Source organism: Lagenorhynchus albirostris, chromosome 15 (genome assembly GCF_949774975.1).
Source record: "Lagenorhynchus albirostris chromosome 15, mLagAlb1.1, whole genome shotgun sequence".
In the NCBI taxonomy this organism is placed as follows: Eukaryota; Metazoa; Chordata; class Mammalia; order Artiodactyla; family Delphinidae; genus Lagenorhynchus; species Lagenorhynchus albirostris.
The window spans coordinates 46,237,854-47,133,769 of record NC_083109.1 but is presented as its reverse complement, the minus strand read 5'-3'; the positions used below and the strand labels follow the sequence as shown (position 1 = coordinate 47,133,769).

The window sequence follows — 895,916 nt, the reverse complement described above, 5'->3', positions numbered from 1 at the left end:
GCTGATTCCTAGGTTACTGGGTCTGGGGGGCTGTTTGGCTTTGGGGGATCCCCCTTTTTCTTCCTTTGCTTCCAGAGATTGAGAGTTTTTCTTGCGTCTTCTTTCACTGGACTCTGGGTCCGTCGATGACCCACGGGTGTCCCAGCTGCGTCCTCTGGGGTCGAGTCCCAGGCGCTTTGGAGCTTGTATGGATTTAGTGCTGATCTGAGGAGTGGCTGGCGAGGCCCTGGGACAAAGGCGTGACACGTCACACCCGGGGGTCTCCGCCAAGCCCTGCAGGCCTTCCCTGGGGCGCAGGGTTTTACGGGAAGGAGATAGCTGCCCACCTGTCCATTTTGACCATCACTCTCTCCCCAGGTTCCTTCTAGCCTCTCAAGCAATAGTTGTTGCCTGCCTGCCAGAGGCCTTTGACTCGGGGCCCCGGTTAACCTCTCCATCCGAGAGCGCTAGGCAGCCAACGGCAGGAGCTTCCCCGCCTGTGAGTCCCTGAGATGTGTTCTCTTTGCTTGGTGTTTGGGGTGACAGGGAGTGACCCAGAGGCCAACACCGCTTTACGCGCAGGAGGTGCAGACACTGGTTTCTTGGGAAATGGAGAGACGCGCACTTTGCACAGACGTGGCCCCTCGGTACTGAGTACACTGGACCCTGACCGTTGGCTCTAGGGCCATCGTTCTAACTTCGGGACGCCGCCGCCCAGCAGTCCCAGCTCCACCGCTCCCTTCCGGGAGGGGCGGCGGGGGTGGGGCGGGCGGGAGGCACAGGAAGGAGAAAAGAGAACGGACACCTTGGAAACCGCAGAATGTGTTCAGTGCAGACTCGCTCAAGGGCATAAGTTATTGTGGACGTTGTTGCCAATCACTGCTCAGCAGCCCTGCTAGGTTTTGTCTGATGCTGGATTATTACGCAGATAATTCCACCGAGTTGAGACCCACCCATGCTTGTTATACTTGTATTTATTGAAACTGTGGATTCTTGCCCGTGCCGCCCCATGTATTTACTTTAAGCACTGATCACTTATTCATTCGGTATGGTTTTCCCCGTCCCTTGTACGCATTCTGGTATGAACTGTAAAAATAACCTGCTACAGATGGGTTGAATGTTTGCCGATGGTGCAGACTGAGGCTGGCGTTCGCCGAGGGGCACCTGCCGGCCGGAGGAGCGGGAGAGGAAATCACCACTTCGGGCTCTCAGAGCCAAGACACACATGGATTCTGTTACACATTTTGCACTGGTTTACGGCGATTGTTTTCTTGGACGGATAGTATAAAATAAACTTCTCTGTTCTGTATCTTTCCTTGAGCTGTGCCCTTTGCTTTCTCCCCTGGAGTGAGGAGGATGCAGGGAAGGTAAAAAGATGGTGTCAGCACGTGTTTACTGTTTCTGGGTTGACGGTCATGGAAAGCTGGTCCGTGTCTGGCAGATTGCAGGTACGAGGTGACAAATCATGGGTCCCTTCTGAATCTTGAAGGGACTCTGGGCCTGTTGTCCTGTAGAATACATGCGATGTTATGTTAGGAATTCTTTCAACTGGACGTGAGAGGAAGAGCGTTCCAGAGCTGACAGTGATGTCCAGCAGGGCTCAAGTCACCATCCTGTCTGATTTTACTAGTTTTCAACTGTGAAAGTTAAGACTTCCCCAAAGTGGATACCTTAAGAAAGACAGTAACACGTAATCGTAATAAGCCATATTCTAGATGACTCCCAAGAAATCATTATGGGGGACTTCCCTGGTGGTCCAGTGGTTAGGACTCCATGCTTCTACTGCCGGGGGCACGTGTTCGATCCCTGGTCAGGGAACTAAGATCCCACGTGCTGTGAGGTGCGGCCAAAAACCAAACCAACAAACAAATCATTACCGGGATCTAAAAGTAGACCAAGATTAGTAAACAAGCCAAGTTTCCACCTGAAACTCAATTTAACTGATTTATAGGAATCAGAAGAAACATAGCTGGTAATTCACAGCACCACCTTTTATTTAATTATTTTAAAAAAATCTCTTCCCAGGTGGTGGAAAAATACTAGAAACTTAGCTTTGTTTTGAGTGTTTACATCTCAAGATGTTTTACTCCCATATTTGTGCTTTTTATAGACATGGAGCGGGTATTATCATTATGCAGATTGGTGCTTACAAAGCGTAAGATGCTTTTACGTTAAATATTCTGTCATACTGGTCTTAATTAGTTTTAGTCAGTCTTTAGCAAAGACATTTGATCCAAAGCCTGAGGGTTTTTTTGTATTTTTTTTAACTCATTTGCTGTGAAATCTTGAGAAACCATAGTTCCATGCTAAGTTTCTCAGAGAGGAAATTCTGGGGCGAGGTTGTTTCCATGTTTCATGCATCACGATTGCTGATGTAGGAACTGGGGAGGTCTCCTTTCTGAAACGAGCCTCGGGCGTCTTTCTGCCCACATCTCAGCCATGCACTTTGGGTCTCGACCTGTCGATGGAGAGCGTGCTTCTAACTGGGCCGGCCGTCCAGCAATGCAGAACTGCTGATGTTGCTATTTTCACTGTGCTGGGATTTACTGGGGAGAGGATGGGATGGATTTGAGGGAAGAACATTTTTTCAGTGTCTCAAACCTGATGGTATCACCAGAGGAACCCTTTCAGCCGTTTTCTGGGATTTGCTCGTTTTGGTAAACTCCCAGGCTGTGATCTCATGCACGAGGGGACATCTCTGTGGCCCTGAATGGGGCGGGGGGTGTGCACCCCGAAGCTTGCACTTCCTCCTAAATAGCTTAGTTGACTGCACAGGGAGTACTGCCAGAATGTCCTCTTTCTGGAAAGTGTGTTCCCAACGTGGCCCGGGCCTGCCAAAGGTCACTGTCCCCACACATGCCCTTAGGTGGCCTGGGATACACTGAGAGGCCATGATGGGGGAAGTTTCCAGATGGCTTTGCCCCTTCCCAAAGGAAAGTTGTGGCCCCATCTTTCTAGAGAGAGTGTACTTTTATACGTACATGGTTTGTACGATATTTACCTCCAAAACGACCTGGAGGGCTGCTTATTATGTTTTCCTAAATCTGTTGCCTCTGACCTTTGCAGTTTAGTCCTAAATTTACAAGCTAGGGTTTGAGACTCTATATAGCTCAAACGGCAAGTCTGAATTCATTTTAAGCACCCAGGCTTCAAAGAAAAGCCTAAATATTTTTTTTAAAAGGGAGGTTAGGGGTGATGATATGCAAAGTCCAGACAGTTTTCAGTTGTGGTATATAAAATAGGAATAACAGTCAACCTGCAATAAATATAATTAAGGGTAGCCTTAGAACTTTACCTAATTGTTCATGAAGATAGTCAGATTTGAGGGAAAAATAGAAGGAAATTAGAGATGGTGTGTTGCTCTTTCTGAGATTTAATCTTTTCAAAATAGGATGATTATCCCATTAATAGATAATTGTCCAATTATTCTGACCCATCTTGATCAACTATTTTGAAGTATTTAGATGGGACATCTCCATGTTGGATTTTGTGTAATCTCGTACTAATTAATGTCTCATTTATTTTGATATTTTCTGCAGTGGCTGCTCAATACACACACACACACACACACACACACACACACACACACACACACACACACACACACACACACACACACACACACACACACCATCTCTCTGACACCAAAACTTTGTATGAAAACAATTCAGTGAATCTTTGAAAGTTTTCCAGTTATCCAGCTGTCTATTGCAATCCAGCTGCAGGAATGGGGTGGATCCAGCCAACTTTCCTCTGATAAATAAAAAGCCATGTGTCCATTGCCTCATCATCTAGAGATTCAGGGCACTCCAGAGATGCTGGAAAAGTCAGGGACTGAGGCCATGGACGAGCAGAGAAATAGCAAAAATGCACACAAGATAAATTATGCCTCAGGATTGATTTCACATTGAATTTTGTGGTTCATTTCAAAACACAGGGCAGGGTAATAAAACTCCACCAAATCTTTCAGATGGCTTACTGCTGCACTCAGGACATTTATTTCCCTAATAAAATATACCCAGGAGTCCCATTAACTTTTTTACTGAACCTCAGTTTAGCAAACACTCTTGCCAAGTTGTAGAGTTTTTAAATATGGTGAATAATCGTAGTTAATACTCATTCTGGTTTTGGTCTTTCTTTTCGCAACAGGTGGGAGGAGAGGGAAGATGTAAGATGACAGTTTCAGCACATATGCTATTCAACGCATAAACTGAAGTCATTTCATAAGCAAACGAAAATATATATGAATCGCATTTCTTCTTTACATAACGTCCATCTTATCCTGTTTATCAAAAGCTGAATTTGGCGATATATCTTCCCGTTTGTTGGGACAATTAATCCAGTAGCTGATTCCAGAGAACTGCATACAAAACTGGCAGTGAAATTTGACAAGGAATTTCCGGATGCCTACAGTTGTTTTCTGGATACTTCTGAGCCACGCCTACAGGTTATTTTTAAAAAGAGATGCACATATGTGCAACATGCTTTCAGAATAAAACTAATCTTTTAAAATTTTTTCAGGAAAAAAAAATGTACCCACTCAGTTTCATATCTTTCTTTCTCATACATAAGTCAGACATTTCCCCCCTGTCCCATGACTGGTGAAGATGATTCATTCTTCAAATGCTAGATACAGTACTAAGCCTATGCTCTGGTCACTTTTACCCTAACCACCAACGGGTTTGAACCCAGATGCCTGCTGCTTTATCATTAGGAGAATTTATTTTGTCCACTGGTTACAGGTTTGTGAAATACTAGTTCTATAATATCTAAAAATTCATTGTCGCATCAGGTTGAATTGTTCCCTCCAGTTACTTAAGTTAAATATTATTCAACTTCGTATATGGAAAAATGCATTTACCCGCATTTACTCACCTTATTGTCTAAATCAGTGTTTCCCAAATTCAAGCATGCATCAGAATTACCTGGAGACATATTAAAATACAGATGTGGGGGCCCCGCCCCTGATTTTTTGGTTCAGTAGGTCTAAGGACAGGCCCAAGAATGTGCATTTCTCACCAACTCCCAGATGCTAGCACTGCTGGGTCTCAGTCCCACTTTCAGAACCACTGGTGTAAATAATGTCTTTTGCCCATTAAGCCACATTTTTCCTACACCAGCGTCTACCAGCATCATTGATTTACAGCTTATGGAAAACACACACATACAGACGTGTACTATTTCTTTCTTTCAAAATTCTTTTTTCTTTCTACTTCCACGAAGATTTATGAATGGCTGAAGGTAGGAATAGAAATATGGTCAGTTCTTCAAAACCCACATTCTCTATCATCTGGCAGGGTGCATCTGCTCCCAGCCAAAGACAACCTTTAAATTAAAACTAAAGCAGATCAAAGCAAATGGTTTAAGATGAAGATGCAGGAGAGCCAAGATTCTGGGGAAAATGTACCCACCATGTGTGTTAGATTGAGAGAGATGTGAGCAGGCAACCACCAATTTCATTCCAGGTGAAAAAGATTTTGTTCTAAACTCCAACAAGACAAAGTATTGGTGAATAGAGGAGACATTTTCTACACAAAAACTTCTGCTTGCACATTACAGCCATGTCTAAATAAGTTCCTAATCTAAAAATGTTGTTGTGATGCAAATCCGCCCGACAAAGATGTCATGACTCAAAAAAGAAATAAGAGGCTTGCACCAGCGTCGGCCGTCATGGCCCAAGTGCTTCAGACTGTCGCACGTGTCTGCATCGTGGTCTTGCCTATAAAACAGGAGCGGAACGCCCCCAGCTCGAGATCCTGCCTGGGGCTCAGAAACCTGCATCCACAGTCGGCCTGGATCAGCTCCCACCCGGAAATGATTGCCTTTCCCGGGTGAGACCGTCACGGGCATGGCTGTGCCTGTGGCCAGACCTTAACCTGGACTTCCTGGCTGATCCACAGGACCCTCAGTGGACACCCTGGGCTCTGGAATGACATGGTAAAAGCCAGATTTTTTATATCCACTAAAAGCTTTGCTCAGAGGCAGGAAGTGGGTTTAGATATTGCTGTGCCCAACCGGGGACGGGTAGGACAAGGAGGAAAGGCAAAGCCTTCCCTTGCAGAAATAAAACATTTTATGCTTAGCTCTGCCGGAACAGGGGTGGTCCCTGGAAGGCAAGGAAATCTCTCCCTGCGCTAAGAAGTGGTAGCATCACCCATCAAGTAAACTGCTAGCTCCCCAGGCAGCTTTGCTACTGGAAGGCTCACGTGTGTCACGTTACAGTTAATTGAATGTGAGGCACTTCTTTTTCCAAGCCCCCTTGGTAATGGAGGCAGCTCTTTACGCTCGGAGGCAGACTTTAACCTTCCGACTGGATGTTAACCAAGCACACTCCTTAGGAGGAAGAACAAGAAGTTTGAAGATATAAAAGAGACCTTCACGTGCCTTGGATGACCAGGTAACAGCGTTGTTCGTATGACTCTCAAAAGGAATCTAATCCAATTCCAAATTGTAACCGCCATTTTGGTATCTGTTTCAGGCAGGAATTGTGGCCCGGTGGTATTTTACCCTGGGTGGGCTGGCTACGCAGGAAGTTTCACAGTTTCTACGTGTGAATTCTGGGACAAGACAGCCTTTCGGGGTGAGTGGTAAGTTTCCCTGCACACCCTGCAGGGAGGTGACGTCATGTGTCACTGTTTCTTCTGAGAGTTCCTGGTTGTGAGTCAGTGGTCTGGAAAGCAGACCGGGTCCCTCTGTTTCCTCCCCCCGCTTGTCATCCGTCACTGGTCCTGATCATTCTCACTTGGCACTTTGTCACGTGTCACAGCCTGACCTGACTTCTCCCTTCCGCTTGCCTGGAGGTGGGCAGAGCTGGGTTCCTCAAGGGCTCTCATTACCAGCTGAGCAGTGATGCTGACACACACCAAGTCCCCAGACAGGGAGGGCTGGGGTACCGGGAGACCCAGGTTCTGTGATACATGAAATAAAGACAGGGAACGTTTCTAACCCAACTTTCAAGCTCTCGGATAATGACATGGTGGCCATAATAGCATCCTTCTTCTAGTGAAAGGCATAATTCAGAGGAGCCAGCAAGGTCTGGACACAAGGGCAATTGGAGACACAAACCCCATAGAGATGAACTAGCTCAATTGTAACCGTTTGCGTGGTTTTCATGGGCCCGCTTGGCAGTGTCTGTTTCCCAGTGAGAGGGGCATTCCGGGGGCAATGGATACGCTGAGAGTAGTTTCAGAGGGATACTGATGGGTGTCAGAAATGTGTTACCATAAAAATGTTTTACTTTCTCCACTAGTGTAAACGAGGCAGGTTTCAGTTTTACCCTCAATGTCTGCAAAACAGCTCTTCTTGTGTGAGAACATCGCAGCTCAGGGGCCTCAGTTTCTTAGTCCCAATTAGAATTTTAAAGTAATACTAGTTGTTAAAGCTGCAATCTTGTGTCTCAGACTTCACCTGAAAATGCAGGCGCTAAAAACCTGCAAGTAGACCAAACCGAGAAGTCTCCTGCTCACTGTTCGGAGACCCACCCCCCTCCCCGGAGAGTGTCTATTTTGACAGCAAGCCCAGAAGACAAATCCTAGGCCTCCCCACTGTGTGTCAGTGCTGCTCACGGTACTGAGTTCAGTCCTAAAGCAGTGCTCGTTGGTCCCACATTAGAATCACCTGGGGTGTATTTACGATTACCCATCCCCACCCCTGCCATCATTCGCAGCTGGGCGATGTGGTTACCGGTTTCGGGCTACCTGGTGTTTCTACCTGTGTCCCTGGTTCAGAATCACAGCTCGTGGAGTTGTGATCAGACCATTTGGGATATTTTATTGTGCAGATCCAAAAAGGAATGCTGTGTGTCCTGTAGGTCTTTGCTACTCGAAGTGTGGTTAGGCCTGCACCTGGCGGCTCTGGCTAGAACGAGAGATTTGGGGAATTCCTGTAGAATGGCACCGTCAGCTGGAACTTTCGGAGATGATGTGGATGTCCTACATCTGTGCTGTCTGATATGGTAGCTGTGAGGCGCGAGTGGCTGTTGAACACTTGAAAGGTGGCTCCGGGCAACTAAGAATAACATTTTAAATCTTGTTTAATTAATTTAAATTTGCTTTAAAAGAACCACGTGTGATCAGTGGCTGCAGTACTGAGCAGAGCAGATAGAGAGTATTAAGGGGCCGACTGGGCGGACAAACACGGTACATTTTCTCCATGGTGTCCAGAAGACGCCCCTTCTGCCCCAGCATCTCCTGGTTCCTGAGGCTGGCTGCCTGGAAATAGGAGGGGTGCCTTGGGGCAGCCGTGCTCACAGGGTGCTTCCCAGACCAGCAGCAGCAGCGTCTCCTGCGGGCTCTCGAATCAGGCCTCCCGAATCAGAATCTGCATTTTAACAAGGTCCCCAGGTCACGTGTACGAACATCTGAGTTTGAGAAGCTCTGCCAGTAAATGCTGCTCTGCTCTCCAGGGGGCACGTGGCCATTCACACACACTCTTTTCTAGGAGGTCACCGTGCGTTGTTGCTGGCATCGCGGATGCTACAGGAAGTACCAAATGGGGACAGGCACAGATGATGCGGAACAACACACTTGAAATTGGGGGTGGATTGGTGAATCTGGAAGGCAAGAGAGTCATCTTTTTGTTCTAATAAGCCCTCATTTTCACTGGATAAAGGAATAACTACAGAGAACTTAATTGAAGGGCCAAGATCTAACTCAGGGTGACTCTCACCCAATCTTCAGATTCACCCCACTCTTTAGACGTGGACCCCTTGGATATGCTGCCAGGTGTATTGCTAATATTGGAAATTCCTGTGTGGTACTGATGAACTAAACAGGCCTGTCTCCTTTCTGTAATGAAGCCGGGACTGATTCCACATGTTTCCTTTTAAGCCCCATAAGATTTTGCTTCACTTGCAAGATGAGAGATTTCCTATGGAGGAAAAAAATAGCTCAGCAAAGAAAGTCATTGCATGTAGCAAAAGGAGGCAGAAAATAGAAAAAGGAGAGGAGTGGCTTATATAACAGCAATTTTTTGTAGTGAATGTGGGGACAGGTCCCACTGGGAGGACATTTAGGCTGTCATTCTTTTTTTTTTTTTTTTTTTGCGGTACGCGGGCCTCTCACTGTTGTGGCCTCTCCCGCTGCAGAGCACAGGCTCCAGACGCGCAGGCTCAGTGGCCATGGCTCACGGGCCCAGCCACTCCGCAGCATGTGGGATCTTCCCGGACCGGGGCACAAACCCGTGTCCCCTGCATCGGCAGGCGGACTCTCAACCACTGCACCACCAGGGAGGCCCCTAAGCTATCATTTTTGAAATGATAATGGGGACCCAGGTTTGAAGCCAGAAGCAAACACAGCCGGGAGTGGAGGAGCGGATGACTCAGCCCCCAGAACATGGGAGGGCTGGGATCATTTCTTCACCCAGGGGAGCACCAACAGTCATCCATGGTGTTAGTGGTATCCTGCAGTCATCTTGGTGTGAGTGAGAAGGAAAACATTCCTCAGGCAGCTCATGTGAGTAATTTAATCACAGCTCTCTGCATGCCAAATTCTGGCTGTTTAGCCCAGACAGCCTCTGAATTTTCCTTCCCTAGGGACCTCCTGCCCCCCTACTCCTTTCCCTAGGTGGCACCCCCAACCCAAATATAAAACAATACAACTGGGAATGGGTTTTAATTGCCTCTTTCACAGCTGTCCAGGCCTTTCGAAATCCTGCCCCCTAGAAAGCGGATTCAATGATTTCTTATCAATATTCATCTCCCCTCTTCCCCTTATACAGTAGCTATTTTTTAAAGCAATCATAGACTTTCATTTGCAAAAAAGCACAAGATGGAAACAAAGGAGGTATTTAATTCTGGCATTTTGTGTGACTCTACCCACACGTAAATGCAAAGCAGTGAGGGGATTCGGTCAGTCACCTCCTCCGGGGGACCTACAAGGGCCTGGCACAAGAAAGCACACCATTGGAGCTTTGACACATAACTTCTTATATCCCACCACCAGAACAAGGATACAGAGAAGTCCTAAGTATGTCAAAGTACAGAGTAAGTCAAAGCACACATTCAAAAAGTTTTTCGAGATAACTCTCATGCAAAAATAAAAGAAGGGGACAAGTATAGGTCTAAGAATTGTTAACTCATCATTGCAGGAACCAGTGACTCGGTAGAGCTGGTCCCAGGGGCACTTTGAGGATCTGGGGGTTTGGAAGTACATACAGGGGCTGAGTAAAGAAAAGTGCTGGATACGGCATTAAAACTTCAGTGATGCGTCTCACTCTAAGTGTGATACATGCACAAAACAGTGAAAAACTGAAACATAGTAGTGTTAATTTCTATTTGGAGGGATTCTACAGAAAGAAAGAAATTAAAGCATTATGAAAGAAGCTCATTCTTAAATATTATTGTCACCTTAAAAATAAGATGAAGCAGGCTTCCCCGGTGGCGCAGTGGTTGAGAGTCCGCCTGCCGATGCAGGGGACACGGGTTCGTGCCCCGGTCCGGGAAGATCCCACATGCCGCGGAGCGGCTGGGCCCGTGAGCCATGGCCGCTAAGCCTGCGCGTCCGGAGCCTGTGTTCCGCAACGGGAGAGACCACAACAGTGAGAGGCCTACGTACCGCAAAAAAAAAAAAAAAAAAAAGATGAAGCAAGAGACAAACTTTGGCTTCCTCTTTAAGAGATACACTGACTTTATCATAAGTAGATGCTGAATCTTGTCAAAAGGTTTTTCTGCATCTGTTGAGATGATCATATGGTTTTTATTCTTCAGTTTGTTAACGTGGTGCGTCACACTGATTGATTTGCAGATATTGAAAAATCCTTGCGTCCCTGGGATAAAGCCCACTTGATCATGGTGCATGATCCTTTGAATGTATTGTTGGATTTGGTTTGCTAATATTTTGTTGAGGAATCTATGTTCATCAGTGACATTGGTCTGGTTTTGGTGTCAGGGTGATGCTGGCCTTGCAGAATGAGTTTGGAAGCATTCCTTCCTCTGTGATACACTGATTGTTTTCACGCTTGTATGAACACACTTTCTCTATATTTGTTTTGCCATTCATGGTAGAGGGCTACTTGTGTTTCTCATTCTTTTTTCCGATTGCATGCATTAATTAGGAGCTTAACAGAGGTGAGAGCATGTATTTTTCAATTTTTCAGTAATCTAGGTATTTATAAACCAGTCTTTCTGTATTTGAAAAAGTTGGAGCTATTGGTAAAGCTAGGAAAATTTCACAATACTATTGTTCAAAGAATAACAAGATTTGTCACATTTTACTATTTTGATTATCTTTTAATTTACTTTGATAATTGATACAGATTGAATTGTATCTCACCTGGCCACACACACACACACACACACACACACACACACACACACTCTCTCTATGTTCAAGTCCTACGCCCTGCAACCTGTAAAGTGGCCCTATTGGAAATAGCCTTTGCAGATATATTCAAGTAAAGATGAGACCATACTGGAGTCAGGTGGGCCCTAACCCAATGACTAGTGCCCTTATAAAAGGGAAATTTGGACAGAGACACACAGGGAGAATGCCACATGGCCACGGAGGCAGAGGCTGGAGTTATTCTGCCACGGGCCAAGGACTGCCAACAACCACCAAGCAACTCAGGGAGAGGCATGGGACAGACTCTCCAAGTCATTTCTCCGAGATGAAAGTCAAGGATCTCCACCTCTTTCTGCCTTCCGGGGTCCTCCTTTCCTTTAATATCCAAATACTACGTTTCTAGAAATCGTGTTCCAAATGGGAGACTAATCACACACATTTCTCTCCCTCCCCTCCCCAAGTCCTCTTAAAATGAAAGTAAAGGTGGACAAGAGGAATTAAATCCATAAAAACAATGAGATCTACATGAAATTCGTCAGGAAATTTGAACCTATGATAAATTTATTGAAGATAAAAGCAGATAAGAGGATACTGATGGATACAACAAAGCAATGTAGGAACGCTCCAGTCCCAGACATATCCCTGTGAATTTTACAACTTGGAAGATTAAGAAAACTTTCCAGAGGAAAAGAAAATCAGATCAATTATAAGGAGAAGGAGATTCAGACCAGCATGGATTGGATCTCTTTTCAACAACATCATATAGTGAAGCACAATGGAGAAATGTCTTCAAATTAAGAGGGAATGTATTTTGAACCTAAAATGTCACTGTTAGTCAAAATATCGATCAAGCATGAGGGCAAAATAAATATGTTTTCAGACATATACAGACTCTGAAAGTTAGCCTTTTGGCACCCTTCTTGAGATAAAATAAGGAAGAAAAAAATTTGAGATCTATTGATAGAAAACAATGGATCTACCCTGGAAATACAGGGACAAGAAAAAAAAAACGGCCTTGGGACTATAATTCCCTGCAGATCTAGAAAATAAGGAATTCAGATTGGAGCAGGAACGCAGAAGTCTCTGGAAGCACGTTTTCAGAAAGAAAGCGGATTTTCTGCAGCAGTTTGTAGAATTGAAAGTCTGGATATTTCTGAAGGTCTGTGGTAGTAAATGTCCTCTGTTGACAGCAGAAACAATAAAAAATTGTAAAAGGAAGGACAGATGGAAGAGAGGGAGGGAGGGAGAAGGAAGAAAAAGAAAGGCAATTAGAAACCTCCCGAGGAAGGGACCATTTAAGAAAATAAGGATTCAAACATGAAGTGAGCTGAAATACAGCACAATCATAATTTTGAGCAATTGAAGGGGGATGAGAAGAGAATTCATTTGACCTTGATGCTAGAAACATTTCCCTTTAAATGTCATGGGAGTAGTGACGCTGGATTCACAGAGAAGGAGAATTCATCTTAGCTCACGATGAGGCTGCAGAGTTAGCACCGGTTATCAGTGTTAATGTGGTTCATTGGTGTTCAGTCTGTAGAATCAACCTCTAAACAAAGTCTAGAAAACTGACTTATGATTACAGAGCAGGACGCACCTGTAAAAGTAAACCTGTAGCTGACAATGACAGTGTCACCGAGGCCGTCAGATGACGTTTGTCCTCTACACGACGTCTCCTCTCCCAGATCTGTTGGGTTTGTTGTTCAACACGCCTTGCAGGGCCCAGCTCTGCAACTCGGGCCTGGCTGCTCTGTCTCTCTCCTTCCAGCCGAGCGGATCTACCCTTCAGGCTCCGGCCGGCTCCCTCGGCAACCCCAGTGGATGATGACCTCTCACTGCACGTTTGGGGACGGCTTCTCAAGCTCAAGGTGACTACCTGATGTAGGAGATGGGGGATGTTCTCTTAACACTACTTATAAAATCAAAAAGCGTGCTGAATGTGATAGCAAAGGGAAATTCCAGTGGCTCCTTTAGAAAACTAGCCTACAGCTGGGAACCTGATCTATCCTTGAGCTAATATTCTTGATCGTTTCAACTTTCAGGACAAAAGCAACACACCCTTGTGTTCTCGTCACACTCATTATCCATCACACTTAAACTGGGCATGTGCCCCTTTTCTTACTGAGAAGAGCAGAGGACCAAGCCAGTTCCCTGAGGGCACCTTGCTATCTGGATGCAGGACCAGCGGTTCTCGCCGTTGGCTGCATGCTGCCATCACCTGGGGAGCTTTGGAAAATCCTGACCTCACTCCAGACCAGTTCCCTCAGAACCTCTGGTGCTGGGGCCCGGGCATCAGTGTCTTTTTAAAAGCTTTCCAGGTGATCCCCAAGTATAGCAAGACTAAGAACTGATTTGCAGGCTGCAGCTTCTAGACTTTTCTAGGACTTTGGCTACATATTAAAATCACCTGATAGCTATAAAGCTGCTGTGGCCGGCACCTCACCCTAGAGACTAATAGGTCAGGGCTGTGACCTGGGCCTCAGGGTTTTATCAGACTCTCCAGGTGCGTGTAATGTATGGCCAAGGTTGAGCCCCGCTGCCCCGTGTATAACAGAGCACTGATGGTGGAGAGGAATGGGCGAGAAACCCCGTAGCAGGAGCCAGGGGATCCTGCATGTGAAGGAAGCCACGGAAGAGACAAGTAACGCTACGGACGCATGTGATGGTATTTGAGGGAACAGAGTTTTTCACTTACATCATTAGAGAGACAGAGAACTGGGTAGTGGATTAGGTGATCAGTTCCCACTTTTAATAAGAAGAAAGCTTCTAATTTCTGCTCTTGCCTCTCCCCCCGGACCCCACTACCCTGCAACAGCGGCCATGGGCCCTTTCCCCACAGGAATCAGCCAGCATCCTGGATGCAGCACCAAAGCCCACTGTGGTGACTGTCCCTGGAAGGAGGCTCCCAGGTCCAGCAGCCCCTGGGCATTCCTTCCTCGAGACCCCAGGGTGGGGCTGGCAGAGCCTGGGGGAAATGGTTTTCTCCCAGTGTTGCTGCTTCTACGAATTTAAAGGTGAAACCTGGACCAGGGATGTTTTCCGTGGAAGCCAGTAATGGGCGTGACCAACAAATGTTCTCCAGGGCTTGAGGCACTGCTCAAGGGCCCCTCCCCTCCCCCACTGCAGTAGGCAGAGTCTGACATGGGGTCAGAGGGCCTCATGCTCCCCAGCCCTGGAGTTTCATCCTGTAATCCTCTCCTCCCATTTGCACAGGACTGTGACTCACTTCTAGCCTACAGAACATGGCAAAGGTATGGCTGTCACTCCTGTGAATACATAATGACATATATAAAAAAACCCTGTCTTACTAGTGATGAAATAAAATTTATATATATATATGTATATTTTAAGATGTTGGGGGTAGGAGTTTATTAATTAATTTATTTATTTTTGCTGTGTTGCGTCTTCGTTTCTGTGCGAGGTCTTTCTCTAGTTGTGGCGAGCGGGGGCCACTCTTCATCGCGGTGCGCAGGCCTCTCACTATGGCGGCCTCTCTTGTTGCGGAGCACAGGCTCCAGACGCACAGGCTCAGTAGTTGTGGCTCACGGGCCCAGTTGCTCCGCGGCAAGTGGGATCCTCCCAGACCAGGGCTCGAACCCGTGTCCCCTGCATCGGCAGGCAGATTCTCAACCACTGCGCCACCAGGGAAGCCCCTAAAATTTATAGTTTAAGGCAGGACAAGAAAAATGAAACATAAAATTCTCTCTCTGCATTTGTTTGGGCCTCCTCCCTCCTTCCCCGCTGTGCAGTGTACATCTGAATTACACATGAACCAGAGCTCCTCAAAGATGGGAATGCCTGCCCAACGTAAAGATCGATGTTTTTCTTTCCTCTGATGCTCGCAATGCAACTTCTTAAAAGAACAGTGTTCTTTCCCAGCTCCGTGGGGAGTCACGGTGACGTGCTGCTCGCTTTGTAGGTGCTTACCGGGACTATGTGTCCTTCGTGAGCTTTATGTAAAATATCTGATGTCACTTTGATGTATAATCCTTTGTCTCGAAAATGTGTATGACTGTGCCTTCCACTTCTAACAGGCGGAACAGGTCTCAGAGCTTTCTGAGAATCTGCTTCCCAGGTTATAAACTTCAGTTTGGATTGAATAAAATTCCTTTTTATTTCTTCTTAACTTGATAGTGAGTTGAATTTTCGGTGACATTAGAACGCATTAGAGTGACAGATGCTCTCTGCTGGTCCCGAAGAAGCAATTGCCGTGTTGTGAACGTCCTAAGGAGAAGGCCATGTGCCAGGGGCTGCCTCTAGGAGTTGAGGACCAGCTGTACCAACAGACAGTGGCCAGGCCATAGGTAGAAAGAGAACCCTGACCCACAACCTGCAGCAACCAGCCCAGGAAACCAAGCCGTTATCTATAGTAACCAGGAAGCAGCCACCCCATTTACAAGTCAGACTTGTAGGACATCAGACCGCTGTCTCTAGCCACTGGTCCAGGAAGACAAACAATGCCCTCTGTAGCCATTGGTCCAAAGTGCCCAGAACTTTTGTATGAAGGGAGAGAAGGTTAACACTCCCCTTGACAAAACAACCAGAACTTGATGAATAACTGATAGCCTCCTGATTTTGTCCCGATTTCCAACATGGGACCAAGCAGAGAAACCTAAACACGCTACTGAACAAGCCACATAGGATGTTCACAGCAAGTCAGCCCGCCTCCTGCTTCCCCAGCACAGTAGCCCTGGTCCGGGCACACCTGAGCTGAAGCTGCCTCTTTTCTCCACTGTAAAGCTTTCCCAACCCCCTACCTGCCTTCGAGTCTCTGCCAAACTCAAATAATGGTGGCCGACTCCCTTGCTATTGAAAGCTCTGAAAAAATGGCCTTTCATTGTTGTCATTTGGTTGGTCTTAATTTATTGCCACCGAGCCAAGAGCCTCAGCCACATAGCTTCAAGGGAGTGAATTCTGCCAACAAACACATGAGCTTAGAGAATCCAGAGGAGGGAGCAGGGGTCTCAGCTGAGGTCGCAGCCCTCGCCAACACCCGGATTGAAGCCTCGTCAGGACAGGAAACCCAGCTAAGCTGCACCCAGACTCTTGACCCACGGAAACTGAGATGATACAGGTGTGCTATGTCGGGCTGCTATGTGTGTGGCGATGTGACATGCAGCCACAGAAAACGAGTACACAGATCCTTACACGCACGAGGAGTGACACAGCCTGGAGCCAGGCTTGGACCCTCCCCCAGTACATATACCAGTTAGAATAGCCGGTACCTTCAGAATGTCATGCCTGAGGGGTACCACTGCCAGAAAGGGGCAGCAAATGTAACAACATACACCACCTGAAGCAGAATTACTGGAATGGCCACACCAAAATTTTCAAATAAGCCTGATAAAAATGTTAAGAAGGAGAAATTAGCCATGTGAAACAAGAATCAGACATCACACCAAAGGGAAGCAAGTGGAAATATTATATGAAAAAGAATAATTCAGAAAATGATAGGTGGAATAAGGAATAGATGGATACCAGGAATTCCCTGGCAGTCCAGTGGTTATTACTCCATGCTTTCACTGCTGAGGGCCTGGGTTCGATCCCTGGTCGGGGAGCTAAGATCCCACAAGCCACACGGCGTGGCCGAGAAAATAATAATAATAAATGGATGCAAAGAACCCATGAGCGGGAAGATGTGATCCGGGACCTCTCCAAGGAGGCCTCGGGGGAGACTGGAGATGGGAGGTGGAGAAGTGAAAGGGCTCGGAGGACGGAAGTCAACGCACAGATCCAGAAGGAGAGGAGGAGAAATTTAAAGGCGTGTCTTTAACTTCCCCCGAATTAAACAAGATGAAAGTCTACAGATGGAAAGGTACATAGGGCACCTCACGGTGGATGGGGAAAACGCTCAGACCCCATCATAGTGGAATTCAAACACATTGAAGACAAAGCTATTATTCTTCAGCTTCCAGGTGACAGAAGCAGACCACCTACAGTGGAGCAGGAATGAAACCGACCTCAGGCTTCTCAACAGCCGTGTTCTGATCAAGAAGACCATGAAGTTAGATTTTTGAATAAATATGACTCTGGACCTAGAACTTTATAACTAGCCAAACTGTCATTGAACTGTGAGGGTGTAATAAAAACATCCTAAGGTCTATAAAGTCTTCAAAAGTGCGCTCTGTGCCAGTGGTGCAGATATGCAAAGGACCACAGAGAAAACAGCTCGTGCAAAGGCTCTGAGGCTGGAATAAGCCCCATGTGTTCAAAGAACAAAGGAAAGACCAGAGTTGGGTGGCTGGGGGGTGATGGGGTTAAAGCCAGGGCACAGGCCAGAGTGTGAGGACTCCGTGAGCCTTGAGAAAGACTTTGGATTTCCTGAAGAATGATGAGAAGCCAGACGGGTGAGCAGGAAAGGAATGTGATCCAATTTCCCCTCTAACTGCAGTACATCATTCTGCCGGCTGTGTGTAGAAAACCCCCATAGCGGGCAGGAGTAGATGCAGTTTTCCAGGGAGAAGGCTCCTGGGCTGTGACGTGGTGGTGGCTCAGCCTAGCCTGGTGGCAATGGAGGTGGAGAGAAGGGGACAGATTCAGGTTAGCTTTGTGGGGAGAGCAGGAAGGTGTCATCGATGTGTCTGTAGTTGGAACCAAAGAAAAAGCAAAAGTTATGCCTTTGTAGGTTAACAGATTTGTAAACAGACTTATCGTGGGGATCATTTTGAAATGTATGGAAATACCAAATCACTTTGTTGTGCAACAGGAACTAACGTTGTGCTGTAGCTCAATTATACTTCAAACAAACTCATAAAAAAGGAGATCAGATTTCTGGTTATCAGAGGCAGGGGTTGGGGGGAGGGGGGGAATTGGCTAAAAGTAGTCAAAAGGTACAACCTCCAGTTATAAGATAAACACACACTAGGGATGTAACGTACAACATGATAAACATAATTAACACTGCTGCATGTTATATATGAAAGTTGTTAAGAGAGTTCCCATCACAGGGAAAACATTTTTTATTTCTCTAACTTTGCATCTGTAAGAGATGATGGATGTTCACTAAACTGATTGTTGTATCAGATTGATGTATGTAAGTCAAATCAGCATACTGTACAATATACAGTGCTGTATGTCAATTATATCTCAATAAAACTGGAAGAAAAAAGGTAAGAGACAAAGAAAAAGCAAGAAATTAAGGAAAATGCAGAGATAGGGAAGTCTGGGGAGAGTTTTACGGGAGCAAATTAGGAGTTCTAACTTTGGTATGAAAACACTGAGTAGCTGTTACCTCCCAAGCATAGAGGATGTAAGAGGATTGTGAGTATATAAGTTTGTCGAACACGTGAGAGGTCAGGGCTGGGGTTACAGATTCATGATCATTGGTATAGATAAAGTGTTTAATTAATTCCCCAGAGAGAGTGAATGTGTATAGAGATGGGGCACGGGAGGGGGAGGGGGGACTCGCTGGCGTCTGGTGTCACAGGAAGAGGCAGCAAAGGAGAAGAAAGGGAAGCAGCCCAGGAGGAGGCGCAGATCCAGAGAACATGCTGTTGGCATAGAAGCCAAGAGAAAATGGGGCTTAATTGTAGGACAAGAGTGACGTGATTTCCGAGTTACAGGTGGCCCAGTCCAGGGGACAGCAGACTCTTCAATAAATGGCCAGGTGGTGAATAGTTTAGTCTTCGTGAGGAAGATGATGGTTTAAAATGTAGGTTTTATTATTATTCAGGTTTGGCGAGGCAACAGCTCAGGAGAGGACTGCCACTGAAAAGACAGTTTGTCACTCACAGTTTCCAAGGGAAGGGGGCACAGCACACCACAGGGGGCCTCGTGGGGAAGCACCAGGGTGGGTCAGGAGGCAAAAATGCTTAAATTAGAAAGATGAATAAAAAGTCTAAAAGCAGGGCTTCCCTGGTGGTGCAGTGGTTGAGAGTCCGCCTGCCGATGCAGGGGACACGGGTTCGTGCCCCGGTCCGGGAAGATCCCACATACCACGGAGCGGCTGGGCCCGTGGGCCATGGCCGCTGAGCCTGCGCGTCCAGAGCCTGTGCTCCGCAACGGGGAGAGGCCTTCACAGGAAAACCCCCAAAGTGGTTAAGCCTAAGCGCTTATAAACTAGGTTGAACAAAGAGTGATTGTGAAAAAGCAATTGAAATATACGAGGAAGCAAAGAGGAGATAAGAGTTCTTTTCATGTGTTTGTACAGATTCTTCTGAGGCTCATATGTTTATCATATAGCCACAGTGCCTGGAACTGTGCCTGCCACCCAGAACAGAATCATAACTGAATACAGGACTGAATGAACTACTCTGGGTAAAACAAGAACTACACTTTTCAAATGACTGGAGAACCTACGAAGAGATAGAGTACAGTCAGTTTAACCCAAAAGCATAGAACTCAGGAAATGGCAGGGGTTTAGAAAACCCCCAAACCATAAAACAAATGGCAAAAATGGAAACAAATTCACCAGTTGGGTTTAAAAAGAAAATTCGGTTATATAACCAAAAATTCAGTTGCTTCAGAAAGGCTCATCTAAATAAAAAGATGCAGAAAGATTTAAAATAGAGGATAGACAAAAGAATTTATTAAATGAATACAAACGCAAAGAAAGCAGGAGTCATGATATGAATTTCAGAATAAATCAGGACAAACACACTTAATGGGGCAAAGGAGGTTTATTATACTGATAGCTATGCCATCCACGGCAAAATCACAGTACACGTAAATATTTATATACTGTGTAACAGCATGAAAATGCTAGAGTATGAATGGTGGAATATTCAACAAAAAATGTCAAAACTCCAAGTGAAATGGAAGATGTTAACACATCTGCCCTAAGTCCATTTTATTCAAGAAGGTGGGTAGGGAAGAAGGCAGGATATCAATTAGGAGATTGGCAAAGAGAATAGTAAAAATAAACGACATGGACAATTAAAATAAATATAAAAGATGAATTCACATTTCATTAATTGGTATTCAAGTTCAGTAATAAAAAGTTTTGAACAACTACTATATGCTACGTATGAACTAGATTATGGGGGGCGTTTAATAAACATTCTTTTTTGATAAATATGGAATTTTTTTTTCAAAATAGATCATATACTAGGTCACAAAGAAAGCCCCAATTAATTTCAGGGTGGCTATGGGGATTGAGCAAGGTAATGTCACCCATTACCACTGCAGATGAAAAAATAAAGAATGGCCATGATTATTATCGTGATTACGGTACAGCTCAGACCCTGGAGTACAAAACCACTCTTTTGCGGTCATTCTGTGTGCACAGGACACTCACCTCTACTTGCCCTGCTCGACAGAGGAGAGAAACAAATTGCTGAGTTGCCAGCTCTGGGCAGTGCTTCCAGACCAGTGCTGCTTGGTTTACTCTGGAAGGGAAATAACTTCATTAGAAATGACATTTTCTTGGCTGGCTGGCCCTCAGCTGACAGAAGTGCCCCTGGAGCACTTGTGATCTCTGCGGCTGATGGAGTGCACGTTGCCATCTCCAGGGACCCAGAGCAGGAGGCCAAACCTGCCGAGTGTAAGTCCCTGAGAGGGTCCAAGCCTTGTTATTTTAGAGTTGTTTGTTTTTTTTTCCTGGAGTTTTCTCTGACCACCTACCTTAAATCACAGCCTTCCTAGCACCCTCTCTTCCCCCTCAACTAGGTTAACTTTTTTCCATAGTACGTTTCATCAACCACGTCACATATTTTCCTTGCTCGTCTGGTTTCTGGCCTCCCTCCCCATGAGACCGTGGGTTCCAGGAGAACACAATGTTTTATCTTTTGGTTCCCTGCTATCGCCCCAGAGCCTACAACAGTGCTTGCACATACACAGTTGCTCCTCAATAAATAGTTCTGATGAATAACCCCAAATCCATCTCTACAGTAAGATGTTTTCCGGTGGTGGGGGGTGGGGTAGGGGACAGGGCCAAATGGGCCCCGAGTTCTGGAACAGATTGAGCCTGTGTCCACAAGACGAAGGAACTTTTCAGGAGGGTGCCTGGAAAGGGAGACAGGGAAAAGAACAGGAAGAAAGAAGCAGAGGCCATACCTGTTCAGCATTTACCTGGGGCACTTTGTCTACAAAACACAATCAATCCGGTGGAAGAAGAGAGAGAAGGAGGAGAGATGTGGGACCAGGTCTGTCTCTGTCTACTCCCTTCTGCCAACGTATCCAACCGCAGAGGAATTCCTGACTGTTCTACCTGCAAAATAAATAAGAATCCATGCTTCCCTCCAGCTCCAGTGCTACCACCCTGCTCTGTGCCACCTTCATCTCCAGCCAGGATTATCTCAACAGTCTCCTAACTTGTTTCCACCTTTGCCCCTTACAGTAGACGCTCCTATACAGCATCAGGCCCATCTTTCAGCAATATAGCCAGACCACATCACTCTCCACTCAGACCCTCACGATTTCCAGCCAGCGGCTCAGAGCCTTTTGCCCCTAGTTCTCTCCCCAGGTATTCCCTTCCTCACCTGCCCAAATCCCACCTTCTCAAGCAAGCCTCCTCTGCCTACCCCACCTGTTGGATCCCACACACTGCACCACACACTAGCACTCCCCAACCTCCTTATTTGGCCTCCTTATTCTACTTTTTCTTTGGTTCCCTATCACTGATCTCTTCTACCATCCCAGATAATTAACTCATTGATGTTCATGGTTCACCCTCTGCCCCTGACCCCCCCCAGAAGGCCAGCTCCACCAGGGCAGGGAGATCTTTGTTTTTAATCAATAACAAAGATCTTTTCATCTTTTGTTCCCCAGCTCATCCCAAACATTAGAGCAGTGCCAGGCACATAGCAGGTGCTCAATTCTTTACTGAATGGTTGACGTGGAACAGAAGAGAAGCACAGTGGGCTATGTTTTCCTGGGAGCTGAGCTGATTACAAATGAAAAATAAATTTGGGGATTTTAGAAGGCAGGATTCACAGGAGCCGACACCAGTGAAATCTAAGTCGCCTCTTTGGTAACTGGTCTGAAGCAGAACAGCAGCAAAAATAAGGTCTTTGTCCGTTTGTTTCCTTTTTCTGCTCTGTCCGAAACAGGTGTCTTTGCGTTTTTGGTTTTTTTTTTTGCGACACCAGCTACTTCGGTAACTCTAACGCTGTTAGGTATTTCTCTGCAAAGGTGCTCTCCCCAGCGCGGAAGTGGGAAAACTCAGCAGCTCACCAGGGACCCGCCCGACTCGGAAGAAAGACTGCTGGTTCCTGGCCGACAACCGGCCAGCAGCTCCCCGCCTGTCCGCGTCGCCTCCCCAGGGGTGATAAAGGTCTCCCAGAGCGGAGCCAAACCACATCCCTCCACCCCGCCGCTCTCGCTCCCGCGGGGCCGGGGCTGGGTGGCCCTGAACACACAGAAACCAACCCAGGCGGTCCCCTACCCAGCGAGGACGAGCAAAACACCTCGCGGCGGGGACACGGCGCAGCCAAACCCGGGACAAAGGGCCGCGCCCACGCGGGCCTCCCCAGCTGGGGCTCCCAGACCGCGCGGCGGATCGGGGTCCGCTGGGGGGCGGCGGGGCTCGTCACGGGAAGGGGGTGCAAGCGTGTGTGCTGCCCTGTGATGGGCGGATAGAAAGGAGACTGGGCCGAGTCTCCGAGAACAAAAGTCCGGTCCTCCCCGGGGACTGAGAAGAGCCGGGCGGCGGCGCCGAGGCGGGGCGGGAGCCGGGCCAGCCAAGTTCGCTCCGGGTCAGATCAACTTTCTGGTCCAGCTCTCCTCCCTGCAGCCTGGGTCCCTGGTCCCCGGGTGAGCGCAGAGGCTGCGCGTCCCCGCAGCGGAGGGTGGGCGGTACCGGGGGCGCAGGGGGCCCCGGTCGCGCAGGCGCCTTCCTCGCCCCCTCCGATTCCCCCGCCCCATCCCTCCCGAGCTCTGTAGGGCGGTTGGGGGAGGGGGATGGCTAGAGCTGGAGCCGAGGGAGGGCGGGAGGCAGACACAAAGCCCTTCCCTCGCCTCCACCTCCCCTCCTTCTCTTCCTCCTCCTCCCGGGCGGGGAAAGTCAGCCCCGCGCTAGTCCGCGGGGCCACCGGTCGCCCCCGCCTCCGGGACCTGCGGGGAGGGCCTGCGCGAGGTAAGGGGCGGCGGCAGCGGAGACCCCACCCCCTGTGCCCGCACCCGGCGCGCCGGGAGACTCCTAGACTGGGGCGGGGGCGTTGCGGGGTTCGAGGCACGGGTGCAGCTCCTCGCACGCTCCTCCCCTAAGGCCTGGGGGCAGAGCGAGCGAGCGGCCTCGGGGGTTTTGGGGACGGGCGGGGGAGGGGGGAACAGGGAGTGGGGGCGCCGGGACGGGGGCAGGGTGGGCTTCCGGGCAAGGATCTTAAGCGGACCTCTGCCGGGGTGGGGGTGGTGAGGGGCCGCCGAGGCTGCGGGTGCGGGCGCGCGCGGCGGAGGAGGTAGGGACTTTGGTCGAGTTCTACCTGCGGGGACGCCTACGGGGTGTCAAGTGCGCCCCGCGCCGGCGCGCGCGGCCCGGAGCGGGGTCGCATGCCTGGGTGCCCGGCGCAGACCGGGTACGTGCGCTCAGCCCATGAGCTGGGCGGACGCTTGGGCTAGGGATTTCCTCCCCCGGGGGGAGAAGCCGGACTGGGGGTAATGGGGTTTTCGCGGTGATTGATGGCAGGCGGAGGAGGAGTACGGGTTCCTGCCGGGAAGCAATGGGGCCACTTTCCCACTTTGAGGCCTCCTAGCCCCCCACCCCCACCCCCCGGGCTCGGCCTCCACCCTTGGCCTCGGCTCCCACCAGCGCAGCGTCCACCCACCCGCGCCCCTCGACGGCCGCGGGACGGCGGGGAGTTTGCAGAATTCAGCTTTAAACCCTGTGATGTATTGCCAAGAAATACAGGGCGCGACCGACCCCCTGGGCCCTAACCGGCGCCTCGCTTCTCCTCCGAGCTTTCAGATCCTGGGGCGGGGTGGGGGTGGGGGGCTTTCCTAAGTCAGCAGAGGAAGCCGCGCACGAACCCGAGCGCTGTGGAGCGGTAGTTTCTTGCAGGCCTGAGGGTTTCAGGCACAGTGGGATTTCTTAGGAACATGCTGCCATCAACAAGGAAACCCCAGAGCACTCTTCGGACCAACAGGACTTTGTAAATATTGCAGCAAAAGCAAACATCTGGCGGAACTCGGTCATTAAGAAAAATAGTGTTTTAATGCGATATTGAAAACCATCAAATTTCATGTAAAAAATCCACAGTGACCAAAATATCAACATTTTACATCAAGTCCGGGTTGTGGTTATGACCTTGCATCATTGTTCAATGGAAGCAGTGTTTCCAGTCGCCCTCAGTTTATCTGGACCCCACCTGGGGGTTTATGAGGCTTGACAGTGGCATGCAGCAGATTATGCAATGCCGACTTTGTATATAGTCATGGGTTTTTTTTGGTTTTACTATGAAATTTTTTTAAATTGAAGTATATAGTTGATTTACAGTGTGTTATTTTCAGGTTACAGCAAAGTGATCAATTACACACACACACGTATATATATATATATTTTTTTCAGATTCTTATCCCTTTTATTTTTTTGACTGTGGAACTCTTACTAACTTTTTACCCAGGTCAGATATGCGAGAGTATTTTGACGAGTAGACATAAAGGTGGGCATTTTCTCTTTTCCAACGTGTCTCTAGAACAATCGTGCAGTCCCTGCTCTGGCACCTTCACAGAGGGCATCGGGGGCCGTGGGTTGGGAGGGGCCTGGGGGGAGGCTCACATTTGGGACTCTAGAAAGTAGGCTGGGGGTTGACAGGAGCTTTGGGGTTTGGGGACTCCGCCTTCAGCATTTGGAGACTGGGGATGTGAGAAGACCAACCTGCTACCGTGACCTCTTTGTCTGGAGACACTGTCCCACAGACAGGTTATCTGAGTAGAGAAGTAGCCCTAAAATAGTCCACCCTTGACTCCCCACTCCAATGCAGGGGCAGATGGGAGCAGCTTGACTCCCAGATCTGCGGTATGCGCTTGTTTAGAGATAACTTCCCAGCAGCCGCCCCACCCCATGAGGTCCTCCTCCCCTTCGCCAAATTCAAGGGCCACTACCCACAAAAAAGAGGAGTTCCTTCTCCAGAAATACTTCTTTTCAGAGGTAAATCCTCCCCCTCTGCTTGGAGGAGACAGATAACTCATTTCTCCTCTCTCCAAGGGCAGTCGCCACTGGGAGGTCAACCTCAACTGGGCCCAAGCAGCACACACGGCCTGCATTCCATCATTTTGCTCTGTGTCCCATTCCCCTCGTATATCCAATCCTCCTGATAATCCTTCAAGATTCCTAGTGGTTTCAGCTGGGAAGGATTCCCTGGTACGGCACCAGAATTCCTTGGGTGTGTATTACTTATGAGCAGTATGCAATGGCCGCCATTTGCCCACGGTGAACTTCCTAAGGGTGAGAGCCAGCTCCTAGTTCTAACACTTAAGGAATGGGTGTTGAACAAGTGAACAGAAGTATCCCCCTGTAAAAAGCATTTTGAGGAGTTACAGGGCAATAAGTATATCCTTAGCAGATAATATATTTTTTAATGTCACTATTATTGCCCTTGACATTTTATTTTTTTAATATTTATTTATTTATTTGTCTGCACCAGGTCTTAGTTGCGGCACGCGGGATCTTCGTTGCCACGTGAGGGATCTTTAGTTGCAGCATGCAGAATCTTTTAGTTGTGGCATGCAGGATTCTAGTTCCCCAACCAGGGATTGAACCCGGGCCCCCTGCATTGGGAGCGCGGAGTCTTAACCGCTGGACCACGAGGGAAGTCCCAGCAGATAATATTTTTATAGTGCTTTATAAAATGCTTGTCCAGATAATATCTCAGTTGTTTCTCACAACAATACTAACAATTCCATTTGGTAGGTGGGAAAACAGAGGCCTAGAGAGGTCAAAGCACCAAAGTTGGAACCAGGGCTCCAGGCCCAGTAATCATTTTGCTGAACCACTGCTGACTTGCTAGAGGTGGCCCTGCTCAGATGCACATCCCACGCAGTGTATGTCCAGAGCAGAATTTACACAGTGGTGTTTTAGGAGGCGGTTTTACTAAGGAATTACTAGAGTTACTCGGGTAAAATGCTTTAGAGAAATGCTGGTGTTAAGCAGGTTTTCCACTGCAGGACTTTTCAGTGCCTTTATTATCATTATGTGCATTGGGACTCTTTAGGATGACTCCATAACATGTAATGTTTGCCAGCTTCTTTTGGCCACAGAACCATGGAACATCTTCCGGATCCAGTGTTCTAACGGGTCCACTTGGGGAAATGTTGCTTAGTTCACTCAAAACCTTCTGACATCTAGGCAGTGTTCAAGGACCACTAGTGTGCAGAATAGTAAACAAATGTATGTTCTGGACATTTAAAAGGCACAGTAATAACCCCCTTGTAAATTTAGAGTAAATTGTTGGTTCCCCAGCTTCTGTGCATCTGATTAACACGAGTCAGTTCTCCCGGGTTTGATCAGATCTGAGGGAACTGGAGGAGTTGGGTAGACAATGCAGACAGGCCCTAGAGAGCATGGGCCCTTCATGCTGCCAGAAGGAGGCAGAGCTCACCCAGCCTCCCCGGAGAACCCCTCAGATGCAGCTGTTTCTATGGAGTGGCCGCTTAGGGCTTCTTGTCCTGATGGTGGCTCGTCTTTGTTGACCGCACCCATCGAGTGGGAAATACAGTTGCCTCCCTTCTTCTCTCCCTGGGAGCTGTGGATCCTGTAGGGGATCCATGTCTACATTTACTCATGAAGAGGAAGCCACGGTCACTGTCTGAGTGCCTGGGATCAGAAACAAAGGGCTGCTGACGGTCATCCGTCATCCAGGTCCCCCACTGCAGGAGGTGCAGCCCCCAGTTCAGACACGCGCATTGTTTGAAATTGTTTTGAATTAGAGCGGGCCTGCAATCCACTGTGAGGTACTTTTCACAGATCAGTAACCCTGGCTGTTCAGGCTTTATTGCATTTAGGAGAGGAGATGAACAGTGGATTCCAGAGTTTGTATTTCAGGGATTCAGAGGAGAGTGGTGGGTTTGGAGGAGCCTTGGGAAAGGTGATGCCGGATCAGAGAGAGGCTGGGTGAATTTAACGTCCGTCTGCTTTTGGATGGAGACATTTCTAGGTTTCCAGTGCTGAGCAAATTATCTTCCAATTTGTTTCATAGATGTTTCCGAAGCACAGAATCTAAGCAGCTCATTTAGAAATCTGTAATTGAATAGGGTGGTGTCACAGAGGTCAAGGAAAGGAATATTTTGAGAAAAATGGACCTATCAGATGGGATGGGTGTTCGTGAGAGGAGGATGTGTGTGTGTGTGTGTGTGTGTGTGTGTGTGTGTGTGTGTGTGTGTGTGTGTCCTTCTGCATGTGTGGCCAAGGAAGAGAGTGGGGAGGAAATACTGAGTGTCATTTCCAACCCGCTGAGTTTTGAAGTCCTGTATGTTACCTGATAGAAATTGTCAATAAGCAGGCAGAGTCAGGGGGTCACGGGGGTGCTGTGGGGGACTGGAGCAGGGGAGTTGGTGAACTCACCCAGAGAGAGGCCACGGGCCAAGCAGAATGGCGTCAAGGTAGAACCTAGAAGCCCACATCCAGGTCCAGGGAAGGAAGGAGAAAGAGCCTGCATTGATGATGAGCCGGACAACCCAGAACTTTCAACCCACTAGTTCCTGGCCAGCGTGTGTTGTGATTGACCAGGGCCCAGGCTTACCCCAGGTTGTGAATTTTTTTTTAACAGACATCATATTAGTTTCAGGTATATAACTTAATGATTTAATATTTCTATATATTGTGAAATGATCACCATAAGTCTAGTTAACATCCGTCACTGTTGAGTTACAGAATTTTTTTTCTTGTGATGAGAACCTTTAAGACCTATTTGCTTTCAGCAACTTTCAAATATGCAATACAGTATTATTAACTGTAGTCACCATGCTGTTCATTACATTCCATGACTTATTTATTTTATACCTGGAAGTTTGTACCTTTCATCTTCACCCATTTCTTCCCCATCCCTACCCCCTGCACCTGCAGCTCTGGCAACCAGCAATCTGTCCTCTGTATCTATGAGCTTGGTTGTGTGTGTGTGTTTTCAAGATTCCATATATAAGTGAGACCATAAGGTGTTTGCCTTTCTCTGTCTGACTTATTTCACTTAGCATGATGCCCTCAACGTCCATTCATGTTGCTGCAAATGGCAAGATTTCATTCTTTTTGATGGCTAGATAATGTTCCATTATATCTATGTACCGCATCTTTATCTGTTCATCCATCAGTGGACACTTAGGTTGTTTCCATATCTCGGCTATTGTAAATAATGCTGCAGTGAACATGGGGTGCAGATATCTTTCCAAGTTAGTGTTTTCATTTTCTTTGGATAAATACCCAGAAGTGGAATTGAAGGATCATATGGCAGTTCTAGTTTAAATTTTTTGCGGAACCTCCGTACTGTTTTCTATAGTGGTTGCAGCAATTTACATTCCCACAAATAGCACACAAGTGTTCTCTTTTCTCCACATTCTCACCAGTATTTGTTAACTCTTGTCTTTTTGATAATAGCCATTCTAATGGGTGTGAGGCGATATCGAATTTCCCTCATGATTAGTGATGTTGACCATCCTTTCATATGCCTGTTGGCCATCTGTACATCTTTGGAAAAATGTTCAGATCCTCTGCCCATTTTTTAATCAGATTGTATGATTTTTTTGCTATTGAGTTGTATGAGTTCTTTATGTATTTTGGATATTAACCCCTTATCAGATATATGATTTGCAAATATTTCCTCCCATTCAGTAGGTTGCCTTTTCATTTTGTTGATGGTTTCCTTTGCTGTGCAGAAGCTTTTTAGTTTGATGTAGTGCCACCTTGTTTGTTTGTTTATTGTTTTTGTTGCCCTTGCTTTTGGTGTCAGATCCAAAAAATCATTGCCAAGACTGATGTCAAGGAGCTTGCCACCTATGTTTTCTTCTGGGATTGCTATGGTTTCAGGTCTTATGTTCAAGGCTTTAATCCATTTTGAGTTAATCTTTGTGTATGGTGTAAGATAGTGGTCTAGGTTCATTGTTTTGTATGTGGCTGTCCAGTTTTCCTGACATCATTTATTGAGGAGACCGTCCTTACCCGTTTTTAAAATTCTTGGCTCCTTTGTTGTAAATTAATTGACCATATATGTGTGGGTTTATTTTGGGGCTCTCTTTTCTGTTCCATTGATATAATGTGTCTGTTTTTATGGCAGTACTGTACTGTTTGATCATGATAGCTTTGTAATATAGTTTGAAATCAGCAAACTTGATGCCTCCAGCTTTGTTCTTCTTTCTCAAGATTGCTTTGGCTATTTGGGGTCTTCTGTGGCTCCATACAAATTTTAGGAGTGTTCTAAATATTTCTGTGAAAAATGCCATTGGAATTTTGGTAGGGATTGCATTGAACCTATAGATTGCTTTGGGTAGTATGGGCATTTTTAACAATGTTAGTTTTTCCAGTCCATGAGCACAGAATATCTTTCTGTTTAATCCCTGAGAAATGTGGAGTGTCAGCTGAGAGTGTGAATAGATCCACATCAGTTAATACTAGCAAACTGACTCTACAGAATTATCACATATTGAATGAATGAGTGATTAAATGACACTGTTTTTGGTAGTAGAAACTTTTAAAACTTGCTAATGCTATGGTGAAAGTCTAAACAGAGCCATTTTGCAGAAGTTTCTTAAAAGCTAAAGTTGGATTTGAGGAGGAGCAGGGGATGAAGTTATGGGCACTCCATGTGAGATGTCTTATTCTGGTCAAGAATCTTTGGTGGCAAGGAGCCCCATTAGTAACTTTGAATAAGCCCAAAAGTTGTAGGAGGGTTTATGAAGGTATGCCGATTCGTTTAAGCCATCTTTTTTTTTTTTGGCAAAAATCCATATTTTAAAACCTAAAGGAAAGAATCACATGTCCACTCCAACAGCTTTACCGGCTTTTTAGCAGTGATTTCAATGATGATGCTGTGCTTCATAGTGTACAAATGAGAAACTAATTTAGGAAATGCATTACCAAACTTGGGTCTACTCGCCCACTGCACAGCAAAGCCAGTCTACTGACACCAAGTTGTGGTGAAGGAAAGTGTGGTGTTTATTTGCAGGGCATCAAGCAAGGAGAATGCCTGTGCTCAAAATACCTGAACTCCCTGATGGCCTTCAGACAAGGGTTTTTCAAGGCAACATTAGGGGTAGGGGTCATAGGCTACATGGTCAGCTCGTGGACATTCTTCTGATTTATTGGTGGTGAGGTGACAAGGTGAAGTTTCTGGAATCTCAATCATCAGTCTTCTGGTTCCAACGACCATGTAGACATCATGTAGTTGCCGTCCTCCACCTGGGTGGGGGTCTTAGTTTTTGCAAAACAACTGGAAGATATGCATCAGGTGTTAGCTATATCCCTTGAGGAGGAACTAGGAGTCCTGCGACTGTTTTATGGCTGAATTGTTGTTTAAGCTATTATTACTTTTCTTGTTGGACTGCTTTTCCTTTGTTTCTGCATTTTCTCACTTCTCTAATTATTCACTACCTGACTCTGCTCTTTGGAACTCGTGGAAGGCCTAGGAGACTAAAATTTTTTTACAGACAAGAAGTGCGGGACTCTGAGGTCTCATACCTCTGAAGGCCCTGCAGGGCCCTGCTTGGTTTCAGGTGTTCTAATTGCTGTGAGCTTCTGTCTCATTTGTATTTGATCATGACTTGTGGTCAAGTGACGGTCAACGGAGTTATTATGTAATTCCCCCACTTGCTTGAAATTCTCGAAAGTTGAGCATTTTAAAGATAAGGCTTGGGTGAAACATTTGTATTTTACCATTTTTAATGAGTTAAGTCTGTTTTAATTGAGTAGGTTAAGTCTAATTGAGTAGGTTAAAATTGAATTAAGTCTATTTTAATTGAGTAGTAAATGAGAGAAAGGACAGGTATTTTAGATTTCATGTATATGATTTCATGTTAGGTCAGACATGCAAAATACAGAAATCCAAACATTCAGCTAGTTGAAATATTAGCTCGATGAACTTTATTTGCTTTAAAAAGCTTTTTTTTTCCTTTATTGAAGATATCACCACAGGTTTTATTACAAATATCTAACTCCCCATTGCATTTAAACTCAGGTTTGAGTACAAGGACATTTTTGAAAAATGAATTGAGGCAGATGTCTCTCCTGGATGGTTAGGGAGGGGCACCTTCACAGGTCAAATTGCTCCTGGACCCTGTGTCCCCAGAAATCAGCCAAGACCCCCGCCATGACCCCGCAGGGCCAAAACCAGAGACCGTATCTCTGTAACCAGCCTGGGGTTTGGCTGCCTTCAACATGTGGCGACAGAAAGTGAGACGTCATCTAAACAACCATCCTCGTCTCACGATCCAGACTTTGTTCAACTAAGTGCTGTGCGTTCGTGACTTTTTATCACACAAATACTTTCACTTTCCATGTAGTCAAATGCCTGGACTTTTCCTATGGATTTCTTTAATTGGCTCCTGTGCGTAGAAGTCCTTTCTGCATCCTCAGTCAGCGAGCCACGTACAGTTTCTTCTTATTTTGATGCTTTCAGTTTTACAGGTGACTGTTGAAACTCACTTGGAATCACTTGGCAGATGGTCTGTGAAGTAAGGATGCAACTTCATTCTTTTTGGTCCCCACTAGTTTACCCAAAGGCCCAGCGTCATTTGGTGAATGAACCCAGCTCTCCCCAACTCTGTAAAACATGCTGTATTTAGCTGAGCAAATCCCACTCCACTTTTCGCCTCTTTATCTTTCTTTCCTTTTGTCCCCCAGATTTTCTTGGCAATGTTCGCCTTAATTCTTCCCATTAGTTTTATTCCATGGCGTTAGTTTGGAGTTGTATTAGGCCTAGCCACTGCTTTGGGAAGACCTGAGACATCGTTTTTGATTCTCTTCCCCCATTAGTTGAATTAGAGCCTGTAGGCATTTCTTGTGCAGATTCAGGCCTCACTGATTTCCTAGGCAGCAGGATGCCTGGGGGAGAAGATACAAACCTGGGCTGGTCCTGCAGGGATGTGGTTGCTTTTGGTTTCAGTGATGCTGGGAGGTGTGGGTCCTGGCTGACTTCCGGGATGGGCGCCAAGGTTCCTTTGGGATCTGACCTTTGCAGGTATCCCTCTGTAATTCCCGGCCTGAAGGGCCCCTGGCCTTGAAGGGGATACTTACAAACACTGGTGAGGACGGGCCAGGGTGGTCAGTGTTCCACTCATGTTACTGAGTCCAAGCTCATACCGCTCGCCACATGACAGGCCAGTAAATGGAGAGACGAGTTGTTGGGGGAAGGAATGGTGACTTTATTTGGAAAGCCAGCTGACTGAGAAGATGGTGGACTTGCGTCCCAAAGAGCCATCCCCCTCTCTTGAACTCTGTTTCCCTGGGACTGTGGTACCTCCTGGGTGTGGAGTCATGTCAAAGAGCAGGGGGCTGGCAGAGGGCAGCGACCTCCTTCTTCCATTCAAGGGTGGCGTGGTTGCACATAGAAGGGGCATTTCCTCCTGTCTTGGGTGTTACAGAGGAGCACAGTGGAAGGGATTAGCTGGATGGACGGGGTGGTGGGTGTTAGCTGGTATCCGCTGGGTTTGGGATAGAGGAGGGTCCAGTGCAAAGAACAAGAACCAGGAGGAGTGTGGACGTTTGGGGGAAGAATGTGCTGTTCACTGTGGCTCCACTATGGACCCGAGCTTCCCCGCCTGTGAAGTGTGGAGAGAGAGGGAGGCCGTGGTCCAGGCCCTCTGAGGGCTCCTAGACCAGGGAGGCAGGTGCTTCACATGCGGGACCAGCAGAGGCCGGCTTAGGGCAGCATCATGTCCTGAAGACCCAGACCGTGTGGAAAGATGGAGAGGGTCTCGGAGGGAAAGCTGTCATCAGCTGCCCTGGGTGGAACGGCTCAGGCCCTGCGGGGAATTGTGCTCTATTTTTGATCTAAGTAGAATCTCAGCTTCCTTTGTCTATAAGAGGAGATAAGGGGACATCTTCACAGGAAAGTGCTGGAGACAGTGTGGGACCCAGGAGAGTGGCCGGATCCGAGGCCAGCTCACTGGACGCAGGCATCGTTGTGCCCCCTCGCGGGTCAGTCTTTGGCTGAGGGCTGCCCCAAGCGCTTCTGGCTCCTGCACGCGGTCCGAACAGGGCCCGTCAGCCTGAAGGCTGTCCTCCCGCAGAGACAGGGGCGCCGGCGGTGGGAGGAAAGATGTGTTTGAAAGTGGCACAGGGACCCGTGCAGACCTGGCCTGGGACGCTTGTTCTCAGCCCCACAGAAGCCGGCAGGGTGGGTGGTTGGAAGATGGTCCCTCCTCCATTTCTTGGGATGGTGCGAGGCACAGGAGTTTCTTACTAACCCTCTGCTGTGAGGGATAATGTGTGCGGCTTACTGGCCCATGGTGGTCACACTGGCTCACCAGAAACCATCTCTGAAGCTTCCTCACCATGTTGATTTCCCTCAGTTCTGCGGCAAGTATTTATGCCCTCAGATCTTATTGGAAATAGTCAACATAATCACAGGATGCCTGTAACTATGCAAAGAGCCTTCGTGGACATAGCCCTTGGTTTCTACCACTGTTGGCTCCCAGTTCCTTGAAGACTGATGAGGTATAGGACAGGGGACATTGAGAACCTCAGGGAACTTTAAGATCTGAAGAGCTTCTTAATCCTGTCAGGAGACGACAACATAAATCCTCACTGTCCCGGCCAGTCACTAAATACACCTAAGCATCTGAGCGCATTCGTACCTGCACCTTCCATCTTTTCTGTGCTGTAGTCACCCCCCCCCCCCCAGTTCTGGTAGTTTGCACCAGCCCGCAGTGGAAGCGTAAGACCATGGACTTGTGAATTGCTTCAAACTAGCCAATCACAGGAGGCTTCAGAGATGAATGAAACCCATGGCTACCAGGGGCTGCAATTCAACCTGCAGACCCTCCCGTGATAAGGAGTCCACTCATCTGCTCTTCTGAGAACCCAGCAGCTGGAATAAGGGTTGAGACAGAGAAGCCAGAATTACATGACAGTACCACGTGGTCTGAGATGAGATTTTTTTTTTTTAATTGAGTACAGTTGATTTACAATGTTGTGTTAATTACTGCTGTACAGCAAAGTGACTCAGTTATACATACATATGCACTTTGTAAAATATTCTTTTCCATTATGGTTTATCGTAGGGTATTGAATATAGTTCCCTGTGCTATACAGTAGGACCTTGTTGTTTATCCATCCTATATATGCTAGCTTACATCTGCTGACCACAACCTCCCACTCCATCCCTCCCCCAACCCCCTCCCCCTTGGCAACCACAAGTCTATTCTCTATGTCCGTGATTCTGTTTCTGTTTCATAGACATTTGTGTCATATTTTAGATTCCACATATAAATTATATGGTATTTGTCTTTCTCTTTCTGACCTCACATAGTATGATAATCTCTAGGTCCATCTATGTTGCTGCAAAGGGCATTATTTTGTTTTTTATGGCTGAGTAGTATTCCATTGTGTGTGTGTGTGTGTGTGTGTGTGTGTGTATGTGTGTGTGTGTATATATATATATACATATATATATATATATATACACACACATACCACATCTTCTTTATCCATTCATCTGTCAGTGGACATTTAGGTTGTTTCCATGTCTTGGCTATAGTGCTGCTATGAACGTAGGGGTGCATGTATCTTTTTGGATTATAGTTTTGTCTGGATATATGCCCAGGAGTGGGATTCCTGGATCATATGGTAACTCTATTTTTAGTTTTCTGAGGAACCTCCATACTGTTTTCCACAGTGGGTGCACCAACTTACATTCCCACCAACAGCGTTGGAGGGTTCCCTTTTCTCCACACCCTCTCCAGCTTTTGTTATTTGTACACTTTTTAATGATGGCCATTCTGACTGGTGTGAGGTGGTACCTCATTGTAGTTTTGATTTGCATTTCTCTAATAATTAGTGCTGTTGAGCATCTTTTCATGTGCATATTGGCCATCTGTATTCTTTGGAGAAATGTCTGTTTAGGTCTTCTGCCCATTTTTGGATTGGGTTGTTTGTTTTTCTGTTGTGGAGTTGTATGAGCTATTTGTATTTTGGAAATTAAGCCCTTGTAGGTCACATCATTTTCAAGTATTTCTGAGATGAGATTTTAAACATTATGATTCAAGCTCTCAAGAGATCTATCACCAGATCTAATTTTAACTATCGATATAAGGTAGAAATATCTATTTCTTAGTTTTTTCCTGAGGTATTTTTCATTTCGTGTAAGTATCAAGAAACCATTAAAATAAGAATTGCAAGAGAAAAAAAATGATCAACTGTAAGGGTAAAAGAAAATGAATAGTTTGAAAATGTAGCATTTTCACTTCTGTTTTTCCATAAGTCCATTTAAAGTCCTGGGTCTTAGTTGTTGTTTACTGTTCTGTGGGATTCTCTATACATCCCATGAAAGATGGCACATCCCGTGAAAGTATGGGAGGCTTCAGGGTAAGCTGTACTCAGTTCTTCCAGAGAGAGAAAAAGAGCCTGGCATAAGAACCAAGACTTCGTAGTTCTCAAAGATTTTGATGCTTTTATAAATTAAACAGCATTCTAGAAACAGAGATAAAAATCAATGAATTATGGCAAAGTAGTTGTTAAAGGTTGACTGAACTGAAGGTACTTATACAGCTGCATGATTAAGTATTACGTAATTTAGCAAAACTGCCTTTGAGGAAACATTTTTTGGTGAGTGCTAGGAAAATGGACCAAGCTATTAAGCCATTTGACTTCAAGCACGTTTACACACCATGTGAAAACCCAGCACAGAAGCAAGGAGAAAACCCTCTGACTGATAAAGCATTTTCCAATAAACTTAACGTTTAACAGAAAAGGTCTTTGAATGGACGGTGAGGGGACGCGATCCGCCTTGCCCTCTGTCTCGAGGAGGGGATGTGGAATCTTGTTTTTCCTGTAGCGTTGCTTTGGCTTGGCCACAACCATGCTCTACAATCCATTGACCCTGCCACCTGGTCACTGCCCCTCGTCCACGTCACATCCTCACCTGCATCCTTCTCAGCCTGGATCTCGGGGTCCGGAGTTATAGCTGTTCCTTTGCATAAACCTTAATTTTCTTGTCTCTCTCAGGGGACTCCCCTGACTGAATCCAAACCCTGGTCTGTGTCTGCACCAGGCAGGCAGACAGGCTGGAAAACCACGGGCGCGTTGAGGGTTTGTGGCCATCGATCTCAAGGGCTCCTGTTCCATTTATCAGTCCGTCCGCTGTCCTCTTCAGATCAGATTTGACAGACTTAAAAAAAAAAAATCACATTCACATATATACGGGAGATAAAGTTTCAGAAACTAACGCTGCTCTGATGTTTCCTTTTCCCTTCTCTCTGATCCTATCCTATTTCATTTACTTAAAGTGTGCTGATGGTGACCGTCTAAATCGATTTCACAGCCCACTAATGGGCTTGGAAAAAAAGAAGCCCCGGACTAGTTCATGCTGATTCCTCCCTTCTAGAACCTCCCACGCACTCCTCGCCCTCCTCACTCTCAGTTGATGACCTTACTTCTTATTTCACTGAGATGCTAGAATTAGAAGAACTTCCATGACTCCTGCCCTGAAACTACCAACAGACCTGCACCTGGATGTACCTTCTGTGTCCGCCTCCTGCCATGATGGATAGATCGTCTGTCCTCCTCTCTGGGGTCCACCCCTGCGCTGGTGCAGTGGACCCCAACTTTTCCCCATACTCGAGGACATCCCTCCCACAGTGGCTCCCTCTGTCTTCCAGTAGCATCAGACACAGGTACCCGCCCTTCCTTCTTACAGATCCTTGGCTTTCAACGCCACACTTTCTCTCGCTTTTCCTGATTCTCTGGGGGCTCCTTCTCAGCCTCCTTTGCAAGCCCCCCTGCCTTTTCCTTAATCCCTGACCATCGAGTGCCTTGGGGCTTAGTCCTTGGTCTCTTCTAGTTGATTCTTCCGCTAGGCGATCTCATCCAGCCTTGCTGCTCTCAATCCCACCTGCGCGCGATGGTTTCCAAGTCAAGCCTCCCCGAAACTGCAGCCGCTCTTGGGTGCCCAGTGGTCTCTTGGGTATCTCCGCTCGGTGGGCTCGTAGGAATCTCAGACTGGATGTGTCCCAAGCGGACTCCTTGTCCTGCCCGCCTGGTCCTGCCCCCTCCTCTCATTTCCCCAGTTCATCCAGTAGCTTCATTCTCCCAGGTTTTCAGGCTCAGCACCATGGACTGTCCCCCTACCCCAATATCTTGCATCCAGTCCCTCAGCAGGTGTGATCAGCTCTGCCTTCAAGCAGTATCCCTGAGCTGTCCACATGTCGCCCGCCCACTGCCACCACCTCTAAGCCCCCATCGTCTCTTACGTGGAGTCCTGCAGTGTCCGCCTGACACATGGCCTTGCTCTGTTCTTGCCTCCCTGCAGTGTTTCTCTCCACGGGGTACTCACAGCCGACTTCTAAAAACATGTCAGTGCCTCTCCTTCCAGTTTTCATCTCACTCAGAGTAAAACCCACAGCCTTCTCTACAACCCGCAAGTCCCTTTATGGCCAGGGCTCAGCACCCGTCTCCCCTCCCCTCCCGCCCTCCCAAGAGGTGGTAAGCCTGCCCGCGTCCCAGCCCCGTCCGGCTCCTCCTTAGCCAGGGATGGGCCCCCTCCAGATCCCCACGTGACCCCGCCCTCACTGCTGGTCTCTCCCGAGCATCACTGCAGAGACGGTGTCCCTGACCGCCCCGTGAAAAACAGCAAATCGACCCACACCCTCCTCTGTTCTCCTGGCATCTGTTTGCACCTGACACGCGCTGGGCAAGTCGGGGGTTCGTCTGGTTTGTCCCCAGAGTAGTGCTGGCATATCTATAGCAGGTACTTAATAAAAACTTGTTGAATTAAATAATGAAGGCACAAAGAATCGTGAAGCTTGGGCGGGGTGACTAAAGGGCCAAAATATCCCTTTGGGCTAAAAATAAAAGTACGCCTGTTGTGAGGCAGCTTTCCAGCTTCCTGCAGGAGATGCTGCCCGCTTGGCTGCTCCAGCCCAGGGCGCGGGGGCCGTGCTGTGGAATCAGGAAGAGCACGAGCCTTGGCAGCTCTTTCTCTTGATTCTTTTCCCCGAACCCTGGAAAAAGTTTCTGCAAGAGAGATTCTTTTAAGTCTAAGTACACGCAGTGGTCAACTTTAAGACAGAGATAAAGACATTTGGAAATTTGAATGCAGCCTCCAGAAGGATGGGAGGGGTGGGCCGAGGGACTGGGATGCTTACAGCTAATAAAGGCTCCAGACCCGGGAGAGTTGCTTCCGTCCTCCGGAAGAGGGCGCCGCCCTGCAAACCCCGGTGACAGACAAGTTTCAACCCACGTGCTGTGCGTGACTTGAGGGGCCAGGCAGGACCGCTACATAATTTGCAGGGCTCAATGCAAAATGAAAATGGGGCCGCCCTGGTCAAAAATTATGAAAAATTTCAAGGAGGTGTCAGAGCGTTAAACCAAGAGTAGGGCCTTCCTGAATGCAGGGCCTGTGCGACCACACGGGCCACGTGAGACGTGAGCGTCCGCTGACCAGGGCTTCAAGGTCCAGCTGAGGCGCACACCAGCCAGGGGCACCGAGCGCCTTTGAGGTGGTTACCCCCTGTGTTGTCCCTTGGGACACAGGAAGTGGTTTTATTTTCCCTCTTTTCTTCAGATCGTAGACCCGAGGCACAGAGAGGTTAAGTAACTTGTCTGTGGTCACAAAGCGTGAAAATGGAAGAGCCGAAATTCAAAGCTGCTCTGTCAAGTGGCAGGACCTACACTCTTAGCCGCACCCATCACATCTCCAGAGCATCTCTTTGTGGAAATACGAAGGTGTATTAGAGCTGCCGTTAACTCCCTCTGGAGGTGCCAAGGACAGAACCGGTCTGGGCCTCTCTCCTACCTTCTGGTGGCCTTGGGCAATCCTCAGCCTGAGGACGCAGGGCTCCAGTCTCCAGCTGCGTCCTCCGGTGATGTCCTCCCTTTCCGTCCGCACATGGCCTTCCCTCTGCACGTGTCTGTGTCCAAATTTGCCCCTTTAATAAGGACCCGGGTCACACTGGATTAGGGGCTTAAAGACCTCATCTTGACGAAATCAGCATAGACCCTATTTCCAAATAAGGGCCCATTCTGTGTGGCGCTGGGGATCAGAACCCCACTGATCTTTTGCAGGACACATAATTCAACCCATAACAGGATGTAAAGTTGGAAAATGATCAAATATGCAGGAAGTGTGACCAGTGCACATGGTCAAAAGTAGAGTCAGGCATTCTCGGTGGTGAGTAGTTATTCTGTGGTCAAAGCGCCCGACAGGAGTCACCTCACTCCTGCCCTCCTGCCTTGTTCTCAGGGCAGGGAGTCCTCAGCGCCCGCCCAGAAGTGGAGGAAGCCGAGAATGGGAGCCAAAGGCTTAAAGAAATGACAGGTAAAGTGGGTGGATCTCAACTGCTGGTTTGGAGGTGTGCTGTCTGTTAAACCAGCAGCGCTGGGTGCCAGGGTCCCTGGAGAGTCAGCCCTTAACCAACCACAGCTTCTCCTTCTGCTGCCTCAGGGAGTGCTAGAGACCAAATGACTGGATTTGGGAGATGAGTAACAGAACTTCCGAATTCCTAAAAATGCAGATTCTGATCACAGCCTATTAAAAATAACATCATGAAAAAAAAAATAACATCATGGAGTGTGACACTAAAAATAATAAAAAAGATTCTATGATATTACATAAATACCATAAAATAATATAGACATGTAATTAAAAGAATAGATTTAGCTTTGTAGAAAACTCATGGTCCTGCCCTTGCTTTCCCCCTGACCAACACCATGACCTTGGAGTTTCCTCCGTTCAAACCCTGAGGTTCTGTCCCGTGGAACCACTGCTGTCACGCAGGGGCAGGATTCACAGGTCTCTGCAGGCTCTGCTCTTTTTTCTCACAGAAAACTGGTGAGGGCAGAGCTCAGGTTCCTGAACTCAGCTTACGTAATGCATCTGAACTGGCTCCAGCAACGCCTGCCCCTTCCCACCCCCCGAAGCCCAGCACTGCACTGAAGTAGGAGAGAACCTTGGGATTGTTCAAGAGGACGGGTGACAACACCTGCACTCAGTGGAACCAATTGTAATAGGATTTTATCTTAAAAAGATCACCCTGACTGCTGGTTACAGAAGGGGTTTCAGTGAAGCAAGAGTGGCCTCGAGGGGACCAGATGGGAGAGTCTTATAATCCTTCAGAGGGCGGCTGTGGGTTCTCAGGAAGAATCAGAGGCACTGTTTAGAGAAGACCCAGCAGAGCTCAATGATGGATTTGCTGTGAGGTGTGCAAAGGAGGAAATCATCCGGGATGGCCCCGGGCTTCCTGCATTGACCACTCGGGCTAGCGGGAGTGCCATTGAAGGAGATGGTAAACCTGGGAGGAAAAGGCGTGACACTGAAGAGTCCCCTGTTGTATGTGTTAAGTTTGCAGTGACAGTGGGAACTCAGGTGGAGGTGTCAAGGAGACTGATTCCAGGGTCTGGAGCTTAAGAGAGCTTTGAGCTGCAAACCCACAGTTAGCCGTTTTAGTATATCTAAATCCAGGAGAGGGTGACATTGTCTATAGCAGAGGTATGGAGGTGTTGTCCTAGGGTTAGCTCATGGAGCAGGATGGTCATAAGTGCAGAATTTTATGTTTCTTGATCTGGTGACAGGAGTCTGAAAATGTTGCAGCTCAAGGGTTGCTGCTGGTTCATTCCTCTTAACTGCTTATCTTCCCCGCAGACAGAGCCCCTCTGATAGTTGGGACTCATCTGGCGCCCTCTAACACACGGTTTCTGAGTCTGATGGAGAAGGGCCTTGGGGCTGAAGAGACCACTTGATTTTGTTGATAGAGTACTGAGGGCTGACTGAACTGGGCATCATGGTGAGAGCTGACCTTTATTGAGTCTGTGCATGTCTCGTACCCCGCACAGACCATGCACTGTCTTTTCAAGTGCTTGCACCAATCCTGAAGATGGGTACTCTTCTTATGCCCATTTGACACTGGGAGGATGGAAGCTTGGACAGCATGAGTGACCTGCTCAAGGTCAAGCTAATCAGGGCTGGAACAGTTTGGCCCCAGGTGTATCCATGGACAGAGCCTGATTCTCCGAGTCAGCAGGCCGAGGAACTTTCCATCACGTGACCCACCGTTGTGCAGGTGGGTGTGACAGTTGGTGCATCCGGGAACCTGTGTTCCCCCCACCCTCCCTTGTCCGAGCCTCCAGCTTGGCTCCCACCACAGCTGTGGAGAAATGCTCAGGAAATCTGGTTTCACAATTTCCCTCTGAAATAGAAATACTTAACACAAATATTTTTGTGACGTTTATAGTTCGTTTATAGTTCACTTTCCTAGACATTCTCAAACCTCCATCCTTTCTGTGCCCTCAAGTCTACCAATAATTTCTTTGCAGTGAGTTGATGAAATAGGAAAAGGGGTGAAGGGCGGCAGTGGAGGTGTGAAGGCGCACATGTACCGCCCCACCCCACCTTTAACTATCTTCTCTCTTATTTGTAAGCCTGTATTGCTGGTGGACCATCAAATTCTTTAACAAAGAAAGAATTTCAACTAATAGACTGGTTGTAGTTTTTTTCCCTTCTTTTTTAATTGTAAAATATAACAAAATTTACCATCTTCACCATTTTAAGGGTACAGGTCAGCGACATGAAGTATATTCAGATTGCTGTACGTCCATCCCCACCTTCCATCCACAGAACTCTTTTCATCTTTCCGAACGGAAATACCCACTAAACAATAACTCTCCATCCCTCTCTCTCCAGATCCTGGCAGTCACCACTCCACTCTCTGTCTCTGATTTCCACAACTCTAGATGCTTCATATAGGTAGAATCATACAGTATTTGTCTTGTTTATTGGCTTATTTCATACAGCATAAATGCTATGTATTTACCACATGAAATACTGGCTTATTTCACTTAGCATAATGTCCTCAAGGTTCAACCATATTGTAGCACGTGGCAGAATTTCCTTCCTTTTTAAGGCTGAATAATAGTCTATTGCATGTAATACCACATTTTGTTTATCTGTTAATCTGTCTGTGGACAGTTGGGCTGCTTCTGCCTTTTGACTATGGTAAATAATGCTTCTCTGAACATGCAAGTTCAAATATCTCTTTGAAAGAGATATTTGTTTTCAGTTTTTAGGGGTGTATACCCAGAAGTGGGATTGCTAGGTCATATGGTAATTCTATTTTTAATTTCTTGAGGAACTGCCATACTGTTTTCCATAGCAGCTGCACTATCTTGCATTCCCACCAAGAGTTCACAAGGGTTCCGATTTCTCCACATCTTCGCTAACACTTGTTATTTTGGGTTTTTTTTTTGTGTGTGTGTGTGTGTGTGTGTGGTTTTTTTGGGTAATAGTCATCCTAATGGGTACAACATAGTATCTCATTGTGGTTTTGATCTGCCTTTCTCTAATGGTTACTTACGTGGAGCATCTTTTTATTTGCTTGTTGGTCACTTGTATATCTTCTTTGGAGAAATTTTTACTCAAGTCTTTTGACCATTTTTAAATCTAGTTGTTTGTTTTTGTTGTCAAGTTGTAGAAGTTCAGTCTATATTCTAGATATTAATCCTTTATCAGATACATGCTTTGTAAATATTTTCTCCCATTCTGTGGGCTGCCTTTTCACTCAATTGCTTGTGTCCTTTCAGGCACACATGTTTTTTAATTGTGATGTAGTCCAATTTATCTTTTTTTTTTTTTTTTCTGTTGTCTGCTTCTGGAGTCGTACCAAGAAACCATTGCTAGATACAATGTCTTCAAGTTTTTCTCCTATATTTTCTTGCAAGGGTTTTATAGTTTTAGCTTTTACACTTCGGTCTTTGATCTGTTTTAATTTTTGTATGTGGTATGAGTTAAGGGACCAGCTGCGTTCTTTTGCATGTGGATATCCATTTTTCCTAGCACCATTTGTTGGAAAGGCTGTCCTTTCCTCATTGAATGGTCTTGGCACTCTTATTGAAAATTATTTCACAATATATGCATGGGTTTATCTTTGGGCTTTATGTGCTAATCTGTGGGTCTTTTTGTCTGTCTTTATGCCAATACCACATTGTTTTGATTACTGTAGCTTTACAGTAAGTTTTGAAATTAGGAAGTGTGAGTCTTCCAAATTTGTTCTTCTTTTTCAAGATTGTTTTGACTATTCAGGGTTTCTGGAGATTCTATATGAATTTTAGGATGAATTTTTCAATGTTTGCAAAAGAAAATATGGTGTTGGTATTTTGCTAGGGATTGCATTACATCTGGTTAGTATTGACATCTTAATATAAATCTTCCAATCCATAAACGCTGAATGTCTTCCCATTTATTTGTGTCTTCTTTAATTTCTGTCAGCAACATTTTGTAGTGTTCAGTGTATGTCTTTTGCCTCCTTGGAAAAATTTAAATTTATTCCTAAGTATTCTTTTTAATGTGATTATAAATGGAATTGTTTTCTTAATTTCCTTTTTGTACTGTTCATTCTAAATGTATAGAAATGCAACTGATTTTGTGTGTTGATTTTGTATCCTGCAACTTTGCTGAATTCTTTTATTCGTTCTAATTGTTTGCAGAATCTTTAGGATTTTCTAACATATAAGATCATGTCATCTGTAAACAGGGATAACTCTTCTTTTCTTTCCAATTTGGATACCTTTTATTTCTCTTTCTTGCCTAACGCTCTGGCTTGGGCTTCCAGTACTGTGTTGAATAGAAGTGGTGAAAGTGGGCGTCCTTGTCTTATTTCTGCTCTTAAAAACAGGAGGGAGTGTTTTTTAATCCTCCTCCATCCTTTAATCCTTCTCCATCATTAACAGCAAAGTGTTTTGGATTTTTGTTTGTTTTTTCATTCTGTTTGAATGTGAAGCCTTTAAAGGGGCTGAGGATGCAGGCAGAGGCTGTGGAAATCCTGGTGAGGCGGGGAAAGGAAGGATGCTGATGGGCATTGCTAGGGGAAACACAAGGAAACGGGGAATAAGTGTGTGGCTGAACCGTGCCCCCGGGAGTGGGGTTACAGCAACTACTGGTGGCCTGGTCCATACAAGCTCCTTCCCCTCTAAGCCCAGGGGACCCCTTCCCCATCCCCACTCCACCAGGGCCCCTTCTGCCTATGGCTCCGTGCTCACCTGTCTGCTGGGGTCTTTGCCGCAGTGGAGAGCCAGGGTAGGGTAGCCCCAGCCTCACTGAGGAAAAGGTCGTTTGGAACCTGAGCTCCGCTTTCTTCACATTTTTTCCTCCACACAGGAAGTTTTAAATCCCGCACTCCGGTTACCATAAAATGACACCACAGGGATTCTTTTACAAATTGTTGATTAGATTTGACACCGCCCCCCAACATAGCCTGGAGGTTCCAGAAAATGACGATTTTAAACTAAACCCTCAAGCAAACTGGAGCCATCTTGACTCATGGCAGAAACTTCACCAATATTTTTCTCTGACTTTATATTTGTTTCCAGCTGAGAATCAACCTTCTTTGTGATGAGGGGGATTTCCTGTTCACATGAACTCTTTCATGGCTCTGGTGCAGTTTTCATTCCACAAGAATTAAAAAATACTGTGAAAAAACAAATAAAATGCTCAGGGGGAGCAAAGCCTTGCTTTGTGGCATCCCTGGGCTTTTACTCTGCGGTCTTTTAAAGTCAGATTTCACTCTTAGAAACAAAAACATAATTGAATATTGGGAGACTTGGGACCTCTGATTACAATCGACACGTGCTACACTCCAGTCTTACGGGGTGTGATTTTCCTCCAAATCTAATGAAATTCCCAGAAAGGCAAATAATGCTATAGAAGCTATATTTTCAATGGAAAAGAAAAAAATCACGTCTCTGTTTGAGGTCTAGCTGAATAGATTTTTATTTGTTTGGAAAGGAAAAATAAAGTCTCCTGATACAGAAGTGATAACTTTAGAAATGCAAGGGGTATTATTGCCCCTGGGCATTTACAAATTTATAAATTATCTACACGAACATGCTTCCTTGACAGGTGTTATAAAACAGGTGCAGTATTGGTGTTCAGACAAGATGGTGAATTAAATTTGCATAAGCATTTACGTAGGCAAAGAACTTTAGATAACAAAAGACCCTAAAAATCGTTGAATCCTAGCACCTAACTTTACAGAAGGGGAACACCAAGTCCTAGAAAAGTTAAATTATGTGTCCGGGTTCTCACAGCACACACACTTCACGTTTGAGGCCCTGTGGGCCATTTATTTAAATGTTGCTGGGGTGAATAACAGTTATGTTTGATTTTAATCTCACATCACTAGTTGCTTTTTGTCCCCTTTCTGGAGAGATCAAGAAGTCTAATCTAGCAGGAAAGACATTTTGTGTTTTTGTTTGTTTTTATGAGATATGCGAGACTGTAAATTGTACTTTTATGACTGAGTTGTTTTTACCTATTTGGATTTTTCTTTTTAGTTTCTTTGCTTCCTGTGTGCTACCTGCTCTAATTTCAAACTTATCTTTTTCTAATTTTTTCAAATTAAATAAGTAAAAAAAAAAACAACCCAGAAACCAGAAAACAAAACAGCATTATCTTTGCTGTCTTTGCTCTTGACATCACAGAGGACAGTGTCACCTGAAAAAAGCCTGAGTGAAACAGTGATCCAGCGGAGCTGGACTCTGAGACCTTAAACAACTGATTTGCTCATAGTTATCTTTTTATGGGTTTGTCCAAGAGTGGTTATGGTTTATAAAAAACGTGTCTTAACTTGAATAGAGCTCTTCTGATGAGAATTTTTTTAAAGTCTGTGATTAAAAGAAAAGTAGTTCCCACTGTGCTGGGAACCTTCTCTACGTCATACCATTCAGGGTCCCCACATAGTTTGTGAAGTAAGCTCCTTGATCCCATTTTACAGATGGGTAAACACAGGCTCTGAGAAGTTAAGTAAGCTTGTCCCAAGTCACAGAGTTCGTAAGTGGGGCCAGAGCCAAGATTTAGAAACCAGGAGCGGACTTCCCATGCCACGTCCCGAACACAGAGCAGATGCTGGGAGAGCCTCGAGCCCGTTGGGGTGCAAGGAAGGGAACTGAGGCCCAGAGAAGCCACAGAGCTGCCTCGTTAGTGTCTGGGATGGTGGCCCAAGCTTTCCGACTTTCCCACGACTCCAGGGTTCCTTGAAGACCAGCAGTGGAGAGGCTGGATCTTGAATTGGGGAACACTACAATGAGTAGAATTTGGATTGGGGAACATATTAAGTCAAAAGGTATGAATACCCAAGAGAAAATTAAAAGGAACTTAAAAGAGAAGACAGGGGACTTCCCTGGTGGCTCAGTGGTTAAGAATCTGCCTGCCGGTGCAGGGGACACATGTTCAAGCCCTGGTCCAGGAAGATCCCACATGCCATGGAGCAACTAAGCCCGTGTGCCACAACTACTGAACCCACGAGCCACAACTACTGAGCCCATGTGCTGCAACTACTGAAGCCCACGCACCTAGTGCCCATGCTCTGCAGCCACTGCAGTGAGAAGCCTGCGCACTGCAATGAAGACCCAACTGAGCCAAAAAAAATTTTTTTAATTAAAAAAGAAAAGAAAAGAAAAGAAAGAGCATGCAGCTGACCCTGTGAGAATGCTAATGGCAGTGTTTCGGAGGATCTATCCACTTGGGTCACTGCAAAGTGGTACGAGGAGACCTGCCTGGTGATGTTCTTTGCAATTCTGTGTCCAAAGAAGCTGTGTCAGGCCTGGGAGGGGATTGCAGTGCGGACGGGGAGGGTGTCTGACTTCTGGCTCAATTCTCACTACATCAGCCAGTTCTACAAGATAAATGCTGCATCTTGTGTGTCAAAGCGAGAGCAGGCATTCAAAGCCCAGATAAAAATGACCTTCACAATAATAATAACAACAGTAGTTACTCTCCATCGTGTGCTGCCCTGCAGCTAAGGGCACTTCCAGTTATGTTATTGAGTCTTGCAGTCATTAAGCTGAAGGATTGTGATAGATATCAAAAAAGCACACAGTCAGCAAAACCAGATGCTGAGGAACAGTGTTGAAGGAAACTTCTGGCTTGTGTTTTCAGATGCTCACTTCTGAGCACGGCCGGCCCCCAGCCAGTGTGGAAGGGAGGAGGGACGGAGTGAGCAGCTCGTGGGGCAGCTTCTCTGGGCCAGGCCCTGGGCTGGACGTGCCACCGATGTCAGCTCATCCCATTCCTACTACATCCTGGGGTGAGCTGTTACTTCCCACTGTTCATGGATCAGCAGAACTGAACTTCGGGCGGATGTAATTCACTGGCTTGGGGTCCGAAGGTGAGAAGATATGGAAGCCGGGATTTGAGTGAGGAGTGTGATTCCAAATCCCAGGACCCGTGATGCCTTCCAGGAAGAAAAACATTCATTTTGGCCGCTCTTGTCAAACTGTAGCCAAGCCGAGAGCCTCAGATAAGTAAGCATCCCAGATCCAGAAGCTAGAAATGGGAGTATATTTACAAACCTGAACACTTAAGAGATTTTCTAAAATAAAACCTTTGCTGCCGAGACCGTGCCACCACACCGCACTTCTAAAAGTATCACAGCTGTTGCTTACAGAGCTCGAGTCAGTGCGATTGATTTGGTTTCGATCGGTACCAGCATATTTTGTGCCTCGAGGGAAAGAAGACACCAAATCTCAAGTCAGTCCAAGCCTAGTAAAACCCACCCCACTCCGGGAGTCCGAATGTTTGCCCTAAAAAACCGCTGTTACGGCTGGTGTAATAGTTGAGCGTTTCTCCTCCCTGTGAGTCCCTCTTTAATAGATAATAGCTTTCATTTCTGATTATAAAGGTACTATCTACTTAAACACAATTAGAACAATTCCGAAAAATTCAGAAACGAAAATATAAAACACCAAAGCTCATTGATGGAATTCTTGGGCCAGAGTGGAATGTGATTCAGAGCATGAGTTGGTAATGGAGAAGATATTTCTTGAGAAACTTCATCCATCGTGGAGGCAGCTCTATACCTGAGGCTCTGTTCAAAGGAAGGCATTAAAATAACCTGGAAGCAGTCGTTTCCCAGGGCTGTTTGCAGAGATAGCTTCCCATCACGGTCATGAATTTCTGGGTTTTGAAGAAGCACTGTCTCCCAAAAAGTCCAATCACAAGGGGCCATGGTGTTTCATTCTTTGCTGAGACATCCCGTGCCCTGCCCTACTCTGAACCTGGGGTGTCATAAATCTCAGGTCAAACCAAGTGTGGACAGGGGTATCACCGTGGGACCCCCGTGGAGCAATGCAGTTAGGTGAAGCACGCAGCCTCCAGGAGATGGCTGGGGCGGAAGCAAGAGGCTGGCGGAGAGGCAGCGCTGTGTGGTGAACAAGAGCGTGTGCTGTAAAGCCACGGGGCCTCACTCGCTAGCTGTGTGTATCGAGGCAAATGAATGAACGTCTCTGAGCCCCAGTTTCTTCATGTGTGAAATGGGGCTAAGAACAGCCCCTGTCACAAAAGAGAGAATTAGAAAGAGTTATGCGTGCGTAACAGTTCAGTCCGATGGGCAGTGAGGACGATAATGGAGGTCCTGAATGGGGGGCAGGGCCTCCGTGCATTTTATGCCAGGTTTCCCAGTAACAGAGAGACGCAGGGCACGTCTGACCAGATGGTTGCGTTTGTCTGGAGAGGTTAGCAAATAAACCCCAAACGTTCGGAGCTTAACACATAAAGGTGTGCGTCTGGCAGTGCGTGTTGGATGGCTCTTCTGCAGGTCGGGGCTCAGTGCCCCGGGCTGTCCTTTACTGCAGCAAGTCATCAGGAACAGACAGTTACAAGGTCACTGCAGGAGGGGCGAAGGGGCTGCAGACTGGGATGGTTAAATCCCACGTCTAAGAGGGACACACGTAACTACCACCCCTATTTGGCTGGACAGAACCCAATCCCATAGACTCCCCAGATGCAAGAAGGTCTGAGAAATAGACGGGGCACATGGGTGCTTGGGGAGCAGCCGTGGCCTCTGCCGCAGGGGCTGCCGTGCTGGACGCAGTGCTGTTGGATCACCTGCTTATCATACTGCTAGATATAATCATAGAGCGCAAGAGAGACAGCACCGACTGTGGCTTTGAACAGGTGAGGCTGGGGAAGCTCATGTCCCGGCTTCGGGGGTCTCTTTAGAAAAGCAGCCGTGTTGCATCACCTGGAAATCCTGCATCCACATCCCCTTCACCGCGCTTTGACAAGAGGCAGATGCCAACAGAGGAGGATGGTGTGCTACTTGGTTTTGTTTTTTCCGGGAAAGGTGTATCCAGGTGGAAGTCTGTGGCCAGTCTCCCTAACCTGTGCTTGTACTTATAATGCTCCTCACAGTGAAGGGTGCAAAGCCTTCATGCAGACCTATGCACTGAAGGTTGTTGACCATCAAAGGTCCCATGATCAAGGTCCCAGAGCATCACAGAAATGTTAACGTTTCTCCTGACAGGTTGCTTACTTAAGGGAGAGTGATTTAGAACACATTTTATATAAAGCCCTGTTTAATTCTTTGAGGTTTTAATGCCTGAATGGTTAGGCGTTCCTTATCTGGGCTCTGTGACCAGATCCCACAGACCCACATTAGACAAAGTAGATATTTACAGGAGAATTAGTCATAAAATATTCAGTGGATTGATTGCACTAGAGTGGCCTTTCTCACAAAGCTCCTTGAGGGGAGGGTCAAGCTGGAGCCTGCCTGTTCCTGGCCGTGTGCCCAGTATCTAACCCCATGCCAGGCATGAAATGTGTATTAAAAAGTGTTGATTGGGCTTCCCTGGTGGCGCAGTGGTTGAGAATCTGCCTGCTAATGCAGGGGACACGGGTTCGAGCCCTGGTCTGGGAGGATCCCACATGCCGCGGAGCAACTAGGCCCGTGAGCCACAACTACTGAGCCTGCGCGTCTGGAGCCTGTGCTCCGCAACAAGAGAGGCCGCGATAGTGAGAGGCCCGTGCACCGCGATGAAGAGTGGCCCCCGCTTGCCACAACTAGAGAAAGCCCTCGCGCAGAAACGAAGACCCAACACGGCAAAAATAAATTAATTAATTAATAAACTCCTACCCCCAACATCTTTAAAAAAAAAAAAGTGTTGATTATTGTAAAATAATGAAATTTAAAAATAACTGTTGATTTGATGAACTGATCTCTCCAAGAATTGAAAACAGCGGTGATCTTGTGTGTAAATGTTCATCTTTCTCTCCTGCGTTCAAAATGCTTCCCTTGCTCCTGGGTAGGACATGAGCTTTGCGTGGCCTCTTCTGAAACAGGACCCAGGTGGATTGTCCTTGTCTGAGTCACTAAGGTGGGGCCCTACCTGGTGAACAGGTGCATTGATCTCAGCCACTCAGTATTTCGTGGGCTCCACTGCACACCTGGATGCTGGGATGCCAGCTCCTGCCTCTAATGGGTGGGGTGGGAACGTGGGGCACCCGCCAGCCTTGTGGCAGAGTGAGGGGCTGGGGAGGCGCCCGTGAGCCGTGTCCACGTCTCCACAAATGACAGCTCCTTGCACATGCGACCTCACCCAAGAATTCGCCGCAGAGAGGATGCTGGGGGTCGGTGTCGGGTTTTCAGAGCCCCACGGTGGCAGCGGGAGGGATTCTGTCGAATTCAACTCCAGCTCAGCCTGCTGCCCTGATTTCTCTGTTGCATCAGGAAACAACAAATGTTCCCCTGTTGTTCGAGTGCTGACCGGAAGAGGCTTCCGTGGTGAACAGGGTTTACGTTAGTGTGGTTCCCTCACGCTGAACTCCTCCCTTCCACAAATATTTAGAGACGTTGCTGTGTCCGCAGGCCCGGGTCAGAGAAAGCCGGGGGTCCTCCTCACCACCCGCCCTTTAAATGCTCCGCCGCAGCCCCACCAGTGGTCCAGACTCTGCTCGGCACTCCCATCGGGACCTGCTTGGGAGCCTCCCAGACCGGGGGGCATTGCATCCACGACCCCTGTCCATCTCGCCCTGTTTGGGGCTGCCTTCCTTGCTCTGACCTGGGCGATGACTGTCCCACTGGAGGCTCTGGGAGGCTGGAGGAGAGGCTCCCCCAGGAGGCTGCCTCACTCCGGGTGCCTCTAGAAGCAGGCCCTGAGCAGAGATCCGAGTGTGACTCATCGGGGGAGGGGGATGCTGGGGCCGGGGAACCCCAGGAAACACCGGGAGGGGAGCGGGGGTGCTGGGAGGCAGCTGATCCCGGGTGTGTGATCTGTCAAATCAGCCTGCGGACAAGGTCAGTGACAACCTGACTCGGTCACCCTGCTGAGGGTGAGCGCTGGGGGGGCCCAGGATTCCGACGCCTGCTCCCAGCAGGCCTGAATGGGGGCTGTTTGGCGGGGGGCGGGGGGGGCAATTCCCAGCCCTCAGGCCTGCTGTGCCCCCGGGAAGGGCCTGTCCTCCTCTCCCCCGGCCACAGACATCCTCCGGTGCTGGGGGCACGGCGTCTCCTGCAGGGTGTGTCTGAGCCGGGCTGGCACCGAGGCCAGGAGCGCCCTCCTCCAACCCTGAGGATTATCTGAATTTAGGCGGAAACTTGAATATCCCAGGGCAGCTTGAAACCCGGATGTGGCTTTCCCAATGACTTCTGCTACCTGAAGTTTCATTCAGGGTGGCAGGTGGTGTCAGGGGCTCTGCCCTCTGCTGATCTGGTCGGGGCAAGTTGGGATGTTTTGGTGACCGCTGATGGTATTTAAGAATTTTTGCTCCAGTCTGCTTTAGTTGTCAGAAAGTCTTTTAAACAATTGGTTTTGTGGGTGCGTGTGTGAAAGCATGCTAGTGATGACAAAGTGTTCCTTGTTTAAAAAGTTACCTATACTGCTGCGCTGAGACATTCTTGTATTGTGAAGAGTATGTAGGTTTGGGTAGAACGGACCTATTTAATGCAGTAAATGGCATTTCGACATATAGAGCTCTGAGTTACAATAGAATGCTGGTTGCTTAGGTCCAAATATCTTTGCGTAACTTCCCCAAAAATAACCCAAATCGACAAACAGAGCAAAGAAAACCATTGTTTACAGATGCCGTGCATATTTCAAGGAGACAGAATTCTACAAACTTCCAAGTTACCTGTGATTAATGAGATAAACACCCAAGTCCAGCCAGGCAGCTCTGGAGCCCACCCCTGTCCGGAGCAGTGGGCAGAGAGATAGCAGAGAAAATGTGGAGAAAAGGACAGGAGTCTGGGAAGCCCGTGGTGACCTAGCCCAGAAAACATCACCCCTAGAAAGACAAGCCCCATCCTGGGTGGAAATACTGGAATGCGTGTGGGACCCGAGGCTTCGAGACAGAAGGGGAACCTTGGAAGGTTGCCCCTTGGAGAAGATGTGGAGAAAGAACAGTGGAGGAGTCCTGCAGAGATGAAAGAGATCAGAATCCCCCTCGCCAAGAAATGCACTACGCAATAAAGAAACTGCACTTCACCAAACCAACAGCAGGGGGCGAGCTTGAATCAAGAAACCTCGTTAGCCACCCCAGGCCCCGTCCCTTGTCTGTGTCCAAGCTCACTGCCGGTCCAGGAAAGAAAATCTATTATAAAAGGAACAGAATGCCGCAGGCCACATGCACGCAGAGCTGCAATAAGAAGAAAAGAAGAGTTTGAGAATCAAAACGTTTCAGGGGTTAAATGTTCACCCCTCTCTAAACACACATATATACCCCAAAGCAGAAGAAAATGGCAGTGTTCCAACATTAGTTAATTAAATATCCTGAGATAAGCATTTTCTTTTAAAAGGTTTTGATTCAAGGTTGTCGTACATATATTTGTCATATATATATTTGTGTATGTGTATATATATATATGTTTATGTACGGCAACCTTGAATCAAGATTTAAAAAATCAGAACTAAAATGGACAAAACCCAGGAAGATGTGAAATGAGAGTTGGCTGGACCCAGGAGAAGAAGTGAGCTTCAGTTTGCAGACGGTAATGTTGTCCTTGGGACCGTCCCTTCCGAGGACAGCAGACTGACCAGTCACCTGGCACCTGCTGTGTTGCACTTTCTTTCCTAAACTGCAGCCCAAGGCAAGCGTTCCTTGCCCACAGCTGTACTTACTGTCTCATCCAATGAGAAACAGTTTATAAGGCCAGTCTTGGTGATGGTTTTTACTTTCCAAGTTCTCTATTAAATGAGACTCTAGGAAATACCCAAATACTTTCTAAGGGCAAGTCAAGTGCTATTTGTTAAGAAGATAAAACTTGCCAAGGAGAGTGTCATCTCCCTTGATAATATGTCAGAATTTCAGAGATAACAAACTTTTCAGAGATGTTTCCAAATTGCATTGAATGATCACGACAACTTCAAGTTCACAAAGTACTTTCCGCGTGTTGTATTATCTTTAAAGTTGCAAAGGGGCTAAAACACAAGGATATGATGGTTTCTTCCCCTCCTCTGTGTGACAAGCAGCTTAGAAATGCTTTGCCTGGTGTACATACCTCAGAAATGAGAATGGCGATGGTTTCCTTGTATGTGACATCTGCCGTACACAGCTAACCTTAGACGGGGGGAGGCTCATTTCTCTAAAGATGGACGCACCGTCGTCACATGTTCTCTTTGCCCACCCGCACCCCACACCCCAACGAGAGATAAAGTCTCATCTCTTCCCTTTGAATCTGGCTAGGTTTGAGTCTCACTTGTAACCAGTAGAATGTGGCAAAAATAACACTGCCTTACTTCTGAGGATGAGTTGGAAAAGGTGATGCATTCTCCACCTTGCTCTCTGGACCATGCTGAGGCTGCCACGCTGTGAGGAAGCCCAGACTGGTCCATGGGAAGAGACGGCATGGTCTGAACCTACAAGAAGTAAGAGAAAGATGCCTGCCGCTCTCCACCTGTACCAGCTGTCTCTCCGCCCCCCACCCCCACTCCCGCCCTTTATTCCAGCCCCAGCTCCTTTCTCTGTGGCTGCAGTCACATTGAGGACTCTCATCCGGAACCACCCGGCCAAGCCCTGCCTGAATTCCAGACCCTCAGAAACCAGAGAGAGAATAAAATGATGGCTGTTTCAAGCCACTGACCCCTGTGGGGATTTGTTATGCAGTGATGGGTATCTAGAATGAATGGGGCCTCAGTGACTAAACAAATAAGGACTGTTTTGATGGAGGAGTAACTATGCCTAATACCTTTTGTAGTGGTTTTGTTTTGGATAATTTTTAACCGGAACGTCTCTAGATGTAGCTTACAAACTGACCTTTCTACTGGTAAAGAATGGAGTTGTTTTCAGGTTTTCTTTTTTGTAGTTTTAGAGCTTTAAATATCTACTGCTTTTGGCAAAAGTAACTGATAGGAGAGAATGCTGGAGAGATCTGTTTACCTTGTCCTCAAATGGGGTAAACCTCCAAAAACGCAGCAACTGAGAACATGGGTACCATCCTCAAGCTTTCCGATGAAGCCCAAGGTTGGGTGGGTCCCACGCTGGCTGGTGGTGAGCAACTTGCCTAATGCCCTAGGTCACAATGGAGAGAAGTGACCTCAGACAGAGGGCTGGAACGAGATTTCATTCCTAATGGTGCAGTGGCCATGCTCTGGATCCCACCCGGCCTGCCCCTGGAACCTCAGACTCAACTCATCCAAAAGTGAAACACACCCACTCAATTCCTCTAGTTTTAATAAGGCCAGCGGTCAGGATGCCTGCTTCCCACACAGGAAACTTGACCCCTGGCCTTGTCGATCACAAGGGCAGCTGTTAACCACTTGTTCTTCATTCTCTATCTGTGTATGTGGGTTTGTGGGGAGGGGACTTCTATCCTGAAACAGAAATACACATTTATTCCTGTTAGTTTTTCAACTAGTGTTGGACTTTTCCACTTAGACTCAACTTATCTAAAAATATAATAATTGTCACCTGCCTGCACCAGCTCCTTCTCACGGCATCCTTTTCCTCTTGGGGGCCCTTTTGGAGCTTCCTCACGTACAGCAGTTGCCTTCTGTAACAGCTCTCGTGTCCGGTACCGTCTTTCCTAGTTCAAGGTCGTAGTTCATGGTTCAGGTCTTCATTATCTGCCCTAAGTGGCCCTTCCACCTCCAGCACCCCACCCCGACACAGACTTCAGGGGCTCCCCTAGGTTTACATTGTACAGTGGAAGCCCCACCCTTGGTCCGGGCCCTTTCCTGGACTGCCTGTCCTCTCCCATCCCCAGTCCTCCCAAGACCAACTGGTGTTCTAATGCTTTGACCTTGGCACACCTGCTTTTGGCCAAGTGGTTTTCTCTAAAATGCCTTTCCTCTCGCTCCCCCGTTGAAACCACTCGTCTTCTGCATCTCTTTCAGATGCTCACATTTAAAAACAGGGCCCTGTCTGTGTCCCCGCAGTGTCCAGCTGAGACCTTGAGCAAAACCCAGCCAATATTTATTAAAGTGAATAAACAAATGAACTGCTGGCCCTTTCCTTAACTGGCAGAATAGAAACAGGAATGGTTGCAGAATTACCATGGATGTATCTGCATTCCTAGAAATGCTGGTCATTTCTGAAGTTAAGAAGATGTTTCCATAATAGTGAACCTATTTATTCGAGAAAATTCTTTAAAACAATCTTGTAGATCTTATTTAATTTAATTGTACATGTTTAAGCAAAGGTCAAAGAATCTAATTTAGTGAGTTAGTACAGTGCTAAGGTTTGGATTGTCAAAGGGCAACAAAATTCTTGATTTGTCCTTTGGAAGAAAACATATCAGAGTAAGAGATGACCCACCAGGAGAGGAGGTATGCCCCTCCCCTGGAAGTGAGAAAAATTTGCATAAGGAAAGTTAACTAACAGGTCTATTTTAAAGTAATTGGAAGTAATCTAAAATTCCTCAATTGCCCAAAAGTCTTTGGAAAGGGAATAGAACACATATAGCTAATTTGAATTCTTATTTCATAGGTATTGTAACTTCTATTAATATTACCAAAAAGTAAATTATTTCTTGGGATAAATGTTCCTAGAACTGTTAGCAGAAGATGTGTTTTGGGAAATGTTCCTATTCTCATGCAAAGCCGGCATTTGGAATGATTTATCTATCGGTATGACTATGGGTCTGCATTCTGACTTTTTTTTGTGCCCACTCAGACAATAAAATAGCTAAAGGTTAGAGTCTTCTAGACTTACCAGAAATGTTCCTGTGTTGGAAATACCCGTAATTACTCTCCTAATTCCTTACATATTTCCTTCCTTCCCTCCCCCATCAGTTTCTTCTCAGGCAGTTTTCTGTGGTTGGGTAGGTGGGGGTCAGGATGCCCTCTAGGGACAAGGTCAAGGACAGGGTCAACCTGACAGCATGAGGTGAACGAGAGAAACTAAGAAGGTCCTCACAGGTGGCCCTGCCGGAGGGGACCTTAGACGCCCAGCTGCTCTCCCTTGCCGCCCCTTTTAGGTTCCGCCTGTCAGCAGCGGGCGTCCACACCAATTTCCCCAATTCCCTTTTCAACAGCCAAAGTTTATTATTTGTAAAAGGTGGTGAGAGGAGGACATTCAAATATATAATATGCTGTATTTTAGTCAAACACTGACTGAGGTCCCAAAGTGCCGTGTTCCACGAAGACTTAAGCAAGAGCAGAGTTCATCCTGGTCTTGAGAGGAAATTGTGTGGGTCAGACAAGATCAAGATCATGACAGTACAACATAGTAATCCACGCTGTGGAAAGGCATGTAAACAGAGATGTATTAACCAAGTTCAGTGAGGCTTCAAAGGAGTGAGGGACACATGATGCACGGGACCCAGAGCAGACTTGGGGAGGGGGCAGGGGCCACCACGGGGGTTAAAGGTGGGGACAGTGGGGACAGATCTGGGTTTTGCCATGACCAGCTCATGGTGCTAAGCAGCTCACTTCACTTTGTCCTGCTTTCAGTTGAGACTCTAATGCTGCTTGCCTCATGAGGCTGCTGTGATGGTGTAAGGGCGTCGGGGGAAAGCAATTGGCGTAGTGCCTGGCGTGCCGTCAGTCCCGCACCGCGGTGACCTGCTGTACTTTGAGATGGATCTTAAAGGAAAGCCTGGATTGGAGCAGGAGGTGGCAGCAGAGGGTGAGGGGTTTCAGGCTGAGCATCCTCCTGTGTGCATGTGTGCGTGTGTGTGCGTGTGTGTGTGTCTCTTTGTGTGTGTGTCTTTGTGTGTGTGTGTGTGTCTTTGTGTGTGTCTGTGTGTCTGTGTCTTTGTGTGTCTGTGTCTTTGTATGTGTCTTTGTGTGTGTCTATGTCTGTGTCTTTGTGTGTGTGTGTCTGTGTGTGTGTGTCTTTGTGTGTGTCTTTGTGTACATCTGTGTGTATTTATATGTACGTGTATTTATATGTATGTGTCTTTGTGTGTGTGTCTTTGTGTGTGTTTCTGTGTCTTTGTATGTGTGTGTGTCTTTGTATATGTGTGTCTGTCTGTGTCTCTGTGTGTGTGTCTTTGTGTGTCTTTGTATGTGTCTGTGTGTGTGTCTGTGTGTGTGTCTGTGTCTTTGTGTGTCTTTGTGTACGTCTGTGTGTATTTATATGTATGTGTGTTTGTGTGTGTGTCTTTGCGTACATCTGTGCGTCTTTGTATGTATGTGTCTTTGTGTGTGTGTGTGTTTGTGTCTTTGTGTGTGTGTGTGTGTGTGTGTTTAGAATACAGCAAGTACACCAACCAAGGCATAGGAGACAGTAGTACTAGGAGCCCATAAGACTTTGAGGGCTGTTCCACAGAGAAATGCTGTCCAGTAGAAATATAATGTGAGCCACATATTCTAAATTTTCTAGGAGTTACATTAAAAAATGTTGAAAGAAATAGGTAAAATGAATTTTAATAATATATTTTATTTAATACAATGTATTAAAATATTTCAACATGCAGCGACATTAGTGAAAAATGGGTGCTGGAAGCAACATTGAATTATAATTTGCTTGTGTGGCAAGAGCACCGGATACCTACAACTATAGCCTGATGTTAGGAGCACGGTAACTATTGAGATATGGCTGGGGATAGCAAACCCCCTTTTCTGTAAGGCCAGATAGGTTTATCAGCCTCCCTAGTACACTATTTTGTTAAATCCACGTTGGAAATCTATGCCAGAATGCTAAAACTCAGTCAACAGGTATTAATGCAAATGCCTACTTCATGCTCCATACCGTGCGATGCACCAGGGTGTATGGACAAAGGAAAACTTAAGACCAGCACCTCTGCACACATTGAAACAGTGTAATTAAGCTCTAAGCTTTGGGGTCCACAATGTAATAATTTCAGGATATTTCAAGTAGACCAAACGCTGCCTGATAATATAGTTGTGAAATCATGGGTAGTGGGCAAAGCAGAACATACACAGACATACGTGCACACTGAGTGGACAGACATACGAGTTTGGCCTTTCCTGTTTTGTCAAATGAGAGATTGGAGTATAATGAAGATTTTCAAAATGGGCATCTGTAAGTGTGGACTTATGCTCAGGGATTCATATATACTCTTTGGGAATGTTTGAAGTGTGTTTTTATTTTAAGGATAATGGTTCATAATTCATCTAACTATATTCTGGGTCATCTAAGGCAATGTTTATCAAACTATGGGTCATAACTTCTAGTGGACTAGTGGCTTATGACTCTTTAATAGGCATGTCCGGCATTGCTTTCAGTAAAAGTGAATGGACTGGAAAACATCAGGATGTAAGGGTTAGGTACTGTCTTATAAAATGTTTGTTTTTGTGCTGTATGTGTGCGTGTAGGTCTGGGTCATGATGTGAACTGTATTACTGTGGGCAGATGTCCAAAGAGATTGAAAGCCATTAATCACTAGATCACTGGTTCTCAACCTTCACTCAACACTGGAATCACCCAATGGGCTTTGAAAATTAAGACTGTGAGGGTCCACCCCCAGAAATTCTGCTGTAATTGATTTCAGGTGTGACCTGGCCATGAGGCTTGCTTTGTTGCGTAAACCTTCTTAGCTGTGCAGCCAGGGGTGCGACCCTGGCAGGGTTTGAGCCTTGTAGCCAGGTAACTTCAGTCCTGCCTCTGGTTTGTGTTTCTTTAATTTGCCTTGGGGCCAAGTCTTCCCACAGACTGGAATTGTTGGAGGGTGGGAGGAGGGAACAGGGGGGCTGAGGGCATAGATGCTTTGCCCCAGGTGAAGGCAAGTGCAGTCTAGTGGGGCAAGTGGATGAAGTTCACAGAGGTTCAGGCAGAGACACGTGGGTTGGGGTGAGGAGAACACAGAGAGTGGAAGAGAGGTTGGTATCATTTGAATCGTGTGAGCAGTTTCACCTGCTCTTCCCCTCGGAGTCTGCGATTTCCCCAGGTGGTCTGTGCGTGGGTGCCTCCATACAGCAGCTTACCTCGAAGGGTGACCCTTGACTGATTCTCTTCCGTTAGCCCTTCCCTCACAGAAGATGCAACTCCACTATACTCCCGTCACAAGGGACGAGTTTCAGCAAAACAACATCATCTCTTACATTAAATTAATCTTGTTACTTCTAATCGTATTGGTTACATTCTTGTTCTTATATAATTTGTCATTGTGCTTGGTTTTATAATTGTACAAGCTCATGAGAATAAGGTATTGATGCCTAGTTATTTTATTTGTCTATACCTAATTAATATAATAGAAACAATATAATGGAGAAAGCACTGGATTTTTCGTGCCTTGAAAGGATAAGATTCCTTTCCTCGCTGGGCCCCTTTGCTCTGTGTGACTGTGCAGCCCACCTGGATACAGTGGCCAGTAAATTAACCCGACCTCTTATTGATCTATTAGCAAAGATCAGAAGACATTGTGTAGTGTAACGGAAATAAAAACAAAAATAAACAAATGGGACCTAATTAAACTCAAAAGCTTCTGCACAGCAAAGGAAACCATAAACAAAATGAAAAGACAACCCACAGAATGGAAGAAAATATCAATATTTGCAAACGATGCAACTGACAAGGGATTAGTCTCCAAAATTTACAAACAGCTCACTATCAAAAAAAAACCAATCAACCCAATCAAAAAATGGGCAGAAGACCTACAGAGACATTTCTCCAGAGAAGACATACGGATGGCCAAGAGGTACTTGAAAAGATGCTCAGCATCACTAATTATTAGAGAAATGCAAATCAAAACTACAGTGAGGTATCACCTCACACCGGTCAGAATGGCCATTATCAAAAAATCTACAAACAATAAATGCTGGAGAGGGTGTGGGGAAGAGGGAACCCTCCTACACGGTTGACGGGAATGTAAATTGGTGCAGCCACTATGGAGAACAGTATGGAGGTTCCTCAGAAAACTAAAAATAGAACTACTATATGATCCAGCAATCCCACTCCTGGGCATATATCCGGACAAGATGAAAACTCTAATTCGAAAAGATACCTGCACCCCGATGTTCATTGCAGCACTATTTACAATAGCCAAGACGTGGAAGCAACCTAAATGCCCATCAGCAGATGAATGGATAAAGACGTGGTACATTGAGCATTTGCTAAGTAACCTGAAATAGGCCTGTGCTTTCCATGGTTATTTTACTTGACCCTTAGAACAACCCTTTGAGGCAGGTGCTATTACAATCACCCCACTTTACACAGAAGGAACCCAAGTAAGTAACAATTAAGTAACTTGTCTGAGAGATTCAACTGGGATTCAAGATCAAATATGTTGCCTCCAGGCCTTAGAGCTGAGTCTTAAGTACATGGAGAGGGCAGGGAGGCTATTCCAGACCAGAAAATGTGAACCCAGGGAATGATGGAGCGGGTGTGTGTGCCTGTGCTAGGGAGGGTACCAGGGGAGGTGCTGGCAAGGAGGTCAGCGTCCAGTTACACAGCCTGGCAGAGCAGTGAGACTATGAAATACTGATGAAAGAGTTTAAAAAAAAACCGATGAGTTCATCCTTTTATACTGTTGTAGGAACCCTGATAAGACATCCTGAGAATGGAATAAGCAATGTGCAGGACGACACAAACATTTATTTAGAAAAGAAACACGTGTGTGTGTGTGTGTGTGTGTGTGTGTGTGTGTGTGTGTGTGTGTGTGTGAGAGAGAGAGAGAGAGAGAGAGAGAGAGATTAAATGTTTGCACAGAATTGATCTGGAAAGATGTCCTTCCAAGTTCTGACAGTGTCCATGTGAGCCAAGGATGCAGGCTGCAGGTATTAGTGGTGACAGTCAAAGGAAACTTGAGCTTTTTTTAATTTAATTTTTATTTTATATTGGAGTATAGTTGATTTACAATGTTGTGTTTGTTTTAGGTGCACAGCAAAGTGAATCAGTTATACACATACACGTATCTATTCTTTTTCAGATTCTTTTCCCTTATAGGTTATTAACGGAATATTGAGTAGAGTCCCCTGTGCTATACAGTAGGTCCTTGTTGATTATCTGTTTTGTATGTGGTAGTGTGTGTATGTTAATCCCAAACTCCTAATTTTTCCCTCCCCCACTTTGGTAACCACAAGTTTGTTTTCAAAGTCTGTGAGTCTGTTTTGTAAATAAGTGCATTTGTATCATAGTTTAGATTCCACAAATAAGTGAGGTCATATCATATTTGTCTTCTCTGTCTGACTTACTTCACTTGGTATGATAATCTCTAGGTCCTTCCATGTTGCTGCAAATGGCATGATTTCATTCTTTTTTATGACTTGAGTGATGTTCCATTGTAGTTATGTACCACATCTTCTTTATCCATTCCTCTGTCAGTGGACATTTAGATTGCTAAAGGAAACTTGAGCATTGATCTAGCATTTATGTTTTGTTTTCTGTTTGTTTGTAAGCAAGATGACTGCATTCATGCACTTAGGTAATTCTGAAAAGGTGGAGGGTGTTGTTAGGAGAAAAGAAAAAGAAATGGAATCATTTGGGAATTTCATATTCTGTACCATCTCCAAGTCCTAGGCTTGAAGATTTCAGGACTGTTCACATTGTTGGAGCTGAGGTCATGCAAGGGCTAAAGGAACAAACAGTCACTGAATTCATGGCGAAGACAGCATCCTTGCTGATTAGTTCCTTTTTTAACGTGGAAGACTATTTGGAGTTTTAGAAATCTGAGCATTGGCATAGGGGTGTAGAGAACGTTCTGGTAAAGCAAGTCCCTTCTTGCGTTACCTGGCCCAGAGGTGGGAATAGGGATCAAAATAGGAAGAAAAGACCCTTTTTTTTTTTTCTTCTTCTTTTTCTGCGGTACGCGGGCCTCTCACTGCTGTGGCCTCTCCCGCTGCGGAGCACAGGCTCCGGACGCACAGGCTCAGCGGCCATGGCTCGCGGGCCCAGCCGCTCCGCGGCATGTGGGATCTTCCCGGACCGGGGCACGAACCCGTGTCCCCTGCATTGGCAGGCGGACTCTCAACCACTGCGCCACCAGGGATGCCCAGAAAAGACCCTTTGAGGTAACAGTCTGCCCTCCACATCCGTGGGTTCAATTTCTCGAAATTTCTGTCCGAGGAGGTTGAATCTGCAGATGCGGAACTTCCAATATGGAGGCCGATTGTATTCACGTACTACGTACACCTCCGTTTTTATTTTTTTATTTGTTTTATTTTTATTGGAGTATAGTTGCTGTACAATGTTGTGTTAGTTTCCTCTGTACAGCAAAGTGAATCAGCTATACGTACACATATAGCCACTCTTTTTTAGATTTCCTTCCCATTTAGGTCACCACAGAGCACTGAGTAGCATCATTCTGTGTGCTATACAGCAGGTTCTCATTAGTTATCTGTTTTACATACAGTAGTGTATATATGTCAGTCCCAATCTCCCAATTCATCCCCCCGCAGGCATGCTATTTTTTTTTTTTTCTTTCGGTACGTGGGCCTCTCACTGCTGTGGCCTCTCCCGTTGCGGAGCGCAGGCTCCAGACGCACAGGCTCAGCGGCCATGGCTCACGGGCCCAGCCGCTCCGCGGCATGTGGGATCCTCCCGGACCAGGACACGAACCCGTGTCCCCTGCATCGGCAGGCGGACTCTCAACCACTGCGCCACCAGGGAAGCCCGAAGCATGCTATTCTTGATGAAGGAAAGGCTGGCTTCTAACTTTCCCAGATATGAGAACCAGGAGAAAAGACATGGAACCTTGGAAAGTGAAGATAAAAAAATTTTTAATTAAAAAAATTTTTTTAATTGGGAGAAGAAACTTCACAGCCACCAATGTGTTAACAAAGGGGAGAACGATTGTTAGCATTTGACTAAAGGCCTCCAAGTACAGTCAGATATAAATATTTATTGAGTAACCCAGCCCAAGGCATGGAGCTTAATAATAAGGAACTTGGACGTCGTGGGTTTTGGTATCCACAGGTCCTGGAACCGACCCCACGCAGACGCCAAGGATGACTGTGCCCTCACCTGTCAGCACCCCCTCCCAGCCAGGTGAGGGGCAAGTCCCCGTGTGGTTTTCGTGGCATTTTAAAAATGCGTACAAATGCTAAGTGGCCAATTCTGTGTGTTGTAGATGGATAAAGGACTTGTGGACTTTTGAGCTTCCGCCGGAGAAGATAACAGTTCAAGCCCTCCAGGATGCTGGGCAGGTGGGGGCTGGAGTGAGAGATGCTGGCGTGAAGGGTAAGTGACGACTGAAGCCCAGTGCGCCATGGCCTGGACTCTGGTTTCCAAGTTCCTCAGTGTGCAGGGATATGGTGTGCTCTGGCTTGGTGCGCTGCTGTGGATGTGACCTCTCTCTGACAGAGGATCAGGGAGGATGCTTACCTGTTTCCTGGTACCTAAGGGATTCTGTTATCATGCAGTGGCTGCAGGGCCCAACCAAGATGAGGACAGCTCAAGAGCCCCAGAGCGTAAACTAACCGTGCACCTTTATGGAGTGCCAACTGCGTGGCAGGCCCCGGCGCTTTAATGCATTAATTCATTTCGTTCTCATCTTAGAGCTGGGCCACCAGGGAGCGCAAGGAACCTGGTTGATTACTGAGAGCATATGGTCCTGATGGTGGCCCCATCCCAAGGGAAAAGCCTCTTCCTCTTCCTCATACATCCCCCGCTTGCCTTTCTCCCCATGCCCGCTTTTCATCTTTTTTTTTTTTTTCATGGAATCATAGATCTCTGTATGAAAGGGACTTAGCATCAGAGGGACGTCAGCATAGGTCACCGTGGCGGATCATAGTTTCCCTAAATGGCCACCGTGGTATCGCTGCTCTTCCAGAACCTCGCCGGGTCCCCTCAAGCTGGGAGGTCTGCTTTCCCTCCTCTTGAGTCTGGGTGGGACTCGCGACCGCCTTCACGGGGAAGGCGGCAGAGGTGACACTGAGTGACCTCAAAGTGGAGATCAGCAAAGCATACGGGGCTCCCAGCCGGCGCTCAACGCTCCGGGCAGGGCTGCCTGTGAGACCAGCTGGGCCCCGTGGAAAGGCCCCGAGTAGGGGTTCCAGCCGACAGCCCCTCCAGGGCCCCATTGACACGTGAGGGAGACTTCCGATGGCGCCAGGCCCCAGCCTTGGAGCTGCCCCACCGCTAACGAGTGGAGTGAGGACAAAGTGAACTGTCCCCGCGGAGCCCTGTCCCCACAGCAGATTCAGGAGAGGATAAACATCGTCACTGCTTGGTGCTCTCTCATTTAAACCGCCACGACACCGTTGAAGGTAGATGTCATTCATTACACAGATTTACAAATAAGAGGAAGGAGGCCGAGTCAGATGAAGTGACTCACCCAAGGCCACACGAGGAGCTGGGATTGGAGCCCAGGGCTTCCTGATCCCCAGCTTGTGAGATCCCCCCCCTACCCCAGGGCCCGTTCCTTCTGGACTGGGAGCTGGGGCCTTTGCTGCCCCTCAAACACAGCCCTCTCAGAGAAGGCAAACCACTTGGAATAGGAGGTCCAGAGAATACGACTTTGGAGAACTAGCTTTACATAGTTGGCTCTGACTCTCTTTCCTTAATTTGAATCCTAGTTAAACCCTGGGATCCTGCCTTAAACATACAGTCCTCTCGGGAAGCTGCCTGCTTTCCCTCCCAGAGCTTAGATTCGTGGTATCTGCTCGTGTTACACGAGATTCAGATCACGTGAAGTAATAATCATGTTTCTGTGTCATCCCTGTTTGACTTCAGGCTCCGTGAGGCCAGAGCCTGGCCTGTGTCTCCTATTTCTCAATTTTCAGCACAGACTCTAACCTGTAGTAGACAGTGAATAAATGCAAGTTAAATAAATACCAAAGAGCCGTTAAGTGTGCATTTTCTCGAGAAGGATGATGGTAGCATATAAGGAAGCGCAAAATTCCAGGTATAAATACTGAAGTCTTATCTTGGTGCTAAAGGTTTGTCTTTTGAGGTCAAGGTTTCTTTGTCATTTCCTCTGTTTCTCCTGTTAGATAAAACATCTTTGGGTTTCACTTTTATAAACAAAGAACTTCCACAAAAGGCAACAGTAATCTAAACAATAACAGGAACTGGCAGAGCTCTGAGACAATATTTCTCGGTGGGTTGTTATTCAAGTGGAAGATATTTTCAGATGTGCAGCATTGGAGAATTGACTTTGGTATGAATGTTGAAATGTGACATGTAACGTCCACACTCATCGCGGTCGACCTTTGCTCATAGTATCGGTGGCCTTGTGTCTTTCAACTTGAATTGAGTTCCATGTCTGCGTGGCATTGCAGCTGCTCCAGAACTGGGGACAGCTCTTCTCTCTGCATTGTCCAGTGTCCAGCACTGGATCCTATGCTCAGTAGGTGGAAGATCCGCAGGACCAGAATATGAGGCTATTTGTTTCTTTTATTTTGGCCTCTGGGATCCTAGTTCCTAGTTCCTAGTTCCATGGCCAGGGATCAAACCCTGGCCATGACAGTGAAAGCACCGAGTCCCAACCACTGGACCGCCAGGGAAGCCCCGAGGATTTTGTTTTTTAAGAAGGAGAAATGAATGCATGCAAAATGTTAGGCAAGTTTAAATCCTTAATCATCTTTTTTTAGTGCCTAATCTATCTGTCAGCTTTTGCCGTCTAACAAACCCCAAAAACTTAGCAGCTTCAAATAATAGTCATGGATTTAGTTCACGATTCTGCAGGTGGGAAGTTCAGGCCACCTGGGTCAGCTGGTCTAGCTGGGTTTTCTGGGCTAACTGGTTGGCTGGGAGCTGACAGGTGGAGGAAGCCTCGGCCCAGGTGACCCACCTCTGCTCTGCTCCCCTCCCCCCAGCAGGACTCCAAGAGGACGCACGTGTACGGCTTCTTGAGGCTGGGGCTCGAGAAGGACACAGGGCTACTTCTGCCGCTTTCTATTGGCCAGAGCAAGTCACAGGACACTTCAGATGAGACATGAGCAGTAGGCTCCAGCCCTTGGTGGCAGGGTTTGCAAAGCCTGCAAGGGGCAGGCTCGCAGGGAGGGTGGAGAACTGTGGCCACCGCGGAAATGCACACACCCAGTGAGATGCGACATTGCGCGGGGGACACTGGCAGCGCTACAGTGCAGGTGGTGGAAATGAAACTCCTTATGTGCTTTATAACTTATGAGAAAATGGGACTGGATTGAGAGGATAGGCTAGCAGGAGAGGCTGAGATGGACACAGAAGAGAAGAGCCCTGGGTGCCACACCTCCCCCCAGTTCTCCAGCTCCCAAGTCTGGAAAAGGGGGTGTTGAGACAGGTCGGGGGGAGGGGAGATAGAGGCAGAGCACAGGGTGGATAGTTGTCGCAAAGAGGGTTTCTTTTCCTTTGCTGCGGTTTTCTCTCCCTCTGTCTGCTGGGGGTGGCAGCAGATCACAGGTGAAGAGTAAGGAGCCGCCTTCACGTCTTGAGTTAGCAGAAGGCGCCCTGCGCGGAATCCGACAACCCGGGGACAGCCTCAGTGCCGCCTGCTTCCAGCCCCTGAGGCTTCAAGTGCATCTGTTCGTCTGATGGGTTTGTTTGCTGGAGGGGAGGGGAAGGGTCGAATCGTCCGTCTGCTGCATCCCTTTTGCCATGGCATTTCAGGGAGGCTTCACCTTGCACCTCCGGGCCCCAGCCTCCTGACATCTGTTTTGCATCTCTTTGTCACAGTGGCCCTAGAAGGCTGAGACTGAGTTATCATCGCTTTACAGATGGGGAAACCGAGTGCTGAGAGGTTCAGCAACTTGCCTGGATCACACAGGTGGGCGGTGGCCAGAGCAGGGTTCGAAGCTGGGCTATGCTTTGGGTTCCACGGTACATGGCCTGCAGGTCAGACAGAAACGGCTGCCCAGCCAGGTGTAATCAGGACAGCGGGGTGTCATCCCTTCCCCTCCCCGGCCGCTGCTTGGAAGGAGGTCTGAGGTCTGAGGACTGTGCTTGGGAAGGTGTCACCCTAGAGAATTCAGCACCAAGAAGCAGCTACCTGGGGGAAACCCCGCCCTCCCCCAGGTCATCAGGAGCCCTGGGTAATCAGGGTGGGGAATTTCCAGCCTCCTCCCCTGGCAGAGTCCTGAGCCCCCACCCCACCCCCGAGGCCGGGTCTGAGCACCCTGCTTCACAGCAGCCCTGGGAATGCTCTGATGGGGGCTGGGCAAGCCTGGTCCTCTGCCCAAGTCCTCGGGCCACTGCTGAGTCCATTTGAAATATTCCTCACTCGGTTCCTCCCAGTTCCTCTGGGAAGGGCTCGTGCGCCCCAGCCACGTGCTGCAAGGAGCGGGACCCCGCTGGCATCTCCCCCCGGACGCCCCTCTTGTACCGTCTCTGGTTCTCAGGCTTCCCCTGCTCTCCATGCACAAGAACGCCCTGAACCAAATAGAGTCAATGGAGGATGCTCATTTATGGCCCTGCTCATGGTTTAGTTAAAGGCAGTGCTGCCATCAGCTGGCTGAGACTTTTAAAGTGGTTTCATGAGGATGGAATGTGTTCCTTTTTCTTCATTCTCTTTTTTTTCCTTTTTCTTTTCCTCAGTCCTACCCATTCTTTCCAATAGGCGGATGCAGCTTGGAAGCCCGACGGTAATAAGGAGAAGCAGGAATTGCTTGAAAATAGTAGCATTTATTAAAGGCTTTGCCACAAGCCAGGTCCTGTTCTAGGCACGTTACACTTTCTTTTCTCACAACAGCCCTGAGGGGCACTGGTTTTGTCCCCATTTTACAGATGAGGAAACTGAGGTACAGAGAGGTGAAGTCACCTGTGTGTCATGATGCCTGGCACGTTCAAGTGCTTGATATTATTTGTAAAATGAGCCATGTCTTAGTTTGAGTCGAAAATTCAGGTGCAAGGGTTTCTATGGGCAGTTTCTATGGGCAGTACAGAAGGGCATAAGGGGGTGCAGCTGGGGCAGGGAAGGGGGAGAGGCCATTTAGGGTGGGGCCTGAGCAGGTGACTGCTGTGGGTGACCGGGGCTCAGTCCCACTGGGGACCTGTGACAGACCATGTAGGGGGCATCTGGGAATTGTCTCACCAAGCGACACGGAAGCTGGGGTGTTCCTAGCGAAATCATGGGGACCTTTTGAAGCAATTGTGAATTTCATAATTATATCCTATAAGTTGCCCCCATTTGTCCAGGGAAGGAAGGAAGGAGAACCTATTGTGCAGGATTCCCCTGGCTTGCTGACCTTCCCCTTGGTTCTCTGCATCTCAACTCTTCCTGTGCAACAAACTGCCCCCAGATGCAGTGGAAAAACTAATAATAAGCGTCTGTGTAGCTCCTGCAGTGAAGGTTGGCTGGGGCTTGGCTGATCTGGGTTGGGCTCAGCTGGGCAGCTCTGCTGACCTTGGTTGGGCCAAAACACATTGGAGGGCAGGGGGAGTGGCTGATCCAGGCTGGGTTCAGCTGGTGACTGTTTCCGGCCTGGGTCCAGCTAGGCTTGGCCTCTCGCTGAGGTCTGGCCTCAAGCCTGCTCCACTCGAGTGCATTCTAAGTCCAGCCTTACAGACAGCGGCAGCCCAGTGCAGCTCTTCTCATGACCAGGGGAGAGGCAGTGGGTGCAGGTGGAGACCCAGAGGCCTCTGCACTGCTGCTTCTATGTTATCGTATTGATAACGCAAGTCACACGGTCAAGCCCAAGTCAAGAGGCCGAGCGGTGAACTCTGCCTGTCCTGGGGGTTGTCTCCTGTTGGCCTTGGTCAGGACCCAGAAAGCCCACTGCTTCTGCCTAACCGGGCAAATACAAGGTGAAATTTAAAGGCCTTTACCAATGGCAGTTTTGGTTATAACTCTGGGCAAAGCCTCAAACCTTTAATGATAGTCTGAGTTGTTATTAATGGGAGATGACGTGGTTATTAAAAGCTACACGGCCTCAGGTTGCAGAAACTTCTGGTAGCTCAGACCTTCGCCGGGGATTGCTGCCCCACCTGGTCCCGCGGCTTTGTTCCTCGTGGACTTGGGAGGTGTCTGGGGTTGTCCGCCTCCCTCAGTGACAACCTACTGCCTCCCCACAGCTGCCTAAAATGGTTTGACTTGGCATCAGTGTGTACTGGTTGCTCAAGTGTGTCGGACTGAAATAAGAGCAGCCAGTGGGATGAATAAATTGTCAATTACATATATGTGTATGCTGTCCTCCGTTTTGGGAGAATGCTCTGAGTTCTGTGAAAATGTCATTTCTTTGCCTCGATCAATACCTTGGCTCTCCCGCCTGGCACAGATACAGTTGAGCTGGAGAGGCGGCCATGCTTCTATGTTAGTTGGAATTAGCAGCAATAGATTTACAGGACTTTTTCCCAGTGAGCATGGAAAAAACTTGCCACTTTATGCTTTTTGTGAGTTCTCAGTCATAAAGCATTCTGCTGAGGGTGGCTTGACTGTTGTGTTCTTGGCCCTGAACGTCTTTCCAAACACTTGTCAGTTATTCATACTGTGTTTGCACGTTGGCCAAGCAAGTAATAAGACCTTGCTGAATGACGGCACCGTATCTGGCCCGACAGAGCTTTCTAATTAACCGATCAGTGCAAAGCACGCGCCTTACGAATGCTGCTAAAATGCCTGTGGACTCAGTGGCTTGTCTCTGTCTTCGTGAATGCATAGGGATAAGGCAGAAAGTACCAGATGTGTGAGCCAATTCGTGTGTCACTTCTGGGTGGGAAGGATGGTGGGGGAGTGGAGAGGTGAGACGAGAAACGGAAGCAGGTGTGTTCACAAGCATGTGACCACTGTGGGCAGCTGGGTCAGGCCCGCCGGGGGGCTCTGGGAGATGGCAGTGACCTCACCTCAGAGTTACTTCACCCAGGGAGTGAGGACCCTGGGGCGTTATCCACCAACCCCCATCCATCATTGGTGAGGACCATTCCAAGGGACAATAGCTCTTTGGTCTTCCAGCCCACCTAGGCGTACCCCTGCCCACTTAGGCGTACCCCTGCCATCAGTCTTCAGATCAAAGAGAGATGTGGGTACCAGAGGATGGTTATTTTGGAGGAGCTAGGTAATTTGTGATATTTTTAAAGAAAAGTAACATTGATCTTTCTTAAAGTCGAAAAAATGGCATGTATGGGAGGGTGGTGCTGAGGGGGCATGGGTGAGGCCCCCTTAGCATCTGCTATGGGATGTGCCAGACAGTTTGAGGAATGGAAGGAGGGAATGCGTAGCTTTTAAATCTGAGCACAGCGGAAACTGAATCCCTCTGAGGCCTTTGGACGGAATGGGGAAAGGAGAACATTTTTTTTGGTGTGGCTATTTAATTTATTTCTGTTTTGTCATAGCCATACAATGAAACATTATACAACCACTAAAAAAGGTAGAAGAACTACTGTGATGATATGCAACTGTCTTCAAGTTACAGTTTTGAGTAGAGAAAAAGCACAATACAGAACGATCTTTAGAACAGGTTCCTAATTATAGAAATAGCTTTATTGGGATCTAATTTACATTTCATAAAATTCATCCCTTTTAAGTGTACAGGTATGAGTGCTTTAGTAAACTTTTACAGTTTTCTAGAACTTTCTTGCAAATGGAATCATACACTGTGTGGTCTTTTGTGTCTGGCTGCTTTCACTCGGTCGTCCGAGTCTGTAGCATGTCAATAGTTTGTTTCCTTTTTACCGTGGAAAAGTATTTCATTGATTGGATATATCACTTTTTGTTTATCCATTCCACAGTGGATAGACATTTGGATTGATTTTAGTTTTATTATTATGAATGATGCTACTATGAACAGCCACATACAAGTCTTTATATGGACATGGATTTTTATTTCTCTTCAGTAGGTGCTTAGGAGTGAAATTTCTCGGTCATATGGTGAGTGTTTGTTTAGTTCTTTAAGACACTGCCAAACTGTTTTCCAAAGAGGCTGCTCCCTTTTACTGCATTCCCACCAACAATGGGAGCCTGATTTCTTCCTGTCCTCACAAACAGTTGGTGTGGTCAGTCGTTTTTGATGCTCACCACTCTGATAGAAGTATAGTCGCATCTTATCGTGAGTTTAGCATTTCCCGGTGACGAAGGATGTTGAGTATCTTTTCATGGGCTTATTTGCTAGTGGGTTATCTTCCTTGGTGAAGCGTCTGTTCAGATCTTTTCTTATGTTTGTGTTGGGTTCTTTATCTTCTTATTCACTAGTAAGGGTTCTGGACTATTGCCATTTTTTCTATAAGTCTGAAATTATTTCCAAATAAAAAGTTAAAAAAAAAGTCTAACCCCCCATCACCCTCCCCATGCCCCTTCAGGATGGTACACCCAGGAATTGTTTCAGCGTGGACATGCTCGCTAAAATAATTCAAGGGAAGGGAGAGATCAGACTATGAATCTTTGGCCAGAAGGAGTCATTGTCTGGTAACGACACAATGGCTCTCTACTAAATCGAGACATACTTCCTTGACCACTTTTTCACTATGAGTGGGAAATCAGTGATTAAAGCGTGTCCAGATGTTGGATAAAGGAATGCATGATAGAGCTTATTAAAGCTCCCTTCCTCTCCTTACTGTGGAAGTTACTCAGCCTCCTTAGCCTTCCCCTTCACGTGTGGTCAGGAGGCGCCTGGCGGGCAGGTCACACGGTGGGTCTGGAGGGGTGGGCAGGGCTGCGCGGTCCCCGTTCTAGCAACGAGAGAACAGACACACCTGTGTGCAGTAGGCCCCCCCACCGAATCCCCTCCTTCTTCTGTAACTTCTCACATCATGAACGTGAACCAAATCCACGCCTGTAGCTAAATGTACTGAATTCAAACAGGACTTAATGGGCTGATTTAGTCAACAGCAGAGGAAATAAGGATGATGAGGTGGAGAAGGAAGACCTTCCAACCCACTTGCCATCTCCCTGACGCCGGCCACATCGGCCTGTACTTACCGGCTTTCAATTTTCCAAATATTTAGCGAGTATCAACTGTTCATTGTTTCATTCATTCACTAAGTCTTTATGAACTCCTAACATGCCACTCCAAACTCAGCCACTGTTTGAGGCTGGGGGTAGGGATGGGAGGGGGGATTAGTAGTGAAGCAAAGGGGCAAAGTGCTTTCCCTCAAGAGGCTTCCATTCTTTGGAAGGAAGAAATAGATGGGTGAAAGTGGGAGAAACAGACAATAAATAATTAAGCAAATAAATACACCATAGATATCAGGTTATAATAAGCATTACAAAATGAAATACAACACAATAAGGAGGTTGAGACAGATGGGTTCATAAAAGTTCTGGAAGGATGTACTCCAGAGGATTAACAAATAGACCTGTAGTTTTAAAAAATTTACGTTAGTAATTTGTTTTCTAATTTTTCTATAACAAACTTGTATTGCTCTTTTTGGTAAAAAAAGTTATTCCAAATTTGCCAAAAACATTAGATTTTAAGTCCATATGATTCATTGTGTCACTGGTATCATAATTTTATAACCAAAAATATTGAAAAAAATCAACTGGAAAATAATACATAGTCTTTATTGTCTGCAGTGTGGTTTCTGCATGTTTTAGGAATTTTGATATGTGGAAATATAAGATCAATAAATTATGGAAAACCAGACATGTTGATGAAATGCCTTTCTGATGGGTAACTTGGAATGATGAATGGTCTCTTCAAGTCTTGGTCAATTACAAATGTTTCTAAGTTGGCCAGAATAGAAAATAGTAGCATTAAATGCAAGATGCGGAGACCAACCATTTGAGCCCCAAATGCTGCTTCTAATATTGTTTTGTTTTCACTGGCAAAGGGAACTGCAAATGTGTGTCCAGGAGTTCACACAGCAGAACATACAGTCATTGGGTTAGCTTGGCCCAGGAAGACTCCCAGACTTGTAAAGTCAGACAAAAATAAAACATTTTAAGGCCCCACCCAGACTCTTTGCCTGGGGCTCAGCTCCCAGGAACATGCATACATGTATGATTACGTTGCCCCTCCCTCCTTCCCTCCTTCTCTCTCCCCTCCTCCGTGCTTCCATATGACTAAGTCTACCTTTTCATTGATTGGTGCCGCTTTCCAAAAAAGGTGACACTTTGTCTCCTAAAGTCACCACTGCTTATAACAACCGCTCACGACAACTCGTGTGGTCACACAACACTCCCACCCAAGACATCCGCCCAAAACCTTCCCACGCTACACAGTCAAGTCATTCCGTTTCTGGTCTAGGCTGACATTAAAATCCACTTGGGAATACATCAGATCCCATCCAAATAGTAACTTCATTGGATGGTTTGCAAGCTTGGTCATGTTTTCTTATAACTGATTCAAATTCATAGTTATCCATGTACGCATTGATAAAGAAACTCAAAATCTGCGTCCACGTGAATTATTATTATTATTTATTTTTGGTTGTGTTCGGTCTTCATTGCTGCACGCAGGCTTTCTCTAGTTGCGGTGAGTGGGGGCTACTCTTCGTTGCGGTGCGCCGACTTCTCATTGCGGGGCTTCTCTTGTTGTGGAGCGTGGACTCTAGGGCGCACAGGCTTCAGTAGTTGTGGCACGTGGGCTAAGTAGTTGTGGCTCACGGGCTCTAGAGCACAGGTTCAGTAGTTGTGGTGCACGGGCTTAGTTACTCCACGGCATGTGGGATCTTCCCAGACCAGGGCTCAAACCCGTGTCCCCTGAACTGGCAGGTGGATTCTTAACCACTGCACCACCAGGGAAGTCCCCACATGGATTCTTAATTGGCTCTTACTTTAAGTCGGAGTTCCGTGGCTCTACTCACTGTTTCCAGTGGTTTCCGTTGTTCCAGAGCAATTGATCCCAGTAGCTTTGAGGTTTCTTTTTTGTTTATTTATTTTTTACTTCCTTGTTGATTGGATTCTAAGGAACCCAACTGTCACTCCTTTGTTTTACGTTCCTAGATCACTCATTATTGAGAAATTAAATGATGCTACTTGAGAGAAGGCTTATAATGAGGCAAGAATTCTAGCTACAAAGATAAAGTACACTTTGAGCAAAAGTTAACTTTTTTTTTTTTTTTTTTTTTTTTTTGCGGTACACGGGCCTGTCACTGTTGTGGCCTCTCCCGTTGAGGAGCACAGGCTCCGGGACGCGCAGGCTCAGCGGCCATGGCCCACGGGCCCAGCCGCTCCGCAGCATGTGGGATCTTCTCGGACCGGGACACAAACCCGTGTCCCCTGCATCGGCAGGCGGATTCTCAACCACTGCGCCACCAGGGAAGCCCAAAAGTTAACATTTTAAAGTTTGATAATATTCAACAAAAGTTAACGAAGGTATATAAAGGAGTATTTGACATTGAGTGAAAAATAATGTATTGGTTCCTTTTTTCTTATAACAAATGCTAGCTTCACTAAAAAGAATTCATTTGTTTTTATATAACTGCATTTTGCATTGTACTAGTTCAGTGTTGCCATAACTAGGTTTTATTAGGCTTTGTTTTGAAATTTTGCCTTTTTTTTTCTTCCTTGGACTTTAAAAAGCATGTCACAGTGACATGCTCAGTGTGGCATTTGCTGATGCGTAAGAGTGCCTGTGGTTTTAATTTTTGGTTGTTTTTTCTCCCTCGACCTTTTCTTTTAGTTAATGTGAATCACATTGCGTTTTCCACTCCTGAGCACTGATTATTGCCATCCACTTCCTCTGGAGCTATTTCCTCTACGGTCGGTATCAGCTCCAACAACCGTGCCTTTAGGAGGAAGATGAAAACTGCTGTAGCGTCTTCCTTTGGGGAAGGAATAAGGCCTCAGTTTGGGGGTGTGTATGGCTTGTCACACTCCCTGGATTCATCTTTATAATATAACACACAGGCGATAGGATATTAAGAAAGACAGAGATCTCATTTGGTTATGAAGCTTCTCAGGCACACTTCTGCCCTCAGGAAACAGACATCAGAGTTGATCAGAACCTCTTGCCTGTGGCACGTGCATAATGTTTGGGGATGGGCTGAATCTTAATATACTGATGTGATTTTGAAAAACTTGGAACAGGTTTATTTATCTCCAACATGTTTTCACCTAATCTACTTGAGTCTAATTTCAGAAATTTTCAAGCCAAAGGAATTTTCTTTATAGGCCAGACTTATAAAGACATTCCCAAGGTCACGCCTTAATCATATCAATAACTGTTGCTAGGTTTCAGCTTCCATTTAGCATCATTGATTGACAGCTTGTGACCCCCTGTCCCCAGGTGTCGTCACCCTCTTCCCTCCATTTGGTATCACCTGACCTAAGGGTGCTGTGGCTGTGGTCTCCATGATCGGGAGAACTCTTTAATTTTCCTATTCAGAGTGAAGCCCCTTCCAGTTTGAGGAACTAGAGCAGCTGAAGGGCAGGGACCAGTGGTTAACCAGTTAGATAAACTGACCAAGGTGTCAGGAGATCACGTTTTGGTCTGAGCCGGGGGTGGCTTTGGGGAACTCTGTGTGCCGCCCTCGGCCTCAGTTTCTTTGAGTCTGTTAGCTTGTAGGGGGCAGAAAGGCCAACCCCGAACAGTGTAGCCAAGTGAGCACCGGGCATGGTGGCCCTGCAGTCAGAATGGGGTCACACAAACAAAAAGCCTGACCAAACATTAGGTGGACATACAGGGAGTATAAGCCCTTAACCTTCACAGTAAAAAGGATTGCCAGCTCTGTTTCCCGAGACAGTGGAACATTCGTCTGGAGGTTCTGCTGTTGCCTGTCCTGTTGGTCCTCTGGAGCTCAGGGGCACACAGAGCACAGTAACCCTCCTGATCAGTTACAAGTTAAGGGTTGGCGTGCGGGTAAGACGACCCCGAGAGCCACGCTCTACCCCGGCGCTGGCCAGCTGTGAGGACTCGGGGAGGTAACTCAGCCTTCGGACCTCACCTTCTTCCCTGGTGGAATCAGAGTAGGGCCTCTCTACCTGAAGGCCGGGAGTGCTGATGGAAGAGGACGCTGGGGACCCCACTGGGAAGTAGCACCACAGCTGTTACCAGTGTCTGCAGCGTCCAGGAGAGAGGCAGCAGCCCCTACCCACCATCCACACGCTCAGTGAGCTCTCAGCTCCCTGGGGCTGACAGCTCTCAGCTGTGACTTGCGGCAGGTCCAGAAGCCCTGCCTGTTGCTCACATCATGGATCGCTAGTAGCCTGAGCGCTGGCCAGAAAGCGATGCAGGCACAGACACTAGGTCTTTCTCTGTCTGTCTTACTTCCCTCAGGATGATAATCTCTAGGTACATCCATGTCTCTGAAATGGCGTTATTTCATTCTTTTTAATGGCTGAGTAATATTCCATTGTATATTTGTAGCTCATCTTCTTTATCAACTCACCTGTCAATGGACATTTAGGTTGCTTCCATGTCCTGGCTGTTGTAAATAGTACTGCTATGAACATTGAGGTGCAGGTATCTTTTCGAATTAGAGTTTTCTCCAGATATATGCCCAGTAGTGGGATTGCTGGATCACATGGTAGCTCTATTTTTACTTTCTTTTTTTTTTTTTTTTTTTGGTGGTACGCGGGCCTCTCACTGTTGTGGCCTCTCCCGTCGCAGAGCACAGGCTCCGGACGCGTAGGCTCAGTGGCCATGGCTCACGGGCCCAGCCGCTCGGCGGCATGTGGGATCTTCCTGGACCGGGGCACGAACCCATGTCCCCTGCATCGGCAGGCGGACTCTCAACCACTGCGCCACCAGGGAAGCCCCTATTTTTACATTTTTAAGGAACCTCCGTACCATTCTCCATAGTGGCTGCACCAACTTATTGTACCTTCCCACCAACAGTGTAGGCGGGAATGTTCAGTTGTAATTATTGTGTCACTCCTGGCTGGTACGGTGAGGAACAAGCAGTTGGTGTCAATGTGATTCCAGTAGTGTTTGTTCTCTTTAGCCTTTTCTTTATTTCCTATTTTAGTCGCTTCACAGGACTTACTTTCGGGAACTTAACTGGACGTGTTGTGAGCTGGTCCCAGCACATCGCTGCAGGTGATGCTGTCCTCTGATCTAGCGGAGCCCGCTGGCTTTACCTCAGATTTCATTGGTGGCATCCGTTAGCCATCCCGCCTATGCTAACGCTGTCTCTCCAACCCCTGGCCATGTGCCCAAGCTCCAAACTCATACCCAGCTGTGTCGGTCATCTCCACTTTGGTGACCCACGGTCTCTTCACATTCCACTGCTCTAAAGTTCATCTGTTTTTGTTTCTCCCACTACACCTGCCATTTTTCTGGATGCCATAATTTGGTGAATTCTACCACCTTCTACCCAAGTTTCCTACAGCTGAAACCTGAAACTTCTCTGGGAATCCCTATCCTCTACCCACCTCCCACATGTATCAAGTCCTGACCCCCTTAAATATTTCTCACCTATATGTGCCTCACGCTTAATATGCATGGATCATCCTCCCACCCCGCCACTTGATTGGCCCCCCAAAATGTCCATCTGCTGCTCAGAGGTATCCATTGGTGTCTTGTCATCACCCATAGGGTCAAACCTACATTTGTTTGCTTGGCCTACAAGGTGATCTGTTCTGTGCAACCCCAGTTCCCCCTCCACAGAACCCTTGGGGCTCTAGCAATACTGAGAAAGATTGGATTTATGGTCTTCCCAAAGCACTTGCTCACCCCTCGCCTCTGAATGGCATTTCTCACCCTCTTCTCTCTGCCTGGAATCCCTTCCACTGCCTACTCATCCTTCCAGGCTCAACTCCGATGCTGCCTTCGTTGTAAAGCAATCCTGGTCTTTCTCAGAAGAACTTACACTTTCTATCTTCTGTTGCCATTGTGCTGGTCACAAATCTCAGGGTTGTTTTTTTTTAACATCTTTATTGGAGTATAATTGCTTTACAATGGTGTGTTAGTTTCTGCTGTATAACAAAGTGAATCAGCTATATATATACATACATCCCCATATCTCTTCCCTCTGGTGTCTCCCTCCTACCCTCCCTATCCCACCCCTCTAGGTGGACACAGAGCACCGAGCTGATCTCCCTGTGCTATGTGGGTGCTTCCCAGTAGCTATCTGTTTTACATTTGGTAGTGTATATATGTCCATGCCACTCTCTCACTTCATCCCAGACAAATCTCAGTTTTAACAGTGATCTTGCTGTACATATCTGGGTGCAGAGGGTAGCTTTTTTTTTTTTTTTTTGGCCACTCTATGTATGGCTTGCAGGATCTTAGTTCCCTGACCAGGGATTGAACCTGGACCCATGGCAGTAAAAACGCCAAGTCCTAACCACTGGACCGCCAGGGAATTTCCAAGGGTAGCTTTTTAATATGTCTGTTATCTCATGCTGACAGCCTGGTGCATCGTAGATGCTCCACCATGTTTGTTAAATAGAAGAATGGTTGAATGAATCATCGGCCAAGATACACCCATCCTCGGTGCATGGGTTGGGAAAGAGAGAACTGGCAAGGTGGATGCAAGGTTAGAGCAGGCTCATTCCTCTTCTGCAAGTTTATGGAGGATGTTTTCAGACTACTCATGAATATGGTCTCCAGAACCTTTAGGCCCATGGAGTTTATTCTAGTCTGTGTTCCATCCTTTAAGATGGACCCACATGTATTTTATTTCAAGGTGGCTCAGAGGTCTGAGCTTCCTGGGAGATTTGCAGACTAGAAATAGTGCAGCACATGTCCGGGGCCAGTTGACCAGTTCTCCCAGACTGAGGTGGTGGTGTGGAAACCGCCTAAATTTGACTAGTGGCAGCTCTGGTGGGATAGCAGCACTATTTTTTTTCTCTTGGGCTTCCTGTGTTTTCTCAGAGCTTACAGATGAGTTTCTTATCATGAATCCAAAGAATGGCAAGAATTTTCAGGGGCTGGATCAATGGAATAGATGGAAGAGCCCATATTAGTACAAAGAGACATGGGGAATAAGGAAATTTAAAAGCCAAGAATAGATTCTAAACTAATGTTCTGATTTGATCTATGAAGCTGTCTTGCTCGGGGCCATCCTTCCATGACCCTCTCTAAGTACCTTTATTGTAGCAGATACTGTGCCCACTGATCAACACTGAGAAAGAGACACATACACACAATTATAAATCCTGGATGCTAAAATACCACATACATCTATTTGGATGAGAAGAATGAAGTTTTAATTATTGATGGTCACTATTGCTCATGCTAATATATGCATTCTTATGGCTACATAATTTTGACATAATTTAACTTGAAAGTACTTTGTGTGCATTTAGTGTATTCTTTCTTCACAATGTACTTTGTAAAAGGAAGTGGCTGTTTGCCCAGATACTTCTTAGCTTGGCCTAGGAACTTAGTAAACCGTGCTTTAAAATTAAAAACAAAAAAATTCTAGTGATTGATAATAATCATTAGAATAGCTAACATATATTAAAGATGTACTGTATTCCAGGCATTGTACTAAGAAGTGCTTTTCCATAGGTTATTTCATTGAATACCCACTTTACTGATGAGGAAACTAAGGCATAAGGAGACTAAGTCACTGCTCAAAGCCTCCCACTTAGTGACTCCCTGGGAGGGGGGAACCCTTCCCTGTTTAAATAGTCACAGACCCATAGCAAGGAGTTGTTGCTGATTGTTGGAGTTTCTTATCTTAAAATCAAAGCTGACTGATAATGAACATGGTAAGGAAGCAAAAGGTAGTGAAAATGTTCATGCTGTGAAATCTGGACACTGAGTTAAGTTGGATTTCCCCCCTGCGTAGCTGTTTGACCTCTGAGCAAAAGCAAGTGGGTGGTAAGCGAATGAACCTGCTTTGTTCCCTTCCCTCCTAGCGGCTGGGTGAGCACTCACTGAGTTAGTAATTGTATAAACATGCTTTGAAAGCTGGACCTGAGCAGGGTCCTGCTTTAGGGGCCTGAACTAGGCTCCTTCCAGGTGACTCTTTCGGGATGAAACCTAGGGTAGAGAACGAAGCATCTAAGACTGTTTCCTATCACCACTTATCCAAAGGGATTATGTCTCCCTTTGGTTGAACATGAGATGATTTTAGATGGACCAAAGATAAATCTTCTTTGAGCTTAGGGATTTGTTTTAAGCTTATTTAAAATACATGTAACTAGTACATCAAATTGTGATACCACCATGATTATTATTTAGGATGAGTTTAGATATATTTGGTTTTAAGTGAATTAATTTTAAAAGGTAAATAAATAATAGTAGACTATTCCATTTACATGGCAAAAATTACTGCAGGCAGACGTAGATTTTTGGGGTATCAAGTAACACTCAAGGGTCCTCTAGGCCCTTGCCTTGCCCCCAGCCCTTCCAGTGGCCTGTGGGCATCTTGCATTAGTAATTTTGTATTCTTTCCCATTAAGGGGGCTTCCAAAATAGAATAAGCCTCAGGCCCCCTAAAACCTGGGTCTGCCCCTGCCTGACTTGGACGTGGTAACAATTACAGGAGCCTCTTAGAGAAGAGAGATTTTTGCAAGTTCTGGCTGTCAGGGACACAGTAGGGGCCAAGAAGAAGACAAATGGTCTCTAACAGTTTTTTAAAACTGAACTCAGACATTAGTTACAAAAACTCAGGGGCCACCAATCATTTCCAGGTGGAGAGGACCACGCAAAAGCCACCTTCCTAAAGCACCCAGGTCTCCTCACAGGCTGGGGTGGGTGTTGGGTTCTGATGGCATCACAGGGGCCCCCTTCTCCGGAGACCTGCTCTCAGTGACAGTTAGGAGGACACACCTCACAGGGTAGGTCAAGCCACCTGCCTGACAGTAAAAGGCAGGCCCCTGCCTCCTGTGGGATAAGCGCAGTTCCGTTCACGCTACAGAGCTGCCCGTGGGGTCAGGCCAAGGCTAGACTTAGCTGCGAACACAGGCTTGCTGGGGTCTTTATCCTTCCCCTCTGCCTCTCTCACTCCCAAAGACACTCCCAATAAGCCGTGTGCATCTGAATCCCCATCTCGACCTCTGCTTCTGGGGAACTTGGTCCAGGACTAAGCCTCTCTCAGCTCCAAATGCTTGAGCAGCCTGTGCTTGTCCTTCCCAGCAATCAGGGGCTCCCTCCTTCCAGGGCAGCCAATCCCATTTGTAGGCAGCTCGGATCATCCGATGGGTCCTTCCTAGGCTGAGCCCAGCAGGCTGAACCTATCTGTAAGAAGACAGTCCGCCTGCCCCATCCTAGGTCTTCCCAGGCTCTCAGCTCATCTTTTTGTGGCCAGGATTCTGTTCACCTCACCCCAGTCCAGTGTGGCAGAATCCCACCCTTGGTGCCCACCAAAGCTGAGCCCCGCATTCTCAGTGAGAGCTGGGGACTCACGGAGCAGGACTTGCCGCAACGTAGAAACTGCCTCCCATGAGCCCAAATGCACGTCAGGGACTCAGGCATTTCCATCATTTTGCAGGAAGAGTCAATTCAATCCAGAGTCCCTTTCACGTGTGCTCCTGGCCCACAGCACCGTCCCCAGCATGTGCTCCATTAATGCTTTCTGTACCCCTGCTCACAGGAGTTCACATTTATTTCTACCAAATTTCATTTTGTGAACCTGTTGTCTCAGCCAGTTGAGTGGTATTTTGTATCCCAATGATGTCACCTGGGCCCATGTTTCCAAAGCATGTTACAGACACTGCTAGAAATAGCCCAGAAGATTTTTAGGTGGTTCTCAGATGAGCATTTTTTACACTTTTATTTCATTGTTCGTTTTAATTCTTATGAACTTAATTTATTGTATAAAAATGTAATTAACACATCAAATGCATAGCTTCTTCTTTTTTAAGTTTAAAATGAGTCAACTTAAAGAAAATCCTTAAGCCCATGTGGTGAGAATTATGAAGGCAGTTCACACAAGACTGATGTTTAGAAAACACTGGCTTAGAAGATTTACCATTTCTCTCAACTTTAAGCCATTTGTCAGTTTAACCTTGATGTACTCCTTATCCTAATTTAACTTTTTAAAAAACATCCTGAACAGAACGGTCATGGGAAGAAACTTGGGGCCTGCTCCTGTGTGATAGTGATTTATCAACTAGGGGCTCTGGGCGTGTGGACGTTTAACAGCTGTTTTGTCATCCTGTTACACACAATTTTCCATCTTGCTTAAAAGGTATCGTTACTTGTCAGCTCCTTTTTTGAAATTCAAATCCATGTCTAACGGGTTTTGACCATTCCTAGTCTAACAGCCCTGCCAAAAACATAGCAAGTGTGAACAGCTATGAGCTGCTCTGAGCACCCCTGAGCTGACATAGCTTGTCTCTAGAAACCCAAGATGACCCCCCCCCTAGGGATGAGCACTTTTGGCCAAAGATAGACCGTTTTGCCAGTAATCCCAGTTAGAGTCATGCGTAAGATGGCCCTGAAGCCCACATCTTCATAAGGAAGAGTCCAGTGCCTTCTCTGATTTTGAAACCAGGGGTCAACATTACGTACCCACCTTGTCTCAGCACCTCTTCAATTCCCTGTGAATGCTGGATGGTGACCACAAATTATGTCACGTGCATTTTAGTTTTAATCAGAGCCCGGCAGGTGGTCCCTCCAGGCTGGGAAATGGAGATGCCCATGGAACACCCAGATGCCCTCTTACAGTGGTGCCGTGGCCTTGAGGATCCAGTCCTGCTTGTTAATGCTGGCCTCCTCTTCCCAGCCCAGAAGTCTTACTTCTTTCTTTATTTGCTCCTGTCACGGGTATTAAACACTCCAATGGACAGGAGTTGAGTAGGTTTGTTTTCTTTTATTCTGCCACCAGTCAACCTTATCTTGTTCCAAAAACACCTTTAAAAAGTTCTTTGATGGTTTTCTTTAGCTTTATTTGCAAGACTCCCTTCCCTGGGTCTTAGGCTTGTAGACATCATTCATTTAGACCCGTCTCTGCCTCCGGAACCGTTCCTCGTAGTTTGTCCTTTCTAGCCGTGAGTTCACTGCAAAGTTGTCGGCGCAGACACAGCAGCTTGTTGGGATTCTTCTACCTCTTCACTAATGATTTGTGTTTGTGGTGTCAGAACCCCATTTTCAAGAACGTCTCACCTTAACTGAGAAGGAGGACATTTTTTTAAGATTCCAACTCACCTTTCAACTTTTTGGAATCTCTGCTCAGAAATGACAGGATTCGGGTGGCGCAGGGGTTAAGAATCCGCCTGCCAATGCAGGGGACATGGGTTTGAGCCCTAGTCCGGGAAAATCCCACACGCCTCAGAGTAACTAAGTCCGTGCACCACAACTACTGAAGCCTGCGCACTCTAGGGCCCGTGTGCTGCAACTACTGAAGCCCGCACACCTAGAACCTGTGCTCCGCAACAAGAGAAGTCACAGCAATGAAAAGCCCATGCACCGCAACAAAGGATGACCCCTGCTCGCTGCAGCTAGAGAAAGCCCACGCTCAGCAAAGAAGACCCAATGCAGCCAAAAACGAACTAAATTAATTAATTAATTTTTTAAAAAAAGAAAGAAAAAGAAATTACGGGATTCTCAGCCAGACTAGGTTTCTCATTCCTGGCCATCGTGAACATAAATGTGACGTGAGTGTCTTCCCTTGTGGTGCTGGTCACTTCCATTTCTCTCATCGCTTCCACTTCTCCCATCACTTCCTCCTTGTTAATTGGAAGTAAGTCAAGACCGGTGGCCCCTCCCACTACTTTCTCAAACTTCCGAGGCCTGGATCTGTCAGTGAGTTGGGTCAAGGACGTGTCAGGCGCAGTTTTGATCACAATGACACTATGAGAATACTTGTGCACAGTTGAATCCCCACCAGTTCTGTCTTTGATGTTTCCTCCTGATTTCTGTAGCAGAAACACTCACTCATTTCCTGTGTTTGGCACTGGCTGTAATATCCTGCTGCTACAGTAGCACTTTTCTCGATTCGTCCCCATTTTTATCCAGCGTGAGAACTGGTGCATAGATGCATAGATTTATTTGTTCTTTTTTTTCTTATTAGTTAACTATTTTATACATGTTAGTGTATATATGTCAATCCCAATCTACCAATTCATCCCACCCCCTCCTATCCCCCCTTGGTGTCCATACGTTTGTTCTCTACGTCTGTGTGTCTATTTCTGCCTTGCAGACCGGTTCATCTGTACCAGTTTTCTAGGTTCCACATATATGTGTTAATATATGATATTTGTTTCTCCCTTTCTGACTTACTTCACTTTGTATGACAGTCTCTAGGTCCATCCACCTCACTACAAAATAACTCAATTTCTTTTCTTTTTACGGCTGAGTAATATTCCATTGTATATATGTACCACATGCTTTATTGTTCTTGACTTCCAGAGACAGCTTACTGACTCTCCAAACCAACCCAACAAAACTCTATTCCTTATGAACAGAACATGACAGAGCACGCCCTCCTTTTGTTGTATTCTAATTAGAGTCTTGTTTCTTGTGCTCCTCCTGCCTGCTGTGACCTTTTGCCGAGCTGTCGTGGCCTCCACTGCCCCAGATCCAAATTTGCTTTGCGCTGACTCTGCTCCGTGTGGCAACTGCACCGGCCCAACCAGCTACATTTCCTCGGGCTCCCTTTGCTAACTGGCTCCCCGCCGGGTTTGGCCGATGTGAGCACTGATAGGTATTGGGGTGGAAGGAAGAGAAAAACCAAGGCAATTCACCAGCCTTGGTGTATCAGTGATTCAGATTTGTGCCTCCGCAAACTTACAGATTACCTGCGGTTATCACTGCAGCATAGTCATGTCTGCAAATGGCAGGCCCACGAACGCTAAGGGCTGTTGAAATGACCCGTCAGAGGATGCGAAGCAGCCACTGGAAAGAGCTTTGGGAAGAGTGCACAGGTAGATAACATCATGCCAGACATGCTAGGAAGCGGGAAGAGTAGATAAACAGGTCTGGAGACGCAGAGTTGTAGGGCAGGCAGTGCGGATTTGCTGGGAAGGACTTAGAACAGGAGGCATGATGGATAAAGTAGAACAAAACAGGTTGGGTCCAAAAGAGGTTGTAATTCCCTTTCCACTGTTGTCGGTGACAGGAAGTATATTGGTCAGAGTTTTTAGATGCATACAACTGAATCGCCCCTAGCTGGTTGATACAGGAAGAAATGTTGAGGAACAGAGCTCTCAGGCCCCTGCGATCCATCAGGAAGTGGGTTGGGCTTCCCAGGTGACTCCCAGAAAGATACGGCAGAATCAGCCTGCCAAGGGTCAGGAAGCCGGTGAGTCAGGGGACCCCTTCCCGGCTGCCACTCAGGCCACACCAGCTCTGCCTGGCTCCTGGCCCTGCCTCTACTCCTGCCCCCTTCCGTTCCCAGCAAAGCCTCCCTGGAGCCCTTCTGCTTGGCAGAACCTAAGTAACACGACTGCATCCCAGCAGCACGGAGGCCAGGAAGTGAGGGTTTGGTTGTTTGATTTTCTGCATTCTCCATTGGAAAGACAGGAATTATCTTGTAAGGTGTTATCGATGTGGGTAGTATGGTCAGAGGGGCATCCACAAAGGACAGGTGTCCACTTCAGGAAGGGACTTAATGTTTTAAAGGAAGGAGTAGAGCGTAATGTCCAGCTGCTGCAGCAAAACACCAGGGACTGGGTGGCTTATAAACAACAGAAATTGACTGCCCACACTTCTGGAGGCTGGAAGTCTGAGGTCAGCGGCGGCGTGGTCAGGTGAGGCTCTTCCTGGTTGCAGATTTCTTTCGTGTCCTCACGTGGTGGGAGGGACTAGGGAGCTCTCTGAGGCCTCTTTGAAAAGGGCGCTAATCCTACTCATGTGGGCTCTGCTCTCATGACCTGAGCACCTCCCAAGAGTCCCATCTTCTAATTCCATCACCTTGGGTGTTAGGTTTTCAGCATGAATTTAGGGGGGGTGCACAGACATTCAGATACTGGAGATAGATTTTTCATTGTAAAATATCATTTTGATGAGACCATTTGGTTTTTCAGCCAAGGCTAATCCTAACGATTGTGTATAGAGTCTGTGACTGCTGGCTTCTTTAGCTAGCGTCACGTTTTATTTTGACTAGTTCTCTGAATCTAGGTAAGCAGTCCATTAGTTTTTTTTGGTTTTTTTTTGTTTTTTTTTTGTGGTACGCGGGGCTCTCACTGCTGTGGCCTCTCCCGTTGTAGAGCACAGGCTCCGGATGCGCAGACTCAGCAGCCATGGCTCACGGGCCCAGCTGCTCCGTGGCACGTGGAATCTTCCCGGACTGGGGCACGAACCCATGTCCCCTGCATCGGCAGGTGGACTCTCAACCACTGTGCCACCAGGGAAACCCAGTCCATTAGTTTTTACACCAGGTCTCAAATCATTTTTTACTCACATGGCACAAGCCTGAAATCCTTTCCTGGTCCCTCTCTGCTACATCACTGGTGCACAGTTTGGTGAGTACCACCTGCTGCCTGAGGTGCAGCGCCCTCCCATGGCACATGGGGAACACCCTAGTGATGGAAGAGTCAGCCATGAACTCCAGCCCTTTGCAGAGTCACTTCCCACCCGGCTGTTAAATACAAGCAACTGTTTATCACAACCTACTCCACGCCGCTAATTCAGACTCCAGGACCCTAAACATGGTTTGGCTGGAATTTCCTGTTGCTGTGGAATAAAGCTTGTGCAGTTGCCCCATGATGGGTCTCTAAAACGAGTGAGGCGTCGGGACTTCCCTGGTGGTCCAGTGGTTAAGAATCTGCCTTCCAACAGACGGTAGAGGATGGACTTGAGGACACGGGGAGGGGGCAGGGTAAGCTGGGACAAAGTGAGAGAGTAGCATTGGCATATATACGCTACCAAATGTAAAATAGATAGCTAGTGGGAAGCAGCTGCGCAGCACAGGGAGATCAGCTCGGTGCTTTGTGCTAGAGGGGTGGGATCAGGAGGGTGGGAGGGAGACGCAAGAGGGAGGAGATGGGGGGATATGTGTATTTGTATAGCTGATTCACTTTGTTATAAAGCAGAAACTAACACATCATTGTAAAGCAATTATACTCCAATAAAGATGTTTAAAAAAAAAAAAGAAAAGAATCTGCCTTCCATTGCAGGATGGGGTGCGGGTTCGATTCCTGGTCAGGGAACTAAGATCCCACATGCTGCGGGGCAACTAAGCCCGTGTGCTCTAAGCCTGCGCTCCGCAGCAAAGATCCCGCATGCAGCAACTAAGACCTGATGCAGCCAAATAAATAAAATAAAATGAGTGAGGTGTCAACAGTGTGGTGGACTCTGTGGTGTGCCACCAGACCGTCTTCCAGGAGGGACTTGTCCCCCAGCTCTTGGGCGTGCCCACCACCGGCGGCCCTCAGTGTCAGCCCCTGCAGGGGTGCTTCAGCTGCAGAGAGCACCATGGTCGGGGGAATAACCATGACCAGGGACTGATGGCCTCAGAGATACAAAAGCCCAGCCATCTCAGCCCAACTCAGGACAGCTCTGCACAGCATTCTCGCTCCCCATGGGGCTGGTCGTACCTGCACCGCGGCTGCACTTCTCCCTCTGTGACTCCTGCTTTCTCCCCCTGGAGGCCACAGGCATTCGTCCCATGGATGCTTCTTCATAAACTTCTTGCCTCCTGGAGACCCCATCCTTCTTGCAATGACTAGCATCTGTAGGAAGCAGGTAAACAGAGGCCGAGTGCCACATTCCAAGCAAATGCTGTGCCCACCCAGGGCATTAAATGCTCCTTAGAAATGAAGAGCTGCCAGCTACTCTCAACCAGGTAATGTCCTGGTGCTTGGAAGTGATTTTCATTCATTTAAAATCTCATTGTAAACTTTACGTTAAAAGAATAAAAACTGAAAAAAGGCTGGACTCTAGTTAATTGTATGCATGGTGAAGTATATATTTAGGGGAGAATACAGATGTCTACAATTTCCTTTGAAATACACCAAAAATAAGATGGATTGATGGATGAGAAAGGGATGGATAGATGGATAAATACGTGATAAAATAAGTATTGTAAAATGTTACTGGTAGAATCTAGGCGGTGTGTATATGGGTGTTCACTGAAAAATTCTTTCGACTTTGTTTGATATTTTTATTATAAAATATTGGAAAAATAACTATGTATAACCTTCCTAGGAAGGGCAGACTGGGAAACTTGTATGAATTTATTTCAAAGATAAGGTTAAGCCCATCTAGTACTGAAGATTATATCAGTATACATTCCCTGATATTTTGAATTCATTATTTATTCAGCAGACATTCATTGAACGTGTACTATGAACTTGTATATAGAGGAGATGTTCCAGGGAGGATAAAGAAATATAAGAGCTTTTTTCTGCAACTGTTATTACAGTAGATAAAACAAATACATAAAGAAAGTTAAATAATAATCTTTCATGTCATATCATCCTTGACATAGATTTTTTAATGTGTTTATTAGTTCCACTGTCAGATACCATGTCTGGCAATTGGTAATAATTAATCATGACAATGACAGCCACTTACACAGAGCTCACCGTGTGCCCAGCCCCGTTCCAAGGGCTTCACGTGTGCAGGTTTCCAACTAAAGGGGACATGACTGACTGAGGGCCCAGCCACTGTGCTCTGTAATCTGTCACCAAATTTCCCAGCCAGTGACTCACCCCAGCAGGGATACTGAGTCCGGCCCATTGCTGAGAGATGGGGGGCTCCTTTGATGGCCATCACTGCCTCCGTGACCCCTGGGGCCTCCCCAGCCTTCCTCAGGCTGCACAGTGTTCTAGGGTGTTCCTCTCCCCTCCCCCTTTCTCCCCTCCCTCCTTCACAGGGAGGAGACTTGCATCTCAGCCGGATGGCTCTCCCAGCCTCCCACAGGCATCCCTCTAAGACAGTCTTTGCACAGTTGATCCTGTCTGGGTATCTTCATCTCAGAGGACCTGCACTAACACTTCTGTCCTATGAGCAGTAGTGTTTTTATCTTCATTTTACATACGAGGAACCTGAGGGAAGTAACTTGCGAAGGTCATACAGCTGAGCTGGCATTCTGACCCGTGTCTCTGGCAACATCTTATTTCTAAGAAGATGATGCTCTAGGATGGGTCTTGAATGTTAAAAGTTGGGAAGGCAGCATCTAGAGGTTATAACTGAGGAGGAGGAGGAGGAGGATGGTGATGGTGATGATGACAACTCGTGTATGAATGGTGCAGGCACTCTTCATCCAGTTTAATCCGCAGCAACCTTGCGCGTAGTAGTATCTCCACCCACATCAAGCACCTGCTAAAAGGCAGAGCTGGCTCCTCCCCTGTGACTCTCCTTTGGGGTCTTACTCTTTTTTTTTTTTTTTTTTGCATCTTTATTGGAGTATAATTGCTTTACAATGGTGTGTTAGTTTCTGCTTTATAACAAAGTGAATCAGTTATACGTATACATCTATCCCCATATCTCCTCCCTCCCACCCTCCCTATCCCACCCCTCTAGGTGGTCACACAGCACCGAGCTGATCTCCCTGTGCTATGCGGCTGCTTCCCACTAGCTAGCTATTTTATGTTTGGTAGTGTAGGTATGTCCATGCCACTCTCTCACTTTGTCCCAGCTTACCCTTCCCCCTCCCCATGTCCTCAAGTCCATCCTCTACGTCTGGGGTCTTATTCTTGACTTGACGTGCTGCCACACTGCTATGGAGAGATCTGGTATTTAGAACCTGCCCCTTTAAGACAGAAGGCGTGGAGGAGAGCAGTGCTGGAGGGGATGTGCAGCTCTCACCCTGTGTGCTTGGTTTGTGGTGCGGGGGCGGGGTGGGGGGGCGCTGATCTTACGGAAAGATACAGGTACAGTGTATAGTGTTTGAGGGCAAGGCCGGGCTTTCACGGGGAGTTCTGCTTCACCGAGGTAAGAAACTTGGTGCCTGGGGCCCCGGGGATGCAGAAGAAGACAGGTGGGCAGCAGAGGCAGGACTGGGGTTTGACCAGGCCCTCCTGATAACGGCTGCCTGGGCCGCTCAGGTGCCCTGGACCGTTGGGCTTGGTTGTACAGCCCCTTTCTTCAGGTTTGGGGCCAGTGCATCAACCACGTCCTGTATTTTCTGCGTCTGACGTATTAACAGCTGGGGCCTTGCTGACCCTCGATTTAGTAACATCCTAGAAATAGTCAACCACTCACCCCAGTGAGGGCACCTTTCAAATGCAAACCCACCCATCCAGAACCCACACTGTCACCACCCCCTTTATGGGCCTCTCCCAGCCTGGACCACTATCCCCCTGCTCTGATCACCCCAGGACCAGGCAGCAGACCACCTGGGACAGGCCTGTGTCCCGGAGCCCACTGCGCCAAACCTAAGCATGCCTGCCCTTCTCACCCATGTCTTCCCCGTGGAAACCACAGTGAAGGCTCTTGTCACAATACCAAGGGGGAAAGCGGGGCGGTGGGATGAACTGGGAACTTGGGATTAATATAGACACACTACTGTGTATAAAGTAGATAACTAATGAGAACCAACTTTACAGCACAGAGAACTCTACTCAGTGCTCGGTGGTGACCTAAATGGGAAGGAAATCCAAAAAAGGGGAGATATATGTTTATGTGTAGCTGATTCACTTTGCTGTACAGTGAAACTAACACAGCATTGTAAAGCAACTACACTCCAATAAAATTAATTAAAAAAAAAAAAGCTCCTGCCACAGTTTCCCCTTCCCTCTGCCTCCTCACCAACCATGGTGCTTCCCCATGTGGCCCCCATGGTGACGGAAGCCAAGGGCGGCCCTTGCCAATCACTGATCTGTGTGTGAGCACCGTGCTGGGAACAGGCAGGTTGGGTCGGGCTGTCTGGCTGTCCAGGGCGACAGAGAGGCCCCCTCATCCTGCACACCCAGAGGGAGATCTGAGCTCCGCACCAAGCATGTTCAGGACAGACCATGGGTTGAAACGTGGCCACTTCCTGTTCCTGTGATGTCATTCTGTGATGTCATCCCATGATGTCATCATCCCGCACAATCTGTCCTGTGCTCTGCTGGGCAAAGTGGATTAAAGAATGAATGTATTCCCAACCACATGGATGGAACTTGAGGGCATTATGCTTAGTGAAATAAGTCAGACAGAGAAAGGCAAGTGCAGTATGATCTCATATGTGGAATCTAAAACAGAAACTAAAACCAAGGTCATAGAGGACAGATCGAGGCTGGAGGTGGGGTGTGGGGTGTGGGGAGCGGGTGAAGGGAGTCAAAAGGCACACACCTCCAGCTGTAAGTCATGGGATATAATATACTGCATGGCGACTGTAGTTAACAGTACTGTACTGCACATTTGAAAGATGATAAGAGGGTAGATCTTAAAAGTTCTCATCACAAGAAAAACATTCTGTAACTATGTATGGTGAGGCATGTGAACTAGACTTACTGTGATCATTCTGCAATATAAGCAAATACTGAATCCTTATGTTGTACAACTGAAACTGTTGTCATATGTCAATTAGACCTTAATTTTAAAAGACCACAATAAATTCGACCATAAGCACTAAAAAAGAAAATGGTGAATGCATTTAAATTCCTCACCATGATAACGCTGAACATAATAGATTTCTTACCCTCCCTCCCCATTTCTTTCTAGTTTCAGTTAAATAAAATCAGAGTGAATTCTTGAGTGACTGTTTCCTCAGAGCATCACACCAAAGCTAACAGGATTTACCCTCAACACTCAAATCAACAAGTTAAAAATGACGCTATGAAGAGATTTATAATTCTCGTTGTGTATCACCAGCTTGTTCTTCGGAAAAACTGAGCTGATTGAATTCAACTTCATTCCTTACAGTTATGTCAGTGTTTTAGTTGGAGTTACGTTAAATCTCTATTAAATTAAGGAGTACTGTCATCTGTAGTATTTTGGGACTGCCAACAAGGAGACCATGATTTCTCTCCCCGTTATTTAAATCTTTCTTCATTTTTCCCATTAGGGTTACATAATTTTAAATGGTTCTTGTTTATTGAATTATATAATTCTTTTCTATATAATTTCTGTAGCTATTATGATGGGGGAAGATAGTGAGTTTCTACTCTGTTACTAAGATCAAATAATGCAATTGATTTTTCATTTATAGGTAACATCCTATAATTTTCCTGAACCTATTTCCTCAAAGAAATTTTTTGTTGATTTTTGTGCAACCCTAAGGTATGTAAATCATACCATTATGAAAACAACAGCAAATTATTAGACTCATAACTGTGCAAGTAATAGATATTCATTTTAGAGGAATTGGAAGATATCAAAAGAGGATCATTATGGCCATCCCACCATTGTTATTGCTGTCACTTATCACTTGTCATTTGCAGGTACTTCCCTTAAAGCTCTACTTGTCCCCATTTTATGGATGTGGAAACTGAGCCTCAGAGAGGTGGAGTAACACAGAACATAGAACACACACACACTCACAGACACGTTCACACCGTAACTTACAGTGCTGGGTTTTAACCCAGTTCTGACTGAGTCAAAAGCCTTTACATTTAATAGCAGCAAAAAAGGAAACACTTGGGAATGAATTTAACTCAGTGAACATAGGGAAATGTTCAAAGAAAATAAAAATACCTCAGGGGAAAATAAAGGCTCTGAGAAATCAACAAATTTGAGCCTTGTCTCTTTCCTAATTTTGGCTAATTTCATAAGTGAGAAACAGCCCTACATTGTCAGTTTTATTTGCATTTTTATTCCTAGGAAGTTTCAGCATTTTCCAATTAACCACATATCTTTTCTAAACTGTGTTTTTTCATGCCTTTTTTTTTCTGTTCATAACTTCTGCTAATTTCACCATTGGGAAATTTGACTTTTTACTGACTTCTTTGAATTAATTATATATTATTTTTTGTTAAATTCCTAGCAAATGTTAAATCATCCCTTTACTTTGCCATTTAATTGTGTTCATGATGTGTGTTAATGTACAGATACTTTAATTATTTTTAAATATAATTAAGTTTATCAGTCTTTTCCTTTTTGATTCCTTTGTTTGTTTTTCTTGGATTGGGGTGTATGCTGAGAATGACCTTTCCCATCCAGAGATGAGATGGATGAATGCCTGTAATTTCATCTAGTTTTATTACTCGTTTATTTAATTCTATAATACATCTGAAATGCATTTTGAGTTGGGGGGTGCAAGCAAAAGAAAGCACTTTATTTAGCTGCTAACACAGTCACTTCATAAAAATCAGGTCTTTTTCTTTTTTACTCAAAAAATTTTTGGAGATTTTAGCTTGAAAATAAAATCACATCTTCTCTCATTTGGGAGGCTGTTCTGTTCTTCCTTTAGCGTGAAGATACTTTTGTTAGTTACCTTCTAACTTACTTTTAAACAGATTCTGCATTGTCAGTCTAAGACTGGTCTTATCATACGACACAGGGTGAGAGGTTGTGAGATGAGCTGGCATTTGCTCCGTGTCTTAAGGAGCAGAGGTCTGCCCTGGACAAATAGACTAGATGCTATGGTTAATTAACTAGTTTCTTCAACCAAGTTGAACAGTGGCCCTAACTTTAATAAGACCATTCCTTTTTTTTTTTACTCTTAAAAAATTGAGAGATGATTCATATGTCATAAAATTCACCTTTCAGAGCCTACGATTCCATGGCCTTCAGTATATTCAGAGTTTTGCAACCATGACCCCTATCTAATTCCACGATATTTCCATCACCCTAAGAAGAAACCCCATAACCATTAGCAGTCACCCGCACTCCTCCTTCCTCCCAGCCACTAGCAACCATTAATTTACTGTCTTTCTCTGTGGATTTGCCTATTCTGGCCATTTTGTATAAATGGAATCATACAATATGTGACCTTTGTGTCTGTCTTCTTTCACTTAGCATAATATTTTCAAGGTTCATCAACGTTGTAGCATATATCAATACTTCATTCTTTTTTAGAGCTAAATAATATTGCAGTGTATGGATATACCACCCTGTTTATCCATTCATCAACTGATGAACATTTGGGTTATTTCCACTATTTGGCTTCTATGAATAATACTGGTATATAGATTCACGTACAAGGTTTTGTGTGGATATGCACACAGGGTTTTCGGTTCTCTGGGGTATACCCAGGAGTGAAATTGATGGGTCAGAGGATAACTCTGTTTAGCTTTCTGAGGAATTGCTAAACTGTTTAGTATTGACATCATTTTACAACCCCCCCAGCAATGTGAGGGTTCCAATTTCTCCATATCCTCACCAACAATTGTTATTACCCCTCTTTTTGATTATAGCCATCCCAGTGTGTGTGAAGTGGTATCTCATTGTGATATTGATTTGCATTTCCCTAATGACTAACGATACTGAACATCTTTTCATGTGCTTATTGGCTATTTATATATATTCTTTGGAGAGATGTCTATTCAGATCCTTTCCCCATTTTTACATTGGGGTAGTTCTCTCTTTATTGTTGTAAGAATAAAACAAGTTCTTTATAAATTCTGGGTACAAGTCCATTATCAGATATATAATTTGTATTGTAGCTTTGTAGTAAGTTTTGAAACCGGGAAGTTTCAAATTCAAAGTTGAATCCTCCAACTGTGTTCTCTTCGAGAGTATTTTGGCCGTTCTGCAGTCTCTTTCACTTTAGGATCAGCTTGTCAATTTCTGAAAAAAAAAGGTTTTGAAAGCAATCGTGTTGAATATGTAGATCAATTTGGGGAGCATGGCCATCCTAATATCTTCCAATCCATGAACATGGAATGTCTTTCCATTTATTTATATCTTCCTTATGTCTCTCAATGATATTTTGTGGTTTTCACTGTTCAAGTTTTGTACTTCTTTTGTTCAGTTTATTCCTAAGTATTTTATTCTTTCTGATGCTATAGCAACTTGAGTTGTTGTCTTAATTTCATTTTAATTGCTAGTGTATAGAAATACAGTTAATTTCTGTTCACTGATCATCTGTCCTGCTAAACTTGTTTATTGGTTCTGGGTTTTTTTTTGTGGATTCCTTAGGATTTCCTGTATACAAGGTCATGTCATCTGTGAATAAGATAATTTTACTTCTTCCTTCCTGATATGTATGTTTTTTATTTCTTTTTCTTGCCTAATTGCCCTGGCCACAACCTCCAGTACAATGTTGAATAAAAGTGGCAAAAGCAGACATCCTTGTCTTATTCTTGATCTTAAGGGGAAAGCTTTCAGTCTTTCACCATTAAGTATGATAGCTGTGGATTTTTCATAGTTGCTCTTTATCAGGTTGAGGAAGTTCCCTTAGAGTCCTAGTTTTTTAAGTGTTTTTTATCATGGATTAGATTTTATCAATTGCTTTTTTCTGCATCTATTGAGATGATCATGTGGTTTTGTCCTTTATATGGTATATGACTGATTTTTTTCAACTTTATTGAGGTATAATTGACAAATAAAATTGTAAGATATTTAAAGTGTGCATCATGATGATTTGACGTATGTATACATTGTGAAAAGATTCCTTCCATGTAGTTAATTAACACATCCATCACCTCACGTTTCTTTTTCCCCTTCCTTTGCATGAGAACATTTAAATTCTACTCTCTTAGCAGATTTCAATCCTAGAATACAGTGATATTAACTATAGTCACCATGTTATACGTTAGTTCCTCAGACCTGATTCATCTTTTTTAAAAAATAAATGTATTTATTTATGTATTTTTATTTTTGGCTGTGTTGGGTCTTCATTGCTGTGTGAGGGCTTTCTCTAGTTGCAGCGAGTGGGGGCTACTCTTTGTTGCAGTGCGTGGGCTTCTCATTGCCGTGGCTTCTCTTGTTGCGGGCTCTAGGCGTGTGGGCTTCAGCAGTTGTGGCACATGGGCTCAGTAGTTGTGGCTCACAGGCTCTAGAGTGCAAGCTCAGTAGTTGTGGCACATGGGCTTAGTTGTTCCGTGGCATGTGGGATCTTCCCGGACCAGGGCTCGAACCTGTGTCCCCTGCATTGGCAGGTGTATTCTTAACCACTGTGCCACCAAAGAAGTCCCCCTGATTCATCTTGTAGCTGAAAATTTGTACCCTTTTACCAACTGCTCCCTATTTCCTCCACCCCCCCAGCCTCTGGAAACTAATTTTCTACTCTCTGTTTCTATGAGTTTGACTTTTTTAAGATCCCACATATAAGTGATACCATGCAGTATTTGTCATTCTCTGTCTGGCTTATTTCACATACCATAGTGCCCTTAAGGTGTTGTTGCAAACAGCAGGATTCCTTTCCTTCTTGTGACTGAATAATATCTCCTTTATCGATTCATCCATCAGTGGACACCTAGGTTGTGGTCATTTTCTGGCTATTGTGAATAATGCTGCAATGAACATGGGAGTGCCGATATTTCTTCAATATCCTGTTTTCATTTCCTTCAGATACATGCCCAAAAATGGAATTGCTGGATCATACAGTAGTTCTATCTTTTTTTTTAAGGAAACTTTATACTGTTTTTCATAGTGGCTACACCCATTACATTCCCATCAGCAATGTATAAGGGTTACCATTTCTCCACATCCTTGCCAATACTTGTACACTGATTGATTTTATATGTTGAATTAACCTTGCATTCTGGAGATAAATCCCAGTTGGTCATGATGTTTAAACCTTTGTATATGTTGCTGGATTTGGTTTGCTTGTATTTTGCTGAGAATTTTGCACCTATATTCACAATGCATATTGGATTGTAGTTTTCTTTTCTTGTGATGACTTTGTCTGGTTTGGGTATCATGTAATACGACCTTATGGAATAAGTTAGGTAGTGTTTCCTCCTCTTCTGTATTTTGGAAGAGTTTGTGAAGTATTGGTATTAATTTTTTAACAATTGGTGGGATTCATGAGTGAAGTCATCTAGTCCTGGGCTTTTCATTGCGGGAATTTTTTTTGTCTTTTTTTTTTTTTTTTTTTTTTGCGTTACGCGGGCCTCTCACTGTTGTGGCCTCTCTCATTGCGGAGCACAGGCTCTGGACGCGCAGGCTTAGCGGCCATGGCTCACAGGCCCAGCCGCTCCGCGGCATGTGGGATCTTCCTGGACCGGGGCACGAACCCATGTACCCTGCATCGGCAGGCGGACTCTCAACCACTGCGCCACCAGAGAAGCCCTTTTTTGTCTTTTTAAAACTAATTCTACCTCTATCTCTTTTGAGTCAGTTTCAGTAGTTTGTGTCTTTCTAGGAATTTGTCCTTTCATCTAGGTTATTTAACTTGTTGGCATATAGTTGTTCATAGTATTCTCCTATAATTCTTTTTATTCTTTTTAATAATGTAAAGTAGATAGTAATGTCTTCTCTTTCATTCCTGATGTTAGTAATTTGAGGCTTCTTTCCTTTTTCTAATTCAGTCTACTTAAAGGTTTATCAATTTTGTTTATGTTTTAAAGAAACAACTTTCTCAACTTTTCTATTCTTTAATTTATTTATTTCCACTCTGATCTTTATTATTTCCTTCCTTCTGTCTGCTTTGGGTTTAATTTTCTATTTTAAAAAATGTCCTAAGGTGAAAGGTTATGTTATTGATTTGAAGTCTTAATGTCTTTTAAATATAACCATTTTACAACTGTAAATTTCCCTCTAAGCACTACCTTAGCTGCATCCCATAAATTTTGGTATGTTGTGTTTTTGTTTTCATTCATCTCAAAGTATTTTCTAATTTCCTTTTTAATTTCTTCTTTGATCCATTGGTTATTTGAGTGCATAGTTTAATTTCCACATATATGGAAATTTCCTAATTCTCCTGCAGTTGATTTCTAATTTCATCTATTGTTGTCAGAGAACACGCTGTGTGTAATTTTAATCCTTTTGAATTTGTTGAGACTTGTTTTATGACCTAAGATATGATCTGTCTCGGAAAATATTCACGTGTACTTAAGAAGCATGTGTATTCTGCTGCTGTTGGGTGGGACGTTCTATGGCTACCTGTTAGGTCTTGTTGGTTCCTAGTGCCATTCAGTCTTCTATTTCCTTGCTCATCTTCTAATTCTTCTGTTCATTATTAAAAGTGGGCCCTGAAATCTGCAGCTATTTTTGTTGAATTTCTGTTTCTCCCTTCAATTCTGTAAGTTTTTGCTACATGTATTTGGAGGCTCTGTTGTTAGATGGATTGATCCTGTTATCCTTATAAACGTTCTTTGTCTAGTAACAATTTGTGTCTTGAAGTCCATTTTGTCTGATATTAGGATAGCCCCTCCAGCTCTCTTATGGGTGCTGTTTGCATGGTATAACTTTTTCCATTCTTTTACTTTCAAGTAAGAGAGAAAGTGAATCTGTTACAGATAGGGTATCAGTCAGGGTTCTCCAGAGAAACAGAACCAATAAGATACAGAGACAGAGACAGAGATATAAATATATGAAAAGATTTATTATAGTAAATTGACTCACATTATTTTGGAGACCAAGTAGTCTCACAATCTTCAGTCTGTAAGCTGGGGAACCAGGAAAGCAAGTGGTTCAGTTCAGTCCAAGCTCAAAAGTCTGAGAATCAGGGGAGCCAGTGATGTAAGCCCAAGTCCAAAGGCCCTATAATCAGGAGATTGGGGGGTGGGGGTGTAAGTACCAGTGTGAGTCTAAAGTCCCAAGAACTAGAAGCAACAATCTCTGAGGGCAGGAGAAGATGAATGTCTTGACTCAAACAGAGAGAGCAAATTTGCCTTTCCTCCACCTTTTTGTTCTGTTCAAGCCTTTAGCAGATTGGATGGTGTTTATCCCCACTGGTGAAGGCGATCTTCTTTACTCAGTCTGCATATTCAAATGCTAATCTCTTCTGGAGACATCTGTACAGACAGACCCAGAAATGATATTTTACCAGCTCTCTGGACATGCCTTAACCCAGTCAAGTTACATACAGAATTAACCATCACAGAGAGCATATAGTTGGATCATTGAAAATTTTTTTCTTCTGCCCATCTCTGCTTTATTGGTGTGTTTAGTCCATTTACATTTAATATAATTACTGGTAAGGTAGGGTTTACATCTGCCATTTTGCTATGTGTTTTCTATATGTCTTACGCCTTTTTGTTTCTCTGTTCCTACACTGTTGACTTCTTTTATATTAAATAGAGACTTTTTAGTGTACCATTTTAATTCCCTTGTTATGTTTCTTTTTTAGTTATTTTATTAGTGTTTGCCCTGGGGATTGCAATTAACATATTAATTTGTAACAATTAAGTTTGGACTAATACCAACTTAATTTAAATAATGTATAACAACTTTGGGACTTCCCTGGCGGTCCAGTGATTAGGATGCTGTGCTTCCATTGCAGAGGGTGTGGGTTTGATCCCTGACTGGGGAACTAAGATTCCACATGCCAAGTGGCACAGCCAAAAATAAATTATTTATATATACATACATATATACATATATGTATATATGTATATATATGTATGTTTGTGTGTGTATATATATATATATATATATATATATATATATATATATATAAAAACAGATTTGCTTCCGTATAGTTGTTTCCTCTCCTTTGTGCTAATATTGTCGTACAAATTACATCTTTATATACTGTAAGCCCACCAACACAGTTTTATAATTACAGTTTTACGCAATTGCCTTTTAAATCAGATAGGAGAAAAAAGATGTTTTGAGCAAAAATTGAGTAAATGAGCAGTGTGGCGGGGAATGCATCTATGGGCAATTTAGCACTGGAAGGAGATGAAGATGGAGTGGGGGCCTTTGGGACAGTGGGTGCTTGCAAAGGGCAGGGAGTTTCACAGCACTTGGGTCAGATTGTCATTGAGGCCACTCCCTTCCCCGGGGGCATCACCCTGGGGTCCGCTGCTGGCTGTTCCCTTCACGTCTCTTTCTTGTCTGGGGAAATCGCAGTCCCAAATGTGGTAAGATCTAAACCAAAGGCCTGGGTAAGTCTATTGAGGAAGTTTGACACTGTTTGTGGCCACAGTGGGCTGGATGGCCTGGCACATCTGGGCACACCCAGCTGCCAGCGCCTGTTTCTCCAATGTGGGCTGTGGCTCTGGGTGGAGCGCTGACGCCAGGGATGCCACCCAATGCCATACACTGGACCGCTGGAGACCTCACCCAATCCTCTGCTAGTCCCTGTAACTCCTCCCAGTGGCCTGACAGCACACGCTGCTCAGCTTGGCAGGCCTCTGCGATCCTTTTTAATCTGTACGTAGGTGGACCAACCTGTTTATTAAGAGCAGGAGTCCAGCAGGAACTGTGGGCTGAGGTTGTTTTCTCAGTGGGAAGGGCCCAAGTCCCATCCTGCGCTGGCCTGTGCTTGCCACCTCGCTGTGTCATGCCGCTCGTTCTCACCCCAGGTCTGCTTTAACCTTGGCTTCATCACCACGCAGTCTCCACGGGAGGAACACAATAACCAGTGAGAAAAGCTCTGTGCACACAGGCCCTTTTGTGGGTCTGTAGCTGCCCAAATACTTATGAAGGAAATAAAGGCCAAAGTGGGGGAAAGCCTCCTTCCCATCGTGGTGAGAATGACTTGCCGTGTAGACGCTCAGAGCTTGCCTGCAGCTTTCATGAGCTCATCCATTTTACCCTCCTGGCCACACTTTGCAGTAGGAACCATTGCCTACATTTTACAGATGAGGAAATGGAAACTCAGGGAAGGTTCAGTCACCCACCCAAAGTCACAAAACCAGTTCCACAATGGAGCCAGACATGTCTCCTGGCCTAATGCTTTTCCTCTACCAGCGGCTGCTCAGCTACTCAGTCTGCTGCGTCATGAGCAGTGTTTGAGGAGAGAAAGCCCTGGTCCGTTTTCTCCCTCCAACCTTCTCCTGGAGGCTCTAGTTCAGTCCTCGGCCCTGGCTGCTCCCCTAGGCTTTCTTCTCGTATCTCTGTTTCCCCGTCCCCCTGCCCCTCCCCACCTCGGGTGTGATGCGGTCTGCAGGGTTTTCCTCTTTCCACCCATCCTCTGAATGAATCATGGATTATTACAGTGGGCATGTATTCTTTCTATAATCAAGGGAATAAAAACACTAAAAGCTAGTTTTTCAGTACTAGCAGTTTCAACCTCAAATTTCTTGAACGAAGGGACAAAAACTCATAGAGAACATGCCTGGTCCAAGGTCGCAACAGTGGAACCGGCCAGATCCAGGTCTCATAGCTCCTGTCTCCGTGGCTTTCCCCTGGCGCCACCCGTCAGAAGAGAGTGGTCAGTCTTCTCAGCACTTACTTGGGCAGGAGTTTGCGGTTTGGCGTTTGTCTGTTCCTCAGCAGGTGCCTGAGTTTCCCTGATGTGACTCAGAGCAGGCAATGTCTAGAGAGACACAAACTGAAACAAAGAGATGGCCCTGTTCTGTTTTGATTTTTAGCATACAGACATCATCATTCCCTCTCCACAGAGAGCCCTCCCCACAGTCTACAGCAATGTTTTATTTATTTATTTACTTCATTTTTGACCACGCTGCGAGGTATGTGGGATCTTAGTTCCCCAACCAGGGATGCAACACATGCCCCCTGCAATGGAAGCACAAAGTCGTAACTACTGGACCACCAGGGAAGTCCCCAGGAATGTTTTGTAGCTGTTGACACAGCGTATTCACAGGCCTCTCTCAAGGCTAAGTCTCCATGCCCCTGAGCCCAACCCCAAAATCCTTCTGATAATTAAGGAGGTGTCTTTACACGTCCAGTCACGCCCTGAATTGCTGGGAGAGCATCTCTGGCCACGATAGGTAGCGAGGGACCAGCCTCAAATGCACACAGTCCTGGGGCCTGACCGAGCCTTTTCCGTGCACATTTTCCAAGGTCCTGTCCTGGACATCTTCTCGTGCCTGGACTTGTCCAAAGCAATAGAGCAACAGATGGCTTTTCTTTCTAGGAACTCACAGGTTAAAAATCTTAAAATTTGGTCAAGGTATTTTGTTGAAAGGTAAGTCAGATTCAGGAGTGTTCCTATCATCTCCCATGTGGAGATTGTGCACCACTTTCTCCTTTCTTCTCTGGGTCCTCATTCCCTAAAAGACGTCTGTTCTTTTGGGGGCATTTGATCAAACGGGCTATATCCAGTCCCTCATCCATAACACGTAAGGACTTTTTCAAAAGGACTTTACTATGATTGTTTGGCATCACTGCCTTGAACATGAGTTGGCCTTTGTTCTTTCAGCTCCACTGAAGCGAAGTGAATCTATAACTTAACCTAGAGTTGGGAGTAACCAGTGCAGCCTCATAGGGTGTGCCGGCTTACGGAATAAAAAGGCCACTGTTGAAATGATGATTTGACCCATAGAGGCAGAGCCTCCTCTTTGCCGTCTATAAGTGTTCATATTCATTTTGGAAGATGATCCGATGGTACAATGATGTTTCCTCATTGTAAAGGGGCTTATTGTGTGATGAAAGGGACCTTTTCAAAGGTCAAAACCTTCGAGAGCCTCCCACAGTCTAAAATCAAGGGGAGGCTCCGGGTCCACTGTGGAGGTGCGCGGCTGGCCCCCTGTCCCTCCTCCGTGTGGGGTTCTGTCAGGGGCGTTGGTCGATTCTGCACTAAGGTCCCTGTAACATCAGTGCTCCGTGGTGGAGAAGGGACCTGGGGAGAAGTAAGATGGGGGTAGGATAGCCCCAGGTGTCTGAGGAAGCTTTCTGGAGGGAGGTGGGGCTTGAGAAGCTCTTGACGGGTGAAGTTCAGACAGCAGAAAGGCGGGAGGGAGAGTGGCTCACCAGATGGTCCAGGGCTGTTCAAGCACCTGACAGAGGTGATGGGGAATCTTTGCGGGGCTGCGGTGCTGCCCTAGGCCATTTTGATGATTGGTTCAGAAACTCTGCTGCCTGGAAGAGGAATGAGCGTGTCACTCGGCCACTAGCCACAGCCATGGCTGCCTGTGAGGAGGGGTTTGGGGATCCCAGCCAACAACCTCACACCCACCCCCATCAGCAAGGCAGCTCTGCCCTTTTCTGGTGAATTGAAGAAAGGAATTCTGGTAAATAAGTAATGTAGGAATTGGCCACTCCAGGCCTTACCCCGTGCTAAATACAGGGAAACTGAGGCTCAGAGGGGTGAGGCTGTTCCTTTGTAGACTGTCCAGCTAGTCAAAGACAGATTCAGTCAGCCTTAGGCTACTACACCCCACCAGCATGTCCAAAGCAAAATGGCAAGCCATGTTGAAGCGTAGCCACTTTCTTTGAGTTCTTTTGAGAGGAACTTCTGGTTAGAAGTAGAAAATTATTCTGACAAAGTAACTTTCAGCCCTCAAAATGTTTTCACGTAAAAGATGTTGACTTTATAAAGAACACATTTCATAGTTTTGTAAAACATGCAATGCCGTGGCTCATAAACTATAACTTAATACAACATGACAGAGGTACATAAACAAGATTCAGGGAACCAATAGCTGAAATGGGGATGCCAAAAGACAAAACTGCTTGTTTCCTGATTGTCAAACATATTTAAATCCTCAAGTGTGTCAGACTCCAAGGCCATAATAATTTAAGAGAGAATAACTCTCAAAATGATGTTGGTGGAGTGTTTTTCCAGTTTGGCCAGTGATATTGGAAAGAGTTTGTGATCGCAATTGTGTGCCCTTGGGAGCTGCCTGTAGACACTATATCATCTCGGATAATTAAAGGATAAAAAAAAAAAAATCACTTGCCTCTGAATCTGGGACCAACTATTCTACCAATATATAAGCTGAAGGATCAAAGCCCCTCAAGATGAAACCACTAGAATATAAACCTGATAAATAATAGTTTTTACTCCTGCTAAAATTTTCCCCATTGCCAATAAGATGTAACTGCATTGCTTTCAACGTTAGCCTGTCATACTTCCAAAAAGTTAGCTTGGTGTCTCAAAGTTATGTCTACTGAAGAGGTACAGACTCAAAAACAGGGAGTCATATAAACAGGTGCATGGCTGGTGTGTGATGACCCGGAAGGATGGGGACTGTGGCCCGCTAGAGAGCACACAAGCCGTCTGTGGGCGAGAGGCACCTGCCGTTCCGTCCACCCAACCTGGGTTCTCAGCCCTTGTCATTTTTCGAAAGATGCCAGAAATTCACTGGTAAGCGGTATGTCTTAATTTTTAAATAGTGGCAGCTATTTAGTTTTGTTTGTTTGTTTCTGTAACACTAGGCAAACCAAAATTGAATTCGTGCTTTGCCCTGCAGTCAACATTCTTTTATTGCTAAATAGAATAATCACACGGCTGAATTGCCAAAGATATTCTGAAGGGATGTTCATCAAGTCCTCTTTTCCTTCTGTCCTTCTTCTGACGCCTTTAGCGTTTGTTTATTTTAGCTTGTTTATTAGCATCGTTTCCCCCTGACAAAGTTTAAAGGGTTCTAATACTCCCCATAAACTCATTCTGCCTTTTCTTGTAAAGCTGTGAGTATAAGCAGTTCTTTCACTTTTTTGTCCCAGGGATGTGTTACAAATAAAAATTGTAAGAATTCTGAATGTGATTCTTCTAGTCACTTTTTTTTTTTTTTTTTTTTTTTTTTTTTTGCGGCACGCGGGCCTCTCACTGTTGTGGCCTCTCCCGTTGCGGAGCACAGGCTCCGGACGCGCAGACTCAGCGGCCATGGCTCACGGGCCCAGCCGCTCCGCGGCATGTGGGATCCTCCCGGACCAGGGCACGGACCCGCGTCCCCTGCATCGGCAGGCGGACTCTCAACCACTGCGCCACCAGGGAAGCCCTTCTATTCACATTTTTAAAGAATCAGGGAAGCTTATGCCGCATGGCACATGCAGTTGAAGGGGAGGAGCCCAGGTTGGCAGGGGGGTGAGCCAGGGGGTAGAGGTGCAGGAGCTCCGGGTTCCGAGAGCCAGAGGGTGTTCCAGAACTGTGCTGTCCAACATAGTGGGCCCTGGCCAAATAGGACTGTCCGGCACTTGAGTGTGACTACAGTGAATTGAGATGTGAAACACACAGGCCTTGGAAACAGTATAGAAGAGAGAGAAAATATCTCATTTTTTATATTGATTACATGCTGAAATGATAATATTTTAGATGTGTTGGGTAAATAGAGATTAATTTTACCTATTTATTTTTTACTTTTTTCTTTTTTTTGTTTATTAAAGTATAGTTGATTTACAATATAGTTTCAAGCGTACAGCAAAGTACACTTATTCAGTATGTATATTCTGTATGTATATTCAGTTATACATATATTTTTTCCAGATTCTTTTCTATTACAGGTTATTACAAGATATTGAATATAGTTCCTTGTGCTATATAGTAAATCCTGTTTTTTGTCTATTTTATATGTAGTCGTGTGTATCTGTTAATCCCAAACTCCTAATTTATCCCTCCCTCACCCCTTCTCCTTTGGTAACCGTAAGTTTGTTTTCTATGTCTGTGAGTCTATTTCTATTTTGTAAAATAAGTTAGTGTGCTAATTTTTGAAAATACATCAGGCTCTTTATGTATAACTGGCATATTTGTGCATATGTACACTAAAGAGCTGTCTTAAAAAGAGCCAAAGATGTGCGCCTGCTCTTGTCAATCAGTGACCATCCTCTTCCCACTTTAAGAGTATTAAAAACAAGACAGCAGGCCCCCAAATGAAGCCCAACACCACCAAACCGAGTTAATGACAGTTTTAGCTCTCCCAGAAATGGAATCTTAAACCAGTCACGGAGTTGCGTGATCAGCGCTAGTGAGGTCACCTACCTGATTGACCCCTACCATCCCCTAAAGGAAAGTGACCTTACAATAAACAACCCACTTTTTTCCCTGGTTTAACTTCCTTGTTCCTGCTCCCTCTGCCTGGGGAAGTCTTTCATTTTTGTACAGCTCCTCGGAACCCCTTTGTACCTGCTAGATCGGGTGCTGCCCGGCTTGAATCGATTTTTGCTCCAATAAACTCGTAAACGATTTGATATGCTTCAGTTTATCTTTTAACAAGAGTGAAACCAGTTTTTTAGTTCTCCACCAGTGGTCAACCATTTAAATCATCCAAATCATTTGGCTTTTGCCCCAAGCATCTGTAACTCCTATCTTACTGTCCACTCGTTCTGTACAATGGTCACTACCTTTGGGAGTATCGTGCAGGGAGAAAAGTCAAGCTCCCGGCCACGTGGGGGAGTTTTAAGGGGACAGAATTCAGTGGATGTTAAAATCTTAAGCTGTATTAAAGCTGCATGTCCTTAAAGCACCAGATTTTGCCAATTAAAAAAAAAAATTCTGATTCCCTATGAGCTCATCTTGTCTGTAGAATGAATAAACGGTTTTAAGATTTTCTCAATGAAGTATAAACAGCCAGAAAGGTATGACTTTCCCTTCTGGACCTCGATGCTGACCAGCTCTCAGGGCACTTGTGGGTGCCTGCCCGCTGGGATCTACGGAGAGAGCCTGGAAAACGGGCGAGGTCTGGGCAAAGGAACTCCGTCCGCAGGCATCCCGGGACACAGGGAGCATCCTTCTACCCCAGATCTTTGCTTCTGCTCGGCGTCGAAGTTGCAGGGAGAGGAGCCTCCAGAAGTGGAAACATTTTTAAATCAGTCTTTTAACTTTTCGCCTGTGGATCCAGCTGCGTTGACACAAAGCCACGTTTGAGCCTGATGTCTCGGAAGCCTGGCACCACGGAGTGTTTTTCTACTGGGACCCATAATGGCTGCTTTTAAGAGTTCAGTTCTATCAATGTGGTGCTTGAACCGGCCTTTCAGCTGACCTCCAAAAGGAAATCGTTTTAAAAGGAAGAATTTTAAGTCTGCCAAGAGTCAGATAATGGCACAGCACAGAAAAAGCAAGGGTTGTGTGGTTTTTATATTAAAATACAAGTCTCTTAATGCCTCAAAACAGCAGCCTCCAGAAAATGTGAAGTTTCATCGATGAGGCTAGAAAAAACAGTTTTTTAAAGATCCAAGTTTTCCCTCTTTGATCCTTGTGATTTATCAGAAAGGAACAAGTTCCTTCTTCCTGAATCTCCTCCTGCCTCTATTTTGAGTTTTATACAAGCGACTGTTGTCATTAAAGTAAATTTCAAAGTTCTCTGAAAGTGGCCATGCTGTGGGCACAGCCTCCCCTGGGGAGCTTTGAGCCTGGCCCTGCGGAAAAATGTGCCCAGGGACAAAGGCCACTGACATTTGCTTAATCCCACATCATCTTTAAACTAACATTAAGAGAACCCTTACTCGGTTTCTGTTTTCTGAGCAGGTCTTGTGTAGCTAACCCCACCCCCCGGCTCTCCTTTTGCCGGATGCAGAATCGAGTGAGGCCCCCGAGGACGAGGGGACGGTTCACTGTCCCCGCACATCCGTCTGGCTCGGGGAGGCTGTCATTTCTCCTAAGAGAGATGGTTTGTAAGGAGAAATGCTGTGCATCCTGTCATTGGTGTGGACTCTGGCTGGACTGCAGATGGGACATAGCACATGGATCAGTCAGTTTGCGAGTGATGTAGTCTATGGTTCTCACAGACCTTTTGGCCACCGTGGTCATCTTACCTTCTGTTTGCAGCCGTCACAGTCATAGGTGCGGCTGAAAGCACAGCACAGGCTACTAGGAGGCTGGGTGTGGGGTACCCTGAATTCAGCAAAAATTCCACCTGCACTTTTCTCACCCGGTGCTCGCTCCTGGTGCTGTATATCCAGTTCTGAGATCAACTTCTAAGGGAGTGTGTGTAGGGGTTAGAAATGGCCCCCAGAAGGGAGGCTGCCTAGTGACCCTGGACTCTGACAGTGACCTCCAAGCCTGCTGGGAACTGGGGCAGGGGGAGAGGACAGTGCAGCAAGGCAGCAGAGAGAAAGCCTTGAGAAGTACGAGATGGAGGTGGAGGAAGGAGTCCAGGTGGTGCAGAGGTGACACTGGAGGATCCAGTCCAAGGGGGAAGAAGGATTTTCAGTTTCTGGAGTCCCAGACAAGGTGAAGCTTGGAGACAGGGACAGTCAAAGGGGATTGGGAAAAGTTTCCAGCTCTGGTGAGGCCTACCCAGCTGCCCGAGACCCAGAGGGACAGAGAACCCTGGGCTCCCGAGAGCTCCAGGTGGGGTGACTGCATGTTGGTGGTGGCACTGTGGCAGCCCAAGTGAGACTGGCTGGGAAGGTGTATCAGTCAGCTGTCATCTAAATGGTGCTGCTTAACAAAGCGCCCCCAAACTCAGAGGCATACAACCACAAGTGTTTCCTTCTCGCGGTCACGTCTGCAGGTTGGCTGGAGTTCATCTGGACGTGGCTCCCAGGCCTGGGCTGGTTCAGGTGTGCACGTGCCTCTCAGCCTTCTGGGCTCTCTGGGATGTGTCTTTCTCATGCAGTGACAGAGGTGCGTTAGGACACAAATCCCACTGCACAAGCACTTTTAAGGCCAGTGCCCGCATCACTGCTTCTGTTGGCCAAAGCAGGTCGTACAACCAAGCCCAGTGTCGAGGGTGCAGGGAGATATGCTCTGCCTCTCTTGAGGGGAACTGTAAGGGAGGTGTGAAGAGTTGGAGGTGGGTAGCATGAACAAGTTGATTTCTGCCAGCGTGTCCAGGTGGTGGTCACGGCTCAGATGGACTCCCGCTAGCTAAACTCATGCAGCTGTCCCGTAAGCCAGGATGCCAGTGGATTGATTTGCAATGAGAAACCGGAATATGCTGTGGATCGGTAATTCTTATCATCCATTCTGTGTATTGGTAATTCTTACCATCTACTCTGTGTATTCTTTTCTCCTAGGAAGCCTACTGAGAGCACCTAATCATGATTCAAATTTTGCTTATGAACATGGAGACAGAGCAAAGGGCATGGTTGGATGATCTGAATGGCCTGAAGGATCCAGGTCTGGTTGCTGAAGGCTCCCACCTCCTCTACAGGAAAATATCCACCACAGGGGGACTGGGCAGGCCATCCCCATTTAGGTGGGGACCATGTCAACTTGTTGCACTACTCTTTTCTAACCTCAGATCCTTCTGAATCTCCATTCTTTCTTTAGGTATGACTCAAGTATAGTTTTAGAGATCCAAATGGAATTATTCTTCTCTGACCTCAGGCCGACCATCCTGTTGAGAATTAAGGCATATGCAGAATTCCGCAGCCACTCAAGTTATTGACTGTGACTTAGGACAAGGTGCTTTGTATTCGTGTCTCTGAAACTGTGGGTATCACATCTGGTGGCAGGGTGCAGTCCCTGCCAGCCACATGGTCATGTGGTGGTGGTTCTTTCCTGTGTGTGTGCAGACGTGCTTGTTATTCTTGGGGACCTGACTGAACATCTGTAGCCTCAACGTTTCAGTCCACAAAGCATTTCAGGACCATTTGAGGAAGGAATAAGAATCTAGGTTGTCATCTGAAAACCTTCCACTGACCCCTTCTGTGAGATCAAGAAAATACCAGCATCATGGGACTTTTCTGGTGGCGCAGTGGTTAAGACCAGACTCTGTCTATGGGGGAGTTTCAAGACTATATTAATCAATTTATTTTGCTTATATTTCCCTTTCAATGTGTGCAGAAAAATTATATATGATAGCACTGTATGTCTAGATAAACCTTCTGGCTTTTGAGACCTCTTTCAGTAAGACTGAGGTAAATTCTGAGGGATTAGAAAGCATCATGTCATGGTTTAATTGCCAATGTTTAGCCTATGCTGGGTGGTGTGTAGAATATGGGCCTTTTGCTGTCACTGGTGACTTAGCAGCTTTCAAATTTAGTATTTCTCCACTGAAGCATTCCAGTGATTGGTCACCAGAAATAGGGAACTCTACTCAATATTCTGTAATAACCTATATGGGAAAAGAATCTGAAAAAAGAGTGAATATATGTATATGTATAACTGAACCACTTTGCTGTACGCCTGGAACTAACACAACATTGTAAATCAATTATACTCCAATATAAAGTAAAAAATTTAAAAAAAAGAGACAGGCAATCTCAGTAAGAAAAAAAAGGTGGACACATGGTATTTTCACATTTTGTATAGTGACAAGAAATTTGATAGAGCTAGAATGAAAGATTCATAGTTGGGAGTGATATTAAAAAAAAAGAAATGGATCTAGAACCCTGAGTGGAGTGATTCTAGACTCTGCAGCCTGGCTAGTAAGGAAGAAACAGGAAGGGAGACTGCTTTCTGTATTGATTTTTAAGGCCTTTACTGGCATATCTTAGCCTCTATCTGCCCTCATTATTTTAAAAATTATTTTTATTGAGACATGATTTTCATACAGTAAAAGTAAAATCTTACATGTACAGGTCAGTGAACTTTTTGTGTCACACCCCTGTAGCCAGCACTCAGATCAAGGTATAGAACCTCTTCATCACCCCAGCTGGTTTTTGTCAACATTATTTCTGAATAAGAGTGGCCACTATTCTGATAGCTGTCACATAAAGTGACATAAAGTATATATACTTCTGTGATTGCCTCCTTTTGCTCAATGTAATGTTTTTAAATTCATTTGTGTTGTGATATACATCAATAATTTGTTCCTTTTAATTCCCGGGTACTTATTCTTAGTATGAATATAGCATCATTTTTTTTTTTTTTTTTTTTTTGCTGTACGCGGGCCTCTCACTGTTGTGGCCTCTCCCGTTGCAGAGCACAGGCTCCAGACGAGCAGGCTCAGCGGCCATGGCTCACGGGCCCAGCCGCTCCACGGCATGTGGGATCTTCCCGGATGGGGGCACAAACCCGTGTCCCCTGCATCGGCAGGCGGACTCTCAACCACTGCGCCACCAGGGAAGCCCTATAGCATCATTTTTGTATCCATTTTCCTGTTCATGGATATTTAAGTTGTTTTCAGTTTGACCTTTTATGAATTAGGTTGCTTTGGATATTCTTGTCTTTTTGTAGACACATACACTCATTTATCCTAGACGTATACCTAGATGTGGAACTCCTTCTTACAGAGTAAGCATAGATATTAGTAGATATTCTAGTTTTCCAGCATGGTTGAACCAAATTTTACTCCCACCAGCAGTGAAAAAGAGTTCCAGTTGCTCTACGTCATTGCCAACACTTGATGTGATCGGTATTTTAAATTTTATCAGCTGCTTACAGGGATGTATCTCATTGTGGTTTTAATTCTGATTTTCCTGATGAGTAATAGCATTGAACACCTTTTCATGTGCTTTAGATTTGCATATTCTCTTTAGTGTAGGGTACATTCAAGTCTTTTGCTCCTTTAAAAAATTTGTTTTGTCTTTTTTCTTACTGGTTTTCAGGGTTTTTAAAAATGTATATTCTGGGTATAAGTTCTTTATATATTCACTTTTTTTTTTTTTTTTTTTTTGCGGTACGTGGGCCTCTCACTGCTGTCGCCTCTCCTGTTGTGGAGCACAGGCTCCGGACGCACAGGCTCAGTGGCCATGGCCCACGGGCCCAGCCACTCCATGGCATGTGGGATCCTCCCGGACCGGGGCACAAACCCGCGCCCCCTGCATCGACAGGCGGGCTCTCAACCACTGCGCCACCAGGGAAGCCCTATATATTCACTTTTTAATGATGTGTTTTGTTGAACAAAGTTTTTAATTTTAATGAAGTCTATCCCTTTTTAATGGTTTGCCCCTTTTAAATGTTTTACTGATATGGTTCTTGCTTTTTACGTCCTATTAAAAAAATCTTCACCCACCTGTCATTGAGGTGGTCAATTAGAGATAATTTCTCTTGACAATTCAGTTGCATGCCAAAGTCAACATATTTTCTTGATTAGGGAGGACAGAAGTCAGATCAGGCTACAACCGGGTGAGGCGGGAATTATGCCAGAGGTTGTCAGGAAGATGAATTCAGCTGATTTGTAGAATTGAAGCAGAAAGAGGCCCAGCGCTGTTAGGTTTTGGTCCAAGGACCGAAAGGAAAAATGTATTCTAGAGGCTTTGTGGTTGGGTTACCAGACAATTGTCTGTATTGCTGTCTGGCCCATGTTGTATTTCTTAAGAGTATTTTGAAAGGCTTGTCAAACTCCTTCATAAAGTCAAACACTTAGATGTTCACAGCCCCTGACCTATTGCTCAGAAACCTTAAAAAGTCAAGAAATTCATGTTTTAGAGACATCATGCTCATGTCTACCAGCCATCCTTTTTTTCCTAAGTGCTCAGAACCCACCCTCTTAACAATTCTTTCATAACCATATTCAGGAAATAAAATTTCCCCTTGAAATAACATCTACCCAACCCTCACTCACTCCTCTCCTGTTCTCCATAAGTTTTCCTGAAAAAAAATCAATGTCAATAGTTCCGTGATCTCATCTGTTTTCCTGCAGTCCAGGGTAAATGTTTGGGTCTGCTTTTCATAGTGAGACCCTGGCAGGACTGGGATGGAACTGCCCAGGCTTGGGGACAGAGCCAAGTGGAAGTTGGCGGGAGGCACAGGACATGTGGGGAGAAGGCAGGACCACTGTCAAGTCCGTGTCCCAAAGTGGGTTGAGCTCAGGTCCAAGCAACTGAGCTGAGACCCCAGAGCTGGGAGGGGGACTCCAGAGGCCATGGGGGCAGCAAGGCTTTCCTGGGAAGATAGTGGGAGGTCCCTCCATGCCAGGTGTTGGGAGGTGGAGCTGTTGAATAATATCCTCCGAACTGAGAAGGAACTTTGAGAATGAAAAGTGGAGCAGACAACTCCATAAGGTGCAATTGTGAAGTCTGTTGTGGGGAACTTACATAGAGGCAGGAAAGATGGGGCAGACAGATGATCCAGAGACCTTCGAAGCTGCCTCTGTGCGGCCGAAAGGGGGACAGCGGGATTAAAGGGGCCAAAGGTAAAAACAGAATCTGACTACCGAGTGAGAAGCACGTCCACACTGACTGCAACTGGGAGTTTTCCTCCACCCAGGGGTCTCATGACCCTTAACCATCTGTGTCCGCAAAAGGCACGCTTCCAGTTTTCATATCGGATGAAGGCAGGGGTGCGCGTTGATAGGGAGCTCATCTGGCTTGGGTGCGTTCCTCGCGAGGAGGCTGAAGCTCAGCCACAGGAGAGGGGAGTGAGGGGACTGTGGGCCTAGGAGGGAGCTGGCGAGCGGAGTCAGTGTGGTTCAGCTGCACACCAGGCCATCCCAGGAGTTCATCCTTAGAATGCTGGGACAACAGCAATGGAGCTGAGTGTCCTAGGGGACAGTAAGTTGGCAGGAACAAGATGGGGAGTAGCCACTCAGCTTCCAGGAGGGTGAGCTGGCTGAGGCTACAGAGGTGCCCTTGGGCCTTCACCCTCAGGAGCAGGATGGATGGAGATGGTGCGACAGAAGGGGAGGGCTCTTGGTCCCAGCTCTACCGCTCCCTAATTGTAGGATGCTGGGCAAGATGATACCTCCCTCCCGAGACTGACAAGGAGATCAAATAGAATAGTAAGTGTAAAACGCTGACTTTCCTATTTTCCTCCCATTTTTTTAGCCCTTCCTTCCTGTTGCTACACCCAACAGGAAGCTTCCAGGCCTTGTCTTTTCTGCCCACTTTCCACACTGGCTCCGTTGAACAGTCACAAGGTCTTGAAATAAAACCTGCCCTTGGCTCCCACGTAGATCCCTCTGTTCCATGACCATGGCTACCATGTTGTATTAGTCAGCGAGGGCTGCCATAGATGGAGTGGGTGGTTTAAACAACATGAATTAATTTCCTCACAGTTCTGGGGGCTGGATGTTCAAGATCAAGGTGCTGGTGGATCAGATTCCTCTGAGGCCTCTCTCCTTGGTGTGCAGATGGCCACCCTCTTACTGCTTCTTCACATGGTCTTTCCTCTGTGTGCGTGCATCCCTGGTGTCTCTCCCTGTGTATCCTAATCTTCTCTTCTTACAAGGACACCAGTCATATTGCCGTGGGGCAGCCACCCTAACAGCCTCATTTTAACCCAATTACCTCTGTAAAGGTCCTGTCCATAAATACAGTCACGTTCTGAGGTACTTGGGGTTAGGGCTTCAACATTTGAATTTTGGGGGTGAACTTCAGTCCATCACACGTGTACATGCTGACAACTCCCATGTTTCTATCTCCAGCACGTGTCCCCCCATCAAGAGCCAGGTCAGTGGATGGACCTGCCTCCTGAACTTCCCTACTGACAGCTCAAACTCACCAGTTCTCAAATTCATGAAGCCAAGACTGGGTTTTGAGGTGGGGGGGGGGGTTCAAAAAATCCTACTGTTTTTGTATATAAATCACAGAGATAGGGCTTTCCTGGTGGCACAGTGGTTGAGAGTCCGCCTGCCGATGCAGGGGACATGGGTTTGTGCCCCGGTCCGGGAAGATCCCACATGCTGCAGAGCGGCTGGGCCCGTGAGCCATGGCCGCTGAGCCTGCGCGTCCGGAGCCTGTGCTCCACAACGGGAGAGGCCACAACAGTGAGAGGCCCGCATACCGCAAAAAAAAGAAAAATTAATTAAAATTAATTTTAAAAATCACAGAGATACATCTGACAACGTATAAACAAATATACAGTATGTCTGTGGTATTCAAATTTAATGAGGGGGACTTCCCTGGTGGTCCAGTGGTTGGGACTTCGCCTTCCAGTGCAGTGGGTACGGGTTCAATCCCTGGTCGGGGAACTAGATCCCACATGCCTCGGGGTCAAAAAACCAAAACATAAAACAGAAGCAATATTGTAACAAATTCAATAAAGACTTTAGAAAAATGGTCCACATCAAAAAAAAAAAAATCTTTGAAAAAAAAATTTAATGAGGGAATTCCCTGACAGTCCAGTTGTTAGGACTCCATACTTCCACTGCAGGGAGCATGGGGTCGATCCCTGGTTGAGAACTAAGATCCCGCATGCTGTGTGGCACAGCCAAAAAGAAAAAAAAGAAAAAAGAAAAAAATTTTAATGAAAGGAATCAATTGGAAAACATTGTCTAAAAGTCTCCTGGAAGAGGGGTCAGGCAATAACAATAATAACAAAACCCCAACGGCTTATAACAGGCAGGAAAAGTTACTATTGACATTACCCTGGCTTTGAACCATCTTGGTGGCACTATTTAGTTTGCCGGGTTCATGTCCTCTTTTCTGGAGCTGGGAGTTAACAGCTGAACTTTCATAAAGTTGTTTGGTTAAGTTTGCTCTGAGAGGCACCAGGCTTTTTGGCAAAACATCTGTCTGTTTGTGGTTAAGATTTTCCTGGTTCTTATTACAACAAGACTTGGTACATTTCAAGAACCATGAAGCTTGGCTCTGGTAAACAAGGGGCCAGTTCATCAAAGACGGTGTCTTTTGAATCTTTCCTTCCTCACTTCTCTAAAGCTTCTCCTCCTCTTGGCTGACAGAACTGAATTTGACAAGAAGAAAAAAGACCAGATTCTTTAGTTCCAGCCCGTATTTCCTTTGTCAAAGTATGATCGTTAAAGAGTTTTTAAAATATAGCTCTCCTGCAGACATCAAAGGTACATGACCTAAAGATTTTCTTCACCCCTTAAGAAAGCATCAGCAGAATGGCCAAGCTAATTCCAAATAGGTTAAAGGAGACTGATGCATATATCGTCAACTCAAAGCAAGGCTGCTAAAATAGGCTCGCAACTTAGAGACCCAACCAGTTATTGTCCTACAGGGCAGTCAAACTATAATCTTTGGAGTTCTCCTCTACTGGACAAATTTAATTTGTAAATTGTAGTTGGATGATTATATCTGGATATTTTGGACAATTTTTCTAAAATTGTCATTTGGATTCACCTTAACACTTTCTATACCGGTCTGTCTGCGCCATGAAATCTTAACAAGCTTTAGTTCTTCATCTTCCCTTTGGAGTATCTGAAAGGCTATCTGAAAAACTTTTACATCAAAGGCACCTAGTAGCTAGGTGCCTCCACTGGTTTGCTGTAAATGTTTATAGCACCCCAGTATGTAGTACTTGCCTATTTTCGTGGTGTAAATACTCGAGTCAGGGTGAATTTCGGCCGACTAAGGCATTGAAGACAGAGTGGGGAAGAGATTTATACAGTCACTACTACGTGCCAGTATTTTCTGGTCCCAGCACATCATTGGTTGTGTGTTGTGACGTACATTTTATGGATTATTGCCACGGTGTTCAAGTTACTTTCCAAGGGTGTGGAATCAAGGTCACTGGGTAACTATCTTTGAAGAGCCTGAGAGATTAGCTCATCCAGTTGTTCTAAGATTATAATCCTTGGAACTATAATATTCCTTGAGAGTACCTCAGGAGTTACACAAACTTAATTCAGATTTCTTTTTAAAAGTTTGGGCTTCCCTGGTGGCTCAGGGGATAAGAATCCGGCTGCGAATACAGGGGACACGGGTTTGATCCCTGGTCCAGGAAGATCCCACACACGGTGGAACAACTAAGCCCACGAGCCACAACTACTGAAGCCTGCCTGCCGAGAGCCCGTGCCCCGCAGCAAGAGAAGCCACTGCAGTGAGAAGCCCGCACACCGCAACAAAGAGTAGACCCTGCTCGCCACAACTAGAGAAAGCCTGCGTGCAGCAACAAAGACCCAACACAGCCAAAAAACAAACAAACAAACAAACCATGTAGCACTGTGACATGTACATAATGTGATAGGAAAGTGGTACAGCTACACTGGGATGTTCTAGTGGTTTCCAAAAAAAAAAAAAAGTTTTATTTTTAAAAATATGATGAAAATATACACATATACATGTATGTAACAAACATAAAAAGAAATATAGGGGGGCTTCCCTGGTGGCGCAGTGGTTGAGAGTCTGCCTGCCGATGCAGGGGACACGGGATCATGCCCCGGTCCGGGAAGATCCCACATGCCGCGGAGCGGCTGGGCCCGTGAGCCGTGGCCGCTGGGCCTGCGCGTCTGGAGCCTGTGCTCAGCAGCGGGAGGGGCCACAACAGTGAGAGGGCTGCATACCGCAAAAAAAAAAAAAAGAAATATAGGGGACTGATGAGCACTAAGTTTAGAATTCTTGTAACTGCTTTTTAATTTAATTTGTTTTTATTTTTTAACTGAAGTATAGTTGAGGTACAATATTATATATGTCACAGGTGTACAATATAATGATTCACCATTTTTAAAGATTATACTCCATTTATAGGTACTATAAAATATTGGCTATATTCCCTGTGTTGTACAGTATATCTTTGTAGCTTATTTTATACCTAATAGTTTGTACCTCTTAATCCCCTCCCCTATGTTGCCCCTCCCCCCTCCATCTCCCCATTGGTAACTGCTAGTTTGTTCTCTGTATCTGTGAGTCTGCTTCTTTTTTGTTACATTCACTAGTTTGTTGTATTTTTTAGATTCCATGTATAAGTAATATCATACAGTATATGTCTTTCTCTGTCTGGCTTATTTCATTTAGCATAATACCCTCCTAGTCCATGCATGTTGCTGCAGATGGCAAAATTTCATTCTTTTTTTTTTTAACATCTTTATTGGAGTATAATTGCTTTACAATGGTGTGTTAGTTTCTGCTGTATAACAAACTGAATCAGCAATATGTATACATATATCCCCATATCCCCTCCCTCTTGCGTCTCCCTCCCACCCTCCCGATTCCACCCCTCTAGGTGGTCACAAAGCACTGAGCTGATCTCCCTGTGCTATGTGGCTGCTTCTCACTAGCTATCCATTTTACATATGGTAGTATATATAAGTCCATGCCACTCTCTCACTTCGTCCCAGCTTACCCTTCCCCCTCCCCGTGTCCTCAAGTCCATTCTCTACGTCTGCATCTTTATTCCTGTCCTGCCCCTAGGTTCATCAGGACCTTTTTTTTTTTTTTAAGATTCCATATATATGTGTTAGCATATGGTATTTGTTTTTCTCTTTCTGACTTACTTCACTCTGTATGACAGACTCTAGGTCCATCCACCTCACTACAAATAACTCAATTTCGTTTCTTTTTATGGCTGAGTAATATTCCATTGTGTATATGTGCCACGTCCTCTTTATCCATTCATCTGTCGATGGACACTTAGGTTGCTTCCATGTCCTGGCTATTGTAAATAGTGCTGCAATGAACATTGTGGTACATGACTCTTTTTGAATTATGGTTTTCTCAGAGTATATGCCCAGTAGTGGGATTGCTGGGTCATAGGGTAGTTCTATTTTTAGTTTTTCAAGGAACCTCCATACTGTTTTCCATAGTGGCTGTATCAATTTACATTCCCACCAACAGTGCAAGAGGGTTCCCTTTTCTCCACACCCTGTCCAGCATTTATTGTTTGTAGATTTTTTGATGATGGCCATTCTGACCAGTGTGAGGTGATACCTCATTGTAGTTTTTTTTTTTTTTTTTTTTTTTTTTTTTTGCGGTACCTGGGCCTCTCATTGCTGTGGCCTCTCCTGTTGCGGAGCACAGGCTCCGCTTGCGCAAACTCAGTGGCCGTGGCTCACGGACCCAGCCACTCCACTGCATGTGGGATCTTCTCGGACCGGGGCACGAACCCATGTCCCCTGCATCGGCAGGCGGACTCTCACCACTGCACCACCTGGGAAGCCCTCATTGTAGTTTTGATTTGCATTTCTCTAATGATTAGTAATGTTGAGCATCCTTTCATGTGTTTGTTGGCAATCTGTATATCTTCTTTGGAGAAATGTCTATTTAGGTCTTCTGCCCATTTTTGGATTGAGTTGTTTGTTTTTATGATGTTGAGCTGCTTGTATATTTTGGAGATTAATCCTTTGTCAATTGCTTCGTTTGCAAATATTTTCTCCCATTCTGAGGCTTGTCTTTTCGTCTTGTTTATGGTTTCATTTGCTGTGCAAAAGCTTTTAAGTTTCATTAGGTCCCATTTGTTTATTTTTGTTTTTATTTCTATTTCTCTAAGAGGTGGGTCAAAAAGGATCTTGCTGTGATTTATGTCAGAGTGTTCTTCCTATGTTTTCCTCTGAGGGTTTTATAGTGTCTAGCCTTACATTTAGGTCTTTAATCCGTTTTGAGTTTTTTTTTGTGTATGGTGTTAGGAAGTGATCTAATTTCATTCTTTTACATGTAGCTGTCCAGTGTTCCCAGCACCACTTATTGAAGAGGCTGTCTTTTCTCCATTGTATCCATTGCCTCCTTTATCAAAGATAAGGTGACCATATGTGTGTGGGTTTATCTCTGGGCTTCCTATCCTGTTCCATTGATCTATATTTCTGTTTTTGTGCCAGTATCATACTGTCTTGATTACTGTAGCTTTGTAATACAGTCTGAAGTCAGGGCACCTGATTTCTCCAGCTCCATTTTTCTTTCTTAAGATTGCTTTGGCTATTCAGGATTTTTGTGTTTCCATACAAATTGTAAAATTTTTCTTCTAGTTCTGTGAAAAATACCAGTGGTAGTTTGATAGGGATTGCATTGAATCTGTAGATTGCTTTGGGTAGTATAGTCATTTTCACTATGTTGATTCTTCCAATCCAAGAACATGGTATATCTCTCCATCTATTTGTATTATCTTTAATTTCTTTCATCAGTGTCTTATAATCTTCTGTGTACAGGTCTTTTGTCTCCTTAGGTAAGTTTATCCCTGGGTATTTTATTCTTTCTGTTGCAATGGTAAATGGGAGTGTTTCCTTAATTTCTCTTTCAGATTTTTCATCATTAGTGTATAGGAATGCAAGAGATTTCTGTGCATTAATTTTGTATCCTGTTACTTAACAAATTCATTGATTAGCTCTAGTCATATTCTATTAAATTCTGCTAACTCTGGGGGGTTTTTGTTCTTCTTTCTCTAATTGCTTTAGGTGTAAGGTCAGGTTGTTTTTTTGAAATTTTTCTTGTTTCTTGAGGTAGGATTGTATTGCTATAAACTTCTCTCTTAGAACTGCTTTTGCTGCATCCCATAGGTTTGGGGTCGTTGTGTTTTCATTGTCATTTGTTTCTAGGTATTTTTTGATTTCCTCTTTGATTTCTTCAGTTATTTCTTGGTTATTTAGTAGTGTATTGTTTAGCCCCTGTGTGTTTGTATTTTTTACAGTTTTTTTCTGGTAATTGATAGCTAGTCTCATAGCATTGTGGTCAGAAAAGTTACTTGATATGATTTCAATTTTCTTAAATTTACCAAGGCTTGACTTGTGACCCAAGATATGATCAATCCTGGAGAATGTTCCATGAGCACTTGAGAAGAAAATGTATTCTCTTGTTTTTGGATGGAATGTCCTATAAATATCAATTAAGTCCATCTTATTTAATGTATCATTTAAAGCTTGTGTTTCCTTATTTATTTTCATTTTGGATGATCTGTCCATTGATGAAAGTGGGGTGTTAAAGTCCCCCACTATTTTGAATTACTGTCAATTTCCCCTTTTATGGCTGTTAGCATTTGCCTTATGTATTGAGGTGCTCCTATGTTGCATAAATATTTACAATTGTTAGATCTTCTTCTTGGATTGATCCCTTGATCATTATGTAGTGTTCTTCTTTGTCTCTTGTAATAGTCTTTATTTTAGAGTCTATTTTGTCTGATACGAGAATTGCTATCCCAGCTTTCTTTTGATTTCCATTTGTATGGAATATCTTTTTCCATCCCCTCACTTTCAGTCTGTATGTGTCCCTAGGTCTGAAGTGGGTCTCTTTTAGACAGCATATATATGGGTCTTCTTTTTGTATCCATTCAGCCAGTCTATGTCTTTTGGTTGGAGCATTTAATCCATTTACATTTAAGGTAATTATCGATGTGTATGTTCCTGTTACCATTTTATTAATTGTTTTGGGTTTGTTTTTGTAGGTCTCTTTTGTTTTCCTTCTCTTGTGTTTCTTGCCTAGAGAAGTTCCTTTAGCATTTGTTGTAAAGCTGGTTTGGTGGTGCTGAATTCTCTTAACTTTTGCTTGTCTGTAAAGGTTTTAATTTCTCTGTCGAATCTGAATGAGATCCTTGCTGGATAGAGTAATCTTGTTTGTAGGTTTTTCCCTTTCATCACTTTAAATATGTCCTGACACTTGCTTCTGGCTTGCAGAGTTTCTGCTGAAAAATCAGCTGTTAACATTATGGGGATTCCCTTGTATGTTATTTGTTGCTTTTCCCTTGCTGCTTTTGATATCTTTTCTTTGTATAGTTTTTGTATATCTTTTCTTTGATAGTTTGATTAATATGTCTTGGCATGTTTCTCCTCGGATTTATCCTGTATGGGATTCTCTGCACTTCCTGGACTTAATTGACTATTTCCTTTCCCATGTTAGGGAAGTTTTCAACTATAATCTCTTCAAATATTTTCTCAGTCCCTTTCTTTTTCTCTTCTTCTTCTGGGACCCCTATAATTCAAATGTTGGTGCATTTAATATTGTCCCAGAGGTCTCTGACACTGTCCTCAATTCTTTTCATTCTTTTTTCTTTATTCTGCTCTGTGCTAGTTTTTTCCACTGTTTTATCTTCCAGGTCACTTATCCGTTCTTCTGCCTCAGTTATTCTGCTATTGATTCCTTCTAGAGAATTTTTAATTTCATTTGTTGTGTTGTTCATCATTGTTTGTTTGCTCTTTTGTTCTTCTAGGTCCTTGTTCAACGTTTCTTGTATTTCCTCCATTCTATTTCCAAGATTTTGGATCATCTTTACTATCATTACTCTGAATTCTTTTTCAGGTAGACTGCCTATTTCCTCTTCATTTGTTTGGTCTGCTGTGTTTTTACCTTGCTCCTTCATCTGCTGAATATTTCTCTGTCTTCTCATTTTGCTTAACTTACTGTGTTTGGGGTCTCCTTTTCTCAGGCTGCAGGTTCGTAGTTCCCATTGTTTTTGGTGTCTGCCCCCAGTGGGGGAAGTTGGTTCAGTGGGTTGTGTAGGCTTCCTGGTGGAGGGGACTGGTGCCTGTGTTCTGGTGGATGAGGCTGGATCTTTTCTTTTTGGTGGGCAGGGCCGCATCCAGTGGTGTGTTTTGGGTGTCTGTGAACTTATTATGATTTTAGGCAGCCTCTCTGCTAATGAGTGGGGTTGTGTTCCTGTTTTGCTAGTTGTTTGGCATGGGGCTTCCAGCACTGAAGCTTGCTGGCCGTTGGGTGGAGCTGGGTCTTAGCATTGAGACGGAGGTCTTTGAGAAAACTCTCGCCAATTTATATTACGTGGAGCCAGGAAGTCTCTGGTGGTCCAATGTCCTGAACTTGACTCTCCCACCTCAGAGGCTCAGGCCTGACACCAGGCTGGAGCACCAAGACCCTGTCAGCCACATGGCTCAGAAGAAAAGGGAAAAAAAAAGAAAGAAAAGATAAAATAATTAAAATTTAAAAATTATTAAAATAAAAAAGTAATAAAAGAAGAGAGCAACCAAACCAATAAACAAATCCACCAATGATAACAAGCGTTAAAAACTATACTAAGATAAACATAAAATTGAGAAACAAGTCAGTTGCAGACAGCAAACCTCCAGTCTACAGTTGCTCCCAAAGTCCACTGCCTCGATTTTGAGTTGATTCACTGTCTCTTCAGGTATTTCACAGATGCAGGTACATCAAGTTGACTGTGGGGATTTGATCCGCTGCTCCTGAGGCTTCATGGAGAGATTTCCCTTTCTCTTCTTTTTTCGCACAGCTCCCGGGGTTCAGCTTTGGGTTTGGTGCCACCTCTGCATGTAGGTTGCCCTCAGGCTTCTGTTCCCACCCAGAAAGGACGGGGTTAAAGCAGCAGCTGATTAGGGGGCTCTTGCTCATTCAGGCTGGGCCAAGGGAGGGGTACGGTAGTTATAACTGGAATGCGGGGTGAGCCTGTGGCGGCAGAGGCCCGTGTGACATTGCAACAGCCTGAGCTGCGCGTGTGTTCTCCTGGGGAAGTTGTCCCTGGATCATGGGACCCTGGCAGTGGCGGGCTGCACAGCCTCCCGGGAGGGGAGGGGTGGATAGTGACCTGTGCTCGCACACAGGCTTCTTGGTGGCGGCAGCAGCAGCCTTAGCGTTTCATGCCTGTCTCTGGTGTCTGCGCTGATAGCTGCGGCTCACGCCCGTCTATGGAGCTCATTTAGGCGGTGCTCTGAATCCCCTCTCCTCGCGCACCCCTAAACAATGGTCTCTTAGGCAGTTCCAGACTTTTTCCCGGACTCCCTCCTGGTTAGCTCTGGCGCACTATCCCCCTTCAGGCTGTGTTCATGCCGCCCACTCCAGTCCTCTCCCTGGGCTCTCACCTCCGAAGCCCGAGCTTCAGCTCCCAGCCCTGCCCTCCCCAGCGGGTGAGCAGACAAGCCTCTCAGGCTGGTGCGTGCTGGTCCGCGCCAATCCTCTGTGCGGGAATCTCTCCTCTTTGCCCTCCACACCTCTGTTGCTGTGCTCTCCTCCGCGGCTCCGAAGCTTCCCCCTCGCCACCCCATGTCTCTGCCAATAAAGGGGCTTCCTAGTGTGTGGAAACTTCACAACTCCCTCCCAGAGGTGCAGTTCCCATCCCTATACTTTTGTCCCTTTTTTCTTTTGCCCTAATCAGGTATGTGGTGAATCTCTTGCCTTTTGGGAAGTTTGAGGTCTTCTGCCAGCGTTCAGTAGGTGTTCTGTAGGAGTTGTTCCACATGTAGATGTATTTTTGATGTATTTGTCTGGAGGAAGGTAATCTCCATGTCCTACTCCCTCGCCATCTAGAAGGTCTCCCCCCTCTTTTTTTTTTAATTGAGGTGCAACATACATAACTTAAAGTGCACCTCAGAGATGTAAATACCATTTACATATGTATATACCCATTTTATCATCACCCAGGTTAAGATATATTTTGTTTCTTTTTAAATTAAATTACATTTATTTACTTATTTTTGGCTGTGTTGTGTCTCCGTTGCTACACGCGGGCTTTCTCTATTTGCGGAGAGTGTGGGCTGTTCTTCTTTGTGGTGCACAGGCTTCTCATTGGGGTGGCTTCTTTTGTTGTGGAGCACAGGCTCAGTAGTTATGGCATGCGGGCTTCAGTAGTTGTGGCACACGGGCTTCAGTAATTGTGGCTCGCAGGCTGTAAAAAGCAGGCTCAGTAGTTGTGGTGCACAGGCTTAGTTGCTCCGCGGCATGTGGGATCTTCCCGGACTAGGGCTCGAACCCATGTCCCCTGCATTGGCAGGCAGATTCTTAACCACTGCACCACCAGAGAAGTCCCTCATTCTTTTCTTTTTTTTTTTTAATGGCTGAGTAGGATTCCATTGTGTGTGTGTGTGTGTGTGTGTGTGTGTGTGTGTGTGTGTGTGTATCACATCTTCTTTATCCATTCGTCTGTTGTTGGACACTCAGGTTACTTCCATATCTTGGCAATTGTAACTAATGCACTATGAACATTGGGGCGCATGTATCTTTTTGAATTAGTGGGGGAGGGGTTGTATGTACATCCAGGAGTGGAATTGCTGGGTCATATGGTAGTTCTATTTTTAACTTTTTGAGAAACCTCCATCCTTGTACACTGTTGGTGGGAATGCAAATTGGTACAGCCACAGTAGAATTCTGGTAACTTCTGAAAGGGAGAAGAGGATATAATGAAGGGAGTGCTCAGGGGTGGTGAGGTGTGTGATACTATCTTAAAGCTTTTTTGCATCTCTGAAATACTGCATAAGAAATAATAAAACACACACCCACAAATGCATTTTATATCAAATTTCAAACCTTTAAAAACCACTCACCCATCAAATTGTGCTGCCAGACTAACTTATTTTCTATAAGCGATGGCATAAAGCTTTCCCCCGCCCTCTCTGTTTAATCGAATGTTTTCCAGTGTTGTATGGTGAGCTGTTCAAAAATATTAAACTGTCACTAAAAATCTTGTTTTATATTATTTTATAAAACGAGGCAGTGGAATGTACTTTCAGATTTTAAAGCAATTTCAAACTTAATACATGTTGCAAGTGTAGTACAAAGAATACTAGTATGCCATTTATTTACCCAGATTAATAAATTTTTTTAAATTTAGTTTATTTATTTTGGCTGCGTTGGGTCTTTGTTGCTGCACACAGGCTTTCTCTAGTTGCTGCGAGTGGGGGCTACTTTTCATTGCAGTGCGCGGACGTCTCATTGCGGTGGCCTCTCGTTGCAGAGCTCGGGCTCTAGGCACGCGGGCTTCAGTTGCTGTGGCATGCGGGCTCAGTAGTTGTGGCTCACAGGCTCTAGAGCACAGGCTCAGTAGCTGTGGTGCATGGGCTTAGTTGCTCCGTGGCATGTGGGATCTTCCCGGACCAGGGCTCGAACCCGTGTCCCCTGCACTGGCAGGTGGATTCCCAGCCACTGCACCACCAGGGAAGCCCTGGATTAATAAATTTTTAACATATTCCCACATCTGTTTTATCATTCTCTCTCCTACAAACACATACACACACACACACACACAGCCCTTTTCCTAGAGGTTTTGAGAGGCAATTGCATGCGTCACATCTCTGTACTACTTAACACTTCAGTGTTTATTTCTTGAGAACAAGGACATTCTTATGTCACCAGAATACAGTTACCAAATTCAGGAAATTTAACATTGATGCAATACAGTCCATTTCCAGTTTCAGCAGTTATCCCAGTAATGCCACTTAGAGCAATTTTCTTTAGATTTAGATCCAGTCCAGGATCATGTGTTGCATTTATTTGTCATTTCCTTTTAGATCTGTCCTTTCTCCCTCAATCTGAAATGGGTCTTCAGCCTTTCTCTTCCAAGACCCCGACATTTCTGAAGACCTCAGGCCAGTTGTTTTTGCAGAGTGACCCTCAGTTTGGTTTGTCCATTGCTTCTGACAAGTGGATTCAGGTCACATGCTCTTGGGCCCAGAAGACATGCTGTATCCTCCTCCGTGTCCAGTTTCGGGAGGCATGGGGGGCTGCAGCTGTGTCCTCCAGTGGGAGGTTTTTGAGAGCCATGATCTGACTAAAAATGAGGGATGAATCAAACGGAGATTATTTAGATCTTTCAGGGTGATGCGTCCCAAGTTGCTCTGAAAAAGTCACCTTGCTGGGTGAGCGGGCCTGCTCTTTCAGCTGTGAGGCACTTTGGTGCCCCAGAAAGGGACTCTGCTCGGTGGCAGGAACTGCAAAAGCCATCATGTCCGTGTGTCTGGCGTGGGGCCCCCTGGGGCATGAAGAGCTAACACCCACCAGGCCACCGGGATGATTGCGGAGTGTGGCTGTTTGCCCCCGGTTCTCGTTTGATGATGTGATATTTGTGATTTGTGGCTTTTCTGAGGTTTCCCTTTTTCCCGTGTGAAATGAAGACAGTCTTTCTCCTAAGCCAGGGCCGGGCTGCCCATCATGCATTGCCCAACCCAGACTGGGACAGTGGCCTCTCGGAGAAAAACAGGAAATTAGAACATATGCAGTGGCCACGTCTCGGCTAAATCTTGCGTTTCTCAGTGGTTCCATGTGGCTTGAATAACGGTAATTTTCCTTCCCAGAGTAAAATACCCAACCTAATTAAGATGTATTTTATTGGGTAATGGTTTATTTTAGTGAGTTATTTAGTGTCTAGCACTATTGTAAGCACGTTCACAGATTCACTCATGCAAATCATTCCGCAGAGTTTTACTGGGCAGGGAGCGCGTGGTGTCGGCAGGGCAGACGTGATGCTCGGGTCCATGGTTTGTGGGTATGTGAGCACTTTCTGAACGTTAGACCATAGCCGGGCTTTGCCCTCCAGAAGCATAAGGCCTGTGGGTAGCAAATAGAAACATGGACTCATACATCATGGGAGGCTGTCGGAGGGGCCGAGGACACCAGGAAAGGGAAGGCCTTGTTGGGGGGGCGGGGAAAGGTCATGTAGAGGAGGTGCTCCCTGAGCCGAGTCTTGAGGGACAGAAAGTGTTTACCAAGTGGTGGGGGGTGGGGACATTTGAAACAGAGGGACTGTTGCAGAGAGTCGGGGGGTGGCAGGTGAGGGTTGGCTCATGGGGGTGTCGGAAATGGGAATGAAGGTTCGAGTGAAATTGGAGAAGACCTGGGGTATCTGCTGCATCAAAGCGTTTAGGGAATTTATGCCCGAAGTACCAGGGACATCCTGATTAGATTCTGTGTGTTGGAGCAGGGTTTCTCAGACGTGAGGGAAGAACAGGCCCTCACTTGCCCTTCTGAGGGGGTGGGAAGCCTGGGCCCCCCACCAGCCCGTTCACCCCGGCCACTCTCAGGACGGGCAGCGCTGACCCCAGGAGGGCAGAACCGGGAGACAGAAGAAAGCCAGGGAAAGTAGGGCCTCGCTGAAGTCACGGAGCCACTGGCTTGGCCCCCTGGGTCCCCTAATGGCTTTCACTGCTCAGTGATTGTTAAGTTTTGATTTCGAAATACTTTCAAACTTCAAGAAATTTGCAAGAATGGTTCAGAGAACCCCCATTTACCACTTATGCAGATTCACCAATTTGTACCATTTTATCCCCAGGCTGAATCCTCTCTGAACCCACTGAGAGCAGATAGCGGACATCACGCCCCTTGAGCACGTGCTACTTCCGTATGTTGTTCATCAGAACAGGGACCTTCTCTCACATCCCTGCAGTCCTATCATCCAGGACTGGAGCTTAATCATTGATACGATAGTTTACTCTAAACCACAGATACCAATTTTAATCAATTTTCCCAACTGCGTCCTCTATAGCACGGGTCCCCAACCCCCGGGCCATGGACCAGTAGCGTTCCACAGCCTGTTAGGAATGGAGCCACACAGCAGGAGGTGAATGGTGGGAGGGCGAGCAAGTGAAGCTTCATCTGTATTTACAGCCGCTCGCCATCGCTCGCATTACCGCCTGAGCTCCGCCTCTTGTCAGCATTATGGTGAGGTGTATAATTATTTCATTATATATTATAATGTAATAATAATAGAAGTAAAGTGCACAATAAATGTAATGTGCTTGAATCATCCCAAAACCATCCCCCAGCCCCCCAGTCCGTGGAAAAATTGTTGTCCACGAAACCAGTCCCTGGTGCCAAAAAGGTTTGGGACCGCTGCTCTATAGCATGTTTCTTTCTCTAAGTCCAGCATCATGTGTTTTTGGAGGTTCAGGTCTCTTTAATCTCTTTTAATCTGGGAATGATTCCCCAGCCTTTCCTTGTCCTTCATGACATTGATATTTTTGCAAACTCCAGGCCAGTCCTTTATCGAGTTCATGTGATGTTTCCTTATGACTGGTTTCAGGTTCCCTGCCTCCTGTTGGGATACCCTGTAATTGATGTTGTATTCATCTCGAGTGTGGAGGAACACAGCATCTCTCTGCCCTCAGTGGGGTATTCATCTTGCTCACCTGGTCCTGGTGTGGTCTAGTTTCTCCACTGTTTGATTACTATCATTCCTCTTGCAATTAATGTACCATCTATAAGGAGACGTGACTGTTTATTCTTGCCAATTTGAATTGGGTTTTCTGTTGCTTACGACATAAAAGCTCCTCACTGATTCAAGGGCCTATTTATATTGTGGGATTAATTGCTCATTACCATGGGGAAACAAGCAAGGGATTATGATGAGAAAAATCAGAGGAGTTTCTTAAAAGCTCTAATTGTGGTCAGATGGGAGCAGAACTGGACCAAAGTGCATGGGTATCCTGAGAGGACTTGTCCTCCGGTGACACTTCTTAGTCTTTGAATTTATTTTGCAAGGGCTAGACAAAGAAAAGATTCTCTAGTAATACAAATTACATCCTCGTTTAAAATAGATTTATCATTAGTTGCACTGAGTAATATAACATTTTAACTTATTTGCAAATAAGCCTTTCAAATTTTTTGCGAATTTGCAACAGTTTGCAAAGTAAGTCTTTTGTTTCCATTTTTGCCTGGAAATTGTAAGTTATGCTCACAAAGAATATTGGTTATTTACAGGGACATAGAAATTTTATTCAAAATATGTTTGTGTATTTTTTCTGGATTTTATATTGGCAAATATGTTTCCTTTAATTGTGAATTCCGTACCAGATGAGCAGGATTCCTAAGAGAACTAGTGAACCAGTCTCTGAGACAAGGATTTGTGTAGAAGTCACCTTCCTGGGAGGTGATCTCAGGAAAGTGGGGACAGGACACAGGGCAGGGCGAGCAGCCGTTAAAAGTGTGTTGTGCACGTGTGTGTGTGTGAGTCTGTGATTGTGATTGTCTTGGTTTGGGTGCCCCCAGAAGCAGACTCTAAGATAAGGATTCAAGTGCAGATAGTTTGGGGGGACGGTTTTTTTTAAGGACCAAACTTTAATATTTCAAGGACATCCCAAATGCATTACTGGTGGGCGTCACAGAAGCTTGCATTCACACCAGCATGGCGAGAATCAAGAACTCTGAAAGTTAGAGCAGTTACCTCTTTGGATACATAAAAGCAGCATATTAAAGTGGGTCACAGAGTACAAATAAGGAGGCATTCAGCAGAGCAGAAACAAGCAGCGGGCTAATTGTCCTAACAAGAGGGCAGGGGAGGTCCTGGAGCTCACAGGCCCAGAAACAGTCAAAAAGAAGTGCAGGCATGGCTTTGGGCTAATTCTCATCACAGCTAGTCAGCGGAAACCGAGGTTTAGATCTCCTGTGGCTGCAGCTGGATCTCACAGCAAAGAGAACCTTTGGTTACTTGTCACAAGGAGGCCAAGCAAGGAGAGAGGGGTGAGGTTTAGGCAGCGATGCTCACCCCGGCCAACATCTCTGCGTGAGCTCTGAGCCCGTCCTCTGGTCAGAGGATGTGAAGTGAGAAAGGAAAGGTGAAGGGGTGTGTCGCCAAGCCAGCTCCCACCCTTGGGCGACTAGAGCCTGATCTCACGGGGACCCTGGGAGACAGCGCAGGATGGCGCCTGGGAGCTGCCCGATCTGGGCGGTCCGGGAGCCGGGTCCGGGGAGGCATCGCTGTTGCGCCAGGCATCACATGCCTTCAGAATCTCACCTGCCAGCGGCTGCCCACTTAGGCCGCGTCACCTTGCTGGTCCAGGTTTGCGGTGTGGCCGGAAGTGACAGTGTGCAAATGTCAGGTGTGAAACACCACGAGGATGGGGGTGTCAGTGAGGAATGTTCTCCTTCTCTACTCTTGTGGGAGCTCCATTCTGGAGGGGACGGGGCCGGTCTGCACACACATCACTGCTGAGGTTGGAACATCAGGCTGGAAACAGATTGAAAAGGGGCCATGAATACTCACCCAGGGAGCATGGACATTAGGTTCCTAAAAACGGGCTTCAGTGCAGCAACAGGAAGCGGGATGCTGGAAAGGGCCATTCCCTTGAGGTGGACCCGCGGGATGAAGGGTAGCAGACACACAGTGGGGACCACAGATAGCAACAAGATGCCCAAAACATTGAGGATGCCTTGGTCCAGGGCCTGAGTGGACGTGGGGAATGGGGAGGAAGATGACTGAGGTTTGGACAAGAGACCCCGCAGGACTGGGGGTGATTGATGGGAACAGTGAAGTGGGAATTCAAGCCTGGTGTTGTCGTTAAGAGACGGGAGCGCGGACTTCAGGGGAAAGGAATGCTGAGTGGAAAGTCAGCGTTTCAGAGACAGAAACCAAAAAGGAGTGCTTCTTTTTGTAATTTTTTGTAGGCAGATCTTTCTGAGTTCAGAAAAGGAGGTGGGGGAGGAGTAAGAGGACCCGACAAACACTTTTTGGTTTGGTTTTGCTTTTTTTTATTCCTAAATTGGAAGCGGACAAAACAAAGAGCTGTGATCCAGAGATCACACGTGAGCCTGCCAGCTGAGTGATTGACTTCTGCCCACTCTCTTTGTACACCTCAGTGAAATCATAGAGGGATAGAAAGTAATCAAAAATAGGGAGCAGGGGGCTTCCCTGGTGGCGCAGTGGTTGAGAGTCTGCCTGCCAATGCAGGGGACACGGGTTCGAGTCCCGGTCCCGGAAGATCCCACATGCCGTGGAGCAACTAGGCCCATGAGCCGCAACTACTGAGCCTGCGCGTCTGGAGCCTGTGCTCCGCAACAAGAGAGACCGCGAGGGCTTCCCTGGTGGCGCAGTGGTTGAGAGTCCGCCTGCCGATGCAGGGGACATGGGTTTGTGCCCAGGTCCGGGAAGATCCCACACGCCGCGGAGCGGCTGGGCCCGTGAGCCATGGCCACTGAGCCTGCGCGTCCGGAGCCTGTGCTCCGCAAAGAGAGGCCACGATAGTGAGAGGCCCGCGCACCACGATGAAGAGCGGCCCCCGCTTGCCGCAACTAGAGAAAAGCCCTCGCACAGAAACGAAGACCCAACACAGCCATAAACTAAATAAATAAAAATTAAAAAAAAAAGTAGGGAGCAGGAAGGAAAAGGAAGCACTCGAGCACTGAGAACAGGGTCCCTGGAGAAGACGCGGTTAAAATAGAAGCTTACGGCTGTAGGGGAGCCTCGTGTTTGTAGATGGAGGAGCCTGTGATGCCATGGCAGGCAGGTGAGATGAGGCTGTATGGGTAAAATCCCTCTGTAGAGCAAAATGCCACACACCAATTGGGTCGCTGTCCTGACAGCGCTGGGACGATAGCTCTGGTATAGCCAGACTCCTCCCCCTACGATCTGGGTTAGGCCAAAGGGGACTGTGAGTAGCACGGTCTGGCCCTGCACTGAAGCAGACATAGACTCTCTTCCCGGCTTTGACGAAAACACTTTCGGCCTCGTGGAGAAAAGCAAAAGGATAAGGCCTTCGGGAAGATGAAAGCATTCACCTCTAATCTTCCCCTTTGTTGGGGACCTGTTACAGCCACCCAAAGAGAGGGAGGCCTTGTTTTACCAAGATAAGCAGCTCGGGTGGATTCTCAGGCATGTTATCCAGTGTCCTGTTATCTACAGTAACTCGAGGTCAGTAGAAGCTGATTACAGAGGGTCATAGAATATCCCCAAACCCTAAGCAAGTGTGCGTATAGGGCCTTGATCTCAGACACAGGGCAGAGGTATTTGTCAGTGCGTACCGGGAGTGTTTGGACCTCGGCAGTGAGGATGCTGGGAGGAGAAGGGCAGCTGGTTTAGGATGAAGACGGGATTGGGGGAGGAGCCCAGGGTGGTAGACCCATTGTGAAGGGGCTACAGTGTTTCAGAATAGCTGGGGAAGGAGAGAAGGCAGAGGAGAAGCATGATGGCTGGGCTGCTTTGAAGGAGAGAACATGACCTTGTAAACTGGAATTAGAAGCTAGAGAGAGATTAGGAGGCCTTAGGGCTATTGAATCCAAGCTTGTCTGTTTTCTCCAAGTGCCACAAGGGTGTAACTCAGGTCACTTGGGACTGAGCCTTACACGCCTGCAAATGAAGGTCAGGTGAGGGTGGGAGAAGCCCCGAAGCAGTGGTGGAACCCGTGTGCATCCTTTCGTGGCCCATGGAATGACCCAGTCTGCCCTCTGGTAGTGTCCTTAGCCCCACTCTAGCCTCATCCCTCCCCATGGAAGGAGAAGTCTACAGGGTCAAAGGCTGTGCTGACCCAGAGCCCGCATCCCCCGATGCCTCTTGCTTCAGATACACGTTCCTTGGAATCCCTGTCCTCACGCCCTACACCTGCTTGCCCTGCCTGTGCGGACTTCCCCCACATCCCTCCACCCGAGGGCTGGCTCTGCTTCTGGAGACGTAGTTATTACACTTCCGTAGGCTGCGGGTTTGGGAGGGAATGCGAGATGGACAGGGCTTGGACGGGAAGCCTGGGGTGTCCACCAAGCCGCTCCAGGGAAAAGAAGGGCGACAAGCCAGGGAGTAGGTTCAGGATGGCCCGTGTCCCCACAGTCAACACAGAATACTGAAGAGTCTGAACATTTTAAATTGCAACCAGGCTTCCCAAGTCCTTCTAATTTCAATTTGTTGTGGTAGAAGAATAGAACACATTTTAGTTAACAACGTCTTGTCGTCTTGATGTATAACTTTAAAAAATTCAGACATAAAGTATCTGAGTCTCCATTTGTCCTCTTGCCCTGAAAATACTGGTGTCTGCCCAGCGTGCCCTTGAAGGCATGAGAGCCCGGACACGGTCAATGGCACATTGACTGCCCTGTCCACTCAGACCATCCGTCCGTGAGTCCGTTTGACCCCATTGCCTTTGATTTCTTTTTCCAGGACTCTGACCCCAACGCTGTCATTATGACCCAAAGCTCTCTCCTCAGATGTGAGTGTGTCCCCACCCGCCAGGACTCCCGATGGAAAGGGGTGACCCAGCTGCCCCCCTGCCCCCTTGGCCTCCACGCTAACTGTGCCTGCCTGTCTGGCCTCTGTGCCCTAAGCCTGGGTCAGACACCTGACTAGGAGGATAGGAGGGGTAGACCACTGAGAGGAAAGCCCTGAGCTTTAAAGACAGCCTGCAGAGCCGGCAGAAAGTGTTTGGTACTTGTAGCTTGTGCCAAACCGAGTAACATGAAACTGGATTTGTGAAATGCCCCAGTCGTCTGTGCTTGTCTCTCCCAGCAAAAGCTGCAAGTGCCCTTGGCCAGCTGAGAGACAGACTTTTTAAACACGCCCGAACTTCGGAGGCACAATTTCAGACAAAAACCACCTTTTTGGTGATGGCAGCAGACATCACTGAGAACCTTACTGACCTCTGTGGGTTTCCATGACTCTTTTGCAGACACATAAAGTAATAAATTATTTTGGAGAGCAACTGTTTATACCTATATGCACCTCCCTTGATAACACGGATTCTGGCTGTGAGATAGTATTAATACATGTTAATGGGGCATTTACTCTGTACAGAAGGTATCGTGGTATTTCGTTACTTTGGTGTTGGACGGTGCGCTTCTGCGTAGCACCCCACGTGGAATCTGCGGGCCTAGAAGGAGGGTATCTCCAGAGGAGGCTCAGCTGTTCTCCATCCCACTTCTTAAGAGGAAGGATGGGAATTTTAAGGGTCTAATCCCCGTAACACATGATGCAAGTGCGTGCACAAACACACGGAGAAGCCCACTTGCTTGGTTAGTTATGTTTCATTGGGAGTTTGGCATCTTTTCTGTGGATTTCTTTTGTTTTGTGGTCTCAAGTGAAGCTGTGCTAGCTTGGACACACACCTGGAGACCTCTTGAGGATTCTGTTGGTGCAGAAATGAAAGAGCTGAGGAACATGAGTGGCCGAGGATGCGGAGAGAACAGTGGGTCTGTATGTTATAGAGAGAGGAGAGGCTTCCAGATCACAGACTCCACAGGAAAAATCCAGTCGCAGGGAGAACACATGGGCTCCATAAGCCAATGTTCTTGTGTTTCAGGGTGGTATAAAGAACGTTTCTTCCAGCATGTTGTGTGGGTCGACAGCATGGAATGCACGTTCCTGGCATTTGAGCTTGCCTTGCCGTTCCTGAAGCTGTGTTCTTCCTATCGTCTTCTGCTTGGATGAAACCATTCCTTTAAAACCCTCCCTTTCAGCCTCAATGACGTGTGTGTAAGATCTCATGCACTTACTTTTCCAACACTTATTGAGCACATACGTGCCAGGCACTGTGTACGGTACGGGAGAGACTACTCCGAATAAGGCATGTGAATCCCCGGTGTCTGTGGGCTAAACGAAGCTCTTCTCTTCTTCAACCTTTAAAACACGGCACCTTCTAAATCTAAAAGAACAGACTGAGCGTATAGCTTCCTTCAGTGTTCCTGATGGTACCATTTAACGTGGTGAAGGTGATAGCCAGAAATATTTCATGTCTTACTAGGGACAAATAATGTGTTTTCATGGAGAAAGCACTGGTTTCAGTCTGGAGATCCCGTTTCTTACTTTTGCTCTCTTGTATGACTTCCGTGTATGAAGAATCAAATAAAAGCAACCTCTTCAGAGACCTTGTGGTGGAGAATGGGTGAAGTGGGTGCAGTGGGAGCTGAAGCCAGTGCTCTCTGCTCACTAGAGCTGATTGTTAAATTTTCGTGAATTCTACAAGCCCGCTGCTGTCACGTTGGTAGCTTGAAATTGGCCCCGATGGGAGTATTTACCCGACAAAGGAGGCAAATGATAAACCTTGGAGCTTTTATTTCCCAGGAAGCCAGTTGTTGGACATTTTCCAGCATATCACTGATTAAAGGGGAAGATAAATATTCTAATGATGAAGTGGAAAGTTTGGAAAGATGTCAACATGTGCAGGATCAAAATGAAGGAGAAAGAAGCAAATTAGTCCATGAAATTCCAGGCACTCTCCACCCTAGTTTATTACATAGTGATGACGTCGTTGTTTTTTTTCCCTTCATAGAGGTGGTTGTCATGACATTTTAACCTGGGACTGTTTTATTTCATTTTATTTCGTTTCAGTAAGAACGCTGAACATGAGTTATGCTCTGTTAAAGAGGACATTTTTCTGTGGCCGTTTGGACCTGGTGTACGTTCTTTACTCTTTTGTCAGCTAATGACATAGGTTGTTAGTAAACAAACCAAAAAATATTAAAAGAATAAATGGTATGGAGTTTGGAATTATAATAACCCATTGCTGGGGTATTCCTTTTTTATATTAATTTTTATTGGAGTATGGTTGCTTTACAATGTTGTGTTAGCCTTCACCGCACAACAAAATGAATCAGCCATGCACATACAGATATCCCCTCCCTTTTGGACTTCCCTCCCGTTTAGGTTACCCCAGTGCATTAGGTAGAGTGCCCTGTGCCATACAGTATGTTCCCATCAGTTGTCTATTTTATACATAGTATCAATAATGTATATGTGTCAATCCAAGTCCCCCAATTCCTCCCTCCCACCCCTTCCCCCCTTGGTATCCATACATTTGTTCTCTAAGTCTGTGTCTCTGTTTCTGCTTTGCAAATAAGATCATCTATACCATTTTTCTAGATTCCACATATATGTATTATTATATATTTGCTCTCTGTTTCAGACTTACTTCCCTCTGTATGACACTCTCTAGGTCCATCCACGTCTCTGCAAATGACCCACTTGCCTTCGCTGTGGTGTTGCTTGAGTACTCTCAGAGGCCCTGAGGAGAATCGCTTTCACTTTTCTCACTGATTTTCTAAGAAATACAAAATATCCAGTAATGTAGCCAGTTCATAATGAAATAGATAAAGCTGCACTGGACATAGTTTGTGATAGATCCAAACCTGACGTTACATTTGTGTGTAGTTTTTGAAAGTGAAAAATACTTGGTCTGAGAAATATTTTATGCTGGTAGACGAAAACCTGACAACAGCTAAAACTGCACAGTCATGTTTGTTATTGACTAAGATTTTACGGAAGCATCAAATAATCTTGCAAGATATGTAGTCAAAATTTAACACAGGAAAATTGGGACAACTTCATAGAAATAATGACAATAACCACAGCCACCTTACAGGGCAGGGACTTTAATCAGTAGCATTTCGTGAAGACAAAATTCTGTTCGATCAATCACAGCTCTGATATAAAGTTTACAAGGAACAGAATTCCCTAAAAACTAGTTTCCATAAATTTAAAATTAAATGGGTATCCATATGGAAAAATAAGGACTTTTAAACCCCTGCTTTCCGCAGAGAAAGGCAATCACAGATTTAAAAAAAAAGAAAGAAAAAAAACCCCTGCTTTACACCATACACAAAAATTAATTTGAGATGGATCATAGATCTCTGCATTAAAGCTAAAACTATAGGGGCTTCCCTGGTGGCACAGTGGTTAAGAATCCGCCTGCCAATGCAGGGGACACGGGTTCAAGTCCTGGTCCGGGAAGATCCCACATGCCGCGGAGCAACTAAGCCCATGCGCCACAACTACTGAAGCCCACGCACCTAGGGCCTGTGCTCCCAACAAGAGAAGCCACCGCGATGAGAAGCTAGAGCACCACAACGAAGAGTAGCCCCTGCTCACTGCAACTAGAGAAAGCCCACGTGCAGCAACGAAGACCCAACACAGCCTAAAATAAAATAATTTTTTTTAAAAAAGCTAAAATTATAAAGCTTTCAGAATAAAACACAGAATATTCAATAGCTTTAATTTCTTATGTTAGAAAAGAAGGTACAAGATTAAAATAGGACAGAAGAAAGTTTTAAACAGTTGTCTGCACTGTATAAGAAACTGATTAAGGAATTAAGATGGCTTAATGGAGTTTGCTCCAGAAAATATTTTCTCCATGAAAATGATCGATATTGGTATAATTCCAATGAAAATATTTGTGCTTATTAACCACTGAGTTAAAACTTCCTTGAAGACACAGAGACCAGATTAAAATAAGGTAAAAACATCTTTACAACAGTCCACAACTCTTATCAGAAAAGCCGACTCAATTCCATTTCTTTTAAGTCAGAAACTTAAATTTTTTTTTTCTTTGACCTCACCGCGCAGCTTGCCGGATCTTAGTTCCCTGACCAGGGGTGGAGCCCGTGCCCCCTGCAGTGGAAGCGCGGGGTCCTAACCACTGAACTGCCGGGGAAGTCCCAGAAACTTAATTTTTTTTCAAAGAGAAGAGGTCCACCCAGGCAGCAGAGCCCACACACACCTTTGGGATCGTGATAGAAGATGGGGAAATGTGTCTTTTGCCCGTCCTCCTCACCCCACAACTGAAGCATCTTCCCTCGGATGGTCCAAAGGCCTCCCTCTCTCATACTCACTTAGGAAACCCCCACCAGTGGAGACATCTGCAAGTTCTGTTCTGGTTTAGTGGAGCTTTTCCTTTATCAGTGTGTGCTTTATTCCAAGATCTTTGCTTTTTTAATTGAAGCATAGTTGATTTACAATGTTGTGTTAGTTTTAGGTGCACAGCAAAGTGATTCAGTTATACATATACATGTATATGTTCTTCTTCAGATTCTTTTCCATTTTAGGTTATTACAAGATATTGAATATAGTTCCCTGTGCTGTACAGCCGGTCCTTGTTGGTTATCTTTTATATATAGTAATGTATATCTGTTAATCCACAGATAATTTGTGGATTAATTTATCCCTCCCCCCCTCCTTTGGTAACCATAAGTTTGTTTTCTATGTCTGTGAGTCTATTTGTTTTGTAAATAAGTTCATTGCATCATATTTTAGATTCCACATATAAGTTATATCATGTGATATCTTGTCTTTATCTGGCTTACTTCACTTAGTATGATAATCTCTAGGTCCATCCATGTTGCTGCAAATGGCATCATTTCATTCTTTTTTACGGCCGAGTAGTATTCCATTGTGTGTGTGTGTGTGTGTGTGTGTGTGTGTGTGTGTGTCTTTATGCATTCATCTGTCAATGGAAATTTAGGTTGCTTCCATGTCTTGGCTATTGTAAATAGTGCTTATGAGCATAGGGCTGCATGTGTCTTTTCGAATTGGAATTTTCATCTTTTCTGGATATGTGCCCAGGCATGGGATTGCTGGATCATATGGTAACTGTATTTTTAGTTTTTTAAGGAGCTTCCATACTGTTCTCCACAGTGGCTACACCAATTTACATTCCTACCAACAGTGTAGGAGGGTTCCCCCAAGACCTTTGAATTAAACATTTGATAAGATGATGATAAACAGCTTGAAGAAGCTCTTCTGGTCAAAGCATATGTGATGGAAGGGAATATACATCTATCCACCTGCTCAAGAAGAGGGGACCCTTATTGTCAGGATACAAGATGCCCTGGACCCTGGCACTGCCAGGCCTGGTGGGAAGTAGAAAGCCATCAGCCTGAGGCTGAGATTCAAGACTCTCCCCTCCCCCATCCCCCCCACCCCCGTGGTCCAAAGGCTTCTCATATCTGCTCACTCAGGGTATCTGCTCCTCATTAATTAAGCTGGCATGTGGCTCACAATCCAGGTTTCATGGGTAAGCACGTACCCTGTGATTCTCAGCTCAGAAGGTTCTCCCTCATCTGAGAACAGCCAGTGAATTACTAGCCTGGGTCATATGACATCACTAGGTCATCCAGTCAGCCGAGAGAACCGAATGGGCAGAATCACCGCCCTCTGCACGTCAGGCAGGAGCTGGGCGTGGCAGGTGCTTTACGAGGGGTGTGGTAGGTCAGGCAGGGTGTCTGGGTACAGAGAGCAAACCTGTGGGCACTGTTGAACTGGAGGAGCTCACATCCTAGCCAGAGAGAACTCTCCAAGCCAGCCAGCCATGGCCATTCTGGGATGACAGCTCACTGTGACAGAGAAGCTAGACACCCACATTTTAGGCAAAATGTCCTGATATTTTTGAGCCGCCAGGTGTAGCAGACACTGTCAAGACCTTCCCGTATCCCTTGGGTGTTTGGCATTTCCACGCATGGTGCCCTGATTTCCAACTGCCAGCTTTGCCCAAGGGCTCTCTTCGCCCCAAGAGCCCACTTTGCCGGCACCAGGCATATTTTGGAGGTGCTGGTGACCCAAGACCCCCTGGGGGGAGTCAGAAAAATACCCCTCAGTTGGGACCACCTGAGCCATGGTCTACACTGGCTCTCAGAGTTCCCGACCCAGTCACCCACGCTGATTGCTTGCTTGGTGATGCCCTTTGTACTGCTGCCCTTCCTCCCCTGTGTCACATCCCCTCTGCCCGACCAGTGTGTCCTGAAGTCACCTCTCATAAACGACTGGGACATGAATTTTTGACTCGGGGTCTCTGGAGACTGTTCATTCAAATTGTTAAAAAGTGTGTTACTTCGTCTATTGTATCTGCAGTGTAGACTCCATCCAAGAGCCGCCTGGTTATAAACCTCCAGTTAAAATTAACCACCAGTGTAGACCCTTTTACCATCGTGGCCAGAGAACGTTGGGAAGCAAAGCTCTAAACTCAGGTGCTCACGTGTTGACGGTAAACCTGGGGGAGCCCTGGAGGGTGTGGCTTCCCTCTGTGGGGTCCTTCAGGTTCAGGGCCGATGTGGCTTATGGGGCTTCATTGTACGTGTGGTCTCTGCGCATGCGTGCCGGGTGTGACCGCTGACTACGGGGCGCTTTTCAAGTGAGGAGGTTAAAAGACACAGACTTCTGAGAACGACCTTGTGGGGGGGTCACCCCCCTCCCTTCTCAGCCCTGTTCCAGGCGGGCAGGGTGCAGCAGCCCTGAGGCCTGAGAAGCTGTCGCCCTGCAGGGACAAGGGGCAAGGAGAAGGAGGAGGGAGGCTAACTCTTGGATGGCTGGAGGGGTAAAATGAGGGCATCGGGTGGGAGGTAAGAGAGGCAGTTTCCCATCCGAGGGAAGGGGGAACTTCCGACAGCAGAGCTGCCCACCTGTGTCCAGGGCACGTTCATTGCCTTTGGTGGAGATGTCCACACCTGGGCTTCCTGGGCAGTGGCAGAGCTTCTGCAGCGTCTCTGTGAGACATCTGTTTTCCAAGGACGAAAGGGATGGACCTCCCCTGGAATTTGTTACAGGCCAATCCTGTGAGTGGCAGAAATGCACAGTCTCACCTGTGAGCACCTTCCTAAAAAAAGAAGAAAAATTATTTTATTATCCTTGGTTACTCTTGTGAAAGTCAAGACAAAGAGCATTGTTCCTAGTTCTATTTAAAAGCAGTTATCGAGGGCTTCCCTGGTGGCGCAGTGGTTGAGAGTCCGCCTGCCGATGCAGGGGACACGGGTTCGTGCCCCGGTCCGGGAAGATCCCACATGCCGCAGAGCGGCTGGGCCCGTGAGCCATGGCCGCTGAGCCTACACGTCCGGAGCCTGCGCTCCGCAATGGGAGAGGCCACAACAGTGAGAGGCCCGCGTACCACAAAAAAAAAAAAAAAAAAAAAAAAAAGAAGTTTAACGATTGAGAGATAATCGGTGCTGGGCAGTGATACAAGATGCTCAAAGAACAAATTTTAAATTTACATAACTTGAATTGTCAAGGCAGAGGCTGGAATAGAGATTTTCTATTCCACTTGTAAAATCCGTGATCATACAAAGATAATTATGGAAATATTCAGAGACCTTGCCTGGATCCAGACACAGAACCGCCCCACTGGCTTTTACCTCTTAGTAAAGACGAAAAGCATTCAAAAGAGGGAGGACCTGCCATCCTCGGAGCCACTCAAGGAACCAGGCAAAAAGGTGACCTGCCTGTCTCAGGACTGGCCTCGACCTGACAGGTCCCCAGGGGTGAGTCACTTTCTTTTACTTCAGTCAGTTTGGCTGTAAAATGATTATGAGCTCTTGTTTACCAAGAAGCGAAGTCCGCTTTGCCTCGCTTTATTCAACTGCTAGAAAGAAGAAGGGAGAACGGAGTGATTAGAAAGCTTCTGTGGCCGACTTTCACAGCAGCAGGTGATGAGAACCCCCGTGACTTGGACAAGACGAGTCTCTTTTAAATCAGACTTGGGGGTCGTGGTTGCCAGTGTCAGTGTTACTGCTGCTGCTTTGTGGCTTTGCACTTGTGACCTGAGGCGGATGGAATGGGAAGGGTATGGGCTGACTAAATAAATCCGGGTGGACAGGGGGAGGACGAGGTCCCTCTCAGATGTAAACCTGTCTTGCCCCGATTTGGCAAGCTGGAATTTCGAGCAACAGCTGGAATTTTGCCAGTGACTTAGCTCCGTGGCTCAGTGAACTGAAAACCAGGCTCTGGGTGTTCCAGCCCCGTCGGCCAGCCCACAGCCCAGGGCCAGGTGGCGGTGCCCCAGCGCTCCCAGCGGAATGGGCTGGAAAGCCGGCCGGGAGCCATCCTGCTTAGTGGCAGTCCGTGCAGCCTGGCGCCCAGCCGGACGACTCAGTGAGTCCTGGAGGCTGAAATCTCAGGACAGACTTCACCTCAGCACTCGCTCTTGGGGCCACATGGAAGCCACTGCAAGCCTCCCTCCAAAGTGGCCGAGCCCGGTGTTGGGGGAGAGTCAGGAATATTCACTTCCTGCCTTTGTCTTTTAGCCGGACCGCAGCGACCAGCTTCGTTTACATTCCTTCAGTGCTGTTATTGAAGAGGCTTGGCAGCTCCAAAGTGCTTGCAGTGTCCTTTAGTCCCATTAGGGCTTTTTTCTCTCTCTCTCTCTATTTTTTTTTTTTTTTTTTGCTAGCTTTCAGCTAGCATCTGGAAAGATCCACTGGATGTGCTAGGCTCCTTTTTCGAGACTCCGCTCCGCCATTCAGGGAAACCAAGCAAGAAGCAAGCTTCCACTGTATAAGTCTGGAGGAATTTTACAGCCTCTCCAACTACGGTACCTTTTCTGTTTCTTGGTCCAGTCTGTTCCTGGGGGTGGTTTTCGGATGAAACTACCAGTGTAACCTAACCCTTTGGGGGGAAGGGTAGGAACCACAAGTGGAAAGAATGTCTCCTTATAAATTGTATTAAATGTCTGTCTGTGTTGAGTTGGGGTGTCAGAGGCTATGCTTTGGGAAGGACTATTGCTACGACAGGAAAGACCTGAAACCCAAACTTCTTTGGGGCCCTTAAGAGCTTTTTTAAGAATTAGAACAAGGTGTGATGTTCTGTCCACTTGGATTTCATTCTGTGGGAAGGGCCTGCCGTGGCCCCTGGCCGCCTGTCTTTGTCACCTGCTCTCATCTCTATCCTGGAGCAGCCTTCTGAAGAAGCGGGGATGCAACCTGCATCCTCCGGAAGAAATGTGATGGCTCTGCCGCTCTCGCACAGAATCCAAACTGGGTGTTTCCTTGAGGACCACTTGAGGTGGAAGTGTTCGTGTGCAGTTTTCAGGCAGCTAATTAACGTAGTAAGCGTGCGGAATCCAGACCGCTCCATTGTTACAGGCAAAATTCCCTCCCTGTCCTGGATCATCAGAAAGGGTTTGTACTAGGAAACTTTCTGAACAAAACAAAAGGACTTAGGTCTGGATGAGGAGTGAACGGCTTGGCACTCCCCAAGCTCTTCCTTCACTGCTATGCCATGCCAGATTCCTTGCAGAGAAAGCGTCTGGAAGAAAAAGAATTACAGGCATTAGGCTTGGTTTCAAGAAGTGTACTTTTTTCTTTGTGTGCTTCTGGGTTGAAACAGTTAATCATTTGTTCCCCAAGGTTACAGTGTGGTTGTGGTTCTGCTTCTTGTTCTGAAGACAGCACCCTACTTTCCTTCTGGACTCACTCCAATCCGTGGACTTCGCTGATAAATGATGAACTTCAAAGGGCTTAGAGCTGGGGCTGCATTCAGGGGCTGAGCCCAAGAATGTGAATCTCAGAGTCAGTAGAATCGCAATAGAAAGCTCACCAGTCATCTCAGGAGGCTTTTGGAAGGTTGACCTTCATCCCAATGGGATTCCAAGTGAGAAGAATCGCAGGGAAGATACCTCTGAACCTTTAAAGGGACCGAACCACGGAGAAACGACTAACATAGGTGACGGCCCCAGAGGAGGGGTGGGTGTGCGCTGCGTTCTCATTTTCCGAGATGGAATTCCACGGGTCATCACAGCGCACCGCGGATGTGAAGGGAGGGGCCGATCTTGGGGCAGAAATGTGCCTGTCTCCAAAGATCCTTGCTTCCTAACGTATGCAGTTCTCTGCAAAGTCATTATGCTTTTCCACTTGTTGAAATGCCCTTGAGTGCAGCTGCCTCTCTGTTCCCCAGCTAATAATGAAAGAGCCTCAGCAAACTGGCAGCGGCTACTGTGGCTTTGGTGCCTTCCCGCTCTACCCCTGCAGCTGAACCCCTTTTAAGATCCCCAGACATGTTTTCATTTAATGTTTCCTTTATCGTCCTTCCACCAGGCTGGTTGTGGTTAGGACCAGCCACATCTTGTGCAAGTTATGTGAGCGGGAGTTGGTTTCATAATTGCTGCTGGTCCAGGAGATGGTTTGGGGATGCTCCCCCAGGTATCCTCCCCATGCATGCTGGCCGGGGCGGGGCCAGCTGCGTGGGAGGGTGTGTGTGTGTGTGTGTGTGTGTGTGTTTTATTTACAGGTGGACACGGAAGGCGTTGCAGCCAGGAGGGAAGATTATTGGGTTTTGATGCTCCAGTGAGGGAAATTCCAAGCTCAAATAGCCACAGTTGTGATTCAGAATCATATCATGCCCTTAAATTCCTCTCCGCGTTCCAAAGTCCACTCCCCTCTTCCCCGGTTATCCTGGAGCTGTTTCTTACACAAACTGATCTCTGAAAACAGGGGCACAGGATTTCATCCCAGTCTTTGATTTCTTTGGAGAAAATAGAGGGATTTATTCCCAGTGCCCTTGTGTTGACCTTGCCGGAGGGAGAGGGGCAGCCCAGCTCATAATGACCTCATCCCATTCCTGCAGGATTTCCTGGGACATGCAGGCCCTCACTCTTCCGCTGGCCTTGTGTGATCAACCACATTAAGTCCATGAGCTTTGGAGCAGATTACAGTGACATCTAACATAGTCCCTTTAGGACTTGAGCGTGAGGTCAAGCAAACACACAGAGCAATCATTATGCTTTCTGCAGTCCCAGGGGGCTTCGGCGTCAGCTGGAGGAGCGGGCGGGGGGGGGGGGGCAGCGGGCAGCGAGGTGGGGCTGAGTCTAGGAACTGTGCTGTCTGTAGCAGGAAATCAGCCTGAAAGGAGATGGAAGGGCTTTGGTGGGAAATAAAATGGCACTCTGTTGTTGATGGAAAAAGATCTTGGCAGGACTGTTGTTGTGAGTGTTCTGTGGCTTAGAAAGGAATTTCCTACAGGCTGGACTAACCATTACAAATGTCTCTACCTTCAGGAGTCCCAGGCGTGCAGTAGAGCCTCGCCGCGGGAAATGTCAGCTTGGACCATGGGCGCCCGCAGTCCGGAGAAGCGAGGAAGTTTCTTTAAGGTAAAAGGAGGCCTTGATTGGGGCTGCTAACGGGCATCTCACTCCCTGTGCTGGCTGCACGGAGAGCTGCAGGGCTGCAGAGAACGGTGTGCTGGCTGCACGGAGAGCTGCAGGGCTGCAGAGAACGGTGGGGGAAGCCTGCTCTCTGAGCCAGCTCTGGCTGGGGCGGGGGAGGGGGGAACCCTGTCTGAGCCCAGCTGTGAGCTATTCCCAGATTTTACAGGAGGTCGGGGCTTTTGTGAGTCAGTGTGCTTCCAGACAGGCCCAGGACCCAGGCATGGGGAGATGCCACCTGAGTGAGACAGTTGAGGCATCCTTCCTTTGTCAACCGCCAACCTGGTCCTTTTTCATGTGGACAGTTTTTGGTGGAAGCTGGACTTGGCATTCTAGTGAGTCGGTTGTAGGCTCCTGTGCTTATACACGTGGCTTGATTCTGTGAATCACTTAAGTGCTCATTAAAAAAAGAGAACGACACACAGATCCCTGGGCCTTACCCTAAACTGACTGGATGTTTTGGCTGGTGTATTTTATCAACACCCCAGAGGCCTGAGAGAACCAAGGCAGCCTGATTAAAACTGGACCACTTTTCTCCATGCCTTTTGATGTCCATGGGAGACCTTGCTAGCTTAATGAGATGAGCTGCTCAATGGGTATTTTATATACTCTGTGTGTGTGTGTGTGTGTGTGTGTGTGTGTGTGTGTGTGTGTGTGTGTGTGTGTGTGTTAAATTAAGACCTGACAATCGTTTCTAACGTACACTTGGGAATTGATTTTCTTCCTATGGTGTTTGCTTTGCATCCTCTCACTCACCCTCAAAATAATGCAAACTCATTGTGGAAAATTTGGAAAATACAGAATCATGTAAAAGAGGAAGGAAGTGGAGGTGAAATGTGCGTTTGAAATCTGTCATAGGCTAGTCATAGCTTTTATATGCTTCCTGTTTCCAAGAGGCCAAACCTGATTTATTCTGTCAGTTGTGGGCTCAAAAAAATCCATCAGAAGAGGCTGTTGGTAAAGCAAAGCCAAGTTCATTCAAGCAGCTGCTGTCAAGGAGGGCGTCGCCAGGGCACAGGCCTGTTGGTGTCTAAGGTCAGGAGGCATCTTTATAGAGTTTAGAGGTCCAGGCCCAAACCCTTTAAGCTGTGCTTCTCAAGGCAGAGAATCGACTGGGTTTCAGCAAAGTGTGTGACGTAATATGGTTCAGGATGGGTGGATACAGCAGGACGAGGGCCTTAAAGGGAATCTTGGCGCGCAAACCATGGACCAGCAGGCTGTTTTCCCAGGTGAGCAAACAGTGCCAGGACAGACTGCCTCGTAGGAATTCCCTGCCGTGAACAGCACAGTTATTTATTGGTTTACAATAACTTCCTGGAAGAAATGCTTAAGTTGTGTTGACACAGCTGGTCTCGATTCTCAGTCCTAAGAGTTAAGTTTTGTGGACGCAGCCATCTTAGTTCGCAGCCCGTTTACTTGATTTCAATCAAACCTGTGTAAAATCCACCACTGGAGGCACAAGAGGGGCCCCTCAAGCCCCCAGTGGACCAGGCTCCTGACTCCTCTTTGGTTCCTGGATTCTGTCTTACGCTGAGATATTCATTTCCTCCTGGTGGACAGGGTGGACCCAAACCCCCCTTCTCCCAAGGCACCGCCTACATCAGCCTAAATATTGGATCGTCCGTAATCACCACCTTATGCTCAGGAAATGCAGTGGGGCTGAATCTCACCTAGTAGTTAGGTTTTAAAGTCCCAGCAAAAGGAGAAAATTGAATAGAGTCCAAATTGCCTTTGAAAATTCCTGAGGAATTTGTTGGACCCAATACTACCTACTGTTAGGTCCAATGTAGCCAGTTTTTCCTGCAGTCCTGGGAAAAATCTTTTTTTTTTTTTAAGTTGTATAACAGGTAAAGTAGTTAACTTGTATTTCTGGGCCATGTCCTGTGAAAGAATCCATCAGACAAGAGGTGAGAGGCTGCCTGAACCCACTGAGGGCAAGTCTGCTTCTCTCCTGAGTCAAATGCCCTTGAGGAAAACGTGTGGAAGTGGCTGGAACTATATAACTTGGTGTTGTCTTTTTTTTTTTTTTTCTGCAGAGCTTAAATTGTTTCGTTTATTCATTAGATGGTCCAAGTGGATGATCTAGTTACCTTATACTTCTTTCTCTCTTCTTTATAGACGTTGTTACTCTTTACTACGGCTATTTCATAGTTATTATGGAATAATAATATCATTCATTATTATAATATTAGATAAATAATATTGTTAGTTATTATGAATTATTCCACAATTTAGGCATGCAGTTACCCATAGGATGAAGACAACTGCCCCTTGGACATTTCATACTGACTCCTTGGAGGTTCGTTGTAAAAATGGTTACCAGGGTAGCCCTCGGTCGCTGAGATGGGCTGTCCCTCCGCACAGCCCTGGACCCACTGGCTCTTCGTTTACTCGTCATGCTTTTTTTTGACTCACCTTGATGGAGCACCTGTGATCAGCCAGGCTCTGTTCTAGGCACCAGGGAGAGAAAAGCCAGAAGCCATCCCACTTCATGGGGCTTTCAGTCTGGTACCAAAGAAGGATATTGCTCAAATATAATATTAAACCCATAATAACGAATTATAAGAGAAAACAATGCTTCGTGAAAGAAGTTAGAGGGACTCTGAGGACAGATGACCTGAGTGGGGCCCCAGCGCAGTCTTTCCTAGGAAGTGGCCTCTGCTGTAGAGCCGGGGGTGAATCTAGGGACTCAGTGAACCTCTTGTGTCCCTGCAGGGCTGCCCTCCACCACACCAGCGATGCCCTACATCCAGGTAGGACCACTTCATAAGGTGGGGATTCGTGGTTACATTCTTGGCTCACAGCTGGATTCCACATGTTCATTATCCCCGTCTTGATTATTAGGGCTCACGTGATTTTGTGCAAAGCGTGGGTCATTGAAAGACAATCAGCAGACCTCTTTTGCAGCGTCATCTTCCCCTATCCTGTGTGTGCTTTTAAGCCAGAGCTGCTAACCACGAGCAGCGAGCCTTGATTTGTGGTTTCGCATCTGTCCTGGCTCCTGGAAGTGACCCAGATGAGTTGCAGGACGCAAGGGTCTTGGGTAAGGTGGATGGTCTGAGCATTCTGGTGTAATTGACAAAGCCCCGGGGTTGTGGTGCTCGTGGAGTCTCTTCCTGGAAGCCTGGCCACAGAAATCCTGTGCCGGACAAACTCATGGTCCACAGCCCTTCCCAGCATCATTGCTAATGTTCCTCAACCACCCGTGAGAAAAGTGTCTTCCTGCCCTGCAAGGTCTCTGTGAAAACATGTGGAGGCAGACAGGTGATGCCCCAGACAAGGCAGCAGAGTTATCTGCACCTAGTCATAGATGTGGACACAGAGAGCTGTCAGATTGCAAGGCTGTGTTGTGTGAAAGAGACAGTAAGAAAGGCGTCATCTGGGCTGGAAGAGTTCTAAGTGGTCCTGGCTGAGGGCCGAGAAACTCAGCATCATCTTGGAACCCTCCTTTTCCTGGATTGCCTGGCTTCCAAAGCCACCCCTCCCCAACCCCATCCAGGCGCCCAGTGCTGGCAGATCCCCCTCGAGTCTTCAGGATCCACCCCTCCTTCCCTTCCCTACATCCAACTCCCTGCTTAGGGTCTCGTTCTTCCCTTTGCGGGCACTGCAGATGATGCCCGGAATCCATCTGCACCACCTCTGAATGTGGTTGGTTGGTTGTTTCTTGTCAATCATTCCATCCATCTGAGTTGCCTGCTTGCAGACCCCGGCTCCGTGCTGCACCCTGGACCAGGTCTGTACTCTTCACCTTGACATTCGAGGACTTTCAGATGGTGCTTCCACCTTCTCCCAGCTCTTTCTCCACCGATCTTGTCCCTGTGCCCTCATGGGTCTGCCTCTGTAGCCCAAACCTGCTGTGTCCCTCCCTCCTCCTGCCCACCTTCCACCCCTCCCCATCAGGCTCCCAGCTGCCCTTCCAAGCTGGTGTCAACCCCCTTTATCCATTGACAACGGAGCTCATGTGGGCTGAGCGGGTGTCTGCCTGGTGGTAGAAATGTCACGTAGGCCTAGCCGTGGCCCCGGCGTAGTGCCAAGAAGTCATCCTCAATTCACAGCTCGAGCACTGCCATGAGAGATTCGTTCTGTCTTTCGTTGCCATGTGCGTGACCCCGAGGGGGATCCTCTTGGAGCAGAGAACGGTGCGGGAAGAGGACTGGTGTGATTGCCCCCCTGAGCAGTTCTACGTATACCTATACCATTCTTTTTTAGATTCTTTTCCCATATAGGTCATTACAGAGTATTGAGTAGAGTTCCCTGTGCTATACAGTAGGTTCTTATTAGTTATCTATTCTATATATAGTAGTGTGTATATGTCAATCCCAATTTCCCAATTTATCCCTTCCCCCCCCTTTCCCCCCGGTAACCACAAGTTTGTTTTCTACATCTGTGACTCAACTTCTGTTTTGTAAATAGGTTTGTTTGTACCATTTCTTTAGATTCCACATATAAGCAATATCATATGATATTTGTCTTTCTCTGTCTGACAGAGAAAGACAAATTATTATTTCACTCAGTATGACAATCTCTAGGTCCATCCACCTTGCCGCAAATGGCATTATCTTGTTCTTTTTTATGGCTGAGTAATATTCCATTGTATATATATACCACATCTTCTTTATCCGTTCCTCTGTCGATAGACATTTAGGTTGCTTCCACGTCCTGGCTATTGTAAATAGTGCTGCAGTGAACATTGGGGTGCATGTGTCTTTTTGAATTATGGTTTTCTCTGGGTATATGCCCAGTAATGGGATTGCTGGGGTCATATGGTAGTTCTATTTTTATTTTTTTAAGGAATCTCCATACTGTTCTCCATAGTGGTTGCACCAGTTTACATTCCCACCAATAGTGTAGGAGGGTTCCCTTTTCTCCACACCCTCTCCAGCATTTATTGTTTGTAGATTTTTTTGATGATGGCCATTCTGACCGGTGTGAGGTGATACCTCATTGTAGTTTTGATTTGCATTTCTCTAATAATTAATGATGTTGAGCATCTTTTCATGTGCCTCTTGGCCATCTGTATGTCTTCTTTGGAGAAATGTCTATTTAGATCTTCTGCCCATTTTTTGATTGGGTTGTTTGCTTTTTTGTTATAGAGCTTCATGAGATGTTTCTATGTTTTGGAGATTAATCCGTTGTTGGTTGCTTCATCTGCAAATATTTTCTCCCATTCTGTGGTTTGTCTTTTCATTTTGTTGATGGTTTCCTTTGCTGTGCAAAAACTTTTAATTCAGTCCCATTTTATTTTTGTTTTTATTTTCATTACTCTAGGAGGTGGATCAAAAAGATCTTGCTGCGATCTATGTCAGAGAGTGTTTTGCTAATTCGTCATAATAATATTGCAAAGCATACCTGACATCAGTATTCGGTGTGTCTTTTCTTTCTTCCTAGATGCTTACACCTGGAGAGGCCTTAGAGCAGTGCTGCCCCATAGAAATACAAAGTGAACTGCAGATGTCGTTTTAAATGTTCTAGTAGCCACATTTAAGAAAACAAAGGAGCGACATTGATTTTTAATAATATATTTTATTTAACTTAGTATATCTAAAATATTGTCATGTCAACATGTAACAATATAAAAATATTAATTGGATATTTTACATTTTTTTTTTTAGTACCACGCCTTTGAAATCCAGTGTGTATTTTACACCGAGTGCATCTTGATTCAGGCTAGCAGCATTTCAAAGGTTCCACAGCCACACGTGGCAGGTGGCTTCTATATTGGAGAGTGAAGGCTTATGTTTTGTGGACTCTATACCTCCTCCTTTCACAGATAGTGAAACTAAGACCCAGGGAAGTTGGAGTGCCAGGGGCTGGTTATTAGTCCCCAGAAGGGGTGGGAATTGCACCTGGCCTGACTTTCTCATGTGGCACCCCCATCCCATGTAGCCTTCCTGACGGTTCCACTCTGGTCGCTTCACCCTTCTCCAGAGAGATCCCCCAGGAAACTCCATCTGAAGAGGTCATGGGGACAGTGGCCTCTTTCTGGAGCATTGGTTGGCTTTTTTTTTTGGACACACATGCATATCTTTCACCATCTGCTCCAAATGCTTCCAGGACACAGGCCGCACACCCTGCACCCCTACCCCCACCCAGGGCCTGACTTTCTAGGAATGCCCTGAACATTTTGGACAGCGGTTCCTGTCCGTGTTTCCAAAAACAATGGATTTCATGGTTTTAGAGGGTAGTTTCCCAGCACATGTTGGCCATCCATTTCTGATATTAAATGTTGAGTGTTAGGCCACAACACGTTCTCACTTGCTTCTGCCTTTTAAACATCGGGAGTGAAATAGATTCCCCCAGGTCCCCTCAACCACGTTATTTCTACAGGCTTACTTGTAACTCTGAGTTTTTATAATTAGGAGGATACCAAGGAAGAAGATGTAGGTTTGAAGGACTCTTGTTTCAATGTATGATTTTCGAAAAATTAAATCATGCAATATAAAATGAACACCTCATACAATATAAAAGGAACATCTGTCAAAGCTTTATTCAAACCATGCATGAATCCAGGAGGCCAGCGTAAGGCTGGTTCAAATAACACTTGGACAGATGATGTATTTGTAGTTGACTTAAAAAGTCATTCTGTAATAAGTTTGCTAAGTTCAAGTCAAAACTGGTAGTAGTACTACAGGGCAATAAAACTGTGTCCTTTGGGGTAATCTTTTTTTTTTTCTGAACCGAAACCTGCAGGCTGACTTGTATCTTCACAGTGCCTGAGTCCTTCATTAACAGCACAGAGCAAAGTCAAACACAGGTGCACCCCTTAGATAATTAAATAATCTTTAGGTGACCTAGTTAAGCAGTGCCAGTGCATGACAATGAAAGGATGTACTCCCTGTGGGTTCTTGTTAACATAGAAACTCCCAGGCCCGTCTCATATCCATAAATCAGAACCTCCAAGGGAGGGAACGGAAGCCTCTGGCATTAACAAGGGCCCTGGTGATTCCTGTTTTTGGAGCCACCAGAAGACACCGATTCACCAGGTAAACCTGTCAAGGTGAGATGCCCGAGTCTGTGTCTCTGCATTTGCCTGCATTTTAGGAAGTAATTGACACGTGAAATGTGGTCCCCGGACAGACGGGCAGTGTCGGCATCACCCGGAGTTTGTTACCGAGGCAGCCTCGACTAGTGGTTCTCAAAGTGTGATGCCAGCTCCCCACGTCAGCTTACCTGGGGACGTCTTAGAAATGCAGGTTCTTGGATTGTGGAATGTGGGAATCAGATGATGGGGTTGGGGCCCGTGGTCTGCGTTTTAACAGGCTCGCCAGGGGGAGTCAGGCTGGAGAGTCACTGCTCTATGTCTTAGATTTGAATGACTAAACAGACTGATACCAAAAAAACATAGAAATGGCTGAATTCTGGGCTTGTCTCCATGTCCCCGTCTGGAAAATGCAGTGACATCACCTTCCCAGTGGAGTTGTGAGCTCAGACGTGGTACTTTGATGATTGTGCCCACTCACTCTCTACAAGCCTTGGAATAATTGTCACCATCTGATAAGATCTTCTGTTTTATTCTGTCTGTGCCCTCACCCCACGCCCATGTTTCATTCACTCTCTCAAGAGCGGCTGCACACAGACACTGAGGCACCTGCCCCAGCCCCTGTAAACCAGAAGCCAAATCGCCCACCAGGCCTCCGACACCTGCCCACCGGTGCTCTGATATTCTCTAAGCTGAGGTTCAGAGACCTGGGCTCCTCCCCTCTCCCGGGAAGGCTTGGGGGAGGTTAATTTTTAACTCTGTGGCCGTTAGCCAAAGGAACCGAAGAACAAACAGAAGCAGCATGTCCTTTGCTGGATGCCTGGCATTTTGGCAAAAACTACCATCCTGGTGCCACTTCACATGCACAGCCCACCTTCCTCCTTATTCAACTACTTTTAAAAATTTATGTTTAGTTTCACACTCTCCCAGGCCTGTTCCAAGCACTTTCAACCCATTGAGTTATTTAATCCTCACACTATCGTTATGCCCATTTTACAGGTGGGAAAACTGAGACCGGGAGAGGTTACAAAACTTGCCCAAGGTCACACCACTTGTCAATTCTGTGGTGGTTCCCTGGTGACTGTACTTCAACTTGGAAGGAATTTTGTAGAGCTGGGACCTAGCACCCTCGGGGCCTTAAATTGTCGACCTTGTGCCTCGTCCAGTGCTGAAATGAGATACTCCCCCCACACCTCTTTCCAGGTTGCAGCCCCTGTATTGGACGCTGGTTAACTAAGATGTGAGCCTGACTCCACTTTCCCTGCTTGTCACCCCCAGCCTGTCCTCTGCTGGCCACTCACAGATATCCCTTTCGGACGACCGCCTCTCAGAGTTTCCTGCCTCAAAAAGTGGGGATTGTTCTTTCTAAAGACACCCAGGAACACAACCTGCATCAGAGTCAGGGTTTACTAGCTGCTGCAACTGCTGAGAACATACTAGAAGAACCCTCAAGCAGAGGACTCTCAGCAAGAGGGCACCCGGAGGCGCATAGTATAGGATTTGGGCTAATTCTAAGGAATTAGGTTGCAGAGTGGCAAATAAAAATACCGGACACCAGCTGAATTTGAATCTCAGATATAGCATAAGTACATCCTATGCAATATTGGGGACATACTTACATTAAAAAAAGTATTCACTGTTTATCTAAAATTCAGATTTAACTGGGCACCCTGTCTTTCATCTGGCAACCCTGAAGGAGGCTTGGAGTGTCATCAGGAAGTGAGGGCAATCCCGTGATTGGGCAGCGCAGTGAGTTTTATCCAGAGGCAGGAGGAATGGAGGGAGTCAAGGCGCCAGTGCTACAGAAGCAGCGACGCTGTGTGTCAGAAGAGGGGGCCGTTTAGTCATTTTTGTGGTTTGAGTGTCTGTGTTCTGTCTTGTTTCAGACCTGGCCCCTGGCAGCCTTGTCGAATTGGTGTGTTGACATTCTGTGTGTGTTACTTAAGTTCAGGTGGAAACAGGCCAGTTCTCGTTGAACTTCCCAGTTCGGGGCTTGTTTCCCGAGAAGCTGATGGCTGAAGATGCAGTTCCTCCGGGTTCTGGTCCAGGACAGCCAGTCCAGTCTAGGCCGCTGGTTCTCTGGTTCTCTTTTGGTTGTTATAGCTTGGGTGGGTGTGCAGCTGGAGGGCTTCCTATCACACACAGGCAGCCCCCAGAACAAAGAATCATCTGACCCTAAATTTCCACTGTGCTGAAGTTGAAAACTCCTGGTCTGCAATGTCAATTAGGAAATAACCCATTCCTGGGGTTTCTCTATCTCTGGGGCAGGTCTTCCAGAAGTAAAGAAAGCAAGGAAAGTGTGAGTGTAGTTAGCACCCACTGTCCTGGCCATTAATAGTAGGTGTTCAATAAATATGCTGAATGAATGAAAAAGCGTGTAATGCATGTATGTGTGTATTACCCATATATCGTTCATTTCTTCAACCTGTATTGATTCAGCACCTATGGTGGCAGGGCCAGCCCTGGGCACTGAGTGTGCGGTGATGGGGAAGCAGATAACGATCAGAGAAACTTGAGCTTGAAGGACAGACAGGTAGGAAGGCCTGAGGGGGGAGGGCTCGTTGAGAAGGTGGTGTTTAAGCTGAACCCGGCAGGAGAGAAAGAGGCAGGGAGAAAATTATTCCCAGACAAGGGGGAAGCACACAAGCCGGGGAGCAGGGCCTGAGACTCTGAAAGAACAGGGTGGCCAGTGTCTGGGTGGTGGGAGACAGGGGTGGGCGTGAGGTAGGGGCCCGGTGCAGGGGGAGTAGCCAGGGCCATCGTGCTGACTGGGTGAGGACCTGGGAATCATTCTTAGTGCAGTGACGCCATGAGCATTTGGGGGAGAGAGAGTGACATGATCCAACACGAGCAGCCCTCGGAAAGCTTGGCAACAGCACCCTGTCTTTAATCCATCAACCAAGAAAACCAGAGTGCAATTCACATCTTCCCTGGCCCCCACCCCTCATAGGGTGCAGAGTGGGCCTCCCACCCAGCACAGCTCAGCTTGCTGGTCAACCCACCTGTGCCCCCGTGCCTGGCCACTCCCTCCAGAAACATCCCTTCTCCCCTCTCCCAAAATGCCTCCCGAGTCTCCCCATCACCTCCGGTTCACTCTGCCTCACCCTCCACCTTCTCTTCTTTATTGCGCATGTCATCTTGGCCCGTCTGGAGCCGTGGACTTCGTGTTTTCCTTCTCTGAACCTTCTCAGAATCGGCCCTGGGAACGCTGGACCAGAGCCACTTGAAGGCAAGGCGTTTAGGAATGTTGTGAGGTCTCGGTGTGTATTTGTTGCTCAGGCCCGCCCCAGAGTTTTTGAAATAACTTCTCTACCTGAAATATGCAGAGTAGACCGGAGGGCAGACACCCAGGCAACCGGACAATCACTTAGGGCAGAGTCAGCAAACTGCCACACTCAGGCCAGACCCAGCCAGCACCTGTCTCCATGGTGGGGACACAGACACACCTGGTCACTGAGGTGCTGTGCACGGCTGCTTCCATCCCACGGTGGTGGAACCAAGTTGCTCCAGACACCATACGGCCTCTGGAGCTTAACATATTGACCCTCTGGCCCTCTGTAGGAAGAGTTTGCTGAGCCCTGACTTGGGAGATAATTGCATTTTGCAACTGAATTCTCAAAGGCAATCTTGAGTGTGGGTAGCAGCGCCTCCGGTTTACAGATGAACACATGACAGGGCCACTAAGGGCCTGGTCTCCAAGGGCGTGGCCCATGCGCTTTCCCGAACCACATTCCCTGCCTCCTATAGATCATCAGAAGTAGCCAGAGTGAATATACCAGAGCTCTCGATCTCTGGTGCCTACAGGGGCCAGGCGCATAACCTAAACCAGTCGAGCCCTCCCAGGTGCAAGTTGGTAATTGAGCACTGACCTTTGGCCTCAGTGTTGGCGAACAGTAGGGAGTGGTGGGGACTGAGGCAAACCAGAAGCAGATATCCCGTATAAAGAGGTCAGCATCACCACGGCCCAGAGTTTTTCAGTTTCAAGAAGCTAGAAACCTAGATTTTTATGGAAATCTCCTGATTTTTTTGTAGGAAACATCATATGTTTAAATGCTGAAACCATTTTAGTTATAAAAGACAGGACAAGCCCACGTGGGGCGAGTCAGACATAACATAGCCGAGTGTGTCCAGAGGCCTCCAAGGACCTCTGATATATGACATCCACGTTGGAGGGACTGTCAAAGCCGTCCTCAGGAAGGGCGGGTCCCTAACGAGATGCCAGGCAGCTGGGAGTTGCCCTGGGCTCTAACCAGGGGAGCTTCCGTACCAGCCTTTAGCCCTGGCTTCTGGGCAAGCCATCAGCTGGGCATGAGAGCAGCTTCAGACTCCACTTATCCGCAGAGGAAAGGAAATGCCCAGGAGCCAAAAAGGAGACAGACGCCGGAAGGCTGAGCTCGGGATGTCCTGGGGAGCCCCAGGGTCTGAGATGAAGCTGGTAAGTTCATCCTGGGGACAGCCAACAGGAGCTTCCCAGGGGTGCACACGTCAGCCTTCTCCACTGTAGCAAAGCCCAGTATTACCTTCAGTGCCTCAAAGATGTTCATCCTTACACAAAAGAAAAGACTCGTGGGAAGGTCATGGCTCTGCAGGTCTAAGAACCCTGTCTGCCAAGCCCTGTTGCTCCGTTACCACCTGCTTGATGTGGGGCAAACTGTCCAAACCTCAGTTTCCTCATCTGTGAAATAGGGTTACGAAAAGCCCCAGACCTATCACACCGGGATGATGTGAGCATTAAATAAATGACATGATGGGTGGTACCTGTCCTGTGACATGTGACGTGGATGTCCTGAGACTTCCCCAGTTAGGACAGCTTCTGTCTGTCCTTCACCCGTCACATCCATAGAGCTACCGCCTCAAGGCCTGACAAGACTCATCTAAGAAGCGTCACGTTATGTTCTGTCCATAAGAACTTCAGAAAGACTTTGGACATCAGAGAGAGGGGGAGACTAACCCACTGGTAACTAGAATCATGGTGCGGAAGGAATCTCTCATTGCGGGGCATACAAGTGAATGAGAGTTGGGGATAATTCGAGGAGCGCAAAGACATCATCGTTTATAACTAAGGCTTCAAGTTCAAAAGTTCAGAGTTTTTCAGAATCAGACTGGAGAGAGAGAAATGACTGCCAGGCCGAAGAAGGTAACGCTTCATTTCCATTCAGAGAGATTCGTGGTCATTTGATGAGCATCTCCTGTTTGAAGGAGCTGTATTTCGGGCTTGAGTGACGGAAAAATATCCCCACAGGGAACACTATGCCTGCTCTCAAGTTTTTGCTAGTAATCTACTAAAGGACATAAAACACCTGTCCCCAGTGCAGCCCATTTCATAATCTCCCCCCGAGCCCCCCTCCCTGTCTCCTTCACCCCTGCCACTCACCCTACGGTGCTTTCCTGCCCTACCCCAAGACTACACTAAATGCCTTTAGAGTTTCCCAAAGCCTGAAAAATTCTGTCCCACCACCACCATTTGTATATAATTTAAAATATTTTTTTTATTTTTCCCACGTGACACGCAAGTTAACTGTATGATGAAATTAAAATGCTTCCTTCCTGGAAACGTTTGACAGCCAAGTGCTGGGCTCAGCAGCCTCCACCCACCACCGCTGGGGCTCTTACGGCCACAGATGTGCGGGCACCTTCCCTATGCTGGGTCCCATTCATCCCCCCACCAAGTGATCATCACCCCTTTTACAGATGAGAAGACTGAGGCTCAGGGAGGTTACGGTCTCCCCCACGGGTCCCCCAGGCGGCAGGAGCCCAAGCTGGCCTTCCAACCAGGGCTGTGTGGTTCTGGGGCTCAGCAGGAAGCTCGGCGGGTCTGCCTGGGGACCCCTGAACCTTGGCTCGCCAGGGGGCTAAGCAGGAGTCCCGGTGAAGGGGCTCAGCTCGGTGTGGTCAGGGTGCCCAGGGGCCATGGCACAACCAGGCCTTGGAGCCCAGTGGCCTGTGCAGGAAGAGGTGTGTCGGCCACACTTCCTCTGACTGGGGTCCAAGCGTACTGAGACGCAGATTTTGAGGGTGAGGAACAGAGCTGCCTGAACTTTCCAAAGCAGAGATTTCCCAGCAAGAAGAGTGTGCAAAGTGAGCTTTGGAGATGAGCTGGGAGAAATTAGGGAAGTGATTCCTGGCAGCCTGTTTTGTTTTTTGGGTTTTTTTCATCTTTACTGGCATATGATTGCTTTACAGTGTTGTGTTAGTTTCTGCTGTATAACAAAGTGAATCAGCTATACATATACATATATCCCCATATCCCCTCCCTCTTGCGTCTCCCTCCACCCTCCCTATCCCATCCCTCTAGGTGGTCACAAAGCACCGAGCTGATCTCCCTGTGCTATGCAGCAGCTTCCCACTAGCTAGCTATTTTACATTTGGTAGTGTATATATGTCAATGCTACTCTCTCACTTCGTCCCAGCTTCCCCTTACCCGCTGTGTCCTCAAGTCCATTCTCTACATCTGGCAGCCTGGTTTTCATTCTTAAGTACGTTGTTTTAATTCCCCCCCACCCCGCCCCGGGGGTAGGGGGTGAGGGTTTTGAGTGATATCATTTCAAATTTACAGCAGAGTTGTGACAATGGCACAGAGGATTCTTTGTATTATATACTATCATGTATGTTATATAATATCACATATACATGCTATACAATTTCAAATTTCCATATAAAGTTGCAAGAAGAGTTCAAGGGCCTTCCATATGCTCACAGAAGTCATCTGGCCATAGACAAGTTTCTTGTCTGAACCAAAATGCTCAGATCCAAAACCAGGCGAGAGCTTTCGGGCATTGCTTGTAGGCACCAAAGGAAGGCATGTGGGGTTGGACCCAGCTCTCTAGCTCCGGCCCCGACCTCAGGCCTGCAGGTCGATGCACCTGTTGTAAGATCAGCTCTTCCCTCCTGGAGGGTCTCAGCCCAGCCGCCTGGTTCCAGGAGGCTTGTCCAGCATTGGGAAGATTCCCAGTATCCTGGGCTGGGCTGGTCACTCCTAACCATCTTGGTGTGTGAACATCAGGCTGTTCTCCATCCTGAGTGTTTGTTGTCATCAGGAGACAGAAGACGCCGAGGTGTAGGGACACATGGCCGCGGGGGCTGCATATTATCCCGGCATCAAGAGGCCCTGGGTCCGTAGGTGTGGAATCGGTGGACAGGCTCTCCAGAGGTCACATCTCGGACCCTCTGGGGCTTCGCTTCAGACGATCGTTACCTTCTTAGGGGACCCCAGGGTTTAGAAGCTGCAGCTGGGCCATTGTAGCTTATTTCCTCCAAAGACAGTCCCTGTAGCATAGATCTGTAAAAAAGACAAAACAAAAAACTCTGAAACCCTGTTTTCTGACTTTTGTGGATTCTGGTTTTTAACTGTGGTAAAACATACATAAAATTTACCGTTTTAACCATATTTAAGTGTGCATTTCTGTTGCATTAAGTACATTCACATTATTGTGCCCCCGTCCCAACCATCCATCTTCAGAACCTTTACATCTTCCCAAACTGAAACTCGGTACCCATTAAACACTCACTTCCCCTTCCTTCCTCCCCCCCAGCCCCTGGCAGCCACCATTCTACTGCCTGTCTCTATGAACTTGATTATACTCTAGGAACCTCACATCCGTGGAATCGTACAATGTTTGTCCTTTTGTGACTGGCTTATTTCACTCAGCATCATGTCCTCCAGGTTCACCCATGATGGAGCATGTATCAGAATTTCCTTCCTTTTTAAGGCAGAACAGTATTTGATTATGTGTATAAACCGCATCTTGTTTATCCATTCATCCGTTGATGAACATGTGGGCTGCTTCCCCCTTCCACCTATTGTGAGTAATGCAGCTATGAACGTGGGATGGATTCTGCTTCTAAAAGTTTTTTTTTTTTTTTTTTTTTTTTGCCGTACGCGGACCTCTCACTGTTGTGGCCTCTCCCGTTGCGGAGCACAGGCTCCGGACGCGCAGGCTCAGCGGCCACGGCTCACGGGCCCAGCCGCTCCGCGGCATGTGGGATCTTCCCGGACCGGGGCACGAACCCGCGTCCCCTGCATCGGCAGGCGGACTCTCAACCACTGCGCCACCAGGGAAGCCCCTCTAAAAGTTTTTAGTTCTCTTGCCCTGAGTACGGACATTAAAACGTCTCTAATAGAGGAACATCACCCACAAGGTACATGAGCATGTGTGTTGTGGGGAGTGTGTGCTACGGCTGAAGTTAAGCCTGAGTCTCTTGCAAAATGCAGCTCCTGGTGTCTGCCCGCTGGGGCGGGGGCCATGCAGTCCACTCGGTGAGCAGAGGGGCGGCACTGTGACTTAGGACCAATTAAAGTTGTCCAAGTCACTACCGGCTGTGGCCACTCACCAGGCATGTGTTTCCTGTTACTTTTCTCTGTCTTACCTTTCCGGTCACATTGTAAGCCTTTTTAGGGACAGGGACAATGTCTTCTACGTCTTTCAGTGTCCATTGAGCCCAGTTCCCCAAAGGTGGCCGATCTTCAATAAATGTGTGTTGACAGTGGCTCTCATTCCAAATCTGCTATCTCCCCGTGCTGTGCATGGCCATCTTTGGTGTCCAGATATGCCAAGTATGTACTTTCCCACCATCAGAAGGACTTTTCAACAGCTGTTCTCGTGTTTGCAGCTGAGCAGCTGAATTAAATTAGTGAATGGAAGTCTTAAAACAATTTGAGTTGATTAACCTATATATATACATATATATTGGTTTTGTCCTCAAGGCTCTTGGACCCCTAGAACCTTGTTCCATGTCAGCCGAGGAGTTTGTTGAAATGCAGAATCTCAGGCCCTACCCCAGACCTAGGAACCAAGACCTGCGTTTTTGACAGGATCCCCAAGTGATGCACGTGTGCATCCCAGTTTGCGAAATACTAGTCTGGGGAATATTATTCTGCTAGTTTCATTCTGAATGATAAAGAGGGTTGAAACCCTCTTTATCAAACTTGTCCTGTTTGTGTAGAGGAGAGACGAGGCCAAGCTAGCGCTGGAACGCTGTGCCCCGTTCTGGTCACTTTACGTAAGCAGAGTTGCAGGAATAGTCCCGCGTATACCTGTTACCTGGGAACATTAGGGAGGGACCAAGGCACCCAGCTGCCTCAGGTGGAGGAGGTAACCTGAGAGGCCTTGCTCTGAATTTATAGCGAAAAGAACCACGCTGGTTGGGGTCCCCAGACGCAGGTTCAGAGACAGGTTATGAACACCAGCAGTCTGTTTGGGAGGTGACCACCAGAAGCTCAGGTCGGGGCGTAGGGAGGTGAGACAGAGAAGGGAGAAGAGCCACTGGGGCTCAGTCCCGCTGGGGGCCTTGGGGAGACTGTATAGTGAGCATCAGAACCGTCCCTCCTGGGTGAGGGGAAGCTGGGGTATCTGTGCATGGAGCCCCTTCTGCTCTGACCTCATCCGCCCACAGAGCATCTACAGCCTTGGGCAGAGGCGTCCACGTGCTTGCAGTGGAGCCTGAGGGAGCAGCGACCCCGGGAGGTACGGGCGGGGTGCTGCCTGTATCCCATCTGAAGTTCTGGGGTGCCTCGGCGGACATCTACACCAGAGCTCCAGGTCCTGATTAGAAACAAAGCCTTTGCATTTTAGTCAGTTTCAAAGCCTCAATGATTCATTGCCTGCGAGTTACTAATCATCTTCACAAGACTGCAAATGACCAGACTTTACATTGTCTTACAATCCAAAGTCCCTTTTCATAATCCCTCTGCTTTCTTCCTTCCCTAAATTAAATATATGTGCTCAGAGGATGTTGTCATACTCAATTTACAGAAAAAACATTTTTGATGATCGATTCTAAATTTTTCATCTTCATGTTGCAAGTTGGAGATTCATGTCTCCTCTCCTGTTACTTTCCCCTTGAATCCTTACTCCATTTCTCTGTTTAAAAAAAAATTAAAATTGAAATTCCAAATACGGCAGTTACTATTCCTAGGGGCCATGTCAGCATCTCCTCAAGTCAGCATTTCCTTAAGAGTTTCTGTAGAACACTGCTCCTCGGAAAGTGTCCTCAACAGAGTCTTAACGATCAGAAGGGCTTATAAGGGGAATCTAAAAAACTAATAAGACACGTGAACTTATTTATAAAACAGAAACAGACTCACAGACTTAGAGAATGAACTTACGGTTACCAGTGGGGGAAGAGTTGGGGGAGGGATAGATTGGGAGTTTGAGATTGATATATACACACCACTATATATAAAATAGATAACTAATAAGGACCTACTGTATAGCACAGGGAATTCTACTCAGTACTCTGTAATGGACTATATGGGAAAATATCTAAAAAAAAGAGGATATATGTATATGTATAACTCACTCACTTTGCTGTACACCTGAAACTAACAAAACATTGTTAATCAACTATACTCCAATATAAAATAAAAATTAAAAGAAAAAAAAGATCAAGAAGGCTGTGGAATCCTACACACTCTGTTCTCTTCCTGGAGACCCTCACTTACACCAGCTTCTTAAAAGGTTCTGAGGAGTCCACGTGAACTTGTTTAATTGAATGTTTAACCCAGTTTCATTGGCTATTTCCAATGTTACTGGAGCAGTAACTCTTGTTTTGAAATCATGCCTGTTCACATCCCACACTGCTAGTGTTGGGTGAAAACATTTGAAGAAATGCCACTTGAAACACTCTCAGTGCATTTGAAATTAGTAGCACTGGGGTGGGCTGAGCAGAGACAGTGGGCACAGGAAAATTACAGCTCAGAGTTTGCACTGCTTTTTGTAGCTAGGAAAAAAAAAAGAGAGAGAGAAAACTTCGTTACGTGTAACTGATGTTTTGGAATGAGGAGTGACTCTGATTCCATGCTGAAGTTAACCCCTGGCCTGTAATTGAGTTGACTTGTCAAAAAAAAAAGGTGGGCTGTGTGGGTGAGGTACAGCTCTGAGTGTCAACCTGGCCTCGAGGGGAGAGGAACATAATTCATTAGCTCAGGCCATGACAAGTGGCAGAGCATCCCATTTCCTTAGTTTTATCAGGGCCTTCACCAACCAAGCGGTATATTGCTGGTACTTCCATTAGGCAACTTTGAGCACCTACTGGCCGACTATCCTATTGCCAAACCCAGGAGCTCTGAAGACTGATCTAACTGCTAGGCTGTTAACTCCAGGCTCTGTATGAATTCCACCCGTTGAACTGTTCTTTTACTTCTCTTTTTCCCAAAAGATAGCTATTTTTCCTATGGAAAAAAAAAGCTATTGCAGAAAAAATTCTTAACGTAAAGAAGAACGAGAATATCACCTATATTGTACCCTCTTTCATTACACCACCTGGAAATGAGCCCTGTGAGAATCTAGATGCTGATGAGTACAGAATTTTGCTTTCTCTGTTTGTAATTCTAGTGTATTATATTAATCCATAGATAAATATATTACATAAATGGGCTCAGAGAATACATATAACTTTTTTTCCCACCGAATAACAGGTCTCTGTATGTATATACTGACATATCAATAAACATATATATGTGTGTGTATATATATGACAGAATCACCATGTTAAGGGTTGTATAATATTCCAGTACCTTTCTGTACCACACTTTTAAGGAGGCCACTGTTTTTAGACACTTAGTCCTTTTTCCATTGTTCATGATTATAAATGATGTTCTCAAGAACCTTCTTTAACATATACCTAATTGCTTCTTTGGATCAGTTCCTAGAATTGGAAATGCTGAATTCGATAGTTTGCATACTGAGTTGCAGATATATACATTCAGATTGACTTCCAGAAAGGGGGAGTCATTATTTCTCCTCCAGGGCTTATTGAAAGCCCTGTGCAGGCAGCTGCTCGGTAGGAAGCTGGAGGTGGTAAAAAGGGAAGTGAATGTGACTTAGATATTTATGCCACTGCATTCCGGAAAGGCTAAGGGGGGCAGCTGGCCGTCACCAAGAGTTTGAGCCAGAAGAGGCATTAGAAATCCATTGATGTATTGAATGCTTGAGGAAACTGAAGTCCAGAGAGGTTAAGCGACCCACACCCCTCACCCTATACACACACAGGGCCAAGGACCCACAGTCGTCAAGTCTCTTAGAACGGATAGACGTGAAAAACATAATTCTCATACAAATACGTAGTGAGCATGTGTCAGAGATTGATTTAACTCATTAAGGAGAAAATCAACAAGTTATTAGAGCCAATCATAGATGGCAGAGACTAGCAAATAAAGAGTGGGCCAGTTGGTCCAAGTGTCCAGACCTGAGTTATCCTCTGGCTCCCTCCCCCTGCCGGTGCCTCAAACGGCAGACCATTCACCAAGAATTTTGTATCCAAGGCCCAGAAGTTCTGTTACTGAAGGTAATGAATGCTGACATGGATGCAGTCGATGCTGAAAACCAGGTGGAACTGGAGGAAAAAACATGACTTATTAATCAAGTGTTGGAACTCCAACACACACTTGAAGATCTCTCTGCAAGAGTAGATGCAGTTAAGGAAGAAAATCTGAAGCTAAAATCAGAAAACCAAGTCCTTGGACAATAGATAGAAAACCTCATGTCAGCTTCTAGTGTTTTTCAAACAACTGACACAAAAAGCCAAAGAAAATAAGGGATTGATATCCCTTATGTCTTATGGAATTGCTGCTGACCTTTTTTTCTTTAAAACTTGGATAGATTGCAAAAGTTATAGTACTTTTGTTTGTGGCTTCACTGAGTACTTACGAAGATAATGTCAGATCTAAGCAAAATTAAGAGCATAACAGGAGACTTCCATGAGTTTGTGTATTATGTTAGTCTACAAAAATGTGCAGACGTATTGTAGAGACTTTATAATTAGAAATGCATATATTTGTGAAACTTGAAAATGAATGTTATATCAAATTTGCTTTGATCTATAGGTTTAGCATTGTCTTTTATTATGGGCATAGTTAGAGATACAAGAAGATAACCACCGTGTTGTGAAAAAGTGACCAAAATCATGTACTGAACGCACAGCTTTATACACCCTGTCCACCATCGTGTGTCTCTTCTCCATTTGCTTTCTTCCCATTTTCCTTCCCCTAAGGAAAAAATTGGTTTCACATTTGTAAAAAGTAATTTTAGTTAATCATCTAAGAGAGTAGCCCGAACTCTGTTGAAACTTAACCAAAGTAAGACACTTTCTCAGTTTAGGGCTTATTTGTTATATTTAGTAATAAGATAGGATAGTTGGTTTCTGTTTAATCAATTGAAAACGGGGGCTATAAAGATGAAGATTTTTCTTTGAAACTGAATTATCATATTGGAAAGATTTGTCATTAAAAACTTCCTTTGCACAAAATAATCCACTTGATATCTGAAAAGACGAGCTCTGGTTGTGTGTGTGCTTGAAATAGAAAATTTTGAGGAAAATAGAAATAGGGTAGGAGAAGTATTCAATACTTGGTAAGTACTTGTAACCAAGTACTTGGTAAGTACTTGTTTTTAGTCCAGATTTGTGGTATCTCTGGCACAGATTAGATTTGGGGGGGAATATATAAGAAAATGGATTAAGTTTGGCTAACCTTATGTAAACTACACCTAGAAGGGAATAAAGTTTGGTCTCAGGTTTATTTGCAGTACCCAGATGATCAACTTTGCAAAGTCCCTTAAAAGTGTTTTAGTATCAGAATCATGAATAAAATGGGAGAGTTTTACATGTATACAAATTGATGCTTTCTCAGTATTTTATCTACTTCTCCCAGAATTTTCTGTAAACCCAGCTACTGGTTTGCAGAGTTTTAGTCATTTAACAGTTTTTTAAAATTTAGTTTGTAAAAAAAAAAAAAAAAAATTAGTTTGTAGATTCCATTTGGTAAAGAAATCAGTATCAGAAGTAATGTTAAAATATTAAATAGGAAGAGAGATCCACTAATATAGTTTATGGTTATTAAATTTAGGCTAATCATGGAATACTCTTAATGTTCGTACTGGTGTAAGATTTGATGACTTTAGCTGTATGAATATATGATAGTCATACTGCAAACATTTTGCATCCCTTTGTTACCTAATTTTCAAACATTTAAAGTTTTCAAACATTTAAAGTTGTGTTGCCGTTATGCTTTGCTGTTTAATAAAAAGCTGTTTCAAAAAAATAAATAAATAAAGAGCGGACAAAAGTATTTTATCTTGAACCAGCTTTAAAAATCTGCCACTGGCCAGCTTTGTGTATCTAACTTTGCAAAGTTAGATATGGGCTTGATATTGCCGATATGCAACCATTTTTTGCACTTCCAACACTGCAATTTTATATAATTCAGCCTAACACAAAACTGGCTCAACGTGGACAGGGCAATAAAACCAAAACCTTTGGGGTTATCTTTTCTGCCAAACAAATATCATTTGCACCGTATCAATCTTCCATAAGTTCTGCATCTGACTTTACAGAATCTGAGCCTTCATCAAAAGAAAAGACTTGAGGGAATTCCTGGCTGTTCAGTGGTTAGGACTCTGCGCTCTCACTGCCGGGGTCCCGGGTTCAATCCCTGATCGGGGAACTAAGATCCCGCAAGCCGTGCGATTCAGACAAAAAAATTAAAAAAAGAAGAGTTGAACAAAATGAGATCCCAGGCGCCCCTTAGGCAGGCTTGTTAGATGGTGCCCAACTAGGACTTTGAAGGGAACTTTTTTTTTTTTTTTTTTTTTTTTGCGGTACGCGGGCCTCTCACTGTTGTGGCCTCTCCCGTTGTGGAGCACAGGCTCCGGACGCGCAGGCTCAGCGGCCATGGCTCACGGGCCCAGCCGCTCCGCGGCATGTGGGATCTTCCCGGACCGGGGCACGAACCCGTGTTCCCTGCATCGGCAGGCGGACTCTCAACCACTGCGCCACCAGGGAAGCCCTGAAGGGAGCTTTTTCGCTTCAAGTTTTGCATAGTTTTCTTAACTGTAGGAACAACTTTTGTGGCTGAACCGATGAGTGGGTGGGCAAGGCTGATTGTAGTGGTGAACCTACCCACATTGGGGTTCCTCTGAATGCTCGAAGGCTGAAAGGGCAGCACATTCGGGCTTTAGCTCTAGTTTCCCATGCGATCGGCCTCCCAGTTTCCTTTTTCTCAGAACCTGAGCAGAGATGCCTGCTCGCTGTGTGGGAATCTGCTCTGGCCAGTCTTCCAGCCTCTGACTTTGTGGAACACCTCTCGGGAGACTGTCACACCTGGAGGGGGTGCCAGGTGGAGCCCAGGAAGCTGGAAGCCTGGCTGGTCATCCGACCGCACCCGTTTTGTAAGTTCCAGGATGTTAGTCACACGCAGCACATTTGTTACTAAGAAGACAGCAAAACAAGGCACTAACAATCGACCAACACAACCTCAGGCCCTTCCACTTGAGCTCCATGAAGACAATTGACAGCGCATTTCGATTCTAAGATGTACTGATTTTCAAACTTTACCATCTCTGAAGTTATTTGTATCCTATAGTCAAGGGTGTGTTATAACTGGCAGATCTTTTTTTTTTCTTGATGGTGTCTTATAATGATACTATCTTAAATTTGATGGAGCACATTGTATGTCTTTCTTCTCTGTTGTTGACCTAGAGTACTCTATATATGTTTCTTTTTTTTGCTTATTTTCCCCCAGCTTTATTGAGATATAATTGACATCCAGCACTGTTCAGCATAATGATCTGACTTGCATACATCATGAAATGATGATCACACGAAGTTGAATGAACATCCATCATCTCATATAGATACAAAAGAAAAGAAAAAGAAAAAAGATTTTTTTTCCTTGTGATGAGAACTCTTAGGATTTACTCTCTTACATTACATCCCAGTACTTATTTATCTTATAACTGAAAGTTTATACCTTTTGACCACCTTCATCCAATTTCCCCTCCCCGACCCTCCACTCCCACCTCTGGTAACCACAAATCTGATCTCTTTTTCTATCAGTTTGTTTGTTTTTGAAGAATAATTGAGCTACAAGACTAAGTTAATTTCTGGTGCACAACATGGTGATTCAGTATTTCTGTACGTTACAAAATGATCACCACTGCAAACATTTCTTTAAAATCTTTTTAAAATATGCAAAATCAAGACTTCAGACACAAATGCGGAAGCCAGGGCTCTAGAAACATTAGTGCCAACTCTTAGAAAGAGCTTTGTGCTTCTGTCGGTTAGCTTATTATTTCACCTTAAAACACAAAGCCACGGGCAGTGATATGGCGATATCTGTGACATCTGAGGTCATTGAAGAATCTAACGCAACACTGGCCTCAGACAACTGACAAAGTAAACGAGGACCTCAGCCAAATGACTGTTTCAAGGTACACCACACTGACGGCTTCCATGTTTCGTATGTAGAACTACAGACACTCTGTGTATCTTTATTTTTTAATCAATTTATTTATTTAATTTATTTATTTCTGGCTGCGTTGGGTCTTTGTTGCTGCGCGCAGGCTTTTTCTAGTTGTGGTGAGCAAGGGCTACTCTTCGTTGCGGTGCGCGCGCTTCTCATTGCGGTGGCTTCTCTTGTTGCGGAGCACGGGTTCTAGAGCGCAGGCTTCAGTAGTTGTGGCTCACTGGCTTAGTTGCTCCATGGCATGTGGGATCTTCCTGGACCAGGGCTCAAACCCGTGTCCCCTGCATTGGCAGGCGGATTCTTAACCACTGCGCCACCAGGGAAGCCCCACTCTGTATCTTAAAAAAATTTTTTTTTTCAATGTAACTAAATTTAAAGTTATATCAGTGTTTGCTGTGGAGGATCATTTCAAATATGGTTAAACTAACAGACAGCTTTGGGCTGGGCCTCTAGAAGTGACACCGATTTATTCCCCATATTTGGGCCTCCCCATGTTTGGTGGCAAGTGTCTGGCAGGGTAGAGCCAGTGCGGGTCTCTCTTACAAGTCGACAGAAGCAGTTTACAATTGAGTCATTAGAGAGGCCGTGTTTTAAAGCCAACGGCTTCCGCTCAGCGAGAGCTTAATCATGGCTCAGAAGAGAGCTCTGCGCTCTGCATGTGCAACCCCATCGGTGTATTTGCTGGTGAATAATTGAAAACTCTTAAGCGGCACCTTTGCAGTGGCTGCCGCAATGTCCGCTACTTCCCCATGGTGTCCAGCTGAGGCTCTAATGGTCGGGCTGGAGCGCCACCCAATCTGTGTCCTGATTTACCCCTGGTCTAGAAGGAAATGAACAGGGAAGTTACCAAGAGGAAGGCGGAAGAGGGGAGAGCACCCATTCATTCAACAACTCCTGGGCCCCGGACTCTCCTGAGTCCAGAGGTCTCCACAGAGCAGAAGGACACCGTTCCTGCTGTACAGAATTTACATCCAGGTGGCAGCCATTCGAGAGAGCCTCTGGCTCCAGGAGGGTCCCAGATGCTGGACCATCAACCTCAAGTGGTGAAAGAGGGCGGCCAAGTGGGAAGGTTGGGGGCATCTTGGGTCAGTATCTCCAGAAACAAACCCAGAGCTAAAGATTTTCATGAAAGTGGCTTATCAAGAAGTGCTCCCGAGAGAACTCAGAGCGGAGTGGGGCAGAGAAGGTCAGCAGGGGTCCAAGTTCAAGCACAGCCCCCGAGGGTAACTTTGGCTCCATCTTAAAGGAACAGAGCTGAGGGATCTGGAGTATTTACACCCCAGCGCCCATCAGTCAGTGGTCCAGAACTGACTCTGAGGGCCCTTCTGGGTCTCTGTGCACCAGACAAATCAGGTTCCGTCCTCCGACAAGGGACTTGGGGCTGCCGTGGAGGGCCAGTTCCCTTCCCCTGAAGGCATTGGGGAAGCACCTAACGTGTCTGTCAGAAGCACCAGTCTCGGGGGAGGCCACTGTGCAGCAGGGCTCTTCAGATGTGGGGAAGGCCCAAGAGGCTAAGCGCTACCGAAGCCTGGTCCCTCGATGAGGTCCTGCAAAGGAGTACCAGTGCACGTAAGGGGCACCAGTACTGATTGGGTCTCCCCGAATTTCAAATATTTCTACCCGTTCAAAGTACATCCATGCTGGACTTCCCTGGTGGCTCAGTGGTTAAGAATCTGCCTGCTAATACAGAGGACATGGCTTCGAGACCTGGTCTGGGGAAGATCCCACATGCTGCAGAGCAACTAAGTCTGTGCACCATAACTACTGAGCCCACGAGCCACAACTACTGAAGCCCCCACACCTAGAGCCCGTGCTCTGCAACAAGAGAAGCCACCGCGATGAGAAGCCCGTGCGCCACAACGAAGACCCAACGCAGCCAAAGATAAATAAATTTATTTTAAAAAAACAAAGACAAAGTACATCCATGCTTATCAGGCCCCTAACAAGCCCCGTGGAATTCAGGTGCCGGGAGGACATAGCACGTGGAGGGCTCCCTCACGGGCATTGTCGCAGGACCTGCGTCCCCAGCAGATACAATCAGCCAGCACATACTGCGTCCTTAACCCCAGGCCATACTTCTGGCACGCCTGAAACCAGACTCTCACTTTTCTGTCCTCCAACGGTGGTGGTGTACGTCGCTAAGCCCTCTCCCCACGGGCAAACACTAAAGGTGCCCGTCTGCTGCGGACTTGGCCTGCAGCACCTCCTGGGACTCTTAAACAGCCCTGAGAAGCAGGCCTCAGAGTGTCCTCAGTTCATGGATGAGAAACTTTAAGGGGTCAAATTATTTCCTCAAGGATGCCTTGCTTGAATTAGCAGAGCCGAAGGAATTTGAAGCTGGGCCTTTAGCCAAAATTCTGCTTTTCAATATTCAGTTATTCACTTGTGTTTGTTTCTTCTAAATACTGCTATTTACTGCTTTGTGCTAAAAACAGAAAGTTACTCGTGTCAAACCATTCACTTAACCCAGAGGACGGGGAGGGGTGGGTTGCTCGTCAGCTTTTCCTCTGCGTGAGTGTGTTGGAGATAGGCTGTATTTTTTTTAATTACAAAGGAGAAAGTGGAATAAAAAGGTAGTGTGTGTTGTTTTTTGGTAAATGGGAAGGTTCTGATTGTGGTTACGGGGCCGTTTTGGATCAGCAGGGCTAGTAGGGACTGTGGCATAAATACTGTGGCAGCCTTTGGCTTTCCATTTGGAATGAAAAATCCAGGGCAGAGCCTATGCCTTGTGGGCCACCCCCAGCCTTTGGGCAAATTGAAGAAAAGCAGCCTTCTGGGCACATTCTTTGGTCTGCAGAAGGCACCTTGGGGCAGATGTAGGCATCCCAGGGCCAGGGTTTAGGGGCGGGGGACCGGGGGGCATGGGTAACCAGCCCTGGCCTTACTATAGACATCTCTTCACCTCCTCGTCCTGACTTCACAGCACACTCAGAATCAAGTCCAGATGGATGAAAGGCCTACAAATAAACAAATACATCATATGTACGTAGGAAAACTATGTGTGTCTTAGCATAAAACAGAGGAGACTTTATTACTTCAAGATAAGGTATGTCTTCCTAGCAAAGTTTAGTCAGCAAGAACCGTAAGGAACTTTTGATTCTATCAACATTGAAAGTTTAACGAAACGTAAAAGACAGAGACGCAGGATGAGAGAAAATCTTTTAAATATTTGAGACAATGGATTCATATCCACAACTTACACAACTTAAGAAAAATCAAGAAACCCCAAAACGGCAACAAATAAATGAACAGGCAGTCCTTCCGAGGAAGAAATACAAATAGACGACAAAAATAGGTAGGGGAGAAAAAGTTGCCACCCCAAAATATCTCTTTGGCGTGCAGATTATTGGGAGTTGAAAACAGTCACCCAAAAGACTCAGGAAGGGGACTTCCCTGGTGGTCCAGTGGGTAAGAATCTGCACTTCCAATGCAGGGGGCCCGGGTTTGATCCCTGGTTGGGGAACTAGATACTGCATGCATGCCGCAACTAAGGAGTCTCCATGCCGCAACTAAGACCCGGCACAGCCAAAATAAATGAATAAAATAAATATTAAAAAAAAAACAACTCAGGAGGAACCTTTGACCTTCCCCCTAAACTGCCTAAAAGAATGCAGATAGAGGACCTTTTCCAGGAAGGGAGCCGTCACCATAAATACCTCTAATATGAACGAGGTGGTGGACAGGAAGTCTGTTCATACTCCTCTCTGGGTCCCATTGTCTCTGCAGGGCCCAGCAAACCTTTGTTTCCCAAACATCTGCTGTTCCATCTCATGTGAACTGCCTTCCTCCCCTTTGAAACCCCAAACCACTATCCCAACGTCCTCTTTTGTCTTGAGCTGAAGGTGGTATATAAAGGTTTTGGCCATTTGGCCAGTTACTCAGTTCTCCTGGGTCTCTCCCATGTGTACATGTTATTAAACTTCTGTTTGATTTTCTGCTGTGAATCTGTCTCATTTTAATTTATTTAATTTATTTTAGTTCTTAACTCTTAGACCAGCCAGAAGAACCTAGAAGGGTAGAGGAAAGTTTATTCCTCCCTGACACATATAATCTGGGCAAAGCACATTAAGACAACAAAAAGCCACTTGTACTCATCAGATTAGCCAAAGCTTAGAAGTCTGATACCAGCAAACACTAAGTGAGGTGGATGTTTTCAAAGAAGGTGGAGGCACTGTAGCTGGACACGGACCCGGGGAGAGCCACGTGGTACCACCTCAACCTATTACGTGCCTAGAACCTGGCATTTTCTCTGAGGTGTCACACAATACACAGGGCTGTTCATTATGGTAAGGATTGTGACAGCAATGTATTGGAAACGACCTAAGCATCTATCAAGATAGAATGGATAGGACTCCCCTGGTGGCGCAATGGTTAAGAATCTGCCCGCCAATGCAGGGGACACGGGTTTGAGCCCTGGTCTGGGAAGATCCCACATGCCACGGAGCAACTAAGCCCATACGCCACAACTACTGAGCCTACACTCTAGAGCCCGTGAGCCACAACTACTGAGCCCGTGAGCCACAACTACTGAGCCCACACGCCACAACTACTGAGGCTTCACTCTAGAGCCCATGCTCCACAAGAGAAGCCACCGCAACGAGAAGGCTGTGCAGAGCAACGAAGACCAACGCAGCCAAAAAAAAAAAAAAAAAGATAGAATGGATACATGGTATATTCCTCCTGCATGGTTTATCCCTCTGGTGGAAAACCACTCCCACTTAAAATGAATGAACCAAGGTTTCGTGTATCAACATGGATAAATCCTATAAGATTTCCTTGGGTGAAATGAGTGTAAGCAAGGTATAGGACAATACGTCAGTACGATTCCATCTGGTAGAAAAAGCACACAGTGATACCATTCAAGAGCGATACATACAAAACTGGTCGTTGTGGTTCCTTCTGAGTAGGTGGGATTATAGGTGTTAGTCAAGGGAGGTTAGTTTTGTTTGTTTTTGGCTGCGCCATGCGACATGCAGGATCTTAGTTCCCCGGCCAGGGATCGAACCCATGCCCCCTGCATCGGGAGCGTGGAGTCTTAACCACTGGACTGCCAGGGAAGTCCTGAGGGAGATTAGTTTTAACTATGTGGACTGAAAAAAATGCACAACCTAAAAGTTGAGAATTATATTTTATTCGGTGGATATCCTGAGGCGATAACTCTGAGGGACTGTTCCAGAGAGGTCAGGGAGGAGCCAGATATATAGGAGTTTTTACAAAAAAGAACAAGGAGTCTGAACATCAAAAGATTACTGTTCATTCAAGAAAAAACAGACATCTCAAATTAATGAATTTAGCACTTTCCTCTGGGAAAGATGCAAGAGTCTGGGCTCATTGACATCATTCCTCGGTATGCACCGTAGCTATCTAGGGACACTATCCTGTTTTGAGTCCCCTCAGGGTGCACAGGCAGGGAACTGCAGTGGCTGCTGGCCTGATGGCCCTGACATCCTTTGTTTACTGATATGACAGGCAACGCTCTTCATCTACAACTACAATAATCTGTGTTTTTCATGGGAATGTATTATGTTTGTAATTTTAATTAAATTTCAAAAATGTAAATGCAAACACTCTTGGGAGACGTGACACACACAGAGTAAAAGCAAAACAAAGAAAAGGGCAAGGTTCCGAGATGCTCCAATGTTACTCCCCAGACACTCCTCTGCAGGTGAAGGGAAGCAGCTTTCCTTACTTCTTTGTTTCCATGGTGACGGTTCCTGGGGGCAAAGATCATTTGAAAGTTTGTAGGAAGTCCATTATTTTCCAGACTGCTTCAGAAAAACTCCAGCATGGGGTGTGCCCGCAACACCGGGAGCCTTCTCCAGCTCAGCAGAAGCAGACAGGAAAGGCAGTCGTCAGGGTCAGTGGTTGTTCGTGACCTGGAGCTGGATCTAATCCCACAAAGCTGATAGGATTGTAAAGGCCAGTCACACCCAAGGCCAAGTTGATGCACTTGGGGAATAGAAATTCCGTGGCTAAGGGCCAAGCACTTGACTTTTCCCACACCCTAGGTTTCAAGTCTTCATCTTTCAGTGGTACATCCTTTTCAGAACCACAGGTAACATTCCTGAGTTGGTCCTGGAATTCCAAGAGCGCTGTATCAGAACTTGCTCTATAAGTACTTTCTCGTTTTATTTTTACTTGACCTTCAAGAGAATTTTTCTCCTTTTATCTAACCCTGAAAGAAAGAAAACAAGGTTTGGAGTCCCTCCCTTTTCCCTCCCTCCAGCCTGCCCTGCAAGCAGCGGTGGCAGACAGCAGCTTCTCTCCCGGTCGGTGGTGGAAATTGACATCTAGTGGGCAGATCTCGAGATGAGAGACTTCTGGGCAGACAGGCAGAAGGAGGGTTGGAGTCTGCGAACACTGGTCTTTTGTAGATCCTGTCGGCTGCTGGGGATGAAATGGCCTCTTTGCAGGCTGGGAGGTGTGTGAGTCCGTTTTAAGTGTCAGCTTTATCAGCTCTCTGCTTCCTAGCAGGTCACCATTGATATAAAGAGAGGATTTAACTAGGAGGAGAATGCGAGAGCATTTAGGGGCATGCTGCAGAATGTTTTAATGTCATCATCCTATTTAATCATCCAGCTCTCTCCCCCAAAGCATCCAAGGTCCAGGGATGAGTGGGCCCAGATGGGTTCAGGACCCAGCTGACAGAAGGCCGAGGTGGGATTTGAAGGCAGGTCTTTCCGAGCCCAAGCTGGGGCGCTCACCACCCCTCCTTGCTGCCAGACCCGGGAGTGGCTGGAAGCTGGCTGCCTCCACACTGTGCCCACCTGCCGCTGGAAGTGTGGCCCCGAAGGTGAGCTTCCCGCCGACTGGGACGTTACCCAGAATGATTACAGAGTGGTCCACATCAGTGTAGACTCCTGTGCCAGGCTAAAGCCCGGCAGGTCCCGCCTTGTCCAGGGTGTGAGTCCTGGGTGTGATGTCGGGAAAGAACCTGGGACTTCCCGAATTCTTCTCCTGCCCTTGGCCTGGCTGCCGGGAGAGTGTGAAAATCGCCTAGGTGAGCACTTCCTGTGCTTTGTTTTGGGGCCCCGGGGTGCTGGCTTTCTGAGCAGAATGAGGGAGGGACCCAGAGACCCAACCCCTGGCTTGGTACCCCTGTGGCGGCTGCAGAAGGGCTCGTCCTGCTGGTACGTCCAACACACCAGCCCCGTCTCGCCAAGGGGCGTGGCGGACACAGGCAGTGCCCTGGCTCTATCAGGGCGGGCTCTGCCGTGCCCTGACTGTGTCACTGCCTGTGGAGCTTTCTGGAGAGATGGATCACACCTGCTGTGTTTTGGTACAAGAACTACTGTCTCACCAGCTTAGTGCCCTGAAACCTGATGGCCCATCTCTGGAGAAGATTCACTGAAGAACAGCCCTTTGGCTCTGTTGCCTCCTTCCCAGGTGTCCACGGCATGTCCTGGGCGGCCAATCAGGGTTGTGGACAGAAGCGCTGGCTTCCCAGCTTGGCACGTGCTTAGGCAGCCCCTTCCCCCTTGAAGGAATTCTCGACAGGGACCAGGATGTGTTGGGGTTTCGGGTTGTGTAAGTGGGTTTGGAGAAATTTTGATGAGGCAGCACTGACTTGGATAAAGCGCATACGTTGAAACCACTGTTGGCTTTAACATGGGAAAAGGCTAAAACTTAGGTTCAAACTGGTCCCCTTTGGTGGGTGGTAAGTTATCTCTGTTTGCCCTCAAGGCCTCAAATCTGGAAGAACATGAGAGCACAGGGTTGAGGTCAAACATCTGCAGGAATTAAAACCAATCACACACACACACACACGTGTATCTGGGGACAATGTGGGGAACAGCTCAAATCCCATCAGTGACATCTGGGCCGACCTCAGGGGGTGGCAGAGATTTCAGGATGACTCTTACTTTTGGAGGGGCCTGGCTGGCGTATAAACAGGTCACTCAGAGGCAGGCCTGGCTCTGGACCCCTAGCCTCTGCTCCATTTGTCGGGTAAATCTGTGCCGTCAGATGGATGAGTTGGGGTCGAAAGGGATGGAGGTGCTGAAAAAGCCCTCATCCGGCCTGAAGAGTCCCATAGCCATCCAGCCAGGGGCAACCTCTGTCATCACCCACCTTTGTGTCTTGGGATCACTACGCCTCCCTCTGCCTTACAGATAAGCAGCATTACCTGTGATTTGTCATCCAAGTGCGGCTGAGTGGCAACCACAGTTTATAGTGTGTGTTTGGGAAAAAACAGCCTGGCCGGAGCGGGTCAGCTGCTTTTCCTGGGGAAAGCCATTTGGGATTTTGACATTCAGATCACAGTTGTGGCCGTGAAGGGGACTGAGGGCGGAGAGGCTGAATGTGCTGCAGTGGGAATCTTTCCTCCGAGGTTTGCCGGAGGCCGAGGCTTGCCCAAGCCCGAGGCTGGGCCTCCCCAGGGCAGACCTGTCTGTCCTGTGTGTCCCTCATGGGCTGTGTGTGGCGCTCCTGTCCAGGACCCCAGCCACGGCCTAGAATGGGAGGGGGGACCTACCAAGCTCACCCCACTCCTCCCACCGTTTTAGTTCGTCCTTTTTCCATTTTCATACGCATCCACCCTTTTCCTTGTTTTCCTAATAATTTTGATGATGAAGTCGTTTAAACATACAGAAGATCACACAATACTAAAACACACATCACTAGCTCCGTCAAATCTCATCATTTTGTCATTTTGCTTTCAGAAATGAAAAGTTGCCGGAGGTTGAGCCCCTCTACCTGTGCTCACCTCCATCCACTTCTCTTCCTGAGGTTTAGGAAGATAACCCTGTACTGCATCTTGCAGTTGTCTTTATTTATGTGTACATCTACAAACCCTCAATAGTACAATTTTGCCTGGTTTTAAACCTCATGTACTGAATGTAATCCTTTTCAACCTTTTTTGTTTTCGCTTTTATGAAAACTTGTTTGAACTTTTGTGTCTATATACGTGTTGATCCATATAATCTGGTTCGTGAATTTTAACTGCCACGTAGTATTCTATCCCTCCGTTTATCCATTCTCCAATTGATGGACATCTAGGTGCTTATAATCTGGTTTTCTTACAAATGGCGGTACAGCCAATATTCTTCTCAAGGTCTCCCTGTACCCATGTGCACGAGTTTCTCTCGTATGTAGTACGTATGCAGGTCTGTGTATCTCCAGCTCTACGAGAAACTGCACGTCATTCTCCAAAGTGCTCTCCAAATGCTCCTCCAGCAACACGTGGGGGTTTGTTTTCCCACGTCCTCGAGTGTTTGGCATTGTCAGACTTTTTAATCTGTGCCACTGGACTGTGTGTAGAAGATCTCCTGGTCTTCTCTCCCAAGGCCCCAGTGCTTCCAGAAGCTCTACCTACAGCCTGCACCCCAGTCACACACGAAGGGGATGGATTTGGCTGGTCTCCTGTCCCCTGACCTCTAAGTATTGGGAGTGCACAGAGCTGTTTGCTGGGGCTCCTTCTCTAACTTCCCCACCCCCTTAGGTAATCTCTCCTTGTCACAGGACTTTGAAACAGTAACACCTATTCCAGTGACTTCCAAACGTACAGGTTGTTCCACCCTTCATATCAAAAGCCACTTAATACATTTAATTGATGGCCAATAAGCAACTCAGTTAAAACTTAACCTGGGGCTTCCCTGGTGGCGCAGTAGGTGAGAGTCCGCCTATCGATGCAGGGGACACGGGTCCGTGCCCCGGTCCGGGAGGATCCCACATTGCTGCGGAGCGGCTGGGCCCGTGAGCCATGGCCGCTGAGCCTGCGCGTCTGGAGCCTGTGCTCCGCAACGGGAGAGGCCACAACAGTGAGAGGCCTGCATACCGCCAAAAAAAAAAAAAAAAACACCTTAACCTGCGCAGTGTCCAGCTTGATTTCCTCCTCAAATCTAATCCTTCCCCATTTTTTCCCATCTCAGTCAAGGGCACTGTCATCTCTCTAATTGCTCAAGCCAACAACTTAGGAGTTGTCCTTGATTCTTCTCTTTCCCCACCGCCACGTTCAGCCCATCAACTTACATTAATTTCCGTGTCCAGTTGTTCCTGGATTTCCCCCCTTCTTTCTAATTCCTCTGCTACCACTTTGACCAAAGCCACCATCACCTCTTGGCTGGACCATTGCAGTTGCCTCCTAACTAGTTTTGCTGCTTCTCTTTACAAACCGTCTCTAACCCACAGTCAAGGAGATCTTTTTAGAACATAAAACAGGTAAAATGCCATTCCCCCACTAAAGCCCTCCAATGGTTCTCAGTTGAAAACTCAAATCCGAGGGTACCATGATCTAGAAGGCGGACAAGGTCTGGTCGCAGGCAGACTGCACCCTTCCACATGCCTCCCTAACCTCTGGGACTCTGTGTGGATGGCTCTTCCCTTGATCTTTTCATGGCTCCCTTGTCATTCAGGGCTCCATCACTTCCCGGAAGACCTGTCCTGACCACCCCGCCATAGCTAGGGTGGCCCTTTAGCTGCTCCCTGCAGCATCATGTGACTCTCTTTTCATTCTGGAACGTCTCAGTGCTCAGTGCTCTGGTCTGTGTCCCACCAGAATATCATCTCCGTGAGGATTGTCAACCCTACTCTACACTTGCAGTGCATGGCAGGAAGTGGGTAGCCATAAAGTTATGAATGAATAGACGGACGTCAACATTTTGGAACAGTCTCTAGGCTCAAAATGAAATTGCTCCCAGAGTCTGGGTGGGATGAAAGCTGCTTGAGGCAAGACGACACCTGTCTTTAGCCAAAACAGTGATTCTCAAGCGTTTTATAAATCCCAGGACCCCTTCACACTGTTAAAAATTATGAAGGGCCCTACAAACTGCTTGTGTTCATGTGTATTATATCTATAGATACCTGCTGTACCGTAAGTCCCCTACATACGAACCTTCAAGTTGCGAACTTTCAAAGATGCAAATGTGCGTTCGCACGTCCAGTCACATACGTTAGTTCACGTGTCTGGTGTACATTGTCATGTGCATGCATCCTCTAGAAGTGGTTGTGCTTTTGTGTACTTTACTGTACAGTACTGTATAGAGTACAGTAGTACAGTATCTTTATTTCAAGCCCAGGATGTCTGGAAGCAAGCGTAAAAGCAGCGGTATATAGCCAATCGTGTTAGTTGGGTACCTAGGCTAACTTTGTTGGACTTAGCGAACAAATTGGACTTACCAACACGCTCTCGGAATGGAACTCATTCGTATGTAGCGGACTTGCTGTATTACGAAATAAATGAAGAAAAAATTTTAAATATTTATTTTAAAACAGTAATTGATTCCATGTTGACATAAGTAACATTTATGTGAAATAATTAACTACATTTTTAAAAAATGGATGAGCAGTGACACTTTGAGAGCCTCTGTTCCACACACGCAGAGCCGGGTTAGCACCAGTGAAGATGCTTTTGAATGAGCAGTTGGGGGTGCTCAAGAATTCACACCAAACTTCAGGGTCAGATGTAGCCTCTTCCAGGCATGTGGGCGGGGAATGCGAGCCCACACAAGTCTTTCCAAGAAGACACATTTACCCATCTCTTCCCCCTGTGGCTCCCTGACTGCCCACACACCTGCTCCCAGCCCCACACACCCCTCTCTCTTCCCTTTCCCCTAACAATCTTCTCATCGAAAAAAAAAAAAAAAGAAAGAAAGCAAAGAATAAGACGAGAAATAAATTAAAGTCATTGGAAATTGATTTGCCAAGTGTATATATCTTTGAAATAGGCTTCTTTCTGTAACCAGAATAAGGATGGTATACATTTTAACCCAGGGCATCCTTTAGGAGTTTTCACTTTGGCAATAGGAATTTTGAGGCCTGCCTGGTTTTGCCAAGATTTACTTATTCCTCTTTGTAGTCATGTTGAGAAGCCAAACTGGGTGTCAATATTTTTTTCTTAGGGTGATACCGAAACCTAAGTTCTTCCTCTTTCTAAGAAGCTGCTCCCTCCCTCTCTATTTTGTGCCTCCCCCCCACCCCACAGCTGGGTAAAGGAAATTCACAAAGCCAGGATTTAAAAAAAAAGAAAAAAAGGTGGTCATCTCTGTGCTCCTATTGCAGCGGCTGGAGCTGCCCAGCTCTGCACACGCCTCTTCCACTTCCTGACGTCACACTATTTTTGTCTTTGAATAGCTCATTGACACAATCGCCTCGGAGATTGGAGAACTGAAACAGGAGATGGTGCAGACAGATGTCAGCCTGGAAAATGGCCTGGGACCCACAGAAGCCCACAGGTGACCGAGGCGATTAGGCGTCGGGCGCGTGATGGGGGCGACGTGAGCCTGTTAGCCACGAGGACTGCCGTTCCGGTCACCCCTCAGGTTTGGGAGCTGGGGGTGTGGTAGCCGCTCCAGAAGAAGCTCTCTGTAGGAGGTGGGCGTGGCCTAGGAACCAGTTGTCCGGGTTCCCGTTAATCCCTGTGAAGGCACTTGAATTTTACACCTTCTCCATTCCTCCTGGCATCAGAACCTGGAAAGCTAAAGTTCTGTCTGTCACATCCACCTACTCACAATGATGGAAACAGTAACGCAGTGGGATCCTCCGTGTGCAAAGTAGAATTCAGTGTAGCCCGTGTCAGTCTCCAGAAGGTTTAAAGGGAGCACTAAAGAGGATGGACTCGTTTTGCATTCTCAGGTCAGAAAAAACCCCAGCCCCTTCCGTGGCCCTTAGCCTGAAATGCGATCCAGCCCAGCGTATTGGAAATCGGATGTGGTTGTGAGCGATTAAGGAAGGCACTGGTTAGATGTGTTACAATGTGTTCACATCGCACGTGGTCTAGGTAGGTAGTTAGGGACTGGCTTTTTCTGCAGAATGGGGGTGCAGAGGTCGGGGTGGGGGGCAGGCGGAGGAGATTCCCCCAAACCTCTTCCAGCTCTTGGAGGCTCTAGTTCATTTCTAGCAAGGACAACAGAGTATAAGCAGTACAGAAACGGCATGGACACTTGCTGCCCCGGAGGCCAGATTCATTGTCAGCTTCCCCCTTTTCTTGGGAAATGGAGTCGAGGTTGCCTGGTGGGTGCAGGGCAAGGGTGAGATCTGCAGAGTTGGTTTTGCTTGCAAGTCATGAGACGGGCAGGAGGGGTCCTGCAGAGGCAGACGAACCAGGTTCTGGTTATCCAGGCAAGTTTCAAACCAGCCAGACTTGTTCCTGCCCTGGAGGAGGGGAGAGCTGGCAGTCCCCGCGAGGCACCCTGCAGCTGGGAGATGGTACTTCCACACCCTGCGTCTCTGGAGAATTTCCCCCTTAGCCGTGGAAAATTCTTGTGCCTTCCATTGCCTCTCCTTCCTACAGAAACGACGGAGGTAGACCAGGTGGTCCTCGCCGTGGTATTGTGTGATTCCCCTTGATCTCGGTGTGAACAGCTTTGGTGGTTTCATTTTTTTCCCCATAAACTAGACAAATGCACAATGATCTTTGATTAGAGATTTTCTGCTCCAGGTTCAGAGTAGTTCCAAACTCTGTGGAACTTTTAGCCAGAGGATCTCTCTTTACCCTTAACATCTCCTTTAAGCTTTTCAAATTTAAGAATGACTGTAAGCATTCCACCATACCTTTTTTTTTCCCCCAGGTTAATGTCAGTTATTCTTGAATGCTCTGTTGGTTAACACTGAATTTATGAATTTTAAAAGGTGTTTTCCTTGGGTTTTTTTAAATGGGAATCAGAAAAGTCAAGATTGTCTTTATTTAACGATGTATATGGTGTTTACCACGTGCCAGCCACTGTTGTAAGTGCATTACAGCTGCCAACTCATTGAATCTCCTAATGACCCTATAAAGGAAAGCTCCGTCATGACCCTCGTGCTGCTGGTGTGGGACCCACGTGACATGGAAAAAAGCCAGCCTGAGGAGGCTGTGGCTCCTGTGCTGGGGTCTCTCATTGATTGTTCGGAAGCGTGGAACAGTGACTTTGTTTTAACCCCTCCACTTTGCCCAGCAGAGAAGTCAGGAGAGCCAGATGACGGGGGCAGGGTATGATGAGGAACACTCTGAGTTGCTTCCAAAGTGAAGGCAGAGCAGAGCTGTGGTCACAGGGAAACAGCAGGTCAGCCTGGCACCGAGCAGCCCAAAGGGCAGACGAGAGGGAAGGAGAAGGAGTAGGGGTAGCAGAGTCGTCTCAAGTGAGACCCCGGGAGAGAGAAGAAGCAATTCCCCGCCCATCCCCCATACCTGGGCTGGGCACGTTCTGGGGGCCGCAGGGAGGCATCACAGTCGTCTTCGTGGCATCGTCCTCGGTGGGGATGCCTGTGAGCTGTGATCTAACCTTACCTGCCCCAGACACAGTCATCAGGAAGTGTCTGGGCTTCCTTAGCTTGTGGAATCCGAGGTTAAGTGCCAAGCTGGCGCCCTAGGTTAGGTTGCCGTTCCCCACCCTGCGGTGGCTTTTGGTTGTTCACCTGTGGTTAATATTGAGATGAGCTGGAGATCTTTAAACCTTTCCTGGTGTCATGAACCCCTTCTCAGGGTATTTTAAATGCATGGTATAAAATATGTAGGCTGACAGGGGAAAGAGTTGTATTGGGATACAAGGATCAGAATTTTAACATGTGTGATTTCACAGCATAGGTACTTCTTTACTGACACGTTAAAAAGCCAAGTGAGGCTGTGGGTCTAGGAACTGCTGTCATCTGGAAGCAGAGATGAGCACACAGGGTACTTCTGCACCGACGGTGAAAGCACCTAGGGCTGCTGCTGGTGACAGAGTCTCAGGGGCTGAGAGAACTACTGGGATTTGTTGCCTGCATTCGAAATGGGAGGAAAGTAATTTCAGAACCAGTTTAGTGAAAGCAAAGCTGTCCCTTTCTTCCATCCAGTGGTCAGCTTCCACCTCCTGTCCCCTGCAGGGACACCTGTGGGCTTTGGGGACACCATGCTCCCTGGTTTCCTCTCACCTCACCTGCCACCGCCTCTAGTGTCCCGGCTGGTTCCTCCTGGTCTCCCTGCCCTCCTGACCCTGGAGTACCCAGAGGCCTCTGCACTGTCCCCTTGTCTCTCTGAGGAAGTGCCTTAGTGTCCACATCAGTAAGATGGGGATAATAGCGGAGCTTTACTTCCGAGTTGTCAGGACGATTGAGTCAATAGCTGTAAAGGACTTATTGTTAGCACAGTGTTGGCACGTGGTAAGTACAATATGTTGTCTACAGAGAGATCTCTAGAGTAACTTTGTGTGCGATCTCATCCAGGCTTGTGGCTTTGATCCTATCTATATGTTGGTGATTCCCAACTTGTATCTATCCCTACGTTGGTCCTCTCTTGGAATCCAGATGTTTGCATCCAGCTGCCCACTCAGCCTGACCTTCGGCATCTCAAACTTACAAAGACCGAGACTGAGCCCTCGGTTTCCCTTCACAAACCTGCTTCTTCCCTGGTCTTCCCCATCCCAGTAACCTGCCTCCAGGTGTTTGGGCCTTGCATCAACCCTGATGCCTCTTCTCTCATAACCGCCTTCCCCTCCCCCTCCAGATCCTTGCAGTTCTACCCGTAAGATAGACCCAGGGTCGGACCACCCCTCACCACCACTGCAGTAGACCCCTGCCTGGTGCCTCTGCTTCATCATCACCGACCCACCTTCTCTGGGCTGTTATCTAAGCAGCAGAGAGGATGCTCTGACTTTAGTTCCTCTGAATCCAAGTCATGGCACTCCGTTCAAAGCCCTTTAGTAGTTTTCCATTTAAAACCAAAATCCTTCAGCCCTATGGGATCTGATCCCTCCCCGTCCTCGCTGGCTCTTCTTACAGTGTCTTCCCCTCTATCTGTCTGCTCCAGCACCCCGGCTCCTGGCCAAGCAGGCTCCTCCCATCCGGCCTTTGTACCTACTGTTCCCTCTGCCTGGAATGCCTCTCCTCCAGGAAGCAATCACCCATGGACCTTCCCTTCTTCTGTCCCCTTAGCTGGCTTTATCTTTTTTTTTTAAATAAATTTATTTATTTTATTTATTTATTTTTGGCTGTGTTGGGTCTTCGTTGCTGTGCTTGGGCTTTCTCTAGTTGCGGTGAGTGGGGGCTACTCTTCGTTGCAGAGCATGGGCTTCTCGTTGCAGTGGCTTCTCTTTTTGCAGAGCATGGGCTCTAGGCACGTGGGCTTCAGTAGTTGCGGCACGCGGGCTCAGTAGTTGTGACTCACGGGCTCTAGAGCACAGGCTCAGTAGTTGTGGTGCACGGGCTTAGTTGCTCCACGGCATGTGGGATCTTCCCAGACCAGGGCTCAAACCCGTGTCCCCTGCATTCAGGTGGATTCTCAACCACTGCGCCACCAGGGAAGCCCCTGGCTTTATCTTAATTTGTAGAACTTGTACAGACCTGACATAGATTCACTTGCCTAATCATGTGTCTTCTGACTCCCAGCACTAGAAAGTAAGCTCTGTGAGAGGAGGGATTTGGTCTCTGTTCAGTGCTGTGTTTTCAGTGCCCAGAATGGTGTCTGGCATGTGGCATACGCTCAGTAAATGTTTGGTGAATGGACAAATGACAGATGCCAGCCCCTTGGAGATTCTAAAAGTATTCAAGCACCAGAAGCCTCTTGCAGAAACAAGACGTCACGCTCGTAAAGCCATTAGGGGATCCCAGCTAGTGCGTAAAAAATAAAAAGGGGCTTCCCTGGTGGCGCGGTGGTTGAGAGTCCGCCTGCCGATGCAGGGGACGCGGGTTCGTGCCCCGGTCCGGGAGGATCCCACATGCCGCAGAGCGGCTGGGTCCGTGAGCCATGGCCGCTGAGCCTGCGCGTCCGGAGCCTGTGCTCCGCAATGGGAGAGGCCACAACAGTGAGAGGCCCGCGTACCGCAAAAAAAAAAAAAAAAAAAAAAAAGTTGAAGATGTGTGATAGGCCTTAAGCTTCCTCCCTAGCAAAGCGGAGGGAGGGCCCAGAACCCCTTCCCGCTATGTTCCAGCCATGCTTCCTCCATCAGTTCTGAGTTACAGGCTGTTGTAATGTTTACCAATAAAGGAGCAGCTGATTAGCTCCGCCCCAGGCCCTCTGCTGGTGGTTTACTGAAGAGAAGCTGGGAAGCCCGGAGGAGGCTGACGGGTTTTTTGCCGATGCTCTCTCCAAATGCTGCAGCTTGTTCCCTCTTTCTCCCCACCCCTTTCCCCCAAAGACTAGAGTCTGGGAAAATAAAGGCTTTTTACTTTCCCCTCCTTCCCCCGCGATTTCCCAATCCCTTTGCAGTTGGGGGAAGGGTGTCTCTGGGCAGGCACGTCATCAGTGCTCCCCCCACATCCCCACCTGGACTCATCACCTCTGTACTGAGGCCCATCTCCAAAGATCCCTTTGTCCTCAGGTAGAAAGAGGGATCCAGCAAAACAACTTCACTAAAAGAGGTTCCGGCTGGGTGTGCAGGCCCCTTGGGGATCCCGGCTGAACCAGGTCATGATGGCTGTCACTGCCCCTCTGTACAGCCCAAGTGGATGGCTGGGGGTGCCCAGGCTCCTGAAACTCCACCCCCCTCACTCCACCCCCCCGTTCAGACACACAGAATTCAAAACTCCCTTGGCCAGCCCTGCCCAATGCCACGGGGTAGCAGGCGTTCCCCACCACTGGCCACTTCTGGAAGGGTCTGTGTCCCTGGGGAAGTTGCAAGCTTCTTAGCAGCTGTGCAACAGCATTGATAGCAAAACCACAAGACACTCAGACTGCCCGCCCCTGGTACAGCCCTTCACTTCTTCACTTGGCTAGAGGTTGGAACACGAGATTGGAAGAGGAGAGTGGTGGCTTACAGTCTGGGGAAGAGGCACAGCCAGGACCTGTTAGCTGCCCTGTGGCTTCTGAATGAAACCCTCTCGCATTTAGTGCTGCATTTCAGAAAGTCCCACCAGAGTAAAACAAGATGAAGAAAAAGCACACACATCAGTTCGCAGTTTGATGAGTTGTCACAAAGTAAACACAGCACAGCACCTAGATCAAGACACAGAACATTCTCAGTGCCCCCCACGGGCTCCCTTCTGAACACTGCATGGTAAGGTAACCACCTTCTATTGCCATCGATTAGTTTTGCCTCTTTTTGAACTTTATGTGACTGGAATCATACAGCACGTATTCCGTTCTGTGACTACAACACAAGTTGTGTATCCATTCTACTGTTGATGGATATTTGCGTTGTTTCCAGCGTGGGACCATTTTGAATAATGCTGCAGTGAACATTCTTATGCGTGTCTTTTGGGGAACACATGTGACACGCTTCAATTAGGGGTATGGGAGTGAATTGTTTGGTTGTAGGATGCTTATATATTCCACATTAGTAAACGGTGCCCAGGAGTTTTCCAAAGTCATTTTGTCAATTTGCACTTCCACCAACAGTGTGTGGGAGTTCTGAATGCTCTGTTCTCATCTATACTTGCTATCGGCTACTTTTTCAATCTAGCCATTTGGATGGATGTGTGGGTGTAGAGCTTCTGAAACCATGACGGATGAACGCAGGTGTGATTACCTGTATGTTGTGACTCAGTGCTTATCTCAGTGCTCTGGGAGTCAGGAATTAGGGACTTTCCAGTTTTTCTGTTTTGTTTTTTATTTTATTTCTGGCTGCGTTGGGTCTTCGTTGCTGTGTGCGGGCTTTCTCTAGTTGCGGCTAGCAGGGACTACTCTTTGTTGTGGTGCGTGGGCTTCTTATTGAGTTGGCCTCTGTTGTTGAGGAGCACGGGCTCTAGGCATGCGGGCTCAGTAGTTATGACACATGGGCTCAGTAGTTGTGGCGCACGGGCTTAGTTGCTCCGCGGCATGTGGGATCTTCCTGGACCAGGGCTCGAACCCGTGTCCCCTGCACTGGCAGGTGGATTCTTAACCACTGCACCACCAGGGAAGCCCTGACTCTCCAGTTTTAACAGAGCATCCTTTTACCATTTTCATATGTCTAGATTCAAGGCTAAAGTCCTGGGGAGTTCTGAGCTGACAGCCAATTCATTGGGTGATATTTACGAAACCTGTGAAGTTATGGAAAGGATTATTTGGGGGAGGGGATGAAAAGAGACAATAATCCAGAAATAATGAGAAAAAATATGTACCTTTTATTATTTCTATTTCTGCTTGTGAATCTTAGATCATAAACCTGCAGCAGAAAAGAACTGCCAACAAAATTCTCTCCATCTCTTAAGCTTCTTCTCCTTTACTTTGCTCAGTACTTATATGCAGAAATATTTAGCATCGCGTGAATTGGTTTGACCAAGGCCATTGGCTGCATCATAACTAAGAACTGAATGTGCCCAAATCTGATACAGCTACTATGGGTGTTTAAATTCTTCTTTTAAACTCAGAATACATCTGCCTCCAGTACAGTTTCCCATATTTAATAAATACATGTTCTCAACGTCGGTAACTTCAAACGCAGAATTTAATGTGACTTCATATTATTCCTTTCCATTTTTTTTCTCTTGGAACGTCACATACAGAGTGACTATTCTTCTCTGATTTATGGCTACTTCTGCTCTTCTGAAGATCTTGGAGAATGTATTCATGAGGTCATTTGGAAGCAAGTTCAAGTCATTGGAGGCAAAACTCGCTTTGCATTTTGTCTCCTTGCATAGTGTCTGTGTTGTGTGCAGTGTTAGCCAGAAGAACAAACATTTTCCTCTTTTGCCGTATCTGGAAACTTGCCTATACCTCAGGCCATTCGTTCAGATGCTGTGGCATCTGAGGGCAGGCCACGCCTAGAACCAGCCACACCTGTCAAAAAGGTTGGTTTGCTTCCTGCAGCAGACACAGGAAGCTCAGAATAATCATTTGCTACAGAATATTAGGTGTATCTTTCAGTATCTTAGGTCCCTTCTAAAAAATGTTTGCTGTTATCAAAGTTTATGGCTTTGTCTTACACATGATCTATTGCTAAGAATTGTTAATGCACATTTCCACTAATTCTAATTTGTCAGTGCTTGCCTGTTCACATTCTCTCTCAAAGAATATCTGATGGCAAACAGGATAGAGAAGCTCTTTGCTTGGGTTGAAAACAGTTGAAACTCCATTTGTCTGAAACACCCCAAGGGACACCATAGACACAGCCCCTCTTGCCTTCAATGGAAGCAGGACAGGTGGGGTGCTTTGGAGGGACATAGCTCTGTTCATAATTAGCAGTAACGGTTTTGCAGTAAGACATTTACCTATCACGCTCATCGAGCATGTTCTTTTTTTTGGCTGTGTCGGGTCTTAGTTGTGGCACGCAGATTTTTCGATGACGCATGTGGGATCTTTTGTTGCGGTGCGTGGGCTTCTCTCTAGTTGTGGTGCGTGGGCTCTGTAGTTGAGGCGGTGAGCTCAGTAGTTGTGGTGCGCGGGCTTAATTGCCCTGCGGCATGTGGGATCTTAGTTCCCTGACCACGGATCGAACCTGCATACCCTGCGTTGGAAGGAGGATTCTTTACCACTGGGCCACCAGGGAAGTCCCGAGGATATTCTGCTATGACTAGCTTGATCAATTTGCCCCCAGTTCCTTAAGGTGTTTCCTGATTTCAAGGCACCACGAGTGTCTGGAACAGTGTGTCAAGGAATTCTATGAGGATTGACCAACTCCTTGCTCACACTGTTACCAATGTGGCAACAATTAAGTTCAATTTACAGAAACTATTTCTTGAGTGGGTGCTATTTGCTAAAATACCTATAACTCTTCAGGGGAGCCTGAAGAGTTACCCAACCTAAGGGAGAAAGAATTGTAAACAAGTATTGAAAAATGGAATGAGGACATAATAGGGGACTATGCCAGATGTCCCGGGGACCTCGGAGACAATGCAGGTAATTCCAGGTAGGAGGTGGTTTTAGGAAAGATGAGACTCAGCCTTAAAGAATGAGGTGAGCAAGTGTAAGTACAAGTTCCCCAAACAGCTGTTTTGCCCATCTTGATTGGAGATATTGGGGAAGGTTTTTAAAAAGAACATGTAAGATTCCTTTTTTTAAAAAAATTTTTATTGGAGTATAGTTGATTTTAAATGTTATGTTAGTTTCTGCTGTACAGCAAAGTGAATCAATTATACATATATCCACTCTTTTTAAAATTCTTTTCCCGTATAGGTCATTGCATAGTGTTGAGAAGAGTTCCCTGTGCTATACAGTAGGTCCTTATTAGTTATCTATTTTACATATAATAGTGTATATAATGATTTCTTTTTTGATTAGCAAAGTAGAACATGTACATTGTGGAGAAAGCACAGTGCAAAAAATAAAAATAAGTATTGCCATGAACCACCGCCTGAGATAGAGCCACTTCTGATTGCTTGTTGGCTATTTTATTTCTTCGCCTGGGTGCATATCCTGCCAGTGTTTTCTGTGCATCCAAGTGGTAGATCGTGCATGATTTTCGCTGACTTACGAGGGCGTTTTAGATCATCCTGGAAATGCACAGTGTGTCCTAGAAGTTGATTCCATCTTTGTCGGGGGGCTGGCGTCCCTGCCCACACTGCACTTGGGCACACAATTTTGACAGTGGCATCCTTTGGAGTTGGATCCATCTCGGCCTTTACACACCCTGGCTGGCTGCTACATCGGTAGTTGACTCTGCCGCAAAACATCTGCTCGGTTAGATGCAGTGGTGATTTAGTTCAGCTCGGAGACAACAGCGGTGTGACCCAAAGGAGAGCTGCCTTTCCGTGAAACCCCGCACTGACCGCAGCCCGGGCTCCAGGGTCAGCGGGCGAGACCCAGCCGGCCTGGCCCCTGCTCCTGCTTTCAGCTCCAAGCGTTCCCAGGACAACAGGTTCTTTGTTCCTTTCTTAGTTTTACAGGAACGAGTGAAGGCCCCTGCCAGCTCTGGCCCATATCTGCCCTTTTCATCTCTCACTGGAGAGATGACGGCAGGAGGTTCATAAGCAAAAAAAGTCACCAAATCCTTCTCCTCTCATGAAAATGGCAAGGCCTCCTCCCCGAAGGGGAAATGTTCCCTTTTCTGTGCTGTTCTCTCCAACTGGTCCTCAGTAGATGAAGCCTTTTCACAAAAATCCTCCTACCACGTGCTTTTTTGAGGAAGTTGAGGCCTCCTCCCCCAGAAAGCAGCAGCCCTTGAGGAATAAAGCCCGTGACCCAAAATCTGTTCATCTTTTTCCTTGCAGAGTTTAAGGGTACAAAAAGGCCTTGAGGAATGAAAATATCCATTTTCATGGTATAGGGAAACTGCACAGGTCAGGACTGGGCCCAGTTCTATCAATTTCTAGTGTTTTGACCTCAAAGAAGGCAATAAACTAAATAAATAAAGCCTGTGCTCTGCAACGGGAGAGGTCACAACAGTGAGAGGCCCGCGTACCGCAAAAAAAAAAAAAAAAAAAATTTGGAACTGGTCCTTCTGCCAGAAATTTTTATTAGATGGATCTGTTTGGGATGAGCTGTTGTTTTCTCTGTCTCTCTACAGAGGAGTCTTTTTCTGCTAACATTTTTCTAGAACCTATTGATGTCCTGATTCATCTCCCACCAAGCCTGGCATCTTAGCCACTTCTTGGTATTTGGGGTGTGTTTGGATTCCTTCTGATACATCGGCAAGGATCTACTGCTCCAAGAGCAAGGCCAGGGTGGACGCAGGGCTCCGACTTCTGTCTGGTCCTTAATTCTGAAGACAACTCTGCACTGGCCTCTTGTAGCTGGAAGGCTGAGCCCTCTGGAGGGCCGTGTCCAGGTGCATCTTCCTTGCCATTGCAGCTGGTTCATCATGTGAAGAGGTTCTGTTAGGCTGGGGGGCAGCTGAAGGCTCAACACGGGCAGAACGAGGAAGGGAGTCTCCCCGAGAGGGAGGATATGCCTGGAAATTTCGACACAGAAACATCAGGAGAAGTAGCTTTCCATCCTTACTTTTTTCCATCTGGAGGTTGAGGATGACGAGCACCAGAGTCCAGGTTGGGACTCGACCCTGATGATGGACGGGGGGCACCCCAGCTAGAGGCACCTGCTGGGAGCCATCCTCAGGAAGGCTCACTTTTTTTTTTTTTTTTTTTGGCCGCACCACGTGGCTTGCGGGATCTTAGTTCCCCGACCAGGGACGGAACCCGGGCCCCCTGCTGTAGCAGCGCAGAGTCCTAACCACTGGGCCGCCACAGAATTCCCTGTAGAATAGTATTTGAATAGTCTAGAGTGAAAAGACATTGCCTTCTTTCTTTTTCTGAATTTCTAAAAATTAGGAGAGAATAAGAGACATCCTGGAAACTACTGAACAGAATCTACTCGTAGTTCTCAAGATGCTCCAGGCTCTTCTACTCAGCTCTTTTCGGATTTTGTTTGTTTTAGTAACAGATTCCTTTTTTCAACAAGAATCCGTCTCTAGAGACGGGGCAACTGAGACTGGAGGACAGGCAGTAATGGGCCCAAGCCTCACAGTTAGAAAGAGTCAACTGAGGCTTTGTTCCAGGTCTGACTACAAATGCTCTTCCCCCAAAACCACTGAGGATCATGAGGCTTAGCGGACCCTAGGATTGGGGTCCACGTGCCTTCCAAAACATTGCATCTTGATATTGCCTCGTTCACATGTGTGGGAAGTGGGTGGGTTTGATTCTGAGTAAATGAGAATCCACTGATAAATGAATGGTACATCCCCAGGAGGTGTGTGCGTGAGGTTCCCACTTTGGGTTTTTCCTTTCCTTCACCAAAGGTAGCTTTCCTGCCAGGAGGATCTCCCGATGCCTCCTGTGCTCAACCAGCTGGGGCACATCCGGCCACTCTGGTTGGAATTCTAAGTCTCATCCCCAGTGGTGGGGAAGGCATTCTGTATTGGGGGGCCTTGATTGGAGAGCTTAGCACCAATGCCCTTTGTCTGGCAGGCGTGGAAGTGCAATTCTAGACCAAAACTCAGCAATGACTTTTACACTCAAAGTCTACCCCTTGTTGCTCAATGGGAGGCTGGAGGGGGTGTCCATGAGGGAAACACACGAGCAGTGAGGACAGAGCTGCTAAAAGTTTGGATTTGTTGACCTGGAAGGATTTGGGCTGCTTCTTTTCTCGCCCCAGACCCTGAGATGGCCAGAGGCCAGGGGGCTCTTGCTGGCTCTGGTGACTTTTGCCACTGTAGGGGAGGAAAACTTTCCTTTCTACCCTCTAGCTTCTATATTGATCTAGTAATTAAATTGACATAAGACCTTAACAGGAGAAAAACAAATTTTGTACGTAACAGGGCCCTAAAGGCGTGAAGCCCAAAGACGGTCAGCAAACAAGGCTTCTGTGCCATCCTGAGCTAAGAAAGGGCTCAGGATCTCCTTCAAAGAGCAGAAGACAGTTCACGGGAAGGTGAGAGGAGCAGGTGTTGGTAAACAGCTGTCTGCGATGCAGAGAAGTCTTTCTGTTATGGAAGGTCACCTTTGCCAGTAGCTCTCTTCCTGGCCAGGCCTCTATCCGAGTACTTTCAAGCAGTTAAGGGGAAGGTGGCTCTCTCTGAGTCAGCTGGGCTGAGTCTTCAACTTGAAACAATCCACTTGCCAAAGTGGCGTATTTTGGGGTGGCGTATCTGCTTCCCCTCCCCACCCATTTCCTGGTAAACACAGAGACAAGAACCCTTTGTCTCCTGAGACAGGAACCAGTGGCCAGATTCTATTGTCGGGGCCTGGCTGAGGACAGGCCTGAGTCAGAGGATGTGCAGTGGGGACCCAGGCAGAAGCTATGGAGACCCAGGGTCCCCCACTTCTCTTTGCCCACTGAGCTGCTCCCCTTTCTCCGTCACAAGGAATCAACCTCCTACCCCATCCCTGTCATGCCCAGAGCAGGCATTTATTCCACGCCTGCCCAGGATTAGGCCTGAGTATGGCCAAGGGATGAAGTAAGGCTAGAAAGAGATACGTGTGATACAGAGTAAAATGGGGTGAGCGCCCCGGAGGCATATAAACAGTGGGTGAAGGAATTCAGCACAGCTGCAGGGGCCTGGGGCGGGGTGGGGGGTCGCTGGGGACAGGATTTGAGCCTGGTTTTGACAGGCGGGTCGGAGTCAGTTATGGACACTCAAGAACAGCTTGAACGTGAGCAAGGAGGGGGCTGAGCAGGGGCAAATAGATGCTTGTCTCAGGATGACCTTCCCCCTTGAAACTAAGAGAAGGGTTTGTGAAGATGAATACGGGAAAAATATTCTCTTCTCATTTGAACTGTCTCGGCCCAAGCTTCATTGATTGTGCCATGATTTTTCACTTATTCATGTACCATCTTTACTCTTCACTTACCTCATGTCTTTCTTTAAATTGACTCACTTGTTACATTTATTTTAAAATAAATTTAATAAGTCAGTCATGAAAAGACAAGTGCCACGTGATTCTACTTAGAGCTCAGGCTCAGTAGTTGTGGCGCACGAGCTCAGCTGCTCCGTGGCACGCGGGATCCTCCCGGACCAGGGCTTGAACCCGTGTCCCCTGCATTGGCAGGTGGATTCTTAACCACTGCGCCACCAGGGAGGTCCCTATATGAGGTATTTAGAGTCGTGAAATTCATAGGGACAGAAAGTAGAGGGTGGTTTCCAGGGACTAGGGGGAAGGGAGGAATGTGAGTTACTGTTTAACAGGTATAGAGCTTCAGATTTGCAAGAGGAAAACAGTTCTGAACATGAATGGCTTTATTGGACGATTCTCAAATCAGGAAGCATCCCATCTAGCCAGGAGAAAGGAACTCCCTAGAGCTGCAGAAAAGGAAAGGTTTTTTAAGGTAGAGAGGAAATGGAAACATGAAATTATTAGCAAGGAATTCATTGTTTTTGGCAAGGTCACCCTCCTAAGGGAAAGGAAGGGGTCTCTCAGGCTGAATATCTTATTAGTGCTTGCAAGGAAATTTCAAGCTGGCTGGTCAAAGGTCACATTCCTGGGGAAGGTTGAAACCATACTTAGGTTAGGTAGTAAGTTTTGATGAGCTCAGCACAAGTGACTCCATTTGGGACCTGTTGTTTCTTTTTGAACAGTACTGATGGTTGTACAACAATACGAATGTATTTAATACCACTTAAAAATGGTTAGGATAGCAAGTTTTATGTCATGTGTATTTTTCCAGAATAAAAAATGGGGGAAAAAGTAAATATCCCCACCATAATTGGGAATTACACTAAATACATGTAGCTATTATATTAAATACTGGACATTAAAATAAAAATTGTGCTTCCATGAACTACCTTAGTGTATCCAGCACTCTTTGGGAATTACTGTCAACTTTTAATAAACCACCGAAAAGTTATAAAATATCAAAATTAATCTATTCTATCCTACCAGGTAGGATGTTGTTTTGTTTTTGAGTTCTTCGCTTTGTAGCAGGACTGCAGCTCTTTATGTCAGGCAGGTAGGCAATGAGGTGAATCTTAAGCCATAATTAAGTCCTAGGAAAAGCAACTTGGAACCTTGGGCTCTTCTCTTGTTTGTTTTTGTTTTGTTTTAATGACGACGTTAGCATCTTATTGATAGTAATCAGCCCCATCTGTTTCTCTTGATTCATCCTCTGACTGTTTATTAGGCCTTTACAGTGTAAGTAAGGAAAAACGATTAGTTTTCTTAAAGGTCTGGAAGGTCCACTGGTGACTGCCACTGGTCCCTTGGGCTGCAGGGAGAGCTCTGTCTTCCCTGAGAGTTATCTTTGCTGGAAATCCAGGTAGGGCCTGGGAGGTAAGACCCAGGTAGAGCCTGTCTCTCACCCCTTCAGATCCCACCAGGCGGCCCTTGTAAATTACTCAGTCCCACATCCAACGCCAGGATTGGCCTGAAAAGAGCAGGCACAGCGGGCAGGGTACTGCTTCCACGAAGAGAACTGCCTTTTGTAAAGCCTGATAGAGGAGATCAAGGGTGGTGCGTGGGGCAAGGAATCGAGGAGTAGGGAAGAAGGAGACAAAGGCCGAAAGCCAAGGTGTACTTTAGGGGGTTGTGATAATCCTTCCTCCAAATAATCCTGCAGACTTAGTCATCCACATGTCTCCACATGACTCAACTTACAGGGCCCACTAGTTCTGTTAGTAGAGGCAAAGCAGGAAACCTAGTTAAAATATAAGGACGGCTTTTCCATGAAGGAGATTGCAAAGGTAGCGAATTCCAAGGTAGATGGGATAGGGTTTGTGCAAAGGTGCATTGCTCTCCTCCATGCAAACACACAGAGCGAGCCAGGGAGCCATGGAATCTGGTTTGGGAGCCCACCTTATATATATATATCATATAATTCCTCAGAGCACTTGCCATTCATTCTACGAGAGGTTTTCTCAAGTTGTTGATTGACTAAACCTGTCTCTTTTTTCATTGAACTGGGATATAACACTCTGCTCTAGATAGGAAAAGTCTTAGCACATTTAAAATATTTAATTGAAATAGGTTTTGTCCTTAAAAAATAATCAAGTCCATCTTATCATAGGTGTTGATATAAATTATCCATTTAAAAAATGTAATTGTTCAGCTTCATGATGTGTTTCTAATGCACATAGGAAAGGTTTGGAGGGCTTTCTGCTTTTTTCTGTATACTTGTTTTGTCCCCATGTCCTGACTGAGGACAGAGCCCTCCAGAGCACTGCACTCGTGCTGAGACCCATTCGCCAGATGGACGTGTGCCACCCTTGTTGAGAGTCACAATTGGGCATTTTGCCTTGTATCTAGTTCCCTTAAAGTTCATTCGACAGCTGAGCTAGGATTCTTGTATACAGAAGGCTGTCGAGGGTATCGACTGCACTGAAACAACTTCACGTCAAAGTTTCCCGTATTTTATGTATTGCTTTCTTAATTGCCTGTCTTTATTTGAAAAAAAAAGACTTAGCTGTAAAGTAATGTGTTGTTTGGGCTGGAGCTGGGGAGAGGGAGTGGTGTGTTGGGAGGGACAAGGGAGCCTTTCTGAATATACTTTGGTTTAGACCCTGGACCCTAGAAGCTGCCTCAATGAGCTGTGCCATCCTCTGGGGTTCTGGATTAGGAGGACAAGAAAGCATCCCTTGGGAACACTGCTGCAAGTTTGTGGTTTCTCTGAGCTGAATCTGATTCTGTGATCAGGTCTTTCCGCCCATCCTGCGTTAGGATGTGCGGGCTGCCATCACTTTTTCTTGCACCTGCCTAGGCTACCAACGCCTGGTGCCGGGAATGACGGGAATACAGCCAAGTGGAAAGGCCACTCACATCCCACACTCTGAAGAGTCTTAAATTGAGTGTGACCAGAATGTTAGAGAGCGCGGCTCCCGCCAGAGCCGGTGTAGTTGCCACCCATCTGCCGTAGAGCCCTGAGGCCCGGCTTGGTTGGAATGGGAGCACATACTGTCTGAGTTTTCCAGTGCTTTTCTCTCTGCCCCTGGAGGCACCTTAGGTGTGTGGGGCATTCTGTGCTTTGCCCAGTATTTTCACATGTAGGTGCGGGTCTCACTGAATCCATAATTGAACTTCATCTCCCCATGAAAGTGGGCCTAGACACTTGGAAATAGTAGTAATAGTTGAATAAATAAATGAATCCTATGCTCATAAAAGCCCAGTGAGATGCTATATATTTTCCCATTTCCCCCAACCTATTATTTTAAGAAATTTCAAATTGCAGAAAAGCAGCAAGAAGAGGACTATTCACCCATACTCACCAGTTGTTGAAATGTTACCACATTTTCCTTACCTCTGTATTTTTCCCTTTTTTTGAGGGGGTGGAAGGGCATGAGGGGCTGATCATTTGGTACTTAATTTCTAACATTTTCACACTGCCTCTCTCATGCATCTTTTAAGAACAAGAACATTTTCCTACATAACCATAATAAAGCTAGCACAGTCAGGAGATTAAATAGCAATAAAATGTTATCTAATATCTACCATTTTCAGTTATTCCCAGTTGTTCTTTATAGCTGCTTTTTTTTTTTTTTTTTTTTTTTTTTTTTTTTTTGCCGTACGCGGGCCTCTCACTGCTGTGGCCTCTCCCGTTGCGGAGCACAGGCTCCGGACGCGCAGGCTCAGCGGCCATGGCTCACGGGCCCAGCCGCTCCGCGGCACGTGGGATCCTCCCAGACCGGGGCATGAACCCGCGTCCGCTGCATCGACAGGCGGACTCTCAACCACTGCGCCACCAGGGAAACCCTATAGCTGCTTTTTATTCTGAGGCCGTATGTGATCAGTTCTGTGCACTCAACATGGTTATCACATCTGTTTAGTCTCCTTTTATCTACAATAACCCACAGTTTCTTTCCTTTAAATAATCTTTCACCACACTGACATTTTGAAGAGTTCAGGCCAGTGGTTTTGCAGAAGTCCCTGAATTTGGATTTGTCTGTTCCCTCCCACGTGGATTCAGGTTAAAGACATTTGGGGGCAGGAGGACTTGGTGGTGTTATAACCTTCTCAGAGCATCAGAGGTCAGAGGTACCATGTCAGGTGCTGGAGATGTTGACCCTCAGTGCTTGGTCAGGGAGATGTCTCCCAGGTTCCTCCACTGTCAGGGCATCTTCTCCTCTTCAGGATAAGGAATTCATGGGATGATATTTTAAGGCTCTGAACGTTCTGTTTCCTAAGTCTTTCATTAGCATCCATTCATGAGATGTTATTTGCCACTTTCAGACAAAGCTTAAAAAGGGAGCTGGCCAGGTCTCAGGCGCCCGTCTTCCCACTGTGACCATCTCCTGAGTCTCCTACTCGGTGGTTTATGTTTTATAAGCCACTCATCCTTTGCCCACCCTCACATCTGCATGCAGACATCTGTCTTAGAAATCATGGTTCTATTCATCCCATCAGGTTCTTTCTTGGGTTGGATTCTCTAGAAACAGAGCCAGAGACAGGGCTTATAGGATGGGATGGGGAGGAAGCCAGGCAAAGATGTGGGGTCAGCAGGGGTGTCGCCTCTGCCTGACCCTGCAGGGAGCTCTGAAGTGGGACTAGCACCCCAGACACGTCCCACTCATAGCAGCAGGGGCATGGATGCCTGGTTGGTAAAGGCGGTCTAGGCGGGCAGGGCGCCAACAGCATCCACTACAGTTTTAGTATTTCCCTCATTAGTTCTTTCCCAAGGCTTGTCCCCATAAGCAGGACAAGCGTGAGCTTAGTCATTTGCAAAGACAAGGTCTAATTTATGGTTGCTCCTTTATGAGGCCCCATGAATCTTATTCACCGCCTTCCTGTCTGGGCCGTGGTTTTTATATTTTTTTCTTTTGCGGTACGCGGGCCTCTCACTGTTGTGGCCTCTCCCGTTGCGGAGCACAGGCTCCGGACGCATAGGCTCAGCGGCCATGGCTTACGGGCCCAGCTGCTCTGCGGCATGTGGGATCTTCCCGGACCGGGGCACGAACCCGTGTCCCGCATCGGCAGGTGGATTCCCAACCACTGCGCCACCAGGGAAGCCCTGGGCCGTGGTTTTTAAAGGTGAGGTCTGTTGTCAGAACAAAGTCTTTATAGCTTCTTTTTTTTGGGGGGGGGTGTGTGGATCTCTCTCACTCTTATATTTCTTTTCTTTTTTTTTTTACCATCTTTATTGGAGTGTAATTGCTTTACAGTGTTGTGTTAGTTTCTGCTGTGTAGCTTCTTAACAACTGGATGAGCAGGGTGGGCCCTTCTAAGGAAGGAAGAAGTGTCAACTCTCAGCACGTGAGTGTCAGGATTGCCGTGTTACAGGTGGTAGAATTTGGTCTTGGTAAAATATCGCCAACTTGAGATGACAGGCCTGAAATATATCTTTATTAGAGTTCCCAGAACTCTTTCAATGGCTTGTTACCTGTCTCCCCTCCCCTCCAAAAAAAAAAAAAAAAAAAAAAAAACTAATTGGGTCTGAGTTCAAGTGCATATTTTGCTCTTAGGTCTCAAGCACGTGCTCCTCAGGTTCTGGGACTGGCAGCATCAGCGTTACCCCAGAACCTGCTACAAATGCAGAATCCTAGGCCTACTCCGGACCTGCACAATCAGAATATCTGGGGCTGAAACCAGGAAGTGTGGCTTCACACTCCCCAGGAGATTTCTCACCCAGGCTCAAGTGCTGATGCAAAGCAATGGTTGTAAACTTGGCTGTACCCCGGGGAACCTAAACCATTCTGATGTCTGCGTTCTGCCCCAAAGTGTCTGATTTATTGGATCTGGGGGTGCAGTCTAGCCATCACAAAAATTTTAACTCCCCAGGCGATTTTCATGGGCAGCCAGGGGTGAAAATCACTGCCATAAAGTTGCCTGCCTTACCTCATGGGAAAGGAATTTTAACACCAGCTTCATTTTGAGGAGTTTGTTCCTAGAACTGCAAAGATTCACTTCAAAATACCTGGAGGCCCTGGAATGGCATTTCCAGAATGAGGAACTGCCCTCTCTGGGCACAGATGGTCCCATCTGGAAAACTGCAGCAGCGGTAAAGAAAAACACTCACATATCTGAGAGCAGAGGAAATGTAAATCTTGAATGGGAACACGAGATTCTTTAGATCTGGAGCGAGTCAAGAGGTGATGGAGAGGGTGTGGGGAGGGGGGGTCTCTGGCGGCCCTCGTGCTGTCATCGTGGGGGGCTGTTTCTGAGCCTGCATGCCCCAAAATGTTCACTTAGGTGGGCTTCCTCTTAGGGGTGGAGTGGTCCACGTGGGGGTGACACACTTCCTTTCCCTCCCTCCCCTTCATTCAGACCCACCACCTGTCTTCCTCACTGTTAAAGCCTTCCTCCAGGCCATACATTTGGGTCTCTTTGGGTGCAGACATTTGAAGATGGTGTGTACCCCACCTGAACTCGGCTGTGCAGACATGGATGGTCAGGCCTGGTGGTCCCACTGGCTGTTCCAGGGCCATGTTGATGACCAGCTCATGGAGAGCTCTGAGCGTGGTAGAGGGGAAGACACCCCAGAGCTTAAGCAGCCTTGGGCGGGGGTCTCCACCCTCTCTTGACAGAGGCCTGCCCTTGGGCAGGCTCCTCAAGGAAGGAAAGAGCCTCCTCTGGTCCTCTTTTTGAAAACTGGGATCCTGGCCCCTCCTTTCAGGGCTACCGTGAGGAAGGGATGAGAAAATATTGATAAAGGTTGGGTCAACAGTAGGCACCACGTGATACAAGCCTTCCCGTGTTCACGATCTCACCTGTTACTTGCAAAGTTGGAGGAACACCAGACCTCTGGAATTTCTACCTCTGCCATTTCATGGTTGTTTATTACTCTGGACAGCTCGGGAGCTTCTTGGGGCTCAGTTTCCTCATTTGTAGAATGGGGATTAAATACTCAATAGCAGGGTTAGGGTTGGGTGCCAAGGGAAATGACGGACAGCAATATGGTATCTTTTTTTATAAATTTATTTAGTTTTGGCTGCATTGGGTCTTTGTTGCTGCACGCGGCCTTTCTCTAGTTGTGGCGAGCGGGGGCTACTCTTTGTTGTGGTGCACGGGCTTCTCATTACGGTGGCTTCTCTTGTTGCGGAGCACGGGCTCTAGGCGCGCGGGCTTCAGTAGTTGTGGCTCGCGGGCTCTAGAGCGCAGGCTCAGTAGTTGTGGCGCACGGGCTTAAGCTGCTCCGTGGCATGTGAGATCTTCCCGGACCAGGGCTCGAACCCGTGTCCCCTGCATTGGCAGGCGGATTCTTAACCACTGCACCACCAGGGAAGTCCAATTTTTTTTCTTTTTTGAGATTTCATCACATGCCATGCAGTTCTGTGGTTTTCAGTATTTCACGAAGTTGTACAGCCATGAGCTCACTTCATTCCAGAGCAGTTTCGTTACCTCGAAAGAACCTCCACTCCCATGAGCAGTCATGAGATACCCCACACCACTCCCCATCCCCCAGCAGCCACTAATCTTTCTGTCCCTATGTTTTTCCCTAATCCAGATATTTCATATAAGTAGAATCAGTACACTATTGTGTCGAGCTTCTTTCACTTAGCGTGGGGTCTTCAAGGTTTATTCATTTCGTAGCATGGACCAGTGCCTCATTCATAAAAAGAATGAATGACTCTAATGGCTGAATCAAATTCCATTGTATGGATAGACCACATTTTATTCATCCATTCTCTAGTTGATGGAGATTCGGGATGTTTCCACTTTATGTATGGCAATTATGAATAATCATATGATTTTATGAATAGCAACAACACACCATTCAACTGTGGTTTTCTATTGGAAATAATATAGTAAGGAAAATGAAAGTGCCTGGAAAGAAATGAAATGCAGTTCTTTGGGTTCAAAATGAGTGTGCGTGAGTGTGAGTGTTTGTCTTTGCTTTTAGCGCTTGCCTGGTCATGCTCTTGATACCACGGTTACCATACGGAATTTAGCGTGTTTGGCTCAAAGTTAGAAATGTTCTATGGCAGAAGACAGAGTAAACAGCATTTAGGATGTTTAGAACCTTGTGAAAACTGGGTTAGAAGTAGAAGGTTGGGTGTGTTGAGTGTTGTTGCGTACTGTCTGTAACGTTAGAGTTAAAGAGTGAACTAGAACTTTGTGTCTGCCCCCGGAAAGCTTTCAGTCTGGAGGGGAAGGCAAAGGAGGTGGTGATGACAGGACAGCCCCATCAAGGAGACCGAGAGATGCTGTCCTTGTGTGGGGGATTGTGCCGCAGCCGTTTGACCCCTGCCAATTCTCTCTCCTAGCATGGTGAGACACAAGGACGATGGCTACTCCGAGGAAAAGGATGTGAAGACCTGTCCCCGGGACTCTGGCTACGACAGCCTGTCCAACAGGCTCAGCATCTTGGACCGGCTCCTGCACACCCACCCCATATGGCTGCAGCTGGGTCTGAGCGAAGACGAGGCGGCAGGAGTCCTACGGGCACAGCCTCCGGGGGTAAGACTCAGAAGCGGGAAAGCAGGTGGAGGTGGGCAGGGCTGCCGCTTCCTAAAAGAGAAAGACGTGGACTTCCAGAGAGCTCTTCCCAGCCTGCAGGGAGCGCGGTTCCCAGTGTGTACCTCGTTACACCGCAGAGAAGTTCTGGAGGCAGCTCCCAGGAACAGAGCCCTTCGTGAGTTGTCCTTCTGCCTTCCTCTGCCCAGTGACCATGTGTACCCAGGTCTGCAGGGTAACCGGGCACCGGGATCCTGAGGAGGGGCCGTTGGCTGGAGGCCCTGGGCCTGCCTTCTGGAGATATGACGTTGGGGATGAGTCTGGTTGTGGGGTCCTCAGTTGCCCCTGTGGTTTTCCTTTCAGCATGAGCCTGGGAACCCTGCCAGGGCCCAACCATCCAACATGGGACCCAGTCTTCAAAAGTTCCATGTCCATAGTCTTGTCTGCTCTGGCTGTCAGTGTGATCCTCCTTTCCTTGGATTGTCTCAGGGACAAATCAAAGTCCAGTTGGGTTTTTTCAGCTCCCCCCTACCCAAGACCAGTCTCATCTTACTCAAGCCCACTCCGTGACGCTAGAGAAGTTTCTCAGAAAATGTTATTCAGTGATGGGTAGGTATTTCCTGTGCTGTCTGTCATGGTAGCCGCTTGCCTCATGTAGCTATTTAAATTACATTAATAAAATACAATAGAATAAAAAATTCGGTTCCTCTGTGGCATTAGCCACATTTTAAGGGCTCCCTAGTCCCAGGGGTTGGTGGCTACCATATTGGATGGATAGCTCAAAGTAGTGAACATTTCCACCATCATAGAAAGTTCTACTGGACAGCGCTTGTGTACAATGTCTACTTCCAAAGCAAGGATAAATACAGTAAATCACAGATAAAATAATACTGGAAACAACACATAACAAGAGATAGAAACTAAGAAATAGATGGAGAGGCAAGGAGAAAATTCCTTCAGTAGCTGGCTGAAGAATGTTGTAACAGTTGGGCACAAAAATAAACTTTTAAGTTTCCTATCAGCCAGAGCTTGTCAGTGATCACTTTTTGACTTGTAAGTGAGTCTTTGTTTCTCATCTGACAGAAGCAGACAGGACTAAGTCCTCTGTTGGAACACACTCAGGGTGACAAGCGCAGTATTGGATCATCTCTGCAGAGAATTCCTTGGCCAGCGTGCTGGGTTGTTGCCCTTGGTTTTGGTCTATATGATCAGGACCCCCTTCTGTGAGGCCCCCACTTTTTTCAGGCTGAGTTGTCTGCTCCTGTATTTCTGCAAAAAATTCTAAAGAGGGAGGTTGCCATGTTGCTAGGCAACAGTTCCCCTCCCTGCCCGTCCCAGTTCCTGGAGTCAGGCACGTCCACTCCTGCTGAGACCTGATGGGGAACGAGTCAGGCAGAAGGTTCTCCACCTACCTGAGCCCTGGGCAGGACCTGCCTGACGGGGTGGGGCAGGCCGAGGGTGGGGTGAGGACGGGAGAGGCCACGGTTCACCAGGAGAAGTGAGGCTGCTGAAGAGAAAGAAGGGCAGGTGTGTGAAGGAGAGAGATTTGAAAGAGCAGCTCTGGTGGTATCTGGTCCTTGGGCTGTCACCATCCCTGATTCATCTACAGCCTAAGACGGTGACCGGCAAACTGTTTCTATAAAGAGTCGGAGTATCACTATTTGGGGCTTTGTAGCGCATACAGTCTCTGTCACAGCCACTCAACTCTGCCATCGTAGGGCAGTCATAGCCATAGACAGTATGTAAACCAAGAAGCAAGGCTGTATGTCAATAACACTGTGTTTGTGAAAGCACGCAGCAGGATGGATTTGGTCTGTAGGCCAAGCTTTACCAACTGTTGACCTAAGGTTTCAGACGTTCAGGAGATACAGCTTAGAGGTTGTGCCCTCCCTGACCCCGAGGCTCAAGGAGATCCCACCTCCCTGAGGGAGCATACGTCTTTCCACCCACCAGCAGCTACCTCCCACCAGTACTTTGGGGCTTTTACTCAACCTGATAGCACTGAGGAAACACCTGCTTAAGCTTCAGGGTGACCCAGAGCCATTGACTCCCAGAGCTGGCAAATTTTTGGGCTGCCTCTCTATGGGTGCTGGGAAAAAAGAGGGAACTTAAGATCTTCCTGTCTCCTTACCAGATACCCAATTCCCATTACCCCTCCTCCCCCAAAAATCATCTTAGAAGCTATTGACTGGACATCGAGAAACAAATGAAGATTAGGTGGAAAAAATAAAAGGCTTTAGAAAAGCAGGAGAGAGTAGGTATCCAAATGCAGAGGAAAGAGACGTAGGTAAAGAAACAGGACAGGATGGGATCCTTGGAGAAGGCTCATGTACCCCAGGAAGGAACAAGGACGCAGTGGATCACCACACTGCAAACTCCAAGGAGTGCCATTTGATTTGTTGTCTAAATTGGTGGCGGCCCCTGGAGTTGTGCAGTGCATGGCCTGCACAGAGCAGTACACGGCATACTCACCTCTGCAGTGACAGAGGCTAGGACGGTCTCCCGAGATCAGCACCGGGGGTTGGGTGGGTTTAAACATACATCTAGGGCTTCCCTGGTGGCGCAGTGGTTGAGAGTCCGCCTGCCGATGCAGGGGACGCGGGTTCGTGCCCCGGTCCAGGAGGATCCCACATGCCGCGGAGTGGCTGGGCCCGTGAGCCATGGCCGCTGAGCCTGCGCGTCCGGAGCCTGTGCTCCGCAACGGGAGAGGCCACAACAGTGAGAGCCCCGTGTACCGCAAAAACAAACAAACAAACAAAACATACATCTAAAGACATTATTTGGAACTGGAGGGAGCTGTCACAAAGTGAAGCGAGTCAGGAGTAAAGTTAGGACCGCCACCTCAGTGTTGGCTGTGGCGAACCTCAGAGCCCAGCTACCTGTCTCCCAGGGGAAGTTGCCCTTTTCAGCTCCAGCGGATGTGGCCATGCCTGGTCTTGCCTTATCATCCCATTCTCCAAGAGAAGCTAGACATTCGGATTTTAATGTGAAAAACAAAACACCTTGTGCTTTTTCACTGTTGGCAGCAAATTCAGATTTCTATCTTAAATACACCCATAAGCCAAATTAGCCAAAGAACCTCTAATTCACCACCTATGGCTTAGCCGTGTTACCTGTGTCTAGAAATTTAGGGTTCGTCAACCAGGATGCCTTTATCAGACACGGGCTAGAGAATATGTACCGTGAGCTGTAAAGCAGTCACCAGGCTGAAAATGCTGTTGCAGACTTAGCCTCACAGAGAAGGTTCTGGCAAAGGGAAAGTGGGATTCTCCTGAGGCCAGTTACCCAAGAAGGGCACCTGTGGCCTGTCTGCTCATCACCCCTTTCCATGGCAGTAGTGTTCTGCCTTAAGCCGTGTAGCTCGGCTGCAAGAGGGGCTCCACTCATAGATGCTGGGTGTGCAGGTTATCACATGCCCAGGTCCCAGCCTTTGAGATGTTTACTAAGCTTGAATTTTTTTTTCCCTCCCCTAGATCTTCCTGGTTCGTAAATCCACCAAAATGCAGAAGAAAGTCCTCTCCCTTCGCCTGCCCAGTGAATTTGGAGCCCCACTCAAGGAGTTTGCCATAAAGGAAAGCACATACAGTAAGTGGTCATCGGGTGGTTGGGTCCCGGTGACATGGGGGCCTGGGGTCTTTGAGCCAGTAGAGTAGGAGAGAGCCTGCACTCTGAGATGAACAGACGTGGGTCTGTGTCCCAGCGCTATCGCTTGTCCCAGGATGACTGGGCAGGTAACCTACCCTAGGAGCCTCGGTTTTCTTATCTGTATAGCGACATCTGTACGGTGTTAACAGTTCAGTTAAACAACTTGTGTGCAAGGTTCGCGTTCTACTGCCTGGCATACAGCAGGGGCCTAACAGAGGCTGGTTTCCTCGCCCTCTTCCCAGTTATGCAGGGCACGGTCCCCAGGTTTGCTGATGACTGAGCTGCAGGGTGGGCTGTACCGCTGAGCCTTTTTATGGGCTCTCATGCCAAAGAGTGTGTCTGCACAGCTCTGTGAATAGTCCTTGAGGGGATATGTTCCCTCTAGGCCATCGCTGTTCAGTGTGCTATGAAAGGCAATTGATCGTAGGCAGAATCTAGCCCTTTGGAAAAAATGGACCGGCTGAAGTTTTGGAGGGATCGTGGTCAGGAGTGTCGGTTTCTTTCTGCCGAACCATGGTCATTGGAAATCTGAAATCTTGGAAGGCCAAGTTTTCAATGGGAAAGGGAATAAACAGTCCTGATGTCCTGACAGGCTCCCAGCCGCCATCAAAAGATGGACCTACGCCCCCAAGGGGGAGGCTTCACTGAGCCACAGGTGAGCAAGCTGAGGTGTGAAGGCGAGTTTGGATGCTGGTCAACTATCCAATAAGATGACGGAGACCAGGTTCTCGTTATAACCTGAGCGAGCCTCAGTCCCTGCCTTGGAAGGAGCCGAAGGTCCTGAGACCAATTTCAGGGCAGATCCTGGCTTCCACTCAGCCCAGAGTTCATAGTCTTGCTGAGCCCAAGAGTCGTTAACTGGGTCTGGAGGAGGTGTTTCTGGAGCAGCCTCTCTGTGATGTATGACTGGCCTCAGGTCCCATGATGTTTTCCCTCCAGGCCTCTCCCAAGGCCCCTGGCTTCAGGGAAAAGCTTCCACGTGCAAAATCATCTGAGCCGTCACTGAACCTGGCTAATGATCCCTGGTTTATTTACGTTAGGAGGGAATCAGAAGGTAGATTTCAAACCCACCATCTGAAAGGCAGTGAATTAAATATTAAATGAAGAAAGGTGGTTCTGAGTTGGCTTTTGAAGCTCAGCTAGCCAAGAAGTGATATATCTAAGTGTTTTGGTTTTTTTTTTAATTATATATTGACTTTTGGCTGCGTTGCGTCTTCGTTGCTGCGCGCGGGCTTTCTCTAGTTGCGGCGAGCAGGGCCTACTCTTCCTTGCGGTGCACGGGCTTCTTATTGCGGTGGCTTCTCTTGTTGCAGAGCATGGGCACTAGGCGCGCGGACTTCAGTTAGTTGTGGCACACGGGCTCAGTAGTTGTTGCTCACGGGCTCTAGGGTGCAGGTTCAGTAGTTGTGGCGCACGGGCTTAGTGGCTCCGTGGCATGTGGGATCTTCCCGGACCCATGTTCCCTGCATTGGCAGGAGGATTCTTAACCACTGCACCACCAAGGAAGTCCCCTAAGTGGTTTTTAAATACCTTCTAACAGCCAAAGTTAACCATGATAAGTTAGCCTGCAAATCCCTCCTTCCCCTCCTGCAATAAGTACAGTTAGTATTTGTACTTTAAACTTTACTTGTTGTTCACCTGAGGTCCCTCCCTGGCTGAACAATTTCCTCCCTATTTTGTAAAGACTTTTATCACTTCCCTAGTCCTCTCCAGGTGACTTAAAGTGGCTGAAAGAGCTAGTCTGAGCAAAGAATTAACCTGCCTATAACTGATTACCACAAGGCCTCAGTCCCACCAGGATGGCCCCTTCCCGGCCAGGGTCTACCTTCTCTGCAAATTGAGGTGCACTGAGAGAGGAAGGGCTGGCTTTAAAAACATAGATATTTTATCATAACATCTGGACAGTGTGTTTCATAATAAGTACCACCTCATATCTGTGTAGATTTCTTTCACACGTTACTCCATTTTTTTTAAATGTTCATTTATTTACTTATTTGGTTGCGCCGTCTCCTTAGTTGCGGTATGCGGACTCTTAGTTGCGGCATGTGTGTGGGATCTAATTCCCTGACCAGGGATTGAACCTGGGCCCCCTGCATTGGGAACGTGGAGTCTTACCCACTGGACCACCAGGGAAGACCCTAAGTTACTACATTTGTTAAAAAATTGCACTTCCCACTACTATCCTTCTGGGAGACAAGGGAAGTACAGTTATTGTCCATTTTACAGATGAGAAAACTGAGGCTCAGAGAGGTTAACCTACCCCAAGTCCATTCCCTTTTACTTAACTCACAAAACTGTGGTGCACGTGTGTGTGTGTTTCTGTTTCTGTGTCTGTCTGTCTCTCATGGTATATGTGTGGAGGTATAGATGTGTTTTGGGTGCTACAGAAATAGTAAGTGAAATAATACAATGTAAGCAAATAATAAGCAAAATAAATGAGGCTATGGAAGGGAGAGAAACTCGTCTGATTGAGGAAATGAGGAAATCTTCACACAGCTGAGGCTCTTTGGAATGTTGCTGGAAGAATGGCTGCAGGGGTGGCATTTCAGCAAAGAGGGACTGAGGAGTGGTTGGCAAACACATGAATTTTTGAAGTCAAGCCACTCTCTGTTCCATCAACTAGAAGATGTATGAAATGGCACACCGACTTGACAGAATATTTCTTGCATGCTTGCACGCTTGGTGGTGGTGGTGGGAGTGGGTAGGGGCTAAATAAATTAATTTTAGAATCTTTCCTACAGAGTTGACCTCAAAGTTGATTTATGAGAACCCCATGTTATCCTCCAAGCCTCGAGCTCCTTCTCTGCCTTGTGTCTGTACCAGAAGTGGCCCGTTTTGACAAAGAGGGTTGTGACCCAGGAGGTCCAGCCCGGGAGGGTCAAGGGCCGGTGGGGCCTTGGTGTCCCCCAAGCCCTGTCTCCTGATGGCCTCTCACTCCTGCCAGTCTGGCCCCTGGACCCTGCCCAGCTTTGCATCCCAAACTTTAGCTGTGTCATTTGAGTCTGCGCTGGTCTGTTTACCAGGCACTGGAGCACGTGCTCCAATGAGTCAGGGGCCAGACTTCTAGGCCCCCAGCCCCTCCCCTGGCCTGTGTCTGGCGGCCGCACAGCTGGTTCCCGTCAGCCGTGTGAGAGTCGGTCAGGGAGCACAGAGATGCTCCTGCCCTCGCAGCAGGCAACATCCAGCACTGAGGGCCTTTCCTTCCCCAGGATGCGCTCAGGGACACTCAGCTGGTTTCCAAACTCTCTCTTTTCCAGCCTTTTCCCTGGAAGGCTCAGGAATCAGTTTTGCGGATTTATTCCGGCTCATTGCTTTCTACTGCATCAGCAGGTAAGGCTCTTCGTCTCCCGATTTCAAGCCCCTGCTTGGCGTGTGCGCTATCACCGGCCCCCGGGTTTCTTGATGCGTCCCAGGCGCAGGGCTCTGGAAGGCTTGTCACCTATTGAATGTCCCTGGAAGGATTGGCCCCTGAGGTGAAAGGGTCACCAGGCCCCCTGTACCAGGCTTAAGATTAGAATAACTAGCCCAGCCCCTCTAAGTGTAAAATAACACACACATGCAGAAAGGGGCCCGTGATGCAAGCGTGTAACATTTAAAGGTCCCTGATAATGTTTCTGAAAAACCCCCAGTGGATGCAGTTCATCTAGAAATGTGGTTCCTTCAACCAGTCCATAAATCTTGCATCGCTCTCCTTCAGGCCTGCTGGGTACCCCTGTCTTTTTTGTAACTAAAGGGACTGTTTCAGTCTACATGAAGCCAAGCCCCAAATCCTGATGTTAAAAAGTGTCAGGGGAGTGCAAGCTGGGGAAGGCTTTCTTCTTTCTTTTCTGTGAGCCATCCCAGTTTCTCAAGTCAAGGGTTCTTTCCACGAATGAGGCTCAAAACTCATCGTCTGCAGAGGTCGATGTTGCCTCCCCTCAGGTCGCCTGGCTCAGTTGGCCCCCTTGGTTTTTCTTGTGCATCCGTCACAGCTGATAGAGCAGAGACAGGCTAGATCCTTGGGGGTTGGGGGGAAGGTAGGCACCAAGCTGTCCACTCCTGGAGGTCCCCAGGCCAGGCCAGCCGAAGCTGCAGTCAGTGGCCTGATGGGGGAGGGCACTTCCAGAGGGGGAGCCCAGCGGGAAGAAGTGGGGGGCTTCCTCCAGAATGGGACCAGAGCCCTGTGAGTGCCCTGCAAGGGCCGCCACCTGCCAGGGTGTGGGCAGGAGCCCTCACCTGTGTGAGGAAGTCCGCCCAAATCGAGGAGGCCAGTGCAGAAGCCCTCACATCCCCAGGCATGCACACCTGCACTGGCATGAGCCCGGCAGCCCCTGGGAGTGACTGTCAACCCTGGTATGTCGGTCAGAGGTGAGGCTGGCCGGCATTTACACGTTATAGTTTGCTCCTTGATGAACCTGCTGTTGTTGTGAAAGATCATCCCACCTATAAAACAGGATTTGGCAGCCATGCACGAAAGGTACCATCTCTCCCCTCAGTGGTCACTGTCAACTAAGTGTCGCTGTCTGGAGTCGCTTGGTGACTGAAGGGGACAGAGTACCTAGAAGGCTTGGTGACCCACAAAGCATGATGCCAACACAAGATGCTCCCAGGCAAAGCCCTACGTTGACATTTTGAGATTAATAGTCAGTCTCCTCCTCTTTAGAGATATGACATATAGAGTAAAAAAATATTAAAAAAATAAATCTAACTTATGCATGCATTAAAGCTCTTGAGTGAAACGTTTATACAGAAGATGGCTTTATTTTGTCTGTTATGCAAGTTTTAGAACCAGGGTTAGGTGAGAAGGAGGCGCCCCCTCTTGTGTGTGTGTGTGTGTGTGTGTGAGTGAGAGAGAGAGAGAGAGAGAGAGAGAGAGAGAGAGAGAGAGAGGAGAGGCTGTGTCACGCCCTTGGCTGGCACGGCGGGAGAGTATTCACGCACAACATCTAATTTTCTAGTAGATCAAAGCCTAAAACCACCCATTAGTGAATGACGGGTGTGGTTTCCTGTCATCTCTGTCATTAAGAAAACTCAAACCAATTATGCAATATTTAGGCTCTAGGTACTGCACTGGGCAAAGTAAAACCTTAAAATAAACGTAGGTTGGTTTTGTTATGTGTGGCTTTCCTCCCAATTGCCTAAAGAAAGTAGGTTTTCATTAAGTGGGTACAGCCATGGAAATACAGATTTGCATGATGCTTTGACGTTACAAAATTCTGGTCTCAATAGTCTTCATTTAACATCATAATCAGGGCCATGGCCTCTCCTGGGTCCGGCAGCAGCTCTTATACAAACGCTGCATCCCCTGACGCTCCACCTGCTTCATCCAGAACAGAGGCAAGTGGACGAGGTGCTCACAATGGGGACAGATGAAAGGGTCTCCTGGAAGCAGGAGGCGACCCGGGCTTAATACCCCAGGAAAGAGGAGCCTCCCGACTGCCAACTCCTAGCATTTATGTGAGCCCTCGTGTTTTGCTCTTTCCATCGACCTTACTAATTTGTTATTCATTGCCAACAGCCTCAAGGGTTCCAAAAGTCTCCAGTCATCCAGATTTAATCTGATTCAGCCTACAGCGTTGCCCAATGTTACCGTAAACGACTAGTTGTTTGGTATAGTTATTTTCTTCAGTGGAAACGTTCAGGTCATCTTGTGTTGACAGAACACAGGCAGGAGCTCCGAACTTTGTCCTCACTTTCTCCACCCCAGCCACGGGGGCGCGGGGGTGGGGTCTCCTTGCTGTTCTTCATACATGCCAGACCCTCTCCCACCCCAGGGCCTTTGCACCTGCTGCTCCTTCTGCCTGGAATGTTCTTTCCCTCATAGTTTACTTCCTGGCCACCTTTAGATCTTCAGTCAAATGCTACCTGCTCAGGGGGCCTTCCCTGGCCAACCCTCTTTATTTTTCCCCTTTTGTGCTTTACTTTTATCCATGGGGCACATCCCCTTCCCGTGTATTCTATGAATTGCTTTATTGTTCTCTGTCTGCTGGCGTCCGCTGGAGTGAAGCTCTGTGCAGGTGGGGACTTTGTCTGTTTTGTTCCCAGCACCTGGCACATCATAGATGACCATAGACTTTGCTGGATGGATGAATGAATTCTTTCTTTGTTAACACCAGTACCACCACTGAAAAAAATAAGTCCTTTTCTGATAAGTCACCCTTGTCATTGCATATTCATTCATCCATTTATTCAAAACACATTCTCTCCCTATCTGTGTCAGGCAAGGCCCTGTGCTGAGCCCCGTGAGGATTTCATCAGTGCTTAGAGCATGATCCTAACCCTTGTGCATGAAGATGAACAAGTGCTTTTGAAGTCTGCCTCTGCCCTTTCGGAGAAAGCAGGAGGTCATGGTGGCGACGCTATGCCCTGGCCGCAGCAGGACCCTGGTGCCAGCCCAGCTCCTTCCTCTTGGGTCTGCTGGTCTGTGATGCTGCAGTGCATTTGCTTCCTGGTCTACACATGGCATGATGCTGCTTGGGGGAAATGTTGTCACATGAGGTCCTTTAGATTTGCCTTTCTGCTCAAAGCATGGCCCAGGGTCAGGGGGCTTGACAGAAACGCCCAACCTCCGGCCTCCCCCAGACCTGCTGAGTCAGAGTGCAGACTCACAAGACCCCCCAGAGATTCAGGTGCACATTACAGTTAGAGAAGCACTACCTTAAGACTCAAGAGGGAGTTTTGTCCCCAGCACACAAAGGACAATACATGGGCTGTAGCCGGAACACGTCACAAATAAAACCAACAGACATTCATTGAGAATCTGCCGTGCCCAAGGCAGTGGGGTAATACATTTTGGTTTAGGATCACACATTCCTGCCCGGGGAGTCAGGGCCCAACATTCAGAGCATCTAGCAAATCAGTACCTAATGTGTTATTTATGTGATGGATCCACCAACATAGTTAGCGATTCTGATATTAACTCTAGATACGGCTTAGCTGCCCAGGAAGGCAATTTGGTCCTCGCTGCAAATACTGAAACCATGCGGGCTTGTCTCTCAGCCTGTCCTGCGTGTGTTAACACAGGCAGGAGTAGTGATCCCACAGTCCTATCAGTAAAGACGAGTCTGGTTGGGTATGCTGTGATGTCTGGGCCATCTGAAATAGTTTAAGCTATAGACAAACAACAGGGACCTACTGTGTAGCACAGGGAACTATATTCAGTGTCTTGTAATAACCTATAATGGAAAAGAATATATATGTATAAAACTGAATCACTTTGCTGTATACCTGAAACACTGTAAGTCAACTATACTTCAATTAAAAAATAAAACAAAAATAAATAGTTTAAGCTAAAACATCTCTAGGATGGAAATGAAAGCAAGAGACAGAACAAGACATGTAATTACATGTATTCTCTCTTTTGAAAAATCAGGGACGTCCTGCCGTTTACCTTGAAGTTGCCTTATGCCATTTCAACAGCCAAGACTGAGGCTCAGCTTGAAGAACTAGCCCAACTGGGACTAAGTAAGTGGGTGCCCCTGCCCGGTTTCTCTTGATGTGAAAGCATGGAGCAGAGCCAATGGCAGACGATACATCGTTGCATCAAAAAGCAACCCTCATCTCCATGGTAGAACTCCATGAGGCCCTGAGTCACACCTTCTGAGAGTCTTTTTCTAAGTCAAACGTCCAACCCGCTCTCAGAGGCAGGTGCCGAGTTTGCCTGAGTAGCCCACGAATTCTCCCCAGCATCTCCCATCGATGAGTTTGAGCTCCCCAAAATGTCCAAGTCTTAAGGTGAACCTCTGTCATGGGTCCTGCCCTTCTGTGGCATCTTGCTGGGGAAAGGCCGTGCCTGATGGACAGGGAAAGCCAATGCAGGCACCTCGTGTGCATGAGTTTTATTCTAGAGGAACACACGGTATTGATGGCATTTCTGTGCTTTGAGGAATTTGACAGCGCAGGCTTCCAGAGTAACATCTGTCTCAGTTCCTCTGTTGCTCAGTTCCGGCCCTGGTGTTCTGGGCCATGTCCCTTACGCCGCCATGTATCCTCACTCCGGCCAGCTGGGCGCTCGCTTCCCCTCCTGCCCTTTGCCAATGCCCCTCAACCCAGCCCTGTGGTGGACGGTGGATGGCAGGGGCTCAGGACACACCACTCCCCCAGTGTCACTTCTTGGTTCTGTTGCCCTGGGGAACCCGTGTGGGTTTAACTTTCACAAAAAATGTTTTCCTCCTCGATGGGAAGGGGGAATTCTCTTAAGATTTTGGGGCTTCAGTCTTCAGAGAGATGACAACCAGGCCATAGTATTTGAGTTTATATACCAGTATATAGTATTTGAGTTTGGGATTCTGAAGTGCAACTACCAGGATTCCAAGGACCTAAGAAACTGTGATACTTGACCCAGCAAATAAGAAATATATGTGTCCCTCCTTTGGCCAGTTTGCCCCTAAATCTAAAGAACTTGTTCTGAAGCGGGTACCATTGCCAAGAGAGCCTACAAAACGCATAGAGAAGCCCGGAGGTGGATTCACATCCCCCTCCGAAACTTGGTTTCAGAAGAATTGCCACATGCATCTGAGGCCTGTCTGATGGGCAGCTGGGTTTCAGGACTGGGAAATAGAATCCAGGTAAAAATATCAGGGCCGCATAAATGTTCCTGCTGAAAAGTCACACCAACTCTGCCCCCGAGCTTTACACACCTTTGGAGAGAGTTTAAAACATTTCCTGAATTTAAGATCAGATCCTCCACTAGATTATAGGCCTCTTGAGGACAAGCGCCAGGTCTCCGTTTCCTCTGGTGACCTCCATCCCCAGGACTCCTGGTTCAGGGGTCAGCCTGCTGTGTGTGCCTCGTGCCAGGGCTCCAGGACCGCAGTATCAGGGAGAGCACTCGTGCCCTGCAGAGATCGAAGCAGAAAGAGCTTGCTCTGGTGGCCACTCACCGGAGGCAAATAAGGTCTCATTCATAGATGTTCCATGTGTAATGGTCAACGTGCACCTTACCCATTTCATGAAGAGACAGCACTTTAAAAAATTCTGTACCTAATTTATTTGTTTGTCCAACAAGTCTTTCTGGAGGGTCCGCTATGTGGCAGACCCTATGTCCCACAACAAGGGTTCAAAGATGCATAGGGTCCCTCCCTCTCCCCCACTCCCCAGGTTTAGTCTGTATGGGAGGAATACATAACAGGGGAACTAAGTGTTCTAAGTTTGTAAAGTCTTACAACGGTGGCAGGGGGAGTCTAAGGAGGTCGCAAAGGAGGCGAGAGCTGCTCTACACTGGCCAGTAGAAATAGATGTAAGGCAAGCCAGTGTGTACCTTTAAATTTTCTAGTAGCCACATGAAAGAAAATTAAAGGTGCAATTAATTTTTACAATTTACTTAATGTGATATCTGCAATGTTATTTCAGTATATCATCCCTATTTTTTAAAGTATTGATCAAATATTTTACCTTCTTTTTTTCATGCTAAGTGTTTGAAATCCAGTATGAATTTTATCCTTATAGCACATCTCTATTCAGGCACTAAATTTTTGTCAGAAATACATGGATCTGTATTTAGATTTCGTTACATCTACAATTGAAAAAGTAGTTTCATATAAAGTTTCACATACTTTAGAGTTTCCCAGTAACTGAATTGTGTCAGTTTTTACATTTAAATTGATTCACCTGAAATAAATGGAAAATGGAGCCCCTCCGTTTACGAGCTGGATTTCAAGCGCTCACTGGCCACAGGTGGCTGCTGGCTCCCCTATTGGACAGCACAGACCTAGAGGGAAGGAAGGATGAGAGAAAGCGGGCGACACAAGTCAAGGTCAGGCATGTTCACAGCACAGACAGGACAGGGCCAGGGCTCCCAGCCTCGGCCTCTCCCCAGGCCCCTGTGACCAGCCATTCTGGGCCCTCGGGAAAGAAACACAGTTTCAGCAAACACAACAAGGCAGAACTGTAGAGACAAGAACCTATTCCAGATGGAAATTACAACAGGTGTTCAGCACCACCACTGCCTCCCTCGATTTGTGTGGAAAACAGACCCGTCTGTCAAAGGGCGCCCAGGCAGTACGGCTGCAGTCAGCGACGTGCACCACTCCAGAGTGCTGAGCACCAATGGTCAAGGCCAGGAGGTTGTAGGATTTGGGAAGGATGGGCAGCAAACCACAAAGATGGATGGGCGAACTTGCACTTAACCTTTGCATGAGCTGGCTGTCCTGTTTTTTGCTGATGGGACCCATGCGTGTATTTTTCCTCCTTTCGGGTTTTAATGCTGAATGTGTCAAACCCAAGGCAGATTGTGTAACGTCCGCCAGGCCCAGCTGCTGGTCCTGCCTATTAAAGGGGAACTGCGGGCCCCCTGCGGAGGGCACCCCGGGAGAAGGAATCAGAAAGGATGCTGCTGCTTAGTGGGAGGACTTTGTGGAGCAAGTAGGGAGTCCCACGGCCTTTTCCAAGCTCGTACCGTAACCACCCCAGTTCCTTTTTCCTCACCTGGGGAAAGGCCTGGCCGGCTCAGTGCCACAGCCAAGCCATCCCACAAGGGCTTTGAAGGTGAAAAGCCTCCGGAGCCTTCCCAGGAGCCGGCAGCTGGGCCTGGCAGCATTTCCACCCTTTCCAGTAAAGGAATGCAGTGAAAACAAAAACAAAAAAAAAAAGAGAGACAGAGACAGAGAAAGAAAGAAAAACACCACACTCCAGTATAGCAGCGCCTCCCCTTCCAAAGCTGTGCATTGCCAGGCAAGTGTGATTTTTTGTGAAGGACTGGCCGAGTGCACTGTATTTACATTCTTGTGTTCACTGATAATGACTTTCAGATTTTTGGAGCTCTCCAGCTGACAACAAACCCCCAAACCCTCCACCTCCCCATAGGCCTCTCTCCTCCGACGGTGTGGGTCCTGCCTCGCGTCAGCTCTGCCTTATAAATGGAGTGCATTCTATAAAAACCAGGACGCCCTCGGAGCTGGAGTGCAGCCAGACCAACGGAGCCCTGTGCTTTATTAATCCTCTGTTCTTCAAAGTGCACAGCCAGGAGCTCGGCGGAGGCCCGAAGCGGCCCTGCACCCGGACTCCCCCCGACGCGAATGGCACGGACAGGCCTCGGTCCCCCCCACCCCGGCCCCCGCCCCCCGCTATTAATAGTGTGCACGGCAGCCCCCAGCTGTCCGGGCCCGCGGCCGCCGCGAGCATGCCGGAAACCGTGGCCCATCACCAACACGGCGACGGAGCTCGGCTTGGAGCGAAACCAACCCCCGTCCCTCCGCCCCGGCTCAAGAAGCAGGCGTCTTTTCTCGAGGCGGAGGGCGGCGCCAAGACCTTGATCGGCGGCCGGCCTCGCCCGGAGCCCGCGGCGGGCTCGGCCGGCGGCGCAGGTGGAGCCCCGGCGGCGGTGGAGGCGGTGGAGGAGGAGGCCCCGCGGGATTGCACAAGGGCCCGGCCGGCCGCCGCCCCTGCATCCCCATCCCGGGCCCCGTGGCGCGGAGGCCGACAGAGGCTGAGTGACATGAGCATTTCCACTTCCTCCTCCGACTCGCTGGACCTGGACCGCAGCATGCCCCTGTTTGGCTACGAGGCGGACACCAACAGCAGCCTGGAGGACTACGACGTGGAGAGCGACCAGGAGACCATGGCCCCCCCCATCAAGTCCAAGAAGAAGAGGAACAGCTCCTTCGTGCTGCCCAAGCTCGTCAAGTCCCAGCTCCGCAAGATGAGCGGGGTGTTCAGCTCCTTCCTGACCCCCGAGAAGCGCATGGTGCGCAGGATCGCCGAGCTGGCCCGCGACAAGCGCACCTACTTCGGCTGCCTGGTGCAGGACTACGTGAGCTTCCTGCAGGAGAACAAGGAGTGCCACGTGTCCAGCACGGACCTGTTGCAGACCGTCCGGCAGTTCATGACCCAGGTGAAGAACTACTTGTCCCAGAGCTCGGAGCTGGACCCCCCCATCGAGTCGCTGATCCCCGAAGACCAAATAGGTGAGTACCCACCTTGCCTTAAAAAAAAAATATATATATATATATATAATCGCTTATATGTGGAATCAAAAAAAAAAAGACCCAGGTGAACTTATTTACAAAACAGAAAGAGACTCACAGACATAGAAAACAAACTTACGGTTACCAAAGGGAAAGGGGGGTAGGGATAGATTAGGAGGTTGGGATTAACAGAGGCACATTGCTCTATATAAAATAGATAACCAACAAGAACTTACTGTATAGCCCAGGAAACTATACTTAATATTTCATAATAACCGATATGGGAAAGGAGGCTGAAAAAGAAAAAATATATATATATATCTGTATATCTGAATCACTTTGCTAGACACCTGAAACTAACATGACATTGTAAATCAACTCTACTTCAATAAAACTACAACAAATATATATATATATATATATATATATATATATATATATATATCTGTAGCCTGGCAGGACAGCGCATCCTGTGTTAGTTCTCTTGGATGGAGTTTTCTCTGGAGTTCAAAACAGCAACACACTGCAGCCCCTGGGCTGATTTGAACTGGAAACACAGCTTCTTGAAGGAGACTTCACATTATACCTGACTTGGCTGCTGTGCGCCACGCTTGGACGTGTTTGGGGTGGGGGGTGACCGATGGAGCAGCAGATGGGTCTGTTCAGGGACGGAGCTTGCCTTCTGAGGGTCCGTTAGCCCACCTGATTTTGTGCTGTGTGTGTGACACGACTGTTGAGGGTCTCCTGAAGGTGCGTCTCTGCAGGTTGTGTGCAAGGAAAAGGCGTTTTTTGCTGTCTTCTGAGAGGCGGGGGGTTTGCGCTGCTTTGGTTGGGAAGTGCCCTTTTTACCCTCAGAAGAGGGCAGAGCCCACGGTGTGCAGCTGGGTGAGTTTCCACAGGGAACAAGCCCCAGCCCAGCAGAACATGACAGCATCCAGAGCCCCCTGGGATCCCCGCCTTGTCCCCCTTCTCCCCAGAGGGTAACCGCCTTGCCGGCTTCTCATCACAGAATTCAGTAAGTAGCACTGTGAGGGAGTAAGCAAAAAAAAAAAAAAAAAATCAAATGGACAGGTTGGTTTGTGTACCTTTAAACTAAGTCACATATTTGGAGGTCACATGAAAGGTGTTTTCTCCAAAGTCAAGGGGAAATACTTTCTTTATAACCTTGTTGGAGGGCTGAATTGCTAGTGGTTACTTTGGCCAAGGGAAAATTGAATTTGGCAAGCCATCTTTTTTTTCCAGGGCGAGAGTGTTAAGGGATTATTTTTTTTTTTAACTTCAGAAGATTGACTCTGAAAGGCTAGTTTCAGAGACCTCATTGACTGGGCACAGCAGCCAGAAGGGCTCCCAAACATTTGCAGGCAGTTCGTAAAGCAAAACCCCAATTTCTCTTTCTGATTGGGTCCGTTTGACGAAAGGAGTAAACAGTGTGTGGTAGCAAGTGTTGTCTCTCTGTCTCTCTCTCCTTCCTTCTCCCTCTCTCTCCTTTGGGTTTCAGCAGCTTTTTGATTTTCTCACAAAGGAATCAAAGCCTTGTTTGTTTTCCTATGGCTTGTGCCTGGGTTGATGGGGCGTGGTTAGAGCTGGGCTGCTGGAGAGAACGCCGGAAGGAATGTGCCCCAGGATATGCCTTAGAGATGGAAACGCCTTCGGGACAACAGAATAGCCACCCAGGCCCCCTCTGTCCCCGCCCCCCAGAGCCTGCCTCTCAGAGGAGACCCACTCAGACCCCGAACCGGCAGGAGCAGCTTCCTCTGCGGGCGCTGATGTCAGCCCTGGGTTATGTGGCCGGCAGCGCCAACCAGCCCACGGAGAGGAGGCTCCTCCCTGGGGAACCAGGCCTTCCCTTCCTTCTCCGCCGATGCTGTGATCACCAACAGAAGCGCCCGTCCCAGGAAGCTCTCCTGCCAGCTTCTTTGTGGGTGAAGTTCAGAGAGGGTACTTGCTCTTGGAGCACCAAATCTCCTTTTCTCCAAAAACAAATTTGAATTTGGCCAGCCGTCTTTGCTGCAAACGCTTTGCTGCTCCGGAAGGATGCAGCTTTCAATTTAAAATCTAAGGTCGTAGGGAGAAGGGAAGCTGACGTCTAGGGCGCCCCTAATTTGAGCCAGGCCGCCTGTCCAAGCGATGGCAGTGGGTCCTGGCCTCAGCCCAGTGAAGCAGGCATCCGTGTGCCATGTAGCAAGGCAGGGCTCTGCCAGGTGGAGCGGGGTGTCCCAGGGCCACGCCGGCCAGGAATTAGCCCGTGCAGCTTCTGAACTTCCTTCTGTCGGATTCAAAAGGCCATGGTTTTTGAACCTCACCCCTCTCCCCTGCTGCGGCCTATGTTCATATTTTCTCATCAGAAATTAAGGGGGATAGGGTGGGATTGACAGGTACACGCTGCTGTATTTACAATGGATAACCAACAAGGACCTACTATATAGCAGAGGGAACTCTGCCCAATATTATGTATCAACCTAAATGGGAGAAGAATTTGAAAAAGAATAGATACATGTATATGTATAACTGAATCACTTTGCTGTACACCTGAAACTATCACAGCACTGTTAATCAACTGTACTCCAATATAAAATAAAAAGTTAAAAAATTTTTCTTTTAATAAAGATAAAACAAGAACATCAAATGTTCTACAAGGGAAAAAGAAAAGAAATTAAGAGGATTGGAAAATTGTTTAATTATGTTATACACCTAAAATGAATATGGTATATGTCAATTGTATCTCAATAAAAATTAATTTAAAATTTAATTTAAAGGGGAATTAGAATACAGGCTTACCCTCAGACCGAAGCTGCCTATGGAGGTGTAGGTGTGCCCAGCCCGAGCACTGCCTCACTTTTTTATTGGTTCGTTTTGGTTTTTTAAGCTTTTGCATTAAAGCAGACACTTCATCATATCTGTTGCTTCCCCAATGAAATCATTATTCTGTTTTGAAAAGTGCAGTGAACGTGCTGGGCTTTTGAAATTAAGAGGAAGGTGAGCCAGAGCAGACAGCGACCCGAGGAACTCATCATGCGCCCTGCTGGAGGGAAGGATGTGACCCTAATTATTAGAAAACCAGTCCCTTTAAACGTGCACGTTTAGATTAGGACCCTGGCAAGAAAATGGACTTAGTCTAATTGTCTGCTTTACATATTCCTAAATGAAGGGCTCACTAGCTTACTAAAAACTTGTTAATACAGTGATTCCTTTAAACCTCGTAACCAACTCAAGGTTGGTACATTTGTGTAGATTTTGTTCACGTTTTGCAAATTCAGGAATGGAGGCCGAGATGTATAAAGTGACTTGCAGAGGGTTATGCTGCTGGTAGGAAGGGGAGCTTGGATTCAACCCCCATCTCCTCTCGCTTGTCTGCTCATTCCCACCAATCTCACTTCCTGAGAGGTTGTAATTCACTTTGAATGGATTCACTTGAATGCCACCCCCAGAATTCTAAGCCTCAGATTTGTTCAGAACAGGTGTCGACTGATGCTCAGAAGTCTTTTCAAGAATGCCACTTGGGTTTCTCTGCTTCAGAAAAAATCTAGTCCTGTCCTCCTTTCCCACAGCTTCTGAGGGAGAGAGCTCTGAACTAGGAGGTGGGATTTTAAAGCCTAGATTTACAGAATTCCATCCTGAAAACAAGGAAGTTGGAGGAGGTATTTCACTGGTTTAACCCACGTAGAATTAGAACCATCATTCATCTGCGAAAAATAACCATGTGGATGCATGTATATATGCGTTTAGTGTTTCGATACAGTGCTAATCTTCTTCAGAGAGTGGTTCTTCAGTTGCATAGAGAAAAGCCAATGAAAAAACTGAATCGCTCTCCCCCACTGCCACTTTGTCCATGTGCTCTTGTCACAGCCCTGTAAGTCAGCACTTTCTAGGTGAGAATAAAATGATAAACAATCTCAAAGATGAAAAACTGCCAGTCTAAACGGTTGTGCCCTATCGTGGAGAATTTGAATTCTGTTTAGACCACTCTTTAAAGCACTGCCACGCAAAGCCCTGACATTTAGAGGTTCTTCAGTAAGAACCTCTTGGTTGATTGACATCAGCTTTGCTGTTCTGATTGGAGGATGAGATGAGTTCCCATGAGAGCCAGCTCTTTCTTGATTCCAGGACCACTTACTGTGTTTCCCTTGTGGGGACCACTCCACCCCCGACTCTACAAAAGTGGTACATGGAGGGACAAACAACTGCTTTAACAAAGTGTGTACACTGCTTGGCATCTTCCTCAAAAGCCCAGGATCGGTGACTTCATGGACAGAGTGAGGTGTACTCACCACCAGTGTGTCCAGCCCTGTAAGGTACTGACAGGTGCGACATCACGTATTATCCCAACACGTGCTGCTCATTGGTGGGTTTTCACATCACACCACTCTTGCTTCAGTCTCTTTCAACCAATGGGAGAACTTAGTCCAAACTTGCTGGTCGTGAAATCTACACTTTGCAGAACTTGTTGCATTTTTGTGGTTAGTGTTTTGATTTTATTCAAGCAAAAGAAGTCTTACTTCTGATTTGATGTTAATCTTGGGAAATCCCTCTGTTTTCAAGTCTTGTTTCAAGAAAAACAAAATTTTTCCAACTCCAAAAATGTTAGTAATCCCAAATTTTCTATTTTATTCAAATTGCCCATAGATGATCAACAGAGATACAAATAAGCCAACTGTATTCCTAAAAGTCAATAATGAAAAACAAGACAATATATTGTTTTACTTTCTTTAATAGCTGTCAAAATGTGTATTTTCTCTGAAGAGCATTTCAATTATTTGAAGAAAAAATATCCTTAAACACAATTCCAACATATTTCAAAGAGAACATCAATTTACTTATGTGTGTGTGTGTGTTTAATAGAGAAATGATACTGAAATGTGGTTAATCACCAGAGAGCATAGCATGAATAAGAAAGGAGATCTGAAATCATTCCTTGGACGTTAAACAATTAAAACTACTTTGCTTCAGATCTTCTTTTTTTTTTTAAATGAAAGTTGTGGCCAGAGAGGCGTATTGGTGCCAAGTTGAGATTAAAACCTTGACTCTGACTTCTGATCTAGTCCTTGTGTCCATATCACCTGCAAGGAGTCAGTCTCTTTGTACGTTAACAAAGGGTAGAGAGAAGGAGAAAGACTGACCTCTTGCAGCATAGAAAAAGAATGCCTATAGTATTTTTGAAAATTAGTTTAAATAGATAGAAGACCGCAGCAAGAAGCCCCTCTTATTCTCCATGGGGCATCATTTGTTGTATAATTTTTACTTCAGGGCGTCAACATTGGGTTCATTATGTCATATCAAGTAAAAGAAGGTCCACAGCCCTGGAGTTAAGAATCTCTGCCCAGTAGTTGCTGTCTCTGTGATGCTCTGAGCAAGGGAACCGTCAGAGAGCTCTGCTCTTGAGGTGGGGAAGGGGGACGGTGTCACAGAGTGTGAGGCACACGGAGGTGTCTGTGCTGGTGTGTTTCCTGACTCTATCCCTGGAATCTGCCATCGAGAGAGAGAGAGAGAGAGAGAGAGAGAGAGAGAGAGAGAGAGAGAGAGAGAGAGAGAAGCACCTCCCTGGCAGGGAACGCCCCCAGGCAAGAGAGGACTCCACATGGGAACTGAGAGCGGGAGCCCAGGCACACTTGAAGGGCCAGGCGGACTGAAAGGGAAGCATCAGAATCTTTGACACTGTTTCCATTACTCTGCTCCACAGAAAGGATGGCTCTGATTGGCTGTCTTGGTGAGGCCAGACCCCACAGAGGAGCCCTCATCCTCCTGGCCTCATCCCAGCCTTGCCTGGTTGGCCCAGCCTCCCAACAGGGACTACATCCTGCAGGGTCAGCCCTGCTCCCGCCAGGGACACGGCGTCCATGCGGGAGGTTCTCACTTATCATCCAGGCCCAGGGGCTTCTTTGAGAAACTGGAAGTCACAGCCCACCGCCTCTGTTGAGTAGAGAGTATGTATTAAATGCATCCTGTGTTTTTAGTAGAACCAAGTGACAGCCTCCACAATAGTTTAAGAACACTTTTATGCAGAGGATCCCTTAACCCCCCTTACTGCCTCGGGAGGCCCCGTTTAGTATCCTCAGGTTTATAGATAAGGAAACAGAGCCTAGTGCCCTCAAGCCAGGATGCATGTAGGGCCAAAGCCAACTCCTCTGGAGGCCTTCCTGCCCCTCCTGTGGCGGTCACCACACCAGAGGGTCCTCCCGTCCACGTGACTCCTCAGTGATGGTGTCAGCCTGGATCACCAGCCCAAGGCCGAGCTTGCCAGATCTCTGCCGTATAAAAACGTCCCCCCCGGGACTTCCCTGGTGGCACAGTGGTTAAGAATCCGCCTGCCAATACAGGGGACACGGGTTCGAGCCCTGGTCCGGGAAGATCCCCCATGCCGTGGAGCAACTAAGCCCACAAACCACAGCTACTGTAGCCCGCGTACCTAGAGCTCGCGCACCACAACGAAGAGTAGCCCCCGCTCGCCGCAACTAGAGAAAGCCTGCAAGCAGCAACGAAGACCCAATGCAGCCAAAATAAATTAATTAATTAAAAAAAAAAAAAGTACTCCCCTTTCGATAGTCTGTTCTTCGGAAGGAGGCCCCTAGCACTGTTCACACCCGAGGGACGAGGGTAGAATTAAGTCCCACCTCCCTGAGGCCGGAGGGGCTGCATAAATTATTTAGAATTGTTCTGTAAGGAAGCTGGGTCTCTTCTCCACTGCCTTCATTTTTAACAACCTTTTACTAGAAGGCACTGAAATAACTCTGGTGAATTTCGTCCATAAAACATTGCATGAATGTAGCCTATACGTTTACAGAATGCCCTTCCTAGAAGCCCACCAAAACGAACAAAAATATACGTGAATGATCGACCGCCACCCCAGTGCTTGTCATGTTTATTTGGATCGTCTCTGCTGGGCTGATGGGATCTTCCTTTAAGTGATAAAGCATCCTTTATCATTCATTATTTAAGGGCCAAAGGATGCATTACTGACAATCCTTAAAGCAAACCCCGGTCACAAGACATCCCTGCAGGGGCCTCTGGTGGCTGCCCCACACCCGAGCAAGGGGCTCCTCACTAGAGTCACACTTTCTGGATTCTGCAGGGCTAAGGAGAAGAAACATAGTTTTCATGTAGCCACCCCAAGGAAGGATTTTCAGTTCCATTCAGAGGTCACTTGTGGAACACACGCTACATGTGGGCCTTGGGCTCAGGGCTGCAGGCGGCTCACCCCAGGTCTGGTGTGCGGAGGGCTTCTCCAGGAGGGAGGTCAGGTTTGCTCTGTGCCATGCATTGCGGACGCAGCAAAGAGCTCCGAGGATGCAGCAAGGGGGAGCTGTGTGGGGAGGCAGGCAGGCAGGCAAGGCTTCCTGGGGATCCCTGTCATCAGGGGACATGAGGAGCCTGCCGGGCACAGGGAACAGTGTGAGGAAAGGCGCAGAGGGCCATTGGCTTCTGCGAGAGCGTGGGCTGCTCATTCGTGGGGATGTGGCAGGAAGAAGGGATGGAGGGCGAGTCAGGGTCCATCCCTAGAGCTGCCTGAGCCTTGAAGGTGCTGGAGAGCATTTTAGAGAGATCGCCCCAGGCAGGGTAAGAGTCACACTCTTCAATAGTCGCTCCAGCCCAGGTACCCGCCAGTCAAATCAGACACTGGCCAAAAACACCTGAGGATCCGTGTGACAGGCCGGGTGCCAGGGGCCTGGAGTGGGCACACACAGGGCAGGGGCAGCAGCGTGACCCAGGCCCTCTGCAGCTAGTTGACCAAAAAGTGTTGGTGATGAATTAAACCCACCCTTCATCCCACACACTAGCTCATCTGCAGTGGGGCTGCGGGCTGTCTGTTCCCATCGCTCTGAGACACACAGCTGCCCAAGACACTCAGCTCATCTGTGGTCTTGAGCTGTGAGATGGGGTCGGAATGAGGTAGTGACAAAACACTGGGAGTTTCGGGGCAGGAAGACCCCGAGGACCAGACTTCAGATCCTCTGTCCTTGTACCTGTGGATGGGAGGGGCTGTGGAAGAGTCGGAAGACAGGAGAGAGAAAGGTGTACACTTGTCCTTTGGTATCTGAGGGGGTTGGTTCTAGGACCCCCGTGAATACCAAAGTTCGAGGATGCTCAGGTCCCTTATATGAAATGGTGTGGTATTTGCACAGAACCCACGTACATGCTCCCTATACTTTAAATCATCTCCAGATTGCTTTTAATACCCAAAACAGTGTAAATGCTATGTAAATAGTTGACCACGTACAGCAAATTCAAGCTTTGTCTTTTGGAACTTGCCGAATTATCTTTTCCAGAATATTTCCATCCACGCTTGGTTGAATCCACTGATGTGGAACCCGCAAATACCAGGGGACTGACTGTACAGGAAGCCAGGCGACTTTTCTATTCATCAAACCAAGTAAACCACAGTTAATACAGAAAAAACCCAAACCAAACCAAACAGGCCTGAATCAGTAATCCTGGTGTCCTTTATCAAAGACATACACTTCACCGTGGAAAGGAACAGAGGGAACCAGTGACTTTTGCTCACTTACTAGGTGTCAGGTGCGTACGAGGTGTTCATTATGTAGGTCTCCCCCAGTCCTCCCGACAGTCTAATCAGGAAGCTGTGAGTGGTCCCATTTTACAGATGAGGAAGCTGAGGCCTGAAAAGCTCATCTTCTTCCCTCCAGGCCGCAAAGTAGAAAACCGCTCGTTTGGAGTTCACATCTGACCCGAGGGCCACTGGGACACAAGGTGGTCTGTCTGCTTTTCATAATTAGTTTGTGCAGAGGGTTAGACAGGTGTTCCTGTGGCCACCTGGGTGTCACATCTCAGCTCGCTGAGAAGGGTGAATACATTTCCCAGATGAAAGGTAGGGGGTGGAGGGGACAGGGGGTGGTTTAGAGTTAGTGCTCAGGCTGGACTGTGGTTTTTTTTTTTTTTGCGGTACGCGGGCCTCTCCCTGTTGTGGCCTCTCCCGTTGCGGAGCACAGGCTCCGGACGCGCAGGCTCAGCGGCCATGGCTCACGGGCCCAGCTGCTCCGCGGCATGTGGGATCTTCCCGGACCGGGGCATGAACCCGCGTCCCCTGCATCGGCAGGTGGACTCTGAACCACTGCGCCACCAGGGAAGCCCAGGACTATGGTTTTAAGTCCCAGTTCGGCTGCTGCTGAGCTGTGTGTGCTTGGTTACGTGTCTTAACCTCTCTGTGCCTCCGCTTCTTCACCTGCAGTAGGGTTACCAGACACTGTTGTGCCCGCCCCACTGACACTCACTCCCCTGCTGGATTTCCAGCTGCCAGCACCTGCAGCATTTTCCCGACACTTTCTGGTGCCACCAGAGCCCTAGTCCAGGGCGGATGGAAAGTCTGGGGGATTAAAGCCCACCCCACCCTGGGGAAGCCACCCTCAGGCAGGGACTGAAGGGAGCAGGTGTGTGAGTCCCCCAGCCTCCTCCCCTGGGGGTCCAGCTCTGAGGCACCCCTGCGCTGCATCTCCTCCCAGGGGTAACTGGTTAACAAAGCGCTTGGCGTTGGCCGCCTCCCCCCATCTGGTACCAATGCTTCCTGGACTCCCCTCCCAGGGGAACCACTCAAGTCCTTTTGTGTCTGGGTGGGCTTCTGGGAGACCTCAAATGAAGACAAATAGGGGTTATGTACTCATGTCAGTGGAAGGGTAGTTTAAAAACGTGTAAAGTACATAAAAGTGTTTGGAAAGCACTGAGTCGACATCAGCCCTGATCTTTAATCCAGCTGTGTAGCCAAAGGAAACTGTTAGCACAGAAAGAAAGAACCAGCTCGTTTTGCCCTTCTTGTACAGAGCAAGGCCCGTTGTGCCACCTCCTGGCTTCTTTGCAGTAGGAATGACCAGGTTCTCCACCGTCCAGGGAATGTCATTTGACTGCTAAGCCTCGTGTCCATCTGCAAAATGAAGATGGTGCTTGTTCCTCATCAAAGGGCTGGAGCAAGGGCTAAGATAGAGCTCGGGCACCCGTACAGCCCCTTGTAACAGGAACTGTGCAAACAGACACCCATCAGTATTAGAGATGGCAACCGTTTGCATTTCACAGTTTGAGTTCCCTACAAAAAAGGCCCACCTCTTGCCAAAAAACATTAGCTTCTATTTCTTCTACTTTACTTTCTCGAAAGGATAATCAGAATGCTAGAACTTGAATACACCAAGAGGCGGTATGACCTAACTTCATCTTTTTTTTTTTTTTTTTTTTTTTTTTTTTTTGCGTTACGCGGGCCCCTCACTGTTGTGGCCTCTCCCGTTGCGGAGCACAGGCTCCGGACGTGCAGGCTCAGCGGCCATGGCTCACGGGCCCAGCCGCTCCGCGGCATGTGGGATCTTCCCGGACCGCGGCACGAACCCGCGTCCCCTGCATCGGCAGGCAGACTCTCAACCACTGCGCCACGAGGGAAGCCCGAACTTCGTCTTTGATCTTTTGTCAAGCAGGTTGCGACCCGCTCCTTTTGGAGATCATGTTGTTTAGACTCTGGGTTCAGTTAGAGTCCCCGGAGAATGTTGAATATTATTTTGTTTTATTTTGACAACTGGTCAGGTTCAGAGTGCTCCTTCTGTCTTGCCTGCCATGGGTGAGGAGTCGATGGCGGTTCAGAAGTTCCAGGCGGTGATGGTGAGAGAGGTGAGGTGAGGTCACATGGCCAGAGTCACTGAGAAAGATGGAGACGGGTGGGCTGCCAGGCCGCTTCCTCGCGCCCTTTCTAAGACACGCGCCTTCTCTGGACTTCATCTTCTGGGCTCTCGCGTCCCCTACGGCAGCAGTGGGTGAGCAGAAAGTGTTCAGACGAGCTGCTGAGTGATCCTGTCCTGTGATGGTTCCTTGTCTCAAGTCTGACTTTCTCTGGAATCTCTGTCCTCATTCCTAAGAGGGGGGCGATCCCTTCACAGCACCAGAAGCCCACACATTTAACTCTTCCTGTAAATCACGGTGTTGTGTCACAGCAGGGCAGGGATCTCCAAGCCGACGCTCCTTACTCTTCCCTTCTGTGGCTGAGCTTTGGGGCCAGTTGATAGGATCTCTATAAATATTTTCAGAGAATGTATTTCCAGTTGGTGATTTAGTTAGCAATTGGTTTCTAATATTCAAACTGTTGTAGCTCAGACAGTTCTCCAGTATCTTCTTATTTCTATGTTTGTAATTAAACACAGGTGACATAACCAGAGTTCTTGGGTTTGAATCGTCGCTACCCCTCTTGCTACCTGTGTGGCATCAATCTCCCTGGGGATCAGTTTCCTCATCTATAAAATAAATCATCGTCCTTCCACCATGGGTTTGTTGGAGGATCTGAAAAGTCAGTGCGTGTAAAGTGCCTACAGCAGCATTATTCTTGGGTTTAAAGCAACCGGAGATGGTAGAAAAAAACAGACAGTAGTAATTTATAAGCCACGTTGACCGATGTGTTCTTACCTTTTGTTCTGAGCTAGCCCACATTCTGAAAGATTTTCTGTTCCTTTTGTTTCCTAAAATCATTTTTCCCTCTTGCTACATGAGCAGAACCTTTTTTTCCTATTGGAGAGAACCAGTTGGGTACTGGGTCCCTGTCACTTGGCCTTTTTTTCTATTCATCACGTTTATTAAGGATTTGTGGGGGTAGAGAGGTAGTTAGGAATAAAGTCCTGAAAAAGAATGCAAAGAGACCAGTCTCCCTTATTTCTAAATTACGGCCTTTAAAAAACGTACTGTTTGTTTTTTTTCATTTGGGGTTGTAAGGGAGTGGGCACATGGCAATGGGTTGTAGGTTTCAACCCTCCTAGCAGATTTCCACAGCCCCATTTGCTCCTAAGGGCGGAGTTTATGGCACAAAGGCCAACGTCCCTTCCCTGGGGACGAGGATGCGTTGCTCAGGGGACCCACTCAGCCTGCCGATGACGAGCTTTCTGCTCTCGTCCCCGGAACAGCACACAACCTTTTGGAGATGACTTGTGTGCGTGCTCTGGCCCAGAGGTGACCAGGCTTGCTCGGAAGTTAAAAGTTGCCCTTGGGGTTCACGGTCTCCAGGTGTTTTCTGTTGGTTTGATTTATCCACATGGTTCTTGAGGTTTAACTTATATCCACAAAGTGTGCGAATCTCGAGTGCTCAGCTTGACAATTTGCACACCTGTAGCCACCACCCGGATCCAGACATCAACCGTCTCCTTCCCCCCGGAAGTGCCCCCCTCGGCCCTGGTTATTCCTAAGGCCGACTGCCATCCTGACCTGTCATCGCAGATCGGTTTTGCCTGCTCTTGAACTTTATGTATACATGACGTGCTAAAGGAGACACGCTTCTGTGTCTGGCTTCTTTCACACAGAGATGGTATCTTGCAGACCCAGCCGGTTGTGTCTGGAGCAGCAGTGTGCTCTTTCTCACGGAATGAATCTTCTGTTGTCTGAATTCCATTTTCTGGATTCCATTGTGTGAATATATCCTTGCATCCATGCCACTGGGATGGGCCTTGGGTGGTTTCCAGTTTGGGACTGTTACGAGTAACACTGCTGCCAACATTCACGTGCATCCTGGTTAATGATTGACGTGATTTTCAACCCCCTTGGTGACCTCGTTCCTGCAGAGAGGTCACCAGGAATGTAGCTTCAGAACCTTTGGATAGAGGAATAAACTGGTGAATGTTTATGAAACACCATGAACTTTAGAACTAAGAAATCATTGACTTTGAGAAGCAGGATGATTGGTTGTATGGCCTCGAGCAAGCCATTAGGCATCTCCAAGCCTCAGTTTCCTCATCTGTAAAAAGGGCATAATTGTCGTATTATACAAAAATAATAGAGGTATTGTAAAAATTAGATGAGATAATGATATAAAGTACTTAGATAGGGGCTTCCCTGGTGGCGCAGTGGTTGAGAGTCCGCCTGCCGATGTAGGGGACACGGGTTCATGCCCTGGTCCTGGAAGATCCCACATGCCGTGGAGTGGCTGGGCCCGTGAGCCATGGCCGCTGAGCCTGTGCGTCCGGAGCCTGTGCTCCGCAACGGGAAAGGCCACAGCAGTGAGAGGTCCGCGTACCGAAAAAAAAAAAAAAAAGTACTTAGATAGAGCCTAGCCCAACTGAGCCTAGACTAACATTAAGCCTAGCACTCAATGTTAATTGCTGTGATTGACTTTTCATCATAGTGACCATTTGGGGTGAAGTCAAAGATGCTGTATGACTTTATATAAGTTTATTAACACAATGTAACCAGTGCAAACCAAGTAATTTGTTATAATGCCAGATGTGAAGTGAAAACGCTGTTCTGTTTTTCTTCTTACTTCATTTTTTGCTCTTTTGAAGCAAAACCTCTTTTGCTTCAACCTTGATTTCTGTGGGTATGTCTGGTTTAGATTTCTCTCTGTCCCTGATCTTCTAATAATAGGTGATAATTTGGATTCAATGTGATCTGAACTATGTCAGGAATTCCAAAGGCCAGAGAGGTAACTCGGCTATTTCCATGAATCTGTGGGCTTCCAAGATGAAATCACATCCTAGTGTCATATATTAGATGTGGTTGCTACCCGTGGAGCTTTGATGAGAATGTGAAACATTTGAGGTGGAAAAGCGGGTGTGGGAGAAGCAGAGAGCTTCTCACAGTACAGACCATCTTCAGACCAGACCTCCAGATTCATGGTCCTGGTCATTGTCCTGTCAGCCAAGAAAGCTACTCCACTGGGCAAAACCATTCCAAGAAAGAGGGAAAACTAATGCCTCCCACACCTAAAGGTGTTTCTTAACTCTGAACGGAAACACACTTCAAGACTTAAAAAATTTTTATTTTGAAGTCATTTCAGACGTACAGAAAAGTTGCAAAAAGGGTATGAAGAAATCACGTCTGCCCTTCACCCGAATTCCCCAGTGTTAATGCTTTGCCACACTTGCCTCATTCCCTGTCTCTCTCTCTGTTTACACACGCGCGTGTGTATACACACACAAACACGCACACACATGCACACATTCTCTTTTATCTAAACCACGAGAGCGGGCTGTAGGCATTGTGTCCCTTGATCCCAAAATACTCAGTGGGTATTTTCTAAAAACAGGGACATTGTGTTACAAAACTGCAGTGAAATTAACTTTCATTAACTTTCACGGAAGATTCATTCTGTGGAAAAGAGCACACTTCTGCTCCAGACACAGCTGGCTGAGTCTCCAAGAGTCAATCTGTGTGAAAGAAGCCAGATTCACCGTTAACAATATTATCTAATCTGCAGACTTTATTCAAATCTCGACTAATGCCCCACTCATGTCCTTTACATATAACAAATGACATAAAGACTTTTTATGGTCCAGAATCCAATCCGAGATACCATGTGTATTTGACTGAATGTTTTTTCATCAGGAAATATTTTAAGGGAGCTGGAACCCTTGCTATTAGCAAATCCTTCCTTTAACATAACACATTTGCTTAACTGTCCACTGGACCCTCAGTGGAAGGACTGGGTCGAAAGAATGTCTTCTAGAATATTCACCTGTGCTTATGGGTGAGGAGGTGTAAAAGCAGTTAAAGCCAAGTTCAATTGTATGGACTGCACGCAAGAGAGACTGTAAGACTATTAGGGAAGATGCATTCTTCCTGGCTCTACTGAAGAGAAAAGGTTGGCGTGTGAGTGACGTGGCGCTAAATTTTGGCTGGTTGGGTGTGTAGTTCGGACGCGTCTGCCCGATAGCCAGTGCACTAGGTTGCAGTTGTCCATTCCCAGAAAGTAGACCTTGCACTCCTTCGTTCTTTAGTCAATGGTCACAGTAGCTGTGCTTTCTTTGGCAGATGTGGTATTGGAAAAAGCCATGCACAAGTGCATCTTGAAGCCCCTGAAGGGCCACGTCGAGGCCATGCTGAAGCACTTCCACGTGGCCGACGGCTCATGGAAACAACTCAAGGAGAACTTGCAGCTCGTGCGGCAGAGGAATCCACAGGAGCTGGGCGTCTTCGCCCCCACCCCTGACTTTGTGGACGTGGAGAAAATCAAAGTCAAGTTCATGACCATGCAGAAGATGTATTCACCAGAAAAGAAAGTCATGCTGCTGCTGAGGGTCTGCAAACTCATCTACACCGTCATGGAGAACAACTCAGGTGAGGCCACACCGCCCGGGCTCTTGGCCTCGCGATGGGGCTGGGACATGTCGGGCTTTCTGATTCCCAACTGCTCTTCCTTTCAGTTTCTTGACTTCACCAAGTGGCTCACAAAAATACAAGTGTTACTCTGGTGTCTGGAAAATTAGTCCACGTGCAGCAGACAGCACTGAAAAAGTAAGCGGAGGAGGGCAGCAAGAGTTTTGTACGATGCCAGATGATAAAAGATTTAGTTCAGGGTAGTGGATACAGAGTCAGCCTTGGGAGTCTGAGTTCAGATCCTAGCTCTGCGAATGGGTTCATTAACTGTGGGGCTTTGGCCACCATAATCAACCTTCCAGGCTGCTGTTCTGCACCTGTCGTGGGTATGACCCCATCCTTCCTCCAAAGGTGCAGATTAGATGGGACAACACATGCATAGCCCCAAGCATGGTGGAAATATTTATGATTATTCCTGTTGTTACTACATTTTGGCCAGTGACGGTTTGTGTCAGTGATTTACAGCAAACTTGGAGCATTCGGCTATAATGTGGCTTCATCATAGCCATTTCATTGGCTCTCCCTTCTTTGCTCCATACTGATGCAGTGTAGTAGGAATTCATATAAGTCAGCCCTCGGGTTTCCCCTGCGCTGCTTCTTGTAGGTGCAGGAGTGACCCTGATTCATGGGTAGCGATGAGCCCTACAGTGCTCCAGGTCTTGGGTGAGCCTTTTTAATTCCGTGGATGGTCACAACTTTCCCTCTGAGTGTAATCGCTCGATGCAGAAGCAGCGGAGAGAAAACACAGGCTCTGTTACCCACGGCTGGAGGAGGTTGCCGTGTGCAAGCACTTTGCAGATTGTTAGGCAGAAACGTTACCACATGCGCTCCAGAGCTGGTGATGCTGACGAACAGCACCTCTGTAGTTTTGAAGCATACTTCATACGCAAGAAATGTACTTTCTGGAGTCCGTGAAGTCGTTTATAAAACGTCCCCCGAATTATATCTGCACAGGGTTCTGCTCTTCTCAGGCACAGTTTCTCAATCCCAGCACTAATGCCATTACATCTGGAGAATTCTTCATTGTGAGGCCATCTTGCTTCCTGTAGGAAGTTTATCAGCATCCGGATGCCATGAAAAATGTCTCCAGACAAAGCCAGACTCCCCTGGTGGGGATGGGGGGCGGGCAAAATCACCCCTAGTTGAGAATCTGCATTGTCATTAAAAAGTAGGAGTAAAGACTAAACATTTTTCGCCAGATATTAATCGTATATATGTATTCAGTGTACACTGAATGAGTACATTTAGCTCACATTGAAGACAGAGGAGGAACAAGTTATGCCTTGCTCGAGTTTGGTTCTGTCACTGAGTTTTGATTACTTTGCACAGAAAGCAACAGGAAACAAGACACAAAGGAGTAACAGCATTAAGTAGACACTTCCGCAAATGGTTTATCGTGTCACTTGCTAAAAAGTTTAAACTCTTTCAAAGTACTCTGTTCTATTGCGGAGGTTGATGCAAATCATGGAAATGGGGAGAAAATCTTCCCTGTGTTCATTGACTCAGACATTCATTCTGAAATTGTGAGTTAGGGTTGGTCTCTGACGTGGGCAGTGGGGAGAGGCCCAGGCCCTGTAGGATTCCAGAAACACCCATCTCTCTTTATGAATAGCTCACTTCCCCAGCATGACTCCTCGCTGTCTAATAAAAGCAGCAAGTAGGATATGAAAGGAAGAAATGTTGATAAAAATATCCCCGTCTGTCTCCCCCTTTCTTCCTACTCCAGGGAGGATGTATGGAGCTGATGACTTTTTACCGGTCCTGACCTATGTCATAGCCCAGTGCGACATGTTGGAACTGGACACAGAGATTGAGTACATGATGGAACTCCTGGACCCATCCCTATTACACGGAGAAGGTAACAGGCTTTTGAAGAAGTGGGAGGATCTGGGTGCTTTTCTTCGGCTTCATTTTCTTTAAATTGAAGTTCACGTGACATAGAATTACCATTTTAAAAGGAACAATTCAGTAGCATTTAATACATTCACAATCTGGGGCAATCCTGCACATCTTTCCAGCTCCAAAACATTTTCATCCCCCAAAATAAAACCCCAGGCCCATTTGGCACTTATATGGGTGCTTTTTTGACATCTTCAGGGGTAACGGCCGTTTTAGTTTTGTTCATTTATAAGAATGTGCTGACTTTTTTTTTTCAGATTACAAAAGTAATACGTGTTCATCGCAGAAAATTTGGAAAAGTTAGAAAAACACAAAAAAATGCAACCCTGCCATAGTTATACTTCACTGACATCGGTTAAGTGCAATAAAAAATAACTTTCAGTAGAATAAATGCAATTTTTTAGAAGAAATGATTTCTTTGATTCCAAAGGGAAGCTATAAACTTTTGTTGGAGAATAATTCCACTGCAGGTACAACCGCCCGCTGTCCGCGAATCGGACAAAGCCCTGTCTTTTGTTTTCATCTTTATTTTTTAAATTTGGTTTTCAAGACGAAAACAGCATTAATTTCCTTTTCTATTAAAAAAAATAGAATCTGCTCATCATTAACATAAAACTACAGAGGAGTAAAATCTGGGCGATTTGCTTTCGATGTACTTTGTCCGTTCAGTCTCCTTCTTTTTTTTTTTTTTTTATAGTGCTGCAATGAACATTGTGGTATATGACTTTTTTTTTTTACATCTTTATTGGAGTATAATTGCTTTACAATGGTGTGTTAGTTCCTCCTTTATAACAAAGTGAATCAGTTATACATATACGTATGTTCCCATATCTCTTCCCTCTTGCGTCTCCCTCCCTCCCACCTTCCCTATCCCACCCCTCTAGGTGGTCACAGAGCCCCGAGCTGATCTCCCTGTGCTATGCGGCTGCTTCCCACTAGCTATCTATTTTACGTTTGGTAGTGTGTATATGTCCATGCCACTCTCTCGCTTAACCTTCCCCCGTCACAGCTTACCCTTCCCTCTCCCCATATCCTCAAGTCCATTCTCTAGTAGGTCTTTGTCTTTATTCCAGTCTCCTTCTTGTATCCACATGTCTTCGCAGGAATTCCTCTCCTTACACATTTATCACAGAAATAATTGGGGTGTTTGTCACTGTGATGCACAGGCTTGGAATAACTAGGACTCTTGTGTGACCTTGTCTTCTTAAAGGGGAGCAGATCGGAGCCTGTTCATCCTGGTGCATTCTGGCAGTCCATTTCCATGTGTCCCTGTTGGAGCCCAGATAGACCCTGAGTGATGAATTGTTGCATAACATGTTTTCTCTCCAGTGAGCTTTAGTCTGGGCTTGAGTAAAAAGGTCCATCCACGTGCTCATGGTATTCCCCAGGGAATGCATCAACCCAGGATTTTCCCTGGAGGAAACTGCAGTGCTGTGTCACCCCCCAAGTGTGTACATTCGTTCACTAAGTCCCCAGTGCCTGGCTTTCGTTCAGAGTGTCTGACCTCCAGGGAGCCCTGAGGGTCCCCCTTCCGTCCCTGTAGGGACAACGCTGACTCCGGACCAGTGATGAATATCTTCATCCTGTGAATGAGCCTGTCCATCCCTTTACCTCTCCCCCATGTATCTCCCCTCATCCATATTCACGACGCTGAGGCCAGACCCTCTGGCCAGACCCTGCCAGGAGCATTCCTCCCCTGCTCTGCCCTGGGATTTCCAGAAGGGGAGAAGCATGTGGCTCTGTCCAGGGACTAAGAGGAAACATACATCTGTCTCTGTCCCATGCTTTCCTTTCTTCCACTGCGTTATTATTATAATTTTATATGCATCTGGGATTTTTTTGAGCTTCAGTCATATTTAATTCTAGTAAAAAGTGTGCTGAACTCTTGGGGCTTTGGGGGAAGGGCATGCCAGTTTCCCTCAGAAAATTACCATTCTGCTGCTGACAGAGTGTGCTTAGGACAAACATACACTTACATCATGTGGCCTGAGGGTCGAGACAGCCACTTCCTGCCACCTTTCCCATCGTTTCCCCGGAGCGAGGCACTGCCCTGGCCACTATGTCGGTGACGGATGGGGCGGGTGGCAGTGCTCAACTCCAGGAATCGCAGAGAGAGACAAGGACCCAGCTAGCAAAACTACAGCGCAGCCAGCAAGCTCGGGTTTTCGCTAGAGCCTGCCTCCACTCAGCCGTGTCCTGGTTTCTCAGCCTGCTTCCTGGGAGAGCAGGGCGGCCCCGTCGGGTGGCCATGGTTGCAGAACAGGCCCTCCTCTCAGACCAGAGCTCTGCAGTCTGGGAGGAAGAGGCAGCCAAGCAGAGATGCACTGCTGGTCCAGCCCTGCATCCTGCCCTACTGCCCAAAGCCCTCTTTGGTTTGCGGGACGACAGCCCACATCTGTTTTCTGCTGTTTAAGCAGGTAGTTTCATTTGCGGAAAAAGCGTCATGGAATCCCTTTTCCGTGCACAGCCCTGCTGGCAGGGTTAGAGTTTTGCAGAAATTTAAACCTTCCTCTAATTGCATCCACATGTTTCAGAGTGTGGTCAGTTTTGTGCTTCCAGCATTTGGAGTTTTCTCCATAGCGGCCTGAACTTTGAGCCGTGGAGTCTAAAATTTGGCGTTCAGAGGAAACAGTCCCCTCCCAAACTCAACTGTCATAGTCCCTCCAAGTCCGAGGTCCAATCCTGACACCTCCACAAGCCTCTCTTAAGTATTAAGTCCATATTGGTTTCTCCTGAAATCCTCTGTGTGGCATTTAAATTCCATACTACTGAGTTTCCCACTCAATCATGTGATTTGTTCATGGGGAAAATATTTAGTAAAAATCAGCCACTCAAAGCGCTGTACTCCAGATCTCTGCCAGCGACCTGAAAGCCACAAAAGTGTTTCTTTCTCAGTGTGAGTCACAGGGGGGCGTTCAGCTCGTTTCCTAGATGGTGGACCAGTTGCCATCTTGAATGTTGTCACCTGTTGACCAGAGAGAAAGTTCTCCAGGGTCTTGTGTTAGCAGCTAAATACTTTGGCCATGAAAGAGATACTTGCAGACAAAACTTATTAAACCACAACTAACTTCCGGTCCCTGCATGAATAAACCGCCAATGTCCGTTTTCTTTAATACATTTATAAAGCAGGGACTCTGATTCTAATTTTTACAAACCCACCCCCGCTCTGTACCTGGCTCACGGTGGAGATTCAATAGGTATTTGGACAAAGAAATGTCTCTCGATGATGTGCTGTGCCCAATTAGGGAATTTGTAATAAGTGTTTGGGGCGCCCCCTAGTGTTTCTCTAGCACACAGCTTACAAGTTTCAGGAAGGCACCTAATTATAGTTTAAGACCAAACTGTGAACACACTTATGTCTCTCAGAGTGCTGTAAATCTTTTTAACACTCCCCCAAACATAAGACATCGTTACCAAATGCACCAGCAAAGGGGCATCACTTGCTTTTCCTTGTAAATTACTCTTTCCTAAATGTCATGTTATGAGAGTCCCCAGGGAAGGGTAAGAAAGGGAATCAGGAGGGAGAAGTTATTTTGAAGAATCCATATTGTCGTGTCCACGCATGTATACTGTGTATTCCTTTCAAAGTGTATAGTTTACTTAAACTTTAGAAAAGAGTAATTCCTAAAGGAAAAGCCCCAAAGCAGGTGTTGCCAGAAGTAGGTGGATTCCTGTTCCTGTACTAAAGGGTTCTGGCCTCAGAAAGGTGGACCCTGCCGTCCTCACACGCCTCCCCACCTGCCTCAGGCCCCAGCACCCTGACCTTTTCTGGCAAAGCATTTTCACAGTTGTGTTTAGATAATAGAGATTCTGTGTGTCTCACCCGTTGGAATGGAAATTCCATCAGGGAAAGCAGGGTGTGGTCCGCGGTGGGCAGTGGCCCAGGCCTGGGTCAGCCGTACATCCACGGAGACGGATGCAGGAATGGATGGGTTAGGATGTGCTCTCATGCGGTCCCTCAAGGAAATGCATGCGGAAGAGAAGGAGAAAATGCCAAACCGGACCTCCAACACAGTGGGCCCCCCAACTGTTGTCCAACTGGTAAACCCCTGGAGAACTCATTCTTTCCACCCTTTCCAGGAGGCTACTACCTGACCAGCGCCTACGGAGCACTTTCCCTGATAAAGAATTTCCAGGAAGAGCAGGCAGCGAGACTGCTGAGCTCTGAGGCCAGGGACACCCTGAGGCAGTGGCACAAGCGGAGGACCACCAACCGGACCATCCCCTCAGTGGACGACTTTCAGGTATGTGGCCGGCCGGCGGTGGGGACAGACTCCTGCTGCTTCCTTTGTCCTTGGGAAGCAGAGCTGGCTCATGGCGCACGCAGCTCAGGGCACCCGAGGGCCTCCCTTCGTCGGACCATCTGGTGGAAGAGGGATATTTTAAACCACCCTCTGACCTTGTTGTTTCACTTCTCTGTTTTCCTTAAATTAACAGAATATATATATGTGTGTGTGGATTTGGCCCAAGTTTTGCTGCCCTTAAGAAATCAGAGTCAAGTTAGGGCAGGATTTCCTCCAGAAGGTCTAGCGTGGATACTGCCCACCTGAGCGCACAGGAAGCCAGAAGGAAGGATGCTCTCAGCACAGGTGGCAGATGGGAGACTGGGAGGTGGAAGCAGCCGTGTGAGGCCCTGCACTTGACCTGGTCTCTCTGAGAAGAGGGACACCTCTCCTCTTTCATCTCGCCACCCCCCAAAACAGAAGACCCCAGCATCTCATCAGCAGCGTCAGCTCTGGCAGCTGGTCAGGGCCAGAGTTGAAGGGTGAGCATCTGGGCCAGGTCCTGCCTGGATCCCCTTCCAGAATTTTCTGTGCCCCTGAGCTGGTCCCTGGGAAGGCGGGTTCCCACAGAGCTCGCTTCCTAGAGAGGAGAGGCAGGTTGAGGCTATAGAAATCTTGACCCAACACAGGAACGCTTGATTTGCTCACAGTCTGTGAAACGATGAGTAAGTCTGCAAATGTCTTCAGATAATATTTCAAAAGTTTCAAATAGAATTGTAAACCCCAACCGTGCTTTGTGTCCACGTGCCACGTGGTGAATTTCCAAGCAGGACAGATTTGCTCCACGTCCAGATTCACCTTCCTTGCCCTTTTTGCCTTCTTAATGCTCTGAAAACACTCAAAAGGTACATTTGGTTTAAAGCCACCCATCGTGGAAAGGCAAGGTCAGCAAGGTTTTCTCCAAGATAGGAGTGTTCCCAGAAATTCCTTCCCCGGTACGTAAACCTAAGGGGCGAGAAGGCATCCTGTGCGCCCCCCACCCCGTGGATTGTTGAAGAACCGTCCACGTGCTGAGCGATTTAGCATCTGCAGGCCCTTGGAATGTGGCGACTATTGGCCATCTGGGGACGGGGTTCCTAAGGCCACACAGCCTCTGGGGAGAAGAACGGAGGAAGGGAAATAAGAAGGGATAAAAACGCATCCTTCCACATCCCCACCTGCCATTAGCCCCTTCCCCCGGTCCCCTCTCTCCATCTGGAGCTTCTAACCTAGAACCCCCAGAGTCCATGCCTTGTGCACGCCCCTCCCCACTGGCCTCACTCACCTCAGAGAGGCACATCTTCTAAGAACAGACCCAAGATGGGAATTGTCAGCACTCAGCTTGGCTATAGAAGCCAAAGCCAGGAAGCAAAGCTGCACTTGGAACTCCTAAGTCAGGGTCACAGACACACACATCTGCTCACCCTGGAGAGGCAGCACACCTCACCTCAGTGGTCGAGACACCAGAACACTGGCCCTGCCACTCACTCGCTCTGTGGCCTTGGGCAAGTTCCTTAACCTCTCTGTGCCTCAGTTTCTTCACTGGTCAAACAGGGATAGTGTAGGCCTCCTTCACAAGGTTTTTTTTAGGAGTCAGTAAGTAAATGCATACCATGTGCAGGCCATGTGCTGGGGGGCGGTATGGGAGACGAGGGGTTGGTGAAGCCGGGCGTGTGTGTACCCGAAGGGGCCCTCTATTGTTCCAGTTCAAGAGCGTCGGTGTTCTCATCCGTGTGCAGGGTGCACTGGCCTGCCCAAGAGCTCTCTTTTCTATCACCTGAGGAAACCCTCAGGGTAACCGTGTAGGACCCCCGGCAGAGAGCCCCACTCCCCATTACTCCTGAGTAGGGCGGCCAGATTTCGAAAAGGAAGATGTATTTGTCTTCTGTCTGAAAATCAGATTTAACTGGGCGTTCCCTATTTTACCTGGTAACCCCACTCCTGAGGAAGTAGAACTGCAGAATGACCCAGGGCCACAGAGTCTCAGAGAGCCGGGCAGGAGCCTAGGATGCCCCGCACCTCGTCCGGGCCCCAGGTCTGTTCTGTTCCGTGGAGCCGCTCGCCTGGTACTGCTCACGATGCAGGGCCTGCAGACACCCCCCAGCCTGCAGCCCCCATCTCCACGGCACCGCCCTGCACCCAGATGCGCCCTGCATCTCCCAGGCCTTTCCACAGAATCCACAACCCCCGCCGACTTTCCCACACAGCACTCAGAGCCACCTTGTGTTGGGTTGAACCATGTGAAATTGCCAGTGGGGGAGGGGAAGGACGGTCAACCGTCCGCAGTATTTCGTGGTGCAGCCTAACGCCATCGCCCCTGCCTAGGCTTCATAAAAAGGAGTCCGAAGCGAATAGAACGTGTGCTCTTGTGTCGACATACGTTAATGTGTCTCCTGCTGCTGACTCCTGGCTCTTCTGACATTTGGTTGGTTTTTCAAGCTGGGAATAAAAGAAACCCGTCAGATCTGGTTGACACTCTTAACCAGGGATTTCTCAGCCCAGCTCTATGAGAGAGACTGAAGGGTGAGAGCAGGGCTGAACGGACTTCCTCCCGCTTCTCGTATTGGGGATGAATTAAAGTCCATACAGTTGTGCTCCCCACCATCCCGTTTCACATCAGCCTCTTTCCCTGTACTTGGGGGCCTCGTCTCCTGACCCTGGACGTCCCGGCGAGGCTCACCTGTGAGGCCTCTCCCTGGTGTCCCCCAGCTCACCTGCACCATCTCACTTCCTCTTCTGACGCCGCCCCTGCACCTCTCTTTCCACCTGCAGAATTACCTCCGGGTTGCATTCCAGGATGTCAACAGTGGCTGCACGGGAAAGACCCTCCTTGTGAGGCCTTACGTCACCACGGAGGACGTGTGTCAGCTCTGTGCCGAGAAGTTCAAGGTGGCCGACCCCGAGGAGTACAGCCTCTTCCTCTTTGTGGACGAAACGTGGCAGCAGCTGGCCGAGGACACATACCCTCAGAAAATCAAGGCCGAGCTGCACAGCCGGCCACAGTCCCACGTCTTCCACTTTGTCTACAAGCGCATCAAGAAGGATCCTTACGGCGTCATCTTCCAGAACGGGGAAGAAGAGCTCACCGCCTCCTAGGAGACACGCGAGGCTTCCCAGTGGTGCATCCGAAGAGCGGAGTTAGGAACCTGGCCTCTGGCTTCCACGTGCTTGTGCTTGCAAAGCAGTCACCTCCTTGGGGTCCGCTCGGTTCAGTGACGGAGCCATCCACAGGCCGACTCGGCCAAGGGCACCTTTAGCCACGACGCCCAAGCACAGTAGCTGAGGTTCATGAAACAGTAGGATCCGTCCTTCAGAGATGGAGAACTGCATCTGATGGTTCAGGTGTCCCGAGATCGTTTGCTGCCTACCCCCAGCCAGGTACAGGGTTGGCTCACGTGTATGTATACGTACTGAATGAACATTTAAGGTACAAGCTCTTCTCTTGAGTTCAACAGCAGGCGTTTGACAAGACTGTCCGATGCAGTGCATCAGGGACCTCTCAGTTCAGTGGGTGCCTTCATCCTTTCCTTCCTTTCTTCTTCTTTTTTTTACGAAGAGCCTTTGCGTTTTTATATATTTCATAGAAATTTTTATAGCAGTTGCAGGTAAACTGTCAGGATTGGTTTTTAAAATATTTTTGTAACTTTAAGATATTCTATAATTATGCATGTGATTTTAACATTTAATATGCAAAAAGAAATCTCTTGCTGGATTTGAGAGTATTGCATTTTAAAAGTCTCTCTTCTGTAACTGGATGTTTGAGCAACTTTGTGGGGAGAGACTGCTGGGTTTCTTACAGCGATGTATTACTGACACTGGCCACAGAATGCCTTTGGAAATCCAACGTACTGTTATTACCTTGTTCACGCTCAGTGGTATCGCGTTGTTTTGTGCTTTCACCAAGTGGTGCTGGGGATCAGGAAAGAAATGAATGTAGAGAGAGGTCGAGAGGGAAATACAGACTCTAACAGAGGACTAAGGGGTGGAGTCTGCTGGTTCAGACTCCTTGAAGGAAGTGGGAAAAGGAGATAAAAGGAACCACCTATGCTGAAAATACTGTAAATGTGCAGTGAGATTTGCAAAATCTGTCCCATGTTATTTGCTTTCGGAAGCAATTTTGAAAACCCCACGAGGAAAAAAAAAAAAAGAACACCACTTTTTTTTTCCTTTTCCACATAAATCAAAACTAACAGCATCAGATTATTTTGGGCAGAAACCATGTATTGTGAGTTTCATTGAGTTAAATAAATGCCATTTGGAAAGGAGTTTGCAAATGCACCAAAAAGCCCATCTGTGTTGTAGAATGTGTGGCGGAAGTTAAATTTCTGTTTTACGAAACCTGTTTGGGCGGGGCCTGGGGAGGGGCGGTTTGCACAGAGGATGAGGGTCTCGTATCAACATAACAAAGGTAGTTACAAAAACATGTTATTGTACTGTGTAAGGATGCGTAGTCATCTAATTTTGTTGGCTTTGTACCTTGTACCTTTTTAAGCTTTTGCTGTACATCTGGAACCCTCAACACATACTGTGTTGTACTTCCTTTTGTAAATGATTTTTTAATGGAATTTTGCACATAATACATTGTAATACTGTGCGATAATCATGTGTGAAAATAATTCTTGAAATATTCTTCAGTTGTCTTTTTCCTTTGAGAAGCAGAATGTGATTATGCACCAGAGCATGTTATGTAAATCTGGAACCCACGCCAGTGTTTGTGGTTAGATGATCCATAGAGAGGAAACAGAAAAGTTGACATTTTTTCACCAAGCTCATGTTCTGACAGCAGCAGAAGGAAAAGAACGTGTTCTAACCTGAAAGATTTGGTGTTATCTGGGACAGTCCTTCGCTTAGTTGGACCAAGAGAACATCACAGCTAATCAGAAGAGCCCTGCAGACACCCCGCCCTGGTCTTTTTTTTTTATGTAACCTCTGAAGTGCCCCAGCTGAAAGTTCAGGGCTGTTTCAAAATCAGCACGGCAGAGGCTGGCCTATTCCTGGTGCTTGGCAATGGCTTGATAGGTCCTTGTTGACTGAACGCACTTTCTAACCCGTCAGTAGGATGGATGCTTAAAGATCAGAACTGTGGCTGAGCCGACTGCCTGCTTTGCATATTTACAATGAATTCAGAGTGACAATTCAGTCCCTGTAGTTTAAGGTCGTCACGCTCTCCTTGTCCTCCGAAGTCAGTACACTGCTGACTTAAAGCAGGTCACTGTGCCTGAATGGGAGACAGCCGGAGTAAACTTCAGTGAGATCAAAATAGGACGCTAGTGTGAGCAGAAGAAAACATCACAAGACAGCCCCTGGTTTTGTCGTTGGGCAATGTTTCCATGCTAAAATTACAGCTTCACATGCGTCTTCACTTTTTTCCCCACGCCAACATTTCTCACTTCTCAAATTGCCAGGAAACAGATTTTGGGGCAGTTTGAAGGAATAAGAGGAGAATAAAAATATACATGCTGGGTGGAGGGAGAGGAAAATGTATTTCCAAATCTAAAAATATAAAAGTTGAATGCCAGCCAGAGGAAAGGATTTCTTTTTTTTTTTTTTTTAATGTTATATGCAGTGCCAAATATTCTCTCCTCAGGGACGCAGAATAGAAATAGAAACTATTCGAGCAGATCAGTATCGTGTGGAAGTTACAACTTTAGATCTGTAAGGAAACACAGAAGGCAGGAAACCCAACCATGAATGCTTTCATTCATAAATGTGGCTTCACGTCTGCCGGGCATCTCTTACCTCCATCTTTAAGAGACTGGAAGTGAGACAGCACTCTGATTATCAACAGCACTGCCTGCTTACTCGCTAAAGTCTGAGAGGAAGGGCTACGTACATGGGACACGGGCATTCTAATCGCCTGGCAGTATCTGATGATAAAATACTAAAAATCATCATCTTTCAAACCATGCTTGTGATGGTGAATTTGAGACCAAAAGTATTGTTGGTCATTTAGTGAACCCTGATTAAGTTGGAAATGGGGGAAAATTCACATAACATGGCAGAATCCTAAAGGGATCGTAAAAAAATAGAAGAGGTGGAGGGAGGAAGATCTGGAGAACACGCTCTTATTTGAAAAAGATGTTTCCCTCCAACGTGGAAGGATGGGTGGCATTTGGCACAAACATATCCCCCATGGACAGTGACTTTTGTCAGGAAGGTATGCAGGGGAAGTTTATAAAAAATTATTCAGAAAGGTCTGGGCCGATACATTTAATAAAGTGGTACCGAGGGTCTGCCCTCAGACCCCCACCCAGCAGGCACGTGTGCAGGGCGGCAGCTTTGATCTGGAGGGTGGGGGGACGGGGGCCGGACAGCTTCTTGTCTCTCGATGCTGATAACCTAACCTTCCAGAGTGGAAGTTGCCTGAAAGTTCTGTACGTAATAGACATTTAGAATATCATCATAAGAATGAATCTGAGTATTTCCTTCCACCGAACGCAGATCTGCTGTGGGCGATCCTGGACTCTGTCAGCCTGGAGGGGGAGGCGCTCAGGGCCCATGGCGGGGAGAGGGACAGTGGCTGGGGTGGGCGGGTAGCGGGGACCAGGCAGGGCTCAGCTCTGGGCTGAGGTTTCCTCCCTGGTGTCTATCGCCCCCCCCCTCCCCGCGGCCCGCCCTCGGTCCCCTGGGGAAATACATCACCTCACACAGCTGAAGGCAGTTCCCCCCCATTTAGCTCCATTCCTTCCCTTCCCTCCCCCAGGACCCTGGGGGGCAGGTTTTAGGTTTTAATGAGCTGGGCGGGCTCTGGCCTTTCCCTGAGGCCTGTCCACAACACACGCTTCTCCAGTTCTACCTGAGATGCAGGGTGAGCCAGGTGCCACCACCTACACCCGCCCACCTGGTCTGTCCCCAGGGCTCAGTGTCCGCTGGTCCTATTCCCATCAGGTTCTCAGCTTCGGCCGCTTCTTCAGCTCACCTGCAGCCCTTTAAAACCCGAAGGCCAGGCTGCCCAGACCATCAGAATCTTTGCACGTGGGACCCAGGCAGCGACTTCTACTGAAACTTCCAAGGTGATTCTACTGTGAAATCGGGGCTGAGAAATACCAGGATAGATCAAGACACAGGTCTTAGGAGAGAAACACACCTGAGAGAGGTAAGACTTTGTCTACAGCCCCTAACGCCTAATCAGTTACAGGTTCTTGGTCTTAGTCGGCTGACTTCAGCAAGAGACCATGGAAAATGTACTTGTAGCATGGCACCGTTCCATGGAAACAGGAAGCAAGCCACACAGATGATTTTAAATTTTCTAGTAGCCACGTTAAAAAAAAGAAGAAAAACAAATGGGTGAAATCAATAGCACTATATTACAGTATTACTAATAATTTATTTTATTTTAGTAATCTATTTTATTATTTAACCCATGCTATCCCAAATATAATATTTTAACAATTAATCAGTCAAAAACATTAGAGGTATTTTACACTAATTTTTTTTCATCACCTCCAAAATCTTGTGTGCATTGGGCACTTATGTCACGTCTCAGTAGCCAGATGTCGAATGCTCAGCAGCCATGGGTGACTGGTGGCTGCTGTGTTGGAAAGTGCAGTTCTAGCAAACTAACTAGGAGTGACTTAAGAAACTGAAAAAATACAGTTATCGGTGCATGTAAAATAAAACCACAAAACACACACATGCGCACTGTCAAACAGGCACCCCTTGCCAGCCGAGGTGCTGACGGCATCTCCCTCTTGGCTCCTGCGAGAGCCACGAGGCACTGAATTAATCCATGTGACGTCTTAGAACCCGGTACTCCACAGGCACATTGAATATTTGTCACTATTATCATGAGACAATCAACCTCTTCGAAAGAAAATTTTCCACTGCCGTTGTTTGTTTCTACGGACCCATTCACGTTTTTATCTGCTGGCAAGTTTCTTGTGAAAAAAAGAAAGACAATAACAGGTACTAAGGTTTAATATAGATAAACTATATATATCAATATACATATTATATCTATATCGCTATATATTATATATATTAACTATATAAATCTATATATTATATATATTAACTATATATCTATATATATTATATATATTAACTATATATCAATATACATATATATTAACTATATATTATATATATTAACTATATTAACTATATATCAATATACATATATATTAACTATATATCTATATATATTATATATATTAACTATATATATCAATATACATATTATATATATTAACTATATATATCAATGTATATATTATATATTAACTATATATATTATGTGTATATTATATATTAACTATGTTAATATATATTATATATTAACTATATATCAATGTATATATTATATATAAACTATATAAAGTATATATTATTTATATTAACTATATGTGTTAATGTATATATTATATATATTAACTATATATGTTTATATATGTATGTATATATATATTTTATATATATATACATACATATATATACACACACACACACACACACACATATATATATATATTTATATTTATATATATATAGGGATGAGATGCCCAGTGTGGGAGGATTAAAAATAAAGTGAATGCCATCCGTTAAGTTTGTTGTTGATGATGGTGGTGATGGAGGAGTACAGGTGTGAACTGGGAGGATATTCCCAGTGTTCCCTACTGGCCAAGAACATCAGCAGGGCCGTGGCCAGTGGTGACTATTGCCAAGAGGGGGAAAGGGGAGGAGGGAGGGAGATTGCAGGGATGGCCAGAGTGACATCCTGGGAGGAACCGGCTCTGCCCCGAGGGTGGCTACAGTAGCGCTTCCCAGGAAGGAATGATTACTTAAGTAAAAGTGTAACTACAGTCAGTGATTATTGCCACAGCTTTTCCTCTTTTAATTTTATTTTTTACATTCACTTATTCATTTAGATATTTATATATACATGTCTATTATTTAACTGGATTACTCTTAAATACAATAGGCTTTACCAAAAAGAATAAGGTGTGATTTGATGCGATTTTCCTTATCTCTGATGTCTGTGCTTCCTCTTTCCTGCCAGTTCTACCAATTTTGAGAGAATGGACTCAGATTGCAGTTTTAGTCAATTTTATCTTTTTCACTCTGTTTCTTCAGTCTACTGATATACAATCACGCACAGAACAGAAATGCATCGACAATGAACTGAAAGAATGAAAAATTGCAAAGAAAAATAAACTGCCCAAGACTCTTTAACCAATCAAAATTAAATGCACGTGAACTAGCTAGGACACTGGAAAGCTTCTGCTTTTCACAAGCATGTGGAAATACAATACTTGGCAAATTGCAAAATCTCATTTCACAGATAGTTGAAGATTTTGCTGGTGAAAATGCAATCCATGGACCAAGCATAGCATCTTCCAGGAGCTCCTCAGAGTCTCAGGACCCTCCCAGACCTACTGAAACAGAATCTACATTTTAACAAAATTCCCAGATGATCCACGTGCACGTTACAGTTTGAGCAGTATTAGTTCAAGGCCTGTTTGTGTTGAGGGCATTTGTGCAGCTGATACAATTAAACTTAAACTGCTGCTGTTAAATCTCTGGAGGGACGGAGCTTGTGACACTAACTAAAAAAAAGGCATAACCTCACTTCAAACCACGTACATGATCACAAAAGGCTTAAAATGCAGATGTCAGGAAACACGTGCTTTTCTGATGATGATTTAGTCTTCTTGCTTTCATAGGGAAAAGAGACCTGAAACGTAGGGGGAAAAACTCAAAATGAGGTGGGGTTGAAGACAAATACAGTGGTTTTGCCAGGCATCTTCTTTTACCTCCAACTATGTGAGGCAAACAGAAGCTGAGTCAGAAGGTTCTTTCTGTCTGGGCCAGCTGCTCTCACATGTGTACTCGTGTGTGTGTGTGTGTGTGTGTGCATGTGTGTGCATGTGTGTGCAGGGACATCATTATGTAGTCTGGATAATTAACTAGTCACACTGTCTGCACGTGATATTGGAAGTTTATGGGCTTTTTTATTTTCTGAAAGGACAGCCAACTTTCTTTTAAAGGCATTTCATTCCCTGAGAATCTATTATCTACAGGGCCATTTTGCTCATCGATTTTGAAAAGCAGGGAAGATAGATGTATTTAAAATGTATTTGGTGACTAAGGAGTGAATTGTTTAAAACATCTTTGGACTCAGCAGGCGGCGGCTGCAAAGGGAAAGTGCTGTGGACCCTGCAGAACGCTTGCATTCCTCCGGACAGTGATTCCAAACAATCCTGAACCCTCCTATGCTTGCAATGTTGTTTCATGCATGTGGTTTTGCTCTTTTTTTGTGGGGGAAGGGAGGATTTGTTTTTACAAAATAAACACCACATCAAATATTCCCAGGTGTATAATGAAGCAGCAGTTCCTGTCCCCTCCCCCAATCGCATTTCTATTTTTAAAAATATTTTTCACTTAATGTACAATCCTTTTTAAAAATTATTTATTTATTTGGCTATGTCAGGTCTTAGTTGCAGCATGCAGGATCTTCGTTGCGGCATGCGGGATCTTGCTGTTGCAGTGTGTGGGCTCTCTAGTTGTGGCGCGTGGGCTCTAGAGCTCACAGGCTCAGTAGTTGCGGCGCGGGGGCTTAGTTGCCCCATGGCATGTGGGATCTTAGTTCCCTACCAGGTATTGAACTCCCATCCCCTATACTGGAAGGCGGATTCTTAACCACTGGACTGCCAGGGAAGTCCCCGAATCCCATTTCTGATGCCCCCCCCCTCTAAACAACTTCTCCAACTCCATCTGCCATTATTTATCTGCATATTTCTTTAAAAAATGCTTATACTGTTGCTTATTGATTTCTTTTCCAATATTAGACATTATTTACTGAGTCCGTACTATGGAAGGTGAGGATTTAATCTTCTTATACCATATACATAGACATGCAATTTTTCTCTGCCAGTCTCCCCAAATAATTATATAACATTTTGGATAAATTCATGTTTTTTATTATGATGGCAATGTAAATATTGTTCAGAGCTAAACTATAATGCAATTGTATTTCCTTTTTGTACAACTTTTTGTTTTTCTTGGAGTTAATGATTGCTTCCATTTTTATGGTTTACCTTTAATGTACCCATCACTAATTCATTCTCAACCTCTATTCCACAGCCGAGAAATTCCTTTCAACATGCTCTAATAATTCAGAATAATCTATCATTTCCTTTTATTTTTTTCATTGAGATATCTTTCCTAGAGCTGTCCTCCTGTTGTAATGTGGGTGGGCCAGTTGGTTTCTAGGACTGTGATAGAACTGTCTTCCTGGAAATTCTCCTTACCATTCTACAGAGTTAAATGTCCTATATCCTATTTCTTGGATCCTTTATTTCTCTTTCTTCACTCACTTCTTTTTTTACTGGAGCACGTTATTTAGAAGAATTGAAGGTGAAACGTTTGAGGCTTTTACATATTCTTCTGATTCTTCTATCATTCCTAGTGCTTGATAGCTTGACTAGGTCGAGAACCCTGTTAGAAATTTCCTCTCAGAATCTTTTTTTTAAAAATTAATTAATTAATTAATTAATTTTTGGCTGTGTTGGGTCTTTATTGCTGTGTGCAGGCTTTCTCTAGTTGCAGTGAGCGGGGGCTACTCTTCATTGTGGTTCGCGGGCTTCTCATTATGGTGGCTTCTCTTGTTGCGGAGCACTGGTTCCAGGCACGCAGGCTTCAGCAGTTGTGGCATGTGGGCTCAGTATTTGTGGCTTGTGGGCTCTAGAGCTCAGGCACAGTGGTTGTGGCACATGGGCCTAGCTGTTCCACGGCATGTGGGATCTTCCTGGGCCAGGGCTCGAACCCGTGTCCCCTGCATTGGCAGGCAGATTCATAACCACTGCGCCACCAGGGAAGCCCTCCTCTCAGACTCTTGAAGGTTAGAAATAATGTTTTTTTCTCTTGTCATCTAGCTTTCAGAGATGCTGGTGTCTGACATCACTTGATTTCTGATCCATGCATATATGAATCTCATCTCATTTTATACCATTGAATCATCTCCTTCCACCTTGACTGTAGGCCCAGCCAGAGGACTCACCTTGGTCAAAAGGACTCTAGTAAACAGGGTGCAAGTGGAGGTTTGAAAAGTGCTTGTGCATTGGGCTGGCCCCTTCTTGCTGCTGAGAACCCTTCCATCACCCTTGTGAACAGAACAAACTAGTTTCCTAGAAGATAAGAGATTGTGTAGAGAGAAGTCCCAGCCATCCCAGGACATCCCAGACACGTGAGCGAGGCCGTCTGGGATGATACAACTAACAAGCCTCCAGCTCAGACCAGAAGAACCACCCAACCAACCCACAACTTAAGTCGCTAGGTTTGGGTGATTCGTTACACAGCGAAAGCTAACTGATACACTTCCCTTCCATTTTCCAGAAGCTGTTAGAAGAGTCTCCTTATCCCTACTGTTCTCAAATTTCAAAGATATGCCTCGATGTGGATTTTTTTTTCATCAGTTGTGTTGGAGACTCAGATCTCTTTCACTCTCTGGAAGCTCATATTCTTTAATTCTGAGAACATTTCTCATATTTTCAAAATTATTATTTCTTCCCATCTATTTTCTCTTTCCGGAGTTCCTATTATTTAAATATTGGACCTGAAAACGTGCCCCATTGGGTTAACAGAAACTGGTGACTAACAGAAATTCTTGATCTTGTCTTACAGAACACCAGATAAGGGAACAGCTTGTTAAGAAACCCTTCACTTGTGACCTGCCTTCACTGACCAAGCTCACCTTAATTATTTTTTGGCTCCCTAACTGCCCCCTATAGATAACACCTTTGAAGTAGGGGTTGCTATAGTAATGGGGGCTTAAGTTGTTTTCCAGGAACTTGGAGTCAGCTCCAGTGCAGTTGAAGCTGAGTAAGACTGATTAGGAATGCCCACCCTAAAATTTGGCTTGCGCAGGTGTCCAGTGACATACATCTTGACACCAGAGGGCTGAAAAACTCCACCCTCAGATCGTGCTAAATGCCTCCATTTTTTTTTTAAACAGGCATCCCGTGGAAAAGCGTGTAACCCAGATACACCTGCGCACAACACCGGTTACCTCACTTTTTCCCTACCTCCAGTCACCTTTTCCCACACCTAAGACCACCCTACTCCTTTATCCCATAAATATCTCAAGCCCTCGCCTTCAGGGAGGCAGATTTGAAATTTGTTCTCCATTCTCCTTCTTTGGCTGCCTTGCAAAGGAACCTTTTCTGTGTGACAAACCTCCATGTCTTAACGTTTGGCTTGCTTCAGGTCAGGCAAATAAACCTGGCTTGGTAACAGACCTACTAGATTGCACTCCTATTTGTTTTTTTCAAGCTTTAATTCCTACTTCTTGTCTCTATGTCTTTTTCTTATACTTTCTGGGGTATTGCTTCAATGATTGAATTTTTAATTTATAATAATAACATACTTTGTTTCTGAATGTCATTTTTATAATATTTAGTTCTTTTTTTCCCTGGATGAAATATCTTGTCTGTCTGTGGATCTTAGTTATAGCATTATTTTTTTTAAAAAAATCTCTGTTCATCCCACTTTTCTTTTTCTGTTTGTTTTATTCTGTCGTTTGGATTAGCGGCTGTACTCAGATGTTCAGTGGCTTTTGATTATTCATAGTTTTGGGTGGCGGGTTGTGGGGTTTTTTGGTTGATATTTATTTATTTATTTATTTTGGTTGCACCGGGTCTTAGTTGTGGCAGGCAGGCTCCTTTGTTGCGGCTTGCCAGCTCCTTAGCTGCAGCAGGCAGGTTCTGTAGTTGCGGCAGGCAGGCTCCTTAGTTACGGTACACATGTGGGATCTAGTTCCCTGACCAGGGATCAAACCTGGGCCCCCTGCATTGGGAGCATGGGGTCTTATCCGCTGTACCACCAGGGAGGTCCCGATTATTCATAATTAAATGTAAAGCACCACAAAGCTTCTTGGAAGCTGTGTATATTGGCAGAGTTTGTGAACTGGCGGCCCTCCCTTTAGGGTGACCATGTCGCAACCTGGTCATTTTATTGGAAGGATGAAAAATGTGAATATCTTTGGGGCTTTTCTCTTGGGTCAGGCGATTTCCCCAGGAAAAGTTCTCCAGTACCCTACTGGGGGTTGCAGGGTGGGATTAAATCTCACTGCCAGCATTCTGGGACCTACGTAGGGCAGGGTGAATGTGCCAGCTCTTACTTAACCCCGATTTCCAGTGCGGTGGTCTGGAATGTAGGGGACACGGGTTCGATCCCTGGCCCGGGAAGACCCCACATGCCACGGAGCAACTAAGCCTGTGCGCCACAGCTACTGAGCCCGTGTGCCACAACTGCTGAAGCCCACGCACCTAGAACCCTTGGTCTGCAGCAAGGGAGGCCACGGCAATGAGAAGCCCGCGCACCACAGCGAAGAGTAGCCCCCACTCGCCGCAACTAGAGAAAGCCCGTCTGCAGCAACGAAGACCCAATGCAGCCAAAAATAAATAAATTGATGAAAAAAATCATAATAAAAAACATTAGTTTATCCAAAATGTTATATAATTATTTGGGGAGATTGGCGAAGAAAAATTGCATGTCTATGTATATGGTATAAGAAGATTAAATCTTCACCTTCTGTAGTATGGACTGTGCTCTGGGAACTTGGGAACACAGCTTCCTATGCCTCTCCAGGGAATAAGGCTGTCCTCTTCTCCCTGCCGTTGTCCCTGCCTTGTCTGAATCCTGAGCCTCAGCAGATTCTGCACTGGGAATCCATTGCCTTGCCCCTTGGCTTTTCGTCCTGTAGTTGCTGAACTCTCAGCTTGCGTCTGTCTGCTAAATGAGTTTACTAGCATCTGTAACTGTGCGGCTAGCTCTCATCGGCTATTGTCTCCTTCTCCATTCTCTTTGTTTTTATGAATTTATGCCTTTAAAAAGTTTTTTAATTCTCTTTTCTTCTCATCTTAAGTGAGGTGTTGATAGGAAGCTCATGTGTTCAGCTCATCTTGTTTCACTGAAACCTGTAGTCAGCTTTTCATACGAATGGTGAGTGCTTTTTGTACAAGCTAGTTACCCAAACTAAAAATAATTGATTACATGGGTGGTTGGAGTCAATGCATCTATCTGACCCACTTATTTTATAAAGAAATAAATTTTTTATCTGAAGGCGACTACCCATCCCAGCTGTTTCATTGTCAAGCACATTGCTAAGGATTTATCAGAATATATACTTACTGGGCACTTTGTCTTTTCCACTTGATCTGAAGGAAAAGAAACAGAGTAGCAAGGGATGAAACGTCAAGCTCTTTGCTTGTTTAAATGTCAGAATGTTGCCACAGTGAATGATGCAGGAGAGCCTGGGTCAGCACTGTTTACAGAAGAGCACATGATGTTTTGTCTCAATGAGCAGGAAGATGTTTTGTGATAAAATGTGGTAAAAGCTTGTCATTTTTTCCAACTAAGCAGTAAAAGGAAGTACACAATGTAAAACGATCAATGAGAAGCTCTGAGTCATCAGTAACATAGGACAATGGGCAGGGTAAAAATAAGATTGAACGTGCTGAGACAGAAAGCAATAACAGCATGGCCTAGGAGCCCAAGTAACTATGGGACTCCAAGGCATTTAAATGTAGTTCGTGCTTTTTAAAGTTACTGAGTGGTGGGGACACTGAGGTAAACCATGGTGGTTCTATTTTCTTTAGAGTCAGGTTTATTAAGATATAACTTACATACAGTGAAATTCACTCTTTTCAGCGTACGTTCTATGAATTTTGACAGATCCATTCAGTGAGGGAGTCACCGCTGTGATCAGTCCCATAAAACTCTCCCCTAATTTCCTTCTGTTCCCCAACCCCAGCCCCTGCAACCAATGATCTGTTTTCTGTTCCCGAAATTCTCTCCTTTCCAGTTTATCTTATAAATGGAATCATACAGTAGACAGAATTTTTATTCTGGCTTAAATATTTCTGTACAGGTTTTTGTGGGAACATAAGTTTTCATTTCTCTGGGATAAATGCCCAGGAGTGCAAGCTGGGCTTAAATGGTAGTTGCATATTTAGTTTTTAAAGAAACCACCAAACTGTTTTCCAGAGAGGCTGTGCCACTTTACATTCCCACTGGTTATGTGGAAGTGATTTAGTTTTGATTTTTTTTTATTTTTTGTAAATTTGTGTTAAACTGCTGAAACTGTCAAAGATTTACTCAGGTTAAAATGTATGCACTTTTAAGAATGTTTTCTTTCTCGAAGTGTCATGACTAATCTCACTGCAATAAAAAAAACCTAAGTCACTCCCAAAAGGGAAAACAAAAATCATGCTGGCCTTACTCTTTTCCCCCAGAAACTTTAAACCCCAGGGAAAAAATAGAATAATGATGTTTACAAAGTTCTTGGCAGGGAGAGAACATGGGATCCATGAATATCCAGTCAATATTCTAATCAGGCATCTCACAGACTAAGGAGCTCTGGGAAAAGAGCAGCAGCCCCGTGGGGCCCCTGGAAAACAAAGCAAAGCAAAGCAAAACAAAAAGAAAATACTATAATGAAATCCAGCCAACCCATAAATGAATCGAAATGAAGAGTGGAACGAGAAAATTGTAATAAAAAAATGGCAGTGCACATTACATCCACTCAATTATAGACGGAAATCAAACAACTGGAGGATGCATAGTTGTAACACAGATGTATATAAAAGTTCTGAAAAATAACAATAATACAAGCAAAATAATCAGGAGACTAGGGCAGAGCAGACAAAGATCATTACAGAGATCATTATAGCTTTCATTACAAAGAGACAATAGTGCCCTAAATGGAAACTTATGATAAAAAATACTTGGATCTCAACGATTTTCATTAAGATGTTGAAAACACATAGATTATATGACATAATATAATATATATCTTAGGCATTAAAGGAAACTTTTAGGTACCCTTATTTCTTTGGTAGTCAGTAATCTATTTAGTTTTAACTCAGTTCATTTGGAAATAACCAAAAAAAAAGAAGACTGGGTGTCCTGCCAGATATACTGCACGGTGAATACTAACCAGCTGTACATCTATTTATAAATACATTTCAGCATTCCTGATTGCCTTGTGCAGTTTAAATTCTCCTTTGAACCGATTGCAACATCTTACTGGTTCTTTCATAATGAATGAGTTGAAATCTTTGTCATGTGTTCATTTCATATTTGTATGAGAATCACAATTTTACCTTTTCTAAAAATTATCTTTTAGCATTCATTTAATGTAGCACATTAGGGGCAGTTGGTGGTGGTGGGATGAATTGGGAGATTGGGATTGACATGTATACACTAATATGTATTAAATGGATAGCTAATAAGAACCTGCTGTATAAAAAACTAAATAAAATAAAATTCAAAACAAAATAATGTAGCACATTGGGTTTTCCTGATAGGAAATTGTCTCTGAAATTTCTCCCTGTTGAAACACCTGGCAGGCAGGTGAGCTTATGAGGTCAGTCTCCCCTCCTGGAGCATTTGTAGAAACCTTGGACATGAGTTTGTTCCCCAGGGACTGTCACATGCCTCTGTTATTGGGCTTTTGGAGACAAGGCCTGGAGCTGAGCTTGGACCTTGGTGGGGGGCATCTTTCTTGGGGGGCCTGCCTACTTCCTCTGTCATCGCTCTCTCTACCTGCCCTGCCTGGGCCACACATCTGGGCAGGGGCTGCTGAGATTCCTGTGGGGCAAGTAGGGCCCCAGGGCAGTTAAGAGCTGTGAGGGCTTTGAATTTAGACTTCAGTTATGTGGGTTGGTTTGACCTCTGCAACCTGTCCCCCAGGACTTTAACTTTATTTAAATAACTTAAATTTACATTTGAAAAGTGATATTCCATTCAGTTATTTGAAAACAGCATGACTGGAACCATTTGGGTATCCACTTTTTAACCATACATTTTATGAAATCTAAATACAGAACAAGAATTTCCTATGACAGTTTAGCTCCTGGATTGAAATATGCTGCAAATGTAAAATACACACAAGATTTCAAAGACTTAGCACCAAAAAAAAAAAAAAAAAAGCAAAACATTACATTAGTTTTTTTTTTTTCCTACTGATTACGTGTTTGTATATTTTTGTATATATTTGATATACTGGGTAAAATATATTTAAAAAAATTTTTTTTTAAATTTTATTTTTTTTAAATAAATTACCCAGTATATTTTTGATATACTGGGTAAAATAATATATATATATAATTGCAATTAATTTCACCTTTCTCTTATGTTGTGAAACATGATACTAGAAAATTTGCGATCACATGCATGGCTGTCATCACTGGGACAGGCCACTTTGGACCGTGAATTCTCCCATCCCTCTCCGCTTCCTTCCTCATTTGCCAGGCGGCACCAAGTGGTCCTGATCCCCGCTTTTCTGCTTTGGGTTCCTAACCCCTGGCAGCGTCTTGTCTTCTTCCCCGGAGGATCACTCTGCCTGCTTTCCCCTGTCACTCCAAGGAGGGGTTTTGAGGTTCTAAGAGGGAAGACCCCAGACTTTACAGGCTTTCCCGGATCTGGCCGCCAGAGGGCGCTGCGTCGCCGCCGCCGTTGCTAAGCAAGTCTTGGCCCGGAAGCAGTTTCCCATCCCGCCCCGCCCCGTGACTGCCGCGCGCCAGATAATTTCCGGTGGGGAGTGCGCTGAGTTGCGGAGAGCAGGCTCCTGCGGTGGCGACGCGATGACCACTCTCCGGGCCTTCACGTGCGACGACCTGTTCCGCTTCAACAACATGTGAGTGAGGCGCGCCCGGGCCCAGCTGCCGCCGGCGCGTCCCCGGGGCCGTGGGGGGGGGGCGGGAGGACGTGCGGACGCCCCGCTGACCTTGGCCGGGCGGTCGTCCCCTCGCAGCCCTGCGCGCGGTGTGGGCGCTTCTCGGGGCGCCGGGCGGGGAGGGGGGCGCCAGCCCGGCTCTGACCCCCGGCTCCGGCCCGCGTTCCCCTCCGGGCGGGTTAACACTGTGGCCCCGTCCAGGGCCCGGCGGGTTTGCGCGTCTCGTTACTGTTGCTGCGCATCCCGGCGGGAGCACTGCTGCGGCAGGCCCAGGGTATGCACGTTCCTCCGTCCGAGTTAAGTCAAGGACTGTGACTTGCAGGTGCCGTTTTTTTTTTAAGTTTTATGAAAGTTCCTGAACACTTAAAAAGTTGGTAGAATTTTACCGTGAACACGTGTAGACTATTAGCTGGACTCTACCGTTAACATTTCGCTACATTGGCTTCATCACATTTCTGTCCACCCACCCATCTATCCATGCACCCACCAATCCCAGACCCAGTTTAAACACCCCGGGGCAGTTATGTGAAAAACTAAGGACCAGAGAGTACATATTCAAGTGTCAGGAGGATGGAAAGAACTTGAGATGAGGTGGCTAGAAACATTCAAAGAGGGGCTGAGCCTTGGAAAATGGGTAAGTGTTGACAGGGTTGAGGAAGGAGGTTCTGGAGGAGGAAGCAGGTGCGGGCGTGGCCGACACCTGGGAGGTGAGTGATGGTAGGAGCGGGTTTCTGTAACTCAGTGGTCAGAGAAACTGGTGAGACTGGACTTCTGCTCCACTATTGGGGGAACTTTCTGTGGGGCCTCTCCCAGTAGGAGCAGTGTAACTAAGGCGACTGTTGAGGGCTCGCTGTGCCTGGCACTGGAGTAACCCATTTCCTCCTGACAACTCTGTGAAGTAGCTGCCCTTCTCATCCCCAGTTTTGGTGTGAGTAAACTAAGGTCCTGAGAGCGCAGGGGAATGGCCCAGGTGGTAGAGCCCTGCGTGGGAGTGGGCAGAGCAAGGAGACTGATCAACGAGATTGGCTCCAGGCGGGTGGTTCTTACAGTGGTCCGTGAGCACCGGGAGCTTTTTGGAAATGCACGTTCCTGGCCGCCCAGGAGCCTGAGCTCGCCACCGCGGGCCTGCTGGAGGAGGTATACCAGGCAGGTGTGAGCCATTTAGGTGGTCTTGGCAATGGCCGGGAGATGATGACTTGACAAAGGCTTGGGTTTGGGAAGCCCAGGCTCTGGAGGTGACAGTATGCCTTGAAGTTTCAAGAATAGATGAGGCAAAGCCTGCTGGAGAACCAGTTATAACCGAAGACCTAGGAAGGGCCAATATTTTTATACGAAAATGAATAGAGTAGAAGGAAAATAAGCATGACCATTTATTTATAACAAAACATTTGATTTCCGAGAATCATGTAGCTTGTGAAGTCTTCTTCAGAATATGCCAATAGGGGAGCTCCTCTCCCTCCTCGTTTTCTCCTACTTCTCACTTTGATTAGGGCACTTCCATCAAGAACTCCGAGAATCACTGGAGTAGGGTGTTGCAGTAGTAACTGAAAGAAGCAGTGGATGTAGAAACGTTGCAGTTAATTTAACAAATATTTTATTCTTGGCAAAATGTTTTATGCCTATTGTGCACCAGTGCTGAAGAGACAGTAGTGAACAAAACAGAAAAAAAATGTTATCTTTATGGAATTTACAGTTTACTTATTTAAATTGGTTGTGCTGTGTGGCTTGTGGAATCTTAGTTCCCTGACCAGGGATTGAACTTAGACCCTTGGCAGTGAGAACCAAGTTGGGGGAGTCATAGTCATAACCACTGAACCGCCAGGGAATTCCCAGAATTTACAGTTTAGAGGGAAGAGTAAGATAGAACTTAGCATTCAGTACAAAGGAAAAAATGTGAGCTGGAAAGGGAAATAGGGAGTGAGTGGGGATTCGGCTTTGGGTGAGGTGTTCAGGGAAGGTGTCACTGCAGAAAGACCTGGAGGGGAGGGAGTCTGTGGGCACTGTGGGCGGGAGACTTCCAGGCAGAGGGAGTGGCACGGGCACAGATTCCTGTTTCGGAGGAGGAGGCAGCGGCAGCTGTGCTGGAACAGTGAGTGTGGGAGTGTGAGAACACCAGGTCCGATCGGAGTCAAAGGGCTCGACCTCGGAGAGGCATAGAACGTGGGTCTCCGCCAAGGGCGCTCAGACACCCAGGTGGAGAAGTCAGCTGGGCATCCGGATGTGGGAGTCTCAAGTTTAGGTCTGGGCTAAAGATAGAAATTTCGGGGTCAACACTATGTGGATGGCATTAAAACCAGGTGGCTAGGGACTTCTCTGGCGGTCCAGTGGTTAATACTCCACGCTCCCAATGCAGGGGGCCCGGGTTTGACCCCTGGTCAGGGAACTAGATCCTGCATGCCGCAACTGATATCCCACACGCGGCAACTGAGATCCCGTGGTGCTGCAGCTAACACCCAGTGCAGCCAAATAAAAACAAACACAAAAAACCACGTGGCTAGGTGACATCAGTGATGAGTGAGTGCGGACAGGAAAAACGAGGTTCCAGGAATGTGCCCCAGGGCATCACATGTTAAAGGAGACACAGTGGCCCTGTGAGGTGGGAGGAAAACCTGATGGTGGATCTGGAGTCCGAGAGAGGACAGCATTTCAGGAGGACGGAGCCCTGAACTGTGTCAGGTCTGCCGGTGGCTAGGTGTGCAGCACGTTTATACATTTCTTTCAGGGGAGCAGAGTCCTGGGTCCCGAGAGGTGGGGGCATCTGCTCACCAGGCCTCCAGGCCTGGGTCCAGGAGTGCAGGTGGAGTGTGGGCGCAGAGGTGTAGGGGGGGTGGGGCGGGGGTGGGACCTTGGTGAAGCTTTCTCCTTACTGCTGTTTTCTTCTTGAAATTGGAAGCAGCTGAGGTGGAAGGGGGAGTGTTGAGACAGGAGAGGGTATAGAGTAGTCCTGAGAAGCAGGGGAGAGTGAGTCCACATGGATTAGTGATTCTCCAGGTGTGGCCAGGGGCGCCTCAAGATTGTTTTGGGGGTTCTGCAAGCCATTTTCATGATAATAAGGGTTTTGTTTGGGGTGGTTTTTCTTTTGCCTTTTTCATTTTCATTCTCTCACAAGTGCACAGTGGAGTTTTCAAGGTTTGTGATCATGTAATAGTAAGCATAACAGGCACAGAAATGAGAAATCAGCTGCCTTCTATTAAACCAGACATTAAAAAGATCTGTAAAATTGTTAAAATAATGCCATTCTTGTCACTAAATTTTTGTTTTCGAAAATAGTGACGTTTTTGGTTTAAAAAAAGTTATTCATATTAATGTATTATTTATTTTTTAAATGAATGTTTTAAACATTTAAATGTCAATAGATGTAATGCACATAAACAGAAGTTCTTGGGGTTTTCAGTAATTTTTGAGTGTAAAGGGAATCTAAGAACTGCTGGTCTCCAGAAATGCAGTGTGACTGTTTGCATTGTTAAGGGTCCAAAAGCAGAGTTTGACTGTGCAAGAGGAAGAGTTGAAGGTAGCTGTTTTGGGGTCTGGCAAAATATTGGTTCCATTAATTGAATAGGAAAGTAAGGGGCAGAGTTCTTTGTAGACAGAGGCAGGTGTGCATTTAAGAAATGCTGTCGGGAGTGTTGTGATCGGATATGCTGGCGTGGCAGGCGCTCAGCAGCTCCAGAGCCAGATCAGGAGCTTCCCTCTGAGAACAAAATTGAAAGTATGGGAATGGGGGCGGTGGGGGGCAGAAATGTAGAAGAGTGGCGAGTAGAAGCCTGAGTGGTGAGATGGCCCACATTTTGGGGGAGGAGGGAGGGAGGAGGAGGAATTGGCAGAGAGGGGGTGTTTGTCAGATGCTGCAGGGCTAGGGCTATTACCCCCATCTGTGATTGACATGCCAGCTTGGTCCCCAGTTCCGGTAACAGTTTATTGCCATTTAGAAAATGGAAGGTTTTAGGGACTTCCCTGGCAGTCCGGTGGTGAAGACTCGGTGCTCTCACTGCTTCGGGCCTGGGTCCAGTCCCTGGTCCAGAACTAAGATCCCACGAGCCACTTGGTGCAGCCAAAGGAAAAAGCAAAAAGGAAGGTTTTGATGATGTATTAACTATAATTTGTAAAGAAGCAGCAGTTAAATGAAAATGTACAGATGTCTTTATAGTGGCTGTGATGATAGCTCATTATGGTCATTAGGTAAATTAAACCATCTTTCTTAGCTGTAAAGTTGGTTTTAAAGTTGTGGATTTAACATGTTTTGTTTTCCCTGTGCATGTTATTTTTAGTTGTAGTCTCCTTATTTAAACTGGCTTTGTAAACACTGCTTACTGTTGACATTTTTCTTGTTTCTTTTAGTAACTTGGATCCACTTACAGAAACTGTATCCTTTTTTAAAAAGTTAAATGAAGGCTTACTAAGAATAAGGAAAATAGAGGATCAAAAGGAAAAAAACAGACTTGAGTACCGAAAATGTTTAAAACTTGGAGGTCAGGAAACATAAGCAACATTGAAAGCAGTTGAAAATAAAAAACACTAAAAACCTGGGAACAAGAGTTATCTTACACCTGTTGACAAGCCGCTAATATAATGACCTCATAAATCAAGAACAGTACAGTTCCCTGCCCACCCTGCCCCTCAGTAGTAAGCATAGCTGTGAGCAGCAGAAAGTGGTGACTTCAGCAGGAGGGGCTATTCCTGCCTGATGTGAATGAGTCTAGAGTGGACGAGCAGTCCTGGTGGCTCTGTGACATCCCCAGCGACCGGGCTCTGCAGTGGAACCACTCTCCCGTTCCCGGGTGTTCCTGGCTTCCTGTCCAGGTGGCTCCCAGAGCATACCGCATCTCAGCCATGTTCTTGGCAGGAGGATCGATCAACAGAGGGGAAGGTGAGTGCGTCCTTCCCAGACTCCCAGGGGTACCTCTGGGAGGTGCCACACAGCCTTCTGCATCCTGTGGACCCCTGCCTCGTGCCATACCTGCCTATCTAGAACAGAGTCTGGAATGAGCCTGATTTATATTGGGGCGTGTTGCTAAAGTGAAAGAAGGACTTTGGCTAACATCAGCAGTACTTCTCATGCTCCCCACTAGAGATACGGGCAAAGATGTGTGAAGTGAGGGTCCTCTGACCCTAACAGACAATCCCCACACGCTCAGGAGCGTGAAACACAGAGCTGCACTTTGGGGTTATGTGCCATGTCCACTGCAGGGTAGGAGGGTAGTATTAATTGATAATTTAACAAAGAGGGCATATAGGATGCTATGAAAATATTAAAAAGAGTTCGGTCTCACCAGTTAAAAGACATGCAGATTAAAACCAAAATGAGATACCATGTTTTATCTATCAAATTATGAAGGATTTCAAGCAGTGATAAAACTCAAGGCTGATGAAGGTGAGGTGAGGGGAGCAGTCTCATAAACTGCGAGTGACAGAGTAAATGCTAGTCTTTTTGGAAGGCACTTTGGTAATGTAATACCTAGTAATTCAATTTCCTGGAAGCTGAAGATAATAAGAAATAGAGTCAATTATGTCGGGTTGGCACAGTAATGTGCATGGGCCAGGTTTGGCCCACTGCCTTTTTTTGTAAATAAAGCTTTATTGGACACAACCATGGTGAATAATGTACATATTGTCTGTGCTCTTCTCCTTGGTTTTCACAGTTTTTTCTTTTAAATGGAAATAGAGTTGATTTACAATGTTGTATAAGTTCAGTAGTTTTTTATGGTAAGAATGCACAACAAGGTAGAAGTAGAAGAACCTTTCTTAATTTGGTAAAGGTTTGATACTAAAAACCTTCAGTAAGCATTATAGGTAAGTGAGAAATTAGATTCGTTCCCTTTAAGATTGGGTGTAAGATGAGAATGCCTGCTGTCACTACTGCACGTTAACATAGTTCCAGAGGAACTGACCAAAGGTATTGGAAAGAAGAAAGAAGTGAAAGAAAGTATAAGGATAAGAAAAGTAGAAATAAAACTGTCATTATTTATAATGGATAATACAGTCATCTATCTAGAAAAAAGAACAACCTATTAATAATAAGCGAGTTCAGCAATGTTAGAACCAAGATCAAGTTTCGAAAAATCAATAGCATTTCTGTACACTAGCAGTAGAAATCAAGAAAATATTTTTAATTGGATACTTAAAACATGAATATCTACTTAACATCATGCATAAAACTAAAAAGTTGAAAGAATGGAAGCAGATTTTTTTTAATATCTAAAACTGACAGGAAGTGAATAGCTAGAATATATAACGAGTTTTTTTTCTGTTCTGTGCCGTTTTTTAAAAATTTTATTGGAGTATAATTGATTTACAGTGTTGTGTTTCAGGTGTACAGCAGAGTGATTCAGTTATACATATATTCATTATTTTTCAGTCTTTTCTCCTACAGGTTATCACAGAATATTGAGTAAAGTTCCCTGTGCTATACAGTAGGTCCTTATTGGTTACCTATCTTATATATAGTAGTGTGTGTATGTTAACCCTAAACTCCTGATTTATCCCCCCCCTCCCCTCCACGTTTCCTCTTTGGTAACCATAAGTTTGTTTTTGATATTTGTAAGCCTGTTTCTGTTTTGTAAATAAGTTCATTTGTATCAGTTTTTAAATTAGACTCCACATATCAGTGATATATGATATTTGTCTTTGTCTGACTTAGTCTGATAATCTCTGGGTCCATCCATGTTGCTGCAAATGGCATTCTTTTCTTTTTTTTGGCTGAGTAGTATTCCACTGTATATATGTATACCATATCTTCTTTATCCGTTCCTTTGTCGATGGACATTTAGGTTGCTTCCATGTCTTGGCTGTTGTAAACAGTGCTGCAGTGAACATTGGGGTGCATGTATCTTTTCAAATTATAGTTTTCTCCTGATAAATGCCCAGTAGTGGGATTGCTGGGTCATATGGTAGTTCTATTTTTAGTTTTTTAAGGAACCTCCATACTGTTCTCATAGTGGTTGTACCAATTTACATTCCCACCAACAGTGTAGGAGGGTTCCCTTTTGTCCACACTCTATCCAGCATTTGTTTGTAGACTTTTTGATGATGGCCATTCTGACCAGTGTGAGATGATATCTCATTGTAGTTTTTTTTTTTTTTTTTTAGATTCCGTATATATGTGTTAGCATATGGTATTTGTTTTTCTCTTTCTGACTTACCTCAGTCTGTATGACAGACCCTAGGTCCATCCACCTCACTACAAATAACTCAATTTCTTTTCTTTTTATGACTGAGTAATATTCCATTGTATATATGTGCCACATCTTCTTTATCCATTCATCTATTGATGGACACTTAGGTTGCTTCCATGTCCTGGCTATTGTAAATAGAGCTGCAATGAACATTGTGGTACATGACTCATTTCGAATTATGGTTTTCTCAGGGTATATGCCCAGTAGTGGGATTGCTGGGTGGTATGGTAGTTCTATTTTTAGTTTTTTAAGGAACCTCCATACTGTTCTCCATATTGGCTGTATCAATTTACATTCCCACCAACAGTGCAAGAGGGTTCCCTTTTCTCCACACCCTCTCCAGCATTTATTGTTTGTAGATTTTTTGATGATGGCCATTCTGACCGGTGTGAGATGATATCTCATTGTAGGTTTGTTTTTTTTTTTAAAGAGAAAAAAAGTTTTCTTAAATCTGGAAAAACAAAGCACAGAAGAACCAACAATGTTTCAAACAGAAAGTCACAAAAATTGTAATCATCATCATCAGTTCACTCAGTCCCATGTAATTATTTTTCATCTTGATCTTTTGTTAGCACTTTTTTGAATTCATCAGTTTTCCATTAGAGTTCTGAAAATGCTTATTCATTCAGTTCAGCAGTATAGTCACTTACCAGAAACCTGTACTTGTCAGTCTTTTCCATGAATTACTTGAAGATAAAACCCTTTATAGGAACATTTTTGCAAAAGCAACAGAGTACACCCAGAACTGTCTGTAAATGACAAAAGACTTAAAAATGACCACAGTTAAAGATTTGATGAAAGTTCATAATAATGCACTTGACAAGGAAATTTAGTTATTTCTGAGATATACATTTAAAAATAATAACTAGAATTATGACTTATAACATTATACCAGAACATGTAAGATTTTTAGGAATTTCTTGTAATGTCTGAAACGTTTATATTAACATATTTCCATACAAATAACCCAAAGAAAGTTTTAGTACTAGTTGTTATTTTTAATTTTTGAATTTTATTTTATTTTTTTATACAGCAGGTTCTTATTAGTCATCAGCTTTATACACATCAGTGTATACATGTCAGTCCAAATCGCCCAATTCATCACACCACCATCCCCACCCCACCATGGCTTTCCCCCCTTGGTGTCCATACGTTTGTTCTCTACATCTGTGTCTCAACTTCTGCCCTGCAAACCGGTTCATCTGTACCATTTTTCTAGGTTCCACATACATGCATTAATATACAATATTTGTTTTTCTCTTTCTGACTTACTTCACTCTGTATGACAGTCTCTAGATCCATCCACGTCTCAACAAATTACCCAATTTTGTTCCTTTTTATGGCTGAGTAATATTCCATTGTATATATGTACCAAAACTTCTTTACCCATTCGTCTGTCAATGGGCATTTAGGTTGCTTCCATGACCTGGCTATTGTAAATTGTGCTGCAGTGAACATTGGGGTGCATGTGTCTTTCTGAATTATGCCCATCATTTCTGATGATTCTCACTGGTGTGAGGTGATACCTCATTGTAGTTTTGATTTGCATTTCTCTAATAATTAGTGATGTTGAGCAGCTTTTCATGTGCTTCTTGGCCATCTGGATGCCTTTGGAGAAATGTCTATTTAGGCCTGCCCATTTTTGGATTGGGTTGGTTGTTTTTGTGGTACGCGGGCCTCTCACTGTTGTGGCCTCTCCCGTTGCGGAGCACAGGCTCCAGACGCGCAGGCTCAGCAGCCATGGCTCACAGGACCAGCCACACCGCGGCATGTGGGATCTTCCCGGAACAGGGCACGAACCCCTGTCCCCTGCATCGGCAGGCGGACTCTCAACCACTGCGCCACCAGGGAAGCCCTGGTTGTTTGTTTTTTAAATATTGAGCTGCATGAGCTGTTTATATATTTTAGAGATTAATCCTTTGTCTGTTGATTGGTTTGCAAATATTTTCTCCCATTCTGAGGGTTGTCTTTTCGTCTTGTTTATGGTTTCCTTTGCTGTGCAAAAGCTTTGAAGTTTCATTAGGTCCCATTGGTTTATTTTTGTTATTTCCATTACTCTAGGAGATGGATCAAAACAGATCTTCCTGTGATTTATATCAAAGAGTGTTCTTCCTATGTTTTCCTCTAAGAGTTTTATAGTGTCCAGTCTTAAATTTAGATCTCTAATCCATTTTGAGTTTATTACTGTGTATGGTGTTAGGGAGTGTTCTAATCTCATTGTTTTACATGTAACTGTCCAGTTTTCCTGGTACCACTTATTGAAGAGACTGTCTTTTATCCATTGTATATCCTTGCCTCTTCTGTCATAGATTAGTTGACCATAGGTGCGTGGGTTTATCTTTGGGCTTTCTATCTTGTTTCATTGATCTGTGTTTCTGTTTTTGTGCCAGTACCATATTGTCTTGATTACTGTAGCTTTGTAGTATAGTCTGAAGTCAGGGAGTCTGATTCCTCCAGCTCTGTTTTTTACCCTCAAGACTGCTTTGGCTATTCGGGGTCTTTTGTGTGTCCATACAAATTTTAAGATTTTTTGTTCTAGTTCTGCAAAAAATGCCATTGGTAATTTGATAGGGATTGCATTGAATCTGTAGATTGCTTTGGGTAGTATAGTCATTTTCACCATATTGATTCTTCCAGTCCAAGAACATGGTATATCTCTTCGTCTGTTGGTATCATCTTTAATTTCTTTCATCAGTGTTTTATAGTTTTCTGCATACAAGTCTTTTGTCTCCCTAGGTAGGTTTATTCCTAGGTATTTTTTTCTTTTTGTTGCAACGGTAAATTGGAGTTTACCAATTCCTTAATTTCTCTTTCAGATTTTTCATCATTAGCGTATAGGAATGCAAGAGATTTCTGTGCATTAATTTTGTGTCCTGCAACTTTACCAAATTTATTGATTAGCTCTAGTAGTTTTCTGGTGGCATTTTTAGGATTCTCTATGTATAGTATCATGTCATCTGCAAACAGTGACAGTTTTACTTCTTCTTTTCCAATTTGCATTCCTTTTATTTCTTTTTCTTCTCTGCTTGCCGTGGCTAGGACTTCCAAAACTATGTTGAATAATAGTGGTGAGAGTGGACAACCTTGTCTTGCTCCTGATCTTAGAGGAAATGCTTTCAGTTTTTCACCATTGAGAATGATGTTTGCTGTGGGTTTGTCATATATGGCCTTTATTATGTTGAGGTAGGTTCCCTGTATGCCCATTTTCTGGAGACTTTTTATCATCTGCATCTATTGAGATGATCATATGGTTTTTCTTCTTCAGTTTGTTAATATGGTATATCACATTGATTGATTTGCATATATTGAAGAATCCTTGCATCCCTGGGATAAACCCCACTTGATCATGGTGGATGATCCTTTTAATGTGTTGTTGGATTCTGTTTGCTAGTATTTTGTTGAGTTTTTAATCTATATTCATGAGTGATACTGGTCTGTAATTTTCTTTTTTTATAGTATCTTTGTCTGGTTTTGGTATCAGGGTGATGGTGACCTCATAGAATGAGTTTGGGAGTGTTCCTTCCTCTGCAATTTTTGGAAGAGTTTGAGAAGGATGGGTGTTAGCTCTTCTCTAAGTGTTGGATAGAATTCACCTGTGAAGCCGTCTGGTCTAGGGCTTTTGTTTGTTGCAAGATTTTTAATCACAGTTTCAATTTCATTACTTGTGATTGGTCTGTTCATATTTTCTGTTTCTTCCTGGTTCAATCTTGGAAGGTTATACCTTTCTAAGAATTTGTCCATTTCTTCCAGGTTGTCCATTTTATTGGCACAGAGTTGTTTGTAGTAGTCTCTCAGGATGCTTCGTATTTCTGTGGGGTCTGTTGTAACTTCTCCTTTTTCATTTCTAATTTTATTGATTTGAGTCCTCTCACTCTTTTTCTTGATGAGTCTGGCTAATGGTTTATCAATTTTATCTTCTCAGAGAACCAGCTTTTAGTTTTATTGATCTTAGCTCTTGTTTTCTTTGTTTCTGTTTCATTTATGTGTGCTCTGATCTTCATGATTTCTTTCCTTCTGCTGACTTTGAGTTTTCTTCTTCTTTCTCTAGTTCCTTTAGATATAAGGTTAGATTGCTTGAGATTTTTCTTGTTTCTTTAGGTAGGCTTGTATAGCTATAAACTTCCCTCTTAGAACTGCTTTTGCTGCATCCCATAGGTTTTGGATCATCGTGTTTTCATTGTCATTTGTCTCTACGTATTTTTTAATTTCCTCTTTGATTTCTTCAGTGATCTCTTGGTTACTTAGTAATGTATTGTTTAGCCTCCATGTGTTTGTGTTTTTTACGTTGTTTTCCCTGTAATTCATTTCTAATCTCATAGTGTTGTCAGAAAAGATGCTTGATACGATTTCAATTTTCTTAAATTTACTGAGGCTTGATTTGTGACCCAAGGTGTGATCTATCCTGGAGAATGTTCCATGCGCACTTGAGACAAAAGTGTAATCTGCTGTTTTTGGTTGGAATGTCCTATAAATATCAGTTAAATCTATCTGGTCTATTGTGTCACTTAAAGCTTGTTTCCTTATTTATTTTCATTTTGGATGATCTGTCCATTGGTGTAAGTGAGGTGTTAAAGTCCCCCAGTATTATTGTGTTACTGTTGATTTCCTTTTTTATAGCTGTTAGCAGTTGCCTTATGTATTAAGGTGCTCCTATGTTGGGTGCATATATAATTGTTATATATTCTTCCTGGATTGATCCCTTGATCATTATGTAATGTCCTTCCTTGTCTCTTATAACATTTTATATTTTAAAGTCTATTTTATCTGATATGAGTATTGCTACTCCAGTTTTCTTTTGATTTCCATTTGCATGGAATATCTTTTTCCATCCTCTCACTTGCAGTCTGTATGTGTCCCTAGGTCTGAAGTGGTTCTTTTATAGACAGCATATATATGGGTCTTATTTTTGTATCCATTCAGCAAGCCTGTGTCTTTTGGTTGGAGCATTTAATCCATTCACGTTTAAGGTAATTATCAGTATGTATGTTCCTATGACCATTTTCTTAATTGTTTTGTTTTGGGTTTGTTTTTGTAGGTCCTTTTCTCCTCTTGTGCTTCCCACTTAGAGAAGTTCCTTTACCATTTGTTGTAGAGCTGGTTTGGTGGTGCTGACTTCTCTTAGCTTTTGCTTGTCTGTAAAGCTTTTGATTTCTCCATTGGATCTGAATGAGATCCTTGTGGTTGTAGGTTCTTCCCTTTCATCACTTTAAGTATATCATGCCACTCCCTTCTGGCTTGTAGAGTTTCTGCTGAGAAATCAGCTGTTAACCTTATGGGAGTTCCCTTGTATGTTATTTGTTGTTTTTCCCTTGCTACTTTCAATAATTTTTCTTTGTCTTTAGTTTTTGCCAATTTGATTACTATGTGTCTCGGCATGTTTCACCTTGGGTTTATCCTGTATGGAACTCGCTGCACTTCCTGGACTTGGTGGCTATTTCTTTTCCCATGTTAGGGAAGTTTTTGACTATAATCTCTTCAAATATTTTCTCAGGTCCTTTCTCTCTCTCTTCTTCTGGGACCCCTGTAATGTGAATGTTGTTGCGTTTAATGTTGTCCCAGAGGTCTCTTAGGCTGTCTTCATTTCTTTTCATTCGTTTTTCTTTATTCTGTTCCACAGCAGTGAATTCCACCATTCTGTCTTCCAGGTCACTTATCCGTTCTTCTGCCTCAGTTATTCTGCTATTGATTCCTTCTAGTGTAGTTTTCATTTCAGTTATTGTATTGTTCATCTCTGTTTGTTTGTTCTTTAATTCTTTTAGGTCTTTGTTAAACATTTCTTGCATCTTCTTGATCTCAGCCTCCATTCTTTTTCCAAGGTTCTGGATCATCTTCACTATCATTATTCTGAATTATTTTCCTGGAAAGTTGCCTATCTCCACTTCATTTAGATGTTTTTCTGGGGTTTTATCTTGTTCCTTCATCTGGTACATAGCCCTCTGCCTTTTCATCTTGTCTGTCTTTCTGTGAATGTGGTTTTTGTTCCACAGGCTTCAGGATTGTAGTTCTTGCTTCTTTTGTCTGCCCTCTGGTGGATGAGGCTATCTTAAGAGGCTTGTGTGAGTTTCCTGATGGGAGGGACTGGTGGTTCGTAGAGCTGACTGTTGCTCTGTTCCGAAGAGCTCAGTAAAACTTTAATCAGCAGTACAGCCTTACTGCTGATGGGTGGGGCTGGGTTCCCTCCCTGTTGGTTGTTTGGCCTGAGGCAACCCAACACTGGAGCCTACCTGGGCTCTTTGCTGGGGCTAATGACAGACTCTGGGAGGGCTCACGCCAAGGAGTACTTCCCAGAACTTTTGTCAGTGTCCTTGTCCCCACAGTGAGCCGCAGCCATCTCCCACCTCTGCAGGAGACCCTCTAACACTAGCAGGTCTGGTTCAGTCTCCCCTGGGGTCACTGCTCCTGCTGGGTCCCAATGTGCACACTACTTTGTGTGTTCCCTCCAAGAGTGGAGTCTCTGTTTCCCCCAGTCCTGTTGAAGTTCTGCAGTCAAATCCCACTAGGTTTCAAAGTTTCATTCTCTAGGAATTCTTCCTCCCGTTGCTGGACCCCCAGATTGGGAAGCCTGATGTGGGGCTCAGAACCTTCACTCTAGTGGGTGGATTTCTGTAGTATAAGTGTTCTCCAGTCTGTGAGTCACCCACCCAGCAGTTACGGGATTTGATTTTACTGTGATTGAGCCCCTCCTACCATCTCATTGTGGCTTCTCCTTTGTCTTTGGATGTGGGTTATCTTTTTTGGTGAGTTCCAGGGTCTTCCTGTTGATGATTGTCCAGCAGCTAGTTGTGATTCTGGTGTTCTCTGCAGAGGGAGTGAGAGCACGTCCTTCTACTCTGCCATTTTGGTTCCTCCCTCCCTCATTGTAGTTTTGATTTGCATTTCTCTGATAATTAGTGATGTAGAGCATTTTTTTAATGTGCTTTTTAGCCATCTTTTTTTTTTGGAGAAATGTCTATTTAGATCTTCTGCCCATCTTTTGATTGGGTTGTTTTTTTGATATATAGATGCATGAGCTATTTGTATATTTTGGAGATTAATCCCTTGTCAGTTGCTTCATTTGCAAATATTTTCTCCCATTCTGTGGGCTGTGTTTTCATTTTGTTTATGGTTTCTTTTGCTGTGTAGAAGCTTTTAAGTTTAATTAGGTCCCATTTATTTTTGTTTTTATTTTCATTACTCTAGGAGGTGGATCAAAGAAGATACTGCTGCAATTTATGTCAAAGAGTGTTTTGCCTGTGTTTTCCTCTAAGTTTTATAGTGTCTGGCCTTCATTTAAGTCTTTAATCTGTTTTGAGTTTATTTTTGTGTATGGTGTTAGGGAGTGTGCTAACTTCATTCTTTTACTTGTAGCTGTCCAATTTTCACAGCCTCACTTATTGAAGAGACTGTCTTTTCTCCATTGTATATTCTTGCCTCCTTTGTCATAGATTAGTTGACCATAGGTGTGTGGGTTTATCTCTCCGCTTTCTATCCTGTTCCATTGAGTTGTATTTGTTTTTGTGCCAGTACCATACTGTTTTGATGACTGTAGCATTGTAATATAGCCTGAAGTCAGTGAGCCTGATTGCTCCAGCTCTGTTTTTCATTCTCAGGATTGCTTTTGCTATTAGGGGTCTTTTGTGTTTCCATACAAATTTAAAATTTTTTTGGTTCTAGTTCTGTGAAAAATGCCATTGCTAATTGATAGGGATTGTAGTTGAATCTGATTGCCTTGGGTAGTATAGTCATTTTGACAGTATTGATTCTTTCAATCAAAGAGCATGGTATGTCTTTCCGTTTGTGTCATCTTCGATTTCTTTCATCAGCATCTTATAGTTTTCAGAGTACAGGTCTTTTGTCCCCTTGGTAAGTTTATTCCTAGGTGTTTTATTCTTTTTGATGTGATGGTAAGTGGGATTATTTCCTTAATTTCTCTTTTTTGGTCTTTCATTGTTAGTGTACAGGAAGGGAAGAGATTTCTGTGTCTTAATTTTGCATCCTGCAACTTTACCAGAATCATTGATGAGCCCTAGTAGTTTTCTGGTAGAATCTTCAGGATTTTCTATGTGTGGTATCATTTTATCTGCAGTGATGATAGTACTTCTTTTCCAATTTGGATTCCTTTTATTTCTTTTTCTCTGATTGCCATGGCTAGGACTTCCAAAACTATGTTGAATAAAAGTGGTGACAGTGGACATCTTTGCCTTGTTCCTGATCTTAGATGGAATGCCCTCAGCTTTTCACTGTTGAGAATGATGTTAGCTGTGGGTTTGTCATATATGGCCTTTATTATGTTTAGGTAAGTTCCCTCTATGCCCACTTTCTGGAGAGTTCTTATCATAAATCAGTGTTGAATTTTGTCAAAAGCTTTTTCTGCATCTATTGAGATGATCATATGGTTTTTATTCTTCAGTTTGTTGTTGTGGTGTATCACACTGATTTGCAGATATTGAAGCATCCTTGCATCCCTTGGATAAAGCCCACTTGATCATGGTGTATGATCCTTTTAATGTATTGTTTGATTCAGTTAACTAGTATTTGGTTGAGGATTTTTGCACTTATGTTCATCAGTGATACTGACCTGTAATTTTTTTTGTGGTATCTTTGTCTGGTTTTGATATCAGGGTGATGATGGCCTCACAGAATGAGCTTGGGAGTATTCTTTCCTCTGCAGTTTGTTGGAAGAGTTTCAGAAGGATAGGTGTTAACTCTTCTCTGAATGTTGATAGAATTTGCCTGTGAAGCCATGTGGTCCTGGACTTTTCTTTGTTGAAAGTTTCTTAAACACTGTTTCAATTTCAGTACTTGTGATTAGTCCGTTCATATTTTGTATTTTTTTCTGGTTCAGTCTTGGAAGGTTGTATCTTTCTAAGAATTTGTCCATTTCTTCTAGGTTGTCTGTTTTATTGGTATACAGTTGTTTATAGTAGTCTATTATGATTGTTTTTCTGTGATGTCAGTTGTAACTTCTTCATTTCTGATCTTATTGATTTGAGCCCTCTCCCTTTGTTTTTGAGTCTGGCTAAAGGTTTATCCATTTTGCTTATCTTCTCAAAGACCCAGCTTTTAGTTTCATTGATCTTTTTTGTTTTGTCTGTATTTCATTTATTTCTGCTCTGATCTTTATGATTTCTTTACTTTTACTAACTTTGGGGTTTTTTTTTTTTCTTTTTTTGTACTCTCTCTGGTTGCTTTAGGTGTAAGGGTAGGTTGTTTACTTGAGATTTTTGTTTTCTGAGGTAAGATTGTATTGCTATAAACTTCCCTCTTAGAACTGCTTTTGCTGTGTCCCATAGGTTTTGGATTGCTGTGTTTTTGATGTCATTTGTCTTTAGGTACTTGATTTCTTCTTTGATTTCTTCAGTGATCCATTGGTTGTTTAGTAACATATTGTTTAGCCTCCATGTGTTTGTGTTTTTTTACAATTTTTTTTGCCTGTAATTGATTTTAATCTCATAGCATTGTGGTCAGAAAAAGATGCTTGATGTGATTTCAATTTTCTTAAATTTACTGAGGCTTGATTTGTGGCCAAATATGTGATCTGTCCTGGAGAATGTTCCATGTGCACTTGAGAAGACAGTGTATTCTGCTTTTGGATGGAATGATCTATAAATATCAGTTAAGGCCATCTGGTCTGATGTGTCATTTAAGGCCTGTGTTTCCTGATTGATTTTCTGTCTGAACGATCTGTCCACTGATGAAAGTGGTGTGTTAAAGTCCCCCCCCATTATTGTGTTACTGTCAACTTCTCTTTTTGTAGCTGTTACCATTTGCCTTATGTATTGAGGTGCTCCTATGTTGGGTGTCTGTATATTTACAATTGTTACATCCTTTTCTTGGATTGATCCCTTGATCATTATGTAGTGTCCTTCCTGATCTTTTGTAATTCTTTAAAGTTTGTTTTGTCTGATATGAGTATTGCTACTCCTGCTTTCTTTTGAATTCCATTTGCATGGAATACCTTTTTCCATCCCCTCAACTTTGTCTGTATGTGTCCCTAGGTAAGAAGTAGGACTCTTGTAGATGGCATATATATGGGTCTTGTTTTTGTATCCATTTAGCCAGTCTGTGTCTGTTGGTTGGAGCATTTAGTCCATTTACATTTAAGGTAATTATCAATAAGTGTTCTTACTGCTGTTTTGTTAATTGGGGTTTGTTTTTGAAGGTCTTTTTTCTTCCTTTCCTCTTGTTCTCTTGTGATTTGATGTCTATCTTTAGTGTTGTTTGGATTGCTTTTTCGTGTGTGTATCTATGGTAGAGTTTTGGTTTGTGGTTCCCATGAGGTTTTGATAGAGCAGTCTGTATAACTACAAGATTGTTTTAAGTTGCTGGTCTCAATTTCCAGTGCATTTCCAGTATCCTGCATTTGTACTCTTCTCATGGTTGCTGATTTTGATATCATATTTATGTGTGGATGGTTTCCTACCTTTATGTTTGCCTTTACCAGTGAGCTTTCCCATTTGTAATTTTCTTGATTCTAGTTGTGGCCTTTTCCACAGAGAAGTTCCTTTAGGTTTTGTTGTGGTTTTCACAGTTTGAGTAGCTGCAACAGAGGCCAATATGGTCCACACAGCCTTGAATATTTACTGTCTGTCTCCTTTTTTGTTTTCTGATTTTTATTGGAGTATAGTTGCTTTATAGTGTTTTGTTAGTTTCAGGTGTACAGCAAAGTGAATCAGTTATACATATATTTCCTCTTTTTTCGATTTCCTTCCCATTTAGGTTACCACAAAGCATTGAGTTCCCTGTGCTTTACTTTAGGTTCTTGTTAGTTATCTATTTTATACATAGTATCAATAGTGTATATGTCAATCCCAATTTCCCAATTCATCACCCACTCCCCCCACCCTCCAGTCTGGCTCTTTAGAGAAAATGTTTGTTATTTTGTTAGCCCCTGAGTTAATGTCAGTAACAGCAGTAAAAATCAACTATAGATACATGCAGCAACAGGGCTACATATCAGAAACAAAGTTGAATGGAAAAAGACTCCATAATTTTCATTTGTATTTAAAACATTGACCTATTAAAGACTTCTCCATGTTTATAAAAAAGTAAAAGGAGTTTGAAGAATTCTGAATGGCAGAAAATTTTCACTGTATATAAGGGAAAGTATTAGGATGCAAATCAATTTATGTGGTGTGCTTCCCATTACACTTAAAAGTTTTTGGTGAAAGTCCCATAATCCAGGTGAGGCCATGTTTCAGAGTAACCTGCCAGGGCTTCTTGGTCCATGAGCTTGAGCCAGGGGCTCCTCCAGTAGCCAGAGAAGAGATGGTTATGATGTCAGTGGCTGGATGGCAGAAGGACTTGACGACTGCCATGTTAAGGGTTATGTTTGAAGAGACAGAATAAAGGCTGTTCTTCAGAGGAGAGTTTGAAGAATTTACACTGAACAGATTTTCCAGGAAGTTAAAAAAAAAATGATTGATGGTGTCCCCTTATAGAACTGCATCAGCAAGCTTATACTAAGGAGGAGGACAGGAATTGAGTACAAGTCAGCAAGGACACCAGGGTTGAAGAGTTAAGTAATGAGCAGTACTCAGGCATTCACTTTTAAGTCAGCTTTTTTTTTTTTTTTGCATTACTAGAAATGGAGACCTTGAATTGGTGGAGGGGAAAAACTAGGTTTGTTAAGTAGCCTTTGGAAATACTTAAGTTTAAAGTTATTGTCACTGTCCCATGGCTGAAGCTAATGTAGGAACTAGTCGTTAATTTCCCAGTGCAATTATGAAAAATAAACATACTGAGCATGTGCTGTTTGCCAAGCACCAGGGATAGAGGGAACATGGCATACATGTTCCAAGGGGAGACAGTAAACAAGTAGAGTATCAGGTGATTATGGATAAAGTGCTGTGCAGGGATCTAGACACAGTGTGAGCAGCGGGGGAGACGACTGTAGAACTTGGGAGCCTGGTTCTTTGCTGTCTATTGGATGCTACTGTCTCCAGTCACATTTGAGTTTATATATATTCAGTCAATTTTCTTAAAAATTAGTGCTTAACCTAAATATTTCATCCAATAAATTGATTATGGAAGTCATACATATGGCTGGGGATAAACAATATACTTTTTAAAGGAAACTGGAAAATACCCCTTTCATGAAGAAATCTGACTGTCCATTACTTTGCATCCTCCTTAACAAGACTCTAGTATGGGATTCCTTTTTACTTACAGTACCTCGCCCACTGGCCAGAGTACTTCATTGTTGCAGAGGCCCCTGGTGGAGAGTTAATGGGTTATAGTAAGTATAATACCGCTAGTACTTTTTTGGATAGGCAGTTGAGATTAAAATATAGGTTTTAACTGATTATTTTATATTGATCACAGAACTGGAAGTACAATCGTGATGCCCATAATTTTATTTCCTTTTCAACCATTTGACAGCTCACTGATCGCTTCTGATCCGTTGTATTTTAGGTACTATGCTAGGCCCAGGGGATAGCAGTGACCCAGACAGACTTGGTTGCATTGCTAACAAAAATTTGAGCTGTAGATTTTCTGTTATGTGTACATGACACACATACATACCCACATGAAATGTAGATATTTAAAAAAATACTTATCAAGTAAAAGCATTAATAACAATTAGCTAGATGACTTTTAAGTATTGCTTAAAGATCAGAACTTGGTCATTAGTTTCCTTTATAATAAAAATGTACTAAACAGCATTTCTGTATGTGTAAATCCTCGTGTTAGTTACTGGATGTGATCTTTCATTGGCAGTCATGGGCAAAGCAGAAGGCTCGGTGGCGAGGGAAGAGTGGCACGGGCACGTCACAGCTCTGTCTGTTGCCCCGGAATTCCGACGCCTTGGTCTGGCTGCTAAGCTTATGGAGTTATTAGAGGAGATTTCAGAAAGGTAGGCACCTGCTTTGCAAATGATTTTTGAACTCTAACCATTTGAGTTTTCTCTTGGTGAATGTTTTATCAGATTTTTTCCTTCAGATTGAACATCTGTCATGATGCAGTTTCATAGGAATTTCATTTTCAGCCTCTAATAGTTCTTATACCAATTCTGTCACATATTCAGAGTGATATTATTGTTCCTGTTTGGCCACTGAGGAAAATTAAGGCAGTGTGAGTGACCTGCCATAGGCTTATGAGCTGGGTAACTGGTGGAATCAAAATCTAGCCCTCAAGGTTTCTGTTAGTGTTCTTGCCACTGCAGCAGGTGTTTCCAAATTCTTCGTTAACACTGTCCTTGGCATCTCAGTCATTTTCTCATAGTGCCCTAGGCTAAACAGAAGTGTAGTCTTAAGCAGTTGTGTCCCAGCAAGCTAGTAGCTATTAGGAAGAAAAAAATATTTTCATTTCATTGTTAAATAACTGTGGTTACCTCCTAATGAGATGTGTGTACCTGCTGGGCATTGCATGCTTCTCAAACCTTGGAACCAGAGTCTGCAGAACTGCCAGCATTCTTGTTCCATGTTGATTTTCATGTAATCACAGGAATTGCCAGAAGCCTGGCTTCATAAAGATACTATGTCACCAAAAGGAATATAATGTGATATGATGTGTATTTGTGAACTATATAAAGCTAGTAGTTTGCCAGTGTACAACATGTAAGGTTTGCCTACGTTTTCCCCAAACATTTGACATATGCACCTCCATGAGTTTGAGAACTGCAAATATTGTAGCTTTTTTTTCAGACCTGTTTTATGTGTCAAACACTCACTCACTATGTGTTACTTTTATTAAATCCATTAAAGTGGAACATTTTAAAGAAGTAACCATGGCCTGAAAACACTGAGCCAAGTCAAGGGCAAGAGGAACCTGAGCTCATTCTTAATTTAGCTGAAAAAGTCTAGTCCTTAAGAACTTAAAAAATTCTTCCTAGAGTGAATACAGAAGAGGGAAAATCTTTAGCAAGATTGTAGTTTACACACATTGGTTAATGGCATATCTTGTTGAAAACAAGTATTTATTTGGCATTATCATGTATAGTTGACAGGGAGTTAGGAACTGTTCTAATTGCACATCAGATTTAATGTATTTATAGGATAGACCATCTCTTAGAGTAGAAAACCACTATGCTCCCTTCCCTTACAGGGTCTAAACGTTCATTTACTTTACAATAGTTGCTAAGATTTAAGTGGCCTATATTTGTGTAGGGGGTGTGTGTGTGTATACGTATACACACACACACACACACACATATTTTTAATGTATACATTAAATGTATACACTAAAAATAGAAACAGTATATAATATCCAAAGAGAAAAATAGGATAATAAAAGTCAATTCCAAAGAAAAAAAGGAAACTAAAGTAGCAAAACAAATAAAACGCATGAAATAAGGCGGTAGCAGTGAATCCAAATATAATTGATAAATGTAGTAATTGATAAATACAACAGCAAATGTTAATGGACTAATGACTCCAGTTAAAAGACGTTATTATGCCAAGTGAACCAGGCACAGGAAGACAAATATTGTGTGATTCCACTTAGATACCTAAAGTAGTTAAATTCATGAAGAGTGGAATGGTGGTGGCTGGGGACGGGGGAAATGTCAAGTTACTAAAGTTTCAGTTCAGCAAGAAGAATAAGCTCTAGAGTTTGATATATAACGTTGTATACCTACACTTGAAGATAGTGTACATTTAAAATTTATTGAGAGGGTAGATCTCATGTATTCTTAGGACAGTAACATTAAAAAATGATGGACTGTCAGAACTGTATTCTATTTACAGGAAATATGTATAAAGGTTAAAGATCGAAAGTAAAGAAATTTTTTTAATTATGCAAATTCTAACAGGGTGTGCTTAAATTAACAACAGTCACATTATAGTTCAATAATTACGAAAATAAAAAAGGGTCTGCATACTGGAAAGAGTTAATCAGGGAGATGTAATAATTAAAAACTGTACATACCCAGTGACAAATGCAAAGTAAAAATGCAACAGTTGACAAAACTACAAGAAGAAATAGACAAATCATCATAATTAGAGATATGAGCATGCCTCATCCTAATTGTTAGGACAGTCAGAAATTGATTAAGGGTACAGAACAGGGGTTAACAAACTTTTTCTGGGCCAGATAGTAAACGTTAAGGCTTCACAGGCCACCCAAGGTCTCTATTGCTTCTTCAAAATTGTAAAAAACCATTCTTTGCTTGAGAGCAGCATAAAAATAGGTTGAAAGCTGACCCCTGCCTTAACTAATTTCAGTCAGTTAGCCAGAATCTTTCCACAAAGAAAGCTATGGCTTCTCTGGCAAATTTGCAAATTTCACCAACAATTTAAGAAATAATGACACTAAGTTTACTTTTACACACAAAAAGGGAACAATCACAAAACCTGACAAGAGGAAGGAAAATCTCATGACAGATGCAAAGTCCCAGAAAATTCTTAGCAAAATGGATTCAGCAATTCATGAAAAGGATGACATATCGGGGGAAGTTTGTTTTAATATTAGAATGTATCCTACCAGTTAATAGGCTGAAGAATATTTATCTCAGTAAATGTAGAAAATGCTTTGATACAATCCAGAGTTCACTCTTGATAAAAACTGTTAGCAATAGGAAAACTTACTTAACCTGAAAAACTGAAAACCTGTAGTAAATATGAGTGGTGATGCACTGAATGATTTCTGGGACAGGACAGGATGCCTAAAGTCGGCTTCTCTTCAGTAATTTACTGGAAATCATCCTCTACCATACAAGTGAAGCAAGCAAGAAAAATAAAAGGTTTGAGAAGAAACAAAACCGTTATTTTGGATAGGTAAGATTGTACAAATAGAAAACCTACAGGAAGGAATCTACAAATATTTAGAATTTTAATAAAAGTTAAGCTAAGTTGTTGGATATAAAGTTAGTATAAATTAAATTGCTTTTCTATACAAACAGTAACATTTAGAAGAGGATGTGATTTGCACTGGCATCAGTACATTAAGCCCTTAGGAGAAATCGCTAACAAAAGCTGTGCAAGACCTCTCTGAAGTTTATACAACTTTACCCAGAGACAGAACAGATGACCTACCTAAGTGGAGGGAGGAACTACCGCTGCAGCATAGAGTTAGCCGTCTCTACAGTAGACAGGTAACTGATCCACAGTCAGCGTAACTGCAACCCAAATCACAAGTCTTTTCCGTGCAACTTGTTGATTCTGAAACTTACAGGGAATGGAAGGAGCCAAAAAGAGGTAAGACACTCTTGAACAGCAAAAAAGTGAGTGGAGTAATTGTCTAGGCTAGTGGAACAGAATTTGAGACACAGACTCAGGAACACATGGACTTTAGACACACCTTGGAGGAGGCAACTGCAGATCAGTGGTGGGGAAGGATACACTTTCCAATAAACGTGGTGGCACCACTGGATATCCATATGGGAAAAGATTTTCCCACATTAGTACCTTATCATGCACAGATCAATTCCATATTTATTAAAAACCTATATGTGAAGAGCAAAACTAAAAAGCCCTTCAAAGGAGAGTGTCTCCATGACTTCAGGGTAGAAAAGAACTTCTCAAGCCCTAAAAAGTGCAAGGAAGTCATATATTCAACTTCACTAGAGTGCGGTAACTTTGTTCATCAAACGATACATAAGGATGATGACAAGTCACAAATTGGAAAAAGATTTGCAAATTGGGGAGAAGACTTGCACCATCCTTTACACAAGGCTGAATATCCAGAATACATAGAGAACTACATGTGGGGGAGAACGACCAATAAAGACCATACAGAATGAGAAATCTAATGGTGGACACAAATATAATCAGCCTTGTTAGTAATCAGAAATGCCAGCTAAAATTGCCCTGAGATGCCATCAGGAGTCTACCCCCTCCTGTGGGAGTGTCAGGTGGCACATGTGGGCTGGGAGACAGGCATTATCTGATAAAGTTGAAGGTGTCCCTGTGAGCCAGCAGTGACACTAACTGCAGACCTTAGATATCCTGGATGTACCACAAGACACACAACAAAATACTCGTAGCAGCATAGTTGATAATGTATAGGACCACAGACATCTCACATCTCATAGTGTGTCCATACAGGGACACACTAAACACAGGGAGGACGGACAAGCTCCAGCTGCCCTGGGACTGACTCAGTACTGACTGGGAGGCGAGTCACTAAAGAGTAAAGTAAGTTTGACTCCATTCAGGTGATGTTCACAAACAGGAGAAATTAAACCAGAACATAAACCAGAACAGGTGGTAAGTCTACTGCATAAAGCAAGGCGCTGATGACCACACGAGTCAGGACATGGAGACCTGGGTAAGAAAGGGGCTGTCACTCACCAGAGGGACCCAAGGGCTTCAGAGCTGTGACCAGTGTCCTGTAGTTATACAAGGCCACATTGGTGCTTTCTTCAAAACCTTGGGTGAAACTATTATATGACTAATTGGTAAAATGATTTTTAAAGCCAGGTAACAGAATTGTGGTAAAAATTTAAAGTTTATCTTTTAAGAAAACCTGTAGGTTTTGAAATGTTACAGTTATCTTTTGTACTGCAAAATCCTCAGCAGTAAAAATTGATAACATGTAATTGACTGCAGGGTTTCATAGTACCATCCTATGAATAGTCAAAGTAGTTTTAAAAATTATGTATTATTTTCAAGGACTTCTAATTTTTTTTTTTTTTAAATTACAGAAAGGGTGGATTTTTTGTTGATCTCTTTGTAAGAGTGTCTAACCAAGTTGCAGTCAACATGTACAAGCAGTTGGGCTACAGTGTGTACAGGACAGTCATAGAGTACTATTCGGCTAGCAACGGGGAGCCCGATGAGGATGCTTACGGTGAGCTCCCCCCTGAGAGGAAGCCAAATGTCTACATTCATCCTACAGACTGAAATACTCGGCTATTTTAATACACTTAAGAGAATCATATTTAAAATCTGGGCTATAATTAAATCTGCTTTAACCTGCCCTTAAGAACCTACCACTGATTAACTTACATTAACTAACCATTGGTTAATTACTGTCAATTATTGTTTTACTGGTACAGACACATTTTTACTAAGGTTCTGTCAAAAGAACATTTGTAGGAAGAGCTGGATCCCAGCTGGGGTTTGGTGTACTTGTGATTGAGAATCACTTACAAATACATTTCTCTTAGAATATGGTAGAAGTGGGGGTAGGGGACAAAACCTCTTAACCTATACACTTTAAATTTGATATAAAATATTCTGACATTTGGGTACTTACATTAAACTTTGCTTCCTAACAGATATGAGGAAAGCACTTTCCAGGGACACTGAGAAGAAATCCATCATACCATTACCTCATCCTGTGAGGCCGGAAGACATTGAATAACCATGAGCAGTGGTTCTTAGGCTGATGATGCTCCAGATATTTTATGGACAATATTATTTTCATTAGATGATCCTGGAGCTCTATTAGGAGAAAAGGGAATTGTTTAGATCTTAAAGACTTCAAGAAAAAAACAGGTTATAAACTTGTCTTGTTTCCTATTAGCAATATCATACCTTCTAAAGCTGTCCACTGTAATAAAATTCAGCCAAAAAAGGCAGCTAGGTCAAAAGGAAACATTCCACTGTTATGGTTCATAATGTAATATTCATGGTATGCTAGGGAAAAAGCTTGCTCCAATCTCCTCCTCAATTCTGTGCCTGAGAACCACTGCTGCATATATATTTTTTATTTTGTATTGAACTGTTAATTGAAGCTTTAAAAGCATATATGGAATGTGTAAATCTAAGATGTATAATAAAATGCACTGTTGACTCGAGTGTTTTCTGGAAGGTTTTTGGTCATTTATAAACGTCAGGTTATCAGGATTGAAGAAGGTCATCATTTAGGGTATGTTGTTTCCCTTACATTTTTCATTTATATACAAAGCACTGTTTAATTGCTTACTTGGACAGTCCCTGCCCAGCACACTTAAGCGTCCTTCTTATTGCAAAGTTCTTCCCAGATACTTGTTTCCATACTGCTGGTCTCAGGTCTTTTTGTCTAGTCTCACAGTGCTTTGCTTAAATCCTGCCTTTCAACAAAATACAAAAAGATGCTAAAATAAAGGGGAAAAAGAACCTAATTCCCAAAGAAAGGCCACGTAATTAGATCACAGGCTAACCACATATTTTCATGTGTAGTTTTCATCGCATGCAGTATCTGAAAATATCCAGTGAGTAACAGTAGCTAAAGAAAACGAAATAAATCACAGAAATGATTATTAAAACCCGGTTACTTTTGAAAGGACTTATTTTGGTGGAGCTGAGGGTGAGAGAAGTGAGGTTCTCCCAGGAGAGTAGTTTTTTCTTTCATGCCTTTCACACTGGCACATTACCTGCCCGAAAGTGGCCTTAGGAGTTTACATGAGAACCTGACTGCTAGTTTTTTTCCTGACACACACATGTGACACAAACAGAACATGATTATGATTAGTCACTTACTTAGAGTAGCATCTGGCCTGTTTTCATCTCACCCCGTGGCCCTGTGTACTTAGCCAACTCAGAGCAGTGCTCCTCTTCGCTGACTGGACAGACCTTGGAACTCAACAGTCAGAGCCTCTGATCCCAGCAGCTGAAGCTAGTCAGGTGACTGAAGTAGCGAGGCTAAGAGCAGGTTGCTTTCACCTGCTAGTCCTATTTCCTTCTGCCCCCAATTTTCAAGATACAATTTAACACTGTATTGATTAGCTTTTATTCCCTTGGGTGAATAATACACTTGAAAATGTAATAATAAATTTGCAAACAGTATATTTGCTAATTGGCCTTACAGGTGAAAAAAAACAGATACGGTTCTAGTCAAACAGCTTGTGTAGTGAACAAAAAAAAAATAAGCTTGAGAAATACAGGCTGGATTAAAGGAAACAATCTCTCAGATGAGTTAATTAAGGCAAGTATTTTTTGCCTGAGAATATAAGCAGCATATCAGCCAGCAAGTACATTATCATCTTGTGCTGCTTTGTTTCATGACTTAGCATATAGTTACCTCAGCTGTTTTTCACGTTCTAAATCGAGGCTAAGTTGAACGTGTCAGGTTTTACAGGTAGACAGTCTACTGCAGCACGTCGGGCAACATTTACTGGTGCTCTAGGTAGAGATGATTCCCTTGTCCATTAAGTTTGGGAAGCACAGCCAGCATTGCACCTGGGGATTCACAATGTATAGGGAGTGTTATCAAGGGCCCTGAGAAGCCTAACTATGAAGAGATTTGTCAACAAGGCTTAACCCTTAACCTAGGGTTTCCCAAACTCACTGGAGCATGGGACATTGTTTTTCACAGCTCTTGCATTACTATTCTTTAAACAAGCCACTGCAGAGCTCAACTAGTTTGGGAGACTGATTACAGCATAACTGAAATTCAACTAAAATGTTTTTGGTAAAAAAAAAAGACCTTGTTCAGTAATACAGTAACTGTAAATTATTTTCTAACTGGTGTTTTTAAAAACACTTAGTATAAATGGCCATTAAGAAGATATAGCTATTTAGAAGTTAATCTAAGCACATTCAATTCCACAAGGAATGAACGTTATTTAAGAAAGTGGCCAGGAATGAACATTTTATTGAGCACTTACTCTGTGCCAGGAATACTCCCTTTCTAATTTAATCTTCAAAATGAGCTGGCAAAAGCCCATTTTATGAGTGAAGAAACTGAAAATAAACGTTATGTATCACCAAGTGGCAGAGCTGGGAATGGAACTCAAGTCAGTGTGACTCTTAAGATGTAAATAAGTTACAGGATTCAGATGAATGCATAAAACATCTTTATGAAGAAGGCAAGCATGAGAAAACTTTACCTGAAAAGTTACTGTGAGATGTGACTGAGAACTTCTAAAAAAAGACTCTTTCAAAATTTTGCAGTTCGATCTAAAAGACACGCTAAGTGTTACCTTAAGGATTTCCTAATGCATGATGCATTAGGACAACACAAAATGTTGAGACTCAAAGAAATCCAACAGTTAAAAAGATTCCTTTACTTGCAACCCACCCGTAACTAACCCAAGAACCTTTTAAAAATAATTCAAAAGTAGCTGCCAAAGATTCCCATCGATTCATCACTGGTGAAATATCCAAAAACTTACAGGAGTTGCAAGAGTTCCAAACTATACATCTATAAAAATAATAAAACATCTCTCAACAGGAACAGGAAGGCCCGGACTCCTGCTCGGCAGCGTCCGCATCTGGGTCTTCCTCGCCAGGCTCCTTCTCCTGCTGCTGTTTCTTCCACAGTTTGGCCATGGCCAGGAGCTTGAGGTTGGGCTGGTTGGCAGCATCTTCCGGAAAGATGTAATCATAGTATTCTTCCCAGCCTGCATCCGACTACAGGAAAAAAGTAAAACAGTTAAAAGATAAGCTAACACAAGGCTGGAATACGTTTCAGTTAAAGTGGAGAATTCTCACTGGGAAACCCAGGGTTCAAATTCAACTTACCTTCATTGTGCAAAACAACATCAAAGTCTACTTGGAAAGCAGAATTTTCAAAGAGAAATTAGAAGGGCCTGGCCTGGTAGAGTGGGAGTAATTGCTGTTGGATGGGTGTTGCTGCAGCTGTAGCTCACTGAGAGCTACAACCTGGTGGAAAATGCCCTAAAAATCTAAGCATAGCTCCTGTATGGTCAATCGAAAAGACAGTCAGTGTCTTCAACCCCATCTTGCAGTCTTACGTGAGTCTTTAAATTTTTAAAGATTTACTTAGTATTTACCCAATAGTGAAAGCCATAAATCTGTGATTATCCTGACACCCTGCCTTTGAATCCCACCTCCAATCGGGCACTGATTTCACTTCCTAAAGGTCGCCCTGGTCCCAGCTCCCAACACCACCTTGCTTTGCTTACAATAGCCTCCCAACAGACCCTCCTCCAACGAAGCCCCTCAAATCAACCCGCAGGAGACACCAACTGTGTCAGAGCTTTACTACAGCCTACAAAGCCTCCACCCTGACCTCCTGCTTAATGCTCCGGAAATACATTTCATGCAGTTTCTGGAACCAAGCACCAGGAAGAACCTTTGCCAACCCCCACCCCCCACCGTTCTCCAGCCCTGGGTGGACCATACACCCTGCTGTGTTGCCATGGTAGCCAGACTGTGACTGTCTCCTCCTCCAGCTGTCAACCCCCTTTCTCAGATTGTATACACGCCACTTCAAAGTATGCATTTCAAAGTCGGGTGCATTTCTGCTCAGCTGGCAGGAAAGGACCAGCTCAGGGGCTCAGTTCTTACCCCATCATCAGCTTGGACCTTTCTTCTCTTCTTGACTTTCTCTGGCATGAGTTGGTCTACTCTCTCCTTATCTGATACTGTTCCAAATTCATCTTCAAAGCTTCGCCAAGATTCCAGCAACATAAGTCTCTCTTCCTTTTCTTCACAGTTCCGCATGGTTTTGTTAGCCTCTTCATAAATTTGTCTGCATTTAGCCAAACTTCCTTCCTTCCCTGAGGACAACTCAAACTGTGCAAAACTGATCCATACCTTAAAAAATATTATTAAAGAACCAAATTAACCATGTCACCCAGAAAACAATGTAATAATAAAGCTAATTTCTTGTTAGTGACATCTGAGCATAGTAACGTGTTCATCTCTAGTATTTCAGTACAACAGACTGACTAGATGCTTCTATATAGGAATGGTGAAGCAGTCTGCTTCTACATCCAATTAGGTGTCTGAAATAGTCTCAAAATCCTGAAGTTTAATTTTTTATTCAACCCTACGATATCCAAGTTATTTACACGCAGTATAAATATTGACCTGGTATAAGCTTAACATTCCAAAGTCCTCTGAGACTCACAAGCTCTCTGTAAAAGTAAGGAAATCATATAAAATAAATATATTAAAAAATCCCACACACTTAAAATATAGAAATACACTATTTCTTCTGGACTGCTGATTCAAGCAAAATTAAAGATAACCCACAATGCACAGGATACCTTGACATGTTGTGTCCGTTGAAGCAATCGTCGGTAAAGATTTCGTGTTCTTTCAGTTTCTTCCTGCTCAATTTCAAAATCAATATATGATTTCCAAAGCACCTAAGAAAGATAACCTCATAGGTCAGTCTTGACATTTAAGAAGCAACATGCCCCTATCCAAAGTACAGCCTAACTAGCATTCTAACCTAGGAAATCTAGGAACCTAGAACTTTCATGACCAATTAAGGAACAGACTATGTGGATACAAGAAATAATACTGGTGTTTACAGACTGGCCAAAATTTGGCTAAGTGTCTACATTATGAGAAAAAAGACCTTGGGTTCACTTTTGGATTCTCTTCTAGACTTATCAAAAGAGCAGGGTAACTTGCCAAACCTCCCAGGCACTGTCATGAGGCTGCCACAAACCACGGACTTGCGGGGAGAAAACAGGCCTAGATCAGCCAGTGCACACCGTTTTTATCTCCACTCTAAGTTCCCTGATATGCCTGAGTCCAACTCAACAAGCATCCAGGGCACAGCTGCCCACCCGCCTGGCACAGCCCGTCAGGGCACAGGGACCAGGAAGATGTGGCCCAGACGCCTGGAGGCCGCAGTCTGTGGAGAGGCTGAGGCCAAGTGATGGGACCAGTGACACACAGAGCCCTGCCCAGTGCAGTCAGCAGGGCCTGGTGAACCGCTCAGTGCAGGGTCACACCAGAGCGAGAGTCACTGAGCGAGCTCAGTGGTTCCTGAGAGGTTCACGCTGTCCTAGCTGTTGTTTGGTGCCACCTCGCGGCTCAAGCTTAGATCCTGACGGGATGATTTCAGGCCCTGTGGCCAGCCAGGCCAGCCTGGACAGGGGCAGTGGTACCTCCAGGAACATCCTGGTTTAGTGAGAGCCTAATCCAGGCAAAACTGCACCAGAGGGATCCGGGGCCGTGCAGTCTCAACCTTTACCTCCCTTGTTCTCCAGGTGGCCTTGACTGCGCTGCCCTGGCTCATCCTCTTTAGCCTTCTGTTAAGAGAAAGGGAGGAGGGCTTCCCTGGTGGCGCAGTGGTTGGGAGTCTGCCTCCCGATGCAGGGGACGCGGGTTCGTGCCCTGGTCCGGGAGGATCCCACATGCCGCGGAGCGGCTGGGCCCGTGAGCCGTGACCGCTGAGCCTGCACGTTCGGAGCCTGTGCTCCGCAACAGGAGAGGCCACAGCAGTGAGAGGCCCGCGTACCGCCAAAAAAAAAAAAAAAAAAAAAAAAAAAAAAAATCCACGAAAAAGAGAAAGGGAGGAAGATCCCACCCATAAGATCCCAATTCATCCTGGCGTCACAGTGGGGCTGTGTTGTGCTGTGCTACCCGACTAGAGAGGGCTGCTTCCCCTGCCTTCCTATCTCCAAAACAGGAAGTCCTAATCTGAGTGAAAAAGACTATAGGTGAGATGGTCTTTATACTCTAAGAGGCACACATATTCACAAGGTCATCTGAGGTAACACTGGGCAAGCGTCTAAGATAAAGCCATAGTCACCCCGCGGGCCTCACCTCCGGCATGTCCAAGCGTGGCTGACTGATGGCTAACTCGTAGATGGCCCGGGCTCTCTCGATATCGCCAAGGATTGTCTCTAATTCTGCAAATTTAATCCAAGAGGTACAATTTTCAGGCCCAAATTCCAGGAACTTTTCATAAAGCTTCCGGCATCTGTCAAATTCTCGAAGCTGTAGCTCCAGTTCTATGTAACCTTTAAATAACTTGTTCTTCGGACACTTGCCTATGGAAGTTCCCTGGAAAAAAAGATAACCGACCGCTGTGATGTCTGAGTGGGTCTGACTTGTGCAGACATCCTCAGCCTGGCCTAGAAGCTGTTCTCTGCTGAGCAACAGCCTTGGCACATCAACACGGCGCACCACCCTCTCCCTCTGCAGTAACGCACTGCTCAAACTGGCTCGACAGAGACCAAAGGAAACCCTCCAATTCACTCAGCTGTCAAGTCGGCCTGTTTTGCAAGAGATATAGTGTTCCAGAACTGTTCGGAAAACTATTTTGAATTTCACCTGGTTTCTCAGGATGTCCTAGTGAATGCGGATGTCAGATGGACAACACCTCCCATGAGTAAAAGGATAATCAAGGGACGAACCCTGCTGCCCACAGCCAGGGTGAGAGTAGCTTACCAGAAGGATAGCTGCATCTGATCCTATTAAGAAATTTTAGAACACTTGTTAAGAGGAAGGTGCACTTAATACACCAAAAATCTTGTACAAGATCAGAATACTAAAGAGCTAAGATCCGATGTCTCTAGCCGGAGGAAAGATCTGAAACATCTCTAACTGTCCAATGTTGACACAGAATAACTTAAGCATCATCACCCAATCTTTCTTCAAAGGCCGTGCTTTCGAACAAGTCTCAGGTTATAAAGGCACAGTATTTCTGCCGCCTTCTCAAGAGGAATCACATAACCTGTAAGCATTAAGATTTTAATTTCCTTCTCAAAGGACTTAATGATGCATCTTGAGCCTTTCTTTACTCACCAAAGCTCTTCTGGCAAATGGTAAATTTTTCTGTCTTATTTCAAACTGTGCATACAGTAACCACATTTTGGCAAATGTGAACTAGAAAACAAAAGCGCAAAAACTCACATAAGTTAAATTTAAATTAACAAGGGCCACAGACGAACTTCCCTAAAGCTACAGAGCTAGGACAGATGTATCTTTTCATTTATAAGCTAAGAAGACAATATTTGACAGAAATTAGGAACAGTAATCTAGGCACTTCACTATAACGCAGGGCTCTGCAGCCCCTACTGAGAGGCAGCTTGGTTTGTGGGTGTGCTGTGATCAGGCAGAACATGGCCCTCTATTCTAGAAGGCAACTCGGTCAACACCTGTGTCTCTCATGCTGGGAAATACAGAGATCATGTGTCAACCATCCCCAGAACACGCGTGTTCCCTGCGCCTGCGGACGACCACACAGGTGCCAGCAGCCGGTTGGCTGTCCCCTCTCATGCTGAGCTCAGTCTCTTCTGATTACCATCCTCCTGGAATTTTTCCATTAGCATATGTATCAGTCATTGGTCACTTAACACAGGCTGCCTGCTCAACTAGACTGTAAGCTGTTTTCAGAGGCAAAGAGTGTATCTTATTCTTATTTATGTTTTCCACAGAGCCTAGCACAGGGAAGAGCCAATCAATAAATATGATTTCACTGAATTATTTCACAAGTAACAGATGCAGGAGTTTGATGTGTCTGGAACAGAACATTTAGAGCAAACATACCTTTTTATGAGGAATGAGTTCCAAAGAGGCTTGGTAAACTTGTCTTGTCCTCTCCGGATCCTGCATTAGGATAAGAAATTTGCACAAAATATTTACGTCTATTACTAATACTAATTTTACTATTACTAATATATACCCCTAACATTGAATATGTTCCTACAAGTTATTTTCAAACCCTGATTGCATTTATGATCAAAATTGAACTGCCTCTGGCCATCAAACTTTGATCACAGAATCACCCACAATACAGCCCTCAAACTCTTTCGCCTGACAGCAGAAACAAAGATGTTCTACAGTCTCGGATCAGCAGCAGAAAGTTAACATTTTCCTATTAACTTAACACACAACCAATTTCTGAAAATTTGCTAAAAGTAAGAATGTGCAATCCAGCTGTGATCCCTCTTCATGAGAAAACCCAGGAAACTATAGATAATGAAACTAAGGGCTAGTTCATTGTTCCCTTTCAAGTTCCAAGTAATAATCTTGTTGCATCTCAAGGTTTAAAAAAAAATACAGCAAAACTAAAAACCACCTCACCTATGTCCACTACAGGTGTAGAGTTTAAAACGTGGCAGAGGGGACTTCCCTGGTGGCATAGTGGTTAAGAACCCGCCTGCCAACGCAGGGGACGTGGGTTTGATCCCTGGTCCAGGAAGATCCCACATGCTGCAGAGCAACTAAGCCCGTGCACCACAACTACTGAGCCTGCGTACCTAGAGCCCACGAGCCACAACTACTGAAGCCCGTGTACCGCAACTACTGAGCCCACGAGCCACAACTACTGAAGCCCATGCACCTAGAGCCCATGCTCCACAACAACAGAAGCCACCGCAATGAGAAGCCCGTGCACTGCAACGAAGAGTAGCCCCCGCTCCCTGCAACTAGAGAAAACCCATGTGCAGCAACAAAGACCCAACGCAGCCAAAAAAACCCCAAAAAACAAACAACCTTATAAAATGTGGTATCAGTTCCCAGCCGCGCCAGCAGGGCCAACGCGCAGGGGGAGGAGCCCGCCCCCAGCCACCCCAGGACTAGGCTCTGCACCTTCGCCTCCAGCTCCTCGTAGAGGGCGTAGTTGATCCACAGGTAGATGTAGCGCTTCCAGTGCCTCTTCTCCTGCACAGGCGGCACGTTGGCGATGGCTCGCTCGTAGACTTCCCGCACCGTCTCTGCCTCTGCGTCGCTTTCAACCAAGCGCAAGTAATCGAACCATGCATCGTAGTTGTGCGGGTTAGCCTAGAAAGATAAGGTTAATAATTAGAAACCAAACCCAGAGCTGCACCTGCGGGACTATGTGAGCTGAAAGAAGGCAGCAGACTGACTTTCTGTACTCTAGCAACTTTTTCCTAGACTTTACAGGCTATTTCATTTAAAAATACCATTCTTGAGGTTCTATAATAGAAAAGGAAAAGGACTATAGAAGACAGACTATTAGCCAGAGGTTCCCCCAGCAAAGCCCCTTTTATCTACAACAGCTTATTTTTTTGGACTATACCAATTTTTCATTTTTTTTCAAGAAGGTGTAAGTGGAAAAATGACTTAGAGACAAATACATAAAGATCAATAACAACTGATGTTTTTTCCTTTTTTGTTGTTTTTAATGCAGCAGCAAATGGTAATCAGAGTAGACCCCTGCTCTGGTGGTGCCCTGGATGCCTCTCCTCCACAGAGGTGAAGGGTGCCAGCTCCCCGTCTTCCCACCCTGGCAGCCACCGCACTTGGCTGAGTAAAGACCCCCGATTGAGGGTCTGGGGCACATGAGTGGGTGACGTGGAGATGAAGCACACTGAGAACTGGTTTCTGGAAGTAGTATCCATTGGTGGGTCAGTCATCCCTGGCCAGACTGAAATGTGACTGTCTCATCTCCTGCTCCAGGACTTTCTGCAACTGCCCTGATTCCCGCCCATTATCCAAGCCTGCTCCTCCAGCTTCCTATTGATTCTGTAAACCTCCCAGTATCTATAGCTATGAAAATAGACATCTATTTTTTTATGTGTCTTTGTTTATATATGTGACTCCATAGCACTATGCCTAGATTTAAAATTACGATGGAATTATACCATGCTCACAACTGCAAAACCTGCCTTTTCAATTAACAGCAATATGTCTTGAACATTATCTTGCTGACCCCATTTAACACCAGACTTAGTCCTTTGTTTGGAGATATCTTAATTAATTTGGCCAAGCAGAAGTATTTTAAAATACAGAGCAGAGCAGCAAAGGAAAACACTACTACCTTTGAATTCAAATCAAAATAGTACCTTACAGACAGAGATGTACCTTACAGACAGTACCTTACAGTACTTGACAGTACCTTACAAAATAGTACCTTACAGACAGAGAATAGAACCCTAACTACAGTATGTCTTTTGTTCAAGCAATTAAGCCAAAAGGTAATGTATAAAAATGGGTTTTTTCGATCAATCTCTGACTCTTCCATCTTCTTTAAAAAATGAGCTCAAATGGATTTCAGATTGCTTTTGCTCAAGTTCTTTGTGTATAATCAGCAACCAACAAAGTGACTTCCAACATGCGAGTGGCAGAGCAAATCCAAGCGCTGTCTGCTTGCCTTTTCTACCAGCCCCGTTTACCTCCCCATCTGGAATGCCAATTTACTGCACACACAGGACGGAGAGCAATGCTGTGGCCCAGGACTAGCCAGCAGGTCCCTGCCAGCACAACCACTCACCGCCAGTGCTCACCTTCACCTCCTCCTCGTACTGGAACCTCCGTTTGCTCACGATGATGTCTTCAATGCCCCGCCTGTCACCAAACTTCTTCTCAAAGATGGTGTAATTTTTAAAGAGTTCCTGGGCTTCCTGCTTTGAAATTCGATCCAGGGCGTACTTATAGATCACTCGTACCCTCTCAAACTGAAAGCAGACAGGATGATCATCTTCCAGAACACAGTATTCTCATTCTAGCCACAACTTGAAAAGTAATTATGACATAAAACATTACTTGTAAGTTAGATTATGAGGCCTCAAAATGCCCGAAGTACGACTTTTCTTCTCCCTTTTGTTGAGGTACTTTTAGCCAGGATGGACTGAACTCTCCTCTGAGCCCCACATTTAACAGTGTACCTAACGCTGCCAGCTGGATGTCGTCCATGCATCTCAGACTCACCCAAGCTCGCCCCTCCCGCCCAGCTGGGTCGTTGTCAGACTCCCCGTCCTGGGCAGTCACACCCACCACCCTGATCACACACCTGCTCTGTCAGGGGCCTCCCCAACTCCTCTCTCCTGCATTCCTCACACTGGCTGCTTCCACAGCCCTGCCCTTTCTACCTCCTCAACACAGCCCTTCACTTCTCCCCAGGCCTCTGCCGACCCACCTCCATTTCTCCCTTGACCATGTGAAAAGCGCCCCCATGCCCACTCTGCCGCCCTCTTCCCAATACACTGCATGAACCAGCCAGAGGCTCCCCTCACAGCACAGATGACATCCAACCACTTCCTGCTTAAGACCCTCCACACTTTCCACCGGCCTGAGGACAGAATCTGAACTGACCTCTGGGACCCGTGCAACACCCTGCATTCAGATCCCAGCCAACCCCTCCCCCTCCTGTATTATCTGAGCTACATTTCAGGATTATTTTCCATACATACTATGGGAGAAAATAACTGACTTCTCGTGGGACAATCTCTGTTTCCATTTCATATTCTGTTCTCTGTACTGAGGGCTCTGGGGCTTTTTGTTTCCCAGGTTCATTACCTGTAAAGCCCTTTAATCAGAGTATCAAATGACTCTCAGTTTACAGATAATATTCTCATTTAGGTTTAAAGACTTAATTTTGAAGCAGAGCACAACAAAATTAAGACAGTTATAATATAATCCATAATCACTCACTCCCAATCTGCAGCTTAGCCAGATATATGCTGTTTTCCTTGAGAAATCACGTTTTCATATCTTGAAAGCATTTTCTCCAAGGATAAGTGAATAAGAAAATGTAAATGAACTCAATGTGCACAAAAAGTAATCTTTTCTAAGCTGTTTTGCAACATAATCAAGTTCCTTTAAGTTTACTTACTTCTTTCTGATTTTCCTCAAATTTGGCAAAGGCAACATAAAGGTGTTCATCCATATGTTCATCCCCAAAGAATTCGACAGCTCTCTCATACACCTTCCGCGCATGGGCAAAGTAACCATGCTTTTCTTCAAAGCGGGCGTACTTGATCCAGTTCTTCACATCAGGATGCACAAGAACAAGTGAGCGGGATTAAAGAAAAACCAGGCAGAACAACGTGGCTTAAAAAACAAAAACCCAAACCCAAATCCAGAACCTCAACACCACACACTATGGGTGGCTACAGGGGAGATAACACATGTACGAAGGTGGAGACCCATTAACCTGTGACCACCCAAGAGGCCGTGTCTTGTTTGTGTGGCCTCCTCCAACTCTTATTCAGTATTTCAGGAGTGGTACAAACAGGAGTTTGGAGCCACGAAAAAGCTGAAGCCTATGACTAGGCACGTGATCTGGACAAGTCATTAATCTTATCTAAGCCTCAGTTTTATCATCTATAAACAGAGGAAAATAATACCAACCAACCTCATTTGATGATTGCCAACTTTAAATGAGAAAAATGTGTGTAAAGCTCTTAGCAATTTCAGGCCAAAAGAATGTGCTCAACAAATGGCACTTTTTGTAGTATCTGCTCAATAACATTAATATTTGAATTACTGATTAAGCAAAAAAACATGTGGGAGGAGTCAAGATAGCTGAATAGGAGTACATGGAGCTCACCTCACCCCACAAATACATTAAGAATACATCTACAAATGGAACAGTTCTCACAGAGCACCTGCTGAACACTTGCAGAGGACCTCAGACACCTGAAAGGGCAAGAAAGATCCCTGCGTAACCAGGTAGGGCAAAAGAAACAAAAAGAAGAGGAGGGGGGATGGGACCTGCGCCCCTTTGGGGGAGCTTAAGGAGTGGGGAGGCTCCCGCACCCAGGGAAGCCCCCTCCCTGGTGGGGAGATCAGCTGGGACAGAAGGGGAGCTTCAGGGGCTTGCAGAAGAGCGCAGCAACTGGTCTGTGGCAGGCAGGACAGAGTGTGACCTACACAGATGGTCCCTGCCTCAGCCCTGCACACCCCAACCTGAGATGTGTGTCTACCGGTGCAGAAGGGGCTGGGTGCTGGAACATGGCATTGGAGAGCAGATCCGGGGAGAAGACTGCCGTTGGCTGCACAGAGACAGCCTGGAGGGACAGGAGTGTGGAGCTCCGGCAACCAGGAACGTTTGTGGAGGAAGCTGGGGCTGCCATTGCAGCCTCCTTCTCCACGTACCAGGCCCTGCCTCCACATGCACTGGGAGGGACTCCCACGTGGGTGGGCTTGAACACCCCAATTCCTGGCCCAGCCCCCTCCAACCTGAACCCAAGGAGGAACAGGCCAAGACACATATTATTGTTTTTTGGTTTTTTTTTTTGTGGTATGCGGTCCTCTCACTGTTGTAGCCTCTCCCGTTGCGCAGCACAGGCTCCGGACATGCAGGCCCAGCGGCCATGGCTCACGGACCCAGCTGCTCTGCAGCATGTGGGATCCTCCCGGACCGGGGCACAAACCCGTGTCCGCTGCATTGGCAGGCGGACTCTCAACCACTGCGCCACCAGGGAAGCCCCCAAGACACATATTAATCAAAGTGACAAAAATTAAATACAAAGAAAAAATATCAAAGCAACAAGGGAAAAGCAATAAATAACATATAAGAGAATCCCCATGAGGTTATCAGCTGATTTTTCAGCTGAAACTGCAGGCCAGAATGGCGTGGCACCATATATTTAAAGTGATGAAAGGGAAAAACGTACAACCAAGAATACTCTACCCAGCAAGGCTCTCATTCAGATTCAATGGAGAAATCAAAAGATTTACAGACAAGCGAAAGCTAAGAGAATTCAGCACCACCAAACCAGCTTTACAACAAATGCTAAAGGTACTTCTTTAGGTGGAAAAGAAAAGGCCACAACTAGAAACAAGAAATGGGAAAGCTCACTGGTAAAGGCAAACATAAAGTAAAGGCAGGAAATTATCCACACACACGTTATCAAAACCAGTAACCGTGAGAAGAGGAGAATACAAATGCAGGAAATGGGAAATGCACCTGAAATTAAGAGACGAGCAACTTAAAACAACCTTGTGTATATGTATACATAGACTGCTATATCAGAACCTCATGGAACCTGCAAACCAAAAAACTACAATAGATACACACACACACACAAAAGCAATCCAAACACAACACTAAAGACAGTCATCAAATCACAAGACAAGAGAACAAAAGAGGAAGGGAAGAAAAAAAACCTACAAAAACAAATCCAAAACAATTAAGGAAATGGCAATAAGAACATACATATCGATAACTACCTTAAACGTAAATGTATTAAATGCTCCAATCAAAGGACACAGACTGGCTAAATGGATACAAAAACAAGACCCGTATATATGCTGTCTACAAGAGACCCACTTCAGATCTAGGGACACAGACTGAAAGTGAGGGGATGGAAAAAGGTATTCCATGCAAATGGAAATCAAAGCTGGAGTAGCAATACTCATATCAGACAAAACAGCCTTTAAAATAAAGACTTTTACAAGAGACAAGGAAGGACACTACATAATGACCAAGGGATCAATTCAAGAATATGTAACAATTGCAAATATAGATGCACCCAACATAGGAGCACCTTGATACATAAGGCAAATGCTAACAGCCATAAAAGGGGAAATCGACAGTAACACAATAATAGTGGGGGATTTCAACACCCCACTTTCATCAATGGACAGATCATCCAGACAGAAAATCAATCAGAAAACACAGGCCTTTAAATGACACATTAGACCAGATAGACCTAATTGATATTTACAGAACATTCCATTCGAAAGCAGCAGAATACACTTTCTTCAAGTGCATACGGAACATTCTCCAGGATAGATCACATATTGGGCCACAAGTCAAGCCTCGGTAAATTTAAGAAAATTGAGATCATATCAAGCATCTTTTCTAACCACAATGCTGTGAGATTAGAAATCAATTACAGGAAAAAAACTAAAAAACACAAACACTTGGAAGCTGAACAATATGTTACTAAACAACCAAGGGATCACTGAAGAACTCAAAGAGGAAATCATAATACCTAGAAACAAATGACAACAAAAACACAACAGTCCAAAACCTACTGGATGCAGCAAAAGCAGTTCTAAGAGGGAAGTTTACAGCAATACAATCTTACGTCAGAAAACAAAAAAAATCTCAAGTAAACAACCTAACCTTACACCTAAAGCAACAAGAGAAAGAAGAACAACAAAAACCCCAAAGTTAGTATAAGGAAAGTAATCATCAAGTTCAGAGCAGAAATAAATGAAATAGAAAAAAACAACAGGAAAAAAAAATCAATGAAAAGCTGGTTCTTTGAAAAGATAAACAAAACTGATAAAACTTTAGCCAGACTCATCAAGAAAAAAGGGAGATGCCTCAAATCAATAAAATTAGAAATGAAAAAGGAGAAGGTACAACTGACACCACAGAAAAACCAAGGATCATAAGGGACTACTAAAGCAACCATACGCCAATAAAATGGACAACCTAGAAGAAATGGACAAATTCTTAGAAAGATACAACCTTCCAAGACTGAACCAGGGAGAAACAGAAAACATGAACCGACCAATCTCAAGTACTGAAGTTGAAACTGTGATTAAAAACTTCCAACAAACAAAAGTCCAGGACTAGATGGCTTCACAGGTGAATTCTATTGAACACTTAGAGAAGAGTTAACACCGATTCTTCTGAAACTTTTCCAAAAAATTGCAGAGGAAGGAATACTCCCAAGTTCATTCTACAAGGCCACCATCATCCCAATACCAAAACCAGTAAAAGGTACCACAAAAAAAGAAAATTACAGGTCAATATCACTAATGAACACAGATGCAAAAATCCTCAACAAAATACTAGCAAACCTAATCAAACAACACATTAAAAGGATCATACACCATGATCAAGTGGGATTTATCCAAGGGATGCAAGGATGCTTCAATATCTGCAAATCAATCAGTGTGATACACCATGTTAACTGAAGAATAAAAACCATATGATCATCTCAATAGATGCAGAAAAAGCTTTTGACAAAATTCAACACCCATTTATGATAAAAACTCTCCAAAAAGTGGGCACAGAGGGGACATACCTCAACATAATAAAGGCCATATATGACAAACCCACAGCTAACATCATACTCAATGGTGAAAAACTGAAAGCATTTCCTCTAAGATCAGGAACAAGGCAAGGATGTCCACTGTCACCACTTTTATTCAACATAGTTTTGGAAGTCCTAGGCATGACAATCAGAGAATAAAAATATAAGGAATCCAAATTGGAGAGAAAGTAAAACTGTCACTGTTTGCAGACGACATGATATTATACTTAGAAAATCCCAAAGATACTACCAGAAAACTACTAGAGCTCAATCTGGTAAAGCTGAAGGATACAAAATACACAGAAATCTCTTGCATTCCTATATACTAACAACGAACGATCAGAAAAGAGAAATTAAGGAAACAATCCATTTACCATCACATCAAAAAGAATAAAATACCTGGGAGTAAACCTATTATGTAAGAAGGCAAAACACTTGTACTTAGAAAACTATAAAATGCTAATGAAAGAAATCAAAGACAACACAAACAGATGGAAAGATATAACATGTTCTTGGATTGGAAGAATCAGCATTGTCAAAATTACTACACTACCCAAGGCAACCTAGAGATTCAATGCAATCCCTATCAATGGCATTTTTCACAGAACTAAAAGAAAAAAAGTTTTAATCTGTATGGAAACACAAAAGACCCCAAACAGCCAAGGCAATCTTGAGGGAAAAAAACAGAATTGGAGGAATTAGGCTCCCTGGCTTCAGACTATACTACAAAGCTACAGTCATCAAAACAGTATGGTATTGGCACAAAAACAGAAATATAGATCTAGAGAACAGGATAGAAAGCTCAGCGATAAACCCACACACCTATGGTCAACTAATCTATGACAAAAGAGGCCAGAATATAAAATGGAGCAAAGATAACCTCTTTAATAAGGGGTGCTGAGAAAACTGGACAATTACATGTAAAAGAATGAAATTAGAACACTCCCTAACACCATATATAAAAATAAGCTCAAAATACATTAAAGAACTAAATGTAAAGCCAGATACTCTGAGAGGAAAACAGGCAGAACACTCTGACATAAATCACAGCAACATCTTTTTGGTTCCACCTCCTAGAGTAATGAAATTAAAAACAAAAATAAATGGGACCTAATTAAACTTAAAAGCCCTTGCACATCAAAGGAAACCATAAACAAAATGAAAAGACAACCCACAGAATGGGAGAAAATATTTGCAAATGAAGCAACCAACAAGTGATTAATCTCCAAAATATACAAATAGCTCATGCAGCTCTATATCAAAAAAACAAACAACCCAATCAACAAATGGTCAGAAAATCTAAACAGACATTTCTCCAAAGAGGACAGAGAGATGGTCAAAATGCACTTGAAAAGATGCTCAATATCACTAATTATTAGAGAAATGCACATCAAAACTTCCAACTTCCAAAACCAATGAGGTATCACCTCACACCAGTCAGAATGGTCATCATCAAAAAGTCTACAAACAGGGCTTCCCTGGTGGCGCAGTGGTTGAGAGTCCGCCTGCCGATGCAGGGGACAGGGGTTCGTGCCCCGGTCCGGGAAGATCCCACATGCTGCGGAGCAGCCGGGCCCATGAGCCATGGCCGCTGAGCCTATGCGTCTAGAGCCTGTGCTCCGCAACAGGAGAGGCCACAACAGTGAGAGGCCCGCGTACTGCAAAAAAAAAAAAAAAAAAAGTCTACAAATAATAAATGCTGGAGAGGGTGTGGAAAAAAGGGAACTCTCTTGCACTGTTGGTGGGAATGTAAATTGATACAGCCACTATGGACAACAGTATGGAGGTTCCTTAAAAAACTAAAAATAGAACTACCATACCACCCAGCAATCCCACTACTGGGCACATACCCTGAGAAAACCATAATTCAAAGTCATGTACCACAATGTTCATTGCAGCACTATTTACAATAGCCAGGACATGGAAGCAACCTAAGTGTCCATTGACAGATGAACAGATAAAGAAGACGTGGCACATATATACAATGGAATATTACTGAGCTATAAAAGAAACGAAAGTGAGTTATTTGTAGTGAGGTGGATGGACCTAGAGTCTGTTATACAGACTGAAGTAAGTCAGAAAGAGAAAAACAAATAACATATGCTAACACATATATACGGAATTTAAAAAAAAAGGTTCTGAAGAACCTACGGATAGGACAGGAATAAAGACGCAGACATAGAGAATGGCATAGAGAATGGACCTGAGGACACGAGGAGAGGGAAAGGGTAAGCTGGGACGAAGTGAGAGAGTAGCATGGACATATATACACTACCAAATGTAAAACAGGTAGCTAGTGGGAAGCAGCCGCATAGCATGGGGAGATCAGCTCGGTGCTTTGTGACCACCTAGAGGGGTGGGATAGGGAGGGTGGGAGGGAGTTGCAAGAGGGAGGGGATATGGGAATATATGTATACGTATAGCTGATTCACTTTGTGATACAGCAGAAACTAACACACCACTGTAAAGCAATTATACTCCAATAAAGATGTTTGAAAAAAAACACAAACTACATATAGAACTACCATATGATCCAGCAATCTGAGCATACATCTGGAGAAAACTGTAATTTGAAACGATACATGCACCCCATGTTCATTGTAGCAGCGTTTATGATAGTGAAGACATGGAAACAACCTAAATGTCCATTTACAAAGGAATGGATAAATGAGATATTGTACATATATACAATGGAATACTACTCAGCCATAAAAAAGAACGAAATAATGCCATTTGCAGTAACATGGATAAATCTAGAAATTATCTTACTAAGTGAAGTAAGTCAGGCAGAGAAAGACAAATATATATCACTTATATGTGGAATTTAATTTAAAAAATGATACAAATGAACTTTTTTGCAGAGAGAAACAGACTCATCGATCTTGAAATCAAACTTATGGTTACCAAAGGGGAAATGTCAGGGGAAGTGATCGATTGGGAGACTGGGATTAACATATACACACTACTATATATAAGATAGATAACAGGGACCTACTGAATAGCACAGGGAACTCTACTCAATGTTCTGTGGTAACCTATATGGGAAAAGAATCTGAAAAAGAATGGATACATATATATGTATAACTGATTCACTTTGCTGTACACGTGAAACTAACACAACACTGTAAATCAACTATACTCCAATAAAAATTTAAGGAAAAAAAAAAAGGAAGTTCCCTAGCAGTCCAGTGGTTAGGACTTGGCGCTTTCACTGCCATGGTCCAGGTTCAATCCCTGGTCTGACAACTAAGATTCTGCAAGGTTCGTGGCGCAGACAAAAAGAAAAAATCTTAAAAAAAAGAAAGGAAGAAAGAAAAAAACATGTCACAAAAGGAAAATTTCTAACCAGAGCCAAAAGAGAAAGTTCTGAATTACCATTTACTTCTTCACAGGACGTATGTATTTTTAATCTACCTTCCGTGAAGAAATCTTTAATTTCTTAAGTAGTAATACATTCAAATAGGGCAACGATGTAAAGAGTGCAGGCTCTAAAGCGGCTACTGGGTTCAAATCCCATCTCCATCACTACCCGAGAGACCCTCTCCTGCCTGTTTCCTCATCTGTAGAATGAAGCAATTTCCTGAGTCACAGGGCTGTGGTGGGGATTAAAGGACAATATCTGTAAAGTGCTTAGAATAATGCATGGCACAAAGCAGTCACTATAAATGCTGTTGTTAAACTAGTAATATCAAAATGAGTAGTCATAATTAAGATGTTAAAATTGCATAATAAAGTTGAGTCTTGGATCTTGCAGTAGTTATGTTCTATGAAGTCATTCTGCCTAGCAAATACCAAATCACTGCTCCTAGGGGAAATACACACACACAGATATATACACACACACACATCTCACACAGATTGTGATTTTAAATCCTAAAAACAACTAATGTTGGTAGATTCTATTTTCTTTATTTTATGAAAGAGAAAACAAGTCTCAGAAGTGTTAAGTGACTTGCCTGAGGCTGCCCACTAATTGGTGCCAGAGAAAGGATTCAGCCCCATGCAGCTGGCCCCAGAGCTGAAGTGTCTCTCTCTCCCCTGTACCGCCCCCGCCCCCAATCCTTTGCCCCGGTCATCCTTGCAGGACAGCAGACACAGAAGGCAGATGATTGTCTTGTTTGTCCTCAACTGGGACCATGTGCCTTGGGTGATTCAAAGTTTTATCACTCTGGGCTTGTCTGCAACTGACTGCCAAAGTACCACAAATACTGATTTTGGGTTTACAAATCAACTTTAGCAAGTAGGAGAATTCACAAGTACAAGAACAGTGAAAAAGTAGAATCAACTATTTCAAGTTCCTCAGAGTGCTTTCCCGTGTTACCATCTCCTCTTCAGTCAGCCCACAGCGGGAACTTTTACCTTCCTTTTAAAGATGAGGACACCAAGGCTCCAAGGAGTTACCCGATGCATTGAGGTCACATGGCTAGTAAATGGTAACCCTCTAGATCGACTCCAGTACCAGTGCTAATGACCAACATACACCCCAGAACAAGCCAGGACCCAATGCAGCGGCCAGGGCCTTAGGATGTCACCTTCCACAAGGAACCACAGTGTTAATGCCAAAGTATAAATAGACCAAAGTCTCACTGGAAAAGATTCAATTATCCAGACCACAAACTTTTTTTCTGACCAACCTGTGTCCCTAGAAAATATAAACAAGTCTACGCAGCAGATGTTGACTTCTAGGCCAACATCAATGACCACATGTCCCAACCAGACCACAGCCCCACGGGAGTGCAGCACCTGGGAAAAGGGCACCACGCAGACCCGTCCAAAGGATATAGCGTTCATAAATGGTGCGGGCCCGATCCACCTCTTTGTATCTCAGCTCGAAGTTGATGTAGGAGTGCCAGGCCTGCTCCTCTGGCTGCCACTCCATCCAGCGCTCGAACACCTGCCGGGCACCCGCCATGTTCCCCAGCATCTCCTCCATGTACGTGTACTTGTACCTTTAACAAAATCATCTCAAATTATCTGTCATGGTCAAAATGACTTAGGGAAAAAAACAGTCTCTGGCAATTTCTAGCTCTAACTTTGTTAAACATGAAGAAGATTTAGGGCTTTATCTTCCCTAAAGGTTAAGTCAAACATGTTTTCTTATTAAAATGTAAATCTGAAAAGGATCAATCATTGGAAAAAAGGATTTTTCTCCTCAAAAGTTGCTTAGTTTGACAAGATGATTTTTATGCATAAAAGATTACAACCAAAATTTGTTTTGATTGCACAGCTATTATACATTGAGATTATAACTTAGCACACTAAAGGACATTAAAAAGTACTGATAGTATGTTTAAAGAAAAAATAAGATGTAAGATTAAATATATATACGATTACAACTATAAATAAAATAAATACACAAAAATGTGGATATTTGTAGTCTACAAAAAACCATTTCAATAGATCAGAAACTTACCAGAACTGGTTGACGCGAGGCAGAGTCGTTATGGCCCGGTCCCAGATATTTCGGGCATGGTTGACCTGGCGATTCTTCATTTCCATTTCTGCATATTTCAGCCAGAGTGTAATATTTCGATAGTCCACATCCAAAGCACGTTCGTATATGGATCGAGCCCTAGAGAAGCAAGATTTGGAGGGTATCAGAAACAGTACACGCAACACACATGGCAAGCATTTGAAACCGTCTGCAGTGCTCTGCTATTCTGTCAGGTGTTTACCATGAGCCAGGTTCTGGGCATAAAAAGGTGAAAAGATCTGATGTTCTCAGGAACCTTAACAAGACTCAGAGAAAGACTGACATGCGTGTAATTGCAACGCAATGTGACAAATGTTATAGTCAAGGTCTGCACAAGGAAGCAGAGGGGAAAGAAATGAAAACGTCTGGTGGAAAAGGCCAGGCAGTAGGTAAGAACTTGGGAAAAGTTCCAGAGGCCAAGGTGGGTAGGGAGGATGCTCAGTGCGGGCAGAGAGAACAGCCAGATGTCAGGTTGAGGAGGCAAGATGTGTCCAGGGAGCGACAGGTGCTCGGGCCCAGCCAGAGCAGGGGGCATGCTGGGAGAACACAGAAAAGGGGACAACAGGAAGGCTCAGGCTGTGATGTCATCTTTTTGGCCACTGGTTTTCAGTGGAATAATTTTTATTTAAAAAAAAAAAAATCCCAATATGGAGACAGCAGATGGAACTGCACTTCTCTGGCTATAAAGTGTGTGCCCATGGCAAGACCCACCTTGGAGAGCCTCCACTGCTCCCCCCAGGACTGTTCCACCACAGTGGCCCTCACGCCCCTCAAAGGAACCCTAGGGTCCCATGGAACAGACTTTGAAAACTACTACCAGAGACACACGCTTTTACTCGTGCTTTAACTTTTTCTGTTTTAGTATCTGGTAATTTATGAATTTTTATTTATACAATTACATGCTCAGTGATTTTTACCTTTGAATCTCCTTTAGACTCTCTTCCCATTGTGCATATTTTATCCAGTTACTAATCACAGTCCTGTTTTTTCTTATGTTATCTTCAAAAGTCTGGCAAAAGGCAAAAAGGGTCAAATTAAAGGGAAAATAACTAAAAATGATACCATCTTTTGTTTATTGATCTTTGTACTAAGAAGTTTATTCATTTTGCTCTTATTTAAGAGAAATTACATCCTGGAAGCCTCAAGAAATAAGAAACCTACTAAAGAAGGTTATGGTCAGAAGTATTTCCTTAAAGTCTTACATGCAAACAGAGAAAAACTTCAGATAAAAAGAATTATTAGTAGAATTGTTGATATTTTCTCTTATTGCTCATGACAACTAACTGGTACTTTAATATACTCTACACTTTTCCTAATAAGAAAACGTTTTTACCTATTTAAGTCCTCTCAATGTCTCAGAATTTCATACACAGCTCATTGAGGATAACTAATAAGTAGATACAGTAAGATTAGCAGTTTAAAATGATCCCACATCGTAGGGTGAGAAGGTTGGATCAGATCCCCAAGTCTTCTCACGGCTCTATCCCAGGTGTTACCTCTTAACACACAAGGCGGTACAGACAGAAGAACATAATGCAATCTCGTTAATTCCACCCCTCCTCCAGCTGTCTGTTGTTCTGCCTGTTAAACTTCCACTCATCTTTGTTTCAGCACCAAACATTCTGTCTCTGATGGATTTAATTTCTTTAAGACAGACAACTCATGGCATATTTCACAGAGCTCAGCACAATGCAATCACCTGGTAACCAGAAGTTATACTATTCATGTGGCTAGAAACACTCACCTCTTCTTAGCTTCTGGTCTCTCTAACCAGTGAGGAACTTTTCAAACTCTGACCTATAAATTCTTAACAACATCAACAGACTAAAAGATATCACATGGACCCACCTTCCTCTTCCTTAGTTTGTAATCATTTAACTCTTCTTCATCTGTGATCTTCTGTTGAGGGGGAGGTGGAAGAAGCTCAAGTTCTCTTTCCTTAGCTTCTCTTAGCAGTTGCTCTGCAGTTATCTGCACCTCAGCTGGGGCTTTGTTTTTCACCTTTTAGGACAAGAAACATTTCTATTTTTAGCAAGTGCTCTTCACAACAAGGTTTAAGAAACAAATGAACATATTTTTGGATGTGAACTTTATAAACATTACTACAAGATGCCCTCTTTGCATGACATGCTCCCATTTCTCTATGAAACAAGGTAAAAAAAGTATTTTCTATCTTATGCAGGTTATCTGTTACAAAGCCATAGGTAAAAGCCTCAAGAGACAAGATAGCAAAACCAGCAAGTTTTCCCTTTTAGAATAGTGTAATAATAAACTTGGAGGCTGCCTTGGTAAAATTCTCACAAAAGGTTTTATCAAGATGTGTGCCATTTCTTATCTGGCATTTCAACCTCTATTTACAGAAGTCTTCAACTTCTGCCCCAGGTGGATAACTGCGTTTGACTTTTCATGGCATTTCAAAGACATATTCAGTAAGTTCCCATCATTAGACTGTAAGCTTCTTGAGGTCTGAGAGCTGTGCTGTCCAACACAGCAGCCATGAATCACATTTGGTGAGTCCAAACTAGGCTGCAAGTGTAAAACACACACGGGATTTTGAAGACTTAATATGAAAAAGAGAATAAACTACCTAATTAAACTTTTTATATTCCTTACATGTTGGAATGACACTACCTTGGCTACACCAGCTAAATATAATATATAAATTAAAATTCACGTCACCTGTTTTAACATAGCTATGAGAAAACTTACAATTACCTATGTGGCTCATGTTATATTTCTGTGGGACCCATGGAGCCCAATAGAAGTTTATGGAACTGAATTATAAGAAATATTAAGTATTTAATGCCATGTGTAGAATGATGCTAATGAAAATGACGATGGCTCATACCTAATGAGTATTAACTACCAGAAGCTGTGCTATGTGCTTTCTACGCATTATCTCAGGGGGTCATCTACATGGGTATGTAAAGGACAGGCTCCAGAAACAGAGTGGAGGGAGAGTAGCTGTAAATGCTTTATAACAAAGCCTGTCACATATATTAAGCACTCGCTAAGTATTAGCCGCCGACGGAAATATCAGCGCGTTTCAGATATTTTGTTTAATTGCTTAAATTATGCCAACACACAACTCTTCTCATCTACTCTCATTCCCTCCACTCTCAGCTGGGTAACTCCTATTCCGCCTTCAAGGGTCAGCTTAACTATCTCTTCCTCAGCAAAGTTTACGCTGGAAACCCCTCACACAAGCCCAGATGCCACGGCATATTCCACTCGGCTTCAGTAGCCTTTGCAAGGTTGCAATTTTACACTTAAGGTATCTTACTGGAGGGCTGCTCGTCGCCCGCCCTCGTTGGAGCCCCCCAGCGCCTAGCGCTTACCCGGCTCAGCTGGTCTGTATCGAAGGACCCCACTCCTTCCCTCGCAAAACACCTCCCCACACTACGGCCCCGCGGACACTGGTGTGTCTCCCCGCCCCCCGCCCCCCACCGGCTGGCCCTTCCCTCCCGCTCCCCCGCGGTCCCGCACGGGGTGGGCCGGCTCCCGGGACCACACGCCTCCCGCCCCGGGAACCACTCAGGCGGGACCAAACCCTCTCCTAGGCCTCCTTCCACGAAGCCCCGCGCCGCCGCCTACCTTGGCCACTTTGGGGATCCTCTGCTTCCCGGCCGCGGTGGAGGCCGCCATGGCTGCAACAGCAGACTCAGGCGACCCCTAGACCCCAGAAATGGGCCCAGGGTACTCGCCCGCACCGCAAAGCTTTCCAACAAGCTGGATCCCGGAACGGGAAGCGGAAATGCCTGGAGTGACCTTTGACCTCCCTCTCGCGCCGTGACGGAGGCAACGTCGTTTCTGTAGTAACCGGGCTGCGCGTCCTACTCGGAGCAGCGGTTGGAGTACGGCGTCTGGAGTTGCAGGTGAGGTGGGGAGTGCTGGCTGCCCGGCAGGGAGGCGGGTAGGTTCCGGGGCGTCCGGGGCGCATTCCCAGGTCGCCTCAGGGACTGGGATGACCGTGCGAGGACGGGTGGCTCTGTGGAGCCGCGGCACCGGGCAAAGGGACAGGAACCAGGCTCCGGTCCGGACGCTCGAGGGCGGGGGAAGAGAGGCAGGCCAGAGCGCGAGCTGCTGCGCTCCTCGGCGGCTTGGCGGCTCGGCAACCCGGCGCCGCGGTGCATTCTAGGCTTTGTAGTCCCTGAGGTCTACTCCCACTTGGTTTCTGGACAGGTGTGACCCAATAATTAACTCTAAGGCTTGTAACTAAAAGCAGCTGAAGGTATTTTAAGGCCAGATAATAGAAAAAAGTGAAAATAAGTCATCAGAGTACTAGTAAATAAGCCAACCTTGTGATCAGATAAGCAGATATTTAAAGTTTCTGTGACTGTCTTAATTTCGTCAATTCTCTTAGCCCCAGTGTCCTTAACTATACGACAAAAATAATATCTATTTCACCAGGTTTAAAGAGAAAATCTATGTAAAGTGCCCAGTAAATGTTAACTGGTATAGTTCTTGACCTGTCTTCAGAAACAGAAAAAATTATGTGCACGCAAATGGCTAAGAGAATTTTTAAATAATAGACTTTATTTTTATAGAGCAGTTTTAGATTCACAGAAAAATTGAATGAAAGGTACAGAAAATTCCTATTTCTCCCGACCCTTCCAACCCCCCCCACTATCAATAGTAGTACATTTGTCACATTCCTTGGACCCACATTGACACATCACACATCATCATCACCCAGTGTTCATAGTTAACAGAGGGTTCACTCGTGGTGTTGAACAGTGTATGGGATTTGACAAATAATACATTGCCATGTATCCATCATAATAGAATGATAAAGAATAGCTTCACTGCCCTAAAAATCCTTGTGCTCCACCTATTCATCCCTCCCTCCCCTTTTGCTTCTGCAACCACTGACTTTTTGTCTTCAATGAGTCTTTTTCAGAATGTCATATCATTAGAATTATATAGTGTGTAACCTTTTCAGATTGGCTTCTTTCACTTAGTAATATGCATTTAAGATTCCTCCATGTCTTTTCATGGCTTGATGGCTCATTGGTAATTTTTGACAGTTACAAGTCACTTATTTATATATTTATGTACATAGAACTATCACATCTACCTCTGCTTTCAAAATAATAGTGCTTTCAAAAAAATTTTTATGCTGATTTCTCAAACGGAAGTCATTCGTAACTGATATAAAAACATTTGCCATAGCTCTGTACCACCGTATTATTATTTAAACATTTTAAAGTTATCTCATTTTTCAAATCTTGGATAAATTGAATGAGATTTTATATAACTGCGATAAAGAGAAGTAAATAAATAAATAGCTATTAAAATAAAAAGGTATTTCCCTTGAGTTCCCTTAAATTTGTAACTCAACGCAATTGATTTGACAAAGTTTAATCATCTGTAGCTGCCTCTAAAAGATTCAAACACCTTAGAATGTTTTATTTCTGATTGCCTTCCTTCCATCTCACAAATTTTTAATTGTCTGGTAATTCAATTCAGCTATTGTTTTTAAAGCAAAATTTATCATCATTATTACTTTTTTTTTTTCTGGCCATCAGTGCTTATTTAGATACACATGCATGTTTACTAGTCTCTCCCCAGCGTTTCATCTGTATTCCGCTCCTTTCTGAGTTTAATTTTCTTCTTCCTGATATACATCTTTTACTCGTCCTTTCAACTGGGTTCTTTGAATGGTAGTTTCTCTCAGTCTTTGTAGTAATTGTCTTATTTCACTTTCATTTTTGAATGATCATTCAGGTAGGTATAGAATTCTAGGTTAATGATTATTTTTACCTCTGTATTTTTAAAATACTGTTCTGGTGGTCGGGAAATGATAGCCCATAGGCCAAATTCAGCACATTATCTATTTTTTGTGTGGCCCATGAGCTAAGAATTTTTTTTAAACATTTTTAAACAATTGAAAAAAAACCAAAAGAATATTTCAGGATACACTCACTATTATAAAAGTCAAATTTCAGTGTCCATAAAGTAAAATTTTATTGGAATACAGTCATCATGAAATTTGTGCAAGAATATATCTAAACAACATCAAAAGGCCAAATGATATAATACTGTGTTCTGAAAGAAAACCATACACAATGTATAATTCCATTTATAGGGTGTTCAAAAAGTGGCCAAGGGCATCTGTGTGATAGAAGTCAGAATGGTGCTTACCTTGGGATGGGGCAGCCTTCCAGGGCACTGGGAACGCTCCACGCTGCTCTTTTTATTTTTTTAATATTTATTTATTTATTTATTTTTGACTGTGTTGGGTCGTCGTTGCTGCGCGCGGGCTTTCTCTAGTTGCGGTGAGCGAGGGCTACTCTTTGTTGCAGTGTGTGGGCTTCTTATTGCAGTGGCTTCTCTTGTTGCAGAGCACGGGCTCTAGGCACGTGGGCTCAGTAGTTGTGGCACGTGGGCTCAGTAGTTGTGGCACACGGGCTCAGTAGTTTTGGCTCGCGGGCTCTAGAGTGCAGGCTCAGTAGTTGTGGCGCACTGGCTTAGTTGCTCCACGGAATGTGGGTTCTTCCCGGACCAGGGCTCGAACCTGTGTCCCCTGCATTGGCAGGTGGATTCTTAACCAGTGTGCCACCAGGGAAGTTCCCACACTGCTCTTAGAGTCAGTGCAATGGCGGAAGTGAACTTCCCAATGGCTAAGAAAATAAGATGTTTTTCCTTAGGCAAAAAGAAGAGAGGAAACAGAAAGGAAGGGAGGGAGAGATGGAGGTAGGAAGGGAGGAAAGGAAACAGAGAGGGAGGGAGAGACACACACATTGAGGCCTCGAGACATCGAGAGAGAGAGATTGAGCTCATTTGCTGCCTGCTGTTCTGTCAGCAGCATCCCCACCGTGTCTCTCTGAACATGAGACTCTCCACCATTACTGTCATTAGAGATTCTCCTCAGATTGGCTGTGGGAAAGGCTGAGTTCTACAAAGAAAGCAGGTACTGTATCCTGGAGCTTCCCAGAGACTTTCATGGGCATAGCGGCCCCTGCAGAAGGCCTTTGCAAGCAGTGCCTCTTACACTTATTTGACCACAGGACTCTTTTCCCTTCAAAATACCTCTCAGGACTGCTGCCCCTTAGGGCTCCAGTTTGGGGAGCTCTGTATGGACCATGGGCGGCAACTGTTTTTCCCCTGTAACTCCTGACCACGTGCCATGGCAGCTGATTAAATATGAAGACCCTGAATCAGTAAATAATTCCTTTCAATGTTCTTCAGTCCTATTGTTTGAATATTTTAAAGCAGCTTTGTGGGAAACAAAGAATACAGTTGCAGACATTTCTAGACAGGCCAGTCCTCAGAAACATCATTCTCCTGGAGAGACACGTGTCAACTGGTTTTTGGGGACAGTCGTCACAGCCTACCCCCAGGGGAGATGCGTCCCACCAGCCACGCTCACTCTGACCACATGGAAATTGGAGGAATGTCCTGTTTCGTAAGTACTGAAGCCAGACTGGCTTGTCATCTCAGGCTAACTGTGGGCTGTTTTTCTCTCTTTCGGGGACAGGATCAAAAATGTCAGTACTCACTTCTCCAAGAGGAAAGGTGGAGGTGGTTCACTGCCGAAGAACAGAGTCACAGGATATTTATTGCATCAAAAACCTCATTAGAAAATTTACCCAGAAGCTGTTTGGGAGTCTTAATATCATCTCTCTTCTGTAAGTACATAGCAAAGGGGCTCCACTCCTTTGTCCTTGTGGGGCTTGGTGAGGAAAGGGCAGCAGGAAAATCTGCCCTATTGAGTGGGAGATCTCTGGGAACAACCATCGCTAAGTCCTGTAACAACATGTAAATTGAAAAGACTTCTCATGACTTCTGGATTCAGGCAAACTAGGGTTCAAATCTCAACTGCCCCACCCACTAGTAGAGTCACTTAGCTACCCGTTTTGAGAATTTATTTTCTTTCAGACTCTGTGCTTTGCCAACATTGTCTTGTTTAACTCTGAGGTAGCCACTGTCATGCCCATTTTACAGATGAGAGAGTGGAGGCTCGCCCAAGGTCCAGCAGTTAGTAAGTGACAAAGCCTGGATGTGCTCTTAGCCACTCCTGTTGAAATGTTCTTCTAATCTTCAAAATATGCGTAGGTTTTTTTTTAAAATCTTTTTTCTCCCTGTTTTGTTTTGTTTTTTTTGGACACCAGAATATGAATATCCTATATGCTGTTCCTCATTATTTTTATTGAAAATGATAAGAGAGAGCACAGTGTTTTGGATTTCATAAAGCTTCAGGTTAAATACAATTGAAATGTTTAAACTAGGCCAGCCTAAGACATTAAAATTTGCAATTTCTGATCACCACACTGATGAATGTAACGTAAATTTGGCACAGTTTTGTTGGAGAACAATATGTGTATAAAAATGCTTTAAAAATATGTATAACAATGAAATGATTTCATTTTTTTTGACATTATGGTGAATTAAACACCTTAATGATGTCCTCTGGATGGAAACATGTTGATACATACACACACACACACACACACACACGTACGGACTGTGCAGAGAACATTGTCAAAATGAAATCAGAAACTTCAGGACAATAGCAGGAACCCACACCACTTTCTCCTTGAGGATTTTTGCTGCATTCTAGAAACCTCACAGTTTTGTTTTGACAGGTTCACAAAGAACAGAAGATAAATACTCCATCCACTTAAGGAGGGAAGTATTAGATTTCTTTGTATAAAACTGTGCAGTTCTTTTTAAGGATGAAGGAGACAAACCCACTGCATAAAAGTAAGGAAACTAGCCTGTTTCAACCTCAGCATGAATGAAGGGGGATAAATCCTTCCCCAAGAATTCATAAGCACGTGTTGATTCAAAGTCTGTGTTAATTATCTGCATGGTCCCCAAAAGCTTCAAAACTTCCCAAGTAATGAATGCATTTTTAGACCACCTAAACTAGTTTACCCATAGACTGAATAAAGTAGAGGAAGTGGAGAATTTGATTAAAAGTGGTTGCACGTTAGTAGTGTGTCCAGGAGACCCACTGAAATAAGTACAGCTCAGGTCTGAAGGGGTGGAGCTTCAGCTCAGACTTCAAATAATACTCACAGATAAAAATCCAAGGAACATGAGCTCACAGTCAAAAATCAAAAATATACAAGGAGACATTCACCATTAGTGAGAACCAACAACAAAAAACTATACAGCAGAATCAGACTCTCAAAGACTTCAGATATTAAGTCAAAGAATATAAAATAACTATGCTTACTTTGTCTAAAGTGAGAAGATATGTTTTAAAAGACCATAAAAATGAAAAATGAGAATTAAAAAAAGTCTAATAGACCATCTAGAAAAAAATAGAGTTAATATTAAAAGCTCTATGGATGAATTAAACATTGTAATAGACACAGCTAAAGACAGAAGTAGTGAACTGGGGCATCAATACCAATAAATCACCTAGAATTCAGCACAAAGAGACAGAGACAAAAAATAAGAATGGAATATTTAACAAATAGGTCTAATCAGACTTCTAAAGGGAGATAATAGGAAGTGCAAGAGTCAATATTTGAAGAGATAATGGCCCAGAATTGTTGAGAAGCACCAATTCTTCTAGAAAACTCAATGGATCCCAAATAGGAAAAATACACAGAGAATTCTACAACTAACCACATCATAATGAAACAGCAAAACACCAAAGCTAAAGAGAAGATCTGAAAAATAACTATAAAGAAAAGACAAATTACCTGCAAACAACTGAAAATTAGACCAATGATGATTTCTCACTAGCAACAATGGTACCCAGAAGATAGTGGACTGTCTTTAATATTGGAGAGAAAATAACATCAAACTAGAATTGTATACCTAGAGAAACAATTTTTCAATACCTAGGGGAAAATGAATGCATTTTTTAGACAAACAAAAGCTAGTTTACCAGTGAACTCTGAATTAAGGAAATTCCTCAGAATATACTCTAGGCAGACGGAAGAATATCCCAGCTGGAAAACCCAAGATAAAAGAAGGAATGTAAACAAAAATATGTACAAATATGAGAAAAATCTAGCTTGTATGAAATAATAACATTAATAATGACTAATTTAATATAGGTATTAAATGTAAATGGTAAGTTATAAGATATGAATAATAAGTTAGCTAAAATACAGGACAAAAATAGCAGATAAATTGGGAGTCATATGATTAGATTGAAAGTACTCTTAAGGTATTGTTCAGGGGGAGGGTTGGTAGCTAGTATTCAGAGGTGCTCCCCCTCCCTCCCATGAGCCACATGTCCTGCATTCAGTCCTTTTGTAGTCCCTTCTTGTCCTGAATCAGGGTTGGCCCTGTGTAACCAATAGAAGTCAGTAAAAGTGATGTTTTATGACTTCAAGTCTAGATCATAAGAAGTCTGCAGCTTCCACTGGGCTCTGGAATGCTCCCTCTTGGAACCCAGATGCCATACTGTTAAACGCTCAAGTCATGTGGCCACACGCAGGTGCTTCACTTGGCATCCTCGGCCGAGCTCCCAGCCAACAACCAGCATCAACTGCTAACAGTATGAGTGGAGCTGTTGTAGACATTGGATAGTCAGGTGACTCCAGCCACCAGCACCACTTGACTGCCATCACCTGAGAGATCCCAACCAAAAACTTCTCAGTCAAGCCCAGCCAGCCCACAGAACCATGAGGGATAATAATGAATTGTTTTAAGCCACTAAGCTTAGGGGTGGTTTGGTACATGTCAGTTGATAACTGGAGCAGAGGGTAAAGACCTTGTTAGAAATATATGTTAACGTGGCTAGAATAATCATTTAAAGATAGGTGTAGAGATTATAGCTTCTGATCTATAGAGGGAAAATGGAACAAGAAATTTATAACAAACTGAATCTCAAAGAAGGCAAGAAAGGAAGAAAAAAGAAACAAAACATAGAACATATTAAAATCATGTAATAGGAAGATAGAAAACAGTTCAGTTATATCAGTAATCAAAATAAATGTATTTGAACAAAATTTTTCAGTTTAAAGAGAAAGATGGGCAGATTGGCTAAAAACAGAACAAAACAAACAGCAGTCATATTTTACATATAAGAGACACACCTAATATATAAAGTCACAGAAGGATTTAAAGTCAAAGTATTTGGGGAAAAAAAGATGCCAGCCAAAATCTCATCCAAAAAAAGGCTACTGTTGCTCTATAAATAGCAGACAAAATATACTTTTGGCAGAAAGGATCATTGCAGATAAAGAGGGTCATTATAGCAATATAATGATAAAAGATTTTGTGCTTGAGGGAGGTGTGACAATTTAAACTTGCATGCTCCTAATGACAGTCATAAAATATATAAAGCAAAAAATCAATAGAACCAAAGGATGAAATAGACATACCCACCATCATAATGGGAGATTTAATATACCTCTGTTAATAATTGAAAGGTCGGGCTTCCCTGGTGGCGCAGTGGTTGAGAGTCCGCATGCCGATGCAGGGGACACGGGTTCGTGCCCCGGTCCGGGAGGATCCCACAGGCCGCAGAGCGGCTGGGCCCGCGAGCCACGGCTGCTGAGCCTGCGCGTCCAGAGCCTGCGCTCCACAACGGGAGAGGCCACAACAGTGAGAGGCCCACGTATCGCAAAATAAATAAATAAATAAATATAAAATAAATGAAAGGTCAAGCAAACTGAAAATCAGTTACAACAGGAAAGATTTCAACAAGAACCCAATTAAAGAACTTGATCTAACGGATATATGTAGAACACTGTAGCCAGTGTTAGAACGTACATAATCTTGTCAAGTAGACATGGAAACATGTATAAAAACTAACTTCCTCTTAGGCCATGAAGCAACCCCAGCAGTGGTTAGTACCACAAAGAGCGTTCTTTGACAACAATGCAATGGAGTTAGAGATCAATAACAAAAAGATAATTAAGGAACGCCCATATATTTGAAAAATTTTAAATGCAATAATAAATAATCATGGGTCAAAAAAGAAAAATTAGAATACATGAGTTGAATGAAAATAAAAATATATGTTAGATATATAATTATACGTATGTAAATGTAAATACATACAATACGTGAAATCAAGTTAACTCTAGTGTTGCAGCTAAAGCAGGTGTGGGCGTTGATGACATTGGAGGCTCCCATGCCTCCCCTATTCTCTGGGCTTCTGTGTTCCTCCCTGCACTGTAGTCTCTGCCTCTGAAATTAGCCTGGAGCTGTGACTCATCCAATAGAATGTGTTGGACATGTGCTGTGCCGGTCCCTGGTCCCTGGTCCCTGGTCCCTGAGCACCCTACCCCTGCTGGGCCTTGGAGTGGCTGTAAGGGTTCCTGGAATCCATGTGTCTGATGTGTTTATGTATTTTCTGAATTGGCAGTTACAAAAAGCGTAACTTACATCATGTGGGAGGGGAGTAGTGAAAGTTTTTTTAATGTGAAAATGGGGCCCTTATAACGTTGAGACCTGCCTTAGAAGCCAGCCTATTTTCAGAAGTAAAAGTAAATTTACATTTTCATTAGTGTCCTGGAGCTCCCCAAACAGCTCCCTTGCTACCCAGCCCTTGTAGCCTTTCGTTTTCACATTAGGTAACTAACTCCCATCCCCTCACCGGCCAGCCTCAAGCTTCCAGACCCATCTTACGGGCATTTCTAAAACTGGCGGTTTCTTTTCTCGTTTATTCAGTTTCCTTTTATTGACTGCTGGCTCAGTCACAGAGATACAGGAATGAGTAACAGTGGTCTCACCTAAAAACCCTGCTCAGTTTTAGGGGAGGACATGAGCGGATTGGGCAGAGCGGGTGAGTGGGGAAAGGGCCACAAGAGTGGCCACTTGGTGTGCAGATGGCACAGTGCAGTCGGGGGGGCGGAAGCTCCACGGTTCAGAGCATGAGGAGGGGCACGTAAAGGGACTCTGAGCCCTGTTTCACTCACGCTGCTTAATGAGGCAGAAAATGGAGACACTGTTTCACCAAGATTTCCACCAAGTACGGTTAAGTAAAACGAGTGTTGGCTGAACTTGGAAAACTCCTTAAACCAATTGAATAAATGAAGCACTGCTCTAATGAAAAGAACTCTAGTTTCTATTGCTGGATAATATCTTCGGGCTTTAATATATTTTCTGTGAAATACATACCTGTGCTCGTGCTTGTGTCTATATATTTTTAAGGGCTCCTTTGGTTTGGATTTGGCTTATTACAAAGAATAATTTTAAACCAGCTTTAAAGAAACACACCTTCTCCCTCTACCTTTTTCCCTCCTCTCCCTCTTTTGCTCCCACGATGATTTTTATCTGTCCTGTAGAGGACCTACTGGCTGAGAGGTAATAAGAAGTGAAATTGTACATACAAAAGGATATGCTGCCAAAGTTACTTTTTGTAGTCAGGCTCTCTGGAAATTGCAGTGCATTTTCCCATTGAAACAATGTTATTGGTGGCTGGCTGCCCACAAAAGCCTATTTAATCTCTAATGTCTGTGCCATATAGTACCATGCTAATTGTACTACAGAACACAACCGCCACCCTAGGTTCCCATGGATAAATGCATTTCAAGTTCAAATTGGGATTCCAGGAACACATTTCCCTTGCTTCCCTGAGGGGATGGCAGCTGCCTGGTCCCAGCTCTTGCCCACTTCCTCCTCCACCACCTCTATCACTATCATTGCTGATGCTCCGTGGTCCCGTGCCCTGGGCCTTTTCTCATCTGGGTTAGAGCGAGGACTGTCAGTGTGAAGCCATAGGTCGTGGCTCTGGGAGCCCGGAGCAGGGGACCCCAGAGGACCAGGAGCTGGAGGGAGCCCTGCGGGAGTGGAATGAGGGGTAGGGGCTTCAGTGAATCAGACGGGAGGAGCTGGGGGGCTACCTCCTCCCGCTAATGAGCGCCCTGTGTGGATCCCCTGTTCTCGGTACCAGAGGGCAGCCAGCTGCAGTGCCTGGGCCAGGGGCACCCCTGGTGGAGTCCCCGGTGGCTGAGGACTGTGACTTCCTGTGAGAGGGGATGGTGGCTGGAAGTGCTGAGATTGGTGTCCTGAGCACAGTGTTTCCCAAAGGTGCCCACAGCTCTGGTGGGCCCCAAGTGATTTGACTCAAACCATGCAAGAAATTTTTTTTTTTTTTTTTTTTTTTTTTAGTGGTACGCGGGCCTCTCACTGTTGTGGCCTCTCCCGTTGCGGAGCACAGGCTCCGGACGCGCAGGCTCAGCGGCCATGGCTCATGAGCCCAGCCGCTCCGCAGCATGTGGGATCTTCCTGGACCGGGGCATGAACCTGTGTCCCCTGCATCGGCAGGCGGACTCTCAACCACTGCGCCACCAGGGAAGCCCCAGAGCAATTTTTGTTTTAAGTGTCATCTCTTCATTTTTATAGTTACCTTCTGTTTATAGGAAGGTATAATGGTTTTCCATTTATGATAGCGATGTAAAATTTTTTTATTGGAATAGACTTATTTCAGCCAAAAGTGAACTGGCTTAAAGAAAATAATTAAGTACTGGAAGTGCATGTGTGTGAGGGACACGTACGTGGGCCAGTTGGCCATCCTAAATGTATGTGTTTAGGGCAACACAGTGGAGCTGGCAACATGGAGAGGATGGGGAAGACTACGGTCAACGGTTTCCCCAGCCTGTCTCCAAGGGAGGGGTATTGGACACGTTATATCATAGACGTGACACCTTTCTAATGAAGTGTAATTTTCTGTAAAGATGGGGTTGGTAGCACCAGATGTCCTGAAAGATGCACTTCCATACTTGCTGCCACATCGCTCCCACCTCTTCCATAGGCTAACGTATCTCGTGCAGTGGTTGCCAAGATCCAGTAGCCAAAGGTGGGAGAAAACGACAGCTCTTCATCTCACTTCTGGTACCTTCCTCATGTGTGCAATTGGAATCGTTTCCGCAGGGAGAAGGCAAACCTTGCCATCACCCTCCACAATGACCAGGAGGAGATCATGGCCCAGGCCACCTTCGTAGACTATCCCAACTGGAATGTCGCCCCACAGGACGACTGGGTGTCCGTGTTCCGGGAGCTGGACAGTGAAATCCCATGCACAGTGAGTAACCATGCACGTTGCTTATGAGAACAGCTTGAATTTGGAAGGGAAGTCCTATGTTTGCATATAGGTTTTCTCAGTTTTTAGACTGAGCAGTTCAAAAGTCACAACAGAAAGTGTGTGACATCATGACAGACAGAAATGAACTTATCTGGTGGAGAGGGAAGGGGAGTCTGAGAGCAGGAAGCCTCAGAGGAGGACTGGGGGTGGGGCACGGCAAGGAATTAGTGGAGCATCAGGACTGCGCTTCCCAGGCCTCCATGCTGTGCTCCCAAGTCTTTGACCTGCTGGGAGGGACCTGCCATTTACACATCTGCCCCTGAAATAATGACAACAGGGCCTCAGATTCAAGTCATGCTCTGTAATTTTCAAAGTGCCCTCATGGGCTCTGGCTTATTTGATGTCTCCCAGCTGCGGACACAGGACACCCTGTCGACCCACAGAAGCCAGGTCATCGGGTCTCGGGGAGTTGGGCTTTGGTAGCCTGAGCTGTCCCTCAGCTGCCAGAGCCAGGCCAGCATCCGGGCCAGTTGCTGCAGAGAGCCAGAGGCTGAGGCTGCAACTGCGGGCAGCACGCTTGCCCTGTCGGTGGAGTTCAAGAGTGCGTCCCGGAGCCCTGGGGAATGGCAACGGTGTGAACGAGTGGACTCGTGCGCGCGCACACACGCAAACACGCACAGCCCAGCACTTAGTTACCCAGCATCTGTTCAGCTAGAGGCTGCCTCCCCCTGGTCCCCTGCGCTTGCAGTCACCACTGTCAGAAAAATTATCTCAAGCTTGGAAATAGGCCAACAAGATTCTTTCCATTGTGCTTGTACTTTTGATTGATTTTCTATTGACTGAGCTATTTTACAGTTCCGCAGGAACAGTGATGAACTGGTAGATTTTTGTTCATTTGAGATGTAAATAACTTCAGTGTGGTGGAAGAGATAACCTCAAAGCTTACAGTTTCTGGCCCAGTGGGACCTGAACTCTTTTGTATCTAGCTGGGCAATCTTCTAACATTTCCTCATTAAAACTGCCTGAAGCCAGCGTCTCAAGTGCAATGAATCATTTTGTATCATCTCACTGGTCGCCTCATGGATTGATGGGTTGAATCAATCTCTGATACGTGCATTTTGTATTTGCATTAGGGTCATGATTTTATCTTTTTGAGAATTATAAATTAACATCATTCTTCCTAAATTCTTTCCCCTTTTGTTCCTTTTCTTGTTCTTTTAAAATTGTTTCTTTTTAAACTACTTCCTTCAATAGTGTAGAGCTGGGCCGGTCCTGGAGGGTACATCAGCCATATGTAGCTATTTGGGCACTTGAAATGTGGCTAGTTTGAACTGAGATGAGCTCTGAGTATAAAATATGCACTGGCCATCAAACACTCAGTAGGAAAAAAAAGAGTATAAAATACCTTGTTGAGAATTTTTATATTTACTACTTCTTAAAAGGATAATAATGTGAATATATTAGGTTAAATAAAATATATTAACATTTATTTCACCTGTTTACTTCCTTTTAAAAATATATCTACTAGAAACTTGAAAATTACATATGTTCCCAGCATTTGTGGCTTGAATTATTTTCCTGTTGGACAGCATGGGTATAGAGGCTTATGACTTAATGGCTTACCTACCCCGGGGGTATCTGCAACTAAAATAATGATTTTTATCTTAAAGCTAAGGAATAAATATTGAACTGTAATATTTTTGATGGAAGAGAGAATTTGGGGGATAAATCAGCCAAGTCATAAACCATGCGCTAGCAAGGCGAGTCCTGACCAGAATGTAAAGCAGATGCCATGGGGTTAGGTGAGTCCACGCATGGGAAGTGCTCACATTGCGACATTGAACTCTCACTGTCGCTGTTGTTATCTGGACTCTGGAGTTCGTGTTGCTTGCCTCTGGGGAGTTTTCAAGCTCATGAACTAAACTCATGATTCTTCTCTCGCCATTTTACGTCTGATAAACACCTTCTGAGTGTTCTTAGGGCACGTGCCACCCAACAGGAGGGGAGACCGAGGCACACGGATGTGCAGGTGGTCACCCAAGGCCATCTATGAAATTGCTCAGGAAACAAGAGACACAGAAGTGCTCCTGTTGTCCAGATCGAGGTGCAAGCACTGCCCTCACCTCACCACTCAGCCCCCTCCCATTTGCATTGTCTCTAGAATTTGAGGATCTGTCCATAAACACAGGGGTACTGAGCTGAACAGAGGGATGTGGGGATGTGTAGAGCAACTCCTCATGACCAGCCACTTAGAAAGTCTTCAGTACAACTGAGTCACATTGCTGTACGGAAGAATAATACAGTGTCGTAAATCAACTATACTTCGATAAAATTAAAAAAAAAAAGTTACGGGGCAGCATTCTTTAAAACCCCTAAAGACGTGACCCGAAAGCCATAGTAGAATCTTGCTACTTTGTTTTCCGCTCCCAGGTTTTCTGGGTCCCGAGCATAGTATTTGCTTCTGACTCTGGGAATGTTGAACAAAACAAGCCGTTGGATTCCTAGTGGGGCATCTGCCTTCCATCCTCCAAATTCATGAGAGGCGCTTTCCCTGGTGTCACTTGAATAGAGCAGCAGCTGCTGACTCCAGAGCCCCGGGGGAGGAGGATTGTCTTTCACTTGGGCTGAGGCGCCCTGGGGACAAGACCACTGAGTTCAGAATCGACTTCAGTCCCCCGCAGGCGCCCCCCTGCCCGCGGCCGCGGCCGTAGTGAGGCGGGAGGAAGGGCCCGACACGCTGGACTCATTTACGACCCCCCCTTTCCTTGAATAATTCCAAGCTAGGAGGACAGAAAGTGGCTCGAACCCTGCCTGGGTGTCTCCTTATTTTAGACATAAAATATCTTCCATCGACACCAGGCAGCTCTGTGCCATGGCTGCCCCCAGACCCTCCCCCTATCTCCCACCCCTCCCCTTGCTCTGACTCAGCCTCTAATCGTGTCCTCTTTTCTTCTGCAGCCTCTGAACACGTTGTTCATGCACCTCTTTGTGGCCGTGGACGAGTATTCTGTCGGCTGCTGCAAAGAGATTATTCGGTGAGCGGCCACGGCGTGGCAGACAGTGACATGGGGCAGCGGCAGCAGCATCGTAGACGAGACACGTTCATGTCTTTATCATGTCTTTAACTATCTGGATAGTCAAAAAAATATTTTTAAAGGAAATTCTTTGAGGTGTTCAATTTGCTTGTACTTTCTGGCTCTAGTCAAGCATTTACTCTGAACGGTGGTGATGTTTCTGAAAGAATACAATCCTTCCTTTGAATGGACGCCTTTAACTACCACTGTTGGAGGCAAACAGGTCACACGGTCATTTGAAAAAAATGGATTTGGGGGGAGGAGGGGAAGAGAAGAGGTCACAGGCTTGGATGTTTCTAAAAATGGTTTTCCTCAATCTCATCCTTAGACATGTTATTAACAGGACCGCCTGCAGAAACCTGACCCGCAGGGCTTCCGCCACAACGGGTCTCTGACAGGCTGCATAGACACTTGGGGGTGGTGGCCTCAGCTCTCAAGTCACTTTGCAGTGTCACACCAGACCATGCAGATGCCAGGGCAAAGGTTAATCTCAGCAGAAACCTGGTGCACCGCGTGGACATGGTGCCTCGGTTCTCGCTGCCTCCATGGAACAGATAGAAGAGGGGGCATTTGGAATCCAGGGAAAAGCAGAGAAGAAAAAGGAATTGCCTCGAAGACGTTCTTGCCTTTGCAGGCAGGGAGCAGGGCACCCAGGTGGATCTATGAACGCCTCATTTTTGTAGTGAAGGCGTTCGTCTCGCCAGGTGCTGGCTAATGGGATTGTTGACACCCCGTCCCCTCCCATTCCCTCGCCAGGACCGTGTTCAAGGCGGTGCCAGACCTGCACTTCATATTCCTCATCGTGCCGTCCTACATGAGCCTCGGTAAGTCCTCCTCCACCACCTCCTGACCCCAGTCGCTAACGTAGGAAATTTGTGCTTAAAATGGGGCTTTGGGGATGGGACATAAGAACCACGGGTCTCCAGGTCCTCAATGTATAATGTGCCCATTCGACTGTAACAATTAAAACACACATTAGAATGGAAACTACACTTGCCCTGAAGTCCTAAAGTCATTCCTTGGTAAATCGAGGCCTCACTTCTTTGTCTCTGGGATTTAGGCTCGACTCTCATAACTGTGTTCGACCAAGTGGGGAACATTCCAAGCCTGACATATGATGAGGACTTTGCCGTGCACATATGTCACAGGCACAGCCACTACCCTCAGCTACACATCCGCAAAGCCAGGTAAGTGTGGAGCCGTGTCTTTTGCTACCTAAGCTTTACCCTGACGGTTACCTTACAAAGAGTTTAAAAATTGCCACTTCTTACAGTAAGTGATTATAGCTTGAATGAAATCGCTTTATAATACCCAGAAGCATTACTTCATTTGGAGATGTTTACAATTCCCCTTGATGACATAACTTGCAGGACTGAATATCTGATGAGACCCATTTGGTGCCGTGTGGTCAGCAAAGCTGTGCATTTCCTACTTAAGGGTTTCTGAAGACACACAATCCTTGGCTCCACACTGAGTGAAATAACTTTCAAATAAAACAAACATAGAAATGATTCTGCCTATTTAGTTTCCCCAGTAAAGCCCACCTATTTTCCAGCATTCAGTGAATGAGGATTCTGTTGACCCCAAAGAGGAGTTTTCCAAGCTGAAAGTCTTTACCATCCATGGCCCACATGACATGCCTTGAAGGTCAGCAATCTCAAGGCAATAGCTGTGGCAGATTCTGTTTTCCAAAGAAGGCCATCTTCCGTCCTGCATGCTCTCCTATAATGTGGCCTGGCCACTCTTCTCATCAAGAGGTGGGCTCCGTGTCCGCTCTTTTTGAGTCTGGGTGTTTTATGGCTGCTGTGACCCACACAGCATGGCGGAAGGGATGCTCTGTGACGTGGGAGGTTGGGAGGCTTCTGCCTGGTTCTCTTGGGATGCTCGCTGTGGAGGAGACGAGGGGCAGAAGTCTGAGACCACCGTGCCGGAGAGGCCACAAGTCAGTGCTGGGCCTACAGCCCCAAGGGGCTACCACTGACAGCATTCACCATGTGGATGTGCAGCCCAGGAGAACCCCCAGTGTCTGCATCCCCGCTGACATCTGACTGTAGCCACATGAGAGACCCCAAGCACGCACTGCCCAGCTGAGTCCTCCCAGGTTTCTGATGCACAAAACTGTGAGCAAAATAGAACGGCTGTTTTGAAATAAGAGGGCCTATAAAATCATTTCACAAGGGTGGTTGGTTCCTTTATCAGTGAAGAGTAAGCTGTATCTTTTGGAGGTAACCATTGCCATATTTGTTTTTGTTTGTTTGTTTTTATTTTGGGCTGCACCACGTGGCATGCGGGGATCTTAGTTCCCCGACCAGGGATTGAACCCGTGCCCCTGGCAGTGGAAGCGTGGAGTCCTAACCACTGGACCGCCAGGGACTTCCCACCATTGCCATATTTGATGAGTGCTGCATTTCTTTAGAAAGTATAGAAACTAAATTTTTTAAAAAGCAAGAGCCTAATGTTTACCAGGCATGTAGTGTTATGGCATAATTGTTAAGAATTTGCAGTAATGACATGAGGTAGATCTTGATCCTGATCTTGGTTTTACTACTCACCAGATGGGTTAACTTAAAGAAGGAACTGGGCCTCCGCAGGCCTCAGTTTCCTCTCTGTCCCTGGGTGTGAGCATATTGTCTGCTGTATGGGACTGTTGTAGTGATGGGATGAGCTGATAAAAATCAAGTACTTAGCACGCTGCCAGTCACATGTAGGTGCCCAAGGAAATTAAATGTTATTATTAATATTATTAGAGTTATCTGGGGAAGAGAGACCCATCTATGATAAACTGTGATGCTGTGTAGCTTGAAGGAGGGAAGGGCAGAGAGGGATGAAGACAGCTTCAACCCCCAGGCCCCCCAAAATCTAAATGTTCATCAACGTGTAAATGTTCACAAACTGTGGTACCTCTGTACAATGGACACTACTCAGCAATGAAATGGAATAAACTACATGTACACACAATAGCATGGATCAGTCTCAGAAAGCTTATGCTGAATGAAAGAAGGCAGACATAGAAACAAAGACCATATACTGTTGATTTCACTTGTAAGATGTACAAAACAGGAGAGGTCAGATCAGTGGTTGCCTCTGGCGGAGGGAAGAGTGATGGTGGGAGGGATACGGTGGGGAGACAGTGCTCTGTGCATTGATCGGGGTGCACGCGGCGCACGCGGCTGTCAAAGGTCATCGAGCTGCACTCTTAATATCTGTGCACTGTACACTATATTATTATACCTCAGTGGGAAAAATGTAAAAGAAAAGAGGCTTCATAGAGAAGGTAGCCTCTGAATCTGGTCAGGAAGGGTGAGTCAGAGTTCAGCCAGATGGACAGATGGGCAAAGGCGTGGAGGCAGGAAAGCACCCGGAATGTCTGCTACCAGGCAGGTGGGCAGATGTGAGGAAGAGCAGAAAAAGTGTGATGATCAGGCTTTAACTTGGAGCCAGCAGGGAGCACTGAAGTAAGGCATGGTATGGACTGTATGTTAAAAAGAACTGTTTTTCATGTGGCAGTGGCTTGCAGGGGAGGAGCACAGAACAGTCTGGCCAAGAATGATGCTGGCTGGAATTCAGGCAGTGACGAATCAAAGAGGTCCAGGTTGGGGAATGGATCAAGGCAGGTGCATAGATGCAAAGAAATGTTTGAGAGGGAAGGTGCAGTTTGATTACCAATTGGTTAGATAAGTTGAAGGATGAGAATGAGTTAATGGTGACTCGGGGTTTCAACTTTAGGGGGGATGGTGGATTCATTAACTGAAAGTGGAAATAATAGCACTAGATGGACAGGAGACAGTTGGAAATACAGGGCTTCTCATGAATGAGGAGATCATGAGAATAACAGAGATGATCTAGTTGAGGGGGAGATTTTAAAGTGGAAAGCAGAGGATTAGAGCACAATTTTGAAAGATGAAAGTGAGCCGTTAATGATTGTAAAGAAAAATCGGAAGAGGGGTATTGTAGAAGTCAAAGACTCTTAAAGTGGCAAATCAAATAATTCGTAGGGAAATCAAATAATTTGAATACAAAGAAGAGACCGTTGGATTTGGTAATTTAAAAGACACAGATGAGATGAATAAAATTGATGAACTACTAGCCAAACTGACCGAGAAAAAAAGAAAGAGAAGATATATCACCGATATCAGTATTGAAAGAGGTGATATCATTACAGATCCTATAGACATTGAAAGGATAAGGGAAGACTGCAACAACTCTATAAATTCAACAATTTGTGTTCAAACACAAACTACCAAAACTCATTTTAGAAATAAGAATAGGACTTCCCTGGTGGTGCAGTGGTTAAGAATCCGCCTGCCAATGCAGGGACACGGGTTCGAGCCCTGGTCCAGGAAGATCCCACATGCCATGGAACAACCAAGCCCACGCACCACAACTACTGAGCCTGCGCTCTAGAGCCTGCGAGCCACAACTGCTAAGCCCTGCGCGCCTAGAGCCCATGATCTGCAACAAGAGAAGCCACCGCAGTGAGAAGCCCACGTACCACAACGAAGAGAAGCCCCTGCTCGCCACAACTAGAGAAAGCCTGCGCGCAGCAAGGAAGACCCAATGCAGCCAAAAATAAATAAATAAATAATTAATTAAATTTACTTAAAAAAAAAGAATAACTTGAGTAATTCTATACCTATTAAAGAAAAGTCCAGTGAACTTTGGGTGAGAGGGAGGGTGACTGCCTGCCCTGACGCTGACCCCTCCCCCAGCCCCCACCCATCTTGACTTGCTTCTTCTCTTTTCCTCTTGTTGTTGTGGCTCTGAACTCTGCCCCTTCCAGGATTTGGGCCTCAGCTTTCTCCCAGGCTCATCCCTTTGGCTCCTCTGCACCAGTCTTGGCCATTCAGTCCAGTGCTCTACCTCTGGCCACTTGGCAGTTTTTTAAATTATGTTTTGAGAAATTTCTGATAATTAATTTCTTAGGATCTTGTAAGTAGTCTCACAATTGCTGTAATTTTGTCTTCATTTCATTTAGAAATCTCTCGTTTTTTTCCTTCCATTTGCTAATTAATTTGAGACATGGGCTTATTTAATAAAATGAATTATATTTTCAAATCAGAAAACATTTTAAAGAAAAAATTACTCATTGTTTCAGTCTTCTATGTGAGTATGTAACCATACATGCAAATGCAAGTATATGTGTGTATTCTCTCCCTCTCTCTCTCTCTCCCTCTCTCTCTCTCTCTCTCTCTCTCTATATATATATATATATATATGCACATATATGTCTATAGTCATGATAATGTGTTCTGTTAATTGTATTTTCCACTTAAGGTACCAGCTCATCCACCTTCCAGATCAATTTTGTTCTTTTTCATGGCTGTGTGGTATTTCATCGTGTGGTTCTACTATAATTCATTTAAGTATTCCTTATTTATGGAAATTTGTCCTCTTTTTTTCTATAACAAGAAATGCTGTGGTAAACAGCCTTGTACATATATTTTTAAGCATTCATGCTATTTTTCTCTGTAGTATAGATACCTACAAGTGGAATTTCTGGGTAAGGTTGCATTAAACACTAACATTTAAAAATAGATACTACCAAATTATTCAACCAAAATAATCATGTCAATTTGTATCCTAACCAATAGAGTCTCATTTTCTTGCACCTTCATTTATGCTGGATGTTTCAGTTATTAAAACTGTCTCCAGGGCTTCCCTGGTGGCGCAGTGGTTGAGAGTCCGCCTGCCGATGCAGGGGACACAGGTTCGTGCCCCGGTCTGGGAAAGATCCCACATGCCGCAGAGCGGCTAGGCCCGTGAGCCACGGCCGCTGAGCCTGCGCATCCGTAGCCTGTGCTCCACAACGGGAGAGGCCATAACAGTGAGAGGCCTGCGTACCGCAAAAAAACAAACAAAAAAAACTGTCTCCAATACAATAGTAATTTGTTGTTTTAATTTGCATTTATCCAAATACTTGTGGGTTTCAGTGCGATTTTACAGGTTCCTTTTTAAGTGTAGAAAATAGTTGCATTTAAAATAATTTCCAGTTTAGAAATTATCCAGATGGATGATTAAACATGTGCATGCAAAGCAGACAGTTCTTTGGGGGAGGGTAGAGGGGAATGGTTACAGTTGAGGTAGACACATTTCCAGGTCTTTTTTGTTTTTTTTTCACTTAGTAGGTCACCAGTTTATTATAAAAGGATATAACTTAGGAACAGTCAGATGGAAGAAGTGCACAGGGCAAGGTGTGGGGAAGGGGCTCAGAACCTCTGTGCCCCCTCCAGGCTCACCAGTCTCCCCAAACTTCCACGTGTTCACCAACCTGGAAGCTCCGAATTTTCTTAAAGTGTAGGCAGTATACAAACTTTGGGTCATGGGAATTGTCATTTTCTTGAGGCATTTTAAAGCTTATATACTTTCGACATAGATATTCAGCAAGACATGATTGTAATAGAAAATTATATATAAATCTAATACTGAAACTGACATATGCGGAGGCAGCCTATCTCAAAATCCCCTATTTCTGGCGTAGGGGCATGAGTGGAATAGGTGAGGGAGATTAAGAGGTAAAAACTTCCAGTTACAAGATAAATGAGTCACAGGGGGAAAAATCACCTATTTCTTTCACTTTTTGAAAAGTAAGTGGCATCTTTGCTAACTTACTCACAGATCCCCACTTGTCATTTCAAGGATGTAGGGCGCTGGAGAAGTCAGGTGTAGAGTGTGCCTCGCCCAGTGCTGGCTCCTAGAAGCACGTGGTAACTGGTGGTTATGAGCTGGTCTCCCCGTTCCCTCCTTCCCACCCCCTCCTTCCTTTCTTCCTTCTACCCTTGAAAACTTGAGTGTTATGAGTGCTAACCTTCATGTGGACAGGCTGTCCTGGCCTGAACTAAACCTCACAATTCCTTTCCCTGAGGTCATGCTTATTCAGCCTCTGAGGGTGAAATGTCCTGCTGGTCCAGAAAATCTGCAAGAAGCAATTCACGAGAGGAACATAGTGCTGGTGGCAAAGCGATGACAGAGGGTACTTTGTAATGAGGAAGGGATGTTTAGAAAAAGAGAACTTTTTAGTATATAGTCGTGAAATACAGAGATAACTGACATTATGAGAGTTGATGCTTTTGCTTGCAGAAGGGGAAGTGTAACACATTTTAAGAGGCCCTCTGTCCACAGCGTTCATATTAGACTTTTGATACTTACAGGTGTAGGACTTCAGGTATCTGGAAAATGTACTTATGTGGATGATCTCCCTCCTTAAGGATACAGGAAAAAAGGACACTTCAGAGTCAGATGGGCGTGGCCATGCGTCCGCTTAGGCTGCCTCATTTCTCTTGTTTCCCCCGCATTTATTTCTCAACATCTGTTTCATCAGTTGTTACTTGCACTGATAATTAATGGTGAAGAACACAGTTCTTAAGACACTAAACCAGTGAAGAGTTTGGGGATGTAATTATCCTTCTGCCATTTACCTAGCAACGCATTCAGAGCCAGCAAATTAACGCTGTAATCCCCAGTCCCGTTTTCTTTGATTTACCCATGTGGAAAATTGTGCTGTAATGTGCCCCTCTACTTAGACACAAATTACTGAAGTTCCTGTTCTGTATTTTGCATAATATATGAAGTAAAGCATAGCTGCTTCTAGACACATCTTTATAATCTGTAATGGGCTTGATTAATCATTGGTGGTGGATTTGAGATGTTCTCAGATTTAGAAGCTATTGGAATGGCCTTTCTGGGGGGAAACCGACCTTTTTCAAGTCCTCACAGGGATAGGAGAGGACTCACAAAGGAAAGGATTGTGTGTGCTGTCAGTCAGTGTTGTAAAGTAATTTAAAGTTTCCTTTATATAGTACTGCTTTTTTGCTAATAATAAAAATTAAGTTAGGTCAACATTTAGGAAGTTAGGTCAATTTAGGACTTTAAAATGTAAGATGTGGTGTTTTTTAAATGCTAACTTCTCACCTTTTAAAGCAGTTATTTTTATTAAGCGTTTGATAGTCTCACAATTATTAGGAATCCACTTAAGCTTGACTTCTGAGCAATTTCATGTAAATGAACATTCTGATGCTTAAGTGATAAATATCCTAAAGCATTCGAAAGAAGTTGTAGGGCAGTTAGGAATTTCACCACTAGTCTTCTTGAGTCCTGATAAGTAACCCAGCAAATAGAATTTGGTTCACAATCCAACTGGAACTATGGTGTGCCAACACAGACTTTTGGATCAGATCCCAGTGGTGTAAGTGCAGGGACCTCTAATTGGCCCTGAATGTGCTTTGAAGCACTTCATTCCGAAGTCCTCCATAACTTGTAAAATCATGACATTTTCCAATGAGTAGAAGCTAAATGGCTCCAAGACCCATGTTAAAGTTTTGAATGGAATATACGGTTTAGAAATGATGGATTTGATTCTCCTAAAGAAGACCACTAGAGGTCACAAGAGATCTTGGAAAGAAAAAGGTGCTTTGTTTCACACAGCTGAATAAAAAGAAAAATCTAGTTGCGTAGCTGGCGCCCACTGTAGGTTCTCCAAACCCAAGCTGAAACTGTTCGTGGTAAGGGTTGGTTTAAGCCAAATACATTGCACTTTTTAGCGCTACCACTAAACTGGATTCTCTGAATTTTTCTTTATTCATTGATTTCTTTTTTTATCAACATAGAAATTTATTTGAATTCAAAATAATATGGTTATATTTAGGATAATATAATAATTATGTAAAGCACGTATCATCGTTGGCTCTGAAACAGTTCTAAAGATGTTATTCTTTTGAAGTCAAAAATTATGTAGTAAGAATGTACTGTACAAATGTACAAAAATATAAAAAATAAGTTTGCTGAGTATTGGGAGTTGTTACAAGAGGGGCACACCAGGGTAATGTAACAGAGTCCAAATTACATAGCATGCAGCAAGGAGTTCTCGCCTTATCAACTCCTGGAAAGTGAATGCAAGAATACCACCACTGCGTTAACAGGACAACCTTTCTGAGGGACACAAGGAGTAATTCACTATACTTCCCCTTTCTCTAACTCCTTTCCTCACACCGATTTCTTTTCTTTCCTCCAGGATAGGTTTTATCCTGTGGGAAAAAAATTTGCTTTTATTTGTAAAGTGGAGTAAATAATATCCTGATTGGAGTAGGCAGCGTTTTAGCTGACAGTGCTCAGGAATCAAACTTTTGGAAAAGGCCAATCAGCTAGCTAGCAAAGACCATCAGTGGCTTGCAGAAAAAAACACAAATTCAGATAATATGTCCTTGCTAAATAGATAAAAAGAATAAGCAGTTAAATAAATATGGGTGAAAAATCCCAGGGTTTACTGTGACCTAGACAATCAAAAGCAGACAGGTGACCTTTGATTAAGCCCATTTACTTGTGGAGTGAGCTATAAGGGGCTCCAAGATAGAGTGTGGTTTCCAACAGCGTCCACAGCCAAAGGGCAAATTCAGAACGTCTCCTCCTCTCGTAGAAACTGGAACACGGATGAGAAGTCTTTTTTGGAGTAGCCCTTCACGCATATCATCCTGTAGATCTGATGGGCCTGAGTGCCCAGAAGGTTTGAGCTGTTCGTGCTGGTAGCAGAGTCTTGTGTTAATCCTAGATCCTTAGCCATGAGTGTTGTTCCGAATCTACCCTGATAGTTATCAGCCGAGGGAACTCCATCCGTCACCCCAGGTACAGGATTATAAGTGTCACTTGACCAACATCGTCCTGAGGTCATATTTAGGATTTTAGCCAGGAGTTTTGGGTCAAGCCCCAACCTGATTCCCAGATTCATAGCTTCAGCAGTTCCAGTCATACTAAGCTAACAGCAAGTTGTTGCAGATCTTTGCAGCCTGCCCACTCCCAGCAGCTCCACAACACGCCGCATTGGAGCCCACGCATCCCAGCAGCTGTTGGGCAGCAGCAGCAAATTCGTCTGCGACTCCTCCCACCATAAACGTGAGGTTCGCAGACCGAGCAGCTCCCACACCACCAGAAACGGGCATCCATGAAAACTGCTCCCATTTTCTCAACTTCTTTGGCCAATTCTTTCAAAACCATAGGATCAATAGTGCTGGAATCTATTAACAGTGAGCCTTTCTTCACTTTCTTTAGAATTCCATTTGCTCCAGAATAAGCTTCTATCGCATTGATGCTGGTGGGCAACACTGTGATAATTCTGTCAGCTTTTTCAGCTACATCTGCTGGGGAAGACACTACCTGTTCACGTGCATCTAGAAACTCTTTGCATGCATCAGGGAACACATCATAAATAATGAGTGGATAGCCATGTTTCATGAGATTTTTTGCCATTGGATTCCCCATGTTGCCTACTCCAGTGAATCCAACTTGAGTCTTAGAAGCCACTGACCTAGAACACACTGCTGCAAGGCTGGCCACTGCTGGTTGCTGCCGGCGGCTCCATGGAGCCATAACGAGGCTGCCATGCTGCCCCCACCCCGCCTCCCCGTGGTGACTTCTGCGGCTCCCAGCTCACCCACTGACTGCTAGGGTGCGCAGTGCAGCGGGTGGGATCAGCTGCAGCTATTCACTGATTTCTTAAAGAACATGCACACATATATACACACTCTCTCAGGCTTAAATAAATACAATGTTTATGGCATTTAAATATCAGAATCACTTTTCCAATGGTACATTTTTAAGTCTAGTAATGAAATTCGGATCCTCTCTGGTTGTGGAAGTTGCCATCAGACAGGAGAGAGGAGGCCACGCCAGTATTCTGAACGCAAAGATGGGCTGCGGCCATCCTTACGGCCCCTAAGCAGGAACTTACCATCTGTGAGTTCGCAGTGGTTTCTTTGCTGGCAAGGAAACAACGCACACCTCCCGCATCCAGGGAAGCCACCTGTAGGTTCTCCTCTAGGCTTGTGATGCTACAGAAGAGTGGTCTGGATGCTGAGAGGTCCACCTGCCACCACGGGACAGTGCCAGCCGGCCAGGCAAGTGCCCTGGGGTCTGGCATTGCGCTGCTCCTTGAAAGCCCCGTTCACTGATGTAGTGGAAGTGGTGAGTGAGTTTGTCCTCCCTTCTCCCCACCTCTGAGGAAGCCAGCGACAGCCACCAGGGCCCTGTCATCCTTCACCTTGCCTTTTCCTGGGTTTACAGGACACCCAAGCCCCAAGTGAGGTGTCCTGAGAGGCTGTTGATTTTCTTCAGCTTTGGATCCCGCCCCATTTTCACTAGCATGTTTTTCAGAGTTTAGTGGACATTTAAGGGCCTGGATGATCAAACCTGTTTCTATGGGATGGACCTTTTGTTTCCTCCAAACAAGTTAAAATAAAATAGTCTATAATCAATTACATTAACACGCACGTGGTCGCCTTCTCCAAGCACGTGCTGGCTGGCAGCTCCAAAGGAAGGCTGATCCTTATTCAGCGGTGTCAGCCTCATTGTACTTTGTGTTGGTCAACCCTGACCTTCATAATCATCACCACCAAAACTCTGGGGGTCACGGAAGTGCTGGGCACGTGGCCCTGCTGTGCCCAGCGGCTCCACAGGAAGCTGTGGCTCTCCTATCCGAGCGGCAGGCAGTGCTCGAATTTAAACATTTTACTGAATGAATTGTTTTCAGTAGCCAGGGTGTCTGTTTCCATGGGGCTGGACTTTGTCATATGCCATTTGAGACTCTGCGAGGCTGATGTCATACTTCATCATTAGCACCGGGGCTGATGCAAGATCATAAATCATCGATTACCCCAAGGAATGCGTTTCTTAGAACAAGTTCCTCTTTATCCATTTTGGGGAAGGGCTGAAGGGAGAGACTCTTCAGAGCTCCACGATGTGGATGTTTTCTTCTTATTCCCAGAAGAATAAGTGTTGAGGTGTGATTATGGATCACTTTGTCCACGGGCTGCCGAGGGCTCATGATTAGGCTTACGGCCCCGGGTCTCTCCGAACCTTTATTCCTGATTTTTATACCACAAAGTAGTATTTTTGTGTCCATCATATAGATAAAAGCCAATGGTACACAGTGATAGCTGTCTTGATCCACTTAAGAAGATTAGGATATTGAATTACTTTCACATAATTTAAAATAATTATCTCTGTTAATAAATACTGATGTGGACTTTGTTTTTTGGCAGGATATTTGAAAGTAGATTTGTTGGCTGTTCTCTCCTAGAATCTTCTTGTTTTGTTTTTTCTTAACCAATGTCGTCCAGGACTCTTTTTACAGAGAAAAGCCATCTCCATTAGCAGCACCTTTTTGAGGGTGGTTTTGCGGGGAAATGAGGGGTTTCTGGAATGCGCTGGGGCCTTCTCGGCCCTTCCAGCTGAGGTCCGGGGCTCTCAGGTGGAGGCAGCTGATGGGGGTTTCGGAGCATATCAGATGGTGGGGGGACTGTGAAGTTTCCCACAGCAGATGCTGCCAGGGGCTCACTGCCTGCCCGAGAGTGACCTTGAGGGCGTCCCCACACTGTACCCTCCCGCTCTCCTCGTACCTGCCCTTGTGCAGGTGAGACACCAAGGCTCAGCAGCGAGGGGACCGGGCCAATTTCTCAACCAGGAGAGGCAGAGGCTGATTAGAGGGCTGGGAGTTGCCAGCGTGGAGCGGGGGTCACTCCCCAGAGGCGCCCCCTTGGGCCACACGTCCGCACCTGCAAACAGGCCGAGCGATGGCACCCCAGCGCTGTCAGTGCGTGCGGTAGGGCCCCATCCATGTTGGCTGTCACTGTTGCCCCTGGGCTGTGGGCTGCAGGGTGTGCAGATGTCAAAGGTTGACAAAGCCGGATGCTGGTAAGGACAGATTTTAATCCGTAATAACCGTTGCGATAGGGGGAAACATCCAGGGTGGACTGAACTCTGATTTGTACAGAGGTGACTGGGCCTTTTTTTCTTTTTAATTTTAATTTATGTATTTTTGGCTGCATTGGGTCTTCATTGCTGCACGCCGGCTTTCTCTAGTTGCGTCGAGTGGGGGCTACTCTTTGTTGCAGTATGCGGGCTTCAGTAGTTGTGGTGCGCGGTCTTCAGTAGTTGTGGCACGCGGGCTCAGTAGTTGTGGCTCACGGGCTTAGTTGCTCCACGGTGACTGGGCCTTTTGAAGAGAAAAGGAGGGAAAATAAAACATAAATAAAACATAAATAAATAAAATAAAGAGAAAATGAGGGAGCTGGGTGGGGAGTGAGCAGGGTCTCAGTAGAGTCAGGGAAGTGACAAATTACAAAAAATGGGAAGGCAGGGTTGGTCCCTGTGAGACCCCTCTGAGTCACTCACTAGCCCTGATGGAAATTAGGCTCCTGCCCTCCCAAAGAGGCTGGGAGATGGGACCTTATCCTCAGGTGTCGCTGGAACAAACAGGAACTTCTTCTGGCAGCCCTGAGCTTTCTCAGGCAGGCACTTTAAGGGGGTCTCAGGTCCTTCTAGGGATGTGGCCTTGAGCTGTTAGGAACTGTTAGTGTTTGTTCATGTCTTTTCAGGCCTAGTGGAAAAGAGGCTCAGGGTGTACTAGGCTAGGGTCTGGTCACGGAGTCTTTGTCACTCATTAGATGGAGCTGCTATTAACATCAAAGAGAACATATTGGAAGATAAAGTGGGATGATGAAATGTCAGAGTAATGAAATAAGGGGGAGTGAGGATAAAAGTAGTAGCTAAATCAGTTACACTAGAAAAATATAATATGAACATGGAACATTTTAAAAGAAAAGGACCAGGAAAATGTATAAGAACATCCCAGACAGGTAAAATAGAGTAGACTTAATCACGAATCTGCTAAAAAGAAGAAAGGAATGTGGAATATGGCAGCAAAATGGAGACCAAGGACCAGCATCCTCATGCTGCTGTAAACCTGGTTCTTGGGTCTTCCTCTCCCCACGCACACTGGTGGTCGAGGTCACGGTAGAGGTCCTGAGAAGGAGGCTTGAGGTAGACGTGCCCAAGATGGTGAGCAGAGCTTCGTTACCTTCAAGCCAAGCATCTCCCCCTCCATGGAAGTAGAGAGACATTTTAGGAGTAAAGGGTACCATGGGCCTGTTGGGAGGAATGCATAAACAAGCTTAAATATTCTTTACCTTAGTAATTCCCAGAGTCTTTATAACTGTGACGATCCATGAGGGACACTATAGCAGAAAAGTGTTTTTAGACAGTGGATTTCTTCTAAGGGGAGGAAGGGCTGCTGGGAGCAATATCATAGAAGCAGTGCTCCTTGGAGCACTTTTGGGAGGTGCTGTGCCCACCTTGCTGTCCTCTGGCTCGTGAGCGATGCTGCCCTGCAGTCCACGCCCAGCAGGGCCGAGCATGTCCCCTCTGCCTGGGACATCCCACCTCCAATTCTCGACACAGCTTCCTCCCCGTCTCCACTCAGGTCTCACTCAAGTGTCACTCCCTGACCCCATCACTCTCCATCCCAAAGCAACTTACCACTCTTTGAAATGTTCCCGGTGATTTGTGTGTTACATTTTTGTTGTCTGTTCCCCCCATTAGAATGTAAGTTCATTTCGTGGGTGTGTTGTTCTATCCCTGGCATTTAGAACAGGGTGGCAAGAGCAAGCAGAGGAACCAGCACTGAATTTAAGCCTTTCTGGTAAACAGGGTGGAAGATCACGACGACCTCGTGCCAATATTCCTGCACCATGACACCATCCTGAAGGAGTATTATGGCGAATACTTCCTGGCTGAACTCATAGAGGCCCAAGATGAAGAGAATCATGCCATCGTGTGTGAGGTGCGTGATAAACCACCTGGGGGCCCGCTGAGGGAGAGGGATGACAGAAGTGAGCAGCCCTGGTCCCGGTTTGCTGAGCATCCCGGGAGCTGCCTCCCTCCCCCCTTCTAGGTGGTGTGCCCGGCCCTCCTCCCAGCTGTGCCATCACCCACCTCCCCAGGGTTCCCACTTTAGGTTTTCAGGTCTTACGAGGTCCTTCCAGATGCCCAGTCTTAACAGGCTCCAGCTCGAACTAGATGCAGCTGACTCCAAGTTCCTGGAAAACAACTCGGGCAAACATCTTAACGTTTGGGCTATGTGCCCCTTGGAGGATATGCCAGTCTTTGGTAGCAACAGTTAAAGCGAGCTTGAGCATGACGGTGGGCTCCAGGTGTGATGGATTTAACTGATGATTACCCTTGGTTTCAGTAGGTGAATTCTATCTCAGAAAAAATTTCTGATGCCAGGATGCACTGAGACCAATGAAAGAATCTTTTGGGGTAGAGCACATCAGTATATTTAAAAAGCTCCCCACATAATTCCAGTGTGCAGCCCAGGTGGTAAAACATTTATCTACATGATGGAAAACACATCAGGTGAAGAACAGGATTAATTTAAATATACATGGGCGTTAGTTTCTTAAGGTGAGAACTGGCCCTGAAAATTAGATTCTGATATACTAGTCCATGATAGCTGTTTCTCCTACATTTCAGCTACATTTTTATTCTTTCATATTTAGGTTTCTGCATTGTCTTTTAAGGACTTGCTTTCAAATATTGTCATTTGACCTTTAGCTCCACGCTGGTGACAGAAGGAAGGGTCATGAAATACTTGGGCCCAGCAGCACCATTTTGAAAAACCATGTCTTACTTGATGAAACAAAAACTGCTGATAATTAAAAGCCCAAATAAGGGCTTTTAATGACACAACTGTACCTATTCAGTTTTGTCAGGTCTTTGTTTTTTGGAGAAGGCCCTTATTTATTTATTTTTCCAGCTTTATTGAGATATAATTGACATATAACATTGTATAAGATAAAGGTGGACAGTGCGTTAGTTTGACACACTTATATATTGCAAAATGATCACCACCATAGCATTAGCTAACATCTCCATCATGTCACATAATTACCACTTTCTTTTGTGGTGAAAACATTTAAAGTCTACTATCTTAACAACTTCCAGGTATATCATAGAGTATTATTAGCTATAATCAACACACTGTACATTAGATCCCCAGAACGTATTCATCTTATAACTGGAAATTTGTATCCTTTGATCAACACCTCCCCTTTGCCCTGCACCTAACCCCTCATAGCCACCATTCAACTCTCTGTTTCTTTGAGTTCAACCCTTTTAGATTCTACATAAAAGCAGTATCATACAGTATTTGTTTTTCTCTGTCTGACCTATTTCACTTAATATAATATCCTCAGGGTCCATCCTTGTTGTCACAAATGGCAGGATTTCCTTCTTTCTCATGGCTGAATAATATCCATTACATAAATGCGCACATATATATGTATACATACATACATACATACCACATCTTCTTTATCCGTTCATCTGTTGAGGGCCACTTAGGTTGTTTCCATATCTTGCCTATTGTGTATAATACTGCAATAAACATGGGAGTGCAGAGATCTTTTCAGTACCCTGTTTTCATTTCCTTTGGATATATACCCAGAAGTGGAATTGCTGAATCATATGGTAGTTCTATTTTCAATTTTTTGAGGAACCTCCATGTTGTTTTCCATAGTGTCTGCACTAATTTACATCCCCACCAACAGTGCATAAGAGTTCCCTGCATCCTTGCTAACACTTGTTATCTCTTGTCTTTGGTGGGTTTTTTTTTTTTTTTTTTTTTTTGGCTGCACTGTGCACCATGTGGGATCTTAGTTCCCCAACCAGGGATAGAACCTGCACCCCCTGCATTGGGAGCTCAGAGTCTTAACCACTGAACCACCAGGGAGGTCCCATTTCTTGTCTTTTGATGGTGGCCATTCTAACAGGTGTGAGGTGATAATCTTATTGTGATTTTGATTTGCATGTCCCTGATGATTAGTGATATTGAGCATCTTTTCATGTACCTGTTGGCCATTTGGATGTCTTCTTAGAAAAATGTCTATTTAGTTCCTCTGCCCATTTTAAAATTGGGTTGTGTGGTTTTTTGCTATTGAGTTGTATGGGTTCTTTGTATATTTTGGATATTAACCTCTTATCAGATATATGATTTGCAAATATTTTCTCCCATTCTGTAGGTTGCCTTTTCATTTTGTTGTGTCTTTTGCTGTGTAGAAGTTTTTTTGTTTGATATAGTCTCACTAATTTTTGCTTTTGTTGCTTGTGCTTTTGGTGTTATATCAAAAAAATTGTTGCCAAGACTAATGTCAAGAAGCTTTCCCCTATGTTTTCTTGTAGGACTTTTATAGTTTCAGGTCTTATGTTTAAGTATTTAATCCATTTCCAGTTCATTTTTGTCAGTGGCATAAGATAAGGGTACAATTTCATTCTTCACCGTATGATTATCTCGTTTTCCCAGCACCATTTATTGAAGAGACTACCCTTTCTCCATTGAGTCTTCTCGGCTCCCTTGTCAAATTTTAGTTAACTGTAAATGTGGGAGTTTATTTCTGGACTCTCTATTCTGTTACATTGGTCTATGTGTCTGTTATTCCAGTAGTGTACTTTTTTTAAAATTTATTTTTAATTTATTTATTTTTGGCTGCGTTGGGTCTTCATTGCTGCATGCGGGCTTTCTCTAGTTGTGGTGAGCAGGGGCTACTCTTCATTGCGGTGTGCAGGCTTCTCATTGTGGTGGCTTCTCTTGTTGCGGAGCATGGGTTCTAGGCACATGGGCTTCAGTAATTGTGGCACGTGGGCTCAGAAGTTGTGGCTCGTGGGCTCTAGAGCACAGGCTCAGTAGTTGTGGCTCACGGGCTTAGTTGCTCCGCGGCATGTGGGATCTTCCCAGACCAGGGATCGAACCTGTGTCCCCTGCATTGGCAGGTGGATTCTCAATCACTGAGTCACCAGGGAAGCCCCCATGTACTGTTTTGATTACCATAGCTTTGTAATATTGCTTGAAAACAGAAGTGTGGTGCCTCTGGCTTTGTTTTTCTTTCTCAGTGTTGCTTTGGCTTTTGGGGGCCTTTTGTTGTTCCATACAAATTTTATGATTTTTTTTTCTGTTTCCATGAAAATGCCTTTGGAATTTTGATAGGGATTAATTGAATCTATGGATGGCTTTGAGCAGTATGGACATTTTGACAGCATATAATTCTTCTGGTCCGTGAACACAGGGTATTTTTCTATTTCTGTCTTCTTCATTTTCTTTTATCAGAGTCTTGTAGTTTTCAGTGTACAGATCTTTCACCTCCTTAGTTAAATTTATTCCTAGGTATTTTATTGTTTTTGATGCTATTGTGAATGGGACTGTTTTCGGTATTTCTTTTTCAGAGATTGTATTTCTAGTGTATAGAAGTGCAACTGATTTCTGTGTGTTGATTTTGCGTCCTACAACCTTACTGAATTTGTTGATTAGTTTTAACAGTGTTTAGGTAGAGTCTCTAGGATTTTCTGTATGTAAGATCATATCATCTACAAACAAAGACAATTTTGCATGTTCCTTTCCGATTTGGATGCAGTTTATTTCTTTTCCTTGCCTGATTTCTCTGGCTAGGATTCTAGTACTTTGGTGAAGAGGAATGGCGAGAGTGAGCACCCTCATCTTGTTCCTGATTGGAGGAAAAGCTTTCAATCTTGAACCATTGAGTATGATGATAGCTGTGGGCTTGTTATTATTGGCCTTTGTTATGTTGAAGTATGTTTCTTCTATACCCAATTTGTTGAGCATTTTAGTCATGAAAGGATGTTATATTTTGTCAAATGCTTTTTCTACATCTATTGAGATGATCATATGATTTTAATCTTTCACTTTATTAATGTAGTGTATCACATTTATTGATTTGCATGTATCGAACCTCCTTGCATCCCAGGGATAAGTACTGCTTGATCATGGTGTATGATCCTTTTAATGTGCTGTTGAATTCAGTTTGCTAATATCAATATTTTGTTGAGAATTTTTGCATCTGTATTTATCAGGGATATTTATCTGTAGTTTTCTTTTCTTGTAATGTTCTTATTTGGCTTTGATATCAGGGTAATGCTTGCCTTATAAAATGAGATAGGAATGATCCCTCCTCCTTAATTTTCTGGAGGAGTTCAAGAAGGATTGGCATTAATTCTTCCTTAAATGTTTGCTAGAATTCACCAGTGAAACCCTCTGATCCTGGGCTTTTCTTTATTGGGAAGTTTTTGATTACTGATTCAATCTCCTTACTTGTTATTTGTCTGTCGATATTTTCTATTTCTTCATAATTCGGTCTAGGTAGCTTGTCTATTTCTAGGAATTTATCTGTTTCTTCTAGGTTATCCAATTTTTGGGTATATAATTTTTCTTAGTAATCTTTTACCCTTTGTATTTATGGCATCAGTTGTAATGTCTACTCTTTCCTTTCTGATTTTATTTCAGTCTTCTCTCTTTTTCTTAGTCTAGCTAACAGGTTGTCAATTTTGTTTACCTTTTAAAAAAACAGCTCTTAGTTTTTCTATTATTTTTCTGGTCTCTATTTCATTTATTTCTGCTCTGATCTTTGTTATTTTCTTCCTTCTGCTAACTTTGGGCTTAATTTGTTCTTCTTTTTCTAGATCTTTGAGGCATACAGTTAGGTTGTTTATTGAGATCTTTCTTTTTTCTCAATGTAGGCATTTACCACTATAAACTTACCTCTTAGAACTGCTTTTGCAGCATCCCCAAATTGGTTTATTGTATTTCGATTTTTGCTTGTTTCAAGATATTTTTTGATTCCCTTTTGTTTCTTTTTTGACCTCTTGGTCTTTCAGGAGTGTATTTTAAAATTTCCACATACTGTGAATTTTCCAGCTTTCCTCCTGTTATTGATTTCTAGTTTAATACCACTGTAGTTGGGAAAAATACTTGGTATGATTTAAATCTTCTTAAATTTGCTAAGACTCATTTTGTGATCTATCATATGATGTATCATGGAAAATGTTCCATGTGTTCTTGAGAAGCATTTGTACTCTGCTGCTCTTGAATGGGATGTTCTGTACACGTCTGTTAGGTTGATTTTATCTAAAGTATGAACCAAGTCTAACATTTTCTTGTTCATTTTCCCTCTGGATGGTCTATCCATTGTTGCAAGTAAGGTGTTGAAGTCCCCTGCTATTATTGTACTGTTGTCTATTTCTCCCTTTATACCTGTTAGTATTTGCTTAATATATTTAGGCGCTCCAATGTTGACTGTATATATATTTATGATTGTTATATCTTCTTGATGAATTGACTCCTTTATCATTATATAATAACCTTCTTTGTCTCTTGTTAGTGTTTTTGGCTTAGTCGGTTTTGTCTGGTATAAGCATAGCTACCCCTGTTCTCTTTCTGTTTCCACTTGCGTGGAATATTTTTTCCATCTCTTCACTTCGAACCTATATGTGTCCTAAAAGCTGAAGTGAGTCTCTTGTAGGCAGTGTATTGTTGGGTCTCGCTTTTTATCCATCTAGCCACTCTGTATATTTTGATTGGAGAATAAAATTCATTTACATTTAGAGTAATTATAGGTAAGGACTTACTAATGCCACCTTATTGTGTTCTGGCTGTTTTGTAGTACCCTTGTTCCTTTATTCCTTTCTTGCTGCCTTCCTTTATGAATTGATGATTTTCTGTAACGAGATGCTTTGATTCCTTTTTCTTTATCTTTTGTGAATCTACTGTAGATGTTTGCTATGTGGTTACCATTGAGGCTTACATAAAACATCTTACGGATATAACAGTCTGTTTTACACTAAAGACTTAATTTCAATTGCACACAAAAATTTTACCCTTTTACTTCCCCTGTTATGTTTTTAATGTCACAATTTATCTCTTTTTATATTACATATTCATTACTAAATTATTGTAGCTATTGTTATTAAAATATTAAAATTCTTGTCCTTTAATACCTACATTAGAGTTACATGGTTAATGCTTCACCATATTAAAGTTTTAGGATATCCTGAACTTGACTGTATACTTACCTTTATTATTGTGTTGTATATTTTTCTATATTTTCATGTTATTAATTAGCATCCTTTCATTTCATCTTGAAGAACTCCTTTAAGCATTTCTTGGAGGGCAGGTCTAGTCGTGATGAATTTCCTCAGCTTTTGTCTGTCTCGGAAAGTCTTTCTCCTTAATTTCTGAGGGACAGCTTTGCTGAGTAAAGTATTCTTGGTTAGCAGTTTTTTTCTCTCAGCGCTTTGAATATATCATCCTGCTAACTCCTGGCCTGTAAGGTTTCTGCTGAGAAATCTGCTGACGGTGTTATGGGGGGTTACCTTGTAAGTCCCAAGATGTTTTTCTCCCACTGCTTTTAAGATTCTCCTCTTGTCTTTGATTTTTGAGTTTTATTATAATGTGTCTTTGAGAGGATCTCTTTTTTTAACATCTTTATTGGAGTATAATTGCTTTACAATGGTGTGTTAGATTCTGCTTTATAACAAAGTGAATCAGTTATACATATACATATGTCCCCATATCTCTTCCCTCTTGCGTCTCCCTCCCTCCCACCCTCCCTATCCCACCCCTATAGGTGGTCACAAAGCACTGAGCTGAGAGAGGATCTCATTAAGTTGATTTTATGTGGTGACCAATGAGCTTCATGAACTTGGATATCTATATCTCTCCCCAGATTTGGGATGTTCTTGGCCATTATCTCTTTAAATAAACTCTCGGCCCCTTTCTCCCTCTCTTCTCATTTTGGAACTCTGGTGATTCACAAATTGGTCCTTTGGATGGTATCCTATAAACCATAGGATACCATCCTATGACCCTTTTCATTCTTTTTACTATGTTCTCCTCTGACTTGATACGTTTAAAGTTCCCGTATTCAGTCTCATTGATTCTTTCTTCTGATTGATCAAGTCTGCTGTTGATGCTCTCTGTTGCATTTTCATGTCATTTGTTGATTCTTCAGCTCCAGAATTTCTGGTTGGTTCTTTTTATGGTTTCACTCTCTATGTTCAACTTCTCATTTTGTTTGTGTGTTGTTTTCCTGATTTTGTTGAATTGTCTTTGTTTTCTTGTAGCTCACTAAGTCTCCTTAACACAGCTATTTTGAATTCTTTATCTGGTAAATTGGAGATTTACCATTTACTCTTGTCTTTGGGTTCAGTTACCAGAAGATTATTGTGACCCTTTGGTGGTGTCATACTTCCTTGATTTTTCATGGTCATTGAGTTTTGCACTGCTGTCTTCACATTTGAATTGCAGTCACCTCCTCTGGTCTTTGGAGGAGAAATAACTTCTCTCAGCTCTGCTGGAGACTCTGAGGCTTCCTCAGACCGTCTATGGGTATGCCTGCTCCATGCTTCTTGCTCTCTCTTGTGGCAGAATTCTTAAGCTTCTATGTCTTCTCTGGACCCTGCAAAGCACCAGGTCAAGTGCTTCTGTATTCCCAAAGGTGGCACTACAGCTCAAATTTGTGGTCTCTTCCTGGCCCACAGATTGGGCTGACTTTCTCCATATGCTCCTTAGCCATCTGCCAAAGTCTGCTCATGGCACCATTAGGAGTACACACAGGGAGCTGCCACAAGGTGGGCTGGTGTGTGCGTAAGGCATGTGGAGCACTGGGGTGCTCGTGGGCAGGCTGGCAGGATCCATGGGTGAAATATTCCCAGTAGCTCGTGGGTGGGCTTCTTGATAGAATCCATGATGCCTGGTCATGTCCTCTGGGGGTCCTACCTGCTGCTGTCCCAGACCCCTTCCACCCCCCAGTCGTGAGCTCCCAATTTAGTACTCTGGATCTGGCAAGAGAGAAATGAGCCCCTCTGGCAGCATCCTGTGTAGCTAGGGAAGCCAGGTGCTCACTTACACAGTCTCCCGCTTACCTGCCACGGGATAAATTAGGGGGATAATTCTTGGCCCTAAGCTGTGCTGCCTTGGAGGATGGGTGTTGTGGGGAAAGGCAGACTGTTTGTCTTACCCACTCCAGGGCATCCAAACTGGTATTTTTTTGCTCCAATGGAGCTGAAACTTCTCCTCGGGAAACCTGAACTTCATCAAAGGCTCTCTCATCCATGAGTGATCGTCTAAGTCACTGTTCTCAGGGGCTCCTGGACTGAGGCTGAGAGAGGCTAGAGCCAGTTCAGCGGCCTCTGCAGGGTCCACAGCTGTGACCGAGGTCTGTCTGCCTATTTCCTGATGCAAAGGTGGGCAAGACTCCTCCCAGGCCCCTTGGTGGATGGTGCTGGATCCCACGGCTCCTTCAGAGGCACTTTTGTTCATGGATGGATGCCGAATATTTGCTGTTGAGCAGGGGACAAAAATAAGGGATGTCTTTTACCACCATGATGCTGACCTCACTCTGGAGAAGGCTTTTAATTCTTTGGTTTCAAGGTGCGAGTTTGAACCCAAATCTCTTGAGTTAGTTCTTGTGAAGAGCAGCTGCAGTGACCTCTTCCCTCAGTTCCTTCCCCCTCTTGTCGTGTGTTACAAACTTTCAGCATGTGTAAATATCAGAGGAAAGTTGTAGGCTGAAAATTGCAGTCCCAACCCCGCAGGGATCCTTTGGTGTCTCCAAAGACACAAACGGAGTCCAGCCTGATCTCTGAGAGGCCGTGCTGCCTCAGACATCAGAGATTGCACGTCCCACGGAGATGTGACCACAGACCTCAACCTTAAATGGAAGGGCAGGAACAGGACCTGTCAACAGTGAGCAAACCAGCCTAGGATCTGGGAGTGAAACTCTGGTCTTCACCAAGCCCTTAAGACACCCACAGGTGTCTTAAGCCTTTTTGGGTTCAAGATCAGTGCAGTCACCACCCTACCACCTACCTGCCAGGACCCTCCTCCCAACAACCTGGGCTTCCTCAGACCTGCCTTTTGGCAGCAGTGTGCTGGAGCTCGCTCACCTTGGCTCACAAGAGCCAGTTGCTAAATCTTTAGGAACTGGCAGGCTGCTTGTTAAACACGGCCATTGTCAAAAATTAAGTTATATCAACTAACAGTGTAGTAAATTATACTAAAAACAAAATTAATAAATCCTCAAAATTCATTACTTTTTAATTGTTTTACTCTTATTTGTCCTCTTGGGGTCATATCTGTGGTCTCTGCAGAGTGGAAATACTGTAACTACAGCTACTGTGCATCTTCTCCCAATTCTCTACTCAGTGACATCACACCAAGAGCTTACAATGGGCTGCAACGGGAATATTTACACCACAGAAATTGGCAAGTGTTACAATTAAGCTTTTCCCTACAATGCCGATTAGGGATTAACCAGCACACTATACTTTTAGGTGACCAGAGATAACGGGACATAGTACACCAAGCCTGTCCCTTCCCAAACCTGTCCATGGCAGTCACAGGCCATGGATGTGGATGTCCTGAGAGCCATGTCTGCACCGTTGGGGGGCCCTCAACTAAAGGTTTTTAACTGCGAGCACTTTCTTTGACTTAATCGCAACTTTGGAGGAGTTCTGAGTCATCACTTTGCTGCAAGTTGCTTTTCATAACTTTATCCTGGCTGACCTTGACATCTGGTGTTTACTCCAAACTGCGATTTCAGGGCAGGGCGGTTGGAGGCCAAGGGCAGCTCCTAGAGACAGATGGGCAGAGCGTCTGCCTTGGCAGCATCTGTGGCATGGGCAGTAGCGGTCCGAGGAGGCACTGGGGCAGAGCCTGCCAGCGCAGCCATGCCTTTGACATCAGGCAGGAAGGATCAGAGCTGGAAGTGGTCACGATGAGGGCACCCAGAAGGGGCGGGTGACGTAGGGCTTTTTAGATGGAAGCAGGAACGATGCAGTGCATACGGGCCTATGAATGGTCCTGCTTGTGAAGGTGTGGCCACTGCACACGTGGTTTATAGCGACCTGAGCCTTATGCATCATCATAGGGATCCTCAGGGAAAACCGAGGACAACAACAAACTCCCAGTTTGCTCTCCAATGTGAGATAATTAAAGGCACCTTTGTGGTGGAAAGTATTGGTTACCTGGAAGACAGACAGCAGCCAGCAATCAGTGCCTTTTCACTGTACAAGAAAAAAAAGTCCATCAAATCAATTTATTTTTCCAGAAAACACACACACACACACACACACACACACACACACACACACACAAAGATGCATTTGAATACTCCTATAAATTCATATTTAAGAACAGTGTTTCTCAAATCGGAACAGTCATCCCAAAGAAACCCAAAGGAAAAAGCAGGCACTTCCACAATACGTCCTCGCTCTGTTGAGTCGATCATTCTTAACTTTTGTGAATTGTCACAGTCCCGAGATGAAAGATGGGAATATAACAGGTTGCAGAATTGGAGAACGTGAAATCTTTGTTCCTAATGGTGAAACGTGTTTTTCTCATTTTCATCAGAATGTGTGATCCATGCCATTTGAATCAAATTCCAAACATGACAAGCCATTAGTATAATAGCTCATTACTAACAGCGGTCTTATAAATAATGCATTCTTATCATGCACATGCAGCCCGCCATGAAGCCAGCAAAAGGTATTTCAGGCCATGGAAGTTGCATCGCGCCAGCGTGGCTCTAGATGAGAAGGACATCTCCATGTGAACCAAAGATGGATGCCAATTTTCCCTGCCGAGAGGGAGGCTGGCCGGCTCTCTCTGCACATATGGTAGAGGGATTGGTTAATCAGCGTCTGCTGAGTCTTGGGCCTAAAATTACAGAGAAGCCAGACAACTGTGGCTACACAGCCTTTGTTCACACGCGCAAACAAGACAAACGATCACTTGTTATTTGGGAAAAAAATTAAAACGTGTATTTTGGACTTTTATTAAAGTGTCGATGGCTTTATAAAACAGCTGTGTAAATCCAGCCTTTCACAGCTAGTATTTTGGGGAGCGTGTAAAGAAAAGAATATGCATGGAAAAAATCAATTTTTTAAAAATTCTTTTTGTATTCCAGTATTTGGGAGAAAGTACAGGGAGTCTTTACTTTTCAAACACATCTTTGAGAACAAGTGGTTTTAAACCAGAAGAGAACATTTGAGAACAAACAGTTAAATACCTCATTTTTTTCTCTGTTGTTTAAAGGAGTGTTGTAGCTTCTTTACTTTAGGAAGTTCAAGTATTAACCATTTTCTCTGACTGGGCATTTATGGAATGATGCTGCCTTCTTAGGAACAGGGAATGCTGGTGATTGTTGAGTTTGTTTTTTTTTTAAATTTATTATTTATTTTTGGCTGTGTTGGTTCTTCGTTGCTGCACGTGGGCTTTCTCTAGTTGCGATGAGCGGGGGCTACTCTTTGTTGTGGTGCACGGGCTTCTCATTGCAGTGGCTTCTCTTGTTGCAGAGCACAGGCTCTAGGTGCGCAGGCTTCAGTAGTTGTGGAGCACAGGCTCAGTAGTTGTTGCTCGTGGGCTCTAGAGCGCAGGCTCAGTAGTTGCGGCACATGGGCTTAGTTGCTTTGCGGCATGTGGGATCTTCCCAGACCAGGGATTGAACCCATATCCCCTGCATTGGCAGGTGAGGTGAGTAACCACTGCACCACTAGGGAAGTCCTGTTGCGTTCTGCTTCTTGGATGGAATGGCTGTCTTGAGAAATAAAGTGTGAATTCTGGTGGGATCGCACCTGCCCAGTAAATGCTGGTTTCTTATAAGAGCTGTCAGAGTCAAATCAGTCACCAGAATTTGCTTAAAACCCACATAATGATCAAAGGAATTATTTATGTGAAATTTATTTATTTTGCTTTTTTCCAGTTTTATTAAGATATAATTGATACATAACATTGTATAAGTTTAAGGTGTCCAACCTAACATTTTGATTTATGTACATATCGCAAAATAATTACCACCAAATAAGATTAGTTAGCGTAAGAACTCTGCATTCTCTCTCGCCTCTTTTAAAATTCTAAATGCTTTCCTTGCAGAGAAGAATGAAATACAGAATTACCGATGGAACATAATAAAGAATTTCAATCACAGTCATCTCTCAATGTGGTATTAAAATTTGATAGAATTAAAATTCGTTGTTAATTTATAATATTTCAGTACCAGTAATAGGCTCAGCTCAGCTAGTTACTCACAGAAAGATAAGTTGTTTCCTCTACTCGCAATACTTATGACCCCAAATGTGTTGCATTTTTCCCATACCAGCCAACTCTCCAGCTTCCTAGACACCAGCTGGGTGTCCTGCAGTTTGATTCACTTCTGACACTGCCCAGGCTTAGCACAGGCCCTACAGTTTAAGGACTCAGGCGCACAAGACTGTCCCCTGCCCCTGTCAGATGCCAGTTACAAGACCCAGGTTGTCACCTGTACTTTGAACTGACCGACTATAAATCAGGGTTTCCCATGACCCCCTCCTCGGGTGTGACAATCTGCTGGAAAGGGCTCCCAGAACTTAGGAGAACACTTTACTTGCCATCATCGATTCGTTGTAAAGGATACAATTCAGGAACAGCCCAAATGGAAGAAGTGCGTGGGGGGAGGTGGGGAGGAGGGGGCGGGGAGCTTCCATGCCCTCTCTGGGCTCGCCGCTGCCCAGCACCTCAGTGTGTTCACCAGCCCGGAAGATCCTGAACCCCATCGTTTAGGGGTTTCTCTGGTGGTTCCATTAACGACTGATTAAATCATTGGCCACTGGTGGTTGAACTCAATCTCCAGCCCCCTTCCCCTTCCCAGAGGTCGAGGGGACGGGGCTGAAAGTTCCGACCCTCTAATCACAAGGTTGATTCCTCTGGTAACTAGCTCCCATGCTCCGAAAGTCACGTCTTCAGTGTAAACTCAGGTGTGATTGAAAGGGACTTAATTATGAAAAACAAAAGATGCTCCTCTCAGGAAATTACAGGTGTTTTAGGAGCTTTGTGACAGGAGTGAGGGATGAAGACTGAATATTATGTCACACTGTCACCCTCATCTTCCCACTTATGTATTCCTCATCAAAGGCCTAAAATGATGAGGGCCATTGCAAGAGGTTCAGAATCAGGTAGGGTGCTGGGAGGTGATGCAGTTGTAGGTCAGACACATCTGGTGAACAGGTGCAATGAGTTTATTTCACTCAAAGCTTCCCACCAAACCTCCTTCCTCACATCTCCTCCCCGTGAGACCATCCAATCAAAAAAATAAATGAGTTTAAGAAGATCGAAGCATTCCTACCTGATGAGGAGCGAAAGACCATGAACTTTCTCTGAACCGAGGATCAACTAGATGGCCACTGGAACAATGGCCAGTCTTCCTGAGAACCGCATTGTGAAGGGGAGGAGAGTGGATGGCAGGGCTGGGCTTGCAGTGGGGCAATAAAGGGATATGGGGCAGGCAGGGGCATTGTCTGGGCAAAGTTCCAAAGAGTTTTCCCTAAAGAACATCCTGGTGGCCTCCCTAAGTTATATACCCACCTCTGGGAGTGCCCACAGTGGTCGTCCACGGCATCGTTTTTCGAGCCTGTCCTGTATGCCGTGCATTGCTCTGGACACTAGGGCTGCTCCTTCCCTCAGACATCTCCGGGTGCCCATGGGCTGGGGCTCCTGGGAGTTTCGTGATGAGCATTCACCTGAGGTCGGACAGTCATGAGATATTTTGGACGTTTCAGGTGGAAGGTGTAGCCGTCGGGTTCATGAGCGTGTGCTCGAGAGTGAACATGCAGCTCCTGCATGAGTGCTTTGACTTGAGGCCCTTCCACGGACTCTGCACCCCGCATCCCGATGACGTCCTGGAGCCACCCCAAGAGCTAAGCGTTCAAGGAAGTTCAGGTACAGTGGCCATCAAAGGAGCGTGTCAGGAATTCAAGCTTTACATGCTGTGCTATGCTCCTGGCTAAGTGCCGGAACTAGGTGGCACCTACTATAGCTGTCTCCAGTCCCCTCTGAGGAGTAGTTCCTGGTCCATCTCATCCTTGTGCATGTATCTGTGAGCACAGGGAGTCAAGGGTGCACTGTGGCCTTGCCACTGAAGGTTTCCTGAATTCAGAACATCTACCTTCAGGATGTTCATTGTTAGAGGTAAGCTGTGGGGAAATAATTGACAGCATTTCTGGATTTTACTCAGACACACACGTACAACACAAAACCTGAATATGATGAGTGAATTTTTCAAGTCAAGAACTCGAGAAATTATATTAAGTTTTTTCTTTTCTAAATTTTTTTAAAATTGAAATATATAGCTGATTTACAATGTTGTGTTAGTTTCAGGTGTACAGCAAAGTGATTCAGTTATACATATATGTGTATATATATACATATATTTTCTTTTTCATATATGCCTTTAAGTTTTAATCCCAGCAGTTAGAGCTTCTGTGTTTATGTCTTCAACAAATTATTATGTAATACAGGTCTATTGCAAGTAGTCAATACTTGCACTGATTCTAAAACCATGTCTGTATTAGGGTTTTCACCAAGTGAAACTAGGTCATCTCAAATTTTGGTATTTTAATTTAGAGGTCTTCCTGCATCCATGAGTATCTTTGAGGTTAAGTGTTTTGGTTCTTAAATCAGGCAGATGCAAGGAGAGCATGTAAATTCAGTTCTCCAAATGTGGGTTTCCTCATTTGTAAAATAGGAATAGTAGTAATACCTCCCACGTGGGGTCTCGCCGAGATCACTCATGTCCAGGGCTTTATTCAGTGTCTCGGGCAAAGTTAGCACTCAGTCAGCATGGACCATCATCTTGAGCGGTCATTATTATCACTTTGTGATTGGCCTTTTACCTAATTGAGTCTTCCCGGGTTAAAATCGGGGCAGTTTGAATTGCTCTGCTTTCTTGTGTCTGAGAAATTCTACCAAGACTGTTCAAAAAACAGGAAGAGGAGCGTGTTGGGGACACGATTGACAAGCAGAAGACTTGTTGATCTAAACAACGGCAGGTGTGGGTTTGGCAGATCTTATCCGCTGGATTAAGATGGATTCTAGTGGAGAGGCCTATGGGTAGGTTGATATCACTCCCCTTTTGACTTCCAAGGAGGCTTTCTGCACATGTATAGTCCGGAATTTCTCCTTGACCTTGAGAATGAGAAATATGTGGTCCCTATCTCTTATCTGGGCGGGGCTCAGCCTCTCCTGTTAGCCTCCTGCTATTATCTCTATCTTGGAATATCTGTCCACAGGGGACAAACTCCAGCTGCTCAGCCTGGGACCCATCTATCTCCTGCCTCATAAGGATGCAGATTTTGTCCCAGTATAAGGAAAATCTAGTAAAAGTTTATTTTTTATTAAGCGGAGTACCTAGTTTAGAAGTAGCAAGTTCCCCAAATATTGGAAGAATTCATAAAGAGTCATAGCTGCTCAGGAAAGGGCTTTCTGCTTGTGTGGGAGATTGTACGAAATGAAATCCAAGATCCCGCAAATGGCAAGAGTCTGAAACCTTAGTGAACACGCAGCGGCGACCGACCGTATGCTGGTAGTTTATGCATATTTTCCTTCAGCGACAATACAGTGGCTCAAGACAATAGTTGGGTCCACCACTGGCCCTGCCCAGCGACTGCACATCAGGCTGTCTTCTGTTGACTGCATCATCACAATAAAGACTTCGGAACCAGAGTGAGCTGGCCATTTTCTTGATGATGCAGAAGGCAAAATAGGGCACAGCCTGCATTTCCACAGCTGTATTGGCATCGACACATTTACCAGTTAAAATGGAAAAACTGAAAGCAAGTGAAAGACAAAACTTTTGTTTGTCACATCGGCTGGTGTGACCTGGGGAGTGGGAGTCTCGGTTTTGAAAGAGCCCTGAAAGGTGCATCTCAGTACGTACATGGGGCCCACCACACAGAGTCTCTGTGACCTCGACGTGCCCTTGGCAGGGAGAAATACAATTTCATACAACAGAATCATGGGCGTCCCGAAGAACATCCAGGGCAGCTCCTTATAACCAACCCACCCAGGAAAAGTGCTGCTTACTCTACATTTATTTTATTTTATTATTTTTAAATTTTTTTAAGTTTATTTATTCTTGGCTGCTTGGGTCTTTGTTTCTGCACGTGGGCTTTCTCTAGTTGTGACAAGCGGGGGCTACTCTTTGTTGTCGTGTGAGGGCTTCTCATTGTGGTGGCTTCTCTTGTTGCAGAGTGCAGGCTCTAGGCGCACGGGCTCAGTAGTGGTGGCTCATGGGCTCTAGAGCGCAGGCTCAGTAGTTGTGGTGCATGGGCTTTGTTGCTCTGTGGCATGTGGAATCTTCCCGGACCAGGGCTCGAACCTGTGTCCCCTGCATTGGCAGGCAGATTCTTAACCACTGCACCACCAGGCAAGTCCCTTACTCTACAGTTAAAAGGCCCTTTGAAATGTAATTTTCATAACATCTCCATCCAAAAACATAGCAATGTTGCCTTTTAAATGAAAGAAAATCACTCTTGCTGTCAGGAAATGTTTCTTTGTGTCTTGTTTAAATTTCTTTCATGGAACTTACACTTGCTTCTTACCTCAGGGTCTCTCCTCCGCAGGGCGAGGAAATGTCTGGAACAAAGATGGCAGGGCTAAGAAACAACGGCTACACCGAGTCTGATTTATTGAATAGTGATAGCCCAGGTCTTCTAGCCTCTCTTCCTAAGGTTAGATTTTATATGCCTGGGTGGCTTTCTGTTTTAGTTTATTCTTCTTTTAACTTGGATTCCAAATGTGGATGAAACACTCATCTACAGAGCATAGCAGTATTTCTGCCAAGAGGTTTGCATTCTGTATCTCAGACCATGTATTTACCACCTGGTACGTTCCGTAGTTGTTGAACTAGTGACCCACTAGGACTCTGTATACATTTGCTCGGGCTGTTTTAGCAGAGTACCACAGACCAGGGGGCTTAAACAACATAAATTCACTTTCTCACAGTTCTGGAAATATAGAAATCTGAGATCAAGGTGTCAGCAGGGTTGGTTTCTTCTGAGGTCGCTCTCCATGGCTTGGAGATTCTTTTCCTTGTGTCTTCACGTGGTTTTCCCTTTTGTTCCTGTCTGTGTCCTAATCTCCTCTTCTTATAAGGACACCAGTCACATTGGCTTAAGGGCCCAGCCGTCTGACCTCATATTACTTTATCTCTTTAAAGGCCCTTTCTCCACATTTAGTCACATTCTGAGGTATCAGGGGGTGGGGGTTAAACACGAGTTTTGTGGGGACACGATTCAATGTGCAGCACCTAGAATCCTGTGTCAGCGGTTCTCTGGAGCCCTGCGGTCAAGGCTGTATGGTGATAATGCCGATCATGGCAGCAAGGTCCCTTCTACTTGCTTGCTTCTACCCATGCTCATGAAAGCCTGATACACTGACTCACGTTTGCCACAATTTAAATTGCATCTTTTTTAACCACCAAATGTCTTTTTAGTATATGAAGGTAACAAAATTGCGTCCTTCTAAAACTTGAGCCACTCTTGCCAACTTTGGTTTTCTAGAAGTAACTGTGTGAGTTCTAACGCTTTGTTAAAGATGTTGACAAAACAAATAAATAATTCCAGACTTATGCCCAGGCTGACATGATTATCTCCAAGGTTGGCAGTGTCTACGAAAGATTAGTCAATCTAAGAAAAAAATGGGAAATTTTACTGGAGCCAAACTGAGTATTATAACCCAGGAACAACCTCTCAGAAAGCTCTGAGAACTGTTTTACCCCTTAGAGGTCAAAGCACAATTACACAGGTTTTTGAGACAGAGGGGCTGTACGTTAAATGATGTAGAGAGTTTGCACAGTCCAGATCTTTAAGTACAAAGTGGTGGGTCACTGTGATCCCTTACAAGGTCAAGAAGGAATGTTACCTTTTAAGGAGTTGTCTTGTGGGTGCGGGGAGAATGTCGCTCTTTATGGTTGAGCAGGTACTTCCGCCAATGGGGAGGTCTGGTCCATGCATAATGTCGATACACAGCAGAGGGGAGAGAGGAGAACAAGGGGCAGAGAAAAATGTTTATGTTTAAATTTTCCATGACTTGCCTTAGAATACAAATTTTTACTTCATCAACAGTATAAACTCTTGCATGGGTTCCCTGGGTGGAACCCTTGGGCTGGTAACATACCAGGAAGGAGGCCATCCAGACTTGAAATCAGTCTTGTCAGGGTCATTGCCCCGGAAGCCTTTTGATTATTTAATAAAACCTAGTGCTGATTTTCCACCTTCATTCAGATACTGGTTTCTAAGCCCTTTTGAATGCCTTTAAAAACAGCAGCAACAAATGAGGGTACCCTCTGAAGACTCCGTTATCACGCAGAGCACAGGATGACTGGGAGCCACGTTCCTACTCTCCTCAGCACTGGGAGCCACTGGTTAAGTGATGATTCTGCTGCGCTTGTCACCAAGCAGATTCGTTTCTCAGTGGTCGAAATACAAATGCATTTGTATATAGGACCTGGAGGTCTTTGAAAGAAAAGTGGCGTTATTTATATTCGTTATGATCATTATGTACTGGGATTATTTTCTCAGTAGGCGATGTGTCTTTTGCCCATATTTATGAAGCAGGGGAGAAGGCATTTAATGAATTTCAAGAGTGTATTTGACTGTAAAACACACCTCTCTTAGTACATTCACATGTAAATAGCCCTTTTATTTGTTCTCTCTGGTGACCTTTCTTCTTTTGGGGGTAGATCGCGCTTTGTTGTTGTTTTATATTTCCAAATGGGAGACTGAATGATAATAATGAAAGATTATGCAAAAAATCCATGTTTAAAATAATGTTGATATGGCACTTGTGTTGCAGGATAATTATAGTAATTTGGCTCTTACACTATATGGAGTCAGGAGTTAGTTGCTAGAAAATACGGTGGTAGGGGTGATTCAGAGGGTTTTCATCCCAACAGGCTGTTTGATCCTGCTGACTTTTCTCTTGAAAATCAATTGCTTGTGATGAATACTCTGAATTCCCCCTTGATTAAATTGGCTGTCGGTGGGCTGCACCCATTGCACTTGGGGCACTGTGAGTTCTGTGTCTGTTTACACAGGGGTTTTGACGACTCTTAAAATATCATGGAGCAAGTTTAATCCAAGCAAGCGAAGCAACTGAAGAGGCAATTGCTAAAAATCAGTCTTTGCACGTGGCAACAAAGGAAAACGTATTAATTCTAAGCCCAACATGAAGCCGGTTAATTTCATTACGGGGTTGCAAACCTTTTCTCCTGCATAGCGCTCTGGCTTTGGGTGTTTTCAGACTTCCAGGAGCACGTGGGCTCACTCAGTGGAAGACCAGGGACAGTCACCTTGGATGCTGGTTCCAACTTCAGGTTCATGTTTCACAATGTTCCATTTCCCCTCAAGGTTACTCATACATTCAGATTTTCTATTTCTTTTGAATCAACTTTAGGAAATTAGATATTTCTAGAAAAGCATCATTTAGTATACGAAGGTTAAAAAATGATTAGTGTACAGTGGTGGATCTACATAAATATGTATCTCCAGTGTGTATGTTTGTATATGTATATATACATACACAAACACATATGTATAGAACAGTGTATATATATATATATATATATATATATATATATATATACTGTTAAAATGATTAAAGAAGACAATTTAGGTGATATAAACAAACTTTATTTAACACCTCATGAAGTAGACAGTCTCTTTTCAGAGAACTGCAAAATGGGCGAGAAAGCAGGAAGCTTTTATAGGATAAAGAATAAAGAACAAGGAAGAGAAAATACCTGATTGGCTGGCGTCCTGCAGTCACCCTTGTTTGGGGTGAGAAGATCCAGGGTTGGGTCGGCGGTTGGGGATTGACTGAAGGATCGACTGCATTTCTGGTTGTGTTGCATTTTACCGGGACACGAAAGTGACCCAAGTTTTGGTTTGCTGACCTGGCACGCCCTCATCCCCACCCTGGGCAGGAGTGGCTCCATCTTGGGCCTAGAAAGTTATTTCAGCTTTCTATATATTATGTCTCCAACTCCGTTTGGAAAAAGACTTGTCTTTTTTTATTGAGTGCTGATTTCAATCTACATAAAATATTTTAGAGAAAAGAGAAACATAAGTAAATCACAAAACTATACAAAAAATTATTCATAATAAGTGTGGGAAAATATTCAGCCTCCATAAAACTAAAATGCATGTTAAAACCCAAGACCTTTTTCTCCCCGCTCTTGCCTACTAAGTTTTAAATATGTGTTGTAATTAAGATGCTCGGTTCTAGGCAAGAAGCTTGGCAACTAGTCCTCGGTTTCTGACAGCTGTGAAGGTTGTATTTCTGGAATACAGTCCAGAAATGGTTACCAGAATCCATTAAGTGCTCATATTCTTTGACCTCAACTGTAGCAAGTCTGAGGAAATAATCCTGAATCTGTAAAAAGATACACGTTCAAGACTTTTCCCTAAGCTTAATCATAATACTAAAAATGAATGAACAGAAAATATCCAAATAAACAGACAAATTAAAAAAACCCAAATCTCCCTTAAGAGAGGGATGGCTAAACTTGTGAGTATTCACTGTACGGCTGTGCAGTAGCCTTTAAAAAGTTTACAGACAGTGAAGGGAAATGGGTACGATATAATCTTACGTGAAAAAAATAAACGCGACGTGAATTGAAGTGTGGGTAAAACTGTCTAAGAAAATGACAACATGGACCTAGTCACAGAAGTGACACTAAGGCAATGCTTTTCTTTCATTTCTCTGTTTTTTAAAATATGAAAACAATCTTAACTTTACAGAAAAGTTGCGGGTACTTTTTTTCCTTCCTGAACCATTTGCAAGTGAGTTGCTGACATGATGCTGACTCACCTGTGATTACCTCAGTGAGTGTAGTAGTCACTACTTCAGTGAGCCTCAAACATCCATCAAAGTCAAGCAATTAACTTGAATGTGTTACTACCATCTAATCCACAATCCCAGACCTCATTCAAGTTTCTCCATTTGTTTCAATAATGCCCTGCCTAGCAAAAATGTCCAGTCCAGAATGACAAGCTGCATTTAGTTGTCGTATTACCTTTCATTTTGGAGCAGTTCCTGTCTTCCCTTAACTTTCACGACCTAAACACTTTTGAAGATTATCGGCCCCTAATTTTGTAGAATGTGCTTCCGTTTGTGTTTGTCTGATGTTTCCCATGATGGGATTCATGTTGTGCACATTTGGCAGGACTATGGTGGGAGAGATGGGTTCTCATTGCATCCTCTCTGGTGTTACACATTTTCAACCTGTTCCACTGCTGATGTGTGTCACTTGGATCACTTGATTAAAGTGACTCTTGTAGGTAAAAAATGAAAATTATTTTCACTTACCCCAGCCTGTGCAGATATCTATAATAACTCCTTTATCCCTGACCTCTCTGTTTGGCTCTATCTTGATTCTCACTGGGAATCAGCAACTTCAATTTGCTGGTCCTATTTTAACCCCATCTGGGAGATTCAGCTTGGCTTCCCACCACAGGTGCTGTTGCTGTCTCCCTGGATTAATGACACGCTTGGTTTCTCAGAGAGTCAGCACATCTGTGCCTGATCCAGCTTCAGCCTCATAATCGCTGCTACATGGTTCATGTCAAGGAAATGGTTCCAGACTCTCCTTGCAACCAAAATAACCTTCACCCAGGCAGGCTCTGCTGCAGCCTCTAACTGGGATGCTTGCAAACTGCATGGACCCAGCTTCCAAGGGCCCAGGCTGGAGCTCTACCTACAATTTTTTCTCTGCTATAGCTGGTTATAGCTCTTTCTTCTCCCTAAGGTTGTTTTTGCTTTTTAACCTTTCTTTCTTGCTTTTTTTTTAAGTTTCTTTTGCTTGATTGGCTTTTTCAAAGAGCTTGCTTTTCAATTTATCAAGTTTGTGGGTTTATTTCTTTTTGAATTTATTAATGTCTGCTTTTAATCCTATGACCTCCTTTCCCTTAATTTGGCCTTGTTTTGTTCTTCCTATTCTAGCTGCTTGATTAATTTATTTTCATTTCTCTCTTGTTTGATATAAAAGCATTTGTTGGAAAGAAAAACTTTTCCTCTGTCAACTCAGGTCCAAGTGGTCAGGCACCTGCAAATTAACTGACAGTAAACAGATTAACAGGAGAAAAGTTAATTACACATGCAGGAGTACTCTGTAGTGGTGAGTAACTCACTGAATAGCCAGGAGTAAAGGTGTATGTACCAACTTAATCAAAGGGGTGGGGGAGGGTTAGTTAGGGCTTCAATGGGAAAATATGGAAGGTTCTATAGGGCTTTTAATGCTAATGGGATTGTGCCATTAAACCATTGAACTTGCTGCCATGGGCAGAATCATACTGGAAATGTGGACTATGTAGTTGAGGTCAATGAAGGGATCATTGATGGTGACCATATCCATTTTGCCAGAGTTAAAAGGAGCTCTGGTGACCAGGTACCCAATATGGCCAAATCTGTTTTCTCTCAGCTTTACGACTGTGACTCAGGAACATGCTGGCACTGCAGAAGAAAACGCAGTATTGACTGGGGAGGAGCAGAAAACCTGCTTTGCTGGAATTTTGAGGAGGCTTACATTAGACTTTTAAAAGCTTCTCAAGGCTAGGATGCCAAGCCAAGAACTCACCACCAGATTTCACTTGCAATACCTATAGATTTGGGTGAATTTCCGTCTTCTCAAGGTCCCCCAAAATATCCTTCTTTACTCACTTGTAATGCTGGGAAACCTGTAAGCCAGGCACTAGATACCCAAGAGGGATTTGTAAGCATTAGCTCCGTAAATCAACCTAGTTCCTTAAAACTGTCTGGTCACATTAGATTCTATACACATCATTCTCAAATATGACATTTTAATCAAAGCCTTGGTCATATAACCAACGTTCCCAGTTATGTTCTATTACAAGGAGGACAGATTCTTATTAAACCTGTGATAACAGCTATATTGTCATGAGAATGAGAATACTAAATAAGAGTTTCTGATTTCTGGAGGGATCAGGCAGAGAGAAAAATATAAATATTTCATTTCTGTTTATAGAAGTATAATTTAAACTAGTGTTTACCAGTGAGAAGAGGGAAGTGAGGAGGGGCAAGATAGGGGTATGGGATTAAGACGTATGAATTGTGTTTAAGTAACAAGGATATACTGTATAGTATGGAGAAATATAGTCATTACTTGGTAACAACTTTAAATGGAGTATAATCTATAAAAATATTGAATCACTGTTGTAAACCTGAACTAATAAAATATTGTAAATCAACTATACTTCAATAAACCAGAAATGAAAAGCTAAAACAAAGTATAATTTATTAAATTGTTGTAATTTAAAAATAGCTTAAGAGGGACTTCTCTGGTGGCACAGTGGTTAAGATTCCAAGCTCCCAATGCAGGGGGCCTGGGTGCTATCCCTGGTCAGGGAACCAGATCCCACACGCATGCCACAACTAAGAGTTCTCATGCTACAGCTAAGGAGCTGGCAAGCTGCAACTAAGAAGCCTGCCTGCTGCAGATAAGACCCGGTATAATCAAATAAATTAAAAAAAAACCTTAAAAAATAACTTAAGAGAAAAAGAAAGTGGTTCCTTAAATCCAGGAAAAAATTTTATTTTATTTTATTTTATTTTATTTTATTATTTTTTTAGTGGTATAGTTCAATCAATATTTCCCTTATTTGTAACTGTTGGTTCTATTCATTGCCCTTGTTCTTTGTTTCTTTTCTTGTCTTCCACTCTTTCTCTGCCTTCTCTTTTTTTTTGGTTTGTTTGTGTTTTGTTTTATTATTTGGCTGCATTAGGTCTTAGTTGCGGCACTCAGGATCTTTGTTGTGGTATGCAGGGTCTTTCATTGTGGTGCGTGGACTCTCTAGTTGTGGCACACGGGCTCCAGAGCACACTGGCTCAGTAGTTGCAGCACGCAGGCTTAGTTGCCCTGCAGCACGTGGGGTCTTAGTTCCTGGACCAGGGATCGAACCCGCATCCCCTGCATTGGAAGGCAGATTCTTAACCACTGGGCCACCAGGGAAGTCCCAAAATCCAGGAACAAAATTTTAAACAAAAAATTATCCTTCGTCAGTTCATTTAGTACCATGTAATTAATTCTTGTCCTGCTTGATCTTGGGTTTGCAGTTTCATGAACCCATCGGCTGCCTCATGAGAGTTTTGTAAATCCTTACTCTGTCCACTGATATTATCTCAGAGTTATTTAAACAATGCCACCAGAACCTATCCTCCATAGTACCTTACATAGTTCCTTTACCCGAGGTCTCCAAGACAGTTCCTTTTGTTGAAGACAAACCTTCTGGCTTGTAGCTGATTGCAAGAGCTTTCAGGAAAGCATCAGAGTAAAGCAATAACTATTTGTGGATGACAAAAGACTTAAATGGCTGTGGCTAAAGATCTTATGAGAGTTCATTTAAAAATTACTCAGTTGACAAGAAAATGTGGTTGTTTCTGTGGCATACTACATTTTAAAATAATAACTAGCATATTGGTAACATTATGTTTTTCTTATTTAATATCAGGCAAAGCAGTCCTGGGACATATGGACTGCAAGGACATTGACAAATTCCTAGGCACTTCATATAATTCCTGAAATATTTATATTAATAACACTTGCCCATACAAATATAACCTAGGGAAAGTTAAGCATCTGTTCCTGTTTGACAGTGCTTTCCATGCAACTCCACACATCTATTTTTTTTTTCCTCATTTTGTTTGGTGGCAGCATATGGGTGTGCCATAGTTATGTTCATTCTGTTCTCTTTTTTTTTTTTAACATCTTTATTGGAGTATAATTGCTTTACAATGGTGTGTTAGTTTCTGCTTTATAACAAAGTGAATCAGTTATACATATACATATATCCCCATATCTCTTCCCTCTTGCGTCTCCCTCCCTCCCACCCTCCCTATCCCACCCCTATAGGTGGTCACCAAGCGCCGAGCTGATCTCCCCGTGCTATGCGACTGCTTTCCACTAGCTATCTATTTTACGTTTGGTAGTGTATATAGGTCCATGCCACTCTCTCACTTTGTCCCAGCTTACCCTTCCCCCTCCCCATATCCTCAAGTCCATTCTCTAGTAGGTCTGTGTCTTTATTCCCATCTTGCCCCTAGGTTTTTCATGACCATTTTTTTTTTTTTAGATTCCATATATATGTGTTAGCATATGGTATTTGTTTTTCTCTCTCTGACTTACTTCACTCTGTATGACAGACTCTAGGTCCATCCACCTTACTCAATTCTTTTCTTTTTATGGCTGAGTAATATTCCATTGTGTATATGTACCACATCTTCTTTATCCATTCATCTGTTGATAGACACTTAGGTTGCTTCCATGTCCTGGCTATTGTAAATAGAGCTGCAGTGAACATTTTGGTACATGACTCTTTTTGAATTATGGTTTTCTCAGGGTATATGCCCAGTGGGATTGCTGGGTGGTGTGGTAGTTCTATTTTTAGTTTTTTAAGGAACCTCCATACTGTTGTCCATAGTGGCTGTATCAATTTACATTCCCACCAACAGTGCAAGAGGGTTCCCTTTTCTCCACACCCTGTCCAGCATTTATTGTTTGTAGATTTTTTGATGATGGCCATTCTGACTGGTGTGAGATGATATCTCATTGTAGTTTTGATTTGCATTTCTCTAATGCAATGCTTAATGATGTTAAGCATTCTTTCATGTGTTTTTTGGCCATCTGTATATCTTCTTTGGAGAAATGCCTATTTAGGTCTTCTGCCCATTTTTGGATTGGGTTGTTTGTTTTTTGATGTTGAGCTACATAAGCTGCTTATAAATTTTGGAGATTAATCCTTTGTCAGTTGCTTCATTTGCAAATCTTTTCTCCCATTCTGAGGGTTGTCTTTTCATCTTGTTTATGGTTTCCTTTGCTGTTTCATCTTGTTTATGGTTTCCTTTGCTGTTAGGAAAGGTTTCCTTTGCTGTTAGTTTCATTAGGTCCCATTTGTTTATTTTTGTTTTTATTTCCATTTCTCTAGGAGGTGGGTCAAAAAGGATCTTGCTGTGATTTGTCTCATAGAGTGTTCTGCCTATGTTTTCCTCTAAGAGTTTGATAGTGTCTGGCCTTACATTTAGGTCTTCACACATCTATTAATTTCTGATATCTTTCTTTTACAAGCTAAAAGAACAAATCCTTTGAGATTTTCCAAGGGGGCTCTCTAGAAAATCAATTCAGGATCAAGCTTTTATTTAGGATTTGATTTGGGGAAGACAAAATACCAAAGGTTGTCAAACACCTTAAAAGGTTTGAACACCTGATTTTATAGGACCACAAGTCACTATGAAAAAATACCTAGTTACCTATTTAATCAAAGTAACAATAAAGAATCTAAAAGTAACTATAGGAGGTGAGATGGTTGTAAAAACAAACAAACCTTAGCTCTTTTAAAAGCAAGAAGACTTAGTTCTCTTAGTCAAGGACATAATAAAGGTCCACATAAAGCACAGGAAATTATTCTAATAAGACATAGAGTCTTTGTTTCCTAGGCAGATTACTTAAAAGGTAAATAAAAACCTTTGTGATGTCTCATTATAGTAGACCAATAACCCAAGAAGACTGTTGTTTTAATAGAGGAAAAGCCAAACTCTAGTTTTGCATTCAAGTGTTATTGATACTAAAAGCTCATTAAAAAAAGAAACCTTATAAGTAAATCCGTCCAACCTTTACCAGCTTTGACCAACCACTTAACATAAAATTTCTTTCCATAAACCTTCTACAGCTTTCTGTATCATTCAGGTTTTGTCCTATTCCTTCCCTTTCTTATTCTGAAATGAGTCAATTTCTTTCTTTTTCACCTTAACAAAAACACATTCTACATTCCTTGCATATTTTTCATACAAAATTGTTTCCCTTTATCCTTAACATTTCTAGTAATTTCAATTATATATGTTGATTATAATTTTTAACCATTATAGCCTTCATTTTACAGAGAAAATGAGGAAGTAGACAATTGTGGATTGTCTGTCATATGCTAGCATTTCCTAGCAGACTAGCAAATTTCATGAATTTCATAATTTTTAGAGGTATATGCTTCTTTACAACACAATTTTTTGACGTGGCATATCCAAATAGCTTCATTAATAGATCCAAATATCTTTAACCCCTCTGTAAAAAAAAAAAAAAGAAGCCAAAAGTATATAAACTTAAACTTAGTAGTGAATGTTTTAATGTTTTATCTTCTTTAGAAATGATTTAGTAGTTTGCTAAATGTTTATTACTTAATTTAGCATAACTCGGGTTGTAGACAGTCTTGGGGTGTGGTAATGAAGAATGGGTCCTAGACAACTTTGCTCAATTCCTCACTTCATGTTGGTGTGCCTTTCACATTTAGATCTACCATCCACACGGAATTGATTTTCATGCGTGCTGTGGCAGAGGAATTGTTTCATTTAAAGAGTATGGATAGCCAATTGACCAAGCACCATTTACTGAAAAGGTCATCATTTCCCTTGTTATAGTGCCACCTTTGCGTAAATCAATTGCCCATATTGTATTTGTGGGTTGAGTTTTGGGATTCTTCACTACTTTTTTTTTTATTTTTAAATTTATTTATTTTGGGCTGAGTTGGGTTTTTGTTGCTGCACGCAGGCTTTCTCTATTTGTGGAGAGTAGGGACTACTCTTCATTGCAGTGCGCGCTGGCTTCTCATCGTGGTGGCTTGTTGTGGAGCATGGGCTCTAGGCGTGCGGGCTTCAGCAGTTGTGGTGCGTGGTCTCAGTAGTTGTGGCTCGGAGGCTCTAGAGCGCAGACTCAGTAGTTGTGGCACACAGGGTTAGTTGCTCCATGGCATATGGGATCTTCCTGGGCCAGGGCTCAAACCTGTGTCCCCTGCATTCGCAGGTGGATTCTTAACCACTGCGCCACCAGGGAAGTCCCCTCATTGATTTTCAGTTGTTGTTCTTTTCTAAAATGAGTGTTTAAACTATAAGTATTCCTCTATGCTTGGATTTAGCTGCACCTTACAAGTTTTGTTTTATAATGTACTCATTATCAACATTTTTGAAATTTCATTTTATTTATTCTTTGGCTTATAAGTTGTTTAAAAGAATATTTACTCCCAAACATATGGGGATATCCTATTTATCTTTTTTAAAAAAATTTTTATTATGGTAAGAACACCTAACATGAGAATTACTTTCTTAAATTTTTAAGTGTATACTGGATTTGTGTTAACTACAGTCACAGTGTTTTCAGCAGATCTAGAACTTATTCATCTTGCGTTACTGACACTTTACACTTTTGAATAGCATCTCCTTATTTCCCCCGCCCCCCAATCCCTGGCAACTACCATTTTACTGCTTCTATGGGTTTGACTTTTAGATACCACATATAAGTGAAATCATGTAGTATTTGCCCTCCTGTGACTGACTTATTTCACCTAGCATAATATGTTCAAGGTTTATCCATATCGTCACATGTTGCAGGAGTTCCTTCTCTTTAAGGCTGATTAATATTCCATTGTTTGTACATACCACGTTTTCTCTGTCTATTTGGATAGTCTCGTTATCTTTTTATCACTAGCTTTTAGCTTAATTGCACTAAAGTCAGAGAACCTACTCTGTGATTTTGACCCTTTAAATTTTGTTCAGCATATAGTCAATTTTGGTAAATGTTCTATCCACTCTTTTATTTTCATCCTTCCTATTTCCTTACATGTTAGATGTGTCTCTTACAAACAGCATAAGTTTACTTGTTGTTATTTTTATCTAGTGTGACAACTGTTGTCTTTTAATTATAGTATTTCATTCATTTACATTTAATGTTCTTATGGGTTTATATCTACCGTCTTACTTTATAGATGTCCCCTATGTTTCTGTGTTTTATTCCTGGTATTTTGTATTTGTGTCTTTTTTTCCATTAGTCTCATCCGTGTTAATTTAATTGGTATTTTTCAAAGAACCAGCTTCAGTACTTACTTGATTCTCACTGTTATATTTTGTCACTGCATCAGTAGTCCATTACCACAATAATGCTGCTAACAAACAACTGCAAAACCACAGTGGCATCCCACAATAAGTGTGTTTTGCTCATGCAGCTGGGGTCAGCTAGGCAGCTCTGCTGATCTTGGCTGGGTCTTCTCTCGTGTCTTGGGGTCAGTTGCCTCTTGGCAGATCTAGGCTGGCCTTGGCTCTGCCCCGTGTGCCTCTCGTCCCGTAGCAGGCTGGATGGGGCATGTTCTCATGGTGACGGCACAGCTGCAAGAGACCAAGTGGAAATACACAAGGCCTCTTGAGGTCTAGGCTTAGAGCTAACACGTGTCACTTATCCAAAGCAGGTCCCAGGCTGAGCCCAGAATTGGAGTGGAGGCCACTACATGACAAAGGGCCTAAACAAAGCGAGGCTGAAAAATCAGCATCATGATTACAACCCATGTTCCCAAAAAAAGAAGAACGCTGGTGATTTTTGTCATGGCCTCCTTTCTCCTGTCCTCAGGAGACACAAACTCCAGTTTAGCCTGTTGGAGGATAAAACCTACAGTCTCATGTCAGGACAGTGATCTGGGAATTACCAGTGCACTGAGCTCAAGTTCACCGTACTCTATGGCTTGGAGTCTGCACTGCAGTCCAGGAGGGAGGAGTTTCCTTGAACAATATGGAAAAGCTCATTGTCCTGCTTTCATGCGGCCTGCGAGTGTTTTCCTTTGTATCATTGTAGACTTCATCATCAGCCTCTTGCTGTTCATTCAGCTAATACATCCCATATACTAACCTTCAGGAGCCTGGTCTAGCACCTGGGGAGCCTTGCACGGTCTAATGACAGGATAAACATACAAGACAAATGAATTTATAATCAGAGATGTGTTTTGAAGGATAGAAAATTGTGGTGGGACCACAGCAGAGTTATACCTAAGTCATCTTGGGAACATTAACATAGACTTCATAGAAAAGAAAGCTTTTGAGTCAAAACTTCAAAAACAAATTGAAGCTTTCATAAAGATTTTCCTGGCAGAGGAAAAACAATGTGCATGTGCAAAATAAGGAGGTATTAGAGACCAGGGCGTATGAGGGGAAAGCACCAGCTCAGTGTTGCTGAAGCGGGAAGTGAGGGGGTGGTGGGAAATAGGAAGCAGGACAGGAGATGGAGGAGAGGCAGCTGAGGTCTTATGAGCCCTCACGAAAGAGTCTAGATTCTGTTTAATCACAACATAACTAATGAGCAACCATCAGGAACCTTAAACTAGAAAGGGATACGCCGTCAACTTCTAGTTTCTAGGAAGACTTTCCAAGGGCCACTGGACTGTGCTGGAAAGAGATGAGGGGCTGAACCAGAAGCGTGACTGTGGATGAACCTGGGAGATATTTTGGAGACTTAATGGAACTTGATGTTTTACTGCATATGGGGAAGGAAGACTGTGGAAGAGGGAAACCTCTAGGGTGACTTCAGAAACTAGGTGGATGGTGGAGCCGTTTTGCAAGATGGGAATAAGAAGAGTGAGTGAATCATTTGGTGGAGGTGCTCTGACTTCGGATTCGGACAAGTTGAGTTTACCTTCCTAGGAAGCACTTGGGTGGATACACAGCACCCAGGTGCTCCCGAGGTCAGACTGAAACGTGACTTCCCGAAAGATGTTCACATCCCAGTCCCTGGGACGTGCAAATGTTACCTTAGTTTTGGTAAAAGGTCTTTGTAAGTGTGATGAAGGATCTTGAGATGAAATTATCCAAGACAGAAGGAGCCTGCCCCTGCCAACACCTTGATTTCTGCCCAGGGATACTGTACTGATTTAGGACTTCTGGCTTCCAGCACTGTGGGAGTATACATTTCTGTTGTTTCAAGCCACCAAGTGAGTGGTAATTTGTTACAGTGGCCACAGGAAACTAGCACAGTTACGAAGAAGACCAAAGGGTCAGAGGGAAACCAAGGAAGGAAACAGGTCAGGAAATAAGGACATCTCCACTCTTCAGCAGAAGTGCTTGATAGCACTGTCTGCTCACTGTTTCCATCCTCTTACTGTCTCGAGGCTACTTCTTATCCTTCAGATCTCAGCTTAAATGTCCAGGGGGACGTCTCTGACCACTCAACCTTGAAGCAGCTCCCGTGCTCTTATTTTCTGCATCTAGCAGAGCTTAATGTTTCCTCCTTCTCTCACTGACTTGCTTTGGGAGTGCAAGTTAGTCTTGTTCGTTGCTGAATCTTCAACGTCTAGTGTGTTAATGTCTACCAGATGGTAGGTGTAAAATATAAATTTTTAAATGAAAGAATGAATAAATAAGTGAACACGCACTGTGCTTTGTTCCTACCTCTGCTTTAGCAACTTTCACACTGCAAGATCATTAGAGGTGGGAGGGGTTGGGGGGTGCACTCACACCCGAATTACTTGTGAGCCTCTTAGAGTAAAGACTACATCTGATTCATTATGTACTTCGCAGTACCTCTAGAGTGCCCTCAACTCCCCGTTCTCCACTGAACTTCAGTTGAATGAATGATTTAACGCGAACCTCTAATCTTTCCTCTTCTTAGAGCTGAGTGGCTTAAATTCATTTGTCAGTCTTTTCTGAAATCATAATATTAAAATACTAAACAAAATGACCATTTTGTAATATTCTGAAGATAGAAATTTACTTTTATAATTAGACATTTTGGGGGGAATCTTAATTGTGTTAATAATACACGAAACTGTCCTCCTTTAAAAAGTTAGGGTAATGCAGTAAAAGTTGAATTCCCTTTGGTCAGTGGCCAAGCCTGGTTCTCTCTCTCATCCTCAGAAGTGGCCATTGTTGTTAGCATGCATCCATCCAGACCTCTTTTTATGCACATATTCACAGAAAAAACCCACTACCATCTTGTGGCAGTGTTTTTGTTTTTTGAGGGTTTTTTGGTTTTTAAAATTAATCTTATTTATTTATTTATTTTGGCTGCGTTGTGTCTTCATTGCTGTGCACATGTGTTCTCTATTTGCAGCAAGCAGGGGCTACTCTTCCATGTGATGCGTGGGCTTCTCATTGCAGTGGCTTCTCTTGTTGCGGAGCACGGGTTCTAGGCGCGTGGGCTTTCAGTAGTTGCAGCACGTGGGCTCAGCCGTTGTGGCTCGTGGGCTCTAGAGCACAGGCTCAGTAGTTGTGGTGCACGGGCTTAGTTGCTCCGCGGCATGTGGAATCTTCCCGGACCGGGAATCGAAACCGTGTCCCCTGCATTGGCAGGTGGATTCTCAACCACTGCGCCACCAGGGAAGCCCGTGGCAGTATTTTTTACATAAATGGCACCGTTTGGGTATGGGACGTTCTGAAATTTGCTTCTTCACTCAGCTCTTTGAGATCTAATAACGTTGATAAGCCTAGGTCTGCGACCCTCCTTTTTTTTTTTTAAGTTTATAAAGGTTTATTAAACATTTCAAACGCTGTGCAATGAACACACCAGAAATAAAAGCTCCAGAATAGCAGTCCAAATGTTCCACAAGTGTGGCCCCGCAGTCCCATTACATAGATGGACTGCCTCCAGTTCTGTCCTCTGCCTGGCCCACCTCCCTCCCCCTTCAGGCAAGAGAAAGATGGATGGTTTAGACTGGCAGGACAACCATGCTGATCCCCAGCGGGCAGGGGCCAGGAGACAGTCTCATTTGCCAACATTTTTACTGAAGCGCAGAAAAAGAAAAAAGCAAGTGACAGTCACAGAGTCTTCCCGTGTATTCTTCGTAACGTATACAGTCTATATGCGCAGAACGGAGAAGCTCCTGGCACGATGGCCACCGCTCCCCTCTGTCTCGTCTGAACCACCTCAGAGTCCAGTGTGCTGGTCACTCTGCAATCCCCAGACTAAATACCAACTATAGCGGCCCCTACAAGCTAGCTATTGCTACACCTCAAAATCACAATACGTTCGATAAAGCTTCTTTAAAAAGGATTTACACATGTACTTGTACACGTACGTATACACACACGCACATGCACGGCACACCACACCAAAAAATATCCAAACACCTATCAGGGGATCGTGGCTGTTATGAAACACACAAGTACTCTCCCATTCACTCGGCTGGGGACTGCTAGATCTACGTAAACACACCACACATCAATCCTGCAGAGCATGCATGGGAGACAAAATGAGGCCCCCTCCTTGCGACAGTTGAGAAAGGCAGGAGGAAGGGCAGAGGAAGCGAAGCTGGGCTGCTGAGCCAGAGCCCAGACCCCCAGGTGAAAGAGCAACATGTATCTGTTACTTCTTCCTTCAAAATGAAGTGGGGAAAATACTGAAGATTTGTGGACAGCAGTCAAGACACAATTCTGTCTAGCCTGCCGGCCAGGGAAGAAAAATAAAAAAGCGAGGCTCTCGGGCATCAGCAATCTCTTTATATTCAAGATAAGTGCAAAACTGAGCCCTGTCTTGGACAGGTGCTCCCCAAAAAAGGAAAGGGCTAAAGAGAACTAACAGGAAGCCAAGAGAGGGACGGAGGAGTAGGTAACACTCTGACAAGGAAGGGTCACAGAGGTGACAATGAGACTGGCATTTTATCTGCCCGGATCATGCTGGGGCAGTTGACCAGGATGGGTGCAGGCTCCTCGTGGGAATGAGGCGAGGGTGGTGGCCATTCTGCCAGTCAGGGGCCAAGATGGGAACAGAACACACACAACCACAAGACCACCCACGACTACAGGACTCTACGATAAAAGCACCGGTCAGTGCTATTATTCACATTATAAGGATAAAACGTCACAGGCCAAAGAGGCGCCATTAGGAATGTGGCCCCCGCAGGGCCGCGGGATTTGAAACTCCAATGCTTTATGACCTATGTCAATGCCTCCCCTCCCGTCTTCTGCTTCCTTGGAAAGCTAACTGGGCTGGCTGTTAGGTGCCCACAACGCCGGGGTCATGTGCCGATTCCGGAAGTGGGGAATCGGAGCAGTGGTACAGGAAACAGTTTCCCCAGCAGTTATAGCAGATGAGGAACAGGGCTGCCAGGAAAAGCAAGGCACAAATTGTGCAAGGCTTCCGTTCCAGGAGGAAGCGGAGCAGGTAGAAGCCCATGAACATGGAGTGGCTGAACCACAGGGCGGGGTTGAGGGGCTTGGGGATGAGGAAGACGGGCAGCAGCCAGTGGAGGCAGGCAATACATGATCTCTGCTGGACAGGGCCTTCGCCAAGGCCACCGGGCACCGCTGCAGGAACCGACCTAATGGGAGCCAGTGGACGCGGGCGGCTGCCCTCTGCTTTCTTCAACCCTCGCTCTCCAGGAGCTGAGCCGCTGTGGTCTCTGGCTGTCCGCCCGGGATCACCAAGGCAGCAGGGATCCTGCGAGTCCTGCCATGGCGCCGCCGCCACCGCTGACGCCTTCGCAGCCGCAGCCTGCCTCCACCTCAACTCGCCTCCAACGCCGCAGGAAGCTGCGACCCTCCTTTTATCTTCTGGGTAGGATTCCACTGTATGGAATGGGCCACAGTTGTCCCTAGATGGAAATTTAAATTGTTTCCACTATTTTGTTATTGCAAACTGTGCTGCAATAACTATCCTTGCACACGTATCCCTGGGCCCCTTGCAAGAGTTTCCACAGGCTATATTCCCAGAATCATTCTTGTTGGGCCTGGAAATACATTGCCACCAAACATGGCCATAGCAGTGGCCTTCCTCCAAAGCCTCTCCTAGTTTCCAGGATTTAGTGTTGTCAGCATTTTTAACTTTTGCCAGTATGATAGCTGTGAAAGGAGATATTGTTTTAACTTCATTTCTCTATTACTGAGGTTGGACACTTTTTATGTGTTTATTGGTCATTTACATTTCCTGTCCATTCATTTCCTTTGCCCATCGTGTTTTTTTCCCTCTTTCCCTAGAATTCAATTGTTGGTCTATCATGTGTGTTGCAAATATCTTCTCCATGTATCTACTTATTTAAAAAGTAGGGGGTTCTTTTGACAGACAGAACTTTTAAATTCTGATGGTTGTCTAGCATGTCAATATTTTTTTTATGACTTCTGCCTTCTACATTTTTAAGGAAGGGTTTCTCCACCCCCAAGATAGAGATGTTCTCCTATATTTTCTTCTCGTAATTTAAAAGTATTCAAAAAACTTTAAGCTGTTAATATATCTGCAAATGATCTTTGTGTATTGTATGAAATAGGGGCCCAAATGAATTGTTTTCTTTATGGTTAGCACTACTTATTGTACAGTTTATTCTTCCCGCACCAATGCTACCTTTAACATATATGAACATTTCATAATTATCTGGCTCTTTTCTGGATTGCTTTCTGTTCTGTTCCTACTCCCAATAACCCTCTGTTTTAATAACTATGGCTTTATAATATGTCTTTTTTTTTTTAAGAAAAGTATCTCCATTTTTATTTTGGGATTATGTGATTAAATAGTTTTTTGTTTCTCTGTTTGTTTGTTTCTTTTTTTGCGGTACGCGGGCCTCTCACTGTTGTGGCCTCTCCCGTTGCGGAACACAGGCTCCAGACGCGCAGGCCCAGCGGCCATGGCTCACGCGCCCAGCCGCTCCGCAGCATGTGGGATCTTCCCGGACCGGGGCATGAACCCGTGTCCCCTGCATCGGCAGGCAGACTCTCAACCACTGCGCCACCAGGGAAGCCCAATAGTTATTTTTTAAATTCATTTTTATTGGAGTATGGTTGCTTTACAACGTTGTGTTAGCCTCCACTACACAACAAAATGCATCAGCCATACACATACAGATATCCCCTCCCTTTTGGACTTCCCTCCCGTTTAGGTTACCACAGTGCATTAGGTAGAGTTCTTTGTGCTATACAGTATGTTCCCATCAGTTGTCTATTTTATACATAGTATCAATAATAGAATATGTCTTAATATTCATTAGAAAATATGGCCCACTCTTTGTTGTTATTTCTTAAAATTTTGTTGACTAGCTGTTCTTCCATATTTGCTCTTTTAGAATCACTTTATTTCGTTTCACAAAGAAACCTTGTTAGGATTTTTGATCACTATTTTTAAAAAATGTCAAAACCCACCAGATTGTATACTGCTACTTTTTCCTAAAGGCTTCACAATGTATTATTTAGCTTTCCTCTGTATTATTTCTGTTAAAGAGCAAGGCAGACACAGGTCTTGGGTCTATACAATTTGGGAGCTCTCTTTAAGAAAAATAATACAAAATTAGGAATGCAATAGTGGGTGCTGTGCCTTGGGAGGACCCTGGACCTCCAGCTTTATTTGCTTCATGGTAACCCCGCCTCAGGGTAGCAGTCTGACTGAGAGAGGAAGTGCTAGTAAATGATGCCTTTGCTCCCACTAGAATAAAGCCCTAGTTCGTGACTACCAAGCTACTTAGGTGGTGTAAGCAATAAAATAACAGTTCAGGGGCTTCCCTGGTGGTGCAGTGGTTGAGAGTCCGCCTGCCGATGCAGGGGACACGGGTTCGTGCCCCGGTCCGGGAAGATCCCACATGCTGCGGAGCGGCTGGGCGCGTGAGCCATGGCCGCTGGGCCTGCGCGTCTGGAGCCTGTGCTCCGCAACGGGAGAGGCCACAACAGTGAGAGGCCCGCGTACCGCAAATAAAAAAAAAAAAAAAAACACTTAAATTTGCAACCTCAGTCGTGTTTCTAGCTGTGTGTTATATAATACCGCTGCCTTGAGTTTTTGCTAGGACAGCACCTCACATCTGAGGATCTCAGGGCACATTAAGAACATTAATTAATTAATTAAACCCCACAAAACCCCAGAGACACAGGAAGGAGGGACGTGGCATCACCTTGCCCAGTTCTGAAATGCAGCCACCTCTGGGGACGAGCAGGGCAGCTGCTTCTTAATAAATGGCAACGCCCACGACACTTTAGCCCGGACAGTTAGTCGTTGTCGTTGGTAATTGTCTTGTGAACGTCAGCCTGTCAGACGGTGAGGGCTCCAGGATGAACTGTTCACTGCAAATCTAATTCAGTCTCTGAAATTTCTGGCTTTTTAGTAATTTTGTCCTAATCATAAAGTACATTAAATACATAAACAACAAGGACCTTTTGTATAGCCCTGGAAGTTATACTCAGTATTTTGTAATAACCTATAATGGAAAGGAATCTGAAAAAGAATATATGTATACACACACACATATACGTATACATATATACATAAAACTGAATCACTTTGCAGTACACCTGAAACTAACACAACATTACAAATCAACTATACTTCAATAAAATAAATACACAGGGAAAGTCTAGTTTTCTTTTAAACTCAACAGTGGTTTTGGTAGTTCTTCAAATTTAAAACTTAATATAAGAAAAGATTATTTTTAAAATAGTGCAACTTAATAGGGAGTTATTGATAACGTTTGTTTGTTTTTTATTCAAAAACTTTGCTGCTGAGCAAAATGAATCAGTAATGGTAGAAGTCAGGCCAGCAGCTACCTTTATGAGGTGTGTTGGCTGGACAGCAGGTGAGGGAAACTTCTGGGCCCTGGAAAAGCTTTAATATTCATTTAAGGGGTTGTTAACGTGCGGTACATACAGGTAGAGATTCATGCACTGTGCCGTATACATGTTGTGTCTTTTTTTTTTTTTTTTTGAGGTACACAGGCCTCTCACTGTTGTGGCCTCTCCCATTGCGGAGCACAGGCTCCAGACGCGCAGGCCCAGTGGCCATGGCTCACGGGCCCAGCCGCTCTGCGGCATGTTGGATCTTCCCGGACCAGGGCACGAACCCGTGTCCCCTGCATCCGCAGGCGGACTCTCAACTACTGTGCCACCAGGGAAACCCTACATGTTGTATCTTAATAACAAGCTGAATTAACCTGAAAAGCACTGTAGTCTTGCTGTTGTGAGAACACTGGAAACACTGTACAAACGATCTGGAAAGTTTTGCAGGGAGCAGGACATATCCAGGTGCTAGAGATTCGCTAGGTTTCATTCTCCCCAAAGCGTCTTTCTTCAGAAGAGCGATTCTGAGTGCTTTGTCCCCTCTCATGTCATTTGCTCTCCACCCAGAAGAGCTACTTGCTCTGCTGGGGTGCCATTCTCTCATTGTACCTTCAACGTTATATGCCTCTTCGTCTCTGCCCTTTACACCTCCCTGGGCATCTGATTCTTCTCTTAGAATTTCATTCTACTTCATTTGCCTGCATCTTTTCCAGAAGCAGGTATAAGGCATGAGTTAGTGGGAATTTGGGGTTGAGAGGCGTCTGCAGGGGCCATTGCACTGGCTGTTGCTGCAGGAACGAATGCAGTGGGAGAGGAGGATGCGGAGAGGATAGGCTGCCTCTGATGCCACCACGTCTGCTATGATGCTTAGAAACAAGAAGACAGGGCAGCAGGCCACGCTGGCAGCCCAGTATCTGCGGCCTCCAGCAGGTCCTGGGTCCCTCCTGTGTATGTGCGGACAATTCTGAGGAGGGGCAGCCCCTGGGCAAGAGCATCCTAGGGCTGCTCTGAGCTAAGGCCGAAAGGCTGCAAGCAGGTATGAGGGCTAAGAGTCCCAGTGGAGCAGACACAGAGTGAACAAGAAAGGAGGGGCCGGGGGTGGCGAGAGAGCGGGGGAGGGTGGGAGGGAGAGAGTGAGACAGTGGAAGAGGAGGAGGGTGGTGGTGGGGAGAAAGACAGACAGGAACAAGGAAAAGAAAAGACAGCAGAAGGAGAAGGAAGAAAGGGAGGGGCAAAAGAACTTTTCAGACAAAATGGGAAAAAAGATTTTTCTACTTTAGTTTTTGGTGAATGGTAAATATATGAACACTACCACGATTATTGACTTTCCAGAACATATTAAAACAATAATGCAAAGTTAGCTCCAGGTCTTGCTTAGAAAGTAGAAAAGTTAACATCGTGGCCTCTGTCAGTTGCCTGTTCACAGTACTTCCCAGCACGGGGAAAGCAGCCCTTGTGCTAATCTCTGTGTTCTGAGAGCACTGACATAGCCGATTGTGGTCTTTTCCATATTCTGCCTTAAAATCATTTCAAAGCCTACCATCCAGGAGGTTGATAATCAGTTGTTTACAAACTTCAAAGGGGCTCCCATGAAAGGATCACGGAGCTCGGTCTCTGGCAGGTTCGAGGGCCTCCTGGGGGGCAGCCCAGCCCAGCCCCATCCTGGCCTCGGTTTATGTCCACAGCTCCGTCGGGCCAGGTATCACTGGACCCCCATCCTGTGCGGATGGAGGCACAGAGAGGTCAGAATCCGAGTGGGCTGCGAAGACCCTGTTCTCCCCACCTCGCGGCTCTGTCCTCAGCAATATAATCCTTCAGATATGCTGCAGCTTAGAAACACGTGACCACGCTGCCTCCAATTTCCTGTGCTCTGCAGATATTTACCATCTGTTTTCTGTCCTCTTGTCCCTTTTTCTCTGAAAGGCGCCGAGTTCAGGAGCAGCAGCCAGGAATGCCAGCAAATAGTCAAGGAGCCGCAGGAAGCTGTCGCCCCGGAGGCCGAGGAGAGCATCCAGGTAACGGAGATCATCCCCCCAGCCTGGTGCTGCTTGTGCCGTCGGGGTCAGGGGTGTTCCTGGCACTGGAGTCACTCCCGAGAAGGGAAAGGTCTCACTGACATTAATATCTGGGGGACAAGGGCGGGGAGGAAACAGGCTGCCTGTTTGTAACAAATCAGCCTCACAGCACCCTCAAGAATCCAGCTCAGGATGGAGCCCCATCCCTTCTCCCCCTGCCTTCTCACTCATCCCCTGGCTTCAGGAGGCTGATGTGGATAAAGCAGCTCGCTTAAAGGCGGTTAGAAAGCTCACCTTGTCCACAGACTCAAATGAGGCAGCATTTTCCTTCCTGCCCCACTGGGCCCTGCAGGCTCTAGAACCACCTGCCACAGCTCCCTGGATTGCGCCTGGCCCACTGGCCCAGCCTGGCTTCAGCAGGGGCCCCTCTCACACCCTCCTGCTCTGTGAGTGGTGCCACCCTGACCTAAAGGGGGGCATACCCCCACTGAAGGAGGCCACAGTCAGCCATGTAATAGAGGACATAGGATTTGGGAGATGGGCCTGGGGATCCAGCCATTGTTCCATCTCTGCCACCCTCTGACCACTGATGGGTCACAGAAATACAAACGCCCATATTGACTGGGCTCTGGGTCCTCACCTGCTCCTGCAGGACCTCAGGGCATGTCCCTTGTGTCCTCTGGAACTGGCCTCACCAAGGGGGCTGGGAGAATGAACGGGCTTACCTCTAGGCCACCATTGGCGGCCTGGCCCTGCATCAGCACTGCGTGTGGCCAAGAGTCCCAGCACACGTTTCACTGCATGGGCCCTTCTGCTTCTGGTCCTCCTGACTGTTCCGTCCACCTGAGGCCAGGACGGGGGCTGGTGCAGTGCCATTGCTTCTTGGACTCCAGCCCCCAGCTCTTCTTTTTTTCTCCTTTCCAAGCTTGGACAAAATAACATTCCCCCTGCCCATCAGCTCATACAAAGAAGATCTTGGGAAGAAGAGGAGTCAGGGAACACCTTTATCTTAGCATTAGGCCACATGGCTCGTCCTGCTGCATTTTCACATTGTCTGTATGGAACATGCCTTCTTATACCCCAGACCACAAAAGGACCCAACCTGTAGCTGGGTGGCTGTTGTATTTCGAGGGCTGATTTATTCTCTGCACAGAGGTTGGACGCTCACAATGGCCAGGCTCTCTGCTAGGTGCTGAGGGCGCTCGCGAGACCAAAACACAGCCACAGCCTTCAGGAGGTGGTGCACGGTGGGAAGAGGAAAGCCTCCTAATTCAGTATGTGGAAATGAGGGTGGAAAACATCCCAGAAGAGGGCACGAGGGACACCTGAAGCTTTTAAAGAAGGTTGTTTGGCATGGACTAGATTGCGGGAAATGAAGCTGATGAATGGAATTAATAGAAAGAACTTAGCGTGAGGGATTTCTGCTTCTGGCAAAGATGGCTAGATTTACTTTCCTGCCTGAAAAAAAACAAAAAAATGGCCAAAGTATATGAAATAAGTTTTTAAGACACTTCTCATCAGGTAACAAAGGAGAGTGATGCCTGGGAGGTGGGAAACAAGCCAGGTAAGCCCTCCAAACATCGTGGCCTCCTCCTTTGAGAGAGTCCGTGACCACGGCACAGGGCAGGAGGAACCACAGAAGTCAAGTGGTATGTCCATGGAGACTAAAGCCACTAAGTTTTGCAGGACAGAGTACCAGAGAGGAGAGAGCTGTACAGAGAGGTGGTTGACACCAGCGAGGGTCACTCTTGGGTATTCAGCTGAGTACTGATCTGCACATGCTGAGTACTGGTGTGCACATGCACATCAGCCTGATCTTCAAAACTACTGAAGATCAGGCTGAGGAAAGAACTTCCTAAAAGGATTAGCATTAACAGTGCACAGAACTCATACAAGGCTGGGAATAGTGCGTGTTCCATCAGCCAGACCAGGGAACCCTGTGACTCACAAGGCATTGGGAGAATGCACAGAAGGATACTGCATCAGTAGCGAGGAATAATTAGCTCTGGAGAGAGCACTGCTCCAGTCCTATCTAACAAATCTTTAGAGCAAGATCCAAAAGCAACAAACTGCTTCCAAGTAATTTGAGTCCCAGAACAAAGTTCAAGAATATTTGTAGGAATACAAAATTATCCAGCACCCAAGTAGATTAAATCCACAATGTTTGGAATTTTTTTTTCTTAAAGACATAATGCTTTTGCACACTTAATGTCCTACAGTATAGTATAACATAACTTTTATATGTACTGGGAAACCAAAAATTCATATGACTTGCTTTATTGCAATATTCACTTTATTGTGGTGAATGAACCTGGAATATGAACCTGCAATACCTCCAACATATGCCTGTAAAAACACCCCAAATAAACCTTTTAGAGATTAAAACTACAATTCATGAGATGAAAAATACACTGGAAGAATTAACCACAGATTAGACATTGCAGAGAAAGGGATTAGTGAAACAGAAATGAGAATTAAAAAAAAAAAATCAATGTATCAGTGAGCTGTGGGATAACTTTAAGTACCTAATATGCGTGTAATTGGAATTCATAAAGAAGAGGAGAAAGAGGTTGGAAAAAATATTTGAAGAAATAATGACTTAAAAATTCCAAATTTTATGAAAACAGTAAACCCACAGACACAAGCTCAACCAATAACAAGCACAAGAAACATGAAGAAAACTATACCAAAGCCCATCATAATCAAATAGTGGAAAACCAGTCATAAAAAGAAAATCTTAAAAGTACCCAGAGGGAGAAAAAAAAAGGACAAGTTGGGAACAGAGGCCCAAAGATAAGGATGGCAGCAGATTTCTTGTTGGAAACAATGTGAGCAAAAAAGATGGTGGAGTCACATCTTTAAGGAACTGGAAGAAAATAAACTGTCAACCGAGAATTTTACACCCATTGAATAGCTTTCAAAAATAAAGGTGAAATAAAGACTCTGCCTACGCAGAAAAGGGGAAAGAATTCATTACCAGTAGACCCAACTACAAGAAATGTGAAAGGAAGTCCTTCAGGCAGAAGGAAAATGATGCCAGATGGAAATCTGGATCTACACAGAGGGCGATGAACACTGGAAATGGTAACTAAATGGGTAAATGTGTAAGATTTTGCTTTTATTATTTATATCTCTTTAAAAGATAGTTGACGGCCTAAATAAAATAAAAACAACATAGTGTGGAGCTTTCAACATGTGTAAGAACATCTGACAAGAACAGCACAAAGGCCAGAGGGCACAATGTAAGGACCCTATTTTAGGGTCCTTATACTACACCTGAAGTGATATTATATCACCTGAAGATAGACTTAAAGATGTATACTATATACTAAAAGAACATGAAAGTTACAAGTCAAATTCAGAAAGTTATATCTAATAAGCCTACAAAGAGGTGAAGTGGAATCATAAAAGTATACAATGACTCCAAAAGAAGGCAAAAAGAGAGGAAAAGGGGAATAAAGAACAGATAGGACAAATAGAAAACAAACAGCAAGATAACAGACTTAAACCTAACCACATCAATAATTACATTAAATGTAAAATGGTCTAAATATCCCAATTAAAGAATGTATAAATCAGATATAGTTTGGATTATAAAGCAAAACAGTTACATGTGAATTACAAAAAAAAATGCACTTTGAGTAGATACAATAGGTTCAGATGAAAAACATGCAAATAGATACATCATGGTAACACTAATCAAAAGAAAGCTGGAGTAGCTTTATTCATTTCAGACAAAGTGGAGTTCAGAAAAGGGAATATTACCGGGGATAACAAAGGTCAAGAGGACATAACAATCCTAAATATTTATGCACCTAATAGTAGAACTTCAAAACACATGAAGCAAAAATTGATAGAACTGCAAAGACAAATAAATAAATAAATAAACAACTATATTTGGAGATTTCAATATCCCTCCCTTAATCATTGATAGAACGAGTAGACAGTAAATCAGTAAGAATGTAGAAGATTTTAAGAATACTATTGACCAATTTGACCTAACTCTACCCAACAACGGCAGAATACACCTTCCCACATCCACATGGAATAGTTACCAAGTTAGATCATATTTCAAGCTAGAAAAGAAGTCTTAATAAACTTAAAAGGATTCAGGTCATCTAAAGTATGTTCTTTCCCAACAAAAGACATCACAGGGAAATAAAACTTCAAATCAACAGCTCTCATAAACATCGATGGAAAAATTCAAATAAAACCTTTAATAAATTGAACCAATATATTAAAAGGACAATGTCATGATCAAGTAGGCTTTATTCTGAGAATGCAAGGTTGGTTTAACATAAGAAAATCAATGTAATTCACCGTATTAACATTCTAAAAAAGAGTACTTATATGTTTATCTCATAAATGCAGGAAAGGTATCTGAAAATTCACATTCATTCCTCATAAAAACTCTCAGAAAATTAGGAGTAGAAGAGAACTTCTTCAATTTGATAGAGGTTATCGTTGAAAAACCTATAGCTAACATCATCCTTGGTAAAAGACTGAGTGCTTTTCCGCCAAGGTCAGAAACAAGACAAGAATGTCAGTTCTCACCACTTCTATTCAGAATTATTCTGGCGGTTCAAGCCAGTGAAAAAAGACAAGAAAAGAATCAAAAGAATATACACAAAATTAACATGCAAAGTTCAATTTTATCTCTGTATAATGGCAATGAACAATCAGAAATTTGAATAACTACCATTTACAACAGTACAAATACACAGAATACTTAAATCTGACAAAAGATGTTGTCAGATTTAAGTATTTTGTGTATGCTAAAAACTACAAAACATTTCTGAGAGAAATGAAATAAGACCTAAATAAATGGAGAGATATCCCCTGTACATAATTTCGAGGACTCGATATTGTCAAGTTGTTGATTGATCAATGAAATACAGTCAAAATTTCAGGAGGAATTTTTAGAGAAATTGAAAAAGTGATTTCAAAATTCATGAGGAAATGGGAAGGACCTAGCACAAAGAAACTATGGAAAGAGAACAAGATTGTAGGTCTAATGCTACTGACTTCAAGATTTATTATAAGGTTTTTGTAACTGAGACAGTGTGGTAATGATGTCAAGGTCAACAAATAGATGAACGGAACAGAATAGAAGATCCAGAAATAGATCTTTCTGTTTATCTTTCTATTTATCTTTCTATTTCTAGATCTAGAAAGATCTAGATCTTTCTAGATACTCAGCATATAATCTACAGTGACAAAGAGCAGATCATTGTTTGCCTGTGGTTGGCAGAGTGGCCCCGGGTGGGAGGAAGAGCCATACAGAAACACAGAAGCTTTGGGGAGTGATGTATATGTTCATTATTTTTATCGTGGTGATATTTTTATAGGTACCTATAGGTCAAAACTTTTCAAAAGCTACACTTTAAATATATGCTGTTTACTGTATGTCAACTATACCTCAATAAAGCAGTTTTTTAAAAAGCCCTAGTGCATCTTTTAAGTTACACAGAAGAATAAGAATAAAGGAGGAATAACTAACATCTACAGAGAGTCAGGAGATGCTAAGCATCTCTCCATCCACCTGTCCTTATTTTATCCTCAGGACAACCTTATGAGGTAGGTGCTGTTCTTAGCCCCTTTGTACAGATGAGAAAACTGGGTATCCCTCACTTTCCCAACGCCACATGCCCTGTAAGAAGGGAGGCCAGGATCTGACCCAGGCAGCTCATACAGAGCTCGAGCTCTGAACCACTGTGGGTGTTGATTTATTCTCATGTCTTGCCTTTGTCTTTTGCAGAGAAAAAGCACAGAAGAAGCCGCAATGGAGGAAGCTTTATCACCAGTCCAAAGTGGAAACGCTAGTGAAGCGGAGGTAGGGCTTGCGAGGGCCCTTCAGGGGGCCAGTGCGGCTCACTCCTCTCCACCTGCGTCTTCGTGCGCTTTCCTCGCCAGGCCTCCCGCCTTCTTTCCCAGTTCAGAGCCGCCTCCTTACTCAGGACCTGCTCCACAAAGCCTTCCTCGGTAAACTCTCACTCCACTGTCATGAGACCTTTATTCTATATCCCTTGCACAGCTTGGTCCTAGAAGTTACACTTTCTACATCAATAATTTGCAACCATTTCAGTAAATAGAATCTTTCTGTTCTTCCCATTGTCTAGAGAGAAAACATTTTGGAGGGGCAAACGTCTGTAGGAGTTTTCTCCTGCTCTACGTAGAGTACGTCCATGTACACACTTATGTGTCTGATGTGTCATTCACACGCATCTCTGGTTCCAGGAACTGCTTCCTCCTGTTACAGATTCAGGCCAAGGGGTGGTAGCATCTTCCACCAGCTGCCAGGAGCGGGACATGCTTCTGGAAGGAGTGGGCCCCAGGCGGGCACAGGTCCGCTTTCCGAGCCTCACATTGGCATGTGCTGCAGGTCCCCTACCAGCTCCTCTGGCACTGCTCACCCCCCAGCACCCTGAGGATGGGGGTTTCAGTGCCTGCTCTTTCCCTGGGGCTATTCCTGCAGGCAGGTCGCCACCTCCAGGGGCAGTTGGAGAATCAGCCCCCAGCTCCTCTGCCTTTTGGGTAGGATGGCTCCCAGGAGTGCTCTCCACATCTCCCCGAGGTCTTGGCGGGATTGACAATAACCCACTTGTTCATTGTGCCGCGTTGGGGTCCTTCTCTTCCCTCCTCACTCGCCCACTAGCCTCACAGAATTTCCTGGCATCGCTCCCTGTGTGAACTTAGCTCCTTTTGCTTCTGGGGAACACACATTAGGGTGTCCACTCCTCAGGGCACGCAGCAGAGGGGAGCAATCTCTCTCCAGTATTTCTAAGAGGGTAGCCATTCCTTTAGGGACCCAAACAAGGATGTGGAGGGGGTCAGGATGGTCCATACTGCATTAGATGCACTGGCATCCCAGAGGGTATCCGGGTCAACAAGCAGGATTGATCTCCCATGTTTATCTCCTCTCCTTTCTGGAAAAAACCACTGAAATAACCATAAGGGAAGAATAAGGGCACAAATCCACACAGACAAGAAGACTGGGAGAGGAGATATTGGAACACGAGCACTTTAAAGGTGTTTAGAAAGAAGGAAATCGATGGCGGGGTCTGCACTGGCTCTTCACAGCTGGGGAAGGTGGAGGCCGGGCACCGTGATGAGGAGGGATTCTCCACGTGTGCCCACAAAGAGCCCGGGCCCTGGGGCTTCTGCAGAAGGTGGGGCGAGGGCTCTGTGTGACAGTCTGCCAGGTGGTGTTGGGGACAATAGATTCCCTGCAGAGGACATTTAGCTTGTCAACTACCCCCCAAGTAAGGACCAGGTGATCGTTCTCTGAAGGGTCAAGCAGAAGCAGCTCCAAATCCAGTGCACGGTGCGAGGCTGTGCAATGGGGAAATACAGAGAACAGGCGGATCAGTGGGTTTCTCCATTTCACGTGGAGGAACCCCTGCCCTGTCCTCCCGCCCTGTTCTCCAAATACAGACACCAGCATAATAGTACTCAGAAATATAGAGGTAAAGGCCAAAAGAAAGGAAAAAGTTGAAAATGCTCGTCAATGGGGGAGTAGGAGGCTCCTGACTTTCTTTATAACCTTGTAATGCTAATATTAGTTTACTTTTTACCATACGCACGCATTACTTCAATTTCAAAGAACTCCGAGAGGATCTCGGAGTGAATCATGTTCCTCTCACTGAGCTGTAACACCTCCTTCGATGAATGAGACCTGACAGGACTCAGCACTGACTCTCCAGGTGGCTCCGGGCAATTGGCTCCCGGGGCTCCCCCTCACTAGCAAACCACCGGAACAGTCCCAAGATCCAAAAATTCTTGTAGCACAAAATCACAAGGAAAACTGGGGACAGAGGTGTTTTGCTTATATGGAATTAATACGCATGTAGTAGTCCCATGCTCTAACCTCTATCCAGGGATGCAGTTAAAATATGGATCCTGTATCAAAGACCAACTGAGACCGTTCATTTTCTGACCTTCGCGCGAGAACTTGTTTCCATCCTCAACAATTTTGAAATCTCACTAAGAACACCTCCTTAAAACCGGGCCTGGCTCGGGGCGGTTTGTTTCAGGTGAGGCAGTCACATCTGTCCTGGGAACAGTGTCCTGTGGAGACAAGGCAGCCACTAGCCCATTAAATGGTAGAAAATAAATAGGATTCCCAGTTCAGTTCCTCCTCTCTTGTTGCTGTAGGACGCAGAAAAACTCAGTCAGGAGTACAGTGTGGATTACACGGATTACTGCATCAGCAACACGAGCTCAGTATCCATCTCTCTGCCCGAAGAGACGAGCAACTTCCGCCCCATCTACAAGGGCGCCTCCACTGCCTTCTGCATCCAGCTGTTTTGTATTGACGAGAAGTACGAAGCAAGGTAAGCGCTGGTCTCCAGTGTGTCTGCCGCGCGAAGACCTTCTCCTGGCCTTGGTGGCCCAACACTGGAAGCCCCACTTCCAGACTCCAGCCCATAAAATTTGGGTCAGACCCACAGAACTGGGCTGCCCAGGGTCTGGAAAATCATCCCTTCCTCAGCCACATGCTGTTCCCCATTCTCTAGAGTTTGCATTTTGGGGGGACTTTGGGTTTAGGTTGCTGCTTGTCTGGAGTCTTTTAGTTGCAAGCAATAGAAAATCCAGCTGAAACTGGCTTTGGAAAAATGGAATAATTGCCTCACGTAAGAAAGGATAATCCAGTGGTGGGACCGATTTTCAGTGTGGCTTGATCTAGGACTTAGTAGATACCCCAGTCACAGGCCAGGCTTCTCACTCTACCCTCTACCCTATTCCTGAGCTGACGGCGGGGGGCCAGGCCAGGCCACGATGATGGCTTTGTCCCTTGCTTTGTGCTCCCCACTGAATCGGGGCTGGAGTCTCAATCTGAGAGGGGTGTTAGCAGGACACCCATCAACAATCCAGGGCAGCTGCCAGAGGTAGGAGGTCAGACGAGGCTTCCTGTCCCTCCAGAACCACCCCGTGTGCAGTGCTCGCTGCGCCCTGTAGTCTGGATTGGACCCCTGCCCTCGGTGCCAAGATTCCACAGCCCCTTTGGGATGCCCACATAGGCCACCATTCCGTCCACAGAGCAATGTTGAAAAGGAAAGACTGGCCCATTTTGATAGACTGGAAGCTTCCAGAGTATCTTTAAGATGACCAAGAGCACCGCTGGACACTCCCGTTTTAGAGGATATATTTAATCACATTCCCGTTCTCCTAGCTTTCCTTAGAACCATGCTTTTCTTGGACTTTTATCCTTTCAAGTTTTTGATTTCTTTGGAATTGAAATTCAATTGAAAGGTTGAAAAGGGAAATCTTTTTATTCTAATTATATTATAGACATCTAAAAAGCCTGTAAACCCTTCTAGATCTGTCGTGTATATGTATTTTCCCCTGTGCATTCGGATAAGATTGTGCTTTTTGAATTTTCAAACAAAAATTTGATGACCCATTATGGTTCGCCTATAAATACACACCTGCAGCTGGTCAGAAAATCTTTTGCATATAAAAGAGAAAAAGATCAGAGTAGCTTATAATATGCCCATGTCTCCCCCGCAGCACCTCCTAAAAGGAAGGGAGGGATCGTGTCCACAGAAAGACTATCTTGCTTTTTGAATGTGTAGAGATTTTTAATTGCTATAATAGTACTTTTGGTTCTAGAAAAACACTTCATTACTGACATTTGAAGCTTATGCCTTCTGCAGCTGATTACTATTCAGTTAGACACAAATTCTAGTTACTGGTTGGCTAATCACTGCCTAAGCGGGGAGAGCCATAGGTCTTTTTAAATGTGCACTGACAGTTTTTACTGTCTTGTTTACAGGTCACTGGACTTCATGAATTTTGTTTTCAGTCTTTTTCCTGTAAGTACATGTTGAATTTTGAGTAATATAATTGATTTTATAAGCTAGAAAAATGATAAAATAGTAGGATGCCATATTCATTGTCCAAACATTTAATCTGCTATGAATGTTAAGGTTGGAACCACTTCTCTGTTCTGAAAAAAAAGGTTGAATGACATGTCCTGAACTCTTAAAAGTAGAAAAGATTGTCATTTTCAATAATTTTTCAGTCACGCTGTTGTAATAGTTTTCTTTCAATGCATAATTTATTTTAGAGATTGCTTCATCAGTGTCTTATTACAATCAAATCATGAATAGAATGCTGGTAGTACATGAAAATGTCAGGAATTACTCTAAAGTGAGTTAGACGGTTGTATTACTTTATAGTTTGCTTTGGCTCAAAGAATGCTGACACCATTAGATTGCTTTTCTGAGGGTAGGAAAGTGGGAACTTGCAGTTGATCTTCTGGTTGGTGTCGCCTGACACATGGGATTGACTTGACCCTCTACGGTTGGTTGGTGGATGGCCCCAGGCAGGCACACAAGTGCAAACAAGGTTCTCCATCTCAGGTTGTCCAGGCCACCTCCTCCACTTTTGTTTCATGGTTGTCAAGGGATAGAGATTCTGACCAACCTCTCATCACTTTATTGGAGGGAAGAAAGTGGGGCAAGAAGACAATTTAGGTTCCTTAATTGGAGTTTTATGACTTTTTCCATGGCTGGTCTATCAGTTTAGTCAAGTCAAAAACCATGCTTCTTCAGTTAGCTAATTACAGGCAAATTATCTATTTTTTTATTTTTCCTCGATGTTCTTTATACCAAGGCTAAAAAACAAAATAGGTTTAATTCTGTTGCCTGAAAGCTATGTGATCATAGATTGTATTTCCTCATTTTGTTAAGATGATGAAGACTTGGCAATGATGTTTTCCATCGTAATTTTTTTGAATTAATTTTGAAGCTCATAAAACACTGTAGATGACCCTGAGGGAGGGTTTGCAAAGCCGGCTTCCCTCCGAGATGCCCCAAAGTAAATTCAGTAAGTTCAATTCATTCCTATTTTGAAGTCCATGCAGAGACAGATCTTCAGTATTATTACAAAAGCAATGCTGGCTTTAAGGTAGTAAAAGACATGTTTACTTTTTAATTAATTATTTCAGGATATGGGGAGACAGAAACAAAATACCTTCGTTACTTCATCCTTAATCCTTCCCATCCATGTTGAAGCAACTCATTACGTTCATTCTCTTTTATGGCTGAGTAGTATTCCATTGTGTATATATACCACATCTCCTTTATCCATTCATCTCTCAATGGACATTTTGGTTGTTTCTATGTCTTGGCTATTGTGAATAGTGCTGCGATGAACATTGAGGTGCATGTGTCTTTTTGAATTAGAGTTTTGTCTGGGTATATGTCCAGGAGTGGGATTGCTGGATCATATGGTAGGAATTACTCATTTCTCCCAGAGGAAGCCCCCCAGGGCTTGGCACTTGGTCCTTATTTTCAGCTTGAGTATTTCGACAACGTGACTCGCAAGTTCCCCAGAAGGAGCTGTGTTGTTTTGCTAGAAAGAAGGAAGATCAGGTGAAAGAGTGATTCACTCCTTTGGGTTGCACATGTGTCCCCAGGGTTTTGGATTCGCCCAGGCAAGGCCTTCACAGGGTTCAGGAGGAGATGAGACGCCAAAGGGACAAATTAGCTCTGGGAAGAGCAAGCTGCTTCTGCAGGCACCTGGCAGAGGGTCACGGTGGACGTGAGGAGCACAGACAGTCCATGGCAGCACTGTCCCATAGACAACAAACTCTAAATGTTCCAGCAGCCACATTATAAAAAAAAAAGTAAAAAGACACAGGTGAAATCAATTTTAATAATATATTTTACTTAATGCAATATGTCCAAAATTTAATGATTTTAATATGTAATCAGTATGCAGAAGTATTAATGAGATCTTGTACATCCATTTTCTCAGTTTTTAAAATCCAATGTGTATTTTACATTTAGGGCACATCTCTATACGAGCACTAAATTGTCATCAGAAATCCTCACTCTGCTTCTAGATTTTGTAAAATTTACAGTGGAATGAGTAGATTCACATACCCAAATTGTTCTAAACATACATAAAACTTTTCCAATAACTGAACTGAGTATCAGTTTTTATTTTATTATTTTTTTCTTTTCCATTATGGTTTATTATAGGATATTGAATGTAGTTCCCTGTGCTATACAGTAGGACCTTGTTGTTTATCCATTCCATATGTAATAGTTTGCATCTACTAACCCCAAACTCCCTGTCCAACCTTCCCCCACACCCCCTTCCCCGTGGCAACCATAAGCCTGTTCTCCATGTCTGTGAGTCTGTTTCTGTTTCATACATAGGTTCATTTGTGTCACGTTTTAGATTCCATGTATAAGTGATATCACTTGGTATTTGTCTTTCTCTTTTTGACTTACTTCGCTTAGTATGATAATATCTAGGTCAATCCATGTAGCTGCAAATGGCATTATTTCGTTCTTTTTTATGGCTGAGTAGTATTCCACTGTGTATATATACCACATCTCCTTTATCCATTCATCTGTCAATGGACATATCGATTTTTTCTATGTCTTGGCTATTGTGAATAGTGCTGCAGTGAACATTGAGGTGCATGTGTCTTTTTGAATTAGAGTTTTGTCCGGGTATGTGTCCAGGAGTGGGATTGCTGGATCATATGGTAGCTCTATGTTTGTTTACTTTTTTGAGGAATCTCCATAATGTTCTCCATAGTGGCTGCACCAATTTACATCCCCACCAACAATGTAGGAGGGTTCCCAAGTATCAGTTTTGAAATGTAAATTTAATCAAATGAAATAAAATTAAAAATTCGGTTCCCCAGTCTCACTAGCCACATTCCAAATGCTTGGTGGCCAGACTCAGCTCCTGGCCAGCATATTGGACAGCACAGATACAGGTCAGGACACGCAGATCCCACTGCCCAGGTTAACCAGCCCTTAGATCTCATCACCCAAGTGGGACTGTGCCCTGATAAAATGCACAGACATCCATTGATGTGTAATCACAGGACTTTAGAGCAGAAAAGGCCTGGAGCACCACGCTCTCATCTCACAGAGGTGGGGACCACGGCTGGCAGCTGGTGCAGCATTACTTGGTAAACGCAGGGCCTTTGCCATGATACTGAGCAGCCTCATCACTCCTGGATACAAGTGAATTTGCAAATGCAAACATCCTTAGTTTAAAACTGTACTTCTGGAAAAGAGCTGTGCTGAATGGGTCCTGTGATTCACAATATGCCTTTATTCGGGTTTCAGTCAAACACAGATATTTTCTCCATATTCTTTTTTTTTTTTTTTTTTGCGGTATGCGTTCCTCTCACTGTTGTGGCCTCTCCCGTTGCGGAGCACAGGCTCCATACACGCAGGCTCAGTGGCCATGGCTCACGGGCCCAGCTGCTCCACGGAATGTGGAATCTTCCCGAACCGGGGCACGAACCCATGTCCCCTGAATCAGCAGGCAGACCCTCAACCACTGCGCCACCAGGGAGGCCCTTCTCCATATTCTTGCAATTGCTTATCCCCTGAATTTTCTGATTACTTTCCAAATGATAGGAATCTTTAACTTGAATACCATCTCCTTTACACATTTTACTCCTATTTAGTGTTTTATGGCAGGAACTTGTTTAGTGATAAATGATTTGTATCTGGTCTCCAATCACGCCAGGACAAGAACTTCTGCATCATTTCTCTGCCACATCTCACCCCTGAGTTTGCCCTCATACAGAACTTCGTGAAGATTGTCCCCTTCAACAACTGCACCCTGGACCAGGACCTCTACGTCTTCCATCGGGCAGGATTGCTCAAGTAAGCAGATGCGCGTTTGGCCGAAAGATAGTCCATGAAATTTAAAAAAGAGAATGGAACAGGAGCTCCGTGACATTTTAATTTAATGATTTATTTTTAAAATTGTCTTATTGGCGGAGGACTTGATCAAGTGATTTTAACCAGTCCATTTAGGGGAAGAGTCATGGTGAAAGTTGCTGGTCTAGTCAGATATTAGAGCATAATCTAACTCCAAAATAGTCAGAACAATAGCCATGTTGACATTTCTATGGCTGGAACAAGGTAACACAAGAAAGAGTCCCACTGCAGACCCCAATAGAGTAAGAATTGAACGTGTGTCTGTGTGTAAAGGTATTATAGACTGATGTATATGATGGCATTTGTGTTACAGTGAGAAAAGGAAGGATTATTTTGTAAATGGTGGGACAAAATAAAGACAGAAATGTTCTTCATATTCTACAGTAAAATAGATTCCCAAGTGATCGAAGAGTTAAATGTAGATATTGCAATAGTTAAAAATTAGAAACTGTTACCTACAGTGCTAGGTTCTGGGCCAGATTCTGAGAATACAGCAATGAACAGCCTACTGGTTGTCCCACATCCTTTCAAAGCTTATAAACACTCCTGTAAAAGTAAAACTGCATCTGCGATGGGTGTACCAGCAGTGGGTCTGTGGGACTATGGAGACGTATCATTGGGAGATGCAGCCCAGTCAGAGGAAGCTTTCCTGAGGAAGGACGCTGAGTTCTAGACAAGGAGTGTGAGTGAAGATTGAACTTGATTGTGCCTCAGGATGGGGAAGGTCTTTTTAGAACATGGAAGAAAAAAATTAAGATTTTTTTTTTCTTTTTTTTTTTTTACTATATGAAACTTCAGAACCACTCTAATTTAATTAAAATGCAGCTGACTAGTGGAAGGATATTTTTAACAAATATAACAGACACAAGGTTGGTATATTTTATATATAAAGAGCTTTAATAAATCAATTAGAAGACTATTTAACACCAAAATAGAAAAACTAACCCCCCCACACAAATGGCCAGACTGTTTGCATATGAAAGAAACAAAAAATCAGTGGGTATTAAAAAATCTTCAAACTTATTGCTAATAAGGGAAAAGAAACAAAAGCAAGAATGAGACATCATTTTTGGTCAGTTGGCAAGAATTAGAATATAGAAACATTCAATTCTAATGAGAAAAATGTAACTCTTGTCAGAATGTAAATAGACATAAAATTTCAAAGGGCAATTTGGCCAGAACATTAAGGTAGTTTATATTTTTTCACTCGTTACTTCCACTCCTAGAAACATATCCTAAGAAACTTGTTGCAGAGATGCAAACAAAAATTTACATCTGAGGATTAAAGAACATTGGAAATACTCCAAACATCCAGTAGTAAGAGAATGTTTAAATACTTTATGGTACCTATAGGAAGTAATCTATAACTATGCTTACAGTTCATTTTAAAACTATCTAATGATTAGAAAATGCTCAGAATGTAATGTTAGGGTAGAAAACCTATCAAATGAAACAGCATTTAAATATGACCAAAATTTCTAAAGAAGGAAAAAATGCTTGAACAAAGTAGACTAAAAGGACACGTGCAGATGTAGTTCATGCCGCCCAGGCCCCCTCGTTCAGGACTAATTTCGCACCTGCGGGATGTGTGGGCACCACCAGCTCAAAGCTGGGTCCCCTGCCGAGGAGACTGCCCTGGACAGAAGAGAGGGCTTTGCCCAAGGTCCACCCTCCTGAGGGCAGCCTGCATCCAGCAACTAGTCTGTGTGTGTGGAGCGGGGGGAGGGACACCTCTGAAGGGTCTTCCCAGGGCCAGGACGCCCCGAGGTGTCAGCTGGGCATTTGTTGTGACCCCGTGGCTTGCAGTCCGTCTTCACCTCTTCCCCGACCTGCCCTGCCCCTCCCCAGAGGTGTGGAGGGTCCCAGGAGCCACCCTCATCACCCCCAGCAGGCAGATCTCTGTGTGAGGCTGCCTCCTGGGGAACCCGGCCAGCGGCGCTAGAGATGGCCCGTGGTTGCCTCGGGGTGGTAGGAGGACTGTCGTGGGTGATTTTTAATTTCCTTTCTCACATTGCCTAAATTTTGGAATTTTCCTATACCAACATTGGATATAGCAAGTGGTTGAAACCCATCAAAGAGGCTTAAGTAACTGGAGAATTTATTACTACACAGAACCAAGGGAAGACTCCGAGGGCAATTCAGGTTCCATACGTGGATTATTAGCCCTGTTGGATCTATCTCTTCCGGGTTGACCCCTTCTCAGACACAGTGGTCACGGGATGAGACCCTTTATCACTTAAGTCCACCAGGTGAAGAGTGGTGGGGATGCTTCTGTTCAGAAGCCCCAACACAGCAGTCTTACTGCATCTCAGTGGCTCAGATTGGCCCTCTGCTGGCTGACTTTGAACCCATCACCGGGGCAGAGGCTGCTGGTTGGCATCCTTGGGTCTGGTCCCAAAGCTCAGGGCTGGGTGGGGGAGGGGTGCATCACCTATACAAATGTGGAGGCTTTTCTGGAGAAATGGGCAATGGAGCTGCTCCCCACACTTCCATCTTGGAATAGGACCAACTCGATCAATAGAAAGTGAACAGTAGATCTATTACAGGAACAATGTCAATACCGTCCATTTTCTATAGTTTAACTTTTTCAAGCTGTCTTATTCACATAGTCTCATTCTTACAAAATATTATGGAGCTCATCAAACTCTGCATTTAAAATGGGTATATTTAATTGTATGTAAATTATGCCTCAGTAAAGCTGTTACAAAATCTTGTGACAAAGGGATTGGTAGAGTAGTTTCAGAGAGCTTTCTCTATAATTGATATATTAGCCTTTTAAGTGAAACTTTGAGGAACCTTCTAAATGATCACTTTATAATTGGGGAATGGTTAAATGAATTTTGGCATATTCATTCAGTACATTATTATGCAGATTTTGAAAAAATAAAAACAGATCTATATCATACTGTATGGAATAATAGCTGGGATGGTGAGAAAAGCAAGGGTCAGATGATAATAGTAATAATCGTAATGACAGCTTACATTTATGGAAGGTTTGTAGTGTTTCAAGGACTTTCTTAATCACTTTCCATGTGTCTTTACGCACAGTGACCTTATTAGCTAGATACCATTATTATTATCCCCATCTTACAGGTAAGGAAACTGAGACACAGAGAGGTTAAGTAACTAGTCCAAAATGCACACAGCAGAAAGTAGCAGAGCTGGAACTGGAACAAAGGCAGCCGGCTTCCAGAGCCAACTCATAACTGCCTCACGTCTTGCTTCCTATGCTGTGTTTTCAGTGTAAAGCTGTTGTAGCAGAGAGACCCTAAAGCACAGTGGCTTGAGCCAGAGGACAGTTCCGCCTCTACCACACAGTGGTCCAGACAGGAACAGGTGGTCTAAGGAGAGTCATGGCTTTTCCCCACAGAGCTGTCCAGGGACCCAGTTACTTCTCTCATTGCTCCTCCATCTCATAGAGCAAGGGTCTCACCTACTGTCTGTGTGGAGAGTCAGGGGTCTGCGAATTTGGATGGGAAGAAAAATTACATCTTTCTGTTACTAACCTCTGATTGAAGTTTGACGTGTCCTTCCACTGTGAATGGAGGCAACAAACCTCAGAAGTGTCAGCGAAGCCGTGACTTTGTAGCCCGTGGAAGCCACGGATATTCTCCTGTCACCTTACGGTTGTCGCAGATGTCTCAAAACATGGATGCTCGTCATACTTTGACATTTCAGTAAATTTATTCTCAACCAAAACTTGTTACTTGATGCATTGATGAGGAGGCACAGATATTACCAAAACACACATTTTAAAAAACATTTTGATAGCTCTACTTGATATAATTTGTTGTCTTTGATTTTACACGTTGAAAAGCATCCGTCTGAGAAGGGGTCCCGAGCATCCCCAGACTGTCAGAGGGGCCCATGGGGCACACAAGTGTTAGACTGCCGTCAGAGTGAGCTCTTTTCCTCTTGGTGCTGTGAGCCGGCTTGGGGCACTGTAGTCACATGTTAGCCACGGGGAAGGGTGCAAAGAGAAAGGGAGGGGAAGACTGTCCTCTTACGGAAGTTACATCACTTCTTGTCACAGTCTGTGCTCGGGAAGTTGGTTGCATGGCCCTGCCGAGCCGCGGGGGAGGCCGGGGGACAAGTTGCTGGAGGGTCAGATGTGCGCCCGGCAAAAACTCAGTTGACTCAGTTATTAAAAGGGAGAAGGCGAGAGGGAAACTGGGGGACCATCGTATCTAGTTTTTATCTTGCATATGTAAAGATGTTCTAGAAGGGTCCACGGGACTTTATTAACCTTTTGTGCTTCTGAGGAGCAGGACAGAGGCGTGAGGGGTGTAGATGGCGACGTACTCTTTGCTTTCTGTCTGTCGGTTCCGTTTGATTTTTTCCATTAATAAACTTTATTTTTTAGAGCAGTTTTAGGCTCACAGTACAACTGAGCAGAAAGTGCAGAGGGTTCCTACAGACCCCTTCCCCAGTCCCCCCAAAGACTCTCCCACAGTTAACATCCCACACCAGAGCTACACCATTTGTACCATCAAGGAACCTACAGGGACTCACCATTATCAACCGGAGTCCACAGTTTACATGAGGGCTCACTCTTCTGTCGTGCACTCTCTGGGTCTGGACAAATGTGCAATAACGTAGCCACCACCATACTATCATACAGAGTAGTTTCTAAAAATGCCCTCTGCTCCCCCTATCCATCCCTCTCTCCTTCCCCACAGCCTCTGGCAACCACTGGTCTTTCTCCTGTCCCCATAGTTTTGCCTTTTCTAGAATGTCATAGTTGGAATCCTACAGTACGTGGCCTTTACAGATTGGCCTCTTTCAGTTAGTAATGAATATTTTAATGTTCCTCCATGTCTCTTCGTGGCTTGATAGCTTATTTCTTTTTAGCCCTGAATAATATTCCATTGTCTAGATGGACCACATTTTATTTATCCAGTCACCTACTGAAGGACAGCTTGGTTGCTTCCAAGTTTTGGCAGTTATGAGTTTCAGCAATTATGAATCTATGTGCAGGATTTTGTATGGGTGTAGGTTTTCAGCTCATTTGGGTATATACCAAAGAGCACAACTTTAGATTGTATGGTAAGAATATTGAGTTTTGTAAGAAACTGTCTCACTGTCTTCCAAAGTCCTCCACCATTTTGCATTCCCGCCAGCAACGAAGGGGAGTTCCTGTTTCCTCACATCCTCGCCAGCATTTGTCAGTGTTTTGAATTTTCGCCATTCTCATAGGTGGGTAGTGGTATCTTGTTTTAATTCGCGTTTCCATACTGACTTATGGTGTTGAGCATCTTTTCGTTTGCTATTTGCCATGTGTATGTCTACTTTGGAGAGGTGTCTGTTCATATCTTCTGCCCTTTTTTAAGATTGGGTTGTTCATTTATGTCTGATTTTTAAAAAATTATGAGCATGCATTACTTCCATAATAGAAAGTGTAGTTAATTTTTAATCACTGAGATTTTAAATTTTACTATGACTCAGGTGAAACTTTCATTAGAATGTTCTTTATGCTCTCTGCATTCTTACATAGAGTGTATTGGTGGCATTTTCTTACGACTTGGGCTTCTCTTTATGAATAAATACACGCTGATGAGAGCAACCAGATGACGGGATCAGGGTCGGGCCATGGGTCTGCCTGAGGTAGTGGTCTTGTTCTTAGTGGCTTAATTACTTAATTCACAGTCATATTCTTTTCTTGTACACTCTCTCTCTTATTTACTATGTACGTGTATTGCTTTTATTAACAATTAAGTTTAAGCTTTTAAAGCGATGAGGCTTTCAACACTTGTCTGGAAATTAGTCCTGGTTGCAGCATGGCCCTAGTTTTTCTTTGCAACCATTTGCAGTGTCAGCTTCGTTTTTGTTTTGTTTTAATCACTTACGTATAAAGTTGGAGCAAATCATGTACACCTGGGTTCTTTTCTGAAAAATTAAAGACTTACAAACCGAAGTAGTTTCTGTGCCTTTAGAAGATCATGACCTTTGTCACCATTCCCATCTGAACCCTCATTGGGAGCTTTCCTTTGTTGCTGTGAGTTTTGTCGCCAGCCCAGTGACAACTGCACACCCGGTTCTCAGCGTGTCCAGTCTTTGCACTTTTACTCTTGTTCCTGTCTCTCTTGTGGCCATGGCAGCAGGTCACTGTTCTCTAGAGCAAGCTTAGATTTTTAATTCTTTAAGTTCTAAACACAAAGAGCTTTACAAATGTTAGGAATGGTAGTTTTGCCTGTAGGATCGTTCAGCTCATAATGGGAACACGATATCAGAACCGGCTTCTTCCCATGCTCTTTTTTTTTTTTTTTTGAAAATCTATAAAAATTATTATTATATTTAACATCTTTATTGGAGTATAATTGCTATACAATGGTGTGTTAGTTTCTCCTTTATAACAAAGTGAATCAGTTATACATATACATATATCCCCATATCTCTTCCCTCTTGCGTCTCCCTCCCTCCCACCCTCCCTATCCCATCCCTCTAGGTGGTCACAAAGCACCGAGCTGATCTCCCTGTGCTATGCAGCTGCTTCCCACTAGCTATCTATTTTACATTTGGTAGTGTATATATGTCCATGCCACTCTCTCACTTTGTCCCAGCTTACCCTTCCCCCTCCCGATATCCTCAAGTCCATAAGTCCATTCTCTAGCAGGTCTGCGTCTTTATTCCCGTCTTACCCCTAGGTTCTTCATGACTTTTTTTTTTTTCTAGATTCCATATATATGTGTTAGCATACAGTATTTGTCTTTCTCTTTCTGACTTACTTCACTCTATAAGACAGACTCTAGGTCCATCCACCTCACTACAAATAACTCAATTTCGTTTCCTATTATGGCTGGGTAATACTCCATTGTATATATGTACCACATCTTCTTTATCCGTTCATCTGTTGATGGACACTTAGGTTGCTTCCATGTCCTGGCTATTGTAAATAGAGCTGCAGTGAACATTTTGGTACATGACTCTTTTTGAATTATGGTTTTCTCAGGGTATATGCCTAGTAGTGGGATTGCTGGGTGGTATGGTAGTTCTATTTTTAGATTTTAAGGAACCTCCATACTGTTGTCCATAGTGGCTGTATCAATTTACATTCCCACCAACAGTGCAAGAGGGTTCCCTTTTCTCCACACCCTGTCCAGCATTTATTGTTTGTAGATTTTTTGATGATGGCCATTCTGACTGGTGTGAGATGATATCTCAATGTAGTTTTGATTTGCATTTCTCTAACGATTAATGATGCTAAGAATTCTTTTATGTGTTTGTTGGCAATCTATATATCTTCTTTGGAGAAATGTCTATTTAGGTCTTCTGCCCATTTTTGGATTGGGTTGTTTGTTTTTTTGATGTGGAGCTGCATGGAGCTGCTTGTAAATTTTGGAGATTAATCCTTTGTCAGTTGCTTCATTTGCAAATATTTTCTCCCACTCTGAGGGTTGTCTTTTCATCTTGCTTATGGTTTCGTTTGCTGTGCAAAAGCTTTTAAGTTTCATTAGGTCCCATCTGTTTATTTTTGTTTTTATTTACGTTTCTCTAGGAGGTGGGTCAAAAAGGATCTTGCTGTGATTTATGTCATAGAGTGTTCTGCCTATGTTTTCCTCTAAGCGTTTGATAGTGTCTGGCCTTATATTTAGGTCTTTAATCCATTTTGAGTTAATTTTTGTGTATGGTGTTAGGAAATGTTTTAATTTCATTTTTTTACATGTAGCTGTCCAGTTTCCCAGCACCACTTATTGAAGAGACTGTCTTTTCTCCATTGTATATTCTTGTCTCCTTTATCAAAGATAAGGTGACCATATGTGTGTGGGTTTATCTCTGGACTTTCTATGTTGTTCCATTGATCTATATTTCTGTTTTTGTGCCAGTACCATACTGTCTTGATTACTGTAGCTTTGTAGTATAGTCTGAAGTCAGGGAGCCTGATTCCTCCAGCTCGGTTTTTCCTCCTCAAGATTGCTTTGGCTGTTTGGGGTCTTTTGTGTTTCCATACAATTGTGAAATTTTTTGTTCTAGTTCTGTGAAAAATGCCAGTGGTAGTTTGATAGGGATTGCATTGCGTCTGTAGATTGCTTTGGGTAGTACAGTCATTTTCACAGTGTTGATTCTTCCAATCCAAAAACATGGTATATCTCTCCATCTATTTGTATCATCTTTAATTTCTTTCATCAGTGTAATTTTCTGCATACAGGTCTTTTGTCTCCTTAGGTAGGTTTATTCCTAGATATTTTAGTCTTTTTGTTGCAATGGTAAATGGGAGTGTTTTCTTTATTTCACTTTCATATTTTTCATCATTAGTGTATAGGGATGCAAGAGATTTCTGTGCATTAATTTTGTATCCTGCTACTTTACCAAATTCATTGATTAGCTCTAGTAGTTTTCTGGCATCTTTAGGATTCTCTATGTATAGCATCATGTCATCTGCAAACAGTGACAGCTTTACTTCTTCTTTTCTGATTTGGATTCCTTTTATTTCTTTTTCTTCTCTGTTTGCTGTGGCTAAAACTTTCAAAACTATGTTGAATAATAGTGGTGAGGGTGGGCAACCTTGTCTTCTTCCTGATCTTAGTGGAAATGGTTTCACTTTTTCACCATTGAGGACGATGTTGGCTTTGGGTTTGTCATATATGGCCTTTATTATGTTGAGGCAAGTTCCCTCTATGCCTGCTTTCTGGAGGGTTTTTTATCATAAATGGGTGTTGAATTTTGTTGAAAGCTTTCTCTGCATCTATTGAGATGATCATATGGTTTTTCTCCTTCAATTTGTTAATATGGTGTATCACATTGATTGATTTGCGTATATTGAAGAATGCTTGCATATCCTGGGATAAACCCCACTTGATCATGGTGTATGATCCTTTTAATGTGCTGTTGGATTCTGTTTGCTAGTATTTTGTTGAGGATTTTTGCATCTGTGTTCATCAGTGATATTGGCCTGTAGTTTTCTTTCTTTGTGACATCTTTATCTGGTTTTGGTATCAGGGTGATGGTGGCCTCGTAGAATGAGTTTGGGAGTGTTCCTCCCTCTGCTATATTTTGGAAGAGTTTGAGAAGGATAGGTGTTAGCTCTTCTCTAAATGTTTGATAGAATTCTCCTGTGAAGCCATCTGGTTCTGGGCTTTTGTTTGTTGGAAGATTTTTAATCCCAGTTTCAATTTCAGTGCTTGTGACTGGTCTGTTCATATTTTCTATTTCTTCCTGGTTCAGTGTCAGAAGGTTGTGTATTTCTAAGAATTTGTCCATTTCTTCCAGGTTGTCCATTTTATTGGCATATAGCTGCTTGTAGTAATCTCTCATAATCCTTTGTATTTCTGCAGTGTCAGTTGTTACTTCTCCTTTTTCATTACTAGTTCTATTGATTTGAGTCTTCTCCCTTTTTTTTTTCTTGTTGAGTCTGGCTAATGGTTTATCAATTTTTGTTTATCTTCTCAGAAAACCAGCTTTTAGTTTTATTGATCTTTGCTATCGTTTCCTTCATTTCTTTTTCATTTATTTCTGATCTGATCTTTATGATTTCTTTCCTTCTGCTAACTTTGGGGTATTTTTGTTCTTCTTTCTCTATTGCTTTAGGTGTAAGGTTAGGTTGTTTATTTGAGATGTTTCTTGTTTCTTAAGGTAGGGTTGTAGTACTATAAACTTCTCTCTTAGAACTGCTTTTGCTGCATCCCATAGGTTTTGGGTCGTCGTGTTTTCATTGTCATTTGTTTCTAGGTATTTTAAAATTTCCTCTTTGCTTTCTTCAGTGATCTCTTGGTTATTAAGTAGTGTATTGTTTAGCCTCCATGTGTTTGTGTTTCTTACAGATATTTTCCTGTAATTGATATCTAGTCTCATAGCATTGTGGTTGGAAAAGATATTTGATACGATTTCAATTTTCCTAAATTTACCAAGGCTTGATTTGTGACCCAAGATATGATCTATCTTGGAGAATGTTCCATGAGCACTTGAGAAGAATGTGTATTCTGTTTTTGAATGGAATGTCCTGTAAATATCAGTTAAGTCCATCTTATTTAATGTATCATTTAAAGATTGTGTTTCCTTATTTATTTTCATTTTGGATGATCTGTCCATTGGTGAAAGTGTGGTGTTAAAGTCCCCTTCTATGATTGTGTTACTGTCGATTTCCCCTTTTATGGCTGTTAGCATTTGCCTTATGTATTTTTTTTTCCCTTATGTATTGAGGTGCTCCTATGTTGGGTGCATAAATATTTATAATTGTTATATCTTCTTCTTGGATTGATCCCTTGATCATCATGTAGTGTCCTTCTTTGTCTCTTGTAATAGTCTTTGTTTTAAAGTCTATTTTGTCTGATACGAGTATTGCTACTCCAGCTTTCTTTTGATTTCCATTTGCATGGAATATCTTTTTCCGTCCCCTCACTTTCAGTCTGTATGTGTCCCTAGGTCTGAGGTGGGTCTCTTTTAGACAGCATATATACGGGTCTTGTTTTTGTATGCATTCAGCCAGTCTATGTCTGTTGGTTGGAGCATTTAATCCATTTACATTTAAGGCAATTATCAATATGTATGTTCCTATTACCATTTTCTTAATTGTTTTGGGTTTGTTATTGTAGGTCTTTTCCTTCTCTTGTGTTTCCTGCCTAGAGAAGTTCCTTTAGCATTTTTTGTAAAGCTGGTTTGGTGGTGCTGAACTCTCTCAGCTTGTGCTTGTCTGTAAAGGTTTTAATTTCTCCATCAAATGTAAATGAGATCCTTGCTGGGTAGCGTAATCTTGGTCGTAGGTTTTTCTCCTTCATCTCTCTAAATATGTCCTGCCACTCCCTTCTGGCTTGCAGAGTTTCTGCTGAAAGATCAGCTGTTAACCTTATGGGGATCTCCTTGTATGTTATTTGTTGTTTTTCCCTTGCTGCTTTTAATATTTTTTCTTTGTATTTAATTTTTGGTAGTTTGATTAATATGTGTCCTGGCATGTTTCTCCTTGGATTTATCCTGTATGGGACTTTCTGTGCTTCCTGGACTTGATTAACTATTTCCTTTCCCATATTAGGGAAGTTTTCAACTATAATCTCTTCAAATATTTTCTCAGTCCCTTTCTTTTTCTCTTTTTCTTCTGGGACCCCTATAAGTCGAATGTTGGTGTGTTTAATGTTGTCCCAGAGGTCTCTTAGACTGTCCTCAATTCTTCTCATTCTTTTTTCTTTATTCTGCTCTGCAGTAGTTATTTCCACTATTTTATCTTCCAGGTCACTTATCCGTTCTTCTGCCTCAGTTATTCTGCTATTGATCCCTTCTAGAGAATTTTTAATTTCATTTATTGTGTTGTTCATCACTGTTCGTTTGCTCTTTAGTTCTTCTAGGTCCTTGTTAAACGTTTCTTGTGTTTTCTCCATTCTATTTCCAAGATTTTGGATTATCTTTATTATCATTATTCTGAATTCCTTTTTCAGGTAGACTGCCTATTTCCTCTTCATTTGTTAGGACTGGTGGGTTTTTACCTTGCTCCTTCATCTACTGTGTGTTTCTCTGTCTTCTCATTTTGCTTAACCTACTGTGTTTGGGGTCTCCTTTCTGCAGGCTGCAGGTTCGTAGTTCCTGTTGTTTTTGGTGTCTGTCCCCAGTGGCTAAGGTTAGTTCAGTGGGTTGTGTAGACTTCCTGGTGGAGGGGACTAGTGCCTGTGTTCTGGTGGATGAAGCTGGATCTTGTCTTTCTGGTGGGCAGGTCCACATCTGGTGGTGTGTTTTGGGGTGTCTGTGGCCTTATTGTGATTTTAGGCAGACTCTCTGCTAATGGATGGGGTTGTGTTCCTGTCTTGCTAGTTGTTTGGCATAGGGTGTCCTGTACTGTAGCTTGCTGGTCATTGAGTGGAGCTGGGTCTTGACGTTGAGGTGAGATCTCTGAGAGATTTTCACCATTTGATATTATGTAGAGCTGGGAGATCTCTTGTGGACCAGTGTCCTGAACTTGGCTCTCCCACCTCAGAGGCACAGCCCTGACGCCTGGCTGGAGCACCAAAAGCCTGTCATCCACACGGCTCAAAATAAAAGGGAGAAAAAAAAGAAAGAAAGAAAGAAAGAAGATAAAATAAAATAAAGTAAAATAAAATAAAGTTACTGAAATAAAAAATAATTATTAAAAAAATTATTTTAAGTAATAAAAAATTTTAAAAAAGAAAGAAAGAAAGAAGAGAGCAACAAAACCAAAAAAATCCACCAATGATAACAGGTGTTAAAAACTATACTAGGAAAAAACAAAAAAAAACGGACAGACAGAACCCTAGGACAAATGCTAAAAGCAAAGCTATACAAACAAAATCACACACAGAGCATACACATACACGGTCACAAAAAGAGAAAAAGGTAAAAAAATACATATATATCGTTGCTCCCAAATTCCACCACCTCAATTTGGGATGATTTGTTGTCTATTCAGGTATTCCACAGATGCAAGTTACATCAAGTTGATTGTGGAGATTTAATCTGCTGCTCCTGAGGCTTCTGGGAGAGATTTCCCTTTCTCTTCTTTGTTCGCACAGCTCCTGGGGTTCAGCTTGGATTTGGCCCCGCCTCTGCGTGTAGGTCGCCTGAGGGCGTCTCTTCTTCGCTCAGACAGGACGGGGTTAAAGGAGCAGCTGCTTCAGGGGCTCTGGCTCACTCAGGCCGCGGGGAGGGAGGGGTGCGGATGCGGGGCAAGCCTGCGGCGGCAGAGGCCTACGTGATGTTGCATCAGCCTGAGGTGCGCCGTGCGTTCTCCCAGGGAAGTTGTCCTTTAAGCAGCGCTCTTAATCCCCTCTCCTCGCGCACCAGGAAACAAAGAGGCAAGAAAAAGTTTCTTGCCTCTTCGGCAGCTCTAGACTTTTTCCCGGACCCCCTCCCGGCTAGCCGTGGTGCACTCGCCCCCTTCAGGCTGTGTTCATGCCGCCAACCCCAGTCCTCTCCCTGCGCTCCGACCCGAAGCCCAAGGCTCCACTCCCAGCCCCGCCCGCCCTGGCGGGTGAGCACACAAGCCTCTCGGGCTGGTGAGTGTTGGTCGGCACTGATCCTCTGTGCGGGAATCTCCCCGCTTTGTCGTCCGCACCCCTGTCGCTGTGCACTCCTCTGCGGTTCCGAAGCTTTCCCCTCCACCGCCTGCAGTCTCCGCCCGCGAAGGGGCTTCCTAGTGTGTGGAAACCTTTCCTCCTTCATGGCTCCCTCCCACTGATGCAGGTCCCGTCCCTATTCTTTTGTCTCTGTTTTTTCTTTTTTCTTTTGCCCTACCCAGGTACGTGGGGAGTTTCTTGCCTTTTGGGAAGTCTGAGGTCTTCTGCCAGCGTCCAGTAGGTGTTCTGTAGGAGTTTTTCCACGTGTAGATGTATTTCTGGTGTATTTGTGGGGAGGAAAGCGATCTCCACGTCTTACTCTTCCGCCATCTTGAAGCTCTGTCAATCAATGTGATTTTTAGTAGACAGTACAGGTGTCTTAATGACTAAGAAAAAAAGGAGCTATGGAGGTCAGAAATCCAGAACACCAAACACTGGGGCTATAGGTGCTGCTGCAGTGGGCTGGCTGGGGCTCGCCTTCCCTCTGCTGCCTCCACCAAGGCCGGGATGCAGCTGGTGGTGGCGGCGCTAGTGGGCGGCTGGACTGCCGTCTACCTGACAGACTTGGTGCTGAAAGTGACAACCTTGGGTCTAAGGACAAGCCCACGGTACCCAGGGTCGGGGCACAAGGCCCGAGGCCTTTTCTCTTCCCCAACCTGCACTGGAGGCAGGTGGCCGGTTCCCACGTGCGGCCTTCCGTGGAGTAAATTAAGCAGAGCCGGTCGCAGTCGGGTTATGGCAGGTCCTACCCGGGAGGCAGGCACCGCTAGCGGGCTCGGAAGTCCATGTGCTGCCAAACCCCATTCTGCACCCGGGAGGAAAATCAAATGTCCGCCTGGAAAGGCATTGTTTTCCTTCGTTGTCTGCCTTCACTGTCAGCCTTCGTTGTCTTTAAGGCTGCAACCCTCCAGAGACTCTGGTATCGGAAAGAATCTAAATCAAGTTCCTGTTGAGCTCTTAAGGCCCTTCTATATTGTATAAATAGACCCCTGGGCTAGATTTTATAAGAATATTTGAACAACGGCAGTCTTGTGGATTTTTATCTAATACAAAGTAATGCTTTAATTTCTCTTATCTTTTTCTAATTCTTTTTTTAAAATTGAAGTATAGGTGACTTACAATATTACATTAGTATCAGGTATACAACATAGTGATTCAATATTTTTATAGATTATACTCCATAAAAGTTATAAAATATTGGCTATATTCCCTGTGCTGTACATTGCATCTAATTCTTGTCTTTTCGTAAACATGCTTCTCACAGCATGAGTTCTTCTAAAACCATCTTTTGAAATTTTAAAACTTAGAATATCAGTGGAAACGTTTTCAGTTGGAAATAAAAGAAACCCCAACTCAGAATGGCTTCAGCCATAGGGCAGTCATTGGCCTCCATAGCTGGGAGGTCTGGAGATGGGCAGGGCTTTGGGGTTTGAACCTTCGGGGTCCTGGCTTCTTTCCGTGTCCACTCTGCTTCCCCCATGTCCCCCAGCGTGAAGTTGGCGTCCCTCATGTCGGCCTGACGGCTGACACCTGTGATCACCACAGGGGGGAGCTGGCAGCAGGTGGGCTTTCTTTCCCAGAGGCCCCAGGCCCACGCCCCCCTCATTCACCCTGTTCTTGACGTTGAGTGTGCAGGGTGTGCCCGCCCCCATCCTAGGTGCTGGGGAAGCAAAAGTGACCCAAACCGACAAAAACCCTCGCCCTTATGGTGCCTGCACTCCAGGTGGAAGAGAAAGACATAAAGAAAGAAGAGCGAGAAGATACAGTGTGTGTAAGCGTGAGGGTGACCGCGAAGAGGGATGAGAGATGCTGGTGCGCGGCGGGGTGGGGGGGAGGGAGGCAGGGGAACAGCCAGGTGGGCACGGCCCTCCACACCCACGCTTTTCCTGCCATGGCTTTAAAATACATCATGTTCTTCCGTTGTTTTTGTTTCACTTCTCTTGACATTTGGGATGGATTGTTCATGCCCTTAAGTTTGGTTACTCTAAATTTCATGACCTCGTGTCCTGGTCTCCCACCCGATCGCATTCCTCTTCCCTTGGGAAGTTATATTTGTGTCTGTCACCTGCCCTTTGGCCATGCTGCTGAGCACGGGGACGAATCACTAACTCAGTCGCTAGCAATGCCACCTCTCTCGTCAACAGATTCCACACTAGGGCCCCTCTCGTTTCCTTTATGGCTGCTGGTCTTTGAGAGGACGGTTCTCAATATTTATGTTAGCTTTCATTTGGAATGTGCATAAACTAAATGCTTTTTAACGCTGTACTTCACTGAGTGATCTCTGGGATGTTTCCGCATGTAACCTGAGGCTGGAGTGTGGTACAAGAACCTCTTTCCTTTTCCTGCTGCTGCCCGTCCTTCATCATCACCCCGGCTCTCCTCCTTCTTTATTCATGAGCAGAGGACACATTTGGGTGAACCAGCCACTTATTCCATCTTCCTGCCCTTCCAAACCATGTTTTTCTGAAATTTGCCGCTTTTAATTTAGGGGACTATGTTTAGAACTTACTCATCCAACTGATATTTACTGTGCCAGAAATGATTTTCTGTGAATAGATGCTGACAGCTAAGTTGAGTCGTACCACCAGTTGTCAACTTTGCTCAGCAAATAAAAATGCCCTTAGGTAGTTGGCTTTTAAATGTTTCCTTCCTTCAGTATTTTTGTTTTATGTGTTTTTCCGTGGGTGACTCACTCATGCCTGGTTGTCACCTTTTTCTAGGACGTCACCGTTATACCTATTTGGGGCTCATGTTGTCATGGAGGGTGTTTTAGGGATATCAGTCTTTCTGGTGCTTTTAATCAGCTTCCTTGAAGAGAAGGCAAGAGAAACTTTATTTTGCGGTTATTGTTTTGTTTTGTTGTTCGGATTAAACTGAAATGCTGATGGCTGTCGAATTATTTTATGTTTCTGTTACATAGATCACTCCTTTGGAATTCAGAAAGACTCAAATTACTTTTTATTCTTTCCATCATTTAGTTTTAATTTACTGGCATCAAAAAATTGCCCTATATTCTGCAAGGCCGAGGGACGATACACACATAGACTGCTAGGTGTCTAAAATCATGCATTCGTTCAACTTAGGGTCGAAAAATCAACTGTTAAATCTTTTCCCTTCTATTTTTATGTATGATTTTCTGTTTTGTTATGCATGTAGTCTGATTAAATGCTATAAATTCTGACCTTTGAGGCCAGAGTCTGCCAAAAGCAGGAGAAGAAAAACTCCTGGGAATCAAAACTTTCCAGACCCAAGAAGGGACCAGTGGGCAAGGGTGACATCATTTCTTCCTGGAGAGGCTAGATTTCCCCAGGCATCCAAGCACATCAGAGGGAGGACGTGTGAGAGAGTAGTGCCGTGGGGAGGTGAAGGACCACGGGGAAGGGTCAGGAAACATGGGAGCCCCACGCAGGACCCCTCAGGAGACCTTGCTTTTTCTGTGGCTGGAGGAAGCCCTGTGGATGGATGAGGACAGCCACAGCAAAGTGCCTCTCTGATTCAAGGTGGCTTTAGAACCACGTGTGAGCCCTTGAGGAAAGAATGGCTAAACCATCCTGGCGACTGAGCACGTGTTCACTTCCAGGAAGGTCGTGCAAGGCGACCTGTATAACAGGTGGGAGCTGGGGGCGTGGTTTCCTTCCTGGTTCCACACCTGGTGTAGGGACAGGGGAAGGGGCTCAGTATAGAGGTTATAATGAAAGAATGAATATCAGAAATTCCTCATTCCAAACTTGTGGAGAGATGAAAGTGGGACCACGTTTAGGTATATCTGGTGGGCCCGCCATCTGTTTCAGTCCCGCCAGGCCCCAATTCTGACATGTAAACATCAAAATGAACTTTATCTCTTTGGATATTTATTTAGCACATTAAAAGTTCATTCCACAGAAGGTCTTGACATCATTTTGTAAACCCTCAATCGACTATTCTTAATCTTTATGATTTATCTGAAAATATGGCAAGAAATAAAGATAGCTGCTCGATAATTTGACAATAAATGCAGTCTCCTTTTGGTGTGTGCATGTGTGTGACATTCATGTATATTCAAGAAAATTTCATTTTAATTAAGGATCACACATGTTGAGAATAAAATACTAAGCATCCTTACAACTTTTTTTTTAACATCTTTATTGGAGTATAATTGCTTTACAATGTTGAATTAGTTTGTGCTACAACTTTCTTTGGAAGTCATTTTATATTTCCAGAGGCCCTCTATGGCTAAAACACAGTCTGAGGTCTGCGTAACACCCGTCCATTTCTAACCTCATTCTCATCATTTAAAATTTGAAGGGATTTCAGAATTACTTCTCTGAAGATAGTTCTGGAATCAACAGTAGGTCAGCTCCACGAGGGCAGGCCTTGTGGACTGTCTTGTTCCCAACACCCAGGACATGCTGGGCACGAGCGAATGTTGAGACAGCGTCTGGCTGACTCAGTCGGAATGACTGACTGAGTCATTCTCAATAAAGCCGCTCGAATCGTTGATTTTTAAGGCATGCATTTTAATTGAGGATCTGTTTCTTATGCATATTAATTTTTCTCTTTTTCTGGGTGCTCCTGTCAATTGCCACATAAAAGCAATTAGGACGCATACCTATTGCCACAGTTTCCCTTTTGCCGTCTCTAGGTCCTCATCATCTTATTCCTGGTAAAAGCAGAACTAACAGGCTCCCGATGTGTAAGCAGGTCATATCCACACCAGCCACTTGCCTTAGAGTCCTGGTGAAGAGGTCACTTGTGGAGCAAAACTACATTCTGCTTTTTGAGCTAAGCAGAAAACAATTGAAAAATAGCGTTCAGAGGCAAACACGAAGCAATAGAGAGCAGCCTTTTCCAATAGAACTACGGAGTGAGCCGCAGAGTATGTGATTTTAAGTGTTCTAATAGCCTCAGTAATTTAAAAATCAAAAAGAAGTAGGCAAAACTAATTGTAATATTTATCAGTTAACGCTTTGTAGTCAAAATATTATTGCTTTCAAGTATAATCAGTATAAAAAAGTATCAATGAGATTGTCTGCATTCTCGTTTGGGGCCAAGTCTGCAGAATTCAGTGGGTATCTTGCATGGACAGCACATCTGGATTCAGAGATGCTACCTTTCAACGCTCAGCAGCCACGTGTGGCTTGTGGCCTCCAGACTGGACGGCATGGCCTTAGAGCAGGGCACAGACATGCCGCTGCTGCTCAGTCCTCCCCTGAAAGTCCAGGAACTTTCATGTAAATTGTGAAATACTCTTCTTTGGCAAATGTAAGTAGCAGAGGTGAGAGCTTCACAACATAACACAAAATGGTTGTGTTCCCTAATCGACAGTAGATTTTCAAGTACAAACTAACGAAATAACGTTTGAGTTTTTGTGATACTTGGCAGTAAAATGGCCCCTTTCCCTTTGAACATGTGAGCACTGCTGTGCGCTAGGAAGAGCCCTGGGCTTTCAGAGTGGACCATGATGTGGTCTGAGCTGTGAGCCTGGCTTGGGGAGGGTAGGGTGGAGGGGGACGATGCCCACAACCCAGAGAGCAAAGGCCAGCACAGTGGCTCCCCCAACACTCTTAATAACTCAGTTGAAGCGTTTGTCATGCACAGAAGCCTGGGGGAAATGCTCTGGCCGTCTACATGCAAGCTGTATAATTCACTCATTCAACAGATGTTGCTTGAGCACCTACTATGTGCCAGGTGTTGGTCTGGCCAAGGGGAGGCAGCAGTGAGCAAACAGACCCAAATTCTTATCCTCATGAAGTTTTACTTTAGTGAGAGGGGACAAGCAATGAACAAAATAAATAGAAGGTAGGAAGTACTATGGAGAAAAATACGAGATGAGTCAGAGGAGGGGTGCTCAGCCATCCTGGGACTTTGGGAATCATTGCTGAGGCCCTTAACCTTGGTCCACGGGGAGAATTCAGGAGAAAACCGCATCTTTATTTTTATTAAGGCTTAACTAAAATCTAGCATTTCCTTCCATTGTAAAAGTAGGCAACCAACCACAATAGTATCAGTAGCACCTGTAACTTTCTCTTCCATTGAAACAACAGGTATTTTCCTATCCTGTCATATCATGGAATTTGCAGATATCTGCAAATGTTGCTTAAGGCCTATGCTCATTTATACAGCAAAAGTATGGAGATTATTAGATCACTGCTGAGTCATGTCGTTTAATGAGGCCATAGAGAGTAATCCTACATATTTTATTTTGTGCATTTAAAAACACTTTTCTGAGAGGGGTCCTTGGCATGAAAGAGCTTAAAAACCCTGCATTTACTGAGATTTGAGTAGAAGAGTGGTATGATCTGACTTAGCTTTTTATTTATTTATTTATTTTTGCCTGCGTTGGGTCTTCGTTGCTGCCCTGGGGCTTTCTCTAGTTGCGGCAAGCGGGGGCTACTCTTCATTGCAGTGCATGGGCTTCTCATTGCGGTGGCTTCTCTTGTTGTGGACCACGGGTTCTAGGCACATGGGCTTCTATAGTTGCAGCATGCAGGCTCAGTAGTTGTGGCATGCAGGCCCTAGAGCTCACAGGCTTCAGTAGTTGCAGCTCGCGGGCTCTGGGGTGTGTGGCCTTCAGTAGTTGTGGTGCACGGGCTCAGTAGTTGTGGCTCGCAGGCTCTAGAGCACAGGCTCAGTAGTTGTGGCGCACGGGCTTAGCTGCTCCATGACATGTGGGATCTTCCGAGACCAGGGATCGAAACCGTGTCCCCTGCCTTGGCAGGCGGGTTCTTAACCACTGCACCACCAGGGAAGTACCGACTTAGCATTTTGTAAGCGTCACTCTACCTGCTTTGTTGAGGATGAGTGTCGGGCGGCAGAGGTGGGAGTGAGGAAGAGCCATCAAGGTGCTGCTGCAACAGCCAGGCAAGAGGTACTGGTGGCTGCGCCAGCATCCGAGGTCATGAGAAGTGGTTGGTTCTGGGCGCATTTTCAGGGTGAGCCAGCTGATGTGCTGCCGGGAAGTGAGGCGTGCAAGAAAGAGAGCCAAGACTAAGCCAAGGGTTTGGGCCTGAACCACAGGAAGGATGGAGCAGCCATTGACTAAGCTGCCAGAGGCTCCGGGATGGTAAGAGCGAGAGGACGGGTAGAGGGCCAGGTGTTTTCATTTGGGAGAAGCAAGATCCTTTAGATTAACTTTATCCAGATCTTCAACAGTGTTTTAAATCTTTTGCCCGATACCAATTTGTGAGCAAAGTGTCCCCAACTCTAGCAATGTGATGGTGGAATTCGTCTTATTCTTGTCATAGTATGTCAGTTTTTTAATTCAGTATTCTGAAATTATATTGTTAGATCTCTACAGATTTGATATTGTTATATCTTCCTAGTGAACTTTTACTTTTATAGTTAAAGACCCTCTTTTCCTCATAATGCTTTTTGCCTTGGGGTCTAACTTACCTGATATTATGTGCTGCCCCAGCTTATTCTTTTGACTCTTCATTGCCATTCCCCTGTCCTTTTCCCTTCATCTTTCTTTGGTATTGTATATATGTGTATTTTGTAACTGCTTTATTGAGGTATAATTCACACTATACAATTCACCCACTCAGAGTGTACAGTTCTGTTGTTTTTAGTACATTCTCAATTCATCACCCCAAAGGATACCCCTTACCCATGCTGCAGTCACCCCTGTCCCCTTGTCCCCCCCAGCCCCCAGCAGCTAATCTACATCCTGTCTCTATACACTTGCCTATTATGGGCATTTCATATAAATGGAATGAAACTATGTGGCCTTCTTTCACTTTTCAAGGTCCATCCCTGCTGTAGCCTGTGTCAGTACTTCATTCCCTTTTGTGGCTGAATAATATTCCAGTGTATGGACAGACCACATATTGTTTATCCCTTCAGAAGTTGATGAACATTTGGGTTCTTTCCATTTTGGGAACTATTATGGATAATGTTGCTATGAACATTCACGAACAAGGTTTCCTGTGAACATATGGTCTTAATTCCCTTGGGTATTTTCCTAGTACTTTTGTGGTCTTGTTTTTTACATTTATATCTTTAATTCATCTGAACTAGATTTTGGCATAAGGTGGCCATATCAGAATCAAGTTCTTACCTTACACTTAAAAATTGCTCATACTATTTGTATTATTAATGTGATAGTAAATTGATCATCCTTCTATCAGTTAATTATAGATGTAGATTGTTATTGGCAAATCTGCCGCGTTGTCCATAGAACGGAAGCATGCACTAAAATGTAAGCACAAATATTCACTACAAGTGAAAGCTAAGTAGGTTAGAGTATTTCACTTTATTAATAGGAGGAGGAGTAGCCCCGCTCTATTTGGTAATAACACCCCAATGACTGGAGAGCATGCATTATATGAACCCTACATCGTATGCAGGGCCCATTACAAAACGAAAATGTGGGACTCCAGCCTAAGGTGGAGAGGTCATCTCCCCCTCACATAGGCCCACGGCTCCATCTCGTGGCAAACAGGCACCGGCATGCCCTACATACCTGGGCACGGGGTGGGCTAGAGTTCCACACTGAGTTGCCTGCCGAACACAGCATGGCACTGCCTGCCCTGGGTGGGGACCCTGGGTGAGGACGGCCACCACCCTGCTCTGATTAGACTCCAGGAGCACACACCTGACCTCGATCCTCCCCATGCCCGTGTCCAGGACCCCAGTGAGTGTGGAGCGGGATGGTTCAACATGGGGCTCCCCGATGCAACCCAGGCGTCACCCCTGGCAGAGGGTGGCAGCAGTCACAGGGCAGGGTCGGGGAGGTGCCAGGGGCAAGGTACAGATGGGGGAGAAACCATCACGGGTGCTGGTGCGAGGTGGGTACCACGTGTGAACCAAGGCTCCAAGCCCCGGACGTGCTCCACTGTCCTACCTGACTTCACGTAAAAACACGAAATCAAAAATAAAATTAGTAAGAATTTTGAGACTCATGAAGCCCGCCTGGGTTCAGTGTAATTTTTTTAACTTCTTAACATACTTTGAAAACTGGGGGAAGAATTTGGCTTTATGTACAATGTAAATATGACATAAAGTATGGTGCTGAACATTTTAAATTAAATAAATTTAAAGTGTGACATTGTGTTGTCTGGTTAATGGGTATAATCAGTGATTTTTTTTAACCTTATTCTTTGTACTTTTAAAATTATTTTTAATTTTATTTTTTTTAATTGTAATAAAATTGCTTTACAATGTTGTGTTAGTTTCTACTGTACAATGAAATGAATCAGCTATGTGTATACCTATATCCCCTCCCTATTAGACCTCCCTCCCACACATCTAGGTTGTCACAGAGCACCAAGCTGAGCTCCCTGCACTGTACAGCAGGTTCCCACTAGCTATCTATTTTACACATGGTAGTGTATTTATGTCAAACCTAATCTCCCAATTCGTCCCCCCCCCGCTTCCCCACTGTGTCCACATGTCTGTTCTCTACGTCTACATCTGTATTCCTGCCCTACAAATAGGTTCATCTGTACCATTTTTCTAGATTCCACGTATATGCGTTAATATACAATATTTGTTGTTCTCTTTCTGGCTTACTTCACTCTGTATGGCCATCTCTAGGTCTATCCACATCTCTACAAATCACCCAACTTCTTTCCTTTATATGGCTGAGTAACACTCCATTGTATATATGTACCACATCTTCTTTATCCATTCATCTATCATTGGACATTTAGGTTGTTTCATGTCCTGGCTATTGTAAATAGTGCTGCAATGAACACTGGGGTACATGTGTCCTTTTGAATTATGGTTTTCTTAGGGTGTATGTCCAGTAGTGGGATTGCTGGGTCATATGGTAGTTCTATTTTTAGATTTTTAAGGAACCTCCATACTGTTCTCCATAGTGGCTATACCAATTTACATTCCCACCAACAGTGCAAAAGGGTTCCCTTTTCTCCACACCCTCTCCAGCATTTATTGTTTGTAGATTTTTTGATGATGGCCATTCTGACTGGTGTGAGGTGATACCTCATTGTAGTTTTGATTTGCATTTCTCTAATAACTAAGTGATGTTGAGCATCTTTTCATGTGCCTCTTGGCCATCTGTATGTCTTCTTTGGTGAAATGTCTATTTAGGTCTTCCGCCCATTTATTAATTGGGTTTGTTTTTTTGATACTGAGCTCCATGAGCTGTTTGTATATTTTGGAGATTAATCCTTTGTTCATTCCTTCATTTGCAAATATTTTCTCCCATTCTGAGGGTTGTCTTTTCGTCTTGCTTATGGTTTCCTTTGCTGTGCAAAGCTTTTAAGTTTAATTAGGTTCCATTTTTTTATTTTTGTTTTTATTTTCATTACTCTAGGAGGTGGGTCAAAAAAGATCTTGCTGTAATTTATGTCAAAGAGTGTTTTTCCTATGTTTTCCTCTAAGAGTTTTATAGTCTCTGGTCTTACATTTAGGTCTTTAATCCATTTGGAGTTTATTTTTGTGTATGGCGTTAGGTAGCGTTCTAATTTCATTCTTTTACATGTAGCTGTCCAGTTTTCCCAGCACTACTTATTGAAGAGGCTGTCTTTTCTCCATTGTATGTTCTTGCCTCCTTAGTCATAAATTCGGTGACACTATGTGCATGGGTTTATCTCTGGGCTTTCTGTCCCATACCATTGATCTATATTTCTGTTTTTGTGCCAGTACCATACTGTCTTGATTACTGTAGCTTTGTAGTATAGTTTAAAGTTGGGGAGCCTGATTCCTCCAGCTCCGTTTTTCTTTCTCAAGATTGTTTTGGCTATTGGGGGTCTTTTGTGTTTCCATACCAATTGTAAAATTTTTTGTTCTAATTCTGTGAAGAATGCCATTGGTAGTTTAGTAGGGATTGCACTGAATCTGTAGATTGCTATGGGTAGTATAGTCATTTCCACAATATTGATTCTTCCAATCCAAGAATATGGCATGTTTCTCCATCTGTTTATGTCATCTCAGATTTCTTTCATCAGTTTTTTATAGTTTTCTGAGTACAAGTCTTTTGCCTCCTTAGGTCGGTTATTCCTAGGTATTTTATTCTTTTTTTTTTTTTTTTTTGCAGTGGTAAATGGGATTGTTTCCTTAATTTCTCTTTCTGATTTTTCATTGTTAGTGTATAGCAATGCAAGAGATTTCTGTGCATTAACTTTGTATCCCACAACCTTACCAAATTTCGTTGATTAGTTCTAATAGTTTTATAATGGCATCTTTAGGATTTCCTAGGTATAGTATCATGTCATCTGCAAACAGTGACAGTTTTACTTCTTCTTTTCCAATTTGTATTCCTTTTATTTCTTTTTCTTCTCTGATTTCCGTGGCCAGGACTTCCAAAACTATGTTGAATAAGAGTGGCAAGAGTGGACAGCCTTGTGCTGTTCCTGATCTTAGTGGAAATGCTTTCAGTTTTTCACCATTGAGTATGATGTTTGCTGTGGGTTTGTCATATATGGCCTTTATTAATTTGAGGTAGATTCCCGCTATGCCCATTTTCTGGAGAGTTTTTATCATAAATGGGTGTTGTATTTTGTCAAAAGCTTTTTCCTTGTCTATTTAGATGATCATATGGTTTTATTCCTTAATTTGATAATATTGTGTATCATGTTGGTTGGTTTGCATATATTGAAGAATCGTTGCATTCCTGGGATAAATCCCACTTGATCATGGTGTATGAACCTTTTAATGTGTTGTTGGATTCTGTTTGCTAGTATTCTGTTCACGATTTTTGCATCTATATTCATCAGTGATATTGACCTGTAATTTTCATTTTTTGTGATATCTTTGTCTGGTTTTGGTATCAGGGTGATGGTGGCTTTGTAGAACAAATTTGGGAGTGTTCCTCCCTCTGCAATTTTTGGGAAGAATTTGGGAAGGATGGATTTTAGCTCTTCTCTAAATGTTTGATAGAATTATTCTGTGAAGCCATCTGGTCCTGGGCTTTTGTTTGCTGGAAGATTTTTTTGTTTGTTTTTTTGTTTGTTTTTTGTGGTACGTGGGCCTCTCACTGTTGTGGCCTCTCCCATTGTGGAGTACAGGCTCCGGATGCGCAGGCTCAGCAGCCGTGGCTCACGGGCCCAGCTGCTCCACGGCATGTGGGATCTTCCCGGACCGGGGCACGAACCTGTGTCCCCTGCGTTGGCAGGCGGACTCTCAACCACTGCGCCACCAGGGAAGCCCTGTTGGAAGAGTTTTAATCACAGTTTCAGTTTCATTAGTTGTGATAGTTCGGCTTCTATTTTCTAATTCTTCCTGGTTCAGTCTTGGAAAATTGTACCTTTCCAAGAATTTGTCCATTTCTTCCAGGTTGTCCATTTTATTGGCATATAATCGTTTGTAGTAGTCTCTTATAATCCTTTGTATTTCTGCGGTGTCAGTTGTGATTTCTCCTTTTTCATTTATAATTTTATTGATTTGAGTCCTCTCCCTTTTTTTCTTGATGAGTATAGCTAAAGGTTTATCAATTTTATCTTCTCAAAGAACAAACTTTTAGTTTTATTGATATTTGCTATTGTTTTCTTCATTTCTATTTCACTTATTTCTGCTCTGATCTTTATGATTTCCTTCCTTCTGCTGACTTTGGCTTTTCTTTGTTCTTCTTTCTCTTTTTTAAATTTTTATTTTTAAATTATTTTAAAATTAAAAAAAACTGAAGTATAGTTGATTTACAATGTTTGCACTTTTTAAAATGTGTGTTTTCCAGGTTTTCTAGAATGAAGAATTACTTTTGTAGTTAATCAAACCCCAATGTTATATAAAAAATATTTTATCAGATATTATTTTATATAAGTGTGATCTGTTACAATTCTGTCTCCATTTGGGTGGAGGACGGAATACATATTTTAGTACGTTAACCTGAAAAAGAAAATGTGTCTCTCCTTACCCAGGACCATTAAAATAAGATTAGCCACTCTCTCGGATACTCCTGGTGTTGAAAATCTTGTCAGCACCCTCATGCTGAGTAAAAGCATATTGGAAGATTTACAGCAGTACAACGAGGCTCGCAGGGACCCTGTAAGTACCTGCTATGACCAGACTGGCTTCTTTTCCTCATGTTTTGGGACCATTATGACTCATGTACGTTCAACCCAGAAGTTTCCTTGGGCCTAGTTGGAGAATCGTGTGGTGGGGAGTGGCGGAGGTGGGGTTGGAAGGTGGGAGGGAGAAGAAAAGAACAAGGAAACTGAGGTTTAAGGAAGTGGGACTGTTCTTCTCACTAGTTGCCCTATGAGGGCTGATCAGATGCCCTAAATTCTTATCACGGGGCTAGAAAATTTGAACTTGATCTAGACAAATATAACAAAATTAGATCTCAGTGCTTGGAATAGGCAAATCTGACCAAGGTTAGTGGATCCTTGGGGTGCCTGGTGCCCATCCCAGCAGCACCCCATTTTGCCCTTCTGGGTGATGGGTCTGTCCATACCCTTGAGGACGCTGGCTGCATCCTCAAGGATCAGATTGGCTGGGAAGATCCTGTATGACCAATGCTGGGTTCTCTTTCTAGTACAGTAACTGTACTGTACTTTTGCCATTGCAGAGGGCAAGCTAGCAGTGGTCCTTACATCATCGCTGCTTTCTTAAGGACCAGGCCAGTTAACTTCACCAGACATGGAACAATGCATGTAGCTAGGGAAATGCTTAATTACTTCTTGATGAATTATATTAAAAAGTTTAACCAATAAAAAGTTTGATGGCTTTCACAGTTTGAAAACGCCACATAACGAGCGCCTGTTTCAGGAAACAGACTGACCCCAGCCCACTGGAAGTCCCTTTCAAGCTCTCATTTAGTCACTCTTCCCCCAGTTAGTACCACCTTGACTTCTAAGATCATAGATGCCTGGCTTTTGAGCTTTATTTAAAGGGATCATACAGTGTGTTTTCTGACATCTAGCCTCTTTTGCTCAGCAATGATTGTGAGATTCATCCACATTGTGCTGTAAAGTATTGATACTTCATTGCATGAATATACCTCAATGTATTTCTTCATTCCGCCTCTGGGGTCATCTGGCGAGTTCCCAGTTATGGGCTCTTTTGGATAAACCTCTCAGTTAATTTTAAACTCATCAAGAGGGAGACAACAAACACTAAACGTGGTGAGATGTTTAATATTTATAAAGGCATTGAATTAAAGTAAAACTTCCCTCCAGCACATGTTTTTTTTTGTTTGTTTTGGTTTGTCTTGGTCTCTTTGTTTCTTTTTTTGTTTGTTCCTTCCCTCCTGGCTCGCTGACACAGGGGTCTCCAAGACACATGCAGGGAGTCTATGAGGTAAAAACTATGCTCAAAATAAGAATAAGAAATTATTTTCCTTTTCCACTGAATTGATATTCAGTGGAAAGGCAGTGGTGGGCAAAACCTCAGGGACCTCAATGTGGATTGAAGCAGTGTCATCAAACTTCCCAGTGGCCTTCGAGTTTGCTGCGATGCACTCACAGCAACAACAGGAACAGAAAATCCACAACGGGATGTCACTGTGCACCAGGAGAATGGCTAAAACAAAGAAGAGTGACACCACTCAGGTGTGGCGAAGGTGCGGGGAAATTGGATCACTCCTATGCTGCTGGTGGGAATGTGAAATGGTACCCCTGCTCTGGAGAACATTTTGGCTGTTTCTTAAAAAACAAAAAAAATGCAACAGTTATCTCTGAGCATTTATCGCAGAGAAATGAAGACTTGGTCACAAATGTTCATAGCAGCTGGAATCAGCCCAAATGTCCTCCAACAGGGGAATGGGTAGGGTGAGCTGTGGCAATTCCATGCCATGGAATAGTGCTCAGCAGTGCAAAGGGATGCACCAGTTTTTTTGTTTGTTTAAGTATAGTTGATTTATAATGTTGTGTTAGTTTCAGGTACAGCAAAGTGATTCAGATAAATATATGTGTATCTATACAGTCAGTCCTTGTTGTTTATATATTTTATATATAGTAAGTAGTGTGTATCTCTTAATCCCAGACTCTTAATTTATCCCTCCCTCCCCTTTCCCCTTTGGTAACCATAAGATTGTTTTCTATGTCTGTGAGTCTGTTTCTGTTTTGTAAATAAGTTCATTTGCATCATTTTTTTTTAGATTCCACAAATAAGTGATATCATGTGGTATTTGTCTTTCTCTGATTTACTTCACTTACTATGGTAATCTCTAGGTCCATCCATGTTGCTGCAAAAGGCAAAATTTCATTCTTTTTTATGGCTGAGTAATATTCCATTGTATATACGTACCACATCTTCTTTATCCATTCATCTGTTGGTGGACATTTAGATTGCTTCCATGTCGTGGCTATTGTCAATAATGCTGCTATGAACATTGGGGTGAATGTATGTTTTCAAATTAGAGTTTTCATCTTTTCTGGATATATGCCCAGAAGTGGGATTGCTGGATCATATGGTAGTTCTACTTTTAGTTTTTTAGGGACCCTCCATACTATTCAGGAATGCACTGTTGATTCATACATCAGCTTGGGTGGATGTCCAGAGAATTATGCTAAATGGAAAAATAAGCCAGTCCCTAGAGGTTACATACTGTATGATTTCACTTATATGACATTTTTGAAATGACAACATTTTAGAACTGGAGAACAGATCGTTTGTTGCCAGGGTTAAGGATGGAAGTGGGGCAGGAGGCAGATAGGTGTGGTATGATAGGCAACCCACGAAATCCTTGTGTTGGAACTGTTCAGTATCTTGACTGCAGTGGTGGACATATGAACCTACACAGGGGATAAAATTGCATAGATCTTAATACGCACACACATGGGTGTGCGCGCGCACGCGAAATGGCATCAGTGTGGGTTCCCTGCTATGATACTAGTGTTTTGCAAAGGTTACCATTATGGGATACTGGGCAAAGTGTAGAAGGAATCTCTCTGTATTGTTTTTTACAACTGCTGGTGAATCTGCAACTATCTCCATAGACATTTTAATTAAAATTCAAACAAAAGGGAAAGCCAGTTTCCCTTGAAGCTGTAAACATTAACTTACTAAGTCTTAGCCCTTGAGTACATGTATTTGCAGTATTCTGTGTAGCAAAATGAGACGTGCGCATACTGCTCTTGGCTGCAGGCTGAAGTATATTGGTTGTTTCAAGAAAAATGTTTCTGCAGTTGTTTGAATTGCAGGCTGAAGCAGCACCGTTGTCACAGAACAGCTGGCAGACAAAATATGGTAATTCAGTCCTGGGGAGTTAGCAGACTTTTTCTTAAAAATGAGTGAGGTGAGAGTGTCACTCCAAAGAAACAACTGACAGCATGTGTTCCCCCATGATAAAGTCCACGCTTTCAAGAAAAAATTAGACTTTTAGAAAGTCAGTATCTGCCATCATGAGCTTGACAGCTTCCCAAAACTTAAAAAAACTTTTTCTGATGAGACTGGCAGTGATATTACCAAACGCAATGTTTTGATATTTTGTAATGAAATAGGTCAACGTTTGGAAAATCTGCATAAGCTTGGTGAATCAATATTTTCCAGATAGACAGTACACGATGTTACAAAAATCATGCATGGGTAAAAGATTCAAAGTGCAAAAGAGACCGATACATTTTAATGTAGTAGGGTATACAAAGGTCACTGACATGGCTTCAGAGCCACATTGCAACTTATCTTTAAAACACTACTTACTACATGTTGAGTTTTGGTGGTGCATCAAAGGAGAATATCCATAATTATCTGAAAATATTATTTAAATACTTCTCCCTTTTCCAACTACGTATCTTTGTGAAGACAGATTTTTTTGCATATATTTCAACCAAAATAACATGTTACAACAGATTGAATACAATACGGAAGTAGGTGTGAGAATCCAGCCGTCTTCCATTGAGCCAGATATTCAAGAGATTTGCAAAAATATGAAACAATGCTACTCTTCTCTCTAAATATTTTTATCAAACTAAAACATGTGTTTTAATTAATAAGTTCAACAAAAATTAATCAAAGAATTCAAAATTTTCTCAGTTTTAATTTCAAATACAGAAAATAGTGGTAGACATTACATACGTGAACCAAAGCTCTTTAGCATCCTCAGGACGCAGGGGGCCTGGGATGACAGTGTTTGAGAACCACTGATGTCATGCTAAAGAAAACAGATTCCCAGTCAAAGGAATGTGGTTCGAATCAATAGATCCATCCCGTACCAGCTGGAGATCTTGGCAAGGCAGCCTCCCAGGCCTTATTTTCTCGTAAATGAAGTAGAGATGTAATGGTAATACTTACTTCAGAGGGGTTGAAGTGAGGGTTAAACGCATACAAAGAGGGCATTTAACCTATTACCTGGCCCAGAGGTAAGTGGTGATAGGATGGTGGCTTTATCATTGTCGTTATGTGATCACGGTTGAAACCCTTTATTGACAGCTTACGGAAACACTAATAGCAATATTTTTTAGGGTCTTAAAATATCTGCTTCTCTTGTCAGGATGGAACACCACTGAAGGCATTTGTAGCCGAAGTTGCAGAACAAGTAGTTGGCATTGCAGTGATCAGAGATGAAATGGTAAATTGTGAAGTGGATACTACTTCCCTTGATCGTGCCTTTTCCTCTCGTGAATTAGTACACAATACCTCTTTTGAAGTTTCATTTTTACTTATTTAGGATGAATATCTTCTTTTTCTGAAGGCTGTAGATCTGCTTGCATCCCACTGGGCAGCCTTTCAAGTCTCCATTTTTTTTTCGGTTCAAAATGTTTAAAATATTACAAAGAGTACATGAAAACATTCACCATCTAAAAATTCAAATAACCTTCCACCACCAAAAACAAGTCCCAACTCCCTCCCCAAAGGATTACCACTATTGAGAGTTAGGCATTTATCCCTTCCAGCGTTCTTCCTTGCACTTATTTTCATGCATCGTGTGCGTGCGTGTGTGCGTGCGTGTGTAAGTGGACATCTAATTTTATTTTGTCCCAGTGCACAGCCAATTATTCCAAAGTATTTATTACTGAGTAGTCCATTCTTTCCCTACTGATTTAAAATGCTGCCTTTATATTATTAAATTTCCATGTGTCTGTGTCTATTTTTACTTTCTGTTCTGTTCCATGGATTTATTTGTTGATATCTATTGCACTATCACGTGCTTTGGTATCTGGTGGGGAAGTCTTCTCTTATTTATATTTTTTGCCTAAAGTTTCTTGGTTAAACTTGGGTGTTTTCTTTTCCAGATAAACCTTGTAATACTTACTATGAATTTATTTGTGCCTATGTAGATTTTACAGAACAATTTAGGCAGAACTGATAATTATAATATTGAGACTTCCCTTCTGGGAACATGGCTTCTGGAAGATACCCTTTATCATGTTAAGGAACTTCTCTCCTATTTCTAATTTACTAAAAGTTTTTGTTAAGCATGGGTGTTGAATTTTATTAAATGTGTTTCGGCATTTATGGAGATGTTCATATGACTTTATTTCTCTAATGTGTTCAAACTATCCTTGTTCTTGGATTCATTTCTCTTTTGATTCAATATATCTTTAAGAATTCTTGGAGAGTGAGTGGAAGAGGGTAGGGTCTCTGAGTCCACACACATATACAAGTTTTCATCTGTCCTCACACTTGAACACTCATTCAGCTGTGAATAGAATTCATATGCAAATTATTTCTCATCAGAGTGTTGATGTTTTTACTCTCATTATCTTCCAGTATCCAATGTTACAGATAAAATACAGTCTGATGTAAATAAATGTATGTATGTCTGCTTTCTCTCTTGAGAATTAGTTTTTCCCTTTTATTCCAAAAATTCTTATGAAGTACCTTATGCCTCTTTTGAGCTTGGGAACATCTTTCTTCTGATTTCACTAATGATTTCTTCCCTTCCATTTTCTCTATTCTCCATTCCTTTTTGGATGGAAGTGACCCTTCACTGTCTTTTACCTTTCTTCTTGTACTTTTTAATCTCTTGTACTTCTTACTCTTCATTCTAGGAGTTGTTCTTGATTTTATCTTCCAGATTCCTAATTTACTGTTCAGCCACATCTAGTCTATCATCCAGGCCTTCTATTGGAATTTTAATTTCAGAGTTCATGTGTTTAACTTCCAAGTCTCTTCCTTGTTCTCTTACTGTTCCTTTTTTGTAGGAGCTTGTTTGTCATATTTTATGCGAGATCCTTTTTTGGTATCTCTGAGGACATTGAGTAGAATTTTTAAAAAATTCTCCTCCATTTGCTGGATAACCGCTGTTTCCTCTGGAGTGAGTTGTATGTTTCTCTAACTGGTCTTTTGCATTCGTCAGTTTTCCCCAAAAGTCTCTCCATGTCATGAATGAGAGATTATCAGTGTGGATGGTTGGCATGGGTCTTTGACGGTAGTGTATATCTGCTTCTCCATTGCATTGCTCTGGCCACTGGGAGGCTGTCCGTGAGCAGGGACTCAAGGCTCTCCAGGTTTTTAGCACGGCTGTGAGGAGCAAATCCCAAAGCTCTGAGCCACCCTCCAGAAGTAAGCCATCAAAACAAGTGACTTTCAGGAAACATAAGTTTTAGCTTTAAAAAAATTAACAATGAAAATAAGATAGTAAATAATAGGAGGGAAAAACTCGTCTCTCATTATTGTACCTAAAGTCATTTTTAAATGATGTTTCTCAGAAAGCGTATGCCGTTTGTTTAAAACCTTCTTAGGTGTCCTTTCTCACATCTCTTTTTAGGATATAGAGTACATACGATCCCACTACAATATTGAAGACTTCATATACTTTAGTCACCACCAGCGCGAAGAGCATGGCCACCTGTATCACTTTGCCCTGAACCCCATTTTTCAGCACTACACCAAGTTTTTTCTGAAGGAGATCCTCCGTTTAGGATATAAGTCCTGTCTCTACTACCCTGTTTACCCGCGAGCCAAGGAAGGCAAGGTAAAAGAATGTCTTAAGTCACTTTTCCAGCAGATCTGTGTCACGGTGTCATTTGTGTCGTGTGCCATATTTTATTTCTTCTTCACTCCATGTATTTTGATTGTAATGTGGCTCTGAATTTCAAATGGCCATATTGAGTTTGGTCCTTTTCTTACACTACAGTGAAAACCCAGAAGGCTTTGAATTTCTGAAACCATCACAACCCATATAATTAGTAGAACAAATTGTTGGCTTTTCCATATCTACAAAGCAGACACTGAAAGCTATGGAAAAACACTCTAAGGGATGTGAAAATCAAATTATTTCTCATGTGAATTAGTGAAGGCCAAAATGTCCTATGATGTTCTTCAAGCAAAGAATGTTCTAGTAGTGAACCCATAGAATAAATTAGCTCAGTCCTTAATACTGGTGTGCTATCACGGTATTGCAAAACAGCAGTATAACATCCCCATAAAAGTGATGGATAAAAAGTGGAGATATGTGTTATTGATGTAACCTTTATGTAGTAGATACCACTATGTCTGCATAATACTTGTACTTACGTAGAGCAATACTTCTATAACAAACACGTGTCTGCTGTGTATACATGATGTATACTGTGCACAGATAGCAAGCTCTTGCTTCCTGCTTCCGTGTATCCTGCTTCCGTCTCCTTCATAGCACTTCTCACTCGCTCACATTCTGTCTTGTGCCGTAAAGCTGGAGCTGTTTGTCCTGTTCAGAGCTGCAGCCCTGTTATGTAGAAGGGTCCCACACACTCACACGTGCTCACACGTGCTCACACGCAGTGTCCTGCTTGCTCACAGGCAAGGGCTTCTTGGAGCTGGATCCCCAAGCAGTTCTTTCCTGCAAGATGGTCCCTCTGTCACTGACAGTGTTGATGCAGACTTGAGGGGTGTTGAGAACTGAACCCCCAGGTAGAAATTTCTACCCCCCCTAGGTAGAAATTGTCCCATAAGATCCCATTCGTGACCAAAAACTTTCTTAGGCTCTGCCTAGAGTCTGACATTGTCACGTTTCTTCTTAGTTACCATGGTGAGCTAAGTGGGTTTTTTAAATGCTCTGAATTATTAAACTTAAAAACAATCTAAGGTATATGGGTACATACACATAACAGTAATTTTACCAATGTATCTTATTTGACAAAAGCCTTTTGGGGAAAAACAGAAGGAATGGAGGAGAAAGAAGAAAAAACATGGAAAAGATAGGTAGCGAATGTAGAATATGCTCTAGTGATGATTTTTTTCCTATCAAAATGCAGCCCTACAGCAATGTGAATGCCCCAGATTTGAACCTGGGACATGGGAAGTTTAACAGTTTTGCCTGAAAATCCTGGTCCTGCACAATTTCTTTGTACTTCACATTTGGCCAAGTGCCAATTTGGTGACCTTTAAGGATGTGATGTTACATTCTCAGTTTTTATTCCCAGTGTTTCCTGCCAGTGCCCAGTTGGTAGAAAGTCCTTTTGCATGCATCCTAAAAAATGGTGACTTGAACTGAACTCATTGAGTGTTCACGTATTTCCCTCCATGGTGTGGAATTAGGACCATGTTACGTGCTATTGTATATATAACATAGAAACACACTTGGAAACAGATTTCCTCTCTGTCTGCACCTCTAGTTGATTTATACACGTACATTTAAATAAGTGCAAGAAGCAATACCAAATAGTACAGGTAAGAATCTCCAAATTCTGCTATAAATCCCCAGTAGACTGCAGTACAAGTGAGCTTTCGGCTGACACGATGAAGACGGTTTTCTCCACACCCTCCTGCCAGAACATGTACTGAGAGCTCTTCCAGGCTTAAAAACACAGCTTTGGCTAGAGATCCCTGGCTTCTGTTTCTCAGTGTGTAAAATCAGGCAGTGAAGTTCAATAGTGAAGGATTTTAGAAATCCCTTCCAGAAGCTCTTAGAAAGGCCTAGGGGCTATTTTTAGAACCACAAATAAGTCATGTGTAAACCACGTCATTTATTAAACTACAGCTACAGTTCCGTTTTACTTTCTTTGCTTTCCAGGTTAAATTCGGTAAATGTCCCATTAAAAATTTTTGGTTTGACAGTTTGAGGTTTACACAGTTGAAATACCCAAAGCTTAGGGGTTTCACCAAAACCCCTAAGATTTCATAAATGTGAAAGAAATAAAGATCACCATGTTCAGTTTTCTCTGCCAAGTCTAAAACTTGGATAAAGTTAATATTTAAAGCATTCACCTAAAACATGATTTATTGTAGCCCGTTTCAGTAACCATAAATCCAGCTCACAATTTAGTATTAATATAAAGCAGAATAATCTGGTCCAGCCCCCTCCCCCCTCCACTCCCCCACTCTCCGGTTTTATCCTTTTGTTTTAAAACACTTATCTGATCAACAGACGTCCAGCTGAAGTAGCAGTGACTTTCACAAACATGAGGATTTTCACATCTGCGCCCTATTGCCCCTCAGATGACATTTTTATCTATGTGCCTTCTTAAAGCAGCTTGTGTGAAACACGCAAAGGTTACCAGGACGCAGATAACACAGCTTAATGGGGTCAAATCGAGCTGATTCATGATCACTACGGAGAAGAATATCCTCCTGGGGAAAATACTTGTGCTGAAAAATCCCATAAACCAAACCACTTGTTTATCTGTCATTCCCACAGAGATAGTAATGCAATTACTCCCGTAATTATCTTCATTAGTGTCAGGCATTATCTACAATTCATTCCTCTGGTCGAAGAGTATGTTTGTTTATTTGCTGGTTCCCCCCCCCCTCCGGTTTGGCCGGGTTGGGAGTTTTGTATTTGTCGAGGCGCGTGCCGGCAAATGTGCGCGCGGCTCCCACGCCCTTCCCCCTAACATCGAGGTCGCTGTCTCCCAGTTTCAGAGCTCCAGTGCCCACTCGCTGACGTCCGCCCTCCACTACTTGGTTCCCGTGCGGCCCCGACGACAGATTGTCTATCCCCTGGAAAAGCTTGGCATCAACGCCCCATCAAAGGAGGTCTCCAGGGACGCGGTGGGTAGCCGGCGGCAGCAGGCGGGGCGCAGTGCCAGCGCGGGCGGGCGGGCGTGGCAGATGGGGCGGCGCTGCATACGCGGAGACGGAGCCCAACGGCTGCTCCTTCATCCAGGAGCCCAGGCTCCCTCCCACCGGCCCCTGCCCTAGGGTGGTGCCTCCGCAGCGAGCCCGGAGCAGAGCGGACGCCATGTGGTCCCTCGTAACGCGCCACCCCCCCTCACACGGGGGACGCCGCCGCGGGCTGCTGCGCCTCAGTACCAGTGGCTTGGGGGTCCACCTCCCAGCATCTTTCTGGGTTTAGCCCCCTTGCTTCAAAGCAGACTCCCCTTTCCTTCATGCTCTGCTTTCTCGGTTTGAGAACCTAGGTCTGGCTGCATGAGGACGTTTGGGGCTGAGTCCTGAGCTAGGTTTGTTCCCTCCTCCTGGGGGAGTCCGCGTGATGAACAGGAACGTCTCAGCTGTCCTGGGTGGCGGGGGCTTTGAGCTTAGAGTGCACAGCCCTGGGACACTCTTAGTACCAGAACAGGAAAAGGGACCAAACAGAACCTAGATTTCGCTTTCAGTGGAAGTGGACGCGTAAACAACCATACACAGAGCCGTGTTCAGGAACTTGGCTGGAAGCGTGACTTTGTCGGGCTGACTTACATGTAAGCTTGTACTGTATGTGCACACTTCCACTTAAATACGGTAGAAAAACGCCCCGGAGTGGGCCGACACTTGTTCTTTGTGAGAAAGGAGGAAAGTGGAAAGTTTAAACTCTCCGAACGTTTAGCAAAGGAGCTAAAAATGGTGCTGGAAATGGTGCTCAAATCAACACCCCAGTTTTGCAGGACATGCGTCACCTCACGGCCCCCAGCTCCTGCTTTACGTATGGGGGGTGGGTCCACCAAGACCCATCTTAGAGGCAGGCTGCTCTAAGTCCTATGTAAAGTCCTAAGTCTTTATATTTGTAAAATAAAAAATAAATTTGTATTTATTTTCTAAGTTCTAACTTTGTATTTGAGTAGAGACTAAAAACGAATAGCAATTCTTTTGCTCTACCCAAATCTTCATTATGGAAAATGTGAAGCATGTACAAAAGTAGAGCAAGTTCTACGAAGCAGGGATTCTCCTTCTGTCTGTGCTGAGGGACCTCGTCTTCTTTTCTTAATATACAGTCCCTCATAGACTGATAGTTTTGTGAAATGTGAATTCCTAGAAGGAGATTAAAAACAGAGACCAAATTCAGGTCCTATTATTTTATCACTAGGTTTAACAGACACAGAATTACTCTGCCCACTTGCTCTAAAAGCTTCTGAAGGCAGACGGGCACGTGTTTCAGCCCACACGATGGGCTGCGCAGAAACAGCTCCAACAGGGTTCAACTCTTGGCCAGTTTTGCATCTTCTACAGCCTCACCCACTTCTCCTTCCTCCCTTATCATCTTGCAACAGATGCATGTCATCACTTCATCCAAGACCACAGGTGTGTCCTTAGGTAGCAGGGCCTCAGCATCACACTCTAGAGAGGAAGGGGCCCCGGGCAAATCTGTAGGACTGTGGGGTCGACCACCAGGTGGTCTGCTGGTGTGTGGAGATCCTGGGATTGGATTCTTTTGGAATGAGAGCCAAGAGAGTGTGTTGGGGTCAGGAAGGGTGGCCTCATCTATATCTGTCACTGAAACACAGCTAATGTGACATCCTCCTGATCCCAGGAGAAGGGGCCACAGGTACAAAGTACAGAGATGTAGCTTCTGTGCGAGAGGTGCTGCCCTTTTGCAACCACTGCTGAGATGCCTTTGAGTTGGGATAGACCACGTGGCCAGGCCAAGAGAAGCCCTCACACGTCGGCGGCAGCCCGCAGCCCCAGCACCTTCAGCTGGTCCCCAGGGGGCGTGAGTGGTATGGCTGGGGGGACAGGGAGCAGCACAGGGCTGCCACCTGGTATCAAGAGCCGTGTTCCTGAACCTCTGGAGCTTCCCCATCCTCACCCCACCCCCAACCCTGGGAATCTACAGACCTGGATGACTTTGAGGTGAGCTGGAGCTCCTGGTGGGGAAAAAGCCAGAGAAAACATTTTATTTCACTTAAAACAACCCTACTGGGACTTCCCTGGTGGCGCAGTGGTTGGGAGTCCACCTGCCAATGCAGGGGACACGGGTTCGAGGCCTGGTCCGGGAGGATCCCGCATGCCACGGACCAGCTAGGCCCGTGCACCACAACTACTGAGCCTGCGCTCTAGAGCCCCACGAGCCACAACTGCTGAGCTCGCATGCCACAACTGCTGAGGCCCGTGCGCCCGGAGCCCATGATCCACAACAAGAAGGGCATCTGTAGTGAGAGGCCCGCGCGCTGCACCAAAGTGACCCCCGCTCGCTGCAACTGGAGAAGGCCTGCGCACAACAGCGAAGACCCAGCGCGGCCACAAATAAATAAATTTGTAATAAATAAATAAATAAAATAAAATAAAATAAAATGATCCTATCATGACTTCCCAGGTTGTTATGAGTTGAAATCATTGCTTACATTTAATAAGCTTTTTCATGGCCATCTCTCTGTGCTGTGTCCCCACAGAGCCCCCAGCTTATTTCAAGACCTAGCAGAGGATGGATTTTGTTTAATTAATTAATTAATTGATTGATTTTGGCTGCGCCGGGTCTTAGTTGCAGTACGCAGGATCTTTGTTGCGGCATGCATGTCGGATCTAGTTCCCCGACCACGGATCAAACCCAGGCCCCCTGCATTGGGAGCACGGAGTCTTTTTTTTTTTTTTTTCGGTACGCAGGCCTCTCACTGTTGTGGCCTCTCCCGTTGCGGAGCACAGGCTCCGGACGCGCTGGCTCAGCGGCCATGGCTCACGGGCCCAGCCGCTCCGCAGCATGTGGGATCTTCCCGGACCGGGGCACGAACCCGTGTCCCCTGCATCGGCAGGCGGACTCTCAACCACTGCGCCACCAGGGAAGCCCAGGGAGCACGGAGTCTTACCCACTGGACCACCAGAGAAGTCCCCAAGGATGGGTTTTTAAATCCCTGCTCCAGGAAGACAACCACTTACCAGATGGGTGGGGCTGGTGCTCGTATCCGCCACTTTGTGCTGTGTTGTTTACTGTATTGGTGAATTCTGACTTTTTAAGAAGCACTTTACTGCTGCTTGTTATACTTATTCTTGAGAAGGGTTTAGTAAAGATTTAGATTTAGTAAACAAGGTTTAGTGAAAATGTTAGAAATCTTACAGTTGGACCAGAGGATTATCGAGAGCATGATCCACATGGGATGAGCCTAGACATTCAAACGTTAAAATACTACATTACATTATTTTAAATTTTAAAAAACATTGTAGGTGGATTTAATGTTTTAGGCTGATTATCTGAGTCAAGGTGAGCCAGATGGAAAATTTTTTGGAGGACATTCTACAGGGTCCTAAGCACATTGATTTCTTAGCAGAGCAAATAGTACCGCAGCCGTTGAAGTTGAGCGATTGTCTTACTAAATGAACCTCTCTTTGTCCCTTTAAGTTTTACACCCCCCTCTGCCCGGAGCTACGAGCAACCCTCAGCGCCCTCACGTGTCCGCACACTGCTCTCGCTGGGCACTGGCCTTTCATACTTCTTATCCCATCTCAGACTGACCATCCGTTCCCTGGCTTTCACCTAGGAAGCCAGTCTTCAAGGGAACAGATCACTTCAGGCATGAGTAATGGGATAGAAAGCGTTTCATCTCGGTGGGTTGCCAACCTGACTCTGACACAAGCCAGCAGAGATTGAAATTCATCACTGCGTGGCAGGGTAGTGTGCTCCCCTCGCCCCAAGGTCAGGTAGCTGCTGCCTGGTTTAGATGAGCCAGTGTCCCTGCCACCAAACTGTCCCTGTCATTCGTATCAATTGACAGTGTGCCCCGTGTCAGGTCACAAGAAAGGACCTGGAAAACATGTGAATGGTTTTCATCACACATCACCGAGGTAGGCCCGGAAGGTTCATTATGTCGCCACAGTCAACCAGCAGAGATACGTGGATAAGAGAAGGCTTTTTCCTAACCGTAATCCACGTGGCATGGACCGAGAAGATTTCGTTTCTTAGCTTGAATGGGCTGTCTTGGCCTGGGCATTTGCCCTCTGAGAATTATTATCACGGGAATTTTTAATGAAATGAATCAGTGTGGCCCACTTGCATGCAAACTATGATCTGGGAAGTGCTCAGAATTTGGCTGAATGAACTGATGGCCATATTAATTACAGACTGTGGACCAATTTGACCCACGCTTACTTTCGGGTGGTTCCTTGGGCAAGCTGGCTTGCTGTCCTTCCTGCCTCGCCATAGGGATTCAAACATGACCGTGACAGGGGCCCTGTCCTCGGGGAGCGTACAGCCCCGTGTCAGTATTAACGCGGGACTGCTCAGGGCTGGTTAAACCGGGGATGGGAGAGGGCTGCATGGGTCCCTGAGCCCCGCCGGGGTCAGACCTGTTCTGTGGAATCCTTTGGGAGGGAATGTGTCTGGTCGGAGGCATGGTTTCCTTTCCAAGACTGGGGTTTTAAATGACTCTTACTTGTCATATTAAACACCAGAAAATCTGCTTGGAACTTAAAAAGCTCCTACCTTTGCTTCAGTATTAAGAGATGCTCCCCATTATCCACTTCAATCACTTTAGTTCTCTATGTTGATTTCTAGTATTCATAGAATTACAGTGTCAACTCACCTCTCCTTTTTTTTTTTTTTCCAAAATTTTTTTGTACCAGATCAATCCGTCTTTTTTCAGATGACAGAATCATCTCAGGAATCAGACTTTCAGAGTGATCAACACCTGTTATTTTTTTTGTGGTTGTTTATTGGTGACGGTCTGTTTAAATCTCGACTAATGAATTATTTGAAGCCTCCGTTTTCCCTTTGTCCTTCTACAAAAGAAAAATGACGGTTTGTTTAACCCCCCTTCTCGGAGCTAAGTGCTGGCCCGATTTTTCCTAGTGTGTGATCTCTCAGGAAGATGTCACGCTCTGGCATTCGGTTACCCTTTGAATCGCCCCTTTCATCTGGGCTGTTCTTCCCCAGTTCAGCTATAATTACCATCTGATGGACTGTTGCTGGATACTGTTTCACTTGTACATCTGCTGCCCTAGGAAATTGCATTATTCTCCCAGCACCTGCTAGATTTTCCCCAGCTTAATTGTTTCTCCAACCCCTTCCTTAAACTTGGAAACTTTCACTGCCCGCGTTAGACTTTCCTTGGTTGTACTTGTGTGTGTGTGTGTGTGTGTGTGTGTGTGTTTAAATTAGCCCTTTAGAATCTCCTTGGTAGAAGTTTCTAAAAATGCAAACCCATATTTTTCAACATCATATATGCACTGAACATTATTAATGTGACCATGGTGATATTTTCCTGAAATGAAATTAACCCACTTCAAATCACCGCCATGAGTCCAGTTTGCTTTTTCAAGCCACTTCCCCGCCATTTCCTACAGTTACCCTACCTGTGGGAAATGCATTTCCTCCTATTAATGATGAACTCTTTTCTCTGACATTCTTAGAATAATTTACGTAAATTCCTTTGTGAGGTTTTTTCTTTTTCAAACGAATACAAGTTGTATGGTCATTTCTTTCCAATTCTTTGAATACTATCTAGTTTAGTATTGTACATAGTGTATGTGTACATCAAAATGACTTATGAATCAGTGATTTATTCTCCTTGTTATCAAATTCCTCCCTCTTAGAAAGGTTACAGGGTAATAAACAACAACTACTACTACTATTACTAACATGCTGTCGCTAAAGGCTCCCCATGAGTTATGTCGTTTAATCCTCATATCAACACTTGTAAACAGTTACTGCTACTGTCGTCTTCAATGTACATAAAGAAAACAGGCTTGCAGGAGGGAGAGTAAGTGACTTGTCCAAAGGCGAATTCTTGACAGAGCTTCAAACCCAAGCAGTTGGATGCCAAAACTCATACCATTATATATGCTCTCTTATCTAAAAAGTTAAAGCAGTGATATCATAGCTTATTGTAGGAAAACCAAACCACAGAAAAGGAAGATGGCTTGACAGAGACCTTTTGGAATCTCCCAGATCTTTGGCACCAGCTACATAATCAAAAGGTGACCCACGGATAATTGGCTTTCCGCCCGAACAGCTGGATTTTCCTCCTGGCTGAGCCATCCAGCCTTGGGTTTGTTCCTGTGCCAGCCTGACCCTGGCTGGGCTGGGAGCAGACACAGGGGTCCTGGACAGAGCCCTGGGGTCAGTTTTTGGACAGCAGCTGATCCAGGCTATCTCCATGTCTCTCTTTGCTGTGTCAGCTCGTTGTTATAAACCTTTTGAAATTATAGTGGCAGCTGCTGGGAAAGGTGGAAGAAAATAATAACCCCGTATGTGGGTCACATTATCCGTTTTTCAAGATTCACTTCCATGCTATGTGTGGCTTCATGGTGTTGTTAGAAAACCCTCGAGTAAATGCCCAGGATGAGCAACTGAAGGTTTACTCAGGAGGTGAGGGGTGAGTGGGGGTGCGCTGGCGGCGTGATGGACCCGCCTGGACGCTGTTTAGAAATTGAGTTGTGGTAGAGTAGCAAAAGGAGGTCTCTAGGGTGTGATAAGAAATTGTGAAAAGTAAAGTTACTTCTTAACATCTCAGTATTGTCAAAAATCAATCCTGTATCTTATCATCGTTTTCTAGGACAGATATTATAGGAGAGTTGATCTCTTTCTCTCTCCCCCCACCCCCCACCGTCTTCCTCCATCTTCCCTCCCCCCCTTAACAGCTTTATTGACATATAAATCACCTACCATACAATTCACCCACTTAAATTGAACAATTTATTGGTTCTTAATATATTCACAGAGTTGGGCAACAATCACCATCTAATTTTAGAACATTTTTGTCACCTCTCCCCAAAAGAAACCCATTAGTAGTCACTCCCTGTCCCCCGACCCCAAGCCCTAGGCAAATACTATTTTAGTTTCTGTTTCTATGAATCTGCCTTTTCTGGGCATTTCGTATAACTGAACTCTACAATACATGGTATTTGTGACTGTCTTTTTTCATTGAGCATCTTTTCAAGGTTCAAGCAATTTGCAGTACGTATCAGTATTTGATTCCTTTGTTTTTGGCCGTGCTGCACGGCATGGGGGATCTTAGTTCCCCAACCAGAGATCGAGCGCATGGAAGCCCAGAGTCTTAACCACCAGACCACCGCCAGGGAAGTTCCCATTAATTGCTTTTTATGGATGAATAATACTCTGTTGTGTGTACATACACCATTTTACTTGTCCATTCATCAGTTAATGGACATTTGAGTTGTTTCCACTGTTTGGCGACTATGAACAATGTTGCTGTGGACATTTGTGCACAAGTTTCTATGTGCATGTATGTTTTAATTTCTCTTGGGTACTATGCCTAGGCGTAGAATTGCTTGGTCATGTGGTAAGTCTAGGTTTAATGTTTTGAGGAACTTCCACACCATGTTCCCAAGTGCCGGCACCACTTTGTACTCTCATTCTTAGATCAGGCTCAGCATCACTGCTAGTAGGTGGCGAGGTGCTGGCCAACTCAAGGCCATGGTTGAGCCGTGAACCTGACTGTTCCTTCAGTTTCAGGAGTGGAGCTTTCTCACTGCTTTGGGAGAGCACCATACACATATTTGGCAGTACACCACCAATCTAAGCTTCATTTCTTTGGAAAGCAGAGATTTTTTCTAAAATAAAATCTCTCCTGCACTCATCTTCCCTGCCTCACCCTCTCTGGCCCATCAGCCTCCCAGGGGCCTGCACAAATGTTTCAGAGAGCTCCTGCAGCACAGGGAATGCCCATCCAGACCCCAGGAGTGACGTGGAGGACTTTCTGTTGTTCACACCAGCACGTCCAGCACTTCAGCCCACCTTTAATAATGTTATTGCTTTTAAAACAGCTACCAACAGGAAAAAAAAAAAAATTCTGAGGCTTTCTTAGATGCTGATGGGGTTCTCGCCACAACCCAGTAGGGGGAAAATGCATTCTGTTCCCTGCAGAGCCAGGGTAATGAAGGCCGCGGAGGTCCAGAAGGGCCTCGGGATGCGCCAGCTGCCGGCTGCAGAGCTCTGGACGCCACGGCCCAGCAAGGCTTCCGAGTGGACCCGAGCTACCAGGCAGGAGCTGGCCTTCGCAGCTAAGCGGCTTCTTCAGAATCCGCCTTCAGGGAGGAAAAGCACGCCCGCCAACAGGAAGCTTTGCTTTGTGTATTTTAAAGGAGCTGGGGATATAAAACGACAAAGGGGACAATTAGAGCTGCAGATGCCCACTAGGGAAGTTACATCTTTCCCTTTGATTAAAATAATATATGTGGTTACAAAAGCAGTGCATATTGATAGGAGAAATTTTAGGGGAAAAAAAACTAAAGAGAAAATGGATGAAACCTGCAATCCGCTATAGATTACCTTTCTTAATACTTTGGTGTTTTCACTTCTAGATTATTTTCTGTGAAAAAAAATACATGCAATTAAATACGGAGTTATACGCACATAGTGGGGTTTGTTTTTTTTTTTTTTTTTTACCACCATCCCCACCCCACCACGGTTTTCCCCCCTTGGTGTCCATACGTTTGTTCTCTACATCTGTGTCTCAACTTCTGCCCTGCAAACTGGTTCATCTGTACCATTTTTCTAGGTTCCACATACATGCGTTAAAATACGATATTTATTTTTCTCTTTCTGACTTACTTCACTCTGTATGACAGTCTCTAGATCCATCCACATCTCAACAAATGACTCAATTTCATTCCTTTTTATGGCTAAGCAATATTCCATTGTATACATGTACCACAACTTCTTTATCCATTCGTCTGTCAATGGGCATTTAGGTTGCTTCCATGACCTGGCTATTGTAAATAGTGCTGCAATGAACATTGGGGTGCATGTGTCTTCTTTTTTTTTTTTTGCAGTACGCGGGCCTCTCACTGTTGTGGCCTCTCCCGTTGTGGAGCACAGGCTCCGGATGCACAGGCTCAGCGGCCATGGCTCACGGGCCCAGCCGCTCTGCAGCATGTGGGATCTTCCCACACTGGGGCACAAACCTGTGCATCGGCAGGCGGACTCTCAACCACTGCGCCACCAGGGAAGCCCAGCATGTGTCTTTTTGAATTATGGTTTTCTCTGGGTATATGCCCAGTAGTGGGATTGCTGGGTCATATAGTAGTTCTATTTTTAGTTTTTTAAGGAACCTCCATACTGTTCTCCATAGTGGCTGTATCAATTTACATTCCCACCAGCAGTGCAAGAGGGTTCCCTTTGTAGATTTTCTGATGATGCCCATTCTAACTGGTGTGAGGTGATACCTCATTGTAGTTTTGATTTGCATGTCTCTAATAATTAGTGATGTTGAGCATCTTTGCAGCACATAGTGTTTTGAAACAAGCCTTTTCACTTCCAATGTTGTGAACATCTCGCGTGTCACTGTGTCTTCTAGAGCGTCGTTTGGGTGGCCTCCTTGTCCTCTGTGCCAGGCTCTGTGTTATGTGCCCACTTGGATTATCTTGCCACGTTCTCAGAGAAGTTTATGTGTTATTTTGCAGTGGGGGAAACTGAGGTTAGGAGAGGTTTGGTTATGTAACTGAACATTAATCCAGCAGGACTTGTGGGAATAATCATGAGTCCCCTTGATCTCTGTCTCCCATCAGTCCCCCTGAGAATACGTTCCCCGGGGCCGGGTTTCCCATGGACCCGGACAGAGAGTGGGCAAGTCCTGTTACTTTTCTGGTCAGTTTTAGGTAGTTACAGTGGGTCACTCCAAATCACAAAACATGGTCTTAATTCTGTAAAATGTCCAGTTTTATTTTGTGTAATAATCAAAACTCAAACTCAGTTGTCATCTAAAGACTAGAGTCTGTCCTCCCCATATCTCCACTGAAGCCGGTAGCTGGGGAAGGAGGGCGGGGCCTCCTTGCTCTCTGTAACTCACTATGCCCTCCGCTTAGCATCTATTTAGCTTATTATTATTTAGCTTTCGGAAAGAAAGCCTGTTGGTTTCTTGATCTAGTTTAGCTGTATTTCCGGTCCTTCTGGAATTGGGACCAGGGCAGGGAAGGACAGTTGGGAGAGCAGGCATGTGTCAGAGGGTGGCTCCTGCCCCGTGGGCCGGGCGGCTCTTCTCATGCGTGTGCTTGGAGCTTCTTTAGAGATTCCTGTGCCTCAACCTCCCACCTGCATCCCGTAATGCAGGCAATGCACCCTCCAACTCTGCGGCCGGAATCTGATTTGCCCCTGGAGGCGGCCCTACAGGAGGGGCCTCCGATAAAAGCCAGGCTGTCTGGTCAGCAGATGCGCCCAGCACGGCCACCTTCCCTCCGGCCTTCCAGCAGCTGGCCGGCTCATCAGTTTCGTCAATATGGGTGGGAACCACATGCCACTGTGCTGTGTCCACTAACTGTGGGAACTCACTCCAGGGTCTCTGAGGCTCCCAAACCCTCGTCTTGTGACTTGAAGGACGAGACACCCCCCCAGCCCTCCTCCTAGGGGTGGAGTGGCATGCGGCCCACAGCACATCAACAGTTCTCATAGAGGAAATTTCCAGAAAAATCCTCTTCTGTCCATTCTTCCAACGCTTTTGTATCTTCATTGTGAATGAGGGGTTTAAAAGTCACTTAACCAGTGCTTGCCCACCTGCTTTCGCATTTTCACGAGAGCAGCTCCTGTGGAATGCAGCATGCTTTGTCTTCCTGCTTCACATGTCCTCGGTGACATCAGCTTCCCCAGGCCGAGCAGCTGCTGGGCTGAGGCGCCGGGACACAGTGTAGGGATGCCAGATCCCAAGAGCCACCACTGCTGCTTGTAGCCAGTTCCCTAATGTACTTGACAGATTTTTATCATTATAAACAATGCCACCATGTCCATCCTTATTTTTTTTTGAGTACATTCATGATGAGTTCATTTCAGTAAATTCCTAGAAACGGTTTGCTAGGTCAAAGGTAAAGCTACTATCTCTTTAATCAAAAGGGATAACGTTGTAGAATTTGAAAATGGAAGCTTGTGATTCCCAGCTTTAAAAGATGATTTCTCCTTGCAGTGTGTTTGCATTATCTAAGTAAGCCGCCAGCATGAGGAACGCTCTCTTTTATTGTGAGATGTAGATTTTTTTAATTCATTTTTTTTCTTTTCCATCCTGGTTTGTCCCAGGATATTGAATATAGTTCCCTGCGCTATACGGTAGGACCTTGTTGTTTATCCGTTGTATATATAATACTTTGCATCTGCCAGTCCCAAACTCCCAATCCATCCCTTCCCCACCCCCTCCCTCTTGGCAACCACAAGTCTATTCTCTATGTCTGTGAGTCTGTTTCTGTGTCTTAGATAAGTTCATTTGTGTCATGTTTTAGATTCCATATATAACTGATATCATATGGTATTTGTCTTTCTCTTTCTGAGTTACTTCACTTAGTATGAGAATCTCTAGGTCCATCCATGTTGCTGCAAATGGCATCATTTCATTCTTTTTTATGGCCGAGTAGTATTCCATTGTATATATATATATATATATATATACTACAGTGAGATGTAGATTTTTAAGCAGATAATCAGGTGTGCAAATGGCCAACAGCCTTTCATTTCCCCGTTTTCCTTTAACTCAGCTGGATCTCTGCTTGGAGCCTCCATTCCACCTGATGGGAGGACAAGGAATCTCCATTGATTCCAGGCACATTTAGCCATGTACCATTTAAATGGAGTCCATTCAGGAGTGTTCCCTCCTCACAGGCATCTGCTCATTTTCAGAACTTCAGCCTGTCTTCAGCCGTCCCTCATTTTGGTATCCAGGCTCCCAGATGGCCCTCAGGGCTCGCAGTGGGGTCCCCTCTTCGGGTCAGGACTCAGGTTCTGGAGCATGCGCGCCCTCTCCCTCCCCCCCCTTTGGAAAGCTCCTGGCCAGCCTCATCCTCTCTTGCCCTGGCTTCACCCTCAAGCAGCTCCACCTTCTCGGGAGAGGCAGCCGGGCTTCCCCATGCGGCTCAGGCCTTTCTACCCTCTGTGTTCTTCAGAACCCCCTTGGGGATCCTGCCCCCTCCTTCCGCTTTGCGGCCTTAACTGAGGGAAGGAGAGGGTGGGCTGCATTTATCGCTCTCTCCCTCCCTCCAACTGGCCTCCTCATCTGGTCTTAGGACAGCAGACTCTGCCGTCACCACGTGTTCTTCTGAAATCTGTTGTTTGAAGCATCAACTCTGATTTTTGGGACTCAGAAGTCAGGCTCTCCTGAGGCCCCAAAGCCTCTCAACCTGCTCTCTGCCTCGAAATGAGGAAGTGCGTGTGTACGACGGCTGGTGTCTCCTGGCTGCTGCTTGAGGGTCAGGAGGGGCTGGGCACTTGGCAGGAATGAATTGCATCTGTTAATATAAGACAGTAGCTGACTATGATGATGGCAGTGATGTACACACGGACTGCAGACGCAGCAGGCTCCTCGCGGGGCTGGCCCACTCCCTCTATCCCCTGGAGGAGTTATACAAGCATAGCCCCTCGGTTACGACGTGATTTTATGTCAATAGATGCCTGTACTAGAAAGTGCGTAAGTCTAACTTTTAGGTCTTTTGGGGAACGTTTTTAGATGGTGCATCTTGTTAATAAATTCTAGTGGAAGCAATGTGGGGTATGCTTTCTTGAAAGATGTGAAAGACGAGGAAAAACACCAAACAGACCAAGAGTCTAGGGAGGTTTTACAGTCAAATTAAGCACAGGTGCATTAAAAGCCTTCCACATTTTAGTAATTTTCATGAAGCTGTCCGAGTTTATTTATCATTATTTACACACTCGGTGAATCTGAAGGGAAAATGGCATTTGCATTCATCGGAGGCAAAGGATTAAATGAGCCTTGGAAACTGAAGAGCCGGTATCTGGGGGTGTGGCCTCCCTGCCCATTCTGGCCACATGGCTGGGGAGCTGCTGTGCCCTCCGCCACCATGTGCCCTCCCCCATGTGCCTCCCCAGTCAGAGAAGCAGCTCGAAGGCCTCAGACCTCAGGCTGCTGCTCTTGTCTGGGGTTGAACCTCTTTCAGGAAGAATAAAACCCTTTACCCCGTATGTTGCCTCAAGACCATTAAGCTTAGTCAAGATTACTGATGTCATGATCTCCATAGTAACCAACTTAATAAGCAAGAAGAAAACAAAAAGCATGACTTAAAAACAGGGGAGAAAAAAAAAGAGAATAAATAAGGTGTGGAAGAAGCGTGGGAGCCAGAAAGGATTTTATGGCTGCTTCTTTGCGATATCAAACATGATTCAGCCACTGTGCTGCTGGCTCCCGCCCTCCAGGGCTGGGCACCTGTGGTGATAACCGAGAATTACACACTATACCCTGGCTCCCACCTTGGCGATCTTCAATCATGTCCTAGCTTTTGTTTGTTTTGTTTTTTTAAAAATATAATTCAGTGCGTTGAAATGATCACCACGGTAGTTGTTATAATCGAGGGTTTTATGGTAGTTTATATATTTAACCAAAAGGAGCCGTGCTTCCAGGGAGTCAGGCTCAGGGAGCACTTTCTGGTCACCATAGTGAAGCTCTGCTGGCCAAAAGCACCCCGATTTCCCCTCAGTATGGTGCCTCCGTGAAACCAGAGGTGATTGCTGATTTTAAAAAGTGAGCTGGGTATTATTATCTTTCACAAGTTACAATCTGTGAGCAGGTCACAAAGCTGGTCTGACCTGCTGTCTGACCTGATGGTCTGTCCCACGGAATTATGTACAATTGACAACTATTTTAATTTGTTACTAGACGGCCTCCCTCCCCACCCCCTGGGTCTTGGGTCACTCTGGGTTGGTAGGACCGAGGCTACAGACAGTCACACAGACAGACAAATACCTACACCGGTGATCTGATTCACCCCAAAGAGGGGAGCAAGTGCCAGAGGCGGAAGGAGTTTCGGCGGCTGGGCTCACGTCTGCCCCCGCCCTTGGCTGTCCCTCCTCTTTGACTTTTCAGGTGGAGGCGCCTGACGTACCCCTCATGGGGTTGTCCCCGCCATCTCCCCTCTCGCTGTGTCCTGCTCCCTGAGAGCTGTGTGCTCTGGGGGATGCTGCTTGGAGCCCGAGAATCCTTGACTCCACTCAGGGCAGCCACAATGAGACCCGGGTTCCCCTGAGCACCAGGAGAGATGACCAGGCTTCTCCTTCCCAGCTGGGCTGCCCTCTGGGGACTCACCCCCACTGGAGAGCAGATGGGGGATGCACCTCACCAAGCCCAGATTCCAAAAGACTCTCCAGACCCTGAGTAATCAAATGCATTTGTGTGTGTGTGTGTGTGTGTGTGTGTGTGCGCGCATGCACGTGTGTGTGTGTTATTTAACTATGGGTTTATTTCAACTTTCTAGAGATATGCATGCATAGGACAAAAACAGGAAATATATACAAACAAAACTAGTTGTGTTTAGTGCTTGCATTGGAGAATTAAAGTTTTTTTCTGAATATTATTGACTTTGCAAAATAAAACATAACAAAGCACTGTGTACTTGAATGAGACTATTCAATTAGTCTCATTATATTTCTTTTTAAAATAAAAAAATATGCTAAAAGTAAGAACAACCAAGTAAAGTCAAGAGAAATGTCAATAATAGTTAACATTTGTCATGTGTTATGTGTGAAAGGCACTCTTCTATGTTCCTTATAAGAATGAGTACATTTAATCCCAACAACCACCCATGGTCTAGAAACTCTCCTTATTGATAAAGCACATAGTTAGGTTTCAAACCCAAGTCTTCTTAAATGCTGCTTATGAACCAACCTCCCTCTCTCTCATTCTCATTCTCTCTCTCTCTCTCTCTTTCTCACACACACACACACACACACCCCACAATCACCATCCCTAGAGAAGTGCCCGAATTCCAAGCACGTCTACACCTAGGCAACTCCTAGAGAGCAGTGGGTGACCACGGCCTGATTCTGAGTTCTGTTCTTCACCAGCCTCCCCCGTCCAGGTCCTCCCCACTTGTAGCCTGAGCCCGCTTCTCTCCCCACGGCATCACTGGTCCCGGTGTTGTGTTATTTGCCCGGACTCTGATGCACACCACAGTGTGGACCCACCTTTCCCAGAGTCACCCCTGCCCCTGCGTGGACAGGCCCCAGTGCCCGAGGTCCTGTCTGCACCTCGGGCCCGGGTCCATCCTGCATGGATGGTTGGGAAGCTTGGAGGTGGACAGTTAATTTATGTCATTTGTTCCATCAGTGCTTATTGTGTGCTGACCACATGGAGGGCCTGTTCTGGGCACTGGGGCTGCAGCAGTAAGAAAGTGGACAAATCCCTGCTGCCCTGGTGCCTGTGTCCAGCGGGGAGATAGACAAGGGACAGACAGAAAAGGATGCTCTGTGCCAGGTGGGGCAAGAAGAAAACCCAGGCGGGGCTGGAGGGTGACGCCGGTGAGGGTCATTTAAGCAGAGGCCTGAACTGATGGGGCAGAGGCATGGTGTGAGGGCCAGGAAGGTTTCTCTTCTTTCTTTACACCCACAGAATGCAGCCTGGCCCTAAGCCCTGTGGACACACGGCCAACGATGCAGCGCTGATGCTTTGACTTCTAGTTCATGGTTATTTTAAAAGAATTAGTTCTGGAAGTCCATCAGATGCAGTGGAAACATTTCAAATTATGTTCCCCCCGTGCCTTTTCAATCTTCCATAGCTTGCTCAAAGCAGAACTAGAGCTATGTGGGATTGTAACTCCCCTTGAAATGATTATTTCTATTTTTAAAAGGAGCAGGGGAAACCCATGGACTCAGATAAGAGTTTACAATTTCACACGGCCAACTGTTTGGAAAAGGTTAACTATTTTACCTGGATGGCAGTTGGCCTCCCATGAATTCCTAGGAGGGCGTTGTATCTGGGTATGAAAAAATGACAAAGTAGCTGCTATTTTGAAGGCTCTATTTAACAGATGTGCAGAGTATAGAAATCTATGTATTATTAAATAATTCTTTATAATATGCTCAAGCATAAGCAATTGGTAAGCTTGTTTACATTCTCACCATCTGGGTGCATTCTGTCACCCATCTGTTTCATGTAATTATGTAATTATCAATATAAGGAAAGAATAGGTGATATAATTAACAAAAAAAACTGATCCTCGCTGCAGAGTAAAAATGACATGCATCTGTTGAATTGCTTTTTGTTTCTCTTTCTTCATTGTTAACTGTTTTTTTTCGTTTCACAGTTGCATTCAGGCTGTCACCTTGTGTCACACCCTCAGGAGAGCTGTTTTTGTCATGCTGCACGCTCTCCCTGTGTCTGTCTCTCTCTCTGTCCATCACACACACACACACACACACACACACACACACGCGCGCGCGTACACATGCACACACATGTGCAAAGGCAGAGTGATTAATCAAGAACTAGAGGCACCAACGCCACTTTGAAAGAAAAGAGCAAGGCCTTCTTGGTCTTTCATCCATCCCCAGCCCCTGAGAGAGCCCTGAGAATCATTTCCAGAACATGCCATATAACAGCTAGAACTCTAGGAAGTATTTAAATTAATTAGTGACAGATGGAAGGACAGGGCGAGTGTGTGGTGCTTTCACAGGATATTGGATAGGAACACTGCTTGAGAAGAATCCCCCACTTGGTGCTTTTGTCTGAACGTCAAGGCTTAAGCAATACATGTTACATCATAATAGGACAACAGTCCCTGTGGTTGAGGTTCATGTCCACATAAGCTCATCGGAGTTAGTCGCTGGAGTGGCTCCTTTGTGTGGGAGAGACTCGTGGGCATGTGCATGGAATTGGGCTGCTTCCACACGTGGTGCGCCTTGCCAGGTACTTAGGACGGCAGGGGACGTCGAGTGGCACCCCCGCCCCTCTGTCTGCCCAAACTGGGCTCTGAAGTCCTCCATCAAAGGACGGGTGGCTCTCCCTGGCAATCGAGGAAGCCGTCCTTCCAGACTCACTTGACAAAACCTGGGATTTCAATCCTAGAGTGCACAGAGGGGCGACCCCAGGAGCCACTGAGATGACAGTCAGCCCTGGGGATGAAGGCGTTGAAATCCTGACATTGAAGTCCTTCCACGGATCCAGTGATGGGAGCGGGGCTCCCACGAGGGCGTCCTGACTCTCCTGCCCGGCCTGGTCCCCCTGCTACAGGGATGCCCTCCTCTGCCTCCTGTGCTGGGGCTGCGCCTGCAGGGGCGGGGGATAGTGGACAGGGAAACCCGCCTGTCATGCAGGCCTGTAAACCTACGTGTCAGTTCTCACCAAGGACTTAAGCCAGACTCACAAACTGAGCTAGAAATCTCTAGTTCAGTCATCTCTTGACTTCTGCCTAAAACTGTTTAAAAAAACAAAACAAAATAGTGCTGTTCACTAAAAACAGAGCTTCCTCTGTTCCCTCTTGATAAGTGATCCTTTTACGTGTCAATATGGTGTTATTTCAAGGATACATCCCCCTCGGAGTATCCCGTGACAGAGCCTCGGTCCAGGCTGGGTCTGCTGGTCCCCCTCCCGCCTGCCGAGAGGCTTGTGTCAGGGCAGCCAGGGGCTCCCCACCTTCACTGTTCTGTGTCTAGGAAGAAAACAAGTAACTCGTTCCCACCTTTGTCTCTCTTTGTTCCTTTGAATCCAACAGTATTCTTTGATGAGTCCTCCATAAAGCCAGTAACCATCGCCCAGTCTATCTGTATTTTGAATTGTTATTTCCATGGATTTTTTTTTAAAGCCGTGGATACCCATAGAACAAGAAAAAAGGAAAAAATTACTGGGCACCCTGTGGAGAGAGTACTTTAAAGGACTAAGTAATGGGGACAAATGTGGCTCGATTACTCAAGGGATTTGGTTGGTTTTGACTTTATATTTACTTGTTTCCTTAATTCTAAGTTAAAATGATTTAATTGCAACCATAACTGAGCAATCCATTAAGGATTTCAAAGGGAAGAATGCCATTTGAACCTTTCTTTTGTCATTTCGAGTTTTGAAAAGGTTTTAACACTGACTTCTGTTTTCAAGAAACATTTCAGTTTATATTTTTGAGTATTTTTTTTAACAAAAGAGCAGAGACTGGTTGTTTCTCAAGAGAAAATTATTATAAAAGAGTTATTTACATGCATATATCATGCTCAACTAAAACATTTAAAAATCCCTGTATTCTATACCAAACCATATTGAACATCATTAAAGCTTACACTAAATGGTTTTCATTTAACCCGCAAAAGTGACATTAATTTTTCAAGTGGTAACTGTTGCTTAAGATGCTATTGTGCCTGAGTGATAAATGTTTAATGATTTGGTAGTACATGCATGGCTTAAAATCCATTATTTATTGCACCTTCTCTTGCCTGGCAAAGGTGATGATTTTATAGCCCCAGCAGTCATGCAAACACATTTATACAAACCGACGGCGGATAATAAATTTCCTTACTGTAAATGTCAGTGGGTTTCATGTGTTGCTGCCATTACATCTTGTTTGGAAGCCGAATGCTACACAGTTATGGGAGCCGACAGATGGTGTCATTAACACGAACGCTGGGGCTGTTTACCGCTGACGTGCATGCGACAAATGAAAAGTTCTGGGCCTGTCTTTGCACTGAAGCGTGATGTCAGCCGTGCACAGGTGTAAAGACAGAGCAATACGCTTGCCTCTGCCCTTCCGCCCCACCAAGAGCCATTTTAGTTGTTGTTGTTGTTACACTTTGTGTTTGAATACACAGCAGAGTGAGCAAAGGGGGACATTTTCCCCAGGTCTTCTGCTTGATTTGATACGTGGAGACTCAGACACCCTGCCAGTGACACCTGCCATCCCATGGGTGGTTCCCACAGGAGCGGCAAGCCAGCTTCCCTTTTAAGCCCTCCAGGCCTGGCCTGGCCTTTTGTGCTAATTAATTACAGCAGGATTGTTATTGCTGTGCGTGTGTGTGTATGTGTGCGTTTGTGTGTATGTGTGTTGTAACTTCAGATATTTAAAATACTTACTATCTTACTATGATGGGAAAGTTCCCGTTGCGAGCGTGGAATTAGTGTCTCTCAAAAGTGCTGTCAAAATCATCAGGAATGGATTCAAAGAAAGAGGGGAAGGAGCGAAGTAGAAATCTTCTATACCGATGTCCTCTGTGCAATGAGATCTTCTTTTCATAAGAACGAGGAGCGGAACAAGGCTTTTGCTTTCCCTGATCTGATGTGAAATATCTGCGTGGCTGAAGTTAGCCTCCGTGTTTTATTCACACGTGTCCCCACCTTTGTTCAGCTCTGGCCACCCCCGTTTCTGGTGGCCAGCTTCCTTCCTGTTGTGGTTCCTGCTTCGCTCTCTACCAAGCTCTCTTTTAATTTCAATTTAAAAATAAGCTGGGTTTGCTTCTTTCCCCCCTGCACGTCCTTCCCTCGAACTAAGTGGCTGGCCCACGGATTCTGATCAAGGTCCTTTGAATTCTGTTTTCAGCCTTAGCGTTCTCCATAGGAATTTTCAGAAAGGCTTATTCTTTCACAAGAGTCGTTGTGTGTTGCTCACACAAAAGCCGAGTGAACCTTTCATTTAGGTGTGCAGAAATGTCAAGTCGTGTGCAAGAGAGTACAAATGTTTGCATCGAGGTGAAAGAGATGATGTGCTTAATTTCTTCAGAGCGGCTCTGAGATACAGTTGGATGTCAACGGAAATAACTAGCCTGATTGAAAGACTAAAAGAGTGCATGAAGGCACACCTTAGACGTGAACAGTAGAGCCCTGCTTACAGGACGTGCAAGTGTGTGTTGAAAAGATCCAGGAGTGAAAATAAAGAAACGGCTGCGGGGAGACAGCCAGATTGAAAAGTTGTATCTATAGAATGGCACTCGGGTGGACCGGAGTTCTCAGGAAAATGAGTTCCTTTTCCACTGCTGTCATTTTCCTGGCAAATGAACCCAAGGCCTAAACCAGCAGTGCAAATAGGCAGGGACCTGACCTGAGCAAACAGCTTGTTCCCGGGGGGAACAGAAAGTTCCCATCGTGCTCTGTGCCCAGAGATGCCAGGGTCTCTCCTGACCCTGCTCCTCCCCATGCAGCCCCTCTACGTCTGCCTCCCATGTGGCCCACGCAGGACCACTCTGCCTTCTCAGGACATCATCTGAAAATGCACGTGTAGAGGCTTATTTGTTCTTCAGTGGGACGTGTCACCCTTCCAGACGCTTGCACTGGCTTTTCCTCCCATCCAGAAGGCTGTTCTCTCCCTCGCCCACCTGGGAAGGATCCTTCTAAACCCAGCTCAGCTATCATTTTCTCCAAGAAGACCTTCCTGACTTCCCTGCCATCATGAGTTCAGTGAACACTTGTTCTTTTAATCCACTCAATCTTGGACTGGTTTGTTACACAGCCATAGCTTCCTGATACACTACTGCATTTTATTTGTTTACATGTCTGTCTCCTGACTTAATGAGAATTCCTTAAAGACAGGAGCTGTGCCTCATTCTTACCTCAGTGCTGAGGCCAGTGCTTGGCACATGGGAGATGCTCAATGAGTATCTGTTGGATTGAAATTGTTGAATTAAGGTCTGTGTTAAAGTTTTGATGGAAGAATATCAGGCATTGGGATTCTGGATGGATAATCCCGGTGCCCTCAGAATCACTCCATGTATCCAACTGCCTTCTCTGCCAACAAGTCAGACTGACCTTGTTGCTAGAATGTTGATTTCATACAAAGAGTTTTTCCCAGAGTTGCTTCTCACGCTGAGGAAATGACTCTATGCCATAGAAACTCTTTGCTATATATTTGTAAGTTGCTTCTATGGGAATAAGGGTGGATTCCAGTCTACTTATGGGATATTAAATGCAAAATATTTTTAAGCCTGTGGCTAAATATCAACTGTACATGCATCCTGATAAAGCACACGTCCCAGATCTGGGATGGAAATGGAAGGATGGCCTGAAGTCCTCTTTCTTGAATCAAATAGTGTTCAGACATATGACACCTGACACATTTTCTTTAAACCTTCTTTTTTTTAGCAAGCAGAAACAATTAGCAGTACAACTTTTTTCACTTAACAAAAGTCCTGAGAGAATAAACTTATCACTGATCATTTTGTATATTTCTCTGATTCCTTACCTAATTATTAAGACATTCAAATTCTATATTATAAACATACATATATGTATATTTTTAACATCTTCATTGGAGTATAATTGCTTTACAATGCTGTGTTAGTTTCTGCTGTATAACAAAGCGAATCAGCTATACATATACATATACCCCCATATCCCCTCCCTCTTGCGTCTCCCTCCCACCCTCCCTATCCCATACCTCTAGGTGGACACAAAGCACCGAGCTGATCTCCCCGTGCTATGTGGCTGCTTCCCACTAGCTACCTGTTTTACATTTGGTAGTGTATATAAGTCCATGCCAGTCTCTCACTTCGTCCCAGCTTACCCTTCCCCCTCCCCGTGTCTTCAAGTCCATTCTCTATGTCTGCGTCTCTATTCCTGTCCTGCCCCTAGGTTCTTCAAAAACTTTTTTTTTTTTTTTTTAGGTTCCATATATATGTGTTAGCATACGGTATTTGTTTTTCTCTTTCTGACTTACTTCACTCTGTATGACAGACTCTAGGTCCATCCACCTCACTACAAGTAACTCAATTGCGTTTCTTTTTATGGCTGAGTATTATTTCACTATATATATATATATATGCCACATCTTTTTTATCCATTCATCTGTCGTTGGACACTTAGGTTGCTTCCATGTCCTGGCTATTGTAAATAGAGCTGCAATGAACATTGTGGTACATAACTCTTTTTGAATTATGGTTTTCTCAGGGTATATGCCCAGTAGTGGGATTGCTGGGTCGTATGGTAGTTCTATTTTTAGTTTTGAAGGAACCTCCACACTGTTTTCCATAGTGGCTGTATCAATTTACATTACCACCAACAGTACAAGAGGGTTCCCTTTTCTCCACACCCTGTCCAGCATTTATTGTTTGTAGATTTTTTGATGACGGCCATTCTGACTGATGTGAGGTGATACCTCATTGTAGTTTTGATTTGCATTTCTCTAATGATCAGTGATGTTGAGCATTCTTTCATGTGTTTGTTGGCAATCTGTATATGTTCTTTGGAGAAATGTTGATTTAGGTCTTCTGCCCATTTTTGGATAGGGTTGTTTGGTTTTTTTGATATTGAGATGCATGAACTGCTTGCATATTTTGGAGATTAATCCTTTGTCAGCTGAATCATTTGCAAATATTTTCTCCCATTCTGAGGGTTGTCTTTTCGTCTTGTTTATGGTTTCGTTTGCTGTGCAAAAGCTTTTAAGTTTCATTAGGTCCCATCTGTTTATTTTTGTTTTTATTTCCATTTCTCTAGGAGATGGGTCAAAAAGGATCTTGCTGTGATTTATGTCATAGAGTGTTCTGCCTATGTTTTCCTCTAAGCGTTTGATAGTGTCTGCCCTTACATTTATATCTTTAATCCATTTTGAGTTTATTTTGAGGTATGGTGTTAGGAAATGTTCTAATTTCATTCTTTTACATGTAGCTGTCCAGTTTTCCCAGCACCACTTATTGAAGAGACTGTCTTTTCCCCATTGAATATCCTTGCCTCCTTTGTCATAGATTAGTTAACCATAGGTGTGTGGGTTTTTCTCTGGGCTTTCGATACTGTACCATTGATCTATATTTCTGTTTTTGTGCCAGTACCATACTGTCTTGATTACTGTAGCTTTGTAGTATAGTCTGAAGTCAGGGAGCCTGATTCCTCCAGCTCGGTTTTTCTTTCTCAAGATTGCTTTGGCTATTCAGCATCTTTTGTGTTTCCATACAAATTGTGAAATTTTTTGTTCTACTTCTGTGAAAAATGCCAGTGGTAGTTTGATAGGGATTGCATTAAATCTGTAGATTGCTTTGCGTAGTGTAGTCATTATCACTATGTTGATTTTCTGATCCAAGAACATGGTACATCTCTCCATCTGTTTGTATCATCTTTAATTTCTTTCATCAGTGTCTTATAGTTTTCTGCATACAGGTCTTTTGTCTCCTTAGGTAGGTTTATTCCTAGGTGTTTTATTCTTTTTGTTGCAATCATAAATGGGAGTGTTTCCTTAATTGCTCTTTCAGATTTTTCATCATTAGTGAATGCAAGAGATTTCTGTGCATTAATTTTGTATCCTGCTACTTTACCAAATTCATTGATTAGCTCTAGTAGTTTTCTGGCACCTTTAAGATTCTCTATGTATAGTATCATGTCATCTGCAAACAGTGACAGTTTTACTACTTCTTTTCTGACTTGGATTCCTTTTATTTCTTTTTCTTCTCTGTTTGCTGTGGCTAAAACTTCCAAAACTATGTTGAATAATAGTGGTGAGAGTGGGCAGCCTTGTCTTGTTCATGATCTTAGTGGAAATGGTTTCAATTTTTCATCATTGATAAAGATGTTGGCTGTGGGTTTGTCATATATGGCCTTTATTATGTTGAGGCGAGTTCCCTCTATGCCTGCTTTCTGGAGGGTTTTTATCATAAATCGGTGTTGAATTTTGTCAAAAGGATTTTCTGCATCTATTGAGATGATCATATGATTTTTCTCCTTTAATTTGTTATGGTTTATCACATTGATTGATTTGCGTATATTGAAGAATGCTTGCATTCCTGGGATAAACCCCACTTGATCATGGTGTATGGTCCGTTTAATGTGCTGTTGGATTCTGTTTGCTAGAATTTTGTTGAGGATTTTTGCATCTGTGTTCATCAGTGATATCGGCCTGTACTTTTCTTTTTTTGTGACATCTTTGTCTGGTTTTGGTATCAGAGTGATGGTGGCCTTGTAGAATGAGTTTGGGAGTGTTCCTCCCTCTGCTATATTTTGGAAGAGGTTGAGAAGGATAGGTGTTAGCTCTTTTCTAAATGTTTGCTGGAATTCACCTGTGAAGCCATCTGGTCCTGAGCTTTTGTTTGTTGGAAGATTTTTAATCCCAGTTTCAATTTCAGTGCTTGTGATTGGTCTGTTTATATTTTCTATTTCTTCCTGGTTCAGTCTCGGAAGGTTGTGCTTTTCTAAGAATTTGTCCATTTCTTCCAGGTTGTCCATTTTATTGGCATATAGTTGCTTGTAGTAATCTCTCATGATCCTTTGTATTTCTGCAGTGTCAGTTGTTACTTCTCCTTTTTCATTACTAATTCTATTGATTTGAATCTTCTCCCTTTTTTTCTTGATGAGTCTGGCTAATGGTTTATCAATTTTGTTTATCTTCTCAAAGAACCAGCTTTTAGTTTTATTGATCTTTGCTATCGTTTCCTTCATTTCTTTTTCATTTATTTCTGATCTGATCTTTATGATTTCTTTCCTTCTGCTAACTTTGGGGGGGTGGTTTTGTTGTTGTTCTTCTTTCTCCAGTTGCTTTGGATATAAGGTTAGGTTGTTTATTTGAGATGTTTCTTGTTTCTTGAGGTAGGACTGTATTGCTATAAACTTCTCTCTTAGAACTGCTTTTGCTGCATCCCATAGGTTTTGGGTCGTCGTGTTTTCACTGTCATTTGTTTCTAGGTGTTTTTTGATTTCCTCTTTGATTTTTTCAGTGATCTCTTGGTTATTTAGTAGTGTATTGTTTAGCCTCCATGTGTTTGTATTTTTTAGAGATTTTTTTTCCTGTAATTGGTATCTAGGCTCATAGCGTTTGGTCAGAAAAGATACTTGATATGATTTCAATTTTCTTAAATTTACAAAGGCTTGATTTGTGACCCAAGATATGATCTATCTTGGAGAATCTTCCATGAACACTTGAGAAGAAAGTGTATTCTGTTGTTTTTGAATGGAATATCCTATAAAATCAATTAAGTCCATCTTGTTTAATGTATCATTTAAAGACTGTGTTTCCTTATTTATTTTCATTTTGGATGATCTGTCCATTGGTGAAAGTGGGGTGTTTACGTCCCCTACTATTATTATGTTACTGTCAATTTCCCCTTTTATGGCTGTTAGTATTTGCCTTATGTATTGAGGTGCTCCTATGTTGGGTGCATAAATATTTACAATTGTTATATCTTCTTCTTGGATTGATCCCTTGGTCATTATGTAGTGTCCTTCTTTGTCTCTTGTAATAGTCTTTATTTTAAAGTCTAATTTGTCTATAAGATATAAGATAATTTGTCTATAAGATATTATAAGATATAAGAATTACTACTCCAGCTTTCTTTTGATTTCTATTTGCATGGAGTATGTTTCTCCTTCCCCTCACTTTCAGTCTGTATGTGTCCCTAGGTCTGAGGTGGGTCTCTTGTAGACAGCATACATACAGGTCTTGTTTTTGTATGCATTCAGCCAGTCTATGTCTGTTGGTTGGAGCATTTAATCCATTTACATTAAGGTAATTATTGAAATGTATGTTCCTATTACCATTTTCTTAATTGTCTTGGGTTTATTATTGTAGGTCTCTTCCTTGTCTTGTGTTTTCTGCCTAAAGTAGTTCCTTTAGCATTTGTTGTAAACCTGGTTTGGTGGTGCTGAATTCTCTTAGCTTTTGCTTGTCTGTAAAGGTTTTAATTTCTCTGTCGAATCTGAATGAGATCCTTGCTGGGTAGAATAATCTTGGTTGTAGGTTTTACCTTTCATCACTTTAAATATGTCCTGCCACACCCTTCTGGCTTGCAGAGTTTCTGCTGAAAGATCAGCTTTTGACCTTATGGATTACCTTGTATGTTATTTGTTGCTTTTCCCTTGCTGCTTTTAATATTTTTTCTTTGTATTTAATTTTTGATAGCTTGATTAATATGTGTCTTGGAGTGTTTCTCCTGTATGGGACTCTGTGCCTCCTGGACTTGATTGATTATTTCCTTTCCCATGTTAAGGAAGTTTTCAACTATAATCTCTTCAAATATTTTCTCAGTCCCTTTCTTTTTCTCTTCTTCTTCTGGGACCCCTATAATTCGAATGTTGGTGCGTTTAATGTTGTCTCAGAGGTCTCTGAGACTGTCCTCAATTCTTTTCATTCTATTTTCTTTATTCTGGTCTGCGGTAGGTATTTCCACTATTTTATCTTCCAGGTCACTTATCCGTTCTTCTGCCTCAGTTATCTTTCTATTGGTTTCTTCTAGAGAATTTTTAATTTCATTTATTGTGTTGCTCATCATTGTTTGTTTGCTCTGTAGTTCTTCTAGGTCCTTGTTAAGCATTTCTTGTACTTCCTCCATTCTATTTCCAAGATTTTGGATCATCTTTACTATCATTATTCTAAATTCGTTTTCAGGTAGACTACCTATTTCCTCTTCATTTGTTTGGTCTGGTGGGTTTTTACCTTGCTCCTTCATCTGCTGTGTGTTTTTCTGTCTTCTCACTTTGCTTATCTTACTGTGTTTGGGGTCTCCTTTTTGCAGGCTGCAGGTTCGTAGTTCCCGTTGTTTTTGGTGTCTGCCCCCAGTGGGTAAGGTTGGTTCAGTGGGTTGTGTAGGCTTCCTGGTGGAGGGGATGGTGCCTGTGTTCTGGTGGATGAGGCTGGATCTTGTCTTTCTGGTGGGCAGGACCACGTCCGGTGGTGTGTTTTGGGGTGTCTGTGGCCTTATTGTGATTTTAGGCAGCCTCTCTGCTAATGGCTGGGGTTGTGTTCCTGTTTTGCTAGTTGTTTGGCATGAGGTGTCCAGCACTGGAGCCTGCTGTTCGTTGAGTGGAGCTGGGTCTTAGCACTGAGATGGAGATCTCTGGAAGACCTCTCGCCAATTAATATTATGTGGGGCTGGGAGGTCTCTGGTGGACCAATGTCCTGAACTTGGCTCTCCCACCTCAGAGACTAAGGCCTCACACCTGATCAGAGCACCAAGACCCTGTCAGCCACACGACTCAAAGAAAAGGGAGGAAAAAAAAGAAAGAAAGAGAAAGAAGAAATAAATAAAATAAATAAATTTATTAAAATAAAAAATAATTATTAAAATTAAAAAGTAATTTCAAAAAAGAAAGGAAAGAAGAGAGCAACCAAACCAATAAACAAAACCACCAATGATAACAAGTGCTAAAAACTATACTAAAAACAAAAACCAAAACAAAACACACCAAAAAAACCGGACAGACAGAACCCAGGGATAAATGGTAAAAGCAAACCTATACAGACAAAATCACACAAAGAAGCATACATATACACACTCACAAAAGAAGAAAAAGGAAAAAATATATATATATAAAAATAAAGGAAGAGAGCAACTAAACTAATAAACAAATCTACCAATGATAATAAGCTCTAAATACTAAACTGAGATAAACACAAAACCAGAAACAAATTATATGCAGAAAACAAACCCCAAGTCTACAGTTGCTCCCAAAGTCCACCACCTCAACTTTTGGGATGCTTCATTGTCGATTCAGGTATTCCACAGATGCAGGGTATATCAAGTTGATTGTAGAGATTTAACCCACTGCTCCTGAGGCTGCTGGGAGAGATTTCCCTTTCTCTTCTTTGTTCGTACAGCTCCTGGGGTTCAGCTCTGGATTTGGCCCCGCCTCTGGGTGTAGGTCACCCTCTGGTGTCTATTCTTTGCCCAGACAGGAGGGGGTTAAAGGAACAGCTGATTAGGGGGCTCTGGCTCACTCAGGCCTTGGGGGAGGGAGGGGTATGGAATGCGGAGCGAGCCTGCAGTGGTAGAGGCCAATGTGACGTTGCAAAATTCTGAGGCACGCTGTGTGTTCTCCGGGGAAGATGTCCCTGGATCATGGGACCCTGGCAGTGGCGGGCTGCACGGGCTCCCAGGAGGGGAGGTGTGGATAGTGACCTGTGCTTGTGCACAGGATTCTTGGTGGCTGCAGTAGCAGCCTTAGCGTTTCATGCCCATCTCTGGTGTCTGTGCTGATAGCTGCAGCTCGCGCCCGTCTCTGGAGCTCGTTTAGGCGGTGCTCTGAATCCCCTCTCCTCATTCACCCTGAAATAATGGTCTCTTGCCTCTTAGGCAGTTCCAGACTTTTTCCCGGACTGCCTACCGGCTAGCCGTGGTGCACTATCCCCCTTCAGGCTGTGTTCATGCCGCCCACCCCAGTCCTCTCCCTGGGATCTCACCTCCAAAGCCCGAGCCTCAGCTCCCAGCCCCTGCCTGCCCCAGCGGGTAAGCAGACAAGCCTCTCAGGCTGGTGAGTGCTGGTCGGCACCGATCCTCTGTGCGGGAATCTCTCCACTTTGCCCTCTTCACCTCTGTGGCTGCGCTCTCCTCCATGGCTCCAAAGCTTCCCCCTGCCCATCCCCCCCCCCCCCGTCTCTGCCAGTGAAGGGGATTCCTAGTGTGTGGAAACCTTTCCTCCTTCACAGCTCCCTCCCAGAGGAGCAGGTCCTGTCCCTATTCTTTTGTCTCTGTTTTTTCTTTTTTCCTTTGCCCTACCCAGGTACTTGGGGAGTTTCTTGCCTTTTGGGAAGTCTGAGGTCTTCTGCCAGCATTCAGTAGGTGTTCTGTAGGAGTTGTTCCACATGTAGATGTATTTCTGATGTATTTGTGGGGAGGAAGGTGATCTCCATGTCTTACTCCTCTGCCATCTTGAAGATCCCCCCCGCCATATATGCATTTTGTATTTAATATATACAGGACCATTTTTATCCTTGGATACCTGTAGGAAAATGCCATCATTTTGGAAGGGCATTATTTAACAGGAAGAATGCGTTTCATCGCTCTTGAATTTGATTATTTTCAAAACCTTTGAGGCCACACCTTCATTTTATTTCATTAAAAATGGGTCTTTCATAGGGCTATAGAAGTTGAGAATGATTAGGCAACTACATGCTAAGTCAATGAGCTTTTCTTAAGAGACACAGATATAACATAATAGTAATTTGTCATTGATTCTGCAAACCATTTCCCTGCCATGGATTTGCTTTCTCCCTGCCTTTTGCTGTCTGTTCACCCCAGAGAGGTCATTTCTCCGGTTTGTGGCTGGCTCTGTATTGACAGTGATACCTGGAGGTAGCCAAGTAGCTGAACCCTAACAGACAGGATTTCCTGGGAGTGATGTGGGGCACAGAGGACATTTCTAAACACTTGGTACCACTCCAGGTGGGAAGGGGAGGGACGTGGAGCCACTTGAGGTTATCCTGGCACCTGTGCTAGCATCCCCACATTGGAAATCAGTGAGTCACTGTGTCCCTGAAAAGCCAACAGTGGGTCTCCCTTGCCCATGCTCGAGTATTGCATCAAATAACCATATTTTCAATGATTATATAACTACTTGTTCAGGCTGTTATCTAATTAAAAACAAGTGAATTTCATCACCCTTATCAAATCTAAGATGCCATTATTATTAGATGGACCCTTACTTTATGTACCATTAAGAAAAAAACATGGCCAATTAAACTGTGGCACAATGTCTTAATAAGAGCCCTGAACAGAATATGAATCAGTCATATAAGTCTTATTGCTTTGAAATTTCTTTTATCTATTCAGAGAGGAGAGCCAATTTACGTACCCTTCAATTGCATTGTTTGCTGCATGATGGGAAAAAAACTTTTGCATGTGTCTTGGTAACAAAATGTGACACAGCATCGTCTGCTTGTAGGTATCTATCATCCCTGATTTGTTCCTGTAAAGTATTCGATTGTTTCATTGCAAGAAAATATGGAATTGCAGCCATTCCCTCCGATGACTAATATTTGCTTCATTAATATCAAATTTGCACCCTGCCGCTCGGTTTCTGGGCCTGCATGGGAACATATTAAGTGTTCATTTCGATGCCAAATCATGCTGTAATCTTTTTGAAGGCGTTGTCAGCAGCAGTTAAACTCAACACATGTTGTCCCATAACGCACATGACTCTCCGGAAATGATGACAGTGAACAGCCTTGACCAAGTCACCTGTTCCCAGGAAAGGACAACTGTGTCACTGCTGCTACCTGGCCAATCCCAACGGCTAAGGTGACATTGACCATGAGGCTGATTTCAGGGATGCTAATGTGGAAAAAATGTGCATCCTAGAACTGGCGAAATTCAGTAAAGTCACTCAACTTCCAAAACACTTTTTTTCCCCACATATAAATGTACAAGAATGGCTGCCAGTGATTGTCATGGGGTGGCAATAATTTGAACTTTTAAAAACATTTGCAAAATAATGATAATAGCCAGGTTGGGAACATGGGTGTAGGAGGGATTGGGACAGATGGAGTTGATAAGAAAAATATAAGAAAAATGCAGGTTAAAAAAATTTACTCATTGAATTATACAGGCTTAAGGAACAACAGCAAAGACCATGAGTTGCCCCCAATATCCATTCCTCCCTTTAGCCTTAGTAAAGAGATCTCAATTTTGTGCAAGGCAGCAATGCACCCAACTAAGAGAATATGTTTCCCAGCCTCCCTTGCATCTGGCATGACCACATGACTCAATTTTGGCCACTGAGCTGGAAGTAGCAGTAGTTGGAATGGGAATTCTGAGATGGCTGCTTAAAGGGTGTGGCTCACTGGAAGGAAGGGCCTTTTTTCTTTCCTTCCTTCTTCCTGCTCCCTGGAATGAGGACGTGATATCTGGATGTCCGGCAGCCATCCTAGGCCATCCTTGAGGATTGAAGCCATGCACTAGGATGGGGAGTTAGGCAGGTAGAAGTCTGGCTCTGCCTCAGTAGCCCTGGATTGTGTATTTCCAGATTTCTTTTGCATAAGTGAGAAATTATCTTCTATCCTGTCAAAGCCTCCGTTTTCTGTTTAAGCTGCATTTTCTGTTGTATGCAGCCAAGCCAAATCCTAACTGAAACAGGACCCTCTTCTTTAGCTAGGGTTCAAGCTCCCACTGTTTGCCTGGGATAATGTGAAGAATGTAAAGGAATTAAAGGTATTATAGTTCTTTAAAGAAATGAGAATTCTTCATGGGTAGGGTTACTAATAATTTTGCAGAGGCCAAATTAGTGCCTCATTCACTTCCCAAACTTTACTGTGTGCCTAGCTTGTGCCTGGTGCAGTGGTGGGGATGCTGCCGGAACCTCAGCCCACCCTTTGGCCCATGTTGCATGGTTTTGAGAACACTCCTCCCCGTGATAGGAGAGCAAGCCAGAAAGGGTCTTTGAGTCATTGTCACTCTCAGCAGATGCCAGAGACAGAACAGTGTGCATTTTCCCCACATGCTGGAGCTGCAAGAAGTGTTAGAAGCTCCCCATACCCTAACAAAGAGGAAGGTTAAGGGAATCCTTCAGAAAACGAGGCTCAAAACCATGGCGTTGTCTTGACAGCCTCCTCATGTTCTGCTAGGACAGAGGTGATGGTGTTCCTATCTAGTTTTTTTGTTTGTTTTTTGTTTTTTTTGTGGTACGCGCGCCTCTTACTGTTGGGCCTCTCCCGTTGCGGAGCCGGACGCGCAGGCTCAGCGGCCATGGCTCATGGGCCCAGCCGCTCTGCAGCATGTGGGATCTTCCCGGACCGGGGCATGAACCCGTGTCCCCTGCATCGGCAGGCAGACTCTCAACCACTGTGCCACCAGGGAGGCCCCCTATCGTAGTTTTGAGCCCTTTTAATGATCTTAGCAGAAAGGTTTTTCAAAATTGCATTTTGTGTCTGTGGAAGAGATGCCCGACTTATTGGTTCTAGTTTACATGTCTGTATCTCCCTACTCTTTATGTATTTGGTAAATATTGCAATACTTTGACCCCAAGAGGTCAATTCGTTTACTTTGAACTCTGAAACTGACACTGATATTTATAGCTCTGTCAACCTGTCATTATTTGTTTTGATCAAATTGGGGAAAGGGGAGCTTCTCAAAAAGAAGAGAGAGAATGGAAAAGTGTAAGGAGAAAAAATTACATTTATAAAGCAAAAATAGGCTTATTAAGAATTTCAGAAATTATATTTCTAATGGCTTTGAATCTCTCCATCTTCCATTTTCTTGCCTGGACAGAGCTCCCTTTGAAGTCTTTGGAAGCTTTCTAGAAGGAAAAATATATATACACGTGGGTGTGGAGCTGAAAATGGAGCTCCTTGTTTCGCCCTTTTAAAACGTGTTTTTCGAAGATTTGCCTTTCATATTGCAGATGCGAGAGAGGATGTGCAATTTTACCTTGTGTAACATCTTTACCTGAAAAGCTCCAAGTATTTGTAGACGTTTTTTAATGAATAGTTCCCGTGTTTGCCTGCTGAGGAAGCAGAGGTTTGTGTAATTTACTTCCATTTTACACCTGAGGAAACTGATGTTTAAGAAAAAGAGGCTCAGAATTTCAACCAGTAGCAGAGTTAAGAAAACAGTCCCTTGTTTGGACTGGGCTAATGATGCCCAGTCCAGTGATCCTGGAGGTTGAATGTGACCCCCAAACGAAAGGGTATCATTAGAAAAAATTCACCGTAGATGCTGTCATGTCCCATTTTAGTATGAATTGGGTTCATTATGTAGGATCATTTGTAGTTATTTTGACTGCTTTCTAGTTCAATGGCCTATTTGTTATTTTAGCAACTTCTGATTTGGGATCTATTATCAAAACCGAGTTTTAATACTGTTTTTGTTGTCATTCTAACTCATTCTAAGTGCATGAGAAAAACTAAACCAGATATAGAAACACAGAACTCAGGTCTGTGTGTATCAGATAAAATTATACTTTGACGAATTTTTCTTTTTGTACACACAGAACAGTTAACAAACGTGCATGAAATTCAGAACTGTGTCTTTAAGGTCTCTTGATAAATGTATGCGAATCACAGCATAAACTCACCTGAGCATGTACGTCAGTGTCACTTTTACTAAAAAGATCAAAGTTAATCCAAGTTCTTCTCATCATGTATAAATCATTTGTTTGTCATGTAAGCAACTGGAAAGGCACCAACAGAAATAACCTGAATCAGTAGAAATTACGTCAACACCCTTTAAGAAGCGCTCACGGAACGCAAAGTCAGCATATCTGTCCTTTCATCATTTACCAAACGTCCAAAAATGTGTGGCAGGAATTGTTCAGATAAAACAAAACTAAACTAAAACTAAACGAATGCCTCAATAAAACAAAGACATAGCCCCTGACCTCAGAAAGCAAACAGTCTAGGTGGAGGGCAGCAGACAAACCAGATGAATTAATAAAGGGACCAAACTGCTCAATGACTCACTTGCACAAGGTGTGCCAATTCAGAAGCTCATAGGAAATTACAGATAAATAGCTTAAAATTTAAACATGTGCTCGTTTCTGTTCCCTATTTTCTCATCTCAACAACCCCCTCACCTGACCTTTATTGTCACTTCCCTCTGAACCGTCCACACTCCCTCCCCTCCCCACACCTCAAGCCTGGCTCTAGAATTTCCAAATAGGGAGTCCCACTTTATCATTCTTTCTTCTTCCATCTCAGGGATGGAACTTAAGGCTTGTGTTTTAAACTTATTATGAGAGCCGTAATCAATTTTAAGGAACATTTCTTTCAGCCTTGAAAGGTCAGCTTATACATGATATATGGCCTATTCCTCCTTGCTGGGGTGCCTGTTGATCTATTTAAAATCATCCATTTGTCTAAAAATACTAATTTAGTGTCATTAGGAGAATAGAAGCATAAATGTCTCCAAAGAATATGGAGGTAAGAATCTGATTTCTCACCCGTATTATCACTGGTATGATATGTAGTTAAATAGCTTACAGAGACTCCTCTGTTTCATCTTTGACAATTTACTATTACAAGGCACATTTAATTTCTGTCTATAAAATATGAATCAGTAGATACAGCTTTTATTTTTACTTTGCTGTTAAGGAAATAAAAAACAAAAACAAACATCTAAAACAGGATCTCTAGTACACGGGACATTTTTGGTAGATGTTCAGACAAAGAAAAGGAAAAGCTGGCTTGGCTCAGAGGGTCTTCCATACCTGTTTTTCTTTACTGGGAAAACCTGTAGTTTGAAGGAACATAAAGGAAGGACATATTCTGCTTTCTTCCAAAAATGCCTCGAGCTTTCAGCTTATGGGCAAAACAAACTCTCTGAAAGCCGAAGAAGCCTTCTTCATTTGCAGTTGTCACTGAAAGATATTTCCAGGCTGGAAAGAATTTCTTTTCAAGGTATTTAAAAACCATCTATCCTAACAAAAGAAAAATGTGGCCTTTTCAGGTCACTTCTTCATACCCAATGATGAATATGTTTTTAATTAAAGCCTGGGCACAAAATTGGGTTTCGTGAGAACCATTGTGGTGCCTGAGCACTCTTCCTGAGACACCCACCACCGTTGGTACTGATGCTAACTCTTGACACCCGAGGCCACTTTGTGTATTCAGAGGTTAGAAAGGTGATTTCTGAGGCCTGGCAGCTGTTGGTGTTAAAGCTATTGTGTGGGAAACAAAAGCCATTCTGTTCTGTTCCCCAGGTGCCTTTGTATCATTGATTCAGGAACTGTTTCCTAAATGGGGTACAATTCTTTACCAGGGAATTTCATTACTGCCCATGTTTTAGTATATGCTTCCGGACAGCAGAGGGGAATGTCTGAACATACCTCCTATGGAAGGAATCTTGGGTTCTGACCTCTGTGAAGATGCTTGCATCTTAAGTCTCTTAATTAGACCTGTGACTACATGCCTTCATACCACCATTTATGCTTCCTATCTTCCTCACTCTAAACCACCAGACCCAATCTGCTGCTACCAGGCTTGTCTTGCAAGTTAATGGGAACACAGTACACACTGGCAGCCAGATGTACCAGTGTTAACTAGTTTTCTCCCAGAATTCCTCACTGGCCTGTGCTGGGAAATTTTCATAGGGCAGATCAGAATGACATTTATTTGAAGAACAGATACTCTTTCACCCAAATGATATATTCATTATTGTCATTTAGAAAGTCTATCAGTTTAGGAAGTTTTTAGTTGCATGTAAAAGAATCAAACTGAGCTAAACAATCAAGGAAACACAGTGGGTTGCAGTCTTTCTCCCCAGTTCTTCCTCCCTCCCTGGGTTGTGCCCTTACTGTGTGACTTTGAGGTTCCTCCCACTACAGGGGAGTCGGCTTCCCCACCTCATGGGTGTTGGGCTCCACCGTGTGACTTGCTTTGGCCAGGCTGAAGAAGTATTTCTTATTTTCACTTACCTTCTTGTACTTCTGCATTGCCATGAGAAGAACAGACCCAGCTCTTTCTCATCAAAAAAGATAGGAGAGGGCTTCCCTGGTGGCGCAGTGGTTGGGAGTCCGCCTGCCGATGCAGGGGACGCGGGTTCGTGCCCCAGTCCAGGAAGATCCCACATGCCGCGGAGTGGCTGGGCCCATGAGCCATGGCCGCTGGGCCTGCGTGTCTGGAGCCTGTGCTCTGCAACGGGAGAGGCCACAACAGTGAAAGCCCCGCGTACCGCAAAAAAAAAAAAAAAGATAGGAGAGATGTGAGGCTAAGCTGAAATCTGCAGAGTGGAGCCAAAGCCAGCTGAATCCCGCTGACATCAGCCTTCTTCCAGCTGACTCAGAGTTACAGGGGTGAGGATAGATGGCAATTTTTTATGCCAATGCATTTTGGGGTGGTTTGTTATGCAGCACTGTTTGGCGATAGCTGACTGATATTTATCGCTCATGTAACTGAAGAGTCCAAAGTTAACATGGGCTTCAGGTAGGATTTGAAAGGAATTCCTGTTCTATTTCTTTGTGATTCTCTTGGGGCTTCATCCCAGAATGGTTTCCCTCTTGGTGGCATGATGACTGTACTATTTCAGGCTTCACAATCTACACCTCGTACCATCTGGAAAGCAAGAGGCTTTTCTTCTTAAACCATCACACAAAAGTCCTGGGCTTCACTCTGATTAAGCCAGCATAGGTCATGTGTCTATCCTGGGCCAATTGTTGAGCAAGGAGGGTGGGATTATGCAACTTGGTTTATGTCAACCAGAGCCCCCTCTTAAAGATGGGAGTGGGTTCAGTCTTTTCCAGAATCCCTGGTGTGTCTCATTAGAGGGAGTGGGGGTGGGACAGATGCTGAGAGGCACCAGCAATGTTAATTATGGAGAGAGTCTAAAACCTCCAGACTTTGTTTTGAATTTCTATTAATACCTTATTTGGCTCAAGACATTTTTTTACCTGCATGTTGCTGGGCTAGCTCAAGCTAAAGAGAGGGGATTTATCATCTAGGTCACACATGTTGCCAGGTAAATTGCAAAGCATGTGACCCCACCCATGCTGCCTTAGGCACTGGAAGGTGGGTGGGAGCCTAGCTTTCCATAGGACTTTACCATTAGCCTGCTGGACTTCCAGCTCCTGGTATCTCAGGATTTTAAGAAAATTAAAAATAGGTTTGTTCTACTAGAATTTGAAGGTCTCTGACCCAGAGGGTGAGTTAATGCTAATGTAATGAGAACTTGAACAAGTGGGACACATTGGTGTGGATGTCATTCCACTGACTCCTGTCCTCCATTGCCTATGATGAGAAGTCGGCTGTAAACCCTGTTATTGTCCAGACACACAGGAAGCATCAAATAAAAATGTGTGTTGAATTTATGAATTAAAAAAGAGAATCAAGGTCTTCTGACCCAATCCAACGTTCTTTTAAGAGTACCCCAACTTCCCTGGCAGTCCAGTTGTTAAGAGTTCACGCTCCCAATGCAAGGGGCATGGGTTCGATCCCTGGTCGGGAAACTCAGATCCCGCATGCTGTGCCTTGTGGGCAAAAAACAAACAAACAAACAGACCCCACCACCTCTTTGTAAAACCTTCCTTTGTACATTTCATGTTCCCACTGAAGCCTCTGCAGGAAAGTAACCAAACAAATCAATCCAGGTGATTTTTTCAAACATGGACATTAAAACGATCACCTGTTACTTTCTGTGCTTCTAAGAGTCCTCCCTGACCCTAAGTTATTTGAAAGACGGAACAATCCTTATCATCCAATATGCTTCTGTCATTCAACACATTTGTCCTTCTATAAATATTACTGAACACCTACTCTGCTCCAGGTGTTGTGTGAGGGATGCAGAATTGAATGAGAGCTAATACCTTCCATCAGGCACCCAGCTACTGTAATATAATTGTTCAAACCATGGACAGAAGGAAAGATTGGGACCTTTGATGAAACTACAGATTCTCAAGCAGCAACTTGCCTGTCTTCTTGGGGAATTATTTACCTTATCATCTCTAGTCATAGATGGCCTGGGTTCTATACGAAACATCTGTCAACAATAAGACGAAAATGATCTAAATCAAGTATTTTGATGTGAACCAGCCTAGGTGTTAGGTATATTGCCATATTCTTACATTAATTTCTTAAAAATTACTTCCCATAAATTTCCTCAGGGCTGCACAGGGGCATTTTTCAGTTTGATTTGCTGGTAATTACTGGTTAAGTAATTGCCAATTTGGGAATGCAGACTCAACTACATTTTCCTCAAGTCCCTTTTTCTCTTTGTATTTTTTTCCAGTTGAGTTATGCCTTGAACCATATAAACAGAAAACTAACGTTGGAACCTAAAATAACTGTCAATGCCAAGATTGTTGTGGTTGGTGCGTCCAATGTTGGAATTTCCTTCCTAGAGACACTGATATTTTGGTGAGTTGTTTTACTTTATTTTTTTGTTTTTAAAGGGCCTTTCTCTTCCTACACCTGAGAGGGTCCCTTGAAAGGACAGACCTGAGCTTTCTGCTACCTCACATACGTTGTCTATGTGGATTAATGAATCAGTGGAATATTCTAGATCAGGGGTTGGCAAACTCTAGCCCCCCAGGTCAAAACAGGTCCACCTGCTTTTGTAAATAAAGCTTTATGGGAACACAGTCGCGCTCATTTATTTATGTGTTGTCTCTGTTTTGTTGATACAGCAGCAGCTTTGAGTAGCCGTGACAGAGACCGTTTGGCTGGCAGTGCCTAGTATATGTCACTCTGACCCTTTCCAGAAGAAGTTTTCCAGCCCCTATTCTATACTGGTGCTCCCCTCTCTTGGCTGGATTATAAGAATCACCTAGAGCATTTGTTAAAGATGTAGATTCCCAGACCTCACAGACACAGAGAAGCAGAAACTCCTATGGAGGGCCCTGGGAACCTGTATTTTAACAGGTGCTCTGTGTGATCAAGCAGGTTTGGGGACCAGTTTTGACTGTATGCATCACAAATAGGCTTCAGAAGTGGCAGACAGTCCAGGACCTTTCCTTCAACACCTGCATTTCAGGTGCCAGGGAACAGAGTACATTTCCCCAGGACAACTGAGGTCTGTGCAGCTGTTTGATGTGTTTTCTATTATCCTCAAAGCACTGCACAGTTTCCTTGCAGAGCCCATTTTCCCGATAGGTGATTCCTGAGGGTTCTCAGCTCCCCCAGTTAGCTCTTCATCTGCTCAGCGAATTTCAGCCTCTCTTTAACAGGAAGAGCCCTGGGTTATTGTCCAAGAACTTGGATTCATGGCCTGGCATTGCCACCACTGGCATGGAACCTTCGATGTGTGCCTGACTTCTCTCAGACCTAGCTTCCTCATTCATTTCGTAAAAAGTCTCTAGATGTTTTCAAAGACCCAGGCTTTGGAGAACCACAGACTCCTAAGTTAGGAGAATCCAGTTTTTCCCAGACCTTTTGCTCAGGATCGCATGAGAAACTTTAGCTACTGTTCAAAGCTGTAGGTGCTAAGAGGAGAGTGGCAGATGGGGAAAGGCATCCCCACCATGACTCCTCCGGAGGCCAGATAAGTGGTGAGGGTCTAGACAAGGAAAAGGGTGGAGGAAATGACCCCTAGAAGGTGTTTGTCCCTGGTGGATATGGAGACGAAGTAACCCAGATGGTTATTTTGCTCATTTGACATCATACGTAACCGAAGATTTTTTCACTTTCTAGCCAATTTGTTCAATTATCCGGAACACACCCTTAGTTAACCAGAAATAAGTCGCCTGTCTTTATTGAAATTAGCAACCAAGTTCACAGGCTTTAAATACTGTGGTCAGTCTACAGCAATCTCTCATTGCAAGAAAGAAATCATGAGAAGCACCCAGGAATCTCCATTTTCCTGCCTGTTCCACTCTGTAGTTTGAGGGCTTTCCCTATTCTGACAGGTCTCTTCACCTCAGACTCTGAACAGCAATCTGTACAGCCACTTTTGAAAGATGAACCATCAGGGTGGAGTTGTGAAATCACAGTAGTCAAGAAGTTACCATAAACAGATCTTAAATCTTAGTTTAGCTATATATCTTGTCATTATGTCTTCTTTAAAATGATTACATTAAGATATACACATATAATTTTCTTTTTGTGGAATCAACTTAGATTTAATAAAGAAAGGTATAAATTTTGATATAAGTACTTGGTTGATTAAATTCGTCAATCAGACAGAGCTTTTTAAAGCATTTTAAAGTACTCATAATTCTCTATCATCGTTATACAGATTACGTGCACTAAAAAGAGACCGGGATCAGTTTACGGATATCAAATCCCGGAGAGAGGAAGTAGTTCTCTCATTATTTTCTCTAATTATTTCATATCAGCAGTCACCATAGTAACCTGCTGCAGATTTTACTTTACCAATTTAACTGCCATTTGAACTAAACTTTGTAAATGATTTGAGTTGGGATGGAATTGAAGAAACAGAGTTTTCACCAAACACTGACCTCCAGTGAGGATTAAATCCACATTTTGGAGGCAAGATTTAGGAAAATCGCCCTCCCACGCTCATGCCCTGCATTATTAAACTCAGTTGGGGCACTGTAGTTCCTGGAAAATCCATTTGAGGCCCAGTACAGCCGCCTCTTTTTCCAGAAAATCTGGTCATCCTGTCATCTGGTGACAAAACAAGCACAACTCTTTGTTCTTATATTATTTACATGCAAAACAAATTGCAAAGCACCTTTGGTCTCCTCTTCAAAGACACCAAAAGCAGTCCTTGCAGAAATTCTCTTCTTTCCACAAGTGCCACGGTGCTACTAGGGGTGCTGACGTGACTTGCCCAAAGTCACCAACTAATACAGACACCAGGATAGAAGCTCCATGCGAGGTGTGAGTGTTGAGGGGATATTTGGGGTTTTGGTTTTTAGTACAACCTTCTGTCTGGTCCTCAGCTGCCACCAGTCCACAGTTACACCTGCACGGAGGACACACTTTCTTTTCTGGTTGTGAGGCCTGTGGGTCACCCTGCATCTTCTTCTTGTCCTTACAAGGGCAAGACCTCCTGGGCCCTCCAGTACCTGGTGACATGAGTGACAGGCGTTTTCTAGGGACACACACCAAACCCCCCCCCCAGTGGTTCTCTGTGTCCTCCTGGTCCTGGTGAATATTCCAGCGCTGGGCTGAGTGGCAGCCCTGCCCTTAGACTTCCTGCAATCTCCATGGACACTCCTGAGGCCCCTGGCTAGCTGATGCAGAAGGGCGAGGGTGCAGGGTGATTCAGGGTGGAGGTGAGACTTGGCTAATTTGTCCCCCCTCCCCGCGTCTTGTGCATCTGTCTTCTGAGGGCGCTGTGCCCAGGTAACTCCATGGAGGGCAGAGGAGGGAGCATGTTCAGGCCCCCAGGCCCCACCCTGCGGCACACACGTCCTGGCCTCCTTTCCCCTCATCGCCTGCCTTGCCGGGCTGTGTGCCCCCTGGGTGGGGACCAGGGGCTGGCAGGGGGAAGGACAGCAGGCACAGAACCAGGGCTGGGGAGCTTTCTTGGGGTGTGGGGCATAGAGGAGGGAACCCTCACTCATCCTATGGAATAGAGGGCAGTGAATTGGAGGGGAAAGGCCACTCTTAAGACACTTTGCTGTGAATTATCTGTGTTTCTCATCATGCCCAAGACATTCAGGTGACGAACCTGAGCTATTTTTAAATTGTGATTCTCATGTGTTTGTTCGTTTGCCTGGCTCTTCCGGACAGAAAGGTGTTGGCTTGGGCACCGTAGGTGTTTCATGTACATTATCCTTCTTGGTACTTCTATTAATAAAACCTCTTTAAAACCCCAAACATTGGTTTTTGGCAGAAAGATCTTGGCCTCGGTCATCAGCCCACCTCTGCTACCAACCAGTGCTGTGGTCCTGCCCTCCTCCTCTGCTGAGGGAGGGTCACGGCAGGGCTCCCCTGGCCCTGCCAGCCCTGGGCGCTGTCACACTAGGAACTCCACCGACCGTATCAGAGGTCTAAAGGGAACTCCCTATTCTTGGGTCAACAGCCAAGGCCAGAGGGGAGCTTCTGTCATCTGTCAAGGAAATGCTATTTCCCGAAGGAGAACTTTGCAATGAAGTCTGAAAGCTCTTTCCAGAAAGCAAGGGGCCTCTTTTCATGCAGCTTAGCTGGCCATATTTTTAGCAGTCCCTTTGTGTACCAGGTCTGGACCTGATGAACTCCCCAAAGTAATGCTACTTTCCACAGTAGTACTCCAAAATCATTTTAAAAAAAAAGAAATATGGATATGCTCTACCAAAAAAGGAGTAGGAACCGGGTCTATGGACTCATCCTACGTCTTATGTCCTTTCTACTCAAAAGTTTGGTCTGGAGTCCAGCAGGATTGGTATCGCCTGGGAGCTGATTAGAAACACAGAATCTCAGGCCCTGCTGCAGTCAGTGTCCCAAACAGACATTTTATTTTCCAGAATTATTCACAACAGCTTCTTCCCTATGTCTTGGGCGTCAAGTCACTGGGCTGAAGCAGTTACTATTTGATTCTGTTTCAGCTCGTACGTCTCTGTGCTTTGTGTATTATATTATTTACTCCCAATTATGGAGCAGTTCCTTTTAATCCATTATTTTAAAATCTTACCTAATTCAGTTCTGATGTAAAGAATCTCTCAAGCAGCCTATAACAGGGCTAGAAAAATTCATGTATGACTCCTGGGATGACAGTGAATGAAGGCAGCCCTGGGTGGCATCCCGCCGAGGCTGGGTGGTTAGAAGAAGATGCACTTTGGTTCATGGGAACCACCCACCATCACCTCGGCTTCCACTTCCACCCCGGGAAGAGATGTCTCAAAACACCCACCGAGTCATCTCACCAAAGGGTGAAGTTTCTGGTTTTCGACCTGGGCATTGACCCCTCATCTGGTGGGTGTGTCAAGAACAACTAAGACTAGCTGGGAACGACAGGGCACGTTTGTGAAGCTGCAGTTGTGGCTGGATGACCGGAACACATGTTATCGGGCCGCACAGGACCACACAGCCTCCGGCCCAGCTGTGGGGTCTGGCGGCAGCAGCCAAGCGCTTGCAGATTAATGAGCTTCTTATCTTTACCTTTGAGGACATCTGAAGGCTTCGTTGTGGTTGTCATTAATTAGGTGACTAATTAAGTAGTCAGTGCTTATGTGCTGATCTCAGCGATGAACCCCACGAACGGGTTGGTGGCTGTCCATGCCGTCGGCCTCTGCCACATGAATTGAGGGCTGCGTGCTCTCCCCAATCACCCTTTGGGTACCAGGGAAATGCAGGGTGGCGCCCAGGCCTGTGGCATGTGCCCGGGGCACAGGTGGAGATCCACGGGGCAGGTCACATCTCACCATCTTGTTATGTTGGCATTACAGTGGGGCCTGTCGGGACTGATACAGAGGCCCCTCTGATGGCCTGGTAGGGGGAAAATAGGGGTGGGGCAGTATGTCAGGTTCAAAGGCTCAGCCTCCCCAGGCAGAAGGACCTGACATCCTGCCTCCAGAAAATACTGACCTGGAGCTGTCCCTGGTTCCTAATCACCATCCCATTTCCTAACCTGATTCCGGTATTTAAATGTACAGGCATACCTGGTTTTATTGTGTTTCACAGATACTGCGTTTTTTACAAATTGTCTTCACGATCGCACAAAACACAAACCGCAAACACGGACCAGTAACTTCAGCCTCTGTTCTCTACTATCAGGTCATTTTCAAATGACAACATTGGCTCCGTCTTGGTTTGAGGTCCTGCAAAAGCTGAAAACAAAGAATTTGGTGCGAGTAGTTTATTTGGGGGTGATCCCTGGGAACTACCCGAGCGAGCAGGTGAGATGGGACCGGCAGGAATGCCAGCAAAGCCCCCAAATCATGTGCCTTTGGCTCACCATGGGCAACGAGGCTCAGTCCCGCCGGGACCCCTTCCGAGGACACGGCTGGGACCAGTCCCTCCGCGCCCAAGGAAGTGGGGTATTTACCCAACAGTTCCTGTCCATCTGGTCACCCTGGGCTGTGCTTCCAGCCTGTCCCTCAAGCTGCCACAGTCAGGGGGAGACCCCGGGCAGAGAAGGCAGGAAAGCATTGGGACGGGAGGACCATTTGCAGGTGATGCGGGTGGGCCTGCTGCCGGCCCGGTTTCTTTCATTTGTTGTCCTTTCTTGATGCTCATACAGTTGCCCTTTAACGAAGGCGTGGGTCTAGACAAAGGCAGAGGGAAGCAAGGCCAGACAGGAAAACTGTGTCGGGAGCATCTCCTGATCTCCTTCCACCTCTCTCCCCTGGCGTCCTGGCAGCTTTAGAGAGAACCCACGTACTCTGCTCCACCAGCAACCTCTGCTGGAACAAAGAGGGAGAGTGGGCCTGTCTTGGCAAATACTTGATTTCTCCTTTGGGATGGAGATGAAATTAGATCAGCAGTTTACACCTTTAGCGCTGCCTGGAAACCTGTTGCAGGTGCCGATACAGGCCCCCCTGTAAGGACTGAATCGGAAACCCGGGGCCGGGGGCTGGGACCCGTGTTTTCACACCGATTTTGGGAGCACGAGAACCGCTGAGTTGGTGTAGAGTCAGCTCTCTGCCACTACTGCTGGGCACCACGTGGACCATCTGACCTCTCTGAACCTCCGTCGTTTCCACAGCTGTACAACAGGGAAAGCACCCAGGATCTCTCCTCCTCCACTGGCAAGAAGGCAAAGCACCTAGAAAGACCTAACACTCAATTCTTGCTAGACTGACACCTCCCCGCTAATGCCATTTGCATGTCCAGATCCCGGTGGGAGCTGAGCGTTGTGAGGGAATTGCCAGGAGAGTCATGATGTGGGAGGTGCTTTCTTCCCCAAGGACTGGGGATGAACCAGGGGCGTTTCCTGAGGCATCCGCGCCTGCTTCCCCGCACTGAGGGAGTCAGGGGGTGTCAAACCCCTCACCCTCTGCCTTACAGCATCTGATGTTAGGTGGAAACATAGGCCAGGACCCTTCCGTAGAGGTGCCCGTAGCCGTGATCTTTGGAGAAAGGGAGCACCCGGAACCATTGTGTGAGACCCAGACCAGGCAAGGCCGCCCGCTGAGCAGAGACTTTATCTCTAAGTGTAGTTCTCTGAAGAGCGTTCCTTTCAAAGGAACACTCGCCACATGGTAAGGTGCTAGGGCTTGGAAAAAACTGCTTGCATTTCCCTTCTTTTTTTGTTTTTTCTGAGGTGCGCGGGCCTCTCACCGTCGTGGCCTCTCCCGTTGCGAAGCACAGGCTCCGGACACGCAGGCTCAGCGGCCATGGCTCACGGGCCCAGCTGCTCTGCGGCATGTGGGATCCTCCCGGAACGGGGTACAAACCCGTGTCCCCTGCATCGGCAGGCAGACTCTCAACCACTGCGCCACCAGGGAAGCCCTGCATTTCCCTTTTGATTTTAAGAACTGTGGTGAAGAAAAACGTTGTGGATCAGCTTCCTAGACCTCGGGGTTAAGGTGAAGTAACTTTCCATATAAGCAACAGTTTGTGGAAATTCCAGACTCTACCATCCGGTACATCAGAGCTACTTTTGGGGTGCAGGTAAGGGTGGGGAGGTGGTAGTTGTAAAAAGACAGCTTCCTGGGCCCCTGTTCCTGTGGTTACAATTCACCAGGTTGGAGTGGGCTCCAGGAATTTGTATTTTTAAGACTCTCCAGGTAATTCTGACATGCAGCCGGGTTTAGTAACATTTATATAGACATTTCCTCAAACTTGGCAGTCTTATCTATGAGGAAACCTATTTCCCCCTCGGATTGCTCATTGTAACTGAGCTGTTTTTATGGGCCGTGTTTTCCAAACCATATTTTTAAATTCTCAACAAATCATAGAACTTCTAAGTCACATCATTACTTCAGGGCTTACCAGGCATAATTATTAATGTATCATTAAACATTGCATAGCTGAAGTCGTTACCCTAAGTTCATAGTATTTACATGCTGCATCGGACCTAGTAGAAAGCATTTCACAAAGCTTCATGCTTCAACTATTCACCATTGAGAATGCAGGTCCAAGGAGATACACCTGCCAAGCCTGAGGAAACCTGCCCTGATGGTGTCAATAAAGCCTTCCTAACTGCCAGCATTTGCCCAAAGCATAAAACCTTTCCTCATCCTTCGAGACTAGAAGTGATCTCACTTGCTTTTGAATTCCCATAATGCTTGGTTTTTCCAGTCCCACGGGACGACCGATTTTGTCTTGTACTTGGCCGCCTCTTGTGTGCGAAGGCTTTCCGGCTTGTCTTTCATACCTTCCATCTTGGTATTTACATCTTACATTTATATGCTCAAAGGATAAATGTATGACATTTTTACTTCATGTATATAGAGATGAAAACATCATAAATCATTTCCCCTAAATCATAAAGCAAAACTCAATTTCATTTTGGTCTTTTTTGCCAGAACTCCCACATTTTATTCTTATTTGTTCAGTGGACATTTCAAACATTACACTCATTTTCTCTTTTTCAGTAAGGATTTATGTTTTCCTTTCATGCAGAGATACATAAACTTTTCATCTGAAATCCTGAAGCCCCAAATCTCCCTCCCCCATACCCCTTTACCCCGGCCACCAGCCCCCTCCCCTGCCAGGTCCCTGGAGAATCCACAGAGCACTGAGGTCCAGCCAGGCAAGCTTTTTTACTTATTGTTGGATCCAGTGCTGATCAGAGATCCTTGCCCCGGGACACAAGGCTGGACTCAGGCAGGCTGAAGAGACTTGCTCCTTGGCCCCTTCCGCTGGGCTGTATCCCAGTTCCTACAGGGGCTTCCATGAGCAGGGGAGCCGAGGAAGATGGCACCCGCCCCATGAACACTGACCGCATCCCTTCTATCGATAGAGAGCTCGGAATCCTTGACCACACGCCCCTACGCCTCTGGTCTCCCCCAGAGGTCAGGGTGTGCTGTTACTGACAGCTTTGTGGCCAGGCGTGCAGCTGCTGTGTCATTTTAACTCACACAACAAAAATGAAGTCAGTAGCCAAGGACGTTGTCCAAAAGTCTCTTTTGTGATCTAAGCGGAAAAAATATTGCTGAAATTAAACATTTTTCAAGGAAAAACTGTAGATTCTCTTAACTGGTTCTCAGGATAAATATTTTGTTTTGATTTGTTTTGTCCCTATTTTTCCTCTCCTACTGGAAGTTCATAGAACTCCTAACTTTTAAATCTCATCATCTTATCATTAATTTTGTGGAATTATGTGGTATCATTAAGTCGGAGTTATTCTCTGACAAGTCACACATGCAGTTAGGTTAAATATCTGTCTTGAGCTGGAACTTACTGTCAGTTGGCAGATATTTTTGTCATTGCTTGAGCAATTCAGGAAGCAGAGATTTTAGTAAATTAAATTGTAACGTTTAGATCGATATGGGATAATTAGTTTCCCTCTATATTATTTGTTCAAATAAAAGCATTAATGAAAACAGTTAATTAAATCCCTTGCTTTGGTTGTCCTTGTTATGTGCCCTCCCCCAAATAGGAAATCAGCAAAAACATAAAAATAAAAAATAATAAGCATTCACCTGGCAGGTTGACAGGTTTCTACCGCTCAGAAGGGTGAGCCACATGAGAAGTGTTATGTTTCTTTTACCATGTTCACCATAAATTGGCAATGTGACCCTCTTTATTTGAAGGATAAGAATGCTCAGACCTAATTTTGTAGCTGTCCTCCCGAAGCATGGGATGAAACACAATAGCTTTTACTTATTTCCCTGGATACTCTAATCCCTCCCTGCTTTACAAGTATCTTTGAGCTGTTCCTCCCTCTGTATCCACAGCAACGTGAAATCCCACCGGAATTATCTGCCGTGGAAATGCAGGTGCACTTGTTTAATGTTTCATTGGCCTGCGCGCTTCACTTGAACTTTTTTTGCTTCCACAGCATGGTGACCTTTGATTTTGGAGCAGAGGGCTCACAATGATGCTAGGTTTCGTTTCTATACGTTAAGCCGATACCATTAGACCCGAGATCGTGCTTTTCCCGATGTGCTGCTGCTTCTGCCATCTCGTCTAACACGTGTCCAAACCAGGATGCACCCCATGACCCACTTCCATGTACAGGAACTTTTTTAAAAAAATTCATTAATTAATTTATTTTTGGCTGCGTTGGGTCTTAGTTGCTGTGCGCGGGCTTTCTCTAGTTGGAGCGAGCAGGGGCTACTCTTCGTTGTGGTGCCCGGGCTTCTCATTGCGGGGCTTCTCTTGTTGTGGCGCACGGGCTTAGTTGCTCCGCGGCATGTGGGATCTTCCCAGACCGGGGCTCAAACCCATGTCCCCTGCATTGGCAGGCAGATTCCTAACCACTGCACCACCAGGGAACTCCCTGCAGGAACTTTTTGAATATTCATAGGTAATCAGAATAAAAGCCTTAAATGTTTTATATCCATATTTCATCCTCAGAAGAGCTAAGATCTGTTTGTACATTATAAATAGTATAATGACTTTGGACTGATACTCATAGATAGTTATAAATTTAAGAAATCAAATATTAGATGTTTCTAAATCAGATGACAGAGATAACTATCACAGCAAAATATGAGGTTGAAGATAAAATGGAAATGCTGATGGTAAGTTCATATAAAGTCATGAAAGAGACAGGGAACCTTCATGGAATAGCAAAAAGGTTGATGTTACAAAGAAGGGTGAAGAGGCTAGATTAGGCCCCAACCATAAGGGCCTGAGATACCATGCTCATGAATTTGGACTTAGTATTTTGGTTATAAAAATAGGTAACATTCATTGAAAATGTTTTGTGCAGCAGGCAATAGTCTAAGCATTTTACAGATATTATTTCATCTCATCCTCACAGCACCCCTGTGAGGAGCTAGGTTCTATTATTCCCATTTTACCAGCTAGCAACTGAGCCACAGAGAGGTTGAATAACTTGCTCAAAGTCAAAGAGTTAGAAAGTGCTCGGGCCAGGAGTCCAGTGAGGCAATCTGACCCCTGAACCCATGGTCTTAGCTGCTCTGCTCTGTATCTACCAAAGCGGTGAGCAGACATAGACGTGAGATGGGATTTAATATAAAAAGAGATTTCCAGTAGCCGTGTGGAAAATGGGCAGGAGAGAGGCTTGTGCCGGGACGACTAACCCTGTGACTGTTTTCTCTGGGCAAGAAGGTGAGCAAAGGCAGTGTGTCCTGGGAATGGCAGGTGTTGGGCATTCAAGAGATGTGGATGACATAGACAGGACTGGACATGGTGACCAACTGTGGAAAGGGAGAGAGAGGGTAGGAGTTTGAGGTTGGCTCCCAAATTCCTAACTTGAGAGGCAGTCTGTTGACCATGCCTTTGATGAAGTTAAAAGAGGAGTGGGACTGGGCCACGTGGACCTTTGTTTGGACACGTATTGAATTTGGGATACCTGTGGAGGGGCCACATTAGGACTGATGGGCATCTGGAAATTAGGTTTCTAGCTCAGAAGAAAACTATAATGTAAAGATGTAAGATGAAGTTGTGGTGTCAATCACATCACCCAGGGAGCTGGGCATGGAGACTGGGAAGTTTGGCAAAGGATAGATGGGGCATGGAGGAGGAGCTGGCGAGGAAAGCAGTCTTCAAAGAGAACCTTAAGACAGTGCTGTCTCAGACCATGTGTTCTATGGCGGTAGCTCCTGGGTGTGGCCTCCTGCATGGTCCCAGCTGTCCACATGTCCTCCAGCCCTTGTTCCTCAGGATTTCCACCAGCAGTGGCACCCCACCCACCATTGCTAGTCCCTGGATGAGCCCCAGAACCCTGCCCACACCTCTGCCTTCACTCAGTCAAATACTGTGGAGTTGGCTGTCTACTTCCTGCTCAGACCCTGACTGATACAAGCATCTTCCCTCATCACCCCCCCCCACCTTTCCTTTAGGAGTCAATACATAGTGATTTCTAGTTCCTTTCCAGTGTTTATTCCGTACTTTCTCCTTGACAACAGAACCCTGGGCAGTGTGGTTCTTGGAAAACCCATTGTGTTTCTCTTTGAAAAGCCACATTTCTCAGCCTCCCTTGCTGCTATATATGGCCATGTCACTAAGTTCTCCCACGTCAACAGAAATGTCATGTGAGACATTCAGGGAAGCTCTTTAATGGGCATCCTTTTCTACCCATTCCTCCTCCCTTCTGCCTGTAATGTGGATGTGGGGTGTGATGGCTGGAGCTCCAGGAGCCACCTTGGACCTGAGGTGACCTTGCGAATGGAAGGCACACATTGAGAAGTGGAGAAGCAGGGCCTGCTGACAGCGTGGCTCCACCTGTCAGCACTAGACAGGTCACTTCCAGGTTTCTTAAGTGCAGTTGTAAGAGAAACTTGCTGGGATAGGGAGAGGGAGAGACAGGAGAGGAACTTGAAGAGGAGACAGGGTTAATGGGACACCCCTCCCTTCTGAATGGGGGGAATGGAAGATGGCTCTTGTAGCTGTATCTGGAGGTGGCAAGAAGGGAAATGGAGGGAGGGGTCTTGCCAGGGGACTAGTTTCTGTTTTCCTTATGACGTGGGAGATGTTCTCACTTGAGAATGAGAAAGGGGGATAGTAGGGAGAACAAGAAAGGGTGAAGTAGGGACCTTGAAGATTGGATATAGAACCAGAACAGCCACAATGAAGAATGCAAAAGGAATTTGGCTAAGGCTAGAGAAGAAGGGTGGGAAGCTGGTTCCTTAATAGATAAAAAGTAAGAAAAGGCCCCTCCCCCAATCTTTTGGCGAAATCTTTAATTGTACAATAGCATAATTCAGGGTAATACAGTGTGGTAATTCGGCAATTTACAAGTCATTTTACAAGTGATCCACGTTGTTAGATAGTTCAGACTGTTCAGTGCCAAAGAGATTGTTTCTTTAGTAAAAAATACCACTGGATAATTACTAATCCACTTATTCACATAGAGACGTAAAAGAAGCCTGCATATAATTGTATTATTAGTACAACATAAACCACATTTTAGCCACATAGGCTCCAAAGCCCAAATAAATTTTGACCGCGTGTAAGTATAAACACGTATTATTATTTGCATTTTCCGTTAAATGGTAATTGGTGTGTTTGCAGACTGCAGCCATAAGTAGTCGGGGTTAATTGTGACCTTTATGTTATTTGAACGTATTCAAAATTTTATTCTTATTATTAGGGGATAAAATGTGCTTGCTTTTCTTTGTATCAAATAAGAATATTCATTCTTAAATGACACACATCCTTAGAGACTTTAAAGCAAAACCCTTCCTAATATTTAGCTATTTTTAAATGTCAGGTGCAGTTGAGTTTCTTCCATTGCCTGCCGTGCCATCCCCAGAAGTCTCCTGCTTTTAATGGTACTTAACGGATTGTCCGCAAATTGATAGCATTTCCACGTTTGGAAATTTTCCAGTTTTCTCCTGGGAAAAGAGGGCAGGTGTTTTCCTCTAACTTGGAGAAGGTTTCTTTTTCTGCATTTGGTTGGTCTAAGGGGAGGGGTGAACCAAGAAGAGATTTTTAGAAAAAAAAAAAATGTTTTTCTCATCCTGCTGAAGCCAAGAGATCAGCCCACCCATAAGACGTTGCTGACTGTAGCTGGAAGGCAGATCTGCCGCAGGAGTATCTTAACTATTTCAGGGAGACACGGCGGGAGCGCTGAGGAGCGTCCGCTTAGTGTGCTGGGCGTGCTGCCTACTATACCTGGGGGACTGGTCCCTGGGCCGCCTGGGTGAGTGCAGAGGGCACTACTTGGGGTCAGAAGATGTGGCTTTCATTTCCGGCCCTGCTGCTTCTGAGCTTCGTGACCGTGAACAAATTACCTACCGTTTCCAACCTCGATTTTCTTCTGTCTGAAATACAGAGAATACAAACCTGCACCGCCCCCCTGCCACCACGCCCGGCAGAAATTGTCCTGAAGATTAATCTCTATGACGACACCCATAATCATGCCTCGGGCCCTGGAAAGCCTGATGCAAATAAATATGAGGCAGCTTTGCTCTTGAAAGGAATCTTCTAGAATTCTCTCCTCTGTGATGCTGTGCTCTCCTGATCTGAGTAGTTACATATATCTGAAAGTCATAAAGCTAATGTTGACTATGGGAATTAGATGAGCTTTGCATCCCTGTCCACAGTTTAGGGTCTACAGGGCAGTGAAGGCCAAGGTTAGATGAGGAGATGCTAAAGCCAGATGGCCTGGGTTCACACCCAGCCTCCAGATTACCTGGCTGCACGGTCTTAGGCAAATCACTTTGCCTCTGTTCCGCATAATAACATCGGGGTAATAATAGTACTGACCTCATCGTACTGCTTCCAGGACTCAATGAGGGCCTTGCAGAGCACTGGAGTGTAAGCACTCAGCAAGTTTCACCATGGTGGTTAGAATTCCAGGCCATCTCTCAGAAGGAGTCTGAAACTCAAACTTGGCGTTGACTTATACTAAATTTACCCGCTTCCTCCCCGTTTGGGGTTTTATTTTGTTTTACTCTGAGAAGCAAATTTTAGGAAGTTAAATGGCACCTGCCTTCACAAGGTCACAGCTTTTGGAAGTTTCTGCCATTAGCTGCTCCGGCACCCTCTCGCTTCTTTCATTTAAATGGTCGGTTCTCTTGGAAGGTTTGTGCAAAAAGAGTTGCTGCGTTCAAAGAAAGACTCAACAATTGGAAGACACGTGAAATAAGGTTAAATTGAATTGTAATAAACTTTCACTGAATTGTGCTTTACCTCTTTTTTTTTTTTTTCTTTCTCCTTAGCTCTCACCTGAAGTTCAGTAATCTCACCCTGATTTCAACCCACGGACTCCCAGGAAAAAACCTTCTGGGCACTGAACAAAGGAAGTTTTTAGCAAGCGAGTATGTATTCTATTTTCTTTTTTTTTTTAATTTTATTTTATATTGGATTATAGTTGATTTACAATGTTGTGTTAGTTTCAGGTGTACAGCAAACTGACTCAGTTATACATATACATATATCTCCTCTTTTTCAGATTTCCCATATAGGTTATTACAAAATATTGAGTAGAGTTCCCAGTCCTATATAGTAGGTCCTTGTTGATTATTTAATATATAGTAGTGTGTGTATGTTAATCCCAATCTCCTAATTTATCCCTCCCCTGCTTTTTCATTCTGAAGGCTGAATGTCCTAATTTGTGTGCAGTCCTTTTTCTGCTAAATGGTAGAAAAGGGAAGTGGCAGCCTTTTCTCCTGAGTTCAGAGATTCCTTAAGAGATACAAATGCAAGTTAAGAGTGAATAGCAGGTCTGGGAGGATGCCGGCCCTGTTCCAAACAACTGGGACGGGTCTGTGACCCAGACACCACCTGCTTTTGGGTTCTAAGTGACACTCCAGGGCATGGGAGCTTGGTGACTATATTTGCATCAGACCAGGCAACTTGCCAGAGGGAGCTAAAGTCTGGGCATCTCCGTGGGGTGAGGGTCTCAGGCCCACCTGGCCCTTTGTCATCAGGGCTGATGAGGCAGAGGCCTTCTGAGTCCTCTGAGCCTGTCACTGTTTCTGTCCCAGTAGAATCAGTCTTTGACAACAACCCTCCTAGAAAATACCACTTCATTGTCACACAGCTTCCATTCATTTTAATTTCCTGTAGCAAAGCATGAGTACAAGAATGATTAGGCTCCCTGCCTCTAGAAACAATGTCCCAATTTTTCCAACAAGGAGGAAGGAAATTGTTCTCTCTCGAGGGGGTTTCATTTTAGATCCACAACGAAGGACCCTCTTTCCTCTGTGAAAAAGGCTGACTTTGCCTTCAAACGGTGAGAGAAACAGCAGTCTCCTTGCCAGCAGAACTAGGCTCATTTTGACCTAATACTTTGATCAGACTATAAACTATGAGGTTTGGGGAAGGACATCATTAGGGTGCAGTCAAAAAGATATGTTTTTTTCTTTTTTTAAAAAAATTTTATTTATTTATTTATTTATTTTTGGCTGTGTTGGGTCTTCGTTTCTGTGTGAGGGCTCTCTCCGGTTGCAGCGAGGGGGGGCCACTCTTCATCGCGGTGCGCGGGCCTCTCACTATCGCGGCCTCTCTTGTTGCGGAGCACAGGCTCCAGACGCGCAGGCTCAGTAGTTGTGGCTCACGGGCCTAGTTGCTCCACGGCATGTGGGATCTTCCCAGACCAGGGCTCAAACCCGTGTCCCCTGCATCAGCAGGCGGATTCTCAACCACTGCGCCACCAGGGAAGCCCCAAGACGTGGGTTTTGAGCCAGGTCGATGAATTCAGATCCTGCTGCCACCACAAAGGGGATTTCATCTCTCTGAGCTTTGGGGGTTTTGACTGGAAATGTGTATGATAAGCCAGCCTTGCTGGAGTTTTTGGTTAAAATTAGCCTAACACCAAGTTCTGGCTGAGCATGGAGGATCAGCCCACGTACACCCCCTTCCCTCACTTTCCCTTCTTTCCAAATGACATAATTCCCAGGAAATGCTGGTGTTCCTGCTAAATGTCTCATGAGGAATTTCATTCAGTCGGCCTGGCAAAGGTTCTGTCAGTCCAGGTCAGGTGTGTTCCAGGAGAGACAGGCTAGCAAGTGATGCTCTGCTGGCCTGATTCTGTGGGGACCTGCGTGTGGCTGGGTGCATGGTCACCTGGGGTCTCTGCCTCTGTCCTTCCCCCTCCACACTCCCAACCCAGTAGCCAGAGCAAGGCTGCAGAAACGTGAATCAGATCCCATCAGCTCCCGAGCAGCCTGGAGCTGCTCTGTCCAGTGTGGCGGCAGTGAGCCACATGTGGCTGCTTAAATTGCAATTAATTACAGTTAAACGGGATTAAAATTCAGCTCGTTGATTACATGAGCCGCATTTGGAGCGGGAGGCCAGCCACGTGTGGCTCGCAGGCCCATCAGACAGCCCAGCTGCAGAAGGATTCTGTAGTCACAGAAATTTCCAGATGCCCCGATCCGAAATCTGCCCCTGTTCTGCCCCAGGTTCCTCCGACCCCCTCTTTTACTGTTTTTGCCCTTGTTCTCTCTGCTGTCACCACACCGGCCTACTTGATGTCCCTCGAACACAACAGGCAAGTCCTCACCTTGGGGGTCTTTGCTTTTCTCTCTTCAGGTCTTTGCTGAAATGTCAGCTTTTCCATGAGACCTACTCTGACCATCCAGTCATCTGCAGCAAACTCTCCAACACCCTCTATCCTCCTTCTCTGCTCTCTTTCTTGCTACTGAAATCCTTGTAAATATTATACAATTTGCCTTTTTAAATTGTTTATTCTGAATCCTTCAACTATGATGTAAACTCCACAAGGGCAGCAATTTTTTGCCTTTTGTTCACTGATGGGTTCCCAGCATCTGGGACAGTGCTTGGCACTTAGCAGGTGCTCAGTAAACAGTGTCAAATAGATGACAGTTACCTCCGAAAGTACCTGAAGAAGTCCTCTCCATCAGGGTGTAGACAGGGACTAAATAACACAGCCATATAAGATGTCTCTGGATGGGTACCTGCATGTCATCCTCTTAGAAACCACAAATTGAAACATCAACAAGATGTTGCCTTTCAAATATTCCTCAGACCCCAATACAGGAAATTATGTCTGGTCATGGAGTTTAGAAAGAACAAGTGCATTGATATCCAAAAATTTAATGATTCAAATTCCTCACACCAAATACAAATTCTGAACTTTTCCATAACCAGTGTTTTGATTTATTATTGCTGTTACTAGTTTTTGAAAAGTCATGTTTTGTCTCCCCACCTCCCCTGCCCAAACCCCGCCCTGTCCAGCCTCTGGTGGACGTGCTAATGATGTGCCCGGGATGCAGCAGAAAGGAGGGCGGAGGGAGGAGAGGAGGAACCGGCAGTGGGAGAAATCCACTAATTGGACAATCAGCTCTGAATAACTGAAGGTTAATTATGATGCTCCTTCTTCTGGGAGCGTCACGATAAACCCTTGCTGGAAACCTCTGAGGTTCTTTCCAGTCCTGCAGGGTTCTGATTGCATGAAATGCAGGTCCTCACCACACTTACGTTTATTCCTCTGGAGTTTGCTCTTAATTTTGTACCTGGAACTTTAGGCTAAGTCTTCCCATCACTAGATTTGGGGTCATTGCAACTTTGAGCAAGCTGGCCACTCTCCACATATGTCCTGTTCCAGCAATTCCCCCATCCTGCATTTCTACTTTTTTTCCCCTCCTTATTACCTGTCTCCAGAATGTTCTGTGAAGACAAGCTTCCACATTATTTTTGCGTCAGAGTCAAGGTCACTTGAGAAACACGAAGTTTCATTGACCTACCTTCTTTGGTTCCTTCTCTCTCTTCCAGAGGACTCTAGTGGAGATATTTCTCTTGTCCTCAAGCCTGGAGATGGTCCCTGCCCTGTGGGAATCTTAATGCTCATTAACTCTGCTTAGGAAATAATTTTGGAGAAATATCATTTACAGTCTCCAGTATCTAGTCTCACTGCCTCATGGGTAAATTAAAGAAGGTCCAGAATGTATTCTAATATCCGAAACAGATAGGCATCAGCTACACGCAGTGTAAATTTCTCAGTTTCGAAACTGAGAAATGTCATTCCATGTGGTCACAGGCTGTAAAAGCAAGCACCCCACATTTTTCAGTGCTTCCTAAGGTCCCTACAACCCCAGCACTCCCGAGGGCCAGTTCCCACGGGACAGAGCTTCAGATTTTATCTCTGAAGTATGCATTCTGAAATTATCAACAATGCTGGCCTACTGTCATTAGAAATAACATTGTCTTAGCCTTCCCCAAATTTCCCCTGAGAACTTTCATCTTCGAGCAAATCCTCATATGACGAATCTCTGTGCATTAACTATATTTAATTTTTCCTCATCTTGGACGGCTGACAGTACTGCTTCTGTTAGGAATGGATCACATCCCAAGTAAGAACAATCCCTTGTGGGTCTCTCACAGATGTATGAAATCAGTGAAGCCTCCTGTTTTCCTGTAAAGCTACCAAAATGGCTTTTTATTAGAGAATTTCATCTCACTATCTGTTATTTTCCTGTGGCAGACCAGCCCCCGATTTTCTTTTCTTATTAAGAAGAAATTTTCTTGTTTTTAAGTGTCATTGTGTGGAGAGATACAAAACCCAGACTCCGTTCTCTTTCACAGGCCCTATAACAGGGTCTAATGTGCATCCATTACCAGGATTCTTTTTGTGTGGTGAGAGCAGACTCATGCGTGGATCAAAAAGAAAAAATGTTCTCCCATTACCACTTCAGAATCCTGTTTGCCTCCAAAGAGAGTAAACAGGATTGTGTACCATTAATATTATTTGGAATAATACCCTTCACATATGCATCCCACTTGACAGACAGCATCTCTTACATTCTTGTGTCCATCCCTTGCAATGCTCGAGGCATGTGAGGAGGGGTCGTTATCTCCTGCTGAGAGGTGAGGAAACTGAAGTTCTAAAAAGGGATGCAGAGTCCCCAGGGTCCATTAGCATTGGCGACAGAGCAGGGACACAGACCCTGGCACGGGGAAGCCTAGATTTAAACAGACTCTCACTGTTCTGCTGCCCTACACTCTGCGTCTTCAGAACAGGGTTATTAAAACGTCATGTACATGAGGTCAAACCTTCCAGAAAATTCTGGAAACAGCCCTCACAGAACTCTAAATAAACCCAAAGCCACAGGAAACCCACTTTTCTCCCATTACAGTATTGTGTTCACCCTCGAATAGAACCCAGAGAACAAAACCCGTCTACCCTGGGCCTGCTCTTATGGAAGCAGCGGTCCCTGTAAATCACCTTTACCCTGAGAAGTGACCCCCCCCCCAGAGTCCCCAGGGATTGTACTGGATGCAAACATAATTCCCTAATGGACACTTTCTCTAAATAAAATGCGTTTTGTTGTTTTGGCATGAATCCATACACTAATTCTAAGAATGAATCATTTATTGAAAAGCCTTAGCAAATAGACAGGGTTCTCAATATGCTGGACCTTGACCCCTGCCTGTGGGAATCCTCAGATGTCACTTTCTTCATCCTCATTTGCTCCGAGTCTGTGGTCAATGTGACAGTTGTCAATATGACAGATCAACCGCTAAGGTACATTTACATATATACTCTTGAAATGGAAGCAAGAGTATATGTGAATGATTACACGGACGCACACACACACACACACACACACACACACACACACACACCCTCCCTGTTGTGGACTGGTCTACCCCAGGCAGAACAATTTAGCTTTAATGGGAAGATGTCAATTTGCGACTAAGTGTCTCATAAGGACAAATCTCCTGGCTAGCCTGGGTCCTGGTAAACTCCCAGCAAGAGCACAGGCTCAGCCAACCAGGGGACTTGAACCAGCTCAGCAGATGTCTAATTAATGCCCGCTGTCAGCTGCTCAAATGTCACTGATGGAGCCTCTCTCTCCGCAGCCACTGTTATAATGACAAAGATCACGCGTTGATGTCGCTGTGCTCCTGGGTCAACGTGGTGGTTGGTAAAATGACGGCCATAGACCGAGCAGCTAAGCAGGTCATTGTTTCAAGAGAAGAAGTCGTGCTCTACGACCACCTTGTCCTCTGCACCGGGCAGCAGTACCAGGTGAGCCCTCGGGGATGGCAGGGGTCACGTGCTGACCAGGCCCACGTCTCAGGGTCAAGAGCGTGCCTCCCACCTGCACATGTGACCGGAACTGGGTCCAAAACCCTCCTGGAAACCCATTCCAAGAAAAACATCCTGCTCAAGGATAAGAATCACAGCAAGTTGGAGACATGTCATCCTTGAAGCTGTTGTCCAAAAGTCTAACACGTACTGCTCACCAGAGCAGAATCCAGACGCAGCCCGGCGTGCGTCTGTGGAAAATTAATTTATGCTTCAAGAGGCTAACATTTGGCGGTGGTGATGGGCTTGCGAGAAAGTATTTCAAACATGCGCACCTTCTGTCGGCCTTATTTTATTTTGTCTCTCGGTTACAAAGCTAGGAAGTGTGGCTGGTTGCTTACCTGGTGACCGTGCTTTCCAACTCGATTAAATTCTCAAGCCACATTCCAGGGAAGTGTTGCAGGATGTTACCTATTCAGCGTCCGACAGAAGCGAATTTGAACATTCTTGCTTTGCAACGCTGGAGCATTTCATGCAGAAATGCCACAGAAATAGGGCATCTCTTTGATGAAAAGAGATTTAGATGACGGAGTCCTTTCATTACATTTTCTCTCAGGGACTGGATAGGCCTCCAAGTTGGGTTTGTAGGGAGTTATCCACTCTCCACCCCAGGCACTGGCCATGTTTTTCTGCTCCTGTCCTAGGCCACCTTGGGGATGTGCTCAGGCCTGCTTCCCACAGATGAGCCATGGGTGGCCGGCCTGGTGGGGATAGACAGCCCAGCAACTGCGCACATCACTGACTTCCAGCACTGAGCCTGGGCTACCCACTGAGAGCACCTGGGGCACTTTTGAAATAAACCCAGGCCAGGGCCCTGCCCCCAGAGGCTCTGTTTTAATTATTCTGGGGATGAGTGGGGTCCAGTCATCAGTATTTTTTTGAAGCTCCCAGGTGATTCTAAGCTAAGGTGGAGAAACACAGACTTGAACTTTCTCGACCTAGAACCTCATCTGTACCTTAGAGCAGCACTTCTCAAACTGCCATGTGCACACACATCCCCTGTGCATCTCGTTAGAATGTAGATGCTGAGCAGGGGGTGGGGGGTGGGGGGGCTGTGGCTGAGATACCTCGGTTCTAACACGTTTCTGGGTAAGGCCAAGGCCGCTAGTGAGGGGACCACCTGAGGACCCAGCTTGGATCAGCGTCTGAGTGATTTCTTTTCTTTTCTTTCTTCCCCTTCCTCCTCCCCTTCTTCCTCTTCTCCTTCTCCTTCTTCTTCTTTTAAAGCAATCCAATTCTCAAAGTGTAGGAAAGGATTTTTTTTTTTTCTGGATAAAGGAGAAAAATAAACTGGTTACTTAAGTACTCCTCTTTTTCAAACGTGAAACCAGAAGAAACCACCAAGCACCCCTGTGTCCCCCCTCACCTACCCCTCCGAGTTCCAACTGCTGCCTGCGACCGTGGACTTGGGAAAATGTGACAGGAAGGCCCGGCCAGCTGTCCAGAGACTCAGGCGTCTGCCCATGTGTGCCCAGCTGCCCCTGCGGCTTTAGTCTGTGGTACATTAAGCTCTTGCCCTTTTAACAATGGGAAACACGAAATTAAGTGATAAAGAGAGTTTCAATTTAATTTTTCCAGAAGGACATAAACATTAAAAGTACGTAGACTGATATAAAAAAGGCAGCTGGATTCACTAGGAGCTTCCGGCTCGAACTTCTTTCCCTATTTCCCTTCTCCGCCACTCTCACGGTTTTGCCCCAATTTTGTGATTTAAAAAAATACCAACAAGTTAAAATGATGAAAATAAGCAAGAAGACTACCTGTTATAAAATATAATTACAAATCTTAACCTCTAATCTGACCTGTAAATGGCATGTACCAGTCTAAAATATTGTGCAGTATTTTTGATATCCAAATCCATAGCACTTATTTTTTTAATCAGAAAATCCATGCACAAGATACAGTGTGTTGCAGGGCTGCGTGTGAGGGGCCCTGGTCTCTACTGCCAAGCCCTCTTGCCAGGGTTAGCCATTCTGAGGCATTTCTGTTGTTTGTTCTTCATTGGTTACCTCCCAGAACTACAATGTGTTTATAGAAGTTTTCCCCTTGATCGGTCAACTTCCGACATTACCTATGACCTTTCTGCTTTGGACGATGAAGGTTTTTCTAGCTCACGTCCAGTACCCTCTAAGCCCCTCCCCAACCCCACGGATGGATTTGATTATTTTTATTGGTGAGCACATGCCGGTTCTGAAAAGCTGTCTGCAAGACCTTAGAACCAGGGTCCCCGAGCCCCCTCGCTGGCTCATGGAGCATTGAGCAGAGACGGAGAGATGCCCACTCCCACGCCTGGGTGTGGGTCATCTCAGAGAGAGGAGGGTTAAAAATGTGTCAGCCTGAAGTCAGATGAGTTGGTGTGGGCCATGAGAAAACCGTGGCTGGGACTCCCACGGGGTGACGCTCGGGGAAAGCCAGCGGGGGGTGGGGCGAGAGCATGCAACCGGGTGAGGGCAAGTGGGGTGTGAGCTCTGGTGAGCTTGGTGTGGGTGAGCAACGGATGTGGTCTCCAAGGAGGCGAGTTATGTCTCAGATGGGAGATAGAAGAACGTGGCATCGGGACAGTGCAGGCCCGGGCGAGAGCCTGTTGCAGAGGGTGGACAGAGCTGCATGCATCAAGGTGCCACCCCTTGTCGTTTGGCAGCGCCCAGCATGAAGAGACCTCCCTGTGTTGGGGCAGATTGAAGGGGAAAATAACAGCATGAGGCCAAAGAAAAGAGTCCGTTTTAAATCAAGACTTCAGATTCCCTGAGGCTTCTCCCATCAGAGCCAACATCTCCTCCCCTTGAATCTGGGCAGGCTTGTGACAGCCTTGACCGGCAGACTACGAAGGAAGTGACATGGCATGAATTTAAGTCCAAGTCAAAGGCTAGGCAGCTTCTCTTTGTCTGTGGGAACAGTGGCTCCTGGAGCCCTGAGCTGCCACATAAGGATTCCAGATACCCTATGACCGCCGTGCTGGAAATGCCATACATGGATTCTCCAGTTGAGGGTTCCAGCCAAGCCCAGGCTCTCAGCCATCCCTGCCAAGGCCCCAGACATGCGAGTGAAGCCATCATGGACCCTCCAGACCAGACCATCCATACACTGAATGTCACCAAGTGCCCTCTATCGATAACACGTGGAATAAAAGGATTGCCCAGCCAAGCTCTACCCGAACTTCTGGCCACAAAGTCATGAAAGGTGATAAAATGGTGGTTTAAACCACTAAGTTTTGGTGTGAGCTTGTTGCAGAGCAAGAAACAACTGGAACGAAAAGATAACAGAATAAGAGAAAAGAGAACAACATCTAGAAAAATCAGAGCAAGGACATACTTTTGAAAATATTCCAGAAGGATCCTCTCCCTCTCTCTCTCTCTGTCTCTCTCTGCCCCTCCTTCTCTGTCTCTGTCTCTGTCTCTCTCCCCAGGACACTGTGCATCATCCTCACTACGGCCTCCATCACAGGAGCCAAAGACATTCGAAGAGCAGAGGCTGAGCTGAGAAGGCCACAGGGTGAGATGAAAAGGGAGATGGAGTAAGAAAGGATTGATGTTAAATCTCCATCAAGAGACAGACCTGCTTCTGTACAAGTTGGTGAAGTCAGCTGGAGACCAATCACAAAACTCCCCTGGAGGGTGGAGGCAAAGGGCAAAGGGATACACTGGGTGCCAGAGACAAGAAGATATGCTAGAGGTGGAGGCCATGCCTGGACAGTGCTTCTCCCAAAGAAGAGGCCCAAATACATGGAATAGAGACAATAAAGATATGCTAGAAGAAAACTTTCCTTACCTGAAAACATCATCCAGTTGACCACATTCTTGGCAAAATCAAGGAAGAATTTTCTCAGCTAGTTACATTCTGATGAAATTTTGGTTCTATGAGAACGATAGGGAAAACAATGAACAAACTTCAAGAGAAAAATAGCAGATTACCTCCCCCCACCCTGCCTCAAAAAGAACAAAAATAAGGCAAGGCAAATAAGGCAAAAAATTACCTCTCCAGCCTTCAGTGGTTTGAGAAAATGAAACTGGCTGCTCAGAATTTTGAAGAAAATGGGCAATTCAGTCATCACATGCTCGCCTAAGTGTATCCTATTGGAGGATGGCAAAATGTGTTCTTTATGGGCCAGACCTGAGAAAGAAGATCTTCCGTGGTCTTTAATTCACACTCTGGATAACGGAGACAGAAAAGAACTGGACACAGTAGTATAAAAGGACACATGGCAACACCACAAACAAAAGGTAATCCAAATCATTTTTATAAATCTGAGAATAAATCCAAGATGGACAATAATGAATCTTACTCTAAAGTAATCTAATCAAAACCGAGTTCTTAAAAAAAAAAAAAAAACCGAGTTCTTGAAAATAGGGAGAGAGGTGGCCAAGGACTATGCAGTGTCTTAAATGGGGAAGCGCAAAGGCAATGTTTCATTCTTGACTCTTATATTTAGAGGAAATAAGGTTAAAGAATGCTTTTGAGCAGCCTAAATAAATTCACCTTCCAAAAACCGGAGAAGATAAAAAGGAAGAAAACATCCTTCCTGTAACCAGAGGCAAGAAAAGAAAGAAAATAGCCACGATGCTTACACTTGAAAGTATGAACCAGAATGGCATAAGGAAAAAAAACCTAACAGTTGTAACAGCGAGTGCCATGGTTTTAAATTGCCCCCATTACAAGATCAAGGATCTGTTTTTACGTGGACGTCGAAATACAAGAGGAATACAAAACGAACCACACTCAGAGTTTAAGAGTGAAAAGATAGTTCCAGGGGCACCAGCCAAAGATGTCAAGCAAATTCAAACAGCTGTTATGAGCAGCAGCAATGGTCATATCTGGCGAAGCAGAATCAGCTGGAGAAATAAGAGCACTGATCCTGACAAAGGGTGAAATTCGTGACGACGACGTGGAGGTCACGAGCCCGTTACATGGCACAATGTGGTTGTGTCACAGAGGGTATCACAGGACAGAAGTGCACCTGCAGCATGACATGCATTTCTTGGTGTCACACGTAAGGGAAGGAACCAGCTGAAGCACCTCCAGAGATAAGAGGTCATCCCGGATGTTTAGCCAGAGGGGCAAAGAGTCCGATGGCTGAGAGTGTTCGTGTAGAAATGAATTCGACTCATTGTGGCCCGGGGAGCAGATAACGACAGACATCAGAAGCCATGGGACTACAGCGCACATCCATCCTAAGAAACTACCTCCTAAGGGTCAGAGCCTCTGCCAAGAGGGACTGTCCAACCCCCGGGTACAGCGGGCAGCTGGCAGGAGGGGTCAGAGCACCTGACCTAGATCGAGCACTGGCCTTGCACCACACCAGTGCTCCCTAAAGTCACCCTTGTGGTAACACCCTGAGCTCCCTGCCACTCCCACCCCCATTTCGCAGGTGAGGGAACCAAGCTGCAGTGGGGCTGAGGTTAAAAGTCAGACAAGACAACTTGTCCAAGGTCGCACAAGGGTGGCAGACTAGGGGCTAGGGTTTGAGCGCAGGTGGTCTGGCTCCAGTTCTTCGCTGCTGCCTGTCTCTCTCCTCCCTCCCTCTCTCCCTGTCTCCTTCCCTGTGCCTCCTCCTTCCCTCCTGCCCTCTCCCATCCATGTGCTGCAGAGGTTACACTGGATGGCTTTAAAAGTCTTCACAACTCACAAATTCTAGAACTAACCGTTTATAGCTAGAGTCAAATAAACAGTTTTTTTTTAAGTTTTTTTTTTCCCTCTCTTTAAAACTATCTGGGGCTTCCCTGGTGGTGCAGTGGTTGAGAATCTGCCTGCCGATGCAGGGGACACGGGTTCGAGCCCTGGTCTGGGAGGATCCCACGTGCCACGGAGCAACTGGGCCCGTGAGCCACAACTACTGAGCCTGCGCATCTGGAGCCTGTGCTCTGCAACAAGAGAGGCCGCGATAGTGAGGGGCCTGCACACCACGATGAAGAGTGGCCCCCGCTTGCCACACTAGAGATAGCCCTCGCACAGAAACGAAGACCCAACACAGCAAAAATTAATTAATTAATTAATAAACTCCTACCCCAAACATCTTAAAATATATATATATATATATCTGGAGAAAAGCAACCTCAGTTCTGGTAAGGTGGCTTCCTGGTGTCCTCAAGAACCCAGGCCCTTCTGTCTTTTGTTCTTCCATCTTTGGAATGTGCCTTCCATCCTCAGCACCTTGTGGTGACTGCTGTGGTTCCAGCCATTTCATGTGCAAGAAGCAGGAAGGAGGAAAGACTAGAGCAGAATGACTTTTCGAGTTGCCCTCCCCCTGCCCCCGAAGGACACCTGCTTATCTCTCTTGACCTCTCAGGTCATGAGTTGGGAAATGTTCCAACTGGGCATATGTCCCAGGAGTCTGTTACTAAGAAAGAAAGGGAGACAGGATATTGGGTAGGCCACCAGCATCCCCTACTGCCATGTTAACTTGCTGAGGAGGACAGGGTGGCCAAGGGGCTCCCACCAGCAGGTGATGCTCCATCCCAAATCATCTGGAATGGTTGAGAAGTGTCTGCTTCTCTCCAATCACGAGTCAGTGCCAGTTCAGTGGTGGTAGAGAAGCTCTGCTTTGGGGAGCCAGCGCTGATGGTGCGTCTTCAGTAAATGTGCCCATGCCTCTTGTTGAACTCTACTCCCTCCTGTCGAACTCTACTCCCTCCAATTGAACTCTACTCCCTCCTTTTGTTGATGACATAATATGATTTTTCCCCATAGATCCTTCTTGATATACTGAGTTTTGCTAAACTCTGTGTGGACAAATTAATTAGCTTTGGGATTTAAAATTCTAGCTCCATTTTTACCTATTTTGTGAAATGCCACCGTGCGAACATGAAAATATATTATCCCTTTAATTTCTCTAATTCTTTATAGTTAAAAATGTGCAAAAACAACTCCATCCATTTAAGTGTGTGGAAGAATTATATAGATTATCAGAATGCAGTTGCCTCTCAGGACTGTAGCAAACTAATTCTCATTTTTGACCTTCTTTCTTTCCCCCCCTCTTTTCCTTGTTTTTTCTTATGAACACCCACTATTTGGAATGATAAGTCATTGAAAGTTTTATAAATTGAATGGCTCTCAGTTTGTTCTTCAGCCCTGCCTTTTCCTGCCAAGGATTTTTCCTGACTTGTTAAAGCATGATTTACTAAACTGGTATAATGTTACCCCAATTTCATTTTCTCTTATACTATAATGCTTGTTGTAGTTCTGGTAAAGTTTCAAACCTCCAAAGCACAGTATTCAGTATTGTGCACTTTAAACCATTCACCAAAGCCCTCAGTGGACTGCTTTATGATAACTATGAATATACTAATGCCAAAATTTTAGTGTGCTATTGCTAAATAAATTATATTGCTAATAAGAGCTTTCCTCCACAATTTTCGTTGTCGTAAATGACCACTACTTCTTGGGTTGTTCCTTTTTACTAAATATCATTTTACTGCAGCCTCTTTGTGGAGAAAGGACATCCAGCTTTAAAAATAGATGCTGTTTTTTTTGTTTTTTGTTTTAGTCCAGCCTGAAATTGAATTAAATACATCACAGCAATGTGCCAAGGCTTTAATACTTCTCGAGGAAGGATATACCCGAAAGTTTCCTAAATGTCATCTGGGGTTTAGTGGAGCCCCACGTGTCCCGGCACCAGCCAGCATTCACATCCCCCAGCACAGCAGGCGTTGCCCGCGGTTGTCGGGGAGGAAGAGCCTCCCGAGAGCCCGTGTTAGTCTCTGCTGCCAGTGAATGTTTTGCCCTTTGTAGCTGTAGGAGTCTGGCCTCGCATCCTTAGGCCTCACGCCACAAATGTGCAGGACGGCTGCTGCGGGGCCTCTAACAGCAGCCGAGCTGCCTGGGAGTCTTGCCCTAGGTTCCGGCCTCGTTATCTCCCATAATCACCTGCCGCCAAATGAACCAGGGGCAGCACGGGGGCCCACTGGGCACAACTGCCCCACTGTGCCGTTTTACTTGGCTTCTACAATGGCGTCTGTTTGCTCGATTTTAATTGAACCAAAGTAATGAACAAATCAGGAGTCCATATAAAATACCCAAGTATCTGGCATTTCTTGAGCGATCAGATCTGGCCACCCTGAACCCCTGCTCTACCCTGACAATGACCAGATGGAGTTGAGGCATGGTTGAACGCTCTGGCCAGGGCCTGGGCGTCCCGCTTGTCACAGCATCCTGGACACCAAGGACAAGAGTTGGCCATCATCCGTTATTGGGTTTCCTACAGCAGAGGAAAGCGTCTGTCTTCACCCACATCTATGTCAAAAGCGAGGGAACAGGAGCTGTACTGGGAGGGCTCAGTGTTGAGAGAGAGAGAGAGAGAGAGAGCACTTCTTTGACAAAGTGAAAGATAATCCTATAATTTTCACAAGTAAGTAGTAGCCCACTTCCCTCATTTTGTGGGTAGACCCTCTATGTGCTTGAATTTCAATCCCTTGATATAATCGCCTCAGTGCAGATTGTTTTTACCAAAAACAGCGACATCAAATCCAGTACCACGTGCTCTTCCATGGCCCTGCCCCCCTTGCAGGAACAAGCGGGTCCTGGGTTCCCTCCCCTTGACCCTGGCCAGGCCTCTGTGAAGACCTCTGTGACTGAACGTGGCGAGAGAGGCCCTGCTGGGCTCCCGGGACCGAGAAGAGAAGAATGTGGAGCTCTCTGGACTGCTACCCTCTCCCAGGACATGTGCCCTGGAACTCAACCCCCCAGCCCCCCAGCTGTGAGGAAACTCAGGCCACAGGGAGAGGCCCCACGTGGAGTTCCGGCCGACAACCCCAGCTGGGATCACAGCCAGCACTAACTGCTAGACATAGAGTGATGACTTGTCATCTTTTTAAATACCCACCATGTTTTCTTGGGGAAAGACAAAGGATTGAGAGAGTTTATCTCCAGGTGATTCCAGCCCCCGGCCGTCAGGTCACCACCCCGTCTTTAGGTCTTCCCAGCTGAGGCCTCCAACATTGCTAAACAGACAAACTGTCCCCCACCATTCCCTGGCTGCATGGCTGACCTACAGAATCTGTGAGCCTGCTGAATGGGGGTTTTGCACTACCGAGCCTTGGAATAACTTGTTACGCAGCATCAGATGACCAGAGCAGCTCCTTCTGAGAATTAGCTCCAAGTGATCATTTCACCTGTTTTTTGTTTTTTTTTTAATTAAGACCTGATTATATCTTGAGACAGCAAAAGGCACACCTGTACTGGGTATTGCTCTGTTTATTTTAATTAATTAATCAATCAATCGATGAATTAACTCATTACTTGTGAGCGCTTCACCTGTTACCACTGAAATAAGCATCTCTCTGTAACGTATCTCAGGTCCCACGCCCTACAGGGGCCGACATTAGTCAACACCCGACAAACAGAGAAGTTCCGAACAGCGGTCTGCAGCAGTACACGGGCCCGGTTCCCTGCAATCATTTCACCCTCAACGACGAAGAAGATTGCTTGAAGGCCCTGACTTGGATCAGGAACAACTCCATTGCTGCAGAAGGTAAGGATGCTGGTAACTGTGCATCTTTTCAGAACAGCATTTTATCTTTATAATGAGTCTTATTCTTCGTCTAGTTCCAGTATATAATTAGTGCCTAATTAATTCCAACCAAATCATTCATCTGCTGTGCTTTGTTTTCCAGATTAATTTACAACTTGTCATTTTTGGATACCCAGCATGTTTTCTGGGGGAAAGAAAAAGGCTTGAGATAGTTTAATTATCTATAATTATTTTATTACACAAAAATGAATATCCAAAGAGCAAAGCATGGCTAAAATCATTAACTAATTAAAGAATAATTTAATAAGCAAACATGTTTAGCAATTATATGGAAAATATGACTCCTTTTGTGAAGCTGAAAAGACCTCGGAAGAAAAGGAAAGGTCTGAGTTGGAAGGGCTCTTCTCTTTCACAACCCATTGTTCTCCTTCGTGGTTGCCTGCACAGTCCTTCCCACAAATGAACATATTCGAGTTGCCTGCCACTTCCTGAAGCCAAATGAGGGAGTAAAACATTTGTACAAATTGTTTTCTCAAGCATCTTCCTCTCTATTGCTTGGGTTAATGGAAATTGTTTGACTAGTAGAATAACTAGAACAGGGCCTGGCTGCCTATTTGTCTTTAATTGAAACCTGGGGAATCAAGTTTTAGAGATGACTTACTGCAGCCCCTTCATTTTACCAAAAGCACAGGGAGGATCAGGGACTTGGTTGGGTTATACAACCACCTGTGATGGGCTAGGCTTCTAACCCAGACCTTTGATTCAGTCCCGGGATGGAAAAATCAGTAAGTTACTGGAGTGTGGAGATCAGTATATAAAATTAAATAGATTAGTTTATTGAATGTATTTGTTTAAATATAATTTCATTATGTTAGTTAATATAATTGATAAAATTAAATATAGTTTCTTCCGATTTTTGGTGGAAGATTTAGGTGTTAGTTAACTTTTTGTCAAGTTTCTACATTTACTTCATTAAAAATCAAAAATAGGTATCAAAGGATATTCGATACATTGCTGAATTCAATTTGTTAGTACTTAGAGGCTATTTGCATCTAAACTCATGAGTAAGATTGGCCTGTTTTCTCTTTTATGCTTTACTTGGCAAGTTTTTCGAATCATGGGTATGCCAGTCTCACAAAGTGTTTTGGGGAAGCTTTCCATATTTTTGGTGGGTCAGAAATACTTTGTATAACCTAAAAATTGGACAGGAATCACCCATAAAATCAACTGGGTCTTGGGCTTCCCTGGTGATGCAGTGGTTGAGGGTCCACCTGCCGATGTGGGGGACGTGGGTTCGTGCCCCGGTCTGGGAGGATCCCACATGCCGCGGAGCGGCTGGGCCCGTGAGCCATGGCCGCTGGGCCTGCGTGTCCGGAGCCTGTGCTCCGCAACGGGAGAGGCCACAACAGTGAGAGGCCCGCGTACCGCAAAAAAAATAATTAATTAATTAATTAATTAATTAATTAAAAAAAAATCAACTGGGTCTGGAACCTTTGGGCAGAGGTGGGATATATAGATATATACTGGGGACCCAGAATAAAAACTTGTCAAAGTATTCAATATTTTAATTTTTGCATTAAAACTCAGTATTATTTTCAGTTTTGCATCTGTATGTGTTTAAACCTGTTTCAATATTTTAGTCATTCTTTAATCATTGCCCTATGACCTAAGTACACTTAGGGAGTTCTCTGATCTGGGGGGTCAGCAAACTTTTACTGTAAAGGGCCAGATAGTAAAAATTTTAGATTTAGCAGGCCATATGGTCTCTGTCCCAACAACCCAACTCTGCTGCTATGGCAAGAAAGCAGCCACAGACAATATGTCAGTGAATAGGCATGGCTGTGTTCCAATAAAACTTTATTTACAAAACTAGGGGATGAGTCATAGTTTGCAGAACCCTGCTTTTATCCATACAATTTGTGACAACTCATTACCATTTCTTCAAGTCCAGACCTCAAAATGTAACTTAAGCTTGCTGAAAGCACAAAAGCCAATGGTTCAATACAAAATATACATTATGTCTTAGGAATGTGCCCAGTCCTGTTATAATGTAGTGTTTTAATCGAACTGTTGGCTGTTTTGAATGTTAGGATTCAGGAGCCTTTTGACCAAGAAAAGGGCCTTTGGACATGGCAATGCAAGTCCTTAAGGTTGAATGCTTATGGCAGAGAACTTAGAAATTCCAATGTAAGAAGCTCTTGGTTTTCAGATGGGGGAATAGCATCCAGCTATCGTGTTGCCTTGACTAGCTGTTGAAGATGGTGATACTCTGGTGCCCACCTAAAGGGAAATAAATGCTTTTGCAAGAGTTAAGAATGTCTCCCATTAACTGTTTGCATAAAACCCCTGCGTGCCCGCTTTTGTCCACTGAACGGCCAGGTTAGGGAGTTTATAGACATTAGTTTCTTGTCCTAAAAGTAGGCTGTTTTCCCCAGGTCCAGTGATTAATGACACCCCCAGGGCAGGGCATCTCCCAGGTAGGTGGTCCAAACACTTAGATGCTGGGCCCAGGCTCTGGGAGGCATCTGAGAAACAGACCCAGACAAGTTCCTTCAACTTAGGGTAGTGACCCTTTTCAAATGACTATAAGAAAAGTTGGAAAGAAAAATGTTAACCTTCTGCCTTGAGGAAGCTCTTTCTCTTTGTAGTTTTTCCATAATTAGAGTCATATTCAGACTTGAATTTAATTAGTGCCATTCCAGATATCTTCCTCACATGGGCTGCTATGAGGATTAAACGAGATAAGATATTACATGTCCAGCTCAGGGCAGCACAGTAGGAGTTCAATCATATGGGCTGTTGTTAGCCTTGTTACTACTACTACCGCTACATGTGATAGGGTTGTTTCTCCAGGGTGTAGGTCTCAGCCACTGCCATCCTGGTGATGGTGCAGCCTAGCACAGTCTCTACACAAAAGATGAGGAGCTGTGTACACCAGGTACCAGTCTGGTTGTAGAGAGGCATCGTGACCTTCATGAGAGCCCTGGAGGCTGTGAACTTTAGAGAAGGTTTCCTCAAGAAAGGAGGATTTGAGCTCAGCCTTAAAGAAAGGCAGGATAGGGGCTTCTCTGGTGGCGCAGTGTTTAAGAATCCGCCTGCCAATGCAGCGGACACGGGTTCGAGCCCTGGTCCGGGAAGATCCCACATGCTGCGGAGCAACCAAGCCCGTGCGCCACAACTACTGAGGCTGCGCTCTAGAGCCCGTGAGTCACAGCTACTGAGCCCATGTGCCACAACTACTGAAGCCCGTGTGCCTAGAGCCCATGCTCTGCAACAAGAGAAGCCACCGCAATGAGAAGCCCGCGCACTGTAATGAAGAATAGCCCCCGCTTGATGCGACTGGAGAGAGCCTTCGCGCAGCAACGAATACCCAACACAGCCAAAAATAAAAAAATTTTTTAAATAAAAAATTTAAAAAGACTGAAATTGCTGAAAAAAGAAGAAGGGCAGGATAAGCAAAGGAAGAGAGAGGTTGGGGGAGTTTGATTTGTATCCAAAGACCATGACCCCACAACTCAGGCCGGGCAGACTCCGTGAAGGGCAGCAGTGGGAGGAGAAGGTGGAGGGTCCAGGGGAGTCCAGGTTTAAGTGGTTACTTTTTAGAGGCTGGGGAACCAGGGGTGATGCTGTGTACAAAACAGCACTGCAGGAAGGTGAACTCCCATCTCTGGAGCCCACGGCGGCAGAGAGAAAGCCCTCGGGGAAGGACGGGTCAGGGCTGGAGCGGGGCAGCCGTTCAGGCAGGGGCGGGCTGGAAGCAGCCATCTCTGATCCATTTGAGGTCCTGCTGGCACGGCTGCATCTAGCTTATTTCCAAGTCAGTTATGGGCTGATGGTATTTGAAGCTGGAAACTGGAAGTTGGCACTTCATGAAAACGAGGAGCAGGGCTTTGTTCCCGCATCCATTACCGTCACTCCGCCTGTCAGCCCTTGGTTTCTAATAACACCAGAAAGAATGTGGACATTTTTCATGATAGTTAGCTTTTGCTCCCTCAGTGCTAATTTTCCTTTTTCTCAATAGTTCAGGCTGGGGTTGGAGGGTGGGAGCTGAGGGTAGGGCCCTTCTCCCAAGAGCCTGCGAAAAAAACTCCTGTCTCACGGGCTGTGATTGGGTCGAATGTCCTTCCAGGAATCACACCCCGAATCCTGGGAAAATCCAGGCCTAACTTTGAAGCAAACAGACTCGAGAGGAGGGGCTTGTTTGCTGAGGACGGTGGAGGGATTGTTCTAGAAGGACAGAAGGATGCTACGTAGCAGAAACAATGGATTTTTTTTTTTAATAGGAGGAGGTTAGCTTTCCTCTGAATTTCTGCCCCTTGAAAAAGCACAGATATCTCCCCCAAAGCATCACCACTCTCCCCTGCCCCTGTCTCTGTTTTATCATGTCTTCCTCTGCTTCCAAAGGAGAAACAGTTGTTCTATGATGGAATTTGTCCAGTCTGAAGGAAATTGTTTATTGGTCTCTGCAGTTGGATGAGTTTATAGATGTAAATTATCGTAAACTATTAGAACTGCTTCACTATCCTGGAGAATAGCTGACATCACTGGCTTTCAACTGCAAAAAAAACCTGGAGGGTTTAGCTGGCGGGAGCGGGGGGATGCTTCAGATAGAACCCAGCAACCTAATACATTATAACAGTTTATGGCATTAATTGAAACTAATTGAAATTCATCTGCTATTACCTCTGTACTTTCCATGAAAATGAAAAGTAGGATGAAAGTAAAGTACAAAAAAATACACCACCTTGATGGCCCGAAATGGATCAATTATTTTCATCTTTAGCTAAATACAGTTTACTGCCTTATTAAAAGCATGTTTGTAAGAAAAGTATAACATTAAAATTCCAGTGCATGAATCACCGAACAAAGCCTTTGTTATGCTATATCTAATATATTCTTCCCTTTTTATTTGACAGAGCAAAATGAGACGTGTCATAGAAATCTTATGCTTTGACTTCTAAAAAGTAAAAAGAGTATTTTCTGGTCTATTCATGAACATAATATGTTTTTTAAGTATGTGTTTATTTCACAATTTATTAATATTCTAGGGTATCTATTTAAAATTCTTTCATTATCTGGTTATTCCCTAAAGTTAATAATACAGATACAATGCCGATTAGAGGGGTTTTTAAGGAACATGTTATATATATCCATCTGCAAATATAGTGCAGTGGTGTGAGCACTGGTTCTGAAATCAGACCTGGCAGGTCTGAGTTCTGATGAACCATCTACTGCTGTGTGACCTGGAGCTTGTTACTTAACCTCTCTGTCCTCAGTTTTCTGGAGAGCATAATAAAACTTTTCTCATGGGCCTGTTCTGATCTTACATAATCTCTGTTTCTTTTGAAGTGGAAAGGAACCATAATTCTTCATTAAAATACAATGGAATATGTAAATATACATACAATAATAAAATAACTTAAAATACATAAATTATAAAATGTAGTATATAATTCTTATTTTCTCTGGTCTTGAAAATGCAATAACTGTAAAGAAAAATTCTTATTAATATCTATGTGCATAAATCTTGAATTTACTTCTTATCCTCTTGAGATGTGAGTTCCTGGCCAGAATGCCAGATCGGAAAATCCTTCCCTTTTCTCCTTTCCAGGTGATGGTTTCCTTCCTGGAGAATCCTTCATCTTTACATCTTGTGTGGGCTTGCCTCACTTTGGTGGTCACACAATCAGAGTTGCTGGTGTATTCATTTACACCTTCAACAAGAGTGTATCAGAAAGCAAAAGCATCACCTTTACATTCATGCCAACATTTCAGACGGCTGGTCTTAGTGCTTTTGCAGCCTGAGGTGGAGAAGTGACAGCTCACCCAGGTGGTGATAGGAATCATCACGCCCCCTCTTCCTCCCCAGCTGGGCCCCTCATTCCTTTGGAAGCTCCCTTGCACATTCTGTCCCAAAGGTCGTTGCAGGCGAGCGTGAGAGAGAGACCGGGTGCTCCTTCCTGCCAACTTCAATTCCAGGGGCTTTCACAAGGTCGTCTTTTCACCACCGTGCCCTCCTTGTACTATGCCTCTCGATTCTGCTCTGTACTCTCAGTAATGCATAATTTATCCCCTAGAAGGAGCAACAAAGATCGGCCTCCCATGAAAACTGGTATAGTTATATTCCGTTGCCCCCTATTGAAAGTCCACCCAGACTGTTCGAATCCTGAGTTATCATTTGCCAGTTCAAAGTAGGGCCGCCCACCACTTCCCCTCTGTCACCCATCAGGTCAAGTGCAAAGACTGGCTGTTTCTTATCTGTTAAGTAAACTGAGCTGCTGTGAAGAAGACAGTGACCAGATCTCTTAGCATAAAACTGATATCCAGGGGGAAATCCTCAGCTTTGCCACTCTGTTTCTTCCACATATGCATAGAAACTTCCAAAGAATATATGCGAAATCCCAACAAGATAAAGGAAGCCCCTGCAATGTGTCACCTCCTTTAAAATATTTGCAAAGACTCCGTGAGTTACAGAGCACCTAAGTGGTGGAAACGCATGAGCTGAATGAATCTTTAATGAACTGGGGTTGTCTGACCTCTTAAGCCCGCTGTAGATGACAGATGCCGTGGGTTCCACATACCCTGGGGCTGCCCCCCTCTCCTCCACCAGCCGTCAGGATGTTCTGCGCCAGCAGGACCCCAGCCACCCGCCTGGTCCACTTGGACTGGGACACACTGTCAGACCCAGCATCGCCCTTACAAAGCCCTTTGCAGTGTTGTTATTCACGGCTCAGTTCCCCCACCCCTCCCCCACCTCACAACCACTTTTCTCACCTGCTTTTAAACTCTTGCTTGCTTCTAACTCAGCCAGCGATGGAAGAAAATCTACTTCTCTGAGGCGTTCTGGGTTCTTCTCTCTCTCTGCCCCCTCCCTTTCTTTCTCTGTTTCCTTCCCTCTCCATCTTCCCTCTTTGATTTGGCCCCAAATTCACCCAGCTGTCCGCAGCGTGATAGTTACACAAGGGCTAACCTCCCTGTAAAACATCCTTGGTCCCTCGGTTTAAACTGCACCAACCTGGCAGCAGTATTATTTTATACTGTCGTGTTGGAGGCACACACAGTTTTGGTTACATTTAGGATCGTGTAGGATTTCGTGGGCTAGAAGGGAAACCTAATAGCCAGATCTAACATGTTTCTGTGTTACAAATCTCAGGTATACAGCCCATCCTGTGGCTGGACTGGTATGTAGTGCCAACTTAATACGAAATACGTAGTAGGAAAACCTGGCCAGAGTGAGGGTGTTCTGCAGTAAATATCGACAGGCCACAAAAGGAAAGCCCAGTTAGTTTCGGATCAGCTCAAACACTGTGTTTGAAGCTCAAACACTCATCCGGGCATCTGGTGGGGAAACGTTTTGTCACACCCATTGCAGGCCAGGCTCTGTGTGAGGCCCCAGGGTGGGCAGGGTGAGCCTGAAGTCCTCTCCTCCCCCAGGTAAGCCAGGGCGTGTAGACTGCCGATGCAAGGAAGGCAAGGCAGAGACGGCCTCGGGCCTGCAGGGACCTCACCTGCCTGGGGCTGGGCCTTCTGCTGGGGCCCAGGTACAACCACAAGCATAGCCCAGTCCAGGGGGCTTCAAAGGCCCTAGTTTCACCCCATCCATGCTAGTAAAATTACTCTGATAAGTATAAGTAATCATATTTTTATACCTAGATTGATCTGTCCCGAAATGCATACATTAATAATCAGAATCTTTGTCTGCTAGCTTTTGTCCTGGGGACTCCCCCAAATATGTCTTTGCTTATCCTATGAATTATCTTCATGCTTATAGTTTTACTGTTAGCTTATGAAAAAATTACTTACGGGCATTTGCATGAAGCCAATGTTATTGGTAACAGTTCTAAATGTTACTGTTACTGGTAATAATAATAATAATGGATTGTGTATTTTTTTTAAGAATTTAGATAGGAGGCCAGGCCCAGAAAGAGAGCTGTTACCAGAGATAACTTTTTATTTTCTTTTGGCCACGCTGCACAGCTTGCTGGATCCCCGACCAGGGCTGGAACTCAGGTCCCAAAAGCAGTGAGAGCTTGGAGTCCTAACCACTGGACCACCAAGGAGTTCCTGGGATTGTGTATTAAAGTGCCTAGCTTTAGGCCAGGTATATAAGAGTCACGAGATAAACAGGAATTGAACCTAAAAATTCTTTACAAAGAAAAAGTGGGAAATGATGTAGAAAGAACTCACAATTGCACAAAGATAATGGAAAGAATAATCCCCCCCAGAGTGGAAACATGTAAAAGGCAAGGGATCAAACTAGCAAAGAATAACAGGCTGACTTTGTAACATTGGGTCTTATGTATGTGGAGGAATGTGATTTGACCTGTGACATGTTCTTATTTAGGTAGTAAAAAAATTATAATGAGATTTTATTCTGTTTTGTGGGTAATGAGACAATGTAAGTAAATAATCATATAAAACACGTTTAAGTGAAAAATTTTAGATGACATCACATAGGCATGATTTACTATGTGCCCAATACAACTGTGATTTTGGACCGTTGTTCAGCAAATATGTACACACACACATCCCCGCTGTGGGCAGAGTTTGCTTCACCCCCTTGGACGGGTGCGGGTGTGGCCGCATGACTTGCTTTGGTCAATGGAACATTAGTGGATGTCTTGCAAGGAGAGGCTTAGAAAGTGTCTGAGCAGTTGTGCTTGCCCGCCTGTGCTCCTGAACAGCTCCTGAAAGAGAATATGCCTCAGGTCACTGTTGGTCCAGAGAGGATGAGAGAGACGTGGTGCAGATCTGACCCCAACCACAGCTTGGAGCCACATCAGCCAACATCAGTCAGCCCACAGACGTGTAGGCCAACCTGCAACAGGCTTATTGTTGTTTGGCATTGAGTTTGGGGGTAGTTTGTCATGCAGCATTATCGTGACAATAGCTGACAGTTACAATAACTGAAGTCTCATATTTGGGGGAAGCGTTTCGAATTAAACTAAAAGATAGACAAAACTATTTAGAAGTTAGCATATCTATAAATAAATGTCTAATTTAAATAGTAGAGCTTTTATGAAATGTATGGAAGTCCTCATCCTCTCCAGCCGCCTACAATCTGTGGGCAACCCTGGCTAAATAACCCTGCATTGCTGGGGCTTCCATGAGCCTGTAATGAAAAAGCCCATCTCACAGAATAGCTACTAAAAGCCAACATGAAGGAGAGACTGGAAAAATATTCAACTCTGAGTTGCATGGGGCCTAAGCACTTAAATCTGTTTCACGGAAAATGAATATTGTTTTTGCATGCATATTTTAAAGGGGCAGAAGACCTCAAACCTATGACAGTTTGAGGTTCAAGTTTTGGCTCTCCTGGCAGGCTAGTTCTTTGTTGTGTCAGACCGCCAGGATTCATGTTGCACAGCAGGTGGGAGCCTCAATAATTTAAGCAAAATGTTGGCTCTTTCAGCCAAGGAAAAGTCAGCTCACCCAGGAATGCTGCACTAGCGCGTCTGAATAGGGCGGCAATCCGAGCCCCCAAATCGGAGCATCCTAGGGAAACCGGGAAGGAAGGACCCTGCCCCTGGCTGCCTTGCCCCCTTGGCATTCCACGATTGAGCAACAGGAAGTAGGGGAGGACTTTCCAGAAGCTCTTAACCTTAGGGAAGCCATCTGAGAGCTATTCTAGTTCCTTTCCTTCTAAACAAGTAAGACAAGCCGTTATACGTCCTCTCAATTTTGGATAGAAATAGATTTTTGCATAATGTATTCCACCAAATTGAGTAAGTACACTTGCCATTTATTTTGTCTCATAAAATTCCTCTTCAGATCATTTTATAAACAGGAGGAAAAAGAGAGGTAGATTCACAAATCTATCATTTTGTGGTAAAATTGTTACAGCTCGCCCGAAACGTGAGCCTACAGCAGTTTCTGTCTTTGTGAAGAGGTAATAATGCCAATTCAGTGTCAAAAACAGCATATAAATAGCATATCATACATCTCACTCATGTAATAGGATCATTGGTCTTAAAACTTATATCATTAGTAGAAGAGCATATGTAATTACTTCTATAATATTTTTAAGAAATATAAATAAATCATATAGACTGTTACCATCAAAATGCTCTTACACAGGGGAAATCTCTCAAAGGTATTTTGTGGTTTTATTTTTCCTCACCAAAAGAATACCTGTCAATCTCTTTTGCTAGGTCTTGACACATTAAATCCTAAAAATCAGAATTTGAATATAAAATTATCTGTTGCAAGCAGAATGTTCTAGTCTTTAGTTCTCAAAGAAGGAAAAATGTCCTTGAAATCAACATGATTCAACAACTAAGTATTAAAATATCCGTACCATCACGCACATGACAATTATTTTCACCATTGTCCTTTTCATCACTCAGGAAGAACTTGCATTTATTGCAAACTTCAGCCATTTTTCCTCTTAATAAGTCTAGCAAATAGGGAGCAAAAACAAGGCAAAAGGTTTTATTCTCACCAGTTTCATTTAGCATAATTTCAACTTTCAAATTATAGGAACATAAATGAATGTCCTACTTCTGTGTTAAAAGTACTTGACTACTTTGTGGGACGTTGTGTGCCCATTCTTTACTAAATTTTCTTGGTCGCTGTTGCTAGGTAACACCGCTGACCTCCCACAGCTGAAAAAAAATGAGAGGGTTGGAGGGAGCAATTCGGCATTATTAGCATTTGACTAATAATGTTGTTGGGTTTTTTTTTTTAAACTATGTATCTAAGCATCTGTCCCCTTCTGTAGGGAATGTCATCATCTATGGGAACACAATTGACACATACACCACGGTGGAGACGCTCTTGAACTTGGGTGTGAGGGGCTCCTACATCCACCTGGTGCAGCACCCACCCACCTCCATCGTCACCTGCATCAACAACTACGCAGTGGAGGGCGCAGTGGAGGATGCGCTCCGAGCCGCGGGGGTGACCGTCTACCGGGATGCGGTCCTAGCTCAGTGGAACGATGGCCTGAACCCAGACCCCATCCACAGCGCCAGCTTCACCACACCCACCAAGCCCTTCCAGCTCCCTTGCTCCGTAAGTAGGTCCCCAGAACCTCACACACCACCTTTGGGGGACTTGGGGTCTGAAAAGTGGTAGGTGGTGAATTTATAGTCCCAGGGTTCTTTTTCCCCTAAACGTTCAGATTTTCTATTGCTGAGAAATGAACCACCCAAACTGAGTGGCCTAAAACAACAACAGCCATTCCATATTCTCTCTCGTGGTCCTGGGGCTGGACCGGGCTCCCCCAGCAGTTCTCCCTGGAGGTCTCTCATGGGGCTGACGTCAGACTGGGGCTGGGGCTGGAATCGTCTAGAAGGTGTGTTCACCCACTTGTCCGTCTGCTGGTGTCAGCTCAGCTTCAGGTGAGATTTTGACCTGAACACTTACAAGTGGCCCCTTCATGGGACTGAGCTTCCCCTCTGCATGGTGGCTGGGTACCGAAAGCAATGGGACAGAGACAGAGAGAGAGACGCAGAGAGAAAGAGAGAGAGAGAGACAGCATATCTCCTTTCGTGACCTAGCCTCAGAAGTCAAGCTGCACCCTTCCACCGCATTCTGTGCCCTAGAAGCAGGTCACTAAGGCAGCCCACACTCAAGGGGAAGGGAACTGGACCCCGCCTGTTCCTGGGCAGAGTGTCAGGGGGGCGGCTTTGAAGAGGGCCAGCCCCACTGAGCGCTCCCCGTGTCCCAGGTACCATGCTGCACACTGGCAGTGTATTCTGTCCCCTCCTCACAACAGCTCTTTCAAGGGAAGCATCCCCACCTTACAGACGAGAACACCGTGGCTCCGCGTCAGCTGAGATCCCAACCCAGGCCAGCAGGGCCTCAAAGTCCATGCTGTGTCGACCTCCTAAGATTCTGGAAACAGCAATAGGGGATCTTCCCCCATGATGTATGGAGAGAGTGCTTTGCTTTGGGGCTTGTCACAGCTCAGCTCACACCCTGTTCAGGAGATGAGCAGAAGCCAGGAGGTAGGAAGAGGGGATAAGGGGCCAGTTGATGTGATGGAGAAGCAGGAGATCCCTCAGAGAGAGGGGGCTGCGGTCCGAGTGAGTGCTGGAGCTATGGGGGTCAAGGGCTGTGTTGGCAGTTGGGATAAAGGATGCCAGCAGCATCTAGTGGGCAAGCCGGCTGGGGACCCCCGTGGGGGCTCATAGCAGTCCCTCACCTGGCAGTAGGGGTGGGTCAGCCTAAGTCAGGGCTTCTCACCCAAGGGCCCTTGGGCCACCAAGGGTGATGGGCCACCCTCATGGGCCCATCATGGGCCCATGGGCCACCCTCATCCCCCCAGAGTCTGGACTGGAGCTCAAGGCAGACCACCTGCACAGAGGGGGTTTCCCTGCCACCTGTCATTTCATTCTGATAACCCAGGGGGATTTCACATTCTGCTCTCAGTACCTTCATTTACTCCTTCACTCCACAAGCATTTATTGGACACCTACTAGGTCTCAGGCTTAGTCCTAAGCGTGAGGGATATAGCAGTGAAAAAGACAGAAAAAGTTCATTTTATTTTAACATAAAAGTGACACCATCTACACATGTATGTCACAATACCTGTATAAGGTAGGGAAAATCAACATCTTTTCACCAAAAGTTTCCTCCCAAAATGATGATCGTGGAAGATGTATGCCCAGGTTATCCTGGGCAACTCTGGGGGTGAACATATACCCTGCTTAGGGCGCATGGGTGCACGAAAACCTCCCCCAATATCCAACTGAATACAGATTCTGTAGCAGCCCCTGCTGGCCTGCACTCTCCTGTCCAGGTCAGAATTGGAATCATGGCAAGGACATCTTGCAGATACTCTCAGCTGCCTTGATCCAACACACCTTCCTGCCCAAACTTCACCCTAAATGGATGAGTCGGACATTGGCCTGCTGTCCTCAGGTCCTGTCTCCGGCTTCCCCTGCTCTGCTCTGCACCATGACGAGGGGCCTCTACAGAGGACCCTCCCAGCCCGTTTCCCCTGACTCTCAGTAGGTTGGCCAACCTGGCAGGAGATTAGAAACTGGAAGAAGGGAACAGTCAGGGTATTTATCCCTCCTGATCATCAGCTTTGGGTGGCATCTCTGCCAGGGAATTAGGAGACTTTTGATGGGCACGAATATATTCACGATCTTCACTGTGGCCATGTGGTCATGGTGTCGTGGGCTGAATTATGTGCCCCCAGAGAGGAGATACGGTCCTAAGAACCAGTACCTGTGGATGTGACCTTATTTGGAAATAGGATCTTTGCAGTTGTAGTCAAGTACAGAGAAGGTCATCCTGCTTTGGGGTGGGTTCGAACTCTAATGATTGGTGCCCTTACATGGAGAGAGAGACTTGATGACAGAGAGGAGGCCCATGAGGAAGAAGGCCCCATGCTGACGGAGGCAGAGATGGAGTGATGGCAGCCACAGGTCCTGGAGCAGCAGGGATGGCCAGCGCCCACCAGCAGCTAAGGAGAGATGAGGACCTCTCTGAAGTTCTCTGTCTAGCTAGACATTTGTCAATTTTATTGATTTTTTTTTCCCCCCAGAGAAACGGCTTTTGAGTTTGTTAATTATCTCCGTCATCTGTCAGTTTTCTCTCTCATTGATTTCCACTCTTAACAATTATGTTCTTTTTTCTGCTTGCTTTGGATCTACTTTGGCTTTCTTTTTCTAGTTCCTTAAGGTAGACCCTTAGGTCATTATTTGTAGAAGCATTTAAAGCAGATGTTCCTACTTCATATTTTCATCCACTATGTACTATTTATTCAGTTGGCGTTACAGGAGCACGTGAGTTGTGTTTGAGAGGTCTGAGAGGTCTGTAACTCAGAACACGTGCTCCCACGGACAGTGTTGGATTTGCTGATCCGGCGTTCACTCTATTCCACAAACCCCTATGTCCCAAATGTAACCGTAGCGTCAATGCCTACGCCAAAACCATATAAAATAATATGATAGAGGTACTGATAGTCTTTAAAACGCAGTAAAACAAGGGCTAGTATATGTATGTGCCCCGTAATAAAAGAGTCGTTTTAAGTAGGAGAAAAACTGGGTAGGTAGAAGAACTTTGCAGGGATGCTGAAGGGAGCTGCTGAGCATTAATGGTCCTGTTTTTCATGCATAATTTCAATTCAAATCAAACGTCTTTCCTATTTTTCTGTGAGTGGGAAGTCTGTTTCTATAGAGATGGGAAACGAGTAGAGGAGGGAAAAAAAAAGAGGAGTAGAGAGACAGAAAGTTTCAGAGTCACGGACTCAGAGAAATATATTTTCCTGTGGTCACTGAGCAAGGTTATAAAACAGAAAAAAATTTAAAGAGGTTTGAAGGAAAGAAGCTGCCTGGATGGGAGTAATTGGGATAGGATTAGACATCTGAGTGAACAGAGACAGGGAAAAGGGCAAAGGCCCTGCCGGTTCCCTGAGGGAGAAGAAAGGACGTCATAGGGATGGTGGATCTGAGTCCAGTGCTGTCCAATAGAACTGTCTGCGATGGTGGAAATGGTGTGCAGTCTAACATGACAGCCACCGCCACCTGTAGCTTTGGGGCATTTGAAATAGGCCACCACAACTGAGGGTCTGGATTTTAAATTTTGTTTAATTGTAATTAATTTAGATTTAAAAGTATATAGTCACCCATGACTAGTGGCTACTGCAGGCTCATTTGTGGCTCATTCCTCATTGGCACGCCATTCCTAGATGTAGGGAAGGGCATGGAAGGGGGTTACCTCTGGCTCAGGACGGCTGATTTCTGTACGTAATGAGGCAAGTGAGGTGGGTAGAGCTGGCGTGCGAAGGAAGCAGGGAGTGTGGTATCCACCAGTATGATGAGGACCCAGGTCATATGTTCATTTCTTAGCATGCTTTTAATAAGGTGGCAAACCGTGTTTAGGTAAAGATAAAAATGATTCAGCTTAGCTACTTCAATGACAACTGAAGACTTAGAAACAGCTAACTTGGACTGCTATAATGACTTAACATCAATATGGAAGATGATCTCCAGATAAGTACGAGAACGCATTAAAATTTGGGCAGAGAGTGGAGGGGCCTGCAGGTACCTTGTAAATCTTCCCTGAGTCAGCATCTGCCATCCCAGGGCAGGAAGTAACAAGGCAGGAGCCCAAACCTGGGGGGGACCAAGGCGGACGGGGCTTGCGTCCTCTCTGGGGCATCCTGCAGGGAGAGACAGGCTTTCTGGGTTTAAAGGGGCAGGAATGGGGCAGCCTGAAGACTCAAAACTGGACGAAGTGACCCCAAGAAGGAACCTGGAGAGACCTAAGTGTCAGACGCAGGAGAGGAAAATGGTAGGAGGCTGAGAAGGAACGATTCGAAATGTCCGAGAATGAGAGGAAAGTGGTGTTTATGAATGTAAACCTCCTTACGGGGAAGAACGTGCTCTTGTGGGAGATATTCCACCACGTGGCACCCTCGCCTCTGGATGTCTAGATTGAGCAATTTTAAAAAAAAAGAGTGACATTGAACGATCTTAATTTCTTCTGTGTACCAAAGATACACACACCATTATGACATACTGTTTGTAGATTTAGGTTTTCTTGTGTGCCCCAAGTAATAAAATAGAGACTCTTCACCCTGTTGGGAAGGTACAGTGAAGAGTGATAACTAGAAATAATGTGATTGTTCACTTTGTAGATGTTCTTCAGCTTCTGTGAGAAGAACGTGGATTACGAAACATTCAGAGCCTTCAACGACGCGTGCCTTGTCTACGACGGCCGCCTTGTGATAGACACCAACTTCCACACCAATGACATAGCCATCAGAGCTGCCGGCTCCCTCACCAAGTTCTCCAACAGGTATTACTCGAATGAGTGGACTCACAGCAACTTCAATTCCAAGGAAGTTGGCTTCCAGCTGGCAGCCGTGATGCTCAACCTCTTTGACCCGACCCTCGAACCTGTGACTGAGCCGCCGGCTGACCTTGACCGCCTCATCCCCATGTACAGGGGAGCCAAGATCAAAGGTATGTAGTGGGCCACCTTCATCCCTGTGATGGAGCCACTGGTTGGATCTGGACCAGCCAGCCCTCCGTTTCCTGTAGGTTTGGTGAGGAGGCGCCTGTGTCCCTCAGTGGGTTTGCACAGAGACACGGGAGGGCTCTCTTTTATGTTTAACTGCTTATTATGGACTTGACTTTATCACATCAGAACTGATGTGATAAAATTTTTCACATCAGAATGTGATGCTCACTTTGCATATAAGGAAACTGAGACTAGGGGATGATGAGTAACTTGCCCAGAGGTCCCTCACAACTGGTGTATGGTTCAATGCCCTGACATCTTACCAAACTTTCATTCTCAATATAAGTTGAGAGGTAAGGAGAACTTCTAAGCCTCCCGGGCTTTGGTCTGCTGTCTGGATGGATAAGCTAGACCGTTAGCAGCTGTAAAACGGTCCAGTTTTATCCCCTCAGCTTTACTGACCCCTAAGGAGATCATCATATGAGTGACACGGAACTTTCTTACATTTGGGAGGTGGGAGTTACCCTTGAAAACAGTATCTTTGAATGTTGTGGATCTTCTACCAGAAAAATGCACATGTTTACAAAACTGTTTACTTCCAGAAGGTTGATGGACCAACCCCCATAGTCACCCGTGGACCCCTAGGGGGCCTGTGAGCCCTAATCCAGTAAACAAAACATCAGGCTAAAGAGACAAAAGCCCTGTATTGCAGTCCTTGTGTTTATCTGCCCAACTAAATGGGCTCCGAGAGGTCGTGATCTCCTTCTCACTCTGGATGAGACCTTAAGAAAGGTGGTGGATGTGGGAAAGGAAGACAAGGCATGGGTGTCAGAGGCTGATCAGAGCTAGACCAGGCTCGGGCTTCTAGGGCAAGCTAGAAATAGTAACAGTTTCATAATACGAGTTTTCTAAAGCATTGAACAAGAACTTTGTTGATTTTCCTTATAACATTTACTTAGTATTTTGGTTACATAGTGGAGGAGGATGGAGAATGGGAACACCACGGCAATATTTGTAGACCAAAGTCTTGGCTGGCTTTAGCAGGCAGAGATGAGAATGCCACAAGTTATGGGAAATCAGGATGCACGGGATCAGCTTGGCACATCTTGGAACATTGGTGGCTATATTATGGGTTATAACGGCACATTCATGTTGATTTTATTAAATAAAATAAATCGCAGGGTGTTCCTTGCTAATAGAGGTGCTTGAGTGGGAAAGTTTGAGTAGCATACACCACGGCAGGCATCTCTGGTTGTCCTGTGGTACAGATGTAAGCCCTGTTACCCAGTTGTTACCCGACTGAATTAAAATGTGGAAAACTTGCCATTTCCACCAGGAGGCATCCTCCCTGGGTCGTACCATTATCTGCATATCGCCAAGCCTGCCATCCCAACCCTATTGGAGGTACAAATGGCCCAGTCTGATTTTGTAAGTATTATTCCTGAATTTCATTTTACTTTCAAATATAACACTTTGTTTATGGGGGTAGGGGTGAAATTCTTAATTCAGTCTTTAGTGTAATGTATTGGTTCACGCATCAGAAAGCCATGTGGCAGTTTGGCCCCCAAAACGGCCCCCACTGACTCCCACCCCTTGGTATTCATGTCCTTGTATGGTCCCCTCCCACACTGACTAGGGCTGACCTGTGTGGCCAGCAGAATATTGTGGAAATGACAGTGTGTGACTTCCAAGGCCAGGTTCTGAAAGATAATACAGCTTCCAACTTGCACCCTCCTGGGTCACTGCTGCCATACTGTAAGGTCACCCAGGTGGCCCTTCGGGAGGTGCGCGTGGAGAGGGACTGAGGATTTCTGCGCCAGCCAGTCATGTGATGAAGCCACCGTGGAAGTGGTCCTCCAGCCCTAGTCCAGCCTTCCGATGATGCAGCCCTGGCCGACATCTTGACTAAAACGTACAGGAGACCGTTAGCCAGAATCCCCCAGATAAGCTATTCCCAATTTCTGACTCCCAAAGACTGAGGTTATAAAAATGTATTGTCGTTTTAAGCCATTTATTTTTTAGAGAACTTTTAGGTTCACATCAAAAGTGAGAGGAAAGTACAGAGATTTCCCATATACCCCCTGCCCCCGTTCATGCACAGCCTCCCCCATTGTCAACATCCCCACCAGGGTGGTACATTTTTACAATTGATGAACCTACATTGATGAATCATTATCACCTAAAGCCCACAGTTTACATTACGGTCCACTCTTGGTGTTGTACTTTCTATGGGTTTGGACGAATGTGTAAAGACATGTACCCACCATTACGGTATCATGCAGAGTAGTGTCACTGCCCTAAAAATCCCTCTGTTCCACCTATTCATCCCTCCCTCCCTCCCCTGCAACTCCTGGTAACCACTGATCTTTTTACTGTCTCCGTACTTTTGCCTTTTCCAGAATGTCATAGAGTTGGAATCATACAGCATGTGGCCTTTTCAGATTGGCTCCTTCACTTAGTAATTTGCATTTCAGTTCCCTCCATGTCTTTTCATGGCGTGATAACCCATTTCTTTTTAGCCCTGAATAGTATTCCACTGTCTGGATGGACCACAGTTTATCCATCCACCTCTTGAAGGACATTAAGCCACTAAGTTTTGAGGTAGCCTGTGATGAATCCATAGATAATTAAAATAACCACCTCTGTGGCAATAGTAAATTGCTTAGGGTCTGGGATGTCTGTCCAGGCCCCCCTGTTCTCCTGCCCTCCCTGGATGACACAGGAAGGGCCAGCGAGGTGAAGCTGAAGCTGCGTGTGCTTGGGGGTTGGGAGGGGCGTTCCCTGTGTTCAAGGTAACTAGAAAGGACACAACATGGTTGGTCGGTTGGTGAGCTTCTCAGGTAAGATTATCGGACAGTTGGTCCCAACTGGTGTTTGTTGTCAACTGGGGTTTCCCTTCTGGTGCTTCATGTTTGCTTTTTCATCAGTGAGGAAGACACTGGAGGTTGCCTGCTTCCACTCCCATTTTCTCATCCTGAATTTTTTTGAGGGTTAATGATCTAAGTTAAAATAAGCACATCTCCCAGATTTCCTTGAGAATGAGGTCAGCCATGTGGCAGGTCCTGGCCAATGAGATGTAGTAGAAGCTGCTGGAAAATTCCGTAAGGGGGAGCAGACTCCGGATGTCGCAGGCTCCTGGCCCCTCACCCTCTCTCTTCGGGAAGTCAGAATCCCAGCTCTTCCGTCGACTTCCCATGGACTTTGGACGAGTTATCAACTCCTCTGCATTTCAGGGGTTATTAGGGATCCCATATAAAGTAACACTGCCTTCAAGGAATAAAACAGTGACCCGTCAGTGGTAGATGTTGTTAATTATAGTTCCAGAAAAATAATGAAACCTGGTTCTTCCAAGGAAAGGATGGATGCTGTGTGTTTAAAACTTACTTCCCTTGGGCCTTTCCCAGATTCTTTCAGGTGTGTCCTGTATCCACAGTCTGATGCAAAATGTTCTTACAAGTAAAGAAAGGACCGTAGCGAATGGTGCTCCAGTCTGTACTGCTGTGTAACAAAACTTAGGGACATGAAGCAGCCATTGGATTCCGCTCACAGATTCTGTGGGTTAGGAATTCGGACAGTACACGGTGGGAATGGGTTCAAAAGCTAGGAAATACTGGACTTGGTTTCACACTGAACCAGATTCTTCAAGGACAGTGTGTGATTTCTGACATGCAGTGTCATTTATTTATCAACCACTGGTTCTCTCTCGGCTTAAAGTCAGAGGAGGAGCGAAAGGGAGTTTTAGATAATGAGGGTTTTCATAAGAATGGAACTTGACTAGCTTCTTTGGCTGGTGCTGTGACAGTATTTGAGCAGGAACCCTGATTGTAATTAACCATTTTGCCAGGTGGGCCTCCTTTTTAATTAGTACAGAAGATCTAAACAGATTTTTTTCTCCCCATTTTATTCACCAAGAAAAAAAATGTAGGATGGTTCCATGGCAATCTTTTGGATTTGGAATTAATTTGATTAAGTAAAATTGTTGCCAAAATGGTCAGGCAGTCGCCTAAATATGGCCAGTGGATGGAGAATGGAGCCCACGGAGCAGTATTTCACTAGAGAAACTAAATTACTGTTCTCACAGCAAATGTAGTACAGATGAATCTCATCAGACTCGTGTAGCACTCACGCATCGGGATATGTAAGTAAGGAGATGCTTTAGTAATTCATGAGGTAACCCGACAAAAGGAAGACAGGGGACCCCAAGTCGTCTACATAATGAACTGATCCGCAGATTCCAGTCCACATGCTTTGTTGGCTTATACTCCACGGAATAAACAAATTTGTCACAACAAACTCTGCCTGGGTACCATTAAATTTAAAATTGTGTATTCATCGTGGGAGCTGGGAACCTGGTTTCTTGCATGCCGAGTCTGATTACCCCTGGGTCTTTCGTTTGGCATGAATTCCAGAGCCATATTCCAATCTTTGTCAAAATCATAAAGGAGCTCAAAAGGATAATTATATTCAGGGAAAAAGGAAGAGACAAAAAAAACAACACATCAGAACCCGTTACTCTGTCAAAATTTTAAACTCAACACCCAAATCTCCTAACAATTTATTCATATACTTAAAGGAAGAAACTAGCCACATCCCACAGAATTGGAAAGTGTATGAAATCATCATCGTCGTTAGCCCAGAATCCCTCACCGGGTGGCAGGGCTGGAAGCTGCCTTAAGTCCTTGTTTAGTGGAGTGATTTTCTGGAAGGATAAGCAGAAAGGGTCCTGGACTTCACTGGATTTTCCCATCTGTCAGCAACAGTGACTAGGAATGACCTCAGAAATTTAGATAAGTCTGCCCAGCCCCACAGGGGTAACTTGTGTCTGAGAAACCCATCTGTAGGCGACTTGCCTTTCATGTCAATGCAAACTATTTTGATGCCGCATGCCTAGGACGGCCCCCTGGTTATGTGATCGCAGAGCCAGATCTCATTAACGATGGTCACGGTCACTTCCAGAGTCAAGATGTGCTGTCTTTGCACCACTGGGCATTTCTTTCCTCCGTGTGCCTTTAAATTCAACCTTTAAATTAAAAAGTAAGGCCAACTCCCCTCCACCAAATAAACAGACCCACGATGACACATCACTGGAAACGATGCTGACGACACAGCCCTTGTAGAACAGGGTGACCTCAGAGGGCGTGTGATGCTGAGACACCAGCCATGGAGTCACCGTGGCCCTCGAGTTGAGGTGCTCAGAATCCACTGAATCAGCCCCCAAATACAAGTGCTTGTGAGCAGAGGGTGGGATGTTCAGTGAAACTCTTTGCCAAGTCAAAAATATTGTCAGCCACGTGGGTGGATCCCGAGATGTACCCCTCTGAGGCCTGAGTTTCCTTCCTTAATCACTCAGCATAAAGAAATTTCAAAGAGGAAGAGGAGAGTCCACGACCTTGTGGGATCTGCTGTCCACTGAGGCCAGGGAAACCTGGTGCTAAAAGTATGCCAGAGCTGTGGCCAGTGCCCCCTCTCCTGGACCCCCAGCCGCCCTACCAGCAAGGCCAGGGAGCAGCCCCTCCCCCAGACACTCATTCAACTTCACCAAGACACCCCTGACTGCGAAGAGTCCTCCCCAGGGTCAACTTTACTTGGTGGCTCATCCTAGCAAACGCTATTTCTGAATTAAATACACACAGAGCTATGAAAGTGAGGAACGCGCCCGTTGCGAGCATCTCTAAGAATAAACACAAGACTTTAAAAAACATTTGAGTTTGGCACCAGCAGCTTTAGTCTTAGCCCCTTCCATTAGCATTTTGTTAAAATATTGACACAGAAACAAATAAATGATACCACTTATTTTTATGAAAATAGAATGATTCTCTCCAAATTATAAAACATTATAAATTTTTATACTATACTTCTATAGTATAAAATGTACTGGGAACATATTTTCCTGTTATGAAATAACTCACCAATAATTTCTATTGGATGCATTGCATCCAGATGTGTGCATATACCATTGTTGCGTTAGATAATACCTTACTCGGTGTTTTTTTAAACACTTTACTATGGAGGTAGATTTCCTGTCTGTATGCATCCATCTCTATGATGCTGGACCTCGTGCACCTCCCTGGGGCGCTGTCCCCCACCCCCATCCTAAGCTGTGTTTGTTCTGTCCCCCAGTCTCGTGCATATCCTTGGGGCTGGCCCAGGACTTACCTGGCATCCCTCCTGTATTTCTCACCTTGTGCCTGTATAGTTGGCTGGTTCCTCCTCAGGGCTTAGTCATGTGATACACAAACACCCACCAGTTGCTTCAATTTACTTAAAAATCCAGTTAATCCGTGTGTGCTTGTTTAGATAAAGTCCCTAGGGGATGTCCGGGACTCAGTAAATGTTTGGGATCAGTGCAGTTCAACTTGCCCTGGATTTCTAAATGCCACATTCAAGTTCAGAACAAAAGCTTAAATCTATATGCACTCAGGAGAGATTTACTGAGTGCTACTGTGTACTGAGTTCAGAGTCCAGAGGCAAAGTCTGTGGGTTCAGCCACCACCAGCCAAACCCAGGTTTGTCCATGGAGGTTCTGTTTGTTGCTGGAGCCAGTGGGAAGCATGTCTCTGGCTGGTCAGTCAGTGGCCATCAGGGGCTGAAATAGAAAAAGTGGTCATGACTGGGGTAGAGGGGCATCTTTCCTTGTCATCTGGGTTCACATGGTGGTTTAGCCAGTTTCTAGGGGACATAAAGCCATGAATCTACACCTTTCACAATTTACAAACTAACAGGTAGCCCACAGAACGGTCTATATATTTTCCATGAACTTGAACCTTCTTCCCAGGAACAGACCCTACCAAACAGGTGAACCTCTGCAAACCCAGCTGTCAGGGATTCACCTTTTTCCTTCTTTCCTTTGTTCGAGTAGAACTTTAAAAACTGAAATTCCTTTTGCGCACCTTTGACTAGGAGGTTTTTCTCAAAATGGTGCTGTGAAAAAATTAAAGTTAACAGTCTTAGGACACCGCGCAGGAGAGAATAGACCCAGTTCCACCTACTGGCTGTGCCAGGTATTGAATAACGGAAAATTGACCGTAACCTAGCAACTAATTTAGAAACGTGGAGCGATATAATCACAGTGTCAAATACCCTGAGGAACTTTCAGTCATCAAATTCAAACACATGGTTTCTGACATGCACTTATCTTCAGTCGAGTTTGGTCAATATCTACTACTGTGATTTGCAACAGGTGATAAGCTCTAATCCGTCCATTATATTTGAAAAATAAATTGCTATGATAAAGTTCCCAAAGTCCAGAAATGTTTCTAACGTTGTTTTTCTGATGCACTCCTCCGCCAGGGTTCAGAAATAGTAACAGGTAACGTGAAGAACGGGACTTACTTCCGAATCCACACCAACAAGTACAAGATGGTGGAAACCATCACGTGCCTTTCCAAAGTGCCTTTCCCTGCCTCCAACTACATCCGCCTGTTCGGCCAGCACGAGCAAGTCCTCAACAACCTGTGCGCTCGATACAAGGACGGGCTGGTCCCAGACCTCTACAGGTGAGCTGGGCGTTGCCCTTTCCCGGGGGTTATGGGGTGGGGGGAATGCAGACACAAGCCATGGATGTCTTGTGAATGAGGGAGGGGTTTTGTGATGCGCCAGGAAGTACACGGGAACCCCTGGGAGAAGCTAGAGCTTCTCAACAGTGAAGAGTATCAGACCCACCAGCACTGGAGAGGCCCACGGAGAAGAGCACAGGCTCTTGGTGTGTCCACAAGTGGCCGCACGGCCACGTGCAGGCCTGGGTCCCAGACGCATCCGTGCACGGCCTCCACGCCACAGATGATATTCAAGTCTCTCTTGAGACACAGGCTGCTAAGAGCAGTGGTCAGAAACGTAAGAGGTCGATTTGGGGGCAGGATGGAGGTACCTGGTCCTGGGGGGAGTTCCAGCACCACGGACAGGCTGTCTGTGACCCCAGCCGCCTCCTCACGGCACGTGCTCAAGCAGAGGAGGCGACCGTTTGCCTAAGACGTTGGGAAGGAATTCTGCTCCAGCAGGTTGGTTAGACTGGGGGCTCTAGATCCCCAAACGGAGCGAGTCAGCACTCCGTTTGGGGCCCTGTTTGCGAGCCTGCTCATGGCAATGCGTGTAGCTGGAGTTTGTGTGTTTTCCCTGCCGTATGGTATTCCGTGTGTAAGATAACTGTGTCACAGCTCATCCGTCCATTTTCCTGTCGATTGATGTTCATATTGTTCCAGTTTGGTGCCATTGGCATCGTGGGCACACCTGTGCAGGAATTTCTCTCGGGTGTACTAGGTGATGCCCAAATGTTCCCCACGGTAGTGGTGTCTGTTACCCTCCCTCCAGCCAGCCATGAGAGCCCTCCGCAGCCCTGGCAGTCCTCAGCACTGTTCAGCTTGAACATTTGGCCACCCTGGTGGTGTGGAAAGGTGTCTACCCAGGGTTTCAGTGTTCCCTTTCCTGATTTATTTATTTATTTTTTTGTATGGTACGCGGGCCTCTCACTGTTGTGGCCTCTCCCGTTGCCGAGCACAGGCTCCGGACGTGCAGGCTCACGCGGCATGTGGGATCCTCCCAGACCGGGGCACGAACCTGTGTCCCCTGCATCGGCAGGCGGACTCTCAACCACTGCGCCACCAGGGAATCCCCCCCTTTCCTGATTTCTAATGCAGTTCAGTGCCTTTTCATTTGTTTGTGGGCCATTCATGGTAGTTTCTGGGGAAATGCCTGTTTATGACATTTGTCCCTTTTTGGGGGGCGGGGGGCGTCTTCTCTTACTAACTCACAGGAATTGTTCATATATTCTGGATACAAACTTGGTCGTTTACATTTCCTTCGTACGTCTTCTTCCATTCTGAGGCTTGTCTTTTCACTTTCTTTACAGTGTCAATTAACAGATATTCTTCATTTTAAAATCATCTGTCTTTTTCCCGATGTCTTGGATATTTTCGTCCCTTTGCTCTTCTAATAGTTTTACAGTAACCTTGTGACGCTCCATGAAAAGCCCCACTGGATCTGATAGGAAATGCATTAAACCTTAGATCAATTACATAAGAGTTGACATCTTTGATATTAATTTTAGTCTCATAACATACTAGTTAACCCTTGAACTATAGTGTCAATATAGTCAAAAGTCGAAAGTCTGAGTATAACTCACCCTTTGCCCTCTGTGCCTGTGGTTCCACATCCTCGGATTCAGCTAAGGGCCGACCAACCAAACATGGATCGTGTAGCACTATAGTATTTACTACTGAAAAAAATTTGTGTGTAAGTGGACCCACGCAGTTCAAACCACAATTGTTCAAGGGTCAACTGTGTAGATCTTGATTTATGTGGGTCTGTTTAATATCTTTCAGTAAAGATTTATCATTTTCTCCATCAATGGCTTGCTTAATTTTGTTTGATATGATCCAAAGTTCTTTATATTTTTATTGCTGTTGTAAATATCATTTTCTTACTGATGCTTCTATATAGTGTATAGAAATGTGCTTTTTTATGGTTTTGGATTCTGCAACTTTGCTAAACTCCCTCATTCATTCAGATAATTTATCTGTAGATTCTTTTAGATTTTCCACACAAAAAAATTATGTCATCTGCAAATAATGACCAATTTGTTTGTTTCTTCTTTTTAAATCTTTGTAACTTTTATTTCTTTTTCCTGTCTTACTTCACTGGCTAAGATTTGTGGTAAAATTTGGGATAGAAGTAGTGAGGGATGACAGCCTGGCCTCATTCTTAATTTTAAAGGGAATTCGTTCAATATTAACTGTGTGACTTTTGCCATACATATTTTTGTAGACACCCTTTATCAGGATAAGGAAGTTTCTTTTTATTACTGGCTTGCTAAGCATTTTTATCATGCACGGATTTTTATTTTTTCCCAGAAAGAGTACTTAACTTTTTTTTTTTTTTTTTTTTTTGCTGTACGCGGGCCTCTCACTGTTGTGGCCTCTCCCATTGTGGAGCACAGGCTCCGGACACGCAGGCTCAGCGGCCATGGCTCATGGGCCCAGCCACTCCGCAGCATGTGGGATCTTCCCGGACCGGGGCACGAACCCGTGTCCCCTGCATCGGCAGGTGGACTCCCAACCACTGCGCCGCCAGGGAAGCCCAAGAAAGAGTACTTAACTTTTGAAACCTTTTATGTGTGAGGATATCTTCCTATATGTTTCCCATTATAAACTACATTTTGATAAAGTATCAAATTCCTTAATCATAGGCTTCCCCTCCTCAGGTCTTTGTAGACATGACTCCAACATTTATTTAAAATAAAGAAAATTACAAGTATTTAGAAAGTGAATTCATTTGTTCCTCAGCTTGTGGGTAGGATTTTATTGTGGCTCTCAATCTTACGCAAAATATTTGAGTTAGAGGGGAATCGGTTGTTCGTCAAAGAACATTTTTATGGGAGCTATGTATTAAGAGTCTTCTCTGAAAAGAAAATATTTTCACATTTGACCAAATTCAGTTTGTTTTTCCTGAGAAGAGATGCTGAAAGAGACAGACTTTGTGAGCTCGAGACCACTGGTCTGGGCACAGCTGTTAACTGAGGACAGTAATAAGTTTAAAAGTGAATTTGATTTGCTGGGAGTGAATATTTGGTATGGCAAAATGGGACAGCACTGGCTATTAGGACGTGCCAACTGACATCTGTAAGAAAGGGGACAGGGGGATGGTGGCTGATCACGTCCTAGTGTGGCACCCAGGGCGCTGCCAGGCCCCGTCCGTCCCTCCCGGATGCCTGTTAGTGCACGAGCAGCTGCGGCCATGTTCCTTTCAAGTGCCACGAAATGCTGCCAGGGCCCGTGCTGACTCTTGGCCCAGCCCTGCTCGCCCTGTCTGTTGTCAGACCAACTGGCAAGGCTCTTTCCAAGCAGGCAGGGTGAATGGTTTAGCTGATTTTGGCCGAGATACGATTACCGATTGTTTCCCTGACCTCGGCAGCACCAGTAACCTCTCTTGTTCAAATCTGGGCGCGTTTCCATCTGTTGCATCTGGGGGTACCTTCCTCCAGGCTGGGAGGGCTGACCGTTAACCAGCCGCTCTGTCTTCTGCAAGACAGACATGACCTCAAGGTCAAGTTCCTCTCCGGGTTCAAAGAAACCCTCTGGATCCTTTCTCTCCACTTCCCTCAATCTATTCTCACCCCATCCAGGGCCAGGACAGAGGAGGTGCTGGTGGCCCCAGTGGGAGTTGTGGCAGCCACTCAGGCAGACGCTGTAGCAGCCAAGGCCTCCCCAGCCGTGTCTCTGGCTGCCTGCGGACAGGCTCACTTGGAGCCATTTGGGGACACGTGGTGGCTGCCGAGCAGTCAGCCGCTGTGACACCCAGGCCGACAGCTGTCACAGGACAGCAGTGCCGCTGAGGGTCTGGAGCCAGGCTGGCTTGGATTCTACCTCTGTTTCATCCTTTGTTTTCCTCTTGGCGCTCCAGCGCAAACCACTGGTGATGGAGAGAATAAATTCACCCCTGGTGACTGTGTGTGTGCATGCATGTGAGTGTGTGCCTGTGAATGTGTGTGCCTTTGTGTGTGAGTGTGTCTGTTAGTGTGTGTGAAAGAGAGAGAAATAAATTGATGGGTTGACGGATTTAACACTTTGGAAAAAGAATGGAGTCCCCGTAATTTATCTGTTCCTTTCTGAACCAACCAGCATTTGAAAGTCACATAACAAATGTGTTACAAAATGGACTTTTCCGCAATCTTCCCCTCAGAGCACCTGTGCCCTGCGGTGTCCCACGTACGCGTGCACACGCCTGTCACAGCCCCTGCAGCTCTCGCCCACCCTCTCTGACGATGTCTAGAAGGGGCCGCTCCTTCCCTCCACCTGCTGGGCTGCTTCGCCCTCAGACACCGGGGCAGAAGCAGCTTCCACGGGGGTGCCAGGAAGTCGGAGATGGGAACCGTGCGTGGAGAGCAAGGGGAGGTGGAGGCGGGGCCCTGCGAAGTCCCCATCACGGGGCTCTAACAAGGCCTGTCCCCTGTCCTCCCTGCTTCCTTACCTCTGCCTCATCTTCATGTACGCCGCTTAGCGGTGACCCTGCAAGGAAAAGCTCCTGCCTACCGACTTCCCCCACACCACGGCCTTAATTAACAGTCTGTAGCATCCTTTATCCTCGCGGCGTGAATAGGTCTTGCCCTGGCTTCTTTGTGTGAGCCCATCAGATACTCATAAACCTTGATTAAATCACCTCTTCTCACATCTTAACGTGCTCAGCTCTCAAAGGCTGCCCTCGCCCGGCCCTCTCCTCCTGCGAGCGCTGCGTCCCCCTCCACGCTGCCCAAATGCTCGGATGCCTATTTTTAATGGCTAAGTGCTGCTGTGCACAGTGTTCTAAATGGGATTTGAGCAGGCCCTTTAAAAGGCTGCCGTTACCTTTTTGAACCACGTAGCCCAAGGAGTGACTCCCTCAGGAAAGCTGCCGTGCGCTATCTCTGTCTTCAGAGAAGCCAAGTAGGACGCTGCCAGCCCGCGCAGCCTCCTAATTCCCTTATTAGACTCAACTGGAATCATTTAATCATGACTTAACATGTTTTTCAGTTCCCCTGTAGTCAGTGACCTTGTGCTATGCCCGGTAGGATATCACACACTAAATACTAGGTGCCCATTTTTCCAGACTTATCAAAATTTTATTGAACTATGGCTGCCCACTCCAACTTGTCAATTTTTTGGTGCATACCTAAAATTTGTTGGATAATAGTTCCCCCAAGATGCAACTTTCCCTGTTGGCTGCTTACCGAGTCACCCACCTGCCTTTCTGGAGACCCTTTAGATCAGTGTTCCTGTCCATCATTCATTTCAGATAATGCCAATTCCATTTCATAGCCTTATAAAGAATCCTTTTTCAAGTGATTTGCTAAAATCAAAATCCATCCTCTTGGGACGTCCCTGGTGGTCCAGTGGTTAAGACTCCGTGCTCCCAATGCAGGGGGCCCAGTTTCGATCCTTGTTCGGGTAACTAGATCCTGCATGCCACAGCTAAAGATCCCACATGCCACAATGAAGATCCCTCGTGCCACGACTAAGACCTGGCACAGCCAAATAAATAAGTAAATAGATAAATATTTTTAAAAATCCATCCTCTTCATTTTGCTTCCCCGTTATTTAACTCTATTTCTCCACCCTTGTGCATGTTCACACACTTTCACCTGGGGCTCCTCACTGGTCATTCCCTGGCCTCGCTGATCCAAGAGGCATCTCCTTGCCCACTGGTTTTCTCATACAATCACGTTGCATGTGAGGCTGAACCCATGTTTTGGAATATCCCTCATTACTGAGACGGTCAACCTTAGGTCTCAAAGTATAGACCAATGAAGGGGCCAAATTCCATTTAACACAACCTGTGTCCATTTTTATTTGTAATATTGCTCTGACTAAAAGACTAGGATTCTTTTTTTCTAGTATATGTCATCTCCTTCCTTCCCACAGTGCCATTGTATGGCATTAACCTTTCCTGGGATGAAGGGCAAGATTGTTTTAAGCGGTTCTGAAGTCATGGCCAGAACATGTCCCTTCAGACATTCATCCCAAGATGATAACATGCAGGAAAAACAAACGCAGACGTGCACACGATCAGGGCTGAATGTTAAGGTAATGACCCTGGAGCAGTGCTTGGGGTCTGGAGCTTTGCTTTTTCATCTCTTATCCGATGTGTTCCAATAATTTGCCTCATTCGTCATGAAATTATAGTTTGGCATATTATCTCAACATTTATCAGAAAGGCCTGGATTGAGATATTTTTATGGTTTTGAGGTATCTGGAAGGTACATTTTCTTATTTCAACTGCCTCAGTCTCATTCGTGTTAGTGAGAATCTTTGCCTTGAGGACAGTACCCATAAGTGAGTGAAAGAAAAGTGCGTATCCTATCTCACAGCCAAGATTCATTTCAACGTTAAAGGCCTTTATTAATGAGAATGTGTAAAGACTCATCAAGCACACGCAGTGCCCATTCCCATCAGTCTAAAGTGAAGGATGGGGGCTTCCTTGGTGGTGCAGTGGTTAAGAATCCACCTGCCAATGCAGGGGACACGGGTTCAAGCCCTGGTCCGGGAAGATCCCACATGCCGCGGAGAAACTAAGCCCGTGAGCCACAACTACTGAGCCTGCGCTCTAGAGCCTGCGAGCCACAACTACTGAGCCCGCGTGCCACAACTACTGAAGCCCACGTGCCTAGAATCTGTGCTCTGCAACAAGAGAAGCCACCGCAACGAGAAGCCTGTGCACCACAGTGAACGGTAGCCTCTGCTCGCCGCAACTAGAGAAAGCCTGCACAGCAACAAAGACCCAATGCAGCCAGAAATAAATAAGTAAATAAAGTGAAGGATGAGGGACAGGAATGCACGTTTCTTCACCCGCCTGGTTCCATGTGAATGCCCCTGTCCTTATGTCACCACCTCTGAGCAGGCATCACCATCTCCTGAAACGGAGGAGCTTGACAGTCTCCCTACTATAAAAGAAAATGATTGCTTTCAGTATCTGAAGGGAAACAGCGATATTTAAATCCTGGGGGAGATACCTGCAGCGCAGGGATCCAGCATCCTAGACACCGTGCTGCAGTGTGACCCGTACGCGGGACAGTTCACGTGATGTGGGACACATAACTCACATATGCGTCTGTTGGACCACATCTACAATATTATGAAAAATTTCAAACTTTTCACCTAGCTGTATAAAAATAAACAAACACTTCATGGCGAAACCACCACTGCCATCTGTAAGCTCTAGATAGCCCCCCATCTCCACAGCTCCCGAACCAGCCACGTTTCTGTCACGCTTGCCCGTACACTCGTGGTATATATCCTAAGGTAATTTGGTGTGAAAACCCAACAGTGCGTAAGAGTGAATCCTTACTTCTCCATCCTAGAGTGGAAAGGACGCTAGACTGAGATGGGTTCAATTTCTGCGCTGTTGTTTACTAGCCTTGCAAACTTGGGCAAGACATTTAATCTCACTGAGCATCCTCTTCCTCATTTCTGAAGTGGAGATATCACCAACGATCAAACTGCCCACATCACAGGATAAAAGCAGATGATGATGCGGAAGTATTTAAAAGACGTAAAGTAATATACAAACGCCAAGTTTCATCATTACTTTAGCTCAAGTGTTCACGTTCCCTCTAAGTCCATACTAGCCTTCATGGAGAGGCACTCTTTCAGCCTTTTACACAGTTTTCCTTCTCCCTCCCAAGTTAATACAAATTTAAGGAAATACGGTGCTTCTTTTAAAATCAAGTAAGCAAATGTTTTAAAATTGCATTTATATATGTGCTTGCTATGTCCTGTTTTAAAAATTATCTTATTGGAGGTACTCATGAACTTTCAAGTGCTTTTTTTTTTTCAGAGTCATGCTCTGAGGAAAAAAAAAACTTGGGGAGAGGTCATTATCAAGAATTAAATATGTGTGAGATCAGGTGCTTTATTTAGAGTTAGTGATGTATGAAGACTGTACCTCCCAGGGTGCTAAGAGCAAAGGAATGGGTCACACGTTTCTGTATAAGCAACACTTAAAGACGATTTCATTTCAAGACACTGCCACCAAAAGCAACCACGTAGGCTCTGAATAGCATCTAAAATTTGGAATTATGAGCTGTTTGAGTTATAAAGTACATCTAGAATCTAATATCATATAGTTTTAAAAATTGCTTCAGAAAATTGTTTCACGCATTGTGAAGAGTTACCAACACCTTAGATCTGCACTGTCCAATATGATAGCCAATTGCCAGGTGTGACTTTTAAATTTTAATTAGGATTAAAAAAAATTAAAAGCTCAGCTCCTTGGTCACACTTGTCATGGCCTGCGTACTCATCAGCCACACGTGGCTGGTGGCTACCATGTTGGATAGCACAGGATAGATGACATCCATCATGGCAGAAAGTTCTACTGGGCCGTGATGGTGTAGGCCAGTCACATTCATGGACGTGGTAATGAGTGGTGTGGAGCAGTGCATCTCTGGACAATCATTTCCTAAAGTGCTAATCACCAGGCCCATTTGGTTCTGAATCCCTGACTTGCAGATGTGGTAGCTCAGAGATGGGTGCTCAGTGAAAGCCCCGGGGGGGAGAAGGAGGAAGTGATATCGCTCTATACCTGCTTTTGTGGGGTCAACTGGAAAGGAGATTCTCCCCAGATCACATGCCAAGGGTGGACAGAGGGGGAGCAAGGACAGCGTGGGAGAAGGGGTGAGGCGGTCGAGCTCCCTGGGGCCCTTGGTCACACTAGGGGCTTCCTTGTGTACAGTTCAGCTGAGCCCACCCCAGCCAGCCCGCACTTCCTCACCAGTTATCCTCAGCAGACTCAGTTGCTAACATTCTAGCCCTTGTCAGACCCCAGGTCTTGATCTGGGGCTCAGCAGATCTGACTGGTATGTTCAGAACTGACTAGATGCCCTCTGAGCATCTTTTCAAACTTTTGCTGCAGGAACTAAAGTCCTTTATAGATTTTCTTCCTCCATTCCACCTGGCGGCCTGTGGGTCAAAGGTATTATTTATGAGTCTAAAATAACAGCTGATGAGCCAATGGTTATCTCCAAGGCTACCAAGTTGCTTTAATATAAATACCTCTTTACCAAGCTCCAAGAAACAACAGAATTTTTCTATTGTTATTGGAATTGTCAGCATAAACACATTTCAGAAATCTTTCAGTCTACTGAACTGTGAGAAGAAACTGGCCTGCCTGCCTACATTTTTTATGGCCCAATAACGCAAAAAGATGCTCCAGAGCCACCTGGGCAGAGTGGAGTATCACGCACGCGATGCTCTCATCCCCCTCCCCCTAGGCCTGGATCTTTATATGTTTCTTTTTGAGGATTCTTTTGTACATTTTTTTATCCTTTAGCATTTTCCATTACAAAAGCAATACATGTTTGTTATCTAAAATTTAGAAAAATATTTTAAAAGCTAAGTAGAATACAAAGTCCATACCTAATCCCACTACCCAGAACCTATTTCAGATGACTGAGCTATACAAGATGAGAAGAGTTGAAGAGTCACTGCTATCGGCTCCCAGAATTAAGACCTGCAACAAGCTTGTGGACGGTCCACAGACCCTCTCTTGTGACCAGGTGCTAGGAAGGACCTTAACTGGTCCAGCACGCTCACCTCGGAGATGAGAAAACGAAAGCGGCAGGGCTGGCCGTGGCTCACAGCCACGAGGGTGGCATCAGGAACATAAGAATCAGAGTCCCCTGCCTCCAAGTCCAGTTCCCTTCATACAGGACCAGAGGAGCACGTTTCCCGTTGTGCAGTGACATCATTTAGAGAAAGCACCTGCTTGGAACATGAGAATAATTTTGCTTCTCTGACAAAATACCTCAGGGGATGACCAGGATGATTCACATGTGGAGGAAGAAAACATTAGAACTTCTGTTTATATTTTTATTTTAAGAAAAAAGGAGAGCAATCAGGCTTTATTCGTATTTGAAGCACAAATACTGGCACCCTCTTGGGCCAGATGAAAGACAGATGTGTGTTCTACATGGACTCAACACATCGAGTGTTACAGGGGGATGTCACAGCTTAGAGGGGTCAACCTTATTAGTGAACTTGGAATTACTGCAGTTTTTGTGTGTCTGGTTTTGTGGATTTATAAATAATGATCTGGTTTTAGCTAAACTAACCTCCACAGCATGGGCAAGATCATTTAAAGGACTCCTCCAAAGAAACCACAGATTGAAAATCCTGGGAAAGCATGCATGCATAAACCAGGAAAAGGCAGAGCTGACCTGTCTCCAAGTCCTCAGACGGGATCTTTACCGGCCGTATTATGAGTAAGCACAACGATGAATCCTCAGTCAGGGTTCAGTTGCAGACAACAGAATCCTCTCTGGCTAGTTCAAACAGAACGTGATGTACTGCCAGTGATAGGTGGTTTATAAAATTCCTTGAATGGGGCTTCCCTCGTGGCGCAGTGGTTGAGAGTCCACCTGCCGATGCAGGGGACACGGGATCATGCCCCGGTCCGGGAAGATCCCACATGCCACGGAGCGGCTGGGCCCGTGAGCCATGGCCTCTAAGCCTGTGCATCCGGAGCCTGTGCTCCACAACGGGAGAGGCCACAAGAGTGAGAGGCCTGCTTACTGCAAAAAAAAAAAAAAAAAAAAAAAAAATTCCTTGAATGGGCTGGAGGAGCAGGCTTTAAACTGGCTTCAGGGAAAATTCAGAAATCAGCTCTACAGACCTGGCCAACCTCTGCCACATTGAGGAATGTGTGGAGTCAGGAAACTGCCAGTCCACAACCACACCTTCTCTGCCACAGTCCACACCAGCAGAATGGGTCCCCTAAGCCCTGCCTCTCACTGCCCATGGGATTCTGGTGCAGCCAACACCAAATGCTACCAGGACCAGGCTTGCCAGCAAAGGAAGAAAAACAGTGGAAACATGGTCTCCGCCTCATAGTACTCATGCCCACCTTCCAAGTCCTCCATGAGGGTGTCTCTTTGGAGGATGCTTGGTCTCATGTAGAACCTACACCAGAGACTCGGTCCCAGGTAGAACCCACATTTCCACTGCCTGGAAAATCTAGTCTTTCCCTTTCCTACCTGGTATTTTGGGTAAGTCATGCTACCAGGGGTCTGGAATGCAGCTGGATGAACTAGTCTGTAATATCTCCCATAACTAACTAATCAAATCTGACCAGAAATCAGCACCCCCCCAAAATGCAAAACCATCAAGAAGAACACTTGAAATTTGAATTTACATCTGTATCAATAAAGATGAACTTTGTCCTAATTATTTATAGGTTGACAAACCCTTATCCAACATCCTAGGAGCAGATATTACATTTTTTAAAAAAAGTTGTTTGGGGAGTAGATTTATCCTCTCACCTGAAATAACTAAAAAACTTTAGAAAATGTGAAAAAACATTCAAAAATAAATACTGGACATAAGACAATGAAGGACAGTGATCTCTGAGAATCTGGAAAGAAAGAAGGTGAACCCTGAAATTACTCCAGCTTGCTGCCTTAGAATTTCCAAGCTGTGGCAAAGGGACAGGAACCCAGCAGACTCCCTGAGTTGAGGACTGGAACTGTGAGTGTGCAGAGGCCAAGGCAGCTAGTGTTCTCAGGACAAGGAACTGGAGGGGAGGTCGCTGCTCAGAGAGAGGGGCGTGGGGATCAGCAGGAGGTCCCTCTTGAAAATTCAGTCTAGTCCTGCTCAGTGCATGCAGGAGAGGAAACCCCCCAAGTCTGGGAAAGAATCACTCAAAGGACTAGAGGTTATATTTCCTGGCACTCACACAGGGCTGGGAACAGTGTGTATTTCCACCAGCCAGCCTGGAGAACCTCAAGATTCATCAGCGGGTAGAGTATACACTTACGGTCTCCCCTCAGTGGTGAGAAAAATGAACATGCATCCAAAGACTCAGGAAAATACAACCCATAATGAGGAGAAAAATCAGTCAATTGAAACCAATCTAGAACTGACACAGTTGTTAGAATTAGCAGACAAGCATATTGAAACAGTTATTATAACTGTATTCCACATGATCAAAAAATTAAGTAGAGATGTAGAAGGTATATGAAAGACCCAGATAAAACTTCTAGAGATGGAAACTACAACGTCTGAGATGAAAAAATACACTGGATGGGATTAATGGAAGATTAGACCTTGCTGAAGAAAATATTAGTGAATTTGAAGACATACTAGTTGAAACTACCCAAAATGAAACACAAAGAGAAAAAAAGAATTTAAAGCAACGAGCAGAGTGTCAGTGAGCTATGAGGCAACTTCAAACAGCCTAAAGAAATTATGACCAAATTTTTTTCCAAATTTGATGTAAACCATAAACCCACAAATCCAAGAAGCTCAGTGAATGTCAAGCATGAAAAAACATGAAGAGGAAATCAGTATGGAGGTTTCTCAAAAAGCTAAAAATAGAACCACCATATGACCCAGCAGTTCCATTCCTGGATATATATCTGAAAGAAACAAAAATACTAATTCAAGGGACTTCCCTGCTGGTCCAGTGGCAAAGATTCCATGCTCCCAGTGCAGGGGCCCTGGGTTCAATCCCTGGTCAGGGAACTAGATCCCACATGCTACAACTAAGAGTTCGCCACAACTAAAGATCCCACATGCTGCAACTAAAGATCTCACGTGCTGCAACTAAGACCCAACTAAGAGAAGCCAAATAAATAAATTTTTTAAAAACCCACTAATTCAAAAAGATACATGTACCACAATGTTCAAAGCAGCATTATTTACAATTACCAAGACATGGAAGCAACCTGAGTATCCATCAACAGATGAATGGATAAAGAAGATGTGATATACAGATATATACAATGGAATACTACTCAGCCATAAAAAGGAATGAACTTTCCCCATTTGTAACAACATGGATGAACTTGGAGGAAATTATGCTAAGTGAAATAAGTCAGACAGAGAAAGACAAATACTATATGATGTCACTTATATGTGTAATGTAAAAAAAAAAACCAACAAAAAATAACTAGTGAATATAACAAAAAAGAAACAGACTCACAGATACAGAGAACAAACGAGTGTTTACCAGTAGGGGGAGGGAAGGGGGAGCAATATAGGGATAGGGGAGTAAGAGGTACAAACTACTAAGTATAAAATAAGCTACAAGGATATATTGTACAACCCAGGGATATAGCCAATATTTTATAATAACTATAAATAGAGTATAAGCTTTAAAAATTGTGAATCACTATATTGTATACCTATAACATATAATATTGTACAATAGAAAAAGTTACACCAAGGCATATCATAATCAGACTGCTCAAAACCAGTGATAAAGAGAACGTCAAGAAGGAACAAGAGAAAACATTGTTTTCAGAGGAATAAAGATAAGAATGACAACAGATTCCTCATCAGAAACAATGCAAGTGAGAAGTCAGTGGACTAACATCTTTAAAATACTGAATTTTTTTTCAAATTTGAGAACAAGTTTATTACATATTATATAACATCTCCAGCCTAATACATAGCATAACATCCCCTTATATTACATAGATTACCCTACCTACCCCCAACCAACATCTGAGTCATTTTCTATCCCATTACCCTGTTTAACTCCTCTATTGGTTTGTTCTCCCAGTTGATAACACCACCATGACCCCAGAATTCATATGTTGAATCACTAATCCCCAGTGTGCCTATATCTGGAGATAGGGTCTTTAGGAGGCAATTAAGGTAAAATGAGGTCACAAAAGTGGGGCCCTAATCCTGTAGGACTGTAGCCTTATAAGAACAGGAAGAGAGAGAGGGACATCTCTGTTTCTCTCCTCCATCTGAGGACACAGTGAGAAGGCAGCCGTCTACAAGCCAGGAAGAGAGTCCTCACCAGAACCTGACCATACTGGCACCCTGATCTTGGACTTGCAGCCTCCAGAACTGTGTGAAATAAATGTTTATTATTTAAGCCGCCCAGTCTGGGGTATTTTGTTATGACAGCCTGAGCTAGGCCAGATTTACATCCCAAGTTTGGTGCTGCTTTATCTCCCCACAAGGGCAGAGGGTATTTTGCGGCTTCCAACAGCCACCCGCCGTGCTGCACAAGGCACATGGTACCCCCCGGGCACTCCCATTCAGCCACCATGGGAACGACCTCCATGTCAGCTTGTCCTGGGTTTGACCCCTACTTCTGACATTATACCAGCCTCAGGTTCCTTATCGGGAACTTGGTTCTCACTCGGTGGTGATAAGGTGTGAAAAGGAGAGTGCACATCTCAGAAAACACACCTGGGAGTCCCTCAGACCTCACTTACCAGTGTTGTCTTAGGCAGGTAACTCTGTTCCTGTAAGCTTCGTTTCCCTTCCCTGTAAGTGGGGCTTATACCAGCTTCCAGCCCTTGCCGTGAAGACTAAACGAGATGACCTGCAGGAAGTATTGGGCTCAGAGCCTGTCCTGGAGGAGTCACGGCACAAACACTCTCTTTGCTGCACTTCTGCTCCAGGCGGGGCTGGTGGCTGCCCTGGGGTCACCCTGCCTCAGGCCCTGTGCATCCCCGAACCTGGCACCCACCCAGGATCCCTTGCAGAGTGACAGATGGCATAGCCCCAAGTTCCTTCTCTCCAAAGACACTTTTTGTCACCCACCCAGCAAACTCCGAGCTGGGTTTTGTGACTTATTATTCCCTCTATCTGGTAATTTGGGGAGAAGAGAACTCCAAATGCCACCAGCGACACACCCGCAGCTGCTAATAGGAGCCGCTGTTTGCATCCCACGGTCCTGTCTTGGCCCCAGCGGCTCCGACAGCTGCCAGAGCACTGTTTGCCAGGCCAGGATACGTGCCGAAGGCTCTGAGGGCAGAATAGAGCCCAGCACAGTCACGCTGGGATCTCAGAGGCTCGCAGCATTAATAATCTATAGTTCAATCATTAGGAGCAAATCCAAGTGAAATAGGAAGATATACACCACGCTGGAGGCTGTGAGGCTGCTGGGAGGTTGCTCCGTGGCGGGCTTAACGATCCACTCCCGGCCACCAGCAGCCCCAGCTGACAAGCGGCGCCTGCAAGCTGCAGGCTTTCTGCACGTGATAATTGAACAAAGCTAGGCCGCCTTCAAGATGTTAACACGGATTCACCACCAAGGATCTGCCAGGCTTGTCAGGCCCCCGAATCAAACCCTCTCCAGGGCACCCCGAAGGGTGTTCATGGGGTCAGTTATTGCCCTCTGGACAGACCTGCAAGTGGATCTTTCTGGTTGCAGGTCTGAGGCTCCTGGGGTCCTGGCAAGGATTTAATATATGAACGTATATAACCCCACCCTGATTTCTCCAATTACAAACCGGACAAAAGTGCTAACCTAGGGCTTTTTTTGCACCGGGTCAGGCTGTAGCACATGGAGTAGGAAGATAGCTGAGGCAGAGAAGCATTTTTAATTTCAGGGTTTTCTTTTAAAAAATCAGTCATTTCAAGTTGGATAAAATGTTAAAATTTTTTGTGGTTGTTGATTTTCTTCCTGGTCATAACCAATAGTCGGGAACCTCTGCAAGTGACAGAACTGAAACCCCAGAAGAGACTGTAATGTCACCCCCCCAAAGCACCCCCTCCCCTTCCTGCAACAGCCAGGAACCCCCTCCTCCCTGTCACCCTCCGTAAGAGACTGGAGGCTTGTTCTTTGGAAAATGTGAACTGGAGAGACTGAGACGGGAGGGCAGCAGACCCAAGAGAGGAAAAGTGTGAAGAGAGAAGGAATCAGATGAACGTCCCGATACTGACCGGTAGAGTCCCTGGTCCCCCTCTGCTGCCCTGTCCCCAGCATGGCAGTAGTCGGAGCAGAAGTATCGGAAGACGAAGTCAAGGACACTTCAGGAAAAAGAGAACAAGGCCTTTTATCTGACTAATAGGAATTCCTGAGACAGCAGAGAAAACTCAGTTGGGCGGAAGGTAAAAAAAAATGCCCAGAACTGAAAGATATCAATCTCCAGATTGAAAAATGCACAATAAATGATAAACAGCCCGAGGCTCTCTGTGATGAAATTTCCAGACACCAGCGATAATGAGAAGCTCCTACAAGTGTCTGGTGAGGAAAGCACGTCACTTAGAAAAGAACAAGGGTCAAAACAGCACCAGGTTTCTCAATAGCAACCCCAGAACCAAACAAACGATGGGCAACGTCCCCATCCTTCTGAAAGGAAATATTTCCAGCAGTAATTCTATGACCATCCTTCAAGGAGGTACCAAGGACAGAGAACTGTCCCTGCCCATACGTGAAGGAGGAATGGCACGGTTAGAATGTCACCATTTTGCAACCCCTCCTGAATGAAAGGACATGGGGATGTGGCTGCTGACACAGAAAAAGACACAGCCAGACACCCTGTGCTACTTGTCGGGAAAACACACCACCTTGAAAAAAAAATTGAACCTGAATCTGTCCAGAACCTTAGGTCTACCACCAGTTTATGGGAAATAGAGGAGACAGAGGAGCATATTCACTAAAACCACAGAGCTTCTGTCCGCCAAATTCAGAGTGTAGGAAACTGTACGGAGCAAACAGCCTGACTCCTTCCACAAATAAACTGCAAAAAATGAAAGAGAGATGGGGTTGGGAGCCTGTGGGATAAAATAGACTTTATAAGCATATCAACTGATTTGGATCCTATTCAGATAGGCTGTAAAAAAAATTATGCCCTTTATGACATTATTGGAAATTTGAACACTGGATGTTTGATGATGTTAAGGAATTAATTCATTTTTAAATGTGAAGATGATATTGTAGTTACACATATTTTAAGAGAAGTATCTTTACCTTTCAGAGATACACATTGAAATATCTGGGATATTCTTCAAAATAACCCCAGAGGGAGAAGAGTAGATGGGGCTAGAAATGACCCAAGATTGGCCATGTGTTGATAGCTGTTGGAACTGGGTGTCCTTCTAAGTTAAAAATACTTTAAAATTCTGCATAATAAAGAGTTATTTTTTAAAGATTATACTCCACTTATATTAATTATAAAATATTGGCTATATTCCCTGTGCTGTACAATATATCCTTGTAGCTTATTTAATACCTAGTAGCTTGTACCTGTTACTCCCCTGCCCCTATATTGCCTCTCCCCCCTTCCCTCTCCCCACTGGTAACCACTAATTTTTCCTGTATATAAGAGTTATTTTTAAGAAGCAACCCAAGGACCTACTGTATAGCACAGGGAACTCTACTCAATATCTTGTAATAACCTATAATGGAAAAGACTTTAAAAAAGAATATACATATGTGTATATATGTGTTATGTATGTGGATATATATATATAGATATATAGATATACATATTTGAATCACTTTGTTGTACGCCTAAAACTAACATTGTAAATCAGCTATATTTCAATAAAAAAAATTTTTTTAATGTAAAAAGAATATTACCATCAAAAAAAAAAAAAGAAACAACCAAAGTTGTAAATGAAGAGGTTCCAACACTGGAGAATAGTGGGGAGAAGTCCCCATGGGCCCAGGGGACAACCAGGCCAGACAGGAGCACAGAGACAATAACATAGAGGGATCCTGAGGAAAAAAGAATTAATTTTGATTATTTGACATGTTTATGTGGAAAATAATATTGAAGGGCATTTTACATACCTGCTGGAACATTTTGAAAAAAAAAAAAAACTTGCGCTAGATACATTGAAAGCTAAGAAAAAAAAAACAGGGCCGTCATTTCTAAGAAAAGCAAAAAGTTATACAAGAAAGAAATGTAGTTAGTATCTGCATTGTTAAAATAACATAATCACAGATACTAATTTAACCAAGAGTTGCCATACAAACTGTTGGGAGAGTTTGGGATTAGGGAGAACTGGGGGTTTGTGCTTAAAAAGATAAATCGTCATTTCCCACAACAAGGAGTCGATAGGCATACTTGAAATTCATAAGTAATCATTTGTATCATGCATATAACCAATCACATTTATATCAGTAATCACAGGAAAAACCAGCTGGCGCTCTGTCTGAGCCACTTAGGACTCTGGCTGCAAGCAGCAGAAACCAACCAAAGCTAGATGTAAGCTAAAAAGGAGAATTCATCGTAAGCATTCATGGTTGTATCTCATAGGAACAAAGGGCGTGGAGATGGCTCCATCTGAGCACGGAGACTACAGTCAGGAAGGCTAAAGCGAGCAGAAGCCAAGCAGTGGCGGCTGCTTTCTCTCTGCAGGTCGGCTTTCTCGGCTTGCCCCTGCCACAGCCCCAAACCCACAGAGAGTAACCAGATGCATCTCAGTCCCAGCTCCAGATTCCCCACAGAGTGACGGGCATGGCTTGGGGGGGCAGCTTCAAATTATTTGGCACTCTTCCTGAAGAGAGATGGGGTCTGTGCCCCCTCCCTTGAATCTGGGCGAGCTCGTGATGGCTTTGACCAGTGGAGTGCAGCAGAAGCGGGGCTGTGTGACTTCGGAGGCTGAGTTCTAGAAGGCCCCATAGTTCCAGCTTCTTTGCTGGAACATTTGCTCTTAGAGTCCTGACCTGTCAGGTAAGAAGTCCAAGCGTCCTGAGGCTGCCATGCTGTGAGGAAGCCCAAGCTGTTTGGAAGGACCAGGTAGACACTCCAGCAAGAGTCCCAGCTGAGCCAAGCTTTCCAGTCATCCTAGCACAGGTGCCAGATGTGTAGGGGAAGAAGCCTCCAGATGACTCCAGCCCCGGCCGTCCGAGTGGCCCCGAGGCATTTGTCTTCCCATGTGGAGCCCCTGCAGTCATAAGGCAGAGCCAGGCCGCCATGAGCGTAATAAAATGGTTTTCCCTCTGTGCCACTAAGGTTGGGCGTGGTTTTTGCACATCAGCATGGAACTAGAAGGCTTAGATCAGATGCCATCTCGGATCCATGGAATCATGAAGTCACAACATGACTGCTGGGGACCTACCCCCCAAAGAGGTAGGGATGCCAGGAGCAGAGCAGAGTCCAGCAAATTATGGCTTGACAGAAACCCCTCAAGGTGTCCACTCCATTGCCTTTCCTGGTCTCCCGGCAGCCTGTTGCCTACCTAAGCAGAGGTAGATTGACCTCTCTTGAGCCTACTTCTAGTTCTTGCTCTCCCACCAGTAAAGCTGTGGAAAGAAGGGAAGAAGGAAGAGGTATATGTGACACGGTGACACGGTAAATGGTATCATTCGTTCCTTCCCCTCCCGGCCGCATGGTAGTCTTCCAACAGAAACAGTTTCCAAGAAGTGGGGAAGAGCCTCAGAGCTCTGGCATCTTCCCTCCATCTCCAGTACAGAGGAAATCATTAGAGGGCCCTCATGTTGCCTAGCAACCCGTGAATGCTGTTTGCTATCATGTCATTAATATGATATGAAAGTGTTTCATAGAAGACATTCATCTTGAATTAATGAAAATCAGATTTGCTAATATGACACAAAATCTGTTCTTGCTTGTAACTTTCTGTACTTAAGTAGCTTATTTATTGAATTAGACCGTGAGTGGTTTTAAGCTTGAGACTGTTAAAGGATCATAATAATGACTTTGTTTTCAATCATATCAGATGGCTGTTAATGATGTGATTACACACCTATAACCCTGTGATCACCATCCCAGACCAAGCCCCCTCCCCCGAGGTCCAGCCCCACTGCCAGTTAACAGTCTGCCACCCAACTTCTTACTGTTGAAACCTCAGCTAGGAGAGGATTCTGGTTTGAGCCGGTATACTTGCCAGACCATCCGCATCTTTCTTTGGAGCTCAGAGAACTGAAGAAGCACCTGTGGCCTAAAGAAGGCTCCAGTGAATAAACGGATCTCACGTCATGTAAGCATGAAAGGAGCTACCAGAATCTATTCAGCCATCCTCTTCTTTCTAAAAAACGATGACAAAAAACCTTAAATATACCAGGCACTAAACAGAGGATAACACACACAGTCCCCTACTTTCAAACACAATTTACTCTTGAGAAAACAAGAATGGAGTTCAAATGTTCAAAAGCCAGTCATAGACTAGTATCTTATAAGGGGAATTCCCTTTCCATAGAGTCAGAGGGCGATCGCTCAAAGTGTCCTTTACTACCTTTAGCAGATGAGGCTCTGAACTCAGCACTCAGGAAGGAGTTTGGGGGGCATCAGTGGCTAAGATGTGCACAGGCAAGTGGTATTACAGTCAAATACACGGAGCTGACATCCATAAGCCAAGCACAGCCTCTAAAGGCATCCGGAAAGAAAACTTCCAAAACTCTAAACTGCAGCACTCCATTTCTAGAAGTATTTTTTTAACAAACCTTTTTTTTCTCTATTTACACGTAATATATATATTTTCTCTATTAAACGTAATATATAATCGCTGCATAACCCAAAGGAAACAGGAATATAAAACAGAGAAGTGCGAAGAAGAAACCAAAAGTCCGTAAGCAATCACCCAGAGACAACCATGGTACATTTTTTGATGTATGTCCTTCCAGGACATTTTATCCTATGAATACATAAATATTTATATATATTTAATAATATTTTCAGTGCTGATTTATAGCTTGCTAATTTGGTTTATCAGGATAGTCTGAACATTTTTTCACTTCTTGGAATATTATTTTAATGGCATGACTTTTCAATGCCTGAAAAGTGTTCTACCATACGAATGTGTCTTCCTTCGTTAATCAGGTTGCTTCCGGCTTTTTGATCATTAACCCTGCAATAGGCATCCTTAATGATACATCTTTTGGCCCTATCTGTGATTATTTCCATTATAGTTTTTTAAGCATTGCTAATTCGTGTTCACTCAACGTATATTTATTGAACACCAGTGTGCTGGGTACTTGGGATATAGCCACCAAACAGAAAGACAGACGGGCTTCTTTCCTTCACAATGCTTGAAATTAAGTAACAGAGATAGAAATGTTTCAATGGAGGTTAAAAAAATTCTACCATCACCCAAATGAGTGTCTGTCCTTCTCAGTCCCACTCCTCTCCCCAGCACAGACCACATCGTAGAGGCGTGAATGTGTGTTTCTCAAATATACTTTACGTATTTTTCTTCATTTTTCTTTTTTCCATTAATAATACCTATTGAATGTCTTTCCGCGTTAGTACACATAGGTCTTATTTTTTTTCATGGCTTCTTTATATCCCATAGAATGACTAAATCCCAGTTTACTTAGCTATTTTCTTATTAATGAATATTTAGATTATTTGCTATTATTTTTCTGTTATTGTAAGTAACATTCCCATCTTTATCGGCACTAGTGGAATTTCTGGATCGAAGGGTATGCGTATTTACTTTTTGATCAAGACATTAGCTTAGGGACTTCCCTGGCGGTCCAGTGGTTAAGACTCCGCCTTCCGATGCAGGGGGTGCAGGTTTGATCCCTGGTCAGGGAGCTAAGATCCCACATGCCTCATGGCCAAAAAACCGAAAAACATGAAACAGAGGCAATATTGTAACAAATTCAATAAAGTCTTTAAAAATGGTCCACATCAAAAAATCTTAAAAAAAAAAAGACGTTAGCTTAAATTATCCTCAAAAAGGGTTACTCCAATGTATACCCCCCAATAGCTATGAGAGTGTGTGTCACCAACTCTGATATAGTCCACATTTTAATTTTTGTCAATCTGCAGGAGGAAGAAAGAGTAAGAAAACTATCTTGTACTTTCAGCTTGCATTTCCTCAAATTCCTTGTTTCTATCCTTTGCCAATTTTCTACTGATTGCCTTTTTCTTTTTGATTTATGATAAAATAGGACTAATAATTCTCATGGTACATATGGCAAATATTTTCCTGTATATCGTTTTTTTTAGTTATAGACTTTTTTTTTAAGACCAGGTCTAAGTTTTCAGAAAAACTGATGGGCAAGGTCAGCATTCCTACATACCCTCCCCTCCACACACACAGTTTTCCCTGCTATTTATATCTTGAATTCCTGTGGTATATTTGTTACAACTGGTGAACCAATACTGATACTTTATTATTAACTAAAGTCCGTAGCTTGTTACCGTTGATTCTTTGTGTTGCATATTCTGTGGGTGTCTTGACAAACATATAATAAGGTATCCATCATTATTGTGTCACTGCCCTAAAAATCTCCTGTGCTCCACCTATTCACCCCTCCCCACCCCATCCCACCCCCACCAAAAAAAAAATAAGAAAACCCTGGCAACCACTGATCTTTTAACTGCCTCAATAGTTTGGCCTTTTCCAGATGTCATATACTTGGATTCATACAGTATGTAGCCCTGCAGGTTAGTTTCTTTCACTTAACAATATCCGTGTAAGTTTCGTCCTTGTCTTTTCAAAGCTTGATAGCTCATTCCTTTTTATTGATGAATAATATTCTATTGTCTGGATGGACCACAGATTGTTTATCCACTCACCTACTGAAGGACATCTTGGTTGCTTCCAAGTTTTGGCAATTAAGAATAAAGCTGCCGTAAACATTTGTGTGCAGGTTTTTGCGTGGACATAGGTTTTCAACTCATTTGGGTGTAAACCAAGGGGCATGATTTGGGATCCTATGGTAACAATGTTTTTTGTTTTGTAAGAAAAAACTGCCAAACTGTCTTCCAAGGTGTCTGAACCATTTTACATTCCCATCAGCAATGAATGAGAGTTCCTGTTGCTCCACATCCTCGCCAGCATTTGGTATTGTCGGTGTTTGCGATTTTAGCTATTCTAATAGGTGTGTAGTGCTATCTCATTTTTGTTTTAATTTGCATTTCCCTGATGACAAATGATGTGGAGCATCTTTTTCTATGCTTATTTGCTCTCTCTATATCTTCTTTGGTGAGGTGTCTGTTAAGATCTTTTGTCCATCTTTTAATTGCGTTGTATGTTTTTTATTGGTGAACTTTAAGAGTTCTGGATATTTTGGACATTAGTCCTTTATCAGACATGTGTTTTGCAAAGATTTTCTCCCAAGTCTTTGACTAGTCTTTTCATTCTCTTATACCATTTGTTTATGATTTTTTTCATATAAATGTTTTATTTTTACCTAATCACATCTTCTTTAGAGCTTCTGAATTTTGTCTCCTACTTAGGAAAATCTTCCAACTGACAATTATAAAGTATTCTATTTTATTTTTTCACTTTTCTGGCTTTTTTTCACATTGACATCTTTAATTCATTTGGAATTTTTTTCATGCTTGTGTATAGTTTAACATGAGACTCTAATTTTACTTTTTCTAAGAAACAACTTTCCCAATAACTTTTAAAATAGTTTTTTTTTTCTATTTAATTGATATGCTACCAGTATCATATACTGAGCTAAATTCTTTCATACAGATGAGTCCATTTCTGGACTTGCTATCCTGTTATTTGCCATCCTGTTAAATGAAATGTTATTTCATTTCTGTTTCTGGAGTCTGCCACACTCTTTTAATTACTGTTGCATTACAGTTTGTTTTGATCTCTTTGATGTGCAGTTTTCTTAGCTATTCTTATACTTTTCCAAATGAATACCATGTCTAATTTCATTAAAAATTAATTTTGGGATTTTAACTGCGTTTTTTAATTGAATTTTTAGGTTAGTTTGGAATATATTTATAAAATTGAATATTACCATTCATATCTTTGTTTGCTGTCTTCAGTTTGGTTGTTTTCTTCTGATAGGTCTCTTCACAGAGCTTGCACATTTGCTTTTAGATTTATTTTAGTATTGTTTATTGTTTTGTTGCTATTGTAAATGGGATAATTTTATTCTATTACATTTTCTAATTTAAAAAATATTGGTAGATAGGGAAAATATTGGTTTTTGTAAGTTGCTCTAGTCCTGAATTCTTTTTGTTTAAATGTGTTTTAGTAGGTTATCTTCATATTTCTAGGTAGATGATTATCAGCTGCAAATAATGACAGCTTTTCTTCTTTCCTTTCCAATAGCTATACTTCCTATTAATTTTTCTTGTTTTATTGACTTCCCTAGAATAACTGGTGTAATATTAAATCATAGTGGAGATAGTTGCCACTATTGTCTTTCTCTTGCCTTTCATGAAAAAGAGACAATGAACAAGTGATTTTTTTTTTAAGAGAAACTAAATCAAGGACTTGGAAGGCTAGTCCAATATTTCATAGATTGGGATCAAATAACATTGATGTACCTTCTCATTATAAGTTTTATTCCCTCAGAAAAATTAAAGTGTCCCCAGTGAATATAGATATGCTCCATTTTACATAATGGTGTGTCTCCAAAATGGTTGGTGTGGGCTCTCATCTTGATTTTAGTGGACTCTCCTGTGGCCAAGGTCACGTGTTTATATCTTTGGACTGCCATTATCTTCAACTTTGGGTAACAAAAACATTTTTAGTTTACATTATAACCAAGACCTTCCCTAAAGAGGAGATGGGTTAACTATCCCAGCTTAGGAAGGTAATTTAAGGAAGAAGGGAAATGACCAAATATACTTCATGAGTGAATCACTAAATTTCCTCCCAAAATGGAAAGCAGAAGATGCAGGAGCACTTGCATCCCCTGAAGGTCCCTCTTCCCCGAGGTTTCCTACATCTTTCTTCCTGATGAATCAGATCTCTGTGTAGCATGAGTCTCTGGGCAGTCGCCAGGGGGGAGGTCAGGTCTCCTCTGCCTGGAGAGAGAGCTCACAGTCTTGGGTGGTCCTCCCACCCCACTCCCAGGCACCACCCGTCTTGCCAGAGGCCATGCTGAAGTCACGTCCATGGTCCAGCTGACACAAGCAGACCCGACTGGTTTCACTGCTTCCTCACTTTGAGAAGTGAACAAGCCTGTTTTAAAACCTGGGCTTTCAATAGTCACTTGATATTTTAACTTGCTGGATTAAACCTGCTGAATAATCAAAGCCAGTTTGCTTATGTTGATAGAACCCATGTTACAAAACAATATTCCAAATTGCCTGTGTGCCTGAAACAGCTCTCTGTTGATGGTGGTCATGAGGCGAAGCAAAGTGACCCTGACCTTGGGCCCCTGAGCTGGCTACGTTCCAGCTCACACACCACTGTGTTTTCCCGGTGGCTGAGCGCCTCAGAACAAGGCACATCTTCACCTGTGGATCCTCAGCACTTGGCATGGTGCTTGGCACATAGGGACAGACGTCAGATGGACATGTGACTGTCCATCTATCTGTCTGTCTGTCTCTGAAGGAGTAAACTACACTCAGCTCATTTTCTCTGCAACACACCCCTCCCAGTTAAGATTTTGATGGTCTCCTAATTGCAAACCCAGCATAGTTTTTGATCTATGCTTTTTATTTACTCATTCATTCAATCAACATTTATTAAGCACCTGCGGTGTACTATTTCTGAAGATACAGTTGAGAATAAGACTGAAAAAAGCCAGCCCTTCTGGATTTTATATTCTAGAGAAGGAAGGCAGGCCACAAGTAAATAAATACGGAAATAAGACCATTTCAAATGGTTCTAAAGGCTACGAAACAAAGTCAAAAAGAAAATATGGCAAAGCAGCACTGGGCAGGAGTCGAGGTGTGCGGGGCAGACTCTGAGCCAGTCCTGGACGCTGAGACACAGCCAGGCCTGCAAGATGTGAGGGAGAGGAGTCCAGAGGGAACAGTGGGTGCAGAGGCCCGTGAGTGGGAGAGGTCTTGGTACGTCTCGGGAACAAAAGCTGTAGCGGAGTGAATGAAGGTCAGAGGAGCTACGTTGTGTAGATCTCTGTAGGCGGAGGTTTGGGCTGAGATGCTTATTTCCATGAAGGAAGGGCAGTGAGCTGCCAAATCGCGCTTTAAAGTTCACCACAGCTGCCACAGAGAATGGACAGTAGCAGCTCCTAGGAGGCTCTTGCTGGTTTCCCACGTGAGAGATGCGGGGGTTGGACCAGATGGATGCAGGGTGAAGCGTTTGGATTTGAGATGTGTTTTAGCGGCAGGGTGTGCGAGACATGCCCTAAGCTCTAGCAAAACACCCAACTGCTCGCTTGACTCTCAGACTTACCCAGGGAGAACTCGCGGCCCTCCACCTCTGTCGTGGGCACTGCTGGGGCCCACCTCCCCAGCCCTTACTGGTCCAGTGCTCCCATCCTCCCATCCACCGCTCCACCCCCCCACCCCCTGGGGTGAATGTGGGCTTATAACTCACAGCTGCCCCCTGGAGGGGCATAACGAGCTGGGAGCCACCTTGCCCGGAGCTTCCAATCTGCCTGGTCCCGAGGAGCCCATGGCCAGTGACAGGCACGGCCTCCAGAAGCCCCTGCCTCAAGGTCCGGCCAACCCTGTGATGCAGTTCACACCCAGAGCCGCCTGGTCCGAGGCATGGGCCAGACTCCAGTTCAGATCTGTTCCCACTCAACTCCTAGAGAAAAGGGCCAAGAGGACCCCAATGTTCCCATGTCCAGAGATATGGTTCAGAAAGGAGGACAGGACGTGGGGTTTGGCAGAAGCTAAGAGGAGGACGTGTTTGCAAAGCACAGCAGCGGTCACCTGTGTCGTTTCCACACAGGGGCTGCATCAAGGACAGCGAGCTGGTTGGTGGATTTGGCTTTCATAAGAGCTGCTTCAGAGCAGGTAGGGAGGTGGAAAGAGCCCAGGAGAGAGTTTATGACCCGAGGAACTGAAGATGCTGCAGAGTCCAATTTGGAGAAGCTTTCTGCGATGTGGAGAGAGATCCGGGGAATACTTTGCAGGGGGGAAACGGAGTCAGGAGAGGGCTTGTTAAAGAGGGGAGGTGGTGAGTCTTGTCTGTAAACAAATAAAAGATGCAAGAGAGAGAGGACAGTGGCAGAGCCGGGACAACTTTCTATCCTAACAGCTGCAGGGGCAGGGGCATGGGAGAAAATCAGGTCTCGGGGTGAGGAGACAAGGCAGTGCTTGACCGCTCCTATTTTCTCAATAAAGCATGAGGCAAGGTCATCGGCTGAGAGCAGAGTAAAGCAGAAAGGGACGTTGGATGTTTGAGGAGAGAGGAAAAGTCATCTCAGAGAGCAGAAAAGTGTATTCACTCAGGCAGCGTCTGGATGGCCAGGCAACGCTGCGTGCCCGTTAGAATCTGCGAGGATGAATGGGCATGAGCTCCAATCTGGCAGCATGGTCATGTGGGGTTTCTTCCATCTATGTTCTGCTGCTTGGGTGCAGGAGAGAAGTAGGCAGACAACTGGGTTGAATGGGGGGTGAGAGGGTGTTTGCAAGGGAGGTTCCTGGAGCTTCACCTCTAGGGAGCTGCTGATAGGAGGCACTCTCTCTTCCTTCCCCGTCTCAGCCTCCTGGGTCCATTCCGAGAAAGTGAAAAATGGTCCCAGAAGCCAGCAGCGAGGCCGTGACACCCAGTGCTCGTGGAATGCAGCCGTGATCAGAGCACGCCCCCGCCCCGTGACCCGGTCTGAGACGGGACAGGGAGGGGACACAGTGACGAAAACCCTGCGACACCCCTCTTCTGCAAACACGAGTGACCAGGGATGCCTCTGGCCCTGTGTTAATCCTCCCGCCTCCTGGACAGAAACTATCATGTCATCAGACTGCCCGCCACTAACACAGACCTGCTGCCCTTCACCTCCGCCCTCTGTGAAACCACTGCCGAAGCCCACACCCTGTTCTAGGACCCTCCCAGCTCCATCTTACCCAGACCCCCGGACTCCCTGCTCCCCTACTGCAGAGTTGCACAAACTCACTCTGCTTTACCACCTGGGACCCTGGGTCTGTGCCTGGCGGGGATCCGCGGTTCCCTCCTACACTCCCAGTTACTCATGATGCTGCTTTGCTCCAGCTTCTCCCTCCGCTCCCCCACCCCACCAGTCCCCATGAGATACTGGTGTTTCCCCGGCTTCTCATCAGTCCTCTTGTCAACTCTTTCTTGTGTCTCCATCATTGCCTCCAATGGCTCCTCAGCCCTTTTCTGTCGGGAGCCTTCACTTGTGAAGTACACAGGCCAGGTTTTTTTTTTTTTTTTTTTTTTTTTTTTTGCGGTACGCGGGCCTCTCACTGTTGTGGCCTCTCCCGTTGCGGAGCACAGGCTCCGGACGCGCAGGCTCAGCGGCCGTGGCTCACGGGCCCAGCCGCTCCGCGGCATGTGGGATCTCCCCGGACCGGGGCACGAACCCGCGTCCCCTGCATCGGCAGGCGGACCCCCAACCACTGCGCCACCAGGGAAGCCCTGGCCAGGTATTTTGTAGAAGTCTACCCATTTCAGTCTGTCTGATGGTTCCTCATTCATTTCGGGCTGTGCCTTCTTGGCAGGAACTGCGGGAGCGGTGCTCTGTCCCCCTCTGTGCAACGCGTGCAGATTTGTCCTTCTACTTGTGTTGTTAACTGTGGTCATTTGTAAACTGGAGGATGCAGGCTTCTCTGTTTTTACCTTCATAATCAATTAGTGATACTTTGAGACTATAAATATCCTATTTTCAATCGTCCTTTTTTCCAATTATTTTAGCATTGATAAACAATTCTTGCCTGAAACAACTGTTACTGTGTTGTTTGCCAAAGGGTGCTTTTTGTCTAGCTCCAGCATTCACTCCACATTTATTACTTGGCTTTCGACCGTAAGGAAGAGTTGTCCCTTCTCCTCCGTTTATTTATTCACTTATCTATATCAGCATGCACTATGGATTCTTCTAGACATGGTCATATCCATTCCCCTCATTATTATGCTGTAGGGAAATAAGAACTGGGAATATGTTAGTTGAATTTTAATACATGATTTTTGGAAACTACAAACCTGAAAGCATAAACGTAACAAAGAAAGGGAAGGAACAGTTTGCAGTTTGTCATCGTCTCTATAAAAGCTTTATCAGTTAAAAAAACATATTAATTAGAAAAACTGTTGTTATGAAAGGTAATTATTTTAAATATGTACTAATCACAATCATTGTAAACATATATCAAACGTGCTGTATATATTCTGTACTAGCGAATGATATTTCTACTAAGCAGTCCTTTAGAATTTAAAGAGCAGTTCGTCTAACCAGAGGACTCGTGAGGTAGCAAACTACCTTGCTTTCTGGGGTTTGCTAGCTCCCGTGGCCTCGGTCTCACAAAAGGTAATTCCACTGATTCCTTTGTTCCATCCCCCCCAAGACTTCTGGGGGGCTATGTGTGCATATATACACTTTTTTTTTTCTTTTCCTACAGAAAATAGATAGGAAATGGCCATGGTTGTGAGCACGGCTGAGTGGCTGAGTGGCCTAATGCTAGCCTGTGCTCTCTGCAGCCTAATTAAAGGAAAATGGTTGTGCTTTCTATGAAGAGAGGCACAGAATAGGAGGAGGGGGCACAGGAAGGGAAGCTGAGCTCTAAGAGCTTGCCTTTCTCCACGGAATTAAACGCTAACCTCGCCTCCTCCTTTGAGTCCTGACTGTATCAAACAAATCAATGTAAATAGCTGGACAACTTCCAGGGCACTAGATTTCTCGTCAAAATTCAATTAATGCAGCCCCTGAGAAACCAGCAACATGCAAGGAAATACCGCAGATGGGCTGAAAGGGCAGGTACGTGGAGCTGGATGTCAACTGGTCCCCGGGCTCTGGGCCTAGAGGGCGGCCGGCCAGCTCCCCACTGCAGCCAAAGGTCTGGGTAAACAAAATTCTTAGCTATATAAAAATCATGCTATTTCTATGAGAAGACTGTTTTGCCCTGGCAAGTCAGGCAAAAAAGCGGGTCAGAAGATAATCTTGTCCGGCTGGGCGTTGGGGCGGGGGGCCCATGTCCTCACCCCACTAGTTTCCTCTCTGTTCCTGCATACATCCTACCAAGGGCTGGGTTAACTATTGTGACTGATTGGCTCACTCTTCATAATAAACAGGCAAAAAGAGGGAACTCCACGTAAACCTTTTATTTAACTTCCTTCAGCTCAGACCAAAATGAGCAGTCGAGGCCACAGTTTATTTACTCCCATGTAACTCTCCAGGGCACGACAGAACTCCATGAAGGCTTGTCGTGAAGCCCCTCTTACCTGGATCTCAGCTAAAACGAATTTATAGTCTAAAACTGCAGCTACATGAGTTTATGCAGACACCCTGGAGTGGAGCAAAAGCAGTCCCCAAGAAGAACTGCAGAATTATGCCAAAGAAAGACTTTCAATTACATGGCAAACAAAAAGTGTTTATTTTAATCATTTATTTGGTCTCTAACTCACACCAGAAAGGGTCTGAGGCAGCTTACACAAAGTATATGCAATAGGATAATTCGGAACAACAACAGTAGTAATAATAATAACAAGAAGAAGAAGAACACAGTACACAGGCCCTCCGCCCTGCGCCAGGCACACAGCCAGACCCCTTTCCTGCAGTGTCTCCGAGAATTCTGATAGTCATTCTTTGCGGGAAGGACCATCATTATCCCCATTTTACAGCTATGAAGACTGAGGCTGGGAGGTTAAAGCAGCCCAGCTCAAGATTACATAAGTTAACAAGTGGCAGAGCTGGGATAAAAAGAAAGGCCATCAGTAAAAGGGCAGCCACGGGCAGGCCAGCAATGCGAAGCTGAGCCCAGGTGGAGAGGCTGCGCCCTTCACAGCGCAGGTGCTTCTGCAGTGAACTCGAACGCTTAGCTTTGGGTTCCTTCCAGGACAAAGCAAGGAGGGAAATGTGTATCGGTGGCTAGGTTTGCAGGGTGCCTGAGAGAAATGTATTCCATTTCCTAAGATGAAGCACAGCTTTTCCTGGGCTAAGTGTCCAGGATTCAGAAAAGCAAATGGTCAGCAGACAGATCTTTCAGAGAATCATGTAGGAATAGCATTTCTGGAAACCAAGACTCCGGAGGCAGTCAGGCAGGACTCCAACCTCAGCACGATCTGGGCACCGACACAGACTCAGGACAAATGTGCTCTGGGATTCTGTGTTCTTATAGACTCGTGTTTGAGAGATAGCACATCCTCCTGGCACCTCGGCTCGGGGCCGAGGGTGCGTCCACTCACAGGCAAATAAATCACACTGGTTCCAGTGCATCCGGCAGACAGCAGCCTTCACACTCCAAGCTGCTCGGGACTGTCTCTCCTGGCACCTCTGCAGCCAGGCGGGGGCTCCCAGGGTGCCCAGCCGTAGGCAGTGTCAGCTTCTGGTTCCTGGCACAGCAGGGTAACTGGCCAAACACCAGCTCTGCAGAGCCACGAGCTGACCAGCACTAAGAGAGAGGTTGCTTACAAGCCAGTCAGAAGATGGTGACTTCTGCCAAAGATCAGAATTTTGCTTTTAGCGCCAGGGCATCGAGAGGCATTTTTCCTTAGAGCAGTAAACATCCTTTATCTGGTGATGCCTGTTGTAGATTGCGACAACAACCCTGTAGCCGAATTATATTCAGAGGAGACTTGGTTTTCTGTTATCTAGATCTTGTGCAGGTGACAATTACAACTGATCTCAAATAACTAGTCGGTTTTGCTTTGAAAATCATTCATCTTACCTTTCTAGATCTGCCTCGAAGCAATAAATGAACTAGATAGCGATTCTGGCAAACTTGAACTGGACCGGAAATAGTCACATCAAACTTCCATTTTGGTCTTCGGGGTTTTCTTGTCACAGTGTGTCACGGGGCTGTGTCAGCTTGTGTAATATGTGGCGTCCTTGAGTAAATCCACCACCCCAGAAATGTGTAATTTAATTTCCAAGCAAACCTAGGGCTAACTGGAAATGCTTATTTGTTCCTATTCTTATTTTTGAAAACTGTTTTGAAATGCATGAATCCACTTTCTTTTATGGGCAGAATAAAATGACCAGAATGCAACCTCACAGTGGGAACACAAATTGTTCTCCCCTGTCCTCTGCATTTAAGCCAACTCAGGCCAGATGGGGATGTGGACGACACCAGGGCTTTCCCATGGACTTGGAGGTGACTGTCACATATAGAAAGTAGTGTGTGTGTGTGTGTGTGTGTGTGTGTGTGTGTGTGTGTGTGTTTCCACAAGGCTTACTTTGGGGACAGGTTTAAATCTAGTTAAAGATATGTTCTCATTCTGGGAACTTCAACTAAACACACTCTCCCAATTTATGTAGATTTAACTGTAAGAAAAGATTGTTAAGTAGATGTTGTGGAGTCTATTGGGTATCATGGCAGACAATGTATGTTCTCTCTTTGCTCTTCAGAATCCTGAGTTATAGGATGTTATTTTGTACCTAAAATAAATGACAATGATCCCCAGACTCCCGGCAGCCAAGGAAGCCATTTGACCGAACTTAGCCAGTAAGATATAAATAGAAGTACTGTGTGAGATTTCTAGGAATTGTTCCTAAAATAAAGAATAAGGACCCTCATTTTCCCTTTTTCCATCCAAGAACATATCTATGATGACTGGAGCTCAGCAGCCATTTTGCTCTGTGAGGCCAAGGGCCCTATGGTTAGTGCTGTGATCTGATGTCTATGGAACCACCGTGCCAATCCTGGACACCCCACCTAGACTTTCTTTATATGAACAAAGTACCGCTATGCCTTTTTAAAGCCAGGGTTATTTTGAATTTTTTGGCAAACACTTGCCTGAGAGGGGTGACATAGAAATGCAGTGACAGAAAGGACGCAGATGTGAGGGCAGCCGCCCCACCTGGCCCTCCGCCCTGCCCCCGGCCCTCCACTCTACCACATCCACCCTTGTGTGTGCACTTTGGGGGTGGGGACCACAGTGCCCAGCAAAGCATCTGCCACCAATGGCTGTGATGGAGTAACAGCAAAGAATCGCCCCCCTAGGTTGTCCCCCTTGTTGCCACTTTGCAGCCACTGAGGTCAGCTCTGGCCGACGCCTCAGACAGAGAGGAGGGGAGAGCACGGCGGAGAAGGAGCAAGCATTCGCTGAGGGGTGGGCAGAGGCGGCAGAGAACAGAGGACCAGACCAAAATGGGTGTCGGAGGGAAAGACAGAGGGCTTTGAAAGGCCTCACGGAACCTGTTAGGAAGGATGAACGAATGGACAGTGGATGGAAGAAGAAAGGAAGACAGGACAGCATATGTGTTTTGGGCACACATACTGGCCTGGGGAAGGGGACGGGGGCAGGTGGCTTCAGAGAACATGTTTACACACCTGCTTCTGTTACCAACCCTTCGAGTCAAGTCCCGACAAGGGTCCTCCGGCCCCGTGTTACTTGTGCCAATAGAACAAGATGGAGATGGGCTCAGAGCAGAGGAAAGCTTTCTTCTCTGATCACGGAAGGGAGGGGTGCAAGCCCCTGCCCTAGAGCACAGGCTCTCTGGGACAGGCCTTGGGCGGGACAGGGATGGGGACGGGACTGCTTTATAGGGGTCTCACCGGCGGAAGGGACGGGGTTCTGGGGGGTGGCGGGGTAGCTGTGCTGCTCCGGCCCCGGGCCCAGAGCTGGGCACAGCCTCTCTGCACACGCCCAGCTCAGCTAGGGTGTCGGTTCTACAGCTGGGAACTCTAATCCGACACGTTAGGTGCGAGGCATCTGCACACAGTCCCCCTCCGGGCAAGTGAAACTAGACTGAGCACAAAAGAAGAGTTAGACCTTATCACCCAGACTCCATCTCATTTTTCCTGGGTACCCCAGTGGGCTTTGCTGGTGACACCTCCGTGTCACCCAGATTGCTTAACCAGGACTGGTGGGCACACCACATGCCCACCGTGGCCCCAAAGGTGAGGGATGCTGGCCGGGCTGGTAGATGGACCACAAGGGACTGCATGGGCATCTGTCCATTGAGCTGGTTGCCGCCGTAGAACAACGAGGATCCAACGTGGCCAAATCTGACCTTTTAGAGAAAGGCCGAAACTCCAATTTCCAAATGCTGTTCAGGCCAAAGCAAAGACGTCTCTAGGTCACACCTGGCCCCCAGGGTGTCTGCAACCTGGATGATGGACCCTGTCGTCTGTCACTTCCTTTCTTCTGCATGTGGAATGTCCACAGGAGGGCCAAGGCCCCCCAGCCACGCTGCAGCCCAAAGGCTGAGGCTTCCTGCTGGGTGTCACCTACTCCCAGGCCTGGCAGGAGGAGAATGTCTGTCCTCCACCATGAGTCTGTGGTGCTGTCAGTACAAGAAAGGGCCTGGACCACGAGAACATCATGCTCCCGGGAAGGCCTGGGGGCCCCCCAGCTGCAGTGCTCCCCAACCCCCAGGAGAAAAGGCAACTCTTGGGTGAGTTTCCAGCTTGAATAAACCTCTGTGCAGGTGTGAGGGGCAGCTGGGGACCCTCTGATCGGGTCCAAAAGCAAAAACTGACTATTATCACACTAAGATAAAATGAGAATGCTTTTCATTAAAAAAAAAAAAAAATCTTGGAGGGCAAGGTGTGTTTCTTCTCTGCCACTCTCTGCCTTTTCCAACTGTTGTGTAGTTTAGCATTTCCAGTTGCTCTTCTGAAACTCTCTCTCCTTCCCTACCTGCTGCTGAAGGGCCCTGGCCTTGGGCTTGAGATCCAGGACCTGAAAGAACAGCATTTATCCACCTATCTTCCCCCTTAGACACGTCCTGCTTGTCCCGTAGCTGGCGAGTGCAGCCTCACTGGCGTGTCTTGTCCATTTGCTCTTCTCAGCATCCGGCGTGGCCAGTGGCAGAGCTGGTTACCAGGTCCCCACCCCATTGGTGTGATGCTGTCCATCAACTAGGCCGAATGACCAGACGAGGACGAGCTCTGGAGAAGTCTGACCAATTCCTTAACGATTGCACCCCGTCGACCAGAATGCTTAATTCAGTTCCACAAGTTGACATTTCTTGGGCCTTCTGAGAAAAGTGTATCGTTTGCAAAAGTCACGGAGAATCTAAGTCCCCCCAGATAAACCAGGCCAGCCGTGGCAAGATGAACAGAGACATTCACATCTTCTGTCTGGGTCCTGGAGCGTTCGTGTAAGCTTTTTCTCATGGCTGTTTAGAAATGAATTTCATGATGCGAACACCCAAGTCTACACGGCCACTTAGAAACCACACGTGGCCGTGCTCTTACCAGACAGTGTCTCCTGAAGATTGCGCGGCCGCCAACGATGGAGCTCTTCCATTTTGAATGTAAACTGGGAAAGAAGCGATTGTTTTCTATTTTTTAAATTCACAGTGTTCACGGAAATATCCATTTCCCCAAAGGTCAGCACTAATGCCAGCTATCCAAAGCCCCCAAGGCCGTTAATGCAGACCTGCCCCCCACCCCACCAGCCTTGGCAAGGATTCCAGAAGCCCCTCTCCTTTCTATGGAGAAGGAAAGAAACTAAAGCACAGGAGCCATTCAGTTTGGGGGAAAAACTAGACCTAAAGCTTTTCCTAAAGTAAAACTTCTTTCTAACATTGTATCAAAAGGAGACGATCTTCACTTGACGAAATGTTCTCATCCATTGCAAAATGAGTTCTGTTAAATTCAAACCTCTTCCAATTTTAAGAATGAAGGCTGCCATGTTTCCAGGATGATTTCAAGGAGGCCCACAGGGGTCCATGCCACTCAAAATCCCCTCTTGCCCACCCTAAACGGAGTCACCGCACCAGCGCAGAAGCTCCCCACAGAGCGGGGAGAAGCAGGCCCAGGTATCCTCACCGGCTCCTCCAGTCTCCTGAGAACCAGCCTGTGCTGGACGCCGTGGGGACCCGTTGCCCACCATGCGTTAGAGGTCAAGACACTCCCTGCGTCAGCTTTCCCGCACGGTCAGAAGTGTCCCACGCACTGAAGTGGGTGGAAGCCTTCAGACCACGAGTTAGCTCCACAGAGGAGGTTTGCACTGGATGTGGGCATGGATGGCACTGGGGAGGTGCAGACATGGACACGGGTCCTCTGGGCTGCCCATCTGGCAGGAGGGCCAGGGTGGAAGGTGTGTGGAGGGGCCGGAGGAGGTGAGAGCCTCAGACCCTCCACAGGGATGCTGCCGTGGAAACATACACAGGAGGATTGGGCGTCTGAGCAACGCAGGAAAGATGGCGACAAACATAAAAGCCCCACTGGTCTCTAACTCAGGCATTATAGTGGTTTCAAGATTTGCAAGTCCACAACTCCCTGAAGCTTTTCTAGAAGCTGCTGAGACCTAAGAGGCAGGGACCATCCTGGCACAGCTGCGCTTGAGTGTCTGGGCTTAGGCATTACTGATGCTTTGGTCCAAGAAGCTACCGTCTGAGGAGATCAACATCACCCCTCTCAGTTGATGCCTTCCAAGGTGGCCGGCTCTGCATCAGTGCCTTTGCTCCAGGAATTAGATGGGTGTTGGATGTCGGCCTGGGTCTGTGGGGGCCCAGAACCCCAGCCAGAACCCCCGTCAACTCCATTCATTCAGGATTCAGCAGCCTTGAGTCACTCAGACCTCTGACAGGTTTCCACGAGTGCCCCCCGGACCCCCTCTGCCCTCCCTCTGGGCCTCAGGGCTCAGGCAGACCACCCTTCAAGCCTGGGCTCACCCACGGCTCTCCCCCTGTTCCCATGAGGCTCGCTCTTTGGTACTACTGCCCATCTTGGTGCACTTTGCAGTGTTTTATCGCCTATTTATTTAGCAGAACTTTATTCTATATTAATGAAAGACCAATCAGGGCCAGGCAGGATGGAGTGTATACCATGCTGTGTGCAGTTTACGCATTCATTATTCCTTCCTTGGTTCAGTGAACATCTATAGGACGCCTGTTGCACACAGGTGCTGAGCTAGACAGCCGTGGAGCTATCACACAGCACGTGTGAGTGCATTTCTGCCTCCAGGATGATCCTTCCTGCCCATCACCTTCCTAAGCTCAACCCCGACCACCCCACCCCACCCCCCACCCCCGCCCTGCTTATCTCTACTCCACCTCCTTGAGGGCCAGGCACATTCCTGCCTCCGGGCCTTTGCACCTGCTGTTCCTGGAAGGCTCTTTCCCCAGAGCCCCACGTGGCTCACTCTCTCCCGTCTCTGTCCCTTGGGCTTTACTCACTAAGTCACTGTCTTAGGGGAGAGCCTTGCTCTGTGTCTCCCGTCCTCGCTTGATTTATGTTTCCTCCTAAGCAGTTCTTATTTGCATCCTGAACATGGACCTATTTATCGCTTGGATATAAGCTCCACGGTGGCAGGGATGTTTGTCTGTGTTGGTCCCTGCTGTCTCCCCAGTACCCAGAACAGTGCTGGTCACAGAATGCGTATGGAGCCCACATTAGTGGAATTAATAGTTGGATGAAAATATGACCTGAACAACAAAGTAGGTAGTTAAGGATGAAATTAGGTCCTATTCTGGTCAGGCGAACAGGTGATAGGTACTGAGCCGTGCGGCTGAGTGCCAGGTTGATTGTACGCATGCTTGTCACTGCCCCGGTCCTTTAATGCCTCGGTGTCCCTGGGGCTCGTTACCTCCTTCCCAAGAATTAACTTGTCTCGGAAAACAGAAGGTGCTCATCTGCACGTGGGCACCAGTTTTTCTTCCGCTGGACACACACGTGACATCCACTAACAGTCCCAGGAACGACAAACTCACATCCAGAGGAGCTCACATCACCCACGTGTCTCTAACCATGAAGGAGCGAAGTTTCCTGTTCCGAGACACTGAACATTAAGACAAAGTAAGAGTTAAAATACCAGTAAATGTTCCTGGCTCTTCCAAGAATGCATCAAATATTCAGCAATCCCCTGTAAATAAAGGATGGCCATACTGTCTTCCACATAAGAAAGCATGTGTTCAAACAGTTTTCAGGGCAAAGTTAGCAAATAGGGCCACCAACAGAACTGCTCTCTGAAGAAAGATTCAATTAGGCGTCCGTGCAGTTGCACGAAGGCCGTGTTGCAACACCGAGGTGGCCTGTTTTTCTGGTCATTATTAATCCAGAAACCTTAATGATGAACAACATTTGTGTTATTGTCTCCCCAAATTTAATTTGTTTATGCAGCAGTTCAGTTAATCCTGCAATCTGTTTTTCTCAAACGAGGGCAGATAATGGAGACACCGTTCTTTACAAGTCTTCAGGCTTTTAAATTCTGATAAAATCAGGGTTCTTCACTGGGTCTTGCCCCAGCTCTGAATTAAACCACTTTAAATGTAATTATGGAAGCTGGCCTTACATCAGGGACATCCATTTACAAAATTGATTGGCCATGCTGTTCCGCGAGCCATTTCATGAGCAAACGATCGCAAAGGGGCCAGAACCGTGATTTATAAAGGCAAAAAAAGCAGGTAAGTACTTTATCAGTGGTAATGAGAACGTTTCCAACTACCTGAACCTTTTCCTTCCCTCACCAGCTACTTCATGGAGCCGTGGTGCATGGCCCTCTTTCACGATCGTTTTATTGATCTCCGGAAAGAGTTACGCCAGATCTTATCCTCCAAGGAGGTAAGAGTGATTAACAGATATGTAGGTTATTCCTTGCAAATTAGAAGCAGTTACAGTTGTTGATCATTTAGACTTTTCCCTACATTCCCACTTTACGGTTTCACTTTGAAAATCAACTGTCCCTCACAGAAACAAACTAAGGAGTAGGTAAACGTAGATGGTGATATTTCAGGGAATGTGGATTGTTCCAATCTTTTATGCGGGGCAGATTTGCTTTCCCCTTTTACAAGTACCTGTACTTTCATTATCCGCGGACAGTGAGGGCTGAAAGCGCGGTGTGGGTGGTATCTCCTTGCCCTCGAGCATGAAGGCTGCGTTCCTATAGTTTCTGTCCGCATTTGCCAGCTGTTCGATAACCCTTCGTGTGCGCGTGTTGTTCCAAAGGTGTCAGGGGACTCAACAGGTGTCGAAATGCACTCCTTTTATAACCGAAACTTCTTTCTCCAAGCAACATAGGATTAATTGGAAGTGAGGCTGCACACCCCGCAGGCTCCGTACTCGGCAGGAAATTGGACTCTGCCATGTACGTAGTAAAATATTTGTGAAAATTTATCTTTTTCAACACCTAGAGTCCTTACCGGAGTTGCGGGGAGTTTACATCTTTGGTCAAACGTGCATTCTAGACTCCTCGATTCACTCGGACGAGAGCTGGGGCTCAGCTGACCTTCCGCCTCCTCCGACTGTCTAGACGGGCAGGTTCTGCGTGTCTGTGTCGCCTCCTCGTGGGTCCCCGGGGTGTGGGCTGCCACACCGGATGCACAGATGCAGCCCAGGTCCCCAAGCCCCTCGTTCTAGCCGCTGCACGCCCCACCTCACCGAACCACACAGGGACCCTCCGAGGTGGGTGGAGGCACTGTTGTCATCACCTCCACTTCACCCATGAGGAAGCTGAAGCCGAGAGACTTCACGCAACCCAAGGGTCTCCCGCTCCAAAGCCAGGGTTGTCGGCCCTGGACCACAGCGGTGGCGTGGTACCCTCTCCTCATTGCCCCGCCCCTGTTCAGTTTCATCCCTGGGGGGGTCCAAGCTGGGAAACCGACGTAATTTTACTAATCAGAGGTAGATTCAGATTGGGAAACATAGGTTTAAAGTTTAAACCAAACTCAATTCTCTTTGATGCCCACAAAGATAGGAACCGGGCAGGGAAGCGTACCCAAGGGAAGCAGAGGGGCCAACGGCTAAAGGCCCAGGTCAGCCACGGCAAGAGTCATTCAAATTGGAAATGAGAATAGTAATGAGATAGAGAGATTTAGGATGTCACAGGTCAGCCAGGTCCCTGCACTTCGTTCGGGGCTGTGAGGAAGTCGGTCCACATTAAAACATGACCCCGAGCTGGAAGCCTGGTGCTCACTGAGCTTGGCTAAGCTCCCTCCCTCTTCCCTCCCAAGACAACCTGCAGCTCACCACTGCCCCGTAAGAAGGAGTCATCAGTATTCTCGCTATTCCATCAACATTCTATGCCTAAACCTTCTAAACCCCAGATCTGAACTCCTCAGTTAACCTTTTGCACAGAGCCAAGCGGTTTTTGGTGTCAAGTTTAAAAGGGAAACTTTCCCTTCATTTTCCCAAGCACGCATCCTCAAACGCAATGGTGGCTGCTTCTCATGGCGCCCGCTGAGACTCCTGAAACCTTTTAGGCAGGAGAACATGTTTGCCGTGGGTCAGTCTGCAGTGCGTAAACTCGGCCTGGCAGTGGGCCCTGGCAGGAGAGCAGGGAGACTGCAAGTGGCCTTTGCAGAAGATGCTCTAAGGCTTCCCCAACCATCCTCATGGGTTCTCTACATTTCCAGAAAGGGGAACCTCTGCAAGAAGAGCCTCCACTGGGGGACTGTTCTGACATCTGTCAAGTGCAAGGGCCACAGGAGGCGTTGGGGCCTGTAGTGGTGTCTGCCTGTAGCTCAGATACACATGGAACAGGGACTCAGAGAGCTCGGGGGGAGAAAGGGAGGGTTTGTGTGCGAGCACGGGGCACAGAAGAATGGCCCCAAGGAAGTGCCGGCCACCAAAAGTCAGAGTGACTGTGACAGGTATGGTGGAGACAGGCCAATAGTGGAAGTGGTAGTCATACAAACAGACATGCGGGAATTTCACTGAGGAGTCTGGTAATAGGAAAACAAAGCAGATAGCCTTCACTACAGAATAACAGTAATTCCTTTTATCAAATGTTGAGATGATGTAACCCACTTAATTTCACTTTCTACCTTGTCTTCAGGGAAGTACAGAAGTTCAATCCCATTAACTATGATGTCCTAGCACTCAGTTTATCAATTTTCCCCTCCCTCCACGTGTGGAGAAAGAAATAAATGACTATTATCTAGGACTTCCATAAGTCATATGTAGATTTTAAATGTGTATATGATTTATTTTGAAAACAAGATCATTATAAGACATCTCAAATCCTTTTGTGGAAGTCAAAAGGGGAATGGCTTATAAATCCTCTGGTCATGCATCTAGCCAAAGAGTCACTGACCAAGGTGAAATTCTGTATAGTCAAAATCATCCTTCAGAAAGATGGGTATTGATAGAGTTGGGAAAAAATAGTTTGAAAATAATAGAGACTTTAATATCTCACTTTCAGTAATGGATAGAACCAGGTAGAAGATTAACAAGATAATAGAATACTTGAATAGCACTAAAAACCAACCGGACCTAACAGATTCATACGGAGCACTCGCCCCAACAACAGCAGGATGCATGGTCTTCTCAAGTGCGTGTGGAACATTCTCCAGGACAGGCCACCAAACAAGTGTCAATAAATTTTAAAAGACTTAAACCATACAAAGTATATTCTCCAACCACGATGAAATGAGACTAGAAATCAACTAGAAAGTGAACAACAGATTCTTAAGCAACTTCTTTGGTTTCAAAGAAGAAACCAAATGGGATGTTAGAAGTACTTAGAGACAAATGAAAATGAAAACACAACCGACCAAAATTTATGGGATGCAAAGAGAAAACAGTTTTCAGAGAGAAATTTATAGCTGTAAATGCTTACATTTAAAAAACAGGAAAGCCCTCAAATCAGTAACTTAATTCTACTCCTTAAGGAACTAGAAGAAAGAAAACCAAACTAGAAAAAGAAAACCAAACTAAACCCAATGCTAGCAGAAGGAAGGACTTAATAAACATTAGAGTGGAGATAAATGAAATAAAGAATTTAAAAAAAACAGAGAAAACTGATGAAACCAAAAGCTGGTTCTTTTAAAAGATCAACAAAATAAACCTTTAGCTAGATTAATCAAGAAAAAAAAAGACTCAAATCCCTAATGAAATGAAAATGGGGACATTTACCAACCTTTTAAATAATAAAGGTTAAAAGAGAATATTATGAACAGTTGTATGCCAACTAAACAGATAACCTAGATGAAACAGAGAAATTCCAAGAAACACACAAACTACAAAAACTGACTCAAGAAGAAACAGAAAATCTCAAGAGACCTATATGACAAGTAAAGGTATTGAATCAGTAACCTAAAACCTCCCAAAAAAGGGAATCCCAAGACCTGACGGTTTCACTGCTGAATTCTACCAGACATTTGAATAAGAATTAACACTGATCCTTTTCAAACTCCTCAGACAAATAGGAGAGGAAGGAACACTTCCTAGCCCATTCTGTGAGGCCAGCATTACCCTGATACCAGAGCCAAAGACATCAAAAGAAAACTACAGAACAATATCCCTTATGAAGTTATGATGCAAAAATCTTCAGCAGAATACTAGCAAACTAAATCCAGTAGCACACCAAAAGGATTATATACCACAACCAAGATTTACGCCAGGAATGTAAGAGTGGTTCAACATATGAAAATTAATCCATGTAATACACCACATTAATAAAATGAAAGAGGGGGAGAAGTGCTACAATCTCAATTGATGCAGAAAAAGCATTTGACTAAATCACACATGCTTTCATAGTAAAAACACTAAAAAGCCAGGAACAGAAGGAAACTGACCCAACCTGATAAAGAGTATTTATGAAAAGCCTACAGCTAACATCACACTCAATAGTGAAGGACTGAAAGTTTTACCTCAGAGATCTGGAACTAGACAAGAATGCCTGCTTTCACCACTTACATTCAACAGTGTACTGGAAGTTCTAGCCACAGCAATTAGGCAGGAAAAAGAAATAAAAGGCATCCACGTTTGAAAGGAAAACTATCTCTATTTTCAAAGGACGTGATCTTATATAAAGAAAATTTTAAAAAATCACAAAAGAATATTAGAGCTAATAGATGGACTTGGCAAAGTTACAGGATATAAGATCAACATACAATAATCAGTTGTCTACATTAGCAATCAATAATCCAAAATGAAATTAAGAAAACAATTCCATTTACAATAGCATCAAAAATATTAAAATACTTGGGAATAAATTTAAGCAAGGAGGTATAAGACTTGTACACTGCAAACCACAAAACATTTCTGAAAGAAATTAAAGAAGACCTTAATAATGAAAAGACATCTATGTTCATGGATTTGAATATTTAATATTGTTAAGATAGGATAACCTAAATGGGAAAAGAATCTGAAAAAGAATAGATATATGTATATGTATAACAATCACTTTGCTGTATACTGAAACTAACACAACACTGTAAGTCAACTATACTCCAATATAAAATAAAAATTTTAAAAACCAAAGTGCCAAGTTTTAAACTAAAAAAAAATATTGTTAAGATAGGAATACTATGCAAAGCAATCTACGGATTCAATGCAATCCTATAAAAATCCCCATGGCTTTTTTTTTAGAAATGGAAAAGTCAATCCTAAAGTTCAGATGGAAATGCAAGCTAAAACAATTTGAGGAATTTTTAAAAAGTTGAAGGATACACACTTTGCAATTTCAAAACTTAATACAAATCAACAGTAACCAAGACGGTATGGTACTTGCATAAGGATAGACATATAGATCAATGGAGTAAAATTAAGAGCCAGAGTAAACCCATTTATATGAAAAGATGTTAACATCACTAATCTTTAGGGAAATGCAAACCACATCATTAATCATTAGGGAAATGCAAACCAGGGCCCCAGTGAAATACCACATCACGCCCACTGGGATGGCTATAGTTAAAAAAAAAAAAAAGAGGAAATAATGATTGTTGGCAAAGATGTGGAAAAATTGGAACTCACACATTGCTAGTGGGAATGTAAAATTATTATGTAGTTGCTGTGAAAAAAATGGTTTGATGGCTCCTAACAGCTTACAAACAAAATTACTATATGACCTAGCCATTGCACTCCTAGGTATATACCCAAAGGAATACTTGTATATGAACGTTCATAGCAGCACTATTCAGAATTACAAGATGGAAGAAAGAACCCAAATGCCCATCAAGGGACAGGTGGATCAACAAATGTGGACTATCCACACGATGGAACGTTATTCTGCCATAAAAGACATGAAGTGCTGATACAGTCTAGAAAGTGGATGAACCTCAAAACACTGAGTTAACTGAAAGAAGCCAGACATAAAAGGTCAAGTGTCGTCTGTGGCATTGTGAGGTGAGCTGCTCACAGATGAGCACGTTGGGAGGGGGGGTGGTCACCCTGGGCGGGGGTGGTCACAGTGTCGGCGGGAGGTGATCACACTGAGAAAAGGTCACACCAGGAGAGGCAAATGTACAAAAATGAGTTTACGATCTAGAACAATATTTGTGTTCCGTAAATTTAAAAGCTCCATTATGTGACCTTACACCATTTACCCTGATGTTAGAACAGCATCATGCAACACGAGCCCAAAATCTTCTCTAATTTTTGTGTATTCACTGCTTATGTTTGATACATTTTTCCTGAAAAATTAAGGGAGAAAGAATCAATCTCAGATGTACTGCATACGTGCTTGGGCACTCAAATGTTTCAGTGCCTCTAATATTTAGTCCTGGGCATCCCTTGCCATTTTCTCTCTTACCGTCTTTGTTGAGCCCATTTGGAGTCCTGGCCCCCCACTGACTGTACTTCCAGGTGATGTGTGTATAATCTGCCACACCTGGCAGTGTCTCACTTACTTAACCAAGTGATAATTACCTTATGTCTCCATATAGTTTGAATCTAGTTTTCTAAGTTCTTACTATTAATAAATTAATGATCCAATAGAACTCTGCAAGTTATCCGCTTTTTTGTGGTTTTTTGCTGTTAAAAATAAAAAAGAATTATTGGAAGGTCAAATAAATATACCATCAAAGTCCACCTTCCTTTAGGGTAATTTTCAATTATTGTGGTGTTCAGAAAGCACACAGCTCAAATCTCAGTGAAGTGATTTTATTTTGGCCACGACACATGGCATGTGGGATCTTAGTTCCCTGACCGGGGATCGAACCTGTGCCTCCGGCATTGGAAGCACAGAGTCTTAACCACTGGACCACCAGGGAAGTCCCTTTTTAAAAACGTTTTTTAATTTTTGAGTGAAGTGCTTTTTATAACAACCCTCCTATAGATGGGCAGATAGGTGATGAGGCAAGTATGGTAGCTGTAGAAACCAGGTAGTGTGTATGCAGGTGTCAAGCGCACCGTTCTGTCAACTTGCCCCTATGTTTGAATCCTTTTACTTTATAATAAAATGTTGGAAAAATCTCTACTGTATTGTAAACATGCACAGCATATGCTTCTCAACTTCAAATAACTTTATTCCCTCTGAGCCCCATCTTTAAAGATATCAATGAAATTTGCCTTTACTCAGAATTTATTCCAGGGTTTTAAAAATCCCATTTCTTGGGGACTGTAACCAAGTAAAGTAACCATCTAGGAGTTTTCATGTAAAAATCTTTAATCACCTCCTTTCTTATTTTTAAAACAAGCCTGATATACAGATCTTTTCTATCTGTACATTAAGAGCTTAAAATTAAGAGCTTAAAATTACTACCCTTGCTGAACCTTGAAAACATTATGCTACGTGAAGTAAGACAGTCACAAAAAGACAAATAGTGTTTGATTCCATTTACACGAGATGCCATAGAGAAAGGAGAAGGGTGGTCGCCAGGGGCTGGGAGGAGAGGGAGGGGGAGTCAGGTGTTAAATTAAAGAGTTACAATTTGGGAGGATGCGGACATTCTGGAGATGAGGGTGGTCATGGCTGACAGTGTGAAAGCCCCTAACACCTTTGAATCTTACACTTAAAAATGGTTAAAGTGGTAAATTTTATGCTATGTGTGTTTTGCCACAGTTAAAAAAAAATTTTTTTTAATGTAGAAAACAAAATGACCAACCTTGGGGAGTTTTAGTGAAACTGCCCTCTTACTGTGGAGCTAAGCCCAAGTAATTTTAGTATCTGGCCTCTTACCGTATTTTCCAGGAGGAAAACCTTCCTTCCATAGAAGAATTAGCCCGTCGGATCGAAGATGAGGGCATTAACCTGCCCGAGAAGCCCAGGAATTACCTCAAAAGAGTTTTCCAGGAAACCATCTACAGGCCTCTGGTGGAGAAGAGCATCCTTGACTATCTGCGCTATAATCATTACCACCTGCCCATGTACGCGTGGCAGGGCATCGTTTAGCGGTGGCCACGGCCTCCACTTGATTGCTTCCACTCGTATCGTTCCGGGAAGTGCTCCGCAGAAGCAGGAAACCTCTCTGAAGCCTGGCTGGACCGCCAGGCACCGTCGTGGTTCCCTCCTTTCTTTTCCGTGTCCACCGATGCCTGTGGTTTCCTATCGTCCCAGTAGGTGGCGCACGGCGGTGCGTCTGGATTCTGGGGCAGGGAGACGCTTTACCAACACCAGGCGTGTTCCTGGGCAGAATAACCCATTTTAGCAATAAAATGAGACCGTACTGTGTAAAACTTGTTTTTTACCTTGGGCGTGGTTCTGTTTGATTTCCTGAAAAGTCCTGCCGCCAATGCTGCTAGTCCTTTACATGTTTACCCGGTCATACTCGTGGGCGATAAAAAAGAAAATCGTGTGCCCAGGATGGAAAATGAGTAAAACAGATGACAGGAAATTATCTCTGTAAGTTAACATCAGAAGGACTGATTGCACAGACAAGTTTACAGGAACTTTTGAAACGAGGAGGCTGCTCTCACGGCCCCTGTATTTCTACTTCCTGTCCCAGATCAGGAGTATAAATGCACCGAAAAACTGGAAGATCAATTCAGGTTCACACACAGGTTTTAGACTAGAAAACGGTGGTGGGAAACTAATCTCGGTCATTTCCTTTGGCCCTCAGCGCTGTTGCTTTGCATCGGCCCCCTCTGGTACCTGTCACCTGTAACGTGGGTCAGTAGCCCTCTTTCTTGTAAATAAAGCAAATTAAGTGCCTAGCACAAAATATGGATTCAGGAACAACACATAAGACTGTTTTCATATATTTGAATCTCTTTTAAGCAGATAGTGTGACACAATTTGTGTCTGAATTTTTGACCAGTAGAGCTTAAAAGTGGCTTTCATGGACAGAATTACAGTTTTCGTTCTTTTTTTTTTTTTGGCATTTATGTTAATATTTAGCAAAAGTTAGCTCAATTACAATGACTACACAGTAATTTGGAGGCTGTCACAGCTGGCATTACAGAATTATCCACCATTAACAAACTGATACCTCTCAGAAATAAAATGGTTTTGGAACCCTAGACTCTGATTTTTCTAAGGCAGGCAAAAGCAAGCAATAAACTCCATTAATTCCTGCACACGTATGTTTTTCACAAGCACATGGGTCATTCAGAGGGAGGGCCCAGCTCCCACCATATGGTACAAACTGTGTAACTCTTGTGGAGAACAATTGCTACTGGTCCCCTCTTCAAACTGCAAGCCCAACACATATGGAACCGTATTTCAGGGCCTGCAAATGAGTCAGCTCAAGAAACTCTCCTTCCCTCACCCCCTTCCTCTGAGAGGCCCTGGATTAAATTCATCAGCAAATGGAGTGAGTTTCTTTGACAGGCCCTGGGACCTTGGGTGGAGATTAACAGTACAACCAGTTAGAGGATCAACAGTTATGATTTCTGTGACTGAGTACTACCATTAAAAAGCTTCTGGTCACATAAAAGTGACCCCATATGATAGTGCCAACCTTAATGTCAAATCATGCATACACTTTCTAGTAAGTTTTCCTTTGCTGCCTTTTTAAAAGTAGTCTTGGGCCCCCAGAGGTATCATGGCAGATTTGAAAATGTCTAGAATATAATTTAGTCTACATGGTGCATTGGAGGAAGTTACTGACCATTGTCCTATATTCAGAAAGTGAGTCGTTTCCTGAATCTAGGCAGGAATTTTAGCATATATGTGCAGACAAGCATTTTGTCACTAAGGAACCACTTTTCTAATAAGAGACGAACCCAAGAGTTGTTGATCATAGCTTGAAACTGGCTGTTTTAAGGGCTTTAGGAAAATAAAGATATTTATTCCTCGATGATGATGAATCCTGGCAGAAGAAAGGGCTTCAGAAAGACCAAGTTTGAACTTCTCTTGGGGAGCTCTGGCATGGCTTCTGTAAGAGACATGAGTGCCAGGAAGTCCCCAGGCATTTCAGCGTGTGCTGCTCAGCAGGGAGTCTTGAACTCTAAGCCCAATCTTACTGACAGGAAAACACCAAAGTTAAATTTCCCACGTTGTATTCCCCCCAAATCACATGTCACAACCATGCCTCACAGTTGCCTCTAATGATCTTCTGACATAAGTCGGTTTTTACTAGCACGTGGCCACCTCCTTCCCCAAAATGGCTCCTGAGATGCCACCGAAATATCCCAGGAAGGCGAGAGAAAAAGAGAAGATGATGTGCGAGAGGAAAGAGAACACTGTACGGAGAAAATGTGAAGCCAGCCAATCAATATTTACCCTCAGAAGAGGGTGTGTGTGCGTGTGTGTGTGTGTGTGTGTGTGTGTGTGTCTGCGCGTGAGAGAGAGAGCGCGCGCACACGGGTGCACGGCTGAGTGTTAGCCAAGGCGCAGGGAGAGGGGCTCGAAAGTCGTCGTGAGCGAGGAGCTGTTGATTGTTTTCTGGTTGAGAGAAGAGGTGATGATAAGGCTGGGATACAGTGCGCGCCGGGCCGGGCGGAGCGACAGCTGTATGCTAATACTCGCAGAAACCAGCCTCCGCGTCCCCCATTAAAGCAGGCGGCCAGGAGGCCACACATCACTGAACAAATAGGCTCTCTCTAGACAAATAAAATAACACACGTTGGCCTGCGGGGAGTGGGGAGAGCCAGAGGGGGAGAGGAGCGGGAGGAGAGGGTGGGAGGGGGAGGGAGAGGAGGGGAGAGAGGGAGCCCCTGAAGGAGAGAGGATGGACGGGGAGAGAGGGGAGGGGAGACGAGGTGATGGGGGGCAGGGAGGGAGACCAGGGAAAAGAATGAGAGGGACAGTCCGAGGGGGAGAGGGTCGGGGGTGGGCGAGACCGTGAGGAGGAGAGAGATGGGGGAGTGAAACATGCGAAGAGAGAGGGAGAGGTGGGACGGGGTGGGCAGAGAGGGGCAGGGGAGAAAGAAGGGAGCGCCCGGGAAGGAGGAGAGGAGGGTGGGGGAGGGAAGGTGGGAGAGAGAAGGAGGCGGGCGGGGGGGGGGGGCCGGCAGAGAAGGAGGGCGAGAGGAGGAACACGGACACCTAAACCCAACAGCAGCAGCAGGACGGACGGAGTTGGGGGGTGGGGGTGGGAACAGAGGCCCAGGCGGACAGCGCGACTCTCCAGCCCCCGGGCGCCTGGCTGCCTCTCTGTCCGCCCCCCGGGGCTGGCGAGGACTGGGGACGTTCCGAGTCGCCGTGGCCTTTCCGGTCAGTTTTGCTGGGGCTTCGTCGCTGCCTTTCCTGAGACTGGGGCGCGCGGGGAGCCGGGCCGCCCCTCACAGGTGGGAGCCGCCCCCTGCGCGCCCCACGCTCGGGGCCCTCCCGCTCCGCTCGGTGCCCTCCCAGCTCTTCCTGGCCTCATCTTCTGCTTAGGACTTTCCCACACTTCCTGGCTTCTCCTTCGCCCGCTTTGGCCAACATCGCCCTTCCCGTCGCCCAGCCCGGGGACTGTCCGGCCCGCCTCCCCTGCCCGGCCCGCGACAGTCCCACCCGAGGCGAAAACAAACAGCCCCGAGGGCACTTCAAGGAGCGTGCGGAGGCCCGACGGCACACTCGGGAGGATGAAAGGGGGCGGCCGGCCACCCCGTGGGCCCCGGCGAATAATGGGCGCGCGGCAGATTGCCGGGGGCACTTGAAACTCGAGGGGAGGGAACTGCTGGAGCGCGGTCCCTCCCCGCGCCCGGCGGACGGCGCAGCCTCGCGGATTCGCCGTCGTCTGCCCTCTTTCATGCGCTCTCCTTTTGTGTGGAATTATTTAAACGGGAGATCCATGGCAGCTTTATGCTAATGTGCCGAACAAAGGCGACGGCCCGCCGGCGGGGGCCCGGAAGGTGCCTGGAGGCCGGAGCGGGACGGGCTGGGAGGCAGCGGGCTGCGCGTGGCTCTCGCGTGCCCTGGGGCCAGACACGGCCGCCCCTCATTCCTGCAAACACAAAGCCTCTCCGGCTCGGGCCGGCGCGCGCGGCGCACGGGGAGCTGGGCCCCTCCGGGACCTGACGGCGGGCTCTGCGCCTGGAACGCTTGGTCCAGGCCCGGCCGTGGCTCGCGGGCCGGAAGGGCCTCTGCGAATCCGGCAGAGGCGTCCGCAGCCGGCCCGGGAAGGCGCTGGGGGCGCTGACCACTTCCTCTCGCGCCTCCCGAGCGTCTCCAAACGCGCCGCGCGCCGCGGGGTGAGACTGCGGACCCTCCTGTCCTCTCCTCTTACGAGCTTAGGGGCTGCCTAGTCCCGGCGACATGCCACAGGGCAATTCCTGAGCCGAAATTCCTCGCTCTGGCGCTTATCTCCAAGCTTTGCGCTTCCAGCAACTCCCTGGCGCTAAACTCGGGAGCCGAGGGTCACAGTGAACCCCACTGCGTTCCCCGACGGCAACCTAGGACTCCAGGACAGGAGATCTTAGAGCGGCCGCGGCCTCCAGCTCTGCAGCGGTCAGAGGAAGAATCCACCGCGGGGTCCGCAAGCACGAGGGCCGAAGAGGCCTCTGGATTTTTCCCAAGCGCCGGCCAGGACCCCACAGGAAGGGGAGGAGTCGCTTGGGGCCTGGGAAGGACACTTCGGGACCCTGCCTGGGATCCCTCTGCTCGCCTCCTCCCGTGAAACTCCCCAGGAGGGGGCAAGTCAGCGCTCAGTGTTTCCCCAGCCCAACTCCACGCGGCCCCTATCCGGAATCGCAATGCGCAAAGGCCCGCCGCCGCGGCGCAGCGTGGTAGCGCTTCGCTCTCTTCCAAGAGGAAGGAAAATATCTCGACTCACCGTCCAAATGCCCGCGGGCGGGCAGGTTCTGAGAAATAAAATCACGCAGAAGACGCAAACCCACGGCCAGGTGCAAGGGTGCACGTCCTTGGAGGTTGCCGGTGTGTGCGTGAGCGCAGCCTAATTCTTCCTCAGCCCTGGGTTATGAAATTAGTTTCTAATACTCGGACCTTTCAAGTTTCCATTTGTTTTTGACGGTACCTGTCTGAAAGCAGATTTCATTTTCGCTGGCCAGACTAGAAACCACAAAGAAAAAGAAATGGATCCATTGAATCTCAGTATTTCAATAGTGTTCAATAGATGCTCTTGCCTTAATTCAGAGCCCTATTTGAATTTGCTGCATTCAGGCAGGGGTTTTGTTTTGTTTTGTTTTTAGCCTCCCACCCCCGCCCTCTTTACAATTATGGGTGTTGTTATTTTTAAAGGATTCACAAGGTGACTAACTCTCCCTGTTATCTGTTGAATGAAAGGAGTGTTACACATGTAAGACCGAATACCCCGCCGTCAGTTGGGGATGGCGGGCTGAGCCCCCGCCCTATTATTCCACAATCCAGATGGGATTCGTGATTAGAAAATAAAATTGGCCAAAGCTGTCCCGGAATCCCCTTCCCACTTCTAATTTCATCAGCAGTATCAATCAGCGCTCAAAAGAGCAAGGAAATAACGTCAGTTACTTTTAGACTGAAAGATATATATAAATTTTAGATAAACTCGTTTTAGAATTTCTAACTTTTTTCAGGACTAGCATTCATCGTAGTTAGCATTTTTAAAACGATGAGAGTTTTCAAAATATAGTCCATTATGTGTATTCTTCTCGTTTCAGTCTGTGAGTTAAAAAAATTACAAACATAAAATCACCAAATGTTTTCCCCTTGATTAGTCAACTTGATTAACCCCTTGATTAACTAATTCTAACAACTGTCCCCATTACAACTTATTACTCATGTGGACTTTTTTTTTTTAATCTTTCATTTCCACGCCAGGGTATTTTCACAGGGAAAATCCAAAACAATGAAATACCTTCAGTGGAATCAGACGTAAGCAAAACTCAGCAAAGTCTATCTGAGTGCACAGAGCTTTTCAGAAAAGTGTTCGTTTCCTTCTCTTTCAATAAAGTGACATCTTCTTCACAACATATGACATTTTCTGTGGTTTTGCAATTTGTTCCCTAGTGATGGGCGATCAGGGCCACTACGCACTCTTGGGGTTCTGCCCCCATCCCCCGGAGATTCTGCCTTTTGTGTTTCCTTGGGGCAGGGCTGGGAAGAGGTTGGAGGCAAAGGGCCCGGTCTGGGGTCCAATCGGGGTGGCGGGGCTGGGGGGTGGATTTTCACTGTTGTCTTTTCCTGGTGGCACCGGGGGGGGGGGCGGGGGGAGGCGGCCTGTCCTCTCCGAGGCCGCAGTCTGCCTCAGAGGACAGATTGCCCCCCTCTCCCCCCGGCCGGCAGCACGCGCCTCTTTTGAGTCCAGATTGGCCGCGACCGGCGCTCAATAGCGGGAGGTTAATTTCCTTCACAAAGGTGAAGGGGGCACGGCTCCGGGGGGCCCCGCGCCCAGACAGGCGGCCCCTTTATTCCGAGGCGCCTTGATTGGAGCCCTTGATTTAGCATCTGATGTCAACCGACAGACAAAATGCCCGCTCGGAATGAAAATGCATGAGGCCGTGCAAGGAGAGCGGAAACCAACTTCACTGGGGCGCACGCGGCTGGCCGCGCGTTTCGGGCTTTGGCCAAGTCCACCCGAATCAACCCGGCCCTGGGCGGCGCGGAGGCTCCGAGCAGCCTGGACCGGGCCCCTCCAACGATGCCAATCCCGGAGCCTCCGGGAACTTTAAAAAAAAAGTTCAGAAATTCAAGGTTTTTGGAACACAGCCCAGCCTGCCCCCTCCCCCATCCAGCGCTGCGTCTGCTGGCGATTGAAGAAGTGAGGTGCCAACTGTTTCTCAAACTCGAGAGGAACCTTCCCGAGGCCCGAGAGTGCGCAGCGGCTGCGGACACAAACATCGCCCTCAGCTGCTGCCAGAAGGCCAGACCCTCCACCCAAACTTGTAACTCCAGGGTCCCATTTTCGTTTAGACCCTGGGTCCCCCGGCCCATCAGTCCGAGGCCCGGGCTGGGCTCTGGGCGGCCCGGGCTTTGCAGCTATTTTCGATTCCGGATTATTTCCCAAACACCAGGAGGAGTTCCTGCGCCTCCCCCAACCCCACTCCCGCCCCGGCCGCCTAACTCAGATCTCCCCTGCGCCTGCTGCTGCCCACCGCCGCCCCTACCCAATCAGCGAGCACAACTTCCCCCTCCGCTTCGGCTCGCGGATTGAACCCTCCTGACATATTTGGGGCCATTCTTCTCCTTTGTTGCTATTTTGCTCGCGACCCGCGGGTAATCCCAGCGCGGGAGGGGGGCGAGCATTGTCGTGCTGATGGACGGGCCCATTTGGCGGCTCCGCGCCCCCGGGAGGAGAGACACAAAGCCCAGGCACGTGCGCCTCTCCATAGAGGAGCAGCCGACCGTGAAGGGAGGCGGGGCCGGGCGTGTGCCTGGGCCGGGCGGGGCGGTGGCGCCGGGCGGGGCGGCGGCGAGGCGCGCGCGGGGGCCCCGCGCCCTCAGGTACATCTGCCGCACCTACCGGGCGACCCCCGAGTCCCGGCCCCCTCTTGGCCGCCGCGTCGCCCTCCCAACCCGACCGGGCGGAGGAGCTGCGGACGCGCTGATTGGCTCCGGGGGAAGCGGGAGGCGAGAACAATGGCCCCCTCCCCCAGTTAAAAGGGAGCGGCTCCCGGGCCCGGGGATAGGGACGCGCGTGCAGGGCGCAGAGCCGGGCCGAGCCGCCGCCGGCGCCACGCGAGTCCCGCCGCCGTCGCCGCCGCGCCCGGGCCATGGGCCGAGGGCACTGAGGGCCGCCGGGGCCGAGCGCGAAGGTGGGACCGAGCCAGCGCCTCGCCCTCGCCCACGCGCCGCGCCAACATGCCCCGCGGCTTTCTGGTGAAGCGCAGCAAGAAGTCCACGCCCGTGTCCTACCGGGTCCGCGGCGGCGAGGACGGCGACCGCGCGCTGCTGCTCTCGCCGGGCTGCGGGGGCGCCCGCGCCTCGCCCCCGGCGCCGAGCCCCGGGCCGGGCCCTCTGCCGCCGCCGCCCGCCGAGCGCGCCCATGCGACGCTCGCCGCCGCGCTCGCCTGCGCGCCGGGCCCGCCGCCACCCCCGTCGGGGCCGCGGGCCGCGCACTTCGGCAACCCCGAGGCCGCGCACCCCGCGCCGCTCTACAGCCCCACGCGGCCCGTGAGCCGCGAGCACGAGAAGCACAAGTACTTCGAGCGCAGCTTCAACCTCGGCTCGCCCGTCTCGGCCGAGTCCTTCCCCACGCCCGCCGCGCTGCTCGTTGGAGGCGGCGGCGGCGGCGGCGGCGGGGCCAATGGCGCGGGCGGCGGCGGCACCTGCGGCGGCGACCCGCTGCTCTTCGCGCCCGCCGAGCTCAAGATGGGCACGGCGTTCTCGGCAGGCGCCGAGGCGGCCCGCGGCCCGGGGCCCGGCCCCCCGCTACCCCCCGCCGCCTCCCTGCGACCCCCAGGCAAGCGACCCGCGCCCCCCGCCGCCGCCGCCGCCGAGCCGCCCGCCAAGGTAGCCAAGGCCCCAGGCGCCAAGAAGCCCAAAGCCATCCGCAAGCTGCACTTCGAGGACGAGGTGACCACGTCGCCCGTGCTGGGGCTCAAGATCAAGGAAGGCCCGGTGGAGGCGCCCCGGGGCCGCGCGGGGAGCGCGGCGCGGCCGCTGGGCGAGTTCATCTGCCAGCTCTGCAAGGAGGAGTACGCCGACCCGTTTGCGCTGGCGCAGCACAAGTGCTCGCGCATCGTGCGCGTGGAGTACCGCTGCCCCGAGTGCGCCAAGGTCTTCAGCTGCCCGGCCAACCTGGCCTCGCACCGCCGCTGGCACAAACCGCGGCCTGCGCCCGCCGCCGCCCGCGCGTCCGAGCCCGAAACCGTTGCCAGGGCTGAGGTGCGGGAGGCGACGGGCGGCGGCAGCGACCGCGACACGCCGAGCCCCGGCGGCGTGTCCGAGTCGGGCTCGGAGGACGGGCTGTACGAGTGCCACCACTGCGCCAAGAAGTTCCGCCGCCAGGCCTATCTGCGCAAGCACCTGCTGGCGCACCACCAGGCGCTGCAGGCCAAGGGCGCGCCGCCGGCGCCCCCCGCCGAGGACCTACTGGCCTTGTACCCCGGGCCCGACGAGAAGGCGCCCCAGGAGGCGGCCGGCGACGGCGAGGCGGCCGGCGTGCTGGGCCTGAGTGCGTCCGCCGAGTGCCACCTGTGCCCAGTGTGCGGGGAGACGTTCCCCAGCAAGGGCGCCCAGGAGCGCCACCTGCGCCTGCTGCACGCCGCCCAGGTGTTCCCCTGCAAGTACTGCCCGGCCACCTTCTACAGCTCGCCCGGCCTCACGCGGCACATCAACAAGTGCCACCCATCCGAGAACAGACAAGTGATCCTCCTGCAGGTGCCCGTGCGTCCGGCCTGCTAGAGCGCGCCCTCCACCCCGGACCCCCGAACCGTGCCTTCGCTTGGAGACCCACGAAGAGAGCGCGCCCCGACCCCGCGTCCGCGCCGGGGGCACCCACCCCCGGTGAAAGTGTCGTCTCCGCTTCTCTCGGTGTAGCGTGACGGTAACCCCGATCCTCTCGTTGTGACTCCTTTTGGACCCCTCGCCCCCTTTGCGTTGTGTCCCCTTCCCCCCCATGGCGCAACAGGAGCCAATCTCTTTCTGTACAAGGGAGAAAAGCTGTACGCGTTTGTCTCGTGGTTGGAAGCCTCCCCTTGGAGGGGAGATGTTTTTCTTGCTAGTATTCTCTGTGCTCACGGTCTAGAAACGCGGTTTGCTCTCGCCTACCAATCTCTGCTCTCTATGTATGTAGCGTACGGGTTGTTTTGGGTGAATCTTGAGGAATAAATGCCTTTATATTTCACAGGCTGTAAATTGAACTTCCCACACGATTAGCTTTATTATGGCTTGTGAACTGCTGGAGTCTGGCTTTACCTTTTTGTATGTGAACAAATCAAATTGCTTAAAAAAGAGTTCTCTTTAGTCTAGCCACAAATGCCTTGAACTGTTGTCTGTTTGGGATTGTTTTTCGGGGGGAGGGAAGGGAATTTTCAGAAGATGCTGTAGAAACTGCCTCAATGTTTCACGTAAGACTTTTCGGTTTGATCATCTTTGTTGAGGTAGGACTATAATGAGTTCCCTCTAAATGTATATGTTGATTTATGAGTAATTGTTATTTATTCTTTATTTATTTATATTAATTATGAAGATTATGATATTATTTGATTGCAGGTTTTTTTTGGTGCGCTTCCCCCCCCCCGCCACTCTTGACATTTCACTGTGCATTTTAGAAGAGAGCCTTTTTCTAAGGGGATCTGTTAAAAGTTTTAACTTTTATACCTATCTGAGCGAATTACAGACAACCTACCATTTTATTCTGCTTGGAGCGCCCCCAGGGCCCTCGTACAAACGACAACTCTTACTTTTAAATGCAATCTCTTTTCTACATACATTATTTTCTTAATTGTTAGCTATTTATAGAAAGCTTCAATAGAACTGTTTCAACTGTATAACTATTTACTATTCAAATAAAATATTTTCAAAGTCAAAGTAAGGTGGACTTATTTCTGCATCACGTGGTTTCCACAAGGATTTAAAATAGAGCTTCCAATGATTTCTTATATGTGTGTCTATTGTTTATTAAGAAAACCCACCACCGTCACTAGGATCGTGGGTTTTTAGAGCTGAGCCTGAGCTGCCAGAGTCTACCCTTCCGGCACTTCAAGGGTGTAGGCTCAAAACAGCTAAGCTGGAGCCAAAGGCTTGTTAGGGGTCCTTAGGAATGTACTGGAAGGTGGGGGTTAGAAGGGAAGCTGTGCAAACCTTTTCCAGAGAAATCTAGATAAACGTCCACACAAACCTATCCTTTTAACCAAGGGGATATAAGAACACCGCTTTAATTTAGCAGATCCTTCATTTCCTGACAGTTTGGGGCTCAGTGTAACCGTAATTCCTCAAGTAAAATGGGTAATTTCTGATCCTTAAGTAACAACTAGGAGAAAGTAGAAACGATTTTATGGTCAGATTTTCAAAATAAGGGAAGCAGACCAATTCTCATTTGGATGCAAAAGAAGTTAAGCAACAGGGTTCGGGGTAAGGGCTCAGAAATAATTTTCCAATCAGATAGCAGTCCATTTTGGGGGAAAAAACTGGAACACCATCTGTTTGGGGTATTAAATTTAATAACGGTAATTACACTGTTTTCCGTTATGTGTCACAAAGCTCTTTGAAGAACAATCCTGACACTCACCAGTTAATATTTTGAGTTGTTTTCCTCTGCCTTTGGAACACTTGATCACGGAGCCGAGCTAAACATCACAATTGTGCACGCCCTTCCCTTCCTGATGTGTGTTTGCTGCTTTTCTCCTGTGGCACACTAAATCTAAGATTTGCCCAGCAAAGGGATTTTAGAAATCTGTACAGTACGAGCTGCATTTCCAGAACGTGTCGCTGGCGTGATGGTGGGAAGGGCAGTACGTGAGAAACTGGGAAGGAAAATGTGACGAAAGCGATCGTTTTCAGATTTTGAACCTAAAGTTTTATGTGGGAAAGGGTTCACTAAAAGGCTCAGCTGTCAGGACGGTGGAGTATTCTTCCTTTTGTGAGGGTCTTGAAATAGACTCAGTAACAATGAAGGAGCAGCCAGCACAGGTAAGTTGCCTCCAGGACGAACTGCCCCTCCTCTTATTATTTGTATTATTTACCAGTTTGGAAAATATAAGAAGACAGAAGCCTGGTGCAGCACAACCTGAAAGCATAGGGACAAAGCTGTGTTTGTACCATCCTGAAAAGTTGGAATGAAACAAAGAAAAATTCAGATTTGTGGCCTGATGATTGCTCCCTCTAAGCAATAATGTGAGACTTTTCAAAGGTTCTCTCTGAATGACACCTCACAATAGAAGATCCTGCATCCTGAGGGTCAGCGTGTGCTCTATGCCAATGAAAAGTATCCTTAAAAACCTGGTGGTTGGCCCGCAGGGATGTCGTCTTGGCATCTATGTTTGGCTTACTTTTTCTTGTCCAGGATCATAAATCAAAAACCCTAATGTCCATCTTCATCACGGTCAATAAGGTGTGGTTGTTTGCAAATGTGCTCTTTCATCCCCTGCGGAAATTTATTTCGATTGACCAAATATACCTTTTCTCAAAAAGAAACCAAAATTTCATTTATGTGAGATACTAAGTGAAATCATATAGTGAAGGGAGCACATTGAAGGTGACTAAAAAGTATAGAAGAAATAGAAAACCTTGGTCAGTTTGTTTCAAAGTAATGCAATGCGAGTCAGCAGAATATTCCACAGGAAAGAAATCAGATTCTCTCTCTCTTTTTTTCTCCCTCCCTGGCTAATAAGTTCCCAAGAGCTCCTATTATAAAATATCAAGTGGAAATGCACCCACCTTCTTCACAATTGTGTGAAGGATGCGGCGGACATGCCCCTGCGTCTGAGGCTGCTCCAGACTTGGATGCCCACGGGTGGAAACCGGCCACGCGGGGACGTTTTGCACAGAGTTCAGCCTGGGTAAGGGGGGCGGGGTCCGAGGCCTACCCTGGGGGGCGCTGTTCCTTCCGTGTAGCACCATCACTACAGGTGATCCCTGGGCCCTTTGACTTCATTCTGGGAGCCCAGGTCACACGGTGGAGGCAGCCGCGCCAGGGTGCTCGTGACCACGTGGAGCGAGGCCCAACCTGAACAGCTGTGCATGATGACAGCGTTGTGGTGCAGAGCAGAAGGCGGCTGGAGGCTGGCTGCACTCTGGCCCTTCGGTGGCACATGTAGGTATACTGGGGTGCCCTGCAGAGATCTGGGTGCACAAGGTTGGGCCGGGCAATGCCAGTCACCAGGCTCCTCTTGCCCAGCGTGTCTGCGCCCAGAGGCCACCGGTGAGGGGCCCGGTCCTCACGTGCCACCATTGCTCTGCAGGAGGCTCCCTGGGGCAGCCGTCTCCTTCCACCAGCCACCCCTCCATCTCCTTGGACTTCATTCCACAGCCATCCGCAACGTCTCCAAGACTAAGGAAGCAGAACAATCTCTTAACAGTCCTATATGACATCATAGGAATTCTTCACCCGCCAGATATCTTGTGGAAGGGAAAGGTCTAGAAGCAGCTTGGGCAACTCCAGGACTTCCTGCAGGCCTGTCTCCTCATCTCTAAATCAGAGGGAATGAGCTTCTGGGAGACACGGTGAGACACTGGAGAGGACTTCCTAGACTGTGAGAGGAGAGGCAGTCGGGACGCCAAAGGGAGCAGGTAGGAGAAAAACTCCATCCGGGGAGTGTGTCCTATGGTGTTTAGAATTAGTTATAAACCCACTGGCCTGGGGCAGGCAGGCTTTGAGCAGAACTTGCTATCTTTTTGCAGAAGGGACGTTTTGGTCTTGTGGAGAAGTTTTCTGGCAAATAGACCCTAGTGTATGAGGTCAGATTGTCATCCACACATACTGCGTGTGTGCCACCGATGTAGCCTGTTACAGGACCAGGTTAAGTTACAGTCTTTTGGTGGCTAGGCTAGAGAAAGCTGTGTGTTTGGCAGTTAAAAGCCCATGCTGTGGGATTTAGAAAAGATCAAGCAAGGGACTGACTTGCAGAGAGAGACCCACGAGGTAGCGAAACGCGCCAGAGTGAGAGGATCAACTGGACAGCACCAAGCAAGGATGTTGGTTCCATTGGACCGCCAAGGTGGGACCAAGGCATGGAGTACAATATGGCGGTCCAGAGACAACTAGGATTCTAATCCTAAATCCTGGAAACATCCAAATCATGTTTTGGCAACATAACCCGAAAGTAAGAGCCTGAGAATCCCATCGAGTGGAGAAAGAAGCAGCCTAATCATCTTCAAGTTATACATATCTTAGTGTGAAGCTTAGTGTCTTTATGGCTAACTGCAGCATCAAACAGCCCATACTCACGGGGAAAGGCTGGGATATGCATCACTCCTGCATTGTAATATGGCGACCGGCTCTATCAGGCCCGTCAGCATCCCAGAGAGCAGTTCGGATGTGAAGCCTGGTCACAGGACTCACAAGAATGTCCCCACCAAGTGGCCCTAGGAGAAAGAAGTGGTCCCAGACACCCAGATGAGAAGGCCACCCTCTGAAGGGCTGCTCCTCGTCCGGGCACTTTCTCCCATCCTCCCGGCCCCTCAGTCGACCAAGGCTCCCTGGTGAGGCCAGGGACCTTGAGTCCACAGGAAGAAGGGGCCAGAGAAGAGAGCACCCACCTGCCCAGGGATTTCCAGGAAGAGGGAAATCTTTTTTCACCAGCAGCACTAGGGAACTCCTGAGGTTGCTAAGGAAACCTAAAGAATTTCCAGTGGATTCATCAGCATCTCCTTGCCTTGTGCAAACAACCAGCTACAGGTTTTGGTGTCATCAAGGCAATTTCCCACTCGAGAGGATTTTCTGAAGACACATGCGTCCTGTTTCTCTGGACAGTTAGGAGGAACTGCAGGGGTAATTGCTACGAGCCAGACTGGGTCTCGAAAGTGACCGAGCCTGATGGGAGGTATGACAGACCTTCCTGGTGAAGGGGAACTGATTTCTCAGGGTTGAGTGAGAGAAACACCTTGGCTCCCACGTTGACCACTCCCCGCTGGTTTTGGGGCATCATGGAGGCCTGACAGGCCTCTTAGAATCACTGAACATTTTTGAGCCTCTGATTTGAAGTCAGTTACCATATTTTCACTGACCCAAATACACATCCCTTCATCTCTTAAACCCCAGCTGTCATCATTTGTCTGCGACACACTTTTTATTATTGCAGGCTTGTTCTATCGCATCTGGAAAGTGGAATGTTGAGGACAGGCATGCTTCCTCTGGCAGCATATATGGTGAGCAGATGGCTTGTGGGGTAAACGTGTTCATATTTGCCTTGTTTGAAGATTTCTAGACTGTATGGTCTTCCTGGTGGAATTTCCACCCAAAGCATCAATAGCCATGTTTTTTTCTTCAGCTCATCGCACAAGCTCACACTCCCGAGATAAACGGGTCTTAGAATATTCTCCATATTGAAATGATACCTATACGTGTTTACCACCAGTCAGCGCTCATTCAAGAGCATGATGATAGAGACCCAGTGTTTCACACGTCATACTCACGCTGTGCATTTTCACCAACGTCTATAAGAAGCTTGTCCACACCACTTGCGTTCATGGTTCACCTGTAGTGCCTCCCTTTCATCAGAACCCAGGTGTTCACTGTTCCCTCCGCTTGGCCTAAACCAGTAGACTGAGCATTGCCCCAGGGGAAACAGTAATGGCAGAAACTTCCCCCGGAATCCACCCCTCTCCTCCTTCACTCATCAAAGAAGGCCCTTGTATTTGAAGACAACATCTGCTCCGTCTGTTGTTCAGGATAGGAGCCTTGATGCAACACCCCTTCTCAAACACCACAGCCAGGTGACGGTCACACCTGATGGTGACGGGATGGACCAAGTGAGCCAGGAGGTTATTGTCTGTGGGATCTGATAGGAGACAAGAGGAGGCGTTAGGGCACGGAAGGCTTCACAGGACGCTCTTTCTACGGGAGAAAGAAAATTAGGCTAGAATTTCCTCTGAACACAAAGGACAGAAAAGCCTGGGGAACTTGGGCTGAAACGCACGTGTACAATATTGTGGTTGAAAAGCTCGTAACACCAATGGATGGCCATTCTTTTCTACCGCAATCTGTCCTACTGTATTATGTAAGATGAGTCTTTACCATTTCAGAATACAGCTACAAAGGGGTTATTATTAGGTGATAGAAACCTACAGGAATAAGGTACATGAAAATGATGTAATTGAGAACTGTCAGGCATAAAAGGAGATGGACGAGTCGCCTTCTCTGGGTGTCTAAATCTGAACAGAATCATCTTAGAGCTCATCAGATATTTTACACCACAAAGGAACATACTCTTTTTTCACTCATCTCTTGAAAAGAAGGCCTTTATTGATCCTTTAAACACTATTATTATCCTTGATATCTTCTTGAAGGTTTTCACATGAAAATTTTAAATCATTTTAGTGAAACACTTATTACATAATTAAGATTTCAGATTTGCATACCCAAAACTTTTTGCTCTGTTAACCACAGAGAAAATCATGAACTTTCCCCTTTGTATTTTCAAAATGTGATCATCGATATTAAAGAGAACCCAAAATATAATTAACCACATATTATACCATCTGGCCTTCTTTGTTCCAGCAACTGTGATTTTATCTTCTAAGTTTATACTGAGAATCCAGAATTATTGCCACCATTGCAGTATTTCACCATCTCTATCATTGTAACAGAAAAGGCTAAACCAGAGGTTGGCAAACTAAGGCCCATGGCCAAATCTAGCCCTGAGCCTGATTTTGTAAATAAAGTTTTATTGGAGCATAGCCACGCACATTTACTTACTGTCTATGGCTACTTTCATACCGAAGTGGCAGAAGTTAGTCATGAACGTAGAAATTATATGGCCCACAAAACCTAAAATATTTATTATTGGGCCCTTTGTAGAAAAAGTTTACCGAGCCTCAGGGCTAGACAATAAAATCGTGTGGTTTTATAGATCATGCAGATTTAAAGAAAATATTGTATAGATTGCCCACATTCCTGCCCTTGATGAGATGGAAACTTGGTCCTTAGGAAAACCTGTGCTTTTCTCAGTTGTGTGTTGAGTGCCACGAACTCCAGGACTCAGCACACATACGCCTGAAAATTGCAAAACTGAGTCCTATGGATTTTCACAGGTGTTACCTTCTCAGGCACCATTTTCAAAGCCCTGATCATTTAAATGAGAATGTTAGCTAGGTAGGAGGCTGCTTCCAAATGGTGTTATTCATGCTGTTCGTCATGTCAGCTGCAGCGGCTCACAGAAATCTAAATGGAAGAAGCAGCGTCTCCTGGTTTGAACGTTGTTTTCTTCACCGCAACAGTGGCTGCATTTACCAAGTGAAATCGCAACTGTTCAGCTGAATCGTAAGAGATTGCCATTTTTATAGGTAAAATGAAAAGTTTAATACAACAAGTTTGCATGGTTCTACCTAACCTTTCAAGGACTTTTGGTAACTATTAGCTTAACAATTGAATTAAAGAGAAGACAACTTTAATTCAGCATTGATCAGTTTTAAAATAATATGAATTCAAAAGCAAAAAGCACCTTTCTGACATCTCCCGACCTCATTCAATTGTGCAAATATTTGCACATTGGGGGCATGTAGATCAATGTCTAGCAGGGAGAAGTCAGCTCTGATTTGAAGTTTCCAACCTAGAATGTAAGTTGGTGTAGCCACTGTGGAAACAGTATGGAGGTTCCTCAGAAAACTGAAAATAGAATTAACATAAGATCCAGCAATCCCACTCCTGGGCATATATCTGGACACAACTATAATTCAAAAAGATACATGCACTCCCTATGTTCATAGCAGCGCTATTCACAATAGCCAAGACATGAAAACAACCTAAATGTCCATCAACAGATGAATGGAAAAAAAGATGTACAGTAATGGAATATTACTCAGCCATAAAAAAGTACAAACTAATGCCATTTGCAGCAACATGGATGGACCTGGAGATTATCATACTAAGCGAAGTAAGTCAGAAAAAGAAAGACAAATACTGTACAATATCACTTATATGTGGAATCTAAAGTCTGACCCAAATGAACCTATCTACAAAACAGAAACAGACTCACAGACATAGAGAATAGACTTGTGTTTGCTGAAGGGTGGGGGCAAGCAGGGATGGAGTGCGAGTTTGGGATGAGCAGATGCAAAACTAGTATATATAAGATGGATAAACAACAAGGTCCTACTGTATAGCACAGGGAACTGTATTCAATATCCTATGATAAACCATAATGGAAAAGAATATATTTTAAAAGTATGCATACATATGTATAACTGAATCACTTTGCTGTACAGCAGTAATGAACACAATATTGTAAATCAACTATACTTCAATTTAAAAAAATTTAACAAAGAAGTTCCCAATCTCTTCTTGAAATTTTTTCTAGGGCAGGTTTCTGACCCAGTCTCACAAGTGAGTCAATTATGGCAACAATAGTGGAGAACTTGTACTTTCCTAGCATGTATTTTTCAGAGCCTTGTTACTCAGAGTGTGGGCCACCAACCTGTAGCATCTGTATCCCTGGGGGTTGGTTAGAAATGCAGAATTGCAGACTGCACTGCAGACCTACCAGATGAGAAGAATCTGCATTTTCACAGGATCCCCGGGGGCCTGCTGGTGTTTAACGTGCGCTGGTGGAGTTTGGGGGTCTCCATCACACACAGAGTTCCCAGCTGTTGCCGCCAACAGGAAGTTTGGCCTGAGAAGAGTTGACGGCTTGAAGTCTTAACCAGAGGCCACTAACCCTGACTAATGATGGACTGATCTGTAACAATCCTATCAGTGAAAAGTCATTGAGCCCTTATCACGGACATGAATTACTCGCTGATTTCTCACAATTACTCTGTGAGGCTGTATTGATGGGGAAACGGAAGGCCCTAAGAGGTGACATGACCAGGAAGTGGGGAAATTTAGTCGAGAGCAAGGACACTGGTTTATATAAACCCTCGGGGGTAGGGAGGTGGGGGCAGGTGTGCCCGTGTGGGAGAATTCAACTGGAGAGTAAAATGCAAGAGTCTTGACTCCATCTCCTCATCAAGGGGCTACCTAGGCATGGAGCGTGATGTGACAACATAAGGACATATATGGTTCTAATCCCAAATCGTGGAAACAACGGATTTGTGTTTTGGCAATCTGACTCCAAAATAGCCTGAAAATTCCACCCGGTGAGAGGGAGAGAGAGAAGCCGAGTATGTCATCCTTTCAAGTCACCTCCTATCTTGTCCATTGGGGAAATTGCTGATTTCTGTACTGCCCAACCTGCGAGCTCAAATCGCTGACACTCCTGAGACACAGGTTAAGGTAGCCCTCCCTCCACGACGGTAACCAAGGCTACCACGCTGGCATGAGCGCAGTACCAAATTCGCAGATTCTGGACCATTTTCACTTTGCTTTAACCTGCTCCAGGTGCAAACCGTAAGCTAGTGAAACACCTGAGCCCCTTGTGAAGGATGGAGTCTGAAGCCGCACCGCAGCAAAGACATCACCCAGCGCCAGCACGCCCCAGCCGCCTCCACTCCAGCTCTAAAAGCACTTGGTTGTGGAAACCACTTACTAGTTGACACCTGCAGGCAAGTTAACAGGCCAGCCCAGAACCATGGCAACCGGCAAGAGCGAGAGAAGGAAAAATCCCTGAGCCCAGGGTGCCAGGCATCCCTGCTCAGCCTCAAGCCAGGGCGATGCCCAGGCTGGGGACAGAGGGGCCAGTCCAACCCCGAATCTGAGACTCACAGTTGAGTCACCGTGAAGTGGCGGATTCTGATCTCACTGGCAGGCCCCGCTTTGACCCTTGTTTCTCGGAGGTGGGGAGAAGGCCCAGCACCCTTCTTCCGTGGGGAAGGCCCAGCACCCTGGTGCGAGCTGCAGTGGGACTTGTCTGGTAGGGTGATTTGGGTGTAGTTCCTGGCTCTTTTAGCCCCAAAGTCTGATCGTGCGGCCCCCCCGGCACAGTCTGCGAGATAGTCAAGAGCCCTGAGTAGATTATTTCCTTCAGCTGGCCCTCTGCACCAAGTACCGCCCACGCTGCTGTGGAGCTTGTGTTATTCAGGTCAAGTGCTGGTGAGAACTTGCTCATGATCATTGTTACTAGAAGTTCTTTGATCTCCATCAGCCCCATCCGCTGGATGGGAGAGAATACTGATTTAAAATTGTATAGAATGTTAATGCCTGCTGATGTAGGTTTTAAAAATATTTCTGCCAACTCTTTTTTTTTTTTTTTTTTTTTTGCGGTACGCGGGCCTCTCACTGTTGTGGCCCCTCCCGTTGCGGAGCACAGGCTCCGGACGCGCAGGCTCAGTGGCCATGGCTCACGGGCCCAGCCGCTCCGCGGCATTGTGGGATCTTCCCGGACTGGGGCAGGAACCCGTGGCCCCTGCATCGGCAGGCGGACTCTCAACCACTGCGCCACCAGGGAAGCCCTCTGCAAACTCTTTGATGCACCTTCCACGGAGAGTTGAGTCTGGGTCCCTCCCTTGAAGCTGAGTAGACCTTTGTGACTGCTTCCTTGAATCGAATGCAGTGGGAATGACACTGTGTGACTCTGAGACCAGGATACGAAAGGGCAGCAGCTTCTCCCTGGGGAGCCCTTGGTGCTCACAGACTCCAAGCCATGGGGAAGCCCAAGCTGCACACAGAGGCCACACGCAGGTGCTGGGCTGACGGCGCGAGATGAGATCCCAGTCAACAGCCAGGATCGACCCCAGACACACAGGGAGGAGGTGAGCCCCTGCCTCTGGTTCCTCCATCGCCTGGGAACACCTGCGTGAGAGAGCCCAGGGCAGAGCAGCCCAGCTGGGCCCCATCACCCCAGAACCATGAGAGAGGAATAAAGTGAGTGTTGTTTTGTTTTGTTTTTTTTGCGGTACGCGGGCCTCTCACTGTTGTGGCCTCTCCCGTTGCGGAGCACAGGCTCCGGACGCGCAGGCTCAGCGGCCATGGCTCACGGGCCCAGCCGCTCCGCGGCATGTGGGATCTTCCCGGACCGGGGCACTGAACCCGCGTCCCCTGCATCGGCAGGCGGACTCTCAACCACTGCGCCACCAGGGAAGCCCGTGAGTGTTGTTTTAAGTCACTCAATTTTAAGGTGATGTGTTGTGTAGCAGCAGGTAACTGGAATACACCTTTCATTTTTAGAGCATCGTCTGGTTTCCAGGTGCTTGAATGTGTTGTTTCTATTAGGTCTTCACATCAACTCTGTATGGAAAGTATTCAGATTCACTAATCTGGACGTGAGGAAAATGCTTGTGAATGTTGAATGCCTTGCCCTACATCACAAGGCTCATCGTCTGAGACGCAGGGAGACCAGAACCTCGGTCTCTGGCTCCCTGGTCCCGCAGTCTCCCTGTGTAGTGATGTGGTCAGGGTCCAGAGGAATGGGGCTATCATCATCTCACCCATCGCACCATTTAAAGCACCATCAGAATGTGTCCTATGTACGCACCTTCTGTACATTAGCATCTTCCAAACACCCACTAGGTCAATGTCCCAGTCACTACAATGGTGGAACAACAAATCACCCCAAAACTTAGTGGCTTAGAACAACAACAGTCATTTATTATATTTCATTGTTTCAGTGGGTCAGGAATTCAGAAGCAGCCCGGCTGGGTGGTTCTGGCTTGGGGTCCCTCAGGAAGTTACCATTAGATGTCGCCCGGGGCTGTAGTCAAGTGAGGGCTCGATGGACTGGAGGGTTCACTTCCAGAATGGCCACCTTCCATGGTTGCCGGTCTCCCCAGCACTGCCCGAGTGTCCTCCCCTCACCGTGCCTTTCTCCAGAGTAAGCCATCCAAGGGGCCAAGGTGGAAGCTGCAATACTTTATGATCTGAACTTGGGAGACTCACACCATCATTTGTACTGTGTTCTCTTGGTCCCACTGGTCCACTCTGAATCAGTGTGGGAGGGACCACACAGGGTGTGATCACTAGTGGTGATGGTCCCTGGGGCCATCTTTGAGGCTGGCCCCCACGGTCAGTATTATTACCCTAATTCACAGGTGAGGAAACAAGAGTCAGAATGGCTGGGATTCAAGGGCTCGAGGTCACACAGGGAGCACGCAGCAGGAATTTGAAGGCAGTGCTATCTGACTCCCAGGCTTGTGTTCCTCTCCATCTACAATAAAAGGTGAATTCATGGTGTGTTTTGATGCATATGTTAGTATTTTCAGAAACATCTTCAAAGTCAGGAAATTCCTTGGCGTGCCATCATGGAAGGAAACCTGGGGCGTGTGGGGGGCAGTAAGCCGAAGGGAGACCTCACTTTCTTTAGTCAATAAAGACCTCATTTTACCGCGGCTGAAATCCTGCCTTTTACCTGGGTGCCCCCTTTAAAACAACGTTTCCTTTTCTTAAGCAGGTGGGTAACTTAATGAGTTCCCTCCTGAAAACATGGGAAGACACTGGTCTCCGCTTCGCTTTTTTATAGACCCCCAAAGCTGATGTTATAGAATTCTAAAATGACCAAATAGTCTATTAGGGCTAAAATTACGTCTACTTTCTTTAATAATTTTAATTTTTTGCATACCTTACATTTTTTACTTGAAAAAATAGTGAACACTAAGAGCTAAATATGAAAAAGTATGTTTTGCTACAAACTTAATTACATAAAAGCTCATAAAAACTGAGAAGAAAAACATAAAAGATTGTGACAGATTAATAGAAGTAAACGCACAATTCACAAATATGGACCTATAGTTAGTAAAGAAACGTGAGAAAATATTTAGCTCCACTGAAAATCAACAGGAAGCTAAAGATAAAATAATTTTATAAAATTCAAAAAGAAATTACATCTACCTTCTGCCTCAGTAATTTCACATTTGGGAATTTAACTCACAGAAATAAAAGCAGTGGCTATATGTTAACTGTAAGGTGAGATGGTGTTGATCACAGGTGCACTTGTTATAACAAACATTGGAGACCACCCACATGTCCACAGATGGTTGAGTAAAGAAAGGTGTGTCTACACTAAGGAATAATATGCAACTATTTGTTCTTAATTAATTTATTATTATTATTTTTGCTGCATTGGGTCTTCACTGCTGCACAGGCTTTCTCTAGTTGCAGCGAGCGGGGGCTACTCTTCGTTGCGGTGCGCGGGCTTCTCATTGTGGTGGCTTCTCTTGTGGCGGAGCACGGGCTCTAGGCGCGTGGGCTTCAGTAGCTGTGGCATGCGGGCTCTAGGTGCGCGGGCTTCAGTAGTTGTGGCACACGGGCCCAGTAGTTGTGGCTTCTGGGCTCTAGAGTGCAGGCTCAGTAGTTGTGGCGCACAGGCTGAGTTGCTCCGTGGCATGTGGGATCTTCCCGGACCAGGGCTCGAACGTGTGTCCCCTGCAGTGGCAGGCAGATTCTTAACCACTGCTCCACCAGGAAAGTCCCGCAACTATTAAAAGGGTAAATTAAGGAAGGGGTGCCCATGACATATTGCAAAGCTTAAAGAGAAAGCTACAGAATGATGTGTGTTGTCAAATGCTATTTCGGTAAAAAAGGAAAGCCCGTGTCTTTGCATTAATCTGCAGAGAATCTGTTTACTGATCGGGGGTTTGACGGGCGGTGGGCAGATGTTTAGTTTTAGAAGGAAAAAAATATAGAACCCACGGTGTAAAGTACAAATCTGTACTTTGGCTATTTCATTTAAATCTCAATGCTGATCAGTAATCAATCTTCCTTGATTAAGAGAAGCCACGGTTTTGCATTTTCTTCCCGGCACTGCCCTCTCTTTCAGGGGAAACAGCGGCAGGCCTTCCTTTTCCCGGTGCCTAAAATGAAGACGCCACAACTTCCCTGGAGGAAGGGGATGGACGTAGCTGTTTCCAGTGGCCCATAATCAGCCATCAACATGGAGGACAAGACGAGGTGACAGTTTTTAAAGGGAGGCGGAGGTGATGCCATTCACGTGCCACCCTCGCTGGTTCCAAGTGTTGGGGGCGCGTGGCGGGGGGAGGGCTTTGCTGCGGGTGCTCTGCCTGCTGGGAGGGAGGGAGGCCTGCTGGGAGCCCCTCTGCCTGCACTTAGCCCAGCGGCCTTTTCTGAGGGAATATTGATCACAAGTGCTCACCTCTGCCATCGGAGCAGCAGAGGGCAGTCCCCGAGTATTCATGGAAAAAAGCTTTTCTTTGCCAGGCTCTATTCCGAAGCCAGAAAGATCCTTTCAGGAGCTCTAATAGCAAGCCCCTGCCCACTTCACACCCGCCCAAGAGCCACACTCCAATTTTCAGGCCCCCAGGACCCCGCTTCAAGGTGGGAGCTGGTGAGCATGACCTCTTTATAGAAAAGATTCTCCGTCAAACCCAACACGTGTCTTGCTAGAGGCTGAGGTGGGACATATAAGTGGAAGATTGAAAATTACACCGGGACGCACAGGGAACTGTATTCTTGTCCCAGACAGAATTTATTCATTTTTGTCTTTATTTCCTAAAATAATGTTAAAAATAGAATTTTGATCACATAGACAATGTCGTCTGATATTTGTGCTGGGAATATTTTGGTTTGAATGTTTAGAAAAAGAATCTAGTCAGTGTTTTTATATCTGACACGGTCCAGAAGGGAGACTGCTGAGAATTCTTAATTTTTCTTTTCTTTTTTTTTGGCTGCAACGTGCAGCTTGTGGGATCTTAGTTCCCCAACCAGGGATCGAACCCGCGCCCTCGGCAGTGAAAGCACAGAGTCCTAACCACTGGACCGCCGGGGAGAATTCCTAATTTCTCCCTTGTTCTGTAAGAGGCAGAATCTTCCAGACAAATATTTCTTACCATGACAGCTGGTTATAAATTCTCACCCCTTTCATCTCATCCAATTTAACATAGGCTAGTGGAGACTTAGGTAGCAGAAGCATTTTTCAATTAAAATGTTCACGACAAAAAGGATGTAATCTCCAATTCCAGAAAGTTCTTTAATATTGCTCAGAAAGTATCACTTCAGATGATGTCATTTCAGATGCTTTTGTTGCTGCTGTTGGATTGTAGTGGAGGGTGAGTTGGAGAGCATTTGATTTGGGGAAGAGAGTATTCCTATGATTATAGATGCCCCTGACTCCCTGGGGTGTCAGCTGGCCATGCTTTGTTATCTGGGGCAGGAGGTGTGGCTGGAGCTGAGTACAAAGAACCTCTGATGTAGGTCTTGGGAGCAGGCTTCTTTCCATTGCACTCGAGGGCCACCCTAAGGGCATGTGAGGCCATTGACGTGTCTTTCCCTCCTTTCCCTTGAACTCCTGAACATAGAACTTTTTTTCAGGAGACAATGAACAGAAAATTTTGGCCAAACTTCCCCAAGTGCTCAATGACTCTGAGGATATGTGTGTGCAGAGAGCAGAGGGTCCTTCCAGAGGGTGGCAGGCCTGCCCAGGCATCACCGCCACCAAGCTTGGGAAGCCTGCTCTCGCGCCGGTTCTTCGCCAGAAGCCCACTGTTCAGATCTGAAGATGTGAGCAAATTCATCTTTCCAGAGAGGTACCATCCAGCAGTTCCTGGGGCCCAAGGGAAAGGCCAGGCCCAGCGTCCTCTTCTCTGCCCACAGGGAGGGTCTCCCAGGAAACAAGTTCCCTGGTCTTCGTTGGGCCTGGTCTGCGTGAGGACTGCCAGGTGGCTTCAGACTTGGCCTCAGGGAAACGTGCCTGGTGGCTGAAAGGAACACGAAGCTACATTTTCACGAAGCCGAAAGGAACGCGTACACTGGTTAAGAACAGCGACTGCTGCTGAGGTAAGTGTCATCAAGAAATGGGGCCCCTGCCTGGAGCCCCACTTTCCAGCTGCGGGGCTCCAGGGAGCCTGGGTTTCAACAGCTGTAGAAGGAGGTGGTGGGAGTGGAGGGATGGCCCTTCCGACTAGACAGTTGGGCCTCGGTGAGCCGGGTGCATCAGAGCACGTCCACTGGGCTCCACATTCATGACTTCCACTTTTTGATTTGAAAAATGAAAGGCAATTAAAACCATTGCCATCTATAGAAAGAAGGTGAACGATAATAGTTCCCCTTGACATACACTGTTTAACAAATCAAGTGGCCCCGATTTAGTTTATACACAGACACAGGACCATAGCACTACCTCAGAGGTGTACAGAAGTGAACAAACATCTGCATCTAGAGAGGAGAGCGGGTGCTGCCCTGAGGCAGCCGCTCTCGGTCTCCCCAATGCCTCACACTCCCGGCCCCTCCGAGATGCACATGCGGGAGGGACTGCAGGTGAGGGCTGCCCAATGCATCTCGATGGGGCTGGTCCAAGCGCCTCAACCCCAATCCTTCTGCAGATCAGAATGCTTGGGAGGCTTGAGAAAAACAGACGATGGGTTTCTACCGAGACCTCATGATGGGAATCTAGGTGGGGGGGTTGGGTAGGACTCAGCATCTTACGAAGCCTCTGTAACGAATAAAATCGTCCAGCTTCCTTTTATGAGGGACCAAGTATTAAAGGCACAACATACCTTCAAGCGAGCTCTCGCTAACAGTCAAAAGCTAAAAAAAGCCAAATGGATTCAGGCTCTACTCGGCTCCCAGGAAGGCAGCTGGATCCCTGTGGAGGTCACTACATGTCTCGTAAGTAACAGGTACTCAACAAATATTTGCAGATGGATGAATGGATGCGTTTTACAAAGCTTGACTGTCTAATGTCCTGGAAGTCCCCTGCTGTCCAGAGCATGGGAGTAGCTCAGGATGCTGGCAGGGGCCACCTGGCCAGGTGGTCCGAATGTGGCTGGAGTCCTGAGTTGGGGGCCACAACCGGGCTTCAGCACACCAGCAGGAAGCGTTATTACATCCTTCCTACCACTTCTTCACAAGACAAACCCTCAAAGCTGGCCTCTTGCTCAGCAGGGTCAGGGACTCCGGACCTCTGGAAGGGTGGCTGGTGCAGAGGCTGCCCTGGAGAGACGGGAGCCCAGGCCGGGGCTCACTGTGGGCTTTGATACACACCTGGCTATTTAATCACGAAAACAGGAGGGACTTGGATATAGGAGATCAATGATGCTTGGTCTTGGCATTCCAGGGTATGAACTGAGAGGTCAATTTTTACATGAATACATTGGCAAACCTCCCTGTATCCATACTGGCTACCATTCTGGATACATATTAAGGCTTTGGTTCAAAAAAATGCTTTTGAACAACTTCGTCTGATAAAAATGTAAACCATCTTTTGTTAGATGCCAGGATAAACTTTATTTTCCTACAAACTATAATGAAAATAAGAGAAACGTGGCACATGAGTACTGTGTTTCTACTTTATTAAGTCGTCACAGTAAATCAGAATTAAAGACAGAGGGCAAACTGGAGAGTCAGGTAGTGGCCATCGGTGGGCCGTGTGCTTCTCTGGGCGAGGGTCACCCCTCGCCACGGGGCACCGTGCCTGCCAAGTGGGTTACAGGCAAAGTCTACACCGATGGAGGTATAAGCCCAGGTGTGGAGCATCAGGAAAATTAAATAATAAGAAACAGCAGGATAGAAATCACATGACACCCTATAACTTAATTTACCAGGTTTATCAAATTTCATCCTCATTTACATGTACTAAATATTGTAGACCTGAAAACACAAGAAAACATTCACTTAATGTGTATGTCATACATAGGTACTGAGTGCAACTACAACATGGTTGTTTCCTGCTGAATTTCCCTTCGGATGTGGACATTCCCCTTCAGTAGCTATGAAGGTAGCACAGTTACATCTACGACATCACAGTAAACATGAAAGCGTCCTTCAAACCTCCAGATGATACAGATATGACAGTGAACGAAGCACGGGTGGTCACACCTGAGGAAGGTCGGGAAGACGTGATTTGCATTGTCTGCCGAGCCACAGGATCTTGTTGGTAAGGCTAAGGTCCCACAAGCCAGCCTCGCTCATAGAGTCAAGGCTGAAACCCCCTCCTTCCCAGTGGCCATCAGGAACTGCAGCCTTAACCGCAGGAAGACGCTGTGACAGTCGCTTACCCGAGCTCCAAGTCCCCACTGCTGTCTACTTAAGGTTTTACCACTTCAAATGTCATCATTTTGTGGAATTACTATTTTTTTAAGGACAAAAACCTACTCAGTGAGACTATAGAACAACATCTTTGCTTCAGATGGAAATCAGCGTGCAGAGAAGTGAGGGGACTGGCCTGGCCCTGCCTGGAAGCCAGCAAGTCTTATCTATTTTGGGCCACTTCGGGCCACTTCTGTTTACAGATGGCTGACCTACTGAAGTGACGAGTCAGCACTGTGACTCCGGTGGGGTCCCCACCGGATGAGTGATCCTCGGCAATTTTGCTGAAAGGCATTTATTACAGAAGCTCGATATTTGCTTTTCTAAGTGAAAAAAAAAAAAAAACTTGATCATTTCAATTTTCCACCCCAAATAACATGAACGATTCAAGTGCATGTGAGTGCAAGCAAAACTGGTCGCTAGGGTTCCTGTCTCCCGGTTCCAAATCTCCAAACCAAAGCTGTTACTGCTAAGAGCCATAGAACTGCCGGCTGTCCTCTAGGGCCACGGGGCTGCCAAAGATCATTAGGGATTATAGGAAGGTCTACCTATTTGCTACCTACAACCGGATTTCCCACTCCAGGTCAGGACTGGTTCCTGGAGATGAAGTGGAATCACGGTGCAAGAGTCCGGGGGGGTTCAATACGATTCTGAATCCTGACACTGACTAAATCCAAGAATTCTGCAACAGGGGTATTCTAGAGCCTGAAGGTGACACATTCTCCCAGAAGCTAGAGCTTCCGTGGCACTCGGGAGCCCAGGCGCATGTGATGCCCTTCCCGCAGGAATGAGGTACCACGGAGCAGTGGCGAGCGTGCTGAGTCCAGAGCCACGTGGGCCAAAGCACACCAAGCAGACAGCCCACATCACTTAAGGTCGGGGAGGGGGTGCCCAGGAAGATAAGAATCGTGACAGCTGCTAACACAGCAGAAAAGGCTGTCACTTCCAGTCACCCTTTATGTTGCCACTAAGGCCCCATAAAGCAACAAATCGGCCCCGTTTACAGGCCGGCCCAGAGCACGGCCTCTGTTTGGAATGAACCTGGTTCTCTCGGGTCCCAGCGGTGCTCGAGCTCCCCCTTTCTGTGGGCCTGGCCTCAAGTCCTACCTGCAATCCTCTGTAAAACAGAAGAACACGCTCCCTCGAGAATTAGAAGTCCCCTCCTTCCAGGAAAGCCTTTCTCCACTGTCCCCACACCAAGGCTGGCTCCCGGGTCTGCCCAACTCTCCTGCCAACGTCGGGTACCAGCCCAGCCACCTGGACCTGGGTGGTCAGGGGAAACGGCAGCTCTGTGGGAGAGTGGGCTCAGCGGGAAGGTGGCCAAGGTAGGCTGGGGGTGTGCACAGGTGAGGGCAAGAGTGGAGAGGTGGGGAAGCACCTGCACGGAGACCTTTCCAAGCCCTTAGCTGGCGGCTCCCCTGTTGAGCCCTGGGCTTACTCCGCAGATGGCCCAAGGGCCTAGATGACAAGCAGAGGGCCTGCACCCAACACACCGACCCCAGCAAGAGCGCCCGGCAAGCACAGACGGAAGGTGGGGCTTTCTTTCTTTCTTTCTTTTTTTTTAAAAGATGCAACAGGCCTTCCTTGGGGAGGCAAATGGGTACAAAGTAGGGATCACACACCCTCCACTCGGGATCTGTCACCCTAAAGCTCTGTGTGTCAGGAAACGTGTGAGGCCCCAGCCGGCAGGGCACCACAGGGCAAAGCCTTCGGAGGTGCCTGGAAGGGAGCTTTGCGGGGACAGGACCCTGTGTTTCTAGAATCACCTGAGCGCTCTGTGATAGAAGCTTCACCATCATCACCTGGAGGGCCTCCAGCAGGGCCAGGGGCAGGAAACCTCTCCCCAGTTAGCGGGCATCAGGAACCAGGTGGGATACACACAGCAACGGAGGTAAAACTTCTCCCGGGCTCGAGACTCTAGGGAAAGCCAATTTCCATGATGATGAAATTCTGGACTAACCATAAATCCTAACAGAAGAAGAATGAGCAAAATCAAGGTAGGGAACATTCCTCCAACAACCGGCCCCTCGGTGAGACATGATGGGTTTATAAACGACCGGCGGACAGAGTCAGCTGCCCCCCGCCCTCCCGGAAAGCCCGGAACCTTCTCCTTTTTCCTCTGCTAGGGCAGCCCCACCGGCGCCGCGTGACAGTGGGCGAGTCTCCGGTTGTTGGCGAATTTTTCTTTTCTTCTTTCGAAGCCCAGGGTTCCTGAGATGCCACCGCCTAGTTTGAAAGTCTGATCCACAGCATTTCGGCGGGATTCCTCTTCAACTTCAGAAGACGGTGAACGGGGAGACCAGCTGAGGGCACCAGCTGGGCAGCGATGTTCCCGGAGTCTGGGTTTGGGGATTCGGGTGGGGAAGTGGGGGACTCTCAGCCGTCTCACACTCCCGAGAGGCGCCGTGCAGGAGGCTCAGCCTGGCAGCCAGGGCCCTGCAAGGAAGCAGAGGGAGGCCCACGTGGGCACAGGTTGGAGGGAGGACGTGCCACGGCCCCTGGAAGAGGGCTGGACCCCTGCCCAGAGCTGTGCGTGCAGGAGTGTTTGCTGAATGAACCCACAGACCAAGGTCTTTCTTCCCAGCCTTTGCTCTGGACTTTCCTGCAGCATAAAGGGAGCTATGAATCTTTTTGAAATTTACTGGGCCTTACCGTCCAATGTGCAATAAAGAATGAAGAGAAAAGGCACTGATGACAGTGCGGGGAACGGGGGAAGCCAAAGGGGCAGCACGGCCCAGAGTCAATGAAAGAGCAAGGAAAACTTCAGGGGTAGCTCGTGGACCGGTCGGTGTTGTTATTTACACGGATCTACATGCTGGTACTTTACACCAGGAGTTACAACTCGATTATTCCCTAAGGGGTCTGAGACAGGAGGTCAGGACTAATTGAATGCGTCCAGAAGCGCCTACAGCTGTTGAGCTCCAGAGGGAAAAAGGAATGAAGCTGAAGCCTGCGTGCCCGCCGCGCCCCCAGTCCCCAGGCCTGCTCGGAGGAACCCCGGCGCCCGCTGCTGCAACACCAGGCCGCGGTTGCTGAGGCAGGTCCCCTGGGCAGTGCTTCGAGGGAGGACCGTTTCGTCACCCTCCTAATAACCTATTTTTAAACCCTGCTGGGCTGCGCCCCAGCTTCCTCAAAAGCAGGCTTTCTAACCTTCTCCCGACATCCTTCACTTCTGGGGCTTTGGCTACTGCCATTTCCATCATTACTGGCCTTTGAAATTAATGTACGCAGTGACCTTATTCACAGCATCTTCTGTCATTTTCGGATCTGACCTCATTGTTTCCAGGGAGTGCCTCTGGAATCAATACCTGCAAACACACCTGGAGCCAAGGAGACCACCTTCCCCGGTGCTGTTCCGAAATTCAGCTTTAAGGTCCCCCAGCCCGGGGCTTCTGTCTCCTCCCTCTGATCCCAGGAAGGTCGCGGCAGAGAGAAGAGTTGTGGGTCTCTCTCCTGCTGTTTTTGTCTTTGAAAACAGGCTGCTTTCGCTAAAAGCAGCAGAGCTGTACTGCCATCAGAGGTGGAGGCAGTGTTGGTTACATCGCCCCATCACCCTGGAGCCAGAGGTGGGCATCACATCAGCATGTAGTCCAGGGGAGCGGGCCGCAGGGCGAACAGCCCTGACTGAATCCCAGGTACGATTCTAGTTCGAATACCTTCACTTCGAATTGTGTAAGACTTCACGTTATTAACTAGGCACCACCCCACCCACTTTGGAATCAGATCGATTGGGAGAGGGACCCCCCTTCCCAAAAAAAAGCAAGTAAATGAAAGAGATAAAGTGATGTTCAAAGACCTGATATTAAGTGAGAGTACTTCTGGGCCAGAAGGGAAACATTTAACCCTCCACCCCTACCAGGGAGGCAGGAGGGGGCCCCTCTCAGTCCTGCACTGCGGCGTGGCGGGTGGGCAGGGTGATGCCAACTTTGACGAGCTGCGAAGCTCTTGCAGCAAAGCGGCTTTCGTGCACCTGAGGGCAGTGGACCCACCACCGGGTGCCCCGGGAAGGTCACGCCCGGGCAGGAGCCTGCCCTGCACGCCCCCGGCATTCCTCCAGTCCCCACCTTTCTGTTGGCCCGTGCCCTGGCTCCCGTTGTGCCCACTGTACCCCGTGATTGATGGGGAGGCGGCAGCTGCGGACCGAGCAGGCCGGCCGCAAAGGGGGCGATTCCACTCCTGGCTGCTGACAGCCGCTGCCCCCGCCTGGCCTTTCCTGGAGCTGGAAGCTGGGGGTCTGTTCAAAGGACACTGGAGCCCCACTTGGCCACCTTTGTGGAGGGGCAGGAGGACACGTGTGGATACGGGGTCCCAGCAAATAAAGGCTTTTGCACGCATCCCCACTGCTGGAGGGGACTGTACAGCTGCTTTGCCCGGCCGACATGGGCACCTGGGCTTTGTGGCTCGTGCCGCCCTGGGGGCTGGCCCCAGTGAGCCCGGGGTTGGGGCAATTCCGTGGCTGAGGGGCTAAGAAAGGGCAGCTGGGTTGGAGGGTCAGCTCCTTGTTGCAGTGGCCCTGCCTGCGGGAGGTGGGCAGTGCTTCGGCTAAACCAAGAAATCTAGCCCCTAACTTCCCCTCCACATCTACTCAGGCAGTGACAGCGTCTGTGCTGCGGCCCCACTGTGGGTGACGCGGCTGATAAATGACCCCTCGCTCCCTGACCTGCCCCGTCATCTTCCTCATCATCTGCTCTCCCTTCCACCTATAAGCCCATGAGTGGGTACAGCCCAGGCCACCCCAAGAGGCTTTTCTGCAGCACTGCTGTGGGGTGTCTGCCATCCATTGGGGTGCACAGGAAGGGCCTGGACTCCAGACCGGGGCAGAAAGGGGAGGCGCACGGAGGTCATACCTGCCGTGGCCTGGTCTGCCCTCTGGGTCCTAAACCACAGCAATCCCGGGGTTCTCCACCCTCTGAGATTCCCCCAGCTTTTGTCTGCTCTTCCTTTCCCAGCTGTTCCATTCAGCAGACCCGGGACGACCTGCCCTCCCCAGCCCAGGCCTCGGAGGCCCCGTTAAGGCCAACGGTCAAAGGCCAGCCCGCACGTGCTGCGTCTTATCAGCCCATCTCAAGACCCTGCTCCTCCTGGCTCGGCGACAAAAAAGGGGGCGGCCCCGGGTCCACTGGCTCCCCGAGGCCCCGCACACAAAAGGGCGGGTGACAAAGACATTTTCTGGGATGGCAGGTGTTGGTGTGGGATTCCACCCGGAGTACAGGGGCCGAAGAAAGGCCAGCCTGGGTTTCCTGGGTGGGCAGGCAGCGCAGACACGCAGGGCAGAGCCCCTGTGGAGGAGAGCAGGAGGTAGGAACCTGTGGGCATCTCAGCGTTGAGTCAGCCACGGAGGGAGATGGGTTAGTGAGTAAGCAGGGTGGTTGGCCAATCCGCTGAAGTGTCAGTCTTACCTTGTACAAATACCGCGCCGAGGCCTTTACGTATCTGAAGGGAAAGAACATAAAATGAAGTGAATGCAAGCCTGGCACACGCACAGCCCAACTTGATATGAGCACAGTGCTAAAAATACGTTTATTCCTGGGCGGCCTGAGTGTTCTTGCAGTTTCAGAGATCATTACGAATTGGAAATTCCCCTACAAGTCCCTCGGCAGGACAGAATTCTAGCTGGTGTCACCCAGATAGGTGTGAAACGAAGGTAACGTTAGCTCTCCTAGGATGTGTGACAGATGCTCTTGGGAGCCCCGCAGACACTGGGTGGCACTGACCTTGGTATCCTGTCCCTGCTGCCTGATGTTTCCTAAATATTTGGTCTAAGATACAGTCAAAGAGAAGAGTTTTCAAGACCAGCAATTGGAATTCTATGGATGCCCTGAAAAAATAACTGACACCCTCCAAGTGTACAAGTTGACATGTCTCCAAGTTTCATTTTACAGGTTTTGAGTGGTACGCAGTGTGTTAGTTCAGTACGGGTGGCACCTGCGATGTGACAGTCCCCGGGGGGAAGCACGCAGTGTGCTGTGCAGAGTGTGGCTGCGAAAGGGACCCTGCAGAGACGACATCGGACCCTCGCGCACAGAGTAGCAGGACCCCAGCAGTCCTGCCAGACCCCAGAGAGGCTCTGAGCTCTTTCGTGCTTTGTGATAGTTTTTCTTAACTCCCCCAACTCCCCCCTCACCATGGCCATCCTATTTCCCACGTGGGTTTCCTTAGCAAACGCAGTCTCTTTCCGCGTCAGGTGACAGCTCCTCACCCTAACCGCCACAGTACTCCTGAATTCAGTGTCACTAGACCACCATCATATCTGGACAAAGGACATTTATCAACGACATGGACTGCTGTCTGTCCGGCCGCCGTTGTAAACTTGGATTGTCTGCTGACCTCACCAGCAAGGCAGGCATGGTGACCAGGGCCAGTTTCTAAGACGGATGCCGTCGGAGGAGGGACCACCGACAGATCTTAGGTGGGGCTCTCTGGAAGAAATCTGGGCTTCTCTGAAGCTGTACTGTACAGTCCATCAATGAAAATTTCACTCCTCCCCACCCTCCAAAATTATGTGGGATTGGAAACTTCAGGATAAATAACTGATCGTGATGTGCACTAGGCTTCTCTGTCTTACTTGATTTCTAGCCACTGTTAACGGCTCCTTCTTTACACGGTGATCGAGCTCTAGGGGCGCAGGAAGTTCTCGGGCAGTGTTGCTTCCTGGTGCTGGACTGGTATGTTTTCTGAGGGACCTTTAGACAATGCGATGATCTAGATTGCCTGTCTTCCCCCAATGCACCATGTGCTCCTGGAAGACGGCAATCGTGGGACATCTCTAGGTGGGTCTTCCTCCAGTGGAGGGGCTGGGCTTCCCAGGGCCCCGTGCTGCTGACCCTCTCCCCACGAAGGGGCTTCTCAATCCCCCTCCCCTGCAGCCCCTCGGCCCTGGTGATGCTGGGCGTACAGGCAGCCGATTGGTGGAAGCAAGCAAACAGATGGTGCGTCTGACAATGGAGGGCTTGTTTGTAATTGCTGATGAGGACAGCCTGCCCCTCTCCCGGTGTGTCCCCAGATGCAGCCCGGTGTGCTGTGCTGGACCAGACAGAATGTCTCAGGAACTGCCAATCCATGGGCGAGTTAAGGAGATGCAAACACAGAGGCAGTTGGGGGCTGCCGTAATTATTCCATGGGGCTCAAATGTCACTTGCCCTTGACAAACAGACAGTGCTACCAAAGGGCGGGGCCCCTGTGCGTGGCACAGAGGAGCAGGCTGTCAGCTTCCTGACGCCTCCTTGGGGGTCAGCAAGAGGTACCCACCACCCTGGGCAGTGGTGGAGACACCAGAAGAGACCACGGTGCTTGGAGCTGCGTGATGCCCAGGGGCATGGGAGACGCCAACCCTAATTATTTCATCAACCGGGTGCCTGGTATGTGCCAGGTACTGTTCTAGGCTCCAGGTGACAGCGGTGAACAGAGCAGATGAAACCCCTGCCTTTGAAAGCTTTGGTGGCAAAGTTAACGGCATGCCATCGGGGGGCAAAAATATCTTACTCTTTATTTGTATAAAGCGCAGATAGAAGTACAGAGAATATACAGGTAAACGGTATTTCTGTGGTGTTTCAGGGGAGGAGACAAATTAGGAAATAAAAATGTCTTAGAAGCCTCCCTGGTACGGCAGGAAGAATAAAAGGTGGAGGAACACTGACTGTACGGGTTAATATGTATCTTAAATTCAGAGTTTTCTTACACGTGAGTGGTGCTGGGAATCAAGGAGTCGGCCCCACTCACATCTGAGAGCAGCTGAACGAGACGCCCCTGGGGAGACCCTTTCAGGAGTAACGTGGATGCCAACGGGCCAACTGCCGTCACTCAGCGGCTCAGACACAGAGCGGGCGTCTGGAGACTCCAGAAGTTGCTTTTAGAGAAAGATGTCCTACTTCTTGGGCCTCGTGAGGCTCCTCTGACACCTGGATATCCACAAGGGTTTCAAGAGACACAGGAAACCACCGTCTCGGTTGCAGATTTGCTGTGCTCTATGCAGCTCTGTCGGAGGCTTTCCGAAAACCGGTGGGCCTTTCTGTGGCCTGTTTTCTCTGGCTGTACTCACCGGAGAGCAAAAGAGCAAGGATTTGCACCAGGCGTCTTATCTCTGAGGCAAGGCTGCCGTCCAGGACTGTCCCCCGGGATAACGCTGGGCAGGGTCAGAGAAGAAAAGTGGCTGCTATCCCTGGGTCCTTGTTACTCAGCCATCAGTGTGGGAAATGATGAGCTGGTTCAGGATAATTAGCGAAGGGAATGGTTTTCAGAGCTGCCATGGTGAGGGAGAGAAACAGTGGGCTGGGGTTCCAGCTTTAGGTGAGCACTAAATACCCTCCCAGCAGGAAGGCGGACTGAGCGGGAGATCAGAGAGCTGTCTGGGCTACTCAGACCCCTTGGAATGGCTCTGAGGACCAGGAACGGGGTAAGTCTACACACTCAATGCAGCACTGGCAACCCAAGGCCAGTGGGCACTAGCCAGCCTAATTACCATGGCCAAATGGCCCAAGGATGGCTTCCAGATTTTCCAACCCAGCAGAAGGGGCTGTGTCCTGGCCCCGGACCTGGCTCTGGGCTTGGCTTCTTTTTTGGTCGTTGGTCTGGCCCATCAACTTGGGTTCTGAAGCAGAAAGCTAGGGCAGCTGGACCGAGAGACAGACGGGCAGAGAAAGTGCGTGCACTGTGCCCGCCCACCTGTGCGGGGGCCTGGCCAGCGGGTGGAACGTTCTTGAAAACGCTTGTCTGGCATTTTTCTCTCCCCCTTCCATGACTATAATGTACATTTATGCATCTATGACTGAATTTAACTAAACAATGAAAATTAATGTCTTGTTAGGCCCTCGTGGAGAAAGATGCTTCCAGACCCTCCAGCTAGCTCACGGAGCGTGAACACGGAGATCTCCGTCTATCCCGGCCATGGAGAGACGGCTCATTTTACCAGACTGAATTCTGAACATCTCAAAATGGAAAAACAGTACAGAAATGTTGATAGCAGCAATATTCACAATAGCTAGAAAGTGGAAATAGCCCAAATGTCCACCACATGATGAATGGAACCGAAGTGTGGTCGGAATGGAATAGTATCTGGCAACAAAAACATGTAAAATACCGATACAGGCTACAACGCGGACGACCCTTGAGAACGTGCTAAGTGAAAGAAGCCAGTCAGTAAAGACCACGTATTGTCTGATTCCGTGTAAACGAAACGCCCACAATAGGCAGATCCAGACAGACAGAAAGTGGACTAGTGGTTGCTTAGGGCTGGGGGTAGGGGGAATGGGGATTGACTACTAGTGGGTTTATGTTTTTGTTTTTCAGGAGGGATAAAAAGGTTCTAAAATTAGATTGTGGTGATGGTTGCACAACTTTGTGAATATACTAAAAGCACTGAGTAGCATACTTTAAATGGATGAATTGTATGGTATGCACATTATATTTCAATAGCGTTGTTTTTCAAAAGTGACAAGAAAGAATAGAAGTTGGCCTGGGCACCACTACTGCCAGAGCCTTTCCAAGAGGGAAACGACAGAAGTGGCTCCAGGTTGCAGGGAGAAATCCCCCATGGGACCCAGGGGGCCGGGGGCAGCTGTGGGGTTCAGCTGGAGCCCCAGCCAGGGTCCTCCCGAGCCACGCCGCACGCCGCGAACCATCCTCAAAGCAGAGCAAACGGCGCTACCCCTCGGGTGACACACTGCTCTCCCTGCAAGGTTGTCTCCCAGCTTTATTCTAACTTCGTCTGTTTTATAAAAACTCAGGAGTGAGGGCTTCCCTGGTGGCGCAGTGGCTGAGAGTCCGCCTGCCGATGCAGGGGACGCGGGTTCGTGCCCCGGTCCGGGAAGATCCCACATGCCGCGGAGCGGCTGGGCCCGTGAGCCATGGCCGCTGAGCCTGCGCGTCCGGAGCCTGTGCTCCGCAACGGGAGAGGCCACAACAGTGAGAGGAACGCATACCGCAAAAAAAACCAACAACAACAACTCAGGAATGGCCTTGGGCGGTGAGGCGGGATTACACTGGGATTCTGTGTGCTGCTGGGCATTGTTTTTTAAATTTCCCAGTAATCAACAGCTCCAGGAAACACAGAATTTACGTCTGTGGTGACACGCGGGAGGACGGTGAGTTCTCCGTATTGCTCCGAGGAAGCAGTAAGGGTGCAGTGGGCTGTCTGGGTCCTACGGATAAAAGCTGTCCTTTGGTCTTCAGATGTGAAGGAAGCTGCTTTAGCCCACAGCTGTTTTCTACATGTGAAGTCTTCCTGCGCTGCCCACTTCTAACGTAGGAAATACTTTGGTTAGCTTTCAGTTGGATTTCTCAGTTGGATTTTTGTTGGATTTTTGATTTTGATTTTGATTTTGTTGGATTTGGTTTCAGTTGGATTTTTCAGTTGGATTTCTCAGTTATCAGTTTCTCAGTTAAGAGGGGGTGCATTTGCCACCTTACACCCTGTACAGACCATAAAGGCTCCGAGATCGTCCTTTCTGCCTGTGGGGAGGAACATTTTGCCTTTGCCTCTAAGGCAGGCCTCCTCCCTGCACCCTGCTTTTCACTTCTGTGAGCATGTTCCCCACAAGCAGGGGTCCTTTCGGGGTGGGTGATGAGTCTCGTTTGGGAGAAACTTAAGCCGTGACCCTGGCCTTGACACAACAAAACACCCAAGGCTGAGAACAGCTCCAAACTCTCGAAGGGCTCACTCTTACTCTGCTGAGGGCAGACGGTGGGAAGCATGGACAGGAAGGTGCAAATCCCCACGGGGATGTAAAGAATTACTGTCCATGGATTGTTCTAGAGACAATTTGTATCAGAAACGCCAGGGAAGCTCACCCCATGTCCCAGCCCTTCTGGGTAACTGGGAGTCATGTTAAGTCTCTCCAGACGATGGAGAGGTACCCACCGTGGTCCTTCATGCAAGCTCGTGGGTTCTGGTGTGAGTCTGGGGGTCTCTCTTGTGGGCCCACAGTGAAGGTCTGGGGAGAGCAGCTTTTGAACCACCCACGTTCACTCCTTAGTCACACATGAACCATGTGCCCGCCGCATGCCAGGTGATGGGCGTGCATTTTACCTGGCTGGCCTTCCGCCCACCCCTCCTGAGGAATACGCCCCGCAGAAGCCAGAGTGATCTTTTCAAACAAGAATCACAACATGTCACCCACTGCCTCACACCCCCAGGGAGCTGCCAGTCTCACCAGAGTGACAGCTGAGGTCTGTGCCTGGGTCGAGGGCCACTCTGACCATCTCCTGCTCTTCCAACCCCACCTCGCTGGGCTCCTCGCTGCTCCTCACATGGGCCTCAGGGCCTTTGCTCGTGCTGTTCCCTCTGCCCGGACTGCTTCCCCCAAATTCCAAATGGCTCCCTCTCCCTTGTCTCCCTCAAGGCTTCCCGCAAACGTCACCGTCTCGGGGAGGCCGCCGCTGCCACCCCATTTCAAGTGCACCCCACCCCTGTTTTATGTGTCCGTAGCACTCCTGGCCCTCCTTCGTGCTTTTCCTCCTTAGCACCCCTCACTATCCCCAATCTTTATGGAATGTGTGTGGAGGCCCCGGCCCCGTGGGGTTTGTGTGACGATCAAGCGGAACTGTCGCCCCATCTACTGAAGCTGCATCAAAGGTGTGCGGGTCCCGGGACCCAAGCTGGACCCGAGTATCTAAATATGGCCTCTAGCAAGTCACCAACTTTGGGTAATGGGATAGAGAGTAGAGTCAGCCTAGTGGCCTGAGAACCCTTATTTCTGGCTGCTTCCTTTCTTCAGTGGTGACCTCTATCCTCCGGGACCCTCGTCCCTGATGCTCCTGGGTCAGCAGACACCCCTGGTCAGGAGCGCCCGGCCTCAGAGAGCCGCATGTCACGCCCGATGTCACGGAGGGCCCTGGTGTTACGCGGCACCGGGCTGATCCCAGCCTGGGGGCGCAGCTAGGGAGCAGGGTCGCGGGGCTGGGAACACGTCAGCTGCAGCGTCTGCCCGGGCGCACTACTGCAGCCACGCAAGGCCGTGTGTGCTTCACGGTCCCGCCCAGGATCGGGGCCGCGGGGCAGAACCTTGCCAGAGGGTCCTGAAGACCCGGCGGCTTCCCTCACCCCCAGGTGACCACACGAATCAGTCGATCCCGCTCAGGAGGAGAGATGCTGGGTGGCCCGCGTGGGGGCCCAGGTAGGTGGAGCGTGTCCTGTGCAGCTGGGATTCATATTCTGGAAGCGGTCAGAGGATAGGGTTCTGCCTGTTCATTCTCAACACTCTCTGCACTGATGCTACGAGGTTTCTCAGGTGCTGAGAAACGAATTCTGGCCACGTCAATGCTGTCTGCTTCATGCAATCTTTTTTTTTTTTTAATTTTTTACAAAGTTGACTGGTATGTTCCCCATTTTTAAGGGACTTCCTTAAAGCCTTTCGAGGGACTTTATAAAGGCCAATGGGAAAAGAGGAACCAGTTTTTCTCTCTACTATGCCATTTAGAGGTTTATTTCCTGGTTATCATCATATATTCTTCAGGAAAAGGAGGGTATAAAATATTCTTCCTTTTTTTCTTCAGCTGTCTGCAACGTTACTGAGAGGTCCCATTTGGCCTCTGCCTTGGTTGTTGCTAAATAGAAATTCAGGCAAAACCATCGAGGCTTCCAGGAACCCACCCTGACGGCCGAGGCTGTCTGTGTTCCACCTGCTAGAACCTTCTGGAGGTGAGGGCCCCAGCCATGGCTCACAAGGCATGTGAACCTGTGGTGTCAGGAGCTCCAGACTCTTCCGAAACAATTTCTCAAGGTCATTTCAAATAAGCTTTAAGAGTCTTTTCCAAAAACTGACTGTGAGAAAAATTCTTGGTACCTGCCGACCATCTCCTGGCAACTGCTGTGTCTCCCCGGGGGCCGTATTTAACAGTGAGGCAGGAGGAGGGTGCCGTTCGCACTTAAAACCCTGCAAGGCTGAGAAACCAGGGCAAACCTAAAGCAGCCTTTCACAGAAAAAGCAGCAGCTTCAAGTTCTTCCAAAGGAACACATTAAATGTCATGTCGATACTCTGGAATGAATCGTCTCGGGTACCGCCTTTTCCCGGGAACCTGGGACCAGCCTCCGTGCCTGCCTGCCCAGGGCAGGAGGGTCCCCCCGCTGGCTCTGAAGGACTGGTTTCTTCCTCTCTGCATCTCATTCTCTTGTCCACCGGGCCTTCCAGTTCTCAGAGTCCCCATCTCAGCCAGCGTGGGAAACTTACAGGCTGACCAGCAGGACGCCGAGTGGGACAACTGACACACATCAGGCAAGTTTCCATTCGTTCCAGGCTCACGAAGCAGACGGCAAGGCCGGCTCAGGGAAATCTCAACAACTGACCCAAGCCACTGACTAAATGTCTTTTTTTTGATGAACCTTTGTGACATGTAGCTGTGGTTTGGAGCTAACTGATCTGCGCTTATTAATAAGTAGCCAATTTTGGTGATTCATGAGTGTCTGCTTTTCCCTAACAAGAGTTCAAGCTCCGGGAGGGAAGGGGAGAGACAGAGTGCAGGGTCTCCAGAGCCCTCTGTGCTCCCCTGAAACGCGCAGCAGAGTCCTGCTCAGGGGCGGCTGCGAGAGGGTGACATTGTTTTCTAACCGATCAACTGGAACAGATGTTTGTCTCATCTCTTGCTTCCCTCTTCCGGAGCTGACACCAGGGAGAGTAAAGGAGTTTTAGAGGAAAAAGGGATGAATAAGCACGAGGCAAAATGTGGTGCGAAACAGGGTAGTCGAACATTCTCTTTAAAACCCTCAATATCACGTAGGAAAGCATCCTAACCAGGTTTCAGTTATTCCAGCTGCGGTACCCAGTCTGTGCACTAACCAGGCTGCTGGCTGCCCTGTCTGCTCCACACCCGGAGAGCCCCTGCTGCCCTTCACTGGTCCACTTTCACTAGGAGACCAGGAGGGTCGGGGGGCGGAGAATGACAGCCGATACCAGGTGTTTGGTCTGGCTCCTGCATCAGGCGTCACACACATCTGTGGTCTAGAGACACCTGGACCCCTTAAAGCAACAGCCAGACTCCTTCCTGCCTGCATTTCTACTGCAATCCTGTTGCATATGACGTAAGAAAGAAACTTACGCATCATTCTTTAAAGAGATTACAGCCCATTATAGATAGAAGAAACACACACAAGACAAAGCCTGCCTTCCATGTGCTGAGAAAAATCAAGAAGTGAGCTAAGTTAAAGGGAGCTGGACCGAGGATGGAAGTATCACAGAACTGCCTTCATGCGGGACGGTGGTTCTCAGCACTGCTTAGTTTTTAAAAGCAAGTCCCCACCCATGCCCAGACCCAAAACTCCAAATCTCTGGTGGAGGGACCATCTGCATGGTATGGCTTCAAGGGCGACCCAGTGCACAGCTGAGCCAGCACCACCGGGTTCGGGTATGGGACTATGGGTTAAAACAATTCCCATGGATGCTTTACCATCTGTCCAAGAAGTTTCTAAAGAAGCGTCCTATGCACAGGGGTCAGGCTGAGCCGACGGGTGACGTGGGAGGGAGTGAGCGGCTGGGTCTCACAGCCCCTGCGGGGTGGTCGGTGGTTCTCAGGCCAGGTGGCAACGCGGCTCAGATACAGCCCAGCGAGCTGCGGGCAGAGCGGGTGGCCCCGAGCTCTTGTACGGACAGCAACATCAGAGAACTTGTATTTGGGGGACACTTGTGGATGGCCTGAGTATAGTTCTGGGCTGTCCTGCTCTGTAGCCGTGGCTCTGACGTCTGGGACCGTCCCCACAGGCGGGATGTTTGGCCAGCATCTCATGGGTAGTGGCCCCGTTTGCACGCCCCCCCCCCAAGAGACGGGCCAACGCAGGCGGAGGGGACTCCAGGACAAGAGGAGGAACCAGGAGGCACAAGTTCCATGTGGAAACAGGAGGGAAGAGGGCGGCACAGGACGGAGTGAGGAAAAACCCAGACTGGCGGGGTGGTGAGGGGACCGCCCAGGGGATGTCTGTGGAGGGCTCCTACGTGCCGGGCACTATCCTCAGCCCCTTACACACACTAACTTGCTGACCCTTACGAATGCCCTTCAGTTTGTATTATTGGGTACTATGTAGAAGGTACTGCTGTTAGACCCAGTTTACAGAATTGGACTACGGGCTGCAGAGCAACGTGAACTTGACCGAGGCCACAGGCTGGACAAAGGGACATCAGAGCCTGGCCTCTGATAGGACACATCCCCCTTGCAGCTGGGGAGGCTGGCTCCAGGCTGGAACTGGAAGGTTCTGGCCAGTGTTGAGCGTGGGGTCGGGGGACAGGAAGACAGTGGGATCTGAGGATGGAGCAAGGGCAGGCCAGCCCGCACTGTATCCAGCACCAAGGGAGGAAAATACAAACCCCGGGACACGAAGGGTGGCCCGAGGCTTGCTGACGGCTCCACATTCTCCCTCCACTCCAGTACTCGGGGCCTGGATCCTGCTGCGTTCCTAGCACCCCCAGAACGTTGAAGCCCCTCGCGGCCTTGGGACGGCCCCCTGGAGCCCTAGAGCTTGACCCCCCCGGGCACCTGGGAGCATCTGATGTGCGTCTGTTGACTGTATGAAGTCGGGGCATACTCTGGGCTTCAGTTCCCTGATCTGTCCTATGTGGTCGGTTAGAAGGATTCTGTAGCTACAGCTGCTAGGTGACCCCACAGACCTTCACGGTCCCACGGGCGTACTGGCCGACAGACGCAGAAACTGCCACCGCGACAGGAAGGAACAGAACCCACAGCATCACAGGGCATGCGCTGGGAGCCCCAGTTCCTGCGGTCCTGTCAGCGTCTTTCCCAAACCCCACTCTCATCTCATGAAGGCTTCCTGAAGGACCACAAAGAAGGAGAAATAGCTTTCCCCAGCAGGCTCGGTTCCAAAAGACACACTGAGACAGTGTTCGCTTCTCTCCTCCCAGAGAGGCTGCACGGGTTGTTTAAACTGAAAAACTCCCTTCTCACTGGCTGGTCAGGAGCTCTGTGACCAAGGTCACCAACAACTAGTGTTAGGTGACAAACTACCCAGGGCAGCGGGGGCCGAGGGAAGCGGTCACCCTCTGAGCCTGGGATGCTGTCCTGACACGCGTGCTGACCTCACAGAGAGGAGGAGAAGAGAGTGGAGGGGCTGACGCTGGTGCTCCGGGTCGTTCCTCATTGCTGGTGCAGCTTATCAGAATGTGAGGGGCTGGACGTGGGGTCTCCTGAAGCCCCTTCTAGCTCCACGGTCTACAATGCTCTTGGCTGGTTTCAGCAAATTTATGAGGAAGGCGAACACATAAGAAGTGCTATCCAGCAAAACCTTATTCAGACCACTTTTACAGGGAGGGTGGGAGAGAACGAGGGAGACATATCGAATGAATCTGTGAAGTGATCACCCTCACCGAACAGGGAAATCCTTTCCTCTTTGGGGGGTTAGAGTTAGTTCCACCTTGTGCTGTTTCTGCTGACTGACTTGATGGCTTACCGCCCAGCAAATGGCCGTGACGGGGTCACTGCAGAAGGGCTAGGACACCTGCCATTGGGGTTCTTAGCAAGTGAGAGCTGGGTACAGCTTCCTCCTCGAGGCAAAGCCTGGTGGGCTATCCGGCTGTGTAGCATCCACACGCCAGGTTCACTTTGGGGCCAATGTGTAACACATCTGCAGTCTCACGGGGACACTTACTGGCCACCAGAATGACCCAGCGATCCCAGGCAGGGTCCTCTGATAGCTTCTGCAAACTTAAAACAGTGACTTTGTCGTAGAAAAGAATGACAAGTCTTTTTCGTCAGGTAGGTGAGCACAGTAAGCTTTCCAGGAGTGCACCCTCCTGGGCGTGCAGATGCAAGTCTGCCGTCCTTGCACAGTAGCTGCAGCGGTGGCAGCAGCCTGACACCGACTCAGGCTAATCTGGTTTAAGCTCCAAGTATGACCTACATGAAAAGTGGCAGAGTCTGATGGGGCCTGGTGAGGAATTTCCTTCCACTTGCTCTAAATCCTGGAGCCTTTACAATCCAGCCTTTTGTGAAGGAGGAGTTGCTTCCGACCAGATCTGGAGAAATCAGATGTGTTTATGTAGGGCTAACAAATAAACAAAGATCTGTGCTCCCTCTGCTGGCTCTCGACAGCACCATTAAAGCAGAAAGCCATCTTCAGCAAACGCAGTCAATTCACGTTTCCGGAGAAGGACCCCTCATTTAACCTGGTGTTAGGCATTCTTTGAGAAAAACCCATCTTTGTCAACTTCTGAGCAAGGTACTTGAAAATGCTTACAATCAGACATCAAAGTACACATGCCAATAGTCCTGCACTCCCAAATTGCTAGCTGTGACTGTAATAGTGATTTGGGGATTCATTTATCAACAGACATAAGTGGATTCCTCCAAGACTTTAAGGTCCAGACACGATCTTTAAAGCAGCTCTGGAAAAAAAAATCTCAAGTCCACGCTCTTCTTTTTTTTTCTCCTTTAGTTTATAAGAGCAGCTTCCAAAAAGTAAAGATTTGTACTATTTATAGCCTTTCCGATAATGTCAAGCATTAGACTTGATTTTCCAAATCATTAGCATGCAGAAGAATGACCTCATGGTGAACAGATGCACTTGGCTATGAGCTGCAGTGATTACATCAGTCCCTCCCCTTCCAGTTAACCCTTTAAAGGCCTCGCTGCCACCCCCTTGCCTGCAAACATGCTTGAAAACACAAACTTAGTCTCTCACCCCCGTGTATGTGTGTGTGTGTGAAATGCACATATAAATACACGCATAAAACACAGATATGTACTTATATGTATGTGTGTGTGTGTGTGTGTGTGTGTGTGTGTGTTCACTGCAGCCCGTATTTTATCACTGGTCACCTTTTAGAAATTGCTGGTCAATAAGGAAGGAGTCAAAAGAGATGCAAACTACAGAGGTGGGTGGAAAGTCAGCTCAAATGCCTTTTACGCTCTGGGCGTTATCAACATGAGTAACGGGCAGAAGAGATACAGGGCAGGAGGTGTTTAAAATAACATTTTTCTGACTGGGAAAATAGTTGTTTTGAACCTCTTTTAATAAGCTGAGCACCCACCTGTTAGCCTAACAATAGAAGGTCCTACGTCTTGGTGTCGACAGTGAGTCCAGATGCCCCTCTGGGCTGCCCTGGGTGACAGGTGGCAGTGCTGAGGTAGGGGAGCCCGGGGAGCAGGGGAGGCATTTCCCAGGGTACAGTGTGGGCCGAACACAGTGTTCAGGCCACTGTCCCTGTGCTTGACCACAGGGCCCTGCTGCAAGGACACAAAGAAGATCTGAGCCCCGAGTTCCTCAGACTGTGCCTGTGAGCGGGGGCCTGAGGCCCTGCTCTGAAGACACCGCTGCTGAGATGGTGTGATCGGATCCTAAGAACGCTGTGGGAGCTTAAGCCGCTCAGGATCAATTTTTCCAGCTGGCTTGTCGCTTGGAAGAGCAGGCCTCACCTCAATTTCTTAGTTTAAGCTGCCTGGCTCATCTGGGTTTGACTGTACTTGTCCCAGGAAAATAAAACACAGTGAAAAATGTTTTCATCTGTCAAAGTGGTAACCGGCAGGGAATAGGGATTCCTCAAAAGCAAAACTGGTCTGAAAATGAGGATGTGGTTCTGAAAGTGGGCCTGTAAATGGGACAGAAATGTACCCCTCAGATTCCTGGGCAAACCAAGTTCATTTCTAGCTCTTTCCTGATGGGTGTCGTGGGCAGATACGCAAAGCGTTGAAAGAGAACATTAAGCCCAGACTTATAATCGCGCTCGTGGGCTGGTGCTGTATGCGTAGAAAATGTTATCACTCCACACAGAATACCCCGAACCCTGCGTGTTATGACATGTGACGCTGCTGTCAATAATTTGAAAAGAGGAAGGACTGGCTTGATATCTCATCTTTGGTCTCATGTTCCTTTCATACAGGTTCCCATGCCCACTCTTAACGAGCTGTCTGAACCTTTATCTGTTCAATGACATTCTTATAGCAGCCTGTCTCCAAACGGCAAGTCTTAAAAACCCCAAATCACTCCTAGAGGCTCACTTAAGATGTTGCCTACACATGGACTCATTTGAACTGCTTTAAATAATTATGAACTTCTGGGAAAGAGCAAATTAATTTACATAGAGACTAAAATATACATAGAAAATAAAGTTCCTCAATATTGGTTTCAATAACATCTTAATCAAGAGCCTTAAGAACATAACAGTTAAGAAGTGGAAACATCTAGTTATGACTTAATTTCTTTTAATTTTAAAAAACAAAAAGGCTTCTCGAGATTAAAAAAAAAATACGCTGCACTAAAAACTTCAGTCCCAAAAAAAAAAAAAAAAAAAAAAAAAAACTTCAGTCCCAGTACTTCATGAGGATGGGAAAAAGCTGAATGAGATCTTTAAAAAACTAGCTTTGCTGTAGATCCTTCATGTTCTCTCACCTATAAATTGAAGTGATTTTAAACCTCTAGCCAGACTGGGTATGAAATCTTCATTTCCCTTGAAACCGATTTTTGTTTTTTTTGGTTTTAGATAGAATGTTGGCAGAGTGTATAAAAGAATTCAATTCACAGCTGTTCTACTTTTTTAATGTAAGAAACATTAATCAAAGCTTTAAGTTATAAGCTTTTCTCATGTTGCTTAGTATTCCAGTTCAACAAAGATCAATAGAGGCCATCCCTGTGTTTCTGGACGCCTCGCCAGGGAAGCAGAGGCGTGATTATGTTAATCTCGCGGCTCCCGCACCTCCGTGGCCGCTTATCTCCCAGGCCTTCTGCCTGCTGCTCCTGGCTCCCCGTGCGGGGCCAGCCTCTCCCTCTTATCTCCCGACAAAGCTCGGGGAGGCCAGGACTGGAGCCAGCGATGCTCAACAATGATGCATGGCTGATTTTATTTGTAAGTGATTTATTTCACCGAATTTAATTTTTTTCACTTTGTGTGTAAGATATTTGTTAACAAGTCAGGATGGGAGAAGCCAGGCAGCGATCGGAGGCAACGGACACGGGGTAGAAATCTATTAGGCCCTCTAACAGTTGTGCCCGCCCTAGTGGAAGAGGAAGGAAGCCCCTCATCAAGGATTTCAACGTGCATTGACTCCATATCCTATTTGCTTTCTGAAAGGCAATTAATCTGTAATTACATACAGAAATTTACAAGTCATTCTACTCTTTGGGAAAAACCCCACAGTGATCATATCATCAGTTTAAGTACCAGCACATATTTTTTTTCTTTCCTAAATTGGAAATATAAAAAGAGTAAAACCTAGAAACACCATTTTTGAAAATTTCCACTGGCCTAATAAGTGAAAGTGATTGTGAGCCAGTGTCGGAGCAGGTCCACACCAGGTGCTGCTCTCGGCGGATGGTCCCGGGGACGCAGACCGCTCCAGAAAGCGAGCTCGTCGCGCTGCTGTCACCATGGCCAAGGGACACTGTCCTCTCATTGCTCCTGCGTTAATCCCTGACCCGAGCATCTCAGCAGCATAATCCCCATTAAGCATCAGTGGCAACGGCTTCAACGGCGAGGAACTCTTTTTTGACGAGTAAGCACTGATTCGGGCATCGCTCTCAAACAATCCACACCCCCAAGTGAACCGGAGCACATGACTGACAACAAGTGCATTAACCTTGCTGGATGCGGAGGTTAACAGAATGGCGGGAGAAAAGGACTGGCGAACAGCTTGGATACAAAACAAATCAGAATGAATGTCATCACTCCTTTTGATATTCATTAGTGGATTCAGGGGGAGAATGCGCTGCTTCGTAAATTTGAAAGCATTTATCTGTGAAAAACAGGTGTACATCTGCGGTTCGAGTGTTTGGAGGGCACGAGGGGAGAATAAAGCGGCCACTCACCGGTTCCGCTGACGGAGTAGCTGGAAGACGGGGAGAAGACCTGGGCTGTGAAATCCTCAAACGTCATGACTTCGCGATGGTTCTGGATTACTGCTTCGAGATACAGAGCTCTCTCCTCGTAGCTGCAGGAGTCGGTTAAGGAAACAAGTGCTCATGCAGAATGACACGCAGAACAGTGACAGCGTTCACTTTGTTTTAAATACAATCACGCATTTTTTACACTTGTGTGGGAAGAGGTACCTTGCAAGTGAACATCCTGTTGGAGAATTAAATATTAGTCATAATTCATGAGAACATTCCAATTTGGAGGCCTAAGTTTCCCTTAGATTTCAACTGCACCCAAACTAGTATCACTGAAAAAATATATAAACCAATAGTTCCAGAATCACAGCAAAAGGTCATCAACTGGATTGGAACAAACAAAAACAGAGACATTGGTAGCGGCCTCATCCCTTTCTATCCACAACCGTGGGACAGCGCTGGATCGCCCCTTCTTAGTTCTGTGCATGAAATGTTCTTCTCAGCCTACTGATAAAATGAATCGATACTCCAAGCAATAATTGCTGACACACACTTAAAAAATAAGACCACTGGGGAGAGGGAAGGCCAGGAAGGTATGCTCTGAAGGACACCAGAGCCTCAAGCCGAGATAAGCCACGAGCATTAGAAAATAAGGATAAGTGGGGAGAGTCTAGCAGGGAGTGCACAATGCAATATTAAAAAAGAAGACTATTGCCTTTTAATTAAAACTGCAGTCTGGAACACACACATTCAAATGTGTAATCAAAAACCAGTCACCAATAAAACTTAGAAGCGTAACACGCTGAAGCAACTTTCCAGCTGTCTTAATAGGACCCCTGCGTGTGGCAGCCTTTCACAGGGCAGAAAGCAAATCTTCCCCTTTTGTGTGTGGCTTCTGTTTCCTCGGAAGGTGAATCATGCCTCCCAATAACAGGATAACGTCAGGACAATCTGACAGCGGATGGCGGTGCCACATGTAGGGTTTTATGAATTAACACTCGGGGGAGTCGGCGTGATGTCGTACCCTGCCTTCCCGTGATCAACGCAAAAGTTAAGAGACACGTTTTAGTCTTTTGAAAATCGTGCTAATTCTCCAGGAACAGGGGGAATGCGGGTCACCGCCAGTTTATTATTTGCAGCTCCAGAAGGGCAAAAATAATTCTAGCCTTTCTCACCATATTTTAAAGCGCTCTTTTCAAAATGGCCTCTTTTAAAAATGTAAGTTGGGGAAAATTATGCCCTTCCAATAAGCTGTCGATAAGCATGTGCTTTAAAAGAGGAGAATATTTTTCTATTCTTTCGGCAGAGGATGCTCACGAGTTTCCTGGGATAGGCTCTTCCCCTCTTCCTTTAATTACATTCAGGGAAAGGTTTTCTCCCCGGGAGGAGACCAGAGACATTCTAGGGCTGGCTGTGCAAACGTGGTAGCCACGAGCCGTAGGTGCCTAGCTACACTGAAATTTAAATTAATAAATACAAAGAAATAGAAATTCGGTTCTTCTGTCCCACTCGTCGTATTTCAAGCATGCACAGCCACGTGTGGCCAGGGGCCACCGGCCTGCATTGTGCAGATACAGGACACGCCCATCGCTGGGGAAAGCTTTCCTGGGCTGCGCTATTCCAGAATTTCTCTGCAGGTTGGCTCTATGCAACTTTTAAAGAGGAACGTGAGTTTAAAGGTTCAAAAGTGGCCCCTCTGATGATATATGAAGGTTTACAGAGATGGTCACGGCATCCTGAGGCCTGGCTGCGTGAGCCTGCATGGCGGGCTGAACTCCGGGTGACTCGCCTTCCTGGACAGGCTGCCCAGGCCTGGAGGGACCCGCTAATGCCATTCACGTCTCATTATGAACACGCTTATTCTGCACAGCACTTGGCTGTCACTGAGTGCGGCCCTCCGAGCCGCTGGGCCGCGAACAGCAGGACGCTAGGCCTGGACGGCCGGCTGGCGGACAGGCACTGTGACACTGAACCGGCACGTGCGGGCCCAGCAGGGGCCAAGCCAGGCGTGACAAATTACTCAAAAAGCTGAGCTCAACTTACGGCTGAAGACCACCTGAGCCTGTGGCCCTGTCAGTGCCCTTTCCCGGCCCCCTCTCAGTGCAGCCTGCTCTCGGCCTCTGCAGGCCCGTCCTGCTGGGTCCCGAGGCCCCGCTGCGCCCAGACACCCACACACAGTGCTCGGACGTGAGGATGCGCTGGGCTGAAGACACGGCGGAGGCCACACATCTGGAGGGGCGGCCGCGACGCTGACCGAGCTCACCATCCACCACAACGGGACGCCGTGTACACCACCACCGACAGGACCCACAGGGTGGCCTGGCAGCCCCGTCCTGAGCGACACTCTCCTATTGTCCATAAATTTGTCCCTTGTCAAGGCTGAGAGATCTGGGCTCCTGAGGGCAAATCCAGCACTGGACTCTCGGGTTAATAATCCAGTTTTGAGATTCTCAGGTGCAGTAAATACTTATGGTCTGACTCCTCAATGGAGGTACCATGGGAGAGCACAGAAGGTGTGTGCAGAACAGGGTCCTCGAGGAAGGGTTGCTTCCTAGAAGCTTCCCTGGCTGTCATGTGGAGCAGACACTCCCCACCCCAGGCTGGGCTACGCTGTGCTGAACTGGGTGTCGTCTCTCAGACAAACATCTGTTAGGGAATGGGGTGAGACCCGGAGAGCATGACATGCGTTTGCACTCACAGCCCAAGCCAGGGCATGTAAACGCCATGACAAAGAGAAAACAAACATCACCCCAACTCTAGCACCATTTAGAAACAGCCAAGGAGCTCATGCCTGCCAAAATCTTTTTTTTTTTAAGTAGCTTTAAGAAAATGTAGCTCTGGGATCTTAACGGAATTTGTTAGTAGCACTACTAGTAAGGGCAACTAACCAGGAGCAGTGTCTTCCATCATTTTCTTACCTAACATCCTTAGGGCTTCAATGCTGGTTGCTTTCTATTCAAAAAGGCATTTATAATTTAGACATCAAAGGCTTTATAACGTTCGTCTCTTCATGCGTAAGACATGTTAAGACGTGAACTGATGGGCTTCCCCGGTGGCGCAGTGGTTGAGAGTCCGCCTGCCGACGCAGGGGACACGGGTTCGTGCCCCGGTCCGGGAAGATCCCACATGCCGTGGAGCGGCTGGGCCCGTGAGCCATGGCCCGTGAGCCTGTGCTCCGCAACGGGAGAGGCCACAACAGTGAGAGGCCCGCATACCGCAAAAACAAACAAACAAAAACAAAACAAGACATGAACTGAATGCTGAAGTAATGCCAGGCAGTGGATGATTAGTGACCTCTGACCAGAAGCAGGTGGCTACGGAGGCACCTGGTCACACATCCAATACCTGTTTCAATACGAGCCTTTGCTCTTCTGCTGTCAGCAAGTCCACTAACAAATGTGAAACTTATATTCTGTCCTGAATTATTACCTCATTAAATACCACACACAGTACTTTTTAAAGAGAAAATGTCCCCTTGATTCCTCAATTCAGAGAACATTCAAATTACTAACTAGAAATCCATCTCGGTTTCCGGATATTTTTGGGTTTTTTAATGACCTACTCTGTCTACTCAATATTCCTCCACTTGAATAAAGAGGCCATATGTCTTCACTGGTTACATTTTCCCCCAAACCTCCAAGAGAACTTTCCTGAACCCTCAAGATAAACTCTGCTGGGCTGCAAAAGCCTGAGAATCCAAAGCCAAGCCCCCAAATTTATTCTGATTAGTTTTGTTTTAATTTTTAGCAATGACAGTAGCAGCACGACAGTGAGAAAGGAGCTTGCTCTTCGCAGGAGGATGGGCTGGAGCTTGAACCCCACCCGCCAACTCCTCCCCAGTCCCCAGCCTCGGCTGCCTTCTGTGTACGGTGGGGACGCTGACGTCAGCTCTCGGGGCTGTGGGAAGATTAGATAGATTGGATAGAATCATCGGAGGAAGCATTGACCAAGTCCCAGCACACAAGAGAAGCACCATAAATGTGGATTGCCTGTTCCCCCTCATCCCCAATGTGGGTTTATGAGTTTGTCTTCCAGAAAGAACATGGTGGTTAAATGAGGGGGTCTTCTGCGTCAGGCTTTAGGCGACAGCCTCCTTTATGCTAGACCCACATGAGCTGGGGTGAGTCCTGTGGTCTCCATGTTACTGATCAAGAATGGATGCCCAAAGAGCTCAAGTGATTTCTCTAGAGTCACAGTCACTCAGGGGTGCAACTGGGACTAGAACTCGGGTCTTCTAACTTTACTGCTTTCAGCTAATATCGTAAATTCTAAAACACATAAATTCTAAGTTCATGATCTTATGCAAGGTTGGGAATTAAACTCCAAGTGAGAATAAATCAACTGATTTAAATATATATGGGCATAGAAGTCAACCTATAACTGAAACTTGAGTATATAGGTTTAAGCTGCATTGATATCCACAGACCATGCTGACTTTATACATTCATAAAAATAACAATTACTTCAGTTTTTGGCTTATTCAAAGCCAAAAAGTTATCTGGGAATAAATCTTGGGATAACTCCATTTTTTTTTTTTTTTAAATTCAAGGAGTAAAGAGAACTGTTTGAAAGAGGTTATGTTGCAGATTGTATTTTTTTCCAAACCTTGAAACCCTTCTTGCCTGGACCTTCTCTGTACTTCCCAAGAGTGGACAGGGCCGTGGAGGAGGGGGCCTCTGGACACCCACTGATAAATGCAGCTGCATGGTGGAATACTATACAGCACTGAAAATAAACTACAGGTCTGTGTATTAGCATGAATGAAACTCAAAACAACATTCAATGAAAAAAGCAAGTTACTGAAGAACACACATGGTGAAACTCTATTTACATAAAATTTAAAAACAGGCAGGGCTTCCCTGGTGGCGCAGTGGTTGGGAGTCCGCCTGCTGATGTGGGGGACACGGGTTTGTGTCCCGGTCCGGGAGGACCCCACATGCCGCAGAGCGGCTGGGCCCGCGGGCCATGGCCGCTGAGCCTGCGCGTCCGGAGCCTGTGCTCCGCAGCAGGAGAGGCCACAGCGGTGAGAGGCCCGCGTACCGCAAAAAACCCCACAAAAACCCAAAAAAACCAAAAAACAGGCAAAGTGAAACATATTGCTGAGGGATGCACACATACGCAGTGAAACTCTAACCAGCGTTATCTCAGGGGTGGGGGTGGAGGTGGCACATGGGAACACAACGGTTGGTGCACATGAGGGGGTAAATATTACATGTTTTCTAGTATGTATAAAACAGTTCATAATAAAAATAAGCATCTGGTGACAATGGAATATAGCACAAATCAAGTGGATCCTTTCTTACCCTCTGAAAGGACAGAATGAGCTTCTTTAAGCCAAAGGGGCGGGGGGATAGGGAAGGTATGTTGGTTGTTAGGGATAATGATGGTAGAAAAGTCCATTTGATTCAGACACGGGGAAAGCAGAAAACAGCCAGTGCCATTTTTAGTTTTTTTAATATTAGCTAAAAATATCAGCTATTTTTGTTGTTGTTGTTCTTTGGCTGCAGTGCGTGGCTTGAGGGATCTCAGTTCCCTGACCAGGGACTGAACCCGGGCCATGGCAGTGAAAGTCCAGAATCCTAACCATTAGGCCACCAGGGCCTAGCTATTTTTATTAGTTCCAGAAATAGGCCAAAATATTAGAGCTCAAAATTTTCAGAATGTCATGGAGAACTTTGACAGGTGGGATTTAAAGAGCTTGCGTCAAACATGGATACACACACCATTCAGGGGGCTGGGGGTACGACTGCAAAACAAATACATTTTCCTACAGAAATTCTTTGCTAGAATTGCTATGCACCAAGGATGACAGAATGGGCTGAACTAGAGAGTGGTCAAAATCTTACAGATATCCGTGGACCCATGCGTATGATTTCTGCGTACTATCTCGCTCTGTTTCGAAAACCTGATCTCGAGTGACTTTGCCCTTTCCAAAAAGCAAGTCCACCTTCACACAAGTGTTCACCTATTCAAGAAATGAGTACTGAGCGCCCACGTGAGCCCGGTGATGGGCACGCAACTGGGAGAAGGTCAGAGATGCTGTCCCCGCCCTCCCCAAGCCTGCGTTCCAGCAGGGACAAGCCTGCAGGCTAAGGCCCACTGTCCTCACGTTAGTGCCAGGTAGGACATAGCGACAAGAGGGGCAGGCTCTCTGAAGAGGTGGCAGGGAAGGGGTTAACCACCGTGAGGGCCGGGAGCGGGGATGATAAGAGCATCTCTGGCACCAGGAATCAGGAGCTGGAAGCGGGGCGTTTCAGGGGAAGGAGGCGGGAGACACAGGGCAGCAGGAAGGGCGGAAGGTGCAGCTGAAAGGCTTGGTTGGGTCACTGGAGGCCTGCATGGTCAGAGGCACGGGAGCAGTAGTGTCTTCCCAAGGTGTTTTGCTCACCCTTAGAAGATCTGCCAGCACTGAGGCAAGTCCAGAGCACCCTCAAGGTTTGTAGAGGCTGAGGCTGACTTGCATCTCTATGTTCAAGCAACGCGCTTCTACAGACGTCTCAATATTTTAGACTTATTCTTCGCCTAATTTCAGAAGTGAATGACATATATATGGTCAGGTTGGTGGATGTCCCTGACTTGGAAGGAAGAGGGTGTTAGGCAGAGGCAGGGGAGGAAGTAGCCTAACCAGGTGACCGCGGGAGGAAGAGGTACAGGTGAGAGAGTGGACACTCCTCACACGAGGACAGACCCCGGGCTCACAGAAACCCGGGGAGAAGGAGATTACTTAGGACAGCTGTGGGTGCAGGAAAGCGTCCCTGAATATATCCACAGATATACTTTAAACCTAGGACGATGATGAGCCCACAGTGGCAGGCTCTGAGCTCTGAGAAGGAACGGCTAAGGATAGTTTACAAAACTAGGAAATGAATGAGCTGATGTCTTCCGCTGGGCCCACGACCAGGAGCTTCTGGAATAGATGCAGAGGATGATAATAACACATTTTCATTTCTCAGGTGATGTTTTGAATATTGACCAAAGGATAAAGCTTTAAAATGCTACTGGTCTTAGGTATGACAGCAAAAGCACAAGCAACCAAAATACAAATAGGAAAATTAGACTTTATCAAAATAAAAACTTCTGTGCTTCAAAGGACTCTGAAAACTGAGTGAAGACACAACCCACAGAATGACAGAATGTATTTGCAAATCGTTTACCCGATAGGCATCTCATATTCAGAATATATAAAAATACTTATAACTCAATAATAAAATACAGCACAATTAAATAGATATTTCTCCAAAGAAGATATCTACATGACCGACAAACACATGTAAAGGTGCTCAGCACCCTTTAGTCATGGGGGCAACGGAAATCAAACCACAGTGAGATAGCACCTCACACCTACTGGGATGGTTATGATCAAAAGGACAAGAATGAACAAGTGTTGGTGAGGGTGCGGAGACACTGGAGGGACAGTAGAAGGGTGCAGCCACTGTAGAAAAGTTTGGAAGTTTCCCATCAAGTTACACATATGATCCAGGAAATCCACTTCCAGGAATGTACCCAAGAGAACTGAAAACGTACCTTCACACAAAAATGTGGACACAAACGTTCACAATAGTATTATTCGTGATAGCCCCTAAGTGGAAACAGCCCAACTGTCCATAAACTGACGACAATGTAATCTTGTTCGTATATTCATAAAAAAGGAATAAAATACTGAACATGCTACAACGTGAGTGAAACTTGAGAAGGGAACTATGCTACGCGAAAGAAGCCAGATACACAAGGCCTCGCACTGTGTGAACCCGTTCCTATAAATGTCCAGAATAAGAAAACCCACAGACAGAAAAGAAATCAGCGATTGCCAGGGACTGGGGGGAGAGGGGATGAGGTGACTCCTGATGGGGATGGGGGCGCAAAAATGCTCTGGAATCGGGCAATCTGGTGAAGACACTAAAAACCACTGAATTTTAGGGTATGTGAATTATACCTCAATGAAAAACTGTCCCCCCAAGTGCCTCTGAGTACACGGTACATGCGATGCATTGTGGGGAAGGTCTTCTGATAAAAAGGTCCTCACTGACCACAATGCAGAACAAGTGGAAAGGTGGCCTGGCCATGCTAAAAGGTGGCGTTTATTCACGGAAGATCCCTGAACCGTGTGCCAGGGGTTCTTCTAGGAGTTGGAGAGACCAGGATCAAAAAGAGGCAGTGTTGTCCCTCACGGTACCCACAGCTTATCTGAAAAGACAGCCACAAACTCATCACTTGCCAGGCGGGCAGGACCTGCATAGGGCACAGGGACCCAGCGGGTGGAGGGGCTCCCTGAGGGCCTGTGGTGATGGGAGGAGCGCAGGGTCTCTAGCCCCTGGGAGAACCACCGCTGGAGGTTCTGCAACAGCAGCCAGGTCTACTCTGTACTTGAGAGGTCATGGGGCTGGGCGGGGTGGTGGGGATGGAACAAGGGGAGGGACGTGTATGGAAGGGCCCAGAGGAAGGGCGACTAGTCAGAAAGAGCGAGGAGATGTGGGCCTCTGGAGAGCAGAGGTGGAGGGGAATGGAGGTGCTGTGGACCACAGGATGCTCTGGTGGGCGTGGGGACACTCGTTCTGGCCAGACCGCGGGGCCGTGGCTTATGTGCAGATGCTGATGCAGACGATGGAGAGGGGACGGGAGTGTGCAGGGCCTGAAGGTGTCGGGGGAGCAGTGCTGGGGAAGAGGCTCGGCCGAGGCCTGGGCTGTGGATGAACGGCCCCGAGTCACGGGCTTGGAGCCGGTCCTGGAGGAGACCAGGGGAGGACGCACGCTGGGAACTCCCTCCTCCCCACTTCGGAGTGGGGGCAGAAGCCCGTGGAGGAGGGAACAAGACAACGGGAGAGGGAGGGCAGGAGCCTGGGGCCATGTGTGTCTGGAGGGAGGGGCCTCCGCTCATGTCTCCAGTCTGCTCCCTTAACCTCTTCCCTGGTAGCTGCCACCCGGAGGGAGGGATGCTCCACAGGTGGGCTGGGCTGGCATTTGATAATCCGAAATAAATGGATGAAATTCCATAATAAATCAAGACAGGAGCAGGTGCCAGGTACAGCCTAAAGCCATACATCATTTTTACGAAGATTTTGTTTGTCTTTCAAATATAATGCAAATTGAAATTCTAGGACTCTTTAAGACCCCAAATAAATGAATCATTCAAAGTAAATGTCACAGCCTGGAAACGGATAAAGAGGACGACTTCACTGAACAATGTAGCTGAAGAGATAGATGTTTGGGAAAAGGAAATTAAACACATAAGATATTAGATTAGGTTTCAGACCCTAATGGTACACTCCTGGAGAGGAAACAGTGCACCACTGCTAAGAAAGGAGAAAAGACACATTTAACCAAGTTTAAGAATAATTCTGAGGAAATGACCAGAGTAAATGGAAATGGGGAAAAATAGATTTTCTTCAGGCTATTAAATTACAGACTTTTGGAGAAGGTCTGCTCTCATAGGCGTAGGGAAAGGAAGGTCTTGCTCTTAGGATGGGAGGTGCTCCGAGGGTGCGAGGGACTGATGTACAGTTTGATTAGGAATGTTCACATCAGCTCTTCGCAGGGACCGATGTGGGAGGAGCACACCCTCAGTCACGCGCTTTCCATTTCCATCCTCCCTGGCGCCCTGTGTGTCTCACCTTCCGTAAATCACCAGGCAAGAAAGGGCCCTGTGACACCGTCCCTCCAAGCCTCACCTCAGTAAAAACGTAAGTGATGAGAAAAACAGGCGTTTGGCCTCTTTCCCATCTAGAGGCTGCACTGTCGAGTGAATGAGCAGAGACAGCAGAGACCCCGCTGGCTGCTTCGCTGATGAAACGACCCAAAAAGTGACTGATCAGTATGGACCACAGTCGGCCAGGCGGATGCCAATAACTTGGTTTCTGGGTGGAAGGGACTCGGTGTCACCTGAACTGTTTCTCTTTCACAGGTTCTCACTCATCCCAGAAATACGGTGTGTTAGGAGCTAACAAATGTGCTCTCAACGTCAGTTACAGAAATGACCACTGCTGACAATTTGTTGGCATTTAATATCCACGAAGTTACAACCAAATGGAAAACAATTAGAAATGCGGAACTGTCTCTGTCTTAGACTCTCTTTGCGGCAAGGAATAAAAAGGGTCAACAATTAAATAGCAGTACACGTGGATTTTAAACTCTATCATCGCTGACTGTAAGGGACAAGTTATTAAATAATATATGTGAGGGCTTCCCTGGTGGCACAGTGGTTGGGAATCCACCTGCCGATGCAGGGGACACGGGTTCGTGCCCCAGTCCGGGAAGATCCCACATGCCGCGGAGCGGCTGGGCCCGTGAGCCATGGCCGCTGAGCCTGCGCATCTGGAGCCTGTGCTCCGCAACAGGAGAGGCCACAACAGTGAGAGGCCCGAGTACCGCAAAGAAAAAAAAAAATGTGACAGTTATTATTTAGTGCAACGTAATTTGAACTAAATCATCCAATATTTAGTCCTCAACCACTGTCACTATGGAGAAGAAAGCCAGCTCCATGTGACCTATGGCTTGGTTTCTATCTGGGTTGATTCTAAAAGTAAAATGGATTCATGATGATACACGATAGATAAGAGAACAAAACCAAAAAGGACAAAAAAAGTCTTCTGTGGCAGATGTTCTGGTTATAATTTTCTTGAAATGTTCTCAACTGTAGTCCATCACCAACCCACTGGGCCTAGATGCAGTTAGGGTGGGCTCAGGCAGAATTAAATTCTGCAGTCCCAAGTATTTGCACCAAGCTCTGTACAGATTTTCTTGAGTTTTCATTTCCAAAAACAATTTTGAGGAAATACTCCTTTTTATGATGTTTAAAAACTTCGAGCTGTATTTAAAAACGATAAGTAAGACTGTATCTGAAAACAGAAAATAGTATTTCTATATTTCTGTGAAATAATTATAGCTTAATGGCATCTGAGTTTTCCAGGAAGATACTCATCTTAATACCAAATTATCAAATGACAAGAAGTAACTCCAAGAAAAGTTAGGGGTTTACCAAATGCAAGCGACCTGGAAACTGAGGACAGCAGCGCCTGTGAAGGGGGCAAACTGGCCTCCCGGGGCCCATCCAGACTCAGTTCTAGTGGGTAAAACAGGGCGTCACTCACAGCACACCTGAACCACAGCAGCTGACCTGTGCCTGAAACTCAATACACCCACAGACTTATCACTTAGAGGGAAAAAATACTGCCCAAGTGATCGAAACCTAACTGGAAATTTGGGGGAATTCTAATAATGCAAAACTCCTCCGTGGTTAGCAGTAGCAAAACTGTGCTTGCCACATAATATTAAAGCAACTAATTTCTGGCAATTAGAAACAGTGTGTGATACCAGGGGCTCACGTAGGTTACGCTAAAGCGGACACAAGGGTTGAGCTGTGCTGCCGAGTGGCCCCGGAGGCAGCCCTCTGAAGGGCTGCTCATCTGTGGGCACGGCCGGGCCTGTCAATGGATCCGGGCCCCGAGCTGACCACAGGGGCCAGAGAAGCCCGGAGAACCCCAGCCTTGTTCGTTCTGTGACCGGGAAAGGGGTTTTGAGCAGCTGGAGGGCAAAAAGCATCTCTTTTGCTCTTTTTACACCTGTCTCAGCATTTGGATCAGTGTTAGGTTAAAACAAAGTGATGCTCAGGAAGCATACAAAGTCACCTAAATAATGTAGTGGGAAATTGCTGTGCTTTGCCTTCAAGGTTGGCCAGACTCCCCAGGGGTTACTGGAATGACTCTGGTTTCACAGGGACTCGATGTGGCGTTCTACGACCTCTGCTTATCTTAGTTCTAGGCTGTGCAGAGAGAAAAAAATACATACACACAGTTCTGTCATAAACAGTTTGTCTAGAGGAGAGTCTAGGTGCTTGAGTGGTCCTTCCAGCACCTTCCAAAAAAAGGAGAGAAATGACACTTCCTCATGAGGCCCCAGTGAGGAGCGCTGGGTAAGGGCCCGCCTGTGGCCGTGTGTTCCTGGCGGGGGAGGGACACGCCGTCTGATGAAGCCGAGGAGGCCTGGGGGACGCCCAGTGCCAGCATCCAGCACAGATGCTGCAGGTTCTCAGAGACAGGGGGCACCTCACGGAGTACAGGACGCGCTTTCACTAACTCAGACAGCCCTTCAGGTGAGGTGCCTGTGGGTGGCACAGAAATCCAAAGGTGCCCCGAGTGTGAGCTCCTCCGTCACAGGCTCTGTTTAGACGGTGAGACTGATGGAAATGGGCAAGTGCTTTGCAGGGTCCAGCACTGTGTGAGGCCTTTTGGAGGCCGTATGTGCCTCACTTATCCTCACGACCCCGTGTATGGTCTGTACTGTTACTGTCTTTTCCTAGAGGAGCAGGTTGGAGAGCAGGAAGCAGAGTGTTTGGCTCCAGGCCCCGAGATGGTAAATGCCAATGCCTGGACTCCCACCCAGCGCCTGACTCAGGGCCCCAGCTCCCGGACGCGGCCCTGCCTCTCGACCTCAGAATTCTCCCCTGAAGAGAAGAGACTGGTGTAGCCACAGCCAACAGAAGGCCCAGTTCCATCCATGAAGGACAACAGATTCAACATCTACACTACATCTTAAAAGGTACCTTTGAGTATCTAGACATTTCTTTTTTTTTTGCAGTATGTGGGCCTCTCACTTTTGTGGCCTCTCCCGTCACGGAGCACAGGCTCCGGACGTGCAGGCTCAGCGGCCGTGGCTCACGGGCCCAGCCGCTCCGCGGCATGTGGGATCTTCCCAGACCGGGGCACGAACCCGCGTCCCCTGCATCGGCAGGCGGACTCTCAACCACTGCACCACCAGGGAAGCCCGAAATTTCCCATTTTTAAGAGTAATGCAGAAGGAAATAAAGAAACAAGGCTGTCCCAGTGGGAACAAAGATCAGAATTAGAAAAATCCCTCACAATAACATACACTTTAAAAAGAAGATATACAGATGAAAAAGGATGGGTGTTTACATCTTGATTTTATATGGTTTTATATGTTGGGATAATTCTACTTTATACTTGAAATGAAAACTGCCTGTTTTTATATTTTATATTCAAAATTCCCTGTCAGAGAGCCCGTTCATTCTGACTAAAATATATTCGTCACATTACACACAGAAACAACCCAGAATGCCATTAAAGATAAAATTCCCAACTCACACAATTCTCTGGGACTTTCCACATTTGAGTCTCATAGAGTCACTCGATATCATCTTCGTGACTAAAAATATAACTGCAGTATTACTTAAAATTATAATCAAATCATTCTCTTGCAAATTAAGACACTTACTCTTGGAAAAATAGCAAAATTGAATTAGGTGTGTCTTTTCTTGACAGATCAAAAGCAACTCCATTAAGCCATCAGTTTTATATTAATGGCACGAGACATGGCCCAGATGAGGAAAATGTCCTTTGGAGCCATTTTGTACTTTATTTAAAGAGAGATGGAGATGTTCCTCACAAGTCAAACGTGAAGCAGAACTGTATCACAGGTCCCCAGACCAAGAGGACAATATTATGCCCATGAGGGAGCCATGCACAGCAGAGAGCCCAGGTCTATCTTCCCTCAATTTCTTATTTCTTCCAATTATTGTGTCTGCCACCCACCCATCCATTCATCCATCCATCCACCCACCCATCCACGCATCCGTCCATCCATCCATCCATACGATATTTACTAAGGGCCTCCTATGTATCCATTATTCTTCCTTCAGCTGTAAGGAAACTACTTCCTTGCTGCTCAACTCTCTTCTAAGTCTTGGCTTCTACAATACCTGACCATCACACTGAGTGTTACAGTATTATTCTGGGGGGATTCTAAAACACCTCGTGGTGAGGTTACATTACCATTAGCCTGAGTTCTGCTGGGATGATAGCTCTCTTAGAATAAAAGATACACTCTTTATGTAATAAGTAAGAACAACCTACCCAGTGTTGGTATAAGGCTCTGCCCTTTTGTAGCCATGAGCCACCGGATCCTCCTGGAAATCTCTATCCACAAATGATAAGGTGGAGATGGAACAGAAATGATTCTTCCGAGACCATCCAGCTAGTAGTGAGTGCAGCTCGAACTCAAGCCCAGGCCAGTCTGTTCCCAGCGCTGGTCTCTGCCTCTCTCTTACACTGTCTCAGTTTAGTATGAATATTAGTTAAGAGTTTGCAATGTTCATGCTAAGTTAATTCACAAATACTGTTGTTTGCTGCTGACATGAAGGTAAGAACAGACAAACTAGATCCTTCTCTCTCCCTCCAGAGCCAAGAGTAGCACAAAAGAAACTGGCAAGTTTTATAGCTAATCTGGCATAAATGGTGACTTCCTAGCCGAAATATTATCTGTAGGACTGACTTAGGAAGCCAGGATACAGAGTGATAAACTATATTAATTCAATCCTTTCATTTATGCGTCAGAGTTTGTTTAAGCCAAATTGATCTTACTGTGCTTATTTCTGGTCACATTTTGAAGATAACCAGTGCGGAATTCTAAAGTTTTATTAATTAGCTATTTCGAGTGGACATTTTCGAGGAGAGGATGGCTGAGCACTGTTGGGCAGGGGTGACAGGTCAGGACACTGGACACGGCAGCACTGTCCGCTGGGAGGTCCGTTTGGCTTCTGCTTCACAATTAAAACACTGAGCCGCAATGAGAATGGATTGTTCTTCCTCAACTGCTATCTTCCAAGGGTCATAAAACTTCTTGGCAAATCCTTATTTTTAATTATGTGCCATTTGGTGTCATTCGAAAACACTGGAGAGGTTTAAAGCATCTGTGCAATGACTTGGACTAGAAACGCAGGCCCTGCATCCCGTGCGGTGCTGGGCAGCACGGTCAAGGTCAGCCCCCCCTGGGATGTCGCCCCAGGCAAGCAGCCTGCCTCCTGGGATCTTGGTCCTTCCTCCGGAAAAGGGGGTCCCGGGGTGACCTGCGGGAACAGAGGCCGTGTGTGCCGAGTCTGGGCGGGCAGAGTACCTGCCCATGAGAGCGCACCGCCCCTGCAGCGCCCACAGGTGGAACCCATCGGCACAGCTGGCAAAGCAGCACCGGGGTGTGTGGAACCCGGCGTCTCCGAGCGGAGAGTGGAAGGCAGGATGGGCTTGGAGCTGCCGGCTGATCCATCGCCTACTGGCCGCTGGTGCTCAGGCGACTGGCCCAGAGTCGTAGCCCTGCTGAGGGCTGAGGCGGCAGGTCCCCCGTGTGTGGGAAAGCTCCTCCGTCCTCAGCCTGAAATCGCCTCCTCCAACAGGCAAAAGGAAACACTTCAGGGGAGATGTTTTTCTCCATTAAAAATGGAAACAGGAGGACCAGGGACTAGGGGAGCAGTCACTTTAAATGATGGAAACTTGGTTCCCCCCTACAGCGGATCCTGAACTGCATCAAGCGTGCTGGGAATTTACTTTGTAAACTGAGGTTTCTGACAGTTTTCACTACAGAAGGAAATGCCTGGGTCATTTTCTACAGAGACGGTCCGAGGATGTGACTGTCCTCTTGAACCTGGCAACGAGTGACTGCCAGGGCTTTCCTTTGGTGATAGACTTAGCTGCCTGGTGTCACAAGCCAGGTGATCGTGTGAGACAAAAACTGGGGGAAGGGTCAGAAGTTACCCCGCGGTGGTCCCCCGAGCTTTGTGACAACGCTAATCTTATTAGAGTTGAGCGATGTCACCTAATGAGCTTTATTTTTGGACTTTCTGGAGGACAAATTAGAGGCATCTACCTGGACTTCTTTTTTTTTTTTTTTGGACTTTTTAATCACTTAGTAATGCCAAACAATTCCCTTGATTGGAGAGAATCAAAACTTAAGGCCACAGTAAATCCTTGCTGTTTACCTATTTTATATATAGTGGTGTGCATCTGTTAATCCCATACTCCTAATTCCACCACCCCTTCCCCTTTGGTACCCAAAAGTTTGTTTTCTATGTCTGTGAGTCTGTTTCTGTCTTATAAGTAAGTTCCTTTGTACTATTTTTTAGATTCCACATATAAGTGATATCATATAATATTTGTCTTTTTCTGTCTGACTTACTTCACTTAGTATGATTATCTCTAGGTCCATCCATGTTGCTGCAAATGGCATTTTTCATTCTTTTTTATGGTTGAGTAATATTCCACTGTGTATATGGTGTGTGTGTGTGTATATATATACACACACACACACACCCCCCACATCTTTTACTGTATAGCACAGGGAACTATATTAAATACCTTGTAACAGACTATAATGGAAAAGAAAAGAAAAAAGAATATAGATATAGACATATATATGTATAACCGAATCACTTTGCTGTACACCTGAAACTAACACAATATTGTAAATCAATTATACGTCAGTAAAAAAAAATAAATAAATAAAATTTAAAAATAAGAGAAAAAAGTAAAGGCCATGGCATACCTTTTGAAAACAGTTATGTAAAGTTAATTATTTAAGGGAGACCAGCGGACTAATTCAATGTTGGGAAAACAGATTCTGCCATGTTGTATGCACATGAGAAGGCAAATAATTATTTTTTACTTCAAATTATTTATTTTGAAAGAAAAAATTCTGATCTCCCTCCAAATAGCTTTGTCTCTGGCTTTTGTTGCTGTTGTTGTTTTAAAACTAGCTGGCCTCCTCTTTTTCCAGGGAGATTCTCTATCATTGTTAAATACACGAAGTCCTGAAATTGCCCATCTTGGAGTTGCCCATATGAGACGCAGCTGCTCTCTGCCGGCATCTCCATCAGGGCAGGATCTCCACTCCAGCTCCCTGGACGCCCACATCTCCTAGGTGTATCCTGCCCGTGCTAATTTAAGAAAGACCATTCAAATTTATTGACAATCCGTTAGCCATTGTCACTTCATGCCACAAACACAAACATTTTTATCCATCCATCCTTCCGTCCATCTGTCCATCCATCTGTCCATCTACAAACATAATTATTAATCCTATTATGTGCCAACCATGAGCCAGGATTATTAGAATAATTCTTGGAAAATTCTATGAAGAGAAAGTATTGCAATTTTCACTTTACAGCTGGAGAAACTGAGTCTCTAATAAGTTAAATATTAGCTGGACGTTGGTATTTTCATGGTTCAACGTGATAATTTGCCCAGAGCCGGGGTGGGTGGGAGGTTGGGGGGTACTGCATTCCTCCCACAAAATATTTGGAAAGAGGTGGAAGAAACTAGGAAAGGGACCTAAACCCAGCTTGGGGTGGAGTGTTTGCAGAGGCTGGGCCATGCACCTCTGGAGGCTGCCCATCTACGACAAATCAGGAATAAGCCCTCTGACGGAAGTAATAAACACAAATTCAATTTAAAAACGTAGTACGTTTCTGAAAAACTGTATCACCAACAGTTTGACTTATATCACAAGATTGAACTATTTCTCTGATGAGGTCTAACAACTGTAAATATTCATGCACAAACACACTCAGCTCACTTAAAGCAAGCTCTTAAATTAACGTGTTCTCCCTTTCGTCAGCATCGTGCACCCAAACGACTACAGAGACAAGCTTGCCTGACAAATTACACAGTCGGGATATTTTCTTGAGAATGAAGACAACATTCACACAGAACTAGGCCGGGAACCTCGGCTTCAAAGCGCAACAGATTAAGGGCTAAGATGGTTTAGAAATGCAGTCCACAGTGATGGAATTCTGACACTTTCCAGAACAGAACGTAGATCAAATAAGAAATACAATATTCCGTAACGTGTATTGCATATAGTGAAGAGAAGTGCACTTAACAGAAATGTAGATAAAGATTTTGATTACATTTTTGTACCATCATAAGCCCTCGGTTTCAACCATAGCATCTGAGACACGGCACATAGCCGCAGAGCATCTGCAGTGGAAGGAAGAGAGAACAAAGGGGAGTGGGAATGCATGGGGTGACTGTGACTTGGTATCTGAGAAAAACCCTGGAGAACGGAACCTCAGTCATTTAGCAGGCCAGGCAGTGAGGAATGAGGTGTATATAAGCACAAGGAAAGCAAAAAGTAAAGCAAATTTTAATCACACGGTTAGCTGTGGAACGTATCCACAGCTGTCCTGGAACATATCCAATAGCAAAGTTTATATTAACTGACTATTAGGTATTTATACCATTATTTTTTCATACTTCAGTTAGTTTTGGAATCTGCCTTGTACCTAATATTTAATTAACTTATTTATTCACACTCATAAGCATCAAATATTTAGTACTCTCAGTGATAAATTTTAGCTGTGTCTTGGGCTTAAATTCAATGGAGTCTAATATTTCTTTTTTTAACTAATCTGTGTAAAATGTTAGATCACCCAAGGAAAGGGGAGAAACAGCAGTAGTTGCTCTTAAGGTATTACTTGCCTTCCACATCTTCCTAAAGAACAGAATTTGGAGTTTCTCCTTTATATAGAAGTGTAACTTAGGGTATTAATATTTGCAATTAAATATTCATCAGTTTAGGGAGCCTGTGTTTACCTGGAATGGAATATGTTTATTATCAAAGAGTCTTTTTTTCCAATCCTGAACATTAAATATATATATTTTTAAAGAAAAAAAAAAAAGTTGTCCCCACACACCAGCCTCGCGCGAGGATTTGGGAGAAGCAGCAGCATCTTCTCTTAGTGATGCTTCTGGGGAAGACGCTGGGTTAAGACTGACCTCCACAGGGCCTGGGCTTTGAAAGCAGTAAGTTCAAGGCCAGAGTGGATGGGAAACGGCAAGAGCATTTCAGCCACGAGCGGAGATGCTCCCCCCGCACCCCATCGGGTTCTGCAGGCTCTGTTTCAGCTGTACCCAGAAACTGCTGAGGGCAAGTCATGGACATCCCAACACTAGAACACAGAGGTGTTTTCAGCTAAATGCTCTGAGGCGAAGACAAGGCAGGGGAAGGCTGTCTCCCGGATGGGGCACGCTCGTTTTGAAGCGGTGTGACATCATCTTTTATCACTTCGAGTCAGAGGACCGTATTTAAATTCCTTCTAGAGAGACGCATTCAAAGTAAACTTAGGACAGGTATACTCTATATAAAATAGCGAAACTACCAGGACCTGCTGTATAGCACAGGGGGCTATATTCAATATTTTGTAATAACCTATAATGGAAAAGAATCTGAAAAAACTATATGTATAACTGAATCACATTACTGTACATCTGAAATGCTGTAAATCAACTATACTTCAATAAAAAAAAAAAAAACCCGAGGGGAACTTAGGAACAATTACACAAGTTATTCTTACGTGTTCCACCCCTATGCCCTGAAATCAGATAGGATGTCCCAGAGAGGTGGCTCCTTTGGGGAATCTCCACCTGCAGTCCCAGAATCTGATCTGTCCCAACACTTGAGGTGTAGGGGGCTCACCTGATACCAGGAGCCGGGGACACTGCAGCCCCCGTCCGTGCAGGAGGCCCTGCACGGTGTCCTGCGTGCTGACGCCAGCCTGCTGTGTATCGATGAGATGCTCTTTCTGCTGCTGGAGACCCCTGGGCCTCAGCTCAGCCCTCGGTGAAGGGCATGGCCATGGGAGGCAGCGGGAGGGAGAGAAGAACCAAGCAAAAATACGAAACTCAGTTCCACGATGGAAAGGCGGGGGCGGGCAGTGAGATTGTCAATTTAGCGTGTTCTGTCATCCCTGAGCCCAGCGGGTGCCGCTGGGGAGGGAGGAGAGAGGGGCGCACAAGGGTTCCTGCTTCCCCCGGCTCCACCCTGATGGAGGAAAATATACACAGATGCAGTTGATGTGGAGCAAAAAAGGAAGGAGAGTAAAGAATACTCTGCAATCAAATGTAAGCTCACTAAATTATATCTGAGGGAGAAGAGGAGGGAACAGGGCCGTCCTCTTACTATTAATATAAAGGTCGTTGGTGCAGAGCTGAGGACGCTGCCCCCGCAGGCAGGGGGAGGGGAGGGCAGGGGAGCCGAGACGGGCAGCTCCGTTCTCAGCAAAGAAGGAGCTGGGCTGACGGTGGGCTTGTTGGGAGACCGCCCAGAGCCCTGTGGTGAAACGAGGGGGCTCTGTTCTCTCCATTAGGGGAACGAGGGACCCAACGAGGGGGCAGGTCTGTGGCACCCCACCCGCCCCGCCCAAAAGGCAGGAGCTGCATTCCATTCCCTTTCCAGGGACTGTTCTAGGCTGAACACTCACGGACCAGAATCGAGATCAGGTCTGTGGACAGGATTAGTAGACGTTTTCAGAGATTCCTTGCTCCAAATTCTGTTGAAAAGGACAATCCTAGAAATACGGTAGCTGCTGAAAATGGGTCGAATGACGCATTAGGTTGAATCATGCAAAACTGCTGGCTTCTGACCTACAGAAGTGGCAGTTCCACATGGTCTAACCTGATTCAGAGTCTTGGATCGCTTTGGAAGGCCCACGGCCCATGACGCTCCCCCTGAGCTGGCCTGGCCACAGTCTCACCTATGGCCGCTTCTTCATTTTCAGGCCACAGGCCACTTGCTCACCTGGGCACTCGGCGGCCTGCAGCATGTAGTGCTCTCAGAGCCCTTCAAACAAACGCCACCAAGGAACCACTGAGAGACTGAACCCTTGGCGCCGTTATGTCCCAGCCCCACAATTCAAGGCCTTTACAGATAGGTTTCACATGAGTTTCCTGAGAAGATCTCAGTGGATTTGTAAATATTGCTCATACTAAGTCAAACATCTTAATAAGATACATCTTTCCCTTCTCGAAGGTGTCACCTAGTCCCCCTCCTAACACAGTTCCTACCAGGAAGGCAGAACAGACTGGTGGCTGATGGAGAAGGTGTACTTAGGTGCTACAGCCATAAGGAAGTAATGAGGCCCGTGTCCCGGCCGGGCAGCCAGGGCCACGTCAGGCCTGGGCACAGAGGTACAGAAACAGCAGTACGGCAGCGAGGGCCGGGAGGCAGGCACTGGGATGGCTCTGCAAGGTGACAACAAGATGACACTGTTGACTCTGCCGCCCTAAAAGTGGAGGCGGGAGAGCCATCTAAACAGAAGGAACAGAGCCCTGGCTGTGTCAGGGCCGTCGGGTCCTGGGGAAGGAGACGCCGTGCTCAACGACCCGGACGGCAGGGAGCAGAGTTACCATCCTGACGGCCCTGCCCCACCTCCATCCTGCCAGGAGCCCGCGGCCTCAAAGCCTGTGCGTCAGCCGGCACTGGGCAGGGCCCTGGGTGCACCAGACCCCCAGCTCCAGGATGACTGCGGGGGTGGTTCTCAGAGATCCAATGCTGCCTGCAGGACCCTGGCCAGTTCTCGCCCTCCCTGAGACGTGGCCGCCTCTGTAAATTGGGTGCATCACAGAACCCATCCTTTAGTACACGTGTTATATGTAATACCTATAATGAAAAGGTAGCTAAACAAATGCTGTTCTCCAACAACTGCATTCATATATATTCCCTTTGTCCTTACAGAGTCCTTTTTGTAAAGTGGGGCCTGAAAAATACATCCTTTGGGAAAGAAAGGCATGATACGGGGTCATTTTCCACCGGAAAATACCCCATGTGTGAGCAGGAGGAAGGGGATTACTTTTATGAAGCCAGCGTCCTTGCAGACCCTGCTGCACTGGTAGCTTTTATGGACCATTGCACTGACCCTCCCTTTTCACAGATGTGGCAACTGAGCCAGGACACATGACCTGGCGTGGCTCAAGCCCCTCTCCCAATTTACAATTTAGAGGCCTGACTACCATTGGATTACGAAGCGCTGAAAGCACTGCAGAGCTGGCACTCGCCCTTAAGCAATCCTGAGAACTCTTTATCATTAGGTGCCCCTGGCCAGACTAGATGCCCGACTGGAAACATTTTTCTCCTTTCTGTTTTCTAATGATAGAGACTGACCTGGGTGGGGGATTAACCCACAGAAAAGCTACCAGCCACAGTTAAAGTCCCTCTGAATCAACAGCCACACGCACGGCTTCGGAGCAACGCGACACAGGTAATTTAATTTCATAAAAGGATCTTTCCAGAGTTTGTTTTTTTCCTCCCAGCGTATTGAAATGTACACATCATGAGTACAAAGTACAAGGCACCGTCAGGCTGTAATTTTACTTCTGCACATATTTAACGTGCTGCTGGGGACGAACCATTTCATGGTTCCTGTGCTTTAGCAAATGAAATAAATCAATGTGTTAAGAGAGAGTGATTTTTTTTTTTTCTTGCCATTTGGGGGAAGTGCTCTTTACTTGTCTATTAACATGAACTTAATGAACCGTTTCACATTCACAACCCCTTAGAAAGGTCGTAATGCTTATTTCTTAATTAAATTTTTTGAAGTCCAATAATGCTAATTTTCTTTTATACCTCCGTGCAGGGAGCAGTGCCTTAAAGAAATTACTGAGGATAAACAACAGCACAGAATGAGGACTATTTCAGTTGGTTAAACATAGATGCTCGTAGGGCTCTATAAAGGAAGATAAAGAGAAACGACCAGCAGTTTATTAAGGATAATCAAAGAACCAGGGATTTGGGGTTGCCATGGAATTCGGACCTAAATAAAGTTTATCATTTGGCGATGGCTTGGCGTGAGACTTGCAAACAGGCAGCATCATCAAGCCAACATGCCTTAAGAAACAGGGGTCACTCAGGATGTAAGTTCCTTTCCAGAATTCCTCCTACATGTTGATGCTGAAACTCGCCAGCCTGGGTTGAAAGGCTGAGGCTCCCTATGAGGCAGAGACAGGTACTTGAGGCTCACTGCTGCCTTGTTCTCAACGGTCTGATTTTTTTTCCGTCCTAATTACAGCAGACAGCATCGCAGCTTTGTCAGCGTTACCTGCTCTCAATAGAGGCGCTCTCAGGCCCCTGGTCGCCGAGCCGGGAAGAAAGCAGGCTCCCCAGTTGGCAGGAGTCTTGGATCCTCGCCCCCAGCCACACTGTGCAATCACACTGTTTATTCCACTGTAACAATCAGACGGCGCGGACAGAGCACCTGGTCCTCCAGGCTGGCCCTCCCTTGACAGCTGACGGGCAACCTCCCTGCCAGGTGGTCGTGCTTCAATGACACGAGCTGGCCATTCTAGGGTTAACGAGGACCCACTTTCTTCAGAACGCCCCGGGAAAATCAGTTATTCATAAAGGACACTATGCCTTTTGTTGATCGCTGAACAATGTTGCTGAAAACCCATTAAATTAAATTCTCTTTATTGGACTGAATAATGCAATAGCGATAGCCCCAGTGAGAAGTTTGCCCGTTTATTTACCAAATTTCTGAATAATTTATACATGGATCCTGGCTCTTTTTACTGAGTGGCCAAATGCTTCTTCGGGACAGAACAGTGTAGCTTTGCCTTCATTTTAATGTGGGTTAATGCTCACTCGCAAATAAAAAACAAACAAAAGCAGAATTTGAGTGGCCAGAGAATGAAGTCTCTCTCATTTTAACAGAGAATTCACATTCCCCTTTTTTTTTTGCAGGAGGACTTTCATATATATTGGCATGAATTTACATCAGATGCTTTTTCTTTCTTTTTCTTTTTTTTGGGTCTCTCATATGATCACCGTTTCCATGATAGAAAACGGAAGAGAAGGAAACAAGAGTAGGACGTGTGAAGGGTCGAGAATCTCTAAGTTGGGGAAGGGCTTAGGTGGGAGGTGGTCCTGGGGAGGTGAGTGTGGGTGGAATTTGATGGTGGCTTGGACGTCCCCTCCCGCCCCACCTAGAGCTGCTTGCGGAGGCCTCAGTGGGCAGCGGCGGGCAGCGGCGGGTCACAGTGGGACGGCGGTAGAAAGGAGCCCCCTCCCCTCCTCCCCCTCTGTTTCTCCCCTCCAGGGGTTGACAGGGGTGGGGTTCCCCGAAGGGGCCGTCTCTTCCCTTCCCGAGCAGGCTTTAGTGTCCTATGGTTAGATGTCCAGGCCGGTCTCACGGATTGAATGTACAGACAAAGCTTAAAGTGGAGGGAACATAAGGGAAACAAAGGTGAACAGAGATCCAACAGTTGGTTAAATAACCTTGTCCTAAGGATTTAGCCTTAGCTGTTTGGGAGGTTGTTTTAAAACAGAATTTTTTCTTTTTAAATTTGGAGGTAGCATTAACAAAAACATCACAGAAAGTTAGATTATCCTAAAGTACACATTGATTATCAAAAAGAACATACAAATTTCTACTGGATTTCACTTTCATTTAAGGAAAACAACCCTGCCTTTTCTCAGAGATGAAGGAGAAGGTCTAAGCAAATTTAAACAAATTTAGGAAGACAGGTGCCAATCTTAGTTGATAGGCAAAGTCAAAGTCCCGCGTGTGAGTAGTTTCAGCAATTAGCGACAGTGCACTTGGGGAGCTGAAGACGGGGGTGCGCACGGGGGCTAAGACTATGGATTCCTCTCCGCCAACGGCCCACAGGCTCAGCCAATCCACCCCAACACCCTCTGCAGCAACCCCACTGAGTCGTGACTGACTGTGTCCCCACACCCCAAGGTCTCGCCGAGGGTAGCTGCCCAGAGGATGTTTTGCGGGAGCTGCCCAACCCCCGGCATCTCCACCCTGCTCCCCTGGTCTTGGCCTGACCCGGGCTGGGAGCACACGCTCCGGCCCCTGGGCCCCATCATGCAACCACTTCACTAGTTTCCTCTGCAGTAAAACCTCAAAGGCAAAACCAAACTGGAACCCAGGGGGAATGCCAGAACAAAGCCAGCACCAGAGAGCAACTTTCTGCTTTGTGGCTGCTGAAACACCAAGAGCCCTGACTACAATCGGACGTTGAGAAATAAATGTTTTAGTTTTGCTTCCTGATCATTTTCGATAAGCGCTTTGGCTTTGCCTTGGCATTTATCTTCCCGAGGCAGCCTGCTGCCTGGTCACAGTGTACGGCTCTCATGACATTATCTCTGAATTATGAGACCCACCTGGAATGAGGCTCCCACACAAAGGTATGAGGATGTGTCGGTGACAAGCAGACGCTCTTTTGCAGCTCAAAAACAATGGCTGACACTTCTGCGTGAATAGACAGAAAGCGCATCAAAGGCAGCCTTTTATGGAGAAAAACTGTGTGATGCCCACTTTAATCTCTCTGAAAAATCTATGCACAAACTGAACCCAACTTCATTTTTCACATAAATGCTGAGGCTTGATACAAGGACATTTCTTCCTTTGCAGTTAAAAGATGAGGTGACAAAGACACGCTAGTATAGCCTTTGCCCTTTTTAAAGCTATTTCAATGGGCCAGGACACTTCACCACTGATGCAAGGGCAGGGACTTGACAATAGCTGCATTTGAAGGCTTCTGACTAAAACCAGTCATTGTTAGAGATTAAAGAAAGGCATTAAGATCTACATTTTCCTTAAAGCTGCATACTTTTTATACCTTAACCCTTTGATCAATTGTCAAAGGTCTGAAAAGGTGAGATGGTGATATCGCAAGGGCTTACACAATTACAGTGGCACAGGGAGGTGATCTGAAGGGGATTAGACTGGACCCCTGGGTGAGGAAGGGTGCAGAAGCACCTTTCTGGGCAGGGATGGGGAGTCAGTTCTCCAGCAAGCAGATGCCTAGAACTGAGGCCACCCAGGCAGTGAGTCTTCCAATGCTGCATTATTTTGGGGCGACTAGGAAAGGGTGTCTCCGGATGCCTCCTGCCCTCCACCTTCCTCTCCTTGTGCCTCTGGGTCCCTCTCCAGCCTCGGGTGCCCCAGACCAGGGGCCTAGTTGTGAAGCTGGTGCTGTTTGCCCTTCACGGTTTCCAGCCACTTTCCCGGCGTCCCTGCCTCCCGGCCGGGCTGCTACTCTGAGTCCCACTGCGGGGCATCCTCGTGCAGTGGAGTCTCTCTCTGTGGTCACACTGCCCGTGCCGCGGGTCTGCCCCCACCACTCAGCCAGCCGCGTGCTCCACAGCACGGCAGCCACCGCTTCGGGCCTCGGGTTCCTCGTGGGTGAGGAGTGAATGCAGCGGTCCCATTGGAGGAGTGAGTCCAGCACCCAGCACAAACTGAGCCCTGAGCCCCAAAGAGATGCGGGCGGGGAGCTTCCTGACTCTAACCCCCACGGGCAGCACAGGTCTTCCCTCCCATTCCTCAGGCATCCGTGAACTCCTGAGAAGGGTGCTGCCTGAGGCCTGGCTGTGCATTACAATCACCTGGGCATTGATTAATCCCCACTCCAAGCCCAGGGAACCAGAGCAGGTCCTGGGCATCAGGGGAGCGGGTCCTGGGCATCAGGGTATGTTGCAATTCTCCCGGCGGGTCTAGGGTTGAGAACCGTGGCTAAGGGCAATGCAGATGAGCATTTGCCCTGAGCCCTTCTCTGGCACAGGTTATAGGACCGGAGGGCAGGACCTCCAGGGGCCTGGGAGCTGGGCCCCGAGAGGCCTGCAAGCAAGCAAGTTTCTTATCTTTCAGATAATGCAAATTCATGGCTTGTGTTTACTTTAAGAAAAAGTGTTGTGATTGATTAACCACCAAGTCCTGCTGCTGGTCTGCAAAGGCAGCTTAGCTTCTCGCTGGACTTGCCTGCACCCTGGCTCGCCGCCGCCGGGTTCCCAACTGGAGACATTCTAACATGACGTCGGCCTATCCCAGGAGTGTCTGAGTCTTGAAAGGAGATTCCTAAAGGCAGAGAAGGCTTCATGCCCACAGGGCTGAAGTCAGGATGGCGGGAGGGCAGAGGTCAGGACAAATCTATTGGTCCCAGGTTGGCTCCGGGTATGAGGGCCGCTGAGTGAGGTTCACTGAGCCACTGTACTCGGAAGCTCAGGGGAGCCTTTAACCTCATTCTGGCTTTGGCTCAGCTTGTGGCCTTGCCAGGCGAACATCTCCCGGAAAGGACTGCTCCTGCAATATCTTATTTTAAAAACAAACCAAAAGCAGAAAAGCCCAATCACCTCCTCCCTGCCACCCTAGACAAGGCCATCTTCCCCAGGGCCACCTGGCCGGGATGATCTCCAAAGTGCCTCCCCTGCCTAGCACCAAACACTCGCATGACCTTGAACTGTCAAACAGGCCTTAAGACGCACAGTTCGAGTGATCTTAATTATAAACAGACTTTATCAGCTTGTCCAATGTGTTTACCCTTCTGAGAACCAGCCTGTAAAGAAGTATACTCTTAAGAAGAAAAGTAGCAAAACCCAGCAACTGCTCTGAAAGCACTCTAAGATCTGAATTTGTAAGCATTTCCTGAAAAGCTGAAATCACAACCTAGCCAATGCTAACACAGTCGCTAGCATGCAACAATGCCTGCCTGTTTTGAAAAAAACATTCATGACTGAATTTATAAATACAGTCGATTTTCTTCTTAGAGCCAAAAACATCACTTCCTCTGCTGGATGACCTTTTCCTCTCGTTCTAACAGAAGCCGCGGTCAGCAACATTTTTTATTCTTACTGAACTACCTGTTCTTTATAGAGATCAAAACTGTGACCTCCTTGGATTGTCGAGTGAATGTATATGCTTCTAGTTAGTAGGTGTGTACAGTTAAAAACTGAAAGTTATAAAACAGAAAAATTTGGGATTTGTCTCCTCTCAATTTCTCCACGTTGAGAGTTTCACTTAAAAACAAGTGAAAATCATTTAGAGAAACAGAAGACAATTCTAAATGAATTCTACATTAGTTAAACACATAGGGTGGCAGGTTATCAACCTTTTTTTGGAAAGCATCACATCTTCTGACAGTGAGAGATGCACATTTCAACCCAGGTTTTGAAATTAATGAGACGGGGGAGAGGAGGGGCAGGAGGGAGGGGAGAGAGAAGGGAGAGCAGCGGCATCGACAGTTACAGCGCCGTGAGGTCACAAGACCACTGTGGAAACTACCTGAATTCATGCAGCAAGGAGCAAGGCTGCGTTGTGCCCCAGGTGACACAGAACGCAGCTGACGTGGGCTGCCATGGGTACAGTGCAGAGGCCAAACATGTCACAGTGCCCGATGGTTTTATGTATAAATGATAACGTGACTTATTAGACTGGACTTATAGGTCCTGGGACTTCAAAACGTCTGGGCCAGGATGGGGTTGGGAACACTGGGTAACCTCCCTGGAGTAACAAGTCACCGATCAGCTGGGCTGGCTGTGCTCAACTGCTCACTCTGGGGCTGAATCCTGCTCTGAAGCCCTCTGGCTGCCACGGTTCTGCTGGACTTTGGTTCGATGGCCCATTTGCCATGATTCGAAATCCACTTAAACTGGTCTCCCAGCTGACTGGCAGGCATAGTATTTTAATGATCTCACTCGTAGATTTTTAATATTTTTACTAAAAATTGCGTATAAAGCAGAGGTACTTTTTTCCCTTTACAATTTTGATGGCAATGATATACAGGTGGTTTGAGTCCCCATTTTATGGGCTGGTAAATGAAGGAGGACTATCTACTGCCCAGCACCAGAAGGGGGTTAGCTGTCGGGGTCTTTGTCAGTCTTGAGAGTTCGCTAACCCGGCAGATCATTCGAAAGTGTCCCAGGTGAAGACGTATTTCATCTGTAAACTGATTTTTAAAGCCCTTATCACACAACAGGGTTGGAGGCACTGCATACAACAACAATAATGAAACACCATTCATTGGGCACAGGGCCCCCCAAAACCAGCCACACAAATAGAAGGTTAAAGGAAAATGATGGTTTCAGAGAGAGAGACCAAGAAGGTTCAAGATGTAGCTACCTCAACAGCTGGGGGTTCCAGGAACGAGCAGCCTCTCAGACACGGCCCTGGGCTCCGGGAGGTGTCCTGGCAGGTGGTCAAACCCTCCTCACAGCCCCCTGCGCACACGGAATTCTCTGCACAGTTAATGGAGTTGATGTTCATGTGTAATACACGTTTTGGGAATCAAAAAATCAGGTCGAATTGTTTGACAATGCCTTTTTTCACTAGGCCAAAAAAAGTCACAGGTCAACAATTTCATGTATTTCAACCCAATTTAAAATAAGGTGTGGAGCTCACCTTGCAACCTGTCTCTTTGTCATCATGCAGCTATTTTCCCAGGTACCTTTAGAGAGACCAGGCGGGATGGTTCTGGATGTGGCCACGTGGACAGGGCCTCAGGGCCTACCCCAAGCCCTGTCAAGGACATCGCCAAGGAGGGTGCCATGCTCCCAACCACATATTGCTCAACGGACGCTGGGGGAGGGAGAGCCAAGTGCGCCCCCTTCTGGATAATAATCCCACTTCATCTACACGCGAGCGTTTCCCATTCTAGCTGCCTTGGTCCCACGTGCTCTTGCAGCTCTTTAATCCCTTTTGCTTTTATGCTCATGTACAGGGGTACTTAGTTTTGAACAACTTTAACATTGATTTTCAAATTTATTAACTTTATAATGATTAAGTGAGAACACAAATATAGTTTTCCCTCTAATTCTGGTGGAGGTAGGTAAAAATGCTTTTTTGAAGAAATAAATCTTCAGACATATTTTTTGCCATTATAGGAATAGGAGCTAATACTGTAAAGAAGAAAACTGAATACAGTATGAATGTGAGACTCTCATATTTCAGGATGGAAAGAAATTCTAGGATTTGAGGGCTCTTGACAGGGTAGAACGGAGTTTAATCCCTACATTAAATAGACTTTAAGAAATGGCACACAAATCACAGGTATGGTTTTAATTTTTTTATAAATTTATTTATTTTATTTTTGGCTGCGTTTGGTCTTCGTTGCTGCATGCGGGCTTTCTCTAGTTGCAGAGAGCAGGGACTACTCTTCGTTGCAGTGCGTGGGCTTCTCATCGTGGTGGCTTCTCTTGTTGCAGAGCACGGGCTCTAGGCACGTGGTCTTCAGTAGTTGTGGCGCACGGGCTTCAGCAGTTGTGGCTCACAGGCTCTAGAGCGCAGGCTCAGTAGTTGTGGCTCACGGGCTTAGTTGCTCCGCGGCATGTGGGATCTTCCTGGACCAGGGCTCGAACCCGTGTCCCCTGCGTTAGCAGGCGGATTCTTTTCTTTTTTTTTTTTTTCTGCGGTACACGGGCCTCTCACTGCTGTGGCCTCTCCCGCTGTGGAGCACAGGCTCCGGACACGTAGGGTCAGCGGCCATGGCTCACGGGCCCAGCCACTCCGCGGCATGTGGGATCTTCCCGGACCGGGGCACGAACCCGTGTCCCCTGCATCGGCAGGCGGACTCTCAACCACTGCGCCACCAGGGAAGCCCTCAGGCGGACTCTTAACCACTGCGCCAGCAGGCAGTCCACAGGTATGTATTTTTTTGTTTTTTAAACCAAGATTAAACCCCAGGTCTTAGTTTGTAAAAGATGTTTTAAATAAATGAACATAGCTAGGTTCATACCTTCTGTTGTATTTATCAAATTTATCAGGTCTTTGAATAGGTGCTCACAAAACACCTCTAAATCCAGACAGAATTTTATAATATACTAAAAATAAAAGGTAATGAATTATTTGGGTTTTTTTGAAGAGTTTTTGATGTGGACCATTTTTAAAGTCTTTATTGAATTTGTTACAATATTGCTTCTGTTTTATGTTTTGTTTTTTTTGGCCACAAGGCATGTGGGATCTTAGCTCCTGACAAGGGATTGAACCTGCACCCCCTGCATTGGAAGGCGAAGTCTTAACCACTGGACCGCCAGGGAAGTCTCAAGGTAATGAAGTTTTAAAAATGTTTTACTTGAGTCTTACCATTTTCCCAGAAGAAGTGGATTCAGGTGTTATTCTGTTACTTTTAATAAAATCTATGCTACAAAGTTTCTTAGGCAATTCCATAAAACAGAGATACTGGAAAACAGTATTGTCATTTTTGGTATTTGGGCATGTCTCTAACTTTAATCTCAGAAGGGGAAATCTCAAACTAACAAGTATATTTTCACTGCACTGAAAGGAAATAGAGCTTTTATGTGTGTTTTTTTACTCTCACCGAAGAGCAAGAAACTATACAAATTGATTAATAATTTACTTACTCAAAAAGCGATCTGCCTTTGGGTTTATGAATATATAATGAAAGAAAAAGTAAATGTGCTTTCAAATCCAGACTAACAGAAGTGAGTGAGTCCACAGCCAGCACCAAGCACGGCGGGCTTTCTAGAATCTCACCAGGGGAACCTGGAACGTAGGTCCCATTCAACAACCTGAGAAGACAGAGAGCTTTTCACAGGCAATGAGCACGTGACGAAGTTCATTAATTAAACAGTGCGGGTGGAGCAGATGGATGCTACCTACGCTCCAACGACGCTAAATTGGGACAGAGGTTTGTAGTCCTTAATGAGGCTCCATAAAATGAATGATTACATAGGAATCACAAGTAAACAAGCCTGCCCAAGCGCTGGATTATCAGGCAACAAGTCCTGCAACATGGTAACGAGAAGACCAGTGTGAGCGCAAGTATCTGATACACAAAACCTCTGAGGTCGTTCAAGCCCAGCTTGTCCCTGGAGGCTGAGGAAAGCAGTCTGGTCTACAAAGGGTTAAGCACGAAATGACAGTGGTGCAATACTACGAAAACGCCTGGTCGTGGAAATGAAGGGAACAGAACACTTTTTGTCACATATTCAGTGCATTACTGAGAATGAGACACTCAAGTTTCCTTTTATCTTTACAGAAAAACACAGATGCAAAATGTCAGGTGCTTGGGCTAGCAGCTATCCAGAAAATGTGGGCATTAAGATGATCTTTTTAATGATACTTTTTTCCATATCACTGATTCTTTACTTTTTCAGCTATGTCAAACTCTCAACTTTGTTTTTTCCTTTTAGGGCTCTAATTAGTCTTTGCTGCACATGGACTTGTGTATCATTCAAAAGATATTTGTTGGAATCATGGGTAGAATAGAAATTATTTTCATGGGAAAAATTTGCTCTAAATATATTGTTACTGTCTGGGACATAACATTTTGAAACTAAGAATATATTTCTTTAGAATGATCTACAGTATTATGTTTTCCAATGTAGACAATATAATCTCATTAACAGAAACTGAAAACTATACATTATAGTGCAGCTGTAGAGGTCACAGTAGTTAACGGGGACCCCTGCTTCTGTCACCACGGCCCCCACTGGGATGCCCCATGTCATGGTGCTGATTTTCTCCTTCTCAGGACACATGACCTTTAGTGCAAATTAAAACCTATTTTGGAAAGAGGTAGAATATAAATAGAGTCAACATATAGAAATAAATGTCTTGCTTGCAAGACCCAATATCACCTTGATAGAACTGTGTTCTCAATCATTTATCAAGGCAAAAGCACAATAAGTCATGCCAATCAGGTCCTTGTTTTGAGCTAGACTCTGTTGTGAGACAGGTCACTGAGGATATGTACACTTAATGTTTTCTTTGCTTTTTAATTTGGAAGCCACATGTACTTAGGTACAAGGGATGTACATATGGTATCAGAATGGGTCCATTCGAATTTATGATAGTTTTGTTGTCATCTTTATTCCATAAAATCAAGATTTAAAGGGCTAAGACCTCTTGTTAACCATAATGATGAAATAGGCTAAAACTAGTGGGACTGCTTCGCTTTTTAAAAGCGATATACTTTCCCCCCAAGTTTTACTGAGAAATAATTGGTATACATCACGGTACAAGTTTAAGGCACAGTGTGACAGTTTGATTTACATGTATTGTGAAATGATTATCACAAAGGTCCAGCTAACATCCATCTTTTTATATAGATAAAAGAAAAAGAAAAAAAGGAAAAGAAAAAAGGAAAAAAAATTCTCCTTGTGATGAGAGCTTTTAAGATTTACTCTCTTAGCAACTTTCAAATATACAACATAATATTTTTAACTATAGTCACCATGCTGTACACTACATCCCTGGAACTTATTTATCTCATAACTGAAAGTTTGTTCCTTTGACCACCTTCCTCCAATTCCCCCTCCGCCCACGCCCTGCCTTTGTTAATAAGTCTGATTTCTTTTTGTACGAGTTTTTTTTTTCTTTTTTTTTTTAAGATTCCACCTGAAAGTGAGATCATATAGTATTTGTCTTTCTCTATCCAACTTATTTCACTTAGCATAATGCCTTCAAAGTCCACCCGTGTTGTCACAAATGGTAGAATTTTTTTGTTTTTAAAAGGCTGAGTAGGACTTCCCTGGTGACGCAGTGGTTAAGAATCTGCCTGCCAACGCAGGGGACACGGGTTTGAGCCCTGGCCAGGAAGAGCCCACATGCTGCGGAGCAACTAAGCCCATGCACCACAACTACTGAGTCTGCGCTCTAGAGCCTACGAGCCACAATACCTGAGCCTGCGTGCCACAACTACTGCAGCCCGCACGCCTAGAGCCCATGCTCCGCAACAAGAGAAGCCACCGCAATGAGAAGCTTGTGCACCGCAGCAAAGAGTAGCCCCCGCTCACTGCAACTAGAGAAAGCCCGCGTGCAGCAACGAAGACCCAACGCAGCCAAAATAAAATAAATAAATAAATAAATAAAATAAATTTAAAACAAATATTAAAAAAAAGGCTGAGTAACATTCCACTGTGTGTGTATACAGATATGCCACCACTTCTTTATCCACTCATCCATCAATGGACACTTGGGTTGTTTCCATGCCTTGGCTGTTGTGAATAATGCTGCTATAAACATGGGGGTACATGTATCTTTTTGAGTTAGGGCTTTTATTTCCTTTGGATGTATTCCCAGAAGGAGAATTGCTAGATGATACGGTAGTTCTATTTTTAATTTTTTGAAGATCAAAGCTACATAATTTTGATGGCCTCTTGTTCTTAGGTCAAAAGTGTGGACCACTGAGAAACAGCAGGGAGGCCTCAGAGTCAGGCTGGTCTGGGCTCCCATCCTGGCCCTGCCCAGGCTCTGGGGCCTTTGCCAAGACTCCTGCATCTCCAGCTTCACTCTCTCCATCTGTGTGGCTGGATGAACACAGCCCTATTCTGCAGGGCTGTCACTAAGAGCGGAACAGTGGACCAATGGTCCTCATCTTATGCACCTTTGATCAGGCTGTGCTTCTGCACATTACCTACCGCTGTCCCAAACTGCCCTCTGGTTCTGCATATGCTTCTGGTCCCTCAGCTGATGGGAGAACATTTTATTGGTCACCTGCAGATACAAACTACTGACCAACAGTTCAGTCTTAGCAGTGTCCCTGTTTCTATGCCTATGCAATTATTTGGATATTCCATTGCACTGCACCCACATTTCATAAAAATGAGTGGAAACAGGAAAAAAACTGAAGTACTGGCACTATTAATGACAGACATAGCTCTCAAACTCCAGGCAGTAGAAACAAAACTGGAAATCCTTTCTTTGGTAAACTCAAGGGAAATATTTTTAAAACTTCAGTACCTGTTTAGTTTTAATTTCACTGTCATGGTGAATTTTGAGTGTCTAATGAATTTTTGGGTTCACAGAATACACACCAGCTCATTTCCAACGGTGAGGGCAAGAATGCTAGAAACACGCTAGAAAAACCACATCAAATACTAAGATCTAGAAAGCGAAGCACATTTAGGAAGTTTAGATATTCTGTTTCATTTTCTGAAAACAGAATGCCTTTTGTAGGAAGTCAGATGCACATCTGAATTCCCATCTGTAGAAAAGAAAGCACCAATTTTGGATTTCAAAATATAATCAAAAGGAACTATTAATAAAGAGAATACGAGTCTCCAGTCCCCTCCCCCGAAGAAATCTTTTGGGGCTGCAAAAAGTAATCAATTAAAAAAAATCTGTATTATCCTCCTAGGGTGAAGTTCCTTTAAAAATTCATGCATTCGCCAAATTCTGATTGCAAAGGCTCTCAGGTGCCAGACTGACTACAAAACACTCAGTGATTCAGTCCAGAATTAGAAACTGTCTAATCATTTCTGTTGGCCATTCTTGACTCTGAAATGTTTAAATAAAATGTTCCATGAAGGATTATTTGTAAAAGAACCAATATTTTGATCATGAATTCGAAGGGGGTCCTGATTGTATAAATGCAAATAACTTCCTTATTTTAGTACATAAAATCTCAGATTACATTTAGACATCTATTAGCACAACTGATCCTAAATAATTTAGTAGGAACATTTTTTAGACTAGCCCCACATATTTACATGATAGTTTGAAAAACCGTTCTAATGTAAATTTACAAGCTAAATTTGTTTTGGTAGAATTTGATTATTTAAATGAGCTGGGCATTTTGTACCCTAGGGACCGCAACACCGTATTCGACAAAAGAACCAACATTCTCTTGTGACTTAGAGACATTCTAATGTGGAACGCTCCATACACAGGGTCGATACAGGATCGGCCGTAGTTTCTATGGAACTTTTAAACAAGAAAGTTAATTTAGAAACAGTTTCTAGTGTTCTACCAATATGGTGCCTTCGGACTGGTTTTCTAATAAACAGCTTAAAAAAAAATCAATCAACCAAACTGTTAGACTCTTCCATTGTGAGAAAGGAACAAAATTTAAGCTTAAAAATTCCCTTTCTCTGGAGGAAAGAAAAAAGGTCCAGAAATATAAAATTAACCTCAACCCAAAGCAAAGCAAGACATTCAGATGCTTTCAGTAAGTGTAACACATTTTACATAGCGGTCCAGAAGCCACCTTTCTAGAGCTTTGCAACTGAAGACTTTTTAGCCGCAGGGGTTAAAAGCGTGGGTGTGGAAGTCAGCTTTTGTCTGAAAAATTAGCAATGCTATGAGTCATCGTGCATTAGCAGCAGAAGAGTTGTGCATCTTGTACGAATCCAGACACCATATGCCATGCGAAGGCCTATTACTTTATTCGGTGCCACCGCTGACAGGCAGCCACGTGGGTATCCCCAGTGGAAAGGCTGTCTCCTCCGGCGGCGAGGACAGGGACCCAGTGAGCTGAACACATCCAACATTGTGCGGAGCAGCAGAACAGCTGGTAAGCCAGCCAGCTCCACGGCCGGCCGCGCGCGGATGCTAATGAGCCTGGCCTGGCGACAATGCCGGCCTTCAGAGGGGCGACAGCGGCGTCCTGTGTCTCCACAACAGCCTCGAGAGCGGGTCTGCTCTCTCATGCCTTCAGTCTCATTAAAACATAATCCTGGTGTTTGTGGTTTATCAAAATCAGTTGTAAGTCGCAGCTTAGAAATCCACCCAACGCACCCGACGTGCTCTACAAAGTTGCACTGAAATGTCTGCATGATTCCACGGGCATCTTTAGGGACCGCGGGGAGTGGCGGCAGCCACTGTGGGGTCCAGGTCCTAGCTCACCACTAACACAACTGCGTGGCCTCGGGCGTGTTAGTTAACTTCTCTGGGCCTCGGTGCCCTCAACTACATTTTCAAATAAAATCAGATACGTAACAGGCTTTACTAAATAAGACACTGTACTATGTTTGCATAATGCACTAAAGCAGGATGATAACCGTACCTTCCGCACAGCATTGCTGTAAGGACCAAATGATGGTACATATGTGTGACGTTGGTAGTGCCTGGGACAGAGCAAGGCGGGGGAGCTCTTCCTGGAACCAAGGCGGCAGTTGCTTCCCCTCCTAGCTGTGTTTTTCCCGATGTCTAATGCAGCAGCGCATCCCGTTATCAGGGGTTGGAAGGCAACTGGCAGACGCGGCAAGATGGGTTGGCAGTGAAGAGGGGAGTAGGGGTGGAGCCCTGGGGACCCCGTGTGATGACTGGTGGTGGGTGGGTATGTGCTCCCAGTGGCATGTGGGGTCCCCAGACCACTAAGTTCCCTGAAGGTTCCAGGTTTCCTAAAAGCTCAGTTCTGCTGGAGGCATTTACTCCTTCCTTTGATCAAGTCCCCTGACTCCTAGTCGCCCACCAAATGCCAGGTGCAAGGCCCCTCCTAGGGATGCCTTCCACTTTGGGCTCCGGGCTGAATTCCGGCAGAGCCATTAGGAAGCTATACCCCTCTCTTCCCTGATGTTTTCCACACTCATCAAGGAGCCGTGAGGGTGGGTCCTGGTACCCTGCCTTCCACTTGTGACCTTCAGCAAGAGCACAGGAAATGGCCAACAGATATTTTGTTGAACGAGTAAACTGATGAAAACAACTGCGTTTTAGACTTGTCATGTTCAGACTTGGGGCCTGGGAGTGTGAATGAGATGCTCAGAATCTGCTGATCACTTTTTCAGCAAGATTTTTTTTTTTTAAAAGCTCTTAAGTAAAAGACATTTAATGGACAGATCAGCTCCAGCAGCAAATGCACTTCCGTCTCTATTTCCTAGGGTTGGGGGTGTGTAAATACGATGAGGGAACTGCCTGGTACTCAGAGCAAACCTGGTTTCCCCCGAGTCTTCCTGCAAGTCACCCAGCTCAGGGGGTCTCCCAAGGTGACGTCGGTACTTTCTGAAAAATAGAAAGCACGCGTTTGCCCATGGCGTGCAGATCTGTGACAAGACCTGCCGCAGAGTTTCAGGGGCTATAAAGACTGAAACAAGGATTCATGCCAGGAGAGTTAAATTTAAGGAAGTACAGTGATAAATATCCTAGGGAACTCTGTGTGAAATACGGTGTGGAACTCATTGATGAGTTCAAGCATGTTTTAACTTGGAAAGCTGCATTCCTGGAGGAAGTCTCTGTCCTCTCTGAGTGGCAGCAGCAGCAGACCCTGGGCTCTGCCCGCCACCGCGGCTACTCCTCGAAGGCGGGGCTGGCACAGCAGCCAGTGCTGTCCCTGGTTCAAATTCGTTATCTCCCGTCTATTTGCTGTCTTTACATCCAGCCCTTAATTTCTGTAGCGTCCAGAACTCCACAGACAAAATCAGGATAACTAGATATGGAAGTGAGGGCTGGAAGGGGCTCTTTCTGACTTCCCGCTGCTTCCGGAGGATGCACAGTCAGCAGCAGGTCAACAGCCAGTCCCCGGGCGGGGGCTCCTGAGGCATCAGTGGTCCTGGAAGAGCCGGGCCTTCAACCCTCAGATTTTCTCTTGGTCACAGCCATTCAGAGATGGGAGTGACACACAATGTTCATTATCTTCTAATGATCTTTTGTGGGAAAGCAGTTGCTGGAATACGAATGCTCTTCACTCACTGGGATTTTAAAGATTAAAAAAAGAAAACTTTAACATTTAAAAAATACCCAGAGGGCTTTCCTGGTGGCGCAGTGGTTAAGAATCTGCCTGCCAATGCAGGGGACACGGGTTTGAGCCCTGGTCTGGGAAGATCCCGCATGCTGCAGAGCAATTAAGCCCGTGAGTCACAACTACTGAGCCTGCGCTCTAGAGCCCGCCAGCCACAACTACTGAGCCCACGTGCCACAACTACTGAAGCCCATGCGCCTAGAGCCTGTGCTGCACAACGAGAAAAGCCACTGTAATGAGAAGCCCACGCACCGCAACGAACAGTAGCCCCCGCTCGCCGTAACTAGAGAAGGCCCGCGCGCAGCAACGAAGACCCAACACAGTCAAAATTAAAAAAAAAAGAAAAGAAAAGAAAAGAAAATCTTTAGCTGTGTTTTTCAAAGGAAAACAAAAAAGAAAAAAAAAATACCCACGATAGAAATAATTACAGCACAAGGCTCAGGACCAGACAACACAGTCCAGGATGCAGTTATGATCCAGAGCAGCAGAGAGAGGGCTGGTAGAGTTTGGGAAGGGGGCGAAATGTGTGTCTGAAATTCACATACACATGCCCCCAGCAGCCCACGACCTTGATAAGCTTCAGCGGAATGCAGATCCATGGGCGAGCGTATACGGAGCGCACATGCCACGTGGAATGTGGTCCTAGGAAGGATGCTGTGAATCTGAGCCACAAGCTGTGGCCTCCACAGTCCCAGGACCATCACCTGAGCGCCTCCTCGCATGACCTGCCGCAGGCTGCCTCTTATTAGAGCTATCGACCCTCTCGCAGAAGGGTCTCGCTGTGCACAAGGAAGGTGAGCGGCAGAGCAGACGGCTCCGGTATTGACCGGCGCAGCCCGGGGCTGCGCTTCCAGACAAAGGTCAGCGCTCCTTCACAGCACCTGGAAGGGTTCCTGTGCTGTGTGCATCGGGGCACACGGAGGGGGGGTGCGGGGAGCCGGGCCAAACGCCAGGGCCTGGGGCCACCTCCTCTCGTGTCGGCTGTCACAGTGCCTCTCAGAGAAGCCGAGGACGCCAAGTAAAATCTTGGGATTTATAAAAAACATGGCAACGGAAGCCTAGGATGGGCATTTGTGCATTCCTTCAAGGCAGACAGACCAGGGCCACAGAGAACTGCCAGAGGCCACGTCCAGAAGCTGTGAGAGCAATGTGCACGTTCCTCGAGAATATCCCTCCAACGTCTGAGAGGTTCGCCAAAGCTAGGAGGACAACTCTTATTAGAAAACACAAAAACCTCTTCCGCACTCCAGGTGGATCTCTCCCCCCATTTAGAGCAGAGCATTTAAAAATTGGCCCAAACTGACATTCTCCTTAAGGGCATCTCAATGATATAAACCGCTTTCAAAATATTTTTGTGAAGACAAACGTCCACAGGCATAAACACATAAAATTATCTAAAAAAGTCAAGTAAAATTATGAAGTACTTCACAACTCGTGATTCTTGGAGGCAATATAAAATTAAATAAAGGATTAACGAGAGCAGATTAAAATGAAAATAAGGAACCCAAAGAAATTATGCTAAAAACAAAATGAACCCTTTAAATGTGTGTTTCTGTGGACAGGAAAGCAGAGTGAACTCAGTTTTATTGCTTTTATGATTAAATTCTTTGGATCAAGAGGTCATTTATAATCATTTATCTCTCTTTGGGATCCATTATAAGTCATTTCCTCCTTGTCAGCATAAAGACATCTAGTGTCATGAAATAGATGGTACTAGAGTCCACTTTCCCCTATTAGAAATTCCTTAAAGTGTTTGCATTTCAGATTTTAATTGATCTAACACCTCCTGAGTTCTTATCAGGTCGGATGCTAGAGACTAAAAGACGAGGAAGATGTGGTCTTTGCCCAGCGTGGGGGGCAGGTGCATCAGGACGCACCCTGGCCCAGGTGGTCAGACCACACTTTCTGTGGAAGCCAGGAGGGGGTGCCCGCTGGCCGCCCCCCTCCCTGCATGGCAGGCTACTGCTGCCCTCGGCAGGTTGACCCTCCTCCCTTGAGTCTGGGCTGGCCTGGGGACTTGCCTTGGCCAACAGCTCTGGGACTTCCAAAGTTAGATGGTGAAAAACCTCGTGTCTTCCCCTGCCTGGGTCTCTGGGAGCCCTGGGCAGCCATGTGTTCAGTCTGGTTGCTGGGAGGTCACTTTGCTGTGAGGCGATCCCAGCTTGCCAAGTGGGGAGGCTGCCAGAGAGCGAGGACGCCTGGCCGGCCCGCAGCTGGTCCAGCGCAGGCACCAGGCCCGTGTGCGAACCACCCAGCTGAGCCCAGCCAGGCCGGCGGACGCGCAAGTTCCCCTCCACTACCACCCTTTCAAGCCTCAGCAGGTGACCTGACTTTATCCCGCAGGCCTCCAAAGCGAGAGGACGGGCTAGGACTTGTATTAAACTCTAAAATTCTGCTAAAATTAAAACATTTTGATCTAAAATTGATAAGGAAATTCAGCTTCACTGCGATTTAACACACGTCCTGAGTGAGGCACTCTTCCTGCCCTGTCATCTGCAGTCAACCGGGTCAGGGCCGGTCCTGAGGGTGAGCTGGGCGGGGCTGAGCCCCGCTCCCTCATTCACCACACTGGGCTGTATCGAGGTTCACACGACCCTCCATGCTGAAGTTTTGATTTTTTTTTTTTTTTTTTGGCCATGCTGCACGGCATGCGGGATCTTAGTTTTCCGACCAGGGGTCGAACCCACGCCCGCTGCAGTGGAAGTGCGGAGTCCTAACCACGGGACCGAAGTCCCCGAAGTTTTGAATTTTATTCTTACAGAGTATCACCCCTCCCATCTAGTGTGTGGAGGCAGGGCAGGAGATGCACATCTTTCGTACCATGTGATGGTTTCATCTTTATCTCCCAGGAAAGTTCTTATAAAAGCTCTTGAACACAAAGATGAATTACTCATCTTTCTTTTTGATGGAAAGACAAATGTTCTAAATTTGGCAACCTTTTCTGTGATGACAAGGGGCTGAATTTATTCATTCAACAATTATTTACGGAACAAAATGTGGATGCTGTGACAGGTGGGGAGGCCACACCCAGGGCTGGTATTCACCTGGAGAGTGCCCGCATGGGTGGCGTCCTGGCCTGCGCCCCACTGGTGCCCTCGAGGTCCCTGAGGTTGGATATTTCAACCCTCGGAAGCTTCAGTGAACACAAAAGGCAAAACCCCTGCCCTCACGTCCAAATGAGTAAAGTGAATTAGTAAATTTACATAGTAAATAGGGGGGTGGAGGTGTGTGCACAGGTGGAGGGGGTCCTGGCACACGGGGAGGCTGAGCCAGTGGACATCTGGAGAACAGCGTTCTCGGCCCAGGGCACTGGGCACTCAGGCCTCGCGGGAGGACTCTGGCCTTGACTCTGAGTGAGGCGGAGCCCCTGGAGAGTGTGGGCAGGGCCGCCACTGTGGTCTGACCCACATTTTAGCAGGCTGGCGGAGTGCAGACCGGGGCAGACGCGGGGCAGAAGCCAGACACAGTCAGGAGGCTGTGCTTGGCACTACAGCCTTAGCTGTTACCTCAGGGAAAAGGGGGAAGTAATTGGAGGCTCCTGAACTGTGACACGCTCTCATTTCTATTTTAGAGGAAAACTCTGGCTGCTGGTGAGTTTTCCAGGGAGACAGGGACTGGCTGTGGCACCAGCCCAGGGGGAGATGAGTGATGAGGACACCCAACCCGGGGTGGGGAGAGGCGGCCGGACTGGGGTCATGTTTTGTGGATTGATTCATTTTATATATACTTCATTCCATACATCCTTACGATAATCTGTCTGTGAGGAATTACTACCCTCATTTTACAGATAAGGAAACTGATCGAGGTAAAGATACTTGTTAAAAGCCAAAGAACTTTCCACTGAAACCGAAACCCGGGGTCTGTGTGAGGCCAGCCCCCAGGCATCACCTGCTAGTTGGAGCACTACCTCAAAAAGACGCACTTGACAATACAGCTGGCCCTGGTAGGAACATCGCTGCTGAGGAGGGAAGAGAATGTCCCCGAAAGAAAGCTTCTTAGTCAGAATCAAGACTTGACCGGGAGGGTCCACTGTGATGCTCAGGGATACTGTCCAACACGAGAGCTAGCAACAGGTTTTAAATGTGTCTTCTCAAAAAAAAAAAAAAGTTTACTCTCCTACTGAGCTGTCATCAGTGGAACTTTGGTTAAACAATTGGTCTAATGACAAACCCACCGAGGAAATTGGGGGACCCCAGTACGTGTACCTCACAGTCGGTCGCTCAAGCAGCTTGGGGACCCCCCAAATCACAGCTGATCTGCCACCCTGTGTACTCTTGACGGCCAAAAGTGCAATAATTGGGGCAAATGAATCCAGGAAAAGGAGTGATTGAAGAGGATGGACGTTTATCTCAGAGGAAGCCAATAAATTAAAAGGAAAGCACATCCCATCCTGATCTGAGCTAAAACCAACAGTTAGAGAAGTCTGAAATTCCACAAAAGGTAGAGCAGTTTATGTGCGGTGTTTATGCACAAATATATAAGCATTTGGGGGACAAAGTTATAGCACAAAAACAGAAATAATCTGTTTTCTTCATTAAGATAATTTAAATGCTGTTTTCTGATGTAGACTTCTGATGTGCACATATGTGGTTATATGCAGAGAATGTTTATCCTGTCAGAGAGGTGTAAATTCTATTTTCCCAAATTAATGAGTAGACAGTATTTCCAAGACATTCGAAAGAGGCTCTCCTTTACTTAAAGGGGTCAAAAATCCTCTGAAAATATTCCTTAAACTTAAAACGAATTTCCATTTCTTCCTCATATTAAAACCTCATATTGATTTCTTGGGAGTATGAATTCAATTTATCTCAGTTCAGTTCCTATCATTTTAAAAATGTGAAGGAAACACACATCCTACTTATTTTCTCCCAGCCAAGCTGAACTCTCCTCAGGAGGAACAGCATGGTGACGACTGTCACCTTCTGGGAGAAAGTTCTGGTTCTTGGGTGTCGAAGGCAGAACACAATGGTGAGTGGCAGAGGCTCCCATCGAGTCTTTGCCTCCTTTAAATTCCACTGAGGATGGCAGTTTGGATGGAGACCCCAAAATCTATTCTGTCCATCTGTTTTATTATTCTTAGAACAACTGTCAAAAGTTGCCCAGGGATCAAGTTGCAAACATACTAATTTGCCTTTGAAAAGTAGGCCCTGGGGGAGTTCTGGAACTCTGCTTATAAATTCAGAATCCCATCAGCGCTCAGGCCTGCTTCCCTTTGTGGAGGTATGAGCCTGCACTTCCAGGCTCACAGCTGCCTCCAAGCCAGGATGTGCCCATAGACTCACATCCCACTTCATAGGCAAATGAAGGCAGAACCAAAGGGACTTGGCATCTTAAGGGCTGGCTTAAGATGACTAGCAGACCCCGTTTTTTAGGAGGCAGCCTCTACATCGATCACGGATGGATTAAGGACGAAAGCTTTGCACTGGAGAGTTTAAACGGGTGGACACAGCAGAGGGGCACGTTTGGTGCCCTTTTACATCCTATGACTGAATTAGGAAGCTCAGAGACTGGAATGAAGCATTAGAAGAAATAAGCTGAAGAAAGAGAAATATCATAAACCACTAAATACTGTATAGTTTCATTTCTGTGATTCTGATGAAAATGATGAGAAGGTCATTTGGACATCTGTGATACGAGACGTGTGTCTGTAAGTAATAACGAGCAATGTCCATGGAGGTGTCACGTTAAAATACTGTGGCCTTTTTGAACTGAGGCAGCTGTGTATTTCTCAAGTTAAAGGCATGTGCAAAATACAACACAGAGTCCATCATGATCACGGTGGAGGAGGGAGTGGTGCAGGCAGTGGCACTGATCCTCAGAGCTTCCACCTCCCCCCACTGGCCCCAGGGGTCTCTGTCAAGCCTCAGGGAATAAAGTCAAAAGGCTTTCAAAGCACAGGACCCCAGAAACATTCGAAGCACAGCATTCAAAGTACTCATTTTAGGGACTTTCCCGGTGGCGCAGTGGTTAAGAATCTGCCCACCAATGCTAAGGACACGGGTTCGATCCCTGGTCTGGGAAGATCCCACATGCCGCGAAGCAACTAAGCCCGTGCGCCACAACTACTGAGCCTGTGCTCTACTAGAGCCTGTGAGCCACAACTACTGAGCCCACCGGCCACAACTACTGAAGCCCGTGTGCCACAACTACTGAAGCCCGCGTGCCTAGAGCCCATGCTCCGTAACAAGAGAAGCCACCACAACGAGAAGCTTGCACACTGCAATGAAGAGTAGCCCCTGTTTGCGGCAACCAGAGGAAGCCCGTGCACAGCAATGGGGACGCAATGCAGACATAAATAAATAAATAAATTTATTTATTTATTTTAAAAAAACAAAGTACTCATTCCACAGAGTGAACTAGAAAGGACACCGTTTCAAGGCTCACATGATGGCATTTAGGTTGTTCTCACCCACAGATTACCAAAGGACTATCCCCCTTTGATTAAAAAATTTACTGGAGTGTGTTGCAAATTACTCCAGCGCTGAAACCTGCTGGGACCTCGCTGCAGACACTAAGGCAGACGGGCCCAGAAGGGGTCACCATTTGGACTTGCTGCTCTGTCCTTCTTCGGCTTTGCACAATCTCTTATTATAACAAGACACGTGTTATTATCCTTTGTGGAGATGTAAATAACAGAAAGTCTCACTTTCGAATATATTGCTTACAACTGCAGAGTCAACTTAGCGTTCTGGGATGCTGTTTATGGCATGATGTTCCTTTTAAAATGGGACCGATAATTAGTAAACTGAAATCTGATTAATGTTGGATTAAGAGGTTCTGATGTCTCGCTGTGATGTATTATTTCAGTCTGTGGGCACTGGAAGAGACTGTCCTTAGGAAGCTCCTGTCTTCCCCTCTCCAAGATGGGAGGATGAAATTAAAACCCTGATTTTTTAAGAAGTTCAGTTTGGATGCAACAGTTTATAATGTAGGATTCAGTTTTTTCTCACTCTGTTGTTTTCTCACTTTGAAGCTGAAACCAATGAATTAACTATTTGAGACAGAACAAAACTGACTAGAAATAAAAGTCTTCCTCCAGGGACTTCCCTGGAGGTCCAGTGGTTAAGACTCTGCACTTCCAGTGCAGGGAGTATGGGTTCGATCCCTGGTCGGGGTACTAAGATCCCAGATGCTGCATGGTGAGGCCAAAAAATTTTTTTAAATTAAAAAAATAAATAGTCTTCCTCCCAAAACGCCAAGGGTGAGCCCCCTGGTTCTGGCAGAGGGACTTGACGTGTTAGATGGCTCAGGCGGGCTCAGCTCTCACCGAGCTCAAGCACAGAATTCTGAGACCCAGGAGACCTTCTCTGAAAGGTACAGATATCAAAGGCTATGAAAATGACTACTGGATAATACATGAAGGAAAAATTTTAGATTAATACCACTTTGTGCTCTTTACAGTTAAGGCTAGGGATACCGCTTGTTGTTTCGCTAGGATTATAAAAAGACCTGTAACGGCCAAAATTTTTGCCATGCTCCATGGCAAGAGGAGTCCATATTTCTTCCTCACCTGCATTTTAAAATTCATACTCTTGTTTGCCTACTGCTGAAGAGTGTGGCAGAATCAGGAATAATGGCTCCCTTGAAACTGTGCCAGCCCCCAAATAACCATCCGGATGCTAAGGAAACCTCGTCATCTATGGAATGACCTTTCGCTCTTTGGATATTCAGACATTAATAAATGTGAAATGCCCAGAAATCCTAGCGGCACTATGAAAAAAGGTGGGTAGGGGTCAGCAAATACCTTCTCGCCTGCTTTTGCCAGGATGACCATTTCCACTTTTCGAACATCTTTCTAATAGCAAAATGTATTTGGGAACAACAGTGGAATTTGTGTCATCATGACCAAATGATTACGGTGCAAACCGAGATTCTTGCGGGGCCCAGCAGGCTTCTGGTCCCTATGGAAACGCAACTCAATATTGTCCTCCACTCAGCTGGAGGACAGGCGGCCAGGCTTTTGTGCTTGGTGAGATTTCTTCCACAACCTTCCAGCACCAGACCCTAGTGCTTCCTCCCGACTCTTTTCTAATTGAGATGCAAATTAATCTCTCTGGCTGATTACACTTCCCTGAAAGCTACTGACACACGCAGCTGTAACCAGAGTTTGCAGACTCCCCAACAAGTGACTTCAGCTGACAGCCTTGCCCACGCGGCCTGGCCAGTGGCTGAGGCTGGACTGCAAGGGCTTCCCCAGGGCTCACAACAACCCTACGACTACGTCCCTGTCGCTAGGATTTAGAAACAGACTCTGAGGCCTGTGTTATTTAAGGTCTCCAGACTGAAGGGCCACTCCCCTCCCCGCAGACCCGGGCTTTCCTGACTGTGCCTTTCCTCCTTTCCTTCCTACTTCCTTCCCAGCTGCCATTCTCTGACCTTAACACTGTTTGAATCCATCTCTCCCTCTAACTAACTAAACTTACAGCTCTAAGAATGTGGGATTACTGAAGAGCCGTCACTTACATTTCATGGCTCTCAATGAAATTCTATTAATTTAAAAATCAAATATGAAGTCGTCATTCTAATTGTCGGGATTTCCACCTAAACGTCCTTCAATAACTTTTTGGGGTGGTGATGGAAGCATTATTATTTAGAACGCAAAAGAAAAGCAAGATGCCCCAAATACGCTATCATTCAACATAAAGAAAAATACACACAACATCCAATTTTTCAGTAAAAATGCTAACGTGTTTTTCTCTTGACTACTACCATCTATGTGTTTTTGCCAACGAGATTCACTCAGGAACTGTGCATTGAGCACCTACTATGTGCCAGGCACGCTGTTCCAAGTGTTGGGGATCCGGCTGTAAACTAAACACTCAAAAATGAGCAAAAAGGACTTAAAAATGTATCTATCTATACATAAAGAGATACATACTCTGTAGAGCTATATTTCTTGGATAATAAAAGTTTTCAATTTTGAAAAAAATGCAGTTTTACCAAATATGAGTTGTTTTTGCCTTCTGCTTTCCAAAATGTTTTTTTAATTAATTAATTTTTTTTTTTGGCTACGTTGGGTCTTCATTGCCATGCACAGGCTTTCTCTAGTTGTGGCGAGCGGGGGCTGCTCTTTGCTGCGGTGTGCAGGCTTCTCATCGTGGTGGCTTCTCTTGTTGTGGGCTCTAGGTGAGCGGGCTTCAGTAGTTGTGGCATGTGGGCTCATTAGTTGTGGCATGTGGGCTCAGCAGCTGTGGCTGATAGGCTCTAGGCGCATGGGCTTAGCTGCTCCGCGGCATGTGGGATCTTCCAAGACCAGGGATAGAACCCGTGTCCCCTGCATTGGCAGGCGGATTCTTAACCACTGCGCCACTAGGGAAGTCCTTGTTGTTGTTTTTAAACCAAATCAATCTCTTTCCCTCTGTCTCTCCCTTCACACACATACATATTCATAATGTCCTAGCAGGAATATGTGGGAGGGACAGCAACAGGATGGGGAGCTTCTGGAACAATCAGGAGAGAGAAGAGGCAGGAGGCGGCCGGGTCTGGCAGGGAGCGCGTGGAGGGCATGCACGGCTGCGGGAGGGGAAGCAACTGGGTCACAGCAGAGACCCGGGGGCAGCCGCTGGGGGCGGAGGCCACCAGCGTGGCCAGGAGGGGAATCCTGGGGGGCAGTCCCATGCCCAAAGGCCCTGCAGTAGGGAGGAGCACACCCCGCAAAGGATGGGATGAGATGGGGCAGCCTAGCCACGGATCTGAGTGAGAAGCAAAGCGGCAGCCTGCTTTCTGCACAGATTGTTAGATTTACACTGACTTTTCCTGAAGGGATGGCTTTTTGTCTAACAGTGGTAAGTCACAAATCTGCAGCAAAACGGAAAAGCAAAGTGGTGTCTTCCTCTCCCTGCTTGAAGCTTCCCCTGCACAAACACGTGCTTCTCACAGGCCTGGTTCCCAGGCCCCAAGGGTGGAGGCAGCACCCCCCCTCCCCCCCCCGCCCCCGCCCAGGGGGCACCTTCTACACTTGGGAGGGTGGAGCGGTCTCCAGCCTTCATCTGAGCACCTGCGATGCTGAAAAGTACTTCCGAGACCTAACTCCACAGACGGGCGCTTCCACATTTTACAACAGAGGTCTGAAACTCTGATATTTACGGGCGCCAGGCTGGCAGCGTGACAGTAACAACTGCGGTGACACTTACTGGGCTCTCACCCAGGACCGGGCACTATTCCCCCTGCGTGGCCCACTAACCACCTCCTCTCCCTCCGAGGGGGACCAGCTGGGGCTCTGGACCCCAGCGCCGGGGAGCCGTGGTCCAGGGGGCTGTGGTGAACAGGGGGCGCCCATGGCCAGCGGGTCAGGAGGCTGACTGCTGCCTTTGTTGCCAACAGCAAAGGAGGCCTAGTGGGGTCAGAGGTTCTGACTCTTCAAGAAATATCAGAAATCTAGATTTCGACGTGGCTGACAAACTCAATTTTTATGAGCAATGCTGGAGGCCAGCACAGCTTAAAGGAAACCCATCTGGGGGCTGGATTCAGCCTGCAGGCAGCTCGTTTGTGGGCTCTGGTTTTGCATGTTTGCTTTGACATTGAGCTAAAACCTGACTCCCGGCTGTGTCTGTTCACTGCTCCCCATGCTGCAGTCTTGTCTCCTCTTTGAACCCCCGAAGCTCCTGAGACCACGCCTTCCTGGTTTTATGGGTTCCCTGAGCTGTAAGGCCCCTCTGTACCTGCTGCAGGTGGGTGGGGCTCTCTTATGATGTGGTCCTGGAGTGGCACCCCGTTTAAGACGTGACTCGAGGCTGTAGGGGCACAGGGACCGTGCCTTTGCCCCTCCTGGTCGTGTCCCTCATCTCCAGTCTATGCTCCACCGCGCGATCCTCGGGTGTTTGTTGCAGACACCGCCTGCTGCCACGCTGAGCGCCCTCAGCTTGTAGGGACCCCGCTAAACCCAAGGTGTGGCTTTTCAGGCTACGGCCTTGGTCTCATCTGGTTGGTTTGGGTCTGGAAGTCTCGTCCGCTGAGATAATCCTCATTTCTGATTTTGCCTTGGGTCAAGGTAGTTAGCCCTCTCACCTCTCCTTAAAAATGGTATTTATTTTGATAAACAGGTGCTCTAGACCTTTGTGAAAGTTGCTAGATGGAAGAGGGTTTGAGCCAAGCCTTGGCCCACACGGGACCAGAGGCACGGGCCCCAGTTGCTCGGTGTCTGTGAATGAATGCATTTAGGTTTGGCTGCAGTGAAGTCACCCAGCTCCCAGGGGCCCAAACCCTCTCCCATCTGCCAGCTGATTATGATACTTTATGTTGTGTTTTACCAAAATTAAGATTTATATTTACAAGCTTTCTCTAATCTCTGAAAATAGTGATCTTATCAAACACCATGAGTGTGTTTGAGATACTTTATTCTATGTGAACTCATTCTTTTCTTAAGGCTCACAAGCTATTTAGTATTTATCAAGTCTAACAGTTTTACAAGGGACCCAGGCAACATTCCAAAATTCACCCTTAATTCTATTTGAAAACAAGGAAAATCTTTTCCTGTTTTCAGTTCTGGGTGCCTCCTTAATTTACATGACTTCTGATGAAACAGTTCTTATGGTTCTGAGATCGCTGTTGTAAATTTGTTCTACAACCTGGGGTATGGTTACTTGCAGGGGCCAATCTGGTTTATTATTATTATTATTATTATTATTGTGTTCTCAGTACTTTGAGTTTTAACTGATACACAGTGACACTTTTCTGCCACCTCCCAGAGGAAGAAGCTGGAGGACAAGTGGGATGGGGTCCACGGTGAGGGCCTCACGCAGCACCGCTCGGAGCGACCCTCTTAACCCGATGTTCCGCAGACTGCACGCCCTGCGGCTCCACTGGCTGCTCGCCTGGGGCCTCCCCCTTTTCTATCCCACAGAAAGTTTTCCTCTGTCTTCTGAGAGAGGGTCTGATAGCCAAGAATTTATCAAACGCTTGCTGCCTTTATCAGGATGTACCTTGGAGCCGGTATCGAGTAGCCGAAGTCCCTATCACAGCTCTGGTTTACCTTCGGGCGGCTCGGAAGGTGGATTAGAAAAGCACGGCGCAGGCCCCCCGTGGACTGCAACTCCGCACCCGGCGCATTCTCTATCCCCGGCACTCTGACCCACCCGGGAGCGTTTTCTTCCTCGGAGGTACTGCTGTTATCTGGTATGTTTTTGCCTCTTTCCTGAAGTGATTCTGCTCTGGGTCCTGTTTTACCCAGTTCTCCAGGTGAAGACTGGGCACTCGGGTACCAGCCATGGCTGAGCCCCTCGGGGACACGCGTCCTGCCTGACTGCCCTGCCGAGGTGACCGCCCTCCCCTTCCCTACGCCTTGATTTTCTGGAAAACTGTTCTCTCCTTTTCCTCCACAGACCTCTCTCTCTCCCCCTCCTCCCAAGCCTCCTCTTCAAAGGTGATGCTCCAGGGAGTCTGGCCTTAATCCTCTTCCCATTGTCCCCCACATCCGCACATCTAGCAGACCCCACCCCAATCAGTCCACCTGCCTGGTGGAGGCGCCCATCCTCCCCTGATGAGGCCACAGACCAGGCCCTCACTTCTCCTCAGGACCCTTCTACTGCCCCTGCAATGCCTTCATCACCTCGATCTTTCCCAGGAGTGTGTGTGCATGTGCACGTGTGTGTATATATGTGTACATGCGTGCGTGCATGCACGTGCGTATGTGTGTGCGCGCGCATGCGTATATGTGTGCATGCGCATACACACGTGTGTGCCCGTGCAGGCGCATACACGTGTGTTTTGTTGTGCGTGCGTGCACACGTGTGCTTGTGTGTATGAGTGCGCACGTGCGCGCGTGTATGCGTATGCACGTGTGTTTGTGTGTATGCGTGTGTATTGTATGCACATGTGTTTGTGTGTATGCGTGCGTATGTGTATACACGTGTGTGTTTGTGTGCGTGTCTGCGTGTCTGTCCCACACGCTGCCGTACAGAAGCATCCGTGGTTCTCAAACATGATGCGTTCTCCCAGAGCTTGGTCCGAGCAAATGCCGTCTCCTCACTTGGAATATCGTGTTCATGTTCCTATTCTGGGCGGCCAGGACAGTGCCCGGCATGTGGAAGAGCACAGTAAATGCTGACAGATGCGTAACTCGCTCTGTGCTGTTGCGTCAGAGTCCTTCTCCTACACTTAAGTGTGTGAAGACACATGGAGGAACATAAGGTCTTCCCAGGAGAAAGAACCAAAAGTCCAGGGGAGAGGGAAGAAACAGGATGGTGTCAGCTTTAGGAAGAGGGGCCACTTTTGAAAGTGTGTAAATTGAGAACACAACTGAGCAAAGATACAAAGAAGTCATGAGTCTAAGAGAGATGCTCTGGAATCATCAAGTCTATCTGCTAATTGAAAATGAAACTAACTTTCACCTGCGAAAGAGTGGAGGCCAACTACCTTCTTGAGGCAGCTGGGCCCTCCCCATCAATGAAGACAGTTCCAGGGAGGAAGCGGGGGACGTCATTGAGACCACTGTGTCCCCGGAGGGGACGTGCACTTTCAAAGGCCACCATCTGTGTGGTTCTGGGAGAACCCCTCCTAATGGGCACACTGCGGGCCATGGCAACCTCTTGTGATACAAGCTCTCCAAGCAGGAGCATGGAGCCCTGGCCCGATGGTTCTGGAAACCTCTCTCAGCGGTCCATGGTCTGATTTTGGAATCTCGAGTTGGCTTGGGACCTGTACACACCACGTGTAGCAAGTTCCCCATCCAAGCCCTCCAGACACAGGCCTGGGCCCTCTGATTGCCCACGGTGGGCAGGGAAAGCTGATGGCAGGTGAGCTGGCCCTCATCACTCGGGAGGGCGGGGGCCGCAAGATGAAGGCTCCACTCGTTGGACTGGACTTGGCCCCCGGAGTGGGTGACTAGGAGGCCCCCATGGAGGAGGTGACCAGGGACCTGGGAGGCACAGGGGCCCGGCTGAGACGTCACTGAGGGCGCTTTCCAAACATCCCTACCACCTTCACTTTCTTTTTGAATCACATAAGACAATGGTATTTTTCAGTCTCCTATGAGCCTTCAACACACACTTGCAACTGTGTGATCACTTAGCCGAGGGTACCCCAAACGAGAACTCCTCTGATACTGACTTTAAGCTGGAGTTACTCTTTGAGAAAAGATCTCCAAAAGGCAAATTTGTTCCAACAACACCCCCAGTCCTCAGCTTAATAACAAACATCGTATTTTCTTGAACATTACTGAACAAAGTTGATATAGAAGTAGTTAAATATTATACAGAACTGAATCTCAGTGGACAGTAGATGAAGGCAGTTGAGTATCAGTCGCTAGCTGGGGTGGGGGGCTGGCTCCCTGGGGAGGCCTCGCTCCCCATCTGAACCAGAACTTGCAGTGAACGCAGAAAGGCGGCTACGGTGTCCTAAGAAACGTGAACAGCCAAGGAACGCTGTGTGTCCTCAGCTGTGTTACTTCCCTGTATTAGCCAACAATTTACTCTAAGAATGATGACATAGAAGGAAAGGGGAAAACGGCACCGTGGTTCCCTTTCCGGTCAGTCCTTCCTGACTCATCCGTAAACTGAGGGTACGTTTTAGAGCATAGGGAGAGTGAAATAAAACCAGTTTTTGCCGTGTTTTGTGCCGTGTTTCCACCGTCCTAGTCAAAACAAAATATATCCACATACAAGTTATGAAGTACGAACGGGTGACCTCATACATGAGTTAAATGCTTTTATATTTGCATATTAAACTGGCACTGCACAATATAAAGAATGATAAAATTAATGCTAATATCTAAATTTTTTGTATTTCTTTACTTAAACTGATAATAAATAGCAAATTAAAAAACACCATGACAAGTCAGAGAAAAACTGCAGGAGAATGGAAAAAGCTTTATATTTTAGCATCTTTAAAGGCACTTTCCCTGCTTTTTGAATAAAGGACCCCACATTTTCATTCTGCACTGGGACCCAGAGCTTATACAGCCAGCCATGGTTTCAGGGGTGTCCCAGGTATCACTGATCTTCTCAGCCCTTGAGGGGGCTTGCAGGGGCTTGGGGTAGTGGACCCTACATCCGCTCCTGACCTCTTCCCCTGGCGTCACATGGCTGTGATGCTGTCCTAGGATGTGAACTTTCAAGGTGGCCATGAGGTGAAAGTTAGGGTCCCCTCAGCTCCCCTGGTCCCGCTCAGAAGACCATCTCTGCTGGAAGCTCACTCCTACGGCTGACCACTTGAGAACACTCTGAGTCCCTGTGTTTGCTCTTGTGCCCTCCGCCTGGGACCCGCCCCTGCTTCCTGGGGGACAGAGCTGCTCGCATCCCCCCAGCTCGGCCACCAGCTCTCTCCCTGGCCATCTCAGCCCCGTTCTCCAGTTGCCCTGGAACTTGATTAGTCTGCCTCTCTTCTCAGGGTAGTGCGGGGCAAGGACCGTGCCTGCCTGCTCCCCGTGGATCTCGAGCCCAGCACTGGGCTGGGCAGATCCTGAGTCCACACTGACTATTTGTTTGATAAATGAATCAGTGCAAGGAGACACCCATGTTAGGATGTGTTAGGTTATTCAGTGTTTTTCAAAATTCAAATCTAGGGCTTATCTCAGTGAAGCAGTGAATTCTAGACATTAGCTGCGACACCAACAAGCTTAGACTTTTGCTAAAGCATGTGAGGACCAGGATGTTTTAATAAAATGTTAAAAAAGCAATTCATTATTAATAGCCTAGGCGGATATCTATAAATATTTAAAAATTTTTAAATTAGTAATTTTTTAAAGAACAAAAATACAAACAGCCCCACCTTCATTTTCTCTTATTTTTTCCACTTCTCCTAACTTTTCTTCCTCTCATACCTTTGGTTTCTAGCCTGAATATTAGCTCTTTTGCAGGCAGAAATTAAAGAATAGAGTAGTTAAGTGATTGCAAAGCTTTCCCCATTAATTACATCTCTATAAATATTTATAATATTTTATTTCTTGTCTCAAATAATTTATTAGTACCAATTACATCTCCTCAAGGCATAACGCAAAAGAAAAATGTTTAACATTTTATAATGATCAACATAGTAAGTTTTGTTACTTTCTTTTTCCTAATTTCTGTACTAAGTCATCCTCCAAGATGTCGACCTGGCTAGTTTATGAGTGACTTTGGAATACAGCATTTTCTAACTCACGTTGGCATCAGTAGCCCTAAGCCGGCACCCACTTTAGTCAAGTGTGGTTGCTTGGAGAGTTTTTAAAGTGATGCTGAATCCTATCCTTTGAACTTTTAAAAATATCGTTTTCCCTTGAACCTGATTATTCTGAAGACACGTTAATTCTGACTTGAGAAAGCAGCGTCCAACAACACAGCAAAGCGTGGCTCTTGTAACAAGCAGTTCCGTAAGTGGAGAAGGTGGGGTGACAAAAATCACAATGGACTTACACAAGACGGAATTTTCCTGTTTGCAAATGGCTTTTTCATGCCTTGGTCCAACGTCCTTGACTGATAAGTGTCCAGTTCATCATGCAAACCGACAAGCCAATTGCTAAAAAGGTCTTTCTCATTTCTGCCAAGAACCTCTCTCTGAGTCTGTGAAATAAAAACGCCACGCGGAAGGCTGAATCGACACCAGCCGTAAGATTAAGTCCAGAGTGCCGTGGAGATCACTGCACAGAACGCCTTCTCCCAAACACCACCACCACCGGACAAAGCAGGAGGGAACAGGCCGAGGGGATAATGCTGCCCAGGCCCCCGGGGAGGGACCAGATGGGACCTAATAGCTCTTTTCTACTACTAATTTCTATGATAATTCCGAGTTGCCACATGGCATATGTATTTTTTTTTTTAACCTAAAGACAGAATATCTGTCAATGAAGTGACCAGGATTTTAATGAAAGGTATTTTTCATGAACTGTATCTATTCACACGTTATATTTCTCACCCACCCCTCACCCCCACTCTCCAGCAACATGTCACTGATGGTAAGGTTGCGAGAAGTACAGAGACAGAGGTCAAACACAATACGCTTATCATCATTACCAATACTAATTAGAAACAGAGATCCTGAGTTTTATTAGGAGGTCAGATGCCTTTCGCAGTGATTTTTTTTTTTTTTTTTTTGCAGTGATTTTATGAAGTTGCCCTAATTTCTTTTTCTTATGGTCAGGGGTCAGGCCTGAATTTAAAGATGACAGCATGCCAACTAATGTTGGAGAAAAAACAATTACGCTAGTGAAATTTCTTCTGTTTTTAGAGAGAAGACCAGAAATGAGAGAAGGAGATATTAATGATTTGGGAAAATGACAAAAGGAATTCCAGCCATTCTTACTGATGAGTTCAAGTACAACTCTGTTGAGGGTGTCTTTCCGTCCTCCCGAGCAGACGCAATGTTCCCCTCCCCCGACCTCCTGGAACACCATTTGTGCTTCTCTGGTGGCACCTGCCACGTTCTTTGATTAATTAGCGTCGTTTCTGGTAGGCACGTGGAGTGACCCCATTGCTTTCTCAGCACCCCACCTTACACACAACAGACTGCAGCAAACAGGGAGGGAGGAGGAGACCGAACTTGGGGAGAAATGCCCCAGGAGGAATGAGCATCTTGTCATAGGCACCACTTCTTAGCATAAACATATGTGACTTGATTATGAAAATCAACTCTTCTAAGTTTGATGTAGCACACAATTATTATATTTAATATAAACTAAGGAAAGGTATGAAAATCATAGTTTTCTTCAACCCAGATTGAAAAAAATTCCCTCTTCCCTCTTCCACCCAGTTGTTAAGACTTACCTCTCACAAGAAGGTGCCTGGAAGCTGGATGCTGGGATGGTTAATACATTACACACTTAGCGCAAAAAGATACAAGCTCTGGTAGAGGGGGATGAGGCACTTCACAGCCCTGCTGGCGTTGATGCAAGTGGCACAGATAAGGCTTGGCAGGAGCTGCCCACTCACGATCGCTCCATCAAACAGGGGCCCAAAAAACGGAACCTGTTGATTCAAGACAAAACAAAACCACTTAATTAAAAAAAAAAAAAAAACCAGTAAAAGTCAAACCAAAGACATGAGAACAGCTGCTTGATGTCTCGGACCTGTCACAACTGCACAGGCTGCCACCCACAGACAGGATGCTAGACCTGGACCCAGTTCCAGGGCTTTCGGATCAAGCCAAGCAGGATTGTTCCACGACGCTCCTCTATTGCGAACTCTTTGGCTAAACTTCTCATGACAGATTGTCACAGTTTAAATACATATAATATGTAATATGTCAGGTAGTAAAGTGCTAAGGTGAAAAAGAAAGGGAAGAGCAATAGGGCTTTTTCTCGGGGCGGGGGGCCCTCCAGTTAGAGGTCGCACAGCCAGGGGCGCTGCAAGCAGAGGACTGGACAGAGGGAGGGGTGACCTCAAGCTTCGAGGACGGCTGACGGGAGAGCATCCCAGGCAGGGCAACAGCAAGTATGATGCCCTGGGTGGGAGCAGAATCCGTATGCTTCAGCAACAGTAAGGAAGCCACGGTGCTGAAGTCGAGTGAGCGAGAGAAAGCACGGAAGGAGATAAAGTCAGACAGGTAGTAAGAGGGGCTGTGAGGGGACTTTTATAGATCTGGATTTCCGCTCTGAGTGAGGCAAATGCCTTCTGGAGGGTTTAGGAAGTGAGGGATATGATCTAACCTGCTTTTTTTTTTGGTCGCGCTGCACAGCTTATGAGATCTTAGTTCCCCGACCAGGGATTGAACCCACACCCTTGGCTGTGAAAGCGTGGAGTCCTAACCGCTGGACCACCAGGGAAGTCCCAAACCTGCACTTTAAAGGTATTGCTCTGGCTGCTATGTTGGGAAAACTGTGAAGAGTGAGCATTATGGAAACCAGTTAGGGAACTACTGTGTGATCCAGGCGAGGGGTGATGCTGGCTTGGATGCCAGTGGTAGCAGGGGAAGTGGGGGGGAGAGCTGAGAGGATTTGCAGAGAATTACTAATGAAGTGGGAGAGAAAAAGAGGTACGGATGATGCCACGGTGTGTGGCCTGACGACCGGAAGGTTGGAGCCACCTTGTCCTGAAAGACTGGCGGGGAGGGCCATGAGCTCAGTGTTAGACGTGCTAAGCTTGAGATGCCTTTTAACTGCCCAGTGGTGATGCTCGAGGGCGGCAGTGGACACATCGAGTGGCAAGCCAAGGGGAAGGCTCAGGCTGCAGATTTGTCAGAGTTATTCACTGACACCTGGTGCTCACAGCCATGAGGCTGGATGTTCAGACAAAATAGGCACGTACAGGGTGGTATGGCCATAGCCCAGGCTGGGTATTCAGATGATCAAGAAAAGGGGTTCAAGAACTACATCCTGTGGCCCTCCAATGTTTAGAGGTTAGAGACATGAGGAAGAATTATCGAATAACGCTGAGGAGTGGCTGCACGTGGAGGAGGAAAACCTCCAATGAGCAGCACTGACCCTGGTACACGGCTGGAATGCAAATGAGTAAAATTCATTAATATTTGAAATAATTTAAATAAACTAATAAATGTGGGTCTCCAGCCTAGGTCTTTTGACTCATGTCAAAGACTATTTATCTGTAGAACACCTTTTCTGTGGTTAGAATTGGGGGAGGGGCTTGGCATACACAGTGAATGAAAGACTATCTTTGCCCGTAGGAACTGACATGAGGAGCTGACACAAGAAAACTATGCACTAATATCCTTCAACAAAAATGTAAGAACCCTTTACAAATTTTTAGCAAATTAAATCCAGCAATATATAAAAAGGACACTGTATCTTGGCCAAAGGGTACTTTCCATTAAAAAAAAAACCAAGGTTGGTTCAATACCTGTAAATCCATCAATGCAATTTACTACATTAGTAGAATAAAGAAGAAAAACCATATGACCTTCTTATAGAAACACGAAAAGCATAGATAAAATTCAACTCTCATTCATGATAAAAAAAAGTAATTCCCAGCAAACTGGGAATAGAAGGGAACTTCCTCAATTTGATGAAAGCTTCGAGGGAAAAAAAATTATGGCATAATTCATGGTAAAACAATAAATGTTTTCTACCTAAAGACCTGAAAAGGCAAGGATGTCTACTCTCACCCCTTTTAGTCAACATTTTTAAAGGTCCTAGTCATTACAACAAAGAAAAATAAAAGAGAGGAAGAAAAACGAAAGGAGCATAAAGATTAGAAAGAAGTAAAGTAATTTTTATTCACAGATAACATGATTATGTCCATGAGAAATCCAAAGGACTTTAACTAGAACTAATAAGTGAATTGTGAAAGGTCACTGTATACAATATACCCTCCAAATAACTGTATTTTTGAATGTTAGCAACCAATAATTGGAAAATGACATTTAAAAATACTATTCATAATGGCACCAAAAACGTCAGATACCTAGAAATAAACTTGACAAAAGATATGCAAAACAACTGTACTTAAAACTACCAAACATTGCTGAGATAAATTAAAGGCAACCAAAACAAACAGAAAGATGTACAATGTTCATCGATTGGAAGTTTCCATATTATAAAAATGTCAAGTCTTCTGAAACTGAATTATAGATTCAGTACAAAACAAATAAAAATTCCAACAAGCTGCTGTTATAGATATGGACAAGCTGATTTTAAATTTACATGGAAATGAAAATACATAGATTAGCCAAGACAATAATAATAAGACATATTACCTGATTTCAAGAAATAATATAAAACCATAATAATGCCTATAACATAATATTGGAACCAGGATAGACAAATATATCAACAGAACAAAATATAGAGTCCAAGAATAGAATCACACATATATGATAATTGATTTGCAATAAAGGCAACATACCAATTTTATGGGGAAGGAAAGTCTGTTTCAATAAAGACACTGAAACAACTGCATAGACATATTAAAAAGTGAACCTTGACCTCTACCTCATACTACACACAAAACTGAGATGGATTATAGGTTGAAATATTAAAGCTAAAACCACAAAGTTTCTAGAAGGAAACATGAAAAAATCTTTGCAACCTTGGGTGAGGCAAGGATTTTTTAGGGTACAAAAGGTACCAACCAGGGACTTCCCTGGTGGTCCGGTGGGTAACACTCTAGGCTCCCAATGCAGGGGGCCCAGGTTCGATCCCTGGTCGGGGAACTAGATCCCACATGCTGCAACTAAGAAGTCCGCAGGCCGCAACTAAAAGATCCCACATGCTGCAACTAAGACCCGGCGCAGCCCAAAAAAATAAAAATAAAAAATAAAAGTACCAATCATGAAAGGAAAAAATTAATTGGACAATAAAAATTTTAAAAATTCTGCTCATCATGAAAGTGAAAAGGCAAGCCACACATATTCCACCAAAGTGTATATATCCTAAATGTTCATCAACAAGAGCATGAATCAAAATTTGTGGCATGTTGACTCAAAAGAATAGTCCACAGTAATGAAAGGAACAAATCTATAACATCATGGGAATGCCCCAATATAATGCTGAGTGAAAGAAACAGACACAAAGAAGTTCATGCTATATAATACTATTCAAAAACAGGTAGAACTAATCAACGTTGACAGAAATCAGAATAGTGGCCACTTTTGGGGAGGACTGGTGATTTCTGGGGGTTGGTAATATCCTGTGTTTACATCTGGGTAGTATTAAATTGTCTACTTTGAGGGGCTTCCCTGGTGGTCCAGTGGGTAAGACTCCATGCTCCCAATGCAGAGCACGTGGGTTCGATCCCTGGTTGAGGAAGTTCCGCATGCTGCACGGCGTGGCCAAAATAAATAAATAAATAAATCGTCTGCTTTGAAGACATTCATCAAGCTGCGCATTTACAATGTGTGCCCTCTTCTTTATGTTACATTTCAAAGAAAATATTTTTTAAAAGACAAGTAAGAATATAGACGATTCCAACAACACAACTGACAAACTCATCCTAATGGACACATACAAAATACAGTTGCAGAAGACATATTCTCTTCAAGCGTGCGCAGAATTTTTTTTTTTAATTGATCATATTCTAGGCCAAGGATATAGCCCATGGGGCCTAATTCCAGCCTGGTGCCTTTTTTGAATGGCCTGCAAACTTAAGAATGGTTTTCACTTTTTCAAATGGTTGGAAAAAAATAGTTTGTGATATGAAACTCAAAATCAGCCCAAAATACAGTCTTACTGGAACATGGCCACCCTCTTCACCTGTGTCTGCTTTCACACAGCAACGGCAGAGCCGAGCAGTTGTGACAGACACTGCATGGGCAACAAACCCTAAAATGTTTACTACCTGGTCCTTTAAAGAAAAAGTTAGCTGGGCCCTGTTCTAGGTCACAGAGCAAGTCTCAAAAAACGTCAAGGGGTTGAACTCATACGATCCGTATTTTGTGCCCAAAGAGTTATTAGTTAAAAATCCACAGCAAAAGGAAAACCAGAACAAATCTCTATGTTTAGAAATGAAGAAATACTTCAAAATAACTCAGGGGCCAACAAAGAATAATAATGAAAATAGTGGATATTATAACTTACATGTTGAAACAGTACTCAGAGGAAATGTGTAGGATTAAATGCTTATATTAGAAAGAACAAAGGCTGCAACTGAATGAGACAGGCATCCATCTCAAGAAATACTGGAAAGCCAAAAGAATAAAATAAACTCGAAGAGTAAAGGGAAAGAAAAAAAAGGCAAAACTAGGCATTAATGAAATAGAAACACAATAGAGAGAATAACCAAGATCAAAAGTTGGTTCTTTGAAAAAAGTCTAATACAATTAATTGATAGGTCTTTGGCAAGATGAATCAAGAAAAGAAGAAAGTACAAATAAATAATATTAAAAATAAAAGGGGGACATGACCACAGATGCTTAGAAAACGTGTATAGCTTTTTATGCCTCTTCATTTGGAAATTTAGACGAAATTGCTAAATTTCCAGTAACATACAACTTAGCTAATATAGATACAAGATAATATATAAAAACCATAATTCTATAAGCTTTAAAGTAATTGAATCACAGTGAAAAAAAACTATTTTAAAGAGGAAAAGCCATCCCAGATAGCTTTACTGGCAAATTCTACAAAACCTTTAAAGAACAAATTATTATTTTAGAGACAATTCCAGTGTATAGGAAAAGGGAAACCAAACCCATTCATTTTATTAGGCTAGTGTAATCTTAATAACAAACCAGGAGCCAATCTCACTCATGAACATGCAGGCAAAAATCCCGGCAAAATTCTAGCCAACCAATTCAATAACATGCAAAAAATAATAAAACATCATGACCAAGTTGAGTATATCCCAGGAATATGTGTGGGTTTTCATTAAAAATCAATCTATATACTTAACGACATTAGTAGTAGAAATGAGAGAAGTCAGAGGATCACCTCAACAGATGTTGAAAACGGTGTTTCATAAAATTCAAAATTCATTTATGATAAAAAAAAATTCTTAGCCATCTTGGAATAGACGGGAACTTCCTTAATCTGTTAAAGAATATCTACTAAACCCTACAGAAACCACTAAACTTAAGGGTAAAACATTAAAAGCTTTACGTATGTAAGAGAGAAGAGTGTCCCCTTGATCACATCTATCAACATCTGTGCTGGAGATGCAAGAAATAGATGCAAGAAATAGAAATAGGAGATTATGAATTAGAAATGAAGAGGCAAAACGGTCATTATTTCAGATGACACGATTATATTCACAGAATCTCCAAAAGAATCTACAGAAAACACTCCAAATTCATAAGAGGGTTTATCAAGGTCAATGGACACAGCGTAAACAGAAAAATCCTACTGCATTTCTATCTACCAGCAACCAATGATTAGAAAATGAAATGAAGAGATACTATTTACAACTGCATAAAAATATGAAGTCCACAGGAATAGATCTAACAAGGAAAGTATACAGAAATCTGTAAAACTTCACTGAGAGACGTTCCAGTAGTCTAAATATAATAAATGGAAGGATGTATCTGTCCATGGACTAGAAGACTCAGCATTTGTTACTTCCCATCCCAGACTGATCTGTGGATTCAACACACCGTATCTGATGAGCTGATTCTAAAATGTATATGGGAATCAGAGAGGCCAGGAAAAGCTAAGACATTCTTGAGGGAGAACAGGGTAGGGGCTGGCCTCATTTTATAGCAAGTTACACCACAAGGTGTAGGAAGCAAGACAGTGTGACAGAGGTCCACTGGACCCAGTGGAGCTGAGTGGAGGGGCCTACATGCAAGAAGATTGTTGAAAACTCATTTCCCATGCTCACTGGGACATACTGCCATGTGAGCGGGGGATACTGACTTATAAGATATGGTATGTCCTTGGAACCAGGAACCAATACATGGTGGCCTTTCTTCCATAATCAGAATACTCACATCTAGGTATAGCGGGGGAAGGAGAGTGCTGCTCCCTTTACTCCTCCTGACCCACATGTAAGTTTTTTCTTTTGCTCCTACAATGCTGGTCTCTGATGTTAGTTTTTAGTATGGAAGGGAGCAGCAACCCTACCAGAAGAAGGCACTGCGGTTCCCCTCAGTTGGAAGGGGAAACTGCCCCTGGTTATCAGGCTCCCCAGATCACTGGACAGCAAGGTAGTACAGGGAGTTCTGGGGTGGCCTGGGTGAGTGGCTCTGCTACACAACGGGGACGGGGAAAAGGGAATCTCCTGCGCACCTCGTCCTGCTCCCACGTCCAACGGGAAATTTATTGGAAGACTACATCAAGTATTAGGCCTAATCACAACCTCAATTCATCACTTCGTCCCTGTTGAGCATGTATATTCACAACCAACTAAAGCTTCTGCATGATGACCAAATCCTGGAGATTAATAAGACTTTCCAAGACTGCTGACAAACTAGATTTCCTTTCCAGCTGCAAATTAGGGGATGCATGTGGAGCCCCTCTCACGTGCTCCGCATTGAAAGGAAGAACAGCTGTGAGAGGAAGCACAAAGCTAGAAAGTACAGCCCCAATGATTTTCTCCTCATCAGGCCCAGGTCTAGTCCAAGGCACTTTCACAGCCAGGTTCTCTTGGCCAGATCCCGTGAAAGCAGAGAAGACTCGCATCTGCAGAGAAGTTCCTGCTGCAACACTGTGCAGCCTAACAGCACAGGGATGCACCCAGTTGCTGGAGCAAGGACAAGGGAGAATCCTTGGGACACACAAAGTGATTGGAAATCTCCATTTGATTTGTGGGAATTAATCTTTCAAGGACTCAGTCGAGACATTTTGGATAATCAACAACTGAGGTCTGTTCCAGTTCCTCATGGATGACCTCTAGCTTCCAGAACTGGAACACTGCCTCGAGATCGAGGCCTGCTGAGCCCCAGCAGTGTGGAAGCTGTAAATGCAGAGTCTGGGTGGTGTGACTTACCCAGTTGGGTCAGTTATGCCTCCCTTTTTAAAAACTAAAGGCATCTGTTCATAACAAAGATACGGCCATGATTTTTGTGCCCAGCTCTTTGACACTGCTTTTCTCATGTAAGAGGTGGGTGACTTAATCAAAGGTCTAGGACGCCGCACATATGCCTGTAAAGTGTACACAGTCCTTCATTAATAAACCTCTGCCCACAGGTGTGAAAACTAACACTCTTCTACTCAGAAAGAGATCCATGCTACTGGGATTCAAATTCTGGACTTGGTTCGGCTACCCAGAAACCAAGTTTGCTACACTTGCACCAACTGTGGACGTATTTGGAGCCCAGGGGCCGTGTGGTCTGCCCTACTGCCCTCACAGACTGGCTGAAAGGTTCAAATGCTATATTAATAAGTGTGGTGCAAACAGTACTGTCCTAATGAGAGGGAATGTGGAAGAATCATATACTTTTGAGATAAGGGTGAAAACTTTAAAAGAAATATAAGGTATGTTTCTGAGAAGGAGAATGTTTATTTCCAAATATTTTAATCTCTGTATATGTATAAATATGTTCTCTAAATATCAGAAGGTAATTTTTGGAAAAAATGGATAATCAGAGGACTCTCAAATTTTGCCTGAAACTTCTGAAGAGTACACAGAATCTTTCTAGGCTGAAAGGGGCAGGGAGATCAGATTTCATCTGTTTCATAGTTACGTATTTGCCTGCTTTGAGGGCTATGGAGGAATACAGGAAAATAAGTGACGGCTCTTGCCCACAGGTAGTTTGCACAGAAGATAAAAATACGTATTCAAGAAGGCAAAAAGATGAAGAGAAAAAAAGAGCTTTAGGGTGAGTACAGACATAACGTTCTGTAGCCAGAGAGAGTCCTCTTCTAGCTGAGAGAAGCCTCGGAAACCTTCCTGTAGGAGGCGGTCATGACCGTGGGTGTCAGCAGAGACTGGTGGTGGGAGGGGAGGTACACCCCAGGCAAACAGTGTAAGACGGGAAGGAAAGGGTGAGGGGGCACTGGCTCTTTTGCTAAGGCAGCTTCCCCACCGCGTACGTCAGGTGTTAATCCAGTTGAGCATTAGTTGGAGTTGTGTGAACAGACGTGACTAAAAGGTTACAGATAAATAAAGAGCAAGGGTGTCGACAGAACCGGGCAACAGCCCGCACGCTGCTGCCGAGGGGCTTCCTGGGTAAGTCAGAGGTTGGGCACTAAAGGAGGTAAGGCAGGAGGGAAGCCTAGACTGTGGACTTGAGAAGACTGAAAAGCTCTGGAATTGGTACCTTGGGAAATGCATGGCGCATCAGAATCACTGAGAGATACAGGAAAATACTGAAGAACAGCCGGGGGACCCAGCTGACAGCAGACTCCGTGAACGCCCAGCAGAAATAGCCAGCTCGTTTTCACAACTCGTTGCTGCTGTATTTGCCCACCTGCAGCCTCTCCACCCACCTAATGTCCTGGGAAACCAAATGCAGGCAACACAGAGCCCCAGGTAAATTTTCTACATTTATTCATGAGATGAAAAGGCCACGATGAAAGCGTGCTCTTCAAGTCTGTGCGTGTCGCTAGGAGATACAACCTGGCAGAGGCCACAGAGCTAACCTGGAGATGGTCTTTGCAAACTAAGTGGTCAGGAACCAAACGCAGAAGTCAGGCAGGGAAGAATGCATGTTTTTATACTCGGAGGGAAAAGCCACATTACAATAAGATGGGAGTAAAGCAAGGGCCTGTGAAGTGAAGAGTAATGGCAATAATGACCACAATCTCTATGAACAGAACTTTGTGAGCTGGAAAATAATGTTAGAATAAGGGGTCAGGAAGGAAAGACACGGAAGAAAAGAGCTCCTACACACGGGCGACTAGGCATGCGGGGAGATGCCCATCCCCCCAGAGAAGCCGTCTGGTTACCTACCCCGAAGCCAGAACCGCCTCATCACCCATGGGGACGGGGGCCATCCCTGGAGATGTGGTCCTACAAGGCTCACACTGAGGGGCAGGCCTTCACGTCTACCAACCAAGGCACCAGGGCGGAGCAGCCCTACCACCGGGGGCACCACGTGCCTTGCCCCAAATCCTGCCTATGAACCGAGGAGAAGAGAACCTATTTGGGGGCGTTTCATGAAAACTGCAAACAACACAGTTTCTCACGTTTCTGACCAGATCCCCAAAGTCAACCTAAAACAACCAAAAAGTTATAATGAACAATGAGAGAATCAAGTGCCAGACTGGAAATAACGAAGGGCCAAAATGAGAGGCCGAAGGGAAAGGAGGGATTTCTGGGCGTGGTTATTCACAGGGCTGTAGGCACCAGGGATGCTGGCTGCACAGACAGGCTGACCCTCACAGGGTCATCCGTGCGTGAGTGAGGTCAGAACCGGTGGTTTCTCAGGGCGCTTCTACCCCCCGTGTCTAGGATTCCAGGACCTGCCAGTTTCCCCCTCTGGGAAGCTCATGATCCCACGATATGAACTTCTGAACTGAGAGGGTGTGTTCTGGCCCTGCATTTGTGCCTGAGATGCCAAAGTGGGTGACAGATACATCGGTTAAAAAATTGCATTTAAGTATAACAACTTTTCCGTTGGAAAAAAGAAATATCAGTTACGTTATTTGTCAGAAAGACTGAGAAGTCCACGGACTGAAAACTTTATAAAAAGTTAAAATGTGTTAAATTCCAAGCACTTCTCATGTGCTCCATGGTCCAGGGTGGGATGTGGAGGGGGAGGCATGGCCCTGTCCTCCAGACATGTACATACGTGTGTGTGTGTGTGTGTATATTTTATATACACTTTACTTCTTTTAGTGTTTGCCCTTGAGTTTGACATATACATTTATAACTAATCCAAGTCCTCTTTCAAATAACACTTACTGCTTCACAGGTAGTGCAAGTACCATATAACAGAATATTTCTAATTCTTCCCTCCCATCCTTATAACACTGCTGTCATTCATTACTTATCCATAAGTTATAATCACTGAATACATTGTTGCTATTACTGTTTGGAACAAAATGTTATTTGTTAGATCAATTAAGAATAAGAAGATAAAACATTTCATTTTACCTTCATTTATTCCTTCTCTAAAGCTCTTCCTTTTTAAAGTAGATCTGTGTGTCTGTTCTGTAATATTTTCTCTCTTTTTTATGAACTTATTGTAATATTTCTTGCAAGGCAGGTCTCCTGGCTACAAATTTCCTAATTTTTGTTTGAGAAAGTCTTCATTTCTTCTTTCACTTTTGAAGAATACAGAATTCCATGCTGGTGGTTTTTATCTTTCAACACTTGAAATATTTTACTTCATTTGCTTCTAACTTGAATGATTTCTGGCTAGAAGTCCAATGTAATACCTATCCTTGAACCTCTATAGTTGTTATTTTTTTTCCTCTGGCTTCTTTTAAGATTTTCCCATTGTTTTTGATTTTTGGTAGTGTCTGTTTGGGCTGCTTTAACAGAGTACTATAGACTGGCTGGCTTATAAACAACAGAAATTTATTTCTCACAGTTCTGGAGGCTGGAAAGTCCCAGAACAAGACATCAGAAGATGGCTGGTACATGGACGGCTGTCTTCTCTCTGTGTTCTCACACGCAGTAAGGGGTAAGGGAGCTCTCTGGGGCCTCTTTTATAAGGTCACCAATCCTACTCCTGAGGGCCCCACCCTTATGACCTAATCACCTTTCTACCCCTACCCCTAAATACCATCACAGTGATGGTTAGATTTCAAAATATGAATTCTGGGGGGTGGGGGGACACAAACATTCAGTCTGCAACGTGCAGTTTGAATGTGATATGTCTAGGTGTAGATACTTTGGTATTATCCTCCTGGGTGTTGTCTACACTTCCTGGATCTGTGGTTTGGTATCTGTCATCAACTTGGAAATTTTTCACATATTATAATTATATATTAAAGTATGTTATATAAAAATATCTTTAAGTTATAATTTCAAATATTTCTTCTGTTTCTTTCTCTTTCTTTTCCTTCTAGTATTCCCATTAGGGGTATATAACACTTTATAATTATCCCACAGGTTTTGAATGCTCTGTTCAGTTTTCTGATCATTTTTTCCCTTTGCATTTCAGTTTTGATATTTCTATTGACATGTCTTCAAGCTCATAGTTCCTTTCCTCACCCGTCCAGTTTATTGGTGAACCCATCAAAGGCATTCTTCATTTCTGCTACAGTGTTTTTGATTTCTAACATTTCCTTTTAATTCTTTCTTGGAGTTTGCATCTCTCTGCTTCCATTACTCATCTCTTCTTGCATGTTGTCCATTTTTTCTATTAGAGCCTTTAGCATATTAATCATAGTTCTTTTAAATTCGTGATTTGATCATTTCAAAATCTTTGCCATATCTGAGTCTGATTTTGATGCTTGCTCTGTCTCTTCAAACTGTGGGGGTTGTTTTGCCTTTTAGTATGCCTTGTAATTTTTTTGTTGAAAGCTGGACATGATATACCAGGTAAAAGGAACTGAAGTAAATAGGCCTTTAGTGTAAGGCTTTATGTTTGTCTGGCTAGGAGTCAGGCTGTGTTTATGGTTTGCTGAAGTTGTAGATGAAGGTGTCAGAGGCTAAAGCTTCCTTGGATGCCTCCGTTTCTGACTCCCCTGTTGTGTCTGGGTTTCTCTAGAGACTTCATGGATAAGGTCTCAGATGTGCAGCTCTTTTGGTTGTTTCCTATTACTATACAAAAGTCTGGCTGATACCATGGTGAGGTGTGGGGGAGAAGTGCTCCACGGACCTGTCATGAGGTCCCTAACCCTAATCCTAACCCTAAAAAGCAGTCCCGTAATCAGTGAGATGGAGCTGTGATAAAAGAATTCATGAAGAAAACTAGACAATAAAAAACCCAATACAACAAACTAATGAACTTCAACTACAGCACAGAAAGTACGCCTCTTGTTCTGGGGGCGCTGGGCCAGTGTCCTGCTTATGGAGGAGTTCTCTACACTCCTGACACCCCAGCCTGCTTTGCCCAGCTTTGGCCGAGGGTGTGTGCAGCCGTGTGCAGGAGATTTGAAAGGCACATGCGTGTCTGCCGAGGGGGTCAGAGAGTGGGCATCGTGGGCCCGAAGGCCTTTCCTGCTGAGGTTACTTGGGGCAGAGGATGAGAACTGTCCTACTTTCTGACACAAAGCGAGCTCTTCCACTGGCCACTCAGGATACATTTACACAGGCTGGCTCTGGCCAAAGGAGGAGGATAAGGCAAAAGCAGGAAGATGTATTATCAAAGACCAACTGAAAAAAAGGGAAAACAATGGCAACTTTTGAGGAAAATCAATTGAGAAGGAATTCTTAATAGCCAAATTGTTGTGAAAGATAAAACAGGAGCTATGAGTTAATAATAGGCTACAGATTTTTTTCCATCTGTACTGAGGCTTATCTTATAAATAAATGTTCCTTATTATTCTTTGGCAACTGTTTGTGGGTGACTCAGATAGTCTTTCAAAACTGGACAAAAGGAATAATATAGATCTCTTGTATCCAGGGAATGCCTCAGATTAGGAGTGGCCATGAATTAGAGAAGAAATTTGATTTTGATATAACATCTGCAAATGACAGCTGCCTTTTCACAAAGTTCCCAGTGTCATTCCTCTACTTTAAAAACTCCCAATAACGATAATAATAAATTACCAAAACAGAACATATTGCAGTAATCCACTTAGTAACATATTTAGTGAATTCTGGTTATTCAGTATTCTCAGTTATCTTTTCAAAATAAATGATTCTTTACGTATTCAAAAACTAACAACTTACTTTCCCTGAGAATGTCCCAAAGTATTTTAAAATGTATGACTTAATCTCAAAAAGGTTATTTGGTTGGGGTTGAGATAAATAAGAAAATTGAACATTTGAAATAAGAGGAAATTTACATAACCATGTTGCAGTCAAACACATTCCCTTTATAATAAAGCCACGCTAGGAAAAGATTTCCTTCCAAACACAGGTGCCAACACTGGCTCCTCTTGGCCTCACATGTGCAGATGCTCTTGTGGCTTCTGGTGCATCAGCCCTAACTAGCATTTTGAGCACTTACTCCAGGGAAAGGTCCTGGGCTAGGTGTCATTCTGGAGACAGACAGACAGACAGACAGACAGACACACACACACACACACACACACACACACACACACACACACACACACACACACACACACACACACACACACACACACACACACACACACACCAGCTGCTGAGCCTGCAAGGGAGCCAGAAACTACCTCAACGGCAGCTTCAGGGCAACTTAGGGAAAGGATGGGCATCTAGGAACACGAGGACCCAAGGAGGGCCCATCCTCTTTAAAGTGTGCTTAGAATCCCCGGAAGGACTATAGACACCCTGGTCCCCAACCTGAATGTTACACCTGAGGAAGTTAAGGTCCAAAGACATTAAGAGACTTGCCCAAGATACCCCCCACTGTGGCAGCACAGGAACTGGAACTTTGCGGTCCCCAGCTCCTATCCTATTACTCTCTCCTGCCTGTGCTTCTTAGAAAGGACTGAGTCATTACCTGTTTTCCTCCCAGGCCCATAACTACCATGGCCAAGTAAGGAGAGTCTAGAGGATGTTAACATGTTTTTCATTTACAAAATGGACACTGGTTGGGGTGACAAAGAGGACGCTTTCCCACAGCTTCCTCTTGCCTTAACTGCTCCTGGTCAAGGCTTCTTCCGCTCATCTACCCTTTGGTCAGATAGTCACCAGCCAGTCACTCATGTGCCTGGAGAGAAACATGACAAAAATGCTAAAACGTACCTTCACGAATTCATACAAGCCAATGTGCTGAGTACCCGTACTGTTTCCAATTACTGGAAGAAGGAAAGTAACACGGGTACCTCCTGCAGTTTGGAGACTTTATGAATCACTTTTCTGCAGGACAGACTGGGCGCTTTAACAAACCCTGTATATCACTCACGTTCTGCCCCATGTGTACGTCTTCTCTGACTACCGACTTAGTAATACAAGTAGGAAAAACCACAAGTCTGACAACAACACATTTCTTTTCCGTGACCAAAGGCTACGGTATCCACATTTATGGAGACAGACTTATCTTGAAAGTAACCTAACAATGGTATTACATTGCTCAGCACACTGATTTTTTTTAAATGTATCTTTTAAAAAGTTCAATGAAAAGCTCAAGAAGGGAGCAGACCCTCTCAGATGCCTGCCTGACACGAACACAGCCGTGGTCCTTCGACATACCGTTTTGCAAAGGCTGTATTATGAAGAGGAGGCGGATTCTGCCAGGCACATAATTTGTATATTTAAGGGAGGTGTATGGATGAAAAAGCGAAATATGTTAAATTTCAAAGGCCTTGGAAGCAGTGCTGTCTGTGAGCTTGTATTACAAACAGCCTCACATTATTACACAGGCTATTAATGAGGCCCAGTGAATGAAAGTACAATTTGAATATGCATGACTCTATCCAGTGAGCAGGACTTTTGTGTACTGATGAGGTTTGTTTTTTTTTTTTTCCCCTCCTAAAGAAGGATTAAAATTATTCTTAGAGAAGTATGGCTACCCAGAGGCTGGTAAAGTGTACTCAGACCACAAAGTCACACCACGTTCAGATAAAAGACACAGGTCCTCCACAGACAGCTCTGATGCTACTTATCATTTTGGAAACTCGTGCACAGCCTGCCCTCCCGAGAAGGAGCTTCCTCAACTTCAAACAGCTGCGTCATGACAATTTCTAAGCAAAAATACTGATTTTGGTGGCGATCCCTAAAAGTAGGCAAGGTTAAATAAACCTTTCAAGTACAAAGCCATCCCTTCCGTGGTAAGGCGCTCTGGTTAAAATACTGGGGAATGGGTGAATTATTGCACCAAATGGCTGAGAATTAATCTCTGCTGACTAGCTGTAATCTAACGAGGCGTCTGTGTCCCCGGGAGCCCGCGGCGCGTCCCTGGCGGTATGCGCAGTGTGTCGAGTCTGCGTGGCACCCTTTGTCCCCGCTCCCAGGCGGCCTTTCCCCTCATTGTTCATAATATCCTCATGCATCTGGGACGCGTGGAATGCATTCATACTAACAGACTTACCATTGTTTTCTCTCTGAAGCTTTGTTGAGCAAAGGCTGCATCGTGGTTACTGATAATTATATTGCTTAATTAATCAAGACAAAAAAAATTTGCAAATCATTGCCTGGTTGCCAAGCAGGGAGATAAAAAATGACAACAATACAAGCTGAAGCAATATAACAAAAGTAACAGCTATCTGATCAGAAATTCTTATATAATGAAGCTATTAATGCTAAATCGGTTAATGTTAACATTGCTCCAGGTGTCTCTACTTAGATGCGAACAAAAAGGCTAACATTATGGATATAAAAGGCCAAATGTTGCCATGGATTCTGTAACCTGATAGAGAGGACAGCCTTTTCATTTGATTAGGGAATGCAATTTAAATACCAGGGACCGAAGCCAAACAAACAGACTTTCCCTCCACAAGCCTCTCGCATTCACCCTGGGGTCAGTGGTTGGTGAACAAAAGGTCAGCCACACTTGCCCTGGAAATGTCTGGATTAATTTTATTACATTGTAATGGTTTGTCCTTTAAATGTGGGGATAACACTAAATTTCCAGTTGGCCATTATTCTCTTCTTCCCTTTAGGCTTTTTGAATTGAAATATTAAGAAAACGATTTGCTCGATTCATCTTGTCAGAATTTATGGCCAAATTTATAAAACTTACACATTTTTTAAAGAAACTTGTTTTCATGCATTATAGTACCTTTTCAAAAATCACTTTGACACTATGAAGTGAACTCAAATGCCTTTTATGTTCTTAATTTACTATAAAAATAAAAGTGACATTTTTAGGACATTAAATGACATTTTAGAGGGCCGTGTTGAAAATGAACTAATAAAGCCAGTTAATCCATACTAAATATTAAAGAAACACATTCTCCAGTTTTGAAAGCTACAGGATACTGAATTTATTGGTTGTCTAATATTAAAATTTTCAGTTTAATTTTTTAAATTAATGTCCTTCACGGACACACGTAAATGTTATTAGCACTAAGAGCCATTTTCTTATACAAACGTGAACACTTCGCACGCACAGAGACTTGAACCAAAGATAACAAATATTTAACACGAAGAACTTTGGCGTCTTTGCTCCCTGAATAGAAAAGAGGGTTCCCTTTATGTCAGGCTTCTCACCAGCCAGAGTAGGGGCTTTTCTGAGTTCAGGAGTTGACTAGCACTGTCATTATTTATTCTATTTTCATGGTAGTAACAACAACAAAGAAAATAATAGCAATAATAATAATAATTATTATTATTATCATTAACACTTAAGTAGCTTTTCCTCTGGACCAGGCACTGTTTGAAGCACCTTCCATTTCTTAGCTCGTTTAATCCTCACAACTTGAACACTAGATTAGGTTATAAATCCCAGGAAATCTTTACCTACTATTTTTAAAGCTTAAAAATAGCGAGTATTTAGAACAGTAACTTTTAGCTCCTGCAGGAGGACAATTTGGAATGGAAATGAAGGTTGTATTTAATATCAAGTCATTTTCTTGAGAAGGAGAGAATTAATACACTAAATGTCTAATTAAAAAACTAAAAAAAAAAAACCCCAAAAAACTCACCTTGTATTAGTAGTTGCAAATAAAATCAAGTCACTGTATCAAGCACTGTTAAACCACCACTAAAGGCAGGGCAAAGACAGAAACGGAAGCCAATCCAGGTCCCGGCACTCAGGCCCTGGATGGTTCTGGCTGTTCCCATGATCGATGCCAATGGACCCGGCTGAACTGATGGGTGGCAAGGCACGTCCACTGTTAGAAGCCCCGACATGGGCCGAGCCATGGAGGCCCAGCTCTTCAGGACTTTTCCACGATCCTTCAGGACTGACCCCCGTTAGCAGCGGCAGAGGCAAGGCTGGATCCAGTACCCACAGCTACCCACAAAAAGCTAGATGTGACAAGGGGCTCATTCAACTCTTATTGTTATTCATCAACATGCCCCAAGTTCTAAATGACAATTTCTTTAAATTATAAAATCTTAAAAACATTTAAAAAACCATACGTGTCTTTACATTATAATTTTCAGAGTCTCAGTAATAAAATACAGAATTCTGTGCTCCTGATGAAAGATTCTTTGAAAATCCCAATTCATATTTAATTCCTATTTACCATGTGTAATTCACATACATGTAAAGTGGCCCCTTTAGCATACTGGTATCACTGTTTTTCAGTAACAGCGAATCATACGGCAAACGCCTGTACCAGCCAGAAGAATAACGCGGCGAAAACGTACCTCGGGTTTCTTCGTTATCGCGATAAAGAACATGTGATTCTTCATGGGGTAGATGATGATTGAAACGTCTCCGAAGGCGGTGGGGATGATCCCCCTGCGGTAGTCCCGGGAGTGTTCAGACCAGATGATGTGGACCTCGTCATTCCCCAAGTGACGGAGCTGCAACGGCAAATTGGCTCCTTATTAATCAGAGCGATAACAGCACTTTAGGAGGGGTCGTGGCTTACAAATTGAATTATTATACACAGAGGCAAAAATAATTCACCACCAAAAAAGGCTACAACACCGATGCCTTCTGTGGGGATTTTAAAAAAGCACAGGTACACGAAGAAAACACAGCTTGCCCTGCTATGAAACACATTGGAACCGAGAGAGAGGCATGTAAGCATCGCAGGTACAAGACCTTTTCCAGGATTTGTTAAAAATTTAATTTTACTCCTGCAGCAAAGCCTGACGCAGTATGTGGCTGAGCATGTTTCTACACAGTGGATGGTGTGAGACTTTTATTCCACGTTACAGTAGAGCTTCATTAGGCTCTGAATTCAATGGTTATTAAGAAAAACAGAAGATGAGTATAAGAGAACAGAAGCCATTATAATACAATCCTTACCAAATGCATAAAAACTAGATTTATGACAAACCATTAAGTATGTATAACACTACCTTTGTTAAGAAACTAATGTGTTACTTAAATTTCATAAGAGACTAATACCAAGCACTAGTACCTAGCATTTGAAGAGTGCCTTACTGTAGAGAAAGTCTGTTCACACATACATTTTGTTCAGTCTTTCCACTAACTCTCTGAGGTAGGCCACGTTACCTTTATGCTGTCTGATAAGGAGGGGAGGGGGCTCAGGAAGGCGGGGCACACCCCTGCCACGGTGTAGGAGGCAGGGCGGCCTGGAAGCTGGCTGGGGCTTCTGACCCACCTGGCCTCCACTGCCCATGGCCATCTAAGCTGTAGCCAGGGCAACTGCGCTGTCACAGCTCAACTCCCCCAGCCCTCTCGTGTATCACTTTATACACAAGAGGTCACGTGGTCCAAAAACAAGTCTGAGACTCCTGGCCTCTCGAGGAGGGCTTCCCATGCCTCCAAGGAAGGGAACCTGTGAGCATCCCTCAGGGCCCAGCTGGGTCCAATGCAAGAACACCCTCAACAAAGGTCCTGCACAGTGACTGCGCGTCCCAGGCTGGAGAAAGTGCAGGTGAGGTCATCTGGGCAGGCCTGGCAGTGTGACTCAAGCAAACTCGATTGTAAAGGTTAAAATGCTGGCTGAAATTGAAGTCCTAAACCCACAGAGGCTGACTGGTGAAGGCCCTTGGACGCCTCCTAAGGATGTGACGTCCCGGCCCTGCACACACTGCAGAAGGAGGCCATCTACCACCATGACAAAGTGTGTCCTGCTTCCTAGCTTATTTAACAGGTGAACCCTAAAAGTGACTAGATTCAGAGGCACTTTAGTACAGCAGAGATGTTATGTCAAAGCTAATGCTTTGGTTTTGTCTTAAAGTATAAAAAAGGATGCTCTGAAGTACTATGTATTTAAAACACTTTAATATAAATACAATTTCTTTATAGACTCTCTGACCACAAAGGGAAAACCTGAGATCACCCCAATAGGTCTCCTTTCTGTTTACAAGGTCACAAAGGAGGCTGGTTTGCTGCAATGCCTGCTTCTCCCTCCCTCTGTCACACCTCTGGGGACCACTGTACCTCTGCACCTACGGTGAGGTGCGAGCTCAGGTGGCTCCTAGGTGAGGCGCTCTATTCAGCTGCGTCTGAACCTGGGCTCTGCGACACATGCCACTGCAGGTGTTGAGCATGGCACGACAGTGCAGAAAAATTCAACGGCGTCTACAACTTTCTAAATGCAAAATCACCCAGTACATGTCTTTTTCCTTCTCCTCCTCTCTTACATATAAACACTAAAAGGGTAGCAGGCAAAAGGTGTACCAACCTGTTACATAAATAGTTAAAAAAGAAGACCCCGGATTTTCACAGTAATACTAGGCATCTATCTCTCTCTTTCTCTATTTCCATTTTTCTTTCTTTTTCCTTTTCAGTAAAGCACGCAAGGAGTTCACAACGCACTCCTGAAATTCAATCCTTTTGGAGTCAAACACGTGGTAGCAGCTCACCAGCAGCACAATAAAGGCATGTTTTTGAGGGAAATAGGAGTAGTTTCAGATGGAAACTTTGGGAGGAATTTAGAGCAGCAGAAGGGGACTGTGAGAGCCGGGGCCGCCCCAGGGTGCAAACCCACTCTCCTCGCCCCACAGAGAGAGCCAACCTTCTGGGTAGTTTTGTGCCCCTTGATGCAGGGCTGGCATGAACATCTGAATGGGACCAACACACCTACGGAACAGCCTTCCTGTGTGGCTGTCTCGCCACAGGCCAGCACCGCAGAACCTGGGACAGCTCCCCGGCCAGACGTGTAAGTTGCAAGGCATTAGCTCTGAGGTAATACGGTGACTATTGAAATGTTGCAGGTACCCTCCCTTTTCTAAATTAGGTAACTCGATTACATAACCCAATGAAGTCTCTCCTAATTCTGTTTGCAACTATATCCTCAGGATGGGGGCAAGGGAGGACATTATCACAGGAATGGGCCCACCCTCCCAGTGTGGCGATTCTGCAGGTGGTGATAACACGAGATTCATCATCTGAAAGCTGCTTTCAGGGTCATGTGCCTCAGACCTCTGCACGCGTCAGTTTAATTAGGCAACGCACAGAACTAAGAGCTGAGGCCACGGGACCGGTCGTTGAACAAAGAGCAAGGACACACCCTCTTCTGCCCACGACAAGAACACAGGCAGGTAAAACAAGTAAGATCAACCCGGCCAAATTGTCAACCATGTCAGAACACACGGAAATACTCTGGAAGCTTCCAAGTGTCACTCGATTTAAAGGGGGTTTCCTTACGGAGATGTCGTTTTGTGAGTTTTGGAGAATTCTGACGACAGGCCCTCAAGTGAGAAACCCGTGCACACAAGTCACATTGACCGGAGTCGTGTGTCATCTGGACGGAGCCGTCCTTCACGCCAGCTACTACTTCAAATGCACAAGAGGCTCGGAACGAGCGCCCAGGGCTTAAGCCTTAAGAAATCAGCTCGTGTGCTGCCACTTCTCATCCTGACAGAGTTTTGCAGTCCCTCTGCCCGGGACTTTCTGCCCGCCGCTGCCAGGCGGCGCGCACTGTGACACTGGCCCTGGGACACACCTAATGGGCTGACCTCCTTCCCCGACTAATTGCATTACGGCGCCAGCTGGCTCCAGAAGGAGTCGTCTGTGTGATTGAAGAATTCCTGCTCCTCAGTGGGCCCGGCTGCTACTTTTAACTAAGTAACAGGCAGGCCTGACATCCCCATTGTTCAGCTGACAGTGTGCCCATCCTAAAATCTAAGTTTTATTTGTAAATTAACCAAGAAACTTCCTGCCAGAACAGTGCTGCCTGCAGTCTGATAATGTGGGCCTTTCATCCCATCCACTCGCACTGTATCACTGCCAATTTGTTTTTTATGTGGCTGGGCAGCCTGAGGCTATAAAAGCCTTGTAAGACATAAGTGCAATTATAGTCCTGGAGTCAAATGAATTGGACAAATCCAATAGCACAGCTCTGTCCCCACTCTGCAAACCCCTACAGCAGTTAGATTAGCTGTGAAAAATCTAATCTAGCTGGAGCTAACAAATTTCTGCAGTGAAGGATCAAAAGTTCAGTATGGGGTTGCAACCAGATTGCAGGGTTGAAAAAGTGCCCCTGTGATGGGGGCAGGGGAGAGCATGCATCACTTTAGAATTTTGCAGCTCATTTTTAAGCTGTTAGGGGCAATTTAGTCAGAATAAGTCAAGGAACTGTGGGGCTGCTTTTCCTGTGACTGATTTTTAGTTGAGCTGTGAGACATCCTGACAGAGTTTGTCACTAATGATGCTAAATCTTGGAGCTGCAAAAGGTATCAGCTGCATTTTGAGTACTACAGTAGGGAACCTTACAACCCGGCCAAGCCCCGAAAAAGTATTCATAACATGGTGTTTTATCAAGAAAACACTGTCTTTTCTCAAAAAAAAAAAAAAAGACAATCTTACTGAGGAAATAATTTTTAAAATGTTTAAAATATAAAGCTGTCTTTTAACAAAATAGTTTTCAGTCATATGAAAATCATAGAATATGGTGACACATTTGCAGAGTAGCAGCGATTTACAAGGTACAGCCAATAAAAAGGTGTGAGTCTTGCCTAGGGTCTTGGTAATCTGAGGTGGCATCCCTGCGGGCAGAGTCCCCTTCGCTAAGAACACCGCCGCCACCAAAACCTAAGATGTGGAGGCAGCTCCCCAGGCCCTCGGGAGCCAGCACGTGGCCACCGAGTGAAAGCCTGTCATGCTCTGTCCATCCGATACCCTTGGTCGCTGTGACAGGGATCTGCTCATGCTGTGACCCAACTTCTCAGATACCACTAGCTCTGCTGCCCACCGTGTACATGGCCCAGACGTCTGTGGCTGCAGCGATGAAAGAGCAAAACCACGGAGGAGAGAAATGAGGCAGGTGCAGTGAGGCCCTCTGGCCAGTATCAATCACCTGCCTAACAGGCCAGGAGGAAAGAGTCCATCAGACCGGTCAGCAACAACGGGGGCTGACGGGTAGGGATGCTACGGCACCACGCTCTGCCATTTCACAGGCCTTGTTCACCTACTGCCCAGCAACCCTGGGACGTGGGCTGTGTTTTTAATCTCATTTAATAGATCGGAAAACTGAGGCACAGGCTGGTGAAGTACCTTGAGACACACTTGAACCCTGGCTACAGCCACCATGCTAGACGCGCCCCCCCCCCCGCCCTCCTGCCACCGCCCATCAGGCATGGGAATGGTCTGCTTTCCACCCACCAGTTACTGCCCTAGGTTCCTGGCATCCTTGCAGGAAGAGAGTGGGTGTTAGACAGGGATTCCGGGCTCTGCCACCCACCAGCAGGCGAGGCCCAGATGTTCTCATCTGCAAACAGAGACGTGGGTCAGATTCCTAGGCTTTCTCCCCAGAGTAAAAAGTCCTCTTCTCTTAGGATGTCCCTCACTTCCTGCAAGTTACCTGAGGTGGACATCCTGCAGGTTAGAAAGCATAGGGGGAACCCTGCAGAGCTTTCTCAGAGGTGGAGGAGGTTTCCTTTGAACTCTGGAGAACAAGAGGTGGGGGCCCGAGAGGAGGGCAGCCAGGCAGCAGCGCACCTGCGCTTGCCATCTTGACAGTCGTTTGCTAAGCTGCCCCCCAGCAGCCCTGGTTGGGGGGCCCCTGCTTTTTCTGACCCCATCAGTACAGGGTCCTTACGTCAGATGACCTTGGCCAACCCGAGAGGTTGACAGCATCATTTTCTCTCAGTTAACAGTCATGTGAGAGAAGATCCAAAGTTAACAACATTTAAGACCCTTCCTTTTCCTAAATCTTAATCTCAGGATTTAAGACTTAAACGACTGATTGCTTTTCATGCATTTCTTTACCTAGTTTGTGCCAAGCTGGATATTTCAGACCCATGACAAGTGTAGCTTGAGGAGAGCGACCCCAAGGTCGCATCCAAAGGAAACCAGTCTCCATGTACCTCAGGCCATGGCCTTCACTCTGTCCCAGGTGTGCCTCACCTACAAACCAGGGCCGCCAAGCGTGGTCCCCAAGGAGGCCCTTTACCTTTTTGGTGAGCGAATCATCTGAGTCTGATGGCATCCGAGTTGAAACGTGGAAAATCACTTCCACGGTCGAGGTAGCATAGTAGGGGGCAGTCTGGCCTGTGCTGCCGTTGCGTTGAAGTCCGCCCATGAACCCGCAGTGGGTTGAGAGGTCCACCTGACACAGGCACGAGGGAAAGAAGTGGAGGTCAAACGGGAGCCGTTCTTATTCACTTAGCAGGAATGCAGAGTTTTTAAAAAATCTAAGTGTGTTCATTTTTATAGTTTTCTGATCATAAGCAAACGTAATACAAAGTTAGATGACATTGGGCTTCCCTGGTGGCGCAGTGGTTGGGGGTCCGCCTGCCGATGCAGGGGACGTGGGTTTGTGCCCCGGTCTGGGAGGATCCCATGTGCCGCGGAGCGGCTGGGCCCGTGGGCCATGGCCGCTGGGCCTGCGTGTCCGGAGCCTGTGCTCCGCAACAGGAGAGGCCACAACAGTGAGAGGCCCGCTTATCGCAAAAAAAAAACCCAAACCAAACCAAAACAAAACAAAAAAAAGTTTGGTGCATATTTCTCCAACTTTATCCCCTCCTATACATAAATATGTATATACGTATAGACACACACGGAGCTCCCCTATTGCTGGATTTGTGGGATTTTCTGTTTTCTCAAACCAGAAGGAGCATTCAAAGCAGTGTTTCAGGTCAAGGGGTACAAAAGTTTCCAAACTTAACAGCCGTTCCTAAACTGCCTTTCAAAAGGGTTGTTCCAATTTATACCACTGCCAAAAGTCTCTGAGTTATAATTCTTTTTCAAGCTATGTGTCAATGTTCACTTAGTCAGTGCTTAGATTCCATTTTGGTATTTTCTTTTTTTGTTATTTACTTTTCATAAACTACTATTCTTTCAGTAAAGCACCTGTGGTAACACAATTAGAAAAAGAAAAAGAAATGGAAGAATTTCTTCTGTGCTAAAGACAATCTATACATACACTGAATTAATGTTCTAATCTTTTCTTAAAACTCTAGTTAAGAAATGTACGGTTGGGCTTCCCTGGTGGCGCAGTGGTTGAGAGTCCGCCTGCCGATGCAGGGGACACAGGTTCGTGCCCCGGTCCAGAAAGATCCCACATGCCGCGGAGCAGCTGGGCCCGTGAGCCATGGCCGTTGAGCCTGTGCGTCCGGAGCCTGTGCTCCTCAACGGGAGAGGCCACAACAGTGAGAGGCCCACATACCGCAAAAAAAAAAAAACCCAGAAAACAAACAAAAAAGAAATGTATGGTTTAAAAATGTTGGTTAGGACTTCCCTGGTGGCGCAGTGGTTAAGAATCCACCTGTCAATGCAGGGGACACGGGTTCGAGTCCTGGTCCCGGAAGATCCCACATGCTGTGGAGCAACTAAGCCCGTGTGCCACAACTACTGAAGCCCATGCGACTATAGAGTCCATGCTCCGCAATAAGAGAAGCCACTGCAATGAGAAGCCCGCACACTATGACGAAGAGTAGCCCCCGCTCGCCGCAACTAGAGAAAGCCCGTGCGCAGCAACGAAGACCCAAGGCAGCCAAAAATAAAAATAATTAACTAATTAAAAAAAAAATGTTGGTTAAATAGTAAGTATATTCTATGACAAGAAGTCATCTTATTGGTAAGAAGAACAGTTTATTGAAAGTTCAGTAACTCTTTTAGACTAAAACCGACTTGACATTTCAGAAAGTATATGGTCTTGACCTTGAAGTACCCTTACCCTGTCCCCACCTCCACATCGGTCCCTTCGCTAACACTCAGCTCTCAGAGGTAAGTCTCGCTTAGGCACCCAGAGAGTTTCCCACAACACAGATAACCAAGAAACCAAAACAAAAGTAAGAAAAAGTAAGAAAATTATTTCAGATATGCTGATTTCCATTTTAACTACTCTGAATTCTTTTAGATTCTGGGAATATGTTCTGGAGACAGATATATGTGTGTGTATGTGTGCATGTGTATAAATGTATAGATGTCTTTTGGTCAGACTATGACTTAGTAAAGAGAAAACAAAATTTTAAAATATCAACCATCCTGGGATCTACCTTAGGGAAACAGGTTAAGAGCTAAACCATCATGGCTACCGTCAAGTCAACTTTTAACTTCATCCAACTCTTCATTTTTCACCATTGATTTCTTTTCCAGCCTCCATGTAGGGACCAAAGCCATTTGCTTCCCTGCCCACTGTCCTCTCTTACTACACACTGTCTATGGCTGGGAGAGCCGACCTGACTATTCAGTTCTGATGAAAAGCAAATGAAATCATATTAAGAAGCAAGTTAAGGGGAAAAAAAGTTTGTGTATAAAGTACAAAAATAACTGATAGAAGATGTCAAATTCGATATATTCTTCAACTCCAGAACTCAACCCATGCTATATTTGAATGTAAAAACATACGTAAAAATTTAGACCATCAATGACTAGCTTACATACATCCTTAAAAAGTGCTGATCGATAAACGCCTCCTGAATGAAATGAATTACCTCCCATCCCAGTCCAGCAACAAAGTCTTCGTACGCTCGGCTTCCTCTTTCATTGGAAAGGATCGAGCACTTGTCTTCTTGGCCGTCAGCAACGTAAAACACGGCGATTTTGTGCGTTTCACGGCTGTAAATTTTTAGATTTAAAGGAGTTAGAATACTTACGTACAAAGTTTTGTTTTACTGCCACCACCTATGCTTCCACTACACAGCTTACACTTGCTGAGAACTTACAAGGGGTCAGGCACTGTTCCAAGAAGGCTCAACACACGTCTCATCTATCCTTGCAGACGCCCTAATGAGACAGGTCTTATCATCACCTCCTCATGGACACGGTGGAAAGGAGGCACAGAAAGTGACAGAAAAGCACTTGTAGCAAGCAGGACACCGGGAGCTGAGACAGGGCAGCCTGGGCTCCTGACACCACTCTCTCACAGGTATGATGTACGGACAGCATGTAAGAGCACATGGCTTGACAAATTCTCTCCAACTTCGGTAAAAATATACCTCTGAAAGCATTTCAGATAGATATCAGTTGTGAACAGATCCTTGTGACCACACATACTTCACTTCCCACACTTTGAGATAAGGAAACCGGGGAGCTCCCTGATTGGAACTGTAAAATTGGCCGAGACTTTGTGAGAAATGGAAACTACTTCTTCAAAGCAGAACACACTTAGGTACTTTCTCTGTGAGGGGCGGCACCCTCAGGGTGGACAGCTGTCCAGGGAAACTTCTTTGGACATACAAACTGTTCGTCCACTTCCTCCATGATGGATTTGGGGCACTTTGCTGTTAAATCAGGTAAATGTGACACCACTTTGAGGAAAGCAGCCCTGTTTCTTAACCTTTTGTGCATCTAGCATGGTCCTTGGTGCATAGAAGTTGCTCAGTTAAAACTCTGTTGAATTGACCAGAGATACGATGATATATTTGAACATATCAATAACCATTTCTATAAACTATACCCTGGAGTAAAGTGTCAAAGTCACTAGACCTACACCAAGTGATCTGGAGACAGTTCAGAGGCAAAGACACCGCTCTTATTGGACCAGAGCTTTAATCAAGAACCATTCCGCAGCTCCATCACCCAAGACCTTGACTCCAGTCTCTATGTTCTAAAATTTTAGATTACCATTTCCAGAGCAGTTCCACGCTTCTCCTGATTTCTACCATACACTTTGAAAAAATCTCATAGGAAGAACTACCAAGCACTTCAACAACCTGGAAATGTTTCTGTTGCCTTATCGTTCAATACCTCAACATTATAATCCGATGGGACATCAATAGTGGTGGAATCTGGGCTCTGTATTTTAACATATTCTCCAATATCTCCTTCTGCAGGAATGTTATTTTTCTACTTAATTAGCAGAATGAATTGAAACTCAACTGGAAAGTCATAAAAATAAATCAAGGAGGAGAGTACGCTCCTTTTATTTGTCTAGATAGCTTATTCATGTCCCTCCATAATTTAAATGAAATTACCATACTTAGAGGAGAAATTAGAAAATACAGAAAGGAAAAAGAAGAATTAAAAAAAACCACTAATGGGCTTCCCTGGTGGCACAGTGGTTGAGAGTCCGTCTGCCGATGCAGGGGACACGGGTTCGTGCCCCGGTCTGGGAAGATCCCACATGCCGTGGAGCGGCTGGGCCGGTGAGCCATGGCCGCTGGGCCTGTGCGTCCGGAGCCTGTGCTCCGCAACGGGAGAGGCCACAGCAGTGAGAGGCCCGCGTACCACAAAAAACAAAACAAAACAACCCCCCCCCAAAAACCCACTAATGTTCTTTGCTTCTATGTTGAAATCACAATTGTTACTACTTCAGGATGCATTTTTGCATACAAAATGAGAAGTCTATCTTGTGTTCTGCCACTAATTTTTTCACTTAAAATATCTGTGAACACTTTTTTTAATTGTATAAAATATACATAGCCAAAAAGTCACCATTTAAACCGTGTTGGAGTGTGAACATTTCTATACCGTGTGCTTGTAAAACAAAGTTACTAATAATGGTTGTGTAATATTCCATTCTATTAATATTCCATATCCTCAGTCCTTGCTATTGGACATTTAGGTTGCCTCCATTTGAAAGACGTTTTCACATTATCTTTGGTATGTCCTTAAAATAAATTCATGGACGTGGAGCCTCGGTCATTGCCCACTTTTAAGGCTTTTGAAGTGTACTGTCCTGCTGCCAGTGGGGAAGGTGGGTGTCCTGAAGGCCCTGACGGACACGCTGGTGGGGTGCTGCTCTCAGGGGAACAGACATAGGGGGTGATGGATGCTAGTGGGCGGTGCTCTAGCAGAGACCTCGTGCTCTCAGCCTGTCGGAAAGCTTGTCCTCAGGCACATGGAGCCCAAAACTGTGACATCATTTCCTTCCAGACTGCAGGTAGGGCTGGCCAGAAGTCTGGACTCTGACTAGCTTATTCTAAGAGCTGTAATCATGTGGGGGCTTGGATGGTAAGAGAGGTCATAACCTATGAACTAAAAGACAGTCTCTTTCAACAAATGGAGAGAAAAGGATAGTCACTCAATTCCTTTCTGCAGTTCTGTCTATATATTTAAAAGTCCTCAGCATTTAATTTTTCTCTATTCTATACACTTGACATACATAAAACAATCTCAGGTTTATCTGAAATGATTTTGTTTCTTCTCCTTAAAGTCCAAGCTTTATACGTTGTAGCTGCTTACAGGTCCTCATCAACTCAATGTGGAGCAGAGAGAGCTCGGCCCGGTGACTGTGTGACTGATGGAGGTGTGAGCAAAGGTGACCTTTAGCTGTAAACACTCATCAAATTTCACAGCCTCCAAAATGTTAGCGCCGCAGAGAGCCTGGGAGGATGCAGAAGCTGTGTCTGGCCTTATTAGAGCCAGGCTTTTGCAATGACAATTAGCAACATCAACAGCACTTCATATCCACAAGCTGCTGGGCCAGTGCTCGAAGGAGCAGGTAATTCAGGGCCACACATACAGAAAAGCAACCATTTCCTCTTCCTCATTAGAACGCAGCAGTTTTCTTTCTTATTAAAAATAGACCAGAATCGCTCAGTTTCCTTGTGCTGTCACATTAAAAAGCCAAACAAAGAAACACGACTGTAACTTTCACTTTACCATGTGGTGGCAAGAGGTGTTAATATTGAAAAGGGGAGCCTTCTTTAATCTGTATGTATGTTCATCACATTATTTACAGCTTTGCTAACTTCACAGTATACAAATCGTAGCTGTGAGGTGGTCTCTCCTTTTCCTAAGAACATGCTAAGCAGAAACTCTGCCTTGACAGCAGGGAAATAAATTGACGCCAGAAATAAATAGAAACATCTTGACTGGAAGTTGAGGGCCGAGGTTATGTTCTTACCTGCTAACTTACTGGTATGCGGGATCTCAGAGCTAAAGAGCCCTCAACTTATTTCTGGGTTTTTTTTTCTAAAAAGAACCTTGAAAACACCCTTTACCATAAAGTAAGTGGATACCTTTTTAGATGTTGAGAAGACACTCAATCCAGGAGTTGGGGTTTTAGGTGAAGGTTAATCGGGGGGCAGAGGACTTGCCAATCAGCTCTCCAAAGCCGTATTATACTGCAACAGCCCCGCCAGGGAGCTACTTCGATTGTACCTCATGCAACTAAAGTGCATTAACACTCAACAAATTGGCCACAATCACAAGATACCAATGTCTTCACTTAATACGAAGGAGCATGAAATAATTCAGCGTACGTTTGAAAAGCTGAGTTTGGAACCCAAGTGACCGCTTGTTTCCTACTGGAGGACAAGAGGGAAGGGGCAGTGAATCCCTGAGCCCTTCAGCAAAAATCCACCCCCCCAAATTTCCACAGAGAACTCGGTCTCTTCCTCTGGAGAAAAAGCAGCACAACAACTATTAGGAAACTGAATGTGGGGAAGGACAGTGTGAGGAGTAACGGCTTCAGGTTTTCTTCTCTAATGAGATGTCTAATGATGCTCCTAAAGGAAATACAAGAGGAGCAGAAAGCTATTTTTTTTTAAATCAGTTTTTAAAAACTCAAGATTAAGGCAGCAGTGTATTCATTTCTTCCAAGCACCCATTATGTACCCGGTACAACACCAGCTCCGGACTAAGATGTTTTCGGCAGCACACATTTCCCCAGATCAAACACTGGTTGGAGCTCATCTTTGGAACTGCTTCTAAGATTGTACAGAAAAGAGGTAGATCTGAGATCTGACCTGCTTTGGAGAACGAGGTTTAGGGCTAGAGAGTGCCTGATTACAGCACCGGGGTCTTAACCTTGCCTACCCCGCAGAGCAGAGACCACTGCACGCCAGCCCATGGAGTCAGACTCACAGGCTCCCAACCACGAGGTCCGTGAACATGGGCGGCTCTGTGAACTGGGCCGGCGGGACAAGAGGGGCTGCAGAGATGAAATGAGAACAAGTGTCCACTGGCTGAAAGGCTCTCAATCAAGGCAGAGGTTAGGGGACCTCTTCCTTGTGTAGTAAACATGTAAGTTTACCGCACAGAGTAAAACTACCAAAGGCATGGCCTGTGCAAATGCCACCAGCTGCCAGGTCTCTGCAGGGGTATCACTTCTGCAGCCATATCCGACATCCCCCCCACACAAAGACAGACAGGAATAAGGTGGTTTGATATACTTTCACATACCACTGTCGGGAGTCCAGATTTTTTAGCTCTCTCAATAATTTTGAATTTTTCTTCAACAGATGGAAATTCTTCCTATAAAGGAAAAGGAATGGAAGAAAAGTCATGTGATCACAGATCAATTCTGCCCTTTCCAATCAGTCAATGAACAAACCTACCTATTCATCCATCCGTCTACCCATCCACAACTACATCATTCACCAAAGATTTGTGGCCGAAGCCTATAGAATGAACTTCATTCTTAAGATATTCGAAGGCATCATGACTCCACTGCATCCGGTTTACTGTCCAGGGACAACGGGTGGCTGTGGTCCATGAGTGTGTGACTTGTGTGTGTGCCTGTATCTCTGTTTCCACTGTCAGCTCTGCCATGAGACTCTTCTCCATCTCTGCAGCTCAAACCCACCCCTTCCGCAGAGTCTGCTCCACTGCCCCCTACTTCTGGATGGCCCGGCGGTTCTTCTAGAGGTCCTGAGTCACACTGTCTTTCATCAGAGTTGTGTCGGGTACTGTGGTACAGAAAAACCCGAGCAAACTTTTTGGCCAACTCAATATTAAGTCTTCTTCCCTCACCAGAGCTAAGGAGAGACTGTGGCTTATTCACCTCTGTAGTCCACTGGCATCTTTAATGATGGCAGAAGCAACAATGGACAGAGCAGTAATTTAAACACACACACAGAGTAAATGCTCGATACCCTTTAAAATACACAACCGATGTTGGGAATTCCATCTGTGCATCAGTACAGCCCACTTAATTTCATTTCTAGCTTTAATTTAGCAGAAAATAAGCTATAACTCCTGAAATAGAGAAAAATCTCCACTTCTGTTCTGCTTCCCAAACCCAAAACTGATAAGAACTGTCACACAAAAATAAGAAGACAGTTGAAGGTCTGCAGTGGATCGTTACCTTCTGTCCCAGGAATTCATTCCCAAGTCATCGAGCAGCAACCTGCAGAAGTAAAAGGCTCCCCGGGGCTCCACCGGTGATGGCGGCTCCTGGCTGGCAACCTTCATGGCCACGTCCAAGTCGCACCTCTGGACATACTCATCTTCCTGTGCGCTCTGGCGCAGGAGGATCTCGGTGATTTCCTTCTCTTGGGCACGGTTCATTCCACACGGGGGTGGGGAAGGCTCATTGAGATGGAGCTGTGACGGTAAAAGGCATTCGGGACTCGTGTGGCCAATGTTTTCAAGTAATTTGCTGAGGACGTCCTCCCCCTCCTCAGTCTGAGAAAGATCCCTCTGAGGTCCAGGTGTTTGGTGATGCCAGCCCGAGATCAGGAACGAGGGACTTCTGCCCTTTGGGGCTAAGCAGCCTTCCAGAGGTCCATAGAGCACCTTCCCGTCCCAGGAGTACTTCCCCGAGATGTCCCTCACGATCACTCTCACGTCCGAGGGGGCGCCCTCTGGCGACCCGCCGGGAGGACCCGCCGCGGGTGTCTGCAGGTAGGAGATGAGGGTGCTATCGTTGAACACAAACAATTGCAGGTTTGGGCTCCTGAACACGTCGGGGGAGAGCTCGGCAGCGTCGGCATGTGTGTTGTCGTGGTGCTCACTGACCAAGCTGTGCAGCACGGCGGGGCCCCCGTGCAGGGGGAAGTGTCCCAGGTGGTTCACCAGGTGTGCCATCACCATGCGCGCAGTCAGCGGGATCAGCTCCACGCTCCTTCGCCTCCTCTCTGCCGACAGCAGGACGACGGCAGGACGGGGACACCGAGAGACAGTGGAGAATGAAAGTGAAAAAGGACCACCACCGGATTGCAATCGGTCCCTAGCACGGTGGATTTTTTTTTTTTTAGTCTGGGGATTTTTTCCACCCGTTTTCTCTTTTTGACATTCATTCTACTTGAACTTAAAAGCACAAGTTAGATAGATGGCTGAAAGAACCAACTTACGTGAAGATCTCATTCGGAAAGGGATATTTAAAAACGTGTAGATACAGACATAAACCAGAGACAGATCCCGATCCTGAAGGGGTGACAGTTCTAGGAGCTCCAGGAGGTGGACATCTGCCGTTGGACAGGACGGCAGCGCAGAGGGCTGGGGGCTGGGGAGGTGGCCTCGCTCCCCTCAGTGGGTGACGGGAGACATTCATAAGGGATGAACTGAGCCTGGGACTGTTGAAATATATCTGAAGCAATTTGCTTTAGGATTATTGTGGCTATTTATGTTTTGCTGTGAGGTCATTTTAAATATTTAACAGAATCTGATATATTAATAATTCATGGAATTACTTAGAAGGCTTTCACTGAATTTGTAGTTGATGATTAAATGCCCAGGAGCAACTAATTTATAAAATTTTTAAGACTTCAGATGTATAGAAGGACTTGGACAATATCATGTGAAAGGGGGCTGTGTGAAATGTTTGCGATATGAAGGAGAAGCAGATGAAATCCACAAGTAGGGACTGAAACGGTTACTTAAGCCTGAGAACAGTTAGGGAAATCTTAATCCACCAAATTTACAAGGGAACTGTGCATTAATCTAAGAACAGGTCAAAATAAAACCTTTTAATAAAAAAAATCACTAGACATTTAAACAAACTAAGATTTCTAATTTGGGCTTAAAGTTTAGGAAATACTTGATTTCTAAATTCACAGCATGAAAAATCAAATATTAATTAAAACATCAATAACTATAAATATGCTTTCTCATGCTAACCATCCTCCCTCTCAGACAGCAGAAATCTAACTGACTTATTTATACATCATCAATATTATGATGTAAAAATCCTAGAAACGATCAAATCCTAGAATCTAGGAAATTCTGTGTGATGAGTGAGAACCAGACTGTCCTCACTTTTCTTGGATTTCTTCTTAATTTTTTCTTTTTGAGGAACAGGAAATCACGTGTATTCAACAATGAAAAATAAAACTTCATTTAAAAATCGTAACTTTTTAGAAGCAGAGGAGGTCATCTACATCTGTCTCTGAAATGAAATGCTTCTTCCCGACCCTTCTGAAGTGCGCATGATTTCCATACAGCTGAGAAATTTAAACACCTCAACTCATTCCCTTGAAATCACAGTTATGAATGCCTTTGCTTTTGTGTCCATATTAACTTTTTCAAAAGTTACAGATGCTTTTTATTCATGCTTATCATCCCATATGAATACACGCTCCATCAGAAATGTTAATGCTCCAACAACAAAGGTGCAGCCAGCTGGGGGCTCAGAAGTCCATAATGTAAGACACCGCATGGTGATGACACAGTAGCACAGGCTACGAAACTAACAAGAAAGGTCCAACTGGATAAAGGCCATGGCAGAAAACAACAACTGGAAAAGCGACTTTCCTCTACTTTTACTTACATAAGGTTGTACTTTCAACTTGCAGTAAATACCAATTTGTGTTTTAATGAATGTGCTTGAATTCTACAATGGGAAATTAACCTGGAGTCACGTTAATCAAGTCATAAACCATGACACACCCAATAAAAACCCCAAATATCTCTGGTACTGAAAAGTAAGGAAGGGAGTATTTGTGAAATAAGAACTGCTCTTCCCTGGCAGACTTCAGCTGCATCAACTGCCCAGGGCTGCCCTGAAAAATAAAGAGGAAGTCTAGACTCCATCTATGAGAAAACAAGCTTGTGACGTCCAAAAAGTATGCAAAAATATATTCCAAATATTTATTTTTCTAAATTTAGAGATGAAATATAAAAACAGTAACGTTAGGTTGTCCTTTAACTTTCATTTTTTTTTAAAGCTCCTCCCTTCCCTCCTTCTTAAGCACTTAGGTATTAATGATGAGAAAAGTGAGCAGGTGTCATGACATTGATGGTTCCTCCCCTTGGGTCTCTCCCGCTTGTAACTCTATTTGAAAGTAGTAATTACATCAAATGTGGGAAATGGTCTATGAAAGAATCATCTGAAAATAATAGATAAAAATATAACATTGCTTATCAGAAACGTTATCTGAGTAGAAAGTGTGGTTATAAATGATGAATTAATGACACTGAATGAAAACACCCCTCAAATATGGGCACGTTTTGTTTAACCTGAAATACCTATATCTTTATATTTCCTCTTCATTCTTTTTTTTTTTTTTTCGGTACACGGGCCTCTCACCGCCATGGCCTCTCCCGTTGCGGAGCACAGGCTCTGGACGCGCCGGCTGAGCGGCCAAGGCTCACGGGCCCAGCCGCTCCGCGGCATGTGGGATCTTCCCAGACTGGGGCACGAACCCGTGTCCCCTGCACCGGCAGGCGGACTCTCAACCACTGTGCCACCAGGGAAGCCCCTCCTCTTCATTCTTAACAAGGATGTACTTATTTGGCTAGAGAGGCTGTGGGTGCTCGTACGTTTTTAAGCTTTGTTTTTTAACTTAGTAAATATGTTAGAGAATTTCAAAACTCCTTTGCCATAGAAGTTTAAACCTCATTTTGAGTAACACAGAGCTGTGTTAGGACAAGTTTGCATAAGGTCCTGAGGTTTTCTGGAGAATGAATGGTCAAGTCAAAGAGTGTTGGACATTGAAAGAAAGTGGTACAAAAATTTAAATGTGCAATTTTAGGTTTATCCTTTTTCATTACCCTATTAATCTTCTGCCATTTTTCTGTGAAGAGTCATAATCAGCAGGGAACCTGTTTTTGGACTACAAGGTAGGAAACAGCAAAAAGAAATAGATCAAAGGTCATTTTACTGAAAAAAAAATGTTTTGAATTTACAACTGTGGGAAAAAAAGTGTCAAGAAAAGATTGCAACTGGAAAGAACAGGGGACTCCAGAAGGAGACCCACAAATGACGAAGCAAATGGGCAACACAACGTGACGAGGTGTCTCGTGCTGCCAGCCAGCAACACAGCCCCGATCAGTCTTCTGTCTCCACTATGCAAAACCCCGAGTGAAGAATTCACTGTTCCAGGACCCTGTGGGTAAACCTTAAATCCACATTCCACCTCTGTTACTTCTGACCTGTACACCCTTGGGAAAATCCCTTTGCCTTGGTCTGCTCATCTATAAAAGGAGCTAAAATGAGGCCTCGCTCCCGACTGGCGCCCCACTCCCAGCCAGAAGCACACCCTGGACTCTGCAATCTTGCAAACACAGCCCTGGACCTGAACCCTCACTGGCTAATGCCGCTGTGTCCTTCCTCCCTTCCCAGGCGGCCCCACAGGGGACCGTCTTGGGGCTCCAAACAGTCACGCCCCAGGTCACCTGCTCATGCTGTCTGGCTGCAGACCAACCACGCTGTGCAAAGTATTCAGCAAAACCCACCACCAAACACTTGGTTGGGAAATAAAACAGCTGCTGTTCTGGTCTCACCCTCCCCGAGCTTCTGGAAGCCTGTGACCCTGCTGACCTTCTTCAGCTCCTTGTCTGCTTTCTTCCCTTGACCTCCTAGAAATGACTCCTTTTGGTTCTTTGTCCATTTCCCTGACTTTGTCTTCCTGGTGACACGCCCTCGCTCCTTTTTCTTTAAGGAAGTTTTACCCGCAAGGTTCTGTTCTTAGGCCTAGGTTTTTAACTTGCAAAGTCCATAACATTTTCATGGATGATCTAACACTCTATACCCACATTTTTTTTTTTTTTGCGGTACACGGGCCTCTCACTGTTGTGGCCTCTCCCGTTGAGGAGCACAGGCGCAGGCTCAGCGGCCATGGCTCGCAGGCGCAGCCGCTCCGCGGCATGTGGGATCTTCCCGGACCGGGGCACGAGCCCGTGTCCCCTGCATCGGCAGGCGGACTCTCAACCACTGTGCCACCAGGGAAGCCCCTTAACTTTTAATTTTTGAGACAACTGAAGATGCACACGCACTTGTAAGAAATAATACAGAGAGAGCCCAGATATCCTTCACCCGAATGGTAACATCTTGAGTAACAATAGTATAATATCACATTTGTCACCGAAAGAATTCATCAGTCTTCAGAGTTCACTAGTTTCAGTGCGTGTGTGTATGTGAGTCTAGGCATATAGATGGCATCTATCACACATACAGATGACACATCCACATGCTGACTCATATTCCAAGGCCTAGAGATGGGCTCTTGTCATTTGGGGAGAAGGTGGTTAGGGGGGTAAGCACAGCCCCGAGGTCCTGACACACCCACATGTCTACGATGGGCCCTCCGCCGGGAGCAGAGTGGCCTCACACCATCCCTTTGTGATGCCCGCCTGGTCCCGACGCTCTACCAGCTCCTCGCAAAGTCAGCCCGTCCTTCCAAGTCTGGCTTAGGTCCTTCTCCGTGGGAAGCCCCTATGGTGCTGCCGGGCCACACACGAGTCCTTCTGCCTGAATCCTGTCGCCACCCCCACCCCCCGCCACCATGAGATGAAAAGCTCCTTGGGGACAGAAAATGGACTGTGTTTGTGGGTTTGTGGGTCCCGTGGGTCCTCGATAATACAAAATTTAACTAAGATGGGAAAAGAAAGGCGAGGAGAACAGAAAAAGAGAGGAAACGAGGAAGGAAGGACTTGCTATCACAGAGCACTCGAGAAACCTGGATTTCAACCACCAGATTCTTAAAAAGTAACACAGCGAGTATTAACAAATGGCTACCGTCTTTCCTTTTCCTGTCAACTGGGATGACTATTCTGAAGAATCTTACCCTCTTCGACAGTAAGCAGGTTGCCCAGTTCTGCTGATGAATGAAATTGGACCGGCTCAGAATTCTTCACGTTTGCCAGTGGGAGGAAGGGGTCGTAATCCGCGGATGACAGGTCAGCCAGGGTCAGGGTGTAGCGGCTCTGCTGGGTGTATGTGCTTGAGCCGCAAACACAGCAGTGCAGAACCTGTGAAGCACGGAAGGGATTGGGTGCCAGGGATGCCCCCAACCTCCTGCCCCCTGACGACCTGTCAAACTACAACAGCACTTAGGAGATAACTGGGACCATTATACTTTTTCTTCCTTTGATAAACAGATTTTGTCCAACTAAGGCTGTGGATATTCCTACAACAGAAACAGTTCTTTTCGTAACGAAGCAGATACAGACCACGTCCCATGAACACTGGGGGATTCTGACCAAACTGCAGTTGTTTGACGATAGCAGTCGGGTAAAGTGCATCGTGAACTGGGCAACCACTGCTTCTCTATGATAACTGTTCTGCTCTCACTCCTTAAGTCATTCATTTCTTTTAAAATGCTGAACCCCCATAAATCCTTGTCAAAAGGGCACAGATAAGTATGGGAATGCCTAAAACCTGTTTTGGTGATTCTCTGATGCTGCAGTCCACGCTCCATGCCCCGAGGCCTGGGGGAGACTCACCCTGTAGATGTAATCCAGCAAGGGGGTCCGGGCCGCGGGCTGCTCGTCCAGGGCTGCTGTGGACACGGGGTGGAGGAGGGTGCCCGCCGGCAGCGCCATGCACCAGTCCAGGAGGCAGAGCAGCAGGGACACGAGGAACTGGAAGACGAAGCAGACCCAGAGCCTCAGGCTGCAGCCTCGCAGACTCCACCCCAAGTGACAGCAAACCTTCAGTGAAGCAGAACCTTCCCGGCATCGCAGCCATTGTTCAGGGACACAGAAATGAATGAGGTTTTCACAGAGAGGCTGTTAGGGCCAGTCCTAACAGGGGATATTATAGATATCCTTGTTTGTTGTTTTTTGTTTTTTTAAGGTACTCGGGCCTCTCACTGTTGTGGCCTCTCCCGTTGCGGAGCACAGGCTCCGGACGCGCAGGCTCAGCGGCCACCATGGGCCCAGCTGCTCCGCGGCAGCCCCTAACAGGGGATATTATAAAGGATAGCCCTGCATGTGATAGTATTTGCCATCTGTTTTATTACATTCTTAAAAAACAAACTCTAGAGGGCTTCCCTGGTGGCGCAGTGGTTGAGAGTCCGCCTGCCGATGCAGGGGACACGGGTTCGTGCCCTGGTCCGGGAGGATCCCACATGCCGCGGAGCGGCTGGGCCCGTGAGCCATGGCCGCTGAGCCTGCACGTCCGGAGCCTGTGCTCTGCAATGGGAGAGGCCACAACAGTGAGAGGCCCGCGTACCGCCAAAAAAAAAAAAAAAAACCCTCTAGAGATTGGGATTGACATATATACACTAATATGTATAAAATGGATAACTAGTAAGAACCTGCTGGATAAAAAAATAAATAAAATTCTAAAAAAAAAAAAAAGTGCCATTGTGTAAAAAAAAACCAAGTCTAGGGAGGACCTGGCCGATGCGCCACTTACCTTCTTGTCTGCTTCCACTGAGGAGTGCTCTGCACTTGGTAAAAGAAAAGCAATCGTGGCCACGAGGATCTGCAGAGAAGACAAATTCCCAATCAAACAGACCCCAGTAACAGTTCTGGAAGCCGCGTGAAAGGAGGCCCAGGACGGCCTTGCCACTAAAGCCAGCCTGGTGCCAACTCCCAGAGGAAGGTGACATCAAGCGAAGAGTCACCTCAGAGATTTGTGTGACCTGAAAACCAGAAGGCGATGGCCATGCCTGTTTCCACTCTGCTGGCAGTGAAATCGGGGGCCCAGAGGAAGGAGTATTTCTCTCTGCAGTCACACAATCTCCATTTTCCACTTCTCACAAGGAAAGCAACAAATACTTGCAAAAGTAATTCTGAAGATGCTCCCATTTACTTTTCTTATAAATTACCCCAGGTCTCCCCACACCTGCGGCTGCAGGGTAACAGCACCACTTTCATTCTCAAAGGTATCCAGTTTAGGTGATAAATTACATGGTCGCCCTAAAACCCAACTATACATTTTGCAGCAGCTTATATGCCTATCGTCCAAAGTTCTCTTTCACTCTAGGTTCCTTGAGGTTGAAAATCGCTTGTGATTTCTGCTGTATCTCTGAGAGAACAAAGTGACCTCACGGGTGAAATTTGTCTAGGGCTGAGAGAAAATAAATCATATCCCTTCCTCTGCACTGGGTGTGTACAGAACAGGGCATGTTTAAAGAAGGGCAGCGACAAAACCTGGCAGGAACGGCCGAGCCTTACCAACCACACCTACAGGGTGAGGGTACCTGCCCCGTGCCAGCCGGCACCTTCACGTGCCACTGACGTCCGGGGTGTTTTCGTGGAGAATGTTCTTCCTGTTCCTCTCGCCCCCGTCCCCCACCAGTGACCCCACGGAGGGTATTACAGTCATAATCTCATTACAGCCGGGCGATCACGCTATGGCAGAAAGCTCGGTCCGGGCCTTCGGTCTGGGAGAGGCCCCCACACCCCACCCCCGCCCACACACACAGGGCATCACAACCAGCTGCCGACTCCTTGTTGGCACCATCCAAATTACTCTGGATGAATGAAGCCCAATCGACAAAAGGTCTCTTTGTTGTGGCCGTGTTTGCCTTTCAAACTCCCCAAGTGTAAGGCTGCCCTGGAACACTGGTGGCTTCTTACGTGGTGCCTGAAATCGCAGCTGAGAAGAACCAGCGCAATTTGCTCTGAAAATGGGTGACTCACACGGCAGTTTAATGGTTGGTTCTCCAACCATTATTTGAGTATCTAGAATTAATTAAATATCCAATGTAATAAAAGGGACACGCTGATGTTTGAGCATTATGGGAAAAAGACTTACTTCTGCAATCTTCCGAGGCAGAGAGGTTTCAAACATCTGAAGCTTTTCCCAGTAGGAAACCAGCAACTGAAGCACATCACAAGCTACCTGGGCCACGATTTTGTTAGGAAACTAGAAAAGAAAACAAAACCCCAAACGAAATAACCTCACTCCACGTGTGCAGTATTCCTAAAGAAGAACCCAACAACGATTTCTTTCCAGCTCCATTTGGGGATCCATGTCCTGTTGTGCATTAAATATATGAAAAATGTATCTTATCACCAGACAGCTTTTATGTGGTCACTGTCCTGTAACTGCCTTCTGCTAGACTAGCTGTACTAATTTACATAACATTCTATAGAAACAAGTAGTTGTCATTTAATCATTTGTAAATTAAAAGCATAAATTCAAATGCCTTATTCAGATCACACAAATGATAGTTTTGCCAACTGGAGGACACTGAAATGTAGTACATTATTGAACACCCCCTGTGTACTGAACCTTTCACGAGAATTGTGCTCATTTTCGCCTTGATAACTCTTCATTAACAGCTCCATAAGGCAGTCGCTATCTTCATTTTACACTTGGAGAAACAAGGATTGATCAAAAGCCTTTCTATCCAATGAAATTAAACTTAACCTGCACATATGACATTCTAAGAAATGTGAAAAATGTGAAGCTAGGAGAACATAATTCAAAGTTATGGGATATTATTGAGTCTGTTTTCTGCGTCTGGCGTGTGTTCAGGGTCCTCTAGGTGCCCGTATTTCTCGGGAGATGGCACAGCAATGGGGCAGTTCTCGCAGGGACTGTGGGCTGGGGAGGTGTGCGGGAGGGATGAGGACTCCCAGTGCTCCCTCCCTGGCCAGACCCTGGGCCATACTGCCATCCACACCCCACCATCTAGGGCAGAACGCTTTGTCACCAAATCTGTGTCCCTGTCTAGGGAGACCTCTGGACTTGCGTCTCAGTTATTTCCACCCCAGGAGCTCCAGGTTGCAGGAAGCAGATGCCAACTGACCAGAGGGCCACAAAAACAACAGAGAGAAGTCAACATTTAGCACCTCAGTGACAAATCACAGTATGAGAAGGGAAAGGTGGTCAGTTTTACTTCTACAGAACAGTTACTGACTGCTCCCCTCCTGACAGGCACAAGGAAACCTGAGGTGAGAGCATCTGCCCCAAGGGGCTCTGCACAGCCTCCTCCGGCCACCCAGATCTCCCGCCCCCTGACCCTCATGGACTCTGTCCACTCCTCAAACACTCTGACTTATTTCTGCCCCAGGGCCTTTGCACCTGCTCCTTGCTCTGCCTGGGACACTCATCCCCCAGGTCTGCACTCGGCAGGTGCTGCCACATTTTTCAGATCACGGCTCAAGATGTCATCTCCCCCATGAGGCCACCAAGACTGTCCAAACGCGTGGAGCCCACCCCCTCCAGCTCTTCCGTTCCATCCTCCTCCCCTACTGTAATTTCTAGACGGCATTAAGGGCTATCAGAGCTGATCCTCTGTGTTTGTTTGCTTGTTGTTTTGTGTGTTTATCTTCTTGCATCTTATTCTCTGTCGTATTCCTAATGCTGAGCACAGCCCCAAGGAGGTCTGAGGGGACGTCGGAATGTGGAGGGAGAGGAAGAGTAAGAGTGGGCACTGGGGGCATTTCTGCTGCGTCCCGCTGGTCGGGTCACATGGTAGAAACATAAGGTTGGCATGGCTCTTGCATTATGGTCGGAGACAGACAAGGTGACAATGGTGAAATGAGGGACGTGGCAGACAAGAGGGCAGAGAGGGATGAGGCGTGAGAGGTGGGGGCAGATGACAGAGAGAAGCCACTGGGGCCGGGGGGGGGGGCGGGGGAAGGGAGGGGGAGAGCTGCGCTGAGCCGGGAAGAACGTGGGGTCGGGCAGGGGCCAGTTTCCTTCCAGGCAGTGGGCCCAGGGCCCAGGGTGCAGGCACCAAGGCAAGAAGAGTCAAGAAGAGTCGCTGTGGAGGTCTGTGAGGGCGGCGGTGTTCCTGACATGTGGAGGGCTGCGGGATGTGGGGATGAAACATATCACCCACTTGCTCACCAGCACATGCCCACGGGGTACCAACAATGTACCCGGCACTGAATGAGCAGCACAGAGGACACAGGTACAGGGTGACACAGTCCCTGCTCTGAAGGAACTGGCAGCTTGGTGCAGCAGGCAGGGGCCCGCTCATGGACGTCCCTCTCTGGCAGCAGCACGGAGGGCAGATCTGCAGGTCCAGGCTCGGGCCATGGGGGTCGGGGTGGGGGTGGGCTGGGGAGGAGGCTGAGGGAGCCAGCTGTGGGACGGGTGGCCCCGGGCAGCAGGCGGGAGTGATCGAAGGCCGTTCCGGACCCGGTGACCAGGACCATGGTGGTGAGGAAGGGAGAGTCGACTATGGCTCCTAAGATGGGCAAGAGAAGGAGGACAGTGGGGCTGAGGGCAGGAACGCAGGGCCCGAGCGCCGATGCTGCCACTCGCCCATGAGGACGCCGGAGTCTGTAAGTCTGGCTCTGGCTTAGCAGAGTCCCACCCCGCTGCCCACACGAGCTCCCACCCGCAACAAATGAGTAGCCGAGAGGACTTCTCCAGAGGCTGCACACCCTTTGTTCTCATCGCTGTCACGGCCAGAGGCTGGTTTTTATCGACACCCCCTGGCGGGCGCTTCCCTAGCTTTGCTGCCCATGCCCTTCCGTGCCTGAGGGAACACCTATGTCAACCTCGCCAAGCGCTCCTGGAGGGCACGGTTCCAGCAGAGCAGAGCCCGGAGACGGAGCCATGCAAAGCCCACAGGCAGAACTCGTGCTCCCTGCTGCCAACCGGGCAGGTAGGGCCGAGCCTCCTCCTCCCCCCCACCCCCACCCCTGTTCCTTCTCCTCCCCTTCTCCCCCTCCCCTCCCCCTCTTCCCCCTCCCCTCCCCCTCTTCCCCCTCCTCTCCCCTGAGCTCTCCTCCCCCTGGTAGAGCCCCAAGCCCCCTAAGGCCCTCTTCCCTCCTCCTCTTCCCTCCTTCTCCCCCTCCTCCCCCTCCCCCTCCTCCCCCTCCCCTCCCCTGCGCTCTCCTCCACCTGGTAGAGCCCCAAGCCCCCTAAGGCCCTCTTCCCAGAGTGGCCGCTCACCGTCCCCCGTGTTCCTTGAGGCTGCTCTTTCCTCTCTGGCCCTCGGTTCTCTTACATTGATGTGCTCCCCCTTCCAACCAGCACAGCGACACAGGCACTGAAAGGTGAGGGAGCTGCCCCAGGGCCCAGGACTTCTGTCCAGGAGTTCTCCTCTGTTATTTACAATGTTTAAAGGGAGGCCAATCTGACTGATCCTGGCCCTCTGAATTCTCAGCAATTCAAGCTAGAGCAGGTTCCCTGGCCTTCCCCTTAGTCGCCTTCTCTTTTATTTCTAAAATGGGGGAAGCAGCAGTGTCCACAGGGGTGGCGGGATTCCATGGCTCAGTCCGTGCACTGAGCTGGGACGCCCCTGACCGGGCAAGGGCTCGACACGGCAAGTACATTCTCTTCTGCTGCCTTAATGTTTCTCCTCATAATTATAGAAAAATTAAAGAACTTTTTGAAAATTTACAGAAATACTAAGAAAAATCTGGCCTAGCATGAGGTGAGCACGCAGCACATGGCAGCCCTTCTTACTAACAAAGCCAAGGAAGACAGACATCCTCAAAGTGCCCAAGGCCCCACTGACGTGAAGCACTCAGGCTGTTGCCCAGGAGCTGTCTGGTCTCTCCTGGTCCTGCTGAGGAGGCCAGGGCATGAAACTCCACTTTCTTGTCACTCCAACCCACAGGTGACAGGCATCCTGCTTGCCCCAGGAGCTGCCCAGCCACCAGAGGAACCCACTGGGCCGGTCCACGAAGCTCAGGCTATGGACAGCCAGGCCGCAGCCGCCAGTGGGTAAGCAACCATGGGTGGCTTTGCCAGGACCCCTCACAGAACGTCCAACGTGGCTCTGAGAGAAAAGATTTCTGAATCAAAACTTCTCTGTAATGTAGGGGGAAATAGAAATGGGGCTAATTCAAACTAAAACGGGTTGAATACCTGGGAAACAGCTTAATGTCAAATACACATGACGAACTGGCAATACCTTCAAAGTGACGCCTATCACGTTGACGGCCTCTCTCAGCTGAGGATGGTTCGTGCCCTGTGCAAGCTCTTCACAGATCCAGACCCCAAGGGAGCAAATGGCAATGCACCTTTTGAAAAAGAAGGAGACAAGGAGGAAAACTCTCACAAAGAGATGAATTTTCTTGGTATTTTCAAATGACAAAATATTTTAAGCCTTGTTTACAAAGTACAAAAGTTACAGACATATTAACAAAATGTCTTCTTGAGAAAAAAGATAAGGTACCCTCAACAGACCAGTTTGCAGGACAAATAGAAATATTCATAATGGTTAGTAATTAAATATTTAATGAAATAAATGGTATATTTTCTGTTAATTGTCACAGCACATGTATCACTTATTTTTGCTGAAACTAATTTTTTTATTACAATTTCTTGCTTCAGGATATTTTTGAGGAAGAATCAAAAACAGGAATCTTAGAAGATTGTTGGAAATTGAGTTTGTAATTGTTTTCCTTACGATAAAATACACAACACTTACCAAAAACAGAGGACAAATCCTGTATTTTATCGTAAAGAATACCTGAGTACAACTTTCAAAATAAGTTTCACTGTTACTTCTTTTAAACAACGTGTTAAGACAAAATACTCTTTAAGTTGCATACTCCTTTAAAAATTACCTTTCTCAATTATAAATCAAGATCGGATGGTAATTCTCTTTGGAATTGATACACTCAATATCTTTTGCAATGATCAAAAAGTCACATTCTTCTGAACGTTTCCTGAATGCATGTATATGAAATTTAAATGCTTGCTCCCCAACCTGCTCACTTTCTGAACAAAAAGGGGCTTCAAACCACTACTAGGAACCAGATGCTTGCTGGAATATGTAATATGCTGTTCTCTGTAGCAGGAGGTCACATCCAGGGCCAGTCAAACCGGACACACTGCCCATCCCTCCACACTGAACGTCCCTTAAAGGCCATCAGTATAATTCAGCAATTAAAATCAAGCTATTTTGAGGTTTTATAACCACCATACTTCACTGGATTCTCACCTCTTTCGATCAGAATGGACTAAGTGCTTCCGAACCAGTTAATTAAAACCCCTTTGGCGACCATGTCACCTTCTACCAAAACTCCCTCGGTAACAGCTGTGCTTTTGCCTCGGTTACAAGGTGTGTGCCGGGCCTTTCTTGTTTCTCCGGCGCCGGCATTAGACGCCACACCTTCCTGACTGTCTAGAATTGTCTACATGTCTCTCTTCTCTTGCCCAATTCCTAGAAATTGCCCTTTGCATCTTAGTCTACAGTCATTCCCAAGAACTCTATATTCTTCCCCAAAGCCTCTTTATCTTCCCTCAGCCGAACTCAGACTGATTGTTTGACCCATGAAAACTATACCACTTGGAATTATGCCCCAAATCATACTGTTACCGTTTTAAGAGCTGCTCTTCCTTTGAGTGCATGTGTGTATATATATGTGTGTATATTCTTTTTTTTTTATGACCCATTAACCTATTTGTTAAGTGTAATTTGTTAAGAGTGCTCGTTTCTAGGAACACCTGCATTTCTCTGTAACTATTAGCCTTGCACTATGGAGAATACTGTGACCTGTAAAATGGTTTTATAACCTAAGCTACTCTCACCTGCCTTGAGTTTTAAGCCACACTCGCTTATAACAGCTCTTCCTGCTATTTTCTCTCTTTGAAATTCATCATTTAGCATCCTCATTTAGCATCTTCCTATTCTTACACTCCCAGTGACTCCTCATGTTCTCTATATCCCCAGGATGTCCTTTGTGATTGTGAATGAGTTTTACCTATCAGGACTCTTTTTTAAGCTAATGGCAGTATTACCTTACTCTCACTCTGTATTCCAATACACTCTCTTAATACTGTTTGCCACTATGCCATCTCATACCACTCCAATTTATATAACAAAAACTTCTTGTTTTTTCTTAATTTTTCTGAATTACTATCACTCACAATTATAACGGTATTCTCTCTCAGTTCTCCTCCATTTATTTGAATCTTGACCATATTTCAGTCTGCTTGCTTACCTACACTCATATGACCTTAATTTCATTGCCTAACTCCTTTTACACACAACTAAGAAAGACTGACCATATTATACATATTTCTATTCCACTTTTAACTCCACAGGAATTTGGCTTTCTACACTAAAGGAAAAGAGGAAAGAAAGATACTGCCAAGACTTGTTGAAGGTCTGAATGTAGCAGGTGCAGGTAAAGGAGAAATCAAGGATTTTCCCAAGTTTCTGAATTGACAGTCTGGGCAGATGATGGTGACAAGTACTGAGATGATGTCTGAGGACAGTTAGGCTCTGGGGCAGACAGCAGACTCAAGGCTTCAGTTATGGTTGTGTTAAGTTTACACGTGTTAAGACACCCAAGTTGAGATATCAAGTAGGCAGTTTAATATAAAAGCCTGAATATTTAAGGGGTTGACAGAAGGGGCCAGGAAAATAAATTCAGTACCATCAGCAAGCAGATGGTGTTAAAAAAGTCTGGTGAAATGAATAAGAGCACCTAGGAACGTCATGCAGAGGGAAAGACAGCCAGCCCTAAACCCTGAGTCACTCTAACCCCCAGAGGTAGGTAGAGAAGGCAGACAGGAGAGGAACAGCTACAGTGACAGAGGAGCAAAATCAGAATATTACATTCTAAGGAACTGGCATTGTTCAGGAGGAAGATAAAGACAGACTAAGAACTAGCAAGATAAGTATGCATATTAAAATTTCTAAGGCAGCCTCTAAAAGAACTGAAAGTCTATGACTTCTAAAAAAATAGAGGTAATAAATGGAATGTGAAAAAAACACAATCACTCCCAAAAACAGGAAGGAAGGAAGGAAGAAAAGGTGAGTGAAAAAAAATGAAGGTAAAAAAACAGGAGAAAATGAAAGAAATATTGAAAAAGACAAATAGCAAAGTATAAAATAAGATGAAAGATTTACATCCAAATATATCAGTAACTACAGTAAATGCAAATGAACTAAAGCTTCAGTTAAAAGCTACAGATCAGACAGGATAAACACATAAAATCAAGTATGTACAGCTTTTGCAAAGACATTTAAAAGAGAAGAATATAGAAAGGTTAAATTTAAAAGAAAATATTATTTAAAAATATAGCTGAATCAATATCAGACAACTGGTCTTTAAGATAAAAAAAATCACCTTTAAAGATAAAGAGGTCACTACATAAATATAAAAGATTTGATTAACTATAGAGATAGGATAATTTTACACTTCTGTGCAGCTAATAACATAGCTTCAAAATATATAAAACGAAAATTGACAGAAATATGAAGAGAAATATATAAATGCACCATAAAATTGGGAGATTTTTAACATATCTCTCTCAGTAAATGATCTAGATGATGAAAAAAATAGAAAGAATATGTAATATTTGAAACACATGATTTAAAAAATTAATCTAATGGACACATCTAGAACACTACACCCAACAACTGAAGAATAGTATATACATTCTTTCAAGCATATATGGGACATTTGCAAAAACTGACTACATATTGGACCATAAAGCACATCTCAACAATTCCAAAGACCAACAACATTTTTGATCCACAATGCAATTAACTAAGACATCAGCAGCATAAAGATAAATAGAAAGAACAATATTTTTGGAAATTAAGAAATATATTGCTCAATAAATCATGACTCAATGAAGGAATCATAATGGAAATTGGAAAAGCTTTGTAGTGCAAAAATATTACATATCAAAACTTAAAGAACTCAGACAACGTAGCACCTAGAAATAAACATATGGACTTAACTGTTCATATTTGCATAAAAGAAAGGCTGAGAATTAATATACTAAGTATACAACTTCAAAAGTGAGAAAAAGAATTATAGAATGTAAAGAAAGTAGAATGAACATTAAAAAAAGAGCAGAGAGTAGGAAATTAAAATATAGAATAGAGAGGTTGAACAAAGACAAAAGTCTCTTCTTTGAAAAGACCAATAAAATTGACAGATATTTGGTAAGACTAGTGAGAAAAATCAGAGAACACACAAACAGTGTCAGAGATTAAAAAGTGCTTATAGCTATAGAAGTGAAAGAGACAAAAGATAGCAAAGGGATAATGGAAACACCGTGGATGCCACAATGTTTCAAAACTTGGAATGGACAAGTTTTTAGAAAATTTTAGTTTGTCTAAACTGTCAAAAAAAACCTTTTCCTTAAAATCATTGAAGAAAATGAGTCTGTGGTGAACCTTCTTATAAAGAAAATACCTTGATAGTTTTACTATCAAGGTCTATTAAATAAATACACAAGACTATCAAGTCCAATTTTACAAAAACTCTTGCTGACTGAACAGAATGAAACAGCACTTCGCTCATTTTGTGAGACTATATAACCTTGTAATCAAACCTGACAAGGACAGGATGGGGAGAGAAAATTAAAGGCCATGAATATAAATGCAACTTTCCTGAACAAAATGTTAGTCAAATCAGATCCAGTGCTGTGTAAACCAAGTTGTGTTTATCCCCAAATGCAAGGTTATTTAATATTATCAAATTGATCATGAATTTACAGCTTCTGGTAATGGCAGACTAGAAAATTGTGACTAAACCGTCCACTGAAGGTAAGTGAAGACGTTAGACAAAATACAAAAGAAAAAACCCTTGAAAATGATCGGAGAGCTAATAAGACAGTGCAAGTGCCCGCTGCTCGCTTGGAACCGGCCTGGAGGGAGCAGGACACGAGCAAGAGGCGGAGCTGGGGTTCTGGTGACCTTACAAGCTTGGAGGTTGAGGATCAGAAACTGCTGTGCCCGCCACCAGTGCTCCCAGCTCCGGGCCTCACCTGGGGAGAACAGATAGGAACTTTTCACTCTGTACGTGCCCCAGAAAACCTCCTGTCTTGGCCACAGACTGCCAGCAACCTCAGATGCCTGGTGGAAGCAACCAAAATGTTTCCAGACATTGCTGAATGTTTCCTGGGATACAAAAGCACTGCCGATTGAGAATCACTATCCTGTAAGTACATCATTTTTATACATTTCGGTTTATCCTTCCATTTTCTTCCTTGTTAAAAATATCAGGGAATACACCTAGGTATTCACAATCTTGCTTTTTCTTACACAACAGGTAGCATGTGCTACACACAATCATCTACACCTTGTGCTTTTCACTTAATAATGGCACCTCTGAAAAAATTAATAAAGCATTTTCCCCACATAATTCTTACTGTACTTTTTAGTGTAAGAGTAATGTGAAAGAATAAGTATTTTTAACATTAACTGATTACACATGAATGTGTATCTTAAAATTCTAAACTAGTTTACCTTTTATTTAGCATTTACCTTGCACTCTCATTTGGTTCCTCTGTGGCATTCTTCAGTAAAATACTTATGAGGTAGTGCTAAAAACACAAAATGACGTAAAATAAAAACCTTGTTTAGTAGTCGATTTCCCACATGTTCTGTCCTCATTCTAGGCAGTGAGGGGCCACTGAAGGACTGGGGGAAGGACACAAGGGGCTCAGGGGAGCAGCATGGTGGTCTCAGCCGGGGGCTCGCAGGGCTTGGAGCCTGCCTAGGGAAGAGCTTTCCTGTGTATACGATAAAAACCAAGCAGAGCAAATGACTCTTCGTCATAGGAAAAATCTCGGTTTTCTTTTACTTCAACTGGATTATACATCGTACACTGAATTACACGTTGTACTTGTGTACTATAGATAGATAAATTAATTGATTGATTTGAAAAGCATTTTTCTTTGCCCCAAAGTCAGCTGAGGAGAGACTGTTTAATTTTATTCTCCAAGGATTCATTTAGAACCTCAAATAGTAGTAGTATTTAATCAGGCCAACAATGGGATTGAATGTTTTGCTTATTTCAATTATTTCTTATAAATTCATTGGATGCACTAATGCAGCATAGTTACACTAGTAAAATTATTACAAAGGATGATTCATTACATAATCATGATCCGTAGGCATGATAAACAGATCTAATAAAAAACACCCGAGGAACCTAACCATCGCTCTCCATCTAGTTCATTTAATCCCCCCAAAACCAGCCTTCTAAAAAAACAACTGATACATCTAAACAATATAGCCAAACTTTCAGGGATAAGCAGCTCAATGCATAATAATGGAAGAGAGAACCACACAGCTCGAGTTAGAAGATGCTAACCAGGGCTTCCCTGGTGGCGCAGTGGTTAAGAATCTGCCTGCCAATGCAGGAGGGCATGGGTTCGATCCCTGGCCCGGGAAGATCCCACATGCCGCGGAGCAGCTGCTGAAGCCTGCACGCCTAGAGCCCGTGCTCTGCAACAAGAGAAGCCACTGCAATGAGAAGCCCGCGTACCACAACGAAGAGTAGCCCCCGCTCACCTCAACTAGAGGAAGCCCGTGCACAGCAGCGAAGACCCAACACAGTCAAAAATAAAAAATAACTAACTAAATAAATAAATTTATAGAAGATGCTAACCGGAGATTCGGTCATTGCATCACGTACCTTGACATCTTCCGTGCCCCTGGTGACTTCAGTAACTTCGGGCACCGGCTGCCACAGAGGGATCTCGCGGTAGGTGTTGGGAAAGCAGACCAGAGACCCGAGAATGGTGAGGGCTTCCAAACGAGGGGCCTGCACACGGCAAAGGGAAGTGAGACACACATTTTCCTTCTGGTTATAAACGTTAGATAAGCAACAATGTGTTTTACTTTTTCATGATTTTGAGGCAGCCCTGCTGGGGCAACAGAAAACGGTGAAGTTTCCTGTTTCCTGTTTTACTTCATTTTTTAAATACAAAGATTTGAAACTACTAACACCAAAATGTTCAGGTTTTTCAAAGTTGGTCAGTGAGCACACAGCTTCTCGTTACATGACCCCCACAACACAAGACCCACCAGTTCCCATCCAGGCCTGGGCTCACCTGACCCTGCACGGCAGGGGATGCAGCTGACAGCTCCCGTGCACCTGGGAGCCCTTCCATCGCTTGGACACCTTTCTTGGTTCCTGAGGGGACCTGACAGTCTCCTTGCTGGGACCCCTCGCCTCCTCAGGATATAGACTCCAGGGTGCTGAGTGCAATTCTCGGCCCTCTTCCCTCCGAGATCTACACTCAACTCGTCCGGGATGTCCAGACCCGAGGGTTTAAATGCCTCCTACGTGTCGCCGACCCCTCAGCACCTCTCGGTAGCCCTGGCTTCCTTCCTGAGTCCAGATCGGCAGATCCGACTACCTGTTTGCCATCTGCACTCGGGGTCCAGAAGCCATCTCCCCTGACAAGCGCCCCCTCGCCACAGGGTGCTATGGTTCTGTGTGACACCACCCAGCCTCCATCACTGCCCCCTTACCTGCTACCTGTACCTTCCTCTATTTTCCTGTTAAGAAAATCTCTAAATGTAAAAGTAGACAGAATGTTATATCCATGCACCCAATGCCTAGACTCAAGATGTTACCACTCTTGCCTCATTTATCTCCTTTTCGTTTTTTTCATTTCAATATTTAAAATGTTTAAAAGTTTTCCACTTTCAGTTTTAAAGCAAATTCAAGACATTGTGTCATTGCACCTCTGTGTCCTCCAGCATCCCTGCTTTGGGTTTTCCCTTGGTATTCATCACTTCCTGACGACGCGTTACGTATTCATTTGATGTTTGCATTCCCCACGAAGACAGGGGGCAGACAGTCTTCGTCACTTCTCTCCCCCGAGGATGCCCAGTGAACACCACCTGGGGACAAGGTGGTGGCTGTGGTTCTCATTCACGGACGGACAGGGCCCACCCTGCAGGTCTCCGCATCAGCTTTGCTTCTTCCATGAAGACTTTTCTAACAGATGCCTTCCCTTCCAGCTCTCATCACGCAGAATTAACTGGCCCCACACTGGCACCCCTCTGGGTTCTGGAGGTGCTTCTGTTGTGGCTGCTAGAAACTTATGTGCAAATATTAACGCTTAGTTTACCTGTCCGATTCCCGGAGGATGGGTGCCCTGTCACATTTACGCAGGCCAGGTCCTGGCATATAGTACGTCCGCAGTCAGTGTTTCTCCCACAGACTTGTTCTTTCGGCCTTCACTAACGGTTCCCTTGACCCACCATATAGTCTTGGTTTGAACCTCGCTGAGGCTGATTTTTTCCCCTGAGTCGTGTGTGACTCTGTAACCACTGGATACAAAACAACAGCTCCTACATAAAATAAAGAGCTGTTACGCAGCTTTATTCAAAGAACGGAGTAAATCTAGACAATTTTTTTGCCTGGGTACTGGGCCTGTGGTGAGCCCCGATTTACACACAGAAGAGTGAGGCCTGTGCGTCTGTTGCCCCAGGATGGATGACGAGTACCCACAATGCTGGGAAGGACCCTGGGCCTGGCTGGGCAGGGCTGCAGGATGGAGAATGGGAAGAGAATTACATGTAATATCCCATGCTGTGTGTACATCAGGATGCATCCACTCTGCCGCTGGTGGACTTTCGGATCGTCTCTAGTTTGGAGCTGTGATAACAATGTTTGCTGAGCACGACCTTCCCCCACCTCCTGGGTACTTGTGCACGCGTTTCTCTTTCCCTCATGGCCTCAGCAGGCAGATCTACGTAGCAGGAGTCCTCCAGGCTTGTAATTAACAGAAAATTCTGACTGAGCAGGTGTGTCCCTATCCGAACACCTCTCACTAGTTCTCCTACAATTTTAAACCTCAAGTTTAAACTCAGTGATTCAACGTAATTCAGAGTTATTGTTCCTTTATGTAACATAAATCTTACCCTCACATTCTCATATTTTCTCTCTCTCTCTTTCTCTTTAAACAAATGTTTTGGAAGGCCACTTTAATAGCTCATCTAGCCGAAAGATACATTTTCACAGAGAATGACCACCGTGCATGATATTATCACTAGAAAGGGCGCCCGCATTTTCACAGGAAACTCTCAGAGCAAGTAAGGAAAATTTCAATAAAGTATTTTCCTTCCTATATCCTGTTTTTTCAATGTTTTTTCCAGTTTTTCAATTTTTTTCCCAAAGTTTTTTCAATGTTGATTTGAATGGTTAAAAGTAAATTAGAAGGTTCCTTGAGAATGATTATCCTACAAAAAGTTTTTCAGAAATAAGTATGAAAAGTTGTCATAGTCTTTACAAAAAAGAAAAACAGATGAACAAATTCAACATTTTCCTTCTTTCTTCCTTCTTTTCACTCATCCATCCCTTTTGCTCCTGTCTCTCTTCCCTCCCCTTTGCTTTTTAATTTACCCCTAGAAGAAAAAGCGCATGAAATACCAGCTATACAAAGCATTCAAAAAACAATTTAATTCAAAACCCAGGGTTGGAGTTTGAATTTGCCCTGCAGTGAAGAAATAAGTAAAATAAGAAAGTAACAACGAGTCAAACAGAATTTAGGTAGCTAGATACTCACACTGATTTCAATAGAAGTGCCTGGCAAACAGTAAAGCTAGTTTTATTTACACCATTTAAAGAAGGGAAAACTGGCTCTGAACAGGTAACAGCTGTACAGAGCACAACTGTGAGAGGCCTTTAAATTGAAATGGGTGAGAGTGTCCTCTCAAAGGCGTTAATACATCGCCCTAATAGTGGAGGTAAAGGTGGAGACTACAGATCAATTCTTTTCGTAGCCCTTAGCGCTCACTTAGTCCACTTGCTTCTCATTTCTTAGTACAAGAATTCTGCCAGAGTTTTATGGCATATGAATACAACGATATATATTAATTTTCCGGTTAAAAATTTTAGTGTTCTAACATTTTAAGAAAATATTTTCTATTAGACTTATAACTAAGACTTAATAATAGAAAAAAAACCTTATTGATGATGTACACTTAAAATTCTCTCTTGGGCTTCCCTGGTGGCACAGTGGTTGAGAGTCTGCCTGCCGACGCAGGGGATATGGGTTCGTGCCCTGGTCCGGGAAGATCTCACATGCCGCGGAGCGGCTGCACCCGTGAGCCATGGCTGCTGAGCCTGTGCATCCGGAGCCTGTGCTCCACAACGGGAGAGGTCACAATGGTGAGAGGCCCGTGTACCGCAAAAAAAAAAAAAAAAAAAAATCTCTCTTGACCACAGACATTAGTGTCTGTGCCACCATTTACTGAAAAATGCTAGTAAGATTCTAGGAGACCAGTCCTGCCTCTGACTGTGTAAATGTGCTGCACTATTAGTGAGGACATGATTTCTCACACTCTGGCCTTTTGATGAAACGCCTTTCCACTACCAGTGTGTCATCTTATCCTACAATTTCACACGTCAGCTGCCAGGGCACCTACCCGAGAGCCCGGTTTCACGTTGCACTAATGAGTCAACACCTGTTAGGAGTGGAGAAATCTGAACCTTGTTAGCCGCTGTGAAGCCTCCTGGGAGCTGGGATGCTGAGCATTGTCACACTCACCGCCAGCGTGTCTGCACTGAGGACCCTGACGGCGGCCGTGATGAAGTCCCCCACCAGCATGGAGAAGCCGGGCAAACCCAGGGAGAAAAAGCGGGGTGGGCAGTGCCTTACAATGGTATTTAAGATATCCTAAAAGGGGAGAAAAGAAAACACAACTGTAAGTTTCCAGACCAAAATTCCAAAGTCATCAGTTCGTCTGTACATATGACTACTGTGAGGTTATCTGAAAGAACACAGACCACGGAACTTTTCCAGTGAAAAGGGTTCCAGGAGATGAGCTAGCGCAGGGGCTATTGTACTCATTTTACACGTAAGAGGATGGAGACCCTACACTGTGAGGTGACTTGTCCAAGACCTGAATTGTGGCATTGGGACTAGACACTCTTCCATCTTCCATGTAGAGGTGGGCTCCTCGGACAAGCTACAGGAGTGCTGAGGTAAATAAATAAATTAAACCTGCAAGCAGCTATCACTTCTTATCTTCTTCAATTTTCAAAAGTCAAAGCACACTGTTCTATTACAAACTCCTGAAGTAGGCAGAGATGGAAACTTGCATTCTTCGGGCAACTCCCGTGTGAAACAATGGGAGTGTGGGTCCCGCTGGGATGGGTCACACGCCAAAGTCAGGTGGTCGGTGGGGCTCCGGGTAGAAGTGGGTGGCAAGGCACGTGTGCCCAGTGCTGCATGTGGACCATCTGCCCCCAGACACCTGGTGTCCCTGGGTCTGGAAGGGCCTTTCACTGGTGGGTGGCCGGCTGGCCCCTGCCCGCCAGCTCTGTTCTGAGGCGTTGCCTCATTCCAGCCCGTGGCAGACCAGGGCTCTTCTCCTGGACGGCGTTCGTGCCATCCACGGCCAGGCCGCGTCTCTGAAGCCATCTGTGCGAGTGTGTGCAAAGGGGATTAGTAAGAAAACCACAAACTGCTTTTATGCAGTTCTAGGCCAAATGCATTCATCAAATGCACTGAAGTGCTGTAGCTATGGGACTTGTAGTTATATAACCTAGAGTTAGTCGCAAAATACAAGAAGCAAAATACCAAAACAACAACAACGACAAAAAGCCCCCCAAAACCTCTGGTTTGTTTTCTCAAATTTCAGTGTAGCTATTTGAAAATCCTTTAAAATAATCCTGATTTAACTTGATTAAATTAGAGCAAGGGATAGCAGTGTGCTCGATTCTAACACATTAAGTCCTTTTTCATAAAAATAACCTTATTGAAGAACTTGTATCTTAAAAGAGAACCTTTAGGTGTTCACAAAACATTTTTTTCTAAGACTTCTTCCTCACATAGCAGGCTCATTTAGCGTCTACAAATCATGCTGCGTGTGTCCTTAAAATGATGGCGCAGTGCTTTATTAGAACTCTTATATGGTAAATTATTTAGCAAGTACTAACTTAAGGTTTTAGCATTTCAGCAGACTTTTTCCTATACCAAAAATAAACAGAGAGACAAACAGATAAATAGACAGATAAAAGGGAGGAAGGAAGGAGGAAAGGAAAGAAAAACCCGAACCACGCTTCCCCCGGGTTAATGTTTAAACCTGCTGTAATCATGTCCTTTGATACATTTCAGCGTCCACATCAACCAAGGCAAACATTCTAGGGGCTGAGCAGATGGACACTGCAGTTTAGAAAGTGTGTGGTCAACTCCCGCTCTGAGCGCAGAACAAAAGATCCACCTTTTTCATAATGAAGCCTCTGATTAATGCCCTGGACTCCTCACCACACACCTGTAATTACTCACAGAGGTACGCTCTGTGCTGGGCCTCGTCTCGGGGTATCAGGCATCAAGGTCTCGGGCAGCAGATGGAAGCACGCTTCTGTTGACATCTGCTGCCACGAAAGGATTCGTGCAAACCTGGCTCGCAAGGTAGTAGAATGCCGTGCGTGGGAAGATTAATAATGCAAACAACCATGATGTTAACTTTGTTAGGTTTGTGTTAATTCCATCTGTTGAGAGGAGGAACTGAGCCTTGAACCGTGTGGGTTTTTAACACCTTTAGCACATACTTAAATCACAGATTTTTCACCAGTGGAATTGAGAGGTTTAATTTTAAAAAAGGGTTTTCTGGGATACGTTTACGGGAATTATGAACTAAATCCTTTAACAAGCTAAAGCCAGAATTTATACATGAAATCCATTTTGCTTCACAAGATTCAGATGCGTCAAGGCAATGAGCTGGAAGTGGGGCATTCCCAGAAATGACTAAGTTGCCACTGATGCTGAAGGCAGAAATGTGTGCAGCAAGAGAAAGTCGCAGGCTCCCCACCCCCTGGACCCCGGCCAGTCTCTTGAACGGAACCTGTTTCTACGGGCGAGAAGGTTGGAAAGAGAAGGCAAAATAACAGATGGCTGGCCTAGCCTGCCCGCCACCCACGGAAGGCGGCCCCCAGGAGAAGTGAGGCCGCCAGTTACAGCAGCTCCGGGCTGGGGTTAATATGGGGGTTAAAGAGGGGGCTGTATGGCCAGTCGGCCAAGTTAGGGCCATATGCTTGCTTATTTTGCTTATCCACACTGAAATGGAACAACCCAAAGATGACAATCTTTGTGACAACATTTTGAAATTAGGAATAACTGTGGTGCTCGAAGGAGAGCAGCTGCATCTTCCCAGCAGAGGGACGTCCACAAAGGGCTGCCGGCACTTCTGGTAGGAGCCTTCCTGTCCACACACTGAGACCATGGCGATAGCCGGAATCCTTGCGAAAATGAAAATCTTGAGACTGAAGCTTTCTCCTGGGTTCCTGGGGTTTCAGGGAGACCGAACAGGATGGTGCTTCCCAAACACAAATTATTCACGTACAACCCTTATGCTTTTTGTCCTATTCAAGTCCAAAGTGAACATGATTTGTCTGTTTTTCAAAGTAACTCACTTTTTTTTCATGTAAATAAGAGTATTCTGGAAAACTCGTATCCTGTCATAAGTAGAAAATAACCCTTAAATCAGTACAATTATGGCAAACCAAGGCGACTGAGTTTTTGCTAAACGTCCCCGTCAGATGGAGGCTCTCCTTGTTAACAGCGTGGTTTGCATCCTGGGTGGAGAGAGAAGTTCTGTGCCCGCTCCAGCCACCTGTCCGGGAGTCACAGGGCTGGCAGAGCCAGGGCCATGGCACCCCGGGTTCGACTCAGGGCTATTCAGTGCCCCCTCCTTTGTGATCATGGTGGAAAATGCCTCTGTACTCAAGTCAGACTCTGGCAGAGTGAAAAGAGCCCCAGGCCTGGGGTCAAGACCTCGTGTATGTGACCGTGGACAGGTCACGTCGAGCTTAGAGCTTCTCGTTTCTCTTCCACAGAAGGGACTGATTCCTCCTGGACTTGTGGGTAACGGGAGAGATGTGAACACATGCCTTGTAAACTGAAGAGGGTCACACAGAAGTAAACAGAGTAAAAATAAAAGGGAAGGACTATGAAGGATTTTTACTTTCTAGAATTTACTTTGTAGAATTCCGTGAACTACTATTTTGCTGATACTCAGAAAGAGCTTTTTAAAACATTTCAAAGGTGGTCCCCAAAGCCTCTTAGATTACATTCTCCCAAAAGTTAAAAAACCCTAAAAACTAATTCTCTCCAATAACATCCTTAGCAAAGTGTTACAGCAATTAGCCATAGTGTATATAATTTATAGGGCAAATAATGAAATAAAAACCGGAAAATGCTCTGTTTTTAGATATTCAAGAGTCCATGCTTCTAAGGGGTTCTAGAAGATACCCAATCAAGTGAGTCTGGTAGCAAAAATTAGTTTCTTTTCCACGTTCTAAACAGACTGAAAATAATAAGCAAAACTATAAGCTCAATGAAAAGATGGACTCTAAAATAGGAATTAAGCTTATTCTTGAAAATTGACCAGCATGAAACTCTTTCGCATGCTTTTTGTTCAGAGGAAATAAAATTCAATCCGCAAAATGCTGTAATATGAGGAACGGACCACCAAACTAGTATTTTCCTCTCATTTTTGGTTACAAGTCCACACGCATGCTACACACTGAGTGTGAAAACTGGATTGTAAGATGATAGCTGTGAATTTGCAGCTTATCCAGAGATTCAGGTTTATGAGAAAGTAACTGGTGAGAACATCTGTCTCTTATCACTGATCTTACAAAAAAATCAGGTAATTCAAATAGAGGCATGTTGTTTCCTCCCCTCCAAAGCACAGTTCTATAAACACAAACCACATTCAGCCTAGTAAATGAATCGCTTTAATTGAATGCTATGTACACAGTAACTGGAAAAACCATAAGTGATAAGAAAAACATATGGCGATGGCAACAGAAATTGGTTTATTCATTTTGCATAGTGTTGTTTCTTTAGTTCTCTTATAATTGACCTTTAGAACGATAAATGTGTAAAATAATTTTGTTTATTATGGCTCCAAACCTTCCAACAATTACACAAAATGAAAATTTAAAAGGAAGGATTCATTCTGGAAGCATTTCCATTGTTTACATAATTGCACAGCTATAATTCAGTGCTCACGTTGTTATGGAAAATAAAAAAGGGCCATTACGGGCCATTTCAATTCAAAATATTGCACAGTGGTGTCAAAAATGGGGGAAAATGTTCACTTTAAAGCGGTTTAAAATGGATTAACCCTGTAAACAGAAACATTTCAATATAGTATTCTATGAAATACAAATGTTCAAGAAGTAGCCATCCTTCAGACGGAATTAGAAATGTTGCGACTGTACTTTCACACCAATTACATATATATTATTCACTTAATATTTGCTCACGGCCCAGCAGATGATGGTGGTAACACAATAGCTGGCCATCTGTCTCCCTGCTTCCTCAGAGGACTTGCGCCCTCTCCTCGGAGCAAACAGATCCGGTTATTCCACCGAAAGTCACTCAGACCTTCCAGGAGGCCAAATGGAATTGTTCAGAAATAGAACCCCTGTGTGCAAAGTCACTGGACTCCTCCTTTCACTTTGAAGAAAACGAAAATGTTAAACAATTAATGATTTCATTGCTATTTTTCAGAAGATACCTTGTATCTAGAATATTCTACAGGAAGTTCTTTTGTTTGGGAAGATGGGGACTGTTCGGATCTGGTTATCCCATTAATCTAGTTAATAGAAAGATCCCGTTCATTCCACACCCAAGTGGAATTACTAATTAGCAGAAGATGTGAAGGCAGAGGGATACTTTTAACACTACCCCTGGATATAACTGAAGCTTTCTTTAACAATTAAATAGGCAGACGTGATCCTGCAGGACCTCGAAGACAAATTTGTAAGTATCAGTTATCGCCTTATTGGCGAGGCTCAGATATGCTGAGTGGCAAAAAAGTCTTAGTTACAGGAAGGACAGATCTGAAGAGCCCTCCAAGTCCAAGGCCTGGTGTTCTCTCTTCTGCTGCTGGGTCTCTGCTCCTTCAGAAGCAGCACAGACCTCCTCTACACAGCATGAGCTGCGACCTGGCCTGTCCAGGCTCTACACTGGTTCAGGGAGGGGTTTTTGTTGATAAAAAGAAAGGCTTTATGATTATAGCCCTTAAGAAAAGCACAACAGATCATGTCACAGGCACTGCCCTTCCAGAAAAGTCACTGGAAATAAAAACATAGCAGGACAAGCGTAAAAATTACTTTCAAGGTCTGGGCCAAGGCATACGTGGTACCTGCGATACATTCTCTGTTCAAAAGGCTAAGTGTGGTGTAATCCGTTTGGAGAAAAGGCGGAGATTTTTATACATGCTGGACAAATGTTACTTCTCTGGGTGTAACTTTGTTACCAAGGCCGGAAGAAATATGACAGGACAGAGTAATTGGGTTCTGCAGCTGGAGAAACAAAATCACCTCGCACTTCTCGCCATGAGGAATGCTCCGGAGAAGACATGGCAGCATGCAAAGGAGGGAGTGACAAACACAAAACAAACTTCTGAGGGTCGCAGGAGCTGCTGCTTTGACCTTGTGCATGGGATCAGTGACAGAACAAGCGGGCAGATGGCAGAGAAAATCACTGCAACCCTCAAGCCCTAAAGGAGAGCCTCAAATATTTTTTTATGATTGTTCTACAATTAATCCTCATCTGTGAAGAAAAACTCAGCTCGCCTTTAAACTGATGAAGACTGACTGACTGCTTCAGGAAAAGGGGGAGACTGATTGGTTAACTGATTTTAAGAAACACTATATGAATTTTATCTGATACTGGAGTTGATATGTTACTGCGTTGTCATAACTGCTTCTTTTTCTTTTTGTTATTTGTAAAAGCTTTAGATGTAATTTACCTTTAATAAAATTCACACTTTAAAGTGTACAGCTTGGTAGTTTTTAACGTATTCATAGAATTGTGCGCTGTCACCACGATCTAGGGGAGACAGGCAGGGAGGTGGCAAACCCATCAGGAAATCCTGGCACATTTATGATTCCACAAGACGAGGGACACTGTCACAGGGTCATAGACAGAAGTGACTTGCCAGCTGCCACCCGCCCCCCGCTGCCCCAGGCCCTGGAGATGCCTCGACCTGCCTCTGTAAGGACTGTCTTAGCCGTGACCCTGATAAGCTTCAAATCTGAAACATGACAGTTTGCACAACAGGCCGGCCTAATGAGGCTGGTGCAGATGCTCCAGAGCAGTGATTAACCCCTCGCGACGAGACTTTAGCAAGTGAGGGCTTCAAGGAGCTGCTGCTGGTAAGTGGCGGGGGCTTGGTGGGGGGGCGGCCTGGAGGCTGCGTTAGACTCGCGTGCGCACAGACCACGCGCTCAGCTTGCCGGACATGGACTCCATACTCTGGAAGAGGGTCCACCGCCCCTGACAGCCAAGTCTGCGTAGAAAGGCATCTGTGCCTTCCAAGAATTTACCAGGGGACGGGGGTGGGGTACAGGAGGGGGCTGGAGGATACTAAACTCTGCTTTCTCTGCGGCAACTGGCTGCTCGTTTCAGAAGAGGCCAAACTGAATCAGGTCTCTCCACTGTCTCCTCCGCCCCATCCTCTACAGCTCTGACCATGTTCTGCAGCAGAAGCAGAAGTAGGGAGTCACGGCATCATCAATAACAAGATGGTTAGCAACGTACAGACGGCGCCTAATCACGCGAGTACCTACAGAATCATTAAGGTAGTAATTACCCCATTGAGTGAACCATGCACACGTCTAATTCATGTAGATACCAAAGAGTCGGGCAGCCATACTGTTCCCAGATTCACTGTTCATCCTGTCTCAGGACTACATCAGCTAGAAATATATTCTTCTTAGGATACTGAAAAGAAATTCTTGGAGGAAACCATAGGCTTAACACACTCAGGCACCACCCAAGGCCGTGGCAAAGGCGCAGGGCAGGTATAATCGACATCCCCCCTGATGCCAAGCAGAATAGTTCCTCACCCTCACGCTGGGACCCGCTAGAACCCAACCCACACTCCTGTTATCTTAGGACAAAGTACAGAAATCCAGGAGGGAAAACACATCTCTAATGAATCTGGGTGGCAGTGTGTTTACCTTGTTCCTTTGGGACCATAAAAACTTAGAGAAGATCTAAAAGGTCATCATTCGATCTTTCCATTTCACAGACATGGAGTAGGAGGTCGATCAAGGCCAGAAAGGGCCCAAGGTTTGGACACAAATCCAGGTGTGCTCCTTGTCTTTACCGGAAGAGAAACTGTGAGCCTGTGGTCCACGAGGCACCAGTGGACACCCGTAAGCAGCGAGACTCACACGTGGAGCACAGCACCACGTGGAGGGCTCTCCAGTGCAGATTATTCTTTCAACTCATTCACTTTGCCCACGAATCGTTGAAAAACGCACATGTATTTTTAAAGCTATACATTCAAGTGAAATCAACAAATGGCTGCTGTGGCTTAAAAATGTGCTTCTGGAATGTATACAGTAGACATGCAGCCCTGACTGGCACGGAAGTGCAATCACAGGATGGAACCGGCTCAGAGAGTACGACCTTCTGAATAAGAAGGAGACTTTGCCAAGCATTCTTCCTAGGAAACTGCTAGAAACGAACTCTGTGCGTGTGTGCGCATGTGTGTGCGTGCACAGGCACGGGTGTGGGGAGCGGGTGGTTGGAAATATTCGGTGGAAAGACACCAAGAAATTGCCTAGGGTTGCAACAAGAAATCGAGATTTGTATTTTTCCCTGAAAATGCAGAGAAGCTACAACAGGTGTGGCTTCTGTGTTCATTTACCTGTAGCTTCAACTCTGCTTGCAAGACCCAGGGCTTCTGACGCTGTTAAAGCCCAGCGTCCAGTGCGTCTACCCCCACCCCCTCCTCACCTGCTGGAGACGAGATGCCTGGTTCTCAGGCCCGCCTGGTGCTGCTGAGATCTGCTGTCTGTCTCCCAGCCCATGGCCAGGAACAAGTTAAAGACGAAAAACTATTTCTGTTGGAGCTTCCATGTCTTCTGGTGTGTTCTCACACCAGAAAATAAAAAAACTTTGGAATGTGATGATTACTCACTCTTTTCATTCTATGATAACACAAAATGCATGTTTCTTTGATTTGCTTCCTTAAAAGTAAAATTATTCCACACGCACATAGGAGCACAAATGAGGCTTTCAACATTTTTGTGTTCTGTTAAAAAAAAAAAAAAAAAAAAGAGGACAACCCGGTGGTCATTCAATTCCGGGAGCCTACAGACCATCCCGCCAGCGTTGGACAGAGGACAAGAGCTGTCCAAATTGGTACCATTTTCGGTTTCCGCTTGGGCAACAGAAGTACAACTGCTACTCCTTCTGGACATAGAGCTCCCAAGAATAGCTGAGATTTGAGAGAAAAATCACCAGACGAGCCAGCTCCGTCAACCCGATTCTGAAGAAACCTCAGGCCAGAACCACTGACAAAGAAGCAGTATCAGCGACCCTGAGACCCAGCCCGGCTGTCCATCCTGCGACAGAGACCATTTGGCACAAATCCCAGCAGAGCAGAACGGGAGGGAATCAGGCCACCCGGAATAATTAACTGACCTCTAAGGAGTCGACACAGGACTCATCGCTTCAAATTCCAGGAATACCCGATCAACATTTAAAAATTAATGTACGAAGAGAAAGCATTTTGTAAATTCTAAAGCCCCATACATCATGGCTATTATTAAATTACAGCAGCATTTTGAATCGTAATCTCATTAAAATATTAATTTTTGAAGGATTGATTGAAAATTGACTTGAAGTAGACTGGATTAAAAATCTATTCATTAAAAAAAGAGTCTGAAATGAAAGCCAAGTCATTCTGATAATTCCAGACAAAAACAGCTAACAGTAAGTTGACAAATTTCTCGGGTGCACACTGGGCTTGAAGGTACATGGCAGCCGCTGTGAGGGGTCTGAGGCAGAGTAAAGCAGGGCCCCTGCCTCCAGCAATGTCCTCTAAGAGGCAGGGAACAGTGATGTACAGTTGAGAGTGAGGCCAGACCAAGAGCACAGGGATCCTCTGGGGAACAGCCAGTACTCCAGGGGGATCCAGGAGGGGAGGCAAATGGGTGACCCAAAGGCACTGGGTCTTGACAGGAGCACCACACTGCACACACTCAACCCAAGGCTCAAGTAAGAGAAGGGGAAAAAAAAAAAAAGGTAGGTATTTTATTTTAATGTCTTATTACTAAAAGGGGCTCTCGTGTTAATATTTCTCTAGCCCACATATACCTACCAAAGGATATTTTTCCATGGAAGAACAAAAGAAAACTGTTGTTGATTGTCTTCAGAAAACAATGTTCTCTCTGAAATGTGTTCCAGTAAATAGCGTTAATAGCTGAACAATCTGCAATTATTACCCTGCCACTTATTGTTATGTGTTAAAAAGAAATCAACAGACAAAAAGAGATTATTCCCCACAAGAAGAGCACTTTCTCAAAGAAACAAAACTTGCCGTTTAAAATGCTCTTCTTGATGTTATTTCATCGTATCCAAACCCAACCTTGATGGATCGTAAATCACAGTCATGACTGAAAATCTCTTACATTCAAAAATCACTCCCTTCCAAAGGGGAGTTAAAGCATCCCTCGCCGGAAGTAACCATTTAGTACTTGAAATGGTCGAAACCATCTCTTTCTCGACCTCTGATTTCTTCTCTGCCTAAAGAAAAAATGTGAATTTTCTTAAACATCTTCGTCAAATTCTAAATGGGAAAAGATGATCTTCTAGGTCAACAAGCGATATTCCAGCCACAGGGAACCCCTTCTGCCATCCAGCACCAGGGCCTCACCGTGCTCACTTTTCCAAGGCCCCTGAGAGAGTCGTAAGGACCCCACTTCACAGGACAAGAACCTCAAGCTAGAAACGCCCGTGTGGTCACCGACGCAAGGAAACAGGGACCTACACGCAAGGTCAGGGCTCAAGCTCCACAGTGGACGTCCCTCTCCCCAGGCTGCCCGTGTGGCGGCCAGGCCAGGTGGCCTTGGAAGGACTCCCCAGAGTGTGAGAGGCTTGCAAACCCCAAATCGGCCACCTGCCCTGACTGAACTGGGGCCCCGGACATTTGGAGAAAGCGATCATCTGTGCCTGCGGGCTGACTCTGCGCCACGCAGTCTGTGCTCTGGTCACCTGTTCCCTGTCGGCTCCCGGGTGGCCTGCGTGGGTGAGCAGAGGACCCCACTGAGCCCCCAGCCCCTCCACTCACGCCTGCAGCGCCACCCCTCATTCAGACTGCGCTCTGGGCAAAACACATTGCAGATAGTTTTCGTTGACTCTGAATTAATCAGCTCACTCCATGTTGTACTTCTTCAAAGTAAAAAATAAATGGGGGGGCTTCCCTGATGGCACAGTGGTTAAGAATCCATCTGCCAAGGCAGGGGACACAGGTTCGAGCCCTGGTCCGGGAAGATCCCACATGCCATGAAGCAGCTAAGCCCGTGCGCCGCAACTACTGAGCCTGCGCTCTACAGCCTGCGAGCCACAACTACTGAAGCCCACATGCCACAACTACTGAAGCCTGCATGCCTAGAGCCCATGCTTGCAACGAGAAGCCACTGCAATGAGAAGCCCGTGCACCGCAACGAAGACCCAACACAGCCGAATATAAATTAATTAATTAATGAAAACTAAATAAATGGGGAACTTTACCAGCTCAACCGTAGGAAACTGCACCCCCCTTTTTGGAGAAAGTCTCATGTTGGCAATTTCCATACAGTTCAACCTAAAACACTTGCCTCTCTTGCTTTAGTCTCCCTGGTTAAACCTTCGTGTGCTTTCACGTCCTTGGTTACACTGAGAGCTGCCTTTCATCCTCTGATGCCTGCCAAGCTTTGTGGGTTAATTCACAGGGCCTCGTGGCACCTGAACAACTTCTCTTCGAGGACAGGGTTTCCCAACCTCAGCACTGCTGACACTTCAGGCTGTGAAGTCTCTGCTGTGGTCCTGGGTGCCTTAGGGTGTGTGACATCCCCAGCCTCTACCCACTAGATGCCAGTGCAGCCCCCGCCCACTGTGACAAACAGAACGTCTCCAGACACGCCCAATGTCCCCGGAGTCCCCACGCATCTCAGGAATCACTGTTCTCCCATCAATGTGGGTGAACTCCCCACTGCGCAAGGTCAACGCCTGCTTTGAAATTGACGGAGCCGAAAGCTCAACCGAAAGGTCCAGCTCAGCTGCCACGGTCACCGCTCCTCCCCGGGACGCATGCGGGTTAAGGAGCTCTCCTGTTAGTCCTTCGATGCTCCGTAAATTGACACATTGATGGAGTGCCCACTCTGTCTGGGAAGAGTCTCCGAAGGAAGATTCTGGTGACTTGGGCTGCAAGAGACCACAGCAGAGTCTCTTCCAGAGAGACCTCAGGGCCAAAGAACGTTTTCTCCGCTGAAAAATGCAGGCCAGCTTATACATTACATGGTAAGTGTATTTAGTAGGAATAAAATCTTTTAATTTTTCACATATATTGAGTTGCTATTATATTGCATTTTTATTTAATGTATTTCACGCAGTATGTGCTTATTAGACTCTGATGGCTAAATAGAGATAACTCGTATCCTTCACTGATAGCATTTACTTGAAAGAAAGTCTTGACATCTTCAGCTCCGAAAGGGAAATCAAACAAAACTCTAGTGTCCGCCTCTCCGGTGGACTTCTCCTCTCTGGACCACCCCGCATGCTATCACCTTACACCTTTTAAAGCTGTGGAACAAGTTCGCTGCACACGTGTTACCCTCATAACCGAAGCCTCCGCCATCTGTTACCTTTCACATATTTCCACTTTCCTTACTTAGGTGTCAGTGGGCTCGGTCTGCAGCTTAATGAAAATAATTACTGGTTTTACAACTGAAAAGAAAAGGAAAAAGCTCTCCAGCCTATTATTTTGGTGCAGTCATCTATCTTAAGTCTCCATGGCCACTGAGAGCTGAACAAAGTTATAATAAAATCTTCTTTGATGAAACTTGACTAATCTATGGCTTGTCCATTCTCACGAAACCTTCTGGGGAAACATTCAGGAACCAGTGGATGTTACTTGATGATAGAAGACTAACTCTATGATACAGGCTACATTTCATCACTCTGAGTTTGTACAACAAGCACATGATAAGAATTATTATTCACTTAATGATACATGTCAAGAGAGGACGGACATACACTGCCTATCCTTATATACGGTCTTCTTCCGTCAAACCGAAGTCAAACTTGAAAGGTTTGTTTATTGCTACAGTAAACTCTTATTTCAATAAAAGATCATTTAATTTGACTAAAGTAAATTCAAACTAATAGGAATTATATTTTTAGAAAAATAAAAGAGTTTGTTTTTAAGTGTCTAATTACTCTCAAAACCAAAGAGTAGCAAAACTGGCTAACATAACACAAAATAACTGAGACTTTTAGAAGTTCTAGTTTAATAACTGTAAATAAATCTACAGTTTGCACATCATCCATCTGAATTCCGACAGGATTAGAAAACACGTTCTCTTACGTGGAGAGAAAATGTGCCTGGAAATCTTTCCCGTACATGTCTACTTCCCAACAGGCGAGAATTCTTTGGGGACACCCCTGGCTGTATCCTGACACACCTGTGGAGCCTGCCCTGGTGCTGCGATGTCCATGCTGAGGAGGGGGTCCCGTCCTACCCTGCCCTCACCTTTTCTCAATTCATCACCTTGCCTTTCTGAACCAACGTATGCTTTGAGAGATCATGAGAATAGTGTCAGGAGACCTTGTCTTCTCGGGCCACTTACCACTCAGTCCGACACCCCACTGGTCCACGATATTCCACACACAAAACGCACGTGTACACAAGTATATATATATGCACACAGACAGGTATACACACACATAAATAAATAAATTCACACACACACACATAAACCCTTGTTGGGCCCGCGTTACCTGGTCCCTTTCTATGCCTGTTGCCATCACTCTCTCCTGACCCTAATCCGTCCCACAGAACCACTGTGCCTTAAACTTCTTAACGTGCTTTTTGGTCGTGTTGAGTGTTGTGCTCAGCTCCCCATTATCTGTGGGACGAACATGGCTCTGAACCAAGGCTCTCTCCAGTGCTGCCTGGATCCTCGTCCATGCATTATGTCCATATACGTATGTGGCACTAAATCAAAACCACTCTGGTCATTGTTCCTTCAACACAGCCCGTGAAATCCCACCCTGCTTCTTGTCATCCTAACCATCGTTGAAAATCCTACTCAAATCCCATCTCCCCTGTGAGCTGCCTTCAAGCCAACTGAGCTCGAGGGGTGTTGAGCACAGTTCCCTCCCTACAGTGAGTGTGTGTCACTCACTTGGCCCTTTTCACAAGTGGATGGATATCACGGATACTCATTATTTGTGGGTCTCATACCACTGGATATGCCCTCAGAACTGGACTAGATCTTTATTGTGGTGGGGAAAAATATTCAACAGGAAAAGATTATTCAAGTTTTTACCGTATTTGGGAAAGGACAATGTGACCCTAACAATAAAATGCCTAACAATAAATCAGAGGACCCAATAATGCTCAAGAGAGGGCCTCCGAGGTCCTCCAGTCCATCTCATCCACTTGACCACCTGTGGTCAGGCAAGGTCCCCATGGCCGGCAGGGGACAGAGCTGAATCTAGGGCCCAGGTTTGTGAGTTGCCAGTACGAGGCTTGTCCTCCATTAAAGTCAAAGTTGAATATATTTTGAAGCCATAGGATATCCTGAAGTCTTGGAATATACATTTCCCCATTCTTAAAAACCTTAGGAATAAGGCCTGGAATTAGTCTTTTTTTTACTCATTGTACAACCCTACAGTTTTTAAAAATTGTATTTCAGTAAAGCTTTTAAGGTAAACTTCTAAAGTTCCTCTACTGATACACGTTAAGGTTATTATTTAACCCTCTAAATATCAGTTGGACCTTTAAATTTATAAATATGCACTTTTTCCTGCTAGCACTGAATTAAAATCCCATGAATTCAAACCTTGGTAAAAATCACTCACTGTACAGAAGTACTTCAGAGATGTATTAGAATTATTTCCTTGGATAGGAGACAAATCAGGTCCTTAATTGGACATGTAATTCTTCACTTTTTCTGAAGCTGAATGCTCATTTATGTTTAGCCTTAAATATATTTATAAATTTATGTATATCTAACATACATGGTTCTAGTTATATCTAAATTTCCAGCAAAGAACAACTCTCTGTCTGAGAAAAGGTGATGCAATTATTACGCATCACTGCATGATACAGGCTGTCTGGGGTTATTAAAAGAGTCAGGTATGGCCAACTTACGAGTGTCACCCCTGCACCTTGCTTTCATGGCTCACCGCGGAGTCTTATGCTCACTGAGGGCCCCCCTGGGATCTTTTTACAAATGTATGTTTATTATTATATTATTCCATCATATACCTCATGAGAGGAGGCTGTAACATCTGCTAAGAAAATCACAAACTACTTTGACTTCTGTGATAGAATATCACTCTATACGTGATGTTTAGAATTATGTTTTCTTTAACATTGGTGGGGAAAAGGTTCATTAAAATATGAAGTCGAATGAAAAGTTGAATTGAAATGTAAAGTTGAGTGAAAGCAAAATGTTCCTAAAACAAGTTAAATATTCTTGGCTACAAAACAAATTAAAGGGGAAAACAAGAAATGCTGCAAGTGCCTTTAGCGCCTGAAACATGGAGCCGTGTGGAACCCATACCACCGGTGCCTTGCAGGGCATCACTGGTAAAGCCAGGTCCTTACTTGCAGACGACAGATTCCCCTTGCTGAGACTGAGATGAGGGGGGTTTCTACCAGGGTGTTAGAGGGTTCACAGGATGCTGGAGGACCCACTCGGGAACCCTGCACATCCAGGCACCCAGCCACCGGGAGTGGTTCCCACGGGGTCTCGGCTGCCAGTGACGCAGGTGCCCGAGCAGCAGCCCCAGCACAACTGTCCCGCCCCCGCCCGCTGTCCAGAGCCACACCGGGGACCCTGCTGGGCCGGAACCTGGCTGGATGTCGACTGGGCCGCAAGGGTCCAGCTTTCCGGCATCCATCCCACAGAGGGCACGCTGCCTGGGGCGGGGAGCAGGTGGAAGCGGAGCCAACAGCCAAGGACACACAAGAAACGACCGAGTCACAAAAGGGTAACTGGAGATGTCATTCCTTGTGTCTGACGCATGGCAGGGGGAGGGGTTACTTCTCCTCATGGTCTGAGATTCCACGATGCCTAGTTACATTTTTTTACTCAAATTATTATGTTTAAAAGTAAGAAAATATATGGGGAAGGGGAAAAACATCAACACCCTAAGATATCGGAAAAATAAAACGGGCTTGGTTGGTCGAGGGGCTGCTGTCCCATCCCTGTCCTCAGTGTCACTGCGAGGCCTTGTGCTCACTGAGCGCTGTCGCATCCAGGCCCTGAACTGAGTGCGTTACACGCTCTGCCCCCTCAAAGTCTCCCGACGGCCCTCCAAGGCGGCACTCTAATTACCTACATTTGCAGATAAGGGAGCCCAGGCACAGTGAGGTTAGATCACCTGGCTCATCAGAGGGACACCAAGCCTGGTGCTCAGAAAGGCTCAAAGCCCAGGCTCTTTTTTTTTTTTTTTAATTTTATTTATTTATTTTTAAAGAGCAGGTTCTTATTAGTTATCCATTTTATACATATGTCAATCCCAATCTCCCAATTCATCACACCACCACCCCCCTGTCACTTTCCCCCCTTGGTGTCCATACATTTGTTCTCTACACCTGTGTTTCTATTTCTGACCTGCAAACCGGTTCATCTGTACCATTTTTCTAGATTCCACATATATGCGTTAGTATACGACATTTGTTTTTCTCTTTCTGATTTACGTCACTCTGTATGACAGTCTCTAGGTCCATCCACGTCTCTACAAATGACCCAATTTTGTTCCTTTTTATGGCTGAGTAATATTCCATTGTATATATGTACCACATCTTCTTTAACATTCATCTGTTGATGGGCATTTAGGTTGCTTCCATGGCCTGGCTATTGTCAATAGTGCTGCGATGAACATTGGGGTGCATGTGTCTTTCTGAATTATGGTTTTCTCTGGGTATATGCCCAGGAGTGGGATTGCTGGGTCATATGTTAATTCTATTTTTAGTTTTTTAAGGAACCTCCATACTGTTCTCCATAGTGGCTGTATCAATTTTCATTCCCACCAATAGTGCAAGAGGGTTCCCTTTTCTCCACACCCTCTCCCGCATTTGTTGTTTGTAGATTTTCTGATGATGCCCATTCTAGCTGGTGTGAGGTGATACCTCACTGTAGTCTTGATTTGCATTTCTCTAATAATTAGTGATGTTGAGCAGCTTTTCATGTGCTTCTTGGCCATCTGTATGTCTTCTTTGGAGAAATGTCTATTTAGGTCTTCTGCCCATTTTTTGGATTGGGTTGTTTTTTTTTTTTTTAATGTTGAGCTGCATGACCTGTTTATATATTTTGGAGATTAATCCTTTGTCCGTTGATTTGTTTGCAAATATTTTCTCCCTTTCTGAGGATTGTCTTTTCGTCTTGTTTGTAGTTTCCTTTGCTTTGCAAAAGCTTTTAAGTTTCAATAGGTCCCATTTGTTTATTTTTGTTTTTATTTCCATTTCTCTAGAAGGTGGATCAAAAAAGATCTTGCTGTGATTTATGTCAAAGAGTGTTCTTCCTATGTTTTCCTCTAAGAGTTTTATAGTGTTGTCTTACATTTAGGTCTCCAATCCATTTTGAGTTTATTTTTGTGTATGGTGTTAGGGAGTGTTCTAATTTCATTCTTTTACATGTAGCTGTCCAGTTTTCCCAGCACCATTTATTGAAGAGACTGTCTTTTCTCCATTCTATATCCTTGCCTCCTTTGTCATAGATTAGTTGACCATAGGTGCATGGGTTTATCTCTGGAAGCCCACGTTCTTAACTGTCACCTGACAGTATCATGACTTCACATGGTGAGGGCTCAAGTCTGTAGCTGGATGGTCACCTCGGGGTGGAACAAAACCTATTTCCCCACCTGAGAGAGGCCTCGTGCTTTTTGGTTTGTTGCAAGTCACGATAATACAACATCATAGATGAAAACGACATAGACCCACATTTCCCAAAATTTCTATATGCAAATTTGCAACAATAATTTTGCATTGATGTCAACTTTGCACTTAAAAGTGAATTTAACTTTGATGTATTTAACAGACAAATCGCATTAAGACATTAAATCTGTAAGTCATTGTTAAAAAATAGTTTACTTATTTTAAGCAAAGAAAACTTTCCAGTCTTTGATATATGTTCTCAGAAACATAAAAATAAAATTTCTTTCCTCAGCTGTCCTTTTCCATTTCACACATATTGATCTTTCCATATGTTTTAAATAACGATGAAATTAATAGGACCTGTATTTAATAAATCCAAATCCTTTCATGTCCAAATATTTTGGGGGAGACTGAGGTGAAAAAGCTGCTTAAGTATTAGGAGAAACCAGGAACAGCTTTGGAAGAGAAGCAGAAGGCAGTGGGGAGCCGGGCGGGCCACTGGGGAAGGTGTTTGCAGGCTGGGGTGGGAGGAAAGTCTGGTAAGGAGGATTCGGAGGTGGGGCAGGACGGAGGCCAAAGCCCAGCGGAGACAAGAAGGAGAAGGAATACGACCAGGGCCTGTTTGTTTGCACAATGTGAGTCGGGTGAGCTTATCTGTTTGGTGTGAGTCAATGGGCAAGGCAGACCGTGTGGAATAAGCCGGGCTGCCTGTGAATTCTCACAGCCCTTTTCATGTGTGGCACTGGGCAGACGTCCTCAATACCTTTTGAGCCTTAGCTATTTATACAGCAGGTTGTGATATTTATCTAACTGAACTGCAGCGAAGAATTGATGGGACAACATCATGAGTTCCCAGCACACAGTCTGGCGCTGGGGTGCTGGGGAAATTAAGACCCTCCGTGCACCCCCCTGCCCAGTCCCCCCCCAGACACAAAGCAGCAGGACAGAATGAAGCCAGCTGGAAGACCCCTTCACGGGCAGTCTGGGCAGTCCTGCACGTCATCCTGAATCTTATTCATAATTTATAGTTATTTCCGAAAGTTTTTATGATCCTAAATATTTTCTAAATCAGTAACAGAATGAAATTTTTAAAAGGTCACAGTCAAGGAAGAATAAAGCCATTTCAAAGCGTTTTCTCAATCATACTAATAAACTGTAAACTTCCACTGTACACGTACTGTGGGAAATGCTACTCGGTAAGGCCCCTGTTTTATCTATGACATTGTTGAGTGACTGGAATAGCTAAAACTGGTCCAATCGGGCTTCCCTGGTGGCGCAGTGGTTGAGAGTCTGCCTGCCGATGCAGGGGACACGGGTTCGTGCCCCGGTCCGGGAAGATCCCACATGCCACGGAGCGGCTGGGCCAGTGAGCCATGGCCGCTGAGCCTGCGCGTCCGGAGCCTGTGCTCCGCAACGGGAGAGGCCACAACAGTGAGGGGCCCACGTACCGCAAAAAACAAAACAAAACAAAACAAAAAAAACTGGTCCAAGCAACATTGAGAACAGTTGGTTTGGAATATGCTACATTTTGAATTCTGGCTGTTTGCTATACGTATTATTACTTTCTAAAATATAGAAATAACTGTATTTATTTAAATAATTAATTTGCTATTATATTAGATGAAGTTGTGATTTTATATGATTGTAACACAACACAATCATACCTGTTTTACAATTTTTTTCTTTTAACGAGAAGAAATCTTCAATTACTATGAGCACTCCTACGTTTGGAATAAAGATATTTCACATTTTAGATCTTACTTCTAATTCAACACTTTATTAGTCACCACTGGCATGATTTTGCTACTCTCAGATCTACGAAAGCATCTGTAAAGCGGCCAGGCCACAGCACCGAGCTCCCACAGCGCTGGGTCTACCAGCGGTTCTAAGGCTCAGTGTGGTCCATGAACCAGGCAGCCGAGAGTCCTGCAGACAAGGGTGCCACCCAGAGGCCAAAGGAGGAAATTCACTTTGGATTTTGTTGGAAGACAAAATTACAAATATTAAAAATCTAAAAATGATTCGCTATTACTTATTAAAAAATAAGGAACATTTTAACAAGGTTCTCTCTGCAGGAACGAAGGCTTTTAGTGCCAGACTACGTAGAAGTGTAGCTCTTTGAAAACTCTCACAAGATGGAAACAGCCCTGAGATGGTCCGAGTTGCAGGTGCACAGTGCGTCAACTAAAACATTGAATTTAACTCTATTCTCTAGAGCAAATGCTTTCTTTTCTTATAATTAATATAACATGTGTTTCCAGAAGTCATGTAAGTTCTGGAGCAACCACCATGACCTGTTTAGACATGTGGACCAAAAGTTAAACTAATTACCGGAGACATTTCTTACTTAAATGAGAAAAGTTTCTTTCATTAGAAAGCCTTCTGTGTAATTTTCTTCTGGCAAAGGAATAAAGTTTATTTAGAGTAGTTCTGTTTGGCAGACAGTCAGGGCTTCTAAAACATATACCAATAATTGTTAAGGTTAAAGCAAAACAGTCAATTCTATGAAACGCATAACAACTCAAGCTTCTAATGGTCGAAACAGTAGGCTGATTAGAAAACAGAGATTTATGATATCCCCGTTTTCTCTTAGAAGTCTGAATGTTGGGATTACTGCTAGCAATGGGCCATCATTTAAGATTGACACATTTTACAGTGAACTACAGAAGATCAAACTTAACCAAAAATAAGGGATACATTAAATGTGAAAATTATTTTAAGTATAAAATTTGAAAACTCCTTTTTCTACACTGTAAAATCCCATTTTTTTAAAAAAAATTTGTTTAGGTCTTTATTTAATTTGTTACAATATTGCTTCTGTTTTTTCTAAGTTTTGGGTTTTTTGGCCATGAGGCATGTGGGATCTTAGCTCCCCAACCAGGGATCAAACCCGCACCCCCTGCATTGGAAGGCGAAATCTTAACCAGTGGACTGCCAGGGATGTCCCAAAATCCCATTTTTGAAATAATGTTTTGGGTACTCAAATGTTATACAGATTTCATCTCATTTTATTGTTTCATTTTCACTACAACACAATTTAAAATAGAAAGAGGATTCTAAACACACCTCCTTATGTGAGTTTCTGGAAAGCCCATTCTAGAAATACTGCTTACAGCTGACTTCTAATTTTTTTTTAAATTAAATTTAATTTATTTTTTATACAGCAGGTTCTTATTAGTTATCTATTATACATATTACTGTATGTCAATCCCAATCTCCCAATTCTGACTTCAAATTTGTTTTTATTAAATAAGAAGATTCTACAGTTGATTATCATTTCCAAGTAGAAGTTTTTCCTGCAAATCTTAGCAAAATACTGCTTTAAAGTACAGCGTTGTTAACTAAACCTTCCTCTCTTGGTTCTGTCACTGAGGGATCTCATTATTATCTGTGAGTTAATTCTCTTCCCTATTTCTACCCCTTAATCTTCCACATGCCCTGAGTTGCATCATTCTGTAAAACATGCTTCCGTCCGCAATGATGGCTGCAAAATATCTGAGCAAGGAGTACAAACAGGTCTACTTATGTGTCTCTATTTCTACATTTGTTTAGGAAATAAACGAGCCTGTGCATCTAAGTCCAGTCTCTGCTCTACAGATGTCCGTTGCACACTGCTGTAATTGGAGCGAATATGACAGAGACAACTCCGTAGGACAGTATGGCTATTACTTCAGAAGAAAAGTTCAGTGACTGAAGCTCGAAGTGTTTATCAGGGAATATTTTACAAGAGTTTTAAACAGGGCCCAAGGTAAGGCTGGCAAATCCAAAGAATGACCTCTTCCATGTATCAAAAGGTCCGTGTGTCTGCATCATATATTCAAAGCATCAAATAAAGACAGAAAGGATGGCTACTTGGTAGTTCACGAATGATTCAAGTTCACTGGTAAGTATCTACAATTTAAAGGGTAAATTCTGAAACACTCCTCAAATCTCTAATCAGTCAAGAAGACTCAGTGATAAAATCAAATGCCTTCAAACCTCTTAAACCTTTCCCTTTCCTTCTTTCCATCTCCAGTGCTACCATCTTAGTTCTCGCCATTTAAAAAAAAAAATCTATATTTGTTTAATCACTTCCTAATTAACCTCCAGGCCCAGCCTCCTACTCTACCCCACCACTGTCACATCTCTAAATCCATCCTCCAGATAGTGTCCAGAATAACCTCAGGCTTCACAAATCAACCTCTTCACTTGCCTGCTTGATATTCAGACAGCAAGTCAAAAGTCAGTGTTCCTGCGGGTCCAGGTCCTCTGCCCACCACCAGGGGACTTCCAGAGAGAGGAAGGCCGAGGGCTACAGGCTGATTGCTAGTGGCTCCTTTGGCCCTTCTGTTTCAACTTAACTACCAATCACATTTCTTTGAGAGACTCCTTATCAAGAGATGTCAGGATCCCTAATCTATAGGTGAGGTTGTTCACAAAAACATCCTAACTCCTAAGACAGTAGCTTTCGAACATTTTTAAATGACCAAAATCATTTTCTTCATACAATAGCTAATGTAGAACCCCAACAAAAAGTGGGTGAGATAAGTATTTTTGAGGCTGACAACAGGCAGACGTTAAATGATACATAACTGGACAGGCCAAGGGGTAAAATTCAAATTTGGCTGGTGAAATGCAGAGTCAGTAGGGAGAAGCAGCTCCTGTGAGACAAGTCAGACTTACATTTCTGAAAGGCCGCTGGTGCTGCTGGGTGTAGAAGATGCGGAACTAATGAGGATTTCAACATTTTGGAGGTACTTTCATAAACCCCAATTTCACCTGCAAAGAGTGACATGCACTTTCCGAACGACAGGCCACCGCGATGGCGGAGTCCCAGATACCTGGTCCTCGCTGGTTAGTCCCAGGTGCATGACGAGGTAAAAATGCACCAGGAAGTCCGAGTTGGGCAGCACGTCCTGGCGTCGGGTCATCATGGCGCAGATCAGCTTGTAGGCTTGGAGTTTGCCTTCCTTATATGCATCGGGCAGCGTTGTCGCCTGCCAAGGAGACGTTTAGAGATTTAATCAACTCCAGATGCAGATGCATTTTGTCCATTCACTTACTTTTCAGTTTTCCATAAAGTTGTTTATGGAGATGTGGGATGTGCTGGCTAGAGTGAGATCCAGCCTGTCCTCAAAACATGCAGTCTTGGGCAATTACATTTTTTAAACTCAATTTAGGAAGGAAGAGGAAATTACAATAAAGGAATAAACACATGTTCACTTGCCTTAAATAGCCATGATGCAAACATTCTGAGGGGTGGGATCAAGGCGGGAGGAGACGGAGAAGACTGGTTATCCAGGCTTATTGCTAGGTTATCCCGTATCTAATTCACAAAGAGGAGACTTTTAGGGAAGGCAACACACAGTTTATCCCAATGATACTTCAGAAACGTGCTCCATGGTCAAACAGCTGCTCCCAATTAAATTTCTGTAAGTTGAGTGAAAAGCTACAACGTTTACAAGTGTTTCTTTTATCATGAGGTCTACTGTCTTTTTGAACTGTGTGGTGGTTTTAGATCTAATACAAAACAAGGGCATTGTTTTTCCTTCAATCTTAATGCCTGGAGAGGCCTCCCTGAACTCCAAATGATAAGGAATGGTTTCACAGGTTATACTGTGTAAACACGAACTGTGTTTTTGGAAAAAAAAAAAAAAAAGTACTAGCATGGGGAAAATGTATGTTGTAAACAAAAACAAAAACCAGAATGAAAATTGTATGCACTCTAAGACAGTTCTTTTATAAAAATATGTTTATCCACAGAAATAAGATTATATATTAATATTGGTTTTCTCTGTGGATGGTGAGATTGTCTTCTTAGCATTTTTCTACATTCTTCCAATTTTGTACAATAAAACCAGTATCACTTGATAAAGAGAGTAACTAAAACTAGTGTATAATATCCCATTCTTTAATATCCTATAGTAACAGTCTACTTGCACATTAAACGAAATAACTCTTAGGCATTTATAAAATGACCAAACTATAAGTAGTATTATTTATTCTTGGATCGTCAAACGTACTTTGTCTAAACATCTAAACTTCTGTTCAGAAGTTACGTGCAACACAGTTTTTATGTCAAGTGATAAGGCAACGTTCCCGTATTAGAATAAAAGGTGATGGCAGGACTTACCTTCGCTAGCTTGTACCAGAGTTCATAGAGATAGCCAAACACTCTGGCATGGATCTTGGGTGACTGGATATTATTCACGTCTCCGAGGATTCCCAAGATTCTTCGCCATAACACGGCGGCCGAGTCTGGGTGCCAACCCGTGAGGGTCCCCCCAGCGATTATGCTACAGTCATCAGCAAGGCATTCGCTGCTATCTGTGGGGAAAGATGTGTGTTAACCCTGTAAATGCAATTTTGATTTCATTGTTACAGCCTTTTTTTCTGTCATGCAAATTACCTGTGCTTGAAAATTTACGTGTTCAGAGTAAAATAAGATGAAGTATGAAATGGCTGACAACTTGGAAGGACAGAAGGACAGAAAAGTGGGCTCCATGAGGAAAGGTTAGATGATTCTGCTCCTTTCCAACTAAAAGGACAACAGCCCAGAGATGACAGAACAGTTCCTGGAGACCCTGTGAAGGGCTTTATAAAGCAGCAGGGGGGTGGGGAGGAGAACTTGAGCACGATAGGTAGGGAACAGGGCCATGAAAAAAGGTGGCCGGGGAGGCCTCATGGCTGGAGTGACATTTGTGGTGGCTGTTACCATTCAGGTTTATGGGGCGGGTTATATAATTTGCTTATAATAAATTTTACCCTCCTTGGATTCAAGGACTTGTAAGAAAGGTATATGATGGTGTAACTGTCACCACACACTGCCACCATAATTGATACGAAATAGCCCCTTCACTCCACAAGTGCCCCTTCACAGTCAGTCCCCTTCCCGAACCTCTGTTCCAGACAACCCCTGCTGTTTTTTGTCCCTACAGTGTCCCTACATCCTGCAGTTTCCAGAATGTCCGATAAATGGAACCCTATAGCAAGCAGCTTTTCTGTCTGGTTCCTTTCACTTAGCATAATGCGTTTATTTGAGAGATTCATCCACGGGGTTGTGTATCCACAGGTATGATGGTTTATCCACTGACCTGATGAAGGACATTGGAGAGTTTCCTGGTTTCGGTGATTATAAATAAAGCTACAATTGCATACAGGCTTTTGTGTGAACACGTTTACATTTCTTCCTTGTAAGACCAGAATCACAAACTGCACACGGTATTTCTCTGCTTGCTTCTCGCTTTTAGTGGACCACGTCTTCCTGTGGCTGCCTGAGGAAGGCGCACGTCCTCATGTCTGAAAGTCTTGGGTCCCTGACTTGTAATTCATAGTTTGGCTGGGTACAGAATTCTGTTTTGGAAAAGTGCTCACTTTCCTGTCGTTTCCTTTGTAATTTTAGAGTCAGCAGCGTTCCAATTCTTGAAATTGTTTTGGGTGAAAAATTATTAACTCTGGAGAGTTTCAACCTGTCTGAAACAGGTTGAAAAAGACAGTTTCTTTTATTTGAAGCTTCAGTAAAGCTAGGAATTGTCCTCTTAATTCTAAATAACTCTATTAGAATTAACCTATTGTACTATTTTTTAATTTTATATTGTTTTTGTAGCTCTGTTCCCTTTTTCACTCCCAATATTTTTTCCTTCCTTTATCTTGTCTATTTGTCTATTTTATTCATGTTTTTAAAGAGTGGTTTTTGTTTTCTCTATTGCTTTCTAGTATATGTTATGTACTTAGCTTTATTAGTTCCTTTTTGTCAACTTCTGTATATTATTCTGCTGCCATTCTTTTCCTAATTTTTTGAATAAGACATTGAATAAATTAGTGTTTTTTGCTTCTAGTGTACACACCTAAGGCCACATATTTTCCTCCATATCAGTACTCAGCTACATTTCGCTGTAGTCAATTTGAAATATTTTCCAGTTCAAAATTTGATTTCTTTTTGGACTTAATTTATTTGAAATGCAGTTTCAGTTTCTTAATGTCGTTTTCTTCTCTTTTCTTTTTGTTCTTCTGAATTTCTTTCATCATATTCATGGAATGTAATACAGTTTCAAATCATGGACGTTTGTTGAGGCTTGCTTAATGATCTAACTGGTCAATTTCTGTAAATGTTCCATGTGCTTGAAAAAAAAAAATCTCAGGTATTTTTAAATTAAGTTCAAAAAATTTTACACATATAGATCTACATTCAATCAAGATTAATTGTATTGTGTAAATCTTCTCTATTTTAATATTTTTTCTGCTTAACTCATCTATTAATGAGAGCTGATATTAAAAGTTCCTACTATGATTATGGTTTTATCAGTAGTTCCTAGTAATTCTGTCAAATTTTGCTTCATATATATCTGGAGGCTATGAAGTTCATATAAATTCAGAATTATTGCTGTCACTAATAAATGACTTCTGCTTTAAAGTTTATGTGACTGACATACACAGAGCTACACCCCTGGTCCACTTTTCTTCCTATGTTTCAATGTGTTTATTTATTTATTTAGGATCTCCCTGTACATTATGTATTAGGGGTACCTCTGGTAAACATCATATGGCTGGATTTTATGTCTTCAACCTAACCCAAGAGTTTCTGAATTGAATTGCAAGTTTAAATTGTTTATTTTTATTGTAGCTGCTGATTTATTTGATTTTTATCTCTCACATCTTACTTCTGGCTTTCCGTTTAAGTCACCTCTGCTTTGCTTCTCTTTTGAATCTTTGGAGGGGGTTTAAAGAGCTGTGTCCCACCCAGACACGGTGGCAACCATTAACCACCGCTGAGCATCATCTTGGGTGCATATATTGCCGGGGCCTAACCATAGAAATGGGAGCACAGTCTACGGATGCAAGGAGCTCAAGTAGAGGGATGAGCAGAGCCGGCAAGGACCAGGAGGAGCGGGTGGAGGAGGGACCAGGGCAAATCCAGGGCGGGCTCCGTGCGCTTCCCGCACTGTGCCCGAGACAGCTGCTGACAGCTTATTATCAATATATTCGTTATGGAAAGATGCCAAGACCCTGAAACAGAGGATTTGATACGGATGGTACATGTTGTCATGGACAGATCTTCCCAAATCCAGGAGCACTGTTCCTTCTTAGAGCAAAACACATCTGTATTTCCCACATCCGTATCATACAATCAACTGAGGTGACACAGATAATCCAAGCCGGAACCCCACACAGTGTGCCTTCAGACAGCAAAAGCCTGACTACGGCCCTTCTGGGCTCTCAGACTGCCTTTTACAAAACCTCAGAAGACAGGCTCGGCCTCCTCACATTTACTCTGTAAAATGCGGGCAGTAGCATCTGACAGTCCAAGAAGGTTTGCTGAAGCTTCAAACGAACCTTACAAACCAACCTACGCTCCCAAGTGAACAAGCAGCATGATACAGCATTTATTTTTCTCAAGAAGAATGAGAAAAATTCTCATCCATGAGTCTTTAATTCCTTGAGGGGTGAAAAAAGTAAGGGAACTCAGTGACTTAGAGCTTTGCTCCATCCCCAACCATCACCCCCAAAATGCAGCCATCTGAGGTGGAGGTTAGCCTCCAGCCTTCTAGTCAGGCTGGGACTTCCCTTGAGTGACAGCTCCAAGTAAACAGAGTTCAGGTGTCTTATCACCTACACCTCCCTGCTACCTGCCAGCAAACACATTCTCAGTTATGGAAGGATTCCCCCCTCCAAAAAAAGAATCTGTTTCAATACTGCTTTGCTCTCAGAAAAATGTATTCCTCAGTGATAAAATTCTAGGTAGCATCCCCCATCACATTATCAAAATACAGGGAGTCTTTTCGAGGTATTTGAAACGATTGCATGCTCAATATTACTGTGAAAAAAATTTTTTAATGAGTTGAAATGTTTTTGCCCAAAATTATTCCACTCATGGCATAAGTAACAGAACAGATGCTGACATTTTGCATGTAGATGGTTCCTCAGTGAAGCAGCACTTAATTAAGAATCGGGATTTGAGAGATTTCTGAAAATTTCATGTTCACCTTAAAAACACCAAACACTTAGTTCATTTTCTTTTTCATGAGCAAGCTAGTATGCTAGCCTAGCATCTTTTTGTTCCATTATTATTAAATGCTATAGAGACATTAACATTTTTTTGTTGTTGTTAAAGTAGGAAGTCTTGCAAACAAATAAAAGTTATATCATCTTTCTCCCAACACATACAGGACTTTAATACAGGAGCAATCTAAAGTTCAGAACTTTGCAAATATGCAAAGGATTTTGGCCGTGAGTTAAGTCTTCGTAATCAGTAAAACAGGCACTTAGGACCCAAGGGCGACTTCACATAGCAGCAGTCTCGTGTAGGTTTGGTGGAGGGTTGATGAAACATAGCTGGTGCTTTGGAAATGATTTTCCTTTTTTTTTTTTTTGCGGTACGCGGGCCTCTCACTGTTGTGGCCTCTCCTGTTGCGGAGCACAGGCTCCGGACGCACAGGCTCAGCGGCCATGGCGCATGGGCCCAGCCACTCCGCAGCATGTGGGATCTTCCCGGACCGGGGCACGAACCTGTGCCCCCTACATCGGCAGGTGGACTCTCAACCACTGCACCACCAGGGAAGTCCAATGATTTTCCCTTTTGAGTTGAAAACTTAACCAAAGGCACAAACCCAAAGGCTCAACAGAAACACCTTAATTCTGGGACCAGAAAAATTAGGCCTAGACTTTTGATTAAAAGTGGACAAGACACAGGTTGGCACTCTGCTGACCGTCACTGCCGCCTGACCCTCTTTCTCCTTCCTCATCTGCTTCCCAGGCACACGCAACATTCATGTTAAAGATTACAAAGGAGAGCAAGCAACCCCACGGTACTTCTCATCATTATTTTTCTTTAGAAAGTTTTATGTTTTCAAAATAGATCAAAGCCTGGTGGAAATGCAAAAATGTCTGCAACGGCAGAGGATGCTGACAGACCATTCCAGTGAATGGTTTTGGTGGCAGGTAACAGTGATAATTAAAAGCAGAAGTTATAATTAAAAGCAGAAATGGTCAAAGGATTTTGGTAACAACATCTAGAGGCAGGGCTGTGATAAATATACTAAACAAGAGACTTGGAAACGCAATTGTACATATCTTTTATCATCAAAAAAGGTTAAAATTTCATTGCTGTTTTTAGCTAACTCAAACAACAGCCTGCAGCTTAAAGCTTATTCATTCACTGATTCAAGTATTTACTGACTATTCCTCTCCTGCTATGTAGTGTCCTGGGAGCCAAGAATCAGCTGTGAACATGACCAGTGAGCAATGACCAATGACAATCCCGCCCCTGAAGTTTACCTTGCAACGGTGTGTGTGTGTGGGGGGGAACACCACTGACCTTTCCCCAACTAAAGCAAAATGCTGAAAACCACTTCTTACTGAACTTTATCTTAAAACGTATCAGCGATTTGACAGGCACCTGGAAGGAGCAACAGAGCTGGCCCTTACCTGCAGCGTTCTGCTAACCCTGAGTTCTTAAAGTTTCTCTGACAATGAAAAGAAAGTTTTCCTTATGCTGAAGTTGAATTAATGACTGACACGTTTCTTATGGTTAGCTTTTTTTTTTTTTTTCCATCCCATTTAAGAAAGCCTTCCCTACCCCAAGGTCTTAGACATATTTTTAGAGGATATTTTCTTCCAAAAGTTCTTAAGTTTTCCTTTCCACATTTAAGTATTTTATCCATAGGGACCTGGCTGCGGGCAAGGTGGGAGGTAGGGAATCTGTCCCATTTTCTGCCCTGTGGCTAAATATTGTCCCGCAGGCCTTTGTGGGGGCAGTCCATTCTTCCCTTGTCTGACCTGGAATGCTGTCTCTTTCGTGTATCAGGACTCCGTGCCTGTGTGGATCCAGTATGTATTTTATACTCCATTCCCTTAGTCTATTCGTCTATCCCTGTGATTAAAACTCCTTTTAAATAAATCACATAGCACTTATTGCATTATTTGTCCTTATCAGGATAAATGTCTTATTTTTGGTAAGCTCGTAAGTCAGTCATGGCTATGACTTACTCATCTTTTTATTTCTTATAGCATCAAATTCAGTATTTCTAGACTATAAGCTTATTTGCTAAATAAGAGATGAGGTCAACAGCAATACTGGTTCTTACCTATAGAGTCAAAAATACTCCCCCCTAGAAAATCATAAGCTCAACAGAACAAAACTTACGCACGAGTCAACTCTAATTTCTTATTTTCAGTATTCTTGACGCTCTGGCATCTGGGGCCTCCTTGACCAGGAAAGGACTGCCCGTCCCAGGGTTAGCTAATTCCTAGAGATAGCAAACAACTCCCCAGGGAGGGTGTCTTCCACATGCAAACCCCACAATCCCAAACCCAGGCCTCCCACCTACCTCCTCTGTCCAGCTCTTGCCATCAAGGGGATGTCCCTGTGCCCTCATCACCATGGGGTCCGGCACCAGGCAACCAGGGCCAGCGTCTGTGCTCTAGGGTCTGCTGAAATTATCCCAACTAGCCGCTCCTGAGTCTGCATAGCCTGCCTTGCCTTCCCTTTCCCGTGCAAACGACAGTAAAGGCTGTTGCCCACGTTTTCCCCTGTCTTCCTGCCCCTAACACTTGTGCCTCCTCATGTGCCCCCCTGCATGGCATGTCGTGCCCCTATTTCTATAAACTTCTTCCTTCATGACAATCATCTCTGTCTCCATGTCTTGCCATACAAATCCCAGACACACTGTGAAACAATGCACCATAAATTTAGCTGTTAGTCTCAGAAAACATGAAATGATTTAAATAAGAATGCAAATATAAAACTGAACTGTTAGCTTGCCAATGATAAAGGAATTTAAGATTTTGGAAGCAGTTTATTATTCTAAGCATTTGATAACTGGTAGGATTATTCAACGAGAAACAGAGACACACTCAAATTGCTGGGTCACTCTCTTTGTGTGTCCTGGAGATCAGGGTAACATGAGTTTTATTTTGTCCATTTATGAAGAAATTGTTCTCCTAAGAACAGAAAGTTAAATTCAGAACTGCGATAATCCTTAAACCTTATCATATTACGGTTTGTCCTTTTCACAGATGACAAGATGAACTATTGAACTGAGTGTACTGATTCTCGATATTAGAATTTCAAAGAAGAACTAAGTATTTGGAGGAGTTAATCACAACAGAGAGTGCATCATATAAAATTACCTCACACGAGTTTATTAAATTGAGCGGTCCCATGCACACTGTGAGATGGGATCAGAACTAATCTTCCCAGAGGACAGACAAAAGACATAATCACCCAATTTTCTTTCCTTTCAATAAAACTAATTAGAACTAGTCCTTGTTTAAGTAAATTCAACTTACTGAAAATTCAGTATTGCCTTTGATAGTACCACGAAGATGATTTCCGTTGGACAATCTGTATATTGGACCCAAAGAAGCCATTTATTCCATAAATGTGTTAATAATTCTCAAATAGTTCAGAGGGGTTTGCAGCTGTAATTTTAACAGCAGCGTAGAAGAAAGGAGTAGGCACAGCGCTGCATCTGGAGTCAGAACACTCTGGAAGCCAGTTCCAACTCTGGCACTTACTCCCCAGCGAAACAACACAATTTCTCTGGGTCTCAGCTTCTCCATCCCCAGAACAGAATTTGTATGACTTGGCCTGCTTACCATAAAAATCAAAGAGGATGCCTCAGAGTTCCTTGTAAACTGTCAAATCCCTTATAAGTTTATGGTATTATTATTCAAAATCATTATACATGTCTATGTATCGCTATATATATGAAGAATTTTAAATCATTTCCAAAAGAACCACACCTTTGAGAAGCACAAGTTATCAATACTACCCAATAATTTATAAAAGTCAGCACATGGCTTTGCCAATCATTCTCTCATTGATTTTGCAAGGCTTCTACCATTGGCAGATGTGAATACTTAGACCAAAACTGTCCACTATCTCTGAAGGACGGCATATACAGCATTATAGGGCAATGCGTTACTCATTTACAGTTAACTGGTTTGTTTTTCTCTGCTCGTTTTTCTAGTCTTAATTAAGATACACATTACATACACATGAAGATTATTCTCCTTGGTCTTATCTACCTCACAGATAAAAGATTTTATCCAACACTAAGTTTTACCAAAAACTAAATTTTACGAAGTTTTTATGTTACTCCGTTAGGAACTTCCAAAAACATCAGGGACTGGTTAAATTTTATATTGTAATTACTGAAAACCAGTTTGCCTGGTTAAAAAAAACAAAAACAAAAAACGAAGTTCAAAGTTTTGCCTTGACTTCTAACTTTAAAATGATTTTTAGCATTTTAATACCACTTTTTACTCAACATGTGCTTCGTGGTTTGCTGCTGTTGTTCTCATGGAGGACGTCTATGGATGCAGGAATGCAGTGGCCGTGGTCGGCATCACCCTCGCTGAGCTCCTCAGAACACTAGTCTCTCCTGACACTTAGCAAAACAAAGCAAAACAAAAACCCAGCTTCTCTTGGTGTCCCCGTCCTCCCCTGTCACAAGGTAAGGGAACTGAGCCTTTAGAGGTTCACTTGCCCAGGGTCACAGGACGTGTGTGCGTGCGTGTGAACAGCTAAGACTGCAGAGTGCTTCCACACACACTGCTCTGCGCTCTTGATTCAGGTGCTCACTCACTGATTCCTGCAACAACCCATAATACAGACGATTCCTATCCCCACTCTACAGAAAGGAAACTGAAGGACAGAGAGATTCACTGGCTCAAGGCCACCCTGCCATTCCCTGGCAGAGCCTGGATGCAGACCCAGAAAGTTCGGCTCTGTAATCTATTCATGAATCTTAGAAATACAGACACTCAAGGGAAAAAAGTTGCAAAAATACAGAATATGACAACATTTTTCAAGAGCTTAAAACCAGAATTAAATGATGTAGTGTTTGAGGAGACAGATATTGTGGTAAAATTATAAAGAAGTTAAGGGCATGATTTTAGGAAGAATTGGGGACAGGGTCACAGGATGACGGGAGGGGAAGGACTTGAGAAGGGCCTGCTGGGGCCTCACTGGTGGGGCAGCTGTTCTACTTCTTACACGGGGTGCAGGTTTGCTGGTGTTCATTTGATTTACTACAGTCCCTAACTTACACATGCCTCACAACTTATCTTGTATATATCAAACATTCTACAGTAAAGTTAAAGAAAATAGTAATCAATAAGCTATCCAAATTCTTTAACTTATCGTGGATTTAGGACACATGCCAGTTGGAAAAATCACTCTTCTCTGTTTCCAGAGTAAATCACATTTGGTCACGGATCGCAAAGCCTTGGCATGAATATCAGAGACCTCCTCCCATGGTGGACAGTGGGTGTCGGCATGGCAGGCCTCCTCCCTTTTTGGCCACTGTTTCAGCACCCTCTCCACAGAGGACTCTGCGAATTCACAACTGATTATGAACAGGGGGTTGGGGCCGGCGCACCCATGTGGGAGGAGGGAGCCCCCATTATCACTGTGCTGAGGGACCCCTAGAGTTCTTGCAACTGGCAAACCCTGGGATCTCCCAACCAGTGTTAGCACCGGCGCCTCTTTTCAAAGACGCAGTTGGTTACCTGTGAGGTTGGAAGCATCCGTGGGACTGAGTTGTAACCAGTGGCGGGCATCGGAGTCAGTCACAGGATCCGTGGGCGTGCTCAGTTCCGGGTCTTCCTCGCAGATCTGCCACGGGCTCAGGGACAGCTCTGCCTCGGTGTTGCAGCCCAGAGCAGGGTCACTGCTGACACTGTCACCTGGCACAATGGGAGACACAGTCTGAGACAGCCAAGAGCAGGGAACCAGCATGTCCACAATCCCAGCACACAGGGAACTAAGCAGCTGTCCCAGCAGGAATCGTTCTCAGGACAGAGGCTCAAAAGGGGCCTGTGTGGGGCTCCTGGTCAATGAAACAGAGGTTCCAGGCGTGGGGCACAAGCAGTCCTTATGGGCCGTGCCACCTACAGCCCAAGCCGCACCCTATTCAGGGGTCTTAACTGAGTTCCCCCAGGTACGGAGAAGATCACCTCGAGTTCTTACGCTTTCTACCCTGACTTATTCAACTACAAAACGGGGGTGGGTGGAGGAGGGGAGGGGAATCGATTCCACCACAGAAGCGAGTTTATGCTGGCAGGCTGAAGAGCCCGAGGATGGCTTCCACCTCGTGCCTGATGTCTAGACTTGAACCTGGGGTGAATCACCCAGGATTACTGGGGGATGAGGTGTCCCACACAAAAGGTTTTCTTCAATAGAGACTCTCCCCTTTAAACACTAAAAAGTTCTAATTTGTCATGATACAAGGATGCTTTCAAAGGCTGTGAAGCCTCACAGGACTATTCAGTCTGACGCAGAACAGACCCAGCCAGCCTGCCCCCCAAATCCCATCTGCTCCACAAGGACTCGGGGTGTCCGCCCTCTCTGCCTGCAGCTCTGCCGGCTGCGTTTCGATCTGCCGCTGACAGTCCCCCAGCCCTGCTGCTTCTAATCTGCTGTCCGCTCTTCACCTGCAGAGAACTGACGGCTGTCCCAGTCCCCAACCTGCTAGGTCCCTAACTTTGACTGCCCCAGGACTCTAGAAGGTGGAGCCTAAGAGGCCCTGCTCCGCCCTCCACCAGGATCCGCCAAGAAGGAGGGGCCCTGGCAGTGGACCTCAGGGAAGCGGAGTATCAGGGACTGCATTTCACAGTATGTGATGGTACATCTCAGCATCCCAGTCAGATTTTATTTTTTAAATACTTATGCCGTTGACTTCAAGGTACTCCTGAAGCTTTTGCTCCTAACCTGGGGAAACTTTCTGGGGAAGGCCATTTTTCCTTCTGGGTCTGTCTGCTCACCCAGACATCAACCTTGGCTGTGCTTCTCACCTGGAGAAAGTCCCAGGGCTGGAAAGACAGGCCTTGGAGGTATAGGTAACTGACTGGATCTATTCAACTGTATGTGCACACTAACCACCCATCAATCCTGGGATCCCAGGAATAAAGATGTCCCATTTCACAACCACGTGCCTTCAGATGATAAGATATCATTCGAGTTAGAAAGTCAAAAGGGAACAAAATGCAGCCTCGCCGAAGCTGGAGGAACACAGACCACATTTGCTGGCACTCACTCTTCTGTCTCCCCCTGCATCTCCCTTGCGTCTGCTGCGAATCATCTTTCAAATCCAATTCAGCGGGGCTGCTGCTTCTTCGTACTGAGATCTTCAGACAGAAAGAAATATTGCATTTGGTACAGGGAAGTTTTCATTTTTATAAGACCGGTAAGTTTCTAGTCCACATTTCTAAAGAAAAAGAAACAAACAATAATAACGGGCAACAAAAAAACTGAATGACGTTTTGCATTGGAAGGATACGGGTTCACAAATTACCATAACTGAATTATAAATTACACAAGATCTGAAATTTAAGGCTTCTACTTTGTCAGTTGACATCCAATTAAAATGGTCTACTGAGGAGGGGTGCCAAGTTATATGGAAATCGTTTATTTTGAAATTCTACTTGTACCTCTGCTCTGGTACACATGGATAACGGATACAGTCCTCCAGAAAGCCTAAGTCCCCGTGGATGGCCAGGGTGCTGGCAGGGAAGGCAGAAGCTCCACCCAGACTCCCAAAGGTCATTCAGTGCTTCCCTTGTTACGTGTGCTGCAGGCTTTCCTGAGCACCGCTCAGCACTGGACCGTGGTTTAAAAACAGGGGACTAGAACACTGTGAGGCAATTCGCATCCTCTAAAATTTACATAACTGGCTTGGAAAGACAAAACATACACAAATTACACAAAGCGGTTACAATGCAGAGTAGCAAAATATGCGAGTCAACTCTCTCTAAAAGGTTTGCAGAATAAAGCATTACCTTGATCGGCTCACAGTGACAGTAGCTGTTCAAGAAGCAACAGACATGAGGTGGTAGAGAGAAGGCAGGAGGGGACTCAGGGCAGGAAGCACTGAGGAATCAGCAAGTTCTATGTGCGGGAAAAGAAGCCGATTATAGCAGGCCATGCAGGGCAGTCATGCGAAAATGGTAGGAAGAAAATGCGACCACCTTCTACAAGAGGCAGCTGCCAGTGGGCTGCCAACATCAGGCTTAGGAATTTCAACCCAGTATTGACAAAATGAGCAACTGTCTGTTCCAGAAAATAGCTTATTGTGATTAAAAACAAAACAAGAAAGGTTAAGTGAGTAGCTATCTGCAGGACAGAGTTAAGAAGTTGCTATGGAACTGTTACAGTGACTCAGGAGTGAGGAGATAAGGCTTTTGATGGTAGAAAAGGAGAAGAAAAGATAAATTTAAAAATGCTGCAGAATGACAGTCAAGAGCTTATATGAGAGCTTATATAAGAGTTGTACATGGGAGTGGAAGTTTAATCACAAAAGGATATGAATCTAGGGGACCATGAGAATGATGGTGACGAAGGAAAGAAGGAAAGAAGGGAGAGAGGGAGGGAGGGAGGGAGAAAGGAAGGGAGGGAGGACGGATGGATGGACAGACAATGGATAGAGGAACTTGAGAAAGTTTCTGATATTTTAATTTTCATCTTTGGGCTGAATATCTAAAGAGAATGTGCTATAAGTGTGCAATAAAAATCCACGACTGGTGAGATGGAGGATACAGCCAAAAATGAAGATATATATTTAAGGCCCTCCAGTTCAGAGTATACAAAAAACATGGGATTCAATGAGCCAACTAAAGGAATGAATATTAAACAAGCAAACACATGAAAAGGGGGGACTAAGATGTATAATTAAAGGACAGAATAATTATTAAGCTAAAACACAGAAGTAGGTCATAAATAAGATATTTAGAAGATTAACAGTATATGAAAAAAATATTACTCAGCCTTAAGGAAGGATAATATATGTCTAATATGACAGTGGAAATATACCCAGGATACTTCCTTAATTGAAAAGCAGAATGTGGGCTCTTCTGCTTCTGATTCTCTGAGAGATGAAATATCCTCCCACTACAGAACTAGAACCTACATAAAAATTTGGGGCTCACAGGAAGTAAAATAAACCTCCAAGTGATCCACACGCTCTCCCTACCCCACAAAGCAAACTGAAACCAGGGCAGTGAAATGGGGCTACTTTAGGGGTAAATCTAATGTTACCACTCCCTGTGGCAAAAGGACCAAGAGTCCAGGATTAACAGCACTCCCTGTTTCCTGGAAGAAACAAATGAAAATGGTGCCCTGGTGAAACTTCATCACTTCAGATATCCAGGTTTTCTGTAGATTCAGATGAGCCAGGTAGGAACTCACAATCAAAGATCACCAAACAGCAAGGGAAATAAATAAGCCACCATGCACAAGAGTCTCAGAAACAACAAATATCAGGCTGATTTCAGATAATGATAAAGAGTTTAGAATTTAGAATAAAATAATCTGTGATTATTTTAAAGGAATAAAAGATGGCAATCACAGAAATGAGCAAGCGACAAGAGATTATGAGAGACTGCAAGATATACTTGAAAAGAATTAACCTGAACTTGCAGAAGCAAAAGGTATAAGTGTTGAACCAAAATACTGAATGAAAGTATTAAACAGCAGACTATTTATGAGTAAGGAGAGAATTATTGAACTGAGTGAAGATCTGATGAACTACCCAGAATGCACCCACATAGCCAAGGAGAATGGAAAATATGAAAGGGGGCTTGAGAGACATGGAAGACAGAATGAGAAGGTCTAAATATATTTCTACCCAGAATTCCAGAAGGAAAGAGCCAGAGAGAACAAAAAAGAGGCAATATTTGAAGAAATGGTTACCAAGAATTTTCCAGAAGCAATGGAAGAACAAGTATTCAAAGACACATGGCACATATACCATATCCAAAACAGGACAAACGTATAGACCAGAAGAAAATGCACCTAAATATACTGTGGTGAAACTGAAGGACAAGGAGGAAGAACAACAAGGAACAACAAATAGACAAGATGAACAGAAGACCTCTCAAGAGCAACAATGAAAGACAAAAGATAGTAAGAAAATAGCTTCCATTAGAAGGGGTGGGAGGAAGGAAGAAGGAAGTAGGGGGCTATGGTAATTAAGACAGAGAGACAAAGAAACCAGTGATTCAAGAAGCACCAAAATAAAGCCTTACACATCTGGGAAGCAGTATATATGAGAGAAAGGTAGCATTCAGATTAATAAAGGAAAAATGAATTCAATATATGGGACCCAGAAGTGGATATACATGTGGGGAAAGAAAAATGAAATTGGATCCCCACCTCACTCCATAAATATCAACTCTAGGTAGCTGAAAGACTTAAATGTATAAAGCAAAACTGAAACACTTATAAATACAAGGTAAATACTTTTATCCCTGTGCAGTTGATATTTTAAAATTTTCATAAAACATAACCACAAAAATGATAACCAAGAATATCAAAATTAAGAACTTCTGTTCATCAAAAGACAACATAGAGAAAGTGAAAATATATGCCAGACACTGGAAGAAGATATTTGCCAGAAACATAACCAACATAGGATCAGTATTCAGATTATATAAAGAATTAGTACAAATAAAAGAGAAAAAGACAAAGAAATCAATAGGAAAATGGAAAAGACATCAGTAGGCATTCAACAGATGAAAGACATACGGCCAATCAACATAAGGAAAGATTTTAAACTTTATTAGTAATTTGAGAAATGCAAAATAAAATGAGATCCCATTTCCACCCACCTGACTCAAAAGATTTAAAATCTGACAATAGTTAAGTGTTGACAAGAATGTAGATGAATGGTAACTCTACACACCGCTGGTACATAAGTGGTACAATCACTTTGGAAAAAGACACATTCTTTTGTAAAAAACATTATGCTGCTCTGTGACTCATCAATTCCACTCACATTCTTGATGAAGAATGTACATAGCTTCATTTTTCATTTAAAAAAAAAAGTGAAACAATCTAAATGTCTGTCAACAAGCGAATGGGAAAGTAGGCTGTGGTCTATTCACAGTGGAGTATCATACAGCAAAGAAAGCAATGAACTAGGGCTACGTGCTGCAATGTGGACTAAGAAATACATAATAATGAGTGAACAAAGCAATAATACCACTTTTATAAAGTTTAAAAATAAGGAAAACTAAAGGACATATTGTTTGGAGATACATACATTTTGAGCAAAACTATAGAGCAAAGCAAGGACACGATAAACACAAAGCCAACAGAAAGCTGCTCTCTGAGGGACCAGGATGAAGCCCACAGGCCATGGCAACAACACTGCAGATATTCTAGTTCCTAAGCTGATGGTGAGCCTCTGGGTGTTTATCTGATTATTGAAATATACACATATAATATACATATACATATGGAATGTGCAAACTGGTATATGTCCTTTACAGAAATGAAGACAGAGGAAATTTAGCACTCATTAGCTTCCAGGCAGGGCAGAGTAGGGAGAGACTTTCTTTGTTTATTTTGTACCTTTCAGTGATGTCTGAGTTTTCTATTCATATATACTAATTTTAGAAAATGAATAAATAAGAATTATCTGCATGAATGAGTTAGGGTTACTTTTTAATTTTCTTCTTTATACTTTAAAGTTGTGTTTTAAAAAATAATAAATGCTATTTTAGATTAAAAAAAAAAAGAAACTGTAACAGATCTTTGCAGCATCTCACTTATCTAGGAACTCATGTCAGGTGGAGGCTACAACCTAAAGTGATATCAGGAATAGGGAATCTGAACGTTTGTTTGAAGGTAAGGATGCTCCTTAAAAATAGAAAGGGCACATACAGACCAGATGGTAAATTCTGTTTTCATGTTTATTTTTTCCCTATTTTTGTAATTTGACTGTAATTTTACATAGAAAGTAGGCAAGGCTTTAAAAGGCCTCAAGGTCATTTGGCCCTAAAACACATCCAAATGGAAAAAAGTTTTAAAAGATAGCATCACACCACTAATAAATTTATGTATTGTGCCAATAATTTGTATGTTTATTTTTAATGACAAATGGATATATTTTGAAAAGATCTTACTGTTATTCCTTCATGTTCTTTCTTCTCATGTCCTTTGTTCTCCTGAACAGGCCTGGGCTCTGAAGAGCTCGCATTCTGTGCATTTTCTACCTTTTGACCTAGAGATTTGGGAGAGGGGAGAATCAACAGCAGGAATACTTCAGATGGTAAAACTGGAAAAGGTGTTTATACATAGGTAATTATTAAATTTAAGTATCCTAAGATATACAAAAGAGAGAGATCTGGGCCCAGCACACTGGTAGCCTACGGGTCACGTCTGCTCCATAGACCTGGTCTCTGACGCACAGACAGCTTCACTGTCTTGGGTTACGTTACCCAGGGGGCAGGCAACAAGGCCTGTCCCGGAGCCTCGGGGAAGGGGTCTCAGACAAGAGCTGCCTGAGTCAGCCAGGCAAGCTGAAGGGGAAAGGAAGCAGTGAGGTGGCTCAGCGTTGCTGGCGAGAGAAATAACCAGTGTCAGTAATAAAAAAGGGAGTATCACCACCAAGCCTGCAAAAGGTAATTTAAAAGATCACATTCTATGAGTAGTCTGGGGCCAATAAATTTGAAAAAAAATTACATGAATTGAACAAATTCCTAGGAAAAAAACACAACTTATCCAAAAGAAAACAGGAAAAAGAAAATATGAATAGTCTTATAGTGATTTAAAAATTTGAATAGTACTTTAAAATCTTCCTAGAAGAAAACTCCAAGCAACCGATGGATTCTACCAAGTATTTAAGGGGGAAAAAAAAGTCATAATGATCTTACACAAAAACTTTTGGAGAAGAGAAAATCTTTCAGATAATACATTTCTCAAATTATTTTTACTGTATTTTCTTATTTCAAGAGGATTGCTAAGAGGGGATATTTCCTACGCATTTGATGAGGCTGGCATGACGCTGACATTAAGGACTAGGGGATGGCTGGGTTGATTTCTTCTCTAACCCATGAAACTAAATAAGTGTGTTCACTGTTGCAAGATCCGTTTAAACATGTGCTTTCACTGTAAAATACATTAGTCACTGTTTACAGGTCTAACCATCTGCCTCTTTGCCCTCCACACCAGTTGCTGCTAAAAGCTGTTGGAGAAACTGTGTGGGTTAATGCTATTACAAGTTATCATCTTCAACCTCGGCAGACTCTGCACACTGCTAATAAACTCCTTCACGAGTCTGGTCAGCCTTCCATTCTCACTGTCGACGTTTCTCCTCGCAGCCCTTTCCTCACCCCTCACACCTCTCCTCCCTGCCTCCGCCCTAACTTGCTGCCCTCCCTCACCCGTGGTGAACATTCTCTACCTCCCGCCCACTCCAGCCACTCTGGACTTTTTTCTAGTCCTCAAACATGCCACACTTGAAAAAAGTACACACACACACACACACACACACACACACACACACAATTTGGATAGATTAAAATAAGTAGTTAAAATATTTCATTGCCAGAAATCACATCCTTGCAAATCAACTTATCAATTCCCTTGAAATAAACAGAGTAGAGTTAGGATAAATGTAGAAAGCCACACGACATGCAGCCCCTTCCCGGCCAGAGTCTACGGTCCCGTGTGAATAAGGGAAGCTGCTGGTACCCGGAGGGGCCTCTGAGCACAGTGGCTCCGTGACGTCAGGGCTGCTGCTGCTCCGAACCATTGGCTGCTGCTCGGCTGCTGCCAGGGGGCCGGAGTCGGCTGCAGCTCCATTTTCCGGCTGCGGGCATTCTTCCACTTCTGTGGGCATTGACACAGAACATGCAGGGATGTATTTCAAGATTTTTAAAAATAATTTCACTACTTAAAGCAACTGATTCTCAAAATCATAGTTTTAGATACTATTTTTTTCCACAAAAATTGTGCAGTAAGATCATTGTCTTTCACATCATAAAGTTTTCTACACTTGTTAACAGTAATATTCCACTCCAAGTGTACATCTGCTTTTTAAGTTCTACAAAGCATTTTCTTTCAATCAAAGTGAAGAAAACAAGAAGGGAGAGCGAGCAGAATGGTTGAGAACTGTGAAAGTCATTGGAGTTTCAGGGACAGGCATGTCAAGGGAAGAGGGATCCGGGAGATGCGAGGGAAGGTCACTTACATGTGCAAGAGTGGGACATCACACGCACGCACGCGTGCGCGCGCGCGCACACACACACACACACACACACACACACACCCTAAAGGAAGATAAAAAGAAATGGGAATTTCAACTTGATTATTCTTTTTAAGAGATAAATGTACAACTGTCTAAAATAAAATACTGTAATTATTTAATGACATTTCACCAAATGCAAGGTTGAATTAATCACTAAAGTACAAAAACGACCCATTGGTGTTTTTAGAGAATCAATAAATATATGTCATAAAATAGAAAACCACAGCTGAGCACTGACCACTGGGTGATCCCAGCTAGGATATCTATGAACCATATTCCCCTAAAGAAGGGAAGTCCCTCCGAGCTCGTTTCTAAACTTCACGGTTCATTTTAATCTCCAAAGACAACCCAAGGTGCTGAAGAGTCACCCCACCACCTCTCTGCAGCTCTGGGGTTCTAGCATCCCTCTGCTCTGGCATTACCATCAGACTCCTAACTTGTGGCCTCAGAGAGGTCCCGCTACAAGAGAGATGCGACCGCGCCACTCCTCCTACGGAGGCCCCAGGCCCCCATCACTGTCCGTCAGGCTTGCACTCCAGGGCCCCTAGAGGTCACCCCACAGGCTTGATCCCCCACCAGGAGCTCTCCCTCACTTTAGTCTTGAGCAGGCCCCGCCCACACAGCCCCTGCAGCTCCCCCCTCGAGGCTGACCTCCCCCGGGCCGCCCAGGCACCCCTCCTGTAGGACTTGCCACGTGGTCCTTGCGTGTGACCCCCACCACTGCCTGCGCCCCAGGCTCCACACTCCCCCGTGCAGTCACGGAACTCTACACCCAGATTTTCCCCAAATTTTCATTAGCTGAAGTTTCAGTCCTTTTAAAAAGGGACTCATCAAAATTCAGCCTTACCTGGAAGTGTCACCTGCTTCCTCACCTGAAATGCAACTCACCCCCAAGGTGCCCCCATTCTGTGTAACCCTTTCACCAGAGCCACAATCCAAAGGGCTGGTCGGCCCCAACCAGGAAGGTGTATGTAGGAAGGTTCTAAACATAACACGGAGGATTTCACCGAAGGACTGCTGCTTTTACTTTTACTATCCACATAAAAGCTCCATTTTTAAGTACACTGATACAAGTTACCAGGCCTCAAAACCGTGAGATGTGTGTGATCCCTCGCTTATAATGCAAAGTCCTGGGCCACATTCTCCATTCAGATACTGATGGGAAGCTGGGCTTAGGGGACAAGCAGAGTAAGGGAAGGTGGCAGGAGCAGACAGACCCGTTACAGCCTCGTCTTTCCAGGCTGTCTCTGCTCTTCCCTGCTCCTGAACAGCCACGAGAAACACCGGACATCCTACGTGCTCTGAGATGCTCCGCCCAGCATCCCCGAGCAGAAACCAGCCCCCTCGGCTCTACTCCCAGGCTCCTCAGCAGCAGGCAACAGAAGCCAGATGACCCCGCGGACCATCCTTCCCACTGTCTTCTCTCATTGTTTATTCTAGTTATGCAAGATACTGACACCTTCTGGGAAGGGTTTCTACTTGTTAATGAACCTGCTTGTAAATCCCAGTCTGCAGGTCAGCAGAGGGAGCCCAAGAGCTTCCTACTTCTCTAAAAGATAATTGGCACCCGCTGGCCTTTATGGACAGTGGGAAGAGTGGGTTTTATTCCCTTAAACGTGATGCCAAGAACTGGTAGATGTTGGTTTCTGGCCTCTGAGCAGAAACAAATAAGAGCGGGGCCAACAGTGGCAGCATCATTTTCAAGATAAAGAACGACGCCATCTGGTGGGATGCAACAGAGCCACAGGACCACGGCTTCCAAACTCGAGTGTCCCCACTGGTCCTCAGACAACAGACAGACGAAGAGCCTGCCATGGCCAGCTGGTCTGCCTTCCCAACAGGCTGGCCTGATGTGGCTTTAATGCTCTGTTTTTGTAAACCTGTTGGTAGGGCCTTCTCAGATGGAGGAGGTCCAAGCCTGAAGAAACCATGGGAAGAGGTGGGACGGGAACCGCCGAGAAGAGTGGGAGGGAAGGGGAGAACCATGGGTCCAGGGATCTGTCAGGCTGTGTGGGGACGGTGCCCTGAGCTGTCCCTATACTTGGCTGTTATGTTGACAGAGTGTGAAAAAAAGGATATAAATTCTCCTTATCCCACAAGTTATATATATGTACACTTTTCGGCCTTTTCTCATACTTTGTACTAAGTATATACTCAAGATTTGTTTTGTATAGACGAACAAATGAATGTCAGAAACATTTTCTTAATACCTTTTTCCTTTCTTTTTTAAACAGTTCTTGAGCTCCCTCTGCTGGCTTTTTATTTTTGTTAAGGCTGCACCCCTTCTACAGGATCAGCTGTAGCAAATGCTCTTTCATAACAGATTAAAACCATTTAACACTGATATGCAAATATCAAGGTAGAGGATTATCTGATATGAAAAATATAAAAAGGACAGTCTAGGTTATATAAAAATTGCGTTATAAATTTTGGGAGGTCTAATGCATTCTCTGTTTTGACTATCACCCAATTTGAATCACTTCAAAGAGCTGAATTCTATGTCAGATTCACCGAATCATTTACTTTCTCTCAAGCAGAGCTAACCCAATAACCCAAACTCTGAAAGCACCAACTTTCTAGCGTCTTGATAGTGTACGTTACACAACACCAACACCATTACTAAATCATTGCTTTCTAAAGCTCATTCAAAGCACCAGAAAAATGATCGAATAAGGATTAATTTCATTTTTTCCCACACTGAGAGAAGAATTGGCATGATTAAATTAAGTGTGTAAACTCTTCAGAAACTTCTATTTATTCAAGAATCTGATGACTTTTCAAAAGAAATTTCATTCACTCTTTAATCTAAGCCTTCCTTACTCCATCTTATTAAACATACTGAGACTCATTCTTCAATCACCAAAATTCTGGGTTCCATTTACCCCTCATATGAGGTTGCACAAGCAGAATTAATTGTGCCATTTCCTAACTTTTAAGGCACTGTGCACTAACCAAGCTGACCCTATGAAAAGCACAAGAGACATAAATCAACTCAGCATCTTGACGTGTCCCACAAGGACCACAGGTGAATCAGCCCGAACCCTGCCCACAAGCACATCCTGATAACTGGGCGCTACCTGGAAGCCAGAGAACCAGATGCAGACGCCGCAAAGTGAGACTTTCAATCAGGTCCCATGAAGCCTCTTTTGGAATGAGGGAAGATCACTGATCCTCTAATTACGACTATCACAATATCCCCCAACGTAAAATAAAATCTACCGTCTGCATGGCCTGTAAGGGCTACAGATTGATAAATGTCCCAACATAAAAGCAGTTAAAATTGCAAAACAGCTAGAAAGAATTGTGTCCACAAAGGAGAAAAAAAGGAAATCACTGAAACTGCCAGTTCCACCCCCGCGTGTTCGCTTATGCAGCTATTCATACTAATTAACGGAATATAGGTGGTTGTGACTGTCCCAAAGTTCTGCTGCCACCAAATAGAGAGCCCCAAAGGGATCAGAATAAGACATCACAGTGGGTGAAGGTAAGTAACTCTCTGTAGTTTCGGTTATTAAAACAATTTTGGTGGGTTGAATAATCATATAGACAAGGGACAAAACCAAGAAATGTTCACTTAAATGAAAACAAAATTAGCAATCATCCTCTAGTAAAGAACATGTGTCCACGTTCTTTAAGGTCAACATTAAAATTGCCCGTGTATGATGCACATGCGATGTGTGCCTACTACATCTGTATTCAGCAAAAGGTGAGCAAGATACGCCAACACCAGAATTCAAACTGGAGCACACGTTTAATTCTCTCGTGTGCCAGTCAGTGGCAGACGTACAATCTCAGACTGGGGACTGACCGCATCACTCTGGGCCCAGACTCTTGACAGGACAGTTACACGGGACCGTGGCTCACTTTTCCGGTAAAGAAGAAATGGCTTCAGATGAGGGAGGAGCTTGCGACTGTGGTTTTCAGAGGAAACAGATCAGCAGATCGTCCTCAAAGTCACCATAGGGCTAGGTCCCTTCACCCTTTGTGCTGTAAAACCGGTAGTGAGGATGGCAGAGGCCGGAAAGCACGGCGCAAGCATGGCCTGCTTCACGCCACGCTAAGTCGGGGTCTCTCAAACCTCAGCATCACTGGTATTTTGGATCAGACGGTTCTCTGTGGCGGCTGTCTTCTCCACTGTAGGACGGTTAGCAGTATCCATCCACTGGATGCCGGTGGCACGACCCCAGCTGTGACAACCACAGATGTCTCCGGACATTGCCACATGTTCCCCGGGGGGCAAATCATCCCCAGTTGAGAACCTCTGCTCTAAATCATATTCTGCTTCTGCTGGAACTGTGTATGTAAATATAGGAATCAAGAATCTGAGTAAACTAAAATATAATAATGAATGAGAAAAAAGCTTCCAAAATGAAATTACTAACAGGAAAAGATTTCTTGTGAGAACACATTCTGGACAAACTAGTTAAAAAAACTTAAACGAAATGGGAAAAAGTGGGTTGTGAAAAAAGAAAACTTTTCACCATGCAAAAAGTTCCTTATGGATGTATATCAGCCAAATAGAAAGCCAAAGTATTTTAAATACTTTATTAATCATCTCCAGGCAGGAGTATTTTTTGGAAAACCAAATTATGAAGCAGTTAATGCTCATCGGTAATTTAACTGACTGGTGGCCATCTTCTCCTGTACCATTCTTACTATTTTCCAACTTCAGTATTTACTAGGGAAAAAGAGCTTTCTGAGAAACACAGTTCTTAGTCTTCCCTCAGATTCTAGAAATTAAATAATATGATATTTTAGATTCTCATCAGGGGAATGAAGCTAATTTTGCTTTGCTAAACCACAATATGACATGATTTAGTGCCACTCAAAGCCACAAGTAAGCTATCTCCAGTATTAAATAAGTACTAGTCTATAATACCATCTTTTGGAAAATAAAAAGAACATGGAAATATTTCCCGCTTTCGCAAGAAGATTCAGTTCATTTTAGGATCATTGAAAAATAAGTACACATAGACCTAATTATTCACTGTAGAGCAAAGTAAACCCTTTTGTTGAGGTGTCCACGCCAAAAATTTCTTCTGGTGCTGTAACATCTTAATAAACCAGAAAGTGCTCTGTATATAAACAACAGGTAGCTAAACTCAATTTTAACTGGCTGAAGGCCAGGAATAACATTTCTTTGTTTTTGGAAATTAGCCATTTTTATCATTTTTTTTTTTTTACTCTAAGCTCAATAATCAGTATGAATCTGTGTAAACTGATCATTACTTTAAACATGAATTATTACATGATTTACTAACTCCAAGGAAGTCTAGCCTGCAGAATTTTTCCAGTTTATTCATTTTGCGGGGGAGGCCCAGCAAACATGCTAACATCGGCACACTCGTAACTGTTGCAGAATTTTATGAAGACTTCCTTCCTCTCTGAAGGCTCCCTGTTGAAGGCACACGAGGCAGGCATCACTGTTTTCCCCTCGTAAAAACTATCGTGCTCAGCTGGGAATGCAAAGACCAGTGGTGTCACAGAAATTCTGCCTGACTATCCAATTGCTACTAAGCATCTTAACTGCATAGAAACAATTGATATTCGTTGAAAATAAAGGCAAAGTGCAATGGCCAGGTAGGCATGCGTGACGTGGGGAAATTAACAAAGGAAGCCAGGCGCAGAGGCGAGCGGGAGCAGCCCAGGGACGTGGGGGTGCCACATGAGACAGCATTACAGTACCTGACAGCCTGTGAGAGCAAGAGGTGTAAGATAGACCAGGGAAGAGAGCGCTCACGGTGTGGAGGAGAAGCGGGACGCTTTTAGTGGCGGGCAAAGCCTCAGAGAGGTGGGCACAGCTGCTGACAGACTGGCTTCGCTTAGCTTCCAGGAGAGATAAAGCAACAATCATGTCAGAAGAACCGCAGGATCTTTCACTTCCTTTTCATTATTATTATTTTTCTGGTCTCTCTTTAAATATTCAAAGGAGGTCATTTCAAACTTTGAAGGAAGTTAGCACAAAGCACAGTATTTAATGATAGTCTCTAAATACAGCCAACTTTCAGTCATTCTGATGGCATGGGAGCACAGGACTTTCACAAATAATCAATCTCATTTTATAATGCTTTGTATGTTGAGCCTTTCCCTTTTTTCTGCTGTGTATCAGATTCACATTTAGCTTGTTTGTTTACTTGGGCAGACATTACAACCAGTTTTCTCTTCCTAATGGGTCCAAACAAAAAGGCCATGGTGAGGGGCTTCCCTGGTGGCACAGTGGTTGAGAGTCCGCCTGCCGATGCAGGGGACGCGGGTTCGTGCCCCAGTCCGGGAGGATCCCACATGCCGGGGAGCGGCTGGGCCCGTGAGCCATGGCCGCTGAGCCTGCACGTCTGGAGCCTGTGCTCCGCAACGGGAGAGGCCACAGCAGTGAGAGGCCCACGTACCGAAAAAAAAAAGAGTAAAAAAAAAAAAAGGCCACGGTGAGGGACGGAAAATCTAACCTAAGATTAAAATGGTTTCATAAATAATCAATAATTCAAAAATTGGTTTACTGAGAGATGACTGTATTCAGAAGCAAATCGTTTAGTAAACTGAAGAGCCTAAAAGCTTCAGAACACATAAAAGTCAAGTTGAACATTCAAGGGTCTGATATTTGGGAAAAAGGTAAAAAAATCTCCATGAAACCCATCCTTTTAAATCACATTTCGTGCTTATTAAATCCACAATTTCTTAGTACAAAATTTATGGTGTTCTTAAGTTTCTATGTACTGCTAGTCAAAACCATTTGAGGGGCTTCCCTGGTGGCGCAGTGGTTGAGAGTCCGCCTGCCGATGCAGGGGACGCAGGTTCGTGCCCCGGTCCGGGAAGATCCCACATGCCGCGGAGCGGCTGGGCCCGTGAGCCATGGCCGCTGAGCCTGCGCGTCTGGAGCCTGTGCTCCGCAACGGGAGGGGCCACAGCAGTGAGAGGCCCGCGTATCCCAAAAAAAAAAAAAAAAAAAAAAAAAAAAAAAACCATTTGAGAAAATGGATAGACACAGGAAGAGAATAGGCCTCATACATATGAAACCACCATTAGTAAAACCAGTTTTATCCTTAAAACAAAAATATGGAGGTTTACTTGCTGTACTATTTTCACATGATTTTATTTAACATTAACGGAATACAACTACAAACGGTAGTGACACATTTGCAAAAAGCAAAACAAACTTTTTACTTTCCTGTCTTCCCCCACTCTCTATCAGAATTCCCAGCTCTACAGAACTGTCTGCAGAACTGACTACAGCATAATCACAAACGTATAAGATACTATTTAGGTGAAAACGACTTCTGTGTAAACATCAAACTGACTGACTTCAAATTTCCTAAAAGATTTGTCTAATGCTCAATGTCAGGGACATTTCATTTGAGTGTTGCTTTTAAAACGTTTTCCTCTTGGGCTTTCCTGGTGGCGCAGTGGTTGGGAGTCCGCCTGCCGATGCAGGGAACATGGGTTCGTGCCCCGGTCCAGGAGGATCCCACATACCACGGAGCGGCTGGGCCCGTGGGTCATGGCCACTGGGCCTGCGCATCCGGAGCCTGTGCTCCACAGCGGGAGTGAGAGGCCCGTGTACCGCAAAAAAAAAAAAAGAAAAAAAAAAAGAAAAAAGGTTTTCCTCTTATAATTCAAATAATTGTGCATTTTTCTAAAATTGATCACTAGATATTTTAGAGATAATAAAATATAGATTATTTTGTGTGAAAATTAATTGACTTGCTTTAACCATTCACTTTAGACATGTAAAGTTTTAGCATCATTCATACTCAGGAATGGAGGCTGACTCTGTCATTCTTAAGACTCCCCCTGCCAGTCCTTTTAAGGTGCAAACGAGTACATTCTCTGTTAAATTAATTGTCACTCCCCTACTCCACAACTGCTGATTTTATATTTCCCTCTTGCCACCATCACTGACAGTTTCTCAGTCTAAGTGTAGTCTGTGGGGCAAATTATAATAGAATAATCTTAAAATATTCTCTTACTGGGATTAGAAAAAAAAGTCACTTTCAAATGGGTCTTCCATAATAAAAAATCTTCATGATAACAGTGCACAAACTAATGTCATGAGCTGCTTCCTGTTCTCTCATTAAAAGGTGGCCTCTACACAACCAAAATCTACCATAAAAATGTTCTGGGCCTTCTTAAAAGACTAAAAATACGTAAAAATAATAGAAGTGAGTAAAAGCTCGTGTAGTCTATGCAGATTACATTTATAAAACAGCAGGATGTAATAAAATATTCAAAAACCATTGTTTTCACAGGCAACAAGAATCATAATATTTTATAATATTAAAAAGTATAAAATAGGAAATACATATATACATATCCATACATGTATGTGTGTAGAATACATGAAGATAATAGATCTGTCCTACTCAATAGCTCTCATCTTCATTCTCTTTTAAAGGTTATGCTTCCAAGTGTTTTTAACTGAATGAATCCTACAAAGGCCTGGTTTATGGTGCTGAAGTGACATACTCTACAAGGACCTTTACATGACTTTGTATTGGGTTGGCCAGAAACTTCATTTGGGTTTTTCTGTAAGATGTTACTTTTTGGCCAACCCAATAAAAGCTCTTAGCTTTGTATGACTTTTCAGGCCCCTGAGAACACTGATAAACAGAACCGCACGGGCGTAAAGGCACAGAAGATTTTCTAAAACCTACTGGCGCCTCTACCATATTGCTGGTCTAGAATACCTCTTGAAAAAGGAAGATGCAATCTCTCCTATGGCTGTGTTTTGGCCAAGTAGTGGCATATGGAACATGCAATATACAATCATTTGCTGCTCGTTAAAATGTGAGAATAAAATTTTAAAAAGTGCTTTGAATGAACACTTTTATCACCTCTGTAATTCAGGGGTTGTGAGGGGCAGCAGGAAGTCTGGGCGGCTCAGGCATGATGCCACCTTTGTCACAAACTTCTCTTCTGATCCCTTTTAAGGATCCAGTGATGGAAGAAAGGTATTTTGGGAGCTGGGATGAGAAAGGAAATGCGTGAATAAGCCTCCCCCAAAGCTGCCTGTTACCAGAAACTAGGTCTCTCCTCAGGGAGAGGAGGAAGCAAGAAGGAGAGTATAAATAAGGTGACAATGACAAACAAATACTATGGTGAAAACAAGGAGGAGTTAGGGTTGAGGTGTAATATATTTTCATTAAAACTCCAACAGGATTCTAAGCCGTCTGTAGTAAGCCTTTACTAAGCATTGGAAAAAATGTTGAGTGTCCATGAATCCTTGATTTATGACCAGAGGAAACTGTGACCTTCTCTCTGCGGTCAACATGCTGAATATCAATTACAATTGCAAGGTATTATTGATGTGAAAAACTACAGGAATCTGAGAAAAACTCATAGGAATCTGTTTTAAACTTAAGTTACAGCCTCAAAGTCACTGGGAAGGTTCTGGGCTTTATTTGTTCTTATTAAAAACTGTATACAAGCTTACCTATTAAAGAGTTCTCTCTTTTTAAGAGTAAAGTGTAGCAACAGTTTGATTAACTGGAGGTTCCCGGTCAAGTTCTTGTTAATTCTAACAGCCTGTAAGGTCAACATCTACAGGCGTGTAAAGCTCCATTTTCCAAAGAAGCAAAAAATGTAAATGTCTCCTTCCAGTCCTGAAAACTAAGCCCTTATTCTCCTTTTCTTTGCTGGAATAAGTTTCCACCCTCTCTTCAGATCAGCATTGTTCAACGGCAACAACAATGCAACTGGTTGTGTGATTACTAAGAATCTATTTTCTTCAAGGGTCAAACAAAACATCTATTTTCTCTCTTTTGCACAAATATCTCACTCAATATTAACATCTCAAGTTCTTTTTCACAATGAAGGGTTTAGAAATAAATGTCACAAACTGATTCGGAAAGTAGTCAGACAGAAAGTTGAAAAGATACAGAGATATCTCAGTTAATAAAAGGCCTGGTGTTTTAAGTTCTGAGTGGAACTTTAAAACTTTAAAAACATTTGATTCCTATAAATCCATTCCTTTGAGAAACACTAGAACACGTGCTTACCGGTTGCTTTCTGGCGGACGATGTTTCTCGCTTTCTCGACTCCCGGCGCCCCGGATGTGGTGGCACTCCTAAATCTCATGGGCTCGGCCACATCGGGGTGGCTCCGCCAGCTCAGAGAAAAGGATCTCCCCACGGTGGTTCCTTTCTGAGAATCTGGAACACAGCCTACGAGACAAGGAAAATAATCCAGAGACTGAATTCATTATTATTTCTTTCATAGCCTGTGCTGCTCAGCAAATGTCATACATAGAATGCTGTATATAAGTCAGCAGATTCTCTTGCTGCAGATTAGGTGCCACTTCCTTATATTACAATTTAGGGAGTTATTCATATATCAGGAATCTGAAAATTCCTGCTGCCGAAGTATTTTTCAAGCATCTTCAACGGTCTCATGAAAATTCACATATCTTCACGGTACTCATTCCAATATACAAAAAAAAATTAATAAATCTTCCTCAACATGAGAACAATGTCAAAGGAAGTTACATCACTGCTCGCAGGATACTCCAAAAACTGCTTCTATAAACCAGTAAATTAGAGATCCTGATTTGAGAACAGTATTCCGTCCTGTAGACGCCAACCTCTCCATGAATCCCTGAAAGAAATTTATGCCCATAAACTCTAATTATACTCAAATAAGCAAAGTTAATGAAATTCTACAAACAATACAAAATCCTATTTTAAGCGAAGCTCCAAATAGTAAACTACTGCAGATCTGTGAATCTCCTTTTTTCTCCTCTCATACTGCTCTGGACAAGTATTTTAAGTAAGTGGTCAAGGATCAAAAGAAAGACAGAAGAAAAGAGGATGAGGCACTTAGAGGTTTCCGCACATGTACGATGTGGCTGGCGGCTGCCACCTGTGGCTCGCTGTCACACCCAGATTCTTCTGAGAGTGTACTTTGTTTCCACAAATCTAGTGCTCATACAGCAAGTATTTCCATAATGGATATTTAAATGTGTTTTAAGAATAAGGCAATATAATAAATAAATCAGAAATATTTGCCATGGTCATTAATTAAATAGTAAAATTTGTTCTGTATCTTTCCTGAAAATAGCATTTTTTGAAGTTGTTTACCTTCCTAAGACAAGCCTATCTTTCCCTATGAATCTGTGTTCGCATAGTGGGAGGGAAGAGAATATTTTGGGGGCTGAAGGGGAGGGTGGATTATAAGAATTCCAGGAGGCAGGGAACATGGTTAGTTTGAGAAAGTCCTTACTTTCTGTCTCAGCCACTCCCCTCCATCCTGAAAGGTGCCCCAGTCAGGTAGGCTCTTCTGGACTGAGAGCCACAGTCCAGGGAGCCAAGTTCCTGGCTGGAAGCACCTAGACCCTCCCAGACTCTGGGTTTACAGAGAGGCCCCCAGAGCTGCTATGGAGGACACTACAGAGGCCCGGGGCTCAGGCTCTGGGCTCCCTGCCCTGACTTCAATCCCAAATCTCCATCTAATGTATTTTTTTTAGGAAGGGGCTCCTTACAACTTCAACTAGGGAGAAAAAAGGATCTTCTGCTAAAGTATGTGAGAACATTGCATTAGACAGTCTAAATCCAAACTGGGATTAGACAATTCCACTGGAATGCCCCATACTTCAACTAGTTAGTTTTGGTTTCTCACTGACTTGCTCTTACTAATTGGTGCCTTGGCAAGCCACTCACAGACTGCAATGAAGACATTCTAGGAATCAGTCACATTAACTACATGGCTCTGCAGAGTTAACTAATCATAATTGGTTCACACTTCCCTGTATCCACATCCTCTGTCATCCTCTCCCACATTAACTCTGGGCTTCAGCACATGACTTTTGGTTGCAAAACTGAGCAAGCAGAGATTTGAAATGTACCTGAAAATCTGAGTGTGTCCTCCCCTGCTCCTGGAACCCTAAGCCATTAGGTGAATAGCCTGAGCTAGCCTGCTGGGTGATGAAAGATGTACGGCCTCGTCCCCTCTACTGCACAGCCGACAGCTGGCTAACCCCTGGCAGTGGAGCTGCCGCTCCCTGAGCATGTCACAGCCCGGCTGACTGCGAACGCAGCTGTGAGGCCAACATAACTGCCAACCCATAAAATCATGATCTGAATAAATGGTGTTATTTGAAGTCGCTATATTTTGGGGTGCTTTGTCACACAGCAAAGCTAACTGACACCATCTACACTAAGACCACTGTCGAGGCTGTAGTTGACCACAGCAAGTCTCTGGAGGAAAAATTCCTCACAGGCCCCAGGACCAGGACAAGCCAAGCAACTAGCTTGTTTACACCTTTTGCACTCTGTGATTCTCCCGTGTTACTCTGTGATGATCAGAGTTGAATCTGCGGTGGCCCCCTTCCCGCCTCCCCAGCAGCACCGAGGCTCTTCACTGTGCATCCTGGCATTTTATCCATGCCTGGAGCTCCACCCCTGGTCATTCCGCCCCAGTGTCCTTATGTACTTTATCCATTGTATTATGTGTATTTCTATGAGCGGCCTCAAAATCTTTACACAATAAGCTGGAGTACAGGGAACTAATCCAAGGACTGCGTCACAGCCTTAAAAACAGTAATGAAGACGGGCTGCAGAGTGTCATCCCCAACAGAGATCAGTACTGAGGTTTCCCGCCTTGATCTGACTCCAGGTCTCAAAACAATTTTCACCCAGAAACACAAAAAAGCCAGAATGACTCCATGTGAAGCATTCAGAACTTCTCCACCTTCCCGGGGGTGGGGCGCAGCAGAATAGATGATAAATAGTGGGGCGCCTTGAGTGGGACTTGCCTGGCTTTGATTTCCGGCTTTACCGCTTCTTAGCTGTGTGACCCCGAGTGAGCCAATCCCTGTGGACTCTGTCCTTGAGTTTCTTGGTCTGTGATGTGGCGAGAGTGGCACGGACATCACAGGCTCCCCTGAGGGTGAAGGCAGAGAAGGTGCACCCGGCCCCCACCGCTATCACTACTGTTCCCAATCCTCCTTCTTCCTTCTTCCCAGCCTGTCCGTCATCCTCACTAAGGGGACACAGTGCTAGGAGACGCGATTGAACACCACCGTTAAAAGATACCGTCCGGGGCTTCCCTGGTGGCGCAGTGGTTGAGAGTCCGCCTGCCGATGCAGGTGACATGGGTTCGTGCCCTGGTCCGGGAAGATCCCACATGCTGCAGAGCAGCTGGGCCCGTGAGCCATGACCGCTGAGCCTGCACGTCTGGAGCCTGTGCTCCGCAACGGAAGAGGCCACAGCAGTGAGAGGCCTGCGTACCACAAAAAAAAAAAAAGATACTGTCCGTACAGCTGGTTCAGCTGACTATGAAATTCCATGCGTCGACTGCCTGCTGTTTAATACACACTCCTCCCCAGACTCAGACGCCCGGTGCCACCCAGCCAGGCAGGAAATACCTTTGCCTCGCTGCTTCTTCTCCTTCTGTTCACTTAATTTGTCCAGAGGTAGGTTTGTCATCTCAACTCCGTACACGGTCCTGGCAAGCACCACCGTCAAGGAGTCCATGATGCTGGCCCACTCGTAGATGAGTTCTTCCCAGTCTGTGAGGGAGGACAGCACCCCGAGAAAGTCGTCCCAGAGCTCCCGAGAGATGTACACGCAGAGGTTTGCGCGGATCCAGGCCACCATGAGCGTCTGAAAACGACCAATCAACAGGAGAATTCAATCATCTCCATTTGGAAGAAGTGTACTTTCGACAAAACATTGAAAATCACTATTAATAAAATGAATTTTAACATAAAAAGTGCTTGGGGATACTGTGTTTAATTTCTCAAAATGCATCTGATCCACTGTAACCAAGATTTGAGCTACTGTGAAATTAGTTATCATTCTGAACAGACACTGATCAAAATGATCCTAGTGTCTGTGGTTGGTCCTGGCGGGACCTGGGGAGCCTATTCGCCCCCTCACTCCCTGCAGGGGCCACTCCGAGCCTTGTCTTCTGCAGTTAAACCTCCACCTCCACCAGCTCCTGCCTGACTGGCAGCAGATGAGCTCAAAGCAGACTTCAGAGCACAGACCCCAGGGAACAATGCCCTGGACCTCCGCCCACTAGGCCTGCATCCGCCCGGCTCCTCCCCCACTGCAGGCCGTGCAGGGAGGGGGCCCTGCTCTCCTGCGTGCCCCCCGACCCTGACCCCTGCTCCTGGCCTCCTCCTCAGACTCTGCATTTCTGTTAACCCCACCTCACCTTGACCCCCTGCCCATCCTACTTCCCCAGCTTCTACCCATCAGCATGTAAACATGATCCAATTCTTCCTTATCTCAAAAAAATGCCACAGAAGTTCCCTTGAGCCCTGATGTTCCTTTCGAGCTACAGCCCCTTCTTCCCCTTTCAAAGCCAAATTTCTTGAAAGAATGGCCCACACTCACTCCATCTTCCACACTCACTCCATCCTCTGCCACCCCACCTTCTGCCTAGGTTTTGGTCCCCGTTCTCATGGCTCCAATGACCATCTGCTCACTGCCCACGTTCAACCCAGACCTCTCGAGATGCTGATTTCCTGACCCTTCTCTCTGCTCACTCGTAGCCCACATGCCACGTCCTGCAGGCACCTGCCACGCAGCGTAGTTGTGAAAAGAACTCAGTTTCCTCCACTGAGAGCCCTCCAGGCCCTCCACCTGGCCTCTCCTCTCCCAGCCTCTGCACATACCCTTCCCTCCCTCTCTTTCCTCATTTTGCTTCTTTAACTTCCACCCACTCTTCAGGTCACAACTTGGACGTCACTTCCTCCTGGGTGTCCCTGATGTCACCCACCCCCAGCCTCCAGGAAGCAGTCTGCATTTACCCCATCAGAGTTCGTTTCCCTAAGAGTCCCTCAGTCCCCCTGGTCTCACAGTCCACAGTACTACAGCTGCTCGCAGGGGCAACCCTACAACAAGACAATTATGCATGTATTCTGGGTATTTCCTTACCTCCAAGGTGCCCAGCTCCTTACCTCTGCCAAAATATTCCGCATCCTTTAAAATTCAACTTAAAATGTATCTCTCGGGACTTCCCTGGTGGTCCAGTGGTAAAGAATCCGCCTTCCAACGCAGGGGACGAGGGTTCAATCCGTGGTTGGGGAACTAAGCCCGCGTGCCACAACTACTGAGCTCGTGCGCCTCAACTAGAGAGCCTGCGTGCCGCAGACTACAGAGCCCACGCACCCTGGAGCCTGCACGTCACAACTAGAGAAGAGAAAACCCGCACACCACAACCAGAAAGAAGACCTCACACCACAATGAAAGATCCCGCATGCCTCAACGAAGATCCCGCGTGCCTCAACTAAGACCCGACACAGCCTAAAACTAAAATAAATAAAAAACAAACAACAACAAAAAACCAAAATGTATCTCCCTTGAAAGAAGTGCCAAGTCCATCTCAGATGAGCCCCAGATGCTTTCCCAATCTTAGTAGAGGGAATCTTTATAGCCAAAGTCTGGGTAACTTCCCTGATCTATTGTCAGAGCTAAAATGTACCAGGTAAGGTGCCAACTCGCCAATATCTCTGCCCAACCCAGATGCAAATAGGCTCCCACTGCTGTCAGGAGCTGTACTGTGCATGGGATGGGGGTGAATTTGCTTTTTAATTTAGATTAGATTAGGCGGGTTCAGGGTCATGTGGCCGTAGACTGCTTTTTAATTAAAAGAGAAATTTTTCTAATATAGACCTAGGAAAACTTTGAGAAAAAGAAAGGAGTCTGTACCTAGACAAGCCTGCTCTGACCACCTGAAAAATCATATATAAAGTGACCCTCATGACAATGTACCTGTTCTCTGTTTTAATTCATGTTAACTACACTTTTTAAAGGGGTAAAAATGTTAAAGTTGAGCTAAAATAGTTGAGTATATTGAAAACAAGGTTCTAAACACTCATATTTAAAATCTGGTTCTAAGATGAATGAATTTTTTAAAAATTAAGGACAATGCAAAAGGAAAAATTAAAATAATGTTACCATTTATTGTTATTAGTACTTTATTATACATTTTTATTCTGACTAAAATGCCAGCTTCTGTTTATTCATTTTTTACACTCCTGTTTTCAAAATGAGTTTGAGGTCATTACCATAAAGTGCATATACACAATAAAATTAATAAATGGTAGATCAAAAATATAATCTTCCAGGGGTTTCCCTAGTGGTGTACTGGTTAAGAATCCGCCTGCCAATGCAGGGGACATGGGTTCAAGCCCTGATCCGGGAAGATCCCACGTGCCGCGGAGCAATTAAGCCTGTGCGCTACAACTACTGAGCCTGCGCTCTAGAGCCCGTGAGCCACAACTACTGAAGCCCGCGCACCTAGAGCCCATGCTCCGTGACAAGAGAAGCCACCGCAGTGAGAAGCCCGCACACGGCAACGAAGAGTAGCCCCCGCTCGACGCAGCTAGAGAAAGCCCGCGCACAGCAATGAAGACCCAACACAGCCAGAAATAAAATGAAATATATTTAAAAATATATATATAATCTTCCAGAGTAGGAGAATGCAGAGACTGGCCAAGTTGCCAGGACTCAGCCTCACGTGTGGTCACGGCGCTGGCTTCAGGTTTAAAAGCAGAGGAGTGTGTATAAGATGCCCACTGGGTCCTGCACTGGCCTCGCTTTATTGACTAATTATTAGACAAGGACAGAACCATGACTTCCTGCAGCTTATAGGCTTCACCTCCGCAAATCTCACAAACATGTGCATCATCACACATCACACCTCATTCTCATTCACAGCTAAGGACAGTCAGCAGACGTAAGCCCAGGGCCCCCTTTTCTAACAGGAAGAAGGGAAGAGAGGGCCTCAGACTCGGTTGTCACTAACCTGGTTTGTGACCTGGACAATTTACGCGGCTTTTCTGGAGTCCTATTTCTCTCTAAAGATAAAAAGCTGAATAAGGGCATCCCTAATTTCATCCTTCGGCACTGAAAGTCATGTTTTATCAAGTATGTCTTGGCACACAAGACGTATAAAAGACACCTTCACTGGTAAATCACTCCTTTTCTTACAAAGTTTCCTAACCAAGCACTTTCTATGTCTCTCTACCCACCTCACTTAGGGGATGACATAATTTTAAGGTATTGGCTCAGGCTATAAACAGAAGGACCGAAGTCCAAGTTTCCTGATACACTTCTGAGCTTCAAGCAGGAGGCAGTTAGCACTGATGGAAGTATGTAAAGCATCATTTATGGCAATCAGCACTACTTGGTAAGTATTTAAAACTAAGTAAAACTCAACTATCATTTCAAGAAAATTTCAAGGAAAAATTAGAAAAAGATAAAAGGATAATGGCAACTTAAAATTCCCCGTCCCCTTTAATAGTCTCTTTATTCAAAATTTTAAAAATCAAGTATCTGGCAATTGTAGACAGGCTGCATGACCACACAAATAATGATCAGACAGCACTTTTTTTTTTGCAGTACGTGGGCCTCTCACTGTCGGGGCCTCTCCCGTTGCGGAGCACAGGCTCCGGACGCACAGGCCCAGCGGCCATGGCTCACCGGCCCAGCCGCTCCACGGCATGTGGGATCTTCCCAGACCGGGGCACGAACCCGTGTCCCCTGCATCGGCAGGCGGACTCTCAACCACTGCGCCACCAGGGAACCCAGACAGCACATTTTAATTGTAGGATGGGACTAAGATGGAGCCGCCTGACTGCCTGGCAGATCTGCCCTGACCTTTCACATTTCTCTCCTCCTGGGGTCTCACAAAAGGACTTGGGAGGCCAACAGATGATCATAAATCCCAGGTGCATCCTCTCTGATTCTTCCAACAACCCTGGAAGGTAGGAAGGAGCCCTTTCCTGACTGTGGCAGATGAGGGACAAGACTCAGAAAGATGAAGTGATTTGCTCAAGGCCACACAAGCCAGGAAGTACCAGAGCTGGGGTCAGAACCCAGAATCTGTCTAAGTCTAAAAAGCACATCTTCTCTCTGCTACTTTATGGTTAGCTCTTAATTAACGTAAGCATTCCTCTGGATGCACTGAACCACTGCCAAAATAATAACAACAACGACATCAAAATCATTAATAATCATGGACTCAAAACTCATCTTCGAGTAAGATCTGACAAGACTTCTCCATTAATGAGGAGGGTTCTGCCCCACTCCCCAAACCAAAACCAAACAAACAGAAACCACACTCCACAATACACTCTTGCTTAGTTTAGTGACAAGTTCTCACTCTAATTCCAAGACCCACAATAGATATGGGACTAGACAACTGGTGAGGAGTGGGGCCCAGGCACCCGCCGCCTAAGCCCGGCCCCCATCCATGTCACATGGCAGCTCCAGTCCCATCAAGAAGGGGAGGTCAGGATATGGGAACATATGTATATGTATAACTGATCCACTTTGTTATAAAGCAGAAACTAACACACCATTGTAAAGCAATTATACCCCAATAAAGATGTTAAAAAAAAAAAAAAAGAAGGGGAGGTCAGGAAGGTCAAACAGTGAGATGCTCCAGAGTCAGAGCAAGGTGAGCAGAGGGTCTGTCTGTCCAGGCAGACCGCAGGGCAGGTGGTCAGTGCCACCTTACAGGCGAGAGCACAGCAAAGCTGGACACACAGAAGGGTGTGCAGAGCACTTCACCCATCCAGTGAAGGCAAGGTTATCAGACTAAAGGTGATTATACCATGAGGGGTTAACTGAGTTCATGCCAATTACTTCTGCAGCCCTTCCTACGTTTCTCGTCAGGTCAGGATCATTCAGTCATAGTAAACTATTCAAAATCAATATGAACAGCTGGCTTCTCTTGCGTTACAAAGGGAATATTTGGCTTTATTTAGAGTACTAACTTCTCTTTTTTGTCACTTTCACCCACAGAACCTACCTGTATTCTGGATATGCTCTTAACACATAACCTCCAAAACCACCTTCCAGTCCCCGAGGAGGGCAGCCACCTCTGTCCCTGCAGTGTCACCCCAGCTGATGGTCCACCCTCGTTCTCCTGTTGGATTACTCAAAGTCAGGCCCATCCACTGGACCACAGCCTTTATTGGATAGAACGTCACATTCTTTCACCCTGCTCTCTGTCAGAAATATTTCGTAACAACTATGCATTCCATAAATACTAGTGATTCTAGAAAAGAGCAATGCTGCAACAGGCTGCCGCCCTCAGGACCCTTTCAACTTCTCTCCAGGCCGTCAGTTCCTCACGTGCCTTCTCCTCTCTGCCCCTCAGGGTGACGTCAGAGACTCCTGCGCTGGACCCTTCTTGCCATGAGATGCAGGAACCGCAGCCATCTCCTTGGCTCTCCGCTCCCATTGGAAGCCAACCCGGCTCCTCACCTGGTCCAGAACTTCACCTCTGAGGTTCTCTCTGCCCCAGACGATGCTACTCTCCCTCCCTGGATCATCCCCACTGGTGACCAAGCATACTTTACCGCCACCTTCCTGAAACCCTGCTCCCCACATCCCCACTGGCTCCAGCTCACCCCCTCCTCCCCCCTCCCTTCCACACCATTCCCTCTGCAAAGCCGTGACTCTAGCTGGGACCTCCACTGCCCAGCTCTCACTTTCTCCTCCATCCACTCCAGGTGGGCCTCATTCCCCTAGAACATTCTCAGCCACCAACATCTTGGCAAAGCCAACAGTCGACTGGCTGTCTCCTCTTACTCAACACTGCTCTCAGGGCATCCAGGATACATGCGCCCCCAGTTACCCTCCCAGGTCACTGGCCACCATTCCTCAGAATCTCTGGCTGGCCCTCTCCATCTGACCATCGGCAGATGGCCCTCTTCTCTCTGACACACTCTCCCTCCCCAGGTGATCCCACCCAGCCCTGTGGCTTTAAACACAATCGCTCAGCACATCAATGGCCCTCACACGTTTATCTCTAGTCCGAACCTCTCCCATCCTATTCCTATTCCCATGCTCTGTCCATCCTTCACCTCTTCAAATCTACCTGGCCCGGCACCAAGGGCATCAGCTCTTGTCATCTTCCTAATTTCTAGCAACCTTCAGCAAATCAAAAGAGGAAGTAGATGGCAGAAAGGTGGGAAGGCCTAAGAGAAGAGCAGCACTAATTGTAAAGACAAGATTACAAGCTTCAAGACAAAGCTAAGAAGGAAATTTTCTAATTAAATTTTTAGAAATTTAAAGTTAGTTTAATTTTACTCTTGAAATTCTGTGATTAAAACTAATTTGCTGTAAAATCTAATTCATTTCTTGCATTTGCAGTGTTTTAATAAAAAAAACTTACCCTAAACAGTAACCCGGCCAAGCTCTGGGCAAACAAGTCCTTTATTTGTTTATCCTTTGGCTTCTGCATGACAGCTTCTGTTATCCTGAGTAGTATTTGCAACATCTGTTCCCTGGGCCACCCAAAATGAAAGCTCATATTATTAATCACATCTCCAAAGGACTTACATTTATAGGTACATGAGATTCTCTTAAGGATTCAGCAAAATTGATAATCACATATCATTCAGAAGTATCTCAATGCCCATTACATAATGAATACCATACTTAGCAAAATAAGCTAGCTTATGTTACCACAGTTCTAAAAATATGCCTCTTGTGCCCACATCAGTAGACAGGACAACCCAGGTCTCATCCCAGCTTGACCACCCCCACCCCCCCGTTGTAAAAATGGAGGCGACGCGTTTTCCCCACCTGTGCCAGCACCTACGGCACACGGGGAGAACTGTGCCTACGGAACTTACGCAGCGCTCTCAAACTTTCACATCCATTATTTTACTTAAACTGAGCGGCCTCCCTATCTCTCTGTGTGACAGTAAACAACATGGACTTTCTGGTCCTCGTCCTGGGGAGGTCTTCCGTCGGCAGTGGCGGGTGGCCGCGCTCCACAGCACTCCCACAGGTAGGAGGGCTGGGAAAGGTCACCACTGGACGCTTAGGGTACGGAGCTTTGTGCCTGGAAGATCCTGACTCTGCAAACAGGGCACCCCTCGGAACCGCGGTCACAACGTCTCCATCACAGCACTCCTCGGACCGTGTTTTGTTTTTTTTTTTTTTGGCTGTGCTGGGTCTTCGTTACTGCGTGTGGGCTTTCTCTGTTTGTGGCGAGCAGGGGCTACTCTTTGTTGCGGTCCGCGGGCTTCTCATTGAGGTGGCTTCTCTTGTTGCAGAGCACGAGTCTAGGCGCACGGGCTTAGGTAGCTGTGGCACGTGGGCTCAGTAGTTGTGGCGCACGGGCTTAGTTGCTCCCCAGCATATGGGATCTTCCCGGACCAGGGCTTGAACCCATGTCCCCTGCATTGGCAGGCGGATTCTTAACCACTGCGCCACCAGGGAAGTCCCGGAGATGGCATTTTATGTAAAAAGTCTTTAAAGAGTATAAAACACTAGAGACACAAAATAGCACCGCTAATTGTGATGATGATGGTAAGTTCTCTAGCACAGCCAAAGGGCATTCTTCTCTCTCACAGCTGAGTTACATTCTTCATATCTTCCCCCAGATGCCATGGAAACGGAGAACACATTATTTTCTGTTAATGGAGGGAAATCACCCCGGTCCCTTTAACTACTTCGAGGTCTTGAGCACAAACCGTTCGTTCATCTCTGTAACTTCCTCCTTGGCCTGGCTCTTCAGTGATAAAACCAAGTGGACAAAGTAATCTGGTCCAGGTCGGATAATGAGATCTCAAATCATGGTTCCTTTATAGTTTTCTCACATTTCTGAGAACAATGTTTTCTCTTAACACGATGCTGGATCTCATTAAACTTCTCCAGGGTCTCCTGCCCTCCTCGTGGCTGACCCTGTCCGACTTCCGTCCTGGTTTCTGCAGGTGCCCGTTCCCACTGTGCTCTGCTCTGCCTGCCCGCCCGGCCCCCTACCCACGGACCCTGCAGGCTCAGGACTAGAGGATCGGGGCACACATGCCTGGAGCAGCTGGCGACTTTGAGGAGGATGAGGGGAGAAATGGCCCAGGGTTGGGACAGCCTGCGCTCGCCCCGGCCAGCGTCCCCCGGGCCCTGTCACAGGGGGAAGGGAGGGCTGCACCCAGGGTCGCCTCTGCTGCGCACCTTGTGTGATGCTCAAGACAAGGAAAAACAGCCCCTTCCACACCCATCGTGCGAACGTGAGAACAAGAAACGTAGTAACTTTCAGCCAAAACCTCAGTCATGGGAACTGTTACCAAAGATGCAGACCTGATGGAGGCAAAGACCGACACAGACACAAGGCAGGTTTAACTTCTGAACCTAAGAAAGCTTGGGAACCACAACATTCCCACACGGAGTCTTCTGGAAGAGAATGGGGGTGGAAAACTACCTCCAGTTTGGAAAAATCTTTGCTAACGGTTCTGATCTCTGCTTGTTCCTTTGTGTTTTGAGAAACATTAACTCTGGTCGCTCCTCTCAAAGGCGACCTGCCTGAAGAGCGAGCCCAGGACGGCCCATGTGTGCTCCCGAGTGGCGGAGGAGCGGCTCTTGCTGCCTCTTTGTTCTCTACTTTGCCCCCATCTCCTTGCACACCTACTCACTAACACCGGCTATCCCCTCTTTGGGGGCCACTACTCGGCACCTGCCGGGCTACAGCCTGCTCTCAGCCACCGTCATCCACCGCCACAGAGTCTGCACTCCAGGCACTGTCTCTCTCCACGCAGCAGCCAGAGATCTTTTGGAAACATAAATCGGGTCGTGTCACACTCTCGCGCTCAAGCAGAGGTAGCGGGGACCTTCCTGCAGCCCGCGGGGCCCTGTGCCCCCTGGCCTGGGGTGCCCCCCACTGCACTGGCCGCCATCTCATCCTGCCCGGAACCCAGCAGCTGTGACCTGCAGTTCCTCCTCGTGGGGATGCTCTTCCCTCTGGGCTCTGCTCAGAGAGGCCTTCCCACCCTCCACACTGCCCCCCACAACCAGCTCCACGGTTCTTAGCGCTGAACCCCACCTGACCCCACTTTTGTGTTCATCGCGTCTCTCAGGCCTATGAGGACGGATGCCTCGGGAGGGCAGGGACCCTGTCTGTCTAGTTTACCCTCTGTCCTCACAGCAGAAGCTCCCTAGTTATTTACCAGATGAAAGAAGGGAGGGAGGGAGGGAGGGAGGGAATTCACTGATGGTCCGGTACTTCAATACACAGGAAAATCTGCTAGGCAAATAGATCACATCCCTGGTCTATGCTCTACTGACTTTAGTTTTTTTTTTTTCGGTGAGTATTTTCATCTATTCCTATATTTTGATTTTTTTATAGTTTTACCTGGAAATCTCTGAATTATTAAAGAAACAGAGAAGCATTGTTTAATTTTATTTCCTAGAATTTTCACCCCAAAAAAGATTATCAAAAATATCAAAATATTACTGATACACTGGTATACAGAATTCATAGAGTTTTCAAAGGAAAAAAAAGCATCAAAAACACTTGATACAACTGGTATGTGGAGCAGATATTTCAGTTGAAAGCTTCCGGCATTTCTCATTGCTTTCAGCATCACTGACACAGCTTTTAACTTTGTTTAAATTGCCTTGTTCATCCCTGTGACGCTTTAGCAACAGCTTCTCGGCAAACAGTGCTAAGTGTAAAAGTCTGGGAAAGATGACACCGGAAGGTACAGCTTCAAGTGACCATTTTGGCATCTGTGGTTCCTGTATTTGTGCACCTTCGGCCCGCCGGCTTCCTCTGGGCCCGCTCCCCCTCATCTGAGAAAGAAAAGGGCTGGATGCAAGGCCCTGGAGGCCCTGCGGGCTCAGTCCCATCTCACCCCCATGGCTCCCTGAGCAACGGCTCCAGCCTCCAGAGCACAGGCCTGGGAACAGGGACCCCGAGCATTTCTGGGAGGCAGGTGCCACCAGCCCGGGTCTGAAGGTGCTGACCACTGCCAGGCAGGTAGGGAGGGTGCTCCCTGGGTGGGAGGAACCTGCAAGGACCGGACTGGACAAGTAGAAGGGAGAGGCTGCCCCCCACCCCCCAAACCTTAGGAGCTGGAGGGATGTGCAGACACTCATCACGGGAAACTCTAATGCACTGCTTACCTCTGGGACATTATAGACACAAAGACACCAAACAAAAATGAACGACCAGGAGGAAAACACTTCACATACGTGTATTTTAATGACGCCACTATATTTTTCACTGCACTCTGACAATTTATCACTTAAAATAACTGTTTTTCTAAAATGAATTTAAAACTTCAAGTTTAAAACAGTCAGATCAGTTAAAAGTATTCTGGAGCAATTAACCAACCCTCCTGGGATTATGAAGAATGACATTATGAAACGTCAGTTACTGCTTTTCCACAAACTGCTTGACGACAGTTTAAAATGGAAAAATCTACTATTAAGTAATATGACTGCTTTCTCTTAATTTGAGAACTTTTTTTAAAACCAATAATGAAAATAAATGAACTGTCAAAGTACTGGATACTTACCTTCATAATTCTGTTACAAAAGACTGATTATCATCTCATCGTTCACTTTGTAGAGCTATTTAATAAACGAAGCCTTTAGCATTTTAATTATTTCGTTGAAAACAGAAACATCTGTTTTACAGTGTTAATTTACTGAAAAGATACTCACCATGTCTTCTTACTCATTGTAAGCTCCATTATCATGCGCCTAAAAAACATCAGAACAGCTTTACACGCATCAACTTGCTCCTTCAAGAGCATGGGAACTTCCACACACGGTTCCAGCAAGAAGACGTTTGCAGCGTTTGTCAAAAATACCTTAGAATCAACACATTTTACATGAGAAGATATAATTAAACAGATAAACCTGAACAAATTTTGTTTAAAGGGAATGATATTAATTTCACCTTTGAGCTATTTCAATAAGACAAGTGGTACCAACACATACTCAAATTTATTCTAGTTCACCCCTTAGAATTACTTAAATACTGATCCTTGAAAGATCTTTTCTAGAAAAATAATTGCTATTACATATTAATATTGCAGATTTGGAAATTTATGAATCAGAAAGGCTTCTGCAGATTTCTTTTTGACACCCCCTCAAAAATTTTTTAAAAAGATAAGACAGGATCATTGCCTGTGGGTGAGGAACCTTGGGGGGCCGGCAGAGAGGGTAGGGGCCCTGGGTCAGACAGCGGCTGGAAAGAAAGACCTGGCTCTTGTTGAGTCTCCAGCCTTGCTGACATGAAGGCCTTGCTGACAGGAGGCAGCCAGTACCACCCAAAGGGCAGCCAGCAAAGGGGCAAAGGCGTGTGGCCAACACTGCACATCTTCCAGGAGCATGGGTTTTCAATATGAGAAATACAATATGCAGCAGAACACAAAACCTAAGGAAATTCTTAGGATAAAAACTGAGATTTCCAACAAAATTTAGAAAGTACGCCAACTGCTCTACACTCTGCCTTTAGGATACAAGTCCCCTGTCCTGTACCATCCTTAGAGAGTTGTGGGGAGCACGGATCCAGGCTACCCTGTAGGGAGTTATTGCCCAGGGGCACTGCTGCGGCATAACAACGTGTCATCATTTACACAGAGTCAGGACATTCTGAGCTGTCAACCTGGTGCCAAGGGTGGAGCTTCTCCACCTTCTAGACCTACAGTCCCTCTTAGTTCTCCTCTCTATTCAACAGCACAGACACCAATGATCTGGGGACAAACAGAGCTGGCTCACTTGTGGCCGAAATCCATTAACACAGCATCTCAAAACAGATGCACAAACTGACCAGAGGAACTGAAATGAGCACACTCAAAAGTCAAGTGGGCGAACTAAAATGCTGACAGCCTCTGAGATAATTTTATGCAAGATTAAAAATGTACTGTGTCCCAATTTTCTAGGAAGAATCACAAAATCAGCACTGTAATAGTTGATAACAGATGATAACAGCACTTGTGAAGATTTACTAAGCTTCGAGTAAGAAAAATGAAAATAAAGAACCTTTTGACTAGCGAACTATAGCTTTAGTGACTATGTCTTTTAAAGAAGTACGCCATAGATGATATACTACAATACAGATTCTTTTTAATTCAATGTACTTGGCTCCTTGATTTAATTTTAAACCTTTGCATACTCCAAAGTAAAAGTGAGGAGTCTTCATATATTATATTTCTTTCACTTTACTTTCAAAACAACATCAAAAATGTTGACTCCATGACTATTTATTACCATGTTAGTATCAGTTAGGATAAAAATAGATCAACAAAATGAGTATGTCCAAACTGTACCTGTCAGAAGCAACTATAAAACAGTACTATCTTATCAAACCTTCATTTGGCCACGTTTTCCTCATTAACCAAATCAAGGACCAAGGTACTCGATAAAATGAGAACAAAAACAGCTATCTAAATCCAAACAAAATATTTTTTAAAACTGTAGAGCTATAATCAAGTAGAAATTCTCTTTCTTGGCTCAGCCAAGGGGATTAAGTTCTCCTTCTAGAGAATAAATAACTCACCTGAACTCAGGGAAATAACAGGCACCCGCAACCCCAAATGGCCGACTACGGGATGCTCTGCGGGGAGGGGGCGGAGCGGGGACTCCTGCAACCACTGCTCTGGTGGGCACACAGGTGACATTTAGGAGCTGCGCCAACATTCTCTGAAGCTATTCAAGTAAAATCATCTTGAGTTTTTTAAAGCTAATATTATTTGCTGATTTTCAAATTATTTGCTGATTTTCAATGAAAAATGAGAAAATTCATTAATTACAGTATATTAAACTGCCAATTAATTTAAAAACAAAAAGGATCCCACGATAAGGAATCCTCTCAAGAGACAGATGACAGAAACACGGTATCACTGAAAACTGGGTACCATGCCTTCCTGCCCCAGACCCTACGCCCAGCCTCTGTGTGGGAGGCCTAACTGGACACAGAGGAACGTGCATATGGATATGGGGAGGAGGGTGGGGTGCCAGGGATCAGGGGAAAGAGAGGGACCCTGTGTTTTCACTTATACTTCTAACAACCTTCACACTGGGTGCAACCCAAGAGGTAATCTTTTTTTTTGAGATAAATCTCCATTTTTGAGATCAAATCCTGAGATCTGGGGAGACTGAGTGATAAGCCAAAGCTGCTTTTCCCAATGTTCCCAAATGGTATTTCATATATTCATTCAGATAAATATCTAAAAATTACTGCATTAATCATCATTCTTCACAAACACAGGCAAGTTTTAAGAGGAATATTACTTATACGATTATATAATCACCAAGTTTGTCTTACAAATTAGAATCCAGGTAACTCACTACCCATATGTGTTCAGAATGTGGCACATATGTACAATGGAAGATTACTCAGCCGTAAAAAGAAAAGAAATTGAGTTATTTGTAATGAGGTGGATGGACCTAGAGTCTGTCATACAGAGTGAAGTCAGTCAGAGAGAGAAAAACAAATACCGTATGCTAACACATATACATGGAATCTAAAAAAAGAAAAAAAATGGTTCTGAAGAACCTAGGGGCAGGACAGGAATAAAGACGCAGATGTAGAGAATGGACTTGAGGACACGGGGAGGGGGAAGGGTAAGCTGGGAAGAAGTGAGAGAGTAGCATTGACATATATACACTACCAAACGTAAAATAGATAGCTAGTGGGAAGCAGCCGCATAGCACAGGGAAATCAGCTCAGTGCTTTGTGACCACCTAGAGGGGTGGGATAGGGAGGGTGGGAGGGAGATGCAAGAGGGAGGGGATATGGGAACATATGTATATGTACAGCTGATTCACTTCGTTATAAAGCAGAAACTAACACACCATTGTAAAGTAATTATACTCCAATAAAGATGTTAAATAAATAAATAAAAAGAAGATACTTTTAAGGTTGAAATCTCAGTCATATATTCACTGTTTAACAATCCCTCTCAAAAAACTGCAACCAGTTCAGATGCTTCTCTGACTAAAAAAAAAAAAAATCTTTATAAATTGAAGGTGGGAAAGCAGAAAGAAAACTTAGCATGAGAATTTAAGGGCTGTTTACTGATGGACAGCTAAAAACATCACCATACTTTATACGATGTCACCCCCAATAAACAAAATGTTCAAGCTGACTCCATCCGGGAGCCTTCCCGTCTGTGGCCAGAGCATACCTGCAGCATAGCCTGGGCCCCAGCCTTCACGTTTTTATTCTCCTCTTCGGTCACACACCCTCTGCTCACAGCACTCGTGAAGGAATAAGTTCGTCCCCAACTGGAAGATCGCTTGTGACCAGAACTTTCAGATGAGGTCTTTAGAAAATAACAATCAGTCAACAGAGTGGGGAGAAGCACATGTTGTGTATTTAGTTCCTTACGCTCACCAGAATTCATGAGATTACGGGTTCTAGAAGGCAAGTCTCTCTTCTATTGTGTTCACCATTCTACCTCCATCACCTAAAATGGTGCTTAGCACTTAGTATGTGCTGAAGAAATAGATAACGTTTGTCCAGTGACCCAGTGAACATGACTGTTGATTTGTTTTGATCTCATGACTAGTTATTAAGATGACTTCAATATTGAAAAATCAAATTAGGGAATTAATGTAGATATTTAAAAGTGATATACCTTTGGTTACAAGTATTTTTTAATGTTTGGTGTTAATTGCCATGACAAACACCCACTTTTAGAAAGAATTCTCAGACTAGATGTCAAAATAGCATGCCAGAAATATAAATACGACCTAAGTTTTTTTTGTGCGTCAAGTAGAGGCCCACTCGCACCTGTGGCTTTATCTAACATGGAATGAAAGGTCCATCCTGATAGCACCCCTCTCTGAGAACAGCACCCAGCCCTGAAGCGAGGCTCACTTCGCTTATTAATATTGTGTGTCACATTGGACTGTTGCTGGTATGGCCACTGTACAAGGAAAGTCTGCCAAAACATTCTAAATTTAGTTAAGTGAATATTACTTATTTAAGCATATCAATGATATGGCAGTGACATTTTTAGTCTCATACAGAGACATGCAAAGTATATTGGCTTATTCAAAGACTCTCATGCAGTAGTGAATAAAGAAGCTGCCACGCACATGTGGCCAACCCTGAGCTTAGGATGTGACAGAGGACCTTGAACAGAGAACAGAAGCAGCCTCCCTGAGGCAGGCGCTCATCATGGAACTCAGCAACCTGAGAGCAACAGAGCTGACAACAAAGAGGTGGCCTGACTGCGACCCTTGACGGAGCAGAATACTTTGCTTTATATTTTAATACAGATGTTCCCAACTCAAACACTAAGTGATAAAATATTACCTGCTTCTTATCAGTCTCTGAAAATTCTAATTTTTCAGCATCTTCTTGGGCAACTTCTTTTATGTCTGGTTCCTCCATGAACACAGGTTTGTCCTGGAGGATCCAGTTTCTGTACACTTGAACTACTTTTCTGGTTACAGCTATGTCACAGGAAGGCAGCAAAAATGCCTAAAATGGTAAGAGAAACTCCCTTTAACACAAGTTCAGGTCACCAAAGAGCCCAACAGACATTTTCAACACCCAGCACCAATCTCAGACTTTCCTTTGAAACACAGACTACACAGGGCCACATGTTCCTGTGCACACCAAACTTATCTGAGGAAAAAAGACAATTGTGTTTACGGCAGTTGCTTCAATTGGGCCAATTGTGTAACTGGGCCAGAAAACAAAATGCAATTTTTTTTTCCACAAAATAACCAAAATGCATACCTATAGAGATATATTAATTTGCTGTATGAACAATAATAATTGTACAACTGAGAACTTTTCCCCACAAATGAGAAATAGATGATGAGATGGTAGAGATTATAGTACAGCCAGTTGTCATGTCTCTTCCCAAGTTCACATTCAGTGACACTGTTTTGGTAACCTGAATTGGCCATAGTGGGAGTAGTGGCAACAGAGAAGTTGGCAAATGTTACCAACCAGGGCTTTTGTTTTCTTTCTTTTGTCTTTTTTTGCCTTTCCCTGTCCTTTCCTTTCTCTTTCTTCCTTTCCCTTCCTTCTTTCTTTCCTCCTTCCTTCCCTCCCTTCTTTTCTTGAGAGTCAGTTGTCCAACTGGCCAGTTGTAGCATTATGCATACTTATGTGAACTTTTTAACATTAAAGAATCCCCTTACACATCTGCACACAGAATTTTTGTTTAAGGTGATCAGAATCCAAACATAGACAACTATGTAACCCAAATTCAATATTACCTTCCTCCCAGAAAGCAAATATAAATCCCCTCTGGAGGAAAATAAAAGCACAGTAAAACCAAAATTATTTGCACAGTCTGATTAATATGATATATAGCACATTAATAAAAAAATCAGAAATGTGAGAAAAGAAGTCAACATTAATAAAATCACATTAAAAATAGATAATAATTTAAACATATAAGAGATCTAGGTAAAGTATCAGAAAAAGATGTATATGAAATTGAAAAATAAAATAACCCAAATTAAAAGCCCAGTGTAAATGGCTGACAGTAGGATGGACGTAGCTGAAGAGTAAACTGGAAGAAAAAATCCGATGAAAATATACAGAATGAAGCACAAAGGATGGCTCCATCAGAAGAGAGGTGAGAGAGAACTCAATGCAAAGGTTATCCCATGGCTGGAGATGCAGAAGGAAAGAATGAGTCAAAAGCAGCAGAAACAATATCTGAAGATAGAATGGCTGAGAATTTTACCCAAAATGATAAAACACATCAAGCCACAGATTCAATAATCACAAAGAAACACAAGCAGGATACATTCAAAGTATATTACACTAAGACTGCTGAAAACCAAAGACAATCTGAAAACCTTAAAAGGAGCCAGGGGGAAAACAGACACATTTCTTCCAAAGGAATAACCACATAACTTAGCATAACTTCTCAAAGAAACAATGAAAGCCGAAAACCAATGGAACAAAATATTCAATGTGCAGAAAGAAAACAGCTACCAAAGTAGAATCTGACATCCATAAAGCAATAGTTCAAAAATAAAAGCAAAACAAAGACTTTTTCAGATAAGAAAATGAGAACATTTTTACCAAGAGACCTAATCTAAGGGAAATACTAAAAGTTATTCTTTAAGCAGAAGGAAAATAATTCCAGGTCAGAGATTTAGGAAGAAATAAAGTGCAATAAAAATGGTAATTATTTGGATAAATCTGAATGAATAATATATATATATGAATATATATGAATAAAAAGAATAAAACTGGATAAAATAATTATAGTAGTTCTGAAGGAGATGATATATATGTATATGTATATATATATTTGTGTATATACAATACATATTATATATTCATAATATGGCATTAAATGGCATACACATACGTAACAGTGGTATATAAACTGAGAAGGAGTAAATGGAAATAAAATGCATACGGAGAGGTAAAAGTTGAAATTAGCTAGATTTTAAGTTAGGGATGCATATTGTTAATGCTTAAAGTATTACAAATGAGTGTAAAAATACTTATCTAGAGGAGAAAAATAGGATGCTAAATGTAATCAGTCTGAAAAAATTAAGACAGAAAGTAGAAAGATAGTAGATGTAAACACAATTATAGCAGTTGTTACATTAAATGTAAATGCAATAATGCTCCAATCAAAAGATGGAGATTATAAGGTTGGATTTTAAAAACTATTAAAAAGACCACATGCCATTTATAAGAGGACATCCAAAACATATGAAAAGGGGACGTTGAAAGCAAAAAGTTAGAAAAAGATCACCATGAAAATACTAACCAAAAGAAAACTGGAGAGCTATATTCAGAACAGGCAAGAACAATTTTGAGGCAAAAAAAAAAAAAAAGGCATTATTAGAGAAAAAAAAAGTTCTTAACGATAAAAGATTCAATTCAAAGGAACATATAATAATTCTAAATCTGTATTGCAACTAAGAATTTTACTTAGTAAAATTCATATTCATATATATCAAATACTGATAAACTGTGAACATAGACAAACCCACAGTCAGAGTAGGATATTTCTCAGCTGAGAAAAGAGCAGACAAAAATAACAAGGATAGGGCTTCCCTGGTGGCGCAGTGGTTGAGAGTCCGCCTGCCAATGCAGGGGACACGGGTTCGTGCCCCAGTCCGGGAAGATCCCACTTGCCGCAGAGCGGCTGGGCCCGTGAGCCATGGCCGCCGAGCCTGCGCGTCCAGAGCCTGTGCTCCGCAACGGGAGAGGCCACAACAGTGAGAGGCCCGCGTACCGCAAAAAAATAAAAATAACAAGGATAGAAGAGAGCTGAACACATACATCAGACCTTCTCACTCTCCTCCACGTCTCAATCTCTCATACTCTTCCTCTCTTTGTCTCTCCAAGGTGCATTCAGGATAATTTCTTCAGACCTGTCATCAAATGCATTCCCTCTTCAGCTGTATCTAATCTGCTATTAAACCTACCCATTGAAATTTTCCTTTAATATTTCAATTATTACATTTTTTTCATCATTAGAAGTTCTATTTTCTTCCTATTCATATCTGCTTAGTCATCTGTTATGGTTTCTTGTTTTCTGCAAACATTTTCAAGCTTGTCTTTTATTTCTTTAAATGTGTTAAACATATTCATTCGAAAGTCTCAATTGTATAACTGAAATCCTTGTGAGGTTTTCTTGCCTCTTCTGATTTGTTTATCTAGAAAAGTTTTGATGTATAAATTGCTAAGAGGAAGAAAGTGACCTGAAATTATTATAACCAGCTAAACTACTGTTCATGTGCAAAGGCAAAAAGAAAACATTACCCATCACAAAAGGACTCAAGGTAGATAAACAACAAGGATTTACTATATAGCACAGGGAACTACATTCAGTATCTTGTATTGATAATAACCTATAATGGAAATGAATCTGAAAAAGAATATATATCTTCTGTATTCTATATTCTGTATGTCATATATATTCTATATTCCATATTCTATGTGTTATATTCTATATGTTATATTCTATGTAATATATGTTTTTTATATATATATATATATATATATATAAGTGAGTTACTTTGCTGTATACCTGAAACTAACACAATATTGTAAATCAACTATAGTTCAATAAATAAATAAGTAGGACTCAGGGAATAGAGCTGCCAATACAACTACTTGAAAACACCACTCAGTGACAAAACGAGACCAACCAAGAAGTCAATCAAAGCAAGTATTTTAGGGCTGTGGACACCAGGAGGAACGAATTTGTCAAAATACAGAACCAAGATTAAATGCCTCTGCCCATCAGGATTCCAAAATCAACTGCAAATGTAAATTTACAATATAATGCATATTTATATATTCATTATATTATAAATTTATAATATAATGAAATCAGCAGATGGGGAGAGGAGGCTCAAAAAAATACAAGGCTGCTAAGCTCTTCACGTTTCATAACAAGAAATCAAGTGCCACCTAACATTAAAACATGCAGGTAAAAAGTGATTCCAATATTTTAATGCTATTATAATCTTTTTATTATAGACACGTCTTCTAGCAATTAATATTTCTTGTGGTAAAGGAATATTTACTGGAATTTCAACAATTCCTTCGGGTTTGCTGTCTTCTCTTCTGTTAAATTCAGGTAAAAATAAAATTCAGAACTACCCATTAAAACTGCATTAAAGATTCACTCAGAATTAAAGGTTCCATTGTCATAAAGCTATTCTGAGGTCCCCCACCCCAACCCTGCCACTTCCACACACCTGTCGTGGCCCCTGCCTTCACCTTGGTCAACCTCTGTCTAATTCTCCTGCTTCTGTCCACGACTGCCTGCCTGCCTGTCTACCCATCCCTGCCAGCCAAATTCTACCTCTGTCTGCCCGTCTACCTGCACCCACCCACCTGTCTGGCTACACCTTCCTGCTTATCTCCACCTCTGCTGGCTGGCCAGTCTGCACCTTCCTGTCTGTTCTACGCCTGCCTGCCAGTTCGTTTATGTCTATCAGCTCATCTGTAAGCCCTCCTGTCTAACCGTCCACCAGGCTGCTTCCTGTCTGTTCATATCCTGTCTCACCCTGTCCTCTCTGCTGGTCTCTCATGCTGCCAGGCCAGCAGCCATCTATACACACAGAGAAATACCGAGAATGATGCTCTTCTAACACTGATAACAGTTACTTCGATGGCAGTGTTTGAGTGATTTGTTTTTGGCTTTCTACACTATATTTATATCTATAGAAAGATACTATCTTTATCTAATAAATTCATCTTTTTTTAATAAAAATAAAGTTGCTCTTTAAAATAAAACCAAACCACCAACAAAACAACCTAGTGAACAAACATCCTTTAGAGCAGTACTTTCATTTCAGATCATAACCTAAGTAAGACATTTTCCATAAGGATATATGCATTTGTGTATGTAGTATACACAAAAATAAGTCAGAAGTTTCACAAGGAAATACTAATTCTTACAATATGCACTGTGCTGTGAGTTTTTTTGGTCTGTTCTATTTTACTCTATTTCATTAATTTTTAAAAAAATACTGGCTCTTGACCCACTACATTGATTTCATGACCAACAAATGATCACATAAGGTAGCCTGAAAAACAGCAGTTAGGAGACAAGTTTCTGGTGGAGTGACCCAGGGATCAGAACCGCACTCCTGACACACTCCACCCGCCCAGCCTGCCTGCTGGAGACTGCCTTGAAACTTGCCAAACCTCATCTCCCTCAGGAACCATCTACGGCCACCGCCTTCAACTCACTGAACCATCCAGTCTGAGGTGACTGCTCCGTCAGCCCTGCCCTGAGCCGCCCAGCCCCCAGTGGTCCTCGTGGGCCTTTGTTCCCACATCATGCGTGTGGACGTCTGACCTGCCTCTTGCGCTGTTCTCTGTTACGTACACACACATCTTAACTCCACACTGAAAACGTGCACTTCTTGAATGAATGCACATTTTTAAACTTTAACAGCCTTTAGGCTTAGTCTCTGAAGAATTTAAAATTAAAAAAGAAATTATTATAAAAGAAGTCACATTTTGTCTTCCATAAAAGAAAACTTCATCATTGACCAAGAGAGGGCAATAAAACGCAATGTTCAAACCCATGCCCCTTTTCCCAAATGTCTCTATTTCAGTATTTTAACAATGCATAATAATCATATTTGAAATTTCATATAAGCTTTCAAATTATATTTGATTAAGAATAATTATAGGGTTTCCCTGATGGCGCAGTGGTTGAGAGTCCACCTGCCGATGCAGGGGACACGGGTTTGTGCCCCGGTCCGGGAGGATCCCACATGCCGCGGAGCGGCTGGGCCCGTGAGCCATGGCCGCTGAGCCTGCGCGTCCGGAGCCTGTGCTCCGCAACGGGAGAGGCCACAACAGTGAGAGGCCCGCGTACCGCAAAAAAAAAGAAAAAAAAGAATAATTATAAAATGTAAACGTTTTTGAATTTCATGATACAAAGATGGCTCATAACTTCAGGCATAAGTAGTCTGCAGTTACCTCAATGATGCAGTTTCTACTTCAAAACTGAATTTACACTGGAGTTAGGATTTTGATTGAATCTAGAACTTAGAACACACTATTGCCAGGGGTGGAATGCCAATAATGGATGCAAATGGAACTTTGTGTATAATAAATAAATAAATACGCAATACAGGTAGAACCACATCAATTTAGCACTTCTCTCTTGTGCAAAATTGAAAAGCTTTGTTAATGATATCTGATTTTAAGTATTTGTATCCAAGGGTTTGAAACATTACTCTAGATCAGGATCAGCAAACTATGATCCACATGCAAATGCAGCCTGCCACTTAATTTCTGTAAGTAAGGTTTTACGGGAAAACAGCCATGCTTGCTTGTTCCATGTTGTCCGTGGCCACTTTCTCACCATTTTCTTAAGTAGAAATGTTTTATTGATTAAAATACAAAATACAGTAAAACCTCTAGACTGCTGTGGATTGTGCTGGGACTGTCACTCTCGGTGGATGTTTCTTTCCTATAAGTCTCAGAGGTGAAGGTTTCCTCATTCCCCACGCGGGTCTCGCCTCCGCGGGAAGCTCTTGGCGGTGCACGTGCATCGCTCATGTGTGAACAGGCTCCTCCTCTTCTCCCCCCAACAGGTTTCTGCCATCCGAGGGCCTCCCCCTCTGCTCGGGGCACAGACTAAGTGACTATCCGCTCATCACATACAAGCTCTCCATTTCCCGGGGCACCGGTTCCAAGACACAGGTGGCCAACGGCTGCTCCGATGTGCCAGGCCATTGTCTCACTCCATCAAGGTCCTGCTTCCTATGTCCGAAGCTGCAGCTGAGGGTTTCTGCCCAGCAGCACTACTGCCTTGTGGGCACACGTGTCATGGGCGGGGGGGTTGAGGGGATGCTGTCCTGTGCACCACAGATGCTTAAAGTCATCCAGGCTCCCTCCCACTAGATGCCAGTAGCAGCACCTCCCTCCCCACTGTGACAGTCACACACGTGTCCAGTCACACACATGTCCAGACAGTGAATCAGCTGCAGCGGTGGGCAGGCTGCTCGCCGGCTGCTCTGACCTCTCCAGCATCCTCCCTTGCTGCACCTGTTTTCTTGTCTGCACTTCTGCTCATCCCGACACCTTCTCACCTGCCAGTTTCCACCAAAGGTCAATTATTTCAAAGTCTTGGCCTCGGCTCCTTTCCTTCCTCTGAATCCCCTCCCCAGCCTCCTTTTTCCCCTCAGGCCATAAATACCTCTACTAGAGGTGCCTGCCATATATATGCCTCTGTGGGCAAAGTCCAGCTGTGCAGGAACCTGCAGCTCGTGAGCTCCTACAGCCCTGGAACAACCCAGCCTCGGGCCGTCTCGGCTGTGCTCACGCGCCCGCTGCGGGGGTTCAGGAACGGCTTTCTCCCTGCCTCCCTCTGGGTTTAAAGTTTGTTTTGGAAACACGAGGTAGTTGCAGGATGATTTTGTTCAAATATAAAATCTTCCCACCCCGTGTAGGAATTTTACAAAAACCAAAGTCATAAAAACAAAATTAAAAATTACCAAAAAGCCCAAATCATACCCCTCCACATGACACATTAAATGCGGGATTAGAGAAATCATTATGGAGTTGTGTGATGGAGCCCAACTTATCGATTATATTTCTTGGAGTAGTGTGAGTGAAAGAACAAGAACAAAAACCTCTTCAGCTTCGTGACCACACACACACACACACACACACACACACACACACTCTCACCTGGCGGAACACTTCGTTCACGAAGTTGATGTAGCCACGCGTGGACAGGAGGATACGCTGGACCATCTCGTACACGGCGCGGTGCTCCTCCTCAACGCCACAGACGCTGCAGCTGCTGAGCCGGCGCTCGGACAAGGTGCCGCTGTCCGAGTGGCTTCTGTCCTGCTCGGTCGCCCCGCCGCTGTCCAGCTCTGGCGCCCGCTCCGGCACCGCACCTCCACCCCCGACGGTCTGCAAGAAAGGCACCCGCTCCTGAGTGATCCTCCCAGACTCCAGAACACCTGGCAAGACTGAAGCCTTGCCTTGTTTTCAGGGACTCCGGTTACCATGCAGTTGAAGAGCAGCTGAAACGCAGCCCTGCTCGGAGCACAAGGGACTCCAGGACCTGCACTTACCCACTTTCTAATTCACCAACTAACCTCCTCCCCAACTAAGTTATTTTAATGGGAAAAGTATTGCAGGGAGGGAGGCTGCGAAATGTTATCAGCCTAAAACGTTTGGTTTATATCTGTAAAATCACAGAATAAATTAACGTGTAAATGAATTCACCTCTGGTCTCCACCCTTCAGCACTTAATCTACGGTCACAGAGATTTGAAAATTTGGTGGATTTTTTGCAGCCACAGTGCTGGGAAGCTTCATCTGATTCACATGAGTAAGTGACACCTTGATCGGAGGAGCGTCAATATCTTTAAAGAGTATTTTATGAGAAGGACCTTGATCTGAGTTTTATGTTCAGAATCTCGGATCAAACTTAACTAAAATATTTATAAAACTTTAAATATTCAGAGGCTTTAGGAGCACAAAGAAATAAAATAATCTATGTAAGCATTCACAAAGTTTAATTTGTTTTTTGCTCTCATTTCCCCCAGAATTAAAGATTTCCTCCAAACACAAGATACATGTAATTTTGCTTCAATCTTTGTAAATGACAGTAGTATTATTCTTTTGTGTCAAAAATATATAACCCAAATACCACTAAAATTCTACCTACTGTGAATATTTTTTACAAGAAGTGACAAGGAATGAGTCGTACAAAATAACTTCAGTAACTACCAAGGATAGTTTGAAAGCAAAGCAGATATCCAAAAAATAATCTCTAGAGAAAATTAATAGAAAATTATATTGATAGTAACTTTTCTCTTCATGCCTGGGATATTAAGCCTGTGTGGCTTATCAAAGGCACTGCCACACTGTGCAGTGAGCTACCCTATAGAAATTATTTCATCTTTTCGATGGGTCAACTACCTTGCAGAGAAAAATAAAATTTTACTCATTTTTACTGATATACACACATTTTTAATCTGTAAAGCATGGAGGTTGGATTAAATCTAATGTCCTTTATGGTTTAATAAACTGTGACTTTTTGATCAGTAACTTTCATTTTCCCAACAGGCCAAAAAAAAAAAAAAGTACACACATACTTACATAGAAAATTTTAAATGGCCACAAATTCTTTGGCACTCCCTCTGCAGAAGGGGGAAATCTGCATCCCCTCCTTTGGATCCCCACTGGCTGGGGGACAGAGTTAACCAGCAGAACGGAAGGGTGGCGGGGACCTGTGCCTTCTCGGGCCCCGGGCCCAGGAGGCTGACCACTCCCGCTTGGCATCTCTGTGAACTTTTGCTCTCGGAGCCCTAAGCGGCCAGGGAAGAAGTCCAACTGCCTCGCTAGAGGGGCTACGTGGAAAGGGAGGCCCAGTAGAGCCCAGCCTTCCAGCTGCACCCACCAGAGTAACAGGCATGGGAATGAAGTCATCCTGGACCCTCCGGACCAGCCAGCCACTGACCACCGCCCACTGACCTCAGCTAATGCCACATGAAGCACACAAATTGTCCAACCAAATCCCACCCAAATTCCTGACCCAGAAAGGGAAATAAGTAATATGATTAAAGGGTGGTTGTTTTAAGCCACTCCATTTTGAGGTCATTAGATAACGAATTAGATAACACAGCAATTAGATAACTAAAATCATGTACGTAAAGAATTATGTTTAAAGGCACCAAATTGTTTTTAAAAAGTGAGCTCTGTGATCCAAATAGAACATAATGATAACACAGATGAACTTCCCATCATGCCATAAATTGAAAACTACTCTTGATAAAACAGTGCTTTTCTCAGCCTCCACTAGTTCACACCAGCAAAAGGCTGCTTTCCAAAAACATCTGTATGATTTAACAGACATTTATAATTATAGTAAGTGATGAGAGTGGAAACAAACTGGTAATTCAAGTTTAATCATTTCTTGCCTCTTTTCTGAAGATTAACAATAAAAGCATGAATACGAATTAACTACAGAGAGAGGTCCATTTTCTGCCCACTACAATCAAGCTGGAATTCTCAACTATAATTTAGTATTAGTTGATTCTGGTGGTAAATATAAAGATGCTTTTTACCTCTTTGCCATATGATGAAGGCTTAGCGAGAAGCAGACATATCTGCTTGGACTAGGTCTGTGCTGTTAGGGCTCAGGAAATTGCATGATACAGGCTCCACTTAATCCCTCCCCTCCTCACCCTGGTTTCCTCTCAACCCATGGCTCATACTGAGACTTGCTCACCCTCAGGGTCAGGCCAGATGAGGACACCCACAAAGCAGGTGTGAAACGAGGATGCAGCTGCCGTTCTGCTGGTGATGCCTGATGCCACTCAATTCCCCGTCATGATTTGCCCACGGGGTTGGAGGCAGCCTACGCTTGCCTTGATAGAAGTAAGAACACAGAGCACTAGAGTGGCAGTCAACAGACAGGTGGGTCTGTGTGATACACAAGCTTCCCCAGGGGTGTCAAGTTGTGTGATTCATCTTTTCTAACTGTTCACCCCATAAGATACAACAATTTTGGGAAACCCATAGCCCATGAATCATTATTGAAGGGCTGGCTCAGAATTAGTAAAAGTGGTACTTTAACACTGTAACTAAAGAGTTATCATACAAATAAGTGCGATCAACTGTCTTAGTAGCGGACACTCTTTTTCATTCCCTCATGGACTTCTTTGGGTTTTAATGCTTAATTAATGTGCTACTGACATTTTAAAATCACTACTCCGCTTTCTCTAATACGTGCTGGAGTACTTCTATATCATACAAAAATGAATTACAAAGGAATAAATAATAGTTCACTGAAAACACTTTCGGCTGAGATGAAGCACCAAGAATGTTCAGGTTTGAAAGGGGGATTTGTGGTCATTGTTGCCAACATGGTACCAGATTTCCAGGCAACTGTATTCTCGCTCTCCCATGAATGATGCCACCAAACAAGAATATCTGTCAAACCACATTCTCCGAGGGCTAAGTGAGCTAATTCCTTTCCTCCCTGGTGAAAAATACTGTCAAAGTTATTAGTTCTAGATCAAAAGGAAGTAAATTCACTTTGGAAAAACACACACACAAAAACCCCCATACATGACCTTTAACACAGTAATAGTGGCGAAAGTGTGAACTCTATTTGGAAGCAGCATTTAAAATATTGTTTTAAAGGGCTTTTATAGAGCAGTACTTTCTTTGAAAAGAGATTCTGGATCACCTGACTTAGACAGTGATGTTCACTTTACACGGGTAAAATTATATTCAACTTGAAACTCCAAACAAAAACTTTCAGGAGATAAATACAATTACATGTGCTTTTATTCCTGCAACTCCATTTCCAAAATTTAATATTCAGTTGTTTAAACTGCTTTTTCTCCTGTATGATGTAAATGAGGAGCAGAACATACAGTAGACACACGTGAGATGAGAGGGAAAACAGAATTGTAAGGCAGAAACGGAAACACAAGGAGACAGGTCGGCTGAATAATGACCAAGATGTCTACGCGCCCGGAATCCCGGAACCTTTGACTGCGCTGCCTTACATGGCAGAAGGGCCTGAGCAGATGTGACTAAATTAGGGATTCTGAGATAGGGAGAGGACCCTGAATTACTTGGGTGGTCCCAATGTAACCACAAGGATCCACAAGGAGGCAGGAGGAGCAGACACAGAGAAGGTGATGTGAAGATGGAAACAGAGGGAGAAATGATGTGAGGAGGGGCGGTGAGCTGGGGAATGCAGCAGCCTCTGGAGGCCAGGTAAGGCAAGAGCATGGACCCCCTCCCCGCCCCAGAACCTCCAGAGGGAACACAGAGCTGCCCACACCTTGATTTTAGCCCACTGAGACCGGTTCTGGCTTTCTGGCTTCCAGAGCTGTAAGACAACACATTTGTGGTGATTAGCTACAGTAGCAGCAGGAAACTAACATAACAACTGACTGCAAGGTGTATTAACAGCCTGGACCACGGCATTGGCCATGTTTGGGCATGGCCACCTTCAGGGCACAGTAGCCATGGGCCTGGATGGTGTCTGCCCAGCATCCCTTCCCCCCTCATGGAACCCCAGTGCTCGGCACCTCACCCCTCGCATGCAGCGCACCTGCCTCACAGGAAGCTGAGCCCTGGCACCAGGGGAGACTTCTGCTTCCTGGAAGCTGGTCACCGCCCCCCTGGGCTGTTCACACCCCCAGATCTGAACCAATCAGCAACTTATTTTTGTCCTCAGCGCGCACAGGTAACCTAAATTGTTCCCCAAAGACAAAAGGGAAGGGCTCTGCACTTCTGGACTGTCTTTAAACATGTACTAGGAAAGCAGGGTCCCAGCTGCTGCTGCAACCTTCAGGGAGGAGCAGAGGGAAAGGGCGAAGGAGAGAACAAGGGAGAGGGCAGGCACCAGCCACAGTCTCGGCCAGCCTCACCTCGAGCTGCTCTTTTATGAGACTGAAACATTTCTTTTATGGATATGACAGTTTGAGTTCTGGTGCCTTTTTCCTGTTAGGGTGCTAAAACTCTCCTAACCGATTCAGGAGGTCAGAACCTTATGACACTTTTAGCTATATAATAAAAGGAAATGAGTCACAAGTGTGAAGAGTCAACAGAAAAAAATTAGAACCTGGAGGCAGTGGTTAATTTGCTAGTCTTGCTACTTCTCATCCTCCAAATGTATTTTTCAAGAATGAGCAACTTATTTTCAATAAATACAGGTGATGATTTTCTGAAATTTTGAAACTAGGCAGGAAAAATTACATCCTTTCTACGATAGCGTTTTGAATTGCCTGCATAACCACATTAAGACGCCATGAAAAATTTATCAGAGCGTGACTGAGTTTCTTATATTTCCTACAGATTTTTGTTTACCTGAGGATTTTTAGCTTTTGTCTACCTGATGGGTGAATAAAGGCCTCTCATTGTGGCTCAGAAATAACTGTGTTTTCCTGACTGCTGGAGAGATCCAGGGCCATTTTTATTTCCTCTTCTGTGAATTGCCTTTCACCTCCTTTGTCCATTTTCAGTTAACTTATTTGTCTTCATGTCTATTCATAGGTGCTCTTTATACAGCAGAGACTATGAACAGGCATGATGTGACCAATGTTTTCACAGTCTATTGTTTGGGCCTGGCTTTATGTTATCTTTTGACATTAGAAATCTTTTTCTATTTATTTTTTATTTTATTTTTTTTGCGGTACGCGGGCCTGTCACTGTTGTGGCTTCTCCCGTTGCGGAGCACAGGCTCCGGACGCGCAGGCTCAGCGGCCATGGCTCACGGGCCCAGCCGCTCCGCGGCATGTGGGATCTTCCCGGACCAGGGCACGAACCCGTGTCCCCTGCATCGGCAGGTGGACTCTCAACCACTGCGCCACCAGGGAAGCCCTATTTTTTAAAATAAACTCAAACCTCGATTAGTCTTTGGTTTGTGGGTTTCATCTCTACCAAAGGTGGTCTCCCACTTCCCAAATTTATACATTCTCCTAGATTTTTTCCTAAGTTCTTTATCACTTTGTTTTTATATTTAGACCTTAAGTCAACTTAGGCCTTAAACCAATGTGATCAAGTGCTTATGTACATGATATGAAGTGAGACTCTGAGAAAGGGACAGACCGAGGGACAGACAGACAGTTTCCTCTGGCTTCCAGCGCTGCAGATTTCATTAGATATTTGGTGCTAATCTCAGTGTCATTCTTTTGAAATAACTGCAGTTCCTGTTTGGAAGTCTAGCATTTTTCCTTAATCCCTGGAAGTCAAATGTCTGCTTAGGTTGGTGTCTGTTTTGCTAATTCTTCCTGGGACTCAAAAGCCCTTTCAGTTTAAGGCATGACTTTTTTTTTTAGCTTAGGTAAACTTTTCTTACTGTTCGTTCAATTATTACTTCTCATTCTTTTCTCCTTCTGTCCTCACAATATCCGCAAGGTAGGTCTGCACCTAAGGTTTTATCTATTAGTTTCTATTTCCATCTCTGATTTTTTTTATCAGTGTTGTGGGATATTTCGTCAGAAAACCAATTTTGTTCTCAGCAGTGATCATTACCATTTAGAGTTTACCTACTAAATTTTTAAATTCAGAAATTGAAGGGTTTTTAAAACTTTCTTTTAGCGAGTCTTTTGTTGTTCTTATTACGGAGCCTGTGCTCTGGACCGGCTCGGTGCGCTGCCATCAGGGTACTGAGTGCCCCTCGGGGAGCACACCCTCCAGCCCAGGCCGACATCACACATCTGGGAACTGCAGAGCAGCAGCCAACCGGCACTAAGTGGACCACACTTCCTGCCCCTGTTCTTGGCGCCAGTGAAACAAAGCACACGAAACCATGACTCCTCCACACAGCGGCCTCTCTGACTTCCACAAGTGGTCCAGCTCTGCCTGCACAAAGGCCTGAAGCCACACAGCCTGCCGGGAAAGCCCCACGTGTCTGACCAATGCCACTGAGAGAGGGAAGCACCGCAGCCCCCAGGTGAGAAGACGGCTTCACCCAGGCCTCAGGGAGACACAGCCCTCTCTTCTGGGGACCCCACAGTGGCTCAACAACCACCCGAAATCCTGAGCTGCTGACCCACCCCTTCCCTCCCTGAGATCCCAGAGGGCACCTGGGATCCTAGCAGTCTCAGGGGTCCTCTCCATGGACCACCTCACAATTCCTGAGGACCCTGCTGGGGCTGGGAGGAACAAGGCAAGAGAGGCCCTCAGCGTCATGCTCAAGGTCACTGGGGCCCGAGTGAAGCACGGGAGGTGAGAGGGAGCCAGGAGCGCACAGGTCAGCCACCTGCTCAGAAGGCCTCCCTCGGCCCCAGGGTCGCCTTGTCATGGCAACACCAACAGAGCACGGCAAGTGCTTCCAACTCACGGCTTCCTCTGAGACCTCAGCAGTACAGAGGAACCAGTAAATTGAGTCCCTATGACCAACAACCTGTGAGAGCCAATAACCCTGACAGTCAATTACTTTGGTGTTAGTATAGGTTATGATACCAGAATTGAAAGACAAAAAGTGATGAATGACATACCTGAATGATTTTGGGCAATACATCAACTCCATTCTTAGCGTTTTGTGTTGCAGTTAGATACTTTTTTTCCAAAAAGAAAGTCACGATCCACTTAATAAAAACAACGCGAGCTGCCATGTATGGGGTTTTTGTGCTGTAAGTGTTCTCACTGTCTCGAGTTGTAGCAACATACACGGGCTTTGGTCTCAAGTGGGGGATGTCTGCAAGACAAAAGAACACATGATCAGGTTAGTGAGTCTTAACATCATGTAACCCTACAAATGTTTCAGTTTCTAATTAAATAGACATATATCTGGTTGTTTAACAGCAGCTGAGATTTAAAAACCCAAGTGATTAAAAATGGCATCTTCTGGTAGGCTCGTCTCTGGGTCTGCCTTGCAGTCTGACCAACGCGGGGTGGTGGTTGCTATTATCTACATACAACTATGTAGACAGCTGTGGAAAAACAAAGGTCATAACTCTTTTTAACGAATTTGAGAAATTACATGAGATTACAATCGTGAAAATCTTTTCACATATAACTAATTTAATCTTATTTTATGACTAGAATAGATGTAAAAGCATATATAGACATTTTTTATTGCATTAGGTATTTTATCACCTGACGTTACACTGATCAAATCTATCAATCTTTAGTTTTATATCCTTCTCCCTTTAGATGCATCCAAAGACATAGAGTTAGTATAATCTACTTTATGTCTAAAAGAATTCAGACAGTCATGTTTCATCTTGGAGATATCAGACACCACCATTTCCGAAGAATTAATAAGAAGTCCACTTCTTATTCTTTAAATACCATAATTAATATGAAAATGATATGGTATTGAATCTGAGATACCATTTGCTCTAAGTTCAACTCTCTTACCGAAATACCTGCGGCAGAAAAGTTCTCAACAAATCCCTTTTAATCTAAGGATAGTAACAATACACTATATTTTCTACAATGAAATGGAGGACTTATAAAATCAGAAACAATTTTTGAAAAAGTCACCCACAAATATATAGCTAACAAAATACATACCCTGGTACCACTAAAAGTCAGCACTTCTACCACTTTCCAAGTGAGCCGAGCTTCAGCTGCTTCTCCTTGCCCAGGTGTGTGGGTGAACACAGAGACACCCAAAGATAACTGAATTAGCTGTCCACACTCCCCAGATGTGTTAACGGCTGTTGTGACCTTTTCTCTTCCAAAACTGTTCTTGATCATTTATTTGAACTATTTTCACTCATTTTGAAATAATAGGGAGAGAAAGATTTGTCCACCACCCCACTCCCTCCGCCACCACTGCAAGGGATGCTTCTGTCCTATGCGTCCTCACCTCTTATAGAAGGAAAACCCTGGAAGCTAAATTAGAAATCCCTTACGTTTCCTATCTCTCGGGGGCTCACCGTCCCTCGGTTCCCCAGTCACCCAAACATCTGTCCCTCCGTTAGAAGCTGTGAGTAGCACCTGCTGGATGAAGGATCCAGTGCTGAAAAAGCCATACTGAGGGCAGCTCTGTGGCCTGTGCTGGCCTCATCCCTGGGCAAGGTCTGGGGTCTCCACACCCCACCACCCGTAAGAGTATACTTCAGGAAATTCAGGATTTTTTTACGTTAAAAATTTTATTAAATGTAATGACACCAAAAATACCATGATATATATCAAATTACTTCTAAGTACCGGAGCCACAGATTCCCTTTATTGCTGTGAACTGAGGTAAATCTTAGTTTGTACAAATAGTTAAAATCATTCATTAGGAAACCGTAAACTTCTTACAACAAAGTTATCACTAAACATGAGAAAGAATGATTATTTTATTTAAAAATAATCAAAGTCCACTTTGGAAGAGGCGGGACACACAGCCCACTCAGTACTTACCAAGCACAGGCTTGTAGATGTTCGTTAACTTGGTAAATGATGGAAACAAATGAGGAAGGTAATACTTTCTAAACAATGTAAAAAGAAATTTAAAACCAGTCTCTTGATTCTCCTTGTGCTTCCACTCCAAGCTTGCGGCCTTCAGATAACACATGGGAAAAACATATATATAGTTACATTTCAGGTTAGTGAACACTCAACTGAAATGCTGCTATGTTATTAAAATCCCTATCCTAAATAAAAAACGTGAGAAATAGTGACAATTATGTAATAACATCTTAAAACTCAAAAGATGACAAGAAGGAATACTTCAAAACAAAACAGTAACTAGGTTAAAAACAGAATTTTTACGGGATATTCAAAAAAATAAAACAATAATACCTATCTTTTTAAACTTGTCCTACTACATCATGCCCATATTTTTTTCTACATGTTGTCTGTAATGATTTAATGTTCTTTGCGCCCTTAAAATGTTCTGTCAGAAGTAATCAGGTGTTTTTTTTTAATTCAAAAAATGCCACTTACAGTAAACAAGAATTAAGGAAACAATCCCTTGCAAGAATTTCATCCAATGTTACCTACATGCAAAATCATTATCAAAACACAAAGCTATGGAATCTTGGAAAGGGCATGAAAAGCAATCCATAGGCTACACGTATAACTGAATCACTTCAGAGCACTACTGTGAAACTAACACAGTATCGTAAAGCAACTGTATTTCAAGTAAAAAAATAGAGCAATCCACAAGCTGGGATAAACCTGGCCTGCCAGCCCAGCTACTGATTAAGTTTAACCCTTTCACAGTGTCAAGACACTGTTTCCCCCTCAAATAACCAGTGCCGCATCCCCCAGTGGGAGCACTGCAAACAGCTCCCCCGCAGGGAGGGGCCCACACAGGCCAGGAGCCCAGATGGTGACGGAGCGGGGTGGGGGTCCTCCCACGACTGAGGGAAACGTGGCGTGAACAGGCCCTTAGAGAATGCTTGCCACTGGCCGTCACGCTTGTGAGACCACAGCGCGCTCTACAGCAGAGCTTCCCAACACCTTCCTGACTCGGCCCCCCCGGGGCACCTGCGGTCCAGGGAGGAGGGGCCGTGGCCGACCTGGGGCAGAGGGGCCCATGTCTCCCACCTGTCAGAAGCCCCCCGGGGTGAGGCAAGGGCGAAGCTCTGCTCCGAGGACCCACCCACCCAACAGGCCGAGGGAGGGAGGGGGCGGGCGGACACGCACACACAATCCTGCACACAGTGGAGGGGGGTCACCTCCACCCTCTACCAATCCTTCCTCTGATGGGGTCCCAGGGGCTACAGGACTCATCTGAGGTCACACATCTAGAATGAAACCCAAGTGCCCCAGCACATCCGGGTTCTGGCTACTCTGCTGCTCTCCTGGGATGGATGGAAAGCCCGACCCAACCACTCCTGACATATGGGGCTGAGAGGCGTGCAGGAGGGGCCGCACAGCTAGGACATGGGGCTCCCCGACGGCGACAGAACCCAGGCCAGGCGCTCAGGATGTGGGAGTCCTGTGCCTGCGGTGCTGCTAAAGGAATCGGGGAGAGGAGAGCACACAAGGTCGCCCCGTGGGACATGGTGGGCAGAAAGGGCAGTGAGAAACACAGTCTCCTAGAGAAAGGTGGAAAGGAGGAAAGGATGGGAGGGGAAGCATCACAGGAGGAGAGACCCTGACAAAGAAGGGGGTCCCCTGGAATCACCCGGAAGGTCAAGGACGACAAACACTCAAGTGTCCTTCTCTGGACCTGACACTAGAACCCTGTGCATCCCGGGTCCCTGATTTCGCGGTGACGGGGCAGAGGCAGGCGACAGCGGGTGTCAAAGGCCCATTGGGTGAGGAAGCGGACATGGCAGAGATTACACGTCAACAAACCAGGTTGTGACGGGAAGGGCAGAGCCTGGACGACACCCCGGAGGAGCTCAGGGACCAGGGACGTGTTCGCTGAGAGAAAAGAAGCAGTAGCTTTTTCCAAACCTCATCACTGTTCAGAAATACAGACCAAGAGACATAAATCCCCTAGTTTAGTTCTGTGTTCAGCTGGTAAATTTCAGAGAAAGGACCACGCGCCATAAAGCAGGCTGTGCTGACGGCAGGATGAGATCATTCCACGGGTTTCCTTCCAGGACCCCTGCCCGCTCTGCCCAATCATTCCGGACCCGCCCGGTCAGCCTCAGGCTTGCTCCTGCCCCATCCTCCCACCAACAGGGGCAGGAAAGGAGCAAACAGACAAAAATCGTCAGATACTCTGAGATAACAGAAATACCTATACTGGTCTCTGCCCCTGGCTCCTGGCACAGAGGCCCTAACACCCTGGTCACTTCTAAGTGACAAGAGCTCTAGGAAACTCTGAAGGGGCTCCTGGACGGGGCTGGTCACCAGGAGGACAAGCCTCGGTCTGAAGCTTGGAATTTTCAACCTCCCCCCGCCCCCTGCCCCACTGTTCCAGAGGCGGGAGGGGGGCTGGAAATGGAGTTAATAATTGATCATGTCCCCGTGAAGAAGCTGCCAGAAAAATCCCAACAGCCTGGGTTTCAGGGAGTGTCCAGGCTGAACACATGGACACTCCAGGAGGGGAACGCACCCCCATCCACAGGGACAGAAGCCCCTGCGCCCCGGATGCCCCCAGACCTCACCCTGTGTGTGTCTTCATCTGGTTGTTCACCCGTGTCCTCTATCATATCCTTTCATAAACTGGGAAATGTAAATCAATGTTTCCCAGAGTTCTGTGAGCCACTCAGAAAATGAATTGAACCTGAGGAGTGAGTCATGTGAACCTCTGATTTGTAGGCAGATTGGACAGAAGTCGTGGGCAACCTGGGGACCGACTCCCTGCGACTGGCATCTGAGGGGGTGGGGGCACATTAGAGGACTGAGTCCTTTCGTGTGAGACCTGAGGCCACCTCCAGGTAGAGAGTGTCGGAAGTGAGTTAAATTGTTAAGACACCCGGCTAGTGTCGCAGAGAATTACTAGGTGATTCAAATCCCACACGTTTGGTGAGCAGAAGTGTCATAAGTGAAGTGTTCTGTGTGAATAATGTGAAACCATATGAAAGTAAAGGAGACGGATGGAGGATGGAATTGCGTCCTTTACGCACACATACACACACATACTAGTATGTAGGCCTGGTCTCTGCTGAAGTGTCCTGGCATGCATTCTATGTTTAGTGAAATACCAAATAAAATCACCTCAAAGAAAAAGCAAAAATATAAAATATGAACAAAGAGGAAGAAAAGAGGCAATGTTTTCTCTTTCCTACTGAGAATCCGACCATCACTGAATTATCCACAATTTTACTCATACCTGAGTAACCATATATTTCAACAGTATTTGAAGAAAAAAGCATGTTTGGTCCTCAGTGATCTTTTCCCCTGATATGGCTGGCAGGAGTGGCGTGATTTCTTCTGGATATATCTTTGCTGCAGAGTGGAAAATAAGGAAACCTCTTTCACCAAAGTTAAATTTCAAACAGGGCTTGAAAAAGCTCTATTAACATACATGTACCTCACTTTGCAGTACAGCAGAAACTAACACAACATTGTAAATCAACTACACTCCAATAAAAATTTCAAAAAAATAAAATAAAATATATGTACCAACCACTGGAACTGCTCACACTTCAGGCCAGGCCCATCTGACACAGGGGACAGAGGCCCATGAAGCCACCTCCCTCACTGGACCATTCTTTTCCCTTTCACATTCTGCTCTGGCCAGCCCAAGATCAAATACCTGTCACTGGGCAATAAAGTGACAGGCAGTAATAAATCAGTGGCCCTAATGAGCAAGTTCCTTGAAAACTCACTGGGCACAAACGGCTGGCATTAATAGTCCGGTGAGGCCACCACTGCCCTTCCATGAATGCTGCATGAAAATACACAGCTGGCAACGAAGAGCCTGGGGGAGCAGATGAACGCCCACTTATAGAACAATCGCGATGAGGGCAACAGGCAGCAGTTTGGGAGGCGGATTTAAATCTCATTAACAGCAACAAAAGCACTCACTCCGGACGTACCATGCGTCTCTGCTCCTGCCAACAGCCGTCCCCTCCCTTCCGTTCCTGTTTCCACCACTCCAGTAAATTTCTCCTGTCATCATTTCATATAAAACAGGCTCCAACTCTGTCAGTTCTAATGTTTGTAAGAATCTACTGTGAGTACAAAACATGACTACCCATCTATGAAACCAAGGTTTCTATTCAGGAAAAGGACAGACCAAGGAATTCCTCAATGCAACTTGGAGGGTTGTTTCCACCTGTAAGATGTGCCACCATCGCTCACCGTCAGCTGCGCTGGGGCCGGGATTGATGAGTGTCTCCAGTGTACAGGGGCCCCTGGACGACATGATGGCTGGGAAACCGGGCACCAGGCAAGCAAAGATCAGCACCTGCTCTTCTGCACAGTTTGTCTGAAGTGCTTGGAGCCACAGGAGAAACAGCCTGATTCCTTCACATCTTATCTAGAAACAATATCAAAGGCAACAAAAGTGAATACGTACATGTATTTGTAGGAATGCATTGCAATGTAGCATTGGTTCTGGGGGAAAATAAACTAGAAGCTAAAAGCATTACTGAAGTCCTGCACCAAGTCCTTCCCTGAGTGACCAGGAAGCAAGGGCACTGCAACCCAGCACGAGGGCCAGAGTGCCTGAGCCCCAGTGCAGCCTCAGCCACTTTCTAGCTTTAGCTGTGAGCCGTGGAGGACCACTTAACTCCTCTGTGCCTCGTCGCCCCCATCTGTAAAACAGGGATGATAACAGAGTTTACCACAAAGTGCTGGTATGGGGTGAAGTGAGTTAGAACTGCCCAGCTCACATAAGTGCTACCTAAGCATTTCCTATAAGCAGTATTTCATTCTTCATGGCAACAGCACCCATACCGTCAATGCTTGAATACTCATGAAAACAATGCAAAGAGAATCGTCCTCCAAACTTACACTGTGCTTTGGACAGAATTTTTGTCATGTCACTACATTATGCACATGTATGATGTTCTTGAAAATCAGAACACTTAGAGCTGAATAGACCCTGAAGACCTGGCTCCCCTGTCTGTGTCCCTACTCTATTCTCTCCTACCCTTTGCCATGCGCCAAATCGTTGGCATCATCTGTAGAAAATATCAATATAGGCAGACGTGCCCTTTTTCCTCCTCTGCACTTACTTTCAACTTCCCATTCCTAGAATTCATAAACACAGGTAACTCCATTTTTATATTCCTAAATGGCTGGGAAGATGATGTCAATAAAAGAGGTTAAATAAGCAAAGGAGATGAAAAAAATGTCAGACGCAGCTGAAAGACGTAGTGAGCTCCAAATACAGGTAACTGAGGGGCTGCCTGATCTCCTTTCAGTGACACCAAAGTGGTGCTGATTCCTCCACAGCAAGTGTTCAAGCCAAGCCCCAGGCTCTGCAGGAAAGGTAAGAGGAGGAGGAGAGACAGGAAGGAAGAGAGGGAGGGAGGGAGGGAGGGAAGGAGGGAGGGAGGGAGGGAGGGAGGGAGGGAGGGAGAGAGGGAGAGAGGGAGAGACGGAGAGAGGGAGAGAGGGAGAGAGGGAGAGAGGGAGAGAGGGAGAGAGGGAGAGAGGGAGAGAGGGAGAGAGAAAAGCTTGGCTGACCCCCCAGAGAAATCAAATACACCAAGACAGATATCCCATCAACACTGATCCCATGACACCCTTCCAGACATGCCCTGGACTCAGCACTGCTCTGCTCTGCTCTGCTCAGCCGCTCACACCTGCCCAGCAGGTAAGATGAGCGGTGACGATGCTGAATACATAATGCTATTCAGCACCCAACAAAAAATGACAGGGCTCTATGTCTAGCTAACCAAATTATATCAAATTTAACAAGAGAAAATTTTCTACATACTCCGATAACAAATCTCCAATTTTTTATGTTAACTGCATTAAGATAATTAAATATAAATAAGTCCAATAATAGAAGATAAGCTGGTAAGTTTTAGCTATAAGACCATTCATTAAAATAGGAGGGACAAAATATGGAACAGTCACGAAACTAGGGACAGCTCATCTCTTTTTTCCAACAGGTAAGAGAGAGTGAACCTATCCAGTTTGAGTGGCTAGGATTGTTTAAACTGATATAAAACCAAAAATGTATTAACTTATTAAAGGCACGCACATAAATTAAATAGCTATGAAGTGAATTATCTTCCATAAAACATACATCCCAGGCTGGCTTCTTTTGCCACTTACGTTTTAGGGTCATCTTATTCCAGCATCAAATGGTATACTTTTATAAAAGGCACATTCATTATAAAATAAGCCAATTTTAACCTAAATTACAAGATCAATCCGCTGCAAATAAACATTCAAGAGTCAGCCTCTGCTGCTCTTTTTCCCCACAAGTGTTCTCAAAAAGAGCAAAATATAGGGCTTCCCTGGTGGCGCAGTGGTTGAGAGTCCGCCTGTCGATGTAGGGGACACAGGTTCGTGCCCCAGTCCGGGAAGATCCCACATGCCGCGGAGCGGCTGGGCCCGTGAGCCATGGCCGCTGAGCCTGCGCGTCCGGAGCCTGTGCTCCGCAACGGGAGAGGCCACAACAGTGACAGGCCCGCGTACCGCAAAAAAAAAATAGCAAATAATAATTGAGAGACAACTATAATTTTTAACAACAAGATTACTGGGGTGAACAGAATCAGGCACATTATTAGCTCTGAATCTTAGGGAGGATCTGGTTCAACTTCTCTTTTCTGATGATACAGCTGAGGCAGTCAGCACCTCGCCGGTGGTGCCCCGGCTGCACACGGCAGAATCGAAATTAGAACGCAGGATTCCAAACTCCGAATGCCAAGCCGCTTTCTCCTACTAATGTTTAAAATGTCTAGCACAATAAATTATGATGTAAGTATAAAAACTCTAACAATATTTGTCATATCATTTCTCAATTAAAATAAAAATTAAGTTAAATGGCTTTTAAAGATTTTTTTTTCAAAATGGCCTAATTTTGTCACTTTATGGCATGAATAAGTTTAAGAGTAATGAAAAAAGCCATTACACTTTCATCTAAAATAAATACCTTAATAGAATTTCCAGTGTGTAGAAGCTTCTTTAACGTTGAGCCTGAAAGTTTAAAACAATGAATTAGAAATGGAGTATGTGAATGCATATCTAAGACCTATTTTTTAAAAATTAGTTTTAGAAAGAAAAAATGTACTTATGACAAAAGATATCATTTTTAAAAAATAAAAGGAAAGAAGGCTGACCTTCAGAAGCAAAGCAATGTCATAGAAGGAGAGATGTTGTTAGGATAAAAATACTTTAAGTATGAACCTCTTCAAAATTCTTTTAAAAGAGTCAAAGTGATTGATATTAAGGTAACCCAAATGCCCACAGTGGATTATGTGCAAATGTCTCTGTCAGGCACAAAATGAATGATTTCTTTAAATCTCTAAAGGAAAACATAATATAAAACTACCACTCACAAAACATTTTTACAAGACCATTTTGCAAATATTCAGGACAGCATGTCTCTCTCTTTGCAATGACAACCACATTTATGGGTTCTGTCCATCAATAAATCATCTAGCAGAGCACTTAGGTCACTGTTGAGGAGAGGAATTCAAGGTTTCCACAGAACTACACCAGCTGGTGCTGCAGCCCACTTGGGGGAGAAGTGCCCCTCATGAGGACGGAGACATAGTACCTATTACTCGCTAGATGTGTTCATGCCTTTAGCATAGAGATGGCTTGGCAACCACACCTCAGTATCACATGTAGCCCCTAAATGAGATCTCAACCTCAAAAAGGAAGTAATCTTTTTTTTTTCTTTTTTTTGCAGTACGCGGGCCTCTCACTGTTGTGGCCTCTCCTATTGCGGAGCATAGGCTCTGGACGCACAGGCTCAGCGGCCATGGCTCACGGGCCCAGCCGCTCCGCGGCATGTGGGATCTTCCTGGACCGGGGCACGAACCCGTGTCCCCTGCATCGGCAGGCGGACTCTCAACCACTGCGCCACCAGGGAAGCCCTGGAAGTAATCTTTTAAAATAAAAATAAATTGGAAGTCTTAAGCGAGAGAACCTTTTTTCCCAATTTTTTTGAGAAAAAAAAATTATTTAGATTTCCTGATGGAAAGTTTTGTGCAATATTTTAAAACTGGATATCAAGTCACTTTACACCACCAACATATTTTGAAGAAATAGAGCCAGTGCCTCGACAACTGCTACAGGTTGTATCTATGTGGACAGATACACGTATGTCAGTTAAATGCATACACTCTAGGAATTCATTACCTGGAATGAAATCATTGGCTTTCTGAAGGAACCTTGTACAGCTATCTGCTGTACTGTTGATAACACCTAACGCTGGGCTCGGTGGGAACTCACCATCGTCGTGACTAGGTTGCAGCACTGAATTACTAATGGTTTGTGATGAAGTAGGAAGTTAAAACGCCCACTTCCCTCCACATCTGTCACCAAAGCACGTCTAGTGATTTGGGGTCCAGAGTCAGCATTGACTAGGCTGGGCTCTCTCACAGCCGAGCCCTGAGTGCCTGTGCTCACGGGACTACTTATCCCACACCTGTCCTCCACCTGCTCCTCGTCCCTCGCCTCCCTGTTCATCCATTCTTGGACCAAGTCCACTCTGCCTCAGCTTAGTATTTGCTCCGTTATGCCCATGAGGACCTCCCAAGGCTTGGCAGAGCCGGCAGAACCTCACCTCCCGGGAGACTCGGGATAAAGTCTGCACAGCTCTCTTCCCAGACATCCGGCAAATCCATCATCTTGCAACACATTCTCAGAAACACTTTCTCCTGCTCATTGTGTGTGACCACGGGGGGGCTGTCAGTCCTTCCTTCCCCTTCTTGAAATGGGCTCAGCATTTTTATTTTAAACTCTCAGCCTACCCATAGTTGCCTATATCCACACTTCCCTACACAGGGAGGAGAAAATACATAGGAAAAGGACAGACTTTACAAAGAGACATAGAGAATCTATGGCCCATATCTGTCAACAGTACCCTACTTTTTGAAATGATTCTGTTGATTCGTCACAGCAGCAATAGAAAACTAATATATATATATTTGATCTATTCCATCCTGCTGTATTCAGAAACTCTCAGATGTGTGAGGCAGTGCAGCTTAGCAGTTGCAAGCCAGATGCAGGAGCCAGACTGCTAGGCTTCAAATCCAGGTTCTGTGCTTACTGTGTAACCTGGGTCACTTACTTACTTTCACCATGCTGAGTTTCCTCATCTGTAAAATGGGATAATAACAGTGCCTACCAGAGAGCACTGTAATGAGGTTTAAATGAGTTTATATACATGCTTAGAACAGTGTCTGGTACTTGCGAAGCACATTCCCCCCGAAAGACAGGGCATCAGCTATTCTCTAAGGACCTCTTTTTAAATAAGACCAACGTTAGAAAGAAAAATGTGTGCAGTGCAGGCACATGTCAGAGGGTTTCAACATGAGAATTGGTGATGAGTACCTGAGAGCCTTCTCTGGTCACGTTAGGTATTTCTTAAAGACCCTAAGTTCACAAAGATATTTCTACTTATACTTTATCATCATGAAATCAGTTTCATTTTAATTTCAAAAAGTTTCTCTCTGTATATCATTCCTGTTTGGATTTTTAAACTCCTCAACCAAACTGTGATTATACCCACCTCCATCTCTTTTATGTGCCTCTTCAAGCCTACCGATTACCACTATATTGACTCATGTGAAAAAAGAATAAATGAATGGGTACAGTAAAGTAGTTGAAAAATATTGAAAAATCAAAAAGCTCAATATTGAAAAATGAAAAAGTATTATGAAAAATCACACTAGTTTAAATATTTATAACACAGAATGTATTATAATTTTACTTTCCTGGCTTTAATGGAAGCAAATTAATCAATGTTTTCAAAGTCTACTTCTTTGCTTATCTCACTGATAAGAACTGCAGTGCTTCAAGATTTCTCCTGATAAAGTGGCAATCTTTTCAAGATCTTTTAAAGATATTTTTAAGGCCACAATTTCACAAAGACGTGTCAAATCTAACTTTAACATTATAAAACTCTTTCTTATTTATTTTTTAACTTTAAAAAAACCTCCCTCTGTGTATGCATCGTGCCTCAAGCCAATTAATAAGCGATGGCAGTATGACATCAGAGAAGGGGCAAGAACATGGAGAAATGCCAAGTGGGTGCTGGTGTACGAGCTCTGCTGAAAGTGCCAGTGGAGCAGAAGCACAGGACTTTCCGGCACTACAACATCTAAGCACAGGGGAGCAGCAGTCTACCGGAGGAAGCTGAAATTAACAATGATTATCTCAAAATGAATCAAGGGCCTAAATGTGAAATATATAACTATAAAACTTCTAGAAGGAAACACAGGAGATCTTTGTGATCTTGGGTTAGGCAAAGATTCCTTAGACATGACACCAAAAGCAAAATCCATAAAAGCAAAATTGACAAACTGGATTTCATCAAAAGTAAAAACTTCTACTCTTTGAAGGACACTATTAAAGAAATGAAAAGATGAGCCAAAGCCGGGAAGACAGTATTTTCAAATCATATATTTGACTGAAACACTTACAACTAGAATATGTGAAGAATTCTTAAAATTCAGTATTAGGGGGGAAAACCCTCAATTTAAAAATAGGCAATAGATTCAAAGGTACACTTCACCAAAGACATACAGGTGGCAAATAGCGCATGAAAAGATGCTCAAGATCATTAGTCGTTAGAGAAATGCAAATTACAACCACAACGAGATACCACTACCGCTAAAATTAAAAGACTGATAAGACTAAGTGTTGATGAGAATGTGGAGTAATCGGAACTCTCACACTGCTGGCAGGAATGTAAAATGGTACAACCACTTGGGAAAATAGTCTGGCAGTTAAACATATGTCTTTATTTGATTCAGCCATTCCATTCTCAAGAGACTGGAAAGCACATGTCCACACACAAAGACCTGTACACAAATGTTTACAGTAGCTTTATTTGTAGCCACATACTAGAAACAACCCAAAGGCCCATCATCAAATGAATGGATAAAAAAACTATGGTATATCCATTCAATGGACTACTGTACAACTTAGAAATAAAAAGGAATGAACTATTAATACATGCACCAACACAGATGACTCTCAAAATAATTGTATTGAGTGAAAGAAGCCAAACAAAAAAGAGTACACTGCATGATTCTATTTCTATAAGACTCTAAAAAATCAAACTATAAGGGCAAAAAGCAGATCAGTGGTTGCCTGGGGACTGGGGGGTGAGCTGGGGAAGGGTGGAATGGGGCAGGAGGAAACTTTTGGGAGTGATGGCTATGTTCATTATCTTGATTGCAGCAATGGCTGCACAGGTGTACACCTATGCTTAAACTTATGGACATGTATATTTTAAACATGTACAATTTGTTTTATGTCAATTATACTTTTAAAAAGCTGTATTTAAGAAAAAACAAAACAGAGCAGGTAGCCTGGAAATGACTGAGTGAAAGATCAGGGATGGAGATGGTGGTCAGACAGAGATCTGCATCATGACAAGGGTTGGAAGAGAAGTCAGGAAGCCACAGAAGGCGAGGGGGTCAAGGGGCTGATGGGTAGCTATGGCTGTCATGAAGGAAAAGGACTGAGAGAGAGTAAAGCCGTTAAAAAAGAAAAGCAAGTGAGCAGAAGATCAGAGGACATGGCAACAACAAGGGGAAGAAGGCAGCATCGTCAAGGGAGAGAGGTTTCCATAGAGGGGGTGGTGGATGAGGTCTGGAATGGGCCTTGAAGGAAAAAAGACCGTGGTCTCACCCCCATACCCCTGAGGGAGACAGAGAAGTATCAGAGAAAACCCAGGTTTCTGCAGCCAGGGAGGTGAAAGCAAGAGGCCAATGCTGTAGGGCTGTCGCTTAACCCAAGAAGAGGGCTTCCGGAGGGCAGAGCACAAAGGCGAAGGAGGGGAAGAAACGCAGAGCAGTGATGGGGGAAGCACCCGAAGGAGGATGCTGGGAGGACACCAAGTGAGCTGACAGGGCATCAGGCCCAGCCAGCCCTTGGTGGACACGAGGCACACAGGGCCCCGGACTTAGCCCAGCCTGGCTGTGATGCACCCTGAGGGAGTCCTGGTGTGAAGTGCCTGGGGAGCCCCCGCTCCCTCGGGAAGAGTGGGCTGACGGGGCGGGGCCCTGGGAGGGCTGTCAGACTCAGACTCCCAAAGAGTGAGCAGCAGAAACTATGAGAAATGAGCCTCAGAGAGTGTGTTCACATCCCAGGCAACGTGAGCCCACTGGGTAGCCTGGGGTATACCCAACGCAAGGATACTCTTTAAAAGCCATAAACATATTTGCAGTTTAGTTATGCACCTGGTTTTTATACTATGTATAAGAAAACCCTAGTTGAACAAACTAGATTCAGTGACTCATATATAAAAACCACGTATGAAGTTTTGTACACGTGTGAACTTTCATTAATTGAGCCTGCTCCTTTAAGCCCAAAAGTTATTTATTTTTTAACATTTTTAATATAAAACATCTCTAATATGAAATATATACTTTCATCCACTCGGCAAACATTTACTGAGTACAGACGCAGCACTATACACTGAATGGGACAGAAAATCTTTATAGAAGCTCGGGAGTAGTAAACCTTCTTAAAGCAAACACATGTATAACTTGAGTCCTGTACTAAGACACATGGGCACATGAAGGGGTGCCACAGCCTGCCCTTGTACCAAATATCCCTGGTTTGCTGCTGTGCCATTCTTTGTCATCATCTCACTCCCTGTCAGTTCTCAGTATTACTCTCAGATAAGGCTTCAAGCAGCCACGTTTACCCACCAGGATTTACTACTGGCCTAAAATGGACTTCAAGAAAAATCTAATAAACAAATTTTTTTCCATTTGTAATTAGTAATGGAAATTTGCAAATAGTTGAGTAACAGGCCAGCATATATCACAGAGTTCATAAGTGCTGTGTCAGCCACTTCCCTAATCTCCTTACTCTCCAAACATCACTTGAATCAGTATCTCCAGATGCTCAGAATAATGAGCCAGTGTTCATTTCACACTGCAAGCCTTAGAGTTCAAATATGTTCCTTGTTCACAGATTTACAGCAAGGAGCCAGCCTTAAAAACCTTACAGATAGGCTTCCCTGGTGGCGCAGTGGTTGAGAGTCCGCCTGCCGATGCAGGGGATACGGGTTCGTGCCCCGGTCCGGGAAGATCCCACATGCCGCGAAGCTGCTGGGCCCGTGAGCCATGGCCACTGAGCCTGCGCGTCCGGAGCCTGTGCTCCGCAACGGGAGAGGCCACAACAGTGAGAGGCCCGCGTATCGCAAAAACAAACAAACAAAACAACCTTACAGCGTATTTTTTCCCTCTAAAAACACTTTTAAGAGAAATAGAATGTCTCTCTTTGCTACAGACAAAACATGATGACAAGATAAGAAGCCGACTTCAAACACTGTGGTAATTGATGTTTCGAATTATCTCCTTCCTTCTCAGGGTAAAATGTGGCTATCAGGTGGGTCTGAGAGCTTCTAAGACTTGCAGATGCAGGAGTTGCTCATATTTTCGGCTTCTGTGCTAGTAACATTGTCATTCGTACTGTGGGGCAGGAAGCATGCTGTGTCAGTGCTGTGAAAACCAAACTCCAAGGTGCTAACGCAATATTTCACAGTACCTTGGCCCCTACCAGGCCCAATTAACATTTAATTAAGAGGTTTACACAGCAGTGTTCTTCCTATTAGGTAAGGAATACCAGATATCTATATAGAATGCAAAAGCCTGCAATAAGGGAGCTTAGGTCCCTAAACTGTCGGTCGCTGGGAAAAGCCTCCTACCCTGACCCCAGAGGTTTTGCACACGTCAAGACGCCAGTGCTAAGGAGAGATCCAAGGCACATTCCTTCCCTTTGATATCTGGTATTTCCCTACAGTTTCTTACTTTCTATAACGAACTTGGTCAAGATCTTGAGTGACAAATAGCAACAGTTTTAACAGGTCCAAACAAACTGGGAAGAATGCAAGAGGTACAGCTGAGGTATTAAAAAAAAAAAATGTGTAGAATTACAAATCCACAGTCGCTTACTGGCGATTTCAAAATCCAAAAAGCTATGAAAACAGAAACTTTTCTGTGTAACTCTTTTTTGTTTTTACATTTTCATTTTTTTTATTGGAGTATAGTCGCTTTACAATGCTGTGTTAGTTTCCACCGTACAGCAAAGTGGATCAGCTACACGTATACATATATCCCCTCTTTTTTGGATTTCCTTCCCATTTAGGTCACCACAGGGCACTGAGTAGAGTTCCCTGTGCTGTGCAGTACAGTAGGTTCTCATTAGATATCTATTTTATACATAGTATCAATAGTGTATAGATATCAATCCCCATCTCCCAATTCATCCCACCCCCCCCTTACCCCTTTGGTATCCATACGTTTGTTCTCTATGTCTGTCTCTATTTCTGCTTTGCAAATAAGATCATTTATACCATTTTTTTAGATTCCACATATATGCATTATATTCGATATTTGTTTTTCTCTTTCTGTGTAATTCTTTAGTGGACAAGACCTGACGTGACCTGAACTCATGCGGTGGCAACACCAGGCTAGCCTGAGGCTATTTGGGGTGTAGTTATCGCACAATGATGAGTACTTACACCTCAGGCTACAGAAAACCTGACACTCTGGGTTACAGGGTGCTGCCCAGGCCCCTGGGGGTTACTTACAGACACTAATGTTGACTCGATGGTCGTTATACACCCACGTACCACACTGCCATTCTGAAATCTGAGAAACTCTGATTCAACCCACATCTAGCCTGGAGAGCATCAGAAAAGGGATGTGGAACCATCGCAACACCAACTTCTACCCAGTTCCATAAATCGCGCAAAAATTTACTTACCTGGAAAAAGCCTGTTTGATTCAAGCATTAAGTATACAAGTGTCAATAATAAGGACGATTTCATACACAAATGCTCATTCTTGAACGTCCTTAGACACGATGCATTCTGACTGAGTTACAGAGCTGGCTTATTCTACACAACGGACAAAGATAACACCTGCTCTCCCAGGGGCTCAGGAGACCTGACGCTCTGCAGTCCCCCGAGCCAGAAGTCACTGTTCTCAGAAAGATACTCTTAAACTGGGTACCAACGCTACTTGTACCAGCAATTGTAACCAGCCCACAGGTCCTGCGCAGAGTTGAAGTGATGCTACACACTGCCTAATGGGTACCTAAAGTTTCACAACACAAGTGGCAAGTTGATTTCCACACATAGTTCTAGTAAGTTCATTCATGCTGAGGGGAGCCTACTAGTCTTCAGACATTGTAAAGTATTATCTGAAGAAAATGAGGGTGGTTTTCACACAGATGACATAAACAACATTGAAGGATTATAGGGAGCACAGATAAACACTGCACGCAGGTATTTTTCACTGTCATCCATTCCTGCTGTACCGCAGAGCATCACAAATCCCCATGATGTCACTCTTATACTTAATGTTTAATTTTTTTAAAATTTTTACCTTAATTTAAATACAGAAGGTCAAAGCATCAGTTAAACAGAAAGGCTATCAACAACTCTAAAATTTAAAGAAAAACTTTCTTTGTGTGTTTGAAAGCTTGAAAGACCAAGGCACAATCTTAAGATAACGATTTATTCATTCAGTTCAATAGTGTGCTTAGTATATATACTTTACCTTCTTTACACTTATAACATTTATAACATATAACTTTAAATAATTCAGTTTATATAAAGATCGGTTACAGTTTTCACATAAATAATCCTAAATTAAGTTTAGGACCCTGAATTTTGGAACATCCCCTGACTGTGCCACATTCTTTCAGGTTCCCTATCGTTTTCCTATTGATCTCTCACCTGGAAAGCCCTTCCCACACTCATCTTTCAAGGCTCAGATTGAAATGACCTCTTTCAAAGGCTTCCTCAATCTCTCTGAATAGGATTATTCAACTTTTCTTCTTTGCTCCCATTACACTTCTTGTAGAGCAACGATCATACTGTACTCGTTTTTTCTCACCTAATCCCCATTAGGCAATCAGCTTACATAATACAGCATGGTGAGATGCTCTGTTTTTGCCTCTCTCCCTCAATAAATATTTGAAAAGTCTCTCCCTCAATCAAAGTCTCTCCCTCAATAAATATTTCAATGAATGAATGATCTAATAGTTAAGATTCCACTATAAGGTCATGCTCTCCTCAAATATGACCACCTGGTAAGGCAGAAGAGTTACAGGAAATGTCAGAGTCCTCTAAGGCAGGAGGACTGAACCGGACACTCTATTTAAAGATAAGGTAGAATTCACAATCGATACCACAAATTACTCTTGTTGTACTGTGAATAGTAAATTGAGAGTAAACTGTGAGATGTCGAGAACTGGACAGAAGGGCAGCCACGGTAACTTGCTTTATTTCAAGTTCCCTCTTGCTGCCACATTCTAAAACGGTCAAACAAAATAATTCTGAGTCCATGATAAAGGCCTGAAGAACAAGATATTCTTGCAAGAAAAAAATGTAAAATTATTTAAGTAAAATACTCCAGATCAGCTTTACGTGCACAGGAATCCCCTGGGACGCTTGTTGGAAAAGCAGGCTGTAATTCAAGAGGTCTGGCTGGGGCCTGAGATTCTGCATTTTCTAACAAGCTCTCAGGTGAGGTTGAGGCTGCTGGTCTGTGAACCCCTTTTAGAGCAGGAGACAGACGATGCACTTCCCTCTGAAGGCCAGGCGGGACTGTCTCAGCTTTAATTGGCACACTTATTAATATTCCCTGCTGTAACCTATCTTGATGGTGCTGATTATACAAAACAATACTGAAAATACTACTGGAAGAAATCTATATTACTTAAAATTTTTGTAATTGTTCTTACCTATACTCTGGTAATGCCATCGAAAGAAAATTCGTTCAGGTAGAAACTGCAGTATTTTCTATAAAACAAACAAACGAAAATTCAGAAGATATAAAGAGAAAATAAACAACAAATGAAATTACACATTTTCATGTTAGCCCATAGTACATGCTGTATATCTATATATATAGAGATATATTTCAGAAAAGAAATAAAAACTTCGTAATAACATAAATATTGCACTTTATCTTGGACCCCAACAGGACAGTCTCTTTTACTTGCCCCAAGCAAACTTCCTTCCCTGAATGTTTTAAAGAGATTACTGTCCCAACTTGAATTCTCCCTATAAGAAAGAAAAGAAAAAAAAAAAAACCCTGAAGTGATCATTTTATCTTAATTAAATCACAGCCATTGCTTAAATATTACAAGAATAAGCTCTCAAATGACAGATTCTCTAGGTGTCTTCTTTTTCACCTTCCACTTCCCATTTTCATTAAAATCCTCACTGGTCTCTGGACAAGAAACGGAATTGGGAAGAAAGATGACCAACAAAGAAGAGATAAGACCTTACTCAGTGGAATAAGGAAATGAAATTGGTGGCAAGAATTTCTTGAAATTAATAGCTAAAAATTAGTTTTAGGATTGTAGTCATGAATCCCCCCACCGCTGCCTCTGGTAGATACAACAAAGAACAAAATTTACAATATACAAGAGTATTTGGAGAATGAAAGCAGCTGTTCCCGAAAGACCCAAACAAACGAGAACGACTTTTTTTTCACTCTACAACAAGTATTGGCAAGTTACTCTTGGGCAATAAAAGTCCTTGTATTCTATCTGTAACTGCCTTTTTAAAAAATGTAGAAAATCCAAACACTGGTTAAAATTCATTCCTTGGTATTGATAATACATTTCTATTTTACTATGAAAATCCTCATTCTAGGTTTATCTAGCCTAACAGTCTAACATTTTGAAAGATTAAGGTAGGGACTTCCCTGGTGGTCCAGTAGCTAAGACTCTGCGCGCTCCCAATGCAGGGCGCCCGGGTTCGATCCCCAGTCAGGGAACTAGACCCCGAATGCCGCAACTAAAGATCTCGCACGCTGCAACAGAGATCCCAAGTGCCGCAACTAAGATCTGGCACAGCCAAATAAATAAATAAACAAATATTTTAAAAAATATATCAGATTCCTATGATTAAAAAATTGAAAAAAAAAATTAAGGTAAAAAACTTATTGATATATTCAGACCTCCAGAATAAGTATATTTCCAGGCAGCTATCGACACACCACCTCTTCCATTCAAGCCAGCTTGGGGTTCGGTTTGGTTTTCTTGTCGTAACTTTCCAACTGGGTCAGCAACATACAAGTGTGTTTACCTCATTTTTTCCCACCTGACAATAAAGCAATGTGTAAGAACGTCTACTGGGAAAGCCACCACAGGTAAACCTGATCCAATGTGGGTGACGATCAAGGGCACGACTTGTCCCGGCGTGGACGTCTTTCCCAGCAGCTGGGCCTCCCTGTAAACGTCACCTCCTCCATCACCTGTCCCATCGTCCCTGGCACAGTCCTCACCCTGGCTGACTGGAAGCCCCATGAAGGCCAGAACACCCTGAAATATCCCCAGGGCCTGAAGCATGCCTGGCACACAGTCGGTGCTCAATAAATATTCAGTAAAAGAATTCTGAATGTTTTTTACTTGTGAAATTGTGAATTTTATAGGTAATCCTGATCTTTGCTATGGTCTTATATTCACATTGACATAATATGTACCTTATATTTCCTTAAGCATCACTGAATTAGTGATGGCATTTACATTAAAATACATTAAAATGTGTGGGCGTTTTTTAGCCCTGAACCTAGTAAAGAAAACCCAAACCAAAAATAAAAGCTGTATCATTTAAAAGAACTAAGTTTTTCAAAATCTGATAAACATAAAATATAAATGTATTAAGTTACATAATTTGTCATGAATTCTACACACTACACATCTACAAAGATGAAAATGCTACACAGACCATCAAAGATTATTTCTGATTATATATTAAAAGCTGTACATAGCTGACCACAGGCTGAAAATCACTAAATTCTCTCCTCCATTTTTCCACTTCAGACTTCCCCTAGAACATGTTGGTTTGTTATCTCTTAACCCCATAATTCTAAAGGGTATCTTAAATCTGTTTTACTATGTGATAATACTGACATACACTCAAACATACCTACACACACACCACACACACACACACACACACACACACACACACACACACGGCAGATCTACACACACACACACACACACGCGCGCGCGCCAGATCCCACTTAGTGAAAAATATCTACAAGACTTGGTATTTGAAATGCAGAAATAAAATAACTATGAATAAAATACTTTGTCTTTACTTCCAAGGGTTTCATGATTCATGGGCAAGAGAGACGGTAAGGAAAATATCATTCAGGGAAAAAAAGAAGCCTGACAGAAATTTGTATGACGTGTTACACGGGTGAGGGGAAAGCGCCTCCCATCAGTGGGGACTTCATGGATTGCTTCCTGGAAAAGAGGACCCTTGGGCTAAGACTTAGAGATTAATTAAATTGCCAAGTGGAGGGCAGGAACAGAGGAGGAGCGTGTGTGAAGGTTCAGAGGCAGACAGCAGCAGGCAGTAAGCGTAGCAGGCAGGCGGCTGAGAAGGGAGGAGACGGGCCTGGAGAGGCAGGCGAGGCCGGGGTTGATGCTCTCCCTGGAGCAGGTTCCGTAAGACGGCTGGGAAGAAAGGCAGGGGCGTGCAGGAAGAAGCAGTGGTAGTATTTCAGACGGAGTGAAATGGCCTGGACCAGGGGCAGCAGGGTAAGAGGAGAAGCTGGCACAGTGACATTCAGCAGGGGAAAGTGTCAAGGTGGACGGGCTGAGTAGCTGGGGTAAATGGAGGACTCAAGAATGACACCCCCCCGCCAGAGGGCTCAGTAGGTGGCAATAATTTAATCCAAGATGTCAAATCCAGAAGGAATTCCATAATTGAAGCATGTCAGGTTTGGCTCTGGACATCCTGGAATTTGAGGTGTCAGTGGACCACCTTACTGAAGATGTTCTGATAGGCAATCGGGTATATGGGTCTAGAATACAGAAATGGGATCTGGATGGTAACAGAAAACAGGCAGCAGTTAAAGGTGTGTGTATATGAGACCCTTCAGGGAAAGAGCCTGAAATGAAATGAGATAAAACCCAAGCAGTAACAGTTTCCTGAAGTTCTGCTAAGGAGGTAAGGACGCGGGGGGCCGGACGGGGGAACAGAAGTTAGAAGCAAGCGTGCACAAGTCAAAGGAGAAACTCTGGATGTGCCGGGTGTTTGTAGGCTTATTGTGTTAAAGATCAGAAATACGTATGACTAATTGATATGACAACTAGTTAGAAAAAGCTAAAGATGCTGGAAATGTGGGGAAATCGATGCCATATAACAAAGTGGCTTCAGCGTTAAATCAAGTGAGCTCGATGGTTTCCCTTGCCCAGAGAACCCACAACCTTTGTCGGCCAAACACCAAGTGCCAAGCAGGATGGATCTATCAGTCTATAAACTCTATGAAGGCAAGTGGCTCTCTGGGGGGAAAAAATCAAAAAAGGTCTTCACTCTGCAATTATACCAACATGCATTTTAGATGGATAACACACAAAAGGAACTAAATGTAAAAACTGGGTTATGTCTTGTTAAGTTCCATTACATTAAAAGGGAATCACAAGAAGAAGACAAAACAAGTCAGATTTCTACATAACATTTTAACAGGAACCAATGCAAGCATTGTCCTACCATCAGAATGTAAACCTGAATGTCCCCATGAGCTGCAGAAGACACGACAGCAGAGAAAACCCAGAGAGAGGTCTATGGATTGCGGGAGAATATCACAAGCAAGGAGGTGAGTACAAGAAAACCACCTACTCTGGAACCAAGGTTACAGATGAGGGTATCAGCAGTTGGGCTGCTGTCCAGCCAAACAAGCAGCTCTGGAGCCCAGAACAAGCACATCTGGGGGTGGGCTGGGGGCTCTCCAGACTCAAGAGAGAAAGACAGCTTCCATTTGTGCCTAAGTTTTATGATTCTTTTTTTCAGTCAATATTTATTTATTTTTAATTTTTATTAAATGAGTCTTTAAATTCTATAGTACTTTAACAATTTTCAAAAGTTTCACACACATGATTTCATACAATCTCATAATAACCCTTTTTCCCCCCAACTCCCATATTGCCCCTCCCCCCTTCCCTCTCCCCACTGGTAACCACTAGTTTGTTCTCTATATCTGTGAGTCTGCTTCTTTCTGGTTTTATTCACTAGTTGGTTGTATTTTTTAGATCCCACATATAAGTGATATCATACAGTATTTGTCTTTCTCTGTCTGACTTATTTCGCTCAGCATAATGCCCTCCAAGTTCATCCATGCTGCTGCAAATGGCAATATTTCATTCTTTTTTATGGCTGGGTAGTATTCCATTGTTTATATATTCCACATCTTCTTTATCCATCATCTGTCGGTGGACATTTAGGTTGCTTCCATACCTTGGCAACTGTAAATAATGCTGTTAAGTTTTAGGATTCTTTAACTCATCCTTTCTCTTTACCGAAAAATTTACTACGGAGGCTATTTCAATATGTTTGCTACCAAATGAATAATCATGGTTGCAGGTTGAGTTCTCTGGGAAACAGACCCTGTGTGCAGTTAGAAGCCCTAGTGGTTTATGGGGAATAGCATCTGTGAAAGAGAAACAGACCCCCACACAGAGCTCACAGTATGTTAGAGGAGCCCCACGTGCCTGACGATGGCCAGGCCACTGTACCACTGCCTCGCTCAGTCACTGGCTGGGGTCGTGATGGGAAGAGCATGGCCGTGGCTGGAAAGCTGAAGATGGCGCTGACAGCCGGGGGCTGGGGTGACCCCACTCCTTGCAGCCAGGCTGGAGGGGATTCGAGCTGCACTCGTCTCTGTCTGCCATGGTCATCTTCCAATGACTAATCAGGACATTCTCATATCAAGAGGCTCAAGTCCTAAAGAAGTGCACCCTACTTCGGGGACGGGGTCTCTGCTGGCTGCAGCCTCAAGGCGATGGGAGCTGGACAGCTGCGTCATCCCTGCACATCTCCTGCCTCCTTGCATCCAGCCCGCTCTCCCAGAGTGAGTGGGACAGCAGCACTCGGTGTCCTCCTCTGTCATGCTTTCCTCCAGGGGGATTTGGCACCCCACCTACATTCTGGGATTATCTTCTGGGCCCATCTTGCTACTTAATCTAAAAATTTCGTACAGCTGAGGCTGAGAAAATTACCCTGAAGAGTTAGGAGAGAGCTCATCTTGGACAAGACGAATGCCTGGCATGCCCACTGGCTCTTCAGATATTCACTGTAGTCAGGAAACCAAGTGGGCACTGAATCACGCTCTTCAGCTTTCCAAAATACACATGGGTCTTCTTGATTTAGGTTTCTTTTCTTAGTATGCGACAAAGACAAGTGTCTTTTTAATATAAAGAAGGACAAAGGATACAGCAAGGTGGCGTGCATCTGGATGCCTGGATGCCTGGATGCCCTCAGTTGGCCACAAGTAGACTCAACTTGTTCTGAGGACGGGTCTATATCATCATCACCACTTCTGGATAAAAGTTTTCAGATTTACAAAATGGATGGACTTTAAAGATACTCAAAAATAAACTCAGTAAGGTTTGGATAGGAAACACCATGCCCGATACCTGAGCTACTAAGAATATTCCCAAGTGGATGTAATATTATACAACAACTAGAAGGCTGAAACTACCCACACAGACGCTTTCTGCACTCAAACATGGCAAGGGCCCTTTTTTATGCATTAAAGTCTATGAGGTCAATAAAAATGAAGCCCCAAACAACCATCTGTGTCTAAATGCTAAGCCTGTCCCTCAGAAAGCCCCAGATGAAGCCTACCTCTACGGAGGCAAACACAATAAGGTATTGCTACTGCAGCCCACATTCCAAGCTACACTACTGCGAATGCCACATAAGCTACTGACATCTTGTTTGTAGTTTCGCTGGAGAGTAAAATTTTAAAAGTGCAGGAAAGCCACACAGTGTGAATAAATATTACTTTTCTGAAAAGCACATGGCCGTAGTTAATGCTCAGTGCTCAGCTGCATCTATATGGTAATCCATTATAGCACACTCGAAATCGAAATTAGGTATTACTAGTGCTCAGCACATCGGGGAATCTGTCATTCTTTTAACTGATTATCCATAGTCCTTTTTTCTCCAGAATCTACTGCATGACCAGGAATAATGTGAAATGGAAGCTGTAGTTTATACAAGATGCTATCGTGTACTTTAAAACTGTTGATCTTCATTTAATTTGTGTGGGCAACTTTTTTTTTTTTTCAAGTTATTCCCAGATGATTGCAACATATCCCAGTAGATTCACATTTGATTTCGATTCCACTTAGAAGGGTAGGTCAGTGAAGAAGAAGGAAAATATGACATATTCACTGACGCAAGGTAACGTCCGTAAACGATGACCAACTAAACCTGTTATGCCCCCAAGTACAGAACATGGGAGCAACTCTCCCTGAAACCAGCTACATGGCACAAGGGTGCTAGGTACAGAAAACACTGACCAGGGAGAAAACAGAAAGTTCAGTTTGGAAGAACGGAAGTCTTAGTCGCTTGGCCCTTTGAGTAATAAATGTTTGGAAAACTTATGATGAGACAGGGCAGATGGTTTCACAGGAAACATCCTGTGAATGCCTGGGCCACGCGTGAGGTGGTCTCAGAAGGACCCCTGTGAGCAGGAGTCCGCCGGCCTGGACACTCCCGGGGTGACCTCTGGACACAGCAACGTGTCCTTCAGCTGTCCTGGGCCTGGCCACTCCTCTCTCACTAAAAATGACCCAACTATCTAATGCGGACAAAACCTTTTCATTGAATTTTGAGTGTCAACATTTGGGACTTCAAAATGTAAGAGAACTAGAGCTAAAATAACGAACTGCATAATCTTAAAAATAAGGTGACTATATTTTTAGGTAAAAAAGTAATGCTTTTTTTCTTATCCCATGTCCCCTTCTAGCTAATCACTCGCCATGCTGTTACTGAGCTGGGAAAACACAGCTCCATCTTCCTACATCCCTTTCAGTCTTTAGGACCGAACTCAAACTTCACCTCTTGAGAAGGGCCCACTGCAACCTCCCCTCCAACACATCCCTCCCCAGTGAGATAGGCACTGGGCCCGCTCCACCAGCAGCTCCTGGATTCCTTGAGAGAAGAGACCCCCTGTGAGCCACCTGGTACCCCTGACACCCAGAACAGTGGCTGGCAATAATGTTTCTTAGTGAGCACTGCATGCACAAATAGATGAATGAATGAAAAATGAAAAAAAAAAAAGAAAGGAAGACAAAGGGGATTCTAATTTTGTGCATGTGTACAAGCAGACACAAGAAAATGCCCACGTTTAAGGAAGGTGCTCATACTCTGACATCATAGAAACACAGAACCTGGAGAGCAGGCATTTGATAAAGATAAATGAGAATACAACTGTGCTTACAACCTTACAGTAAATCTTAATACTTGATTAGATCATCATTCAAAAGGCAAGACTTTTCTCGGCTAATGAGAAAAAAAAATATTTCAAAAGACTTAAAACACAAGGCAAAGACATCTAAAGGAAATACAGAATGTAAAAAAAAAAAGAGAGGGGGGCATCTAATTTCATCCTCCTGTATTCTAGAAATCGACCAATATAAAAATGTTAGAAAACCTCATTAAATAATGAAAACCCAGAAAGGGTAAAGGATCCCATCTACAAGCAAAACACTCAGAGGAATTACTGCTTAAAGCATAAAGGGAACTGCAAAGAGGCGTGGTGGGTGGGGGCCCCTTCCCGTGAAAGCAGAACATACCTAGAATACGCAGCAAAGGAGGAGACCACCCTCAAGAGGAACGGGTTCCTCCTGAAATAGATTTGCTGCAAGAGGAGGATACTTTTTTAGAAATTCTGATTCACATTCTTAAGAAACCCAAGAGGACAATGAATCTTTTTAAAGATCTAGGTAAATAAAGGCAGCAGAGGCACAAGTAAGTGACATTTGAAATCAGAAAATATCACGTGCATATGAAAACCTGGAAAACACGGATCTAGAGTCTGCCGCAGTTTCCCACCATAACCTTGCGCTGAGACGATGCACAACCCGAGGCCTCCCTAGAACTAAATAAGCTGAACGTAGATAAATGTCTAGACGCAGCACGTTCCAAGCTGCAAACTGAAAATATAATTAAAAATCCTACACAAATGTAAAAAGGACAAATGGATTACCCACAAAGGAACAAAACCCGGGCTGACCTCAGTCTTTCTCTCTGCAACATTTAAGCTTCAGAAGACAGCGTGGTCAGCTGCTCACTGCAGGCCAGGCCGAGAAGAAGGGGCACCAGAACACAGACACACATGGAGGACAGGAGTCCCACGGCAAACCAGATGCCGACATGTGAATCCAGCATGTGATACAGAGAACTAGAGTAAACTACAGCTCTTTTGAAAAGCAAATAAGATTCAAAGTATTGAGAAAAAAATATGATTTGAAAAGCGTAGAGCCAGCTGTATGTGTTTGAAGTTTAAAAAAACAAGATATTCTAGAGCTGGGAGTTTATCAGACACACACCTCACTTCCTCAACATACTAAGTGAGTCATGTTCCAGCAAATAAAGAGATTAGTTAAAATAAACAATCCAAAAACAAGGATGCAGGTGCATAAACACTATGAACAATGAGCTATATTTATATAATTGGAATTAATGTGGGTATGAAAAATAGAGTAAATCCTCAAAATCATTAACATAAGAGAAATAAATTCTAAAAAACATTAAAATAATCTGGATATAAAATGCTTAAAATAGGTGAAAAGTAAGAAGTACAAAAGATATGTGGTGTTAGAGTAAAAGTACCACCAAACACTGCTTTATTCTTGATATGGATAACAGAAAGAAAAAGGTTCAAATAGCATTTTGCTAATTTAAAGACAATTATTGGAATGACAGAAAAGTGAAAGTATATCTCCCAAACTGCAAAGCACTGAAAGTCAGTAACCTCTCCCACAAAAAACAAAAGTAGGAAAAAAAAAAAGTTTAATGTTAATTATCACATAAAAATAATAAATATAAATAAGTTAAATTCCTCTACCAAAGACCAAGTCAATCAGAACTGGCTTTCAAACACAGAAAGATGAACAATAAAATACAGAAAATGACAGAGTAGCAGGTAATTCTACCCATAATATGTGGTCTTGCCCTGAATAACACACTCACTGGAACACACCCAAGAGGAGTCTTCTTTTCACACAAGGATCTGACACAGGAAACCTCAGTCACAATCAAATCTGCTGAGCTCTTCATTTCCAGCTTCTATTTTCTGGCTAAAAACTGTATTTTTCAGATCTTTTCAATTTTGATACCAACACAACCAGTTGTCTGTCTTTTCTGTGTCATTTTTCACAAAATGAAAAAAAAAAATCACTTCCAGAGCGTTTCCAGGTAAGTGGAAAGTAGAGAAGTAACAGCCCCCCAGTGAGATGCCAGCACGTGGTCCCCACCCTCCCAGAACCTTCGAGGATTTAAACGCCCGCTTCCCCACAGTTACAACGTGTCGCAGACCTGCAGTTGGCTCACGACTAGCCCCTCTGCCAAGTTCATCCGGTGAATGCCAGGGTCTGTGGGAGCAGCTGGTGCTCACCAGGTTTACAGCCTATCCTGTGTCGGGAGCACATCACACACCGGGTGTCACTCTGTGACAGCCACCACGCCATATCCAAGCAAAACAAGCCACAGAAAACTGACAACACAGCAAGTCTGTGTACAACTACCTCCTAAACTGACAGACAAAGAAACCAACTCGTCCAAACTGTGTTCCCATATGAATTCCAATCAATTTAAAGGGAGAGAAAAAGCTCTTTACGTATCTCCTGCTGTTCTAACAGTAAATACAACGTGCTCGAGTTTCACTGTGAGGTTTCCATACGTGTAGTCCTGATGCAGTTTCTACCCTTTGCCCTTGCAGGGTTCCTGGAAGCATCTGCTGGTGCTGCCTTTGGGCGACCCACTCCTGAAGGTGTCAGCTACCCAGGAGAGCGGGGCCAGGGCACCCGGGCTGCGGCAGAGAAAAGGGGGAATGTAATTTCACACAGCCGCAAACAGCTCCAGACATCTCCAGTTTCCCTTCCTCCGAGGTAAACTGAGTAATTCAGTATATCCTGTTGGGTCAATCCCAAGTTTCTCACCTGGAAGTCACAAGGCATGAGGAAAACTGTAGTCCTGGTATTAAATTCAGAGTTAAAATGTCCATTGAAAATGGCTCCTTTCAACACAGACACTCATCTCAAATTATTAACACGCTGTAATAAGATAATCAAATTGTAACTGCAAACAATGCATTCACAGAATTCTAGAAGGGACTCGATGTTTATGCTTTGCTTCCATCTTCCAGTCTGCGGAGATCATAAACATTTCATGATCAAAAGCAGACACCAGGATAACCATGTGCTACAGAAACAGAAGACCCGGGCCCTGTGTTCTGTTATGTCCCCAGCATCCCGTACAGGACCCGGCACTGAGGGGCGATTACTGAGCTAACTCACCACCACAAACAACATCTGAGACCAGGGAGAAAGGGCACGACGAGCCACCCAGCCTCCACTGCAACTCCGGCCGAGGAAGTCTCAGGGGCTGTCGGGGAGCAGGTCACACTCTGCCGTGACAGGAACGTCACCACCTGGAGTTGCCCCCAACCAAGGGCCCAATGTTGATAAAAACAGCAAACATGACTAACGCTATGAAGAAAGCCAGAGCAATTCTATGTCTCTATATGATCACTTTAAATATATGTCACACATTAAAGTAAACCCCGATGTCAGAAAGATGACCAAGTATCCTGGTCATGCTTGCCAACTGGACCTCAGGGCAGCTTTGGGGATGGAGAGGAGTATCTGTCGGCCCAGTTCTCCGGGAACTGTGAGCTGACCCTGACTTCTCTCAGCTGCAATCAGTCATTGAGAATTACGGCAATGACCGAGGAGCCGCATTCAAAGTTGGAATCATTCCTTTAAACAAACAAGCAAAAAAGTCCATTGAAGCATCCAAATCTTTGAAATTCTCAGTAAGTACTTAAATTCCAAGAATTTAAGAGGAATCTGTTTTTCGTGTGCATTTTATTTGTTCTTGTCCCTCCTCCACTCACCAGCAGTAAAGTGGTCCTTACGGGAAAAAGAAATAAAAAGCACTAACAGTGTGAGAGGCCCGCGAAGTCCTCCCCCTCAGCGTGGGGAGGGCAGCAGCCCTGGAGGTTTTCTGCACGCTGGACAGTCTGGAATAACTAATGACAAATAAAGCAGGGGCGAGCAGGGCTGTGGAAACTAGTTAATTGTCAAAATACAATTCTGCTGCCTTGCTCTGTGTCATTTGCTCAGAAGAAAAGAGGCCTTGACTTAATATCCTGCAGGTCATCTGCCCTGGATGCACAGACCTGGCCATGATTCAGTCCAAGCGTTTCCCCTGAACCTCCACAGGAGCTTCTAATTTGTTTTCATTTTCAAACAGTTGGAAAAGATAAACAGTTCCACCAAAAGAAGAAAGATGGTGGGGGAGGAGGAGAGAAGTTGGGAGGACAAACATCTCAGCATTGCTTATAATCCTATTATATCCATAATTCTAGTTTCTCTTCAGGCAATTCTTCTTCACTGTTAATATCTGGAGCAGAATGAGGTAATTAAGAGTGAAAAGACAAATAAATGCGTGTGTGTGGTAAATACAGTTAATCCTCAAATCGCTGGCTGGCACAGGGAAAGCAACTGCACAGAGTGAAGACCAGCACGTCATGTCACCTCCTCTCGCACAACCCCAGGCACCTCACCAGTCCAGCTGAATTATCATCATCTGGGAAGCTATTAAAAGTCCTTTCCCCTATTTTGAGGAAAAGAATCTGAGGCTAAACCCACTTCTGTATAAGCTCCCTTGGAACACTGAAGAACCGGAGAGCCTGGGTTGAATTCCATTAACGTCAGACAGAGATTCCACTAGAGCCCTGGATTCCCAGCCTGTCAGTAACAATTCCCCAACATCAGCGTGCCCAGCAAGGCTGCCACCCCCGAGTGCCCTCCAAGCCAGCATCACTCCCACAGACGCTAGGTAGGAGGCTTGTCAGACAAACTGTCATCTTTGCTGGTAACGGAAAAATAAAACCTAAGGACCCCAGCGTCACCCCTCCTCCTCTGCTGGCCCCTGAAGAAGCCCCATATCACCTGCGCTCTCTGGGCAGCTCACCACTGGCTCTGATGTCCAGTCCTCTCCAACCAGAACCTCCCACCGCAGGAAGGGTGAGGACCAGCGGGCACTGCCCTGGGAGGACACTGACAGTGTTTTCTTTATCTCGATGGGTGGCTGGAGGGAAGGGGCAAGATGAAGTACAAACCCATTTGACTGTCCCTGGTTTATACTATTATTTTCATCTTAAAATAAGCATGAAAAGGGGGCTTCCCTGGTGGCGCAGCGGTTGAGAGTCCGCCTGCCGATGCAGGCGACATGGGTTCGTGCCCTGGTCTGGGAGGATCCCACATGCCGTGGAGCGGCTGGGCCCGTGAGCCATAGCCGCTGAGCCTGCGCATCTGGAGCCTGTGCTCCACAATGGGAGAGGCCACAACAGTGAGAGGCCAGCATACCGCAAAAAAAAAAAAAAAAAAAATTAAATCAAATCAAACTACTTACAATTAAAATTTATGTTGCCCAGTCACACCAGCCACATTCCCAGCACAAAGTAGCCCATGTAGCGAGTGGTCACCTAGCTGCATGTAGAATATTCCCATCGTCCCAGAAAGTTCTAGTGAACAGAGCTGCTCGAGAGAAGACAGCAACTGAGGTGTTTAGATACTCAAAGGCTGATCAAAGTGATTTGATATTAAAACTAAATAAAAGCATGAAACTTAGTTTCATGCTGAAAAAGACTCCCCCGTGAACTTCTTATTTTGAAGACGTCTTTGTTTGGAGACTTCCATCAAAGCTACCTTTGTGGGATCCTAGGCTGCTGGCAGAGCTGAAGAGTCCCCAGACCTCATCTGGTCCCACCCCTGCCGCAGGAACGCAGACCCCAAGGCAAAGGAAGGTTCATTGCCTCAGTCAGGGCCGCACGGCGCGCTGTACCAAAGCCAGATCCAAACCTCGCCAGCCCTTCTGCTACCTTTCTCTCATCCCCTTTGTCCAGGGAGTTATAGGCAAGGAAAGAAAATAGTTTTAACAGAAAAATACCACATAAACCCCATGGGAGATAAGTCGAGAATTTAAGAGGCTTTAATCCAACAATAAATATTAACAAGTGCCAATCGGTGTGGGGCACACAAAGGATTACAAGGGGCCCCAGGAACTTCCTAGTCTCCATAGGAATCTAAGACACCTGGAGGGAAAACCAGGAACATCCAGCTGTAATGCAACGGTACCAAGTGGGAGTGCATTATACAAGCTGACAGAAGAGAACGGGCACCTCTAGCTGGAGCTGCCAGGAGAAACGAGGGGTCTGAACACAGCCTGAAAGACTGGGCCGGAAGAGCAGGAGAGCAAAGGGCAGGCCCTGAAAAGAGAGCTGCATACACCAAGAGGTAGGAGTGAAACTGTGCGCAAAGAGGCCAGGGGGCAACAAGCCAAGTGCGGGTGACAGTGCTCTCACAGAGTGACCCCAACAGCCAAACAGGGAGCCCCAGGGACTCCGAGTGCGAGACCAGCTCCCGCCACACTTCACAGGATAACAAGAACCCGTTCAGCCTCTAGGAAGGGAAAAAAACAGTGTTTATTTAATCTGGTGGGGTAATTTACATAAATTCAAAAATAAGGGATCTAGAAATCAAATGTCCGTGTATCTGTGATTTCTAACTCTGTGATATTTGAAAAACAGATGAATAAGTAGCATTCTGAGGCCAGGATATGTGTAAGTTTTAATATGAAATCTCTTCTGCTGATGTACATTTAAATTGGGGACTGGGAGGCTGGGGAAATGCCCTGCTATCAAACTCTATCCAAACTCCCCGATTTCTCTACCAAAGGGGGGATGACATACAGCATGGCAGACGGCCTGAAACAACATCTAAGAACGGTATCTTCTTGTTTTCTGTATTCTTTTTTTTAACATCTTTATTGGAGTATAATTGCTTTACAATGGTGTGTTAGTTTCTGCTTTATAACAAATTGAATCAGTTATACATATACATATACATATGTCCCCATATCTCCTCCCTCTTGCGTCTCCCTCCCTCCCACCCTCCCTATCCCACCCCTCTAGGTGGACACAAAGCACCGAGCTGATCTCCCTGTGCTATGCGGCTGCTTCCCAGTAGTTATCTATTTTACGTTTGGTAGTGTGTATATGTCCATGCCACTCTGTCACTTTGTCGATGCTCTGACACCTGGGGTCCCGCTGCACTGGCAGGAGCTGCCCTCCCAGGTTAGTGAATTCCTGGGAGTACCTGCCAGCACACCTTTGATATGCAAAGCAGCCAAGCCCAAATGCACACCTCAGCCACCTCCTTTAATGGGATCTCACACTCTGGGACACTATCCCCTGCCCGCATCGCCTGGAGACCAGGTACTGAAAGCTGGGGGCCGCTCCCGGAGTCCAGAGCCCGCAGCAATTATTCACACTATCCAATCCTAACCTGCTCAGCCTGCTGGCAACCTCGCCTGGCCCATTCCTTCCTGCAGAAACCACCTCTCAGACAGAGATTCCACTAGAGCCCTGGATGCCCTCTCTGCCTGCTCTTTTCACCTTGGAGCTTCTCTTTACGGCCCTACCTGACGCGCCATGCCTCCTGCTTCTAAGGCACTGGCTGCATTGTAATAACGTCTTCCTTCATGCCAATCATTTTCAGGTCTGTGTGTCTTACCATACCTGATTAAAACAAATCCCAGGAACCATGAACACCTCTCAACTGCTGAATGCAGAAGCTGCTCAAAGTCAAGTGAATTATTTGATCTTGAAACCCATTCACCAGGTGCCTTACACTGTTACACCAACCCTCCTTTTCCCCTATGTAGGCAGCCACCTCAAGGGCCACCATCTAAGTGTCACTTCTGAAAAGGGCCTTTCAGAATTTTCTGACTCATAAGGTGGTTACTGGAGCACTGACATATCCATTCTCACCACTGGACTCTTCAGTTTACCATGAAACGTTAGGACGTGCTCCATGAGAGCAGGGCGTTCCATCCATCCCACTGCCCATTGCCATACCTCCAACACCTAGAAGTGTGCCTGACACACAGTAGGTACCCAATAAATGTGTCTAATGAATGAATGACCTGTACAAGAATAGGCATGTGTTGGTATAGGTGGCCCATGGAATACAGCTTGAATATCGAGACTCCTAAGTGGTGAGCAGCCTGGCGCTGAGTTAAGGAATGGGTTCTAGAGTGAGACCAGAGGTTAAATCTCTATCTACCACTGGACAGATGTGCAATCTTGGGCAAGTCACCTGACACAACCAAGCCCCCAACCTTCCATTGATAAAAACTGGAAAGACTGAACCTATTTCCGAGGGAAAGGATTAAACAGGATGGCCTGAGTAAAATATTTATATTCTGGTCAAGTCAGCAACGTTGATTCATTTGATGGGGTCCCACACCACCATCCTGCAGGCCCATCTGAAACATATGGCAATGACAGATGAAATATCTTTTTAAAAGAAGAGTAAAATTAAGGAGCCATAATCTCAATTAGACGTGACACACATCTCCATGAACCAGCAACAAAAGAAACTCCAAGTGGTAGAGAGATTTGAAGCCACAGGCAACGGTAGCTGGAGGTCAGCTTCTGAGGGGTACAGTGCTGCCACCCAACATAAAGATGGGAGGGTCCGCCCGCTGCCTGAAGGAGACTCGGCCTGGGCTGGCAGCCTTGACTGTCGCCACTTCCTTCATCCGAGCAGTGTGATGTCTTCGGTAGCTCACTACATTGAACAAATGACTGCTTCCTTTCTCAAAGGTTCCCTTCCAACCAGCCCTGACTCACAAAGCAGGCAGCAGCTCTCCTAAGACTCCTCTTTCCTGCCTTCTTAACTCCCTTACCTCTGCGCTTTCTTTCAATCCATTTCTTATTTATAGACAGTCTTTACATGGTATCCCTTCTGTGATTTAACATGTCTTAATAATACCACTTCTTCTAAAGGAAGCCTTTCCCAATTATTTACACCTTGATAAGTAGTTACCTTCAAATCCTCATAAACCATCTCTTTACGTGGCACTAACTTGTAGAAGGTAGCGATGAAGTTACTTAATTCTCAGAATGAACCATACAAATTACAACCTACCTTCTGAAGCGAGAGACAGAGAGAGAACATAAACAAAAACAAAAGCAATGCAAGTTCATTTTTCATTCATATTTACTGTGCCAAATGAAGGTTTTATGAAGCTTTGAGTAATATATATTTGTTCTCTTATATAGGCAACACATCCCCTGTAGATGGTAATGTATGGGGAGTAACACCCTCCTTAATCTAGACTTTCTGGACACGAGGAGAAGGTGTTGAAACCCCCTCTGTGTGGGTACAGGACCACAGGCTCTGATGGGCTTTCCTGTTGCAGGACAGTGACAGCAAAGGTAACTGTTATTGGGCTTCGGAGGACACAGGGAAACTAGCAAGGGACTTAAAAAGCAGTGAGAGAGGAAGCAGGAGGGGAGGGAACACCAAGTACACAGGAGAACTTATGGACATCTGTGCGCTCCAGACACCTGTGCCCATCCCAAGGTGGGTGTGAGGAACTGAACCAGGGATGCCAGTAATGAACCAGGACCCTCAAGTGGAGCCAAAGTGATCCCAAACAAGAGCACTCCCAGACCCCCTGCAAAAGCAAAGACAAACCCTCCAGAAAAAAATGGAATTCAAACCAGACCCCTAGCAAAAGCAAAGACAACCCCTCTGGAAAAACAGGATTCAAGCAGATTAAATCTGCATCCAATGAAATCTGATCTCAAAATCATATCACAAAACATACAAGAAAAGAAGCCATCGTGAGAGATGGCAGAAATAACCAACAGCTTTCGACAACCAAAGACATACTTCAGATAGAAGAATGATCAGATACAGAGCACGAACTCTTCCATTATAAATGTTTCAGAAAATAAAAGATGTCTAAAAATGAACAAGGATCAAGAGACCATCAAAAGCAACCAGCCACATATGAATATCAAACCAAAAGAAGTTAAAACATAGAAATTAAAAGCTCAATAGCACAGTGAAGCAGCAGATTAGACCCAAATGGAGACAGTGCCCTGGGGAGAGACAGCCGAGGCCGCCTGGCAGAGCACAAGGCCAGGAGACAGGGTGGGGAGGACAGAGGTGAGCCTGAGGGATGCGGAGGACAGACCAAGAAGTTTGCATGGGAATCCTAGAAAGTATGGCCAGAAAGAAGAGGAAAGAGTCAATATTTGAGATGAAAGTAGCAGAGAATTTTACAGACATTATAAAAGATTTGAATCCAGAAATATAGGAAGCACACAGATACAAAGCAAGAAATTTTCAACTAGACATTTCGTGGTGAGACTGCAGAACCAAAGGGTAAATTAAGACAAGATTGTTAAGCCAGAGAGAAAAGGCGTTTAAAGGAACAGCAATTAGACTGAGAACAGAGCTTAAAACTGCTGCGATGGCAACTGAAAGATAGTAAAATCATACCTGTAAAGTGTAACATAAATGCTTTTATTACTACTACTACTTCTAATAATAAGAAATAGCAACAGTGTGGAGACAGCGAAGGTTAATCGAAAGCAGATAAAATTGAAGGGATTATGTATGGCTCTTAAAAGAAGGACCGTGCCCATAAGTTTTAAAACTGGTGATAAGACCATATTCCTTGAATTCTTAGAAAAATATATAATTTGCCAAACCAGAATCAAGAAGAAATATTAAACCTGAATCATCATAGAGTAATCCAAAAACTATTAAAGAAATGGAAGGAGTAGTTAAAGTCCTCCCACCAAAAAAAACATAACCAAAAAAGCACCAGTTTCAGATGGTTTTTACAGGGAAGACTAAAAAAAATTTCCAGGAGCAGATGAGTCCAATCTTATACAAACTATTTTATATAATAGAAAAAGAACAGACACTTGACAACAGGTCCTGTAACCTTTGTAACAGAATCATTCAAAACAGTATGAGGAAAGGAAATCCAGACCAACCTCAGTTGTGAACATACATCCAAAAATGCAAACATAATACTAGCCTTCCCAAAACTCAGAACTGGAATTCACCACATTAATATTCATGAAGAATCGTCTTAATCAATGCAGAAAAAAACTTTTCAAAACTTCAAAACCCATCTATGATTTTTTATAAATCTTACCAACCTAGGAATAGAAACAATCTTCCTTATTATGATAAACAGTATCTACCAAAAATTTACAGAAAACATTATTCGTAATGATGAAACATTAACAAAACTCTCTTTAAATCAGAAACAGGAAGACCACCTTTATCATTCCCATTTACCAGCGCGCTGCAGGGCCGAGCCAGTGGAGGAAGACAAGGAGACCAGAGTCACCTTTATTCCCAGACCATCTGCCTACCTACCAAGAAAACCAAAACCATCTACAGACGAAATGTTGGAATTAAATCATACATCCACCTGACCCGGCAGTGGGAATGGAATGAACGAACCAGCACTAGATTCAAACACACAGATAAAGGTTAGAAATAACGTTGACTGTGCACCAGATGAGACCATGTTTATGACACTCAAAACCAAACCCATGGTGCATTGTTTAGGGGTACAAATGCTTGTGGAAAATCATCTTTGAAAAGAAAGGGAATGGCACAAAGGGCATGGCATGGCTGCCTTTGGAGCAGAGAAGGGATGGGGTCAGGGGAGAGGCAACTGCCGCTTCTGGATCTTAAACTGGGGGGAGGGCAAGTGGGGGGACAGGCACGCAAGCTTTACCCTCACGCTTCAGAACTTGCATATGGGGACTTCCCTGGTGGTCCAGTGGGTGAGACTCCGCACTCCCAATGCAGGGGGCCTGGGTTCGATCCCTGGTCGGGGAACTAGATCCCACACACATGCCGCAACTAAGATCCCACACGTGGCAATGAAGATCCTGCGTGCAGCAACTGAGACCGGGTGCAGCCAAATAAATATTTTAAAAAATAAATAAGTTTATATGACCTTTTCGAAGAGCAATTTGGCAATATCGATATTTAAAATGTGCATACAACTTCCCATCTAGGTACCCATACAGGAAAAATTCTCCCACAAGGAAAACAAATCAGAAGAACATTCTTAGCAGCATTGTTTGTAAAAGAGGAAGGCAGGGTATACATGTCCATCATTTTTACTTATCTTCAAGTAAAACTAAAGATCTAAAATACCATATTTTTGACAAGAATCTTAAAAGCTAAATGAATTAATAAAAACTTACTTCAAAAAGAAAGAGGATGGAGTCCAGCTCCTCCCTTTGTGACTTATTATTCCCTGGAATATATAAAAAAAAAATCAGTTATCATGACAATGTACAAATTTTAGGATATTAAAAATTATGCTAAAAGGTATCTTAAAACATTCAAGCCTCAACATACAGACATTAAGTCAAAGATCCCGGGAGGTGCTGTGCAGCCTGCATTACGGATGCAGATGCGTGGCGGAGCCAGACTGCCCAGGGCCACGTTCAGCAGAGCTGCTCCTTGCTAGCTGGTGACACACAGCTTCCAGGCTTTCTAAGTTTTAATCAACAGTGGAGCATCTTCCCCCGCAACAAGAGGGGTCCACTTCTCCAGCCCTTGAATCTGAGAGGCCCTGTGACCTGCTCTGCTCCCTGATGACAGCAAATGTGAAGCGAGCTTGAAAAGCCTTCCGCACCTGTGAGTGTGGAGCCCTAAGGCCACCGTGTGAAGGAGCCCAAGAGAGCCTGCCAGCTGGGGAAGAGGGGCCACATGGAGGAGCACTAAGGCACCCTGGGCATGGCTTGCTAACCAGGACACGTGTGAATGAGGCCACCCACCACCAACTGGTCAGAGGCGTGAGCCAGCCCAAACCAGAGGAACTGTCCAACAGACCCAGAAAATCACAAGCTAAATGACTGGTAGTTGTTTTAAGGTGCTCAGTGTTGGGATGGTCTGTCATGCAATTTGTTACACAGCACAAACTGACTGATGGTCTTGAACCGCTACATGTTCCTAAAGGATAGAAGGAGCAAAGGGGGGGAGGGGGTGGCCTTTTAAAAACAGGATTCTAGGTTGTAGGGGGGTTTTCAGATATGGATTTTAATTTTTTTCCTTGTTATTGATTGTACGTAATATCACATTTTTCTCCTCCACACACCTGTGAAAAATAGTGAAGTGGAACAGAGCAAGTGGAACAGAAGCAAGATAAAAATCACATAATTTCATATTTGAAATATCTACCACATTTGGCAAGAAAAAAAAATTTAAGTTCAAGATTTATACCAATTTATAAATCACAGGGGAAAAAACTGAGAAATTCACTTAAAAAGAACACATGTTGGCATGCTGGGCACATGCCCACATGTGACCTGACCTACTAGAGGCTGGAGCAGCGCCCCTTGCAGGGCCTGAGCATCAGCTGTGTGGCCTCCCCCAGCCCCCCTCCATGCTCGGCCTCTGCCTCAGGTCTCACAGGAACAGCCAGGGGTCCACACGCTCCTCTCCACGGCCTCTTCTTTCCATGTGACCCTGTCTCAGCCCATCCCCACACCAGGCACCATCTGCTGCCTCCTGTTCCTCAGCCTGCGACCAGGGAAACGCGCCCCTAAAACCTTCCCAGGACTGCGCAGCTCCTCTGCTTCATCCTCACACCTTCGCAAAGACCACCTCCCGTGCTACTCACTGTCTCACTGCCCGGTTGCTCCATCCCTGTCTGTCTGCCTTCTGATCCCGCTGGCCGCTCAGAACATTCCTTTCAATGACAACACCCTTCCCCGTCCTGCTGGTACTCAACTCTCTGCACTGGCGGGCGCTGCTGACCTTTCATCCCTTGAACTCCTCTATTCTCAGGCTTCCTGGCACCCTCCCGGCTACCCCCCTTATTTTCCTCTGTCTGCCCAATAAAAGAAGGAATTCCCCCAAATCCCTGACTGCCACTCTCTCGCTCTGCATACACTCTCTCCCTTGGCAACAGGATGACTGCACCTCCCTTCTCCCAAGCTCCAGTCCCTATAATTTAACAGCCCACCTAAGCCCAGGTGTGCCCCGGGCACCGCAGACGCAGACTGCCAAAAACCGGGCTCACCCTCTCGTCCCTCACACCTGACTCCCCTGCAGGGCTCCCTCTGCTGCAAGGGCAGCAGAGGAACCAGACTCAACATCCTGAAAGCATCTCTGGCTTCCCCCTCTGGGATCCCTTTTCCCATATCCACGTCTCACGATCGGTCGGTGCACTCACAGACCTCTAACACTTTCTCTGCCCTCAACTGCCACGTCCCTGGAGCAGGCGTCCCCAGACCTCACACGGATGACAACATCAGCCTCCTAACTGGTCTTCCTCCCTCCGGTTCACTCACCACATTATAAGACACTGTCTTAGTAGCCAATGTTTTCGAGAGCCCTGACCACTCAAAGAACGAAGTTCAAATGCCTTAACCTGGAATTGCAGGCTCCCCACGAGGCAAGCATAAACCTCTTTCATACATCTGATGTCGAGAGAAAAAGAAATGCTTTCCCCAGACATGCCCCAGAGATGGCCTCCCTGCCGTCGCTCATTCTCTACCCTCCGTCCCCAAGGCCACCTCGTCCCCAAACCTCCCTCATGCACTCTACGGGAAATCAGCAGCCACAGACGGGGTGTCTATATCTGACAACACATCTACTTTCTGACCTAGTCCACGGTGAACCATGCCTATGGCTTATTCCCTGACCCATCCACAACTACCACCACCTATGACGCATGTTCAGCAGCTGATACGTCTCCGGATTCCTCTCAGGAATCTAGCCCAGTGCCTTGCTCATCGTCAGCTTCAAATCCTGGATGGGTGAATAAATGAAGAATTAAACAGGAGAGGGAGACAGAGCTGCCAGGGCCAGGGTCCAAAAGGCCAGGGTCCACAAGGGTGAAAGGCACCCTTCAGGATGCTAAAGCATGGATGGTCTAGGCCGCAGGTAGAAGATGCTCTTGCCTGTGGGTGAGCAACACAGATGACATTTCAATGTCTATCCATCAACCTATCATCTGTGTTGTTTATTTAATGGGAGAAATATGAAATAAAACAGTGCTTCTCAAACTTGAGAGCACATGAGTATCAGCGGAGGGCTTCTTAAAACACCAATTGCTGACTTTCCACCTGCAGAGTTTCTGATTCAGGAGGCTTAACGAGTGCCCAGGTGATACCCGTGCTGCTAGTCTTAAAAACCACAAGGCGCTCTGAGAGCCACTGGTACAGGGAAAGTGCTCTGAACATGGCATCAAGAAGCCTGGTTGCAATTCCGGCTATACAATTAACTAAATAATCTGTGTGACCTCAGGCCAGTGATATAACCTCTCTGGACACGGTTTTCTCAACTCTAGAATGATGACTGTGAAAAACCCAATCTCCTGAGCCCCTTCCAACCTTAAAACTCTGTGGTCCTGACTCAGTCACTCAGCAGTCAGTCACCCAGAACAACGGCACTTCTGCCCAACGCAGTGCTGCAACTGTTTAACTGTGGTGGATATAAAGGTGCTAACATGCAAGGATTTCCAAAACACATTACATACAAGTGAAAGATGATGATGATAATGACAGCCAACAGTTACCACGGACCACGTGCCATGCTTTGTCCTGGAATCCCAGGACACGTGTCAACCCACTTAATGCTGACAGAAGGAAACTAAGTCACAGATGAAGTAACCTGTCCAAGGAGAAACAGCTAGAAGGGTAGGGCAAGGACCCAAACCTGTCTGGCTCCCCGGGCTACTCTATGCTGCCACATAAATACAGAGCAGAATGTGCAGCGTGACTTTATTGGCTTGGTTTTCAAAGAATATTTCATGTAAGTATTGGGGTGGCCAAAAGTTTCATTCGGTTTTTTCCGTAAGATGGTCTAATAGCACTTAATTGTCTTAAACTTCATTCGAAACAATTTTGCTAGATTGTATTGTGACAGGTCACATCAGCATGCATTTAAAAAAAGACATCAAAATTGGTGAATTTTTGTGTAGCCATTTTATTATTGAAGATGGAAGAAAAAAGCAACATTTTTGGCATATTATGCTTTATTATTTCAAGAAAGGTAAAAACCCAACTGAAACACAAAAAAAAGATTTGTGCAGCGTATGGAGAAGGTGCCGTGACTGATCGAATGTGTGAAAAGTGGTTTGCAAAGTTTCATGCTGGAGATTTCTCGCTGGACGATGCTCCACTGTTGGGTAGACCAGCTGAAGTCGACAGAGATCAAATCGAGACTTTAATTGAGAACAGTCAATGTTATACCACCTGGGAGATAGCCAACATACTCAAAATATCCAAATCAAGTGCTGAAAATCATCTGTACCAGCTTGGTTATGTCAATCGCTTTGATGTTTGGGTTCCACATAAGTTATGTGAAAAAACCTTCTTGACCGTATTTCCACATGAGATTCCCTACTTAAACGTAAGGAAAACAGCAAATTGTGATGGGAGATGAAAAGTGGATACTGTACAATAATGTGGAATGGAAGAGATCGTGGGGCAAGCGAAATGAACCGCCACCAACCACACCAAAGGCCAGTCTTCATCCAAAGAAGGCGATATTGTGTATATGGTAGGATCGGGAGTCCTCTATTACGAGCTCCTTCTGGAAAACCAAACAATTAATTCCAACAAGTACTGCTCCCAATTAGACCAAATGAAAGCAGCAGTCGACGAAAAGCATCCAAGGTTAGTCAATATGATCTTCCATCAGGATAACGCAAGACCGCATGTTTCTTTGATGACCAGGCAAAAACTGTTACAGCTTGGCTGGGAAGTTCTGATTCATCTGCCGTATTCACCAGATATTGCACCTTCGGATCTCCATTTATTCGGTTTTTACAAAATTCTCTTAATGGAAAAAATTTCAATTCCGTGGAAGACCGTAAAAGGCACCTGGAAAAGTTCTTTGCTCAAAAAGATAAAAAGTTTTGGGAAGATGGAATTATGAAGTTGCCTGAAAAATGGCAGAAGGTAGTGGAACTAAAGGGTGAATACCTTGTTCAATAAAGTTCTTGGTGAAAATGAAAAACGTGTCTTTTATTTTTACTTAAAAAACCAAAGGCACTTTTTAGCCAACCCAATATGTATGGGCATAACCATAAACATATAAACACAGTATATTAATAACATATACAGGACACTTTGATAGTGGTTGCCTCTGCACAGCAAGACTGGGTATCTGGGCAAACAGACACATCAGTTTTCATTCCAAACCCTTTAGGGGAATCTGAATTTTTTTAATGATGTGCATACATTACTTTTCTTTCTTTCTTTTTGAGTAAATTATGCCTTGGCCGCTGAGCCTGCGCATCCGGAGCCTGTGCTCCGCAACGGGAGAGGCCACAGCAGTGAGAGGCCCGCGTACCGCAAAAAACAAAGCATGTAACTTGTGGCACATGACACACACAACCTCTCACAACTTCCTGAATGTTTATTTAAAAAAACAAAAAACTTTGTATATCAAAAACATTTTGTAGAAATTCTTACCTTTTAATTTCAAACTATTTTCCAGTGTTATAAAATTTTCATAGAAGATGAAATATATCTGAGAATAGTTGGTCTCAAAAAACTGCTTAAGATCACTTGCATCCACGTTATCTGCAAAGAAAAAGTTCCCATTTATGACAAACTTACACAACTATCAGAGTTCACAATCTTTTCAGAAATGGAGGAGTGTAAAAACGAGCCATATCCCCTTATAAGACAAAACAAAGCAAAGTGTATTCCAGTCCACTTCTTTCTCCACCTAAGGAGAGCTCTGAGGTGGCCTGGGGCACCTCCCCTCCCCGTCCCAGACCTCAAGGTCAGAGCCTGGGGGCACAGCACCTACGAGCAGCTAGAAGGCCAGGGGTAAGTGAGGGTCCAAGGAGGGACAAGATGACTTCCTGTTAAGGGTGGGGAAGTAAAAGTTCATGGAAGAGGTGGCTGCTGACCCAGACCATAAAGAGGGATGAGTCTGTACGGCTGAGAAACAACTCTGCCAGGAGCCCGGCATGACCTAGAATCTCCTCCCTCCCTCCTGGCTCCCGTGCCACCGCCCAGAGGACAGCAGGCTCTCCCCCGACACCTGCCCACATCCACCTGGGCCACTTGCCACCACGTCCCTCCAGCTTCTACGTGACCCGCCCCACCCCTGCGTGGACACGGCGGACCCGCCACGTGCTCCTAGCCTCGTCCCAGCAGTGTGTCTCCCAGCTGCACCAGTGCTGCTAAACCAGGGCTGCGGGTGGATCGGCAGGTGGTGCAGGGAACTTAGCCCAAGAACAGCTTCCCCGCACTCCCACCACCAGCCCTGGCCCCCGCAGGGGCTGAGCGACAACACAGTCAGCATCCCTCGCAGCTCCGGTCAGTCGCCCACTGTCAACACACCTCTGTACAGGTTCCTTAGCAAACAAGGTTGTCTGTGCGTTTACAGCAGTGTCCTGACCAAGGTGTTAGCTCTTTGGAAGAATACACCTTAGGAAACCTCAGGAAAATTTAAAACAGCTTCCTTAAAGTTCTACAAGATTACTCAAGAAAATAAAGTGTGTTGCTATTCAATCTATAACAGAGTCGTATCAGCTTTGGAGGGTCCTAATGTGAATTTGTATGAACACACCCACTGCTATGCTTACATTCCATAAAGTTAACACTCTTGCTGGTGAGTCTCGAGTTGTCTCCCTCTGATAACTACACAGCGCCTTTCATGCAAAAATCTGCCCTGGTTCTTTGAAACAATGCACATAAGGTGTTGGTAAAGTCATAGGAACTGCCAATTTCACTTTCTGTTTCTTGCCACAAATTAACACTGAGCACAGAGCAGTGGAAGTTCCTAGCAACTAACCAGTTTACCTTCACCCAAGCAGGTAACAATGACATCAGGATCCTTAACCCATGTGAATATCACCATTCTCACGAGCTACACAACCCTGCCAAGGAATCCTCAAGTGCCTTCTGCAGGATGTGTCAGTTCCAAGAGAGGGCTTTGTTCATGTTCATGCCAACACCAACTGCTCCCGGGACCGCTGAAACCTCCCCCGCCCCCCAGGCCAGGTCAGGGCCTCTGCTCTGGGGCCCACAGCCCTATGCCTCCCCGTCCTAGATGGTGTCACACTGTACTCCACTCTTGGTGCAGCTCCTGACTTAGTTCTGATGGAAGGGTCTGTCTCCTCTGTTAGAGACAGTCCCCACCCTCACAGACCTCCTGTGTGTCTCAGCATCATCAGGCCCCTGCAGCGAATATAGCATTTAGCTCAATATTTTCTTGAACGAACTAAATAAAAGAAACAGCCTATAATATACAATCACAGGACAGTGACCACAACTTGTAACCCATCAGCTCTCATGCCGATGGGAAAAAGTGGCCTGACCTTCTTCAGATCCTTGGGGTTATTAGGAGAGAAATGTCAACCCTCTGCTGAGGACGCCCGATTCGGCTCTGCAGCCCCAGCTCTCGCGGCCCCTGCTCCAAGTGAGGGTCTGAAGGCTTCTCGTTCTCACCCTCACTTTCTGCTCTTCCCGCAGGAACCACCCACTGCGCTGCTCAAGCCGAAACCTAGTCCCCATCCCGGCTCCTCCCAGCTCCTTCCCAACCCGTGTCCGGGATGTGGGCTCCTCCACAGACCCACCAGACACTGCACCCCCATCCCTGCCCGCCACCCATCCCCGCCCAGGGTCCCCGCATCCCCACTTCCCCTCCACCGTCCCCTCTCCACACTGCCGTCAACAGTAAAATGGAATAAACCAAATCAGACCATTCTTTTACTCAAAACCTTCCAACGGCCTCCAGTTCTGCTTACAATAAAATCCAAACCCTTTACCATAGCCTGGCGGCCCTGCGGGCTTTCCTCCACTCAAGGCCAAGTCCGTCCCACACCACTCTCCCTGCGCCCTGCACTCTGGCTGCCGTGGCTTCTTTCCATCTCCCAAGCTTCCCACATGTGTTCCCCACCCTGATCTTCATCCAGCTCATTCCTTCTCATCCTTCAGAGCTGGGACCCCACACACCCTCCACAGAGAAATCTAAGGAGCCCCCGTGTCCCCAAGCATGGCCTCCATCACCCACCTCCTCCTTCACGGAGTCTGGCGGGTGGGCGGCCAGCTGCTCGCCTGTGAATGGGCCGCAGCGAGCAAAGCATCCCCACGCTGAGGACATGGGTACACAGGTATGGCAAGACAGCACAGAAAGGTTATGGGCCACCAACAGTCTACCTTCCCTCGCCTCCCCGGTCCCTCAGAAACACTCGAGTGTCAGCGACCTGAGCAAAGAGGGTCCTCGTCAAGGCTGAGGGGCTTCATGCAGACAGAGACACCCTCATGAGGCCAGAGTCCAGGCGGCAGCCATCTTCCTCCTCAGCCATTCACTGTCTTCCTTGTGGGTTAGCAGTGGATGGAGCTTAAAGTCCTCAGGACAAGACAAGCAGACGCCCTCCAGGTCACCCAGCACACAGTGAACGAAGGGTGTAACATCTGTAACTACTAGTTTATTTACCCATGTGAGGACTCCTCACTGGTCTGGGAGTCCCCTTCACGTGATCCCTGCTCACAGCACTTAAGATTAGTGGAGACTGTCTCATTTATTCCTTTACTTCTCCACCGACCGGCACTCCACTAGAATGGAAGCCACATATGGGCAGGAATCACATCTGTTTGGTTCCCTGCTGTACTTCCAGCCCCAGGAATAGAGTTTGGTACCTGAAAGGTACTTGACACACATTTGTTAAATGAACAAACAAAAAATAAATATCAAATATTTTCTATCTCTACTTCAAAACCTAGACTGTTTCCACGATCTGTCTTGTTTTTGAAAAACAAGACTCATCAGATGAATATTTACAAAGCATAGATCTTGGAGAAGGCGGGCACTGGGAGTTAGCGTCCTGCAGAAGGGGACACAAGGGAGTATCACAGGTCTACTTTGTAACAAGGTGACTTCGAGAACCAAAGATATATAGGAGGAAGACTGCTCAGGAAAATAACAAAAAAAAAGCCTATGACCACAAACTTCCTTTCGAAAGACACTCTTCATCTGTTCATTCAAACAAGACTGAGTCCTGAGCCCTGCCAAATAGCCCTGCGCCATTTGGGAAATTCCAAGAGAATACAGTGCAGGGCCCTCCAGGGTACAGGAACACAAGCGAGTAACGGAGACGGCAGCATGCCTGAAGCTCAGGCAGGGCATCAAAGCAGGGAGTGACAAGGCCACCCGGGGAGGTTGGGAACATTAAAAACACTGTACATTTACGCTTTGAAAGACACACTTTCATGACTGTATTTTATTTGACCCTCACCACAACCCTGTGAGGGGGATGGGGCAGGTGTGGTTAAGACAAAGAAACCTCAGGTTCAGAATCGTCTGTAACCTGCCCAAGGTATCAGGCCAGTCAGAGACTCCTGTCCGGGTCTCCAGCTCAAACCTGAGCTACACAAAGGCCTCAGAAACAGACGGAAGAAGTCAAAACCAGAAATTGGGTCAGGAATACAGAGAAATACGTCGTCCCCTCGGGGATGGGATGTGCAGGAGAGCCTGAGGGAGAAGAGCAGGGGGATGAGAGGACAGGTAAGACACGAGGGGAGACGCAGGCCGGCTCCCCACAATGATCTCACAGCAACCTCCCCATGGCCTCGTGGGGCCAGCAAGGAAGCGGGAAGGAGGGGAAGTCCCCAGGTACAGAGCCCAGGCTGTAGACCACCTTTGAGGTGATGAGCCTGGGTGTGTTTGGCACCGACGCTAGCACGCTGCCTGGCTGGCATCACAAAACCCAGGCAAGTGCATTCACACTGACCACAGAGAAGCAACCAGCAGCCAGCTTTACAGATTCCACCTTTTCACAACTGCCTAGCTCCCCACCCTCCTTCCCTCTTGCGTTAAGTACTTTGTAATAATGCCACGAACTATTCCCGCCCTCCATCCACTCCTTTAGAAAATGCCCACCCACACTGATCTGGGGCTGTTCTCCCGACCTGCTGTGGACAACCAGTCATTAGAAGCCCGAGGCAGCAGTGGCTGGAGAGTGTCAAGTAGTCTCTGGTTCAAAGAGACTGGGATTGACGTATACACACTACTATATACAAAATAGATAATTAATAAGGACCTACTGTAACAGCACAGAGAACTCTACTCAATACTCTGTAATAACCTGTATGGGAAAAGAATCTTAAAAGAGTGGATATATGTACATGTATAACTGATTCACTTTCCTGTACACCTGAAACTAACACAACATTGTAAATCAACTATACTCCAATAAAAAGTTAAAAAACAAAAACAAAGGAAATGAGGAAACTCATGGAGCAGAGCAGGACCCAACCCCAGGCAACCTGCAGCCAGGGCAGTAGCACGTAGCAATGCAGATAGGTGAGGGAATAAAACAGATGCTTGTTGCCCTAAGGTCTCTGTAAGCCTGAGGTTTGGGATGGGTTGTCTTGCACCGTTGCTGTGAAAATGTTGGTGGGGAAGAAAAAGCAACTCATCACCAAGAAGTTTCACCGGCCATGAGAGCCGGCAAGCCCGTGAAGAGGTGCCCCAAGTACGACACATTGTCACCTCCGTCAAAGAAGGAAAAGGAGACAATATGGGTCCGAATAACAAGAGCTGCCAGCTGATACACACTTTCCTCAACAGAAAGTTTCTGCAACACTAACTAGAGTGCAGGCAGGGACTCCTTTTTCTGACACCAGCCGGTAGGTTTTAGAACCTCCTGTGTGCAATGCTGTTCCAAGGGCAGGTAACCGACCTGGAACTCACCTGGTGAGGAGGTAAAGTCCTCATAATGAAGCCCTTTCAAGACTCAGCAGGTATTCGGGTCATAAGACAGCAGGTATGCTGACTATGCTTCAGTGGTAACTCAATACTTTTATGGTCATCATTATTATTAAAGAGAAATTCACATCTGAAAATGCATCTATGTGCAGACCTAAAAATGTCCTTGTGCTGATTACATGCAAATACAAAATCCTCGTGTGGATGGGGACGCTAACCTGCATGGCAGATGGAGGCTCTGGCTTCAGTGGCTACAGTCTACACCCGCCCACCCGCCCCCAGGACGCTCTCCAGAAGATTTCAGGGCCTGGCTCACTGTCTTTGCCCTCATAGCCAGCACTGATTTCCACATTTACACAGGTGATGCCCAACTTCCTTATCTCCACTGAGGTTGTCCTCCATGCCCCCTCCGCAACCTCTGCCCCCAGGCCCGCCCGGGCATCCCTCTAACCTCCCTGCCTCCCAATTCTGAACCCATTCTCCCTACCTCCCCTGCTCCCTCCTTCTGGAAACCTAATTCCAACAACTCTTCGACCATCCTGGGTCCTTCAATCCAATGATCTCACCACTCTTTCATGATCTATGACCCCTCTGAAGTCTTCACTTCTTTTTTTCTTCCTAATTTGGTTTCCACGATCCATCTTTTTAATCAGCCCTGTGATTGTCCCTCAATCACCTCCCTTCCCCCTGCATCATATTCACTCCATAAAACCCCAGTCGGGGCTTCCCTGGTGGCGCAGTGGTTTAGAGTCCGCCTGCCGATGCAGGGGACACGGGTTCGTGCCCCAGTCCGGGAGGATCCCACACGCCGCGGAGCGACTAGGCCTGTGAGCCATGGCCGCTGAGCCTGCGCGTCCAGAGCCTGTGCTCCGCAACGGGAGAGGCCACAACAGTGAGAGGCCCGCGTACCGAAAAAAAAAAAAAAACCCAGTCAGTTTCACCCTTAATTCAACCGAAAGTATTTATTTGAGCACAGGTCATGTGCCAGATAGCAAAGATTTTTTTAAGTTGTTGGTTTAAGTACTGAATAGATGTGAAAGAATGTTTTGTACATGTGCAACTGATGCTGTATAATAAAACAAGCACTTTAAACCCACTCACCAACTCAACCAAGCATCCCCAACCCCCACTTTACGGGGCTCCACACTATTCATCCAGTTCTCAGCCCTCTCTGGGGCCAATAGCTGGTGCGCATGCACCTCTGTGCCCAAGCGCCACGGAAGGAAGAGGAGCCTAGAACGCCGACATAATACTTTTGGAAGCACTTGGAGGCCTAAACCACATATTCCTGTTTGTAGGAAATGAAATGAACTCGCATTTTAGCTCTGCTGATAACTGTGTTTCCTACATACATTATTACAGCCATGTTGGACTGTTCTATCTCTGTAGAATTTAAACTGAAAGCGAGAGTGGCCTGGAGCAAACGCTCCCGGTTTCCCTCCTGCCCCCTCGCCCAGCCACTCCCACGGCAGACCCTTCCTCTTCCTAATGGAGCCCCTGTTTGTTCAGGGACCATCCACCCCGCAAATCCGTGTGCCCTTCGTGGGGGTGGGACCTGATGCTGCTGAGCCAATTACTGTGGCATTAGTCCCCTGCCAGCTATGAGTTTAGACTCAAGCCTGTGACCCAGTGCTGGCCAACAAGCAAGGGGAAGAATTCTGGTGGAGATGCCTGGAAACGGGTCATTGTTCTTAAAGGGACACAAAGCAGGAGTGCTTCTTTCTTCCTGCCTCTGGACGCTGTTCCGTCCAGGTACGATGCCTGCAGTTCATTTTGCCACTGAGGGGACAAACCTGCCATGCAGAGGACACTAAAGAGGGCAAAGCAGGGAGGGGAGAGCGTGCGGATGGGCACGTCACTGAGCTGCCGGGCCAGCTGGCTCGGGGGGCCACCTGCTTTGGGACCGCTTTCTATAGGAGAAAAAATTCTTCATCATTTATGTTTATATTTGGGTTTTCTGTTACCCATATCCAAAAACATCCTTGTAGATACTGAAGTAAAATCTGACAGAACAGGAAACAAATCCTAGTATAAGTGAAAGGTTGTAGAAGTTATATTCATCCCACTTCGTTTCCTAAGATGTATTATTTTCATTTCTTTATACCTATATGGTAGCTAGGTGCAGAAAGTAAAATTCTTAGAAGTCAGAAAGATGTTAACACTCTGTTATCCTGGACTGATAGTCCCCATGTAAAAGTGATTCTGATAACGATATACTCCACGTACCCAGAGCTCTAATTTTTAAAAGTAGAGCTACTTTTATCTTAAACATTTTTGACACACCTGTCTCAAAAGCAGGACTCAAACATTATTTTTAACGGCTATCAAGTGCCAACACAATAAAACAAAAATATATACACCAATGAAATATAATGTTCAAATCTAATGTGTTTTATATACGTGTATTTTTTTTTTTTTTTTGCAGTACGCGGGCCACTGTTGGGGCCTCTCCCGTTGCGGAGCACGGGCTCTGGATGCGCAGGCTCAGTGGCCGTGGCTCACGGGCCCAGCCGCTCCGCGGCATGTGGGATCTTCCCAGACCGGGGCACGACCCCGTGTCCCCTGCATCGGCAGGTGGACTCTCAACCACTGCGCCACCAGGGAAGCCCATATACATGTATTTTTTATGAAGTATAGTTGATGTACAGTATTATGTTACAGGTATACAATATAGTATTTCACAGTTTTTAAAGGTTATACTTTATTATAAAATATTGGCTACATTCCCTGTGTTGTACAATATATCCTTGTAGTTTAATTTATACATAACAGTTTATATTTTCATATATCTATTTCTTTCGTAGGAATCAAGTTTCATCCGATTTTTTAAGGCGATGCATAACTACTTCTACTTTTCTTGATCTGAATTGGCCTATATTACAGTCAAAACCACTCACTAGGGAAAGAGTTGGAGATAGAAATAGATAAAACAGGAGCTAAATGGTAACCTCTCCCGCTCCATTTCTAACAAGTAAGGCAGCAGAAAAGTGGTGCTGAGGGCAGAGAGCCGTCTTACTTACGTCAAATAATTATTATTAATAAGCATAATAACGGCTTACAAAAGGGCTTTGTATATATTAACTCAATTAAACCTCCAACAGCCCTAGGAAGCAGGTACTGTCCCACCACCAGGTGAGGGTCAGAGAGGTTAGGTCCCCGCCAGGACTCGAACCCAGGCAGTCCGGCTCCCGCACCGCTTACCTAAGTACGTCTAACGTTAGCTGAAAGTGATGGAGGAGGGGCAGGGAAGTACACCTGGAAACACAAGGTTTTTAAGTCCATAAGAGAGAGCTGGTAGAAGTCCCGGAACTAAATAGATACTAAACCCCTGAGAGGACCCAGAAGTTGGTTTATTTAGGACACCAGAGCCAGCTTGCAAGGGGAATGGCCTTCCTCCATGATAGGTTAAAAGGGCGGCCTTTCTATGAACCTAATTCCGCAGAGATTGAGACGGCCCTCCCCAAGGAGCTCTCTTTACTTCCAGAAAATCATCCCACTGTCCCCTGCCGCATCAGCAGCTGCAACACCGTCAGTCCCACTCATCCTCATATAAGAAACCAAAGGCCCCTCTGGCCACCGGGCAGTCACCCTGCTCCCCCCAAGCCAGGGTCTGCTGACAGCATGGAAGGGCCTGGAACTGCCAACCTGAAGAATGGGCAGTGGATAATTTGTTGCCTGAGTCCAGTGGGACACGATAGGGCCATTTAAGTATCATGTAAGCCTTCACTTACTCATGTGAAAAATGTCCAAGGCGTGTTAGGTCAAAAATACAGTGTCAGCCCACGTATAACAACTATTCATGTAAGACTGTGTTTATGTGTGTACCTACAAGACACAGAGAGAGGCTGCACGTAAGCAACAACAAGAACAGAAAGCATGTTTACCAAAATTTTAACAATGGTTATCAGAGGACTGCAGAATGTGAAGAGCTTTTTCATACTTAAATTATTTTTTGCTTATTCGTATTATTCAAATGTTTATAATGAGTATGTAAAATTTTATAACCAGAACACAACTACTATTTTTCAGAAAAAACTATTATTCATTTCAGAAAAAAAAAGCTGCCAGAGTATTTAGAAAGAACTTGTTTTCAAAGCCTGACTATGTACCATAAAAAAGAACAGCAGACATGACATCGGCCATAGTTTCCTCCAAACGTGTCTTACTTTTGAAACTTGAAGAACATTGAAGACCTAAACAATACGTACAGTAGTATCTTTGCCAAGACTAAAATGCCCTAAAAACAGAAAATAATTTAAATTTCCTCTGCCCAACATTGGCGTTAGACCTCTTCTGTAATAACACGTACGTTGTACATAATGCCTTGTAATGATCTAGGTGTAGAGGACTTCTGCTGTCTTTAGAGAAAGCTATGTTTCTCTAATTGTCATTTACTGGAAAGGGTAGAAAAATGATAGGTCGGGCAGGAAGAAACGGTCTCTGTCCAGCCACTCAACAGCTTGAACTGAATAGGAACAAGCAAAGGTGTGACACCTCTGAATGCAAAAAGGTGATGAAATTTCCAATCACCGGCAGGTTCACTTACAAGACCTGGTGGCCTTAGCACACGTCAAGTCCTGTTTAAACCTGGACTGATCACCGACCGCGGAGCAGACTCCCCTTCGGCGCACGCTCAGCAGCAACACCAGGTCCTAAAAACCACACGTCTTTTCAATTAACACTGAGCCAAAGACCAAGACTCCCTCAGGCCTTTGCATTAAGAAACAACCTAGAGGGAGTCCCGTGGTGGTCTAGTGGTTAGGATTCGGGCTTTCACTACCTAAGGCCCAGGTTCAATCCCGGGTCAGGGAACTGAGATCCTCCAAGCTGTGGGGGGGTAGCCAAAACAAACAAACAAAATTTATTTTGAAATGGCTCAAGTTCTTAAAAAAAGAAACACAACTTAGAGCACAAACAGCGTTCTAATTTAGCAGGTACCTGAAACTGAGCCCGTCTGCTGCCTTTCTCACCATTCAGAGATTAATTAACATTGCACTGACCCATCAACGTTTTCCTGTGCTCATTCATTTCCAGCCACTGGCTGATCTCCATTTCTTGTCAGCATCAGGGCACTTTCAAAGATACCTACTCTTTGGCTCTTACTAGAATTTGGGGCGACGTAGTAAGCGCATCTACACACTATCATAAGCTGGGTCTGCTGTGTGGCCCCATCTCACGTCTGGCGCACTCAAGCATTCCTGCCCCACTGGCCACGGCGGTCCTGGCCTGTCTTCTTATCAGGACCCACTGCTGCAACAAGGACGGACCAGCCACGTGTGACAGCTAGGGCTCCCCGGCCACGGCTGGCTTCTCCTCTCCAGCACGGCTTCTTTCTCTCCCCTCTTCTCTTTTCTGTCTGCAGTCACTGTTCCGTTTGGGGGCAAAGGCCATCTCCCTAGGTGTCATTTCTTCATTTGTGACTTACGTATACACATACATTTTGAATATCTATTTATTATAATTTTTCCTATTAATATGTAGGAGCTCTTTATGTTTGGGGGATATAACTATTTCCTCTCCTCTAAGTTTCAAGTTATTTTTCCAGTTCATTATTTACTTTTTACTTCAGTTAAAGATGATATGTTTGTATATGTATTTATTTTAGGAGCAGGAAGAAAGGAATGGAACCATTCTCTCAAAAGTAAGTATCTGCAACATGACACACGCACACACATACACACACATGCATACACACACGCGCACACACATACACACACACATACACAGAAAGACTATGTAATACTTTACTCCCACTCTGGGAGCTCAGCATAAGCTCTACTCTACCAAGCCTCTCTGGCCCAAACACATCCTCATCTTATCAGATACAGAATCCATGGAATAAAGAGGTTTACACTGTCGGCACCGGAAATATGACCAGACAGAATGAAAACACGCTAACCCCTTTAGAAAGCTGTAAGGAAGCAACATGTGTCCTCAGCTCCCCTCTCTTCCATGCAGTCCTGAAAATACTATCAAGATTTCACTGGAAGAATGTTCACCACTAGTTATAACAGGCCCTTTTCGGGGGATGGTAATACAGTTTTGGTTTTTGTAAATTTAAAATTTGACAACAGTGTCTCTCTCATTTTGTTTCCATGAAAAAATATCTGGGGTACTTGCCTAAGCCTCACCCAAGCCTGTCCTTACCCACAGCCCTCTGGCCCCACTGGCCCTCAGCCTCCACCCCAGTCAAGGTTTCCCCAACCTCTTCTCCCTTTTGTCCACAGAAATCGTCCTTTCTTAAAGCTCTTCCCCTTGGATCCAGGGGGTGGGTCTGACAGTGCACGCACACATGGGAGGAGAGAGGGCTCTGTCAGGAGAACTTAATTCGTGGTCTTGAATCTTTTTTTTTTTTTTTCTGGCTGTGCCACGCGCCATATAGCATCTTAGTTCCCCAACCAGGGATCGAACCCACGCCCCCTGCACTGGAAGCGCAGAGTCTTAGCCACTGGACCGCCAGGGAAGTCCCTTGAATCATTACTTTAATGATGGGAACTTCTGGCTGGGGTAGGAAGGCTTCTAGAAATTTTTCTAAACATCCATAGCGGTGGCCGCTACTCTCCCCCAGACTGAGATCCATCTATGTGGAAATCACATTCTTGGTTTTTCAGAATGCAAGCTCAGGCGTGCCCAGTGCTGTGTACAATGCCTGGCACATGGTTGGGGTTGGATAAAAAATAACTGTTAAACGAATAAAGGGACTCTGGAGCCAGCTGCCTGGGTTCAAATCCTGACTCTGTCACTTACTAGCTGTGCAACCGTAGGCAACGTTCTCAACTGCTCTGGGTCTTATTGGTAAAATGGGGATAATAACATTCCCTATCCCACTTGGGAGAGGATTAAATGCATCAACACATGTGAAGTGTTTCTGCGGTACTTGGCACATGGAAAGCGCTGATTAAATGCTACTTATTATTATTACAAATAAGAAAGTATGTCACCAAAAGGAATCAAGATGTACAAAAAGCTGCTGGTGTTCTCAACGTTATTTAGTATCAATATCACTTAGTGAGAGAGATCAGGCAGAACGCAGATAAGTAGAATACAAAACCAAAGGCTATAAATGCCAAATGGAAGGCACAAAATGCTATGGGAATTCTGAGGAAAGATCATTTCAGCGAAAAGGGACGAAGACACTTTGTGTGAAGATGTAATATACCTCTGCCGGCTCCTGGAAGAATTTTACATGACAGGTTGGATGACACCTCTGGGAAAAGGGACGGCATATTAGTTTGGGTTCTCCGAAAAGCAGACACCAAGACAGGAGTGGACACGCAGGAGGTTTACTGAGGGAGCTGTCTGTGAAGGATGAAGGGGAGGACCTGAGAAGGGAGGTCTGACCCCAGAAGAGGGGAGGGGAGGAGGGCTGAGGAGGAAGAGGCAGCACAGGTCTGAAAAGCTGCCGGCCAGGCCAACAGGGAGCCCTTGAGACAAAGTCTCCCTTCAGAGGCATCTGGGTCTCAAAGGAACGGCCACATCAGTACCCCCGCGTGTTCAGTAACTGGCTGGGAGGAGCCCAGGAGGAGCTCAGCTTTGGCTACACAGTGGTGGTGAATCCAAGGGCAGCATTGGGAGCAACGGCCAGTGGTGCTCCCCGGAGCACAGCTGATCTGAATGCTCACCCTCACAGCTCCCACAGCTGGGCACAAGCATCGTCCCTAGTACCTCCTGTGCCCTTGAAAGCCAGGTTGAGCCTCAATAAATAAATGACATCACTGAAACTCAAACACAAGACAACATCAACGGGTTCCTTATCTTTTTCAAAAGGAATTTTTTTTTAACTAAACCACAGTTGCAAAATCAAAGTACATATTTACTGTTAAAGATTACAACTACTTTTAAAATAGTGTTCAGTATCTTTCAGACGTGGTTTCAGTTTCTAAAACAACATAAAGGACATAAAATCGTTATGAAACATCTCTTTGCTAAATATCAAAGTTAAAATTCTGGAATGAGGATTCAGAACTAATGCAGAAACAAAGCTCTGCTAAGAACCTAGAGGGTAATAAATCCTTAAGACAGCAATTTGATCAAATGAGAATACGAGAAAACATTTGCAAAAGCGTGAAGTGCTACATGAATGTGAGCTATGGATACAGTCAAGTTACGTCTTAGGTGGGGTTAAGTCACGTGAAAGGTAAAAATGGAGAAAATCACAATTACCCTTAAACATGAGCGGCACACCCAGCAGGGAAGATGTTCCCACAGTGACAGACATGAAGGAAAGAAGACCTCTGAGGACACAGCGAAGTCCCTTGTCCCTCCTCATGCCGCCAGGCAGGCACATGGTCGCTGAGTGGAAGGGCAGGCAGCATCCACATCACTTAAACTGTGCCCATTTTATTTATATAGATACACATCATATATATTTATATTTATATATATATAAATATATATACACATACACACACAGACCCATCCATCCTCAATCTGTAATTTCCCAGTCTCTTCCTGGCATATTAATGTGTACTCTTCCCATTGCAAGGCCCAGAAATCTTATATGACTCAAGCCGGCTAGAGCAAAAACAGGGTGCTCCAGGCTCCTACAACTGAGAAGCTCGGGGTGGGGATGGCACAGACAGGGCTGAGCCCCTCAGCTCACACAGGGTCCACGGACACTCCTCACTCTCCATCTCTCCACTCTGCTTCCCTCTGACTGTGAATTCAATTTGAGGTGTGTGCTCCCCACATGGAGGGAAAGATGAACACTGGCAGCCCAGGCTACATCCTCCTGGTCTGTAATCCAAATGCATGGGAGCTCTCACCCGCCAGGAATTCATGTTTCAAACCTCAGGGAGACTGGGACTCCTGGACTATCACCGAGGGAAGGCACTGGATTTGGTGGCTCCTCTGCTTAAAACTCTTCCCCGGATTCCAAACGTCCACCCATGGCACAGGGTAAAGGACAGTGTGCACTTAGCCACGTGGTGGCCACACCATCACCTCTGCACAAGCTCCTCTCTCGGCAGTCCCCTTGCCCCCAGCCTGCCCACCTGGGAAACCCGTGTTCATTACTCCAGACCCACCTCAGCCCCGCACCCCTAAGGAAGCACTGGCAGCCTCTCCAAGGGGCCCTTCTGCTGTGCCTCCTCTACACCTGCAGCCACCTGTACAGTCCCACCCACCACACGCACTCCCCCACCCCTACCCCATCCCCACACCCCAGCACTAACATCCTCGTGGTAAATGCAGCTGTTTACCTGTCTGTCTCCCCTAACAAACAGTAAATCCTGGGCTTGTGCCTTATTGATCTCTGAAGACACAGCCCTACCAAGCAGACACACACACACACACACACACACACACACACACACACACACACACACACACACGGACTCAAAAAAATGTACGTGAAACTGAATTTTTTAAAAATCCAAGAACAAGATAGTTGCTTACTACATTTATATATTAATTATTCTTGATTTTACAGTAGAGTAACATATTCCTTCTTTTAAAAATAATTTTAAAATTTAAATTGAATCAATTTGCTATTTTGAAAGCAATAAACTGTTCTCTAGTTTCATCTGTGGCACTTAGAGACCAAAGATCAGTGCTCTAAACAGCTAGTAAAAGTATTTATGTCCATCTGCAAATAAAGCACTTACAAACAAAATAAAAGTACAAATTATAAAAGTTTACATCAAAATATTCCAGACCTACCAATTATCTCTCTTCCCAGAATAAAAGGTCAAAGGCAACCTTTTCTAGTTATCTCAAACAAAACATCTGAGCTCAGTCAGACTTTTATCCTAGGTCCACCTTTCTCACTTCAGAAGGCTAGACAATTTCAAGCACTAGGAGCAGGGACGGCGTATTTGTGTGACATATATGTGTCCAAAGTTCATTTTACATTCCAGAAGTTACAGATATAAAATGTTACTAACCGGTGAAAAATGAGCAAAGGAAGCATTAGGGCAAAATCGCTTTAATTAAGACGAGGTCAACTGAGAGAAACCATCCCAAGACTGTCTGAAGGGCCTGGAGTTATACCCCCAGCTTTGCTCTGGTTGCAGAATGTCCATGTGGCACTAATGTCCATGCAAATATTTTACCACCTGTAAGGCCTGCCAAGGGCACGGAGAGGTCAGTGAACACGAAAACACAGAAGGAGTCTTTTTATCTTCTGCCATGTTCAAGTCAAATATGGCCTCAAGTCTCCCTAGAAGAATACGGTAAAGCAGACTAGGCAGAGAGCAGCAAAACTCAAAGCAACATTTCTGGGAGACGCGCAAAAACTACTTGGCTTTTGTTTACAAGTTAACATTCACTCTGGTGGGTAAATATATTTTCTGGTATGTAAATATGCTTGCGTCAGGTAACTAGCAAAAGCTCGACACGGGCTGTATAATCCTATGACCCCCACCTCTGCCCCTTAGAGACAGGGAGCTGGCAGACAAGGAGCCCACCTCCGGGAGCCTCAGTCTCCCCATCTCGAGGTCGGGGGTGGGAACACTACCTTCATCACAGGTTGTAGGACGATCCAGTGAGATCACAATGCTAATAACCATGCCATAGCTTTCTAACCCCTCATTAAGCTCCAGACACCACATCCAGCACCTCCCAGACAGTTCCATTTGTATCTCACCTTCTTCTCAAACTCAACACACATCAGCACCAAACTCATCTTGCTCTGTCGTTAGCCAGAGTCTCCTCCCAACTCTTCTGGCTCTATCCAAGACACCTCCACTCCCCCAAATACCTAACACCAATTATCAAATTCTAACAACGCAGTTTATTGCTAGTCAGATTGCAAAGGAAGTGGCCGCCTCAACCCTCGCTGCCTGCAGGGCAATGGGAGCGACACTGAGGACAGCACTGTGGGACAGCACTGTGGGTTGAGGCAGAAACGCAGCAGTCTGACCTCCATGGAATCTAATCCAAGAAAATAATGCAAAATGCAGGAGAAGCCGCCTCCCAAGATGTTCAAAGTAGTTATTATTTACACCAGAGAAAGAAAGAAAAAGAGAGAAAAAGGGAGAGAGGAAAAAAAGAGGGAGAGATGAAGGAAGGAAACTATTTAACTACCCAAGAAATGGTAAGCTAAATTATGGTACATCGCCTCAACAAACATCTGTAGTTAATAAAAATAAAAGGAACAAAACATGGGGAAATGCTAAAAGTAAGCTTAAAAGGCAACGTTTAAAATTGTAAGTGAACTTGTCCCTACTTAAAGCAACAGATGCACAAAAGGAAACATGTCAAAATGTTGAGTTTTGCTCTATGGGCATATAGAGCCTCTGTGAGCAACTGTTCTCTCCTCTCTGGTTCCAGATATTTGGTCTGAACCCTGGTGTCACTAGATTTGACTGGCCTGTGGCCCCTGACCCCAAACCTCTTCTCCTTCAGATTAATCACTCCTCGCCCAGCTTCTGCAAACCTCATGTTCATTCCTCCCTGAGAATCGCTTGTCCTGCCACAGGGTCCTTCGTGGCCCCGCCCCTCCTCTCCAGGCCTCAGCCCCTGTCTGTTCCTTCGTCACCAGTCTTCTCAGTGTCTCCCTGCCTTCCCACTGGCCCCGTCCATTTATCCTGGCCCTGCCGGCAGAGAGGCAGTGCTTGAATATTACCATTCGACCTGCTAAGAATTCTCCAATGGGCCCTCTCACCTGCAGGATAAGATCTGAGCTTCTAACTGCGGCAAACAAGGCCCTTTCTGATCTGGCCCCAACCTGCCTCAGCTCCTACCGGTCAGGCCACCTCTCCTCCCCTCCCCCATGACCCCGAAGTCCAACTCGCTGTCCTGCCCTTACCCCTGGCCTACACACCACTTTGGTGACTGCTCTGACACTGTGGACGCCCTCAGGGCCAGGGTTCCAGCACCCAATCCTCAGTGCCCGAGGTTCCTCAACCTCCCGCATCATCACTGTGTATTTCCACCACCAGCTCCTCCCCACCTCGGCCCGAAATGCTCTCCCCCTCGACTCTCCCCAAGTCTAACCCTGCTCTGTCCAGCATGCCGCTGGCTACCTGTGGCTCCTGAGCTCTCGAAATGCCACTGGCCCGACCGGAGACGTGCTGCACACGTACAGTACACATGGGATTTCAAAGACTTGCTATCAAAAAATGATGGAAAAAACTGAACATTTTACTTTCATTACCTGTTGATTTAACACATATTAGATGTATGGGGTTAAAAATATATAGATATTAGTAAAATTAATTTCACCTGTTTCTTTTTACTTTTTTAGATGTGGCTACCAGAGCATTTTTAATCACACCTGTGGCTGACATCTATTTCTATTGGACAGAACAAGTCTAACCATTCTTCAGGGTCTCCTTCAAGATGCCCCTATCTTTGTTCTTAATGATCTTTTCTGCCCCTAGAAATCCTATAATGGAGTCCACCGTATATAAGCCACTATTTAATTACATAGCACACTACGTGCTTACTGGTATTTTACATCTATTCTTCCTGCCACATCAATACCATTTCTAAATCCTATTTGGGGACTCACAGTAGGCACTCAACTTGTAATTAGACATGGAATCTTTGCTGCAGCAAGACAGCAGTTTACAGAATGATTTTTTAGTTTTGTTTTGTTTACTTATTTATTTTCCCAAGGATGATTTCAACAATGTAAGGAGACCTGGGAGTCAGGGGACCTATCAGCTCTTTGTTCTTCCTCTAAATTACATAATACATACACAACGTTGAGTGCATGGCTTGGCCCCCAGTAAGCCCTGCCTGTGTCTCAGTTTCCCCTCCCCCTTTAAAATAAAGTTAAGGGCTTCCCTGGTGGCACAGTGGTTGAGAGTCCGCCTGCTGAGGCAGGGGACACGGGTTCGTGCCCCGGTCCGGGAAGATCTCACATGCCGCAGAGCGGCTGGGCCCGTGAGCCATGGCCGCTGAGCCTATGCTCCACAATGGGAGAGGCCACAACAGTGAGAGGTCCGCATACCACAAAAAAATAAAATTAAATTAAATTAAAATTAAATAAAATAAAGTTAATAATACCAGGCCAATCTACAATATATAGGCAGGTCAAAGTAGCTAAGCAAGTTCTAACTGGAGTCATTACCATGATATGAAGAAATACTCTACCTTTCACAGCTAACTGTATCTTTCTCAGCCAGCTGTCTTAAATACAGACTAATTTTTATGAAGAGGGAGCAAATCCATCACAATTATTAAAATAAGAAAGGAGAAGGGACAACCTACCAAAACGCTTGTCCCATCCTACTAACGACAGGAAAACAGTAATGACAGAGGAAACTGTTACATGTCCACTCCAAGCTGAAGTGGCTTATACATCACACTCCCAATAACCTTTATGAGGCAGACATCACCATACCCATTTACAGAGTAAAGAAACAGATTCAAAGACAGGCTGAGTAATTGGTCCAAACTCATGCAGCTGCAGGCTACAAATCCAGGTCAAGTGCTATTAACTTTGTATGTAATAAAAAATAACATCGTTATTATCACTGGAAAATATATGAAAAGCAAGAGTATTATCAAAATATACAAATAAAAATACAATAATAATTTCTATTCATTTCCTTCAAATAGTTTCTTTTTTTTTTTTGCAAATATACTTTTTTCTCCCAGTTTTATGGAGACATAACTGACATGTAGCACTGTATAAGTTTAAGGTGCACAGCATAATGATTTGACTTACATACACCATGAAATGATTATCACAGAAAGTCTAGTGAACATCCATCATCTCGTATAGATACAAAACGAATGAAATAGGAAAAAAAACGTTTTTCCTTGGGATGAGAATGCTTAGGATTTACTCGTTTAACAACTTCCATATGCAACATACAGGAGTGTTAATTACAGTTACCATGCTGTACATTACATTCCTAGGACTTATTTTATAACTGGACGTGTGTACCTTTTGACTAACTTCATCCAATCATCCCCCCACACCCTGCCTCTGGTAACCACAAATCTGGTCTCTTCTTCTTTTTCTTTTTAATTTTTATTTGTGTATGGTTGATTTACAATGTTGTGTTAGTTTCTGCTGTACAGCAAAATGAATCAGTTATACATATACATATACATATATCCCCTCTTTTTTAGATTCTTTTCCCATATAAGTCATTCCGGAGTATTGAGTAGAGTTCCCTGTGCTATACAGTAGGTCCTCATTAGTTATCTATTCTACATATAGTAGTGTGTATATGTCAACCCCAATTCAAATAGTTTCTTGATCTTAGCTAAATCCTATTTTTCAGATGAAAAGGACTTTTTTCCTAGTAGACTTTTCCTTAAAGTAGCAAACCAGTAGGATATGCGACGTGGTGGGACTAGTACGTTGCTGTACTATTTTTCTTTAAAGCCTTTCAACCACAGTCGTAAGTGAAAGTTTACATGAAACATTATGAACTAGAACTCCTCAGACACATTTACAAAAATCTAGTACCTACAGATAAGATTACAGTAATAAATGAAGTAAACTGGGCCAGTCCACCAGCGATGCATCAACAAAAACCAACATACATAAGGAAATATCAAAGAGCCTCTCCACGCTGCAAAACTGAGGTCAGATGGCTCAATGAAAGGACAAAAGAAAGTTCCTCAAAATAAGACACACATCTTCAACTGAAACCACAGAGCCTTGAAAACTAACTACTTTCTCAGAACAGTAACAATGTACTGTGTGTCTCTAAGAAAACGAACATCAAGGTTTAATTGCGTCTGCCTTTGCAAAATGCAGCCAACTTAATCCTGTAGACTTGGACAGAACAAAAGTTCAAGCTCTCTACCACAGAAAAAGTCCCAAGTATCAACTGCTTTAAAATACCACTCTACTCTCCTTTATCAAAAAATGTCCCTGCAGGAGGTGTTAATCAGTCACTACTAAGAACCCCACACAATGCGTCCTGTGTGCTCCTGGTATTTTAGTACAGGAAGTAGAAAGTTCAGTTTACCAAGAACACCAAATTTCACTTTCAAAAGTCTTGAAAACTAATCCCTCTAACAGTACTTAATTTACATTTCATTCCAAGCTGACCCAGACGGGCGGACTCTCAAGGAATCCGAGAATGTAAAAAACTTCACCTGGCAAAACCAGGTGTGTGGATTTGTTGTTTTCCTTAGAGGTACTTCACGGAGTATAAATAGAAATCATCTGCAAATTTTAATCTCATGAACAAGATCTTTATTTAAAATTCTCACCTATATGATGAATTCTGTTATACCGTATTTCCTCAAGTGACAGACACATTAAGACTCTGTGCCCTAAATCAGGTGATTTTGCTCATTTTAAGAATAAAAAAAAGACATCTAGAAGAAACATAAAGTATCTTTTTCTCAGCCCGCAAATAACACAAAGACAAGCCTGTCTATAGACAGCAAAGGTGTTTCCACCTTAAACACAAGTTAAGACTAAGGAGGTAAGAAGAGAAAACAAAACAGCATAGCAAACCAGCTACAGATCACAGGTGGCAGGGGAGAGGAAGCCTTGGGAACACTTCACACCCACAGGGGTGAGTTTCATCCCAGGTCAAGTGCAGGCCGACCTGGGCTCTGCAGAATCTCCACCCAGAGGGCTCATAAAAACGGAAGAAGGCACATAACCATCAGTGTCATCCTGACAATAAAGGAGAAGCAGCCTCCTTGAACCCAGGAAAGTCACCCCTCCCTCCAAGCAGACACGAGGAGCCCCCTTCACACCAAGAACACAAAGAAAATGAAGCAGCCAGACCCATGGGAAGAGAGACGGCACTTAAATTTAACCCGGGGCCACTTGGGGGCTCAGTCTGTTCGGGGATCGGACTCAAAAGTAAAAATAAAATTAAAGTGGAGGGGGAGGAGGAGATGACAGTTCAATTAAGTCCGTGCTGGGACCACTTGGGGTCTCAGTTTACTTAGGGTCTCGGACTTAAAAATAAAAACTAAAAACTGGGAGGGAAGATGACAGTTCGATGTGTGCGTGAGAGGACCCCCGGGCGTCCAGGGTTTGCTGGGGAGGGGACCGTCCCGGCCGCGCCCGGCCCCGAGGCCACCCGGCGAGAATCTGGGGTAAGTTTACACTAGAGGGCGACGGGCAAGCCCGCGGGCCAGGCTGCCCGCTTCCCGGGAACAACGCTGGGGCCCGGGCAGAGGGTCTGCGCCCCCCGCCCCGGCATCCCGCCCCGACCCCCGCCCGCGCCGCGCCTCACCCAGCAGCGCCCGCAGGTGCTTCAGGCGGGTCAGCACGTCCTTCTTGGGGTCCAGCACCTTCTGCGTGGACTTCTTCACATCCCCGTGGCTCCTTCGGGAGAACATCCCGCCGCGGGGAGCCCGGGCCCCGCCGGCGGGGCAGGAGGCGCCTGCGCCGCGCGAGTCACCGCATAGGGTCAGGCCGGCGCGTGTCTCCCGGGCCGCCCGCCGCCGCCCGCCGCCGCTACGGCTGTGGCTCCAGGAAGGAGGGGCGGGCCTGGCCGGCGAGGGGCGGAGCAGGAAGGCGGTGTCGACGCTAAACCCATCGCCCCGCCCCACGGGAGGTGCCGTCCGGCCCCTGGGCGCAGCGCACGCGCGCGTCGTCTGGACCCGCCTCGCGGGGGCGCGCCCGGGCTCCGAGGAGGCGCCGCGAATCACAAAGAAGCGGGCCCCGCGCACACGCTGTACTCCAAGTCCCGGGATGCACCGCGACAGAGCCCTCCAATCAGGCTGGCGCGCTTTCGGCGCGATGAGAGTCAGTGGGCCGGCTCTGAGCACGTGCCCCCTCTCCGCCCCTCCGTGGGCCGCAAGTGCTCCTGGGAAAGGTAGTTCTCCAGGAGGCGAGACCCTGAGACCACATTTCCAGGGTCCCGGTCACTGGGCAGCATCCGCCCGCCCCCTACCCCAGGAGGCCCAAGGCTTCTGTATCTGTAGTCTCCGGCCTGTGCGCCCACCCAGTTCCCTCTAGTGCAACGTGAACCACAGAAACTCACAACAGGGAGTGAGGGAGCGAGTGGAAATCCCGTTGATCATACCAAAATCGGAGCTCCAATTACACACTAAAATGAATGGCTTTGGCAGTAGGGAAGGGCATGCCTAGTCTCTGGGAGAGGAGGCCAGCCCCACTCCCCTTGGTTCCTGGGACCCGTCTTCACTTGGGATGTGAGAGTGCCTCACTGGCAGGTTCCTCAACGTCTTGCCTCTTGCTTTGTAGGAAGTGCATGTTCTCTGTGTTGTGCAAGGCCACCTAGCAATACAGTAGCAGAACCAGAAATAGAACCTGAGGGACCTTACTCTCAGGCTGGGATGCTTTTTAAGGCCAGGTGCCTGTAACCTGAGGCAAGACTTTGAGATGGAAGATGGTCTGGAGATCTGCAGGGTTATTTATTGGCATCTGGATCCTTTGATGCTTCAAATTTTGACAACATTTTAGCAAACACTTAAGCTGGCTGTTTAAAATCCATCAAATTGGGACAGCACAACTGTCTTTTCCTCATTCGGCTAAACTGTAACTTGGGGGAAGAGCCAGCGATTTACACAGCCTTCTAGCCTCATCGCTGGGCACTGTATTTGACCTCGAAGCACTCAATAAAAGTTCGTTAAATAAAATGGGATAAAAAGCTAAAATAATCCTACATATTTAATCCAGGCATGCAAAAAATATCTCTTGGTTGTTAGATCCTCTATTTTTCAAGTTATCAAATAGCATTGATAGAACTGGGATATATTCATACAAAGGAATGTTACTCAGCAGTAAAAAGGAATAGACAACCAATAAACCCAATGGCATGGATGAATCTCAGACCCAGAGATGGAAGCCCCACACTCAGGATGACAGAACTGTCCTACCAGCCTGGGTTCCTGGATGACCTCTCCATCAGGACCACAAACCCTCCAAGACTGTCACAAGAGTGAAATAACCTTCTCTCTTAAGTCAAAGCATTCTGGGTGTCTTTGTTGCAGAAATTTAGCCTGTACCTGGCTACACATAGTAAGTCGCAATATTCACCGCACCATTCTTTTAGGGGAAGATAACTTTCATTGCATTGATGGAAAAAAAATAGGATGCACTTGTCTTAGGGAATTCAATTTATCTATCGCAGGTCAACCTATCATCAAAGTCAAACATTTGTTGAGCACCTGCTATGTGCAAGGCATGAGTTTAAACCTTGGGGATAAAAAGCTGTATAAGATGCAGCCTCCTTACCTCCAAAGCTTCCAATTTAGTTGAGAGGCAGAGCAGCTAGATAAATGAAGAGATAAACAACAGTGTTCAGTGAACACATGACATGGTCAAAACTTGGTAGTAACAGAAATAGGCATTCATGCATACAGGTTCATCTCATCCATCATATCTAGCCTTTACTCACTGATGAAAATGTAGAACTCCAGGTCTTCTCTAAAATAATCAAGAAACATAAGTTATTATTTTGAGGTTTTTCACCCACCCACCATGTATATATATTCCATGTGAAATAAAAATAAATAAAAACACTTCTTATTCTCTGTTGCTCCACAAAATCATTCCTGCTAGACTTTGAACTTCTTGAGAACATCACCTGCTTTGCAATCGATTTTTATCCCTGGAGGTTCAAAGTGCCAAGTATTTTGTAGACTCTTGAGTACTGTTGAAAAAGTGTCCTGCTGTCATCAATAAATACAGGTAATGAAATCAAGAGTTAAAAATTTACAATGTAAACTAAGACTACCCTGAAATGCTATTTGGGTTTTCAAAAAAAAAGCAAAAACAAAAACATGATTTGACAACACACTCTGGTAACAAAGCTGTAGAGAAACACAGCTAATAGGAGTGTAAAATAGTACAACTCCTATGGGGGAGAATTTAGCCAAATTACAGAAACTTGCTCTTTGACACAAATCCTACTTCTACGAATCTACTCTGAAGATATACCTCCACAAATATATAAAACCACATGTGGACGGTTATTCCTTTAGCATTATTTATAATAACCAGTATAGCAGGGTGAACAGATATGTCCATGTCCTAATCCCCAGAATGTGTGATAGTGACTTTTTTTGGAAAAAGGATCTTTGCAGATGTAGTCAAGTCAAGGATCTCAAGGTGAAATCATCTTGGATTATCTGGCTGGGCCCTAAATCTAATGAGTGTCCTTATAAGACACAGAAGAGAAGGCACACAAAGAAAGAAGAAGGTAAAAACAGAGGCAGAGATTGGAGTCATGTGACCACAGCCAAGTGACCCCTGCAGTCACCAGAAGCTGGAAGGAGCCAGGAAGGAGTCTCCCTAGGGGTTTTCCAGAGGGAGCCTAACCTTGACTTTGATTTCAGACTTCTGGACTCCAGAACTGTGTGAAAATAAATTTCTGCACATACGCGCACACCGGAGAGTAGCTGACTGAACCCAGCCCATCCACATAAGGCAGTGCTATGCAGAGCTGTGCCACCATAAGAAGTAATGAGAAAATGTCCTATGTTCTCATTTTACTTCATTCATTCATTCATTCGTTAATATCTCAGTCAGCATAATTAGAGAATGTTGTTCAGTACAATGGGTTTGATTTAATTAACATACCGTGCACCCATATTTTAAAATTCTAACCTTCTTGGGCTTCCCTGGTGGTGCAGTGGTTAAGAATCCACCTGCCAATGTAGGGGATACGGGTTCGAGCCATGGTCCGGGACAATCCCACATGCCATGGAGCAGCTAAGCCCGTGTGCCGCAACTACTGAGCCCACGTGCCACAACTACTGAAGCCTGCACACCTAGAGCCCATGCTCCGCAACAAGAGAAGCCACCGCAATGAGAAGCCCACGCACCGCAACAAAGAGTGGCCCCTGCTCACCGCAACTAGAGAAAGCCCACGTGCAGCAACAAAGACCCAACTCAGCCATAAATACATAAAATTTATTTTAAAAAATTCTACCCTTTTTTTCTCGGAAATCTTTCTAAAATATACCTCAGTTTTCCCCATCTTACTTTTTATTGCGTTATAATTGACACACAATATTCTATTAGTTTCAGGTGTACAACATAGTGATTCAATATCTTTATGCATTACGAAATGATCACCATAATAATCTAGTCACCATCTAGATTGTCATCAGACACAGTTATTCCAATATTATTGACTATATTCTCTATGCTGTACATTAATCCACATCTCCTTAAACAGACTGTTCATTGTTTATGAAACCATCATTTATCTCCCACCACCACTCTGGCCCCCTGCATCTCTTCCTTCATTGGTGTTCCTACTAGCAACAAAGGAGAAATACCTCGTAGGCTTCCCCCATCTAATTTTGACCATATCTTGCCCCAAAACTCAGTCATTGCTATCAGAGACAATTTGTTCGTCTTCTTAACTTCCACAGTTGGAATCATTCCAAATACTTAGATCTGCCAGCTCTGTGGTTTCCAGGTAACCTACACATTAATGTATTTTATTTCCAAATATTTCATGCATCAGAATTTTTCAGATTGGAAGAATTTTTTTTAGATTGACTAAAATACCTCATGCCTGCGTGTTAATCCTGATAGTCATGAATATTATGTTAATTTTAATATCTGGAAAAAATCAACTTTCAGCCTCACATATTCCTGTCAGTTATGTTCGTTGTGCCTATCCTCCAGCGTAAGATGTTTTAGTGGGTCAGACATACTGTGGCTCTTCATTTGAATGTTATTGCTGCAAACATCAACCCCAGGTTGTCTGTTTTATTGATCATCGGACACTTTGCATGCTTATTTCCTTACAAAAAGCTACAACCTAATAAATTCAGGTTTTTTTTCTTGTATCAGCTTTCACCCTGAAACATTGACTTAAGATATTCAACATGTATCTTGTGCTCCTGAGACTCTACTCCTACCTAAAATTCCCAGAAAAGATGACGACACTTCATAAGAATGAAATGCAAAACCCAGTCCTTAAGAAACGAGAAACCTAAGGTCTCTGTTTTCCAGATGATGTATTACTGTTACCCTAAAAATATATATTATTTTCTCCTCCAAAAATATTTCCCATTAGTTTCTTTTCTTTCCAAATATCTGTCAAGCAAGGAGATTTAATACTTAACTTTAAACTTGACTATAAATCATTTTATATGAGAATTTCAATTCAGAAAAGACTCAGAAAAAGTTTTTGAAAATGTTCTACTCATTTTGATATGTCTGATGGCTTCCTGATAACGAAGTAATGCCCGAAGGGAAAGAAACAGAATCGTTTTTCTAAATGTACTCAAGCAGATGTTTTCACAGCTGTGCATTTCAACCACAATGTCATCTGCTTGGGATATATTTTCATTTTTTTTTATCATCAAAACAGTAATAACATTTCAGTATTAAATCATGGATATACATCAACATTAGAAAAAATAAGCACAGATGTAAGCACATGAGAACATCTATAAGTAAAAAAAACGTATCTTCGCATGATAATGATAAAAAAAAATCAAGAATCATGGAAACTATCTAAACAGTAAATAGAACTTGAATAAAAGGTGATGTACAGAGGCTGGAGAGACAGAGTTACATAAGGTAAGAAGTCTGCAAAAATTTGTTCATTACCTCACATCTGCCCCCAATATACAAAGTACCACCATTCGGTTTAATATTAGATCAGATATACACCTTAATTTTGAACTGAGTGTTAGATTTTCTAAAAATGAATGCAGATTATGAAATGTCAACAAAAATTATGCATTCAAAATGGAGAACATCATCATACAGTTTGTTTTACTTGCAAGTTTTTGAAATTTTCTGGGAAAAACTGAATCTCAAAATAATTATTGGAGAGCATAACCATCCTTGGGAAAAACAATACAAGAATACAAATCCTTTTCCTAATATACATATAAACCTATGTCTTAAACTGAGACTATTTTTACCTGGTATTTCAGATGGGATTCTTAGTTTCAAGCAACAGAAATTGACAGGCTGTTTAAGCAAAAGAAAATTCATTCGAAGAATGTTGGCTGTCAAAATCAAAGGGAGGTTGGAAAACCAGGCTTAGAAAATAACTAGGAAAACAGATACTGATGCAGCTCTGGGAGTTACAAAGATAATGAGGACGCAGCCTCAACTCCCTGAGAAGTCACAGTCTAATGGAAGAGACAGACACCTAACTAGATAGTAGTAATTCACAGCAGTGATACATGAAAGGCATTATGGGAGATGGCGGGAAGGACTGGGGAGTGGCCATGAGTGGAGGGCTCAGAGAAGGCTTCCTGGAGGAGGTGACACCTGAACTGGGAAAGAAGCTGAACACACCCCAGGCAAGGCTAGGAGGTAAGATGCAAAGGGCTGTGTGAAGAACACCAGAAGCAGTTTGGTTCTGTATGGTTGCTATTTGTGCTGCGATAGTATTCAGCATACTCTTGGGATTGCAGAAATGTGTGTGTTCTCGTAGCCTTGTAAAAACAGCAGGACCAAATGAAAGTAAAGGGTGGCGATGCCAAAGTGAGAAGAGACAAGTGAACTTCTTCCGGATCTGTGGAAGGCAGGATGAGATGACAGCAAAGGCAAATGCTCTGACTCCCAGTTTTCCCTGCTTACTAGCTGTGCGATCTTAAGTGGGTGACTTAATTCTCCAAGCCTCAGTTTTCCTCATCTAGAAAATGGAGACAAACTTACATTGGGCTATTTATTCTAAGGAGTAAATCAGCATAAAAAGAACGAGGACAATGCCTCGTACCAAAACGTTCAATAAAGATTATTTTGTTTCTCCCTTCTCTCCCACTCCCAGAAAATACAAACGACGAAATTCCTGCTTACTAAGATTGTCCATTTGTGTGCACATTTTATTTCTAAACGTGTTTAATAGGAGGGCTTTACACAGCTATGGTTTTCCATGGCTTTCCATGGTTTACACTGGACACCATCAAAATAGGTCGAAGCAGTGTCCCAGAATCTTTTATACCCCGCTTTTGTTATGTGCACCCCTTGGCAAGGAGGGGTATTTTCACTGACATCCCCATCACACCAGGTGAAATAGCTGCATCTTTTTGGACCTTAAATGATGCTGGGTTAAGAATGCTGGCCAAAGGCTCATGGACCTAAATAATGTGACCCAGCAGTTTGTCCTGGGTATATTTTACTGGTTACGTTAAGACCAAACCCAAGAATGGTTTATGGGTCTTTGCAAAGCTAAATTAATAATTCAGGTTATTATAAATGAGATTAACAACTCATTTATAATCATAAAAACAACAAAGTAACACCTCAGAGACTAAAAATTTTGGCTTACGTAATGTATCCAAAAGGTACCAAATGACATTTTTCTCCATCAGAGCTGAGGCGAACTGTCCCAGCCAAGCCTAACTCAAATTTCAGGATTCCGAAAAAATAAACAAAATGCATTCAGCCACTGAGTTTGGAGATTGTTTGTTACAGAGTGGTAAACAAGGAGGTTATCTGCTTGCAGCCCCAAGGATCTGGAACTAACAAGTCTCAAAGACTCGTTTCCTCAGCTGGACAAAGCCAGACACTATCTCTGATGGCTTATCTCCAGCATCTTCCTAATGCTCAATTCTTTGAGCCTATGACTCTCTCCATGGCTCGTCCCTATGACCTCAGACTAGCCTGGTATCCACATAATAATTTAGATTTTTGTTCCCAGAAAGTGACTGGCTTGACAGGGATTGCTTTACCCATCAAAGAGCAGGAATGTCAGTGGCAAGAAGGGAGGACAAAAGGTCATCCAGAGGTAGAGGCAGACAAAAGAAGCAGCTTCAAGAATTTGTCTGCTGGCAGCAAGGAGAGAAACCCAGAGTTTGTCTCCATAGAGGATATTAGGGTATTTACAGAGTAAATAGTAGAATACTCATAGGAAAAGCATGGGGCACACCTGAAACAGGCATGGCAACAGAAATTGACCTGAGAAATTGACTTTTGATTCATCCAGTATTATAGGAATCACTTAAAAATGTGCTGGGTTTGTAACTAGTCACTTGCAGCAGGTAAGCAGACGAGAACATAGATGAAATTTCCAGAAGAGTTGGGAAGAGGGCGTATCAATTAGCTATGCCACTAAAATGTTGTATGGCGACCAACCACAAGAGTCAGTGGCATACACCAGTTAAGTATTTGTTCAGCTCAAGAGTCTATGAGGTTCATCTGATCTGGGTTGGACTTGGCTCTTCTTGGCTGGGACTCCTTCCATGTCTGGGAGTTCGCTACATATTGGTTGATCCAGGGTGGCCTTGGTTGGAATGACTAGGGTATCCTGGCTCTGGTCCATATTTTTCTCAACCTCGTCCCGAGCCCAGTGGACCAGCCTGGGCATGTCCTTCTCATGATAATGACAAAGGGCAGGTGTGAGCAAGCCTCATTGCACAGCAGTTATAAGCCTCTAATTGTGATATATTTGCTATTATCCTATTGGCCAAAGCAACTCCTGTGGCTGAGCTGAGAGTCAGGGGAGGAGTGTCTTGGGAACGAATGGATAGAGAGAGGGATTAAGAATTATGGCCATTAATCAATCTGCCGAAGAAGGTATTTTGTAAAAATCAACCTTGAAAATGGACAAAGGGAGATTTTCGAAGGATCTATCAGGAACTTCTGTTAGGCGGTGTTCCTAACCCCGGGGACTTGAAACAAAGGAATCTTTCCCCTTCGCTAAGGAGTGCCTGCTATCCTGCCTACCCTGAAGTCCTTTATCCACATTGAAGGAGCTCATATTTCAGCCTGGCCATTCACGTGACTGTCCTTTTATGACCATCCTTCAAAATCCCCCACCAGATAGACCACTGGACTTTGGAGTCTGAGAAGGAGGCTGCCCTGATGTAAAGGAACAGGACCTTATTGGGCCTTCCGGGGACAGACCCCTCCCCCCATCTTCTGCTTTAGCTCCTCGCTGAAGTACCCAGGTAATGGTATCTGATGCACATTTCTGAGCTGCTTTACAGGTGCTAAAACCACCACCCAATGAAAGACGTTAACTACTTGATAACCAAGAGTACATAGTCCCCAAGCCTACTGGAGCCTAAGGATTGATCATGTTAACCCCTGTGACCTCACCATCAACCAATCAGAGAATTGTATACAAGCTGATCACAGACCCTGGGACACCCCTCCCTCACCTGGCCTCTAAAAATGCTATGCTGACACCCATCAGGGAGTTCGTGTGTTTAGAGCACTAGGTATCCCAGACTCCTCGTAAGGTACCTTACAATAAACACTGCACTTTCCTTCACCACAATCCAGTGTCGGTAGATTGGCTTTACTGCGAGTGAGTGAGTGGACCCAAGTTTGGTTCAGTAACACCAGGGGACAGGGAATAAATGCGTTGGTTGCAAGGCTAGTGGGCTTTCCCAGTCTCTGCTAAGAGACCCAGGTGTAATCTCAGGAAGGAATTGCTAAAATGAGAAGGTTGCAGCAGATTTAATTACATTATACTTTTCAGATGACAAAGGAAAGGTGACTTGGATGATTGATTAATCAGAAGGCAGATTTGGTTGTAAGACATTGCCAGTGTTGACCGAGGACTCCCAGGAGAGGAAGAGTACAGGTGTCAATCATACTCTAGTGGAAACTTCTGGAAGGCGGGAAGTGTTGTTTGAGAACTGCCCATCCCCATGGCTCTTACTCTGCCTGACTTGATGAAGTCTTTTACAAATTGGCTTGCTTGGCCCATGCTAGTCACCCAGAGCTTGAAAACCACAAGCAGACATTGTAACCCTGAGCTTCTGGACCTGCATCACCAAACCCCAGACACAGATTCACAGTGATCCTACCGATACGTGCAGACCTCGTGAGGCCCTTGGGAACACTAGCTTTCCTCCCAGGTTAAGAATTCTCAAGCTGCAGGACCTACGTTAGGTGAGTCTCTAATGAGAAGTCCCACCTTCTAGAAGCCCTGACCCCCAGACGTATGTTCAGTGTCCTGACACAAAGGAATTTTTTTTAAAGTGTGGCATTCAATGCAATGTTTATATGGTTTATATGTCTCTTGCTTTGGACAGTGAAATCCTAGCAAACAGCAACTTGTATTTAACTGGATCTGCTATACCACAGGATAAGTTAAAATTGATTAGAAAATACTGGCAGACGTAAAACTTCCCCGATGATATTCACTCAAGAAGCTGAACAGAGATTCTTTTCTTCAGAGTTTTTTCCAGTTTTATTGAGATATAATTGGCATATAGCACATAAGTTTAAGGTGTTCAGCATAATGATTTGATTTAAATGGTGAAGTAATTACCACAGTAAGTTTACTTAACATTTCATCGTCTCATACAGATACGAAAAAGGATGAAAATATAATTTTCCCTTTGTGATGAGAACTCTTAGAATCTACTCTCGTAACGTTCTAATATATCCTACAGCAGTGTCATAACTATATAACTATAGCTGTCATGTTGTACATTACATCCCTAATATTTATTTATCTTATAACTGGGAGTCTGTACCTTTTGACCACCTTGATCCAATTCTTCCTCCTCCCATGTCCCACCTCTGGTAACCACAAATCTGATCTCTTTTTCCATGAGTTTGGTTTTTTGGGGGTTCTTTCTTTCTTTCTTTCTTTCTTTAGGTTCTCCATATAAGAGAGATCATACAATATTTGTCTTTTTCTGTCTGACTTACATTTCACTTACCACAATGCCCTCAAGGTCAAGGTTCAGGAATGAGTAGAGATTCTTGGTGTTCCACCCAAACCCTTGGCACTCACCTCTGCCTAAAGGCCACGTACGACCAAAAACTGTGACTCTCTGTCCGAAGGCTTTTTTTTCATTGTGGGAGCATGCTTGGTCCGTGCACAGCACTAACACAGGAGAGTTCGTGCTCTCAGAAGCAGCCCTCAGCAATACTAGACAGGGAGGTGCTGGATAAGGAGCCCAGCTCCCCCGCCTTGGGAGTGGAATGACGGGAATGGGAATGTCGTGCTTACCTGCTTGGTCATGAACCCCATATGGGCTACCGTCCCCTCTCTGTCTCCCTTCTTCACTTCCCCCAGTGTTTCCTGGGATCCCCTCCCAAATCAACTACTTGCTCTCAAATCTGTTTCAACCCAAGAGAGCACTCAGTCTCACAAGAGAACACAGTCAGGTTAATAAGCGGCCGTGGTTGTTAACAGAACAATACCTAGGATACCAGTTTTTCTTTGCCAATGTTGTGTTCCGTGAAGGAGAAACCAATGTTATAAGTTAAAAGAAAGTGAATTGCGTTGATGAGATTCAAACAAGACAAATCTCAGGGCTTCTAGATGGACGACAGATATCAGATAGACAGATAGACAGACGGAGAAAGGATGGCTCCAGCCATCCACATGACCTATTAGTCTAGACCTTAGCCTGGGGCAGTAGGGCAAACTGCAAACTTGAGGAAAGAGGCTCCAGTCTTGCCCACCTAACTCTGAGACACTGCATGAAGCCTGATAGAAAGACAGCATCGTTCTCTATGGCTCCCCTCCTGCAGCTTGCTCTGCTCGCTCAATATTATGTATCTGAGACTTTTTTTCAGTTTGGATATATATGCTCTTATTTTAGTTGCTTCATCATAGTCCGAGGGCACGAATACTGCACAATGTGTCGGTTCATTCTCCTGGAGATGGATATTCAAACTGTTCTAAAATTTCATGATCGCAGCCCATGCTTTAACAAACGTTCCTGTCTGTGCCCCAGTATGTGTGCACATGTGTGTGTGCGCGCGTGTGTGTGTGCCTGTGTGGGTATGTCCATGCAGGGTTGCTAGGTTATGTACACGGGTAGAAAACAACAAATCTGCAACAGTGGTCACCTCTGGTGGTGGGCTTAGCAAGAGTGGGTCCTTGGAAGGAGAGTGATTGTTCAAGGGATGTTGGTCTCATCATTCCTACCTGAAGTACATTGCTCAAAATTTAAAAATACACAAATCTACTCTGGTTTTGAATTGACCCAGAGACAACTCTTTCTTGGCTTTACCTTGTTGCCTTTATTTGTTAAAACTTCCTCTCAAGCACTGATGTCTCCAAGAAGCATGTACTAAAGAAACAGAGAATCAGTTTTGTGCAAAGTTAGTAAAGCAATCATTAAAAAAAGGAATTCTTAAATCTGTGACTGACAGGAAATTTTTCTTTGACTTTAACTTCTTCCCCCAACTTAAAAAAAAAATCTATTTTCGGAATATTGACTTAGGTAAACAGTCCTCACCTCTGGGGGAATTCCAGGATAGCTTTATCCGTGGGCAGCTCTGTGAGAAAAGCCATCTAGGTCATTTCAGGCTTTCATCCTTTGTTATTTCAAGTCAATAAAAAAGTTGGCCAGGAAGGTGACTCAGGAGTTGGTTTGCTCTGGCTTACTTGATTAAGATAATAGGATGATTTGGCTTATTCATTCCTTTTCACCTCTTTATTCTTACTAGAAATGAGATTAAATGGCCCTTATTCCTTTCCCACCTCCAATCAGTTGATTTTGATAAAAAAATCTTTTCGCCAAATTGATGTGATGGCACACAAGGTTTTCCCTCACTTCCTCACCAAAAATTCCACCCATGAAGGTATAGTTCAAAAATAGAAAGTGAGTGCAATGACCGTGTGAGTTTCCACTGGGAGGAATTGGGGCTATGATTCAGCTGTTTTGCGGGCACTGATTAACTAATCAAGTCAGCAAGGACTCTGCTGCTATTTAGAGGTGATACCTTGGATAATGGAAACCTCCTCATTTTGAGTGTTCCCTTTAGGGCACTTCCATGCTAGCAGCTATCAGGCCATCAATACCTTACCTTAACTAGTCCATAGAAATAAGACTTCAAAATACTCATAGCTAAAATTCATAAAGCATCTAATATGTGTGAGATACTGTAACTGTTGTTTTTTTTACACTATCTCATTTAATCCACATAGTCTTTTTATGAGGTAGAGATTACTATTATCCCCTTTGTACAGATGCAGGGGCTGAGGTAGAGAGAGGCCAAGTAACTCACCTAAACGTGCACAGCTAGTAAATGCTAGAGCCAGGATTCGAAACAGGCAGCCTGGCTCTTCGCTTCCTGTTCTTGATTCCTTTGCCATCCTGAGGCTCACGGGAGCTACATCACTTGCAAATAATCACACAGCTATCTAAGGGTAGAGCCAAGGTTTTAATCCAGATCATCTTCTTGTGAAGTCCAAGATATTAATTACTACTTTTCTACAAAAAAATAAAAGGGGGAGTCAAGGTCCTTCTTCAGTTTATTGTCAATTTATACAAGAATCTCATTTATCCCAATCACCAAGCCACCTCTGAAGTGCTAGCCAACAGTTGCAAATGGTAAATATTATAGGGCATGGATGTTATATATGTGAAAGCCCTGCCTCAGGAGCAGAGATAAGGCCCATCTAAAGATCAAAAGTTAGAAGAAGGAGGTAAACGATGGCCTTTTGCTCCCAAGAAACAGAAAAGACAAAAATTACCAGCTGTTCTTGGGTGGCTTGGAGTTAGGAATGATCCAGACTCCTTTAGAGCAAAAACACCAAAGAGAAGCTCCGTGAGGAGCCCTGGAGAGGATGCTGTAAGTAAGATGCTATAAGAAGCTAAATTTTCAAAGGATACTTCTTCTCTAGCAAAATCACCAGCTCTCTGAACATGACCCAGTGTGATTCAGAGCAGAGGATGAGTCCTGGGTGAAGTCCCAGTGTGGGGCGACAAAGAGGAAATTGGCCTGGGGGAGGCACCTAGGACACGAGATTTAGGGGGCCCTCACTCTTGGGGCCACACAGTGCTGACCTGCACAGAACCGAGCTTGCATAGTTTTTCCAAGTCTGACCCTCAAGTCCAGGCAAAGGGCAGTTTTCCTGGGTGCTCAGTCAGAGGTGAGCAGGAACAAACAGAACCGAGCTGGAGAGAAGCTGAGTGCCTGGTGGCGGTGTTGGTACAAGGCGCACCAGCATCTCCTGTTCACCCCAAATGGGCCTGTGAAGATGGATGCCCCAAGAGGGAGGAGGAGAAGGGGAGAGGCCCATCAAGTGGGCCGCACATCCCAGACGTTGTCCTTCTGCTCATGACCAGCTTCTAAGCAGGCATCATCACACGAGGGTCTGCAAAGTCCTGCCCGTCTGGCCTGCTCTAACTGCCCAGACCTCTTCTCCACCCCCAATCCCTCTGCCGTCCCGCTTGGTCCCGTTGGTTCTCTTTCCCTTGGATGTTCCGGCCTCATGGTTTTACACTTGCTGTCACCTTGGATGGAAGCTGATCCTGGCTCTGCGCAGGGTGACTGGTGGACCCGCCCTCACCCCAACATCACCACCCCTGGGGGCCTGTCCCATCCCGGACCCCAGATAAAAACAGGACCCAGCCCTCCTGCACACCGTCAGCATCAACTGGCTTCGTTTTCCCCAGGACACTTTCATAAGCCAAAATGATCTTGTTCAAGTGTGTGCAGGCAGCTGTGCATAATGAAAGCTCCCTCTAGAACGTGAGCTCCGTGACGGCCGGGATTCTGCTGTATTACTGCCGTCAAGAGTGTCCGACACACGCGAGGGAGGAGATATGGGGATATATGTATATGTATAGCTGATTCACTTTGTTATAAAGCAGAAACTAACACACCATTGTAAAGCAATTGTACTCCAATAAAGATGTTAAAAAGAAAAGATAGTGTCCGACAAAGACAAATATCATATGATATCGCTTATATGTGGAATCTAAAATAATGAGGCAAATTAATTTATTTTCAAAACATAAAACAGACTCACAGACACAGAAAACAAACTTATGGTTATCAAAAGGGAAAAGGGGTCAGGGAGGGATAAATTAGGAGTTTGGAGATACACACTACTATAAATAAAATAGATAAACAACAAGGACCTACTGGATAGCACAGGGAACTATATTCAATATCCTGTAATAAGCCATAATGGAAAAGAATATGTACACCAGAAATTAACACAACATTGTAAATCAACTATATTTCAATTAAAAAAAAAAAAGAATGCCTGGCGCACAATGGGCATTTAATAAGTGTGTGTTGAACAGATGAATTCTGTCTGCCTGTTTCGGGCAGAGAAGGCCGTTGTCTTCACAATTCCTTTAGTTCTCCTGTCCACCCTCTCTGATGAGCACCTAGTTGAGAAAACTCATGGCGGGTGAGTTTTCATGTCTGTGATATTCTGAGGTTCACACTGGGCTCCTGAGTTTTGTGTGACATGAATTTGAAGAAACATCTGATCTCTGAAACAATGCAAATGTCCAATGGGAAAAACAATAGACAAACTACCCATCGAAACTACAGAACATGACTCAGCAATAAAGAGGAAAGAACAAGTGATTCAGGCAATGGTATTAGTGAATCTCAAAAACATTATTTTGAGTGAAAAAGCAGACACAGAAGAACACATCTTGTATGATTCCTCTTGTATAAAGTTCTAGAAGAGGCAAAGCTACTCTCTAGTTACAGAAATCAGAACATGGTTTCTTCATATAGGGTGTGGAGATTGACCAGAAAGAAAATGAGAGAACTTTCAGGTGAGATGGGAAAACTATTTTGTTTGGGACAGTTATTACACAGTTGTATACATTTGTCAAGAATCATCAAACTGAATATTTCAGAACGGTTTTATTTTGTTGTATCTTAAAAAAAAAAAAGTTATTTAAAAAAACCCTCTCCCCACAATCCCAAGGTGAAACAGTGAGATAAAGGCGTGTGGTTAATTGTAAGGAGGAATTAAAACTGCCAGAATGTGGAGTAAAACGGCAAAATGATATGAGAAGACTTTTCCTGATATAAGTCTGAGGAAGCCCAACACAAGCTGGGAGAAGAAAGAAAAGGGCGTTTGTTATTTCACGTAAGTGAGAAGTCAGGCGTGGAGTTGGCTTCAGGGTTCAAGGTTCACGTGTGACCGGGCTTCCGGCTCTCAGCTGTCTGTCCTCCCCCTCGGCTGGCTCCTTTGCAGGCACCCCGCCATAGTAGGGTAGTCACCGCAGGTCGGGGGCTCATGCAAAAGCCCTGGATAGGCCCTCGTTGGGCCCCCTGCCCATCACCATGGCTGGACCATGGAGAAAAACCAAGCCACCTGTGAGAGGATGAGAAATGAGAGCTCCCCAAAGAAAATGAGGGGCTGTCACGCGAAATACAGCAAATGCTTGTGGAGGGGAGTCCCACACCCACGAGGCTGCTACAGCGTTAGGACAAAATGATGGAGGAGAGCCCAGCTCCTCATGAACTACTTAAATGCCACCCCTCACTCAGCAATTTGCCAAGAAGATAAATGTACTGATATCAGCTAGCGACCTCCAGTTTGGTGGGCTGGGGACTTGTTTGTGTAAGGAATGTTTTTCCTTTTCTTTTCTTGCTGAAACTAAATCTAAAACCTGCCAGAGATGGGTAGCAAACAAGAGATCATTGTGCCTGGTGTTTCCTTTTTCACACAAATATCATCACTTTATTCCAGGAAGGGCAAACACCTCTGTATTAGACAATTGCCTGGTAACAAGTGGCTTCCTCCAGTCCCTAACCTGCTGGCAGAATTATAACTGAGTGTGACCTACGGAAAGGAGGTGAGGAAGCAGCATTTGAATGCCTGCCCGAGAGTTTTCATGCGCTCAGAAAATCCCAGGACCAAAGCCTTGGATTGTCTCTGCTTCCCCAAGAGGCAAACAAGCCTTTCCACCTCCCCATCATAGTTTTTTAGAAAAGTTTAAGCCTCTGAAATGCTTTTTGGTCATTCATTTTCCAACATCTGAATCTACAATTCCAAGGAAGCAAAGAGCATTTGCAGATTTTTTTCTTTTCCAGTTTTGGACAAAGTGTAACTTACTTGTTATGTATGTATGTATGTACGTATTTGAAGTATAGTTGATTTACAATATTATAGTAGTTTCAGGTATACAACATAGTGACTCAGTATTTTTACAGATTATACTCCATTAAAAGTGATTACAAGGTAATAGTTATAATTCCCTGTGTTGTACAATATATCCTTGTTGCTTATCTATTTTACACACAGTAGGCTGTATCTCTTAAACCCTTCTGCTGTCTTCCCCGTCCCCCTCTTCCCTCTCACAATGGTAACCACTAGTTTGTTTTCTGTATCTGTGAGTCCGTTTTTGTTTTGTTATATTCATTCGTTTTATTTTGTAGATTCCACATATAAGTGATATCATATAGTATTTGTCTTTCTCTGACATTTCACTAAGCATAATAATCTCTAGATCCATTCTGCTTCAAATGGCAGAATTTCATTCTTTTTATGACAGAGTAGTATTCCACTGTATGTATGTACCACATCTTTATCCATTCATTTGTTGATAGACACTTGGGTTGCTTCCTTATCTTGACAATTATAAATAGTGCTGCTATGAACAATGTGGTGCATGTATCTTTTCAAATTAGTGTTTCCATATTTTCTAGATTTATACCCAGAAGTGGGATTGTTGGATCATATGATAGTTCTATTTTTAGTTTTTTGAGGAATCTCCATAGTATTTTCCATAGTGGTTGTACCAATTTACATTCCCACCAACAGTGTACGAGGGATCCCTTTTCTCCATATCCTCACCAACATTTATTATTTGTAGACTTTTTTTAATAGATCTTTATTGGAGTATAATTGCTTCACAATACTGTGTTAATTTCTATTGCACAACAAAGCGAGTCAGCCATATGCATACACATGTCCTAATATCCCCTCCCTCTTGAGCCACCCTACCATCCTCCCTATCCCACTCCTCTAGGTCATCACAAAGCACTGAGCTGATCTCCCTGTGCTGTGCTGCTGCTTCCCACCAGCCAACTACTTTACATTCAGTAGTGTGTATATAAGTCGCCGCTACTCTCACTTCACCCCAGCTTCGCCCTCTCACCCCGTGTTCTCAAGTCCATTTTCTATGTCTACCTCTTTATTCCTGCCCTGTAACTAGGTTCATCAGTACCATTTTTTTTTTAGATTCCATATATATGTATTAGCATACGGTATTTGTTTTTCTCTTTCTGACTTACTTCACTCTGTATGACAAACTCTAGGTCCATCCACCTCACTACAAATAACTCAATTTCATTACTTTTTATGGCTGAGTAATATTCCACTGTATATATGTGCCACATCTTCTTTATCCATTCATCTGTCGATGGACATTTAGGTTGGTTCCATGTCCTGGCTATTGTAAATAGTGCTTCAATGAACATTGTGGTACATGTATCTTTATGAATTATGGTTTTCTCAGGGTATATGCACAGGAGTGGGATTGCTGGGTCATATGGTTGTTCTATTTTTAGTTTTTTAAGGAACCTCCATACTGTTTTCCATAGTGGTTGTATCAATTTACATTCCCACAAACAGTGAAGGAGGGTTCCCTTTTCACCACACCCTTTCCAGCATTTATTGTTTCTAGATTTTTTTTATAATGGCCATTCTGACTAGTGTGAGGTGATACCTCATTGTAGTTTTGATTTGAATTTCTCTAATAATTAGTAATGTTGAGCATCTTTTCATGTGCCTGTTGGCCATCTGTATGTCTTCTTCAGAGAAATGTCTTTTCAGGACTTCTGCCCATTTTTTTCATTGGGTTGTTTGTTTTTTTGATACTGAGTTGTATAAGCTGTTGATATATTTTGGATGTTAACCCCTTGTTGGTCATAGCATTTGCAAATATTTTCTCCCATTGTCTTTTCATTTTGTCAATGTTTTCCCTTGCTGTGCAAATGCTTTTAAGTTTAAGTGGGTCAAATTTTGCTTATTTTTGCTTTTACTTCTTTTGCCTTAGGAGGCAGATTTTTAAAAAATATTGCTATGTTTTATGGCAGCGTGCTCTGTGTATGTTCTCTTTTAGGAGTTTCGAGGTTTCAGATTTTACATTTAGGTCTTTAATCCTTTGTGAGTTTATTTTTATATATAGTGTGAGGAAATGTTCTAATCTTATTCTTTTATATGTAGCTGTCCAGTTTTTCCTGCACCACTTATCGAAGAGACTGTTTTTTCCCTGTATATTCTTGCCTCCTTTGTTGTAGATTAATTGACCATAGGTGTTTGGGTTTATTTCTGGGTCACACATCCATTGATCTATGTGTCTGTTTTTAATGCCAGTACCATGCCATTTTGATGACTGTAGCTTTGTAGTATAGTCTGAAGTCAGGGAGTGTCATACCTCCAGTTTGGACAAAGTGTAACTTTAGCTATCAGCTTAAAAAAGAAAAATTCTAGTGATCTTTACTTAAAATGCTTAACTAAATAGTTTTAAATGTAAAATAATTTCCTTATAAAACAGAAGTAGGCCATTTATATCAAAATAAATCCTGGAGATGGTAAGGAATTAACTATAAAAATTGAAATCATTTTTTAAAAACTAGAAATACACATCAACAAACTTTCTAAAAGCACAGTAAGTTTACAGTCTGATGAAAGACTTGAAAAATATTTGCAATAAATGTGATAGACCAAATGTTTCATTTTTATTGCATATAAACTCCATACTACTTGAAGTTTATATACACCAAAATTCTAATAGGAAAATAGGCAAAGAATATAAACAAAAAATTCACAGAAGAGAATATTAACTTCACTACCAAGCAAAGAACAACAAATTAAACAAAACTGGGAAGCCATTTTTCTCCTATCAAGTTAGTAAAGTTGTTTTTAAATTAACAGCTAAATGAGCACACTAATACACTGGTGGTCATAAGTTGGGACAGCCCTTTTAATAAGAAATTTGGTCTTAAATAAGTCTGTACTCTTGGCCTTATAATTCTCCATGTGGGAACCAGCCTTAGGAAATAATAGGAAAGTCAAAATATGTACATAGATATCTATCGCAGCATCATTTATGTACAGATATCAAAGCACTGTTTAATAATACCAAAAATTATAATTAACTTAAGTGTACAGTTAATAAAATACATAGGTTAAAAGAGGTTAAAATAAAATAAATAGGGAAAATAAATAGGTTATAGTGTATTCATTCAATGGAATGCAACCACTAAACTTACTTTACAAATGAATCATGGCAAGGTAAAATGTTAATATTATAATGCCAGATTAAAACAGAGAGAGTAGAATTTTGTAAGTGCAATATAATACAGATTTCCTAATTCTGTGTAAATACATGCAAGCAACTACAATTCTATGTAATGCCAACAAAAGAAAACACAAGACCCCAAAATGCTAACCTAGATTTTATGCAGACACTGATTTTTATTTTCAGAGCTGTGCCTTTCCAGATTCATTACATGAGGATATACTCCTTTTGACAATCAGAAGAAGACATCACTTAAAACAGATGAGGATTGAATGGCATTCTCTTCAAGAAACAAATTAATTGTAAGAGTTAAGCATGGCAACTTTCTGCCTGGATCATTCAGCTTCTTTGCTAAAATATTTTCCTTTTCAAGCCTATACAGGTCCATAAAGAAAATGAAACATTTCCAACAACCTAATAGAGAAACTAAGTGGACACTAAGAGATTTATACTAATTGCTACTGACAGGAGGTGTCCTGACTACCTTCCAACAGGGTAATTAGAACCTCCTCCTCCTCAGGGATCGCCCCAGTAGTTCAGGATTGTCTGATTGTGCTTTGATCCCGGGGAAGTGAAGAAGTTCACCATCATGAATACTGTCCAGAGTCGATCCTTAGGTCTCCCTCAACTGGGTTTGGTGACATGATCACCCATATAGCATCTGAGCTGTGTGGACCTGGACAGCTTAGCCAGGCTGGACCAGAATGATAGGGAGAATCTAATCTGTTTCTCAAAGTTAGGGAGTGGTGGAGGTAAACAAGGTCAAGTGCTCTGGGCCATCCTCAAAGGGCATGAAGCATGAGCCTGACAGAAGACATGGAATTAGCAGGGCCATTCCATCGGAGACAGACAGAGCCTGCAGCATTGGTGTCTGTGCAGTTAGGGAAAGATCCCTCTCCCCAGTGTCTTAGCTGGGGGTCTCCCCAAAGGCAGACTCTGAGACAAGGATTTGGATGCATGTGGTTGATCTGGAAGGTGATTCGGGAAGCTCAGTGAAGGAATGGGAGCGTGATCAGGGAAGGTAGGGCATGTGGGATAGGCGATGGGAGCTCAATCCCACTGGAGACCCTCTGGGGAAATGTGTGGAACACAACTCACTGTTGTCCTATACGAAAGGCAGGGAAACTGAGATATTTACCCACCAATTCCCATCACTCAGTGGCATGAACTCCAGCTGGGCACTTTCATACCGCCCTGTGCTGGTTCACCACCCTCCTGGCCAGAAAAAGCCTTGGACACCAAGATGCAGGGAGCAGTGAGGAGAACTGTCTGCAGGGTGACCTGGAGGTCACCTCCCTACATCAGGCCACACCTCCGCCACCTCACGGTGCTTCCACTGGGGCACGACCCCTGACTTTCCTCTCTCCAGAGCTGTAACATGTGCTCTGAACTCCTTGAGATGGCCCTGCTTTGCTTCCAAATGGGGATAGGTCCTCCCAGCCTTCCTCTTTGACTTCTGGAGTCTTCCTCCCAAACAGCTTCATTCCCAGGCATAGTTTCCCTATCTGGGCCTCAGCTCTGTCCCCGAGAGCTAGCTGAGCATGCTCTTTGGCCTTATCCATCCACCAATCTACCCACTCATCCATCTGTTTTGATTGGGAAGGACAGGAGAGGTATGGGAAAGAAAAAATAGTGCAGGGCCATATGTCTGAGAGAGACAGAGAAGCAGAGAGGGAGAGTCTTCAAGATATTACCATGCAAATGGTTTTGAAATCTGCTTGCATATAGCAAATTGGAATGAAGAGACTGATCATATAGAGAATGGACCAAAAGAAATGCATAAGAAGTGCAATAGAAGTGTTTTTAATTTAGGTAAATTCACTTCTTAATTCTAACCATGTTTTAAATGTATAGGGAAACTATTTAGTGGAAGAGTCAGTTTACTTTAATTTTTTAACTTTTCATTTTCAAATAATTACAAAAAAGTTACAAAATCAGTAAGTATGGGATTTCTCTTATACCTTTCACTCAGCTTCCACTCATGTTAAGGTCTCACATAACCATTGTTCAAAGTCAGCAAATTAACATGCATACAATGCTGTTCACTAACCTACAGACCTTACTCAAATTTTGCCAATTGTCCCACTAATGTCCTTTGTTCTCCAGTCAGAGACCCTATATTGCACTCAGGTGTTGTTTCTCCTTAGTCTCCTGCAATCTTTCGTCCTCAACCCTTATCTTTCATGACTTTGACACTTCTGAGGAGTTCTAGTCCATTTTGGGGGAGACTGTCCATCAATCTGAGATTGCCTGATGTTTCTCCATGATTAAATTCAGGTCTTGCATTTGGGGGGAAATACATACAGAAATGATGTTGTGTCCTTCTCTGTGCATTGGATCAGGAAGTACCAAATGCCAACATGTTTCATGATGGTGCTGTCAACTTTGCTCATTTCATTAAGGTGGTGTCTCCAGGTTTCCCCAAAGTTACTACCTTTGCCCTTTGAAATTAATCATTATCTTGTGGGAAGATACTTTGAGACTATGCAAATAATTTGTTTTCATACTTTCATTACCACCTGTTTTTCCATTGATGTTTCTTATCTGGAATCATTATGACTGTGGTGTTTGCTAAATGGTGATTTTCTCATTCCATCATTCCTTCTTCATTTAGTAATTGGAAGTCTGCTGTAATGAAAAGCTTTCCCTTCCCCCCTCTTTTTTTTTTTTTTTTTTGTGGTACGCGGGCCTCTCACTGTTGTGGCCTCTTCCGTTGAGGTGCACAGGCTCCGGATGCGCAGGCCCAGTGGCCACGGCTCACGGGCCCAGCCGCTCCACGGCATGTGGGATCTTCCCGGACCGGGGCACGAACCTGTGTCCCCTGCATCGGCAGGCGGACTCTCAACCACTGCGCCACCAGGGAAGCCCCCCTTCTCCCCTCTTTATTTATTCAATTATTTATTTATATCAGTATGGAGTCCTGGATGTTGATTGTATTCTATGGGTTATGGTCCATTGTTATCATTATTTATTTTGTCACTCAAAACGTTCCAGGCCTAAGAACCAGGTTTGTAATGTATATTTGCCACAAAAAGCTGTGCGACATCTTTCCAGGTTTCCTGTGGTTTACAAAAAGAAGCAAGTCCCTGAAAGTTTGAAGTAATGAGCCACTAGGATGGTTGAGACAAGGTAAGCTATCAGGCAGAACAGCTGTATTCTTTCAAACTCTAAAGCAAGATTTGGCAGGAATAAGTTTTATAGGAACACTTGTTTGTTTGAGTTTTTACCTCTATGCTTCCCTTGCCTTTGACAGTGGTGTTCTGACCCAATCGGAGTATTTCCTGAGCAGTAACGAAAGATATCGAGCTCCTGCTCTACACACAAGGCTTGGGGTGTTCAGAGATGACAGTGGCGTGGGACCACCCCACCCGGTGTGGGAGGGCGGGCAGTGCCCAGTCTTACAGTCACCGAACGCACATGGACCGTCAGGGGGAATTTTATGTGAGGTGTCCTCCTGGGAAGATAACAGATGGAACCTAAATCAAGTCTGTAGTTTGACAGTTTCAGACTAATCTACAGTGTGGAAATTACTGTTGAAATTACTGTCTTGAACAGAATGTTGGCCTGAAAAGAGACTTGGGGCTCCAAGCTGCTAGTCACAGGGAAAATAATAGCTTTGGACAATATCCAGGGCTCACATCACCTGGATCTGAGGGGAGGAAGGTACAGGACCACAGAGATGACAAGGCAGGTCCTTACACTGTGAGCTCCGGAATCAGACACCTGGTTATTTACCTGTGCCCCCTACTAACCCAGGCACATCACTGAAACCCTCTGAGCTCCGGTTGCCCTGTCTTTTCCATGGGCATTTTCCATGGGGGAAAAACAATAATAACTAGGTTATGTGGGGTTTTCTCCATGTGTTTCCCCCAGATCCACTCCCCGCCCTGCTCTGCCCTGCTCTGTGCCCAGGAGACTGGCCTCTCTGGGGGCAGTGTCCCTGGCCTGCCAGCCAGGTGTCACCAACAGGAGCATTTGTAGGAGGTTGGAAGGTGCAGGAGAGAGGGGTCAGGGATACCCATGCCTTCCTCCCTCCCCCACCCTCCTCCCCACCCACATTCCCTTCTGCCTGTGGCTGAATTCTTGGCAAGTGGCCACGCTCCGTTGACTCCAGCTCTTAGCAGACTCGTCCCCCCGACCCTTGCTGCTTCAAGCCTCAAGTGCTAAGACCCCCCCAATACTGCTATTCCCGGGGTGCTCCACCATCTCCTGTTGACCCTCCAGCCCAGCTGCACCTCTGTAAATGTCCCTTCGCCGAACGCCTTCAGCTGAGCCTCTGAGGGCCACCTGTGACGTGCCGCGTGCTGGCTGGCATAAGCAGTTCAGAGCCGCTGGAGGACTCGACGCTTATCCCTCCAAAGCGCCTGGCACGCTACCCGAGGGGTCAGAGGGGCTTCAGAAATGTTAGCCGTGCCGCTGCATCAGAGCTCCTCACAGCACCTTTGGAAGCCACACTGGGGTGACAAATGCAGAGCTGCTTGCGAAGGGAGCAAGGGAGGGTGGCATTCTGCAGCATGCTGGTGTCAACGGGGCCAAAGCACAGGATCTTGGAAACCGAGCGCTGCAGGGTTAGAGTCGGGACTGGAGAGAGCTCTATGTTGGCACGCTGGACGCTGTGTCAAGAACAACTGTTGCAAATAGAGTTTGTCTCGGACAGGGGAGCCTTCACGGTGATATGACACGACCTGATGTACGAAGAAAAGCCCGACTGAGATCATTAAAACGTCACCTTTTAACAAATATCTAGCAGTGATTTTGTCTTGTCTTTTTACCCTGGAGCAGTGAGAAATCCAGCAGAAATCCACCAAGTAGTGGCTTCTGCTCCCCAAATATAAAAACACTTAAGTAATACCTTGCTAGATCAACCTGGTCTCCCACAACCAGTTTTGGGGGGTTGTCCTGCAGCCATCGTGACAGTGGGCACATAGAAAGAAGAGGTGTGACACAGCCAGGGTGTGGCTCACCTCCGTGAATGATGGGCTGAGGAAAACACTCCCATGCAGTGACCTTGCCGCCGTCTTTGTCTTTTTTCACTACTTGGTATGGAAAGTGTGTATATTTGCAGTATGATTGCCCTGTGAGATAAAATTGATGTGATTGAACCCAAACCGCAGGTACATCTTATAGGGTCTGAAGTATAATTTGAACTCGCTAAGTTAATGGTTTTAAAATGGATACAGACAACCGAGCGTTGGTTAACCTTGTCTGGGATGTGACGGGGAAAGTGCACTCCATGGAACGCCTCCAAAGACCTTGTTTCTCAGCCGTGTTTCTGGACCTGAGAGGTAAGAGGAAAAGTTCTAGAAAGGAAGATTCAGACACTCAGAGACTTGAAGGAGAGGTCACCATGCTTGTCCGCCAACATGAGGGGAACATGGGATTGTGCACAAAATTTCTACCGAAAACGTCACGTACATAAAGGTACATGAAATTTAGCCACCCACCCTGCTTAACCTCGCAACCCGTGGCAGGTGACCGACACCCAGTTTTCTGAGCCAGTATGGAATTTTGGGGTATTCTTTTATCTTTAAATTTCTGAGTGAAGTGACTTGATTTTAGACCTTTGGAGGGGGAATTGCCAACCATACGTCTCAGTGTTTGATTTGTAAAACCAAAGGTTTTGAAGATAGTTTCATAGAAAAGTGAGAGAGACAGAGGCAAAGACAGAGGATGATATATCGACGGAAGGCAGTTTAGTGACTAGACCTGGACTGTCATGTTGGCTTCTTGGTTCAATCACTTAGCAGTGGTAGGATTAAAATTTGAGGCAAATTCCTTCTCTGAGCCCAAGTTTCCTCAAATGTAACGTGGGGCCTGTGATCATCAAGGGTGGCTCTGGAGCAGGGAGGTTGCCCAAGGTGCCTGGCGTGTGGAAGGGGCTCAAGGCATAATTGCTTCTATTGGAGGCGTTTTTTTTTGTTGTTGCTATGGTTACCCCACCCCACCCCACCCCCCCACTCCCCGGATGTGAGCTGCAGATGGGCCTCTGTCCCTTACATTTGGAGCTGTCCTCATGAAAAGTCACTCTTCTGCCAGGAAAGGAAATGGTCTGGAGCCCTATTCACAGATAATACCCAGGACATAGGAAGCAGAGTTCACTGTGTGTTTACTCAAGCCAGGGGGTTCAAACTGCTTCCTCGAAGGGCCACAGGGAAGGGCCGAAGCTTTGTCAGCTGAGCGTTTGTGATCCGGCTGCCTGGGAATTAATAATTAAACACAAAGCGCCCTGTGCCTGCCTCAGAGCAGCCTCCAGTTTTCTCTATAACGGCATGTCCCCCCGTCCCCCAAGACCATCACATCTGTGTTGTGATTTAGCCAGAAGCTCTAAGCCTTCGATGCTGCCCTTTCCCTCGTGGGCACTTTGTCAGTAGCAGTTCTGGGTCAGTCTCACTGGGAAGCCCGTGGTCCCCCAGCCCTGGCCAGGAGGGGCTGGAGCGGGTCCCGCACCACTGAGGGAGGCCAGCTCCCATCTCAGCAGACGGCAGGAGGAGCCACTTCAGTGGAACACAAAACAGAGGGCCAACAAGTGCCCTTTGCATGTTGATGCCCTCCTGGAAAGGGAGCACTGGAGAACTTGGCCTAATTGCATAACATCCTCTTCACGGAGGGCCACAACTCCTGGGTGGAGAAGGGCTTTAATGCAAACAAAGAAAGCCCCTGAAAGGGACCAATTCACATCCGACCGTGTCCACAACAGATGGTGAAGTGTGTTTCCTGTTTCTGCCCCTCGGTGGGGCACATGACATTTCTCTAAGATATTTGAACCCTGAGGGGACTGGCTCCCAGTGTGGATGCCCCCAGCTCAGACCCACCGGCTGCTCCAGGGGAGTCGCCCACTTGAACGCACCACGTGGCTCATATGTGCAGAGAAGAAGCAGCTCCTCCTACGGTCTGACCTTGATCCTGAGCCTCCCATACCCCTGAGCGAGAGAAAACAGCTAACTTTTAATTCTGCCCATCTGATCGTTTCACTGTCGTATGAAGCAATGCTCGGTCTTTCCAATTTCTGTCTCTTCTGCTTCTTTCCCAGAATCTTTTGCAAAATGGCTTTCTGGATGTTCGGGAGGAAGATTTAGGGTCATTGGGGATGGTGTCCTCTCACTGCTTCCTGGGGCGACAGCCCGTTGTGCCCCTGGTTCTTGAGCACCAGGCTGGCCTTTGGGGGGCAAAGTCGGCCGCTGGAGGACTCGGGGTCTGTCCTCCCATGCCCACGAGGACCGTCAGCCATTGTCCTCTGGCTGGTTAACATCGCCTTCGCTCTCCCTGATGCAGACCCTCAAATCATGCCGAGTCCCCCAGCTGCTAAACATCCACCCGGCTTCTGTGGACCCCTTACCTGCCCCCGGGACTGCACCCAGAGCTCTCAGTGCATCAGCCCCTGAGGGCCTGGGAAAGCTACATTTCAGGGCCTGCTACCCACAGCAACTCCGCTGAGACCCTGACACAAGCATGTGGGTGCAAATAGTTCATTTGGGAGGTGACACTGGGAATCACTGTAGGGAGTGAGGGAGTAAACAGGGAAAAGACAAACCAGGAAAGCTTGCGTTATTAAGCAAATTGCCACTGTGGGCAACTGGGGCTTAATCCCCCTGGGGAAGCTGAGAAACAATGCAGAACAGGCCTCAGAGTGAATAACTTATAAAGCGAATTGTGAAGATGACACAGAAAGTTCATGCAAAACAGTGCAGAACCCGGCACCTAATAAAGGCTCAGTAGACATGAGCACAGCCTGCTTCCCACCAGCCCTCTGACCCCAGGTGCTGCTGACCAGCTCCTTCCAACACTTCTTTGTCTCTTAGTTTTGTCCTTATCTTTGATCCCTTCTTTCTGTTCCTCACCCTCTTTTATTTTCACTCCCTGAACTGAAGCAAGTATTTCCCAAGGTCCAGCCCAAGTTTTCCACTCTCTTCCCACTGAATGACTTCATCCACATCCAAAGTTAATAAGAAAGAAATACTCAAGCCCCTTCAAACACTGATCCATAGCGAACCCCCCCTTGGTCTCCATTCCATCCTACCCCCATCAGGCGACAGCAGCAGTCCCTGTTAAAAAAAAAAATTGTCATTTCAAATGTTTTAGAAAGTGTAGTAAAAGCAGCTGGGTGAATTTTTGTTTGAAATTCTATGTTTTATGATAATAAGTGTTGTAAGGTATTGCAGGAGGTGAGTCTTCCCACACCATTTTGATGGGAGTCCAATTTTGTATGGCCATATCAGAGGGCATCTTGACAGT

General features: G+C 45.2%; 6 protein-coding genes, 3 long non-coding RNA genes, 1 other non-coding gene and 3 pseudogenes across 19 annotated transcripts; 6 read left to right on the top strand and 7 right to left on the bottom strand.

Moving 5' to 3' along the window:
* Window positions 1–15,751: 15,751 nt before the first annotated feature.
* Window positions 15,752–15,794, top strand: LOC132506565 (U6atac minor spliceosomal RNA; annotated as a pseudogene).
* A 7,377-nt stretch (window positions 15,795–23,171) lies between these two features.
* RIN2 (Ras and Rab interactor 2) lies at window positions 23,172–242,054 on the top strand. Of its 5 annotated transcripts, XM_060125202.1 has the most exons (13): window positions 23,172–23,271; window positions 63,444–63,553; window positions 143,820–143,912; window positions 179,255–179,355; window positions 200,494–200,686; window positions 204,157–204,268; window positions 207,586–207,658; window positions 211,680–211,771; window positions 215,056–216,210; window positions 230,920–231,225; window positions 232,991–233,122; window positions 237,244–237,407; window positions 240,198–242,054. In XM_060125202.1, exons 3-13 carry the CDS (start codon window positions 143,856–143,858, stop codon window positions 240,519–240,521), a joined length of 2,709 nt encoding a protein of 902 aa, XP_059981185.1. In that variant the 5' UTR covers window positions 23,172–23,271; window positions 63,444–63,553; window positions 143,820–143,855; the 3' UTR covers window positions 240,522–242,054. The 5 variants fall into 5 exon arrangements, with proteins under 5 accessions (XP_059981185.1, XP_059981184.1, XP_059981186.1 ...); XM_060125201.1 differs by lacking the exons at window positions 23,172–23,271; window positions 63,444–63,553 and adding an exon at window positions 141,123–141,359; XM_060125203.1 differs by lacking the exons at window positions 23,172–23,271; window positions 63,444–63,553 and adding an exon at window positions 142,250–142,489.
* TRNAK-UUU (transfer RNA lysine (anticodon UUU)) lies at window positions 78,337–78,409 on the bottom strand. The gene has a single exon. It is a non-coding gene; the product is annotated as a tRNA-Lys (tRNA).
* Window positions 155,345–163,855, top strand: LOC132505500 (short coiled-coil protein B-like; annotated as a pseudogene).
* Window positions 172,483–181,425, bottom strand: LOC132506492 (uncharacterized). Its single transcript, XR_009535858.1, has 3 exons — window positions 181,290–181,425; window positions 178,301–178,344; window positions 172,483–174,877 (listed from the first exon to the last, which is right to left on the bottom strand). It is a non-coding gene; the product is annotated as an uncharacterized LOC132506492 (long non-coding RNA).
* Window positions 211,639–215,309, bottom strand: LOC132506493 (uncharacterized). The gene is made up of 3 exons (XR_009535859.1): window positions 213,917–215,309; window positions 213,701–213,821; window positions 211,639–213,144 (listed from the first exon to the last, which is right to left on the bottom strand). It is a non-coding gene; the product is annotated as an uncharacterized LOC132506493 (long non-coding RNA).
* Window positions 242,055–255,941: 13,887 nt separating the features above from the next.
* On the top strand, window positions 255,942–281,934 carry NAA20 (N-alpha-acetyltransferase 20, NatB catalytic subunit). The gene is made up of 6 exons (XM_060124491.1): window positions 255,942–256,062; window positions 260,440–260,464; window positions 275,400–275,490; window positions 275,973–276,108; window positions 280,837–280,982; window positions 281,413–281,934. Exons 1-6 carry the CDS (start codon window positions 256,010–256,012, stop codon window positions 281,496–281,498), a joined length of 537 nt encoding a protein of 178 aa, XP_059980474.1. The 5' UTR covers window positions 255,942–256,009; the 3' UTR covers window positions 281,499–281,934.
* Window positions 257,459–262,144, bottom strand: LOC132506071 (uncharacterized). Its single transcript, XR_009535695.1, has 2 exons — window positions 259,968–262,144; window positions 257,459–257,645 (listed from the first exon to the last, which is right to left on the bottom strand). It is a non-coding gene; the product is annotated as an uncharacterized LOC132506071 (long non-coding RNA).
* Window positions 277,544–306,646, bottom strand: CRNKL1 (crooked neck pre-mRNA splicing factor 1). The gene is made up of 15 exons (XM_060124492.1): window positions 306,581–306,646; window positions 304,835–304,987; window positions 303,904–303,995; window positions 302,927–303,085; window positions 302,296–302,462; window positions 293,349–293,527; window positions 292,021–292,191; window positions 290,363–290,554; window positions 289,319–289,378; window positions 288,575–288,655; window positions 287,591–287,830; window positions 286,075–286,176; window positions 285,371–285,619; window positions 284,233–284,470; window positions 277,544–283,297 (listed from the first exon to the last, which is right to left on the bottom strand). The coding sequence occupies exons 1-14, from the start codon at window positions 306,629–306,631 to the stop codon at window positions 284,285–284,287; spliced, it is 2,082 nt and encodes a 693-aa protein (XP_059980475.1). The 5' UTR covers window positions 306,632–306,646; the 3' UTR covers window positions 277,544–283,297; window positions 284,233–284,284.
* Window positions 306,647–306,809: 163 nt separating this feature from the next.
* Window positions 306,810–560,079, top strand: CFAP61 (cilia and flagella associated protein 61). The gene is made up of 27 exons (XM_060124490.1): window positions 306,810–306,861; window positions 310,467–310,617; window positions 317,780–317,930; window positions 320,889–320,965; window positions 321,761–321,828; window positions 322,065–322,191; window positions 335,477–335,609; window positions 349,208–349,367; window positions 374,685–374,776; window positions 380,535–380,609; window positions 382,931–383,109; window positions 384,552–384,591; window positions 388,286–388,425; window positions 414,272–414,398; window positions 418,786–418,863; window positions 421,006–421,212; window positions 424,074–424,208; window positions 461,335–461,462; window positions 475,676–475,774; window positions 481,284–481,452; window positions 490,801–490,975; window positions 501,696–501,988; window positions 506,571–506,898; window positions 508,233–508,324; window positions 514,187–514,392; window positions 552,230–552,320; window positions 559,612–560,079. The coding sequence occupies exons 2-27, from the start codon at window positions 310,475–310,477 to the stop codon at window positions 559,810–559,812; spliced, it is 3,714 nt and encodes a 1,237-aa protein (XP_059980473.1). The 5' UTR covers window positions 306,810–306,861; window positions 310,467–310,474; the 3' UTR covers window positions 559,813–560,079.
* LOC132505496 (3-hydroxyisobutyrate dehydrogenase, mitochondrial-like) lies at window positions 330,367–331,360 on the bottom strand (annotated as a pseudogene).
* A 7,443-nt stretch (window positions 560,080–567,522) lies between the features above and the next one.
* On the top strand, window positions 567,523–569,067 carry INSM1 (INSM transcriptional repressor 1). Its single transcript, XM_060124769.1, has one exon. The coding sequence runs from the start codon at window positions 567,523–567,525 to the stop codon at window positions 569,065–569,067; it is 1,545 nt and encodes a 514-aa protein (XP_059980752.1).
* A 17,349-nt stretch (window positions 569,068–586,416) lies between these two features.
* RALGAPA2 (Ral GTPase activating protein catalytic subunit alpha 2) lies at window positions 586,417–868,257 on the bottom strand. Of its 6 annotated transcripts, none has more exons than XR_009535079.1 (41): window positions 868,040–868,257; window positions 846,674–846,784; window positions 841,445–841,497; window positions 822,048–822,105; window positions 812,254–812,297; window positions 809,502–809,679; window positions 808,528–808,643; window positions 805,212–805,350; window positions 803,351–803,550; window positions 796,057–796,287; window positions 788,212–788,379; window positions 787,076–787,213; window positions 783,603–783,751; window positions 779,326–779,437; window positions 772,553–772,790; window positions 769,191–769,355; window positions 758,646–758,783; window positions 757,076–757,173; window positions 752,209–752,299; window positions 750,683–750,859; window positions 741,303–741,496; window positions 740,397–740,495; window positions 740,011–740,166; window positions 717,832–717,960; window positions 713,961–714,089; window positions 712,805–712,863; window positions 707,480–707,588; window positions 703,411–703,521; window positions 702,064–702,132; window positions 701,148–701,285; window positions 700,490–700,673; window positions 694,849–695,620; window positions 693,945–694,016; window positions 689,309–689,432; window positions 686,824–686,979; window positions 681,155–681,313; window positions 663,426–663,553; window positions 607,909–608,030; window positions 592,573–592,606; window positions 588,940–589,609; window positions 586,417–587,496 (listed from the first exon to the last, which is right to left on the bottom strand). XR_009535079.1 is itself a non-coding variant. In XM_060122391.1 (40 exons), exons 1-39 carry the CDS (start codon window positions 868,143–868,145, stop codon window positions 592,599–592,601), a joined length of 5,628 nt encoding a protein of 1,875 aa, XP_059978374.1. In that variant the 5' UTR covers window positions 868,146–868,257; the 3' UTR covers window positions 586,417–589,609; window positions 592,573–592,598. The 6 variants fall into 6 exon arrangements, 3 of the variants coding, with proteins under 3 accessions (XP_059978374.1, XP_059978375.1, XP_059978376.1); XR_009535080.1 differs by having other exon boundaries at window positions 588,976–589,609; XR_009535078.1 differs by having other exon boundaries at window positions 586,417–589,141; window positions 589,278–589,609.
* Window positions 868,258–895,916: the final 27,659 nt, after the last annotated feature.

What these genes read in the sequence shown, in the direction of transcription:
- RIN2 (XM_060125202.1), top strand. Translation starts at nt 143,856, where the DNA reads ATGTCAGCTTGGACCATGGGCGCCCGCAGTCCGGAGAAGCGAGGAAGT. An exon ending in TACGGGCACAGCCTCCGGGG is followed by an intron (nt 200,687 to 204,156) that starts GTAAGACTCAGA and finishes TCCCTCCCCTAG; the next exon opens with ATCTTCCTGGTTCGTAAATC. An exon ending in CCTCAGTGGACGACTTTCAG is followed by an intron (nt 237,408 to 240,197) that starts GTATGTGGCCGG and finishes TTCCACCTGCAG; the next exon opens with AATTACCTCCGGGTTGCATT.
- NAA20 (XM_060124491.1), top strand. Translation starts at nt 256,010, where the DNA reads ATGACCACTCTCCGGGCCTTCACGTGCGACGACCTGTTCCGCTTCAAC. An exon ending in CTGTTCCGCTTCAACAACAT is followed by an intron (nt 256,063 to 260,439) that starts GTGAGTGAGGCG and finishes TGTTTCTTTTAG; the next exon opens with TAACTTGGATCCACTTACAG. An exon ending in GCCCGATGAGGATGCTTACG is followed by an intron (nt 280,983 to 281,412) that starts GTGAGCTCCCCC and finishes GCTTCCTAACAG; the next exon opens with ATATGAGGAAAGCACTTTCC.
- CRNKL1 (XM_060124492.1), bottom strand. Translation starts at nt 306,631, where the DNA reads ATGGCGGCCTCCACCGCGGCCGGGAAGCAGAGGATCCCCAAAGTGGCC. An exon ending in GGATCCCCAAAGTGGCCAAG is followed by an intron (nt 304,988 to 306,580) that starts GTAGGCGGCGGC and finishes TTGTCCTAAAAG; the next exon opens with GTGAAAAACAAAGCCCCAGC. An exon ending in ACGAGGAGCTGGAGGCGAAG is followed by an intron (nt 289,379 to 290,362) that starts GTGCAGAGCCTA and finishes ATCCTAATGCAG; the next exon opens with GATCCGGAGAGGACAAGACA.
- CFAP61 (XM_060124490.1), top strand. Translation starts at nt 310,475, where the DNA reads ATGTCAGTACTCACTTCTCCAAGAGGAAAGGTGGAGGTGGTTCACTGC. An exon ending in TGCTGCAAAGAGATTATTCG is followed by an intron (nt 320,966 to 321,760) that starts GTGAGCGGCCAC and finishes TTCCCTCGCCAG; the next exon opens with GACCGTGTTCAAGGCGGTGC. An exon ending in AAGCGTTCAAGGAAGTTCAG is followed by an intron (nt 349,368 to 374,684) that starts GTACAGTGGCCA and finishes TTTCTCTGAAAG; the next exon opens with GCGCCGAGTTCAGGAGCAGC.
- INSM1 (XM_060124769.1), top strand. Translation starts at nt 567,523, where the DNA reads ATGCCCCGCGGCTTTCTGGTGAAGCGCAGCAAGAAGTCCACGCCCGTG.
- RALGAPA2 (XM_060122391.1), bottom strand. Translation starts at nt 868,145, where the DNA reads ATGTTCTCCCGAAGGAGCCACGGGGATGTGAAGAAGTCCACGCAGAAG. An exon ending in AAGAACATGAAGGAATAACA is followed by an intron (nt 752,300 to 757,075) that starts GTAAGATCTTTT and finishes TTCTGTCTGAAG; the next exon opens with ATCTCAGTACGAAGAAGCAG. An exon ending in GAACCAAATGAGAGTGCAAG is followed by an intron (nt 707,589 to 712,804) that starts GTAAATGCTAAA and finishes CTTTTTCAAAAG; the next exon opens with GTGCATTGCCATTTGCTCCC.